This window comes from Narcine bancroftii, chromosome 5, assembly GCF_036971445.1.
Source record: "Narcine bancroftii isolate sNarBan1 chromosome 5, sNarBan1.hap1, whole genome shotgun sequence".
NCBI classification, from domain to species: domain Eukaryota; kingdom Metazoa; phylum Chordata; class Chondrichthyes; order Torpediniformes; family Narcinidae; genus Narcine; species Narcine bancroftii.
Window position 1 is genome coordinate 17,353,718 of NC_091473.1, and position 1,078,919 is coordinate 18,432,636.

A 1,078,919-nucleotide genomic window follows, 5' to 3' on the forward strand; every position below is an offset into this window, starting at 1 on the left:
ACCTTGATTTGGAGGGACTGTTTACCACCTTGTGTTAGGGACAGATTGTGTTCACCACCCTGCGTGGGGGACAGAACATGCTCACCACCTTGTGTTGGTGATGGATTGTGTTCACCCAACCTGTGTTGGGGACGGATTGTACTCACCACCATGAGTTGGGAGGACTGTGTTTACCACCTTTTGTTGGAGATGGACTCTGTTCACCTGCTCTGTGTTAGGGACAGACTGTGTTCACCCGCCCTGTGTCGAGGGGACTGTGTTCACCCACCCTGTGTCGAGGGGACTGTGTTCACCCACCCTGTGTTGGGTTAGGACTGTGTTCACTACCCTGTGTCGGGGACAGATCTGTGTGCACTCACACTGTGTCGGGGGGACTGTGTTCATTAACCTGTGTCAGGGATGGACTGCATTCACTCACCCTACCTGCGCCTGGCTGTGTTTCGATGTTGGAGAGCTGTTCTGACCAACGTCACAGTCTCTGTGATCAGATGGTTCTCACCGCTGTCTCCAGTCAGTTCTCGACTGAGCCCAGGGTCAGAGAGGTGCTCAGGCAAACTCTCTCTCACTGCGTCTCGGCAGACGTGGTCATAGCTGGTCAGTCTGGGAGCCTGTGGGTGGTGGGGCATGAGGCCCAGCCTGGGGTGGGGGGGGGGCGAGGGGAGGATCAGTGCATGGAGAGTTCACAGTGTAGATCCCTGAATTCCCAGGATTTTCCACATTCCGGGGTGTCCTGTTGTGGCTGAGAGCAAGACACCAGACTGGTGAGAGGTTGCACTGTTTCCTGCTGGTTGGTGACCAGTGACCACTGATTGATGACAAATGACCAATGTCCAGTGAACGAGGTGACCAGAGACTGGTGACAATTAACTAGAGTCCACTTACCAGTGACCACTGCACTGACTGGTTATCACTGACACGTGACCAGTGATCCTTGATGGTTGAGCCTCGCCAGTAACCATGGACTGGTTACCGACCACAAACCGTGACCAATTCGTAATGGCCGGGGCCCACTTCCCTAGTTCAATGACGAGTGTCCGCTCCCAGCTGGGGCCACTCACTCTGCAATGATTCCGACACGAACTTGGTTGTGCGGGGCCGGGAAGGGACTGAGAAAAGACGCGAGCTGGACGTTCGCGGAGAGGCCGCGCCATGCGAGCTGGGACTGGACCCGCACCGGGCTGGGCTGGGCTGGGACTGGACCCGCACCGGGCTGGGCTGGGCTGGGACTGGACCCGCACCGGGCTGGGCTGGGCTGGGACTGGACCCGCACCGGGCTGGGCTGGGACTGGACCCGCACCGGGCTGGGCTGGGCTGGGACTGGACCCGCACCGGGCTGGGCTGGGACTGGACCCGCACCGGGCTGGGCTGGGACTGGACCCGCACCGGGCTGGGCTGGGACTGGACCCACACCGGGCTGGGCTGGGCTGGGACTGGACCCGCACCGGGCTGGGCTGGGCTGGGACTGGACCCGCACCGGGCTGGGCTGGGCTGGGCTGGGACTGGACCCGCACCGGGCTGGGCTGGGCTGGGACTGGACCCGCACCGGGCTGGGCTGGGCTGGGACTGGACCCGCACCGGGCTGGGCTGGGACTGGACCCGCACCGGGCTGGGCTGGGCTGGGACTGGACCCGCACCGGGCTGGGCCGGGCTGGGCTGGGACTGGACCCGCACGGGCTGGGCTGGGACTGGACCCGCACCGGGCTGGGCTGGGCTGGGACTGGACCCGCACCGGGCTGGGCTGGGCTGTGACTGGACCCGCACCGGGCTGGGCTGGGACTGGATCCGTACCAGGCTGGGCTGGGCTGGGACTGGACCCGCACCGGGCTGGGCTGGGCTGGGACTGGACCCGCACCGGGCTGGGCTGGGCTGGGACTGGACCCGCACAGGGCTGGGCTGGGACTGGACCGGACGGGGACGTTGCCAGACGGGATTGGGAAGGGAGGGCAGCGCGGACTGGGACGGGGATGGGACTGGACGGGTCGGCCCAGTGGCGGAACTCCTACATCCTGTTGTGAAGGACTGCAGGCGGCCGCCCAGTTCAGCAGCGCCGTTGCCCCCGCACAGCCGCAGCCCCTGGGCAGGCAGCGAGCGTTCCTCCCGCTGCAAACCGACCGCCGGCGGCCGTTTGGGAACGCGGAGCCACGGTCCCGAGCCGTGCCATCGGAGGGGATCCCGAGGGAGCTCACGGTGCGAAAGCGCTTCGACGCGGCGGAGACCAGCCCCCCACCCCCCCCCCCCCACAGTGCGGGCCGAGAGGCCGGAGGATGGAGCCCGGTGAGTGCGAGGAGAGGGACGGTCCGCGAACGGGACCCGGGATGGGACGGTTCGCTTTCTTCTATGTGCCACTCGCACCCACTCTCCTCGACACCCTCTCCCTCACACACCGTTTCCCAACAGATCCTCGATTCAACACACCCTTTTCCCAAAGCGCGTACCCTCCACCAGGGCGCCTTCTGCCCATCACTGATCCCAGCACCAGTCCCCTGGAGCCGGAGCCGGAGCCGGAGCCGGAGGGGCACCCCTCCCCCCGCTCCCCTGGTCCCGGCACCGATTCCTGTATCACTGGTCCAGTGTGAAAATGCAGGTGTCCTAACCTCTTGGCTTTTTCTATTGCATTCCTGCAGTCAGGCGTTAACTCAACACTCATTAACTCACTCCCTCATGACCTTCCTCGATTCACTGTTCCCTCCTTCATCTCCACTATCTTAGTATTGCTTACCAATAATTCCTGATTGCAGGTGGGGGGCGGGGGGGGGGGGTGCGGGGGGGAGGAGAAACCTCGGTTATGTGTTCCAGCCACCACTATTTCGCTGAGGAAAATATGTCACTCCTCCATTGGCTTATTTATACATGCTACTCCCTGATAGGATGAGTTGTACACACCTCTCTGTGATTGGATGAATAATACACATCAATCCCCGATTCACTGAGTAATAATGTCACTCCTCAATTGGCTGAATAGTTCACGTCTCTCTCTGATTGGTTGAGTAATATTCTGTAAATAATTCCCTCATTCGCTTCTTGCCACCAGAACGGATTGTCAAGTTTTTTTTCCCCATTGGTACAGATGGACAATCTGTGTGGGGTTAGGGTCAGTTCTGTTGGAATACACAGGAACATCTCCCACCCTCACTCTGTGTGGGGTTAGGGTCAGTTCTGTTGGAATACACAGGAACATCTCCCACCCTCACTCTGTGTGGGGTTAAGGTCAGTTCTGTTGGAATACACAGGAACATCTCCCACCGTCACTCTGTGTGGAGTTAAGGTCAGTTCTGTTGGAATACACAGGAACATCTCCCACCCTCACTCTGTGTGGGGTTAAGGTCAGTTCTGTTGGAATACACAGGAACATCTCCCACCGTCACTCTGTGTGGGGTTAAGGTCAGTTCTGTTGGAATACACAGGAACATCTCCCACCTTCACTCTGTGTGGGGTTAGGGTCAGTTCTGTTGGAATACACAGGAACATCTCCCACCCTCACTCTGTGTGGGGTTAGGGTCAGTTCTGTTGGAATACACAGGAACATCTCCCACCCTCACTCTGTGTGGGGTTAGGGTCAGTTCTGTTGGAATACACAGGAACATCTCCCACCTTCACTCTGTGTGGGGTTAGGGTCAGTTCTGTTGGAATACACAGGAACATCTCCCACCCTCACTCTGTGTGGGGTTAAGGTCAGTTCTGTTGGAATACACAGGAACATCTCCCACCGTCACTCTGTGTGGGGTTAAGGTCAGTTCTGTTGGAATACACAGGAACATCTCCCACCTTCACTCTGTGTGGGGTTAGGGTCAGTTCTGTTGGAATACACAGGAACATTTCCCACCCTCACTCTGTGTGGGGTTAGGGTCAGGTCTGTTGGAATACACAGGAACATCTCCCACCCTCACTCTGTGTGGGGTTAAGGTCAGTTCTGTTGGAATACACATGAACATCTCCCACCCTCACTGTGTGGGGTTATGGTCAGTTCTGTTGGAATACACAGGAACATCTCCAACCCTCACTCTGTGTGGGGTTAAGGTCAGTTCTGTTGGAATACACAGGAACATCTCCCACCTTCACTCTGTGTGGGGTTAAGGTCAGTTCTGTTGGAATACACAGGAACATTTCCCACCCTCATTCTGTGTGGGGTTAGGGTCAAGTCTGTTGGAATACACAGGAACATCTCCCACCTTCACTCTGTGTGGGGTTAAGGTCAGTTCTGTTGGAATACACAGGAACATCTCCCACCCTCACTCTGTGTGGGGTTAGGGTCAGTTCTGTTGGAATACACAGGAACATTTCCCACCCTCACTCTGTGTGGGGTTAAGGTCAGTTCTGTTGGAATACACAGGAACATTTCCCACCCTCACTCTGTGTGGGGTTAGGGTCAGTTCTGTTGGAATACACAGGAACATTTCCCACCCTCACTCTGTGTGGGGTTAGGGTCAGGTCTGTTGGAATACACAGGAACATCTCCCACCCTCACTCTGTGTGGGGTTAAGGTCAGTTCTGTTGGAATACACATGAACATCTCCCACCCTCACTGTGTGGGGTTATGGTCAGTTCTGTTGGAATACACAGGAACATCTCCAACCCTCACTCTGTGTGGGGTTAAGGTCAGTTCTGTTGGAATACACAGGAACATCTCCCACCTTCACTCTGTGTGGGGTTAAGGTCAGTTCTGTTGGAATACACAGGAACATTTCCCACCCTCATTCTGTGTGGGGTTAGGGTCAAGTCTGTTGGAATACACAGGAACATCTCCCACCTTCACTCTGTGTGGGGTTAAGGTCAGTTCTGTTGGAATACACAGGAACATCTCCCACCCTCACTCTGTGTGGGGTTAGGGTCAGTTCTGTTGGAATACACAGGAACATTTCCCACCCTCACTCTGTGTGGGGTTAAGGTCAGTTCTGTTGGAATACACAGGAACATTTCCCACCCTCACTCTGTGTGGGGTTAGGGTCAGTTCTGTTGGAATACACAGGAACATTTCCCACCCTCACTCTGTGTGGGGTTAAGGTCAGTTCTGTTGGAATACACAGGAACATTTCCCACCCTCACTCTGTGTGGGGTTAAGGTCAGTTCTGTTGGAATACACAGGAACATTTCCCACCCTCACTCTGTGTGGGGTTAAGGTCAGTTCTGTTGGAATACACAGGAACATTTCCCACCCTCACTCTGTGTGGGGTTAAGGTCAGTTCTGTTGGAATACACAGGAACATTTCCCACCCTCACTCTGTGTGGGGTTAAGGTCAGTTCTGTTGGAATACACAGGAACATTTCCCACCCTCACTCTGTGTGGGGTTAGGGTCAGTTCTGTTGGAATACACAGGAACATTTCCCACCCTCACTCTGTGTGGGGTTAAGGTCAGTTCTGTTGGAATACACAGGAACATTTCCCACCCTCACTCTGTGTGGGGTTAAGGTCAGTTCTGTTGGAATACACAGGAACATCTCCCACCCTCACTCTGTGTGGGGTTAGGGTCAGTTCTGTTGGAATACACAGGAACATCTCCCACCCTCACTCTGTGTGGGGTTAGGGTCAGTTCTGTTGGAATACACAGGAACATCTCCCACCCTCACTCTGTGTGGGGTTAAACAGAAAAGTCTGCAGAAGCTGTGATTGTAGAGTAATTGTGGCAGAGAAATTCAGCAGGTCAGGCAGCATCTATGTGAAATTTAAGTTCGTTTATTATCATCCAATTGTACAAGTACAACCTGATGAAGCAGCATTCTCTGGTCCTTGATGCAAGAAAATGCAGATACAAAACCAGACATAACTCATGTGCAGACGATCAATTCACATACAGCACATGAATACTGTACATAGATAAAAATAAAAATGTATATTATTTAATAAATCGTTGAGTCTTGCAGGGTTAGTATGAGCAATTCATTTAATCATTCAGCAGCTGTTTCACAGCCTGATGGTTCTGGCTCTGATACTCCTGTATTCATTTCCTGATAGGAGTAGCTTAAAGATTAAGTATGCATGGTGGTAGGGATGCTCAACGATTTTGCACTCCCTCTTCAAATAAAGTTGACAGGATGGCGGCTGGTAGTCTTTCCCGTCTAAGTCTTCACAGGAATTGCTGTCACTGTTGCACGTACCTGACAAATGAGGAGATGTGTGTCCACGATAGGCTACATGTTAAGTGATCTTCAAAGAACTTGGTGCTCTCCACTCGTTCCACTATAGAGATGTTGATGTGTAGTGGAGGGTGGTCAGTCCTAGTCCTCCTGAAGTCCACGATCATCTCCTTTATCTGTCTATATTGAGACTGGTTGTTATTCTCACTGCATATCTGTAGTGCGACTCCTTGTTGTTGGCCATGAGGCCAACTGCTGTTGTGTCATCGGCAAACTTTAAAAAAAATATTTTTTAAAATATAAATATACATATGAAAATATTCTATGTGTATATAAAAACATTTTCTTACACAACAACCCCTTCCACCCACCCCCTTCACAGTATAAATCCGTACACCATCAGGGCTTAAGTTGGATTTTTTTTAAAAAGTCTTAATTGGGGAGGTCACTTATTGTTATAATAGCATCCCCTAATCTATTTATTTGTTTGCATGTATTTGTGCCCCTATATAGTCCCAATATAGTTTTTTTTTATAAATATGTCATATTTCTTCTTTAGATTGTATGTGATCTTCTCCATAGGTATATAACTGTTTATTTCTGTCTTCCATCGTGCTATCTGTAGAGGGGAGTCGGATTTCCAAGTAATCACAATACATTTCTTGGCCACTGCTAAAGCTATTATAATAAATAAAATTTGGAATTTAGTTAATTTATTACTTATTTCAATAAAGTTGCCCAGAAGATGAAACTGGGGGTTGTCCACGAAGGCCATTTCTACTATTCTTGTTAATATTTCAGTAATATCCTGTCAAAATGGTCTCACCTTCATACACGACCATGTATCATGTACAAATGTTCTTATTTCTGTTCCACATCTAAAGCACATCTCTGATATTTCTGATTTTGATTTATGTAATTTCTGTGGTGTGAGGTTTAGAAAATTATATTGCACTAATCTATATCTTGCATTTATAATTGAAGTCATGCTATCTAAACACCAATCAGACCAACATCTTTCCATTATTGCAACTCCTAAATCCAACTCCCATCTCTTTCTCGATCTCAGTAAACCTGATTCTGCACTTTCATCTTGGAGAACATAGTACATTTTAGTTATAAATTTATGTGCACTCCCCAGCCAAATCGTTCGTTCCATCTCACTAACTTTAGCTGGGGCCAAGTTTGGTCCCCATCTTTCTCTTAATAATGATATTAGCGGAGAAAGCAGAAGAATGTCCCATTAGCTACTCCATACTTATTTCTTAATTGTTCAAAAGACACAAGACATCCTTCCATATAACAATCATCAACATATCTTATTCCTTTGTTGTGCCATGAATTCAATATTTTGTTACCCAGGTTAATAGGCAGTAGTACATTTTACATAATGGTGTCCTTGGTGATATACCTGCTTTTTGCCTAATACATTCATTTATTTCTTTCCATGCTATAATCATGTGTATTAATATTGGATTATTTTTAAAAAAATGTTTTTGACTTAACATTCCACTTACAAATAAAATTCTTCATGGTCTCCTCTTTATTGAATTCAGTCTCATTCAAATCTATGAAGTGGGACTGCTTTCTTCAAAGAAAAATGATTTTAAAAATCTTGCTTGTACTGTTAGATAATACTTCTTAAAATCTGGAAGTCTAAATCCTCCCAGTTTATGGCCCATGTTAACTTTTCCAGTGCAATTCTTGGTACTTTGTTATTCAATAGGAATTGTCTTATACATTTATCTAATAATGCAAAGAAATTTTGAGTTGATACAATAGTTAACAATTGAAAGGGATACTGTAGTTTGGCATTACCTTCATTTTTATACAATTTACTCTTCCTACTCATGTAATCGGCAGATCTTTCCATTTCTGTAGATATTTTTCTTTTTTTTCTAGTGGAAGGGTCTAATTAAGCTTATATAAGTTCTGTAAATTATTATCTTTCATTTTTTTCTAAGTATTTATTTCCATCTTTCTTCCATTTAAATCTATTATCTTTTTGGTATCTTTCATAATCAAAATTCTGCAATGGCATTATCTCACTTTTGTCCATATTTATTTTATATCCTGATATTCTTCCATATTTTTTCTAATATTGTTTGTAATGTTATCAGTGATTTAGCCAGATCAGACATATGTAATAGCACATCATCAGCAAATAAACTAATTTTATGTTCTTGTCCAACTTTGAAGTCCTTAATATCCAGATCTCTGCCAGACATTCAATAGCTTGGATGACTAATGCTGGAGATAGGGGACACCACTATCTACTCAATCTGCTCAAGGGAAAAATAGATGAAACTCAGTTATTAGTTATAATTTTAGCTTGTGGCTTATGATAGTTTTTATTCAATTTATATATTTTCTGCCTATACCAAATTTTTCCAATGTTTTAAATAAGAGGACCATTCTAATTGATCAAATACCTTTTCAGCATTTAGATAAATAGTTATGTTTGGATTCAACTTTGATTTTGCCATATGTATTACATTGAATAATCTATCTAGATTATTTTAAGAATGTCTCCCTTAACAAATCCCTCCTGATCTGGATGTATTAATTTTGGTAAATACTCACCCAATCTGTTGGCTGGTGCCTTTACTATAATTTTATAGTCTGCATTCAGAAGTGATATTGGTCTGTATGATGAAGTTTTTAATGGGTCTCTACCTTTCTTCGGTAGCACCATAATTATAGCAGTTGATAAAGTTTCCGTGAGGGTTTGGGTCTCCACCGCCAGGTCTAACACATTATCAATAGAGACATCAACAAATCTTTAAATTGTCCATAGAACTCAGGAGAGAACCCAACTTCACATGGGGACTTATCGTACCCAGAGATTTCTCTATTCCCTTGTAAAAGGAGCATCTAAATCAACTCTTTCTCTCTTTTCTAGTTTGTTCAACATTTGTTAAAAATTCTTTTATCTCCTACTAATTCTGATTTATGGAGTTTCATATAGTATTATCTAAATATATTATTTATGTCTTTTTTGATTATATTGCTATAGTATCAGTTTCTCTTTCTATGGCATTTATCATTCTGGATGACTCCTCTGCTTTAACCAGCCAAGATAACACTTTGTGTGTGTGCCCGTTTAGTATCATATTTTCCATTCTATATGTTTGTAGTGTATTATATTGTAACTTTTTGTTCTCTAATATTCTATATTTTTCTTGTGTTCCTTATATCTGATATTCCTTTTCCAATTTTGTTATATCTTCTCTAAACCTTCTAAATCACACATGTCAAACTCTGGCCCACGGGCCAAATTTGGCCCGCGATATAATTATATTTGGCCCGCAAGATCATTTCAAAAATGTATTAGAGGTGGCCCGCCCTGCAGCGTGAGCCAATGCTGTTTTTTGGTAATGTCACCCCCACCATCCTCCCCCTTCATTGCACATCCTTCCCCATTGTAACACGAGAAATTGTAACACGAGAAGTCTGTCGATGTCATCAGCCGGCAAGCCAGTTGGAAGGCTCCCCGCACAACCAGTCACTTCTCCCACCTGTCGAGCGGTGCAGTGGATGGGCGAGCGCCTGTGATTTCCTGTCGGCGCGACGGGCATGGCAGGCTGCGCACGGCCCCCGGGCAGCGCGAGCCCCGCGCGACTGGCACCGGATGTCCCTTCCACAGCATGAGCGCACTTCTCCCGGTCGCCACGGCCTTCAGCGCTTGCACCTGCGTGGACCCCAGGGACGGCTGGTTCGGCCCTGCACGTGAAGAGAGAGATGGTGGCTGTCCACAAAGGCTGATTGGCAGCGCGCTGGGCCTGAGTGGGTTGGTAAGCAGGGGTGGGCAGAGGGTGTAGGTGAGGAGTAATGGGCAGGGGAAGTTATGGTGGTGCGAGGGGCAGTTAGAGGGAGGGATGAGTAGAAGGAGGGGTGGATAGGGAAGAGGTAAAAGGGGAGGGACAGGGCGAGTAGGGAAAGGGTGATTAGAGGGTGATAGATGGGTAGAGGGAGGAACAGGTTGAGGGAAGAGGCTGTAGAGGGGCGTGTATAGGATGGGATGGGTAGAGGCAGAGCGAGTGGAGTGAGGGGTGAGTAGAGGTTGGGTAAAGGACTGGTCAGGTAGAGGGATGGTGGGTCGAGGGTGAATAGAGGCCTAGAGCCTGAGGAGTGAGCAGGAAATGCTGAATCCTGATGCAGGCCAAAATTGACACAGCCTGTGAATGCTGACTACATCTCCACAGGGACCAAATATGTTTCCCTCAGGTCAAGCAAAGGGTGAACTTGAGCTACCTACTCCTGACCTGTAACATTATCATCCTAAAGTTTAACATTACATATGTTGAAAGAAGAGAAAACATGCAGATGTTGTTGAAAAATTTCAATAAATATTTAGTTCGGCCCTCGACTTAGTCCAAGTTTTTAATTTTGGCCCTCCGTGAATTTGAGTTTGACACCCTTATAGTGTACTTAACAGAACCAGAACTATCAATAAAATAATTATATAAGAAATTGAAGGAATATGGAGAAGTGTCGGGTTACAAGATAAACGTAAATAAAAGTGAAGCAATGCCTATGAATAATGCGGATTTCTCAAAATTTAAGAAGGAATCACCATTTAGATGGCAAATGCAAGCAATAAGATACCTAGGTGTACAAATAAACAAAAATCTCGGCCAACTATATAAACTCAATTATTATCCACTAATGAAAAAATTACAGGACGATTTAGAGCATTGGAAAGATTTACCACTAACACTAATAGGAAGGATAAACTGTATTAAAATGAACATTTTTCCAAGGATATTATACTTATTTCAGGCATTGCCAATACAACTGACAGAGAAATTCTTCAAGGAGTTAAAGAAAATAATAAGGAAATTTTTATGGAGAGGGGGGAAACCGAGGATAGCACTAGATAAATTAACAGAATGGTATAATCAAGGAGGCTTACAACTGCCAAACTTAAAAAATTATTATAGAGCCGCACAACTAAGATACCTATCAGATTTTTATCAAACAAGGGAAAAGCCAGATTGGACGAGATTAGAATTAGATAAAATAGGGGAAAAGATACCTGAACACATATTATATAAATGGGACGAAAAATTGGTACAACATAGAAGTTCTCCAGTATTACATCATCTCCTCAATATTTGGAAGAAGATTTATGTAGAAAGAAATAAAACAAATTATCAATTACCAAAACTAATATTGACGCAAAACAAGTTACTCCCTTTTACAATAGATAACCTTTCCTTTAGAGAATGGGAAAAAAAAGGGATTAAAAGAATAGAAAATTGTTTTTCAGGAAATAGATTCTTATCCTTTGAACAAATGAAAGATAAGTACAATATAACTCAAGATACAGCGCTGGCATATTACCAATTGAGATCCTACTTGAAGGATAAATTAGGAAGCAGTTTGAGTTTGCCAGAGGCAAGTAACTTTGAATATGTGATTACAGATACAATGATAATTAAAAGATTTATAACAAATATGTATATTAAACTGCAAGAAAAGGAGAATGAGGAAACAAATGGTAAAACTAAACAAAAATGGGAACAAGATTTAAATATAAAGATAAAAAAGGAAACATGGGAGAAGTTATGTTCTGGAACGATGAGAAATACAATAAATACGAGGTTACATATGATACAATATAACTGGATACACAGGCTATACATTACACCTCAAAAGTTAAATAAATGGGACCCAACAGTATCTGATAGATGTTTTCGATGTAAAAAAGAAATGGGAACAACAATTCATGCAATCTGGATATGTGAGAAAGTAGAAAAATTTTGGGAAGATCTAAACCAGATATTAAATAAAATTACAGAAAACAATATACCAAAAAATCCAGAGATCTTCCTCCTAAGTAACATAAAAAACAAAGAATTTGGAATTGATTTGGATGGTGCACAAAAAAGATTTGTTAAGATAGCTCTAGCCGTAGCAAAAAAATGTATTATGTCAACCTGGAAATCGGAAGATAATTTGAAAATACAACAATGGTATATAGAAATGAATAAATGTATTCCATTAGAAAAAATAACATATAGTTTAAGAAATAATATTGAAATATTCGAACAAATATGGGAGCCTTACATTAAATACAATAGCGAAAACCTACCAGGGACAATCATTACCTAAGTTGATGGAAGGAGAAGGAAATGAAAAGAATGGACTCAGTAGAATTTCTGGTGTATTTTTGTTGAGTGACAACATTGTCTGACTGGTTAAATATATCCTAGATTGTATACCTTAAATGGACGGGAGGGGGGGGGGTGGGGAGGGTGGGTTGGGAGGAGGGAGGGGGAGAAAATGGCACTGTATATGTGTGAAAAGGAAAAAGTATGTACCATGGTTAATGTGATTTATGGTTTGAAAAATAAAAAATTTAAAAAAAATAGAGTTTGACACCCCTGTTCTAAATCTCCCACATATTCTCTCTTAAAATTTTTAGTATAAAAAATAATTTGTCCCCTCAAATAAGCTTTAAGTGTATCCCATATTAAAAAGAATTGTTGTCAGTGGAAGGAAGATTGTTTTCACAAAATATTTCTATCTGTCTCCTAATAGATTCACAAAAATCCTTCATTTTTAATAGTGTAGCATTAAGGTGCTATCTATACATACTTCCCTTACTTTTCATTTATTGTGATAGATAATGTCAATGGTGAATGATCTGATAAAAGTCTTGCCAAATACTCCGTCTTTACCACTCTCCTTTGTAACTGGGTCAATCCTTGTATGTGAAACGTGTACCCTTGAGTAGAATTAATAACCTCTTTCTAAGGGGTTGAGCCACCTCTGTATATCAATTAGATTTAAATCCTTCATAAGTGATTGTGTCATTTTTGCAGCTCTTGCTTTAGTTATTGTTCTCGCTGATTTGTCCAATATTGGATCTAAATAGAAATTTAAATATCCTCCAATCAATGTATCTGCCTTTAATTTTTTTTATGTTTGCCAAGACCCACTTTCTCTTCACCTTTCCGTTAATTCCATTAACATTAAGACTAACAAATTTTAATGTTATATCCATATTCTTATTTAAACAATATTTTTTAAAAGTAAAATCTCTTTGATTCTTTAAATAATAAAGTGGTCCTGCCCCTTTAAGAAAAACACATAATGTCCATGCCCTGATGGTAACTTATGCATAGAGCCCTGAAAATCGGCCAAAAAAAAGCCCACCGAATTTCTCTCTTGAAGAACCCCCTCCCTTTGGTGCCATCTTTGCTACTCCTTTCCAGGCACCATTCTCCCCCTTAGACCAGAGTCTCCACCCTGCTATCACTTTTCCCAATTTTTTTTCTTTACTAAGCTCTTCGTGAACATTTCTATTCACTTTACTTTTAAACAATAAATAGAAAATCGTTTAACTTTTACTACTTTTACTTAGTTCATTTATAAATATTTTCACAATCTTCTCCCTCAGCAACCTCAATCTTTTTACAAACTTTGTAGAAAGTCTTCTACCTCGTTCTTGGTCTTGAAAATCACCAGTTCCTTTCTGCTACTTCGACCCTCAAAGTCGTGAGATATGTCATTGAGTATTTCAAGTTCTTTACATGTCAGGCTAAAGTCTTGAAAAAAAAGTACCCATGATCAACCTCGGGCGAGCCCTTATTCTGCTTAGAGTAATCATATGCTGCTCCCAGAATTGTCTCCCTCTCAGTAGCTTAAAAACCACTCCAGAATTGATCTTGGTCTCTGATTACTGGTTCTTCTGGGTCTGAGTGTTCGGTGAGCTCTCTCAATATGCAGTTTTTCTCCAAATTTGTCTTCTCCCAACACTTGTGGGATCCATTTTTGAAAAAAGTTCACCAGTCTCTTCCCTTAATTCCTTCCTCTAGTCCGATAATTTGGACATTGTTCCATTGACTGAAGTTCTCCGTATGGGCAATGTTGTCCAGCAATCCTTGTTCATCTGATTCCCATTCTTTGGTTTTTTTTTCCCAAAGCTTCAGGTTTTCATGCATTTTCATCAGTTCAATCTCTACTCGACCCATTCTCTCCATCAGATCTTCAACGATCTCTTTCATTTTTATCATTTTCTCTGACACATCTTTCATCACCGTTTCAACATTTATGAATCGGTTACTGATATTCTCAACTTTTTCCAGGTCAATGCTCAAATCATGTCCCGACTCCCCAGTTTTACCTGTTTCTGCTGGTCCCGTTGCCATTTTTCCACCACTCCCTTTTGGGCTTTCACCTGATATTCCCGGTTGAATAAGGGTTTCTTCAGTCTTTGTTCTTGGCTGCCTTGACTTCTTCATACTAGCTTTATCCATTTTTGATGAAGAAAATCTTAATTTTCAAGTTTTGACCATCTATTTAGTGCTCTTCATGGAGAGCTCAACCAAAACACGTCTAAGTCATTCGCATCTACAAATTTGATTATTCTGTTGGAGCTGGATCTGGAGATGTAGATGTGGGTCAGTAGCATGAACAGGAAAGGGTTGATCACCCAGCCCTGAGGTGCATCAGTGCTCAGTATGACAGTGCTCAACATTCTGCTACTGACCCAGAAAGACTGCAGTCTTTCCTTTAGGAAGTCCAGAATCTAGTTACAGAGAGGAAGGAGTGTTCAATCCCAATGAGGAAAGCTTCTCTATCAACCTCTGGGATGAACAGCAGCCTGGCATATGAGGCATCGTTCTCCATGTGGGTCAGGACACAGTGGAGGGACAAGGCTATAGCATCATCAGTGGAACGGTTTTGTCTATAGGTGAATTGAAATGGGTCCAGTGTTTCTGGGAGGTGTGCTTTGATGTGTTCCATCACAGATGCTCGAAGCATTAAATAATGGTTGTCACTGTCATACTATTTGGTATGAGGATGATGGTGGCTCTCTTGAAACTCTGCGGATGATGGACTACTGCAGTGAGGTGTTGAGATGTCTGTATGGATCTCCGTCAGTTGGTCTGCGCAGTCCTTCAGTACCAAATGGTATGTTGTCTGGTCCCACTGCCTTGTGTGGGTTCACTTTGGATGGGCTTCTCATCACCTCGCCTGTGGCTATGTGGGGGGGGTCTGTTCATTATGGGGTCACAGAGATTTCTTTGGCATCAGGGTAACCAATGTTTCAGGCCAGAGCTCTATATTAAGATGTTAGCAGGAAAGGGCAAAAGAGGAACACAGGCTAAAAGGGAAGAGGTGGATTGAGGGTGGGAGGGTGGAAGAGAAAAGAGCTGAGGTGAAGGGGAGGGGGTACCTCTCTGAATGGAGAGGGGAGGGGGTGGGAAGCGGGAGGAAAGGAGATAGAGGGATAGGGAAAGAGAGAGAGAGAGAGAGAGAGAGGGAAGCGGCCAAATGGAAATGGGAGAAGTCGATGTTAATACTATCTGGTTGGAGAGTGTTGTTCCTACAATTTGTGGATGGCCATGGTTTGGCACTTCATAGAGCCATGGGATGTGGGAATGGGACGGGGAATTGAAATGGTTGGCCACTGAGAGGTCCTGTTATTGCAGCAGACAGAGTGGAGCTGCTCAACAAAATGATCTCCCAGTCTGTCTCCAGTCTTTCCAATAAGAGGAGGCGACATGGGAGGACTGGATCCAGTAAAAGACCCCTGCAAATTCACAAATGAAGTGTTGTTTCACTTGGAAGGACTGTTTGGAGCCCCAACTGGTGGTGAGGAAGAGGTGTGGGTGCAAATGGAGCATCTCCTGAAGTCACAGGGGGAGGTACTGAGAGTGGGATGGGATGAGTTGATGAGAACATCTTAGAGGGAGGAGTCCCTGTGGAAAACAGAGAAGGGAGGGGAAGATGTGTCTGGTGGTGGGATCACAATGTAGGTGGTAGAGATTGCAGAGGATAATATGCGGGGGTAGGTGGGTAGGACAAGGGGAATCCCGACCAGATTGCATGTGGGCGCAGAGGGGGCTAGGGCAGATGTGTGGGAAATAGAGGAGATACAGGTAAGGGCTGAGTTGACTTTTTTTTGAAGAAGGAAGAAACCTCAGATCTTCAGGTCTGGAAGACCTCACCTGGAAACAGATGTGATGGAGGTGGAAGAATTGAGAGAATGGAATAGAATCCTTAGGGACAAAGTGTGAAGAATTGTCATTAAGGTAGCCGTGAGAATTGGTGGGTTTGGAAAAAATATCTATGAAGTGCTTGTCTCCTGAGATGGGGACAGAGAGATAGAGAAAGGGGAGAGTGTTGCCAAAGATTTAGCAAGTGAATTTGAAGTCGGGGTGAAAGTTAGCAACAAAATGGATAAAATAGTTGGCAAACTCATCACAGGTGCATGAGGCAGCACCAATGCAGTCGTCAGTGTGGTGGAGGAACTGCTGAGGGGCCTTTCTTGTGTAGACTTGTAGCATGGATTGCTCCACAAAGCCAACAAAAAGGCAGGCATAGCTAGGTACCATGGCTACTCCATTGACTCTGGGGGTGTCTGGACTCACTTCTGTTGGTACAGACGGGGACATCTCCCACCCTCACTCTGTGTGGGGTCAGGGTCAGTTCTGTTGGTACAGTCAGGGATATCCCCCACCCTCACTCTGTGTGCGGTTAGGGCTGACATCTGATCTTCTTGTTCTAGATGTGAAGAAGCCTCCGCTTGCACCAAAGCCCCGACCTCAAGATCTGCGGCCGTTGGTGACTGCTCAGGAGGAATCTCTGCCATCTGTGCCAAGGGCGCTGAAGCCACCGATCGCCCCCAAACCAAATGTGTGTCTTGAGTTACCAGATGCAAAGTGGGCTATGGGGCCCAAAGCTAGCCGCAGGTTCGGCAGATGGAACCACAAGAGTATTTTTGTGTCCCGTCACCTCCTGGTTCAGGACTCCAAGCCTTCTAGCCTGCTGAGTAAGGTGAGGTGCAAAGGAGGGGATGCTCTGGCACCTGGGGCTGCCAGGTGCCACGAAAATGGGACTGCTACATGGGACGGTGGTGTACCCCAGGGTGAGCCGACTTCGAGGGGCTGGGATCCAGGCGAGCCTTCTGACAGGGTGTGGAATCCCAACGAACCTGCAAGGAGGGGATGGGATCCAGACGAGCCTGCAATGAGGGGGATGGATCCAGGCAACCCTGCTAGGTTGACGTGGGGTCTTGGCATGCCCATCCTCACACCCGCAAGTAAAGCATCACCCAACAGTAGGGGACATAGTCTAGGACCATGGACTTTCAGAGGTCGGGCAGCGACTGGAAGTGCAGTGTTCCACCTCGACCATATTCCAAGCCAGAATAACGAGCTTCCTGATGATATTGGCAAAATCCTGGACAGCACAGACACGGGAGATGGCTGGGAACGGGAGCAGTCTGAAGTAGACGGTCAGTGTTCCCCTGTCAGGGGCAAAGCAGCAGGCGAAGCCTCTGTTTCTATGGCTGAGAAACAGGAGGAGACAAGAGACAGTTTTCCAGACAGTGAGAGGGAGGAGGAGGGAGCAGACTGTCCCCCAGATGGGAAGGAGGTGGGAGTAGACAGTTCCCCCCACAAGCTGGAGACTGCAGACAGTACGCCAGACGGGAAAGGGATGGTGGACAGTCCCCCAGATGGGGAGGGGGAGATAGCAGACAGCATGCAGGAAGGGCATGAGGAGGGAGCAGGCATCCCCCAAAATGAGGAGGAAATGGCAGGTAGTCCTCCAGATGGGAAGGAGGAGGAAGCAGGCAGGGCCCCAGATGGCCAGGAGGAGGGAGAAGACTGTCCCTCAGATGGGGAGGTAATGGCAGACAGTTCACTAGATGGGAAGGAGCAGGGAGAAGATAGTCCCCAAAATGGGCAAGAGACAGCAGGTAGTAGTGTCCCAAATGGAGAGGAGGAAGGAGTAGACAGTGTCCCAGATGGGGTGGGTGTGTCAGACTGTCCCCGAGACAGGTTGGAAGAGGGGGCAGACAATCCTGCAGACAGGAAGGAAATGACAGACAGTCACTCAGACAGGGAGGAGAAGACAGCAGACAGCATGCAAGATGGGCAGGAGGCAGGAGACAGTCCCCCAGTTGGGCAGGAAGGGATAGCAGACAGTCCCTCAGAAGGACAGGAAGGGATAGTAGACAATCCCCCAGATGGACAGGAAGGGATAGCAGACAGCCCCCCAGGTGGCCAGGAAGGGATAGTAGACAGTCCCCCAGATGGGGAATGGACAGCAGGCAGTCCCCGAATCAGGCAGGGGATGGTAGAGAGACCCCCAGATGGGGAAGGAATGGAAAACAATCCCCCAGTCGGAGAGGTGGAAGAAGGAGATATTCCCCCTGATGGGGAGGAGATGAAAGGCAATCTCCCCAATGAGGTGGGGTTTGCAGACAGAGAGAGAATGGCAGACAGCCCCCCAGACAGGCAGGAGATTGGAGCAGAGAGTCCCCCAAATGGGCAGGAGGTGAGAGCAGACCTTTTCACAGACGAGCAGGAGGCGGGAGCGGACGGCCCCCCAGATGGGGAGCAGATGGAAGGCAATCTCCCCAACGAGATGGGGTTTGCAGACATTCTCCCAGACAGAGAGAGAATGGCAGACAGCCCCCCAGACAGGCAGGAGGTGGGAGCGGACAGCCCACCAGATGGGCAGGAGGCAGGAGCAGACCTTTCCCCAGATGGACAGGAAGCAGGAACGGACAGTCCCCAAGATGGGCAGGAGGTGGGAGCAGACCTTTCCCCAGACGAGCAGGAGGCAGTAGCGGACAGCCCCCCAGACGGACTGGAGGCAGGAACAGACAGTTCCCCAGACGGGCAGGAACCGGGAGCAGACAGTCCCCAAGATGGGCAGGAGGTGGGAACAGACCTTTCCCCAGATGAGCAGGAGGCAGGAGTGGACAGCCCCCCAGACGGACAGGAGGTGGGAGCAGACAGTTCTCCAGACAGGCAGGAAGTGGGAGTGGACAGTCTCCCAGAAGGGCAGGAGGTGGGAACAGACCTTTCCCCAGATGAGCAGGAGGCAGGAGTGGACAGCCACCCAGACAGACAGGAGGTGGGAGCAGACAGTTCCCCAGACAGTCAGGAAGCGGGAGCGGACAGTTCCCCAGATGGGCAGGAGGAGGGAACAGACCTTACCCCAGATGAGCAGGAGGCGGGAGCGGACATCCCCCCAGACGGGCAGGAGGCAGGAGCGGAAAGCCCCCCAGATGGGCAGGAGGTGGGAGTGGACAGTCCTGCAGACGGGCAGGAGGTGGGAGCAGATTGTTCCCTGGATGGGCAGGAGATGGGAGTGGACAGTCCCCCAGACGGTCAGGAGGTGGGAGCAGACCTTTCCCCAGATGAGCAGGAGGTGGGAGCAGACCTTTCCCCAGATGAGCAGGAGATGGGAGCAGACAGTCCCCCAGACAGGCAGGAGGCGGGAGCAGACAGGCAGGAGGCGGGAGCAGACAGTTCCCTAGACGGGCAAGAGGCAGGAGCGGACAGTTCCTCAGACAAGCAGGAGGTGGGAGCGGGCAGCCCCCCAGAAGGCCAGGAGGCAGGGGCAGACAGCCCCTCAGACAGGCAGGAGGTGGGAGCGGACAGTCCCCCAGACGGGCAGGAGGCAGGAGCAGACAGTCTTCCAGACGGGCAGGAGGCGGGAGCAGACAGTCCTGCAGATGGGCAGGAGGCGGGAGCAGACAGTCCCCCAGACGGGCAGGAGGTGGGAGCGGACAGTCCCCCAGATGGGCAGGAGGTGGGAGCGGACTGTTCCTCGAATGGGCAGGAGGTGGGAACAGACAGTTCCCCTGAAGGGCGGGAGGCGGGAGCGGACAGTCCCGCAGACAGGCAGGAGGTGGGAGTGGACTGTCCCCCAGATGGGCAGGAAGCGGGAGCGGACAGCTTCCCAGACAGGCAGGAGTATGGAGCGGACAGCGCCTCAGACGGGCAGGAGGCAGGAGTGGACAGTCCCCCAGATGGGCAGGAGGTGGGAGCAGACAGTCCCGCAGACGGGCAGGAGGCGGGAGTGGACTGTCCCCCAGATGGGCAGGAAGCGGGAGCGGACAGCACCCCAGACGGGCAGGAGTATGGAGCGGACAGCCCCTCAGACAGGCAGGAGGCGGGAGTGAACTGTCCCCCAGATGGGCAGGAAGTGGGAGCGGACAGCTCCCCAGATGGGCAGGAGTATGGAGCGGACAGCCCCTCAGACGGGCAGGAGGCAGGAGTGGACAGTCCCCCAGACGGGCAGGAGGTGGGAGGAGACAGTCCCGCAGACGGGCAGGAGGTGGGAGCGGACAGTCCCACAGATGGGCAAGTGGCGGGAGTGGACAGCCCCCCAGATGGGCTGGAGGCGGGAGCAGATAGTCCCCCAGATGGGCAGGAGGTAGGTGTGGACAGCCCCCCAGATGGGCAGGAGGTTGGAGCGGACAGTCCCCCAGATGGGCAGGAGGTGGGAGTGGACAGCCCCTCAGACAGACAGGAGGATCGAGCAGACAGCCTCCCAGACAGGCTGGAGGCGGGACCGGACAGCTCCCCAGATGGGCAGAAGGCTGGAGTGGAGAGACCCCCAGACAGGCTGGAGGCGGGAGCGGACAGTCCCCCAGACGGGGTGGAGGCAGGAGCAGACAGTTCCCCAGATGTGCAGGAGGCAGGAGCAGACAGCCCCCCAGACGGGCAGGAGGCCAGAGCAGATAGCCCCCTAGATAGTGAGGGAATGGCAGACAGTACCCGAGACAAGCAAGAGATGGTAGAAAGTCCCCCAGGTGGAGAGGAGATGGCAGGCGGTCCCCCAAGCGGAGAGGGGGAATGTGCAGATGATTCTCTAGGTGGGCTGGAGACGGCAAGCAGTCCCGCAGACAGGGAGGAGATGGCAGATTTTTCCGCAGACAAGGAGCCAGTAGACGTATCCCCAGATGGGGAGGAGATGGCAGACGGTCCCCCAGATGGGGAGGAGATGGCAAACAGTACCCCAGGAGGGGAGGAGATGGCAGACTGTACCCCAGACAGGGAGGAGACAGCAGACATACCCCCAGATGGGGAGGAGATGGCAGACGGTCCCTCAGGAGGGGAGGAGATGTCAGACTGTACCCCAGACAGGGAGGAGACAGCAGACGTACCCCCAGATGGGGAGGAGACAGCAGACGTACCCCCAGATGGGGAGGAGATGGCAGACAGTCCCCCAGGTGGGGAGGAGATGGCAGACTGTCCCCCAGGAGGGGAGAAGATGGCAGACGGTCCCCCAGGTGGGGAGGAGATGGCAGACTGTCTCCCAGGAAGGGAGCAGACAGCAAACTGTACCCCAGAGGGGGTGGGGATTCCTACTGTGAGGGAGTGGATCAGACTGAGTGAGGGGCATTGTCCAGCGGTGGAGATCTCTGGTTCGGGGGAGCAGGTAAAGGACCAGGCTAGTGCCTCAGCCGATTCCACAGGCCTGTCCTTACGAATGGAAGGGTGGTGGGAGGGCAAAGTCCCTGCAGGCTGGGCACGGAGGTGGGGATCTTCCCCAAAGGGGTGGGGCATGTCTGCCAGGATAGAGCCGGAGGAAAGAGCCAGTGTGGAGTGGGGGAATGTGAGAGGGAGAGCCCCATCACTGGGCGCACTGATCCCACGGGAAGGGGACCCTTTCTTGGCTGGGCAACGGGCCTCCGCAGGATGGGACAGGGCTCTGAGCTCTGCTGCCAGCCACTGCCCCTTCCCTCCCTCACACGGGCCAACGGACAAGGAGCTGCTTGCTTGTCCTGTCGTGTGTGCTGAGGGGTCACCTCTAGAGGACAGCAGGGAAGGCGTCTGGTCACCCTCGGGCCACATCCATGGTCCTGAGGCCTCTCCTCCCAGCTCTGTGCTGGATATCCCCGCTCCCTTTGAACTGGCAAGTATCACCCGAAAACCAATTGCCAGGAGCTCTCCGTCACTCTCAGCCCAGACAGAGCCACCGGACAGGCGCTCGAAGCAGAGTACCAGGAAGAAGTCGTCCCTCAAACGGTTCCTGCCAGCCAAGCTCTCGCTGAGGAAGAAGGTGGAACCACGGGTCACCGTGGAGGTGATCGTCAGCAAGGCCTCCTTGGGTAGCACGAAGGGTCTGGATTCCCAGAGGGGATGTTCGGGCAGCCCCCCACCGTTGAGGTCCCGCTCCGGAAAGATGAGGAAATCGGATCCTTCGTCTGCCTTCCTGTTCCTCGGGCAAGGGATGCCCAGTGCCTTCAGTAGGAGTGTGTCCAGGGTGGATTCCTTTGAAGAACGAACCAGGCTTTCATCTGTCTCGCTGCCTCTCACCAAACCCAGGTCCATTTCCTTCCCAAGCACTGACTGTTCTGACTACGAGAATGTTCCAGCTGTCAGTTCCGACTATGAAAACGTGCAGATCCCTCCCTGCCGCCCAGGAGACACTGCCCGCTTCTTCGAAGGTGCCGCCAAAGGCTTCTCCTCGACACGCGAGAGTGATGGCTATGTGGACATGAGCAGCTTCGCCCAACTGGGGAGCAGAGAGAGGACAGGGCTGGAGAAGCAAAGGTGAGAGTCAGCTCTGCCGAATCCAGGTCAGGGAAAGCCCCAGGATGTGCGGGTCTGTCCGTGTTGTGGTAAGGGTGTGTGTGGGAGGTCTGTGTGTGTGAGTTTGCGAGGTCTGCATGTGTGGAGGGGGGGTCTGTGTGTGTGGAGAATAAGTGTGGGGGTCTGGGTGTGGGGGGTATGGATTCAGGGGTTCTGTGTGGGGGGGACTGTGTGGGGGAAACTGGGTGTGGGGGTCTGGGTGTGAGGTAATGGATGTGAGGTTATGGATGTGAGGGTCTGTGGATTGAGTGTCTTGTAAAGGAGTTGGTCTGTAATGGGGTCTTTGTGTGGGGGTCCCTGAGTATGGATTTGTGTAAGGTGGGGTTCTGTGTGTGGCAGGACTGTATGTTGGTCTGTGTATGTCTGTGGGGTCTGCGTGGGTCCTATGTTTGGCAGAGTTGCGTCTGTGTGTGGTCATGTGCAAGTGCAGGCATTTATTATGGTGTGTCTATGACTGCCAGATTTTTGACATGCCTGATGAAGACTCAAGCCTCAAACATTGGTTACCTTTTACTTAGCCATCCAAATTGTTAAATGTCAGTCAACAAACTTCAGTGAACCCAATACCACTGGTTACAAGACTCCAATCACAGCAACAACATTGTTCAACTTCCACCCTCTGCACCCCTTCCACGATCACCCTCTGCACTCCTTCCACCTCCACCCTCTGCACTCCTTCCACCTCCACCCTCTGCACTCCTTCCACGCCCATCTCTGCATGCCTTCCGCATCCACCCTCTACACTCCTTCCACGCCCACCTCTGCACTCCTTCCACGCGCACCTCTGCACTCCTTTCACGATCACCCTCTACACTCCTTTCACATCCACCCTCTGCACTCCTTCCACGATCACCCTTTACATTCCTTCCACATCCATTCTCTGCATGCCTTCCACATCCACTCTCTGCGCTCCTTCCACGTCCACCCTCTGCACTCCTTCCACGCCCACCTCTGCACTCCTTCCACATCCACTCTCTGCATTCCTTCCACGCCCACCCTCTGCACTCCTTCCACGCCCACCTCTGCACTCCTTCCACGCCCACCTCTGCACTCCTTCCACGCCCACCTCTGCTCTCCTTCCACACCCACCTCTGCACTCCTTCCACGCCCACCTCTGCACTCCTTCCATGCCCATCTCTGCACTCCTTCCACACCCACCCGCTACACTTCTTCCACCTCTACCCTCTGCATTCCTTCCACGATCACCCTCTACACTCCTTCCACGTCCACCCTCTGCACGCCTTCCACATTCACCCTTTGCACTCTTTCCACATCCACTCTCTGGACTCCTTCCACGACTATACTCTTCACTCATTGCACAACTGCACACAGCACCCCTTCCACGGGTACACACAGCACCCCTTCTACAGCTACACACTGTGCCCCTTCCACGGCTACAAATTGCACCCCTTCCACGACTACACACTACACACCTTCCACGACTACACCCTGCACCTCTTCCACGACTACACACTGCACCCCTTCCACACCTGCACACTGCACCCCTTCCAAGACCACAAACTGCACCCCTTCCACGACTGCAAACTGCACCCCTTCAAGACCACAAACTGCACCCCTCCCATGACCACAAACTGCACCCATTCCATGACCACAAACTTCACTCCTTCACAGCTACGCACTACACTCCTTCTTCTGAGACTGTTTGGAATCTAAAAGGCCTGGGACCTTATCAAAGGCTTGTACAGGAGACCCTCTGTACAAATAAAAAATAAATATTTTATTTATCCCTGCGAATTGGATGATTTGACATTTTGCAACAATATTTTCTATTTGCAATATTGTAGGCAACTTGCTCCCAATCTTTCTTATGTCGGGTTAACACTCCTTTGTGTGTCTCCAAACTTTGAATGCCTTTGGATGAATTGTTAAACTGCTCTTGGTTAGATTGGATAGTTTAGATCCCAGAGTGTGGCAATGAAGGGTGATGGAGATCTCTTTCACCTCAACCAATATATCAGCTGGTCAAAACCACTGAGGAGCACATTCTCATGTGGAAATTATACCCCAGCGGAAGGTTTCCAGGTGTTTGGAGGGGCGGTAAAGACTATACTTTATATGGGTCGTCCTGCAGACTGGTTGGTTGAGTCTGGAAGTGTGTTAGGATCTGTAGTCACATACCTCAGGGTTCAGAGGCACAACTGTTAGGGTCTGTAGTCACATCTGCTAGGGTCCAGGTCAACATCTGCATGGGTCCGTTGTCAAATCTGTTGGAGACCGTAGTCACATCATTGAGGAACCTTTGATGTGTTCATAAGATCAGAAGTCGCTTCTGTCAGAAACCTTTCTCATTTAATTATTTCTGTGGTTAGTGTTTACTCATGTAATTGATGAATTCAAAGGGAATTTTAGGTAACTTTTTATGATGTTCAAGTATTTGTCAGCACTAGTTGTTGAGACCGTTTGGCCTGGAATATTTCACTGGGACTGTTGTCTCTCTGATCAGGTTTATTTGGATCTGTGACCTTGGTGTGTCTGTGATCAGGTTCAATGGGATCTGGGACTGGTCTGTCTATAGTCTGATTCACTGGGATCTGTGAACTTGGTCTGTCTTTGGTCAGGTTAACTGGGATCTGTGATCTTGGTCTGTCTGTAATCAGGTTCACTAGGATCTGTGACTTTGGTCTGCCTAGGATCAGGTTTACTGGGATCTGTGATGTTAGTCTGTCCATGGTCTGGTTCACTGGGATCTGTGACCTTGGTCTGTCTGTGGTTCGGTTCATTGCGATCTGTTATCTTGGTCTGTCCATGGTCAGGTTCACTGCGATCTGTGATCTTGGTCTGTCTGTAGTCCAGTTCAGTAGGGTCTGTGACTTTAGTCGGTCCATGGTCAGGTTCACTGCGATCTGTTATCTTGGTCTGTCCATGGTTATGTTCACTGCAATCTGTGATCTTGGTCTGTCTGTGGTCTGGTTCACTGGGATCTGTGACCTTGGTCTGTCTGTGGTCCGGTTCACTGCGATCTGTTATCTTGGTCTGTCCATGGTCAGGTTCACTGCGATCTGTGATCTTGGTCTGTCTGTGGTCCGGTTCACTAGGATATGTGACTTTAGTCTGTCTGTGGTCCAGTTCACTTGGATCTGTGATTTTGGTTTTCCTGTGATCTGGTTCACTGAGATCTGGGATATTGGTCTGTCTGTGAACAGGTTCACTGTGTTCTGTGACCTTGGTCTTGTTCACTTTGATCTGTGATCTTGGTGTTTCTGTGATCAAGTTTGTTGGGATCTTTGATCTTGGTCTGTCTGTGGTCCGGTTCACTAGGATCTGTGACCTTAGTCTGTCCATGATATGGTTCACTGAGATCTGTGATCTTGATCTATCTGTGGTCCAGTTCACTGGGAGCAGTGATCTTGGTCTGCCTGTGGTCAGGTTCACAGGGATTTGTGATCTTGATCTGTCTGTGGTCCGGTTCACTAGGATCTGTGACTTTAGTCTGTCCATGGTCTGGTTCACTGCAGTCTGTTATCTTGTTCTATCTGTGGTCTGGTTCACTGCAATGTGGGATCTTGGTCTGTCCATGGTCAGGTTCACTAGGATCTGGGATTTTGTCTGTCTGTGGTCCGGTTCACTAGGATCTGTGACTTTAGTTTGTCATGGTCTTGTTCACTGGGATCTGTGACCTTGGTCTTGTTCACTGCGACCTGTTATCTTGGTCTGTCCATGGTCAGGTTCACTGTGATCTGGGATTTTGTCTGTCTGTGGTCCGGTTCAGTAGGATATGTGACTTTAATCCGTCCATGGTCTGGTTCACTGGGATCTGTGACCTCGGTCTTGTTCACTGGGATCTGTGATCTTTATCTGTCCTTGGTCTTGTTCACTTTGATCTGTGATCTTGGTGTTTCTGTGATCAAGTTTGTTGGGATCTTTGATCTTGGTCTGTCTGTGGTCCGGTTCACTAGGATCTGTGACCTTAGTCTGTCCATGATATGGTTCACTGAGATCTGTGATCTTGATCTATCTGTGGTCCAGTTCACTGGGAGCAGTGATCTTGGTCTGCCTGTGGTCAGGTTCACAGGGATTTGTGATCTTGATCTGTCTGTGGTCCGGTTCACTAGGATCTGTGACTTTAGTCTGTCCATGGTCTGGTTCACTGCAGTCTGTTATCTTGTTCTATCTGTGGTCTGGTTCACTGCAATGTGGGATCTTGGTCTGTCCATGGTCAGGTTCACTAGGATCTGGGATTTTGTCTGTCTGTGGTCCGGTTCACTAGGATCTGTGACTTTAGTTTGTCATGGTCTTGTTCACTGGGATCTGTGACCTTGGTCTTGTTCACTGCGACCTGTTATCTTGGTCTGTCCATGGTCAGGTTCACTGTGATCTGGGATTTTGTCTGTCTGTGGTCCGGTTCAGTAGGATATGTGACTTTAATCCGTCCATGGTCTGGTTCACTGGGATCTGTGACCTCGGTCTTGTTCACTGGGATCTGTGATCTTTATCTGTCCGTGGTCAGGTTCACTGTGATCTGTGACCTTTGTCTGTCTGTGATCAGGTTCACTGGGATCTGTGACCTTGGTCTGTCTGTGGTGAGGTTCACTAGGATCTGTGACCTTAGTCTGTCCATGGTATGGTTCATTGAGATCTGTGATCTTGATCTATCTGTGGTCCAGTTCACTGGGAGCAGTGATCTTGGTCTGCCTGTGGTCAGGTTCACAGGGATTTGTGATCTTGATCTGTCTGTGGTCCGGTTCACTAGAATCTGTGACTTTAGTCTGTCCATGGTCTGGTTCACTGCAGTCTGTTATCTTGTTTTATCTGTTGTCCGGTTCACTGCGATGTGGGATCTTGGTCTGTCCATGGTCAGGTTCACTAGGATCTGGGATTTTGTCTGTCTGTGGTCCGGTTCACTAGGATCTGTGACTTTAGTTTGTCCATGGTCTTGTTCACTGGGATCTGTGTCCTTGGTCTTGTTCACTGCGACCTGTTATTTTGGTCTGTCCATGGTCAGGTTCACTGCGATCTGGGATTTTGTCTGTCTGTGATCCGGTTCAGTAGGATATGTGACTTTAATCTGTCCATGGTCTGGTTCACTGGGTTCTGTGACCTTGGTCTTGTTCACTGGGGTCTGTGATCTTTATCTGTCCATGGTCAGGTTCACTGTGATCTGTGACCTTTGTCTGTCTGTGATCAGGTTCACTGGGATCTGTGACCTTGGTCTTGTTCACTGGGATCTGTGATCTTTATCTGTCCATGGTCAGGTTCACTGTGATCTGTGACCTTTGTCTGTCTGTGATCAGGTTCCCTGGGATCTGTGACCTTGGTCTGTCTTTGGTCTGGTTCACTGGAATCTGTGAATTTGACCTGTCTGTGGTCCAGTTCACTTGATCTGTGATCTTGGCCTACCTGTTATCAGGTTTACTTGGATCTGTGATCTTGGTCTGTCTGTGATCAAGTTTACTGGGATCTGTATATTGGTCTGTCTGTGATCTGGTTCACTAGGATCTGTGATCTTGGTCTGTCTGTGGTCCGGTACACTGGGATCTGTGATCTTTGTCTGTCTGTGGTCTGGTTCACTAGGATCTGTGACCTTAGCCTGTCCATGGTCTGGTTCACTGAGGTCTGTGAACTTGGTCTATCTGTGGTCCGGTTCACTGGGATCAGTGATCTTGGTCTGTCTGTGGTCCAGTTCACTGGGATCAGTGATCTTGGTCTGTCTGTGGTCCAGTTCACTGGGATCTGGGATCTTGGTCTGGCTGGGGTCCATTTCACTAGGATCTGTGACCTTGGTCTGTCAATGGTCTGGTTCCATCAGATCTGTGATCTTGCTCTATCTGTGGTCTGGTTCACTGGGCTATGTGATCTTTATCTGTTCGTGGTCTGGTTCACTGTGATCTGTGACCTTGGTCTGTCTGTGGTCAAGTTTACTGGAATCTGTGACTTTGGTCTTTCTATGGTCCAGTTCACTTAGATCTGTGATCTTGACCTAACTGTGATCAGGTTCACTTGGATCTGTGTTCTTGACCTAACAATGATCAGGTTCACTTGGATTTGTGATCTTGGCCTGCCTGTGATCAGTTTCACTGGGATCTGTAAAATTGGACTGTCTGTGATCAGGTTCACTAGGATCTGTGACCTTAGTCTGTCCGTGGTCTGGTTCACTGGGATCTGTGATCATGGTCTGTCTGTGGTCCTGTTCACTGGGATCTGTGATCTTGGCTGTCTGTGGTCCGCTTCACTAGGATCTGTGACCTTAGTCTGTCCATGGTATGGTTCACTAGGATCTGTGACCTTAGCCTGTCCATGGTCTGGTTCACTGAGGTCTGTGAACTTGGTCTATCTGTGGTCCGGTTCACTGGGATCAGTGATCTTGGTCTGTCTGTGGTCCAGTTCACTGGGATCTGGGATCTTGGTCTGGCTGTGGTCCATTTCACTAGGATCTGTGACCTTGGTCTGTCAATGGTCTGGTTCCATCAGATCTGTGATCTTGCTCTATCTGTGGTCTGGTTCACTGGGCTATGTGATCTTTATCTGTTCGTGGTCTGGTTCACTGTGATCTGTGACCTTGGTCTGTCTGTGGTCAAGTTTACTGGAATCTGTGACTTTGGTCTTTCTATGGTCCAGTTCACTTAGATCTGTGATCTTGACCTAACTGTGATCAGGTTCACTTGGATCTGTGATCTTGACCTAACAATGATCAGGTTCACTTGGATTTGTGATCTTGGCCTGCCTGTGATCAGTTTCACTGGGATCTGTAAAATTGGACTGTCTGTGATCAGGTTCACTAGGATCTGTGACCTTAGTCTGTCCGTGGTCTGGTTCACTGGGATCTGTGATCATGGTCTGTCTGTGGTCCTGTTCACTGGGATCTGTGATCTTGGCTGTCTGTGGTCCGCTTCACTAGGATCTGTGACCTTAGTCTGTCCATGGTATGGTTCACTAGGATCTGTGACCTTAGCCTGTCCATGGTATAGTTCACTGAGATCTGTGATCTTGATCTATCTGTGGTCTGGTTCACTGGGATCAGTGATCTTGGTCTGTCTGTTGTCCTATTTACTGGGATCTGTGACCTTAGTCTGTCCATGGTCTTGTTCACTGAGATCTGTGATCTCGATCTATCTGTGGTCCGGTTCACTGGAATCAGTGATCTTGGTCTGCCTGTGGTCCATTTCACTACGATCTGTGACCTTGGTCTGTCAATGGTCTGGTTCCCTCGGATCTGTGATCAAGGTTTTCCTTTGATCAGGTTCACTGGGATCTGTGATCTTGGTCTGTCTGTGGTCATGTTCACTGGTATCTGTGAATTTGGTATGTATGTGGTCCAGTTCACTTGGATCTCTGATCTTGGTATGCCTGTGATCAGGTTCACTTGGATCTGTGATCTTTGTCTGCCTGTGATCAGTTCGCTAGGATCTGTTATCTTGGTCTGTCTGTGGTCCAGTTCACTAGGATCTGTGACCTTAGTCTGTCCGTGGCCTGGTTCACTGGATCTGTGATCTTGATCTAACTGTGGTTTGGTTCACTGTGATCAGTCTGTCAAGGCTGGTGACAATGTGCAGCCCTGCCAAGTTGAATGAGTAAATTTAAATGGTAAAGAAATCTGTCCATTTGTCACCACCATAGCATTCGGGTTCGTATATAAAGCCTTAACCCAACCAATAAAAAAAGGGCCAAATTTAAATTTCTCTAAATCTTTAAATAAAAAATCCCAGTCAACCCTATCAAAAGCTTTTTCTGCATCTAATGCAATCATCATAGGGTGGTTAGGTTGCTTTCAATATGTGTTGACCAAAGTAATTAATCGAAATATATTGTCTGATGCATTTCTATTCTTAATAAAACCTGTTTGATCAATATGTACCAATTTGGGTAAGTATTTAGCAAGTCTATTAGCTAATACTTTCGCTATAATTTGATAATCTACATTTAATAAAGAAATAGGTCTATATGAAGACACTTTTAATGGATCTCTATCTTTTTTTGGAATGACAGTTATTAAAGCACTTGAACATGATTCTGGTAACTTCTGATCTTCAGTAACTTGATTCAACACTTCTCCAAAAACATTAGAGAAATCATCATAAAAAAGTTTATAAAATTCCACAGGGAATCCATCATCCCCTGGGGACTTTCCATTAGGCATTTCCTGAATAGCTTCCTTAATTTCAAAATCTGTAATTGGAGATTCCAATTCCTGAACATCATTCCCATCTAATACCGGTATCTTTAATTTAGATAAGTAAGAGTCAATAGAACCATTATCCTGTTTCCCCTCAGAAGTATATAATTTTAGATAAAATGAATAAAACTGGTTGTTAATTTCCTGAGGTTTATAAGTAACTTTTGAATTCTTCTTAACAGCATTAATAGTCTAAGATGCCTGTTCAGCTTTCAATTGCCAGGCAAGTACCTTATGAGCTCTTTCCCCCAATTCATAATAACGTTGTTTAGATCAATTAATTAAGCTCTCAAACTGATAAGTTTGTAAAGTATTATAACATAATTTCAACCTCGCTAATACGGCTTTTTTTTATCTTTCTCTAACTCAGCAATCTGATTTTCTAACTCTAAACTTTCTGCCATATATTGTTTCTTAACTTTCATAGAATAACTAATAATCTTCCCCCTCAAATAAGCTTTTAAAGCGTCCCATATTACAAAATGACTTCACAGAATTAACATTCTCGGTCAAAAATAAAGAGATATGCTCTTTAACAAAAGTAACAAACTTTGTTTTTTTCAATAACATTGCATTAAACCTCCATCTAAACGACGGATGTACTACCTCCGAACTTTCACAAGAAAAAAGTAATAATGAATTATCTGATAATACTCTACTTTTATATTCAGCTCATAATACTCTAGTTGTAAATGTGCTGATACCAAAAATAAATCAGTTCTAGAAAACAAATCATGTCGTGAAGAGTAAAAAGAAAAATCTTCCTCTGTAGGATTAACTTTTCTTCAAATATCCACCAAATTTAAATCTTTCATTAACGCATTAATTTGTGTTTCCATCTTTGATTTCCTTATACTTTTTGGATTTCTGTCAAATAAAGGGTCCAGAACACAATTAAAATCACCACCAACTAAGACATTTTCATTAGCTTGAGTTAACAGTAAAAAAGCTTCTGAAATAAACTGCTCATCGTCTATATTAGGGGCACAAAGATTCAGCAAAGTCCAAGATTCAGCAAAAATTTTACAGTTCACTCTTAATACTCTGCCAGCATACCCCTCTGAAGATTCCAATTCAAATGGTAAATTTTTATGAATCAAAATCGCTACTCCTCTTGCCTGAGAATTAAAAGAAGAAAAAACATGACCAACCCAAACTCTTTTCAATTTCAAATGTTCTTTTTCAGTCAGATGTGTTTCTTGTAAAAAAGCAATATCAATTTTCATTTTTAAAATATAAGCCAATATTCTCTTTCTCTTTATTGGATTATTTAATCCCTGAACATTAAAAGTTGCAAAATCCAATTTAGACATCTTTTTAACTACTATAAAATAATGCTCCCCTCTATAATTCTTCAAAAAAAATGGAAAAAAAGAGGAGGAGTCACCTGATGGAGTAGTGGCCAGTAGGAGAATACCAGCCCTCTCCAGAAAAGAAGGAAAAAAGTGAAGAAAAAGCAAAGCCCCAGATACACAAATCACAACAAATAAAAAATAAAGGTGTGGAGGAAATGGCACCAAAGAAAGAAAATCCAAAAACAATGGGAAGAAAAGAAGAAGGAAAGACACTGGAGTAGAAAGGTGAAGGCCTTACCTGTGCGAAGAAGCAGGAACCCGCCGTAGAAAGAGGAGCCCACTCCCTGAGGTCAGTGGAAACCCCGCAGGGTCACGACCCACCGAACGCAGGACTGCAAAGATGGCTCACGGAGCCAAACAGAGGTGCGCAACCACGCATGCACACGACAAAGACAACACCGACGGGAGGGGGGACCAGCTGTGGAGTGAAACTCCACAGCACAAACAGCTGAGAAAGACCTGACAGCAGGGCTCCCAGTGGGAAGATACAGAAAATAACGGGAACGGGAGGGATGAGAATGAAAAAAGGAAACCAGAGACACAACAGATAACCAGCCCAGAAGAAGAGGACCAACATCAAGACACCATAAAAAAAAAATTCCCAACAAACTGAGACAAACAGCCCAATAAGAAAGTCAGAAGAGATACAGATACAAGGAAGAGAAGTAGAAGACACAAACTCTAGAGCAGACACAGAAGAAGAAGAAGGAGAACATCAAGCTCTGCACAGAGGAATAGAAGATAAAGGGAATGGACAGTACATAGATAACATTTTTTTTCAAGAATATATGGAAGTATTAAAAGAATGGCTGACATGAGAATTTAGTGAAATAAAAAGTTTGAAAAGTACAGAAGAAAAAGTGAGTGGATTAGAGCTGGTCATAGCAGAAATATGGAAAAGATTAGACAAGGTGGAAGAACGAGAAACAACTGTAGAAATGGAAGTGGATGACAAAAAGAAAATTGGAAGAAACTGATAAAAAAGTTAAGGAGTTGTTAGCTCAGAAGATGGATAAAATGGAAAACTATAATAGGAGAAACAATATAAAGATAGTGGGCCTTAAAGAAGATGAAGAAGGCAAAGATATGAAATAATTTATAAAAGAATGGATCCCCAAGGTCCTGGGAATGCCAGAAATCCAGGAAGGAATGTAAAAAGAAAGGGCACACAGAACATTACCCCCAAAATAACAGCCACAACAAAAACCAAGATCCATTTTAGTAAAATTCCTGAGATACACATCAAGAGAAAATATATTGGAGAAGGCAATGAAAAAAATGAGAGAAGACAAAAACCCACTGGAATACAAAGGTCAAAAATTTTTTTTCTACCCAGACACAAGTTTTGAGCTCCTGAAGAAAAGGAAGGAGTTTAACGCAGCAAAATCGATACTATAGAAGAAAGGCTATGAATTTATGTTAAGATATCCAGCGGTGCTTAAAATAGTTATCCTGGGGCAGCAAAGCAGACTGTTCTCGGATCCGGAGAAAGCACAAGAATTTGCAGAACGCCTGCAAAATAGAAGGAGAGATGAAGAAATGTAACAAGAACAAAGAACGACGACAAACTTCATATAAAGAAGAAAAATAATGTATAAGTAAGAACTAAGGAGGGGAAGAAAAGGGAAGAAAGGAAGTAAGGGGGGAATTAAGAGGGTGAGCTTTGTTATATGTGAAGATAAAAATCTTTTCTGGAGGGGGTTGGGTGGGAGAGAATAACAGTCACTGCAAAATCAGTTGACGCATGCGAGCGGGTTCGCAATCCAAATGGAGAGGGGAGTTGTGGTTGCCCGACAAGGGACAAGGGGCAACTCAGAGAGGGGGTGGGGTACATTTGGGGTTAAGGGAATTTTAGATGTGGGAATAGTGGAAATATTTTATGTTTTAGAAGTGTTGTCTTACAGTGCGTTCAAAAAAAGAAAACAGAAATGGATAAGGAAGAAAGGTGGTGATGAGGAAGCGGAAATGAGAGGTAAACAAAGTATGAAATGGCCATGTTGAACTATATGACTATAAATATTAACAGAATACATAACCAAATCAAAAGGAAGAGGCTGTTAAATTTACTGAAGAAAGAAAAAAATTGATATAACATTCGTGCAGGAAACACATCTAACTGAAGTGGAACACAAGAAATTAAGGAGAGACTGGGTAGGGCTCATAACGGCAGCATCATATAATTCAAAAACCAGAAGAGTAGCTATATTAATCAATAAAAATGTACCAATCAAAATAGAGGAGGAAATAATAGATCCAGCAGGGAGGTCTGTAATGATAAAGTGTCAGATATATTCAGAATTTTGGAATTAGCTCAATGTATATGCACCGAATGAAGAGGATCAAAAATTTATGCAAGATATCTTTTTGAAGATTGCAGATACGCAGGGAATATACTGATAGGAGGGGACTTTAACCTTAATTTGGACTAAAAGATGGATAAAACTGGAAAAAAGACTGGCAGAAAGAACAGTAACCAAATTTATGGTTAAATCGATGCAGGAAATGCAACTTTTGGATATATGGAGGAGACAACACCCAAAGGAGAAGGAATACTCATATTATTCGGGTAGACATAAAACATACTCAAGGATAGACCTGTTCCTGTTGTCAGCCCACGTCCAAGGGAGAGTTAGAAAAACGGAATATAAAGCTAGATTGTTATTGGATCACTCACCCCTGTTATTAGCAATAGAGCTGGAGGACATCCCACCGAGAATGTATAGATGGAGATTAAACTCGATACTACTTAAAAGACAGGATTTTAGAGAATTAATTGAGCGACAAATTAAAATGTACTTTGAAATAAATACGGAATCAGTGAAAGATAAATTTATACTATGGGATGCAATGAAAGCGTTTATCAGAGGGTAGTTAATAATTATGTAACTAAGATGAAGAAGGACTACAATCGGGAAATAGAACAGCTGGAAAGGGAAATAGCAAGTACAGAAAAAAATTAGCAACAAGGGAAGATACAACAAAAAGAAGAGAATTGGCGGTCAAAAAAATAAAATATGAAACACTACAAACGTACAAGGTGGAGAAGAACATAATGAAGACAAAACAGAAGTATTATGAGCTAGGAGAAAAAATGCACAAAATACTAGCTTGGGAGCTTAAAACAGAACAAACTAAAATAACAGTATTGGCATCAAGGGAAAAGGACAAACAAATTACATATAACCCACCGAGATCAATGAAAACTTCAAGGAATTCTACGAGCAATAATATCAAACTGAGAACGAAGGGAAAGAAGACAAAATAGATGAGTTTCTAGCTAAAATTGAACTACTGAAATTGCAAGAAGTGGAGCAAAACAAATTAATAAAATTTGAAATAGAGGAAATGAAGGATATATTAAAAAAACTACCGAACAATAAAATGCCGGGAGAGGACGGACTCCCAATAGAATTCTATAAAACATTTTAAGACTTATTAATTCCTCCTCTCCTGGAAGTAATGAACCAGATTGAAGAAACACAAAACATGCCAAATTCATGCAAAATAGCAATAATTACAGTAATACCAAAGATGGGGAAAGATCCACTAACACCAGCATCATATAGACCAATATCTCTACTCAACACAGATTATAAGATAATAGCTAAACTATTAGCAAACAGATTGACTGACTGTGTACCAAAAATAGTAAAACTAGATCAAACTGGATTTATTAAGAAAAGACGAACAACGGACAATATCTGTAAGTTCATTAACTTAATCCATGCAGTACAAGGAAACAAGACGCCAACAGTGGCAGTTGCCTTAGACGCAGAGAAAGCCTTTGACAGAGTGGAATGGAATTATTTATTCAAAGTACTACAGAGGTTTAACCTACCAGAGAAATATAGTAAATGGATTAAAGCATTATATAAGGGACCATTGGCGAAGGTGACAGTAAATGGATATATATCAAACCAATTTAAATTAAGCAGGTCAACTAGGCAGGGATGTCCACTATCTCCCTCACTGTTTGCGTTAGCTATAGAACCCTTGGCAGAACTGATAAGAACAGAAAATAAAATAAGAGGGATAAAAATAAAAGAGAAGGAATATGAAATCAGTCTATTTGCAGATGACATCATAGTATACTTAACAAAACCAGAATTATCAATAAAAGAATTTCATAAGAAATTGAAGGAATATGGAGAAGTATCGGGGTACAAGATCAACGCAAATAAAAGTGAAGCAATGCCAATGAATAATGCGGATTTCACAAAGTTTAAGAAAGAATCACCATTTAAATGGCAAACACAAGCAATCCGATCTAGGCCATCTATACAAATTAAATAATCAGCCACTAATGAAGAAATTACAAGATGACTTAGAACATTGGAAACATTTACCACTAACACTGATAGGAAGGGTAAATTGCATTAAAATTAATATCTTCTCAAGAATACAATACCTATTTCAATTGTTACCAATTCACTTAACAGAGAAATTCTTCAATGAGCTAAAGAAAATAATAAGAAAATTCTTATGGAGGGGGGGGGGAGGAACCGAGGATAGTGCTAGATAAATTAACAGAATGGTACAAACAAGGGGGCTTACAGCTACCAAACTTTAAGAATTATTATAGAGCAGCACAATTAAGATACCTATCAGATTTTTATCAAACAAGGGAAAAACCTGATTGGACCAGATTAGAGCTAGATAAAATAGGGGACAAGGTACCTGAACATATACTATATAAGTGGGATGAAAAGCTGGTGCAACATGGGAATTCACCAGCACTGCACCATCTGCTCAACATTTGGAAGAAGATTCACGTAGAAAGGAATAAAAAAAATTATCAACTACCAAAATTAATATTGACGCAAAATCAACTAATCCCCTTCACAATAGATAACCTTTCCTTTAGAGAATGGGAGAGAAAAGGGATCAAAGGAATAGAAAATTGTTTTTCAGGAAATAAATTATTATCTTTTTAACAAATGAAGTGCAAATATGGTATAACTCATGGTACAATGTTTGCATACCACCAACTGAAAACCTACTTGAAGGACAAATTGGGAAGCAGACTGAGGTTACCAGAGGAAGCAGTTTTGAATATGTGATTACAGACACAATGATAATTAAAATATTTATAACAAACATGTACATCAAACTGCAAGAGAAAGAGAACGATGAAATAATCTGTAAACCCAAACAAAAGTGGGAACAAGATCTAAACGTAAATTTAAAGAATGAAACATGGGAAAAGTAACTATGAGAAATACAATAAACACGAGGTTACGCATGATACAATATAATTGGTTACACAGGCTATACACCACGCCCCAAAAGTTAAATAAATGGGACCCAACCAACAGTATCAGATAGATGTTTTTGCTGTAAGAAGGGAATGGGAACAACAGTACATGCAATTTGGGCATGTGAGAAAGTGGAAAAGTTTTGGGAAGATCTAAATCAGGTATTAAATAAAATCACAAAAAGCAACATACCAAAAAATACAGAGATCTTTCTTCTAAGTAATATAAAAAGTAAAGAACTTGGCCTCAATTTGGATGGAGCACAAAAAAGATTTATTATGATAGCCTTAGCTGTAGCAAAAAAATGTATTTTGTCAACCTGCAAATCAGAAGATAGCCTGAGAATACAGCGATGGTACATAGAAATGAATAAATGTATTCCATTTGAAAAAATAACATATAATTTAAGAAATAACATCACAGTATTCTAACAAATTTGGGAACTGTACATGGGACACAACAGAGAAGTCCTACCGCGGACCTCCACCGCCTAAAATGACAGAAGGAGAAGAAGGTGAAATGAACTGACCCAGTATGTAAAAGTAGAAGACACCAATTTCTTTTTATTTTCATTGTGTGATGACATTGTTTAATGGGTTTAATGTATCATATATGTTAAACGTTTAGTGGGTGGGGAGGGGGGTGGGAAGGAGGGAGGGAATGGAGGGGAGAAAAGGGGAGAAAATGACACTATGTATATTCAAGAGGGAAAGGTTTATGTAGTTCATAGTGTGAAAAATAAAAAAAAATTTTAAAAATGGGAAAGAAAAAAAAACCCTCAAAAAAAAACACAGAAACACACAAAAAAAGCCACCCAAAGGCAGTAATACCCTAATAATCTGGGTGTGGTCAACCCACTAGTGGCAGATGACTATCAAAGTTTTCAGTGTCATCCACCCCACCAACCAGATACATATTTATTATTTAATTAAACACAATCAAATATAGTCCATATATTCAACCCAATGATTCCAAACTCAACGACTGCTCCGGATCTTGAACATCAAGAAGAGTTTGTGGCAACTCTTCTTTCTTTCCATTCTTTCCATACTTTCCATTCTTTGCATACCCATTTCCATTTCCCCTCCTCTTAGGAGACAATGGGGGAGAATGCCCATTTCTTCGCAGTTCCGGCAAAAAATTAGCAAAAGCCAAAGCATCATGATCATTCTCAAAGAATTGAGATTGAACATTTTCATAAAAAACCTTCAAAATTGCAGGATAATGAAAAGCAAACTTGTAGCCCTTTCGCCACAAAACATCTTTAGCCGTATTAAATTCTTGTCGCCTTCTAATAACTTCGGCTCAAATCGGCATTAAAAAAAACTCTGTTATTTTGAACCATTAATGGAGACTGACTCTGCCGTGCTTTCTGTATCACATTCATAGAATCATTTCCCTGTCTTGGTATTTTAAACAATGAACCAAGACTGCCCTCGATGTTTGTTCTGGAAGTGGTTTTCTTCTCAGAGCTCTATGAGCCCGATCCAATTCCAAGCCTTCAGGAAAAAGCTCTTTACCCAACACCTCTGGGATCCAATGCTTAAAAATTTTTATATGATCGGAACCTTCAATGTCTTCTGGAAGACCAACTATTTTCACATTATTCCTTCAGCTTTGATTTTCCAACGAATCAATCTTCTTCAATAAGTCTCTTCTTTGAATCCCCCAATCTACAAAAGAACCTTCCACTTTTTCCATTTTTTCTCTATTATGATCCACATGATTTTGACACTCAGAAAAGGCTGTTTCAATTTTCTTAAAATTATCTTGCACAGTATCGACTGATTTTATACATCTATTAATATCACTTTTAACTACAGTCATTTCCTGTTTCATAGTTGACATTTCATCACACAGGGTATTTATTTTTATTTTCATGTCCATAAATCCTTGATTCATCTGAGTTGATATTTGTTTTGACATATTGTCCATTTGACAAGCAATCTCTTCCAAAACAGTAAACATTGAATCCATTCCAGATTCCACCTCCACTTTTTGAGGTCTACCTCATTTAACTATAGGCTCCCCCTCCTGGACAAATTCCAATAAGGTAAGTTCCTCTTCCTCAGTCACCGTAAATCCTTTAGCTGAACGGCTGTGGGTCTGGACACCCGACGCCGGCACCCCAACCTCTTCGGGATGTTGGCGTTTGGGCTCCCCCACAGCCCATATTTTGTCCAGCAATTCTCGGACCCGGGATGCCCCACGCAAGCCAGGCAAAGCCGCCGGACGCCCAGCAAGGTCACAGGTTCACGGGTCCCCTTGTCGGCCATGCCACCCGCGCGCACGGCTTTGCGTGAATGCGGGTCGGCAATGGCCGAACTCACCAAAGTGTCGGCGCCATCTTGCGGAGGCAGGATCGGCGCCGAGATCAAACTCGAATGGGCTGGAGTCCTCTGAGGCTTGGAGGCTCCCAACGACGATTCTGTAGATTCAGCTATGCAGGTAGGCCTCAGTTCTTTCGCACTTTCATATGGTAATTTTTTCTGAAGTTGAAGTTTAGATTTTTTCACATTAATTGCCATAATAAATCACTGTTATTTAAACAACTGTAAATATTGTTTTTTTATGCTTTTTTAAAACAGGGTATTTAGTAATCCAGCTGGGGAAAGGTGGAATACACATCTTTCTTCTATGCCATCTTGCCACGCCCTCCCTTTTTTTACCACATCCCCCTATGGTCTGGTTCACTGGGATTTGGGATCTTGGTCTGTCTGTGATCCGGTTCACTGGGATCTGTGATCTTTGTCTGCCTGTGGTCAGGTTCACTGGGATGTGTGATATTGGTCTGTCTGTGATCAGGTTCACTGGGATCTGTGATCTTGGTCTGTCTGTGGTCCGGTTCACTAGGATCTGTGACTTTAGTCTGTCCATGGTCTGGTTCACTATAGTCTGTTATCTTGGTCTGTCTGTGGTCAGGTTCACTGCGATCTGTTATCTTGGTCTGTCCATGGTTAGGTTCACTGCAATCTGTGACCTTGATCTGTCTGTGATCAGGTTTACTGGGATCTGTGACCTTGGTTTGTCTGTGATCAGGTTCACTAGGATCTGTGATCTTGGTCTGTCTATGGTCAGGTTCACTGGGATCTGTGACCTTGGTCTGTTCATAGACGGGTTCGCTGGGATCTGTGACCTTGGGCTGACTGTGGTTAGGTTCACTGGAATTTGAGACCTTGGTCTGTCCATAGACAGTTTCGCTGGGATAGAAGACAGAACATAGTAAATTACAGGGGAGTACAGGCTCTTCGGCCAACCTATGTAAACTTACTCCATAATATTCTGACACCTTTGGAATTTTCCACCAAGAGGCTCAGCCACTGTTGTTGGCAAATACTGAGGTCAGGGATATGAGTAAGTTTGCACTGGAGTAGAATTTCTTGATTTTATCCTGTTGCCCAACTAAAACACAGGATCAACATTGTTTAGTGTTTGAAGATTTGTGGCTTTGTACATTACTTGTACAAAGAGAGAGAGGTAAGTGTAACACACTTGGGTATCTCATCAGGTCATGTAGCATCCATAAAAAGTAAATGTTAACCAATGCTTCAGACCTGTGCCCTTTGTCAAGAATGAAGAAAATCAGGTAGATATCTGTATAAGTGGGGGACGGGAGAGGAGGGAGGATGAGACAGTCGGAGGAGCACAGGCTAACAGGTGAAGGGTCATAGGTGGATACAGATGACAACTTAGAAGAGAAAGCTGAGAAGTGATGGGGGATAGGGTAGCTCTCTGACAGGAGAGGGAAGAGAGCAGGAGCTAGAGGTAAGTACACAGAGGGGTGGGGAAAGAGACTCGGGGTTGGAAGTTAGCCAAAATCTGAAGTTGGCATTGATGCTGTCTGGTTGAAGCTTGCTGAGACTGAAAATACCTTCACCTAGTGAGTTTAGTTCCTCTTCCACTGGGTAATCTGTTGGGGGCAACTGGTCAGTCATTTCATGCATTTGACCTGGAGCTCAGAGCCAGATGTTGCTGGTTTCCAGCCAGCTGTCGTCCCAGTCAGGGTGGTGTTCCACAAAGAGGGAATCTACAGTGGAAACAGGAAAGGGTTTCCCGGTTAGTGGAGATTCCAGAATCAGGAGTCGTAAGTGAGGATAAGACTGGAAGTGAGATCAGGAGAATGCCGTTTCCAAGAGAGTGGAATTCTTCACTAGAAACTCAAGAAACAAACTGGGGAAGGGTTAGGTTAATATGTATTGCAGAATGCCAAAGAAATCAGGGATTTGGGGAAAGAGGGATGGGGTTGTGCAGCTGATCTGTCACGAACACTTTCAGTTGTGCATCCTCTCGGACAGTGTTCCTTCCGAGAGCTGGTATGAGTCTACCACCCAGAGGGGTTCCTGTTCTCAAATGTGGTGCACACATGCTTTCAATAATTGGGGGAGTGGGTGGGGGGAGAGTTGGCAGGACAGGTTGGGATAGTGTTGACTTCAGTCTCTTTTGCTCTAGAGTTCACTGTGAGGTCATGATGGAGAATCGGCACAGTGATGAGTTGGTCTCCAGTGAGCAGTCAGCAAGCAGCTCCGGGTCTGAGGACCTGACCACACAGGTAAAGAACCTTCCCTGATGCTGGGAGAACCGGCTCTGTCCAATATTTCCTGGCACTGAGGGTTCCAGCTCTATCCCAACATTCCTTGGTACTGGAAGTCCCAGCTCCATCCCACATCGCCTTGTACTGGTGGACACAGTTCTGCCCTGATGTCTCCTGGGATTGCGGGGGGTGGTGGGGGGGGTGGTGGTCCCAGCTCTGTTCTAACATTCCCTGATATTGGAGGTGTCTGATCCCAGCTCTGTCCCTACATTCCCTGGTATTGAAGGAGAGGTGATCTCAGCTCTGTTCTGGCATTCTGATCCCAGCTCTGTCCTGACAATCCCTTAGATAGGAGCTCCCATCTCTGTCTTGACATTACCTGGTACTAGGGGACACTGCACTGTCCCCCTCTGTCGGGAGGAGATTGCTGATGTTTTGTTCACCCTTGCTGTTTGCCAACAATCTCTGGAGGTGTCACTTAATGATTCTCCCACTCTTGCAGAGAAACACAGAAACCGAAGCATATCGCATTATCAAAATGATGACCACTTCGGAGAGATTGTAAGTACATCTCCCGAACCCTTGGGACAGGGTGTGGAGACAGGCACCTGCATACAGAGAGAATGTAGGCTCATTTACTCAATTACAGAGAGTGAGTGTGAGATCACTCCTCAATTATATGGGGGGGGGGGGGGGGAGAGAGAGAGAGAGAGAGAGAGAGAGAGAGAGAGAGAGAGAGAGAGAGAGAGAAAGAGTGAGTAGGGTCATTGATTAGAGAGAGAGAGAGAGTAGGGTCATCTCCTCAACTACAGAGAGTGAGTGAGAGTGCAGGGTTATCACCTTAACCACAGAGAGAGAGTATTTCCGGTCACTCTTCAACTATAGAGATAGAGTAGGGTCATTTCCTCAATTACAGAGAGTGAATATGGGATCACTCCTCAATTATAGGGGGTGTGGGGGAGAGAGAGTGTAGGCTCACTCTTAATTTAGAGAGAGAGAGAGAGAGAGTAGGGTCATCTCCTCAACTACAGAGAGAGAGAGTGAAGGGTCACTCCAACTACAGGGAGAGAGTGTGTAGGGTTATTCCAACTACAGAGAGAGAGTGTGTAGGGTTACTTCTACAGAGAGAGAGAGAGAGAGAGAGAGAGAGAGAGAGAAGGTGTGTGTAGGGTCATTCCAACGACAGAGAGAGAGAGTAGAGTTATTCCAACTACAGAAAGAGAGGAGAGAGAGAGAGAGAGAGAGAGAGAGAGTGTAGGATCACTCCAACTACAGAGAGAGAGGGTGTAGGGTCACTCCAACTACAGAGAGAGAGAGTAGGTCACTCCAACTACAGAGAGAGAGTGTAGGGTCACTCCAACTAGAGAGAGAGAGAGTAGGGTCACTCCAACTAAGAGAGAGAGAGTGTAGGGTCATTCCAACTAGAGAGAGAGAGAGAGTGTAGGGTCACACCAACTACAGAGAGAGAGTGCAGGTTCATTCCAACTACAGAGAGAGAGTGGGGTCATTCCAACTACAGAGAGAGAGAGAGAGAGAGAGAGAGAGAGAGAGAGAGAGTGTAGGGTTATTCCAACTACAGAGAGAGAGAGAGAGAGAGAGTAGGGTCTCTCCAACTACACAGAGAGAGAGAGAGTGTAGGGTCACTCCAACTACAGAGAGAGAGAGTAGGGTCACTCCAACAACAGAGAGAGAGAGAGAGAGAGAGAGAGAGAGAGTGTAGGGTCACTCCAACAACAGAGAGAGAGAGAGAAAGAGTGAAGGGTCACTCCAACTACAGAAAGAGAGAGAGAGAGAGAGTAGGGTCACTCCAACTACACAGAGAGAGAGAGTGTAGGGTCACTCCAACTACACAGAGAGAGAGTGTAGGGTCACTCCAACTACACAGAGAGAGAGAGAGTGTAGGGTCATTCCAACTACAGAGAGAGAGAGTAGAGTTATCCCAACTACAGAAAGAGAGTGAGAGAGAGTGTAGGGTCATTGCAACTACAGAGAGAGAGAGCGAGAGAGAGTGTAGGGTTACTCCAACTACAGAGAGAGAGAGAGAGTGTAGGATCATTCCAACTACAGAGAGAGAGGGTGTAGGGTCACTCCAACTACAGAGAGAGAGAGTAGGTCACTCCAACAACAGAGAGAGAGAGAGTGTAGGGTCACTCCAACTACAGAGAGAGAGAGTGTAGGGTCACTCCAACCTCACAGAGAGAGAGTGTAAGTTCACTTCAACTACAGAGAGAGAGAGAGAGAGAGAGAGAGAGAGTGTAGCTCACTTCTACAGAGAGAGAGAGAGAGTGTAGGTCACTTCTACAGAGAGAGAGAGAGAGAGAGGGAGAGAGTATAGGGTCACCAACTACAGAGACAGTGAGTGCAGGATTATCTCCTCAGCTACAGAGAGAGTGAATGCAGGGTCATCTCCTCAACTACAGAGAGAGTGAGTGTCAGGTAATCTCCTTAACTGTTGGAGTTCAGGACCATCTCCTTAACTAGAGAGAGAGAGAGAGAGAGAGAGAGAGAGAGAGAGTAGGATCATCACCTTCACTGCAAAGAGAGAGAGTGTGTAGGGCCATCTCCTCGGTGGGGGAGGGGGGGTGTGCAGGGCCAGATTAACATAATAGCGAGTGTAGCATATTCTACCCACCCCAGATTTTCAAGGCCCCCCCCACATTTATGTACTATGAATTCTGAAAAACCTTTTCATTTTCATCTTTGTGCAGCAGCTATGAGATACCACACTGATAATCTGAGTTAATAACCCTGAATAAAGGTGATAATAGACTAAAATCGCTCACCTTAAAGGAGGTGCCAGTCCTTGCCTCGCTTGACTGCCTCACTCCTAGCCCTGGCTGTCTATTACTCCTCACTCCTCCATCTAACTCTTGATGCAGCTGCAGGGGTGCAATGTTGCCAGTGTTCACTGGAGTGCCTGTCCGGCATTGGTCGGGCCGCTTTGCGGCTGGCCCACAGCTCACAGCGACGGCTCAATGCAGGATCAATTACCATCTTCGTTACCCATAATCCCCATGCAGATGGAACCACTCTGCCAGCGCTAGGGAAACAGAGCGGTTCTAAGTGCTTGGGGGATGATGGGTAACAAAGACAGCCATTTTGTTTTAACAAAATGTGTAAATAAGTTTTAACAGGGGAGGAGGTGCAATTTCAGTGCTTGTCATAGGCAGTATGATCCCTGGATCGCCACTGGTAATCACTGAAAATAAAATAAAGCTAGCATAATTTTATTAAGAATAATGAAGACTATTTCAAACTTACCAAAACAGACATGCAGGGTCTGTGTCAGAAACTGTCTCTGGGGTAGGGGGGTGGGTGCCACAGTCACATTTCCCTTTCATTGTGCATGCACCAGTCGGCATTTGGTACACTGCCATCACACTTCCCCCTCACCGCGCATGTGGCAGCCAGCATTCTTTAGGACTGTGTATGTGCCAACCGGCATAAATTAGGACCCCTTCAAAATAAATGCCACAGTACCCACAATACCTTAATTCAGCACTAATGCAGGATCATTTCCTTAACTACAGAGAGAGAGTAGGGTCATCTCCTTAACTACAGGGAGAGTGTAGGGTCATCTCCTTAACTAGAGAGAGAGTAGGGTAATCCCCTTAACTACAGGGAGAGTGTGGGGTAATCTCCTTAACTACAGAGAGTGTGTGTGGAAATGTGTGAGAGACATGGAGTGCACATGTGCGTCTGTGTGTGTGTGTGTCAGAAACAGGGAATGTGTCAGAGAGATTGTTTTAATGTTTGGGTGAAAGAGATACTGTGAGTGAGTGTGAGAGGGTGGATGTGTGAGAGATTGTGATTAAAAGAGTACATGTTTCTAACTACAGAGAGGGGTACACGTCTGACTACAGAGAGGGGTACACATCTGTAACTACAGAGAGGGGTACATGTCTGTAACTACAGAGAGAGGTACACGTCTGTAACTACAGAGAGGGGTACATGTCTGACTACAGAGAGGGGTACACATCTGTAACTACAGAGAGGGATACATGTCTGACTACAGAGAGGGGTACACGTCTGTAACTGCAGAGAGGGGTACATGTCTGTAACTACAGAGAGAGGTACACGTCTGTAACTACAGAGAGGGGTACACGTCTGACTACAGAGAGGGGTACACATCTGTAACTACAGAGAGGGGTACATGTCTGTAACTACAGAGAGAGGTACACGTCTGTAACTACAGAGAGGGGTACATGTCTGACTACAGAGAGGGGTACACATCTGTAACTACAGAGAGGGGTACATGTCTGTAACTACAGAGAGAGGTACACGTCTGTAACTACAGAGAGGGGTACATGTCTGTAACTACAGAGAGGGGTACACGTCTGTAACTATAGAGAGGGGTACATGTCTGTAACTACAGAGAGGGATACATGTCTGAATACAGAGAGGGGTGCACATCTGTAACTGCAGAGAGAGCTACATGTCCCTTCCTGTGGAGTAATGAAGTCTGTGACCATATTGAGTTGCTTTGTTCTGCTGCTGCAGGACTGGGGTGTACCCATTTGGCATTGTGGTTGTCAGAGGTACTGCCGATATTCGACTGCAATTTCCTGTGTCCCAAGACTGTAGTCTGTCTGACCTGTGCTACCTTGCCTGTTGAACATGTGACCACCTAATCTTTGACATTCTCTCCTTTCTCTCCTCGCCATAGGTTTGTGCATTTTCTGGAGGAGCTCCTGTCGGTGAGTGGCCCTTGTCCTTGGTACCGGGAGGGAGTGGTGCAGGAGGCAGTGTGTCTGTGGTGCCCCGCTGTGGGTGTGGCTTCAGATGATGGCGACAGGACTGGGCTTTCATGACCCTGTCCGCAGAAGAGATGGCTTGACCCATTACCCTTTTCGTTGCAGAGATAGTTTGACCCATGACCCTGTCCACTGTTGAGACTGTTTGACTGTGACTCTGTGTAGCTGAGACCATTTAATCCCTGATCCTGTCTGCAGCTGAGACTCTTTGACCAATGAACCTGTCAGCAGCAAAGACCATTTAACCCCTGACTTTGTTGGCAACTGAGATCGTTTGATTCCTGACCCTGCCCGTGGCTGGGACTATTCGACTTCTGACCCTATCCGTGGCTGAGATGAATGACCCTTGACCCTGTGAACCAGCCATAGGGTTCAGTATTCCAGTTTCCTCACCCCACTATGTGGATGGGCAGTAGGTCAAGGGTTGGAGTGGAGTTTTGTGATTTGACAGCTACGGATCAGGTGGGAGGTCACGGGTCAGGCTTGACGGGGCTGCTCAGTTAGGGGAGGTTGCAGGCCGTGCTTAAGTTTTACAATTTGGGATCCTTCTGTTTGGACAGAACTTCAGAGACGTGGTGGCAAGGAGAGTCGGAGGCCGGGAAGGCGTGGCGGGGATCCTGCAGCTGGTCACCGAGCTGTACTCCCTTCACCAGGGAATTCTGAGGGAGCTGGAACGGAGCAGCCAAGAATGGTACCTGCACCACCCTCCTGTCCACACTGGCTGCAGAGCGGCTCCAGGCAGGGCCAGGACTGCTGGGCATCTCCCTACAAATCGACAGCACTGTTGGTCTTCTGCTGGGGCCATGGTGGTGTGTCAAGGGAAAAGCTCAGTGGCAGGTGGGAGAACAGGATGTAGCTGGTGTAAAACCCCTTGTCATTGAGACACTGGCAGAGGTGACCCTAGACTCTGTTGGTCAGTGATTCACTGATCCCATGATTCACTGACTCAATGAAAATAGAATATAAAATGTAGAAATCTACAGCACAGAGGCCCTTCGGCCTACAGTGTTGTGCTGATCCAATAACCAATTCTACTAACTGCCTTGAATTTCCCAACTGCATAACCCTCCATTTTCTTTAGTTCCATGTTCTTGTCTAATAGTCTCTTAAAAGATCCTACTGTACTCCCTACACCACTGTAGTTAGCAGCGCATTTCAAGCACCCACCACTTTCTGTGTGGGGGTGAGGGGGGAACAAAAACCTCTTGCATATCTTTTGTACTTACTTTCAAGCATCATATAACCATGCCCCCTTGTGTTAGCTATTTCAACCCGGGGTAAATGCCCCTGGCCACCCACACAATCAATGCCTCTCATCTCCTCATATACTTCTATCAGGTCACCCTTTCATCCTCTGTCGCTGCAAGGAGAAAAGACCAGGTTCACTCAATCTATCCTCATAAGGCATGCTCTCCAATCCAGGCAGCACCCTTGTAAATCTCCTCTGCATCTCCATCCTTCTTGTAATGAAGTGACCAGAATTGAACACAATATTCCAAGGGGGTCTAACTAAGGTTTTATATGGTTGCAACATTACCTCACTGCCCTTGAGTTCAATCCCGGAGTATATGAAGGCCAACACGCCATACGTCATCTCAACAACACGATCAACTTGCACAGAAGCTTTGGCTATCCTATGTATGGACCCCAAGATCTCTCAATTCCTCCACATTGCTCAGAGCCCTCGCATTAACATAAATTCAGCCTTAATTTGACCTACTGAAATGGTCCATTTCACACTTTTCTGGTTTATGCTCCATCTACTACTTCTCAGCACAGCTCTGCATCCTATCAATCTCTCTCTCTAACCTTCTGGAAACCCTGCAGACTGTCCACAACACCACCAACCTTCATATCATCTGCAAAACTCCACCCTTCCATTTCCTCATCCAGGTCATTTATAAAGGAGGAGGGGATTCCAGAACACCACTGGTCACCAACCTCCATGCAGATTTATAGACCATCTACAACCCCCTTTCTGAAGCCACAAAGCAAGGCCTCCTTAGAGTCCATTCCTCCTTAGTTTCTGAGTGAGGATCCTTATCAACTGCCTTACTGAAATCCATATACACAGCATCCACCACTCTACTTTCATCAATGTGATGTTGCATCTTCAAATAATTCAGTCAGCCTCATGACATAGAACCTTCCCCTGATGAACCCATGCTGACTCCTGTCTCTCAGAATCTTCTCCCACAGCTTGTCCACCACTGAAATAAGATAGTTTAACTCCTGACTTTGTCTATAATTTCCTGGGTTATCTCCACCCCCTTTCTTGAATCTTCCAATCTTATGGGACTTCTGTCCCCAATGACGATTATCGCCAGTGGCTCAACAATCTCTTCCCTCACTTCCTGAAGTTGCCTTGGGTAAATCGCGTCTGGTCCTGGTAACTTCTCTAATGTTGTGCCTTTCAAAAGCTTCAACACATCCTCTTTCTTTTTTTTTTAAACTTTATTTAAAATTTTATGACATGAATAAAATAAAAATTACATTTAAAGAAATAATAAAAAATGAGATAATAAAAATTAGAATACTACATCATTAAACTACACAAATTAACCCCCCCAATAATTATAACACAACATTAATCATCTAATTTAAAATTAGTCCAACCCTCCCCCCAAAATAAAGAGTGAAGAATTAATTAACAATGTTGTAAATAAAATAGAAAAAACCCCACTTACAAAAAAAAGGATAAAACTTAACAACAACAAAAAATTACTAACAACAAAAAAATATCAACACTAAAATAATACCCTTAAACATATATTTAAATCAAACATAATACATGTATTTAACAAATGAAATCCACTTTAAAACTAAGTTCAAATATTAAAGTCATATATCAACCACATATCTGTTATACAAAAAAATCATAATTAATAATACATAAATACAGAATTTCCATTAATACCAAGTTTCCTTTATAATTCATCGAGAGAACAAAAACATCCCTTAGAAAAACAATCAGATAAACTTTTTATTCCCTTCCCCTCCCCTTATATAAAAAAAGAAAAAAAAAAGAAAAAAAAGTTCAAACTCTTAAAAATTCTCCATATTCTACATTTATAACATCTTCAAAATTCTCTATCGAAATTAACTTAATTTTATTAAACTCTTCTCTCAATGTATTTGTATTTAATTTTCTTCTTTTTCTTCTTATCACCTTTCCCCTCATCTTCCTCTTCATCTAATTCAACATCCTCAATTTTTGACTTATCTTCTGTGACATCATCCTCTTAAAAAAGAAAGAAAAAAGAGAAAACCTCCCCCCCCAAAAAAAAGAGAAAAAAAAGGAGAGAAAAAAAACCTCCTAATTCCCTCTCAATTACAATCAGAAAACAAAAAGAGTAAAAAAAAAATTATTTATTTAAAAAAAATAATAAAAAAACCCTTCACTTCTTAACCCAAAAATTAAAAAAAGAAAAAAAAACAGGTCGGAGGTCACAACGACCTCCTCCTGTTTAAACCGCCCAAAGCGGTAACTCCCCCAAAATATTGGGTGTGAGATAACTCACAGGTAGCTGATGACTTCTGGAAACTAGTGCCCACCCAGTTCCCTCTCCCAACTCCCATTTCATTAAACTATCATCATTATTTAAACTATTTAAACTCTTCTCAAAAAAAAGATAAAAGATTTATTTTTTTAAATCAACGTTACCACTTTGGTCACCATTGCTTCCATTTCTTTTAAAAATCTGGATCCCACCTTACATCTCTACTCTCTTTGGAGTCCTTGAAGGACTACATCGTTCCTGAAACTGCATGATTAGTAGAGACTGAGCAAAGTCCATAACCTCTTTTGAATTGTCAAAGAACTTTGGCTAATTTCCATCCTAAAAAATCTTCAGTACCGCAGAATACCTGAATGTTGCCTTATGTCTTTTTTTCCACAACCGTTCTTTCACAGAATTAAATTCGCATCGTTGAAACATAATTTCTTGACTCAAATCTTGATAGAAGAAAACAGGATTATTCTGAACCATCAAAGGAGATCTATTTTGCTGGGCATTTCTAGTAACCGTACGTAAAATTGTCTCTCTGTCACAATAGTTTAAACAACGGATCAAAACAGATCTTGGATTCTGTCCTGAAAAAGATTTTCTTCTTAAAACTCTATAAGCACGTTCCAGTATTAAAACTTCAGGGAATTTATCCTGTCCTAACACTCGTGGAATCCATTCAGTAAAAAATTTTCTTGGATCTGGTCCTTCTATGCCTTCTGGCAAACCAACAATTTTCACGTTGTTCCTTCTAGATTGATTCTCCAAATAATCAACCTTTTTTGCTAAATTTTTATTTTGGACCTGCAATGTTTCAATTATTCTATTTACATCTTGCAGTTGATCCTGTGCATCGACTAAACCTTGATCACACATTTCAAATCTTTCAATGGTTTCAAGCTTAAAAGCTCCATTAATGACTTCCGCCATCGCATTAATCTTGGAAATAAACAGATTCACAAAATTAGCTAAGTGACTCGATACAGAATATATCTTACCTTCAAGATCCTTAACAGACATTTCAACAGAAGTAGATTCAGGCATAATGGGGTCTTGCTGTTCCTTAGAGACCACGGGATCTTCTGTCCCTTCCCTTAATTTAGTATCTTTTCTAGCAGTTTGACTTCGTATAAAAATCCCTCTCAAAGTCCCCCAGCAATGCCAGGAGACTGAAGATCAGAGTTATCTTTAAGCCAAATCTCTTTAATCATCTTCACTAAATCGATGTCTGGAAAAACCGTTGTAATTGAAGATGCATTTTGCAGCGCCACCACTGTACCAGTCAAATGACAGCTCTTTAACTCTCCAGCTGATGGCGCCCCAGCTGATTCAACTGTCAAAGACTGAGTAACAGCACTCACAGTGGCCGTTGTGTGAAATACTGGCAACCGTCCAGCTCCTTGGTCCGAAAGCTGTTGAATGCGACCTTCAAAGAGCCTCACCGGCTTAAAACGGAGCTTCAATGCCGAACTCTGCATGTCCTCCTCTGGATCCATTCTACGCTGAGTCCTGGCTTCTTGTAAACAAGTAGGCTCAGACAATTTCGGAAAATGTAGTTTTTTAACAGTCTGTTGATGTTTTCTTTTACCTCTTTTTTTGCATATAAACCATTAGGCACTAATCCAACACCTCTTATTATTTATAAACTTTTAAAAGAACTTTAATGGGCACTTAAAGACAAAACAATAAATCAGAGTCAGGAGAGGTCTGGAAGGCACGTCTGTTCCCTACGCCATCTTGCCACGCCCCCCACATCCTCTTTCTTAATGTCAATATGTTCAAGCATTTCAGTCATCCTCACAAATGACAAGGTACATTTCTCTGCTGAACACTTGAATTTTAAATGTTTAAGTTTAGACTTACAGCATGGTAACAGGTTTTAGCAGCCTACAAGACCATCCCGCCCAAATTCACCAAATAACCTACAATCTGGTAAGTTTTGAAGGGTGGGAGGAAACAGGAGCACCTGGGGGAAACGTCATGGAAAAATGTACACACTTCATACAAATAGCACTGGATTTTAACCCAGGTTTCTGGTGCTGTAATAGTGTTGCACTAACTGCTACGTTGACTGTGCTGCCAGAAGCAAAGTATTCATCAAGGACCTCTTCTTCCTCCTCTGATTCCATACACACATTTCCACCTTCACTCCTGATGGGCCCAATCCTCATATGACTTATCCTCTTGTAGAATGCTTTGGGGTTTTCCTTAATCCTGCTTGCCAAGGTCTTCTTTCAGCCCCTTCTAGATCTCTTTCTTTAGCTTGTGATTATCTTCTGACATCCATGTCCGCAGTCCCTGAGAGCTCCACCAGGGGCAACATGCGGCCGAGGTTTGAGGCCAGGCGCAGTGATGTCCTGATGGTGAGATCATTCCTGGAGGACTGTGCCCAGATGTGGTGTCCTTCCCTTGGGAAGGATGCTCAGTGCAGTAAAGAGTGACTGGTCCCTCCACGGCTGGCCCGCTGAAGGAGGAGTCTGGATTGACCATGTGTTCACTGGACTAGGCAGCAGGGGGGGGGGGGGGGGAGGAATATCATTATTCTATCAGATGGAGTATAGGGAGGAGAGGATTCCAGATCTAAGGAAACTACTCAGAGTGATTTGCTCCTGTGCAGTCACACAGCACAACTTAAAGACTGAGTCACACTCAGCTCAACTTGCCCAAAATATCCCACCCACACTCATCCCATCTGCCTACCTTTGGCCCATATCCCTCCAAACCCATACTATTCATGTATCTGGTCAATATTTTTTGAAATATTTCAATACTAATGCGATTTGACAAGGTCCCCTATAGTGGACTCATTCAGAAAATGTTAAGACATGGGATCCAAGAAAACTTTGCTGCTTAGATTTGGAATCGACTTGCATGCAAAAAGCAAGGGGTATTTGTAGGTAGAATGCATTCTGCTTGGAGGTTTGTGACCAGTGGCATTCTGCAGTGAATTGTCTGGGATCCCTGCTCTGTGATGTTTTATAAATGTCTTGGATGAAGAAGTGGAAGAGTGGGTCAGTAAATTGGCAGAAGGTTAGAGGTGTTGTGGATAGTGTGGAAGGTTGTCATAGGTAGCAACATATAAACAGGATGAAGAATTGGGCAAGAAGTGGTAGGTGGAGCTCAATTTGGAAAGTATGAAGTGATGCACTTTGGAAGGTTGAACTTGAAGGCAGAGTACATGGTTAACGGCAGGATTCTTAACAAGTGGAGGAACAGAGAGATCTTGAGATTCTGGGCCAGGGATCCCTCATGATATTCGCACAAGTTAATAGGGTGGTTAAGAAGGCTTATGTTGTGCTGGCCTTCATTAGTGAAGGGATTGGGTTCAAGAGCCATTAGATGATGTTGCAGCTCTATAGTTGGATCAAACTTGGAATATTGTCTCCTTAGGATCTAGATCAGTGATTCCCAAAGTGGGTGGCGGATAGATCCAAGAGGGCAGTCAGGGGGTGATGAGGGAAAAGGGGGCAGTCAGGGGGCGTTGAGGGAAATGGGGGTAGTCGGAACCTTCAATCTTGTTATTATTCAGTCTGCTGCAAAGTTATTGAAGAAGCCAGTGTAGTAATTTTCTGGTGTCAGTCTCTAGAAGGCTGTCATTTGCCGGAGTGGCAATAGTGAGCAAAATAAAGGGTGACAAGGTGTTCTCGTGAGAGCTGGTCTCGGTGGCCACCATGTTGCGCTGGTGCCACTACCTCGCCTCAACTCTGCTGTTTTTACCCCCCACTCAGCACCACTGCTACCATCCTGCTCAGAGCCACTGCCACCCCTCCCACACAGCGCCACTGCTACCATCCTGCTCAGAGCCACTGCCACCCCCCAACTCAGCGCCACTGCTACCATCCTGCTCAGCGCCGTTGTCCCACCCTGCTCAGCACTGCCACCACCCCATACCACTCAGCGCTGCCATCCTCACCGCTCAGCACTGCCACCACTCCACCCTGCTCAGCGCTGCCATCCCCACCGCTCAGTGCTGCTGCCACCCAACCGCTCAGAGGGTGCCGAGGAGATTTACCAGGATGCTTCCTGATTTGAAGAGCATGTCATATGAAGAAAATTTGACAGAACTAGGGCTTTTCCTTTTGAAGCAACGAAGAAGGAGAGGTGACCTAATAAAGGCAGGAAAGATTATGAGAGGCATAGATATGGTAGATAGCCAGTGCCTGTTTCCTGGGGTGATAGTAGCAAGTAACAGGACATCTGTTTAAGTGGAGAAAGGTTAGGGAGGATGTCAGAGGTGAGTTGTTTTACAGAGTGATGGGTGCCTGGAATGCATTGAGTGAAACATTAAAGTCTGCAGATGCTGTAATTGTAGTAAAAACAGAACTGCTGGAGAAACTCAGCCGGTCTTTACACCATTCAAAGAGGCAAAGATATATTGCTGATGTTTTGGGAATAAGCGGAATGAGCCAGGAGTAGGAAATCTCAAAGTCTCAGAATTCAGATAATGTGGAATCCAGGCCAACAAAAGGTAATAGGATATGATCAGGGGCGATGTAAGAATTGATCATGTTTATGCAAAAGGAGACCGGGAAAAGGGAGAGAGAGCAGGGGGAAGGTGATGGTGGGGTGGGGTGGAAGAAGAGGTGGGGGATGGTGTTTTAACAAAAGCCAGAGAAATTGATACTAATGCCATCCGATTGGAGGGGACCCAGTAGGAAGATGAGGTGTTGTTCCTCCAATTTGCAGGTAGTCTTAGTGCATGAGACCATAGACAGACATGTCAGCAAGGGAATGAGATTGCTGGGTGTGGTGGTGGAGGATAGTACAATAGGGACATTCATGTTGTGGGTGTGAGGGAATAAAAAATAGATTGTGGTAGAGTAGGTCTTCAGGTCAGCACAACATTGTGGGCCAAAGGCACATATTGTGCTGTTATGCTCTATGTTCTCGTACCATTTCCAGAAGCAGCCCATTCCACACACCAACCACCCTCTGTGTAAAGAATGTTGTCCCTTAGATTTCTGTTAAATCTCTCACCCCCCTCACCTTAATCCTTTGGTTTCCTATACCCCTCCTCATCTGTTTCTCATGATTTTGTTCACCTCTATGAGATCCTTATGAGCTCCAAAGAATCAAGCCCTAGACTCTCTCTCTGTAGCTCAGACTCTTGAGTCCTGGTAACATCCTTGTAAATCTTCCCTGCACCCTTTCAGGCTTGACAGCATCTTTCCTGTGGCATGGTGACCAAAACTGAGCACAGTCCTCCATATGGGGCCTCACTAATGCCTTATACAACTACAACATGAATTTCCTACTTCAATACAATACTCTGATTGACTAAGGAGGTAGCAGGTTGGAGACAGGAGAGACTGTAGATGCTGGAATCTGTGCCTGGGTGGGGGGGGGGGGGGGGTGGGGGGGGACTTAATGAATCTGCCAGCATCTGTGGAGGGAAATGGATTGTGAAGCCCTGGTTCAGGACTGAGAAAGAAGAGAGAAGATGGTCATTGTTAAAGAGAGAGGCCAGTGCAGGTAGAAGCAGTCAAAGGAAAATGTGAGAGGAGCAGATGGGGCCATGGTCTGGGGAAGGTGATGGAGATCACTGGAAGTTGCTAAGGGGAGGATGTAGGTGGAGGGTCGGTGGGCTGGAGAGTATGGTGTGAGATGGAGTGGTGAGCAGGTGAAGGTGATGGAGGGAAAAGGGATGAGGGTTTGTAAAGAAATTTGTGAGGACAGGTAGGGAGAAACGTGGGAGGGAGGGATGGAGAAAAAAGGGGAGAGGGGGAGAGAGAAAGGTGAAGGAGAGTGAAGGGAAGAGGGGAGAAAGAGAGGGAGAGAAGAGATAAGGGGTGAGAGGGAGTAATGGGCATTTTAAGTGGGTATGTTCATACCGTGGGTTGCAGATGACCCAGGCAGAACAGTAGTCTTCAGATTTGCATTTGACTTTCTCGTCAGTGTGGGAATGGAGAAGGTGATTGAAATAGGTGGGTGGTGGTTGTGTGGTTTGACAACCCCTCCTTGACCTACCCAATCCCCTCCCCAACTCTTTGCAACTCATTTCCTCCTCTGCCTGCCCATACACCCCTCCCAAAGTTCCCCTCCCTCACTGTCCTGTGAGCCACCATCCTTCTATTCCAAGGTTCCATCCATCTCTTCCCTCAATGACTCCACCCCACTCTCCTCAACTCCATCTGTCAGTCATCCTTCGCCCTCTCACATCACCAACTGAACCCCCTCCCCATCTTCCTCTGCATCCTCAGTCATGAAGCAGGGTTTCAACCAGAATGTCACCCCTCCATCCCCTTTAGAGATGCTGCCAGTTCCTCCAGCAGTTTCCAGAGACAGGAGGTACTGGATATCAAATTCATCAAGGATACAGGCAAACAGAGGATTGAGGCAGAGATCAAGGGTACAAGCAAGCAGAGGATTGAGGCAGAGATTGCGGGTACAAGCAAGCAGAGGATTGAGGCAGAAATCGAGGGTACAGTCAAGCAGAGGATTGAGGCAGAGATTGAGGTCGTGATTCAGCACGAGTGTCAGCTGAGACATGAGAATGGAATTGACCTCCCTAATGACCTCATCTACTTTGCTTGCAGGGATCGGATAGGCCCAAGTTTGGGTCACGCAATATCCATGACTGGAGCTAAGCTGACCACGTACTTCAGATACATTGAGGAGTTTGACCGCAATATCGCCTTCCTGGATCAGTGTTGCCGGGACTCGTCAGGATTCTCCACTGTTCTGCTTGAATCTGAGGTAACTTTCTCCAAATTGTTTTGTGTGTACTTCTCGCAAATTCTAAACAATGGGGAATGTTCTTAGAGGTTTATCAACCACCAGGGTTTGGTAAACCCATCACCTCAACCCTCCCCTCCCAAATCCTGCACCATCTCAGGTCTTTCCAAACAGACAATACTGATCAAAGACTGGCTAAGTTAGGCACGGGCTAACAATGAGAGGCTCAGGCAGCATCCATGGGGAGAAATGGTCAAGTAACTTTTCAGGTCGGGGCCCTTCATCAAAATAATAATAAATGTTAGAGCATAGAACATTAGGGCAGAGTATAGGCCCTTTGGCCCACAATTTGTGCCAACCTATGTGAACCTCCACAACAATCTAACCCTTTCCTTCCTCACTCCCATTACCCTTTATTTTTCTTACATCCATATGCCAATCTAAGTCTGTTGAATGTCCCCATTGCAACAGCCTCCACCACCTCCTCCAATAATGCATTCCAAGCAGCCACCACTCTTGATAAAATCCTTACTTCTTCATATTGCAGATTTATTGTCAGAGAACATACGTGACATCACATAGAGCCCTGAAATACTTTTTCCCGCGGGTGAGGCAAAATTACCACTTATTCGTAATGCAAAAAAAACTATACACAATGTACACCTGTAAACAAATAAAGAACTGTAAATAGATAATGAAATGTAAACAAACTGACTGTTCAATACAAAGAGAATTTTTTAAAAAATCAATAAAGTGCACAAGTAGGAGCCCTTAAATGAGTCCCTGATTGAGTTTGTCGTTGAGGAATCTGATGGTGGCGAGGTAGCAGCTGTTCCTGAACCTGGTGGTGTGAGTCTTGTGCCACTTAGACCTGTTTCCTGATGGTAGCAGAGAGAACAGAGTGTGTGCTGGCTGGATCCTTGATGATTGTTGCTGGTCTCTGGTCTCTGACGTCAATGTTCCCTTTAGATGCTATTGATAGTGGGGAAGGATTTGCCTGTAATTTCTTGAGCTGTGTCCACTACCTTTTGGAGGGCTTTACACTTACACTGTCCCCATACCAGACCATGATGCAGCCAGTCCCACACTTTCCACCATACCTCTGTAGAAATTTGCCATGGTTTTTGATGTCATACCAAACCTCTACAAACTCCTGAGGAAGTAGAGGTGTTGATGTGCTTTCTTCACGATGCTATTAGAGTGTTAGGTCTCTGACATCTCCCCTAAACTTTCCTCACTCATCTTAAACTGATGTCCTCTGCTATTTTCTATTTTTTTTTTCTCATCCCAGGAAAAAGGCACTGGCTGTGCACTCTGACTGCGTCCCTCATAATCTAATATACTGTGCCTCGACGAAGTCACATCATGGTCCCTCAAACATTGACCTCCAGTTTCTGTTAGGCTCCTCTCCCTACCCCCTGTCTTCTTTCATCCAGCTTCCCACCCCATTTCCTTTCACACCTTTTCTCTCCTACCCTCCTGTCCATGTCCATCTATGGCCACTTGACTGTTGGCCTGTGCTCCTCCCCCTGCCCCTTCTTCCCAACTCAGCCCAACATTTAGTTCAGACACCTGCCTGCTATTTGCTTATACTTTGTCAAAGGGTTAAGGCCTGAAACATTGGTTATATACAGTATCTTTGCCTTCTTTGGATGTTGTGAGACCTGCTGATATTCTCCAGCACTTTTGTGTATTTTCTACAATCACAGTATCTGCAGACTTTCTTTTTTCACTAACATCCTTCATTGTTCCAAAGAGAAAAGCCTGTCAACCTTGCTTTATAAGACATATTCTCCAATCCAGGTAACATCCTGGTAAATCTCTGCATCCTTTCTGTAATGAAGTGACCAGAACTGAACACTATTCTCCAAGTGTGGTCTAACTAGAATTTTATAGAGCTGCAATATTACCTCTCAGCTCTTGAACTCAATCCCCTGACTAATAATGACCAACTACACCACCCTATCAACTGCGAAGCCACCTTGAGGGATCAATGGACCTGAACCGCAAGATACCCCCGTTCCTCCACACTAGTATGAATTCTGCCTTTAACCATGTACTCCGTCTTTAGATTTGACCTTCCAAACTGCATCACCTCATACTTTTTTTTAGATTGAACTCTGTCTGCCACTTCTCCACCCAACTTGGCATTTTGTGATCCATGCCTTAAGTTCATTTCCTGTATATAGTCTCCCACTACAATAACTGAGTTGCTTTTACCCTCTGTGCCTCGATCTCCCAATGGCTATTGGCTATGGTCTAATCAGACAGATTAACATCCCATGTACAGAGCCTGCCCCATGTATTGTACTCACTCTATGTATAATACCACCAAATGTATAGTACCCACTCCATGTACAATACCCACTCCATGTACAATACCCACCCCATGTACACTACCCAGCCCATGTATAGTAACCACCCCATGTATTGTACCCACTCCATGTATAGTACCACCTCAAATACCTTACTACTTTACCCTCACTAGCTTGTGGCACCGGGAGTTATTCACAAGTTGCTACCCTTGAGGTTCTGCTTTTTAACCTTCGCTGAACATCCTGTGTTCTCTCCACTCCAAAGGGTTAATGTCAGTGCAGTAACTTCCTACTTTCGGTGTCCATTGCAGTGTGATGGATCAGTAAGGGGTTGTCAGAACAAGGTTTAATCTGCCAATAGGACATCTCATTGGGAGTCACTAGTGCAAGTTCCTGAGCTTATTTTTCCTGTCTTAATCCCACCACCTCCCCTCTGATAGGTCTCTCCTGGTGAGAGAGGGGGAAGCCAGCGATTATGACTATCCTGCTGGGATAGTCCTGCTGGGATAGTCCTGGTGGGGCAGTGCTGGTGGGTCAGTCCTGATGGCAGATGGGGCCCGAGGGAATGTGGCTCAGGAGTCTGGCACCTCCCCTCTGGAGGGTATGTCCTGGTGGGGTCGTGGTGGGTCAGTCCTGATAGGAGAGGGGGCACCCATGGACTGTGACACAGGAGTCTGGCCCCTCCCCTCTGATGGTGTAATCCTGGTAGGGCAGGTGCACCCAGAGACTGTGACGCAGGAGTCTGGCACCTCCCCTCTGGTGGTGCAGACCTGGTGGGGCAGGTGCACCCAGGAATTATGACACAGGAGACTGGCACTGTGTGAGTTCTGATTCATTTCAGAAGCTTCTGGTAGTCTGCCACTTGCCTGGTCTGTGGAACATCCCTCCCAGTATAGACACTGGTCTCCAGAATATGCCAGCATGTTGTGCAAAGGTCATCTGAGCTGGGAATGGTGTTGCCGCCTCAGTGCTCAGTAACCAGGAACCTGGTGGTATGCGAGGGCGTGGGGGTCTCTGTGTGTTGATCCTCTGCTGGAGACACCTCCCTGGGTGTCAGATTTTGGCATGAATCATCCGATTTGTCCAAGCTGGTGACTTTACTTTGCCTTCCTGCCCACCCCGGTGTCTAGGTCCCTGGCTCTGACTGTGGCCGTGTGAAGCAGCAGCTCCTCCAGACACTCCGCCAGGTGCCTCTCTACAGCCTACACCTGACAGGTGGGTGAACCCTCGCCGACTGTCCATCTCCCCCACAGGATCAGCTCATCCTCATTCCCATCAGCTGCAGCCGAAATCTGTGTTCAATGCTTGAGGTCGGATCACAACTGAATCAACACAAGATACGGGTTTATTGTCATACAGTGCAGTGCAGATGCACTGACATTTTTTTACTCACTGCAGACATGTAAACTACACCAACAAGCAATTGAATTAGCAATTGAACAAGAGAGAAAAACGATGACAAATATTTACAGTTTCAGTTAAAGCAAAGGGAATGTGGTTTCCACGGTGCAGACAGATCTTTGGGATTCTGGGAGCAGTTTATGGTTGGCGTACAGGGAGTTCATGAGCCTGATAGGTTTTTAAGTTGGACCTGTTTTCTTTGGATTGGAGGAGGCTGATAGGTTACATGATTTGGTGTATTGTGTTCAGTTTTGGTTACCCAATTACAAAAAAGATATCAATAAGATCGAAAGAGTGCAGAGAAGATTTACAAGGATGTTGTTGGGATTTGAGGAACTAAGTTACAGGGAAAGGTTAAACAGGGTAGGACTTTATTCCCTGGAGCACTGGAGAATGAGGACAGATCTGATGGAGGTTTACAAAATGATCGAGGTTATAGAGAGAATAAATGCAACAGGCTTTTTCCACTGAGGTGAGGTGAGACAAGACCTAGAGGACATGGGCTAAGTGTGAAAGGAGAAATTTTTAAAGGAAAGATTAAGGGGGTCTTCACACAGAGAGTGGTGAGAGCGTGGAATGAGCTGTCAGCTGAAGTGGTGAATGTGGGCTTGATTTTGATATCTAGGAAAAATTTGGTACATGGATGGGAGGGGAATGGAGGGCAATGGTCTGGGTGCAGGTCAATGGGACCAGGAAGAATAATAGTCTAGCTCAATGAGCTAAAGGGCCTGTCCCAGTGCTGCAGTGTTCTATGGTTCCATGGTTGATACAGACATATAAAATTACAAGAAGCCGAGCTAGGATAGAAAGTTGATGGTTGGTACATCAAACACAAAGGAAGGTGTAAGTTGAGAAGAAGGAGGTTTAAAGGGAATTGAAGAAGTACTGTATTAATCTGGAGAATGGTTGACATTTGGAACTCGCTGAAAGAGGAGGTGGTGGAGTACAATACATTCGACAAATTCAGAGAGCTACTTGGATGAGCAAAAGGTACAAAAATACACAACTAATGTGGGCATTTTACAAGGATGTTGCCAGGACTCTGGGGCCCTGAAATATTGGGGGAGCTTGAGCAGGCTAGAGTTTTATTTCCTTGGAGCTCAGGTAGAGCTATTACAGCACCAGTGATGAGTGTTAGATTCCACCAGTGTTTGTCAGGAGTTTGTATAGTCTTCCCATATCCCAGTGGGTTTCCTCAGGTTGATATGGTTTCCTCCACATTCCAACGATGTAAATGTTTAGTTGATTAATTTGTCACATGGGTGTATATGGACAACATGAGCTCATGGGCTGGAAGGGCCTGTTAATGTGCTGTATCTCTAAATTAAAATAAATGAATACTTTGCTTCACTATTTACCAGAGAGAGGGACCTTGGTCAATGTGAGAAAAGTGTAGAGCACACTGATGTTCTGGAGCTTGTTGAGGTTAAGAAAGAGGAAGTGCTGGTTCTTCTTATAAATATTTGGACAGGTTAATCCCCAGAACCAGATGGGAAGCAAGGGATGAGATTGCTGAGGTGTTGGCAATGATCTTTGCATCCTCCCTGGCCACAGGGGAGGTACTGAAGGATTGGATAATGGCAAATGTAATCACCTTGTTTAAGAAAGGTAAGAGGGAGAATCCTGGGAATTAGAGACCAGTGAGTCTTACATCAGTGGTGGCAAAACTATTGGAAAGGATTCTTAGCGACAGGATTTATGAGCATATGGAAAAGTATAGACTTCTAAGGGATCATCAGCTTGGATTTGTGAGGGGCAGGTCATGACTCTGAGCCTGATTAGATTTTTCGAAGAGGTGACAAAGGAAACTAGTGAAGGAAGGGTAGTGGATGTGGTGTAAATGGATTTTGGTAAGGCGTTTAACAAAATCCTTTATGGTTGCCTCATTCAGAAAATCGTGAGGCATGGGAACCATGGAATCTTGGCTGCTTGGATTCAGTATTGGCTTCCCTGGAGAAAGCAGAGGGTAAAAGCAGATGGAAGGTATTCTGGTTGGAGGTCAGTGACGACTGACGTTCTGCAGGGATTTGTTCTGGAACACCTTCTCTTTGTAATTTTTATGTCATTTGGATGAAGAAGTGGATGGATGGGTCAGTAAGCTACAAATGATACAAAGGTTGGAGATGCTGTGGATAGTGTAGTAGTGTGTGTTAGGTTACAACAGGATATAAACACAATGCAGAGTAGGGTGGAGAAGTGGCAGATGGAGTTCAATCTGGATAATTGGGAAGTGATGTATTTTAAAAGGTCCATCTTGAAGGTGGAGTACATGGTTAATGGCAGGATTCTTAGTGCGGAGGAACAGAAGGATCCAGGTTCATTGATCCCTCAAGTTGATTGAGAGGTTAAGGAGGAGGATGATGAGTCCTTCATTAGTCGGGGAATTGATAGCAAGAGCAATGACATAATATTGCAGCTCCACAAAACTCTGGTTAGACTTGGAGTATTTTGTTCCGTCATGTTGGGAGATCATCTGTAAAGATGGAGGTGGTGTGTCTGAATTTTCCATGGAGATGGAGGTGTGTCTGGATTCTCCATGCTGATAGAGATTGTGTATCTGGATTCCTTTTGCTGACAGAGGTGTGTCTGGATTCCCTTTGCTGACAGAGGTGTGTCTGGATTATCTGTGCAAATGGAGGTATGGCTGGATTCCCCGTACAGATGGAGATGTGTCTGAATTCCCCGTGCAGACAGAGGTGTCTGGATTCCCTATGCTGACAGAGGTGGTGTGTCTGGATTTCCCGTGCTGATGGAGTGTGTCTGGATTCTCCATGCAGATGGAGGTGGTGTGTCTGGATTCCCCATGCAGACGGAGGTGTGTCTAGATTCCCTGTGCTGATGGAGGTGTGTCTGGATTCTCCATGCAGATGGAGGTGTGTCTGAAATCCCCATGCAGACCGAGGTGTATCTGAAATCCCTATGCTGATGGAGGTGGTGTGTCTGGATTCCCTGTGCAGACGGAGGTGTGTCTGGATTCCCTATGCCGACAGAGGTGGTGTGTCTGGATTTCCCATGCTGATGGAGTGTGTCTGGATTCTCCATGCAGATGGAGGTGTGTCTGGATTCCCCATGCTGATGGACGTGTCTGGATTCCCCATGCTGATGGAGGTGTGTCTGGATTGCCTGTGCAGACGGAGGTGTGTCTGGATTCTCCGTACTGATGGAGATGTGTCTGGATTGCCCGTGCAGACGGAGGTATGTCTGGATTCTCCGTGCTGACTGATGTGTGTCTGGATTCCTTATGCTGATGGAGGTGGTGTGTCTGGATTCCCTATGCTGACGCTGTGTTTGGATTCTCATGCTCACAGAGGTGGTGTATCTGGATTCTCTTTGCTGACGGAGTGGAGGTGGGTATTGTGGTCTGGAGGGAGTGATGCTTGAGATGTGGAGGTGTTTGGTGTTGGGGACTGGAGGGGGTTGGTGTTGGAGTCTAGAGTGGGTGAGTTCTGGGGTCCGGAGGGGGAAAATGTTGGGATATTGATGAGATAGGTGTGGGGGTCTGGGAGGGGTTGATGTTGGTGTCTGGAGAGGTTAAGTGTTGGGGTGTGAAGGGTGTGGATGTTGGGGTATGTGGGGGTGGGTGTTGGTCTGGAGAGGATGGGGTTTATCTGGAGGGGTGAATGTTGGGTTGTGGAGGGGTGAATGTTGGGTTGTGAAGGGGTTGGTGTTGGGGTCTGGAGGAGGTGGATGTTGGGGTCTGTGGAGGGTTGGGTGTTGGGGTGTGTAGGGGCAGGTGCTGGGGTGTGGAGGGGGTGGTGTGGAATGTTTGTATGTTTGTGTGTTGGGGTCTGGAGGGGGTGGGTGTTGGGGTGTGGAGGGGTTGGGTGTTGTCTGGTGAGGGTCAGTGTTGGGGAATGGAGGGGCTGATGTTTGTCTGGAGGGGTGGATGTGGAAGGGATGGGTGTTGGGATGTGGAGGGGGTGAGACTTCTCTGGAGAGGGTGGGTGTTGGGTGAGAGCTGATCCCAACATTTCATGATGGAAGATGTGGGAATGCCCTGTGGGTGCAGGATCCAGCTCTGCTCCAATCTCTTGTTGCTTTTCCGTTTTTCTAGATTACTTGAAGCATTTGTGTCCCGACACTGCTGAATATGAAGATACACGAGGTAATAACAAGCTTATAGTCAGAAAACATCATTACAAAACCTATCATGGATGCCACAATAACCAATGTGCTGGAGAAACTCAGCAGGTCATACAACATCTACAGAAAGCAAAGGGGAACCAATGCTGCGGGCCTACTGACTTTCTTGTTTATCTTAAAATGTGTGACATATCTCCCCTTGGCCATTGTCAGGAGAGTTGAAATGTAAACTTGAGTAACAACACATCACATTCCTCCTGGACAGACTTAAACCCAATGGGATGAACATTGAATTTCTAATTTAAGGTTACCCAGCCCCCTTATGGTTCCACTGTTTCCAACTCTTTTCCCGCTCATCACCTCTCCCATGCCCTGTCCAGTGCAAGGTGCTCGGCACCAAAACTGTAGCACCATTTGGACAAACACATGGATGAGATAGGTTCAGAACAAGAGAACCACAGAACACGATAGACCCTTCAGTCCATCTAGTCTGCTGAGCTATCATTCTGCCTAGTCAATTTGACCTGCACCTGGACCATAGCCCTCCATACCCCTCCCATCCATGTACTTTAACCAAATTTTTCTTGAATGTCAAAATTGGACCCACGTTCCCCACTTTCACCACTCTCTGCATGAAGAAATTTCAACCACCCCCCATGTGTCCTTTAAACATCTCAGCTTTCATCCACAATCCATGTCCTCTAGTTCTTGTCTCACCTAAACTCAGTGGAAAAACCCTGCTTGTATTTACTGTATCTATACCCCTGATAATTTGCCCCCTCATTCTCCGATGCTCCAGGAAATAAAGTCCTAACCTGTTTAACCTTTCCATGTAATTCACTCCTCAAGTCCCCAGTGGGTTGAAGGCCAAACACAAGAGGTGGGACTTGGTGTGGGTGGAACTATTTGGTCAGTGTGGGGAGGTCAGTACCTTCCCAGACCTTCCTCTTTCTGATTTGGCTGACGTCTCCCCTTCTGACTGTCACCTCAATGAAGAATCCTGGGCCGAGTCATTGCCTGAAAGTTTCACCACAGGGTGGCTGCCAGACTGGGAGTGTGGACTGGTGATGGGGGTGGGAGGATGGAAGTTCCAGTGATGGGGGGGTGGAGAGGTCTGGTAATGGGGGAACCAGTGACAGAGGTGGGGACTCTGGTGATAGGGGATGGGGATGGGGGTGGAGGAACCAGTAATGGGGGTGGGGGGGGTCCAGTGATCGGGGATGGGGATTAGTGAAGGGGGTGGGGGATGGACTGGTGACAGCAGTGGGTTGTGATCCTGTCATGGGGTGGGTGTATGTGGGTGAAGGACCAAGGTGCTGGGAGAGGGGATCCCTCCTGTTGTGCTTCACTGGTTATGGGAGTGCTGGTGAGGTGCAGATCAGTGTGGGAACATGGGAATGTCATTGTGGAGAGAAGTGAACACATCACTCAATGGACCCTTCAATCGGTTAGTGTGACGCTGGTTTCTCCCTCACCCCCCCCCCCCCCCCATGTTGTCCATGGGCTAGAGTGGGCTCCTTCTGAGATTTCTCTCTGCTTTGGGATCTCCTAACACCCACTCCAGTTCTGTGCTTGCTCTGTTTCCTTCTGGGGTCATTGCAGAGATCGAGGTTGGCATAGTGACTGCCCTCTTCTCCTCTGCAGCTGCCTTGGCATCTGTGTCCGAAGTCTGTGACCAGGTCCGGATTCGAGTGAAAAATGGGGTAAGGTTGGCACTCGTATTTTCCAAATGTCTCTGTACAGGCTGGGGCTCCGGGTCAGATCTGCTGGCTAGGATAAGCACAGGCCATACAACCAAGTCCCCAGCCTCGTAACCTGGGGCAAGGCTTCATATCTCCCAATAGCTGATGGAGCATTTATCATTCATTGGAATGGTTCATGTAAGTCTGCAGACACTGGGGTCAAGTTCAATACACAAACATGTTGGAGAAACTCAGCAGCATTCTTTCTTAAGGAATAAAGGAAAACAGACAGGCATCTGAATAAAAAGGTGGGGGGAGGTAGATGAGGGAGGAAGGGGCAGGAGGAGGAGCAAAGGCTGACAGGTAAGTGGTGGACACATATGGGAGGGTAGAAGAGTAAGTAGCTGAGAGGTGATGAGAGGAGGGGGTGGCTCTCTGATAGGAGAGGGAAGGGAAGGGGGTGGAAGCTGCAGGAGAGGAGTCAGAGGGACAGAAAAAAAGAGAGACAAGGGGTGTGGGTTAACAGAAATTGGTGGTCAATATTGGAGAATGCCTAGACAGAATATAAGCTGTTGTTCCTCCAAGATATGAGTGGCTGCGGGTTGGCAGTGCATGAAGTCATGGACAGACATGTCGGTGTGGGGAAATGAAGTGGTTGGCCACTGGGAGGTCCCTGTTATTGTAGTGCCTCATTTCGTTGAGCACCTTTGCTCTGTCTGCTGCAACTGATTCGATATGGAGGGCCCAGGCCCAAAATGTCAACTGCCTTTTGCTTTCTCTGGATGCTGCTCAGTTCATCCAGGACCTGTGTGGTCTGTGGTTCATATGAAAGAACGTCAGTACTGATGAGCAAAAACACTGCCCCTCAGCAGGGGGATTAGAGGGAAACATGGCTTCAGAACCCTCCTCACCTTCGGGACATAGCTCATCCATTCTCACCCTGAGCATTGACCCTCATTCCACTACAATATAATCACAGCAGTGCACAGATACCACACACAGTGCCCCCACGAGTATGTGCTCACCTCCACCCCTGTCCTATGTTTTCACTTCCATCCTCTTCCCCTTCCCTTTCCCGATCCTATCTCACCCAACCCATTCCTCTCTCCCCTTCCCCAACTCTCCTATCTCTCTTTCCCCTCTCCCTTCCCCTATCACCTTACCCCTCTCACTGTCACCACCTCCACTCCACCTCTCCCACTATTGTGCCCCTTCTCCCCTTGCACCCCATCCTTTTTTTCCTTTCCCTCTCTCTCATGCTCCCACTCTTTTCCCTCGCCTTCTCCTCTACCCTTCCACGCTGCCTTCCCATTCTCCCTGTTCTAATAAGTTATCCCCCTGGCCCCTTCACCTCTCTCCTTACATTCATCCATCCCCCTCTCCCTCCTCTTTCCCTCTCTACCACCCACTCTCTCACCTCCCCTTCCCCCTCCTTCTGTTACTCTCAGTACCTTGTAGTATCTCCCCTCCCCTCTCCTCTTCCTTCCTACCCTCCATCTCCTCTTCCCCTCAACTGCTCTCTCCCTTTTCTATTACCCTGCTCTCCCCCTCCCCATCCCTCTCTCCTCTCCTCTTTCCCCTTCCCTTTCCTGCTTGCTTCCCCCTTCCCCTCTGTTGCTCTGTTTTGCACTCTTTCTCCCCTACCCTTCCTTCTCTCTTCCTCCTCTCCTCTCTATCTCTCTCCCTTCCTCACTCCCTCTATTGCTCACTTCCTCCCTCCAGCTCTCCTGATTGGATTTTTCCTGCCCTATAGGAGAGCCTTCAGAAGCTGCTGTCTGTGGAGCACAGAGTGAGGGGCTTCCAGCAGGCCTACCAGCCGAGCCGGGTGAGTGCACCACATTGTGCCGAGAGGCAGGGTGGGCTTGAGGTTGGGGGTACCAGCATCAAATTGTCAGTGTTCACATGCGGAACCTCAGCTCAGTGGATGTTTCCAGGTGTCAGTGCACAGAACAGGGAATGCCATTTGATCGAGGAGCAGGGACCACTGGGCCTGAGAGCATTATCTGGAGAAGAATGGGGAGCATATGACGGGAATCGCATGCAAAGCAGGAGGTGGGAGCAGAGGGAAGAGTGCCAGTCTGAGGCAAGAGTCAACCACAGGGAATGGGAATTCTTGCGGAGAGCAGAAACCACAAGGAATGGGAATTCCTTCTGGTGACAAAATCACAGGGAATAGGAATTCCTTGTGACAGTGACCACAGATAATGGGAATTCTTGATAACTAGAGAAAAGAGTGTCTGGGAATTCCTTCTAGTGACAGCAGAGACCACAGGGAATAGGAATTCATTCTGGTGATGAGACCTCAGGGAATGGGAATTCCTTTTGGAGACAAGACCACAGGGAATGGGAATCCAGTGACAGTGCTGACTGTAAACATCACTTTCCAAGTTCTAGTAATTTTTAATTCCAAAACATGTCATCTTCGATATTCTGAATTTCTACTTTATCACTCCAATAAACCAAACTTTGCAGTTACAGTTTTATGTAGCCTTTAATTAGTTGATATAACCATTTTACATAACTTTGCATCAAGATTTTCATAACTTGTAAATAAAGCACTATATAATGTTGATATTCTCATTTAAACAATTAAACCAAAATTAAGATGATTAAAATGAAATAAGGTGATTAAGATAAATTAAGATGAATTCAAAGAAAAGTATTTCAATAGTTTCCATGATTCTTCGAAGCATGAAAGCAAGCTCCCCGAATGCCCTGATATTATGACATATGATGTCATAGTAACTCTGGTAACACTACAAACAACAAATTTTACTTAAAGGGATAGTCATAAAATTAACTACAAAGTAAAAACATAATGTTTTAACATTTACATTCCAACCCCTAATTATTATTATAGACATTAATGACTAATACATAATAATTACTATTACAAATACAAAAGTAAATATGTTAAGTATAAAATTAGAAATCAAAACTTTCTGCTTCTTGTAAAAGACAGATTTTAGTAATAGGTCGATTTAAGTAACCTGTCTTGGTTTTAATCCACACATGCCGAACGAAATCTTTCTTGTCCGGAACTGTTTCCATGATTTTCCCCAGCAACCAAGTTTCTTGTTGCAGAATCATCCATGATAATTACAGTGTCTCCGTATAAAATATAAAATTGCATTTGCTTTAGACCATTTTTGTCTTTTTTGTAATAATGAAAGATATTCTTTAATCCATCTTTTCCAAAATAAATCTGTAATAAATTGCATTTGTTTCCATCTTCGCCTTGGATAGATATCTTCTTTCTGAAATTGACCTGGTGGCATTAAAGGTTGAGAGTTAAGAAGTAAGAGATGATTCGCTGTAAGAGCCTCGATACCATTTGAATTGATAGAAATTTTTGTTATTGGACGACTATTTAAAATAGCTTCAATCTCACACAATACTGTCTGAAGATTATTGTCATTCAGTATTTGACTATTCAAAATGGAATTAAGAATTTTCTTGATTGATCTAAAATATCTCCATGATATTTTCCTGTGGGTGGGATCGGATGTCCCCCAAAGTTCCTCAACATGATTATCTAACTGCACGAAAACCAACAAGGTCGGGTCAGATACAGCAATGAGCTCTCTGAACCCTTCTCCATTAACAATGGCGTGAAGCAAGGCTGTGTTCTCGCACCAACCCTCTTTTCAATCTTCTTCAGCATGATGCTGAACCAAGCCATGAAAGACCCCAACAATGAAGACGCTGTTTACATCCGGTACCGCACGGATGGCAGTCTCTTCAATCTGAGGCGCCTGCAAGCTCACACCAAGACACAAGAGAAACTTGTCCGTGAACTACTCTTTGCAGATGATGCCGCTTTAGTTGCCCATTCAGAGCCAGCTCTTCAGCGCTTGACGTCCTGCTTTGCGGAAACTGCCAAAATGTTTGGCCTGGAAGTCAGCCTGAAGAAAACTGAGGTCCTCCATCAGCCAGCTCCCCACCATGACTACCAGCCCCCCCACATCTCCATCGGGCACACAAAACTCAAAACGGTCAACCAGTTTACCTATCTCGGCTGCACCATTTCATCAGATGCAAGGATCGACAATGAGATAGACAACAGACTCGCCAAGGCAAATAGCGCCTTTGGAAGACTACACAAAAGAGTCTGGAAAAACAACCAACTGAAAAACCTCACAAAGATAAGCGTATACAGAGCCGTTGTCATACCCACACTCCTGTTCGGCTCCGAATCATGGGTCCTCTACCGGCACCACCTACGGCTCCTAGAACGCTTCCACCAGCGTTGTCTCCGCTCCATCCTCAACATCCATTGGAGCGCTCACACCCCTAACGTCGAGGTACTCGAGATGGCAGAGGTCGACAGCATCGAGTCCACGCTGCTGAAGATCCAGCTGCGCTGGATGGGTCACGTCTCCAGAATGGAGGACCATCGCCTTCCCAAGATCGTATTATATGGCGAGCTCTCCACTGGCCACCGTGACAGAGGTGCACCAAAGAAAAGGTACAAGGACTGCCTAAAGAAATCTCTTGGTGCCTGCCACATTGACCACCGCCAGTGGGCTGATAACGCCTCAAACCGTGCATCTTGGCGCCTCACAGTTTGGCGGGCAGCAGCCTCCTTTGAAGAAGACCGCAGAGCCCACCTCACTGACAAAAGGCAAAGGAGGAAAAACCCAACACCCAACCCCAACCAACCAATTTTCCCTTGCAACCGCTGCAATCGTGTCTGCCTGTCCCGCATCGGACTGGTCAGCCACAAACGAGCCTGCAGCTGACGTGGACTTTTTTACCCCCTCCATAAATCTTCGTCCGCGAAGCCAAGCCAAAGAAAGAAAGAATTTCCTTCTGAAGTAATGTATCATGAATGTTACGTTTATTCAAATTTTGAATTGCTTTTCGTAATTCTAAAGGAGCTCCTGTAAAATTAGATCCTTCACTTGACCATGTCTGGTGATAAAACGTCGAAGAACATTGATAAAAGAGTCTGAATCAAGCGATGACGCTACTTCAATATGAATTGCTCTCGTAGTCAAACAAGTAAAAATAGTTACGTATTGTATAGCTTCTTCCTTGTTTTACTTGCGAAGGACCAAAATAATCAACTCCCACGTTTGTAAATGGGGGTTCATTAGGCACAACTCTGTCTTGTGGCAAATCCACAATTTGTTGTTGTCCAGGTTTAGCATTTTGCACGTCGATAATGAACACATTTTGATGTTCTTTTGATCAATGTTGAAACACCAAGTATGCAATATTTCTGGCGCAATTCTGACAACACGTGATTACAACTACCATTACCTGTTTTCTCATGTATATGTCAAAAAATCAATTCTGAAATCAGAAATTCCTTAGCTAATATAATTGGTTGTATCACTTCTGGCATTATTGCTTTTTCTAATCTTCCTCTTACTCTCAATACATAATTTACCAGAATAGGGTTCAGCTTGGAAGCACGACTTGTTTTTGTAACATTCAGATTCTTCTTCAATTTTGATATCTTATTATCAAATGCCTTTTTATGACAAAAGTGAATTATCTCCAATTCAGCATTCGCCAACTCATCAACTGTTAAGTAACAGCTCTTTCGAGACTTCAGATTCTCTTTCTTGATATGATGTAAAAACATAGTTTTTAATTTAAGAATTCATGCTACTGCCTTTCAAATGAAACCAGGAAGAATGATAGCAAATTAATTGAATAATTGGATCATTCTGAGTAGATATTTTAATAGTTTTCACCTTAGTGTTTTGGATTTCTAGATCCTCCATTGAAACTTCTTTTAACTCTTCTGGATTTTGAGGCCAATCTTCTTGAGGTTGCAAAAGGAATTGAGCACCAAAAACCCAAGTGTTGGCTCTTCTCAGAAATGATTGAACTTTTGATCCTCGTGAAGCCATGTCAGCTGGATTATCCAGTTTTAAAATATTTCCATTGATTAACATGGGAAACCTTCTCAATCTCATTAATTCTATTAGCCACAAAGGTACGAAACATCATGGTTTTGTTATTAATGCATTTAAGCACTGATGTACTATCAGTCCAAAACATAGAATCTGATAACTCCATCTGTAATTCTCTTCTAAACATGGTGTTCATTTTGCTCACCATTGTAGTGGCAGTCAATTCCATTCGAGGTATGGTGAATGACTTTAATGGAGCCACTCTGGCTTTTCCCATTACAAATCCACATTGTACTTGCTCTTGGTTATTTTGCAGTACTAAATAACTGACAGTACCATAACCATCTTTGCTTGCGTCAGCAAAGTGGTGTAACTGAGCAAATGAGGCAATTTCAAAGTATGTTGGTTTAAAACATCTGTTGACTTCTGAACTTTTTAACATTTTAAAACTCTCAATTCAATTCATCCAATCTTGTGCAATGGAATCTGGTATAGTTTCATCCCATCCAAATTTTCTTCTGCACAATTCTTGCAGTGTTTTCTTGGCTATTAATAATACTGGTTACATCCGGTACCGCACGGATGGCAGTCTCTTCAATCTGAGGCGCCTGCAAGCTCACACCAAGACACAAGAGAAACTTTTCCGTGAACTACTCTTTGCAGATGATGCCGCTTTAGTTGCCCATTCAGAGCCAGCTCTTCAGCGCTTGACGTCCTGCTTTGCGGAAACTGCCAAAATGTTTGGCCTGGAAGTCAGCCTGAAGAAAACTGAGGTCCTCCATCAGCCAGCTCCCCACCATGACTACCAGCCCCCCCACATCTCCATCGGGCACACAAAACTCAAAACGGTCAACCAGTTTACCTATCTCGGCTGCACCATTTCATCAGATGCAAGGATCGACAATGAGATAGACAACAGACTCGCCAAGGCAAATAGCGCCTTTGGAAGACTACACAAAAGAGTCTGGAAAAACAACCAACTGAAAAACCTCACAAAGATAAGCGTATACAGAGCCGTTGTCATACCCACACTCCTGTTCGGCTCCGAATCATGGGTCCTCTACCGGCACCACCTACGGCTCCTAGAACGCTTCCACCAGCGTTGTCTCCGCTCCATCCTCAACATCCATTGGAGCGCTCACACCCCTAACGTCGAGGTACTCGAGATGGCAGAGGTCGACAGCATCGAGTCCACGCTGCTGAAGATCCAGCTGCGCTGGATGGGTCACGTCTCCAGAATGGAGGACCATCGCCTTCCCAAGATCGTATTATATGGCGAGCTCTCCACTGGCCACCGTGACAGAGGTGCACCAAAGAAAAGGTACAAGGACTGCCTAAAGAAATCTCTTGGTGCCTGCCACATTGACCACCGCCAGTGGGCTGATAACGCCTCAAACCGTGCATCTTGGCGCCTCACAGTTTGGCGGGCAGCAGCCTCCTTTGAAGAAGACCGCAGAGCCCACCTCACTGACAAAAGGCAAAGGAGGAAAAACCCAACACCCAACCCCAACCAACCAATTTTCCCTTGCAACCGCTGCAATCGTGTCTGCCTGTCCCGCATCGGACTGGTCAGCCACAAACAAGCCTGCAGCTGACGTGGACGTTTTACCCCCTCCATAAATCTTCGTCCGCGAAGCCAAGCCAAAGAAAGAATAATACTGGTGCCAATATTCCCAAAGGATTATATATTGATCTTATGATTGAAAGAACACCTCTTCTTGTTAAAGGCCGTTCCTTCAAAATAATTTTGAGTTTGAAAACATCAGATTACACACACCATTGCACTCACAGAAATCTTTCGACAGGTAGAACATCACAATCCAAGACAAGATGTTTTATCTCCTTTGCTCTTTCTGTCTGAGGAATAACAGCCAACACATCTCGACTGTTGCTAATCCATTTCGTAAGGAAGAAACTTCCTTTATTAGAGATCTCTTTTAACTCATAATAAAGATCTATTCCTTCTTTTTCTGAAACCACTGAAGTGAGACAATCATCAACACTGAAATTATTTCTGATGATGTTTATAGTTTGAGAATGAAATTGCTCTTCATTATCTTCAGCACATTTCCTGAGAGCAAAATTTGCACAACTCGGTGACGAAGTGGCTCCAAAGAAATGAACTGTCATTCTGTATTCAATCATATCTTTACTGAAATCACCATTTGGCCACCATAACAATCGTAGCAAATCACGATCTTCTGATGGTACTTTCACTTGATGAAACATCGCTTCAATATCTGCTGCAATCACAATAGGCTCTTTACAAAATCTTCTCAGAATGCCGATTAAAAATGCCGATTAAAGTACTGGTTAAGTCTGGACCTTGTAAAAGTTGAGAATTCAATGAAACACCTTGAAATGATGCTCCACAATCAAATACTACATGTAGTTTCTCCTTTTGTGGATGTATGAGGTAAATACCATTTTCTACCATCTTTACGTTCCAAGATATCTTCTGACACCTTTTCTACATAACCCTTGGTTATCAAATCTGACATGGCATTGGTATATTTCAAATGAAAGGAAGAATTTCTCTTGAAATTTCTTTTTAATTTCAGCATATGCTGTTCTGCAATTATTTTATTTTCTGGTATACATATTTCCCTTTTCTTCAAAGGTGATGCTATACAGTAATGACCATCGACATGTTTAACAGAATTTGGAACTAAATCCAGAAACTGTTTATCCTCCTTCTAAAGTTCTTGAATATCTTTGCAACATTCAGGGAAATCAATTTTAAACTGTTGTTCCCACAGATCATTAAGTTTGACAATTGTAATTCTGTTGACATTTACATTTGACAACTCCTGATCATTATTCATTTTTCTTCCTAATGTCCATTAATTGTCCATCCAAGTAACATTCTCATGGCACAAGGTCCATCATTTTGACTCCTTATTAATTTGAGAGGATCGAGAGCCTTTGGTACATCTAATCCAATTGGCATCTCAATGTTGGCATCAATCTTGGGTAAGCAAATGTTTTTTAGATGAGCCCACTGTTTGATAACTTTTAACAGGCATATACACTTGGAAGATTGCAAAATTCATTGCTATTCAATTCAGAAATCTGTCAACCTGAAACTATATTAGTTTCAATGTTCTTTTTATCATTCATTGTCTTCAACAAGATATGTGATCTTTTACCATGAAGATGAAGTTTATTCATCAATTCAACAGTACAAAATGATGTGGTACTTCCTGGATCAAGGAATGCGCAAGTCTTCGGTATGAAGCTTCCTTTTTTTAGCTTTAACCTACACAGAAACAATTGAGAGACCTTTGATGAACTGAAGTTGAAGCATTCTCTTTGTGTCTTTAATCTTGGATTCAGATTGTTTGACTTGATTCTCAACTTTACTTCGTTGAGTATGCAGTAACTTGGGATGTTTTAAACTGCATATATCACAACGGAGTCACTTATTACAAGTTTTGCTGATGTGTCCTTTACACAAGCAACCAAAATATATTCCATTCTCTTTAAAAAGGTTAATTTCTCGTCATGCAAGTTTTTCTCCAATCGTGAACATTTTTCTAAAGCATGCTTATCTTTGCAATACAAACAGCTTTACTGATCTTTTGTTCTTTCTTGTGCTTGTATCTGACACAGCAGTAACAAAGGTACTTCCCTTTGGTTTCTGTTGAGATGATGATTTAGACTTCTTTACATCCTTAGGAACTATTGAGGTATCCTTAATATTTCCAAATACTGGTACAGTGTTAACATGCATATGCCATTCCAAAAATTGTACAACATCCTCAAAGTTAGTGTCCCTTCCGGGAATCATTTTAAGCTCTGCAACTTTGGTTTTCCATAGTCCTTCAGTTTGTAAGGTCATTTGCTGGCTTTAATTGACAAATTAGCAAGCAAATTCAGCTCTTACCATTGTGTTACTACATCCTCTCAGAAAGAGTGCATATGCTTGTAAAGCCTTTGCATCCTCTGATTTTATTTCTGGCCAAGAAAGAATCTTGTCTATGTGGGCCCTTGCGATTTTATGTTCTTTGCCATATTGATGATGCAATAGTTCCTTTGCCCTTTTAAAACTTTGGTCTGGCTCCATATATGGCACTTTTGACTAGTTCCTTCACCTGTCCTCCAGTATACTGTGCCAAGTAATACAGATGATCTTTGGCATTTTTTAGTATTACTTTCCATGGGATGTTCAATGGATTTCATAAACGTCAGATATTGCAATGAACCTCCATTAAAAACTAGAATTTCCTTCTTAGGTAAACCATATGAAGCTTGTTGCTGTGCTAACATAGCAGAAATTTCATTTTGTTTTGCTATGAGTGATAATATATTGTCTTGGCTTGCGACTGGTTGTCTTGTGGTGAATGGAGCAACCGGATCTTGAACTGGTTCCATAGGTGTAGGACCTTGATATGTAAGTGTTGGCATTGATAGGGATCCTTGACTTATCGCTGGTTCTTTAGCAACACAAAGAGACATCAATTATTGAGTATGATCAACTCGAATGGTTGCACCTGGTTGAAATGCTCTCCCTTTGGGAAGATTCATAAATTGTATGCTCAGAGAAGATTGAATGTCGCTAACCCTTTCCATAGGGTTAGTCATTGACATTCGAGCATTAGCAGCACTACTGTGGCTCCTTGCTCGAATATACATGTTTCTTGTGGCTGTGATATCCATTGATCTACTTAGTGGCTCCTTGGGTATCTCACTTTGAGTGACAGATCCTGCGGAAGCCTGAGCTAATGCTTTTACTCTGGTCATATTCCTAGTACATTGTTCCTCAAGCTCTAGTCTTTTCTTTTCTCTCTTCAATAATCTTTTCAATAATCTATTTCAATAATCTTCATTTCAGATTCCATATCTTCTAAAGCATGTCTTTTCCCAATCCACTCATGTTGTGCACACACAATAGCCAATTCGGCTTGTGCTTTAGCTTGCATAGTTAAACACGCAAAGCTCGACTTGCTCTAGATGCCTTTGAAGACTTTGAAGATCTTCCTACGCTCATAATCTTGAAAATACTGTCATCAGGATTCACATCTGAACTTACAGATACCGCTGGTTGAGTTTCTATCTTCAGCAACACACTTGTAACAGCACCAGTGGGGCTTTGCCACGTACGCTCAACTGTTCCAGTTCCACTAACTTTTAAATCAGTGAATGAGGTCTGCAGTGCCTCATCGGAGTCTTCTTCTTGCTTGGTAGTTGAGGCCGCTTCTTCTTTGGTGGCTGGCTCCAACCTCCTGCCAATCATTGTCGGTCCACCTTACTGGCTCAACTCACAACCAAACAGTTCTTTGAGAGGAGCTGCTTGCTTGAGGTCTCTAGCTCGATGAGACTTCTTCTCCATCTTGGATTCTTCACACTGCGACCTTCTCGCTTTGGCCTGGGAACTGAAACTGTAAACAAATTTGTTCAAGAGAATTTCGCTGGCTGTTGGCTGCACAAACTGGCATTGTTATCTCATGTTTTCAATAATTTCTCAAAACATTTCTTCTGGGCTTCCTGCCAATGGCTTATAGCTCTCTTTGTTATCTCTCTCCAAGTTTACAGGTGTCTTTCAAGGCTGGTTCAATTTAAACTGTGCAATCAGACATGTAGCTGGTAGACCTTTTCGAACTGAGGCTGCTGGTTTCTGGAATCTTCCCACAGACTTTCTTTAAAGCTTAAATGCTTTTGCTTTAACAAATTGAGGTCTTTTGGCCTTTCTTCCAAACAAAGTTCACAATTTTGTTACTTTTTTAAAAATAAATATGTAGCCGACACTTTCCAAGTTCTAGTAATTTTCAATTCCAAAACATGTCAATCTTCTAAGAAACATAAGCTTCGATATTCCGAATTACTATCTTATCACTCCAGTCAACTTTGCAGTTGCAGTTTTATGTAGCCTTTAATTAGTTGATACAGCCATTTTGCATACTTCGCATCAAGATTTTCATAACTTGAGTAAATAAAGCATACTGTATAATGATAATGATATTCTTCTTTAAACAATTAAACCAAAATTAAGATGATTAAAATGAAAAAAGATGATTAAGATAAATTAAGATGAATTCAAAGAAAAACATTTTGATGCTTACGCTTCCTCCATGGTTCTTCGAAGTATGAAAGCAAGCTCCCTATACCCCCGGATATTACAATATATGAAATCATAGTAACTACGGTAACACTACAAACAACAATTTTACTTAAAGGGATAGTCATAAAATTAACTACGAAGTAAAAACATAAGATTTTAACCTTTATGAGGATTGGGAATTCCTTCTGGTGATGAGACCACAGGGAATGGGAATCCCAGTGACAGTGTTGACCACAGGGAATGGGAATTCCTTATGCTGACAGCGGAGACAATAGGGAATGGGAATACTTTATTGTGACTGGAGAACAAGGAATGGGCCAATCCAATACAGAATTGGTTCACTGGTTGGAGCCAGAAGAGGGTGTAGCCTGTCACTCAAGATGGAGGCCTGTGGCCAGGTATGTGCCACAGGGATCAGTGCTTGGACCCCTGTGGTTTGTCACCTCTACCAACAACTTGGATCAGAACATGGGTGTGATGACTCGCAGATATGTTGTTGGCACCAAACAAGGTGGTGTAATGGACAGTGGGGTAGATTCTCTGAGATCAACAACATAATCTTGATGAGGTAGGTCAGTGGGCTAAGGAACAGGAGATCAAATTTAAGTCAGGCAAGTGAATACTGTTGAATTTTGCAAATTAAATCAGGATAGGACTTGCAAGGTGAATAACAGGGCCTGAGGAATGTAGAAGAGAGAGACTCTGGGTTACAGGTACATTGAAGGTGGTGACATGGGTAGACTGTGTGGAGGAGGTGTTTGGCCATGCTTGCCTCCATTGCATCATCAATATGGTCAGGGCACTGAGTACAGGAGCAGGGATGTCACATTACAATGTATGAGACATTATTGAGACCACATTTGGGATATTGTGGGCAGATGTGTTCATGGAGGTGACTAAACTCGAGAGGAGGCAAAAGTAGTTCACCGGGATGTTGCCAAAATTGGATGGTTTGAGTTTCGAGAGAGATTGGATAGCCTAAGACTGTTTCCCCTGGAGCGAAGGAGGCTGAGGGGGAACATTCTGGACCTTTATAAAATCATGAGAGGAATGGATAAGGTGAATGGTCACAGTTTTTCCCCAGGGAAGGTCTGAAACTAAAAAGCACAGTTTTCAGGTCAGGAGGTGGTGGGAGGGGTAGAGTAGGTTTTCAAACTGAGGGGGGTAGGCGTGTGTAACAAGCTGGCAGAGGAGGAGGCAGTGACTACATTTGTAAGACTTTTGGAAGGTACTTGGAAGGGCTGGGATTAGAGGGATGTGGTCTGAACACAGGCAGGGAGATAAGTTCAGATAGATAACCTAGTTGGCCTGGAGGACCTTTCTCCGTGCTATAGAACTCAGACCAACAGCATCCGAAGCAAGAGAGTTTGGAGCTTTGGGAATGTTTTTATGCAGAGGTTAGGTTCACCAAGAATGGGGGGGGAGCAGGTAGAGAAGTGGGAATGGGAATGCTGTCCGTGGTCATTTAGGAGTGTGGACTGTAGGGACCTCCAGGCCCATCCAGGATCCAAGTGGATCGAACAGTGCTGGTGTGGTGATCATAGGCAGTGGAAATACTGTCCAGTCCAGGTGTAAGGAGCAGCAAGAATAGGAATACCACCCGGGTCAAGAGTTTGGGTGACTGAAAAGGAATCTGTCTGGTGCAGGTGTAGGGAATTACAGGGAAATGGAATACCATACAGTGCAGGAGCTTGGATCACAGGAGAGTGGGGAATCACAGGGAACAGGAATAAGATTCAATTCAGGAGCTGGGAACAAAAGGAATGTGAATATCATTCTGTCAGGGTGTGGGGAATCACAGGAAATGGGAATACCATCCAGTACAGATAGGAATACAAAGAATTGGAATACCATCCAGTACAGGGAAAGAGAATCATAGGGAATGGAAATAAAATCCAATGCAGGAGCTAGGAATTTTCTGCATTGGAATTCTTGGAATGAAAACTGTGCCCTGTGTGGGAGCAAGGACCATAGAGTGGGAATACTGATCATTGGGGGTCTGGAACAACATGGAGTGGGAATATTGGTCAGTGGAAACTTGCAGTGGGAATTGTGGTTGGTGGGGGCTGGTGTCCTGTGGACTGGAGAGTGCTGTTTTGTCGGGATGTACTTGTACAATCAGATTACAATAAACGTGACTTGAATATTGGTCAGTGCGGGTCCGGAGCCCGCAAGGAGTGGGAATACCAGTCGGTGGGGATCTGGAGGCCATAGGCAATGGGAATACTGATCAGTGGAAACGCAGTGGGAATTGTGGTAGGTGGGGACTGGTGTCCTATGTAGGGGGATGTCACTGTGATGACTGAGGGGCCATACTAATATCATTTCATTATCGGCGGGTCAAAATACAGGTACACAATCCTTTATCTGGACATCTACAATCTGGAAAGCTCCAAAAACCAGCATTTTTTTCCTGGTGCTAGTACAGCGGAGGGGGAGAGAGAGAGAGAGAGACAGGAGCGTGACTAGGTTGAGTAGTGGTGGGGGGAGGAGAGAGAGAGATTGCAGCATGTCTCAAGCAGGTGGGAGAGAGACGGCAGCGTGATTTGGGTGGGGGGGAGAGAGATGGCAGCGCGACTTGGGTGAGCGGGGGTGAGGATAGAGAGATGGTAGTGCGACTCGAGTGGGTGGGATAGAAATGGCAGTGCGGCTTGGGTGGGCGGGGTGAGGAGAGAGAGAAGGCAGTGCAACTCGAGTGGGTGGGAGAGAGACGGCAGCACGACTCGGGTGGGCGGGGATGAGGAGAGAGAGAGAGACGGCAGCGTGACTCGGGTGGGCGGGGGTGAGGAGAGAGAGATGGCAGCGTGACTCAGGTGGGCGAGGGGAGAGACAGCAGCGCGACTCGGGTGAGCAAGGGGGAGAGAGAGACGTCTAGAAGGGGTTGGATATGGCAGCACAATTCGGGTGGGCTTAAATATGGGCCAGCTGGCTTTTGTTCTGAAATCCGAAATTCAGAACACACTGTCCCCCAAGGGTTCCGAATAAAGGATTGTGTACCTGTACTGAGCCCAACAGATGATCACGGGGACAGCCTGTGAAACCACGTGGAACTCGCAGGGTTAAATAAGGATCACAGCTTTAGAAAGAGAGGATATTGCTGAGGGAGTGTGTTGAGATGGTGAGGATGGAAGTTAGAAATAGGAAGGGAGCAATCACTTTACTGGGAGTAGTCTATAGGCCCCCAAATAGCCCTCAGGTCACTGAGAAGCAGATAAGCAGGCAGATTTTGGAATGGTGCAGTTATGGGAGACTTCAACTTCCCTAATATTGGCTGGTACTTCCTGACTGCAAGAGGGATAGATGGGACTGAATCTGTCAGGTGTGTACAAGAAGGATTCCTGACACAATATGTGGACCATCTAATGAGAGAAGTGGCCATACTGGATCTAATTCTAGGTAATGAACCTGGTCAGGTGGTGGAACTCTCAGTAGGTGAGCACTTCAGTGAGAGTGACCACACTCCCTGAGATTTAGCATAGCTATGGATAAGAATAAAAGCAGACAAAATGGGGGTGTTTAATGGGAGAAGGGCTAATTATGATGGGATGAGGCAGGAACTAGCAAGAGTAAATAGCAAACAGATGTTCAAGGGTGAAAGTATAAAACTAATGTGGTTCAGGGTGCGGTTGGAATATAACAGGTTTGAATGCTGGACAATGTTGAGATTAAGGAAATAACGTTGGATCTTCTTAAAAACATTATAAGTCCCCAGGGCCAGATGCGATATACCCCAGGCTGCTGTGGGAAGTGAGAAAAGAGATAGCTCTAATATTTGAATCCTCTTTGGCTCCAGAGGATTGGACAATGGCAATTAGGGTCCCGTTTAAAAAAAAGGTAATAGGGAGAATCCTGGGAATTATAAACCAGTGAGTCTTATGTCAGTGGTGTGCAAACTAATGGAGAGGATTCTTAAGGGTAGGATCTATGAGCATTTGGAGAAGTACAGTCTACTCAAGGATCTGTGAAGGAAAGGTCGTGCCTCAATAGTCTGTGAGTTTTTTTGAGAAGGTAACAAAGGAAATTAATGAAGGAAGGGCAGTGGATGTGGTCTATGTGGATTTTAGTAAGACATTTGTTAAGGTCCACCATGAGAGACTAGTTTAGAAAGTTATGAGGTATGGGATCCATGGAACTTTGGCTGTGTGGATTAAAAATTAGCTTGCATGTAGAAAGCAGAGAGTAGTAGTAGAAGGAAAGTATTCAGCCTGGAGGTCGGTGACTACTGGAATTCTACAAGGATCTGTTCTGGGGCTCCTGCTCTTTGTGATTTTTACAAATTACCTGGATGAAGAGATGGATGGATGATTCAGTAAGTTTGCAAATGATATGAAGGTTGGAGGAGTTGTGAATGGTGCTGAAGGTTGTCATAGGTTACATATAGACAGGATACAGAGTTGGACAGAAAATGGCAGATGGAGTTCAATCCAGATAAGTGTGAGGTGATGCATTTTGGAAGGAAAAACCAGAAGGCTGAATACAGGGTTAACAGTTGAATGTGGATGAACGGATGGACCTTGGGGGTCCATACATCCCTCAAGGTCGCTGCACAAGTTGATAGGATAGTGAAGAAGGCCTATGGGATGTTGGGCTTTATTAATGGGGAGACTAAGTTCAGGAATTGAGAGGTCATGTTGCAATTTTACAAATCTCTGGTGATGCCACTCTGTGAGTATTGTGTTCAGTTCTGGTCACCTCATTATAGGAAGGATGTGGAAGCTATGGAGAGGGTGCAGAGGAGATTTACCAGGATGTTGTCTGGATTGGAAAATAAGTCTTATGAGACAAGGTTAGCAGAACTGGGACTTTTCTCTTTGGAGCGTAGAAGGATGAGAGGAGATTTGATAGAGGTCTACAAGATGAGAGGCATAGATAAGTTGGACAGCCAGTGCCTGTTTCCTAGGGCAAGAATAGCAAACACCAGAAGACATATGTACAAGGTGAAGGGAGGGAAGTTTAGGGGAGACATCAGGAGTGTTTTTTTACACAGAGGATGAAATGCCTTGCCAGGGATGGTAGTAGAGGCTGAAACATTAGGGGCATCTAAAAGTCTCTTAGACAGTCACATGGATAGAAGAAAAATAGAGGGTTACTGGGTAGGGAGGGTTTGGTATTCTTTTAAGGAATATATGGGTTGGCACAATATCGAGGGCCAAAGGGCCTGAACTGTGCTGTAGTGATCTATGTTCTATAATCAGGTACCCTAACCCTAACCCTTTCCACTTGGGAGAGAGATGATGATGAAGGATTTGTCACTGCATCAAGGAGCAGGTCTCTACACTCCAGCGTCCATCTCTCACCCATCTCTTTATCCCTCCAGATGCTCATCAAAGAAGGACGCCTGCTGCGACTGGCCCAGGGAGCACTGCAGCCCCGATACTGCTTCTTGGTAACTTGTTCCTGCATGAACTTCACTCATCTCTCTAATTGGTGCAAGTGTTCTCGGACTGGGGAGGACTCTGACAGCACTTCTGAACAGAGATTCTCTGGGCAATGGCTCATCAGGATCAGTTGCTGATATGCAGCGTTGGCTACAGACACTCCCCACCTCCAGACACTCCCCACCCCCAACACTCCCCACTCCCAGACACTCCAACCAGACACAACACACACACACACACACACACACACACACACACACACACACACACACACACACACACACACACACACACACACACACACACACACACACTCCCTCCGGACACCTTCCTCTCTCAGACATTATCTCAGATGCCCCTCCTTGCACTCCCCCTCACTCAGACACCCCTCCCTCTCCCCACTCCCCAGATGCTTCCCCCTCCCCCATACACTCTGGGGGAAGGGAAATGAGGAAAGAGGTTGCTGGGGTGTTGTTGATGATCTTTGCGTTCTGCCTGCCCTCAGGTGAGGTACCAGAGGTTTAGAGAATGGCAAATGTCATCCCATTCTTTAAGAAAGGGGACCCGGGGAGGGGGGGGGGGGAGTGGGGCGGTGTGAGGTGATGGCATAGATGGGAGACGTGAAAGGACACCTCTCCTGACAGAACTGATAAAAACCCAATCTTAAGAGTTGTGTAAATTTAAAAAAAACATTAAGTATTCTTATAAAGTACTGTCAATAGCCATAATGAGAAAGAGAAAGACACAGACAGCAAAAAAAAATTTCAGAAGCAATTATCAAGTACTGAAGAACTTGGGCCTACCTTTGAGATAGACCCTGGGGACTCGACTTCTCTTCACATTTCCACAGAGACAAACTCCACTGAAGGTACAGTTGACTTTGGCGCTGACTCCCCGGAGTGCCGTGAAGATGGCGCCGGAGCCTGAAGACATCTTCCTCTGGACTATGAGGTGTCATCGTTGGTGGAGTTGAGGAGGACATTTAACCAGGCATAGAAGGAGAAACAGTGATATATAAGGGTAGGCCCTTACCTAAGTATACTCAAGGGAAATCTAAGCCTGATATTTCTCATTATGCAGATCCTGCTATTCAATTTGATATTTTGTCTATAAACAAATTGAAACTATGTCAAGTCAGATGAATCAAGGTTTTTTTTAATCTATGAAAGATCAATTTACTGGCATGAAGGAAGAAATGTCAATTATTAAGACTGATCTGGCAAAATGTGTGAAGCTGGTGGATAAAGTGCAAGATAAAATTAAGAAGATTGAAGAGGATTTTCATGATTGTTCCGATGATGGGATATGGAGGATTCTTTTACTGGTTGGGAAATTCAACAAAATGATTTATTAAAGAAGAATGATGCTTTGGAGAATCAGAGTCGAAGAAATTATGTTAAAATTTTTGGGTTGGCGGAAGGGAGTTTACAGATCCAGTGCAATTTTTCCAGAAATGGATCCCTGATGTTTTTGGAAAGGATTATTTTCCAAATGGTCTAGAATTGGACAGAGCTCATTGAGCAATTAGGAAAAAGCCTCTTTCTGGACAACCGCCACATTCTATGTTAATTGGATGTTTGTGTTATCAAGATAGAGAATTGATTTTGCATGTAGTTCAAAATGCAAGAAAACATCAGGGTCCTTTGGTGGTTAAGAATAGTAGAGTCTTTTTCTATTCAGATTTGAGTCAAACTATTATTAAAGAGTTTAATTCTGCCAAAACTGTATTGTGAAAGAAAGGATATAAATTTCCTTTTAGATATCCAGCTATTCTTAAAGATTTTTATGGAGATTTTCAGTCCTAGTTTTTTAACGATGAAGTCGAAGCGCTTCTTTGCCTGATAATAAACAGAAGAGAAGTCAAGAACGTCTTTCTCAACAATTAAAGCCAACTCAAGAAGAGAAGAATGGCTGCAGGAAAGGGGATGCCATCAATTAGCTGAAATTGACATTGATGACGATCAAGTTAATAGAGACTTGAAAGAAGCTTATCGTACTTGAAATATTTTACTTATTGTTTTTTTTTAAATTGTTCTGTTTGCTTCTCCTTCTGAAGTCATTGGCCACTTTGTGGCATTGGTCACTTCCCGTACAGTTGAGGGAGGTCGTACTATGGTACAGAAATTTTTCTTTATTTTTGGTAGGTTTCTTTTTCTTTATGGTTTTTCCCTTCTTTATTGGGTCTGTATTTTTCTTTCTATTGAGGAGATGAATTATATGTTGCAGATTAATCATGGTTTGGAGTCCCACTGCATCAGGAATGGTTTATTTATGGTATAAATAAAAATTGATGTCTAATTTAAATTTTGCAACTTTTAATGTTAATGGGCTCAATCTGATTAAGAGTAAAAGAGGCTTGGCTTATATTAAAAAGTTGAAAGTTGATATTGTTTTTTTTTCAAGAGACACATTTCACCGAAAAGGGGCATCAGAAATTTAAAAAAAAGATTGTGTTGATCAGGTTATAGCTCCTTTTTTTAAATTCTAAAGCAAGAGGTGTAGCTATTTTGATTAATAAGAAATTATCATTTAAGTTGGAATCAGTAAATGAATCAGTTGGTAGGCTTTTGGTCGTAAATTGTAAAATTTATTCAGAATCTTGGACACTTATGAATATCTATGCCCCTAATGTAGATGATTAGAAATTTTTACTAGATTATTTTCTTAATTTGACACAGGCATATGAATAAGTTATGATTGGAAGTGATTTTAATTGTTGTTTGGATCCATTATTAGATAAATCTCTGAAAACAGTAACGAGGTCTAAAATGGCAAAACAGTTATTAATGTTAATGAAAGAAATTAATTTAGTTGATATATGGAGAAGATTAAATCCTAAGGATTATCTTTTTGATTTATTCATTTCGATATGATTCTTATTCTAGAATAGATTTCTTTTTAATATCGGCACAATCACAAGTTCATGTTATATCTGCTGAATATAAAAATAGAATATTATCAGATCATTCTCTTTTATTAATAACATGTAAAGGCTCAGAAAAGATAGATATTACATATCAATGGAGATTTCATTCTTTATTGTTAAAAATGTTGAATTTTGTAATTTTATAAGAGATTAAATACAGGGGTTTCTACGAGGCTCTAAAGGCTGTGTACGGCCCCTCACCCCAAGTCCAAAGCCCGCTGCGCAGCTCAGACGGCAAAGTCCTCCTCAGCGACAAGATCTCCATCCTCAACCGATGGTCAGAACACTTCCAATCTCTTTTCAGTGCCAACCGTTCAGTCCAAGATTCCGCCCTGCTCCAGCTCCCTCAACAGCCCCTAAGGCTAGAGCTGGATGAGGTTCCCACCCTGGATGAGACATATAAGGCAATCGAACAACTGAAAAGTGGCAAAGCAGCAGGTATGGATGGAATCCCCAAAGAAGTCTGGAAGGCTGACGGCAAAACTCTGCATGCCAAACTGCATGAGTTTTTCAAGCTTTGTTGGGACCAAGGTAAACTGCCTCAGGATCTTCGTGATGCCACCATCATCACCCTGTACAAAAACAAAGGCGAGAAATCAGACTGCTCAAACTACAGGGGAATCACGTTGCTCTCCATTGCAGGCAAAATCTTCGCTAGGATTCTACTAAATAGAATAATACCTAGTATCGCCGAGAATATTCTCCCAGAATCACAGTGCGGCTTTCGCGCAAACAGAGGAACTACTGACATGGTCTTTGCCCTCAGACAGCTCCAAGAAAAGTGCAGAGAACAAAACAAAGGACTCTACATCACCTTTGTTGACCTCACCAAAGCCTTCGACACCGTGAGCAGGAAAGGGCTTTGGCAAATACTAGAGCGCATCGGATGTCCCCCAAAGTTCCTCAACATGATTATCCAACTGCACGAAAACCAACAAGGTCGGGTCAGATACAGCAATGAGCTCTCTGAACCCTTCTCCATTAACAATGGCGTGAAGCAAGGCTGTGTTCTCGCATCAACCCTCTTTTCAATCTTCTTCAGCATGATGCTGAACCAAGCCATGAAAGACCCCAACAATGAAGACGCTGTTTACATCCGGTACCGCACGGATGGCAGTCTCTTCAATCTGAGGCGCCTGCAAGCTCACACCAAGACACAAGAGCAACTTGTCCGTGAACTACTCTTTGCAGACGATGCCGCTTTAGTTGCCCATTCAGAGCCAGCTCTTCAGCGCTTGACTTCCTGCTTTGCGGAAACTGCCAAAATGTTTGGCCTGGAAGTCAGCCTGAAGAAAACTGAGGTCCTCCATCAGCCAGCTCCCCACCATGACTACCAGCCCCCCCACATCTCCATCGGGCACACAAAACTCAAAACGGTCAACCAGTTTACCTATCTCAGCTGCACCATTTCATCAGATGCAAGGATCGACAATGAGATAGACAACAGACTCGCCAAGGCAAATAGCGCCTTTGGAAGACTACACAAAAGAGTCTGGAAAAACAACCAACTGAAAAACCTCACAAGGATAAGCGTATACAGAGCCGTTGTCATACCCACACTCCTGTTCGGCTCCGAATCATGGGTCCTCTACCGGCACTACCTACGGCTCCTAGAACGCTTCCACCAGCGTTGTCTCCGCTCCATCCTCAACATCCATTGGAGCGCTTACATCCCTAACGTCGAAGTACTCGAGATGGCAGAGGTCGACGGCATCGAGTCCACGCTGCTGAAGATCCAGCTGCGCTGGATGGGTCACGTCTCCAGAATGGAGGACCATCGCCTTCCCAAGATCGTGTTATATGGCGAGCTCTCCACTGGCCACCGTGACAGAGGTGCACCAAAGAAAAGGTACAAGGACTGCCTAAAGAAATCTCTTGGTGCCTGTCACATTGACCACCGCCAGTGGGCTGATAACGCCTCAAACCGTGCATCTTGGCGCCTCACAGTTTGGCGGGCAGCAACCTCCTTTGAAGAAGACCGCAGAGCCCACCTCACTGACAAAAGGCAAAGGAGGAAAAACCCAACACCCAACCCCAACCAACCAATTTTCCCCTGCAACCGCTGCAATCGTGTCTGCCTGTCCCGCATCGGACTTGTCAGCCACAAACGAGCCTGCAGCTGACGTGGACTTTTTAACTCCTCCATAAATCTTCGTCCGCGAAGCCAAGCCAAAGAAGAAATACAGCAATTTTTGAAAATAAATACAAATTCAGTTAATATTAAGTTTTTTATGGGATCCTTTGAAAGCATATCTAAAAGGACAAATTATTAATTTAAAATTAAGAAACAGTATTCTTTTGAAGTTAATAAATTTAAAAGGGAGATAGAAATTTTAGAAAAAGATTTACAACAGAATTCAGCAGAGACTAAAAAGGTACATTTGATTGATAAGAAATTACAGTATAATTCATTACAAACTTAAAAATTTGAGAAGTTGTTACAGAGAACTAAACAAAGATATGAATTAGGGGAAAGGGCCCACAAAGTTTTATCTTGGCAATTAAAGACAGAACAGGTTTCAAGAACAATTAATGCTATTAGAAAGGATTCAAAGATTACATATAAACCTCAAGAGATAAATTATACATTCAGGGAATTTTATGTGAAGTTATATACTTCTGAATTAGAAAAAGATAAAGTTAAAATTGATAAATTTTTATCCGACCTTCAATTACCTTCTTTAAGTAACCAGGAAATTAATGAATTGGAAGCTTCTTTTACTTATAGAGAGAATATAGAAGCACTCTAATCTATGCCTAATGGGAAGTCTCCAAGTGAAGATGAATTTACAACTGAGTTTTATAAAAAAATTCAAGATATATTAATAGAGACTTGAAATAAGCTTATCGTACTTGAAATGTTTTACTTATTGTTTTTTTTTAATTGTTCTGTTTGCTTCTCCTTCTGAAGTCATTGGCCACTTTGTGTCATTGGTCACTTCCCGTACAGTCGAGGGAGGTCGTACTATGGTACAGAAATTTTTCTTTATTTTTGGTAGGTTTCTTTTTCTTTATGGTTCTCCATTAACAATGGCGTGAAGCAAGGCTGTGTTCTCGCACCAACCCACTTTTCAATCTTCTTCAGCATGATGCTGAACCAAGCCATGAAAGACCTCAACAATGAAGATGCTGTTTACATCCGGTACCGCACGGATGGCAGTCTCTTCAATCTGAGGCGCCTGCAAGCTCACACCAAGACACAAGAGCAACTTGTCCGTGAACTACTCTTTGCAGACGATGCCGCTTTAGTTGCCCATTCAGAGCCAGCTCTTCAGCGCTTGACGTCCTGTTTTGCGGAAACTGCCAAAATGTCTGGCCTGGAAGTCAGCCTGAAGAAAACTGAGGTCCTCCATCAGCCAGCTCCCCACCATGACTACCAGCCCCCCAACATCTCCATCGGGCACACAAAACTCAAAATGGTCAACCAGTTTACCTATCTCGGCTACACCATTTCATCAGATGCAAGGATCGACAACGAGATAGACAACAGACTCGCCAAGGCAAATAGCACTTTTGGAAGACTACACAAAAGAGTCTGGAAAAACAACCAACTGAAAAACCTCACAAAGATAAGCGTATACAGAGCCGTTGTCATACCCACACTCCTGTTCGGCTCCGAATCATGGGTCCTCTACCGGCATCACCTACGGCTCCTAGAACGCTTCCACCAGCGTTGTCTCCGCTCCATCCTCAACATTCATTAGAGCACCTTCATCCCTAATGTCGAAGTACTCGAGATGGCAGAGGCCGACACCATCGAGTCCACGCTGCTGAAGATCCAGCTGCGCTGGGTGGGTCACGTCTCCAGAATGGAGGACCATCGCCTTCCCAAGATCGTGTTATATGGCGAGCTCTCCACTGGCCACCGTGACAGAAGTGCACCAAAGAAGAGGTACAAGGACTGCCTAAAGAAATCTCTTGCTGCCTGCCACATTGACCACCGCCAGTGGGCTGATATCGCCTCAAACCGTGCATCTTGGCGCCTCACAGTTCGGCGGGCAGCAACCTCCTTTGAAGAAGACCGCAGAGCCCACCTCACTGACAAAAGACAAAGGAGGAAAAACCCAACACCCAACCCACCAATTTTCCCCTGCAACCGCTGCAACCGTGTCTGCCTGTCCCGCATCGGACTTGTCAGCCACAAACGAGCCTGCAGCTGACGTGGACATTTACCCCCTGTATAAATCTTCATCCGCGAAGCCAAGCCAAAAGAAAAAGAAAGATATACTTCTGAATTAGAAAAAGATAAAGTTAAAATTGATAAATTTTTATCCGACCTTCAATTACCTTCTTTAAGTTACCAGGAAATTAATGAATTGGAAGCTTCTTTTACTTATAGAGAGAATATAGAAGCACTCTAATCTATGCCTAATGGGTAGTCTCCAGGTGAAGATGGATTTACAACTGAGTTTTATAAAAAATTCAAGATATATTAATACCTTTATTAATGGAAGTATTGAAACAAGCGACGGAAGTTTATTCTTTGCTGGATTCTTTTTTTCAGGCAATTAGATCCTTTGAAAACTGGATCTTAGAGACCTAATTCTTTGTTAAATGGTGATTATAAAATTGTATAAGTAAATTAAGTATAAGTAAATTACTTAGCAGCTTTCATCCATTTAGACCAAACTGTATTTATTAAAAATCATTATTCTGCAGATAATATCATAAAATTGATTTCTTTGATCCATATTTCTCAGGAGGAATCCACCCTACCAATGGTCATATCATTAGGTGCTGAAAAGGCATTTGAAAGAGTAGAATGGAGTTTTTAAAATTTAAAATATTGAAAAAATTCAAGTTTGGACCAATATTTATTGGTTGGATTAAGGCTTTATATAAAAATCCTATTGCCAGAGTTGTGACAAATGTGTAGACTTCTTTGCCATTTACATTGGAAATTCTACTAGACATGGCTGCCCTTTGTCACCAGCTCTTTTTGCATAAGTTATTGAACTTTTGGCTCAATTTATAAAGCAAGATAATAATATTAAGGGTATTAAAGTGAAATCTGATTATTTTAAAATTAATTTATTTGCACATGATGTTTTGACATACTTAAAAGAACCTCAGAATTCTTTAAAATGGTTTCATGATAGGATGGAACAGTACGGAGAAATATCTGGTTATAAAATGAATTGGTGACAAAAGTGAGATTATGCCATTGGTTGAAGCAGATTATACTTCCTGTAAAAATATTGTTATATTTAAATGGTCGGACCATCAAAAATAGATAATAATTTTAATCATTTATATGAATTAAATTATTTATCTTTACTTTATAAAATTAAAAATGATTTGAATCGATGGAAAGATTTACCAATAACATTAATAGGCAGAGTTAATTGTATTAAGATGAATATTTTTCCTAGAATGCAATATCTTTTTCAATCTATTCCTTGTAAAGTTCATCAAAAATTCTTTAAAGATTTGACTTCCATTGTAAGGAAGTTTTTATGGAAATATAAAATGGCAAGGGTATCTTTACAAAAATTAACTTGGACGTATGAATAAGGAGGTTTAAAGCTTCTGAATTTTCAAAATTATTATAAAGCAGCACAATTAAAGTTTATTAATAGAATGTTTGATTTGGAAAATCATTGGTATGGCAAACATTGAATTAACAAATTGGTGAGAAGAAGATGGATAAATTTATTTATAAATGGAATTCTAGGTAATTATAATTTGCCTATTTTGATACATTTAATGGAATTATGGAATATGATAAATGAAGCATTAGGTACACAAGGGAAAATTTCAAGTAGGACACCTTTATGTCAGAATAAACATTGTACTTGTATGCTTAATAATCAGTTTTTGAAATTATGGGATAAAAAGGGAATTAAATTTGTGCAATATTGTTATGAAGTGGGTTATTTTATTTATTTTCAAAGAATGAAAGAAAAATATGAAATACCATCAAATACTTTTTTTTGTTATTATCAAGTTAGATCTTAATTATTGGATAACTTTGGACATACTTTAAGGCTACGAAGACAATCTCAATTTGAAATTTTACTTACAGAAGGTGGGAAGATTTGTATGAAATGTATTCATTATTACATGAATAAAATGCCTAAGTTAGATTTACAGAAATCTAGTTTAAAATGGGAAAAAAGATTTAGGGATTAGTTATTAATAAGGATGATTGGAGAAATTTATGTAAAAATTTATGTAAAGATTGTTAATGTGAGTTATGGATTAGTTCATTATAATTTTATTCATCAATTATATTTAGCTCCAGAAAAATTAAAGGGATATAATTTAATTTCCTCAGATTTATGTTTGAGATGTCCAAAGGAAGTAAGCTTTTTTTTAACATTCTACTTGGTTTTGTGATATGGTAAAACCTTTTTGGACGCAGCTTAAAGAACTTTTAGAAGGTATTTTTAAAGATAAATTTCCATTGGAACCATCAGTATTTTTGTTAGGTGATATTAAAAAGTTGAGTTTAGTATTAAGATTAACTAGATTTCAAATTGCATTTTTGAGACTAGCATTGGCTGTAGCCAGAAAATGTTTAGTGATTACTTAGAAAAATGAGACCGATTTGAGTTTACATAGATGGCATATGGAACTGAGATCTTGTATTCTATTGGAAAAAAATTAACATATAATTTAGGTGATAATTTTTTTTAATCAGAAAATTTGGAGCCCTTATTTGGATTTAAAATTTTGAATTCTCTGGCCATACTGTAGTGGTGTTACTCTAATCCATGGTAATTAATTGTTATTGTTGTTTATATCTCCTTTCTTACTTTCTCTTTCTTTTCTTTGGGGTTTAGGTTAGTTAGTTAGGAGCGGTTAGGGGGATAAGGTATAGGGGATAGGGTGGAGGGGAGGGTTGCAATGGGAGGAGGCTGGTAGGAAGGAGGTGCTGTATATATCATGTATTTTTTTATTGATCATATGTATTATTTGTTTTTCCTGATTGTATGTTTTAATACTTTAAATAAAATATTCAAAAAAAGGGAACCCCTGGGAATTTTGACCAGTGAGCTTTACATCAGTGATGGGAAACCATTGGAGAGGAGTCTTAAGGACAGGATTTATGTGCATTTTGGGAGGTCTTCTCAGGCATAGTCAGCATGACTTTGTGAGAGATAGGCCATACCTCTCAAACCTAATTGGGCTTTTTAAGGAGGTTTCAAGGGAAATTGATGAAGGTAGGGTGGTAGATATGGTGTAGATGTATTTTAATAAGACATTTCACTAGCTTTCCAACAGTATGCTCATTCAGAAAGTCATGAGGCATAGGACCTTGGCTGCTTGGATTCAGAATTGGCTTGCCACACAGAATGCCAAGGGTGGTAGTAGAGGGAATGTATTTTGACAGGAAATTGGTGACTGGTGGTGTTCCACAGGGGTCTGTTCTGGGACCTGTTTTGTGATTTTTATAAATGACCTGGAAGAAGACGTGGGTGGGTGGGTGGGGGGCTGTAAGTTTGCAGATGACAGGCAAGTTGGAGGTGTTGTGAATAGTGTAAAAGGTTATAACAGGATACACACAATATGCAGAGTTGGGCAGAGAAGTAGCAGATGAAGTTCAGTGTGTCTAAATGTGAAGTGTGAAGTTTGGAAGGTTAAACGAGGGTGGAATACATTGTTAATGGTAGGATTGTTAACAGTGTGGATGAACAGAGGGATTTTGCAATCCAGGTCCACAGATCCCTCAAGGTTGCTGCACAAGTTGATTGGATAGTTAAGAAGGCATGTTGTGTGTTGGCTTTTATTAGACAGGGGATTGCATTCAAGAGCCATGAGGCAATGCTGCAGCTCTATAAAACTCTGGTTAGACCACACTTGAAATATGTTCTATTCTGGTCACCTTATTATAAGAAGGATGTAGATCAGTGGTTTTCAAACTTTTCTTTCCACTCCGATACCACCTTAAGCAATCCCTTAATAACCACAGAACACTTATGGCATAGGGAATACTTAAAGTGGAATGTGAGTCGAAAAAAAATGTTTGAAAACCACTGATGTAGATGCTTTGGACAGGGTGCAAGTGAGATTTACCAGAATTCTGACTGGATTGAAGATAATGTCTTAGGAAGCAAGGTTGAGCAAATGAGAGCTTTTCTCTTTGGTGTGACAAAGGATGAGAGATGGCGTCATAAGTTAATGAGGGGATGAAAGATTGGACAGCCAACACCATTTTCACAGGGCAACAATAGCAAGTAACAGAGGACATTGATTTAAGGTGAATTGTGTAAGGTTTAGGAGAGGCGTCAGAGGTCTTTTCCACGAAGAGTGGTGGGTGTCTGGAATGCATTGCTGGGGGTGGTGAAGTCAACTACAATAGGGATATTAAAAAAAAAACTCTTCAATAGGCACATTAATTAAAGAAAAATAGAGGTTTATGGGTGTGAAGTAGGGAACAGCTAGTTTGTTATGGAGTGGGTTTACATAGGTTGGCACAACATTTGAGGGAAAAGGGTTGGAGCACAGGTTAATTGGTGAGAGATAAATAGGTGGATATAGGAGGGAGATAGGAGAGAAAGAAGCTGAGAAGTGATGGGAGAGAGGGCAGAGAGCTAAGAAGGGCAGCTCTCTGAGCAGAGAAGGAAGGGAAAGAATGGGGAGCTAGAGTAAGGGAAACAGATGGGTGGGGAAAGAGCGAGAACGGGGAAGGAGTTAACAAAGTTGGAGAATTCAATGTTGATGCCATCTGATTGGAGAATTCCCAGATGGAATACAAGGTATTGTTACTCCAATTTGTGGGTTGCCTCAGTTTGATAGGGGCATGAGTCCATGGATAGATTTGTCAATGAGGTAATGATGTGTGGAATTGATATCGTTTTACACTGAAAAGTCCTTGCTGTTCTATTGGACAAAGTAAAGGTGCTCAACGGAATGATTTCCTGGGCCGCATCCAATCTCCTCGGTGTAGAGAAGGTGACATTGGGAGCACCATATTCAGTAAACCTGGACCTTGTGGAGGTTTAAATGTTTCTGCAAAGGCCCCAGTAATTTCCTCATTTCACCCCTCCTTCCTGTGTTCAGGAACAAGCCAGATGTTCCTAGATAGTAAAGATGGCTCAACATATGATGGTGACCAAATATTCTGGGGGGTGTCATGTTTCATGGGATAGTTCAGAGCTGTGGGAGAATAGATGGGAGGGGTACCTCCCCTGACCTCTCTGGGTCCCTGATCTCTCCTTCTCACTGACCTCCCCTTTCTGGATCCCTGACCTCACTAAACATCTGAACTGTTGGTGCCCCTGACATCCCCTATGGAGACCCCTGACCTCTGTGGACCCGACGTTTCCTCCAGACCTCTACCTACTCCCTCAAGAGTAATTGTATCCCCCTCTCCAGACCCAAGAGTTCCCACTGTCTGAACCCCCAATCTCCTCATCTCCAGATCCCCACATTTCACTCTCCAGACCCCCCAGCATCCCGTTCTCGACCCCTGATCACTTCCTCAGAGACCATGACCTCTCCCTCTCCAGACCCTTATCCCCCTCTGAGGACCCCTGACCACTCCCTCTCCTTATCTGTGACATCACCCTCTCCGGACCCCCATCCTTGCACACTTTCAACCCCTGACCTCACCCTTCCCGGATGCCCAATTTAGCCCATCCTGACCTCAGACATTGCTTTCTCTGGATTCCAAATATCACCCTGACATTGTCTTCCCTGGAACCCCAGCCTCACCCTTCAATCCTGACCATTCCCTCTCCAGACTCCAACCTCTCTAACTGGATTAAGCTACAGATTGGAAGCCTTCAGTCCCTGGGAAGGTCTTCTCCAACTGACATCACACGGAGGGACCACTTGCATTGTCTGTAGGTGACTCACTGACTCTGAGCTCTCTTCACAGCTGAGTGATGTCTTCCTCTACACCGTGCCCAAACGTTATGGCAAATGCCAACTGAGGAAGGTCCTGCCACTGGAGACAATGGAGGTAAGATGATGTATGGGAAGCAACAGGGGCAAAACTACACTGTCCCTAACACCCAGCGTGGGCAGTGTTACACCATCCCCCTAGTCCCAGTGTGGGTAGTGTTACACTGTTCTTTTGGTCCCAGTGTGGGCAATGTTACACCATCCCTTGTTGGTCATAGCCACAGAGCATGGATACAGCTCTCACACTCTGGCTAAAGAGCGGACACCATCACTATTTATCTGACGTCACAGCCATTTTGCCCCACTTGCAGCCCCAAGGGTGATTCAAAGGCTGAACTGAACACTGAAATGCCTCCCTCTTGTGCCTTTACCCTCATTATCCTGACCTGCGCTTATACCCCTGCCTCTTGCTCTGTCAGGTGAGGAAGCTGTCTGCAGATACAGTGGAGAATGTGCTGAGGATCCAGAGTGCACGGGGCTCCCTCACTCTCTGCGCCAGGTAACAGCTGACAATCGGTGGATACTGGGCGACTGGGGTTAGGGCAGAGATCTGTCAATGATGGGGCAGGGAGCAATGTTCAACTGTCATCTTCCGCATTTTTCTCACCTTCTCCCCTGCAGCTTCCCAGAGCTACCCAGCACAGAAACAGCCTCTTTGGCCAAACTCATCTGTGATGATCAGATTGTCCAAGCAAGCAATTCCCCCATTGGCCAATATCCCTCCAAACCTTTCCAATTCCTGTGCCTCACCAAATGTCTTTTAAATAAAAAACACTAATTGTTCCCACCTCCATCCCTTCCTCTGGCAGCTTATTCCACAGAGCAGTGTGGAAAACCTTTCGTCAGGTGCTTGTTCACTCTTTCTCCACTCATCTTACATCAATGCCCTTGGATTCAGACATCCTGACACTGGAAAATACTGTAACTCTCCAGGAGTCAAGAGTTTGATACAGTGCATACTGTCCACCTCCCTCCCCCCCCCCCACCCAGTGACTACACTGGGTACATCCATTGCCCACTGTTCCCTAGTGACCACAGGGTCCATCCAGTGCACACTGTTTTTCAGTGTTGGACCTAGATACACCTAGTGCACACCCTTCCCCATTGAACACACTGGGTTAATCCAGAGCACACTGTCCTCCACTTACCTCCCTGGGCACATCCAGTGCACACTGTTGCCCCACTCCACCAGAGCAAATCCAGGGCACACTGCTTCTCAGTGACCACCCTGGGTGCATTCAGTGTATATTGTTCCAGTGACCACACTGGGTCCATTCAGTTCGCACTATTCTTGAGCAACCACCCTGGATGCACCCAGTGCATGCTGCTCCCTGGTAATTGCCTGGGCAAATCTAGTGCACACTGTTCCCAGTGACCACACTGCATATATCCAGTGAACAAAAGATGCATTAGCAGAATTAGGTCATTTGGTCCATTGAGCCTGCTTCAATTTTGAATCATGGCTGATGTATTTTTCTTCTCAGACCCATTCTCTTACCTTCTCCCTGTAACTTCTAACACTCTTACTGGTCAAGAACTTATCAATGAACACTTTAAATCTACTCATTGCCTTGGCCTCCAGAAACATCTATGGCAACAAATTCCATAAATTCACTGCCTTCTTTCTGAAGAAATTTCTTCTCATCTCTGTTCTAAAGAGACATCCTTCTATTCAGAGGCTGTGCCTTCTGGTCCTAGACTCTCCCACTTCTGGAAACATCATCTTTGTGTCCACTCTATCCAGCCTTCTCAGTATTTGAATTGTATTGTGCCAGTTTTCATGTAGCTCAGGAGGTAATCCAGAGATCACTATCTTTTTGCCTGCTTTTGAATTTGGTCCCCAGCTGCTCAAATTCCTTCATCAGGAATCTCTTTCCAAGTCCTACATATTGTTGGTACCGACAATGACCATGATAACAGAATCTTGCCCCTCCCAGGTTAAATTCCTCTGCAGGTCAGATGAGATGTCCCAACCCTGGGCACCAGACAGGCAACACTGCCTTTGGGTCTCTCGATCCTCACTTCAGTGAGTAGTGTCTATTCCCCTTACTATTTTATCCTTTTTCACGACTACACTTTTCTTTCACCCCCCCCACACCCCCCCCCTTCAATGGCTACCTGAATCACAGTGTCATGGACAGATCCATCACCCTTCCTACAGCCCCCACAGAAAGCCAGAATCTCTGACCTGTTGGACAGAGGCTCCTCCAGCATGACCTCTCTGATCCCCTGACCTGCCTCACCAGCAGTCATGCCCCCTTGTCCCAGACCACAGACCGAATTTGAAGTAGTTAATCTAATGGGCATGACTGCCTTCTGAAACACAGCGTTCAGGTAACTCTACCACTCCCTGATGGATCGGAGTGTTTTAGGCTCACTTTTCAAGTCAACTTCATCAGAAGTTCCTCAAGCAGCCAATGCTTTACTCCAGATGTGGTCTCTTGGAACCATAACTGGGATTAACCAGCTCCCATAGTGGTGGTTTTGTTTAAGCCTTCCTTCCTTTTGTTAGTGAAGGACCAATTAACCAGACATCATTTAACAACCAGCTGACTTAACTCTTGCAAGTGAATTCACCAGGTCACCACATTTCTAGTAACACCCTGCGTACATCCAGTGCACACCATTCCCCAATGATTACTCTGGGTACATCCAGAGCACGTTGCTCCCCAGTGATCATACTGGGTACATCTAGTGTAAATGATTCCCCAATTATTATCTTGGGTACATCCAGTGCACACCATTCCCCAATGATCACACTGTAAATCCAGTATGCACTGCTCCCCAGTGATAATACTGGGTACCTCCAGTGTACACAGTCACCCAGTGACCACTTGGGGAATATCTAGGGCACACAGTTAGCCAGTGACCATCCTGGGTTCATCAAATGCACAAGGGTCCTCAGTGATCATACTGGGTATATCAAGAGCATACCATTACCCAGTTATCTATCCTGGGCATACTCAGAAGTTGCAACCACTTCCAGGTGATGGCCTTACCTGAAATTTGCCCCTTGGTCTTGCTTGACTGTGCCAAACACACATCACTGTTACACATGTAAATGGGCCAACACACATTTGCCATAAACCCTCGGGGGTGAAGGGCTGCCATTGGGCGGTAGCGACTTCTCAGGATGGGGTGATCGATCTCACCTTGCACTGATCCCTTCTCAGCTCTTTGCAGGACTGCGATGAATGGGTGGCTGCCGTCAGCAGTGCCGTGGTGGATCTACAGGTACAGCAGCCTGTCCGGGCCTTGCCAGAGGTCAGTCCCTCACTCTCCCATGCCAGGCACACAGCGTGGCTCTACCATATGGGTGTGGCTACTAAGCTGGGGTAAGGGGGTGGAGAGACCATCAGCTCCTGCTCACCACATATTTCTGGGGGCAGAGTATGGGTTCATCCATCACGTTGGGACACTGCTCACTGCACAGTGTGGCCTTGTCAGGTGTCTCCCCAACAAGGGCCTCATTGGCAAACAGGTCACCAGGTGATGGAGGGGTCACAGGCAGACACTGTTGTAGGGTGACTTTGTGGGGGGAGGAGAATCACAGGCTGACCGTGTTGGGATCTCAGGGTGACAGGGTGATAGGGTCACAGACTATTGGGTTCACTGGGTCACACAGTCAAGGGGCAGCGGTGTCGTGGGTTGATGGGGTTACCAATTATCACAGTCACGAGGTGACAGAGACTCTGACAGGGTCATTGGGCGATAGGGTCACAGGTTGGCAGGGTGATGGGGCATCAGGGTCACGACACCACCTAGTAATCTCACCTGGGTCCCAGGAGGGCTACCTGGGTGCTGCAATTTAAAAGCGCCTTCTGCATCACAAGCAGATAGGGTGACAGTGGTTACTGGAGTCAATGATTGAATGTATCACTGGATCACAGAGTCACGTGGTGATGGGTCATGGGGTGACAAGGTCACAGGCAGATACGGTCATATGGTGATAGGGTTACAGAGCCACACACACAAGGTGGCAGTAGGCTACTGCTGCTGCATTTAGATAATTGACAATGATATGGAGACTACTTTCTCCAATCATACTCACTGTAAAAAGGAGGACAGGAGGGGCAGTCAGGGATGTGGTGTGGGAGCATAGAGGCTGCCTTCATCCTTGATTGCTCTCACCTCTTGGACTGAAGCATTTTAACCTGGAGATGAATGTGGGTGTAGTAAGGCTGGGCTGACCCACTCCACACATCGACAGAATCTGTGTCATGAGGGTGGGAGCACTTTATTCACAGGCAGTCCTGAGCCTGAGGGTGGAGAGTACCTCATACACAGGTGGTCTGGAGAGTAAGGGTGGGGTGTACATCAGAGACCGGTGGTCTGGAGTCTGTTCCCACTTCTCTTCTGACCGATGCCCACCTGAAAATGTGGTCGTATTTGGGCTTGTGAATCAACACGGTGTCTGTCTGTTCCCTCCCACCCTGCTATAGGTGAGCAGTGGTCTGAACACGAAGCTCCCGCCGACGGAGATGTGCACAGTGTGTCCGGCTGACTTCACCCTACCCTGGAGGCGTCTGCACTGCAATACCTGTGGGAAGGTACGTCCTCCTGTTGCTGCCCAAACCCTTCACAGAGAAGGCTCAAACTCCGCCCCACCCACCCTGACTCCTGCAAGGACGCTACCCTCCCTCTCAGTTTTCGAGATGAGGTCTTCTTCTCCACGATGTCCCAAACATCTTCCTCTATGGTCAATGGAACTCTCAGCTTCACCTCACCCTGTCCCCAACTCATCCTCAGCGGGTAAGGGATAAAGGTATCTTGGTCTCCCCACCCCATCCCATCCCAGAACATGTGGCCATTATGGAAACCTGGTTAAGAGAGGGGCAGGACTGACAGCTCATCATTCCAGGATACAGGTGCTTCAGGAAGGACGGGGGTCAGGTGAAAAGAGGATGTCATACCAATGGTTAGAGGTGATATTATGGACGGGTGGGACAGTGAAACTTTATGGATGGAGTTGAGGAACAATAAAGGCATAAGCACATTGTTAAGAGTGTGAGACAGAACACCAAATAGTCAACAGGAATTAGACGAGCAAATGTGGCAGGATATTGTCATGGTCAAGGATTTTTATTTTCCAAATAGTGACTAGATAAATTAGAGTGTGAAAGGTTTAGACAGGATGGAATTTGTCAAATGTGTTCAAGGACGTTTCCTCTGGCAAAATGTGGAGGGTCCAACCTGGGAGAGGGCAATGCTTGATCTGATCTTGTGAAATTGGGGATCAGCATCTATTTTGTTCTGTTCTGTTTAAGATGGATCTGAAGAGAGACATGGCACATGTTAAAAATCAAATTGGGGCATGACCAACTTTGAAGTTATAAGGCAGGACTACTTCGAGTAAATTGGAACAGGTTGTTTGAAGGAAAAGGAACGTGAGGAAATAGGAATGTTTTTAAAAGCGTATTGACAAGAGTCCAGGCTGTGTGGAGTGAAGGGTCAGACATGCAGTCCAAGAGAAGCTTGGATGAAGAGGGAAAGTCAAGCTCTGACCAAGGGCAACAAAGAAGCATGTAGCAGATAGAAGCAGCTGGGATCAAGTCTACACCTGGAGGAGTTTCAGGAACAGAGAAGTAAGCTTAAAAAAAAAAGAAAATCAGGGCAAAAATGGAACAGGAAGTAGCTCTGGCAATTAAGATTAATCCCAAGAGAGTTTAAAAGTACTCAAAGGAAAAAAGGGTAACCAGAGAATAAAATGGGATTCCTCCAAAATCAATAAGGTCAACTCTGTCCAGAGACACAGGAGATGAGCAAGTTTCTCAATGAGTAATTGTTTTGACTGTGGAGAAAGACATGATGGGGTAGTTGGGTCAGTCAATAGTAGTGTCTCGAGATCAGTCAGTTTTACAGTTGAGGAGGTGATGAAGGTTCTGATCCATATGAAGATGGACAAATGCCCTGGGCCAGATCAGATGTATCCAAGGACACTGTGGGAAGCTGGAGAATAAATTACAGGTGCCCTTGTTGAGATTTGTGAGTCATCCTCAAGTACAAGTGAAGTGCCAGAGTACTGGGGGGGGGGGGGGGGGCGGGGGGTGGAAAATGTGCTCTATTCAAGAGGGGCTGCAGCAAAAAGCCTGTAAACTACAGGCCAATGAACCTAACATTTCTATTTGGTAAGTTACTAGAGAACATTTGAGGGAGAATACGTACACACACTTGGATGGACAAAGACTGATTGGGGATAGTTAGTGTGGTTTTGTAAGTGGGAGGTCATGTCTCACCAATCTGATTATATGGGGACTTCAGCAAGCCATTTGATAAAATTCTGTACAGAGGGTTACACTGGAAGGTTAGATCACATGGGATCCAAGATGAGAGAGCAGAATAGACAGAAAATTGGCTTCATGGTAGAAAGCAGAGGGTGATGGTGGAAAGTTGTTTTTCATGGTGGAACCCTGTGATTAGTGGTGTGCCACAGAGGTTGGTGGTGGATCCATTGCTGTTTGTCATCTAGATCAATGATTTAGATGAAAATGTACATGGGATGATTAGCAAGTTTGTAGATGACACTGAAGTGCCTGGTATTGTATATAGTGAAGATGGTTGCTAAAGCAGGATCTTGATTGGTTGGGCAGAGGTTGATGGAATTTCATGCAGAGAAATGTGAGGCATTGCATTTTGGAAGGTCTGCTGTGGATAGGACCCACATAGTGAATGGTAGGGATCTGGGAGTGTTGCAGAGCAAAGAATTGCCATACAGGTGTATAGTGCCTTGAAAGTGGTGTCATAGGGTGGTCAAAAAGCCTATTGGTACATTGTCCATCATCAGAATATTGACGTTGGAAGGTTATGTTGCAGTTATACAAGTTGTTGGTGAGGTCCCATTTGGAATATTGTATTCTGTTTTAGTCACGTGCTGCAGAAAATATGTCATCAAGCTGCAAAGGGTGCAGAGAAGATTTATGAGGACATTGCCAAGACTTGGAACCACAACTCAGGTCCCCAAGTCCTGGTGATGTCCTTAGGAGAGCTTGAGCAGGCAGGAAGTTTATTCTTTGGAGTACAGGAGGAAGAGGGGTGATCTCAGAAAGGAGTACAAATTCATGAGAGGAATAGATCAGATGAACACACAGAAACTTTTGCCGAGTAGGGGAAATGGTAACCAGGCACATGGATTTAATGTGTGATGGGGGTGGGAGATTTAACAGGAACCAGAGGGGTAACTTTTTTTATATACACAAAAGGTGGTGGATGTATGGAAATGGCTTCTGGAGAAGGTGGTGGAGGCAAGGTCTATTGAAGCTTTAAGAAAAAAAAATGGATTTAGAGAGATATGGGCCAAGTGCAGGCAGGTGGGACATTCTGGTGGGCACTGGCAATTTGGGTCAAGGGCTTATTTTCATGCTGTAATTCTTTATGAACAGGCCCTTTCATGTCTGTGTTGAATACGTTGTCCAGATCAAATTAAAACTCTGCTGCTTACACCTGATAGATTTCACTCCATCTCGTTCATAGTCATATATCTATCTAGAAGCCTCTTAAACACCATTATTGTATCTGTCACAACCACCACCCCTGGCAGCTTGTTCCAGGCACCCATCACTCTTTGTGTGAAATATTTACCCCACACATCTCTCTTAAAATTCCTCCCCCCTCATCTTAAACACGTGTCGTCTTGCATGGGAAAATATTCTGACTGCCCTCCCTCTCAGTGCCTCTCATGGTTTTATAAACCTCTATCAGGTCACCCCTCAGCATCTGATGCTCCAGAGAAAATAACCCAATTTTGTCCAACTTCTCTCCAGAGCTCATCCCCTCTAAACCAGTGAACATCCTGTTAAACCTCTCATGTCCCTTTTCCAAAGCCTCCACTTCCTTCCTGTAATGGGGCAACTAGAACTCCACAGTATTCCAAGTGTGGTCTGACCAATGTTTTGCACAACTTCAATGTGACCTCTACTTTTATACTCAATACCCCACCCAATAAAGCCAAACATCCCATTCACTTCCTTACACCCTCTCTACTTGTGTGGCCACTTTCAATGAGCTGTGGACCCACACCCCCAGATCCCTCTGCACGTCAATGTTTTAATGAGCCCTGCCATAAATCACCTACATTCCCCTTACATTTGACCTCCCAAAGTGCAACACCTCCTACTTGTCCAGATTAAACTCTATCTGCCACTTCTCTAATCATATCTGTTAAGGACCTCTATCTTTTTGTATTCTTTTGATAACCCTCCACACCAGTGGTTTTCAATAATTTTCCATTCCACCTTAAGTATTCTCTATACCATTAGGTGCTCTGAGATTAGTAAGGGATTACTTAAGGTGGTTTGTGAGTGAAAGTTTCAAAACCACTGCTCTGCACAGCCTACAGCTCCACCAATCTTTGTATCATCTGCAAAGTTACGGACCCAACCACCCATGCTTTCATCCTAATTATATATCACAAATATCAGGGGTCCCAACTGATCCTGGACCTCCATCCAGAATAATAGTCTTCTACCACTCCCCTCTCTTCTCTGCCAATTCAGGAAACCAAGCTATCAGCTCAACATGGATCAGCCAACCATGCACCTGCACCTTCTGAATCAGTTTACCATGAAGTTCCTTGTCAAATCCATTACTGAAGTCTATGTAAATAACATCCACTTACCCTACCCTCATGAGCCACATTTATTGCTTCCTCAAAACACTAACCTTTGGAGCTCTCCAATGTTGGTGAAATCAGAGTTGTTGAAATATTATTCATGTGGAAGTGACAAGGGGTGACAAGTGTCTGTTGGTCAACCAGAATGTGCTGCTAAGGTTAGAGGCAGGTCAGCTATGACCTTACTGAAAGAGAAAGCACGGTTGAGGGCCCCAAGGACCAGCTACTGCTGCCTTATTTGTAGGATGTGCAATTCTGCCCTCCAAAAGTGATGCTAGAGGAGTGTGATAAGGATGAGGATTGACAATGGTTGAAGTCACATTGGAAAGCATGTGTGATGGTGAGGTGGAGGGTTGTCCAGCATGGAGACCCTTCTGCTCATCACATTGGATACCATGTGAAACAGTGAGGTGGAGTTGTCCAGCACAGAGGCCCTTATGCCCATCACATCACTCCTAGCTATTCTAATCCCATTCAGCTGCACCATCTCTCTATGCTCATTCAAGTACCTGTCCAAAGCCTCATTGTCCACTGATACCCGTGGAATTTGGAGGTGCCACCCTCTCCCAAGGCTGGAATTGAAGAACTGGTGGAGCTCAGTGGCAATTCACTCTTGTCCTTTTGTCTCCCAGGTGGTTTGCCGAGCGTGCTGCAGGAGCAAGCATCCCTTTGGCCACATGAAGGGCAAAGAAGCTCGCGTGTGTCTCCAGTGCTATAAGGAGTTGCAGAGGACAGGTAGGGAGCTAACCCATCCTAGGTCTCGGCTCCACTTTTTCCCCAATCACGGCTCAGTGATCATTACCAGTACAGAACACATCCACATCCCTTCCTTGCAATTTGTTCTTCCACACTCTGCTCTGACTCTCAGATGAAGGCCCCTCAGAAGCTACCTCCCACTACACAACAACCACACACCTGGAACGTGTCCTAATCTCTCCACCACCATCCACCGCCCCTCCTCCCCCTGAAGAATATTGCTTTTCAATCTCGATCTTCTTTGCTTCAGACAACTCCATTTCTGTGCAGGAGATGCAAGTTGGCCGAATAGTGCCGAGCCACTGCTTCCTGAGTTTGTTCACCGACACCCTGGCCACTTTTCATTTCTGCGGCCGGGAGGAGACAATGTACCACATCTTTGTGGAGTGTGTGAGGTGGCAGCCCCTCTTTTCCTACCTGAAGGGGCTGCTCCGCAAATTCTGATTGGACTTCATCCCCACTCCTGATCTACAGTCTTCTGGTGTGGACAGGGGCCGGGCATTCGGTGGATCTCTTTGTGGGATTGCTGTTGGTGTTGGCCGAACTGGCTATTCACAGGTTGAGGCAGCAGGCAGTCAAGGTGTGAGGCGAGCAGACTGCCTGCCCATCTTTTGGGGTTACATCCAAGCCTGAGCAGTGTTCAAGCGAGAGCACGTAGTGTCAGAGGGGACAGTGGCTATGTTCCAGGAACAGTGGGCCCCCAGGGGATTGCATGCATGGTTGATGAGGAAAACCGTGTTTTAACTTGATGTGCAATAATGGGTGTCTAACCTTTTATCTAGGATCATCGGGACTGGACACCTGCCATTGTTCGGAATCTTACAGATTTCAGAATCATTTTAAAAGGTCCCTTCAGCAAATGCAATGTTTCAAAATTGCACACAACAGGGGATGCATGGTATCAATGAATTTAGATAAATAAAGACCATATCACTAACTTTTTTATTTTAAAGTAAAACTTCAAAATGAAACTGGCTCAGACCCCTATCCCTACCACCCATTGGTGCCTTCTCTTACCTTCGGTGGAAAGGTGACTCTCAGCCCTGATGGGAGAGAAGCAGGTGGCGGCTGGCTCAATGTGGAAGCAATGGCCATCTTCTTTACCCATAATCCATGATGCAGCTGGAACTGCTCTGGCACCAGCAAGTGAACTCCAGACTCGGCAGCATTGCACTCGTGCTGCCATGTCAGGAGGTAAATTGGGGGGTGGGTTGGAGGGAGAGCGTTGGACGGACGGCCAGAAAGTGGGGACTAGGAGCGAGATGATCGGGTGTTTTCATTAACAAAAAAAGTGTTGGCTTTTGAAGGTTGCCGATGTTGAGAATCCCAGATAAAAGGAACGGCACCAGTACTGGGTAATAGAGAGGTGGTAGTGATTACTGCTTCTCGTGGTTTTGTTGCCACATGGCTAATGATGGCTTTTAGTTATAGCTTGTAATTGTAGTTTTAGTTGTATTTTGTATTATTGTAATTTGAATGTTAAAATAAAGGAGAGGGGTTTGGACACTCAGACGATCTCTTTGTGAGGTTGTTGTTGGCTCTGGCCAAGATGGCCATTCATGGGCTGAGGTGGCAGACAGTTGAGGGTTCTGGACAAGCTGAAGGCCTGCCCCTCTTTTGGGATTACATCTGGCCCCGTGCGGTGTTCGAGTGGGTCCATGCAGTATCTGAAGGGAAAGTGACAGAGTTCCTGGAACAGTGGGCTCCCCAGGCCATCATGTGAGTCATAAATAAGAATAATGGATTTTAATTTGAAAATGTAAAGTGCACATATTAGAGGGGCAGTATTGATTTATCAGCAACTGCTTTTTTTCTCTCTATTAATGTAAGTTGTTTATTAGATAGTTCTTTTTTTAAAAACATTTATAAATTTAAAACTACATAAATTCAGATACATTATATTACTATGAATCAACTGTGATGCGCTGTGGTAGCAGCAAGCAGACACAAGACACAAAAGACTGTACGACAGGTGTTATTCTGCTATAAGTCTGTACACACCCATTTCAGCTGTGGTGGCTCCCAAATGGCTGGCTCAGGCTTATATTCAAGTCGGCTGATTGATTGCCAGCCAGGTGGAGTCAGCCCCTAGGTGGTCTTCCTGCAAGTACAGAAAGCGGCCTCTGTAGTAGGCTAGTGATCATATCACCACATCAACTTCTAATACTAATACATGTGTGTAAGAAATAGAAAATTAAGAACCCCCCTAATATCCCTCCCCCTCCCCCCACTAACCCCCTACTGAAAAGAAAGAAGGTATAGGACAAGAGATTCACAACAGGAGTACTCCATATTATTAGGAGAAAGGGAATGTCTGCATGTCATTTAAATATTCATACTGTACCTTTGCAAATATGGGCACCATATTTTCCAAAATATATAGTATTTAAGTTATAAGTAATTTTTTCAAGTGGCACGCAACTCTGAACTTCTGCATGCCATCTTTGCATTCCCAAATCTGTATCTGTATACATTTCCTAGTTATTGTTAAAGTAATATGTATAAATTTCACTTGATACATATTCAATTTTAATTTCAGTTTAACTACTTTAATATCCCCCAACAGAAATATCATTGAATCCTGTGGGAATTTAACCTCCATTATTCGTTCTAACAAATTATCTATTTCCATCTAAAAAAGGTTTAACCATAGGACATTGCCAAGTAGAATGCAAAAATGTACCGACTTCCTGTCCACATCTAAAACATAAATCCAAAAAGGTATGGTTCAATCTATTTAATTTTTGAGGTGTAAAATATAACTGATGGATGAAATTATATTGTACCAACCTATATCTCACATTTATTGAACTTTTCATACTTTGTCTACACAACGCAATCCAACTATGGTCATCTATTTGCTTATTCAAATCTATCTCCCATCTCTGTCTTGATTTATGAACTCCTATTTTCCAGGCTTTCCTTTGTAACAAATAATACATTACCAAAATAAATTTCTTTAAATATCCATTACATATCAATGACTTTACCTCTGTCCCTGCTGGCAATAACAAATCATGACCAAAATTATCCCGTAAAAAGTTAGTCATCTGATAAAAACAGTCTAGTATTCTCAGATATCTGAAACTTTTCCTTCATTCTACTGAAAGTCATAAATTTCCCCGCTTCAAAACAATCCTCAATCTTCATAATACCACAACATTGCCAAATCCTTAAAAATTGACTGCCCATAGAAAATGGAATAAATCTGTTTTGAAATAATGACATTTTCCCTGACATCAAACCTATTTGCCCAATCTCTTGATCAACCTTATTCCAAAGCTCAATTAAATGCTTCAAAATAGGAATTTCTCTATTTGCTTTTAACAATCTTGAATTCCATTTATAAATAAAATCTTGTGGATTTGCTTCTCCTATTTTACTGAGTTCTATATTCACCCAAGATTAAATTTTATTTAAAATCATACAATGCATTAATAAATCACAACTGGGCTGCTTTATAATAATTCATAAAATTGGGGAGATGCAAACCTCCCAAATCATACCTCCATGTTAATTTCTCCAAGGAAACCCTCACCATTTTCTCTTTCCATAAAAATGTCCTAACACAAGCATTTAATTCCTTAATTTTTTTTTTGAGGAATTGCAATTGGAATCAATTGAAAAAGATATTGTATTCTAAGAAAGATATTCATCTTAACATAATTAGCTCCACCTATTAAAGTTATAGGTAACGTATTCCATCTTTCCAAGTCCTCTTATTTTCATCAATAATGGTGAGTAATTTAAATAATTTTTTTAAGCATCAGGCTATCCAAAATCAATAAGACTATTACATTGTGTATAATCTCTATTTACTAAAGGCATAATTTCATTTTTATCCCAATTAATTTTATAACCTGGAACTTCTCCATATTCTTTTAATCTTAATTTAAGTTGGTTCAGAGTTTAAAGGATCTGTTAAATTAATTAAAACATCGTCCGCAAATAAAATTTATTTTATATTCTTCTTGATTCACCTTAATATCATTTAACTTAGAATCCTGCCTTATTAATTCAGCCAAAGGTTCAATTGTTAAAATAAACAAAGCAGGTGGCAATGGACAACCATGCCTACTTGACCTAGTTAACTGAAAATTTCTGAAACTTGACCATTAGTTACCACCTTCGCACTGGGATTCTGTATATAGTTTGTGTTTTGTCATGTTGGTGTTGAAATAAACGTTTTGTTTAAAAAAAATGCAAGTTGGTCATATCTACACTGCCAAGCCCTTCTAATCCTGGCTTTTATTCTCCTCAAACCACAATAGTGCTGCAGGGACTCGTGTGCGTTTACATCAACGTGTGTGGTGCAAGGACTCTGCTCCAGTCATAGCTCAACGCTGGTGGAATTTGTGACTGTCAGATGTAGACCATTTTATCTACTGCGGGAATTCACCATGGTCTCATAGTTGGAGTGAGCATCCCCCCCCCCCCCCCAAGCGCGAATTCGAAGGAGGCGATCTGGGAACTGTATGGGGCTATAAATGAAATGCACACCCTGACGGACTGATGATTATCATTGGGGATTTCAACCAGGCAAACCTCAAGTCAGGGCTGCCTAAATTCCGTCAGTATGTGGACTTCGCTACAAGAGGGGCGAACACGTTGGACCTTGTGTATATGAACATTTCTGTTGCGTATCGGGCAGAGCCTCGCCCCCAACTCAGATACTCAGATCACAACTCTGTTATGCTAATCCCAGGATACAGTCCACTTGTCAGACACACCAGTCCAGTTTTGAAGCAGGTCAAAACCTGGCCGGCAAGGGCCATTTATGTGCTTCAAGACTGCTTTGAGCACACTGTGCTTCAAGACTGCTTTGAGCACACATATTCAAGGAAGCAGCAACCGATGGCGACTGCATCAATCTGGAGGAGTGACCAGCTAAATTAGTAAGTGTTCTGATGATGTCACTGTGCCCATGACCATCATTACTCGCTCTAACCAGAAGCCAAGGATGACTGCAGAGGTGCATGTGCTGCTCATGAACCGAGACACTGGCTTCAAAGCAGATGAAGCCCTAGCTATCGCAAGAGCCAAGCTGCCTTCGGCCATCAGGGAAGCAAAGCGTGCACATGCCCAGCGCATTCACAGTCACTTCCTGGACAGCAAGGACACGCAACGCATGTGGAAGGGCACACGAAATGCATGTGGAAGGGCACACGAGACATCACAAACCACAAGACTACATCATCTACCTGTGCAGGTGATGCCTCCCTTCCAGATGCACTGAACAACTTCTACGCACGTTTTGAGGAGAAAAAAAACCCACCTTTACTCCAAATGATCAGGTGCTGTGTCTTGCAGTGGCCAGTGTGAAGAGAGAGTTAGGCAAGGTCTGCAGGACAGGATAACATTTCCAGCAGATTGCTCAGAGGATATGCGACTCAGCTAGCAGATATTGTCACCAACATCTTTAACATCTCCCTGAGAAGCACCATGGACCCAATATGATTCAAAGCCACCATCATTGTCCCAGTGCTGAAGAAGTCATCTGTGCCCTGCCTCAATGACTACCGCCCTATTGTACTCATGTCGAGATCTCATCATGGGTCACTGGACCCCCTGCAGTTCGCATACAGATCCAACTGCTCTATGGATCATGCCATCGTCACTGCCCTCCAACTAGCCTTCACCCACCTGGAAAACAAGGACGCATATGTTTGACTGTTTATCAATTTCAGTTCGACATTCAATACAATCATACCTCATTACCTGAGCCTGCTGGGGTCGAAACACCTCCCTCTGCAATTGGATTCTTGACTTCCTGTCAGGGAGACCTCAAGCAGTCCAGATTGGTTACAACACTTACAAGACCATCACAATGAGCATGGGCCTCCCCCCTCCACCCACAGGGCTGCGTGCTTAGTCCACTGCTGTTCACTCTGATGACCCACGTCTGTGAAGCTGAACACAGCTCGAACCACATCATCAAGTTCGCTGATGACACCTCTGTGGTGGGCCTGATTAGAAAAAATGAGGAGTTACCATACAGAGATAAGGTGCAATCACTGGGGCTGGGGCAGAGCCAACAACCTGTATCTGAGCATTATTAAAACAAAAGAGATGGTTGGCATCTTCAGGAGGGCCCGGGGGACCATACTCTGCTGAACATTGACAGCTCGACCGTTGAAGTCAACAAGGGTGTCTAGTTCCTTGATGTGCACTTGGCGGAGAATCTCACCTGGTCCCTTAACACCAGCTCCATAGCCAAGAAAGCCCAGCAGCGCCTCTACTTCCAGTGAAGGCTGAGGATTCTACAGAGGATGTATTGAGAAGATTCTGTGCAACTGCATCATTGCCTGGTCTGGAGGCTGTACCACCTTGGACCGCGAGACCCTGCATAGGAATACTGAAGTCTGCGGAAAAGATAATCAGGAGCCTCTTCTTACATGAAGGACATCTACAACACTTGATGCAGGCTAAAAGCAATAAACATTGTGAAGGACTCCACACACCCCTCATGTAAACAGTTCTCCCTTCTGCCATCTGGTCGGAGGTACTCAGGTCATTATATCCAGATTGGGAAACAGTTCCCCCTCAAGCCATGAGGCTCCTGAATTCCCAGAACATGTATGGATAGTGTACTATGGACTTTTACTGTATACGTCATAATATTTTAATGTTTCAATGTGTTTAAATTCTATTCTAACTTTATTTATGTAAATATGCTCTGTGGTCCTAGAGAAATGCTATCTCGTCTTTACCAAGCAAGCATGGTATGAACAATAAATAAAGGTGACATGACTGACTTTTTTATTTATTTAATTTTTTTATTTTTCACACCATAAACCACATTGACCAAGATACATACATTTTCCTTTTCAAATATATAGTGTCATTTTCTTCCATCCCCTCCCTCCTCCCATCCCACCCTCCCTACCTCCCCCCCATTCATTTAAAGTACAAAATCTAAGATACTTTTAAACCAGTCAAACAATGTTGTCATTCAATAAAAATAAACAAGAAATTCCACTGGGTCAATTCTTTTCATTTCCTTCTCCTTTCGTTAATTTAGGTGGTAAATGTCCCCGGTAGGTTTTCTCTATTGTGTTTCATGTATGGCTCCCATATTTGTTCAAATATTTCAATATTATTTCTTAAACTATATGTTATTTTTTTCTAATGGAATACATTTATTCATTTCTATATACCATTGTTGTATTCTCAAATTATCTTCCAATTTCCAGGTTGACATAATACATTTTTTTGCTACGGCTAGAGCTATCTTAACAAATCTTTTTTGTGCACCATCCAAATCAAGTCCAAATTCTTTGTTTTTTATGTTACTTAGGAGGAGGATCTCTGGGTTTTTTGGTATATTGTTTTCTGTAATTTTATTTAATATTTTATTTTATTCTCACATGTCCAGATTGAATGAATTGTTGTTCCCATTTCTTTTTTACAACGAAAACATCTGTCAGATACTGTTGGGTCCCATTTATTTAACTTTTGAGGTGTAATGTATAGCCTGTGTTTCCAGTTATATTGTATCATACGTAACCTCGTATTTATTGTATTTCTCATCGTTCCAGAGCATAACTTCTCCCATGTTTCCTTTTTTATCTTTATATTTAAATCTTGTTCCCATTCTTGTTTAGTTTTACCATTTGTTTCCTCATTCTCCTTTTCTTGCAGTTTAATATACATATTTGTTATAAATCTTTTGATTATCATTGTATCTGTAATCACATATTCAAAGTTACTTCCCTCTGGTAACCTCAGACTGCTTCCTAATTTGTCCTTCAAGTAGGATCTCAATTGGTAATATGCCAGCTCTGTATCTTGAGTTATATTATATTTATCTTTCATTTGTTCAAAGGATAATAATCTATTTCCTGAAAAACAATTTTCTATTCTTTTGATCCCTTTTTTCTCCCATTCTCTAAAGGAAAGGTTATCTATTGTAAAAGGGAGTAACTGATTTTGCGTCATTATTAGTTTTGGTAATTGGTAATTTGTTTTATTCCTTTCTACATGAATCTTCTTCCAAATATTGAGCAGATGATGTAATACTGGAGAACTCCTACGTTGTACCAATTTTTAATCCCATTTATATATGTGTTCAGGTATCTTTTCCCCTATTTTATCTAGTTCTAATCTAGTCCAATCTGGCTTTTCCTTTGTTTGGTAAAAATCTGATAGGTATCTTAATTGTGCGGCTCTATAATAATTTTTAAAGTTTGGCAATTGTAAGCTTCCTTGTTTATACCATTCTGTTAATTTATCTAGTGCTATCCTCGGTTTCCCCCCTTTCCATAAAAATTTCCTTATTATTTTCTTTAACTCCTTGAAGAATTTCTCTGTCAAGTGTATTGGCAATGCCTGAAATAGGTATAATATCCTTGAGAAAATGTTCATTTTAATACAGTTTATCCTTCCTATTAGTGTTAATGGTAAATCTTTCCAATGCTCTAAATCGCCCTGTAATTTTTTCATTAGTGGATAATAATTGAGTTTATATAGATGGCCGAGATTTTTATTTATTTGTATACCTAGGTATCTTATTGGTTGCATTTGCCATCTGAATGGTGATTCCTTCTTAAATTTTGAGAAATCCGCATTATTCATTGGCATTGCTTCACTTTTATTTACGTTAATCTTGTAACCCGACACTTCTCCATATTCCTTCAATTTCTTATATAATTCTTTTATTGATAGTTCTGGTTCTGTTAAGTATACTATAACATCATCTGAAAATAAACTGATTTTATATTCCTTGTATTTTATTTTTATCCTTTTTATATTATTTTCTGTTCTTATCAATTCTGCTAGTGGTTCTATAGCTAACGCGAACAATAAGGGTGATAGTGGGCATCCCTGCCTTGTTGATCTGCTTAAGTTAAATTGCTTTGATATATATCCACTTACTGTCACTTTCGTTTGAATAAATAATTCCATTCTACTCTGTCAAAGGCCTTCTCTGCGTCTAAAGCAACTGCTACTGTTGGCGCTTTACTCCCTTCTACTGCATGAATTAAGTTAATAAATTTACAAATATTGTCTGTTGTGCGTCATTTTTTAATAAATCCAGTTTGGTCTAGATTTACCATTTTAGGTACATAATCTGCTAATCTGTTTGCTAATAGTTTAGCTATTATCTTATAATCTGTGTTAAGTAATGATATTGGTCTATATGACGCTGGTGCGAGTGGATCTTTCCCTTGCTTTGGTATTACTGTAATTATTGCTGTTTTACATGAATCTGGTAAGCTTTGTGTTTTGTCAATCTGGTTGATTACTTCCAGGAGGGGAGGAATTAATAAATCTTTAAATGTTTTATAGAATTCTATTGGGAATCCATCCTCCTATTTAAAACTTCTTTAACCCCATTCTCCCCTCCCCCTCCTGAATTCCCCTTTATCCCTTGTTGGGCAACCACATCTCCCCTCTCCATTTGGATTTGTGAATTCACTCGCAAACGTCAACTGATTTTAGTTAAAAATTAATTCTTATCTATACTCTATATATTTTCCTCTAAATACGGATACATTCATGTATACACATATATACATACACATCTATATATATATATATATATATATATATATACACCCATATACACACACACACATATAGTTCATGGTCATTTTTACTCTCATTACATGTCTTCATCTCTCTGCTTGTTTTGTAGTTGTTCGGCAAATTTTCGTGCTTCCTCTGGATCCGAGAATAGTCTGTTTTGTTGCCCTGGAATAACTATTTTAAGTACCGCTGGGTACTTTAACATAAATTTATATCCTTTTTTCCATAAGATCATTTTTGCTGTATTGAACTCCTTCCTCTTCTTCAGAAGTTCAAAACTTATGTCTGGATAGAAAATTTTTTTTGACCTTTGTATTCCAGTGGCTTTTTGTCTTCTCTTATTTTCTTCATTGCTTTCTCCAATATATTTTCTCTTGTTGTATATCTTAAGAATTTTACTAAAATGGATCTTGGTTTTTGCTGCGGTTGTGGTTTCGGGGCTAATGTTCTATGTGCCCTCTCTATTTCCATTTCTTCCTGTAATTCTGGTCTTCCTAGGACCCTGGGGATCCAATCTTTTATAAATTCTCTCATATTCTTGCCTTCTTCATCTTCCTTAAGGCCCACTATCTTTATATTATTTCTTCTATTATAGTTTTCTATTATATCTATCTTCTGAGCTAACAGCTCATGTGCCTCTTTAACTTTTTTATTAGATTCTTCTAATTTCTCTTTTAAATCATCTACTTCCATTTCTACAATTATTTCTCGTTCTTCCATATTATCCACTCTTTTTCCTATCTCTGATATGACCATTTCTATTTTATTCATTTTTTCTTCTGCACTCTTAATTCTTCTTTTTATCTCATTAAATTCTTGTAATTGCCATTCTTTCACTGATTCCATATATTCTTTAAAAAAAGATATATCCATTGTCTTGCCTTTCTCTTCTTCTTCCATTTCTTTCTGTTCTTCTTCTTCTTCTTCCTCTGGGTTGACCATCTGTTGTTTCCTTGTTTTCTTTTTCCCCTCTTCTTTCTTGTTGTCGTTATTTTCTCTGTTCTGCACCTGTTGCTGTGTTGCAGGTGTCTCTCTCAGCTGTGGAGATCGACTCCGCAGCTGTTCCCCTCCCGTCGGTGTTTTTTTTTCATGCGCATCATGCATGCGCGGTTGCGCACTTTTACTCGGCTCCTCGAGCCATTTTTGTAGTCCCGAGCTCGGGACTTCCACTGACCTGTGGGAGCGGGCTTCTCTCTCTGCGGCGGGCCTCCTCGGACAGGTAAGGCCTTCACCTTCTTCTTCCGACCTTCTTTCTTCTTCTCTTCTTCCCGTTGTTTTCGACTTTTCTCTCTTCGCTGCCATTTTCTTCTCACCTTTATTTTTACTTTGTTTTAATTTTTACTCTTGTACCTTTGTGTTTTGTGCATTTCTTTTTTAACTTTTCCGGAGAGGGCTGGAATTCCCTGACCGGCCACTACTCCATCACGTGACTCCTCGATTGACTTGACTGACTTGATGACGACAATGACATATTGCAGGCAGAGAACACCATCTTATCCTCCTGGATCTGTGTTGCCATAATCGGACCAGGCCAGTCACATACAATGTGCCTGTTTTGAAGGTGTGCTTGATGTGTTAATTAGCCCAAACGTCCAGGTTTCTCTTAATTTTTCCACTTTGGACTGCAGTTAGCCTCACATTCTTTTCCCTCTTAACCTTTCCTGTCTAGTTACTTGTCCAAATGAGTTTTTAAAAAAAAATCTTTATGACAAGGCCCTTCCAGCCCATGACACCTGTGCCACCCAATTAACCTACCAACCCCCATACATTTTTGGAGGGTAGGAGGAAACCTGAGCATTCATGAAAAACCCATGCAGGTCACGGGGAGACTGTACAAGCTCCTTACAGACAGTGTGGATTCAATCCTGGCTCACTGGTACTGCAATAGTGCTGTGCTGACCATGCCATTTTAATTGTCCCGATCTCCACCATTTCTTCTTGCAGCTGGTTCCACATAGCCACCACCTGTGTGGAAAAGCTGCCCCTCAAGACCCTTTGAAACCTTGTCCCTCACCTTATCTCTGCCCGTCCTAATTCTATAACCCTCCCAGCCTAGGCAGTCCGCTAGTCCCAGTTACATCCTCTGCAATCTTTTCCATCCTTCATACAGTCGGGGTGGAGGGGGCTGCCACCAGAACTGCCAGCAACGCTCACAGTGTGGTCTGACCTCCATCTTGTGGATCTGTGGCCTGACGTCACAGCTGCTTCAGGCAACGTAAAAGAGAAGAGGAGTACATCCTGGAACCTTGCTGAGGGACTCCAGGGGGAGGGTCAGGAACAAATTCTTGGACCTTGACTCCCTCCAGCTGCTCACTGTTTTCTCCTGTACTCAATGCCCTGACTAAGCAGGCACCTTCCTTTTTCACAAGATCTTCAAATGGATTCCATTTCTACCAGAAGTGAGCAACAGCTTGCCTTTCCCACTGTCTCCAAGAAGAGATCGCCTTGCAGGTTGGAGTCACTATGGCGTCCAACTGGTAACTTTTGCGTTTCCTATGTTTGTTTCACAGGCTCCCACAAGGAAGAGATCCTTCAGCCGGGCTGGGTTCCCTCACCCACAAAACGCTTCTCCTCCATGTTCAACATTCTTCACACATCGCACACTCGCAAACAGAAGATAAAACAATGGGCTCCTCTTGACATTGAGGTGAGGCTTCATGCAAGAACCATATGATCTGCCGGAAATGACCCGGACCCTAACCCACTGGTCCAACTCGCCTCCTCTCAGCCCATTCCTCTCCCATCCACACACCTGTTAGAATGTCTTTGGAACAGTTGTCAGGGCTCCCCGACCCTACCCCTCCTCTGACAGCTTGCTCCATGCACCTATCACCTTCAGCGTGAAGAGGGTGTCCCTCATGACCATTTCACGTCTTTCCCCTCTCACCTTAAATCTCTGCTCTTTCGTTGTACACTCCCTCAACCTGGGATACATACTGTGACTGTTCACCTTTTCCATAACCCTCATGGTTTTATAATCCTCCATAATGTCATCTCTCGGCCTCCTGCACTCCAGGGTGAAAAATCCCAGCCTATTCAGCCCCTTAAAACACAAGCCCCCTCTGTCCTGCTGAAACCCTCAGAGAATCTTTTCTCCAGGCTTTTCAGTTTAGTTCCATCTTTCCTACAGCTGGGGAACCGGAACTCCACACAATGCACCAAGTGTGGGCTCACCAACATCCTATGATATCCCTGCACCTGTACCCAGTGCCCTGAGTGATGAAGGCAAGTGTAGCCAAATGCCACCTTCACCACCCTGTCTACCCTCTTCATACTTCGATGGAACTAGGTACCTGTACCCTGAGGTTTCTCTGTTCTACAACACTCCCCAGGGCCCTATCATTTACTGTAAGTCCTGTCTTGATTTGACTTTACAAAATGCGTCACCTCACACCTGAATTAAACTCCATCTGCCATTGCCTGGCCCACTTAGCCAGTTGGCAAGATCCCGTTGCAGGCCTTGTAACAGGGCTCCAGTTTGAAAAACTAACCTTCATCAGCTTCTGTCTCCTCCCAAGAGGCTAACTCTGTATCCAGTTGGCCATCTCCCCCCTGGATCCCATGTGATCTGATCTTTTGGACCAGCATGTCATGTGGGGCCTTGCTAATCTCCTTGTAGAAGGGTTACCACCATGTCCTCATCATTCGTCTTGGTTGCCTCCTCAAAATTACTCATCAGATTGCTGAGACACCATTTCCAATGCACAAAGCCATTGCTGACTGTCCTTGATTAGTGTGAACTTTTCCAAATGCAGGTAGATCCTGTGACTCAAGACTCCCTCCAGTAACTACCCCACCACTACATTGAGATCACTGGCTTGTCTTTAGAGTCTTTTTCATATAAAGGCACCACGTTACCCACCCTCCAGTCTTCCAGCCCCTCTCTTGTGGCCACTGGTAATACAAATATCTCTACCAGGACCTACAATTTCTTCCGTAGATTCCCACAATGTTCTGGAATACATTGGGTCAGCTCAGGGATTTATCACTGTTCTGCATTTTAAGAGCCTTGTAATGTTCTCCGTCATTTTAGTCCCCTTGATGAAAACCATCAAGGTATGTACTCTCCTCATGATTTACCCCCCCTCTTCAACCTGGCACACCCTAGAGAGAAGAGCCCCGGAGCTCCTGAAAGCCCTAGATTCCTTGTATCAGCCTCATGAATATTCTTGACACTCCTTGGTTCAAGCACATCCACATTGTAATGTTACAACTGGAAATACACACAATATTCCAAATAGAACTGAACAGATGCTTTTTACAGTTGCAACATGATACCCCAGTACTCAGTGCCCAGCCTGATGAAAGCAAGGGTGCAGGATGCCTCTTCTCTACCCTGTCTATCTCTGTCACTACCTCCATGGAATGATGAATAGGTAGCCCCAGGGCTTCGTTCTATAACATCCCCTGCCCTTCACAGCCAATGTCCTGTCCTGGGTTAGTTTCCCAGAATATATCACCTGCTACTTACCTGAGTTGACTTCCATCTGCTGTTCTTTGGCCTACTTTCTGAGTTGATCCAGATCCTGGTGTAACTTGAAAGAATCTTCACTCTCACCGATTTTGGGAAAAATAACTTGGAAACCAACTATGGAAGAGATTCTGACCTCGGGACCCCCTCACTAGGAGTGGCTCTGATCCTGGGACCCCCCCCCCCCCACGACTGGGAGAGGCTCTGATCCTGGGAACCCCCCTCCCCCCCCGACTGGGAGAGGCTCTGACCCTGAGACTCTCTCACTGCGAGTAAGTGACCCCCTCATTGGGAGTTACTCTGATCCCTGGAACCCCCCCCTCCGCACTGGTAGTGACCAACCCCAGGACTCCCCCCTCACTGGGAGTGACTGACCCTGGGACTCCCCTCATTGGGAGGGAGTAACCCCCTCACTGAGAGTTACTCTGACCCCTGGACCCTCCCCCCCCGCACTGGTAGTGACCGACCCCAGAACTCCCCCCTCACTGGGAGTGACTGACCCTGGGACTCCCCTCATTGGGAGGGAGTAACCCCCTCACTGAGAGTTACTCTGACCCCTGGATCCTCTGCACTGAGAGTTACTCTGACCCCTGGATCCTCTGCACTGAGAGTGACTGACCCCGGGATCCCCCTGCACTGAGAGTGACTGACCCCAGGACCCCTCACTCTGTCAATCAAAATGGAAAGACCACAGATTCTGTTAATCTGGAACTAAATCCAGAGCCCACCACAGTCCGCACTGGATCCCCACCCCCCCCCCCCCAACTCAACTACCCACCTGTCATTCCACCTCTGATGATTGATGGTGTCTCACCCACTGAGGGAGGCAGTGTTTTCTTGGTGAAGGCTGGTGTGTTCCTGTTGTTGATGGTTTGAAGACACTCATGCTTGGAGCAGCGGTAACGGGGAAGCCTGGTCCATCAGAAGTCAAGAGGTTGTCCCTGTCTTCATGTATTTACTTCATTTGCAGGGTGTGTCAATGAGCGGTGATCTTCAGAGACGCAAAGCAGGCAAACGGAATTGGAAGAAGCTGTGGTTTGTTCTCCAGGAGAAAGTGCTCTACACATACAAGAACAGAGAGGCAAGTGGTTCCACCTCGACAACCCCTCTGCAGCGTCTCTTCGCGATCCCTTTGCTGCCTGCCTACCCTAGCAGACCTGACCTACCAATATTGACAGTCAAAAATAACCAAACCCTTGCTCCCTCCCCATATTTACCCAGATATCCCCTGAAGCCCCATAACCCCAATACCACATCCATCACCCCATCCTAATATACACCCAAATTCCCCACAATCCTGATATTGATACCACTGGATACCCACACCATCACCCCCACTCTGATCCCACCTGATACTCCACCACCCCCAATACTCTACCCCTAAATACCCAACCACTGATATTCCTCACGATGATTAATACATATCTAATATCTCACACTCCATACCCGATAATACCTGATTCCCATGAACCCAGATACCCCACTCCCTGATACCCCACTTCCCATATCCCACCTCGATATTCTACCCTAGATTCCAAAACCCCAAAACTATTCCCTTTTGATACACCTCCACCCTGATACCCCACCACTCCACCCATCCAATTCCCCACTACTGATATCCCAACTTATGCCTCACCACCCTTATACACCAGACAACCAGTTTCAAGAGTACACTGTGCATTCTGTTTAACCCTTTATACAGCTGTAACATGACATCCCTGCTCATGGATGCAATGGCCCACTCATAAAGACAAGCATGCCACACACCTTCTTCACTGCCACGCCTTCCTGTGACCCAGTACCTTTAGGTCTCTTCCCATACTCCTAAGAGCCCTGCCCTTCCCTGTGCAAGTCCTGCCCTGGTTTAACTTCCTCAAATGCATTACCTGGTGCTTGTCAGAGTTAAACATCATTTGCCATTCCTTGGGTCAACTCTCCAAGTTTATCCACAATCTGTTGTGACTTCAGATAACCTTCACTGTCTGCTATATCATCAATATTGGCAAATTTGTGCCTGAACTTTCTGAACCTACCATGTGCTGAGAAGGTCCCACATGAGCTTGAAGCATGTGGAACTTGGGGTAACATAGTGGGATAGATTGAGAGTTGGCTGTCAGGCAGAAAGCAAAGATGAGGATAGACATCTTGCTGTCCAGCTTGGCAGGCAATGCAGAGGGGTGAGCACAGGGATCAGTGATTGGTTCTCAGCTGCTTTGATTGACACATACAAATAGGACAGATTCAGTCATCTACTTGGTCATCATGGGCTAAATGGCCTGTTTCTATGAAAAGCCAGGTAACCATATTCAGCATCCACCACAGCACACATTTTTGTGCTATCAGAAAACTTACCTTGCCACAAACATTCTTGTCCAAATAATTCTAAATATTACAAAAATCAAGGGTCCTAGTATAAAACCCTGAGGCATTCCACTGGTAACGATCCTCCAGTCTATTAAACTGTCCTCTACAGCCACTCTGACTCCTGCCATTTTTAAAATCCAGCTAGTCTTCCATCCCATGTGTCCCAACCTTCCATTAACAATTTACCATGTGGTACCTTATCAAATGCTTCACTAATACAAATGGCATCAACTGCCTTGCTCTCTTCTACCTTCTTTGTCACATCTTCAAAAAATTCCAGCAAGATTGCGATACATAATTTCCCATGCACAAATCCATCCTGGCTCTCCTTAATTTTTCCCTGGCTATCCAAGTGTTGAACAACTTTATCTCTCAGAATCCTCTCCAGCTAATTCCCCACCAGTGACATCAGGCTAACAGGTCTGTGGTTACCAGATTATCCTTGCAGCCCTTCTTAAACAATGGCACCACATTAACCATCCTCCAGAACATGTTAAAAATGTCTGTCAAAGCCCCAACAATTTCCTTCCTGCCTGTCCACAGTATTCTGGGATGCACCCGACCTATACCTGGAGACTTATCCACCCTGAAACGATCTAAGACTGTTAACATTTCATTACTGATGTAGACATGCCCACGACTATCTTCATTAAGCTCCTTCCCACTTGTCCTGTTCTACAGTAAACACGTTCACAAAATATTCAAGATCTTCCCTATCCCCTCTGGCTCTGCATTTAGACACCCGTCCTGATTCTTAAGGGGACCCATGTTTTCCCTCAAAATACTTTTGTTCTTGATCTACATAAAATCATGTTGTATTCTTCTACATTCCTCACATTCCTCAAAGAATTTAGATGAAAATGTGTGACAATTAGCAAGTTTGTGGATAACAACAAGGAACAGATTAGGTACTCGAGGAGTGTAAAAACGTAGGAAGGAAATCCAGAGGGCTACAATAAGACATGATGTTGTTTTGGTAGATAAGGTGAAGGAACAACATCAATGGATATATTAAGAGCAAAAGGATAGCAAGGGGCAAAAAAAAAGCATCTCCTCCCATTTAACTGTACAGAGAGTCTATAGAAGTGAGGCAAACAGTGAGGTCTTGGAAATTGTACAGTTAATCAGAAGGAGGTGCTTACTTTTTTGAGGCATATAAGGGTAGATAAACCCCCAGGGCCTAACAAGATATTTCTTCGGACATTGAGGGAGGTGAGTGTAGAAATTGCAGGGGCCCTGGCAATTGTTTAAAAAAATTATTAGCCACGGATGACATGCTCAAGGATTGGAGGGTGGCTAATGTTGTTAGGTCATACTTAACCAATTGTGAAGCATTTTTAGAGGAGGTTACCAGGAAAAGTGATGAAAGAAAGGCTGTGGGTGTTATCGACATGGATTCTACTAATGGGTTTGACAAGGAGCCGCATGGGAGGTTTATCAAGGTTCAGTCACTCGGTATTCAGGATGAGATAGTAAATTGGATTAAACGTTGGCTTTGCAAGAGAAGCCCAGATGATTGGCTCTCTGACTGGAGGCCTGAAGGATTAGTCCTGAGTCCATTGTTGTTTGTCATCTGTATCAATGCTCTGCATGATAATGTGGTAAATTGGATCAGCAAGTTTGCAGGTGACACAAAGTTTGTGGGTTTTGTGGACAGCAAGGGAAACTTTCAAAGCTTGCAGCGGAATCTGAACCAGCTGAAAAATGGCAGATAGAATTTAATGCAGATTAATGTGAGGTGTTGCATTTTGGAAGGACAAACCAAGAAAGGACATATACATTAAATGGTAGGGCACTGAGGTGCATGGGAGTACAGGAGTTAGGAAGTTGTAGAAGGATTTGTGAGTCCAGATTTGGAGTATTGTGTGCAGTTGTCACCTAACTACAGAAATCAATAAGAAAGAAAGAGCGCAGAGGAGATTCCTAAGGATGTGGCCATGACTTGAGGGACTAACTTGTAGGGAAAAATTAAACAGGGGTTAGAACAATTTTCTGGAGTGTAGGAAAAGGAGGGGGCATTTGATCAAAATGTACAAAATTATGAAGGGTATAAAAAGAGTAAATACAAGCAGGCTTTTTCTACTGAGGCTAAGTGAAACAAGTACAAGAGGATGTGGGTTAATATAAAGGGTCCATGTTTAAAAGGAATATTGAGGAGAGAGTACGGAACAAGCTGCCAGCTGAAGAGGTGAATGCAGGGTCAATTTTAATATTTAAGAAAAATTTGGATATTCACATGGATGGGAGGGGTATGGAGGGTGATGATCTGGGTGCAGCTCAATGGGACTAGACAAAATACTTAGGCACAAATTAGATGGACCAAAGGGCCTGTCTCGGTGCTGTGGAAGTCTATTGTTCCGTAGTTCTATCGTTTGCAAAAATAGCAAAGTTGTTATTGCATGTAATTTCAACTTCTCCAACATTGACCAAGAATGTGAGCGTATTAGAGGTTGGATGGGTTGAGTGAGTCTCAGAATCACACAGCATGGAAAAAGGCCATTTGGCTCATCTTACCCATGCTGAAAAAAAAATCCCATCCACTAGTCCCACCTGCCTGTGTTTTTTTTTCTTAAAGTTTCAATAGTACCTGCCTAAACCTCCTCCTCTGTCAGCCATTCCATACACCCACCACCCTCTGTTTAAAAAGTTACTCCTCAGGTTCCTGTTAAATCTCTTGCCCCTCACCTTAAATCCACGTCCTCTATTACCAATTCCTCTACACTGGGCAAAAGTCTCTACGCTCACCCTATCTGTTCCTCTCTTAATTTGTACACCTCTATGAGATCATCCCTCATTTTTCTGCACTCTAATGAAGAAACCCTTACCTTGCTCAACCTCTCCCCATAGCTCAGAGCCTCTGATTCCTGGAAACATCCTCGTAAATTTTCTCTGCTCCCTCTCCAGTTTGATGACATCTTTCCTCCATCACGGTGATCAAAACTGAACACAAAACTCCAAGTGGAGACTCACTCTGACTGATGAAGGCCAATGTCCTGAAACCATTTTTGACCATCCTATCTACCTGTGACTCCATTTTCCAGGTACTAAGTACCTGTGCTCCTAGATTCCTCTGCTCTACAACATTCCCCAGATTCCTACCGTTCACTGTGTGGGTCCTGCACGTTTGACCTCCAAAATGCAACCCTTTACATTTCTCTGTATTAAAGTCCATTCCACTGCCACCTGCCCAACCGAACAAGATCCTGCTGCAATCATTGGCAACCGTCTTCACAATCTACAATATTAGAAACTTTAGTGTCATCCACAAACTTGCTAATCATGTCACACACTTTCATCTAAATCCTTTGAGGATTTAGAACAAGGACATCTACAGCACAGTGCAGGCCCTTCAGCCCTCAGTATTATGCCACCTATTTTAACAACTGCCTAGAACTTCCCTTCTGAATAACCCTCCACCTTTCTGAGTTCCATATAACTATCTAACAAAACTCCCATTGTACCTGCCTTGACCACCATTGGCATCAGCTCATTCCATTCATCCACCACTCTTTGTGTGGAAAAACTTACCTCTTGCATCCCCCCCTCCCCCTGAACTTACTCCCAAGCACTTAAAAACTATTTTCCCTCGTATTGGCGATTTCAGCCATGTAACGATCAATCATATACACTTCTATCAGATCACCCTTTCATCCTCCTTCACTCCAAGGAAAAAAGACCCAGTTCACTCAACCTATCCTCGTAAAGCATGCTCTCCAATCCAGGCAGTACCCTCGTAAATCTCCTCTGCATCTACATCCTTCTTGTAATTAAGTGACCAGAACTGAACACAATATTCCAGGTGAGGTCTAACTAATGTATATGTGCAAAATTACCTCATGGCTCTTGACTCAATCCCATGGCTAATGAACACACCATATGTTTTCTTAGCAATACTTTTAACCTGTGCAACAGCTTTGAGTGTCCTATGGACATGGAGCCCAAGATCTCAGTTAACCTGCTCCGCTCAGGGTCCTCCCATTGACATTGTATTCTGCCTTCAACTTATCTAACTTCATGTTTTTCAAAATCTCCAACACATCCTCACAATTGCCAAAGCCCTTTTCTCGAGTGAATACTAAAGCAAAGTATTTATTACGGACCTCGCATAATCTACATTGATCAACATCCATACAGTAAATCCACAATAATATTGAAAAGGCATTAGACAGGTGCAGGGAGATGGGACAAGGCAGCCAAGTGGGATCAGCACAGATCTCATCAGATAGCATGGACAAGAGGGTTCTAAGGGCCTGCTGTGGGTTTCCGTGACTCTTTGCATTGTGAAAGGTATGCACTCCTTGTTTTGCCACAGGATGAAGTTGCTGTGGAGAGTCTGCCACTTCTGGGCTTCTCAGTCATGGAGGGTCAGACTCCTGGATCCAGGGCACAGTTCCAGCTATACCACAAGGACAGCCTGTACTACTCTTTCAAAGCTGAGGATCCCAGCACAGCACAGAGGTAGGTGTCCATCGCCCTCCATGTAGGTACACCTCCCATCTACAGAAGTTGGTACTTCTCCCCCCAGATTTACACCTCCCCACCACAAGTAGGTACTCCTCACCTCAGGTAGATACCTATGCCACGTATACTCACCCTGCCAAAGGTAGGTGCCCTTCAACGCACTGGTACCCCTTCCCCACAAGAAGGAGAAACCCCTCCCCACAGTATGTACCCCAACCCACAGAGGTACCACTAGCCCCCCACCAGTAGGTACCTTTTGCCATAGTAGGTTTACCCTGCCCACAGTAGGCACCCCCTCCATTCATTGGACCCCCCTTCACAGTATTTACCCCAACCCACAGACATATTTAACCCTCCCACTGAGGTAGGTACCCCTCCCAACAGAGGGACTACTGCCCACCACAGATCAGAACCTCCTGCTGACAGAAGATACCCCTCCCACCCAGAAAGCAGTTACTCTCTCCCTTGAGGTCAGACGCTCTCTGCTCAGGGTTCAGGTGCTCTTTTCCCCGATGGAGGTAGTTACCCTTCCCTGGAAATACCCTGTCTCCCACAGAGGCAGCTAAATCCTTCACCACAGATAGGTATCCCTCCCCACACTCATGTAGGTCTCCTACCTCACCTTGTTAGGTGCCACTCCAGAGAGGGCAGTATCCCCTCCTCCATACTGATTAGGTACCCCTCCCCGCAAAGATATAGGTACATGCGCACCCAAAAGCTGTACCCTCTCAGATCCAACGATACGGCAGAGTACCTGCTGAAAAAGAGTACCCACTTATAAATCATAGTAGACAGGACGCCCTCTCACGTCCTCACCTGACCGGACAACAGTCACCAGTGTGGACAACGTACCCTCTCCCCCCCACAGTCCCCAGCACGGACCGTGTCCCCCACTTCCCGCGCTCCCTGGCACAGACCACGTGCCCTCTCCCCTCTGCAATTCCAGTGCGGACCGTGCCCCACAGCATGGATTGCGTCCCACCCTCCCCAGCGCGAACCGTGCCCACCTTCTGGCACTCCCCACTGTGGACCACGCCCCCTCCCCCTGAACATTCCACAGAACAGACCTTATGCCCCCTCCCTCTGAATGCTCCCCAGAACAGACCTTGTGCCCCCTCCTCTCCTTCTATAATCCCAGCACGGACTGCACCTCCCAGCATGAACTTCGCCCCCCACCCCACCTTCCCGCGCTCCCCAGCCCCAGCGAGGACCGCACCTCCCCAGCCCAGACCACACCTCTGCTACCTCAGCGTGGACAGTAACCAACCGCGCTCCCCAGCACGGACCGTGCCAACTCTCCCACACAGACTGTGCCACCCTCCCATACGCTCCCCAGAATGTACCACGCTATCCCTCCAGCGCCCCTTCCCTCCACGCGCTTCCCAGCACGGACCACGCCCCCGCCCCAACACGGACTGCGACACCTACCCTCGTATATGGGGGGAGGCCCAGTGCGGACTGCACCTCTCCGCCTCCCCAGTGTGGACTGTGCCACTCCCCCAGCGTAGACTGCATCTCCCTTTCCATACTCCTCCACACAGACTGCACCCTCTCCCCTACCCCCAGCACGGACTGCGTCCCCACTACCCTCCTGCAGTCCACAGCGCGGATCACACCCACCCCCACGGTCCCCAGCACAGACAATGCCGCACATCCCCATCCCGCAGTCTCCAGCGCGGACGTGTCCCTCCAACCGCGGTCCATGTCTCCCCTCCCCCAGTTTCTGGGGCAGACCATTGTAGACAGTGTCCCACCTTACACGCCCCCGCAGACCGTGTTTCCCCCCCACCCATGTAGTCCCTGGCACGGACCATGTCTCTTCTCCTCCCCCCCCCACCAACTGTCCTCAGCGTGGATCATGTTCCTCCCTCTCGTAGTCACCAACGTGGATCAGGTTTCCCCCCTCCTCCCACAGTCCCCAAAGCAGACCATGCGTCTCCCCCCACCCCCCAACGCAGTCCCCAGTGTGGACAGAGTACACTGATATCCCCTGGTGCAGCCAGTATACCCTGTTGTGTCTGCCAGTGAGGACAGTGTTCTGTCTTGTATCCTACAACATAGTCATGTTACCTGTCATATCCCCTGAATGGAACATCAACTTATATTTCCAAGTGCAGACAGTGGACTCTCTTACTCAACTTTTGCTGCACGTGGTCTCATGGAGGGGGAAGATGCTCACTCACACAGCACTTGATAAGAGTTTATTGTCATACATATTGTTCAGTGCCGTCACTGAAATTCTGTTGCCCAGCTGAACAGGTACCTGTAAAGAAGAATTAGAATAGTTAACCAATTGAATAAAATCAAAAGACAATAAATACAAAAGAATGATGATATATATTCACAGTGACCCAACTGTCGTTGCAATTGTGCAAACAGTTCTTCATTGGTGTTGGAGCAGTCCACGATTAGTGTTAGAAATAAGGTTAGTGAACTTGAGGTGCAAATCGGTACCCATGCCTGTGATTTGGTAGCCATCACGGAAACATGGCTACAAGGTGACCCTATATGGGAATTAAACTTTCAAGGGTATCAGGTGGTGCAATGAGATAGACAGGATGGTAAGGGAGGTGGAGTTGCACTCTTAATCAAAGATGAGCTCCAGGCAGTAGTGAGGGATGATATAAGATCTAAAGAGCATAATGTTGTGTCCATTTGGGTAGAGATAAAGAATAACAAAGGGAAAAAATTATTGGTGGGTGTTATCTATCGCCCACCAAATAACAATAGTTTAGTGGCACAGGAAATAAATAGAGAGATAAGTGAGGCATGTAATAATGATACGGCAGTAGTCATGGGGGATTTTAACTTCCACATAGATTGGGAAAATCAAGTTAGTCGTGGGAGTCTGGAAGAGGACTTCATAGAATGCATCCGCGATAGCTTTCTTGAGCAGCATGTTAAGGAACCAACAAGAGAAAATGCTCTCCTGGATCTAGTGTTGTGCAATGAGATAGGTAGAGTAAATGATGTAATAGTCAGAGACCATCTGGGAAATAGCGATCATAGTATGATTGAATTTCTCATTCAGATGGAAGGGGAAACAGTTAGATCTAAAACTAATATATTATGCTTAAACAGGGGTGACTACCATAGGATGAGGGAGGAATTGGGCAGAGTGGACTGGGAGCACAGGCTAATGATGAAACAGTTGAGGAACAGTGGAAGATTTTCAAAGAAATATTTTGTAATGCTCAACAAAAATATATTCCGGTCAGGAAAAAGGGCAGCAAGGGAGGGAAAAATCAACTGTGGTTAACTAAGGAAATAAAGGAGACTATAAAATTGAAAGCGCAGGTGTACAAAGCTGCAAAGAGCAGTGGGAAACTGGAAGATTGGGAAAACTTTAAGAGACAACAAGGGGTTACAAAGCGGGTAATAAGAAATGGAAAAAAGGATTATGAAAGTATATTGGCACAAAATATAAAAACAGAAAGCAAAAAATTTTATAAATATATAAAACGGAAGAGGGTGGCCACAGTTAGCATAGGACCCTTGGAGGATGAGAAAGGAAAACTGGTAGCAAAAAATGAGGAAATGGCCGAGGCATTGAACAAATATTTTGTGTCAGTCTTTATGGTGGAAGACATGTCCAGCATGCCCAAGTGGGGAGTTAAGGATGCAAATGTTGGGGAGGGCCTTGATAAAATAGTTGTTTCAAAGGAAGTAGTGACGGAGAAACTAATGGGACTAAAGCCAGACAAATCACCTGGTCCTGATAATATGCATCCAAGGGTTCTGAAGGAAATGGCAGAAGTTATAGTTGATGCATTGGTGGTCATATACCAAAATTCCTTGGATTCTGGGCAGGTCCTGGTATACAGGAAGACAGCAAATGCCACACCATTTTTTAAGAAGGGATGTAGGCAAAAGACTGGAAATTATCAGCCAATTAGCTTGATGTCTGTAGTTGGAAAAATGCTTGAAGCCGTCATTAAAGAAGAAATAGTGAAACTTTTGAAACGTAAGGGTTCAATCAGGCAGACGCAGCATGGTTTTAGAAAGGGAAGATCTTGTTTGACAAACTTGTTAGGATTCTTTGAGGATATAATGGCTGCGGTGGATAGAGGGGAACAGGTTGATGTTGTATATTTGGATTTCCAGAAAGCGTTTGATAAGGTGCCGCACAAGAGACTTATCAGTAAGTTACAGGAAAATGGAGTCCGGGGAAGTATATTGGCATGGATCGAAAATTGGTTGTCTGACAGGAAGCAGAGAGTCAGGGTAAGTGGGAGTTTTTCAGGTTGGCAGAGTGGTAAGTGGGGTGCCATAGGGGTCGGTGCTAGGCCCACAACTGTTCATCATTTACATTGATGACTTGGAGGAGCGGACAAAATGTGGTGTAGCCAAGTTTGCGGATGACACCAAATTGAGTGAAGAGCAAATTGTAATGAGGATGTGGAGAGTTTGCAGGGAGATAGAGTTAAGCTGGATGAGTGGGCAAAGGTCTGGCAGATGGAGTACAATGTTATCCACTTTGGCAAGAAAAATAAAAGAGCTGAATATTATTTAAAGGGTGAAAAACTACAGCATGCTGTTGTTCAGAGGGACTTGGGAGTGCTTGTGCATGAATTGCAAAACGTTAGGTTGCAGGTGCAGCAGGTTATTAAGAAGGGAAATGGAATGTTGGCCTTCATCGCTAGAGGAATTGAATTCAGGAGTAGGGAGGTAATGTTGCAACTGTATAAGGTACTGGTGAGACCGCACCTGGAGTACTGTGTCCATTTCTGGTCTCCATATTTGAGGAAGGATATACTGGCTTTGGAGACGGTCCAGAGCAGGTTTACGAGGTTGATCCCTGGGATGAAGGGGTTGACTTATGATGAAAGATTAAATCGTCTAGGATTGTATTCACTCGAGTTCAGAAGAATGAGAGGAGATCTTATAGAAACATATAGGATTATGAAGGGAATGGATAGGATAGATGTAGGAAGGTTTTTTGAGCTGGCCGGGGAAACTAAAACGAGAGGACACAGTCTCAAGATTCAGGGGAGTAGATTTAGGACAGAGATAAGAAAAAATAGTTTTGCCCAGAGAGTAGTGAATGTTTGGAATTCTCTATCCAGGGAAGTGGTTGAGGCTGCTTCATTAGACATATTTAAAATTCGGTTAGATAAATTGTTACATGATAGAGGAATTAGGGGATCTGGGGAGAAGGCAGGTAGTGGAGTTAGGTCATAAATTAGATCAGCCATGATCTTAATGAATGGCGGAGCAGGCTCGATGGGTCATTTTTGGCCTACTCCTATTCCTACTTCCTATGTTCCTATGTAACAAGGGGAAGTTCAAGAGCCTGATCGCTGTTCTTGAACCTGAAGGTGCTGGTCTTTAGCTTCCATACCTTCTCCCTGAAGGTAACAGTGAGAAGAGGATGTGTCCAGGGTGATGGGGGTCCTTTATGATGTTGGCTGTCCTCTTGAGTCAGTGCCTCACCTAGATGCTTTCAATGGATGGGAAGTCAGGGCCCATGATGGACATGGCTAGGTTTTCTACCTTAAGGAGCACTATGTGTTCCCTAGCAGTCAAATTCCCAAATCAGGCTGTGATGCAACCTGTCAGTACAAATTTGATAGAGCATTCAATGACACGCCAAATAACTTCAGACCTCTAAGAAAGTAGAGGTCTCAGTGTGCCTTCTTCAAGGTTGCCTCGATGTACTGGCTCAAGGAGGGGTCTTCTGACATGTGCACTCCCAGGAACTTGGAAGTACTAATCCACAATACCCCTGTCCTATCAATGTGAAAAGGTGCATGGTCTACCTCTCCTTGTGCTATTCAGTGTCACCTGGACCCATGCTCTGAGTTGACCCCACGGAGCTGAGACTGGTCTGGCTTTGGACTTTTTGTTATTCTCAACCCAGGTCCCACGTGACTAACTGCTGTTGTTCACGTTTGTTTCTCAGATGGATTGAAGCCATGTTCAGTGCGTCTGTGCTATAGAAGCCACGGCACCTCCCACAACCAGACATCCTTAACTGACTGATCCTTCAGTACTACATCGAGACCACTATGATCTACTGACATTTTCTGACAGCTCAAGATAATTTTTAGTTGACCATATCAGACTAAGAACCTTTGGGGTTGTTTGCAGTCACTATAATGTCCAGCATTCCAAGAATTGTTCAAGTTCAACACACTGGTTTTCACTGATAGAACATGCACGGTTAGCGCAACGCTATTACAGCACCAGTGACCCAGGTTCAAATCTGTAAGGAGTTGCTACATTCTTCCTGTCTCTGCATGGGTTTCCCCTGGGTGTCATGGTTTCCGTTCACTGTTCGAAAATGTACAAGGGTTGTAGGTTAATTGGTGTATTTAGGGGCCTTGAGCTCGTGAGCTGCTAGGGCCTGTTACTGTGTTGTATGTCTAAAGCCCCACGCAGCAGTGGTGAAGATGTCGTCACACTATGAACAAAATAATTCCTAAAGGTGTACTTTAAAATGCTCCCTCTAATGTCTTGGGATCTGATGCAGAGACAAGTGATTGGGAAGGACTGCCAAACTGAAAACTGGGCCAAAGACCAGGATGGCTTAAAGGCCAGAGTGACGATAGGTTGAAGGAGAAAAATGAGTTGCCGTTTTAAGCAGTCACAGGTGGAAGCAGACTGGGACACCCTGTGACTTGAAACTTGGTGATCTGCAAAAAGAGGACTAGTGTTGTTTTAGCCTCCATTCCAATCTTCTAAGAGCACAGTCTGTCTTCTGCTTTTGAATAAAACAGTGGAGAATTTCTGAAAATAAATGGAACGTCAAGGAAATACTTGCCTTAAACGTGTGGTGTGTGCAGCTGCTGGGCGTGAAACAGTGAAAATAAACACGAGCTTGGGTTACACAGCTCAGAAAATGCAGCCCACCCAGGAACCTGGGACACACTGCACAGGGCATGCAGAAATAATCAGAAGGCAGTGTTACATAGCACAGTGAATGCAGTACCACTCTGGAGATAGCATGACACAACAAGAAGAGGGAATTGGCTTTACGCAATACAGAGGATGCGGTCCTGTACAAGAGACAAAGTTAGACAGAGGACACAGTGAAGGAGGCCAGAGTTACACAGCACAGCGAACATAGCACTGTCCAGGAAATATAGTACTGCTCAGGAATCAGATTTACACAGAGAATGCAGTCTGTTTCAATAGCCAGAGTTAAACAGCACAGGGAATGCAGTACTGACTATATGCTAGAGTTACACAACATGTTGAATGTGACATTGCCCAGGTGACAAGGTTACACAGCATGGAGAATGAATTACTGCACAGGAGTCAGTGTTAAACAGAACAGCTAATACAGTCCTGCCCTGGGTCAATGGTTGCCCAGCAAAGGAAACACAGTCCTTCCCGAGATCCCTGGGATACACAGGGAATGTATTACTGCTCAGTGATACACGGCACGGGGAGTGTAGTACTGCTCAGGGATACATGGCACGGGGAGTGCAGTACCGTTCAGCGATGCACAGCAGTGGGAGCATAGCACTGCCCAGGGATACACGGCACGGGGAGCGTAGCACTGCCCAAGGATACACGCCACGGGGAGCGTAGCACTGCCCATGGATACACGGCACGGGGAGCGTAGCACTGCCCAGGGATACACGGCATAGTACTGCCAGTGGACAGGGATATACAGCCCAGGGAATGTAGTACAGCCAGTAGCCATGGATACACAACGCAGGGAATGTAGTACTGCCAGTGTCAGGGAATGTAGTACCGCCAGTGACAGGGAATGTAGTACCGCCAGTGTCAGGGAATGTAGTACTGCCAGTGTCAGGGAATGTAGTACCGCCAGTGACAGGGAATGTAGTACCGCCAGTGTCAGGGAATGTAGTACTGCCAGTGTCAGGGAATGTAGTACCGCCAGTGTCAGGGAATGTAGTACCGCCAGTGGCCAGGGATACACAGCACAGGGAACATAGTGCAGCCAGTAGCCATGGATACACAACACAGGGAATGTAATTCCGCCAGTGTCAGGGAATGTAGTACCGCCAGTGGCCAGGGATACACAGCACAGGGAATATAGTACAGCCAGTAGCCATGGATACACAACGCAGGGAATGTAGTACCGCCATTATCAGGGAATATAGTACCGCTAGTGGCCAGGGATAGACAGCACGGGGAATGTAGAACCGCCAGTGGCCAGGGATACACAGCACGGGGAATGTAGTATCGCCAGTGGCCAAGGATACGCAGCACTGGGAATGTAGTACTGCCAGTGGCCAGGGATATACAGCACGGGGAGACTAGTACTGCCAGGGATACACAGCACGGGGAGCGTAGTATGGCTCAGGGATACACAGCACTTTGAAGGTAGTACCGCCAGTGCCCATAGATACACAGCACAGGAAATGTTGTACCGTGGGTACCCAGGGATACATGGCACGAGAATTATAGTCTTGCCAGTGCTCAAGGATACACAGCACAGGGAATTTAGTGCAGTCAGTGCCCAGTGATACACAGCACAGGAACTGTCATACTGCTAGTGCCCAGGGATACACAGCACAGGGAATGTAGTACCGCCAGTACCCAGGGATACACACCACAGAGAATGTAATACTGCCTGTGCCCAGGGATACATGGCAGGAGAAATGTAGTACTGCCTGTGCCCAGGAATACATGGCAGGGGAAATGTAGTACCACCAGTGCCTAGGGATACACAGCACAGGGAATTATAGTCTTGCCAGTGCTCAGGGATACACAGCGAAGGGAATGTCATACTGCCAGTGACCAGGATACACAGCACAGGGAATATAGTACAACCAGTGCCCAGGGATACACAGCACAGGGAATATAGTACCACCTGTGCCGAGGGATACACAGCACTGGGAATTATAGCCTTGCGTAGTGCTCAGGAATATACCACACAGGGAATGTCGTACCGCCAATGCCCAGTGATACACGGCACAGGGAATGTCATACCACCAGTGACCAGGATACATAGCACGGGGAATATAATACCACCTGTGCCTAGGGATACACAGTACTGGGAATTATAGCCTTGCCAGTGCTCAGGAATATACCACCAGTACCTAGTTGCCCATTCAGAGCCAGCTCTTCAGCGCTTGACGTCCTGCTTTGCGGAAACTGCCAAAATGTTTGGCCTGGAAGTCAGCCTGAAGAAAACTGAGGTCCTCCATCAGCCAGCTCCCCACCATGACTACCAGCCCCCCCACATCTCCATCGGGCACACAAAACTCAAAACGGTCAACCAGTTTACCTATCTCGGCTGCACCATTTCATCAGATGCAAAGATCGACAATGAGATAGACAACAGACTCGCCAAGGCAAATAGCGCCTTTGGAAGACTACACAAAAGAGTCTGGAAAAACAACCAACTGAAAAACCTCACAAAGATAAGCGTATACAGAGCCGTTGTCATACCCACACTCCTGTTCGGCTCCGAATCATGGGTCCTCTACCGGCACCACCTACGGCTCCTAGAACGCTTCCACCAGCGTTGTCTCCGCTCCATCCTCAACATCCATTGGAGCGCTCATACCCCTAACGTCGAGGTACTCGAGATGGCAGAGGTCGACAGCATCGAGTCCACGCTGCTGAAGATCCAGCTGCGCTGGATGGGTCACGTCTCCAGAATGGAGGACCATCGCCTTCCCAAGATCGTATTATATGGCGAGCTCTCCACTGGCCACCGTGACAGAGGTGCACCAAAGAAAAGGTACAAGGACTGCCTAAAGAAATCTCTTGGTGCCTGCCACATTGACCACCGCCAGTGGGCTGATAACGCCTCAAACCGTGCATCTTGGCGCCTCACAGTTTGGCGGGCAGCAGCCTCCTTTGAAGAAGACCGCAGAGCCCACCTCACTGACAAAAGGCAAAGGAGGAAAAACCCAACACCCAACCCCAACCAACCAATTTTCCCTTGCAACCGCTGCAATCGTGTCTGCCTGTCCCGCATCGGACTGGTCAGCCACGGACGGGCCTGCAGCTGACGTGGACCTTTTGCCCCCTCCGTGAATCTTCGTCCGCGAAGCCAAGCCAAAGAAGTACCCAGGATACACAGCACGGGGAATGTAGTACCGCCAGTGCCCAGGGATACACGGCACAGGGAATGTAATACTGCCAGTGCTCAAGGATATATTTCCCCTGCCATGTATCCCTGGGCACAGATGGTACTACATTTTCTGTGATTCCCTGGGTACCTCATTCCCTGTGTTGTATATCCCTGAGCACTAGCAAGGCTATAATTCCCGGTGCTGTGTATCCTTAGGCACAGGTGGTACTATATTCCCCGTGCTGTTTTTCCTGGTCACTGGCGGTATGACATTCCCTGTGCCATGTATCCTTGGGCACAGGTGGTACTATACAGGGAATGTGGCGGTGCCCAGGAGCCAGTGTTACAAGGGAAGGGAAATCAGTGCTACTCAGGAGTCAGGGTTACACAGCAAAGGGAACATAGTTATTCCCAGAGGCCTGCATTATACAGTACAGAGAACAACACCTGCATTACACAGCACAGGGAATGATGTCCAGCTTAGCAGTTACACAACATGAGGAATGTAGTATTGATTTGGAACCAGTGTAGGGAATGTGTTATTGCACAGGAGCCTGGGTTTCACAGCACATAAAATGCTATTCTGCCGAGGAGTCAGGGTTCCAGATGCAGGGAATGAAGTTCTGCACAGGAACAATAGTTACACAGTATTATGCTTGTTTTTTCAAGAATGACTTTACATGGGGTTAACCCTTAACCTACTTTATTTTACTTGAGCTGCTTCAACCGATTTCCAGCGATAATGACTGCAACTCCTGTCATATACTATTTCTGCCCAAACATGCACGTTGCATGCTGCCAAATGTAGTTCTTATTTACACACATCTTTCCCTAGAACAAAAAGATCCATGTTCCATGGACAGTCTCTTTTCACTCAGTCTCCGGTGGTTTAATAGTCCTTTTTGATCTGCTATGTGTTTCCACCAGTTTACTGCTTGCTGCTTTGATCTATAGAAAAGTTTCCCAAACTGGGTTCCCTGGAAGAAATGACAGGGAGTGGAATTAAATTACTTTTTACTGTCTTTTAAATTTGTTTCGGGGGCTGGGCGTGAGGAAGACAAGTTGGTAGCCGCGGGGGATGACGCAAGTGACTCTCCACTGACACTCATCTCGGCCATTCATTTGTATAATATCCACCCTCCCACTCAGCATGTCCGTCAAAGTGTCCAGCAGTGGAGTTCTGGATCAATTAGCAGGCAGAATGATGGGGAATTGTGATGTCTCTTTTCTCTCTTGACTGGTTTATTTATCTCTTGCTTCAGACTCAATGCTCCATTTTTCTTTTGCACGATGACCAGTGAGATGACCCAATCTGTAGGTTCTTCAATTTTCTGTATGACTTTCATCTGTTCCATGTTTGCTAGTTCTTATTTAAATTGGTCTCTAAATGGAAACAGGACTTCCCTGCATCCATGGACAACAGAAGCTACTGTCTCATCTACATGGATCTTGTACACAAGGTAAACATCCAAGCCCCTCAAAGACATCTGCAAACTCTTCCATGAGTGTTGTGTGCTCATCTTCAGCCTATGAACCTCACCAAGTTGAGCTCTTCACATACACGCAGACCTAATATTGGCCATACTCTCTACAATCAGTAGTTGTGACTTGCAATGCTGCCCTTTGTGTTTGATGATCATCATATGCCCCCTTTTACTGGAATGTTCTCACCTGTGTAGCCTGTCATTTTAATTTCAGTGGACATATCTGTCCATGGCCTTATGCGTTGCTGCACTAATTGGAGGAACACCACTTATTTTCGGTCTGAACACTCTCCAGCCAGATGGCATTAATGTCGACTTTTCTGGTTTCTTCTACCCTGCTCTCCACTTCCTCCCCCTTCCTTTTTCTAGTTTTTCTCCCTCCCTTTAATCAGCCATCCGTCCTCCCCTTGTTCCCTCCCTTCTCCACCTTTCACTTCCTGCCTTGAGGAAGGGCCCAAAATGTCAGTTATATCCAAGAAGCATTCCTGACACAGTATGTGGACAAGCCAACGAAAAGAGAGGTAGGTCTTGCTGGAATCTAGTCAGGTGATAACAGTATTTCGGAGAGAGTGACCATAACTCCCTGAACTTTATCATAACTACGGACAAGAATAGTAGACAAAAGGGGAAAGTATTGAATGAGGAAGGCCTAATTACCACGAGAGTAAATTGGGAACAGATATTCTAGGGGAAAAGCTCATCAGAAATCTGGAGGATGTTCAGAGACCACATGCATTGGACCGGTTTGTTCCAATGAAACAGGGAAAAGATGAGAGTAAAGGAAACATTGTGGACAAGAGAGGTGGGTCAGCTGGAAGCACAAGGGCAGCAAAAGCATGGGGACATTATACAACAAGCCACGCACAATTTGACTTGAAATACCCCCGCCTTTCAACCATTCTGGGTACAGTACATTTTCCAGAAACTGTTCTTGTTCATAATTCAAACAGCATGATCCAAACCATGTGCCAGAATAAAAAGATGGGTACTCAGATTACAACCCTACAAATATAAAGTAATCCACATTGCAGGGAAAGCAAACATTGCAGATCCGCTGTCCAGATTGGTGAAGGATGGAGGTCCACAATCCAAGTCAGAATTGGGAACAGAAACAGAGAGCTTTGTACGCTTCGTAGCTATTCAGGCGACACCGAAAGCTGTGACTACGAAGGAAGTCGAGAGAGAATCCGAACATGATCCAGAACTCATGGAAGTAAGAGAATGCATACAGAGTGGACAATGGGACAAGTGTACTCACAAGGCTTACATTCCCATTAGAGACGAACTTTGTTGCATCGGACAGTGTGTATTAAGAGGTTGCAGATTGGTGATACCGCAAAGATTGAGACCGAAGATCGTATCCTTAGCGCATGAAGGACACCTAGGTATTGTTGGTACCAAGCAAAACCTCAGGACCAAGGTATGGTGGCCAAGTTGTGATAAAGACGCAGAGAGATTTGTTAAAACTTGTCACGGATGTCAAATCACAAGTAAGAGTAATCCGCCAGAACCGATCCGGAGTACGCAACTTCCGACAGGACCATGGATCGACGTAGCTGTTGATTTTCTTGGGCCTTTACCGACGGGTGAATCAATTATGGTAGTGATAGATTACTACAGCAGATACTATGAGTACGTGGTGTTGAAGTCCACAACCACTGAAAAAACAATACAAGCTTTAGCAGAGATATTCGCAAGATATGGATTACCTGTTACATTATACTCTGACAATGGTCCACAATTCATTTCAGAGACATTTGCGGAATACATGAGGACCACAGGTATCCACCATCATAAAGAAACTCCGAAATGGCCGCAAGCCAATGGGGAAGTAGAGAGACAAAATCAGTCCATTGAAAAACGATTGAGGATTGCACACGCAGAAGGACAAAATTGGCGAGAAGCATTGATATCTTATGTGGCTGTCTATCGAGCAACGCCTCATGCAACCACTGGAAAAAGTCCTGCAGAAGCATTTTTTGGGAGAAAAATCCGCACCAAAATGCCAGAAATAAAGGAAATCCGAGACGACCAGGAGATGAGGGACCACGATGCTGAAAAGAAAGGTGCAGCAAAGCTGTACACAGATTCGAAACGTGGAGCCAAGTAATCAGACATCATGCCAGGAGATAATGTTCTAGTGAGGCATGAAACTGGTGGTAAGCTAGACACACCTTATTACCATCAACCCTATACTGTCGTATCGAGAAGTGGCAGTATGGTGACAGTCAAGTCTCCGACTGGAGTCCTGTATAAGAGAAATGTATCAAGTGTAAAAAGGTACCAGTCCAGAGATACATCGAGCGAAGAGGTTGAAAGATGCTGAAACTGAGAGACCTGATGATGTTCCAGAGGCAGTTACCAGCACTCCTGATGAAGTGACTAGAACGCCAGAAACACCCGAAGCCGTGGCGAGCAGTATTTCCGACGCTGAGAGTGAACAACCGAGAAGCGACGACAATATCGCAGGCAGGCCGAAACGAAACCGGAAAGCGCCCAAACGATACGAAGACTTTGTGCCATAATTTTAATAAGAACGTTGGGACAGTATTTTAATCTTACATCATAAGGTGCATGTATGAGCTGTAGGAAGTAAATTTTATGTAGTTGAGTTATAGTATTACCATTAGTTACGATGTTTGTATGTTTCCGAGGGATATTGGTAAGTGAAGGTAAAGTTTATTTCTGATTAAAGGAGATAATGAATATGTATGAGATGTACCGGAAGTCACGTGGTATGAGAGAGAGATAAGAGCACAAGCAGGAGAACAAAGGAAACGGGAGAATAAAAGACACTAAGAAGTTTACCTGATAAACTTGTGTTTAATGTTTTATTAACTTCACATTTCGGGCCACAAATGTGACAATCACTTACTCCGTTCCCGTAGCAGAGAGTCCAATTGAATCAGTTGTCCCCAACTTTTCCGTGAGCGGCGCTGGCGCTGCATGCACGATAAGCCCAGCTCCGCTGCAGGAGGACAGACCTCATGTTTCAGCTCAAGCGCTTCTTGCCAATGCATAACCATTGATGACTGCGTCCGCGACCGCGAGCATTGATGGCCAGGGAGCTGCTGATTGGGTCCGCGACCGCGAGCATTGATTGACAGGGAGCTGCTGATTGGGTCCGCGACCGCGAGCATTGATGGCCAGGTAGCTGCTGATTGGGTCCGCGACCGCGAGCATTGATGGCCAGGTAGCTGCTGATTGGGTCCGCGACCGCGAGCATTGATTGACAGGTAGCTGCTGATTGGGTCCGCGACCGCGAGCATTGATGGCCAGGTAGCTGCTGATTGGGTCCGCGACCGCGAGCATTGATGGCCAGGTAGCTGCTGATTGGGTCCGCGACCGCGAGCATTGATTGACAGGTAGCTGCTGATTGGGTCCGCGACCGCGAGCATTGATGGCCAGGGAGCTGCTGATTGGGTCCGCGACCGCGAGCATTGATGGCCAGGTAGCTGCTGATTGGGTCCGCGACCGCGAGCATTGATTGACAGGGAGCTGCTGATTGGGTCCGCGACCGCGAGCATTGATGGCCAGGTAGCTGCTGATTGGGTCCGCGACCGCGAGCATTGATGGCCAGGTAGCTGCTGATTGGGTCCGCGACCGCGAGCATTGATTGACAGGTAGCTGCTGATTGGGTCCGCGACCGCGAGCATTGATGGCCAGGTAGCTGCTGATTGGGTCCGCGACCGCGAGCATTGATTGACAGGGAGCTGCTGATTGGGTCCGCGACCGCGAGCATTGATGGCCAGGTAGCTGCTGATTGGGTCCGCGACCACACTATGACTACTGCGGCCCCACGAGTCCCGACGGAGGATCGTACGCGCACCGGGCGCGTCACCCTGGCAACGGTCACCACCGGCTCCACCCGCGCAGGCGCAGTCAGTCGAGAGCAGGCGCCTCCCATTGACTGTGGAGGCGCTGAAGCCGTGGGAGCCCGGAGGGGGCAGGGAGTGCGCGGGGGTTGCCCTAGCCTTCAGCGCCCACTCAGTCCCAATCCGCCACTGCCGTTCAACCCCGCGATCCCCGGTCACCTCGCCCCATTCTCTGCACCCGACCGGTCCGCAGTGACCCAAACAAAACCCAGAGAGCACGATGTCCGGACGCAGCCTCACTCGGTGTCGGGCTGTGTTCGGTTCCAGTCGAAGCTCAAGGACCATTCCTTCAGGCAGGTTCCTGGGGACGGGAGTGCACGAGACGGTCGGGGGGGGGGGGGGGGGGGGACAGGGGGCAGGCTCCGAGGGGGAAACGGACGAAGGCTGCAACTCCAGATCCGGGGAGTCGATTTCAGACCTTCTCACCGAGGAGAGCAAACCTGCGGACTTCTCTGCCCAGTGAAGCTGGACGGGCTGCTTCATTCAATAGATACAGGACTCAGATTTCTGAAAAAGAGGGGAGCTCAGGGTGGTGGGAAGTGGTGCTGAGTCCAGGTCACCACTTATTGAATGGCGGACAGTATCGACGGGCCGAACGGCCGATTCCTGCTCCTCCTTATTATTGACGGTTTTAGTTTAGCGGGAAGGCGCTTATTTCAAGCTTTCGATTGGATATTACATTTAAAAATGTAAAACGATGCGTGTCCCCTGACGTTCTGCGCCTCTTGGTGGCAGGAAACGGGACGGAGGTGGAAGACGAGAGGATGCTCCCTGCCCTGTCTGTCACTCTGACTGTCTCCTCCCCTTCAAAGCGCGTACCTCGCGCAGGTCCGCGTGCTGTGTATAAAGGGAACGGCAGCCGCGTCGGGCCGTCACTGAGCAGTAGCGGCTTCACGAAAGCAGGGCTATGTCTGGCCGGGGGAAAGGCGGTAAAGGTCTGGGCAAAGGCGGAGCCAAGCGGCACCGTAAAGTGCTCCGTGATAACATCCAGGGCATCACCAAACCCGCCATCCGCCGCCTGGCTCGGCGGGGCGGGGTCAAGCGGATCTCGGGCTTGATCTACGAGGAGACCCGCGGGGTGCTGAAGGTTTTCCTGGAGAACGTGATCAGGGATGCCGTCACCTACACCGAGCACGCCAAGCGCAAGACGGTCACCGCCATGGACGTGGTGTACGCTCTGAAACGCCAGGGCCGCACTCTCTATGGCTTCGGCGGCTGAAGAGGAACTCCGTCCTTTCTCCCGAACATAAAACAAAAAGGCTCTTTTAAGAGCCACCCAACCCCCCTCACGAAAGGAGCAGTGACCCGGGATTAAAATGCAATTCATTGTGATTCAGCCACTCTTCTCTCGTGCAGCTTTTCGAGCCCATTCCCATACGGAGATTTAGAGTGAGGATGATCTGCAGACGAGCTTCCTCAAAGCGATCTCCGCTCTCTCAACCATTAAGGCAGTCCCTCCTCCCGGGGTCAGTCGCTTTTCTCCGGCCTGCGGCAGTGGGTCAATCAATCCACAGCCCATTGACAGACACGGTGGTGCAAGGAGAAAAATAGCGCGATTTAATATCATCTGAATGATAAGAAACCGTTCAGACGATTGGCGGGCGATTTGAAAATAAACAGCGGCCAATCACACTCAGCCAGCCTTCTCTCCATTGGCTGAAGCCCGAGCCCAGATATTTTCCCCGTCCCCCATCCACTGCAGATCTACCCGCCAATCAAAACGCTGGAAAACGATGACCCAGAGGCGGGGGCGGAGCTTCACCCACACTTTATAAGTGGAACCGGCTTTAGCCGTCTCACACCGTGCTCTTCGCGTTGAAGTAGAATGGCCCGAACTAAGCAGACGGCGCGCAAATCGACCGGCGGGAAAGCTCCCCGTAAGCAGCTGGCCACGAAAGCGGCGCGCAAGAGCGCTCCCGCCACGGGCGGCGTGAAGAAGCCCCATCGCTACCGACCCGGCACCGTGGCTCTGCGGGAGATCCGGCGCTACCAGAAATCCACCGAGCTGCTCATCCGCAAACTGCCCTTCCAGCGCCTGGTGCGGGAGATCGCCCAGGACTTCAAGACGGACCTGCGCTTCCAGAGCTCGGCCGTCATGGCCCTGCAGGAGTCCAGCGAGGCTTACCTGGTGGGGCTCTTCGAGGACACCAACCTGTGCGCCATCCACGCCAAGCGCGTCACCATCATGCCCAAGGACATCCAGCTGGCCCGCCGCATCCGCGGGGAGCGCGCCTGAACCCGGCCTCGACACCAGGCACGACAAAAGGCTCTTTTCAGAGCCACTAGCCCGGCAGAGGAAAGAGCTGTGCCTTCCCGTTCGTGCTCCCCGGCTTTTGCTGGGATGGCGGAGCTTTATGTAAGACTGCAGTTGTCACTGCTTGTGTCCGGTCCGGGGTTGATCCATTGCAAACCTTGTAATCCATTGAATGAGACCTTCCCGGTTTCTGACTGCTAAACAAGGTTCAACCCCGACTGCGGGGGATCCACCCGTCTGACAGGGGAGTCCCGAGCTTGAGCGCTTGACTTTGCGTCAGTTTATCCCCAAAATAGGTCGTTTCCCCGTGACCGTGTTGAAACACTTGTTTTTAAGCCTGTTCATGGTTCTGGCTGGTTGAGTTACCCTGGAAAATGTGGTTTGGCGGAGTTATTGGATCTGGACTGGGGTTCGATTTTCCAGCGTTTCTGGGGGGGGGGGGGGGGGGGGGATGTCTGGCTGAAATTCGGCTCCTCACCCCATTTTCCCAGAAACTCCCTTGTGTGTATCTATTGTGAAACTTTCCTGCAGCTCTTTCGCCGTGTTCTCCCTCGCCCAGTCAGCTCTTCCAGGCACTGAATGGCTCTAAAGAGAGCCAACGTGTCACTGAATTCACCTTCTGCGCCGGTTTTCTTGGCGAACACAGCCTGCCTGGATAGTCGACAGCAGTTTATTGGGTTCCTCGTCGTTGCGGAAGTGATGCCCCGGCCAGTTCGAGAATTTCAGCCGCCAGATACTTGAGCACAGCAGCCAAGTAGTCTGGGGGGGAAGGGGGGGACGAGCAAGGCTTGGGCTTGGATGGGGGGAAGGGGGGGGACCAGGGTTCAATCACTCATTACCACTTCACTGCCGACAACGAGAAGCTAGACTCGCAGTCGCCCTTATACCTTTTGGAGGAATGCAATGCGAGCCTTGTGATTGGAGATTAATTTGGTGAGCGAGCTCACCATTCAGAGAGCTGCCTTATTAACCAATGAACCGACAGAGGAGAATAAGCGCCAGACTCAAATTACTGCAATTTGAAAAGCCCGCTGCAATGTGGGAAGTGCAGGGGCCCTGAACATTGTGTGTTGATGTGATTTCTTCTCATCAGCTATCATTCAGTCTGGGCATATTTACACCATGTCTATTAATATCCCAGGAATTCAGATTTATTGGCAGAATTACCACTGCAAAAAATAAACTGTACACAGCGTAAACAAAATAATTGAGAACAGGCGACGAATGTAAAAACTGCAAAAGAAAACCAATAAAGTGACTCTCTGATTTTGTTGTCGAGGAGTCTGGTGGTGGAGCTGTTCAATAACCATCGTTCAGGACGGGGAGCTGCCGAATATCTTGTTGCCCAAGAAAACAGGCGGTGCCAGCAACCCCAAGAGCAAGTCCATCAGAGAATCAGGGCTGTGATTTTCCCGAGCCACTCCATGTGCGTGGAAGGGTGACCACTGGCTCTGTGAGAACGGCGGATCTGTCACACCCGATTCCCTCCCGCCCGTCTTTGTTGAAAGCGCAGAATAACTTGGTCTGTCCACTCTTGTTGCCCCCCCCCCGCGCCGTCCCGACATGACATTGAACCAGAGTTGGTTTGCACGGCCGTCTCAGTTTCGCAATGTGATTTCATTCTCCCGCACTCCCCATTGTCCAACCGGCCTGGATCCTGCAGCGCTTGAAACGGCTGAGGGATGTGACCATGAAGCCACCAGTCAGAGCGCGGCTGCATTATTAGAGACAACAGTGCCCAAAGTTACGGTTTGGCCCTGCAACGATGTGACATTTGAAGCGCCCGCCAAGCAGAAAATAAAAGACCAAACCCGAAGAATTTGTGTGAACGGACTCCCCTCTCACCCGTGTTGTGACCCCATCCATTGACAGAACAGAGTTCATTCTCAAATGGCAGAGGGGAATTTCTACTTCTACACAGCGTACTCTATCTTTCGGGAAAATTGCGGGGACAGAGACTAACCACCGCGGTGGGGTTTCGTGGAAACGGCGTCAGTCGGAGCTGAGACTTGCCAACAAGAGAGAACAATCAGATACAATTCTTGCCTAATATTCTATTTGCTGTATTCTACCTTAGAGCTGTGCAAATAATAAAAATAAGTCAATTCTAGAAGAATCATGCCTACTAAAATAAAAGGAATGAAATCTTCTCCAAGCATCTACCAAATTTAAATCCCTCATCAGTGACAGTATGGTTTTGGCTACTTTTGTCCTTACTGTAGTTCTTGTTGACCTGTCTAGAATTGGATCTAAACAAAAATTGAAATCTCTTATCTCTTCCTACTAAAATATTTTAATTAGCATTTGCTAAATTCAAATAGTTTCCTGAATGAATATATCATCCACATTCAGTGCATCAGCCAGCTCCCCACCATGACCACCAGCCCCTCACTCCCCCCCCCCACATCTCCATCGGGCACACAGAACTCAAAACAGTCAACCAGTTTACCTACCTCGGCTGCACCATTTCATCGGATGCAAGGATCGACAACGAGATAGACCACAGACTCGCCAAGGCAAATAGCGCCTTTGGAAGACTACACAAAAGAGTCTGGAAAAACAATCACCTGAAGAAACACACAAAGATCAGCGTGTATAGATCCGTTGTCATACCCACGCTCCTGTTCGGCTCCGAATCATGGGTCCTCTACTGGCATCACCTACGGCTCCTAGAACGCTTCCTTCAGCGCTGCCTCTGCTCCATCCTCAACATTCAATGGAATGACTTCATCACCAATATCAAAGTACTTGAGATGGCAGAGTCCGCAAGCATCAAATCCACGCTGCTGAAGACCCAACTGCGCTGGGTGGGTCACGTCTCCGGAATGGAGGACCATTGCCTTCCCAAGATCGTGTTATATGGCGAGCTCTCCACTGGCCACCGAGACAGAGGTGCACCAAAGAAGAGGTACAAGGACTGCCTAAAGAAATCTCTTGGTGCCTGCCACATTGACCACCGCCAGTGGGCTGATATCGCCTCGAACCGTGCATCTTGGCGCCTCACAGTTCGGCAGGCTGCAACCTCCTTTGAAGAAGACCGCAGAGCCCACCTCACTGACAAAAGACAAAGGAGGAAAAACCCAACACCCAACCCCAACCAACCAATTTTCCCTTGCAACCATGCCTGTTGTCTCGCATCAGACTTGTCAGTCACCAACGAGCCTGCAGCAGACGTGGACATACCCCTCCATAAATCTTCATCTGCGAAGCCAAGCCAAAGAAAAGAAAGTGTTCAATGCTCTGAAAATAATTGACAATTTATCATAATATATCTACTTGTACGATCTTTAATTACCTATTGTAGAGGGCCGGGCGACCACGCAGTTAGATGGGCCAAATTTCCATCCCAGATGGTTGGTGCAAGATGGCGCGGGCCCCCTTCCCTTCTCAGGAGAAGCCCGCACTTGGTGACATGCGTTGCCTGGGCAAGCAGTGACTCCACAATGCGCTGATGTCACTCCCTTAGACCAGCGTGCCCCAGACAGGAAGTGGGTCATCCCCTTAATGCAGTGCGAGGGAATCAAATAAAGTCAGTTACTGGTTCACCCTTCATTTCAGTAGCACTGCCGTTAGCAGCCGGTACAATATTGTATTTTAGTCAGAAGTCTCTTATCTATTAAAACAACTACTCCCCTTACCTTCGAATTAAATTAGGAATGTGATTGGCAACTGAATATCCCTGGGTTTCGTTGTTTTAGGTGTGATAGAGTCGGAGGGGCAAGAGGAGGTGGGGTTGCATTGCTTGTCAGGGAAAATATTACAGCGGTGCCTAGGAAGGATAGATTAGAGGGCACATCCACGGAGGCTATTTGGGTGGAACTGAGGAGTAGGAAAGGAGAGGTTACACTTGTAGGGGTGTATTATAGACCATCCGGAGGGGTCCGAGACCTAGAGGAGCAAATCTGTAGGGAGATAGTAGATATTTGTGATAAGCACAGGGTTGTAATTATGGGAGATTTTAATTTTCCACATATAGATTGGGAAACACATTCTGTGAAAGGAATGGATGGGTTAGAGTTTGTGAAATGTGTGCAAGATAGTTTTTTACAACAATATGTAGAGGTGCCGACCAGAGAAGGAGCAGTGTTAGATCTACTGTTGGCAAATGGGATGGGTCAAGTGACGGAGGTTAGTGTTGGCGAGCACTTCGGGTCCAGTGATCATAATGCCATCAGCTTCAATGTCATTATGGAAAGAGAGAAATCAGGGCCAAGGATTGAGGTTTTTGATTGGGGAAAAGCTAGATTTGAGGAGATGCGAAAGGACTTGCAGGGTGTGCATTGGGAAAATTTGTTTTATGGGCAGGATGTAGTAGAGAGATGGAAGTCTTTTAAAGATCAGATTTTGAGAGTGCAAAAGCTTTATGTTCCTGTTAGGTTAAAAGGAGGGGCAAAAGGTTTGAGAGAGCCGTGGTTTTCAAGGAATATTGGAAACTTGGTTCGAAGAAAAAGGGAGGCGTACATTAGATATAAGAAGCATGGAGTTAAGGAGATGTTTGAAAGATACATTGAATGTAAGAGGAATCTTAAGAGAGGAATTAGGAAAGCTAAAAGAAGGTACGAGAAAACTATGGCAAGCAGGGTGAAAACTAATCCAAAAGAGTTCTACAAATATGTTAATGGTAAGAGGAAAGCTAGAGACAAAATTGGTCCCTTAGAAAATCAGAGTGGAAAACTGTGTGTGGAACCTAGAGAAATGGGGGAGATATTGAACAGTTTCTTTTCTTCGGTATTCACTAAGGAGATGGATATTGGGAGATGTGGGATAAAAAAAGCAAATTGGGTAAATATGGGGAATATAGAGATTACAAAAGGTGTAGTTTTAAGGCTTTTGAAGAATATAAAGGTGGATAAGTCTCCGGGACCAGACGGGATCTTCCCCAGGACATTGAGAGAAGTGAAGGAGGAAATAGCAGAGGCTCTGGCAGTAATTTTTCAAATGTCATTAGATATGGGGATCTTTTTCTTTGGCTTGGCCGGAGGATTGGCGCATTGCGCATGTGGTTCCGTTATTTAAAAAGGGTTCAAGGAGGAAGCCTGGCAACTATCGGCCTGTAAGTTTGACGTCTGTGGTAGGTAAATTAATGGAGAAAATTCTTAGAGATAGTACTTATAAACATCTGGATAGACAGGGTCTGATCAGGAGCACTCAACATGGATTTGTGGGAGGAAGGTCATGTTTGACCAATCTGATTGAATTTTTTGAAGAGGTGACTAGGAATGTGGATGAGGGTAGCGCAGTGGATGTTGTCTATATGGACTTCAGTAAGGCCTTCGATAAGGTACCACATGGAAGGTTAGTTAGGAAGGTGCAGTCTTTGGTATAAATTTTGAGATAGTCAAATGGATTGAACATTGGCTGAAAGGGAGAGGCCAGAGAGTGGTAGTGGATAATTGTCTGTCAGGTTGGAGGCCGGTGACCAGTGGTGTGCCTCAAGGATCTGTATTGGGCCCATTGTTGTTCGTTATATACATTAATGATCTAGATGATGGGGTGGTGAATTGGATTAGTAAATATGCAGACGATACTAAGATAGGTGGAATAGTGGATAATGAAGAAGGTTTTCAAGGATTGAGAGGGATTTGGGCTGCTTAGAAAAGTGGGCTGAAAAATGGCAGATGGAATTTAATGCTGATAAGTGTGAGGTGCTTCATTTTGGTAAGAAGAATCAGAATAGGACATATGTGGTAAATGGGAGAGCATTGAGGAATACAGAAGAGCAGAAAGATTTAGGAGTAACGGTACATCGTTCCCTGAAGGTAGAAACTCACGTGAATAGGGTGGTGAAAAAGGCTTTTAGTATGCTGGCCTTTATCAATCATTGCATGGAATATAGGAGTTGGGAGGTGATGTTGAGATTGTATAAGACGTTGGTGCGGCCTAATTTGGAGTTCTGTGTGCAGTTCTGGTCGCCTAATTATAGGAAGGATATAAACAGAGTGGAGAGAGTGCAGAGAAGGTTTACCAGAATGTTGCCTGGGTTTAAGCATCTGGAGTATGGGGAGAGATTGGACAGATTGGGTCTTTATTCTTTGGAGCGTAGAAGGTTGAGAGGGGATTTGATAGAAGTATTTAAGATTATGAAAGGGATAGACAGAATGGATGTGGATAGACTATTTCCGTTAAGAGGAGGAAAGTTTAAAACAAGAGGACATGAGTTAAGAATTAAGGGGCAGAGGTTTAGAGGTAACATGAGGGAGAACTTCTTTACTCAGAGAGTGGTAGCTGTGTGGAATGATCTTCCGGGAGAAATAGTGGCGGCGGAGTCAATTGTATTATTTAAGAAAAGGTTGGACAGGTATGTGGATGAGAAGAAGATGGAGGGTTATGGGCATTGTGCAGGGAGGTGGGACTAGAAAGGGGTGTTTGGTTCGGTGCGGACTAGAAGGGCCTAATGGCCTGTTTCCGTGCTGTAATTGTTATGTTATGTATGTTATGAAGTTTCACTGTAGCTTACTCAATCCCTTTTTAACTTCTGATGTTCTTTTTCAATTAAATGAGTTTCTTGTTAAAAAAAAAGCTATGTCCATTTTCATTTACTTCACCGAGCTGTGGATCCCATTAGTGTTAAAACTTAAAAGATTCATTACTTTACTCATTACTATATTTTTAAATCATCCTTAACCAACATCTCCCCTTCACCTGTCTCCTATCAGTTCCTTGGCTTTTCAATTCTACTATAAATCTTAAATCTATGCCGTTTTCTCTAGCTAATCCAGATAGAAAAGAAAGTAAAAGAAAATAGAAGTCGAAAAGTAAATAAACAAACCCCCACCCCCCCCTGATTAATGTTGTTACAATAGTGTACAACAACATTACCCATACTACTTTATGGGTAGTGGCCACACACATAATTCAGTAGAAGCCAGTCCATTTTTCTCCTGCTCCCCCAAATACTTATTTTTACTTCAGTTCATTTATTTAAGACAGATTGACATCATCCTGCTTGCTGCACTGGCCTCTGGTCAAGTTTGTGGTGATATGTAATTACACCACTCGGTCACCAGGGGTCACCTTGCATATAAAGCCGTCCAGAGCTACAGTCTAGCCTTCCAGGTTCATCTTGCAGGGAGACAAGACCTCTTAGTGTACATATTAGTTTATTAAAGCTGTCTTATATTTGCACTGCTGGTATGGTTATTGTCAGTACAAAGTTCTTATCGAATATCTGGTATAACATCTGTGTACTCTTGTGCATATCCAAGGTCTATGAAGAATTTATTCGGTCCACCTTGTACAAAAACTTTAAAAGTCGCAGGGGGGCACAAAATGAAGCTATAACCATTTTTCCACAAACTGTTTTTCCCTGGGTTGAATTCTTTCCTTTTCTTTAACAATTCAAAGCTGATGTCAGGGTAAAAGAAGATATTGTTTCCATTATATTCTAATGGACCCTTTCTTTCTTTGGCTTGTTTTGCTGCAAGCTTTAAAAATTTTTTTTCCCTGACTTGATTATGAAAAAACTTTATTAAAATAGGCTGTGGTTTTTGATCTGGTGACAGTTGTGGCCTTCGGGCTCTATGGGTCCTCTCTATTTCAATATCTCCTTAAAATTCACCCTGTGCAAAGGTTCCTGGGATCCACCTTTGCAAAAAAGGGTATTAAATTATCTCATTTGTCACCTTCCTTAACCCCAACAACTTTGATATTGTTTCTTCTACTAAGATTTTCCAGAGAGTCCACTTTTTCACACAATTGCTTTTTAACAACAGCCAATGCATCTGGTGAATTTTCCATTTGTACATCAAATTCCACATTCTTAACTCTCTTCAACTTCACTCAATCTTTTTTTGCAAATTATTAACTTATACATTGTTAGTTTTTTCATCTGATTTTCTAATATCTATTATTTGTTTCAGCTCTTTCATAATAATTAATGTTTCAAACAGAAACATTCAGTTTCTGAATGTTAATTGGCATTTTAGATTTGATACCTCCATTAGCAACAGCCCCTGCTTCTTCCTCCTCTTCTTCTTGCTTCTGTTCCTCTTCATTGCTGGCCTTAAGTTCTGCTGTGAAACCAGCTTGAAGAGGCAGCGATTCAAACAGGCTGCCTTCCTTAGTGATCTGTTCATATTCCTACGATCTGCGCATCCGCGACTCTGCGCATGTGAAGTAATGTCTTCGTCTTCCTCGTCGTCCCTCACTTGGACCAGCTGCATAAGTGCTGCAGTTCAATGCATTACTGCTTTTGGAGCTCTTGCCAGTCAAGCAGAAGTCTTCACCACACCCATCCATCTGTAAGATAGGCCTTTCTGATTGTCCTTGGGTTCTTTTTGTTGCACTCCCGACAGGCCAGCGACATTTTCATCTTTTTTAGGCAACATTTGTAAGGTAATATCTGATATTTAAGAACAGTTTCCAAAAATTTAATCTCTGTCTCTTCGCTTTTTATCACTTTTTTAAACTTCTTTTTCGGGAGAGCCAGATTTCTACATCCTGGTTCTATCTCAACATATGATGTCCCCTCCAGCATCTCCTTGTAGGATGTAATGACCTGCCATCCTTGTCATAGTTGGCGAGTATCTGATTCTGTCTCTAGCTTCCCTCAGAATGAAATTCACGGCAGCTTCCTGCCATTCCAGTGGGTCGATGGGAATATGGCACAAAGAGTGTCCCCGACCTGTCGGTCCAAATCCTGGAAATAGTGTTCTAATCCCTTTTTATTCTGATTGAAATATGGGGAGAATAGACAATTTTGCTTTGTCCAATTGTACTTGGGATGTGGGAGGAAATCAGAGCATCTGGAGGAAATCCACACAGTCACAGGGAGAACATGTAAACAACACAGATAGCACTGGAGGTCAGGATTGAACCCAGGTCAATGGAAATGTAAGGGAATGACTCCACTGGCTGTGTCACTGTGCACCTGGAGAATATGAATGAAGATGTTCTGTGCTAGATCTTGGCAGCTTTATTGAATCACAAGTAACTTTCCTAAACTCAGACAGTCTACAAAATAACCCAAGCACAATGTAATATTCAAGATTCTTTTTGTAGTCCTGTAATAAAAGTCAGGCAAAGCAGGCCTTTCTGGTTCTTGACTCAATCTCGATATCTAGAGAAGATGAGGATGTTATTGTGCTGCCCCAGGTAGGAAAACTTGCTGACAGCATTGAGGACAGTTGGTTCTTTGCAGCTTGAGCCGGGGACTGGTTGGAACAAACTTCCGTCTTTTTCAGGAAGCATTGGCAAAGCGATTGGTGACCCCCCCCGTAAGTCTTCAAGCGAGTGGGCCACTGTCATCTGCAAACTGGAGCTCGTGCACCACAATGTCCCTGACTTTTGTTTTTGCGCTCAGTCGTGCAAGGTTGAGGAGCCCGCCATCAGCCATCATTTGTAGGAAGACCCTTAACTTCAGGTCTAATATGGCATCCTGAAGAACAGAAGCGAAGAATAATCCAAACAGAGTAAGAGCTAAAACACAAGCCCGATGTACGCTGTTGCTGATGAGAAATGGGTCTGACAACTCACCGCACATATTGATGCGGCCTTCCATACCTTCGTGAACTGATGGATGATGTGGAGGACAACCGAATTTTGGTAAGAACTTCCACAGGCCATCAAATGCTTTGGTGAGATCAACAAATGTGACATAGAGACTTCTCTGCTGCTCAACCCATTTCTCTTGGAGCTGCTTCAGTGAGAAAATCATCTCCACCACGATGGCCTGTTTGAAAACCACACTGGTTTTCTGGAAGGATGCTGTCATTGATGCTGGACACCAAACGTCTAAGGATGATCTTCATGAGGCATTTTCACACAACTGACAGAAGAGAAATGACATGATCATTGTTGCAATCTCTCTTGTCTCCTTTGTTCTTGTAGATCGTCATGATTGATGAATCTTTGAAGTCATGGTAGTTCTGTAGCTCCCTACAACTTTGTGAACAGCTGGTGCAGGCATGTTGTCAGTGTGTTACCACCATACTGGTAGATCTCAGCTACAATATCTCCAGATCCTGGTGCTTTGTTGGGTTTTACCTGTTTGATGACCTTATGAAGAGTAGGGGGAGTATCTTGCTTGAACAATATGGATCGAGGGTGTACTCTGCCCAGTGCTTCATCAGTGATGGTTTCTGGTCTATTCAACAGCTTGTGGAAGTGTTCTTGCCATCTTTCCAGTGAAAATGGATGTCCTGTCTTTGCTCAGTAGTTGTGAGGTATCTTGCTTTGATGGATCATACACATCCTTGTTTCATTGAAGCTTCTTGAGTCATTTACAGTCAGTGAAGGCTTGAAACTCCTTGGCCTTGTTCACCCACCACTGGTCTTTCATAACTCTGACCTGCATCTGCAAAGTTGATTTTGCACTCAAAAAGGCACATTTTTTTTTGGAAATTGAATTTGGGAGTCAAAGAAGACCTTGGTGTGCAACTGCCTTAGCTCTTAGAAGGTCTTGTGCAGATTGGATGTTCTCATCTTGTGCTTAGACTTTCCCCACGGTGTCCTGGGTTGCATTGTAGACCATTTCTTTGAAAGCCTTCCAGTGCTCAGTAATATTATCTGGAGGATTCTCAACCAATCTGCTTAGAGCAATTTCCATGGAGGATTTCAGGGCATCAGCACCATCGCCGTTTTTCAGTTTGGTGGTGTTCAGCTTTTTGGGTGGTTTGGCAGCAATCAGTCTGCGTGGAGGTTTAATCGATAAACATAGATCCAACCAGTCCATTGGTACTGGCAAGAAATAGGATTTTTTAAATTAAGAAAAGCACACACAAACATTTTCTAACCAAAAATGCAAGTCTGCAGTCAATGCATTATTACAACACTCATTTGATTTTTATTTGGGAAGAAATATTGATCCACAAATCAACTCTTTCTCTGCTGATGTGACCTAACCACATCTGGAATGACATGATCATCAGAAGGGTGTTAAGGGAAAGCAAACATACTTCAAATTGGTCAGAGGAGCATTGTGCTACCATAAATCTCAGGCTAAGTGTTGGCCAGTGCTCCACTGGTGTTAAGTCTGCTCAGAATTGGAATGGTTGAGATTATGGAGTCTTTAGGGGAGGAAGAAGGGAATGGAAAATGATTCTCGGAGGGAGAATTGCCCTCCTCTACTCTTTCCCTTTACCCACTCTTGGGCTCCTACTAACTGGCACTGAATTAAAATCTGTGCAATGACTTTGGTGGGAAGTTGTTGAGGCTTCACCTTAATTTTGATGTGAAAGCTCTGTGAGGCTAACCTGGCTCAATCCACCTCACAAAAAAATTTCAGACGTATGGGGTTAGTAGGTTGATTTGACACATGTATTTGGGCAGTGTGGGCTCGTGGTCTGGATTTGGCATTTCCATCAACATTTTCTAGTCATTCAGGATTTTCACTCCTGTATAAATCCAGCTTATAATTCTGTTAAAGATATAGTTTGACTGGAGGGTGATACATCTAAATGAATTTATGTAGCACTGTCAGTCAATGTCTGGAATAGTTGTCCATCTTATGGAATTGAGCCAAAGAGAAAACACATGGAGTGAAACAAGGAAGTCTGCAGACGCGGTGATTGTAGAAAATAACAAAAGTGCTGGAGAAACTCAGCATGTCTCACACCATCCATAGGAAGCAAAGATATATGTATAACTCAGGCTTGAGCTCTTCATCAAAATATGAAGGCAGGGGGTGGGCCTAATGAAAATTAGAGAAGTCAATGTTACTGCCATCTGGTTGGAGGGTGTCTAGATGGAATACGAGTTGTTCCTCCAATTTGCAGGTGGTCTCAGTTTGTAAGAGCGTGAGACTACAGACTGACATATCGGCATTGGAATGGGGCAGTGAAAAATACTGTGGTTCAGGTCATGTCTTGGTCTCTGATGTGTGCTGCTGCCTTGAGAGCCTGCCAGTGCCAGTTATTAATGGAGTGGATGATGAGGGGTAAGCCTTGTATGCAGGTAGAGCAGTGTGGTCTTCTACTTCTTATACAGCATTCTGCAAAGCTTGAGAGTGCCAGCAACCTTGGACCTGCATATTCTTCCCTATGACTGCCCGGGTTCTTGTGAGTGCTCTGGATTCCTCCCATCTCTAGAGAACTCACCACCTTCACTTAGTGTTTGGCCACAAGCTTCCTTGCCTCAATGAAAATTTTAAATGTAAACACAGTAAAAGGCCATTTCGGCCCATGAGTCTGTGCCGCCCAATTTACACCCAATTAACCTACAACCTCCCGGTACGTTTCAAAAGGTGGGAGGAAACAGGAGCCCCCAGGAAAAAAAAAATCCACACAGACGTGGGGAGTACATACAAAATCCTTCCGGACAGTGCAAGATTCAAACTCATGTCCTGATCTCTGGCACTGTAAAGGCGTGGAGCTAACATCTACACCTACCATGTCATGTGAAGTATAATGAGTTATCGTACCAAACTCATATTAAGTAATGGAATTAAAAGGTGCCTTTGATATGAATTTTATGCATTTTCATTAATGTTGGACCTTCTCAACTGCAAATTGGCTTTTATGACATTCTAAATAGTTTGACGCATTTGATTAAGTCTCTGGTCCTTGAGCTAACATTGAACTTCACTGGAAAAGTACTGAAGGCAAATGTGTAGATTTTCTTGTTTAAAAGCCTCTGTGATGTTGAGAGAGTCCACCTTTTATTGCTGGAGAGAACTTCTGCACGCAAATGTGTTATTCCTGAGTTCCAAGAAAAGTTAAGGAATAAAATTAAAGCACAAAATAAACACAATTCTACAAACATCAATCAAAAATACCAATCCAGCATTTCCCACGAATTATAAAAAGATGAGTTCAACCTTCATTCACCAGCCCCCTTCTGAGCTGTTGCCTTCCCAGCTCAGCCGGGAAAACCCGCCCACCTTTTTGATAGCTCACAACCTTCAAGCAAAGCGATAGGATGATGCCATGACCGACAGAATCTGCCGCCAATGGACTTGCGGATCCCAGGAGGGGCGAGGTCTCGGTGTGTGCACGGCTCTCCGCGTTTCGGCCGTGCGATGACCGCTCCCAGTCCCCGGGCGGCCAGGTCAGGCCGTGTCTTGATCCCTGATGTGAGCGGCGGCCTGGAGTACCTGCCAGTGCCTGTTGTTAACGGAGTGGACGATGAGGGGTTGCCTCGTATGCAGGTAGAGCAGAGCTTATTGCACTCCCCCGGTCTTTTGCACGTCTCGGCGTAACGCAAGTTTGGTCTAACGCAAAATCTAGTTTCCACTGACTGCAATTATGCTTTAAAAATATGGCAGTGAAAGTTTGCAGTTTTTTTTCCCGCTGAAACTGACTTGAAGTTTGATTTGCATAACCAAAGTTAAGCATTAAAGGTGGTGATAAACCTGGAAGTGGAAATATGCTGATAAGAACTCTGGATATCATAAAAATAATGGTGGTGCCACTCGTTGTGCATGAAACTTCACATAGTTTCTCTTTCCACGGATGTTCTCCGACCAGGTAAGTAATTTTTAGCCTTGTTTTTATTGCAGTGATCAAATAGGGCTGGGCACGTGTGAGAAGTTCTGGTCAACGATGAAAGCCATACAGATACTATTCATTATAGTAATATTATAGATACTATTCATTATAGATGAAAGCCATACAGATCTATTCATTATCATGCAATGTTATACGAATATTTTAATAAAAGGAAGACAAATACTGGCTATTAGCATTGCCCGGCACCCCTTAGAGTCCGAGAAAGAGAAGAGTCTCTCCAAAGTCACTGTGTCAGTGGATTTGTCTCCAGCCTCCCACAAACTTTGCAGCTGCACAAGACTCCAGCTCAGTCAAACCATGGGCAACCCAAGCCCAATCCAGATGAGGAGGAAGCCTTCAGCACTTGAGGCCCTCTGGGAGCCCTTTTTGCCCTTGCCCAATACATGGTTCCCATGAGCCAGTCTCCAGCTTGAGCTTTTGACTTCGTTGCCCACAGCCTGTGTTGTTTCCTCTCCTGCAAACTGCCAACAGCTCACCACCTGTGTTTGTCAGCCGCAGAGCCCCTCACTGGTCGGTCACTGACTTTGGGGTCATCTCCTTTGCTTTTCCTTCTGGAGGGAGGTGTTCTCCCTGTTACTGGAATCCTGTGCCTGTCCACTCAACCACCGGAGTTGTTGGAACCCCTCAAAGCTGCTGCCAAACACAGGTGTCACCATCTTGGCCCCACATCCCGCAGTTGCAGCATTTTAAATAAAACGGCCGGCTCCTTTAACAGGCCGTTTAAAGCCTGTATGGAACCGTTGGTGGTATGACCCTGTGGGGAAGTGCTGCATCTCTTTTCACTGTTCACCCCGGGTTCGCACCAGCAGCTCCCTTGGAACTTCGGTGTGATGGACAGGAAGAAAGCTCTAGATCAGGGGCAGGCAACCTTTTACCACGCGTGGGCTGGATGGTGAGCCACACTTTCTTCTTTTTCTCTTCTTTTCTTTGGCTTGGCTTCGCGGACGAAGATTTATGGAGGGGTAATGTCCACGTCAGCTGCAGGCTCGTTTGTGGCTGACAAGTCAGATGCGGGACAGGCAGACATGGTTGCAGCGGTTGCAAGGGAAAATTGGTGGGTTGGGGTTGGGTGTTGGGTTTTTCCTTCTTTGTCTTTTGACAGTGAGGTGGGCTCTGCAGTCTTCTTCAAAGGAGGTTGCTGCCCGCCGAACTGTGAGGCGCCAAGATGCACGGTTTGAGGTGAGATCAGCCCACTGGCGATGGTCAATGTGGCAGGCACAAAGAGATTTCTTTAGGCAGTCCTTGTACCTCTTCTTTGGTGCACCTCTGTCTCGGTGGCCAGTGGAGAGCTCACCATATAACACGATCTTTGGAAGGCGATGGTCCTCCATTCTGGAGACGTGACCCACCCAGCGCAGCTGGATCTTCAGCAGCATGGATTCGATGCTGTCGGCCTCTGCCATCTCGAGTACTTCGATGTTGGAGATGAAGTCACTCCAATGAATGTTGAGGATGGAGCGGAGACAACGCTGGTGGAAGCATTCTAGGAGCCGTAGGTGATGCCTGTATGGCTTTCATCTATAATGAATAGTATCTATAATATTACTATAATGATTCGGAGCCGAACAGGAGTGTGGGTATGACAACGGCTCTGTATACGCTAATCTTTGTGAGGTTTTTCAGTTGGTTGTTTTTCCAGACTCTTGTGTAGTCTTCCAAAGGCGCTATTTGCCTTGGCGAGTCTGTTGTCTATCTCGTTGTCGATCCTTGCATCCGATGAAATGGTGCAGCCGAGATAGGTAAACTGGTTGACCGTTTTGAGTTTTGTGTGCCTGATGGAGATGTGGGGGGGCTGGTAGTCATGGTGGGGAGCTGGCTGATGGAGGACCTCAGTTTTATTCAGGCTGACTTCCAGGCCAAACATTTTGGCAGTTTCCGCAAAACAGGACGTCAAGCGCTGAAGAGCTGGCTCTGAATGGGCAACTAAAGCGGCATCGTCTACAAAGAGTAGTTCACGGACAAGTTGCTCTTGTGTCTTGGTGTGAGCTTGCAGGCGCCTCAGATTGAAGAGACTGCCATCCGTGCGGTACCGGATGTAAACAGTGTCTTCATTGTTGAAGACAATGAAAACAAAATAACAAACCCCAAAACAGACAGCAGCTCAATCAGTGGGAAATTTGATTTTGTTCGTTGTTTGAAAGCATTTTGATATTGCATGACCTTGCTGTTGATGCCATTAGCAAGATATTATCACAAGGAGTTGTGCTATCAATCTTCCCATTGATAGAACAAACTACTTAGCAGGAGTGATTAAAATCATCGCTTGATGGATATAAATATTTCATTCATGCATTTGGACTGCTGCAAACTGTCATTTAAACTTAGTTGCTTTTAAATACATCATCAGGAGTATTAAAAATAATCAGGAACAATGATTTTTTTTTGCAAGACTGCAGACATAAATTTTGTCGAATACAGTATCTTGAATCTTTCTCAGCATAAGCTGTTGTGTACTCCTCTCAACTTCTGCCTTTGATCCAGATCTCCAGCTTTAATTTCTCTGCATTATGAGTATGGAGGTAAATCCCATTTCCGGATGAACGAAATTTGCTTTGTGGGCTAAATGAGTTTTGCTTCAGCTGGTGTTGGATGAAGAAACATCGCAGCGTCCCACACATTGACATCTGGCTTTGCGCCTTTTTGAGCGCTCAAGGGAGAGGGGGGGGGCGGTGGCTCAGGGGATCGGGGAGAGAGCAGCTCAGGAGAGCAGAGAGAGGGGGTGGGTGGCGGCGGCTCAGGGAAGGGGAGGGGGTGCTTTGGGGTCGTTCCAAGAGGTTTGTTCGAGTCCATGTTCACTGGTAGGTGTGTGACCTGGGACCAAGAGCAGGACAGCTGGCCACTTATGCACAGCTTGTCTCAGACCCATCTTGAGGGCGAAGCATTTTCCTGGGAGCACCAGGGTGAGTTATTTTTCCAGGAGCAGATAGCAATGCAGTTGATGATCGATTCTTGGTTATAACGATGTGGAGAGACTTCAGTGACCATTCCGTGTGAACACAATCATTTTGCTGCCCTGAAGAAGCAGGTGGCATTTATGTAGCCACAAAGTATTTCCTTTGCTGAGGGACGTTTAATCCACACGCACAATCCCTGGGGCCACCGATGACAGTTTAGTGTGGCGAACAGTGTATGTCGGAGTGACTGAGGGTGATCATGTGAACACATGGGTTTGCTGGGCGGATAAATGTGTTATCAAAGCTGGATCCGGCCTGTGGGCAGTATGTTGCCACCCCTGCTCTAGACCTCTGTTGAGTGAATAGTAATGAGTCAGTTGAATATTTTCTACATATTCTGCATCTTGTACTTTATCTCCTGCAAGTATATATTTAAAAAAAAAATCAAGAGTCAGTAATATTGAAAGATTGGCACGTCTGCCTAAGGTGAATTTCATCAACAAGCTTATTAATTTTCAGAAAATATGGCATCTGAGAAGTTCAGGACAAGCATGTTGATTTCATTTTTTTTACACTACCAATACGTGGTAATACTGCCTTGCCTGCAGGATCAAGAATCTCAGGGTTGTGTGTGACATTATGTATGTACACTGACAATAAATTTGGAATGTAAATCTGAAATGAATAGTGAATGAAAATAGCAAATCTATAATATTACTTGAAATAAGTGCACATGTACAATGAGGGTACATTAATAAAAAGCAAATTTAGCACTGATCACCAGTGGGGATAAATCTGCTCAGTCATTTAATATACCACAGAGTTGGACTGGGCTGGATGTTGTTAGGTAAAAACATCATGAGCTGGGAATGTAGAGGGAGTCACCCAGTGCTGGGCCGTAACAAGATGCAGTTGTGACCTTGTACTCTCAAGATAAGAGTGGGGATGACAAATTGATGTGCAGGAGGCTAGCAGAGAGGGACAGCAACAGTTTATTCATTGGACAATGTCATGGTATGATAATTTACTAAGTACGTATCCTAAGGTATATAAAAAACACCACTTGCTGATAAGGCAGAATGCGCCTTCTCCAACTAACACTGTTAGTTGCAAGTGTTACAATCCGGCAATAAAGAACAAAGAACCTTGATCTTGACTCAGTCTGGTGTTTGACTCACTCATTCATGAACAAAGCAGACCTAACAATGTCAGGATTCCTCTGAATCAATGAATTGGGATGGGTGGATTTTTCTTCATCATCAATTTATCTTGGATTGGTTCATGATTATTGCTCAAATACATTCTCCCATAAATTAACCAAAAGGTGGTATTTTTGCCCCTTTTTCGATGGCCCCCAATTTGTTTCAAAAGACCCTGTTGACCTGCTGCTTGCCATTGTCTTGTCAGTGTGACTAATCTCATGTCTGATATGAAAAAGCTGTGCAGCTCTCCCTTTCCCATTCACTGTGTTCAAGTGTTGAACCCATAATCTGCTTTAGTGGCAGAGGTTCCTCACAGCTCTGATTGACACTTGGTTATGTGAAGGGAAAGGAAAGATTTGTTTCTGAAATGTATTCGTGGTTACAGACAAAAATGAAGAAGGTAGGTGTACTGAGAATAAGAGATAAATGGGAACAGGAGTTATCTACTTCCAATTCTGAGGAAGGGTGGTCAGATGTATGTTTGCATAGTGTTACAAAATTAGTTAATGTGTGTCATAGTTTAGTTAATTATAATTTTCCCCACCAGTTATACTTAACTCCTGAAAAGTTAGAGGTATGGTTTTAGAGTCTCTGATTTGTGTTTTCGGAGTGGAGATCAGAATGAACAAAAGTACCAATCTGTGTGGAATTGTACAAAGGTTAAACTTTTTTGGGAAAGGATTATAAAATTTTTGCAAGATTTATTCCAAATAGATTTGTATGTGGATCCATGGTTATGTTTATTAGGATATATGAATCCATTAGCAGTGCGTTTGGATAAATCTTGGATTGCATTTATTCGGTTGAATTTGGCAATGGCGAGGAAGTGTATAGCAGTAACTTGGAAAAATGATGTGGAGTTGAATATACAGAGATGGCATAATGAAATTCAATTATGTTTAGAAAAAATTACATGTAATTTGCAAAATAATTATTCTTTTTTTGAAAAAATGTGGACTCCATACTTGAAATGTATGAATTTAGATGGTAAGTAATTTTTTTTTCATAATTTCAACAATTCAAACAAAAATAGTATTGCAACCTAGTAGTTTATAATTTCTTTCTTTTGTGTATGTTAAGCTCTGAGGGGGGGGGGTGGAATAGTAGGGGTGGGGTGGGGGATAGGGGGTAGACAGTTTTTTTTTGTATTTTTTAATTTTATATTTGTATTTTGTAAAAAATTTTAAATAAATAAATAAACAAACATTTTGAAGCTTAATATATAAATGTGGACTTAATAGATCTTCTAGCCATCAAAGTGGCACAAGGCAATCTGTCCTCTGTCACCACACCAAATAAATCTGTAATGGGATGGGATTGAATAGTATCTGAGAAAATATGGGAAAATGCATTAAACATTTCCTTCCACTAGTGATCTAATGCTGAACAGGACCAAATATATGAAATAAAGAAGCAACCCCATTACGATATCTATCACGTACAGGGTTGATAGTAGGAAAAATCTTAGCTAATTTATCTTTGGATAAATATACTCTGTGTAGTTTCTTGCATTAATGTGCACAAATGGAAGAGGAATGGACCCATTTTAAACACTAGGCCCATAAATCCTTGGAAAAAATAGTTTAAGTCGTTCTCCCAAGCATTCTTAATTTTATTCATAGAAACGCAACATATTTTAGAAATTAATCCATAAATGAATCCTATTAAACCCTTTTGACAAGGATTTAATTGAAAAAATAAGTCAATACAATTATTATCATGGGAGAATGGAAAAGTAGTAACTTGGTTTCGAAAATCTCTAACTTGTAAATATTTAATTAAATAAATGGAAATTAGGGTTATTAAATTTATGTGACAAATGCTCAAAAGCCATAAAACAGCCATCTACAAATAAATCAAAAAATGAAGTGACGCTCCCTCCAGTTATGAAAACACGATCAAGGCAAGATGGAGGGAAAAAGAAATTATTATTAATCTGAAAAATCTGAAAAAGTTCAGTTCAAAAGAGCATCTGAATTGAAACCAAATTCTTAACGAATTTTTAACTACAGAACTGCCTATTAATTTATTCAGCTTTACCAAAGAAAACAGAAGGGAAGCACCAAGTCGTGTAGCAGAGCAAATTTGTTAAAAATCTTTCATCTCCATGGTTGTCCATACTGGGCAAATCGATTTTATCTATGTAATGAATCCAGAAAAATAATTAATATTAATAGCCCAATAATACTGTCTCAGATGAGGCAAAGCAAAGCCCCCATCTTTCTTTGATTTTTGTAAATGAGATTTATTCAATCTTGGACTCTTGTTGTTCCAAACATACAAAGAGATCATAGATTCCACTTAGTCCAAAACCTTTGGTATAAAAATCGGAATTACCTGGAATAAATATAAAAATGTAAGCAGAACATTCATTTTGATGACATTAAATCTATCAACAAGTGACATAGAAAGGGGGGACCATTTAGATAAGATCTCTTTCACCTGTTTAAACAGAAGACTGAAGTTTTCCTTGAAAAGATATTTTAACATCTTAGTAACTTTAACCTTCAAATAGGTGAAAGATCCTCTCACTATTTTAAATGGAATATTATCATAGATAGGAACAGAACCATTCAAGGGAAAAAGTTCATGAGGGGGATGTCACATGTTGCTGTGAGGAGCATCATGCAACCTATCAACTTCCACAGGATTAATTGAGAAAAGATACTGAGAAAAGTTAATTTAATAAAAATGACTTTGAAGTTACTTTAAAGTGATTAGCGGAAGAAAAAGAGATGTTGCCAAAAAAAGACTATAAAGACAACACCAATGAAAAAAATCGGAAGAAAAGAAGAAGAGAGAAATCGGGCCTTCCTTGTCGATGAAGCAGGCCGCAGAAGTCTTCTCTGGATCTGCTGGTGAGGACCAAGGAGAGGGACCTTCTTCTGGAGCCCTCTTCGTAGCACCTTGTAAAGATGGCACCAGAGGAAAAGTTAAAACTGTACTACGCATGTGTGTTTCAGAAGAGAAAAAAAGGAGTCTCTTAAAGGGGCAGTTCGGCCTTTCGATTTCTGAACAAGAAGGTGACATTTCTCCAGTGGAAGAGGCTTCAGAAGAGTATGAAAGTGAAGAAGAAATGTCAAGTTTAAAAGAGGAACAACTTAGAGGCAAGAAAATAATTTTAAAGAAAGAAATGAGTAAAATTGAAACTAAAATAGATGGACTTTCTGATGATTTGGAGAATAATTTTAAACTTTTAACTGCAGAACTGAAGCAAGTTAAAACAGATTTGACAAAGGTGATAAATAATGTTTCACAGAGAGTTGATAAATTGGAAAATAAAATCCAAGATGTTCATGAAGAAGTACAACATATTGAAAAGAGGTCTAATGCAAATGAAGATATGACGTCTAGTTTGATCTCTATGAATAAAAAAACTGTTAAGAGAAAGTTGAAATTTTGGAAAATTATAGTAGAAGAAACAATGTTAAAAATGTAGAAATGTCTGAAGGGAAAGAAGGTCAAGATGTGATTCAATTTTTTTTCAAGAATGGATACCGAAGATATTTGGAGAAGAACATTTCAAGGACAAGATTTTAATTGAGAGAGCTTGTCGAGCCCAGAGACCAAAGCCGGGTCCTTGCCTGAGTCCCCGATCTATCCTGGTTAGATTTTTGAACTACCAGAATTGAGAGAGGCTTCTTGGTTTAGCAATGAGAAGAGATTTTAATCCAGTATGATAAAGGCTATAGATTTGCTCTGCATTATCCAGCTACTCTGAAAATATTTGTACCAGATCGACAGAATGTGTTTTTTTTTTTTACAAACCATATAGAAGCTGAAGAGTAGATGAGTATCTGTCTAAAATTCAAGGAACAAGGGACACTGATTTGTTGCAATGAATTTGATGTACAAGAGATCTCCCTTTTTGATGGAGGAAGAATCCTTGCATTGGGAGGAATTGTGGTTAGATAGAAAAAGGTTTTTTTCCCTGTGGGGGTCGGAGTATGTGTTTGTTGATTTCATGTTTTCGTGGTTTGTCCACAACCCGTAAAATGGAGGGTGGTAGGACTCGTATCACTAGCATTTCAGGAGGGATTTTACTTTTCTTTTTTATGTATTTACTCTGAATAATTTTGATGTTTTTGGATTGCAGACTATGACATTCAGGACCAAATTAATTTATGAGAATTCTTCCTGAATAGGAGTGATGAAAAGGAACTTTGTAAAATTTAGAAATAAGGAAAATGAATAAAGCAATTAAGATTGAGTTTTAATATTAATGGGATTAACAGAACAATAAAAAGAAAATTTTGTCTTATAAAGAAATTAGGAGTAGATATCGCATTTTTTTTTACAAGAGACTCATTTAACTGAAAAAGAACATTTAAAATTAAAAAGAGATTGGGTAGATCGGGTAGTTTTTTGTTTAATTCTAAAATTAGAGGAGTGTTAATATTTAAGAAAAATCATTCAAAATGTGATTACAGATCAGGCAGGTAGATACATAAGGGTAAATTGTTAAATATTTTCTGAGGAATAGACTCTGTAAATAGATATGCACTAAATATAGATGATGAGAAATTTATACAAGAAGTTTTTTTGAATTTAGCAGATGTTCATGAAAATATTTTGGTAGGAGGAGATTTTAACTTTTGTTTGGATCCTTTGTTGGATAAATCATCAAGAACAATAGTTAAATCAAAAGCAGCTACAACGTTGTTATATTTAATGAAGGATTTAAGCTTAATTGATATATGGAGAAGGATACATCCTAAAGACAGGGATTATTCTTTTTATTCTAATCTATTTGATACTTATTCTAGATTGATTTTTTTTTTGCTTTCGGCTCAAAATCAAGAGTTTTGAATATTGAGTATAAAACAAGAATATCTACTCATTCCCCATTGTTGATTTAATTGGAATTTGCTGAAAAACACTTAGTATATAGATGGAGATTAAATTCTTCATTATTGAAAAGGGAAGATTTTTGTTCTTTTATAAGACAACATAGAACTGTTTTGTGATACAAATTTACATTCAACACAAGATAAGTTTACTATCTGGAATGTGTTAAAAGCCTAACTATGAGGACAAATTATAAGATATACTTCAAAGAAGCTGATGCCGTCTTGTGACCAGTTTCCAGGTTCCTGGTACAGAATCCCATTGAGGTAGAAGTGAACACTCGCTGTGGAAATGGTGGAGGTGGGAGATGGCAGACAATAACAGAATCGCTGACAACTGCACATGCCTAAAAAACAGAACCAAGACCTGCCTTACTGAAGGGAAAATGAGCTGCCTTTCCATGTCACACTTCAGCAAGAACAATGAAACTGTGCGACTGAACCTGAAGTTTTCCATTGAAATACTGAACCCCAAAATCAGTGGATTGCCTTGTGATGTGCAAGGAGTTTAGAGGGGACCTAATTGGATTGTGTCCAAGGAGTCTTGACAGAATGGATGTGAGAGAGTGTTCCTCCTTGTGGGACAATCTCACCTTTTAAAAATAAAGGATTGCCCATTGAAGACAGAGATGAGGAGGATCTGCTTCTCCATGAGAGAAGGTGGAATTCTCTGCTCAATGAAACAGTGAAGTTTTCTCACTGAATGTATTTAAGACACAGATAGATTTTTGACTAATAATGGTAATGGGGACGAGCTGAGTCCACGGCCAGATCTTGTTGAACAGGGGAGCAGACTCGACAGGCCACTGAAGACTGGAGAATGCTTTTTTGTTGGGTTGTAATTGCACATCAGATGACAAATAAACTTGACTTGAGTCTGATGAAGGGTTAACAATTGTGTTGGCCATGTAATACAGGGATCAGACACAAGATGGCAGCAAATGCCACAAGCAATCAGTACAAACTAAGCATTTAATGGAATTGGTTTTAATTTCTTCTGCCTTGTGTTTTAAAGGAAAAGGTAAATGTATCACAATCACTTTGACATGAAGTATCTTCCTCAGTCAGAAAAGAATCATACTGAAAAGTTAAAGAATGCAGTTATGTTCTTCATCCATTTTACAATTTTTCTATATAATGTGGGATCCTTGGCTGAATCAACTGTGGGGCTGTGAGTCATTGAAGGCTGTCTGCTTAGAACAGAGATCAAGAGGAATTTTCTTTTGCTAGACGGTGAAGAATCTGTGGAATTTGTTGCCATAGGTGGTTATGAAGGCCAGGTCATTAGGTGTATTTAAGCTCGAGATTGATGTTCTTGATTAGCCCAGGCATTAAAGGTTGTGCGGAGAAGGGCAGGCAGAGGGGATAAGTGGGGAAATTGCATCAGCTCATGTTTGAATGGCAGGGCAGATTTGATGGGCTATTCCTATGTCTTCTGGTCTTAGGGACATCTCACGGATCTCCATTCCTTACCCTGAAAGGTAGCATTGGTGGTGATGTTTACTCAGAGCAGCTTTTAGAAGGTGGAGCACTATGACAATGAGGATGAGACCAGCCTGATGAACAACCCAAGCCTGAAAAATTACCCCTTTATTTTTTTTTTACACAGAGATCTCACAATGCTTCTGTAAAGAAGACCCATCGTTAAGCTGACTTTGCTCATTTACACTGAACCAAAAAACGGCGGCATAATGCTGGGCCAGTGTGTCATTTTACACATCAAGCTGGCATTCCATAAGCAAGAGGCTGGACATGTAACACAACAGCGTCAGTGTTTAGTGTGATGTGTAACATACATGTAGGATTTTGCTTTCTACACATTAATGACATTTTAATATGATGTGTTTATGCTAGCCACGAACATTTATGCCACTCTTCGAATGCATGCAAACTTGCCACGTCTCGTACACAACTTTTGGTTGAGGACAGTGGCAGATTTGTGCAAGCAACTTGGTCGTGCGATCAGAAATACATTGGAGGAGAAATTAAAGAGAAGCAGGGAATTGTTTGAGGCAGAAAGGCGTGCGGACCTTAAACGTGGTAGAAGGAGACGTTTTGTTTTTAATAGAAGAATGTGGAGAGAAAGACCATACGGGCCCGTGTTCTGGTCTAATGTCCTCAACAATTTTGATGAAGATGAGTTGTGGATTCATTTCCGTATGTCTCAGAACACCTTTGACTTTGTATTGGAACTCGTTGAGCCACATCTGAGTGCAAGACAACAAACTCGTGACGGCCTCTGGAACCTCTGCTAAGACTTGCCATTGCTTGGTGGTGGAATGCTACCACGTGAATATCAGTTGTATTTTTGGCGTCGGTGTCACCGTGGTGGTTATGTTGGTCTGCCAAGTTACTGGAGCATCAAGGAGGACCTTTTCTAAATGTTTTGTCGAACTGCCAAGTGGTGCACGTTTTCAGGAGATAATGGAGGGATTTGCAGAACTGGGGTTTCCAATGTGTGTTGGTGCCATCAATGGCACATTTATTCCCATCAGAGCTCCTCATGATGCACCAGCCTCCGACAATTGGAAAGGGTGGCACTCGATTGTTCTTCAAACTGTTGTTGACCACAAGTGCTGGTAAGGATCACGGCCTGAGTTATAATTATTTGTCTTTAACAATTAATGTGTTTCATATGTTGATTTATACACTCAGTCTTTGTTGTTCCACTTTCACAGATGTGTACGTGGTTCGGCCTGGTTGCATGCATAATGTTCGAGTTTTAGCCAACTCGGAGATCAAGGTGGGCATCTCTTCTCACATGTTTATATACCACTGTACGGTAATGTATGTGTGGATCAATCAATCAATCATGTTTATTTTTCATATGTAACCATACAGGACAGAATTAAAAAATATGTATGTATATGCATATATGTATGTATGTGTGTGTGTATATATATATATATGTGTATGTGTGTGTATATATATGTATGTATATATATGTATGTATATATATGTATGTATATATATATATGTGTGTGTGTGTATATATGTGTGTATATATGTGTGTATATATGTGTGTATATATGTGTGTATATATGTGTGTATATATGTGTGTATATATGTGTGTATATATGTGTGTGTATATGTGTGTGTATATGTGTGTGTATATGTGTGTGTATGTGTGTGTATGTGTGTGTGTATGTGTGTGTGTATGTGTGTGTGTATGTGTGTGTGTATGTGTGTGTGTATGTGTGTGTGTATGTGTGTGTGTATGTGTGTGTGTATGTGTGTGTGTATGTGTGTGTGTGTGTGTGTGTATGTGTGTGTGTGTATATATGTATGTGTGTATATATGTATGTGTGTATATATGTATGTGTGTATATATGTGTGTGTGTATATATGTGTGTGTGTATATATGTATGTGTATATATGTATATGCATATATATGTATGTGTATATATGTATATGCATATATATGTATGTGTATATATGTATATGCATATATATGTATGTGTATATATGTATATGCATATATATGTGTATATATATGTGTATATATATGCATATATATGTGTATATGTATGTATATATATGTGTATATGTATATATATGCGTATGTATATGTATATATGCGTATGTATATGTATATATGCGTATGTATATGTATATATGCGTATGTATATGTATATATGCGTATGTATATGTATATATGCGTATGTATATGTATATATGCGTATGTATATGTATATATGCGTATGTATATGTATATATGCGTATGTATATGTATATATGCGTATGTATATGTATATATGCGTATGTATATGTATATATGCGTATGTATATGTATATATGCGTATGTATATGTATATATGCGTATGTATATGTATATATGCGTATGTATATGTATATATGCGTATGTATATGTATATATGCGTATGTATATGTATATATGCGTATGTATATGTATATATGCGTATGTATATGTATATATGCGTATGTATATGTATATATGCGTATGTATATGTATATATGCGTATGTATATGTATATATGCGTATGTATATGTATATATGCGTATGTATATGTATATATGCGTATGTATATGTATATATGCGTATGTATATGTGTGTATATATGCGTATGTATATGTGTGTATATATGCGTATGTATATGTGTGTATATATGCGTATGTATATGTGTGTATATATGCGTATGTATATGTGTGTATATATGCGTATGTATATGTGTGTATATATATGCGTATGTATATGTGTGTATATATATGCGTATGTATATGTGTGTATATATATGCGTATGTATATATATGTGTATATATATGCGTATGTATATATATGTGTATATATATGCGTATGTATATATATGTGTATATATATGCGTATGTATATATATATATATATGTGTATATATATGCATGTGTGTGTGTGTGTATGTATTAAACTGAAGGAATGGCCGACTTCAAATAAAACTTATGACAAGTCCAAGGATCAGGTTCAATCCTTTTATTGTAAAATGGCCACTAGAACATGTTAGTGAACTGATTGTTTCTGATCTCAGAGGTATTCATACATCTACGTTGCTCTGCCCACAGAAATCCAGAACTGTTAATGGAGCGAAAATCCCCATGCATCTAATTGGGGACCCAGCTTACCCCCTCAGGAAGTGGCTAATGAAGGGGTTCACTCACCACCACGCACTCGATCAGTAGCAACGACACTTTGCCAACCATTTGAGATGGTGATAGAAAATGCTTTTGGACATTTCAAAGACCGCTGGAGGTGCCTGGCCAAGCAACTTGACATTTGTCGCACTTTTGTACCAGACATTGTTGTCTGCTGTGAAATCAACAAGGAACACTTCTTGCCAGAGTGGAACACTGAACTCCCCGATCTCCCTGAGCCTGACCGAGTTGCTTATCAGGGTGCACAAGCGCACAGTCACTAGCCGATCTGTGAAGATATTATGTCCATCCTGTAAGCTACTTAAGCAAACAAATAACAACTTCTAGGCAATGTATGTGGCACATGTCAGAGAAGTGTAGGGTACAGGAAACATATAAATAACAAAGGTGTGAATTCAGCGGTGTATAACTATTTACAACTGAGCAAATAAACAAAACACCAATGACCATATGCAAAGGTCGTAAGGCACAACACAGTATGGACAACTGTTAAATCACTCCAACGGCTGGAGGAAGGAGATGGATGAAATGAATCGTATGTCTCTTCCGTGTGGTGGAGGCTGTCATTCTGCAGTAACGGCAGAGAATAATACTATCTCTGGGGTGCAGGAGCATGGTAGTGTCGTTCTGAAGTGGGTGCTGTGGAGCGGGAGCAGGGTGCTGTGGTACAGGAACTGTCATGAGTGCAATCAGGTGCCACAGAAGTGAGGCCCGATTCTGCATCTTGTGCTGAATGTCTCTCAACATGTTGCCGAACCCATTCATTTCATCTTCCCGCTCACGTCTATTGGCCTCCCTTGCTGCCATCTCCGCCTCCTGCACCTCTCTCTTCAGCTGCTCCTCATGGGCCCTCTGCACTTCCAAACAGAGGCGCTCCCCGTCCACATCCTCGCGGTCCATTGTCAGTAACACATCCTTCATTTCCTTTGTCCCCACCTGGGGTTTGGTTAGTTTCAGCCTTTTCTGCTGGGCCGGGCATCCTAGAGAACAATAGAACACAAGTGACATTAATGAGAAGATTCTTTATGGACAAGCACACTCACAAAAAAAAAGTTTTTACCTGGTCATTTGTGAGGCGTGGATTCACCGTTTTTATTGCTGGCCTCTGTGTCCATGCCCCTAGGGACACTGGCATCAGCACTGCTGCAGGAGGAGGGTGACACAGCTGGAATGGTCTCGGGAAGCTGGATCCTCCATGTTGTTCAGAAGAGCAACTGGGTTTGCAGAGTGACTGGTGCCCCAAATGGAATAGCACAGATCCAAATATGGCCAGTCCAAATGCCCTTTACCACTCCTACCATTATGGCCATTAACCTGATGGAATTTCTTTCACAGGCTCTTCATTTTGGTTGTTACCTCTGTCTCTCAGATGTTATGCCAGCCTTTCTGATATCGGGCCATCCTTTAACATCCCAGTTATATGTCGCTTTATTTCATCCTTTGCTCAGAGGGTAAGGAACTGCCGGACCTCTTTGTCTCCTAAATTTGCAGACATCATAACCGTTAGCTGCTTTTGAATTTTTAAAAAATTCCCACTGGTGGGTGGCACACGAACACGGCATCAAAATGTCACATCCCTTTCATGTCCTGGTCCCGGGCTGCCAGATCGCTCTTTTTACACAGTTGTCGATTTGGCGCTGTGACAACCTCTGCTGCTGGATTAAAGGCAGGGCTACAATGACCCCGACCCCCCCCCCCCCCCCATTCCATGCTCATACCTTTTGCACAGAAGGCGTGGTGCAATACAGGCTTGGTACTTCCACCTTGAAGTGGCTGTATAAAAGGGGCTATTGGTTACCCTTTACTGCCTCTGGATGCTGTATGACCTGTTGAGTTTCTCCAGCACATGCATGTGTTGCACTTGACCCCAGTGTCTGCAGACTTTTTTGCTTCATTCAGGACAAGAGAAGCAATGTAAACTGGAGAATGGGAAAAGAGAACAGAAAATGCAGGGAGGTCAGGTCGGTCCACAATGTAAAATGTCCCAGAAATTTCTCATGCATCAAATGCTTTTATTGGCTGGCGTTGCAGTGCGATCCTAAAAACCATCTTTCTTCTTGGGCTCCTGCTGCAAATTCCATGTATACCTTGTGCCCAAAGCATATTGTACAAATGAACTGAGGTTTTGAAAATCTACTGTTGTGCCTGCCGTCCAGAAAGATGTGTGCAGAGCCACAAAATGAAGTGCGATTAAAAGTTATAATTGAATGCTAGACTTGCAGTTTCATTGTGTTTAAGGATCAGATTATATTTGAGACTTAATTTACCACCCCCTGAATCAATTATGAGTAAACTAATAGGATTAGTGGAGAGGAGGGTGGGCAGGTGACTGAAGGGGAATCAGGAGGGTTTACAGGGAGATGGGTGGATTGAAAGATTGGGACAAGGAGATGGTGGCAGGTTGGGATTAGGGCAGGGGAGTTGATGTTCAGTGTGGGATGGAGGCCAGAAAGATGAAAGGGAATTAATGATGGGACTTAAATGAGCCTTAATCCAACTAAATGCTATAAAGACCTTGTTGTTTCAGTAGCGTCCAGTTTTACTTGCTCTTGGGGGAAATGCAGTCCAAGTTTCCTGCAAAGAAGCACTGCATACGGAAGTTTACAATCTGTGTCTCCTGGTGCAATGGTCTGGGGAAGCAGTGGTGATTCACTCAGAAAGTTTCATTTCTGCTTTGTGTGAGATAACCTGAAATTGTCATTATGGTGTTCAACTATAGAAGGACTAAAGGTTTCCAGTAGTACAACACTGAAAGAAATAGTGCTTGGGGATTGATCTTTCAGGCCAATGTGTTTTGGATTTGTGTTCAAAGTAATTCTGGAGGAACTCGGCAGGTGTCGCAGAGTCCATAGGAGGGTTTATGAGCAAGTTTTATCTTTCTCTCTAAAGACATCCTGTCACCCTAAGGCTGGTATTCTCCAACATGATTCAGTGAATTGAATTCAGTCTGCTTTTTGGTTTTATCTATCTTTATCATTTGCTTCTGTTAAGTCAAAAGATTGTATTAACAATTCTGTCAGAAATTATTTTTATCATTGACTTTTATGTTGAAAGTTTTTTTTTCAATTTGACATTTCTTATTGAAATAAATCCTCACACCGAGATCTGTCAGGTAATTGTAATCTGACTAAATTTGATTTAATGTGACATGGTCAAATATCCAGACCAGAGCTGGTAATCACACACTGTTTTTTTTTTTTTAAATTTTTTTATTTTTCACACCATAAATCACATTAGCCATGATATACACTATTTCTTTTCACACATATACAGTGACTTTTTCTCCCCCCCCCCCTTTCCTCCCAAACCACCCCCCCACCCCCCCCTCTCATCCATTTTAGGTATACAATCTAGGTTGCATTAATCCAGTCAGACAATGTTGTCATTCAACAAAATTACACCAGAAATTCTACTGAGTCCATTCTTTTCTTTCCTTCTCCTTCCATCAACTTAGGTAATGTTTGTCCCCGGTAGGTTTTCGCTATTGTATTTAATGTAAGGCCCCTATACTTGTTCGAATATTTCAATATTATTTCTTAACCAATATGTTATTTTTTTCTAATGGAATACATTTATTCATTTAAATTTGGTAGTTTCTTCCTTTTAATTTGGTTATGTATTCCATTAATATTTAAAGACATATAGTTCAGCGTAGCCCTTTTATATTTTGTTTATCTTCTCTTTCCGTTTTTCCATCATTACCTTTCCTCCTTTTCCATTTCTGTTTTCTTATTTTCAACTCTTCATAAGACAACATTCCTACAACATCTAACATTTTCCTTATTCTCCTATTTCTATCTTATTTATCCCCAATCTCCCCTTCACCTCCTGAGTTGTCCTTTATCCCTTGTCGGACAACCACATCTCCCCTCTCCATTTGGATTTGCGAATCCACTCGCAAGCGTCAACTGATTGTGCAGTGACCGCTATTTCCCCCCACCCCGCCTCCCCCAGAAAAGATTTCACTTTTCATATGTCACAAAGGTCCCTCTTTTAATTCCCTCCTTATTCTCTCTATTCCATTACCTTCCCTTATTAATTCTTGTCTATACTATCTATATTTTCCTCTAAGTACAGATACATTCATGTATGCTCATTGTCTCTATTCACTCTTATACCTCTTTACCTGCATACATATCAATCGTGATCATTTTTACTCTCATTACCCGTCTTCATCCCTCAGTCTATTTTTGTCTTTACCCACATACATATCAGTCGTGATCATTTTAACTCTCATTACCCGTCTTCCTCCCTCAGTCTATTTTTGTAATTGTTCTGCAAATTTTCGTGCTTCTTCTGGATCCGAGAATAGTCTGTTTTGCTGTCCTGGAATAAATATTTTCAATACCGCTGGATGCTTTAGTATAAATTTATACCCTTTCTTCCATAAAATCGCCTTTGCTGTATTGAACTCTTTTCTCTTCTTTAGGAGTTCAAAACTTATATCTGGATAAATGAAGATTTTTTGCCCTTTATACTCCAGTGGTTTGTTGCCCTCTCTTACTTTTTCCATTGTCTTCTCCAGTACCTTTTCTCTTGTAGTATATCTTAGGAATTTTACTACAATAGATCTTGGTTTTTGTTGTGGTTGTGGTTTAGAGGCCAATACTCTATGTGCCCTTTCTATTTCCATTTCATGCTGTAGTTCTGGACATCCTAGGGTCTTAGGGATCCACTCTTTTATAAACTCCCTCATATTCTTGCCTTCTTCATCTTCCTTAAGGCCCACTATCTTTATGTTATTTCTTCTGTTATGGTTTTCCATTGTATCTATTTTTTGAGCTAGTAGTTCTTGTGTCTCTTTAGTTTTTTTATTAGATTTCTCCAATTTCTTTTTTAAGTCTTCTACCTCCATTTCTGCTGCTACTGCCCGCTCTTCCATCTTGTCCATTTTTTTTCCCATTTCTGTTAAGGTCATCTCCATTTTAATTATTTTCTCCTCTGTGTTGTTTATTCTTTTTCTTAAATCCTTAAATTCCTGTGTTTGCCATTCTTTAAATGATTCCATGTATCCTCTAATAAGAGCAAGTATATCCTTTACCTTGCCTCTCTTTTCTTCTTCTATTTCACCATACTCTTCCTCTTCTTCTTCCTCTGGGTTGACCATCTGTTGTTTCTTTGTTGCCCTTTCCTCCTCTTCTATCTTGTTTCTATTGGTAATCACACACTGTTAATGTAGCATCATCTCATTAGCAAAAGGAGGCATTACATTCTTAGTTTGGAACCAGAATGGAGTTGAACTGAAACAGCAATGAAAATATTTGCAATATAAACAAATATTTGCATTTTAGCAGGTCATTCAACTTCAATTGATTGTTTTGCCAAATGAAACTTGGTTCCAAGGCTTCATACATAAATTTGCAATACAGTATGTGGGCAAGCCAGGAATTTTTTTTTTCATTTAAAAGTAATTTTAGTTTCTTTTTAATAAAAAGCACCTGGATTCATCAAATTTAAATGTGGGAAATGGTCATTTTTTTTAAACTGGAAGATGAGCTTTGGTTTTGTTGAATGGCTGAGAAGACTCGAGGTCAAATGGCTTACCCCTCACCTTGTTCACTCTCATCCATGGCTTGTATTCATGCGCTACTTGAGCGTCATCCCACCCCCCCCCCCCCCCCCCTTAATCTCAGCCTAGAAACATCACCTTTGGAACTTTCTACTTGATGTATTTATCTATTTTTCCCTTAAATGTTCCATATTCTAACCAATCCTCCAGGTAAAGCAAGAGTAGGGATGCCATGTCACATCTGTTCAAGACATCGGTGAGACTGCACTTGGAGTTATTGTGTGTGGTTCTAGTCATCCAGCTGCAGGAAAGATATTATTAAGGTGAAAAGGGTGCAGAAAATATTCATGAGAATGTTGATTAGGCCAGAGGGCTTAAATTATAGAGGAGTCTGGAACTTTTCTTCCTGGAGATTAAAAAAATAAAAATCAACTATGCTGAGCTGATGTGCCTTGTCCTGAACATTAGAACCAGAGGGCACCACCTATAATTGGACAAGGGGTAGACTGAAGGCAGATTTCTGGGGATATTATCAAGGTGAGCGAATGGCAGATGATGGAAATAGAGGCAGGTTGATTTATTTCAGAAAATATGTTGGTAAATTATGCATGATTAACTAAAATGAACACATACTGAGAATAGTATTCTTGGAGACACATTTGACTTTCTCTCCAGACTCTGCCATTATGCTTTCCTTTACTCTGGCTGATGGAAATTAATTGCTTTGTGGTTCCTCAACATCATTGTTTTATGCAACTTTTGGGGATAGGTAAACAAAATGGGATGTCTTCACCTCGCTGGACCTATTTGCACAGCTCATGAGGTCAGAAATGCACCCACTCAACTTTTCCAGTATAGTGTTGTTCATACTTGGGGCTCATAAATATAATCAGGGCTTGATTGTTTCACTAATGATCATAGATCAAATATTCTTGAAGACCTTCTCAAAATGCGTTTTTAAGTTGTTAAACTAGTAAAACAGTTGGCAATATATTTTAGAATGGCAATCCCACAATTTTCTTTAAGAATGTGTGTATTGTGCATAGATGACTGACCAATGGCTTGTAATAAAATAAGCTGGTAACTGGAGACACAAGGGATGCTTTAATCTAGAGAAGAAAAATCTACTGGAGCAACTAAGCAGGTTGAGAAGGATCTGTGAGGAAAGAAGAATTGTGAACATCTTGTTACGAGCCCAAAGGACCCCAAAGCCCAGCAGCAATAGACATTCACCAAGACGAGTGGTTTTTAAAACAAAGTTATTTTTAATCTTCTTTAAACATGAAAATAGAATCAAATTTTAACTCTATACTTAATTAATCAAATTAACCTCCTTCTAATCCTAAGCGCATGCGTATGTAATGTGTGTGTAAATTCAAGAATGGTTCACAGTTCAATCTCACTTCTTCTTCCAAGTTCTCTGGATGCAGTAAATTCTTATACTGTGCACAGAATTTAACATGTATAAAGTTCGCCAGGCTTTGCTGCTTGAAAGGTAAATGTTTACTGCTCAAGAAGGCTCTTGTTGGATTTTCAGAGAGAGAATTGTTCCAGGATTTCCACAACTGAGTTACCACCATTAGTCACCTCAGTGTCTGGCTGATGAAACTTGCCCCATCAGGGTTTTCTAGATGGTAACTTCTTTTTTCAAGCTACCACAGAGTTCCATTCCTCTTATTCCAAGAGAAACATGAGACAGATACCATTTCTAGCCATCCACTGGATTTGGAAGTTTTAATCCGTTTCAACCCGCACGCACGCACGCAGTTCCAAACAATCGTCATTCATTTTACGACGTCAGTTCGATTAACACCTACTTGTGAATGTGCATTAAATTCTCCAGGAATCTTCAATATTTCTTCAGTCTTTCAAATTAGATCTGTTTTAAAATGTGTGTATGTATGTAGCCTACTCTAAATCTTACCAAAATCCCCCAAATCTTACCAAATTCTCCCAAATTATTTATCCATTACAATCTCAAGTTGAAACCTTTCATCAAGACAGTTGTTGATGACCCAAAACGTTTTGATTTCTCCTCGCAGATGCTGCTATTTTTTTTCCCCCGTGACTCAATAACTCTGGGTCAGTGATTGATCTTAGAATGTGTCAATATTATTTATGTGAACACACACTGGGGGCGGGTGGTGGCGTAAAGATATATTACCGATGTTTCGGACTGAGCCCTTCTTCAAGGTCTAAGCAAAAAACAGGCAGGTGCCTGTATTAAAGACTAGAAATTAAGGGCGGTTAATGGGAGGGGAAAACAGTCCAGACCAACAGCTTAAAAAGAGTTAATTGGAAATGATAGGAGGAAATTTACACCTTTTGGCTGTTGATCTGGATTCCTCCCCTTCTCATTTTTTCCTCCTTTTTTCCCAGTTTAATTCCGACATCTGTCTGCTGTTTGCTCCTACCTCGAAGAAGGGCCGAGGCTCGAAGCTTTATCTCCTAAGAATGGTGCGAGACCTCCTGAATTCCTCCAGCATTGGTGTTTTTTTTTTTAAACTCCAGTCGTAAGGTCTGCAGACTTCTGTGTTTTATAGGTATTCATTGCCATTAAGTTGCATCTTTGTTGCACAAAAGAACCATAATTTCCTGTCTGAAAATTTTATTTCTAGAGGAAATGCCTAATTTGGCCAAATGTGGTAACTGCAATGAAAATCTTGCTTTCTGCAGCTTCCCTGAGACATAACATGCCCAGTCAACAATATGATTAACCCAAGAGATAAAAATGGTTAATAAATATAAAAGGAAGAGGAAAAGTATAATAAATAATGAACATTTACAGATGGCCTGTATTGCAAATATTTGCTTTGTCAATTGTGCAGACAGATCTGGTGGTGTTGAGTAAGGTTGTTCCAGAAGTAATAACAGGATACCAAGATGGGACATGCTTCCAGAGGAATAAATGAGATTGGTAATAGCGAAGCCTTTAAGGGAGAAAGAAATAAAAGAATATGTTGATATATTGAGGTTCCCAAGATGGCAGTGCATGTCCTTGGCAGTGGCCTTGAGGTTGCAGCTTCTTGGGGAGCAGCGGCCTGGCGCAGGGCACAAGAAACGGGGAGAACACACTGTTAAGAAGAGGAGGCAGAGGAGATGGCCCAGAGGGAGGTGATCACAATGGCGGACCAGTGAGGAGCTCAGCGGCTGAGGGATCCACGCAGGGTGCGGGTGACTTGCGATTGGGGGAACTGCACGGGCTGTGGATTGCTGGAGACTGGCTTGTGGGAACCAGGAATCAGAGCCGGGATTCGAGAGGTTGATGACGGCAAGAAGGGCTCCTGAAAAGCCTCAGATGCTGAAGGCTACCTGATCATATCAGAGGTTTAGATCTGGATCTCAGGTGCTGATTGACAAGGGTCTGTGCAACTGCAGGGGCTGCGCGAATGCTGAAGGTGAAACCCAGACATCCAATGACTCTGAAGGGACATTCTCTTTTTTCTTTTATTGTAAGGGTTGCCGGGTGACAGTCGTGGCATCTCATTGACTGTTTTAAAGCAGGCAGAAGGCACTTTTGTGTAATATGTATTCTGTATGTCATAAAGGAATTTTGATCTTGTGTATCAGCTAATGTGCACCATAAACACGTCACCATGTGACGTTTGGGGAAGCAGTGGTTGTCTGCTTTACTCTCTTCTTTGCCTGCAGTTGTCACTCTCTGGATTTGTTGCATCCTTTTTGTTTTTCAGTCTATCTCAGCTTCTTTGTTTTCTTGCCTTGAACTTTTGAGACGTGGTTTGGAATAACCCTGACACAATTCTCTCTCCAGCCTAACCCTCTCTCCTCCAGGCAGTGGGTCCATCAGCAGCACCAAGCTGACAATTATTTGGCAGTAAAATGGCCACTTCATTTCAGACCAAGGTTTCTGTGGCAGTGCTTTAATGTGATAATAAGAGTCCCTTTTCCAAGGTTAATGGCTCGGGTATTCTACTGGGGCAGAGAGATGGAAACTTCAGTTCAGAGCGCTCACACTGCACAGATTTGATCGGTTTCATTTCCTCTATTTGGTAAATGTCATGTGGCCCAATGCATCTATTTTGGTAATTGTGATCTACATGAGCTTCCTCCCACCTTCTTGCATCTCACCCTTTAGATCAGGGGTGTCAAACTCAAATTCACGGCGGGCCAAAATTTAAAAACTTGGACTAAGTCGAGGGCCGAACTAAATATTTATTGAAAATTTTCAACAACATCTGCATGTTTTCTCTTCTTTCAACATATGTAATGTTAAACTTTAGGATATAACTTTAGGAGGATAATATTACAGGTCAGGAGTAGGTAGCTCAAGTTCACCCTTTGCTTGACCTGAGGGAAACCTATTTGGGCCCTGTGGAGATGTAGTCAGCATTCACAGGCTGTGTCCATTTTGGCCTGCATCAGGACTCAGCATTTCCTGCTCACTCCTCAGGCTCTAGGCCTCTATTCACCCTCGACCCACCATCCCTCTACCTGACCAGTCCTTTACCCAACCTCTACTCACCCCTCACTCCACTCGCTCTGCCTCTACCCACCCCATCCTATACACGCCCCTCTACTGCCTCTCCCCTCAACCTGTTCCTCCCTCTACCCGTCTCTCACCCTCTAATCACCCCTCCCCTACTCGCCCTGCCCCTCCCCTTTTACCTCTTCCCTATCCACCCCTCCTTCTACTCATCCCTCCTTCTAACTGCCTCTCGCACCACCATAACTTCCCCTGCCCATTACTCCTCACCTACACCCTCTGCCCACCCCTGCTTACCCACCCACTCAGGCCCAGCGCGCTGCCAATCAGCCTTTGCGGAACAGCGGGGGCCGTGCGCAGCCTGCCATGTCCGTCGCGCCGACAGGAAATCACAGGCGCTCGCCAATCCGCCGCACCGCTCGACAGGTGGGAGAAGTGACTGGTTGTGCGGGGAGCCTTCCAACTGGCTTGCCGGCTGATGACAACGACAGACTTCTTGTGTTACAATTTTGTTTTCCCCGTTCTCAAAGTTTGCACGGTCAACCTGCAACACTCTTGCTCCCTCTGCGTCCCGTGGATCTGATGCCCGGGTGTTGTTAGGATTCCCAGCAGAAGGTTTGTGGAACTTTACCATTCTGGATTCCTTTTTGAGAAGATTCTGGCCATCTTTTAAGGGGGGTGGTTTTAGGGGGGAGGGGATAGTTAGGGGTGGGGAAGGATGTGCAATGAAGGGGGAGGATGGTGGGGGTGACATGACCAAAAAACAGCATCGGCTCTCGCTGCAGGGCGGGCCACCTCGAATACATTTTTGAAATAATCTTGCGGGCCGAATATTTGGCCCGCGGGCCAGAGTTTGACATGTGTGCTTTAGATGCACCATTCTCTGACAAATCTAATTTACCCCTAAATGCATCTTTGCCAGTTATCTCATTCCACTAACTTTGGACCTTGATGTTTCCTCTGTTTCTGAAAGATATTTAGCATACTTCCATTTTTATAAGAGGTCAAGGGCATGGAATGACTGACCAGTTGCCTTCACTCCTGAAGGACAATTTAAAATACCTATATTTATATTGCATCTCTCTGAACATTACAAAACACTTCAACCTTCTGAAGAGTGGTTGTTATAATGTACTGCCTGTGGCAGCCAGATAGTCCTTCGCATGGCGCATGAGCAGAACTGTGGTAAATAACCTGGTTTAATGATGTTCAGGTTTATTGTCAGAGTACATACATCCATCCTCAACATCCATTGGAGCGCTTACACCCCTAACGTCGAAGTACTCGAGATGGCAGAGGTCGACAGCATCGAGTCCACGCTGCTGAAGATCCAGCTGCGCTGGATGGGTCACGTCTCCAGAATGGAGGACCATCGCCTTCCCAAGATCGTGTTATATGGCGAGCTCTCCACTGGTCACCGTGACAGAGGTGCACCAAAGAAAAGGTACAAGGACTGCCTAAAGAAATCTCTTGGTGCCTGCCACATTGACCACCGCCAGTGGGCTGATAACGCCTCAAACCGTGCATCTTGGCGCCTCACAGTTTGGCGGGCAGCCACCTCCTTTGAAGAAGACCGCAGAGCCCACCTCACTGACAAAAGGCAAAGGAGGAAAAACCCAACACCCAACCCCAACCAACCAATTTTCCCTTGCAACCGCTGCAATCGTGTCTGCCTGTCCCGCATCGGACTTGTCAGCCACAAACAAGCCTGCAGCTGACGTGGACTTTTTACCCCCTCCATAAATCTTCGTCCGCGAAGCCAAGCCAAAGAAAGAAAAGAAACATACATGACATCACATACCACCCTGAGATTCTTTTCTTTCCCCCTGCAGGTCACAATGATGTTGATTAAGAGATAAATATTTAACCAGACACCAGCAAACTTGATAGCTTTGGCACTTGTTAAATCGACGAAGTAATTTGGTATCTCACCTGAAAGGTGACCCCGACAGTGCAGAGCCATGGACGAGTTGGGTGGAAAGGCCTGTTTCTGCACGGTACGACTGAGTCTCTCATCACTGTTGTGCTCATTTCTCCAGATGAGGTCCGGGGTAGATCTGTTACTGAATAGTTGGGCAAGCTTGAGGGGACGATGCAGTCTATTCCTGCGCCTTTTTCCTGTGTTATGTACCATACCGATTTTTGTCTGTATACATGTCTCTTATTAAAGCTAAACCTGGTGAGGTGGAATGGGAAGAGCTGTGGAATGGGAGTGATTGGGTAGCTTTTTAAAGTCCTGATGGACTGAATGTTCCAGGCAATGAGCCTAAGATAATCTTCATTAGAGCCACTTGAGCATTAGATTAAAACTTGAACTGAGCTCAAAAATACTTAGTCAATGTTCAATAATTATCCTTACGATAATCAATGCAAATACAAAAATCTTAAATATGCTGGGGAGGAGTCACGTGATGGAGTAGTGGCCGGACGGTGAACTCCAGCCCTCTCCAGAAAAGTCGAGAAAAACAAAGAAAAACACAAAGGCACAGAAATAAAAGTTTCAGAAAAGTGAGTATAAAGGTGGAAAGAAGATGGCGACAAAAAAAGAAAAATCGAAAGCAACGGTAAGAAGAGAGTAAGAGAAGACAAAGGAGGAAAAAGGTGAAGGCCTTACCTGTCCGAAGAGGCCCGCTGCGGAGAGAGAAACCCGCTCCCTCAGGTCGGTAAATAATGGACTACAAAAATGGCTCGCAGAGCCGAGTAAAAGTGCGCAACCGCGCGTGCGCGATTCCTCGCGCATGCGCGATGCGAATGAAAAAAAACACACCGACGGGAGGGGGGACCAGCTGGGGAGTCGATCTCCACAGCTGGCAACGACAGCTACAGAACACCTGCAGCAAGAAGAGACCACAGAAGACAATAGAAACAAGAAAGAAGAGGAGGAAAGGGCACCAAAGAAACAACAGATGGTCAACCCAGAGGAAGAAGAAGAGGAAGAGTACAGTGAAATAGAAGAAGAAAAGAAAGGCAAGGTAAAGGATATACTTGCTCTTATTAAAGGATACATGGAGTCATTTAAAGAATGGCAAACACAGGAATTTAAGGATTTAAGAAAAAGAATAAACAACACAGAAGAGAAAATAAATAAAATGGAGATGACCTTAACAGAAATGGGAAAGAAAATGGACAAGATGGAAGAGCGGGCAGTAGCAGCAGAAATGGAGGTAGAAGACTTAAAAAAGAAATTGGAGGAATCTAATAAAAAAAAAACTAAAGAGACACAAGAACTACTAGCTCAAAAAATAGATACAATGGAAAACCATAACAGAAGAAATAACATAAAGATAGTGGGCCTTAAGGAAGATGAAGAAGGCAAGAATATGAGGGAGTTTATAAAAGAGTGGATCCCTAAGACCCTAGGATGTCCAGAACTACAGCATGAAATGGAAATAGAAAGGGCACATAGAGTATTGGCCTCTAAACCACAACCACAACAAAAACCAAGATCTATTGTAGTAAAATTCCTAAGATATACTACAAGAGAAAAGGTACTGGAGAAGACAATGGAAAAAGTAAGAGAGGGCAACAAACCACTGGAGTATAAAGGGCAAAAAATCTTCATTTATCCAGATATAAGTTTTGAACTCCTAAAGAAGAGAAAAGAGTTCAATACAGCAAAGGCGATTTTATGGAAGAAAGGGTATAAATTTATACTAAAGCATCCAGCAGTATTGAAAATATTTATTCCAGGACAACAAAACAGACTATTCTCGGATCCAGAAGAAGCACGAAAATTTGCAGAACAATTACAAAAATAGACTGAGGGAGGAAGACGGGTAATGAGAGTTAAAATGATCACGATTGATATGTATGTGGGTAAAGACAAAAATAGACTGAGGGATGAAGACGGGTAATGAGAGTAAAAATGATCACGATTGATATGTATGCAGGTAAAGAGGTATAAGAGTGAATAGAGACAATGAGCATACATGAATGTATCTGTACTTAGAGGAAAATATAGATAGTATAGACAAGAATTAATAAGGGAAGGTAATGGAATAGAGAGAATAAGGAGGGAATTAAAAGAGTGACCTTTGTGACATATGAAAAGTGAAATCTTTTCTGGGGGAGGCGGGGTGGGGGGAAATAGCGGTCTCTGCAAAATCAGTTGACGCTTGCGAGTGGATTCGCAAATCCAAATGGAGAGGGGAGATGTGGTTGTCCGACAAGGGATAAAGGGCAACTCAGGAGGTGAAGGGGAGATTGGCGATAAATAAGATAGAAATAGGAGAATAAGGAAAATGTTGGATGTTGTAGGAATGTTGTCTTATAAAGAGTTGAAAATAAGAAAACAGAAATGGAAAAGGAGGAAAGGTAATGATGGAAAAACGGAAAGAGAAGATAAACAAAATATAAAAGGGCTACGCTGAACTATATGTCTTTAAATATTAATGGAATACATAACCAAATTAAAAGGAAGAAACTACTAAATTTAAATGAATAAATGTATTCCATTAGAAAAAATAACAGATAGGTTAAGAAATAATATTGAAATATTCGAGCAAGTATAGGAGCCTTACATTAAATACAATAGCGAAAACCTACCGGGGACAAACAGTACCTAAGTTGATGGAAGGAGAAGGAAAGAAAAGAATGGACTCAGTAGAATTTCTGGTGTAATTTTGTTGAATGACAACATTGTCTGACTGGCTTAATGCAACCTAGATTGTATACCTAAAATGGATGAGAGAGGGGGGTGGGGGGGTGGTTTGGGAAGAAAGGGGGGGGGGGAGAAAAAGTCACTGTATATGTGTGAAAAAGAAATAGTGTATATCATGGCTAATGTGATTTATGGTGTGAAAAAAAAAAAAATGCTGTTCGGCCCTTTGAGAGTGAAATACCATGCATTGCTGAAGCAGAGGGGATAGATCCTGACTTGAGTAAAGCTGGTGTTGCCTGACCCAAGCAAAATCCAACCCTCACAGTTGGGTCTCCTCAAGTGTGCAGCAGTTAGCTAGGCTTGGGTATGAAGGCTATTTCGCCAAGTGGTCTGAACATCAGGTTGATTCATGGGACGACGATCGCTTCCGAAGCCACAAACCACACGAACGTGGGTGGCAACTTTGGGTTTCAAGTACAGCATCTCTCCTGTGGGGATGGCCGTTTGCTGCATCCTGCTGCAGCGAGGCAGCACTATTACTGAGGTAGGCCAGAAGACCACAGGGCAGGGAAGCTAACTGTCTGAAAACAGATTCCAGTTTCAAAAATAGATATGGCAACGATCCAAAACAGATGTCAAAAAACCGCACCAAAAAAAGAAATGGGACAGGAAAATGAAAGTGTGAATACAAACCAGCATAGGCTTCCACCCACTGGCTTAGAACTGTTTGTTACATCCTAGACATGCAATAGTGGAAATGAAATGTGATACTATCCTAGTTTAGCATCAATGCCAAGATGATTGTTGCCGGTTTCCTCTTTGAATACTTCAAGTATTACAGCAAACGATGAATTCAGACACACAGGAAAGGAAGACTTGCATTTATATCTAATTTCAAAGACCCCACCTAAATTGTTGGATGAGTTGCAGCTGAATTGTAGGCAAAACTAGGCAAAATTACAGAAGAGAAATTCTGACTTGTTATTAATCGTGATAGGTTTCAAAATCAGTGAATATATTTTGTCTAGGGGAAAAAGGCATGAAACCATTTGAATCCATTTTATATATAAAATGACCTTCCTCAGTAATATTTTTAAACGTTCATGTTGAGAACTAGCTGTTCTTCCTTGGTTGTCTGCCATCTTTCTACAGTGAGGTCTGGGAAGTAAGCGTGGGGAGGTGCTTGGGCTGCTGCACCAGGGGTAAGGAATGGGGTTGCTTAAACCAGCTCCTAACACTCAAATCCCAAGAAAAGGTACTACTGACTGTTTCTCTCCAGCAGGACACCAAGCCCTTCCCCAAGGAGTTGGAGGCAGTTTTTTATAACCCCACCATTTTCCTACTCTTTCATGGTTTCTGAGCCAGGCCCAAATGTACCAAACTCTATGTACGTTCCTCTTCACCTGCTGCCTCCATCTCTCGCTTTCTCTTTGGACTGGATGTCTGGAACATGACATAGACGGCATTCATGTTGGAAAGAGCAATACCAGCCTTTCAAAAGGAACTTACATATATGATTTCAACAGGAAGATATGCAGGATGGTTGGGAACTACTGGGGGTGGGGGGAGTGGGATTAATTGAGCTTTAGTGAGCCAGCACAGGTGAAATGGGCTTTGAAGCCTCCTCCCATTCTATGACTTTCCAGAATTACCTCTCAATTCTGGTATTCAGCATCCTTGACCTTTCCCCTGGAATAAAAAAAGTATTAAATTGCAACATTAAGACGAGCAGGTTCCAATTTGTAAAAACAAAATTTAGGACTGATTCCTACTTCACACAAATAAGTGCATGTCAGTGATTTTTCAGGAAAGGTATGGGAGTCAAATTCACAGAATCATCTCAAAGACAGGCCGATACCTTGTTGACTGTTTTAGTGTCTGGACCATGGGCTGAATGACCATCTTAATGTGTGTTTATGTTGCGCGATCACAGCAGGCCTGGTCTGACGGAACTGTCGAATGTGCCCGAGCCTCCAATGCAAGACCAAGATTGTTCTTAGACTTCATGGTACTACTAGCCGTGACTTGAAATCCGTGTTTACACCTCTAGGCTGCGCAGAATGTCCCGTAGCTAAGCACAAAATGCATGAAAGAACTTGCCTAAAAAACGTCCTCCCAATGCACTTCACTATGAATGAATTGAAATTTGAATGCAATGCAGAACTTGTGGCACTGTACTTGTTATTTGAAGCAGTAGTATGATTACTGACTGAAAAATTGGCTTTAATTATGTACAGCTTGATAGAGAAAAAGGAAGTGTATTGATGCAAAAGGACAACCCCGTTAACTTGCATTCAATATGTTTGCTTGCTAAACCAGTGATCCCTTTGGACTCTTCTAATCAGGCGCATCATTAAAGAAGATCTTGTGGTCAGTTGCACGACTGTTTAATTCAAGGACAGTTTACTTGGAAAACATCATTGATAATAAAGTGCATTGGGGACATTGTGAGGATGTTAAAAGCGTAATGTAAATGTGAGCTCTTCTCTTTAGTTGTACTTAGATCTCTGCTTGGCAGTGGTATGGAACACAAGTTGATTTCTTTTGGTTTTGAGGTGGTTCATAAGGTCAGCATGGGAACCACTTCTCTTCCAAAAATCAGGAAGATAGTAGGTAGTTTATGAGGGAGTGTACTTCTGCGACATGCAGGGTTTCTTCATGCATTGATGCATGGTCTTGAGATTACAAAGATTATCTGGGTTCATCAGGCATATTAAATTTAAATTAAAATTTTTTAAGAATTTAGACATGCAGCATGGTAACAGGCCATTTTGGCGTACAAGTCCGTGCCACCCAATTAACCTACACCTCTGTATGTTTCGAACGGTGGGAGGAAAGAGGAGCCCCCAGGGGAAAACTCACACACACAGGGAGAATATGCAAACTCCTTACAGACAGCGTGGGATTTGAATCCTGGACCCGATCGCTGGCGCTGTTAAGGTGTTGTGATAACCGCTATGCCAACCATTATGCCCCTTCTCTTGTAATATCTTTCAATATTTTATTCTGTCCACCTGTTAATCTGTTCTCATTAACTTGTTTTGGAATAAGGTGTCTGTTTCAGGAGGCTGATAGGAGTCAAAGGAAGGTGAAAGTGGAGGGTGATTCGTGGAACTGCTGGAATCTGATAAGAAGGTGGTGATGGTGATAGTGGTAACCTTCAGGGAGGTCAGATGGGACCAGATGGTATCCGAAGGGGGAAAATGTCCGGAGGGTGGAATGTGTGGATAGAGGTAGATGGAGCCAGAAGCAAAGGAGGATGAAAAGTCAGGGGGTCTGAGAGGGGAAAGGATGGTGGAAAAGGGACAAAAAGATTGGGGATGGTTGGTGTAAGGATTGAAGGTGGTGAATAATGCAATTTCTAAAGTGTAGGAGCCAAGACACTTCTCATTTACTTAAGCCTTGCTTATAATGTAAACCTTCTTCCACGACTCTTGGATTATATCCTTATTGTACTTTTACTCCCTTGTTCCTTTCCATCTCAAGAAAAGGGCACTATATCTGGAGTTTATATGCCTGGCCTGCTGTTCGTTCTTCATTTAGTAGATATAGCTGGTTTCTGTGCTCTATATGTTGTGCTATAACAGATCAAGGGCATATAGTTGAAAGCAGTATATGTACAAGTTAATTCAGGACATGCTTCGGAAGATCTTGTCAAGAAGTTCCAGTTTAAAAATGGGTAATGACATCTTGCTAAATTGGAATCTAAGGTTCCTCAGACATGCTGTTATAGTCCTGAATTTAAGTGAGAAGATAAACATGGATTTGCAGGTGACAGCATTATGGGATAAGATGTCCACTCATGCTGTTCACTTGTGATGTATGATCATACCCCAGAGGCTGGTGGAGAAGCCGTCCTTGCTAGGACAACACCCCTCTCTGGAATTCCTAACAGAAAGACCACAGACCACAGGTTGGCAGCAGAACGTCGAGCACTATCACCTTGGCCACTGGCCCATGGGCCAGTGCTGACCCATGATGCAATACCAGATGCTGCGCCAACAGAGTCATCAAGATTTGCAGGTGACAACCGTCGTTGGCCTCATCAGCAACAATGATGAGTCGCCCTACAGAGAAGTGGTGGAACATCTCGTGAGATTGTGTGAGAATAACAACCTGAGTCTCAATATGAACAAGAGGAAGGAGACGATTGAGGACTTTAGGACCAAGGTTGACCACCCTCCACTACACATTAATAACTCAGTAGTGGAGGAGGGAATGAAGCTCACCAGTTTCTGCTGTGCCCACTTGAGAAGTGACCTATAATATACATATCACATCCCCTCACTTGTCAGGAAAGCACAACAGCAATTGCTCTTTCTGGGAAGACTGAGGTGGGCATAACTACCAGCCGCCATCCTGTCAATTTTCTACAGAATGTCCTCATCAGCTATATAACACTGTAGTACAGTTGCTCTGGAGTGACACTGTAGTACAGTTGCTCTGGAGTTAATGCACAGGACTAAAAGAGCAGCAGAGAGGATCACTGGGTGCTTCTGCCCCTCACAGATGGGATTTATTGGGACTGCTGTCTACAGAGGGTTTGCAAAATCAGTGAGGACCTCCACCACAGCATTTTCAGCTAGTCCTAGTAGGAAGCAATACAGGAATATCAGAGCCAGACGTGCGATCCAACCCTTCCTCAGCTAGTTTTTTAAGTACCCGTTTTTAAAGTTTATAAAAGTGATTAAAAATTGTATTTTTACTTTTTGGAACATTAGTGGGTTATAATGGCTACTAATGTAAAAAGAAACAAAAACTCAATTGCAGAAGAAACTAACTTTTAAGAGTGCTTAAGAATTGAGGCCAACCTGCTTAACTGAAGCTACAGAGTCGACTTCGGGAATTCCCAAGGCACAGAGGACCCCTGCCCAGCTAAGTATGACGCCGGCGCCGATCCTGCCTCTGCAAGATGGCGCTGGCTCGACGACGAGCTTGGTTGGTGCTGAACCATGAGCCTGCGCTGCTGTCGGGTGGGCCGGGGACATGCAGAGTGGCATCGGAAGACGCACCTGCGCAGTCCCTGGCCTTACCGGGCATGCGCGGTGCCTCTAGCGTTTGGGAGCTGTTGGATTAGGTGTGGGCTTGGGGGCGGGGGGCCCGAACGGCGGCGTCCTGATGTGGTTGGGGTGCTGTCATCGGGTGTTCAGACCCGCAACCGCACTGGAAAGGGACTGATGACATCGGAAGAGGAAAAAGACTTACCTCTTCTGGGCAGCACGCAAGAGCAACTGGAAGTGGAGACTAGAGAAGGTAGGCCTCAAAAAGAGGCACTGGATCTGGAATGGAGTCTGTGTTTGCTGTTTTGGAAGGGATTGCTTATCAAATGGATAATATGTTTAAACAAATGACTCAAGGATTTTTGGAAGTGACAACTAAAATGAATATTATGTCTGAAGATATGACTGCAGTTAAGAGTGATGTTAATAAATGTATCAAATCAGTAGATACAGTGCAAGAAAATTAAAAAAAATTGAAACAGCTTTTCTTGAATGTAAAAATCAAGTTGAACGTAATATGGAAAAAATGGAGAAAGTGGAAGATTCTTTTGTGGATTGGAGAATTCAGAAGAAAGAATTATTGAAAAAAATTAATTCACTAGAAAATCAAAGTTGGAGAAATAATGTGGAGATTGTAGGTCTTCCAGAAGATATTGAAGGTTCCGATCCAATAAAAATTTTTAAGAAATGGATTCCCGAGATGTTGTGCGAGGAGTTTTTTTCAGAAGGTCGAGAGTTGGACTGGGCACATAGAGCATTGCGGAGGAAACCACTTCCAGGACAACTGCCACGGGCGGTCTTAATCTGTTGTCTGAAATATCAGGACAGAGAAATGATACAACGGTTGGCGGTGCAGAAGACACGACAAAGTCAAACTTCAATGATGATTCAAAATAACAGTATTTTTTTACGCAGATCTGAGTCAGGAGATTATTAGGCGATGTTGGGAATTCAATTCGGCTAAAGAAGTGCTGTGGCGGAAGGTTTACAAATTTGCTTTTCCTTACCCTGCAGTGTTAAAAGTCTTTTATGGTAATTTTCAATCTCAATTTTTCAAAAATGACCACGATGCATTAATTTTTGTTAATTCACTACCAGAGTTGCGAGGAAATGGTCGATTCTTGCCACCATTGCCTAAAAGGAAGGTAAATGGAAATGGCAGTGGGAAGAATGGGAGAAATGGGAAGAATGGAAAGAAAGAAGTGTTAACTCAAAATCTTATTAACATTGAAGACCTGGAACAATCATCGGGATTGGAGTCAATTGGTTTAATATATTTACTATATTTGATTGTGTTGATGTGGGGGGGTGGGGTGGACGCCACTGAAATCTTTGATAGTCATCTGCCACTAGCGGGGTTTACCACACCCAGGTTTTTTTTTTTAGGGCATTACTACCTTTAGGTAGTTTTTGAGGTTAATTATAAAAAAAATTCTTTTTGAAAAATATTTACGGGAGGGAATTGATATTGATTTTTTATAAGAAACACATTTAACCGAAAAAGAACATCTCAAATTGAAGAGAGATTGGGTTGGACATGTGTTTTCTTCTTCATTTTATTCCAATGAAAGAGGTGTAGCGATTTTAATTCATAAGAACTTGCCCTTTGAATTACAATCTATGGAAGGAACTGCTGGGAGGGTTTTAAGGGTAAATTGTAAAATTTTTGCTGAATCTTGGACTTTGCTTAATGTTTACACACCTAACGTAGATGATGAGCGTTTTATTTCTGATGCTTTTTTGTTGTTAAACCAGGCTAATGAAAATATTTTAGTTGGGGGGAGATTTTTGTGTTCTGGATCCTTTATTAGATAGATCTCTAAAAAGTATAAAGAAATCAAAGATGGCGATACAAATTGGGGCCTTGTTCAAAGATTTAAATTTGGTGGATATTTGGAGAAGAGTCAATCCTTCCGAGAAGGATTTTTCCTTTTATTCGTCTCAACATGATTCATTTTCCAGAATAGACTTTTTGTTTAGTATTGGCACATTTACAAGGAAGAGTATTACAGGTGAAGTATAAAAGTAGGATTATATCGGACCATTCTTTACTATTTTTCTTTGTGTAAGTTCAGAATTGGTACGTTCATCTTGTAGATGGAGATTTAACACAAGTGTTGATGAGAAAACCAGAGTTTGTTACCTTTATTAAAGAGCAGATTACTTTGTTCTTGACTGAGAATGATAATTCTGTAGATAGTCGTTTTGTGTTGTGGGATGCGCTAAAATCTTATTTAAGAGGGCAAATTATTAGTTATACGACTAAAGTTAAGAAACTTTTAAAAAGCAGAGAGTTTAGAACTGTGGAAACAAATTGCTGAATTGGAGAAGGAATTTCAGAAAGATGTGACAGAAGATAAAAAAGTGGTTTTGGCTAATCTGAATCTATGTTATAACACATTGCAAACTTATCAATTTGAGCATTTAATTAATTGATCGAAGCAGCGTTATTACGAGTTTGATGAGAGAGCACATAAGGTACTTGCATGGCAGTTAAAGACGGAGCAGGTTTCATGGATTATTAATGCTGTTTTAAAAAAAAATTCAATAGCTACCTATAAACCTCAGGAAATTAATGACCAGTTTTATTCATTTTATCAAAAATTATATACTTCTGAGGGGAAACAGGATAGTGTTTCTCTTTAGTCTTATTTATCCAAATTAACATTACCAGCATTAAAGGAGGAAGATGTTTTGGAATTGGAAGTTCCGTTTACAGAATTTGTGATTAAGGAAGCTATACAGGAGATGCCAAATGGAAAGTCACTGGGGGACAATGGATTTTCTGTGGAATTTTATAAAATTTTTAATGAAGATTTATCTTCTGTGTTTAAGGATGTATTACAACAAGTAACTGAAGAGCATGAGTTATCTTGCTCTAGTGCTTTAATTATTGTAATTCCGAAAAAAGATTGAAATCCGTTGAAAATGTCTTCGTATAGACCTATTTCTCCACTGAATGTAGACTATAAAATTATAGCAAAAGTGTTAGCAAATCGACTTGCCAAGTATTTACCTAAATTGATACATATTGATCAAATAGGTTTTATTAAGAATAAAACGCATCAGATAATATCCTTCGATTGATTACTTTGGTCAATGCATATCAACAGCAGCCCAACCATCCAATGGTGGTTGTGCTTGACGCGGAAAAAGCCTTTGACAGGGTTGGATGGGAATTTTTATTTAAGGTGTTGGAGAAGTTTAAATTTGGCCCTTTTTTTATTGGTTGGGTTAAAACTTCATATACAAACTTGATTGCCAGGGTGGTGACAAATGGTCAAGTTTCATTATCGTTCAAATTGATGCGTTCGACTCGACAAGGGTGTCCATTGTTATCAGCTTTGTTTGTATTGGCTATTGAACCGTTAGCTCAAACAATAAGACAGTATGAACAGATAAGAGGGATGAGAGTTATGGATGAAGAGTATATGATTAACCTATTTGCAGATGATGTTTTGATATATTTGACAGACCAAGAATGATCATTGCCACATCTGCAGGAATGTTTATTGCAATATGGAACATTATCTGGATATAAGGTTAATTGGGATAAGAGTGAAATTTTGCCAGTTGGAGAAGGAGATTATTCAGAATATAAAGATATTATAAAATTGAAATGGTCTGATAAAATTAAATATTTAGGAATAATTGTAAATACTGATTATCAATCTTTATATAAGTTAAATTATGTTCCTTTACTAAAAAAGATTAAAGCGGATAAAATTAAATGGAAATATCTCCCGTTAACTTTAATTGGTCGAGTTAATTGTATTAAGATGAATATTTTTCCTCAAATTCAATATTTATTTCAATCAATACCGTGTTCTCTTTCAAAGGGATTTTTTCAGGATTTAAATAAAGCCGTGAGAGAATTTTTATGGAAAGGTAAATTATCGCGGGTAGCATTATATAAACCTACTTGGAAGTATGCGTTTGGTGGGTTTCAATGACCTTATTTTCAAAATTATTATGAAGCAGGCCAGTTGAAATTTATTAGTAGATTGATGGATTTGAACCAACCCCCAAGTTGGGCGAAAGTTGAGACAGCTTGCATTTCTGAAATTGAGGTGCATCAATTTATATATCTATGGAATATAAATTTGTTGTGGGAATATAATATGCCGATATTAGGTGTGGACTAAAAGAAATAAGATTTTCGGATCAAAAGGTAAATTGTCAATTTTAACCCCACTATATAATAATCAGCTTACTCCTTTTTCAATATTTAATAATTACTTAGAGTTGGGATTTTAAGGCTATAAAGACAGTGCAGGATTGTTTTGTAGAAGGACAGTTTCTTTCCTTTAATCAATTGAGGGAATGTTTTGATATTGCTGAAAATTCTTTGTTATTATCAACTTCGAGCTTTGGTGAAAGATATGTATGATAGAGAGATGATTTTACCTGTATCGACGGAATTAGAATTTTTGATTTCTTCTATACCAAAAAAGGGTTATATTTCTGTTATGTATCAAGTGTTACAAGACACTATGGATAAACCAGAATGGGGGAAGTCTAAGATTAAATGGAAAAATGATTTAGCTTTTATTTTTCCTGAAGATTATTGGGCAGATATGTGTTATGATAGTGTAACTAAATTGATGAATGTAAGATATGGAAAGGTTAATTATAATTTTTTACATCAGTTATATTTAACTCCAGAGAAATTGAAAAACTAGGGTTTTAGTAACTTGGATTCTTGTTTTAGATGTGTGTGTACTGGTACTTTTTTACATGCTGTTTGGTCTTGTGTTTATGTACAACCATTTTGGGAAGAAATTAGGTTAATTTTGAAAAAATTATATAACATTAAGTTACCATTAGATCCATCTTTTTTTTAATGGGTTACATGGTTCCTTTAAAGGGATTAGGGCTGGATAAATTTCAAATTGCATTTGTACGTTTAGTACTGTCTAGCTCTAAAATGTGTAGCAAGTACATGGAAAGATAACACAGTGATTAATATAACCCGATGGCATAATGAATTGAAAGCTTGTATTGTTATGGAAAAAAATTACATATAATTTGCATGATAATTTTTTTTGTCAATAAGTGGTTACCGTATTTGTAATATATGCATTTAGATGTACTTTGGTGTATTATATATTTATCCTTTTTTTTTTAAGCTCTCCTTAAGAGATTTGGCTGATGGGGTGGGAGGGGTATTTTTTTTTGTTCTTCATTCTGTTTGTTTTTAATTTTCTTTTTTATATACAATTATATAAAATTACTTATATTGGATTGTACACTGTTTTTCTATTAACGATTTTTAAAATAAATAAAATTTTCGGGAAAAAAAAGGAATATCAGAGCCAGAAACCAGGCTAAGAAACAGCTTCTTCCCATGGGCAGAACTCTGATTATCCAAAATGGTTGGAACCGGGCCTATTTCAGATAAAAGCTATTTTCGGATAATTGATCATTTAAAGAAAATAGCCCAGTAGTAACAGCAAATCATTTGTCACAGTGTTTAAAGAACAAGGGAAGGTTTTTTAAGCATGAAATAATGTTTAATTCTCACCAAAAAAAACCAACCTGAATAAGATGAGATTTAAAAAAAACCTCAAAATTCTACTCAGGTTTTTCCAAAATTTTTTCAACCTTTGATGTCAGTTCAGCTCTGCGGAAAAAAAGGATAAATGAGGGTTTCTGATTTTTCTGAAATCCTCAATTATCCGAAAAAAAAATTTCAGAGCCGAACAGAAGTCACTTCTGGGACAATTGGGAGTTGTCCTATATTTGTTTAACAATATTTATTTATTTTAATATTCGTATACAAGTACTCTACATACGTATTTTTTGTGTGTGTGTTATGCCTGTATGTGTGTTTGCAGTATGCTGTACCAAGGACCAGAGAACACTGTTTTGTTGGATTGCACTTGTATAATCAGATAATAAATAAATAAACTAATTGGATCTATTGGTGATCCTCTTTTTTTCCCTTTTGTTATGTGGGTTGTGTGGGTTATGTGGGTTGTTTCTTTTAACAAACATTCATTGCCTGCGGATTCATACCAATGACACTACGAAAAACTTGTGTTTTATATCCTTTGATCCTGGATTGAAACTGCTTTTTGTATGAACAATTTTAAATCAGATTACATGTAATTTAAACATTAAAACACAAAGAACAGGTTGAACAATGTCACACAATTTGTAGAGTCATAAAATGAGTAAGAGCATGTTAATTGACAGTGACCCTTTGAAGAAGGCAGATAACAGGGTTGTGTAGAGGGAATTACTGTAAGGCTGTTTTGTGTTTTTTCTGCAGTACACGCCTGAAAATGTGGCTGGACCAGGAGATCTTGATCCCGCTGAAATAAATCTTCCAGGATGTGACTGCTTAACCTCTTCCTGTCAGTTGGGCACATGCATTTGTCTACAATGCTATCAAGGAGCTTACGATAAAAACAAGTGCCTTGTGGACCTTAATGACAAGACAAACTACTCCAGGCCAGTTTTTGAGTGTAACATCATGTGCAAATGTAGTGAGACCTGTGAAAACAGGCTTGTCCAAAGAGGTCTCGTCTTTAAACTGCAGGTATTCAGAACCTCAAAGAAAGGATGGGGTCTTCGGACACTGGAACCAATTGAGAGAGGGAGATTTGTATGTGAGTATGGGGGTGAAATCCTCAGTTTTCTCGAAGCCAGCAGGCGGTTTGGGTGCCAAAATTCTGGTGATATGAACTATATCTTTGCACTGAGAGAACACATCAGTAGCGGAGAAGTACTGCAGACATTTGTCGATCCTACCCATATTGGCAATGTTGGACGGTTCCTCAACCATTCTTGCGATCCAAATCTCTACATGGTTCCTGTTCGTGTCAACTCCATGATTCCAAGGTTGGCCCTTTTTGCAGCTCGTGACATTGCGGAAGAGGAGGAGCTGTCATATGATTATTCTGGAATGTTCAATAATCCTCTGAAGGGAGAGACAACTGAGGAATTGTCTGATGGACAGATGCTTGCCCTTAAGTCATGTTATTGTGGTGCACATTCATGTACTGGGTTCCTGCCCTTTGATAGCTCACTCTATAATCTCAAGGAGAAGTTAACTGTGAATTAACATTGACTATTGTGGACATTTAGACTTTGCAGTTAATACATTGTGGTGCTATACTGTTGGATGTACAAGCCATTTGCATTTCTCTATAACATACACTTTTAAATACAATTAAATGCAGCCATCTGCAATTACTTTATTGCAAGATCATCCCTCTTTTATCTCAGATTGAATATTTCAGTGTTAATTTTCTCTATTTTCTTTAAGTTTTAGGTCTTATGATAAGAAAATTGGAGAAATTTCTCTTGATCAGAGGGAGTACTTATTCATGTTAAGCATCTGAATAAATTGTTGGCAGAACTGACCCTTTCTCACCTGTGTTTTGTTCATAAATACATTCATGGTGAATTATCGCACAGTGCAGGTTGAGGTATACTAATTGTTGTTAAGAATGCAATTACGGAAAGGATTAAGGCGAAGGCTGTACTTTAAAAACTTCCTGCATTTAGTTGACAAATTCAATGTCGTCGATAGTACCCACTACCTTGCAATTGGAGACATGGAAATTAGCATGTACGATTGCTAAAGATTGCTAAAGAGTAACGAACAACTGAAAAGTGGCAAAGCAGCAGGTATGGATGGAATCCCCCCAGAGGTCTGGAAGGCTGGCGGCAAAACTCTGCATGCCAAACTGCATGAGTTTTTCAAGCTTTGTTGGGACCAAGGTAAACTGCCTCAGGATCTTCGTGATGCCACCATCATCACCCTGTACAAAAACAAAGGCGAGAAATCAGACTGCTCAAACTACAGGGGAATCACGTTGCTCTCCATTGCAGGCAAAATCTTCGCTAGGATTCTACTAAATAGAATAATACCTAGTGTCGCCGAGAATATTCTCCCAGAATCACAGTGCGGCTTTCGCGCAAACAGAGGAACCACTGACATGGTCTTTGCCCTCAGACAGCTCCAAGAAAAGTGCAGAGAACAAAACAAAGGACTCTACATCACCTTTGTTGACCTCACCAAAGCCTTCGACACCGTGAGCAGGAAAGGGCTTTGGCAAATACTAGAGCGCATCGGATGTCCCCCAAAGTTCCTCAACATGATTATCCAACTGCACGAAAACCAACAAGGTCGGGTCAGATACAGCAATGAGCTCTCTGAACCCTTCTCCATTAACAATGGCGTGAAGCAAGGCTGTGTTCTCGCACCAACCCTCTTTTCAATCTTCTTCAGCATGATGCTGAACCAAGCCATGAAAGACCCCAACAATGAAGACGCTGTTTACATCCGGTACCGCACGGATGGCAGTCTCTTCAATCTGAGGCGCCTGCAAGCTCACACCAAGACACAAGAGAAACTTGTCCATGAACTACTCTTTGCAGATGATGCCGCTTTAGTTGCCCATTCAGAGCCAGCTCTTCAGCGCTTGACGTCCTGCTTTGCGGAAACTGCCAAAATGTTTGGCCTGGAAGTCAGCCTGAAGAAAACTGAGGTCCTCCATCAGCCAGCTCCCCACCATAACTACCAGCCCCCCCACATCTCCATCGGGCACACAAAACTCAAAACGGTCAACCAGTTTACCTATCTCGGCTGCACCATTTCATCAGATGCAAGGATCGACAATGAGATAGACAACAGACTCGCCAAGGCAAATAGCGCCTTTGGAAGACTACACAAAAGAGTCTGGAAAAACAACCAACTGAAAAACCTCACAAAGATAAGCGTATACAGAGCCGTTGTCATACCCACACTCCTGTTCGGCTCCGAATCATGGGTCCTCTACCGGCACCACCTACGGCTCCTAGAACGCTTCCACCAGCGTTGTCTCCGCTCCATCCTCAACATCCATTGGAGCGCTCACACCCCTAACGTCGAAGTACTCGAGATGGCAGAGGTCGACAGCATCGAGTCCACGCTGCTGAAGATCCAGCTGCGCTGGATGGGTCACGTCTCCAGAATGGAGGACCATCGCCTTCCCAAGATCGTGTTATATGGCGAGCTCTCCACTGGCCACCGTGACAGAGGTGCACCAAAGAAAAGGTACAAGGACTGCCTAAAGAAATCTCTTGGTGCCTGCCACATTGACCACCGCCAGTGGGCTGATAACGCCTCAAACCGTGCATCTTGGCGCCTCACAGTTTGGCGGGCAGCAACCTCCTTTGAAGAAGACCGCAGAGCCCACCTCACTGACAAAAGGCAAAGGAGGAAAAACCCAACACCCAACCCCAACCAACCAATTTTCCCTTGCAACCGCTGCAATCGTGTCTGCCTTTCCCGCATCGGACTTGTCAGCCACAAACGAGCCTGCAGCTGACGTGGACTTTTTACCCCCTCCATAAATCTTCGTCCGCGAAGCCAAGCCAAAGAAGAACGACTAACGTTCAGTACTCGGCTTGCATGGCATTGACACATGAAATTTAATCTTGTGTGGTCATCAAGGGGTACTGTATGAGCATATTTTTTTAAAAAAAATTGAGTTAATAACATTCTTAATTAGTGAATGCTATGTGTTGAGCATATACATCACCAGAACCATCTGGTGCTAGATTTAATGGTGTATAAAGCAGTGTTGTCCTGCTGTGTCTTGTCATTTCCGTTTCTGGCCTACACTACTTTCAAAGACAGGCACTGCCAAAAACTGGTGGAAGGCCGTGAATGGCGTCGCAGAGCAGCAGCCACAGTTATTACAACAGCGGACTTCCCGTGTCCCCATTGTGCTAGACTCTGCGTTTCCAGACGGGGACCGCAAAGTCACCTTTGTGTCCACAGATGAACTGCACAATAACGTGTCTTCTTCAAATGACGACCAATATGTTTCTGTGATTCTTTAATAAATCATAAATGGATGTTGCTGCAAACATGTGCGTCGACATTAAAATTGCTCAATATTAAGACTAAGAACCATCCATCTTGCTAATCATATTATAAACATCATAATGGAGAAGTTAAATACACATAGCACTTTATGTCTGCAATTCATCTACAACCAGCAGGCACGAAGAACCCCAGTGTTGCAAAACATTTCAGGTCATGTTCCCACACACATTGGTTTCATGCAAGCATGCTGCACTTCACACAGCATGGCTCAAACGACTTGATGTTGTCACCTAGGCATGTTTTTATGAAGGACGTCCAACTAATTTACATTTGACTGGAATGATCTGCTTTCACTGGAGAACCTGCTCCCTTACCCAGTTATATGAATATTGCTGCAGCCTTCTATTCGACCCTCTCTCCCTCCAAGGCTAGGACATGTAGTGCCAGTATCAACTCCGCTTGCAACTCTTGATATCGAGTTCAGCCACTTGCTTTGTGACTCATCTTGAGATAAACGGTTAGGGGGCAATTTTAATTTTACGTACATTAACGTAACCTTTATAAGGATGTGAAATCAGTGTACGGCAAAGGTCTTCATTAGTACTGGAAGACCTGATGAGATACCATTGAAAGAAAATGGTATCTTCATAATTGTGCTGGAAATGATTGCCAACTGTGCCCAAGTGATGTAGGGCACTAGGCTGTTTAATTTGCTGTGTACGTTTGGCACTGCCCCACATTCCCGAAATAACTCCAAGCACCACTTTCAACATCCCAGGGGAAAAGACTGAAATAGTCAGGTCAAGCACAGGTACGTCTATTAAATATTTGTAAAGTAGTTCATTCAATTGTAGTGTCGTCCCAAGTTCCCAATGGAAATTTGCATTGTAACTTCGTTTTGAGTGTCCATATTATCGTGTTTGCCTCAACATGGAGCGCACAGTGAGAGGAAGCTGCAGGTTGGCAAAGCGCAGAAACCTGACCAGCAATATCTCGTCAGCAGAAATTGGAAGGCAAAATCTTACACCTAACCTACAATAGTTTGCTCTTTAGTCCACCCATAGATCTATGGTAGCCTGCTCAGCTCCTAATCAGTTTGAGACTCACTACCTCAACTTGATACTTTAACGTGTGCTGATGCTTCAGTCTCTCGGAAGAGGAGTGCTGTATAGTCGATATGGTAAATTTTGGAGAAAATTGAACCAAGTCTCCTGAATGAGGTAAACATAAACAATCCCATGAAATTATTTCAAGATATACTTTCCTCAGTGCATCAGGAGAAGTTTGATGGAGCTTGGAGGGTAAGGAGCTCGTGGACCTCTATCTTCCCAATTTGTAGGTTTTGCAAACGAGACTCTTGGAGTTTGCCAAGGTGGAATAACGGAAGAATTCAGCCACTGCAGTTGGAACTTGAGGGGCAAACCCATCGGGACCATTGCCTGAAGAGGGCGCACAAAATCAGTGAACCGGTGCGGACTCGAAAGGCCAACGTGGCCTGTTTCCGCTCTGTAAATGGTTATATGGTTATGGTTATATGAGAGTGGGGGTTTCTCCATTGTGTCTGAGGAATAATTTACTCTTTGACCATTATCACGACAATTTTTGTGAATTAAATATCAATCACAGTGCCTGCAGGCATTTTTATTTAAATCTTACTACAATGACTGTTTGTGGGATACTTGTCTGTTACTTTGTGCAACTGGTTATTTTATTTCTGACATTACAAAAGGACTACACTTCAAAAGTGCTGTGCTCACTGTAAGTGTGTTTTGAGAGGTCTTGAGAACATGAATGGCACTTTTGCTAAGAAATTCATTTCAGTCTAACAGCTTATTTGGACACCTAGTCACGGCCCCTGTTACATATTCAAGTGGCTATCAGATTTATTGTCAGAGTACATAACATGACATCCCATACAACCCTGAGATTCTTTGAATTTAAAAGGCAATTAAATGGAAGCAGAATGCTTGGGAGGAGGATAGCCCAAACATAATTTAACATGATTTTGGAAACCTGCAAAGATTGAGAAGTGCAATACGCAAATGTGCTGGAGAAACTCAGCAGGTTGCCATCGATGGAAAGATGAATGTGGGCATGCATGGAACAAAATAGAAGAACAAGAACAAGTGTGGGCACCTGCAGTGGTCAATAGAGCAGCCACGTCCCTAAATTCCTGTTCCATTGTTGTTGAAGCCACGGAAATTGCCATTGGGATGATGATGAGAATTTATTATCTTGCATATAAGTACAATGTACAAAGGCTCTGAATTCCTGCTTGTTGCAGCTACACAGCTTACGAAAAGTGCACTCACAAACCACAAGGAGTTGGAGAGAAATAAAAAGATAATGAATGTAAAAGGATAAATATTCACAGTTGTGGTCATGTAACGAACAAATATGATGTTACAAGAGAGCAGTCAGATCTTTGGTCATCCTCGAGCAGTGTGAAGAAGGGTGGGTGGAGAATTTCTCCTTGGTCCTTCTCCAGAAGAAGTCAGATTTATTGTCAGAGTACATGCGTGGCATCACATACAAAAGTGGTAAAGATCACAAAGCTGCAAGCTCCAGGTGACCACTGACATACATCATGTGCTCTTCCCGAGATGTGGTGGCATTCAGGATCTTCAGAAGTTGCTGGTGTCTTCTTCAGAGGCAATTGAGTGCTACTAGCTCTTGTCCTGCGCCCCATTAATCTTGTGCTAATTCAACCGCGTAGCGCATGAAATTGAAACAGCCTCTTGCCCCATGACATCCTGCACAATTTAGTCATGGCTTTCAGGCAGTCTTCATATTTCACAGCTCTTAAATCTGCTAAAGCACAGCAATCAAATTTCTGGCTAGTAAGATGACAACAATCTGCACTTCTGATAGACTGCCCACAATTATGGAAAACAAGAAAAAAAGTGAAATAAAATCAAAAAGGGGTTAAAATATTGTTGAAGTATAAAAATTCAGTTGAATATTGAGTAGGAGCTTCTGTTTCCTTCTCGTATATGCTAATAAACCCCATTTATTATCTGGTGCAGCCAGTAAATGAAAAATTACAGATTGTAGTCATTTGTGGGTTGAACCAACACTGAGTTTAATTGTTTAACAATTCGGTTCAAACATTAAGTTTAATAATTTAACACTTCAGTTCAAATGCTGTTATCCACAGTAGAAAATACAAGTCAACCTGTCAACTCAGAGAGAGGAAAAGCAACCGCCCAGCCTTGCGCTACCAGTCTGCTTCTCCCAACCCATCACGGGCTGGGCTCCTGCGAGACCCTGAACCTCCAAATAACGGTTCGAAAACTAAGTGGCGCAATCCGCCACGTGACCCACCCCCCAGAACCGGAGTATTGGAGATGGCTAGGCTGTTGAATTGAGGATGGGTTTGGTCATTATGGTGGACACCCTCTGCAATGGGGTTGTGCCACCTGCACTGGTTGGTCAATGTCCAAGTGCATTGGCTTGAGACGGTCCTGCTGTCCATGTCGATGATGAAAACCATGGCATCATTTTGTAGTTCTCTGAAGGGCCCCTCATATGCCTTTTGCAGAGGTGTACGGTGGGAATCTTGGCGAAGGAAAATGTACTGACAGTCCTGGAGGGCAGGTGGGATGTATGTGGTTGTGAGACTGTCGGGACATTGGGACTGCAGAAAGTGTAGCCACTTTCTCACAGAGGTCGTGAGTGGTTCTTGATGTCCATGCGCTGCTGGGATGAAGTCCCCTGGAACCATAAGCGGGGCGCAATACACCAGCTCGGCTGAGGAAGTTGATAGGTCTTCCTTTGGGATAGCATGTATGCCTAGCATGAACCACGGCAATTCGTCCATCCAGTCTGGGCCGGTGAACCGTGCCTTGAGGGATGCCTTCATTTGCTTGAGGAAAACCTGTTCGAAGAGGAGACAGGTCCTGTGTCTATCTATCGGGGTGAGCATTTTGTTCATGAGTGTGGACGGTTTGCAGATCCCTAGGCCATCCTTGTGCAACAGTTTTGCTGCCCTGTCATTATATATAATATATAACCTGTAACAAGTACCTCGAGTCCCCTTGGCAGGGGCATGCAAAAGATGCTCAGAGATAGTGGAAAGAGTGCCATCACCTCCAAACACTTACAGTCAGCCTGCTCCAAGCACTTCCTAACCCACCTGTAAGGCAGACTGAAGATCCCAGCCATGAGGAAGTTCTTTCAGAATTTGCAGGTCGCACATTGAAGAGCTTGTCGAGTTTATCCAAGTTAGGACATTGCATCCAATTCTGATCACACTTCAGGAAGGATGTACATGCCTTGGGAAGATTGCAAGAGAAACTTACTGGAATGATTCCAGGATTGAGGGATTTTGGGTCAAAGATCATAAAGGAGGAGATTGAATTGTTTTCCTTGACGCAGAAGAGCTTGAGATGGATTTTGATGGCTGTATGTTAGATTTTGGCATGTTCTGATAAGAGTAAAACTATAGGAGGTACAGGAGCCTAATGACGAGCACTCAATGGCACAAGGACAGCTTCTTCCCCGCTGCCATCAGATTCCTGAATAATCAGTGAACCAAAGACGCTGCTGTACTTTTTGTGCACTATTATTTTAAGTTTATTTTAATATATATTAGTGTTGTAAGATGATTCACAATATGAATGCACTAAAACACCAAATTTTGTGAATTGTTAATGATAATAAATTCTGATTCTGAGATGTTCTGTTTCATGGTTTGTCTGAGAGGTAAGAGTGACAATTCAAAGTTGTGGGCAAAAGCCACAGGAGTTTAATGAGGATAAACCTGTTTTTGCAGAGGTAGGTTATATTCTGCTCCACACAGCTTGCAAAGGTCATAAAACAAACTTCATCAAGCCTTTCATCGGAGAACTGGGTAGGCACTTCAGGTGGCATTGCAGGTCAATGGAGAAAGAGCAGGGGAATGGAACTGAACTGCTTGCTTAAAAGGAGCTGGCATGGCTTAATGAGATGAATGGCCTGACCCAATGACTCCATGGTTCCACAATCTGCCCTGTGAAAATGAGAACCAGATGCCAAGACTTTTTGCTTTATTTTATAGTTTACATACAAAGTCAGGTTCAGGACTCTTAAGATTTAATTGGGAAAGGTTCGGCATATTTTACTGCTCTAAGCAACAAGAGCAATTTAAAAAAAAAACATAGTGAGTTAATGGAAAGGCTGTGGGATTTGAGTTTGACTGAAAGGATGAGCTAGCTAGTACAAACTTTGAGCAGTGCGAGTTTGTGGACAGGCTTTATTCATGTACTCTAGAAAGAAACTGGGTGTAATTCTGTAATAGCCTTACCCATATGAGGATTTCAGCTGACCCTATCTGAAGCAGTATGGTATGTTGGCTGGATGGTTTATCAGTTAGAATTCATAGAGCATTCGGCTGTTTCCCAACCGTACTTTCTAATCAATAGAGGAGCATTCAGAGTTTTGCCAGGGAAGAAATTATAAACAGCAGCAGAAAGGAAGAATGTGTTTAAAAGAAAAAGGCTTAAAACGTTTTAAAATAAGTGGAGCAGTGCATCGTTCAAAGGGTTACTGGTACTTATGTGCTTTCTGGCTTATGAAAGTAGTCCAGTAACACATCATTCCTAACTTGATTGTTTGTGAATCTCATGGCAATTCTTGCATTTATAGAACTGTTCCTCCTTCTATTCATGCAGTTTATCAAGATGATAAATCCTGCAGAGGAAACAGAGAGTTCCAGATTCAGTTTCTCCTGAAGCAGCTTTTTTGTAAATATCCATCACTTCACACAAATGACCAATTCTTGAACATAGGACTTGGTTGTGTTCAGGTGCCTGGTAACAAACATTCAATCAGGTAAATTATGCCAGCTGATACTTTTTCGTCATGTTTTACAGCATTTCATGCATTAAACAAGAGTCTTATCCTAAAACTGGAACTATACACAAAAGTGCTTGAGGAACTCACCAGGTCACATAGCATCCACAAAAAGCAATAGGTCAGTGTTTTGAACTTGAGCCCTTCATTCCAAAACGTGGGCAGGAGTGCAAATGGGTGGGGGGGTGAGGGGGTCATAGATATGCAGGTGATAGGTGAATGCCGGTGGGAAGGTGAAAAGAGCAGAGGATAGGGGAGGGGGAGAAAGGTGTTCTCTGAAAGGAGGAAGGAAGGGGTGGGTGATGGGGAGCGGAAAGAGAAGGAAAGGAGTCAGGTCACAGCGATGAGGAAAAGTGAGGGAGGAGGATGTTGCTGGAAATTTGAAGTTAATATTGATGCTGTCAGGCTGGAGGCTGCCAAAACAGAATCAAAGGTGTGTTCCCTCCAATTTCTGTGTGGACTCAACCTGGCAGGACATCATCCCAACTTGGAATAGTTTTCCTCAGGTCACCTGGATCAACATTAGCATTCTGTTGTCCCATTTTGATCACCAGCAGCCCAAACATGCTCAATGAGTGTGTGCACTTATCTGCAGATCACTTAATGCACTCAAGAATCATTCACGTTAAATTGTCAAATATGAATATGATTCTTTTAGCGTGATAATGTGTTCCTCATTGGATTGGGTAGCTCAATAAGGTGATACTTCAGGCAATGATGGATGATAAAACCTACCCATGAATGAATAAAGGAAACATTGATTTTTATTTTCTGATTTGTAAACACAGTAGAATTTGATGAATTTAATTTTTTTTCCCCTGCATTTAACATGTTTATTCAATTAATACACTGGAATGAACAGCAGGGCTCAGTATTCTGTTCCATGGATATCAGGCTGATCCGTATTTTCCTTCCATTCACGTTGAGGAATTCTTCCCATATTTCTCATGATATAGAAAGATGCCTTTCAGGCCAGCTCTTGGAGTAATCCCGTCAATTCTGTTGCCCCCACTAATTTTCCTGTAACATTCTCTTATCAAATACTCATCTTAATTTCTGTATTTGAGGGTAATTTCCATGAGCAAATAAATCAGCCAGCCAGCTTGCACTTGGCATGTCAGAGGAAATTGTAGACCCCAGAGAACCCCCCCCCCCCTTGGCCTCAAGGAGAACATGCAAACTCCACAAAGGCAGCATGAGAGATCAGGAATGAACCTGGACAGCTGGAATGAAGAAGTAGAAGCATTAACCTGCTATTTGTACCACATGGAGAGTGGCATGCCTGGACAGCACACAACACACATGTATATCAGTGCATGTGAATACAAGACTTCCATTCTAAGGGTATGTGTAACATCACAGATCCAAGTCCAGAGTGAGCAGATCAAATAGATTCCAGCACAGATCAGCATTTTGTACAATAATGGGAGAAACATGTTAACATCCACATGTAGCTACCAAAGCAGAGGAATTATTTAGATTAATTCTTACCTGCTGGCCAGAAAGCTGATTTTAATGAGCTATCGTCATCTTCAGAGACCTGTTCAGATTCAAATCAAATTCTGCACAATTACCAACTTTAACATCCCTCTGTTTATTTCTCTCATGTTTGTGTTTGATCATTAACTCTGTGGTTTGGAGGAGCATTAGGGCTCCAACATGCATGAAGTCATGAATTTGGAAAGCACAGTAGGAGTAATCTCTAATGGTTTGGTTGCTTTGTTTTGAGTCAATCTGCATTACTGACACAGCATATATTTTGCACTACTGGCCTATTGTTAATATTAAATTAATTTGTTTATTTATTTGTCTTCTTTTTATATTATCATTTATTTCTCTTTGTGACATCTTGTACGTTAATTATACTAAAATTATTGTCAGTGTGCTTTATGAACCTGAGGCAAGTAAGACTTTAATAATATCTGTACCTGAATAGGACATTAAACTTTATTCATTCAGTCCACAGCCCATAGACATCCTATCAACAACTCTCCCGCGTTAGCAACATTGTTTTAATCATTCAGTTTAAGCTAAAATAGAAAGCAAGAAGCATATCTGACTGGTTTAATTTCTGCCTGTCATTACACTGTGGAGCAGAGAGTAAGATTTAGGTGAACTGCAGTTGGAGCAAAATAGAGGTAAGTGTGCAGATATTATCCAGCCACTACTTTGAAGTTGTATATTTTATCCTTGATATAATATACTTTGAACATTATTTATTAAGTTCTGAAATTCCCTCCAGACTCTTGAAGCAGTCTTCTGGTTAATTGTCCCAATGCCTTATGCTTTTGCTTAGATTTTGACTGCAACGTTTCAAAGCTTTCATCTTTCAATGCTTCACTCTGCCAGAATTTAATTTTCTATTAAGAGTTAAATGGCCATGGCACGAATTTTTAGAAGCGCTAAAGAATTGGTGGAAATGTGAGTTTCTCTCCATAGTCGAGCCCAAGGAACTGGGAGAGGGAAACTGCTGCACTGTACTGCTATCATTGGTGGGAGAGATCAGTGAATCGGTATGAAGGTGGATTACATAAATATTCTTGTCATAATCAACACCTCGTTTCATCAAGGGGATATGCACAAGACTTGATGATATAACCCAGGCCCAAGCACTGGCACCTACCAAATTTGTTATTGTCTGAGCAGGCGATTGCATATGTATCTTTATCCCCTTTGCTGTGACAGACATCTGTGATTGGGGATCATTGTGCTATCTACTGTATTATGCCTGACATCCAGCACCTCTTGGTTCAAGAACAGATTTTATCCCTCCACTATCAGACTGCTGAACCTCTCATTACTATTCTTTCTTCTGAATATTTTATTTTTGTTTGTTTTTATAAATTATACAGAGTAGACTCTTTTTTTTGTGTTTGAAGATTTTATTTAAATTCCACACATGTATCCAAATACAGAAAATAGCAATCCTATACCACATAATGGTAATACATATCTTTTATTTGTATAATTCCCCTCCCCCATATCCCTCCCACTCTTCCCCCCCCCCCAAAATAATGCCCAAAAGAAAAAAAAGAAACAAAATGGTACAAAAGTGAGAAAACTAAAAAGAAAGAAAATAAAGATAGAGCACATCTGGTTATTAAAATTTCAATAGTAGACTCTTCAATATCAAAATGTGTGTGTATATAATTTTTTTTTAAAGTCTTTTTTTATACAAAAAAAAACAAACAAAACAACCCCTCCTCCCACTTTCCTAATATAAATCCACACACTGTCAGGGCTCACATTTAATATTGACCATAAAAAAAATCTATATGGGGAAGTAGCAACATCTAATTGTTCTTTTTATTATTGTAATTATAGTTATAATTGGGCCTCTATATAATCCAAATATGGCTGCCATATCTTAACAAATGTGTCATATTTATTCTTTAAGTGCATGTATTTTTTTTCCATAGGTATATGACTATTCATTTGGCAGTCCACCGTGCAAAATTTTTCTTAGTCACTGATAAGGCTATTTTAGCAAATGAAACTTGGAATTTAGTTAATTTATTGCTTATTTCAATAAAGTTGCGCCAAAGGTAAAGCTCTGGGTTGCCCCTGTTATTCTTGTTAATATTTGGGTAATATCCTGACAAAAAGGTCTCACCTTCACACAAGACCACGAGGCATGTAAAAACATTCCTGATTCTGTCCAACATCTAAAACGCATCTCAAATATTTCAGATTTTGATCTATGCAACTTCTGTGGTGTGAGATATAGTTGGTGTAGGAAATTGTACTGAACTAATCCATATCTTGCATTTATAATTGATGTCATGCTATCCAAACACCAATCAGACCAACATCTTTCCATTATTGCAACACCTAGATCCAACTCCCATCTCTCTCTCGATCTCTGTAAACCTGGTTTTGCGCTTTCACTCTGGAGAGCATAGTATATTGTTGTTATAAATTTAGGTGTATTCCCCAGCCAAATCATTCATTCCATTTCATTAATTTCAGGTGGACCAAATTGGGCCCCATCTTTTTCTCAGGAATGATCTTAGCTGGAGAAAAGAGAAGTCCCATTAGATACTCCATATTTATGTCTTACTTGTTCAAAAGACATAAGAGATCCCTCCACAGAACAATCCTCAATACATCTTATTCCTTTATTATACCAGGAGTTCAGGATTTTGTTGCCCAGATTTATGGGCAGCAATGTATTTTTACATAATAGCATTCTTAGTGATATCCCTGCTTTTTTTTCCAATATGCTCATTTATTTCTTGCCATATTCTAATCATATATATTAATATAGGATTATCCATCTTTGTTGTTATTAACAACATTCCAGTTATAAATAAAGTCCCTTGCTGTCCCCTTTCTTATTTAATACAATTCCATTCGAATCCAAGAGGGGGGAGGGGGTGCTGTCTTCTTCAAAGAAGAATGATAGAAATCTAGCTTGAGCTGATAAATAATACTTCTTAAAATCTGGAAGCCTAAGTGCTCCCAGTTTATAGTTCCATCTTAGCTTTTCCAGTGTCATTCTTGGCACCTTGTTGTTCCATAGGAATTGCTTTCTGTCATTACTAACCTAACTACAAGGTACTCTGGGACCACAAAAAGACCAGTCTGCACTATTGAAATGCCACTTGCACTAGCTGTAACTGTGGATGTTTATTCACCCATCTATCTATCCTTTATATATATTATCAATTTCTGTGCTTGGACCAGGATGTTATCATGAAGTCTTGGAGCAATTTAATGTATCGGTACTATTGTAGGGGGGGGAGTCTCTTATGTAACTTTTGGCTGCAGCAAGTAAGAATTTCAGTGTGTATACAGGTACTCCCTGACTTGTGACCTATGTATTTTTTACGTCCATCTGCACATACGACCATGAAAAAAAAATTATGCAGTTTATGTTGTATTTGACAAACTATAACAGGGATACAGGGCATTTAAGAGCCAAAATGTGCATTCTTACTTTGTTAGTCAGCGTCCCAGGGCTCATCGGTTGGGCGCAACCATCTTAATCCCTGTGCGCATGCACGAGGCTTTGGTTGGTGCATGTACAGTGGGTTCACATAATGGAGTTTGGTTGGCGAGAGTTAAGGGCGCGAATTCAATATCATCAGGATGCTTAACTCTCGTGTATGCGGATGTGCGCAGGAATCAAGATGGCTGCACCCAGCTGATGGGCCCAGGGACGCCGACTAACAAAGCAAGTATGCACATCTTGGCTCTTATATGCCCTGGATCCTTGTTATAGTTTATCAAAGACAACATTTGTTTAAAAAGTTTGGTACTCCGTGCACCTGGACAAAATTCTTACTTGCGTCAATTTTGAGATATGACCGATCCTTCGGTCCCAATTACAGTCGTAAGTCAGGGAGTACCTGTAACCATCATACTTATATGTATGACAATAAAATCATTATCATCACCTCCATCGACCCAAAAGTTGGAGTCAACTGCCACAAGAAAGTCGGGGTTGGGGTTCTTCTTGGGAGACACATTGATGAATGCCGGTTAATGGGCTGCTCTGGTTTGACAGAATTGGTATCAACAAAGAGAGTGTTAGTTTCTGCTAAAGGAACCTCTGAAGCTCATTTGACAAGAATGACCAGGAGATCATTATTAATAAATATTAGGCATTCCAGGGTTGGAAGCTCCATCAAAGGTAAAAAAACCCCAGCTCTGCAGGAACCTGAAAGCAAAGGTCAGTGAAAAGCCCCAGAACCTAAAGAACAAGTGTGTAACAGAGCCAATCAATACCAGTAAAGACTGACTGATGCCAAACAAGGAGGCGTTATTATGCTAAAAAGTATTTAACATCTTTGCTGTTGCAACTCTCAGAAAGATGGAGCGCAAAATCATGGAGGACCCTTTCCACCCTGCACACAGTATCTTTCAGCTGCTCCCGTCGGGGAAGAGATTCAGTAGGATCAGAGCCGGCACCACCAGGCTGAGGAACAGCTTCTCCCCACGGGCAGTGAGGACGCTGAACAACCAAAGGAACTGCTCTCACTCATCCGAGACTCTCAATTTACGATTTATTTATCTGCATATATGAATACTCGTCTGCATAGATATTGTTTGACTGTATGTGTGTTATGTCTAGGTGTGTATCTGTGTATTTTGCACTGAGGACCGGAGAACACTGTTTTGTCAGCTTTTATCTGTGCAATCAGATGACAATAAATTTGACTTGACTTCAGAATGAATGGGAATCCATTCGTCGATGGATAACCTTCACAAAACAAGGTTTCCCAATCTCAGAAGCTTAGGTACACTGTGCAGACAATTATTGTGCTTTCACCCAGACCAATTGAAAGACAAAGAGTGTGTCTAAGATGAAGACCTCACAGCACACACAAAACCTATGCTACCAGGCAACAATGGACACTGATGGTCGATATGCGTCTGAGACCTGACCTACAGCAAGCACCAACATCTCTGTAAAATCCTCCAAATTAATTCAAAATATAAGTGAAGCGACATTAGTGTCTCCACTCTTGCCAACAGCCCCAGAATTGAAGCTCCAGTTGTACTCTGTTGGATAGGTTGGGCCTTGTAAAATCAACAAGAAACCAATGAATCTCCACTGAACCATTTAATATCAGGGTTAGACGAAGCACAGGGATCTTTGCCTCTCTCACCATCATGAAGGTTTGAATGAAGAATGGTTCAAACTTATTTACTCTGTGATTCCATCTTATGATGTATGATCATACTTCTGCTCGAAAGGATTCCGAGAGAGTTCCAATATCAATAAAGCTGTTGAAAGAGATGAGCTTTATTAGTGATACCAGAAATATCAGTGGGGACAAAATCAGTTTATGGGTTGCCAGTAAGTTTTCTCTGCTGGGCGTTTTTGAAGGCAAGAACCGTCGGCACATTTTCATTTTTTGGGAGAGGTGTCTTTTCAGTTTGATCTTTGGGATCGTGAGAGTTTTCCAGGAACCTGCTCACTTCAGGTAGTCTGGCAAATTATCAACAGCGCAGCGAAAGCCCAGGTTGGAGGCAGAGCTATCAGGCGTATTCTGACTTCGAGCGGCACAGCGATATCTGTAGCAGTAGGACTAAATGTAAATCAGAACGTTAGAGGCGGATCAATGATGGCTGTCATGCACTATGAATACCATTTTGCGATTCATTCCTGCCTCATCCTGCAACCCTTTCCAGAAGTGAAGCTCCTGTATATCCAGTTCCTTCAGAAAACCACTGTGGAATCTGCTTCCCCCACTTTTGCATTCCACATCATTAATAGCAACCTTTGCTTGAAAAGAAAGTTAAATTTCTCTTGCTAATTACTTTGAATCTGTGCCCAGAATTGGACATGCAACTCCAGCTGCGACCTTTGCACTGATTTGCAAAGGTTTTACATAGACTCTTTGCTTTCATCCTCCAATTTTATTTAAAAATTAGCTTTTGTCAATTTGTACTCCTGTTTTTGATGGTTTACATGCGTGAACCTTTAGCTCTTTATGCCTTTGTTAACATTGGAGACTATATTGAAAGCAGAAGCCTGAAAACTCTGACTGTCAAGTTGAAATGTTTAAGATACAGTTTGGTAGCAGCCACTGATTGTGGGGTGTGATTAAAAAGTGGAATCTTGAGCCCACTATTTGATAGCTTTATACAAACATGAGGAGACTATGTGAGTTACTTTGCTGTTAAGATGATTATAGGTGGTCTGTTTTGCAAGTCCATTTACCTTCTTCAGTTTCATTCTAACAACAGCAAATAATCACAGGCCCATAAGCTCCAAATGACATCCTTAGCCATTTGTAGGAGCAATAACTTGCAATTTCTTTCCTAAATGGCAAGGCTATAATTTTAACAATTTCCCCTTATTCTTGATTCCTTCATCAAAAGAACTAGTTTCTCTCTGTATCTACCCAACCAAATTTTAAATAGCTTGATTGTTTAATCACATAATTTTCTCTGGGAATAGAGACTTTGTTTCAGTAATACCTCCTGTTAATTTCACCCTCTGAATCCAAACCGTGCTAGCCGCAATGTGGGAACTCTACTGAAGAGTTGAACCCGTTCAGACGCAGCCACTTAACTGATGTAAAACTTGATGAACTCTTCAATCACAGGCTAATGGACTCTTTTGCCCTGATAAAGCTGGTCGGGCTGGGTGGAGAGAAATGGAAGGGGGGGGGGGGGGTGTTGGGTAGGGGGAGAGCAGTGAATGGAAACCGATAAAAGTTTGAAAGAACAAGGAACCAGGGTAAGATGCAGTTTGGCCATGATTAAAATGAACTGAATGGCCAGTTCATTGTGTCATGCAACTTACTTTCCACCGCAGTCACTTGGGTGAAACAGAATTTGCTGGAAATACTCTTCTGTTGGGCAATATTTATGGTCCAAAACTCGAGTTAACGTTTCAGACAATGGCCTTACATCAAAACTGATAAATATATGGAAATTATGCACATTTTAATAAGCCGAGGATTGAGGGGGTGGGGGGTGAATGGAACAAAGGGAATATCTGAGATTGGTTGGAGGCTAGGGGAGACTGAATGATACAGGAAGTGATGGCCCTGGTTGAGCGAGAGTGGTGAAGGGTTGTTCATATGGCGATCTCCCGGAGACGATGTTATTGGAGGGAGATGAAGGAAGAAGTGAGGTGGAGGAAGAAAACAAAACATGCTGGATCCATGATATATTTAGTAGAGAAGTGAAACACAGTATGATGCTGAAACTGAAATAATCATGAAAAGTTCTAAATATTTCGCAGGTCAATCAGGAAGTTTGAGAAAGAAAATGCAGAATTAATGATTAAGTTTGTTGACCTTCCACCAGAACGAGCCAGTTCAGACCCAAACTGGAAAAGTTGGTTATCAGAAATTGCTGGATTCACTGTCAGGCTGTAATGCATAGGTGAGAAGATGATTTGCTGTACCTTGAGTGCACTTCATGCACCAAAGAAGATCAAATTCATAGAGGTCAGAGTGGGACAGGGTCACCCTTCTTGGCTGAATTGATGTTCTGCAAAGTGGCCATCCCATCTGTGCTTGATTTCTTTAGGGCAGTGAAAGCATCCATTGCAACACAAGAAGAAATACACGTGAACCACTGCTTCACTGTACCAAATTATGGAGGGTGGACTGGTAGAACCCTATTCTCGCTCGGAGTGGAAGAAGCAGGTTTGAGAGCCAGTGCAGGAAATAGTGGAGACGATTGAGAGGAAGGGAAATGTTATTTACAGATACTAGAAAGCTGGATAATCTTGGATAATGCAAAGTCCTTACTGGAAGATGAGTGGTGAGGGGATTTGATTAAGAATGATAATGGAGTCCATGGGCTTAGAGTCTTAGTTTTACAGCATGGAAACAGACCCTTCAACTCAACTTGCCCAAGTTGTCACTGAAGCTAGTCCTGCTTGCCTACATTTGGCCCGCATCTCTCTAAACTCTTTCTATCCGTGTACTCAGCTAAAAGTATTTTCAATGCTACAATTGTAGATATTGGTCCTTAAAACCTGAGGGGGAGGGAGGGAGGGAGACTCTCTTCACAGATTCTGACTGACCTTAAGAATTCCAGTATTTTCTGTTGAGATGACAGTTAAAAATATTCAGCTTGAGGATGTGATAAACTCTTGGCAACACAGTAACTCTTTCCTATCAGTAAATACTTTATAAATAATATTAATATATTTATTGACTAAATCATAACATGTATGCAATTATTTATGGTTGGAGCACCAAAGACCATATCATGTGATAATTCATTATATAGATGCTGAATTATCAATTAATTTATGCAATAAATTTTCTATAAAAATCCATTCTTTAATTCATGCTAAATTATACACAAAGAAATTCTTTACAGCTTGGTGTGCCTGTGTTTGTGTTCATGGCCAGATGCAGTTGGCATAATCAGTAGATGGCTCCTAACAGCCAGCTGACTGGAGAAGCAGAAAATAAATGGAGAGAATGGGAATTTTATACTATTGTAACATTTCAACAGACATTCCAAATTTAAATGGAAATTCCAAAAGAACATTTTAACTTTTGGAAATTTTAACCCATTAAATATGGAGGTATGAGATCTTCCGCTGGATCCAGTCGTCAGTGGCCTGACCTGGTGAATATGGAGACTTCTAGTCTTCTGGTGTTGTGGTCTTTGAAAGCGCTAAGTATAATTTCTGTCTCTAGAAAGGACAATGGCAAATCCACAAAAGTGCTGGAGAAACCCAGTGGGTCACACATGGAAAGTAAAAGGCAGTCAACACTTTGCTAGGCATCAGGCCTGAAATGTTGACTGTTGTTTACTTCTTATGTATGCTGCGTGACCCGCTGAGTTTGCATACTGGCCTCAAACCCAGCATCTCCAGCTTGTCTTGTTCATTGGCAAATTTCATTTTTAAGGCACTGAACCAGCTTTAAGGCACAAACGATTATTTTTGACCTTCACCAATAATTGCTGCCTGACACTTCCAAAATATGAATAGTTCAGTGTTGAAAAATATCACCCAGCAATGATGTCTCCTTTTACAGCTCAACACTTGGTTTCCTGTTAGGTTTTCCACTGCAGACCCTTATCGTACTTAGACTACAAATAGCATTTTATCTAAAGCTGGGTTGATGCGGTACGCTTAAAATAAAAGCAAACTTTAGTGGGATTTCTTTTCAGTTAAAGCTTGAAGCCAAAACCAACACACTTCACTACACTCTGACAGCACTAAGATAATTCCTGGAAAATTAGATCATTAATTAAACTAAGCCCCACTGAAAGAATTCCACTTTGTGCTAATGTGACATTTAAATCCCTAGAAATTTGGCTCTGCTCAATTTCGGTATTTGCTGGAATCAAAGATTGAGAAGGAATAAAAACGCAATTCTGTATTTGGTGAAACCAGAACAAATCAGTTTTATCCTTCAGATATACGAGACACAGAGTGGTGTGGGGCAACGGTAACAGCTTCAGTGCATTGGATGAAAAAAGGAAAGAACTTTGAGCTGTGTACAGCTTCTGCAATCTCAAAGGATCTAAGATGCTTGAGGTCAATAAAGCACCTTTGGAAGAAGTCACTGTGATAAACAGAGCAGGCAACATATGCAGATTCATTCCCATAAACCATGAGGTGATAATAGACCCAATGGGCAGATAAATCTTGGCCAGTTCCCTGGAGATAACTTTGCTGCTCCAGTGCAAAACATGTTAACAATGAACCCTCAACAACGGTCTCATGTTGCCCTCAGTTTGTACTAATTGATCTTTCTTTTCATTGCAATCCTATATTCTGTAAGTGTGCTCTTTATTAGACTGTAAGAATGTTCGAGATAACCTGTCAGTCTGGTATTTTGTGACAAATAAACTGAGGATCCACCTGAGTGGTCAGATGGTTCAATACCTCATCCTCAGTTCACCTTATGCAATACTCTCTGCTCTGGACTAAAGTGTCCTTCGTCAGGAACAGAGATCAAGTGAAGATCATTGATGATGCACCTGAAGGAGATTGGACTTAATGTGCTGCTTTGAGGGACTCAGAGGAAAGGACTCCGTCCACCGCAACTGTGAAATGTTGAGAAAGTAATGTTCCAGCAAGTCTTTGGGCGCCACAGTGAGCAAAGCAGTTCGCACAATGCTATTACAGTGCCAGTGACCTGGGTTTGAATCTGGGACTGTTTGTAAGGAGTTTATACATTCTGTGCATGGGTTTCCTCTGGGTACCCCACCCTTCAAAATGTACAGTGGTTTCAGGTTGATTGGGGTATTTGGATGGCACAGGCTCGTGGGCTTGTTACTATGTCGTATGTCCTGATGTAAAATTTAAATTAGATTGCTCTTGATTTCTTTCAGTTAGTTTTACCTGGCCTGATTCCACTGATTTATCTTTTTTAATCAGACCTTCTTCATGTCCAAATTAATCAGATGATGCAGTAAAGTCAAAAGCCATAGCTCTCATCTCACTTGGTCCCTTTGTCCCAATTCTGAACAAGGCTGCAATGAAGCTTAATGGAATCAATAATGTCTCGGGTTAAATGTTGTTGAAGATATGCTGTAAACTGTGGGATAATTGACCATATCCTGGATTTCTATGCGATAGATCACACATGTCAAACTCTGGCCCGCGGGCCAAATTTGGCCTGCGATATAATTATATTTGGCCCGCAAGATCATTTCAAAAATGTATTAGAGGTGGCCCGCTGGCCGCCGTGCCAGTATAGCGCATGCACAGTAATACAACAAATCCCAGAATGCATTGGCGTCAGCCCGCTAATCGCCCCCACCTCCTCTGTTTACGTTGCAGGGTCTCACTGTGGACTCTGGTTTCGGGGCCTGGCCGGTGTCAGGGGAAGCCAAGGCCGCTTCTCAGCGCCCGGAGCTGGAGGCCTCGGGCCTGACCTCGCCAGGACCGTTGCCCACTCCCCCTCCCTGCCGCAGGCCGACCCGCGACTCACGGTGACGGGTCCGCTGATCCGCCGAGATGCCGCCCTGCAGCGAGAGCCGATGCCCCCACACTGTCGTTGTCCAACCCGATTGCCCGCAAACCCCGCCCTCCCGCACACAGGCCTGAGTAAGGATTATGAACTTTAATCTCAGGATAAAACGATCTTCCAATAGTTTCATGTCACAGTGATAAATATATTCCTGGTTAAAAATGGTCCTGCACCTGGATACAAGCTCATTAGGCATAAAACTTGAAAAGTGTGTCAATCAAAGGATATCTGTACCAATGGAAAAAGGGCATGGCAAATAACCCTGCTAGAGTTCATGCCCACAATCAGTCACCCATTTGATTGTTTCAGGAATCATGTTATTCTCCCACATTCTCAATAGCCCTCAGATTTTACTATTCGACAGCACACTAGCAACATTTGACAAATCCTCTATAGAGAAATATTATTTATTGAATATTTTATTTCTCATTTGTTAATGCTTCTGGAAAGAGTTTATCCAAAACTATTATTAAACATTTATTTTAATAAGAAAAAGTTTAACATTACATATGTTGAAAGAAGAGAAAACATGCAGATGTTGTTGAAAATTTTCAATAAATATTTAGTTCGGCCCTCGACTTAGTCCAAGTTTTTAATTTTGGCCCTCTGTGAATTTGAGTTTGACACCCCTGATCTATAGATAGAGAAATGAACATTGGTCAAATCAATGTTCTTTGCTATAATCTTGATGACAGAGAGAGTGGAATCAGTTAGTTGCAACAAAATAGAGGGAATTTTATACCAATCTAGATAGATAAACAAAGACAGTCTGGATTGTTTTTCAATGTTTTCCATTTTACTTTTTTTCCAAATTATGCAAATAAGATTATTGTAATGTTCAAATAAAATATTGAAATGATTTCCATTTTAATAGAGATAAATTGATGGGTCGGTATTGGGCCTTAGTAGAGCACTTGATTAGTTCACTATAGTACTTGCAAGGAGTGAAAAGCCTATGTTGCATACATATTTGATTACTAGCTGGCTACTCAGTTACCAAGGAAACAAGAAACAGGAAATATTGGAATCTGGATCAAAAAAATGGAGCTGCTGGTCGAACTCACTGCTTCAGACAGCCTCCGTGGAGGGAAATGACAATCGACATTTCGGGTTGAGACCCTTCAACTGGATTCAGATGCTGGAGACCCGATGTTTCAACCTGAAACATCAACAGTTCATTTCCCTCCACAGATAATGCCTGACCTGCTGACTTCCTCCAAGCAGCTCAGGCTTTGCTCAGTTACCACAAGGTATTAACTTCAAAAACAAGCAAGAAAAATGGCTGCTTATAGCAATGACTCTACATGCAGTTCTGACGGGAATCATCAGATATTCCTGCTTAGAACTACTACAACTCAAACCCACAGCCACAGAAGCTGTCATCCCTGTGAGAATGATTGTCGGGAATAGCAAACTCTGGCAGACCACAGATGATTCCAACAGCTGGCATAAGGGCTCTTTAAAGAAGACCTGACCACATGAACGCATGGTGGGGTGGGGGGGAGGGGTTGAACTAAGATGCCGGGCCCTGAGGCCTCCATTCCCTACCATCTTACTGTCAATGTACAATCTTTAGAAAATAAATGGGATGAACGCAGAACCAGATTACAGCAGCAGAGGGACATCAGGGATTGCTGTGTAATGCGTTTCACTGAAACATAGCTGAAAAGGAACATTTCAGGACCAAGACTAATAGCCCGAGGGCTTCAACTTCCACTGTGCGGTCCGGACACTGGTGTCAGGCAAAGGCAGAGGTTGGTGACATTTATTTAATCGTTAATTCATTGCATGATGGTCCTGCTCCCCCGACCTGGAACATCTGGCAATCAAATGTGGTCCTTTTTATCTGCTGAGGGAGTTCTCTGACATCATCCTGTTGCTGTGCTCATTATGCCTCAGGCTGACATCAGGCTGGTGCTGGAGGGGCTGAGCTCTGTAATCAGGAACCATGAGACACCACACCCTAATAGCTTCCCCATCATTGTAGGGGACTTCAACCAGAGAAGTTTCTAACAAACTATCATCAACATATTACCTGCACAACCAGAGAAGCCAACACACTGCACCACCATCTAGAACGCCTACCAAGCCATCCCATACTTGCACCTCGGCAAGTCTGATCACTTGGCTGTACTTCTACTCCCAGCGTAGAAGTAGAAAGTGAGGACAACAGCACCAGTGGTGAAGACAGTGAAAGTATGGTCAAGAGAGGTGGAGGAGCACCTGTAGGACTGCATTGAATCAGTGGACTGGACCATATTCAAGGACTCATCTTCAGACTTGAATGAATATGCCACAGCTGTCACCAACTTCATCAAGACCTGTGTGGATGAGTGCATGCCCATGCCATGAGAACTGTAATCAAAAGCTGTGGATGAATCAAAGGATTCACAACCTGCTGAGGGTGAGGTTGATGGCATTTAAGACCAGATCTCTCCAGAAAGTCCAGGTGCAACCTACGGAAGGCGATCTTAGCAGTAAAGAGGCAATTCTGAAGGAAGCGAGAAACAGTCAGGGATTGCAGACCATTACATCCTACACTGCAAAGCTGAATATCAGAAATGGCTGTGATGCTTCATCACCCGATGAGCTGAGCATTTTTTATGCTCGCTTTGAAAAGGAGAATTCAGTGGTACCAATGAGAATTCCTGCAGAAGCTGGCGACCCTGTGATATCTGTCTCTGAGGCCAACGTCAGAACATCCTTCAAGAGAGTAAATCCTCGCAAGACGTCAGATCTTGACGGCATACCTGGCAGGGTACTGAATGTCTGTGCAAAACAACTAGCTGGAGTGTTAACAAACATTTTCAATTTCTCATTGCTGCAGTTGGAGGTTTCCACCTGCTTCAAAAGGGAATCAATAATACCAATGCCAAGAAGAGCAGGGTGAGCTGCCTCAATGACTATCAGCCAGTAACACTCACATCGACAGTGATGAAATGCTTTGAGAGATTGGTCATGGCCAGAATGAACTTATATCTAAGTAAAGACCTGGACCCACTGCAATTCAACTACCGCAACAATCTCACCACAGCAGATGCAATATCACTGGCTCTCCACTCATTCTGAATCACCTAGACAACAGCAACATGTACATCAGGCTGCTTTTCATTGATTACAGCTCTGCTTTCAAAACCATCATCCCCTCAATGCTCCTCCTCATGCCCCTCCCCCCACCATTTTGTTCAGGCATCTGCCTACATTCTCTCATACATTGATAAAGGGCTCAAGCCCAAAATGTTTGCTATGTATCTTTATCTTTGCTATATTAAGTAGAGTGTTTGACTTGATAAGTTTCTCCAGCATTGTGGTTTTAACTCAACCACAGTGTCTGTAGACTTTTGTGCTTTATTTCCCCTCAAAAATGGTCAGTAAGCCCCAAATCCTGGGCCTTTGCACCATCTTCTGTAATTGCATCCTTGACTTTTTTCTGTTTTACAAGATCATATGATAAAGAACCAGAAGCAGGCCACTAGGCCCATCGAGCCTGTTCCGTGACTCTACACTAAGCTGAACTATGCTCACCCCTAGTTCAAATTTCCAGCCTTTTCTCCATATCCCTTGATACCCTTACTAATGAGATGCTTATCTATTTCCTGTTTAAATACTCCCAGTGATCTTCCCTCTACTGCTTTGTATGGCATTGAGTTCCATAAATCCACCACCCTCTGATTAAAGAAGTTCTCCCTTCTCTCTGTTTTAATTGGATAACGAATTTTAAGACTATGTCCCCTTGTCCTCGATTCACCTATCAAGGGAAACATCTCATCTGCATTCACTGTCATAACCTTTCAATATTCGAAATGTCTCTATGAGATCCCCCCACCCCCCCAATTCTCCTATACTCCAACGAATACAACCCAAGAGCTGTCAAACACTCCCCATACTTCAGCCCCTGCATTCCAGGAATCATCCTGGTAAATCTCCTCTGCACTCTCTCCAACAACATCATATCTTTTCTAAGATAGGGCGCCCAAAACTGTACACAGTACTCTAGATGGGGTCTCACCAGTGCCCCATAGAGTCTCATTAGCACCTCTCTACTCTTATACACTATACCTCTTGAAATGAATGCTAGCTTAGCATTCGCCTTCTTCACTACCAATCCTACTTGGGCATTAACTTTTAGATTACTCTGCACAAGGACGCTCAGGTCTATCTGCACCTCCGAGGGTTGAATTTTCTCCCCATCCAGATAGTTCTCTGCCTGTTTATTTCTACTGCCGAAATGTAGAACCAAACAATTCTCAACATTGTACTTCATCTGCCATATTTTTTCCCAGTCTCCCAAACTGTCTATATCTCTCTGCAGTTTTACGGTTTCTTCAACAGTTCCTGCTCTGCCACCTATCTTGGTGTCTCCTGCAAATTTGACCACAAAACAATCCATTCCACAATCCAAATCGTTAATATAAATTGTAAACAGCAGCGGGCCCAAGACACTGAATTCTGTGGAACACCTCTTGTTACAGGCAGCCATCCTGAATGGGATGGCTTTCTACTTATCAGCCAATTTTCTACCTCAACAATGAAGACGGTGTTTACATCCGGTACCGCACGGATGGCAGTCTCTTCAATCTGAGGTGCCTGCAAGCTCACACCAAGACACAAGAGCAACTTGTCCGTGAACTACTCTTTCCAGACGATGCCGCTTTAGTTGCCCATTCAGAGCCATCTCTCCAGCGCATGACGTCCTGTTTTGCGGAAACTGCCAAAATGTTTGGCCTGGAAGTCAGCCTGAAGAAAACTGAGGTCCTCCATCAGCCAGCTCCTCACCATGACCACCAGCTCCCCCCACATCTCCATCGGCCACACGGAACTCAAAACGGTCAATCAGTTTACCTACCTTGGCTGCACCATTTCATCTGATGCAAGGATCGACAAAGAGATAGACAACAGACTTGCCAAGGCAAATAGCGCCTTTGGAAGACTACTTAAAAGAGTCTGGAAAAACAACCACCTGAAGAAACACACAAAGATCAGCGTGTACAGAGCCGTTGTCATACCCACGCTCCTGTTCGGCTCCGAATCATGGGTCCTCTACTGGCATCACCGACGGCTCCTAGAACGCTTCCATCAGCGCTGTCTCTGCTCCAACCTCAACATTCATTGGAATGACTTCATCACCAACAACGAAGTACTCGAGCTGGCAGAGTCCGCAAGCATCGAATCCATGCTGCTGAAGACCCAACTGCGCTGGGTGGGTCACGTCTCCAGAATGGAAGACCATTGCCTTCCCAAGATCGTGTTCTATGGCGAGCTCTCCACTGGCCACCGAGACAGAGGTGCACCAAAGAAAAGGTACAAGGACTGCTTAAAGAAATCTCTTGGTGCCTGCCACATTGACTACCGCCAGTGGGCTGATATCGCCTCCAACTGTGCATCTTGACGCCTCACAGTTCGGCAGGAAGCAACCTCCTTTGAAGAAGACCGCAGAGCCCACCTCACTGACAAAAGACAAAAGAGGAAAAACCCAACACCCAACCCCATCCAACCAGTTTTCCCTTGCAACCGCTGCAACCGTGCCTGCCTGTCCTGCATCGGACTTGTCAGTCACCAACGAGCCTGCAGTAGATGTGGACATACCCCTCCATAAATCTTCATCCGCGAAGCCAAGCCAAAGAAAAGAAAGAAAAAATTCAGTCTAATAGCATCCCTGTAATTCCACGGGCCTTCATCTTATTTAGCAGCTTAACATGCGGCATCTTATTGAAAGTCTTTTGAAAATCTAAATATACCACATCCACAGCCTCCCCTTTGTCTATCCTACCTGAGACTTCCTCGTTGGAAGACCACAGTCAGTGTGAATCGGTAACAACATCTCCTCCTCAGTGACAATCAACACAGGCACACCTCAAGGATGGATGATTAGCCCACTGCTTTACTCTCTCTATAACCATGACTGTGTGACTAGGCACAATTCAAAGGGCATCTACAAATTTGCCAATGACACTATGGTCATTGGCAAAATCACAAGATGGCAATGAGGAAGCATACAGGAGTGAGATGGATCAGCTGGTTGAGTTGCGTCATAACAACAATCGTGCACTCAACTTTAGCCAAACTTAGGAACAAATTATGGACTTCAGGAAGGGGAAACCAAGAGAACACAAACCAATCTTCATCAAGGGGAGGTCAGCAGTGGAAAGGGTAAAGAATTTCAAATTCCTGGGTGTCAACATCTCTTAAGATTTATCCTGGGATCCTCATGTCTTTAGGAATTTAAGGAGATTTGGTAGGCTCTTGCAAATTTCTACAGATGTATTGAGGAAAGAATTCTGATGAGTTGCGTCACTGTCTGGGACGGAGGTGCCAATGCACAGGACTGGAAAAGGCTACAGAGAGTTGTGAACTCGACCAGCATCATCATGAGTGTTAGTCTTTACTTCATGAACAAAATATGCAAGCATCGATTTCTCAATAAAGCACCTTCTGTCATTAAGGGCCCACACCACCCAGGCCATGCCCTCTTCTCACTGCTACCATCAGCAAGGAGGTACAAGAGCCTGAAGATGAACACCCATTGGTATAAAACAGCTTCTTCCCCTCTGCCATCAAATTTCAGAATGGATAATGAACCACAGACGCTACCTCACTTTTTCTTTTTTTTGCACAAATTTATTTTTAAAAATGTAATTTACAGCAATTTTTGCATCCGTAATGCAGCCACAAAACAACAAATTTCTTGACACATGTTCAAGACAATAAATTGTTTCTGAACTAGTGATGTTAATTAATTGCCTTTTATTCTGGATTTAAATTTTAATTTCACCTTGCTGGTTTTCTAACATTTAGGTTTCACTTTGCTGGTCTCTTAAGGCTGGTAGTTTAAGCCCTAGGCTTCTTTCTCAGCCGCTGGACTGCAAGCTGTGTTTTTCCCAAGCAAATGGGAACTATTGGGATTTGGTCTGTAAATTCTAACATTGTGCAATGGTTTTGTGTGTCACAGAATGGAATTATTTAAAAACCTGGTGCATGAGTCCCACACATGTAAATTAGATATGGCTTCTGTGCATTGCGTTCATACACATGGAGATTGCGAGCCACTTGTTCATGCTGCTGGATGCCGAAAACAGCTGTACATAACATGGCAGTCTGGAAATTCCCAACACCCTCTTTTTTTTTTACCTCCTAAACTGCTTATCCTCTTCTATCTCACTGGCAAATGAGCCTTTAGTCTTCTCCTCTATTAGCCCACCACCAATCCTCTTCCTCCTGCCTCTGAGATCCAGTCCTCAAGATCATTGCCTTATTCGCTACCAACCCATTGTCCATTTTCTCCCTCCCATCCCTAGTGGATGGCAGGAGATTGTGGAAGAATGACCATTATTCAGGCTCCCTCAAGTGGGTGTGTTCCATCATGCCCCAAGCTCCATATGCATTGGAAAATCACTGCTAAGGCACCTTGGCCAAAATCTGCACGTATGGTACTTTTTAAGCAGACTATAAACAATTTTTAAATGAAGAGGTAAAAGCCAAGTAATTACCATTCGGTGCTTCTCAGTTTTATTTCCTTTGTGTCACCTCATCCAAGTTTTACTGAATCAAGCAATCTTTCTTGTAAGATCCAGAAACATGCAAGTATCTTAATTAAAATGTAAATTAATTTAATATTTTGTTTGAACAATAGTTTGGTTAATATTAGAAAACTGTGTGAATTAGGAAAAAAGTGAGATAATATGGTAAGGTAATCACAGATGCATAAGGCAAGTTGACAATCTTAGTTCATTCATTAAACTGAAGTTTTTTGTGATGTGTACTGGGATACAGGGAAAAGCTTTGTTTTACATGCTGTCCAGGCACATCAATCCACACAAGTACAGCAGGTGGTGCATGATAAAAGAAGAGTGCAGTGAGTAGAGTTTCTGTAAATTAAAAAGTGCAGAGACAAGGTGCAGGATTTTAGAAGAGTAAAGTCAAACAGTGCAAGGGCATCATCCTTTACCAATGAGTGGCTCATTTATGCATCTGATAACAGCAGGAAAAAAAATTGTCCCTCTATTTTGTAGCAGCTAATTGTTTTTAGCCTCTGGCAAGAATATCATTCTTTATGAATAAAGCAAAGGACAGTTGGGGAATTAGTGTATTGCAATTTCTAGGCCTTTATCTCCGAAGGTTGGACATCAACACTAATGCTTGGTACAAAGATGGGCAGTGACTGCTCCATACCATTTGCTGATGTCGTTCATAAACATGGCAAGATAACAGGTTGCAATGACTGTTTGTTTTCCCTTCTCTTTCTGTGGATATTGGTTTACCCTCTTGATTATTAATATGGCTGATGTTGCAGCACTCCTTGGGGTGAATGTACTGAACCTCAAAATAGTAAAATTAAGTTGTCTTTTATCTGTACCATCTGATCTATCTCTGTAACTCTGCACTTATGTACTGTGTTTTACTTGTTATACTAAGCGTGAGATGTCCAACTGAACTCTCACAAAAAACCTGCATTTTGGGACATGTGACAATATTCTCAAATAAAGTCAATAAGATTTTAAATGGCAATCTGAACAAAAGGCTCATAGAGTGATTTAAATTTCTAACAAATTTAAATTGCTGTTAAAATTAAAGCATCCATTTTGCGAACCCAGCAGTTTACCTTTGATTGCCCTGAAGCTTGTTGAGAACACAGGAGTATAGATTGTAAAAAAAATAATTTATTCCTTGTTTTTGATCTCTCCCAAACCATATTATTACCTTTATCATTTGATGAAATCCAAAAATGAGACTGGTGTATTTTCACATTTCATTTACAATCCAAATGATATTTCTAGATCAAAATACTCAACTCTTTGAGATCTTCACATGAAGAGTTGTATTTAATAAACATCAAGGGACATTTGCACCATTTTGAAATAATTTTTGGAATCTAGGAGTATTTAATTTGAAAAGCATAATTTTATATTGGATGGTCTTTCGGAGATGTAACATATCAAAATATACAGTAATTTAAAATCATATTGAATCACTGATCATTTATGCAGTGTTCTCAATAGAATGATGTGCATAATTTTTGTTGAAATTAAAAAGGAGACATCATTTCAATGACAGCACTGTAAACACATGCTAATATTTCAGATGAAGTGAGGAACTGAAATAGTTATTCTTGGGAGTGAAGCAAGTAAACTGGTAATTCACAGAACTGAAGAGTGATTGAAATGGTCACTATTAAGAGTGAAGTCTGAAACAGAACCTGAGGGTAATGGTCCGAGTGAACTGGTCACTCTGATATCTGGAGTATGAATGAAATAGTCACTCTGTGATCAAAAGTCCAAATGAACTGTTGTCCTGAGGTTGAGTCCAAGTGATCCAGATATCAGAAGTTTGACTGAACTGATCACTTTGTGATCAAGGCTAGGGGTGAAATGGTCACTGGGATCAAGGCTCTGGGCAAAATGGTCATTGAGATCAGGAGTCCAAATTAATAGGTGAAGTGAACCAGCAGAGGTTGAGGGTTCGAGTGAAACAGTCACTGTGAGGTTGAAAGTTCAAGTGAAGTGGTCACTCTGAGTTTGAGGGTTCGAATGAATTGGTCACTTTATGGTTGAGAGTCTGAGTGAACCGGTTACTTTGAGGTTAAGGGTCCAGGTGAACCAGTCACTCTGTGGTTGAGAGTTGGAGTGAATCGGTCACTCTGGGATCTGAAAGGTGAATTAACTGGTCTGTTGTGCACATTTCTGGACAGGTAATGTGGCTCTAACAGAAAGTTTGTTACTTCCCCACATCGAGGGGAACAAAGTCTCCATGCTGAGATACCAATCCTGTCACCTCTGAACAAGTGTCAAATCACAGGTAGTTGCCTACTAGTAATGAGTTGAAATGGGTAGTCGGGGGAGTCTGCAGTGCTGAGTACGGGAAGTTGTATATAAATTTTGGGCGGCACAATTAGTGCAATGCTATCACAGCTCCAGCGATCTGGGTTTGAATCCAACTCTGAAGGAGTTTGTTCATTCTTTCCATGTCTGCGTGAGTTTCCTCCAGGTGCTGCAGTTTCCTCCCACCCTTCAGAAACATACAGGGATTGTTGGTTAATTTGTGGATTTGGGGCAACATGGGCTTGTGGGCTGGAAGGGCCTGTTATTGTGCTGTATGTCCAAATTTAATTTAAATTGAGGCAGAAAAGTATAATGTTTATTACATTGAAACTGAAGATGAAGTAAAATCTGTGGGTGCATGATAAAGTGTGAAAAACATTACTTCTAAAAATAGTTCCTCATTAAAATACAGTTCATTGTGGATTCAGCGCAGAACAGCAGCACAGCTTGGGGCTGCCTCAGAATCACAGGCATTCTGGTAATGTGAAAGGTGATAATTTACTTGCTCAATTATCCTAAACAAGCAACTCTTACCCCTTTCTGCTCTTCATAAGAATGCAAAATGAAACAAGATTGAGAGTCCAATCACCCTCTTTGAACTTGCTCTGCTATTCAATAAGAACATGATGGATCAAGTCCTGATCAATCTCTGCTTTGACTAAATGATCAGTGGCTGGAGGAACTCAGTGAGCCAGACAGCATCCATGAAGGGAGTTTCTCAATACAGAGACCCAACCCATAACATTTACTGAACATTTCTACCCGTGGATGCTGCCCGACCCGCTAAATTCCTGTAGCAGCTCATTGTTTGCTCAAGGATCCAGCACGTGCAGTCTTTGTGTTTCTCTGCTTTGAATTGATTCACTGACTTTGCCTCCACAGCTCTCGAGGGTCCACTGAGGGAAGAAATTCTTCCTCATCTTCATCTGACATGAGCAACTTCTTATTCTGAAACTATCCCCTTATTGTAAAGAACCTGACTAGAAGAAATATCCTTTCAATATCCAACGTGTCAATCTCAAAATTTTATATTACTTCCCATGATTAATTCTTTTCTGAATTTTTCTCTAAAATAAGTGATAAGGAATTGTTTGGAAAATTCTCGGCACCTGGAAACCTCGTTCATTGGATGTGTGGGACTCCAAATATTCCCCTTAATGTGTTTTCAGGATCATAAGTGGATCGCACTGATTCCTTTTTGCCAAATGGTTGCTGCGTTCTGGACTCCAGTTCCATCCAAGCTTTTTTTGCATATTATCTGGACTACAGGAGAAAGTGCCCATGTGTCACTTTATGAAATGGGCAAGTTGTGTGGATAAGTGAATTCTTTACCAGGCTTTGGGGTAAGGAAATTTTTCATTTAATTTGGCCCCATTTATTCCCCCTTCCACCTTCAGAATGATTGACCAGTACTTTACTATGTGCTAAATCTATAATGAGCTCATCAAAATTGACAGTCTGATACCCATTATATTACTAAAACCAGCTGAGAATTTATGTTGTGTATCATAATGACTGATACATGTTTGAAACCAGGAATGAAAGTACATTATGTTCTGTCACATTTCAACTATCTGAACAGAGTTAACATCTCAACTGTATTCACTGTTTTCTTGAATGATCTTTCAGTGTCCTTTGTGAGAATGGAGAGTCAACAACTTATACACATTTCCTGTCTATTGGATCTGTTTGCAAGTCATTAAAAGCATGTCAGTCTCTGCATTCTTTAACAGTATCTTCTACTTAATCTCTCACTGATTTGGTCGGTTCTTTAAACAGATTCCACAAACTTAAAGGGTCCTGACTCTAAAAACTGACTGACCATTTCTACCAGTGAACGCAGTGTGACCTGCTGAGTTCCTCAGCATCTCTTTATTCACTTGAGATCCGAGGATTTACAATTTTTGTGATTCTCTGCAGGCTTAATTAAGCAGGTCAATTGTAATCAAGGCTCATTTTGTGGAATGTTAACTGATCTTTCAGTTCTGCTTCTCTTGAGCTGCTGTGTAATTAACAGAACTTACTATAATTTTGTGTCTGTTTTGGTCTGGCCTTTTCTTCTATAATTGTGTTTTACAATGCTCAAAAGATACCTTGTGGCACATGTAGGATCCGCCCTTCTTCACCTTGTCTCTTCCTGAGGCAGGCCCTGTCTGTAGGAAACAAATGGAATGCACAATCAGTGACCTCATACTGGAATGTCTGCAGGATTTAAAATGGCAGTGTGATCAGTAACATCCACATCACCAGAAACCTTTCAGTACAGCTCACCATTCTGCAATGACTGGAGCAATTCAGTCTATGACAGGTGTTGCAGTGAGACTCGTTGAAGGGTCCGGACCCAAGGTGTTGACTGACAATTTCTAACCATGGATGTTTTCCTGACCCACTGAGATCCTCCAGCAACTCATCATTTCCCATGCAAGTTCACCATGTGAGGCTTTGGATACTGCTGGTAGGTTCACGGTGGTTTGACGTGAATTCCTCTTTCGAGTCCATACTCTGGTCTTATTATAGAATCTGTATTTTTACATAATGTAATAGATGTACAGTTGATGAGATTAAACCTGCCTAGGAGGGTAAATGTCAGCTGACAAAGCTTTTGCTCTACCTTGAACAGCAGTGGGGATGTAACAAAATCTGTGAAGAAACTGGTCAGTGCTAAGTTCCCTGCTGTTATTTTTTTTAAAGAAGTTGTCTCCTGTATGTTCAGAGGCAAGTTCCTTCTGAGGCAAACTAGAGATAGTGCAGTGATTGAACAGAAATGTTTACCAGAGAGCCGAAGCAATGTTACAGTTGTTGCTTCTGACACTCAAGGTGTGCTTTATCTCTTGCTTTAATCCCATTTAAATGCTACCCATGTTGGTTGTGTTTTCTATTTCTTCCATGTTAAAACTTTAGTTTTGATGAATGCTGCTTTACATGGTGCTCCTAATGGTAAATAATCTTTCTGAAATACTTGAAGCGACTTCAACATATTTAGACAGTGTGTTCCTAACTGTACCTGCTGTTGTAGAAATTGTAGTATGCACTATTTATAAATTAAATGATTTCTATCAAAGATTCATACAGAATATGAATGTGTAGGCAATGGGGGAAAGTGGATAATGCCAATTAGAAACCAAAAAAAGTTGGTAAGATTAGTTCTGAGGGCTCAGCAGGGATTTGGGATGAGCAATAAATGAGAAATAGGGTGTAATATTATTGCAAGCTCACTGATACTGGAATTCTTGAGTTAACACTAATCTCATTTAAAACAAACTGCTGGAGGAACTCAGCAGGTCAGGCAGCAGTTGGAGAGGCAGAAGCATAGCTAATGTTTCAGGTTGACACCCTGAATCAGGACCATTTGAGTTGGATGGCCGATGAAGGATATTGACCCAAAACGTCGGCTATCTTTCTGCCTCCATGGAGGCTGAGAGATGCGCAATATTCCTCCAGTTTTTTGTTCCAGGTTCCTGTATCTGCAGTATCATGTGCCTCTAGACGGACTAACTTCAGAGGCCAAGAGTGTAGCATAAATTGTTCATATCCACAACATGTCAAGATGTTTTGAATCAATGAGCCAGTTCTGGTGACATTTCTACTATCACCATTACAAGGTTTGGAATAATGTCAATTGTCTTCTTGTCCAACAACTCTCCATCAATGACATATTTAGTGACCAAAAATACAGGGAATGGGTGATGTAGAAGCATATTTTCACAACCCTTAAGTCTTAAGCTTCTTTGTACCATGACCTCAGCGCATGTTTTACTGATAACTTGAATGCAAATCACTGGCCTCTCCAATTTCCCATCCAGCAGAGACCATAATATACACATCCAGAAACACACAAGAATCTCAAATTTAGAGCTGCATCAGATAGAAACTAATTTTTCAAATATCCATGGCCCAGATTTAATGCCTGCTTACTTTAATTTACATAAATTATATCATGATATAGGCAAATTTATGTGTCTGACCAGTTTTAGTTGGAATCTCTTTATCATAGGTATTAATCTTTGCTTCAAAACTTACCTCACTGCAAACAACTCAGAGTGTCCAAGTTGGCAATGTGATATAAACATTTCAAAGAAGAATCTCTCTATCAAGAAGTTATTTTTGCCAGTTTTTTTTATTTTCACCTTGCATTTTGAGTGTCACTTTGGCCTCCTGTGTGAGTTGAATGCATTCTACTTTAGGGAATGTTGATGCTTATCAGTGGGAAACTCTACTTGAATTTGGTGTGAATGGCCTTTAGGTCTCTTCTGGTTGCCACAGAAACCGTACCACTGTGGTGCAGCCAGCCTGGACACTCTCGCTAGAGCTCCTGTAGAAGGTTGAAATAATGGTCACCAGTAGCCTCGCCCACTTCAATCTTCTCAGGAAGTGCAGACGCTGTTGCACAATAGGCCACTAATTAAGTAAACTCCAAGAGACTTGGTGCTTTCCACTCTCTCCACTACAGAGTTGTTGATGTGTAGTGGAGGGTGGTTATTCCTGGTCCTCCTGAAGTCCACGATCATCTTCTTCATCTTATCTACATTGATACTCAGGTTGTTACTCTCATATCACGAGATTTTCCACCTCTTCACTGTAGTGTGACTTATCGTTGTTGCTGATGAGTCCAACGACTGTTGTGTCATCTGCAACTTGATGGCATTGTTGGAGCTGGATCTGGTGATGCAGTCGTGGGTCAGTAGCCTGAGCAAGAGTAGGTTGAGCACCCAGCCCTGAGGTATTACAGTGCTCAGTGTTCTGTAACTGACCTGGACAGATTGTGGTCTTTTCGTTAGGAAAGACCAAAATCCAGTTACAGAGAAGGTTGTTGAATCCCTGCAAGGACAGCTTCTCCATCAGCCTCTGGGGAATTATAGTATTAAATGCTGAGTTGAAATCAATGAACAGCAGCCTGGCATGTGAGGTGCCATTCTCCAGGTGGGTCAGGATGGAGTGAAATGACGAGGCTATAGCCTTGTCTGTGGAATAGAAATATTGAAATAGGTCCATTATCTCTGCGAGGTGTGCTTTCGTGCATTACATCACCAGATGCTCGAAGCATTTCATAGTGGTGGAAGTCAGTGCCACAGGGCGTAGTTATTGAGGCCTGTTATTGTTGACTTCTTGGGACCGCGACAATAGTGGGTATCCTGAACCCTGTGAGAATGATGGACTACTGCAGTAATGTGCTGAAGAAGTCCGTAAAGACTTCCGTCAATTGGTCTGTGCAGTCCTTCAGTATCCAACCAGGTATGTATCTGATCCCGCTGCCTCTTTGACAGAGGTTATGCATTATAATGTACTTACAATTAAAAATAACATGAGAAAATTAAAGAAACATTTTATATTAAGTTTGTGATGGCAATTATAAATAGAGAGATGGGCTAATGAGCGGAGAATGTATTGGTTTTTCATAATTTTTCATATTTATTATATGACATCACATACATCCCTGAGATTCCTTTTTCCTGCAGGCGCAGCAGAATTACCACTAATTGGTAATGCAAAAAATAAACTATACACAGCATAAACGAGTAAACAAACAAAGAACTGTGAACATATAATGAATGTAAACAAACTGACTGTGCAGTACAGAGAGAACAAAAAGAAAATCAATAAAGTGTACAAGCAAGAGTCCTTAAATGAGTCCCTGTTGTTGAGGAGTCTGATGGTGGAGGGGTAGCAGCTAATCCTGAACCTGGTGGTGTGAGTCTTGTGGCACCTAGACCTCTTTCCTGATGGCAGCAGCGAGAAAACAGCGTGTGCTGGGTGGTGAAAGACTTTGGTGATTGCTGCTGCCCTCCAACAACAGTATTCCCTGTAGATGTACTCAATAGGGGGGAGGGTTTTGCCTGTGAAGTCCTGGGCTGTGTCCACTATCTTTTGAGTAGAGCAGAGGGCTGAGCACACAGCCCTGTGGTGCTCCAGTACTGATAGATATTGTGGAGGAGATGCTCTTACCAGTCTGGAGGTGAGGAAATCCAAGATCCAATTACACAGTGGAGTTTGCTGATCAGTTATGAGAGGACGATGGTGTTAAACGCTGCAATGTAGTCAATAAAGAGCATCCTGATGTACACGTATGCATCTTTGTTGTCCAGAAGTTCTAAGGCTTTGTGCAGAGCCAGTGATTTGGCATCTGCTGTAGACCAGTTCTTGTGATAGGAAAACTGGAATGTATCCATGTCACTGCTCAGACACAAGCTGATAGGCTTCATCACCAGCCTTTCAAAACACTTCGTCACTGTTGATGTAAGTGCTACTGGTCCATAGTCATTAAGGCAAGTCACTGCACTCTTCTTGAGTGTATGATTGACGTCTGTTTGAAACAGATGGGGACCACACCCTGCTGTATTTTTGTGTAATATTTCAAAATTATTCAAAAGTAAATGGAACATTGAGCTCAGGTGAACTTCGATGAAATTTCCCATTTATAGTTGGTTCATTTAAGCACGTCATGGAAAAAGGACAATACGAAAATTATTGTCAGCTTTTGATATTACTACCGTTCAAGATTTATTTTCTTAGACTGGAATAAGGTTCATTTAAATACTGAGGGGAAAGAAAGACCATGGAACAGTATAGCACAGAAACAGACCCTTTGGCCATGATTTTGCTCCAAACACAATGCCCAAATTAAGCTAAATCTCTGTTGCTTGCCCATGATCTCTATCCCTCTATTCCTAACATATTCATGTGCTCATAAAGAAATATTGGTTTTTAACCTACTTGACAAAACCCAAGGTATTATCACAATCAACAAATATATAGAGTTGAAATCTCCCTGTTTATTACTGATGACCAGGTTGTCGACTTGTACACTGTAATTTTTTTTCTACTCTGTAATTTCAGATGCTACAGTGTTGCTGTCTCTATTCATTGAAATTGCAGAATGATAAGATGAAGTTATTTGATGGCGGTTGTGGGACTTCTGGCTAAATACAAGTGATCGAATTAGTCCCATTCTGCAGCCTTGTGAATTCACCCACAGGAATATACCACCTTCAAAAATGCAGATCCCTTGAAATTAAGTCAGTCTAAATGTTGTAAAAACACAACAATTCTGGAGGAACTCAGCAGGAGGTAAATATATGGAGTACAACTCTGATTATGCAAAATGGTCAGGATCAGGCCTATTTCGGATAAATTATATTTTTGGAGAAATGGTCATTTTTTAAAAACAGCCCAGTAGCAACAGCAAATCACTTGTAATAGTGTTTAAGCAAAGGAAGGCTTTTTAAGCATTAAAATAATGTTTAATTCTCACCGATCACTGGCACTTCCCCACTGAAGCCCCGCTCATGCCAGGAGCCCGAGGGTCCTGCTCCTGCTTGGGGGCTTGAGGTCCCCGCTGCCACCGCCGGGAGCCCAAGGTCTGCTGCTGCCGGTGTAGGAGCCAGAGGTCTGCTACTACCGCTGCCAGGAGCTGAACGTTCCTGGTCAGTTCGGCTCCAAAAAAAATTTTGGATAAATGAGGATTTCTCATTTGTTTTGGATATCCTCATTTATCTGAAATTTTTTAAAAATTTGGATAACTGAGGACTTTGGAGAATCCAAATTCGGATAATCGCAGTTGTACTGTATAACCAACGTTTCAGGCCCGAGTGGTTGGTAATATATTGTAGTGAGGTCACTACAGCTACAGCGAGGTTATAGCTCTCGGTTGTAGCCCTAAGGCTGTAGCTCGAATCAGCAGAAAAAGTCAAACACACACCAGTCGAGTGTATTCAACACTGAGTTTATTCATTGGCAGTTCTTCCTTTTATAGTCAACTTGGCCGCGTCACCACCGGGGCGTAGCTTGACCGGGCTGGCCGCCGATTGGTTACCTCGGATGCCTGGGCCCCATTTGGGTCCCCTGTGATCCACCGGCGGTGATTGGCCAGTTTCACTGCTCTGCTTGCAGCCTATGGAAATGGGCGTTTCAGCCTGGATGATGTTTTGCCGGTCGGCGCGTTCGATGGCCATTTACTGTGTCGGCCCAAGGTGCAGGCCACTGTAATATCTTTACCTCCTATGGCCACTGCAAGATCGGCTGAGTTCCTCCAGCATTTTTGTGTTTTCACTACTATTGCAGTGTCTGCAATTTTCATGCTTCACCTCATTCTAAATGTTGTACTGCAGTTTCTCCAGTGGGAATCCAATCCATAAGTGAAAGTGGAAATGCCACACTGAGTTACTACAAACAGTAAGCAATTTTCTGGATTACCAGCGATCTAGAATCCACAAGATTTCTCATGAAATTTAAAAAGTGATAAATCTACTATCTAAGAGAGGATTGTACATGATCAGCATCTTGCAAATTATTTGGTCAATTGGCAGAATACTGTGCTATTTTTGTGATGTACACAGATGCTAAAATGGTGCAAAATAACAAACAGTTTTCGGGAACATTTGAGTACACCATAGATGATTAAAAAGAAGAATAGAAAGAATGTTCAATGCAGGGCTCAAGAGACACTTGAGGTGATGCACAGGAATGTGTGAGCAGGTGATTTGAGATCCCATTCATTTAGATATAGAATTTTACTGAAAATAAATAAATAGCTCCAAAATGGTTATTTTGATATGCTCTGTTCTCGCTGCTATCACCAGGAAAGAAGTTTAGGTGTCATAAGACTTGTAGCACCAGATTCAGGATCAGTTGCTACCCCTCCACCATCAAGACTTTCAAACAACTAACTCAAACAGGCTCATTAAAGGACTCTAACTTTGCACATTATTTATTATTGAATATTTATTTTCTGTCTTGTATAGTTAGTAGTTTACCATCTCTTTCTTTGTTTACATTTCTCTCTTTTGTATATGTATCCTTTCTTGAGTACAGTTCTTGCACTACAAAAAAATAGAAATCTTCTGGCTGGCCTGCCTGGTTGTACGTGATATCATTCCATGTACTCTGACAATAAATCTAAACTTAGAACTTTGAAAACTAAAACTGATTCATGTAAAATGTATGTTTTTTATGTCCAGTGAACACTACGGTGTGAAAATAGCAATGTTTTAAAACAATATAATCCCCATTACCCGTATTTCAATCAACGGGAAACTCAAACAGCTGGCAGATAAAGGGAGGAAATAAATAAATGGAATTTAACATAGTTAAGAATAGATAAAGTTTTAAATAAAGGTTTAAATAAAAGTTTAAAATAAAGTAATGTTCTACAAAGAAACACACAACCCCTTGGGAGTAAACATTCAGCCAGCGGAACACCTCAGTCGTGCCCCGTCAGCAGCAGCTGTTGGAATAAAATGGTGGCACCCAGGATGAAGAGCCGGCCAATGCTGCTCGCTGCTGGGGCAACTCTCCCAAAGTGTCCCTATCCCTGCCTGGTAAGAGTCTTTTTCTTTATTAGTATATTATTAAGTATTAGTAAGTATATTAGAATGGAAGAGGTGGAAAATCATGTGAAATGGTGCGAGAGTAACAATCTGAGTCTCAATGTGGACAAGATGAAGGAGATGATCGTGGAGTTCAGGAGGACCAGGAATGACCACCCTCCACTACACATCCACAACTCTAGTGGAGAGAGCGGAGAGGATCAAGTTCCTTATTGTGGATACTCAACATTTCCTCACTTGTCAGGAAGGCACCATTGTGACAGCACTTCCTGAGAAGAATGAAGTGGGCAAGGCTACCAGCCACCATTATGTCATCCTTCTATAGGAGCTTTATCCTGGCTGGCTGCAACACAGAGTAGTATAGTTGCTGCAGAGAAATGGATCAGAGGTCAATCCACTGGACCTTAAGAGTGGTAGAGAGGATCACTGGAGTCTCTCTGCTCCCATCGACGTGATCTATTGGGATTGATGTCTAAGGAGGACGTGCAAAATCATTAAGGACCCATTCCACCCTACACACAGCATCTTTTAGTTGCTCCCATCGGGGAAGAGATATAAGAGTATCAGGGACAACACCATCAGGCTGAGGAACAGCTTCTTCCAACAGGCAGTGAGAATGCTGAACGACCAAAGGAACTGCTCACACTAACCATCTAAGACTCTTGTATTCATGAAACAATATTTATTTAATTGTATTGATGAAATACTTGTCCTGCACATGTATTGCTTGTCTGTACGTATGCTATGTCTGGTTGTGTCTGCATGCTTTGGACCGAGGACTGGAGAACACTGTTTGTCGGGTGGTATTTGAACAATCAGGTGACAATAAACTTGACTTGATTTGAAGGCTCTATCTGTAAACTTGAGGGAGGGAGTTAATTATGACAGCGGCATGGTTTGTGTAGTGGCTAGTGCAATCTTGTCACAGAGCTCATGGATGGAGTTCAAATTTAAAGGAAGATGAGCCGATGGCCTATGAAATTTTTGTGGAATTGAGTTGGGTTACGCTGAGGGCCTGACCGGGACACTTGCATGGAAGTGAGTTGGGTTGCGCCAAGGGCCTGACCGGAACACCAGGATGAAGAGCCGGTCGATGCAGCGAGCCACTAGGGCAATTCTCCCAAAGTGTCTTCCTATCCCAGTCTAGTAAAAGCAACTTGAGGTGAGAAACCCGTGGAAGCTGTAGACTGGCTCGAACTGACTGGAGGGGTATAAGGTATTGGAACCAGGATGCAAGGAGGTACTGAGGGCGCTAAAGGGTTCCTGATCATGTCAGAGGTTTGGATCTTGAGCTCGTGTTGCCAATAGTTTGGACTGGACTCTGTGTGGCTGCAGGGTCTGCGGAAGCACTGGAGGGGAATCTACGGACTCTCTGACTTTGGTGGGGGGAGATACTATTTTGCTTCTCTCTGACTGTAAATTTGACTGTAAGACAGAAGTGCTTAGGCATTCCTGCTGGTGGTGAATCAGTCTACCTTGCTGCAAGCAAAAAAAAAAATTCATGGAATATGACACTGTTTTATTACTATGACAATAAATTGAATCTTGAATTAGTGAGGCTTTATCTATAAACTTGGTGGAGGGGGGTTAATTACGAAGGCTGCATGGTTAGTGTCGCAGCTAACGCAAAGCAATCTGGGTTTGAATTTAAATTTTGTAACTTAAGGGAATTACTTGACTAAAGTGAACTTTATGTAATTAACGACTACAATATTGATTGTTTTTTAAAATTATTTTAACATATTGCACTGTCTTTTGTATGGTGTATTCTAAATGCAGGTGCATTAGTTAAGCATTGGAAGAGTGAGTCTCAGTCAACCGTAAAATTTGGATTTACAACATCCACGATCCGCGGAAGTGCCAGATAATGGGGATTTTAGTGTACCAGGAATTGGTTCAGTAATTGCTGCATCATGGCATTGAAGTTACTTTATAGATTTCCATTAAATTCAGTAGGGTTATCAGATTGGGGGATTTATATTGGTGAATTGATCATTAGAGCAACACCTTTTCAGTGCCAATGATCAGGATCGGGGTGCGAATCCCGCACTATCTGTCAGGAGTCTGTATGCTCTCCTCATGACTGCATGGGTTTCCCCATGGGGTCCGGTTTCCTCCCACCATTCGAAATGTACCGGGGTGTACATTAATTGGATGTAAATTGGGTGGCACAGACTCGTGTGCGTTAATTACATAAAGTTCCGTATGTATGTTTAAATTTAAATGTCTAATTAGATGATGGAACTTCTTCACATCAAACACCAGACTGTTTGGTGATTAAACTTAGGATTAAAAAAAATACTGCTGAAGGTACTCAACAAGTTAAGCTGCATCTGTGGTACGAAAGGAACTGTCAACATTTCAGAATAAGGCCCTGAATCAGGATTGAGAGTGGAGAGGACAGATAGGCAGTGTAAATAGGAGAGGGGGAGGGGAGAGTAGCTGAAAGATGGTGGACAGATGAAGGTGGGGTGGGGGTGGGTCGTGGATTGGGGGGAAGTTGCTGTGGTAAGTGGTGGAGTTGGGAGGCAGAAGCATGTGGTTGATAGGTGAAACTAGGCAAGGGGGAACAGTAAAAGATGCAGCAAGGAAGAGAAAGGTGAGGGTGAAGTCAGAGACACCTGCTGCTGGCACAAAGGCTACCAGCACCGGAATCTGATAAGTAAGGAAGGCAAGTAATGGGAATCAGCAGATGAGAGTGGGGAAGGGGGTCCAGTGGATGAAACGTGTGGGTAGTTGTAAAATGGAACCAGGAGGGAGAGAAAAAGGGGGGGGGGCGGGGGAGGAGGAGTGGAGGGGGGAGGGGGAAGAGAGAGAGAGAAGAGAATAAAAGGTTTACGTGGAATTCAAAAACTGGTCTTTCTCAGCATTCATGTTTCACTTTTGCTGTTTCTTGGTTGTGCGAATTCTTCTGTATGACACTGAGGAATCCTCAATATCATTGACATTTGCTATGATTGGCAATTTTATGGCAGAAATTGCTTGGAACTGTGGAGAAATACGACAAGCTTTTTTTAAGAAATCTTTAACAGGTATTGAGCAGATCCATTGGATGTGGATAATTGCAGTGGTGCAGCACCCCGAACTCAAAAGTTCAAACAAATTACTTTTATTTTTATATAAAAAACTTGTGTAAGAGCATTAAGAACTTAATGCAATACACAGATGTGCTGGAAAAAGAGGAAGGCAGCATCAGGGTAATCAATGTTTTGGGCCTGGGCCCTCATCAAGATAGGAGCAAAACCAGGCAGGCTCCTGCATGACCCCCTTCTGTAGCCAACCTAGTAAGAAATTAATATTATTTCACCTCATGATTTATTTTTGTTTCTGTTTAATCTTACTTACTCATAATAAATGTTACTACATTTTAGCTTGATCCATGTGATACGTCTATGTGTTTCTGTTTGCATCGATTTTCTAAAGGTTTCATTTTCACTTATTGTGATCTTGTAAATAATCACTACACTAATCAATGGCCTAGTAAGTGAGTTGCAGAGTCAAAGCCTCAGCTGGAGATGTTGGCTAGACTTCAGTCACCCCATGCCACCTAAAGGGTGCAAGAAGGGCCGAGGAAATAATTTAATTTTTAAAATATTTATGAATTAAAAATTTAAATTTAGACATACAGCACAGAAACAGGCCCTTTAGCTCACAAGCCCATGCCGCCCAATTAGACCCAATTAACCGACAACCTCAGTTGCTGGCACTGTAACAGTGCTGCACTAACTGCTAATGTTAACCGTGCCGCCCTAGTGTCCAATCATGATCCAGCAATCCAGCAATACTCGCATTTGATCATCCAAAGGATGACTAGGTCTGGTTCTATTAATGTTGGCACTCCTAGACTAAACATAAGGAAGAATCAAGAATTTGAAAACCTAGTTAACAATAAGTTAAGATTATATGCAGAGAAAAAAAGGCAAAAGGAAAAGGCAATTTGACAAAATGATATCTGGTTAAATTTATACCAATATCAAATTTACCTTCCAATGAGGTAACCGTCAAGAGTGGCAAGGATAATTATATGCTTGGAGATGCATCTTTGGTTGGGAGTTACACTTTCAAGATTATGAAAATGAGTAAAATCACCATCTTTCTTGTTTCAACATCCTTGAAGGGTCAATAAGATAGGACACAATATGGAAAAGGTTGAACAAGTGAACTGAATGATTCCAAGTATGAATAACTTGAGCATTGTCAAGTAAAACCTTTTTACCCACAAGAAATGTAGTGCATGTGTATGGTCTTCACTGTTTAATCTGGTTGCATATGTACAGTCAGATGATAATAAACATGAACTTGAAGAGGTTGTTCTAATGGACAGATCTGTAATTTGCATTCTTTTCATGTCCTTACCACAGCAGAGTTCAAGGATATACTGTTACCCTTCCTACTGTCAAATTTCAATAAATCAATAAATCCGGCTGCTAAATTACACCCCAATTGAGACTTATTGCATAGAATACACTGCAGGGATTTAACCTTTCCAACTCCTGTAGATTATTATCCCTTCTCCCCCGCCTCTTCCCCTCAATCCTGAACTGTTAGAATATTTAGCATAGCCCAGTATCTATGACGATTTCTGGCAGCTCTTTGTTCCAACAGAATATGATGAGAAAAGACTGTTAACAGTCTGGTCAATAACTTTTAAGTAGACCATGCAGGAAGTCGTATTGATACATACATTTATATACTGAAAATATCAAGGGTGGAAATCTGAGCAGGACTAGAACAAAGAATGTTTCTCAAAGCAGCAGTTAGAGCCAGGCCCAATGCTGGTTTCCATAGCAACAGTTTTAATGTTTGTTTTCTTTGCTTGTTAAGTCTTCAAAACCATGAAGGAGGCAACATTTTAACCTTACAGTGATGAGACAAAGAAAGCCAGCTTTGTGGAGAGGAAAAATAATATTTTAATGACTATTAAAGTAAAATAATAAAATTTTGCAAATTGCAACTCACGAGATGTTTTTGGAAAGTCATCCTAGAAGAGGCTGAGAGTGGATGGATAGAAATAGAGAATGTCAGGGTGAGCTTATGGGTCTGGCATCTGAAGGAAGGACAGAGATGAAAGCAGTCTAAGAAAAGCCGCCAAATGGACTGGCAGTCTGAAAACAAGAGTACTTTTCGTTAGGTCTGTGAAATAAAAAGAGATCCAGCATAATCCTTTCTGTGGCCTGTGAATGCCTTTGAAAATTTGAATTTTGCTTTAACCATATAACCATATAACCATTTACGGAGCGAAAACAGGCCATGTTGGCCTTTCGAGTCCGCACCGGTTCACTGATTTTGTGCGCTCTCTTCAGGCAATGGTCCCGATGAGTTTGGCCCTCGAATTCCAACTTCAGTGGCTGAATTCTTCCGTTATTCCACCTCGGCAAACTCCAAGAGTCTCGTTTGCAAAACCTACAAATTGGGAAGATAAAGAGGTCCACGAGCTCCTTACCCTCCAAGCTCCATCAAACTTCTCCTGATGCACTGAGGTAAGTTTTTTATCTGATTGGATCATAGCTTGGTTTGATTAATATGAAAAAATGTCTGAAGGTTGGAGGGATGACCAGAGCATGGGCAGAGAGAGTATTTTTAGGATGTTGGTGAACTCTGGAGCTAATGGAGACAGGATAGGAGGCAGAAGGCAAGTTGGGCATCCTCTGGTTGTTTAGATATGTAAAAGGAGAAATAAGGGAAGCATTTAAAGAAGATTTGTACTCTTATTCAGACTCTGTAAATGATTTGTATCTGTAATCTCATTGTGACTTTTTCAGGAAATTCAATCCAGAAAATAATGAATTTGAAACATCTGTGAATGGAGGCCGGGAAATGAGGACAATACTGTTGAATGGTGGGCAATACATTTCCAGGTATCAATTTTCCCAAATTATTAGGCACATTCAAAATGTGGTCGCTCATAATGAAATGGAGAGTTAAGGCCAGCTTTGGCAGAAGTTAGAAAAGACTAAACTTATTGATTCTGCAGCAGTAGAGATCGTAGGAACCTGCTAAATCTCACTGCATAAATAAAGGGTCAAACGCGATTAAACTCATATTATGTCTTATTTATTCTTCACGACTCAATTTTTAAGCCTCATTCATCACTCCATCCTGTCCCATGCTGCCCAATTTACCCTTTCACTTACGTGACCACGATGCTGTTCTGCTCTTACCTCGTCGGTCCGTGGAGGTGCGTTTGTTCTGAGTGTTGCCTCCAGTGAGTCATCAATGGCAACCGGCCCTATGCAAAGTATGCATGGGAATGCAGCTGTGACAGCCCCCCCCCCCCTGCCCCCCAGCCTCCGAGTCATGTGAGGTGGTGACTGTCTGGCTCTGATCCATGGTCTGATGGGTTGATTGTCTGGCCTAATCTCTTCTGGCAATGAAGTGTGGGTGATGGTTGACGGGATGGGCTGGGTTCTTGTGCCTTCGTTGGTTTAGTGGGTGTCATAGTCAGCTGGTTCTTGACGTATGCTGGCTTTAAATGGTCAGCAGATACAGTGTCATTCTTTCCATCCCACTGGATCACTAAACTTTTGTGATGGTGTTGTATGCTTGCTGAAGTCAAGTCAAACCAAGACATGTACTGCATTGTAAGTCTGCTGGAAAGTAGATTGTATTAGCTGTTTGCTGGGTTGCCATAGTCTGTCAATGTAATTGGCATGATCAAGAGGTCTCGTCATAAGAGCAGGTTTGACAAATACCCCGGGAAGTATCAGACATAGATCATTTATGCTGCTGTATAACCTAGGTTTGCTTTCATTGCTGCACAAATGCTGAGCAGGACCATGGGCAACCGTTCACTCCACTGGGATGCATCAGCCCTGGATGTCAACACTGTTTTTAGCTGACAGTGGAAACACTTGACAACGGCATTTGCCGTGGATTAGTAAGTCATTGTCCGAGTTTGAAAGGTCGGTGAGAGCCAACTCAAACTGTGATTCCCAGTCTGTTGTCATTGTGCCTGGGACATCAAAGGCAGAACTTATTGGTCAACGAAAACCCGGGTGACTGTCTCTGCAGAGATGTTGGGGCCTGGGATGCCCTCTTGCCATTTTATTATCCGATCTTCACAGGTAAGTAAATAGGTGTAACCACTCGATGATGGGAGTGGACCGACTAGATAAAGGTGGAGATGTTCAAAACGACAATATGGAACATGGTAATCTTTGAGTGGGGTTTTGGTGTGTCTGCAGACCTTGGAACGTTGACACGGCAAACAGGTGTTTGTCCCTAGTCAGATGTCGTGCCGCTTAATGTGTGGCCAGATGAAACATTCAGTAACCAGCTTGATCTTCACTTTCTTGCCGGATGTGGAGGGAACTGAAGATTTCCCAGCGCATTGTCACGGGAAAAAAGGATTTTGGCTTGCTGGTAGACGTGTCACGCTATTGTCCCACCTGAGTCGCCAAAGCGCAAGTCTTCCAGTTTGAAACCTGTATCGCTCTGGTGGTATTGGATGACCTCAGGATCAGTGCATTTTGGTGATCCACAGCATTGAAATTGCTAGTTGGTGCCACATTAAAAGTCTTCACTTCCAGTCTGGATAGGGCATCTGTCAAAGGATTTGATTTTTCTCTGATTAATTGCTGGATGAAATCCAAGTGGTGGATTTCCCATGGTGAATTGTGTTGCGTGCATGTGTGAGGTATATATGAGCAACTGGTGGCCTGTATATATAGTGAAGGGACAGCCTTCCAACAAATGGCGGAAATGCTTCACGGGAAGGAAGATGGCCTAGAGTTCTTGTCCAAATGTACTGCATCTCATCTGAGCAAGAAAGTGACAGTTTTGCTGAAAAATTGCCAGAGGCTCCAACCTGCTATTGGCTCGTAACTTCTAAACGGCTCCCATGGTGTTGACGAAAGCATTCGTGGTGAGTGAGAATAAGACAATGGTGGATGAGCATAGTGGCATCAGCAAGAGTTCTCTTCACAAAGTTGAAGGCCTCAGTGCATCCTCACCTAATCACGATTGTTCCAACCCTTTGAGGAGATTGGTCAGTGGTAAGAGGGAAGAAGCAGCGTTAGTTAGAAAATGGCGGTAGAAATTCATCCCCAAAAAGCACCGTACTGGACAAACGAAGTTGGCATGGGGTAGTTTCGTATTTCATGCACCTTTGCTTCCTCTGGCAAGATGCCATTTCCTGTCACTCGATGTCCAAAACCGTGAGTTCACTGGCACCAGAAATGCATTTGATTGGGTGATTACAATTCCATATTTGTTAAGCTGCTGGAACAGTGTCATGAGGTGGTTTCTGTGCTCTGCTTAGTTGGTGCTTGCTACCAGAATGTCATCGATATAAGCATAGATGAAATCGACTCTGGAGGGGACATGGTTTGTAAATCGCTAGAGTGATGGAGCTGTGTTTCATAAACCAAACAGCATCCATCGAAATTCAAACATACTAAAAGGAGTAATCACTAGTGTTTTGGGAAAACCTGCAGGCTCGACTGGGATTTGGTGCACTCAATTTTCGTGAACACCCGCTTGCTGTGTAGATTGGCTGAGAAATCCTGCAAAGGTGGGATGCTGTTTTGGTCAGGTATGGTATGTTATTCAAGGCATGGTAATCTCCACATGGTAGCAAATCTCCTGCAGACTTTTTCAGAACCATATGTTGCAGTGCTGTCCAGCAACTGTCAGATCGGCAGACTATTCCCAGCTCCTCCATATGATCTAACTCAGCCTTTGCAATCTTAAGGCGATCAGGGAGTAGCTTGCACACGTGCGCCAAAACAGGAAGATCACGGATCTAGATGTGGTGAGTCACTGCATGTTTGATGTTGTGCCAGTGTAAAAGAGTGCCCAGGGAAGAGAGCAGCTTGAGTAACTCCCATTATGGGCAGGTGCTGGGCTGGGGACTGGTTTGGTGAGTGACAGTCACTGTGGGGCAATGAATACAGCTCACCTGTGCTCATATGGGGCAGTCAATCAAACAGTGATTTTTCTTTAGATCCTCCAGTGTAGAAAAGTAAGAAAGAAAATCTGCACCAATAATGGGTTTTACTAGTGTGAAAATCCATCAAAAAAGTTGCAGGTGGCCAAAATTGAGCATGACTGACCTCTGAGTGAATGCTTAAATTCTTTGCGGTAGCAAGAAAACACGCTAGGTAAGGGTGACAGCACTTTTGGGGAATGGGAGGAATTACCGATATCTCTGTGCACAAATCGATGTGACATTGTTTACCAGAGAGATGGTCATTCAGGAAAAGGCAGTGGCTGGCTTGTCCATGAGTAAATGTTGTCTCTACTGCCGGACCTCATCGTTTCCCAGGAGCTCCTTGTGGAAGAAGAAAGGAGGCTGGCACGACCAGGCCAGAGCGCCATATTTCCTCTGTTTTCAGCAAATACATTAGGTGTTACCTTTGCCTCGTCCCAGGCCCACACGATTAGAGTTGAACGGGAAATGGGAATGATTAAGCTGCATTGTTAAAGCCTCTACTTGTGCGGTGAGCACTGCAACTTGTTGCTCCAGCTCTGGTTTATCTGGTCTAATGGTGGTTGCCACAACTGAATCTGTCTGCACTGCAGAGATTGTCTCCATGACTATATCAGCCTATTTTTCAAGTTCATCAATGCTGGCCAATTGAAAGATGCCTATCAGGTGACCCTGAACCTGCGCAGGCATACAGCAGAGGAGCTTTTTTCTGGACATCGCCTTCTATCCTCTTGTTTCCGGCCATCTGGCGCCATCTCTACATCATTTGTGATGGCCTCCTATTGTTTGCCAACAATTTCACAATGCAGGATTGATTCAACAGTTATGTTCTCTCTAAGATGGTTACTTTCAGCATGTTGTATAGTGCTGTCTCTTCTGGATTAAGCAGCACATCTTCTACCTCAGGTGATCTGTTCTAAGAGACGTTCCGAGTGATGAGCTGTGCGCAAGCCAGAATTTATCCTCTGATTACTGACATTCAATGCGCGGAACCATGCCTCTTGGATTGAAAACCATGCTCATACATTGGTTGCACAAAAGTGTGGAGACCATCAGACTCCTCAACCACAAACTAAATCAAGGACTCATTTAAGAACTCTTGCACACTTTATTGAATTTTTTATTCTCTCTGTATTGCACAGTCATTTTGTTTACATTCATTATCTATTTACAGTCTTTATTTCTTTACATGTTTATGCTGTGTACATTTTTTTTGCATTACCAATAAGTGGTAATTTTGCCGTGCCTGCAGAAAAAAGAATCTCAGCGTTGTATGTCATGTCATGTATGGACTCTGACAGGAAATCTGAATCTGACTTTCTCGACTGCCACTGTGACTTTTCAATCATTGAGCATTTCTATTTTTTCCAAGTAAGTGTTGCGAAGTAGCTGGGTCATCAGCTGTTGAAACTGCTAAATCTCACTGCACAAATAAAGGGCCAAACGTTATTAAACTCAGCAAACCACATTGTGTCTTATATATTCCTCACGACTCCATTTTAACCCTCACTATAATCTCCCCACCCTGCCCTGCGCTGCTCCATTCGCTCTTTCCAGCACGTGACCGCGATGCTATGCCTGCTCTCACCTCATCAGCCCGTGCAGTCGCGTTTGTACTCCTGAGCATCTGAGTCACCAGTGGTGACCAGCCCCATGCAAAGCATGCGTGGGTGTGGGCCACAATATTTTGAATCAAATACTATAATTGTTCATCATGGAGTTTTACAGCATGTTTAGCTCAACCTGTCCATGCTGACCAAGCAGTCTAGCTAATCTAGTTCAGTTGGCCAATATCTCTCTTAACCTTTCCTATCCACAAATCTGTGAAATTGCACCTGTCTCTACCACTTCCACTGGCAGCTCTTGCCTACTGCCTTCGTGTGAAGATATTGCTCCTCAGGCCCCTTTTAATTCTCTCTCCTTTCAGCTTTATGCCCTCTAATTTTAGACTACCTCCTCTGGGGAAAAATATGATTTTTACTTCATCAATGACCCTCATAATTTCATAAAGCTTATAAGGTCACCCCCACCCCCCTCCTCCATCAGCCTCCTATGCTCAAGGTAGAAAAGACCTAGCCTATCCAGTCTCACTTGAGAACCTGGTAAATCTTTTCTGCATCCATTCCAGCTTAATGATATTCTTACAATTGGGCAATGAGAACAGCACACCACTCTCCAACTGTGGTCTCACCAACATCTGCTCCAACACAGGAGCTGGCCATCCATTGCCACAAGTCACTGTCACCAATGACTTGTTGGTAGGTTCTCTTTTAAGTATGTTCCATTCTCTTCTGCAGTACTGAGGCCATTGCTCATTTGTCCAGTTGTTCCCCCTGTTTTTTCATTTATTTGTGTTCCAAACCACCTTTAGTGGCCCATAAACTCCCCAGAACTCGTCAGAACTCCAATGTTCCCTTTTCTGCAACTGTGGTGCTCCCAGTCACCTGAACATCCATGATATGCAGCCTACCTAACTTGCTAAAAGATGGAGCGGGCAAAGAAATGCCTTTGTACTTGACTGGCTTTTTTGGCATATACAGAGCCTGGGCTATGCATGTCATTTAGACCAGAGTAACCTTTGTTATGTGTTGACTATTGCTGGGTCATGATTTAACCCATTTTATTCAGTATACACTTAAAACGTTACATCAGGTGATACACTCATTCATCAGAGGACTTGTACCCTCCACCTTCTATGGTTCACTGCTGGTGACACGTGGAATATGGAAGGAGTGGTTACGCTGACATGAGGAAAGAAAACAGGTTAGTATTCTAACAGCAGCAGATTTTGACTCTGCTCGTTGACCTGAAAGTAGATACACTATTCTCTCTCCGTTGGGTGAATTCAAAATATTTATGGCCTGCTGACAACACCACTAGTCTTTACAATGTGTCTTTGAAGTAAGGCTGCTTTTTTTCAATGATGTAATGTGCATCTGCTCAGTGGGGTATTGCATTACGCACTGGTACCCGGCATCAGAAAGATTTTTCAGAGACACAGCCTAAAATCAGAGAAAATATTCATGGAAAGTCCTCTGGAGAAAATAAAAAACTGAACATCTAACCATCTCTCTGTTTCTCTTCCTTTCATAAATCGACAAGGTTGGTTTTCAATGAAAACATAAATAGAAGTCAAAATATCATTTGAGGTTTTGACTCCAAAGACAAAACTCTGCAGGACCTGATGTCTTAAATGATCCTGTTTTCAAGCAAAGGACTACATTTCTGAGTATTGCTGTTTAGTATCTGGTAATCATAACTGCACAGAAGCACATTAAATTCCAGCCGCTGAACCCTGTCATCTCACAGTGTATTGAAAACTTTCAAAAAGCCATCTGCATTGAGAGACAATTACACGCAAAAATGCTGAGGCAGGTCATCTACCTGAACTTCCAAAGTCCATCGCAAGCATGGCCTTAATTTGGGAAGAGTAGCTTTTATTTTTGTTTCACTGGATGTGGAACAACCTGCTCCCTGTGCACTCAAATAGGGAAGTGTGCACTTCTGCAGACTTCCCAGCATTCAGGTTGCCAAACCTGCCCATTGAACTTGTGCCAAGCTAAACCTGGCAGAAGTACAGAGGTTCCATACAAATCAAAGGGAAGAAACAGTTGCCAAGAGAACCTTTTCTTACAATTTAATCGTTAGTTTAAATATATTCAGTTGTATGATCACTCTTTATAGTTTCAACGATTTTCTGGTTTTAATTGTTTTATGATTATTTTTATTAGTGAACGTTCTTTTAATGAGAGTTTTAGCACAGGGCCTGATTCACACCGGCTGTAAGAGCCATTCTAAGAGCATAGTGAGCATAAATGGACTGGAAGAGGCCCCGTGCTCCATCAAAACATGCTGATCCATATTAATGAGGTGGGAGCCAGTCTGCCAGATCTGCTTCACTTTCACAGAATAGTAGAGTAGCCCATTTTTCAGTGTTTTTATCTCCTATCCCTGCCTTTTCCTCAATATTTTTTTCCTGTGATTTCTTATTCCCATTCATAATTCATTTAAGGAGGAGGCTTCAGAAGTAAAAAAATAGTGGCTAAACAGATTGGATTCAAGGAGGTGTGGAAAATGATGTGCATATTGCTGTCAAAGGCAACATTTTATTGGCCATTCCAAAAGGTAGTGGTGCTTCTTGAACTGTTGGAGTGAATATGGTATTCTTTCTAGATGTTTGATACAATCAATTAACTTTGTATGCCAATTCGATGAGTTTTAACCACATTAATATGCAACTGGATTCGCACGTGGGCCAGATTACATTTCCTTTGAAAGGCCATTAATATCCAGTTGGGGTTTTGAGATAATCTGTTAGTTTTTGCTGATATCCATTTTGGATTCCAGATTTTTTTTCTCTGAATGGTTGAACATAGGGCATGCCACTTTAGTTAGTGTTAAGTCAGGGGTGAGTCACTGATGAGAAAAGGCAACATTAAACCAAGTGCAAAGAAAGGATTTTTATCTGGGAAAAAAAATCAAAATCAAATTGATTTTGGGTGGACAAAAACAGGGAGAAGTGGTTCTGTGACCAGACTAGTTTCCGGAGGCCTTGACCATGGCTTTGGTTTGATGAATAGTTAATTCCCATCATGGGAACTGGGAGTTAAATTTACCTAATTAAATAAGTTTGGAATTCAAAAGCCAGTATCGTAATGGTGATCATGAGATCATTGAATTGTCATCAAAACCCAAGTCATGCATCTCTGGCATTAGAAATACACCATCAGTCCTTAATCATCTTTGGATGAAAATCACGGTACTTCCTTCATCACATTACTGTGGGGAAGACTTTTACCCAGAGTACTGACACAGTTCCAGCCAGGGACTTCTCCATAAACTTCTGAAGAGGAATTAGGGATGTTGACTTTCTCAATTATGCCTCTGCCATATAAATTAATCATTAATAATAATTGGAGGTGGTGTAGAGAAGGTTTACTAGGTTGATTCTGAAAATGAGAGATTTGCCGTATGAATGAATAGCCTGGGACAATACACATTGGAGTTTAAAAGGATGAGGGAGTGATGCTGTACAAAATTATGAAAGACCATAAGATATAAGCAGGAAGGTCATTGCCATTGGCAGGTGAGACTAGAACTTGGGGACACTGCCTCCAAGATTCAGGGTACTCAGATAAGGCTGATCAGCTTCTCCTCGACAGCAGTAAATCTGTGCAATTTTTTTTGTCCAATGAAGTACAGGGTGCCTCAGTGAATGGATTTAAGACACAGTTAGATAGATTTTTGAATAATGTGGGAAGTAATAGTTATGGGAATCAGGGTGGTATGTGGAGCTGTGTCAATGGCTGAATGGGGGAGCAGGTTTGATGGGCCAAAAGGCCTACTCTTGGCCCCATTTCTTATGTTCTTGTGAAAAAGATCATCGATGAAAGGAAATCCAAAATCCATGTGGCTCCAGACCAAAACCAAGATATCTACTTCTCACTTTTCTCTGTCACTCAGTTCAGAGATAATTCAAACTGGACAGTAAGTGCTGGCCTAACCATTGACTTCCAGGTCTCCTGGATGAAAGAAATAAAAAGCCAAAATAACAGACCTTCAACTCCAGATGCTGCAGTAATAATGAAAACAAGTAGTGGTGGTATTGGGGGGTGGATGTCAGAGGAGGTGGCGTGATCCTTAACCACTGGAGTCTCCAAAATTTGCAAAACAGTGTCAGAGTGTGGCAATTATTTGCTAGGCCTTTGAAGGACACACAAGAGAAAACTTTTTGCTACATGTGATGTGGATAATTCTAAATCTATAAATTAGATTGGATTACATGGAAAAGAATAATACAGTAATACATGGGAGAGGAATAATCATAATGTAGGTTAAGCAAATCAAATTTGCTGTTATAGTCCTGCATGAAATTTAATGAAATGCATAAAAAATAGCTTTCTCCATCTGTAATGTAAAGAACCAACTTGACATCATTGCACAGTGAAACAGGTTGAGAAATAAACTTGTAGTACAAGAGCGTCAGGGAAGAGAAACATCAGACTACTGACCTAAATGCATGAAGATCACCAATAATTTCACTGCTAATGTCTAGGCGAGACTTCTCTTAAAGAATGTTACACGTGGGAAGGAAATGGCAATTTGTCTACACCTTTGCAATCTCAGAGGCTGCTTTCTCTGTAAACACAATTGCTCCAATATTGAATCTTAAAATAATTCAAAATTTTTACATATGTTCATTTCAAATTATATCTGTGTGTATATGTACACACACACACACACACACACACACACACACACACACACACACACACACACACACACACACACACACACACACACACACACACAGGGCCCTCCATAATGTTTAGGACAAAGACAGTAGTCATTGACAGATCCACAACAGCCTCCTGAAGATTGTTTCTGATCTGTCGGAAATATGTTTGGGGATTTTTCTTCATTATGATGAGAATTCTTGTGTCATCAGCAGTGGAGTCTTCCTTGGAAAACCAGCCCCTTTGCGGTTACTGAGCTCACCAGTACGCTCTTTCTTCCTAATGATGTCCCAAACTGTTGATTTTGATAATCCTAAGGTTTGGGCAATGTCGCTTACTGTGTTTTCTTTGTTTTCAGCCTCGTAATGATTTATTTGACTTCCAATGGCACAACTCTGTTCCTCGTGTTGAAAAATGACAACTACGGACTCCAAAAGTGATCAAAAGCTTAGAAGCAAGCCTAGCTCTCTTATACCTGCACCAATGAAGCAATTAAATATACCTGAGTACTCACAAGGACTTATGAAACTAAATGACCCGAAAAATACGGTACACTGAAATGAGGGGACTAAATATAAAAAGTGCTGTAATTTCTACATGGTCAAACAAAAATGTATACAAATAACTTTGAATAAAATGTGGAATGTGCACTTTAATTTGTTTGATTACAAATTTAAAACTGTGGAGAACAGGGCAAATAAAGGAAAAAATTGTCTGTTCCAAATATTATGGAGGGCATAGTATGCGATTATTATGTGCTGTGCATTGTGTATGTGTGTGCACAGTGGTCTGGAGAGACATTTGGTTGTATATGTACAGTCAGATGACAATAAACTAGAACTTGGATTTACAGTGAGCTGTTTTTGGTCACAGGGACATGCAAAGATATTTTAAAACAATGCTGTATTTCCTGAAATATTACCTCTATTGTGGTATATGATGCTTAACATTATCTAGGGCAAACAGCAAAACAGAAGTTGGTGTTAATACCATTGTACTCAGGACTATGATTCTTTGGCTTGGCTTCGCGGACGAAGATTTATGGAGGGGGTAAAAAGTCCACGTCAGCTGCAGGCTCGTTTGTGGCTGACCAGTCCGATGCGGGACAGGCAGACACGATTGCAGCGGTTGCAAGGGAAAATTGGTTGGTTGGGGTTGGGTGTTGGGTTTTTCCTCCTTTGCCTTTTGTCAGTGAGGTGGGCTCTGCGGTCTTCTTCAAAGGAGGCTGCTGCCCGCCAAACTGTGAGGCGCCAAGATGCACGGTTTGAGGCGTTATCAGCCCACTGGCGGTGGTCAATGTGGCAGGCACCAAGAGATTTCTTTAGGCAGTCCTTGTACCTTTTCTTTGGTGCACCTCTGTCACGGTGGCCAGTGGAGAGCTCGCCATATAATACGATCTTGGGAAGGCGATGGTCCTCCATTCTGGAGACGTGACCCATCCAGCGCAGCTGGATCTTCAGCAGCGTGGACTCGATGCTGTCGACCTCTGCCATCTCGAGTACCTCGACGTTAGGGGTGTGAGCGCTCCAATGGATGTTGAGGATGGAGCGGAGACAACGCTGGTGGAAGCGTTCTAGGAGCCGTAGGTGGTGCCGGTAGAGGACCCATGATTCGGAGCCGAAAAGGAGTGTGGGTATGACAACGGCTCTGTATACGCTTATCTTTGTGAGGTTTTTCAGTTGGTTGTTTTTCCAGACTCTTTTGTGTAGTCTTCCAAAGGCGCTATTTGCCTTGGCGAGTCTGTTGTCTATCTCATTGTCGATCCTTGCATCCGATGAAATGGTGCAGCCGAGATAGGTAAACTGGTTGACCGTTTTGAGTTTTGTGTGCCCGATGGAGATGTGGGGGGGCTGGTAGTCATGGTGGGGAGCTGGCACCTAGGGAATGAAACACTGACCTGCCATTTCAGCACTAAACGGGATAATTTAAAAGGGACCACTAGATACAAACTCACATTTATCAGAAGAACGCCAGGTGAAATAAGCCAGATTTGATCACAGCTTGTGAAAGGTTAGGATTGTAATGGTGGTTATTATGAGAAACTCTGGTCTTACTGTGACATTAATTACAGAGAATAAGAAATTTATCATCGATATTAGTGATCTGAGCTTTGGAAATGCTGAGTGAATTTCCATTCTAAATTTGCTCATGAGATTAACAACACACAGTAATGAAATCAGAATGAAAGTTTTACTTGTCTAATACCCCAGATCTAGATGCGGAATCTCCGGGTTCAATTTGAATGGAGGTTTTCCTAACTCCCATTTCCTTCTCTCCTGCTGCACCCTACCATTGACATCAGGTCACTTTGCAGCTTTAGTTAAGAAGCATATAATTCCACCCAATGTTACCCGTCCTAATATCAGTTAATATCTGGGCTAGTAATTATAATTTTGTTTCAGTGCAGCTTTCATGGACCCTTTAATATTTTCCTTTCAGCAGTTATAATGTTTTATTGTTAGCACTGAATATGCATCAATGCTTTTTATTACTAGAATGCAATTTGCAATATATGTGCCAGTTCAGTTCAAAATGAGGATTGGAGACCTTGGTTGAAAGTCGATGGAAAGCTACTTGTCAGTGGCAGGATGGAAATAAAAAGTCTCTGGATGGATAGATGTCAATTAATCAGTCCCTTGCTGAGTCTTTACAGAATCATACAGCACAGAAAGGGCCTTTTCAACACACATTGTCCACGCTGACTAGAATGATAATCAATTCTAATCCTATTTGGCCGTTCTTATCGAAGTACCTATTCAAATGCCTTTTAATCATTGCCTCTTCCATCTCCTCTTGCAGTTTGCTCCAAATGCCTTTTAATTATCTTTTCTCTTTCAACACACACATTTAATTCCTGTTTAAAGATATCACTGAATTTGGTTCCAACATCTTTTTATGCAGTGTGTTCCAGATGCTCTCAAGCTTTATGACCACAATCTTTATATTTGCTATATAAAATACGCTGTTTACACCTGCAGAGTTTCTCCAGCATTGTGTTTTTACTTCAATCACCGTGTTTTCATGTTTTTCTCGAGATCATACAGCTTGCTAAATTAAAAGGATACCTTCATCATAAAATCACAACTTCCTCTGCTTCCCAGATTTTGAATTCTTTGCACGCACAAATCACAAACCATTCTGCTCCAACCCCACTGCACCTTCTCTCTGGCATGGAATTCTTTCCAAATGGAAGCAAGTCTCAGGAACATGAAGCAGTTCCTTGTGCAAGAATGTGTGCATGTATGTCTGTGCATGTGTGCCTGTATCTGTACGTGTCCATGTATGTTGAAGTTGAGTTCCAAAGTAGTGAAGAAATCAAACTGTGCAAGAAAATTGACTTTATTCTAAATACCTAGCATGCATAGATGGGAAGAAGATGAAGAGATGTCAGAACCTTTTAAGTTTCTGTGCATTCTTATTTCAGAAGACCTCTCTTAGAGCCAGCGCATCCAGACGACTGTGAAGAAGGCATACCAACACCTCAACTTTCAAAGGAGTCTGAGGAGATTTGGCATGCTGTTAGATATTCAAAAGTTCAAAATTGAAATTTGTTAGAGTACATACATGACATCAAGTACAAATCCAAGACTGTATTTCCTGAGGGCCAGGCAGAATCTAATAATAGTAACTGTAAACCGAACTCTGCGAGAATTTGGGCACAATTTAGAAAACATTTTGCATTTCATAATTTTTCTCTCTCAAGTCCTATCATATCCAATCTCATTTTTAACCTTCTTTACATGATGATATTTTTCAGTCATGGTATAGAGAGGGTATTAAAAGCTTTAAGGATGGATATTTTGCATCACTTAAACAGAATACTGCTAAATTTAACTTGCCAAATCTCAATTCTTTAGATATTTACAACTCCGGCATTTTCTTGAATCACAAGTTTCTAATTTTTCAAGAGAGTATGAATCAAATTTTGTAGATGAGTTTTTTTTTTAGCTTAATACCTTCTTGTAAAGGTTTAATATCTATTATTTATGATATATTGTTATGTCTAATTCTTTCATTCTTCTTTGGCTTGGCTTTTCGGATGAAGATTTATGGAGGGGTATGTCCACATCTGCTGCAGGCTCGTTGGTGACTGACAAGTCCAATGCGGGACAGGCAGGCACGGTTGCAGAGGTTGCAGGGAAAATTGATGGGTTGGGGTTGGGTGTTGGGTTTTTCCTCCTTTGTCTTTTGTCAGTGAGGTGGGCTCTGCGGTCTTCTACAAAGGAGGTTGCTGCCCGCCGAACTGTGAGGCGTCAAGATGCCTGGTTGGAGGCGATATCAGCCCACTGGCGGTGGTCAATGTGGCAGGCACCAAGAGATTTCTTTAAGCAGTCCTTGTACCTTTTCTTTGGTGCACCTCTGTCTCGGTGGCCAGTAGAGAGCTCGCCATAGAACACGATCTTGGGAAGGCGATGGTCCTCCATTCTGGAGACGTGACCCACCCAGCGCAGTTGGGTCTTCAGCAGCATGGATTCGATGCTTGTGGACTCTGCCAGCTCGAGTACTTCGATGTTGGTGATGAAGTCATTCCGATTAATGTTGAGGATGGAGCAAAGACAGCGCTGATGGAAGCGTTCTAGGAGCCGTAGGTGATGCCGGTTAGAGGACCCATGATTCGGAGCCGAACAGGAGTGTGGGTATGACAATGGCTCTGTACACGCTGATCTTTGTGTGTTTCTTCAGGTAGTTGTTTTTCCAGACTCTTTTGTGTAGTCTTCCAAAGGCGCTATTTGCCTTGGCGAGTCTGTTGTCTATCTCTTTGTTGATCCTTGCATCAGATGAAATGGTGCCGCTGAGGTAGGTAAACTGGTTGACCGTTTTGAGTTCCGTGTGCCCGATGGAGATGTGGGGGGGGGGGGGGGCTGGTAGTCATGGTGGGGAGCTGGCTGATGGAGGACCTCAGTTTTCTTCAGGCTGACTTCCAGGCCAAACATTTTGGCAGTTTCCGCAAAACAGGACGTCATGCGCTGGAGAGCTGGCTCTGAATGGGCAACTAAAGCGGCATCATCTGGAAAGAGTAGTTCACGGACAAGATGCTCTTGTTTCTTGGTGTGAGCTTGCAGGCGCCTTCATACCGTTCATTAAAAATCAAAAATGCTTGGGAACAGGATTTAAATTTGACTATATTGGATGTGGATTGGGACACAATTCTTAAGTTGGTTAATAGCTCTTCCTTATGTGTTCATCATTGTTTATTACAATTTAAAGTGGTACACAGGTCAGAGAAGCGTCATTAATTCATATGGTCTGGACTTGTCCTAGTCTAGAAAAATACTGGAGAGAGGTTTTCCATACTCTTATCAAAAATTTTCAATACAGATTTAACACCGAACCCTTTGGTGGCCCTCTTCGATGCAATGGGAGGGAATGATTCTTCTTTAACTCTGGTTCAGAGTCATGCTATTTCTTTTGCCTCTCCTTTGGTGAGGCATGCAATTTTACTTAAATGGAAGGATGCTGCCCCGCCTACTCACGATCACTGGTTGCGTGACATCATGTCCTGTGTGAATATGGAAAAGATTCATTATTCAGTTCATCATTCAGATATAAGATTCCAGACGATATGGAGGTAATTTATGACTCACTATCTTACTTTATAATTTTACTCCAATGTAATTAAATTGTCTGATTTGTATCTTTTCCAAGTTCTTTATATTATTATTTTTTTAAACCTTTGTTTTTCTTTTAATACCAATCATATATAGCATCTAACTACATGGTTAGGTAATGAGTTTGAGTTTTTTTCCTCTACTCTTCTTCTTTCCTTGCAACTTTATTTGAATTATTAGTTTTTTTTCCTAAAAGAGGTATATACTATTTGGAATATGAAGTATGGATATGAATTACTATTTATGTATGCCATCTCATCTTATTGAATTGTTTGTTAGTATAAGTTTTTTAATTAAAATCAATAAAAATATTTTAAAAAGAAAAGAAACCAAACTCAAGAAGATGTAAACAAACTGTCTGTGCAAATACAGAAAATAAATATTCAGTAATAAATAATGAGAAAAGTAAGTGACTTTAAATGAGTCTCTGAATGAGTCTGTGATTCAGGAGTCTGATGGTTGAGGGGCAGCAGCTACTCCTGAACCTGGAGATACGAGTCTTGTGGTACCTGAATCTCTATCCTGATGGCAGCATCGAGAATAGGGGATGTCCTGGGTGGTGTGGATCCTTGAAACTTGCTGCTGTTCTCTGACGGCAGAGATCTGGGGAGAGTTATGTCCACATCCACTACCTTTTGCAGTCTTTCTGCTCAGAGGTATTAGTTACCAGTCAGTCAGCCATCTCTCCATGACACATCTATAGAAGTCTGCCAAGGTTTCTGAAGACAAAAACGGATCCTCTGAAAACTTCTGAGTAAGTACCCTGATGTGCTTCCTTCACAATTACATTGGTAATGATGGGACCAGGAAAGGTCCTCCAAGATAGTCACTCCCAGGAATTTAAATTGGGTCACCTTCTCCACCTCTGATCCCCCAATGATCACTGGATCATACATTTCTGATTTTCCTTTCCAAAAATCTACAATCAGCTATTTGGTTTTGGCGACATTAAGTGCAAGGTTGTTGTTAATGCACTATTCAGCCAAGTTTTCAATCTCTCTCCTGTCTGGTGACTCATCACCCTTTTTTATACAGCTTACCATGGTGGTATTGCAGCGAATTTGTAAATGGTGTTGTTGTTGTATCAAGCCACACAGTAATAGGTATCGATTGAGTAGAACAGGGGGCTGAATACGCTGATGGATATTGTGGAGATGTTCTTACCAATCTGTACTGATTGGGGTCTAGGGTTGAGGATATCCAAGATCCAATTGAATAGAGAGGTATTGAGGCAAAGTCTTGGAGTTTGTTGATTAGTTTTGAGAGGATGATGATGTTGAATGCCAAATTACAGTCAATTTTAAAAATCCTGACGTATGCATTTTTCCTGTCCAAGTGTTCCAGGTCTTTGTATAGAGCCAGTGGAATGACCTATTTCTGCAGTACTCCATATAACAATTTACGGAGCGGAAACAGGCCATGTTGGCCTTTCGAGTCCACACCGGTTCACTGATTTTGTGTGCCCTCTTCAGGCAATGGTCCCGATGGGTTTGCCTCTCGAATTCCAACTTCAGTGGCTGAATTCTTCCGTTATTCCACCTTGGCAAACTCCAAGAGTCTCGTTTGCAAAACCTACAAATTGGGAAGATAAAGAGGTCCACGAGCTCCTTCCCCTCCAAGCTCCATCAAACTTCTCCTGATGCACTGAGGAAAGTATACTGTCTGATTGGATCATAGCCTGGTTTGATTTAATTTAAGTGCTTAGATATGCAGAAAGTTGTACAAGGTAGCACACAATGCCAGGTCCTCACATGTTCTGACCATTGCCGACATTAATGTAAGGGGCTGCCTCAAGAAGGCAGCCAACATCATAAAGGAATACCCATTGTCCTTTTCAGTGACCTCTTCTCATTGCTATCTTCAAGCAGAAGATACAGAAGACTGAAACCAGCACCTCTTGGTTCAAGAACAATTTCTTTCCAACAGCTATCAGGGTCTGAATCTCCCCTTGTTACACAAATCATAGACAGCTTCAAAATTACAAAAGGATTGTCTACATTATTGAAAGTCACTTTTTTTTTGCACTAGGATTACAGTGAATACTTATTATCTATCTATCCTATATATTGACTCTTTTATACAATTCAATTAGTTTACTGTTAAGTACCTGTTCAGCTGCAGCAGGTAACAATTTCAGTGCATATGTACATTGTACAATGTGCATGACAATAAACTCAGCATCATTACAAACCTCCACATCCACTGAACTGACGTTGGTGTCTTCTAGCATGCAGCTGTGGAAACCACCTACTCACTTTCTTTATCTTGGCTACATGTAGATTTCACATAAAACCCATCAGCCAAGTGGAAACAAGTCACTCACAATCAAAAGGGGTGACCTGGGAAGGAGAATTTGTGCAATGTTAGTGTTGGGACTTAAGGTCTCTGTAAAGCACTTTTGGATATTCTGATGTACTGAAAGAATAGAACAGAAATAACACCTTTCTGTAAGTTCCCCAAACCAGTTTTAGCCCTTTGAATCTGCCCTTTCATAATGTATACTTTGGACTTGGTCCATGGGTAAACTAGAGTATGAAACCAGTACAAACCAGCTGGTGGTTGGGTATAAATCCAGTCCCAGGAAACAGGGACACAGAGTCCAAAGGGTCAAGGATGTATTTAGGAATTAAATTTATTGATATATTGTAGCGGCCCACCACCGCAGCAATTGGGCCGGCACTCCGAATGGCAAGCGGCACTCGCTCCAGCAGGCAGACTGGCAGCTAAGGCAGCGTAGGGGCCAGCATCCCCAACATGGCTCTGACCCCGCTGCACAGCCAACAGATAGGGGCGGCACGCAGGGAAGAAGGTATTGTCATATAAGATTGTACCCGTGATCGGGAAACCCACTATTGTTATGTGGGCAGTGATATCAGCAAATGGAGGCAAATGGTGTGAACACAAATGGTATTAAAGTCGGGCTTCAGCCCCAATAAACCAGAGCCATACCTGATTACACTCGTGTGTGTGTGTGTGTGTGTGTGTGTGTGTGTGTGTGTGTGTGTGTGTATGTGTGTGTGTGTGTGTGTTTTTACTTCGAGTGGTGCTTGGCTACAATTGGTGACCCTGATGATTTAGATGGGATCTAAACCCCAATGATGAGCGAACTGGCAGCGGTCCACAGAGTCGCACTGAAGCTGTCGACCTTCAGCCACGTGTGTGGTTTGACCAGTTTCAGATCTGGCAGATGACAGCAGAATCCAGTACTACCACGTGGTGAGCTCCCTGGACCAGGAAACGGCAAGCTGGGTGGCCAATTTCATCTGGGGGCCCCTGTCAGAAGGCAGTTACACCACCTTCAAAGACTTACTCATTGAGACCTTCGGCGCGAGAGAGGGGCACATCTGCTCCATTTGGATGGGCTGGGTTCGTACTCTAGTTTACCCATGGACCGAGTCCAAAGTATACATTATGAAAGGGCAGAGTTCAAAGGGCTAAAACTGGTTTGGGGAACACCTGCACTCCTTACAGAAAGGTGTTATTTCTGTTCTATTCTTTCAGTACATCAGAATATCCAAAAGTGCTTTACAGAGACCTTAAGTCCCAACACTGACATTGCATAAATTCTCCTTCCCAGGTCACCCCTTTTGAGTGACTTGTTTCCACTTGGCTGATGGGTTTTATGTGAAATCTACATGTAGCCAAGATAAAGAAAGTGAGTAGGTGGTTTCCACAGCTGCATGCTAGAAGACACCAACATCAGCCCATTGACCCTGATGAACGATATGCTGGACCTCATTGGGAAGCATGAACCTTGCACAATGTTCGAGTAGGCGTTCCTAGAGCAACTACCTGAGGATGTCCAACTGCTCCTGGTGGTCACTGACTTCAGTGACCCCCGGAAAGTCACAGCACTAGCAGACATCCTATGGAAGCAGAAAAGAGAGTGCTCGGCATCCGTAGGGCTCATCGCCAAATCCCACAGCCAGACCCGCCTAAGGAATAGCAACCCCAAAAGGAAGGTGAGCCCAATGACCAGTGATGCTGACCTCCGTGCATGTTCCAGGGAAACGCAGGGGCCAACTGTCGCTGCTGACCATGGCAGCTGGCCAACAAGACAGCCTCCTGTACATGAGGACCGTCAATCCAGGTGGCGGTTCCACAGGAAACCAGAAGCAGGCAAGTAGGCCTCACACTGAGGGTTGCCAACAGCAGCATGATCAAGACCTATGGCACACGCAAAGTTCAACTGCAGTTGGGAGGCAGCCTCTTCTCGTGGATGTTCATGATGGCAGCAGTGGAACAGTCGCTCCTCAGGGCAGTCTTCCTGCAAACCCACAGCCTGCTGTTGGACCTGAAGGGTCAGAGACTGGTTCATGCATAGACTTTCTCCCTCAAGGATGCCAGGCTCCCGGCTCCCCACCTGTACTCAGTATAGCGATCTACAGAAGAGTACGCAAAGATCCTGTCAGAGTTTCCGGCAGTGACTACTCCCCAGTTCACCACAGAGATGACCCTGGCACAGAGTGCAGGATCACATCCTCACCCAAGGTCCATCGCTCCACACATGAGTTAGATGACTCCCCCTGGAAAAACTCCAACTAGCAAAGGAGGAGTTCAAGAAGCTGGAAAAGCTCGGCATAGTACAGTGGTCAGACAACCCTGCATATGGAGCCCAAAGCCACTAGGGATTGGAGACCATGTGGTGACTACCACTGTCTCAACGAGGCCACAACCCCAGATTATTACCCTATGCTGCACATCCAAGATTTTGTAGCCAACCTGCATGGGGCAAAGATCGTCTCGAAAGTAAACCTCATGCGGGGATACCATCATATCCCTGTACACCTTGATGACAGCTCCAAGACCATCATCATCACCCCATTCGGCTTGTTTGAATTCTTGTGCATGTTGTTCGGGTTAAAAATGCCGCGTAAACCTTCCAGCGGCTGATGGACGCAGTGGACCAAGACCTGGATGGCATATTCGTCTACCTAGATGACATCCTCGTTATGAGCAAAGACCGGCAAGAACACTTGGTGCACCTTCGCAACCTCTACACCTGGCTGAATAAGTTTGGACTGACGATTAACCCAGCCAAATGCCAGTTCGGGTTGGAGACCATTGACTTCCAGGGTCATAGGATAACCAAGGAAGGGGCCACACAATTGCCCAGTAAGGTGGAGGCCATCCAGATGTTTCCTAGGCCAAGCATGTCCAGGGGACTACAATAGTTCATGGGGATGATCAACGTTTATCACAGGTTCATCCCCTCAGCTGCCAGAATCATACGACCCTTGTTTGCCTGGATGGTAGACAAGGCCAAAGATGTAATGTGGGACAAAGAGTCAGTGGAGGCTTTCGTGAAGGCCAAGGAAGCTCTGTTGACACACCCCAGGGTGTGGGCTCTAACAGCCCTGACGGTGGATGCCTCAGGAACGGCGATCGACAGTATTCTGGAGCAGCAGATCGAAGGGAGTTGGCGACCGCTAGCTTTCTTCAGCAAACATCTGCGGCCTCCGGAACTGAAGTACAGCGCTTTCGACAGAGCTACTGGCTCTGAACTTAGCCATCTGCCTCTTCCGGTACTTCTTCGAGGGCAGGACATTTACAGCCTTTACCAACCACAAACCCCTGACCTTCGCCCTGGCCAAAATCTCGAAACCCTTGTCAGCTCGCCAACAGCATCATCTATCGTATATCTCCGAGTACACCACAGATGTGCGGCATGTCTCGGGCAAGGACAACATGCACTATCCAGGCAGAACATCCACACACTATCGAAGGGAGTGGATTTCGTGGTGCTAGCAGAGGTGCAGCAAGACAATGCGGAGATGCCCCAGTGCAGGACAGCCATATTGGGACTGCAACTCCAGGACATCCTGCTCGGCACAGGTAACCACCACCCTCCCCTGTGACGTGGCCACCAGACAGGCCAGACCTATCATCCCAGCGGCTTGGAGACAACAGGTTTTCGATTCCATCCACGAGCTGGCTCACCCATCCATCAGGACCACGGTCCAGCTGGTGGCCAGCAAATATGTGTGGCATGGTCTCTGGAAACAGGTCAGCAGGTGGGCGAAGGCATGCATGCAGTGCCAAACAGCCATGGTACAGTGGCATACCAAGACCCCACTGCAGCACTTCGAGCCCACAGAGCGAAGGTTTGACCACGTCTACATGGACATCGTGGGACCCCTACCAGTATCCCAGAAGTTCTGCTACCTGTTCACAATGGTCGATCGTTTTACCAGGTGGCCAGAAACAGTCCCGATGGCAGACACCTCCACGACCTCATGCGCCAAGGGCCCTCATCTTCTCCTGGGTGGCACAGTTTGGGGTACCCTCCCACATTACATCGGACAGAGGGGCCCAATTCACCTCCAGCTTATGGTCCAACCTTGCTAGCCTGTGGGGCGCTCAGCAACAGCACACGACAGCCTATCATCTTCAATCAAATGGGCTGGTGGAGCACTTCCACAGGCACCTCAAATTCACACTCATGGCCAGACAACAGGGACCCAAATGAGTAAATGAGCTACCATGGGCACTGCTGGGGTTCCGAACAGCGCCCAAGAAGGTCATCAACACCTCTTCCACCGAACACGTCTACGGAGCTCCACTGATGGTCCCCGGGGAATTCGTATCACCTCCAGACAAGCAACAAGATGACACAGCAGCATCCTCCGCAGGCTATGGGAATGAGTTGGCAACCTGGCCCAGACTCCACCAACCAGGCATGGACAAGTGAGGACCAACATATCCAAAGAGCTACAGGACTGTATGCTTTCATTTGCAGGGGTCCATACCATCCACTGCTACAGAGGGCATATAAGGATCCATTCCGGGTCGTATGCAACAACGGCGCCACATTTGAGCTGAAGGTCGGAAGCAAGGCAGAGGTCTTCACGACAGATAGAATGAAGTCGGCACACCTGGACCCAGCATGCCCAGTCAAGATGCCAGTACCACGCAAGAGAGGCAGGCCACCAAAGCCTACAGAGGCACTGCTTTCAGGCAGCAAAGACAATACCGCTGGTTCTGGAGGGGGTTATGTAGCGGCACGCTGGTGGGGAAATCAGGCCGCCGCTCTGGATGGCGATCCAGGAGACCACGCAGCTGCACTAGCCCCAGCAAGTGAACTGGCGGCCAACATGGCGCTGGCCCCCCTGCACAGACAACAGGTAGGGACAGCGTGCAGGGAAGAAGGTATTGCCGTATAAAAATGTACCTGCATGCAGGAAACCCGCTATTGTTATGCAGGCAGTGATGTCAGCAAATGGGAGAAAATGGTGGGAACACAAACGTATAAAAGTCGGGCTTCAGTCCCAATAAACCAGAGCTATACCTGACTACACTCGTGTGTATGTGTCTTTACTTTGAGTTGCGCGTGGCTACAATATTATATTTTGCAAGCTGTGGGGCACAATTTCAGATACAAATCTGGCATGGTTCATATGGTGTCAATATAAGTAGATATTAATTTATGAAATACCAAATTGTCTGAGGTATAGAGACTGCAATACTGATTAAAAGACTTCATTGTATAAAGTATTTTCTGAACATATTGCCAGCTTTCTTCATTAGCTTTTAAGAACAAGTCACTATTCCATGATTTTAAATTCCATTTAGTCGGCATGTATGAGGTTATTAAGGACCTTTGATTATGACAGGAACACATTTAAAATTATAGGGCAGAAGCCAAATATAGAGCAGCCTAATCCTGGACACAATCAAATTGTGCAAACAGTTGATCAATCACTGAGGGATTGAGACCTGGATTTATCTTTTAAAGCTTCGAGTACGCAATCCTGAAACTAGGTCAAAGATGCTATTCTTTCAGTAAAAGCTGCTGCCTCTCTATATCCTTAAAAACCAAGGCCTACTCCTCCATTCTTGATTCCAAGAAAATAGCTAGAGACATATCTGAAGACCCCACTGCGTGTCTCCAGCCATTTGTGTACTACCTTTCTCCAGACTTCAGAGTACATGCATTATATTGAATAGATCAGCCATTCACAACAGCCCCCTGGGGGCCACAGCACATCCAAGGGGGACATGGATTGAAATCCTAAATATTTTTAAAATGTTTTTATGTAGTCTGAAGGAGAGAAGTATGGAAGAAACCAACTAAACTTGTCTGCTTCACAGCAAAGGAGGCCCATAAACTCTGAACAGCTTTCTAAAGGGGCCATAGCCAAAGAAAATGGTTGACAATGGGTATAGATAATTTCCAAAACAAGGTTGATTACAAACATTCAACTAAATACTTATGACTCTGTCCTGAATTCTATTAAATTATGGGAATGATTGAGTTAAAGCAATAACGTATGTTATGGGGAACTGTCCTGACCAGAACATCGACTGATGACAGACTGACCTGAGGAGTATTTCTTGCCTTCACTGCTTTCTAGCAGATGCCACCTTTTGCCTTTGATCTGAGTCTGTTCTAGGGAACCCATGCAACATTCAGTGGATAACTCGCATCTTAAAATAGATTTCAGCAGGAGGGACATTAGCAATTTTTTAAAACATTGATTTTAACATCCATATTTCAGCCATCATTTGTGAACACTTGAAACAATTCTTTAGCAATGGATATTTGATTCCTTTCATTACTGGTTAGAACTTGAGAAAAGATATAGTAGAGAATAATGTCACCAGCCAAATAGAGAGGTCTGAACTTATGATCTGACAATGCGAGTTCAAATCCCAACAAACACAACTGAGGTTCACCTAATTAAATAAAAATTGGTAATTAAAAACCACTAAACATAACAATGACCATGAAATGACTGAAGTGTTGTTACTTTTACTTTTATATACCTGGGAAACTGCAGGAAGTTAAGACTCTAATTACAATCTGTACACTGTACTCATGTATAGGAGAATAAACCTTTTACTTATTTGGAGAGTTGATGGGGAAAGTGGGGTCAATAACATGGGATTAGAGTTGGATTAGTACATGCAAGCACTTGATATCAGTTTGGACTCATGAGCTGAAGGGCCTGTTTCTGTGATACATGATTTATTGCCCATTCCTGATTGCCCCTTGAAATGAGTGGGTTTCCAGGGGTCTTCAGGGAACAGTCAAACATGAACAGACTGCAGAGAGTGCTGCAGATAAATTAATCTAAAGGAGGTTAATGAATCAGATGGGTCCTTACAATGATTCAGTTGAGGCATGTCATCATAACTTTTATCTTTCTATTCAAAACATACTTAATTATTTGTATTTCAATTTTCTAGCTGCCATAAAGGGAATTGAACTTCTAAAGCAAGATCAAAAATCTAGTTCAGTAACTTAACTGATAAGTTACCATATTTTATAGATGCCCATCTGATTCACTTACATCCTTTAATTCTTGGCAACTTCAGAACCATTTTAAGTAGTTTTCTTTCATGGGATGCACACATTGATACCAAGCTGAATATTATTATTCATCCAATAGTTAATCTTGGGAAATGGCACTTGGATATTTGTTTCTTGTGATGTTCGATTGGGAGTTCTTGGATTTTATCCCAAACACAATGAAGAATCATTGATATGTTTATAAATCAGGGAGGTATTAAGAGAAGAAATGACAGAAAATTGCCCCATGTGCCTCCTTTGCACTTTATCATATAGTTAAGATGTAAATTTAAATTTTTAAATAACAAAAAAATATTGTTGCGGCAGATAGACACTGGCAGATTGCTTGAATGCTTTTCACATGATAAAAACAGCAAGACAGAATATGCTTGTAGTGCATGGGATGCAAATAAAATGTCTTGTTTTCTCCCGGATAATGATCTGCGTGAGTTGACGTTAAAGATGAATCTATCCGGGATTGTGTATTTTTTCATGCTTCTGAAGTGCTTTGGAGATGCGGAATGATTTTGAGAGTTTGGAGGCAAGGCTCTGCTGACGTAGCGAGGCAAAATACTGTGGGTACAGGGGTTGGATGCAGAGTGAACTGATTTTAATAAAAGTCAGTCAGTTTACATTGGCAGCTCATCAGATTGGATAAAAATAAAATCTTCCAAAAATCTCCATAGCCTCTTTCAAGATAGAGGAGCAGGCCTAATGACCCATCAAGTCTGCTCTGCTATTCTAATCGTGAGCTGATCCATCCTTCCCCTTGGTCGCCTAACCCTTGATACCCTGACTAATCAAATATGTCAATCTCCACCTTAAATACATCCAATGGCCTCACTTCCACAGCTGCATGTGGCAACAAGTTCTACACACTCATGACCCTCTGACTAAAGTTTTAAATTGATGTCTTTTTATTCTGAAGTTGTGCCCTCTTCCTAGACTCCCCTATCATGGGAAACATCCTTGCCACATCTACCTTGAACAGGCCTTTCAGCATTCAAAATGCCTCAATGAGGTCCCCCTTCACTCTATTGTACTCTAATGAGTACAGTCCAAGAGCCGACAAATGTTCCTCATGTGCCAACTCTTTCATTCCTGTTATCATTCCAGCAAATCTTCTCTGAACCCTCTCCAACTCCAGCACATTTTTTCTCAAATAAGGCACCCAAAACTATACACAGTAGTCTACGTGAGGTCTACCAGTGCCCTATAGAGTTACAATATTACATCCCTGCTCTTATATGCTATTCCTCTAGAAATGAATGCCAATATCGGATTCACTTTCTTCATCACTGAATCAACCTGTTGAGGTTAACCTTTAGGGTATCCTGCATGAGGACTCAATTTTTTTTAAAAGACAGGCTATTTCAGCCCATAAGCCTGTGCCACCCAATTTACATCCCATTAACCTACAACCCTGGTATATTTTTGAAAGGTGGGAAAACCCATGCAGACACGGGACAAATATACAAACAGTGCAGGATTCAAACCCCGGACCCGACCGCTGGAGCTGTAAAAGTGATGCACTAACCACTATGCCAACCGTGACACCCTTCCCATCTAAATAATAGTCTGCTCATCTATTTCTTTGACCAAGGTCCATGACCGTTCACTTTCCAACATTGTATATCATCTGCCATCTCTTTGCCCATTCTCCTAATCGATCCAAGTCTCTCTGCAGCCTTTCTGTATCCTCAGCACCACCTGCCCTATGACCTATTTTGGTATCATCTGTAAATTTAGCCATAAAGCCATCTACTCCATAATCCAAATCATTTATATACAATGTAAAAAGAAGCGGTCCCAACTCTAATCCCTGCAGAACACCACGAGCAACAGGTAGCCAACCAGAATAGGACCTTTATTCCCACTCTTTGTTTCTTGCCTATCAGCTAATGCTTTACCCATGCTCGTACCCTTCCTGTAATTCCACGGGCTCTCATCTTGTTAAGCACCTTGTCAAAAGCCTATTGTAAGTCCAAATACACAACGTCTACTGCATCTCCCTTGTGATCTCTTCAAAAAATTACAATAGTTTTGCCAAGCATTATTTTCTTTCAGGAAAACATGCTGATTTGGGCATATCTTTTCACACATCTGCAGTTTGGGGATCACTTCTCCAACACCATCCTCTATCTTGCAACCAAGCCAACTTTGAATCCAATCTACCAAGTCTCTGTGAAATCCCATGTGTTTTAATCTTCTGTGTCAGCCTACCTTGATAAACCTTGTCAGATGCCTTACTCAAGTCTATGGACACCATCCACTTCCCAGCCCTCAGTTATCTTCATCACCTCATCAAATATCTCAATTGAATTTGTACAACATGACCCGCCTCATATAAAGCCATGCCAACTATCCACAATTAATCCAGGATTTTCCAAGTATAAGTAATTCTTATCTCTACAAGGCTCCAGAAGTCTCCTCTTTTCCCTCTTTCAATAACCTGGGATATATCCCATCAGGCCCTGGGCACTTAATACTCTTCAAGAGGACCAAAACCTCTTCCTTCTTGATTTCCATTAATTAATATCTTGTACCTATTGGCTTATAAATAGCCTTCCCAGCATCCAGGACATGTTAAATGCATTTCAATTTTTTTTCCAACACTTATGAATGCAATTCAGGGCAGCCATCTCCTGTCGTTGTCCACTCTGCCCAATGTGTAACTCCAGAACAACTTAGTGGACTCTATCCTCTTCGATGCACCATAATGCTTCGCTCAGTTGTAATACAATATGTCAAAAGATGATCATAATAATAATAATAATAATGAACAACATAAACAAGATCACGTCCATTTTCCCTACATTCTGCAACTTCTATCTTGTAAAATTGTGTTCATATGCAGGAAGCGATTCTTTAAAGTCTGCATTGTTAACTGGTCATGCCACCCATTCATCTCATGGAGGGGAAAGTTGGAAATCTAAAAACCAAGTTTCCATCCAGTGTCGATGAACAGAAGGTCATGGGTGACACAACTTTGATTTTGTCAATGGCAGAAGCACCCCTGTTATCAGCAACATAGACTCCAAATACCAGCCTTGGAACATACGAGTTACAGCACAGTACAGGTCCTTCAGTCTACAATGCTGTGCTGACCCCTGTAAACCTTGCTATATACAAAATACATTACATTGTCCTGTGGTGAGATCGGTGACAGATAGGAGATTGAGACACTTACGGGATTTTCCACTTCATCTGTGGCGTGGTGTACAGCCCACCAGTCTGATGTCCATTCCCAGACATTTCCTACCATATTGAAGAGACCATAACCATTGGGAGGAAAAGCGGTGACCTGTGAGATTGATGGAGAGGGAACACAAGGGCCCTTTATCCACACACCACATCCTCTTCATCACAACATAGGCAATGTCAAAACATAAAGCAAATATGAAATTGAATGCATATTATCATCATTTTTAAAAAAAATTAAAATAACAGCAAATACCACATCAAAGTAGGCTGATCGTGGCAAATCAGCTCAAATCCTATTCTTTATTTTAGTTCTATCATCGTTAAAAAGCCTGAATACTTAACTTATTATTTTCTACTCAGCTATGGCACAGTACAAACATTAATAAATACAACAGACTTTATCAATCTTTCTCATCCTGATCCATTCCACTCACCATCACTTAAATGAATAGAAAGTAAAAGACTGACAAGAGACAAATGAGATAATATGGAACAAGAGGAGTTTGTAAAGAAAAATAAGTGCCTGAAATGAGAGTGTGAGGTGTCGCATTACTAAGAATTTGGAAGATGGTAAAACAACAAATGATCATATTATCCATCTTATCACACACACGAGTGGGAGGGAGTCATCAGCAGTCCTGACACTGTGCGGATTTCTTGTTCAAAATATTGAAATGCTGGAGGAGCTCAGCAGGTCTTGTAGCATCCAGAGGAGGTAACGATATTTTTACCTCTATGGGCTCAGCAAGACTTGCTGAGTTCCCCCATCATTTCTGTCTTTTTACTACAGTCACAATGTCTGCAGACTTCCGTGTCTTACTGCAATTCTTGTTCAACTCCTTTCAGGTTTCAGGTGCAATGCCACTGTAGATTTTGAACTACACAACTAAAATTCAGATGGAGTGACACTTACAGGAGCAGAGTTGGCATATCCATCATCTGCTGTGTTGTGGGAAGGAAAATCTCCTTGCCAGATGTTCATGTAATGTTGGCCTTTTGGGTGCAGCTTGTTCCCCCATGGGAAGAGTCTGTAGGAAAGTTAAAGTTGATCCAACAATCAGTATCCCTGTTTTTGGATCCCGTGCAGTAGAAATAAAACAAAATTCTTCAAAAGGCATTATTAATTTTCTTTCTCTCTCTCTCTTTCTCTTTTCCCTCTCAACATTCTGCTTCTTTCACTAAGGATCTTATTTGGGAGAATGCTATGAAGCAAAACTAGTGGAAATCTCAAACAAAAAAAAACAAAAACACTTGTTATATTTACAAGGAAAGCCTGGATAAAGATCATTAGGTGGATTTCTATTGGCACGACAGCCAGTGGCACCAGCACAAATGGAGGTTAACAAGAGGTGCATGGATGCTGGGGGCTGAAGAAACTTAGCAGGTCACACAGCATCCATGGAAAGCAAAAGGCAGTCAACATTTTGGGCCTGAGCCATGTTCTTTGATTTACATTCTGTTCTCACCCATCCTTTCCCTGCTGCCAACTTTCTTCATTCTTCTTTCCAGCTACTCCAGAATGATGGCAATTTTTCTCAAGTTGGTTATTTATACTTCAGAAATGTATTCAAAAGTAAATTGACCTCAAATGTCAGTCCTATCTCGCTAACGAGTTACACAGCTAAAATAGTACAAGTAGAAATGACTTTTTTGGGGAGGTTTTCAGAATTCCTGGATAATTGTGCATAAAACCGACTTGCGTTAAAAGCCACAATGACAGAAGTTCCCCTTGCCATCAGTTATTTTCAGCTAAAACATGAAAAGCTTAACATTTATGAAACAAAACGTAATTGCAACAGAACTGTCAGAGGCTTTTTTTCAACAACTGTCTGAATTGCTGACTACACATCTGAGGCATGATCTATCTCTCATGGCCAATGCTAATAATGTGTGGCAGGAAATGAAATACCAGCTCTATATTTACTGAGCTATCAATGCACTTTAGTGATAGCTGCTGCTGAAGCTTTGGTGAGTAAGGGTGTGAGGACAATGTGTCATGGTATTTTCCATCTTCAGGTTATTAGCTTTGAAATTTGGAATGGGATAGATGACAAGAGTGCTCTTTAGCTTATATATCTCTCGTTCCATTTTACCTGCTTCTGTTTCAGTGTTATATGGTATTGATTCTTAAACTTTGCATCTTAAAGTACGAAAGAAAGTGTAGGTGATTATTTGATTCATTGTTCCTGAATCACTATTTACCATCCTCAGTTTAAATACATTGCATAAAAACCAACAGGAGCAGCATTTGCTCTGTACATCAAAAGAACAAAGATAAATAAGTCTCCTTGGAATAGTTGCAGTCATGAGCAGGGATGGTAGAGCTTGTCCAATAATATATATATAAAATACTGCTTTTGGAGATAGTCTTGAAACAGATGTATATTACGTACACATGCATGCATTCTTGGTGTTGAGTGTATGTGTCAAACTGCGTTGTTTGCAAACAGTTGCTTGCAACATTTTTATAACTTTGCGTACACAAATACTATCCTCTCTTAATCCACATCTTATGATATGATCTTAATCAATCAATTCAAGTCAGATAGCATGAATGTCCATGCACAGAAATTACCATCTTATCAGATGCCAGGAGTGTTATAGTTACTATAACCGGCAGTTTTAGTTGTACATTTTCAAGCTTTAGCTATTTATAACATGCAGGATTATTTAACTGCTCAACCCCTCCAGCAATGAAAAGCAGATCGATTTTATAAAAGTACATTAGAAAATGCTCACAGCTAAGCTCCTTGGACTGATAGGCATGATGTTTGAGATTGTGTGAACCCTTCAGCGCATAGTATGTCATCTGAAGCCATTAGAAAATGCTCACAGCTAAGCTCCTTGGACTGATAGGCATGATGTTTGAGATTGTGTGAACCCTTCAGCACATAGAATGTCATCTGAAGCCTGATGGGAAGGACTCCGACCTCTGAGAGAACCCATTGATAGTGAAGGTACGATGTACCCTTGAAGATGTATCAAGATGTCAAATTCAGGTTCTAACTTTGGATTTTTGTTTTAAAAATCACACTTCAGTGAGGACAAGGTGATTGTCACCAGGAAGTTAAATTTGTCTGGGCAATCCAGATATTGGGTGAGAGACTTTACTCCAGTGCTCCTGACAATTTTTAGGTAAGGAGGAGTCTTTTAAAATTAAAAATGGAAAATTTATATATTTGCCTATCGTAAGGTGCTTTGTGTGACAGCTTTGATTGAAAAACCAGACACTTTTCTGTTATGTAAACTGCTAATTGCAAACTTTGGGAGGAAATAATGAGTTTGCTCAACGAGAGAAAGAGAGGGGTTTGAATGCTTGGGCATTTTGGTTATCCCTTGCACCAACAGTGCTAAACCCTGTATAATATACATTTGTGTAAGATTAATAATTTGCACTTCACTACTCTCACTGGAGTCAAGTTGTAAGTTATACAAACACACATATGTACTCCAACAGATGGTGCAATAAAAGGAACTGAAGATGCCAAACAATGAAATAGCGTTTATTCAGTTGTTATGAGCCCAAAGGATCCCAAAACCCAGCAGCAATAGATATTCACCACCACGAGTTAGTTACTTAAACAAAAGTTTAAATTATCTTTAAACATGAAAACAGAATTAAACTTTAACTTATCTCTATGAACTTAAAAACCCAACTTAACCCCCTTCTAATTCTAAGTGCATGTGTATGTGATGTGTGCCTGTGTAAATGGAAGAAAAGTTCTTTAGTTCACAGTTCAATCTCACTTCTCATTCTTCCAAGTTCTCTAGTTACAGGCAATTCTTATACTGTGCACAGAAGTTAACATGTATAAAGTTCACCAGGCTTTGGTGCTCGAAAGGTAAATATTTACCTCTCAGGAAGGTTCTTTGGCAGTTTGCAGAGAGTGATTTGCTGTTCCAAGATTTCCACAACTGAGGTACCACCATTAGTCACCTCAATGTCTTGCTGATGAAACATACCCCATCAGGGTTCTCCAGATGATAACCTCTTTCTTTCAAGCTACCACAGAGTTCCTTTCTGTTTCACTTATTCCAAGAGAAACATCAGACAGATAGCACTTCCAGCCATCTGCCGCTCAGGAGCTTTTCTTCAGTTTCAACAAGCTTCTTGGCTTGCACTGTTCAGCTGATTTCAGTGTCACACACACTAGCTGAGAGAGCTTGTTTCACCTCTCTCTCTCTCTAACTGAGACTGCTAGAAAGCCCATGTAACTCTCTCACTTGCCACAAAAAAACCCCACCTTCTTCAGCAAACCACAGGAGTTATCCTTCTTGGTCAAGCTGTGGCCTTTAGGTAAACAAAACCCAGAAGTGACCTTTCTCTGAACACTAAAGATACTTACAAACAGCCAGAGTGTCTCCATTTCAAAACAATGGTCAATTCATTTTATGACATCATTTCAATTAGCACCTACTTGTGAAATGTGCATAGCATTCTCCATAGTTTCTGTAAAGTCCACTGAATATGAATTCTTCAGTATTTCAAATAAGATCTGTTTTAAAATTTATGTATGTATGTAACCTACTCTAATTTTACCATTTATCTCCCAAATATATATTCCATTACACTTGTGAAATGTGCATAGCATTATCCATAGTTTCTGTAAGGTCCACTGAATATGAATTCTTTAGTATTTCAAATAAGATCTGTTTTAAAATGTGTGTATGTATGTAACCTACTCTAATTTTACCAATTATCTCCCAAATATATATTCCATTACACTTGTGAAATATGCATAACATTCTCCATAGTTTCTGCAAAGTCACTGAATATGAATTCTTCAGAATTTCAAATAAAATCTGTTTTAAAGTGTGTGTATGTAACCTACTCTAATTTCACCAATCTATCTCCAAAAAATATTCCCAAATATTCTATCACACAGTCATCAAAGAGAAGTACAAGGGACTCCAATGGAAGGCAACATCCATAGAGCGAAAGGGTCATTCAACCTTACATTTCAGGACCTCTTTGCCAGTCCAAAGTGGGAAGGGCAGGTTGCAAACATTTAAAGAGGGCAAGGGAAGGACTGTGGAGAAATGACAGAATGCTGGACAGAAGAAGGAGGGAGAGTTGGAAATACAGGTAGCGGAGGAGACCACAAGAGTAGTTTGAGAGAAAAGTGAGAATGGGACCAGGTAAAAGACAGATAGAAAGAGTGGAACTGAATCAGGGTGAAGAGTTACCTGAAATAGGAAAATTTAATGCTTGAGTTTTAGAGTTCCCAGGTGGATTATGACACATTGAATATATTCAGATATATATCACTGGACATATTTATTGAGACAAATACGTTTACAAGGAAGTAATACCAATTTGGTTAGTACAGAGAAATGTAGTTTATTGATTTTGCTGATCCATCAAGATATGATCCAATGACAGATGGGAGACATTTAGTCATATGGCATCTACTTAAGTCATTGCTTTCAGCCTTAACATGTAGTATCCTGGCTCGGATTCTCACTTCTCATTGGGAAGACCAAGGTGCTCAATCCATACCCAACATTAATCACTGTCCAGGGCCAAATCCTGGAGACAGTTGAGTCCTTCAGTTAAATCTGAGACGATCACCCTTGAAGTGTTTTCAATGACTGTGAGATTCAGCATGAGATCCAGTGTGTGAGGGCTTTCTTTTTGGAAATGGCTCCATCACAATTTTACTGATTCTGACTCTAAAATCCAGGTCCACAATGCATTCTTCATCCCTGTAGCCCTCTTCATCCCTGTAGCCCTCCATGGATGTTGACTCACCAATGACACCATATGAATTTGTAGAGGTGTCACTCACAATATCTCCTAAAAGTGTTGTGCATCAAATGGAAACTTCACAACACTAATGCTAGATTCTTTTGAAATTAATATCAAAGGCGATGGTGTGCAAGAGCCAACTCCTTACACAAGCCCTCAATTTTCTACCATCTCTTTGGTCAGAGCTTCTCTTGGTGGTTAGAAGGGACCCTGCTGAAAGAGCGACAACATTTTGCAGAGAGGAAGAAGGGAAATATTTTGAGCCTCAGTGGGTCCCACAATCTCCAACTGCATTGCAGGTGAGCACTCTGTCCTCATAGCTGGAAGGACAGACATTGTGTGCAGTTCTGGTCACCCTGCTTATAGGAAAGGTGTCATATAGCTGAACAGAGTGCCGAAAAAGTTCATGAGGATGTTACCTGGACTGAGGGGCTTTTTGAGTTACAAGGAGAGACTGGACAGGGTGAAGCTTTTACTCCCTGGAGCAAAGGAGGCTTTGAGGTGATTTTACTAAGATAGTAGTAACTGTACTCTGTACATTTGGATTTACTGCAGCACTCTCCCCTGTACTTTTATTATTGTATCAATTAAGCATGGGTTGACTTGCCTGGACAGCATGCAAAACAAACTTTTACACTATATTTTGGTACAAGTTATAATAAACAATATAATCAAGAAAAAATAAATGTGGGACATAGAAAAGAGATGCCTAAAACAAGAAGCTATAGGATTAAAGTGAAAAGGGAAAAATTTGAAAGGTTCTTGTTGGCAACTTTTTCCACATCGAGGGTGCTGGGTGTGTGGAATGAGCTGCCAGAGGAAGTAGCAGGTACAATTACAAAGTATGAAAAACATTTGGAGAGGTGCATGGATATGAATGGTTTCGAAGGATATGGGTCAAAGGCAGGAAAATGGGACAAGCTTCAGTTGACATCTTGACCGGCATGGGTGAGTTGGGCTGAAGGGCCTGTTTCTTTCCTGGATAATTCTCTGAGATAGTGGGAAAAAGAACCCTCCAATGTACATCATTTCACACTGAAAGACTGAAGGCAAAGATCATGATGCAACAACTCTGCTGGATTAGACATTGTGTGCTGGTGGCAATCGGCAGGAAACTTTTGTAGGCAGCCTTGTGTTTTCAGGACTTGAATCATTTTAGAGCCCAATAGCTCAGGGGTGACTGGGTCTAAAGAATTCCACACTATAATCAGCCAAATGTTCATACAAAATTCAACTCAGAAGGAATACAGTTCTATGAGAAAAGTACACTGTAATAATCTTGCTGGAGCATTACTGTGGCTGAAGATTTTTCTACATCTAAGGCAAGATTTTCACCTTGTAAAAGTATACAAGAAATAACAGAGAAATGTAGGGCACACAAAAATAAAGAGGCATGAAATATGTTCCCTAAGTACAGCAGAAAAATTTGGAAGGTTGTGCTGTTGTGGTGCCATGAACAAACATTTTTTTTTACATTCTGTATGCCATATTCGATGTGATTGTGAGAAATTATACACGGAATTGCAGACAGTCAGTAACACTATTCTTCATTATGGGATGCCACAGCAGGCACAATTCAATGAAAGAATTGCCTTGCAAAAATAATTCAGTTAAAATAACAAAAATGGCCTCAGAGCAGGCAGCTGAAGTTAATGATTTTACTGTTAATAAGACTATAATTATAACAAATCCAGCAGGAATTTTGTAATTGGCTTAATACCTATAAATCTCACTTAACACTTTTCTGTCTGCCTCAGATGTTTCTGACAGAGTCAGAAAGTTTAAACTTGCAGTTTGAAATATTTGGACAGTGTGTATTAAGAAGCTCACACTCATTGCATGGACAAAGAAAACAAGAAAGATGTGAGAGCAATTTTAAATGGAAAAGTCTGAGGACGCTGTGATTGTGGAGAGATCTGTTAAGTTTGGCAGTCTCTTCTCTTCCATTCTCACCTTGAACATTGCGTGCCCCAGGGTGTGTGCTGAGCCCTCTCCTGAATTCCCTTTTCACCGATGACCGTGCTCCTGTATATGGTTATAATTCCATAATCAAGTTTGCAGATGACACCAGAGTGGTTGGCCTGATCAGAGAGGATGATGAAATGGCCTATAGGGATGAGTTCCATCACTTGGTCGCATGGTGTGCCGACAACAATTCAGAAGACCAAGGAGATCATTGTGAACTTCAGGCGAGTTGGAAGCCACACTCATGCCCTTATTTACATCAATGGAGTTGCGATGGAACAAGTATGAAGCTTTAAATTTCTTGGTGTCCATGTTTCCGATGATTTCACCTGGTCCTGAACTCTTCCATCCTGATCAAAATGTTTCAGCTGAGCATGAAGAAAGTATACCTCTATCCCAGGATATTGATGGATTTTTACCACTGTACCATTGAGAGTATACTTACCTAAGACATCTCAATGTGGTATGGTAATTGTATCGGACTGTAAAGCATTTCAGCAGGTGGTGAAATCTGCCCAGTGGATTATCAGTATTCAATTGCCCACCATTGAGAACATCTCAACAGGAACGCTGTCTGGGCAGGATGGAGAGCATCATCAAGGATGCATCGCACCCATACTATAAACATTCTACTCTTGTTCCATCCGGTAGGTGCTACAGGAGCCTTCGCTCTTGAACTAGCAGGCTTAAGAAGAGTTTTGTCCCTCGAGGCTGTGACCCTGCTGAACCTTAAATCCTAGCGCTGAGTGGTCCTGCACTCACATTGTACTGTCAGTACTTTTAGAATTGTTTGCTTGCTGTATGCGTTTGTTTTTATTTGCATATAGTTATTTGTATCTAGCACTATTTCTAACCTGGCGAGCTGCTAATTATATCTCATTGGCTTTGTATTTTACTTAGCACAATTACAATAAAGTTGAATCTAATCTAATCTTTTTTAAATATTTTATTTTTGTTTTTTTCATACACATACATAGTAAACTCTCCAATATCAAAGTGTGCATACGCCAGGGCTCACATTTATGTTGACCATAAAAAATTTCTCAATGGGGAATTCACTTGTATTTATACATAGCAGCATCTGTTAATGTCCTTTTTATTATAGTAATTATAGTTATAATTGGGCTCCTATATGATCCAAATATGGCTGCCATATCATAACAAATATGTCATATTTGTTCTTTAAGTCATATGTAATTTTTTCCATAGGCATGTTGCTATTCATCTCAGCAGTCCATCGTGCAAAATGTGGAGGAGAGTCAGATTTCCAAGTAATTGCAAAACATTTCTTAGCCACTGTTAAGGCTATTTTAACAAATGAAATTTGGAATTTAGTTCGTTTATTGCTTATTTCAAATGCCATCTACAAATTTAATGAGGACACCACTGTTGTCAGCAGAATCACAGGCGGCAATGAGGAAACATACAGGAGTGAAATAAGCCAGCTAGTTGAGTGGGATCATAGCCACAACTTTGCACTCAACATTAGCAAAACTAAGGAGCTGATTGTGGACTTCTGGTAGGGGAAACCAGGAGAACCTAAACCTGTCCTTATCGAGGAGTCAGCAGAGAAAAGTGTAAAGAACTTCAAATTCCTGGATGTCAGCATCTCTGAAGATCTATCCTGTGGCCATCATGAAGAAGGCTCGCCAGCGGCTATAATTCTTTAGAAATTTGAGGAGGTTTGGTTTGTCACCTGCAAATTTCTGCAGGTATACCATGGAGAGCATTCTGACTGGCTGCATCACTGTTTGGTATGGAGGTGTCAATGCACAGGAGAGGAAAAGGCCACAGAGAGTTGTAAACTCGCCCAGTGCCATCATTGGTATTAGTCTTAACTCCATTAAGGACATCTTTAAGAGGAAGTGTCCCAAGAAGGCAGCCTCTATCCTCAAGTACCCAAGCCTTTCCCTCTTCTCTTTGCTACCATCAGGGAGGAGGTACAGAAGCCTGAAGACGAACACCCAACACTATAAAACCAGTTTCTACCCCTCCGCCATCAGATTTCAGAACGGACAATGAACCATAGACACGACCTCACTTTCTCTCTTCTTTTGCACGAATTATTTATTTTTAAATAGTGTATTTATGGAAGTGTAATTATAGCAATTTTTGCACCTGTAATGCATAATACTGCTGTCACAAAACATGCTCATGACAATAAACCCGATTCTGATTCTGAAGATATTCATGGATAGTGATCCCAGGATTTGGACTCATCAAGGATAAAGGAATGGTGATGCATCTTACACTGGGTTGGTCTGCAACACGAGGATGGGCAAGGTTAGGAGAAAATTATCTGCAGGTTGGCACTGTCCCATGTGCCTATTAGCCTTATCCTCTGGGAGGCAGATGTCATGAGTTTCAGAGTTGTTGCTGAGTAAATGATGTTTAAATGCAGTGCATTTTCTATATGGTACACAGTTGTAGTGGACTGGTGGTGAAGGGCAGTAAATGTTTAGGGTGGTAGATGGGATGATGGCCCTGGAATTGTTCATTTGATGGTTTTTTAAAACATTTCACACTATGAACCATATTAACCAAAATACACACAAACATTTCCCTCTTGAATATACACAGTGTCATTTTCTCCCCTTTTTCCCCCCTCCCTTCCCTCCCTCCTTCCCACCCCCCTCCCCACCCACTAAACGTTCAACATATAGGATACATTAAACCCATTAAACAATGTCATCACACAATGAAAATAAACAAGAAAATTGTGTCATCTACTTTTACACATTGGGTCAGTTCATTTCGTCGTCTTCTCATTCTGTTATTTTAGGTGGTGGAGGTCCGTGGTAGGACTTCTCTGTTATGTTCCATGTACGGTTCCCAAATTTGTTCGAATACTGTGACTTTATTTCTTAAATTATATGTTATTTTTTCCAATGGAATACATTTATTCATTTCTATGTACCATTGCTGTATTCTCAGGCTATCTTCTGATTTCCAGGTTGATATTATACATTTTTTGCTACAGCTAAGGCTATCATAATAAATCTTTTTGGTGCTTCATCCAAATCGAGGCCAAGTTCTTTACTACTTATATTACTTAGAAGAAAGATCTCTGGATTTTTTGGTATGTTATTTTTTGTGATTTTATTTAATACCTAATTTAGATCTTCCCAAAACTTTTCCACTTTCTCACATGCCCGAATTGCATGTACTGTTGTTCCCGTTTCTTTCTTACAGCGAAAACATCTATCTGATACTGCTGGGTCCCATTTATTTAACTTTTGGGGCGTGCTGTATAGCCTGTGTAACCAATTATATTGTATCATGTGTAACCTCGTGTTTATTATATTTCTCATAGTTCCGGAGCATACTTTTCCCATGTTTCATTCTTTAAATTTACGTTTAGATCTTGTTCCCACTTTTGTTTGGGTTTACAGTTTATTTCATCGTTCACTTTCTCTTGCAGTTTGATGTACATGTTTGTTAAAAATCTTTTAATTATCATTGTGTCTGTAATCACATATTCAAAACTGCTTCCTTCTGGTAACCTCAGCCTGCTTCCCAATTTGTCCTTCAAGTAGGTTTTCAGTGGTGGTATGCAAACATTGTACTGTGAATTATACCGTATTTGTACTTCATTTGTTCAAAAGATAATAATTTATTTCCCGAAAAACAATTTTCTATTCTTTTGATCCTTTTGCTCTCCCATTCTCTAAAGCAAAGGTTAACTATTGTGAAAGGGATTAGTTGATTTTGCGTCAATATTAATTTTGGTAGTTGATAATTTGTTTTTTTCCTTTCTATGTGAATCTTCTTCCAAATGTTTAGCAGATGGTGAAGTACTGGTGAACTCCTATGTTGCACCAACTTTTCATCCCACTTATAAAATATATGCTCTGGAACCTTCTCCCCTATTTATCTAGCTCTAATCTGATCCAATCTGGTTTTTCCCTTGTTTGATAAAAATCTGATAGGTATTTTAATTGTGCTGCTCTATAGTAATTCTTAAAGTTTGGTAGCTGTAAGCCCCCTTGTTTGTACCATTCTGTTAATATATCTAGCACTATCCTTGGTTTCCCCCCTTTCCATAAGAATTTCATTATTATTTTCTTTAGCTCATTGAAGAATTTCTCTGATAAGTGAATTGGTAACGTTTGAAATAGGTATTATATCCTTGGGAAGATATTCATTTTAATGCAATTTACCCTTCCTATCAGTGTTAGTGGTAAATCTTTCCAATGTTCTAAGTCATCTTGTAATTTCTTCATTAATGGCTAATAATTTACTTTGTATAGATGGCCTAGATTATTATCTAGTTGAATACCTAGGTATCGGATTGCTTGTGTTTGCCATTTAAATGGTGATTCTTCCTTAAACTTTGTGAAATCCGCATTATTCACTGGCATCGCTTCACTTTTATTTGTGTTCATCTTGTACCCTGATACTTCTCCATATTCCTTCAATTTCTTATGTAACTCTTTTATTGATAATTCTGGTTCTGTTAAGTATACTATGATGTAATCTGCAAATAGACTGATTTTATATTCCTTCTCTTTTATTTTTATCCCTCTTATTTTATTTTCTGTTCTTATCAGTTCTGCCAAGGGTTCTATAGCTAACACGAACAGTGAGGGAGATAGTGGACATCCCTACCTAGTTGACCTGCTTAATTTAAATTGGTTTGATATATATCCATTTACTGTCACCTTTGCCAATGGTCCCTTATATAATGCTTTAATTCAATTAATATATTTCTCTGGTAGGTTGAACCTCTGTAGTACTTTGAATAAATAATTCCATTCTACTCTGTCAAAGGCTTTCTTTGCGTCTAAGGCAACCGCCACTGTTGGCGTCTTGTTTCCTTGTACTGCATGGATTAAGTTAATGAACTTACAGATATTGTCCGTTGTTCGTCTTTTCTTAATAAATCCAGTTTGATCTAGTTTTACTATTTTTGGTATACAGTCGGCCAATCTGTTTGCTAATAGTTTAGCTATTATCTTATAATCTGAGTTGAGTAGAGATATTGGGTTCACTTGATGTTGTTGATGTTATTTTCATCCAGAACAGTGGAGACTATTCCAAGATGTTTCTGAGTAATGAAGGGTATAAGGTGAAAAGGTTTTGGGCTGGAAGGCAGGGTTGCCCACTGTAGGATACCTGCCTCTATCCTGACCTTTCTTTGGCTGGCTTCATCAAGCCCCTGACTGAAACATGGAAGTGCTAAGCCACTTTATATTCAGCAGTACAAAATGGAGTTTCAAATCCTAATCAGCCATTTTCAACGGGGGTCATACAACCCCTGCGAGCCACTGTATAATTAAGGAGAGGCTACGGACGGAAATCAGAAAATAATTTTTGTTTTTTATGTAGTTGGTAGAAGTATGGAAACCAACTAAATGGCTGCTTTCACAGGGAAGGGGCCCATAAACTTTGAGCAGAGAAGGGCTGATCTAAATTAAGCTTTAAAATACTTTCACTGAAAATTGTCCAGGTTCTGTTGAAAGCATGGCGACACTTTTAGATATCCTTGCTCCAACGCGACCACTTCTTGTCTCAGTTAGTAATTAATCCCTCTGACTTTACTGGATTCCAGCATTATAAACACTGTTGAGCACAGTACAGTTTCAATGTCCACATGGGACAGGAGACAGACTGAAGTCTGAATGCTTCAATGACAACATCAAATCATCAAACCACTTTTTTGTGGTGATGCATCTACAGCTAACAGAACAGGCCATGAAACGATGAAACATTTGTTTATGCTGCTGTGGAGAAATTCATGGGGGTCGCTTTCATTTATCAGGAGTGGGTGAGTGGTAGATTCTCCCTCGGAGTCAGAAGATTTTGGGTGTGGTGCAGAGGGATACTGGTCAGCTAGGGTGCCATCGTTCAGGCAACATGTCAAATCAAGACCCTCCCTTCTTCCTCAGGTGGACTCTGTGCAGAGCAGCAGGAAAATTCTCTACTGCGCTTTGTCATTGTTTATCTTACAACTGACATCGACTGAAGCAAATCATCAGATTATTACCTCAATTCTGTTTCTGGAGATTATTCCGCACAATTATAGTCTCTGCTTTTACCTTCATTAATTTATCTTCATGCCAAGGATATTTCATCACCTTCAAATGATAACCCGGGATCATGCAAGACATAATGAGTCAGATCTATTTTTACATCCAGTTTCTTAGACCAGCAGCTGAGGAATAATTATGTCCTGTGGAACATTTGATTATTTCACTGTTGTAACCTTTGGCTTCATTCATCTGTTATTTATCTCTTGCCTTTTGGAATCAACAGCATTTGTTTCACACATTTTGAAGGAAAATATGCAGCTAATCACTAATGTGGGCTAATTATAAAGCTTTTTCATCCAGCACAAGCTCAGTCTAAGTGAAAAGGCAGCTTTACTGTGACATCAATAGGCTTTGGATTAGAAATGGAGGGAGGTCTGATGTGCTAGAGAGGTAATTTGTGCCGCTAATTTGATGGATCACTAAATGAAAATCTTTCCAGGAAGAGCAAAGAAAACGCTCTTTCAAATGTCATCACCAGCTTCAGAATGTAATTTGAAGGTGTCTGTTCATTCTTAGCCAATCAAAAGCACTGTTAAGAGAAAGCCTCAAAAGGCAGAAGGGACTATTATTTTTTAATAATAAAGGAAATAAAGAGGAGGGAGAATGCGTTCCTTTTGAAGTTTGTAACATTATACATCCTTAATAACCACATAAAAAGGAATGTGTTCTGGAACAGAATACAGATATAAATCACCCTTGGATCTAGCTCACATGAAAATATTGTATATTCATCAATTACAGGAAGTATCTGTAATTGATATATGAAAAAAAATCTTGGTTTATTCCAATTAAGGTCTTTTAACACTATGAAAGTCCCATTTTTACGGACTTTCAAGTACGGAGCACTGCTTTCAGTTGATTACCTCCACCTTCCATTGTTATATGATCACTAAGTACTTTCAATTACGTGGACCCCTTTTAATGCAGCGATTAAAAAAAACGTCCTTTTAGAATGTCATAAGAACCCAACAGTCTGTAGCTCGTAAATATGTTGCTATTACTTGGAAAGATGATGTAGAAATTAATATAATACGCTGGCATAATGAATTGAAAGCTTGTATCGTTATGGAAAAAATTACTTATAATTTACATGATAATTATTCTTTTTTTGTTGATAAGTGGTCTCCGTATTTGAAATATATGCAATTAGATGTATTTTGAATTGTTATTAACATTTATATGTATTTTTTATATATATGATTTATATTTTTGGCTCCCCTTAAGGGGGCTAGCTGAAGGGGTGGGTTGGGGGTGGAAGGGTTTTTATATTGTTATTTTTTAAATTTTTTTTTAATGTTTGTTGTGTTTTTTTTATACAAATCTTTGTAAAATTACTTTGTTTGAATATTTAGATTGTATGTTATACTTTTTACTGATCTTTTAAATAAAGTTTAAAAAAAAGAACCCAACAGTCTTATCAACATCTATACTTCAAGTCCCGAGGCCCATTATACCAGTACAATTTGCAGAGCGAAGACTATGATTACCTGTTCTCAAGTCCACCTCTGCAGGCATATTCCCATTCAGTCTCTGTGGGCAGCCGTTTACCTGCCCAGGTGCAGTAAGCCACTGCGTTGTGCCAGGAGATGTGCACAACTGGGTGATCCATCCTGTAACACAACAAAGTCCATTAATACTGTTTAGTCTGTGGAGCGTGCTAACAAAAATTGGTGATGGCAACTATTACTGCCATGCAATTTGCCTAAATCCATAAAGTCCACTCCAATTCAAGACTACAGGGCAGGTATTATGGAAAGGAGCTGTAATCCAGACAGCCCAGAGAATGCAAATTTCAGTCTCATCTTGGTAATGAAATATTACAATTCAGTTTCAAAATAAAAATTTGGATGAATAGTTGAGGGCAATAAAAAAACCCATCCTTTTAAAAGGACATAAGAAACCAACTGTTATAAATATCTTTTAATATTAAAAACTAGACATTGGTGCCCAATCTGTGCAAAATGCAACTCCAGTGCCAAGACAATCCTGGGCAAGCAAAGTGGTTTAGTAGAAAAAGCCACTTTAAAAAAGGAGCTTATCGTAGCCTTCCAAGGGAAATAGGGATGACCACACCAGAGACACTTGTGTGCCAAGAATGAATCAAGCTTATTATTGCTGAATGGGTGGCACAACTTGGAAGAATGAGAAGTGAGATTGGACTGTGAACCAAAGAACTTTCTTAAATTTACACACACATTACATACACGTGCACTTAGAATTAGAAGGGGGTTAAGTTAAGTAAGTTAAAAAAAGAGATAAGTTAAAGTTTGATTCTGTTTTCATGTTTAAAGATAATTAAAAACAACTTTTGTTTTTGTAACCATTTGTCACAGTGAATATCTATTGTTGCTGGGTTTTGGGGTCCTTTGGGCTCGTAACAACGGGAACTACATCTTTGTCATTTTTAAAATACCAACTAGATTCATAGAAAAACAAACAAAAAGTTGGAGAGTCACACATGCTGACTATCAAGCATTTATTTATGCTAATCTCATTTTCTTGTCCCCACATTCCCATTAACATCCTCTCAGGTCTACCACTCTCCTACACAGGAGGAGAAATTTACAGTGGCCAGTTAACCTCCCAACCTGCACATCCTTTGGGAAGGAGGAAACCAGAGCTCCCAGAAATGCATGTGGTCAAAGGGAGAGTATCTGAGATTGGGAACAAATCTGGGCCACTGAAGCTTCACCAGGTGAACCACTGTGTCAACCCTAATTTTGGAACAAATGGGATATTGTTTGATAAATAATATCAGAGTTTGTTTCCTGTTGCACCACAGCTTCTCTCACAACTAAGGCAAGAGAGATAGCTGTTTTCTGGACTGGAATGAGGCTGGAGTGAGGAGTACAAGGACAAAGGAAGGAGTACCAATGAATTAAAAGTGTCACCTAAAATCTCCCTCAAGAATTTTATCACTTTTTAAATTGCACTATACACATAGAGGCAGGTGAGAAACACAGACAGATCCCAGACATGAAGAATGTTTATGTATCAGTTACCTCTTTACCTCTTTGTGATGTTGGAGTCAGGACCTTCAGGATGATTCCAGCTGGCATTCTTAACAGGGAGCCACCAGGGTGCAGCCGCAACCTGGAGTGGGAAGAAGTTCAAGTTTATTATTATCTGACAGTATAATACATATACAACCAGATGAAATAACGTTTCTCTGGACCACAGTGCACACACAGGCTGCAAATACACACACACACACACACAGTGCCCTCCATAATGTTTGGGTCAAGAGTTTTAAATTTATAACCAAACAATTCACATGTAATTAAGTGCACATTCCATATTTTATTCAAGTTTATTTGTATGTATTTTGGTTTGACCATGTAGAAATTACAGCACTTTTTATACATAATCCCCTCATTTCAGGGCACCATAATGTTTGGGACATTTGGCTTCATATTGTTTGTGAGTATTTGGGTATGTTTAATTGCTTCATTAGTGCAGCCATAAGAGAATGAGGCTTGCTTCAAAGTTTTTGATCAACTTTGGAGTCTGTAATTGCAATTTTTCTACAAGGAACGGAGTTGTGCCAATGAAAGCCAAAGAAGCCATTATGAGGATGAAAAACAAGAATAAAACAAGAAGAGATAGTGCCCAAACTTTGATTACCAAAATCAACAGTATGGAAGATTAAGAAAGAGCGTACTGGTGCGCTCAGTAAAGGCAAAGATCCTGGTATTCTCAGGAAGATCTCCACTGCTGATGACCAAAGAATTCTTAGCATAATGAAGGAAAATCCCCAAAAGTACGTCCAACAGATCAGAAGCACTCTTCAGGAGGCAGGTGTAGATATGTCAATGACTACTAACTTCATGAACAGAAATACAGAGGCTACACTTCAAGATGCACTCATAAGGATGGCCAGATTACAGTTTGCCAAGAAATATTTAAAAGAGCCTGCAGAATTTTGTAAAAAAAAGGGCTTGTTGACAGATGAGACAAGATGAACCTGTAGCAGAGAGATGGCAGGAGCAAAGTGTGGAGCCATACAGGATCCGCCCAAGATCAAAAGCCTACCACCTTTCCCATAGTATTTCTGTTCATGAAGTATTCTGAGGACAGTAATTATTGACACCTGCCTTCTGAAGATCGTCTCTGATCTGTTAGACATACATTTGGAATTTTACTTCGTTATGATGAGAATTCTTCGGGCATCAGCAGTGGAGATCTTCTTTGGAATACCAGTCCCTTTGCAATTTCTGAGTTCACCTGTACACTCTTTCTTCCCAATAATCCTAAGGTTTGGGTGATGTCTCTTATAGTTTTATTCTTGTTTTTCAGCCTCAATGGTTTCTTTGACTTCCTTTGGCACAGCTCTGCTCCTCGTGTTGAAAAATGGCAACTACAGACTCCAAATATGATCAAAAGCTGAGAAGCAAGCCTAGCTCTCTTATACCTGCACCAATAAAGCAATTAAACACAAACACCTGTGAAACCAAATGTCACAAACATTAGGGGGCCCTGAAGTGTATGAAAAGCACTATAATTTCTACATGATCAAACCAAAATGTATACAAATAATCTTGAATAAAATCTGGAATGTACACTTTAATAATATGTAAATTGTTGAATTTCACATTTAAAACTGTGGAGCACAGGGGAAAATAAAACAGTCTTTGTACCAAACTTTATGGAAGGCACTGTATATTATCCTGCGTGATGGATGGTAGATATCTTTGACATGAGCCCAGTTGAAGCAGTGCTATCTCGGTGTTCAAATCATGCAGCGGATCCAAGCTGCAAATTCTCCAGAATTTGACATATTTGCCTTTATTGGTCACAGGGTATTGAGTACAGGTACAGGTACATCATGTTAAGGAGAGCATCCTGGCTGACTGCATCACAGTAGCACAGATGCTAACTGTACTGAGACTGTGGCCTGAAGACGGCATGCAAAATCATTAAGGACCCCTACCACTCTGCATATTACATTTTCCAGCTACTCCCATCAAGAAAGAGATGCAGAAGTATCAGACAAGAACCACCAGGCTGAGAAACAGCTTCTTCCCATGGGCAGTGAGACTGTTCAATGGTTGATTAACTGCTCATACAAACCCTTCGAGTATCTACTATTATTTAACAATATTTATTTACTTTTAGTTATGTATTGCATATAAATCGCTAATAAATATGTGCTATGACTATGTGTTTGCATGTTTTTACACTCAGGACTGAAGAAAGTCATTTCGTCCTGTTGTATTTTACAAATGTATGATAATAATAAACTTGACCATGAACCTGACTGGACAAGACATCGGTGTGACTACATTTGGGAGTAATATGCACAATTCTGGACACTGAGCTCCAGGAAATGTATTATTAAACTGGAAAGGGTGCAGAAGAGATTTCCAAGAATGTTACCAGGACTGTCAGGAGAGGCAGGATAGGATGAAACTTTCCTCCCTTGAGTGCAGGAGGTGAGGGGGGGAACCATAAGAAGCAAGCACTGATACAGTCTGCACTCTTTATTAAAGCAAAGTGGGTTATGAACATAGTCTCATGCAATAGGTTGAAACAAGCCCACGTCAGGTATAAGAATCCACTGATGAATAAGCCTCTTCTGGATTGTAACCATTCTACACTCGAGGAGGCTGGAGGAGAGGGAAAGAAGGGTTATAAAGAAACACATCACTAAGAATATTTTCCTCTGGTTACTGCACTAGCTCTCTGTTCAGATTTGAATTTAATCACATCACTCTTTGGGGCAGTAATTACACTTATCAAGAGCATCTGCTCTGGAATGTTCTCCTGAAATCTCAGGCTCATGTTGAGATGTGGCCCTTCAATCCACCGAGTCTGTGCTGACCATCATTAATGTGTGACACCAATTCTACATTGATCTCATTTTGATCTATCCACATTCCCATCATCTCCTGCCAGATTCTATCATTCATCTACAAACAAGGGGCAAGTTACAAGTGGACAATTAAACAACCAAAGTGTGCATCTTTGGGACATTAGAGAAAACCGGAAGAAACCTACATGGCCACAGGAAGAACAATGTAAACTCCTCTATCAACAGCAAGGGTCAGGTTTGAACCAGAGTCTCTTGACACTGCATGGAGCTGGCTCTGGAAATGATGTCACCACGAGGCCCTACCTCCTTTCTCACAACTTTTTCTGAAAGTTTGACCATGCCTTATCACCTGCCTGACAATCTCCTCATGCACCAGTTTTGTTTGGTGTTGGTGCAGGCCAAGGTCAAAAAACTTCTATTTAAGTTTATTTTTCTGGACGGAACGCATGCCTACCTTGATTTCCCCTGAAGTGGAAACAGTAAGCCCACTTGAGTGAATTGTTGCTATCCATCTGGTGAAGATATCAAACTCTTCACTGTGGAGTTGCAGGACTTTGACACCACACAATGAAGAACTGGTGATATATTTCCAAATCACCAGCACGAGATGCAGAACCTGCTAGTGAGACATTCCCATGTGCCTGCACCTTTTGTCCTTGCTGATGGAAGAGCTCCTGAGCTCTAAATATCTTGGACGAGCAACTGGCACATTTTGTCATTGGTGTTTTGATTAGTGTTTGTCCTTTATTCATAAGGAAATATATTCTATGCAGGGACAGAGGGTTGAAAACTGTTTAATGGAACAACCACAAGCAGAATCAAATTCCATGTTAGCTTGATTTGGACGGTGGAGAGATTTCTTCTGTGAGGAAATTACATCGGACTCTGCATAACTCCAGGGGTTTCTGCCTTGCTCACATACATAAGCAGAAAATTTTAAAGATTTCTTTAACATTCAATATTGCATCACCGTATGTCACACTGTAGCATCAATCGAGGGTGTGTGTTCAATTTCTGAGGTTGGTAATGGTTGTATAATGTCTTCACAGAAGACAAACGTAACAAAGTCAGTCAGCTGAAGGTGTTTAACAGTGGTGGGAGAGAAGTGCCAAATGCACTAGTGGTGGTGTTCCCATGTACTTGCAGCCCTTGTGCTTCTAACTATGGGTACAGTTTTTCTTGTGAGATGGAGCTTGGCACTGACATGTTTTTATGGTGGACTTGCCTCGGGTCTTTGCAGGAGGTATGACTAGCAAATGGTAGAGAGCAGGCTTCTCCCAGTTGTCAGCGAGAACGCCATTTTTCTTGGGACCATTTAATCTGTCAGATTAATCTGTTCTCAACAATTGGCAACGGAGCACAGGCTTCAGAAAACCATCTTGAGTAATGCCCTCCAGCCAGTGAAGGCCAATTATCTCTTATTATTACTAATGTGTGGGTTGCAAATCCCTCCAAGGATTTCTGTGAGATGAAGTTGGAATTTATTCAGTCTCCACGTGTGTGAGGAGTTTGTGATCTCGGTTTCACAGCATGGATTTGTGCTCAGGGCTGGCATCTTGTTGCTCCAGATCTCCAAGATAAGTTTGTGAAACATGTCAGAGGTTGAACCGATTTTTCACATCAGATTGTGGTCTATTAAGTGTATGCAAGACAAGTTTTGAACTGAAGATGGAAGGAATGATCCTTGTTGTCCAGAGCATTCAAGAAGATTGGTAGTTTCCGAGGAAAGAAAGAATAAAAAGTGACATGCAGGCAAAGCAGCATTGTATAATGGACTGGGCTTATTGTGTGGTAGCTTTTTTCTTGATGATTCCTTAAGAGTGTTGTTATCAGGAGGAGTGAAAAGGCAACAAATTCACACAGCCTTCCTTACACATTCTGCAGACAAGACTCTAACATCCCAATGCTAATCAAATGCTAAACATAACAGTACAGTAACAGACTAAAAAGTGACAGGCTGCAAAAGAATTCAAAGCTACAAGAATTATTCCAATGTTTGAAGTGCATTGCTGCAATCCAGGAATAGCCTCGCTGCTGTACTCCTTGAAAACTTAAAGACGACTTGAATCTGGGAATCTGGGAACCCCCCCACTTTGCATTCCTCCTCTCCATTTGTTTACATGTTCTGTCTCCCATTCAGAGTGGTTAAAATATTTTGAATTTCACAAGTAACGTTCTCATTTATAAAATGTCAACTTTTCTTTATTGCCATGGCTGCAAAAACCTAAATACCACAGAGGTATATGTACGTGCTTCTCCGTACAAATCAAGCAGCTTTATTCAATCAGCCTTGCCACGATTAGGACCATAAATGAACAGGGTTAGAAAGAAGTAGGTGATTGATGACTACCACAACTCTACTCTACTGCCAATTCATTCCTAGAGATGACAACAGTTCACATCTTAACTTTCCTCAACCATTGAAAGATTAATCTCCTGGACACTTCAATCAGCTACAAGAAAAATACAACTTCTCTGCATTAAGGAAACAAAAATCCTTTCCCGGTTTCATTTACAATGAGTTATTAAATAATAAAATATTGCAAAAGGCGGCAACTATAATTTGTTTGAATAGACTGTTGAAGGCAGTGATCCACTCAAATCAATTTGTATACAAGCCAGAGTTGGTAACTCATTTAAGATCAAAGCTCCCCTTTTAGTTGGTAATAATTATGCTAGTCAAAAAAAATAAGATTTTATGGGGAGGAATAGTAACATTTATGAGGGAAACCCATCTCTTACAATTACCAACTCATACAAAAAGATGAAGTACATGGTACAAGTTGTGTTCCTGGCATCCACTTCCAGTAACACAGTCATTGTACTTGAATCATTTGCAAAAAGAAACACTCACATATAATTCAGGCAACTCATTCACACACTTTTTCTTTGGCTTGGCTTCGCGGACGAAGATTTATGGAGAGGGTAAAAAGTCCACGTCAGCTGCAGGCTCGTTTGTGGCTGACAAGTCCGATGCGGGACAGGCAGACACGATTGCAGCGGTTGCAGGGGAAAATTGGTTGGTTGGGGTTGGGTGTTGGGTTTTTCCTCCTTTGCCTTTTGTCAGTGAGGTGGGCTCTGCGGTCTTTTTCAAAGGAGGTTGCTGCCCGCCAAACTGTGAGGCGCCAAGATGCACGGTTTGAGGCGTTATCAGCCCACTGGCGGTGGTCAATGTGGCAGGCACCAAGAGATTTCTTTAGGCAGTCCTTGTACCTTTTCTTTGGTGCACCTCTGTCACGGTGGCCAGTGGAGAGCTCGCCATATAACACGATCTTGGGAAGGCGATGGTCCTCCATTCTGGAGACGTGACCCATCCAGCGCAGCTGGATCTTCAGCAGCGTGGACTCGATGCTGTCGACCTCTGCCATCTCGAGTACTTCGACGTTAGGGATGTAAGCGCTCCAATGGATGTTGAGGATGGAGCGGAGACAACGCTGGTGGAAGCGTTCTAGGAGCCGTAGGTGGTGCCGGTAGAGGACCCATGATTCGGAGCCGAACAGGAGTGTGGGTATGACAACGGCTCTGTATACGCTTATCTTTGTGAGGTTTTTCAGTTGGTTGTTTTTCCAAACTCTTTTGTGTAGTCTTCCAAAGGCGCTATTTGCCTTGGCGAGTCTGTTATCTATCTCATTGTCGATCCTTGCATCTGATGAAATGGTGCAGCCGAGATAGGTAAACTGGTTGACCGTTTTGAGTTTTGTGTGCCCGATGGAGATGTGGGGGGGCTGGTAATCATGGTGGGGAGCTGGTTGATGGAGGACCTCAGTTTTCTTCAGGCTGACTTCCAGGCCAAACATTTTGGCAGTTTCCGCAAAGCAGGATGTCAAGCGCTGAAGAGCTGGCTCTGAATGGGCAACTAAAGCGGCATCGTCTGCAAAGAGTAGTTCACGGACAAGTTTCTCTTGTGTCTTGGTGTGAGCTTGCAGGCGCCTCAGATTGAAGAGACTGCCATCCGTGCGGTACCGGATGTAAACAGCGTCTTCATTGTTGGGGTCTTTCATGGCTTGGTTCAGCATCATGCTGAAGAAGATTGAAAAGAGGGTTGGTGCGAGAACACAGCCTTGCTTCACGCCATTGTTAATGGAGAAGGGTTCAGAGAGCTCATTGCTGTATCTGACCCGACCTTGTTGGTTTTCGTGCAGTTGGATAATCATGTTGAGGAACTTTGGGGGACATCCGATGCGCTCTAGTATTTGCCAAAGCCCTTTTCTGCTCACGGTGTCGAAGGCTTTGGTGAGGTCAACAAAGGTGATGTAGAGTCCTTTGTTTTGTTCTCTGCACTTTTCTTGGAGCTGTCTGAGGGCAAAGACCATGTCAGTAGTTCCTCTGTTTGCGCGAAAGCCGCACTGTGATTCTGGGAGAATATTCTCGGCGACACTAGGTATTATTCTATTTAGTAGAATCCTAGCGAAGATTTTGCCTGCAATGGAGAGCAACGTGATTCCCCTGTAGTTTGAGCAGTCTGATTTCTCGCCTTTGTTTTTGTACAGGGTGATGATGGTGGCATCACGAAGATCCTGAGGCAGTTTACCTTGGTCCCAACAAAGCTTGAAAAACTCATGCAGTTTGGCATGCAGAGTTTTGCCGCCAGCCTTCCAGACTTCTGGGGGGGATTCCATCCATACCACTACAAATATCAATATTAGCCTCTAAGACGGAATGCTAATACGCACAAGATCTTTAATTCCATTGATGTGGGTCTTTAAAATATTACCAGTTAATCCTTTGCAGGCTAACCCCGATTTAATTGCGTGTCTCTAATTGCTCAGAGAAGGTGGTGGTGAGCTATCTTCTTGAACCACTGCAGTCCTTGATGTCTGGGTTCCCCCAACAGTGCTGTTCGGGAGGGAGTTACAGGATTTTGACCTAGCAACGGTGAAGAAACAGCAACATACTTTCAAGTCAGATTGGTATGTGGGTTGAAGGGCAAGTTTCAGATGGGTTGTCCCTGTGCTTGTCCTCCTAGCTGGTAGATGTTTGGAAGCTGTTGTCCAAGCAGACTTGGTGAGTTGCTGCAGTGCATTCTGCAGATGGTACAAACTGCTGTTATTGTGCAGGAGTGGTGGAGTGAGTCTGAGAGGCTGCCATCAAAAGATACCAAAAAGAGGAGTTATCAATATTTGGGGCAAATCAAGTGTCATGACTTCTTTTTTTTTTGAATTTTGAATTTTTTAAATTTAGTGACAGAGCACAGCAACAGTCCTATCCTGTCAACGAGCCTGTGCCACCTGAACACACCAATTAAGCTACAAATCCTGTACATTTTTGGTGGGAGGAAACCCATGCATACAGGGGGAGAACGTACCAACTCCTTACAGACAGTGCTGGATTTGAACCTGGGTTGCAGTCCCTGTAATAGCATTGCACTAACCCCTGCACTAACTGCACTAAGCTAGTCTGCTCTTTTGTGACAATGTGTGGATCAAATTGCTTAAGTGATGGGAGATGTTGCACAAGGTCCAATGAGGTGGAATGCTCTTGCCATAGAGTCCATTCAATGAAGGTTAACAAGACTGATTATTCGGGTGGTAAATCAGGTGTACGGGGGGGGGGGGGGGGGGAGGAAAGAGATTGGCTTGGCTTATACTTACTGGAGCTCAAAAGAATGAGAGGGGCTTTAGTAAAAATCTATGCCATTTAAACCAGACTAAGACAAGATACGGAGGGCATTGCTTATAGCAGGAGACACCAAATCACAGGGATCAAAGCCTCATAATACGTTTTAGGCTGTTGAAAACCAAGATCAAGTGCGATTTCTTCATCAGACTGTAGTGAATCTGTGAAATTCTACATCTCTTAAGGCAGTTATTAAATATTTATGAGGAGGTAGGAAGGGGGGCAGAGGACTGAGGGGAGAATGGCCTCCTGCTCCTATGTTTCTAAACTGGAACTTCCCACATAAAGAGCATCGAGTGGATACTTCCACCTGAAGAACAACAGTTTCATGAAGGAGCCTCACCAACTTGCCAGTATAGCCCCCACCCTGAAAATATAACAAATGAGCAAGGAAAGTGCAACAGCTATTTACTTCCATTTTCTTCAACAACTCAAAAGCTACTTAATTGATTGCAATGGACTTTGGGGATGTCAAAGGTTGTGATGGATATTATATAATCAAAATCAGAATTTATTGTCATGAACAAGTCATGAAATATGTTGTTTTGCGGCAGCGTCACAAAGCAAACATTCATATTCTAACCACCGTACAACAATAAATAAAAATAGTGCATGAAAAGTCAAAGTCAGGGAGCATCTTTGATTCATTGATTATTCAGGCAAAGTTGTCTTTGTGCTGCTGTGTGCTCATCTTTAGGCTCCTATACCTTTTCCTTGATGGTAGCAGAGCAAAGAGGGAATGGCCAGGGTGGTGGGTATCCTTGGGGATAGAGGCTGGTTGCTTAAGACCCCGCCTCTTGTAGATGTCCTTAATGAAGTGGTCTGGGTGCCCATGATGTTGCAGGCAGAGTTTTCTGGTCCTGAGTGTTGACATCTCTATACCAGATAGGAGTGCAATCAGCCAGAATGCTTCCACGATACACCTGTAATTTTCAAGAGACTTCAGTGACATACCAAATCTCCTCAGACACCTCATTACATAGAGCTGCTGGTGAGCATTCTTCATGATTGCATCGACATGGAGGCTCCAGGACAGATCCGCGGAGTATGACTATCAACCAGTAACTTACATCAACAGTGATGAAGTGTTTTGAAAACTGGTGTTTAAGCATATCAGCTCCATGTGGTGACATGGATATGTTCCAATTTGCCTATCATGGCAACAGGTTTACGGTACATGCCATCTCACCTGGACAGGTGCTCTTTATTGTCTACAGTTCAGCATTTAACACCATCCTCCCCTCAAAACTGATCAGCAAACTCCAAGCCCTGGGACTCAACACCCCACCATGTAATTGGATCACCTCCAGAACACAATCAGTGAAGATTGGTAAGAACATTTGCTCCACAATTTCCATCAGTACCGGAGCACCACAGGGCAGCGTTCTTAGTCTCCTGCTCCATTCACTTTAGACCTCTGACTGTGTGGCTCAGTATGACAATAATACCATCTCCAAATTTGCCAACAATACCACGTTGTTTAAAGGAAGTGGATCAGTCAGCATACAGGATGGAGATTGAAAACTTTGCTGAATGCTGCACCAACAACAACCTTTCACTCAAGGTCATCAAAACTAAGGAGCTGATTGTTGACTTCATGAAGGGATAGCCAGAGATTGGAAGATCAGAGTTGGAGAGGGTGAGTAAATTTAAGTTCTTGGGAGTCACTATATTAGAGGATCTTTTCTGGACCCACTGGCATTATGAAGAAAGCATGTCAGTACCTCGACTTCCTCAGGAGTTTGTGGAAGTTTGATATAACACCAGAAACCCTGGCAATTTTCTACAGATGTGTGGTGGAAAGTGTGCTGACCGGCTGCTAATATCCTTGAGCATAAAGCCCTCTAAAAGATAGTGGACCCAGCCCATGACATCACAGGCAAATTTCTCCCCACTAGCGAGAATATCTATAGGGAACACTGCTGTCAGAGGGCAGCAGCAATCATCAAAGATCCACATCACACCCAGGACATGGTCTGTCAACGGTACTGCCATCAGGAGAGAGGTATAGGTGGCACAAGACTCGCACCACCAGGTTCAGGAACAGCTGTTACCCTTTCACCAACAGACCCCTCAACGTCAAACTCGATCAGGGACTCATAAGGACTCTTACTTGCACACTTTATTGATTTTTTAAATTTATTTTCACTGTATTGCAGTTTGTTTACAGTTCTTTATTTGATTACATGTATACACTGGGTACAGTTTTATTTGCACTACTAGTAAGTGGTAATTCTGCCTCCCCCACAGAAATAGAATCTCAGGGCTGTATGTGATGTCATGTATGTACCCTGACAAAAATCTGAAATGTTGTCACCCAGGAATTTGATGTTCTTGACCTTCTCCACTACTGATCCCTTGATGAGGACCGAATTGTTTTCTCCTGGCTTCCTTCTGAAGTCCACAATCATCAGTTTTGCAAACATTGAGTGCAAGGTTATTGGTGTGACACCACTCAATGAGGTATCTATCTCCCTCCTGTGCACTTTCTCATTGCTGTTTGTGATTCTGCCAACAACCGTGATGTCATAGGTAAATTTGTAGATAGCATTAGAATTGTGCCTCTCCACACAGTCATGGGTATATAGTGAGTAGAGCAGTGGGCTAAGCGAGCATCCTTAAAGTGTGCCTGCATTGATCGTCAGTGAGGAGATGTTGTTTCCAATTTGTTGTGACTGGTCTTCCGAAGAGGATCTAATTACAGAGAGGGGTGCAGAGGCCCAGGGTTTGGAGCTTCTTGACCAACACCGACACTGTTGAAGGCTAAGCTGCAATCTATGTATGTATGAGTTGCTGTTTTAGAGGTGATCCAGAGCTCAGTGGAGAGCCAGCAACATTGTGCCTGCTATGGAGCAATTGTGACAACAGGCGAATTGCAGTGGGTCCAGACCTTTGTGTAGGAACGTGTTAATTCTGGCCATGACCAACCTCCCAAAGCATTTCATCACAGCAGATGTTAGAGCTACTGGGTGATAGTCATTGAGACTGTTCACTCTGCTCTCCTTGGGTACTGGGATGATTAATGCCCTTTTGAAGGTTCTGGGAACCTCTGACTACAGCCATGAGAGGTTGAAAATATCTGTGAAAACTCCGATTAATTGGTTGGCACAGATTTTCAGTACCCTGCCAGGCACGCCATCAGGGCCTGACATCTTGTGAGGGTTCACCCTCTTGAATGATGTTCTGACATTGGCCTCAGAGACAGATATTAAAGGGTCCTCAGCCTTTGCAGAGATTCTTGGAGGCATGTTGAGTTCTCTTTCTCAAAGTGAACATAGGTGTTCAGCTCATTGAGTCGTGAGGCATCACATCCATCTATGGAGTTCACCCTCACTTTGTAAGCTGTAATGGCCTGTATTCCATGCCATAGCTGGTGGGTATCTGTCTCATCTTCCTCCAGAATTGCCATTTTGTTTCAGAAATAGCCTTCCACAGGTCGTACCTGGACTTCTTGAATCAGGTGGATCCAGCTTAATGTGGATCAGCATTGGATTAGCTCAGAGTTTGTCTTGAGCATGGGGAATAGTACATGACAAAATGTGTATTAAACTGAGTTGGAAGGGGAGGGAACTAAAATGTTTGGGAAAATTTTGCCCAAAGCATGTCTTTTAGTTTAAAAAGATACACACTTTTAACCTATATTTTTAAATCGTAGGATTCACCCTGTAATAAAAATGGCAAACCATTTGTCTTGGTGAATGTCTATTGCTGCTGGGTTTTGGGGTCCTATGGTCTAAAATCTAAAGTTGTGAAGAAAAAAAGAGCAAATTTGAGCATTAAGAATGGCAATGAGAACCCCCAATGCATGCATTAGGAGGACATGCACAGGAGAAAGAGCATACAACTCACAAACTTAGCGCTGTCCATTTCATCACTGCTCTGAACAAAAGTTTGAGGACCTGAACTGATTGTATAACAACTTCACATTAAAGATAAAGGTGTTAACCACATTGTCAAGTATATATAGCATATTCAGGGCAATGACGAATGACTTTTCACCACAGATGTTCTTAGTTTACCACAGCAGATGAATTTTACTCAGACACAGGCTACATACAGGTTTAACTTAAAGGTTACCATTGCTGGGCCTACTGAAACATTTGATTGGCTTCAAAGATTAGGTTTCTGCACCTTGTTCCACTTCACATCATTCAGCTTTACAAACTAAGGATTTGGGGACAGTTCATGCAAACATAATTATACACCATGAACCCAGAGTAAATTCTGCTACACATGGTTTTAGCCTGTTCCAGTCCTTAAGAAAGGTCACTGACCTGAAACTTGGTATTTTCTTGTACAATTCTGGTATCTACAATATTTTGCTTTTTATATTTGATGGATCAACTCCAATATACCACCATTAAAATCTCATATCAAACACAAATCTGTACTTTAGTTAATTTCACTTAATAACCAGAACATCAAGGCTTGAGAATTAAAAATTCATTATGAGCAAGATATCAGCAGCTTGAACAAGAAGGTTCTATGGTTATGAAACTGTGATCCAGTGCCCATTGCGCAAGCACTACATGAGATGATTAAACTCCAGTCTTATGTACAATACAAGCACATGTGTAGTGATTCTTACTTTGGCTTGGCTTCGCGGACGAAGATTTATGGAGGGGGTAAAATGTCCACATCAGCTGCAGGCTCGTTTGTGGCTGACAAGTCCGATGCGGGACAGGCAGACACGGTTGCAGGGGAAAATTGGTTGGTTGGGGTTGGGTGTTGGGTTTTTCCTCCTTTGCCTTTTGTCAGTGAGGTGGGCTCTGCAGTCTTCTTCAAAGGAGGTTGCTGCCCGCCGAACTGTGAGGCGCCAAGATGCATGGTTGGAGGTGATATCAGCCCACTGGCGGTGGTCAATGTGGCAGGCACCAAGAGATTTCTTTAGGCAGTCCTTGTACCTCTTCTTTGGTGCACCTCTGTCACGGTGGCCAGTGGAGAGCTCGCCATATAACACGATCTTGGGAAGGCGATGGTCCTCCATTCTGGAGACGTGACCCACCCAGCGCAGCTGGATCTTCAGCAGCGTGGACTCGATGCTGTCAGCCTCTGCCATCTCGAGTACTTCGACGTTAGGGATGAAAGCGCTCCAATGAATGTTGAGGATGGAGCGGAGACCACGCTGGTGGAAGCGTTCTAGGAGCCGTAGGTGATGCTGGTAGAGGACCCATGATTCGGAGCCGAACAGGAGTGTGGGTATGACAACGGCTTTGTATACGCTTATCTTTGTGAGGTTTTTCAGTTGGTTGTTTTTCCAGACTCTTTTGTGTAGTCTTCCAAAGGCGCTATTTGCCTTGGCGAGTCTGTTGTCTATCTCGTTGTCGATCCTTGCATCTGATGAAATGGTGCAGCCGAGATAGGTAAACTGGTTGACCGTTTTGAGTTTTGTGTGCCCGATGGAGATGTGGGGGGGCTGGTAGTCATGGTGGGGAGCTGGCTGATGGAGGACCTCAGTTTTATTCAGGCTGACTTCCAGGCCAAACATTTTGGCAGTTTCCGCAAAACAGGACGTCAAGCGCTGAAGAGCTGGCTCTGAATGGGCAACTAAAGCGGCATCGTCTGCAAAGAGTAGTTCATGGACAAGTTTCTCTTGTATCTTGGTGTGAGCTTGCAGGCGCCTCAGATTGAAGAGACTGCCATCCGTGCGGTACCGGATGTAAACAGAGTCTTCATTGTTGAGGTCTTTCATGGCTTGTTTCAGCATCATGCTGAAGAAGATTGAAAAGAGGGTTGGTGCGAGAACACAGCCTTGCTTCACGCCATTGTTAATGGAGAAGGGTTCAGAGAGCTCATTGCTGTATCTGACCCGACCCGGCCTCGGTCGAGTGAGGCAGGCGGAAGCCCCGATCCGGGCAGAGAGTGGGAGGCGGCGGCCCCAGTCCGGGCACATGGAGAGCAGCGGCGGCCCCGGCCCCGGTCCGGGCTGAGGGTAGGCGGCGGCGGCGGCCCCGATCCGGGCAGGAGCAAGGGGGAGACGGCGGCCCCGACCTCGGTCAAGTGTAGTGATTAATAAGGGTAATAATAACAAACACACAAAGATCAGCGTGTACAGAGCCGTTGTCATACCCACGCTCCTGTTCAGCTCCGAATCATGGATCCTCTACCGGCATCACCAACGGCTCCTAGAACGCTTCCATCAGCGCTGTCTTTGCTCCATCCTCAACATTAATTGGAATGACTTCATCACCAACATCAAAGTAGTCGAGCTGGCAGAGTGTGGTCCTCCATCAGCCAGCTCCCCACCATGACTACCAGCCCCCCCCCCCCCCCACCCCACATCTCCATCGGGCACACGGAACTCAAAACTGTCAACCAGTTTACCTACCTCAGCTGCACCATTTCATCTGATGCAAGGATCAACAAAGAGATAGACAACAGACTCGCCAAGGCAAATAGCGCCTTTGGAAGACTACACAAAAGAGTCTGGAAAAACAACTACCTGGAGAAACACACAAAGATCAGCGTGTACAGAGCCATTGTCATACCCACACTCCTGTTCGGCTCCGAATCATGGGTCCTCTAACCGGCATCACCTACGGCTCCTAGAACGCTTCCATCAGCGCTGTCTTTGCTCCATCCTCAACATTAATCGGAATGACTTCATCACCAACATCGAAGTACTCGAGCTGGCAGAGTCCACAAGCATCGAATCCATGCTGCTGAAGACCCAACTGCGCTGGGTGGGTCACGTCTCCAGAATGGAGGACCATCGCCTTCCCAAGATCGTGTTATATGGCGAGCTCTCCACTGGCCACCGTGACAGAGGTGCACCAAAGAAGAGGTACAAGGACTGCCTAAAGAAATCTCTTGGTGCCTGCCACATTGACCACCGCCAGTGGGCTGATATCGCCTCCAACCGTGCATCTCGACGCCTCACAGTTCGGCGGGCTGCAACCTCCTTTGAAGAAGACCGCAGAGCCCACCTCACTGACTAAAGACAAAGGAGGAAAAACTCAACACCCAACCCCAACCAATCAATTTTCCCTTGGAACCGCTGCAACCGTGCCTGCCTGTCCCACATCGGACTTGTCAGTCACCAAGTGACGTGGACATACCCCTCCATAAATCTTCATCCGCGAAGCCAAGCCAAAGTAGAAAGAAAGAATAACGTGCAAAACACTTGTAGGCAGAGTGGGAAAATTATGTGTGGCACACTGATTTACATGTACTGCCAGACTGAACCTTAATTATTCAGTTGGGGCTTGTGACAGAGTATATAGAGTATATAGATATGTTTTTGCGAGATAAATTGGGAAAGGTCACATACAAACATGTTAAAACAGATCTTATGTGAAATACTGGAGCTCTGCCCCATGGTATTCGTATCAGCTCCAGAGCATTTGCAAGAGCTTTGAAGTGTGCTCAAGAGACTTCACTAATGGATTGTTGCTAACAAAAGGCAACAGATGAAAGAGCATGTCGGAGCCACTGATGTTTGGAAGAGAACTTGCTTTTCTGAGAGCGTCATATGGTTTTGCAAGGAGAGAGAGTCAAACAGACTTTCTCTCAGAGAGAGAGAGACAGAGACAGAGATCACTTGTACAGTGTTACAGCCAGCAGAAGTAGCTGGGACTGGAACAGGACAAGCTGGCAAGCCTACTTGGAAGACGGCCTGGTGAAAGCTCCTGTGGTTCATGCAAGAGGAGAGGACTGGCTGTCTAATGTTTCACTTGGAATAAGAGAAACAGAAAGGAACTCTGTGGTGACTTGAAAGAAAGAGAACCCTGAAGGCGCAGGTTTCATCAGCAAGGCACTGGAGTGACTGATGGAATACACCAGTTGTGGATGTCCTGGAACAACAAATTTTTCTCTGAAAACCAACAAGAACCTTCCTGAGCAGTAACCATTTACCTTTCAAGCTCCAAAGCCTGGTGAACTTTATAAATGTTAAATTCTATGCAGAGTATAAGAATTGCCTGCAACCAGTGAACTTGGAGGAATGAGAAGTGATTGTACTGTGACCCAATGAACCTTTCTGAACTTACACACATATTTCATACATGTGTGCTTAGAATTAGAAGGGGGTTAAGTTAGTTTAAGTAAGTCAATAGGGATAAGTTCTATTTTCATGTTTAAAGATAATTAAAAGCAACTTTTGTTTAAGTAACCATTTGTCTTGGTCCTATTGCTGCTGGGTTTTGGGGTCCTCTGGACTTGTAACATGCTAAACAGACAAACAGACACCTCTGCTCTTTGTCTACGATTGCTTAGTTTTGGTTTATTATGTGATGGAACTTGAGGAGAGTTGGTAAAAGAAGTGTTCCTTGGTTTCTGGAGAACTTGTCACGCATTAGGGATTTTCAGCGAATGCTGTCACTTAAGTCATGGTCTTCTCCTGACACACAAATTTTACTGAAAATTTGTTGCCCCAGGGACTTTGATGCCGACTCCTCTCATTGTTTAGCGTGATGGGGAGAAGATGACTAATTGTTCACAAGATATAAGAGCAGAAGTAGGCCAATCGGTCCATCAGGTTTTCTCTTGTTTTGAAAGGTAAGGCAAGAGAAATGCCTTCAGTATGAGGCTCTATCTACAAAAGGGTTTTATTGCAGTTTTTCCAGAGTCCTCAAGGAGAACCATGATTAGAGAAGACTGATTCCTGGTGGAAACATGCTACAACTGAAACTGCAATTGCATCCTGTTACAAGTCCAGAGGTCCCCAAAACCCAGCAGCAATAGATGTGCACCTCAACAAAGGGTTACTTAAACAAAAGATCATGAAAATAGAATCAAACTTTAACTTATCTCTATTGACTCACTTAACCTACTTAAACCCCTTCTAACACCAAGTGCACGAGTGTGTGTAATGTGTGTGCAAGTTGGTTCATAGTCCAATCTCACCGGTTCCAAGCAATTCTTGTACTGTGCACAGAAGTTAACATTAATAAAATTCACTAGACTTTGGTGCTTAACTTGTAAATGGTTACCACTCAGAAGGGTTCTTGTTGGTTTTCAGAGAGAGAGTTTTTCTTGTTCCAGGACATCCACAACTGATTCCTTCTTAACCAGCCACTCCAGTGTCTTGCTGACAAAACTTGCCCTCTTCAGGGTTCTCCAGATGATAATCTCTTGTTTTCCGGTCACCACAGAGTTCCTTTCTGTTTCTCCTATTCCAAGGAAAACACTGGAGAGCCAGTCCTCTCCTTTGACCAGGCCATCTTCCAAAGCTTGCCAGCTTCTTCCCCTGGAACTGAAGTCTATGTCTCTCCTCTCTCTTTCTCACTACCTGCTCTCTGAGAGCAAAGCCTGTTTTTCTCTCTGCTCTCTGCCTGCAAAGATCACATGGCCCTCCAGCCAGCATGTTCTGTTTTCCAGACAAAGCTGCTACTGCCTGTTGTTACATTTGTTGCCTTTTGCAAACAACAGTCCATCATGAGTCTCTTGCAAAAGCTCCTGCAAAAATTCTGTGTTTTAAACTGTTTGTGTGTGACCTGTCCTAACAAACCTTTCCCAGTTTATCTCCAAAACACCTCTATATACTCTGTCACAACCCAAACAGCCGAGGTAAAACCAGTTCACAATCTGTGATGTTGTTGATAGTTCCCAACAACTTCTGCATATCCAGATCTCTGAAGTCTCACCAAGGTCATTAAACTCTTTCTTATAGTGCTGCACCTAGGTATTTGGGCCTCAATTTCCTCTCCCCTCACCACCCTCTTGCCCACACCAATTCTCTCTTGCCAAGAGTGCCTGGAGAATCATTAGACTACTGTAGGTGGAATATTTTTCTCTTTGCCAGCTCTTACATCAAAAATTCCATGTTCAAATTACAAAGACCACTCATGCCCCCTCCCGTGCTTCCGTTTGATTGAGTCTTCCAGCAATCCACCAATACTTATGGAGTGACGTTCACTACAAGTTTCAGAAAAAAATGATCTGCTCTTTAAGAGGTGCAGGCTGATTTTGATCATTGTTATTACTGTATCATGAGCAGATGTTAACAGTTATTATAACTGGACCCCAGATCCCATGGTTAAGGCCACCAACAACATGGCTCGTCATGTAAAATATCACCTTTGAGGATTATGCACTGTTCATCACAGCCACCAGGCACAGGGTATTTGTGGAGGTTCTCCTTAGCAGTAATCTAACTGACACAAGTTTGAAGAGGAGATAAAGTTCATATCACCTGAAGCAGATTTGCTGCCTCCATCCTCTTTTGCAGATGTACCAAGTAAACTAAGATGTACCAAACATCTTTAGATCTTCTACCCCTTCTTCACTCAGCTCCCACCCTCTCCCTATTCTAAGCAATGCCCTCAGTCCACAGTTTTTTGAAGCCAATCTGGTTTTACTCCTTCTCAATGTAGCAATAACAACACAATTGGCCAGCTTGCTTGGTCATTTCAGAAGGAAAGATGAACCACGGTTTCTGGCCTTGCATATTGGCTAGACCAGGTAAAGACAGAAGATTTATCACACTTAAAAGGCATAAATGACCCAGTCGTTTTTCTGTTATAACCACGTCATTTTTGTGATCATTAATGTTAAAACCAGCTATTCATTTTTCCAAATTGCAAATTTGTGATCAATTCCACAGCTATCACTGGATTGATAGTCCAGGCCTTTGTGTTATTAATCCAGTAATTTAGCTGCAGCACTGATACCACCATTTGAGAAAACAAAGAAAATGAATCCACAGAGTCTTCAGAAAAATATAATGCTGAGTTACATGACATGGGAAGAAAGAAACTAATTAAATGACTAGTGATTTAAGAACTAGGATATATGAAGATAATAGCCTATTAAGGGTTGTAGTCATTTTAAATTAGGTTATACTAAAATGTACAGAAATTAATATTAGATACTGACAATCTGAAGTAGAGTGAATATAAAACTAGGGCAGAGAGAAAGAAAGAGATGGAGAAAGGCAGATTGACAATGTAGATCATAGTCTTTTCATGAGTGTGACATTGAAATAGATTTTCACAGAATACATGGAACAAAACAGGCACAAGATGTCTCACCTCCCAGAGGATGTAAACAAGCTTTGTAATGTTTGAAAATTAATGTGGAATTACATAGATTGAATAATATAAAATGACCAAAACTATTTTAACCTGCAGTTAAAAATACCATGGTTTTCAATGGAGCTGGAGAAATGGACCAATTTTGTTGCTTCACACTTCATCCATTACACAACCAAAGGAAAACAGGGAGACAAAGAACACCCAGTATCTGCGACAGAAAGCACACATTCCTGTATCAAAAGAGCAGCATTCCTTTATCGGAGTGATCACACATAGAACGAAAGAACAGCCTTTCGTAGCATAATGCGTCACTTGAAGTCATTAACTAGTTTGTATTTCCAACCTCAACCTACGTTGTGCCCATTCCCATTTGTCGGTGTGTTACCTAAAAGAAGCTTTTGGAACCCACTCACACCAGCTCTGATTGTTTATTCATTGTCCTGTGTAGTGAGAAACAGTGAGAATCTGTTTTTCATGTTATCCAGGCAAGTCAAATTCCACATAGTACAGAAGATAGTGCAAGAATTTGGGAGCACTGGGCAAGTAATTCCACACCACAATCATTCTTTCACATATTTTCAACACTTGTTCACATTTTCAAACATATTGTTTAATTTAGTGCATACTGTACATGATGACCTGTTTCAAAACACTTTTACTTGGAATTGGAGATTATTCATTTAGATTTTTCAACCCTAGGAATCAAGAGTTAAAAACATAATATAATTGCAAAACAAAATTAGCAAATCGTGTTGATCATTCAAAACACTTGAAATTATATTTCCAATAATGGGACTAAACGTCAACACCCTTCTCTACAGCATCATGTTGGAGGAAGAAACATCTCCAGTTTTGAAATTGAGACCTTTGCATTGGGAATACACCAACAAAATCAGTTTCCTCAGTTTCCAAATACAAAAAGATATCAGATTTGGTCCCACAAACCAGTGCGAGCTTCATGGTAAAACCTATCTATTCCACTGAAACATTGTGTATTTAAGGCAGAGTTTGATAGGATCTTAATTAGCAAGGGCATCAAAGGTTATTGGGTGAAGGCAGTCAGTGGGGCTGAGTGGAAGGAAAATGGATCAATTCATGATTCAATGGTGGGGCAAACTCAATGGGCTGAATAGTTATTTTCTGCTCCTGTGTCTGATGGTCTTATCACTTTTTTTCTTGCACCAACTGTAACTGTGGATATTTATTTATCTATCCTTAGTTATTTATTATCTCTTTTTTCTGTCTTGTATTTGTGGTCATTTATTTTTTTACTATTGTAGTTGGTGTACCTAATGTAGCTACTTGGCTGCAGCAAGTAATTTTGGTCCATGCATACACTGTACTTATGAAAAGGATAATAAACTCACATTGAATATTAACAGTGACAATATTGAAAGTAAAATAATTTGCAGAAGAGATGTTACTCTTTTTCAGCTGATTCACAACTCTGCCTTTTTAGAAATTATTTTATATATTTTTCCAACTTTCAGACAAAGAGCACCTCTGGTGTAAAATTGTTTGGCCTAGAAATAATAAACACAAGGTTGTTTTATTTTCCTCAGCACTGCCTATATACAAATCAGTCATTTCCAAAATGGAATACAGTTGCAATCATCTCCAAATCCCACTGCTCCAGAAATTCCCAGTGAAAAGGTGCTTTAGAGCAGCCATTCTCAACCTCTTTTTTGGTTTTGGCCCCCTTCCCCATGAGCAGTCAAGTTTTGGTTTCTTCCGTACTTCTCTCCCATCAACTACAGGGAGTCCCTGGGATGCGAACATCCGACGTACGGATAATTTCTACTTAAGAACAAATTGTGCACCCAATTCGCACATGCACCCCCAATTTACACATGCACGTAATATTACCTCATGAATTCCCCATCCAGTATGCAAAGCATCGATGGAATGAAAGTAAGTGTTAACTTTTAATCATGATCTTTTTTCTATCTAAACGGTATTAAGAACCGTTTCCTTATTGTTTCTTTTTACAGCATTAAGACAAACATTTGACTAATTGATGCTAAAATAAGAACCATATGTATCTGTTCCGACTTATTTACAAATTTGACTTAGACAGAAGTAGAATCTGAACTTGTTTGTAACCCAGGGACTCCCTGTATATAAAAACATTTGTTACGCGAGATGAAAAGAAAGGCTGTGGCCCTCATTGAGAATGGCTGTTTTAGAGTGCCATCCAGGAAATTAGGTCACATGATTCTGAAGTGAGCTCAGTCAAGTCCCAGCCTGGGTCTGAAAATCACACTTTGGGTTGTTTCAAAACAGACCTCTTGTTTGGGCACCTCCTCTTTTCCATCAGTTTTATTCCCAATCGATGCTCCAATTCCTAACCTTCACCATAAAGTATGATCCCTGATCCTTTCCTACTCCACAGTGAATGTTTCTGCAGCAGCTGACAGCTTGGGCGCTGCTGAATGGAGAGACCTCATGGACACTTGGAATCACATCCCTTGGTGCTAATGCATTTCTAAACCTCCACATCTTTCTAACTCTCCAAAGTTAGATTTCTATAATCAAAGTCCATGAAATTACCATATATTTTGGCGTATGTTGAGTCTTGAAACCCTCAAAATTCTCTCAAAAAATTGGGGTCGACTTATATGCCAGATATACTTTTGAGGCCTTAAATTCAACTAAAAAAAACTGCTGGACACTGATTTGGCAACTCTTGAAAAACCATAAAAAACTCAACTACGACACATTTTCATTTAAAATATTATTAAAAAACATATTTAGAATCTTTCAAAATCACTGTCATCACCGGAGGCAAAGATGACAGAAAACACATTTGGGTCCCAGTCTGTATCTGATGAGGCAGCTTCAGCTTTGTCGTCAGTGTCCCACAATAAATCATCTTCCATGCCATCAATTGCACAAGAGATACCGCACTTTTTAAACTATTTTATTATAGCCTCTACTTTCACTTTGCCCCATGCTTCGAGCACAGTCTCACAGCATATCAAGTGATGCAGCATGCATTTACCAGCCTTTTGTAAATAATTTTCTGCACTCGTCATCCATGTATTCCATTCCTCATGCACATGGCCTTTGAATGGCTTGTTCAAGCTGACATAGTGAGGTTGCAGTAGAGACATCAAACCAACCAGGATAACCAGCAAGTATTATTTAGTGCTAATATACTTTTAGTCTTCTCAGGTAAGTGGCTATGAAGCATTTCCCAGACCAACAAACTCTGTTCCTTGTGTCAAGTGCCTAGCCACCTGTTTTTACACATTGTCTATCATTTTCAACCATCTATCCATTTTCATGAAAATGTACAAAAATACCTGCTGAGAATTTTATTTTAGATTTAATTTTGCATTTGAAGATTACCATGGGTCTTAACTTGGTTCCATCGGCCATGCACGATAACACCACTGTAAACTTGATTCTTTCATGGCCTGTACTTCTGGTTTGCACCGTTTTCACACCTTTCCATTCCACTGTTCTATTGCCCATCATGTCGAAATTCATGGGGGTTTTGTCCATGTTTCTGATATTTGCCAACACAAATTGGCATTTCTGCCGGTTCCGTATAATAAACAGGTAAAAACTTACAACTTAATAATCAAGGTCTTTTGGTAGTTACTGAGCAATTTTTGTCTTTTGGCATAATACCAGACTGTCTCTGTTCATGAATCGGTTGCACCAGCCTACTGTAGCTTCAAAATCTTTACTGCATTCAAATGTTCTTAATTTATAACGCATGTACCTGTGCTGCGATGTGATTTTCCAACTCTGGCCAATGAGTGATTCTTCTCCTCATTGAACATTGCCTTTTTTCGTATTTTTCTTAAAGTCTCTTCTTTCTTTCTCCAATTTCTTACCAACTTCTCATATACATCACATTTTCTTACTGCAGCACAGTTGTTGGTTTTTCTTGGCCATTTTATTACTTTTAACTTAAAACTTGCTTCAAACTTTCATTTTGCTGGCGCCTCCATGATAACAACCACCTTCAAGCAACACCAGCCAACACCCAACAGCTCAGTCAAGCCAATTTTTAGACACCCAATATATGATAAAACAATTAATATGAGGTTGAAAAAGGGGTGTTGACTTATCTGCCGGTCGACTTGTACGCTGAAATATACAGTATATAATTCCCTCTGAAATGGTCCTTTACGGTCTGGTTCTACTCATCCTTTATCAGATTATGATCTACAGCCTTTTGTTGTCCCCACTTGCAACCTCCTCGCCTCAGTTAATGTCTCCATCATCCTCTCCCCGACCTGGCTCCATCTCCCCCATCAACCCCTCCTCAACTGGATCCACCCATCATCTCCTCTTTCACCCCTCCCTCACCCCTTCTCTTTATGCTGGCCAACTGCTCTTTACATTCTCAGTCCTGGTGTGGGTTCTTGACTGAAAATGTCAACTTTCTTTTTCTCCCCACAGATTGCTGCTTGACTTGTTGGGTTTAAACAGCAGTTTGTGTATTTCCCCAGATTCATTCTCACGTGTCTCCAAGTTTAAATAAAAAAATGGCTGGATAAGGCATCAACTCAAACTTAGTTGGAATTGTTCAAACTAAAGTTTCAGCCATAACCACCTATGGGAATATCAGAATAAAGATTGAAAATACATTCAAATAATTTAAATTAACAGGCTATTAGAGATATGTTAACAAGTTCTACATTATTGAGCCATGGGAAAGTGATTTTAAATGAATAGGCCATTACCTAGGTCAAACAGTTATTCTCTTACATTAGAATCTTTGAGAAAATATGAGGTAGTGCAGAACTTCAACTGTGGCTGGGAAGTGATGTGAATACAACAAAAGGCGATTATCAATGCAATCAGAGAAGAAAGGAAGGAGACGAGTGGAACCAGATAAGGAAGGGCAGTGTAACGAGAGGGGTGTGTGTGAGAGGACATGGGTGGATCAATATACAGGGGACCAGAAGCATTCTTATTCCTTCAATGGACTAGACATTGTGTGCTCCACTGGAATACTCTCTTCCCTAGATTTTCATACACAAACTGACACGGACAGAGCTCACAGAGTTGCCGTCACTTTGGTAGAAGGACATGACAAGCACCAGTAGTTATCCTGTCATTAATACCACAAAATCTAATCGATGTTTCGCTGGGAACTCACAGACAGCTAAGTGAAGGATGGTCCTTGTGATGTCAACGGGACTCGCGTTGACATTTGCATTTCATATTATTCTGGATTGTCTATAAGAAAGGTAGGTCGAGTGCCTGCATGGTTGAAGAGAATAACGGGTCAAAAAAGGTGCAAAAACATTCATCACATTTTCTTCATTAGCTCAAAGGGTCGTGAACAATATCCATGGAGGTTACAACAGCCGGAATCTGTCCTGAGGTCCTCAGCTCAATGTCCCAAAGATTGAAGTTCCAAGACGACATAATAATTCGACTCATCAACCCCAAAGACTCCCTCCCCAATTCACACTCCCCATTCCAACACATGGATAAATCCCTAATGGCAATGAGTGTGGTGAATGTCTGCCAAGCTGCTTGATTCCCCTCTGGAGAGCCTTGCTGTACTAACATTGGCTGTGCATTATCTCTACTGTTAAGGACACTCCCCTTGGATATAACTGTGTATGCACCTATTGTCTTTCATTATTGTACCATGAGTTTCTGCTAATAAAAGCCATGATTATTGTTTGACCACATCGTCTTCATCAATGGCACTTCAATTTTATTAGCAAAAATAGATGCAGCACTCAAGCCAGAGCAGCAGATAATCGACCAGTCTGCCACGAGGGCCAGAGAAAATTTCAACCACTGGATTGCTTGTTTTGATTACTACATGGTTCGAATCAAAGTGGTCGATGAGGCGATACAGTGGAGCCACCTGAACTCTCCGCTGGGTGAGGTTCCTTTTGTCGTAACGCAAGGAGCTACCACTCTGGCTATAGCCTGGGAACGTCTGACTGCTCACTATGCAGTGCCACGGAATGTGGTGTTTGCTCGACACCAGTTACTGACTAGATGCTAGAAACCTGGGGAAAGTGATGCTACCTATGCACTGGCCCTCGACTCGCCGGCAAACGAATGTGATGTCAGGGCAGTCAATGAGCAACAACACCGCAATGCCTTGAAGCTGGATACTTTTGTCAACAGGATTGACTCCAGTTACATCCGACAGAGGCTGCTGGAGACAGAACCCTTAACCTACGATCGAGCAGTCACTCTACCCAAAACACTGAGGAATGCCATGCGGTCCAATGAAATGCTAGAAACCGAAAAGGAAACATCCAGGAGGAAAGAAGGAAAGAAAAGGGTGAACTCCTGAAAAATGCTACTCCTGTGATAAGAGCTGGCAACCCAGATAGAAGTGCTGAGCTCGATTTGCTACCTGCAGCTATTGTAGGAAACTTGGACACTTTGCTAAAGCGTGTAAGGCAAAAAAGTACACCCACTGATAAGAAGAAAAGAAGCACCAAGAAAATGCATCCTGGAGCTGCAGGAATGAAAGACAACTGTGAAACGGGGAAACCTTCAAACGATCAGACCGAATCGACTTCAAGTGACGGCGAGGTGAGACCCCCTGTGATAGCTCAATTGACTGTAAAGCTTGGGGGATGTTACGGACTGGAATGGTCGACTATGAAGAGGGAGGTGAATGGTGAGACTCTTGATTTTCTAATAGACTCGGGGAGTATTGACAGCTACATCCACAAGAAAGTTGCCAGAGCCTTAAATTTGCGGAGATATCCAGCGAACCGAAAGATATCGATGGCTTGTAGTGAACTTACAAAAACTGTACGGGACAAGTGTAAAGTTACTTTAAATTTGCAGGGACATTGCCTTGCTGATGTGTGGCTCTTTATTATGCTGGAGCTCCACGCCCCTGTGTTACTGGGGTTAGATATTCAATCTCAGATGAACAGTATAGTGTTAAATTTCGGTGGGCCACTCCCCACACTTACCATCCCCTGCGCTAGTTACTGCGGTCTGTCCGCATTAAAGATCAAAGCTCCTTCCCTTTTCAGTGATTTATCCCCTGAGTGTCAGCCGATTGCCACTAAGAGCTGTTCTTACAGCAAAGAAGATCGTGAGTTTATTAAAGCGAAGACCCAGAGACTGCTTAAAGAGGGAGTAATTGAACCTAGTAAGAGTCCGTGGTGGGCCCAAGTGGTAGCCGTGAAAAATCACACTAAGAGACGACTGGCTATTGACTACAGCCAGACTATCAACCATTACACTAACCTGGATGCCTAACCCCTGCCGCGCATCAATGACATGATTAATCAGATAGCACAATACAAAGTGTACTCCACTATCGACCTCAAAGCAACTTATCACCAAATCCCCATTAAGAAAAGAGAATGGCCCTATATGGGTTTTGAGGTTGATGGGGGGTTACACCAGTTTAAAAAGGTACCTTTTGGGGTCACTAATGGTGTGTCCATGTTTCAGAGGGAAATGGATAAGATTGTTAGGATGTATGAGTTACAAGGTACGTTTCCCTATCTGGATAATGTCACTATCTGTGGGAAAACACAGGCTGAGCACGACAACAACTTAAAGAAATTTTTAGCAACAGCAAAAGAACTCAACCTTACATTTAACGAGGGCAAATGTGTGTTCAACGCGACAGAGCTACCCATTCTGGGCTACATTGCCCACAAGGGCGAAATCCGCCCCGACCCGGAAAGAATGTCCCCCCTTAAAAAGTTACCACCCCCAGACTCAGCAAAAGCCCTTAAAAGGTGTATGGGATTCTTTTCCTACATCTGCAAATGGGTTCGGGACTACACCACGAAGGCACGCCCTCTGTTTGACACTAAATCTTTTCCTCTCTCTCCAATGTCCTTGAAGGCTTTCGAGCGAATTAAAGCTGATATTGCCAAAGTTGCACTCTCATCCATTGACGAGGATGTCCCATTCCAAGTGGAAACTGATGCCTCAGATTGTGCCTTGGCAGGAACCCTTAATCAAAAGGGCAGACCTGTGGCATTCTTCTCCCTCACGTTACGCGGACCTGAACTTAAACATCCTGCCATTGAAAAAGAAGCCCAGGCTATTATTGAAACTGTTCACAACTGGAGACACTTTCTAACCGGCAGAAAATTCACTCTTGTCACTGATCAGAAATCTGTAGCCTACATGTTCAGTACTAAACACAAAAGTAAAATCAAGAAAGATAAGATGGCACGCTGGCGAATAGAACTCTCAACATATAATTATGAAATCCAGTACAGACCGGGCAGGTTAAATAATCCCTCTGACGCATTGTCACGATCTGCTGCTCAGCTGGAGGGGCTAAAAGAGATCCAGAACAGACTGTGCCACCCAGGAGTCACGAGGTTCTTCCACTACATAAGGGCTAACAACCTTCCTTACTCTCTGGAAGAAGTCAGGAAACTGACTAAAAGCTGTCCTGTTTGCGCAGAATGCAAACTGCAATACTTCAAAGCTCTGGATGCTACTCTCATCAAGGCAACCTGACCCTTTGAAAGGATTAGCTTAGATTTTAAAGGACTGCTACCTTCCAACAACAAAAATGTTTATTTCCTTACTGTAATTGACGAATATTCCAGGTTTCCCTTTGTGATACCCTGCCCTGACATTCCGTCAGCGTCTGTCATTAAGTCACTTGACAGAATTTTCAGCATTTTTGGTTTTCCCAACTACATTCATACCGATAGGGGTTCAGCATTCATGATCGCTGAACCACGGCGAGCCCTTCTACGGAGGGGATTGCCACTAGCTGTACCACGAGCTACAATCCACAGGGCAATGGACAGGTCAAAAGGGCTAATGCTACAGTCTGGAAGACTGTTAATCTTACTTTAAAAACACATGGTTACTCTGTTACCCAGTGGCAGGAGGTGCTGCCTGAGGCACTACATTCTATTCGGTCTTTATTGTGTACTGCAACAAATCAAACACCTCATGAACACATGTTTGCCTTTCCTAGGAAATCAGGAACTGTGATGGACTGGCCAGCCTGTTTATATAAGCCTGGAACCATGCTGGTGAAGAGCCATGCTCGGGCGCATAAAACAGACCCCTGATCCCAACCAGTTCAGCTACTGCATACCAACCCCAACTACACTCATGTACCCCTAAGAGATCTGGCCTCGCCTGGTTCGCCCCTTCCTCACACCCCTACTCAGAGTGAGCCTGAGAGATTGGGCTCACTCCCCCAGCCTGTGACCCATAGTAAGCATTCAGATGGCCATGCTGAGGCTCCACTGCCTCACGCTGGTGATTCTGGAGCAGGTCCAGAAGTCAGTGCTTCCCACACTACAGACCCAGGACCTGTATCAGTTCCCAAGGTTGCAAAGGAGCCACCTGTTTTGGGACAAAGCACCAGAATTCGTAAACCACCTGATAGGCTGACATATTCATAAAACATCTCATTATATTTCGTTTGCTTGCTAGATACTGGTGTATTTTGGGTGTTAGAGAGTATTTTCAATGCCAAACATGGTATCCATGTATCGCTTGCTTCAGTCTTTCCTAGCAGCTGTCCTTTTGATTTTAACCCTTCTGCTGCCGGGAGGAGACTGTGGTGAATGTCTGCCAAGCTGCTTGTCTCTTTTCTGGCAAGCCTTGCTGTACTATCATTGGCTGTAAATTACCTCTACTGTTAAGGACACTCCCCTTGGGTATAACTGTGTATGCACCTATTGTCTTTCATTATTGTACCATGAGTTTCTGCTAATAAAAGCCATGATTATTGTTTGACCACATCGTTTTTGTCTACTTCATCAACTGGCACTTTAATGAACCAATCTGTCTGAGTGATTTTCCAGTTCTGGAAAAATGTCTTGTCTAAGGGTTAAAATATCAAATGTAGTTTAGGGAAACCTGTTTGGGAATGACAACACATAGATGTAAAAAAAAATGATGAAAAAAAACCGAAGTTATCAAGGAGGTCACTGTATTGGAGAGAATGCAGAGGAGAGTCACCAAGATGTTACCTAGATTGGAGGAGTTCAGATAGGGGAGAGATTGGATAGGCTAGACATTTTCCTGGAGAGAAGAGGATGAGGGGTGACTTAATACAAGTGTAAAAGATTATGGTCGGGAAGGCGTAGATAGGGTAATTTGTCAAAATGCTCTCACACTCGGCCCAGCATGAAAAGGGGATAGGCTTAATCGCAGAAAAGGAGAATGAAAGGAGATCTGAAAGGCAAGCTTTTTTTGAAAACAGAGAGTGGTTGATAACTGGATCTCGCTGCTGGAGGAGGTGGTGGAGTTAAATACAATCACAGTATTAAAAACACTTAAATAGACAAGGCATTGTCTGATGGTAAGCATAGTGGTTTGTGTAGATGGGCAAAAAAATTAGTATAACTATAGTGGGCTAAAGGACCTGTTTCTATGCCACTCAACTCTCTGACTCGATTGACCACCATCTTATCTCAGATGGTGAACCTGTCAAAGTCTTAAACCTCCTCATACAGTTTGACTTATCTTCATGCAATCACACTCAGGTTTCAGGAAATATACCTGAAAATTGAAAATAATATTAAACTTAAACCATAAATAATCTAACTTCAATTTACAATCAACATTTACATGATTAATGTTGTGAGGTATAATGCTCAAGAAACTACATACCAGGAATAGCATTTTGACCAACCATAGTTAATTTTATCAGAAGCCACAAATTTACTGGATTACATGTAAAATTTCAGGTCATTTGTCTTTGAAGCCAAGTGGGTTTATCTCCACTTGCCAGGGGGACTGTTTCTCTTCTGTTTGAGGCTGATAATGCTTTGTAATGTTTCAACTAATTCTGCCCACTTTACTGATATCAGATGATTTTAACATTCTTCCAGCTACATTCTAACTGGAATGAGCTCTGTGCAGCACATGACCTTGTGAGTGAAGCAGAAAATGTCATGATGCATAACCAGCAAGTCCTGAACACTTTCATGATTTATCCCAAAATACAGGAATAAAATTCCGAAACAGAGACTCAGCACAAATTGCCGTAAGAAAAATTGCTAAGACAAATCGTGCACAGCCAAACAGGTTAACGCAAAGACAGTATTCAGCAGGGAACAAAATTTTAAAATTATCACTGAATTTTCCGTGCTGCCCGCCCACAGTACATCTGTAATGGGGAGGGAGTCAAGAAATCTGCTCCACAGCACCACCCCCTGGCTAATTACATAATAGCTCCCGATGGAAAATTGTTTACATATAAAATTTCAATTTTGAATGCTTCAAAGAATTTTAAATTTGGCATAAAGGTAGATCTAAAATTTATACTTGAAGCAAATGGCACAGATTTTTTGAGATAAAAAAAATATACAAAACATTTTTTTAACAAAAATGTCCAAAGTTTACGCGCAATGTGACACACTATTTATTTATTTATTTTTTAACTTGCAAGGTCATTCTTGGAAATCCAACCATAGTGGAGTTGATACCTGATTTCACAACTGGCTGAACATAACTTTGGGTAATGTGTGTATCTGATGTGCATATCACTTACAGCCTGGGTAATGCTGTTCTTCACTTTGTCACTCAGTAGACCCTCAAACACAAAGGAGTCACCAAAAGTTTCTGCCTGAAAGAGAAAAGGAAAACAAATTGATTATAACCTGCAACAAGTTAGCATCTTGCCAGTGCGGTTTTGCTTCATTCTTGATTTAGATGGCCTCAGTCATACCTAGCATCAATATTCCTCCAAGAGTGATTTCTAATGCAATCTGCTTTCTCCTACTCATTCATGCATTTACTTTTCAAGTTGTTTTATGTCTACTAGTGACTTCAGTGCTATCTCCCACTAAATGCAGAATCTAATCAGCTGGATGGCTTTCCTTAACTGTAATTGTGCGCCTGCATTGCTGCAATAATTGGCAGTGTAAATGGAGCATTACTTCAAAAGCAAAACATAGACACCCTGCAGACATCAACGATAAACACATACTCAACCACACTTGTCAAAATGATTGGTTTGTTGTTAGAACAGGACATGTCAGGCTGCTCTCATAGAGTAATAAAGCAAGGAGTCCATTGTCACATACACAATGTACAAATGTTCTGAAATTCTTACTTGCTGGAGTCACACTGGTACGCAAGATACAGATACACCAACTACAATAGTAAAAATTAAATCATCGTAATATGGATTCACAAAAGGTTGTAGGAAGAAGCTACGGCACAGTAGTTTGTAGATAAATAGTCTGAGAGAAAATATGAGAATGTTAAGTTGAAAATGGGAAGTGACAAGTGACAGAATGTGGTTTCAGGCAAAGGGAACTGGCAAGAGGAGAGGTGAAGAATATCAAAATAGAGACAGTTCACACGTTATTATAGCACCAGCAAACTGGGTTCAAATTCAGCATTGTATGAATGGAGTTTGTACGTTCTTCCCGTGTCTGCGTGGGTTTCTACTGGGTGCTCTGGTTTCTTCCCATGTTCCAAAAACATATGGGGTTAGTTGGTAAATTGGTCAATTTTTAAAAGAAAATTAGACATACAGCATTGTAACAGTTCATTTCGGCCGTACAAGTCTGCGCTGCGCAATTTACACCCCATTAATCTACACCCCAGTATGTTTTTGAAAGGTGGAAGGAAATCGGAGCCCCCGGAGAAAACCCACGCAGACATGGGGAGAATGTACAAACTCCTTACAGACAACATGGGATTCGAACTCAGGTCCAGTCCGAATCACTGACGCTGTACTAATGTATTTGTGCCAGAAGGGCCTATTGCCATCCTGTAAATGTGACGCAAAGTAGACGTTCTGTGATAGGGTCACAATAAAGTATGCATGAGCATATATTCAGCATTGTATTTTTTTTAAAACTGAAAAAATATTTTCAATTAAAAGGTTCAATGGCATATAAGTGCTCACTGAGAGCACCTTTCCAGCTTATTTTCCATTTTTTCAATAAAATAAACTTCCAGAACTGCAGAGCATGTATGGGCACAGATCCTAACTTATATGAGTGGCATGCTTTATTGCTGAACAGATCATTGTCTTGAGAAGGTGCTCCTGAATTGAACCAAAGATTAAACTAGTCATACATTTGAAAATAATATCAAATTTTAATCCCACCATCCATGACCTTATGTCTGTCTTTAAATGGTAAGTTTTACGAATTTACAATTGAGCTCAGTCTGAGCAAACACATCAAAATAACTTTATTGGAAGACAATCTGGAGCTTATGAATGGAAATCTTTCCATAAAATAATCCTGTGAGTGGTGTTATACAGAGCATCAATATTGTTTAGTCTATGAGTGATCTAAGGTAGCACACTATATTACATCATAGCAACTTAGGCCCACATACAGACTGTCGAGGTGTAACTATGTTTACTATGTTCTCAGCACTTGCAAATACAGAGTATACATGCCCAAATTCCTATCAGCTGAGTTCTTCAACAATGGTTTATTCATGTTTGGTGCTTACAGGAATAACTGAAACATGCATTGCAAAACTAATATGATACATTTGTGAAAATAAATTCCAAACTAGGTTAATTATACCAGTTCAGGTGCCTTACCATTCAGCGTGGGCAATCATGTCTCTTCATCCATCACAATCTCTGACTCTCCGAATTGTAGTTGTTGCTTCCATCTATCATTTTTATTCTCTGACTGCATCTGCTTCTTTTTCCTTCCAGCTTTTCAGTTGCAACTAGATGTTCTAATGTATCTCTTCACATGATGTGTCCAAATAATTTTGATTGCTGTTTTCTGATTCTTTTAAGTAATGTACATTTTGTTTTTGTTCTTTGTGGAAGTTCTTCGTTTGTTATCTTGCCTGTATATATTATTTTTGCAACAGCTTGCATTAAGTTGCATCCAACAATTTCCATGGTGCTTCACAAAGACGTGCGTCAAAGAAGCAATGCATAGCGTTCTTCTGAGAAACCACATCTCTACTGTATTGATTCTTTTTTCCACTGCATTTATGATGGTCCGTGACATTAGATTATGCACATATGCTATTATTTTGATAAAGCCCATAATTGAGATGACAAACAGCAGTAAACCTACACTGATCCCTGTTGCACACCAGTGATCTGAGCAACAACCTTCCACTCCCTCCCTGTCCCCTATCATCAGATTAATTCTGTATCCAATTGCCCAGCTCACCCTGCATCCCATGTGATCTGACCTTGCTAATGTTTATGTAGATTATGTCTGCTGTCCATCACTCTTCTGAGTCACATCTTCAAAAAGGTTGATCAAATGTGTGAGTTAATTTTTCATGCACAAAACCTTTCCAAATGGAAGCAGATCTTATCTCTTAGAGTTCCCTCCAGTAACTTACCCAGGACTAAGCCTGTAGTTCCCTGATCACCCCATCACATAAGCCACACTCTCTTCTCATCACGACCTTCAGGTAGAAGGTAAAGAAGCCTGAAGTCCAGCACCTCCACCTTTAAGAAGTTATAAAGAAAGTCTGCAGATGCTGGGGTCAAGAACAATTCCCCCCCACCAACAGCTAAGAGGTTCTTGAACCTCCCAGCACTGCCCTCACCATAATATTACCATATATACATGTGTAATAGTCACATTTTGTAGACAAATTTTTAGGGTAAAATTTAGGGGGGGGGGTCAATACTACTTTTGAATGTGGTGAGTACCTGAGTCGTTTGAGGTGTTGGGAGCTCAGATGGGTGAGCAGGCAGCCAGGTGTGGGTGTTAAGTCCATGTTCGGGATGTCAGGAGCTTAGATGGGTGGGTGTGTGTCAAGTTTGTGTTCAGGGTGTTGGGAGCTCTGATGGGCAAGCGGGTGGCCAGGGCCGAGGTGAGAGTCCACAGTCGGGGTGTTGGGAGCTCGGATGGGTGGGAAGCTGGGGCCAAACGTTGGGGGAGGGTTCAAAATTTACATGGTATCAACTATTACATGCATATAAACAATAGTACAAGAGACCAAAATTCTGTCTACACTCCTGACAGCACATTTTTGCCCCATGATCAACAGTGAGCTTTTTTTCTTTTCCTCTTCTTTTATTATCATTATCTTTTACTCTTCTTGTATGTTATGTGCTTCATGTACGTGGGAAACTATAGCAAGTACGACTTTCATTGCATCTGTACATTATCCACATATATTACAAAAATATATTCATTCAAATGTAGGCCTTGTTAGTGATATCCACATTGGCAAATGAACAAATTAAAAAGTAATAAAATAGCTCTAATCAACTGCAATTTATTATGTTTGTAAGAATTTGTATGATCAAATATTTTTGGTAATTAAAGACTATAAGCAGTGCTCAAAAGCAGTGCACAGATCAAAATGTGAGAATTGTTTTCCCATCCAATTTGTTTTGTGCATTGTGCAACTAAATGGCTGATAAGAGAGAGAATGCAGCTTTGATAATTGGTTCATAACTCACTCACTCTATTAAAAGAGTGCAGAAAGAACCATCTTGTGCATATTTCAAAATTACAAGCATCTTGGATCCTTGTGCAACATATAGCTTTCATTCCTCCCCCCCCCCCCACCCCCCACCAATACAACTTATTTCATCTCAGCAGCTCTGAGCAAAAGACCCCATTAGGTTAAATTATACAACACAAATCCCATCTTCCAGCCTCGCTACTGTCTTTCACACTCAGCTCTTTGTTGCTCTGATCCCCTTCTGCTCTTTCTCAGATCTCTTCCCCATTTCACCCCACACTTCTCCTTGATTTCTCATTCGCTGCTTTACTGAGAGTGTGGGGACCTAAGTTAGCACGGGGGTGAGCGAGGGTGTACAAATCACAGGTCAAGCAGGGTCCATTCCACTGCTCCCCACAGTGCGAGGTGAACAGATCAACCCCAAAACGATCACCTTGACTCCTATTGGGGTTTCAAAAAAGACAGTAAAAATATGTAGATAATTGACATGTTTATTAATTTTCAGAGGCCCCCAAAATTTGCTCGGTATGAGAGGGACCAAACTCTTCTGGAGCTTTCTCCTTCACAAAAAGAGTGCTTTATCGCAAGAAGCAAAAGATACTCTTGTATACCTTTCAGAGTCTCAATGATGCCTCTCTTCCTGACAAGTTGAATACCTTCTACTGACAGTTCAAGGAGTAAAACAACGTGACACCAAGGAAAACCTTGTCTGCCCCTGAAGAACAGGCACCCTGCACATCTGTGGCTGAGGCGATGAGAATCCTACCCAGGGTGAACCCATACAAATCAGCAAGAACAGACAACTTACCTGGTTGGATGCTGAAGGACTGTGCAGCCCAGCTGTTGGGTTGGGTACTGTAGAATCCTCACAGGATTCAAGGCAGCTACCATCATTCCACAGTTTAAGAAAATGATGATAACTGAACTAAATGGCTACCACCCAGTATAACTGAAGTACTTTGAACGGCTGGTTATGAAAAGCATCAAATTGCACCTTCCAGTGACATTGGACTCATTCCAATTTGCCTACTGTCCAAACCATCCATGGATGAAACTACCACTTTGACCCTCCACTTCTTCCTCAACCATCTAGAGCATGATGCTTCATATACCAAGCTGTTGTTCACTGACTTTAACTTGGCATTCAACATGATCGTACTTCAGAGGCTGGTGGATAAACCGTCTTCGCTGGGACTCAACACTCCTCTCTGCAACTGCATTCTGAATTTCCTGACCCAAAGTCTACAGTCTATCTGGGTTGGTAGCAAAATCTCAAGACCCATCACACTGAGCACAGGCGCATCTACTGTTCAATGGAGGTATGTGGCTCATAAAGTGGTGCGAGAGAAATAACCCAGACTAGACAAAGGAGATGATTATGGATTTCAGGACTCCATTACACAGCAACAGTTCCGTCATGGAGAGAAAGGAGAGCATAAAGTTCCTCGGTACACATATGAATGAGGCAGGTTTGAGGGATCATGTGGTTGAGTCCAGCCAGAGAGGACTCTTGTAATTAACAATACGATTTTCTCAGACTGCTTTTCGGGCATTAGGTAGATGTTTTTTTGCTGATTTTCAGATTACCTGCAAAATGCACCAATGAAAGGGGCTGATTCCTCCACTCTCTTAAAGCTAACAATGATTATGTTAACGGTTAAAAACAGCAATTTCAACCCTTAATCCTTAGTGATAGTCTTGCACATGGATATAAATGTGGCACTGGGCTATTACAGGTAGTGGAGCTTAACATGAAGTGGAACAAGTCTTTCTCATCTTATTCACTGCCATAGACTCCAGTGAGCAGAGGACCAAGAAGTGGGTTTTCTCAATAAATCCACAGTACTCTACATCTGAGAGGCAAAATACTGCAGAAGCCGGAAACGTGAAAACAGACAATGAAGGGTTCTGATAAAGAATGGCTAAACTGATAAGTTATCTGCTTTTCTCTACACAGAGTCTGCTTGATCTATGGAGAATTTCCAGCAATTTCCTTCGGCAGATATAGGTTTTGCAGAAGAAGGACACCTTCAACTGCAACAAGAGTTGAAAATTAAAAACCTGACTTCTGATTTTAACCTCTGATGGGAAACAATTATAGGGAAGCCTTCAAATTAATTTACTCAGTTACCTCAGGTGATTGCTAAAGAGCCACATCCATGTGTTTATGCCATGTCAGAACACCTTCATTTGCGCCTCACACCCACCCATTAATAGGTTACTTTTCTGACTCCATTTCTTTAACCAAATCACTAACCATCTTGCCTTCTACCTGCTGGTTTCTGTTTTCTTTAATTTCCTCTGTCAAGCAAAATTGCTCTTCTTAAGACCTTCCCTGAAGTCTTCCTCCAAAAAGACCTTCTTGGACACATATCTCTGTGAAGCACCATGGAAATTATTGGATGCAACTTAAGTGCACTATATTCAAATGCAAGATGTGGCTATAATAATAAAGAAATGAGCCAGACAGTAATTACTAAACTCACATAAAAACCATAACATTTTAAGGTAACTCTGTCCTGAAAATAATGGCACAGGAAATGTATAAAGCCAATGACAGAACCACCTACCTCTGTGATATAGTCTGTATCTTTGATAAATCTCTCAAACTCTGCATTTGTAACTTCATACATATCCATATAGAATGGCTTAATGTGTGCCTTCCTGGCTGGGCCTTCTCCATCCTGAGGTATCCCAGGGTTGTTAGTTCCCATGGTGAACACTCCACCTGGTATCAGCACCATCTTAAATAAAAAGTCAATACATCACCAATCATGGCCAATGTTTGATCACAGTAAACTGATTATTGATCTGACTAAATTGATTAGGAATGGTCGACATCTTACTCAATTGGTAACACTGGACCACAATGATTTTGCTTCCTGAATACTTTTGGATGTGTTCTATGGATTTTGGGCTGCTGATCACCAAAATCACCTTAACATTTTCCTATCATGGACTGTTTTCAAGATATAACCTATTTCTGTGATTTCCTGTCATAATTTAAGTCTTCTTCAAGCATATAAAACCATGAAGTGCAACGTGTCGTTGAAAATTCATTTTCTGCATTCGCACTTGGACGTCTTCCCTGCTGATCTCGGTGCAGTCAGTGACAAACATGGTGAAAGGTTTCACCAGTACAAGCGATACAAGGACAAGTGGAATCCATCAATGCAGGCCAACTATTGTTAGACACTGACGCGAGAGGCATCAGATGCCGAGTACAAACGAAAATCAAAGGCAAAACATTTTAGGTCAGTTGAACTAACACAATGTGTCAGCAGCGTTATATGATTAAACATGCTAAATTCAATAAAAAATTAATTTAATGTTTCTGCAACTTCCTACGTGATACAGCAAATTTGTAATGATCTTTGCGTTCATCTTGAAATTGTCTATCGTAATCCTCAATTTTTATTCAGGATTAAAAAAAATATGATGGACGATTAAATATCAGAAGCTTTACTTAAAGCTGAATTTGCATTTAGCATTTCTCTCACTTAACTGGAAAAATACTAGATGCACAGTTTAATGCAACTCACTAATCATTTCAAAATACAAAAGGCCAGTGCCCTTGACCACTTGTCAAAAAGGCCTACGCCAACATAATGCAATAGCGAAATGTAACAATAAGGTTCTGGTTCTGTTTTATTTGGTATAACTATTTGTTCTTGCACTGTTATCCTTGACATGCTATTTATAATAAAATATTAACTGAAAACTATGATGTTCAGAACAGCACCAAACTCATTTTCTCTGCTAAAGACTGCATGTACAGTTTACAAAGGTATTGACCAAGTGAAATAAAGCACTTTATGTTTGATAAGATCAGGAAGGATAAATATTTAAAATGATAAGCTTACCATCTTGGCCAACAAAGAGATGGTCTTTAGTGAAGATTGTGAAAATGTAATATTGCTGAAATTCTAGATAATGTCATATATTAGTTGCAAGCTACTATCCCCTTTTAGCAATGACCCCCATTAAGAAAATGCAATTCAAGGATGTGAAAACCCTAAAAATGTCAAACTCTCATGCTCAAACAAAAAACTGGAAAGGCCAAGTTTGATTCTTTCGCAATAAGATATAAACTATTCTTCTGCGAGGTATATTCTAGTGAGTTTTAAAAGGTACATGACAAGAGTAAAACACACTTCCACCTTAACACACAGAAAACGATCATGATTCACACTGGAAATTAGCATTGCAACATCGCAATAATTCTTCTGCTTCAGCATGCAATTATACAATTTCCTTTCCAAGCATAAATCGATTTTGATCCTATTAATTTCTTGATCCAGGATATTACAAACATATCTGGTCTTAATGTGAACAAGAGCAATTGATTTTACCAAAGTACATGTTTCTATATATTCTCCCTCTTCCATAGTTCATGGGGCAAACTGACTGCTGGATTCGGAAACAGGGGAGGAAAGTTCATCTTATTTTACCTCTGCAAACAATTCTTGATCTAATTGGATACAAATGAAAAAAAAAATGGATAAATACAGAAAATATCAGAGAACTCTTATATTTCCAGATGACTTCCAATAAATTAATGCTCAAACCTGACAAACCCCTTTCTTGTCAAATAAAAACTAAAATATCTAAGAATGATTAAAAAATGTTTAAAAGAGTTTGAAGGATCTTGTGTTTACACAGTGGAACAGCGAATACCACAGAGAAATACACTGGCATAGTTAAGATGATAAGGAACAAAGGCATTGATACTGTTACAGTACATTATGAGTTGGGGCACAGTGAGGGCAGCTTCACCAAACTGAAGACAGACAATCAGCAAGATAGCATGAATGGTAGCACTGCAAATGGGTCTCAGGATCAATGTGGCACCCAGTTTGGGAACACTGCAGCTCAATTTTACATAATTACCTACAAAAGAGATGGAGTGATTGACTTGGAAAAGGAAATTATGTGACAGACCAATGTGAACAGCTTCCATCTTCCTACTATTTAGCGATGGAAAATCTCAGCAAATACAGCAATTAATGGTGGACTAATTACAAAGACAGCAGAGCAGTCTAGGGAGATGTGGGGAGGCAGATATCTTTCCTTTAGCTCAAGCTAGAAAGATATTGGAAATGAGATTTCTGAGTGCCAGAGTATCACTGAAGTTATAAATAGCCAATTAATTTTTTTTCTTGACAGAATCAGTAACATTTGGGAGAGGTTAAAGACAGCTCTAAACAATAAAAGTATAAATTTATATGCATACCTCAAAATTACATGGAATATTCTCTATGGAACTTTGGGAGGAAATATGGCAGAACATTCTTTTTTTGATGATTTGTTGCACAGAATCAAAAATTGGATAAATTCTATCTGGGTGTAAAAGGACCGAGCTTAATGACAAAATGGGATTCTTGTATTCCATATTTTACTCATCTTGAAATATATAATGCACTGATCCATAAGTCAATTTATGTTTCTGAAGCTTGTTCTTTCAGTAGGTTTTAAATTTTGTGATCTAGTGTCCTTTTTTCTCCCTCTGAGTAAATTTAAAAATGCTTTTCCTTATTAAGATTTTTTAAATTCCAATTGGCCCAAGATGGCAGCCTCAACCAAAGTGCTTTGTTGAACCTTTTGTTCAGATACTTTGCACTGCCTTAACTTGCATATTTTTCATCTGCAAGCATAATTCTTCTGGAGCTTCCCTCATTTTTATTGCCCTTGCAATAATTTATGGGGATATTTCTCTTCAGAGCAAAAAAAAAATTAGCAGACATTCAATAAGATGATTGAAAATTGAGTGCAATTTTGATTTGATAAGCAAAAAGACATTTCTTCCAGGAACAGAAGAGTCAGTAGCTTCAAGATGCAGATTTAGGATAATTGGTAAAGGAACCACCGAGGAATTGAGAAACAATAAAAAGCACAGCATAGCATCTGTGATCTGAAATCCATTTCATTTCAGAATGGTGATAGTAGTTTCAACAATAACCTTTCAAAGAAAAAAGCAATTGTTCAGTAAAAGGAATTTTGCAGAATTACTAGGAAGTCGTAAAGTGGATCTGGTGTAGGGATGCAGATTCAGTGGCTCTTGGAATAAGACATTTGAATTGCAAAGCAGGGGCATGTGCACAAGCTTAAATGACTGCTTTAGTAGACATGATATAAATATTTGCAACAGATAAACACACACATTTTAATTGACCACAAATAGGGTGTGGAAAGAAACCCTGGACACAATCTGGCTTCTGCACATATTCTGGAGCTGAAACAGATACACACAGTAGAACTTCTTCCACATGCATTCATCACTGGGGAGACCCAGCAGGGTAAAGTGAGCTGGGCAGAAAATTAGGGGCAGTACAGGTGGATGGAAGGGAAAGCAAGATGGTTGCTTGGTCAATAAAGGGTAGACAAGATAGCATGCAGACATTTGGGAAAAGTGGGAGAGGAAAGAATGGTCTGACAGCATTGGGAAAGAAGAGACAGCAAATAGGGATGATGGTTGAGTTAATAGCTCAAATTCTATAGTGGAATCACCATCTGGAGGGAGGTGTGAGCCAATGTGTGAAGGATAGTGTTCAATCTCTCAATGTTCACTAAGCAGCAGCACTATTCTTGTTTACAGTATTGATGAGCATGTTGGCATTTCCTTTTACAAGTACAGTGCTGCAAGTTCAGGAAGGATTAAGTTAGTGAGTTGGTCAAGTAGAACATTGGAAATCGTCAATTTCACACCATCTGCATGTGGTGCCCAGATGAAGAGAGGGCAAGCAGCCAAAAAAAGGTCAAGGCATTTTGAACATTGAGAATGGGAGAAGAGATCCAGTTCAGACATGAACTGACTGGAACTATTAACTGTTTTATTGCCATATCTGCCGGATTATTTAGAACCATAGAACACTACAGAATAGAAAACAGGCCCTCCAAGTCTGTGTGGAAACATCATTCCGCCAATCCCACTGACCTACGCCCATTCCATAAACCGAACACTACAGCACAAATAAAAGGCCTATTTTTAGTTTTGGTCTTGGATTTTTATGCAAGAGAAACTGGGCATGGATTTGATCTTTGTCAGGCTCCCCACGTTATTAAAACGTTCAAACTTGAAAGAACTGAGTAAAAATTACTCGATTTCCATTTTCGGTGCATCTACCAGGAAGGATTTAACACTAATTTAGAATCACGTGTTTTATGCAAGAACTTGATCAGAGCCAGAACGTACAAGCAGTCCTAAGTTGGATCATGTCTAACTCTACCTGATTAGTGGGTCTTTTTAAGTGTGGCCTGTGGTCCCGTGTGGTCTCTGCATTTTCAACATTGGCCTCCTTGGAATATTTGACGGCTGCCTGTTTGGCCAAAGAGATGCTGTCGCTCGGAGACCTGGGGAGAGAACTGGAGCGACTCCTGGAGCAACCGCAGCCAGAGGGGGACCCGGGACCATTCGTGACTTCGGATGACTGACCGAAGCCGAACGAAAAGGTGATGAGCACCGGGTAGAAATAGACCAGCAGGCGGACAGCCGAGGGCCGGGCGATGGGCACCGCCATGACTCTCCGATCACGTGATGAAGCAGCTGACATCAAACGGAGCCCGCGCCAATCAAACACGGCGGCTGCAGGTGGCTCGACAGACCAACCCGGAGCGATCATCCTGCTCCAGCATTCCAACCCTCAGTTCAGGTTAGACGGTCTCGTTGGTTATTCAACCTCTTCCGGTTATAGACCGTCATGTGAATAAACGAGCCAATCATACAGGTTGCTTTCGATATTTTTGCAACGAGCCGGGAGTATCTGCAAGAGTTCCCACTGGCTGCCAGCGTGGGTGTTCACCAAACCACAGTCCCACTACTTTGGAGGACTTAAACGTTGGCTGCGGCTAACCTCCTGCTTTTGCATCTTGCGGCAATTGCTGCGTTATTTTTGCTCTGTTTTAAAGGTTAGTTTTTAAAAAAAAATGTTGGTTCAATTGCGAATTATTAAATATATTCTGTTCATGCACCTTGTGCTGCATATCGGTTTTATCTGTCTTTCTTCCAGTGTCAGGGACCTCGTGCTCGGGCATCGTTTTTAAAATCAGTTACCCGACATATTTTAGAGAATTGACGTTTGATTGAAATGGCAATTATTTTGTGACTGTTTCATTAGAAATTATTCTTCTGCCCCTGAATGTAGCTATTTACATCGTGTCACAGAAAGTGTGTACAGAAATAGTTTTCACAAAATCGAATTGCAACATTTGACGCAATGATATAATTCATGAACTACGGTGGAGAATATGAACAATTAAAATAACTCCAGTGATTTGTAAGAATGCATGCAATTGTTAGTCTGAAAGGGTAATTAGATTCATATCAGGATTATTACAGTCCTCTCATTGTGTTCTGTTATCGGTCATGCGCTAAACTGAGATTCTTAAGTAACTTATGAGTGGTGTAAATGACAGATTTCAATTGCTTTTCTTCTTTGAAGTGTTTTTGGGGGTTGTAACACGAACTCTCACCTTTTTATCCTGGTGGGGTGGTTGCTGTATTTGAGTTAAGCGCTGGTCCTATTCGGGCTGGCTGAAAATTGGTTCTTTGGAGACTAGAATGTTATTAGAAGAATGTAGTCTCTCAGTATGTAGCAGAGCATCAAATCTTTATGGAAACAGGAGAAAAAAATCCTGTCAATTAGACTGAACGTGCATTGTATTTAACATTTGATTGTACATATTACTTTGAACAATAATAAACGCATGGAAATGCGGATAGTTGCATTAAATTTCTTTGTGTTGCTCGTAAATATTGATTGAGAAAACCGAATTGAACAATTAAATAATTTTGGCTTGAGTTATAGATAGGTTAGATAGGCTGGATCTTTCCTTCCTTGAGTGCAGGAGGCTGACGAAAACCTTGTATAGTTGAGGGGGTATAGATAAAGTAAATGTCTTTATCCGAGTGTAGATTATTCCAGATCTATGGAGAGGAAGGGCTTAGAAAGCTATGGATGAAATCCAGGCAACTGGGACTTACCCAGAATGACATAGCTAAATTGGGCCAAAGACCCTGCTCTGGATTCAATGGAAATGCCTAGGAAAGCCAAGATAATTGTTGCAGAATTTGGAGTATATTCTCCATTGTGTAATCCAGGCAAAATAGTTGTATGGAAAAAGGATGTCATTTGAGCTGTCACTTGGAGTACTTTGTTTTTCTGATAGACAGTTTAAAAAATTCTCTTTGGGAGGACCAAGATTTAATAAGTTGTCTGAATTAGCTGTCTGGGGCATGAGGGTGTCAGATACAGTGTGCACCAATGGGTCCTGCCACATGTTGCTTCTTTAGTTGGATGATCCTGGGTAATGATAACTAGAGGGCAGTGTTGAGGGAAATGTGCTCTCGTATTTCAAGACTGAGTGGATACTATGATGTGCAAAGCCACCAATAGTTATCTTTTGCACGTTGCTTCTCCCACTGATTGGCCTGATGTTCATCGAAGTGGGTGCCTGCGTTGTCATAACACTGCACCCAGATGGCTAACCTTTTGTGGAATTGATTGTAATGGTGGGGTCTCAAGCATTCATCAATGGACATACACGAGGACACGAACAAAGTATCTTTGGGGATGTCATGTTGACTCTCCTGGAGATGGAGAATCCCCATCAAACACACTTGTTAATTGAATTCGGGGAAGCCGTCAACACTCCAGGTGCAGTTAGTTGAATGCTCATTGATTGAGAGGACCTCCAGTTGTTGCGAGGAATATCACTTACTTTCAAAGCAGTGGGTAGTGGAAACGCTCAGCGGGTCAGGAAAAATATTTGGGAAGAGAAAGTACCAACGATGCAGGTGGAAGACCATTCGTCAGTAAATATTTTTCTGAACATATTGAAATTGTACCTCTGCAGAACTGAAAAGGCATTCTTTGGAGATGCTAGGGTGGGGGTGGTCACTCTGTGTCGGTGAGCTCACGACCGCCCATTTTCCCCAACACAAAGTTAATTAACGTTAAATTTCAGCCAATTTCTCCTTAACCTTAGAATATGAAAAGCTACTTGTATTTCTATTTGTAGTTGAAGTGGTAATTTTGCAGTCCTCAGTTCGCATGTTAACATCGTCGGTGTCACAGGCAGAAAGTTTGATACCTTGCGGAAACTTTTTTAAGAAGTGATCGACTTGCTTGGCGAGCCAGATCAAGAGCGTGTGTCGGCTGACGTCATAACGCTGATCACTCCGTCAAGCACCAGGAGGCGGGTTTAAAATTGCGCGCGCGGAGCCTGTTGGGAATTGTAATCCCTATTCGCCTGGTTTCGATTGCAAGCTGGCGATTAGGACTCCAATTCCCAGCGTGCACGTCGCGCGGAGGCAGATCGCTGATAGGCGAAGGCACCGCAACAGCAGTTGCTGGAGAGGGGCTGGCAAGAGAGTGGCGTTACCTAACGGGAATAAATCTTGCTGCAAAGAAAAGCGAGCATCCATGGATTTCTTCTACACTGCCTGAGTACTACAAGCATCTTGGGTTCCTCCTGCCTTCAGCTCTTAGCTTTAAGGTCAGTGATTTTTTTTGTAGCGTACTCTTGCTTGAACTTTACATAAACTTGAGAGTGGAGGAAAATGCAAGAAACTATTTCTTGGTTGTTATGCATCTGCCGTTTTTTTTAAAAGAATAAAGTTGTCGAACTTTCAACGGAAGCGAAACAAAATCCACACAAAAGATTAGCGAGCCAGTGTTTGAAACAATGTTTTAACTTTGCGGTCTGCAATGTTTTTATATTTTGCAACTTGTTTCTCTGCCTGGTAAAGCTAGTATCTACTACATCAACACACATAGCGGTCACAGTATGGAATGCAGCTTCTTTAACTTCCACCCCCTTCCTCTACAAACTCCCCACCCTGTCTCTTTTGGCCTTATCGCTTTCAATCTTGCTGGTCGCAACTGCTCATATATACGTTTTAAATTTGGAGAAATGTCTCTCTATTTTTGAAGATTGAGCTAATATTTTCTGGGTGGTGCGATTTCTCTGGCATTGGTTTAATTTGTCCATGCATTTGCACATCCCATCTTCACATGATAGAAACCTGTTTAGTTATTGGTTTTTAACGGTGGTCTTCAGTCTTGTGGTGGGAGAGCGACCGTTTCACACCGGGACTCTTGTGTTTGACTTCACAGCCGAAAGAAAGGGATGAGAGATGTCTGACAAAATGTCAAGTTTTCTTCATATTGGGGATATAGTCTCCTTGTACGCCGAAGGATCCGTCAATGGGTTCATCAGTACGTTAGGGTGAGTATGTTTCGACAGGCTTGTGTTCTTGACTCGCTGAACCAGTCGTCCTGCCCACTGGAGTGTACCTGACGGATTTGAGTGGGGTCTGGGTGGGTTTTTTCCAAAGCAAATTCGTTTTTATTTTAAGCAAAGACTGAAAGATTTGCTTCTCTTGTTGTGGAGGCAGTTTAAGAATTGTGTGTGTCATTCAAAGGAACCAACCATCCAGTTGTATCCTGCCTAATTCAGTAAATGGATTTGGATTATAATGCTATGAATTGACGTTATTAAATCGGCAAATGCAAATACTTTGTTCTCATTACTAAAGATGAGCAATGTTTGTTCAAATTGATCTTGACAAGTCAATTGGGAGCTTCAGGCACAAATGTCCTTTAAGAGTTTCACGGAGCAGATCTGGACTTGCCAATGTATTAGAGCTCAGTCAATGTTTGCACAGTAGGGCTCTGAAGTGCAATTAAATGTGTTGAGAGCTAATTATGATCTTCGCACTCCAGATGAATTAAAATGTTATCTTGCTGAAGGTCTCCTGGCAATTTTTCACCTATTTTAATTGGTTTTCTCTTGTAAACGCTACCTTCTCTGCAACTGAATTGTCCCAAGGAGGTTGACATGTTGCAAGTGGAATTCAATCTGAAAGTATTGTCTTTTCGCACCTCTGCTGAAAATGTGGGACTGTGGGAAAGCGTAACCCACTGAGAATTATGATATCCATAGTTATTAACCTTTCTTCTTTCTGCTACATCAGAAAATGAGTTAGCCATTGGCCCCCTTCTTCCTGTTTGAACCATAAAACACGACAGCACAGAAACAGGCTCTTTTGGCCCTTCTAGTCTGTGCCAAAACACTTGATTTGCCTAGTCCCACTGACCTGCAGCCCTCCATACCTCTCCCATCCATGTCCAAATTTTTCAATATTAAAATTGAACCTGCCATTCACCACTTCAGCTGACAGCTTGTTCTCCAATCACTGAGAACTTTCAACTGTGAGCCTCTTTCCTGCACTTGAAAGTGCTGACTCTCTTAAAATCTACAAGTGTAACTTTTTCTTTAATACACAGTAAAAAAAAAAAAAAAATCCCTGGTGTCTGGCACCTATGGAGATTGATAGATATTGGATATGCAAATTTTCCAGTTGTTTAAGATTCGCTCTTCTAATGCCCAACTAATATTACCTGCATTAAGAATAAACAATTTAAAATTAAAAAATATTATACTGTACTTGCACTGAACAAATTTCTCTTGCATGAATGTATAAACCTTAAAGAATTTTGCTTTATTTTTGTCACATTCTTTGAAAACATTTACCTGTCACTGCATCTCCACAGAGCTGCCCAAAAGTTTTTAGTAATTCCGTCTCTATCACTCCAAATTTCAAAGATTCTCTGCCCTCTTATTGTGAACGCTAAAATTGGATAGTCTAGCCAGGATAAATATCATCCCTCCTCTACCCCATCGAGCCCAAACAAAAGTTGGTATATTGCAATATCACTTCTCGTTCTTTAAAACTCAAGGATGTAGCCTCTGGATTAACCTACTTGTCTGACAAGCCCACTGTCCCAGGAGTCAACCTGGGAAACCTTTGCTCCATTCTGTCTATTGCAAGTAGATGCTTCATTAGGTAAGGAGGCCAAATCTGCACACAGTGTTCCAGTTTGTCTCCATAGATTTACAGTAAGATGTTTCTACTCAGTGTCTAGCTCCTCCTGCAGTGAAGACCAATGTACTTTTTGTTGATTCATGTGCTAAAGCACCCAGGTCTCTGAGAACTGACCCTTTAAGACTCCCTATTTCCCACCAAAATGGATGGTCTCTCTTTTTCCATAATCCATCTGCCATGTCCTTTCCCTTTCACTTTGTCTGTCTAAATCTCCATAATATATCTGCGCTCTAACAACACTGAAATGAGACCCATTCAGGCAACCTTGCATAAAATAAAAGCAGCAAATCTGTTCAGACATCAGGTGCTGCTATAGAACTAATAAATAAATTTGATGTATTGGGATGATAATCTTCTCGCAATTATGATCCAGTAAGATTACTCTGCAATTGGATACCACAGTTTAGTCTGGCTAACAATGGGGCACCAATTGTCCTCTGATGTGCTGGGAAAAGGGCGATCTTACAGCTCTAAAGGATCATGAGATTGAAAACAATGAATGTGATTGCCACCAGCAAAGCAATCTTTCAAGAAAAAAAAGTTTTGCTAACTGGCATCTTGTGTATTTCTTGCCCCACACAGGAGACCAAGCCTTCAACTTCCTTGCAAGAACTGTTGAAATATTCCTTCCAACCTCTCCAGCTCTTAAACTTTTAGAACAGCCTTTTAATTCCAAAATCATCATCTGAACTATGATTTGGGAACATCTGTTTGCTGACATTGAGTCAGTGTTTACAATGAAATGTGTTAGCAGAAAAATGGCATATGTGTGCCTGTCCTGTACATCATGCTCTCAGTTTGAGTTTCAGTATACTGTCATTCTAAAGAGTTGAATGCTCTAAGAACTGAAATAAACAGTATTCAAAGAAAGAAAGGTGGCCATAAAATGGAATGTCTTGATTGTTTAACTTTCTCTTTGTGTTTGTTTGAAAGCCTTGTGGATGACCGATGTGTGGTGCAACCAGATGCTGGAGACTTGAACAACCCACCCAAGAAGTTTAGAGGTGAGTAACCTTGTAGAAGTTCCAGGCTAATGGTCTTTAACAGTAACATGTTTAATATCAGGTGAATGCTGCTGGTTGGGAATTGACAAAATTGGATCAAATTTTGATTATTTTAAATTGAATCATGCAGTGTCCTACAGTTTTGGAATGATTTGTGCCTTTTTTGTTCTGTATTACATTTTTTTGATAATGGTATTGAGTTTTAAGGGGGGAGGGAGGAGGTCACAAACTATGGATATCTTTTGAGAATTGATTAAACTGTCATCACAATTAGATGAATATTCTTTGTTTTTTGTCAGCAAGTTGCATAACACTGTTGATTTGGTAAAGTTTGTACTATAACCACATTTCACTGAAGTGCATTTTTGTTTTGCTAAATCCATGTTAAGTGAAGTCTATTAATTTAAGGATTTGGGTCTTGTTTGTTCTGTATTTGGATTGTCAGTGACCTGGAGTAAATTGGTTAGATTAGCCAAGGTTGAACCCCAAGAAAACTTGGTGTTGGCAGCATTTAATATTGCAATATAAAGCACTTGTAGTATTGTACTCCTGATGCTTTCTCTTCTCCTTGCTTGCCTTCCCCATCCTCCTCTTTCATTGTGCACTTGGAGTAGTATTTTTGAGTAGGTTGTATTTTTATTGTTCATGTGGAAACTCATTTCCTTAATTAAATATCATGTGCAAGAGGCATGTTTAATCAGGATTTTGAAGTGTGTTGATAAGTGCAGCATTATTCATTTTTTGAATTATTTGTGGGCAAATAATTCAGGTGCTTGGTCATCCTGCTGCTCTTGCTATTGTTGCAAAGTCAATACAAATTAATTTTAAGTAGGTCACTTGATCTGCGCATATCAAGGTGTTTATTTGTATAATTGTAAGGTAAAACATCATGAGATGGGAATGTGTAGGGAGGTACCCTGTACAGGGCTGTAACAAGAAGGGGAGGTGTCCTTGTACTCCTGTTAGGTAAAACATCATGAGATGGGAATGTACAGGGCTGTAACAAGATGTGAATGCATCCTTGTACTTACAAGATAAGAGAGACATTGATGGATTGAGAGGCAGGAAGCTAGCAGGGAAAGGATAGCAACAGTTTTAGTCATTGGACAAGTAATGATATGATGATGTTCTAAGCACATATCCAAGGGTATAAAAAATCACCATTTTGCTGATAACGGCAGAATGCATTCTCCGACTAACATGGTTAGTCGCAAGTGTTACAATCCGGTAATAAAGAACAAAGAACCCTGATTTCGACTCAGCCTGGTGTTTGTCTCACTCATTCATGAACAAAGCAGACCTAACAAATCTTCAATATTTTCATTGAATTTGAAGTTCCAGAGTAAATAAGTATATATTAAAAGTCAAAAAGCAGTACATTACACTTGGATCATACCATATCAGTTCATCCAAAGTACCCCTCATTCTCAAATTATATTGCAGTAATATTTTATGATAAAAAGATCTAAACCCACTACCAAAAACGAAGCTGTTTGTCAAAGAAAAGAAAAAGAATTCCTTCTCAGTGATAAATGACCTTATTTGTCAACACTTCTGCATTCATATCAAATCAAATTCTGAAAATAATTCATAAAGGACCCCACAGTGTTTGAAAATTTAAATTCAAATCTGAAATTGAGCATTTAATCTTTAAATTTAAACATGACATGAAGTCACATAGCCATTGAGGATGAGTAATTGGAGCAAAATCCTTGTGATGAAATAATATCTGGACATCTCTTAGAGGTTGGTAGGATGATGGTTAATCAGCCTTTTATTTTTAAATACAAGAACAATACATAGAAAAGAACATTTTCCATTAAATGGAATACTAATGGTTCATTCAACCCAGTACCACATAGAAGACTTTGTCAAAATGTAGCCTGGCCAGACTACATTTAGCGTCCCCGTCAATTGCACACTATAGTCAAAGCAAACCCACATTGAAGTATCAGAGACAAAACAGGAGCTCATCTTAATCTAAGTGTTAGACTTTTGTCTGAGCACCATTCGGCAAAGAGTGGAGACTAAATATGCCCAAGGATGCGGCTTGAAGAGCGATGCATTTGAATAACTTCAAAAAAAAAAAAAAAAAAATTGGATCATGTTCTATATGAAAATTTGGAGGTGACATTTTCAATATATTAATCTCTAGGGAGTAGCTTCTCTTGGCACTCTGTACCATTTTTCCAGATCCTGAGAATATTTCAAGACCTTTTGTGTGTTAATCTGTGTTAAAACTGGTGCTTCTGTTGTGTGATTTTGGGTAATGAATCTCTTGTTTAAATGCTGAATTTTCATCAGAATGGCAATTGGAAGCCTGTTGGTTTGCACTGTATTCTATCTTTAGTATACAAGTATTTCTGCATCTGCTAGTGACAGAGGAACCACTCTAGAAGGATTGATATTTATTTGAATTTTTATTTGAAGTGGCTTTCAACAAGTTGAGTAGTTGAAGGTTCTTTTGAAATAATGTGAAATAGTGGAAGGGGCACTTTATTGGAAGCTTTATATAAAAGAAAATGGGTCTTAGACAGAAACATTGACTGGCTGTTTCTCTCGATGGATCCAGCCTGACCTGTTGAGTTCCTTCTGTTTGCTTAAGGTTGCATTTTTAAAATTTCTTTACAAATAGCAATGATTTGAAAATGTTGGATATTTGTTAGATGGGAGTTGATTTAGCTGTGTGAAGAACGTGAGTGTGGACAAGATGTTAAAGGGACTTGCTATGAAATTGTCTCTAATTCAACTGGGAGAATCCAGTAGACCTGAAAATGATTCACTTCAGCAGGAGTATAGAAATCAATTGGGGAAATGGTTTTCTTCATAAATACTCAGTTTTGATGGTTTTATTTATGGAATTTGTAATATGGAGTCAATTCAACTTAAATAAATCATTTATCCAGGAAAGTCATGAAATAAGAAATCGTTTAGCTGCACCAGTTCACCTTGTTTCCTGCTTGTGGCATAAAGTTAGTGGAGAGGAATGAGTTTAAAATGAAATCAAGAAGAATCAGAGCTCAGAAATATCAAGGGGGCGGAAAATACTGCTGGGTGTTGAATGTAGGCCACTAATAGAAATGTAGGGCATGTATAAATCATGAAATTAGAATGACATTTAACGTGGGTAATGTAATAATCAAGGGGGACTTTAATCTGCACAAACATGAGGCAAATTAAACTTTCAAGAAGAGTGCAGGGGATGAATTTATGCGCGTCACAAATAGCTTTCTAGGTCAATTTGTTCAAAATACAGAGTGGAGAGAGCCTAGTTTAGATGTCATATCATGGAATGAAAAAGGATTAATTAAAAATCTGGTTTATGATTTATTCTGTTAAGAATGATAACATTTTGAATAATGAGGGAAACCGAGTTCAGTCAAGCCAGTCTTAAGTTTAAGTAAAGGAAATTAATGAAGGCTCAAGATTTGTTCTCCCTAGAACAGTCTGGTCATAAAAGTATGATTGTAACCTAGCAATTATTTATTTTTTCCCAGAATTAACACCTTTTGCAAGTTGGTTTTGACCTTCTTTGTCTTGAAGAAAAATAACAGTAAAAATGGTTCATCCGTGGCTGTCAAGAAATCTTAAAGATAAGATCAGCTTTTTCCTTTGATCTAATGATGTTGCAAAAATTAGTGATCAATCTGAGGATTGCAGACGTTTCAGAATTTGTCAGAAGACTAGCATTGTTAAACAAAAGGAAGAGAAAATGTGAAAATGGATTAGCAAACACTCAAAACCAAATTGAAAGGGCATCTATCAATGTGTAATGAGGAAATGGTGAGAACAGGGTCAGTGCCAAGGGGGGGGAATCCACAGGCATTACCCCCAAACGAGCTATTGTGATCCCAAACACGCTCACAGCCATTCCCCACCTGCCCCCCCCCCCCCCACAAATGAGGTATTGTGACCCACAGCCTAGCATTGCAGCGGGATCAATGGCCGTCTTCATTAGCTACAATCTCCCACACAGTTGGAACTGCTCTTCCAGTACCAGGGAAACGTGCATGCCTGTCGCCTACAATGCATCATGGCAAGGTTGACGACACAAAGCAGAAGAGATCCCTGGTTTTGGGGGGGGGGGGGTGGGGTGGTGGTCATGGATGAGGACCATGGGGCGGGAAAGGTCTGTGCAGTGGCCTGCGGCATTGCATCCACAATGCGGTGCTGAAGGCCTGTCAAACCAGTCTCTGTCTCCACCCTGATGGAAGTTGTTCCCCTATGCTGCCTTCCTACCTGCCGCTTATTGGACAGGGACACGAAGGAGGTTCATGGTCAGCTGGTAGCTCTGTATTTTTTAGTTTGTGCTGTGTAGTGTGGGTGCACCATGGTTTGGAGGAATGTGGTTTTGTCTAATTTTATATGTACAGACAATGATAATGAAACTGAACTTGAATTGCAGTGCAAAAAAAAAAGAAAATCTTGTTTCTGGGACTGTTTATCGCAGTCCACCACACAATGCTAATGGGGATCATAGAAATCCTCGCACCCGCTCTGAAGCGTACACCTCGGACAGCTGGGACCCTGTGTATGCCCCAGAGCTCCTGAAGGAGACTCTCAGGCATGCGCAGGGCAACAACACCACCCCCCCCACCCCCTCCTGAGTGAGTTTTTGAAGGTCAGATTGTGCCCCCTCCTTCTGCTGCAATTACCCTAGCCTCTGCTAAGACTTGTTCTGGGGATGACTCTGGGTGAGTAACTTGAGCTAGAGCTGCCTTGCAGTCCAAGGCAGGAGAAATTGTATTGGGAAATGACAAATTGAATTAGTGTTTTGTCCATCTCTGTGGAAAGTAGACACCAAGAATGCCTTCTGGAAATGGAAGATATAAATTGGAGTAAATAAATTGAAAGACATTGCCATTAGTAAAAGACGTGTATTGGCAAAATTGGTAGGGCTGGATGGCAGGAAATTCCTCTTGTGCTGAGCTGCATTCTAAGATCTTGAGGGAGGTAGCTATGGATTCCATGGGTACATGTGCTCTTGGGTAATTCCATCGATTGAGAACGTGTTGTGCAAATTGGAAGGGAGCAAACATAACAGCACTGCAATGGGAGCAGGATATTTGAAAAATATTATAGGACAGCCAGCATAAATTTGTGAAAGAAGTCATTTTGACAAATCTGCCAATTGATTTTTATATTATTACCAGCCCAACAAAGCAAACTGATAGGTGTGTTCTTGAATTTTGAGAAAACCATTGTATAAAGTGACACAAATTGTCCCCTGTTGAACAAACTTGCATGACAAGGATTTGGTGGTCATATACTGATGTGGATCGAGGATTGGTAAACTCTCAAAACTGTGACAATGAGCAGATCACTTTCTCGTTGGGAAACTAGGGCCATTGGCATTTTTGTGGGGGTCCCAGTTTTTGCAATTTAGGGTAATGACTGGAGAAAACCATGAAGTGGAATATTTTGAAGTTTGCTGCAGATGGTAAATTAGGCCCAGATTGGGCTGTAAGGAGGATGTCAAGGTTGTATAAACTGGGCAAAAATGCACCAAATAGAATTGGAATTTATTGTCACGAACATGCCACCAAATTTGTTGTTTTTGCAGCAGTATCATGTGCAAATATTGCTATAAATTTATTCTAAAAATAAATAAATTAGTGCAAGAAGAGGAAGTGAGGTAGTGTCTGTGATTCATTTTCCATTCCCAAATCTAATGATGCAGGGGAAGAAGGTGTTTTTGTACTGTTTGTCTTCAGTCTCCTGCACCTCCTTCTTCCTGATGGTAGCAGTCTGAGGAGGGCATGGCCTGCATGGTATAGGTCCTTGAGGATAGAGGCTGGCTCTTGTAGATGGAAATTGCAAATATAATGTGAGGTCATACATCTTGATGTTTTAAAACAAAGTATTTCAAATAGTGCCTTGTTGAAAGTTGCTCAGAGGGTGAGGAATCAATGAATACTGGTTCAGCAAGGAAATAGGAAAGCAAATGGTATTTTGGCCTTGAATTTTGTACTTGAGTGCTTTTGAATGGAGATGTTTTGAACCAATCACCCAGATCCCAAACTAAACTGCACCTGACACATTGCATCCAGGCTCCTTTCTCCAGCGAAAGGAAGATGTATTTGTGATTTTGAAGAAATGCCCTGAGGTTAATCAGATTGATTCCTGCATGGCAGGTAAGACACAGGAGAAGAAATTAAACAGATGAGACCTGTGTCCTCCAGTTCAGAAGAATGAAGGTGATCTTATTGAAACTTGTAAGATTCTTAAGTGTCACTAATGCCCAGCCAAGCCTTCTGTTTCCCCTGGCGGGGATGAATAGAACAAAGGTTCATATTTTCAAAATAACAGTCAGACACTTTGGAAGGGAGAAATTTCTTCAATCAGAGCACGGTGAACCTTTGGATGTGTATTTGTGGAGACTAGGGTGCTGAGTATATTTGAGGCAGAAATTTGGAATACAAAATAAGTGCAGGTAGGTGGCAACTAATTAAAAGTCAGCCATGGCTTTATTAAATGGCAGAAATAGACTGAGATGAATGATCTCTATGTGTTCCTTTTTTGCTTCCTATATTTTTTAATCCTAATTCCAACAACCAATAATTTAATGAACCACAATTCAAGTTAGAAAGAACACAGACCTCTCATTAGTGCTGATATTTGCAGTATCTTGTTCAGTGTAATTATAGATGCCAAATGTTTCCACTTGAAATTTGAATGTCAATGTAATTTGTTTGACATGCATATGAAAAATCTAGATGAGAATGTAGTTTGCATGTTGGTCAGAATCTTGGTCAACTGGGAAAGGGCAAAAGAATAGGAGATAGAATTTCACTCTGAAAAATGTGAAGTGAATCTAAAGTTTGTATCTTTTGACTGGAACAGTTCATTCTATTGGCTGTTTACCTACTAAGTTCCTTAACTAACAAGTTGATAGACTTGCAAGGTATGAACCACCTTGATAGTTTATAGATAGACTCTCTCAATAATTTGATTTTTGTGTTTCTTCCCATTACAGGTATGTATGTACATAGATATGGACCTGAGCCAGCAGTGGTCCAATTGTCTTGATGTAGACAATGTCTCCTAACCCCTGGAATTTTATCATTTTGTGTTGGTTACCAACATGGTTTCTCACTCTGTCCTTTCTTGACCTCTTGCCTCTCAAATGGAGAATATGCTGACATCTTTGCATGAAATGAACACTACTTTGTCCCGACTGACACTCTTTAACTTCTCGGCGTGCTTTCCCAAATGATACTCTGTGCATTGGTGTCTACATCAATCTGCAGGCACAGGATGAAACCTGCTTTTGTTTTGTTTATCTCTTATCAGTTCCAGGCAAATGTTCATATCTGCACAGGGACATCTTTTGAAACTGCTGAAACCTTGATGGCTTTGAAGCAACTTGTTGGCACTTTCAGGAGGTTTCAGATGCTGTTAAACTTTAACCCATAGTTGCATTAAATTTGCAAGGCAACTCCAGCCTTCTAGTTCTTTTACTGATTGATGAGACCTCATTTACATTCCCACTTGTGTGCATATAATGGAGAAAAGATGTACATTCGCAAAGGAAAAGGTTAAGTGATTTATAATTAAAAAAAAATCTTGTTATTGTATAAACTTAGTTATTTAGCCTTCTGGCTAAATTAACCTACAACCCCTATGTGTTTGAAGGGTGGGAGAAAACAGGAGTACCTGGAGGAAATCCTCGCAGCCACGGAAAACGTACAAACTCCTTACAGACAGCCACGGATACGAACCTGGGTTACTAGTGCTGTTATAGTGTTGCACTAACTGTGCCTTCCTTTCATCCCTTTGATCTGTCCTGTCAATTATTGAGGTCGTGGATGACCTGCCACCTCACCAAATGTTTTCAAATTCTGTTCAGTTGAGCTTCACACCAACAATCAACCAACCAGCTGTTTGTTGATTGAGTTGCAAGCACCTTCCACTGCATCGATGGCATTTCATTTAAATTTTGTTTCACAGTGACTCTCAACGCAAGTTTACATTGAAACCACTTTGTTTTTGCTGATGTCTTCATGGTGGAAAGTAGTAGTTACTGAGATCCTTTTAGTTTGTGTGAATAAAGTAATGATGGACACTGTCAGACTTGAAACTGGTTTGTGGGTCCTGTGAGCATGCAAGTCAGATACCACTTGGAGTGGAACACCACGATGGATTGCTCCCACCTTCCAGGTTTGCTTGCTTCGTTGAGAACGTGAGCTTCCTTGGGTTTGCAAATCAGGAATCTGATGAAGTTGTCACACCATGTGCCCCTCAAATTGTTAGTTATATTGCTTTTAAAGAAATTATTTTTGATCATATAGGATTGAGTCCGAGGATTCCACACAGTTGCTCCTTTATCACTTTGTCTGGACAAGGCACAACATGGTTTATTTCTGTGATTAGCAAATGGATTAATTCCTTGTTTACTTTAAAGGAGTGACTTTTCAGGATTCAGTAGCATATTTCAAATTAACTTTTCTATTATTGTAAAGAAGGTGCATCTCCAATAACAATATATTGTCATCGAATTACATCAATGGCCCATTGATCACTTGAGCAACTCCTATAATGTGTTCAACCTGGATGCAGCTGGTTTGGATGTTTCCTGCTTCTCAATTCTAAATGTCACTGAATCCTTGCAGTCTCTATGGATTGCTGCTCTTTAAACTTTCCATTTGTACATGAGGTGCAAGAAGTAGCATGCTGTGGTGAGAAATAAAAGCTGCAATTCTGTCTGTGGGTGTTATTGGTGTTCACTTACTTGAACAATTGACTTGAGAGATTTTCTTTAATTATAGTCTTTGCAACTCCACAAGATCATTATTTCTGCAATCAATTAACACTGTATATTGCCCTTGAAAGGAATTTTGAAGCTCAACAGTTCTTGCTCCTTGAAAAGGAATAGTAGATTATAAGATGATCCAACTTCTTGCTATAATTAATTGTTCCAAGTTCTTGCACTGTCATCACAGTAGAGGGTGACAAGTCAACTTGTTCTTTTTTGTTGTTCATCTCATTGGTTGCCTGGGAAATGAAGCTAAAATGGATTCAGTGAATTTGTTTTTATCAAAGTGAATTAATGAGGATCTGAGCTTCAAAATAATGGAGGATAAACTCTCTGTTCAAGACCAATTAGCTGGATGACTGGTGAAGCTCCAATTAATAATTAACCTCTTGAGCAGCTGTTTGTTTTAGAAAGTCCAATTACTCATGACCTACCACTGTCTGATATTTCTTGCATTTTTTTTTAGTGAGAGGATGTAATCTTGGACGATGCTCTTAGAAACTTGGATTCTATTTGCATTCTTAAAGATTATGGATTCAAAACCTAAGCCTTCTATTATTGATTATCTGCACATTAGCATACAACATCAATTACTGATCTGGAGCATGATTTAGGTTAACTTTCATTTATAAATGTATTTTATTCCTGTTTGAGGAGACGTTTTTAATTCTTTTTTAAAAATATTTTAAGATTATAAATATCACCAACATAAAAATAATTACAACTAAATACATTAATTTTTATATATCCCAACCTCCCAACTAATACCCTCCCAACTACAAAGAAAGAAAAAGGAGATCATTATTTAATATTAAAATTTTATAACTTAAAAGCATCTTGGCTGCAGGAGCAGAGACATCCACTGGAGCGGACCAAGACCTCACATTTTAACATCAGTGGTTTTCAAGTAAGGACTCCAAACTTTAAAAAAAAAAGTATAGTTATCTCTCAAATTATATGTAATCTTTTCTAAAGGAATCCAGGCTTTCATTTCATTATTGCCATCTTTTCATCCCTAAATTTAAATCCGATTTCCATGTAATAGCTAAACACTTTTTAGAAACTGCCAATGACGAGTCCAAAAATTCATTTTGATAAATATTTAATTTCAATCTTAAAGCTGTTGATTTAATATCTCCTAATAAAAACAGCATTGGATCAAAAGGTACATTTATTTTTAATATCTGTTCTAAAAGTAATTTAATTTGCAACCAAAAACTTTTAACCTTGGGACAAGTCCATGTCTAGTGGGGTGGGGGAAAGAATCCTACCTCTTGACCACATCTAAAACATATCTGAAGGTGAAAAATTTTCATCAAATACAATTGATGTACGTTATAGATTACTGCAGTATAATTTTTTTATGAAGACCTAGATCTCCAGTCATTTTCATTGATCTTTCTATCTAAATCCACTTTCCATTTCATTCTAGATTTATGGAGATCAGGTTTAGGCAATTTATTTGGTAACAAATTGTACATTTCAGAAATAGACTTTTTCAAATCCTCTTTAGTAAGTAATAATTCTAACAAAGACCGTTTTAAATCATGACCTAATTGTTCTCATAAATTTTTTTCTAACTTGATAAACTTCAAATTTCTTCAAATACTTTTTTGTTATCTTGCAGTTAAAGAATAAAAATTTCACAGTTTCAAAACAGTTTTCAACTTTTTAAATTCCCTTTTGATTCCAAACTTTCAGGAATTGATTACAGTAAAAGAAAGAGTTTATTCTGATACAAAGGTGTTTCCACCTGTCTAATAATCAATTTTATTCCATAATTACGTTTTTAATTCTTAACAGATTAAAATTTCCTATTAGCTCGATAAAGTCAACTACCAATTCAGAGTAGAACAGTATGATGTGACTTTCTACTGTAAATCATAGATGCAGGAAAACCAAATTAAAACATAAATATTTGGACGTATTCAGCAAGTTGGACAAAATCTCTGGACAGGGCAAACAGAATTTCAATATTATTTTATTGTCATGTAATAAAAGTGAAATGTGATATAGCATGAAATTTTCTTTAGCCTGCTGTACAGCAGACAAAGATTTGACATCAGCAGAAATTTCCCAGTGCCACTTAGTCAGAGAGCAGCAAGAGTTGCTGAGTGTCCATGAATTCGCCTCCAGCTTTCCCATAGCCTTCAATTCAAACCATGTGCATTATAGGAACACCAATATCCTTGAGCGTAAAGCCATCTGAAAGGTAGTGAATGCAGCCCAAGGCATCATGCAGCAAAATCCTCCCCACTATTGAGTACATCTACAGGGAGTGTTGCCATCGGAGAGCAGCAACTATCATCAAAGACTCTCACGACCCAGCATGCGCTGTTTTTGCTGCTGCCATCAGGAAAGAGGTCTAGGTGCCACAAGACTCACACCAAAAGTTTCAGGAACAGCTGCTACCCCTCTACCATCAGACTCCTCAACAACAAGCTTAGAGACTCAATTAAGGACTCTTGTGCAATTTATTGATTTTGTTCTTCCTGTATTGCACAGTTTATTAAAATTTGTTATGTTTACAGTTCTTTGTTTACATGCTTTATGCTGTGTAGTTTTTTTTTGCACTATCAATTAGTGATGATTCTTCCTCGCCCACAGGACAAAAGGAATCTCAGGGTTGTATGTGATGTCATCTGTGTACTGACAATAAATCTGAAATCAGCAATCCAAGCTCTGGATGAAAACTTCTGACATTATCAGGAAGCCACCAGCACTCTTGGCACCTTTTTGCATCTCTGTTCTAATATCTGGTACCCCTTCAGCCATTCCACAGCCTCGTGTGAGTCACTTGACCACAGTGACCTACAGCCTGCATTTGTTCCTCACCTCTAGTCACCAACAGCTTGCCACCTGTGTGTTCTTCAGCCTTGGAGCCCCCTGCTGGTCTTCCACTGTCCTGTGGTTCATATCCTTTGCTTCTCCTCAAATAAGGGGTGGTCTCCTCATTTTCTTGGTGCCCTGTGCCGGTCCTCTGCTTCCTTGGACTTGTGCAGCCCATCGTGGTTGCTTCAAATCATAAGTGGTGCAATCTTAGGCCCAGACTCTGCGGTCACTGGATTTTAAAATCAACCACAGGCCATTTTGAAACCTGTACTGGTCCAACAGCAGTTGGACCCCATGGAGGAGTGCAGTGTCTCTGCTCGACGTGGGTCCACACAACTACAGCAGCTCTGGCAGTGCTACCATTAATCACAATCAATAAACTTTGTTTTGCTTTCCATAGACATTGCCCAACTTGAGTATTTCCAGCATTTTCTGTTTTAATTTGGAATTTTGATTGTTTAGCTTTTGCTTTTTAAATGTTCTTTGCTCATGGATAGCCTCTCATGAAATGTGTGTCTGAATGTGTATTTCAATATGTAAAGATGTTTCATGGTAACGATCCTTTTCATTTTGGGGCAGGCCTCTTTTCTAAGTGTCTTGTGCTACTGATCTTCCAGATGTGAGAGATGAGCAAAACCGAGACCATTTTTATTCTTGCATAAAATATCAGCAGTTTGAATCCAAAATTTCAGCTAACACTTTGGTGTCTTTTAAGGCAACATTTGCATTTTGTAACATAGTCCATTTCTTGGATAATTCCTTAAAATAGAACTCCCTTGATGCCATCTTGAAAAGGGACAAGAGTTATCATTGATTGTGAAGACAATTTGTCTACCTCCATCAACCTTCTGCCAATGGATCATCATGAGTTTTTTTGGAACTGGTTTGCATAAATTAGAATCTGCATTTCTGGTTACATTTGCATTTCACTTGACACAATTATTTTCCTTAGTTCATTGAACTCAAAATTTAAAAGTTCAAATTTGTCAGAGTACATGCATGTTATCACATACAATTCTGATTCTTTTTCCTGTGGCTCAGCAAAACCAGGACAGCCCAGTTAACATAGCAGTTAGTGAACGCTATTGAAGTGCCAGTGACCTGAGTTTGAATCTGTAGTGACTTTTTTAAAAAAACTGCTCAGAGGCTTAGTGGGCTCTTTACTTTGATGCATTTGAATAAATTCATAACTAAGTCCAGATGCATTTTAAGCTGTTTATTAGTGAGCACAAAAGGACTTGTAATGTGGTAACATCCATGAACTTAGTAATGATAATGCCCTTGCTAATGTGACTAACAGTAATGGTCAACAGAAAATATTGGAGCCTTACTCATCCTCCCTGTCTCTCTCGCCATACCAGTCAACATGGGCGAACTACTCTACAACCCCGCAAACCTCCTGTGCGTGCGCCAACCACAGAAGTGAATAGTGTATGTGTACTGAAAGAAACACGCAGTGTATGAACCCCAGGACACCACCGATGCCTGCAGCCAAACTAGCAACAATAAACAACACCTTGTGCTCTTCCACTGGCCTCAAATAATAATCAAATATAGTAAATTCCTATATTATGTAGATCTTCTTTCTTAAGGCCAGAGGTTACCGGCACATAGGGCTGAAAAAGAGTGATCTTTAGCACTACTCTGGACCAGTATAGGTTGTAATCTGTGTAGTGGGCAAAGGGCAAGGTCCAAAAAGTTCCTCTGTCTCCTGTAGAAAGTAGACTTTGTTGATGGGTCTATTCAGAAAACCAGCTTTGGTTTTGGTCTGAATGACGTACAAGTCCCTTTTTGTCCAGAATGGTCTTCAACAATTTTCCGATTAGCCTGGAGTTTTGAGGCACTGAATCATTCACGATGTCTCCTGGTGTGAAGTTGCGTCTGATGTTAGACTATTTCTGTTGTTCCTGCATTTGGGTAAGATATTCTTTAATCCATCTTTTCCAGAACAAGTCTTGCATATACTGAACTTGCCTTCACTTGCGACGAGCAGATGTCTTCCTCCTGAAACTGCCCTGGTGGCATAGATGGCACATTCTTAAGGAGCAGAAGGTGGTTTGGGGCAAGTGCTTCAAGGTCATTTGGTGATTGGATGACTATTGAGGATTGCCTCAGCTTCACATAAAACTGTAAAGATCCTCCTCGTCAAGACTTAGCACATTTAGGGTGGAATTGAGAACTTTTAGCACTGATCTAGTCAATCTTTCCCATACACCTCCATGGTGTGAACCAGTGGGGGGGGGGGGGGTGGAAAATACAATTAATTCCTCTCCTCAGACTTGAGGTTTCACCTGCAAATCTCTTCTGGCAAAAGCAGGTGATCTCCATTTCAGCATTAGCCAGTTCTTCAACTGTGAGACCATGGTTTTCCTGAGTCAAGATTTTCTGTCTCCTTTTGTGGCAGATCTGATGGATGTTATCTGGATGAAGCTGAGCAAGAGCATCACTTGCTTGTTTCCTCTTTCTCTTACAATACAGAAGCAGTCCTTTAAGTCTGAGTATCTGTGCAACTGCCTTTTACAAATGAGTCCAAGATGAGAAGTAATGGATTAAGTGGGTTCTTGGATCCACTTCTCAGATGTTATCTGAACAGCATTTACAGTTAGGTTCCTTATTTCAGAGTCCTTTGCTGAGATTTCTTCTAAACCACCAAGATTTTGAGGCTGCCTTTCATCAGGCCTGTACACCCATTTTTTTCCTCTCAGAAAAGATTTGACTTTCAAACCTCGGGAAGCCACGTCTGCTGAATTGTTAACTGTGTTGACACATTTCCACTGTAGTGCATGTGAGACTGTCAATTTCAGCAACTCTGTTGGCCACAAAAGTTCGGAACCTTGTGGTCTTACTGTTGATGTATTTGAGCACAGAGGGGCTGTCGGTCCAAAATATGGAGTCTGCGAGTTCCATCTGCAGCTCTTCACACTGTATCATTCTGCTCGTCATGGTGGCAGCAGTCCATTCCTTTCGAGGGATAATGGCTGACTTTAATGGAGCCACTCTCACTTTTCCCATCACAAATCCATGATGTGCAGACCATGGTTATTATGTAGTAATGGGTAAATAACAGTTCCTTAACTGTCCTCACACACCATCAAAATGATGCAGTTGAGCAGTTGTCAGTTTCCAAGTTTGTGGGTTTGAAGCATCTATCAACCGTAATCGTTCAGTTTGTGAAAATCCTAAATTCAACACATCCATTCCTGTACAATGGAGTCTGGTATCATAACATCCCAACCAATCCTTTTCCTACACAAATCTTGCAGGATCTTTGTGGCAGTCAGGACTACTGGTAGCAATATTCCTAGGGGATCATATATCGAACTGACTGTTGAAAGAATCCTCCTCCTTGTGAAGGAGGGGTCAGTCTTTCAAGATGATTTTGAACTTAAAAATGTCAGACTGAACACACCACTGTACACCTAACACCCTCTCCACAGGAAGGTTGTTATGGTCCAACTCCAGATTTTTCATTTCTTTTGGTTTCTGTTTCGGGTATGGCAGTAACACAGGACGACTGTTACTTATCCACTTGGTATGTAGAAAGCCTCCCTTGAAACAAATTGATCTTGGCTCATAATAAAGAGCTATTGCATCTTGTTCTGAGGCTGCCAAAGTGAGGCAGTCATCCACATTGAAGTTGTTCATGATGGTGCTTGCAGCCTGAGGGCTAAACTGTTTCACATAGTCCTCAGCACACCTCCCAATGGCAAAGTTCTCACAACTTGGAGATGAAGTTGCTCCAAATATATGTACTGTCATTCTGTATTCCACCATATTCTGACCATAGTCTCTATCAGGCCACCAGAGGAACTGTAACAAGTCACAGTCTTCATTTGGTACTTTTTGGTGGAACATTGCTTTAATGTCTGCAGTGATGACAACAGGTTCTTTACAGAATCTTGCCAAGACTCCCATCAATGTACTGGTCAGGTCTGGCCCCTGTAAGAGCTGAGAATTTAGTGAAATTCTGAAATGTTGCTCCACAGTCAAACACTAGTCAAAGTTTTTTCTTTAGTGGATGCAGAACCCCATGGTGTGGTAAATACCATTTTCTGTCATCACTACGTTCCAAGGCACCATCTGGTACTTTCTCTGTATAACGTTTGGAATATCATGTCGGACATGAAGTTGGAGTAATCTGAATGAAAGAAAGAATTCCTCTTGAATCTTCTCTTTCGGTATGTTATTCAGCAACACTTCTATTGTCAGACATGCATATTTCTCTTTCCTTTAAAGGTTATCCAAAGCAACAATGGCCATCGAGTAGCTTGGCAGATTTTGAAACTAAATCCAAGAACTGCTGGTCTTTTGAAGGTTTTTAGTTGTCACTGAGGCACTTGAGAAAGTCCGTCCTAAATTGATGTTCCCACAGCACGTTTCACAACTGATATCCTGTTGACACCTGTCGCTGACTTCTGAGCATTATTTTTTCCTCCTCATGGTCCATTAATTGTTCAACCAAGCATAGTTTTGACAGCGAAAGGTCTGTCTCCCTCTCTCTTTATTACATCGAGTGGTTCCAGAACCTTGGTACATCTGAGCCAATCAGCAAATCTATCAGGTAGATGAACATTCCTCATAGGAGATCACCAATCAATATTATTTTGATGTGAGATGTTCCCTTTGTGCACAGGCATAGTCTTCTGAGTGTATATGCCTGGAAGATCACAAAAGTCACTGCTGTCCAGTCCAGCAGCCTCTAAGCCTGAAACAATTCTGGTTATAACAACCTTCCCTTGACTCATAGTTCTCAATAGAATCCTTGACCTTCTTTGCTGAAGCTGATTCATGAGCCCCACTGAGCAAAATGATGCAGTGCTCCCTGGGTCAAGAAATGCATAAGTATTCCCCTTTCTGGCCTGGACTTGTACAGGCACTATTGAGAGTTCGCAGTTATCTTGACTGGCCCCAGTACAACCACTTATCAGAAGCAGCACAGTTTTCAGATGCTTCCTTTCTTTCTGCTTGCTCCTTTTCTATTTCCTCCTTTGGTGGATATGCAGCATTCTGGGATGCTTTAATCCGCTTATGTTCCAGCTGAGTCACTTCCTGCAGCTTTTGCTGATGTGTCCTTTACACAGATGGCCAAAACATAGTCCATTTTCCCTTATCTGCAGTTGTCACAATGGTGGCAAAGATGCTTCCTTTTTATTCTTGGATGGGTCTGTGACTTAGACTTCCTTACATCTTAGCTCATTGTCAGTGCGCCTTTGATATCTCCAAATACAGGCTCCGTTGCAATCTTCACTTGCCTTTTGAGGAGATCAACCATATCTTTAAAGGTAGCTCTTTAATTGTGTTGTTCTTGGACATCACAGGCCACAGTTCTCCAAATATCCCTCAGCTGGTAGGACAACTTCTTTAAGATGACTAGCATATTATCAGGCATTTCACACTCATGCATCTAGTTGATATCTTCCATGGCATTACAACATCCTCTTAGAAAGTGTATTCCTGAAGAGCTTTTGTGACATCTGGTTTTATTGATGACCATGAAAGAGCCTTCTCCATATAATCCTTAGCAATTTTATGCTTGTTGCCAAAATGCTCATCTAGAAAAGACTTGGCCTTCCTGAATCCTCTGTCTGAGCCAATATGCTGATAACTCCTTACAAGTTCCCTTGGCTGCCCTTTTGTGCGCTGTTCCAGATACTAGAGACAATCTCTGGGGGGTGGGGGGGGGGGTGGGGGTTTGTTCTTGCTTTCAAATACTGTTCAAAGGATTCAATGAACGCTTGGAATTGAAGTGGGTCACCATCAAAAACTTGAATCGTCGCCTTGGACCTGGAAGAGAGACTCTGTAACTGGATTAATAATGCAATGATTTCATTTTGCCTTTCCACGGCTGAGGATTTGTTTGCTCTGTTCACTGTTGCTCACAGCAGGTAATGTAGCTGGAGATGTCACATGTCCGTGTTCACCCAGATTTCTGATGCTTGTCTTGAGGGAGCTGTGGTGAGAGACTGGAATTGAGCTACAGCTTGGTCTGCAGTTGTTATTGATGTTTGTGGATTAGTATCACCATGGTTTGGGAGGATTTGTCCATGTGTGTGCAGATCTCTTAACTGTGGTACAAAACCATCTGTCTTAACATTAAGTATTTTTTCCTTTTGTCTTTACTCAAAAATATGACTCCATATCATCAGATAAGTTATTTCAAATACTGGATCTTTTCGAGGCTCCCAGTACTTGAGTAGCAATAATGTTTGCTTCCAGCTGCTTTTTTTCCTCCTGAGCTGCTCTTCCTCCTGTTCTTCTAAGACATTTATCCTTAAGCAATTTTTCTTGTACAATAAGAGCCACCACTTCAACCTTAGCCTTTGAGTGTAGATGTAGTACTGGAAACTCTGGAGCTTGATCTAGAAGAACTTAATTTGCTTCTCCTGCTTCCAACGTTTGACACACTGTCACTTGGTTGTATTTCATCCTGCATGTCAGATGTCGCCTTAATACTTTTTCTCCAATTTGAATAGCACATCCTTTGCATCTCAGCATTTCCAAATTGCTGACTTTAATTTCAGACCGTCCTCTGCAGTGGTTTTAATCGCGCCTCAGTAGCGGCCATGTTATGCATCCATCCAACTGTCTGCCAAGCACGCACAACACCAGCCCAAAATCAACAGTCCCCAATGGACAAATGGCAGCACTTCCAAATGGTCTCAACGAGCGAGTTTCCACCATGGCAGCAATCCTAGCTATTGCTGTGATTCTCAGCAAATGACTGCCAGCATGTACATAAGGACATTCTGCTCCAAGACTATAAGCCCTGGATCCCTCCCATGGAAGCGGATTGCTTTCAGCAGTATGCGCTTGGTATTTCCAACATGGTCACCATATTGCTTTCAGTATCTCTCCAAACCAAAGAGGGAAAACAGTCCAAATGTTCCAATATTGTTCATTCAGTTCTATCATAGATGCAGCTATTTTCTGTTGACTAAAATGTAGCAACTTCTAGCCATTATAAAAAAAAGCCACTTGGAGGCTAAGTGGGCTCTTTACCGTGACGCATTCAAATAAATTCATAACCAAGCCCAGATGTTTTTTCTTTAAAACTGTGAACACAAAAGGACTCAATGTGGTAATGTCCATGAACTTGGTAACGATAATGTCCTGCTAACATTACTAAGAGTAACAGTCAACAGAAAATTTCAGTGTCTTACTCACCCTCCCCGTCTCTGTCCTGCCATACAAGTCAACACAGGCTAACGACTCCCTTAACCCTGCAAAACCCTCGCATTTGCACCTACCATCAAAGTGACTAGCGTGCGTGCGCTCTAGAAGAAACAACACATGCAGTGTCCAGACCCCGGGACACCACAGATGCCTGCAGCCAAACTAGCAACAATAAACAACACACCTTTGACTCGTACACCGGCACTGTACAGTAGGTAAGGAGCTTGTATGTTCTCCATGTGTCTGTGTGGGTTTCCTCTGGGTGTTCCAGTTTCCTCCAACCCTTCAAAACATATGGGGGTTGTAGGTTAATTGGGTGAAATTGGGTGGCATAGGCTTGTGAGCCGCAAGGGCCTGTTATTGTACTGTCTTAAATTTTTAAAAAAAAACTCTTTCCACAAACTGTAGAGTTAAAACAAAATGCTGGAGAAACTGTAGAGCTAATCTCAATATGTTTTAACCACTGAAGTCTCTGTGGGGCTGTTCTTTTTGATGACAGTCCTTGTCGCATAGATTAAATGTGTCTTGTACAACCAGTCTCTGCAGTCAACAATTAAGCCTAGAGTCGTGTTTGCTGTCAGCACCACACATTTCCTTTCATTATAAGCATCAATATCATCTTGTTATTATATGAACAATGTCAATTTATCTGAAGATTATGGTACCCTTGTTTAGAATGGAAACTGCTATAATGCATTATGAAGCTCTCCTTACAATAGTGAATGCAGTCTCTCATGCATAGCTCCTTTATCAGTACTTGATCAGACATTTAACAAAAAAAACAATTGTTTAGATCATGATCTGTAGCTGTTCATTGATCCATGATGACATTGTGAGGTGTTGTCACTGATGGAGTGTATTGTACTTGGCCATGAAAATGTTTGTGATTTTAAACATTTAAACAGGTACCCAAGCAACTGAATCTCCTTGGGTACCTGTTACTAATGGTACTTTGTGCAAAAAGCCAGTTTAATTTCTTTCTGAAATTTATACTTGCATGTATTCTGTGTTTTTCTGTATTCCTACCACATATACCTGTGGGGAAAATCTAAGCACTGGACAAGCTTGTTTGCAAGATCTAAGTACATCTTTCAGCTTCTGAGGTATTTCTTACATGGTTTCCTGTTCAGATTGGTTATCAGAACATGAGAGATCTGCATACACTTTGTGCTTTTCTAAACAATATCCGTAAAACGGTTTGAGAAGGAAAGAAAGGCTCTCATTCATACAGAAAATTTTACAATCTCCTTGCTATTATCGCAAACTGCTTTGCATCCAATGCAGAGATGTTAATTTTAAATTTAGACATGCACACAGTAACAGGCCATTTCAACTCATGAGCCTGTGCCACCTAATTTACAACCAAATAACCTCCACTCTTGGTACGTTTTGAATGGTGGGAGGCAACTGGAGCCCCTGTGGGAAACCCACGCAGGCACCGGGAGAACGTACTAACTCCTTATAGACAGCGCAGGATTGGAACCCAAGTCCCAATCGCTGGTGCTGTTCTAACTGCTACACCAGCCATGCTGCCATGTCTGCTCTGACTCTGTTGGTAGCTTGCTTACCTGAGTCGGGAGCTTGTAGATACCAGAGACTTCTACATGGAAACTTGGGCTGTTCTACCTGAGCACTGTTGTTGGAATTGCTGTCTTTTGAATTAAACAGTTCATTTTGTCCTCTCTAGTAAGCATTAAGAATCTAATGGCACTATTTTGAGGAGGAAAGAATTTGATTGCCATATCCTGGCCAAGATATTTCCCTCTTAACTTCTTTATAATGATCATCTGGTGATTTATCATTGTTACTTTTAGTGGACTTTTTTTATTGTGGAGCCCTTATCATTCCGGTGGTATAGTTGCATTCCATTCAAAAGGGGGGGAAAAACCTGCTGACTTGCTCCAGCATTTTTTGTCTTTACTGCAATCACAGCATCTGCCGACTTTCGTCTTCCCTCAGTTTCCAAGTTGGTGTTTTGGCTGTAATGCATTTGAGGACATTGTGTGTTTGTGAAGAAACCATAGAATGCAACAATGTTTTCTTCTGTATCAACTATAGCACAGTTCTGTGAAGCAAGGAACTGATTCAAGTAATAGAAGCTACTTCAATGGAAGTAGTTCAGTCAACATTTTGGTTTGGGACTCTTTGGGGGTGTTTCTAGTGAGCTGGGAAAAGCGCGGTGATGCGAGGTAATGCGAGGTGAAGTGTGGTGATGCGTGGTGACTCCTCGAATTTGGCCGCACTGGAAACACATCCGGTTATGGCCGATGTGCGGCGATTCGAGGTGCTCCGGCGTCCTACTTTTGAGGTGGTCGATGTGGGGTGATGCGAGGGACGACCTTGCAGTGGAAACACCGCGGGTGACTCACTGGAAGTCACGATTTTTCACCCGCGGTTTTCAATTGCTCATCGGACTTCTTAGTCACTTCGCATCGCCCTGCATCACCTCGTATGCCCCGCATCACTGTGTATTCATCGCTTGGTAGAAACAGTTCAGGTAGTCCAAAAATGCGTGGTGATGCGGAGTGATGCGATAAACACAGCTTTTGAGACACTTTCTTGTCTCGATAAGGATCCCAACCTGAAACTTTATCCACATTCCTCCATGAATGTTGTCTGACCTGCGATCCTCCAGCTGCTGGTTTGCTTGAGATTCCAGCATCTCGCTGGTTACAAACTGTGAACATCTTGTATGCAGTCATGTTCAAAAAAAATTTAATTGTGAGGTTAACATTGGCAGGTTGTTGGGAAGACCATTCTGTTCTTAATTGTGCAATGGATCACACCCTGAGAGGAAACTTTTGTTTTTTGGTTTTAAAAGGTCAGACATTCAAAAATTCCATTGTACTGCACTAAAATGTTTAAGCTAGATTTTTAAGAATTTCAGAGGTGGGCATACCTCCACAAAGTTCAGAATTAAAGGTGAGTGTGATGCTCTGAGCTTTAATTGGCATTATATCATTTGGTTATTTCCTTTTAATTTTTCCTCTATCTTCTCGTGCAGTCAGCCTAAAAGTAAATGCTTGTAGCGGCTGCTACACACAGAAACACACTACTGAACTCTGGGGTTTCCAGTAGAACTGTTTATTTGAATTTCACACGTGCCCTTTAAGGCCAACGGGAGTTGTGCCCACGCAGCGGTGACATCATCACGTGGCCTGGGGTGCGAGCTGTGGCCTAAGCCATGAGGCAAGGAGCAAGCCCTGACAGCGTCATCTTCTGCAGCTGTCTTGCCAGCGCAGTGGTACAAATGAGGCCAGTTTGCTCAGAGATGTGTGCCACCACTCAACCCCCACAGAACCGGCTTGCGCGTCCTGCAGCTTGGGTGGCCAGCCCCTCTGTTTAGGTTGGGCAGTCTGCACGGGCTGGTTTAAGTCCACGTGTGCTGGCTTCAGTCGGTCGACTGTGAAGAGTTCTTCCCTGCCCCCAATGTCCAGAGTAAAGGCTTTTCCTGATCGCTGGAGGACTTTGTACGGGCCCTGCAGAGGGGACTGGGTGTGGGCCACATTGGACGAACACGAACTCTGCTGAGTCCAGCTCTTTGGGGACGTTTGTCGGGTGGGTAGGCAGTGGGGGTGCTAACAATGCAAGCTTGTTGAGGTCCGCAAGTCAGGTCGGGGCCTCACCTCTGGGTTTGGCACCTGCTCTGAGAAATTCCCCTGGTAGCGACAGTGGTGCACTGTAGACGAACTCAGCGGACGAAACCTGGAGGTCTTCTTTCGGAGCACTTTGCAGAACCCACGGCAACTCGTCTGTCCAGTTGGGTCCTCTCATTCGCACCATGAGAGACGCTTTGAGATGTTGGTGGAAACGTTCTATGAGTCCATTCACTTGGGGATGATAGGCCGTGGTGTGGTGGAACTTGGCCCCAAAGCGTTTTGCCAGATGCGCCAAGAAGGTGGAAGTGAACTGGGCACTCCTGTTGCTAGTCATGTAGGCTGGAACACAGAAACGTGTGACCTAGTTCGCGAGCAGGGCTCTGGCACAGGACTCGGCAGAAGTGTCCCTGAGGGGGATGGCTTATGACCACCACCTCGTCCGGTCAACCATGGTCAGGAAGTAGCGGGCCCACTATGTTGACGTGGATATGGTCAAACTTTGCTGGTGTGTTGAAGTGCTGTATCGGGGCTCTGACATGGCGCTGAACTTTGGATGCTTGGCAATGTGTGCCATCTCGGCCACTTGTTTCTTTAACCCCTGCCAGACTAAACGTTCCGCCACCATGCACTCTGTCGCCTTGACTGAGGGGTGAGCCAGGTCATGGATTGCCTGGAATGCTCCCTGCCTCCATTGCGGGGACTATTGGTTGCGGCGAGCCTGTTGAGACATCGTATAGGACCGTGTCGTGGCTGCCTGGCAGCTTCAGGTCTTTGAGGCACAGGCTGGTGATGGCGGTTTGGAGGCCTGTGTCCCTTTGGGCCCGAGCTAATTGGGCGTAGTTCAGGCCAGGGGACAAGTTGTGGATGGACAGTCTGGAAAGTGCGTCAGTATCGGCAGAACTCTGAGATGTAGGAAAGATATTGCTGCTGGCATGCTGACCAGTAATCTTTGACCTTGGGGCGACGGTGCTGCCCCATGCATGATGATGGTATGGCCCAAGAACTGTACCGACTCTTTCCCGAACTGACATTTGGCCACGTTGACAGTGAGGCTGAATTCAGCCAGGCGGGCAAATAGGGTGCTGAGGTGGGTCTCGTGCTCATTGTGATCTCGACTAGTGATGAGGATGTTGTCGAGATAGATGAACATAAAGTTAAGTCTCTGCCCACTGCGTCCATGAGCTGCTGCAAGGTTTGGGCTGCGTTCTTCAGGCCAAAAGGCATCCGAAAGAATTCAAAAATGTCGAATGAGGTGATGATGGTTATCTTGCCAATGTCAATGGGGTGTAGGGGGATCTGGTGGTGGTTGTGACTAAATCGACCTTGGAGAAAACCTTGGTGCTGTGCAAATTGACCATGAAGTCCTGGATGTGGGGGATGGTATTTTGGTCAGGCGTGGTTGCACCGTTGAGCCGGCGGTAGTCCCTGCATGGGTGCCAACCCCTGGAGGCCTTGGGGATCATGTGCAGGGGAGAGACCCAGGGGCTGTCTGACCTGCGGACTATGCCGAGCTCCTGGAGGCAGGAGGAGAACTCTTTTGCTAACTGCAGCTTCTCCGGCAGCAGTCATCTGGCCTTGGCATAGAGCGGAGGGCCCTGTGTGGTGATGTGGTGGCAGATTCCGTGCTGGGGCATGGTGGCAGTGAACTGTGGCCATAAGATGGCGGGGAACACGTCGAGGATGTGGGAGTACTTCCGCGGATGTGCAGATGGTTGCTATCCCTGGCCTGTGAGCATTGGACAGCTTGAGACGGAGGATCTGGAAGGTGTGGGCGTGCATGAGCCTCTTGCCCTTCAGGTCGACCAGCAGGCTGGGCACACGGAGGAAGCCGGCTCCTAACAGTGCAGTTCTTACGGTGGCCAGTAGGAACTTCCAGCGGTATTTATCCTGCCCGAGGTGTACCTGAACAGTTTGTGTGCAAAAGGTCTTTATATCAGTGCCTTTCGGTACCGGGGTCAGGCCTTGCGCTCTCGTGCGGGTCTCAAGGACAGTCGGGGGCAGCATGCTTAACTCTGCTCCGGTGTCCATCAGGAAATGCCGTCTGTTGGTCTTGTCCACCACGTGTAAGAGGCTGTTCGTGTGGCCAGTTGTTGCAGCCATCAGCGGCAGCTGGCCCGGTCATTTCCCTGGTATGAGCAGGGTTGGCGGCATTTGTGGGCTTGTGCTCCCCAGTGTTGGTGATAGAAGCACCAGGTCGACTGGTGCTCCTCCATCTTCTGTCTGGGGGTGGGCTGTGGTCAGCTGGGCGCAGGGCAGGCGACCCAGTTCATGGTGGCTTCGTTCTCTCGCTTCATCCACCACAGCACGTTGGAGCGGGCTGCTACTTTTCTGGAGTCCGAGAAGTCCTCGTTCGCTCGTAGGAGCTGGATGTCTTCTGGCATTTGTTTGAAGAAGGCTTGCTCAAACATCACGCAGGATTTGTGACCTTCTGCCAGTGCGAGCATTTTGTCCATCAAGGCGGACAGGGCTCTGTCCCCCAGCCCATCGAGGTGCATCAGCCTGGCTGCGTGCTGCTGACGGGAGGGACCGAAGGTGCTGAGGAGGAGGGTTTTGGGGTGATGTACTTGCCCTCCTCAGGAGGATTGTGGATCAGTTGGTCCACTTTGGCTGCCGTTTCTTCATTGTGGACGTTCACCACGTGGTAGAACATGGTGGAGTCAGAGATGATCTGCCAGAGTAGAAACTGCTCCTCCGCCTGCCTGAACCACGTATGAGGGGAGAGTTTCATAGAAATAATTCTGATTGCTGATGAATCCATGTTTTGAGGCCAGATAACGTCTGGGCTCTGCGGGGTCACCAATGTAGCGTCTACTACATACAGAAAACACCACTGAACTCGGTGGGGTTTCCAGTAGAACTGTTTGTTTGAATTTTGTGCGTGCCCCTTTAAGGCCAACGGGAGTTCCACCCCGCGCAGCGGTGACGTCTTCACGTGGCCTGGGACGCGAGCTGTGGACTAAGCCACGAGGCATTGAGGAAGCCCTGACGGCACCATCTTCTGCAGCTGTCCTGCCAGCTCCCCGGTTCGCTCACAGAGGTACGCCACCACATGCTTTTAATTTTAATTTCTGTATTTTTGTACCCTGAATGCTTTTTATTTGCCAAACCAACAAATGAAAATGGATCAATGACCAGGTGGAGCGAACAAGTGCTCAAAACTTTTGTGAATCATAAATGACTTAGGGTATTCAAACAGTTTTCAAAGTTATCAATGCAAGATTGGGTAAATGGTCACCATCTTTTCCCTAGCATTGGAGTCTAAAAGTAGAGGCCATAGTTTTAAGATAAGGGAGGATATGTATTGAGAGGGTCCTGAAGGGCAATTTTTTTCCACACAGAGCTTGATGGGTATATGGAACAATGGTAGAGATGGTTAGTATTGTAATTTTTAAACAAACACATGGACAGGAAAGGCTTTGAGGGTTATGGGCCAAAAACTGGCAAATGGGACCATCTTTGGTTGTTTGGTCGCTATCATGGACAAACTTGGCCCAAGGGCCTGTTTCTATGCTCCAAAATTGAGTTCATGAAATTTATTGATTTTTTTTTTATGGCAGTAATTCTGCAGTTCATCAAAAACTATTTGGTACACAGTGCTTCTTTGAACAACTTTTGTGGGTGGTTCTTGTTCCACAGCCTTGGGTTTGGGCAAACGTGACACTTCCCCACCTCTGATCCTCAGTGCAACAGCAGTGCATTTCATCTGTTGAGAGAGAAACTCCTGCATTTAATGCAGCTGGCAAGAAATGGTATCTTATTATTTTGTGTAAAGTTTTGCCATGTCATGCAGAAAATAGTGCAGATCAACCCTAAAGTGAAGTTCTCCTGCAGCAAATCATTGATTCTGTTTACTACATTAACAAAGAATTTGTTTTTTAATCCCTTGTAGCCACTGGAATCAGTGGACTCTAAGAAATAACCACGCAAGGTGTTTCTAGAGCGAATCAAACTCATTTGCTCTCCATTACCCTTGCAACCTTTAAAAAGCCAGAATCACGCGCTCGACATGCGCTGATGTCGCATGGCTGGTTTGATGCCTCCTGGGAGTTGTGCCGTCATGCCGCAGCTACACCCTCATTTTCCCTTATCCCTCTATTTCACGATAATGTCAGTTAACAAAATTCTGCCAGAGCAGTTTATAAAATTAATAACTCTGTAAATAGGATGTGTTGTAGGCAAACACCTCTTTGACTCTATGCAGAGTCCTGTTCTCCTGCTCTTTTCCCAGACCCTTGCAAATATTCCCTCAAGTTGGTTCGAATTCCCTTCTGAATGCACAGACTGTTTCCAATGCTCTTGCATATATTGTGTTCTAGATTCTGAATCATGTGAATAAAGACACTCTTTTTCCTTCCCAACCCCCACCAATCCCCATTGCAGTTTCACTAAAACTTAGCATTTTATATGACTGGGTGCAATCCTATAGGAACCCTCCTGGGATGTCCCTTGAATCCTATCCAATTACTTTGTAGACCAACCACTATGCAGTCTGGTCAGGTCTTGGTCCAATGGCAAACAGATCTGGGATGGTTTGGAAACGTAGCTTCTATCTTTCTGCCCCCTGCCCTTTCTGGATGCTTTCTCTCCCCACCCTCTCAATTCACTTGAAGCAGTAGCCTCTGTCAATTCTCTGCTCAGTCTCCTTTTGCTATAAGGAGATCAGATCCAGTTTCTACACTCTAGCCATTGAAATGAATTGCTTCCTCTCCAGGTAAGGTCAGGTAAGATCTTCACGTTGGAATAAAGAGTAGGCAGTGGAATGTTCAGATTACAGGAAGTAGGAAATCTGGGAGAATGCAATTGTCCCTAACCACTACACCTGCAGGAGGTATATCCAGCTGCAGCTTCTGACAGACTGAGTTAGAGAACTGAAGCTGGATGAACCAGAACATTAGAGAGGCAGAGAGGGTGTTAGACAGAAACAAAAGAGCCAGATAACTGGGTGACTGATAGATAAGGGAAGGGGAATAGGCAGTCAGTTTGGGGAGTGGGGGGGGCAGAATGACTTGCAAGTTGTGGTGGTCAGGTCTCTGACACAGAGACTGGCCTTTTGGCTCAGAAGGGAAGGGGGAATAGAGCTCTAATAATTGGGGATTCAATATTGAGGCAAATAGATAGGAAGTACTGTGAATGAGATTGAGACTCCCAGGTGCCAGTATGGGACATCTCCAAAAGAGTCCACAGCATTCTGAAGCAATGAGCAGCCAGATGTCATGGCCCACCTTGGTACCAATGACATAAATAGGACTAGGGATGAGGTCCTGAAGAGGGAATGTAGAAAGTTGAGGAAGATGAAAATCAGGACCTTGAGGGGTAATTTCTGGATTGCTCCCTTTGCCTTGTGCCAATGAGGGTAGAAATAGGATGTTGTGGCAGATGAATGCATGGCTGAATAGTTGAAGGAGTTCAGATTTGTGGATCATTGGGATCCCTTCCAAGGAAGGGATAACCTGAACATCTACTCCCCTACCTTCATAAATTTCTTTTGTTACCTCCACAAAAAAAACCTTGCTTAGGCTTGTGAGACATTAACTTCCCTGCACAAAGCCATCCTGAAAGTGTCTATGGGATGACAGGTGACTTCAATTTCATGGACTGTGACCAGCCAGAACATGAGCATGGTGACCATTTGGACCTGGGCTCTGAAACCCAATCTTTCAGCATAGCTTTCTCTTTCCTTCCATGGGCAGTGAGAATGCTGAATGACCAAAGGAACTGCTCACACTAACCATCCGAGACTCTCATTTAAAAACATTATTTAATTGTATATATGAATTCTACGTATGTATTAGTAAATGTGTGTATGTCTGGCTGTGCGTATGCTTGCTTTGTTTGCATCAAGGACTGAGAATGCTGTTTCATCACATTGTACTTGTGCAATCTGATTACAATAAACTTGACCTTTCTCACGATTCATGAACAGCGGACTGGAATCAGGAGTGTTTCTTCACCCTTGAGCTTCGTGCCATTTTTAAAATTTCCAAACACTTCTCCAATCCCTTGCATTTAGATGCTTTTACTTGTTTAAAATCTCTCAAAGACATGACTCCAATGTTGGATAGTCCCAAATCTCCTCAACCAAAAGAAATAGTTTATTTTTGGTCCTGATCTGTTCCTCAAAATTTCTTACAGGCAGGTATCATTTTCAGAACACAATTCTTTTTTTTTTTCCGCAAATTTACTGAGCATCGACTATTTTCATTTTGATACACTTGTGTTTGAAATGAGGATTGCCAAACAGGAAGATCGTTAGATGGAACATGAGCTGGTATTTGCCAAGATCTGGAGAAAAGGTTGTGTTTTGTCATTGGCACTGTGCTGCAGCTCTGATTAAGGCTCCCTATGCCTTTCCAACGGGTTTTGAGCTTTGAGGCTGCAGTGTTTGCCCCAAGCATGGAACTGTGACACTCCAACAGAATTTTGGCCAACATTAGTTGGGAGCTGCCCACTCTTTAAATTCCTGCATGTGCTGTAATGATGGAAGGAAGTGCATCATATTGAATAGAACCATGGAGGCTTGGAAGGACTGGCAATGTCATTTCTGGTATGGCTCTGGGCTGTTCCAGTTCACAGTGCATCTTTACAGTTGAGTATATTTTCTGTATTGATTCATTGAATGAGTGGGCATACTTGTGTGGGCGTACAGCTGCATGATGCTGGATGAGAGAAAGGGGTCTTCCTTAAAATTTGCAGCAGATTGGACAGCGGAGAGAAAATCTGGTTTGCCAACTGGTAGAAACCTCGTGCCTTTGATCATTGGACATCAGAGCATGTACAAAAGAAATGGCTTCTCAAGGAACAGCAAATATCATTTATTAACATAAATGAGATATTTGGTTTGTTGGCTCATTTATTAGTGTGGGATGAGAACTGGGGTGAACAGCACAAGAGGGGTGTGTGGAGAGAGGCAAGGTTAAGGTTTGGAACATCCAAGGTCAGAAAGTGAAAATGCTTGTCGTGAAGGTTGGAGCTGGAAATTATGCAAACACTTCAGATCCTATTAAATGTGATGGGTTCACTATTTTTAAAAAAAAATGCCAGTGCATTACAAGCAAAATAAAAGCATGTTTGGGTATTAATAAGTGACATTCAAGAGTCTGGCAAATATGCTACCCTAGCACTATTAACATCTATGTTCATCTGTATTTGTGGATTTTGAATGGGCATTAATTTTGCTCATTGCACCATGGTCAGCATGGACTTGGTGGGCTGAATGGTCTGGTTTCATGTATCTCTCCATAGCTCCAAGTGGGAAGATTGTGTAATGGAAAGAGACAAGTATGGAAAATGTTATCCTTGCTGCCTGAAGTAGAGGTGATACAATTTTTTTGAACACTTACTTATTTGTGTAGATTTTGTCCTTTGGGTATTTTGATCAAACTGAATCTTATCTACTTTTTCTCTCAATTCCTCCTCTGGTTACCAATTAAGAGACTGGGAATGAGGAGAGGCAAATAGTGTCGTTTGGAAGACAGTGGTCAGGACCTCTCCACATAACAAAATTTTGAGCTTTTACTGCTTTGGATACAATGGTATCTTGGCAGGAAATGAAGTTCAGATGAGCATCAAGTATGAGGTTTGCAGATCAATTTGTATTTATATTTATGATTAGGAGGGGACTTGTTCAAATACTCTGTTAGGTAAAGCATAATTTAAAAAATGTTCTATACAAGCAGAGAACTTGATTTGTTACGACATTCAGAGTGCCACACATTACTGTGGATTTAGTTGGTTTACAACTTCAAATCAATCATTAGCTTGGCTATGTTTTTCGCAATTTGTTTTGCATATTTAAACAATAGCATGTCCTTCGATCAGAAAAATGACTGTCACCAGGTTATGTCTTTATGCTGTATGCATCTTTTAAAAATGGAAATTAGCATTTTTCACGATGAATGTTGACTGCATGTCTTGTTTACAATTCAGATTTGCAGCCTTCTTAAATTCAAAGGATCAGCAGATTCCTGCTACCATTTGTGTAAGCTCAATATGGATGGAGGGAGAGGAGTGTTGGTGACGTGGTGGAGGTAGGGAGAAAAATGCAGGGAATAAAGGTAGAAGTAGCTATTCAGCCCCTCATGTCTGCTCTATCAATCAGGGCTGTTATTTACCTTGGCACTAATCCCCTATATCGCTCAATGTTCTTAATAACTGAACCTCCACAGCCAAGTTGGGCAGAGAACTCTGAAGATTCATCACCTTCTGGGTGAAGAAACTTCTTTGTCATCTTTGGTTAACTCACTGTTTTGAGACTAGGCCCAAATGTAAGATGATGCCTTCATTGAAGCCTTTTAACAATTTAAAAAAAAAAATTCTATGAAGTTCTTTTATTCTCCTAAACTGTAGAGTGGAAAGGTTCATTCCACTTAATGTTGCACCATCCCAGGAATCAATCTGGTGCACTTTTTTCCCCACTTATAATTTTGGATGCAGAATGCTAACAGGCCCTTCCAGCACACCAATTAACCTCCAAATTCAATATGTTTTTACAATGAGGGAGGAAACTGGAGCACCCAGAGGAAGCCCACTGACAACATCCAAACTATTACAGTGTTGGATTCGAGCCTTGTATGCTGGAACTGTTAAACCATTGTTCTAATCACTACACTGAGCACGCTGTGCTAACTTGGGCACTTACTATGCCTACCATAACTTTTTGCTGCCCTTTCACAAGTGCATCCTTCCTTGAGCAGTTGCAGGAAGTGTAGACTACACACCATGGTCCTGATGCAGTCTGTTCAGGGCCCTTCCTTGAACAGACTGTACACAATGTACGGTGCAATCTATTCGGGGTCCTTGAGCAGGAAGAACCGATTGTGCACCACACCCCTGATCCAATCTGTTTGTAACCCTTCGAAGTCTCTCTGAAGAATAAGATGAAAGTGCAGAGAGGAGGGAGGGGTGTGGTCAACATTGGAAATAGGAGCAGGAGTTGGCATCTTGGCTCCACTATTTAATAAGATCATGGCTGATCTGGTCATGGACTCTGCTCCATCTCTCTACCTTAATTTCCTTACTTTGCAAAAATCTATTTAACTGACTGAAATATATTTAATGGGGCATTCTCTACTGTTTCCTTGAGCAGATATTTCCACTGAGATACACTACTCTCTGGGAAGAGCAGTTCCTCATCATCCTAAATCTATTCGTCTGAATCTTGAACCTGTTCCCAAGTTCCAGTCTCAACTACCAGTAGAAACCACTTTCATCCTCTGATTTATACCATAGAACACAGAAAATTACATCGACTCAACAAACTAAATCTTTGCGACACTCCCATAACCTTCAATTTCTCACATTCATGTCCCCATTGTACTAGCCTCGATCACCCCCTCTGGCAATGCATTCCAGGCACCCAATACTTTTTTTAAAAAAGAGAAATTGCTCCTGCTGTCTCCCTTTAGCTTTCCTCTCCTCACCTTGTGCAGATGTCCTCTCATGTTTGCTACTCTTGCCTTGGGAAAACGGTGCTGGCTGTCCAGCCTAATTATGCCATATAATTATCTTTCATAATTATGTATATTTCTCTGATACCTTCTGAATTCCAGCAAGTGTAGTCCCAGGGTACTCTTTCTCCCCTCGTGGGCTAACCCTATCACTGGAATCAATCTGGTGAATCTCTTCTGCATCACCTCCGAAGCCAGTGTGTTCTTCCTCAAGTAAGGAGACTGGAACTGCACACAGCACCCCAGCTGTGTCCTCACCCCTACCCTGTACAGTTGCAGCAGAACCTCCCTGCTCTTAAATTCAATCCTGCCAGCAATGGCCAAAGGCCCCATTCGCCTTCTTGATTACCTGTTACTGCTGCAGACCGAACTTTTGCATTTCATGCATAAGCACTTCCAAGTCTCTCTGCACAATAGCATGCTACAATCCTTCACCATTGAAATAATTTGATGCATTATTTTTCCTTCCAAAAGTGGATGACTTCACATTTATCAATGTTGCACACCATTTATCAGACCCTTACCTACCCACTTAACAGGTCTTTATCTCTGCAGATACTCTTCACAATTTGCATTTGCACTCAATTTAGTGTCATCAGCAACTTTGATAGGCTATACTTTCCTTTCTTCCAAACAATTGATGTATATGGTGAACAGTTGTGGCTCCAGCACCAAACTCTGTGGCACTTCACTCTTCGCTGATTGCCAATCAGAGAAACACCTGTTTATACCAACTCTTTGCCTTCTGTTAACCAATTCTCTATCCAAGCTAATATATTATCCCCAACTCCATGCCCCCTTTGTAATGAGTGTCTTTTATGCAACACCTTTATTTAAAAACCTACTAGAAATCCAGGTCTGCAATACCCATCTGTTCCCCTCTGTCACTGCCCTCATTATATCTTCGAAGGACATAGGAAAAAAGGTCATGTTTGAGGAATTTACCAGAGCATCAGTCAGGTGTCTTGTTACTTAATAGGGCAATGGGTTATAGCACTTGCAACCAGCACTGGGGTTCTAATCCTGTGCTGTTTGTATGTTCTTTCCATGTCTGCCTGGGTTTCCTCCAGTTTCCACGCATGATCGATGGGTTGTAGGTAAATTGGAGGTAATTGTGCGGCACAAGCTTGTGGACCAAAAGGGCCTGTTACCGTGCTGTATGTCTAAATTTAAATTTCAAAAATAGCTGCAATGTTTTCTCGCGATTGTAGTTAAAATAACTGGCCTTCCTTTTGCCCTTTTTTAAACAATTGTATGACATTTGCTGTTTTCCATTTTGCTGGGACCTGCCCAGTGTTGAGAGAATTTTGACACATTACCACAAATCAAGTTTATTATCATGTGATTGCACAAGTACAACCTAATGGAGGAGCGTTCTCCGGTCCTCAGTGCAAAATGCGCATGTGCGCACACACTGTTTTGTAGTAGTCTCGGATGGTTTGTGCGAGCAGTCCTTCGGTCGTTCAGCATTCTCACTACTCGTGGGAAGATGTTTCTCAGCCTGATGGTGCTGGCTCTGATACTTCTGCATCTCTTTCCTGATGGGAGCAGCTAAAAGATGTGTGTGGGGCTGTCGGGATCTTCAACGATTTTTGAAGTACCTCCAGTATAACTTTTTTGGAACATTTTGATTAAAATATAATCAATCATGATTACAAATATGTCCTTAAATTTAACATGGTTTATATATTTAAAAAAAACCCTCTATCCACCCCTAACCCCTATAATACCTCCCCTCCTCCTATCTCTACCCAATTAGCCCCTAATAAAAGAAAGAGAAAAAGGGGGGGGGGGGGGAGAAGAGGAAATAACCAAAACAAGAATTAATACATAAGGGAGCCCCACTACATGCAGATCAGTCTTCAAATTTTCCAATTGAAATAATCCAGATATGGGCTCCAAACCTTCCCAAAAATATAGTATTTATCTCTCAAATTGTTATCTTTTCCAGTGAAATACAGACCTTAATTCTGAATCCCATCTCTACAAACTAAGTTCTATCTGATCTTTCCACGTGCTTGCTATACATTTCCTCGCCACTGCTAATGGCAGTCTCAGAAAAGCTATTTGAAATATATCCAATTTGTATACCATACAAATTCCACTTGTATCACCAATTTATTTAAAAAAAAAAATTTTTTGAATCTAGAATTTTATTTTCAAAATATTCTGTTAACACAAGACTAAAAAGGTTTAACCTTATCACAAGATCATACTGAATGTAAAAACGTACTTTTCTGTTCATTATATAGAAAAACACAAATCAGAATCAAATTGTATCTTTTTAAATGCTCCAGAGTTAAATATAATTGTATAAAATTATAATTTACAAGTCTATACTGGACATTTATAATTTTTGTCTTACACCATTATGAAGTTTTCCAATGAGCTCTATCCAAATCAAATCCCAAATCCTTCTCCCATTTTAGTCTTGATTTATGCAAATCAATTTTAGACATTTTCTGTTGCAATAATTTATACATTTCAGATATAAATCCTTTCTTCCCTCCATGAACTGTCGTTTCAAATTTCAACTCTTGGAAGAAACAAATTCTTCCCAAAGGAATTGTACAACATCGATTTAATTTGATAATAAGAGTCTGAATTGGTAATTGATATATTTCTTTCTTTCTTTCAAATGAAAGAAATCTGCTTAATTCGTAGCAGTTATTTACTGTCTTAATCCCTTCCTGATCCCAAATTTTAAGAAGGTAATTATTAACCATAAAATGAAAAAGTTTAATCTGATAGAGTATATCTAGATATTTTACCTTGAGTACCAATTTCTTTATTTATTCCACCCCAAATATATATCAGTTATAAGACTTATAAGAACAACAATTTAGTATTCCATTTATGAAAATAATTGATCCCTCTATCCTCACTAATTCTGTATAATTCTTTATCCACCCAACTAAGTCAAAGGTCTATCAAATCAAACTTTCTCTTAATAAATTTTAGCTGAGTGGCCTTATAGTGATTTTTAAAAATTGGAAGCTGTATTTACCCTAATTCATATTTCTATGTTAACTTGTAAATAGATACTCTTGCCATTTTACCTTCCATAAAAATTTCCTAACTACTGTATTCAAGTCTTCAAAAACTTTTAAGAATATTAAAAGGAATAAGATTGAAAAAGATACTGAAGCCTAGGAAACTCATTCATTTTTATACCATTCACTCTACCAATGAAAGTTATCGGCAAGCCTTTCCATTTAATTAAATCCTCTTTGATTATGGAAAATAACGGCAAATAATTTAAAACAGATAAATTATTTATATGTCTATCTATTTTAATACCTAAATATTTAATTAGATCAATACTCTTTTACAAACAGAATAATCCGCTTCAGACACTGGCATAAGTTCACTTTTATTCCAATTCACTTTATACCCTGATAATTCTCCATATTGTTTTAACTTTTCCTGTAAAACTTTAAATGACTCTTGTGGTTCCATTAAATAAATCAACACATCATCCGCAAATAAACTAATCTTAAATTCATCCAATCCTGTTTTAATACCTTTTATATCCCTTTCCTGCCTTATTAATTACACTAGAGGTTCAATTCCCAATGCAAATAATACTCGTGATGGAGGACAACCCTGTCTAGTAGATCTCTCTATATTAATAGATTCAGATAAAAGCCCATTTGTCATAACTCTAGCTTTTGGTTGTTTATATACTACCTTAATTCAACTTATAAACATTGGTCCAAACTGAAATGTCTCCGACACTTTAAATAAAAAAACACCATTCCACCCTATCAAATGCTTTTTCAGAATCTCATGATAAGACCATTGATAAGTTGGATTTCTCCCATGAAATATTAATTAAACTAATTGTTATATTATCAGCAGAATCTCTACATTTAATAAAGCCCACTTGATCAATATGAATCATAGGTAAAAATTGTGCTAACCTATTTTCTAGAATCTTGGTCAAAAGCTTGTAATCAACATTTAATAATGAAATTGGTCTATAAGATCCAGTATTCAAAGGATCCTTATCTTAAGAATAACTGTTATAATATATTGTGAAAAAGATTCTGGTAAAGATTGTGTATCTTGAGCTGGCTGTAAAACTTCAACAAATAATGGAAGTAATAATTTTTGAAATTTCTTAGAAAGTTCCACAGTTACCATCCTCTCCTGGAGATTTACCATTTGGCTTTGATTTAAGAACTAACATAATTTCCTTAAAATCTTTTGGCTTCTCCAAATTGTTCTTTAATCCAATCATTCAAAATACATAATTGTAACTTATTTAATAATCTATCTATTTTACGTTAATCTTGCAGCACTTCTGAAGAATATAATTTTTTATAAAATTCCTTAAACTGCTCATTAATATCCTGAGGATTGTAAGAAACTTTTGAATTTTTTCTCACTGCCTTTATTATTCTAGATACTTGCTCAGATTTCAATTGCCATGCCAAAACCTTGTACTTTTTCCTCCCAATTCATAATATTTTTAGATCTTTGCAATAGTCAACTCTAAACGTTTGAAATGTATTATATTTCAGTTTCTTAGAATCTAATTGTATTTTTTCTCTTTATCAAATGGATTCCTCTAAGTCTTTTCCAAAACATTTATATCTTTCTCTAACATATCAACCTCAACTAAATATTGTTTTTTAAATTTGACTGTAAAAAAAAATATGACCTCTTAAATATGCTTTTAAAGCATCCCGTAATACAAATGTGCTGTTCACAGAATTTCTTTGTATCTAAAAACTGTTGTATTTGTTAATTACTGTTGTATTTGTTAATTACAAAATTCTTCATTTTTAATAACATAACATAACAATTTACAGCACGGAAACAGGCCATTAGGCCCTTCTAGTCCGCACCGAATCAAACACCCCTCTCTAGTCCCACCTCCCTGCACAATGCCCATAACCCTCCATCTTCTTCTCATCCATATACCTGTCCAACCTTTTCTTAAATAATACAATTGACTCCGCCGCCACTATTTCTCCCGGAAGCTCATTCCACACGGCTACCACTCTGAGTAAAGAAGTTCCCCCTCATGTTACCTCTAAACCTCTGCCCCTTAATTCTTAACTCATGTCCTCTTGTTTTAATCTTTCCTCCTCTTAACAGAAATAGTCTATCCACATCCACTCTGTCTATCCCTTTCATAATCATAAATACTTCTATCAAATCCCCTCTCAACCTTCTATGCTCCAAAGAATAAAGACCTAATCTGTCCAATCTCTCCCTATACTCTAGATGCTTAAACCCAGGTAACATTCTGGTTAACCTTCTCTGCACTCTCTCCACTCTGTTTATAAAGAATTAAACCTTCGATTATGTAGAGTTCATTTTTTCAGTTGTTGCATATGTCAATAAAACAAGTGAACGATCCAACAAAATTTTAGACTTGCATTCAGTCAATAATATGTTGTACAATAACTGAGCCGATACTTATTCTGGAATTGATTTTTTAAAAAAAAATTATCGTACTGAATAGAAAGAACACTCCCTCTCTTTTGGGTTTAATTTCCTCCATATATTAATCAAATTAAGTTCCTTCATCTGGAATATCAATTTTTTAAGTCATCTTTGCTCTAGACATTAACATATTTATCCACTAAAGAATATAAACAACAATTAAAATCACCCCTATCATAATTTAATCATGAGAATATGATAAATTAAGTAATATGTCCTGAATAAACATCTCATCATCCATATTTGGTGTATAAATATTCAAAGTCCAAGATTCTGAATAAATTTTACAATTTACTAACAAAACTCTCCCTATTGACTCATATAGTGATTCCAAGTTAAGTTGCACATGTTCAACTCACTTGAGCCAGTCATGGACATGTTCAACTTCCTGAGTCATTAAACGAGGGGAAAGGGACTTTTGTGGATGTTAAAGACATGTTTGGAATTTGGATCATCAAACTCCAAGTGAAGGTGAAGCTGAGAAAGAACAGCAAAGGAGCCATCATCCACTCCACCTTTGTTTGGCATTGGAGGGAAATGTAGGTACTTGGTCTGTGGTGGGTAGCCCAGGATGTGCAGTAACTGCAGCAAACCTGGACATGTAGTGGCCCAGTGCTGCAGTGTTATCTGGAAGCAGGAATACCACCAGACCAAGAACTGCGCAGAGAGCAAGTAGTGCAACTTGTGTGGGTAAGCAGGCCACATGTATAGAGTCTGCTCAAAACTGATAGTCACCTATCACAGAGGCAGTAAGAGGGCAAACAGTCAATATCACCACTCAGTGTGGTCAACACCCCTTCAACGGAGACCCCAGTGGAGACCCAAAGCCATGAAGCTGGAGGCCCTTCCTAAGTTGATGGGGGAGGAAGATGCAGAGGCAAAATAACATGGTGAAGAAAAGAAAGAAAACTCATAGCCTCAGGGAAGAATCTGGCACCTGACATTGCAAGCAATGGGAAGAAAAGGATCACGGAGCTAACAGAAAACAGCACCTCTCGAGATCTACTGAGGATAAAGCCAGCATGAGCACTGGATGAAGGTAGAAGTGTCAAGGTAAAGGGGAAAGAAAGGATAGCTGGTTAAGATCATGTCCAACTGTGGAATGTACAGCACCCAGTGACTTCCCCACCCCTCCCAGTTCTGGGAGACTGAGAGCACTGCAGAGTTCTCCTGGCCCAGGTCTGGGAGACTAGGAGGAGTGCAGAGGTCCTCTCCAGAGACGGGAAGTGGTGTTGAGGCCCACACCACCACCCCCCTCCACAACCACCGAGATTTTTGAAACTGTGCAAAGGACCTCTATTTGTTTTTTCCCAGGCCTGCCCCTCTCTTTTCCCCCACCCCCCACCTCCAGCTCCTGGAGTGCTACATTGATCCCACTTCCAGCAAAAGATTACACTCTGTTCCTGTGCTGCAGTTCACTAAAGTGGTGGGCATAAGGACTCTGGCTGATGATACTGGACTGTAAGGATTGCAAACTGGAGATTACATTTAACAATGGAGATCAAAATGGCAACCCTTAACATGCACAGTGTCAAATATACTTCATGATGCGTAAATACCTTGCTAAAGTCGAGGCTGATGTGACTTTCATACAGGAGTGCAGGTGCTGCACCTTGGGAACTATTGGAGATGATTGCGCTGATGACCCTATGGGTTGTCTGCATGGTCAGGGGAGGAGTGGGGAGAAATGATGGTCTGGATATCTTGCTGTGAGGAGGCAATCACCAAGGTTAAGAGGTGGTTGGAGAGGGTAGGGAGCTCTCCTTGTGTTGGATCTAATGTACTGAGACATCTCCAGCTGATCAACGTGTACAGCTTAACGTACGGAATGAGAGGTTGGTTGTCTTCCAGCAGCTCCCACTGTTGTTGGCTATGTCCTTGCTGGTCATTTTGGCTGGTGACTTCAACTGCATCATTGGTACGGCTGGATGATCCAGCAGTGCCGACCGCAGACTGGACAGCTTCTCCAGAGTTGTGATGGAGGCAATGAAGGACACAAAGCTGTGTAATACCTTCAGCAACCCTGCCAATGAGCACCGCTCCAGACTAACTGGTTGAGATAGGATGGCTCAACTCCATCTCAGATAGACTTTGTCTTCCTGTCGAAAGCCGTCATGGTCAGAGCCACTGACATAATGGCAAGGTTCTTCTCTGACAACTGCCTCCTTAGCACCTCCTGTTACCTACAGGAGGACTAGAAAGCTGGCTTGGGAATGTGAAAGCTGAATGTGAAGTTGCAGACTCCCAGAGAATGTGGAGGATCTAAAGGAGGAGTACACTGGTTGGAGAACTGTGAAACGCTTCTTTGGCTCCCCAGTGACCTTGTGGAAAGTGACCAAGGAGAACATCAACAGGTTTTTTATCCTCAAGGGTGTTCAAAGAGCAAGATGGAGGCAGAGGGAACTGAGGCAACTTTTCCAATCGAGAAGGGTGGATGTGAGGGAGAAACTCTGAGGTGAGGAGCCAGCAAGCCTTGTTATTCACCTCGGAGACTTTCAAGATCATTTTCCAATCCAGAATTCCCTCAGTAGAGCAGGTTAAGACACGATCATGCTCCTTCCTAAAGGTTCAGATGGAGCTCTGTGACCCACAGCCTTGAAGAGATGATGCTTGGCCACATCCCTGCAGAAGGGCATACAGAGGATCAGCAGAGTCTTTTATGCCGAACTGCATGACACTATGGCTAAAGACAGAAAGGCACTTCAAATTTTTTTGTCCTCCCATCACTGAGATCTTGGATGATGACAAGCAGCAGTGTTTGGACCAGTCAATTACGCTGGGTGAGCTCATGGACTCCATCCATTTCTTTGGGTTGTTTAATACTCCAGGAAACGACAGCTTACTGGCTGAGTTGTACACAGGTCTGTGGGATTGGGTGAGCCCAGATCTGCTGGAAGTGTACAACACTGCTTATGGCAAGCAGCATGTCCAACTCAATGAGGAGGGACATAATCACCCTCATCTTCAAACACCAGGGGGAGAAGGAGGATATCAGGAATTGGCGATCCATATTGTTAAATATTGATGACAAAATTTTGTTCAATTGGCAATAGCTTTGGATGAGTCTTCCCTGTGGCACATGATCAACCCAGACTAAACCTGCACAGTTCAGAGGAGTGAAATCTCTGATAGCCTCTCATTGTTCAGAGATACCATTGTCTACATGCAGGACATGGGTTTGGATACCTGCCTGGTCAGCCTAGACCAGGAGCAGGCTTTCAGCTGGATCTCACACATATGCATAATGGCCATGCTCTCCAAAATGGGCTTTGGGAAGAAAATCTAAAATTGGGCTAAACTGCTACAAATGAGTGGGAAATGAATAATTTCCCTATCAAGTCTGGAGGCAGGCAGGGTTGTCTGCTTTCTTCAGTCTTATTTGTGTGCAACATAGATCCCTTTGCTAAATCCATTAGGAAGGACGGGCATAAGAGGAGTGACGTTGCCTGTCAGCAGAGGCACTCGGGTCAAAGCTTCCCTTTATGAACTGTTGTTGTCTTCTATTTGGGAAGAAAATTGGGTCACAGACTGATCCATATCTGTGGCCATTCTGAATCTGTGTTGGGTGTCAGGGTAAACCAGAAGAAGAATAAGGCAATGCTCTTCGATAACTGGTCTGACCAGTCCAACATTCCCTTCACAGTCAGATCTGACTACCTGTAGGTTTTGGGGATCTGTTGTGGAGGGGCCAAGGCGGGCAACAAGAATTGTTCAATGTGAATTGCAAAGGTCCACCAGAAATTGGGTTTGTGGGTGCAATACTTCCTCTCGATAATGTGGCGGAACTTAGTCATCAAGTGTGAGGTACTCTCGGGACTTCTGTACATGACACTGGTGTGACCCATTCCCTGCACCTCCTCCCTAGCAATCTACTTTTTTTGGGTGGGGGGGGTGGGGAGAATCCAAGGGACATTGGGTTTGAGAGTCACCATGTATGAGTTGCCAGAAAATGGGGTCAAGAACGTGCCCAACATGGCTCTGTCTGATAACCACCTTCATGTGTGGCTGCATCAGGCTGTGCATGGAACCAAAGTATGAGGGCAACAAGTGCTGCTATGTGCTGAGGTTCTACCTGTCCAAAGTGTTGTGAAGGATGGGCCTGGCCCCTTTTCTGACGAATGTTCCAGTCAACTGGGTTTTGTCACACCACCTATCCTTGGTCAGGAAAATCTTCCCCCTCCACCCCCAAACACATTTGACCATAAGACCAACAAGCAGTGGTCAGTCATAATTCTTGCAGAAATTGAGTGAAGAGGATTCGATGGACTGGGTGGGGTGGTTCCCTGAGCAGACCTTCCAGGTCATCTGGCAGAATGCCTCATCATCAGGGCTCACAAACAAGCACAAGGATTTGTCCTGGGTGGTGATGAGAGGAGCCCAACCAGTCAGATCCTTTCTATACAATTGGAACCTCACCCACCACATATATTGTCCCTGAAATCACTTTGCTGGAGTGGAGATCATCACCTATCTCTTTGCTAAATGCAGATTTGTTAAGAACATGTGAAGAAGGATGCCAAGTCCTTAGCGTGGTTCATCCCCAGCAGTAGCATGACAAAGGACTCTGATCTGCAGGCTGGTGGGGATGCGCTCACAGTCAGACATCCAAAACAGCTGCAAGACCATTAACTTGGGAAAGACACTCTTTGGTCTGCCAAAACCTGTTTGTCTTTCAGCACACGGAGATGTTAGTGTGGGAATGTTGTTGACCGGCACATTTCAGGCTGCAGGAGTATATGCCAAGGGAAGTAGTGAGGCTTGGTGCAACCAATGCGAAGTGCTGTGGAGAAGGACAAGACCCTAGAGTTCTTGCATTGCCAGGCATTGAGGCTCTGATGCAGAGGGAAGCCCCTCAAACAACAGAGGGGTGTAACGACAAGGTGCCACTGTGGTGGCAATGGTGTAAATAGAATTAAATGTAACAATGTACAGTGATGGAAATGTATGGGTATAAAACTGAGGGAGAAGAAACATTAACAATTTTCCTCTTGTAAATAATTTATTGTGAATAAGTCTCTTTGGCTTTTTCTTTTTTTAAAAAAAGCAAGGACTTCCCAGTGGCCAACTACTTTAATTCCACATCTATCCATGTCGTTGTGTCCTACCAAGTTGAGACCACCTGGAAATTGGAGGAACAGCACCTTGTATACTGTCTCTGCCATCTCCAATGAGATGCCATCAATGAAGATTTCTCCAATTTATAATAACCTCCCCTGGTCTTTCTCTTTACCCCCCTCTCTCCTTTCCTCTTGCTTCCTACCCTTCTGCTATCAGAGCTATTTTTTCTTCATCCTCTGCCCAATCCCCTCACACTTCTTAGCTTCTGCCCCCTCATTGGTCTCCACCTAGTACCTGTAATTTGTGTTCCTTCCACCCCCTCCCACATTTTTGGCTCTTAAAAAGGGCTCAGGCCGCAAATGTTGAATGCCTTTGACTTTCTGTCAATGGTGAGTTTCTTGAGCACTTATGTGCTGCGCTGTGCCCTGCCATCTGCAGATTTCTTGTTTAGTTTCCATTTAGGGATGTGAGTTTCACTGGCATGGTCAGTATTTATTACCAATCTCAATTGCCCTTGAGTGTGCCATGGTGAGCCATCTTGAGCTCCTATGATCCTGGTTTGTTTATTCAACAGTGCAAAGGGAGCAACAAAAAAAAACTTAAGAACTCCATTTTTGATGGTTCAAGACCATTTTTATTGCTTTAAAGCAAGTGCACCTGCTAGCCACTTTCCAGCACCATTCTGGCTTTATTACATCAGTATGTTATGGTGACAATTTTCCTATTTCTATATTTAATGTCAGTTTTTTGCTTGATCTGCTTCATTTAAAATGGCTAAAATTAAATGCTGAAATTGTTCTTTTTAAAAAAACAACTTATTGTAAATCGTTCTGCAGAGTTTCATGTGATAATTGAAGAGTTTTATTTGCAATAACCTGCTCCTTTACTCTCCTGTTTATTAATTCCCTTTGTGTTTAGACAGTGTTTTCTCAGATTTTCTCATCTTTGTCTACAGTGTATGAGCTGTGTATGCTCAATGGAAAAGAACCCCAAGTTGTTGATTTGTGTAACTGCCAGTGCAACATCATCTAAATAATTCCTTCCTAATTATGATTGCTAGTGAATGGTAAATATTAGTCCTGGGGCCTGTCATATGAAATGTGTTTTGCGTTATCACTTGGTGATTGAGCTGTTAGTAAATATAATTTGGATGTCAATTTTATTTAAACTGAGGCTTCATTTAGTGCAAATTCAAATGGAGATTGTTGCACCCTGAAGTGCTTTGGCTCGGTCCTGATTTCAGTTATTGTGCTGGGGAACTATTCAATCTGCTACTTGGGGCAACCTGGGACTAACTGAGCATTACATTTCATCTATTCTGTTATTATTCCTGCTTGCCTTGTGTAATCTTCTCATTTGCTTTTTAAACATTCCCTGCCTTCTACCCCTTCACAAATATTCCAATTACTTTTCCCATTTCACCTTTCTAACTGATGCTTCCTTCTGTCCCTTGCCTTTTTCCCAACGGCTGTTGCCAAGAATCCTTGCCGGACTGCTAAGTATTTCCAGCATTTTCCGTTGGGATTGGATTCTTTTTGGTATTGATATGTTCCTTTGCATTTTTGTGCTTTTCATCAATTCACAGACAAACCAGCATCCCCCTTTCCACTGGCATCCCAGTTAATTAGCTGTGCAGTATCCTGGGATAGGAAGCTTTTTGTGCTGTTTCCATTGGGCCACTAATTGCTTTTCCATTGAACACACTCATCCCTGGGGATCTGAGTGTTCTATCTTCAACTGGAAACGGGTGAGTTTCTGCCATCTCTTCTCCACTGGTTTTATCAGTGCACCGGCGTCAGCAAATGCCGGGGGCATGAGTAGGGGTAGAGGTGGCTCCTAACAGTGTGAAATGACATAATTTGATGCTGGCATTCGGACAGTGGTCCTTATCCACTGGACCTTGTTCCAGTAAATTCCCAATTAATTCCTGGGACAGGGTGCTAGTGGAGAAGGGGCTTTTGATTGCTGGTTTCCTCTTTTTGGCAAGAGAATGGATGTTGGGAATTTAAAAAATGCTTCAAGTGCTCATTAACTGCAACTTGCTAAAACAAATGTTGCATATTACATTTGAAATTTTGATCATAATTTTAACTTTGAACTGCTTGTTTCAGGATGAGGAATGTAGTTGAAATCTAATGAGATGTAATCTTTTTCTTAAATTGCCCAAAACATTTGAAGCAGTAAAGTGGAATATTTTAGGAAATCGAGCTGATAAAAGACGTAAGGTTTCTTTAGCAAGACTAAGGTCGATACTAAACATTGAACTAGGAAACAATTGTTATCTATTTTCTTGGCGAGTCCCTTAAGATCAAAAAGGACTTGTTTGAACTCCAGTTCTGAGGTGAATGAGGAGGCTGATGGAAGAATGTCATCTTGTTCCAAAGGTGGATCGATATCCTCTAACCATGAAATGTTGAGTCTCTGCTTGCCCCATTCACAGATTGTGTCACCAGTGTGTGAATGTCCTGTGGCACTTGCATATATCAATGATATGTGCATTACATAGGATTTTCCTGGAAAATTGATGAATAGTTAAGGGACAAATCAATATCAGCATTATCACCTGGAAAGTAGTGGGCAAATGGCGGGTTTAATCAGATGATGCTGTTTACGTATCTCGGCTGCACCATTTCATCAGATGCAAGGATCGACAATGAGATAGACAACAGACTCGCCAAGGCAAATAGCGCCTTTGGAAGACTACACAAAAGAGTCTGGAAAAACAACCAACTGAAAAACCTCACAAAGATAAGCGTATACAGAGCCGTTGTCATACCCACACTCCTGTTCGGCTCCGAATCATGGGTCCTCTACCGGCACCACCTACGGCTCCTAGAACGCTTCCACCAGCGTTGTCTCCGCTCCATCCTCAACATCCATTGGAGCGCTCACACCCCTAACGTCGAGGTACTCGAGATGGCAGAGGTCGACAGCATCGAGTCCACGCTGCTGAAGATCCAGCTGCGCTGGATGGGTCACGTCTCCAGAATGGAGGACCATCGCCTTCCCAAGATCGTATTATATGGCGAGCTCTCCACTGGCCACCGTGACAGAGGTGCACCAAAGAAAAGGTACAAGGACTGCCTAAAGAAATCTCTTGGTGCCTGCCACATTGACCACCGCCAGTGGGCTGATAACGCCTCAAACCGTGCATCTTGGCGCCTCACAGTTTGGCGGGCAGCAGCCTCCTTTGAAGAAGACCGCAGAGCCCACCTCACTGACAAAAGGCAAAAGAGGAAAAACCCAACACCCAACCCACCAATTTTCCGCTGCAACCGTGTCTGCCTGTCCCGCATCGGACTGGTCAGCCACAAACGAGCCTGCAGCTGACGTGGACTTTTTACCCCCTCCATAAATCTTCGTCCGCGAAGCCAAGCCAAAGAAAAAAAGAATGAAACAGAAATGCATTATTGCACTAAATTGCCTTTAGTCTGCGTAAGGCAGGTTCGCGAGCTCCCCTTTCAGAAAGAGAAAGAGAAGCAAAAGGGAGTCCCTCCAGAGTTACTAAGCGTCCGTTGATTCGCCTCCAGCAGCTCTGCAGCCGCACAAGACTTCAGTTTAGTTCAATCCGCCAGCAACCTGAGCCCAGACCCAAACCTCGGACATGATAAGGAAACCTTCAGTGCCCAGAGCCCATCAAGTGCCCTCCTTACCCTCAGCATCCTCTTGAATCCCATTTCTGATACCTGGTTTTCAGCAGTTCGCAGCTGGGTGTAATTTAACCTCAAGTCGTCTTAGGTTCGACCTGCTTCTTTTCAACCAGGGTTTTTTGCCAGTTCACTGCTCCCTAGAATCTGCAACCCCTCAAGGCCGCTGATAATACAGGCACCACTATCTTGCTCACAGGAATGAAATAAAATACAGTTTACTCTTTTAATAGGCCGTTTAAAGCCTGCAGGGAGCAGTCATTCTTTGGACTGGATGGTAGAACCCTGCAGAGGAGTGCTGTATCTGCTCTCCACTCTCCCTGGGTCCATGGCAGTGCTACTGTTACAGCAACTCTGGCAGTGCCACCATTTTTATTTCTTTTGTAACATTTGTCTCTTTCATGGCTGAACTAATTAATTGTGGTTGAGTAGAAAAATGTAATCCTGTTTGCTTTTTGTGACATCACTTTATTGGAGCTAAATTAAATGACAATATCCTCAAGTATTCACACTAAAAGGCTAAGTGGTGTAAAGAAATTGGACTTTGTGCCAATGCATTTCAGTCCAGACTGACTTAATAGCAGGAAAACTTGAATGGTCATAACAAACTGAAGGAGATTCTAATAAGCTCCCCAAATTGGAATGAAGAGGTAGCTGAAGGTCAAATGTTGAAAAGATCTTGCAATTCTTTTCTTGCCAGCTGTTTAGTGAGAGAGAGAGAGGGGATAAAAGGATATGGCAAGGCAGGGGAATGCTCCTCTTGCAGGATGTAGGTTGTCAGGGAAGCCAGCACTCTTCCTTGTAATGGATCTGTGTTCATATTAATACTAGGTTAAAGTTAAACCATATTTCTTAAATGTCTTAATGTAGTGGATTTCAAACAGAGTTGCATGCACAATGCATTCAGAAGTGATCTTTCAGAGTCGTGATGTCTATAAGCCAGAGGCATGAAGATCATATAATTTCCAATAAACTGTTGCTAACAACTATTAGATTCCAGTAAATGCTCACATGATTTCAAAGAATTAAAACTGATCTCATTGATGTAAATGTCACATGATTTGGAGAAATGTGTTGTCAAATTCAGACATTTTGAATCAGAAGACTGCAGGCATCTCAGAAGTTGAGACCCTAATTTTGAGAAAGAGAGGGAGATACTGGTCTGTACTATATCATAGTAGCCGGAACACCAGTGTTAGACTGTTGTGAAACAAAGTGTTGAATTGAAGTAACCAGAATAGGTGCTATTATGTGACTCCTAACAAAAGGGACTGCAGAAATAAGTGGATTTCATAAGGGAGACCATTTTTCAGCAGCTCTTTTAAGAAATAAAGGGTGCAGCCTCATCATGGAAAGAAACTCCAGAACTCTCAAGAAGCTAAGAGGGAGATGAAGATCATCAGTGTGAGAGTTTAAGAAATTTCTTCCTGGGAAATCAACTCAACAAAATTTAATTAAAACTATTATTTTGAATTTACCACTGTCTGGTGAATCTTCCATTGTTATTCTTGTGTTAGTACTAACGGGGGTTAGTTATTTTGTAACATCCTGATGACTTCATCTGTGGGGTGCATCTAGCTGCACTCCTGACAGAGTTAAGGATTTGGAGCTGGAGTTGGCTAAGAAGAGAAGTGAGGAGAAGAGGTGAGTTATAGTGATCGGGGATTCCATTGTTAGTGGGACGGATAACCAGCTTTGTGGAGGAGATAAAGTATCCAGATGGTATGTTTTCCACCCCCCCTCCCCCCGGTGACAAGGTCTGAGATATCTCAGATCAAGTTCACAACCTTCTCAGGCTTAGCCAGATGTCGTGGTCCATATAGAGACCAATGATGTGGATAGGAAGGGTGAGGAGGTCCTGCAAGGCGAGTTCAGGGAGTTGAGTGCTAGGTTGAAAGAAAGGACCTTCAGGGTAGTGACCTTAAAATTGCCACATGCTGGTGAGGTTAGAAATATGAGAATAATGCAGCTTAACATGTGGCTGAAGACGTGGTGTAGGAGGGAGGGCTTCAGGTTTCTGAATCATTGGGCTCTTTTACAGGGAAGGTGAGACATGTTCCAAAGGGATGGTTTGCATCTGAACTCGAAGGGGATTAATATCTTTGCTGGTGCTGCTCCAGTGGGTTTAAACTAGATTCACGGTGTTGGGGGGGGGGGAAATAGGAACGAGAGTGGTGGAAGGAAAAGATGATAAAGTTGCTTGCGCTGTTAGAAGTCAACAGGTTGGATGTGGTGGAAATGTTTCAGGTGCATCTATTTCAATGCAAGGAGTATTGTAGGAAAGGCAGACAAACTTAGTGTGGATTGGCATGTGGAATCATGATATTGTGGCCATTAGTGAAACGGGGTTGCAGGAGGGGCAGGACTGGCAGCTCAATGTTCCAGGCTACTGTTGCTTTAGAGGAGATGAAAGGGGGAGGAGTGACATTGATCATCAGGGAAAATATTGCAGCTGTGGTCAGACAGGACAGACCAGAGGGCTCGTCTACTAAGGCTATATTGGTGGAGCTGAGGAATGGGAAAAATATGATCACCCTTGAGGTTGTATTATAGACGGCCCAATGGTCAGTGAGGAGCAAATCTGTAGAAAGATAGCAGGCAGCAGCAGGAAACAAAGTTGTGATGGTAGGAGATTTTAAATTTCCACATATTGACTGGTACTCCCATAATGTAAAAGTGCTGGATGGCTTGGAGTTTGTCAAATGTGTACAGGAAAGTTTTCTAAATCAACTACCAACTAGAGAGTACAATACTGGATCTCCAATTAGGGAACGAGACAGGACAGGTGACAGAAGTATGTGTAGGGGAACATTTTGGGTCCAGTGATCATAATACCATTAGTTTTAAGTTAATTATCGAGAAGGATAGATCTGGGCCATGAAATTGGTGAAAGGCCAATTTTGGGGAATTGAGAAAGGATCAAGAATACGTGAATTGGGATAGGTTTTCCAGCAAGGATGTGTGAGGCAAGTGGAGGAGCTTCAAAGATGAGAGTACAGAGTCTTTATGTTTGTGTCAGGATAAAAAGCAAAGTTAAAAGGTATAGGGAACATGATTTTCAAGGGATATTGGAGAACTGGTTCGGAAGAAGAGGGAAGTGGATAGCAAGTATAGGTGACGTGGAGCAAATGAGGTACTTGATTATTTTTAAAAAAATTCAAAATAAACCTCGAAAGAAATCAGGAAGGCTAAAAGAAGACATGGTGTAACTTTGGCAGACAATGTGAAGGAAAATCCTAAGGGTTTTTACAGGTCTATTAAGAGCAAAAGGATAGTAAGGAACAAAATTGTTCCCCTAAAAGATCAGAGTGGTCGGCTTTGTATGGAGTCAAAAGAAATGGAGGAGTTCCTAATTTTTTTTTCCTATTAGTATTCACTCAGGGAATGGGCACAGTTGTGGGAAGTAAGGAAATGAGCAGGGAAGTCATGAAACCTCCACAGATAAGAGGAGAAAGTGCTTGGTGTCTTAAAGCAAATAAGGGTGGATTAAACCCGCCCCCAGGACTGACCAGATGTTCCCTTGGACCTTGAGGGAGGCTCGTGCAGAATCTGTGGGATAAATTGGGTCAAAACATACAATCCCATTGAGCCTCTTTCTTTCGAATGATTTAAAAGATTGACCATAGTTATATCCTTTTTTAATCATAAGAAATAGGAGCAAGCGTAGTTCATCTGGCCAATCAAGCCTCAACGTTTGTGTTTATATTTTTAGGGAAGCCATATCAATTTTTGGGGTGAGTTTGGACAACTATATCCAAAGTGTGTGGAACATGCTGATATGTGCAAGTAAACAGATGAGGTAATGTGACTGAAACAATTTGAGGTTAAATGAATGACGTAGGGAGATGAGGTTCAGCGGTTGGTGAGCAGCGTGGATTTTCTGGGATCCAATAGGACGTTGAGTTGTTTATTTGCAGCATTTTCATTCTTCTTTAGTATCAGGTCAGATTGTTGCTCTTGGAGGTTAATATATCATCTTTCTCCCAAGTCAAATACCTTTTGTTTTCATGAATAAATAAATAAATAAATAAATGAGACTGTTCAAAGGGAATAAGTTGGCATAATTTTAAAAAAGTATTTTGTGCTTGGTTGCTAGCAGTGTTTGCAGATGATGCTTGGAGACTCCAAGGTATTCCCGCAGGTTGGGCATACCCCTCCTCAGTCTCTGTTGGCACTATATAATTGTAGTGTCAACGTGAAGGAGATTTTAGTCACTGCTGAACTAATGGTGTAATTGGAAGACACAGACATAAATTGTATGCTGCTCAGAAATGAGAGGCACTTGAAGGAAGATTCCAGAGCTAATGGTGCACAGTATTTGTTAGTGCATTGAGAAATAATTTAATTGATTGCTTTTTAGTTATTATTTTAAAAAGTGTATGTAAAAATTTGCCAGTTCATTTCACGTGGTGGTAAATAAGCTCAAAACTGGAAAATGTCATGAAGGAAGTTTCAGTTGATATTCTGCATGTATTCTGGAAATATATTTTGTAATCACAAAATTCCCCAGTGACTCGACCTTAATATTTTGTTTTCTACTAAAATAGCAGGGTCTATGTGAAGCTTTGAGTACTGGAATTCCAGTACTAATGCTGCCATTAGAAGCATTGGATGTGTGCCAATTGAACTGATTGCAGAAATCATTTATTCTCCTTGTTACTTGCAAAATAAAAGATAACAATAACTGCTTGGGTTAATGGTAGCCTTGTACTGGCATGTGAATGTGGCATCTTTGATGTCACAAAATAAAGGAGCTACAGATAGGATCATTGATTTTGCATGCCCACTTTAGATTTATTGTCAGAGTACATAAATGAAACCTGAATAAAATTGGGGGTGAGAGAGAGGGTAAGGCCAACTTTTCCAATAATACAGGGACTTGGTGAATGCTTGTTCCCCACCACCTCCAATTATTTCCACTCTGCAGCTGAGTTATTGAATGGAGAGGATCAATAGGGAAAATCTCCACTCACATGATTGGAACCAGTCCACATAATTGTATGAACCATTAATTCATTTGACTTTGTCATATGATCTTTGTCCCAGTCTTAAGGATGAATACTCCCTCCTATGGGCATGCTGAACAGTAGCAGTAATTGGAAGAAAAAGATACTGCAAGTGTGTGTGCTCGAGGCATTTCTACAATTTGTTATTGACCTTGTATAGTCGCTTCAGGTCATGGAAGCCAACGGACTTTTAAATCTAGCCAGGTTATTTTCTTTTTGCAACCAACATTTCAGGCTTGAACCCTTCATCAAGGTTAGGGCTCAAGCCCAAAATATTAATTGTGTATCCTTATCTTTGCTAGATAAGAACACAGTTTGACCAGCTGATTTTTCTCCAGCATTGATTTTTACTTCAACCATGGTGTCTCCAGACTTTGTTTTATTTTTATTTTCTTTTGACTGAGCCTTGGTAACAGCATATTTGTGTGGAGGAATGTTGAATTACACAGCCCTATCTGGGTGTATCATCTTGAAAGTTAATGTTTTGGACTCTGTATTGGGAAGGAGGTTCACACATGTGTAGTGTGTTGGGCACATGTGCACCTCTGTACAAACAAATGTGTTGGAGAAACAAAGCTGGAAATTGAAACTGAAATGTCAGAACTTCAGCAGGCATCTGTGTGAACAGAAAGCAGTTGATGTTTCTGGTCAAGTCCCTCCATCAGGACTGGTGAAGAGAAAGTATGTTCTTTTAAGGAACAGAGGAAGTGGGAGTAAGATCGATCGGGTTGTCTTGCCACTTTGGAAGTTCTCTCTCAATCTTTCACACCTTAGCATCCATTCAGAATCAGAATTTATTGCTATGAATATGTGCTATGAAATTTTGTTTTGTAGTTATGCCAAGGATATCTCCATTACCCTCTTGTGGTTTTTCAAGGAAATCACTTGCAGGCTGGTTGTTAAATTACTCCTTTGACTTTTGCTGTAATTCTCAGTTTTGGGTTATTTTCCATAATTGAGGTTGAATTTGTCTGTAGGTAGGCTGTTGTGGAGGCATGGATTTGGTGACTTGAAGCCTTTGGAACAAACCAGTTGTGGAAGGAGGGGGGAAATCCTGCAGGAAGCCACGGCCACCTGGGCCTCTGGAGGGAGATCTGTCGGTGAACAGTTTCAGGAAAGCTGAGGTAACCTGGAGACCACTGCACGCATTGCTCTTTTATAATGGAGATAGTTGCAGCCCAAGTCAGAGGCAGCATTTGGATATTGAGTGGGTACTGCAGTTATAGCTGAGACCATGACTATCGGATATTGTATTGTGGATGGCTCTTGCTGTATGGGGAAGACTATTTCGTGTTGGAAACATAGGCCTTCAGACCATCCTTCCATGCTGTTATCCACTTGTATTTGATATCTTGGCACATGCAGATTGTTGTCAATATCTTGTCACATAAATCGTGCACAGTACCAAAGTTTGACCTGCTGCTTAATGCTTAAAAGGATTAAGCTATGTCTTCATCATTACAATTGCCCTCTTCTTTCTTCATCCTTGATCCAGTGAAATCCTTGAACCAATGGACAAGTGAGGAGTTGTAAGTGTGGAGAAGCAAATCCTGGCAATAGCAGCATTTTGTTGAGGAGAAGCTGAGGTAGACTAGGAAAAGGGGACAGTTGAGGAACACTGATGTCCCAAGCTCAAATTTAACTCCTGCTGCCTACCATTTAATACACAAGAGTTCATCAGATGACCAACCACTTCAATTCCAGGTCACACTCCCAGACCAATGTGTCTTCCATGACCTTGTGTACTTTCCAAACCAGATCATTTGCAAATTGGAGGAACAACATCTTATTTTTTTTTCATCTGGGCACTCACCAGCCAGATGGCATGAACATTGATTTTGCTGCTTTCCACTAAACTTGCTTGCCTTTTCTTTCCCCTCTCCCCTTTTCTGTCTTTCCAGTTCTTCCACCCATTCAGCCATTCCTCCTCCCCCACATTGCTGCGGTCACCTCCCTCCTTTCTCCACCATCTCCTGCTTTGCTACCCTCCTTCTCCCCCACCCTCCACCTCTTTTGTTTGGATGCCTGGCGGCACTTATACTTTACCTTTGCTACATAATAGACACTGTTTTACCTGCTGCGGTTCTCCAGTATTTTGTGTTTTTACTTCATCAGAGTGTCACCTTGTCCCTGCCAAAATCTCTATCCAGGCCTTGAGAGATTCAAATATTTAAAAATAGTCTCTTCCCAGATCTATTGAATGGAGATGTTTTCTTGAACAATTACAAGTTTTGTAATATTGGAGTTGAAATCGTGGCTATTTGGTTTGAGAATGCCACAACAAAACTTTAAAAGTGGATTTTCTTAACTTGCTGCATGTTGTGATCTCTTTGTGTTCTGCAATGAGGCAAGGGAATTAATACTTCAGTGACCCCAAACAGCTTTTACAATGTTGGTCTCTGTTCGCTGAGTCTTGGGTGCTTTTTCACAAAAGCATTTTGTTCCACAACTAAGACTTTCATGCACTGATTATTTTTGAGAAGTCTGCAAAATACTTTGATTGGAGAGGTGGATGCGAATTTACAGACACCTGACTTTTGCTTTTCTCTCTGACCGTAAGTCTGTAAGGGTCGCTTAGGGAATTCCTGCTGGTGGCGAATCTGCCTTGCAACAATTTAAAAAAAAATTCATGTAATATAACACTGTTTTATGATTATGATAAATTGAATCTTGAATCTTTTATGCCTATGCACTGTCTAAAAGCCTTTATTCACTTCAAGCAGGATTCATTAAGTAATTCACTTCCTTTTTAATGTTTAGCTCATGTAGATTTTCTCTTTCCCTGGACTTGTCATGACATCTTTGTGTTCCAACAGCAAATGGAATAGGTATCAAGGGAACAGCAGTTAATGCAAAGTTGCATGGAGCTATGATACTCCGATACCTCGCATCTTGGGTAGTTGATCCAAATATGGTAAAGGATTGCAATCATTGTAGGGAATGTTCATGTGTGGCAAAGTTGCATTAAATGACCTATTCTGCTTTTTTGAAATGTAAATTATTCAGTATTAAAATAACTGTTTTAACAGGCCGAAGGCAAAGTTTACAATTTGTATTTTTTTAAATAAATACGACATCAAAGTAATGGCCCATTGGAGCATATGACATGTTGTTTAAGAATCTAATGTTATTTGTCATTAATGTTTTAACAAAATATGGAAAAAAAAATCCAAATTAATCTTAACTGCTAAAACTGCCTCAAGGTTGGACTAGGCTGGTGTTCATGATCGGGTCACAAATGACATGATCATGAGGTCCAATTGAATAAAATAGGTCAAATTGCTAAATTCTAATCGGAGGGAGGTGGGGGGAGGCACAGTGATTTTCAGAAAGCCGGGACATGGAACTACAGACCCATAAAACATTACAGCAGGGAAACAGGGCCTTTGGCCCTTCCACTCTGTGCTGAATTATTATTCTGCCAAATCCCACTGATCTGCATCCAGTCCATAGTCCTCCATACATCTCTCCCATCCATGTACCTGTCCAAATACTTAAGTGTGAAAATTGAGCTCGCATTCACTACTTCAGCTGGCAGGTTGTTCTACTGCTCAATATGAAAGAGTTCCCCCTAATGTTCCCCATAAACTTCTCCCTTAACCCATGTCCTCTGGTTTGTCTCGCCCAACCTCTGTGGAAAAACCAACTTGTATTTACTCTATCTTTAACCATCATAATTTTGTATACCTCTATCTCACATCGTTCTTCTACTTTCCAGTGAATAAAGTCCCAAACTGTTTAATCTTTCCCTGTAACTCAGTTCCTGAAATCTTGGCAACATCCTCGTAAATCTTCTCTTCATTCTTTCTTATTGATATCCTTTCTATAGATTAGTGACCAAAATTGCATACAATATTCCAAATTTGGCCTCATTAATGTCCATAACATCCCAACTCCTATACTCAATGCTTTGAATTATGAAGGCTAGTGTGCCAAAAGCTCTTTATGACCCAATCTACCTGTGATGCCACTTTCAGGGAATTGTAACTGTATTCCCAGATCTGTTCTCCTGCACTCCTCAATGCCAAACCCAACATCTGTGATGCCTGTTGTAACAGATGGGGGTAAGTAGCTGACCAGAGCAAAGGACAGTTTCATGTACTTGCAGCCTGGAAGATTACCCGACCACCTAGGCAGGTTGAAAGTCAATCAAGGTCTGACCTACTCACAGATAGACACCTTCCAATTGGTTCCCTTTCTCACATAAGGACACATTGGCCTGCCCGAGGTGTCCCCTGTTTGGCTGCAATATAAAACCCAGCATGTGGGTGAGTTCACTCTTTTCTCTTAGAACCATCCCTGGATTCCATTCCAGGATGTGAGCAAAGGGTGATTCTGGAAGACTGTAAGGTATGTGCTGATAAAGGTGGGGGGTATTTGAGGCATGCACCTGGGAGAGACTACCATGTGTCCCCTGTTATAACTTGGAGCTAGATTTGTACATCTTCGTTAATAGGTGTGCCGTGCCTGCTTGTCAGGGGAGGGGTGGGAGGTATGTTTGTTTTCAACCTTTCAGTGACATTGGGAGTTGTGATCATTAGTTGTATGATTTTTACATTACTGGTTTGTGTGTATTTTCCCCATGTGTAAATAAAGTTTTTGTACAGGGTGATGATGATGGCATCACGAAGGTCCTGAGGCAGTTTTCCTTGGTCCCAACAAAGCTTGAAAAACTCATGCAGTTTGGCATGCAGAGTTTTGCCGCCAGCCTTCCAGACCTCTGGGGGGGATTCCATCCATACCTGCTGCTTTGCCACTTTTCAGTTGTTCAATTGCCTTATATGTCTCTTCCCGGGTGAGGACCTCATCCAGCTCTAGCCTTGGGGGCTGTGGAGGGAGCTGGAGCAGGGTGGAATCTTGGACTGAGTGGTTGGCACTGAAAAGAGATTGGAAGTGTTCTGACCATCGGTTGAGAATGGAGATCTTGTCGCTGAGGAGGACTTTGCCGTCTGAGCTGCGCAGCGGGCTTTGGACTTGGGGTGAGGGGCCATACACAGCCTTTAGAGCCTCATTTAAAAACCCCTGAAGTCGCCAATGTCCTCGCTGAGCTGGGTTCGTTTGGCGAGGCTAGTCCACCCCTCATTTTGGATCTCCCGGAGTTTGCGCTGAAGATGGCTGCATGCGCGACGGAAGGCTTGTTTCTTCTCTGGCCAGGACGGCTTTGTAAGGTGAGCCTGGTGGGCAGATCACTTCTTTGCCAGCAGCTCCTGGATTTCCTGGCTGTTTTCGTCGAACCAGTCCTTGTTTTTCCTGGAGGAGAAGCCCAGTACCTCTTCAGTGGATTGCAGTATGGTAGTCTTCAGCTGATCCCAGAGGGTTTCAGGGGACGAGTCCGTGAGGCGGATTGCATCCTCGAGCTTTGCTTTGCGGTTTGCCTGGAAGTTTCCTCTCACTTCGTCTGACTGCAGGTTTCCAACATTGAACCTCTTTCTGGGGGCTTTACTGTTCCTGGGCTTTGGCTTGAAGTGAAAGTTGAGCTTGCAGTGAACCAGCCGGTGATCAGTGTGGCATTCTGCGCTGGGCATGACCCTGGTGTGGAGCACATCTCATTTGTCTCTTTCTCACACCAGGACGTAGTCCAGGAGGTGCCAGTGTTTGGATCGGGGATGCATCCAGGTAGTCTTCAGGCTGTCCCTCTGCTGAAAAAGGGTGTTTGTAATGACAAGCCGCTGTTCTGCGCAGAGCTCCAACAGGAGGCGCCCATTGTCATTGCACTTGCCGACACCATGCTTGCCCAGGATACCTGGCCAGGTTTCTGAGTCTTTGCCGACGCGAGCGTTGAAGTGGCCAAGGATGACAACCTTGTCGGCTGTAGGGGTGCGTTGAATGAGGTTGCGCAGGTCAGTGTAGAACTTGTCCTTTTCTGCTGGTTCCGCCTGGAGGGTTGGAGCATAGACACTGATGAGGGTGATGCGACGCTTGTTTTGAAGGGGGAGTTGCATGGACATGATCCGGTCCGAGTGGCCTGTCGGGACTACAGGGGGATCATGCTGCTCTCCATTGCAGGCAAAATCTTCGCTAGGATTCTCCTAAATAGAATAATACCTAGTGTCGCCGAGAATGTTCTCCCAGAATCACAGTGCGGCTTTCGCGCAAACAGAGGAACTACTGACATGGTCTTTGCCCTCAGACAGCTCCAAGAAAAGTGCAGAGAACAAAATAAAGGACTCTACATCACCTTTGTTGACCTCACCAAAGCCTTCAACACCGTGAGCAGGAAAGGGCTTTGGCAAATACTAGAGCGCATCGGATGCCCCCCAAAGTTCCTCAACATGGTTATCCAACTGCACGAAAACCAACAAGGTCGGGTCAGATACAGCAATGAGCTCTCTGAACCCTTCTCCATTAACAATGGCATGAAGTAAGGCTGCGTTCTCGCACCAACCCTCTTTTCAATCTTCTTCAGCATGATGCTGAACCAAGCCATGAAAGACCTCAACAATGAAGACGCTGTTTACATCCGGTACTGCACGGATGGCAGTCTCTTCAATCTGAGGAGCCTGCAAGCTCACACCAAGACACAAGAGCAACTTGTCCGTGAACTATTCTTTGCAGACGATGCCGCTTTAGTTGCCCATTCAGAGCCAGCTCTTCAGCGCTTGATGTCTTGTTTTGCGGAAACTGCCAAAATGTTTGGCCTGGAAGTCAGCCTGAAGAAAACTGAGGTCCTCCATCAGCCAGCTCCACACCATGACTACCAACCCCCCCACATCTCCATCGGGCACACAAAACTCAAAACGGTCAACCAGTTTACCTATCTCGGCTGCACCATTTCATCAGATGCAAGGATCGACAACGAGATAGACAACAGACTCGCCAAGGCAAATAGCGCCTTTGGAAGACTACACAAAAGAGTCTGGAAAAACAACCAACTGAAAAACCTCACAAAGATAAGCGTATACAGAGCCGTTGTCATACCCACACTCCTGTTCGGCTCCGAATCATGGGTCCTCTACCGGCATCACCTACGGCTCCTAGAACGCTTCCACCAGCGTTGTCTCCGCTCCATCCTCAACATTCATTGGAGCGACTTCATCCCTAATATCGAAGTACTCGAGATGGCAGAGGCCGACAGCATCGAATCCACGCTGTTGAAGATCCAACTGTGCTGGGTAGGTCACGTCTCCAGAATGGAGGACCATCGCCTTCCCAAGATCGTGTTATATGGCGAGCTCTCCACTGGCCATCGTGTCAGAGGTGCACCAAAGAAGAGGTACAAGGACTGCCTAAAAAAATCACTTGGTGCCTGCCACATTGACCACCGCCTGTGGGCTGATATCGCGTCAAACTGTGCATCTTGGCGCCTCATAGTTCGGCGGGCAGCAACCTCCTTTGAAGAAGACCGCAGAGCCCACCTCACTGACAAAAGACAAAGGAGGAAAAACCCAACACCCAACCCCAACCAACCAATTTTCCCCTGCAACTGTGTCTGCCTGTCCCGCATCGGACTTGTCAGCCACAAACGAGCCTGCAGTTGACGTGGACATTTACCCCCTCCATAAATCTTGGCGAAATCAAGCCAAAGAAGAAAAATAAAGTTTACCATTGCTAATAACAATGCCAGGATTTTCACACCCTCAACGCTCAACTTTTTCCCTCATCATACATACTAAAGGTGGTCTTTGAGTTTAGGCTTACTAAGAAACAGAACAAACTTCTTTGTCTTCTTTGGCTTGGCTTCGTGGATGAAGCTGCACGCTCGTTGGTGACTGACAAGTCCGATGCGGGACAGGCAGGCACGGTTGCAGCGGTTGCAAGGGAAAATTGGTTGGTTGGAGTTGGGTGTTGGGTTTTTCCTCCTTTGTCTTTTGTCAGTGAGGTGGGCTCTGCGGTCTTCTTCCAAGAAGGTTGCTGCTCGCTGAACTGTGAGGTGCCAAGATGCACGGTTGGAGGCCAGATCAGCCCACTGGCAGTGGTCAATGTGGCAGGCACCAAGAGATTTCTTTAAGCTGTCCTTGTACCTCTTCTTTGGTGCACCTCTGTCTCGGTGGCCAGTGGAGAGCTTGCCATAGAACACGATCTTGGGAAGTCGATGGTCCTCCACTCTGGAGATGTGACCCACCCAGTGCAGTTGGGTCTTCAGCAGCATGGATTCGATGCTTGCGGACTCTGCCAGCTCGAGTACTTTGATGTTGGTAATGAAGTCATTCCAATGAATGTTGAGGATGGAGCGGAGACAGCGCTGATGGAAGCGTTCTAGGAGCCGTCGATGATGCCGGTAGAGGACCCATGATTCGGAGCCGAACAGGAGCGTGGATATGACAGTGGCTCTGTACACGCTGATCTTTGTGTGTTTCTTCAGGCGGTTGTTTTTCCGGACTCTTTTGTGTAGTCTTCCAAAGGCGCTATTTGCTTTGGCGAGTCTGTTGTCTATCTCTTTGTTGATCCTTGCATCAGATGAAATAGTGCAGCCGAGGTAGGTAAACTGGTTGACCGTTTTGAGTTCTGTGTGCCCGATGGAGATGTGGGGGGGGGCTGGTGGTCATGGTGGCAAACTATTATAAGCAACAGATTAGCCTCTTATTGAAATCGTGTTGCATTTTGATTCGGAGACCAGGTGTAATTTTGCAGTTAATCCAATTTCTAACAGTTGCCAACATTCAAGTCTTGAGATATGGCAGATGCAATAACTCTGTCTTCAGGTTGTTGAAGTGTACATACTGTATTGGATTACTGAAGAGTGGATGATAAGCATTTTGTACAGGGGACAGGTGTAATGCCAAGATTGCACTGTGCTTTCAGTGTTCTTACAACTTGTTTCTCTATTGTAATTGTAAAATGCTGAAACCAATTTCAAAGATACAAGATTGCCTTATATAGCAATGCCTCGCTTCAAATTTTATTTTAAAAGGTTGAAACTTTGCATCTAATCCTTGTGTAATTTCAGCATTGAGATGGGTGGTCAGTAAGATGAGAAATCTTTAACGTTGAGGCTTCCACAGGATTTAGATTTTGACCTTATTTGGGAAGTATATAATTTTGAACCTTTATCAGAAAGGATTGTTTTCTGCTCTTTCTGAACTGCTCTCAAGATACAGAGATAGTTCCCTGGGTAGTATTAAGAAATTAGGAGGAAAAGAGTTTCCATTTGCTGAAACTATTTTGAAACGTGTTCACTTATCTTCTCTTTTGTGCTACAATCCCTGCAAATGTGAAGGCGTCGGTGGAAGACGTGCTGAGATCTGTACTTTATAAGCACCATCAGAGCATCTTGCCAGTCAGAGATAACGAGGGGTGGTGGGGGGGGGGGGAAAGGATTGCCATTGTCCCTAGAATAAAAAAGGATAACCACCTACAAATACACCAGCACAACCCCACTTTTCTCGCAAAGTGTTTTTTGACCCAAACCATCGCATTATAATAGGATTCCACCTGTATGTTTTTTCCTTTAGTTTATTTTTCCATTTAATAACCTGGGTTCATATGTACCTTCCTTATTGCTACTTGTAACCTGATATTAACTTGCTTCATCACTAGATGTACCTATGTATTTTGCGTATGTTAAAACCAATGAAAAGATTGGAAAAAGGATGAGAAATAATTTTGGATTCCAGTGTTGTCAAAGCTGCCACAGGAATGTTTGTATTGTTCCCTGGTTTATTCTTTAGAAGCCCAAACAGTCCATCCCCCCTTTCCCATTATTATGGGATCTGAGTGTCACTGGTAAACCTCGTGTCAGTTGTATGAAGGTGATAATGAGCTGACTTCCTGAAGTGTTGCAATCTCTCTGGTGAAATTATTTCCATCGTGTTGTTGAGAATGAAGTTTGAGGAAGTGGATGCCGTGACCGAAGCGCAAGTCAAAAATGGTCATATCCCAATGAAATGCAAGGTGGAGGGGAACCTGAAGGATTTGGTGATAACCATGTATTGCCTTCCCTTTTCTCTTTGTGATTGGGTTAGTGGATCTTGTTCAAGTCATCTCAGCAATAACTGCAATGCTGGTTTTCACCTGACACAGGTTGTGGCAGGAATGAATGTTTATGGTTGTAGATGGGTTGCAAAACAAGTGGACTGCTTTGTCGCGAACGGTGCCAACCTTGAGCATTGTTGGTGCTGCAGCCAATTGAAGGATGATCCAAAATATTCCTGTTGATGATTGAAATATCTTGAGATGTCAGGAGGTGAATCGCTTGCCAGAGGGTACCCAGACTCTTACCTGATCTTGCAGTGGCTATATTTGTTTGAGTGGTTCAATTGTGTTTCTGATGTATGTTAGGAGGGCAAGCTCAGGGAAATTATTACTTGTTACTTCCGAGTTAAAATGTGTAATTTTTCCCATACTGCTTTGAGATGTTTTAATCTCCGTAAGTGGAGATCTCCATGAGTGTGGTTGAATCTTTTTCATTTAGTGACATGCATAGACATGCAATCTTCCCAACTACTGGCCCACCATGGAGCTGGGACTTCACTTTTTCACAGGTCGGGCTTGTCAGTTTTGATCAAAGATCTTCACCAGAGGGGTGGAAATTGGTTTCCTTTTGAAAGAGTTTGTCCAGTGGATCTGTCCAATTGGGGCAAGGCTCTGAGGGGAAGTAATTGGAACCTGGGTCATTGCCTGTTCAGTACAAGGCCTGCAATTGGTGTTGTTTTTAATTAGACTGCGCTTTCTTTGTTACTCATATCAACCAGCGTGCTCTTGAATTCATATAAGAAATAGGTTTAGATCATTTTCATTCAATAAAACCATGGCTGATTTGGCCACAGACTTGGCTGCACTTTTCCCCTTAACCCTGTAACCTTTAATTTCTCTACTGTTCAATATCTGTTTGTCCTTAACACCTTTTCATTACCCTTTGGGAGAAGCAGTTCCTTCTCATCTCTCTTAAAGTTAGTTTATTTACTCTAAAATCTCTCAACTGTGGATATCGCCTGATAGTCGGCATCAAAATTTACAAATGTTCTATCACGCAGGTGTTAATTTTTTTTTGTTAGAATTGATCTGCTGCTGACCAACAACTCCTCAAGTCTGTGCTCCATCGCCTACGAACTCCAGCTGTGCATGCTCTTCTGGTTTCTTCCAGATTGGAATTGAGTTACTGATGCACAGCTCAAAATTATTCCATCTTTTGTTCACATTATAGCCCAGTAGGTGCAGGCGAAAACTGCTTGTCAGCAAATGGCTACCTTGTGTTCAATTCATGTTTAATTTACGACCTCAAACTGATGTACATCAAATAACAAAACTTAATTGCTCCCCTCGTTGAAAAAAATGAAGTAAATTAAAATTCAAAATGAAAGTTTCAAACTTACCTACTGATCCCTCCCAATGAAGCTATTGTTTTGTTCTCTTAAAGCTGATTGCCATTTGAAATTGAGTAGTTGCAACCTGGCTCGTAATGTACATCTCTTGTCATTTTCTGCGGTTATGTTCTCCTTTTGTACACAGATCTCTGATATTGGTTTCTTGGCTTCTCTCTCCTGCTTTTTGAAGTTGATGAGCTTCACTTGTGCTGATACTAGTTGTTCTTTGTCTTTCTCCAACCTGTCAAGTTTCATATTTTTTCCCATTATGTGAGGGGTTTACAAAATTATGAGGTGCTTAAAGTAGATAATAGGGAACTTCACCCCATAAATAGATGCGACAAGAACAGCAGGACATGGGGGAGCTGAGGAAGAATCCTTCACCAGATATGCTGGCCAGTTTGGTTGCAAAATTTGGTATTCTCCCCACATGGAGATTTGGACTTGAATCATCAAGGCATAGAAGGATACAAACCAAATGCTGTTTTTTTAAAAAAAAAAGGTTTGGGTTAGGGTAATTAATAGTTGGCATGGCCATGGTGGGATGAGGTGCTTTGTAAATACCAAATGAAGCCAATCATGTGTGACAGCTTTGACGTCTGTATGTCGAGGAGAAGCTGTCCTTGTTGGGACTCAACTCCACTCTGTAATTTACTCCACTCTGTAATTGATTCTGAACTTCCTAATAGAAAGACTGCAACCTGTCTGGGTTGGCACGAGTGCAGTTCTGGGTTGTGTGCTCGATCCACTCCTATTTATGCTACTGACCCACGACTGCAAAGCCAGATCCAGCTCCAACAGTGTCATCAAGTTTGTGGATGACATGACAGTAGTTTGCCTCATCCACATGATGATGAGTCACACTACAGAGAAGAGGTGGAAAATTTGTGAAATGGTTCGAGAATAACAATCTGAGTCTGAACGTCAACCACCCTTCTCTACACATTAATAGCTTGGTGGTGAAGAGCACAAAGTTCCTCAGAGATCATTTAAGTAGTGACCTATCCTGGACACACATCTCCTCACTTGTCAGGACTGCACTGCCCAAGAGGACTGAGGTAGGCAATGCTTCCGGCCACCATAAAGGTCAAATTTTTACAGGAGCTTTATCGAGAGCATCCTGGCTGGCTGCATCACAGTGTGGTACAGTTGCTGTAGATCATCAGATCAGAGGTTAATCCACAGGACCATAAGAGTGGCAGAGAGAATCCCTGTGGTCTCCCTCCTCCTGACTGCCCACCACACACCCAATTGATGAGATTTACTGGGATTTAGATCGTTGTCTAAAGAGGGCTTGCAAAATCAGGGTGGACCCAGACCACCCCGCACACAGCATCTTTCAGCTACTTTCAGGAAAGAGATGTGCAAGTATCAGAGACCGAAACGCTGAGAAACTGCTTTTTCCCATGGGCAGTGAAGCTGTTGAATGACTGAACTGCTTACTCAAATGTTTTGTGACTCAACGATATACAGTAACAGCCCTGGTATCCAGCACTTAAAGGGATTGATAAATGCCGGATAAATGTATTTTCTGGTGAATGGCTCTTACCTAACTAGTACATCTACATTCAGAAAAAAGGTTGAAGGTTCCAATATTGTCAAATAATACTACATTTAGAATGTAACATACGTGAAATTCTTTAACTTTTGTTTACCGTAAAGCAGACAGTCACAACTTTGTACAGTGCCCATCACAGAAACCTACAGCACCCGGTGTTCTTTGACACCCTCCCCTCCAAGTACTGACCAGGTCTATGCTTGCTCAGCTTCTGAGATCAGACAATCCTGTGCGTATTCAGGCTATTCTGTTCAACAGTTTAAAAGACAAAAATAAGAAACTGTACTTGCACTGAACAAACTTCACTTGCATGAATATATAAACATTAAAGCATTTTTATTTTCAGTCACATTCTTTGAAAATATTTGACTGTCTCTGCATCTGCAGATTCCTCCCTCTCCAGGGAGCCACCTGAAAGATGAACAATAACATAAAAGATGAACCCCCCCCCCATCCTCCAAGTTTACATATAAAGCCTCTGACCGTGGCGACTCTTATTAAGCAAGGATAAGGAGACAATTTAAGAGTACCACCCCCAACAGCGAGTGGTCTTCATCCTGGGTGACAACATTGGTGTATTTAACTTCATTAACAACAGCTGCCATGAGCAAAACATGACCAAGGCATTATGCTAGCTGAATATTTGCTTCCATCTTTTAAAAAATATTTTATTTAAAAGAGCAACAACCTTGGTTACAACAATGATACAATATATCCTAATTTTAACATGGTTTATATATTTAAAAAAACAAAAAAAAACCAAAACCCCTTCCACCCCTCCACCCCTACAAATACATCCAACCCTCCAATCTTACCCCTATAAACCCACCTAACCCCTAATAGAAAGAAAGCCAAAAAAAGAGAATACTGAAACACAAATTCATATATCGTGGAATAAGGAAATCTCACTACATCCAGATCACCATCTTCAAATTTTCAATTGAAATAATCCAAATATGGGCTCTAAATCTTCTTAACATATAATTTGAGGGATAAATATTATATTTTTATCTTCTCCAACTGAACATAAAACCTTAATTCTGAATGCCATCTTTCCATGAAATAGTTATATATTTCCTCGCTGCTGCTAATACCAATCTCAAAAAAGCTATTTGAAATTTATCCAATTTATATACCAAACAAAACTCACTAATATCCTCAATTAAAAAAAATTTTGGATCTAAAGAAAATTTTATTTTCAAAATATTCTGTAAACAGTCCTTAACCCGAGAACAAAAAGGCTTAACCTTATCACAAGACCATACTGAATGTAAAAATGTACTTTTCTGACCATTACATCGAAAACACAAATCAGAAAAACTCAAATTATATCTTTTCAAATGCTCTGGAGTCAAATATAATTGATTTATAAAGTTATAAGTTACAGGCCTATACCGAAGATTGAAAAGTTTTGTCATCCTATCATTTACAAATAATTTTCCAATGATGTCTATCAAAATCAACTCCCAAATATTTCTCCCATTTAAGTCTTGATTTATGCAGATCAATCTTAGACATTTTCAGAAATAAAACCTTTCTTCCCTCAATCACGAACCAACATTTCAAATTTCGACTCTTCAGGTAAAAACAAATCCTTCCCAAAGGAATCATACAACATCAATTTAATTTGATAATAACAAAAAAGAGTCTGAGTTGGTATTTGATATATTTCTTTCTTTCTTTCAAATTAAAGAAATCAACTTAATTCATAACAATTATTTATCATCTTAATCCCTTTATGATTCCAAATATTAAGAAGGTAATTATTGACCATAAATGGAAAAAGTTTATTTTGATACATAGGAGTATATCTAGATATTTTACCTTGAGTACCAATTTCTTTATTTATCTCATCCCAAATCCCCATCAAATGAGTTAAAACTGGCAATTTATAAAAACTCAATAATTTAACATTCCATTTATGAAAAAAATTCATCTCTTTAACTTCACCAATTGTATTCTATATCTGCCCAAATCAAAGGGCTATCCAAATCAAACATTCTATTAATAAATTTTAATTGAGCGGCCTTATAATAATTTTTAAAATGTGCAAGTTGTAATCCTCCTAATTCATATTTCCATGTTAACCTATGAATAAAAACTCTTGCTAATTTACCTTTCCATAAAAATTTCCTAACTACTGTATTCAAATCTTTTTTTAAAAAACAAAATCTTTTTGGGAATATTACAAGGAATAGTTTGGAAAAAAAATACTGAAGTCTTGGAAATGTATTCAAATTTATACAGTTCACCCTACCATCTAAAGTTAATGGTAAATCTTTCCATTTATTTAAATCCTCTTTGATAACAGAAATTAACGGCAAATAATTTAGATCATACGAGTGATCTATATGACTATCTATTTTAATACCTAAATAATAAATTTGATCAGTCCATTTAAAACGTACTACTCCTTTACAAACAGAATAATCAGCTTCAGATAATGGTTTACTTTTATTCCAATTCACTTTATACCCTGATAGTTCTCCATATTGTATTAACTTTTCCTGTTACACTTTCAAGGACTCCTGTGGTTCCGCAAATAAACTAATCTTAAATTCATCCAATTCTGTTTTAATACCATTTATGTTCCTTTCCTGACTTATGATTGAGCTAATGGTTCAATTATCAATGCAAATAATGCTGGTGATAGGCAGGAACCCTGTCTAGTACATCTCTCTAAATTAACTCTAGCTTTTGATGGATTATATATTGCCTTAATCCATCTTATAAACATTGGTCCAAATTGAAATTTTTCCAATACTTTAATTAAAGAACATCATTCCACCATATAAAATGCCTTTTCGATATCCAATGATAAGACCATTGGTAAGTTGAATTTCTCCCGTGAAATATTAATTAAACTAATTAATTTAAGTACATTATCAGCAGAATATCTTCCCTTAATAAAACTGTTTGATCACTATGAATCAACTTGTGTAAATATTGTGCTAATCTATTAGCCAAAATCTTAGTCAAAAGCTTATAATCAACATTTAATAATGAAATTGACCTAAAGACCCAGGATTCAAAGGGTCTTTATCTTTTTTAAGAATGACTGTTATAATAATCTGTATTTTTTTTAAATTTAAAAAAATTTCAGTACAGATAATATATCTCTAACCTGGTGTAAAACTTCAACAAACAATGGAAGCAACAATTTTTGAATTTTCTTGTAAAATTCCACAGTAAAACCATCCTCTCCTGGAGATTTACCACTTGGCATTGAATTGAGAACTAACATAATCTCTTTAAAATCTAACGGCTTCTCCAATTGTTCCTTAGTCCAATCATTCAATATAAGTAACTGCAACTTATTTAAAAAGCCATCTATTTTACTTTGGTCCTGTTGCACTTCAGAAGTATTTTTTTATAAAATTCCTTAAACTATTCATTAATATCTTGCATCTTGAGATTTATAAGAAATTTTTGAAATTTTTCTAACTGCCTTAATCATTTGAGATATTCAGATTTCAATTGCCATGCCAAAACTTTGTGCCTTTTCCCCTAACTCACAGTATTTTTGTTTAGATCTTTGCAATAAATGTTCAACTCTATAAGTTTGTAATGTATTGTATTTCAGTTTCATAGAATCTAATTTAACTTTTTCTCTTTATCTAATGGATTCCTCTGTGACCCTTTTTCCAAAATATTTGTCTTTCTCTAACTTATAAACTTCAACTAAATATTGCTTTTCAAGTTTAACTGTAAAACTAATAATCTGACCTCTTAAAAATGCTTTTAAAGGATCCCATACTACAAATTTACTCTTCAAAGAATTTCTATTTGTATCTAAAACTTGGCATGATGGCATAGGAGAGAGACATGGGTGGTCATCTCTCCTGACAAATTTGTATAAAAAACCATTTCATAAATACCCTTTTAAATATATAAACTTTAACAGTGTATTACTGGAATAGTTAGAAATAATCATGAAAAAATGAGAGCTCAAACTATGAAAAACCAATTTTGAAACAATTGGTGAGCTTGGAAGAAGTTCGGCCTACCTTGGAGCTGGATTCAGGTGATTCGGGTAATGTTCCTCCTCACTCTCAGCGACGACAGCCGGCTGCTCCAAGGATATTGCCGACGCCTGGGCTGCAGAGCCCCGGACGAGAGGGTGCTGACGAGAAGCGATGTTCTTTTGTAGAAACAGAAGAGTCTTCGCGCATACACACTTCCGTGTGCATGCACACTATTCCAAGTATTTTTCTCCCTGAGGGGTGGGCTGATGCTCACTGGTCCAGTGAGTCAGGATTTGTAGAGAATTGGTCCAAAACCTGTGGGTTTAAAAAAAAAGTAATGGTGGTGGAGGCAGAGGAACTGGGAGCAGGAGCAGTTGAAGAATTTCAAGAATCCAGTTCAGAAGAATTACAATTTAGTGAACCAGAAGAAATACAAGGAAAACCTGTTGCAGTGCGGGGTAGGTATTCATCTAAATATAAAGACTATTTTGAGCTACAATTCCAAGCAATGTCACAGCAAATTTCTTTGGGCTTTACACCTGTTAATAATAAGCTTTCAAATGTGATGGAAGATATTTCAACTGTTAAAGATGATGTTGCAAAATATGCAAAAGTTGTGGATAAAATGCAAGAGAAGGTTAAGAAGATGGAAGATAAGATGGACGATTATGTTTGTGATATTGAATACTTTTGATGACTTTTTTATGGGATGGAGGATTGAGGAGAGTGATTTACTGAAGAAAATTGATTAATTGGATAACCTGAGCTGGACAAATAATGTGAAGATAATGTGTTTACCAGAAGATTTTGAAGGTTGTGAACCAGTTAAATTTTTTCAAACATGGATACCTGATGTCTTGGGAATGGAATTGTTTCTGAATGGATTGCAATTAGACAGAGCCCATAAGCACTTAGAAGGAAATCTCTGCCTGGTCAACCACCTCTATCTGTTTTGATTAGGTGCCTACGGAATCAGGATAGGGAACTAATTTTAAGATTGGTAGTTCAAAATGCAAAGCAACGTGGAGGTCCATTGATGGTGTAATGGAAGATTCAAACCGTGTTTTTTACTTTTGCAGCTTTTGCTTCTGCAAGGCTGAAAACCTGCTTGTTTTTTAGAATCAGTAGACATAAGCTAAATTCCACCGAGGGGCCAGAGATGCAGTTATCTGACAAAAGGACATCTGTGTACCAAGAACATTTTCTGTTATGGTCACAGACTGTCAGAGGCCTAGCCTTGACGCAATATTTTGGTCACAGACTGTCAGAGGCCTAGCCTTGACGCAATGTTTTGGTCACAGACTGTCAGAGGCCTAGCCTTGACGCAATGTTTTGGTCATAGACTGTCAGAGGCCTAGCCTTGATGCAAAATAAACCATTTATTCAAAGTGATAAGCTATGAGTAAGCAATTTTTGGGTAATATAAGCCATGGTCCTGCTGCTGAAGTGGGGGACCTTCCGAGAGGTGGCAACATCTCTCAGCAAGAAGAAGAACTTTTAGAGTCCAGCCAATGTCCCGGTCGGGGGAGGTGGAGAAGCTGCTACCGGCGCCCTGACAACCTACTACAAGTGTGCAGTCGTTGCCTTGCTTTGGCAGTTGGGACCAGTCCAAGCGTTGATAAGTATAGTTGGGAAGGGCTTGCATATTGTAGTATGAAATCAGCTTTTGAATTTGTAATAAACATTTGTATAATCTGAACTGCTCTCGGTGTGTGTGTCTATTTTCTTTCGGTAGCTCAAACACTGTGACCAATTTAAAACTAACAAAATGAGAGGTACAAGTTTACCCGAGACAATTGGCGCTGCGAACAGGATTGGTCTCGAGATGTTTCGCTGAAAGAAAGAGGTGAGCCCTGAGCAGTTCTTGATTCCTGCATGGACTTCCAAAGACGATGGGTTTGGCATGTTGGCCAATACCCTGTCTTTATTGGGACCACCCATTAGTTGGGATGAGAAGTTAGACCCATCAAGTGCACCTCTGGGAGAGCGGGTTGCCACTCTCCTTCAAGAAAGTAAATTTCCTGTTAAAAAGGGGACGCTGACGGACAGTTTTTGGCTGCTGGCCACAGCCTTACGCCACTCCGTTCAGCGTGAAGCAGAATCAGTTCAAAGAACAGTAGAATCTCAGTGCAAGAGAGAACAATTAGAGGAGGAGCTAGAAGCCATGCGACAACGCTGTTCCACGATGAGCAAGATTGTTCGCACCAGTCATGATAGAGCCAAATAATGAGAAGATAAGCATGTCCAAACAATCTGTTGTAATATTAAACACCGGCAGCAGCTCTGTGCAGATAAGGAAAGGCATGGAGTAGAACCCGATCCATATCGTATTCATGCCATGATAAGGAATGGTGACGTTTCTGATGTAATTGATGAGTGGGATGGTAATATCTGGAATGACAATGGTAATAATGCAGATACTCCTCAGCATGTGTCTAACATACTACCCTCTCCACCACCTGCTGTTCACGCCTGCCCTATAAGGCAGCAGATTTCCCAAACAGACAGAAGGGGAGATGATGTAAGGGTAGAGATGGAAGGGATAGATACCCCGATCTCCCAAGTGGACCCAGGGGAAAATACCCAAACCCCTGCTTATGCTCTATGGCCTACTCCCTCTACAGGATGGCCTCGACCTCCTCCCCTAGACTGGGTGGAGGACCCTGTGGGCCAAAGTGGGAACAGGGGTCGGAAACAGTCAATGATACATGATTTCTCTGTAAAAGAGCTGGCTGCCATTGGAGATCGATTTAGGCAAAAGGCAGGAGGAACTCTGGCAGCCTGGCTCCTGCGTCTCTGGGAACCGGGGGGTGGGGGGGGGGGTGAAATATTTTTAACCCCTGAGGAATTGTTGGGATTAGGAACATTGACTACTGATATCCGGGTCACTGCTGAGCTGCAGGTTAGAGGGAGAGAGGTGGATTACTTACTTACTACTCTAGGGGATGCTCTGCTGCGAGTATACCCATCACCAGTAGATTGGGATTTACATTTGCAGAACAATTGGGGCACTCCAGAGGAGGGTATAGCAGTAATTCATCAACAGGGCCTGGCCTCTGCCTTGTATGCAGGGCGTTTGAGGCTGTTGGTACATGGGGGGGGGGGGGGGGGGAGCCCTGATGAAGAGATATTCACGGCTGGAATGCATACCAGATTGGTTCGTTCTGCCCAACCCACTACATGGGGATTTTGAGGTTACTTTCATCAATTGATCTTTCTCCATCTGAACCAGCCCCCCATTGTGTAATCACAATGAATTCCTGAAACTGGCTACTCTCTGCCTGTTTGAAATTTTCTCTTTTGAGGGGAAATTGAAGAGTGGAGGTTGTTATGGATGTTCATCAATTGCTAACTGTTTTGATTTTGATTTTTCAATTTGTAAAATATCATTTGAGCAACTTGAAACTCAATACAATTGAAGACAGACCAAAAATATAGTTGCAAAAGCCTTTGCAAAGAAAATTGGGAGAAGGGAACTAGAAAAAAATGATAGTTCAGTTTCAAAAGAATGATTCACTGAAGTGAAGCCTTGGTAATGTATGGAAAATACTAGTCTAGAATAACAAGGGAAATAGTGTGAAGTGGTTGAAAAATATTGTGGTTCGAGTTGTGGAGAATTGGGCCCTTTGGCTAAATGAGTCTACACGGAGTATCATCCATCAGTTCACACCATCTTGCATTTGTAATATTTTAATTTGTCCTTCCCTCATTCTTGTCAACTCTCCCCCTTCTTCCCAACCCCCTCAGATTCTAACTTTCACCTACACATTTGAGGCAATTTGTAGTGGCCAATTAACCCACATGGCTTTGGGAAGTGGGCAGAAAGTGGAGCTCCCCTGAGAAAACCTGTGCAGTTTCAGGAAGAATGGGCAAGCTCCATTCAACAGCATGGGCGGTCAGGATCGAGCAGGGGTCTTTGCTGTTTCTTGGTAGCTGCTGTGCCACTGTGCTGCCTCCTGGAATGACGAAAGGCAGATAAGGCAGAACCAACTGAAGGACATGATCAAGATCTCAAAATTCATGTGGTTTCAACTTTACAAGACTCGTTGCACTTAAGTATTTGTTGTACCAGACTGTTACTTGCCTATCACTCCATAGCTCATCCCTTTTTGATTGCATGGGGACTGTCCTCTGGCTTTGGTCCTGTGTCCAAGGGAAAATGTCCCTGGTTAGTGAAACTTACCCCAACAGCTGATCAGAATTATTGGCAAGCTGCTCATGGTAGTAACAATTGCTATGAGAAATGACGTGAAGCTTTCTGTGCATGATGTGACAGATATATAGAGGTGTTTGGGAGATAAATTGGGAAAGGTTTTTTAGAGCAGATCACACACAACACTTTAAAACACAGAATTTTTGCAGGAGCTTTTACAAGAGTGCTCAGATGGACTGTCATTTGCAAAAATGTAACATCAGGCAGTAGCAGCTTTGACTGGAAAACAGAACTTACTGCCTGGAAGGTCATGTGATCTTTGCAGGCAGAGGGCAGGGAAAAAAACAGGCTCTGCTCTCATAGAGGAGAGAGAGACAGACATTGGTTCCAGAGGGGCAAGCTTTGGAAGATGGCCTGGTCAAAGGAGAGGACTGGCTGTCCGGTGTTACCCTTGGAATGGGAGAAACTGAAAGGAACTCTGTGGTGTCGCACTCTCTCTCTCTTCTCGCATGCTCTTCGCTCGCGCGTGCGCTCTTCACTCCCTCTCTCTCAAATTTGTCAATGTTAACTTCTGTGCACAATGCAAGGATTGCCTGCAACCAGTGAGATTGGACTGTGAAGCAAAGAACTTTTCTGAACTTACACATATTATACACACGTCCGCTTAGAGTTAGAAGAGGGTTAAATAAGTTAGAGTCAATAGAGACGTTAAAGTTTGATTCTGTTTTCATGTTCAAAGATAATTAAAAGCTTCTTTTGTTTAAGTAACCCTTTGTCGTGGGGCATATCTATTGCTGCTGGGTTTTGGGGTCCTCTGCACTTGTAACAATAGACATGTACTGGGAGCTCAAATAGTGTTGTAGCCACCACTTTTAGACCTCCTTGAATCCTAATGCTGTAATCCTAATGCTGTTCTGTGGAACCAAGTAGGAGTTCGCAGTCTGAATCATGTTTCACATTTTGGCAATAGTTGACTGTTAGGGCGTATGCTGTCGGAAAGACATTGGGATGGGAATAGTCCTTTTGCAGCTGGGGGTGAGTTGGGGTAGGTATTCAAGATTGAGGGTTAATTGAGGAGGATCAGAGCAGAGAGGAGATTGAAGGATGGAGTGGAACCTAGGCAGGACTTAAGTGTGCGCAACTAAAGCAGTTAGTGCTAAAATCGCGCACAGAAACCAGCCCTTCTGCCTGTCGTGCTACTTCTGAGCATCCAAGCACCTATCTATGCTAATGTCATCTAGTCGACAAATGAGTCAATCACTCAAAGTTCAGATTTATTGTCAGCATATATATGTAGCATCACATCAACCCTGAGATTCTTTTTCCTGTGGGCAAGGCAGAATTACCATTTACCGTTAGTGCAAAAAAAAAACTGTACTTAACTACCTTAAAATAAATAATATCTTAAATTGTGAGACTAAAATTGTTCACAGTACATTGGGAGCATTCTCCCTAATGCTATGTACAGTTGTGGTAGGATTTATCTACTTTCATCCTCTATCTCCTTTTGAAATTTTCATTGACCTTCCCTATTACCTGCTGCACTTGTGTACCAGCTTTCTGTGTTTTGCGACGAAAACCCGCAAATCTCTCTGAGGTCCAACTTTTGACAATTTTTCTCCATTTGAATTCATTGCATGTTTCTATTTTAAAATGAGTACTGTGGTGGTACGCCATTAGACAGGCAAACCGGCCCCACTTTGTCACGCATGCAGTGGGGCAGCCAGCCAAAATGGCGTCGTTGAGGGTTTCCTCCCGACCTCGGCACTGGGCTCACAAGCCAGGTCTGGGTTGGGAGTACAAGACCAGGCACCGGCAATAAATCAGTTTTGCTCACTGAACTCAACCCGTCTGGTTGTGCGATCCTTCAGTTAGCAGTGTAGCTGCCGCTACAGCACCTTTATTTTCCAACTTGGTGCTCCCTTTGCCAAGTTTTGCTCACTCAACCTATCACATTCTAACTGTACTCTGTATTTTCTCTTGCAGGTTGCTTTTCCATCTGCTTTTGATTTGCAAATTTGGCTGCCATATCTTGTCATGAATCCACAAGTTTGAACTAGTTGCTATGGCAGAGCTGATCCCTGTGGTACCCTCTGAGTTGCAGGATGCCAGACTGTAAATGTGCTCATCTACTTCCTGCCTCTATCCATTGCCAGTATTTGACATCCACACCACTAGTTTTTGTGAGGCACCATGTTGAACTTCCTTTGGAAGTCCAAATTCAATGAATCTTCCCTCGCCTCCTCTTAATCCACTCGAGTTGAGACTTTCTTTAAAATAAAACTCTAATTAGGCAGACACTTAAAAAGGAAAGGCATTGGTCCAAAGATGGTTGAAGAGGATTAGTATGGATGATTAAAAAGATTGGCATGGACCTGTTTTTGTACTGTATGACCCAGGTCTTCAAATTTGTGCAATGTGATTGCCCTTTCATTAAGCAAGGCTGAGATGCTTGATTTAATTGTGACAATTTTTTTCCCCAAGTGTGCTGATCTTCTTTCCTTAATTGATTTAAACATTTATTCAACAACAGAAGTGAAGGTAATTAGCTTTTTTGAACAGGTTTGTCACGTTGGCTTTCTTCCAATCCTCTGGTTCTTCTCTAGAATGGAGCAATTTTTTTATTTTGAATATTATAACTGTTCACCATCTCAGTGGTCATTTCTTTCACAATTTTAAGATGCAAGCCATCCAGATCAAGGGCCCAATTGTCCCAAGCCACCTTTAGACAAGATGGTGTTTCTCGAGGGCCACGGAACACATTTGATTAAATATGTTAGAATTAAAGTTAAACACATTGAGATATCAAGATGTACACAGTAAAAGTCCACAGTACACAATCACATATGTTCAGGGAATTCAGGAGCCTGATGGCTTGAGGGGGAAAGCTGTTGCCCAATCTGGATGTAACGACCTGAGTGGTATGGTGCCTTTTACTAATGGCCTGATATGAATTCTGCAATGATCATACAGAATTGATCTCTTCAATTTTGGCTGCTTAGAGCATGTTCTACCATTTAAAAAAAAATGTATAAACTATTTAATCCCTTTGTTATTTCTTGTTCCTTATTTTTAGATGAAGAATTTCTTTGAGGAACAAATTTTACTTCAATTGTTGTTGGCACCATTCTGTACCCATTTATTTTTACATTAGTTTTTGGGATGCAAGAGCACTGGCAGGGTCATTATTTAATTCCAGTTTATGTAGCAACAAGCCACCTTAAATATGGTGCAAGCCTTTCAATGATCCAGGGATCCTTGAGTTGTGTGGTAGATGGACTTTTTTCTGCTGACCCCTACAGCAATCTGCGATTCATTTCGTGTGCATAAGTAGGCCAGGATACTTGGCAACCAAATCATGCACCTCCTGACTTATTTCAAAGGCAACGCTATACCATGAAATCTCGTGATGTTTCGTGATACTGTTCAGCAGATTAATAAGATGGTGTTCAAAGCAGTCTTCTTCAGATGTTTGGATTTTTGGGATCACTGTGCACCTCTCCTAAAGTAACTTGTCTCTTTTCCCATCTCCCAAGCAAGTGAGTAAATCTCCACCAACTCTGCGTAATTAAAATCAAAATAATATTTTGACTGACATGTCATTTCCTGGTTTATTCAGGTGTAATGAACTAGAAATGGACATATCGTTTTTAGCTATTCATAACTAACATGACTTGTGGAATAAAAGAACCATTTATGTATTGCCAATAGAATTCGAGTGGTTTTGTATCTGAATCTCTGTTTATGCCAGAAGTCTTCCAATTCCTTTCTGGTATTTCTGGTAATGGGTTTCCTTTGAGGCTGCATATTCCATCTGGACTTTCTTTGTACATTAAAACTTGTAATTCACAAAGATGAATACAAACTGATGCAGCAATTTGCAAATGCCTCATGGGCCAGCAGCTTCTATGTTGTGGTGTGGATTTTAATATTTAAATAGTGCATTCAGAAGTTGGAACACTTTAAAAACAAGGGCATAAATAATAGTACATTATCAAATATTCTGAAGTCTTTCTGCACAGAATCATCCTATGGTAATTAAGTTTTTTTTTCACATTCATACTTAAAAAGCATTCTGGTATAAACTTTTTTTATTAATGCAGTATTCACAATTATTTTAATAGACTTGTGATATGCAAATATTTCTCTGCAATAATAGCATTACTGGTTTTCAACCATGAAGAGGCTACATGACTGATATTAGACTGAGCAAAGCCCAGCCTTCAGTTTTTATTCACCTAGATATTTATTGACTTTTCTGCCTTTGAACCTTTCCCACTATTCAAGTTTGTCACCTGATTACAGAAGTACAACCTGATGAAAGTGTTCACTAGTCCTCAAGTGGAAAAGCATGCAGTCACACCACCAGACATAATACACATTCAGACAAGTGATTCATAACAGAAGAGATGTACATATATAAAATAATAAATATTGTTAAATGAATAGTAGAATCCCAGAGGGTCTGTGTGAGCAGGTCATAGTCATTCAGCAGTCTTGCTCCTCGTGGGAAGAAGTTGTTTAGCAGTGAGGTGGTTCTGGCTTGGATACACCTGTGTCTCTTTCCAGATGGGAGTAGCTGAAAGATGCTGTGTGTGGAGTGATAGGATCATTGATTTTGCATGCCCACTTTAGATTTATTGTCAGAGTACATAAATGATATCACATATAACCCTGAGATTCTTTTTTCCTGTGGGCAAAGCAGAATTGCCACTTGGTGGTAGTGCACAAAATCTGTACTCGATGCACACATGTAAACAAATGAAGAAATGTGAACAAATCGTGCAATACAGAGAGGGGGAAAAAAATCAATTAAGTCCAAAAGTAAGGGTCCTTGAATAAGTTTGATGGTGGAGGGGTAACAGTTCCTAAACCTGGTGGTGCGAGTCTTGTGACACCTGATCCCCTTTCCTGATGGCACCAGAGAGGTCAAACTGTGCTTGGTGGTGTGAATTGTTTTTTTTATAAGTATACATATCAAAATTTTCCATCAAGATGTATAGATAGATGTAACTTTTTCTTACAAAACAGAATGTGAACAACCCCCACCCTTCACAGTATAAAACTGTACACCATTACATTTGGGTTTAAAAAATTCTTCATGTAATTGCACTTTTTATATTTTTATATTTTGGCCCCTATATATTTTTATATTTTGGGCCCTATATAGTCCAAATATGGATGCCATATTTTTATAAATAATGCGGTATTTGTTCTTTGTTTTTTTCATAGATATAAAACTGTTAATATGTCTTCCATCATTTATAGAGGGGAGTTGGATTTCCAAGCAATCGCAATACATTTCTTAGCCACAAATAAAGCTATTTTAACAAATGAAATTTAGAATTTAGTTTATTAAAAATTTCAATAAAATTACCCAAAACATAAAGCTCCAGATTGCCAGTGAAGGCCACGCCCTTGTTAGTATTTCAGTAATATCCTGCCAGAAAGGTCTTGCCTTCACACATGACTACATAGCATGTACAAATGTTCCTATTCCATTATCTAAAACACATCTCCGATATTTCAGATTTTGATCTGTAGTTTGTGGTGTGAGGTACAATTGGTATAGGAAATTGTATTTAGATAATCTGTGTCTTGCATTTATAATTGACATCATGTTATCCAAACACCAATCAGACCAGCATCTTTCTATTATTGCAACTCCAAAATCCGACTCCCATCTCTCTCGATCTCTGTAAACCTGGTTTTGCACTTTCATTTCAGACAGCAAAGTACACTTTAGTTATAAATTTAGGGGCACTCCCCAACCAAATCGTTTGTTCCATCTCACTAATTTCAGATGGGGCCAAGTTTGGTCCCCATCTTTCTCTCAAGGACAATCTTAGCTGGAGAAAGCAGAAGAATGTTCCATTAGTTACTCCATATTTATTTCTTAATTGTTCAAAAGACATGAGATTCTTTTGTATAACAATCATCAACAAATTTTATTCCTCTGTTGTACCATGAATTCAAAATTTTGTTACCCAGGTTCATCGGCAAAAGCACATTTTTACATAATGGTGTTAAATTTGCTTTCTTTCTGGTACATTCATTTATTTCTTTCCATATTCATTCATATATATCGATATAGATATCGATATATATCTCTATATATATATATATATCTATAGATAGATATCGATTGATAGATATCGATTGATAGATATCGATTGATAGATATCGATTGATAGATATCGATTGATAGATATCGATTGATAGATATCGATTGATAGATATCGATTGATAGATATCGATTGATAGATATCGATTGATAGATATCGATTGATAGATATCGATTGATAGATATCGATTGATAGATATCGATTGATAGATATCGATTGATAGATATCGATTGATAGATATCGATTGATAGATATCGATTGATAGATATCGATTGATAGATATCGATTGATAGATATCGATTGATAGATATCGATTGATAGATATCGATTGATAGATATCGATTGATAGATATCGATTGATAGATATCGATTGATAGATATCGATTGATAGATATCGATTGATAGATATCGATTGATAGATATCGATTGATAGATATCGATTGATAGATATCGATTGATAGATATCGATTGATAGATATCGATTGATAGATATCGATTGATAGATATCGATTGATAGATATCGATTGATAGATATCGATTGATAGATATCGATTGATAGATATCGATTGATAGATATCGATTGATAGATATCGATTGATAGATATCGATTGATAGATATCGATTGATAGATATCGATTGATTTCGATATCGATTGATTTCGATATCGATTGATTTCGATATCGATTGATTTCGATATCGATTGATTTCGATATCGATTGATTTCGATATCGATTGATTTCGATATCGATTGATTTCGATATCGATTGATTTCGATATCGATTGATTTCGATATCGATTGATTTCGATATCGATTGATTTCGATATCGATTGATTTCGATATCGATTGATTTCGATATCGATTGATTTCGATATCGATTGATTTCGATATCGATTGATTTCGATATCGATTGATTTCGATATCGATTGATTTCGATATCGATTGATTTCGATATCGATTGATTTCGATATCGATTGATTTCGATATCGATCGATTTCGATATCGATTGATTTCGATATCGATCGATTTCGATATCGATCGATTTCGATATCGATCGATTTCGATATCGATCGATTTCGATATCGATCGATTTCGATATCGATCGATTTCGATATCGATCGATTTCGATATCGATCGATTTCGATATCGATCGATTTCGATATCGATCGATTTCGATATCGATCGATTTCGATATCGATCGATTTCGATATCGATCGATTTCGATATCGATCGATTTCGATATCGATCGATTTCGATATCGATCGATTTCGATATCGATCGATTTCGATATCGATCGATTTCGATATCGATCGATTTCGATATCGATCGATTTCGATATCGATCGATTTCGATATCGATCGATTTCGATATCGATCGATTTCGATATCGATCGATTTCGATATCGATCGATTTCGATATCGATCGATTTCGATATCGATCGATTTCGATATCGATCGATTTCGATATCGATCGATTTCGATATCGATCGATTTCGATATCGATCGATTTCGATATCGATCGATTTCGATATCGATCGATTTCGATATCGATCGATTTCGATATCGATCGATTTCGATATCGATCGATTTCGATATCGATCGATTTCGATATCGATCGATTTCGATATCGATCGATTTCGATATCGATCGATTTCGATATCGATCGATTTCGATATCGATCGATTTCGATATCGATCGATTTCGATATCGATCGATTTCGATATCGATCGATTTCGATATCGATCGATTTCGATATATATATATAGAGATAAATATATATCTAAGAGAGAGAGAGAGAGAGGATAACAAAGATGGACTGTTTTCTTCAAAGAAAGATGATAGAAATTTTGCTTGTGCTGATAGATAATACTTCTTAAAATCCAGGAGTCTAAGTCCTCCCAATTTTGTAGACCCATGTTAATTTTTCTGGTGCAATTTTTGGTACTTTGCTACTCCAAAGGAACTGTCTTATACAATTATGTAATAATTTAAAGACATTTTAGTTAGTGCAACAGGCAATGATTGGAAGAAATACTGTTGTCTTGGTATTGCCTTCATTTTTATGCAATTTAACTGTGCTATTAATGTAATTGGCAGAGCTTTCCATTCTTGTAAATCTTTCTATTTTTTCTAAAAGGATATAATTAAGCATATATAAATTTGGTAATTTTTTGTCATTATTCCTAAGTAATTAATTCCATCCTCCTTCCACTTAAATTTACTTTGTTGGTATCTCTCATAAAATTCTGCAATGGGATTATCACACTTTTGCCCATATTTGCTTTATATCCTGATATTCTTCCAAATTTTTCTAATATTGTTTGTAATCTTATCAGTGATTCAGCTGGGTCAGGCATATATAATAGCACATCAGCAAATGAACTAATTTTATGTTCTTGTCAACTTTGATCTCTTATCTCCACCAGATGTTCAATAGCTAGATTAAATAATGCTGGTGATAGAGGACATCCCTGTCTACTCGATCTACTCAAGGGAAAAATAGATGACATTTGATTATTAGTTTTATTTGATTTATAGTTTTTATCCAAATTATAAATTTTCTATCTGCACCAAATTTTTCCCAACATTCTATATAAGAAAGACCATTCTAGTTGGTTGAATGCCTTTTCTGCATCTGAAGAAATAGTTAGGTTTGGATTCAACCTTGATTTTTATTATGTATTATATTGAATAATTTTACCCCCTCCATAAATCTTCGTCCGCGAAGCCAAGCCAAAGAAAGAAAGAAGACCTAGACTATTTGAAGAATATCTTCCTTTAACAAATCCTATCTGATCTGGATTTATTAAGTTTGGTAAATACTCACCCAGTCTGTTGGCTGGTGCCTTTTCCTGGATTTTATAATCTGCATTCAGGAGTGATATTGGTCTGTCTGATGAGGTTTTTAGTGGGTCTCTACTTTTATTTGGTAGCACTGTAATTATAGCAGTTGAAAATGTTTCTGGGAGGATCTGGGTCACATCCATCAATAGAGGCACCAACATATCTTTAAATTGTCTATAGAACTCAAAAGGGAATCCATCCTCTCCCAGGGATTAATAGCTTGTTAAATTCCTAAAGCTTTCACTGTTTCTTCCCTTGTAAAAGGTGCAGCTAATTCATTTTTTTCTCTCTCTTCTAGTTCCAACATTTGTTAAAAATTCTTCCAACTCATTTATATTTCCTACTAATTCTTATTTATGTAGTTTCATATAATATTGTCTAAATATTATTTATTTTTAATTATATGTTATAATATCTGCTTCTATTTCTATGGCACTTACCATTTGGATGACTCCCCTGCTTTAACCTGCCAAGAAAACACTTGATGAGCCTGTTCTCCAAGTTCATAATATTTTTCTATTTGGTATTTAATAATTTTTCCCCATTCTATATGTTGTGTATTATTGTAACTTTTTATTCTCCAATATTCTATATTTTTATTGTGTTCCTGATATCTGATATCTGCTCCAGCTCCCTCAACAGCCCTTAAGGCTAGAGCTGGATGAGGTCCTCACCCGGGAAGAGACATGTAAGGCAATTGAATAACTGAAAAGTGGCAAAGCAGCAGGTATGGATGGAATCCCCCCAGAGGTCTGGAAGGCTGGTGGCAAAACTCTGCATGTCAAACTGCATGAGTTTTTCAAGCTTTGTTGGGACCAAGGAAAACTGCCTCAGGACCTTCGCGATGCCATCATCATCACCCTGTACAAAAGCCAAGGCGAGAAATCAGACTGCTCAAACTACAGGGGAATCATGCTGCTCTCCATTGCAGGCAAAATCTTCACTAGGATTCTCCTAAATAGAATAATACCTAGTGTCGCCGAGAATGTTCTCCCAGAATCACAGTGCGGCTTTCGCGCAAATAGAGGAACTACTGACATGGTCTTTGCCCTCAGACAGCTCCAAGAAAAGTGCAGAGAACAAAACAAAGGACTCTACATCACCTTTGTTGACCTCACCAAAGCCTTCGATACCATGAGCAGGAAAGGGCTTTGGCAAATACTAGAGCGCATCGGATGCCCCCCAAAGTTCCTCAACATGGTTATCCAACTGCACGAAAACCAACAAGGTCGGGTCAGATACAGCAATGAGCTCTCTGAACCCTTCTCCATTAACAATGGCGTGAAGCAAGGCTGCGTTCTCGCACCAACCCTCTTTTCAATCTTCTTCAGCATGATGCTGAACCAAGCCATGAAAGACCTCAACAATGAAGACGCTGTTTACATCCGGTACCGCACGGATGGCAGTCTCTTCAATCTGAGGTGCCTGCAAGCTCACACCAAGACACAAGAGCAACTTGTCCGTGAACTACTCTTTGCAGACGATGCCGCTTTAGTTGCCCATTCAGAGCCAGCTCTTCAGCGCTTGATGTCCTGTTTTGCGGAAACTGCCAAAATGTTTGGCCTGGAAGTCAGCCTGAAGAAAACTGAGGTCCTCCATCAGCCAGCTCCCCACCATGACTACCAGCCCCCCCACATCTCCATCGGGCACACAAAACTCAAAACGGTCAACCAGTTTACCTATCTCGGCTACACCATTTGATCAGATGCAAGGATCGACAACAAGATAGACAACAGACTCGCCAAGGCAAATAGCGCCTTTGGAAGACTACACAAAAGAGTCTGGAAAAACAACCAACTGAAAAACCTCACAAAGATAAACATATACAGAGCCGTTGTCATACCCACACTCCTGTTTGGGTCCGAATCATGGGTGTTCTACCGGCATCACCTACGGCTCCTGGAACGCTTCCACCAGCGTTGTCTCCGATCCATCCTCAACATTCATTGGAGCGACTTCATCCCTAACATCGAAGTACTCGAGATGGCAGAGGCTGACAGCATCGAATCCACGCTGTTGAAGATCCAACTGCGCTGGGTAGGTCACGTCTCCAGAATGAAGGACCATCGCCTTCCCAAGATCGTGTTATATGGCGAGCTCTTCACTGGCCACCGTGACAGAGGTGCACCAAAGAAGAGGTACAAGGACTGCCTAAAGAAATCACTTGGTGCCTGCCACATTGACCACCGCCAGTGGGCTGATATCGCGTCAAACCGTGCATCTTGGCGCCTCACAGTTCGGCGGGCAGCAACCTCCTTTGAAGAAGACCGCAGAGCCCACCTCACTGACAAAAGACAAAGGAGGAAAAACCCAACACCCAACCCCAACCAACAGATTTTCCCCTGCAACCGTGTCTGCCTGTCCCGCATCGGACTTGTCAGCCACAAACGAGCCTGCAGCTGACGTGGACATTTACCCCCTCCATAAATCTTCGTCCGCGAAGCCAAGCCAAAGATATCTGATATTCTTTTTCCAGTTTTGTTATCTCTAGGCCTTCCAAGTCTCTTACACATTCTCAAGATTTTTAGTGTAAGAAATAATTTGTCCCTTCAGATGAACTTTGTGTATCCCATATTAGAAAACTATTATCAATGAAAAGAAGATTGGTTTTGCAAAGTATTTCTATCTGTCTCTTAATACCTTCACAAAAGTCCTTCTCCTTTAATAATGTAGCATTAAGGTGCCACCTATACATTCTTGCTTTTCCATTATCAAAATAGTTAATGTTAACGGTGAGTGGTCTAATTTAAAGAGTCTTGCCAAATACTTTGTTTTTTTTCACTCTGTAGCTGGGAAGACATTAAAAATAAGTCAGTCCTTATATGTGAATCATGTCCCCTGAATAGAATGAGTCGTCTCTTTCTCAGGGGTTGAGCCACATCCATACCTTAATTAAATTTAAATAAGGTCATTTTTGCCACTCTCACCCTTGTAACTGTTCTCAGAGAACAGTCCCTGAAATGAGTGCGGACTCCTGAGTTCATTGGTGTGGAAGACGTCTCTGGTTGTGTTCAGGTAGGCCTGGAAGCAGTCTAGCCATTACGTGAACTTCTCAGCCGCGTCGGGGGACAGAGGGTCTACCAGCAGCATGTCAGGCTGAGTAGCACTTCCATCGTTTAGGGAATAACCTAATAAAATTGTAGCTTGAATAAAAGCTCTCACGACTGAAGGGATAACAAATTTCACTTTTATTAGCTTATAACTATGGGTAGTGTCTCACAGTCGTCTTCAGAAGGGGTCTGGGTTGAGGTGGTAAAACAGGGTTAAATGTGAGCAGATCCTTTGCTCATTCAGCATTCTCACTGTCCATGGGAAGAATCTGTTTCTCAGCCTGGTGGTGCTGGCTTTAATATTCCTGTATCGCTTGCCTGGCGGGAGTAGCTGAAAAATGCTGTGTGTGGAGTGGAGGAGTCCTCAATGATTTTGTGAGCCCTCTTCAGATGATGATCTCGGTTGGGGGTGGGAGACTCCAGTGATCCTCTTATGGCAAATTTCCATCATTTTGTGATGGTCACATTGGACCTTAAACAAGGAAGTACCCACTTAAGTGTAATACTGGCAAATGGAATATAATTTAAAATCTTTGTGCAATACAAACAACGGAGACTTTATAGGAAGGGAGAAATGTGTTTACTGTGAACCAGAGAAAGCAGACTAAAATACTGACAACTTGAAGATATTTCCTCACTCAAATTCTGAAATTGTTCTCACTTTCGTACTGTTACCACTGCTTTGATTTGTAACAACAAAATCTGAATCACAGTTTCTTTGAGGCCAATGTCATTAAGATGTATGGATTCTGCCAGCCTGAATATCATGGACTTGATAGCTGTGCTCGTTGGAAGGGAATGCAAAGGTCAACTCAAGTTTACACGGGAAATATCTTGTTACTGATTTGCTCTTCTACTTTGTTTTGGGTAGATTAGAGCACTGGTGTAACCCATCCTGACCAGTGGCTGTCAGTCGGATAACAAGTAAATGTTTCAAGATTGAAATCATCTGACTGTATACCTATAACTAGGTGTAATAGCGTTTCTCCAGACACAGTGCACATACATAAGCAAATGCTACAATGGGCGAAAGTTGATTACTCAAGGTTCCTTTTTAATTCAAATCCTGTGATGATATAGGATTGAATGGGATCACCATTTCTGTTCTCAGTTGGTCTGCTCGTCACATCCCATTGCCCGGCAGTTCCAAAGCTTAGATTGATGATTGCCATCGCTTGATATCCATTTAGGGTAATTGGGCAGCATGGGCTTGTGGGCCAGAGGGCTGATTACCATGCTGTATGTCTAAATTTAAAATTAAAAAATGTAATAGAAGGAATGGTCTCTCTCTTGTGTGTATTTCAGATTTATTGTCAGAGTGCATGTAGGTAGTAGGTAGTCCCAACATGACCTATGCGACTTATCACCATCTGAACATATATAGATGTATTAAAAATTTATATATTGATATATAAAATTTATGATCTTTTATGTTGTATTTCACAAACTATAATGGATACAGGGCATGGAAGTGCCAAAATGTGCTTGCTTACCTTGTTAATTGGCATCCCGGGGTCCCGCAGCTGGGCGTGGCCATCTTGATTCCTGTGTGAATGCATGAGTCATCAGTAGGTGCATTCATTGTGGGTTAGTGTATTGGAGTCAAGTTGGCGTATGCAGAAGAGATATGGACACAAATTCAGTATCGTCAATGCACTTAACTCTAATGCACATGCCGACCCAATTCCAATACACGAACCTACTTTGTATGCACGGTGGGTTCGCGTATTGGGTGGCACATGCGTGAGAGTTAAGGATGTGATTTCAATATCGTCATGGCGCTCAACTCTCACGCATGTGCCATCCAAACTCCAATACGCAAACCCACCAAAGGCTCACGCAGGCACCAACCCAAGACTCGCACGTGCGCACAGGAATCAAGATGGACACGCCCAGCCCCGGGACCCATGGATGCCGACTAACAAGGTAAGCATGGACCAGAATGCGGAAAGATTCACCAAGGTTGATTGACAAATTCAGGAAGCCTTAAATTGTTGTTGTCAAATCTACAATGAAAACTAGATATAATTAAAAAGTTTGCCTTAAGACTTCGGTGCTCCATGCACGTGGGCAAAATTCCAACTTGCATCCTTTTGGAGACGATTGATTCATCGGTCCCCATTTCGGTCTTAAGTTGGGGATTACCTTTACATGACATCACATACAACCCTGTGATTCCTTTTACCTGTGGGCGTGACAGAATTACCACTAATTGGTAGTGCAAAAAACAAACTGGACACAGCGAAAACATATAAGCAAACAAAGAACTGTAAACAGATAATGAATACAAACTGTGCAATATAGAGAACAAAACAAAAATCAATAAAGTGCACAAGCTTCCTTAAATGAGTCTCAGATTGAGTTTGTCGTTGAGTCTGATGGTAGAGGGGTAACAGCTGTTCCTGAATCTGGTGATGCGAGGCTTGTGGCCCCTTTACCTCTTACCTGATGGCAGCAGTGAGAACAGACCGTGTGCTGGGTGGTGAAGGTCTTTGATGATTGCTGCTGCTCTCTGACAGCAGCATTTCCTGTAGATGTAGAGGGGAGGGTTTTTCCTGTGATGTGTCCAATATCTTTTGGAGGGCTTTGCTAACCATTTTCTAACCATGGGCTGCTGCCTCCATCAACACCCCATATTTTTCACTTTTTCTTTTAAAAACATGTATGCAGTATTATCAGTGTTTAGTGAATGGAAATGGGCCTTCACACCAGTTAGTCCAAGGGATGTCAGAATCAGAATTTGTTGACGTGAACAAGTTATGAAATTCGGTGTCTGCAGCAGCATCTTAGTGTAAACATTCATATTATGAGCCATTTTACAACGTTACTATAAAATAATAGTGCATGAAAAGTCAGGCAGTGTCTTTGGTTCATTGACTATTCAGGAATCTGATGGCAGTGGGGAAGAAGCTGTCCTTGTGCCACTGAGTGCTTGTCTTTAGGCTCCTGTACCTTTTCCCCCAATGGTAGCAGAGTGAAGAGGGCATGGCCCCGGTGGTGGGAGTCTGAGGATAGAGGCTGCTTTTTTAAGACACTGCCCCATGTAGCTGTCCCCGATGGGAGTAGAGACTGGTGGCTGTGATGTCACAGACCTAGTTAACAACCCTCTTGTCTTGAGATTTTGGACCTCTATACCAGACAGTGATGCAATCAGCCAGAATGCTCTCCACAGTACACCAGTAGAAGTTTACAAGAGTCTTTGGTGACGTACTGAATCCCCTCAGACACCTCACAAAGTATAACCGCTTGGGAGCCCCCTTCATGATTGCATCAACATGGAGGCTCCAGGATAGATTCTCGGCGATATTGACACCCAGGAATTTGAATTTCTTGACCCTCTCCTCTACTGATCCCTTAATGAGGACAGAATCAAGTTCCCCTGACTTCCTCCTCCAGTCCACAATCATCTCTTTGGTTTTGCTGATTTGGGTGTAAGATTGTTGGCATGACACCACTCAACAGCTGATCTATCCCCCTCCTGTACACTTCCTCGTTGCCATTTGTGATTCTGCCAACAACTGTGGTGTCATCAACAATTTTGTAGATGGCATTGGATTTGTGCCTGGCCACAGAGTCATGGGTGTATAATGAGTAGATCAGTGGGCTAAGCATCCATCCTTGGGGTGCACATGTTTTGATATTCATTGAGGAAGAGACGTTGCTTCCAGTTTGTACTGACTGTGGTCTTCCCATGAGAAAGTCAAGGATCCAGTTGCAGAGGGGGATACAAAGGACCAGAGTTCGTAACTTCTTGACCAGCACTGAGGGAATAATGGTATTGAAGGCCGAGCTGTAGTCGATGAAGACCAGCCGTATGTACGAGCTGCTGTTTACGAGGTGATCCAGAGCTGAGCGGAGAGCCAGAGATATTGCATCTGCTGTGGAGTGATTGTGACGATAGGATAATTTCAGTGGGTCCAGATCTTTGCTTTGATACCTGTTAATTCTGGCCATGACCAGCCTCTTGAATCATTTCATCACAGTAGAAGTTAGTGCTACTGGGCGATCGTCATTGAGGCAGCTCCTTTTACTCTTCTTGGGCACCGGGATGATTGATGCCCCTTTGAAGCAGGTGGAAACCTCTGACTGCAGCAGTGAGAGATTGAAAATGTTCATGAATTGAGACATTTATGGCTAGTTGCTTGGCGCAGATTTTCAGTACTCTGCCAGGTACGCCGTCAGGGCCTGATGCCTTGCAAGGGTTCACCCTCTTGAATAATGTTCTAACATCATCCTGAGACAGATATCAGAGGGTCCTCAGCCTTTGCAGGGATTCTACTTGGCACTGTTTGGTGTCTATATCATCTGGTGGATCAGGTGCAAAATAGTTAGGATTTCCAGGTAGACTTGGAGCAGATATTTGGAGTTTTGCAGAGTTTTTAAACTTCAACTGCCAATATTTATTTGTTTATTTATCCTTTTCTTTTGTGGTGCCTTGTAAAATTAATTAATGTTGTTTGTTCGTGATTTTCATGGTCCTGTGTAGCCGCACATGGTGTACATTGTATATTTGACAGTAAATTGGGAGCTGTGTCGCTGCTGGAAACCTATCCAACCAACGAACAACAAGAAAGTTTGGTGAAACATGAGTTTTCTTAAATGAAGGTTTACAGTTCTTAGGTTTGATCATTTGCCATCAGCTGTATTGCATGCTGCAAACAGTGTTTGTGTATTATGTACAAGCTTCACTGGTAACATGTTGCCATGAACAAGATTCCTTCTATGAAAGCATTTAGCTTTTAATTAACTTTAAGCAGAGAGTAGTGGTATTTCTAGAGGCCTTACATAGAACAGATTAAAACGCAATGACCAACTAATTGAAAGTTGAAGATTTAGAGTGTTCCTTGTAGTTTTTCTGACTTCTTGGAATGGGCTTGTTATTATTGCAAGAAGGTTAATTTTTGAATGTACCTGAGAAGTTCAATTGTGTGTGTATGTATATCTTTCTTTGGCTTGGCTTCGCGGACGAAGATTTATGGAGGGGGTAAAAAGTCCACGTCAGCTGCAGGCTGTATATATAAGTATCCTCTAAAAATGCAAGATTTCAGGGGCCATAATAAAAGCAATATTAAATAATACTGCGTGTTCCAGAAAATGCTCAAATATGTCTCTTTTGAGGAAAGGTTGAACAAACTGGGCTTTTCTCTTTAGATCAATGGAGGATGGATGGTAACTTCATAGAGGTGTGTAAGATAATGAGGGACATAGATACTGTAGGTGTGGCCATGTCCAGTACAGAGAACATCAATTTAAGATCAGTGGATGAAAGTTGAGGGGAGATATCAGATAAGTTTTTTTTTTAAATGCAGGTGGTGGGTACCAGGAATGCATTGCTGGGGGTTGTGGTTGAGGCTAATGCAATAGAGACATTTAAGAGATACTTTGGATATGCACACAGATATAAGGAAAAATACGGACTGTGAAGGGGGGTGGGGGAAGGGCTAGATTGATTGTGGAGTAAGTTTATGGAGGTCAGCATGTCGAAAGACAAAGGGCATGTGTTGTATTGTTCTATGATGCAGTTTTGCCCTTTCTCCATTCAAGGGTTTGAGAAAACAGGACCATAGACCAGTTGGTGTGATGTCAGTATCGGAAAATGGTTCGCTTTTCCTCTTTAAGGAATGGTAATAAGACTTTTGGGGGAAAAAAGTCAGGAAAATCAACATGAATTTTTATAAGGGAAACAGTGTCTGGGGAAATTGGTTACTTCTTCGAGGTTGTGACCAGCTGAATTGGCAAGGATGACCCAGTATTTGGAATGCCTTTTAGCGAAGGTACCATAGAAGGTTATCAGAAAAAAGATTATGGGTAATGCACTGCCAAGGGTTGTGGATTGGTTAATGGACAGAAACCAATAGGAATAGATTCTAATTCAATTTGAGAGCCTCAAGATCATTGTGTGTAATAGCTGGTTAACAATTTACATGGTTTGAATGGTGGAGCACTGGTGTAATTGCCCCAACTTGTTTATGTTCCAGAGCATGCTGGGTGGAGAGTTCAAAGGTGGTAGGGAGGTTCAAAGTGAATGGGTGAAGACATGATGGATGTTTGGAAGAGAAATGTATTGGTGGGTATGACGGAAAATATTGAGAAAGGTGCAGTGTTCAGAAGAATCGGGTGTCCTTGTTACTAAAAATGGACATTCATTAGTCATAACAAAGGAGGATGGCATGCTGATCTTTTGCAGGCAGATTTGAACTCGAGCCAAGACTTGGATACTTTATTGGGCAGTAGTGAGATTGAGCCTAGAACATAGTGTCCTGATCTGGTCTCCTGGTACATGAAAGGGTAGTCTATGTTGAGGAGGTTGCATTGATTGAGCAGACTCTCCATTTGGAGCTGAGAAGGATGAAAAATGATTAATTCCAGTGCACCAAATTGTTACAGGGACTGGTAGGATGGTGTTTCCATTGCTTGGGCGTCAAGAACCAAGAATTAAGAACTTGTAGCAAAGGGCTGACCATTATGGCATAAGGTGAGAAGAAAGGTCTTGAGAGTGGGGAGTATTGGAAATTTACAGAATTAACGCATACATGGTGCATGGGGACTGAGATGAATGATCAGTCATGGCGAATGGCAGAGAAAGGATAAAGAGCAGATGTCTATTCTTTTGTCATCCCTGCAAACATTCAAGTGAAGTTCTGCGGAAAGTGTTCCTGATTTTTAATTTTGGGAGAGTAATCAATAGTTGAATTTGATTTTTGTTTTGTTTTCCCCTGCCTAATTGACTGAGTCCTGTACATCAAAATACTTGTGCTGTGAGCTGTTGCAGTGCACCTCAGCCTAGGTATCCTTATTGACTTCATTCACAGCCAGCAATCCTGCAGGGAATGTGCCCATGTTGTGTTTGGCACTGTCTTCATAGCTTTATAGGGAAAATGTTAAACTTTCAAAGCAATTGCAGGTAGTCCTCAACTTTGATGGAGTAACATTATGGCACTCCCATTATCAGTCAAAAAAATCGTTAGTCGAAAAAGAATACTGCACCTTCCATTTTTTATAATTAAATGTTGAATACCTTTATTCCATACTGAAAAACACATTTAACATGTACAGCTGAAAGCACACTGGGCATGAAGAATGTTTTAAACAATGAAGTAAAATTAATTGCTGGAGGGTGAGGATGATGAAGTGACAGGGTCATCAATTTCACTCTCTTCTGATGATGCTCGAGAACAGCTCTTAGAACAGCTCTTAGAACACAAGGCATCATCGACACCTGATGAAGGCACTGAGGCATCAACGCTTGTTGATGGTTTAACAGGCATAGTCTTCTCAGGAAGTTATCAGGTTTTGATTGGACAGATTGTTTCTTCTTTTCATTGTTGCAAGTAAGAGCATCTGTATCTACTTGTCAGCTCTTGCAAATCTTGTACGCCACTATCATCCGTACACTCTCAATCAAAGATGAGCTCCAGGCAATAGTGAGGGATGATATAAGATCTAAAGAGCATAATGTTGAGTCCATTTGGGTAGAGATAAAGAATAACAAAGGGAAAAAATTATTGGTGTGTGTTATCTATCACAATAGTTTAGTGGCACAGGAAATAAATAGAGAGATAAGTGAGGCATGTAATAATGATACAGCAGTAGTCATGGGGAACTTTAACTTCCACATAGATTGGGAAAATCAAGTTGGTTGTGGGAGTCTGGAAGAGGACTTCATAGAATGCATCCGCAATAGCTTTCTTGAGCAGCATGTTAAGGAACCCACAAGAGAAAATGCTCTCCTGAATCTAGTGTTGTGCAATGAGATAGGTAGAGTAAATGATGTAATAGTTAGAGACCATCTGGGAAATAGCGATCATAGTATGATTGAATTTCTCATTCAGATGGAAGGGGAAATAGTTAGATCTAAAACTAATATATTATGCTTAAACAGGGGTGACTACCATAGGATGAGGGAGGAATTGGGCAGAGTGGACTGGGAGTACAGGCTAATTGATGAAACAGTTGAGGAACAGTGGAAGATTTTCAAATAAATATTTTGTAATGCTCAACAAAAATATATTCTGGTCAGGAAAAAGGGCAGCAAGGGAGGGAAAAATCAACTGTGGTTAACAAAGGAAATAAAGAAGAGTATAAAATTGAAGGGGCAGGTGTACAAAGCTGCAAAGAGCAGTGGGAAACTGGAAGATTGGGATAACTTTAAGAGACAAGGGGTTACAAAGCAGGTAATAAGAAATGGGAAATAGGATTATGAAAGTAAATTGGCACAAAATATAAAAACAGAAAGCAAAAAATGTTATAAATATATAAAACAGAAGAGGGTGGCCAGAGTTAACATGGGACCCTTGGAGGATGAGAAAGGAAAACTGGTAGCAAAAAATGAGGAAATGGCCAAGGCATTGAACAAATATTTTGTGTCAGTCTTCACGGTGGAAGACACGTCCAGCATGCCCAAGTGCGGAGTTAAGGATGCGAATGCGAATGTTGGGAAAGGCCTTGATAAAATAGTTGTTACAAAGGAAGTAGTGATGGAGAAACTAATTGGACTAAAGCCAGACAAATCACCTGGTCCTGATGATATGCAGCCAAGGGTTCTGAAGGAAATGGCAGAAGTTATAGTTGATGGTTATATAGTGGTGATGGCCACTGATCATTGGTGGTCAAAATAGTTTTTCCCAGACAGTAGTGAATGTTTGGAATTCTCTATCCAGGGAACTGGTTGAGGCTACTTCATTAAACATATTTAAAATTTGGTTAGATACATTTTTACAGAGGAATTAGGGGAAATGGGGAGAAGGCAGGTAGGTGGAGTTGAGTCATAAATTAGATCAGCCATGATCTTATTGAATGGCAGAGCAGGCTCGATGGGCCATTTTTGGCCTACTCCTCTATTCCTATGTACTATTGATAGTAGAAAGTGCCTCAGCCAATTTCTTTGCTGTGAACTTTATTGGTGCCTTGGGTATAACCTCTCCTTCCTCTGCCTTGGTTTCTTTATTTTTTGCTTCCTCCAGTTCGATTAGCTCCTCATTGGAAACCTCTTCAGCCTCAATGCCAACTGATGAACGTTCTCTTGATCCATTTCCAATTCTGGCTGTTCCCAACCACTGATATCTTGTTATGCATTTCATCAACAGCAGAATCTTCATTAAAGACTTTGAAACTGTTCACAAATGTGTTCAAAACTTTCTTCCAAATGCTATACATGCATGGCCTTGTGACTTCTTCCCATGCTGCAGTGATGTTCTGGATATTAAATATTTAACCAACGTTAAACCACTGCCAGTGGGCTGATATCGCCTCCAACCGTGCATCTTGGCGCCTCACAGTTCGGCGGGCAGCAACCTCCTTTGAAGAAGACTGCAGAGCTCACCTCACTGACAAAAGACAAAGGAGGAAAAACCCAACCCCAACCAACCAATTTTCCCTTGCAACCGCTGCAACTGTGCCTGCCTGTCCCGCATCGGACTTGTCAGTCACCAACAAGCCTGCAGCAGACGTGGACATACCCCTCCATAAATCTTCGTCCGTGAAGCCAAGCCAAAGAGAAAAGAAAGAAGAAATATTTGTTCTGGCAAATATTCTTCATCAACAATGATCCGAGGCGGCTCTTCCTTAAAAGCTTCAGCAGCTTCAATATCGGCACTTGCTGCCTCACCACTAACCTTCACATTATGAAAATTATTACATCTTTTGAGCATTGGAACCACGCATAACTTGTTTTAAAAGTTTGTGTATACGTAGGATTATCAGCAGTGTCTTTAAGCTACTTGAAAAGACTTCTTGCCTTAGCCTGTATCATCAGTAGGCTAAGTGACATTCGCTTTTGTATTTGATCTTCCATCCACATGACAAGTAATCTTTTCATATCATTAATTGACCCAACTTTTTCTTTGTGATGGTGGTGGAATTCACTGATGCTAACGATTTCACTGCATCACTTTATCCTTTAAGATTGTCGAGATTGTCGATTGCGAAAGTCTCAATTTGCGTGCTATAGCAATTACTGGTTTATCACTTTCACGCTGAGCAAGTGTCTTCAGTTTCTTCTCCAGAGTAATTGCTTTCCTCTTTTTCTTCTCCCCAGAAACAGGAGACACACGTGGGCGTTTAGTAGACATGTTGGGTTGTTTACAGTGCACTCGTTCGAGTGATCGCTAAAGAGACGGTGAGAGTGGTTGAGTTAGCATCGTGAGAGAGTAGCGTACCATGTATCACAAGCATGGGATCAGTTTGGAACCCGAAATTGAAAGTATGGATTTGAACCATTGTAACTTTAAAAAATCGTAAGTTGGAGGTTATCTGTAGTGCATTAAGAATAATTTTTTTCCTCAAAAACTCGAGGCCTTTTGTGAAGAAAAATGAAGGTGAAAGGACACAAGATCCCTTTTGATGGAAGGGGGGTGGTGGGTTTGCATATTTTTACTCGGGCACCAATAGCCCCTTGCACTGGATGATGATGACCATTGGTTGAACTGCTGCAGCTCATGTGGTGAAGTCAGAACATCAGTCAAGAAGGTCATCAGGCTCTAACAGCATTCCTTGCAGGGTACTGAAAATCTGCACCAACCAACGAGCCGGAGTATTCATGGACATTTTCACCCTCTCATTGCTCCAGTCAGAGGTTCCCATCTGCTTCAAAAGGTCATCTATCATCCCAGTGCCCAAGAAGAGTAGTGTGAGCTCCCTCAATGACTATCGCCCAGTAGCACCAACTTCTACTGTGATAAAATGGTTTGAGAGGCTGGTCATGGCCAGAATTAACATGTACCTAAGCAAAGGACTGGACCCACTGCAATTCACCTATTGTCACAGTCACTCCACAGAAGATGTAATATCGCTGGCTCTCCACTCAGCTCAAGACCACCTCGAAAACAGCAACTTGTACATATGTGGCTGTTCTTCATTGACTACAGCTCCGCCTTCAATACCATTATTCCCTTAGTGTTGGTCAAGAAGCTTCAAACTCTGGGCTTCTGCACCCCATTTGGCAACTGAATCCTTGGCTTCCTAATTGGAAGACCATAGTCAGTACAAATTGGAAGCAGCATCTCCTCTTCAATGATTATCAGCACAAATGGACCCCAAGGATGCATGCTTAGCCCAATGCTCTATTCATGCACCATGACTGTGTAGCCAGGCACAATTCCAATGTTACCTACAAGTTTGCAGTTGACACCGCAGTTATCGGTAGAATCACAAATGGCAATGAGGAAGCATACTAGAGCAGATAGATCAGCTTGTTGAGTGGTATTATGTCAACAACCTTGCACCCAACATCAGCAAAACCAAAGAGATGATTGTGGACTTCGGAAGGAAGTTAGTGGAACATGACCCTGTCCTCATCTAGGACTCAGTTGTGGAGAGGGTCAAAAGCATCAAATTCCTGGGTGTCATCTTCTCTGAGGATCTGCCTCCATGTTGATGCAATCATGAAAAAGGCTCGTCAGTGGTTATAGTTTGTGAAATGACTGAGGAGATTTGGTATGTCACCAAAGATTCTCAAAAACCTCTACTGGTGTACAGTGGAGAGCATTCTGGCTTGTTGAATCACTGACTGGTAATGGAAGCGCCAACTCTCAGGACAAGAAAAAACTTCAGAGGGTTGTTAACTCGGCCTGCGACATCACAGGCACCAAACTTCGCTCCATCGAGGACATCTACCTGAGGCAGTGTCTTTAAAAAGCAGCCTCTATCCTTAGACTCCCACCACCCAGGCCATGCCCTCTTTACTCCACTACCATTGGGAAAAAGGTACAGGACCCTAAAGACAAGTACTCAATGGCACAAGGTCAGCTTCTTCACCGCTGCCATCAGATTGCTGAATAATCAATGAACCAAAGACACGGCCTGACTTTTCGTGTACTGTTTTGTTTTTTTATTGTTGTAAAAATGGTTAATATAAATGTTTGCACATTGATGCTGCCGAAAAACACCAAAAACACAATAAATTCTGATTCAGATAAGGCACAGTTGGGTTGGAGACGCTCTGAGTTATTCAACATACCAAACATATTTTAGTAATGGCATGCACTACTTGTAGAACTTTAATACATTTCAGACGCAGAAAGAGATGGAGTTGTTAGCTGAAGGTCTTGTCAAATGGAACTTCTGAGCTTCCCACTGCTGTGTTGCCTTGTAGATAAGTTCCTTGGAACCAGATAGTAGCCTCAAGAGTGGGACATGGCAGGTTTTCTTCAAGCACAATAACCCTCTAGGTTCAGAGACAGGATGGTCCTCATTGGGCAGGAAGTGTCTCTTGGGCTTTGAACACTTGGAGTTGGAGACTTGGGGGATTGAAGGTGAGAAAAGATGGTATAGAAATACAAAATGTTTTGAAATGTAGATAAAATTAATCTTGAAACTCCTTTGGGGAAAATTGGCAGTACCATCTAGTGGTGTGATTATGGATTTCACCTTAAACAATGCAATGGATGTCCCATGTTCACCATGGTCCAGTAAGAACATTGATTTGTAAGCAGTCCTTCCCATAGTACAGTAAAAAACAAAGGACGGTGTAACTGACCCCTCTCTCTTCCCCCCCCCCCCCACCCCCCAACGAACATAGTAAAGGCAACATCATGGGAAACCCGAACAAACTTCACTCTAATAAAATAATGGTGAGAAAGAAACTGAATTTGGTGATGCATATTCTCATATTGCTGTTTGATGTAAAAATCACAAAAAATACTGGAATTGAGCAAGTGAATCCATGTACAGTATTCAGTTGCTGTTAGATTTCTAAAGGTTGTTTAGACAGACGGGCTCAGAGCTAAAAGCATTAAACAAAAGCTCAGAGTTCATTCCCTTGAGAAATGTTAAGAAGAATGCGGTGTTAGAGTAATTATGGTTTTGAGCTGAAAACAAGAGGTTAAGAGTTCAAATCCCACCATGGAAACTTGGTGAGACTGAACTTGACAAGCAGGGTAATTGGTAGGTTGAAACCAGTACAGAAACAATGGAAGCAATGAGATTATGGCTGTAAGAACCTGAATGGTTAATTAGTGTCCTTCAGAGAATTCTGTTGACTGACATGTGACTCCAATCCAGTACCTTCAACACTTCATGTCATTTGAAAAACTTCATCCTATGTTTTCTAAAGGTCTTGTTATACAAAAAAAGTCTGCTTCTTGGGGCAGATGGGTATCATTAAGACCTTTCCAGAGCTATTCATATCCTGAAGACCATAATGAGATAAATTTTAGTAACACATCTTTGTTAAGTAAGACTTAAACTAGATGATGTACCACTGGCATCCTTAACACAATGTTTATTTGTGTGCATCTTGTTTAAACATCTGTGGTTAAAAGTATCATGGTTTCCTTGATATATCGCACCATCGTACCAGCAAAACTAACAAACTCTGGGATCTGCACTGTGTCCCTTTCCAAAGGGAGTTTCCATTTTCCTCATCTGCAGTCTTTTTTTTTTCAGTTTATACAAGTCTATATTACTAAATAGCTAGCTGAATTCACACTTCAATATGCAAGCCCTTCCCAATTATACTTATCAATGCCTGGACTGGTCCCAACTGCCGAAAAGCAAGGCAATGACTGCACACTTGTAGTAGGTTGTCAGGGTGCCAGTACCAGCTTCTCTACCTCCCTTGACCAGGACATTAGCTGGACTCTCGAGGTTCTTCTTCTTGCTGAGAGATGTAGCCACCTCTTCCAGACTCTCTCTCTTCAGCAGTCCTCATCTGCAGTCTTCAATCAGTTTGGTTTGGCAACAACTCCTGGTGACCATCAACCCGGGCATCTCGAGGCTGCTTGCTTTGTCCCCTGTTCTATTTGCTGCACGCTCACAATTGCTTATGCAAGGTCGGCTCCAGCGGAATCTCTAAATATGCTAATGGCATCACTATTGGCTGATTGACCGAGAATGACAAGTCATAATGCGAGGCAGAGATTGAGAATCTGGTTGTGTGGTGCCATAACAACAAACCTGCTCTCAATGCCACCAGCAAGAGCAAGGAGCTTATTATGGAATTTGGGAGGGGCCAAGCAATGGCCTTTCTTGATGAAGAGGGTTAGTATTTTTCAAGTTTCTGCAAACCCGCACATTGGGTGACCCTTCCTAGAGCCAGCACGAACAGACAGCGTTGAAGAAGGCAGTTTAGAAGAAAGCATTCTTTGATCCGAGGAGTCGGAGGAGATTTGTGATGATGAATATTCCATCAAACGTCTACAGGTGTACTATGCAAAGTATACTGATTGCATCAAGACCTGGTTGGAAAACTTTAGTGCCAAGAATGGAGAAAGCTGCAGAAAATGACACAGTTCTCCATAGATACTGGCCTCTCCTCTACTGTGAGAAGCTGCCTCAAGAAAACATCATAAAGGATAACCTTGGTCATGGTCTCTTCTTGCAGTGATATTCAGGCAAGGGGTACAGAAGCCTAATGTCCAGCACCTCGAGAGTGAAAAATAGCTTTTCTTTCCAGCAGTTCTTGGGCTCTTGAATCTTCCTGTATTATCATAACTAGGAGTTATTTTGGGACCACCAAAGTCTTTTCTGTGTTATTGAAGCATCAATATTCTGAACAAGTCCATTCAAAATGAAGACCATAATATGTTGGAGCAGAATCAGGACATTTGGACCATCTAGTCTGCTCTGCCATTCAAATGGTGGCTATTGTATTTTTCATTTCAACACCATTTTTTGCCTTCTCCCTATAAATTTTGATGCCCTTACTAATCAAGAGCTTATCAACGTCCACTTTAAATGCACCCAAAGACTCGGCCACCTCAACTGTTTATGGCAATGGATTCCACAGATTCACCACCCTCTGGCTGAAGAAATGTCTGAAATGAAAATGACAGGGGGAATCATCGTCAAGTTTCTGGATGATAGAGCAGTAGTTGGCCCCATCGACATCAGTGAGTCTGCTTCCAGAGTGTAAATTGCCCAGCGCATAAAATGGTGTGAGACTAGAGGTGCCGAGATGGCCTGTTTCCATACTGTAATTGTTATATAATTCACAACCTGGACAAGAATGCAGAAGGCTGCAGAAAGGAGAGGATTTTTGATTTAAGGCAGATGAAAGTGGACCATTTTCCACTACACGTCAATGGTTCTGTCGTGGAGAGCACAAAGTTCCTTAATGTGCACAGAAAGGACAAGCTATTCTCAATCTGCAACACCACATGGTCCAGCCAGGAAGACAAAGTGACTGGCATCTTAACTTTTTACAATAGCTTAACTGATAATTAGTATGTCCAAAGCATCAGACGGGAAGTCGATATAAGGTGCTTTCACATTGCCCCTGAAAGCTGATATTTAATTGGTTTTTAACCATTCCACCTGGCAATGTGAACAGGACCAACATGGTATGGAGGGGGGGGGGTCATTTTGTCCAGCCAAGGTTGGTAGTATCAGAGCTGATGTGTTTCACATTGGCTCCAGTGTAAAAGGCTTACCCTCCTTCCCAGGTCGCCAACGCTGTAATGCTGCTGGTCCCGACTCCTTTACTCTAAAAGGTCGCACTGAATTGGCTTTTCTTGGTTCAGTGTGAATGCTTTGATCCAAACTGACCCAGCTTTAAACACAGGTAATTGACACACCAATTTACTGGGATGGCATGAAAGCACCATATGTATCCTCAAAATGATCAAGATCACTGGGGTCTCCCTTTCCTCTAAAGGCAACATTTACTGGGAGCTTTGCTGAAGTAGAGTTCAAAGAATTATTGAGGACCCTTTCCATCCAGGTGTCTTTGGCCACTACTATCAGGAAGGAGGTACAGAAAGATCAAAATCAGGGCTGCCAGGCTGGGAAATAGCTATTCTCACAGGCTGTGAGATTCGTCCCAGAATGTGATCATCCCAAAACATTTTTGTTTATTTCCAATTTTAAATTTGTGTGTACGTGTGCACACCATGGGCCGGAGAAACACTGTTTCAATGGATTGTGTATGTAGTCGTATGATCAACTTGAAATTGAGCAGGCATATGGAACTCCACCCTCCTCAAGTCGCACAATATCCCTTCTTGGATTCACGCAGCTGTTCCCCTGCTGTCAATAGATCAAAATGCAGCAACTTCTCTGCCCAGCACAAGGGCAGTAGAGCTGGAAGAATGCAACTCATCACTTTTTGAAGGACCTGATGGAAAAAGAATGCTGATCTTGTCTGGGAATGAAAGAGGAATTTACTACTTCTTTTTAAGCAGCAGTGAATTTAGATAAAGGGCTGGCAATTGGGGAGCACCTTGGGAGTCTGCCAGTGGAACAAAGTCTGAACCATTGCCTAAAATGTTGAACCAATTTCTGTCAATGAAAGCCTTCTGTTAGTTTTTTTTTCTTTTGCTTGAGACCTACTGTTCAGCCTTCAAAAAAATAGTTGATTTTGTTGTTCAAACAGTGTGACTCAAGTTTGTGCAAATTGCATCAATCCAACCAAATGGCTTGCCTCCACATTGTTGATGGTAATTAGGTAGGGAAGCAGATGCTGGCGTTGTCAGCACTGCCCACGTACCATAAATGAATGGAAGCAAAGCAATCATGATGCGTGTGATCTGAAATCTGCATCTTCCACTTGTCCTGTGTGGTGCCTCTCTCCCACACTAAGTATAAACAGTAATTGAACTGCCGTGACATGAGAATTTATTGTCATATACTCAAGTACAATGTGCAATGCACTGTAATTTGTACTTGCTACTGTCAAGTTTATTGTCATCTGATTATTCAAGTACAACTTGACAAAACAGCATTCTCCAGCCCTCGGTGCAAAAATGTGCAGACATACAAACAGACATAACATTCATGCAGACAAATAATACATATGCAGGACAAGTATAGCCATAAAAATAAATAAATAAATATTGTTCTGTGCAAATGAGAGTCTCAGAAGGTTAGTGTGAACAGTTTCTTTTGTTCGTTCAGCTCCCTGACACGCAGGTATGCAGGATACATTAAATACAATAGTGTATCACAATATGCCAAAGCAGAAAAAGAGATGATAAAAGGTTAAGGTTCTTTTCCCGCAGATGCTACCTGACATGCTGGTAAGTTGTTGATGGAAAGGGATTTACCCAACACCTTGGTCGGGCAAGAAAGAAAATAGAAAATCGCAAATGCTGGACAAAATAAATGGGTTGGGCTACATCTGGGAAGGGAAACAGTTTCAATTGGAGGACTCCTCATCAAATCTGAAAAAGCAAGTTTATTTATCACCCAATTGTACAAATACAACTCGATGAAACTGCATTCTCAGTGAAACACTACAAATACACATAACATACAGACAAACAATGCATATGCACAGTGCTTTATATACAAATATTAAAATAAATATAATTGTTAAATAAGTGGTTAATTCACAGAAGGTTTGTATGAGTAGAATAAAATGTTGTCTCGGTGGCAGTGAAAGGAAGGTGAAACCATGAGACTTCCTCTGATGGGTGAACAGAAATGGAAGATGTGATCAGGTCCTATGGTCATGAACTTTGTGGCTTATGTGGTTTTGGTGTCTGAAGACGTGTTTAGCAGGCTAAGCTATCTATACATGGAGAGCAAGTCGAAATGGAGTGTTGTCTTTAGTGATAGAAGCAAAGAAGCCAGATTTAGTGATGGTTGATCCCTCTCTGCTTTGCCAGTGATGGTTTCTAATTGAGATGATGATCTTCAAGGACACCACTCATCCCCTTTTATCCGCTCAGGTTGATAGTTTCATTCAGGCTCTGCCCATATCCCAGCTCTCAGAATTACTGTCTCTTGTGCATATTACCAGGTCCTTAGTTCATCTTTAGTGCCCTGATAGAATTTCAGTAGGAGTAGAAAATAAAAGCATGATTGATAAAAGGATTTCATGAGATTTTTTTTTCATCCTTAGGCCCTTATGCAGTGAGGACTTTCAGACACATGGTGGTTTCTGACAGTATGCTATGCACTTCCCCTTAGCAATGTGCTGTCCTGACCACTGACAGCAGACTCTAACCAATTGCTCACGAGCTGATAGTGATCTGAATTTAAAAAAATATCTGCTGGAGGAACTTAGCAGGTCGAGCAGCATTTTCCCTCCCTTTGCCCTCACTGATGCTACCAGAGCAAGTTCTCCCAGAGATTGATTTTGCTATAGATTCCACCAGTGTTTCCATTGCTCTGAATCATCAACGTGCATTCCTCCTAATACACCTGGCCTAACCTTGCACTTGCTTGATATCCTCCACTAGCTTTTCCCTGATCTGCAAGAGAAAGAAAGGCCTGGTGTTTCAATGTAATTGCTGAGCCCTTTCAGCCCACGAGCCCATGCCACCCAATTAACCTACAATCCTTGTACAGCTTTCATCGGTGGGAAGAAACCAGAGCACCTGGAAAAAACCCTTTCAGACATGGGGAGAACGTTCAAACTCCTTACAGACAATGCAGAATTCGAACCTCGGCCACAGTTGCTAGCACTGTAACAGCATTGTGCTATCTGCTTCACTCACAGCACCGCCCCTATTTGTTGGCCTTCCATGAACCAGCACTTTCACGCAAACAATTTAACTGTACAACTTCTTTTGGCTTGGCTTCGCAGACGAAGATTTATGGAGGGGTATGTCCACGTCTGCTGCAGGCTCGTTGGTGACTGACAAGTCCGATGCGGGACAGGCAGGCACGGTTGCAGCGGTTGCAAGGGAAAATTGGTGTGTTGGGTTTTTCCTCCTTTGTCTTTTGTCAGTGAGGTGGGCTCTGCGGTCTTCTTCAAAGGAGGTTGCTGCCCGCCGAACTGTGAGGCGCCAAAATGCACGGTTGGAGGCGAGATCAGCCCACTGGCGGTGGTCAATGTGGCAGGCACCAAGAGATTTCTTGAAGCAGTCCTTGTACCTCTTCTTTGGTGCACCTCTGTCTCGGTGGCCAGTGGAGAGCTCGCCATAGAACACGATCTTGGGAAGGCGATTGTCCCGAGGACAGGTCCACAACTTCTAGGCAACTGAATACTAACCATGCTGCATTGGCATGGGTGTATCTTGTCTTTTGTTAATCACCTGAATGATCTGATAGCTCCATCAATATGTTTCTACACTGAGTCCTCCTACGGAGTTGCAGTTATGATGTTCTCATTGTGTATATTGACCAAGTTTATTTTAAGCAGCTGAAGTGTTTCATGAGTTAAATCCATCTTCTGTTTAGGCAGCCAGTTAGTGCAATGCAATTACAGTGTAGCATCCCGGGTTGGAAGCTGGTGCCATCTGTAAGGAGTTTGTATATTCTCCTTGTGTCTGCATAGATTCCTCGGGCTGCTCTGGTTTCTTCCCACATTCCAAAGACGTACACTGTTCGTAGGTGTATTTGGGCAGCATGGGCTTGTTACTGTGCTGTATCTCTAAAATCAAAACACTCTGGGCATCTCATGCCTGACAAATGGTGCTTGTTGGAGAGTATTTAAGCAGAAACTTGAAACTGCACATGCTCTCTCAATGGCAAAAGCAGCACTAGTATTTTGATGGTTGGTTGTTCCTATTTTCGTAAATAAATAACTTGTTCTTGTCCTTGACATCATGCTCTGTCCTTCAGCAGATGCTGCAAATTTCTATAACTTGCTGCCCAACACTGCAGAGGTTTGGAAGACAGTGCATATGTGCTTATTCAGGTGATCGCGACAGGAGGAAATGGTGCACACACCTACTGCTAAGTTCTTCTTGGTTGCTTTTGATTGTTTATTGTGAAGTTTGCCATGATAAGTTCGTTTCAACCTCCTGACAAATTGAAAATTGTGATTTTCAAAGAAGAAAAAAGAATGTAGCTGTTTTGGTTGTATTAAGTTTAAATGTATTTCTTAAACTCTCTGATCCACTGCAGCATCAGGAATGTTGACGATTGGATCCCACTCGCACTCCATTGTGTCAATGCCAGTTATCTATGTTGTTATCTAGATAACATCAACTGTTATCTCCTCCTTGCTTCACATCCTTCTCTACTGAAAATTTTATCCAGTTTTTTTTTAAACTTGCCACAGTATCAGCTTCAACCACTTCCTCTGACAACAGACCGAAAGAAATATAATTTGCCTTCTTGTTACGATCACTGACCCTTAGCCCTGACTTCCAGAACAAAAGAAAATGTGTTAGTAAAAAAAATTGATGGTTCACAAAATAGAAATGATCTCATCTTACCATTAATTCTAAGAGTTGGCAGATCATTTTTAAATGCAGGCTCATCATAATTTTGAGCAAACCCTTGTTCCAACTCTCCTTGTGAAATCTTGCAGGTTGTTGGCAAAAGTCAAGTCCAAAGATGTATGGTATTATAACAGGCATGCAACTTGTACAAATATTAAATATTTCATGTGTGCCTATCTCATTATATAATTTTGGCACAAAGAAGTTACGGTCTTGATCTTGGGACGAAGATACTTTTTTCCCTGTGTTTCATATTTTTAAATTCTCCTGTAGTTAAAATGCACATTCAAGATTTTATTCAAGGTTATTTGTATACATTTTGGTTTGACATGTAGAAATGACAGAACTTTTTATACCTAGCCCTCTCATTTTAGGGTATCATAATATCTGAGACAATACAACAGTCTGCTGATTCAGACTTTGTTGCATAATCCCTTGCATGAAGTAACTGGTACTTTTTGCGCAGGTGGGATATTTGAAGCTTTTTTACATTATGCCTTGTTTGTAAAAGGCACCGACACGGAATGGGGGGGGGGGGGTGTCTTTATTTGGCAGCAGAGGTAGTACCAGCACCAGAATGCCATCTATATAAAAGGGGCAATCCGGCATTCCAGCACCATGACGGGAAAGGATATGTTTGTGTACTGTATTTTTTAGTGTACACTATTTACTGGTCAGCATTTAAAACTTGAACAAAACATGCAAGTAGGACAACAGGAAAAGCCTTTTTAATAACAATACCACTGTCCCGCTCTCTCCCAGCAGCCTCCTGCCTGCTCTCTGTTACTGTGGGCCACTCATGGAGAGGGGTGAGGGCAATCACAAAGTGTGGCTGGGCCCAGCACCAACCTGGCAAGGTATCATTCCTAATACATCACTGATTTGACACTAGATCTGCCAAATTGAACTGCAATTATACAGTAAAGCGAAAAGGCAGAGTCGATCTCGCTGACAGCAAGTAGTTCACTAGGGAACACCTGACCAGCAGGCACTTGGGGTTTAGCCCATTTCAGAAGTCTATACATGCTTCCATAAATGCAGAAGTCTGAAATGAGCTGTAGATGAAATGGCTGGAGCTGGAGATGAAATGAGCAGGTGGTGAAAGAGTGATGCATCCTCTACTACAGTCACCATTTCGTTAGGTGGGTGAAGCACTGATGTGTTGCTGGGAGGAGAATGAGAGATGATTTAATTCATAAGTACATAATTCATGGTTCTATCAAAATGGGTCTGATCATCCTTTAATAAGATAAAAAGTAAAAAGTATGTATCAAAGGGTACTGAATCTGGAAGTATACAGGAGGAGGGTGTGAATGCTCAGTTACTGAATGTATTTAAGACAGTCACTGACAAACCTTCAGATATTAAGGGAGAGGAGATAAATGTTAGGGAGTGGCATTGTGATAAAAGACCAGCCCCCACATTGATCCCACCGCTTCACTTTCAGGTGTCTCTAGTCACCCTGTGCTATGAACAAACTGGTCTGTGGGTTTGTCCTCCGTTTGAACAGTCTGGTATCCCATGTTATCTTTCATTATCTGTCACCAGCCCCCAATGATAGATAGTAATGATTAGTAAGGGATTATTTAAAGTGGTATGTGGGTAGAAAGAAAGTTTTTAAAGTCAATTAAGCCATTCCATATTCAAAACAGATATTTTAAAATTTGTATTTTTTTTCTACCTTTAAAAATTTCATAGTTCTATTTATACAATATTTGGTCTGGACTTTCTTCACTTATATTATTCATCTCAAAATCTACCCAAGATGATGCTGCTTCCCTTTGATACCAAGGAGACAAAAATCTTAATTGAGCTGCCGTTTAAGAGCTTTTAAAATTTGGTTATCTCAAACTTGATCTTTATTCCATGTCGACGTCTCCATACTTATCCTTACCGATTTTCCTCTCCATAAAAACTCCCTAATATTCTTATTTAATCATCTAAAAGACATTTTAGGCACCTGAATTGGTAATGTTTGAAATAAGTATTGAATTGTTGGAAAAAATATTCTTTTTAACACAATTCACCCATCCTATTAATGTTATTGGTAAGTCCTTCCATTTTTTAAAATCTTCCTCCAGTCTTTTTAAAAGTGGAATATAATATAATTTATACACATTATTCAATTGCTTGATTACTATTATCCCCAAATATTTAACCCCCTCACTTTTCCATTTAAATTTTACTAACTTTTTACATTGTGAATAATCTGCATTAACTATTGACATCATTTCATTTTTATCCACATTTACTTTGTATCCTGAAATTAACATATTCTGTTAATCTTTCATTTAGTCTATTCAGTGAAGTTTCGTGCTTAGTCAAATAAACTATAACATCATCTGCAAAAAGACTAATTTTATGAACTTTGTCTCCTATCTCAAAACCTGTAATTTCGTCACCCTCTTGATTCACTTCAGCTAACGGTTCTATTGCCAATACAAATAAGAATGATGAAAGTGGGTAATCCTTCCTGGAAGACCTTCTTAATCTAATCAAACCCGACGTTTGATCATTTTCTACTACTTTCACCTTTGGTTCATTATACAATGCTTTTATTCCTTTTATAAATGTCTCAGGAAATCTAAACTTGTATAACACCTTAAATAAAAAGTCCCATTTTAATCTATCAAATGTTTTTTCTTCATCTAAAGAAACTGCTACCACAAAATCAACTTCTTCCGTTTACAATTAATAATTCTTTATTTGACAATTGGTATGAAAAAGGTTTACAGAAAATACAAGATTGTTTTAGAGGTTCGATTTTTATGACATTTGTTCAATTAAAGGAGAAATATGGGATATTACAAAATACAATATTTGTATATTATCAATTAAGATTATAATTGAAGAAGAAAATAGGAATAGATTTGAGATTTCCGGAGCATAATCAATTTGAATATGTTATAACAGACACTTTTATAATTCGAAGATTTAGAACTACTATGTAACTACTATGTAATTACAAGAAATAAAGGAAAAGAAAGATTTGTATCAAACTAAATTGAAGTGGGAACAGGATTTAAATATTCAAATTCAAGAAGCAATATGGATGAAACTGTGTAGAGATAGTGTAACTAATACAATTAATGGTAGATGTCAAATAGTTCAATATAATTTTTACATCAAATGTATTACCCTATAAGTTGAATAAATTTAATCTAAATTTTTCAACTCAATGTTTTAGATGTAAAAAAGAGGTTGTAATTTTTTGCATTCAGTATGGTTGTGTGAAAAGATAAAAAGATTTCTGAAAAGAATTACATGTTATGTTAGAGAAGATATTAAAAGTGAAGGTTAAATTAGATCCAAGAATCTTTTTGTTGGGTAATATATATGATGAAGACATTAAGTTGGAGCTAGACAAATATAAAAGGAGTTTTTTGAGTTTAGCAACAGCAATAACAAGAAAGTGTGTAGCTAAAACGTGGAAAATGGAAAGTAATGTAATAATAGAAGAATTGGTTTAATGGAATAAAACATTGTCTCCCATTATTAAAAAAAAACATAATATGAGAGATGATTATGATAAACTTTGTCAAATTTGGGAGCCATATGTGAGATTTATGAATATAGACTAATCCAGACCTTCTAATCTAATTCTCTCACCCCCCCACCCCCCAAACTGAATATATGGTACTTTCATCAAGAAATGTATTATTATTAATGTGGTTATAATTATTACGATGAATGATTTTTTTTCTATAATTTTCTTCTATTTGCTGGGGTTATGGATAGTTGGGGGGGGGTTGAAATTCGAAAATTATTTAGTATCTTTTATGTAATGATATTACGTTAATTTGAAATGTATGAAAGATGCTAATAACTTTTTTTAAAAAGGAAAAGTTTGTAAACCACTGTTTTAATCGTACCTAATTGACTTGTTATGTGCACAGTTTCATAACTCCAAAGGAAATGGGCCAATGACAATCTTTCTCAAGCAAAATATTTCAATAACAATTCAGTTTAGAGCAATGGTTCTCAACCTTTTTACCCCAGTAACATACCACCTTAAGTAATCCCTTGTCAATCAGAGCACCTATGGCATAGGGATTATTTGAAGTGGTATGTGAGTGGAAAGAAAATGAAAACCACCTATGGATCAATAATTGCAATAGATTTTCCCATTCTCATTTATAAATTGTGCACGCATTTTTCCCCACACTCTTCTATTAATTGTGTTAGTAAAAGTAAAGTTTGATTGCATTTCCTTGTGTCAGACTCGTCTCTCTCGAACTTGACACTTTCTCAACACAACAATGACCGACAGCGGGCTGCTGGGAGAGTCTCCCGACAGCCCGCCACCAGCCATTTTTAGGGGGAAAAAGTGGATCTAACATACTGTCAAATATGGTATGTTATGCATGACACTAGATACTAATGCTGTTGTGTTGCATGTCCTGCCTCCTTTGCTCCTGGAAAGCCGGCTAGCTGTGCAAAATGACATACTGACCCGGCATTACGCCGGCTTTTTCGATTCAGTGTAAACAACCAAAGCCGGCGAAATGCCGGGTCTCCTTTACAGCAATATTGCCAGATTTTTGTGTAAAAAGCATCACTGCTTGAAGTCTGTGGTACATAAATACCACCAGGTGCTGAGTATCTTCCTTGGTGATGCTCTGCCAGGCCTCTATTGAAGCCTGCTTGTTTTGGGAGCTTGTCCCCTTAAGTTTTCTCTTCAGCATATGGAAGCACACTCAATTGGATTTAGATCTGACTTGGCCTTTCAAGAATTTTTTAGTTTTGAAAAACTCCTTTGTTTTGGGGGATTTTTCTTCATTTTGATGAGAATTATTCTGTCATCGGCAGTAGAGGTCTTCCTTGGCCTACCAGTCCCTTTGCGATTACTGAGCTCACCAGTACGCTGTTTCTTTTTAATGAGGTTTGGAACTGTTGATTTTGATAATGCTAAGGTTTGGGTGATGTCTCTCACTTTTCTCAGCCTCATATTTGGCTTCTTTGGACTTTCATTGACACAAACTCTGGCCCTCATGTTGAAAAATAGCAACTGCAGACTCCAAAAGTGATTAAAAGTTTAGAATCAAGCCGAGCTCTCATATCTGCACCAATGAAGCAATTAAACATACCTGAGTACTCACTAATAGCTGTGATCCCAATTGTCCCAAGCTTTATGCTGGCATTAAATGGGAGAACTTTGTATAAAAAGTGCTGCAATTTCTACATGGCCAAACCAAAATGTATCCAAATAACTTGGAATCAAACCTGGAATGTGCATTTTCATCACGTGAATTATTTGATGACAAATTTAAAATGGTGGAGCACAGGGGCAAATAAAGGAAGAAAGTGTCTTCCTCAAACATTATGGGTTGCACTTTCAGTCCCATGTCTTTTGAAAGCCATTGACAGCTGGGTAGTAGGGGGAAATTATGCAGCACACCATCTGAGATTGGCTACTCTGCAAACCAGGTTTAAATTGTTCTTTAGAACCTGATTAAAAGAAAAACAAGTGTTATTAGAGTTTAGTTTTTGACCAAGTTGATGATTAAAATACATTGTAATGATTTATTTTGGGTGATGTTTGAAAGCTTATTTCCCAATGACTGCAATGCAAATCTGTGGAAGACCTTAAAAAAAATTATTTACTGTGCACATCAGCCTTGCCTCTGGAATGGTTTGTTAATCATATGTTGCATGGTCTGTCTTAACACTTGGCTTTATTCTGTTGCTGCATTTTGAAACTGGCTAATTTCCATACAAATGAGGGAATGAATGAGTTGAGCAAAAGGTCTGGTCCCAAATTCCCCTTCATGCTCTTTGGAAAACCTCTCAGATGTTCTGAAAATGACTGGTGTGTTAGGACGTGTCATTACAATAAGCTTTGGTATTTTTGAAAGATGGATCTCAAACTGCTCCCTTTCCCTGAGATGACCACAATCAGAGAGCAGATGTTTGTTAGTGAAGGATGGAAATCGACTCCTTTTGCTCAGGTGGTGCCACGAATACATGTTACAGGTTTAAATCATGCTGATTCTCTTGGTTTATTTAGATTTTCCATTTGCATTATAATAATCTTAAGGACATTATTTCTTGCTTCTCATGTCTGTTGGAAAAACATTGCCACATTGGTGATTGGGACATTAAATTCCCTCCCCACCAAAAAAAATTGGAGCATCAGGAATAAATGTAACTTGATTTTATTTTATAATAGAATCTAATATTGCAGCTCAGTTAAATGTTAAATCTTACAATAAAGTAAATAATTTATTCTCATGTAATATAAGTGCTTTTCACTTTTGGCAGTATTTTGGTCCTGTGTGGAAATAATATAGAATGTTTTGAAGATGAATTTCTTTGAATTGATATCTGTAAGTGAACCAATTTTGTTTGGCTGACAAGCTTCAAATCGTACCAACCCAGTCAAAATCAGAATTTATTGTCTGTCATGAACATGTTACAAAATATGTTGTTTTGCAGCAGTATCCCAGATGAAAAATTGCTGTAAAATTACATTTAAAAAAAACTGCTGAAGAAGGTGAAGTAGAGTTTGTAGTTCATTCAAGCTGTAATAGTTCTGAATGGGAATATCTGATGATCCCATTGGAACTGCATGCTAAGAGTCGCCGATGTGAGGCACAATAATTTTTTTTCTCCTTTCCTCTTTTTCCTTTTAAACAGGAAATGTTGGTTGATACCTGTGACCTTAAGCAGAACATTTAAGCTCTATTGTAGGAAGTTTATTTCAAAACATCAAATGGTATTTGCTACCAATTTGTCGTGTTGCCGTGTGTGTGTGTGTGTGTGTGTGTGTGTGTGTGTGTGTAGATATATATATATATAAAAATAACACACACACACAGAAATGCCAGTATTTTGTGTTTTATTGCCTCTTGTGTATGGAGCCCCATCCTAGTATTGTGTTCATTGAAATGTGTAACAATGCTAGCCAAGTAATATACAAGTTTTTTTTCCCAAAAATTATTCCCATAGAGCAAGTATCAATCTCTAGCATGAGTTGACTGTTCTTCTTTCTTCTTTGGCTTGGCTTCGCGGACGAAGATTTATGGAGGGGTATGTCCATGTCTGCTGCAGGCTCGTTGGTGACTGACAGGCAGGCACGGTTGCAGCAGTTGCAAGGGAAAATTGGTGGATTGGGGTTGGGTGTTGGGTTTTTCCTCCTTTGTCTTTTGTCAGTGAGGTGGGCTCTGTGGTCTTCTTCAAAGGAGGTTGCTGCCCGCCGAACTGTGAGGCGCCAAGATGCACGGTTGGAGGCGATATCAGCCCACTGGCGGTGGTCAATGTGGAGAGGCACCAAGAGATTTCTTGAAGCAGTCCTTGTACCTCTTCTTTGGTGCACCTCTGTCTTGGTGGCCAGTGGAGTGCTCGCCATAGAACACGATCTTGGTAAGGCGATGGTCCTCCATTCTGGAGACGTGACCCACCCAGCGCAGTTGGGTCTTCAGCAGTATGGATTCGATGCTTGCGGACTCTGCCAGCTCGAGTACTTCGATGTTGGTGATGAAGTCATTCCAATGAATGTTGAGGATGGAGCGGAGACAGCACTGATGGAAGCGTTCTAGGAGCCGTCGGTGATGCCGGCAGAGGACCCATGATTCGGAGCCGAACAGGAGCATGGGTATGACAACGGCTCTGTACACGCTGATCTTTGTGTGTTTCTTCAGGTGGTTGTTTTTCCAGACTCTTTTGTGTAGTCTTCCAAAGGCGCTATTTGCCTTGGCGAGTCTGTTGATTGTAAAGAAGAGGTAAATGCAATGTGGCCTGGTTAGTTGTTTTCTGAAAGTACATGACTCGATTTTTGATTATTTGTCAAGCAGCTATTTCTGGCATTGTAATTTGTTATAGCATGAGTGCTGATGTAACAGATTGACAATTTCTTTGGTGGGGTGTTGCAGTAAAAATTGATCTTTCATTATCTAATCACTTGGTGATGTGGCTCAGTGTTTGCCAAGTGGAAGTACTTGTTGCTGAATTGGTTGTGAACGGGTTGTTGAATATCCAGCAGAGGCGGGTCAGAGCATCTGTGCAGCAGCCAGCGTCCTGTCTGCATGTCTGTGGTTTTTATTTGGTTAATGCAGGATGTCCTTTTTGCCCGACAAAAGATTGTCTCTGATCCAACTGCCTGGGCTTTGGTCACCCCTTGGCTTAGCTGTCAAAATAACTACTGACTCTTTTGGGTTTGAAGCCCAATCAGGTAGCCTGCAGCTATGTGCTGATTGGCTCTGTCCATCCCAAAGATGGGTGTATGCTTCTAGAAGAGGTGGAAGATGGTTCTGTGCTCCTTGTTCCAGCCTGTTAGAATGCTACTTGAACGTTAATAAATTAACGGTGATGCATTAGCTTTATTCTGTGTCTCCATTTGCTCTTTAGTGATAGCGATGGAGGCAGTCATGATGAAATTAATGCTGAAAAGTTATCTTTAGTGCACATAAGAGCTGCAACTCCTCTGTTTTTGTATCTTTTCTGATTATTAATTATTATAGTTGAAAACAAGTCAAATGTTCAAGACTGTTCATAGAAATGTAGAGAGGCTCAGTTCAGTCAGGACAAATATTTGTTTGAAGACGATATCGTTTCAGAATTGGGGCAGGAAGAGAAATGAACTAGTGGTCGAAGGTTTTGGAGAAGGCGTGACAAAAGGTGGCCTACAAAGCTATGATTTAAGTATTTCACCTTTGGCTTCTATTGTCTTAAATACTGCAAGGATCTTGGGACATTTCGAACCAGACCAAGATGTAACTAGGTCAATACTCTGATCAAAATCCCTTCACTGAAAAACATCAATTGTGGTTAACGCTTAAGGTGAGAGATTCATGAAAAAAACTGTCCACTTTGTGTATTTGAGCAAAATAGATGAGCAGTTAAGGAGAACTGAAATACATCCATCCGAAAGCAGGGATACCTGACAGTTGATGCCCTGAAACCAACTGTCAATTCTTATGCATTTCTGTATGAGTGACTACAACTATTGCAAGCATCAGCCTTCAGGCACTGTTGTAGTTTTCTATTGCAACAGGAAGTAGTTTGTGATTGAATTATACCAGGAATTGTCTTAGAATTTAACGATGAATACTTACGAGAGGATGTGAAAAAGTTCAAACTTCATATTTCCATTGACCAGAAAATAGTAGGAAGTACAATAGAATCAACATTTCTGAAAGCACTGCTCTGCATGCAACTTCACAAAGCTGATGCATGGAATGGAGAGCTGGAGTTGTGAGCAGAGATTGGATGCACTGGATTTATTCTCACTGGAACATGGGAGATTTGGATGATCTTTATAGGGGTATATAAAAATGAGAGGCATGGGTAGGATAGATTCTCTGCATCTTTATGGAGAGAAGGCGGGGACGGGGGACTGAACTTTAAGATCAGCCATGATCTCATTGAATGGCGGAGCAGCCTCGAAGGGCCGAATGGCCTACTCCTCTCCTATCTTCTATGTTTCTTTGTTTACAAGGGCTGGGAGTAGAGTACTTGAGAGGAGAGAAATTTTAAAGATCCACAGAGGATGATGGTTATCCAGCATCGAGAACAAGAGGCAATGGAGGCTGATATAAATCACTTTTAATATGCGTTTTGACAGTTTTATGGGAAAGGAATGTAGGTTACAGTCCAGATGCAGTCAAGCACAGTTGGTACCGACAGACATATAAGTGGGCATGGGAAAGGTGTGCTATATCTGGTGAAGAATGAGAACTGGAAGTGGTATCCCAGTACAATGACCTCATGCCTTGAAGAAGGGCTCAGACCCGAATTGTTAGTATTCTATCTTTACCTCCAATAGACACTCTGAGACCTGCTGAGTTCCTCCAGCATTCTGTGTTTTTACTGCAATCACAGCATCTGCAGACTTTCGTGTTTCACTCCTTGGACAATTGCCTGGTTAAAGGTTGACTCCTTAAAATGTACTATCCCAGAAATTGGAAATATATAATGTAAAAGATGTTGCATTTCTGAAATGTGGAGGTAGAGTTTGAACTTTGTCTGCAAACAAAATGTTTGGACCCAATATGGTGAACCTTTGCACTGTTGCGAGCCCAGAGGACACCAAAACCCAGCATCAATAGATATTCACCAAGACAAATGGTTACTTAAACAATAGTTGCTTTTAATTATCTTTAAACATGAAACTAGAATAAAACTTTAACTTATCACTATTAACTTATCCTAACTTAACCACCCCTTATAATTCTAAGCGCACGTGCATGTAAAGTGTGTGTAAGTTTAGAAAAGTTCTTTGGTTCACAGTCCAATCTCACTTCTCATTCCTCCAAGTTCACTGGTTGCAGGCAATTCTTGTGCTGTGCACAGAATTTAACGTATAAAGTTCACCAGCTTTGGTGCTCGAAAGGTAAATGGTTACTGCTCAGGAAGGTTCTTGTCAGTTTTCAGAGAGAGATTTGTTGTTCCAGGACATCCACAACTCTACTCCAGTGACTTGCTGATGAAACTTGACCCTTCACCTTTCTCCAGATGATAACCTTTTTCTTTCAGGTCACCACAGAATTCCTTTTTCTTTCTCTTTTTCCAAATGAAACATTATACAGCCAGTCCTCTCCTCTTGCATGAATCACAAGGGCTTTGACTAGGCCATCTTTCAAACTGGGGCTTCTTGCCAGCTTGTCCTGTTCCAGTTCCAGCTGCTCTGCTGATTGTAACACTGTCAAGTGATTTCTCTCTCTCTCTCTCTCTCTCTCTCTGAGAAAGCCTGTTTGACTCTCTCTGCTTTCAAAACCACATGACCTCTTTGAACAGCAAGCTCTTTTCCAGACAATATGTGGCTCCAACAATCTCTTTCATCTGTTGACTTTGGTAAACAACAATCCATTAGTGAAGTCTCTTGAGCACTCTTCAAAGCTCTCGCAAAAGGTGCGAGAAGCCACCATTAGCAGAGCTCCAGTATTTCAAAGAAGATCTGTTTTAAAGTGTTTGTATGTAACCTTCTCTAACAACCTTTCCCAATTTATCTCCATAAAAAAATTCTATTTACTCTATCACAGCACATCGCTACTTTTAAGTAAAGGAAACTAAAACTCTAGGTGTGAGAAGTTGTTTCAGTACCGATTGAGATGTACTGAATTGTACATGCCATATGTCTGCCATATAAAATGAGATGCAGAGTGATGCATGAACAGTGTTTTTTGAAAGCTCTATTTCTTATTCATCAGATTACTATTTCTTTATCATAGACTAAAGCTAGACTTTCATCAGTCATGATTTCTTAGGAGGAAAAATAGATGTAAATGAAGGTCCAATAAATAGTGTAACTGATGGAATTTCTTCCGCTCGTGGCAACAACTACTGCCCACTGCATCCAATGAAAATAGCCTGATCCATAAATAATTGTGGAGTGAAACAAGGTTATCATAACTGAGCCTCTTGAAGCAGTAATGCAAGGAGGAGTCACATGATGGAGTAGTGGCCGGTCGGGGAACTCCAGCCCTCTCCGGAAAAGTTTAAAAAAGACAGAAAACGCAAAGGCACAAACACGAAAATTAAAGTAAAGTGAAAGTAAAGGTGGGAAGAAAATGGCAACGAAAAAAGAAAAGTCGAAAGCAACGGGAAGAAGAGAAGATGAAAAGACATCGGAAGAAGGTGAAGGCCTTACCTGTCCGAGTAGGCCCGCTGTGGAGAGAGAAGCCCGCTCCCTCAGGTCAGTCGAAGTCCCGAGCTTGGGACTACAAAAATGGTTCGTGGAGCCAAGCAAAAGTGCGCAACCGTGCATGCACGAGGAGTCGCGCATGCGCGATGCGCAAGACAAAAAAACTGACGGGAGGGGGGACCAGCTGAGGAGTCGATCTCCACAGCTGAGAATGACAGCCACAGCACAACAAGAGGAGAACATTGTAAATAACGAGAACAAGAAAGAAGAGAGTAAAAAGAAATCAAGGAAACAACAGATGACCAACCCAGAGGAAGAAGAGGAAGAACACCGAGAAATGGAAGAAGAAGGGAAGGGCAAGACAATGGATATATTTTTAAAATAATATATGGTATCAGTAAAAGAATGGCAATCACAAGAATTTAGTGAAATTAAAAGGAGAATAAAAAGTACAGAAGAAAAAATGAATAGATTAGAAATGGTCATGTCAGGTATAGGAAAAAGAGTGGACAAGGTGGAAGAACGAGAAACAGCCGTAGAAATGGAAGTAGATGACTTAAAAAAGAAATTAGAAGAATCTAATAAAAAGGTTAAAGAGACACTAGAGCTGTTAGCTCAGAAGATAGATATAATGGAAAATTATAATAAAAGAAATATTATAAAGATAGTAGGCCTTAAGGAAGATGAAGAAGGCAAGAATATGAAAGAATTTATAAAAGATTGGATCCCCAGGGTCCTAGGAAGACCAGAATTACAGGAAGAAATGGAAATAGAAAGGGCACATAGAACATTAGCCCCTAAACCACAACCACAACAAAAACCAAGATCCATTTTAGTAAAATTCCTAAGATATACAACAAGAGAAAATATATTGGAGAAAGCAATGAAGAAAATAAGAAAAGACAAAAAGCCACTGGAATACAAAGGTCAAAAAAATTTTTCTATCCAGATATAAGTTTTGAACTCAAGAAAGAAGGAGTATTTTACAGCAAAAGCGATCCTATGGAAAAAAGGATATAAATTTATGCTAAAGCACCCAGCGGTACTTAAAATAGTTATTCCAGGGCAGCAAAACAGACTATTCTCAGATCCGGAGGAAGCATGAAAATTTGCAGGGCAACTACAAAACAGACAGAGAGATGAAGACATGTAACGAGAGCAAAAATGACCACGAACTATGTATATGGTGTGTGTGTGTGTGTGTGTGTGTGTGTGTGTGTGTGTGTATATATGTGTGTGTGTATATATGTGTGTGTGTGTGTGTGTGTGTGTGTGTATATATGTGTGTGTGTGTGTGTATATATGTGTGTGTGTGTGTGTATATATATGTGTGTGTGTGTGTATATATGTGTGTGTGTGTATATATATGTGTGTGTGTGTATATATATGTGTGTGTGTGTGTGTGTGTGTATGTATATTTAAAAGAAAATATATAGAGTATAGATAAGAATTAATAAGGGAAAGTAAGGGAAGAGAGGAAGGAAGGAGGGAATTAAGAGAGTGACCTTTGTTGTATATGAAAATTAAAATCTTTTCTGGGGGGGCTGGGTGGGGAGGAGTTACGGTCACTGAGAAATCAGTTGACGCTTGCGAGTGAATTTGCAAATCCAAATGGAGAGGGGAGATGTGGTTGCCTGACAAGGGATAAAGGGCAACTCAGGAAGGGGAGGGGATAGTGGGGTTAAAGAAATTTTAGATAGGAGAATAAGGGAAATGTTTAATGTTTTAGAAATGTTGTCTTATAAAGTGTTCAAAACAAGAAAGCAGAAATGGATAAGAAGGAAAGGTGATGATGAGGAAACAGAAAGGAAAGATAAACAAAGTATAAAATGGCTATGTTGAACTATATGACTTTAAATATTAACGGAATACATAACCAAATCAAAAGGAAGAAACTGCTAAATTTACTGAAAAAAGAAAAAATTGATATAGCATTCGTGCAAGAAACACACTTAACTGAAGTGGAGCACAAGAAATTAAAGAGAGATTGGGTAGGACATGTAACAGCAGCGTCATATAATTCAAAAGCTAGAGGAGTAGCTATATTAATCAGTAAAAATGTACCAATTAAAATAGAAGAGGAAATAATAGATCCTGCAGGGAGATATGTAATGATAAAATGTCAGATATATTCGGAGTTTTGGAATCTACTCAATGTATATTCACCTAACGAAGAAGATCAAAAGTTTATGCAAGATATTTTTTTGAAGATAGCAGACACGCAAGGGCACATATTAATAGGAGGGGATTTCAACCTTAATTTGGATTCAAATATGGATAAAACTGGGAAAAAAATTAACAGAAAGAACAAAGTAACCAAATTTATAATTAAATCGATGCAAGAAATGCAACTTTTGGATATATGGAGGAAACAACACTCAAAGGAAAAGGGATATTCATTATTCGGGTAGACATAAAACATACTCAAGAATAGACCTATTCCTGTTATCAGCTCGCATGCAAGACAGAGTTAGGAAAACAGAATATAAAGCTAGAATATTATCGGACCACTCACCCCTGATATTGACAATAGAGTTAGAGGACATCCCTTCAAGAATGTATAGATGGAGATTAAACTCCATGCTACTTAAAAGGCAGGATTTTAGAGAATTCATTGAAAGACAAATTAAAATGAACTTTGAAATAAATACGGAATCAGTAAAGGATAAGTTTATAGTATGGGTCGCAATGAAAGCATTCATCAGAGGGGAAATAACAAGTTATGTAACCAAGATGAAGAAGGACTACAATCAGGAAACAGAGCAGTTGGAAAGGGAAATAGTAAATATAGAAAAAGAATTAGCAATGAAGGAAGACACAACTAAAAGAAGAGAATTGGCAGATAAAAAAATAAAATATGAAACACTACAAACATATAAGGTGGAGAAGAATATAATGAAGACAAAACAGAAATATTATGAACTAGGGGAAAAAACTCACAAAATTCTAGCATGGCAGCTTAAGACAGAACAAGCTAAGAAAATGGTATTGGCATCAAGGAAAAAATACAAACAAATCACATATAATCCAACGAAGATTAATGAAAACTTTAGAGAATTCTATGAACAATTATACTCAACTGAAAATGAAGGGAAAGAAGACAAAATAGATGAATTTTAAACTAAAATTGAACTACCAAAATTACAAATAGAGGAACAAAATAAATTAACAGAACCATTTGGAACAGAAGAAATACAAGAGATAATAAAAAAACTACCAAATAATTAAACACCAGGAGAGGATGGATTCCCAATAGAATTCTATAAAACATTTAAAGATTTATTAATTCCTCCCCTTCTGGAAGTAATCAACCAGATTGATAAAACACAAAGCTTACCAGATTCATGCAAAACAGCAATAATTACAGTAATACCAAAGACAGGGAAAGATCCACTCTCACCAGCGTCATATAGACCAATATCTTTACTTAACACAAATTATAAGATAATAGCTAAACTATTAGCAAACAGATTAGCCGACTATGTACCAAAAATAGTAAATCTAGACCAAACTGGATTTATTAAAAAAAGACGAGCAACTGACAATATTTGTAAATTTATTAACTTAATCCATGCAGTAGAAGGAAATAAAGCTCCAACAGTAGCAGTCGCTTTAGACGCAGAAAAGGCTTTTGACAGAGTAGAATGGAATTATTTATTCAAAGTAGTATAAAAATTCAGCTTACCAGAGAAATATATTAATTGGATTAAAGCATTATATAAGGGGCCATTGGTGAAAGTGACAGTAAATGGATAAATATCAAAGCAACTTAACTTAAGCAGATCAACAAGGCAGGGATGCCCACTATCGCCCTTATTGTTCGCGTTAGCCATAGAACCACTAGCAGAACTGATAAGAATAGAAAATAAAATAAAAGGGATAAAAATAAAAGACAAGGAATATAAAATCAGTTTATTTGCAGATGACGTTATAGTATACTTAACAGAACCAGAAATGTCAATAAAAGAATTACATAAGAAATTGAAGGAATATGGAGAAGTGTCAGGATACAAGATTAACGCAAATAAAAGTGAAGCAATGCCAATGAATAATGCGGATTTCTCAAAATTTAAGAAAGAATCACCATTCAGATGGCAAATGCAAGCAATGCGATACCTAGGTATACAAATAATTAAAAACCTCGTCCATCTATATGAACTCAATTATTATCCACTAATGAAAAAATTACAGGACGACTTAGAGCATTGGAGAGACTTACCACTAACATTAATAGGAAGGATAAACTGTATTAAAATGAACATTTTCCCAAGGATACAATACCTATTTCAGGCATTGCCAATACACTTGACAGAGAAATTCTTCAAGGAGTTAAAGAAAATAATAAGGAAATTTTTATGGAAAGGGGGGAAACCGAGGATAGCACTAGATAAATTAACAGAATGGTATAAACAAGGAGGCTTACAACTGCCAAACTTAAAAAATTATTATAGAGCCGCACAATTAAGATACCTATCAGATTTTTATCAAACAAGGGAAAAGCCAGATTGGACTAGATTAGAACTAGATAAAATAGGGGAGAAGATACCCGAACATATCTATAAATGGGATGAAAAATTGGTACAACATAGGAATTCTCCAGTATTACATTATCTGCTCAATATTTGGAAGAAGATTCATGTAGAAAGGAATAAAACAAATTACCAACTACCAAAACTAATAATGATGCAAAATCAGCTAATCCCTTTTACAATAGATAACCTTTCCTTTAGAGAATGGGAGAAAAAAGGGATCAAAAGAATAGAAAATTGCTTTTCGGGAAATAAATTATTATCCTTTGAACAAATGAAGGATAAATATAATATAACTCACGATACATTGTTGGCATACTACCAACTGAAATCCTACTTGAAGGACAAATTGGGAAGCAGTCTGAGGTTACCAGAGGGAAGTAATTTTGAAAATGTGATTACAGACACAATGATAATCAAAAAATTTATAACAAACATATATATTAAACTACAAGAAAAGGAGAATGAGGAAACAGATGGTAAAACTAAACAAAAATGGGAACAAGATCTAAACATAAAGATAAAAAAGGAAACATGGGAGAAGTTATGCTCAGGAACTATGAGAAATACAATAAATACGAGGTTACATATGATACAATATAACTGGATACACAGGCTATATATTACACCTCAAAAGTTAAATAAATGGGACCCAACAGTATCTGACAGATATTTTTGCTGTAAAAAGGAAATGGGAACAACAATTCATGCAATCTGGACATGTGAGAAAGTGAAAAAATATTGGGAAGATCTAAACCAGATATTAAATAAAATCACAAAAAGCAATATACCTAAAAACCCAGAGATCTTCCTCCTAAGTAACATAAAAAACAAAGAATTTGGACTTGATTTGGGTGGTGCACAAAAAGGATTTGTTATGATAGACCTAGCTGTAGCAAAAAAATGTATTATGTCAACCTGGAAATTAGAAGATAACTTGAGAATACAACAATGGTATATAGAATTGAATAAATGTATTCCATTAGAAAAAAATAACATATAATTTAAGAAATAATATTACAATATTTGAACAAATATGGGAGCCATACATGAAACATAATAGAGAAAACCTACCGTGGACATCTACCACCTAAAATGACAGAAGGAGAAGAGAATGAAAAGAACTGACTCAGTGGAATTTCTTGTTTGTTTTTATTGAGTGACAACATTGCTTGACGGGTTTAATGTATCTTAGATTCTGACCTCTAAATGAATGGGAGGGGAGGTAGAGAGGGTGGGATGGGAAGAGAAAACGACACTACATATTTGAAAAGTAAAATGAATGTATCTTGATCAATGTGGTTTATAGTGTGAAAAATAAAAATTAAAAAAAAAAAGCAGTAATGCAAGCAGAACTGTTAACTTGAGGTTAATAATGCTTCATGTCAAAGTTATTGTCATCTGATTATATAAGTAGAACCTAATGAACCAGCGTTCTCTGGTCCTCAGTGCAAAAACATGTAGACATACAACCTTACATAACACCTATACAGACAAATAATACATATGCAGGACAAGTATTATATCTGTAAAAATAAATATTGCTTTGTACAAATGAGAGTCTCGGGTGTTTAATGGGAGCAGTTTCTTTGATCATTCAGCATTCTCACTTCCCATGGGAAGAAGCTGCTCCTCAGCCTCATGGTGCTGGCTCTGGTACTCCTATATCTCTTCCATGAGGGCAGCAGCTGAAAGATGCTGTGTACATGGTGGAAGGCAGTCTTCAATGATTTTGCATGCCCTCTTCATGCAATAATGCTGGTAGATCATGTCGATTGGGGGTGAGGGAGAGGGAAGAGACTCCAGTAATCCTCTCTGCCACTCTTAAGGTCCTGTGGGTTGACGTCTGATCAATTTCTCTGCAGCAACCATTCCACACTGTGATGAAGCCAGTCAGGGTGCTCTCAATAGAGCTCCTTTAGTAGATTGACATAATGGTGGCCGATAACCTTACCTGCTTCAGTCTTCTCAGGAGTTGCAGTCACTGTTGCACTTTCCTGACAAGTGCATCCACAATAGGTCACTAGTTAAATGAACTCCAAGGAACTTGGTGCTCTCCACTTTCTCAACTACAGTGTTGTGGAAGGGTAGTGGAGGGTGGTCATTCCTACTCCTCCTGAAGTCCATGATCATCTCCTTCATCTTGTCTATGTTAAGATTCAGGTTGTTATTCTCATACCTTTTCAGGAGATTTTCCACCTCTTTCCTGCAGTGAGACTCATTGCTGTTTTTGATGATGCCATGTAAATCCAGTAGGATTAGAAATTTAATTTTGCTGCTGCCTTGAAGGAAGCAACATTATGGAACAAACATCATTAAAAAAAAAAAAAATTCTGAGTGAAGTACTGAACTAATTGATGCACTAAAGTGTTCGGCAATAAATTTTGCAATTAAAAGATCTGCTCTTTGGTATTGGTGAACCAATGAAAAAGACGACTGTAGACATGTGACTTTTTATGAGAGTCAGGGTATTATGTTGTATTTGTCTCCATGGTTGCTTCTAATTGTGAAAACCACTGGCTGTGGTTTGTTCTAAATCTGGCAGCCAATGCTTTTGGATGCATGTCAATGAGGATGTGAGTTCTTTGTGGCAATTGGAACCGTACAATCCACAGAATGCAGGCTGAGACCTTGTAATAGTACACAACCTAGTCAATCATCAGTCAAGAGTTCAAAGGACTTCTGAATTCTCATTAAAACTTGCTGCAATTCTAAAATTTTTATCAATAGCATGCTTTTATAGCTCAAGTTCTCGAATTTGACCTAATTTCAATTCTACTTTCAATTCTCGACTACTTTTTTGAAGAGGTTGAAGGGTGGTGCTGTTCTGCAGGGATGTTTCTGGAGTACGTATTTTTCTATATAGTTCTGTAGAAGTACCAATAACAGCTGAAGAGATGTTCGATCAATATTGATCAATCCATTTTTTTTAGAATCTCAGCTATGTTCAGTCTTTTAAATGAGTGTTGCTGTCAATATATCTGCTAAATTTATTGAAACTTAAATTTAGGCATTCACCACAATAACAGGCCTTTCTAGCCCATGAGTCTGTACTGCCCAATTGATCTACGACCTCTGTAGTACATTTTGAAGGGTGGGCGGAAACCCACACAGACACGGGGAGAACGTACAAACTATAACAGCGTTTTACTAACTGCTACCCTAACAATGCCACCCCAAATTACGAGCTGAATTCTGTGAGAAAGATGAATATTGCATGAATTTTGTAAACCACAATGGTAAACTATTTGGCAGGTTTTGAGGACTTCATCCAATACTAGAAGACCAATAATGTGAGAGAGCTCAGAGTTTGAGGATATCCGGAGGGCACGATGCGAAAAGAGATTGGAGACCCCATTGTTGTGGATTTCTCCAAGCTTCATATGATAATGTTCTTGGAAAATTGCCTCCATTATTGAAAAAACTGTTTATGCCTGCTTGAATTTGGAAGACCTCATCTGTATCTTAGTCTAGCAGATCATTAAGCAATCAAAGAAAGAAATTAGGCCTGGAAGATTTAGATCACACATGATGGTGAATCTGCTAAAGACATCACACTCTTGTGCCCAAGCAATAATATGGTGGACAAAATTGTTGGAGAAACTCAGCGCTGAGTTTCTCCAATATTTTTGTCGACCCAGCGTCTGCATACTTTATTGTTTGAAAAGAATGGGAGTTTGTGTTTTTATATGCACTTTAGGAAACTGAGTGTAAATCTCTTGGTGCCTGCCCCATTGACCATCGCCAGTGGGCTGATCTCGCCTCCGTGCATCTTGGTGCCTCACAGTTCGGCGATCAGCAACCTCCTTTGAAGAAGACCGCAGAGCCCACCTCACTGACAAAAGACAAAGGAGGAAAAACCCAATACCCAACCCCAACCGTGCCTGCCTGTCCCGCATCGGACTTGTCAGTCACCAACGAGCCTGCAGCAGATGTGGACGTACCCCTCCATAAATCTTCGTCCACGAAGCCAAGCCAAAGAAGAAGAAGGAGTCCTGGGAAGGATACAGTTCAGCATTTAGCTGAAATATTAAAATCCCATGAATTGGTGCATTGGTGAGCATGGTGGTATCCGGTATTGAAGTGAAGCCCAGGTTGACCATGCAAATTGTGTCAAAGGCTAGTTTCGTTATCAACAGTAACAAGAGACTGATGATGATATTTATGTATCTAAAGTCACCTGCTGATTAACAGACAAGTTTCTTTCTTTGTCCAGAACTTTTATTCAAACTGGTCAGCTGATGCAACTGCTGAGCTTCCATCCAATGTTGGATGAGCTGCGATTGTCTTTTGCACAAAGCACGCTTTGGAAACTTGCCATGAAATGTCACTCCCATTATGACCACTGTCTTGAAGTGAACCAGACTCAACATAAACTAGCATCTTTATTCAACCCAGACCAAGCCTCATGCATCGCTAAACAAAGATGGGTGGCTTCTACCTAAGGTTCATTGTCACGTAATAATACATAAAAAATGTGATGTACACGATAAACTTTTGTTTGGTGTAAAGCAAACAAAGTACATTGCTGGTGCCCCTAACAAAAGAAAGTGAAGCAAACGAGAATATCTTCAGCTACACTGAGTGCTCCTGCAGCCTCCGCAGTCTCACAGGTCTATGTTCAAACCATTGAGAGCCTGATCTCTGGGTCCAAACGTCCGCCTCAAACCGTGCATCTTGGCGCCTCACAGTTCGGCGGGCAGCAACCTCCTTTGAAGAAGCCCACCTCACTGACAAAAGACAAAGGAGGAAAAACCCAACCCCAACCAACCAATTTTCCCGTGCAACCGCTGCAACGAGTCTGCCTGTCCCGCATCGGACTTGTCAGCCACAAACGAGCCTGCAGCTGACGTGGACATTACCCTTCCATAAATCTTCGTCCGCGAAGCCAAGCCAAAGAATGTAGTAGCAAGAGTAGCAAATGTTTCAGGCGCCTAATTTCAAGGGCCCCCACGTTTATGTACTATGAATTACGAGAAATATTTTCTTTTTCATCTTTGTAAAGCAGCTATGAAAAACCACACTGATGGTCTGTGTTAATAACCCCAATTAAGGGGGATAATTGGCTAAAATCACTAACCATAAATTTAATTGGGGTCATTAACGCAGTCTATTGCTGGCAGCTCCCGCGATGGCTCAATGTGGGAGCAATGGCCTTCTTGGTTACCTATAATCCCCCATGCAGCTTGAACTGCTCTGCTTGTGTCAGTGCCAGGGAAATGCAGAGGGGATTATGGGTAACTAAGATGGCCATTGTTGCCGCCATGTTTTGTTTTAATAGGGAGAGGTCACGTCTTGCGTCCCCATCCCACTGGGCAGGAAGAGGCCGTGTCCCCGGCCCTGTCCCCATCCCGCTGGGTAGGGAGAGGGCATGTCCCCTGGCCCTGTCCCGTTAGGCAGGGAGAGGTCGTGTCCCTCGCCTCCTTATTGCTGGACAGGGAGAAGTTCTCGTTAAGGAGAAAGGTGTGATTTCTGTGTCGGAGTGATTTCAGTGTTGGAGCTCCCCACCCTCCCCAAACACTGCACATGCATCAGCCAGCACAATTTATGTTCCTTTTAAAAAAATTACAGGCCCAGCACTGCCTCTGATCTGATCAGGAAACCTTATGTTGTTGACTGTAATACAATTGAAATAGCCTATGTGGACAAGACTCAAATTCGGAGGCTGGCCCAAAAGATGAGAGGCCATGAGATCCAGGGCATTTGGGCATAATCGATTCAAAACTGGCTCAGTCATAGGAATCAGAATGATTGCAATTAGTTGTTTTCACAAGTTTCTATGACCAATGTTGTACCACAGGAGCTTGTGCTGGGACTTTTTGTTATTTGTTGTATGCATCAAAGATCTGCATGAATCTTGGAGAGGTGTAGCATGGAAATGAACCTTCTGGGCCACCCAGCTTGTGCTGGCCATCCAACCACCCACTTAATCTAGTCCTATATTAATACATTTTATTTTTTCAAGATTTTCACCAATCCAGACTTCTCCATCCACCATAAGACAGCCCCTCTCCCCACCCAACCATACCCACCACCAGAGACAATTTATAGAAATGGAATAACCTACCAACCCGCACATCCTTGGGATGTAGGAGGAAGCTGGAGCACCCAGAGCAAACCTACACAATAACAGGCTAAACATGCAAATTTCATGCCGGCAGAGGCAAGGGACTGAACCCTCATGAGGCAGGGGCTACTCTGTGCTTCCTTTTTATACCATCCGCATTAATGCTGCTGCTTCCCATCTTGGCAGCCTTGTTTATCCAATGCCTTGGGACATCAGACCACACAAACAGCATGGACTTGGCCAGACTATAATGGTGCATGTACACACACACACACGCCATGGAGAGAGTTCCTGTGATGTCATTGTCACCCTAAATTTGACTATTCCAATTCACCATACTGACCTCTCATCTGACTGTCTCAATATCTCGGAGGCTGTGAATAACCCTGAAATAGCCTTATCGTAGGTCTGTAATTATGGTTTATTTTTTGACTGTTACTAATCTCATTAGAGCTTCATCACTGAGTAAATTGAGCAATTTGGAACCCAGATTAGGACACGTTTGCAAAGGCAATCGATGTGAGACTACATTAAATGAAGCGGCTATTTACCTGGTACATGAATCCCCAGTCTGTTGGTTAAACTAGCTAAGGAAGTTATTTCATAAAACATTACATGCAGGCCCTTCAGCCCACAATGTTGTGCTGACCTTTTTTAAACCCACTCCATACCAATTGCATTTCATAGCAGCAAACCATGAAACTAAACCCTAAAACAAGAAGTTGTAGGTCTGAGGAGTGCGCAGGGAACATGCCAGTCCTATGATAATTAAAAGTAAAAGAACAAACACCTGGTCCAGGGTTGGTTAGTGGTATGAAGGGTCTCTGGTACTGGCTGGAAGACTTCTCACCTCTCTCCAGTAACTCTGGTCCAATCATTTAAATATGGTAAGCAGTTTTCAATTCAGGTTACAAAAACGATTAATCTCTAAGCCAGCAATATAAAATTGCAATGAAAGAATGCAAGTTGTTATGTAGTTCCTTGAGATTTTCCTGGGCAGGGATTCCATCAGTCTAACTCCAGCTTGCGTATGTGTTGGTGATTCTATTTGCTCTTTGCTGGCTGTAACACTGTATAAGTGATCTCTCTTTCTCTCTGAGAGAAAGCCTGTTTTACTCTCTCTGCTTGCAAAACCACATGACCCTATTTCAACAATTCCAGACAGAAGTGGCTCCAACAAACTCATCTATAGCCTTTTGTAAACAACAACACATTAGTGAAGTCTCTTGAGCACTCTTCAAAGCTCTTGCAAAAGCTCTGAGGCCCCGATATGTCTAGTAGAAGCAGAGCTCCAGTATTTTAAATAAGATCTGTTTTAAAGTGTTTGTATGTAACCTACTCTAGCAAACCTTTCCCAATTTATCTCCCAAATACATATCTATATACTCTGACACAGAGTGTTTATTGCTTATTCTGATTTCAACCTGTGGCTCACCACATCTCAAGGTTCTAGAGAAGTGAGGTTACAGGATCCCTTTCTAAACGTTGGATTTTGGTGGCAAATCGATAGATTCCATGCTCTCTTTTTTGCTCCTAAATTACCATAAGCACTTCTATTTTCCAACCAGCTGGACTGGGATTTGAAGATTGGCTTTTGAGTTATAGCATTGCCACATGCCCACTTCATTTGTGCACAAGGCTTTGTGCAAAGGGACCATATCTTTCACAGTGAGTGTTGAGCATAAATCATGATTCAGAACTGATCATATTGGCTTCAAAAATATGTTCACCTCAAAAACCTAATTAATGGAACATTCACTGCATTAAATATGGATAAGTAGAGTGGTGGGTGGGGATGTTTGATGGGTTGATTTGGGAAAACTGTTCACTTCGCCATTGATGTGGGAAGGCATTGTACTATCAGGATGGACGTGTTGAGTGACCAAGAGCTTTGGATTGGGGAGGCTCATTGCAGAAATATGGTCAATTTAAATTTGCTGTCCAATCATCCACCTATTTTCCTTGCTTCTGCACATAAACTGAAATGTTTCTTTTGTACTTTCTACCTGCTGAGGTGTTGCATGCAAATAATGCTAAGGGATCTTCCTGGACAGGGTTTCCATCAGCCTAACTCCAGCTTGCGTATGTGTTGGTGATTCTATTTGCCTTTGGAACATCAATGGAGAGAAATGGTTGGGCATGTTTTCTGCCTCTTGAAAATAATAAAAGGAACCTCTGGTTGGGCAGTTCAAGTATATGAATAACAGAAAACGCATTGAGAAGCAAAATTGCTTTGCTTTTTTGAGCAATCAATAAGAAGCTGGAGAGACTCAGCAGGTCAGGCAGCATCCATGGAGAGAGATGGTGAATTTGTGTTTTGGATGATTAACATCTACCCATGGATGCTACTTGACCTGCTGAGCTCCTCCGGCTTCTCATTATTGGCTCAATATTCCAGAGACTGCAGTTTGGTGTTTCTTTGTTTATTCAACACAACTCGACTGTGGTTCTCAGCAGCACAGCCGGTGGAAATGTAAATGCATTGGAGACCAAGCTGGTGGTCAAGCAAGTAGACACAGGAAATCTGGAAATAAGGCAAGGGGTGGGGTGGGGGGGAGGTGCGAACTGAGAAACACCAAGAAATTAGGGTTGCTATTGCATTTAATGTTGGAGAAATCAATCAATGGGAACAAGGTGTAAAAACCCAGTGACTGGTTTTGTGGGATGTTGTGATGTGGAGAACAAGTTCAGAGGCAATGGAGTTTTCAAACTGCTGGAACTGTAATGAATCCTTGATTCTGTAGTATTGATCAAGTCTATTTGTCAATTCTGTTTGAGATTGAGAAAAATGTAAAATAACTGCATTTCTGAAGTGTTTGTGCATTCTTTTCAAAAAGATTAGTCAATGAATCTGATGTTCAGAAGTGGTTAAACAGTTTTTTTACGTTGATGTGACAGAAATTTCAAGTTGTTTGTGCTTGAGTTTTGGATTTTTCAGCCATGCTATCTTGCTTATCTTAGCAAGTCTGCTGCACATCACATCCTATCTTCATTTTGGAGGTCAGATATTTTTGTTTTGATTGGCATTCTGACGGACTTGTGCAGGGAGTTGGGCTAATTTCTGTCTTTGGAATTTGCATTCACTTAACCTTATTTGGTAAAGCTTCTGCAGTTAAATCCGCAGACAGATTTTTAGTCATAGCAGCTGGAGTGATTTTCCCACTATTTTGGCTGCAGGGTTTTTTTACTGAATGAAGCGGGTAATGGAGATGAGCCTTTTCAACTCTTGACTGATGATGAGTATTGAGTTTTAAGGTTATGGAGGTTTTTGTGTCAACGGATTAAGTTTATGATCCTCAAAAAAAATGCAGTAAATCAAATTGGGAATATTTGAAATTTGACAAAGAAGGACAAAGCCAGAGATAAGAAAAGGGAAATGTAGGATATGTGAAAAGCCAAACAAGAAATGTAGGCAGCACAAGAAGCTTCTACAGATGATTTAAAACTTCAGAGAACTTGATAAGCAAATAATGATATGAGTGGCTTGCACAATGGCAGGAGTCATTGAATTGGACAATGAACAGAATGGCAGATGATTTTTTTTCAAGAAAGTAGAAAGAAAATCTAGAAATAAGACTGGGATTTATGGGTGGGTGGGGGGGGGAACTGGGTGGTTGCTGACTGAGAAGTGCCAAGAAATTAGTGTTGCTATTCCATTTAATGTTGGAGAAATGATTGGGAATGAGGTATAAAAACCCATTGTCTGGTTTTGTGGGATGTTATATGGAGAACATGTTCGGAGGGTTCAAAAAGTGACGAGTCTGAACACATTTTAATCACAAACAAGGATACTGTATTTACACACAGGGTGGGGGGGAGCGAGTGGCAACAGGTATCACACAGACGCACACTCACAGAGTGCACACAATTCTTGTGTATTGGACGCTGCTGAACAATTGATACTTGCTACTCCCACTGGATCGCTTCTAATTGCGGTTTTCACAGATAAACGCAAGGACGAAACAAATAGTCCCGCCACCCCTCGCTCACAAGCAGGCACAATGCCTTTAACCACAGAATATAATTACACTGATAATGAGTAAGGCACAACAATTCTTCTTGGGTATATACCACAATAGCCCTCCACTTTGTACTGGCACACATCTTACAATTGACTCTCCAGCATCGCCCATGGCTCGCAACCTGGAGTGGAACTAGGGTTCGTTCACAGGGGAAAAGAGAGTGAGCTGCTCCATGTCATGGGCATGATACTCCATGTCTGCTCCATGTCATGGGCATGATACATACTGCAGCCAGCTGGAAGGACCAAATGAGGTAATGTGTCCAAGAGAGCCTCACCTGTAGATGGATTTTCCTTGATTGGCGGGTGAGGTGATTTCCACCTTGGTGTCCATCAAAAAGGTCACATGACCCTCTACATTACAGATGTAGCTATGGAAATTGTGAGTCTGTCAGTAAAATCCCAAAAATTCTGAAATGTTTCTAACCGATGGGGAGGTAGCAAATATTTTTAGGCAAGAAGAGTAGAGAATGACCTGGCAGAACTACCAAGAGAATTCTGGAATCCATCATTATGTACAGCTGGGCACTCAAATTTAAATAGAAGAGTGGATCAATGTGACAATATTGTCTGAAGTTTGATTTTAACTATCAGAATCAGTAAAACTGTGGTGTATTTTGACCAAGAAAGCTTTTAAGGTGATCTGTGAGATACTGAAGGAAATGAGAGTGGGTTAAATACAAAAATCAAAGTCTGAATAATTGAGTTGTGTCTTGGATGGGGGGATGGGGGGGTGGGGGGGCTGTAACCAGTAGGATCACTGCTGTGGCTTCAGTTGTTGACACAAAATAGCAATAATTTGAATGGGAAGATCAAGCAGTAAATCTAGTTTGGTGTTGATTTGTAACTTGGAGGCAGGCAGTGTAGGTTGTCTTGAGGATGCAGAGTTGTTTGGGGTATGGACAGGTTAACTAAATGGACAAATGTGTGGCAGATGGAGTTCAACGTGGAAAGATGTGATCTATTTTGGTGGAAAAAAAATAGTGTTGCAATGGTGAGAAATTGGAATGTGATGGTGTCCAGAAGAACTTGCTCACAAATCTCTGAAAGTTAACAGGAAAGTACAGCAAGCAATCAGGAAGGTAAATGGTACATTGGCAAGAAACAATTTGAATACAAAAATGGAGACATGATTGTATTAATTATTTGGGATACTGGTAAGACGACTTTCGGAATATTTAGATGCATATCTGGTCTCCCCATGAAGTGTGCACACTGTAAAAGTGTAGCAAAAGTTCACTTGATTAATTCATAGCAGGATTTGTCAAAAGGGATCAACAGATTGAGCCTAGTTCTTGACTTCAGAAGAATGAGTAGTGATCTCGTGAAAAATTTCAAGGGGATTGATGGAACAGAAGCAGGAATAATTCTTCCTTCATCTTTCCTCAGTAAGGATGTGTTGAATGAGTTGACAAAGTAACAAAGTCAAAAATCAGCTAATGGGGACAGATGAGGAGAAATGTCTTCACTCAGAGGTTGAAGTTTTGGGATTTTCTCAAGATGGCTGTTTAATTAAGTATATTCAAGACTGGTATCAAAAAGAAAGTGAAGGGATATGGAGTTAATACAAGAAGAGTCTCCAAATGGAAAGATCAGCCATGATCTAACTGAATGGTACAGCGGGTTGAAGGGGCTGAATGGCCTTCTGCTGCTTCTTTTTTATTGCTTGTACTTGTCATCAATTTTAAATCGTTACTTAATCAGAATTGATGGTAATTTTGCTGGGAAGCTAGATGGATTCTTGCTTGATTTACAGCTAATGCACTTTTTATATAAAGTGTTCCAAGTGAAGATCATTGGGGGAGAGGGATTATTTTTCTTTTTAAAATGTCAAGTTCCATGTGATTCCGTGATGCAAAGCACCTTGTAGCTGCCTTTTAAATGTTGTCATTGTTGTAAGGTGGAGAAGCTCCCAGTCAACATTTGCATAATAGGATCACAAAAGCATCCTGGCTCTTTCCCCAAGGTGGGAGATTCTTTAAAAATTAGAGGATGCAGATTTATGGTGAGGGGAGAAAGATTTTAAAGGGATCTGAGAGGCAACTTTTGACACAGAGGGTGGTGGGTATATGGAGTGAGATGCCAGACTTGGTCAGCATGGACGAGTTGAACCAAAGGGCCTGTTTCCACACTGAGTGAAAGTGTAACATTTTTGTTTCTGTTTATGGACTGAGTATTAGTTGAGAAACAAAGAAAACTCTTCTTCCAAAAACAACAGGGAATTTTCAAGCAGGAAAGAAACTGCAGGCTTTCGTGTATCAGGGAAATGTTCCACTTCTGTGTGGTGGGTTGGATGGAAATAACAGGCCCTTTCAAGATGGTGACTTGGTGCATCTCCTCAGTATTATGGTGAAGTGTTGTCATCGAGTTGTGTGCTTAAATCTGGGAATAATTCTTGAACCCATCTAGGGCTAACCAATGTGATCCTTGAAATACTACAGTACCACTGCAGTCTCATTCATCATACTGACCAGCGTACATTGGCATTAGAATTTTTCAAATGGATTAAAACATATTAAAATAAAAATGCATCTTCATTGATTGTATAGCACTTGGTTTGGACACAGACGTCTTTTGGGGTTGTATTGATTTTTTTTTGACGGTTTAATTCCTCTTTACAAGTTGATGTATGTATGAGAGACTGCAGAGAAGATTGGCTTCAGGCTTTTTCAGTTGGTGTATATGTAGGAGACTGCAGAAGGGATTGGCTTCAGATTTCAATCATTCTGTTGGGTATTAAAATTCCTGCAGTTAAATTGTGTTTTCTTGCCAAGTAAGACATGGATGAAATCCAAGATTTTCATTTACCCAAAAACATTGCTATCTTCTCTCCAGTGATGTGAAAATCTACATTTGATAGATTTAAGGATGCAACTTCCTGTTGTCGTGTTACAAACTAAGTTAAAATTGATAAGGTCTGGCTTTGATTCTTTTCGGCCACAAACACCATTTCGAGTAGATGTTGAAGAATCTGGTGTGTACTTTTGTATTTTTTAAAAAGATTGCTTATTATTTATCTGACATCTACCCTCTGAAAGGACATTGGGTCATCAAAGCATAGGCTTCACTTGTCAGCCTTGCAGACTGGGTGAAGCTTGATGCTTTCAGGTGGAGATTTGTGTGATGTGTCAATGTGGAGCACACATCCACAGTACTTCGATGACATTTGAAGCTTATCGATCTCGTACAGTTCTCAAGGGGATGCAGAAGCAAAGTTTGGAATCCCCATGATTTTGTTGGTCTACATAGGAAGTAGGAACAGGAGAAGGCCAAAAATGGCCCATCGAGTCTGCTCCACCATTCAATACGATCATGACTGATCTAATTTATGACCTAACTCCACCTACCTGCCTTCTCCCCATATCCCCTCATTCCTCTATCATATAAAAATTTATCTAACCGAATTTTAAATATGTTTAATGAGGCAGCCTCAACCACTTCCCTGATTAGAGAATTCCAAACATACACTACTCTCTGGGAAAAACTATTTTTCCTCATCTCTGTCCTAAATCTACTCCCTCGAATCTTGAGACTGTGTCCTCTCATTTTAGTTTCCCCGGCCAGCTCAAAAAACCTTCCTACATCTATCCTATCCATACCCTTCATAATCCTATATGTTTCTATAAGATCTCCTCTCATTCTTCTGAACTCAAGTGAATACAATCCTAGACGATTTAATCTTTCGTCATAAGTCAACCCCTTCATCCCAGGGATCAACCTAGTAAACCTCCTCTGGACCGTCTCCAAAGCCAGTATATCCTTCCTCAAATATGGAGACCAGAACTGGACACAGTACTCCAGGTGCGGTCTCACCAGTACCTTATACAGTTGCAACATTACCTCCCTACTCCTGAATTCAATTCTTCTAGCGATGAAGGCCAACATTCCATTTGCCTTCTTAATAACCTGCTGCACCTGCAACCTAACTTTTTGCGATTCATGCACAAGCACTCCCAAGTCCCTCTGCACAACAGCATACTGTAGTTTTTCACCCTTTAAATAATATTCAGCTCTTTTATTTTTCTTGCCAAAGTGGATAACCTCACACTTACTAACATTGTACTCCATCTGCCAGACCTTTGCCCACTCATCCAGCTTAACTATATCCCTCTGCAGACTCTCCATATCCTCATTACAATTTGCTCTTCCACTCAATTTGGTGTCATCTGCAAACTTGGCTACACCACATTTTGTCCCCTCCTCCAAGTCATCAATGTAAATGATGAACAGTTGTGGGCCTAACATTGACCCCTGCGGCACCCCACTTACCACTCTCTGCCAACCTGAAAAACTCCCATTTATCCCGACTCTCTGCCTCCTGTCAGACAACCAATTTTCAATCCAGGCCAATATACTTCCCCGGACTCCACTTTCCTGTAACTTACTGAGAAGTCTCTTGTGCGGCACCTTATCAAACGCTTTCTGGAAATCCAAATATACAACATCAACCTGTTCTCCTCTATCCACTGCACCCATTATATCCTCAAAGAATCCTCACAAGTTTGTCAAACAAGATCTTCCCTTTCTAAAACCATGCTGCGTCTGCCTGATTGAACCCTTACGTTCCAAAAGTTTCACTATTTCATCTTTAATGACAGCTTCAAGCATTTTTCCAACTACAGACATTAAGTTAATTTGCCGATAATTTCCAGTCTTCTGCCTACATCCCTTCTTAAAAAGTGGCGTGACATTTGCTGTCTTCCTGTCTGCCGGGACCTGCCCAGAATCCAAGGAATTTTGGTATATGACCACTGTTGTCTAGCAACAACAGTGGGGAATTTTTGCATGCTGTTAAGTCCTCATCCTCAGTGACTTCGGAATGTCAGCACTTGTTCCTTCCACACTTGTTTTAAAATATGAATCATTTCGATCATTTTGGGGAAGAGTGATTGGGGATTTGTCAGGATTTTTGGACAGTGTTATCCATGACACAGCTGGTAGAGCCATTGCCTCTCAGTGCCAGGAAACTTTCAATCTTGAAAGTTGGCAAGTCATGTAGCAACTAAAGGAAGTAAAGGGTAACCAACATTTCGGGCAAAGTAAGAAACCCTGACTAAATTTACCCTTCCTACAGATGCTGTGTGATTTGCTGAGTTTCTCTAGCACTTTTGTGTATTGCATTTGCCCTTTTCATGTTTAACTTCAATACTGCAGCTTTTCATGTTTAACTTCAATACTGATCTCTGGTGCTATCTATATGTCATGTCGGTTTCCTCTGAGTGCTGTTGTTGCCTATCATGTCCCAAAGCAAATTAATTGACCACAACATAATCCCTAGTGTTTAGGCGAGTGGTAGAAACTGGGAGGGAGTTAATTGGGGTGTGGGAGGAATGAAATGGGATTGATGTGGTATACTTTGTTGGCACACACTTGGCACTTCATGTTTTATGATAATTTCTCCAAATCTTAAACTATGTCTAGTCGGCCTGGCACAAGAGACTGCAGATGGTGAAAACTGGAGCAAAAAAAAATCAGCTGCTATTGAAATTCAATGGGTCAGGCAGCATCTATGGAATGAAATGGAGCAATTAATGTTTTGGGTCAAGACCTTGGATTGGAACATGCAAAGTACAGGGAAGATGGCCAGTATGGAGAGCTGGCAAGTGGTGGGTAGATTCAGACGAGGAGGGCTTGATTGGCAGATAAAAATGGGTGGGGGAAGGAAAGGTGGAGATAACAACAGAGGCAAGGAGATGATGAGTAGAGACAACCAAGGCCTTCAGATTATGGAATCGTATGAGAAAGGCAGGCGACAAATGGGACAAAATCAGGATGGGAAGATGGGCAAATGGATGAGTGGTGGGAGATAATAAATAGGATAATGTGGCTAGGGATTGGGGTTTGGAAGCGTGTGACAGAGGACCTGGGTATACCAGAGTATTTGGAGGATTTCTGCTCCAATGTAGATTAAAAAAATGTTGGTTGGCTGACACACAAATATTTTAGCTACATTTCTGTCCTTGAAGAAATAATGACTTGAAGTAATAGTCATATTAGTCTGCATCAAAAACCTCTGTCTACCATCAAAATACAGTTGCTACCATCTCAAGGGCCATGTTATGTCCTGTTCTCCAAATCCTGTCCCATTCTTCAGTCTTCTATCCTTTATTTCAATGACTCCCAGGCACAGTGGGATTTTGGGTGGGACTGCCAATGAGCAAGGAGATTGAGCCATTGATTCTATTAATGCTCTATTATTATTAATTAATATTACTTTTACCAACACTGTAGCAACTATGTTGCTATTTAAAGGAGTAGGGAGTAGGGAATCCAAGATTCCGCCCTGCTCCAGCTCCCTCAACAGCCCCTAAGGCTAGAGCTGGATGAGGTTCCCACCCTGGATGAGACATATAAGGCAATCGAACAACTGGAAAGTGGCAAAGCAGCAGGTATGGATGGAATCCCCCCAGAAGTCTGGAAGGCTGGCGGCAAAACTCTGCATGCCAAACTGCATGAGTTTTTCAAGCTTTGTTGGGACCAAGGTAAACTGCCTCAGGATCTTCGTGATGCCACCATCATCACCCTGTACAAAAACAAAGGCGAGAAATCAGACTGCTCAAACTACAGGGGAATCACGTTGCTCTCCATTGCAGGCAAAATCTTCGCTAGGATTCTACTAAATAGAATAATACCTAGTGTCGCCGAGAATATTCTCCCAGAATCACAGTGCGGCTTTCGCGCAAACAGAGGAACTACTGACATGGTCTTTGCCCTCAGACAGCTCCAAGAAAAGTGCAGAGAACAAAACAAAGGACTCTACATCACCTTTGTTGACCTCACCAAAGCCTTCGACACCGTGAGCAGGAAAGGGCTTTGGCAAATACTAGAGCGCATCGGATGTCCCCCAAAGTTCCTCAACATGATTATCCAACTGCACGAAAACCAACAAGGTCGGGTCAGATACAGCAATGAGCTCTCTGAACCCTTCTCCATTAACAATGGCGTGAAGCAAGGCTGTGTTCTCGCACCAACCCTCTTTTCAATCTTCTTCAGCATGATGCTGAACCAAGCCATGAAAGATCCCAACAATGAAGACGCTGTTTACATCCGGTACCGCACGGATGGCAGTTTCTTCAATCTGAGGCGCCTGCAAGCTCACACCAAGACACAAGAGCAACTTGTCCGTGAACTACTCTTTGCAGACGATGCCGCTTTAGTTGCCCATTCAGAGCCAGCTCTTCAGCGCTTGACGTCCTGCTTTGCGGAAACTGCCAAAATGTTTGGCCTGGAAGTCAGCCTGAAGAAAACTGAGGTCCTCCATCAGCCAGCTCCCCACCATGACTACCAGCCCCCCCACATCTCCATCGGGCACACAAAACTCAAAACGGTCAACCAGTTTACCTATCTCGGCTGCACCATTTCATCAGATGCAAGGATCGACAATGAGATAGACAACAGACTCGCTAAGGCAAATAGCGCCTTTGGAAGACTACACAAAAGAGTCTGGAAAAACAACCAACTGAAAAACCTCACAAAGATAAGCGTATACAGAGCCATTGTCATACCCACACTCCTGTTCGGCTCCGAATCATGGGTCCTCTACCGGCACCACCTACGGCTCCTAGAACGCTTCCACCAGCGTTGTCTCCGCTCCATCCTCAACATCCATTGGAGCGCTTACATCCCTAACGTCGAAGTACTCGAGATGGCAGAGGTCGACAGCATCGAGTCCATGCTGCTGAAGATCCAGCTGCGCTGGATGGGTCACGTCTCCAGAATGGAGGACCATCACCTTCCCAAGATCGTGTTATATGGCGAGCTCTCCACTGGCCACCGTGACAGAGGTGCACCAAAGAAAAGGTACAAGGACTGCCTAAAGAAATCTCTTGGTGCCTGCCACATTGACCACCGTCAGTGGGCTGATAACGCCTCAAACCATGCATCTTGGCGCCTCACAGTTTGGCGGGCAGCAACCTCCTTTGAAGAAGACCGCAGAGCCCACCTCACTGACAAAAGGCAAAGGAGGAAAAACCCAACACCCAACCCCAACCAACCAATTTTCCCCTGCAACCGCTGCAATCGTGTCTGCCTGTCCCGCATCGGACTTGTCAGCCACAAACGAGCCTGCAGCTGACGTGGACTTTTTACCCCCTTTATAAATCTTCGTCCGCGAAGCCAAGCCAAAGAAGAAAGAGCAACTTTGTAAATCCCGTTGTCAGGTTTGAGGTAGAAATGAGATGCCTACAATGAACATAATATTGACATGCCAGAATATTTTTGTTGGCATTCAAATTCTCTGATGGTTATCTCTCAAATGTGGTAGCAACATCCCATCTTTATGGAAGCCTTTTTGAAAATTTTTTTTGGACTTCACCAATGTGTCTCATTACTTAAGGTGTTGGAAGGGCAAAATGTCCAAGTGCCTCCTGCAAGGATGATGGATTTGAGATGTTTGTTGTGCTAGACAATTAATGATGCTGACCACTTGGACTTGAGATATTTACTATCCAAGATCAATGTGTGCCAGAAGACTATTAGGTAAAAATGCTGTGTTAATAGATCCAGGAAAGAGTTAGATGATTAAAGAGGATGGTGATATCTGGTCGTTTGAAAAGCATCAATTACTTCCTCGTGGATCATTATTGCTCTTTTGACTTGTTCGGTCAACGTGTGCATTTTTTGTTTCTTTTCTGCACCTCTCCCCAAATTCTACATTCCTTTAGGATAGAATAAAATCAATAATGAAAGGTGAAGAAGGGTTGCTTATTAGGGGAAAAGATGGTGGAAAAATGCAAGCCAGAGTCTTGAAAATATTGATGTAGATTGCCAAATTTGAATTGTATTTGGGTAACTTGAAACCTGGAACTAGGCCTTGGTCCGATTAAATCCTGTAGTGGTGTGAGAGAATGGATTAAAGGATAAGTCATACTTTGAACAGTGTCCAAAATCAAATGTTCTTCTTTTTGGATGAACCTTTCCAAGATGAACATGTAGATGAAGTTTTGTAAAGGTTGAAGCAACATTCCACAAATTCTTTTAATAAGAAATTCCCATTAAGGTCTGTCCTTTCATCAGTTTTATAGGACTCAGAGTAACACTTTGGAATGCTTGCACTTGGGATCTGACTTCGATGTGCAGTGTGATATTAGTCAAGTTCACTGCAAGTTCCCAGTTTTTCACAAATATACAGTTCTCAATTCTGACCAGGTAGAGAGTGAAGACACCTGATTTGGCGCAGGTTTAAAAAGTCAAGGCAGGGGATGAATTAAAATAAAACCCTGCACCACTGGCACAGAGGTGCAAGTTTAGCCCACAATGACAAATTTTAATCAGTCAGAAAATCGTACAGCAGGGCCTTTGGCCCAACTTGTCTATGCCAACCAAGTTGGTATCTTGGACTCGTCCCATTTCCATTCTTTCCTATCCATAAATCTGTCTAAATTACTCTTGAACATCATAATTGTATCCATTTCTGCAGTTTCCTCTGGCAGCTTGTTCCAAGTACAGACCACCCTCTAAGTGAAAAGGTTGCTTCACACGCCCCTCTTAAACTTCTCACCTCTCACCATGCCCTGTAATTCTGGAATAGTCTGCTCTGGGGGAAAAAGACTGAGCGCTCACCTTTTCCATGCCCCTCATGATTTCATAAAACTTTAACCTCCTCACTCAAGGGAATAAAGACCCAGCCTATCCAATCTCTCCTAATAACTGAAGTCTTGCAGACCTGGCAACATCCTGGTGAATTGCCTTTGACCCCTTCCAATGTATTGATGTCCTTCCTCGAGGTGGGTGATGAGAACTGCACAGACTATTTCAAAGGTGCTTTCATCAATGCCTTGTGCAGCTGCATCATGAGGTCCCAAGTTTCCCAACTTTTGTGCTCCATACCCTGCCTAATGAAGGCAAGGGTGCTGGGGGAAAAAAAATTGAAATTCCTCGTTTTCTTCTTGGGAAAGGTGGGGGCATTTGTTTCAAATTTTGGTCTTTTTAAAATTTGTATGCTTCTGATGGTCTAATCTCTTTCTTACTCTCTTCCCTCTTCCCCTCGATGTTCCTACAGACTGCCTCTTTAAGTTATGTCCTATGAACCGATACTCTGCTCAAAAACAGTTCTGGAAAGCAGCTAAACCCGGGGGAAACACCACTACGGACACAGTGTTGCTGAATAAACTACATGTAAGTAGAATGCAGACTCCAGAAATGATACAGCTGATTAATGCTCCATCTCTGGTGAGTGACCTTGGAGATGATGGCTGAAGGCATTTTGTTTTAATGAGGTAGAGTTGAAGAGATTTCTGCCACAAAGACTGGAGTAGAGAAATGTATGCTTATCGCGGGTGACACTGTCTCAGCTCATTAAATGATTGTTTCTCTATTCTGACCTGCAGCGCTGTCTGTGTGGAGCTTGTATGTTGTCCCAGTGACCACTTGGGAATGCCCCAGGGGTCTCCGTTTTTCCCCAGCATTGGAAAGATGTGTGGGCTGGTAGATTTATTGGCCAATATGAACTGTCGCCAGTGTGTAGATGAGTGGCAGAATCCAGGTTGAGTTGACCGGAATGTGAGTAAAATATAATGGGATTTATGTAAATATGTGCTTGATGGTCAGCACAGGCTTGAAGGGCCAAAGGGCTAGTTTCCATGCTGTGTGACTGAAACTAAGATTCTAATGTTACTCTGCAGTCCCAAGGAAAACAGATCAATCCAAAGTATTTTGATGAGACATTGTTTCTCTGGTGGACACCAAATCCCATGGCCTTTGGAACAGAACAGGACAATGATTCATCGTCCAAGCCAATGTTTTTCCTTCACTCACCATGATTGAAAGCAGGTGTCTGTTCCTTATCACAATGCAACTTGTCGAAACCTCCTATGTACAAATTAGGTGCCACATTTCTTGTTACGTAGGTAGTTCTGAAGAACACTTTTCAATAATGAACTTTAAGATCTTTATTTCTTGACATTATTGTTCTCATCTATCAATCAGAATGCCATCTGGGAATTGCTTGCAAAATGTATTGCTCCTAAAGTGGAAAAAAATTCTCATAAGGAAGTTTTAAGAAAGTTTATCAATTTCATGCTTATTATATGTCTGCAATGAACTATGTACATATGTATCAATATTACGTATGTATCAATATTACTTGCTGCGGCCAAACAGGTGCTTTTGAAGAAAAGTTGCAATAAACAAATTTAATTAAATCCTAAGAGATGATCAATGCACAAGGTAGGTAAATAACGTTCACCATAATCCAATTATTTTACAAAAAAAGGAACTTGTAATTGAGCAGACAGCCCCTTTGTGCTGTCAGAGTTGTCGATGATAAGTGAACCAAGGGGAAGTTCAAGTCTGGCAGATATTGGAAAGAAACTGTTCTTGAGACATCACCTTGCATAGATGTCTGCCATGATGGGAGGTCAGAGTTGTGATGAACCTGGCTATATTTGCTACCTTCTGCAGTTTTCGACGTTTCGGGCCACTTGAATTACCAAACTAAGCTATAATGCAACCAGCTAGCATACTTTCCAGTTTTCCGACGTAACTGATGACATGCCAGATCTCTTCAAACACTGCAGGTGTTGGTGTGCCTTTGTCATGGTTGCCTCAATAAATAAGTTTATTGCTCCCAGTTGAGTTACAACCCAAAATTATGATGCAATAAAGTAGGTTGTTTTGCAAGGTTTTTTTTCCAAGGACTGCATTTCCTTTTGTAAAGATATATCAGCAAGCTTATTGGTATCCTTGATGCCGTGTTCAGGAAGGAGGGAATTGTTGCCTGGCCTGGGTAATATCCTTTGATCTTCTGCCTTGCCTCGTGCTGTTAGGCTGACATTCCTAATAATCCATTAAATGCCCCAGAGAGTTCAGTCAACTAGTTTTTGTCAGGTCCTTGTTTGGGTGAATGGATCCTGATAGTGCTGACCTAATCTACTGAGGCCTCCTGATCGACTGCTCCAACGAGGTCCTGGTAATCTAGAGATCAATCACTCAGCAGAGTTGGCATTAGGAGTGTGCCAGGCAGCCCAAAAGGATCATGGTAAAGCTAAGCCAAGTTGTTCAAGTTAACTTGAGGGAGAATCAGCACAAGTGTGCAAAAAAGGAAACAAAGTTGCCACACAGGAGACTGCAGATGCTGGAATCTGAAGATAAACACACTCTGCTGGAGGACCTTCTTCTACATTGGTGAGACCAAACACGGACAGAGCATGTCTGCAAGAGCCCTTCTGAGCTCTTGGTGGCATGCCATTTAATAATTCTTCCAGCAGAGTTGTTCAGCAACTTGTTGTTATGAAGACTAATATAGCCAATAACTACAAGGAGCAGGAGTCCTTCCTTTAGTTTAATTAACAACTGTACACAAGTACAACCCGACAAAACTGCGTTCTCTGGTGCAAAACACACAGACACATAACTAGACGGTTACACCCAAACCGATAAACAAGACATAGGAGACCAAATAGTTTCATAAATAGTGGTCTCGGAGGGTTAGTGTGAGCAGTTAATTTTGTCGTTCAGTTGTCTCACTGTCGTGGTAAGAAGCTGTTTCTCATCCTAGTGGTTCTGGCTCTGATACTTCAGTATCTCTTTCCCGATGAGAGTAGCTAAAAAGATGCTGGGGTAGAAGGGGTCCTCACTGATTTTCTCCTCTATCTCAGCAACATGGAAACATTGGCATGCCGCATTTTACTTGGTGCAAAAAGTTGTATGAGGCAACCATGTTTGTGCTTCATTTCAGTGTGCATGTGTGTGTGTGTGTTGAACACTTTCCTTTTCCAAGGTACCTCCATAAAACTATGTTCCTTATAAAAAATTAGCACTATGCTGTTAGGCCATTTAATCCTTGGCTAAGGCAATTGGTTTTGGTACGTGTCTGCAAGTTCCTTTCACTACGTGATGCAGAATGGCTTGAACGTCAAAGTGAAGGTGATGAAGTGCTTTATGTGGAAGTTTAGCAAAATATTTCAATTAATTTTTCTCATGAGAAGTGGGTGTTGCTGCCCCGTGTTTTGCAAATCCCGTAAATTGTATTGTACCAGGAGGGGGAGGGATGAGAGCACGAGGGAGTCACGGAGGGAGCAGTCCCTACAGAAGGCGGAGAGAGGAGGAGAGGGGAAGATGTGTATGGCAGTGGGATCCTGTTGTAAGTGCCGGAAATTCTGGAGGATAATGTGTTGAATGTAGAGACTCGTGGGATGGGTAGGTAAGGTTAAGGGGGATTCTATGTTTGTTGCGTCGGGGCAGAGGGGGCCAAGGCAGATGCAGGTGAGGGCTGAGTTGATGGTGGTGGAGAGGATGCCACATTTGTGGAAGAAGGCAGATATTTCAGAAGATCTGGACTGGAAGACCTCATCTTGGTAATAGATGCAGTGGAGACAGAGAAATTGGGAGAACGGAATAGAATCCTTGCAGGGGACAGGGTATGAGGAAGTCTAGTTGAGATAGTTGTGGGAGTTAATGGGTTTGTAATATAGGTGGAAATATTTTCTCCCGAGATAGAGAGATCCAGAAAGGCGGGAGTGTTGTTGGAGATGGACTAGGTGAATTGGCAGTGAAGTGAATGAATTTGACAAGCTCATCAGAGATGCACGAGGCAGCCTCAATGTAGTCAATATACTGGAGGAAGAATTAAGGGGTTTTGCTTGTGTAGGCTTGCCCATGGATTGCTCCCCAAAGCTCACAAACAAGCAGGCGTAGCTGGGGCCCATGCGGATACCCATGGCTACTCCTTTGATTTGGAGGAAATGAGATGTTAAAGGAGAAATTGTTTAGAGTAAGGACAAGTTCTGTCCATGGCCACATTTATTATCCCACCAAGACCACCCATAAATTGGAGGAACAACACCTGATTTTTCCAACATCAACTTTTCCAGTTTCTGCTAACCTCTCTTTTACCCCTCCCCTCCATTTTCCCTGTCTTCTTTCCCTCAGCTCTCCAGCCCCTTCCCTCTTTATTCACCTAGCCATCCTTCCTCCCCTTCCTTGCCGCTGTGCCCTCTCTCCCTTCTGCACCTGGTTCAGTCAAGTAATCCCTGTGATATTGCTGCGATCAGATGCTAACGTCAGTGTTTGGGTTCACAGTTGCTTTGAAATACAGGTTATCTATGACTGATAATTGTGCTCAGAGTTTGCTAGTGTTCAGCAGTGGCCTGACTTGCTTTTTAATTTTTCTGTCTGATCTTCACTAATGGATATGTAAATCACTGGAGAGATGGTTTCAATTTTCCACTCAGCAGAAACAGGAAAATTAATTCTAAGTATCAGTTGATCTCCTACAATCAGAGGCTAAAGTATATATTTCATCACCTCACATTTTGGCTTCTGCTGGCGTCCAATTTGCCCGTCACCTCTTCAATCCGCTGATTTTTTTTTTTCTGTCTGCAGGGGCTGTGCACACCTCCCGTGGAGACCTAAAGTTAGAGTTTGTATCCAAGGAATTGTCATATGGGGAGTTTCTTGGGCTTGCAACACTTGTGCTCTTGTTAAACTGATGTGTTCAGGCCAAGAAAGAATTACATTTGGCATTTTTTGCTCAAGGAACCTATTGAAAGAATGACTCTGGATATATATAAATTTAATTCAAGAAGTCATGAAATGTGACTTTTAATGTAGTCACTCGCTGACACATTATTACACTATGACTGATGTGCATGGACAATGATTTAAGGTGCACGGGAGAAACACGAGAACTGCAGATACTGGATTTTTTTTGAATATTTTATTTTGATTTTCAAAGGCTCACACAAATCCAAACAAACAACCCAATCTCTTTCAACAATAGTATAAAACATACAGAGCTTATTTTCCCCCCACCACTCTCCCCTCCCTCCCATACCCTAATACAACAAAGAAAAGATGATATAAATTTAACAAATATAAAGAATCTCAATTATCGGTAAAATCGCAGATCCTTAAGGAAACTTGAGAAAAACTCAAAGGAACCTAAAATTAAAAAAAATAAGAGCACGTAATCTGCGCCACGACCCACTTCATTGTTCTCAATCATTTCACTACTGACACAGATTATTACCTTTCTTTTATTCAGAAGGAGTATAATTATATCTGCGTACCAATGTGTTACAGATAGGGTTGCCACAACCTAACAAATATGTCATATTTCCTACTTAAATTGTATGTGATATTCTCCAGTGGGATACAACTCTGCATTTCAGTATTCCATCTTGTAATATTTAGTTGGGAGTTGGACTTTCGTGTGACCGTAATACATTTCCTGGCTACTGACAAGGCCACGTTCACAAACTGAATTTGGTATCTGGACAGTTTAAAACACACGTCCATAATGTTTCCCAGAAGATACAATTCCGGACCCAGTGGAAAATCCAATTTGTTATGTTTTTCAGGAAGTTCCCCAGGTTGAATGGAAAAAGGTTCCAATCTCCACACCAAAAGCTCATTTCTGAAGTTTCTAAAATAGATTTATGTAATTTTTGTGGTGTGAGGTATATAATTGCCCAATTGTATTGTACCAATCTGTATCTGGCATTATTGACTGCTGTCATACTGTCCAGACACAGGTCTGACCAGCACTGCTCGTGAGTTGTTGTGCCCATGTCCGACTCCCACTTTTCCCTTGACTTCTAGGAGATACATCATAGAGATAAACTTGTGCGTATTCCCCTTTCGAATTAGAATCTTCATGTCACTACTCATGGGCAGGACCGTACATGGTCCCAAATAATCCCTTAAGAAAGATCTCAGCTGAAGATAGCAGAAGAAAGTTTTATTAGGCAAATCATACTTATTCCTCAGCTGTTCGAATAACATAAGCTGCCCCAGTTCATAACAATCCTTGATACAACTGATCCCCTTTTGGCACCAGGTGTCCAGCATCTTATTATCCAGAGTCATGGATATTAATTTATTCTCAGTCAAGGGCACTTTAGGAGAAATACCCACCTTTATTCCAATCCATTGATTTATTTTTTGCCATGTCTGAACTACATGTTTTAATATGGGTTATCGATTTTCTTTGATACAATTTAGTGTCCCATTTATATATCGATGCTCCTGCTATATTTTCTCTTACCATGTGTAGTTCAATTTGTGCCCAAGAGGGGGTACCACCTCCCTCAAAGAGTGTGGTGATAAACTTTGACTGGGCCACCCAATAGATATTTTTTAAAATCAGACCTCCCAAATCAACTTTTCCAAGAAGATTCTAGCCACTTTATCATTCCACAATAACTTTCTGGCACATATGTTAAGCATCTTAAAGAAGCTCTGGAGCAATGGAATTGGCAAGGAGTGAAATAGATATTGTAGACTTGACATCAGCTTCATTTTAATGCAATTAACTCTGGCCTCCAAAATTATAGGTAGTGTTCTTCATCTACCAAGGTCCTCAATCTTCTGGAGCAAAGGGAAATAATTGAGTTTATATAAATTGTGTAAATCCTTATCTACTTTTATCCCCAATATTTAATGCCCTGTTGTGGCCACTAAAATTGACTCCCTTGTTGGTATTTTCTGCAATCCCCCTTTGTCAAGGGCATGAATTTCATTCTTATCCAGATTTATCATACTCAGAGATCTTGCCATAATCCTCCATTGGGGTCCTCAGCCTGGCCAACAACCGCCAACCCCCCACCCCCACTTCCCGGGTTAGTCAAATGTACTAGCACATCATCCGTGAATAAATTGATTTAAGCTCCTCCTGGCCCACTTTGAATCCCTTTATGTCTGGATCCCCTTGGTTCACTTCTGCATGCGGTTCAATAGCTAGTATAGGGCTGGGACAGTGGGCAATGCTGTCTATTGGACCTACCCAGCAGGAACACTGAAGACATCTGCCCATTTGTATTCATTTAAGAACGAAGCAGGTCAGACAGCATCCATGGAGAGAAATTGTTGATCATTGTTACAGGTCAGGTCCCTGTTTTCAATTCCAAAACTTGCTAATTAAAGGAAGTTGCCACCAATTTATATCCTTGATTGGTGGTGCTCTGCCATGTTTAATTGCATGTTCTGTCCATGTGACCCACACATTTGGATCAGCATCAGCAGGTGTGTGTTTCCTCTCATTTATGGCTGCAGCAGTTGTGCAAGAATTCCCCAAAACCCAGGGGAGACCACTGTAGGGAAGAAACTGAGAATATGGTACCCATTTAGAAAGGGAATTCCAAGGAAGTTAGAAAAATTTATTTCAGTACTGTACGCAAAATGCTCTTGGAGAATTAACAACCTTAGGGAAACTGAGCTCTAAAAGATTATTTTGATTATTTAAGAGCATCTTGCATGATTCATTGCATCCAATCAAATGCCTTGTGCAATGATGCCTATTTACATGACATTGCTTTTGTGCCTCTATCTCCCTTTCTCCTGCCACGAGCCCCACAATTAGAGAGCGAAGCCGTTCCAAGTCCCTTGTGCATCACAATTTCTGTGGGATGATATCCCGTCGGGGAGTACAACCTCAATCTGCAGCTCAGACTAAAACTGGGTGGTCGATCTTGCATAACAAGAGATCTGCTTTGCATCACAGGCTGCTGCTGTGTCCTTTTCTGTTGGCACTATTCTCCTACCTCAGTTTGAGTCTGTGATAAGGAGAGTGCCCCTACTTGGCAAGAGGCTATGCTTGACCTCATCTTGGGAAATAAGGCAGGGCTACTGGTTGATGTTTCAGTGGGAGAGCACTATGGGAGCAGGGATCATAATTTGTTTAGTTTCAAGATGATTATGGACAAAGAAAAGTTGGTCCTCAAATTAAATAAACCTGGGGGAAAACAAAATTAGAGAGGAGCTTGCAAAGGTCGATTGGGCGATACTGTTAGCAGGTAAATGAATGTTTGGCAAGTGGGATGCTATTAAGGGCAAGATGGCCAACGTGTTTCTGTTAGAGTGAAGGCCAAAGCTGGCAGGATTCGGGAAGTCTGGTTGATTCGGGATATTCAGGCTCTGGTCAGGAAAAATAAAGAGGCATACTTTATGTTGGCTATATACAGCTGGAATCAAGCAAGTCCTTCAGTGAGTCTAAGGGGTGTAGGAGTACATTTCAAAAGAAAGTTGAAGCAAAAAGGAACATGGGGTGTCCCTATTTAGGAGATGATAAAGGATAAATTTTGTAATATTTTGTGAGTTTACAAAAAGCAAAGAAGGTAACCAGGGAGAGTCTGACACCTTAAGAATCAGTGTGGTAATCTACAGACTATGTGGAGCCACGGGAGGAGGGTGAGGTCTTGCATGAATAGTTCTCATCTACATTTACTGTGGAGGACATGGAAAGCAGAGAATTCAGGGAAGGGAAGTGATGTCCTAAAGCATATCAACATTATAAAGAGGTGGTGCTCGCAGTTTTGAAAGTGGTTAAATTCCTTCAGATATTGTGGGAAGCGAAGAGATCGTAGCAGAAATTTTTGCACGTTTGTCATGGGTGAGATATCAGCAGACTTTTTCTTTAGCTCACTGGATTGACCTAGCAGCCAAGGTCAGTGAAGGTTACTGGAAAGAATTCTGAAGGATAGAATTTGTTTGCATTTGGAAAGCCATGGACTAATTAAGTATAGCCAATGTGGCTTTATGGGTGAGAGGTTATTTTGCATTAGAGTTTGTCTTGGGTGACCAAGAGAATGGATAAGGGTGGGGTGATGGACACTGTCCATATGAGCTTTAGCAAGGCCTTTGACAAGGTTCTGCTTGGTAGGCTTGTCATAAAGGCTAGAGACAATGATCTAGGATAAGATAGCAAATTGGATATAAAATTTAGCTTGGTGACAGAGGCATATGGTCATGGTGAAGGGTTGCTTTTCAGATTGAAGACCCATAGCCATAGTGTGCTGCAGGTATTGTTGGGTTCTTTATTATTCATCATGTACATTAATGACTTGGAAGAGAATGTAGATTGCATATGGCACCAAAATTGGTGGTAAAATTAACAGTGAAGGCTGTCTGATGTTATAACGAGGGATTGTTTATCTTGGAAAATGGGAAAGGGAATAATGGATGGAATTTAACTGGGCAAATGCCAAGTGATAGATTTTGGAAAGTTGCATCAAAGCAGGGTATATATTGTGAATGACAGAGCCCTGAGGAGTGTTAATGAGCATGAGACCTTGGTGGGCTACAAGTACATAGTTTCCTCAATATAGCAACATAGATAGACAGAATGGTGATGGCTTTTTGTATGCCTTCTTCATCAACTGAGGAATGGAGTAGGTAGTCCTTGACTTCCAACCTACGCGAATTTTGTCCATCGGCATGATTGATTTTAAAAAAATCTTTATTAAAACGACAGAACAAGTACATATTTTGTGTTAAATGTACTGTATACAGTGGTACCGGCTCCTAGTTGCAGTCTGAGATCCCCACTCCCAGCAGCGGCTTGAGGTCCACGAGTTAAGACCAACCTAAGTTACGACCAAATCGTCAGCCCCAATTACATTCATAATTCGGGGACTACCTGTACAGGTGTTGTGACATTGTGCTATTGTTGTACAAATAATTGGTTGGACCACTGTTGGAGTATGATGTACAGTTCTGGTCACCATGCTATTGAAAGGATTTGATTTAGCTGGAGAGGGTGCAGAAAAGACTGACTGGAATGTGGCCTGGACTGGAGGGCTTGAGTTGTCAGCAGAGATAGGCTGGGTTTATTTTGCTGGTGAAGCTCATAAAGTTGAGAGGGATGTAGTTAGGGTAGATGGTCACAAAATATTTTTTTCCAGGATATTTAAGTCGAGAAGGTAAGATTGAAAGAAGACCTGAGGACTGTGTACCATTCTATCTTGACAAGCAGTGACCTCTACTGGAGATGGTTTGTGAGGTAAAATGTGACTTGCAAATTACAGCAAAATTCAAACTTAATGGCAACACTCTGTATGTTAATCTCTATCTTGACTCAGCACTTTGCAACATACTTGAGAGCATGATTTTTTTTGAAAGTATTTCCAGTTTCATGATCTATTCTGGCCTATGTGCAAAATGAGTGAATTTCATCTGCAGGATATTTTGTATTTTGGAGACAGACAGCATGGAAATGGGATCTTCGGCCCATGCAAGCTGTGTGCTGACCACCAGTGAGACAACACAAAGCCCATTGTATTTTTAAATTTCTCTCCAAATTCCCATCAACACCCACAGATTCCACTTCTCACCTGCACAGGACCTTATGGTGAGCAATGAATAATTCCCCATCTTTGGGGTGTGGGAGGAAGCTGGAGCACCCACTAGAAAACCACATGGCCACCGGAAGTAAGTGCAAACCCCACCCAGACTGGAACAAAGGTCAGGGTTGAAACTGGGTCGAAGGCTACATAATTATACTCGTATGTGGTTCATTTAGGAGTCTAACAATCGTGGGAAAGAAATTGTCCTTGAATCTGGCGATACATGATCATGCACTCGAGAATCTCCTTCTTGACCGGGCAAGGGTAAAGAGAGTGTGCTCTATGGGGGACGATCCTGGTAATATATTGGCTGCTTTTCCAAGGCAGCAGGAGATATGAATCAATTGATGGAGGAGAGGGCTGTTTCTACGATAGTCTGACCAGTGGTCAAAACCCTTTGTAGTCTCTTGCAGTGTTGGGCAGAGCAGTTCCCATACCATGCTTTTAGTGGTACATCTCTTGCAATTGTTGAGGACCATATTTCTTTATATTTCTGAGGAGCATTTGCTTTGTTATCACATTAACATGGCTGAATCAGAGCAGTTGACTGGATATGTTTACTTCGTGCAACTTAAGGCTGTCTACCAGCCCCACCTCATGGGGACAAGGGAGTGAGCTCCACCCCTCTTCCAGACATCTCTTGCTGACATTGAAGGAGAGGTTGTTGTCCTGGTACCAAATCTCGCCACTCTGAATTTCCCTTCCATATTTGATTCATCATTGTAAAAGATCTTACCAATGACGATGGTGTCAACCACAAATTTTGAGAGGCAGTTGGAGCTGTGATCTTCTGTCTGATTCTCAGTAAAATTACGTTTTCGTAAGTCAGAATGTGACGACTGAAAAATGCAGAACAGTATAATTGTCTAAAGTTTAACAACTTTAAAAATGAATGAAAAGATAGAACATCCACCATGATCTCGGCATGACCAGTAGTGCTTTGTTGAGCTAATTGCTGTGATGTAGGATATGTGGCAGCCAAATTATATTCAGACTATTTCTACAAACAACAACTTGATTACAAGAGATAATCCAGCTATGTTGGCTGAGGAATAATAATTAACCTAGTACTCTAGTGTCTTGGATATCTGACAGAGTAAAGAGAACTTTCTCTTTGTATCCAAAATGGCAACTTCCACTGTGTAGCAACACTCTGCACTAAAGTGTTTTTTTGGAGTGGGAAGGTGACCTGGTGTTCTCCAGCTTGTCAGTGGGCCTCAACTGACTACTATAGTTGGAGCCTTCCATTTATTTTAACCTGAATGTTCTTCATAAATACTTTAGACAGGCTCTCAATGATCATGGTTCTGAGGGAAATGGTAGTTAAAGCTACATGAACCCAGGTATTTTCTTTGAGTATGTTGTTCAGGTCAAACCATTGTATGCTAGACTGAATGCTTGTTTGTTTCTGTCTCCATAGCATGCTTCAGATCTGGAAAAGAAGCAGAATGAATCGGAAAACCGGAAATTGCTTGGTACAGTCATTCAATATGGCAATGTTATTCAGGTAAGTACAGGACAGCCTGATGTTGCCCTAACAGTCCTTGCAATGTGCCATGCTCACACAGCTTCTTGTATTCTGAAGCTGTTGCAATCACTGCAGTCTCACAGAAGTGTCGTGAGTTGCAAATGGCAATCAGGCCTTGGATGGTGTATGCGGACAATCAGCCTTCACCCTCACCTCACCTCCTCCCCAGGCAACTTGGGTAACTCTTGACAGCATTGCTACTGATGACGTTTTCCACTGTCTCTGTAGCCCCTTTTCTACTGGCACCTTGTTCCAGGAATTGATGGCCAATTTACTGGTTAAGGGTCCAGTGGAAAAGCAATTCAATTGGCACACTGGCATCAAATGATGCTGGGGATTGACAGCCTCGACCCCAACTCAGATTCCCAGTGTCAGCTGATACTGGCATGCTGATTAAACCAGTGGAAAAAGGACAAGTTGCATCCCTGGATTACAAGTGCCTAACCTTTTATCTGGGATCATCAGGTCTGGGCACTTGCTGTTGTTTGGAATCTTCAGTGTCACCCCCCCCGCCCCTGGCCGTCCATCACCCTTGTCCCCTCCCTGGCCGTCCATTAGCCCCCCCACCCCCCCCCCACCCCACTGCCGAGCGCCAGAGGCTTTCAATCCACTAGCTCATCATTGCCAGCTCTCAGGCACACCCCAGCAGTGCTATCTGTCACCTGTATTTCCACCTGGATGGGGGATTATGTGTAAGGAAGATCGCCATTGCTCCCACATTGAATCATCACAATGATCCAGTGCGGCGCTTCACAAACCTGGGCTCAGCAGCAATGCACCCCTACATAAGCTTCATGAAGGAAGATGGGGGTGGAGGAGGTGCGATGGACAGTGTTGTGTGGGTGGGGTGTACCTGAGGGCCGACTTGATGAACTGGTGGAGTGCCTGGAAGCTGCCAGTTGTTGGCTCCACTGCCCAATGGCCCGTTCCTCCTCCAACTCTGCACCTTGTGTCCGGCCTTCTGTCCTGCTTGACTGCTGGCTCTGAGTAGCCGATGCTGACCGCCTTTTTAGCCAAGCTCCTGAGCTACCCCATTGCCTCTGACCTACACCTGACCGACGCACTGGTCAATGGCCTCACATCGAACCATTGTTCAGCCCGGTCAGCACCCACCCCCACCGCGTTCAGCCCGCCTAGAACGCAAAATAGTGTGGCACTGGCCCTGGGAGGTGGAGGTGGGGTGGGGGGGGGGGGGTTCCTGACAGACAGGAGGAGGAGGACTGACAGATGGATTTGTGGGGGGGAAACGAACGGCGAAAATTCTGAACAATGGCAGATGTCCAGTCCCGACAATCCCGGATAAAAGATTAGGCACCTGAATTGTTGAAGGTAGACTCTCTGATCCCCAGGGATGAGTTGTGCTCAGTGGAAAAGCAGTCAGTATCCCAGTTAAAGGTGGCCTAGTGGAAACAGCACAATAAACTGGGATACCAGTGGAAAAGGGGCTTGTGTCTTATAAGATTGCAGACATTTAAAAATGGTTGAAATGGAATCAGAAAAGTTAACACTTTTGCGAATAAACATCAGTTTAACTTTATTGTAATTTATGCAGCAAGTTTTTTTAAATACCTTTTTCTTCATGAGCCTTCCTGAACAGAGTTGGCAAAGCATTTAAATGAATGGGATCATGTTGAATGCACCAGTCATCCTGGTGCAAATCTGTAAAATGTATCCTGCTCTTCAGCACATGGCCAGAAAATACTCCTGAACTCTGAATGTGTGTGTGCAAAGTACCATTTAATTTTTTTCCTTTTAAATGCTCCAATCTACTTATCAGCTGTAGGAGGCAGAATAAGGGCTGTGTGTGTGGCTGCATGCATGGAGCATTCATGGAGGGGTTTCTCTGCCGCCCGGCATTCTGGGAAGTCAGTCCACCATTGCTTTTTTTCACATTCTTTATAAATTGTGTACTATAGCGCTACCAACTTTCCCACGCTGTTTAAAGATTGTCCACTATTGCTATGTATTGCTATTTATTTCCCACCTCTTTCTCCCGCTGCGACCTTCCCACAGCAAAGTTTATACCTTCAGTTTAATCTTTTTTTCCTTCACATTCCTGCATTCATGCAATAACTTGGGTCGTTTCAATCCCACAATGCAATTGCCCATTCTACACTCCCTGATTGAAATGTTGGCATCTGCAGATGCCTTGGATTGTACTATGGGTCGAGGCTGTCAATCCCCGAGGAGAGATGATGTCATCTGACGCCGGCGTTGAGCTGATTTTGCTTTCACATTAGACACTTTAAAGGCCGATTGGCCACAAATTCCTGCGACCACTTGCAAGTGTAAAAGGGTTTGTGACTGTGTCCTTCACTTTTTAATTAGTTCATTGATGTTCAACAAGAGGTTAGATGTGCATATTGCAACTAACCAGCTAACAGTAAAATGTTTCTATTTTTGTGGGTACTGCTTTTCAAAAATAACTAATTTCAGAATTTAATTTGCACACCCATGGCACATGTTGGGGGGGGGGAGTAATTAAAGAAAATTATTTGAGGATCTAAAACACGGGAAATTCTTGGGAAACCTCAAGTGGGAGGTTGTGCTGAATATTTCATTCATAGCCTTTGATCCAAGTACAATGAAATGTTTCAAAGTTGCAGCCATGCAGATAAGTCATTTTGTGCATTTTCTTCAATTGGTATCTCAGGCAGCATTTATCCAAGCACCTGTAAGGTACCAGGACATGATTGGTTTTGTGCCATTGCTCGCATGCATGTAAAATAAGCCTTGTGCAACCTGCTGCATAATAGACCTGATTTGGAGAACTGGGTGAACTTGTCGTTCTGGATCTGTGCTGGTGTATTTTACGATAGAAGAAGCTTTTGCACCCTATGTTACATTGTTAAAAATATAGTCAAAAAAAGAATTGTTGATGCCTGGAATCCTTCAACAGATTGCCCTTGAGGTCTCACAACATAGACAAAGTCGTGCATGGACGAGAACAAATTTTATGAGGGTATCGGGTAAACATGCTCTGTTGCTATTTGCTCATGTAATGTTTGGTACACAAAGCCACCTGCATAGACACATTATCTCTTTATTTTTCTCGAAAGGTGTGTAATGAAGTCCATAGTCTGTGTACAAGACTTTGGAGTAGTGAGGGACAGATTGCATGGGGCTGATCAGTTTCTACTGTCCAACGAAAGAAAATAAATTGAGTTATAGACTGATTGGATTGGTGATTCAGTGAATGTACCTAAAATTGAGTAAATTAAGTAGAAAATATGGGATCAAATCTGCTTTATTTGTGCAGAAACTATGTAAGATGTAACAAATTGCATGTAAACTAGATAACTGTATTTGTACCTTCCTAATAGTTTGTAGCACAGAACATTACAATGTACAGATGTTATAAATGTACTTCCTGGGTGGGCTGATGTCTTGCAAAAGGTCAACACATTGCTTTTTAAAAAAAGAGGCATCAGATTTTTCTCTTTCTTTCCTGCCAACCACTACAGAACGTGGGGATTTCTAAAATGGGTCAGTTTGCTTTCACATTTAAGGGATTTGGTGGTATTTTCAAAGCCTGCACCACTTTAAATGACAAACTGAGTTTGTGGCAAGTTGCAGTTTTGATTATGCCCCTTTAAATTCCACTATCTAGTTCATATAAAGAGGAACCATGATGCTCTTCAAGCCCTTTCAGTTGGACCAAGGCTGAGCTCCAGCGTCAGAATAATTACCCTTTCCCCTTTGCTCCATATTGCTTGCCTGACTGAGGGAAAATTGGTCCCTGTTACCTTCGACTGCTTCATTTGCATGTTCATCCTGTGGTGATCTGTAACCTATGATCCCCAGAAGAGAATTTGGCGGTATTTCTAAATTAATGCTACTTTTGCCTATGTTGTCATTAATTGCTTCTCTTTCACCAACATAACTCTTCAGTTGTTGCACCTGAAAAGCAACAAGTACCTGACTGTGAACAAGAGACTGCCAGCCCTGCTGGAGAAGAATGCCATGAGGGTTACACTTGATGCTGCTGGCAACGAAGGGTCCTGGTTTTATATCCAGCCGTTCTACAAGCTGAGGTCCATTGGTGACAGTGTAAGTACAAGACTTTGGACAGTGTCGTGGGAAACGCAGAATGTCACTCACTGAGCAACAATGATTGAATGTGTTTTTTTTAAAAGGTTAATAGGATTTGGATGTTTGCTCTTTTAATATGGCTTCAATTTGGTTCATTATTCATGGAGCCAGAAATAGAGCAGAGATAGAGGTCCTTTGGACCATCAAAAACCATTTTTTGCCCCAATTCATTTAATTTTCCTCATATTCCCATTGAGTGTCCCAGATTCTACCAATTCCCTGTGCACTTGGAATAAGCTACAGCAGCTGTTCCTCTACTTCTCTAAACCAGGTGACCTACAAACAACCCCAAAATGAAGTATTTTGTGCATCTGAGAATCTGAAAATCTCTTGGGATGTGGGTGCATCAGGAAGAAACCCACAGTCGAAAGGAAAGTGTTCAAACTCCACTCAGACAGCACCCAAGGTCAAGATCAAGGCTGGGTCTCTGGCTCTGGCAGTGTTATTAGCTGCTCTTTTCTTGTTAGTAACACTGGACCATCTGGTGGGAACCATAGTTTGGAGGTTCCAAGCTACTTGTTAACCTGGTTTCCATTAGGTGCCTTCTCCCCCATTCTGGCTCATTCAGATATTGCAGATCAGAAAGGCTCTAACTTTGGTCTCCTGTGCAACACATCTCTTGGGGGGGTGGGGCGGGGGGTGGGGTTTGCATGCAGTGAGAGGAACAGTGGCCCCGGCACACTGATGAAATTCAGTAGGTTTATGAACTGGTTACCTTTATTTAACAGCTCAATTTAAGAATTCGATTTGAACATTCCATCATTTAACAAATATATTAGAGTAGTATTTGGTCTCATGCAATCTTCTTTTAATCCCCCAAGGTTGTTATTGGAGATAAAGTGGTGCTGAACCCAGTTAATGCAGGCCAACCACTTCACGCGAGTAATTGTGAGTTGGTCGACAATCCTGGATGCAAAGAGGCAAGAAATAATTTTTCTATTTAAATGGTGGCAATTAGATATGGACTATAATCTATTATCCAGCAATTGGTTGTGGTTGTTTTGTGATTGATGTGTTTGACATGCATCTAACAGTTAGAAGTATTGATGTTTTTACTTGGACTGATTTGAGAGAATAATTTTTACCTGGATGTTATGTGCTTCAGGAGGTATCAAATCATGCTTATTAGGAATTTAATTAACTTGAACCAGAGTAGTGAGCTGATTTATTACTTTAAGAAAGGCACTCTGATGTCTAGCATGTTCAATACTACACAAGAGAGTTGGATCACACCCTCCCCCAATCCTCTCCATTTGGAGAGCCATCGCTCCCCGTCACTTCTCAGCTTTTTTCACTTGTACCCTCCCCTTGTTCCACCTATGAACGCTTCCTGTGGTCCTGTACTCCTCACGCTGCCTCTCACCCCAACATTTTATTCAAGCGTCTGCCTGCTTTTAACTCATACTTTTAGGAAGGGCTCAGGCCAAAACACTGGTTATAAAGCATAACTTTATTTTGCTAAATAAAGAATGCTGCGTGACTGGCTGAGTTCCTCCAGCATTTTTTGTGTAAACCTCAGTACAGCACAAGAACATTAGTGTTAACTGGCTGCTCACATCCTGGTGAAGAACTGGAACCCACAATCTCGTGATTCCTGAGGGCTCTCAAGTTAACCAAATGTGCGCTAATGGTACAGAGTGCACGAGGACATTTTACACGAGGCAAGGCCAGTTGATAACGGATTCCATTACCAGTTACTTGTAGTTCCAATAGGTTTGATTTATGAAGCTGCCTGTACTCTGAGAATGTCTTGGTTTACTGACAAGATATTAAGAGTGATTTGAGTAAATTGAAGTGGATGGTTCCTTATAATTTGAATGATGCTTTATTACTATTTTAATACAACTTCAATATCTTTGGCTCAGTTTAACAAAGAAAAATAATTAAATCTCTGTACATTACAGAAAACAATGGGTAGCCGATAGCACTATTTTGGAGGCTAAGGTTGGACCATCCCTAACTTGAATGATAATTTCATGTAATGAGGAAATGGTATTTTGCAGCTATCCAACATTTCTGCCAATAACCTACTTTAAATAATCCTTTTTAATCAAGATCTGCCTTCATGTTTTCTATTCCAGGTTAATTCTGTGAATTGCAACACGAGTTGGAAAATTGTTCTGTTCATGAAATGGAGCGACAATAAGGAAGATATTTTGAAAGGGGTGAGCTGATTTGCACTGCTTATAGTATACCTGGACTGAAGCGTAAGTGTTATTTGTTCTCTTCAAATGCAGACTGACTTGCTGAAGATTTTGAGCATTTTCTGTTAGTTAACAGCTCAAAGTGCATGGGTTGTGGCTGACAACCAAGAGTCCCTTCAGAGTATACGGAAGGGGCAGGTGTACCAAACAACTACCCACCTGCCTGTTCCATCAGGCACTAAGTGATGAGATCTGCAGTTGTGTATCAGAAAGCAATTTATTCTCTTCCCCCCCCCACCCCCCCACAAGTGTTTCTTATCAACAAGCAAGATTTATGTTGCCTTGGGTTGGGAACCATTGCTGGGAAAAAAAAACCCTGATTGATGGTATCTTGGTTAATAACCACCAAAATACGAATTATACTTTTGTTTTGATCTCTCATACAGGGTGATGTTGTGAGACTGTTTCACGCAGAACAAGAAAAGTTTCTCACCTGTGATGAATATCGGAAGAAGCAGTATGTATTCCTCCGGACCACAGGGCGGCAGTCGGCCACATCTGCAACCAGTTCCAAAGCATTATGGGAGGTTGAGGTATGGCATCCTATGTTGAAACGGGACCTATCATTGGTGAGGTCATCTGCACAGAATGGAACTTGTGTGTTGGCTGAGGTCTGATTTTGTGGTTGGTTAATCAGCAAAATTCCAGTACACCACAAACGCTCAAGTCCCAGTGGAATCCCAGACCCCAATGAACCATTTGCATCAAGGGTTCAGTTTTGCTGCTCAATGTTGGCAGTTTCAACCATTCTTGACAAATCCAGTGTAATGAGAGAGGATCCAGAGCACTAGTCTATAATATTGCAACTTTCCCATCTTCTAGCATCACGTGCTACCGTTTCCCCATTCTTGCGTGGTGCCAATGAGTGTAGTTTTGAAATATTGTTGTTATTTACATTCTTTCAATAATCTGGCTAATTGCAACATGGATATTGGTGTGTGATCTGCATTCCATCTGTGTGTTCATTTCTATGGGCAAAAATGGAGGAATGCAGAAATAAATGCCAAAAAAAATTGCTGTGCCTTTATTGCATTGTAGGTTGTTCAACATGATCCTTGCCGTGGAGGAGCCGGGCACTGGAACAGTCTCTTCCGGTTCAAGCACTTGGCCACTGGCAACTACCTGGCAGCCGAGGTTGGTGATGTGAGTGTTTCTTTTACTTCAAAGGTTTTGATTTTCACTCTGTTATAATCTCCTCTGCGGGGTCTAATAGTGAGTTTCCTTTTCAGGCTAACCCAGATTACCAGGAAGAGTATCAAGAAACCCGATCATTGGTAAGTGACGTTCAGGTCACTGAAGTGGCCATGATGTAGGAGATTTGGGGACTGTGTTTCCTTGAGTGTTGTCACAAGTTGTAGAGTCAAACATCATGGAAACGGGCCCTTCAGCTCAGAGTTTGTGCTGACCATCAAGCACCCGTTTATGCTCCTCCCATTTTATCCTCCCACATTCCTGTCAACTGTCCCCACATTCTCCCACCTACGAGTATTGAGGGGGAGGATAGAGTTTACCATGGACTCGTTCACATCTTTGAGATGAGGGACAAAATGGGGGATACGGAGGGAATCCACCCCGTCGCAGGGAGCACATGCAAGTTCCACACAGATGGCCCTCGAGGACAGGATTGAAGCTGGAATTGTGTGGCAGGAGCTGTGTGCATCAGCTGTACTGAGCATTGTTATTCCCCTGGCTATTAGCAACATCGTCAGATGTGGAGATGTTGGATTTTGAGTTAATTCTGAAGCTTTCAGCAAATTTTATCATGTTTGTAAATGCCCATCAAAATTTAAAATGTCATCAGTCTGTGATGGAATTCGATATCCTCTCCATCTTGCAAGGTAGGTAGTATTGATACAGATCTGACCTTCTGTTATCAAGTTTAAAAATAGGAACAATGCAATTAATAAATGAAAAGGGAGAAGATTCATTGATGCACATTCAATCTTCCTGACGCATAACAACTATAATGATATGTTGGCTTGCCCTGGTGATCAATCACAATTGATTGGTGTTCAGAACAGCTAGAAATGACTTGGGGAAAACTGCAGTGATGAAGATCTTAGGAGGTCCAGAAAGGTTTATTGCTCTCAAGCATGCTGTAGTTAATCTGTTATTTCAATTAAATGTTGAACTGAAGCCAAAGGATCATCTTCTGAAATGAGTTGTTTATTCTAAAGAAGGGCCACATGTAGCTGTTAATAAAGATAGAACATTACAGTGCAGTACAGGCCCTTCTGCCGATCTATTTAAATTTACTCCCCAACAATCTAACCCTTCCTTCCTTCACACCCATAAACCTTCCATTTTCCTTACATCCGTGTGCCTATTTAAGAGTCCTTTGAATGTCCCTATTGTACTAGCTCCACCACTACCCCAGCAATGCATTCCAGGCACCCACCACTTTCTCTGAGTGTCTGTGTGTGTGTGGGTGTGTGAGAGAGAGGAAAAAAAATTGCCTCTGACATCTCCACTCACCTTAAACCAGTGGTTCTCAACCTTTTTCTTTCCACTCACATACCACTTTAAGTATTCCCTACGCCATAGGTGCTCCCTAATTAGTTAAGGGTGTGTGGGTGAGAATAAAAAGTTTGAAAACCACTGTTTTAATCAAACTTAATTGACTCGTTATGTGCACGGTTTCATAACTCCATAGGAAATGGGCCTATGACCATTTTTCTCAAGCAAAATATTTTGGTAACAATTGGGTTTAGAGCAGTGATTCTCAACCTTCCCCTCCCACTCACATACCATCTTAAGCAATCCCTTACTAATCACAGAGCACCAATGGCATAGTGAATACTTAAGGTGGTATGTGAGTGGAAAGAAAAAGGTTGAGAACCACTGCTTTAAACAGATTTCCTCTGGTGTTTGCTATTGTCACCCTGGGAAAAAGGTTATGGCTGTCCACCCTATCTAAGTCCCTCACTATCATATAAACCTCTATTAAGTCACCTTTCATCTTTCATTGCTCCAAAGAGAAATGGTCTTTGAAAACCTTCATAGTTCAAAGTTCAAATTTATTGTCAGAGAACATACAACCCTGAGATTCTTTTTCCTGTGGGCCAGGCAGAATTTCTACTTAACAGTAGTGAAAAAAACTGTAGTCAAGAAAAGATGCTTATACAAAGGAGAGAAATCTAAACAAAGAAAGAAATGTAAATAAACTGATGGTGCAATAGAGAAAATAAATATTCAATAATAATGTTCAAAGAAAGAGTCCTTAAATTAATTTATGATTGAGTTTGTTGTTTAGGAGCCTAATAGTGTTATATGGCGAGCTTTCCACTGGCCACCGAGACAGAGGTGCACCAAAGAAGAGGGACAAGGACTGCCTAAAGAAAGCTCTTGGTGCCTGCCACATTGACCACCGCCAGTGGGCTGATATCACCTCAAACTGTGCATCTTGTTGTATTCAAAATTGGATAATCTTGTATTATAGTTCATATTTTTTTAGATAGAAACCATGAGCCAAGAAAAATATTTAAGAATTAGTTAGAAATGCTGTGTCGAAAGAGTGCAGGACACACTTCCCAGTCTGAAGGTAATGCTGAATATTCAGAAGTTGGCATGGGGGGGGGGGGGGGGGAGGAGAAATTTTTTATTTTTATTCTTAATTTTATTAACCTTGTCAGTATCTTATCTGATCTTTTACTATGTTGTCACAACAGACATATTTTTACTTGTATAGATATTTTACAGAGAGACAACACTTTGGTGTATATATGATGAATAAAGTAATGAAATTTGTCAGCTTCAATGCGAATGGACTGAATGGAACATTTAAAAGGAAGAGAGTCCTGGCACAACTGAAAAAAATGCAAATTGATATGGCCTTTATACAAGAAACCCACCTTACTGCACACGAACATCAGAAACTAAGGAGAGAATAGGTTAGACATGTAATATAATCATCTTTTAATTCCAAAGCCGGGGGGGTAGGTAACCATCCTGATAAACAAAAACATGCCAGTAACGATCTGAGAAACTATCATTGGCTTATATATATATTAGATAATTGTCAGCTTTCTTCAGAGTCCTAGACACTTTAAAATCTATACGCACCTAATTGTGATGATGGATCCTATATTCAAGATATCTTCATTAAGTTTTCAAGGGGACGATAAAATATACTCGTAGGGGGCTGTTGTGGACACAGAGTTTTGATGGGGAAGGATTTTATTTGCAAAAGGCAAATGTGGGAAATGGTAACAGATGCAACTCACACACTTTGAACTGGTACATACAATGATCAAGGAAAATCACTACCATGCCCCACAATCCCTTGACTCAATGCCGGTGCAGCTCTACGCTACAAGGGACACTAATTAAACTCTCCCAACCCTTTTAACAGTGCACATCTTAACCAACAGTTTCTCCAGCGCGCTTCCACATTTCTAGGCCTGAAGTGAAACAGGGTGGTCCCAAGCTGGCAAAAAGGGAGTACAGTGTTGAAGGGACAATCCCAGGTCATAAACAGGGGTATTTGGCTTGGTGGCAGGATGGTTAATCCAATTACAATGGCCAATGGCCAAGTACAGGCAGGCTGGAGAGTCCAGTCCAGGTAATTTGCATGGATCAATGGCAAGATGTGCACTAATGGGTGGGGCAGAACCAAACCTTGATTGACAGCTGGTGTGCCCTTTGACTAAGTAGGGGATAGTTCTGTCACATGATAGCCACAACCCTTCCCAATACAATCCACCCCTCAGAGGTCACACCACTCACTAATCATGAAAGAATCAATAACTCAATTTATATGTTATAAGTAAAAACAAAAAGACATGGTTTTAAAAAAATTACTTATCTAGTGGGTCAATATATACACTAGTGCTCTGAATACTGGACAAGGCGCATAGTCAAATTCATTGAAAACACCTCACCAGCCCTCCACCTCTGACCAAACAGGGTCATTGAGTTATGATGGGGCAGGATGTTATGGGAGCTACTCTCAAATGTCCTGGGAGGGTAGAAAAGGAATTTTTGAAATCCGACTCATCTGCCTGGTTTCTCTGGCTTGACTGGCAAATGCGAGCACCCTTATCACCAACATCTGCGAGCAGGCAATGCAAGGTCATCCATCAGGGGCTAGAGCTCTCTCTTGGCTTGCGCATCCTGTGCCTTGGCCTCAGGCTTGGGCGGTCCCTATGCCCAGAGCCCAGATGCCTGTGGCTCACCCATGGTGAGGCAGGGGGCAGGGCGGCAGGTATACATCCAGGGTGTACCTGGGGCGCCAGTTTTTCTGGGCTGTTGTTTGACACCAGGATGCTGTTCCTGCACGCATTCTCTTTCAGTGGGTGCCCCAAATGATTGTGTTGGATCACTGTAATGATAGCCAGGAGGACTCAGGATGGAAAGTTAGCCTATTTAGTGTTTTTAAATAAAGACTCCCACAGCCCCACCCCATGAGGTGTTTTTCTGTTAATGGGAGTTTTGGCGTGATGTTTTCATTGTGAAACAAAATGTGTAGTGTTTCCTACCATGAAACTGTAACTTTGCATCACAGACTGCAATTATGCATCTAAAAATTGTATGTTCCGTTTCTCTGAGTATTTTTAGACACATTGTGCATAGTAAATACAATGGCTAAGGGTGCCATTTAAAAAAAAAAATCCATTACAAAGATTTGATAAGATAGAATGTCCAGTGATGAAGTTTCCATGGGAATAGCTGTTCTCTTCCTGAGACTTTTTTTGCATAATACATGACAAACTGTCTTGCTGGTCAGTCGTCAGTTCGGTGTCACTGTTCAGGTGCTTGCAAAATCATAATCGACCCCGAGGAAAGTGTTGGCTGATGTCCTGATATCGAATGGGTTGTACTGAGCGGTGGCACCAGGCAGAGATTTTGTCCAGAAGCCTAGCAGGACTCTGCAGCCTTGGATCTTCTGCCAGAGGTTCCATTTGGCAACCGCCTCACTGGCCGAGATCTGTCATTTAAAATGAACACCTGCCTGGTGGGGGGCAAGTGGCAGTGCTTGTTCAACAGCTTGCTATGTTGTGTCAAAAGCAGCCTGTTGTTCTGGTCCCCATAGGAATGTGGCTTTCTTATGGGAGACCCTATAGTTTGATTCAAAGAGCATGGTATGGTGGGGTTTATGCTGCCGCCAATAACTTAGGAGGCCCACAAAGCTCTGGGCATTTGTTTTATATGAGGGGATGGCAAAATTCAAAGTTTAATTCATGGCAGTCTCAGAAATATCTCCTTTGGCCTGAGAATCATTGTATCCCCAGAAACAGGACACACTAAGTGCTTTCAAACTACCTTGTAAAATGGGGTTAACTGGACAATTTTCCCGGTTAGTGCCCCACACACAGGCAGGTTGAAAGGGTCTGACCCGGTCAGCATCATCCAAAGTAAACCAGTTCCCTACCCTACCTTGGAGGTAGTCAGGGAACCCAGTTAAACTTACCTAGGATGCATCAACTGGCGGCTTGAACAGCAAAATGGCCAATTCAGTTACTCCTGTGAATTCACCACAAACGTGCTTGCGTCACAGGGAAACCCTGGCTGAAGTGTCTGTGTTGATTGGGGTGGGGTGGGTAGTGGAGAGAGAGGTCACTGCCAGGGCCTGGAGTGGAGAAGTGGGGGGGGGGGGGTTGTGGGTGAGAGTTCGCTGCCGCGAGGGAGATAGACAGAGGCCACAATCGGGGGAGTGAGGTCACAGCCATGGGGGGGGGGGGAGGTCCATGTCACAGGCGGGAGGGGTGCCATGATCAGCGAGAAAGGAGTCGCTGCTGGGCGGGGCGGGTGTAGAGATAGGAGAGTGGTCGCTGCGACTGCGGAGGGAGCAGAGGGGTCTCTGCCACAGGGCAAGAGGAGAGGGGTTGGCTGCCACTGGTTGGGCGGAGCACACGGGCATGCTCCTTTTCAACTTGGTCATCTGTATCCTGCTCCTCTCTGCAGTGGACCTGGGACCGCATGGTGATGGGTCAAACATGCAGGGGTTTGGTGCATAGGGGGAAGGGTGGTTGTGAGACCTAAGGTCCTTGGGTACCCCCTGCTTGTCACTGTTTAACCACATATCCCCATCCCCCAGCCATGCATCCAGCTTGTTGCCATGCTGGATTCAGACTCTAATTTTTTTGCAAGTCTGGCTGCCCGTGCCCGCTGCAGCTGTATTAGCCTGAAGGTGACTTCAGTCCCCCTGTCCTCAAGACTGTTGGCTCAAGTCTGGGCAGCCTGGACTGCACCCTGGCTGCATAAGTGCTGGATCTGGTTAGTAATCCCAACCTGGTGTCTCAGGAGGGATGCAAACAGCCAAAAGGAACCCCTTGATTCCCTTTGGCTTTGGGGATCCCCGTCTTCTTAAGAAGAGAGACCACTGCTTGGACTAGTCCACTGGTTTACCCTGGTCGGCCAGCGTGCTGGCCAAGTGCTCAAATCCCTCATCTGTCCACCCAGGAATCCTATCCTTAGTGCCTGCACTGGCTTTTTTGCCCCTGTTCCAGAACATTTCCCCATGCCAGTATCCAGCCCAAGACCCCTGAGACCCTGTTCACAGCGCCAATTGTAGAGAGTGAGGAAACAGGTTTCGTCGGTTTCAAAAGCAAGGACTGTGGACACGCAGTTTTGATGGGGATGGATCAGATCTCTCTCTCTCACACACACACACACACACACACACACACACACACACACACACACACACACACACACACAGGCATGGAGTGAAGCAGGGTGGACCCAAGATGGAGAACAAAGATGGCACATTTATTGTGCTGGAGGGACAAACCCAGGCCATTAGCAGAGACCAATGGCTTAGTGCCAGGAGGGTTAATTACAACAGCCAGTAGCTCAATGCCAAGTACAGGCATTTTGATTACACTGATTACAAGCAAACAAGCCCATTCAAGTGGCCTTCGGGTGGCATTAAATATCTTGGAATAATGAGAGATAATGATCTTCAGAAGTTATACAAATTTAATTATCTCCTGTTATTTAGTAAAATTGAAGAAGATTTGAGTAGGTGGGTGAACTTGCCCATCACTCTAATTGACAGTCAACTGTGCAGAGATGAATATATTGCTGTTTGCAGTATCTTTTCTAGTCTTTGCACATTCCACTTTTTTTTAAACCTTCTTAAAAAAAAACCCCTTAATAAGCAGTTTATATGGAACTGTAAAGTACCCAGAGTATTCAATGAAAAGTTAATGTGGGATTCTAGATTAGGAGGCATCCGGCGACCCAGTTTCAAAAAATATTATTTGGCCACCCAAATGAGATGTATTTCTTCATTCTTTGAGGGAACATGATATCCCCTCCTGGGTAAAAACTGGATTCCACTCCCTTAAAGAGAAGATGTACAATGATTTTATTTATAAATGGAATTCCAGAATTATAGCCAAAAGGACAGACAATCCCATTTTAAAACACTTGGTTCGAATATGGTGTGAGACTGAAAACACCTTAAAGGCAAAATGAACTTAAACCCATGACTTTGAACAACAAGATTATGGATGCCTGATTCCATAATGGGATTCAACATCTGGAAGATGGCTATGAAAAAGGACTTTTCATGTCGTTTGAATAGTTGAAGAAATATGACTTGCTTAACAAGACAGTCTTCTGTAACCTTCAGTTAAGATCTTCACTTTGGGCCAATTTGGCCCCTAAAATGACTTTACTGGGACTCACTGAAATGGAGAAACTACTCCATGAAGGAAGTGAATATAAATTTATTTCTAGAATGTACTTTTTATTGATGATTGAGGACCCAAAGTCAAGTTTGCATAAGTGTAGAGTGAGATGGGAGTCAGATTAGGACAAAACAAATGATGAACGACTCTGGTCAGATCTATGTCAGAGAAGTTTATTGGCTACTAGATATACCTGGTATAGATTGGTCCACTATAAATTTCTCCATCAGCTGTACCTCTCCTCACAGAAATTATACCAATATAAACCCGAGTTATCAGAGATGTGCTTTCGGTGTGGGATAGAGGTTGGTTCCTTCTTACACTCTACCTGGCTCTGCTCGAAGGTGAGACCCTTCTGCTATGACTTTTGTGATACCCTAACTAAGATCACAGGAGTCACCTTCCCAGTGGACCCAGAGCTTTGTCTTCTGGGAAACTTTACAAGTGTGGGTAGATCACTAACTAATTTCTAAATTAAATTCACAGAAAATATCTTGCATGTGGCCAGGAAATGTATAGCAGTTGCATGGAAATCTGACTCCCATCTCCTCATTGATAGGTGATCTTCAGAAAAGATCAGCTGCATTTCACTTGAAAAGGTCACATACAGCCTTCGGAGGGGATATAACACCTTCCTAAAAATCTGTCAGCCTTATTTAGAACATAAGGCCACCATAGGGTTTCAATCGCTACTGACTAGCCAGCAGACCTATGTAAAGATTTTAACATTGTGACACATCATGTCTCTTTTTTACTGTACGCGCTGATGATGGGATTTTTCTGTTTCTTTTTCTGTTTAATTGGATGTAAAGAAGGGAGGGGGTGGTGGAGGAATGGGTTTTCTTGACATTTTGTATGGTTGTTGATTGTTAAATATATTTAAAATGATAAATAAAATATTACCAAAAAAAAAATAAGATGTAGTCATATGCACCAAAATTCTTGTTGCAGCTGAACAGGTACTTAGTTTTGTTTTTAAAATCCATTGGAAGATTAGAGTTATAATGATCTAAATAATACAATTTGCAATGGGCTGTGCTGGTTGTGTGTACTTTAATAACAAAATAAAGAGCAGGAACAAGCTCATATCTGCTCAATTATTCCGTGCGATCATGGTTGATAATCATCTTTGTCTCTTTTCTGCTTGTGCTTCATGATGGCTGCAATAACCAAACATCTATCCAAAAAAAAATCTATTGCATGAAGTAAGCCCTCAATCGACAAGGAATTGACTGGGAAGGGCAGCAAACAACTTGGTGCAGATGATGCATTTTTGTGCCAGTGGTCTGTCTGTAACTATCCTTAACTCACTCTGTTTGAAATTGGTCTGCTGCTGGACCAGGAGAAGTTGTTGCAAGTGAAAGTTATGTTGGACAAAATAGTGTCTGCCAACTCCAGCATTTCTGATGGATCAACAGTGATGAGACCTCATTCAGTGGAAATCAAACAAGGATTAAGTTAATGCCATGAAGGAGAATTTCTAAACTGGTTCATGAATTACAACCAATGTTGATTTATTTTGCTTAGCCAACCTTTTTAAGCTCTTTGAAGTCTTGGAAAGGATAATATCAATTGTTTTGTTGCTGATTTTGTGGAATATTGAATATAATGACATAATCCCAAATGTAATGCCTTGTAAAATTATAACTTGTGAGATGTGGCAGCATAGAGTTTGATTTGGCCTTGATTCAGCAAGCAAGGATTGTGCAGCAGTGGGAGTTTGGGGGTTGATGGTGGTTGTTTCTAATCTAAAAGCTGGTGGAGGCAGAAACTTTTGCATTTGAAAGGCATCTGGGTGAGCCTGATTGCTGTAGGTGAGAGCTGGATAGGGAGCAACATAGTCGTGTAGCCATTTGGGCAACTTGAGTGCCCTGATTCTGACCATTGGTGCAGTTTCTTTCTGTGATGTTGTGGATTCACTCCGGCTGCACCAGTTTTCTCCCAGTTCCCAAAGATGTGCGGGTTGGTTGGTCAGTCAGTGATTGTTCATTGCCCTGAGTGTGTTGATGAGTGGTGGAATTTTGGAGTAGTTAATGGGGATGTGGGGAGATTTAAATAGGATAAGTGCAAGTGGGTGCATGATGGTTGGTGTCAGCTCATTGGGCCAAAGGGCCTATTCTATTTTGTGGTTCTTCTGTCAAAACCTTGACTCTGTTTCTGTCTGAGATGGTCAGTGAGCTGAAACTTCTTCCTGTGTAGTAGATTTTACAATGTCTATAATTCCAGTATATTTTTATGGACAAGTTTTTTTTTAATGGAGCTGTTGTAGTTCCACATGTTCATGATCTGGGCTTTGATACTAATTATCATTGCATAATTTGGAGAGGACTGAAAAGTTAAAAATATAATTAACTGAGAACAAGCTGGGAAGACGGAGCTAAACTGAGCAGCAATGGGAGTGCATTTGGCAGCTGAAATTTAGCAAAAAAGCATGAAATTGATTTATTTATTGTGGAAGTTTGGAGGAGAGTTACAATGATCTCAATAATGCAATTTAAAATGGGCTGAGCTGATTGTGAATACTTTAATAACAAAATAAGCAATAGGAGGAGCAGCAGACCATTTGATGGCTCATGCCTGCTCAGTCATTCAATGCAATCATGTTGATAGTTCACTGCTGCCTCTTTCCTGCTTGTGCTCAATTATGCCTGAAATAACCAAACGTCTATCTATCCTGATAATGTAAAAAAAAGTCAGCTCATTTTCTGAAGAACACGGAAGATTAAGAAGATTTAACCATACCTTTTTGAATTTTGAATTTGAAATAAATAATGGGAATCTTACCAAGAGCAAGAGGGAAGCTGAGGGCACAAATGCAAGACAAAGGAACCAGTCATAATTTGATTTGTGTTGAGTGACTTCACTCACAGCTTGTATAAAGTAAGAGGAAAATGTTGCAGGGCTGTAAATGGATGGTCTTATAGAGAAATTGAGCAAGGCTAGTGAGCAAAATGGCCACTGGCTTTGCTTTAGGTTTGAATGATATTGAAGGGTAGTTCGCTGTATTACAGACGGCAGGAAGATTATGTGAAAGAATTCCAAGTTCCAATCTTATCTCATCCCTTCTCTCCCAGCTGTCAACCAACTCCATTTTGATACCCTGTGCTTTAAAACATGCCAGGCCAAATCTGGTATTTGAAAGCAAGCTTGATCTGTCATGTTCAGCTGAAGTTGGACTGCTGTCAAATTCGAGTAAAGTGTGATTAGTTTCCCTGACTGTGATATGAATTTCCCATTTGGTGCCTGCTTCATTTGTCTTTTTTTTCTTGTGATCACTCATCTTGGAGCTTTATGGCCATGTTTACCAGTGGACAGTCTTCAGGAACAGAAACTCTTGTAGTGTTCCCCATCTCCTGGTTTCTGAGTCTTGGTCAGATGCATTCTGTTTTGCCTTGCCTGAGACTTCTGAAGCCAGATTCCACTTCTAATGAAAGATCTAATGTGAGCAGTAGAGGGAGCAGTTACTCTGTCTCATTCTGATGCAAATCTTCAGGGAAAAAAAAGCAGTTCTTCAGTTGCTCAGTGCACTTCAATGAGTGTTGTAGCAATCTGACTGCATGTGTAGCATGGAGATGTCAGTACTCCTCTGTTTATATATAAAATGACCAAACAACATCTATTCCAATTGCTAAATTTTACGATTTTTGACAGAATTTGGGTGTTACTTAGCAACAGGGTTAATATTGTCTTTGTAAATTGCAGATTTACAATTAAAATTGTAAATTGCAGATAGACAACAGACTCGCCAAGGCAAATAGCGCCTTTGGAAGACTACACAAAAGAGTCTGGGAAAACAACCACCTGAAGAAACACACAAAGATCAGTGTGTACAGAGCCATTGTCATACCCACGCTCCTGTTCAGCTCCAAATCATGGGTCCTCTACCGGCATCACCTACGGCTCCTAGATCGCTTCCATCAGCGATGTCTCCGCTCCATCCTCAACATTCATTGGAATGACCTCATCACCAACATCGAAGTACTCGAGCTGGCAGAGTCCGCAAGCATCGAATCCATGCTGCTGAAGACCCAACTGCGCTGGGTGGGTCACGTCTCCAGAATGGAGGACCATCGCCTTCCCAAGATTGTGTTCTATGGCGAGCTCTCCACTGGCCACCAAGACAGAGGTGCACCAAAGAAGAGGTACAAGGACTGCTTAAAGAAATCTCTTGGTGCCTGCCACATTGACCACCGCCAGTGGGCTGATATCGCCTCCAACTGTGCATCTTGGCGCCTCACAGTTCGGCGGGCAGCAACCTCCTTTGAAGAAGACCGCAGAGCCCACCTCACTGACAAAAGACGAAGGAGGAAAAACCCAACACCCAACCCCAACCAACCAATTTTCCCTTGCAACCGCTGCAACTGTGTCTGCCTGTCCCGCATCAAACTTGTCAGTCACCAACGAGCCTGCAGCAGACGTGGACATATCCCTCCATAAATCTTCGTCCGCGAAGCCAAGCCAAAGAAGAAGAAGAAAGAAATTGCAGATTCAACGTGGTTGTGCATACACTTCTGATGACATTGATGACATTGCTATGTTTATATTGTGGACGATCTTTTCTTCATTTTGGTGTATGCATTGCTAAGAAGCTCTGTTTCTCTTGCCCTCTTGCCCTAAGCCAAGATCATGAGGTCAAGACAATTGTGGCCTTCTGGTGAATTAACCTGCAGTGTCGTTGGGTAGGGAGTTCCAGAATTTGAACTCTAATGCTGCAGGATCAAATCGTGATAATGTCTGATTTGGAGTAAATCTTTGGAGAGACACAGGAAACTGCAGATGTTTGAATCTGGAGCAATAAACAATTTGCTATAGGAACTCAGGGTGTTGAGCACCAGGAGTGAGAGAGAAAGAAGTTTTGTACCAGTCTTGATGAAGGGTTTTCCTTTTTGAGCCTCGTCACCTGTGCCTCAGTGTTCAATAAAGACATATTTATTCATAACCATACTAATATAACCTGTAACAGAATTCATAGAATTTCCCTCTCTTTCTCCCCCCCCCCACCCCCAGAATGGGCTTCTTTGCAACTACATGTGCATCATAATTCCAGAATGGAACCAACATCATCCAATCTCTCTCCCTCTCTCTTTCCAATTCTTCAAAAACTCATTCTCATCACTTCAACCCAAACACATCCCACAAGTTTTACTCAAGGGAGATACTATTTCTGGTGAAAGCATCAAGAGATGCTCAGTCTGCAAGTAACAAAGTAGCCTGAACCCGATATTTCTGAAGGCACAACACCCTTTGCCCAAAGTAAACATTTAAAATGTTCCGCCATCTCCAAGTTCAATGCTGCGAGCATATTTCAACTGTCAAATACAATTTATTTAATTGAAACAATTTTCTGAATATTGTGACAAATTATGTTACATTTTATATTGTATTCAGATATGTTTTAAAGGAGATAAATTGTGGCAGGTTTTTTAGTATAGGTCACAAACAAACAATTCAAAACAGTTCTCTTCCTAAACATTGTGTTCTTTTCCTTTTTACATGCTTATAAATAAGTTTTTGCCCCAGCATTTAATCAGTCCTGTGGCCCCATTCCAGTTTTGTTTTTGTGTTCCTATGTCAGGCTACGTGATATTCATTGGGATCATTTGACCAGGTGTTCAGCAGTAGAAATCATCATAAGGCTTGTTTTGGCAAGACTTACATCATGAATACTCAAACAAGACATTTGATTAAACAAAAATGACATTGCACCATGATGTTGTATAACAAAGAACAAGCTGAGCATTGATGAGCTTGTTTGGATTTTTGATGTCATCCACATGGATTTATAAGGCCTAACGTGTGTGTTTAAAAAGCCAATGTAATCCATTCAGTTCAATTTGTGACAGTTCAACTGGATTATCTATTTTTGTGTTGGTTGTTCAAGGCAAATTTGCAAGAATTAGATGGAATGGAATGTCAAATGAAAGAGAAACTGCTGTTGTCATGACAGATGCATGTTAAATTGGTCTCGTGCTGGATCTTAACAAAGTTAGCTTCAGCTCTTCATATAACTAATCTTTGGAAGATTGAAGGCTGGATGATATTGTTATGGGCCCAGAGGACCCCAAAACCCAGCAGCAATAGAAATACACCAAGACAAATGGTTACTTAAACAAAAGTTACTTTTAATTATCTTTAAACATGAAAACAGGATCAAACTTTAACTTATTACTATAAACTTTGCTTAACCCCCTTCTAATTCTAAGCGCACATGTATGTAATTTGTGTTTAAGTTCAGAAGAGTTCTTTGATTCACAGTCCAATCTCACTTCTCACTCCTCCAAGTTCACTGGTATCAGGTAATTCATATACTGTGCACAAAATGTAACATTTATAAAGTTCACCAGGCTTTGGTGCTTGAAAGGTAAATAGTTACCACTCAGGAAGGTTCTTGTCAGTTTTCAAAGAGAGATTTATTGCTCATTGGACACAAACTCCAATTAGCCATTTCATTGTCTAGCCAAAGAAACTTGCCCCATCAGGGTTTTCCAGATGATAACCTTTTTCCTTCAGGTCACCAAAGAGTTCCTTTTTGTTTCCCTTATTTCAGGTGAAACCTTATGCAGCCAGTACTCTCTTGTATGAACCGCAAGGGCTTTGACCAGGCTGAACTAAGAACTCACAACCCATCTTCAAAATGGGGTTTCTCCACATGCTTGCTAGCTTGTCATGTTCCAGTCCCAGCTGCTGCTGCTGGACTGTAGAACTGTCTTCTCTCTATCTCTCTCTCTCAGAAAAAAAAACAAATGACCCTCTTAGAACAGCCAATTCCCTTCAGACAGACAACGGCACTGGACCTAATCTTCCGAGGCAGTTCATCTTTTGCTTTCCAAAACAATAATCCATTACTCCACAGCATGTCCAATTAACACCTACTTGTGAAGTCCTTATAGCATTCTTCAAAGTTTTTGCAAAGGGACCCAGAGCCTGGACTGTCTGGCTGGAGCAGAGCTCCATCGTTTTAAATGAGAACTGTTTTTGAATTGTTTGTTTGTGACCTATACTAAAAAAACCTGCCATAATTTATCTCCTTTAAAACATATCTGAATACAATATAAAATGTAACATAATCTGTCACAATATTCAGAAAATTGTTTCAATTAAATAAATTGTATTTGATAGTTGAAATATGCTTGCAGCATTGAACTTGGAGATGGCGGAACATTTTAAATGTTTACTTTGGGCAAAGGGTGTTGTGCCTTCAGAAATATCGGGTTCAGGCTACCTTTGTTACTTGCAGACTGAGCATCTCTTGATGCTTTCACCAGAAATAGTATCTCCATTGAGTAAAACTTGTGGGATGTGTTTGGGTTGAAGTGATGAGAATGAGTTTTTGAAGAATTGGAAAGAGAGAGGGAGAGAGATTGGATGATGTTGGTTGGAGGGGTGAAACAGCATAACTCCATTCTGGAATTATGATGCACATGTAGTTGCAAAGAAGCCCATTCTGGGGTTGGTGGGGGTGGGGGGGAGAAAGAGAGGGAAATTCTATGAATTCTGTTACAGGTTATATTAGTATGGATATGAATAAATATGTCTTTAAAGAGATAGGTGGTAGGGGTTTAGTGTAGGTCACTTCACAGACAGAGTAACTTCACAAAAGACATTTTATTTAAAATGCAAGAGCTTTGCTGAAGCTAGATATTGAGGCTTTGGTTGATTTTTGCAGAGAAATGGAACTGCTTTGGAAAGAACTTCAAAAGGAGGTACAAATTGGAACACAGTCCAGGCTCAAATACTATTAAGATCTTTCTTTCAAAGGTTGGGTTTGGACCCTTGGGAGAGGTTGTTTGGTTTTTGCAAGCAGTGAGAGGAAAAACAAACAGGATTCTTCTTTCAGAGAGAGAAAAAGGAGTCAGTTCTACAGTAGCAGTTGAGGCTGCAACATGACAAGCTGGCAGGTTTGTTGAAAAACCCCATTTTGAAGATGGGTTGTGAGTTCTGAGTTCAGCATGTTCAAAACCCTTCAAGTATTTCTCCTGAAATAAAGGAAGCAAGAGGAACTCTGTGGTGGCCTGAAAGAAGAGGTTATCATGGGGCAAGTTTCTTTGGCAAATCACTGAAGTGACTGGAGGAAATCAGCTTGTGTGTGTCCAATGAGCAACAAATCTCTGAAGTCAATGAGAACCTTCCTGAGCGGTAACCATTTACCTTTTCACTAGAGCCTGGTGAAGATTCATAAATGTTAAATTCTGTGCACAGTATAAGAATTGCCTGATACCGGTGAACTTGGATGAGTGAGAAGTGAATGATTGGACTGTGAAACAAAGAACTTTCCTGAACATATACAAATTGTGTACACGTGCACTTAGAATTAGAAGGGGGTTAAGTTAAGTTAATAGTAATAAGTTAAAGTTTGACCCTATTTTTATGTTTAAATAAAATTAAAAGCAACTTTTGTTTAAGTAACCATTGTCTTGGTGAATTTCTGTTGCTGCTGGGTTTTGGAGTCCTCCTCTGGGCTTGTAACAATTCCTAATGTGACTAAACAAATTGTAGGGGAGATTCTTGTTAGCTGTTATGCATGACTAGGCATTGGGTCACTTTCTGGGAAAAGGTAGGTGGACAGTGAAGTTGTTTCAAATCTTATTACTAATCTGGTAGGTGATGTAAACGAGAACTTCATTTTTAAAAAAATTCACGTGCTCCTATTTATTCCCCAACCCGCCCCCCAAAAACAAACCATCCAAATTACAAGTTGCAGATTGATTGACAAAGGCTATTTCAGAGTTAAAAGGTAGACATATAAATAGTATTCAGATTGCAAGAAGCATCTTCTTTTTCCCATTTGGATATTTCTTTTGCCTGTCTTCCAGTTTTAATGTTATTTAGTTTAAATACTGTGGGTTGACTTGGCTTCAGTAATCAATTCTGGTAATGCATAAACCAGAAGCAGAATTGTTTTCCATCATTATCAGCCCTCAGCAACTTGATGCTGATCTGAAGTATGGTTTCTCTTTGCCAGTTATACTTTTAAAATATTTTAAAATTTCCAATTTCTCTGCAAGTGTTGTGCCAGAATCTCACCTCATTCTGTACTGTCAAATCTGACAGGGTGTGAGCAGGATGAAGAGGTGCCTCTGAGCATTTCTATCGAGGCAAATTTGAATGGAATTGTAAGTTCTGCCAGAAATGTTGGAATTAATCTTGCTTACAAGGTTGGACTGCAAAGAAAATTCACATTTGAGTTTCGAGCCACTCAGATTGTAGACCTGGCAAGTTCACTCCACTGTCACATGCTGTTTTTGGGTTTCGATCAACCACTTTTCTGTGGTGATCTTTGTTTTGGGATTAAAAGAGATTGTTTAAATTGTCATCCCTCTCCAAGAACTGTGGAATTCATCCACTCCTCCAAAGTAGTTCCTTAATACTTAGGCATTTTGCCTTTTGAAGTATTGTATGATTTTCTTTTTGTAAATTCCACTTACCAAGTTGTAGCAATGTGCTGCACGATACACTTGTCATTGGTTTTTTGGGCGGTCATCAGCAATGTTTTTGATCGTTTCCTCCCTCCTCCTTGCAGTTGCCTTTAGACCTCTCTTTCAAACACCTGTGTTGACACAATTGCAAGCATGCTCTTTCAGAGAGTTTCCTTGATATTTTACTTGGACTTCACTTGCTTTATATGCAGCTTCTCACACAGCCGCATCTCACAAAGGTCATTTGATCTTTGTTGCATGAGAAGCAAGCTGTCTCCTTTGGGCAAGGCGATCCTATTCTGTAAACAATTACAACATATGGCTAATTGAAAAAAAAAATTATTATACTAACCCCTTCCCTTCTGAAGTTATCTGGTAAGTACATATAATTTCACAACCATTAAAATAAACCACAAACTCACAAAGCAAGATCCATGATCTTATAAATTGTGAAAATAATTGATAAAAGGACCCCATAAACTTAAAATTTTAAAAATCCATTACAATAGAACATCTGCTTTTTTTTCCCCACAGTTAGGCATGCCATTGAATTTAAATAGGAGGGACGACATCTTTCCATCTCATCAATATTGAATGTCTAGCAATAAGTGAGGCAAAAGAAACTATATGAGATTAAGACATAGTTAAATTCAAATCAGTTGTCAATTGATCCAAAAAGGGCAATTATAGGATTAGGTTTCGGATTCACATTGAGAACTACAGATAAGGTACGAAAGATAACTTCCCAAAAAATGAAGAGAGAGGAACAAGGCGAAAACATATGTCACAAAGTACCTTTTTCAGTCTTACACTTGTCACATTTCGAGGAAATATTAGAGTAAAATTTAGCCAATTGAACTTTGGAAAAGTAAATGTACTACCTTAAATTATAAAAGCGAATGTTGGGCACACAAAGGAGATGAATTTGCCGATTTTTAAGATAAAATCTCATGTAGTATCCGAAAATGAAAATTGAAGATGTTGCTCCCGTGATTTTTAAAATCTTATCTATGTAATTATTCCTAGACTTTAAGAATAAATCATATATAGGTGATATCAACTTTCTTTGATTTGGTTTAAAATCATAGATTATCCCTACTCTATTTATTACAAGGTCTTGAGGAAGTCTCAACACAACAGTGTTCAAAAAAACTCCTAATTTGTAGGTGTCTAAAGAAATTATGTTTGGGAAATTTAAATTTAAGAGATAGTTGTTCAAATAAAGCTAAATTGTTGTCTTGAAAAGATGGGATACCCAACTTAAGCCATTCATGAAAAGCAGAATCTTGCACAGGGGGAAAAAATAATTAAGTAATATAGAGCTAGCAAGTAAAAAATCTATGATACCCCGAAAAAATTTCTAAATTGAAACCAAATTCTCAAAGTATGCTAAACAACAAAATTATTGGATAATTGAGAAGCAGAAAAAGGTAATAATGCTCCAAGTATCAAAATAATATTTTTTAATAGAGTTAACTATTAATCCAATTTGAAGCGTGCACTCTATCCTTATAATAAATTCAAAAAATTATGCAACTAATATTAGCTGCTCAATAGTAAAATCTAAAATTAGGTAATGCCAAACCATCTTTCTTTTTAAGGTATTGAAGGAAAACTTTACTAAGATGAGGATGCTTATTTTTCCAAATATACGAGGAAATAATTGAATCAAGTGAATTTAAAAACAAAAGTTTTTGGATGATAAACAGGAACAGCTTGGAAAATATATAAAAACTAGGGTAAGATATTCATCTTAATAATATTAATTCATCCAGTTAAGGACATGCAGAGAGGAGTCCATTGAGCTAAAGACTTCTTAACATAGCTCATTAAAGTAAGAAAATTCTCTTCAAATAAATTATTATAATATTTAGTAATAGTAAGACCTAGGTAATTAAATTAATTTTCAGCTATTTTAAAAGGAAGGATGGTATCTAGAGGGCCAGAAGAATACAATACAAACACCTCGCTTTTCTGAAGATTTAGTTTATAACCTGAAAACTAACCAAATTGATGAAGCAGTGACAGATGGAATTTAACGACCTGAGTCCGAAATATACAACAGAAGATCATCTGCATATAAAGGAACCTTATGAACACTCCCATCAATTAAGATTCAGGAGATGTCATTAGATTACTGAAAGGCCACAGCTAATGGTTCTAACGCTAAATTAAACAATAATGAGCTAAGAGAACAATCTTGCCTAGTTCCACAAAAAAAATTAAATGGTTTGAATTTTAAAGAATTGGTAAAAGTTGAGGCAACAGAAGATAAATATATCAATTTAATCCAATTGATAAATTTAGGGCCAAAATTAAATTTTAAATAAATAGTCTAATTCTACCCTCTCAAAAGCTTTTATTTAGCATCTAATGAGATAACACACTCAGAAGATGAGACAGGAGGAAAGTAAAGAATATTTAATAAGGGATGGATATTAAATTGAGAATAACAAACCTTAATAGGCCCAGTTTGATCTTCAGAAATAATAAGAGGCACTATGTTTTCCAACCTATAGGCCAATATTTTAGATATAATCTTAGCATCAGCATTCAAAAGGCCTAAAAGTGGAACAGTCAGATAAATTATTATTTCTGGGAATAAATGGAATTGAACCTCCCATTAAAAATTAACAGGTAATTGCCCACAGCAAAAGATTTAGAGAGAATTGAGTCTAATGGGGTGCCAGTGATTGCAAGAAAGTTTTATAAAATTCAGTTGGAAGACCATTGGGGCCAGGAAATTTGCCAGATTGTGAAGAGTTAATTATTCCAATAATCTCCTTAGAGGAGACAGGCTTTAGCAACTGTAACTGGTCTTTTAAAAAAAAGAAAAGGAATAGTCAACTTGCCTAAAATTTCTTCCATAAAAATTGAATCCATAAGAGATTCTGATTTATAAAGGTTAGAATAAAACTGTCAAAAAGCTTCATTTATCTCTACATGGTCAGTAGTAATAATCCCATTATCTTTATGAAATTCTGAAAAATAAGTCACTGAGCAGTATACTCTTTCAATTGGCTAGCTAGAAGCTTTCCTGCTTTATCACTGTGGATGTAATCCTCCGAAGAGGATTTTTTCAAAAAAACTAAAGCAATTTGATCTTTTATGCATTTCAAAAAGTCAGGATCTGACAATAAAATAGGATTCAAACATTTGGTGGTTCCAGGTAAATCTGGAATATTAATTGACAACACCTCTGGACAGTGATCATAGATTAATATTCTCTTATATTTGCAGGAATCAATAAATTAAATTAATTGTTTATTTGCAGGGAAATAATCAATCTGAGGATATGTATGATGCACCTTAGAGAAATAAGAGAATTCCTTATCATTAGGGTGGAAAAATCTACAAAAATATATAATGCCACACTGTAACATGAACGAGTTAATAATTATAGCAGGCTTGTTTAATGTGGCAGTTTTGGGAGACGAGTGATCGGGTACAAGATCTAGCCAACAGTTCAGGTTACCTCCTGCAATCAAAAAATATAAATTTAAATCCAGTAAGAGATTAAAAAAAGCCATTCAAAAAAAGTTTGGATCTTCTATATTAGGGCTGCAAATATTAACAAAAACAATCAATTTATTATAAAGTTTACCAGATAGAATCAAATACCATCCATTAGGATCAGCAATAATGTTATGTTTAATAAATGGAATAGATTGATCAATCAATATTGAGATACCTCTAGACTCTGCTATAAATTCTGAATGAAAGTGCTGTCCCTTCCAAAATATTAAAAAGATGAAAGCCATCAAGTAGACAAAAATGAGTTTCTTGTAAAAGAAGTATCCCTGGTTTAAACTTTTCAACATTGTTTAAAAAAAAATTACGTAGCTTTATAGGATGATTCCAACCAGATACATTCCAAATAATTATCTTTATAACTTTAGCCTTTTGAAAAATTAGAATCCACTATTACGAAGAAAGCCAAATTAAGATCAATATAATTAATAATCTTAGAGAAGCCAAAATAACTTCACATGAGAAGCCCAATGTAAAACTACAACTTCCTCCCCACACCCAGCGAGCCCAAGCTAGCACTGGGAATAGCAAACCAAGCAGATAATCCTCACATCTCTCAGTTGGAAGCACTCCTAAAAGAAAATGCAAGGTCAAAAAGGAAGACAGCTGTATACTTGTAACTATGTTATCATAATTAAAATTATAAATGAAGCTTAAAATAATAAACTTATAATAGATCCCAACTAATGAATAATTGTTAATTTAAGAAAAGGGAAATAAGACATTAACAGTCTTATGAAAAGAATAAAAATGAATAAAAGAAAATGGACGTCCCTTCCCCAGTGAGAAAAAAATAATCAAAAGAAATACCTATTTTTTAAAAAAAGTATTTCCAAAGAGAATTATATACTGGCGTAATTAAATAGCCACACAAGAACTGAAAATAACAACCTGAATGAGATATAGTCAAAACTAAAATACCAGCACTTTACTGAAGAGCTGAAGCAGAAGGAAATTCTTGCAGAAATCTCTGCATATCCTTCAGGGAATTCAGCCATTTCATAGTCTTACCCGGCAAAGTGATTCACAATCTAGCCAGGAAAAGCAGAGATATTTTAAAACCTCTTTTGTAAAGTTGAAACATAACTTCTTTGTACTGGGTTCGTTCCTTCATGACCTCCGTGGGATAATCAACAATGATTTGAATATTCTATCTACGATACTGCGACATACCTCTATACTAGAGAATAATTGAGCGAGGCTTACCACCAGGAACTGGTTTAGGAATAAGCGATTTATGCGCTCTGTCAACTTCTGGTACAGTAGGCAGCAAGTCTTAACCAAACAGCTCGCAGAGAAACTCAGCAAAGAATTTGGTAAGGTGGCTCGATTGTTTCTTCTTTTAATCTGATAATTTTTAAGCTGTTTCTTCAGCTCCTAGCCTGCAAATCCCCAATTTCCTTCAGTAAAATAACATTAGATCTGTTTAATACAGTATTATCTCGTTGCAGTCCTGAAGTTGAGCTTCCAGAAATTCAGCTGAAGTTTCCAGATCTGTAATTTTGATATTATCAATTTTAACAACAGTCTGTAAATTTTTCAATTTATTGGAAACCTGAGCAATAGATGCCGTGATATCTTTTCCATTTTTATATTCTTTAATATCCTTCCTCAGATTTTAAAATATTGCAGAATAGTAGAAATGGATTCTCCAAAGGCGGAGGTTTCTTCTTCTTTTCCCACATTAGCTCCTCATGTAGCCATATTAAACTTACTTAAAAAGAATTCTAACGAAATAACCAAAAGGAAAGGAAAAAAATAACTTTGGAGATAAAAGGTATGGAAACTGGAAAACTTGACAAGTTGGGACCAGCTAATAGAAGCTTTTACCCCATGGGCTGCTAGCAGTGAACTCTGCCATCTGCATCAGAATACCTATTCTGCTATCTCCTTCATTTTGAAACCCAGTGCTTGTAAGGAATATTATGACGTGGCCAATGGTCATTTGTTAATGTTAGCTTTAGGAAAGTATGGGGAGTTCAATAGAAGATGAGTGATGATCAAACCAGATCAACTTTCTAATTTGCCTTCGAAGGAGGGTAAAGATTAGGAGCAAAATAGTTCAAGATCTTGTTGTGCACCTGTACCAGCGATGAGTTTGTTTAAAGAAGTTTGTTGAAGATAATGGGTGGGAAGGCACTGTAAATAGATTTTGTAATTTTAAAGTTCCATTTAGTACTGTACCTTTTTAACTCAAAACTCATGCGTTGTCTTCACCAGATCGACTCTGAGCAGGACGTCTTGAGGAGCAGAATGCGCCCTTTTCAGGAGAAGGTGATGTACATGCTGGTGTCAGTGCCTGAGGGAAATCACATCTCCTCCATCTTTGAACTAGACACAACTACCCTCCAAAGAGGGGACTCTCTTGTTCCAAGGTATGATTGTTGAGGCGCTGAATTACTGCTTTGAAGCAAGCTCGCATGAAAACAGCTTACTAAGTTGTCATGGATTATGAATGTATTTTTCATTTAGACTTTTGGTGAATATAGTCAGCTGATGAATTATTTTGCTGAGTTCATATTGTTGTCATATTCTGCAGTGTATGAGTTAGAAATAAAATGCCTTGTAATTTATCACAGTGAAGGACACTGATTGAAGAATCCAATCAAAGAAGAGAATGACCAGAATCTTTTTGCAACTAATTTTGGCACTGATTAATTGAAAGATAGATGTATACTTGTGATTTACTTTGTTCAAACTCAGGATGACTGAGTTTTGGAGCTTTTGGCTCACATAAAAGAATGGTCACTCTTACAGTTGGAAAAAATGGAGCGATAACTTTGTCTCTTGAGCAACAAAGAGTTATGTGATGAGACAATCTATTCTGTGATGTTAAATCTATTCTATAATTGTTATTGATGGATATATATTGGGCTGAATGTCATAAAGCACCTTCTAGAAACTGCAAGGTTTAAATGTGGCTGCATATTTATCAGTATATTCATGTGTTCCACGAGAAAACTAAGTTCTCTTTTGCTTTCTGTTCAAATGCTTGCAAAGAGTCATCATGTTCCAGCACCAACAGGAAGAAGGAAAACAGGAAGTGCCTTCAGAGATTTGAGTGGTTGAGGATCATGCTGCCTTCTCTAATTGTAGCCCCTGCCTCGGGTGCTGAGCTCCAACCTCTTGTGCCCAGATGCCTGCTCTCCTCGGCCCCGGTCCCGAATTCCCCGAAGCCATTGGCGCTCATGGCCAAGCAGGGGACTTCAACCTCTGAGGTCAAGGTGAAGCCCTCCTTGTCCAGTGTCTCTGCCTCCCAACTTAATGGCCTGCTGCCTTTGCTGTAGATTCTTTTGCTCCTGGGTGACATCTTAGACTGGCTCCCAGATAAACTGGGTGGTATGCGCTGTAGAAGTTGCAACAGCCTACAGATTTGTTTCTCAGCATTGACCCCTGTGTAAACTTGGTTGGAGTGCCAAGCAGTACCACGGGGCCAAATGTGATGCCACATGAACCAGAAATGAACTCTCAAGTAGGAATGGAATTCTTCGCTATAACTCTAAGGCAGCTGCTACTGACCCATGTCTGATGCCACTGACACCAAGAACTATTGGTACCTTCTATTTAGAACATGAAAACTCAAGCATGGGAAAAGTGTCGTGATTGGGTTTCGATTACAAGATTTTACTGGTGGTGGTCAGTAGAGGAATCCAATTGCTGTCCAAAATTATTTTTACATGCTGGTAATTGTATGGGTCAACATCAAAAATTATACATGGAGACTAATTTGCAGTTCAGTCGGTCACTCACTCACATGGAGAGCTCACTTTTACAGTGTGATCTTTGATCTTGGTGTCCAAATTAACTTGGCTATTCAGCAGAAATTGTAGACAGACAGAGGGTGTGATTTTTGCCACCATATTAGGCACTTGTTATTATAACTATAAATACCTTGCGTACACTCATCAAAGACATGTAAATTTCAAGTTTACTTCACTATCAAACATCCTTTATTAAACATGAATTTGAGAAATCAGTTGTTAAAAAAAAATACAAGACACTTGAAGACTTTTATTGTCATGTAATAAAACAGATGTTTTATTACACAAAATTGCATTTGGTCTGCTGTAAGGCAGACAAAATATTTCCCATCAGTAGAAATTCCCTGGTCCCCCTTACAGTCAGAGATCGAGAAGCAAAAAATAGTCTCCCTTCAGTGTCACTGAGTGTCTGTGGATTTTCCTCCAGTGCTCCTGTAGCCTCTTGCTGCCACACAGACTTCAATCCAAACCATTGGCAACTCAAGCTCCAGATCCAAACCTTCGACTCAATCTGGGATCCTTCAGTGCCCAAGGCCTCTCGGGAGGCCTTACCACCCTTGGCACTCTTTTGCAACATTTGCACATTTTTACCATTAATTAATAAAGACATGAAATATTAAATTATACCAACCATGAATATGAGCATTTTGAGATAGTTGGACTATGATTTGTTTATTTCTCAAAATGCGATCAGACAGTTTGGGATTTCCATTTAATGTGGTTAGTTCAGTGGACAGCATTATGCTGAATATTTTCTGGGTCAGAGTCTCTGAGTTACTTTGCTGTATGGGAGTTTTTATACTTCCTCTGTTACACCCTGTAACCTGGACTGGCAGCCCTCTTTAAAGCAATTCTTTTTGTGAGAAATCACACTTAATAAGAAAAGGTATATCCATCATGCCCCCAGTGGCGGATTAACTACCACCCATGCCCCTCAGATGAGCTTTAGTAAGGCTCCCCCTAACCTTGCCCCCCCTGCCCCACCCTTCATTAAATCGAAGACGTTAAATAATGTATTGAGGTCTCCAAATGCTCCTTCTGGGAGCCTGAGGTCCCCACTTCTGCTGGGCCCCTTGGCATGGTGTTGGGGATGTTATGACCTGGGCATTTTGATGATGTGACTGTTGATGGCAGTAACAACATGAATTCTGAGGTGTGCAGAATCATCTTATCTGCTCAAGTTCAAGCCTAATGGTTAATCCACCACAGAAACTGATCCATGTACCTGGAAGCCAAATCAGTTTATGGAAGAAATTTGAACTGTAGAAATTTTGTTTAAAATATTTCTTGCATTTTACCTTTTTTCCTCAAATTGCACTCAGCCTTGCATAAACCTAAGTTTACAACAGCAGTGATCTCTGTTCTCTAAAGATGCTTCATTCTCATGCAAAGTGTTCATACTCTTTTCGATGCAAAGACTCGTGTTGTGCACAAGCACACAATGAAACAGTTGGAATTTAATCTTTCAGCTGACCTATTGGGATCCATGCAAGAAATTCAATTCTGAAATTAAGATTTGCAATAATTTGCCTTGAATTTTGTTGCCATGCGGGCCTCCAATTTTCATACTACCTGGCAGTTAGATCTTCTGTTGCCTTAGGACTCTGAAATTTCTTCATTAAAATTTCACACAGCTTTCCCCTTTCCTTTTCAAGATGTTCCTTGAAACCTTTTAATGCAGACTCGAATGATGAGCCGACACATTCGGTGTGATAGCGAGCCCATTTTGTGCCTTGCATCATTTCGCCGCTGTCACAGAATTAATGCTTCAAGCAAGTATAAGTAATGCCATCTAATTTGTGTTTTAGGAACTCCTATGTTAGACTCCGACATCTCTGCACAAACACATGGGTTCACAGCACCAATATTCCCATTGACAAAGATGAAGAGAGACCAGTTATGCTGAAGGTAAGTTTGGATCCAAAGTTGTAAGTATCAAGTCTTAAAATTGCAGGCTGCATGATGGTGTTGCCACCTCTCCCCTCTCTTCAGATTGGTACCTCTCCCACCAAGGAGGACAAGGAAGCATTTGCCATTGTACCAGTCTCCCCAGCTGAAGTGAGAGACTTGGACTTTGCCAATGATGCCAGTAAAGTGTTGGCCTCGATCGCTGGGAAACTTGAGAAGGGCACAATCACACAGAATGAAAGACGGTAGGTAACACTTTCGTTTTATATCTTAATTCTCTTTATAGGTCACCCTTTTGCAATGACTGAACTCTGCAGATTAAACTTGGTTATTACAAACTTTGTCACCTGTGAAGGAACTCTAGCTGGTGTGTCAAAGCTGAACTCACTAAATACTTTGTGAAGTTTAATTGGAAAGTGCCATTTATTTAGCCTAGTGCTAACACTGGCTCGAGCATGGAAATTTGGAACATCCTGAAGTCTGACTGTTTTATTTACTTTGTTCTTGAGATGTTTCCAGAAATGCGGCCTGTACTGCAATTTGCAGTAAATACCAACCAGCAGAGAATGGGACCTATCAACATTGCCCTCCATAATGTTTGGGATAAAGACACATTTATTTTCCTTTATTTGCCCCTGTGCTCCACAATTTTAAACTTGTAATCAAACAATTCACATGTCATTAAAGTGCACATTCTAGATTTTATTGAATGATATCTGTCTATGTTTTCGTTTGACCATGTGGAAATTACAGCACTTTTTAAACATAGTTCTCCCGTTTCAGGGCACCATAATATTTGGGACATTTGGCTTCACAGGTGTTTGTATTTGTATATTTAATGCTTCATTCGTGCAGTTATAAGAGAGTGAGGCTCGCTTCTAAGCTTTGGATCACCTTTGGAGTCTTTAGTTGCCATTTTTCAATTTGAGGACCAGAGTTGTGGCAGTGAAAGTTAAAGAAGCCACTAAGGCTGAAATAAAAGAGTAAGAGGCATCTCCCAGTCTTTAAGATAACCAAAATCAACTGTCTGAAACATCATTAAGAAGAAAGAGAATACTGGTGAGCTCAGTAATCACAAAGACCAATTTCTGCTGCTGACAGAAGAATTCTCATCAAAATGAAGAAAAATCCCAAAATGCCTGTCCGACAGATCAGAAACACTCTTCAGGAGGAAGGTATGGATATGTCAATGACTACTCTCAGCAGAAGAATTCATGAACAGAAATACAGAGGCTACACTGCAAGATGCAAACCATTAGTTAGCCACAGAATGGCCAGACTACAGTTTACCAAGAAGTATTTAAAAGAGCCTGCAGAATTCTGGAAAAAAGTCTTGTGGACAGATGAGCCAAGATTAGCATCTAAGCTACTCCCTGGGTGAATGATCCTAGCAAGGAAACTTTGGCTGACATTGGTCTCTCGCAGCAATGGAGAGAGGGTGTTGTAGAAGACCGGGTAGCGCATGTGCGAAAAGCCATGGGCTTCAGAAATGGCGTAGGAGGAAGAAGAGTTGGGCTCGCAACAGACCAGCAGTGAAGAGGAAAAAGAAGAAGAACAAGCATTAGAAGAGAAGCTAAAACTTCGAAGAGTAAATGTAAAGTAAAATATATAACCAACACTGATTTATTAATAAAATAATTTCATGAAATGAGAAGAGAAGTGAAAAGAGAATTGATAAATTAGATGGGAAAATGAAGGACGTGCAGGGAGAAATGCAGCATATGGATGATAGAGTTGCGAGAGTGGAAGATTCCACCACTACTCAAACTATGGAAAATCAGAAGCTTCAGTAAAAAGTGGATATATTGGAGAATTTTAGCAGAAGAAATAACATTAAAATAGAGTGTCTTAAAGAAGGAGTTGAGGAACAGGATCCACTTGGCTTTTTTTATGAAATCGATACCTGAGGTACTGGGCCAAACAAATTTTGATTGCCCAATTGAGATTGAAAGAGCACACACAGTTCTGACCAAAACTGCTTCCAAATCAGAACGCTTTAGGCTAATTAATTTTCTTCGATATAAAAATAGAAGATTTTGACTCTAGCAGCAGAAGGGACAAGAGGAAGAAAAGGCCCATTTGAGTATGTTGGGGGTAAAGTTTTATTTTACCCTGATGTAAGTGTCATTTTATTAAAAAAGAGGAGAATTTAACCCTATTAAGAAGATTCTTTGGGGAAAAAGGATATCGATTTGTATTGCTTCACCCTGAAACTTGGAAGATTTTCTTGCCTGGAGGTGAAAATAAGTTATTTTCGAGCTTTGTCCAAACAGAAGAATTTGTGCAATATCTTCCAAATGCTCAGGTGGAATGAAGAATCAGCAGAATATTTGTTATCAACATGGTTTGATGGACTATCATTACCTGGCAGTTCACGCAGTATTTTAGTGATCTAGAATACTACTTGCTTACTTTTTCTTGTTGATTTTTGAAATTTTTAAAATCTTTTTTACATCTGTATTAAATGACTAAAAATTAATAAACAAGGCGGGTTGAGGAGGAGGTGGGTTTCTTACTCCTACTGTATCATGTGGGTAATTGTGACCTTGGCTGCAACCTGTAAAATAAGGGAGTTAGTGTTGTGTATTATTTAACCAACAGCTACTGGGGAGGATTTTATTTTGTTTATATATGGTTATAAATATGGTTACATGTATGCCCTAGAAGTAAATCTGTTTTCTTATTTCTATTTGGATTGCCAGAGAAAGTGCACATCAATACATTGGATATTGAATAAGAGAGTTGAGGGAGGAGGAGCAAAGGTAGAGGGGAGGAGTGGTTTATTGAGATGAGTATCATAGTGAAATTTTTTAATTTTAATATTAATGGGATGGTGAAAAGAAAGAATATTAACACATATTAAGAAAATGGGGGTAGACCTAGCTTGTTTGCAAGAAAGACATTTAATTGAGAAAGAACATTTGAAGTTGGAGAGAGACTGGGTTGGATATGTCGCAACTTCTTCATTCAACTCTGAGGCAAGAGGAATGGCAATTTTGGTGAGAAAATATCTTCCAATTAAAATACAAAATGTAGTAATTGATCCTGCTGGGAGATATGTGGTGGTACATTGTTAAATATATTTGGAAATGTGGACTCTTTTAAATTTCCATGCACCAAATGTGGACAATGAAAAATTTTTCCAGGAAACATTTTTGAATTTGGCAGAGGCATGTGAAAATATTTTAATAGGAAAGTAAACTTGAATTCCATGAAGGATACATTTGTAATATGGGATACTTTGAAAGCATATTTGAGGTCAAATTATGTTTTATTTCTAAAATCAAGAAGATGTATAGGAAAGAGGAAGACTGATTAAAATGAGAAATGATGGTTTTGGAAAAAGATTTTCAAAAGAGAAGCTCTGTAGATAAACATAGACAATTAATTAATTAAAAAACTTCAATGTAATACATTACAAACTTATGGTACAGAAAAGATGACAAGAACTAAACAGAGCTAGGTGAACAATTACATAAGGAACATGCTTGGCAATTGAAAGTGGAAAAGGTATCAAGAACAATTAATATAATGAAAAATTATTTGAATGTTATAAACCTCAAGAAATTAACAAATCCTTTAAGATTTTTTATTCTAAATTATATAGGACAGACTTTAAAAGATGAGAATAAAATGGATAGATATTTATCTCAGATATATTTACCTAGATTGAGTATGGTAGAACAAACAGAAATAAGTGCTAACTTTACACAACTAGAAGTGAAAGAGGCAATTAGTTCATTACATAGTAATAAAGCATTGGAAGAAGATGGTTTTCTCTCTAAATTTTATAAAGAATTTAAAGATTTGTTGATTCCTATTTTTATAGAAATGCTTGACCAAGCATCAACATCACATACTCTTCCAGAATCATTTTCAACAGCAATAATTACTATGATACCAAAAAAAGATTGAAATCCCTTGAAACCTCCTTCATAGGGACCTATTTCATTATTGAATGCAGATTATAAGATTCTTGTTAAAACAATGGCAAAAGGGATGACTAAATTACTACCCAAATCAATTAATGTGGACCAAACAGGCTTTGTAAAAAAGGGACATCAGCGGATAATGTGACTAGATTACTTAGTATTTTACATTTAGCACAAAAAAGATAGGTGTTGCTGTGGCTTTAGATGGCAGAAAATACTTTTGATAGATTGGAATAGGACTTTTTGTTTAAAGTCTTGGACAAATTTGGGTTTGGTCACACTTTTACAAATTGGATGAAGGCATTAAATAATGATCCCTATACCCAAAGTAGCAACTAATGGACAAATATCTACTCTATTCCAATTGATGAGATCAAGTAGACAAGGATGCCCTTTATCCTAAGCTTTGCTTATACTAGCTATAGAGCCATTAGCAGAGTAATTAGGAGCAATTTTAAAAAATTAAGGTTGGTCAAGAAGAGCATAAATTTAGTTTACTTGTAGATGATGTTTTAATATTCTTGACAGAACCCGAGTCTTATGAAAATTACACTTTAATTTGGAAGAATATGGTAAGATGTCTGGTTATAAAATAAATTGGGATAAAAGTGAAATTATGCCTTTCACAGAAGAAGACGATAGTCATTGTCAAAGGAATACTCAATTTAAGTGGTCAAAAGATGGGATTAAATATTTAGGGATTATTTGCTATTACTCAAAAAGGTCAAAGAAGATTTTTTAAACTTGATGACTTTATCTATAATGTTAATAGGATGGGTTAATTGTATTAAGGTGAATATATTCCTGAGAATTCAGAATCTTTTTCAAATTTTACCAATATTATTGCCACAAAAGTTCTTTCAATAGTTAAATAAATATGTAAAGAAATTTCTTTGGAAAGGTAAAATGTCAAGAGTTTCTATAGAAAGATTAACATGGAAATATGAATTGGGAGGCCTGCAGCTTCCTAACTTGAAAAATTATTAGCAAGCAGCTCAAATTAGATTTTTCACTTTTTTTGAAGGAGTAGAAAAACCACTTTGCATTTAAATAGGATTGGATAAAATAGGAGAAAGATTAACAGAAGAATGTGTACATCAATGGGATTCAAAATTAATAATTGATGTTAAAGAGACACCATTGTTGAAACACTTGATTATTGTTCGTAATAAGATAAATTATGAAATCAGAACAAAAGGAATCATATTGCCCAAGATCCCTTTGATTCCAAGTCATTTTGTACCTTTTTCAAAGGACAATCGTTTATTAATTGTTTGGTTTAGTAAAAGTATTGAAGATTGTTATGAACAAGGCCAGCTGATTTTATTTGAACAATTGAGGAATAAATATGGAATACCTAACGGTAATTGTTTTTGTTATTTTCAATTGAGATCATATGTAAGGGAAAAGTTTGGACCAGAGATGAGGCTACCCATTGTAGTGAAGTGGAAACTCTTACTAGAAGAGGAAATACTAAGAAATTTAGTTCTGCAATGTATCTTTTATTGCAAACAGGAACTATTAAACAAGGAATGCATAAATCTCAACAGAAATGGGAGTCAGATTTGAATATTGCAATTGATGAGTGAAGATGGTTGGATCTTTGTCAAGATTGTGTGACAAACACTATTAATGTAAGATATAGATTAGTTCAGTATAATTTTTTACACCAGTTATATTTGACACCACAAAAATTGAATAGAATGAAATCAGATTTGTCAGATCAATGTTTTAGATGTGGTAAAGAGATACATTTTTTTTGTATTCAACTTGGTCATGCTCCAAGGTAAGACATTTTTGGTGGATTTCAGGAACTTTTTAGAACAAGTTATAGGCATTGCATTTTCATTAAACCCAGATTTATTCCAATTGGGGAATATAGAAGGAACAAGACCAAAGTTAAAGTTATGAATATATCAAATGAAATTTGTTAAAAATAGCATTAGCAGTAGCAAGGTAATGTATTGCAGTGACTTGGAAATCAGATTGACATTTAGGTATGGGAAGAAGGAATGCACAAATTCAAACCTGCACCTCACACAGAAATTACATATAATTTGAGAAATAAATATGCTATATTTTTGCGAATTTGGGGCTCATATATGCAAATTCTACGTGTAAATACTTAGAAATGTTCTTCCTGCCTCTTAAGACCTGTGTCTACCTTCTTCCTTAAACTGATCATATAAACTATGTTGAAGTCCGGTGTGCTGGGGAACGATACTCCAAGCAATCCATGATCTTATCTTTCTTTTTCTTTTTTATTTTATATTACTTTTTTTTACATATAATTATGGGGGTGAGGGGTTGGGACAGGGTGGGAAGGGGAGGGATTATAACCATCATGTGATGAATGAAATTCTCCTCAATTTAAACATTTACTGTTTTCTATAATTGTTTACTAATTACATTAATGGAAAAAATATAAATAAAATATTTTAAAAAACCCTTATCCATTGTGAATTATGGTTTCTGCTTGGAATTGGAGTGTCCCATTTTACAAAGGACAGCTGAAAATTGTCATGAAAGCGCAACTGGTTTACTTTACTCACTCTCTCGTTGATGCTTCTCAACCCGCTGAGTTTCTCCAGCAGATTGCTTGTTGCTATCCTTTGGGTGATTGGCACAGTAACCCATCTTGGTGATTCTTCACTAGCCATTGAAGTTGGGCAATTAAGGAACTGGGATATGGTTCTGGCCCACCAGTGATTGCAATTGTGGAATGTGAGCATCACTGAAAAGACCAATATTTGAAGCCTATCCTTCCCTTAGTCCCCTGTTGGGCGTTGTGGAAGATATTGTAAAAGTCAGTCACATTGCTCTAGGGCTGGAGTTGTGGATAGGCAAGCATGGCAGATATCCTCTGTTGAAAAATGTTGGTGAGCTTGGTGGGGTTTTTATTTTGACAGTTCAGTTGTTTTGTAGCTTTCTTGAATCATTGCAGATTATTGATTCAATTCAAATTCTTCAGCTGCTGTGATGGGATTTGTCTTGGTGTTCCTAGTTCCAGTTTCAAGATTTTGTTTTTGTATATATAAAAAAGTGATTCTTTTTGCCAAATTTGAATACCAGTCGTCAGAGTGAAAAGCAGAAAAATTCCAGAAGCTGAAGGTTAGGCAACTTCAGAAAGGAAAGAAACGAATCAAGATAAACTGCAGGTGGTGGGGTCCAGTGCAGTGCTCAAGCGTTGGAGAAACTTAGCAGGTCACGTAGCATCCATAGGAAGTAAAAGCCAGTTGGAATTTCGGGCTTGAGCCCAACATCAGGAATGTGGAAAAGCGGGTAGACGCCAGAATATAAAGTGGAGGAGGAAATGAGGGAGGAAGGGAAGGTGGGAGGAGCATAGGATAACAGGTAAGAGGCAGGTGGGAGTGTAGAAGAGAATAAAAAGCTTAACAGAGGGTTAAGAGGGGAGCTTTCTTCCAGGGTTTGGTTCTTTTTTCAGATATCTGGCATCTTGTTAAAGTTGTGCTTAAAAAAATTTTTTAAATCATGTCAGACAAAAGAGTGCCTTTCATTTTTGATTTTAATAAAATGTGCTGGAAATTAACCACAGTTCTGGAAATAATATGTTTGCTCATCCTAGGACCTGGCTTCCTCAAAGTTTATTTATTTCATTTATTTTCACCAGTTTTGTAACCAAGCTTCTGGAAGATTTGGTATTCTTTGTTGCGGACGTTCCAAATTCGGGTCAAGATGTGCTCGAAGTGGTGATCAACAAACCAAACCGGGAGCGACAGAAACTAATGAGGGAGCAAAATATTCTTAAACAGGTGAGATTTGTACCAGCCTAACCATGACATTATTCCAGGGTCACCAAAGATCAGTCTGCATCATTGAAACAGCATTTTTTTTCCCCACAACTTTAACTAAGAATATTTAACAAGTTTTTTTATATTTGTTTTTTTTCCTTGCTTGGTATATTATCTAAATTTAATTTGTGTGTTTTTTTGTGTTTTATGTTCAACAGAATTGATTGTCATGAAATTCATTGTTTTGTGGCAGCATCAATGGTGCAAATGTTCCTATTAATTATGTTTTAAAAATCGTACAAAAGAAGAGAAAAAAGTGAGGTCATGTCTGTGGTTCCTTGTCCATTCAGAAATCTGATGGAGGGGAAGAAACTGTTTTTGTAATGTTGAGGGGGTTTGTCTTCAGGCTCCTGTACCTCCTTCCTGAAAGTAACAGTGGGTGGCGAAGGTCCTTGAGGATAGGGACCGCTTTCTTGAGATAACTCCTTTTGTGGATGTCCTTAATGGAATGAGAAGTGAAGCCCATTTTGGCACTGACTAAGCTCACAACTCTATGTAGCCTTTCCTGACCTGTGCAATGGCAGTGATGCAGCATGTCAGAATGCTCTCCATGGGACATCTGTAGAAATTTAAAAATCTTTGGCAACATACCACATCTTTTAAACTCCTAACAAAGTATAGCCATTGGTGAGCCTTCTCCATGATTGCATCAAAATGAAGGCCCCAGATCTTCTGAGATGTTGGAGCCTGAAATTTGAAGTTCATTACCTATTCTACTGCTGACTCCTTGATGAGGACTGGTTTGTGTTCTCATGTAACTCTCATCACTGTCTTCATGTGAGAAAAGGTTTGATGGGCTCCATTTCTCTTCAGAAGCAAGTCTTAATTTGCAAACAACTTGAATGGATTAATTTAAAGGGAGTGGTTTAAAAAAAAACTTATGAATATGGTGCCATTAGATGTGTCTGTAATTTTGAGCTCTACGTTGGCTCTAATTTTGGCATGATGCCTCGTTGACACACTACTTATCTACTTGGAGTGGTTCTCAGCTTTTTTAAAAATTTTTTATTTTTCACACCATAAACCACATTGACCAAGATACATACATTTTCCTTTTCAAATATATACAGTGTCATTTTCTCCCCCCCCCCTCCTCCCATCCCACCCTCCCTACCTCCCCCCCCATTCATTTAAAGTACAAAATCTAAGATACATTAAACCAGTCAAACAATGTTGTCATTCAATAAAAATAAACAAGAAATTCCACTGAGTCAATTCTTTTCATTTCCTTCTCCTTTCGTTATTTTAGGTGGTAGATGTCCCCGGTAGGTTTCCTCTATTGTATTTCATGTATGGCTCCCATGTTTGTTCAAATATTTCAATATTATTTCTTAAATTATATGTTATTTTTTCTAATGGAATACATTTATTCATTTCTATATACCATTGTTGAATTCTCAAATTATCTTCTAATTTCCAGGTTGACACAATACATTTTTTTGCTAAGGCTAGAGCTATCTTAACAAATCTTTTTTGTGCACCATCCAAATCAAGTCCAAATTCTTTGTTTTTTATGTTACTTAGGAGGAAGATCTCTGGGTTTTTTGGTATATTGTTTTCTGTAATTTTATTTAATATCTGGTTTAGATCTTCCCAAAATTTTTCTACTTTCTCACATGTCCAGATTGCATGAATTGTTGTTCCCATTTCTTTTTTACAACAAAAACATCTGTCAGATACTGTTGGGTCCCATTTATTTAACTTTTGAGGTGTAATGTATAGCCTGTGTATCCAGTTATATTGTATCATACGTAACCTCATGTTTATTGTATTTCTCATAGTTCTAGAGCATAACTTCTCCCATGTTTCCTTCTTTATCTTTATATTTAAATCTTGTTCCCATTTTTGTTTAGTTTTACCATTTGTTTCCTCATTCTCCTTTTCTTGCAGTTTAATATACATATTTGTTATAATTTTTTTGATTATCATTGTATCTGTAATCACATATTCAAAATTACTTCCCTCTGGTAACCTCAGACCGCTTCCTAATTTGTCCTTCAAGTAGGATCTCAGTTGGTAGTATGCCAACACTGTATCTTGAGTTATATTTATCCTTCATTTGTTCAAAGGATAATAATTTATTTCCTGAAAAACAATTTTCTATTCTTTTGATCCCTTTTTTCTCCCATTCTCTAAAGGAAAGGTTATCTATTGTAACAGGGATTAACTGATTTTGCATCAGTAGTAGTTTTGGTAATTGGTAATTTGTTTTATTCCTTTCTACATGAATCTTCTTCCAAATATTGAGCAGATGATGTAATACTGGAGAACTCCTACGTTGTACCAATTTTTCATCCCATTTATATAAATGTTCAGTTATCTTCTCCCCTATTTTATCTAGTTCTAATCTAGTCCAATCTGGCTTTTCCCTTGTTTGATAAAAATCTGATAGGTATCTTAATTGTGCGGATCTATAATAATTTTTAAAGTTTGGCAGCTGTAAGCCTCCTTGTTCATACCATTCTGTTAATTTATCTAGTGCTATCCTCGGTTTCCCCCCTTTCCATAAAAATGTCCTTATTATTTTCTTTAACTCCTTGAAGAATTTCTCTGTCAAGGGTATTGACAATACCTGAAATAGCTATTGTATCCTTGGGAAAATGTTCATTTTAATACAGTTTATCCTTCCTATTAGTGTTAGTGGTAAATCTTTCCAATGCTTTAAGTTGTCCTGTAATTTTTTTCATTAGTGGATAATAATTGAGTATATATAGATGGCCGGGGTTTTTATTTATTTGTATACCTAGGTATCTTATTGCTTGTATTTGCCATCTGAATGGTGATTCCTTCTTAAATTTTGAGAAATCCGCATTATTCATTGGCATTGCTTCACTTTTATTTGCGTTAATCTTGTAACCCGACACTTCTCCATATTCCTTCAATTTCTTATATAATTCTTTTATTGATAATTCTGGTTCTGTTAAGTATACTATAACGTCATCTGCAAATAAACTGATTTTATATTCCTTGTCTTTTATTTTTATCCCTTTTATTTTATTTTCTGTTCTTATCAGTTCTGCTAGTGGTTCTATGGCTAACGTGAACAATAAGGGCGATAGTGGGCATCCCTGCCTTGTTGATCTGCTTAAGTTAAATTGCTTTGATATTTATCCATTTACTGTCACTTTCGCCAATGGCCCCTTATATAATGCTTTAATCCAATTAATATATTTCTCTGGTAAGCTGAATTTTTATAGTACTTTGAATAAATAATTCCATTTTACTCTGTCAAAAGCCTTCTCTGCATCTAAAGCAACCGCTACTGTTGGAGTTTTATTTCCTTCTACTGCATGAATTAAGTTAATAAATTTACAAATATTGTCTGTTGTCCGTCTTTTTTTAATAAATCCAGTTTGGTCTAGATTTACCATTTTAGGTACATAATCTGCTAATCTGTTTGCTAATAGTTTAGCTATTATCTTATAATCTGTGTTAAGTAATGATATTGGTCTATATGACGCTGGTGCGAGTGGATCTTTCCCTTGCTTTGGTATTACTGTAATTATTGCTGTTTTGCATGAATCTGGTAAGCTTTGTGTTTTGTCAATCTGGTTGATTACTTCCAGGAAGGGAGGAATTAATAAATATTTAAATGTTTTATAGAATTCTATTGGGAATCCATCCTCTCCTGGTGTTTTATTATTTGGTAGTTTTTTTATTATCTCTTGTATTTCTACTATTTCAAATGGTTCTGTTAATTTATTTTGCTCCTCTATTTGTAATTTTGGTAGTTCAATTTTAGTTAAAAATTCATCTATTTTGTCTTCTTTCCCTTCGTTTTCAGTTTGGTATAATTGTTCATAGAATTCTCTTCTTCTTCTTCTTTGGCTTGGCTTCGCGGACGAAGATCTATGGAGGGGGTAAAAAGTCCACGTCAGCTGCAGGCTCGTTTGTGGCTGACAAGTCCGATGCGGGACAGGCAGACACGGTTGCAGCGGTTGCAGGGGAAAATTGGTTGGTTGGGGATGGGTGTTGGGTTTTTCCTCCTTTGCCTTTTGTCAGTGAGGTGGGCTCTGCGGTCTTCTTCAAAGGAGGTTGCTGCCCGCCAAACTGTGAGGCGCCAAGATGCACGGTTTGAGGCGTTATCAGCCCACTGGCGGTGGTCAATGTGGCAGGCACCAAGAGATTTCTTTAGGCAGTCCTTGTACCTTTTCTTTGGTGCACCTCTGTCACGGTGGCCAGTGGAGAGCTCGCCATATAACACGATCTTGGGAAGGCGATGGTCCTCCATTCTGGAGACGTGACCCATCCAGCGCAGCTGGATCTTCAGCAGCGTGGACTCGATGCTGTCGACATTTTTAATCTCCGTTGGATTATATGTGATTTGTTTGTCTTTTTTCCTTGATGCCAATACCATTTTCTTAGCTTGTTCTGTCTTAAGCTGCCATGCTAGAATTTTGTGCGTTTTTTCCCCTAGTTCATAATATTTCTGTTTTGTCTTCATTATATTCTTCTCCACCTTATATGTTTGTAGTGTTTCATATTTTATTTTTTTATCTGCCAATTCTCTTCTTTTAGTTGTGTCTTCCTTCATTGCTAATTCTTTTTCTATATTTACTATTTCCCTTTCCAACTGCTCTGTTTCCTGATTGTAGTCCTTCTTCATCTTGGTTACATAACTTATTATTTGCCCTCTGATGAATGCTTTCATTGCATCCCATAGAATAAACTTATCTTTCACTGATTCCGTATTTATTTCAAAGTACATTTTAATTTGTCTTTCAATGAATTCTCTAAAATCCTGCCTTTTAAGTAGCATGGAGTTTAATCTCCATCTATACATTCTTGGAGGGATGTCCTCTAACTCTATTGTCAATATCAAGGGTGAATGGTCCGATAATATTCTAGCTTTCTATTCTGTTTTTCTTACTCTATCTTGCATACGAGCTGATAACAGAAATAGGTCTATTCTTGAGTATGTTTTATGTCTACCCGAGTAATATGAATATTCCTTTTCCTTTGGGTGTTGTTTCCTCCATATATCCAAAAGTTGCATTTCTTGCATCGATTTAATTATAAATTTGGTTACTTTGTTCTTTCTGTTAATTTTTTTTCCCAGTTTTATCCATATTTGAATCGAGATTAAGGTTGAAATCCCCTCCTATTAATATGTTCCCTTGCGTGTCTGCTATCTTCAAAAAAGTATCTTGCATAAACTTTTGATCTTCTTCGTTAGGTGAATATACATTGAGTAGATTCCAAAACTCCGAATATAGCTGACATTTTATCATTACATATCTCCCTGCTGGATCTATTATTTCCTCTTCTATTTTAATTGGTACATTTTTACTGATTAATATAGCTACTCCTCTAGCTTTTGAATTATATGACGCTGCTGTTACATGTCCTACCCAATCTCTCTTTAATTTCTTGTGCTCCATTTCAGTTAAATGTGTTTCTTGCACAAATGCTATATCAATTTTTTCTTTTTTCAGTAAATTTAGCAGTTTCTTCCTTTTGATTTGGTTATGTATTCCGTTAATATTTAAAGTCATATAGTTCAACGTAGCCATTTCATACTTTGTTTATCTTCCCTTTCCGTTTCTCCATCATCACCTTTCCTTCTTATCCATTTCTGCTTTCTTGTTTTGAACACTTTATAAGACAACATTTCTAAAACAACAAATATTTTCCTTATTCTCCTATTTAAAACTTCTTTAACCCCATTCTCCCCTCCCCCTCCTGAGTTGCCCTTTATCCCTTGTCGGGCAACCACATCCCCCCTCTCCATTTGGATTTGGGAATTCACTCGCAAGCATCAACTGATTTTGCAGTGACCATAACTCCTCCCCACCCAGCCCCCCCCTTGAAAAGATTTCAATTTTCATATATAACAAAGGTCTCTCTTTTAATTCCCTCCTTATTCCCTCTATTCCCTTTCATTCCCTTATTAATTCTTATCTATACTCTATATATTTTCCTCTAAATACGGATACATTCATGTATACACATATATACATACACATCTATATATATATATATATATATGTATATACCCATATACACACATACATATAGTTCGTGGTCATTTTTACTCTCATTATATGACTTCATCTCTCTGCTTGTTTTGTAGTTGTTCTGCAAATTTTCGTGCTTCCTCTGGATCCGAGAATAGTCTGTTTTGTTGCCCTGGAATAACTATTTTAAGTACCGCTGGGTACTTTAACATAAATTTATATCCTTTTTTCCATAGGATCGTTTTTGCTGTATTGAACTCCTTTCTCTTCTTCAGGAGTTCAAAACTTATGTCTGGATAGAAAAAATTTTTTTGACCTTTGTATTCCAGTGGCTTTTTGTCTTCTCTTATTTTCTTCATTGCTTTCTCCAATATATTTTCTCTTGTTGTATATCCTAAGAATTTTACTAAAATGGATCTTGGTTTTTGCTGCGGTTGTGGTTTCGGGGCTAGTGTTCTATGTGCCCGCTCTATTTCCATTTCTTCCTGTAATTCTGGTCTTCCTAGGACCCTGGGGATCCAATCTTTTATAAATTCTCTCATATTCTTGCCTTCTTCATCTTCCTTAAGGCCCACTATCTTTATATTATTTCTTCTATTATAGTTTTCCATTATATCTATCTTCTGAGCTAACAGCTCATGTGCCTCTTTAACTTTTTTATTAGATTCTTCTAATTTCTCTTTTAAGTCCTCTACTTCCATTTCTACGATTATTTCTCGTTCTTCCACATTATCCACTCTTTTTCCTATCTCTGATATGACCATTTCTATTTTATTCATTTTTTCTTCTGCACTCTTAATTCTTCTTTTTATCTCATTAAATTCTTGTAATTGCCATTCTTTCACTGATTCCATATATTCTTTAAAAAAAAATATCCATTGTCCTGCCCATCCCTTCTTTCATTTCTCTATGTTCTTCTTCTTCTTCTTCCTCTGGGTTGGCCATCTGTTGTTTCCTTGTTTTCTTTTTGCTCTCTTCTTTCTTGTTCTCCTTATTTTCTATGTTCTCTTCCTGTTGTTGTGTTGCAGCTGTCACTCTCAGCTGTGGAGATCGACTCCTCAGCTGTTCCCCCCTCCCGTAAGTGTGTTTTTTTCATGCACATCGCGCACTTTTACTCGGCTCCGCGAGCCATTTTTGTAGTTCCGAGCTCGGGACTTCCACCGACCTTAGGGAGCGGGCTTCTCTCTCCGCGGCGGGCCTCCTCGGACAGGTAAGGCCTTCATCTTCTTCTTCTGACGTTCTTTCATCTTCTCTTCTTCCCGTTGCTTTCGACTTTTCTCTCTTCGCTGCCATTTTCTTCTCACCTTTACTTTTACTTTGTTTTAATTTTTATTCTCGTACCTTTGTGTTTTGTGCGGTTTTTTTTTCAACTTTTCCGGAGAGGGCTGGAATTCCCTGACCGGCCACTACTCCATCACGTGACTCCCGGTTCTCAGCTTGAAGCATTTGTTTGTTTCAGAAAATGGTGGGAGCTGTTCCTGATTCAGTCGTGAGGAGCCAGTTCCACAGTAGCAGTAAGAGTGGCAACATTTGCCTTAACCTTCAGGGGCTGTGTGCCCTAACTCACTGCTCACAAATGAGTTTGTTACCAAGGCAATAACTCAGTGTAACATATGTCAGGTTCTTTGAAACTAGGTTCTGCCTTGTACCTGATTCTCTTGCCACTGGTGACCTGCAGATCTGGCAAATTTATGCAATGGGGTTGGGAATGTGAGAAAATAAAAAGCAACTATGGTCAGGATAGTACTCAAGCCATTTTTTAATCAAGTTCTAAATCCCAATTGGATGGAAATTCTGCAGGCCCCATACCTTGCCCATTATTGATGTCACAAAGCTTGAGTTGAATAAATCAGTCACTGCGTGAAGGAGGAAAGAGCTTGTATTCATGGTACACAACCTCACATTGCCTGTTGTGGTTATAGTTTGTTGTCTTGAAAGCACTTTCAGTCTTCATCTTTGCCACTCCTTTCACCCCTTGACCCTTCCAAAGTCTAAGTAAATGGAATGGTTATCTGGCATCTGATGCACTGCTAGCCAAATTCCCTTGATCTGGTCTGCATTCAAAATGTCTCCTCCTATGTTCATGCTGCACTGGATGACATTTATTCATACTTGCATCCCTCCTTTGCCTCCCTGTTGAGCAAAAGTTCAAGTGTAGCCCCTTATCCCTGCAAGCATGGCCGTGATCCTTGCCTTTGTAACCCTTTCAAGTTCTCTCATGCTCTGCAGTATTGACACTCAAAGTCTGGCCTCTTAATCCTACCCAAAATGAATAACTCCTCCCCACCATTTGTGCGTTTAGCTTCCAAAGACATAACCTTCTGTAATTCTCTCCCAAAAAAACCTCTGCCACTCTTTCCACCCTGCTCGACACCTATCTGACTTCTTATCATATCTCCAAATGTAACAGTGTGGCTTGGTATCTTTCTTTCCCCCCCCCCCCCCCCCCCCATTGGTCAAGAAATGTCAAAGTAATTTCCTTGGAATGTTTGTGCTGTGCTGGATATTGTGGTCATGTAAATGTAACAAGGAAACATAGCAACTGATGTACACAGCAACATCCAAAGAACAACAAATGATGGCATTTTGTTTTGGGGATAAATCTTGGGGTTATTCATATTCAGATGGGATCACAAAACCCCATGATGTTGAGGACCTTCTAAATTCTTAGTCAGTGTTGAACAATTTCAGAATCACAGTCAAGTTTATTATCATGAGCAAGTGTCACAAAATTTATTGTTTTGTGGCGGCAGCAGTATTATGCAAAACAAGGTGAAAAAATTGCATTTCTGTAAATACACTATTTGAAATAAGTTCGTTCAAAAGAAGATTTTAAAAAAGTTAGTGAGTGTCTGTGGTTCATTCAGAAATATGATGGCGGAAGGGAAGAAGCTGCTTTTATAGTTGGGCATTCATCTTTGGTCACCTCCACCTTTCTCCTGAAGGTAGCAGTGAGAAGAGGGCAAGGCCCAGGTAGTGAAGATCCTTGATGATGGAGGCTACTTTCTTGAGGCACCACCTCTTAAAGATGTCCTTAATAGAGTGAAGACTAGCCTTTTCCTGTTTTGTGCATTGACACCTCCATATAAGACATTGATGCAACCAGTCAGAATGCTCTCCATGGTAGACCTGTAGAAATTTCAAAGTCTTTTGGTGATTTTTCTCCATCCTTCCCCATGGCAAAATTATGTGCTCCTTCACCTGACATTGGTTGGCATATTTATTACAACAACCCATCAAGCTTGAAAGTGTGTGGCAAACTTTGGTCATAATGATCGATCGGGATGAAGCATTGCAGTGATCCCAACTGTTTGCTCACAAGGGTGAGTGTGCCAAATGACAGAAAATGGGAAGCAGTTCAAACTCAGTTAAATAAATTTTTGTCCATGTGCTGCCAAACGAAGTGAACATTTCCCCCCTTGTCATGAATATTGTGACCAATTGTCTTGCCACTCCCGATGTGAGTCAGTGTCCCGTAAAAATAATTTTCTAGATTAAGCAATCATTATCGGGTTGGACTCCCTTATTTCTTACATTGATGTGACATATTAATTTAATTGAAATGAATATTTTACCTAAATTTTTGTATTTTCTTCAAACATTACCAATTTTATCCCCAAATCTTTTTTCAGCTCGCTGTATTCGGCTATTTCTATGTATATTTGGCAGGGGGAATAAAGCCATGTATAAATAAAACCTATCTTCAAAAGACTAAACTTAATGGAGGACTATCACTGCCAGATTTTAGAATATGCTATTGGGCGATTAATATACATAATTTACTTTTGTTATTCCATTTGGATAAATCAGTAAATTGCCCTTCCTGGGTAGCAATGGAATTGCAATTTACTAAAAAAAAACTTCTACATTGGCAATTTTAGGATCCTTTTCACCATTTTCCTTTTCCAAATTAACAAATAATCCGTTGATGAGAAACAGATTGAGAATTTGGGCTCAGTTTAGGAAATTCTTTGGAATTGATGGTTTTTCACTGGCTACTCCAATTATAGATAACCATCTTTTTCAACCATTTTTATTGGATGCAGATTTGAAGGAATGGCATAGAAAACATATTCAAAGTTTCAAGGATCTTTTTATTCAAAATAATTTTGCCTCTTTTAAACAATTATCAGATAAATTTAATCTTTCCAATAGGCAATTTTTTTTAGATATTTACAAGTTAGTCATTTTTTTCAGTCCAAGCTTTTGGATTTTCTGCAAATTTCTAACTCTAAGATTCTTGGTTTGTTTTTTAATATATGATTTTATTTTCATGGTGGATTAATATCACGTATTTATAATAATTTGTTGGACTTAAATTTAGTCCCCATGGCTGGGATCAAAAGAGATTGGGAATGAGATTTGAACTTAAGATTTTCAGATGAAGATTGGGCTCTGCTCTCAGCTCAATAATTGATTCCTCGGTTTGTGCAATACACTGCTGATTACAATTTAAGGTGGTGCACAGAACTCATATGTCCAAATGTAAATTATCTCATTTCTGTGTAGATATTGATCCATTTTGTGAGGAAATGTAAAGTTTTCAAAGTTTCTCTGATTTGTATGTTTTGGGAGTCCCCAAATTTAGAGATATTCTGGAAAGAGATTTTTCCAACTCTATCAACAATTTTCAAGATTAATTTGGAATGCTGCCCATTAATTGCTCTGTTTGGATTTTCTTGTCACTCAGATAAACCTTTACTGGCATCTCAGGAAAAGGTCTCAGCTTTTACTACATTAATAGCCAGAGGAGCTATTTTATTAAAATGGAAAGGAGGATCATCGCCTACTTGTATGCAGTGGCTATATGATGTAATGTCCTATTTAAGTTCAGAGAAAATCAGATAAAATATTAAAGATAGAAAGTTTCAATTTATGAAATTGTGGGGTCCATTCTTATAATTTTTTTTATAATTGGAAGAATGAATAATTACTGTGTTCCTCTTTTTTTCATTATTAAACATATAATGTAACCTTGACTAAAGGGAGGGTTTAGATTAGATTAGTTTATTTTATAGTTTTTAGGTTTTTTCTTTTATCTTTTTTCTTTATTATTATATCAAATTATTTCAATGATTGAGTCTGACATGGTTGCATACATTATTCTTAGTAGTTTGAGATATTACAAATAACTATTGATGTAGTTTTATATATTAATTTTTTTTCTGTGTTTACTTGTGTACAAATGAAACAATGTAATTCTCAATTTTTTATGAATGCTTATATGTTAAATTCAATTAAAATATTTTTAAAAAATAAGCTAATTTTCTAAAGCAAACAGGATTTTGAAGGTTGTTGCCAAACAGTTTTGTTCTTGCATAGAATAGACTGAAAAGCTACTCAGATGCTGGGAGAACATACAAATGCCTTACAATCAATGCCGGATTTGAACCTGGGTGTGGTCACAGCATTACGTAAACTGCTGCAAAAGTTGAAGTTGAGGAAGAACCAAATATAGCCAATACTCTGCAGAAGAATTTGTACAGATAGCAGAAAACACATCCTGTTGCGAATTTTGGAATCATTACAGTAGGGGAAAAAAATGGATACCTTAAGGTAGCTGGATGTAGATGAGTGTATTTACAATTAAGATTGGGATGGGGGGAGGGGGAGACTAGTTGGATACTTTATGACAGCTCAAGAGAATCACAGCCTGCTGGCTTGGAAAGCAAACTCTGTGCAAATTTCATTAAATATATATAGTTATGAAGTTAAACTGAGCAATTTTTAACTTTGGAGAGTCAAATTGTTATGAAATAAAATCCTTTAAAAAAATTTTTTTGGGACGAAGGTACTTTGTTAGCACTAACACAGGAACAGCAATGGAAGATTAACCAGACAATGGTAAATTCAAAATAATAGTTTTTATTAAACTATCAAATAACATAACATTTCTTACTTATCTCTAAACATGACTCTAAATTTAACCCCACAATGCGCAAATGTAAAATGTGTATGTATAATTAAAGTCCCACTCTGAAAAGACAATTTTTAAAACGTCAGCATCATTTTAGTTTTTCTTGAAGGTCTTAAATTCTCAGTTCAGAAATCATTTTAAACATCTTATCTTCAGGCTTCTTTACACAATTATTTGGATGAGATGTCTCGAGAGATATTCATTAAATAGAAGTGACCATCCTTTGAGCCACTAATATAACTCCAGTGAAAAGGAGGATAAAATTCCTGTCTTCCCAGGATAAAATCTTTTTCTTTTTACTGAAGATTTTGGAAAGTGTTTTCCACACATAGAATCTTCCCTCTTTTCAAAGAGACAGCGAATATGGCTATTTTCTTCCATGATGAATTCACAAACCCAGTCAAGGGTTAAATGACATGGCCATACAAAAATGGACCCAGTAGAATTCTCTCTTTTCTAAAGAGACAGCGAAGTAGTTCTCCTTAGTTGAAAAGCCACTCCTTTTCCCAGGAGTAACACACAACAGCATCTATTCTGGAGACTATAATTCAACCCTGTCTTTCACAAGGTTCCAACCCCTGTCTGTGTCACAGGGTTTTGACTTCTGTACTCTCCAAATTGAACTGATCCAAAAATGTCTGAATTCGATAATATATTTCTCCAAATCAAGGTTAGTCCCAATTCTTGGAAACCAAATAATAATCAGTTTTATTTCTACCAAAATTCTGTTACTTTTTCAAAACCACTCCATATCCATAACAACCACCGACCTCATCTCTGTTCAAGAGACTTGTGGTTTTGTTTAAAAACAGATGGCTTCCTTAGCAGTTCTTCTTGAATACTTAGATACTTCAATTTTTAAAGCAAACACTCCATTGTTCTTGAATAATTAAGATCCACTTCATATCCATTACCTCTGTATTTCCAAGACACGTCAACCCTGAAAATGAACACTTTCTGATTTCAATTATGTATCTGTAAATGTGCTGTGTGTGACTCTGTACCAGCCCACAACTAACTTACTAAGAATACAGATACAATATTTGAACTCTATAATTTACTAAGACGTTTTTATAAGAAATACAACTTAACCTTAACATAAATATTACTATTGACATAGATCCATAACAAAAGAATAGATTTCCACAATGTTGAGTGCATATCCAAGACTGAAAGTGTCATGTATACAATGTTCCATTAATGGTTGGCAATAAATAGTGGTAACTACAAATTGACAAAATCCATCATCTGTGCAAAGAAGAAAAAGTAAACTTTCATTTGTACAATGTCTCTAACATCCTTTACAGTGAATGAATAACTTGAAAGTGTTCGGAATTTTGTGCACAAGGATTTGGAACAACAATGTGCAGCCCATCATGGTAACTGAATTTCATGGGATTTGCAGGTCTTTCAGCCCCCTGTTCTTCATGCTCCATGTGATTTTCTTCCTGTTCCATCACTTATCATTCTATTCCTATCTCTGTCTGTAACCACAAAATATATCCCTGCTGCTTATTTCAATCACTGCATGTGATTAGAATCAAGTGGCCAACTGTTTCTGAAGAAAATTTAAATGGGTCCCATGGTTATCTGCAACAAAAAACAGTAAATGCTGGAAAAACTCATCAGTTGGACAAGATCTGTGGAAAGTAAGTGTAAAGTTTGGTATGAACTGAAAGGTCTGATGAAACGCTGAAAGACCAGCTGAGTTCCTCCAGCATTTTGGTGCGTTTTTCCTGTGCAGATGATGTCTGACTAGCAGAGGTTTCCAACATTTTCTATTTTTGTTGCAAATTTCTGCCATCTGCAAATTTTTTTCTTCTTTTGCCATTCAGAAGCAGTGCTTCATTGATAATTCAATAAACACGGGAAATGCTTTGCAATCCACAGGCTAGTGATTACTTTTGGTTTGTTACTGTCCATCCAGATCTTTAAGCTGCTTCAGGCCCCATTCACGGACAGCGGCGACGGTCCCATGCTGAGATTGGAGGAATTGGGAGACCAGAGGCATGCTCCGTTTCGGCACATCTGCCGACTGTGTTACCGAGTACTAAGACACTCTCAGCAAGACTACCGTAAAAATCAGGTACAAGGACAAAATACTGGCTTGCATTGCCCAGTGAGTTTTTCATTGATGTATCTGTTCCAAGATTCTTTGATTTGTATAACTAAGCACCCCAATCACTGATGAGTTGCATCCCAACTTTGCAAAGTACTTTATTTATTATTGTCTCAAATATTTAAAATAGAGTTGAACTTCTGTCTCATTGACATGATAATGTCTGTACAAAATCTTTAAGTTAAGGTGCTTTGGCATAGTGGATGCTCAGCACCATTGGGGAGGAGTGATAACATTTTACGGTACATGGATAATTAGAGTCATAGAATTGCATATCATGGAACAGGCTCTTTGGCTCAATGTCCATGTTGACTAAATTGGCATTCTAGGCTTGTCCCATTTCCCTTTATTTGAACTATGATCCTTTGAAGCCTTTCCTATTTGTTGAAAATGTCCCTTGAATGCCTTGATTGTTGAATGTTTCAAGCACACAAGCTCTATAAATGCAGCATCTCCTTTTATCAATGTATGCATTCCTAAAGTCCATGCAATAGATCAAGAGTGGAGAAACCTCATTGCTCATTTACATTATTCAAGTAAGTTTCAGATTCCTTTTGAGATGCTCCCTCGAAGCAGTGAGAGCCATAGAACATGACTGCAGAGAAACTGGTCCCTTGGTCCATCTGGTTTGTGCAGAACTATTTATTCCACCTAATTCCATTGACCTGCTCCCAGACTATAGCCCTCCATACCAACCCCCATCTATATACCTAGCCAAATTTCTCTTTAATGTCGAAATTAAATAAATACTCATCTGCCACCTCCAGCTGCAGCTTGTTCCACACTCACTACCTTCTAAGTGAAGAAGTTCCCCTGAATGTTCTCCTTAAACACTTCTCAGTTCCTATCTATGCACCCCACTCTCCAGGAGTATATCGCAAAGCAGTTTGGCTTCATGCAGAAGCAGATTGGATATGATGTACTAGCTGAAGACACAATAACAGCTCTGCTGCACAACAACCGGAAACTCCTGGAGAAACACATCACGGCAGCTGAAATCGAAACCTTCGTCAGCCTAGTGAGAAAAAACCGTGAACCCAGGTGAGTTAATTTTGGGTGGGGGGAAATGGCTTTTTTGTCATTGGGATAAAAAGTGGGAAACTGGGTAAACACTCGAAATGGAGTAGAAACTGTGTGTTAATCTTGTATTAAATTGATAACACCTAATTTTATGTTGTTTTTCTGTGATTGGTTGATGCTTTTTGAAGGCAGATGAACTTGTATTGTAAAATACTGATGTATAACCCTGTGGTGAGGGATATCTCTGAAGATTCTTTTCTTTGTTCTGGAATGTCAATTAAGAGTGGAGGTAATACATCAGCCAGGATGAGCTCACAAAACTGATATGGTTGCATTTAATTAAGGAAGTTAGTGCCCCACTTTGTTTTTATCACATGCATTTTTCCTCTCTCTGTTTAACCACAGAACCTTTTTCAACTGAGATGGGAATCCTTTGTCTCAGTGTGCTGCCACCTGATTCTACCCCACTACTCTCTTGCCCTTGAATGAACCCCACATTGGCAAAAGATGGTATACATACATTTCTCAACTGTACTTTTTTTTTCTCCGCCCTGGTACTCCCGAGCCATCTGCCCTATTAACACCACGCTGGAGCTTTTATTTCTGCGCTACCTGCTAACCTTGAGTGCGAGTTGACATGCAAGATAGCACTCAGAATAATGGTTTACACTATCTTGGACCACATGACAATAAGCAATTTAATAATTTTCCTTCAATATTTACCTCACTCTCTCTGACTCCACTGCCCAAGCCCTCACTTTTCCCTGCCTCTTTCACCATTCCCCTCCTGACATCTTGTCCTCCCCTTCTCTTGAAGCTTGTAGCTTCATGTGAGTCTTATTTACTCTCCTCTACTCAGCAAGAACTCAGCAAAGGCTTGGGTTTCAGTTATTATTGTGAGTTGGCTGTAATATACACGTTAATTTTGTGTACAATCTAGTATGTTTTGTTGTTTACCTTTTGTAAGTGATTATTTTAATTGAAATCTGATGTGGGCTGTTCCTCATTTCCAGGTTTCTAGATTATCTCTCTGACCTGTGTGTCTCCAACAACACAGCCATTCCTGTTACCCAGGAACTCATCTGCAAAGCTGTGCTGAACCCAGCTAATGGTGACATTCTCATTGAAACAAAGTATGTAAGATGCATGTTCTTTGGGTGTTATTAATGAATTTTGTTTCAATTTGATTGGATGTATGCTCTACTGGTTTGGAAGGATAGCTGTGTGTGCCTTTGTTTTTATTTTGATAAATAATTGATAAATTACGAAGACAAGCATTTAAGGGTTAACTTTGTGGGGATGGTGGTAAGCTGTCTTCCTATCTTCTTTGTGCTGAAGGGCTCAAGCCTGAAAGGTTGATGATGCATCTTTACCTTTGCTATGTAAAGGTACTGTTTGACCTGCTGAGTTTGTCCAGCATTTGTGTGTTTTTTAACTTAACCACGTTGTCAACAGAATCCTGTGTTTTCCCTCTGTATTTTCTGTGTGGTGGATAAGTTTGTCAGGAGTTGCAGACACATGGTACAGAATACCCATAGCTTCATGGCTGTTCCAGTTCTGTTCCTGCTTATTAGTGACTGTATCTCCAGGCATTTGTCCATGATGACACTATTAAAAACTCAGGGTGTGGTTCAGACCCTCACTTGATTTCATTCACATGCTTGTGCAGTCATCATGTAACTTGCAAATTTTTAGCTCAAAATTGGGAGCTTTAGAATGGCACTGAATTCTGCACAGTCATCTGCAAGAAGCCCCTCATGTGGCCTTTTCATTTCCATGGAATTGCTAGAATGAGTTGTGAAACAGGTTAACTTTGTCTATGAAGTCTGCTTCAGAAAAATGGCAAAAAATGCACAGAAATGCTGGAGGAACTCAGCCAGCCTCATAGTGTCCACAGGAGGTAAAGATATATTACCAATGTTTTGGACCTGAGCTGCTCTTCAAGGTATAAGCAAAAAACAGGAAGCCATCTGGATAAAGACTGGAGAGAGAGAGAGAGAGGTGACAGAATTGGAAGGGGAGGGCTTCAGACCAAAAGGGAATGATAAGAGGAAAGGTGACAATTGATTTTGGCTCCATGAAAGGAAACAGAGGGAAAAAGGGGGAGAGAGAGCTGGGGGAAAGGCCACAGGGGAGAAGAGGGGAAGGGTTTAATGGAAACCAGAGAAATCAGTATCAATGCCATCCATTTGGAGGGTGTCCAGACAGAAGATGAGGTATTCTTCCTCCAATTAGTGGGTGGTCAGGAAAATGTGTTGAGTTTAGATCCCATGGACTTCACCCAGATAGGTCATGGGAACAGAGACACTTAACTTGACCTGTTATTCCCATGAAATTCATTCTGGGCCTACATCGCTGTGTTTAAAAGTTGGATAGTTGCTTTTCCCATAAGCTTGCCCAAGAATTTGGAAACAGCTAATTTCTCACTTAAACTTGCAAATTCATTTATTTTAGAGATTTATAACACCAAGCCTTAGTATCAAGATGCCAAATTACTGGTAATATTGAAAGCAAAGTTTTAATGTACAAGTTAAGTCAGCCGTAATTTTGTTTCAGAGTAGCATGTCCTCAAGTTGTTAATGATGTTGTGCTCAGCATGTGCAACAGAGAATGCAAGGTGTGCTTAGCTACTTTCTCAGTTGCCCTACAGTATTCAGTGCTGTTTGTAATTGTCTGCGCCAACATAACCCATGAACATACGATCACATAATTTTTAGGGTGTGAGAAGCATCAGAGTAGATTTGGCACTGTAGCCACATTTTCACTTTGTGTGTGTCTTCACAAAGATTCAGAGCTGCGTAACATGGAAACCAGCCATTAAGCATGCATTTGCATCCTATACTGCTGCCACTTTATTGTCCCCACCTTCCCATTGATACCCTCAGATGATGCAACTTGCCTGCACACCAAGTGCAATTTAGAGTGGTCAATTCACCTACCAACCAGCTTTTTTTTCAGACTTGGGAGAAAACTCGTGCAGTCACGGGGCAAATAAATGCACGAGTTCCACACAGATAGCAGCAGAAGTCAGAATTGAACTTGGGTTGCTGGAGATGTGAGGCAGTGGTTCTACTTTCTGTGCAACTGTGTCACCCCCATTCACCATAGTTTATGAAACTGACATAGTTTATCTTTTACTATGGTCAAATAATTGCACAAACATCTTTAAAGTCCAGACTAAACCTCACATTTGAAATATAAGAGCAGATCACTTCTTGGATTACATTAATGATGCTACCAATCATTGTATAGACCAAATGAATGTATAATGCACAGCACTAACTCAAAACCTTCAGAAGGTTCAAGTGCTTTTCATGCATTGTCGATTATCTTGACTTTTTCAGAAGAGATGGTTTGGCCTTAAATTCTAATTCACCAATCAAACTTGTTCCGACATAATAATTATACTTGTATTTAGTTTAACCATATTAAAATCGCTTCTTGGAGAAACTCAGAATATCATTTGACCCTAAAAGCTATTTCAAAATTCTGTGCACATTCACAACTCTATTTCAATTATCCGACTTTCTGGGTGGATGGGGAGTAATTTGTTTTGTTATTGCTGTTGATCTTTGTTCCATTAATTGAGCCTTCCTCTGCTTGGACAACTCTTACCTCTCCAGGCTGGTTCTGTCTAGAGTGGAATTTGAGGTGGAGAATGATGGGGAGAGTCGGCTTGAAGTTGGTGAAGATGAGGAAGTGTGGCTGTTTTGGAATGACAGTGGCAAAGAGCTACGCAGCAAAAGCATCCGAGAATTAGCTCAAGACGCCAAAGAGGGCCAAAAGGAGGACCAGGAAGTCCTTAGTTATTACAGGTATGTGTTCCTGCATTGTGTATAGTGAGATGTCCGAGCCGGGATTGGATGCAATTAATGCTGGTTCCAGGGCTAATCCTGGCCATGGGGATTGTTTGTACATTCTCCCTGTGACAGCACTGGTTTCTGCCAGGTGCTCCAGTGTCTTTGCACATCCAAAAGTGCTGCTTTATATCACCCATAAATCAAAAAAATTATCATGGAGGAGCAGTGGGGTGCATGTTGGAGCAAAAGAATTGCAAGTCTGTAGGACAAGACAAGGGTTTGGTCTATGGTAACTAATGCCCTGAATTAAAAATTAAGCTATATCGTGGTGACATGGTTTAGAACCTTGCACAAACTGGTATTAGCTTGTGCTCAGTATATGCACTCTAGCCAGATCTCTGTTGGTTCAGTTCTCAGTCACTACCCTGAAGACAAAAACCCAGTGAGTATTCCAGCTAATGGAAATTCTGAGCTTTGGAGATAATGTTCAGCTGAGGTATTCTGGCACCTATTTGTCCTCCATCAATCTCATGAAAGCAGAAGGGACACCAAAGATTTTGAGGCTGGAGTTGGCCATTCAATATTGTTGAACCTGTGCTTCATCAATGGCTTTGCCTGAAACCCATGTGCTTTGAGACTATGATCCAAAAATCCATTGTTTCTGGCCCCAAATGTATTGAACATCCAGCCCGTTGGATGGAGAATTCCCAAAACATACAATTTTCTGCATGATGAAACATCTCCTTCATTATGTATGGCTGTCCCTTTATCCTTCCCCTGGCTAGATTGCTGGAATATTTGGTAAGAGTGTATATGTGACCCTTGGTTTTGTATATACAAATTGGTTGCCATGTTTCCAGCTTTGCAGCAGTGATTTTGAGGGTTCCTTAAGATGCTTGTCAATGGGTCAAGGTTTTATTGTTTTCCAAGCCAGAATTAATTGGATGGAGGTCTGCAAGGCTTCAAGGCTAGCAGCTTTTATCGTTGCTTGAATGAGTTTAATCTTAGTATTTATCTGAAAGGATGATGTTCCTTTGAGACCTTTTGTTCTTCCCATAACACTTCATTCTCCAGATATCAACTGAACCTTTTTGCTCGAATGTGCTTGGACCGGCAATATTTGGCCATCAACGCAGTTTCTGGGCAGCTGGATGTGGATCTGATTCTGCGCTGCATGTCAGATGAGAACTTACCGTATGATCTGCGTGCATCTTTCTGTCGCCTGATGTTGCACATGCACGTGGATAGAGATCCCCAGGAGCAGGTGACTCCAGTGAAGTATGCTCGCCTGTGGTCTGAAATCCCTTCCCAGATTGCAATTGATGAGTGAGTATTCTGGCTTTCTCATGATGATCTTTTCATTGCAGGGATCAGAGACTTGGGTATTAATGGTTCTGTGTTAAAAGATCCATTAGTAGTTTCAAAGTTCAGATTTATTGTCAGAGTACATATGTCACCATGTACAACCCTGAGATTCTTTTTCCAGTGGGCCAGGCAGAATTTCGACTTACCGGTAGTGCAAAAACCTACTCAAGAACAATATGTATAGAAACAGAGAAATGAAAACAAAGAAAGAAATGTAAACAAACTGTGCAATGCAGAAAATAAATATTCAATAATAAATAATTATAATCAGGGGTGGCAGTAAGCATAGTGGTTAATGCAACACTGTTACAGCACCAGCCACCGGAGTTTGAAATTGCCACTGTCTGTAAGGAATTTGTATGTTCTCTTCGTGTCTGTGTGGGTTTCTTCCAGATGCTCCAGTTTCCTCCCACCATTCAAAGCGTACCAGGGTTGTTGGTCTAATTGGACAGCACAGGCTCGTGGGCTGGAAAGTGACTGTTGCTGTGATGTATTTATGTCCAATGTTCAAAGTAATGGTCCTCAAATGAGTTTGTTGTTACAAAGGAATGCAATTGCACTGTTGAGAATTGCATCTCTTGTCAATCCCCCCAGCTTCTCCCCCAATTATGTTTTTGTCTATTTTACTTTTCAAATTTAAATTTAGACCTACAGCACAGTAACCGGCCATTACAGCTCACGAGCCCATGCTGCCCAATAACACCCAATTGACCTACAACCCCACCCCCCGATACGTTTTGAACGGTGGGAGTAAACTGGAGACCCCAGAGGAAACCCATGCAGACACTGGGAGAACGTACAAACTCTTTACAGACAGCGTGGGATTTGAACCCCGGTCCCAATCACAGGTGCTGTAATGGCATTGCGCTAACTGCTACGCCAACCGTGCCGCTCAATATCCATGATATGGATATCACGGGAAAGGCTGAAAGTAGGAGTCTGATGGAGGAGGGGAAACAATTATCCCTGAACCTGGTGTTACAAGTCTTTGGCACCTATACATTTTTCCCGATGGCAGCAGCGAGAACAGAGCATGCTAGCGACCAGCTAATCTAATGAGGAGTTTTCAAAGCGGTCCCTGGTTGTAGTTCAGGCTGTTAGAGATGCACCATGGGTTAGTGTGGGTTATATTGGCCACATTTGATCCCTGGGGGATTTCATATGCAGAAGGGGAGTGTGGTGTCCTTTGCTTGAGCAACATGAAGAATATCCTTCAAATCAGATCACAGGTCCAGGAAAGTCGCAGGCAGAAAACAGAACATTGCAATCAGATGGTGAAAACTTTGAGGGAGGACTGAGGAGAAAGAAAGATAATGTATCATTATTGAACCATTGTTTAATAGTGGTAAAAACATACCGAAATGCTGGAGGAACTCGATTGCTTTCTCAGTGTCCAGAGGAGACAAAAGATGCATTGCCAACGTTTCAGGCTTGAGCATTTCTTCAAGGAACAAGCCTTGTTTTTAAATTTCATTGTGGTGATGGCTCTGTTCCTCTTGAGAATTGACATATTTTCAGCACATAATTTATTTATCTTAAAAATCCATTGGTGAGGTGACAGTAATGAGGGTGTTAAAACACAACAACTGGAGAATTTCAAGCAAGTCAAACCGTGTACTTTATATAGCAAAGATAAAGACGTAAGCAATGTTTCTGGCTTGAGCCTTTCATCAAGTAATGAGGGTGCAGCTTTTTCTCGATTTCTGTGAATGACAGTTCATGGGATTTGCTAACTATTTGTCCATTTTCAATTGTTTTAAACCAATAAACTGCATTTAGTTTTCATGCAGTATGGTTGGCAAATTAAAATGAATTTGGACATGAGAGTGATGCCACTGCTCCATAATGAATAATGTTCATATGCTTGCTTGCAATGTGGGGCAGCCATGGTAAGATGTCATCATTTGTTTATGAATAACAAATTGGTAGTTCCAGTGCTTAACTGGTCGTTGGAGGTGAGAGAGTGGGGTGATTGGCTGGCTCGGCTACAAACTTGGCAGATTTGTTTCATGAGTATATTTCTTGGAATTAAGGTCCAGTTTGTTTTATTTAATTAGTTATGACTCCAGTGGAACTTCCAAAGATGAAATAAAAGAGCGCTTTGCTAATACTATGGCATTTGTGGAGGAGTATTTGAGGGATGTGGTCTGCCAGCGGTTTCCTTTCTCGGATAAGGAGAAGAACAAGCTAACATTTGAGGTAAATATGCCCAATCCCTCTGAAATAAACATGTCATGCAATTGTGTAGCATCAAACAGCAATTGTTTTCTAGTGTATGCGCTAAGATAACAAACTAGACATTTTTTCCCGAAAGTTTTGCTTCCTGAAAAAAATTTGAGGATTATGATAGATAACTTCAAGTTGAATACAAAGATAATTTCAGATTTGCTGTTTCACATAGGAAATTGGAGAAATATTAAATTAACCTTTATTGAATTTAACATGATTAATCACATAATGATGCTGACAGGTTGACTGCACATGTTACACAATAAATGTGAGGAGCCCAGGGCTTGTCTTGATCACCAATTTTACAACCGAAGTAGAGCTCATAGGCTTTCATAATAAGTGCAATCATGTTGCATATTTGAGCCTGAAGGTATGTGGAGATACACCACTAGCCTACTGCAAGGGGCGATCTGTGTACCCACAGGAAGATCACCGGAGGACAGACCACACCTGGCCGGCTGTCAATCAGCCGACCTGAATAGATCAAGCCCCACCCAGTTGGCTGCCAATCACCCTTTGGGATATAAGCTAGATCTAGCCCTTTGAGGCCAGTCTCAGAGCTTGCAACAGTATTCTCACAGCCAGCTCTGTGAAAGTTTATTTTGTATAAAGCCTGTAGAACTGACTTTATGCTTTGTGTATTTGCTTCTGTTCAATAGCGCACCACAAGGTAATACTTGCCACAAGTGAGATGTTTCTGCTATATTGGATCTTTCTGAAGACAATAAATTCTATTGTTAAGTACACTCATTATTCTGTTGCCTGAAGAGCATGTGCATCAACATGCATTCAATCAATAGACAATGTAATGCACAGCATCTGAGAATGTGAGCTGTTTTTATACCCTGTCTGCATCTATCCATTCCCAGGCTGAAGACAATATTTGCATAACATCTGCACTGAATGCATGCCCAGGCATGCTTGGGCTAACCAACACTTCTTTCCTTGTGGGCAAAACACTAGTAGACTTAAAATATGACAGGAAATCACAAAAATAGGTTGTATCTAAAAATGGTGCATGAGAGGAAAATGTTAATGTGATTTTTGTGATCAGCAGCCCAGAATCCAGAAAATATGCCCAAAAGTGTTTTGAAAGCAAAATGTTTTTTGCTCAGTGAAATTGCTCTAAACACTAATAATGTAATGGAGTGGACTAATGATTGAAATAGAAAGATAGGTAACAACTTCTCCTCCAGTAATGATATCTTGATGATCTTATTCTAATAATTTTGATTTCAGGCTGATCTGCTGCTTGGCTAATATCAGCATTTCCCCCCAGTTCATTGCAGAATAAAATGAAGCTATGGTTAATGGCACCAGTCTGTGTCTCCTTAATCTCTGATTAACTAATTTCTGGTCTCCTGAATTGAAGTTCGATCACTTGGTATAGTGTGTTCCTCATTCCTCATAACCTGCATTTAATGTTGCCCATTTTCACTGTGCCTCTTCTCACAGTCACCACCAATAATTCTATCCTTATGCACTTTTTCTCATGCTCTTGCTCCATTAAGTTTGGTGCTCCTTCCTTCTTGATTTGCCTTTAATGGTACATAATGAGGCCATTCAGCCTATGTGGTGCATACCGGTTCCTCATAGAGCAATCCTATTGACCCCCCTTCTCCCTCATTCCTCTGCAAACTGACAAACAATCTGCTTCTCTGCCTCTCATTATGTCCATCAATTCCTGTTTGATTGTTTTTGCTGTGAATTACACTGAGGCCTGTTCAACAATTTTGGCAAGTTGGAGGAAACTGGAGCACTCGAGGCAAGTTCGCATGATCCCAAGGAGAACATGCAAACACCCAACATCCAAGGTCGAACGCAAGCCTGAGGCACTGCAGCTTTTCTGATCATTTCATTTTACCAAGTATTGTGTTGTGGCGGTTTATCAGCTTTCGACATCCTCAAAGCTGATAACTAACAGAAATTCTGAAAGAGGCACACGAGACTACAAGTGCTGGAATCTGCAGCGAGAAAGGATCTGCTGGAGGAGCTCAGCAGGTCAAGAAGCATCAGTGGGACAAATCTTGATGAAGGGTGCGGCCTGAAAAGTCAACCACCCTTTTTCTCCCTCTGATGCTGCTCAACCTGCTGAGTTCCTCCAGCAGGTTGTGTCCAGCTCCAGAAATTTTAAAGATGTTGCCTTGTGTGGGTTCTGACTCTTGGGATCCATGCCTTTGTGTTGCAGAAGGCGGAAGCTGTTGCATTTCTCACGCTTTTACCATGTGCAGGTTGGAGTATTGATAGGTCAGAAACCTAATGAAAATAGTCTATACCAAGAGAAGCCTACATTTAAGACTCCAGTTTTGATTGTCATTAAAAGACCAGATTTTTTTTTTTAAATTGATGCAACTTATTTACATCATCATTTGTATTTGAACCAAAATTAGCTGATTGTTTCCTTTCCATAGGTTGTGAATTTGGCCCGAAATCTTATCTACTTCGGTTTCTACAGTTTTAGTGACCTTCTGCGATTAACTAAAATTTTACTGGCCATATTGGACTGTGTCCACATGGCAACAGTCTTTCCAATCAGTAAGCTGGTTAAAGGGGATGATAACAGAGGTAAGGAAAAATTAGTTTCCATGATTTGCACCAATTGGGCTTCTGCACACCCGACTGACTGATGAATATGTGTCTCATAGGCAGCAATGTGATGAGATCCATTCACGGAGTTGGGGAGTTGATGACCCAAGTGGTATTGAGGGGAGGTGGCTTCCTGCCCCTGCCCCCCATCACACCACAGGATGGAGCTACGAAGCAACAGAATGAACCAGAGAAGGAAGATATTTTGGTTATGGACACAAAACTAAAAACAATTGAAATACTGCAGGTAATGTTCTTGAACTTGAGCTTCAGTAAGAGTGACATTAGAAGTTACAATTTCAAAATTAATCATTGAAATTTTAGGAAGTTACTCTGAATTGATAATTTACTGCTCAGTGGTTTTTCTCACCGCCAAGACAAACTGGTCGGCAAAATGCCAAAAAATGTCATCCTTGATCTCGGACGGCTTCTAATGAGAAATGATTTGCCCTTGCAATTTCATTGCGTTCTGATGTGTAGCAATTTGATGGCATTCCTGTGAATGTTGTCTTATTGCTGCAACAATGGGAGAACTGAAAATTATAAATGCTGGCCATGAAACTGAGCAACAAATTCGTGTTACTCTCCAGACATTAATGATGGAAGGTAACAGTGCACCTGAATTATTAGTTGAACAAAGGGGCAAGAGGCGTTTGTATTTGTTGCCATCAAAGCAACATTAAATGACTTTATTCCAGTGCAGTTGGCTCTTTTGGGGATTAGAACAGTGTTTCTCAACCTGTGGTTCATGGTTTATAACAGGTGGTCCTACAGTGAACCAGTGATGACCAATAATACCTACATAATAAATAGGTAATATGTAACAGAAAGTTGTAAATTTGATGACATGAAAAGAAAATTATCAAAAACAAAATTCCCACCTAACTGAGGTAAGTAAAGGAATGCTTGATTGGTTAAAAAAGGTTGAGAACCACTAAGTTAGAACATTTCTCCAAGCGTGCAAAATTTTCAACTAATTACTTGTTAAAAGATTTGTGTCTCAACCTGCAGCAAGTATCCTTGTTGCACTTGTTGGATTGAAAAATGGTGAGTCAGGTCTTACGGCCCAATGATGTCCTTATTTCCTTCTTTCGTGACTCCCATCACATCATTGTCCAGGTCCTTTCCCTTGATCAGTAGAAGTTAGAGTCATTGCTCAAAAAGATTGTGTAACTTTGTGCTTGCTGTACAATTTCAATGAGGTATCGACATAAAATTAGTCTTAATAATTGAAGGTTTCACATATCTGCAAATCATGTTAAATCGTGCTCCAAACCCGAAGGAGGACCAAAGAGCCTGTTGAATAAATTCTTGAATTGTGCAAAATAACTTTGATGCAGCCATTTGCTTTCAAAAGTTGACAGTTTCAGTTTCCACATCAATTAAGTGGCCCATATTTGTTCTTCGGAATCAGCTGGTTGAGTTCAAATCCCATTCCAGAAACCTGATCAGGCACATCTGCTTGACGTCATTGTACTGTTAGAGATGCATTTTTGATGAGTTGTTAAAGGATGGTCCAGGCTGGTCTTTGAGATGCCTGTTAAATAAAATCTCAACACTAGTTTGAAGAGTGGCAGAGGGATACTCCCTGATATCCTGAATGATGCCCACTGTAGCCAATCCCATGAAAGCAGATTAACTGGTAATCATCTCTTTGTTTGTAGAACCACACAGCATGCAAACTGATTTTTAATTTGTGAAAGGTGTTGCATGTCATACATATTATTTTGAAGTAAGAGCATCTCTGTTAAAACTACCATTTTTGCCATTCCTATTTCAGTTCATTTTGAACGTTCGTTTAGATTATCGAATCTCTTGTCTTCTCTCCATATTTAAACGAGAGTTTGATGAAAGCAATGCACATCATCAATCAACTGACACCCCAAGTATTGGATCGGCTTCTCAGGATGGAGCAGGTAATGTATCAACCAGCTGGTTTACTGAATGCCCGATAGCAGCCATTCTCAATTTTTTTTTGGCTATGGCCTTCTCAGGACTCTGCTCAGAGTTTATGGGCCTTCTTCCCTGTGAAGCAGTCAAGCTTAGTTGATTTATTCCACTCTGCTCCCCCACCGACAACATAAAAATCTAAAAATTATTTCATGATTTCAGCCTGTGGCTCCCCTTAAATGTGTTGTGGCTTCCAGGATATGGGGGTAAGAGAGGGGTGTTGTGTAGGGCTTTCATTGAGAATGCTTTCCTGTTGCAATGTCAGAGAAGAGAAACAGTTATCCAGAATTCAAGCAACCAGCAAAATCATTTGTGGGAAAAAAAAGGGAAGTTAGTTCGTCTTTCACACATCACGCAATCTCAAACAACCAAAAATTCACTTATCCAGCATCTACTAATCCCCAAACATGACAGATACCAGGCGTTTTACTGTATTGTCTTTACTTCAACTTTTGGTTCTGAAACTTAAGAGATTTCTGTCAACCCACATCAGTAGCAAAGCCATGTCAAAGCACTGTAGTTTCCCAAAATTATGCCCAGATCTGCCAACCCACTGCTGCTTGTGTCAATCCACTAAATCAAAACATTGTAAGGCACTATCCTCTGGGTATGCAACCCAAAACTACATTTGCAACCTATTGGGTTTGGCCGTCATAAACTCTGTTCCCCAACCTCTGACTTCCCATCTGGCCACTGTCTGAAACCAGCTTGAATTGTCCACAAACTTTGGTGTCATATGTGGTTTGAGAGGTGCCATGATCCATCTACAATAACACTGACTGCCTCATGAATATCATCCCACCTCTTTCCTGGCCTTGGATGAGTGGCTATTGATTCCCACCCAACCTCTGCCTTTGTGTCTTTTATCGTTCTTAAAGAACAGGCAAACGCAGTTCAAAAAGGCGAGCAGTGGCCTCCGTTGCCACCCACCTATCGTAAGGGAATCTGGTCTACATCCCCAAATCTGGAATGGCAGAGACCGGGGCCTTACACGTCCAAGTGTGGCAATGCAAACAAGCCCAGAGAAACCAGTGGGAGAACTGGAAAGATTTATTTTCTTTGTGAAGGGCAGGCTGATCTGGAATGGGTTCAGCCTGAAAGAGGGGCCCATGCCTTGGAAAGCACCAAACCTACTGTGACATCCAGTGACCTCTTGTTGGCCCCGAAAATCCAGGGTAGATGGTGCACATCTTGCACCAGGCCACACTTAGGTTCCCAGTGTCTCATCTATTCCCTTTAACTTTAGATGAAGCTAAGCTTGATTGCCCATGTCCTAACTTGCACTGTGTAATTCACCTCGCACCTGTTTGCTTGCTGACCCATGTTACTTGGGCAGCTGCTCAAAGTTTAAAAAGTTCAGGGGCGTGGCAAGATGGCGTAGAGTCTAGACGTGTAATCTCGACCTCTCTGGCCGGACTTTTAAGTACCCGTTTTTTAACCCTTTGTTTTCAAGTTTAAACTCTTTAAATTTTAAAGTATTAAGGAAGTATTATGGCCATTAATGGTAAAAAGAGTAAATCTCAAGTGCAGAAGAAGTTACATTTTTGAAATACTGAAGATTTGGGCCCTAAACAACTTGTTACAGCTTCAGGTTTAATTTCTTCAGTGCCTAAACTACAAAGGCTGCCTGTGGGAGCTGAAAAAAAAAAATGTCTACTACGCACCAAGTGAAGGATAGCTCTGGAATTACCCATTCTCTGGAGGAAGGTACGTGTTCCCAAGAAGTGGATCCTGATTCTGGAAGCCTTTCGATTTTAATGGAGGGAGCACGCAGGAAGACGACTCCATTGTTTGAAATACTTCAGGCAGCATTCCAACCTGAAGATTTTGATTTCCTCCGTGATTTTGCGAGAAAACAACGAGCTGCGGGAGGAGACCAGCGGCGACCCCCTGAGGAAGTCGGGGTGCCGTCGCTGGGAGTCCAGACCCGGAGTAAAACCTCTAAAATGCCTTTCGTTGAGTTGCAGCAGGAGCTGCAGTTACCTGGTTCTGCCACTGCGTCAGAGAAAGCAGGGCTGAGCTTTTCTGAGCTACAATATATGCAGTTAAACGCTGTCATTCAACCCTTACTGAATGAGATGGCCTAAATTAATGCTAATATAAGTTCAGAATTGAATACAGTTAAAACGCGTGTGGAAGCATCTTGTGAAGATTTTAAAAAATTTCTGTCTGCTTTTTTGGAATGTAAACAGCAAGTGGTTTCTAACACAGAAAAAGTGTTGAAGGTTGAAAAATCAGTTATAGAATTGCGAGAACGTGAGAAGGAGTTAGAGAGGAAAATAGACTATTTGGAGAATCAAAGCAGAAGGAATAATGTGAAAATCGTTTGTTTGCCAGAAGGTATGGAAGGACAAGATCCTCTTCGTTTTTTTAAAGATTGGATCCCACAAGTACTAGGGCAAGAATTTTTTTCTGGAGGCTTGGTACTGGAAAGAGCCATAGAGCTTCAAGAAGAACACCTTTACCTGGTCAACCACCAAGACCTGTAATAATTCGATGTTTGAATTATTTGGACAGAGAAGCAATACTTCGATTAGCAGTGCAAAATGCGAGACGACGACAAACTCCGTTATTGATTCAGAATAGCAGGGTTTTTAAAAATCCTGATTTGAGTCAAGAGGTCATTCAACGTCGACATCGATTTAATTCAGTTAAAGAAGTTTTGTGGTGTAAAGGTTATCAGTCTACTTTTCGCTACCCTGCAGTGTTGAAGGTGTTTTATGGAGACTATCAATCTCGGTTTTTTGAGAATGATCGTGAAGCAATGATTTTTACTGATTCATTGCCAGATATAACAGGACAAAGACGTAGTCCACCATTGTCTCCTAAAGAAAAATCTGGTTGTTCTGGAAATGGAAGAAATGGCAGAAATGGGAAAAACGGGAATGGAAAGAGTCCAACTTCTTTTGAAATGGGACCTTCGAGTTTGGAATCTCTTGGATAAATAGAAGAATTTTCTTATTCTTATTTTACTTTTTATGTTATCATGATATTTTGATGTTATTCTTTGTTCGGCTGGGGAGGGAGAAATTTGCTCTAGATTCTACTAGTCATCAGCTACTGGTGGGTGACCCACACCCAATTTTTGTTTAGGGATTACTACCTTTTGGTAGTTTTGGGGTGGGGGGCAATTTTTTATTTCTTTTTATTTTCATTTTAGTTAGCTTTTAATCTGTGACTTTTTTCTCCTATTGGAGGGCCTATATAAGTTGATTTGAGTTTTCATATAAAGATATTATTGGTATTTAGTAATATTAGTAGATATGTCAAAGTTGAAGTTTGCTACTTTTAATGTTCGAGGTTTAAACAGTCCAATCAAGCGTAAGCGCGTCTTGGCGTATATTAAGAAAATGAAAATTGATGTTGCTTTTTACATACATATGGTAGAGATATGATTTTACCTGAAATGACTAAATTTAAGACTTCTTATGAAGGTGTCAGAGAAGGGTTATGTTTCATCTATGTATCAAATACTACAGGATGGTATGGATAAAAAGGGTTGGGATAAATCCAAAACTAAATGGGAAGCGGATATTGGTTTTATTTTTTCCGAGGATGATTGATACATTTAAAGGATGGTTAAAGAAAAGTTGGGACTGGTGAGGAACTTAAAAAAAGATCTACTTGGAGCCAACATATTTGACTTCAGTTTTTATCCAGCTGATAATGCAGGAGTCTCCGCAGAAGAAGATACAACTGAGGACGGTAAAAGAAAACGGAAAAAAATTAGAGAAGGGTGAGCTGCATTCAGGATGAATTGCTTAGTTTAGATGGAATGAAACTGAACTTTCTGGGTGCCAAGGTTGCGTATTAATTACCGTATAAGTTGGCATACAGAACATTCCCGAAACTTAAAAAAATGTCTCCTTAAGATCAGGGTCATCTTATACACTGAGTATAAATCCAAACCTTGACAGTGAAGTCTCAACACCACTGCCATCTTCCTGCTGGCTCTGATACAATTTTGCACAAGCCCCATTAGCTATTTGTGAAGTCTCAGAGCTCCCTCGCGGGGTCCATCCACTCAGTCCAGCCGCCAACAGCTCTGTATAAGCTTTAAACGACATGTTACAGGAACTGATAGTGGTTAATTTTAAAATATGCTAATAAAATTAAAATCTTATCAGAGTAATTTGGTATTAAAATATTGTGATTTGCTTTTAAGAGCATCCACTGGTCAATGATAAGTTCCAGATTTGAGGAGGTCGTCTTATACAAACGGTATTGCTCAAACACTTGGTTAAAATGGAAATTTTGGCGTCCTCCTATACACCAGTCATCCTATTTGCCACATATACGGTATCATAAAAACATCTGTTGAGTTAGAAATGGTTCTCAAGTTTTATGGAATTGCAGATACCATACCTTTATACAAAAAGAGTTCAAGGATAAACCCACCAATTGCAACCTGACAATTTGACCTTTGAAATATGGAAATCTTTAGAAATGATAATTGTGGACAGAACTATTTGTCCCTTGAACAACTGTAATTTGATCAGAGAAAGCCTGCTTGGATTTGTCTGTGAAATACAGGATTGCACAGGTACGAGGAAATTATGGCAAGCAGGGTGAAAACTAATCCAAAAGAGTTCTACAAATATGTTAATGGTAAAAGGAAAGCTAGAGACAAAATTGGTCCCTTAGAGAATCAGAGCGTAAAACTGTGTGTGGAGCCTAGAGAAATGGGGGAGATATTGAACAGTTTCTTTTCTTCGGTATTCACTAAGGAGAAGGATATTGGGTGATGTGAGATAAAAAAAAAGCAAATTGGGTAAATATGGGGAATATAGAGATTACAAAAGATGTAGTTTTAGGGCTTTTGAAGAATATAAAGGTGGATAAGTCTCCGGGACCAGACGGGATCTTCCCCAGGACATTGAGAGAAGTGAAGGAGGAAATAGCAGAGGCTCTGGCGGTAATTTTCCAAATGTCATTAGATATGGGGATAGTGCCGGAGGATTGGCGCATTGCGCATGTGGTTCCGTTATTTAAAAAGGGTTCAAGGAGGAAGCCTGGCAACTATCGGTGTGTAAGTTTGACGTCTGTGGTAGGTAAATTAATGGAGAAAATTCTTAGAGATAGTACTTATAAACATCTGGATAGACAGGGTCTGATCAGGAGCACTCAACGTGGATTTGTGGGAGGAAGGTCACGTTTGACCAATCTGATTGAATTTTTTGAAGAGGTGACTAGGAATGTGGATGAGGGTAGCGCAGTGGATGTTGTCTATATGGACTTCAGTAAGGCCTTCGATAAGGTACCACATGGAAGGCTAGTTAGGAAGTTGCAGTCTTTAGGTATAAATTTTGAGATAGTCAAATGGATTGAACATTGGCTGAAAGGGAGAGGCCAGAGAGTGGTAGTGGATAATTGTCTGTCAGGTTGGAGGCCGGTGACCAGTGGTGTGCCTCAAGGATCTGTATTGGGCCCATTGTTGTTCGTTTTATACATTAATGATCTAGATGATGGGGTGGTGAATTGGATTAGTAAATATGCAGACGATACTAAGATAGGTGGGATAGTGGATAATGAAGAAGGTTTTCAAGGATTGCAGAGGGATTTGGGCTGCTTAGAAAAGTGGGCTGAAAAATGGCAGATGGAATTTAATGCTGATAAGTGTGAGGTGCTTCATTTTGGTAAGAAGAATCAGAACAGGACATACGTGGTAAATGGGAGAGCATTGATGAATACAGAAGAGCAGAAAGATTTAGGAGTAATGGTACATCGTTCCCTGAAGGTAGAAACTCACGTGAATAGGGTGGTGAAGAAGGCTTTTAGTATGCTGGCCTTTATCAATCATTGCATGGAATATAGGAGTTGGGAGGTGATGTTGAGATTGTATAAGATGTTGGTGCGGCCTAATTTGGAGTTCTGTGTGCAGTTCTGGTCGCCTAATTATAGGAAGGATATAAACAGAGTGGAGAGAGTGCAGAGAAGGTTTACCAGAATGTTACCTGGGTTTAAGCATCTAGAGTATAGGGAGAGATTGGACAGATTAGGTCTTTATTCTTTGGAGCGTAGAAGGTTGAGAGGGGATTTGATAGAAGTATTTAAGATTATGAAAGGGATAGACAGAGTGGATGTGGATAGACTATTTCCGTTAAGAGGAGGAAAGATTAAAACAAGAGGACATGAGTTAAGAATTAAGGGGCAGAGGTTTAGAGGTAACATGAGGGGGAACTTCTTTACTCAGAGAGTGGTAGCCGTGTGGAATGAGCTTCCGGGAGAAATAGTGGCGGCGGAGTCAATTGTATTATTTAAGAAAAGGTTGGACAGGTATATGGATGAGAAGAAGATGGAGGGTTATGGGCATTGTGCAGGGAGGTGGGACTAGAGAGGGGTGTTTGGTTCGGTGAGGACTAGAAGGGCCTAATGGCCTGTTTCCGTGCTGTAAATTGTTATGTTATGTTTATGTTATTTACTCATGATTGGTTCAGTAACTAATTAGGTTCTAATATTTCTTTCACAGGAACGTTAGATTTTGAGCACATTGAGGAACAAGCTGAAGGGATCTTTGGTGGAAGGCAAGCTTGATGTTTTGCTCTTTTTTTTTAAAGTTAAGATATATTGTCAGAGTACATACTTGACATCACATTCAACTGTGAGATTCTTTTTTCTTGTGGGCAAGACAAAATTACCAATTATTGGTTGTGCAAAAAAATGAACTCCAGAAGATATGTACACAAGTAAACAAATAAAGAAATGTAAACAAATTGTGCAATACAGAGAGAAAAAAAATCAAAGAAATGGGTCCCTGATTGAGTTTGTTGTTGAGGAGTCTAATAGTAGAGGGGTAACAGCTGTTCCTGAACCTGGTGGTGCAAGTCCTATGTCACCTAGACCTCTTCTGATGGCAGCAGCAAGAACAGAATGTGTGCTGGGTGTTATGGATCTTTGATGATTGCTGCTGCTCTCTGACAGAGCAGCTTTTCCTGTAGATGTTCTCAATGGTGTGGAGGGTTTTGCCTGTGATGTACTGGGCTGTGTCCATTAAATTTTGCAGGATTTTCTGCTCAGGGGTATTGGTATCCCCATACTAGACCATGATGCACCAGGTCAGCATACTTTCCACCTTACATCTGTAGAAACTTGGCAGGGTTTTCAATGTCATATCAAATCTCCACTGTGACAGATTATGTTGTGTTTGTATTGTATATAGATATGTTTTTGCGAGATAAATTGGGGCTTGGTTTTCTTAGTGTAGGTCGCAAACAAACACTTCAAAACAGATCTCATTTAAAATACTGGAGCTCTGCTCAAGCCAGACAGGGCAGCTCCTGGGGACCTTTGCAAACACTTTGGGGAGCACCCAAGAGACTTCACTAATGAATTGTTGTTTTGAAAAGCAGCAGATGAAAGAGATCGGAGGAGGAGTTCTGAGCCGCAGGTTGTCTGGGAGTGCAGCTTGCTGTTCTAAGAGGGTCATGTAGTTTTGCAAGCAGAGAGAGTCAAACAGCTTTTCTCTGTGTGTGTGTGAGAGAGAGAGGTCAGTTCTGCAGTTCTACAGTCAGCAGCAACAGCTGGGACTGGAACAGGACAAGCTGGCAAACTTGTGGAAAAACCCCATTTTGAAAGTGGATTCTGAGTGCTTAGTTCAGCCTGGTCAAAGCCCTTGTGGTTCATACAAGAGGAGCGGACTGGCTGCTTAATGTGTCACTTGAAATAAGAGAAACAAAAAGGAACTCTGGTGACCTGAAAGAAAGAGGTTACCATCTGGAAAACCCTGATGGGGAAAGTTTCTTTGGCAAGACACTGAAGTGGCTGATTAAAAGGGATCAGTTTGTGTCCAGGAACAACAAATCTCTCTCTGAAAACTAACAAGAACCTTCCAGAGTGGTAACCATTTACCGTTCAAGCACCAAAGCCTGGTGAACTTCATAAATGTTAAATTCTGTGCACAGTAAAAGAATTGCCTGCAATCAGTGAACTTGGAGGAATGAGAAGTGAGATTGGACTGCGAATCAAAGAACTTTTCTAAACTTACACACACATTGCATGCACGTGTGCTTAGAATTACAAGGGGGTTAAGTTAGGTTAGTTAAGTTAATGATGATAAGTTAAAGTGTGATTCTGTTTTCATGTTTAAAGATAATTAAAAGCAAATTTTGTTGAAGTAACCAGTTGTCTTGGTGAAAATCTATTGCTGCTGGGTTTTGGACTCCTCTGAGCTTGTAAAATCACAAACTCCTCAGGAAGTAGAGGAGCTGATATGCTTCTTCACAATGCCATTAGTGTGATGGGTCCAGGAAATATCCTTAGAGATAATGAATCCCAAGAACTTAAATTTGCTCACCCTCTTCACCCCTGATTGCCCCAATAATCACTGGATCATATACTTCTGGTTTTCCCTTCCTGAAGTCACCAATCCACTCCTTAGTTTTGCGACATTGAGTGTGAGGCTGGGAAGAACGATCAAGTCACTACATTGATCTTGGTGTTAAGGACAGTTGCTCTTCCCAGAAATGGACTTGGAAATGATGCTGGAAATGAATAGCATAAAGCCACAAGAAATGAAGGATATAATAAGGGTCTGAGTCTTCCATGATCTTGTAATATGTGCTGAGTTGTGATTGTGGTACCACCTCATCCAGAGAAGAAATGTTCCATAACACTTCAGGTGTTCAAGAAAGTTTGGGAAAAGCCTGTGCTATCCTGTGGGTATGGTGATTGCAGGTGTAGAAAAATACCTGCAGAATCAACATGATGTGAAGTGGGGGATCTTCATTCCAGACAAAAAGTAGACCTCAGACAGTGAACACTGAATGGAATATCTCTAGTATGGCTTCTTTTGTCCTGGTCCAAGGATTTGATCAATATGGCGGATGCACAGTGGAAATGAAGGTCACAGCTTCCAGGCCTGGTGTCAAACTGATGCACCATTTGCCTTCAGATGAATACAAGGTATTCTATGGCGATATATTGGAGAGGAGAGTGATCCACAGCATCCTGGGCCTACTTGCTGCTTGATGAGCATTACAAGAACAAATTTATTGCATTGATATCCTGTACATGTTTTCCTCCAATTGAGCAGTAACTGCAGTACAAACTAATTGGTAATTCTGCATTCTTTGAATTCCAGAGGTCACAGGGGATGTGATAGAAATGTCCATTTTCTATTTGGAATTGGTTATGATTCTTTATTTTTTTCCCCAACACAGTGATGAAAATACCCCATTAGATCTGGACGATCACGGAGGCAGAACATTTCTGCGGGTCCTGCTTCACCTGACCATGCATGACTATCCGCCCTTGGTGTCTGGAGCTCTCCATCTCCTGTTCAGACATTTTAGCCAGAGGCAAGAGGTCCTTCAAGCATTTAAACAGGTATGTGAAGACCGTTTTTTTTCCACAGGAGATGGTTAATATTAAAACTTCCCATTTGCAGGCCACTTCCTAGAGCAGAAGTCACGCAATGACCTTTTAAACTTGAGCTCCTGCATATTACCTGACCTTTCATGTGAATTGGTGATGTGTTCTTCACTGTCTGATGCCCACACAAAGTTTGAAGTACATTTTTGTAGCTTTTTTTTTTAAACTTCTGTTTGAATGCTCTACATACAAGGAATTTAATTTTGATGTTCTTCTCGGAATGAGTTTGCAATGGGCACTGAGGAGTGTTTGAATGTTTTAGGATTTGGTACAAGGTAGTGACTGACAGAAGGAAACAATGAACAAAGATAACTCAACAAGTAAACACAACTTAATTTTGCCACTTTTTCATGGAGCAAGACCTCCAGTCCCATTTAATCACAGGCTCATGTTTCTCTGCATATAAAGGCCTGATTAGGTCTAACTGTCATCAATTTTCCCATCCAACCACTCCTCCCCACCAACACATCCCCATCCCCAGATTCTCCCACTTACTGATGACTATCATATATTTCGGCATAAGTTGAGTTGCGAAACCCTAAAAAATTTCTCAAAAAGGAGGGGTCGACTTATACACTGGATATACTTTTGAGACCTTAAATTCACCGGGGGAAAAAAACCAGATTGACGTCAATTTGGTGTATAAGTCGATGCTGGAAGCATCTCCCAACCACCAGTGCTGCCACTCCCCGACACCTCCCCACCGCTGGGCGCCGCCATTACTGCTCCTACCTGAGGTCGGTGTTGACACTCCTACCTGGTTGGCCGAGGTTCCTGCTCCCGCCGGGAACACAACGTTGGGGCTCCAACTCCACAGGCCATCACTGCTGCTGCCTGGTAGGCTGAGGTTTCTTCTCCCTCCTGGAGCATGATGTCACTGCTCCAGCTCAGTTGATATCTGATAAGCTGAGGTTTTTTTTTCTTAATTTACAGCTTTGTTACTTGGATTAGGTGTTTTTTTTTTAAAAAAAAAAGCCCGGACAGCCCAAAAAAAGGTAGTCGACTTTTATGCCGGATATGCCATAAAACCCTTAAAATTAGGCTGGAAAATGGGGGTCAACATATTGCTGAAATATACACGGTAGATGAAATTTACAGTGGCCAATTAACATACTGGCCCGCATGCTTTTGAGCTACGGAAGGAGACCGGAATCTGAAAACTCCACAGAGACAGCACACAAAACAGAATCAAATCCGCTACCTTGTCCTCCAAACATCTTTTAAGTAATGTACTGATGTTGTTTATCATCTAGCAGATTAGTCAACATTGCTTTTGGCCTTGACTCTCAAAGTTGCACTTTAACATCATTGTTCAGTTCCTGATTGCTTCATTTCAATCTGCAAGTTGAAGCAAGTGGGCATGCAAACCCTAGTCCCTTGCGGCCACAGGGCAGGCGTGGGGTGTTTTTGGGTTGGTGATCAGTGTTGATGGCAAGCATGCAGAGATCAAGCTAAAAGGGGGCAGCATGGTTAACATAGTAGTAATTAGCGAACGACCCTGGTTAAAATCCGATGCTGTCTGTAAAGAGTTTCTATGTTCTCCTGTGACCTGCGTAGGTTTTCCCTGGGTGCTCCAGTTAATTGGGTGGCACAGGTTGGAATCTGTTTCTACCATGTTTTAAATAAAATATAAAATTTAAATTGAAAAATGGTTTTGGATGCAATTTTGTGTTGGATTTGCACAACAAAATGCATGTGATTACCTTATATTTAATTTTTAATTAATTTTTATGGAAACTATGCAAAATGTCAACTGGGTAAATGACCGAGCCATTCCAGTTCAAAATGAAATTCAACTTGACTCTAATCATTTCTCCAATAAATCGATTTATCTTTGAAGCAATCAGTACTGAGTTTTTTAGAAATTGCCTTCGCCCATTCATTCCTTCAGATCTTCTCCAGCAGTCTGCTGGACGAGGACTAGTGGTTCTAGCTCTTTACATGGAGGCAGTGGGAATGCAGTATTACTTGAGAGCTTCAACCATGATTTAATGAATGGCAAAGTAGCTTAAAAAGATTGCATGATCTCCCTCTGAAAATGTTTATGTTTGCACTGTTGTAATATTTGTTATCCACGAACTACATTGAATATTTTTTTATTTTATCTGGTAATTTTGTTGTTGATTAATGTATTTTATGTATTCCATGTGGCTTCAGTAAAAATGAAGAATTTCAGTGCATTTGTATATCGTACTTGAGGGTATAACAAAAAACTGTAATCATCAGGAAATTGCATGCAAGGGTTGGTGGGAGGAGGAAGAATAAAGCAATCCCTAATGTGAAGAGCTGTGGAAGTTGTAACAGTAAAAAATCCCCATTTGCTGGTGGTTTAAGGTCATGGAGAAAAAGTCTCCCAATATTAAAATAATATTTTTAATATAGATTTTGAGTCACAAAATGACATTTGGCATTATCAGAGGATACTCCGCTCCTACTGCAGATGAGACCCATATAGTGGAATGATAACGTAAACAAATCCTAATGAAATTGAGCACAAGAGGAAGTCATTACTGCAGAAGGGTTTATATTTCCCAAAATTAGAGGATATCTCCAAGAATTTTTCATTTCAAAGGATAGAAAATCACTTTAATTTTTGGGAGGTAACATGGTGAGAGGAGTGGTTGGAAGCTGGCAGATGTTATAAATGGAGTTCCCCTGCTGAAACTGTACTGCTCACAAAGATTTAAGTCTGCTTCTGACAGACCCTCATGAAAATGATTGCCATTTGTTCAGTCAGTAGTCTGAATAGCAGACTTTTGGGAGGGAGACAAAATTGAGCTTCCTGGATGCATAACCTGGAAGGATTCCAGGCACAAGGCTGGATCTTACTGATGCCTGTGAATTTATCCTTGGCATTTTTCTCTGTGTCTTAACATGTTGAAACTGGGAACAAATAACTGTTCGTCCACTCCTGTTACATGCAGAATATTTTTGCACCTTTTATGGTATAATTTGCTTGTCTACATGAGCTGTTGAAGGCACAGCTTCTTAACAGAATGGAATTGAACTGATGCAATGTTTCCTTTCTGGGGAAGGAGGTCAGTTGCATCAACAGTGAGAAGCTTGTCCTGCTTTATTTCCCCTCGCCCTTCCTGATTTATTTCATAATGCTAGCAAGCAGAAAAACCTCTGTTCTGTCAACTCAGTCTGTACTTCCTGGTGTTGGGACAGCTGCCTATCCCAGTCACACTTTCCTGTCCTACCCTTACCCTCCTCCATTGGGCTGAAGATGCATGTGCTTGAAAACGCCAACCTCCAGATTCAAGGTGGCGCATTTAACGAATCGAGGGTGGCACGGTTAGCATACCAGTTATCATAACGCTGTTACAGCACCAGCGACCGTGGTTTGAATCTCACGCTGTCTATAAGGTTTTGTACATTCTCCCCATGACTGTGTAGGTTTCCTACGGGTACTCTGGTTTTCTCCCACCCTTTAAAACCATACAGGGGTTGTAGGTTAATTTGGTGTAATCGGGCAGCATGGGCTCATGGGTCAGAAGAGCCTGTAAACATGCTGCATGTCTACATTTATTTTTTTTAAACTTTAGTTTCTTTTCTCATCAGACTCTTGGGTGGATCTTGTACCGTCAAAAGGTGATGCCCCTGCATTGTTTTGAACTGTTACCTTGGGTCACTTATAAATGAAATGAGTAAATTACTGAAAAATTTAGACTTAATTATTTTGTATTATATTTTTTATGTATAGGTGCAATTATTATGTATTGGGCATTATGTGTGCACTGTGGTCTAGAGAAACACTGCTTCATACATGTACTGTCAGATGATCATGAGAATTTCTCTTTGCCCTGAACTGTGTGACTTGTTGTAATGCTGCACCTCTCTCTGTGTCTTATTTATTTGTTATCATTACACTACCTGGTGCGTCACTTGACTTGCCTGGATGCCATGTGTAATAAAGCCATTGACTATATCTCAGTGCACTTGGCAATAAACAATTGAATTCCATTCAGAAGATGAAAGCATCCTTCTACTGGAAGGATAGTACAAAGACACTACTTCTTGCTCTCCATTCTCACCCTCCTCCCTGACTCACCCCCCCCCAACCCCTCCCCCCCATAAACAAATCTCCACTGGCCATGCTGTAGATCCTTTAGCTTTAACTTTTGTGAATTATGATTTGGACTGTGTGGATAGCAAGAACTTGAAGCATTGTTTAAACCAATGATGTCCTACACTCAGACAGGGCTTCCTGGGTCTCATTGTTTGACCTCCTTGTGGCATTCCTCCAGGTGCAGCTGCTCGTCACAAGCCAGGATGTGGAAAACTACAAACAAATTAAAGCTGACCTGGACCAGCTGAGGCTGCTGGTGGAGAAGTCGGAGCTGTGGGTTTTTAAAGGCCATGCCCATGATGAATCAATCGAAGGGGGAGATGGTTCCACAGGTGGAAGTGAACTGAAGAAGAAAAAAGATGTAAGACGTGTCCTAGTTGGCAAATTGACTGACTGCTACACTACCACCAAAGGGCACTGAATCAGGAGATTAACTGGAAAACAAAAACCTGCAGATGGTGGAAATCTAAAATCAAAACAGCAAACCCTGAAAGTATTCAGCATGTCAGTCAGTATCTGTCAGGAATTAATGTTCCAGATTTATGACTGTTCATCACAGCACATTTCTGATTAAAGGTTTTTGGCCTGAAATGTTAACACTCTATTTTGCAGCCCACAGATGCTTCCTGGCCTACTGACTGTTTCCAGCATTTGGTTTTTGACTCAATTGGGCCATTCCTGATTCAGTCTCCAACATGAACTGGAATTTATGTTATCTTTTCCTCTTGTTGTTAGTGAAACACTATCACAATGACAGCGACCCAGGTTTGAATCTGATGCTGTCTTTAAAGTGTTTGTACCTTCTCCCTGTGTCCATGTGAGCTTCCTCTGGGTGCTCCAGTTTATCCCCACATTCCAAAGGTGTACGGGGTTCAAAAGTTAATTGATCACGTGGGTGCATTTGGGCGGCAGCATGGGCTTGTTCCCGTGCTGTGTCTCCAAATAAATACATTTTATGGCTGCAGTTGGAGAATTTGATTGCAATCAGAAGTGCCTATGAAAGTTTTGTATGGAAAGAGAGGATAAGAAAGAAAAAAGGTTAGCAAACCTGGGAAGAAGGACAAAATTACTTTTTGTTTAGCTTAAACCTAATGTGGTGTTACCAGTGTTGAGAAATAGTACAGTATATAATACAAGTCTTTGGAGGATGGGACAAATTGAAGTTTAGGGACAATTATTGCATTCATTTTGCTCATCTGTAACCCTGTAGATGCCAAGTAAACAATTCAGCAGGTCAAGATACATCCATGAATGGTCAGTCAATAACTCGAAACGTTGCCTGACCATTTCTTTCCGAGGATGCTGCCTGACCTGCCGAGTTCCTCTTGCACTTCATTGTTTTCTCAAGAATCATTATCTACAGTTTTTGTTTTTCTCTGTAAATGCCAAGATATTTATTTTTGTTTTACAGTTTGTAAGCTGGGCCATCTTAGCTCGTGACTTTGTTTCATGTTGACACTCAGTTCTTTTGTGGGAGGGGCAGAAGTTGGTTGCTGCTGTTCATGAATGTCGCCTGAAGCTTTGAAAGGCATTCCAACCAAAACGTGGTGATTGCGGTGAACCTTTGTGCTTTTCTTTAAATGAAGCCCCTCTTGTGCTTGATTTTCTGTCCAATGCAGGGTGACTTTGCTGAGGGTCAGACAGCGAGTTCTGATGCAGTGGTTGCCATTGAAAGCACCAGCATCAAGAATTATCGAGTTATAAAGGAGGTGAGACCTCTGAACTGTGTTGCATGCATTGTCTTGGTTACTTGATGTCTTTTTCTTCCAAAGCTCTGATCCATGGTTTGCCTGTTCCAGGTTTTGATCCGGCTCAGCAAGCTATGTGTGCAAGAAGGCTCATCTGTGAGGAAAAGCCGAAAGCAACAGCAGAGGTTACTGAGAAACATGGGGGCCCACACTGTTGTCCTGGACCTTCTGCAGATTCCCTATGAAAAGGTACCAGCTGGATCCATTCAAAGTGCATGCTTGAACCTGGAATCTCCTACCTGTCTATCATTCTTGGTCTAAACTCAGACAATTATATTCCACCTCACATTTCCTTTAAAGATTCAAAGCGATGAATATGTTTGTTAATTTAAGTCTTGAGCATGAATCACGCATTTGGCTCCTGAAATCCCCTAAAGTGGCATGAATTCTGTCCTCCAGTGAATGAATGACTTTGCAATCTGAGACATTCTTGTGAACAGATTTTCACTTCTAAGTAAAATGTGTACATTTTTTGATTTGGATCAGGAAATAGTGGGTGGGCACTATTAATCTCTCCAACTACACTGAAAATTGACAGAAGGCCCAGCTTTGAAGTGAGCAAGTGGTTTTATGGTGTGTTGTGGTGTTTGCATGCAGGAAGTGTAATTCTATCATCTTCTTCCCAAGGGAAGGGGATAAATACTTGACAAGTGTGGGGGTGGAAAGAATTGGATTGGATGGAAAACAGAAATGTGAGGCTGTTCTGGAAAAAGCTGGGAAAGTTACTGTGGGCTGCAAGGCGTCTTCTGATATGTTTTGTTCTCTAGAATGAAAAGCAAGGGGTTTGAGAGTCTTTCTAAGTGGCCATAAGACAGGAGTGGAATAGGTCATTCAGTCTATCTAATTCATCCCACCATTCCATTGTGGCTGATTCACTCTCCCATTTCAGCCCCAGATTTTTGAATTCTCCCCATAACCCTTCCTGATCAAGAACCCATCTATTGTGGTTCTAACACAAACTCCCCAACTCACAATCCATACTTCTCAATGTTGCTGATTCCCAGCAAAGCACAACAGTGCTCGTGGAATGTAACCACATTGGCTTAATTTCCTCTGCAGGCCGAAGACATCCGAATGCAAGAGATCATGAAGCTGGCGCACAAGTTTCTGCAGAATTTTTGTGCCGGCAACCCACAGAACCAGGCTCTTCTGCACAAGCACATCAACCTTTTCCTAAATCCTGGGGTAAGTACAGCTCTTGGATCCAAGCAGTCTTCCAGTTAGCATCTGCAAGTCAGTCTTGCAGCTGACCATTTGAAGTTGGTGTGGTCTTGAGAAGCCCAGTGTGTTGGCTGTGTGGGCACTGTATTGCTTTGTTAGCCTCAATGTTGAAGGCAGCTCTGCTGGTTCCTTCAGGTGACTTCACAACTTGATCCTGTCAGCTTGCAAAAAAAATGTCAGTGGTGAACATACCAATCCAGTTCTGGAATTGTGTAAGAGAAGAAATCTAAATGTGGGCACTTTTTAAAAAGCCACAGCAAACATGTAATTAAACACTGACATTCAAAATGTAGAGATGCTGGAGGAACTCAGCAGATCTCGTAGCAACCATAGAAGGTAAAGTATATACCAACGTTTTGATTGAGGAAAGAAGGAAGGGCTCAGGCCTCCTATGGACGCTGTAAGATCTGCTGAGTTCCTCCAGCATTTGTGTTTTCATCACAAGACTGCAGACTTTCATGTTTGCATGTATGCGTTTTCCCTCAATGGAATTTATGAAAATTCAAAAGGGCATATGGCATTCCTGCCTGCCCCGCACTCAGGGCATGTTTGTAAATCAATGGACTGGTCACTATTCGTGAGCTTTGAGAGCAGATGTGCAAGTTTCCAATGTTATCTGCTGGTAACATTGCTTTTGTTCAATGACCTGCCAAGGTTTGAGTGGATCTCTGTGAAATAAGGCTGACTGGCCAAAGGTAACATGCCTGATACGTCCCGCTGTGACATACTATATCAATCTCCTGCCCCTTCCCAGCGATGTCAGTTCATTTACTTTAACTTGTCAGTGGACAGAATTGGACTTGTTGTTATGATTGAGCTCAACAAAAGCACCATGATTTCTCAAGTCAAGTTTATTATCATCTGACTGTACAAGTACAACCTGAGAAACAGCATTCTCTGGTCCTTGGAGCAAATCATGCAGACAGAAAACCAAACATAACACACAGACGAATAATACACCTGCAGGACAAGTATTCTATCTATAAGAATAAATAAATATTGTTTTATACGAATGAGAGTCTCAGATGGTTAGTGTGAGCAGTTCCTTTGAGCGTTAGTATCCTCATTGCCCGTGGGATGAAATGTTCCAAAGCCTGGTGGTGCTGGCTTTGATACTCCTGTATCTCTTCCCCAACAGGAGCAGCTGAACTATGCTATGTGCAGGGTGGAAGGGATCCTCCATGATTTTGCATGCACTCTTCAGACAACGATCCCAGTAGATCATGTCGATGGGTGGGGGGGGGGGTGTGAGGGAGACTTCAGTGATCCTCTCTACTACTCTTATGGTGCTATGGATGGACCTCCGATCCATTTCTCCAGAGCAACTGTACAACTCTGTGAGACAGCTGACAAGGACGCTCCAGAGAGAGCTTCTATAGAAGGTTGACATAATAGTGGCCAGTACCCTTGCCAGCTCAGTCTTTTCAGGAAATGCAGTCATTGTTATGTATTCTTGATGAGTGAGATGTTGAGTCTCCATGGTAAGTCACTAATTAAATGAACTCCAAGAAACTTGGTGCTCTCCACTCACTCTACTACAGAATTGTTGACATGTAGTGGAGGGTGGTTGTTCCTGTTCCTTCTGAAGTCCTCGATCATCTCCTTCATCCTGTCCACGTTGAAACTCCGGTTGTTCCTCTCGCACCATTTCACAAGATTTTCCACCTCTTCTCTGTAGTGCAACTCATCGTTGTTGATGATGAAGCCAAATCAGTTCCTATCTCTGAGCTATAATGTACTTAACACCTTCCTAATTTTGCTGAGTGTATCTCACAAATTGATGCATGCAAATAGATCTTATTCTGGATTTAAAAAGGAAAATCTGCAATTGGAATGTAGTGATATAGAGTGACAGGTTTCATTGATGTTATACCGGTCTATGTATTCTTACCAAAAAACAATAAACTTTTCCTACCAATAACCCTCTATTTTGCTTTCATTCGTGTGCCTGTCTGAGTCTCTTAAATGCCCCTATTGTTCCAGCTTCTAACACCACCACTGGCAATGCATTCCAAGCATGCACAACTCTCTGTGTAAAAAAAACTCACCCCCGATGTCTCCCCTAAACTTTCCTCCCTTCATTTTGTGCAGAAAATGCTCAGAGAGTTCACCATAAAAGGGAATTTGATGCATTTCAAAACATATGAAAGAATTAATAGAATTGTTAATTTCCCCTTTAATTCTAAGAACACTTTCAAAAACATGCAGAAGTGAAACTGCATTTCATGGGGAGATCCAAAATCCCCCAGTATGATTAATGCAATGCCTTCAAGGATGGGCAGGAAAAGGGATTTGATTCATCCATGAGCCAGTTTGTTCCTCCCTTCCAAGCACCTCAGGCACAGTTCTGCAATGCTATGGCTCCATTATTACAATGTAGTTTCCCACGAACACGCAGAAGAGCAGGACATTCAATCGGTACATTCAGAACAGATCAACAGAACCTTGTTGGCTCACATAACCCAAGAATATTGGAATTGAAGGACAGTTATGAGATCCAAAGGCAGAGGAGGTTTTTTCACCTGCAAAGCCAACTCCTGCAGCCGGTACTTCTGTTCTTTGTGCCACTAATTGTATCTGAGCAATGAGTTGAGGAGGGAGAAAGGGGAGAGATGACATAGCAACCAGTCGGAGGAGAAATGTAGACAAAAACAAGGCCATAGAACAAATTCCTTTGGGATCTCTCAAGTACCTCCCCACCCCCACCAACTCTTTCCCACTTTGTGTTTTTTGGCCTTCAATTTTGCACAAATCCCCCATTCTCTCTTTTATCACCTTCCCATCAGACCCTCTTCCACCTTCTCTGGTTTCTCTCCTGCAATACCCCACATGCATTCCCTTTCATCCTTTCTCTCACCAACATTCCCAAATGTCCTTTGTGCCTTCTTTCAACCCCTTGCTCCAACGACTCCATCTAGCAATAAGTTGTCCATCCACCTCCCTAAAACTTAATTCTCTCTATCCCCATCGACAGAAGTCACCTTGACATCAAACGAACCTGAAGAACCCACAACCTCCATGAGAGGGCCAAGGGCAAGGGTGAACAGGAAAACCACAATCCAAATTCCATTCCCTCATGACCTGGAACTGTATTACTGGTCCTTTGTACTGGGTGTAAATCCTGAAACCCCCTACGCAACATAATGAGAGTACCTTCATCAGAAGGATGAATTGGCTCACTGCCACCTGTTCTCGAATGGTAGCAAATTCTGGGCTTGTCAGTGGCATTCTGAAAATTATACTATTCTTTGAAAGAATATTCTTGTAGATGTAAAGTAGTTTATTATTGCTGCATCATATTGTTAAAATTTCATGTTGGTTGTATTCTTGCAGTTAAATATTGTTTATTGAGATGTGTACCTAGATACATTGAGAAACCGTGCCCTTTTTCCACTGGCATCCCAGTTAATTGGGTGTGCCATGTCCCAGGATAGGAAGCCGTTTGTGCTGTTTCCACCAGGCCACCATTAACTGGGACACTGACTGCTTTTCCACTGAACACAACTCATCCCCAGAGATTGGAGAGTCTACCTTTGAATGGAATGGATGGAAGTTGTCCTTTTTCCATTGGTTTAATCAGCACGTTGGTGTCAGCTGACACCAGGGACATGAGTAGGGGTAGAGGCCATCAATCCCCAGCGTGATTTGACACAGGTGTGCTGATTGTTTTCCTTTTCCACTGGAACCTGAACTGGTTAATTCCCTGGAAAAGGGACTGCTGGGCCTTTTCGAATGAGACTTTCCCTGCCTGCTGCCTGGGAAAGTCAATATCTACGTGGTACAACATGTAGTAGTCCAGGAATTTTTTTAAAGGTTACAATAAAACAAAAATGTCACTGAAGACAAAAGTGCATGTTTTAGTGTTAAAGAGTAAAGGGCAGTTAAACCGTGCAAGGCTTCATCTTTCACTAAAGGGAGATCCATTCATGATAAAAGAAGGAAAGAAACTCTCCTTCCAGTATATTAAACTTTTAAATTTAGCATGGTAACAGGCCATTTCGGCCTAAGAGTCCTTGCTGCCCAATTGACCTCCAACCCCCGGTAAGTTTTAAATGGTGGGAGGAAGCCAAAGTCCGCAGGGAAAACCCACATAGACATGGGAGAACATACGAATTTCTTGTCGATCGTGCAGCTTTCAAACCCCAGTCTTGATCGCTGGTGCTAACTACTATGCCAACCATGTGACTGTTTGTTAGCCATTTTGACATTTTATGTTACAGGTACCTGGCTGAGACTTGAACCTTGCAAATACATTATCAATTAATTGCTGACGATTTTGCATTTCAATGAACAGCTGATTCCAAAATCACAGATGACTGAGTCCATGCAGACATTAAGTGCCCATTTTAGGTTAGCATACCCTAATCCCATTTTATTCTTGCTGCAATTCAGTCAACTCCTAAATTCTACAAAATGGATGTAATTTACAGGGAACCTGCCATCCCCACATGACCATGAGATGTGGGAGAAAACTGAAGCCCTCAGGTAAAAATCTCTGGGTCACAGGGCGATCCCAAAAGCTCCATGCAGGCTCTACTGTCTGTACCATTTTGCTAAAATAGATTGTCAACAGCGTTTCATGCATTCAATTCCTGGTTACTTGGTGTGCAGGTCTGATAAGAGAATTGATGTTTCAGATTCTGGAAGCTGTGACCATGCAGCACATCTTCATGAACAATTTTCAGTTGTGCAGCGAGATTAACGAACGAGTGGTACAGCACTTTGTCCACTGCATTGAGACACACGGCCGCAATGTCCAGTACCTCAAGTTCCTGCAGACCATTGTGAAGGCCGAGGGCAAGTTTATCAAGAAGTGCCAGGACATGGTCATGGCTGAGGTGAGTGGTGTCAGTCAAATATCATGACAGTCAGTACACCAACACGAAATGTTTGAGCGGGATAGACTAAGAAGAAGATAGCAGAGCCTGTGTATAATAAAGTCTCGTGAATGTGATAAACATGATGGCTGATCTGGTCTCGGCCAGTTAAGGTAGCAAGCTGTCAAGTTCACACTTGCTAATTTCAAATTCTCATGAGTGCCAGCAATGTTTATAATGAGGAAAATTGCTCTTGAAAGACATTAAAATCGGACACCCAGTCTTAAATTGAAAAGGATTGATTAAGGGCTGATACTTGTTGGAGGGAAGAAATGTGATGTAACTTGAGCTCTTGTAACTAGATGTCTGAAATACTTAACCTTTGATCCGGAATCGTCGGGACCGGACACCTGCTGTTGTTCGGAATCTTCTAGATTTCTGTCTAAAGCCTCTGTAATTCAATAAACAGCCATAATCTCATGCTCACTGATAAATGAACGTTGTTCCATCCCACCAATTAAGTGTTCGCCCATTTTAACCATATCATCAATGGGCATTTTTTCACCTGTGCGCACAATGTCTTCATCCTCATCTCTACTCTGCTCATGCTTATCAGTATGTAACACCATTTCATCAATTTCCCCATCACTCAAGGAATGCACAGCGTGTGCGTTATTGTGAATGTTCAGCACTTCTTCGATATCAGCCGCATCCAACATGTTGACATTTTTAGCTGCAACACTTTTGATGTAGGCAGTGAGGTTCGTGATCATCCTCCTCTCATTACAGACACGAAACCTTCAAAGTCTTCACCTGTAGGCTCATTTTCATTGAACATTGTTAATGGCCAAAGTCTATGTGGAGGGGCTCTTATAGAGTAATGATCGTGCTAATTAGTGACGGTGCCCAACAGGGAGTTGCTCTTATAAATTGATAATTGCACTAATTAGTGACTGCGCATGCCATGAAGGGCCACTTATTAGGTGATGATACCATAAATTATCGATGGGGATACATGGGAGTTGAGTGATGGTCGTGTCGGGCCATGTTTGGCATCCAACTCCATATACAGAAAAAATTGCTTGTATTTGGAGGTTGCCAATTTTCAGAATTCCAGATAAAAGGTTAGGCACTTGTCGTATGACAATCAGATTTTCTTTTGCACGAAGTTGCTATGTTCTATCACTGCATGGCAAAGAGGTGAAGTGATTTATAATTTAAAAAAAAATTTAGACATATAGCACAGTAGCGGGCCATTTTGTGTCCAATTTACACTCAATTAACCTAAACTCCCAGTACGTTTTGAATGGTGGGAGGAAACTGGAGTCCTCAGGGAAAAACCACGCTGACACGGGAAGAACATACAAAGTCCTTAGAGACAGAGCAGGATTCGAACCCTCGGGGCTGGCGCTGTAATTGCATGTGCTAACCATGCTGGCCTCTTTTTCAGTGAGCTGGCATGTAAGGCTGAACACCTCCCTGTGCTCTTTAATTCTTGGTTTATAAAATAGAGCACTCATCACACACACAGACCCTTGCTCCAATGGGGTGTGTGGCCCCATCTTGCTTCACATCTTCACTTCAGCTGATAATGGATCAGGTGGATTTCTAATTTTGGCTGCTAATTATCTGTGACTTGGGGAAAATCAAAAATTTACATTTTTAATAAGAAAAGATCGACTGACAGCTTGTCAAGATGCCTTGAAATATATGTTTGAGTTGGTGGATTGGTGGACTCTCTCCTCTGGGTGTCACTACAGGCTCTTTGCAGGTTGGACATATCAATCACCAGGATCAGTGTAAGGCTCAATGGGCTCCTACCGAAGACCAATTCTGTACCAACTCAGGAGAGAAACCTCGAGTGAGAGGAGAGGTGCACAAGTGGAGGATAAATGTTCAATTCACCAGGTTAATTGAGGAGTCAAGTTCTGCAAACTTATTGTCCCATCTTGTTTCTTGTTCTCCAATATAATCCAGTTGCTTAGCATGCTTATGAGACCTCCTGAATTGTTCGTTGGCAGCTGGTGAACGCTGGAGAAGATGTGCTGATTTTCTACAATGACCGAGCTTCCTTCCAGACTCTGGTGCAGATGATGCGCTCTGAACGAGACCGGATGGATGAGAACAGCCCTCTCAAGTACCATATCCACCTAGTGGAGCTGCTGGCAGTCTGCACTGAGGGCAAGAATGTCTACACAGAGATAAAATGCAACTCTCTTTTACCCTTGGATGACATTGTCCGAGTATCAACCCATGAAGACTGCATACCTGAAGTAAGTGGACCATCTGGGGTCTCACCTTTCTGATCTTTAGTTTTTTTTTTGATATGTGGAATTATTTGCTAACTCTCACCAAACGAACCACATCCCACCTAATATTGTCTAACTTAACCATATAACTATAACCATATAACTGTTTACGGCGTGGAAACAGGCCATGTTGGCCCTTCAAGTCCACGCCGGTTCACTCGAACAACTCCACTAGCTTCCCCCTCCTGCTCTCTGCCCATAACCCTCCAATCCCTCACATCCACGTACACAACCAAACTTCTCTTAAATGACAGAAGGGACCCTGCCGCAACTATCTCTTTTGGAAGATCATTCCATTCTGCTCTGACTTATTTATAATATGTCATGATAATCATAGGTGGAGAGCCACAGACCCTTTGGCCATGCTTGTCCAAGCTGACCAAAGTGTCTTACCCTTCCCTTGCTGACATGTCTGTCCATGGTCTCATGTACTGCAAAACTGAGAGCACCCGCAAATTGGAGGAACAACAACTGGGCACCCTTGAACCGGATGGCATTAATATCCACTTCTCTGGTTTCCATTAGGAACACCGCCCCCCCCCTCCCAACCCGGGCCCGACTCTCACTTTCTCTATTCCTATGTCTCCTTTGTTCTTGCTTTGTTTTCTTTATCTATCTCAGTGTCTCTCCAGTTCCCCATCCCTTTCTCTCTCATTCCCTATCCCTCTGTCTCTTTTTCTCCAGCTCTGCATTCACAGAGCTCCCCACACCCCACAATTGATTCTCAGCATTTCTTTCCTGCCCTCCAATATTTGCTCATCTATGTAATATTGGTTTAAAAACACAGTGCTGGAGAAACTCAGCAGGTCAAACAGTGTCTATTATAGCAAAGATAAAAATACATAACTGATGTCTTGGGCTTCTGCCCTTCATACTTTAATGAAGAGCTCTAGCCTGAAACGTTGGTTATGTATTTTTATCCTTGCTATATAAAGGTCTCTGTTGAACCTGCTGAGTTTCTCCAGCACTGTGTTTTTACTTTAACCATGGTGTCTGCAGACATTCACGTTTTGGCTGTTGGCCTGAGCTCCACACCCTGCCCCTTCTTCCCTCCTACCCCTGACTTTTTATTTAGGCACCTACCACCTTTTTGCTCATACCTTGATGAACGGCTCAGAAACAAAACATTAGTTAAATATTTTTGTCTCCTATGGACACTGCGGAACCTGCTGAGTTTCTCCAGCACTTTTGTTTATTAACCACAATTGCAGCATCTGTGGACTTTGTTATTTCACTGTCTAGCAGAACTTGTCCCATTTCCCCACATAGGGCGCCTGTCCCTTGAGGCCTTTTCTGTCCATGTATCTGTGCTAATGTATTTTAATCATTGTCCTCTCTTCCTCTGGCAGCTTGTCTCACCTCTCCCCTTTCCTCTTTATACTGGCTCTCTTTCCCCTCCACTTTTAGTCCTGATGCAGGGTTTCAACCTGAAATTTCAACATTCCCCACCCCCTTCCCAGATGCTGAGTGACTTGAGCTGTTTGTTTTTTGCTCTACACTGACTGCTGCACTAGTATACCACTCCTTGAAAATGACAGTTGTGATAGGACTTGAACCTTGTCTCCAAGCCTCTGCCTCATTAACATCACCACTTTACTGCTTTGGGGTTGGTTTTCTTTTATCGGCCCTGTCCCTCTCTTGCAACCATGCCTTTTTTTTCTCCAATCCTCCCTCAACTCTAATGTAGATTTTTGAGTTGGACCTATTCCTTCTGAGGTCCATTTACCAAACCACATAAGTTGATTGGATTTGCATGGCACCATGGTTGACCTCAAGTAATCAGAGTACCCTTGCTCCTCCACAACAGCTCTGTTGCCAGATCACTGTGTGATCCCACTTTTATCCTGGAGCTGTGGAAATGATTGTCACCTGTTTCGTTACCAAATGAGTAAATAAGCTTTGAGATGCCACGATATGAATTCTGAAAATTGGCTACTGATGTGATGGTTTAGAATTCCAGTGACTGGGAAAGTTCATTTTGTTTTCATTTTAGTGTGGCAAAAACATAGTTTCTTCTTTGGAAATGTATAGGGGTTGTAATTACAGTGTCATAGAGAGGTATGACTGACAGAAAAAGTAACTTTTTTAAAAAACAACTGTTTGCAAGGCTGCATCGGTTGCTCCACTGGGAGGCTTGGGAAGTGGAAGCTACAATTTTGGTCAGAATAGTGTCCAATTTTTTTTTTACTGATGGATAAAGCTTTGAAGATTGTGCTTACGGAACCATGCTGTCCTGATGCAGGTTTTGTACCAGACCATCTGTTTGCTAATGACTGAAAATTTTGGTTGGGGAGGCGATTCCTTTTAATTAAGAGAAATGCAATAGGCTGCAGACACCGTGATTGTAGTAAAAACACCAAAACGCTGGAGGAACTCAGCTGGTTTATTCAGCATCTATAGGAGTCAAAGATATATTGCCAACGTTTCGGGCCTGAGCCCTTTAAGAAAAAAATTAGGAAAGGACATGCTATTTGCAGCGGACAGAGCCAAGGTGCTCAACAAAGTGATCTCCCAGTCTGTGTCCAGTCTGTCCGATGTAGAGGAGACCACTTTTAACTAATTGATGAACTGTGGCAGAACTGATTCATTGTTGTTTTCTTCCCACTGAGGTGAAAAAGTCCTTCCACTTCCAAACAGATAAAGATCAAGATTCCATTTATTGTCATACACACAATCTGTACAAACCTACTTTTCCTTTGCTTGCCTTGTTAGCCACACAAAGAAACTCCATTAGTCTAGCCCCCCTCTCAAGGCAAGAGATGAAAAAGAGAGTCCCTTCAGTGACATTGAGTGTCTGTGGATCCTACTGCCTCCTCCGATGCTGCCATCTCCCATGGAGTCCAGCAGTAGGCGTAAGCTCAGGGCATCCAAATTGGTGCTCTTGGTTCTGAACCCCTGGAACAATTGGGAAGCAGGCAGCACCCGAGGCCCTTGGTGAGCCCCTCTCACCATAAGCACCCTCACGAGTTCTGATCCAAATACCTGGTTCCCTGAAGGAGTCACCAGCAGCCTAGTGTGAGGCCTTCATCTGCGGAGCTCTGCTGCTGTTGTCTCCTACTCTGTGGGGTCATCTCCCTTTCAGCAGGGGGGAGGGGTGTTCTCCTACTCTGGTGCCTTGCGCTGATCTACTGCCTCCTCGGAGCCCATGAGATCAGGGCTGATGAAACATGAGCGCTGCCATCTTGGGCACCAATCTCCATAGATCTTCAATGTTTTTTTTTTAAAAGTTACCAGCTCCATTGCACAGGCAATTTTAAACCTGCACTTCGGATGGGGGAGCCAGTCAGTGGGACTCCATGGAGGAGTGCCGAATGACTACATCTCCACTTCCCTGCTTCCCAAGGGTATGCACCAGCAGCCGTGCTGCAATCTTGACAAGATACTTGGTTCAAGACCTGATCATGCCTTGTCACCAGATTGGGGTTTTCCTCTGCAGATCCAGGAACATACCATTCACCCATCTGCCTCCGTGACCCACTGTTTTACAGACTCAATTCATAAACCTGAACAAACCGTTATCATTTTCCCAACCCACTTTCACCAGGATCCTGTGCTTTCTCTGAGGTGCCATATGTGCCAATGTATTGTTTCTTTTTTCCAGGTAAAAATTGCATATATTAACTTTCTTAATCACTGCTACGTGGATACAGAGGTGGAGATGAAAGAGATTTATACCAGTAATCACATGTGGAAGCTGTTTGAGAACTTCCTGGTGGACATCTGCAGGGTAAGTGTGCTTGCTCTAGTTTCTGAGTTACCCATTTCCTGGCACTGAGGTGGTAGGAACTTGCATCATATGAATGAAGGGATACTTTATCTAGGCTGGATGTCAACCAGCTAACACCTCATTTTATCCAAATTTTTGGGCCCATTCATCAGAAAGACTTGTACATCTAGCTTGGCCCGCTTGACATCTCGCTGAAATGGGAATGAAGTTCATGTTTTTGGAGATGTCACAGATGCCATAAAATGGAGATTTTTGTATGCCCTGTTGCAAACTACTTATAAGAATGCAGTGTAGGTACCATTTTGTTCAAAACATGAATTGGGTATATTTTGGTATATTACAAAGTTATGGCTTCATCAATTAATATTGCTTGATGCTCAACATGTCTTTCCACTCTGAGAGCATTCTGTGTGCACTATGTCACATGGTTCTAAGGTGTGCAGATCACTTCTTCCAGCCGTGGTGTTGAAACACTTCCATGTTGTAAGTCTATCAGGATTTAGAATGACTCTCTCAGCCACAGGCCCCTGGGGAGTGTTGTAGACAGAAAGCAGACCTCTGGGTGCATGTAGATCATTCACAGGTGGTGACATGGGTAGATAGTGGTGAAGAAGGCGTTTGGCACACTGGGCTTTATCAGTCACTAGCTGGGGCATCATTGCAGACATTGTTATACCACACTTGGAGTACTGAGTGCAGTTCTGCTCACCCAGCTACAGGGATGGATATTATTCAGCTGGAAAGGATGCAGAAAAGATTCACAATAATGTTACAAGATATGGTGGAGCATAGGAGGCTTGGTCAGGGGTCCTTTATAGAGGGGTACATAAAAATAGAGGGTATTGGTAAGGTAAGGGAGACTAAAACTACAGCTCTGGAAGCAAACCAGAAATTCTGCAGATGCTGGGGTCTAGAGCAATGCACAAAAGTGCTGTAGAAACTCAGCATCCAAAAGTAAAAAATGGTCAACATTTCAGTCCTGAGCCCTTCATTGGAAATCCAGCATTTTGCATTCTCTCGAGTAGCATGTCTGCTTTTATAACAACCAGCCTTGATGCAATGACTTATAGATACCCTCTTGTTAACTAACATGACCAACACTGAAGCCCCAGTTTTTTTTTCATCATGCCTGGATGAGCTTTGAGTTACTTGAGCATTGAGTTTCTGGCACCTAGATGATGATTTATAAGTCCTGTGAAAAGTGACATTAGATTAATTGTTATATCAATATATAACCTGGAAGCTGGTTGTTTGTCCAGGCTGAATCCTGTATTTGGAGAATCTTGAATGAGTGGACATGGTATATAAATTTTGTGGTTACCATTTAAAACTAAGGTACATAGGAACCTCGCAACCCAAAGGGTGATGAATCTCTGGAATTCTCTATCCCTTAAGGTTCTGGAGGCTGGATCTTTGGAAGGTATTCAAAGAAGAAACAAATAATTTTTTCAAAGCTCTGGGAAATTGAGGTCTCTGAAGAATTAGGGCAGAAGAGGAGATGAGATTGGGCTAAATCACCCATGATGTTGTGGCATGGTGGGGCAGATCTGAGGAGCATATACCTGCTTCTCTTTTCATATGCTTGTATATGTTGGAGTTCCCTGTTCCTCAACTGTGCATGGGGCTTGGTGTTCCAACATGGATAAACAAGCCACAAGCTGTTCCAAGCTCTTACTCCCAGCAACCTTTGCAAAGCCAATGGCAAGTTTGTGCCCTTTAGAGATCACAAGCAGGCAAGCAAGGGACTTCCTGCCTGTTTCACAAATCTCTTCCCTATTGGTATGTTACTTTGAGGCTGACTACCAAAGAATCCCTTGTTCATTTAACACTGTTGCTCAGGAAATTTATCTTTCCTCTCTCTGGGTTCTGATTTCGACATCCTTTCAGCTTCTGTGTTGCTTTATTAATTCTATATTGCATTGTTAGTTTGTCCTCTCTGGGAAGGTGCCAGCAAGCACTACACATCATTCTCAGCTCGTTTGTAACATCTTTTACTCCTGCATCAGCAACTTTGCATCTTATTGCTGCTCACTCTAAACCATCTGAATTAAATTGAACAAGAGGACAAAAGTTTAAGGTGAAAGGGGAGAGATTTAAGAGGGATCTGAGGGACAACTTTTTCACGCAGGACAGAAGTCTGTATCTGAAATGAGCTGCCAGAGGAAGCTATAGAAGCAGGTACGATTACGATATTCAAAAGACACATGGACAGATGTGTGGATAGGAAAGGTTTGAAAGGATATTGTCCAAATGCAGGCAAATGGTACCAGCCCAGAATGCCAGCAAAGGGCCTGTTCTGTGCTGTCTCCAATGACTGTTCCCTTTCTACCCAGTCTCCAGAAAATTGTGCATCAAGAGGTCACCAATTTTGCTGAAAAAAAAATCCCTATTTTAGCAGGAGAAACGATTGCAGTTGAGAATAAACTAAGTAGTGCTGGTATTCAGTTTTTAAGTGACAGGAACAGCACAGTCCTGATCTTTGTCCTGGTGGGAGGAGTTGGGAGGTGATCTCCAGAACTGGTCTGAAATAAAGACCATAAGATTTTGGAGCAGAAGTAGGCCATTCAGCCCATTGAGTCCTCTCTGCCATTCCATCATGAGCTGATCCATTTTCCCACTCAGCCCCACACCCCTGGCTTCTCTCCCACTGTTACCCTGACTATTCAGATAGCTATCAATCTCTTCCTTAAAAACACCCGACAGCTGTCCGTGGCAGCAAATTCCAAGCTAGAGAAATTCTTCTGCATCTCTTTTTGAAATGGGTGCCCTTCAATCATGAAGTTGTGCCCTCTTTTCCTTGACTCTTGTCTTTAATGTTTAATAAAGTTACTGAATATTAACAAAGTCAAAAGCTGACATGGATTAAATAGACAGCACAGTGATGCAGCAAGTAGAACCATTGCTTTCTAGCTCCAATGACCTGGATTCAATCCAGGCCTCTAGCATTGAGTTTGCCATTTCTCCCTGTGACTGCGTGGGTTTCCATTGGGTGTTTAGGTTTTCTGCCATATCCTCAAGGCATGCGAGTTGATAGGCTAATTGGCCACTGCTAACTACTTCCACTGTGTGGGTGAATGGTAGAATCTGGGAGAGGAGAGCTGATGGGAATGTATGAAGAAAAGATGACAGGAAAAAATGATGGGGAAGGGGATTGCTCTTGAGTCCAACACAGAATAACTGGGCCAAAATGGGACTCATCTATTTTGTAAGGAAATATAATGTTTCAATGTAACTCTGCAACTTTATGTAGTGTTTTAAGCAGAAAAAGTTTTGAATATTTTTTTAAAATTACAGCAGATTAATTGAATAGTAATGAGATGAGTCTTGGTCCAACAACCAAGCATTGACACGTTTGTTAGCCAGTGTTCTGGGAACAAAGCCTTCCTTGCTGTCAATATCCTTCACAGATGGAGCCAGCACTTATGATTAGGAAAAGTGCTGCTCATCTTAGAACCTCGCCCAACAGCTAGGAGCTGTCTTCCTGTCAGATGTTTGAGCTCAAGACTTTGCTGGAAGAAATGGTGTGGTTTGGCATGGAATAGAACTAGGAGGAGTTTTGTGCTTTGAACATATGAAGTTACAATGGCATCTCAGTTGATTTGAATTCAAGTTGATTGTCACATGTACCAAAGATGCAAAGATATTTTGATAGATGCACTGAAATTTTTGACAGGGAAACTTCTGCTTGGACATGTAGCTATTGCCTTTTCTGCTAAGCTGTGAGGATTCAAGAAAACTTCACGCAGATTTTATCCAAGTTTTTGTTTTCCGTTAATGATTTGCTGACGTAACCCAATTTCACTCCTGACCTTCAGCACTACATGTGTGGAGGGTTTTTAAAAATTTTTCTTTCCCGTGACCACATGGATTTCCTCCAGGTCCTCTGGTTTCCTCCAAAGATTAATTACTCACTGTGAATTATCCCTGGTGTGTAGATGAGTGTTAGAATTTGGATGGAGTTGATGGGAATGTGGGGAGCATAAAATAGGATCGATTCATGTAAACGGGTGTTTGACGGTCAACATTGCCACTAAACTTACTCTCCCCACACTAATCACCTTTCCCAGCCAAATTTTTCAAATCACAATTTTTTTCAAATTAATTGTGGGTAGAAATTTTTAATGCAAAGTGCAGCCATCTTGTTAAAGAGGTGTCCGTGTTACATAAATACGCGTCTTCTCATCTTGAAGGTGTGCAACAATACCACTGACCGAAAGCACGCTGACAATGTCCTGGAGAGATACGTCACTGAAACGGTCATGAGCATCGTCACCACTTTCTTCAGTTCTCCCTTCTCTGACCAAAGCACAAGTTTACAGGTACAGCATACTCTTTTCAAATTGTCGTGTGTGTTGCAGAACTTCTCTCTCCCCACTTTCTTCCCCCTTCTATCTTGCTGTACAATATAGATATATGTTTGCCGTATAAATGTTGCAAAAGGAAACAATGCTGAAATTAAATAGAAAAGCTTGACTTTTCTGCTGTGATGTTATCTTCAACCCAGAAATTGACTTTTTGATGACTTTCTTTTGCAAAATTGAATAGTTTTCTTCTATGTTATGTGCGACTACACTGCATTATTCATTCTGCCTTGAAGACTGCAGAAAGGCTGACCCATGGCATGCTTGCATGAGAGTTAAGGGAAAGAGAGAGTTGTAGTATTGACCAGACAAGTAATTCACCACAGTCTTTTAGAAGTTTGTCGAAAGAAGCAAATGATTTAACAAGTGCATCCTGCTCTCATTTTGCAGGAGACTGAAACAATAAGCCATTCACATTGTTTTTTTAATTGTGTGTGTGTGTTTTGCTTAAAGGCAATTCTGGGTTTACTAAAGTATAAATGAAGCAGATGTGCCTTTGAATTTTTATAATAAGTTGCAGAAGTTGTTTGTTGGTTCAATACAAAGCTTCATTCCACCTACATCATGAGTAAAGTGTGTGTGATTATAATTTTATGCCCCCGACTCCACTTTTTTTTTTGTGTGAAAATATCTCTTGGCCAATCGGCAAATTGGATGGAAATTTTGCATTGGACAAGTTACTTTGTTTTGAACACTGCATAGATTTTTTTTATAGTTGGATTCTGATCCCTGCATTTAGAATTTAAGATCTTCTCCCAATTTTCCTCAGCAACAACTATTTTTTTCCATTTTAAATGTTTTTCTTTTCACCTTCTACTTAACATTAAAGACCAAAGGATTTTTTAAATTGTGTAATCACATGAGCAGCATTGCATTTGCTAACCTGCAATGTTTGGTGAATTCACATTTTCAAGAATTAAATTGACAGAATCATGTGATGTTCAGTTTTCGGGAGAATGTGGATCCAGAGAGGATCAGCAGAATCTGAAAATTGATGTGAGATGCTGATTGATCTACTTCTGTTCCATGATCCCACATATGAACAAGTAAACAGGTTTTAAAAGTCTTATCTTTTTTATTGTGAACTGATTACCTTCCTGCCTCCACTCTCCTTGACCCTTTTCCAAGATCCCAAGACAACGTTGCTGTAGTTATGTCGCAAGGCAAGTGGACATAATTGAGGAAAAGGTTCTCCAGAGCTCAGATATTCTTATTACTGAATATTTTTTCTTTCTATTTGCACAGTCAGTTTGTTTACATTTCTCTCTTTTGATGTGAATCTTTTTCCTTACTACAGCTTCACTATCGATAAGTAAAAATTCTGCTGCCCACAGGAAAAGGAATCTCGGGTTGTACGTGATGTCATGTATATCATTTATCTCGCTGTTCAGTGTGAGCAATCACGTCTCTCCATCCATCATGATCTCTGACACTTCGAATTGTAGTTGTTGCATCCCCTGTTCTCCTTTGGTGAAGGCTCCTTCTTTGAGTTGAGACCATAGTCAATGTTAATTTCATGATTATATAATGGAAAAATACTGTAGAGGTTTCCTGTTGCCTTCTTCAGTTGCAGTGTCTATACTGGATGAGTAACCCTGGCTATTGATCAGCAGATCCATCTGCCCAGCATTTTTAGTTTTACAACCATAATTCCAATTTGTAGAATTTGATTGTAAAAACCATCCACCATCTGCAACCCATAGCTTCATGTGACCCTGATTTGGAGGCTAAACAGGTGCTACACCATGCCCAAGGGTGGCCTGTATGATACTGGACGAAAGGAGTGCCTTACACCTCCTTTTGCTGAGCAATTGCGCAGCACCAACACTGAGACAATTTCTTTTCTTCCTTTTGTTGATAATACATCACAATGTGCTTGATTGAAGGGGTTCTCAATAATTCTTTGACCTTTATTTAAGCTATGCTCCCGATTGTCTTGTATATATTCTGACAATAAATTTGAATTTGATTTGATTTGAAATGTTTCTGTCTTATCCAATTAGATACACCATTTAATGCATGACTGTTTTGAGTTCATTGCAGGTAACTTGCTTCCACTCCAATTTTCTGGACACTGAGGTAGCAGGAACTAATGTGGGAACAACAGACACTTCTACAGAAGGAGTATTTCAAATACTTTTTCTCCACTTTGGCAGGTATTCCAAGGAGTCAGTAGGATTACTCAAGAAGGCTTCAGTCATATCCTTGAATCTTTTTCTCTATACACCTGGTAATTGCTCCCAGGGCAGAGTTTGGAAGTGAGGCACTGTTTTGTGAGTCTGTTTTTGAGAACACAGGAAACAAGTCCTGATGACAGAGTACAACTAAGGCCTTGGTGCTCAGAGTTATGGCCTGGGGAGGATTGTGATCTTTATTCATTTGTTCTATCAATAAGTTTGGATTTTGCTGGGACATGGATGTTGCTTTTCCAATATTCCTTTTTCTTCATTGGACTTTCTTTCTTTGGCTTGGCTTCGCGGACGAAGACTTATGGAGGGGGTAAAAGTCCACGTCAGCTGCAGGCTCGTTTGTGGCTGACAAGTCCGATGCGGGACAGGCAGACACGGTTGCAGCGGCTGCAGGGGAAAATTGGTTGGTTGGGGTTGGGTGTTGGGTTTTTCCTCCTTTGCCTTTTGTCATTGAGGTGGGCTCTGCGGTCTTCTTCAAAGGAGGTTGCTGCCCGCCAAACTGTGAGGCGCCAAGATGCACGGTTTGAGGCGATATCAGCCCACTGGCGGTGGTCAATGTGGCAGGCACCAAGAGATTTCTTTAGGCAGTCCTTGTACCTTTTCTTTGGTGCACCTCTGTCACGGTGGCCAGTGGAGAGCTCGCCATATAACACGATCTTGGGAAGGCGATGGTCCTCCATTCTGGAGACGTGACCCACCCAGCGCAGCTGGATCTTCAGCAGCGTGGACTCGATGCTGTCGACCTCTGCCATCTCGAGTACTTCGATGTTAGGGATGAAAGCGCTCCAATGGATGTTGAGGATGGAGCGGAGACAACGCTGGTGGAAGCGTTCTAGGAGCCGTAGGTGATGCCGGTAGAGGACCCATGATTCGGAGCCAAACAGGAGTGTGGGTATGACAACGGCTCTGTATACGCTTATCTTTGTGAGGTTTTTCAGTTGGTTGTTTTTCCAGACTCTTTTGTGTAGTCTTCCAAAGGCGCTATTTGCCTTGGCGAGTCTGTTGTCTATCTCATTGTCGATCCTTGCATCTGATGAAATGGTGCAGCCGAGATAGGTAAACTGGTTGACCGTTTTGAGTTTTGTGTGCCCGATGGAGATGTGGGGGGGCTGGTAGTCATGGTGGGGAGCTGGCTGATGGAGGACCTCAGTTTTCTTCAGGCTGACTTCCAGGCCAAACATTTTGGCAGTTTCCGCAAAGCAGGACGTCAAGCGCTGAAGAGCTGGCTCTGAATGGGCAACTAAAGCGGCATCGTCTGCAAAGAGTAGTTCACGGACAAGTTTCTCTTGTATCTTGGTGTGAGCTTGCAGGCGCCTCAGATTGAAGAGACTGCCATCCGTGCGGTACCGGATGTAAACAGCGTAAAAAACAATTAAAAAAAGAGTGAAAAAGAAAGATCTCCCCCATCTCTTTTGGCTCCATACAAAGCCGACCACTCTGATCTTCAAGGGGACCAATTTTGACCCATACTATCCTTTTGGTCTTAATATACCTGTGAGAACCCTTAGGATTTTCCTTCACATTATCTGCCAAAGCAAACTCAAGTTTTCTGTCAGCCTTCCTGATTTCTTTCTTGAGGTTTATCTTGCATTTTTTATACTCCTCAAGAACTTAATTTGCTTCATGTTACCTATACTTGCTATACATCTCTCTTCTGAACAAGATCCTCAATATCCCTCAAAAACTAAGGTTCCCTATACCTTCTAACCTTGCCTTTGATCCTGACAGGAACATATAAACTCTACTCTCAAAATTTCACCTTTAAAGGTTCTTCATTTACCTTGCATATCCTTGCCCAAAAACAACTTACCCCAATCCAGGCATCTAGGTCCTTTCTCATTTCCTCAAAATTGGCCTTTCACCAATTTAGAATCTCAACCCGAGGCCTAGACCTATCCTTCTCCATAATTAACTTGAAACTAATGGCATTATGATCACTGGACCCAAAATGTTCTCATACACATAATTCTCTCACCTGTCCTGTCTCGTTCCCTAATAGGAGATCCAGTATTGCACTCTCTCTGGTTGGTATCTCTATATATTGATTTAGAAAACTTTCCTGTACACATTTGACAAACTCCAAACCATCCACTCCTTTTACAGTATGGGAGTCCCAGTCAATATGTGGAAAATTAAAATCTCCTACCATCACAACCTGAAATTTCCTGTAGTTGTCTGCTCTTTCTCTACAGATTTGCTCCTCCAATTCTTGCTGTCTATTGGGCGGTGTATAATACAACTTCATGTGGTCATACCTTTCCCGTTCCTCAGCTCCAGCCAAATAGCCTCAGTTGATGAACCCTCTGGTCTACCCTGCCTGAGCACAGCTGCAATATTTTCCCTGATGAGCAATGCCACTCCTCTCCCTTTCTATCACCTCTAAAGCAACGGTAGCCTGGAACATTGAGCTGCCAGTCCTGCCCCTCCTGCAACCCAGTTTCACTAATGGCCACAATATCATGATTCCACATGCGAATCCACTCTAAGTTTGTCTGCCTTTCCTACAATACTCCTTGCATTGAAATAGATGCACCTGAGAACATTTCTACCACATCCAACCTGTTGACTTCTAACGATTCATGCATTTTCCACATCTTTTTCCTCCTCCACTCCTCTATCTGCTCTGGAACTCTGGTTCCCACCCCCCTGCAAATCTAGTTTAAATCCACCAGAGCAGTACTAGAAAATTTTCCTGCAAGGATATTAGTTCCCTCCCATTCAGATGCAAACTGTCCCATTGGAACAGGTTCCCCTCCCTGGAAGTGAGCCCAGTGATCCAGCAACCTGAAGCCCACCCTCCTGAGCCATGTCTTTTAGTCACGTATTAAGCTGTATTATTCTCCTATTTCTAACCTCACTAGCGCGTGGCATGGGTAGCAATCCTGAGATCACAACCCTGAAGGTCCTGGCCTTCAACCTAGCACCTAACTCCCTCAACTGTCCCTGCAGGACCTCCTCACCCTTCCTACCCATGCCATTGGTCTTTTATATGGACCAACATCTGGTTGCTCGTGAATGCCATGAACTCTGAGATATCTTAGACTCTGGAACCAGTGAGGCGACATACCATCTGGGATACTCGATCTCTTCCACAGAACCTCTTATCTGTCCCCCTAACTATGGAATCTCCTATCATCATAGCTCACTTCCCCACTTCCTTGCTTAGCTACAGGACCAGACTCCGTGCCAGAGACCTCCGAGCCATGGATTGTCCCTAGTAGGTAGTTTTCCACCCCTTCTCTTCCCCCCCCCCCAAAACAACAGTATCCAAAATTGTATACTTGTTATTGAGGGGGGCAGCCACAGGGATGCCCTGCTCTGCATGCCTCTCCTGACTGTTACCCACCTACCCTCCCCCTGCCTCTCAGGTGTGATAGCGTCCCTGTAGCTCCTGTCTACACCCTTTCTGCCTCCCAAATGATCCAGAGTTCATCCAACTCCAGCTCCAATTCCTTAACTTGGCTTATCAGGAGCTGCAGCTGGGAAACACATACTGATGAAGTGGTCAGGGCTCCCATTACAACTATTTATGACAAGAGGAAAAAAATAATATCTAAAGCCTACCCTTACCTGTGTCTCTATGATAAATTCTTTTTGTCCCTTGAATAAGGCGACTCTTTCTTACTTCAATTCCTACTATCCCTTGCTTCTTACCTGTTCTCACCAAAGCCTTTTGAGTGAAAGCCTTCTGTTACAGAGTCCAGAGGACCCCAAAAACCAACAGCAATTGATATGCACCACAACACAGGGTCACTTAAACATAAGTAGTTTTTAATTATAATTGAACAAGAAAACAGAATTAAACTTAAATTTATTATTTAACCTCCCTAACCTACTTAATCCCCCCCCCCCCCCCCTCTAATACTAAGTGCAGGTGTGTGTAATGTATATTTAAGATTAGAAAAGTCCTTTGGATCACAGTCCAATCTCACTGGTTGGAGACAATTCTTGTACTGGGCACAGAAGTTAGCATTAACAAAGTTCACCAGTCTTTGGTGCTTAACAGGCAAATGGTCACCATTCAGGAGGGTTCTTGCTGGTTTTCAGAGAGAGATTCCTTTTGTTCCAGGACATCCGCCCCTGATTCCTTTCCAATCAGTCTTGCTGACGAAACTTGCCCTCTTCAGGGTCCTTCAGATGATCCTCTTTCTTTCGAGTCACCTCAGACAGCTAGTCTTCTCTTTTGACCAGACAGCCATCCAAAGGTTTGCCAGCTTTGTCCTTCTGGAACTGATTTCTGTTTCTCTCCTCTCTGTTTCACTCTCTCCCTCTCTGAGAGCAAAACTGTTCTGACCAGCTTGCAAAGATCGCATGTTCCCAGGCAAGCTGTATTTTGCAGCTTTGTTGCTCTCTTTGCAAAAAGCATTCTGCAAAAGTCCTGCAAATACTGTGTGTTTTAAAATGTTTACGTGCAACCTGCTCTCACAATTCCTCCCAAACCACCTCTAAATACTCTGTCACACCTTCCCCCTTTAAAGGGAATTTTAACTCGAGTTAAAATTAAACTGTCTTAAAAATCACTAAAGACATAACAATACACAATTGTTAACGTTATCGTACAGTTATTCAATTTTGCGAGTATTTCCATAAATGATCAATTTTAATACCGTGACAAACAATCGGTAATCACATTATTTACACCTCTGATAAGGTTAATTTGCAGATCATATTCTTGTAATATCAAACACCAGTTTAACCATCTTCTGTTTTTATTCTTCATTTTGTTCAAAAACACCAGAAGATTGTGGTCAGTGAATATTACAATTGGTTCATGAGAGGTACCAATATATATGTCAAAATTCTGCAGAGCAGATATGATAGCCAACAGTTCTTTTTCAATAGTGGAATAGTTCTTTTGATGAACATTGACTTTTTTTTGAAAAGTAAGCAACTGGATGGTCAATTTCATTATGTTTTTGCAATAAAAATGCACCTGTAGTTCCCTCACTGGTGTCCACTGCTCATGAAAATGGTCTATCAGAATCAGGAGATTTTAACACCGGGCAATGGCATAGCATCTCCTTTAAATTTTCTAAAGCTGCCTGACAATCTTTGATCCACACAAATTTCTCCCCTTTCTTCAAAAGATTGGTTAAAGGAAGAGCAAACTCAGCAAAATTTCCTGTAATATTCTGCCGTTCCTAAAAACATTCTCACTGCTTTCTTGCCATTGGGAGTAGGAAACTCAGAAATTGCATTCACCTTAGCTTGAATAGGTACAACTTTGCCATGGCCAACTCCATAACCCAAGTATGTCATTTGCAAATTGACTATTTGGTAAATTAACAGTTAAGTTTTGCTTTGGATAATCTTGCAAACAATTTGTCCAATTGCCTTAGATGTTCTTCCTATGTGTCACTTTTTGTGACCAGGTCATCAATATAAGCATCTGTATGAGTTAACCCTTAGATAACCGAATTAATCATCCTCTGGAATGTTGCAGGGGCATTTTTCAAGCCAAAAGGTAACACATTATACTCGTATAAACCAGATGAAGTTACAAAAGCTGAAATATTCTTTCCTCTCTCAGTTAAAGGCACACACCAGTAACCCTTCAATAAATCCAACTTAATAAGAAATTTAGCTTTGCCCTATTTTATCAATACAGTAATCTATTCGTGGAATAGGATAAGCATCTGTTTTAGTTACTGGATTAACCTTCCTATAATCCATATAGAACCTAACAGTTCCATCTGGTTTTGACACCAGAATACAAGGAGAACTCCAATCTGAGTTCAAAGGTCTAATAATGTAATTCCTCAACATATATTCCACCTCCTGGTCCATGATTTTACTCTTTTGAATGTTTATTCTATATGGGTGCAGTTTTATGGGATTTGCCTCTCCTACATCTACATCATGATAAATCACTGATGTCTTTTTTGGAACATCAGGGAACAAATTTGTATATTTCAAAAGTATTTCTTTCAACTGCATCTGCTCTTGTAACTTAAGATGGCCTAACTTCCAAATTTTCCATAGTTGTTGAGTTAGACAGACATACAGTAAAGTTACCCTCACAAGATTCTGTTTCCATAATTTTATGATCCACCACTTCCTCCACTCTGCCAACAGCCATACAATCTGATACAGATTGTTCTCCACTACCCTTATCATCATAACAAGGTTTGATTAACAATTCACCCTCCAAGTAATATCCACAAGCCATATCTTTAATCTCCTGTTCAGTTACTGCTTTGTCCCTTAAGACAACAAGATTTGTATCTATTTTCTGTTGCTGAATTAACTCTTTCCTTAACAGAGAAATCCTCACTCTCACAATGACCCTGCTCTTTCAAAAGTACTTCATAAGTACTGGGCAAATCTCTATCAACTGGATCTTCTTCAGCTGCCTAGTTACCACACATGCAGGATATATCTCACCATCCTCTCTAACCACATCCTTACTAGGCCGATTTGTCAATCTTAAAACTGACCCAACTTTATCCTCTACCAAATCATTCCCCAACAAAAATGAGACACCCTGCATGGGTAACTTTGGAATTACTCCTACTACAACAGGTCCTTTGAGTAATTCTGAATTCAGCACAACCTTCTGAAGCGATATTGACTCTACCTCACCTCCAACACCGTTAATCAAAGTTGTCTCCTGTGTCAGTCCTTCGATCCACAGTTAAAACACTTTAGAACAACAATGACTGAGCAGCTCCAGTATCTCTAAGAATTTTAACTGGAACCTGTGGTTCTCCCTCCTTTATTGACACAAAAGGCTTGAAATCATCCATGACCTCCTTACCAGGTTTGGCACCTCTGCTCTCCTTAAATTCAGCTGTTTGAATACATGCTTCTGGTAAAACCTTTTTTTCTCTTCTTTTTCAAGACTAGACAATTCGCAATCACATAACCAGGTTTCTTACAAAAATGACATACAAATGCAGAAGTTTTGTCCTTTCCTTCATCTTTTCTTTTAACATTTTCTCTAGACTTTATTTCAGGCCTACTATCCTGCTCCATCCTAACCTTATGAACAGGTTTATTAATCTGTTCCACATTAACTTTCTGAAAATATCTACTATTCTGAAATGTACCTTTGTGAATCAGAGCAAATTCATCTGCTAATCTGGCCGCCTGTTGCCACGTCCCCATGTCTCTCTCATCCAGGTATAATTTAATATCCTTTGGGACACACCTTTTAATTTCCTCTATTAATACTCTCAATCTGTCAAAATCATTGTTTATTCCTTTTGAGGCGCACCAATGGGCAAAACGCACAGATTTCTTCAGAGCAAAATCCATATAAGATTGATTCCATGTTTTTACCAAACTCTAAATGTTTGTCTATACACTTCTGGAACCAACTCATAAGCTTTCAATACTGCTTGTTTAACAGTATCATAATTTTCCACCTGCTGTGCAGTCAAGCTAGAGTATGCAATTTGTGCTTTTCCCTTCAATACACTTTGGAGCATTAAAGACCATTTTTCTTTTGCCCATTTTGAGCTCTCAGCAACCTTTTCAAAAAGCTGAATATAGGTATCTATATCTCCCTCATCAAAAGGAGGCACTCGATTTACCTCTCTACCAGCCAAAAACCTGCTTTGTCCCTTAAGACAACAAGATCTGTATGAGATTATTAGACCTTTGAACTCCCAAGCCACCTCAAAATACTCTGTCACACTTCCCACTTTGACTCTGACAATGGCTGCTCCCTTGATGACAGCTCTGCTATAAGCAGTCCCTCACTTTTATCAGATCTTTTAACCAATCTTCTTCTGGTTCTGTATTTCCTTGCTTTCAACATATGGTTTCCTTGTCAGCTGCTCCATTTTTCAGTGAATAAATTTGACCGATGTGTTTGGACATAAACCTTGATCTTCAAATGCACTTTTCCCATAGATGGCCAAAATGGCAAATGTCACCATGGTTCCTACCTTCATTACAAACATAGATGGTCTATTTTTTCTAGGATCTTGCGGATGTTTATTGATAGTATGAAAGGATTATGGAGGCGCAATCAGGATGGGAGGGGTGATAGGTGTGTTGAGATCTTAAGCCTCAATGATTTTAGTTGTGAGGACAATGCTGTCAAACAACTTGCAGCTTGGCCCCCAAACATGGTGATGCACAAGCATAGTTTGTGTACTGCACCTCGATGGTTGGGATGAGCCTGATTCTGGAGTGGTGGACACAAGTTGAATCGTTTCCATTCATCCTGCAGATTGGCTCCACACTCGGAGGAAACTAATTGGAGGCAAGGTGCAAAGCTTTAGAAACAGTTGCAGGATGGCCAAATCTCTTGTGCACTTGGATTGTGTAACGTCTGCTCTCCTTGTAGGTTGGGTGAAAGAGGCTGTTCCTCTTTGCCAATTCAGCAGGTATCTGTAATGGAGACATTGTTGTTTTGAAATTGGGTCTCCAGGTCTTTTGGCCCAAGATAGGGAGTGAGGCTTCAACAATGTGATGTGAATTGTAGTTCAGGTATTCACAGCAGGGTCAAAATTATCAGTAAGAGTTCCTTGGTGCTGCTTTGCATGGGTGTTGATTGCCTCTCTCTGCTTAATCAGCTATCCTGGCTTCCTGGTTCTTAACCAGTTAGCCCATGGCTGATTGAGCAACATTTGACTTGACAGTGCTTAAGAATCTAATCATTTTATCAGTATTGAGAAGTTGGGCAATCTCCCGTGATCATTGTTTGTCACTGCTGTCTTTTGTCTATTTTTAAGTTTCAAGTTTTAAAACACAAGGGAATGGTGTGGGCATTGTGGATGCCCTTGAGGGATAAAGGTTTTGGTCATCTGATCACCTCCACGAACAGCTGGGAGTCCCTGGAATGGAGTGTTGCCATGTGGCCCTGCACTCATCTCTGTGACAAGGCAGGGCATCAGCTGAGCAAGCCAGGTGAGAAAGGCTGGTGACTAATGATTTCATGCAGTCTTGTCTTGGATATTGTAGAGACTGCATTTGCATCTCATTGTGCAAGTTCACCACAATGGCTGTGAAAGGTCAGAAGACTGAGTTGGACATGAATTTGTTTTGTACCAAGGTACAAAAATTTCCGGCCTCCAGCCGGAAAGCATGTTGGGCATCCAATGAAATAATTTTGAAAAGTACTCGCTGTTAAAATGCAGAGTGTACAGCAGTCACATCAGGTGCAGCAAGGTGGTTGTTGGTGATCAAATCAACTTATTTGATTATTGGGTAAACTGTCACCCAAAATGCAATGAAGAAAAAAGCTCCATGGTCTTTGGCCTTCCCTTTTGATCTACCACACCTTTCATGCCTGATTGTGCCTGTGGATGGCTGCAGGTGGGTGTAATCAGTCAAATTGTTGATGAGGGCCATCCTTGACAGTGCTGTCCATTTGCTCCCACTCCCTGGTCCTGCAATCTTCATTGTCAATAATTCCTCTCTCCAACTGAATCATCTTCCACTTCCCTTTCATTCCAGAACATTTTCTGAAACCTAATTTTTAAAAAACTACCTCGATGAAGGGCTCAAGCCCGAAACATTGGTTATATATCTTTACCTTTGCAAAGGAGGAAAAACCCAACACCCAACCCCAACCAACCAAATTTTCCCCTGCAACCGCTGCAATCGTGTCTGCCTGTCCCGCATCGGACTTGTCAGCCACAAACGAGCCTGCAGCTGACGTGGACTTTTTACCCCCTCCATAAATCTTCGTCCGCGAAGCCAAGCCAAAGAAGAAGATAAAGTACACTGTTTGACCTGCTGAGTTTCTCCAGCTTTACTTCGACACCTCAACCACGGCGTCTGCAGATTTTAGTGTTTTATTTCTAAAACCTAACTGTTCAGCCCTCCAAATTGTCTTGCTGATCTGTGAGAGTAACAGGAATGTGAGGATTTGAACCAGAGCATTGGTTGAAAGGCTTGACCTTCAGTCTAATCCTTCCAAAGTGATTCTCTCTCTGTGCTGCCTTTGCAAAATCATGCATTATGCACCTCATGTTGGAATGGGATTAAAAGGCATTTTTGGCACACTGCAGCACTCCTACACTTCATTGCAGATCATAAACAGGATTGCCTTGGAAAGAGCTATGCAAATGAATTAAAATTCTTCTTTTATTATGTTTGGTAAAGAGTCTCTGACTCTTTGCATGACCCTGTTCTGATCATTAAAGGAGACTTTATTTTAAACTGAATAAAGTTACACATCCAGCAATATGATTGCATGACAACACCAGAGGTTCAGAAAAGAACAAAAGCAGTGGATTACAGAAATTGCTGTCTGTGCACAGCACCAGCAGAATAAAGTGAGCAGCTTCATGGTCGTCTGAATGAGCTGCATTCCGAACACATCCTCTTTTATGAGTATGAAATGGGAGGATTTGATCCGTATTCCTCGAAAGGCTTCAAGGAGGATGGGGGAGCAGGACCCCTTCCAAAATCATCAGAATAATGCACAGAGTTGGCCTGGTTTTAAGGAAGCAAAGTTGTGTTTGACAAATCTTTGGGGATTTAACAAATGCAGTCGATGAAGTGAGTTTGTAGATGGATGCATTTGGATTTCCAGAAGGCATTGTGCAAGATTTCACCAAAAAGGTGACTGGACAGGTTGGGGAGGGATAGTGGGGGGAGGGAATGGGTGTCGGTCATCCATTGGCATTGCTCGTCAATAAAAATCCAAGTTGGGATAAATGGATCTCTTTTGGATTGGCAGTCTGTAACCACTGGAGCACTTGTGTCTGGCACAAAAAAAAAATGCCAAGGATAAAATGAATGGATAGAAAGTGAATACAGTGAGCTGGAGGAACTCAGTGGGTCAGGTAGCATCCATGAATAGAAAGTGTTGCAGACATGGGGTCTGAGTATGACAATTAGCAAGGCAAATGAACAATGTCCTTTATTGCAGAGGTCTGAATTAAACCAGTTGGGGAATTTTGATGCAGTCATGTTACAGCAGAGTGAGGATTCCAGACTTGGAGTACTTGGTTTTCTGAATAGACAGTGAACTGCAGACACCATGTCACCTTTTTTTCTCAAATTTTGCACTAATTATTTTTAAACAGCATATTTAAGGAAATGTAATTTGTAGTAATTTTTGGACAATGCTGCTGCCACAAAACAACACATTTTGTGATACATGTTCATGTGACAAGAGTAGATAGATATGTTTTTGGGAGATAAATTGGGAAAGGTTTGTTAAATAGGTTACATACAAACACTTGAAAACAGATCTTATTTGAAATACTGGAGCTCTGCCCCATGCTAGACATATCAGCTACTCGTACCTTTTTGCAAGAGCTTTGAAGAGTGCTCAAGAGACTTCACTAATGGATTGTTGTTTACCAAAGGCAACAGATGAAATAGCTTGCTGGAGCCGCATATTGTCTGGAGGAGAACTTGCTGTTGTAAGAGGGTCTTGTGGTTTTGCAAGCAGAGAGAGTCAAACAGGCTTTCTCTCAGAGAGAGACAGAGATCACTTGTACAGTGTTCCAGCCAGCAGAAGTAGCTGGGACTGGAACAGAGCAAGTTGGGAAGCTCGTTTGGAAGACGGCCTGGTCAACGCCCTTGTGGTTCATTCAAGAGGAGAGGACTGGCTGTCTAATGTTTCACTTGATATAAGAGAAATAGGATGGAATGCTATGGTGACCTGAAAGAAAGAGGTTATCATCTGGAGAACCCTGATGGGCAAGTTTCGTCAGCAAGACACTGGAGTGGTTGATGGATGTCCTGGAACAACAAATCTCTCTCTGAAAACCAACAAGAACCTTCCTGAGCAGTAGCCATTTACCTTTCAAGCACCCAAACCTGGTGAACATTATAAATGTTAAGTTCTGTGCACAGTATAAGAATTGCCTGCAACCAGTGAACTTGGAGGAATGAGAAGTGAGATCGGACTGTGAACCAAAGAACATGCGCTTAGAATTAGAAGGGGGTTAAGTTAGTTTAAGTAAGTTTATAGAGATAAGTTGAAGTTTGATTTTGTTTTCATGTTTAAAGATGATTAAAATCAACATTTTTTTAAGTAACAGTTTGTCTTGGTGAATATCTATTGCTGCTGAGTTTATGGGTCCTCTGGGCTCGTAACATTCATGACAATAAATCTAATTCTGAATCTGCATGCATATTCCATCACTATGTTTAAGGATGGATGTTGCTTGCATTGGAGGTTTCTTCCAGGTGCTCCAGTTTCCTCCCACCTATCAAAATGTACGTGGGTTGTAGATTAATTGGGGTATTTGGGCGACACAGACTCATGGGCCGTAAGGGCCTTTTACCGTGCTGTGTGTCTAATTTTTTTTTAATTCAAAAGTGAAGGATTAATCTATGAAAGAAACCTGGGCCTGAACTCGTTGGAGTAAGATGATCTCAGGGGAAACACAAAAGATTCTGAAGAGGATTAACAGTGAATGTTTTCTGTGAGGCTCACAAATCTTTGGAATTCTTTGCTCCAGTGAATTGTGAAGGTAGAATCATTAAGTATATTTGAAAGTTAAATGAACAAACAATAAGTGCATTGATGACCATGGGGAGAGACAAGAAAATGCTGTTGAGACCTATATTGGATTGGTTATACTTTTCGAGAATGATCCAACGAGCTCGATGGGTCTGGTCCCGTTTTCTGCGAGTTTAGTGGATGCTGGGTAGCAGTGTTACACCACTTGTCCGCAGGGTCAGAGTGTGAAAAGCTGCTGTTTCACTCTTCCCAGAGAGCAGATTAAAATGGTACTATATAAAAAATTCATCACTCAGATGATCACTTTTTAAGCATTTTCACTGTTTTATAAACCTAAACAGCAGCCACTTTGAACACTAAGATCCCCTTCTAAATGGGAAGAGAATTATCTGATAATTTGGTTAATTTGTTTGTTATCCAGATGCCAAATGTAATCTCCTCTAATTAGCAGATTGTCATGGGTTCTGATTAGATCCACTTGAGTGAATGAACAGTAGCCCAGGCCAGCCCCACACAAAAGATGGTTCCTACCTGTAAGGTAAAACATCATGAGATGGGAATGTGTAAGGAGTTACCCTGTACAGGGCTGTAACAAGATGTGAATGCATCCTTGTACTTACAAGATAAGAGAGACATTGATGGATTGAGAGGCAGGAAGCTAGCAGGGAAAGGATAGCAACAGTTTTAGTCATTGGACAAGTAATGATATGATGATGTTCTAAGCACGTATCCAAGGGTATAAAAAATCACCATTTTGCTGATAACGGCAGAATGCATTCTCCGACTAACATGGTTAGTTGCAAGTGTTACAATCCGGTAATAAAGAACAAAGAACCCTGATTTCGACTCAGTCTGGTGTTTGTCTCACTCATTCATGAACAAAGCAGACCTAACATACCCCAAGCCCATAGTTGCACAGTGCAGAACTTTGAATATTCAAAGATCCTTGTATTGTCATTGAACTTCCACCTTTGTCAGTGTAAGGCAAACAAAGAGTTGCCCAGCGCTCCTAACAATAAGAGAAAGAGAAGCAAAAGAGTCTTCAGAGGTACTGAGTGTCTGTGGATTTGTCTTGAGCGCTAACGCAGTCTCGGCAGCTGCACAGATTCCAGTTCAAAAATCAGCAACCCTAGCAGATCTAAACCTTCGGTGCCCGAGGCCCTTATCATGCCTTTCTTGCCCTCAGCACTGTCTTGAATCCTGGTTCTGATACCTGCTTCCCATGAGCCAGTCTCCAGCACTCCGCATCTCATGTGGGTCCTTGAGCTCCTCACTGGTCCGCTGCTCCAGTCACCGTCTTGTAGGATTATCTCCTCCCTTCTACTTCTCAACTGGGGTAGTGGTGGTGTGGGGGGGGGGGGGGGGGGGTATTCTCCACATTTCTGGGGCCTTGCACCAGTTCACTGTTCCTCTGGAGTCTGCAACCCCTCGTATTATGCTGCCCAGCACAGATGCTACCATCTTGGGGAGAGACCTCTGTGTTTGCAGGTTTTTAAAAAAAGCACTCTCTGAGTGCATCGAGCATCAGCAGAAATCCTGCACTGGTACCTGTCTAATCCTCCAACAGGTTGCTTGTTGCTCCAGATCCAAGCAACTGTGGGCTCTTGCGTAGCTCCTGTTTTCAATTTCACTAAGTCGCCTCCCACAAGGCATGTTGACTTTGAAGATGTTTTACTCCTCTCTTTGATGGGAGTTATGTTGTTTCCTCTCTCACAACACCCCCTCTCTGTGGTTTCCCAGCTCTCCAGCTTTTCGACCACATTCAACCCCTCTCACCCTATCCATGTTGTAGCACGCTTGGCTCCAATGTAGGGTTCCAGCCTGAAACATCCCATTGAATCTATCTGTGTGTCTCTGCAGCAGATTGTATGAATCGATAACCGGCCGCCACCCACCGCACTAAACTGGGACTGGGTGACAAACAGCATTCATTCCAACCGCCATGCAAAAAGAAATTGAGTCAAATTAAAACTCAGCTTTAATGAGCTCAGGCCTGAAACGCTGACTGCCTGTGGACACTGCATGACCTGCTGAGTTTCTCCAGCACTTAAAGTACCTGCTTTAATCTTAATGGTTTGAGAGGAAAAGTGGGGAATGGACCCAAATTTGAAATGCAGATATGATGCAAGGAACCATTTGACCAAAGTTTTGATTGTCATATGATTCTATTTCTTGTGGTCTTAAGGCATCTATCTCTGTTACTGACCTGGCTGGGTTTCATGTTAATTTTGATGTGAAAATTGATTGGATGATCATAATTTTTTACAGTATGCATTGTAGAAAAGAAGATTATTTCAGACATTGTCTTTGTTGCAGTATCAGGTTGGACATTTTTCTTTTTTCACGTCAATGCCTAATTGACGTTTTTGATATTTATGTATATTAAATCCATTTTTGTCACAGTAAATTGAATTCCCTTCCATAAACTTAATTGTGAAGAAATAGTCAGCTGGGAATTTGGAATACTCAGTAGGATGAGCAGCACTTGTGCAGAGATAAACCATGTAACATTTCAGACTTCACCTTTCTATTGTTCACTTTGTTTCCAGTGTCTGTATTTTGTTGGTGAGGTGGAGGTACTTCATCCCTAGCTTCTGAAAATTTGACATGATGCAGAATCCTCTCCAGAACTTTTTTTTATGATGTCTCCTTTTCAAATTCCATTTAGATCAGCAAATTTCAAATATCGTAGTCCATATTGTTGTTGCATTTGGAAATTCAGAAGTCCTTCATAATTAGTGTATTTGTTCATTCCCTTCTACCTTCTAAGGTTCTCAATGAACATGATTATAAAGCTCCTTTGTGAGTTATTGCTATCTTAGATTTTTTATCACGACTAAGTGCAAAACTTCATTTTCTGCAAAGTTGATTGTTCCACTTGCTGCCTGGAAATTTATAGGCAATTTCTATAGATGTAGGCAATGTTTGAGTGGACAATATACTGTAGTCTACTTTTGCAGTATGGGAGCTATCAATCCATTTATTTAAGTACCACAAGTTGAATGCTTAAGATTGTCTACAACAGGCCCAACCTGTACCCCTCCACCACCACCCTCCTCCCCCAGCTGGAAGAACTTGAACTCGCACTCAATAACTTTTTCCTGTACTCATCCCACTTCCTCCAAATCAGAGGGGTAGCCTTGGTGACCCACGTGGGTCCTCAGCTATGCCTGCCTTTTTGGCTATGGGGAGCAATGCATGCAACAAGTTTACACAGACACGGTCCCTCAAACTCTTTCTGTGCTACATCGATGACTACTTTGTGCTGCCTCATGCACCCATAATGAGCTAGTCAACTTTTTCCACTTTGCTGCCAACTTTCACCCAAATTCATGTGGTTCATCTCTAGCAATGCTTTCCCCTTTCTCAATCTCTCTGGCTCCATCTTGGGAGACAAACTCTTAACAGACATTTTCTAAAAACCCACCAACTCCCACAGTTACCTCAACTACACCTCTTCACACCTTGTCCCCTGTGAGGGTTCCACTTTTCTCGCATTTCCTCGATCTCTACCCCATCTGCTCTCTGGTCAAGGACTCCCATGCAAGATCATCCGAGATGTCCTCCTCCTCCTCCAAAAAACGCGGCTTCCCCACGTGCAAGACCTGCTGAGTTCCTTCAGCATTTTTGTGTTTTTTACTTCAAGTTCAAATTTATTGTCAGAGAACCAACATGACATCAAATTCATCCCTGAGATTCTTTTTTTCTGGCAGGCCGGTCAGAATTTCTGGTTATCGGTAGTGTAACACAGCGTCTGCAGACTTCCGTGTTTCACTGCTTAAAATAAGTGGTGGCAAGATGATGATGCCAAGCAAATAATTGGACACCATTGTGTAGAATCCTGCAGATCTGAAAAGTGATCTTTGATCCAACAAAGTTGGGGGTTTTTTCACCATGAAATTCAATTATTTCCATTTCCTAATTTTTGATGTGGTGCTTCCTCAAAGGAGAAGGCCAGTTTAAGATAGAAACTCTCATTAAATGGGGTTTGCACGAGATTTTGTTTTGAAGATGGCAACTAAACTACATTTGTCTTTTTAGAGGGAGCAGATTCTGTCGATTTGGTCTGTGCTGCATATTCTTGTGTTCACTGCACTTGTACAAATGTGAAGTGTTCAGCTTAGTGTTTTAAATCTTTCTCAGTTTTATAGTAATGCCCCTGCAATTGAAATGGGATTTAGCTCACCCTTAATTACTTCATTTGAATTCTATATTTCAGATGTAAACATTTTGAGCTTGGAATCTCCGTCAGGAGGCGAATTATTTATCTGCTTTCATGGCAGTGTACTGAAGTAGTAGCCCTTGGTTATTCTTATTTCAGTAAACATTTGGTGTAAAGCAAACTTATTTTTTTTAATTCAGACTCGTCAGCCTATCTTTGTGCAGCTGTTGCAAGGAGTGTTCAGAGTCTACCACTGCCCTTGGCTGTCTGCCACCCAGAAAGCTTCAGTCGAGAGTTGCATTAAGGTGCTGTCAGAAGTTGGTGAGTATTTTACTGGCAGCTGCTCTGTTGGTTGACAGCAGAGGTATTATTGATGTGACATGATGCTACAAATCTGAGAAATATCACTGTATCCAAAGGTGCAGAGTCCCGTTGTATTGGAAAAAATGCATTTTTTCTAATATACCGTTTCAAGTTTAACCAAGGTTTGTGAGCAGTTCCAGCTGGTCAACCCATGTATAGTACAACAGTAAAGTCACACAATATAGAGTGCAGAGTTACAGAGAGAGATCAGTTCGAACAACACAGGCAACATTATTGTTTTTACTCATGTGAGGTTCACTCAGGGGTCAGATAATGGCGAGCAAGGAACTATTCTTGGATCTGGTGGTGTTCAGTTTCTCACTTGTGAATCTTCTTCCCAGTGGGAGGAGAATGGAGCACGTGTGGCCAGGGTGTTATGAGTCTTTGTTGGCTGCTTTTCCAAGGCAGCAGAAAGTGCCATGGAGTTGATGGAAATGCTGTGGGTTACTTTGTTTCTGCAAATGTTTGTTGTGACTGTACTTGATCACATGATGTGGACAAAATGTTGAGCAAACTCGGGCCTTTCTCTTTGGAGGTTGAGAGTTGGTACAATAGATCCATTTAAAAGACTATTAGATGGCACATGAATGCAAGGAAATTAAGGGAGAGAAGATTATGTCAGTCAGCACAGCATCGTGGGCCAATCATATCGTGCTATGTTCTATTGAAAAATGAACCAGAAGAATGGTGTTAAATATGCACGACAGATCAGGCAATTTGTGGAGAGTTGATTCCTTTGGCCAATTGTAATGAATGGTCATTGTCCTGATTGATGTTTTCCTGCAGCTGATGCTTCATGACTTGCTCAGTATTTCAGCATTTTCTGTTTTTAGTTTGCCATCTGGAGTTTCTTGATTTTCAGCTACTGCGGATCTAGTTAATGCTTTATTTTCAGCTTTCGGCTGGAGTATTCAGGAGAAGACAAGTCGACCAAAGCATGAGGCAGAATTCAAATATCAGACATCCATAGGGTCGGCCCATATATTCCAGCTCTGTAGGAAACCAGCGTTTGCACAACAGTTGTGGATTTTGTCATGGGTTGCCCTGGTGTGATTTCGGAATATTTTACTTTGAGAATTTTCAATCAACATGCAGTCAAAGTGAAGAAAAATCAAAAAGAAAAACATCATGATCAATAGTATTAACAAAATAAATCAAATATCGATCCGCATGTCGAGAGTAAAGTGAGTGAGTAAAAAAAAAGTCAACATGTGCTTCAATTATTAAATAACACTACAAAAATGCAAATTCAGTGACCATGTTGAACCCAAGGGAGAAAAATATAATAGAAGAACAAAATTAGAGGAATCCTCCCACCCCCCTCCCCCCCCCCAAGAAAAAAGAAAAAGTAAGACAAGAGAAAGAATAAAGAAAAGATTGGCTTCACCTAGAATAAACCCCACTCCTCTCAAGGGACAAATAACCTGACTTACCCAGAGTCCTTCGCACTGCAAGCATCGGGGACTGGGGGGAGAGAGACAGGAGGGGGGAATCGTTAAAGATTTACCCCAGTGTACGTTACGAATGAATTCTATATCCTTGAAAATACATCATACCTGTTTCTGAGGTTATGGGTGATCTTCTCCAGGGGAACACAATTATGCATTTCTATCTTCAAACGGGCTAAACCTCGTTGGGAATAAGATTTCCAAGTAACTGTTAGGCTTTTCCTGGCCACTGCTAAAGTGATCTTAATGAAATTTAATTGATATTTTGACAGCCTCATTTTAAGTCGTACATAAATTTCCCAATAAAAATAATTCAGGTGCCTGAGGTTATCGAATTTTTCCAGGACCTTTTTTCCCAAATCTTCCCAAAAAGGCCTCACTTTATGGCATGACCAGGTTGAATGCAAGAAAGTACCTATTTCTTGACCACATCAAAAATATGGATCTGATATTTCTGATTTGAATTTATGCAACTGTTGTGGAGAACTGATGCAAGAATTTATATTGCACCAGCCGACACCTTAATTGTGTTAACTGTGCCGTCCTGATGTGTCAGACCAGCAAAATGGATCAATTTCTCGACCCAAATCTAATTCCCACCTTGACCTTGATTTACCAAGCTCTTGTTTAGGGTTTCCTGCCTGAAGTAAGGATACATTTTTGAAATAAATTATTTTGTGCTCCCTTGTCAAATCAGAGTGTCTATTTCACTTCACCATGGTAAAGTTGGTGCTGGACCTAATTTGTCCCTTAAATAAGATCTTAACTGAAGATAGCAGAAAAAAAATGTATTTAAAACTCCATATTTATTCCTAATTTCCTCAGATATCATAAATTGTCCCTGCTCATAACAATCCTCAATACACTTGACCCTTCTCTGCAACCAAGTGTCCAGGATTTTATTATCAATCGTTAACTGATATTTTGAGCCCGGGATGTTTTAGGTGAAAGACCCCCCCCCACCCCCTCACCCTTGTCCCCAATTTGACCATTCATTTTATTCCATATTTTAATTATATGCTTTAATGGGTTGGCTTCTTTCAGGCCAGATAATAATTTAGAAATCTATTTATGTGCAAGGTTTTCTGCTCTCACCAACCTTGTGCAACTCCAATTTTATCCATGAAGATTTGTCTCCTCCGTCAAAGAGGGAGATAGGTTGCCCTGGTTCATTGTCAAGTGTTGTTTATTCTTGAAACATTAATTTACAGATGAATTGGTTGCATTCTGTTTAAAATTGGAGTGCTCTAAAACTTTTGAGTAAAACATATAAATTGTTTTTTTTTCTCTCTCTCTTTAAGCTCCAAAGTTTTTTTGATTGTAACCTATAGTTACTCAATTCCAATTTGCCAATGACCCCACAGTTATGGACCAAGTATCAAATAATGATGAGATAGAATACAGAAGGAGATTGAGGGTCTAGTGGCATGGTTCCATGATAAGAATCTGTCTCTTTCAACGTCAATAAGACAAAGAAGTTGCTCATTGACTTCAGAAGAAGCACTGTCTGCTGAAAGTCATGAATGCAGCTCAGAACCCAACACAATGTCCCTTCCTTGGGCACCCAATACACTCCAATACCCATCATACTCCGGTCACACATTCTTTTCCTTCCTCTCATCAGGGCAAGGCTGAGGAGAATGAAAGATAGTTTCTTCCCATAGCCATCAGATTCATGAATGAACCTCAACAGGGCTATCCCTTTGTTCTAATTGATCTTTCTACATTGTAACTTTGTTCTCAGTAAATCTTGCTGTTCTACTTTTACACAGTTGTATAAAAGTGCTCACTTGATTACTGCTTACAGACAAACCTTTTTCACTATCCTAAGAAAATGTGACAAATTAATAAACCTAATCTCTTATTAGCGGGTTACGTGAGAGCTTGGTGAAAGTCTTTCATGACAATCGGGCAGTACAAAATGTTTAGCTGTAAAGAAGGAACAAAATCTGGAAGTCAAATCAACTTTTAGCTAGTGAATCTAATGCAGCAAATTGTAGTTTGCTCATATGTTTTTTGAAATATTTATAATAGACATGGTCTGGATGTGGGACAGAATTTTACACTGTTGGGATAACCAGTCCAGGCACTGACACTGATTGGAACTACTATCCTACCAAGTGATGCCAAATTGACAGCCACAACTCCTGGTCCCTTATTATTTCCTTTTTGCCGTGCTGGTGGCAGAGGCAAAGCCTGTGGAAACTCTTTCTAGCCCCACACCAAGGCTGCTTCTACCTGCAGTGCTCAGCTTGTTGTGGTATGGCTGCCGTGTGATGTTAGATAGGGAAATGGGGAAAAGCTTTGGATGAAACGGTGAAAATGAGCAAAGAGTAATGCAAGCAGGTCAACTGTAAATAAAGAAATGGGCAATGTTCTCTGAGCCTCCTCTCTATCACTATCGACTAATAACCTGATCTTATTTTAAAGATTTTATAATTTGTCAGTCAATTAACTGATGACCAAACTGGTAAATTCTTGGTCTTGTGGTTGGGATACATGACTGCTTGGCTTGACACCAGGTTAGATAAGGCCAAGCGAACCACCATGTTGCAGGAAAGTTTCAGTTTGGAGATTGATGGAAACTTTCATTAAAGCCTTTGCATTCGTGTTCTGAAATGCAAATGAAATGGTTTCACTTGCTTGCTCTCCTTTGCAGCCAAGAGCAGAGCCATAGCTATTCCTGTGGACCTGGACAGTCAGGTCAACAACCTCTTCCTCAAGTCTCACAACATTGTGCAGAAAACGGCCCTGAGCTGGCGAATGTCAGCACGGAACGCTGCGCGGAGAGACTCTGTTCTTGCCGCTTCACGGGATTATCGAAACATCATTGAACGATTGCAGGTGAGCAAAAAGGTGTTGGCCTTAAGACTCAGCAGTGACCTGCGTTATTCATTTCGATTAAATGTGTTTTGTTAGAACTCATTTTCTTAGTTCTGTTTCCTCATTATTTTGTCTTTTTAATGTCTCGTTCTTTTCCTTCCTGCAGCTGTCTGTTTTATCTTTGAAGATCTGCTTCCCCTGATGGGACCATCTGTTTCCATTTCCTCTCATTCCTGGTAGTTTTCTCCCCATTTTGTCTGTCATCCATCCACCTTCTCCCACTTCATTCCCACACACTCTGATGAAGAAAAGGTGGATTAACTTGAGAGGCCTTGAACACTTTAGGTTGATGTGGGTAGAACCCGAGTTCTTGCTTGGCCGGCATCCCTCACCAAAAGCAGAGTAGCCACCTCATCACTTGGAAACCTGGTGTGTTTTTTGCTGTTGAGAATCCTATATTATTTAATGTTCAAGAAAATAAAAAAATCTACTGTAATTATCATTTTAAAATGCAACCATTCTAATGTGTTGTGATCACAATAACAGCAATTTTAATTGATGTGACCAGAGCATTTTGAGGATAAAAACATCAGTGGATTGGAGATAGTCATATAAGAAATTCTGCAGATGCTGGGGTCGAGTGCAATACTCATAAGTGCTGGAGAAACTCTGCAAGTCTGTCAGCATCCATAGAAGTAAAAGGTAACCAACATTTCCAGCCTGGGCCCTTCATCAGGTAAAATCAAAACCAGGAAGGTGTTTGAATAAAAGGATGAAGGAAGGGGCGGGGGAGGAGTACAGGCTCACAGGTAATAGGTGGATTCAGGTGTGAGGATAGAAGAGAAAGGAGCTGAGGTCATGGGGGAGAGGTAAATTCTCTCGTGGGAAGAAGGGAGTTGTGAGCTGGAGGAAAGGAGCATGGGGAAAGAGTGACTCGGGGGAAGGGTTAATGGAAATTGGAGAAGTCGATGTTAATGCCATCTGGTTGGAGAGATGGAGATGCTGGCTTGCAGCGTGTTCTAAATCAATAGTGTCGGATTGATGAGGTAAACCATAGCTTCCCATCTGCCATTTCAGCAGAAATAATCTAGCTCTTCCAAGTTGAGGACGGTATCTAGAATTATCCTGATCATAAGGGTTTATTTTCTGAAAGGTGGGTTGAGATGGAAGGGACATTTCTAATTTCTGTTATCTTTCTTTCGTATTGATGGTTGCCAAGCAGGGAAGAGCATTATCGCTTCAAACTGTGTCACTACTGCTTTCAGTTTTAGTTATAGTGCTATATTTTGGCAATGACTTTCTGTGGTATGATCATTGTCCATCACATATGATTCTGCAGCACATCAGCAGGCAAATCACTGAAAGTGGATCGAAACCCAGTTGAAAGTCCACTGAGCTGATCATTTAAAAGCCCACCACTTTTTTGGGATGGTGTGGTTGATATTTAACCCATGTCTGTTTAAATAGTAAACTAATTGGCATCATTTGTTGAAATACAGGATATAGTGTCTGCGCTCGAGGATAGACTCCGTCCCCTTGTCCAGGCAGAACTCTCTGTTCTGGTTGATGTGCTCCATCGGCCAGAGTTGCTTTTCCCAGAGAATACTGAAGCAAGACGCAAGTGTGAAAGTGGAGGGTTTATTTGCAAGTAAGTCCTTAATCTATTGCCAATTTCTGCTCTTATTTTTTTTCTTAAATTATATCATTGAATGTTCTGCAATTAAAAAATAAGATTGTGGTGGGAATTTTTTTTCCCCATGGAGAAACTGGAGTTTGATATCTGCTGTGTCTATTTCAAAGCAGGTGAATTGTGTGTCTTGCCAATCTATTCCAAAAGCTTAATTGGTTGAAGATGTGGCATTGATTGTTGGATCATTAATGGTGAATGAACCTTTGTCGGTTGGATTCTCTCCTCATCAGTCCCGTGTAAGCATCTTGCCAAGGAGTAGGCAGGAGTCGCACATGGGGAGGAGAATAAAATAACTGGGGAACATGTCTGTGATCTCATTGAAACATGTAAAATTTTCCTGGGGCTTCACAAGGTGGAAACAGGGATGATATTTTCCATGATTGGGGTATCTGCAATTGGGTCCATTGTCTCAAAGGAGGGTTCAATCATTTTGGATTAATGTGAGAAGAAATTTATTCTGCCAGAAATAATGAATTATTGGGGTTGGCTGCCCAGAGGAGGATGGAAATCAATAGATGCAAAGGAATATGAGGTCAGTACAAGAAAGTGTGCTAGGTAAAAGGTCAACTTACTGAATGGGTTGCAGGTGAGAGGAATCAAATGTCATAATGTACATTTATAACTAATTTTCTATTGTGAATATGTCACCCCATATCTCTACCTCCCCTGCCCTTCACTATATAATCACACTTCTGCTGAACTGAATCTATTTTTTTAAACCTACAACCCCTGTAAGTTTTTGAAAGGTGGGAGGAAACCGGAGCACCATAGGAAACCCATGCAGACACGGGGAGAACATACAAATTCCTTACAGACAGTGCTGGATTCAAACCCTGGTTGCTGGCGCTGTATTAGCAATGGCAGAATAGATTGGGAAAAGCAGCTGTGAAGAAGGGAGCAGTGTTAACAGTTCACGTCAATGACCTGCCATCTGAAATTTGTTCAATCATGTGCTGCAGCCAACGGCATCAACTCATTGCCCATCTGGTGATCCACCACTTTGGCATTTGGTCAGAATGTCCCATTTTTCCATTGTTTTCTCTTGACAATTGCTCCTTTAAACCTTAAGAGGGAGATCTACTTTGCAAACTTTTACAGTTGAGGACTTGGTTTGATTTTTTTTTTGAATATTTTATTTTTGATTTTCACAGAGTCGTGTAAATTCAAGCATACAATGCAACCTCCCCCCTCCTCTTTCCCACCCCCCTTGCCCCAATACAACTCAGAATAAAGTAATATAAATTATAGAGATATGAAAAACCTAAATACTAGTGGGGACAACGACTACTACAGAAACCTAGGAAAAAGCCTAGGAGAGAGAGGGAAAAAAACTTACAAGGTTACCGAATAATAAAAAGAAAAAATTACTAACAGAGCACGTCACCCACACCACGTCACATATATACTACGCCAATTATTTCTCTGTTGGGAAGGATTGTTTCAGTACTCTATTCTGAAGGGGGTTAGTCATATCTGCAGACCCAAATGCTGCAGATAAGGTTGCCACACTCTAACAAATGTGTCATATTTCCTCCTTAAATTGTATGTGATTTTCTACGGTGGAATGCAACTCTACATTTCCGTATTCGATCTTGTAATATTTAGTTGAGTGTTGGACTTACACGTATACATTTCCTGGCTACCGCCAAGGCGACTTTCACAAACTGAATTTGGTATCTGGACAGTTTAAAACACATGTCCATAATGTTCCCAGAAGGTATAATTTTGGATCTTGTGGAAAATCCACCTTTGTAATTTTTTTCAGCATGTCCCCCAGGTCCTCCCAGAAGGATCTCACCTTTGTACTGTGACAGAATATGTTGTGTTTTATATTGTATATGGATATGATTTTGTGAGATAAAGTGTGGCAGGTTTTTTTTAAGTGTAGGTCACATACAAACACTTCAAAACAGTTCTCATTTAAAATACTGGAGCTCTGTTCAAGCAAGACTGGCCGGATCTGCAAAAGCTTTGGGGAGTGCCAAAGGGACTTCCCGAATGGATTGTTGTTTTGAAAAGCACAGATGAAAGAACTTTGAGGATTAGGTCTGGAGCTGCAGGCTGTCTGGAGTCCAGCTTGCTGTTCTAAGAGGGTCTTGTGGTTTTTGTAAGCAGAGAGAGAAAAAACAGGCCGTTTCTCAGAGAGAGAGAGAATTCAGTTCTACAGTTTTACAGACAGCAGCAGCAGCTGGGACTGGAACAGGACAAGCTGGAAAGCTTGTGGAAAACCCCATTTTGAAGATGGGTTGTGAGTGCTTAGTTCAGCCTGGTCAAAGCCCTTGTGGTTCATACAAGAAGAGAGGACTAGCTGTCTGATGTTTCACTTGGAATAAAGGAAACATAAAGGAACTCTGTGGTGACCTGAAAGAAAGAGATTAACATCTGTAGAACTCTGATGGGGCAAGACACTGGCATGGCTGATTAAAAGGGATCAGTTTGTGTCCATGAACAACAAATCTCTCTCTGAAAACTGACAAGAACCTTCCTGAGCGGTAACCATTTATCAGTGATTTGTCCTGGTGAAATTCATAAATGTTAAATTCTGTGCACACTAGAAGAATTGCCTGCAACCAGTGAACTTGGAGGAAGTGAGATTGGACTGTGAATCAAAGAATTTTTCTGAACTTACACACACATTACATATGCGTGAGCTTAGAATTACAAGGGGGTTAAGTTAGGTTAGTTAAGTTAATAGTAATAAGTTAAAGTGTGATCCTGTTTTCATGTTTTAAGATAATTAAAAGCAACTTTTGTTTAAGTAACCATTTGTCTTGGTGAAAATCTATTGCTGCTGGGTTTTGGGGTCCTCTGGGCTCATAACAGTACCCAGCCAAGTTGAATGGATAAAGATTTCAATCTTCACACCATACCTAAAGCACATTTCTGAGATTTTGGTTTGATTTTTTAACAGGCTGATTAAACACACAAAGCAACTCTTGGAAGAGAATGAAGAAAAGTTATGCATCAAAGTTCTCCAGACACTTCGAGAGATGATGACCAAGGATCGGGGATACGGAGAGAAGGTAGTTTTTGTTTCCCCCTTGGTTCCTTCAGTTGTCCATGAGCTATTTCTCTTGACTCACGAATTATCCATTTTCATTTTTTCAAACAACTGAAATTTTGGATGATTTCAGCAATATGAAATGGTGCTATCAACCCATGAGGAACAAATTTAATGTGTTGTCTGAGATTAAATATCAATTTCTCTTAATCTAAAATGCATGATAACCTGCAAAGATTGTTGCAAAATACTCAAAGACAACAAGGAATTAAGGAATGACTGGACAGGGAATTGAACAGATTTTGAAAATGAAGTATTTTTCTACTTGTAATATCTACTCACCATAAATGATGACCCAAAAGTCAGTATAGATCTATTCCTGCATCGATCTTCACTCATTTCTGCATCCCTCCAATCATGTTCCTCTACCACCTTTAAAGCAAGAGAATGCTTAGTTATGCTTATGTGCCTTCTCCAAAGCATTCTTCCAACAAAATAAAAATTAAGCTCCATATTTTAACTGATAGTCGCTTCTGAGAATCAATGCCAAATATTTGTTGTTGAAGCATTTAAAAATAGAGCATTCATTCTCATTTTGTTATTTTTGCATTGGAGGATTTTCTACCACTTATGATTTTCTGCCACTTATGGTTTTCCTTGGGTTTCATCTGCACTGCAATAGGGACTCCACCTCTCCTTGGCAGTAAGTGTGTTTATGGACAGTTAACCTTGTAGAAAGTAAGGCTGTTAGCCAAGCTTAATGGAAGACCGATTACTTAAGATAAATGAATACATCTGGTGTGACCCAAAATGAAAGAAATGATGGATTCCTTCTCGTAATGGACCTGGAGCTACTCGTGAAGGACAAAGAATCTTGATCCTGCTCTGTTCCTGAATTGATGCTGTTGCCTTCACCTATTGTATGAATATTGGAGTCAAGTTCCATTGGATTACTGGAAGTGACCAGGTTGGAGTTCAAATTCTGTGTGCAGAAGTTGCATGAAAGACACTTTCTTTATTCTCCAAAGCAAAGATGAATAACTTTGGAGCTAAACATTATTCCAAAACTATCAAGGAATCATTAGTGAAACCAAAATGGTTTAAATCTCACATTCAACTATAAAAGAAAAACTTTAATAAACATTGACACGTTTTTAATCTCTGGTGCAAGAAACTGCTAAAATTAATTGTTGCTTGTTTGGGAATTTTGGACATAAGTAGGAGCCTTTTGCAAAAACACTATCTGGTATTGATAGTTGGCTGGGTCAAAAAAGAATCCTTGCTATATTTTTCCACACTGCTTTTGGACTACTTGCATTCGACAAAGACAAATCAACCTTGAAAAATGGGCTAAGATTTACTTCAGTGGAATGAAGTGCTCAACAACATGGACGCATATGATGAGCAGCTAGTTGGGCGCCTGAAAAATGGGTATTTTGATGGGAATTGGATCACCGTTATAGTAATGAGGGGTTAATAGATAGAAGGATGTTAGGTCGACACTGGCCTGGACCAATTAACCATGTTGTTTTTAAATTAAAAATTAATATAGTTTTCATGTTAAAATGTAAATGCGATTCCTCAGTAACAAATTAAAGTTCATAATGTTTGTAACAATATTCAGTGCCATATTTACATATGGGCTGAGTGGGCTTCAGCCCAGGGCCTCATAATCTAGGAGGGCCTCGGTCTGTTGCCAAAAAACAAATTACCATTAATTTTATTTCATTTGTAACGATAAAAATCAGGGGTACCTAAGCCAAAATAACATGTAAGCACAAATCAGAAATTCAGGAACACGTTCACGGGAGCACTGAACGCACTCGCCCTTGATTTTACTATTTAGGCCCAGTTGTTTAGTAACATTAAACACTTATGTATAACAGATGCACAAGGTTTCACGTGGGATTTGCCCACTTGGCCAATTCGTAACTTGCAGGAATTCCTGCAATCGCTCATACTGGTGAGAGCTCTGAGATTACGCTCTATCGTTGGAGTGTGCATTTTGAGAAAAAGTGAGAATTGTTATATAGTATATAATTGTGAATCACAATAATATTCAATTTACGGTCAACAATGTCCCAAGATCAGTTGTCTGATCTGAGAATTCTCTTCATAAAAAAAAGATGAACTGTGACTTACTGATTTTAATGGCATAATTGAAAGTTTGCATCCAAAAAAGCTCAAAAGAAACTGTTCTGACATTGTATATAGTTTAATGTTGAAACATAGATATGAATGTTCTGTTTGAACGTCTTCATTAATTCCATACTTCTGTAAGCTTAAAAGAGGTTATAAATTTATAAACAATCTTTTTATCAATGCTAAAATTTCAGGAATGTTTTACTTTCATTGAGTAAGTAAAGAAGAGAACGAGGTTTTGTTTCTTACGATAAGCTGCTATTAAGTTTGGGCCTCCCAAGATCTCCTAGCCCAGGGCCTCCAGTTGCATTAATCTGGCACTGACAATATGGCCTCTCAGCCTGAGTCCATGACTCTACTTGTACACAGGATTCTGTTTAGCTGTGTGGACTTGCTGGGAAGAAGGAAGGATGTGCTGACAATGGAAAAGTTTCCTGCATCTTATGAACTTCCATTTGCAGAAAAGGAAATTGAAATGCTCTCTATGTCATTTGGGCAAAGACCAGCAGTCATCCACAGGCTTAAAAAGCAAGTACTTGGAAAGAGGGGAGTCATGAACAAGAACTGTGCCTTGGATATGTTAAGAGCAGAAGAGATGATAGGATTGATCCATTGGTAATGATCCATTTTGGCTTGACTTCATTTCAATTTCTGGGTGAATAACCTGGGGAAATAAATTTGAATTTCTGTGTTGGAGTCTTAATTGAAGCCCGAAGGTTAGAAGCTGTGTAGATTACAACCCCAGATTATTGAAAGCATGTTCTCGTTGATCAACCAATGTAATAAGTTTAAATGCCCCAGGGAAATGAAGTAAACTGCAACTTGTGCTATTCCAAAGTCCCCAGGTGAAAATGATATTGTGCTTTAATTTGCCTTGAGAGTGTTTTCCCAATTCGTTCTTTCTTCACCTCCCCCCACTTTGTCTTTCAAAGAGTTTAATTGCTTGTTTTTTTTTAAATGTATGAAAATTTTGTTGCCTATTCATGTGGCTTCATGGATGACTCGTCATTCTCCTGGTTCAGTACTGTTGTACAATTGTTAGCCCCTTTTATACTTGGATCCCACTAAATTGGCAGTTCAGTGTCCCAGGAATGGCGTATTTTGCAGTTCACACTTGACCACTCCTAACTGGGGCACTGAACGTGTTCACACTTGCAAGGAGCCATCCCTGGGGTTAGGACTGTTCTATCTTCTACTGGTGATGTCATGATGCATTGAGTGATGGTGGACCTGCCCTAAATCCTGATCAATGCATTATGATCTTATATTTGAACAAAATTAATTATGTCTAATTTTAACATAATTAAGCTTTATGTAAGCACAGTATGAGCCCTTCAGCCCCTGTTGTTGTGTGCCAGCCTATATAAACCTTTATAAGGGACCATGGGAAAGTGCTAGCAATAGCAGACAATTTTTAAACATTGTGGTAATGCTATCGTGCACAATTTATACAGGATGGGAAAGTTGGTAGAGCTATTGCATACAATTTATACAGCGTAGAAAAGTTAGTAGCGCTATGACACACAATTTAGAAATACCTTGGGAAAAGGCGATGGCGGACCTGCCTTCCCAGAATGCCATGCGGCACAGACAGGACTATGTTCGGCTGCATGCACAGATCATTCATAGAGGAGTTTCTCTGTCACTCAGCATTCTTGGAAGTCAGGTCTGCCATCATTTTTTCCCATGGTCTTTATAAATTGTGCACTCTAGCGCTACGTACTTTCCCACGTTGTTTAAAAATTGTCCGCTATTGCTATTTATTCTCTCACTCTTTCTCTCTCTCTCTCTCTCTCTCTCCTGCTGCAGCTTTCTCATGGCAATGTTTATATCTTAATTTTAATCTTTTCTTCCTTCATGTTCCTTCACTTACGCAAAAACTTAGGTCATTTCTATCCCAGAATGCAATTGCCCATTCCACACTTGCCTGATTGCAACACCAGCATCTGCAGACACTGGGGATTGTACTAGGGGTTGAGGCTGTCTATCCCTGGCGTGAGATGACGTCAAGATGATTTTCGTTTCACACTGGACCCTTTTTAGGCCGATTGGCCATTAAATCTTGGGTCCACTTGCAAGTGTGAAAGGGGCTATTAGCTATTTGAAGTTGGTTGATCTTTTAAAATCAATCAGCTCATTCAATTGATTGACTGTATCTCATGGGCATTCAGTGACTTGGTTTTACAAGTAGAGCCACTTCTGATCACTCAGTCAATAGACTCTAATTGTTCCTTCACAGTGAAGTGATTAATATCAATACATCGATGATCTTTTCACATCTCTTCTTTAGCATGGAGGTAGAATGAAATCCACTGAATATCTACCTAGCTGATTATAGAACGAAACCATGCTCAGTGGTTTTTGGAGAACAATTTTGTTAGTGGCACAAAAGCTGGACAGTGCAATGGAGATGGCATTCCAGGCTTGAAGGCCTTTGACAAGATCTTTATCCTGAACATGAAATTTCTTGACTGTATCTTCACTGATGAAATCACTGATCTCTGAAATGAAAGCCAAAAATACTGGGAATACTTGGTACGTCAAACAGCTTCTATGAATGGAGGAACAGAGTTAGTCTTTCAAGTTGAAGATGCTTTGTCTAACTTGGATGCACAGAGAAAAACAAGTTGGCTTTTAAGATGCAATTGAAGATGGGGAAGGAGGAAAGGATGTGGTAAAGAGGATATGTCTGATCGGCCGAGGCCAGGATTAACAAGGTGATTCTCCTGTTCAGAATCCATCATAGTTTACAAAGGTAGTTGGAGAGCAAACCTAGGAACATGAAAGATGTAAACCTCTTTAAAGTTCAATTGATTCTCTTTGCATATAGTGGAACTTGATTCTTCCCAAGTGACCACCAAGGTATTGAGGCTGAAGGTAAGGTAGTGAATAAGATTTAAAAGTTCAGATAGTTAAGTGATAATTCAATAATATATTGTTACAAGCCCAGAGAACCCCAAAACCCAGCAGCAATAGATATTCACCAAGACAAACGGTTACTTAAGCAAAAGTTGATTTTAATTATCTTTAAACATGAAAACAGAATTATACTTTAACTTATCACTATTAACTTACTTTACCTTAACCCCCTTGTAATTCTAAGCGCATGTGTATGTAATGTGTGTGTGTAAGTTCAGAAAAGTTCTTTGGTTCACAGTCCAATCTCACTTCTCATTTCTCCAAGTTCACTGGTTGCAGGCAATTTTTATGCTGTGCACAGAATTTAACATGTATAAAATTCACCAGGCTTTAGTGGTCAAAAGGTAAATTGTTACCACTCAGGAAGGTTCTTGTTGGTTTTCAGAGGGAGATGTGTTGTTCCGGGACATCCACAACTGATGTACTTCCATCAGTCACCTCAGTGTCTTGTTGATGAAACTTGCCCCTTCAGGGTTCTCCAGATGATGACCTCTTTCTTTCAGTTCATCACAGAGTTCCTTTTTGTTTCCCTTATTCTAAATGAAACATTAGACAGCCAGTCTTCTCTTCTTGCATGAACCACAAGGACTTCGACCAGGCTGTCTTCCAAAAGCTTGTCCTGTTTCAGTTCCATCAACTTCTGCTGGCTGACACTGTCAGAGTCTCTCTCTCTCTCTCTCTCTCTCTCACACACGCACGCACACACATAGAGACTGAGAGAAAATCTGTTTGACTCTCTACTTGCAAAACCACATGACCCTCTTACAACAGCAAATTCTCCTTTCAGACAGCAGCGGCTGCAGCCTGCTCTTTCATCTGTTGCCTTGGTAAACAATAATCCATTAATGACATTCTCTTGAGCACTCTTCAAAGCTCTTGCAAAAAGGTGTAAGAAGCCACTATGTCTCTAGGATTTCAAATAAGATCTGTTTTACAGTGTTTGCATGTGACCTACTTTCCCAATTTATCTCCCAAATATACTCTGTCACAATATTCAGCAATGAAAAATTAATCATTTTTGTTGATTGGAAAGCAGCTGGAAATGGTATGCAAGCAATGTCTAGACTTAGCAGATACAATATCATTACAAGTTTACCCACCTACCACTTCCTTTCCCAGCTGTCTGTCTCATTTCTAAGTGGTCCAGACTGACCTCAGATTAAATGATAGCTGGCTTTAGAGCAATGTGAAATGTTGATTTTTTTTTTTCCCTCTTCCAACTTTTAATGGACATTATGCGCTGCATCACTTTACCTCTAAGATAACTTTCCCTTTTTTTAAATTTTTTAAAATTTTTTCACACTATGAACCATACTAACCAAAATACATACAAACATTTCCCTCTTGAATATACACAGTGCCATTTTCTCTCCTTCCCCCCCCTCCCTTCCCTCCCTTCCCTCCCTCCACCTCCCCTCCCCACCCACTCAACGTTCAACCTATATGATGCATTAAACCCATTAAACAATATCATCTCACAATGAAAATTAACAAGAAATTTCTGTCATCTACTTTTATATACTGGGTCAGTTCATTTTCTCTTCTTCTCCTTCTGTCATTTTAGGCGGTGGAAGTCCGCGGTAGGACTTCTCTGTTGTGTTCCATGAACGGTTCCCAAATTTGTTCGAATACTGTGTTATTTCTTAAATTATATGTTATTCTTTTCCAATGGTATCTCTATACATTCAAAAGCACATTCTTCATTCGTATGACTAAAGTCCTTTGTGTCATCCAAAGTATTGGCATCCTCTTACGACAATGGTGGCTTTCACAAATTATCTCACACAATTTTTCTGAGAGAGGAGTCAATGGCACAGAAGTCTTTGTATTAGTCATAGAATGAAGAATGTGCTTTTGAATGTAAAGAGATGCCAAGGACATCCTGCACTGCAATTGAAGGCCTGGATATGTTCCTCATTCTGATTCCTATTTTATTAATGAACTCTGGTCAACATACATGTAGTGCAGTTTTTAAAAACATCAATGCATTAACAATTCTTTGGTTAATGATATAACAAAACCTCAATCTGAAATTATTTAATATTCATTGAAGTTTTTTTTAAATGTCATAAGATGTTACTTGTACTTGTCATTTCTGACTGACTTAAAAAAATTAAGAAGGGTGAACAAATGCTTCACTGTCTTTAGAAAGAATAATTTGATTAAATTGGTGCTTTGAATTTTAGAGTTTAGCAGTGCAGCTTTTTAGATACTGTGATTTATTTGCTGAATATCTACGATTCTTCTGCAGTGGGGTGGGTGCTCCTTCAATTCCCCTTTAAAGGTAAGCAGCTAGAAACTGAACTTAATTTTTCCTCAGATTTGGATAGAAAAGCAAAGGCAATATTAAGATGAAGTTTTTTACCACTGACTTTACAAACTCCACAAAAATTAGAGAGAACAGATGTTAATTCAAATGTCTAATAATTTTCTTCTGGAGATACATGACAAACAAAACAACCCCCATTCATTTTTTTAATGAACTAACATGTTAACTTTCACAAGAGGGCAGACTTTGGGCAAGATGGTATTGACCATTCCTGAACAATCAGGAATTCTTGTGCATTCACTAACATATAGCATTGGAATTTGGCAGTCTATTGACGTGGTGAGACAGGCTATTATCTAAAAGCTTGTGGTTTTAATGTCTGTTAAGAAAACTTTGTGCAGCTTCCAGTATTAACAAATTAAAATGGGTTCAACCTTAGTGCTGAAGTGACTGTTAAATTTCTCAAAAGGCCATATCAAAATCTGGCCGAATTTTTCAATCTGACCAATACTTAAATGATTCATGAGAGAATTGAGAAGTTGTCTATTTGCAACAGAAGTTTGAAGTCTCTTCAACTCAAGACTTTTTAAGATAAAGTTGATAGAGTTAACTTACTTTAAGTATCATGAGCACATCATGTCTTCTACAGAGCTGTGGTTAATGGGATTATGCAGAGAAATCCTGAGAAGCACTTTTGAGATGCTAAGCCAAATTTTGGGATATTAAGCCAAAGATGATTCTTTGTCTTATTTCCTTGCACTGGATTTCAGAGAAGGTTTTTTTCCAATGCATTTATACTCCAGTCATTTGTGGCACTAATGTGTAATTCCGATTAAAGCAGTGTGGCTTGTGTTTTGGGTAAAAATTGAATGCATCTGAAAACATTGTTCCAATCAGTGTGGTTCCTTCACTGAGGTGATGAGGATGTAGCATTGTTCTTCTTCAAATTTAGACTATTTTTAATCATTCACATCTCCACTTAACTTTTCCAATTCAGTTATTTAGTTCTTGCAAAAGCAGCAAATGATTTTGCATTACATTCCTTGCACACCAATCTCAAAATTATCTTGGCTAAGCTTCAAATGAATTTGAATTTGATCTAACCTTTGCTTTCAGTAAAAGATTTACACCAATATGTATACTAATGATTATTATTCCCTGATTCCTTTCTTTCTTTTGACAGCTGATTGCATTTGACGATGAATTGGATATGGCAGAGGTTGATTATTTTTATTTACCCATTTTTTACATCCTTGCTCTTTGCTCTAGTGTTGTGCTGCTTAGTGCTACTGCATTCTTTGTGGTGTTCATTGTTGATTTAAAGTAGTTCTTGTTAGCCCCACCCTACCCCCCCCCCCCCCCCTTGCTTGTTGCAGGCAAGTAAAATGCAGTTGCTGAACTGCAAAGCTTTGGCTTCTCGCATTCTCCGGTTGTGTCTCGTGATGGTGTAAGTGTGGCCATGATGGCCAAATGGAATTGTAAAAGAGACTGGTCATGATCCAAGAGAGGTTGGACATGCTGTGCCTGTTTTTGTTTGTTAACTCTGTCGGTCATTACATTTCTCGGGATTTACGGGAAGAAGCTGTCAAAATCAAACAGGCAAGTTGAAAATCAATGAGTTAATACCTATATTCCAATACTGCTGAAATGGTAAAGATCCAAGCTGGAAGACCAATTTAGATCCTTGGTATATTGGGCTGTGTCCATCTTTGATGGTTTAGATCAGACTGTAATTTACTGAATAATTTATTGACGAGGAATCTGCATATTACTGGTAATATGGTACCTGTCACATGAGGCCACATTTTATTTTTGGTCTCCTGGTATTGGTTTTATTGCTCGATCACACTCACCCCCTTTATGGCAAGCTGTGTCGTGTGATTTTGAAAAAAGATTTTGAGTATTTTGAGCTTTACTGGATTGAGAGCTGTGATCTCATCTTGAGCCTTCACTGGCATTCCTGAGCCTGGCCAAACTCCTGTGACTTTGAGTGCCTTTACTTGAGTTACTCAGGCTGTCTATTCCTCTATTTACTCTAAGATTGTTTGCATCGCTTTAAAACTGGGTTGCTTCCTGGGAAAAGCCAGAATGATCCAACATAATGTTGCTATGGCTGCAAGTATTGAGAGAGTTTACCAACATAGCAGTCATGAGCAGAACATTAATTCACCACATTGTCCTTTATCTGACTATATGATGAGCTGTGATACCGAGGAATTAAAGCAAGTGCAGGCTTTAGTTTTTACTGGGTTTAACATCATCTCCTGACCCAATGGAACAACAAGGCTTTCTTCAACAGAAAGACTGCAGCAGTCGAAGAAGATGACTCACCACTGCTCTGTTAAGGGCCAATATGAATGGACAGTAATTGCAGGCTTTGTTGACAATGTCAAAATCCCTTGAGTGTTTTGTAAAAAAAAATTATTAAAAAGGTATTATCTTTATTTTTCTTTTGATAATTGCAATGTAGAGGGATGTATGCTGAAGGAAACAATCTATTTTTATGAAAGCAATTCTTGTTCAGATGATGTTTATTGGCAAATCTTTTAATTGTTTGGCAATGCATGCCTTCAGACCATCTCTTGCTGTAAATGTTGCAGGCATCTTGAAATGTGCCACATTTCCCAGTGCTCATTTTCTATCAAAACCCACTAAGTATTTTTACAGCAATATATAAACATACTGGAGAATCTCAGAAGGTCACACAGCATCCATGGGAACTGAAAGATAGTCAACATTTCAGGCCTGGATAAGGGAAAACGGGTAGACCTATCACATTTGTGTATTGCACGACTCCAGCAACTGCAGATTTTATTGTTTAACCACATACACGTGTGCAGTGTGACTTCAATAAGTCAGATTTAAGAGTAATGGGTTTGGGTGGGAAAGCTGGAGTGGGGTGGGGGGGGGAGTGTGAATGCAGTGAAGGAGGATGGTGGTGTGGGCAGGAGGTAACACACTGCAGCTTTGAGAAAGTTAAGAATTTTTAAAAACTCTTAACAAATGCTGCAAAGCCCAATGAGAATTCAGTTGTATGCTAGAGTAAGGCAAGCAATTTTAAGATGAACCTAAGATAGGATTGGAAAAAAATTGCTTGTGCTATTTATACTGGAAAATGATTGCAGATTTTAGAAATTAATGAATAAAGAGGGAATTGAAGAGTTGGCTCCTGGTGGATCGAAGGAGAGATAAACCTGAATGAGGGCAGGTTTTGATTGAGATGTCTGCCTGTCTGTGTGGTTTTGTGGAGTTTCTTGCTGGTGGAACAGCGAGACTAGAAGCACAACGACTGTCTGCCTTACGGTAGTCACAAGTTAAAGAATTTCATGTATGCTACATTTTAAATGTAGTGTTACGTGGCAATAATGGAGCCTTTACCTTTTACTTCTTTAATTCAGTAACAGCAAATGGTGCAAAGGACCACTTTTATGATGAACAGCATACCAGCACTTGGTTGGATCTCCTTGCAAATGCAGAGAAGAAATAAGTCTCTAAATGTTTTATTTTTTTAATGACTTTATACCAGCTGGGCAGGATTTTGCACTCGAATCAAAGGCAGGAGCTTGAGCCTGCAGGTGCAGATGAAAACATCACCGTCACATGCAAAGGAATGCGGCACAGACTTTATTCAAATCACAGAAAGCCACTGGCTGAATTTAAAAGCATTCGCAGCTAATGCAGATTCTACATTCTGTCCCAAGGTTGTGGAAGCTTTTTCTCTTCCTCCGACAGGGGGAACCGAAAGGAGTCTGTTATAACTGCAGAAGGTTGTCCTTTCTTTTCGCCTCTGCTTTCTGCACGATTCCTGGGTGGTTGCCAGCAACTGTCATCCGGTTACATAAGCTCAGCTTGTTTCCTGGAATCTGGCCCTTCAGCTGATGTGTGACCTTCAGCAGTAATTGCCAATGGATTTGTGTGAGGGGTGGGGGGGGGGCGGGTATGAGGGGACGGGGTGGGGTGGGGGTGGTGGAGGTGGGTGAGAATGTGCAGCTCGTTACTGTGATGCATCAGTGATAAAGTGCAGACAGATCGATCGAGAAGCAGAACAAGGTGGGAAGTTCAGGCTGTCAAACGCTCTCATGCATAAGCTGAGGTACTCATTAATTAATGTGGTACAACAGTGAAGCGAGGGTTTTTAATTGATCTGAGCAATTCAGCGAGTTTTTTCGGAAGTGGGTGTTTCTCTTGAGTTCCTTTGATGCTGTGTAGTGCTAACTATTTAAGCCATGGGCTGATCGAGGAATTAAGATAGCCTCCTGTTCATTTCCATGACAACAAATAGCATGCTTCTCCTGAGGAAGGTGAATGCTCACTGCCTCAATGTAATAGATATATATATATTTTTTGCATTTGTTCTCCCTCTTCCATGAGCCAGAAAATGCCTTCCTAATACAATAGGGATCTTCAAAGTTCAGTGTGAAACAAAATCCATCAACCCTAATGACTTCAGTGAGTGCATCTTCAATGGTGCTAGTCAGATGGGATTGTTGCTTACTCAGTTGTGCTGTTCACCAACATTTGAAACAAGATCTCCTGAAGAATTTGGGAGGTGCCATGCAATTCACTCCCGTCACCCTGTGATATGTTTAGCACTGGCTTCAGTTCCTCCAATCCACTTGTGGTTTTCCCCCACCACTTCATTTCAGGGGTCATGTTTCTAATGGAGGAAGCAGGCAGAGGGGGAATTCCAGTAATTGTGGCTCATGGCTACCAAAATTAAAGGAACTAAAACTGGGAATGATCTAATGGCCCCAAATATTGGGGAGATTCTAAGATGGGTGGTTGCAAAGATGGAGAGGGGCTATGCCTTGAAGGGATTTAAATTTTTTTTAAAATATAGCACGGTAACAGGCCATTTCGGTCCACGAGTCTGTGCAGCCTGATTTACACCCAATTCATCTACACCCCTGGTACGTTTCAAATGGTGGGAGGAAACTGGAGACCCAGTGAAAATCCATGCAGACATAGTGCAGGATTCAAACCCCAGTCCCAATCACTGGCACTGTAAAGGCATTGCATTAATTGCTAAGCCAAACATGCTCCCCACACTGAATGATTCCTTGCCCGAGAGCCAACAAGCAGTTCAGCGAGCAGTTAAATGCTTGACCAATAAAACACAGGAGACTGCAGATGCTGGAATTTTTAACCCAGCCCAACTCTTTCTGTCCGCTTTACACAACTTTCTCTTCAATATTTAACCAGTTTCAATAAAGGGTTTTGGCTCAGCATCAACATTTCTTTTTGTCAAACTGATGCTGTTTGACTTGCTGAGTTTGTCCAGCAGATTGTGTTTAGCTTCTAAATGTTTGACCAGTCTAGTAAGGTGTTTTATTACGAGACAAGGCATCCTCACATGTCTTCCCTCTGCACTATGGAATTCATACTCCTCTGAACTACGTCAACTTCTCCCGTTTAACAAGTAGTAATTAAGTGTTGTTGCCTCACAGCTCCAAGGAGTTGGGTTCAGCCCTGACTTCTAAACCTCTATCCCAAAGATATGTTGGTAGGTTAGTTGACTGTTTGAGATACTGTAATGTTAACGGTAAGAAGCAAGGGAGAAAAGGGAATAAGTTGCAAGGAAATGGGAGGGGACCAGTGGGATTGTTTGGAGTCTGTATGGGCCTACTGGACTGAATGGCCTCCAATACTGTAATAAGTAAAGTGAGGCTCACTGGGAAGCAAGAACTTCTGACCTGCGCATTCCATCACTATCACCCTGATGTACCAGCTGGGACACGAGGAAGCTTGTCGTTCAGCTTGAACTTTGTGGCAATCAACACGACCATCATGATGCAAGCTGATTCATTCTCATCGACTTTGCCCTCCAAAGAACCATCTCGTATTGGCTTTTAGTACATTGGTATTTGTGCCAATTCTGTCAGGTTGCACTAAATGCCTTTAGGTCAAGTGGGAATTCATTTGTGTGACACTCAAGTTGAACCTGAATACAAGCTGGTGACATAATTTGAGATTTTTAAAGTATGGTTTTTAAGTCTGTTGCCTCAAGTGGAAATGAAAGGACATGCTTCATCTTACCATAAAAGCAACAGGATCATTTTCTTTGTTGTGAAGTCAATACCCATTTTTGAGCAGAATTATCAAATCCTTTTACTTGTTCTGGGACTTTGTGTGCCACATGATTGATGAGTTTTCAAGGTAATAATAATGACTTCTTTGAGGAGGACTTTATTCAGTGTAATCCCCTTCAGGTTGCCCTGTTATTGAAAGGTGAGACAAGTCATACGGTTTCCTTGAATGATAGGGCTCTTCAAGTTTGAACTTTACAGATGCTTGTATAGCACAGGGGTGCCCAGACTTGAAGGATGATAATTTCCACTGAGAGAAGACTTTTTTTTTCCCTTTATCAAAATCAGTAGTGAGAATAAGTGACCTCACTGATGGCTGGGCTCATCAGTATCAAATACCAGGCAGCATGTCAATCCAGGTCTCTCAGTGGCTTTAATTCTCTCTCTCTCCCCTGCTCTCCCCGGCTTTAATTCCCCCTCTCTCCCCCACGTGGTGAGCTGGCATCAATGTTAAGATTCTCCTTTGATATACTTGAGTTCTCTTGTGTGAGAGGAAAGGAATTGTTCAAAAGGTGAACATAGTTTTGGTCTGATAATTCTCTGAAAAAGATGTCACTCACCCTGCAGGGCAACACCACCTAGAGTTTGTGGGGGCATTGGGGTTCCTCTGAGCTTGAAGTACGAGTTTTGTGACTCAGATTTTAAAACTGGAGGCAGCCTCATTGGAACTGAGTCTTCTCTGTGATGCACAACCCCCTTAAAGAACTTTTAAGTTCATCTTGATAGGCAGCTGCAGTGATTCACTGCATTAATATGTGCAAAAGAGATTTAATGAGTTAATCTCTGGGAAAATTTACTGCAAAAAATTAGGGAGTGATGGGAAAGAGAACAAACATTTAAACTGAACTTAATCAGAGATCTCTTCCCTCGTATTTCACATGAATATTGTGTTTCTGAGGAAATGTACTATAAACTTTTAACCTGTACTGATCGCACACTGTGCTTGCAACAGAACAGATGCAGTAACTTGTCAGTTCTGGGTGGGAACTACTTCCTTTTAGTCTGACTCGTCAAAATCAGTATTTTTTCATCTGCACACATCAGATTTTAACATTGTTCATACATACTGAAATTTGTTTGCTACTGATTCTGGTTTTAGTGCCAGAGGGGCCAAACCAAAGAAACTGGCTTGGTTTATCAGACCAGATCTAATGATTTCACTAAGGGGCATTAACTCTTTGTTGTATGTGGAAGTGGTGGAAAGCTTCAGCATTGATTTGCTATTGTCAGTCCCAGATCAAAACTGTTCAACGTCTCTGAACCCAGACACTGCCTGGCCTGCTGAGTATTTGCATTATTTTGAGTTTTTTTTAATTTTAGATGTCTGGCATCTGCAATTTTTCCCCCTCTATTTTCATTACCTGACTTGTTCCCTTGGGTCATGTGATTTGGTATTTGAAGAGCTAATAGATAATGAGAGCCTGAGAAATGAAGGCAGCTAGAACAAGATATGAATATAAAAGTGCTTCTTTGTTGCATAACTTCTGGGATCCAACTTCTGATTGCTTTAATTGCTATGAAGCGATATTAAAATGTTTTATCAAGCTCGATCACCACTCTGAATGTGAGTACTAGCCAACCCTAATGGTGCAGACACGTTGTGACATGGCCCACTTGCTCAACAGGTCTCAAGTCTTTAACTTGTTAGCTAACCCGATCCACTTAAAACTGGCTAGAAGGCCATAAAGACATTCTGGGGCCTTGACCTTGAGGTGTGGCAACACCAAAGGCTGTCACTCCATCTCTGCTTCTCAGAGTAGCCATGGCAGCAACTCACTCTGCTTTAGTTAAGTAATGGTGGCTCCAATTACTTTAGGGCCTTTCTTCCTGAAACTGAAGGAAGGTGTCCTGCTAGAATCCCAGATTCATCAGCCTACCTTTGTGGGTTTAATCCTCATTCATCAATATCCAAATATTGATTTGACCCAGTTTTCCAAAGGAGCTTCAGGGTTTTTAGTTTTCTTACCTGCTATACACTCTAGCCCTTCATGTGGTGAATACAATGCTATGTTTCTATTTACTCTTCATGGTGGGGAGGCAATAGGCTTTACAAGTTGGAGTAAATCAATGTTGGAGGTGAGCTTGCTCCTTTCCTTGTGCTCCACTCTATAAGCAGCTGTTTCTGCACACCTCTTCGACCAGAATCTGCAATGTCTGCCAGATGTTGCTCCGGAACCATTTCCAAATAGTGCTGGTGCCTGGTTATGAACCCAAGCAATTCTCCCATAGTCCTGAAGTGCCAATGTTCTAGGTGAGCATCAAATTTAGAATCAAATAAAAGGCGTACTTTACTGTCCAGTTACCGGTTCTTAAATTTGACACCACTATTGCTTCAAGGGGCCTGTTTGTTTGATAAGGCAATGGTAATGTAGCAGAGATGCAGACCTGAGATCTTACTAAGTCCTCCCCAACCAGCAAACATCCACCTTTGCTAATCTCACTCCATTCCCCAGCCTAGCAGTTTGCACCTGGAGAAAACCCGGAGACTGAGAAAACTCCACATGATAGTGGAGGTGAGGATTGAACTATTAGTGGCATTGGGATAGGCCAATCACTGATCATCCACCTGATGCTTTTTGAATTTCAACTCTCCTTTTCTGGAACCATTTCGCTATCTCATTGATTTTTGATACTGGTATCACCAAAACCACAAGTCATAAGAGCAGAAGTATGCCATTCGGCCCATTGAATTTTCCCTGCCATTCCATCATGGCGGATTTACTTTCGTTTTAAACTCCACTCTTCTGCCTTCTTCCTTTCTAATCAAGAACTTGTCTACCACCATCTTAAATGTATCCAGTGACTTGGTCTCCGCAGCCATCTGTAGCAATGAGTTTGGAATGGATTGCTGTCTATCAATGGCAATCCTGTCCACCCTATTAATTAGGAGTCCAAGTAGGCAATGTCGGCATTGTTCCTTTTTATTTTTTACCTCATTAAACAGTTATGATGCCATGTGTTTGATTCTTTGTGAAAGCTTGGAAACTTGCACATAAAGTATGTGGAAAGTGCATATGTCATGCACCAAATTAAGTCTCCTGTTTAATGCAGTGGACACACAAGTTTAAATGATGAATGGAAGGCCAGCTCGCAGAGCCTTTAGTTTTTGAGCTCCAGTTTCCGATAACTATAGCCGGAGGTCTCTTCTTTTACTGACTGCATCTTTGACTTGCTTGTTTCTGACTATTATTTGTTTTTTATTCCCTCCTTTTCATCATCAATTCATTGCACAGTTGGACCATATCCATACTGTGAATATCAAACATGTGGCTTTGCTTAGTATGACTTTGAGATAATTTTTTTTCAACAACCAAGGCACGTGGTTTGCTTAATGCTTTGTGAATTGTTGCTCAGTGGACCTGGTTATTGTGGAAGCCAGTCTGTCTTAACAACGTGTAGACTTGCTATCCTGACCTATTGGACTTGCTTTAATACAAGCTCTTTTCTCTTTGTGGTTCTCAGCCTGATGTTCCCAGTGTTTTTGAGAGAAAGCCCCATGTTCACATTCATGGCAATATGACCCATCCTTCTCTTTCTCCTTCGCACCAATCAGTCCAGACTCATAAATGGCTGATGTCATAGTCTACTCATTTGAATAAATCACAGGGATCCTGAGAACTTGGACCAATCCTAAAACTGGGAGGTGGTGTGCGAAGAGTATTTTCTATTTTACTTTGAATTGCTGCTTCATGTCAGCAATAAGGGTTGCACTCAGACAATAAGTGCGAGCATTGAGCCACACAGTGGTTTGTTCCTTGACACAACCAACTGGCCTATGAAGCTATCCTTCAGAGCATTAAATGACTATACAAGTTTAAACAGAGTTGCATCATGTTCAAAGAGCGAATGAGGATCATTGAAATGTAAGATGCTGTGATGATAGGATGTTGCAAAGAGAACTGGGGTCACTGTTTTAAATACAAAGGTTTGCCATTGTGAGGAAGAGATGAGGCTGTGTGTCCTGAGTCTTTTGGCAGTGAAAGCAAGGTCTGCTAATATTTTCAAAGAGAAGTTAGATACTCAGAACAAGAAGGTGAATCTTGAAATGAATTGCAATCAGATCATCCATGGACTTACTAAATAACAGCAGGATAGAGGGGTAAATTGACTGACTCGTGCTTAATTTGAATATCTATGAATTATAGAGCAAAAGTAGCCATTAAAATGGCTTAAATTGCTTGAAACTTAATAAGACATAAAATAAAATTCACAAACAAGTTCATTGCATTTGCCCTTTTAATCAGGTGAGTGATTCCATTCACATGAATGATGGTGCTTTGTGGACACTGAGGGGCCAGAGCTGAAGTGCTCTGCCAACCAGGATGAAATCTTTTGCTAGTATCTGCCTCCAACCTCCACCTTGCAGAGCATGAACTTAGACTTCTGATATGAGAGCAGGTTGTAGCCAGTAATTTTCTTTTGAACTGTCAACCACAGATATTTATTATCTGGTTGAAAGTTCAGATTTATTGACAGACAACAGGCTACAGACATTGCAGTGAAATGTATTGTAATTGCAGTAAAAACACAGAACTGCTGGAGAAACTCAGCTGGTCTTGCAGCATCCATAGGAGGCAAAATTGTACAAGTGATAGCTAGGGCCTGAGCCCTTCTTCAAGGCCTGCTTTTTATATGACGTATCTTGCAACCCTGAGGTTCTTTTTCCTGTGGGATGGGCAGAATTTCTACTTATTGGTAGTTCTAAAAACTGTTCTCAAGAAAAGACATGTGCAAAAGAGAGAAATGAACACAAAGAAAGTAGTGCAAGTAAAATGACTGGGCAATACAGAAAATAAATATTCAGTCATAAATAATATGCAAAGTAAGAGCCCTTAAGTAAGTTTCTGCTTGAGTTTGTTGTCTGGGCTTGTAGCAGTTGAGGGGTAGCATCTGTTCCTGAACCTCATGGTGTGAATCTTGTGGCACCTATACCTCTTTCCTGATGGCAGCAGCGAGAGCAAAGCATTCTGGGTGCTTGATGATTGCTACTGCTCTCTGATGGCAGCATTCCATGTAGATATTCTTGATGGAGGGGCGTGTCCCTATACTAGACCATGATGCAGCTGGTCAGTACACTTTCCACTGCACATTTGTAGCAGTTTGCCATGTTTCTCGATGTCACATCAAACTTCCACAGACCCCTTAGAATATGAAGCGCTGAGGTGTTTTCTTCACGATGACATTCGTGTGTGGGGTCCAGGTCCTCTAGGTTAGTGATTTCCAGGAATTTATGTTTGCTCAGTTATTTAATAGATATACTGGTGTATATGTTTGGCTGGAAGACAGTAATATCGCAACAGAATAGAAGCCTTTATGCCTGTTATTTATTCAACACAAACATTTTAAATCACAACCACTAGATTTCATGTTCCAAATGCAGAATTGACTTTCTCATTGACATTGTTTCTAGTGTTGCAGCTGTAACTACAGTTGTGATAGCTCCGTGCATCATTTGGCAGTGTAGCTGTTGTCTTCACACCAGGTTTTATCTATCAAAGGTGTGCTTATTTATTTGCACTAAATATGAAGTGGATTTTGGGAGCTTTATCTAATCCGGATCGTTTTCACATACTGCTTCGTTTTAACTTGTGAGGAGCCTCTGTTGCCTTCTGAGTGACACACTTTAGTTCAGCTGTTCAGTGTGCACATTGTTAGAAGATGGCAAAATGTCAGAAAAAAAGTCGAATGTATTAACCATAAAATAGTTCCTCTGGTCCAGATGGGGAAACATCTTTTTCATGTTAGTCGGATCTAATTGCGACAAGGAGAACTTCTGATGGTAATGTGCAAAATCATGGTTTTTCTTTGTCATTTTCTTACGTTCAGAGAAATTTATGCTCCAGACTGAGGGTGTTTGATGGGGAGGGTACAGTTTTATGATAAAGAGCAAAGAAGCCACCATGTGGTTGGGGCAGAGAGGGGAATTTTCAGTTTCTGTGATGAATCTTGATGTGCAATGTATTCTCTGCAAGGTTGGTGGATGTGGATTCAGTACAGGGTTTCAAAAGGGGATTTAAAGCACACTCAGAAATCACTGGATCATGGAGAGGAGACAACTTTATCTATCCTTCATGAAAAAGGTTATTCTGGACACATTAAAACTGCTACCCCTGCAAAGGATTATTTCATTTCATGGTCACATGCACTTTGCTACAATGATAAACTTTGTTGTGTATGCTATCAAGTCAACATCGAGTGCAAAATAAATCAAATGTAGTGTACAGTGTGACAAAAGATGTTCAACATTTTACAAATGAGACCATCAATCTGGTAACAGCAGAGAAAAAAAACTCTACTTGAATCTGGTGGTGCATGTTTTCAAATTTGTATATCTTCTGCTTGTGGTGAGTAGGGAGAAGATGGTGTGGACAGGAGAAGATTGGTCTTTTAATCTGTTAGCTGCTTTCCTGAGGTAGTGGGAAGTGTAGAACGAGTTATTGAAGGGAATGTTGCTTTGCATAATGACCTGAGTTATAAATCTCTATTATTTCTTGCAATGCCTACTGATTACACCGTTTCCTTTCGCAGTGGGATTAAGAGCCATGAGACAGGAACCAAGTATTTGGCAAGATGAGAGGAATTGAACATTTTTGTGTTCTTCACCCAGAGGATGGTGTGGGCCTTGAACTTTCAGCCCAACAATGTGGTGCAGGCTGATACCCCTCACCATATATACATGGTGCTTGGATGTATACTAGATGAGCTGTGACTTGCTGTTGGTAGACAAGGTTAGGTTGGATGCCCTTTTTCAACTAGCATTGAGAAGGTGGGCAGAATAGCCTCTTTCATTTTGATTTCTATGATTCCTCACTGATAAGGAAACAGATAATTAGTGTTCAAACAGGAATTCTGAGATTGATTGAGACCAAGGACAAAATGAGTCAGGAGGTTAGGAATACAAGTTCACATTGGGTGGATTTTATCTTGCTGATGTTTTTAAAATGCACCGCTTCGGTTATCTGCTCTCATTTAAGCAAGTAACTTGCATGGCTTGATTATTTTTAAAACAATGGCAAACATAACAAGAAAGTCATCACACCAATGGTTAGAAGATTCCCATACACATTCCTGATGAACTTGCAAATCGAGCCCAAGCCTGCTAGGCCTCAGAAAAGATGAAAGAGGTGGTTATTTGCATAAAATGCATTTAACTCACTGAAGTTTTGGTCATAGTATGTGAAGTTTTGAAAAATTGAATGTCTCCTGATGGCTTTTCCACTTCAGTTTGTGGTGGGTTGTTGATTGAAGTGGGGATGTCCTGATTGATCTTACCTTTCTGCATTCTGACCTTGTAGTTTGGAAAATGTTGGATTTGTTCTATCACACTTCTGTAGAAATGTAGTGGATCATGTAACTTGTCAAATCTATCTTGTTATTCGCTCCATTCACTGCTGTTCCAGAACTTTGGACAGGTTTGAAAAAGGCAGAGAAGGAAAGTTTATTAGCCTCTCAGGTGACCCCTGACATTTTGTTGCCATGTTTAAGGAATATTGTAGAGTTACCCAGAGGAAAATGGAGTGTGGCAATCTGCTGACATTATTCTCTATGCTAACTTATTTCAAGCTGGAGCTAACACTTAGCACAGGTTGGTTGTGGAATTTGCTGAGAGTTTGGTTCATTTCACCACCTACTAGTTTGACCAATACACCCATGTGTTTTATCTCTTGCAAGGAGTAGATATGACAAAATGCTTTGCCCATAAATTGCATGTTGCTTGCTGCTCCTGCAACTTTGCATGTGTTTGACATTTCTCCCTATCTCTTAAGAGTATCCCTTCTTTTTAACATGCTTGAGCAGAATTTATAAAATGCCTACAATTTATTGACAATTTCAGAGATGAAACACTTTTGTACTACTTAACAAAAGATTTCAGAAGGGATACTATTCTGAATTGCTTGGGACATTTTAATGGCTAACCCATGTTTGGTAGTGGTGTGAAGAAATTAGATTTCTGCTGTTAAAGAAAATCTTGTTTTCTGCATATCCATACTTCTTCCAGGAGCCCGATCAAAACCTGCCGCAGAAACAGCTGGAAGATCAGAAACGGGTAGGTAGACCTGCGTGTGCACACTTCCAAATGGGAATCACAGGAATTTACGCACTGGTTTGAGAGATTAAGCCTTTGCTATGGATTTCAGAAATGGAATTGTCTGCTTTTAGAGAAAATTGACATGATCCATAACAATATATGTGTAATATAATTATAATTGTGTATTGCAAAAACAGTGGTTGAAGCAGGATACTGTTTTGTGTGGAAAAACATTGAAAAAGGGAATCTTGTTTCCAAAATGCTTATTTTCCAGGCACGGTAACAAGTAGTTCAAGCCTCAAAGGCATGGCAATTGCATTGGTATCTCTGAAGATTAGCAATATGTGAATGTGCAAATTAATGGCTTTGTGTGCACCATGGAACTAAATATTTGTCTTTTTTTCCCACAAACGTGATTCACTGTCAAAATCCTAATCATGAGTTGTGTGTTTATAGAATGAATCAGTTTTTGCATTTCAGTGAGGAGGAGGGGGAGGAGGCTGGAGAAAGAAGAGCGATTGAGAAGAGGTAGCTTGGATTATGATTGTGCAGTATATCACATGTAGGAGGAATGCGATGATGAGTTTTTGTCCCAGGATTTCTGCAGATTTTTGGACTCCGACGTGAAGCTGATGACTGACACTCAGCCCTTTGTTGAATTCACATTTATGTTCTGTGGTTTTCCTAAAAACGCAGTAAATTATGAACATTGAGGGTGTGTTGCTACACTTTGGAAGGGCTTCTCTTGATTGTTGAAACTGCTTAGTTTAACAACTTGACTTGAAAACATTTCAAACTTGCATCTGGAGAAATGAAATGATGAGCAAAATTCTGTTGCTTTTGCCACTTTTGTTCTGGACCTTGATTTTCTGATGTTGTAGATTATTTTTTTTCATTCAGAAAAACTTTTTTTGGTTTTAGTTCTTCGATATTTTGAAGAAATAGGAATAAAATTATTCCTCGCCTTGGGCCAGAAGTTCACCGATTTCTCCACCTGTTAATTAGAACCTGTCACTCAACAAGTTAAATGCAGTACACTAAACTCCCAGTTGTGATCTTGGGAACTATCACTGAAATTGAGGAGTTATTGCTCTGTATGGATCTCCTTCAAAATAGTTTCAGCTTTTGACTATTGCTTTTTGGTGTATTGTGAAGACTTGCTGGCTCACCAGGTTCTGTCTTGTTCCAATGTGGAACATTGCCCTTTGTCAAGTGATATGAATGTTAAGCAGGCACCATATTTTGATTCCACCCCTTGTACAGTTGGGTTCATTGTTGGACTACAGATCAAGAAATGGCAAGAAAACAGAAAATTTATGTTAACCTTGTTAAGATAAGGATGAACAGCAGCATGAAATAGTGTCTAGCTGAGAAATGGACATCTGATTTGCAACATTCTTGAAGTAAATGAGTGAGTTCATACCATTTGTAGTGTTAGCTCACGTTTTACATCCAATTGAATTTGCTTCGAAAAGTGCTTTAAAGACAACTGATTCTAAAAGCAAATGCATCCTCGATCAAAATTGGAACATGATCTGAATTTCATGTTGATCAAACAAAACTACGATTAACATTTATCTATCTTCTGTTCTTAGGTGTTTTCGTACCAAGCAGAGTCACAAAATAACAACCATTTACTCTGCAGACGATAAAAATATGATTAGTTTCCTTTTTGTAAGTGGCAAGTGCTGATAACTACCAAAGCAACAAGTTGGAGCAGATGAGTTTGTCCTGCATTTGTACTGTTGGAAGAATTTATTTCCAGGACATGGCAATGTTGGGTAACTTTCAACTTGGTTATGGACAGAGGATTGGGTTCCTCTTTGGCATCAGTTTTTCTTGACTTTTTGTTTTCATTGTAATTTAATAGGTGAGATTCAGACTTGGACGTATATTATATTTGTAATGTCAAATCTACGTGTCGCAAAAAAATTTATTTATTTGTTATGTAGAGCAGCATTCTTAGAAAAAGAATTACGGTTCAGGCAGGGTTCTTTCCAGGTTCCAAAGTGGGCTTTTACACGAGTTGCACAGAACATTGAAACAAGAGCAGGGTATTTGGCCCTTGGAGATCACTCTGAATTCCTTATTAATATTCAGTATAATAAGCAGTTTGGAGACCGAATTGGCTTTACTTTCAGATATGTCAGACTGAATGTAATAGAAATTATAACAATTTCCTGGGCCATCAGTTTATATTAATGTGTTAGGCCACAGTGTTGAATAATGACATTTGATAGAACTCACAATAATATAGTCTTTTCCAAATACTTCAGTTGACATCCAAATGACAAGAAGCATTCGGGCAGTATTTTCCAGTGTCACCCGAGCTCTTACTGTTTTTCTGCTTTCAGAACTGTTTTGCTTGTCTTTAATTAGTCATGCTGTGGCACCCTCAACAGAAGACTTTCAACCAATGGTTATGTGATAGTATAGGGTGTGAATGCAGGTCAAGTTTTGCTGTTGATTTTCCTAGCACAGTCCACAAGCTCAGGCTTACTGATGTAAACCTTTAGCACCTCTGGTTAAAATGAGTTGAGCCTGCAGCTAATCCGAGGAAATTTCACATTGGCATTGCTCAGCATCAGCTCCCATGGTGCATGTAATTGCAGAAGTCAACAGTTGATGTTTATTTATTTTAGAGCCATGTTCATTTCAGTGAATAATATTATGAAGGTTGATAGCTTTTTGTGTATATGTGATTGTTTTAAGTAAATCAAATAACAGAAATGCAGTATTACATGAAATTTCCAAGCATCCCTGTCAGATAGAAAGAGAAGCAAAAGCAAGTCTCCCCAACCACCAACCCTCCCACCACACCCCCCCCCCCCCCCCCCCCAGCCTCTGTTGCCTTACAAGGCTCCAGTTCAGTTCAAACGATCAGTAGCCTGAAACAAGATCGAAGTCTCCAACACAATGGGAAGACTTCAGCACCCAAGGCCCTTTGGGAGCCTGCCTTGTCCTTAGTATCCTCTAATATTCTGGTTCCAATAACTGATTCTCATGAGCCAATCTCCAGCAGCCCGCTGCCTGGTGGGAGTCCTTTGACTTCAAGTTGTTAATAGCTCACTGCCGGTGTGTGTTGCTTTTGGATGCTCCTCAATATCTGAAAGATAGTCTCTACTGTTTTTAATCCAGTGTAACGGTGGTCTGGTATGAGCCTTTTATCCAGGGCACTTTGGAAAAGATCCAAGTAGTTTGATTGAATGTAATCTTATCATTGGGGCCAATACCTATCTCCCCACAAAAGATAAATTGTCATCTGAGCAAGGGAATCACTGACCCATCTTCCCTAATGATAACTGGCTTTCAAAATAAGCATACAGAGATATGATACTGAGTGTAATGAAACACAAAGGCTCCGTTAAAGGGCCAAAAGCATGGAGAGATGGGTAGATTTTGTGAATGATACCATGAAGAAAAGAAGAGAATTTGGTAATAGGCAGTGAGGTACAAGGAGAATTATGGGCTGACAAGACTAGAATTCTCTTCGTGAGAGTGGTATTGGACATGGGTAAGGTAAAAAATGTGAAGGTTGCTGGGCTGAGAGCCACAGTTTGCCAGCAAGTGCAGATCGATCAGGAGTTGGCAGTTCCTGTCCTAAACTAGACTAAGCTTTGGATAATTGATTGAAGTCCAGCCACGTCACAATTGAAATAGCCAATTCTGAGATACTTAAAACAAAGATCAGTTGAATCCATAAATGGATAAGAGCAAAGGCAGATGTGAACAATGGCATGGAGGTAAAAGGTGGGGAATATAGTCACGAAAGGATTATCGATCAGGATTTGTATTCTTCATTGAAATGTTCTTGTTCAAAGCTAAATATCTGGTGAAAGGTGAAACGTTGAAGCTGCTTCCGGCATCAATGAATAAAGCAGAAATGACATAGGTTTTCCGTTATGGGGCTCAGGATCCTAGATTCCATTCAATGTCACATACACAGACACAAAAATATTTTTCCTTTGTTTGCCCTGTGAAAAGATGCACAAAGGAGCGCCCTTTTAGTCCAGTACCATGATCAAAAGAAAAAGAAGCAGAGGGGGGTCCCGTCAAAGACATTTCCTACCACCTCCAATGCCTCCATAGCTGCAAGGCCTTCATTCTGGTCCAGCAGTGGACCTGGGCTTGAAGAATTCAAGTCACGGCTCCTCAACCCCTGTTTCCAAACCCACAAAACAATCAGGAAGATGTTGCAAGATGCAACCTTAGGAATGCATTGTCCAGTCTTGGAAATTGTTATGGTCTTCTATGATTGTACTGATCAGGAAGAATTGTTGTTGAATGTAACTTCAAGCAGTTCTTGTTTTCTTTTTTCCATGATGCCGAATCAGATAAATATTGTTCTTTTATGAACAGTTACAGCTTCCAGATTTTGTAACAATTTGTTTTGCCTTATTAAGGGTGAAGCTCTAAGGCAGATCTTGGTCAATCGTTATCATGGCAATGTCAGGTCAGCAAGTAGAAGAGACAGCCTGACAAACTTTCACAATGGTCCACTGTCAGCAGGAGGCATCAACAAATCTCTTGAACGCGGTAAGATATTTCCTTTTACCACTGCCTTTGGAAATTGCTTGCAACCCGTAGCATCAGATCAGCATTGTGCAGTTTGTGATAAAGACTGAAACACCACAAAGACAACATCCACAGAGAAAGAAATCAAGTAAATACCTCATATTAGTCTTGGAAACTATTGGAGATGAATGTCAGTGCATTAGCAAAAGGAGAGCAAGAGAGGCATTGAAAAAAATAGATGATTGGGGCTTACAATTTTGTGTCACATTATAAATGGGCTATGTGATAGAGTAAAAAATTGTACTCTATAAAAACATTCTGCCTGATTGTGTATATGGCTGAGCTATTAGAGTTGCCACCCATTCAGACACAACACTGTAAGAGATGTCCACGTAACTTGAGCATTATTAAGTACAAAGATGATAATTACCTTTCATGAATTCAAGTTAATTTCTCTGACTTAGTCCAGCGTGTACTTGGAATAACAAATGTAAGCTCAATGGTTTATCCAATCGTCAACTGATTCTGAGCCAGATCTCTAATTATGGTGAACTTTGGAATTCCTTAACATCTGACTTCTGAGGATCATTCTGTATGATGTCCAAAAACAAAGTTCAAACTTCAAATTTATTGTCAAGAGTATATCCATGACATCACATACAACCCGAAGATTCTTTTTTCTTGCATGCCCGACAGAATTTCTAATTACGAGTAACTATTATCTGTACTCAAGAAAAAAGAAATAAATGTAAACAAACAGTGCAAATACAGAAAAACATATTGAATAATAAATAATGAGTAAAGACTCCTGAAATGTTTTTTGAATGAGTCTGTTGTTCAGGAGTCAGATGGTTGAGGGGTAGCAACTATTCCTGAACCTAGAGGTACAAGTCTTGTGGCACCTATACTTCTTTTCTGATGGCAACAGTGAGAACAGAGCGTGTCCTGGGTGGCGTGGATCCTTGATTGCTCTCTATGACAGTGTTCCACATAGATTTTCTCGATGGTGGGGAGATTAATGCACTGGGCTGTGTTAACTTTCTTTTGAAGGGCTTTCCAGACAGAGATATTGGTGCCGCCATACCAGGTCATGATACAGGCCATCAGCATAATTTCCACAACACATCTGCAGAATTTTGCCAAGGTTTCCAATGACATACTGAACCTCTGCAAATTCCAGAGGAAGGAAAGGCACTGGCGAGCTTTCGTCATGATGGGATTTGTATAATGGATCCAGGAAAGGTCCTTTGAGATAGTGACTTGAAAGGAATTTAAATTTGCTCACCCTCTCAACCTCTGATCCGCCGGTGGTATCCGCAGCAAATTAGTATATGGTTTTGTTGTCGTACTGAGCCACAGAGTCATAGGTGTAAAGGGAGTGGAGCTGAGGTCTACGTATATAGGCCTGTGGTTCAATGGTATTGATGGAGATTGTGGAGAGGATATTCTTGTCATTTTGCACTGGCTTGGGTTTTGCCAGGATCCATTTTCAGTGTGGGGTATTGAGGCACAGGTCTTGGAGTTTGCTGATTAGTTATAGGGGAATGATGGTATTCAATGCCAAACTGAAGTCAGGAAAGAGTATTCTGCTGTATGCCCAGGATAGAAGTCTACTAACATGATGAATTTGTGACTGAAAATAGCAACAAAGTATCTGCATCTCTCTCACACACACTCTCTCTTGCTCTATCTCTCTTGCCTTCTCTGCCCCCCTCCTCTCTGCCCCCCTCCTCTCTGCCCGCCTCCTCTCTGCCCGCCTCCTCTCTGCCCGCCTCCTCTCTGCCCGCCTCCTCTCTGCCCGCCTCCTCTCTGCCCGCCTCCTCTCTGCCCCCCTCCTCTCTGCCCCCCTCCTCTCTGCCCCCCTCCTCTCTGCCCGCCTCCTCTCTGCCCCCTCCTCTCTGCCCCCCTCCTCTCTGCCCCCCTCCTCTCTGCCCCCCTCCTCTCTGCCCCCCTCCTCTCTGCACACCTCCTCTCTGCCCCCCTCCTCTGCCCCCCTAATCTCTGCCCCCCTCCTCTCTGCCCCCCTCCTCTCTGCCCCCCTCCTCTCTGCCCCCCTCCTCTCTACCCCCCTCCTCTCTGCCCCCTCCTCTCTGCCCCCTCCTCTCTGCCCCCTCCTCCCTGCCCCCTCCTCTCTGCCCCCCTCCTCTCTGCCCCCCTCCCCTCTGCCCCCCTCCTCTCTGCCCCCCTCCTCTGCCCCCCTCCTCTGCCCTCCTCTCTGCCCCCCTCCTCTCTGCCCCCCTCCTCTCTGCCCCCTCCTCTCTGCCCCCTCCTCTCTGCCCCCCTCCTCTCTGCCCCCTCCTCTCTGCCCCCCTCCTCTCTGCCCCCCTCCTCTCTGCCCCCCTCCTCTCTGCCCCCCTCCTCTCTGCCCCCCTCCTCTCTGCCCCCCTCCTCTCTGCCCCCCTCCTCTCTGCCCCCCTCCTCTCTGCCCCCCTCCTCTCTGCCCCCCTCCTCTCTGCCCCCCTCCTCTCTGCCCCCCTCCTCTCTGCCCCCCTCCTCTCTGCCCCCCTCCTCTCTGCCCCCCTCCTCTCTGCCCCCCTCCTCTCTGCCCCCCTCCTCTCTGCCCCCCTCCTCTCTGCCCCCCTCCTCTCTGCCCCCCTCCTCTGCCCCCTCTCTGCCCCCCTCCTCTCTGCCCCCCTCCTCTCTGCCCCCTCCTCTCTGCCCCCTCCTCTCTGCCCCCCTCCTCTCTGCCCCCCTCCTCTCTGCCCCCCTCCTCTCTGCCCCCCTCCTCTCTGCCCCCCTCCTCTCTGCCCCCCTCCTCTCTGCCCCCCTCCTCTCTGCCCCCTCCTCTCTGCCCCCTCCTCTCTGCCCCCCTCCTCTCTGCCCCCCTCCTCTGCCCCCTCCTCTCTGCCCCCCTCCTCTCTGCCCCCCTCCTCTGCCCCCTCCTCTCTGCCCCCTCCTCTCTGCCCCCTCCTCTCTGCCCCCCTCCTCTCTGCCCCCCTCCTCTCTGCCCCCCTCCTCTCTGCCCCCCTCCTCTCTGCCCCCTCCTCTCTGCACCCCTCCTCTCTGCCCCCCTCCTCTCTTCCCCCCTCCTCTCTGCCCCCCTCCTCTCTGCCCCCTCCTCCCTGCCCCCTCCTCCCTGCCCCCTCCTCTCTGCCCCCCTCCTCTCTGCACCCCTCCTCTCTGCCCCCCTCCTCTCTGCCCCCCTCCTCTCTGCCCCCTCCTCCCTGCCCCCTCCTCTCTGCCCCCTCCTCTCTGCCCCCTCCTCTCTGCCCCCTCCTCTCTGCCCCCTCCTCTCTGCCCCCCTCCTCTCTGCCCCCCTCCTCTCTGCCCCCCTCCTCTCTGCCCCCCTCCTCTCTGCCCCCCTCCTCTCTGCCCCCTCCTCTCTGCCCCCTCCTCTCTGCCCCCTCCTCTCTGCCCCCTCCTCTCTGCCCCCTCCTCTCTGCCCCCTCCTCTCTGCCCCCTCCTCTCTGCCCCCTCCTCTCTGCCCCCTCCTCTCTGCCCCCTCCTCTCTGCCCCCCTCCTCTCTGCCCGCCTCCTCTCTGCCCGCCTCCTCTCTGCCCGCCTCCTCTCTGCCCCCCTCCTCTCTGCCCCCCTCCTCTCTGCCCGCCTCCTCTCTGCCCCCCTCCTCTCTGCCCCCCTCCTCTCTGCCCCCTCCTCTCTGCCCCCTCCTCTCTGCCCCCTCCTCTCTGCCCCCTCCTCTCTGCCCCCTCCTCTCTGCCCCCCTCCTCTCTGCCCCCCTCCTCTCTGCCCCCCTCCTCTCTGCCCCCCTCCTCTCTGCCCCCCTCCTCTCTGCCCCCCTCCTCTCTGCCCCCCTCCTCTCTGCCCCCCTCCTCTCTGCCCCACTCCTCTCTGCCCCCCTCCTCTCTGCCCCCCTCCTCTCTGCCCCCCTCCTCTCTGCCCCCTCCTCTCTGCCCCCCTCCTCTCTGCCCCCCTCCTCTCTGCCCCCCTCCTCTCTGCCCCCCTCCTCTCTGCCCCCCTCCTCTCTGCCCCCCTCCTCTCTGCCCCCCTCCTCTCTGCCCCCCTCCTCTCTGCCCCCCTCCTCTCTGCCCCCCTCCTCTCTGCCCCCCTCCTCTCTGCCCCCTCCTCTCTGCCCCCTCCTCCCTGCCCCCTCCTCCCTGCCCCCTCCTCCCTGCCCCCTCCTCTCTGCCCCCCTCCTCTCTGCCCCCCTCCTCTCTGCCCCCCTCCTCTCTGCCCCCCTCCTCTCTGCCCCCCTCCTCTCTGCCCCCCTCCTCTCTGCCCCCCTCCTCTCTGCCCCCCTCTCTGCCCCCTCCTCTCTGCCCCCTCCTCTCTGCCCCCTCTCTCTGCCCCCCTCCTCTCTGCCCACCTCCTCTCTGCCCCCCTCCTCTCTGCCCCCCTCCTCTCTGCCCCCTCCTCTCTGCCCCCTCCTCTCTGCCCCCTCCTCTCTGCCCCCCTCCTCTCTGCCCCCCTCCTCTCTGCCCCCTCCTCTCTGCCCCCCTCCTCTATGCCCGCCTCCTCTCTGCCCCCCTCCTCTCTGCCCGCCTCCTCTCTGCCCGCCTCCTCTCTGCCCCCCTCCTCTCTGCCCCCCTCCTCTCTGCCCCCCTCCTCTCTGCCCCCCTCCTCTCTGCCCCCCTCCTCTCTGCCCCCCTCCTCTCTGCACCCCTCCTCTCTGCCCCCCTCCTCTCTGCCCCCCTCCTCTCTGCCCCCCTCCTCTCTGCCCCACCCCTCTCTGCCCCCCTCTCTGCCCCCCTCTCTGCCCCCCTCTCTGCCCCCCTCCTCTCTGCCCCCCTCCTCTCTGCCCCCCTCCTCTCTGCCCCCCTCCTCTCTGCCCCCTCCTCTCTGCCCCCTCCTCCCTGCCCCCTCCTCCCTGCCCCCTCCTCCCTGCCCCCTCCTCCCTGCCCCCCTCCTCTCTGCCCCCCTCCTCTCTGCCCCCCTCCTCTCTGCCCCCCTCCTCTCTGCCCCCTCCTCTCTGCCCCCTCCTCTCTGCCCCCTCCTCTCTGCCCCCCTCCTCTCTGCCCCCCTCCTCTCTGCCCGCCTCCTCTCTGCCCGCCTCCTCTCTGTCCCCTCCTCTCTGCCCGCCACCTCTCTGCCCGCCTCCTCTCTGCCCGCCTCCTCTCTGCCCCCCTCCTCTCTGCCCGCCTCCTCTCCTCTCTGCCCCCTCCTCTCTGCCCCCTCCTCTCTGCCCCCCTCCTCTCTGCCCCCCTCCTCTCTGCCCACCTCCTCTCTGCCCCCCTCCTCTCTGCCCCCCTCCTCTCTGCCCCCCTCCTCTCTGCCCCCCTCCTCTCTGCACCCCTCCTCTCTGCCCCCCTCCTCTCTGCCCCCCTCCTCTCTGCCCCCCTCCTCTCTGCCCCCCTCCTCTCTGCCCCACCCCTCTCTGCCCCCCTCTCTGCCCCCCTCCTCTCTGCCCCCCTCCTCTCTGCCCCCCTCCTCTCTGCCCCCCTCCTCTCTGCCCCCTCCTCTCTGCCCCCTCCTCCCTGCCCCCTCCTCCCTGCCCCCTCCTCCCTGCCCCCTCCTCCCTGCCCCCTCCTCCCTGCCCCCCTCCTCCCTGCCCCCCTCCTCTCTGCCCCCCTCCTCTCTGCCCCCCTCCTCTCTGCCCCCTCCTCTCTGCCCCCTCCTCTCTGCCCCCCTCCTCTCTGCCCCCCTCCTCTCTGCCCCCCTCCTCTCTGCCCCCCTCCTCTCTGCCCCCTCCTCTCTGCCCCCTCCTCTCTGCCCCCTCCTCTCTGCCCCCTCCTCTCTGCCCCCTCCTCTCTGCCCCCTCCTCTCTGCCCCCTCCTCTCTGCCCCCCTCCTCTCTGCCCCCCTCCTCTCTGCCCCCCTCCTCTCTGCCCCCCTCCTCTCTGCCCCCCTCCTCTCTGCCCCCCTCCTCTCTGCCCGCCTCCTCTCTGCCCCCTCCTCTCTGCCCCCCTCCTCTCTGCCCCCCTCCTCTCTGCCCCCCTCCTCTCTGCCCCCTCCTCTCTGCCCCCTCCTCTCTGCCCCCTCCTCTCTGCCCCCCTCCTCTCTGCCCCCCTCCTCTCTGCCCCCCTCCTCTCTGCCCCCCTCCTCTCTGCCCCCCTCCTCTCTGCCCCCCTCTTCTCTGCCCCCCTCCTCTCTGCCCCCCTCCTCTCTGCCCCCCTCCTCTCTGCCCCCCTCCTCTCTGCCCCCCTCCTCTCTGCCCCCCTCCTCTCTGCCCCCCTCCTCTCTGCCCCCCTCCTCTCTGCCCCCCTCCTCTCTGCCCCCCTCCTCTCTGCCCCCCTCCTCTCTGCCCCCCTCCTCTCTGCCCCCTCCTCTCTGCCCCCTCCTCTCTGCCCCCTCCTCTCTGCCCCCCTCCTCTCTGCCCCCCTCCTCCCTGCCCCCTCCTCCCTGCCCCCTCCTCCCTGCCCCCTCCTCCCTGCCCCCTCCTCTCTGCCCCCCTCCTCTCTGCCCCCCTCCTCTCTGCCCCCCTCCTCTCTGCCCCCCTCCACTCTGCCCCCCTCCTCTCTGCCCCCCTCCTCTCTGCCCCCCTCCTCTCTGCCCCCCTCCTCTCTGCCCCCTCCTCTCTGCCCCCCTCCTCTCTGCCCCCCTCCTCTCTGCCCCCCTCCTCTCTGCCCCCCTCCTCTCTGCCCCCCTCCTCTCTGCCCCCCTCCTCTCTGCCCCCCTCCTCTCTGCCCCCCTCCTCTCTGCCCCCCTCCTCTCTGCCCCCCTCCTCTCTGCCCCCCTCCTCTCTGCCCCCCTCCTCTCTGCCCCCCTCCTCTCTGCCCCCCTCCTCTCTGCCCCCCTCCTCTCTGCCCCCCTCCTCTCTGCCCCCCTCCTCTCTGCCCCCTCCTCTCTGCCCCCTCCTCTCTGCCCCCTCCTCTCTGCCCCCTCCTCTCTGCCCCCTCCTCTCTGCCCCCTCCTCTCTGCCCCCCTCCTCTCTGCCCCCCTCCTCTCTGCCCCCCTCCTCTCTGCCCCCCTCCTCTCTGCCCCCCTCCTCTCTGCCCCCCTCCTCTCTGCCCCCCTCCTCTCTGCCCCCTCCTCTCTGCCCGCCTCCTCTCTGCCCCCCTCCTCTCTGCCCCCCTCCTCTCTGCCCCCCTCCTCTCTGCCCCCTCCTCTCTGCCCCCTCCTCTCTGCCCCCTCCTCTCTGCCCCCTCCTCTCTGCCCCCTCCTCTCTGCCCCCCCTCCTCTCTGCCCCCCTCCTCTCTGCCCCCCTCCTCTCTGCCCCCCTCCTCTCTGCCCCCCTCCTCTCTGCCCCCTCCTCTCTGCCCCCCTCCTCTCTGCCCCCCTCCTCTCTGCCCCCCTCCTCTCTGCCCCCCTCCTCTCTGCCCCCCTCCTCTCTGCCCCCCTCCTCTCTGCCCCCCTCCTCTCTGCCCCCCTCCTCTCTGCCCCCCTCCTCTCTGCCCCCCTCCTCTCTGCCCCCCTCCTCTCTGCCCCCCCTCTCTGCCCCCCTCTCTGCCCCCCTCCTCTCTGCCCCCCTCCTCTCTGCCCCCCTCCTCTCTGCCCCCCTCCTCTCTGCCCCCCTCCTCTCTGCCCCCCTCCTCTCTGCCCCCCTCCTCTCTGCCCCCCTCCTCTCTGCCCCCCTCCTCTCTGCCCCCCTCCTCTCTGCCCCCCTCCTCTCTGCCCCCCTCCACTCTGCCCCCCTCCTCTCTGCCCCCCTCCTCTCTGCCCCCCTCCTCTCTGCCCCCCTCCTCTCTGCCCCCCTCCTCTCTGCCCCCCTCCTCTCTGCCCCCCTCCTCTCTGCCCCCCTCCTCTCTGCCCCCTCCTCTCTGCCCCCCTCCTCTCTGCCCCCCTCCTCTCTGCCCCCCTCCTCTCTGCCCCCCTCCTCTCTGCCCCCCTCCTCTCTGCCCCCCTCCTCTCTGCCCCCCTCCTCTCTGCCCCCCTCCTCTCTGCCCCCCTCCTCTCTGCCCCCCTCCTCTCTGCCCCCCTCCTCTCTGCCCCCCTCCTCTCTGCCCCCCTCCTCTCTGCCCCCTCCTCTCTGCCCCCTCCTCTCTGCCCCCTCCTCTCTGCCCCCTCCTCTCTGCCCCCTCCTCTCTGCCCCCTCCTCTCTGCCCCCCTCCTCTCTGCCCCCCTCCTCTCTGCCCCCCTCCTCTCTGCCCCCCTCCTCTCTGCCCCCCTCCTCTCTGCCCCCCTCCTCTCTGCCCCCCTCTCTGCCCCCCTCTCTGCCCCCCTCCTCTCTGCCCCCCTCCTCTCTGCCCCCCTCCTCTCTGCCCCCCTCCTCTCTGCCCCCTCCTCTCTGCCCCCTCCTCTCTGCCCCCTCCTCTCTGCCCCCTCCTCTCTGCCCCCTCCTCTCTGCCCCCTCCTCTCTGCCCCCTCCTCTCTGCCCCCCCTCCTCTCTGCCCCCCTCCTCTGCCCCCCTCCTCTCTGCCCCCCTCCTCTCTGCCCCCTCCTCTCTGCCCCCTCCTCTCTGCCCCCTCCTCTCTGCCCCCTCCTCTCTGCCCCCTCTCTCTGCCCCCTCCTCTCTGCCCCCCTCCTCTCTGCCCCCTCCTCTCTGCCCCCTCCTCTCTGCCCCCTCCTCTCTGCCCCCTCCTCTCTGCCCCCCTCCTCTCTGCCCCCCTCCTCTCTGCCCCCTCCCTCTCTGCCCCCTCCTCTCTGCCCCCCTCCTCTCTGCCCCCCTCCTCTCTGCCCCCTCCTCTCTGCCCCCCTCCTCTCTGCCCCCCTCCTCTCTGCCCCCCTCCTCTCTGCCCCCCTCTCCTCTCTGCCCCCCTCCTCTCTGCCCCCCTCCTCTCTGCCCCCCTCCTCTCTGCCCCCCTCTCTGCCCCCCTCCTCTCTGCCCCCCTCCTCTCTGCCCCCCTCCTCTCTGCCCCCCTCCTCTCTGCCCCCCTCCTCTCTGCCCCCCTCCTCTCTGCCCCCTCCTCTCTGCCCCCCTCCTCTCTGCCCCCTCCTCTCTGCCCCCTCCTCTCTGCCCCCCTCCTCTCTGCCCCCCTCCTCCCTGCCCCCTCCTCCCTGCCCCCTCCTCCCTGCCCCCTCCTCCCTGCCCCCCTCCTCTCTGCCCCCCTCCTCTCTGCCCCCTCCTCTCTGCCCCCCTCTTCTCTGCCCCCCTCCTCTCTGCCCCCCTCCTCTCTGCCCCCCTCCTCTCTGCCCCCCTCCTCTCTGCCCCCCTCCTCTCTGCCCCCCTCCTCTCCTGCCCCCCTCCTCTCTGCCCCCCTCCTCTCTGCCCCCCTCCTCTCTGCCCCCCCTCCTCTCTGCCCCCCTCCTCTCTGCCCCCCTCCTCTCTGCCCCCCTCCTCTCTGCCCCCCTCCTCTCTGCTTCTGCCCCCCTCCTCTCTGCCCCCCTCCTCTCTGCCCCCCTCCTCTCTGCCCCCCTCCTCTCTGCCCCCTCCTCCCTGCCCCCTCCTCCTGCCCCCTCCTCCCTGCCCCCTCCTCTCTGCCCCCCTCCTCTCTGCCCCCCTCCTCTCTGCCCCCCCTCCTCTCTGCCCTCTCTCTGCCCCCCTCCTCTCTGCCCCCTCCTCTCTGCCCCCCTCCTCTCTGCCCCCCTCCTCTCTGCCCCCTCCTCTCTGCCCCCTCCTCTCTGCCCCCTCCTCTCTGCCCCCCTCCTCTCTGCCCCCCTCCTCTCTGCCCCCCTCCTCTCTGCCCCCCTCCTCTCTGCCCCCCTCCTCTCTGCCCCCCTCCTCTCTGCCCCCCTCTCTCCTCTCTGCCCCCTCCTCTCTGCCCCCCTCCTCTCTGCCCCCCTCTCTGCCCGCCTCCTCTCTGCCCCCCTCCTCTCTGCCCCCCTCTGCCCCCTCCTCTCTGCCCCCTCCTCTCTGCCCCCCTCCTCTCTGCCCCCCTCCTCTCTGCCCCCTCCTCTCTGCCCCCTCCTCTCTGCCCCTCCTCTCTGCCCCCTCCTCTCTGCCCCCCTCCTCTCTGCCCCCCCTCCTCTCTGCCCCCTCCTCTCTGCCCCCCTCCTCTCTGCCCCCTCCTCTCTGCCCCCCTCATCTGCCCCCTCTCTGCCCCCTCCTCTCTGCCCCCTCCTCTCTGCCCCCTCCTCTCTGCCCCCCTCCTCTCTGCCCCCCTCCTCTCTGCCCCCCTCCTCTCTGCCCCCCTCCTCTCTGCCCCCCTCCTCTCTGCCCCCCTCCTCTCTGCCCCCCTCCTCTCTGCCCCCTCCTCTCTGCCCCCCTCCTCTCTGCCCCTCCTCTCTGCCCCCTCCTCTCTGCCCCCCTCCTCTCTGCCCCCCTCCTCTCTGCCCCCCTCTCCTCTGCCCCCTCCTCTCTGCCCCCCTCCTCTCTGCCCCCCTCCTCTCTGCCCCCCTCCTCTCTGCCCGCCTCCTCTCTGCCCGCCTCCTCTCTGCCCCCTCCTCTCTGCCCCCCTCCTCTCTGCCCCCCTCCTCTCTGCCCCCCTCCTCTCTGCCCCCCTCCTCTCTGCCCCCCCTCCTCTCTGCCCCCCTCCTCTGCCCCCTCCTCTGCCCCCCTCCTCTCTGCCCCCTCCTCTCTGCCCCCCTCCTCTCTGCCCCCCTCCTCTCTGCCCCCCTCCTCTCTGCCCCCCTCCTGTCTGCCCCCCTCCTCTCTGCCCCCTCCTCTCTGCCCCCTCCTCTCTGCCCCCCTCCTCTCTGCCCCCCTCCTCTGCCCCCTCATCTCTGCCCCCCTCTCTCTGCCCCCCTCCTCTGCCTGCCCCCCTCCTCTCTGCCCCCCTCCTCTCTGCCCCCCTCCTCTCTGCCCCCCTCCTCTCTGCCCCCCTCCTCTCTGCCCCCCTCCTCTCTGCCCCCTCCTCTCTGCCCTCCTCCTCTCTGCCCCCTCCTCTCTGCCCCCTCCTCTCTGCCCCCTCCTCTCTGCCCCCCTCCTCTCTGCCCCCCTCCTCTCTGCCCCCCTCCTCTCTGCCCGCCTCCTCTCTGCCCCCCTCCTCTCTGCCCCCCTCCTCTCTGCCCGCCTCTCTCTGCCCGCCTCCTCTCTGCCCCCCTCCTCTCTGCCCCCCTCCTCTCTGCCCCCCTCCTCTCTGCCCCCTCCTCTCTGCCCCCTCCTCTCTGCCCCCTCCTCTCTGCCCCCTCCTCTCTGCCCCCCTCCTCTCTGCCCCCCTCTCTCTCTGCCCCCCTCCTCTCTGCCCCCCTCCTCTCTGCCCCCCTCCTCTCTGCCCCCTCCTCTCTGCCCCCTCCTCCCTGCCCCCTCCTCCCTGCCCCCTCCTCTCTGCCCCCCTCCTCTGCCCCCCTCCTCTGCCCCCTCCTCTCTGCCCCCCTCCTCTCTGCCCCCCTCCTCTCTGCCCCCCTCCTCTCTGCCCCCCTCCTCTCTGCCCCCTCCTCTCTGCCCCCCTCCTCTCTGCCCCCCTCCTCTCTGCCCGCCTCCTCTCTGCCCGCCTCCTCTCTGTCCCCTCCTCTCTGCCCGCCTCCTCTCTGCCCGCTCCTCTCTGCCCCCCTCCTCCTCTCTGCCCCCCTCCTCTCTGCCCCGCCTCCTCTCTGCCCGCCTCCTCTCTGCCCCCCCCTCCTCTCTGCCCCCCTCCTCTCTGCCCCCCTCCTCTCTGCCCCCTCCTCTCTGCCCCCCTCCTCTCTGCCCCCCTCCTCTCTGCCCCCCTCCTCTCTGCCCCCCTCCTCTCTGCCCCCCTCCTCTCTGCCCCCCTCCTCTCTGCCCCCCTCCCCTCCTCTCTGCCCCCCTCCTCTCTGCCCCCCTCCTCTCTGCCCCCCCCTCCTCTCTGCCCCCCTCCTCTCTGCCCCCCTCCTCTCTGCCCCCCTCCTCTCTGCCCCCTCCTCTCTGCCCCCCTCCTCTCTGCCCCCCTCCTCTCTGCCCCCCTCCTCTCTGCCCCCCTCCTCTCTGCCCCCCTCCTCTCTGCCCCCCTCCTCTCTGCCCCCCTCCTCTCTGCCCCCCCACCTCTCTGCCCCCCTCCTCTCTGCCCCCCTCCTCTCTGCCCCCCTCCTCTCTGCCCCCCTCTGCCCCCTCTGCCCCCCCTCTGCCCCCCTCCTCTCTGCCCCCTCCTCTCTGCCCCCCTCCTCTCTGCCCCCCTCCTCTCTGCCCCCCTCCTCTCTGCCCCCCTCCTCTCTGCCCCCCTCCTCTCTTCCCCCTCCTCCCCCCTCCTCTCTGCCCCCCTCCTCCTCTGCCCCCCTCCTCTCTGCCCCCCCCTCCTCTCTGCCCCCCTCCTCTCTGCCCCCCTCCTCTCTGCCCCCCTCCTCTCTGCCCCCCCTCCTCTCTGCCCCCCTCCTCTCTGCCCCCCCCCTCCCTCTCTGCCCCCCTCCTCTCTGCCCCCCTCCTCTCTGCCCCCCTCCTCTCTGCCCCCCTCCTCTCTCTCTCTCTCTCTCCCCCCCCACATCCAGTTCTTCTTCCCCTCTCCACCTTGTTCCTGGCCCCCACCTCGCTCCCAGTCCCTCTCTCTCTCCCTGTTCCCCTCTCTTGTCAGCAATGTTTGCACAGATATTGTGAGTACAAGACCTTTCTCTTCTGCGGTACTCTCCCAATGTATCATGCTGAAATTTGGGCACAGTTGATTTGTCCAGTAATATGTTTGGCTTCACTGTCTGGAGCCTTCCTTTCTAATGTCTCTTTTGGAACAGATTACTAATTATTGACCAGACATAGGGAGATCAGAAGTTAGCAGGGAATATGATCCAACAAGAATTGTCCATCAAAATATGCAGTTATGGCCCATTTAACTACCTTATTTCTCTGTTCCAATTGTTGCCAGCACTCTTTCATATAATTGCATCAAGTCTGTGGGCTCTTTCGTAGCTGCAACGTCAGTTATCTTGCTGTTTCTTCGCATATGCCATCTGCTTTGCTGGTCCCAAGTTGGTTTCTGCAGTTTGGTTTACCTCAAATTTCTGTGCACTTTTAAAATTATTCCAGGGATTAGCTTCCTTGATTATAAATGTCACTAGTTCCTGCACTGTCCAAAACCTCTAGCACGGATTTCCATGTAATTAAGAAAGAGCAAGATTGGATTCAACAGATCTGTTCTGCCAGTAATGAGCAGCTGTCTTAGTTCAGGTTACCAGGGGACTTTGAAGAGCCTCACTAATAGCCGACAAAAATAACTGCAGTAACTTGAACCAGAGTTGCAACAGAGAAACAGCCGTTGTCCTGCTTGTGTTTATGCTCTACACAAGCATCACTTGCTCCACAATTTGTAACTCTTCTAATTCTTCCTCATCTGCTTAAGCCTGCCTACCCTGAAATGAATCTCTGCTGGTTTTCTTCACCATTTCCCTGTAGAGCATTAGAGAGTACACTTTGCAAACGCTGGAAAACTTAACCTTTTTTTAATTTCAAGTTTGTTTGAATTCTGGCTGGGGAACTCTTCAGTGATTATGTAAAAACACCAGCCTTTTTCACACTGGCTAACCAGTAGATTGGCTGTTCAGTGAACTGGTTATAGAAGCCGTTGTTGCCTTTCACACTGGACCACTGTTGACCAGTTCTCTGTGACCTTCCACACACATCACAAGCCATCCCCAGGGATAGGAGATTCTATCCTCCACCAGTGAAATCTGAGTGATGCATCAAGCGATGGGGGACCTGCTCTAAATCCTGATCAATGTATCTTGTATTTAAACAAAATTAATCATGTCTAATTAAGCTTTATGTACAGCAAAGTGTGAGCCCTTCAGCCTCTGTTGTTGTGGCAACCTATATAAACCATTATAATTTTATAAAAGACCATGGGAAAGCATAGCTGCACAATTTATAAAGTCCGTGGGAAAGAGCAATGGCGGACCTGCCCTCCCAGAATTTCATGTGACAGGGAAAAGGCTGTAAGCACAGAGCACTCATGGAGGGGTTTCTCCGCTGCATGGAATTCTGGGATGGCAGATCTGCCATCTATCGCCCACTGCGACTTACCCACGGTTCTTTAGACATTTATAAAGTTTTATATAGGTCGTTCCTGCACTCAGACTGAATCAATGTGTCACTACTTTATCCCTATGTCCCTTTCACACTGGACTAATTGCCACGCAGGTGTCATCAGATGTCTGATGATGCCTGCGTGCTGATTAAAGAGCTTTCACACTGGACCCTTAACCAGTAAATTGGCTGTCAATTATTGGGACATGGTACCAGTGTGAAAGAGGCTACAGAAATGCTGGAAGAACTCAGTAGGTCTCACAGCATCCAAAGGTATCCAGGTTAAGGTAGAAAGTTGGATTAAACCTTAGAGAAGGGTGCAGGCTCAAAATGTCGGTAATATAGCTTTACCTCCCATGGACACTGTGAGACCTCCAGTATGTTTATGTTTTTAACGATAATCACAGTGTCCGCAGACTTTTGTGCTTCATTCCAACTGTTCAATGACTCCTCAGGATAATAATCAAATGTAGTGCCCGCCATTGGAAATGCAATCTAATTTATATTGTCATCGCTGAACAAAATGAACTTAAAGTTACCATAATTTATCATTGCCTCAGTTAAAAGCTGTTGCCCGAACATAGTCTTCTTGATAGAACTGCCACTATTCCATGAGAAAGTGGATGCCATGTGGGAAGACTGGAAACAATTATTGTTAACTCCAGGAAGCAACAATTCAAGGTACAGTGCAAGTCCTCTGCACCTATTGCTCTCCACATAAAACCCCTGCAATTGTCATTATGCAACCTGAGCTCAGAAGATGCCAATAAATGGTGTGGCAGATGCTATCAAATCCATTCTCATTGCTTGGCAGACTTCCTGGATGTTCTTGTGCAGTGATTGTTGTGATTTATTAGCTGCAGGAAGGGCATGCATGTATTTCATTGAAAGGCAGAAGTGTTGAATGTGTCAGACTGAAATTACAAAATGCTGACACTTGCAATAAAATCCTGTCTTTTTATTGGATTAAGCCCTAATTTTAGGAGTTGCCTTTTGTGTGACAATCATCAGGTTATATGTAAAACCAGAAAACTTAATTGGTGGTCGTGAAGAATTTGTAGTGGGAGGATGTGAAATGATAGGCCAGCAACAATACTGTTGTACACTACCACCAGGCTAATCTTGCCATGGAGAATGGAAATCATCATTGAATTAGAACGGAAAGTAATATCCTTCATGCTGCCAATATGATTGAACTGCTCGCTTTTGCACACCTTGTCTGTTGCAGTGGCTTGAGGGAATCTGGGCAGTTTAGTTGGTCATAATAAAACCCCGCCAAAAAGTGTATCAAACGCTATGCAATATTTATGAAAGGCTGCAAATGGCAAAGACTTGGCTCATTGGGTAATTCCCCTGTCTATCAAGACTGGAAGCTGCATTGTGTGGTGGGTGACCAAATGAAGTGAAGTAGTTCATTTCTGTGCAGCTATCCCCCACTCAGAATTTTCATGTACACTAATTAGAGATTACTATCATAAATCTGCATTACTGGCTGTACTTTTTCCAGTCAGCCAGTCATAAACTCATTTACTGACTGACACCTGTGTTTAAAAAAAAATGATGTGCTCACGGAATAATTAATAAATCTTCACAAAGGTAGTTCAGTGACTGGGATTCTGAAACAGAGGGCTCAATTAAAAAATTTGTAAATTACTTGTGTGTATTTTTCAACTGGGGAATTTGGACACGATTGATGCAATTCAGTGCAGAAAAGTGTGAGATTACCCATTTTTACAGAAAGTGAGGGGAAAGAAAGTATGAGCAGAGATACAAAGCCAGCTTGAGGTGCTGTGCACAAACTTTATAAATGGCAGAAAGCCATTGAGAGTGTGAGGAAGCTTGAATTTACTTTAAAATAAAAACAGAGGCATGGAGTTGTATCTCTCTTGCACACAAGCATGGCTTCTGTCAGGCTTCAGTCCCCAATTCGGAATTCTTGAAGTCAAAACCAGCTTGAAGTCTTGGGAGAAGGTCCAGGAGAGGTTTACTAAGTGCACATCCAGGGTTGAGAGATGACAGGCACATTGATGAACAGTGAAATTTTCGGTGGTGGAGGGGGAGGGGGGGGGGGGGGGGGGATGTGGTTGGGGAATTGGGAACAAGATAAAGCCAGGAACAGGTTTGCTGGGGATATTTGTAGTCATGATGTATTTGGAGTAAATAAAAGGGAATTGATGCAATAGCTGAGAAGAGGCCACAGATTTAAGGTGACTGGCAAAAAGAACAAAAGGGAATATGTGAACACCGTATATGCGCATGTAATAGTCGATACCATGTAAAAGTCAAAACCCCCTCCCTTTTTCCCCCAAAATTGGCTATTTTCCATATATCATGTGTAAAAGTCAACAACCCCTTTTTTTTGGGGGGGGGCTAAAATCATGTACTATCCAGATATCGCGTTTAAAAAAAATCTGGTGTGAAAATTCATCAGCTTGAGGAAGGGTTTCAACCTCTTTGAAGCTCAGCTCTCCTACAGCACTCATGGTTTCAAAACTCTGCCTCCATTTTGTTTCAAGATTCCCTCCAAAAAAAACCAGCAAATATTAAGCAGCATTTAAATTAAAAGTGATCAAAATTGCTGAGAAAATAAATAAACTATGGAGCAGCAAGAGGAATTTGTGTATCTGAGAAACTCATGGGAGACTGGAGAAAGATATCAAACAAACTTCGGACAATGCCAAAAAGAAAGTGTGCTGACAAAAGTAAATCTATGAAGTGCCCACAATTTGGGGGATAAAAATTGCTGAGTGGGTGATTGAAATTTATCCATATGGAAAATGTTTTACTTGTGGTGCCATTTAAATCCAGACATGAAGGAAGCAAGGAAGAATTTAGAATTTCACGGCAAGTGCTGGATGGTTCATGAGGCGGTATGACTTAGCACTTTGGCAGGAACTAAGATTTCACAAAAACTGACCGCTAATCTGGATGATAAGATATTACAGTTTCATTAGTTTATAATCAGATATGGAAGGAAGGAAGGCTACAAGTTATCATGCATTGGGAACATAGATGAAATACCTATTACACCTGACATGACAGAATCCAACAGTGAACCAAAAAGGAGGAATAACAGTTTTGATGAAGACAAATGGTTACAAGAAAAGTCGACTGACTTTGGTTCTTTCTTGTATGGCTGATGGTACTAATTAAAGCCGATGGTTGTTTTTAAGAGAAAAGCTCAGCCATAAGGAATTGTCATCCATGTGCATCCACAAGGCTGGATAGATGAAGGCAGATATAGAACATGGATAAAGGAAGTTTGGAATTTGCGACCTGGTGGCCCATGCAAGAAAGAATTTGCTTGTTTGGGAGCAATTTAGAGTACATCTTGTGAAGAATGTTGTTGACGACCTCTAATTACAAAATACTCAGATGGCTGAAAGTCCTGGTGGACTTGCAAGTGTTTTGCAACCAATGGATGTTAGTATCAATAAACCATTTAAGAACATAATGAGGTGGAGTAACTGGATGTGTAAAGGAGAAAAGACATACACAAAATGAGACAGTAGGTAGGCACCGTCACTGTGTCAGACCTGTGAATGGATCATTGATTCATGGAAGGAAATGAAAACCAACATTATTATCAAATTGTTCAAGAAATGTGGAATTTTGAATGCATTGGATGGGACAGAAGACAAATATCTATGGGATGACTGGGATCATAAAGAAGTGGATGTACTACCTCTGACTATGAACATAGAAGCTGAAGAGGATCTGTACAGTGAGTGATATCATTTCATCCTGATGGTTGCCACTTTTTTCGGTGCTGAAGATGTTGAAAACTTTTTGTGTTTGAAAGCCTCATCACAGTCACTTTTTTGCAAGCATACTGTGAATAAAAGCTACTGGTAATTATTTTTGCTTCTATTGTTATTATTTATTTTGATAATTTGCATTAAAATGCATTAAAAACAAAAATACAGTAAAGAAAGTGATACTGTAGTCCCATATATGAAATTGTGGTTAAAGCTTTTGCGTGTGTCCAGGTATGGATGGTATGGTTGCTATTACAGTAGTTTTGATGCACAGACTCTATTATTACTTTAATTCATGTATTTTAGTTCTTTATTCATTTAGAGATCATTTCGACTTCTGCTATAGACACGGAACTTTTGAATTATTGTGTGAATTTAGCCCCTGAAAAGTGGTATCCATGTAGAAGTTGACCCCGCCCCCTCCCAAATTTGATCCAAAAAAATTGGTCCTCAAAACTTGACCAGTGCACAAGTGTATACAGTATATGGGGGGGGGGGGGAATGTTTTACACGGTAAATGGTGAAGATTTGGAATCCCCTGTCTGACCATGGCGAACGTCGATTCAAAGGAGACTTGGGTAAATACTTGAAGGAGAAAATGTGCTGAAACAGCAAAGGAATGGGACTAACTAGATTGAAGAGGCCAGATGAGCTGAGTGACCTTCTCCCCTTTCCTGTACTACTGTTATGGTGCAATGAAATGCACTGCTGAGAAATGCTTATAAAATGTGGAGATATGGAATGGCACTTCTCTTCCATTCCATTCTTCAGGGGCCCAGTGTTTCAGTGCTTCTCAACTCAGGTTTCCCAGGTGTATAGCAAGCTCAGCATCTCAGCCAGCTACTCTAAGGAATGTGGACATATAGACATGAAACCAAGAAGCAGGACTCTGACGAGATGCCTGCACACAAGGTACATTCCCCGAAGTTGGCACATGCACTCGTTTGGAAGAACAATCAGAGGGAAAAAAGAGGTAAAATTAGTGCAACAATTTGCTCAGAATTTTAAAACTAAGGAACTTGCCATTCTATCTTTATTCCTGGCACAGAAAATGTGCAGTCAGCCCATGCTAGACTCCTGATTACATTGCATAATTGTTTTTGCAGAGATGATGAAACACCAGTGAAGTAGTCAATTAGTTCCACGATGATAATACTTATAATTGGCAGATGTTCAAGAACACTCATCGAAAAATATTAGATAGTTCACTAATTCTGTGGTCTTTGATGTCATTGTAATGGTTGGCCACGAGTTGAAGGGTTTATTTGAGATCTAGTAGGAGGGTTCCATCAGAATTAAAGCTGAGAATTTGTGCCACATTCTTGGTCATGGTGATTGCACTGAACATCTGCCTCTGTATTCCACTGTTATTTCATCCACAAACCTTAATTTATCTGCCCATTTTGTGCAAAAGCAGTAGTTGCAATATGTCCAGAATAATCAGCTGGTGGAATCTAAAGCCTGCAGGTACTGTGGTTGAAGAAAAAACTGCTGGAGAAATTCAGCAGGTCAAACAGTGTACTTTATGTCTCAAAGATAAACTGTACATGACCAACATTTTGGGCTTGATCCCTTCATCAAGGTATGAATAAATGTAGGCAGGTTCCTGAATAAAATAGTAGTGGGGGGGGGTAGGGGGAAGAGGACAGTCCCAAAGGCAGGAGGTAATAAATGGATAAAGGAGGGAGGGCACACCCGCAAACAGGGGGAGGGGGGGATGGCTCTGTGAATGTAGAGGGAAGGGGGAAGAGAGCTGGAGGAAGGAAGACAAAGGGAAGGGAGGGAGAACAAGAGTAGGCTAGCATAAACCAGAGAAGTTGATCATAATGCCATCTAGTTGGAGAGTGCCCAGATATAAAATTAAGTGTTGCCCCTCCAGTTTATGAGTGGTCTTGGAGGGACAGTAGATGAGGCAATGGGCAGTCATGTCAGCATGGGATTTGGGCTCAGAATTGAAGCGGTTGGCCACTGGGAGATCCCTGTCATTGATGCAGACAGAGCCAAGGTGCTCAGTGAAACAATCTCCTAGTCTGTAACCAGTCACAGCAGGAACACCAGATACAGTAGTTAACTCCTGCAGATACACAAGTGACATATTGCTTCTCTTGAAAGGACTGTTTGGGGCCATGATAGTGGTGAGGGAGGAAGGGTGGGAGCAGGGGTGGTACTTCCTGCAGGGTAAGGTGCCAAGGGGGTGATTGGTGGGAAGGAATGTGTGGACAAGGGAATCAGTGTGTTCCTATGGAGGGTGAGAGGGAAGGAGAGGGGCAGATGTGTCTGATGGGATCATGGAAATTATGGAGGGTAATGTGTTGGCTGCAGAGACAAGTGGGGTCTTTATTACATATCTTTGCTTCATAAAGTACACTGTTTGACCTGTTGATTTCCTTCAGCATTGTTTTTTTACTTATCCCTTAAACAATTCTGGTGGGAAATCTTCCAGTCTTGAATTGAGGGGCATAATCCCTCAAAGAGATTTTTTCAGTCCTCTTCCACTGTATACCATGGAAAACTCTCAAGAATTGTGCAACCCTGTTGGAGTAATGCTCAGGCCCATGATTGCAGATCATGCCCTGAAAGTTTTTGTTGCTTTTGCTTTAAACTGTATATATTTTTGCAAATGATGCTCCCACCTACAGGAATGAGGGGTGGGCGATGCCTTAAATCTGCTCTCCAGCTTGCATTTTCCTGAGCAATGATGGTATTTCAGCTTTCAGGAGATTTTTCCTTTGGGATCACCATGCAAATATTGAACCCTGCTTCTTGTTGGCAAATCTTCAGTTACACTCTATGACTCTATTCCTTGTGGGACCCGACGGATCTTATGCATTTTCCCAGCATTATGGGGCAAATGTGTCCCCTGAGCCTGCCCCATGATAACGTAATCTAGATTCAGTGTCTCCTCAACGACAGGAGATTGAGTGTCTGAGGCAGAGATGGGAGAACATTTACTTTTATAAAGTATGGCATAGGAAACCCTGGCAAATTTCTATAGATGTGTGAAGGAAGGCATGCAAACAGGCTGCATCACTGTCTGATATGGGAAAAACAATACCCCTGAGTGGAAAGCCCTGCAAAAGATAGTGGGATATCACAAAGCCTTCCCCACCAACAAGAACATCTATGGGGAACACTGCCATCGGAGAGCAGCAGTAATCACTAAGAATCTACATCACCCAGCGCGCACTCTGTTCTCGCTGCTATCGTCAGGAGAAAAGTATAGGTGCCACATGATTCACACCTCCAGGTTCAGGAACAACGGCTATCCCTTCACAATCGGACCCCTCAACAACAAACTCAATCAGGGACTCATTTAAGGACTCATACTTGTGCACTTGATTGATTTGTTTCTCTCTCTGTGTATTGCACAGTCATTTTGTTTATATTTTTTAAATTATATATGTACTCCGACAATAAATCTGAAATCTGAATCTCTAAATTAACCGAGTTAAGCAAATGACTTAAATTGTTTTGTTTCATGCTTATGCTCATTTTTTTTGCTTGTTAATGACATGATTAAATTTTAAAATTTTTGAATCTACGCAAATATTTCTCAAACATTTTAAATTCCAGAAGGTTTGACAGCTGATTTTAGCTAGGGTTTGGCTTTTCTGACAAAATATCCGTAATTGGCTCTTGCTTTTCCCAACTGGGAAATCCAATTTAGTTTAATTTCACCTCAGTTTTGCAGGCTTCAATGAGACTATCTACTTCACCATTGCAGCTACAACAGTAAGTGAGAGTTTGGGGTATCCTGTGGTGAGTGACTCCCCTCCTGACATTTCAAAGCCCTTCCAATGTTTACAAGGCACAAGCAAGGCATATAATGGAATATTCATCAATCAACTAGATAGCTCCAATGCTATCCAAGGCAAAGTAGCCTATTTGATTGGCAACGTATCCACCACTCTAATCAATCTCTCCCTTTGCCCCTTGCAATCTAGCTGCCCCATACTCCAGCTCCAAAATTCACTGTGCTACTCATCTGTATTGTGCCAACACCTCTTCCACTGAAAAGAGTGACCAGCAGGTGCATGAGAGCACCACCACTTGCAGGTTCCCCTCAGATTTGTGCATAATAGAAATGTATCACCAGGCCTTCAGAGGCAATGTGTTTCAAGCCTGGGCCTCCATTGCCAGCAGCACTGGGAGTACCTTCACTGGTGCAGGTACTTCACTGGTGGGACTGCTGCAGTTAAATCAAGTGGATCACCACCACCATCGGCAATTAAAACTGTGCTATAAATGCCGGCCTTGGCTGTGAAACTAGAGAAATATCTAATGAAATTAATGAATGATGAAAACCTGGTGTCTGTTCCTTTTTAAATTGAGAGGTAACTGGAAAAAATGTTTATTGAACTCTAAATAACATTTGAAATTGTCAAAGAATGAAGAAATTAGAGCAGAACCCTGAAACAAAACAAAAAGCATTTTCCTGCACTTTGATGATAGGTTCTTGCATCCTTCCTTGTTCTAACTCTTTATTCCATTGGCTCTGAGTCTTTGGGTGTAGATTGTTGCTTGCCATTTAAAGATCCAAGTGTGTTCAATGCTTACAGCATACAGCCATAAATGGAGGAGCTCCAAATGGAACATAGTTGCACCATCAATGACCATCCTTACCTCTTGCTTCGGGAGGAGGAAAGGTCATCAAGACAGCGAAAGATCGCAGGATGTGGGACACGCTGAATAAAAATTCTGCTTGGCCTCTATGGTTCTCAATAGCTTTGTTTAACTTTGGAACATCAGGGACAGGAATCTAGTAATAATTGCAGTTCTGAATAGATCTCTCAATTATCTGCAATAGGAAGCCAGGGCAGGTAACAGGCTGAGTGATCGAATTTAGTTGCAGAATTTGAGCAGGTGGTGCAGCCACACACTTGACACTGGTGCTCCTCAAGAGTATGTACTGAGTCCACTGCCCTACTCACTCTGCACCCACTGCTCAATACCATCCCAACTCATCCTCTGATTCGCCAATGGCATCTCAGTAGTAGTCCAGGTATCAAGTAATGATGCATCAGAGTACAGGAAAGTGATTACAAATTGAATGGCGTGATGGCAAGTTAACAACCATTTAATATCAATCTGATGAACGAGATGATGATTGACATAGGAAGACAGAGCAGAGTCTGCATGTTAATGGAATTGAAATCAGAAGTGTAGATAGATTCAAGTTCATAAATATCTCTAATGACATGATTGGCATGACGATCAAGAACGCACACTTTCTTGGAAAGTTAAGGAAGTTTGGCATATCCCCTCTTTCCCTCAACAACTTAAACAGGTGCCTCATTGAAAGAAGACTTCAAGTTCACTCATTATCGGACACAAGTACCTTGTGCATGAAATCCACCATATCCTTTCTAGAATCTACCAGATAGAAGACATCTGTTCAGTTACAATTGACACTGACAACAATCAAAAAGGTCCAAGCCTATTTAGGACAGACGATCCCAAGATTGGTTCTCCAAGAGCCATCTAAGTTATTTTCTCCCATCATTATTTCTGCAGCATTGTCGCTGCATGCAACATTTGCAGGTATTGTAGCAATTGAGCAGCTTTGAAACTTGTGAGGTGCTTCATCTACCATGAAGGAAGTTGATGCATTGAAGCACCACTGTCTCCAAATTCATCAGCAAGTTGTATGCTATGCTTCAAATCCCTTCATCTTCCTTGGGTCAGGGCTCTTGAACTTTCTTACCAACAGCAGTTAACATTCAGGGACTGCAACAATTCAAGAAACCAGTTTTTCAAATTTATCTCTGTCTGGGAATGAATGAGGTGATGAATTTCTGTCAATCCAAAAGGTGTCATTGCTGATGAGGAGGTGTGTTTGAAACAATCTCTTGTGCATGCTGCATGTTTGTTCTTGTGAAGGTATATCCAGGAATTAAAGGCATGTTATGCTTGTAAGATTTTAAAATAAATCTTTTCAATAGCACACTGATTCAAACTTCAGGCTTTAATTTGCTGCATTGACTGATGCAGCTTCTTTCCCTGTTTATTTTGAATTTAAGCTTTCCAGTCATCTCCTTGGATAAGTTATCTTAGTTCTTTTGTTGTTGTTTGAACAGGTTTTTGCCAAAAATGCTACTAATGCGCTTTTCTTTCTCCAACTTGAGGCCTTTGAAGTTAGGTGAGCTTCTCACGTCATGTTGCTTTGGCTTTAATTCACTTTGTTTTTTAAACCCAATTACATTCCAGAGATTTTGCATCCTTGACTGCTCCTGCAGGACAAAGAACAGCTCAAAGTCAAGTTCCATCTTATTGGGAATCATTAGTTCATTGATGGTTGTAAAAGCTTTTTGTTCAGGGCTGGCCTCTACTAGCCAGTCATTTGGTCCCTCAAAGTGCAATTCCAATGTCTTGCACTTCCAATCGGATAAATTATAATCTTCACCAATGCTTATCCATAGGGATAAATTATAATCTTTACCAATCCTTATCTATAGGGATCTATGTCTTTTCCTGTGCAGGCTAATGCTCTTCTGCCCTCCTTAATTTGGCATTCTGAGCTTGTAGTTATTTCCAGTCATGGGAGAGTCTTGGACCAGAGGGCATAGCCTCGGAATAAAAGAGTGTCTCTTTGGAACAGAGACGAGGTATTTCTTAAGCCACAGGGTGATGAATCTGTGCAATTTGTTTCCACAGATGGCAGTGGAGGCCAAGTCAATAGGTGCATTTAAAGCCGAGTTTGACAGATTCTTGACTAGTAACAATGTCAGAGGAATTGAGGGAGGGGGTTGAGAGCAAAAAATACTTCAATCATGATTTAAATGGAAGAGCAGACTCAATGGCCTAATTCTGTTCCTGGGTCTCGTGGACCTATGAATCATTGAAATATTAATTACAGAACTGAGATTCAAGCCAACAGTTCCACATTTCCTTATGATCTAAAAATGAGGCTGTTTGGCCCATTGAGTGTTTGCCAGTTATCAGAGCAAACCATTTCCCCCACTAATTTTCCCTATAATCTTTTTTTTTTAAATTTTAATTTTAGACATACAGCACAGTAACAGGCCATTTTCAGCCCATGACCCTGTACTGCCCAGGGTATGTTTCTAGCGGTGGGAGGAAACCAGAGCCCCCAGGGAAAACCCATGGAGACACAGGGAGAACATACAAGCTCCTTACAGACAGTATGGGATTTGAACCCTGGTCCTGATCACTGGCGTTGTAAAGGCATTGCACTAACTGCTATGCCAACCATGCTGCACCCCCCCCCCATATATATTCAATATATTTTTCTCAATATATGCCCTTTAATTCTGCCATCAACTATTCTGAGGACGATTTAATAGCCTCCCAAGACCTGTGCCTTTGTGAGCTTGAAGGAAGCCAGAGCATCTGGAGGAAACTCCCCTGGACAAGAGGCAGAGCGTGCAAACTCCACACTGATAGTACCGACAGTCTGAATTGAACTAATACACTACCCACAGATGCATTGAAATGTTAATGTTGACACATTGTGGTTCTGACTTGACTGATGCAGCCTCTTTCCCAGGTTATAGTGAAGTAAACATCTCTCCTGATGTCACAGTTCAACTTGGCTTCAATTTCCTTTTCCTGCATAGACAACTGAATGTAATTCTGAAGTGAGGCCTGTAAACATGGAGCTAATGGTACACATAAGTTTCCTTCAGTGTAGAATTTGTGATTATAAATGCAAGGAATAATTATGTCAGCATCTTATTATACTTGGGGCAGAAAGACAAATTTGAGTCTTAAGTATAGGGTAATCAAAGGATGATCTAATGAAGATGCTGAAGGATATTATTGAGTGTATGGAAACAAAGCACTGCCTCAGGTGATGGAATTCATAATTGGGGATGCAGCAAACATTGCAGCTGATGAATGTCATCAGGAATCACGGCTCCATATAGCAGTAAAACATCCTGAATGCTTTCCACTTAAAGGACATGAGGTGCCAAAGGTTACAAGAAAGAGGGGTAGAAAGTGGCAAATTTAAAAAATCTCAATTCGTCCTAAAAATCAGCCAAACTTCCAAAAAAGAGTATGTTTAAGGCCTGGAGATCACACCCACTGAGCTTGAGAAGGAAGACCGACTCATAATTTTGAACCATGAAACACCACAGCAGATAAATAGGCCTTTCGGCCCCTCCACTCTGTGCCAAACTATTTCTGACTAGTCTCCCTGAACTGCACCTGGATCATCGCCCTCCATATCCCCCAGTCCATATACCCATCCACATTTCTCATGACTATCAAAACTGAGCCTGCATTTACTCATTCAGACGGCAGCTCATTCCACACTCCCACCAGTCTCTGAGTGAAGTTCCCCTTCATGTTCCCCTTAAACTCTCATTTCAACCTTAACCCATGCCCTCTAGTTTTTAATTTCTCCGAACTTCAATGGAAAAAGACTTCTTGCATTTACTTTATCTATAACCATCATAATTCTGTATACCTATTTTGTATGTATTTTTCTTACAGAATGCTGGTCAACCTTCATGCTAAACAGGATATTGGGTTGTATTTCCTGTCAGTTTAGTTCTTTGGAATGAACTTTGAAGCAGAATAACCACAAATCCGTGCTTTTGCAATCCTGCTGTCACTAAAAGAGCCAATCGCTATGATATAACTTCAGAAGTTAGTACCTGGTAGCTTTCAGTGGACTTGTATCATTGTTGTGACAAGGTGTTTCACTCATCTCCTCAAATTAGTTCCACACTTGAATGGAAAGGAATTTTGGAACAGACCACAACAATTAAATTGTGAGCTTCACACACATGATCAGGGACAGAATTCTTCCTCAATATCCCTTATTTGCAAGCTGTTGATCTCCTTGAGAAATTCATTGTTCTTCTCTGTGAGAACAGAGAAGATCAACCTTAAAGTGTTGAGAGATGCACAAAAGCTGACAATGCCTTCCTGCGAACCATTACTGATACAATAATATAACCAAGTTTACCACAATTTCCAGAGGCACAAGAATCTGGAACAAAATGTATTACCTGACAGAAGAACTTTGAGGGTCTGTGGAAATAAATGGATGGACAAGGTTTTGGGTCAAGACCTAGCATTAGAACGGAGAGTGCGGAGGGAAGATGAACCATCTTTGCTTTGTGCTGATGCTGGATCTCAATACAAGATGCCTAAGATAGAATGCAGGTATCTGTGTTATAAGACTGGAGGAGATCACAGAGTTAGGGATGGGGCAGAACTATGTAGGAATTCCAAAAGTTTTGTTCCACTAGATTTTGAGGAAAAAAAATATTTTATGGCAGAGTGGACTCGATGGGCCAAATGGCCGACTTCTGCTCCTATATCTTATGATTTGGGTATTGAGTTTGGGGTGTGTATTTCAGGAGGTGGAGGTGGACCTGGCACATTGAGTCGAGGTGAAATGAGTCTTGCAGAAGTACAGTGTCACTTGGATAAAGAAGGAGCATCCGACCTCGTCATAGACCTCATCATGAATGCGACCAGTGACCGAGTCTTCCACGAAAGCATATTACTTGCAATTGCTCTGCTAGAAGGAGGCAACACTATAATTCAGGTAAGTGCACTGGTGAACTGTATCCTTGCAGTTAAATGCACAGTGTAGTTTACAACTTGAATGACATATATTGTGTTGAACTTAAATTTCTCTATTTGTGCATTCAAATAAGAGCAAGAAATTGCAGCAGAAGTCGAGCATGCTTCCCTTTTTCTCTGATATGTTTTTCAACAAGTCCATAATTCATTGTCTGCCTCAGCCTATACCAATCCCCTATTCCTTAAAATGTGCCTAAACTGCATTCAGAGACTGAGCTTTCATTGGACCAATTGGTAGAGATTTCCAAAGATATCTAAACGGCTGACTTCTTACTTTGAGACTAGTCCTTTATTCTAGAGGATAAAGAAACACAGAAATACTGGAGGAACCACAGGTCCTGCAGCGTCCATAGGAGGTAAAGATATACTACCGACGTTTTGGGCCCGAGCCCTTTTCAAGATGTGAGAAAACGCTTTCAGGCACCTGAATAAAATAAATGGCAGGGGAATGGGTACAAACCAACAAACAAAAGGCGATAATTGGATTTGGAGAAGCGGCCAGGAGAAGGGAAAGGTGAGAATTGATAGGTGGAGGGAGGCAGGGCAGGCTGGCTCTGTGAATGCAAAAGCTGGGGTAAAGGAGAGGGAGGGAAAAGGGGAGAGAGACAGAGCCTCAGGAAAGGAGACATAGGGAAAGTGTGGTGGGGTGGGGGGGGGGGCTGGGTGGTAGCCAACAGAAACCAGAGAGGTTGATGTTAATGCCATCTGGTTGGGGGGTGCCCAGATGGAATATTCGATGTTGTTCCTCCAATTTTCATGTGGTCTCAGTCTGGCAGTGCACGAGACCATGGGCAAGAGAATGGGGTGGAGAATTGAAATGGGTGGGCACTGAGAGATCCCCCCTCAGTTTTCATTTGATAATACTCCTGTGAAGTATCATGGAATCTTTTGCCTTGCTAAAAGTAGTGTATTAGTAAGCTATTAATTTTTATTGGTCATTGCACAGTGTGTAATTTTGTCTTGGTGTGAGTATGAGAGCTTGCACTGAAATTTTTACTTGTTGCAGCTACGTAGATCTGAAGGATATACCAATAACAATCGTATGAAATAAATGACCACAACATACCATGAGTCAGATATTTTGATCTATATTTGTATGAGACAGGTATTTTGAGATTTTTCTTTAGTTTTAATGATATTAATCCCAGTGTGAAATTCTGTTATGTCCAATGAATGTGGATGTATGATTCCAATGGTTATACAGCTAGTGATTGTTTGGGGGATCAGGGGTGAAGGGAATGGCTCATTTTTCTTGAGCGTTTGTAGAGCTGTGGAAATGAGGTTTTGCATCTGCAATGGAAGCATTGACAAAATTACTTCTACGAAATGCACTGCAATTTTGAGAAATTGCTGGAGAAATCCAAGAGTATTGCAAAACTATGTTGAGCTCACAAATGATCTCTGCCTTGTCCTCAACTTTCCAGTGATACTTTTTATTTGTTTTCTGTGTAGTGATGTTCCAATAACTGTTTTGCAATTTCAGTGGCAACTGCAGAATTCACTATTATTGCTTTTGTTTCATCATACAACATGGTTTTAAATTGTTTCTTCTCAGCTTTATTCCCCTTCCCTTCCGGTTGGTTCTCAGTTTCCTCTTCCCATGCTGCACCAGACCACTATGACCGAGAAACGGGCAGGGGCTAGGTTCATATTTTTTTGAATATTTTATTTAAAATTTTTGTCTATACATGTAGTCAGTTACAAAATTGAAAAGATACAAATAGAAAAAAATAAATACATTATACACTTAATGATGGTCAAATCCCCCACTTCACCCAACTCCCTCTCACCCTAGAAACCCCAAAAAAAAGATAAAGAAGAGAAAAAGACAAGTATGGGAAAAAAAAATGAAAGGAAGAAAGAAAAGCAAGGAAAACAGAAAGGATTGCCAAGAAATTACCACTCACCCCATGGATCTCCAACATATATTCTATTTAATTCTTTGGAGAAGAATCTAGAATTAGGAAGACAACTACAAATTTATACCTGAAATTTGTAAATACGGGTGCCAAATTTGCAAAATTATATCATATTTATTTCTTCTCAATATTTAATCTTCTCAAGGGGAACTCAACTGTGCATTTCTGTGTTCCACCGTGCCATACCTAAATGTGAATCAAATTTCTAAGTAACTACTATTAATTTTCTTGCCTCTGCTATTTTGACAAATTCTGCTTGGTGTTTAGATAATTTCAATTTATGTCATGTCCCTAGAAAAATTACCCAACAGAAATAGTTCTGGATTTTGTGAAAACTTAATTCCTGTAACCTGTTCTATTCAGGATCAGGTGGGAGGGTGGTGGAATGCAAGCATTGTACAAAATAACTAGAGCCCTTCTGTCTGCATGTTAGAAGTAGGGAAATCAAAATGGCGATCTAAACTCATGAATCTGGAGATCAAGTCTGCCAACCTATCTTGAATGAATATGCCTTGCTTGTATTGAATTGTATTGGCTGGTATTGAATTTATTGTGGGAAGTCATTGGTTTGCTCCTCTGAAACACAGTATTACTGAGTGCTCCATTCCCCCTCATTCCTTCCCCCGTCCCCCGTCCCTCCCAGCTAACCAGCTTCGGCTGTTGAACAGTGTTAGGTCTGCTTTGTTCATGAATGAGTGAGACAAACACCAGACTGAGTCGAAATCAGGGTTCTTTGTTCTTTATTACCGGATTGTAACACTTGCGACTAACCATGTTAGTCGGAGAATGCATTCTGCCGTTATCAGCAAAATGGTGATTTTTTATACCCTTGGATATGTGCTTAGAACATCATCATATCATTACTTGTCCAATGACTAAAACTGTTGCTATCCTTTCCCTGCTAGCTTCCTGCCTCTCAATCCATCAATGTCTCTCTTATCTTGTAAGTACAAGGATGCATTCACATCTTGTTACAGCCCTGCACATTCCCATCTCATGATGTTTTACCTAACAGGAGTACAAGGACACCTCCCCTTCTTGTTACAGCCCTGCCCAGGGTAACTCCTTACACATTCCCATCTCATGATGTTTTACCTTACAATAGGAGCCTTTGTTTTGCTTTCAAACATCTCTTCAAAGTGTGAGTGCCTGGAGTGCCTGCTCCATGTAGTCCCAGTCATTTAATTCATTGAGAGTTCCTCAATGAGGAAGTCGTGCTTGGGCAAAGCTAGCACTCTGTTGCCATTCCCTGATGTTCATAAAATCCACAGTGGATTCTTGGACTTTACCACAGCATGCAGGATAACTCAGAGGATGCTGCAATTCCTGGTATAATTCAGATGCATGATTATTGGTACGAGCCGTTCTATTTAAATGCAATTTCATCTGAATTGACCAGGACAGTGCAGATAGACCATATGTATAACTGTTTCCCACCTTCATCCAGTATAGCTGTAAGCATAGCTTCCTAGCCATCCTCAATGAAGATGTTACAAATGAAGATTAAAATAAATAATGTGCCTGCCGATGCTAGGTATATGAAATTTAAAAGAGATGTCAAGTGCCTGAGAGGACAGGCAATATTTGTGAAAGGAGAAACTGAGTTAATGGTTTCAGGTCAGTAAACCTTTGTCAGAACCAGGTAAGAGTGAGAAATTAGTTTAAGTTGCAGAGAAAGGAATGAATAAGAGAGGGGTGGCCAAACTTGCTTAACGTAAACTTTAGATGTTTGAGCACTGCAAGGCATGAAAAAATATACATTTTTACTATTACATGCATATTTTGTTGCAAATATTTTGTATAAATATTAAGAAATTCAGATATGTAATAATATTTATTCATGTATGTAGTTTTTAAACTGTTAATTAGTTTCAATAATCAAGATGTACATATAAACATAACAAATATTTTCAAAATCCTGAGTGATTTTCTCTGGGGAAATCACTGCCCAAGGAAACAGTAGGGACTTCCTCATTAAATATACATTTAGATACAGTAAGATGTATTTTTGCAAGGTCGTGGAATTAAGGGATGTGGGGCAAAGGCAGACCTGGGTCCATGGCCAGATCAGCTGTGATCTCACTGAACGTGTGATCAGGGTCGATGGGTTGGATGGACGACTCCTGCTCATTTCTGAGGTGTTCTCTTTTGGAATACTGCTGCCACTAGTCTCTGCAGATACCTGGACCATTGCAGTGTCCACAGCCAAGCACTCAATACTGAAAGTGACCTGATGCAAAGTTGCATCCTGTAGCAGGGGGTCCATAGCTCTGCTCCTCCCCATCTCACCCTCCACTCCCCTCTTCCATGTTGCTGGCAGGATGGGGGAACCGGCTGGGAAGTGGAGGCCAGGTGTGGAATGGTCTAATCTCTGCACTGCCTTGTGTTGACTCTCCATCTGGAGGTGCCAGACCTTGCCTGTGGCCACTGACAGAACCTTCACTGCTGCTGCCAGCTCCATTCTGGCTGGGCACCTGGAAGAAGTCCTCATTGGAGACCCCTTCCTGCCTCTCTTCCCTGTTTCCCTCATCTTTCTTTCCTCCCCCCCTCCCCCCCACTTCCCCTCTACCAGAGTGCCTGAACAGACACCCCACCTCTAGGGCAGGCCCTGCCTCATCAGAGCTCACCTGGCCAAGCCCCGGCTTCCCGACCTCTGCGGCCTCTCTCTGCAGAAGTCCCTCAACTTTACCCGACCCTCCTACTGCATACCCTACGTTGGTAGCGCTCTGTTGTGGCATGGCCCAGCCCAAGCGAGGAGAACCTAACACCATGTGCACAGCAGTGTCCATTCCCTTTTCCCTTTCCTTATCATGCAGCCTGGGTTATGATCACCCCAGGACACCCCTGTCTGGCTGAAGGGATTCGGAATATCTGGGGTGGCTTTGGGGGCACTGGTATCTCCTCCAGCCAGCATATTTCAGCGAGCTGCATATTACATGTCAAAGAGCTGTATATGGCTCACGAGCCACAGTTTGGCCATCCCGGAATAAGGTAAAGGGAATATGTAATAGGTGAAATCAGGTTTGCCATGAGGATAAGTTGAGGTTTATGGTTAATAGGGGTAGTTGGAGAGTGATAATACAAACAGAAGAGTGTAAAATGCAGCCAAGTGTAGAGCTGAAACACAAAAGTCTGCAGACACTGTAATTTAATAAAAACACAGGAATGCTGGAGGAACTCAGCAGGTCTCACAGAGTCCATAGGAGGTCAAGATATATTACCAATGAAGACTGAGCCCTTCTTCGTTATGAATAAAAAGGCTGGGAAGAGGGGAAGAAAGGGCAGGGGGACGCAAACAGGCCACCAGAAAACAGGTCATGGGTTGGAGGAAAGGAGAAAAAAGGTAAGAATTGATCAGGAAGCTCTGTGAATGCAGAGTTAGAGTAAAGGAGGCAGAGAAGAAGGGGGGAGGGAGCAAGAGCAAACCAGGACCCAAGTGTAGGGCTGTGAACCAGCAAGTCAAGGTGTGCTAATGGAGGGAGGAGGTACTGGGCAATATTGCAGATAGGTGGCCTGTGGGCAGAATGGTTGCTTAATTCTGCTACAGACTGAGAAAGCAGACTACTTGAATGGGAAATTTTAGCATGGAGTCCAAAGGCTGTCACCTGCCCAGTTGGAAGATGAGAGGTTGTTCCTCAAGCATGCATCAAGCCTTGTTTTTTTTTGCAGTCCCAGGATATCACAAACAAGTCAGTGTAGGTAGAGAATTAAAGTGGAAAGCAACTGATAAGGACCATATGACAGATTACCTCAATTTTGAGCAAATGAACCATCACAATGAACCATTGCATTGTACCAGCTATTGTTGGGGTCCAGTAAGTAGGAGTCAACTTTATGCACTTTTACCTTGGGAATCTACCTACTGGATTGGCTAGTGGGCCTGCAATCCTCTCTAGTTACTTAATTTATCAAAGGATCGGGTGTATGGGTTGACCAAGACCATTCACACAGACATGGTTACTATAAAGTTAAGGTTATGGTATTGAGCACCCATTGCCAACTCACACCACTGTTGCTTTTGTCTAAGATAGTGCAGGGAAAACCCCTGCCTGAAGGAACAAATGGGTTCCCAGTTACATGGACATCACCTCATTGTGACTACATTGTTTTCTCCACCCTTCGCCTCATCTACAAATAGTGACACACATTCGTGATGTGATTTGAAACAAGCCGCCAGAACTAAAAGCGCATTTTCCAATCATCTCCCTCTGCTTCCTTCCCGCTTCATAAAAATATTATCCATTCCCTTCCCATAATCAAAATAACTGACCATTTCTACCTGTGAATGTTGTCAAAGCAAAGTTCCTTCATGATTTCTTTTTTTTGCTCAGAAATCCAGCATCTGCAGCTTGTGTTTCTCCTTCTAATCATCTCAAATGCCATTGCAAGTTGCTCAATGATTGCCCCAGGTGAAAATGTGAACATTCCTCTTCGAATCTCTGTTTGAAAGCAAGCCATTCAGATTGCTCCACTTGCTTGTTTAGATTAGGTTTTGTATTGCATATGTTCAGATAGCATCAAGGATACATTCATTACACATAATCTTAGCCATTAAAAAACTGTCTGGATTAGTTCGCAAAGATTTATTTTTAAAAAAGTCATGATAATTGTGCTCTCCTGTAACTAGGTTTTGATACCCTGAAACTTTGCAAAATGTTAGACATCCTGAACAATCCCATTAACTGAAGCACTAGTGGTACAAAATGAAGCATTAATGATTGGTCTTGACTCTGGAAAAATGAAATACAAAGAGTGCATATCCAGGCATGGTTTATTTTGGTTGCACTATTTGCAAGGTCTGATTGTCTGGGTGCCTTGTGTCCTCTTGCTGACTGATTAAATGTTCACCAGCAGCTGCTCTGCATGAAACTTAGCTTGTTAATTGCGAGTTTATTTATCCTTTTGAGTCTTTTTTAAATGAGATCTGACTGAAAAAGTAGTTGTTACAAGCAAGGGCTTGCTTAGCACTTTTTCTCGCTGTACTTGGGAATGGGGAGTTATTGTTTCAAGCCCATGGTATGAAATGACAAGCAGTGACGTGACATAAGATCCTAGTGACTGCTGAGCAATTATTCCGAAAGGTCTCTGATTGCATAGGTTCCATTCTCACAGAAGGCTTCTCAGCAATGCAGTAAAGAGAATAAGTTCTTCACAGTGCCAAGGCAGTGCTTGGATGAAGGTGAACTGTTAGCCCTGAGAACAGTCTCAAAGAATGGAGAGACCACTTGGGATTGGCTGCGCAGACTTGGCTGATAGCTGGGCCAGATTAAATTTATCCCCAGAACCTTCTCCATTGCACAGTTTTGGCGTAAGTTGGTCTTTTAAATCCAAAGAAACCGTGGAAACCTGAAGCCCTTGCATAACATCATTTCAGACTTTCAAATGCTGAACGGGAGGGCTCTGTCAGATGATCTCCAAATATGGGAATCAGACCTAAGCACAGTTCGGCACAGGCTGCTGAATCTCAAAACAAGGTCATTTGTATTTCTCTCCAGCACTGAAATCAACAAAGAGATGTTATATAACTTCTATTTATATCCTGTGTTCTCACTCGCTCTGCAGAACACACAGGAGTTTTTAAAGTGGGAGTTTTTTTTAATGAGCTCCTGTGTCCTCCTCACTTGAAACTGATGGGAGCTGGCTCATTGCTGGAGAATTGTGAGGGGGTGTGGCATGGAAGGATTAATTAATGTGCAAATAGTAGTGGTTATTGCCTGATGAGCTGTAACATCCATAGGATTTGAAGCGTTGGAATATTGGGGATGAAGGGTGGCTTCGATCATCAGCTGCTGGGGATTCTAATAATTGGAATTAAGTGAGAGGGCTGTCAAAAGATGACAGTGAATGAGTATTCACTACGGCATTTCGATTCCAATCTTGCTCTCTCTCTCTCTCTCCCTCCCCTCATCAGTTGGGGCAAACAACCCTGAATATCTACCAGATTGTAATGAGATTTCAGCATGATTAATTATATCCTGGCTGAAGAGGCACAAATTCCTTATGGAGGGGGGGAGGTTGGGGGGAAGGTGGATGGCTACTGAGAATGCCTCTTTGGGAACGTGTTCATGGTCAGAGGATTTGATCTTCAAGCCAACACGTTTTACCATCTCCCATACTAATGCTGTTTGTGCGTACCCTATGACCGAAGAGAGAACTATCCCTACAACTCCTCAGCTGCTGAATTTGACGTGGCTTTCATTTCTGCTTCCGATTCGGAGAGCTCATCAGGAATATCCGCCCAACTTGGGCAGACTGCTAGGAACATTGTTTGCTCAGAATCTCAGTTCCCCATCAGGGAACTGCTCCGGGAAATTGATGGATTTGATCACTACTGCCTCAACAGCTCTGGGGACCCAGGTTTAATCCTGATCTCCCATGTTGTTGGTGTGGATTTTGTATGGGTTTCCATCAGGTACTCCAGTTTCCCCTCTCAACCCAAGGACAAACAGGTAGATAGATTAGCTTTTGTAAATTGTCTCATGTGTAGGTAAAAGACAAAAGAACATAGAAGAGGAGTTGACTGGCAGATGAATTGTTCTACTGCATGAACACAATGGGCTGAGTGGCTTCTGGTTTAGAAGAAGCAAGAGAGAGCCTTGGTAACTTTGTTTTGGGAGAATAGCAAATCTGGAGAGTTAACAAGTATGGCTTCCATGTGTACCTCTGTATAATAAGTGCTCATTTCTCAACCTGGTCCTTGTAATGATGTATTTTGAGTTCTTTTTTAAGTTTCCACTTGATGTACCATTTATTGGAAGCCCTTTTAAAGCAAAGATGCTGGATTATATCGCCATTCCCATAATTTTACATTACCACTATCTCAATCCCTACGATAAGCCATGCTAGAGCAAGTAAAAGAGCCCTGAGAACAAATGGGAATTTCCATCTGTCATCACCCTGATTTCCCACTCCCACACCATTCAGTTGATTGCTCAGTACAAACATCTGCTCACTGCACTATTTGGAAAGCATGAAGGCTCCTCATTATCTGCTCGAGTGACCCTTGCTTTCTCAGCCTCCTTTCAAGAGATTGTGTTCTGTGCTGCAATAATTTCTCACCTGCTTGCTCAGGACAGGATCTGGGTAAATAATTATTCCTATCTGGAGATCCCACATCCAAGAGAATTGCAAAAGATTGGAAGCTCATTCAAAGAGGAGAGGGGCTTCTGATAAGTTCCCTCTGAGTGAAAAGTTAAATCTGAAGATAACATTAATAAATATCTTTCAGATTGTGGCTCGTGGAATGTTCTCATCCTCCCCATTTTATAAATGCAATATCTTGGTAGACCATTTAATAACAGGTTGCTCTACCTGGGAGAAAAAGAAAAGTACTGTAAATTTCCATGGTACATTGAGGTCAACTGTATGCACCTGTGTGTGGAGGGGATTTCATATGAAATATTTCTGATTTTGTTTCTGATTAGACCAGTGGCAAAACGTTGACCATTGTGCCCCTCTTCACATGGAAAAATTGAGAGGTTGCTCAGAACTTGCTGAACTGAGAATTGCAAATATATTTGGCTGCTTGGATGTCAATCTCACTTAGGAGGACCAACTCCAAATCACCTCAAATGTTTGAAGGGTAATTTAGAAAGGGAGTTTTGAATACAGGTGTGCATACTTGGGTGGGTGTGGAGTCTGGCAAAGGTTGTTACACACAATGCATCCCCCAATTGCCTCAGCACAATTGCTGCAGCAAATTGTCCAAGGAAAATGAATGAAAAAGATGCACAACCACCACAACTGAGAATAAACCAGGCATCTTTAGCAGTGAACTCATCTAATCGATGCAGGGTTAGGCTTTCTTCACACTGACGTCCGTAGCAATTCCCCTCCATCTTTGAGGGGGTGGGGGGAAGAATCAGGAAGCCATCAGGAAAATTCTTTTTTTTTCAGTTTATTCTTGGAGCTGCCCCAGATTGACACAAATTCACCTTTAAACAGCCACCTTTTCAGCACTGATTTCCTGTCAGGGGAGGGACTGTTCATCAGCGATTGAATCTTCCCTGTGTGGTGTGACATTCCAAATCAGTCACCCCGCCAACACCCAAAAAAGAAAACACTTTTGGTAAACAACGTTTGAGCAGCTGTGGCGTCTGGACTTCAGCCCAGGTAGTTCGGTCATCACTCACGAATGGTTAACTTGGCAGATGTGTCGAGCACTTGAATAATGGAGGTGCTGAACTGCAGGGCATGTGATTATCAACGTCTCGCTGAGGGAGAGGCTGCAGTGTACTGTCTCGAACTCTGCAGCAGTATTCTAGGAGTTTCCATTGGCAGACCTGCTGCTGTTTCTCAGATGCCGCAGTTATGTAGGAGACCAGTAAGATATGAATTGATCTCATTAAAACTTTCCACTCAATGCAGATATCAGTTCCTGTCACTGGGCAGCTCGTATACGGAGATACCACTGCCTCAAGTGTAGCGCCCAATGGTAGACAAGCCGTACTTCACCTGATCTGTCACTCATCCTTAAGCTAACCCCTACCCCTCCACATTACCCCCCCACCCCCACTCCCCTCACCTGATCAATCCAAACTCACTCCCCCACCCCATCTATCTATAACACCTCTCACCCCCCACTCCTCTTGCTCTCCCACCTCCCTTCTCTTGCTCCCTCCCCACCCCTCTCTCGCACCCCTCCACCCCGACTCCTCTCTTTCCCCTCACCCCAACTCCTCTCTCACTCCCCCTGCCCTAACTCCTCTATCGCTCACCCCTGCCCAGCCCTTCTCTCGCCTCCCCCCGCCGCCTGCTCCTCTTGCTCCCCTCACCCCCTTTCTCACTCCCCCTGCCCTGACTCCTCTGTCACTCAACCCCACCCAGCTCTTCTCTCGCCTCCCCCGCCTACTCCTCTTGCTCCCCTCACCCAGCTCTTCGCGCACCTCCCCCCGCCTGCTCCTCTTGCTCCCCTCACCCAACTCCTCTTGTTGCCCTCACCCCATTCCGTGCTCGCTCTCCCCCTGACTCCGCGCTCGCTCTCTCCCCCGATACAGCACTCGTTCTCCCCCGACACCGCGCTCGCTCTCCCCCCGACATCGCGCTCGCTCTCCCCCGACACCGCGCTCGCTCTCCCCCCGACACCGCGCTCGCTCTCCCCCCGACACCGCGCTCGCTCTCCCCCCGACACCGCGCTCGCTCTCCCCCCGACACCGCGCTCGCTCTCCCCCCGACACCGTGCTCGCTCTCCCCCCGACACCTCGCTCGCTCTCCCCGACACCGCGCTCGCTCTCCCCGACACAGCGCTCGCTCTCCCCCGACACCGCGCTTGCTCTCCCCCCGACACCGCGCTCGCTCTCCCCCCGACACCGCGCTCGCTCTCCCCCGACACCACGCTCGCTCTCCCCCGACACCGCGCTCGCTCTCCCCCCGACACCGCGCTCGCTCTCCCCCGACACTGCGCTCGCTCTCCCCCCGACACCGCTCTCGCTCTCCCCCCGACACCGCGCTCGCTCTCCCCCCGACACCGCGCTCGCTCTCCCCCGACACCGCGCTCGCTCTCCCCCCGACACCGCGCTCGCTCTCCCCCCGACACCGCGCTCGCTCTCCCCCCGACACCGCGCTCGCCCTCCCCCCGACACAGCGCTCGCCCTCCCCCCGACACCGCGCTCGCCCTCCCCCCGACACCGCGCTCGCCCTCCCCCCGACACCGCGCTCGCCCTCCCCCCGACACCGCGCTCGCCATCCCCCCGACACCGCGCTCGCCCGACACCGCATTCCCCCTTCCCCCTCCTCTCTCACTCCCCACCCCCACTCAACGTATCTCACTTCTTCCCTCCCCTCCGCTTTTATTCCTCTCTCTATACCAACTGCCACCTGATTTCTGAATGTTGCTGAACTTTGTAAAAACAGTTCGAAAGACTGTTCTGAGCGCCATGTGCTCTGTGCCCATGGGGCTATTGGTCTGTTCACAAAGCACCCTTTATTTCCCTGCCTAAACTCTCTATACAAAGAGGACCATTCAGCCCATCGAGCTGAAGATGTTAATAAAGCCTGACTGATCTATTGCCCTCTGTCTCACAGGTTCAGTCATCAGTTCCCCCGTGAAACTCTCCATTTTACAATGTACTTCTGAAATTTTGCCAATGAAGAAGTTTAAAAGCAACTTTTCCTTCTCCAACTCCCTCGCATCACAAGTGCTGCAACTCTACCCCCCCCCAAAAACCCCAGAATAACCTTCAGTTTGATACGTCATAGTGGGGGCTGTTGTTTGTGTGATCAGTCAAGGGAAGGAGACGGCATAATTATGACATTCTATCGTTTTCCTACAGTGCTGGCTTCTGTGTTTGGACAATGTTACCATGGCAACAGGTTGTTCCAGGTTGAAATCAAACTGGGTGGTAACTTCCCCACATCACCCACGCATTGAATGCAGGGCTTTCCAAGTTCTGAATAAAATGCTGCAGGCAAAGTCTCTGCTGTGATTGCAAACGATGATTCCTCTACTGAGGTGACATCAAAAAGCATAATTAAAAAGCAGTACGGTTGTGGTGGAGGTGTTGAAGTCTAATTTTTATTATTAGTTGTGAAGCTTTATAGCGGGTTAAGTGACAGACATGATCTGCTGGAATTAAATTGCAAGTGATGGTGTCAAGTTGACCACGAAAGGTACAAAAGCATCTTCTACAAGGATGCAGAAGAACATCATGATGTCCTTAGTTAATGCTCATTTCAATAGATTTAAATAAATTGACTGTTAACTTTACATTGGGTGTGTAAATTGAAGTCCCCAGAGGATATGTTAGCCTAACACTTAATCTATCAAAACTCAAATTCCTCACACATGAGCAAAATTGGCAAAGAATCAGAGCAGATCTGAGGACAGGGTGAGGGAAGGATGAGTACCTATAGGTGTATGGAAAGTTGAAGAGCTTCCAGTAGAGCTTGTGTTTATGCAAGTCAAAGACACAGCCATACTCAGATGTTATGGTAGAAAGCTTAACAATGCAGCAGCATTTGGCAGTGTTGACAGGACTCAAACAGAAGGGGAAAAGGTTCTCTGCAAAGACTTTTTAAAATGTAAAAATAGAGCATAGTAACAGGCCCTCTGGTCCATGCTGATCTATTGCACCCATGTAATTGATTAACCTGTCTTTGGAATGTGGTAGGAAACTTGAGTGCCCAGAGGAAACCTGTATGGTCATGGGGAGAATGTACAACTCCTTGCAGACAGCAGTGAATTCGAGCCCAGGTCACGAGCGCTATAATAGCACTGCTCTAACCACTACACTATTCGTAGCACCCCTTACATCAAGAGTTTCTGAAATGGTTTCTTCTATTGCGAGAATGAAGCTTCGGTGGTTTTGCAGTGGCTGAGACCTTTGAGCAGTCATGAATAAAAAGAAGTGGTTTCATTCAGGATCAATATATACAAGGAAATCTTGGAAATGGACTTTTTTCCCTCGACTGTGTCGATTTTGTTGCTTGCATTTGTGGAGACTAGGTGGGGCACTTCAATGCCTGTGAACTGCAAAACGACAGCATTTTTTGTGCTGTACCCAGGACGTAAGAGACATTGGCAAGGCTTAGTTCATTTTCCTGAGAAGATGGGTGGAGAGAACAGCTGAAGATATTTGAGGTTGCTGACACTCTGTTCAGCACAAGTGGCTGGGTGTTCAGCCAATGGCTTTCAAAGGATAGCTATACTCCATCCAAAACCAACCTAATTTAGCACTTATCTGGTTATCTTGTATTTTCTCTATGGGTTCTTCCAAACTTGTGCCGCAATGAACTGATTCCAGAAGCTTCTCTGTTTCTTAAAATGGAGCATCAATTGTGTTAGTTGGTTTTCTGATATCTGAGCTCTTTTATACTATAAAGACTTTTTTCCTGTTCACAAATAGACTCATGGCAAGTTGAATGTTATCTCTCTTTGCCGCTTGGCCTGGCAGTAGGAAACCCTAACCTCAGTGGTCGAGAAGGCGGTGGAAAAAATTCTGTGGTAGAGGATTAACGATCACTTGGAAGGACAGGACAGAAGTGGTCAAAATGCCTTTGTCAAGGGCAGATGCTATCAGACCAGTTTGATTACATTCTTTGAATTAGTAACAAAGAGCAGGGTCTATGTGATTTACATGGATTATAGTAAGATACCACATGGGAGACTGGTTCAAAAGGTGAAAGCCTTTGGTAATAAGGGCAAGTTTGCAAACTAGATGCAAAATTGACATGGCAATAGGAGACAGAGGATGATGTCAAAGAATTGTTTTTGAGATTGGATGCTTGTGATCTGTGCTGTCCCACAAGGATTGGTGCTGGAATCATTCCTGTTTGACTTATTCAAAGGTGACACAAAGACAAAGTCGAGAGTTGCAGAGAAATGTGCATGCAGTGGTGAAATAGGCTGAAAAGTGGTAGATGGAACTTAATCCAGAAGCAACACTGAGTCCAGATCATGTACCAACTGCTAGGGTTTCCGGGAATATTGAAGAATAGAGGGACCTTCGTGTACAAGTCCATGTATCCTTGAAAGGGGCCAACCAGATAGATGACATAATTATCAAAGCATGTGCAATATTGCCTTTGTTAGTCAGAATATTAAACACGGAAGTCAAAAAGTTATGTTCAAATATTACAGAACCTTGGATCTCAGGTGAAGTACCCTGTACCATTCTGGTCACCAAGAGTTCAGAAGGATGTACTGGTGCTGGGGAGGGTGCAGTGAAGATTCACTAGGATGCTGTTTGGGATGGAGCTGGTCAGTTATGAAGTTGGATCTTTTCACCTTGGAGTCGAGGAGGATAAGGAGAGGCATGTTAAGCAATAGAGGGGTATGGATAGGGGAGACTGCGAAAAATTTTATCCCCATCAGAGGAAGATGAAACCTAATATTCAGAGAAAAGGGGAAGAGATTCAGAGGAGATACATGCTGATGGTTCACCCACAGAGTGTTAAGTACCTGAAATACACTGCCTGAGAGAGTGGTTGCTGGGTCACTGACCAGATTTAATTGTCTTTTTTTTAAACTTTATTTATTCGTTCAAAAAACAAATAATATATGACATATACAACAATTAACCATAAACATGAATGTTATTTTTTTTATATTTATAAAAAAATAGAAAAGAAAAGAACCCCCCCCCCCCCCCATTCATCCAACTCTCCTAAGGAGAGCCATAAAGAAAGAAAAAAAAATTTAATATACCAAATTTAATTGTCTAAACATGAACTTGAATTGTCGAGGCATGTAGGCCTAAGGACCATGCTGGGGGAGGGGATTAATACCAATGGGTGCTCACTGGTCAGCATAGACAAGTTAGGCTGAATGGTGCCTGTTTCCATTCAGTATAATTCTATGAATATATGCAAGCATCCACCCCCTTCCCCTATAGTTCAGTGATATTCAGCGACTGGCACACTTTGTGTCAAAGTCACTTGGTTATTTTTCCAGTTGAGGGCAATCCTGCCATTTTGGACTGACTGCCACTTTGGTGAATGTCATGCTGTTCTTTATTTCCAATCAGTTTTTCAGGTATGACCTCTAATCAGTCCCTGCCCATAAATGTTTTTAAAAAATTAGTCCGGATTGAGAATTAAGTTCATTGTGGAATTCCGATAGTAGTGAGAATGTGCATGTTGTACGAGGGATGGTGGAGGAAGGATTTCGCCAGAGCAACATGCAAGGGCACCTATCTTTGCCTATTGAACTCATGATTTTTAAAAGATGACTCTCTTGGGAGTGATTAACGATGCATTACCCAGCCAAATTCAATCTTCTTTGCAGTGCTCCACCAGAATCTAATCATCCCATGTGTGACTTGAGTGGGAAAAAGTGTACCATGTCAATGCAACATTTACCGTGTCAATGTGACATGTGCCAGAAATCATATGGAAATGGTAATAATAATCTTTTCCCAGGGTGAAATGCAATCATTTCACACCAGCACAGTGGAATTGAACTTCTCGACCCACTTCTGTTTATTTCAGAAAGGGATTTAGTTTGTAGCAGAAGGCACCCAACATTACAGTTCATTTGTCATTTCCACTGAGATACAGTGAAAAGATTTGTTTTGCACGCTATCCAGGCAAGTTGCCCCTTCAGTGCCACAGGAAGTGCAAAAATAAACAAAAGTGTTGCAGAGACAAGTACATTTAAAAGAGGGTGAAGGCTGTCCTAAGGTTTGGAAAAATCAAGAGATCGTCTTTTACTGACGAACGGCCCATTCAAGAGTTTGATCACAGCAGGAAATAAACTGTCCTTGAATCTGTTCTTAAACTCCTGCATCTTCGCCCCAATGGGAGGGGTAGAAGGGAGTGTGCCAGGGGTGGGGTGGCTTTGTTTTTTTAATACACTGGCTGCTTGCCTGAGTCAGTGGAAAGTGTTGCTGAGTTCTGGAGATAAAAGCAGAAATGCATTTAGTTGTTTTGACTCTCTTCATGTGTGCAGACACATAGTAATCAATGTAAGGTATGAGAGAACTCGATTATTAGCAGCATAGATTCATTCAGAGAAGAGCTATTCTGCTTTGCTTCAGCATACTCTTTTGATAAAATGCAGCTCTTCCTTCAGGATCCAATCATTGCCTCCTGCCCCGAATCTTGCAGTCATAAATACACTATCTTGCTCTACCACTATTCCTGATTGTTCGAGGAGTCTGCAGCAGAACCAATCTTCAATGCATCCTACGTAGTGAGCTCTGGATTTCATTGACTGTCCATTTCTTGCGATTTCATAGTCTTTCACTTGTTGAACGCTTGCTCTCCAGTCATATGGATTCTCGATGGTTTCTCTCACAATAGAATTCACAAGACCACCACAAAATAGAAGCAGGAGTTCATCTCTCTTGTGCCTCAAGCCTGCTTTGCTATTCAGTATAATGATGGGTGATCTACTTTTGGCTTCAAATCCTCCTCTGTGCTGGATCTCCATAGTCCTCAACCCACTCTTCTCCCCCAATCTTTCAAAAATTAATTTCCCTTCTCTTTAAATTCCTCCAAGAACTTCATCTCCCTGTCTCTCTGGGAGGAGAATTCCTGCAATTCAAGAAGTTCCCTCAATTTTAAATGACCAGCCCCTTCTCTTGGAACTGCTCCCTCATTCAATATTCTCCCACTGGTGTAAATGTGCTGGCATCTTCCCTGCCGGGCCACTTTAAGATAAGACCATAAGACATCGAAACAGAATTAGGCCATCAGGCTGTTGAGTCATCTATTTTACCATCCAAATTATGGCTGATGCATTTTTCCTCTCAACCCCATTCTCCTGCCTTCTCCCATACCTTTTGATCCCCTTTTGAATCAAGAACCTATCAACCTCTGCTTTAAATGTACCAACTGACTTGACCTCCACAGCTGTGGCAATGAATTCCATAGAAATGCTTGCTTCAATAAGATCACCTCTCAATTGTCTAAACATTTATGAATGTAGGCCCAACCTTTTTAGCTCCCTTGATGGGACAGTACACTTCCTCATCTGAATGATTTGTGAAAAGCTCTGGTAGTTTGCCTCAGCAAACTGAGCCATGCCTGAGACTCATTGAACTCAGAAGAGCATTCGAGATGACTGGTGTCAATTTTATTTATTGGGTTTCTTTCAAATAGATCTTTTTGAGCTATTTCACCAGCTTGGTATCAGGCATGAATGTGTACTTGTTGAGTGGTTCACTTCAGCCTTTATCATGGTTGAACAGAAGAGAAATAGGTCATTCGGCTCATTATATCCATACTCCATTATATCAAGTACACTCATCCCTTTTATCTGCCTTCTACGTCTTAGTGTTTCAGCTTCTTGTCCACATAAATCTTGTGAGATTCCCTGTCTTTGCCACCACAGACATTACATTCATGATTGCAGCTACCTTCCAGGTGGGGGGGGGAGAAAAAGTTCTCACTTTTCCTTCAGTTCCCAGAGAATTTACCACTCACCAACACACCATGTGTCATTCACAGTGGCCAAGTGAACTTGTGACATGCATATCTGAGAGATGTGGGAGGAATCCATAGCAACCTGAACAAACTCATTTAGGGGATTTTTTTGCTGGTCAAAGTGAGAATGAGCAAACTCCACACATGCCACACTGGAAATCAGGATTGTACCCAGCTATTGGAGCAGCAGTTCTTTCAGCAGTTGCACTGAGCAAGGTTTTTAATAATGAGTCAAGGAAGTGAAAACTGGGCAGAGTAGCCAAGAACCTGTGCTAACTGTCATCACCATTCAGAATGCAAGTAGGAAGATTTCGGAGGAGATTAGAAAATGGCTTCTTAAAAATCTGGTTTGCTTTTTTAAAAAAAAGGCTGACTTACCTGAGGCTTTCAAATTACACATAGAATTGAATGATAACTCATCACAGGGTTCAGAGTTTGAGTCGTGAGTCTGGTAATTCAGTATGTTTAATGGGTATGGTTGTGTGAATAAAATACAGTTAAAACAATATTTCTTGTGGAGTGGAGGCTGATGGTGGACCTCCGTTTTTGATAAGATTTTGGCCTCCTACTAATCCCATTTTGCATTGGCCAAATCCAGTCCACTTCTTTCTCCAACTCGCCACATCTGCAGTCTAGACTCTTTGATTTTCTGTCCATTCTTAAATTGAGGCTGCAGAAGTCACATGCAAGTCCATTGATGTACCTTGGAGGTGTACCACCCCTCAACATCTCTCAGATTAACCACTGTCAAGTTCATCTTTTGCTTGTGAGCCACCTTTATGGTTCAAGACATCATTAAGTTCCTCTTGCAAGAAATATAAATTGCATGAAAAACAGTGCAGTGCCATAGACCTGACGTGAAAATTTAGCTTCTTTGTCGGTCCTATATCTCTGTGCATGGATAAGAATTTTATCGTGAATTCCGACTTTAAGCCATCATTTCAAATTTCATTGGTGCCATTGAATGGCCAAAATGAGAAGCAAGTCATTTGGAGGTCAAATTCAGCTGGACTTGTTTTCAACTGAGTTAGAGTTGCTATTCAGGCCACTCCATAATTCTTGTTGTATTGATTTGAAAGCTGGAGCAGCAATAATGTGAAATTTCTAGCTGAAGTAATTGGATAGTAAGGCCTGGCAAAATTTGAGTCGCCTCTTCTCTGTCGAGGTGCTTCCTAAAGTTAATGAGGATTTGAATGGTGTGACTTGGACAACCTCGACTATTTGTAAAGCAATGTCAAAGTCGATCATTCAGTAAAATGTTGCTCCATCTGGAAAACGTCTGAGGAATGTGCAGTTCCTTCCCATAAGACACTTATTTTTAATCGCAAATGTTAGGTAATGAGGGGAGGGGGTTAGCAGGAAGCACATTTATTTAACAAAAACACTAAATGTTGGAATCACTCAGAAGATCAAGCAACATTTGGCAGAATCCTTATTTACACGTGTGTAATCTGTGATTTAGGCTGAACAAAACTTCATTGCCTCAATCTTCAATGAAAATAGTGAGGGCTTTCCCCTCTTTATCACTCTTCCAACACTCTCTGCTCCAAAGCCCTCATCTCAAAATTTCTAGATTGTCCTTGTGTCTGTAAAAATACCAGGGGCCTTCAGCAATTCAGAATTAGATAACTGAATTTTCAAGCCTCAAGTGAGTTTTCATTAACTTTAATGTAACTCAATGTGAAATTCTTAAGATTTGCTCTTTCATTGTACTTGCCCTCTTTTAACTGTATTTTGTTATCATAATACTATACCCTGAACTCTTACTGTAACATTACACACTCCACTCCCTATTGTACTAAATCACACATGTCAAACTCTGGCCCGGAGATATAATTATATTTGGCCCGCAAGATCATTTCAAAAATGTATTAGAGGTGGCCCGCCCTGCAGTGAGAGCCGATGCTGTTTTTTGGTAATTTCTACCCCACCATCCTCCCCCTTCATTGCACATCCTTCCCATTGTAACACGAGAAATTGTAACACAAGAAGTCTGTCGATGTCATCAGCCGGCAAGCCAGTTGGAAGGCTCCCCGCACAACCAGTCACTTCTCCCACCTGTCGAGCGGTGCGGCGGATTGGCGAGCGCTTGTGATTTCCTGTCGGCGCGACGGGCATGGCAGGCTGCGCACGGCCCCCGGGCAGCGTGAGCCCCGCGCGACTGGCACCGGACGGCCCTTCCACAGTGCGAGCACACTTCTCCCGGTCGCCACGGCCTTCAGCGCTTGCACCCGCGCGGACCGCAGGGACGGCTGGTTCGGTCCTGCACATGAAGAGAGAGATAGTGGCTGTCCGCAAAGGCTGATCGGCAGCGTGCTGGGCCTGAGTGGGTGGGTAAGCAGGGGTGGGCAGTGGGTGTAGGTGAGGAGTAATGGGCAGGGGAAGTTATTGTGGTGCGAGAGGCAGTTAGAAGGAGGGATGAGTAGAAGGAGGGGTGGATAGGGAAGAGGTAAAAGGGGAGGGGCAGGGCGAGTAGGGGAGGGGTGATTAGAGGGTGAGAGACGGGTAGAGGGAGGAACAGGTTGAGGGGAGAGGCAGTAGAGGGGCGTGTATAGGATGGGGTGGGTAGAGGCAGAGCGAGTGGAGTGAGGGGTGAGTAGAGGTTGGGTAAAGGACTGGTCAGGTAGAGGGATGGTGGGTCGAGGGTGAATAGAGGCCTAGAGCCTGAGGAGTGAGCAGGAAATGCTGAGTCCTGATGCAGGCCAAAATGGACACAGCCTGTGAATGCTGACTACATCTCCACAGGGCCCAAATAGGTTTCCCTCAGGTCAAGCAAAGGGTGAACTTGAGCTACCTACTCCTGACCTGTAATATTATCCTCCTAAAGTTATATCCTAAAGTTTAACATTACATATGTTGAAAGAAGAGAAAACATGCAGATGTTGTTGAAAATTTTCAATAAATATTTAGTTCGGCCCTCGACTTAGTCCAAGTTTTTAATTTTGGCCCTCCGTGAATTTGAGTTTGACACCCCTGTACTAAATGATCGATTGACCTGCCCGAATGGCACACAAGATAATGTTTTCACTATATACATGACAATAAACAATTCAATTTTTTTTAAAAATTGCAAAATAGTTGCTAATTTGAAGGCCATGCTCGACTTGCAATGGTCCTTCCGAGCAGACATCGTGATTTTGGTTTTGTGGAAATCACAAACTCTTCCATGCAGTGGATAGCAGGTGAAGTAGATTTTGGAACATAGACCATAGAAGATGATAGCACAGTACAGGCCCTTTGGCCCACAGTATTCTGCTAACCTATGTAAACCTACTCAACATTCTAAACATGGCCTCCCTCATACTCATAATCCTCTATTTTTCTTGCATCTATGTGCCTGTCTTTTACATGTCCATATTGTACCAGCCTCCACCACTCCCCTGGTAAAGCATTCCAGGGATCCACTATCTCTCTGTAAAAAATAAATAAACAGCATCACCCTGACCTCTTCCTTTAACTTTCCTCCCCTCATCTTGTGCAACTATTTACACTCTGTGTGTAGGTTATGTGTGGGAGTCAGTGAAAGGGTGTAAATATTACGCTCTTCTTTGAGGAAGATTTGATGCTGATATTTGCTCAGCTTCCCTTTATGCAATGTGTCTGCTTCAGAGAGTCATTCTACCTGGATGTAGACTTCAGCTTTGTTAGGACTATCTCCATACCCTCTGCCTCATCAATACTTGGTTTAGAAAACCACTTCATCATGCAAGTGTTTCTCCTTCCCCATGTGGTGGGTGATTTGTGAGGTTCTTGGTTATAAATATCTCATTGTTTGGAATTATTTTGATATCGTTGAATAGATGTTTACACTTTGTGTGGCTGGGCAGATCAATTAATTAACAATATTTAATATTATCACCCTGAATGGAACTCCCAGCATCTCTGATCTTCAACACATTATTGGGATTTGTACCTTCAGCTGTCCAGACTCTGCTGTTGTGTTCCTAAAACTGGCCTCTGCAGTGTTTTGATCAATCATCTTCATGCAAAATTGATAGCACTCTTGTGAATCTCTTTTGACATTGTGTTGAAAGTGCTCCATAAATGCAAGTTGTTGTTGAGCTTGTAACGTGTATCATCCTGTGCAGTGAAATCTGAACCCTTGTCTCACTCAACAGCATTCATTTTACTGCCGCTTGACAGAGGACAAAAAATCAGAGAAATTCTTCAAGGTGTTTTATGATCGTATGAAGCTTGCGCAACAAGAGATCAAAGCTACGGTGACCGTAAATACCAGTGACCTTGGTAATAAAAAGAAAGATGATGAGTCTTCGGAGAGAGACGTGCCTGTGCGAAGAAAAGGTGAGAGCCAAGCATGGAACTGGTGTACACTCCTGTGTTTTGCCTCGTTATTCAAATTATTAGACAAAAACAGGAACTATTTATTTTAATTGCATGTGAATCTGCTAATTTGCTGTAGGATTTCTGAAAGTAGGACCTAATTTTCTGTTTTGAGGTGCCTGTGCTTTGGCTTATGGTGGTACCTTCACTTCACAGTAGTTGAATCAACTTTAAGTTCCCTGCTGGGGATTGAAAAGCTGTTCTGGGTTGTAAATAAACATACTTAAAAATGCAAATAAGTTCAGGGCAATTTGGAGCAGCAAAATGATTGGAGAGCTGAACAAAGCCTAAGCTGACAGGTAGGCCTTGAAAACAGATTTGTTTGATTCTAAAAGGACTGTCATTTCCTCCTTGTTTTGCTCACCAGTGGAACGGTTTAGTGCCAGTAATTTGAAAAGGAAGACATTTCTCTCCAAAGTGCCATTTTTTTTGTTCATGAAATTATTGCTGCAAATATATAGAGTAACATTGAGAACTCGGTCTCGTTCTGTGAACAGGAAATTTTCCACACCTCTTGGATGTGTTGTTTGTCTTCTTCCATGTTCTTTGGTGCTCATGACCCTGTGTAATGGAGCCTTTAAGAAGATTTTCTTCCCAAAGGTGAATAATCACACCCAGTTTGTTATACCTCCAGCTGCATAAATTTAAATAAAATGCAGCCAGCATACATGCCAATATTCAGAACTTGTGCCAGCATTTAGAGCATATGGAAAATAATTCCAATGTCTAAAAGATCAGTTTGAACCCAGCAGAAGCATTCATTGAAGGAGTGAATCCTTGCAACAGTAGCCAGATCGGAACTTTTGAAAGATGCTTAATTTCAGTGAAAGGTGACAGTTTTAGTGTGGGAGGAAACTTTTAACACTCTCCTACAAGGTTATTTTGAGTGGCAAATAGAAAACAAACTTTTATTTTTAATTAGTTATATGTTTTCCAAAATGCTCATGTTCCCTAAGATGTTAGAACAAAAATAATGGAGAATATTTTTTATTCTATTGGCATATATTGCAGAACAGGGTTTTATTTGTGAGCTTCTCTTAACCCTTCTGCTCATTCCAGTAAAGCTGTTAGCCCTTGGCCCATGGAACCTGCTATCCCAACATTTGTGATAAATAAGCAAATAGTGTCCATATTAAAAAGGTTGCATTCCTAATCAAGGGAACTGGTCACCACTGCATCAATTTTATATTGGATTTCCTTTAAAAATGTTGCATTGATTTTGGCTTTATCTTGTTGCTGATGTGCAGACGAACCTTGGTCGTACAATGACTGATTTAGTTTGGGGTCACTGCCAGTGTTACAGGACTATTCTGAAATGAGGATTTGGAATGTATTCCTAATTCAGTTGGCCAGATTCAGTAATTGCCAATTTGGCAATATGCCATTGAAGATTTAGCTTGCAAATCCCAAGATGGAAATGACATACTTGATGTAGTCTACGTGTGATTCAACCAGACATTGCACATGATTGGCCAAGAAATTAGGAACTGCTGATATCCATGGAAAAGTAGCAAGTTGGAACTAAGTTTAAAATGGGAAGTTAGAGCTAAAACTATCTCAGTGGCAGAAGGGCAAAGGGCAAGGATTAACAGGGGCAATGACTGGACCGTGGTATGCAGGGATTCTTTGCAGGTTTCAGTATGAGGTCCCTTGTGGCATCTAGAATAGAGTTTAGAAGAGTTCAGGGATAAATGAAAGAAGGAAATAAACAGAAGAACAGATGTAAGTCAAAAGAGCTGATCTCTGAAGCTGGAAGAACTGAGTTATGACTATTAAGATTCAGTTTGCTTTTATTGGCTTAGAATGTAAGCATGGCAGGGTTATGTAGGAACTGCATGAAGCACAAGGTTCCAGCTGGGACACCATATATTGTGCACACCATGTTGTGGGTACAATATAATATCAATAGAATGGATTAGAAGGGTGGTACTAGTGCCAGAAAAATTATTGTGGCAAAGTGAGTCTGGCTAGGCTGGGTCATATCCTTTTGATGAGGCATTTTACCAAGGAGTACCACATTCTGAATGGCTTAGATAGACTGAACAGGAAGGACCTATTTCCCTTGGCTCCAACTTGGAGAGACCAATTTAAAGCACTTAGTAAAGGAAACAGAGGAGGTCAGGAGCATTTTATTTCACTTAAAGTGGAGGGAGTTTGGAACTTACTGTTTGAAAGTACAATGGAAGTGGAAACTCTAATCGTGCTTGAAACAAAAACAAAAGTGGATGAGTTATTGAACAGCTATAACCTGTCGGCCAAAAGTGAGAAAGTGCGAGAAGCCGGTTTTGATTTGTCCAGCAATGATGTGATGGCCAGAATGGCCTCATGCCATAACTTGCTGATTCCATGAATGTACATTAAACTCGCCACCCCTTGATCCAAGTCTGGAATGTTGTAACCATCTTTGGTTTGCAGCAATGGTGGGGGGGGGGGGGGGGGGCAGCAAAGTGGGAGGGCCAGGGGGAAATATATCAAGGCTTTGAATGTTGGACAGTTGAAATTCTCAAAACTGAGATGAACAGGTTTTTGCTACTTTGGGAATATTGGAGAGAGTGAGGAAAAGGTCCAATCATGAAGTCTTGGTGCAGTCCGTCCTTGCCACCTTGACTCCCATCCACTGAACTCACCTTTGCAGCTTTTGCAGTTTGTTTGTCCTTCTGCTGTAAACATGGTAGAAGAACAGTCAAAGAACAACCTATAAAGTCATCTGGTTTATATGGAATAGAAGCAACCCCTTCTAAAGTTAAATTATCTTGTTTTGACTTTGATATAAACCCTCTTTATGACAAATGTAAAATTGCTGATTCACATATTTTGGACTTGCCCTAGTTTAGAAAAAATTTGGAAAGGTATTTTTCAAACATTATTGGTGATTCTTAAGGATAAATTGGAACCTTGCCCTTTAATTGCTCTTTTTGGATCATTTCAAGATGATGATGTTTTATTGACCAGCCCAAAACTGAATTTTATCTTTTTCTTCACTGATAGCCAGATGTGCAATTTTGATCAAATGGAAAGACAATACTCCACCTACACACACACAATAGTTAAATGATATCATGTCTTGTTTAAGCTTAGACAAAAAATAGATATGCCATTAAAGATTTAAATACTAATGTTATGAAGACATGGGGCCCTTTTATGGACCATTACCTGTCTGTTTCCAGGTTGTCGTCGCTTGATACTCACATGTTAATTTTTTTAAATAATCTTGTATAGTGGTAGGGGTTTTGAATTAATGGGTTTTTTTCTTGTAATTTGTGTTTCAATATATAATTCTATTGTTTAATTTTTGTTTTATTGCAAACTTCAATAAAAATATCTTAAAAAGAAAAGAGGTAAGCCCTTCAACCCAACTCGCCCATACCAACCAAAGTGCCCACTTAAGCAGGTCACATTTGCCAGTGTTTGGCCCATATCACACTCAATTTATCCTATTAGTATAACCTTCACAGACATTGTACCCTCCTCCACCACACCCTGGAAACCCATTCCACTTAACCAATGTCAATGTGAAAATACATGCACTGCAGATTCCCTTTAAATGTTTCCCCTCTCATCTTAAAACTAATGTTCTTCAGTTTTAGACTCCCCTACCCTGGGTAAAAGACTGTGACAATCTACTCTTTCTGTGCCTCTCATAATTTAATAAACCTCTAATTTTCCCCACATCTTTGCTCTAGGGAAAATGGATCTAGTCTATCCAGTCTTTCTTTATAACTCAAGCCTTCCATTTCAGTGAATCTTTGCTACACCCTGTCTTAATGCTATCCTTCCTAGAGCTAAGTGACAAAACTGTGGTTAATCAGTTCTTTTTGGTGTTGTAATGCAGCCAAAGAGCCTCCTGCACAGCTCAGCGATGAGGTGCGAGAACAGCTGCTGGAGGCCTCTGCCGCCACGCGGAAAGCCTACAACACCTTCCGGAGGGAAGCGGATCCTGAGGACCACTTTTCCAGTGCAGATGGAAATCCAGCCTCCGGAGAGAAAAACAAGGACGATGGGGAGATGAGTGCAGTGATTGCCATCATGCAGCCAATTCTTCGCTTCATGCAGCTGCTTTGTGAAAACCATAATCGAGACCTCCAGGTACATTATATCCTGTCCTGAAAGCTAGATTTCATGCCAAGCCTACCTGTCATTTTGTTGCCAATTTGAAATCAATACCACTCACCAATACAGTGTGGGCAATTAACAGTAGCTCTTTTCTATATTTATGTATAATACAGTATTACATAAAAGATTATTGAGCAGGATGGATATTGAGTAAATGAATGACTTGGGCCAGTGCCATAGTATAGAACAGAGAAGTACAGCACAGAAGAGACCCTCCGGCCCACAACATCTGTGCTGAACTTGTTGCCTAAATTGAACCAAAACTCTCCTGTTTGCACACGATACTTACCCTTCATATGTCTTTCTAAAACCCTCTTAAACACTACTGTCATATATGCTTCATCAATTCCTCTACCACTCTGTTTAAAAAATAAAATTTGCACCACCCATCTCCTTTAAACATTTTATTCCTCTTCATCTCCTTAAATATGTTTCCTCAGGAATGTGATATTTTGACCCTGGGGACTAGATTCTGTCTGTCTACCATACCAATACTTCTCCTAATTTTACTTCTCCCCTCAGCCTCCAATGCTCTCTAGAAAACAAACCAAGCTTGTCCAAACTCTCCCCATAGCTCATCATTAATGCACCATCCTGATCATTTTTCTCTTTCCAAAGCCTTCACATCCCGTCTGCAATAGGGCATACTCTAACCAAAGTTTGTTGAGGTGCAATGTAATTTCCATACTCTGATCCATGTACAGCATACAAATGAAGGTAAACATGGTGTATGCCTTATTACTGTTCCATGCATTTGAGTGGCCACTTTGAAAGAACTTTGGACCTGCACCTCCAGATCTTCTGCAAATCAAAACACAAAAATGCTCGAGAAACAGCATGTCTTGCATCATTGAATGAAAGTAAAGGGTAATCAAAATTTTGCACCTGAGCCCTTCATCAAGGGCCTGAATAAAATTGTGTGGGGTGCTTGCCTATGTTTTGTTAAAACTGTCCCTTCCTTTCTCCTCTCCTCCTCTCCTTCCCCCTCCCCAACCCCACACAGCTTTCATTTTTTTCATTTGGGCGCCTGCCCGCTTTTTGCTCGTACCTTGACTAAGGGCTCAGGCCCAAAATGTTGGTTACCATTTACTTCCTGTCGATGCTACAGGACCTGCTGAATTTCTCCCACATGTTTATGTACATCACTTCAATTCCCAGCAAACTCTCCTGTTTAACTCCTGCAAGTCAACAGTTTTAGGAGTCCGGCCGTGAACTCTCCCTTACGTGTAACACCTTGCACTTGTTTTTGCATCACTGATATAAAATTCCAGCTGGGATGTTGGTGGATAAGCCAAGAGAATCTCTGTTTAAAATGCCAAGTTATTGAGCAGATATTCAATTTGCAGGCTCTTCTCCATCTCTGGTTGCAACTGGGCTGAAATTGCAGGTGTTTCAGTGTGTCAATTTGCTGGGTTCTATTAGAGGCTATTCTAAAGTTTGTTGTTGAAGAATTTTCTATATTTACATAAATTGTGATGCAGCCATCTACACAAATTAACCACATTAATTTGGTGGTGATTGAGTAGATATAATGGAGTGTTTTATCACACAAAAATATTTCAAAACTGAGTAACGTTATAATTTAGAAAGGAACACAAAAACTATGTTTCAATTATATGGAGGATTTTGTGCACTTGGTTTTAATCATAATCTTAAATTTCCTGTATGTTGACAGTCATACTCATAATAGATACCAGATTTTGTCTTGCAGGGCACAGCAAAGGGATTTTTTTTGAGTTATACGTAAATATATCATGGTTTGGGTGCTGCTTGCATCTTGAGTTAAAGATAGTTGAATGCACAATTAGGAATGTCAAATTTTCTTACATTAGCTGTCCAAAAATTATTTTTGTAAAACATGAAAGTTTGCAGACATGGTGATTGAAGTTAAAACACAAGGCTGGAGAAACTGAGCAGGTCAAACAGCAAATTTAATATAGCAAAGATAAAGATAGTGTACATAGACAATGTTTCAGGGTTGATCCCTTATTCAAAGTATGAGCAGAATATAGACAGGAGCCTGAATAAAATTGTTAGTGGAGGGACAGGGGAAGGAGCCCTCAGGCCTCCTGACAAAAGATGGATGAGGAAGGGGGGGGGGGGGCACAAGTGAAAACCGGAGGCGGGGGAATTGCTCTTTGAATGGAGAGGGAAAGGGATGGAAAGCTGGAGGAAAAGAGACAGAGGGGTAGGGAAGAGAGGGAGAAGGGGGAACGGTCAAGCAGAAAAAACATGTGCTGGAGGTCTCATAGCATCCATATGAGGTGAAGATATATTACTGATGTTTTGGGCCAGACCCCTTCCTGGAGGTATCAGGTTTGGATGAGTGTGGAGAGAGTGGAGGCTCAGGTGTTCTGAGGGGGTGAAATTTGAATGCTTGAGGGGAGTGGTGAATCGAGATGGTTGATTTCTTGGCAGCTGCTAAAAATATAAAGGTCCCGAGCAGACAGAAGGCCAGAACGAGGTGTCCAGGAAGAAGGAAGTGGTTTAAACTGGGGGAAGGGGTCTGTAGTGGTCTAGCAGAAACTGAAAAGTTGATGTTAATACCATCTGGTTTGAGTGAGCTCTGACAAATTATTAGATGTTGCTCCTCCAATTTACAGGTGGCTCTTGTTTGGCAGTGCATAACTCCATGTTAGCCCGGGAGTGTGGCACAGAAATGAAATGGATATCCACTGGGAGATCCCTGTCATTGATGTGGATAGAGTGAAGCGATCTCCCAGTCTGCATCCAATCTCTCCAATGTAGAGAAGGCCACAACAGGAGCACCAGATGCAGTAGTTGACTCCCGTAGATTCACAAGGGAAGTGTTGGTGTTTGAGACCCTGAATGTTTGATGAGGGAGGACATGTGAGCACATGTGGCGCTTCCTGCCGTCACAGGTGAAAATGCCAAGGAGGCGATGAGTGGACAAGGGAATCATGAAGGGAGCAGTCCCAAATGGGGGTGGATATGGAAGGAGAGGAGAAGATGTTTCTGCAGTGGTGGGATCATGTTGTAGTTGATGGAAATTGTGGAGGATAAGTTGAATGCGGAGGCTGGTGGGGTGTAGGTAAGGACAAGGGGAAGCCTTTCTTGTTGCGTCTCAGGCCAGGGCAGATATATGAAAATTGTAAGAAATGCCTTTAAGGGCTGAGTTGATGGTGGTAGAGGGGAGTAAGGAGGCATCTCAGATGGTCTGGAATGGAAGACCCCATCTTGGGACCAGATGCAATGGAAGCTGAGGAATTGATAGAAGTGAATAGAATCCTTACAGAGGACTAGGTTGAAGTGTAAATGAGATAATTATGGGAGTTGGTAGGTATGTAGAAAATGTCTGCAGAAACAGAGAGATCAAAAAAGGGGAGAGTCGTGCCAGAAATGGACCAAATGAATTTGAGGTCAGGGTAGAAGTTAGCAGCAAAGTAAATAAAGTTGATGAGCTCATCACGGTGAGGCAGCACCAGTGTTGTAATCGGTAGAGCAGAAAAAGTGTTATCTGTGTAGGTTTGCAAAATGGATTGAATTTTGCTTCAGAAAACTGGGCTAGATATGATCTCTTCCGCCATCCAATGGAGAGTATTCATGCTTGACAATCAATGTAAGAAGAGAAGAAGAAGAAGCAACTGTTTTAACAGTTTGAGTAAAAAAAAATGCAATGTTTGGTCATGATTTCAAATGTATTGCTTCACCTGATCACTGTGGATTTTTGTCTTTATTGTGAAACATTTTTTCTTTGAGTCACGTGAAGTGGAAGCATGCCCTTCACCTCATCACACTCCCATGCTGACGATTTGCTCATCTTCACTCATTTTATTTTACGTACTTGATCCCCAGTCTGATACACCTTTGCAATTCAAGTGCAATTTCATATTCTTTTGAATATTGGTTATTGTACCCATTACAGTTTGATGGCTTACATTTTTGCTCCAAGAAAATGGGGTTAAATGATATTCATGGTATGGCAAGCTGGCAAAATTCAACAACTCCTGAATTACAATGCATTAAACCTGATACTTGCTTGGATATAAACACTGTTCCAGAAGATCAATTTAAGTGATTGGGAGTGCAAAGAACGTTGCTTAGTGAAGTTCATTCTTGACAATTCTTTTAGAATAAGTCACAGCAGTCATTATTGAAATAATAATCAATAGCAACTTGAAAATTATTAATTTACTATTTCAGGGCTGAGAATCAAAATGTAAAACAGATAAATGAAGAATATAGGAGTTTTTTTATTCCACTGTTGTAAAATTGTTTTGTTTTTGATGGCTAAGTGACGACAATGGGTTCTCTTGCTCAATAACATTGTTGGTGAGGTTTAGTTCTCTGTGCCCCAGGCCTGATTTCACATTTAGATATTCAGATATCCGAGATATAAAGAGAAGCCTTTCACTGATTATTTCAGCAATTGGTTCAAGCTCATGCCTATCTTGAGGACTGATAGAAAACACTCCGGTTGATTTTTGTCTTGGTTTTCATTTGCCAAAGGAATTGTCTATAGCTAATTTTTGTTGCTTAGGCAGGACAAAAGTGGCTTGCTTGTCTATTGATCTATTTGTCCCTTATCTCCCAATTGAAGATGGACTCTGGATTCTGAATCCCTGAAGGATTCGTATCCAGATTAAAATATGCCATTGTTTTCCAATCAGAGAGGCGCATGGTAGAAGTGACATTGACATGCACCAACGTTCACCAACAGTGTGAAACATAACTGCTCAAGGAGCATTCAGGAATGGTATTGAGAACTTCAAGTCCATTCCTTGGGACTTAGCATAAACAATGGAAGGTGTACACTATCTCACAAATTTCCCACCCATCTGTTGTGTCAGACAGTTCCTCTCTTGACCCTTCTCGCAAAGGCTCTGTGTTCTAATACTGGTCTCATCAGTCACCAATCAAATGAAACAAATTATTTTTGACCGGCGAAATGACCTCCACTAAACCTGAGGAAGTGTAGGTGCTGCTGCTGTATCGTCCTGACTAATGGGGTGTTGTAGGGACATGATCTATTATATGCACACCATACCCATGACAGAGCCATTGATGTGTTATGGGGAGTGGTTGCCCTTTAATCTCCTGAAGGCCACAATCATCTCCTTTGTCTTGTCTACGTTGAAACTCAGGTTGTTCTTGCACTATTTTACAAACCTCTTCTCTGTTAGCTGACTCATCGTTGTTGCCGATGAGGCCATCGACTTGTATCATTTGTAAACTTGGTTCTGTTTAAATTTAACATGGCAGTGGGGGGGATATTACATGGTACAGTAGAGTCAAGAAGATTGAAAGGGGACTTGGTAGAGGTGTTTAAGATTTTAAAAGGGACAGACAGAGTAAATGTTGATAGGCTTTTTCAATTAAGAGTGAGGGAGATTCAAACTAGAAGGCATGGTTTAAGATTGAAGGGGGGAAATTATAAGGGGAACATGAGGGGAAATTACGCAAAGGGTGGTAGGGATGTGGAATGAGCTTCTGGCAGACATGGTGGAGGCGGGATCATTGGTTACATTTAAGGAAAGACGGGATAGTTACATGGAGAGGAGAGGACTGGAGGGGTATGGACCGGGTGCTGGTCAGTGGAACTAGGAGGGTGGGGATTTGTTACAGGATGGACTAGTAGAGCCGAACTGGCCTGTTCTGTGCTGTAAGTGGTTATATGGTTATAAGTGGAAATCTGACTCTCCCAGGAATTAGTTAAAAAATGTGTTAAATAAGGGAATTACATTTAACCAAAACTGTTAAAAACTGCTTCGGAACTGCTTAGTGTCGCCTTAAAGAGGGGAGATACATATAGCACAAAAGAGGGGAGATCTAAGTGTGGCAGTGACTTTAGAGGCAGAAAAAGCATTTGATAGATTAGTATGGGACTTTTTGTGTAAGGTTTTGAAAGATTTAGGATGGGACAGGTATTTGCAAATTAGGTTAGAGCCTTATATAATGAATGTAAGACTGAAATCATAACAAATGGGCAGGTTTCAGCACCGTTTCCTTTAACCAGATCTAGTCGACAAAGATGTCCATTATCACCTGCTCTATTTATTTTAGTGATAGATCCACTTGCAGAATTGATTCAATGTGATCCTGGTATTAAAAGATTTAAAATTAATCAAGAGGAGTATAAAATTAATTTATTTGCTGATGATGTTTTAATAGAACCAATAGGCTTGTTACATAAATTATACTTAAGACTGGAGGAATATTATAAAATATTGGGTTACAAAATAAATTGGGATAAAAGTGCCTCTTACTATAGGGGATTATACTCAGTGCCCACCAAGTACCCAATTTAAATGGATGATGAATGGAATAAAATATTTAGGGATAAGGATAGATAATAAATTAGATAATTTATATAAATTGAATTGCTTACCTTTACTTAAGAAAATTGGAGAAGATTTAAACAAGAGGAAGTTACTGCCAGTAACATTATTAACTAGGGTTAATTGTGTTAAAATGAATATATTCCTTTGAGTACAATACCTATTTCAAACATTACTGATAATGATACCACAAAAAATTTTCAAGAATTAAATAAATATATAAGAAGCTTTCTTTGGAAGGGTAAGATGTTGAGGGTTTCTTTAGATAAACTGACATGGAAGTTTGTGTTAGGAAGTTTACAGTTACCAAATTTTTTAAAATTACTATAAATGAGGTTTCTTGTTTCATTTTTGTTAAGGGAGAAAAGCCAGCATGGATTAAAATAGCAATTGATAAAATAGGAGAGAGAATATCGAAAGACTTTATATAAAAATGGGAATGGAAATTAATCTCTGGGGAGAGGGAAGGACCTTTGTTGAAACATTTAATTAATATCTGGATTAAGGTAAACAATGAAATTGGAACGAGGGAGGTTATCCTGCCTAAAATGTATTTGATACAAAATCAATGGTTTCCACTTTCAATGGATAATCAAGTTTTAAACATTTGGCCTCAGAAAGGAATTAGATATATAGAAAAATGCTACAAAGAAGGAAATTTATTTGAACAATTAAAAAATAAATATGGGATACAAAAAATACACTTTTTTGTTATCGATTAAGGGCTTATTTAAGAGATAAACTGGGTCCAACAATGTCATTACCAAAATGTGGTGATGTGGAAATGTTAAAGAAATTTATTTCAGCTATGTCCACTTTATTGCAGAAGGGGACTCCCAAACAGGGGATACATAGGTCTCGTCAGTAATGGGAGATGGATTTAAATATTAATATTAATGAACAAAATTGGTCAGAGTTACTTCAAGATAGTATGACAAACACTATAAATGTTAGATGCAGATTAGTTCAATATAATTTTTTACATCAATTATAGCTCACGCCACAGAAATTAAATAGATTGAAATCGGACTTATCAGACCTGTGTTTCAGATATGGCCAGGAGATGGGTATTTTTTTTTACACTATTCTTGATCCTGTCCTAAAGTGAGGCCCCTTTGGTTAAATATGGTAACTTTTTTTTCGAACAGGTTACAAGAATTAAATTCCCACAAAATTCAATGTTATTTTTATTATAGGTAATATTGAAGGGATAAGACCAAATTTGAAATTATTTATATATCAAAAAGAATTTTTAAAGATTGAATTGTCAGTGGCAAGAAAATGTACAGCAGTAACATTGAAATCAGATACCCATTTGGGTATAGAGTGATGGAATGCAAAAATGCATAGCTGTGTTCCTCTTGAAAAGATTACTTATAATCTGAGAAATGAACATGATGTATTTTTGAAAATATGGCGCACATATTTACAAATTGTGGGAATTAATTTATAGTTATTTTCCCTAAACTTTGAAACGTCATTAACCTCCGTGGATGGATTAAAAGCTACAAATGATCAGAACTGTGTGGTGAGGGGTGTCCTCTGGCAGCCAGGTTTCTATTCTTGTTTTTCTTACTTTTCCTTATTTCTCTTTTTCTATGCCTTTTCTTATTTTTTTGTTTCCTTTTTCATTTTCTTGGGGTTTTGTTAAGGTGGGGAGGGGGTTGGGGTTTTATACCATCATGTATAATGGACTCGATATTAATATTTCATTATTGAATTTTGCATTTGGTGATGATTATATGTATTGAACATTTTTTAAATAAAATTTCAAAACAAAAAGCTTAATCTGGCAGTGCAAACATTGAGTCAGTGGCATGAACAGTCGTGGGATGAGCACTCAGCCGTGAGGTGCATCAGTGCAACGGGACTTGAACTCCCAATTTAGACTGAATGAGGTCTTTGGTTAAGAAGCCCAGCATCCAGTTGCAAAGAGGGTTGTTGAGCCCTGGTGAGGACTGCAGATGCTGGAATCACCCCATTGAGAAAAATAATTCAAACAGTTTTGGGAGTCTCTTTGGAGTCAGTCTGGAGAGAGTTAGCCAAATTAAATGTGAAGTTCTTAATTAGAAGATTGTTCCAACAACCTATCAGGATCACATTAAAATATTAAAGATTTTAATTTCTGAAAAATTGCCCTCTATATTGAACATGTTAGAAATAATTATAATATATGAGCAAGAGAAAAAAGCAAGACATAAAAGGAGAAGGTGATTCAATCCTTCATGACTGTTCCAAAATGGATCACAATCGTCCTTCACCTCGATGTCACATTCTTGTACAAATCTCATGTCCTTTGGATCTCACGATATCCAGAGATCTTGGTCTTGAATAACCAAGCCTCTTCAGCCTCCTTGGATACTTAGATAGAGAATTTCCTAGATCCACCAGCCTCTGGGTGAAGAAATTTCTTTTACTCTCAATCCTAGATAACAAACGCCTTATTTGTGATTGTGACCTGGTCCAGACATCTCGGCCAAGAAATGCATCATCCCTGGATATTTTCTGTTTAGCCCTGCAACAAGACCTCAGTGCAGAAACAGCACATTTATGGGCAAATTAATATTGGCTGTATCCCAGTGAGTTTTTATGAGACATTCCTATTTCTGCCACACATCTCTTTAAGTGTATTGAGCAGACAGTGAGCTGCTGCAGGAACTCTGCCAATTCACAGCATCCATGGACTGACATAGCCAGCATTTCCACTTGGGGCTCTTTATTGAGCCTCAATTGAAGGGTCGTGACCAAAAATGTGGACTGAGCATTTCTGCCTATGGATGCTACCTCACCTACTGAGATTCTCCAGCAGCTCATTGTTTGCTCAAGATTCCAGCATCTCCAGCTTCATTTCCCCTGAATTGTATTCTTATATAGGTGATCCCACATTACAGGTGCATTCTGTTCCAAGAAAACTGTCCGTTTGGATTTTTTTTCTGTAATGCATCTTTAAGTGTGAAGGAATTAATGGTATAAGAACATAAGAAATAAGAGTAGGGATAATCCCATTGAGCCTTCTCTGCCATTCAATAGATTATGGCTGATCAAATGATAGGCTCATCTCCAGCTACCTTAGTATGCAAAAATCTTTCCAATCTTAAATCAGTATAGTGTGTAGTAGTTATTAAATTGTGACTTCCTCATCACTGACAATTGTCTGACCATTCTTCCAGCCATGGCCTGCGGAATGAAAGTGATCAATAATTAATTGATCTTAAGTCCTATCTCAGGAACACAGGGACCACTCATGGTTGTGGAGTCATCAGGGAAGATGACAAAGCAACTAGGTGGTGTCAGCCGACAGCCCAAGGATAGTGTTGGATCTCATTTAGCAGCAAAGATTTAGATGTGAAAAGTAATTCAGTTCCTTGCAGTTCCAAAATAAAATGGTTGTGAACTGTTGTCTGATCCAGTGGAGTTTCATTTGAACTGTGAGTACCTTGTTGCCTCACAAGAGATTTTTTTTTAGCTGTGTAGATGGTCGGAAGATGCCGTCCATGATCTGTAACAAGCACAATGAAGGATGGCCTCAGTCTGCAAAGCCCACATCCTTTGAAAGAACAACATAAATTGCTCTCTGGAAGTGAGCTCATTTGAGTTTAATATTCCAGTGGGTCGGTGAGATGAGGATTTCTGTTTCTGTGGTTCCAATTCAGTCTTAACTGACTGAAGTGTGCAGGGTGGAGAAACAAAGCAGCAATTTTGTGCAGAGTGGGATCCCCTAATCTTCTTTGGCTTGGCTTCGCGGACGAAGATTTATGGAGGGGGTAAAAAGTCCACGTCAGCTGCAGGCTCGTTGGTGGCTGACAAGTCCGATGCGGGACAGGCAGACACAGTTGCAGCGGCTGCAGGGGAAAATTGGTGGGTTGGGGTTGGGTGTTGGGTTTTTCCTCCTTTGCCTTTTGTCAGTGAGGTGGGCTCTAATGAACAGATAGATGATCTATCTTGTGTGGCTTAAAGAATGAATGTTAGCCAGGAAATGAATGCAGCAATATTGAGTTATATGATCACTGTTTCCTGCCAAAGCTTTATTTTTAAATGAGCATACTGGTTCCTTAGCTATCAGTGATTGTTTAAAACCCTGTTAAAATCTGCTTGAATACGACAGAGGGATTACCTCTAAGAATTCAACAGTATCACCAGCTGTAACTTCCAATCAATGAAGACATTCCTCAAAATGTTAATTACCTTTTATTTTTCATTTCCCTTCAGAACTTCCTGCGATGCCAAAACAACAAGACTAATTATAACCTGGTTTGTGAGACATTGCAGTTCCTAGACTGCATCTGCGGCAGTACTACAGGTGGGCTGGGCCTTTTGGGACTCTACATCAATGAGAAAAATGTGGCCCTCATCAACCAGACACTGGAAAGCTTGACTGAATATTGTCAAGGACCCTGCCACGAGAACCAGGTATCCATTGCAGCCACACCCAGCAGCACCTGGAACATTATTATCATTGCTGTTTGCAACTGTTTTTTTTGTTGTCGGTGAAGACTTTCTTTGGTTAGTAATGCTTAGTGAGTGACAGTCTATTCAGCCAACAACAGAAACTATTCAAGATTCCTTTTTCAAGTAATAATGCACAAAATTGCCTTCTGTCTGCTGTAAGGCAGACAAAGTGTCACCGAGAGCCCCTTACAGTACAAGAAAGAGAAACAAAAGGTAGTTCCTTCAGTCACTGAGTGTCCATGGATTCACCTCCAGCGCTCCCACAGGTATATGAGCACATATGCAAAAGTGTGCAAACTTTAACAGCCTGCTGCAAAGGGAGCCCTATTAAAGTTGTTCTCTACCAATATGCATTTTTTAAATAAAAAGCTCTCTGTCAGATCACATGAAGTGATTCATTACAACAATGTTTTCAGTCTTGCAATTGGAGAGCGTACGTGGATTTTGTTCTAGGGCATTCTAAGTGAGAGTTGTGTGCTGTAGTCAAGCAAGAGTGCACCTCTGACACTAATTAGTAAAGAGAAGATTGTCAGCAACAATGAATGATAAAAATCAGTGGTTTTCAAACTTTTTCTTTCACTCACCTCCCACCTTAAGCAATTCCTTACTCATCACAGAGCACCTTATGGCATAGGGATTGCTTAAGGTGGGAGGTGAGTGGAAAGAAAAAGTTTGAAAACATCTGTTTTAATCGTACCTAATTGACTCGTTATGTGCACGGTTTCATAACTCCAAAGGAAATGGAGCAATGACTTTTTCTCAAGCAAAATATTTCAGTAACAATTGAGTCTACAGCAGTGGTTCTCAACCTTTTTTTACCCACTCACATCACACCTTAAGCAATCCCTCACTAATCACAGAGCATCTAGGCATAGGGATTACTTAAGGTAGTATATGAATGGACAGAAAAAGTTTGAAATCAACTGATAGAAATGTATCTTGTCTCTCTTGGGTTGTATTCAATTCTGATTCTATCTTCACCTGAAGATAATTAGCAAACCTCAGGTATTCAAGTTTTGGTTCATTAAGTATTCCATAAATGGGAGCTTGCAAATTAAATCTTTTGTCTTTGTAAAACTGCTATTCTCTAAATTGGAAGAAGGAGCATAATTCAAATTATTCTATTTAACCTGTTTGCACAGAACTGTATTGCCACCCATGAATCAAATGGAATTGACATCATCATTGCACTAATTCTTAATGATATAAACCCACTGGGGAAGAAGAGAATGGACCTTGTGCTGGAATTGAAGGTAAGATCAATGGGCTGAACACTATAATTTCTTCCCTGATTACACAGGTATGCTCCTGGGAACATAAACAAACCTTGGGAGAGATTCATTTTTGCTAAGTTAGTTGATCTTTATGCAGAGCAGATGTTGAGTTTGGGTGGAGGTTCATGTGAAGAACCATTATATTGGAAGAGTGGTGTTTGCACCATCCTGTATTTATTTCCATTGATTTGAATGAAAGTGAATACCCACAGAGTTCTTCCAACACATTGTTTTTTGCTTTTCAAAATTGAATACTGTATGGGGATTATATGGTGGCTTGTACGATAAAGCATCTTCTGTTGTCAGGCTTAAATTGATTCCTGATCTTGCCTACCCTTGGACTAAGATGAATAAACAATAACTTGTGCTTTATCCACCACAGGGCAGCCCATGAACCATGGCTCAGAAGTCATGCCTGCTGCCGAGGGGTAGGAAAGGGGAGAAGAAGTAGAACCATGTCTAATTAGGCTGTTGCTGTTAGTAGAGAGCAGAACAACATTGAGGAGAAAGAGGATAAGCTGCTGTTCTGAAATGTGGAAAAGCCCATGATCTTTGAGTCCCCAAATTGTTCAACATCACTGTTGCTACCATTCCCTCTTGATTCAGCCCTGCAAATTTAAATGCAAGTTGACAGATCTGATAGTGCAACTTAATTTATCCTTAAACAATACCCCTCTGTAATTAGATGATGTAGCTTTTATAGAAATCATTTAAAAACATTTTTTTACATTTCGACGTACAGCACGGTAACAGGCCATTTCAGCTCACAAGTCTATGCTGCCAAATAACGCCAAACTAGCGTACAACCCTTCTACGTTTCGAATGGTGGGAAGAAATGAGCCCCTGGAGAAAACCTATACAGACATGGGGAAAAAATACAAACTCCTTAGAGACAGCCCAGGACACGAACCCCAGTCCAGACCCAATCACTGCTGCTGTAAAGGCATTGAGCTAACCACTACGCCAACTGTGTCGTCCTAATGTGTGAAGTGAAAGCAAATATATACAACAGTTTGATGCATTAGCAATTGCACGTTGAAGTGTATTATGTTCTGCATCCGGAGTTTGCCTGTGTAAACAATTATGAAATTAAAATAGGACAGACCTGAGGAAGGCTATTCAGCCCATTGTGCCTATGCTGGACTCCTCAGCACTATCCTTTTTAGTTTCATTTTTCTTCCTTTGCCTGTTAACTGTTTAAATGTTTCCTTTTCCCAGAAATATTTTCCTTTTTTGTGTTATGGATTCTGGTTTCACCCATAAATCTACAGATTGACCTACAATTTGCCCGAAGTAGAGACCTGGAGTTACTGAAGAAGAGAACTAAACTCAAAACCAAATTTAATCTACTTTCCACTAGTCCAATTGAACAAAAAATATTGAGAACTAAGAATTGATTTTATATTCTTGGAGAAAAATCTGGCAAATTACCAGCCAATCAATTGAAAGCTATTTCAATAAAAAAAAACAAATTAATAGGATTTCTCTCGCAGATAGTACAATAATCACTGACCATTCTAAAATAAATGACAATATTTAGAGATTTATATTTTAAACTATATTCTTCTGAACTTAACAGTGAAAATGATCTGATCAATGATTTTTTAGATCATTTGGATATACAAATGATATCCCAGGAAAATCAGTGAAGTTTGGAACTTCAATTCACAAGAAGAACTGCAAAAACTAATATCCTCTCTACAATCTGCAAATCATAGGCCCAGGTGGATTCCCAGTGGAGTTTTACAAATTATTCTCTAAACAACTTATTCCACGACTTAACCTAGTATTGAATGATTCATTTTGAAAAGATAAATAACCTCCTCCTTTTAGCGAGGCTGCAATTTCTGTGAGTTTTTTTAAAAGAGAAAGATCCTGATAATTGTGCATCCGACAAACTGATTTCTTTACTCAATATGGACATGAAGATTTTATGAAAAATTTTAGTACATCGATCAGACAATATTTTACCAAGAATAATAAATTTAGACTAAACTGGTTTTATTAAAAATAAATATTCTTATCATAATATTCATAGATTCATTAATATTTATATCCTCCTACTCACCCTAATAAATGCATTCTTTCCTTAGATGCTGAAAAAGCATTTGATAGAGTAAAACAGGAATACCTATTTACCTCTTTAGTAAAATTTAATTTTGGACTAGATTTTATTCAATGGATAAAGCTTTCATATGCCTCTCCAATAGCATCACTTCATTCTAATTTTCAATAATCAAACTTTTTTAAATTACAAGAGGAACGATACAGGTTTGCTCCCTAATAAGCCTTCTGCTTTTTGATTGAGTGGTTGAGTCATTATCTGTTGCTTTATGAGCAAATGAAGATTTTTAGAGGCTTGTTTAGAGGACTTAATTACTTTTTGTGTCCAATCGAGAGGTATCCATACCAAAGATATTGTCGTTACTTACATGCTTTAGTAAATTCGCAGGATATAAGCTTAATCTGCAGGAGTGAACTATTACCACTAAAAGGCCCACTCTCTCTATATTGTAATGATCCTTTTAAGATAGTGAAAGATCAATTTAAATATCTAGGTGTTATGATAACTAAAGATTTTAAAAACATCTTTAAAGAAAACTTTGTAGTTTTATTTAATCGGACTAAAGCAATACTCTTTGGATGGTCACCATTTTCTCTAACTATGATAGGCTGTATTAATTCAATTAAAATTAAAATCTTTATATTTATTTCAGTCATTACCAGTTTTTATTTCTAAGTCTTTCTTTGACATCTATTATCTCATTAGATATATATATATATATATGTGTGTGTGTGTGTGTGTATATATATTCTGTAAGGAAAGAAACCAAGAATAAATAAAAGTTATCTTCAGAACACAGGAAATAGTGGAGGACAGTCATTACCTAATTTTAGATTTTGTATTTGGATAATGAACATAAGGAATATGATGCAATATGTTCTTACAGTGACTTCCCGAATTGGATGGAAACAGAATTGAAATCCCTTAAAAATACTTCCTTATGGGCAGTATTGGGGTCACCTTTACCTCTCTCTTTTCCAAAACTAACAAATAATTTAATAATGAGACATAGATTGAAGATTTGGAGTCATTTTAGGAATTAGTTTGGAATTATGTGATTTATGTTTATTAGTCCTATTCGACTCAATCATTTATTCCAACCTGCGATTTTAGATGCAAACTATGGAGAATGGAATTGTCTAGGAATTAAAACTTTTAACAATCTTTTTATCCAACAAAATTTTGCATTTTTAAAATTGATGACAACATTTAATCTGCCAAACAAACATTTTTTAAGATATTATCAAATTAGACATTTTATTTGTTCTAAACTTTTACTATTTCCATATTTTCCAGATCTGAATTTCATAGACATTTTTTGAATTACAATTTGTACATAAATGTATAATATCTGCCTTGTATTATAAAATATTGAACTTAAAAACAGTCTTTTTAATAGGATCAAAACTGAGTGGGAGAATTATCTTCACATGTCTATTTCAGAAGAAGATTGGATTTCAGTTTTGGCCATTATCCATGATTCATCTCTGTGCTTTAGGCATAGTTTGATTCAATTGAAAGTGGTACATAGGGTACATTTTTCTAAAGTTAAGATTACTTGAATGTACCCAGATATCAACTCATTGTGTGACAAATGTAAAAGATTTGAAGCCTCTTTGATACATACGTTTTGGTATTGTCCCAATTTAGCAGACTATTAGACAGCTATTTTCAGAACCTTTTCGACCATCTTTAGAACCATGTCCGTTAATTGCAATGTTTGGCTTCTCCAGTAAATGTAAGCATGTATTTAATGTCAAAAACAGGTCTTAGCATTTTCTACATTACTGACTAGAAGAGGAATATTGCTTAAATGGAACGAAAACTTTCCACTCACCCATAAACAACCCTTACTGAATATTATGTCCTTTCAAAGTTTGTAAAAAAAAAAATCAGACATAAAATGTTATGAAGATTGAGATCTCTTTCGATAAAACTTGGGGTCCTTTTATAGCTTACTTTCATAATTGGAATGATCATGGTGCGGTGATGCAGTAAATGGGGATGTTGGATCTCCAGAGGCCGTTGCTCGATTTCAAGTCTGCTTGAATATTAAGTTCACCCTTGGTTTGTGAATGGGGTTACATCTTTATAATCAACCTTTTTTTTCCCTTTTACTTTTTTGCTATTCACTATATGTTTAGATTGGAATATGAGTCCATTATTATTATTTTTGTATGATATGATACCAATCTAAATGGATATTATATTTAATTTATATGGACTTATAATGTATGGTTGTATGATAAAGCTCGACAAAAATAATTTTTAAAGAAAAGATAAATCTACTGATCAAGCAAATGTATGTTATCATAGCGGCAAATGCTAGTGCAACTCTATTGCAGCACCACTGACCCCGGACTCAAGTGTCTGTCAGGTATTTGCATGTTCTCCCCATGACTGCGTGGGTTTCCTCTGGGTTCTTTGGTTTCCTCCAACGCTCGAATGGCGTATGGTGTTAGTATATTAATTGGTCACATGGGTGTTATTGGGAGAACAGAGGCTGAGGGCCTGTTAAAACTCAATTAAATATTCTCCAAGCTATTCCAGTCATGCAAGTTGATACTCTAATTACTGACTTATGACCAGTGCTCTGTCTAGTGTTGTCAAAAACAATTCAAACTAACTTTTCCGCTGTAAAGAATTCTGTTTTTCTTCTTGCATCTCATCACAACTGACAATTTATTTTTTTTTTGCTGAGTTTTTTCCTGGCAGCCTTCCCACATTTAAATTTTGACTTGATCAGATGATATTGTTGTAGTATTGACAGTAACATTTTTTAACCCCAACAAATAAAACTTGGGTTCCAACCTGAGTGCTTTTTGAGAAATTTCATCCATTGTGCACTTCTAACTACATTATTTGGCATTGGAACCAATATTTTATCTATTACGGGTAATCCCCAACTTGCGACCTATGCAACATGCATTCATCCACATGTACAACCGAATTTTTTTTGAAATATATGAAAAAATATAAAATTTATGCAGTCTATGTTGTATTATTTGACAAACTATAACAGAGATACAGTGCATTTAAGAGCCAAAATGTGCATACTTACTTTGTTTGTTGGCATCCGGGGTCCATAGGCTGGATGTGGCCATCTTGATTCCTGTGCACATGTGCAAGTCTTCAGTTGGCGCATGCACATTGGGTTCACACATTGGAGTTCGCTTGGCGCATGCACTGAGTTAAGGGAGCATGGATGCTCTCAACAAGGTAAGTATGCACATTTTGGCTCTTAAATGCCCTGTGTCCATGTTATAGTTTGTCAAATACAACATTTGATTAAAAAGTTTGCTTTAAGACTTTGGTATTCTACACGTGCAGGCAAAATTCCGACTTGCATCTATTTCAAGATATGACCAATTCTTCAGTCCCAATTACTGTCGAAAGTCAAGGAGTACCTGTACTCTTAAAATGTTATTTAAGCTTCAAGACCCAGGTTTGATCCCAACGATGGCTGCTCTCCCTGCATTGTCTCTGCTTGGACACTTTGGTTAAAGCCTCCTACATCTCAAAGAAATGCTGAAAGATTAATTAATTCATGTAAATTACCACTTGGAAGTTAATGCCAAAAAGAATCAAAGGGAATTCAATTGGCAATTGTGTGAGAGAAATAGCTTACAGGGCTACAGGGAAATAAAAGACATCATGAAGCAAAGGAATTGTTGAATCGTTTATTATCATGTGCACCGAGATAATGTAAGAAACTTTGTTTTGCATTCTATCCAGACAAGTCAGCCTCTACATCATATAGCAGGTTGTTCAAAGCATAGTGTTTAAATGAAAGCAAAATTGCAATGTATAATGTGGATTTAGTGGTGCATTATTAGTAATTCTGATGGTGTTAAAGTAGAGATTTGAGAGAGCAGAATGATCGTGATGAAGGAGAGATGTTTGGAGCAGCTTGCAGAAAGTTGCCAGAATCTGGTACCATTTTATTGGTTACCTCTGCAGGCTGGTCTGGCCCTGATGGACTGAATGGCCTATTTCTGAGTTTTTTTCCTTAAGTGATCTGTCTCTGTAAATGAAGGCAATTTGAAGATGTCCTAAGCAGGCATCATAAAAAAGAGGGTATTAGTTGATGAGATGAGTGATTATTGTCACATACCTAATTACAATGCATTTATGCACTGAAATTCTTGCTGTTGCTTATTGGATACATAGACACACCAACTCTTTTGGTAAGTTGTTCCCACAATATGCCATGTAAGAAAAAAAACAATAATACATAAAAGATACATAAATATTCAGCTGATTGGAGCCCTCAAATGAGCTTGGTTACCACAGCTTAGTTTCCGCAAGCAGTAAGTCTGTATTCTAAAGAGCAGTGAATGGTAAGGCTGCAGGCTGCCCACTGATGATGTATATCAGTTACATCCAAGGTTAAATGACCAGACAATGTTGCACCTTTCCAATGGTATATGGAGGATGAAGGATGCTATGGAAGGAGATTGCCAGTAATGAGGTCACAGGAAGGGTCAGAGATGACTGAGGCTGCTGGGAGGCCAAGGCCTATGCCACTCAAGGTGGAGCAGGAGCATTCAAACGTTGGGAGACTTGTGTAAGAGGTGGATTGAGCGATCACCTACCCACATAGGCCATCAGCCACTGCCTGCCCCATTTGTGGCAGATTCCGCAGTTATCAGATTGGTCTTCTGCACCACCCCCAAACTCATCACACTTGAGCGGAGATTAGTCCTCGGTGATTTCAAAAGACTGCTGAAGCAGAAGAATGGACAACAAAATCCATCTGATCCCATCTTTGTACTGTGCTACTAAATGGGAATTGAATCGCATTACAGTACACATGAAGTACTTGATTGCAATTAATTAACACAAACCAACTGCATCTTGGAACATTAAAGATATTTAAATATAGTGGTTTGTGGCTGGAACCAGGCGAAGTAGTAGAAACAGATTGATAGCAAAATTTAAGGGGCATTCAGACAGACATTTGAATGTGCAGGGTAAGGTAAGTGGAAGGCCTTCAAAGGGTGAAATTTATAGACTATAGAGTTTTCATGTTCCAGTCAGGATTAAAGGCAAAGTTAACAGGCATAGAGAGCCTTGGCGATCTGGGTAAGAAGAAGAGAGAGTTTATGGTAGGTATAGGCAACAAGGAGTAAATGAAGAACTAGAAGAGTGTAGAAAATGTAAGAAAATACTCGAATAAAATTAGGAAGGCAGAAAGAAGATATGAGGTCGCTTTAGCAGATAATGTGAAGGTAAACCCGAAGGGTACAAATTTGTTAAGAGTAAAAGGATAGTGAGGGACAAATTGGACCCCTGGAAGATCAGAGTGGTCATCTATGTATGGAGCCTCACAAGATGGGGAGATCTTAAACAGTTTTTTTTTGCATCAGTATTTACTCAGGAAACTGGCATAGTACATAAGGAAGGAAGGGAAACAAGCAATGATGGCATGGAACATATAGAGATTAAAGAGGAGGAGGTGCTTGATGCCTTGTAGTGAATAAAGGAAGATAAATCCCCCAGGCCTGGTGTGATTTTTCCCTCGGACTTGGGGGAAATTAGCGTAGAAATTGCAGGGCCCCTGGCAGAGATAGTTAAAACATCCTTTAGCTCCTGCTGAGATGCTGGAGGATTGGAGGGTAACTCGTGTTGTTCCATTGTTTAAAAAAGGCTCTTAAAAGTAAACCAGGAAATTACAGACTGGTGAGCCTAATGTCAGTAGAGGGTAAATTACTGGAGGGTGTTCTGAGAAATCGGGTAAACAAATATTTGGAGAGTTGAGGGCTGATTAAGGATAGTCAGCATGGCTTTGTGCGTGATAGGTCGTTAGAGTTTTTTGAGGGGTTACCAAGAAAGTAGATGAAGGAAAGGCTGTGGATGTGTCCACATGGACTTTAGAAAGGCCTTTGACAAGGTCCCACATGGGAGACTAATTCAGAAGCATCGGACACTAGGTAGTAAAATGGATTTGAAATTGGCTGAATGGAAGAAGACAGAATGTGGTAGTGGATGATTGCTTTTCATACTGGAGGCCTTTGACTAGTGGTGGGCCTCAGGGATCAGTGCTGGGACCATTGTTATTTGTTGTCTATATCAATGATTCAGATGATAGTGTAGTAAATTGGATCAGCAAGTTTGCTAATGACACTAAGATTGGAGGCATTGTGGCAGGAAGGAAGGCTTTCAAAGCTTCCAGAGAGATCTGGATCAACTGGAAAAATGAGCCAGATTGGAGGCATTGTGGCAGGAAGGAAGGCTTTCAAAGCTTCCAGAGAGATCTGGATCAACTGGAAAAATGAGCCAGATTGGAGGCATTGTGGCAGGAAGGAAGGCTTTCAAAGCTTCCAGAGAGATCTGGATCAACTGGAAAAATGAGCCAGAAAATGGCAGATGGAGTTTAATGCAGACGCATATGAGGTATTGCAATTTGAAAAGACAAACCAAGGTAGGACATACATAGTAAATGGTAGGGCATGAGGAGTGTAGAAGAACAAAGGGATCTGGGAATACAGATACCTAATTCCTTGAAAGTGTCATCACAGGTAGACAGGGTTGTGAAGAAAGCTTTTGGCTTCTTGGCATTCATAAATCAAAGTATTGAGTACAGGAATTGGGATGTTATGATTGGTGAGGCCAAATTTGGAGTATTTTGTGCATTTCTGATTGCCTAACTACAGGAAGGATATCAATGATTGAAAGAGCGCAGAGAAGATTTACTAGGATGTTGCCAAGTCTTCAAGAGTTGAGTTGCAGGGAAAGATTAAACAGGTTAGGACTTTATTCCTTGGAGCTAGAAGAATGAGGGAAGATTTGATAGAGGTTTACAAAATTATGAGGGGTATAGACAGAGTAAATGTGAGTAGGTTCTTTCCACTTAGATTAGGAGAGATAAATACAAGAGGACCTAACTTTAGAGTGAAAGGGAAAAGGTTTTGGGGGAACATGGGGGGGAACTTTTTTGAATATTTTATTTTCCAAAGACTCAAGCAAATCCAATAAACAAATTATTATATTCTCTTTCCACCTATTATGATTTATAGAGTCCTTATTTCCCCATCCTTACACCTTCCCCTCCCGATCCCTTAATTATACAAATGCCAAAATATAAAAATACAAAAACCACTTAAATGCCAACAAAGACAGTGATCGTCCTCAAGGCTAGAGGCCCTCGGATGTTAAATGAGAACAGGTAAGGGCAAAAACACAGCGTCTGCACCACATTTCTCATTTCATAATCTTAACCCTTTACCTGATAGGATGGATTGTTTCTTTTCTCTTATTTTAGGGGTGTGAATTATATCTGTGCACCTATGTGCCTCAGATACGGATGCCACGCTTCAATGAATGTATCATATCTCTTCCGTAAATTGTAGGTGATTTTCTCCAGGGAATGCAACACTGTATTTCCATATTCCATCATGCGATATTTAGCTGGGAGTTGGAGTTCCACAAAACTGCTATACACTTCCTGGCTACTAACAAGGTGACCTTCACAAACTGAGTTTGTGTTTGGACAGTCTAAACTGTACTTCCCCAATGTCTCCGAAAAGGTACAACTTTGGATCCTGTGGAAAATCCACCTTTGTCATTTTTTTCCAGAGTGTCCTCCAGGTCATCTCAGAAAGATCTCACCCTGTACACAGCCATGTGGAGTTGACAAAGGTTCCTACCTCCACACTGCACCTAAAGCACATTTCCAAAATTTCTGGCTTTGACTTGTATAATTTCATCATTGTGAGGTATAGCTGATGCAAGAAATTATATTGTGCCAGCATGTGTCTGGCATTAACAATTCCCATCAGACTATTCAAACACACATCTTCCCACCATCGTTCATTAATTGTTATGCCAAGTCCGACTCCCATCTTTACCTTGACCGATGTAAACCCGCTTCAGGCATTCACTTTGGGTTATGGAATACATCCTACAGTCAGTCATTGTTGTTCCCAGTTTGTCCATTAGGAAAGATCTTAATTGCAGAAAGCAGAAGAATGTTCTATTCGATAACATATTTATTCTTCAACTGCTCGAATTACTTGAGCTTCCCTTGAAAGTAACAATCCTAGATACACCTGGTCCCCTTCTGGCACCAGGTGCCCAGGATTTTATTGCCCAGAGTCGTGGGTATTGCCTGGTTCAAGAATATTTTAGAAGAAAACCCCACCTTCAATCCAACACAATTATTTATTCTTTGCTCCGTCTGGCACACAAGGGAGAACTTTTTCACTCAGAGAATGGTGGAAGTGTGGAACAAGCTGCCACCTGATGTGAATATGAGCTCACTCATATGTTTTAAAAATAAATTGGATAGATACATGGATGGGAGAGGTCTGGAGGGTTATGGAATGGGTGCAGGTCATTGAGGCTAGCGGTATGATATTTCAGCACAGACTAGAAGGGCTGAATGGGCTGTTTTCAGTGCTGTTGTGTTACATGGTTCTAGATCATCTGCAGCAGATGGAGTTCATTTAGATTGACATCCTGGTTGGCGCAGATGCTGTAGTCTAACAGCTCTAGGTTCCTTTTTTTTTAGTGGCATGTTTTTAATCATCTATTCAGTGAATCTGATGGTTCACCTAGTTTTGGTGTGATTGTGGATGAAACAGCATTGTTAGGCAGAATTGTTTGCCGAACAAGCTAACAAGATATCAGACTTAAGATGCCGCCATCTATATGTGTAATTAAATCAATGGCAGTGTAATGGATAAATATTGGAAGGAATTTGGTAAAATTAAAGTAGGTTGCATGCATACACACATTTTAAAAAAAGATCTTATTTGAAAGACTGAAGAATTCATATTCAGGAACATTGAAGAATCTTTGGAGACTTTTATGCACATTTCACAAGTAGGTGCTAATTGAAATTATGTAATGAAATGAATAGCCATTGTTTTGGAGGAGACAAACTGGCTGTTTGCAAGTACCAACAGGGTGCTCACAAAAAGACCACTCCTGGGTCTTGTTTATCTAAGACAACAGCTTGACCAAGAGAGGAGAACTCCTGTGGCATTTGCTGAAGAAGATGGGGGTTTTGCAAGTGAGAGAGTTACATGGGCTTTCTGGCAGTTGGAGAGAGAGAGAGGTGAGACCAATCTCAACAAGCTCTCTTAGCCAGTGTGTGTGACACTGAAAGCAGCTGAACAGTGCAGGCCAGGAAGAGCTGGTTGGAAACGGGAAATTCCAGAGCAGTGAATGGCTGGAAGTGCTATCTGTCTGATGGTTCTCTTGGAATAAGTGAAACAGAAAGGAACTCTGTGGTAGCCTGAAAGAAAGAAGTTACCATCAGGAGAACCCTGATGGGGCAAGTTTCATCAGCGAGACATTGAGGTGATTAATGGTGGTACCTCAGTTGTGGACAAATCTTTCTCTGAAAACCCTACAAGAACCTCCCTGAGCGGTAAACATTTACCTTTCGAGCACCAAAGCCTGGTGAACTTTATACATGTCAAATTCTGTGCACAGTATAAGAATCGCCTGCAACCAGAGAACTTGGAAGAAGGAGAAGTGAGATTGAACTGTGAACCAAAGAACTTTTCTTAAATTTACACACACATTACAGACACGTGCGCTTCGAATTAGAAGGGGGTTAATTTGGGTTGGTTAAGTACAGAGATAAGTTAAAGTTTGATTATGTTTTCATATTTAAAGTTATTTAAAAACAACCTCTGTTTTAATAACTACATGTCTTGGTGAATGTCTATTGCTGCTGGATTTTGGGGTCCTTTGGGCTCGTAACAGCAATCTTTCATACACTGATATGAAATATTTTCTTTCGACAGAACAATGCTTCTAAGCTGCTGCTGGCAATAATGGAAAGTAGACACGACAGTGAAAATGCAGAGAGAATACTGTATAACATGAGGCCCAAGGAACTGGTAGGGAGTGCTTTTTTTTAGTTTCACTTTACCCTTTGCAGGAGAGATTGCTGATGAAGTGAATTATTCTCCAGGTGGAGGTGATAAAGAAGGCCTATCTGCAAGGTGAGGTGGAGTTTGAGGAAACGGAGGAGGGTGAGGATCACGCAGCATCGCCCAGAAATGTCGGCCATAACATTTACATTCTTGCTCACCAGGTAAAATAGTGATGTTCATTGTGGGGTCAACCAAGATTTATGGGAAAAGAAGGTGTGATTGCATCTGGCCTGGAGATGGGTGTGGCAGGAACAGGATGTTGATTAGTTTTCTGTTTCACTGCACAAAGTTCTTAAAGATTGTCATTGTTTATTTGTTAAGCTTGCCATTAAACGAGCATATTTTTTTAAACTGCAGATATTGGAAATCTGATATAAATGCTGAAAACACTAACGTTAGGCAGTGTCAAGGAGATTTGAAGTGAAGGAACCCCAGCTTGAAATATTAATTCTTACCTTTCCAGAGATGTTTTCTGATGCGTCGAGTGCTCCCTACACTTTTATTTCAGAGAAAAATACTTTTCTATTCCACATAATTTAAATGTATTGTCTAGTACATTAGCAACTTCCCAGCACCACCCCTAGGACCACCTACACCTACCCCAGCACCACCCCTGGGACCACCTGCACCTTCCCCAGCACCACCCTTGGAACCACCTGCACCTTCCCCCAGCACCACCCCTGGAACCACCTTCACCTTCCCCCAGCACCACCCCTGGAACCACCTTCACCTTCCCCAGCACCACCCCTGGGACAACCTGCACCTTCCCCAGCACCACCCTTGGAACCACCTGCACCTTCCCCCAGCACCACCCCTGGAACCACCTTCACCTTCCCCAGCACCACCCCTGGGACAACCTGCACCTTCCCCAGCACCACCCCTGGAACCAGCTGCACTACCCCATCACCACCCCTGGGACCACCTGCACCTTCCCCAGCACCACCCCTGGGACCACCTGCACCACCTCTGGAACCAGCTGCACTTTCCCCATCACCACCCCTGGGACCACCTGCACTTTCCCCAGCACCACCCCTGGGACCACCTGCACCTTCCCCAGCACAACCCCTGGGACCAACTGCACCTTGAATATTTATCGATGAACTTGATTATACTTGTAATTGAGCCAGCAGTTGCTCTGCCTTTCCAACTCTTGGAAGTACTGTATTGGAGTCATAATTATACAGTGGATCTTGTTGATAACTTTATTCTTATGTAGAACGTAAAAAAGAAAGAATACCTTAGCAAAAATGCCATGAATAAGACTAAAAACAAAATCAGTTTGAAATGCTCAGAAGATCAGGCTGCATCCATGGGAAGAGGAACAATGTAGATCTTTCAAGTCAAAGGTTCCTCATCAGAACTGGAGAGAGAGAATGGAAGCTCATTAAACTGAATGGAGGGATAACTCTAGCTGGTAAAACAAGATCAATGATCAGTTATAGAGTGAGAACATAAAGGAATACAGGAGTTACAAAATGTAGAGCAAGAAGACTCGTCAGGCTGGACATGTCTTCCACTGGCAGATGAATGAAAAAAATAACTTCCTATAGATGCTGTGTGACTGGTTGAGTTCTCCAGCATTTTTGCATATTGCACTTCAATCCCAGCATCTCCAGAGACTTTCTGTGATGATGTAATTTGGGGGGAGGGTGTATTATACTGACTGCTACTTGTGTATGGAGTTGCTTGCTGTGGCTATGGCTGTGTAGATGCTCCACCCTACTGGTATAACAGATGGAGATGTTTTCCCACTGGCCAGTTAAGTGGTGGTTTGTATGTTAATAAAAGCCCTGTATTAGTATAGCATTTGTCTGGTCCATGTCTATGGCATATCACTTGTTTAAGAGCCAATATCACAGATGGATGACTGACACAGGCAGAGAAATCAAGTTAACCCAAGTAAAATTCAGCATCAAATCCAGAAAGTTACAGTGTGCTCAGACAAACAAAGGGAAGATCTGGATTCTCTCCTTCCCAGATTCGGTGAAGGGTCTTCAACTCTGTTTCCCATCTCACTCATGCAGTCCTGGGTATTCCCAGCATTTTTCTGTTTTCACTTTGGCTTTCCAACATCTGCAGTTGTTTTTCTTCTAACTTGCATCTGAGATTGACGGTAGAGGTAAGGTGACCAAGTACAATTGCCATGAAAATGTTTTTTTTAAATTCCCCCCCCCCCCCAAGATAACTAATTAAGTGTAACAAATCAAAGGATTCATAATATGATTATAAGCCGATCCCCTATCTGTAATATCAGTTGTCGAGAGGTAACGAATGAAACGAGTAATTTTTAAAATGAGGTGTTTTGGATTACTTTTGAATTTGAGCTATAAAGGATGTGATATTTGTTCTTGCACTCTTGACCAAAAAAATTATCTATTTTCCACCTCTTGCAGTTAGCACGTCATAATAAAGAGCTGCAACAAATGTTGAAACCTGGCAGTCAGATGGGTGAAGGAGATGAAGCCTTGGAGTATTATGCTAAGCACACAGCACAGATTGAGGTCAGTGAGCAGGAAATACATTCAAAAATGGATGTTGGCATATTTGCAAAATCTTTGGCCACCAACTTGCTTTATACTAGAAGAACATGCTGGTGTTTAACATCTGCTGAGAAATATTCCAATGAAGGGTTTGGTGAAGATCTGGGAACCAAAGCAAAAGGCTAATTGAGCAAAAGTAAAACACAAAAATTTATAGACACTGTGGTTTAAGTGAAAACACAATGCTGGAGAAGCTCAGCAGGTAAAGCAATGTCCTTTGTATAGCAAAGGTAAAGATACACAACCAACATTTCAGGCCTGAGCCCTTTATCAAGGTATGGAAAAATGTCGACAGACGTCCAAACAAAAGATTAGGGGGGGGAGGTGTGGTTGCAAAGGCAGGAGGTAGTAGGTGGAGAAGGGAGGGAGAGGACAGCAGCGATCAAGGGGAGGAGGGAAGGCTAGGTGAATAGAGAGGGAAAGGGGTGAGGAGAACTGGGAAGGGGAGGGGGAAGAGGAGAGCAGGTTAGCAGAAATTGGAAAAGTCGATGTTAATGTAATGTCATTTGGCTGAAGAGTGCCTAGCCAGAAAATCAGGTGTTGTTCCTCCAATTTACCGCTGTTCTTGGTGGGATAGTACATAAGCCCATGGTCAGACATGTGAGTATGGGATATTTCTGTCAATGGTGTGGATGGAGTGAAGGTGCTCTGCGCAGCGATCACTCAATCTATGTCCAATCTCTCCGATGTAGAGAAGGCCACAAAGGGAGCACTGAATGCAGTAAATGAGTCCAGCAGATATACAAGTGAAGTGTTGCTTCACTTAAAAGGCTTGTTTGGGGCCTTGGAATGTGATGAGGGAGAAGGTGTGAGCGCAAGTATTGCACCTCCTGCTGACACAGAGGAAGGTGCCAGGGGTGGGGGCTGATTGGTGGGGAGGGATGAGTGCAGGAGGGAGCGGTCCCTTTGGGAGGTAGAGGGAAAGGGAGGGGATCCTGTGGTAAGTGCTGGAAATTCCAGAGGGTAATGTATTAGATGCAGAGGCTGGTGGGGTAGGAGTTGAAGGTAAGGGGGGATTCTATATTTGTTGCATCTGGGATCAGAGGGAGCCAAGGTAGATGAGTGGGAAATGGAGGAGATGCGGGTGAGGGCTGAGTTGATGGTGGTGGAGGGGAAGCCACATTTGTGGAAGAAGGCAGACATTTTGGAAGATCTGGACTGGAAGACCTCACCTTGGGAACAGATGCGGCAGAGATGGAGAAATTGAAAGAAGGGGATGGAATCCTTGCAGGGGACAAGGTGTGAGGAAGTGTAGTTAAGTTAGGTGTGGGAGTTAGTGGGTTTGTAATATATGTTGGTGGAAAACGTCTTCTGAGATGAAGTCAGAGAGATCCAGGAAGGGGAGAGTGTTGTTGGAAATGGACCAGGTGAATTTGAGATCAGGGTGGAAGTTGGCAGCAAAGTGAATCAAGTCAACAAGTTCACCGCAGGTTAATGAAGCAGCCCCGATGTAGTCATCAGTATACTGGAGAAAGAGTTGAGTGGTCTTACCTGTGAAGACTTGCAGATGGATTGCTGCCTAAAGCTCACAAACAGGCTGGGACCCCTCGTTACTCCTTTGATTTGGAGGAAGTGAGACAAGTTAAAGAAGTTGTTTAAAATGAGGACAAGTTCTGCCAGGCGGAGGAGAGTGGTGATAGATGGTGACTGGTTGGGTCGCTGATCCCGGAAAGAAGCGGAGTGCTTTAAGTTCTTCTGTATGGGGGATGAAGGTATAAAAGGATTGGACATCCATCATGAAGATGAGACGGTCCAATTCGGGGAATCTGAAGTCATTGAAGAGATGGAGGGCATGTGCGGTATTGTGGATGTCGGTGGGGAAGGATTGGATCAGGGAAGAAAAGATAGAGTCAAGCTGAAATGAAACTAGTTTGATGGGGCAAGAGCAAGCAGAATTAATGGGTCTACCCAGATGGTTGGGTTTGTGTATCCTGGGTAGAAGGTAGAAATGAGCAGTGTGGGGATGGGAGACAATGAGGTTGGTGGCCGTGGGAGGGAGGTGACCAGAGGTGATGAGATTGGAGATAGTGTTGGAGAATGTGTAGTGGTGGGGTCCTGAGTGAGGGGCAGGGAGGAAGAGGTGTCCAAGAGCTTTTTTCTGACCTTAGAAAGGTAGAGGTCAGTGCACCAGACCACAACAGCACCACTCTTGTCTGCAGGTTTGATGGTGAGGTTGGGATTGTTGTGGAGATAGATGAGGGCAGTGTTTGGAGGAGGTAAGTGCCCTCCCTCCTTTCTCCACCTATCACCTCCTGCCTTCGTGACCTCACCTCCCCCACCTCTTTTGTTCAGGTGCCTGCTGACATTTTTCCATACCTTGATGATGGACTTGGGCCCAAAACATCAGTTATGTATTTTTCTCTTTGCTACATAAAGATCAAAATGGTCAACCAGTTTACCTATCTCGGCTGCACCACTTCATTGGATGCAAGGATCGACAACGAGATAGACAACAGACTCACCAAGGCAAATAGCGCCTATGGAAGACTACACAAAAGAGTCTGGAAAAACAACCAACTGAAAAACCTCACAAAGATAAGCGTATACAGAGCCGTTGTTTGTCATACCCACACTCCTGTTCGGCTCCGAATCATGGGTCCTCTACCGGCATCACCTACGGCTCCTAGAACGCTTCCAGCAGCGTTGTCTCCACTCTATCCTCAACATTCATTGGAGCGACTTCATCCCTAACATCGAAGTACTCAAGATGGCAGAGGCCGACAGCATCGAATCCACGCTGTTGAAGATCCAACTGCACTGGGTAGGTCACGTCTCCAGAATGGAGGACCATCCCCTCCCCAAGATCGTGTTATATGGCGAGCTCTCCACTGGCCATCGTGTCAGAGGTGCACCAAAGAAGAGGTACAAGGACTGCCTAAAGAAATCTCTTGGTGCCTGCCACATTGACCACCGCCAGTGGGCTGATATCACCTCAAACTGTGCATCTTGGCGCTTCACAGTTCGGCGGGCAGCAACCTCCTTTGAAGAAGACCGCAGAGCCCACCTCACTGACAAAAGACAAAGGAGGAAAAACCCAACACCCAACCCCAACCAACCAATTTTCCACTGCAACCGTGTCTGCCTGTCCCGCATCGGACTTGTCAGCCACAAACGAGCCTGCAGCTGACGTGGACATTTACCCCTCCATAAATCTTCGTCCGCGAAGCCAAGCCAAAGAAGACATAAAGATCACTGCTTGATCTGCTGAGTTTCTCCAGCATTGTGTTTTTACCTTTTTCTAGCTAATCTCACAAGCCTTCTTTTTTGGGCTGTGACTGAAAAGATTGGTGGGTGGTGGGGGGTGGGGGGGTGGTAGGGGATGGGATATTTTTGGGAAGTGGAACAAGGGTTACACAAGGTGGGACTAAATCTTACACTACCAAAATGCTTTGCCTCACATTTATCATGATTAAACTTCGTCTGCCATTTCACCACCACATTAATCACCCTTTCATCTAAAACTACACTCCACACTGTTAAAAACACCAACAGTTGTCTCATCTGCAAAGTTATTATGCCTCCTGCGTACACATCCAAATAGCAAGGGTCCCAAGACAGATTCAAGAAGAGCACCACTAATCAGAGTTATTCAATCTCAAAAACAATCCTTTACCATCATGAGATAAACACAAAGACTGCAAATGCTGTAATCTTGAGCAATCCATGAGCTGCTGGAGGATCTCACTGGGTCCTATTGCATGGTGGGTAGAAATAATCAGTCATCCTCCATCAACTTGCATCTCCCATCGGTGTAAATTTGGATCCATTTTAACCAGTTTCCAACGTCGAGTCCAAGTAAACTCACTTGACTGCGTTTTCCTCGTCAATCCACCATTTCCTCCTCAAAAAGAAGATTTGTTTTGATTGGTCAGATAGGATCTGCCTTTGACAAAGCCTTGCTGGTTATCTCAGATTAGTCCCTGCCTTTCCAAGAGAGCCTTAATCCTGTCCCACACAATGTTTTTCCAATAGCTTCCCCACTTATGTTGTCAGGCTCCCAGATCTCTAATTGCCAAGCTTTTCATTCCTGTCTGTGAAAAGGGGGACCATATTACTCTATTTGAGTCATCTGATACTTTGCTCGTTAAGATTTAAAATGTTGCAAGCAGAGCCTGACCAAATTTTTCCTTTGATTGCTATCCCAGTCTGGGATAAATCTCAATCAGCCATGAAATTAATCCAATGATGACCCCTCTAAGACATCGAATGCTTCCTCTCATGGAGATTTGCAACAGAATTTCACTTTCCTCTTCGCCAAATTCTCCAACTTCAAGCCTCTGTTTCCTTTGCGAGCACTGAAAAAATATCCATTTGGAAGCTCACTTGTGCCTTCTGATTTGATGCACATTTTGTCTCTTGTTCATGAGCCCTACTCTTTTTCCAGCTTATTCTTTTGTCCTTAATATACTTGCACAATCCTCTATTTTCAAAATCCTTCTTGCCGGTGACATTTTGAGATGATTTTTATCTTCCTAATGCGGCTATTAGGTGTTACCCTGTGGTGCCACTTCAGTAAGGGCGCACATTCATGATTGGAAGAAGTGTGCTGTGATCGAGATTTGTAGATGCCAGTCACTGGTTGAAGCTCTTGTGAGCCACAGGAAGGACTGCAGCTGATAGTAGATATAAAAGCTGTGTGAAGATTATCACTTCCACCCCAATCTAAAAGCACAAGAAGAGACTCAGTTTAAATGGCCACATCTAATCAGACAATTTCACGTGCTTTAGGTGTTTATCTCTTGAAACTTGGTATCATATCTACTTATTATCCAGTTTCCAACATCATCAAATATTGGACATCCTAGCTCTCTTTGTCCTCTGTGTCACCATTTGCAATCCTGAATGAAATCTACACGCTCCTGAAAGTGAAAGCCAACAGGACATGAACAAATGAGTTATTATCTGGAGGTTAATAGCAAGCAAATTGAGGAAGTGCCTGAAGGGTAAGAGAGCCACCTCCGATTACACTGGGGGACAATATTTTTCGAAAGGTTTGCTTCCTCCAAGAAAACTGGGGATTATGACAGACAATTTCAAGTTGAACATAAAGATCATTTCAAATTTGCCGTATCACGTTGGAAGTTGGAGAAACATGAACTTTTATTGAATTTGGCATGCTGAATCTCATATTGATGCTGACACTGCGTTCGTTAAACTAACCTGAAAATATTTTTCTGCTGATTTTCGTTTGTATTCAGCATCTGATGCCTCTCATGTCAGTGACCAACAATTGTTGACTATCATTGATGGATTCCAGTTGTCCTCTTATCGCTTTTCAATGATCACAATGTCCAGGTGAAACCTTTCAGCATGTTTGTCATTAGCTGCACCAAGATTAGCAGGGAAGACGTCCAAGTGCAAATCCAGAAAATTAATTTTCAGTGACGTGTTGCACCTAATGGTTTTGAATGCTTGTAGTCTTCCTAAAATAGGACAAGAAATCACAAAAATAAGTTGTATCTAAAAAACAGCCCATGAAGTGGAAAATGTTGCGCTGATTTTCGTGACCAGCAGCCAAGATCCATGAAATGCACCCGAAAGTGTTCAGGAAGCAAAATCTTCCTTGTCCGGTTACCTGCTCTGTTTTGTTTCTCTGATTGGCTGTGAAAGCAACAATAGCAGGGACAACTATTGGCCAACGAGGGGAATTCTGCATGTATTTGGAATACCTATTTAAAGCTCTCTCCAATTATCTGAAATGTGTAAACCAACAACAGGCCAAGTTTTTGAAAAGCTGAGACCTCAAGATTAAGATGTGAGAGGAACAGGTGAAAATGTTTCCTCATAGGATGTGAATGTTTGATGAATGAGGCTGGTTAATTTTTAGCTTTAAGGCAAAATGTGGCTTGGAGGTATCAGACATAGGGGTAGAAGAACAACCACAACCCTTTTAAATGATAAAGCTAGCTGGAGATACTATATTACATATCCTTCTGCTTTCAGAAACAAAAACACAACCTCTACTGGAAATTCAAAATAAAAATTGCTGCCAACATTGAGCAGGTCAGGCAGCACCTGTGGAAAATGAAAGTTAATGTTGCAGATCAAATTTTTTTTTGTACCTGCAATTTTCTGTTCTAATTATAAAAGAATGGAGAAATATAACCAATAATTATTTTAAATATAATTTTGTTTCAGAACTGCAATAAATGAGGGTACATGTGGAGAGAAAGGCAGACAAAATTATTTTCTGAAGTTATCTTTAGCAAACATTTTTCTCGTTAAAAGTTCTGACATTCAACTTCATTCTTATACAGTAATTGGAATACTGTTACCTGAAGTGGCACAACAGGAAATACCTGCCGTTCAAAGGCTTTCTATAGAATTCAAGTTGAACATATTAAGCAATAAATATAGTAAGTTCAAACGTGCAATGGTTGTCACAAACAAACTTTACATGTCCACTTTTTCTTTAGATTGTGAGGCAGGATCGCACAATGGAACAGATTGTTTTTCCTGTTCCAAATATATGTGAGTTCCTTACCAAGGAATCCAAATTGCGTGTGTACTATACCACGGAGAGGGACGAGCAAGGCAGCAAGATAAATGACTTCTTCCTGAGTTCTGAGGACCTCTTCAATGAAATGAACTGGCAAAAGAAGCTTCGAGGTTAGTTTAAACGAACATAAGCAACAACACATAAATGACTGATCCTTGTTCGCTCCACACACCACAACATCCTTCTGATATTATTGCCTTTTAATAGCACAAGACATAACTTCAAAATCTGTGATATTTGCACGAGCTGACTACCAAAGTACGCCAGTTGTCTCCCATTATATTTTTTCATCTGATATTAAAAATAACTGAGGAGCTTATCTTAATGAATGTTCTACATTTGATTATATCTGACCTTGCTGTGGCATTTAACATTAAAAGTAAAATAGTCTTTCAAAATTTGTATTAGTGTTACAAAATACTCATTGGCAAAATATGCACAGCCCAAGGGCAATGACTGTGTGAGGGCTTATGACGTTGTGAACTAGTGCACACAGGGTGATAAAATGGTATCCAATGAAACCATTTGATGATACTTGTGCCTGAAGCCTTTTGCTTTCGAGCTTATTTTTTTCCTGTTACACTCAAAAGAAACCTGATTTTATTGGTATTTACAATTTTAGGTTTGATTTTGAAGTCCTTAATCCTCTCTGAGCACTTAGGTTATTTGAATAGATTCTTATAATGGAAGTCGCATTACTCATTAAAAATATGAACATTCAGCCCTGAGTTGTCGCGCACGTTGACTGTTTTAGCTTTCACCCTCAAATATAAACATTGTGGTGTGATTTTGGTGTCCCATAATTCATGCCCATTTAAAATTGCTTATATCTCAAAGAGATATAAGCTTCACAACTTCAAGATATCCCAAAATATTTTACGACAAAAGGGAGTTTAAAAAATGTAGTCGCTGTTGTAAAGCTTTGGTCACAACAAGCTCAGACAAGCAGCTGTGTGAATGTCAATTGTTAGGGAAATACATGACTACTTTCCAAAGTAGTGTGCAAGATCTCTTGTGACTGAGCATCTCTGTTTAATGTCTCGCCTCCAAAAAAGCACCTTCATAGGTATAGGTGTGACTCGCTTCAAAGCTGCCCTGAAGTGTAAGCCACTGCATTGTGCTGGTCTCAAGTGGACAGTGAACAAACTGCCTCTGAATCTGAGGCCTGAGGGTTTCCCGTGAGCCAAGGCTACCAATTCTTGGCACTGTAAACAAGACAAAGCAATAGGATCTAATGTCAGGTTGTGTTCACAGAGAAAATGTTAGCACTGTAAAAATTTTTAAAAAAGAATCAAATTAAAACTTGGGAAAAAAAGTCTCTGAATGTTGGTTGTCATGCAATATCAAAATTACAAGCAGAAGAATAAGTGACCTGGAATTTATATTGAACTGGTGCTGAGTAAACAAAACACTTAAAGCAAAATGTAGTATATGGGCAGCATTCTGATACAAGGTTTTGGGCAAGAAAGGAGTGTGAATGGATTGAGAACCCTTGGACTTCGTCAAGTTTGCAAAGCACACAGACACACAACCAGATATGACACACACATACAGAACAAGCAATACAAGTATTCATATATGCAAATAAATAAATAAATATTACTTTGTAAATTTGAGTCCCGGATGGTTAGTGTGAGCAGTTCCTTTGGCATTCTCCCTGCCCGTGGGAAGAAGCTTTTCCTCAGCCTCTCTTTGGTGGTACTGGCTCTGATACTCCTGTATCTCTTACCCAATGGAATGCTATGTGTGGGGTGGAAGAGGTTCTCAATGATTTTGCATGCCCTCTTCGGGTAGATCACATCGATGGAGGGGGGGGGGAGGGAAGAGGGAGACTCTAGTGATCCTCTCTGCCACTTTTATGGTCCTGTGGATTGACCTCCAACCCATTTCTCTGCAACAACCGTACCACACTGTGCTGCAGCCATTGTCAAACACAATTTGTCACTGGAATTTTGCAGTCTGGAAACAGTGTGGTAAACCTCTGCAGGATGTCAACTTTAAGTAATGTTTAAATATGTTTACCACTGCAACTACACAGTCATTCTAATAACGTACCTGAATATTATAGGAAACTGAACATTTGATAGAGCTTCCCTAGAAGGTTAACATAATGGTGGCAGTAGCCTTGCTGTTGCGCCTTCCTGACAAATGAGGAGATGTTGAGTGTTCACGATAGGTTACAAGTTAAGTGAATTCCAAGAAACTTGGTGCTCTCCACTATCTCTGCTATAGAGTTGTTGATGTGTAGTGGAGGGTGGTCATTCCTGGTCCTCTTGAACTCCACAATCATCTCCTTCAACTTGTTCACATTGAGACTCTGGTTGTTATTCTCACACCATTTCACGTGATTTTCCACCTCTTCTCTGTAGTGCAACTCATCATTGTTGCTGATGAAGCCAACTACTGTGGAGTCATTTGCAAACTTGATGACACTGTTGGAGCTGGATTTGGCGATGCAGCTGTGGGTCAGTAGCTTGAACAGGAGCGGGCTGAGCACACTGCCCTGAGGTTGCGCCCGTGCTCAGCAAGGCATTATTTGACATTCTGCTACTGACCTGGAGAGACTGTGGTCTTTCCATTAGGACGTTCAGAATCCAGTTACAGAGAGGAGTGTTGAATCTCAGCAAGGACAGCTTCTCCACCAGCTTTTGGGAAATGGTCATTTTAATGTGTGTATCAGGATGGAGTGAAGGGACAAGGCTGTAGTATTGTCTGTGGGAGATCAGGGTTGACAGAAGACAGTCGGGACTTGTGGGGTTAGTGATCATCGATGGGAGTTTGGGTTGGAGATTGGGTCTTCAAGTTCATTGAGCAATGAAGAATTTGAGGGACAGGGTTGCATGGGGTAGTTGGTAGAGGAGATTGGAGCTGTGTTATGGGAGAACTGGGAATATCAGATGATGGAATTTAAGTGTAGAACTTCCCAGTGGTCCAGGGGTGATCTGTACAATAACAGTAGATTCAAGATTCATGATTCAATTTATTGTCATTGTAATAAAACAGTGTCATATGACATGAAATTGCTTTTGCCTGCTGTAAGACAGACAGATTCACCATTGGCAGAAATTGCTTGAAGTGCCTCCTACAGTCAGAGAGAGAGAGAGAAGCAAAAGAGAGCCCCCCCTCCCCCCCAAGAGTCACTGAGTGTATGTGGATTCACCTCCAGCACTGCTTCAGCCTCCGCAGTCTCACACAGTCCAGTCCAAACCATTGGCAATCAGATACGAACCTCTGACATGGTCAGGAACCCTTCAGAGCCTTCGGAACCCCCTCGCATCTCAGTTCCAATACTTGGTACCCCTTCAGCCAGTTTTGAGCCAGTCTCCAGCAGTCCGCAGCACGGCGCAAGTCTCCTGACAGCAATCTCCAGCAGCCCACAGCCTCCATGGGTTCCTCGCCTCGAGTTGCCAACAGCCCACCACGTGCATGGGTCTTTCAGCCACAACACCCCCCCCTCACTGGTCCACCACCATGGTCACAGTCCTGTGGGTTGTCTCCTCTGCTTCTCCTTCTCCCCATTTTCTGGTGCCCTACGCCCGTCCTCCGCTCCCCTGGAGTCTGCAACCCCTTGTAGTTGTTGCTGATCATAGGTGCCGCCATCTTGGGTCCAGACCCTGTTGTCGCAGGATTTTAAATAAAACTACCATCATCTCCTTTAACTGGCCGTTCAATGCCTTTGCGGAGCTAATGGCAGTTGACTGGGTGGTTGGACCCTGTGGGAGCGCTGTATCTCTGCTCCTCGCTCCCAACAGCAGCTCCAGCAGTGCCGCTGGAATGGTTGTCACCTGGAGTGACCTTGGCCCATGTGGATTAATTTCTTTGACAATTCTCCAAAAAGTGCATTAAAGGGTTAGCAGATGTGGGAAAGATATTTCCAGTCGTGGGAGAGTGCAGAACCAGAGGGCTCAACCTCAGAATAAAAGAACATACCTTCAGAGCCGAGACGAAGAACATTTCTTCTGCTGGAGGGTGGTAAATTGCCACATATGGCTGAGGAGGTTGTCATTGGGTTGATTCAAAGCAGAGGTTGATGGGTTCCTGATTGCAAGTTGGGAATGTGCAAATGCTGAAAAGGAGAGAAGTTTGTCTTTCACAATGCTGTTGATTTGGCAGACATGTATCCTCTCCTATTTTGTAAGAGGTGGTTGTTATGGTCTGTCAGCTCTTGGGCACCAATTAATTTCTAAAATATTACATCTTCGAGCTCTGTGGATTTTGAAATTTTTTTTCGAGACTTGCGGATTTGAATTGTATTTTGCAAGAGCATCTAATCTACTCATGACCAAATCAGTCATTATTTGCACACTGTCTAGTTCCTCCTCTGCTATTCATGGAAATCTGATGTCTGACCTTGCCTGACTTGCTTTCCTCTTCACCGATGATGCAACCACTTCAACATTCAGTTCTTTTTCTTTCAATGCAGAAGTCTCCATTTTGATTTCAGCTTCTCCAACAGTTAAATTAAACAGAATGTTTATAAAATGTAACCATTGTTGTATGTGATAACCATTAATATATCAAATCATTGTTTAAAAAAATATCTCTTTAACGTTCAGGTTTGTTTTTTCATAAAGCAAAATGTTAAACATAATACTGTTTACAACTGATCTGACATCTGTTCCAACTCGCCCCATCTGTAATCTGCTCTGGCTCCTACTCTCACAAAGCTTTGAATTTAAGACGAGTATGTTTCAATTCTTTCATGACTTTTCCTCTCCCTCTCTCCAGGCTCAGGAATGCCCTTCCCTCCATATCGGGAGAGTTGCATTGTTCTGGACTCTCTTCTGAGATTTCTTTCTCAAACCCTTCTGACTCACTTTAAGCCCCAACATCTAGGATAACCTTTGAGCCAGTCTTGTTTTCTGTGGCCTGGTGCCCATTTCGAACATAAAGTGCACCGCGAAGGTGCAGACAGAAACACCTGGTAACAGGCAGGCAAGTGCAAACATTAACCTCTCAATATCCACTTCCTCAGAGTTCCTCTAGATGACTCGTGGAACTGCTCCCCCAGAGCTGTTGGGAATGTTCAACATTAGATTTAACCACAAACTAAGCAGGAATTATTACTCACTCTTGATTTAAAGCTGGTTATTAATACAATAATAGAAATGGTCACCTGAGTCAAATTTGTCCAGCTCCAATTTGAATTTCAAAGTCTGGGTTGTGTGTATGTGTTAAACAGATTCCCTTGTGCTATATCTGCCATACTTGAATGACGAGTTTCCACAAATAAGGAACAGGGATGTTTGTATGAAAAATCATGCAAGAACTCTGGAAGTAATTACCCTTTGGTTTTTCCCCATATAAGATGATCTCTTTTGATCTCCCAAATTATCCCAACAGTGCAGTTGGCTAAATATAATGCCATGATGAAATTCTAAATCCAACAGGAAGATGATTAAAATGAGCCAATCACAACTTTGCATCATCACTATTCGTTAACTTCCTCAGACAGAATCATCTCCACTCACAAATAAACCACAAGTACTTGCACTCTAATCTACAACAGATGAGGCTTGGCTGTTGTTATCTGTCCAGCAACGTGTTTAATGTTTTCTATTTCCTGTTTTTTTTAATGTTTGAAATCAACGTGACCCTGAAAACAGTGAAATTGCTCTGTTTCAGTGGTATCAATTGGCACAGAAGAACTCGCTTTCATTCCCCTTGCAATACAGTTACCACACTATCCAACAATCGGAAGGCTTTAGTATAAATTATCTTTTGTATAATTGTGCCTGGGATAACTGTGGTCCAAACTTGCCAATTACACCTGTCCCTACTGTCTCGCAAAACTCTGAAAAACTTACCAAGTGTTTATTGACTTCTGTCTTGTCATTGAAGCTTTACTGCTTGCCTTGTCCATCCCGTGCACCTTGGCCGAACCTGGAATCTGTGTACTCCTTTAAATAAATTGAAGGCATTTGCAATGAAATTATGTTCCGCGTTTCCATTTCTGTCATGTTTATCACACAAAAAAAGTCCCCACGGTGAGACCAACTATGCATTCCTCTCCAGTGTTCACTACTTTCTGCTTTGGTACTAATGTTGAATTCATTCTGCCACAATCACTTTCATGAAATTAAAGTACATAGGGGACCATTGTCCCCATGGAGATGCTTAATTGAAAGCTCTTTCAGTGCTTGTGAACAGGATATCAAATGAACATGTTCAAGCCGAGTTTAACAATGTGCCTGATTTCCAAATGTGGTTTGGCAGTGATGAACTAAACCATTTATTTTAAGATTCCTTTGTTGTTATGTACTAATGTACAACATGTAATAATACACAAAGTTTGTCAACTTTTTCCTGCAACGAAGGCACCCAAAGTGGTGCCGCCAGTATTGCTTGGTGTCCCCACCAATAAGAGAAAGTGAATCAAAAGAGAGTCCCTTCAGAGATGGTGTCCATGGATTAGTCTTCAGCGGTCCCTCAACCAATGCAGCCACACAGCTTCTTGTTCCATCCTGAGGTCCCAGATCTGAACTTCCAATACAATGAGAAAACTTTTCCCTGGAAGACTATGTTGCTAACTTTTGTTGGATATATTCTTAGAAGTAAAATCACATGACCTACTGCCTTCAGCTGCCTGACATTTCTGAGCATAGCGACGCTCACCTCACACATCCATGTTTACCCACCTTGCTTTGCAAGAACCAATGGACACAAAACAAATGGGTCTTGAGATCTGACTGTCCTCTGATTGTTGGACTGATTCATACCCCCCCAGCAGCAGCAGTCTGCTGAGATGAGGATGACCTGGGTGGATTGGGACCCTATGACAAATATCAGAGTCCTGGAGAGGGTGGGGGGAGGAGTAAGGAGTGTGTGTTGTTTTATTTGGTTGCATGCAGTGTGGAAGCCCCAAAAAAATCTGCAGTCAAGATTGTTGAGCGATTGGTATGAGGGCTGGGACAAATCACAGAGGGTATATTTTCAACAAGATCCATATATCAAACTGAATGGGATCATAATACAATAGTTAGTGCTGGTGACTCAGCATGAAGGAATGGGAGTGATGACATTGCTCAGACAACTGCATTGACACAATGGGCTGAATGCCTGCCCACACCTGTCATAAGAAAATGTGAGGTGGATATCCCCATACTGACAGTCAGGAAAGGAAGCACCAATTCAATTTGCAAGGAGAGCAATCTTGTGAGTGTTCTGAAACCCTGCAAGCATGTTATGAATTTATTGGAGTTTGCATTGAACCACATGCTTCCTTTTGACATCATTGACCCAACTGGTGACTGACACAACCCATGGCCTGTAGAAGCAATTTACTTCAATTTAATTGTGTAACACGTGAAGGCATTGCCATCAATCACAGAATTTCTAGGCCACAAAACCTTAGTTAACCGATCTGAGATGGTCAAAATTCTTTCCCTTCAGCTCATACTTTGTAAAATGTGTATTATTTTCCCTGGCTTGCACACAGAAAAATCCTAGAGATCAGACTTGTATTCTGTGAAGTTACAGAGCAATCCAGATACGATGGCAACCCCACCGCAATGAACAGGTTATAACATTGGAGTCGTGGGCTCATTTGGGGTAGGGAAAGGCAGGAAAGGGGTATGAAGCCTTTGTTCCTATCTGATCAGGGTGCAGGTATTAAGCAAAAAGCAGATTCGACCTTGTCTAACTCCTCTCTCTTTGCCGCCTGAATCTCAATATCTGCTTGTTGTGTTCTCACTGTTAAATGGATGCCAATGACCTGCATAAGCTTTTGCATTACTGGGGCTCTCTGGTTCATGGTCTCGGCTCTGGTTCATGGTCTCGGCTCTGGTTCATGGTCTCGGCTCTGGTTCATGGTCTCGGCTCTGGTTCATGGTCTCGGCTCTGGTTCATGGTCTCGGCTCTGGTTCATGGTCTCGGCTCTGGTTCATGGTCTCGGCTCTGGTTCATGGTCTCGGCTCTGGTTCATGGTCTCGGCTCTGGTTCATGGTCTCGGCTCTGGTTCATGGTCTCGGGTGTTCTTTGAAATCTGCTTTGATTGCATTATGATATTGATGGTAACTTCACATGTACTGATTGAACCTATTTTGATACTTGATTTTTAATGTACTGCAAATTGATTACTTCAAATATAAACCAGACATGCTCTTTTTTTTTTCAAACTTTATTTAAGATTTTATAACATGAATAACATATAGGATTACATTTTTAAAAAATTAAGAATAAAATAATAAAATTACAATACAATATCAGTAATCTAAATAAACTATACCCTCCCCAATAATTATTACACATTAATAACCCAACTCAAATTAGTCCAACCCCCCCTTCCCCCCAAAATAAAGAGTGAAGAATTAATAAAGTTAATAATATATGTGAGAAAAAAACCCACTTACAAAAAAAAACAAAAACATAACCGATTAAAATACTAACAAAAAGAAAAGTAATTAATACTAAGATATCAGACTTAAAAAACATATTTAAATCAAACTTAAATGCATATATTTAACAAACGAAGTTAAGATGAAACATATATTTAACTCAAACTTAATATAAAAAAATTAGTAAAGTTAGTAACATTATCTATCAAAAATTCTTAAACAATAATCAATAAACCAGCCATTCTCAACCTTTTTTCAGCCATGGCCCCCTTCAGATTCTGCTCAAAGGAAATGGGCCCCCTTTCCTGTGAAGCAGTCAAGTTTTGTTTTTTTTCTGTATTTCTTTCCAACTGACCACATTAAAAATATTTAGAATGGCTGCTCTAAACCTTAATTGAAACTCTAAAATCTATTGATACTGGAATTCGGAATTAAAAAATAAAATGGCTGGAAATATTCTGCCTGTTAGGCTGCATGTGTGAAGAGAGAAACAAGAAGTGGTCATTTCAAACTGATTGCTTTTTTAAAAATATTGAGCAATTTTTAAGTCATGGCAGTAAAAACATTACTTTCAATAAAGAAATTTCAAAAATTATACGTGATATACAAAATTCTCCCCCGAACCTCGCCCCACCAAAAAAAAAGGAAAATGAAATTAGAAGAGAGAAAAACTGGAGAATGTCAAGAGGATAAACTATATATCATAACATTTTTAATAACATAATGATGCTGTAAGTTACCAAGGGATGGGGTCTTCAGAAAGTCTGTTAAACATTCATGACTACATTTTGCAAATATGGATGTCATAATTTCCAAAATATCTGATATTTATTTTGTAAATTTTAAGTAATCTCCTCAAGTGGAATACAGGTACAAAGTTCTGCATGCAATCTCTCCATCACTAAATCTGTATCCAATTTCCAAATAATAGCTATACACTTCCTAGAAACTGCTAAAGCAATTTGTACAAATTCATAGGCTGATTACTTTTCAGAATTGGGAGGAATATGAAGGAAGAGAGAAGGGTGGAGAGAACAAAAAAGTTTGTAAAGATATCAAGCCCAAAGTTGTCCAGTCTATGCGATACCTTTGAATCTGCCAAGTTCATAGATGATTGAGAGAAGTTAGAGAATTTTTTTAAAAATGTTGTTTTGCAAAATGCTGAAACCAACACTTGCTGAAAATCTGAAACATTAGATAATGTTGTAAATTTCCACCAGATCAATCAAGGGAAAGATTTTGTTGCTCATTTAAGAGACGTGATGTTTGCAGGCTGACCCAGCATTTAGTTGCCCATTGCAAGTTGCCCTTGAAGTGAGTGGTGACCTGCCACCTTAAACCACAGCATTCCTTGAAATGTGGTTCATACCCAATAGCAAATTATCAGTTCTGACATAAACAGGCAAGGTTGGCTGTCTGATATTATTAAATTTAATATTAGATCACTAGGGCTCGATGGCAATGGGGAGCTTAATGGGATGGAGAATTCAAGTGATGGTCGCTATAAGCCCAGAATCACTTGAACAGAGCTTTACTGTCATGTAGCCACCCAATCTGCCTTTGCTTTGTGCAAAAGGGATCACTTTGTGAGCACTGAATGCAATAAAAGCCCCTTTCACGCTTGCATCCCAGTAAATTGGCTGTTCAGTGTCCCGGGATAGGAATGGAGGTTTGGCCTTTCACACTAGACCACTCCTACTGGGATACTGAATGCTTTCACACTTGCAAGGGTTTATCCCCAGCGTTTGGTCTGTTTTACCTTTAATATGAAGTGCCTGCCCGGACCGGCAAGTGCCTCCCCGGTCCGGACAGGGAGTGGGAGGCAGCGGCCCCAGTCCGGGCACAGGGAGAGCAGCAGCGGCCCCGGCCCCGGTCCGGGCGAAGGGTAGACGGCGGCGGCCCCGATCCGGGCAGGAGCAAGGGGGAGACGGCGGCCCCGGCCTCGGTCGAGTGGGGCAGGCGAAGGCCCCGATCCGGGCAGAGAGTGGGAGGCGGCGGCCCCAATCCAGGCACAGGGTGAACTGCGGCGGCCTCGGCCCCGGTCCGGGCAGTATGGACCGACCTAGGAGGGGAGGCAGGCCCCTCCAGCCCGGGTAAGAAATCTGCATAGGAGAAGGCCACTCCGATATAAAACCTACGACCCAAGGACCTCGCTGCCACGTCCCAGCTTGCTTGGCCACGGCACACGAACCATGGGTGTAAAGGGTGGGGCCAATACTGCGCGCACTGCACTCCACCTAAAAGCTCCTTTGCGCAGGCCCGAGGACAGGTCCACGTCCTCCCCCTCCACGTCCTCCCCCTCCACGTCCTCCCCCTCCACGTCCTCCCCCTCCACGTCCTCCCCCTCCACGTCCTCCCCCTCCACGTCCTCCCCCTCCACGTCCACCCCCTCCACGTCCTCCCCCTCCACGTCCTCCCCCTCCACGTCGTCCCCCTCAAAAGATGCTCACAAACTCAAGCTAGCATGCTGGAACATCAGAACCATGCTAGACAAGGCTGACAGCCACCGACCTGAACGTCGGTCTGCCCTCATTGCACATGAACTCCTCAGACTTGACATCGACATAGCCGCTCTCAGTGAAGTCCGCCTGGCAGATGTAGGCAGCCTCCAAGAACGCGGCGCGGGCTACACACTCTACTGGTCTGGCAAGCCTTCGGATGAACGACGCCTATCTGGTGTAGGCTTCATGGTCAAGAGCTTCATTGCCTCCAAACTCGAAAACCTTCCGACAGGCCTCTCGGACCGAATCATGTCCATGCGACTCCCACTTCAAAACAAGCGTCACATCACCCTCATCAGTGTCTATGCTCCAACCCTCCAGGCGGAACCAGCAGAAAAGAACAAGTTCTACACCGACCTGCGCAACTTCATCCAACGTACCCCTACAGCCGACAAGGTTGTCATCCTGGGCGACTTCAACGCTCGTGTCGGCAAAGACTCAGAAACCTGGCCAGGAATCCTAGGCAAGCATGGCGTCGGCAAGTGCAACGACAATGGGCGCCTCCTGTTGGAGCTCTGCGCAGAACAGCGACTTGTCATTACAAACACCCTTTTTCAGCAGAGGGACAGCCTTAAGACCACCTGGATGCATCCCCGATCCAAACACTGGCACCTCCTGGACTACATCCTGGTGCGAGAAAGTGACAAACAAGATGTGCTCCACACCAGGATCATGCCTAGCGCGGAATGCCACACTGACCACCGGCTGGTTCGCTGCAAGCTCAACCTTCACTTCAAGCCAAAGCCCAGGAACAATAAAGCCCCCAGAAAGAGGTTCAATGTTGGAAACCTGCAGTCAGACGAAGCGAGAGGAAACTTCCAGGCAAACCTCAAAGCAAAGCTCGACGTTGCAACCCGCCTCACGGACCCGTCCCCTGAAACCCTCTGGGATCAGTTGAAGACTACCATACTGCAATCCACTGAAGAGGTACTGGGCTTCTCCTCCAGGAAAAACAAGGACTGGTTTGACGAAAACAGCCAGGAAATCCAGGAGCTGCTGGCAAAGAAGCGAGCTGCCCACCAGGCTCACCTTACAAAGCCGTCCTGTCCAGAGAAGAAACAAGCCTTCCGTCGCGCATGCAGCCATCTTCAGCGCAAACTCCGGGAGATCCAAAATGAGTGGTAGACTAGCCTCGCCAAACGAACACAGCTCAGCGCGGACATTGGCGACTTCAGGGGTTTCTACGAGGCTCTAAAGGCTGTGTACGGCCCCTCACCCCAAGTCCAAAGCCCGCTGCGCAGCTCAGACGGCAAAGTCCTCCTCAGCGACAAGATCTCCATCCTCAACCGATGGTCAGAACACTTCCAACCTCTTTTCAGTGCCAACCGCTCAGTCCAAGATTCCGCCCTGCTCCAGCTCCCTCAACAGCCCCTAAGGCTAGAGCTGGATGAGGTTCCCACCCTGGATGAGACATATAAGGCAATCGAACAACTGAAAAGTGGCAAAGCAGCAGGTATGGATGGAATCCCCCCAGAGGTCTGGAAGGCTGGCGGCAAAACTCTGCATGCCAAACTGCATGAGTTTTTCAAGCTTTGTTGGGACCAAGGTAAACTGCCTCAGGATCTTCGTGATGCCACCATCATCACCCTGTACAAAAACAAAGGCGTGAAATCAGACTGCTCAAACTACAGGGGAATCACGTTGCTCTCCATTGCAGGCAAAATCTTCGCTAGGATTCTACTAAATAGAATAATACCTAGTGTCGCCGAGAATATTCTCCCAGAATCACAGTGCGGCTTTCGCGCAAACAGAGGAACCACTGACATGGTCTTTGCCCTCAGACAGCTCCAAGAAAAGTGCAGAAAACAAAACAAAGGACTCTACATCACCTTTGTTGACCTCACCAAAGCCTTCGACACCGTGAGCAGGAAAGGGCTTTGGCAAATACTAGAGCGCATCGGATGTCCCCCAAAGTTCCTCAACATGATTATCCAACTGCACGAAAACCAACAAGGTCAGGTCAGATACAGCAATGAGCTCTCTGAACCCTTCTCCATTAACAATGGCGTGAAGCAAGGCTGTGTTCTCGCACCAACCCTCTTTTCAATCTTCTTCAGCATGATGCTGAACCAAGCCCTGAAAGACCCCAACAATGAAGACGCTGTTTACATCCGGTACCGCACGGATGGCAGTCTCTTCAATCTGAGGCGCCTGCAAGCTCACACCAAGACACAAGAGAAACTTGTCCGTGAACTACTCTTTGCAGATGATGCCGCTTTAGTTGCCCATTCAGAGCCAGCTCTTCAGCGCTTGACGTCCTGCTTTGCGGAAACTGCCAAAATGTTTGGCCTGGAAGTCAGCCTGAAGAAAACTGAGGTCCTCCATCAACCAGCTCCCCACCATGACTACCAGCCCCCCCACATCTCCATCGGGCACACAAAACTCAAAACGGTCAACCAGTTTACCTATTTCGGCTGCACCATTTCATCAGATGCAAGGATCGACAATGAGATAGACAACAGACTCGCCAAGGCAAATAGCGCCTTTGGAAGACTACACAAAAGAGTCTGGAAAAACAACCAACTGAAAAACCTCACAAAGATAAGCGTATACAGAGCCGTTGTCATACCCACACTCCTGTTCGGCTCCGAATCATGGGTCCTCTACCGGCACCACCTACGGCTCCTAGAACGCTTCCACCAGCGTTGTCTCCGCTCCATCCTCAACATCCATTGGAGCGCTTACACCCCTAACGTCGAAGTACTCGAGATGGCAGAGGTCGACAGCATCGAGTCCACGCTGCTGAAGATCCAGCTGCGCTGGATGGGTCACGTCTCCAGAATGGAGGACCATCGCCTTCCCAAGATCGTGTTCTATGGCGAGCTCTCCACTGGCCACCGTGACAGAGGTGCACCAAAGAAAAGGTACAAGGACTGCCTAAAGAAATCTCTTGGTGCCTGCCACATTGACCACCGCCAGTGGGCTGATAACGCCTCAAACCGTGCATCTTGGCGCCTCACAGTTTGGCGGGCAGCAACCTCCTTTGAAGAAGACCGCAGAGCCCACCTCACTGACAAAAGGCAAAGGAGGAAAAACCCAACACCCAACCCCAACCAACCAATTTTCCCTTGCAACCGCTGCAATCGTGTCTGCCTGTCCCGCATCGGACTTGTCAGCCACAAACGAGCCTGCAGCTGACGTGGACTTTTTACCCCCTCCATAAATCTTCGTCCGCGAAGCCAAGCCAAAGAAAGAAAGATGAAGTGCCTGCAATGCAATTGCCAGTTTCACACTTTCCCGATCTCAACGTCAGCGTCTGCAGACACTGGGGATTGTTCTATGGGTCGAGGCTGTCAATTCCCGGCGTGAGATGATGTCATCTGACGCCAGCATTCGGCAGATTTTGCTTTCGCACTTGCCACTCTAAAGGCCGATTGGCGTTCGATTCCTGGGATCACTGGCAAGTGTGAAAGGGGTTAAAGATATATTTAAGTGTAAGTGTATTGCTGCTTCATCTGATAGGGTTGTTTGGGTTCCTGAATAGTGGGAAGAAAGGAGGAGAAAAGGCAGGAGTTGCAGAAACCGGCCTTGTTTTTACTTCAACCATGGTGTCTGCAGACATTGGTGTTTTACTACTGGTCATAAAATGTTTGAATCTTTGAATGCAAGAAGCTGCTGCTTGGGGGGGGGGATGAATCAGTCCAACAATCAGTGGACAGTCAGATCTCCAGACCCATTTGTTTTGTGTCCATTGGTTCTTGCAAAGCAAGGTGGGTAAACATGGATGTGTGAGGTGAGCGTCGCTATGCTCAGAAATGTCAGGCAGCTGAAGGCAGTAGGTCATGCGATTTTACTTCTAAGAATATATCCAACAAAAGTTAGCAACATAGTCTTCCAGGGAAAAGTTTTCTCATTGTATTGGAAGTTCAGATCTGGGACCTCAGGATGGAACAAGAAGCTGTGTGGCTGCATTGGTTGAGGGACCGCTGAAGACTAATCCATGGACACCATCTCTGAAGGTGTGGAAAGAGAATTATCGGGGAGGTCCTGAGCAGTTCTATCTTATTCCATACTGTTTTTAAAATAAAATTAATTGAAGACTATTTCATCCCCTCTTGATTCCTAAAGTGTAAAGCTCTTGCTTGGTTTAAAGACTGCCTGACCCAATTTTGGTTTAATGTATGCATCTGAAGAATACTTGGAATCAAGGCAAACAAGAAAAAGATTTTATTTTGCTCAGATGCTGTGACCTGGAATGCACTCTGAAAGGATGATAGAAAGAGTTTCAATATCAATTTTCAAAAAACAATGGGAAACTTACATGAGGAATTATAAGGAAAAGTAGAGCTAAATGTACAACTCCTACAAAGCCTATGAGGACATGATGGACCAACTGTGATGGAAGTATTGAGTGATTTATTCTGTCCAATGAAAGCTGACGCCATTTACTTTCTATTATTTGTGTACATTTTTGAATATGTGTTCAATATTACATGTTTTTGAATTGATTTTCTTCTGAGAATATCATTTTGAAGAAAAAAGCAAAAACAATTCACTTGTGCTCATTCATTTAATCCTCAAACAATGATTGATCATTTAATTGGTTACCAGACGAAGGAGGTGCTCGTCGTGAAATTTTATGGTGCTATTTTAAAATATTGTGCACTTGAAATTAACAAGTTTAACGGCAGTGAATTGAAGTTTTCTTTTTAAAAAAAAAATCTGCTGCTGGAAACTGAAATTAAAAACAGAATTCTAGAAACACAAAAGGTTCGTCTGCATCTGTCGCAAGAGAAATGATGAACATTTTGTGTAAACAACCTTTTGTTGGATTTCAGACTATTTTTTCACTTGCCACCGACACTGCCTGACCATCATAAACAGCATGGAACAACTCGGTCCTTCAGCCCAACTTGTCAATTTGGCATTCTGGGCTCGTCCCATTTGCCTGCAGTCGGTCCATTCTCTTCTAATCCCATCCAACTGACCTGCAGAGTATGTTTTGCATGGTCTGTATTTTGTTTATTATGAATAGGAGGGTTCAGTTTGTCTTCACAAAATGTTGAATGTTGAGTAAATATTCAGGGAGTGTTCATTATTTTTTGATGGCCAGTGTGATTTGAGACAATACAGCTTTGCTGTTAAAATGCTTTTGATCAATGGCTGGAGCTCCCAGGGCTGGCACATGAGGCCCTGAAGTGGGCAGCTGGATTTGACAGGTCTTGCTACTTCTCTGTTTGCTGGTTTAAGACATATCACACCCTTGTTAGCATCACCTGAGTATTTCAGAATTAAATCTTTTGAGGGAGCTGAGCCAAGTGTTATTGCAATCTGTCATAGATGATTTCTACAAGGAGTCAGAAAGGATATATTTGCAACTTGATGGTCTTGAAATGTGAAACTATTTGGAGAAGATAATTTTACGGCACACAAAAGAAAATTTCATGTAATATTGCATGCTATTTATAACATGACAGTAAAAGAATCTTCAATCTTAATTGGAGTAACTACCCTTGGACAGTTTTTTTTTTTAAATTTAGACATACAGCACAGTAACAGGCCATTTCACCCCACGAGTCTGCGCGCTCCAACTTACACCTAATTGCCTACACCCCTGGTACTTTTCGAATGGTGGGAGGAAACCGGAGCCGCTGGGGAAAATCCACGCAGATATGGGGAGAACATTCAGACATCACAGGATTAGAACCCAGGTCCCGATCACTGGCTTTGTAAAGGCGTTGTGCTAACCACTACACTAACTGTGCTGCCCCAAGCAACAATAACCCACTACCCTCGGACTTGCCTATTCTGAGCTGTATTAGCACAATCCAGAAAATGAGGTTTGTTTTCTGCCTATTGCATTTGATTATCAATAATGACGCATTGTAAATGCTCATTCCATTCTCCACTGGAATTTGGTTTTTTTGTTGCTGTTGACATGGTTAGGGTTCATAGTTGCCGTATGGTACGCCTGTTGAAACTTTCAAACTGAAAATAATTAATGCTTTTATCTAACATGAGGGTCTACTGCAAAATGGAAGTTGGAGCATGCAAATTGAATTCAGGTATTAATCAGCCATGGTCTGAATTGAATTGCAGAAGAGATATGTGCAGTTGAATGACTTCTCTTTGTTCTTGTGTCTGAAGCTACTTCTGCAATAAGTAAGGTCCACCTCTCCCAAAACTTTAATATCAACCTCATCAGAACAGATTGGACATTATCAGTTAACTCTTTGTGGGAACTTGCTGTACACAAGCTGCCTGCCATTCTAGCTGTATTGGGAGTGCAATACAAAATTGGCTTCATTGTCTCCAGAGTGTTTTGGGTGACATGAGTCATGAGAGGTACAATGGAAAGGCAATATCTTTTCCCTTGGTTATGTTCTAATTCCAAAACCTATATAATTGCACTTTTATCAGTCCATTGCTTTGTCTGAAATGTTACTTAAAAGTCTACAATTTGAAATGTGTTTATTTGAAGCCCTGAACCCACAATAAACCCATTTTCTTTGTTTTAACAGGACAGCCAGTTTTGTATTGGTGTTCCCGTAACATGACATTTTGGAGCAGCATCTCCTTCAATCTAGCCGTTCTCATGAACCTCTTGGTTGCATTGTTCTATCCCTTTGAAGGTGCCCGAGGAGGTATGTGTGTTCATTGAATGTGATCATTTGTGCAACTGTTTTAATTTGAACTGGAAAAATTGTTTAGCTCCATTTTAAACTTTCTTCTCAACATTCAGTCATTAGATTGTGCCATTCTATTTCACCATCAAATATGTGGATTGAATGAGATATTTCCTCAGCGTATAGTTTAAGCTGAAACATGATCGATTACATGGACTGCAGTCTAAATCCAAATAACCAACCATGGAGTGGCATGAATTTTACGTTTCTCAAATTGAGACTGCATCAGATGTCAACAAAAGGTGACTTCTGAGATTTGCAGAAGTGTAGTTATCCAGATGCTTGAGCAGCCAATCTCAGATAACCAGGAAAAAAAAAACACTAATTTTGCAGTCATTTTGTAAAATGTTTTAATGGTGAAGTAATGTTCATCTTGCATATCACAAATATTTAAATAAAATTTTCATGATTTTAAAATAATTTCAACAATTGCCAGTCCCGCCCCAAAACTCTCTCTCTCTCTGCTTTTAACTCTAGGAGGGTACTAAGTTTCACCATAATTTTTGATGCAACATTTAAAAACACATGTTTTTAGAAATATATGTAGCACTCTCATTAATCTGCTTTAGATCTAAGAAGAGCACCTATAAACAATTTAATAGCACTGAAAATATTGATGTTTTTATAACTTTACAGTTGGAAAAGTTATTGTTCGTTCAGACTGAATTAGAACCAACTGACAAGCAGATATTTTCTTGAGACTGCAAATTTATGTAACAAAATCTCATGGATTCATTTGTTATTTTAATGTCATACGTGGATTGTCACCTTATCGTGGTGGAGAAACTTGTGTGATCCTGTGATCCTGAGAGTGATGCCGTCTGGTGCTCTGCTCCTCGTAGGGTCACCCTGACAAAGATCAATACAACTTGGTCCTCAACAGTGGAACAGGTGGACGAAGTTACTCAGAACTCGATGGCTGTGAAGATGAATGAAAGCTGCAACATCAAATACACGTTAAACAAATACACGCACAGGCATCTTCACTCTGTGGACTAATCTTCCTCGAGTCTTTCGGTGATTGGGCGAGGGTGATGGGAGCAGGCAATGTGATGGCTGGAAGCTCCTAGCCAAGAACTGGCACAAAAGTGGTGAATGCTTGATTCAGTCACTCAACTTATGAACAGAAGCAGGGAAATTGTTCAATAGCAGTACAGGTGCCTAACCTTTTATCCGGAATTCTGAAAACCAGCAACCTCCAAAATGGGACTTTTTTCAGTAGATGACATCTGCTTGTCAAAGATGGAGTTGATTTCTCCTACTGATACCCGTCCAGCATCATGGCACTTTCAGTCGGACCGACGGCGGCTCGATGGCTGTCGTTGCTACCCATAATCCCCCTTGCAGTTGAAACCGCTGAACCAGCACCAACACAGGGGAATTGAGAAGGGTCTCGTTCCCCTGGTGCTGATACACCAGGGGAGGGCGCGAGGTGAGGAGAGAAACGGCAGTGCAACTCAGGTGGGCAAACGGAGTGGAGAGAGATGGCGATGCGACTCGGGCAGGCTGGGGGGGGGGGGGGGTGGGGAGAGATGGCAGCGCAACTCGGGAAGAGGGAATGTGGGAGCGTGGAGACCACACCGCAACTCAGGCAGGTGGGCTTAAAGGGACCAAAATCAAAATTATTCCGAAATGAGGAAGATTCTGAACAACGGCAGGTGTCCGGTCCTGACGATCCCGGATAAAAGGTTAGGCACCTCTATTCACATCTGAGCAGTCCTATTTAGGATCCACTCTGCTCACCCTGAATTGAGAGGGGGCTAGAAAAGGTGCCCTAAAAATAGTCTGCTTTACTCCATCCTGCTTGAATACAGAAGAACTTCCAAAGCCAAGATTGGAGTCATAATCTATCTGAGAACTCATAAATAGACCATTGGAACAAAGGTCATCATCTTCGACCTCGAGGGACAGCCATGACAACGTACATCATCTTGAGTCCGTTTGAGCGGCAACTCTGTGCAATAACGTCACTGAGTACATTGCAAAATAAAAAAGCAACTTTTACAATTGTCATTAGGATTCTTTGAAAAATATTAAATAGTAACAGCAGACAGTTGCTGAATCTGTTCTGATACAAGTTTGTCTCCAAATTTGAAGGCTTAAGTCTTATTCTAGAGTCTTGACCAGAATATTTAAAGTTGTTTAAACACTGAGGGAATACTACACATGCATGCTCAGCCATGATCACGTTAAAGGTTGGTTCTGGCTTGAAGGGCTGAATGACCTACACATGCACCTATTTTCTAGGATTCTATTATCCACTGTCCTGGCTTTTGTCTTCTGCTTGAGAGATAAAATTGTAATTCTGTCTTGAATGGATGTATGCTATCCATGGCATTGTTTCAAACAGCAAGGATATTATCCCCAGTGTTCTGTCAAATATTTGCTCCCTCACTCAATCTCACTAAAAGAAATGAGCTCCCCATTATCTTGCTGCAATTTGTGAATTCAATGTGTATTCTACTGATACTATAATGGTGCCAAAATGTTTGGCCTGGAAGTCAGCCTGAAGAAAACTGAGGTCCTCCATCAGCCAGCTCCCCACCATGACTACCAGCCCCCCCACATCTCCATCGGGCACACAAAACTCAAAACGGTCAACCAGTTTACCTATCTCGGCTGCACCATTTCATCAGATGCAAGGATCGACAATGAGATAGACAACAGACTCGCCAAGGCAAATAGCGCCTTTGGAAGACTACACAAAAGAGTCAGGAAAAACAACCAACTGAAAAACCTCACAAAGATAAGCGTATACAGAGCCGTTGTCATACCCACACTCCTGTTCGGCTCCGAATCATGGGTCCTCTACCGGCACCACCTACGGCTCCTAGAACGCTTCCACCAGCGTTGTCTCCGCTCCATCCTCAACATCCATTGGAGCGCTTTCATCCCTAACGTCGAAGTACTCGAGATGGCAGAGGTCGACAGCATCGAGTCCACGCTTCTGAAGATCCAGCTGCGCTGGATGGGTCACGTCTCCAGAATGGAGGACCATCGCCTTCCCAAGATCGTGTTCTATGGCGAGCTCTCCACTGGCCACCGTGACAGAGGTGCACCAAAGAAAAGGTACAAGGACTGCCTAAAGAAATCTCTTGGTGCCTGCCACATTGACCACCGCCAGTGGGCTGATAACGCCTCAAACCGTGCATCTTGGCGCCTCACAGTTTGGCGGGCAGCAACCTCCTTTGAAGAAGACCGCAGAGCCCACCTCACTGACAAAAGGCAAAGGAGGAAAAACCCAACACCCAACCCCAACCAACCAATTTTCCCCTGCAACCGCTGCAACCGTGTCTGCCTGTCCCGCATCGGACTTGTCAGCCACAAACGAGCCTGCAGCTGACGTGGACTTTTTACCCCCTCCATAAATCTTCGTCCGCGAAGCCAAGCCAAAGATAATGGTGGCACATCTATAGTGTTGGTTTAATTGTAATCACGAGAAGAAAGGAGAAATCCTGACCAAACCAGATTGTCGAGTTCTCATGTATGCTTCTCGTGCTCTTTGCCAGTCATTTCATGCACTGTACTTGCCCTTGGGTCTTATGCTTGTGGTTTAGATCCAAGCCACAGTACACATGTCTTGAAAGTGCTGGCACTTCCGTGGATTTATTTTCTTCAGTTTCTTAGCTCACTCTCCAAAAGTGAAATTAAGATGCAGTAAGATGAAAACAAGCTCTCTTTGTTCTGCACCTTGATAATTTTACATTTCAGTTACCAAAACATGGTGCAGATAGCTGTGGAGGTTGCCACTGAGGATATTCAAATGACGTTTTTTTTATGGATATGAAGATGCATAGGAGATTGCAGAAGCTGGGATTTGAAGGTAAACATAATCTGCTGGAGGAATTCAGGATATCAAGCAGCATCAGTGGAAGAAAAGGAATGGTTGGCATTTTGGGGTGAAACCCTTCATTGTGACTGGGGATGTGGAGAACCGAGTGTCGAGGATATAGTGAGAGAGGTTGGACAGAAGCCCAGGTGGGACTGGTAAGTCAGGGAGAGGAGAAGCATGGCGTTCAGAGGCAATAGATTGGTAGATGGCAGACAAAGGGAGATGTAGAGGCAAGAAAAATGAGAGGACAGGTGGAGGAAGATGAGTTAATCAAGGAGGTGTGGGTGATTAGAACAGAAAAGCTACCAATGCTGGAATCTGATAAGAAAAGAAAGGGACAATGATGGTAAAAAGAGAGGCAAGTTGGAACTGAAGTTGGGGATGAGGAGGGGAGTGGAAGAATCAAGTGGGAGATAGAGGTGGATGGGATGGAATTAAAAAGGAAGGGGAATGCAAATAGATCTGGAGAGCAGGAGAGGGGTTTGGAAGTAAACTCTTATTGAATGGTGGAACAAGCACTTTTGGGTAATTTTGAGCTTTTCTTTCATAGGTCATTCACTTATCAATGTGGAAAATTGCCCAGTTGTGTCCTTGCCACAAAAAAAACAGGAGCAATAGAGTAAACTAAATTGACCTCAGTCGACACTAAGCCATCGATGAAGAAATGGAAAGTTTAATTGACAATGTTATCCAAAATCTTGCTCACCATTATCCTGTGACTGCCTCCCACTCTGGATCTAGACAATTTTCCATATTGTTTGGTAAATGGCCTATGAAGTAGAACCAGCAAGGGGCCAAATAACCCTGGTTCTGAGGCTGTTAAGAAGGATGGATCCTGTCTCACATTCCACAATTGATCACATCTTGAAGGCTGCTGATGGTACTTAGCAATGTGGTGCCCTGGTGCCAGTGCCTTTCCATCCTCCCTCGCATTGCTTTTCCTCCATGGCGGGTGTCTCTGGTGAATGATTAGCCGATTCCATTGTATACATTGAATCTAGTGTCTTTTCCTCATTGTCCTTTTTTTTGTGTTACCCCTCTCACTGTCCATGTCCCTCCTCCCAGAAATGTATCCTAATGTAGAACTACATTACCATCTCATGAAAGGATTTCCTCACTTTTGTCAGATACTGCAAGAACTCATTGTGACAGACCTTTGACCCTTCAACTTGCGCTAGTCCCATTTTTTTTATTCTCCCTACTTTATAGTCACCTCTCATCAGTTTTTAACCACTTGCCTGAACACCAGGGGCAATTTATAATTGTCAATGAACCTTCCAGTCAGCATATGTTGGGAGGAAACTGGGACACCCAGAGGCCGTCCACTTGGTCACAGGGAGAATGTGCACACTTCACACAAACAGCACCCAAGGTCAGGATGGAACTTTGGGTCTCAGGCGTTGTAAAGCAACAGATGTAAAACCTATGCAAATGTGCTACCTTTGATACAATTCCGTGCACCATGCAGCATTCTGCGATTTAGCTACAGTCAAACAACTTCCTCTCAATCATCAAACGGTTGCCTGTTCCCAATATCATGTAATCCAGTGGCAGGACATCAAGGCCTTGTCTGTCTGAGCCTTTCCCACTTTTAGTCTTTGCCTCAGTGGGTATATCATGGTTGATTTCCCAGTTACCCATGATAAAGGCAAACCTGTGATTCTTCTGCAAAGGGAAACTGACCAGAATCCATTGGTTGCATTGAGAGCAGTAAATCCTCTGTGATCTGGTAGTAAGGCAATACAGTCACTTTATAGTCACTTTGGTGGCTGCTATAGTGTGTGCTCGGGGTGTCAATTTGTTCAGGGCATTGTAATAGAGGTGATGGGGTGCATTGAACTTCCTTGCATGCAGGTCATTTATTTGGCAGTATGTTGCATTCCTCTTGACTACCTCCCATTACAATTGACTTGGGTTTCACCAGCTATTGCTGAGCCTGTTATGGTTCCAACAACAAGATGGGTTACATCCATCAGACTATTTTTGTGGGTGGCATAAGGGCTGGATAAATAGTGCATCTTTCACGATGCATTTTGGAATTTTGCAACCACCACTCAAAGTGGGCCCTTTGTTAGGTAATGTCATAAAATTTGAGAGCAACAGGGCTTGCAGAGCAGGAGCAGTGTGAGAGGCTCTCACAGATCTCCCTTCGAAGAGAGGAGGAGAACTTCTTCAAGATAGGCATCCCTCAAAGAGACTTTGCCATAGAACAAAGGGCCCAGACCCAAAACATTGGTTATGTTTTACTTCCTATTAGTGCTCCGTGACCTTCTGGGTTCTCCAGCACATTTGTATATTCAAGGAAATGCAGATGGAATTTGACACAAGGCAAGTGCAAAGTGATGCTTTTTAGGAAGTTAAACCACGCCGGGATATACACAGTGAATGTCAGAGCCCTGGTCATGGTTCTCAAGAAGGGAAGACAGGAAGGTGAAGAGGTTGAGTGCCATGCTTGTCTTCATTGAGTACAAGGGTTAGGTTACAGTTGTACATAATGTTGGCAAAGCTGCATTTGGAGTATTGTGTCACCGCACTGTAGGAAAGATGTGGTAAGATGCAGAAAAGATTTACAAGGATGTTACTAGGAATGGAAAGCATGGAGTGATAGGTTGGAAAGGTGGTCAAACTGGTTGATATTTAAGAAAACCCTTTGATTTATTTGTGTTTTTACAAGTGGTTTTCAACTTGTGAAGTTCTCTTTGAAATCTGGGCATCATCATGTAGGAAATGTAGTCATTTTAAAGAAGAGTTTTGATTAGAAGTAGTTTGATTAATGGAAATTTTTATTCACCAAACTCTTCTTGACCAGTCCTTTACAGAAATGATTAATTTTATTTAAATATCCACAGCATGTTTCACTCCAGTAGAAAGGAACTGAAACTGTTGTGTTTTCATGAAACCGTTCCTCTTATTCACTGCTGTTATCATAGTTGGGGAATTCTCTTTTATTTTAATCAGTGTTCTCTGCCAAAAAAAAAGGCAGGACTTGAGCTGACTGTGATCCCTGAAAACCAATTCAAACTGGATGAAAAAGAAATTGTTCAATTGTCTTTGAATTAATTTCTCACAAATTCAATCGTCATAAATAAGTTAACAGAACCGGGCATGCACATGATATTGCCTGATGTAAAGTTGATAACACAATGATTGAATCTTCCAAATGGCTTTGAGCTGTGGTTTTCAAACTTTTTCTTTTCACTCACCTACCACCTTAAGCAATCCCTTACTAATCACAAAGCACCTATAGCATATGGATTACTTAAGATGGTAGGTGAGTAAAAAGAAAAAGTTTGAAAAGCACGGTTTTAATCATACCTAATTGACTCGTTATGTGCACGGTTTCATAACCCCAAAGGAAAAGGGCCAATGACAATTTTTCTCAAGCAGAATATTTCAGTAACAGTTGGGTCTCGAGCAGTGGTTCTCAACCTTCCCTTCCCACTCACATTCCACCTTAAGCAATCCCTTACTAATCACGGAGCACCTATGGCTTAGGGATTACCTAAAGCGGTATGTGAATGGAAAGAAAAAGTTTGAAAATCACTGGCTGAGAGTTACATGTTTGTGCATTTGCACCTCTAGGGCATGTACATTTTTTTTATATAATGCTTTTGCAATGCTGCAGAGAAATTTACATGAATGTACTTAAAATATTTCCAAGAAGCTTCTGTGTACATCCTCCTTGACATTTTTGCAAAGTCTGCAGAGGGCTGCTTTAAATATTCTATTCTCTAAGGACAGAAGCAATGGAGCAGTGCTGCCTTGTGTCAGTGGTTGATTCTCTTGAATTGTGCATTTTTTATCCCCAGCCCTGGTTCAAACTATATGCGCAGTGTATACACTTGAAAAGCAATCTGCATAGAATTCATTATTCATTTCATAAGTTTCAAATTATATTTCATTCTGATGTTAAGTTTGTGGTTGAGTTTTTAGGCAGGTTCACACACTGCTGTAGTAAAATGTACGTCATGTCTAACGTGTATTTCCTTTCTGTCATGATTCAAATTGCTCTTCAGTTTTGTTAACCAAATACTGTATGTTTTTTTAAACCTGTGTTGGGCATTGTATTTTTTTTGGAGCAATAAATTCTGGAGAGAGAGACGGCAGGAGTCAGTTTCAGGACACAAGTTGACAGATGCTTAAAATCTTGAATGAAAAACCATACTGGAGAGGCTCAGCATCAATGAAAGGAGATGGACAGTTGACCTTTTGGGTCGAAACTTTGCTTCAGGACTGGGAAAGGAGAAGACTGGCAGCATTTTTGGAAGGAGTGGAAGCTATGGAGATGGTGCAGAGGAGATTTACCAGAATGTGACTGGATGACTCATGACGCATGAGGCAGGATTAACAGAGCAAAGGCTTTTCTCTTTGGAGTGAAGAAGGATGATATCTGTACATAATTAAGGGAGAAAAGTTCAGGGGAGACATAAGGGATAAGTTTTTTTACACAAAGTGTTGTTGGTGCCTGGAATGCCTTGCTAGGGGTGCTGGTTAGGGGCATTGAAGAGACCCTTTAGGCTCTTTCAGATGGAACCTCCACTTTGAGGGCGGCGGCAGGAGCGGATCTTAACTTGTGGACTCACCTTTCAGTTAGGAGCCCTAAAAGGCTGCTTGCACCATTGCATGGTCCACCTGAAAGGGCCTATTTATATCTATAGGCACCTTGTAGTGCCTCCGGATCTGATGGAGGTGGGGCAACTGGTGCCGCAGCGCCACCTGTCATAAAGATGAGCATAGCAATGGCTGTCTTCCCTTTCCATAATCCCCCAAGCAGGTGGAACTGCTCTGTTTCCCACAAAAGTTCCAGCTGCATGGAGGATTATGGGTAGGGAAGACAGCCATTGCTACGCTTTGTTTTGAGTTGCAGAGAATGGCCCTGGTGCAGGAGTGGCCAGCTGGGCTGTAACAGACCGCACTGGCCACCCCTTCGCAGTGGGGCGGGAGACCGTCAGGCAGTGGGGCAGGGTCGGTCAGTTAGTGGGGGAGGGGGAGTTGTCAGGCAGCAAGGAGTTGGGTCGCCGGGTGACGGAATCATCTGCCCACCCCCCAGGCGGTAGCTTACAGTGGCTGTACATTCAGGTGCATCGGCAGAAGACCATGCTCCGCCGATTATCCCTCCCGGAGGAGGGTTAGGATTAGCACCTCAGAGGTGCTTCTGCCGCATTCAGGTGAGTATGTCTTTTGTCACAAGGAGGGAGATAGGCACATGATTGAAGGAAAAGTAAAGGGTTAAAAGGTAGGGAGGGTTTAGCTTATTTCTAGTGGGTATATATGAGTCAACACAACATCGTAGGCTGTAGGGCCAGTGCTGTGTTGTCAAGTGCTATGTTCAAGAGATGCAGATGGTCAATAGGTGATAGGTGACCATGGAAAGGTGAAAGATGATGGACAGATGGAGCCAGGTGGAGGAATAGGAGAATTAGAGGTGGGAGAACTGGATACTCCCTGATTGTCAAGTATTGTTGTAACTGACAACCAAAATGTGCAACTATAGAACATTTGAAACTCATTCAAAACATCCTTTGCTTCACAGCAACATTTACACCTGGGTGGCTGCAATAAGTGTGAACATCGGTGCAACTGTACATTGTAGTTGTATATATATGACAATAGACTCTGATCTTGTATCATATCAAACAAAACTGGGCACTGTGCCATGTCGAAAATTGATGAATGTTTTAAGAAAGGGGAGAGAGATGAAATGTGGGGATAAAAATTATGTTTGGTGCCAAAACAGAGCTACACATGAAATTCAAGATACTGAAGAGGTCAGATTTGATGGAGCTGCAGGAATTTACAGTAATAGGAAGGGGCAAGGTCATAGCAAATTGCAAGACATGGATAGGGAACTTTCAATGAGAGATGTAGCCATACTGGGATCCATGCCCATCAACACGGAGCTAATAGATTAATGGGAGTTGGTGTGAAATCAAATGTTAGCAGCAGACCTTTAGATCAGTACGTTGGAGGCTGGGAGAACAGCCGTCAAATACCAACAATGATTTCAGCAAAAGATTGATTATCAGGATTAAAGTAAAGTCTTGGCAATGGGGAGGAAATGGGTCCAGAAGCTCAGTTGGGGTCAAGTAGGAGAGGGAGGGCAAGCAGTTTGAGCTTTTAAAAGAGGCCAGTAGTGTGGGTGACAGCATATCTCTTGACAACAAATTATCCTCTCTTTTCTATCATCTGCTGCACATTATTTTTGACTTTTTTTCTATTTCCTCTGGTTCCCTTCTACCCTAATCTCTGCACTTGCAGTTTGATTCCCAGTCCCCTGCCAAACGAGTTGAAATTCTCCCCAACAGCTCTAGCAAATCTGCCAGCCAGGATATTGGTCCCCCTCCAGCTCAGGTACAGCCAGTTCTTTTTGTAGCAGTCAGACCTTCTCCAGAAGAGACCCCAATGATCCAGAAATCTGAACCTCTGCCCCCTGGCACCAACTCTTCAGCCACACATTCATCTATCACAACTTCCTATTCCTACCCTCTCTGGCACGTGGCTCAGGCAGTAATCTGGAGATTACCACACTTGGGGTCCTGCTTTTTAACTTCTTTCTTAACTTGCTATATTACCTCTGCAGGACCTCATCCCTACTATCTGTGTCATAGGTTCACCACGTGGACCACGACACCTGAAAGCTCACCTCCCCCCTCCCTCCCACCACCACCCTAAGAATGCTATGAACTCGAACTGACCCTGCCAGGATATTGGGTTCAGAGTCAAGAGGTTGTGTTGCAACTTGATAAAAATCTTTGGTGAGACCAAACTTAAAGTATTGTGTTCAATTCTGGTCTCCTCATTACGGAAAGGATGTGGAAGCTATGGAGAAGGTTCAGAGGAGATTTACCAAGATGTTGCCTAGATTGGAAATAAGTCATGAGGCAAGATCAGCAGATACAGGGCTTTTCTCTTCGATGCATAGAAGGATGAGAGGTGACAATAGAGAGGCAGGGGGCTGGGAATCTAACTGTAAGTGCAGAGATTAGGGTAGAAGGGAAGCACGGTGTTAGGGTCGAGAAAGAGGAAATAGAAAAAAAGTCAAAAATAATGTGCAGCAGATGATAGAAAGGCAGGTGGGTGAAAAGAGGATAAATTGCTGTCAATAGAAATGCAGCAAAATCGGTAACAGATACTGTCTAAGGGGATTGTACTTAAACGCACAGAGCATTAGGAATAAAGTAGATGGCCTTGTTGTACAGCTACAGATTGAAAGATATGTGTCCATCACCGAGACATGACTTAATGATAGATGTGATTCGGAGCTGAATGTCCAAAGGTACACAGTGTATAGGAAAGATAGGCAGGCAAGTGGAGGGGGTGGCGTGGCCCAGATGGTCAGCAATGATATTAAATCACTAGAAAGAAGGGACATAGGGTCAGAAGTAGTAGAATCCTTATGGGTTGAGTTAAGAAATGGCAAGTGTAAAAGAACCCTAATAGCAGTTATGTGCAAGTTCCCAAACAGCAGCTGGGAAGTGGATTACAAGTTACAGCTGGAAATGTAAAAAGCGTGTCAAAAGAAAAATGTCAAAATAATTATGGGGCATTTTAACATGAAAGGGGTTGGGAAAGTCAGGAAGGTACTAGATCTCAGGACAGAGAGTTTGTAGAATGCCTATGGGATGGCTTTTTGGAGCAGCTTGTCAATAAGCCCACCAGGGGATGGGTGGTTTTGGATTGGGTGATGTGTAATGAACCTGAGGTGATTAGGGAATTAAAGGTAATGGAACCCTTAGGAAGTAGTGATCATAACATGATTGAGTTCATTTTCCAATTTGAAAAGGAAAGGATGATATCAGGTGTGTCAATATTTCAGTGGAACAAAGGAAATTGCAGAGCTATGAGAGAGGAACTGGCCCAAGTTGACTGGAAAAAAAAGCTAGATGGAGGGACAGCAGAGGAAAATTGGATGATATTTCTACAAGAAATAAAATGCAGTATAGATATATTCCAAGAAAAAAAGAAAATTCTGAATGAAAAATGGCACAAATGTGGCTAATGAGAGAGGTTAAAGCTAAAATAAAAGCAAAAGGGAAGGCAGATAAGGAAGAAAAAATTAGTGGGAAAACAGAGGACTGGGAAACTTTTAAAAACTTACAGAAATGGACAAAGAAAGTAATTAGGAAAGAAAAGATGAATTATGAAAGGAAGTTGGCAAATAACATACAAAAGGATAGTAAGAGTTTTTAAATATATTAAGAGTAAGATAGGGTAGATACAGGACAGATTGAAAATGATGCTGGAGAAATAATAATAGGTAACAAAGAGATGGCAGAGGAACGAAATGAGTATTTTGCATCAATCTTCACGGAGGAAGACAGCAGCCATGTCCCTGATGGAGGTCTCGGAACAGAATCTAGTACAGTCAGAATTACTAGAGGGAAAGTGCTTTGTAAGCTGAATAGACTAAAGATGAATAAATCTCCCAGACCAGATGAGGTACACCCACAGGTTCTGAAGGAGGTGGCTTTGGAGGTTGTGGAGGCATTGGAAATGGTTTTCCAGAAATTATAGACTCTGGTATGGTTCTGGAAGGTCACAAATGTAGCTCAGCTGTTTAAGAAAGAGAAACAGAAAAAAGGAAGTTATAGGCCTATCAGTCTGATGTCAGTAGTTGGAAAGTTATTGGAGTTGATCTTCAAGGACAAGGTTATGAAATACCTCAAGGTGGCTTCTTGAAGGGAAGATCCTGCCTGACCAACCTACTGGAATTTTTGGAGAAATCTCAAGTAGGATGGACAAGGGATAGGCCATGATGCAGTGTATTTGGATTTTCAAAAGGCCTTCGATAAGGTGCTGCTTAAGAGGCTGCTTCATAAGATGAGAGTCCATGGAACTACGGGAAAGATATTAGAATGGGTGGAGCATTGGCTGATAGGCAGGAAACAAAGGGTGGGAATAAAGGGATCCTATTCTGGTTGGTTGCCAGTTACTAGTGGTATTCTGCAGGGATTGGTATTGGGGCTGCTGGTTTTTACAATGTATATTGAAGATTTTTTGGCTAAGTTTGCAGATGACACCAAGATAGGTGGTGGAGTAGGAAGTGTTGAAGAAACAAAAATGTTGCAGAGAGACCTGGACAGCTTGGCAGAGTGGGCAAAGAAATTGCAGATGAGATACAGTTCAGAAATGTACAGTTGTAAAGAGGTGATGATGAGGCTCTATGGGGCACTGGTGAGACCTCATTTGGAGAACTTTATGCAGTTTTGGGCTCCTTATCTTCGAAGGGATGAAATTATATTGGAGAGCGTACAGAGAAGAATTACCAGAATGATTCTGGAATGCAAGGGCTTACATACGAGGAACGTTTAGAGGCTCTTGGTCTGTATTCATTGAAGTATAGAAGAAAGAGGGGATCTCATTGAAACATTTTGAATGCTGAAAGGATTGGACAGAGAAGATGTGAATGTTTCCCTTGGTGGTTGAATCCAGGACAAGAAGGCACAGTCTTAGAATTAGAGGGTATCCATTTAAAACAGAGATGAGGAGAAATTTCTTTAGCCAGAGGGTCATGGATTTGTGGAATTCGTTGTCACATATAGTTGGTTGTGGAAGCCTGATTATTGGGAGGACATTGATAGGTATCTAATTAGTCAGGGAATCAAGAGATGGGGAAAAGGCTGGAATTTGGAACTATGTGTGAAAACAGTTTAGCTCAGGGTGGAGCTATAGAGCAGGCTTGATGAACTGAATGGCCTACTTCTGTTCCTTTATCTTGTGATCTTCTGGTTGTTCATCAGGTTGTTTGATAAAGACAACCTGAGGTGGTGATAGAGAAGGAAGAAAGGATATCCTGCATTCATGTAATACAGTTCATAACTTCTGATTGTTCCAATTGCTTTCATTTCTGAGAAAATACTTTGCCACCTTGAAGTGTAGGGAATGAGACACCATTTAAGCACAGCAAGCTTCCACAATGTGAGAACAACACATCATGTATTGGTATTTTTGATCGCCAAGGCCTTCAGGTGAATTTCTTTGTTCATTTTTAAAGTTATCCATTGGGTTGTTGTTCGCCAACCGGAGAACACAGATGTAGCTTTATTAATAGATCATCCAAATGGCAACGTCCGGCTCATGTTCAGTCAGGGCCCTTGGGTTTATGGACATGCATTGACAAGTTTTCACTATGTGTTATATCTGGGCATGCTACTGCATGTTAGCACACCTTTTGTTTTTGCTCCGTCTGTCTAGATAGAGGTGGAATACAGCAAAAGGATCCCTTTCTTTACCTTGGATTTTTAAAAATGTAGTCATATAGCATGGTACTGGGCCATTCCAGTCCACAAGCCTGTGTTATCCAAATTCCCCAATTAATCGAAGACACAAGTAGATTTTGAAGGATGGGAGCAAACTGGAGCACCTGGAGGCAACCCACGCAAACTCTTTGCAGTCACCGTGCTGTCTAAATCCATTACGTTTATTTAATTTGAAGATTTTCATTTTTATTTTTTTTCCATGCGCCAGAAGCTAAAAGCAAATAGTTGATGAGTGAATTTTCGAAGGTTGTGACATTGTGTTATTATCTAAGATGGTTCTTGTCATTTGCAATTTGTAAGGCAGCCTGCAATCTACACCTTCATGCTGTAGACATCTGCCACTTGTAGGTAAATGGAAATGGGAAACGACATCCAAATAATCCGGCATGAATTCCAAGGAGGTAGATGAGTCAGAAATGAGAATATCATGATGGCTGGGATCCTGTTGTATTTATCAACTGTAAATGACAGGAACAGATGAATAGATCTGACATCTGCTGCAGCTCTCTAACCTGATTAACCAATGGTGAGGCCTGAAGGGCAAACAAGAATAAAAATATTTAGAGATACAGCACAGCAACAAGCCCTTCTGTCCCATGATTACTTGCTGCCTATGTAGCCAATTAACCCTCTAACCCCATATATCTTTGGAATGTGGGAGGGAACTGGAGCACCCAGAGGGAACCCACGCAGACATGGGGAGAATGTATAAACTCCTTCACAGCAGCACCAGATTCGAATCCAATTCGCCAATGCTGTAATAGCATTGGCCAACCACGACACTAACTATGCCTGCCATCACAGGATATCTTTTAAAATCATTAAGGTTCAGTGTTTTATAAGGGCATTATGGTGGGAGAAACCCATCCTACTGTATTTCCATTCCCTATTGTGTTAGAGAAAAAAGTCCAAATCAGATTAAGCAGCCTCTTGATCAATTTTTTTACTCGCCACTTGGTCCATTGTCTGAATAATACTGGTAATTCAATGCACCCAGTGTTGTTTACCATAGCAATTAGAGTTTGTAGTGTTAAAGCCATGCAGCAGACCAGTGTCTCTTAATTCTGTTATTTTTAGAAGTGGCATGTTAACATTACTTGTTGAGATCCTTGTCCCATTCCCTACGTTGAATGAACTGTTACACTGCACTGCCTAACAGATGTATTTCTTTCTTTCTTTCTTTCCTCTGGCTTTTAACAAGGGGAAAGAGCGATTAGTTTTTATTTTAAATATAGACATACAGCACGGTAACAGGTCATTTCAGCCCACGAGCCCATGCCGCTCCATTACACCTGATTAACCTACAACCCCGGTATGTTTCGAACAGTGGGAGGAAACCAGAGCCCCCAAGGAAAACCCACACAGACACGGGGAAAATATACAGACAGCGCGGGATTGGAACTCTGGTCCTGATCACTGGTGCTGTAGACATTGTGCTAACTGTACCGCCCCTAAGATTCTACTCTCCTATTTCTGCCTGATTAAACAACCAAAGTGGCTGAGAAGTCTACCAGTCAGACTGGTAAATGACTTCCTATGGCTGAGTTCACAAATCTTTGCCATGGTTCTGATTTCTTGTGCACTAGTAAGAATCATGACTGGAAATAATTTCATGATCCAGTGATTTGTAAACATGTTGAAATATTGCTTCAGTTGTTCTCCATTAAAACTAATAACATGTTGAAGTTGGTGGTGTAAAAAGGTCCAGTTGAACTTCTTCAAACATGCATGGGAATTTCCTCTGTGATTACTTGAAGCATGCAGTTCACACTGAAGTAGTGTACAATAGGAAATTCCTGTACACTTTATACCAATGAGCTTGCTGATTTGCAGTGAGCCTCTTGTCAGTTGAGCAAGCTGCAGTATTATATCTAGTCCTGACTGTTTTCTCTTGTGCATAGGTACTTTGGAGGCACACTTATCCGGCTTGCTGTGGACAGCAGTGTGTATATCTCTTGCCATTGTGATTGCTCTTCCTAAACCCCATGGTATTAGAGCCTTGATTGCCTCCACAATTTTGCGCCTTATATTCTCAGTTGGCTTGGAACCAACCCTGTATCTGTTGGGAGCATTTAATGTGAGTATTTCATTTGCATGGAATAAAATTACAATGATATTGGTACTTTAGAGCTAAATCCATCCTTATCTTTATAAACATTGTCTTGAAGATATACTTTTGGTCAAGTATTTGCTCACCTCCCCTAATCTTTAAACCTTGAATCAACTTTTTATTTGGTTACACTTCCATAAAGGAACCTAAAACATTTTGCTTCATTCAAAGTGCTTTTTCAGTCAAGTGGAAATATAAAGTTACTCGAGATATTCAAAATCCAAAATGAAAAAGTTTCCTACACTCAGCTAATTGGGCAACATCGATGGGAAAAGAAACAGAATTAAAGTTTCAAGACTGCTTAAGTACCTTGGACCTGAAATGTGTAGCTCTGTGCCTCTTCACTCAAACACTCCCTGGCCTGATGAGTGCAGAATTTCCTGTTTTTATTATTATAAATGTTTTGTTGATGTGAAAAACCTTAAGGTATCAAGTTCTAAGACCTTATCCCTCAGCATTTAGTGCCTGAGTATCTTTTTGGGTGCTTCAGTTGAGTACAATTCCTTTGGCCCTGATGTGACCATTTATGGTAGGAACTTGCTACAAAAATGGAGAGCTTTCATACCTTTGGCCACGGGTGTGTATAGAACACAGTTTGGTGACATCCTGCAGTGAATATATGAGCATGGGTATCAGGCAAAAACATTGGTCCGATGAATGAATTAATTAAATACCTTGCCTCTCAGATCCTACTTGTACCCAGCATAAAACACTGGGTATCCCCGCACAACTTGGGTGAAAGGTTGAGACCACCCCCAGGAGCAGTTAACAATCAAGAACAGTCAAAAGAAGAAGTAACAATATTGTTGGGGGTTCTGCAATTGTGCTTTCAAAATGGAATTTTGTTAATAATGAAAAGTTTTTAATTGTTTTGCACCTGCAGATTTTATTACTTTTCAAATAATATTTGGTGTCATGAAGTAAGAGTATAGCCACTGTTTTTGATGTGTATTCTTAAATGCAGCTGAAATATTGGGTGTAATTGTTCAAGAGAAGTTGGGAACTACTGAGGATTGATGCATCATGTGTTATCTCCAGCATGGCAGGAAGGGAGAGAGCTGGGGAGAATCTTAATTTCTCTCACATGCATCCTGGCTTATGTTCTACACAAGTACTGGGTGTGACTGGGGTTTGTTTCGTTCACTAGTCCAGTTATTACACCAAAGAATGGTTTGCTGAGAATGAGTTCAAAAGGAGTGGATGGAAATAATCTGCTGGGATGTAATAGCATTTTATTCTCAAAAGCCAAGGTACAGCTTTCACCAGTTGCCCTGTTAACTACTGTCCACAACTTCAACACAATTTATAAGCAAGATTTCCAATAATATGAGCCTTGTCTAACATGGTGTGGCTTACAAGGCTAAGCAGACAGGGAAAGAAATTATGAAACTCTGTTCAATCAGTTTGACACATCCTTTGGGAAATACAAAGCTTGAAATTGAAGTATAAGCACTGGTGCATTCGGGGCTCTGAGCACAGCCTGTTCCTGTTCACACAAGTGGCTCACAACTGCATCCCTAGATTTAGCTCCAACAGTATCATCAAGTTTGCAGATGACCCAACAGTCGTTGGCCTCGTCAGCAACAACAATGAGTCGCACTACAGAGAAGAGGTGGAAAATTTTGTGAAATGGTGCGAGAATAACAACCTAAGTCTCAGTGTTGACAAGGTGAAGGAGATGATCGTAGAGTTCAGGAGGACCAGGAATGACCACCCTGCACTACACATCAATAACTCTGTAGTGAAGAAAGCAGAGAGCACCAAGTTTCTTGGAATTCACTTAACTAGTGACCTATTGTGGACACTCAATATCTCACTTGTCAGGAAGGTGCAAGAATGACTGCACTTCCTGAGAAGACTGAACGGGCAAGGGTACTGGCCAACATCATGTCAACCTTCTACAGGAGGTCTCAAGTGTCCTTGTCAGATGCATCACAGAGTTGTATGGTTCTGGAGAAATGGATCAGAGGTCCATCCATAGCACCATAAGAGTGACAGAGAGGATCACTGGAGTTTCCTTCACCGACCCCCCCCCCCCCCCCCCCCCCCCCGCAATTGATGTGATCTACAGGGATTGATGTTTGAAGAGGCCACATAAAATCATTGAGGACCCCTTCCACTCTGCAAATAGTATCCTTCAGCTGTTCCTGTCAGAGAATGGATGCAGGAGTATCTAAGTCAGCACCACTTTGTCTGAATGTGTGTTATGTCTGGTTGTGTGTTTGCTTTTATTTGTACCGAGGACCAAAAAATGCTGTTTCATTGGTTGTACTTTACAATCAGATGGTAATAAACTCTTCTTGACTTGATGATGTAGCATCTTTTTAAACATGTATAAATCATAGAACACTACAGCACAGTACAGGCCCTTCAGCCCTCGATGTTGTCCCATCGCACATATTCCTTCCTTAAAAATAGTGCAAAACCCTCTCTACCCCATAACCCATCCATGTGTCTTTCTAAGAGTCTTTTAAATCATTCTCAAAATTCATTTTACACATCTTACCATTGGGCATTTGTGTGTGTATACCTGTTCGGGTTCTTCAGTTTCACCGTTCTTTAGGCCATGGTGTGACTGTTTATGTTTGAACTAACACCTGTTACAGAAATAGGGAATGTTCTTTGCAGTGCATCCAGTGTTTCCTCATGTTGCAGGTGTTCCCAGTTCTCATCCTCACTGCTGTGGTTGCAGCCAGAGTGCATTGCCTCCAATGTTCCCAACAGTCACAGACCTTTCCAAGCAGTGACTACAGGCCTCCAGGATGTTGTGGACAATAGTCACTTCGATGTGACTTTTGAGACCGCGACAGGCTGGCAGAGGTTGCTTCAGGAATTCCAGGAGAATTCAAAGATATTTCATATTTCTCTTTCATTCTGCTTCAGCGCAATGTTCTAATAATTTAATACCTTTCTGATCTCACAACTTCAGAAGTTGAGTATTAAGTGTAAAAGGAAATAGCTTATTTTGAAACAAAAGAGTTTTATCTGAAATTTTACCTTGAGCACCTATAATTTCATTTTTTTAATTCCATAATTCCATTAAATGTTTCAAAACAGGCAAATTATAAATATTTAATTACTGAGAACTCCATCTATAAATAAACTGATCCATCTTCTTCTCGCCAATCTGAGATAATTCAATATTAGCCCATATCAAAGGTTTATCCACTTCAAACATCCTGTTAATAAATTACAACTGTGCTGATTCATAATAATTCTGAAAATTTGGAAGCTGCAACCCTCCGAATACATACTTCCAAGTTAACTTCTGTAATGACATTCTTACCATTTTATCTTTCCACAAAAATCTCCTCACCAAAGCATTCAGATCTTTAAAAATCTTTTGAGGAATCTTACAAGGAATAGATTGAAAAAGATATTGAATTCGAGGAAAGATATTCATTTTAATACAATTAACACATTCTATTAATGTTAATGGTTAATCTTTCCACCGATTCAAATCATATTTAATTTTAGACAGTAAAGGTCCATTCATGTAAATGATTATAATTACTATCTATCTTAATACCTATATACTTAAATTTGACAATATGCCTGCACATAATAATCCATTTCAGATAAAGGCATAATTTCACTCTTTTCCCAGTTAATTTTATAACCCAATATTTCACTGTACTGCTCCAATCTATCTTGCAGACTCCCCAAAGATTTCAAAGGTTGTGTTAAATATATCAAAACATCATCTGCAAACAAATTTATTTTATATTCATCAGCTTTCACTTTAATACCTATAATATTACTATCTTGTCTAATCATCTGAGCCAAAGGTTCAACAACCAATGCAAATAGAGCTGGTGACAAAGGGCAGCCTTGCCTAGTTGATCTGGATAACATAAAAGGTGAAGATACCTGTCCATTTGTCACGACTCTAGCAGTAGATCTTCTCTTTGAAGCCTTAATCCAACCAATAAAAAAAGGCCCAAAATTAAATTTCTCCAAAACTTTAAATAAAAAAACTCCATTCCACTCTATCAAAAGCCTTCTCTGCATCGAGAGAGATTACCACTGGTTAGTCAGATTGCTCCCGAGAAACATTAATGAAAGAAATCAACTTTAAAACTCAATTTTCAGCAGAAAATATTATAATAAAATCTGCTTGATCTACATGAATTAAATCTGGTAAATATTTAGCTAAATCTATTTTATAATGTACATTCTCAATAAAGAAATAGTTCTTTTTTTCTTATTATCAAATTAAATCCCTATTGTTGGATAATTTTGGTCTTACATTACAGCTGCCCAGGGGGTCTAAATTTGAAATTTTACTTACTGATGGTGGTAAGAAAGGATTTATATCTGAGATGTAAACTTTATCGTAGAATTAAATGCTTAAGTCGGATGTTTATAAATCTAAATGAAAGTGGGGAAAAAGATTTGTCCATATCTATATCTCAGGATGAGTGGATAGCATGAGATGTGAAGATAGCATGACTAAAATTGTAAATTTAAGGTACAGATTGGCTCATTTAAATTTTCTTCATCAATTATATTTAACCCCAGAAAAATTAAAGAAATATAAATTTATTTCTTCAGATTTATGTTTTAGATGTTGGTTGCTTTTTACATTCTTCTTGGTTATGTGAGATGGTGAAATCTTTTTGGGATAGATTTAAGGAACTCCTAGAAGCTATTTTTAAATTAAAAATTCCACCTGATCCTTTAGTATTTTTACTGGGTTATATTAAGAAATTGAGTTTGGAATTAAAATTAAATACATTTCAAATTGCTTTTTTGAGATAGATTGGCCTTGGCTGTAGCTAGAAAATGTTTGGCAATTACTTAGAAGAATGAGACTAATTTGAGTGTTCAGCGATGGCATTTAGAAATGAGATCTTGTATTATGTTGGAAAAGACAACATATAATTTATGTAAAGATTATTCTTTTTTTTGTTAAACTTTGTAGCTTGTATTTGGAATATATGGGGTTAAATTATTAATTTTCTTCCCATGCATTGATGATGTTGCTCTGAACCAGGGCAAATAACTGATTGAGAGTTTTCTGTTATGTGATCTTTTTCTTTGTGGGGTAGTTTAGAGGGGGGTGGGGGGGTCGTAGGGGGTATATTTACAAAAACATCATGTATGTATTATGTTTTTCTTTCTTTGTATTTTGTATTGTATGACTTATCATGATTAATAAATAAAATTTTTAAAAAAAGGAATTCCAGGAGAAGGGGAACTTGTATCTCTCACTCTTCAAAGTGCAACTGCTCTTCACCCTTCTGACACAGAAAGAACAGGTGATAATGGTGCACGCTTAACCCGCATGTGCCAACCTTGGATGTCCTCACCTTCCTTGGGCGTTATGTCAAGGGGATAGTGACATGCGTGGACATCAAGGATGCGTTCAGGAACTGGACCAGCAAGCGCAAAGTGAATATAAAGCTGAGGGAGGACAGCAAAGTGGCCATTATCTACTCCCCCCTCCCCCCTTCCCATGTCTGCCATTGGAAGTAACCATGGGTACCTGGTCTAAGCCAGACAGCCTAGCGTGTGCAAAAATTACAATAGACCAGGACATGTGGTGGCCCATTGCATTACAGTTAACTGTAAAAACTGCAAGAAGGAGGGCCACCCGACCAAGGACTGCAGAGAGCAAGTGCTGCAACCTATGTGGGGATGCAGGCCTCCTCTACAAAGCCTACTCAAAACAATATCCAATTATGCACAGATCACAAGGGGGAAAATGGCCAATACCACCCCTCCCAACAACTGCAACTGAGATTCACAGAGTTTCAGAGACTGTGCGAGAGACTGAGAGCAGGGGAACAGAGGAGACCCCAAGCACATTTTACCCTCAAACCCCAGCCACAAGTCTGGAGGCCCCTCCTGAGGAAACAGAGGCGATGGAGGAGGGAGCTGCAGAGGGGGAATGGAAGACGGTGGGGAAAACGTTGAAACCACAAGAAACCTGCCAAGGAAACCTCAAGCAGAGGGAAGAAAAGAGTAAATGCGCAAGCAGAAGTAAGCAGTATCAGAGGAGGAAGTTAGCACGAGTGCCAGATGCAGACAGAGGAAACGCAAGGATGGAGATGGAAAAAAGGAAGAATGTGGATTACAACTCAGCCTGACGGAAGGGAGATTTGACACCCAGTGATGTTTCAATTCTCACCAGTCATTGCAGAATTGGAGATCACCCAGGCATAGGATTTGAAGACTGTGGCCAACATCTCTGTGTATTTCAATAAAGAACACCTGGCAATTCAGCTGCTGGAATCTGATGTCTTCACACAATATGGGTCTGCCATTGATTGCCCATAAGGCCTTCCTTTTTTGACCTAGGCTTCCTCCTCAGCAGGAAGGGTTTCTCCAACTTCAAAGAGTAGTCAAAAAGTTTTTCTCAAAGTTCACACTTTCCACCTATTTTGCATTCCTGTCTATCAGCTGGAATGTTTTATGGCACCCAGAAATCTAAAGGGATGACACACAGAGGAGGAAAAGGTAAAGAACTGTTACAGAAAAATGAAATCAAATAACGTAGCTGGAGGCTGGTTTGCTGGATAAATTTTGGCTCAGAGCTCACCAACAATAGCTTCCAACTTGTCAATGCTTTCAATTAGCGTTCTCAAACCCTTTGATCATCTTTGCCCTCTCCATCTCTAACTTGCGCCTCCCTTAAAATCTTCCATGATTCTCTGAATGTTTCCAGTACCTGCAAGGTGCGGATGCCTGATTTTTTACCACTCAGCCTCGTGGATGTGCCTTTTACTGCCTGTGCCCTCAGGTTTGACATCCTTTCCCTTGAAACCACTGCCTCAACTCTGCCCAAAACAAAATCAGAAAAACGAGAGATTCCAGAAATATGAACTAAATACAGAATATGATGGAAATACTCAGCAGGGCAGGCAGCATCTGTGGAAAGGGAAATGTTTAACATTGTCTGTGAATGGTCTATTGGTGCTCAATGGCACTGGAGCTGACGTGAGAGATTAAATTTTCTCCTGGCTCCAGTGCAGGTGTGAGATGATATATGCACCGTACATACAGAACTTAGAGATGACTGAACTGTTGCTCAGAACGGTCCATTTCAACCCGCATGTGCCATTCCCATATATACAGCAAAGAAGTGCCAATGTTTTCATAGAGTAGTGGGTGTGTCCTGAATAAGGTGGGTAGAGAGTTTAAAAATATCAGTTTCAATGAATCCCTGTAGTCTTTAATTGCTTTCCTTTGACCCATCCCAGATTTAAAAGTTTTTTTTAAAACTTCAGGCCCTCAAATTCTTGATTGTAGAAGAGGAAACAATTCAGCCAAACACCTCTATACCTGGCAGGCATTCTAAGAATTCTTTCCATTTGTGCTCTGTATGATCAGGGCTTTATTAGTGGCAATTATGTGAAATAATTTATAAGCTAGGCTATGGTCTGGAAGTAATGATTGCAAGCTGCTCAATTCGAGGCACATCCTTCCGAGCCACTTGGGCTCCAAACACCAAAAGAACTCCACAGCATAACAGTTTTACAAAACTGTAGCCAAAATACTTTGACACCAGCTGGGGAGGGGGGGGGCGGTGGAGAGGTAGGGGTGGGGGTGGAGAGGTAGGGGTGGGGGGGGAGGTAGGGGTGAGGTGGGTGAAGGAATGGCATGATTAGGAACAGATTGTGAATGAATTCCCTGGACCTGTGGGATAAAATGGCTCCTTGTAAGTTCACTGAGGTTTCCACTGCCCAGGGTAAAAGAGAATGCCAAATTAAACAGTGGGTAAGTGCACCCTATTTCTTCAAATGAGAGTTTATGTCAGGTGAGAGGTTAGCCAAATTGGTTTTCAAAATCTCCATGTGTTCATGCACATGTTAGAGCAGTATTATGCACAGAAGTCCCCTCCTTCCTTTACTAAACTGCAAGCCAGACTATCATTGCATCTGTTCGTTGTACTTGCAGTTTTTCAAATAAAATGAATTGATGGCCTTTCATTGATGGTATTGATGGCCTTTCAAACTTAGCCACCGATACATTTTCTTTTGGTTGTACTTCAAAAAGATTAATGTCATCACTAAAATGTGAAGGTTTCTGTTGCATTGACATCCCATTTGTGCCTTGCACAATTACTCATTTAAAACTTTCTTCCCTCTTCATACCCCATCACTGGTCATGAGTTTTGCCGCCTTCCCTGCTGGTGAAAGGTTCAAAATTTGTCCAACATCCTCCCAATTTGAAAGAGAGACCATCAATCTAAACCACTTGAGCATGTGTGCACAGTACATTGTGAAACACACTTGCTCTCAAACGTTGTCCAGTGTCATGCCCTTTTGTGTTCCAACTGGACTGTCCAAGAATTTCCTGGACCTGCAGACTAATCAGGGCCCTGTAAAGAAAAAGCATGGAGCATGAAACGTTTTTTTAAACTTTTTGGGTTTTTTTGCTGACTAATTATAAAAGTTTTGCGGGAGCAGTGTGGGGTTGGAAGATGTTTGAAAGGCAATCTAGAAAATGTAAGTGGGTTTCTAATTAATACAGGAAAATGGGCAGACAGTTGATTAATGGAGGAGGTAGAGAGTAAAGAAGGTGGGGAAAGCTCATCATTAAGTCTTCTGTAATAAGTCCCATCACATTTGGCAGATGTAGATACTAAGTCTTTACAGAATTGTGTTTTGATTTGACTGGTCAATATCAGAACCATAGCAGAAAAAGAAAATCTTGATAAGAACAGATACAATTTCTCCTTTTTCCATCCCCTCCTCCTCCCACCTTCTTCTGTTCCAATTATCTGGCTTCTTGCTAAAAGTCTTTTATATAAGCCAGGCACAGTTAGTGCAAAGGACAGTAGCCATTTGCTTTATTTATTTTAAGCTGCTGCTTTACACAACAGTCCTTCAATTTTATTGTGAAAATAAATCACTTCTTCAGAAAGTCTTGGAGTGGTACAAGTATTCCCCGTGCGATTTGTTTTCAGAGGTTCCTAGCAGCTGGTAGAGGGACAAGCTGGGATGATCTGGGAATGGTGTGAGGTATGATGTGCACTGACACCACTGATTTTTATTTGCTGTCTTTCCAACATGTAAGTTTTGACTGCTTTTACACATGAAAGGAAGTAACATTTGCACAAGTTATAAAGAAGAAAAAAACACACCCTCTGCCATTTGGATTTCATTTAATGTAGTTTCTGCCAGTACTGGGATTTTTTTTTAATCAATGACAGAGCAGATGGAGTTTTAAATAATCTGCTTTCTGAAGGTTGTCCAATTATTTAGGCCTAATATGTTGAGAAGTGTTATAAAAGCCCAGATGAGTGAAAATTCTAGAAAATAAAACAACATGCTGGCAATCACTCAGAAGGTTGTTTCGCATTTGTGGAAAGAGAAGCAGAGGTTCATGATTTGGGTCAATGACTTTTGTGTTGCACCATTTTAGTGAGGGGTTAATCCAATAAGATGAATCATACCCCCACCATTGTAATGACTTGCAACAAGTGAGTGCTGGGAGTATATTTGATAGATAGAAAGCTGCGGCATTTTAATTAGTAAATTTTAATAAATTTGAGAAAATGTTTACAACATTTGGTTTTCATCATTAAATGGGATAACACTTGCAGAAAGGACATCTTAAGTAATTCTCCTTCATAAAGTTATTGCCAATAAAACAATTACTAGTTCATAGGTACATTTCCCCTTTTTTCCGGATTTTATTTGGCACTCTCCGACAAACCTTCAAATTGTATCCTGATGCTTTACCCCAATCACTAGCGCTCCTGACTCTATCTGACCCTATGTCTCCTTTCCTCTAGCTCTGTCTCTCTCTAGCCCGTTTTCCACTGGTATCCCAGTTAATTGGCCGTGCGGTGTCTCGGGATAGGAAGGGGTTTGGACTGCTTCCACTAGGCCACCTTTAACCGGGACACTGACTGCTTTTCTACTGAACGCAACTCAGGGATTGGAGAGTCTACCTTCAAATGGAATGAATGGAAGTTGTCCTTTTTCCACTGGTTTAATCAACACTCCAGGGATATGAGTAGGAGTAGAGGCCGTCAATCCCCGGCGTGATTTGACATCATTTGATGCCGGCGCTGTGATTGTTTACCTTTTCCATTGGACCCTTAATTCCTGGGACAAGATGCCAGTGGAAAAGGGGATTCTCTTTCTCTCTTCCCTTTTCTCACTGTCTTCTTTCACAAAGCCAAAACAACCTCCCTGCCCCAGTCAATTGTCATCTTTCCTCTCTCCTGTCCTCCTGTTATTTCCAATTAACACCTTTTCTCTGTTAGTCTGAAATCTTTCGCCCTGCTCATTCTTTCCTTCTCCCCTCTGCCCATTCTTTCTTTCCTTCCCAGTCTTTTAAATTCAGGTGCCTTAAGTAAAACACAGACATCTGCAGACACCATGATTGAAGTACACATTGCTTGGAAACTCAGCAGGTTAATGAGCAAATTTTATGAAGGGCTCAAACCTGAAACACTGGTTTATATCTTTACCTGCTATGTAGGCTGCAAGATCTGCTGAGTTCCTCCAGTATTCCATAATCACAGTGTTGCAGGACCAACATTAAAGTTAAACCCATTCCCTTTTCCTGGTCCCTCTGTCCCACTGGGAGGTACCAGCAGCAGAGGAATTCACTGCTGTGCTTTGACACCAATGTGTATTGAGTTTGATTATACCATCTATTGTCCAACCTGACCCCCGAGAATCTCCAGTTGTTTCCATCTATTTTGATGTCAGTGTTTTGACGTGGGGGAAGACCTGGTTGGTATGGTTTGCTCCTGGGGTGTAGATCTTGAGAAAATAAGTGAATCTAAATTGGGCACCCACAGCATGAGTGTGAGATAAGCAGTTGGGAATGACATATATACAACATACAAGTTGGTAGCTTGCTGTGAATGTTTCTGGTTTCTGTGGCACAATGTCAACTCAATAATATGGGATTGCAAATTGTTCATGTGCATAAGGCCCTTCTGTCCATCATGTTCATGCTATTTTTAAAAAAATCTCTTCAATGTGATGCCACCATCAAGTGCTAGATCTCCAGCCCTGCAGGTCTCAGCTTTTCAAGTTCACATTGAAATACTGTTTGATTATAATGCAGGTACCTACCTTTATTATTTTTTCACATCATGACTTTAAGACTCTTGCCACACTCCCGATTAAATAAAAACTTTTCTCTTTTCATTGATTTACATTAAACCTCTGCACTTGTATCCCAAAGGAAATGGGTCTGCCTTTCCTCTTTATCTATGCTTGTCATCGTTTTTTCTACACTCCCATTGTCTCTATACTACCACCTCTATCCTAATAAAAACAATACTTGTGTATCCAAACTTTCCATGTCATTATAATTTTCCAGTCCTGCCAATGCCTTTGTAAATGTGCTCTCAAACCTGTGTTTCAACCTGTGGCCTAGTTGCTATCATGTGCAGTTCTAGCATTACCTCCTGCATTTCTGTTCAATGTCCTAGTTTAAAGGCAAAGCATCCTTAATGCTTTTTAACCTGTCCTGTTTTGTTTCATGAACACAGAGTCAACGGTCCCTTTAATCCTCTACACTAAATATCTTCCCATATGCTGGCTGCAGTATCAATAAATTGAAACAATTTAAGAATTCTAATATCTGATGATAGAAAAAAGGTGTTGAAACACTGGGCAAGTGCACTTATAGGTCCAAGGATACGACAACAAATACTATGATGCATCTGCAGTAAAGCTCATAATCTGCTGTCCAATTATAAGGAAATGTTCTGGGTTCTCTGGAAACTTTATTACAACATCTTAAAAAAGTGTTGTAATAAAGTTTCCAGAGAACCCAGTAAATTTAAATTGTCCAGAAGATCATCCAGTCCAATACCACCAAAGTCTGTAGTATGCTGGATTCACTGAGTTGCACTATATTGGAAAAGAACAAGCAACTGTTTTCTCTGGAATAATTAACATGAAGATATGTGAAGGGAGTCTTTCAAAATATGACATGTTCCATAAAGTAACGATAGACAAATTATTTTCACTTGTGGACAATTCGTAGATTAATTGGTCATAAATATAAACTAAGCATTAATAGACCACTTCAATAACTCAGGAGGTGTTTCTTCACAATGATTAAGTGTGAGTTCACACATCGTAGCTAATCCATTTAAGATGATGCATATATGAAGGGGCGTGGAAGCAATTGGTTGAGCAGTGGTGAACAATGCCAGCAGAGGCCAAGTGAACTTCACGTTTCATTGGCACTTGTGGATGAAGGATTTATTATAGTAAGAATCATAGTTATTTCTCAGTCCAGTTTTAATATAAAAAAAACTAAATAAAATGTTCTTTAGGTTTTCCAGGGTAGTTGTCTGCTGATGAACTTCATTAACTAGGAATAGGAAGTCAGACAAAGAAAGCCCAAGGATCTTAAACAACCAAAGTACTACCAAATTGTGTTGAGTGGATTCGAACAGCTGACCCTTGTTTGTAAAATAAGCTATACTTTAAATGAATTGCAATATTTAATGAAAGATGTTCATGCTTCGAGCCAATGCCTTTTGAACCTGAAGCTCTGTAGTCTCACCCATGTCTTACTTCCCATTGTAAATCAGTATGAAGAGTCTTCAACCCAAAACAGTAACTTGGATTCTCTCTGCATAGATGCTGCCTGATTTTCTGAGTGTTTCTAACATTTTTAGTTTTTGTTTCAGATCTGCAGTTTTATTGATTTCTAAAATGAGTAATTTTCAACTGCTTTTCTTCCTTAAAGGGAAGCGTTTTTTCAATCAAGGCAAACTTTTGCAGATATATGCAGGCCACAGTAGTCTGAAAGACCCTCTTTATTTCACTTACTCTGGTTTTAAATTCAGCTGCAAGGCTTTGAAGAGACTTTTCCCCAATGAAGAGGAATTTTAAATATTGATGATCAATTATTGTAATTGTTAATACTACAGTGCCTGATAGGGTAGGGTATTGGTTATTGTCATGTGCACAAAATATACAAAAGTCTTTCATTTGTTTACCCTGGAAATGTACTCAAAGAAGCATAATGTATACAGCACCATTATCAAGATAGGAGGAGAAGTGTCGATAGATCTCACCTCCTCTTATGCTGCCATTTACTGCTCCCTATAGCCATATGGCCTTCGGTCCTGTCCAGCGTTGAACCTGAGCTCAAGGCATCCAAGTTCCACGATCTTGATCGCTGGTTCAAACACCCAGTGTTTGGAAGCTCTGAGTCCAAGTCCCTTTGGGAGCTCTGCTTGCCTTTGGCACCCATCACGAATCCTGGACCTGATATCTGACTCCCAGAAGCTGGTGGCTGACAGCTTGTGGCCTTGTGTGAGGCCATCGGTCTCTGACCTTGAGCCTTGTCTGCTGCTGTGGTATCCTAATCTATAGGATCTTCTAAGGTTCCTCCTTCAGTTTGGGTCAGTTGCTGGGAAGCTAATGTGCTGCAACACTTGGGGGGATGGTCTCAGTAATTTTTTTATGTCTTGATTTAGATTGGCTAATCAATGATTTTTATGCTTCCTAACAGGTTGGTAATAAAGTAATATTTCTGACCAGTTTTGTGGGAAACCGAGGTACTTTCACGAAAGGTTATATGGCAATGGTTCTGGATGTGGAATTTCTCTATCATCTAGTCTACACACTAATATCAGTCATGGGGCTTTTTGCCCATGAATTCTTCTACAGTCTGCTGGTAAGTATTTAATGTGGCTTTCAACATAAAATCTCAAGCACTTTTTATGACATGATTTTATCTTGTGGCCATTATGAGCTTCTGACTGGGTGGGAAGGAAGTGCAGAAATATGAATTAATGTTTTTAGAGATTGTTGGCCACTTTCCAATGTAGTTGGTTTAATGCATATTGTCACTTGGAGTGGGGCATAGTGTAATAGTGTTATTTTGCTCATACAATATATGCAAGCTTATTTGAAAGAAATGTCATATGTCAAATGTCATATCACTTTTTTATGTCACTAAAAAAAAAATTCTTGTCAAAAAGGATTATTGTCTTGTAAGGAGAGATGGAGTCAATACGACCTGCTTTCACTTGGGTTTAGAAGAATATGAGAAGAGCTCTTTGACATGTACAAAATTCTGATGGGGCTTGAAGAACTAAATGCAGAAAGTATCTTTCCCTTGGGTTCACAGTCTCTGTAAGGTGTTGAACTGAGATGAGGAGAAAGTTCTTTATCTAGAGAGTAGTGATCCTATAGAATTCTCTACCACAGGATGCGTTGGAAGCTAGATCACCAAAAATGCTTACAAGCAGGTTGATATCCTGAAACAGGGGTCTGGGCAAAAAGATGGATTTGAAACAGGGTCAGTTATGTTTGTGTTGAAGCTGTAGGTGATCTCATAATTATCTTCCACTTCAAGTCTCCATGTTTTTATCCTTATTTTTCTATAGGCTTCCAAGTTATTTGCACTTTTTATTGCCTCATGCAGCAACACATTGGACCTGAATGAGTTCTGAGAAAAGAAAGGACAAAGTATAAACAAATATTTAAAGCTACTTTGACAAAGGAAAGGGATGATATGGGTGTAACGAAAGTTTGCATATTGTGCGTGCATTGTCTCCTTTGGCAAGCTAATGTCCACGGGAAGAATAATATTGGGGCACAAATTCTAAACTGGAGTAGATTGGTCTCTCTCAACAGATCTTTTGTTTAATCCTTTTTGGGCCAGCTGGAGGAGAGTAATGATGGTACATTTGTTTATTTTTCAGCTTTTTGATCTGGTTTACAGAGAGGAGACATTGCTGAATGTCATTAAGAGCGTCACTCGGAATGGCCGTTCCATCATCTTGACTGCTGTCCTGGCACTCATCTTAGTCTACCTGTTTTCTATTGTGGGCTTCTTGTTTTTCAAAGATGACTTCATCCTAGCAGTGGACAAGGTGCCAAACAAAACCTACTGGACAGGTACAATCACCATATTGACAAGTGGAAGAACTTTGCTTTGGGTGGGGGCAGATTCTTACAGGGGTTAATGCTTTTAGAGGCTGCCATTGATGAGGTTGGTGGGGAAGGAGAGGAATGTCAATTGAGCTATTTTTGTAGTTTAGCAATTCCATATCTTAATCCCACGCCTCAAAATGAGTTCCTTGTATTGCCTTTGGAAATTAATGGATTCCTCCTAAATTTACACAGCAGATTTATAAAAGTACAACCTTTGCTTCATAAGTTTTACATGTCCTCTGTCTTAAAAGAGAACTTGTAATGATTGTTGCCCATTTACTTTTTTTTTAATCATTGCTTCTTTTTGTACTCAACGATATTTTGGTTTTCTTAGTGACTTAAATATCCACCATGTTGAATTTTAATACAATAACATCACATTAAAATACACTGGAGTTGATTGAATGTGACAGAATGCTACATCATGGTCATCCAATACTGAAACACAAATTCCACATGTGCATAATGTCAATTAGAAAGCCTTGGAAAAATTACTGAGAAGAAATTTCTTTATATAGCTTGAACATCCCAGCAGACTAAATACCTGTATGTGGGGATAATTTGCAGATGTTACAATTCAAACTTTTAAAAAATCACCAGTCCATTTCTCCTCTTCGCTTCCACCCAAAGACCAGGGTAATCAGCCCCTTCCAGCAGATTTGCAATGATCTTCTTCACCAACTAATCCCAAACCATAGAGAAAAAGACAGAAGCATTGATGGCAATAAATACAGCCAAGGCCTCTCACCTCTGACCAATCAAATGCTCTGTGGATGACTTGCAACTAAAGCCTTGGATGCATGCAATATTGAACTATCAATCTGTTAATGATGAGAGATGTGGAATAGTGGATATGGAAAAGAATTAGGGTCTTCAACAACACAGACAACTCAAAACTGGTGTATTGGCACAAGTGGCCTGATGCATAGTTGATGTTTATAAAAAATGAGTTTAAAATTTGAGAGAAATACCAGCATCTCTTGTGTTATGACAAGATGTGTGCAACAATCCTGGAAGGAACTATTGGCCTTGGAGTAGAAGCAATGTCGATTCATTAGAATCATCCATTCCAGGTCTACTACTGTTATAAAACATTGCATGACCATGCATTACTGCTCTTTTGAGTTTAGAAGGAGGAGCACTTCTCAAATCAAGACCTTGAAAATGTTATTTTACAGTGTGAGCAGTGAAGCTGTTTCCTTTGCCAATTAAACCTATAAGGATAAAGAAAATTTTTAAGTTGTATCTGAACCACTTTTTCATGTATGGGTCAGTAGAGAAAAGAGATTTTTTACTATGCAAGGGAAATGGATCAAAGTTAGATAAATGTAATTGATGTGGGTCAACCTAATGGGAGCTGAATAGATGTTCTGATGAAATCAAGAATATTTGCAATGAGAAATGTTACCCCATGCAACAATTTGAAAATGGCATCACTTTGAGTCATGTAGGTATGGCCATATTTATGCTCAAACTCAAATCTCTTGTACAGACTCTAGTTGACTGAATAGTTTATTCAAAGGTTAAAACATATAAGAAGCCATTGCATTAGATAACTGCAATAAAACTCAATCCCAATCTTGATGTTCCCTATAGTGCACACAATAAAGCTTTCAGATTTATTGTCAGAGTACATACATGACATCACATACAATCCTGAGATTCCTTTTACCTGGGGCCGCAGCAGAATTACCACAAATTGGTAGTGCGGAAAATAAACTGTATTCCACTGTAAAACTTATAAGCAAACAAAGAACTATAAACTGTAATTACCCTTTTAGTCTTGTATTTGTCTTGTAAACATTATTGCAGATTAAAGGTCTCACTTCTAACTGACAGCAATGCGGTCACTCTTGAAGTTTTCAGAGTTTACACAATGTGGCTGAACATAATTATGGAAGCACAATGGCATTGAGTGCATTTTGAAGGACATCTTTAAGGGAGATAATTGCGAACTTTAGTATTTGCTAAAAGTAGAAAATGTATTGTGCATAATTGCCCAATTAAAGTTGTAGTAGATTAAAGAAGAAAAGCCATCAAATGTAGAGAGTTATATGTATAATGTTTTGAAGAGCCAAAGAGCAGTGTATGAATGTTATGCCCTTTAGCAAAGAGCCAAGTAAGTGAGCTAGCACAGGAGTAAATCTGCCCTCAAGGTTAATGAAGAATTAACAAACATGTACATCAAACTGCAAGAGAAAGAGAACAGGAAATAAGCTGTAAACCCAAACAAAAGTGGGAACAAGATCTAAACATAAAGATAAAAAAATGAAAAATGGGAAAAGCTATGCTCCGGAACTATGAGAAATATAATAAACACGAGGTTACGCGTGATACAATATAATTAGTTACACAGGCTATACACCATGCCCCAAAAGTTAAATAAATGGGGCCCAACAGTATCAGATAGATGTTTTTGCTGCAAGAAGGAAATGGGAACAACAGTACATTCAATTTGGGCATGTGAGAAAGTGGAAAAGTTTTCGGAAGATCTAAATCAGATATTAAATAAAATCACAAAAAGCAACATACCAAAAAAAGAAGTAAAGAACTAGGCCTTGATTTGGATGAAACCCAAAAAAGATTTATTATGATAGCCTTAGCTGTAGCAAAAAAATGTATAATGTCAACCAAGGAAATCAGAAGAGAGCCTGAGAGTACAGCAATGGTACATAGAAATGAATAAATGTATTCCATTGGAAAAAAATAACATATAATTTAAGAAATAACATCACAGTATTCGAACAAATTTGGGAACCGTACATGGAACATAACAGAGAGGGCCTACCGCAGACCTCCACCACCTAAAATGACAGAATGAGAAGAATACGAAATGAACTGACTGAGTGTGTAAAAGTAGATGACACAATTTTCTTGTTTATTTTCATTGTGTGATGACATTGTTTAATGGGTTTAATGTATCATATAGGTTGAACGTTGAGTGGGTGGGGAGGGGGGGTGAAGGAGGGAGGGAAGGGAGGGGGGAAAAGGGGAGAAAATGACACTGTATATTCAAGAGGGAAATGTTTGTGTGTATTTTGGTTAATATGGTTCATAGTGTGAAAAATTTAAAAAAAAATTAAAAAGTTTAATGAAGAATGGAGAATGAGCCACGATAAAATGAAGTTTAAGTAACATTATATACTCTCAAAGGTCAAAAGATTAGGTTCACAGTGTACCAACAAATATATTATTCAATTCTTGTTATTTCTTCTCCACAAGCAAGGTTAGTATTTTGGGGAATTAAATGCAAGCTTTTGGGAGTCCATCAAATGACAAATTTAATTTAATTTAAGCTTGCTTAAATTAGGAAATCCTGGGCTCACGTGCATGGGTTCCCCAAGAACTGTTCACTTCAGCCAGAAAATTGGAAGAGATAAAATTTTCATCAATGTATAATGCTTTGACTATTTTATTTTGAATTCTCTTGTCACGTTTGATTCAACAAGGTATCAATCCAAGATATATAATATCCAAATGTTCCACAAGTGCTCTGTCCTCACCTCCTTCAGCCACATCAGAAGTGGGTGCTTCTGTTTAATTTGCAAACCAGGAAATCAATGTTTTCTGCATGATGCTGGAGCTCAACTGGTAAATGTCAGCATAGAGCGAACTTCTTGCACCAGCTTCAGTCCTGACAGCCCAACTTATTTTGAATTTTGATCAGTAACATCAACACTGAGCCAATTTTGAAGTGCTCCAGTACCCAGTGGCTAGTCTGATCTGGACAGTTGATCATTTGCATTGTCGAGATACAGTTTACAAAGGTTTCCAATGAGAAAATGAGGTACTCTGAAAGTACTCATGTCATTTCAGATTTATTGTCAGAGTACATCCATGACATTGCATACAACCCTGAGATTCTTTTTCCTGTGGGTGAGGCAGAATTAGGATTTGTTGGTAGTGCGAAAAAAATAACTGCACAATATTCACATGTAAACCAACTGAGAAATACAGAGAGAGAAAAATATCAATAAAGTGCAAAAGTAATGAGTCCTTAAATTTTTGAGTTTGTTGTTGAGGAAGGGGGAGGGGGAGCAGCTGTTCTTGAACCTGGTGGTGCAAGCCTTGTGGCACCTGTACCTCTTCCCTGATGGCAGCAGCGAGAACAGAGTGTGGGTCCTTGATGATTGCTGCTGCTCTCCAACAGCAGCATTCCCTGCATGTGTTCTTTTGCAGGGCTTTATGCTCAGGAGTTTTGGTGCCCCCATACCAGGCTGTGACACAGCCAGTCAGCACACTTTCTACCATACCTATGTAGATATTTCAATCTCTTATCTGGAGATATGCCATTCAGAAATATAACTAATAATTTAGAAGTTTGAAGTTTGCTGAGTGAATTGCAGACATGAAGGATATCTGGCAAAGTCAGTGAACAGCTTCCTGTGAAGTGTCATGATCCCAGTGCTGGTGCCTGAAAGCCATCCCTCCTGCTAATGTGCAGCTTCATCTTCAGCAGGTCATAATCTCATGTCCTGTGCAAATTTGTTTATTAGATTAATCCACACTTGGTTTGGAGAAAATTCTCCTGTAGTGAGCCTCATTAGAATTACTTCCTATTGGTGGTGTAGAAAACTTTTGGATTTGAAGTTGTTTTAAAGATTAAAGTAGAGGAGCACTGGAGCTGCTGCTTTAATGATGTTAAACACTCTTTGATATCAACGTGCCCAAGCCTGAGGTGTCCACCTTTCCTCATTTAGACACTTCCTATTACACTCCCCATTTCCTTTCTTTTACGCCATTGCCCCTTGGTCAGCCTCCTTCTACCACAGCCCACATCCCATCTAATGATCCTTTCTGTAACAAATTTCCTCTGTAATTCCCAGTCTTTGTAAAGGCGATTCAGGAACAGACACATTCTGCCATATAGATATCTTGGGTCTCTAGGGCAAATAGGCATTTGCTTCTCTCCTTCATCAGGACAAACTAGAGTGACACAAAACCGATTGAAGCATCTCTTTCAATTCAATGTTACTGAGTTGAGACCAACAAGACTATCCCTTGGTCTTCAGGCTAGAGACAGATAAACAGCAGTTATGGCAGGAGTGCAGGCCATTACATCCTACAAAGGGAGGGCGAACACCAATGAGCTGAACACCTTTGATGCCCACTTTGAGAAGGGAAACCCAACGGTGCCTACAAGAATCCCTGTAAAAGCTGAGGGCCCTGTGATATCTGTATCCAAGGTTGATGTCAAAATATCATGTGAAAGGATGAATCTTGGCAAGGCATCAGGCCCTGACTGCCTGCCTGGCAAGGTACTGAAAATCTGTGCCAACTAATTAGCTGGAGTGTTCATGGATATTTTTAATCTCTCGCTGCTCCAGATAGAGGTTCCCACCTGCTTCAAAAGGGCATCAATTGTCCTAATGCCCAAGAAGAGCAGAGCGAACTGCCTCAACAAATTTCGCCCAGCATCTTCTGTGACGAAATACTTTGAGAGAGAGGCTGGTCATGGTCAGAATTAACACTAAGCAAAGGACTGGACCCACTGTAATTCGCCTATCGTTACAATCGCTCCACAGCAGATACAATATCGCTGGCTCTCCACTCAGCTCTGGATCACCTAGAAAACACCAACTCATACATACGGCTCCTCCTCGTCGACTACAGCTCTGCCTTCAACATCATTATCCCCTCAGTGCTGGTCAACAAGCTCCAAACCCTGGGCATCTGCACCCCCCTCTGCAACTGGATCCTTGATTTTTCTCATCGGAAGAACACAGTCAGTACTAATTGGAAACAACATCTCTTTCTTACTGAAAATCAACACAGGTGCACCTCAAAGATATGTGCTTAGCCCACTGCTCTACTCACTATACACCCATGACTGTGTGGCCAGGCACAATTCCAATGCTATCTACAAATTTGTCAATGACACCACGGTTGTCAGCAGAATCTCAAACAACAACAAGGAAGTGTACAGTAGAGAGATAGATCAGCTAGTGAAGTAGTGTCACACCAACAATCTTGCACTGGTACGGAGATGCCTACGCTCAGGACAAGAGAAAACAGCCTGCGATATCACGGGCACCAGTCTTCACTCTGTTGAGGACATCTATAAGAAAGTACCTCTATCCACAAGGGCCCCCACCACCCAGACCTTGCTCCCTTCAGTCTGCTACCATGAGGAAAAAGGTACGGCAGCCTGAAGACAAGAACTCAGCGGCACAAGGACAACTTCTGCCATCAGATTCCTGAATGAACAATGAACCAAAGACACTGCCTTAATTTGACTTTTTCTTGCATTATTTTTTATTTTCTAAAGTGGTTTATACTGTTTACACTGTGATGCTGCCACAAAACAATGAATTCCGTGACATGTTCATGACAATAAATTCTGATTTTGATTCTGAATTTAAGTGTGAATCTCATGAGCTGTCATGTAACATAAGTCAATAGTTCTTGAACTAAACTAAAATGACGACAAAATATTGTCTGACACAAAAATAGATGGGTCGACTTTCACTACATGAAAAAGCAACTTGGTGGAAGCTTCAAAGATCCTGAAGGTGTGAAGTGAAATGGATGTTTCCTCCAAGAGTATCGAGAACTGTCAGTGCTTGCAAATAAGAGATCACTTATTTTAAGACATAAATGAACCATATTTTTTCCTGAGGATTTTGAGTCTATGGTAACTCTTTGCACCAAAGGGTAGTTCAATAGTGTCTGATTTTTAAGGAGGAGGTCGATGGGCAGACCTTTTCTGCGGAAGGGCTGAAAGTACAGATTTGATTTTACAAACTGAATAGCCACAATCTTATTGAATGGCACAATGAGGCATTTGTATTGTTCTCTGAACCATATTAGGTCTTTGATATTTACTCTCACCTTGAGTGGGGCTGTAAGCTAAAGCTCTTGAGTACAAAAGTGCTCATTCCTGTCCAAGGATGTATATTGGCTTGGGAGGAAACATTACTGTTGATTTTGGTGTTGTGACAGCTGTCATGTGACAAGCAGTGCCCCCATTTCGTTAAGGTACAGATTAACCTGCTTCAATTTGTAGAATGTGTTCCCTGTCAATTGCTGATATTCCGCAAAAGTCATTTGCAGGAGACGCAAGGATTTGAGAATAAGATGTACCATCTTTATTTGAAGGGATACACAGACTCTGCTTGCATCTTTCTATCAAAGCTGCAGCCCAGACAGCAGATTAAAGGTGGTAATTATTATTTGCATTCAATAGGATTCACACTAAATCATTGAACTACAGTTTTGGATTGAAAGGAGGACAGTAAAATGCCAATAATCCAGTGTCTGATTGATCAGAAGCTGGTTTGGCATCTGGCCCCCTCAGGTTCTGTTTCCATGCTACCTCTGAACTCGATGCATTTTTAAAAAATGTAGCATCTGGTTGGAAAAAAAAAGTGAATCACGAGTGCGTTGGGCTATCTAATAGGAATGGCATCCAATAATCCAGGGAATATGCTAGTCCGGCACTTCCAAAGTCCGAAGAGTGTTGGGATTATCAGAGAGTTACTCCAGTGTCTGTTCCCATGCCTCTGTACCAAGGAAGGGTAAAATAACTGAGCACTTCAGCAACCAAACAGCGAACTAGAGGTTGCAAATAAAACGCAGGTAAGAAATGCAGTCTTCTGTTTCCTCCAATTTCTCTTACATGACAGACATTCGGTATCAAGAGAAGATGTCAGTGCAGCCGAAGGTCTGTCCACAGAGTGGAAACAGGAACAAAATTAAACCAGGAAAAAGATTTAAAAAAAAATACCCTTGCTGTGTTTCCTCAAAAGGATTCTGAATGCATTTCACCAGGCAGCAGCAACTCCTGATTTCTCATGACTTTTTTTGCAGGAGTTTGTAGATGAACTCCAATTCATTAATAAATGCTAGGAGCATGAATGTCAGGTAAAATGATCAGTGTAATCTCCTTTTCAGTAATCTCACTGATGATTTGGCAGTTCATTCTGAAATTTTTAGGGGAAATCCAGTTGAGTGTAGCAGGTATCTCCTTCAGTTTAAAAATGCAATGCTGGAGAAACTCAGCAGGTCAAACTGTCCTTTATATAGCAAAGATAAAGATACCTAACCAATGTTTTGGACTTGAGCCCTTCATCAAGGTATAAGACTCCTCTGAGGCCCCATTTCTTCCCACCTCCTCTAACCCTCAGAAAATCTCCCCCCTGACCTCCCTATTTCTTCCCACCCCAACCCTCAGAAAATATGTATCTTTATCTTTGCTATGTACAATATTGTTTCACCTACTGAGTTTTTCCAGCATTGTGTTTTTAGTTCAACCATGGTGTCAGCAAACTTTCTCGTTTTACTCCTCCACATCTTTTAATCAATGTGTAGCAACCTTTCTTACAGCCATAAGTGGGTAAACCACCTAAGTTTCACAATGATCTTAGTAAAATTAAATATTAGTCTCCCTATTTTCAGGATTCTGTTGTGAAGAAAGAACAAAACATTTTATGGGAATTACTGCTGGGAGCACTGAATTGAATTGTATCAGTTAAGAAATTGGCATGTTATAACCAAATAACAATTACAGCACGGAAACAGGCCATTTTGGCCCTTCTAGTCTGCACCGAACTAAGTACTCTCCTCTAGTCCCACCTACCTGCACCCTGCCCATAACCCTCCATTCCCCTCTCATCCATATGCCTATCCAATTTTTCCTTAAATGACAAAATGGACCCTGCCGCCACTACATCTCCCGGAAGCTCATTCCACACAGCCACCACTCTCTGAGTGAAGAAGTTCCCCCTTATGTTACTTCTAAACTTTTGCCCATTAACTCTTAACTCGTGATCTCTTGTCTCTCGTACTCTTAATGGAAAAACTCTATCTATCCCTCTCATAATCTTAAATACCTCTATCAAATCCCCTCTCATCCTTCCACACTCCAAAGAATAAAGACCTAATTTGCTCCATCTTTCTTTGTAATCTAGATGCTTAAACCCAGGTAGCATTTTCGTAAATCTTCCCTACATTCTCTCTTCCTTGTTGATATCCTTCCTATAATTTGGTGACTAGAATTGCATACAGTATTCTAAATTTGGCCTCACCAATGCCTTGAACAGTCTCCACATCACTTCCCAACTCCTGTATTCTATGCATTGATTTATAAAGGCCAACATACTAAAAGCCTTCTTCACCACCCTATCCACATGAGATTTTACCTTCAGGGAATGATGCATTGTTATTCCTAGATACCCTCAGAACAATGAATGTTCTGTTTTGATTATTCCTTAAAAGTTAAAACAAGTTACCCAATGATTTTCAATAATGACCATTAATGGATATGGAAGTGTTTTATCCCATATAGCTTGTCATTTTCTTTTAAACTTTTATTCAAAGTAGTTAGCCTTACTTGTGTTTGTTTAAGCATGGAATTGGCGTGAAATGACTGAATGTGATTTGTGTGGTCTTATGAAACTGGTTATTTTCCTCTCTTCAGTAGCCCCTTTTAAACTGCAGCACCTCGGTAGTCCTCCTGGGACCCATGTGCTATTACTGGGGAAAAGGTGCTAAAGCACCTTTTAAATTCCAGAGAGATCTACCCATTAAATCGCAAATTCGGCGATTTAAGGAGGATCCCGCCCCTGCAATGATGCATCACGTACTCACTGGAAGTATTGCTGGATGTTCGGATGCTGGCTGCCCAGTGACACATGCACCAAAGCGGAATACACGGGCCGGCCATTTTCATTTTCAAATCGTCTGTGGACGTGTCCTAAGTAAGTTTAACTGGGTTCCCTGACTACCTCTGATGGGGTTGACCGGGTCAGACCCTTTCTAACTGCCGCGTAACTGGGGCACTAACCGGGCAAATTGCTTGGCTAACCCCATTTTATTATGGCAGTTTGAAAGAGTCTAGTTACTTTTCAAATGTCATTGTTTTATGATGTATGCCAACCTCTTCACACATTGGAAAAACATCTCTTCGATTAGTGTTAATTCTGATGTCTATTTCCCATTTGTTATTTTTGTTTAGAAGATGCAGCGTCGATGGCAGATGAATTCCTCACTGCTGATGTCTGTCGCCTGAGCAATGGAGAGAACTGTTCAATGGTTTACTCCATGGAGAATAATGGTAAGGTGACTTCAGTTTCAGCTGCTCTATTTGGTAAGCAGCATGAAGCAACTTGCTGCGTCAGAGTGTAAATGCAAAGCTGTTTGCTGGTGTGGCTATTGATTTTAAATGGTCTCAATCCCGATGTAATTGTTCTCCATCAGAGTTACTCTCTGAGAATGAAGAGGATTCAGAGCACACCTGTGAAACTTTGTTTATGTGTATCATCACTGTACTTAGCCACGGACTGCGAAGTGGAGGAGGTGTGGGAGATGTGCTCAGGAAACCTTCCAAAGAGGTATGAAGCAGCAGCTTTGTAAAGCAATAATCATTGGACACTGATGCCATTCAGCTATTCAGGCACTAATAGTACATGTTATTTTGATATTTAAATCATCCAGTTACCAGTATAATTGAAGGGTCCTTCCATTGGATGTTTTGTGTAGAATTCTCACCCTCTCCAAACAAGCAATCTGTTAATGAATTAATAACATATAATATTGTTAAAGGGCATCCAATTGACCTTCAGTCATTAACCCTTTGTAGAAAATCAGATTGCAGTATTTCAATGTTGTGGATATTTTTGTGTGAATAATTAATAAGGTGAACTGCCAGTTAAATGATCTGTATGAATCTGCAATCAGAAAGAATACAGGCTACTTTCACAAATTTGGCTGCACAGGTTTTCTGACATGGTGTCAGAGTGTATAATTCGCACATCATCTGAGTGTTTTCAATGGCTTAGAGCAAATTAAGCCAATATAAATCATTTATGGATATGAGAAATTTGTGTGATTGGAGGCCCACTTTTAGTCTCAAGTTGCCTGTGAATTACAGCTAGACCTGTGAAATAATGGGTGGGTCAGCAAGCTGCAAGGAGGATGTGAAGAATGCGAGAAGAGATATAGATCACTTAACTGAGTGAACAAGAAGTAAGGAGAGTATAGTGTGAAAATATGTGAAGGTATCAACTTGTAACTTAAAAGGAGTGAGACCACAAAATTTTGTGGTGTAAAGGAACCTTCATTCTTTGTGCAGAAAACACACATGTGATAGAAATGTATGGGTACGAAATTAGGGGTGGGAAGAACTTTGAATGGTTTACAGTTTGTAAATAATTTATTGTGAATAAAGTCTATTTTTGGTTTTTTTAAAAAATGAGCAGATGGTATCAGGTTGTGGGAGGGGAAAATAGAGGTAGAGACTGGAAAATCATGTTCGCTTACTAGGGGTTGCAGATGCTGGAATCGGAGGAGTGAGGAAGGTGATGGATGAAAGCAGATCAAGATGAGATGATTGGCAGGGAACCTAGCGGGGAGATGAGGTGGATACCCAGTAGACTGTGTGTAGGCAATTGGCAGATGAAATGAGGGTGAAGAGAACAAAATGTGACAAGGTGAGGGGGGGGGGGGGAATGGGGAATGGGAAGTATATGGTATTGAAAAAGGGGAGACGAGAGAGCCTGGGTGGATCTGAAGGGAAAATAAAAAGCAGAGGAGGTGTGGGTATAGGCTGCCTCCACGATACCCATTAGAGTTTACAGGCAAGATTCTGAAAGGGATTAACACATTGGCTGCTTCAAGATGTTTCTCCATGTTGGGGTATTTGAAGTAATGGGGCACAGTTTAGAAATAATGGACCTTCCATTTCAGACAAAGATGAGGAGAAACGTTTTCTCTGAGGATTGTGGCACTTTGGAAGAGGGCTCTGGAGCCACAGATGCTGAGCACATTCAGAAAATAAGAGGGCATGTTGGGGCTGAATGAGTTGCTTCCAAATCCATTTCTTGGCTGCTTGTGTTTTGACGAGCTTGTCTGGGAAAAGTCTACCCTTGTGAGTTGACTGTCACTTTTTGCAGGAGCCACTGTTTGCTGCACGTGTGGTCTATGATCTCCTCTTCTTCTTCATGGTCATAATTATTGTTCTCAACCTGATCTTTGGTGTCATCATCGACACTTTTGCTGACTTGAGGAGCGAGAAACAGAAGAAGGAAGAAGTCCTGAAAACTACCTGCTTCATATGTGGTACGTGCATAAAGTTCAAGTCCAGGTTTATTATCATCTGACTTTGTGTGATATAGATAAATATAAATATGATCAGACAAAATAGCATTTCTCAGGACCACAGTGCACACACATACAATACACAGCACATGATAAGTGAAGATGTAATGTAAAATAAAGGTGTAAATATTTTGGAATAATTCACTGTTCATCAATCTCACAGCCTGCAGGAAGAAGCTATTTCCTGATTTTGATGCTCCTGTACCTCCTTCCTGATGGTTGTGGGTCAAATATACTATGTACTAGTTGGAAAGGGTCCTCAATAATTCTTTGAGCTCTACTTAAGCAATACTTCTGGTGAATTTTGTCAATGAGGGAAAGGTAACTAGATCACCTTACTAGAAAATATGTCACCTTAAGAAATTCCATTTGCCTAGCAAGGGAGCTCCAAGTGAGGCAACCATACCCAACTAATGCATAAGAAAATGCAAGTAAAATATGTTAAGCGCCACATCACCCACTTGGCACTCCTTTATTGTTTAACTTTTTTTTGCCTCCTTCAATTAATGAAGAGATCAGGTCAATGAGTTTTGTCTTTATTTTTTTTAAGAAATTTAGCACAGTAACAGGCCTTTCCAACCCACGAACTCGTGTTGCCCAAATTATACTCATGTCACCAGTTAACCTCCAAACCCGCGCGTCTTTGCAACATAGGAGGAAACCAGAACACCTAGAGGAAACCCAAAAGGATATGGGGAGTATGTACAAATTTCTTACAAAGAAGTGCAGTATCTGAACCCAGGTCACTCGCACTGTTATAATGTTGCACTAACCATGCCACTTCAACTTATAAGAATGAGATGGGGCATTAAATTGAAACATAAAATGTGGCGAGATCTAGGCAGATTAGATGTGTGGAGAATGTTTCTGCATGCTTGGGGTTTAAAATGAAGGCTCCCAATCTTAGGTTTCAGGGCAAGATATTTTCAAAATGAGATGAGGGGAAATGGCTGCATTCAGTGATAATGGACATTTCCCTGATTGGAGGCCCAGTCTCTGATTAGATTACAGCTGGTAACAGGTAAATATTTGGATAGAAAAGGTATAACAGGGTATGAGGAGAGAGTGGGAATATGTTGGACATATGAAAGACTGCCGATGCTGGAATCCAGCACAACAAACAATCTGCTGGAATCCAGCACAACAAACAATCTGCTGGAATCCAGCACAACAAACAATCTGCTGGAATCCAGCACAACAAACAATCTGCTGGAATCCAGCACAACAAACAATCTGCTGGAGGAACTCGGTGGATCAAGCAGCAGTCAGTGGAAGAAGAAGAAAATGATGGAAATTGATGATTGGCCAATGAGTGATTTCAATGGTGGGGCAGGCGCAACAGGATGAATAGTCATCACTTGTACTTTTCTCGAGTCGAGGGGAAGAGATTCATAGGTTGGAAATTGGAAATAAACTGCGAGTCCACCAAGTGCATTTGCTGGAAGCTGAGAATAATCTACTTGTACCAAAAAGCTTGTTGTGTGCAATACATTTAGCTTTTAGGCATTACTGAAACATGCTGCTGTGCAGCCAGAGCAGATGTCGCAATATCAAATATTCTGAGCAAAAAGACAGTTGTCGAAGGCTGTGTGAAATGAGGCATCTATCTTTTTGAATTATATGAACTTGATTTCCAAATGATATAAAATATTTCATGTAATTTTGCATTACCTGTTTGTAAAAATCTCCAAAGCTTACAAATGAATAGACTTAAGGAAATGAATTCACCTACCATTTGTCAACTTGCTACATGAATGGTGATGGTCTGCTGCTATTTATCCTGCCTGCACACGTGTTTGGTCTCAGATTTGTTGATTAGTTTTTACTTCTCCAGGTTTGGAAAGGGATAAATTTGACAACAAAACAGTAACATTTGAAGAGCATATCAAGGAAGAGCACAACATGTGGCATTACCTGTGCTTTATTGTTTTGGTGAAAGTCAAGGACTCCACAGAATATACTGGACCAGAGAGCTATGTAGCAGAGATGATCAAGGTCAGTAACAGCTCTGCATGGCAGAGTTGAATTTCATTCATTCTGACTTCTCAAGTAGATAATGCATTAAGATATGAAGCTGTTAATCAAAAGATTTATAAAAAATATGTATATTAAACTGCAAGAAAAGGAAAATGAGGAAACAAATGGTAAAACTAAACAAAAATGGGAACAAGATTTAAATATAAAGATAAAAAAGGAAACATGGGAGAAGTTATGCTCTGGATCGATGAGAAATACAATAAATACGAGGCTGCGTATGATACAATATAATTGGTTACACAGACTATACATTACACCGCAAAAGTTAAATAAATGGGACCCAACAGTATCTGATAGATGTTTTCGATGTAAAAAAGAAAGGGGAACAACAATTCATGCAATCTGGACATGTGGGAGAGTAGAAAAATTTTGGGATGATCTCAATCAGATATTAAATAAAATAACAGAAAACAATATACCAAAGAATCCAGAGATCTTTCTCCTAAGTAACATAAAAAATAAAGAATTTGGAATTGACTTGGAAGATGCACAAAAAAGATTTGTCAAGATAGCCCTAGCCGTAGCAAAAAAATGTATTATGTCAACCTGGAAATTGGAAGATAATTTGAAAATACAACAATGGTATATAGAAATGAATAAATGTATTCCATTAGAAAAAATAACATATAGTTTAAGAAATAATATTGAAATATTCGAACAAGTATGGGAGCCCTACATTAAATACAATAGCGAAAACCTACCGGGAACAAACATTACCTAAGTTGATGGAAGGAGAAGAAAAGAAAAGAATGGACTCAGTAGAATTTCTGGTGTATTTTTGTTGAATGACAACATTGTCTAACTGAATTAATGCAACCTAGATTGTATACCTAAAATGGATGAGAGGGGGGGGGTGGGGGGGTGGCTTGGGAGGAGGGAGGGGGGAGGGAGAAAAAGTCACTGTAAAGGTGTGGAAAAGAAAAAGTGTATATCATGGCTATTGTGATTTATGGTGTGAAAAATAAAAAATTAAAAAAAAAAAAAAGATATGAAGCTGTCAACGTTTTGGGTATCTGGTAAGAGATGAATCCTACCAAAACAAAAATTTGCATTTTCCAAATAGATGCTTGACTGGTCTGCATTGAAAGATTGCTTGAGTGTGCAAGAGAGCATGTGATCCCCTGCCCACTTCCAGCATCTGATTCATTTAGCTTCTATTGCTGAATCTGAGTAAAGTGGCTGAAACCATGAATCTGTCTGCACCAAGGAAAGCTTGGTCAAGGTTATAGCCAGTGATCAAACCATGAAATTCAAGGGTTTAACGAAATATTTTGCGAATAAAATAATGTTTATCTTCAAAGAATTGTTTGAATAACAGTCTTGCTTCTTATTCCATTCAGGAAAAAAAAAGTGCTTAGAATTTTATTTCCCTTTGACATATCTATCTGTTAAAAATATGATGTACAGAGGAAAAAATGATTTAAAGTTAAGTGTGCCAAGATGCTTGAATTCAAAAGACTTGCAGGTGATGAAGTTACTTCAGATGTTAGAATCTCTAGTGACATAAAACAATCAGGGGTTTGGTGTTTATCAGCTGAGATGCCTCTTGTCACTTTATTGCATGTGCTGTTTAGTTGTGAATGGTTTATTTTGCCTTATCCTTGTGAATGTTATATTTTCACCACTTTGGACTTTGTTTTTGTAGATAAATTGAGTCTGTTGAAAAATAAGCAAATTCTGAACTGGGATTGAACATCCTAGAGATCTCAAGTCAAAGCAGTGCAAGCTAGTTTATAAGCCTTACTGTTGTTGCATTAAGGTTATTTTTTTTCCATGGACCTCCAGAAAAAAAATGCGGCAGAGACTGCTTGCAGTTAGGAATAGCTGAGTCCTTGGTGTTTTCCAAAGTGCTCCAGAGTGGATTCTGGATGTTATTGAGAAAGGTTAGATGCATCAGGTCTTGATATTGCTCCAGAAATAGATTCAGAAGGAGGCTATTTGTCTACTCATGCCATCTCTGCCATTCAGCAAGTCCAAGACTAACCTCTTATCTTGAAACCACTTCCCTACACCAACCCCAGATCCACTGATTCCCTAAATAGCTAAAAATCCATTTTGTCTTGACAAAATTAAGCCTAGCAATGGGTTTCTTGGGGAGAGAATTCTAAAAATATACAACTCTCTTGGTAGTTGGTGGCAGACCTACAGAAAGATTACTGGTGAAGGAATTTGGATGTTGGTTTTGCAATGGAAAGTGAGGATCAGAAGCTTGTGATGAGCAAAGCAAATGAAAAAAAGTAACTGATCATGACTTAGAGTGGTTAGCAAGAAGGAAAGGCTTTCTGCAATCTTAAGGAACAGGTTAGTCGGAAATAGACAGGACAGCACCAAAAGTCCTCCTTGGGTGAATAAAAAGAAAAGCTAACATGCAGGTTAGGAAAGCGATTAGAAAGGCAAATCGAATATTGGTCTTCATACAATTGCACTCAAAACTCTTTGTATGGAAGTTTTATCGAGTCAACCTTGATATACTTTGTGATATTTTGGTCTCAATCTCTCAGGGTGTGCGTGAAAAGATTGGAGAAGACTGAGAGAATTTGATTGGTGGATGCTGACCGGTTATCTTCCCTTTCTGGAGAATCAAAATCCAGGGGTGGAATCTCAAGTTTAATACTTTCCTAACTGTTGAGTTCTCTGTGAGTCGTTACAATTCTCAACCTCAAGGCATGTGGAAGTTCAGCATGTGGAGGACATTTAAGTGAATTATGGGGATTGGGTGAAAACATAGATTTGAGTGAAGGGAGTAGAAATTATCTTGTAGATTAGCAGAGCTATAAGTATTTCTTACTATTCCTGTTAATTTTCTGTTCTAATGCTCTGTATAAAATCCATTTTACAGTCTTAAGGAATCAGAGAGGAGTGGCAATGATAATTGTGAATATGTCTGATCATTTATTTGTGTAGTTTCCCCAACCACTCTGAATGTCCGACACCTCACCGGAGTGTGCTTGGGGGTTCGTATTGTATAAATTAAATTTCTTCAGCTACCAATCAAGATGTTTATAATATGGTTCGTTGATCCAGAATGATTAGGTTTTTTTTAAACAGATCTGTACATTCTTGCCTCAACTTATCATTTAACCGTGGTTACAAATAGTCTTATCACTGCTTTTCACCAAGCTCTGTCATGGCAAGAGATTGTCAGGAAATGATTCAAGAATGTTTCTATGAAAAAAGTGCAATATCTCTCTGAATACTTGTCCTGTGACCACTCAAAATGAGGAAGGAGCATTCAAGATGGCATGCTCCTGAAGATTCTCAATACCACTTCTCAAGCCACCTGCCTCACCTTGGGGAAGGGGGGGGGGGGGGTGGCATTCCACAATGTCTTCATTTGCCACCTGAGAACCCACAGAAGTGGAATGGAAGCAGGTTTCCCTCAACCCCAAGTGACTCACCAAACAGCATGTATGTGAAAACAGTGGAGTGATTCCACATGTGCTAACTGCACTTTATTTCATGTTTCACAGCAATAACTGAGCAAACAGGTTAACTTTGAGGAATGCCGTGGTATGCGGACAATACTGCCAGTTTTATTACTTGTTTACTTCATCTGTTGAATTAGACTATGCCTTCTGGCCTTCACTGACCATAACAAAGCAAGGCTCTTGTTTGTTGGGATGTTTCAATTCAGTTACAGTCATGCAAAGGCAGTTGAGATTTGTGGATAATGTGGTGGTGGCAAAGGGGGAAATTGCTTCACATGGGCGTAGAATACACAAGAAAAGTCAATATTTCCAAATGCCTGAAAGCTGTTCAGTGTACCCATGACATTTTTTATCACAAATTTTGATTTATGACAATAAGTTTCCTGTCAGTTCTCTGCATTGCAAGGAGTAATACATCACATTTTATGTAAATATTACCTCCAAATGTTAGCCCAGTTCAACTGAGTTCTGCAGTGCGGCTATGATGAGAGTGAGCTCTCACAGAGAGAGTGATTCTGATAAAGGCAATCTAAATAACGAGAGCATACAGATTTAAATTAATGAATGGAAAAACTCAAGGGAGAGGACTTAAATTTTATAGGTCTGTTGTCACGATCTAGTTTGCCTGAAAGGGTGATGAAAACAGAATCAATGATAACTTTGAATAGGGAATTGGTTGTACATTTGAAGGAAATCTTGGACAAGTTAGGTGAGTGGGTCAGTGCATTGGTGAATGCAATATAATGTGGACCAATGTGAGGTTATTCACTATGGAGGCAAGAACAGGAGGGGAAATTATTACCTAAATGGTGTCCGATTAGGATAAGGAGAGATGCAATGAGACCTGGGTGTTGCTGAGGGCATGCAGGTACAGCAGGCAATGAGGAAAGTGAATGGTATGTTGGCATTCAGAGCAAGAGAATTCGAGTACAGGAGCAGATAGGTTCTACTGCAGCAGTACAGGACCTTGATGAGACCATACCTAGAGTATTGTGTACAGTTTTGGTCTCATTATCTGAGGAAAGACATCGTTGCCATAGAGGGAGGGCAAAGAAGGTTCACTAGATTGATGCTAGGGATGGCAGGACTTGCATATGAAGAAAGGCTGGATCGACTAGACATACTCGCTGGAATTTAGAAGATTGAGGGGGGATATTAAAGAAACATAAAATTCTTAAAGGATTGGACAGGCTAGATGCAGGAAGGTTGTTCCCGATGTTGAGGAAAACCAGAACCAGGGGTCACAGTTTCAGGATAAGGGGATGAATCTGTGGAATTCTTTGCCACAGGAAGTGGTTGAAGCTGTTTCCTTGTCTATATTTAAGAGGGAGTTAGATTTAGCCCTTGTGGCTAAGGGGATTAGGGGGTATGGGGAAAAGGCAGGGTACTGAGTAGAGGATCAGCCATGATCAAAATGAATGGCAGTATAGGCTTTAAGGGCCAAATGGCCTACTCCTACACCTATCTTCTAAGTTTCTATGAGAGCTGAGATAGTACAAGGGAGGAGGACAAATTGGACAGTTCATTCAAAGAACAGGCAGTGACTTGAGATGAAGAGCTCCACTGCTGCACCGTTGTGTAAATAACAAAAGTATAATAACAAATGCTGGAAATTCTCAGCAGGTTATGATATCTCTGGCAATAGAAACAGATTCAGTGTTTCACGTTGATGACCAAATGATAATCTGATCGTCTTTACGTTAGAGCAATCTGTGTATTTCATTTAAGTATATGGTAAATGAGGAGCAGCCTAACTTCTAAATACTTGCATTTGGACATTGTCAGGGGATTTCCATGAATAGATCAGAAATGACCTTGTTTACCGGTGACAATTTTAAAGTAACAGATTAGTAATTGCCAGAAGATAATTCCCTCAAATATGTTGGTATGCAGGCCAGTTGCATCAGGTCCATGATTTTAATCTACAAAGGCCCATGATTCCATATTGGCTAGCATGGACTGAAGAACCTGTTCTATACTGTAGGACACTATAAAAGTAAACAGTATGGCATGATTTCAATTTTTTACTGTCTTTGGTGAAGGTTCATCAGTTCTGGGGCTGGGGAAATGCACTCCCATTTATGAAATTGGATCAACTTTATTGTACCCAATACAGTGAGAAGGGTTATTCCACTAGCAGTTGAGCTAGTCAGCGCTGACATGCATATAACCAGACAAAGTGGGGGAGCATGAGCACACTTAGAGTATAATGTTACAGTAAATAGATCAATTATTACAACAACAAGGGCTGCGTAAGAGCCCTGTTGTGAGGTTTTTGAGGAGCTTGATAGCTGAGGGGAAGAAACTGTGTCTTAAATCCCGTTGGTGCTCTACTTCCCATTCTTGAGCTTTTTCCCTGATAGGAGGAGGGAGAAGAGAATGGGTCTGGGGTCAGATGTCTTTTTTCTGTGTGCTAACTGCCTTTCCTTGGCAGTGGGAGGTGTATATGGAGTTGATGGAGGGAAAGAAGGTTTGCATGAACTGAGGTGCAATTCATCACCTTTTGCAGCTTCTGATCTCGAACACAGCAGCTCCCGTGTGATGCCGTGATTTATCCAGCTGGTTTGCTTTTCATGTTGCAACTATAGATGTTATTGAGGGGCACTGGGGACCTTCCACATCCTTCTGAGGGTGTAAGCATGTCGGTGTGCCAACTTGTCCATTGCATTGACTTGTTGGTCCAAATCAGATCACTCCCAAGAATTTGAAGCTATCAACAGTCTTTGGTTCAGTACTACTGATGTGCTCTTCAGCCACATGATCTTTATGGATAATGTGCCCAGGGTTGTTTATAAAAAAGAAAACACTTGCAGTTTATTTTTGTTCGTCACTTTTAATCAAGCAATGCAGAATTTCAAATGGACATACGGGCCTCACGAGAGAATTGGGCAAATGTTTGGGCACATTATTCCTGGCAAAAACTGTGCTGGTGCCATCTTGAAGAAATTGACCTGTTTTACCAATGCACGGCCAATGGCAAAATGGGTGAAATTGCTTATTTTTATGTTGTAAATTTCTATAATTCCAATTAAGGTTAAATAGACCTTGGGGAATAAGGGAAATGTATGCAGACTGATTGGACGTAGGTGAGGAATCATTCAAGATTCCATCTCAGGACTCTGTTCATTGTGTCTATCGATGAATTGGATATAGGTAAGTGTTGAAATACAAAACTAGGAAAGGAGAAGTATGTCCAGAGATGGTTTTGTGTTGTTGCGGCATCATCCCAGCTGAATCTATTCTTGCAATAAATGAATCTCATGGGAATTCAAGTTCTAAATTGTAAATTAAAAGAATCCACGTAAGCAGGTACAGCCCTGCTGACAACAAGACATCTGTGGGAGTATAACCTTACTCGAGGTTATCCTCTGCAAATAAATGGTGCTGCATAACTGCTTTCTCGTAGGGGATCAGCCCTTCAAATTCCTTTTTTTTTATTTCCAGAGAACTGTTCCTTGGTACTCTCAAAATTGAGTCTTTTTAAAGGTGGATTTGCTTAAAGAAATCTTTGCCATAGGTCAAGGTCCATTTTATTGTCACGCAATAAAACATAAAAATGTAATTTACATGATGTACTTCAACTTTTTTCTGTCGTGAAGGAAGCAGAGAGTCACCATGAGCTTAAACCAGTGCCCCCAACAATAAGAGAAAGAGAAGCAAAAGGGAGTCCCTTCAGAGTCACTGTGTGTCCAGTGTTCCCACAGCCTCTGCAGCCAGACAGACTACTGTTCAAGCCATTGGTAGCCCAAACTCTCAGTCCAAACCTACGATACAGTCAGAAAGCCTCAGGGCCCAATGCTCTTTGGGAGCTCCTTTTGCTCTTAGCACCCACTCAAAATTTAGACCAAGAGCTGGTTCCCATAAGCCATCTCCTGAAGCCTTCAGCTTCAGTGTGTTATTTGACTGCAAGTTGCCAACCACAAGCAGCCTGTATGGATTCTTCAGCTGCCAGAATAATCTTCCCTGCAGGATTATCTCCCTTGCTTCTACTTCTCATTGGGGGTGGGGGAGGGGGTGTTCTCCCCGTTACTGGAGCCCTAAAAGACCAAATGGTCACTATATGGCCAAAAGACTGAGGAGCAGAATTAGGCCATTCAGCCAATTAAATTTTCTCTGCATTCAGATCATGGCTGATGTATTTTTCCTTTCAACCCCATTCTTCCACCTTCTCACCATAACCTTTAACACCCATACTAATCGAGAACCCATCAACCACTGCTTTAAATATACCCGATGACTTGGCCTCCACAGTCGTATTTGGCAACTAATCCCAGATTCATAACCCTCTGACTGAAGAAAATTCTCCTCATCTCTGTTCCAAAGGGACATCTTTTTATTCTGAGGCTGTTCCCTCTATTCTTCCATGACTGGAAAATCATGGTTTGACTCAGAATATTTATTATGTACACAAGTATGATGTACAGAGGACCAGAGGCAAAATGGCAGCAGAGTAGAGGCATAGTGAGGTTGGAGAGCTCCCCGTTAAAAGAATAGAAAAGGGAGGTTAAGGCGTAGAAACCCCCAGTAAGAATCCACAGTAGGATAGTTTAGAAAGCAGTGAAGAGATAAAGAAATTGGGGTGGGGGTGAAAAGGCAAAGGTGGCAAGAGGAGAGAGAAAAGAGCTTACCTCGTGGCAGAGAGAGCGAAATCAAAGAGGGTCTACCCAGAGGCCGAAGATGGCGATGGCTGCAACATCGGCACTTTCCAGTCAGGAGGAGAATGCATGGAGGAGGTGAGTGAGGATAGCCCGGGAAGGCACCCAGTGAAGACTGCGATCGAGGAGCCAGGAGTGCTGTCGGGCACGGGAGACTTGGCAGCGCAGAATGGAAGAGGTCAGGCCTGGATGAAGCGGACGGCATCAGAGGTAGTGGTGACGTTGATGAGGACAGGGAGCCTGGGGACCTGGGCAAAGAAGGAGAGGGCGGCGATACTGGCAGTGGAAGGGGACGTGGAGACACAAGGTTGGCAACATTGGCGGAGGGAAACCTGGAGGTGAGAGGCCGGGGGAGTCAGACCAAGGTAGAGTCTGCGGTGGTGTCAGTGGTGGTGGACAGAATAAGTCCAAAGGCTGGCAAGAGAGGTACCAGGAAAAGCCAAAACTTACCTGGGAAGATCACTCCAACTGGCAGGCATGAGGAGGATGGGGCCGGAGTGTCGGAGGGCATCCGAGGCATTGGGCCTGGTGGACTCCAGGGGCAACACAGCCAGAGGGAGAGTGGCAGGAAAGATTTGTGCCATGGCAGCCTAGAGTCGGAAAGGGAGCTGGAGGAGGAGGTAGGTGAAGAAGAAGAGCGAGGAGGCAAAAGAAAGACAACATATGGAGGTGGAAGAATGACAAAAAAGGCAGAAGGCGATGCCCTTTGCCAGGGAAATATTAGAGACCACTGGGCAAATAAAAAGACTTTGAGGACGCTGTTGGCAGGACAAGGGGCAATTAAAGATAGGTTAAATAGCTTAACAGAAAGGGTAATTGAAACCAAAGAGAGAATTGAAAGGGTAGAGGAAGGGTTGGATGGGGGAGAATGAAATGGTTGCGTGTGAAAGGGGAAAGATGTGGGAGAGAAAAGAATTGTTAGAAAATATTAATAGGAGGAATACGATTAAGATTGTGAGGGTGAAGGAGAAGAGAGACACGGTGGAGTTCCTGCAAAAATGGATCCCAGATATAGTCGAGAGGGAAATAATTTGAAAATAGAGTGGGCCCACCAGTCTCTCACCCCGCCCCCAGGGCCACACCAACGGTCATGTTCTATCCTGGTGAGACTCCTGCACTATCAGGATAGAGATAGGATTTTGAGGGCAGCAACAGTGGGGGCAAAAGCAAGGGGGGTCTGGTGGAATATGAGGAAGGAAGGTCTTATTCTATCTGGACATAAGTGCGGTATTGTTGAAGCGCAGGAAGGAGTTTGTTTCTGTAAAAAAGCATTTGAAACAAAAAGGAATTGAATTTGCCCTCTTTTACCTGGAAACACTGAAGATTGTAAAAGTGGGAGTGGAAAGAAAAATTTTTAAGGACCAAAAGGAAGCAATAGACTTTGTAATAACCCTGCCACCACAATGAGACTAAATGTCCGTGTAAATAAAGGGAAATGAGGGATTCAGGGGAAGAATGGACCATAAATACTGAAATTGTGGGGACTGCAGGAGGGCTCTGCTTCTCTACATAGTGTTAAGGTTTGACGGGAATTGTATATGTCAAATAAAGAAGAGATATGGGGAAATTACAGAAAGAAATTGAAACATAAGTGGAAGATGGGAGTACATGGCACTTCCCAAAATAGGGGGAGGTTGGTGCTAATAGTGTCGGGGTGGGTAAGGGCAAATTGGGCGGCGGTGGGGTGGGGGGGGGGTTTTCCTGGAGGGTTTTTTTTGGTTTGGTTTTGGAATGTGGATTTTAGTTCTGTTAAATTATTTAGTTTTGGAGTATGATCACCTGTATCAAGGATCCACAGAAGAGAGTCAAGATAGACGCCAAGTATCAGGAGTCAAGAAGAAGGGGGAAGGGTATAATGGTGTGGTCTGAGGACAATAGATAAGATAATTAAATTCATGAGTTTGAATGTAAATGGGATAAACAAGTCAATAAGTCTTGACTCACCTAAAAAAGATGGAGATAGTCATAACATTTTTGCAGGAGACCCAACTTACAGAACAAGAGCATAAAAAATTAAAGAGGGGTGGGTGGGTTGGGTGGCGATGTCCTCCTTCAACTCCAGGGCCAGGGGAATGGCCATTTTGATAAGGAGGATGTTGGAGTGGTGGCCAAGAATGTGGTTGTTGACTCAGCAAGGAGATTTGTAATGATGCATTGCCAAATATACTCAGAACCCTGGAGGTTTATGAATATGTATGCCCCGAATGTCAATGAGGAAAAAAAATTATACAAGATATATTCTTGAAAGTAACAGAAGGATGTGAGAATGTCTTGATTGGAGGGGATTTTAATTTTTGTCTGGATCAGGTCATGGACAAGTCAGCAATGAAAATAACAAAGGGCAGGGTGTCTAAGTCTATCCTGGCCTTTATGAAAGAATTGAATCTTAGATGTCTGGAGAAGGCTGAATCCGAGAGAAAGGGATTACTCCTTTTACTCAAGAAAACATAATTCCTACACTAGAAATTATTTATTTTTGGCATCAGCCCAATTGGAGGGAAGGATAATGGAAATCAAGTACATGCATGACTACTGTTGGACCACTTTCCCTTGACTTTATCCATCATAAGCAAGCCTTGATGTATAGATGATGCCTGAATATGTTGCAGTTGGGAAAACTGGAATTTTGTAGCTTTGTCAGGGCCCAGATAGAATTGTTATGTGACATGAATTAGCCCTCTACTGAGGATAATTTCCTAATATGGGACACATTAAAGACTTACTTAAGGGACTGATCATTGGATATTCCAAAAGCATTAAAAATGGCACATGAAGGAGGTTAACGTCCTAGAACAGGAGATGGTAAATTGGAAAAAGATTATCAAAGAGCAGTTACAGAAAAAAATACAGAAATTTGGTGAATAAAAGGTTTGACTGTAATACATCACAAACATATAAAACAGAAAAGTTGATTTTAAAATCTAAACAGCAGTATTATGAGCTGGGGGAGAAGGTCCACAAAGTCTTATCCTGGCAGGTGAAGGTGGAAGAAGCCTCCCGAAAAATCAATGTGATTTGAACAGGGGAAGGCAAGATCTCATATAAACCAAAAGAAATAAATTATACATTTGGAATGTTTTACAAAGAATTGTATAAATCGGAATCAAGGGGTGATCCTACCAAAATAGACAATTTCTTGCTTTGATTGGACCTACCAAATTTGGATCAGGGAGGTTGAAAAGGACTGACTGCCCCTTTCTCTAAAGAGGAGATCGCAGAGATCATCAGCTCTTAGCATGTTGGCAAATCACTGGGAGAGAATGGTTTCCCCACCTGATATGCCATAGACATGGAACAGACAAGTGTTATACTAACACAGGGCTTTTATTAACAGACTCTCAGCCACCACTGTACGGGCCAGTGGGAAAGCATCTCTATCTGTTATACCAGTAGGGTGGAGCATCTATACAGTCATAGCCAATAGCAAGCAACTCCATACATGAGAACCAGTCAGTATAATACACCCTCCCCCCATTACATCACCACATCACCCCCCATAAAAATAAAATACCATACTGACCAAAACAAAAACTGGAAAAGAAAGCAGGTTAAAATTTTCAGAAGTAAAAGGTTACTGCATGATAATACAAACCAGAATTAATTGGAACACATACCAGAAAACAGGCTACAGAGATAACAGTAAGTACCCTTGGTAATTATGTCTATGACTAGAAATGGTTATAACGCAGTCTCTGGGGAGGTTTAGAAATACAAGCAGATCTGCTTAAAGGCACTGGTGGGAATGGAGCTTTATCTCCTAACGAAGGACTTTTTGCATAAGCTGTGGAAGGGAATAGGCAACAATCTCATCTCACGTGGAGAGTACTGTTCCTTGGGCAAGGTAACAAGTAACTGATTTTCTCGTGGTGGGGAGGGCAGTGAGGGTGTCAGAATAGTGGAAGGGCCAGCAGACTACAGATCAGGTGAAGCCAGGTCTCTAAGGGTAACGGTGTCAGGAAAAGCAAAATGAGCATACTGTGGGTTAGCATGAAGCAGTTGAACACGCTCTACAAGTGGGCCAGATTTGCTGAATTTAACATGTTTTTTTAATAAGACTTCTCCGGGCTCAGATAGCCAAGTCGGCAAGGTCGATCCAATCTTCAATTTTCTAGGGAAAGTAAGAACACGCTGTTGAGGACTTTCATTGGTAGCTGTACAAAGTAGTGTATGAATAGAGTGTAATGCTCCTGGCAGCACATCTGGCCAGCAGCTGGTGGGCAAACCTTTTGACTTCAGTGCAAGAGTGATAGCTTTCCAGATTGTACCATTACCACTGTCCATATGACCATTTCCCCGCGGGTTATAGCTTGTAGTGTGACGAGTAGTGATTCCCCTATCAAGAAGGTATTGTCTAAGTTCTGTACTCATGGAAGATAACCCTCTGTCACTATGAATGAAATTAGGATGAACTGAAAATCATATCAATACATTTAATAACAATACTAGCAGAAACATCAGCACATGGTATAACGAAAGGAAAACAAGAGAATTCATTGATGATGTTAAGGAAGAAGACATTCTTATTATTTGAGGGTAGCAGTCCTTTAAAATCCACACTGAGGCATTCAAAGGGTCTAGACACCTTAAATAGTGTGGAAGTGGGAGGTTAGTAATAGCGTGGCTTACACTCCACAACAGACTGGACACTCACTAGTCAATTTTTTGAAGTCTTGTAGTGAGTACAGAAAATGGAGGGATTTAACATAATGATAAAATCTAATGACCCCTGGGTGAAATAATTCATCATGAAACCCTTTCAAATGGTCCAGCTGCAGACATGCACAGATCATGTGAGAAAGAGTGTCGGTTGGGGGTGGGGCTTTGAATTTTGTAATCATAAGTAGAAAGCTCAATTCGCCAATGCTTGATCTTATCGTTTTTAATCTTGCTCTTCAATTTAGTGTTGAACATGTAGGCAAGAGATTTTTGATCAGTCAGTAATGTGAATTTACTTCCGACTAAAAAGTGTCTCCAATAGCGAATGGATTCTACAATGGCTCGAGCTTCCTTTTCAATAGAGGATTGCCTGATCACTGGCCCATGTAATGTTCGAGAGAAAAAGGCCACAGGTCTACCAGATTCCACTTGGAATGGTAAATCCTCATCAATACCTGACATTGTTGCCTTGGCACAGAGGACTTCTTCAGACAGGGGAAAGCTAGTTGTTCTAATCAGTGGCCGTGTCTTATCTGCGTAATTCGGCACCCAATGAGCGTAATAGGAGAAAAAAACCCAAGCAGCACTTCAGGGACTTTTGCATCGCAGGTGGGGACAGATCCATGAGTGGTACTCACAACGTAGCCCCGTATAGCCAGTCGTTTAGTGCAGTATACACACTTGTTATTGTTAAGGGTCAAGTTCAGATCCTTGGCCACCTGGAGGAACTTCTCTAAGTTACGATTGTGATCATTGAAGTCCTTGCCACTTATAGTGACATTGTCCAGATAAGGGTAGGTGGCTTGCAATTTGTGAGCGTCTACTAGCTTATCTGTTTCTCTTTGGAAAATCAAAACACCACTGGTATCTCCAAAAGGGACCCTTTTAAATTGAAATAGTCTGCCATCTGCCTCAAAAGCAGTAAGCTGCCTTTCATCCTTGTGAATGGGCACCTGATGGTAGGCTAATTTTAAATCAATTGTGGAGTACATTTTGTATTGTGCATTCTGGTTAACCACGTCTGAGATATGTGGCAGGAGATAAGCGTCCACTTGCATAAGCCTGTTTATAGTTTGGCTGTAGTCCACGACCATTCTACATTTTACGCCATTTTTGATGACAACTACTTTTGTGCGCCGACTTGTACTGGGTTCGATTTTTTTTTTCCTTTAAATAAACACCTAACCTCGTTCTTAATAAAGAGTCTGTCCTCTTTGCTATTGCGCCTACTCTTTGTAGCTATAGGCTTACAATCCGGGGTTAGATTGGTAAAAAGACGTGGAGGTTTAATTTTAAGGATTGACAACCCACAAACAGCCTCTTGGGGTACCGTGATCGATGGTAGTGAGCTGTTAAACGCCAGTACAATAATTTTCATTTGGCACTGGAAATCTAGCCCTAATATTATTGGAGTGCACAGACCAGGTAGTGGGTGTAATTGTAATTTTTATATTCTTTTTCTTGTACTTTCAGAATTATTCTGCAGCATTTGTAACGTCTCGTTTTAGTCCAGAACAAGCCATAGAAATTTTGTGCTTAGTTGGATACAGGTTAAGATTTAGGGAGCTTGCGGTCGTAGGGTGGATATAGCTGTCAGTACTACCCGAATCAAACAAACAGCCAATAGGCTCCCCGTTTACTTTCACCTTCAGTCCAAAGGGTTCATCTTGATTTATCGTCGTCGACGCCAGAACAGGGTCTCCCCGTGGCGGCGATCTGCAGAGCTCACCTCGCCACTGGCAGTTCCCCTCACGATTACAGAAGAGGTGTTAGATGAATCGTTGGCTCTCCAAGTTAACACAGTAGTCTCACAGTGGCGCCCCTGCTTATTAACAGTGTTTGAGTGCTTCTTCCCTCTCCATCTCACGGTGTGAGCTAATTGAGGACTCTTGCACCCGGCAGGCTCTGGCCCAGTGCCCTCGCTTTCCGCAATTGGCACAATCGGCTCATCACTGTGAACGTATATGCAGTGCCAATCCGCAGAATTAACAACTTCTGAAGCGGCCTCTACACTGCGGTTTAGTGGCGCTTAGTAGTGGATCATCGCTACGGGTGGGCTTCGGGGATGCCGCATCAGCACCTCTTTCCTTCTCAAAGGCTTTAGCACTTTGTAGCGCAGCCACATTAAAGGTTAGGCCTGGGGTCTCCAGTAAGCGTTGTCTGATGTACCCTGACTCCAATCTGCTTATGTTAATAAAATTGATATGCCACAGACATAGAGCAGATAAGTGTTATACTAATACAGGGCTTTTATTAACAGACTCTCAGCCAGCGCTAAACTGGCCAGTGGGAAAGCATCTGTTATACCAGTAGGGTGGAGCATCTCTACAGCCATAGCCAATAGCAAACAACTCCATAACATGAGAAGCAGTCAGTATAATACACCCTCCCCCCGCCCCTTACATTGCCAAATTTTATAAAGAGTTCAAAGATCTGCTAATGCCCCTTCTTATGAAGGTAGTGGATCAAACGGAGGAGACGCATACCCTCCCGGATTCTTTCTCAACAGCAATTATCACGGTGATACCCAAAAAAGGGGGGATCCATTGAGCCCCACCTCGTATAGACCTATCTCATTATTAAATACAGATTATAAAATCATTGCAAAAGCATTGACTCACAGGTTGGGAAAATATTTCCTGAAGTTAGCAAATCCAGATCTAGTTGGATTTGTAGAAAGGAGGTAGCAAACAATGTAGCTAGACTGTTTAATGTAGTGCATCTGGCACAGTCGTGGAGTGGCTGTATCTTCGGATGTGGAAAATGCCTTAAACAGACTGGAGTGGTACTTTTTAAGGTACTGGAGAAATTTGAATTGAGTCAAACATTTATTAACTGGGTGAAGACACTCTACCATAAACCCTATGCAAGAATTATTACAAATTGGCAGATGTCTGCAGTGTTTAATTGAGTAGGTCCAGTAGGCAGGGCTTCGGTGAGATCCAGGCATAAAGGGATTCAGGGTGGGCCAGGGGGAGCACAAAATCAACTTTTTCGCTGTTGACAGACCCCGAGGGGTCATTGGCCAGTCTAAAGACCACAGTGGAGGTTTCAGGGTATAAGGTTTAGCTGGACAAAAGTGAAATATTGCCTTTGACGAAAGGGGATTATAGACAATATCGACAGGGAAGTCCATTTAAATGGCTGCAAAAAGGAGTTAAGTATTTGGAGATAAAAATAGACAATGATTTACATAAATTGTACAAACTTAATTATCTCCCTTTGTTCCAGAAGATGGAGGAGGGCCTTGATAGATGGAAGACTCTGCCCATAACACTGGTGGGCAGAGTTAACTGTGTCAGAATGAAGGAGATGCCAAGCCTCCAATATCTTTTTCAATTGATACCCATTTCATTGCCCCAGGGTTTCTTTAAGATGCTTGGTTAGTGTGACGGAAGGTTCCTGTGGAGGGGTAAAGTGGCTAGAATCCTCATGGAAAAGTTGATATGGGACAAAAATTTGGGAGGGTTAAAATGACCAGATTTCAAAAAATATTATTGGGAAGCCTAGGCAAGATTTATCGCCTCACTCTTTGAGGAAAGCCCCCTCCCTCCCCCCACCCTGGGCACAAATTGGACAACACATGGTAGGTGAAAAGATGCCAGGAGAATTCATATATATAAATGGGACACTAAATTAATTTCAAAGAACACAGATAACCCCATACTAAAAATATGGCAATGAATAAGAACATAAGAAATAGGAGCAGGAGTCGGCCATCCGGCCCGTCGAGCCTGCTCCGCCATTCAATAAGATCATGGCTGATCTGATCATTGACTCAACTCCACCTACCTGCCTTTTCCTTGTATCCCTATATTGCATATTTATGTAAAAAAACTATCTAACTGATCCTTAAATATGTTTAATGAAGTATCTTCAACTGCTTCCCTGGGTAGAGAATTCCACAGATCCACTGCTCTTTGGGAAAAACAGTTTTTCCTTATCTCCGCCTTAAATTTACTCCCCTGAATCTTGAGTCTGTATCCCCTAGTTCTGGTCTCACCTACCAGTGAAAACAATTTTCCTGCCTCTATCTTATGTATCTCTTTCATAATTTTATATGTTTCTACAAGATCTCCTCTCGTTCTTCTGAATTCGAGCGAAGATAATCCTAGGCGATTTAGTCTCTCCTCGAAGCTCAACCTTTCAATTTTTTACTTTTCACTCCACATGCAACTTTCATTCTCCTTTCTGACAGGAGGACTCACAAAGACAAGTATCACAGATTACTTGGAGAGTTGAAAGAGGTGTTTAAAACTTGTGAGAGGATGAAAACAACCAGATTATTTCCAGTAGATGAAAGGTCAAGTGGTCATGAACACAAGATTTAATGCAAGACTTTGAGAATGGAAAGAGAAAAACCAGGATATGGAAATCATTTTCACAGAAGAGGTGGAAACCTCTCCACTCTGATAAGGAAGGCTGTTGATTTGGTCGGTGAAAAAAGAGGAGCAGAGGGAGTGTGATTAGATCCTTGGAGTGGTTGGGACATGTTACATTCAATTTGTTCACCACCTCATCATTGACTGGGCTGAGTGTCAGAGCACGTACAGTACATTTTGTCGTATCCAAAATATGATTAACCAAAAAGTTCTATTATCTAAACATCTTTTTTTGCAGCAACATGATGTCACAAGTTGAAAAAAAATTATCACCTGACTTCCCCATGTGGGTCTCTGACGCTTTGTTGGCGCCAGTTTGGTAATGACAGAGCTTAGAACCAGCCGGGAAGACAGACGCTGAACTGTTGGATGTCGGCTCAGAGAAGCAGGCCAGAACCTCCAGCCATCAGTGAGCGACTGGAGGAAGTTGGTGGGTCAAGAAGCGCATGGGTAGAAATTATGGGAAATTAGAATGCCGATGGTCCTAGTTTCAGGTAACTCAGTCCCCTCTCTCTTTCCATTTCTTCTTTACCCTCCATTGTACTTAGTTCTCCGCTGCCCTAGTGACATCAGGAGAGCGGCCTCCTGGGCAGGAGTGGGGACCTCGGGCTCCCAAGCAGGATCGGGGACTTCAGGCTACCGCGCAGGTTTGGGGATCTGGGTGGAGAAGTGTCAGGGATCGGTGGTGGGGAGGTAACTGGGCTGCTTAAAGCCATTATTCCATTATCCAAAAAGTCCCACTAACTGAAAAATGATCAATTCCAAGCATTTCAGATTCGGGGAAGCGTACTGTACTTCAGGTGCCCAAAGGATAGAACATAGAATGTTATATGATCTGTGTTCTCTGTGGTGCAAAAGATAATTCTGCTGTGAATACATACATCATAATCCATATAAGATGGTGATGGCATCAAATAACATTGTTTGTCTCCAAACACCAAAATCTTAAATCTTGAAACTGAAGCCGTATTAGTCAAAGTGCCACAAGTAAATGCATTCTGTCCAACACCGGAGATCCTGTCTATGGCAGCAATCAATCGCACTGAGCAACAATTTTTTTTTGAAAGGTTTGCTTCCTGAAAAAAATTGGGGATTATGATAGACAACTTCATGCTGAACTCAAAAATAATTTCAGATTTGTTGTATCACAAAGGAAGTTGGAGAAAGATTATGTTAACTTTGATTGAATTTAGCATGTTTAATTGCATAATAATGCTGACACATTGCATTAGTTCAACTGACCTAAAAATATTTTGCCACTGATATTTGTTTGTACTCACCATTCCAATGCCTTTCGTGCCAATGTCCAACAATAGTCGGCCAGCATTGATGGATTCCAGTTGCCCTGTTACCGCTTTTCCATGGTTGCAATGTCCTGGTGAAACCTTTCACCATGTTCGTCACTGTCTGTACCAAGATGACCAGGGAAAAAGTCCAAGTGGAAATGCAGAAAATGAGTTTTCAATGGCATGTTGTACTTCATGGTTTTGTCTGCTTGAAGCATCATTGAAAATATAACCGGAAATCATAAAAATAGGTTATATCTAAAAAACAGTACATGATCGGAAGATTTTTAAGGTGGGGTTCATGATGACGAGTCGCCCAAAATCCTATAATCCAAAAGTGTTCAGGAAGCAAAATCTTAATTGTCCAGTGTTATGAGATGTGCGAATACAGATGGAAAAGGGTTATATCCCTGCTTTTACAGAATGTCAGCTCAGCTTTCAACACCATCATACATACCCTCAGTACTCCAAACCCTGGGCCTCTGCAACTAGATCTTTGACTTCCTCATTAGAAAATCACAGACAGTACAAGTCAGAAACAATGTCTTCTCCTCACAGGTGCACTTCAAGGATGCCTATTTAGCTCACTACTCTACTCGCTTTAAGCCCATGACTATGTGGCTAGGCCCGATTCAAATGCCATCTACAGATTTGCCGATGACACAACTGTCGTCTTCAGAATCACAGACGGCAATGAGGAAGTGTACAGGAGTGAGGTAGATCAGCTTATTGAGTGGTATTACAGTAACAACCTTGTACTCAGCATTAGCAAAACTAAGGAACTGATTGTGGACTTCATGAGGGGTAAGTGAGGAGAATGTGAACCAATCCTCACTGAGGGCTCAGCAGTGGAGAGGGTCAAGAGTTTCAAATTCCTGGATGTCAATATTGCTGAGGATTTGTCTTGGAACCTCCATGTTGATGCAATCATGAAGGGAGCTCACCAAAGGCTAGACTTTGTGAGTGAGAACCTTTGGTATCCACAAACACTTACAAATGTCAACAGGTATTCTGTGGAGAGCATTCTGACGGTGCATCACCATCTGGTACAGAATCAGGACACAAACAATCGACGGAGTGTTGTGAAGTCAGCCTGTGACATCATGGGCACCAATCTTCATTCCATCGAGGACACCTACAAAAGGTGGTGTGTTAAGAAAGCAGCCTCTGTCCTCAAGGACCCACACCACCCAGGCCATGCCCACTCCACTACCATCAGGAAAAAAGTACAGGAGCCTAAAGATGAGCACTCAGTGGAACAAGAACAGCCTCTTCCCCTCTGCCATCAGATTTCTAATGGACAATGAACCACAGACACAGCCTCATTTTTCTCCTTCTGCACATTTATTTATAGTAATATTTGCACCTGTGATACTCCTGCAAAGCAACTAATTCCATGACATGTTCATGTGAATGTTGGTGGCAAAGGCAGTCTATTACCCAACCCTAATTTCTCTGAAGGAGGTGTTGCTCTTGCAGCCCTTCAAATGAATCTGCTCCCATAGTGTTTTTAGATTGGCAGTTTCAGGATTGAGGCCCCACAACAACAAAGGAACAGCATTATGTTTCCAAATCAGGATAGAATGCAACCTGGAAGCGGAACTGGTGGACTTCCCATGCATCTGCAACCTTTTTTCTTCTTGGTGATAAAGGTTTCCAGTTTGGAAGGTGTTGTTAGTATAGTTAAGGTAAAAATGCATTTTTCAGATGACATGTGAAACTGCACTGGTAGTGGAAGGAAATAGCTATTTAGGACAGGCATTCTTAATGGTGGCCCTATAGCTCCCCTGGGGGCCACAGCAAATTTAAGTAAAAACCTTGTGGTCTTTTCACCTTGCTTAATGTAAATTTTTTTTATGTCCTCGGTAGGAGAGAAGTACAGAAGAAACCAAAACTTTGCTGCTTCATCAAACACAGGGGAGGGGGGGAGCCTATAAACTTCAAGCAAAAGTGCTAGTGGGACCATCACCTATATAAAAAAAATTAAGAATGTCTGCATTCGGGTGTTGGATGGGATGCCAGTCAGGCAGGCTGCTGTCCTGAATTGTGGTAGCGAGAGCTCCACTCAGCCAGGCAAGATAAAAATAGTCTGTCACACTTGATGATGAAAGGGCAAGGGTTGCCATGAAAAGACACGTTTGCAGCAAAACACCCAAACTACTCTTGTAGCCAAAGTATTTATGTTGACTCCTCCAATTTGGGATTGTGATCAATGGGATGGTGATAGTGAAGGATTCTAAGGTGGTCATGTCATTGAATTCAAGGAGAAGTAACTTTACTGCCTTCAGTCAGAGATCGTCATCACCTGGTACTTTCACGTGTTGTTTGCCACTTATCAAGCCATGGCTAAGTGTTGATCAGATCTTTTTGCATGCAGGCATGGCTTGCTTCATTTGCTGAGATGTTGCAAATGCAATATGTTCAGCTTTGAATAGAATCAGAATTTATTGTCATGAATTGTGTCACAAAATTCGTGGTTTTGTGGCAGCATTACAGGTGCAAAAAATGTTATAGATAACATTTAAAAAATAAATATATTGGTGTAAAAGATGAGTGAAGCACAAAAGTCTGCAGACGCAGTGATTGAAGTAAAGCACTGCCCCTCACCACCAGCCCCCCCCCCCCCACCATTTTGTTCATGACGATAATTTCCATACTTTGATGAAGGGCTCAAGCCTGAAACATAGGTTATGTAACGTACGCTGTTTGACCTGCTGAGGTTCCTCAGTATTGTATTTTTTACCAGAAAAAGTGAGGCAGTGTCTGTGGTTCATAGTTCATTTAGAAATCTGATGGTGAATGGGAAGAAGCTGTTTTTGTCCCATTGACTGTCTTCAAGTTTTCGTACCTCCTTCCTGATGGTAGCATACATATCAGACTAAAAAATAAAGTGCAAAATACTTCATAACTGCATGAGCAACAAACATTTGTGAAATCAATCAAAAGCAAAATATTGCAGATGCAGGAAATATGAAATGAGAAATAAAAACAGAACAGGTTGGAAGTAGACCAGCATTCTTGCAGGATCTGAGGGAGGAAAAGACTCAATATTTCATGCCAATGACTTTTGCTCTGTTGAAAGATCATTACCCTGAAATATTCACTCTTCATCTCTCCATTAGATGCTGCTTGAGTTGCTGAGCATTTCTTGCATTTATTGTTTTCTTTTAAAATTATTCCTTAAATAATCTACTGTAATTCCTCAGCATGTATTAACATGCCACAAGACAAAAAATTAGGTTCAAGTTGACCGCCACTTCTGCTGAGGTAGCAAAAAAGTTCAATTTGCAAGCAGTCTAGCCAGCCCATAAACAGTGGTTAAAAAACATAGTTACAGAGGGAGATCTGTTAGTCCACAACAGTGACAACATTTTTTTTAACCAATGTGGGATTGGTTCAGGAGTCTGATAATGTCGGGAAAGAAACTGTCCTTGAATCTGGTGCTCTGTGATCTCGCGATTGTGAGTACTCTTCCTGACGAGAAGATTGGATGGTTCTTCAAATCTGTTGGCTGCTCTTCCAAGGCAGCAGGGAATATAGAAGGAGTAGGTGGGGAGAGAGGAGGGTGGGTTGGTTGTATGATGGTCTGAACTGAGGTAGCCTTTCTCATTTGTTTAAGAATTTAGTGCTAATTCAGGGCCCATGTTTCATTTCCATTAAATTCGAAAGAATGCTTTAAGAAAGTACATGAGAATGAATCTTCAGTAATTTGCAAATGGTATCCAGGTGCCAGTGTGTGAATTGTTCCCTCAGAATGGCATCCAGGTGCCAGTGTCGGCTATGCCCTCAGAATGACACCCAGGTGCCAGTGTGTCAGCTGTGCCCTCAGAATGACACCCAGGTGCCAGTGTGTCGGCTGTACCCTCAGAATGACACCCAGGTGCCAGTGTGTCGGCTGTGCCCTCAGAATGACACCCAGGTGCCAGTGTGTCGGCTGTACCCTCAGAATGACACCCAGGTGCCAGTGTGTCAGCTATGCCCTCAGAATGACACCCAGGTGCCAGTGTGTCAGCTGTGCCCTCAGAATGACACCCAGGTGCCAGTGTGTCGGCTGTACCCTCAGAATGACACCCAGGTGCCAGTGTGTCGGCTGTGCCCTCAGAATGACACCCAGACTTTTGATTAATTCAGGGACTAGGTGATTTCTTTTTGTTCATGTTTTGCCGTGTTTGCACTTTCTGACTTTGAAATTGGTTTGTATCAGAAGTTCACACCTTGACATTGGCTGATAGTTTTGCTGGTCCAGTTTCATATCTCAAGAAGAGAAATATTTATCAGCCCAACAAATCCACAATTTTTAAATTTATTTTTTTCACTGGATTCAAGTACAGATTGTCATGAGATATATACACATGTAACAATTAACAACAGTTTCAACAAATACAGATGACCTGTAACTCATTGCTGTAAATGTGCTGGTCACAGTACCTTCAGCAGATTAGCATGATCTCAGCAAGATCTCAGATTCTGCAAGATTGTAGTTTTGCTTTCATGGTTTTGCATGAATAGATGATGGACAGAAATGTAACACTGTAGCTCAGAGTGCTGAAGAGCTGGCTGAAGGGGTGGGTGTTGTTGGATGTGCGTTGTAGATAGGATATACGCAGGTGGGTGAGGATATTGGTTATTGAATAGAAGATGGTCAGCCAACAGTGAATCTTGATTTCAGTTGAACGTATTTTCCTCTTGACCTTTGCATGGTGCCACTTTGTGCTCTATTCAAACCAGTGAAACTAGGTTTACAATTTTACATGGAGCAGTGTTGGCAGCACCCTAATATTTTCATGTTTAACATTTTCCGCTGGACATGGGAGGCCCATTTGCACTTGCTGCAGAGAGATCCATTCAATAGAATTCCCACACTTGCTTCCCCCTGAATTATTCCCTATCACAAACTCATCAGCTCCCTACTTGCATGAGAAATGGTGTGGCAGTAAATAATTAACCTGTGGGAGAAAACTGAAGCAGCTGTGGTCACAGGTTGAACCTGCAAACTGCACACAGACAACACCGGAGGTCAGGGTTGAATCTGGGTCATTGGAGCCTGTGAGGCAGCAGTGTTGATGAAGGACCATTGTGTTTCACATATTTTCCAACCCTTGGCATTTATCCAAGAATATTCAGGAATTACACCCTGATCTCTGGGTAACCGCTACAAATAATCACTGGAAAAAATTTTAAGGTCACAGTGTTGGAGGAGCCCATTGCCCTTTCTTGTCTACTTTAGCCATAAGAAGACACTTGTTAGGGTGGTTGTAAAATAAGGCTCTTCAAATGCTCATCGAAATACCTTGGAAATTTCTGGCTCCACCAGTGAGTCACAGACACCCATCATTTGAAACTCAAAATCCTCAATGCTTTTTTATATCAATTACCCATTTGTTTACCTTTCTGCTGGGAGAATCCTTTGCAGATATTGAGTCATCTTCACACAGATAACTCGAGAGGTCAGGACTGAACCTGGGTCACCTGTCATTGTGCCACATTTTGAGGATTAAAATGACACGGTTCAAATACAAGATGACGACAAAAGATACTGCAGATGCTAGAATCTGAGCCAAAAAAGCTTACCATTTGCTTTCTATGGATACTGCATGACTTGCTGAATTAGTGTATTGCAAAAAAAAACAATGCTGGAGGAACTCAGCAGGTCTGACAGCATCTGTGGAGGTAGAAGTGTAAGTTAATGTTTTGGGTCGAGACCTTGCATCAGGATTAAGAGGGAAGATTGCCAGTGCATAGTATGATGTAGAAGGATGGGATAGGTGGAATCATATGGGGAAGGAATGATGAGCAGATGGAAGCTGATGGAAGAGGGAGGGGATGAGGAGTGAATGCGAAATGTGTGCAATGGGAAAGGAGTGTGTGGGAGGAGAGTGCTGCAAGTGTGAGTGACTTGAAGCTGGAAAATTGTTTGTACCATTGGGTTGGATGCTACCCAAGTAGAACTGGAGATGTTCTTGCGATTTGCATTTGACCCCTTGGTAGCAATGGAGGAGGGTAGACAAGATAGTTTGGGAGGAAGAAGGCAAGTTAAAATGCCCTGCAACCGGAAGCTCACAGTAGCCATTGTAGACAAAGCATAGGGACTCCACAAAACTGTGCCCTGTCTGCCTTTGTTTCACCGATGTAGAGGAGGTCACATCATGAACACTGAATACTATGGAACAGATCACTTGAAGGGGCTGATCAAATCCATGAATGGAAGTGAGAAGGGACAGTTGTTACAGTTGCTGCTACAGGGGAAAATGTCAGGGGACAGAAAAGGGTGGATGGAGAGAGATGAGTGGGCAAAGAGTTACAAAGAGAGTGGCACCTATGGAAAGCAAAAAGGGGTGGGGGTGAAGAGTTGTAACTCATGGTGGAATCATGTAGGAGCTCAGAAAAATGGCAAAGATGTGTTGGATGCAGAAGCTGATAGGGTGAATGGTGAAGGCCAAGGGAACTCCATCTCTGTCCTATCAGGGAGGGGAGGGTAGAATTTAAGTTGATGGGCAGGCAATGGAGGAAATGAGAGGAGACAACATTTCGAGAAAGAAGGCATTTCAGAAGCCGCAGAACAGAAGGTATCATCCTGAAAACAGATATGATGGAGACAGAGAAAATAAGAAAGAAGGAGTGGTGTTCTTGCAACAGATGGTGGGAGGGGGTATAGTTCAGGTAGCTGTGTAGTGCAAGATGTCAGTTGCAAATATGTTTCCTGAGATGGAGAATTCCAGAAAAGGAAGAGAAGTGTCAGTGATAATCCGGGTCAGTTGGAGGGCAGAGTAGAAGATGGTGGTGAAGGTGATTGAATTAATGAAACCTGCAGGAGTGAAGGTAGTAGCACTAATGCCATTGGTTTTTTAAAAACATTTTATTTAAAGTTTAAAATCACATAACAACATTAGTTGCTACATTTTAATACAGACATAATGTGATTAGTCATTCATATATAAAAAAACACCAACCATCCCATTAATACCCTTCCTCCTCTCTTCCCCACCTACAAAGAAGAAAAAGGAGATCATCATCTAGTACAATCAAATTAAAACTTTAAAACTTTTTGGCTGCAGGAGCGGCAGCATCCGTCAAAGTGGACCGAGAGATCAAATTCTAATGCCAATAGTTTTCAAATAAGGGCTCCAAAAAAAATATTTATCTCTTGAATTATAGGTAATCTTTTCTAAAGGAATACAGGCTTTCATTTCATTATGCCATCTTTTCATACCTAAAACCGAGTCAGATTTCTATGTAATAGCTAAACACTTTTTAGAAACTGTCACGGACAAACACAAAAATTCAATTTGGAACATAATCAATCTCAATCTTAAAGCTATTGACTTAATTTCTCCTAATAAAAACAAAACTGGGACAAAAGGTAAACTTTTGATGCCATTGTTGATGTAGCAGAGAAGAAGTTGGTGGGATCTGATGGAATAGATTTACAACAAGGAATGTCTTATGTAGTCAACAAAAAGACAGGCATAGCTGGCTGCAGCATTGATCACCAGAAAGTGGAGGAAATTGAAAAACAAGATGTTGAGGGTAAGCCAAGTTCTGCCAAGAGGATGAGTTAGTGGAGGGGAACTGGTTGATTCCATCTATCTGGTTTGCATCACCCACCATCTCTGTCCCATCCCTCTCCATCTGTCCATATGTCCTCCTCCATCTGGTTATTCTATCACCTCCGCTCCGCACCCCCCCCCCCCCCCCAGCCTCGACCCCTCTCCTTTTTGTAACTGCTATATCTGGAAAATTTTCCTCTGTCTTGATGCAGAGCCTTGAGCCTACCCATTTTTTTTTTTGCCTCCGCGGATGGTGCTCGACTTACTGAGTTCTTCTGGTAATCTGGTTTTTTTTTTGTTTCATATAATCTCAAAGCCTTTTGTCAGTTCTGAACAGAGTGGGACCACAATACCCACAGAAGGTTTAGACTAAAAACGCTTGGACTAGCAATTCTGAGTGTCATATTTATTGTGGACACCAAGTGTGATTTACCACAATAGTTTATAATTGAATGGCAATTTCTTATGCATGGATTAAAAATTGTTCTAGGAGCAAGTCACCAGGCTCCTCAAAAACTGTCCTGCCATTCAATATGGTCATAGTTACATTCATCATTTCTGTGCCAGTTCCCTATTGTCCTAAATTCCCTGATCTATCAAAAGTTATCTCCCTCCTCTTAAGTACCTCAATGGTCCAGCCTCTACAAATTCAAGGGTAGAGAACTTCAGGAATTTATTGCCCTCTTCAAGATGCTGGCTCCTACAAACCTCAACTTGAGTACATTCTCATCTTGTAACTATCAACATCTCCTAATTCAGTTTTCTCTTGTTAGTGAAAACATCCTGTCATCCACCTTGTCATGCCACTTCAAAACCTTGCATATTTCAATAAAATCACCTCTCATTCTTCTCAACTCCAAAGAATATTGATCTAATTTGTTTAGCCACTCATGACGGGATTGTGAATGAAGGAGGGATAGTTTATTGTCATATATATGAGTACAAAGTGCAATGCACTTAAATTCTTTCATGCTGCAGTTACAGGTGCACCAACTACAATAGTAGAAATTAAAATAACCAAAATATTACCATGAAACAGAGAAAGCAAAATTAAAGATGAAAGGATGGATAAATATTCTGAGTTGTAGTTAGTGATAATGTTCTCATACCAAGAATTAGCCAGTTTAAACTTCCATGGAGTAAAACTCATTGGACTAACGTGGTAACTAAAAAAAAATTAGTTGAAGCTTGATTGATTTTAAGAAGAAATATTATTTTGGAACTGAGAAAAGCATCCCAGAAGTGTTCAGATCTCCTTGTGTCAAGTTATGAGATTGAATAACTATCCATACCAATTTTCACACAATGCCTTCAACCCCCTTATGTCAGGAAGAAGATTTATGTGTGATACCATGCACCACAAGATTTGAGGCCAGTTTCCTTCCAGCCATCATCGGACTCCATTCAGGAGTAAAATTATGTTGCCTTTCTTCTGTACCAACTGATCTATCTCAATAACTCTGTCCTGTGTCTGACTTATACAGTTCATGAGATGTCTAGCTGGACTGCTTAGAAAACAACCTCAATTACTGCATTTTAGTGCATGCGACAATGAACTTAGTCCAATGAACAACAGCAAAGAAAGTTGAGTAGAATCCCTTTGAGAAGGGGATCTCTGTACCCAGACCGGCTCTTACCTAGAACATCTCCAATCTCTTGTTGCCCTAGCAATGCCTCATTAACAACACCCACATCCTACAAATGAACGCTCTCAATGTGAGAAAACAGCATTTGAAACTAAAGTTAAGATACCCATGAAATGTAATTCCACAATTGTGTCACTGAAGCGTTTTGGTAATGAAGTTTTTGATCTTTGGTTTCTCATTGTAAGATGGGTTGGGGGGGGTTACAGGGGAATTTTTTTTCATCATCATGGTGCAGTGTTTTAGAAACATAAAGAGGCTTTTTTGCTGCTCATTGAAGTAGATTAATTCAGGAGTTCTTGGCTTAAATCCAGAGAAGGTATATTCTTGATGCAGTTGATCTTGAAGTCTTTTTGCCAAGAGGGAACAGCTCCATTTCTGCTCTGCTTCAACTTTTTGCCCTTTTAATCTGACTTTTGGACTGTCGTCTTGCGATTTTAAACATTCACTCAAAGCGAGAACATCTGGAGATGATGCCTCAAGTGGTGGCTATTGCTGAGAACTGCTTGGCACTGAGCGTTTGTGGCAAGCAGTGGTATATTGGGTCAGTGACCATTCTTCTCCACTGTGCTGTGAAGGACCTCAGAGTTCTGAAGGGGATTTTTCTTTATTGTCAGTGATGCATTTCCTGCACAAATATGTAACCTGATTTCATATTCAGAATGTGGACACATTCCAGGAGTCTTAAGTTTTTTTTTAATTGTCTGACTGTTTTAATGGAAAATTTGCAGGTTTTTTTTTAAATCACAGAATGAGGCCATTTGGCCCACCATGCCTGTTCCTTCTGTTGATGGGGAAGAAAGATTTGCCTTGTGCGTGCTCTGGGCTACTGCACTTTTTCACCTTCAGATACTTAACAAATTACTTTTTGAAAGATTTAAACTGTATCTGCCCAGAGCAGAACAACTCATTCCATTAACAGGAGAAACTCATTGAATTCTAGTCAGTTTACTGTTGTCTCAACTTCTACCCTTCGTGTACTCAATTACCAGAAATGATGATCATTATTGTGCAGCATCTTACTAAAAGCACCAGTATCCTCACAAAATAATCAGATGAATTTTGTCATTGATACTTTTGATTGCTTAAATCTGTCCTATATGGAAGGAGATTTTCAACACATTTTGACCCTTTTATTCAGAAAATCATTTGGTTCTATTCTCTGCTCTTTTCCCAAACTTTGCAAATTATTTCCCTTAATTTTTGATTCAATACCCATTTGACAGTCCCTTCCACCACTAGATTGAAGAACACATTGTGTTTTCAATTAAAGTTCATTTTTCCCATTTCTTTTGCCTTAACATTTTTTAAAAATCTGAAACAAGAACAAAAAGTGCTGTAAATAACAGGTTCTGGCAAAGGGTCCTTGATCCAAAACATTACTTCTGTTCCTTTTTCCACAGATGATGCCAGAGTGTTTTGTTAATGGTGTATGGTGCAAGTACAAGACCTTGTTCCGACCTCAATACACCACAGATCTGATATATTTGCATACCTGATTGAATGGTGGGTGCAGATAGGGATAAGGAAATCTTGAAAGTGCCTCAATTTACATGTGCAAACCTCGCCAATCTTTGTTTTTTAAATGTTGCATTAATTTTAATTCTGCTACCTGTTTGAGTCATGATTGCAGATCATGTCCTTGGTACTGAATGGGCTGTGGTGCTTCAGCTGCTATGAACATTCAATGATGGTGGTCATATTGTATTGTCTGGACAGAGCAAGCTTGTGCTTGGAACGTAACTTTTAAAAAATGAGGGTGCATTCAAGAATCCCTCATTTTACCCTGACACCTTTAGGAGGTATCGCATCAGAACAGGACATGGGTTGTTGCTTTGCAGGTGCTGTTCATGCTGTTCTGTGGGTAGAAGGGAACCACACAGTGTCAGTTTTGTTTCTCCTGTGGTGGAACAGCTTGCTAACAGGAGACATTGAAACTTGAGGCAACATGCACTTCTACCCCAAAAACCTGGCGAACACACTTGCATTGAATCATACTGCTGCTTCTACTCTCTGCCGCTAATTCTGTTGCAGATACAGTGTCTCCTTTCCCTGCTAAGCCTGTGGATTGCTTGTATTAGTTTGGAAGGATAGCCTTCAAATGTGAGTATTTAATGGCTCCATGTATAAAAAGTTACATTCCTTTCTGGTGATGAGATTATTGAAACTCCCAAACCTCTCAGATAACTTCAGTCAAACAGAGCTGTCAACCTTACCTGTGAGGAAGCTGAATTTGTTTACTTGTACATTGTCTCCAATTGGAAGGTCACAGTTTTGTTATCTATAACAGCTAAGAATGTTTCCCTTTGTTTTTTTTTTCAACTTGGCAATCACCAAAGAAATCCCAATCTTCCAACAAATCAAAACGCAGAATGGTCTACGAAAAGGAACAATATTCCACCAAGTGAGAAATCTGTAAACTTGTTCTGAGAGCACCTCTGCACTTTGGTCAACTTTCTTTTTAAAGATTAGAATTTGGCGAGAAACCTTGAACTAAAGTAGGACGCAAGTTGCCATATGTGTTTTTTTTAGAACTGCAAGTGACTTAAATAGAATGTCCCACTTACATAAGTGAAATCCTGATCAAGTGTATTGCATACATTAGAAAGAAAGGAAAGGTAACCTGCTGTGCACTTGTTTTTTTCTACTTTTTAATGAAAAGAATGTTCAACCCAAAAGAACAATTAAATGTTTGTCTGCATAGAGTGAAACCAAAGCAGATTCCGCAGGGTCAGGGTGGAGATGACTGGATCAGGGTGGTGATTACTGCTTCAGAGGGGAGACCACAGGGTCAGGGAGGTGACTGCAGGGTTGGTTACTCCACTGTTAGTCATGTATGATGGTGATAATCAATCTGTGTTGAACTCACCACTCGCTTTTGCTATCAGAAAAATCCAACTGTTATTAGGAGACTGTTTAAGTCATGGGTTACTAAAGAATGTGTGCACGCAAGTGTACTGAGTAGAGCCTGATGTGAACTGTAATCACTGGTCCTATTTTTTGTCCTGCCCGCATCTTGTTGTATGATATAGTCGTATAAATACTTGGTTGATATATGTTCATCTGCAAACTTGCTTTTTAATATCAATGAAAAGACTTTGATTTGCATAATTCTGACTATCAATTTAAAGCAGCAAAGCATCATTTTGACTTCGGATGATGTGCATTTCTGTGTTTGGTTTCTGGTGTCAAGCACAGCAAAAGAAAGCAGGAAAAGAGATTTTATTTGACAGCTTCATCTTCCAAGTCAGAACTATTACATTTGTATGAACGTTGGGGAAAGCAGGTACGAATAAAAGTGAGCAATAACTTACGTACACAATCAAACCTTAGGGATACAACTAAGGAAAGTACAGAAATAATGACTGTACAATCTTGTGCATTGAGTTATGGATGAAGGAGTAGATACAGTATGGGGCAGTTTGTAATTTGTTATCAAGGTACTAAATAGTTTATTTCTAGATAATTCTGTTTCATTTTCCCAGGGGCAACAACTTGTGTTTAGAAAGTTATTGTTCATTTTGACAGTTTTTGACATTTATTTGATATAGCTGCTGAACTCATGGAGCATAAAAAAAAAGAAATGAAAGGATTAATGTGCATTTAGATGCACCTAGACTAATTTTGGGAAGATTCCGTTCCAAAGTGGTTTTCATACGGTGTCACCAATGAAGGAATAGCGATATGGTAGTGTCTTTGAACAACAATGTCTTTCAATCCAGTGATGAAATGAATAATTAGCTCATTTGTTTAGGTGATTTTTTTGCTTGAAGAATAAATCTCACCTGAGCTATCTCATCATCTTCAAATGAACCCATGGGAACTCCTTCAAGGGAAAGTGGGATGTTTGTTAACATCTCTGAAAGTAGCACATCCAACTGTGTGGCACCTGCTTCAGCCAGGAATTGACACTGAATTGCAAAGGGTCACCAACTGAGAGTCTATCTTCAAAGTGTGGTGTAGCAAAGATAAATAAAAGAGAAATATAGAAGGATGAGAGTGGGAAGCATCACATGAAACTGAGAAATGAAAAAAGAGGCAGATAAGGAATTCAAAAGAAAGGCAAGTGAGAAAGCGAGTGAGATGCAGAGCATGAATGCATAGAAAATAAACAAAGAAAGACTGCATAAAAAGGCAGGCATTCAGGCTATAGTTGAAGGTTTCAAAATTGTGCTGGGAACAGCAACCAACCTTCAGTATAAATGAAGAGTATCCAATTTATTTCAAATACTTGCAGGTACAGCAGGAATGAAAGGAAACAAATAGCAGGTCCAGCAGTAACGATGAGCTAAGTCTATGTCTGTTCTATGCTTATCATGTGGGCAACACAAAGGTTGATGAGCATTTTGGTAAACCAGACGTAATACCTTTCTGCTCTACAGGCTTAATCTGTTTAAATGTGTAATTGCCATCTAAAATATTGGCCTGATGGTGTCCTTCCTAATATGGGGCCTAAATATTGAAATCCTCAACGTAATCTGCATAGTGATCAGGCATTGTATTTGTTCAAGGCATCTCTTAATTACTACACTCGTCTTAACACTATTGCAAATTTGAAATTTTCAAATTTGTGTCAAATTGCAGATAGAAAAATGTTGAATATTGTAGAGGTGGAGGCACCAGATATTTCACTTGGCCCAAAATTTATCACAAAGGAAATCATTTGGGAACAACTAAGTATTTCTATGATGCTTTCCATTTTTCTCTTTTAAAGTCCTTTGTCTGCATGTTATGCATTGCCTTCAAATTTCAACCAAGAGTGCCATGAGACACAGGGCTGACAAGTCCCACATATTGGAGATCTGTGAAGTATATTATGGCTATTTTCAATACAATCTAGCTGCATTTAAGAGTATATAGTTTGGGAAATATTTTTAAATATTATTCATAGCATGGGAGGAGTCAATTCCACCCATTTAAACCCGTGCCACCCAATTCCTCCCAAAATTTATCTACAAACATGTACATTTTGGATGGTGGAAGGAAATCGAAGTACCTGGAGGAAACCCACGCAGCCACAGGATGAACGTGCAAACAGGCAGCGCCGGATACGAACCAGAGTCACTGGCACTGTAATCTTTGGCTTGGCTTCGCGGACGAAGATTTATGGAGGGGTAATGTCCACGTCAGCTGCAGGCTCGTTTGTGGCTGACAAGCCCGATGTGGGACAGGCAGACACGGTTGCAGCGGTTGCAAGGGAAAATTGGTTGGTTGGGGTTGGGTGTTGGGTTTTTCCTCCTTTGTCTTTTGTCAGTGAGGTGGGCTCTGCGGTCTTCAAAGGAGGTTGCTGCCCGCCGAACTGTGAGGCGCCAAGATGCACGGTTTGAGGCAATATCAGCCCACTGGTGGTGGTCAATGTGGCAGGCACCAAGAGATTTCTTTGGGCAGTCCTTGTACCTCTTCTTTGGTGCACCTCTGTCTCGGTGGCCAGTGGAGAGCTCGCCATAGAACACGATCTTGGGAAGGCGTTGGTCCTCCATTCTGGAGACGTGACCCACCCAGCGCAGCTGGATCTTCAGCGGCGTGGATTCGATGCTGTCGGCCTCTGCCATCTCGAGTACTTCGATGTTGGTGATGAAGTCGCTCCAATGAATGTTGAGGATGGAGCGGAGCTGGTGGAAGCGTTCTAGGAGCCGTAGGTGATGCCGGTAGAGGACCCATGATTCGGAGCCGAACAGGAGTGTGGGTATGACAATGGCTCTGTACAGGCTGATCTTTGTGTGTTTCTTCAGGTAGTTGTTTTTCCAGACTCTTTTGTGTAGTCTTCCAAAGGCGCTATTTGCCTTGGCGAGTCTGTTGTCTATCTCTTTGTCAATCCTTGCATCAGATGAAATGGTGCAGCCGAGATAGGTAAACTGGTTGACCGCTTTGAGTTTTGTGTGCCCGATGGAGATGTGGGGGGGGGGGGGGGGGCTGGTGGTCATGGTGGGGAGCTGGCTGATGGAGGACCTCAGTTTTCTTCAGGCTGACTTCCAGGCCAAACCTTTCAGAGCCAGCATTTCAGCGCTTGACGTCCTGTTTTGCGGCACTGTAATAGCATTGCACTAACTACCATGCTAACCGTACTATATGGTAATGCATGTAGGCAGAAACATGCAACGTGTCTGACAGACAGATGTGGGAACCCATCATTAGAGTCTTGAGGATATGTTTAGAACAGAATAAAACCAACCATGAGCTTGAGCTGCTCAGTGAGGACCATATATTTTTCATACAACTTGCCCTTTTCTTCATTGGATGTCCTTCACTTGAGCGGCCCTGCTCTGCGTTTCATTTACTTGATGTGGACACAAAGTCCTGCTGCTGGGCTTTCGGCACGACTTCAGGCCTTACCATTGAGAGCTCATCAATGGGATTTTTATCTACTTCCCTATGTCTGATGACCGGATGGATTTAGAAACCTGTTTGTAATTTTTAAAACCACATTATTTGAAGAAATAGGAATTTGTAGAAGAAAAGCTTAATCTTTGTTGAAGAGATAATTGAAGACTAAAGGAATGGGCCACACTACGTACGTCAGTGATGGATGGCAAGAACGTTAATCAACAGGAAAAGTGGTGCAGCAGTTAGTGCTGCTAACTCCCTGAATTATATGTTGTCACATATACTGAGAAACATTGATGGAATTTGCATGATGTGCTATCCAGGCAAGTCAACCTCAACGTAGAAGAACAGGAAGTACATGAAAAAAAACAAAACACCGAGCCATCGTCTCACATTTTAAAAAATGCAAGGTATTGTGTCAAAGAGAAAACTACAGTTAAAGGGTGCACAGCATCATGCTTTAGTGATGGTAAATCTGCTTAAGCATCTGATAACAGCGGGAATGACACTGTCCTTGATGCTGGAAGTGAGTATTTTCAAATACCTTGTTTAATCCTGTTGTCAAGTACTGTGTGCAGACTTTGCATGTTTTCTATGTTTTTTTTTCCAGCACCCCAAAGACGAGCTAGTAGATTAATGACTCTGAATTGTCCTGTTTAGGTTAATGGCAAAAAGAAGAGAATCGAAGGGGTGTTGGTGGTCTTGTGGGAGAGAGAATGTTGCCCTGATACAGGGAGAAAGAGGAAATGGACAGATAGTTACTCCACTGGGAGATACATCACCTTCTCCTTTGTCATTTTGAAAACCAGGCCACTCAGCTTGGATTAATCAGTGATGAGTCAAGGGGTGGAGTGAGTTGTCTTATACAGGGGGCTTGTGCTATCAAAGTCCATGTGGCAGAATGTTCATCGGTTCTCAGCCACATGGGGTCAAATTGCACTTGAATTTTCCACCCGAGAGAAATGCTGGTTGTCTTCCCTAAAGGTCTTCCCTGATGGAGAATAGTAGAACAGAAGTGCAGGACATGCTAAAGTTTGAATGGTCCATGGAGTTCAGCAGGGGGTGGGGCAGAGGACTGGCACTTGGTACAGTTGCCTATTCTCCCTCTAAAGTGGGTTAGGCTTGGTGCAGAAACACCAATGGAATCGATTTCAATAAAGAGAAACAGTTGCTAGGGGCAAAATAAATATTTAATTTGCATTTCAATCTAAGACTATAAATATATTAAATGTTTAAAGTTTATTGTCACATATCAATGAGGTTGTGGCCGAGGTTGTTTGGCAAGTAAGCTAGTAAGCATCTCGTACATAGTACAATAAATAAGATACAGTAAAAAAGTGCAGTTACAGAGAGAAATGAGTTGGTACAGAGCAAAGACAATGTACAGTAATTTAACTGTTTTTGGGTTTATTCAGGAGTCTGATAACATCGGGAGAGGAACTTTTTGATGGTGTGTGATCTCACACTCTTAAATCTTCTTGATGGGAAGGCGTGAAGGGAGTATGGTCAGAGTCTTCTAATATGCTGGCTGCTGTTTCAAGGAAGTGGTAGTTACAGATGGAAGGGAGAGGGTTGGGTGTGATGGACTGAGCCATGTTCACAGTTCTCTGCAGTGTTTTATTTCTTTATGGCTTTATTTGTGTAACAGTTGTCAAGGAATATGAATCCCTGCAAGCACTAGGCAGGGTCCCATTTCTGATTTCTTTTGACCGTGAGCATCAGCAACATTGATAGTTTCAAAGCCAAGTCATCCTGGGTGTGACTGAGTGATGTTCAATGATTTAATTCATCTGTTTTACGGAAGGGATTTGTTCTGGCCCATCTATATGGCAGCAATATCATCACCCAAGCTGCAAACATGGATGGTTATGAGCTGCAAGCAAACATTGGTGGGTTTGCAGAATATAAGTTTGTGAGCATCACCTGTACTAAGTGGAAGTGAAGCAATGATGAAGTCCCTTCTCCTCAGAGCTCTTGCATTGGCTTCACTAAGCCTCCCTGAGCATGTACTGCTTTTTTTAATGTACTGCCATTTTTTTTTCCAAAAATTAACTTTATTCACAATAAAACAATGTCCAAAAGCAAATGGCATGGTCTTTTTGCATCTTTGGTGTCCTTTTCATACATTCTATTACTGCACATAGTTACTTTCATTCTCTAATTTGATATGTAACACTGTTGCCATCACTGTGGCCCCTGTAGTTTCTCCTCCCTCTGCTGTGTCAGCACATACTCACTTGCCATTTGTGCACCTCATTGATTCAAACTTGCTTTGTCGCCAAATAGCTCCTGTTACTGATTTGAAAGCACTTTATACTGCAGGTAAACTTGTGACAATTAGAATGCGGCACTACTAGATTTTCCGTGTAATTGTTTACACTTCAACTTCTTGCCAGGCATGAATGAGGCTGTGTTGATCATTTTTCACTCTGTGCCTTTTGTCTGTTCCAATATTACTAGTAGGTGCAGTTTACAAGGTGAGATCTTTGTTGGTTTGACTTATTTTTCTGGTTTTCTGTGAGTCCACCAACATGTTGTATTTTGCTTTAAACCAATGTAAGAATGTTTTCCCTCAAATTGCTTTGTTTTTGAATTGGAGTTTGAAGTACAGGTTAATCTTTTGCATTGGGAATTACTGGAGAAATATTCTATACCATTACAAAATAAAGAATTCCTGTCTTTATCCTTCCAATAACCCATTCCCCTTGATGACCTCCCCTCGCCTCCTAATCTGATAATGTCAATGGAATTTGCCCATCAACGGTTCACTTCTGCAGTGTAGAATGAGACTACACCATTCATCGTACCCATACTTGGTCTTTAAAAAGGAGATTCAATTAATCCCACATCCCAGGTCTTTCCCAGCATCGAACTGAGAACATTACTGCCCAACATTATTCAGCCCACGATGCTGTGCCAGCCTATAGAAACCTACCCAACAACAATCTAATTTTTTCCCTACCTCCAACCCTCTTTTTTTGCTATCTTTGGCTCTTTTTTTGTCTTTACATGTCCAATCTTTCTTCCCTCCACCCCGTTCCATCTCTTGATCTTGTTTTGAATTCCAGATGTTAAAAATATAGTTTTTAAAAGAAATGTTGTCCGTTGTTGTCTTAAATTTGTGTTGTCTTCTCCATTGGAACCCTGATCAGTGGAAAAGGTGTTTCCTCATTTCTTGAGAAATAACAGTATGAGCAGGAAGTGCTAAAAAGCAATCCATCATTTTCAGGAGACTTTGATCGGATCTGCTGTTGGTTAGACTTGCCAAGCATCTAATCCAAAGGGAGTTCAGCAGGCAACCATACATGATTCAAACAATCAAACTGAAGGACTGTAGATTTGGCGCAGAAGGGGATATGAATTAGAAGCCAAATTCACCACAGGAAAGGGATGATTAGATAGAAAGGGAGGGAAAGAGAGAAAGGCAACATTTTGATCAGAATGTTAATGTTCATTTTTTTTTAAATTAAACTCATCCAGAGTTGTAACTGCCCTTTTACAGTGCTGGAGAGCTTTTTGTGTTTATTTATCAGTGAGAAGTGCGATCTGTGAATAGACAAACTGAGGTCCTCCATCAGCCAGCTCCCCACCATGATTACCAGCCCCCCACATCTCCATCGGGCACACAAAACTCAAAACGGTCAACCAGTTTACCTATCTCGGCTGCACCATTTCATCAGATGCAAGGATCGACAATGAGATAGACAACAGACTCGCCAAGGCAAATAGCGCCTTTGGAAGACTACACAAAAGAGTCTGGAAAAACAACCAACTGAAAAACCTCACAAAGATAAGCGTATACAGAGCCGTTGTCATACCCACACTCCTGTTCGGCTCCGAATCATGGGTCCTCTACCGGCACCACCTACGGCTCCTAGAACGCTTCCACCAGCGTTGTCTCCGCTCCATCCTCAACATCCATTGGAGCGCTTACATCCCTAACGTCGAAGTACTCGAGATGGCAGAGGTCGACAGCATCGAGTCCACGCTGCTGAAGATCCAGCTGCGCTGGATGGGTCACGTCTCCAGAATGGAGGACCATCGCCTTCCCAAGATCGTGTTATATGGCGAGCTCTCCACTGGCCACCGTGACAGAGGTGCACCAAAGAAAAGGTACAAGGACTGCCTAAAGAAATCTCTTGGTGCCTGCCACATTGACCACCGCCAGTGGGCTGATAACGCCTCAAACCGTGCATCTTGGCGCCTCACAGTTTGGCGGGCAGCAACCTCCTTTGAAGAAGACCGCAGAGCCCACCTCACTGACAAAAGGCAAAGGAGGAAAAACCCAACACCCAACCCCAACCAACCAATTTTCCCCTGCAACCGCTGCAATCGTGTCTGCCTGTCCCGCATCGGACTTGTCAGCCACAAACGAGCCTGCAGCTGACGTGGACTTTTTACCCCCTCCATAAATCTTCGTCCGCGAAGCCAAGCCAAAGATTCTCTAACATTCATTCAGCCAGGTCAAGAACACAATATACAGAGTATAGAATAACAATGAAAAGGAAAATAAATTAGCACCAAAACAGGCGGCATGAGAGCAGTGTTATGAGGTTCATTCTGGAGTCTAATAGCTGCAGGAAAGAAACTGGCTTTAAGCCTGTCGGCGTGTTATTTCATCCTCTTCCATTGGGGAGAAGGCTGTACACAGGGTGTGATGGGTCTTTTCGTATTGTTGGCTGCCTTTACTAAACAGTGGGAGTTGTAGATGGAATCAATAGAGGAGAGGGAAGTTTGCATGATGTTCTGAGCTGCATTCACTTCCTTCTGAAGCTTCTGAACTTGAGCAGAACACTCCCATACCACACTATGATGCATTCAATATGCTTTCGATGACACTTTTGTAGAAGTTGTTGAACAGTAAGTGGGACATGCCAAATTTCCTTAGTCTTCTGAGAAAGTAGAGGCATTGATGCACTTCCTTGACTGGCATGTCAACTTGTTTGCCGCAGGTCAGGCTATAGAGATATAGGGGCAACACAGTTAGTGTAGCAGTTAGTGCAACGCTGTTATAATGCCAGTGATTAGGGTTCAAATCTGGCATTGTCTGTAAGGAGTTTGTATGTTCTCCTCATATCTGCATGGGTTTCCTTTCCTCTGGGTGCTCTGGTTTCCTCCCACCTTTCAATTGACCTGTAGGTCATTTGGATGTAATTAGGTGGCACTGGTACATGGGCCGAAAGAGCCTGTTACCGTGCTGTATGTCTAAATTAAAATTTTGAAAAAATATTAATTTAGTCTGAAGAACTTGAAGCTGCCTATGCTTAGAGTATTTGTTGGGTAACAATTAACAATCATCACATTTTTTAAATGTTGTCTCAGTTGAAACCAACTTTCTCTGAGTGAGTTTAATTCATGACAACTTACAGCCATTTAGTTAATCGGATGGGTCGAGAACACAACGCACAAAATAAATAGTGAAGAAGCACAATTATGAGAGAAATTAGTGAATGCTTTTAGTTAATTTCACATTGATCTTCACCAGAATTTGCTTCAACATTTGCTTACAGATAACAGAAGCTTTGGTCTCACCATTTTCTAGTCAGTAAGCTTTTGTACAATATCCTCAGAGAAAGTAGCTTTCCTTTATTTTTGATTCCTGCTGGTTAAGTGGGATCAAATCATGATTTTGGAGGAAAAGAAAAAGCACGATTGTTGAGTTTTGACAAAATTTAGGGAAGCAAAATGTATTTTAAAAAAAAACTGTCTCTATTTCGGTTGGATTTAACCCAGTTCAGTTTAAAACAAAAGATTAATAATTTGATCAAAATGCACATCTCTATTGACGTGAGAGACTTGTGGATTAATGCGAGGTTTGCAGATTAGGTATTTAAAAAAATTAATCAATTGCTAATTTCCCTTGGTCTCAAAAGTATTTCCAACAGTCACCATTATTCTCTTGAACCTTTCAATTTATTTGATGTGAGTGGCCTGCAGAAAGGTCTCAAATCTCCCTTTGCTCATTGAAAATTTGTCATCAGGCATCATGACAAAGCATGCAAAAGTGGGATTGGAATACCGCAGTGGTACAAATAAATTTAAATATGATCACCTTGAATAATGCCTCAAGATGTACATTCCTACTTGCTTCTTTTCAGCTCTTCCTCTTACATGTGTACTTCATCATTGCTTCACTTCCACTTAGTACACCAGGCAACAGAAACCATGTTAAATACACAGTTGAATTTGCCTTCACTCACAATCGTTCGTGAATGCAAGTTGTTCTTTGCCATATTAATTCATGACGTGAAACCTTCTCTTCATCTGAACAAACAGATAACAAATTTGACATTTAGGCAGTTGCTGTGTCATTGTGAAAGATTCTGACCTTATTAGAGAAGAATAACATTTCCTTTATCTACAAGAAACAAATTGGGAAAAAAAAGGTACCGTACCTTGGCCTACTTTCACAGATTACCATGTGTCAAACTTTACCGCAAGATCCTGGTGTCTCAAGTGATTGATCGTACTTTGCCAAAAGTCACTGTATTTCTCCCAAATCAAGCACAAGTTGTGAGTAAAGAACTCTGGGTTTCAGAGCTTTGAATCAAGCTGTGGTTAATGATAAAGCTTGAAAGCAATGCTATTTGAACCCCTGTGCAAAGAGGGAATGTGACAAGCCAGAGGACCCAAGGGCAGAAAAAAGGGAAAAGCTGGCTTTTGTAATGTGGTCAGATAGCTGGAGCTCGCTGAACTGTTGCAAAACACAGAGCCCATTTCAAAATTTATTTGCCGAAGAAGTGCTTGTTGAACAACCATAGGTGATTTAAAAATGTAAAAGCAAGGCAAGCTTAGAAGTAATGTCAATACAGATATACGGATGCACTAAAGCTACTACCAAGCAGCCTTGGCTGAAATGGTGGCAAAAATACTTGAGGCATTGAATTCAAGCAGGTGAGGTTTCCTTGTAATAGAATTATAATTGACTTCAAGGGGAGCAGAAATTGGATTTGACAGAGTCACTTCAAATACTACTGAAAGCCAGATCTGTGCCAGCTCCTCTCCGCAATTTAAATTTGGTGATTTCTTTACTTCTTTTAGAGCTTAAGTTTGCATAAACTTTGGCCAAACTGCTTGACAGAACAGTGTTGACAATCATGTGCGGTACAAGCCAATACTCCCTTTGTGGTAATTAACCACACTGTTTTATTCAGCAGGGCATATGTTTATGAACAAACAAGAGGAGGTGGGGATTAGATGAAAAGTGTGCAAACAACCAGCTGAAACCAATGACCAGATTGAAAGTTTAAGCATTTGGCCATGTGGTCTCCTTCAAGCAGTAAAAACAGTAACTTAGTTTTTAATCTCATCCAAAATCAGTCTTCACTTTTTTTTTGTTCGGTGTACATAATGAATTATTTTTTCAAATCCCAGTGGTTATATGTAAATGTGTAAATTTACATTTAAATGTAAAGATTTGTTGAAGATTTTTTCTGACCTAATAAAAAAAATAGTTTATTTGCCACAAAGTGCCTAGTACAGTGAGAAGGGTTCTTCTGCAAATAAACCATCAAGTTATCTCTTAACACTCATATCTCTGTGTATGGAGCGTAATGGAAAAGAACATCAATTCACATTTTTACACAGAAATAAAGGAGAAATACTGAAATTTTTTTTAACAGAGTGGCTGTTCTCACAGGCAAGGTGTTTACACTGCGGTGCGTTGATTTTCAGAGTTGCGGTGTTCTTGGAGCTGGATGTTTGAGCTAGGGTTAGTTTGAGGTGGGAAAAGGTAATCTCCTATGTTCCCGTCACCGTCATTCCACACCCTCACACCCGTGGGTGCCCTCTCTTACCTTGTGACTTGGCCCCCAGTGGCTGGCTCAGTGCGGGAACAATGGCTGTCTTCCTTACCATGAGCAGTTCCAGCTGTGTGGGATTGTTCCCGCATTGAGCCATCACCACCTGCTTCAAGCCAGTGCAGCGCTGAGGTGAACTCTGGGCTTGGCAGCACAGCACCCTGCTACCACATCAGGAGTTCGATGGGGGCAGGAAGGGGCAATAGACGGCCAGGGGCAGGGGGGGCAATGGACTGCCAGGACTAGGACCAAGGCGGTCGGGGCTAGAAGCCCATTTTTGTGGAGTGCCTATGATCATTTAGACTTCAGTAGCTCCGCAAAAAATGTGTAGGGGTCCTGGTCGAAAAATTATGGGATGAAATTTACGTAATAAATTCCGTTTTGACATTTTTACCCTGCTTCTCAGTGGCTGTGTAAAAGTACCTAATGAGGCGCATTTACAGGCTAGAGTTTAACTTTGCGTGGCTGTGAGAGGTAGGTTATACCAAGCCAGGATTCCGTTTCATATTTCCCCTTTTATCAGCATTGCCTTCAATGCAGAAGTGCTCTTTAAATCTGCCATTTTCAACCTTTATTTGGCTATGGCCCCCATCCTCCCTGTGAAGCAGTCAAATTTAATTGGTTTCTTCCATTCTTCTCTCCTGACCAAATGGAAAAGCATTAAAACATTTTATGATTTCAGTCTGTGCCCTCCCTTAAATGTGCTGCGGTCTCCAGGACTGTCGCACAGCCCCTGTTGAGAATGGCTGCTCTAAAGAGATCTCTGATCACCTCGAGGTGCAAGAGTCTGCGGATGCTTCAGCAAAAACAAACTTTTAGAGTCGAGCAGGATCCATGGAGGAAAGAGTGTCAATATTTCAGATCACTGTCTTGTATCATGTTCCTCCAGCTGTTTGTTTGGATCACCCTCTCAAATTCTTGTCTGGAAGAATCCAGAAAGAAACCTTACCCTTTGAAAATTTCTGATGACTTTTTTTATGTATAACTTTCAATGAGTGGCTTCAGGGCCTTTGGGCTCTGTCAGTGAGTGGTAGTCCTTTTATTTATTCACTTTGAGGTATGTGGTTCTTTCTGGCAATGCTAGCATTTATGGCCTTTGGAAAAGGTACCATTGAGCCATGTTCGTCCTTCGGGTGAAGGAAGTCTCAAACCTGTTATATAGGGACTAAAAATAGGAGCAGCGCAGGCAATTTGGCCATTATTAGTTCATTTGAATCATAGTTGATCATCTACATGGGCAGCATTTTCTTGCCATATCCCCTCAGACGTTGATTTCTTTAATATCTGAAAATCTACCTATCTGTTTTGAATATGCTCAGTCATTAAACTTCCATGTCCATCTGGGGAAGAGGCTCAATGCCTTCCAAGTTGAGAAGTATTTCCTCATCCCACTCTGAAGTAGCCACCACCTTATTCTCAAAATGCATTCCCAAGTTGTATTCTCATTGCTGAGGCGAAACGTCACCTGTATCTAGCCTGTCCTGGAATTCTAGGAATTAAACCCAATGATGAAGGACAGGTGATATATTTCCAAGTTGCAATGGTATGTGACATGGAGGGCTAACAGCTTAAATTAAGTTTATTGTCATCTGATTATACATTTATAACATAATGAAACAGTGCATCTCCAACAGTGCACACTCGCAGACACACAATGCACCCTACACACAAACAACATGTATACATAGCAATGCAACGTAAATATATATAAAAATAAATTACAGGTTTCTAGAATTTGTCAACAATCTCACCTCCTGCGGAAGAAGCTGTTTCTCAGCCTGGCAGACCTGGTTTTTATGCTCCTGTCCCTTTTCCTTGAAGGTAATGTTTCAAAGATACTGCAGCTGGATGGTAAAGATCCTCGATGATTTTCTGAGCCCTCTTTAAGCATTGCTTCCAGTAGATATCGTTGATAGAGGGAAGGGAAACTCTAGTGACCTTCTCAGCAGTTTTAATCAGCCTCTGTACTGAACTCTGATCTGTTGCTTTGCAGCTACCGTACCACACTATGGCAACCAGCCAAGACACTCTCTATTGTGTTCCTGTAGAAACTTGTTAGGGTGGAGGCTGGTAGCCATGCCCTCCTCAACCTCCTTAGGAAATGTTGGCACTGTTGAGGCTTCCTGACTAATGTGGATCAGGAAAGGTCATCCTTTAAATAGATGCCAAGGAACTTTGTGCTCCCGACTCTCTACATCAGTGCTTCAGCTACTCCAACATGATGTGAACATTTCTGGCATGTTATGCCCGTGGTCTAGGGAATACCAATCAAATGAGGAGGTCTTGTCTTGGATTGGGTCCACTTTCTTATAATGATGGAACTGCACTCCTGCAGACAAGTGGCGATTATTCCAACACCAGGTTGGTGTTGGAAAAGGTTGGAGTTGTCAGGAAACAAGTTGCTTGCTGCAGGCTACTTGGTCTCTGACCTGCCCTTTTAATGTGATGCTTATGGTGCCAGTCCAGCTGAATTTCTGTTTCATGCTGACTTTAGGTGCTAGATGATGGGGACCCCAGTGACAGTGATGTCATTGAATGAAAGGGTAGGTGTTGTCTCTTTGTTGTTGTAGTAAATGGTCATTACCTGGCTTCTCTGTAGCTTGAATGTTATTTGCCACTTGTTAACCCATGGTTATATCGTCTTGCAAATGTGGGTTGGTTCATTTTCTGAGGAGTTGAACGTAGAATTGAATATGATGCATTCATTAGATAACATTCACACTGAAGCCTGAAGAGCAGCACCCCCAGGTTCAAGAACAGTTTCTTTCCAACAGCTATCAGCCTCTTAAATTCCCCCCTCATAACACTAATCATAAATCACTGCTCTAAAACCACAAATAATCTTCTTCTTTGGCTTGGCTTCGCAGACGAAGATTTATGGAGGGGTATGTCCACGTCTGCTGCAGGCTCGTTGGTGACTGACAAGTCCGATGCAGGACAGGCAGGCACGGTTGCAGCGGTTGCAAGGGAATAGACTGCACTATTTCAAAATCACATTTTTTTGCACTAGGATAACTGTGAATATTTTTCTTTGTACTTGTCTCTTTTTAATTCAATTAACTATACTATTGTTTAGTTATTTAGTTTTTGTGATTTTTTTTAAACAAAGTATCTTTCAGTTGCAACAAGTAAGAATGTTGGTGCATATGTACAGTGTATAATATATATGTCAATAAGTTGATTATCATTTCTGGCATTAGGAAAACCATTAATGAAATAGTCAAGAACAATTAGGCCCAGGACTCTTCTTTGGACAATTTCATTGATTTCCTGGAGCTGAAATGATGAACCTCAGAAAACTATAACTATCTTATTTTGTATATGGTGTGACTCCAATCCTGGCAATATTTTCCCTTTTTGCCATTTTTTCAGTTTTACAAAAGCTTGTTGATGCCAGACTTGGTCAAATGCACTGGTAGTGGAGCTTGTGATTGTTTCAAGTGGTGTCTATGGGGTGCCAGTCAAGGTGGGTATTTTGTTCGAGTTGCTATCAACGTTAAAAGTTGATGGAGCTGTATTCATCTCAGCCCAACTACCTTCAGGTATTTCATCAATGACCTTCTTTCCATCATATAATTGTCTTGTGATTGCAGAGCATTTAACATCATTCATAATTGCCTAGTAAAGGAACCAGCCCACACTCATGTGCAGCAAAATCCAGCTGTGCTCATCCAAACACTTGCTCATGACCTGGAATTCCTCACTTTGGTTCACTTTTGGATGAAGGTTATGATGAGGTTTGGAGCAGGACAGTCTTGGCTAAGCCCAGACTAATGTCGGTGAGCAGGTAATTGGTGAAGAAATACAAATGGATGAACTATTGGCAACATTGGGTGTTGGAATTTGTTCCCCAAATCTGAGGTTAGATCCCACATCAAAGGAAAGAACAGCCAAACTTCTGTCACAACCTGGAGCATTAATCACCTTCAAAAACACGATCTCAGTTATTCTCACCACGTTAACTTGTTGAATCCTGAAGCATTCCCGTACCATTTCCACACTTCATCATAACCTGTGGTGGATCAGGGGACAAAAGTCGACCATTTCACCCTTGAAGCTTCTGTTGCATGTGAATGATTGTGCCATTATATTTCTAATTGTGCATACCAGCTCCCGAGTTTGTATCTCTCCTCTGTTGCAGGCTACGCAAGATTGAGCACATTTTTCAGCTGCTTTGCCTTTCACCAAAGGAAATGGAGGGAATAAGAAAACCAACAGCACAGGAAAAGGCCAATCAGCCTATATGTTTGTATTGAACATGACCAAATCACCTTAAAACTCTGCTGTTTGCCCCTGATAAATATACCTCCATCCCCTTCATATTTATGTGCCTATCTGGAAGCCCCTTAAATGCTACTATTGTGCCTGCTTCCCCCACTACTCATGGCAGCCTGTTCCAGGCAACCTATCATTAATGAGGTGTTAAAAAGTATTTCGCTCTTAAATCTACATTAAACTTTCTCCCCTTCACCTTAAAAGCTTGTCCTCCAGTGTGTAACATTTTACCCTGGGGAAAAAATATTCTGACTGACAATCCTGTCCTTATTTCATGCACCCCTATTGCACCTTTTCCGCTCCAGAGAAAACAATTCCAAGTTTGTGCAATCCCTTCCCAAAACTCATACCGTCTAAAGCAGGAAACACCCTGGTAAACCTTTTCTGTACCTCAGAAAAAGTGTGCTCATCTTGCAATTACCTTGAGGAAGGGCTCAATCCCGAAACGTTGGTGATATATTTTTACCTTTGGTATGTAAAGGACACTGTTTCTCCATCATTGTGTTTTTACTTCAGCCACGGAGTCTGCGTGTTTTACTTCTGCTCTTCTGGTATTGATTGGTTCTCAACGAAGCAGTATCAAACTGTCCAGTTGAGAAGCGGATAAAAACAAAAACAAATGGATAATTTTGGAAATGTGAACAAAATATAAGATACACTGCAATTTAAATGAATATTGTGGAAATGTTTTTTTAATATTTTATTTATGATTTTCCAAACAAACTCAGTTGTCAACACGATCAGTGTCAGTTAACAGTATCAGCATTGACTACAATTTACAATTATCAATTCTATTCAAAGTTTTCTGCAAATTCAAGCTCTTTCTGTCCCCCTCCCCCCACCCCCACCCTCAACAATTAAGACTTAACAAACCACAGTTGCATACTCTCAACAAAGGTGTGAAACCTATATCAGGGGCTTATAGGTTTGTCACAGCATGGCGGCCAGAGCACAGGCTGCTTTCTTTTCTTGATTTGTCCTGGTTAGGATGGGATGGAACCCGCCCCCATCAATTGAGGAATAGACAGGCAAGGGCGGTGGGGCCCGATGGACAACACTATAGTCGTGCTCCTATGGAATTTAAATATGGAGGCCAATTTTTTTAAAAAGTGTCATACTTTTTTCTTTAATTGTAAGTAATTTTCTCCAGGGGAACACATTTCCATGTTCCAGTGCTCAATGCTCAAGCAGGAGTCAGATTTCCAGGCAGCCACTATGCACTTCCTGGCCACTGCCAACGCAATCATTACGAATTGGATTTGAAATTTGGACAGGTTCATTGTAAGTCTTACGTCCATTATGTTTCCCAACAGGAACAACTCTGCATCCCGCGGGATTTTTTTTTCCTTGGACTTGGCCTAGTTCCACCCAAAAGGGCCTCACCTTGGTACATGTCCAGGTTACGTGCACAAAGGTTCATGTCTCAATGCCACATTGGTCTGACAATTCTGGTTTAGATTTGTTCAGATTTTGTAGCGTCAGGTACAGCTGGTACAGAAAATTGTATTGCACCAGCCTGTACTGCACTCATTGTCATTATGCTGGTCCGACACAGGTGGTTATTCTCAAGTCCGACTCCACCTCTGCCTTGATTTGTGAAGGCTTGGTTTGGATCCATCCACAAGAAATACATTGCTGAGATGAACTAAGATTGTGGAAATGTTTATGCTTTTGGTACAGGATAGGTGCAAGGAGGCGTGGTGCTGTAAGAGGTCGAAGGTGAGAGTTGTGGTGCATGAAGTGAGAAGGTGTGAAATGGTCAGAGGAGGAATAATTATGTTATAATTCGGCGAATGAGCTGATTGACCTATGGATTAACAGGAAACAAAGAAACTGTTTCAAGATCTTTGTTCAGATCATCTTTGGCATTGAAAGACTATTTCGAGCACACAAAATGTTCGGTGGTGAAAAATATCTGAGGACATCTCATGAAGAATTGGTTAAAAACTGTAGAGTCCTCAGAGTGCAGGGATATTTGATTATTATAGTTCATCATGTGAAAATTTTTAAAAATTAAGAAAAGAATGCAGGGAGAAAGGGAAAGGAACAAGACTCATTCAAGCTTATTGAAGGTGTCCAAAATGGAAACATTTTGCCCTGAGTGATATATGTGGCAACGGTTGAGTGGGTCGACAATGCTGCATTAGGTATAGTCAAAGGTTGTCTTATTGGCATAACAGCCAGTGCCGCTGCCTTGCAGCTCCAGTGATCCAAGTTTGATATTGACCTCTCATGCTATCTGTGTGACATTTGCAGAAAGGTTGTTTGCCATGATCGGAAAGTCTAGGACAGGAGGACATACCTTTCAGGAATGAAAGGTGTCGGCTTAGAACAGAGATGCTGTTCAGCCAGAGGATGGCAAATCTGTGAAATTTCTTGCCATAGGCAGTTGTGAAGGCCAGGCCATTGGGTGGACTTAAGATAGAGATTGATAGGTTCTTGATTAACCAGGGCATCAAAGGTTATGGAGAGAAGGATGAGCAGTGGGGCTGAGTGGGAAAATGGATCAGCTCCTGATTAAATGGCGGGGCAGACTCGATGGGCTGAATATCTGCTTTTATGTCTTATGGTCCTATCAAATGAGGCAGCCATGATTTTGGAGTTGATGTGTGGAGGGATTATAACTCTACTTGTAATAAAATTATTTGATACACTTCAGGAACACGGGGATGAGACTGAATCATCGATGAAAGTAAGATCAGATTTGTAATGAAGTAAAAGGAAACAAATTTAATTGCAGGATAGGTCCTCTTTGACTGTGGTTGGCAGGAGGCAGGTGTAGGATTTGTCCTCATAATAAGCCTTGAGAGAATGTGATGCGAGAATTGCCAAAAGAGGCGATTGATAAAGATTAAGGTCACTGAGTGTGAAGGAGTAGAATACCTGGCTAGGATTATAGTTGCCCATTTTTTTTTTAAGAAAGACATGCTCCTTGAAAAGCCATTTTATAGCAGAAACAACTGGCAAAGTGGTGAGACTAATGCAGTGAACTCATCTTCAGCGCATGTGAGATATGACATACAATTGTTTCCTCCACATTTATTTCACAAACGTCTGAACTTGAAAAGGCAATTGTATTCTGAGGATTTATTTCAGATTTTAACACTTGCAGGGATCTTTGCTCCCAAAGATTTGGGGACTTCCATTAATGGTTTGAAAACCCATCTGTTTCTTGTTGATTTCTCCACGGTGTAGGAAAATAGATGCAATGATCTGCCGCCCTATGCAAAGCAGCTGTCACCTGGCTTAATATAGTTAGATATAGTGGGCTAAGCTGAAGACTGCATTAGCACCTATAGGGGTTTGAAATGTGTCCGAAGCATAAATGATGGAAACAGCTGTCACATTGCATTGAATCCGCAAAGCTTCACTGCAAACTAAGCCCTGAAGGACTGAAAGGGGTTATGAAAACTTTTAACAGTTGATACCTCTGGATGTTGCTCGCTATCTGAAACATCTGTTTTACATGTGATGCCAGTTTGTTTTAATCTTCTGCTCTGACCTGGTATGACCTTGTTCTTTTTGCCAACATTTCGAACGTAATGGGCTCTTATTGGCATAGACTTGAAAATGAAACCTATCCTTGCATTGAATTAACTTTCAAAATGTGAAGGAAGATGCGGTCGCCATGGCATTCTGACAAGTTAACGACTTCTGTGGTTCAAATCAAATTGGAGTGTTCAGGGCAGTAGAGAGCCACCGTTCCAGCATTCTGGGTTTGAGGCTGAGCCCCATTGCCGTTTCTGTGACTGTGTGGGTTCCCTCCAGATGCTCTGGTTTCCTCCCACATCTCAAAGGGGCAAAGGTTAATTGGCCACTGTAAATTGTCCCCAGTGCTTAATTTGGGGGAATATAATGGAATGTATGTAAGATGGAGGTAAATGGGTTGGTGTGGACCCGGTGGGCAGAAGAGCCTGTTTCCATGCTGTTTTCTCTACATCACCAGATGGATCATGTATCTATGACCACTCTGGCTGAATACACTACTGATTTCAGGTGTGCTTTTATTCCAGAACCAATGCATACATCTGTATTATGCAGCTTAGGGATAAAGTTTCTGCCTGAAATCAACTGATACCTCCTCAACCCAACTTGTTGCCAGTCTGTTTGATATTAGTCTTTCTTATCTGTTAAATATATTTTCAGGGGAAGTTTTTTCTCCATTAAATAATTTGCTCCATTCTCATCCCTTTGCTGTTTTCTCATTGGAATAAGTAAGATGTTAGGTGTCCCTACACTATGCCTGGGCTGGGTTCAAGTATCTAATGCATCAGCAAAACCACTTCCTTCCATCTTTGCTGCATCACTCATCTCTATCTTTTCCCTCTCCCTGCTGCTGGCAAAAGCTCACACTCATTTTTTCACACCTGTATCCTTCATTTCCTCAACACCCTACTCAATTGGCTTCCAAATCTCACCGATAACTGCAACATGCCCATATTTCTGAAAAAATGGGAGAGCTGGAGGTGTATTGGAAAGAGAGGGGATGGAGAGACACAGAGAGGAAGAGCTAACTCTACCCATATATAACTCTGGTTTCCTGCCTAAACCCTGAGCCCTTCTGAAGACCACTGTAAGACAGTACCCTCAGTTGCAAGCTAATAAAAGCATATGTTCTCCTTCCAGTCATGAGAGCTTTAATTCACGCTACAAATTGAAAAATTGAAAGTACCATTGGGTTGTAGGCTCCTCAGGTGGAATAAAAACACACCAAAATGCTGGAGGAACTCAGCCAGTCTTTTCAGCGCCGAAAGGAGACAAAGATATATTGCCGACATTTCAGGCCTGAGCCCTTCTTCAAGGAATGAGCAAGAAGCAAGTAATCTCAGGAAGTCTCAGAATTCAAATAATGCTGGTTGGGGAATGAATCTAGACCAACAAAAGGTGTTAATTGGATATGATAAGGGACAAGGTAAGAATTTAATCATGTTTGTACGAAAGAAGATATCAGGTGTTGTGCTTGTTGAGTCTCATACTGACAGTGGAGAAAAGATAAGTCGATGTGGGAATGGGTAGGAAAATTGAAATAACTTGTAACTGGGAATGGCCCAGACATTTTAATTCCATCTACTCTTTTTTGCTCCCATTTTGTCTACTTGCACATCTTATTCTGCTCTTGTCACCCAATTCTATCTTTAATCGTAGCTCCATCTGTCCCTCATCCTTCACCCTTCCCTCGTCCACCTATCACTTACTGGGCTCTCTCTGACTCCTCCCACTCTCCTTATATTGGCTATCGTTTCTTTCCATTCTCAGTCCTGATGCAAAGTCTTGACCTGAAACACCCACAGTTCCTTCACTCCGCTCCAACAGTTGCTGCTCGCCCCTACTGAATTCCTCCAGAATTTTCTTTTGTTTTACTGGAGATTACATCTGCAGCCTCTTGTTTGCACAAATCTCATCAGCTTTAATTCAGCATTTGACAAAATGACAATCCACCACTAATAACTTACTGACGTTTGACCCCTTCTCTCTTGTCTAATAATCACCGATTAAAGTCGAAGGTAATTTTGCATGGTCTATTGCAATTTATCTCATCTTGTGAATGCATGGAGGAAGAAAAGAAGAAACATTTTTCAGTAATTAATTTTAGCTCCCCCAGAATCTTTTAGGACTGTCTTCATTTACAACAATCCCCTATGTGCTTAATTCTAGCCTGTAGAGCTGATTCATACCCGTTCATCTTTTCATCTTTTTGCAAGGTTTGTAGTTTTTCTGCCCCTTCATTTCCCCTCTGATTACCTCACTAATCTCATCTAAATAACTTGCGATGTGGGACTCAGTGGTTAGTAGAATTGCTGCATCACAGCTCCAGTGAACTTGGTTCAATGTGACCTCTGGTATATTCTGTGTGGAGTTTGCATGCTTTCCCTGAGACACCTTGGTTCTTTCCCCACCACTTGCAAGCAAAAAGCATGCAAATTAGTAGGTTAATTGGCCACTGAAACTTGCTTCTACTAAGTAGAGCTGCAGTTGAATCTGGAATTATGGATGTTACGAGCCCAGAGGACCCCAAAACCCAGCAGCAATAGAAGTTCACCAAGACAAATAGTTACTTAAACAAAAGTTGCTTTTAATTATCTTTAAACATGAAAACCGGATCAAACTCTAACTTATACTATTAACTTAACTAACCTAACTTAACTCCCTTCTAATTATAAGCGCATGTGTATGTAATGTGTGTCTAAGTTCAGAAAAGTTCTTTGATTCACAGTCCAATCTTACTTCTTACTTCTCCAACTTCACTGATATCAGTCAATTCTTATACTGTGCACAGAATTTAACATTTATTAATTATACCAGGGTTTTGTGCTTAAAAAGATAAGTGGTTACCACTCAGGAAGGTTCTTGTCAGTTTTCAGAGAGAGATTTGTTTCTCGTTGGACACAAACTGATTCCTTCCGATCAGCCACTTCAGTGTCTTGCTGAAGAAACTTGCCCCATCAGGGTTTTCCAATTGATAACCTCTTTCTTTCAGGTCATCACAGAGTTCCTTTTCTGTTTCCCTTATCTTAGGCGAAACATTATATAGCCAGCCATCTCCTCTTGTATGGACCACAAGGGCTTTGATCAGGCTGAACTAAGAACTCACAACCAGTCTTCAAAATGGGGTTTTCCCACAAGCCTGCCAGTTTGTCCTGTTCCAGTCCCAGCTGCTGCTGCTGAACTGTAGAACTGAATTCTCTCTCTCTCTCTCTCTCTCTCTCTCTCTCAAACACACGCGCACACACTAAGAGAAAACCACATGACCTTCTTAGAACAGCAAACTGCATTCAGATAGACTGCGGCACCAGACCCAATCTTCTGAGCCTGTTCATCTATTGCTTTCCTGTCTCTATCGGCATTCTTCAAAGTTTTTGCAAATGCACTCGTTGCTTGGACTGTCTGGCTTGAGCAGAGCTCTGGCATTTTAAATGATATCAGTGTTGTGAAATGTTTGCTTGTGACCTACACTAAAAAAAATCTGCCACAATTATCTCCTTTAAAACATATCTATATACAATATAAAATATAACATAATCTGTCACAAGGAGTTAAAACTGTATCATCCTTGGATTAGAGTAAATAGCTGTTGGGTTAGTAGTTTGAACTCAGAGAGCTGAAGAGGTCATTTCTGTGCAGTATTACCCTTGCAAGATCTCTCTTATTCAGTTTACACTTTCTAATCCCAAGGAAACCTCTCTTTGGAGTGATTGTAGCCCCTTTTCCACTTGCGTCCCAGTAAATCGGCTGTTCAGTGTCCCGGTTAGGAATGGTGTTTTTTTGCTGTTCACACTTGGCCACTCTTAACTGGTACAATGCACACTTTCGCACTTACGAGGAGCCATCTCCGGGGATGGGACTGTTCTACTTTCAATCGGAAGTGTCTGAATGCAATTCTCAATTTCACACTTGGCTGATTGCAACGCCAGCGTCTGCCGACGTCAGGGATTGCAGTAGAAGTCGAGGCAGTGTGTCCCCAGCGTGAGATTACGTGATTTCACACCAGCGTTCAGATGGTATTGCTTTCACAATTGACCCTTTTTCACCGGATTGGCCATTAATTCCTGGGACCACATGCAAGTGTGAAAGGGGCTTATGAATGGCTTTTAAAATGTTATTGAACACACCCAACCAGTTAACATCTTTGTTAGCTTCCCTGATGATCCTTGATGCTTCTGAATCACAAGTCAGATGGAACTTGATTGTAGATTGCCATCCTTCTATGGCTATCCCATCTTCTATTTCTTGAAGGTAAGATGGAATTTCGTCCTGCTTAAACTTATTTATGATTGGATTTTGATTTAGGATCTTGACGCAATCATGCTTTGCAAATTGAAAGCTACGACAGTTTTTACTTTGATCTAATTGAATAATCTTATTGTTGTGATTCCTGTGGCCCCTAAAGAGAACTGCCTGTCTTCTAACCTTGAGGTTTTTAACATGCATATTGTTAGGTTAGCGTTCTCAGCTGATGAGGTTATATTGTGGGTATCTGATGCCCTTGTGTCATGTGTTCTTTTGTCTTTGTCCAAATATCTGACATTGTGACTACAGAGTTCAATGGTACCTATCAATTCCTCAGAATATAAGCTAATTCTTAAAGCTTTAATGTGCAACTACAGAACCTAATTGAGTTATTCTTTCCCCTTTTTGTCTTGATCTTGATATCTGATTGTTTTAAGTGTATGCCTTTCTCAAGTCAAATGAGTTAGTGCATGCACTGAAGTGTGTAAGCCATGCAAGAAAGCAAAATAAACTCCATTTCCATAGTCAAACATCCAAATTCAGAAGAATTTATTGAACTATTGGGAGTAAATTGGAGGTTAATTTGGAGATGACAGAGCTGCCGGAGCCGCTGGTGCGGACCCGCGGAGAGTGAGGGAGCCTAGATGCAGCACTCCCACGGGGTCCAGCCGCCCCAGTCAACTGCCTTTGGCTCCTCACAGGCTTTGAGGGAGCCAACAGTGGTTTTAGTTGAAATCCCGCCATTGCGGGTCTGCGCCCAAGATGGTGGCACCTATTAATCGGCAGCAGCCACGAGGGGCTGCAGATTCCGGGGAAGCGGAGGACTGGAGCAAGGCACCAGAGGACAGGAAGATCACACATCGTCTGAGAGGGAGAAGCAGAGGAGACAACCCGCAGGGGTGGGGATGGTGACCATGGCGGCGAACAGCTGAGGGACCAGTGCATGTGGCAGGCTGCTGGCGACACAAGGCGAGGAGCCTGTGGAAGCTGTGGGCTGCTGGAGACTGCTCTGAGGAGATTCGCGCAGGGTTACAGACTGCTAGAAACTGGCTGGAGGGGTACCAGATATTGGATCCAGGATGCAAGGAGGTCCCAAGGCCGCTGAAGGGTTCCTGACCATGTCGGAGATTTAGATCTGGAGCTCGGGTTGCCAATTATTTGGACTGGATGCTGTGTAGCTGCAGGGACTGCAGAAGCACTGGAGGTGAATCCACAGACGCTCGGTGACTCTGGGGGACTCTCTTTTGCTTCTCTCTCTCTGACTGTAAGAGGTGCTTAGGTAATTCCTGCCAGTGGCGAATCTGTCTGCCTTACAGCAGGGAAAAGGGAATTTTATGCAATATGACACTTTTATAACTACAGCAATAAATGGAATCTTGAATCTTAAATACAGAGAAAACATTCCCCATGCTGGAGTGAGGTCAATAATGAGAGGACTCTGATTTTAGATAAGAGACAAAAGGGGTTTGTTTTATGGTTCCTGGGGTGGCAGGTTTTCTTTGAGGAGCGATTAAGCAGGCTGAATCTCTACCCAACAGAGCTTGGATAACTGAAAGATGATCTCACTGAAACACAAAATAGCTGACAGGGTCAACAGGAGAAGGCTATTCAGCCTGATCCACCATTCAATTCAATCGTGGCTGATCTTACATCAGTGCCGCATTCCTGCTTTATCTCCACACGCCTGCCATATCCCTTTTGAATTGATCTAATGAACTAACAGTGACAATTTTCTGTGATAGGGAGTTCCATAGTTCACAACACTCTTGAGTGAAAAGGTTTCTCCTCATCTCAGTCCTAAGTGGCACACTCTTATCCTTAGACTGTGATTCCTTGTTCTGGAGTTCCCCAATAATGGGGCATTCTTTCTGCAACTCGCCCATCTAGTCATGTCAGAATTTTGTCTTTCAATGAGATTCCTTCTCATTATTGTATATTCCAATGAGTATAAACCTAATCAGTCCAGTGCATAGTATTATTTTCCATTTCAGAGTTTTATTGTACAGAAGGGCCTTCAGCCATGACCACCCAATTGTCTCGCTCAGCTAGTCCCATTTGCCTGGATTTGGTCCATATCCCTCTATCTTTACCTTTGATTCAGAATAGAAATGTGAAGAAATTTCTTCACCCAGAAGGTTGTTAATCTTCATAATTCTCATCCCAAGAGGGTTGGAGAGGCTCCATCAATATATATATTCATGACATCTATCAAAAAATGTTTGGATATGGTGGGATTCAAAGAATGTGGGCTTATTGGAGGAAAGTAGCATTGAGGAAAAAAATCAGCCAAGACCTTGTTGAATGGTGGTTCAGCTGCGAGTGGCTGAATGGGCTATTCCTGCTTCTGCGCCTTGTGTTCTTGCAAGGTTGTTCTGATTTTGACTGAAAGAATGATAAAAGCAAATTCAGTAATAAGTCTCAAAAGGGGATTAGATGAACCTTATAGTGGAACCAAAATGTGGGACTCTGGGGGAAAGCTGGAGTGGCATTACTAATTGGTTAGCTCTTTCAGAGAACTGGCACAGATATCATGACTGAATGGCTTCCTTCTGTATTCTATGATTTAAACTGTAATATTCAGAGAGGAAGTTTCTTACTGCAGTGGTTAAATAAATTGGAAACTCTTGCATAGGCAGCTTGATCGCACTTGTGATGTTGATGGGTTCCAAATCCAGCAGCTCACGAGTTCAAATCCCCCAGGCATTTGACCTAATTCAACCTCACTCGGTAATATTTGCCAGACATGTACTGTCTTTTTTTCCCCTCTCTCTGTTGCTGTGCATCAGCAGAGTGTGCCACATGGACTGAATATCGTGGGCATGTTGAATTCTGATTTCCAAGGGTTTTGTGCTGATGTTTTGGCCAATACAATTTAATTTTTAACTTTTTTTTTAACTTCATCTCCATATTGGCTATTTTATTCATCAGCATCTGATTCCTTAAAGCTCCTACTGGAAGTCAGTCGCCAAAATGTCCACTTGTCGCTCTGAATTGTATGCGTCCCATGGCCCGTCATCACTCCAAATTCAAATACGAAATGATCTGATCACAGCACAGCAGCTGATGTGCCAGTTGTTTACAATCACACATTAACATGGTTAAAATCTTCTCAAGATCTATTCAGCTGCTTGGTCTAAATACTGGGTCACAGAAGAGAAGCATTTGTGAGCCGGACCTTTCTCACTCATTTATTTGTTAATTTCAATTGGCTTATATTTGTGAAGTGCATATTGCTGTTTTGTTTGTGTGCTCTTCTTGTTGCCTTTGCATCAATGGCCCCACCAACATTACACTGGTCTTTGCTGAATGGAACACTGAAAGGAAAATCTGATGAAGGCCTTTCATACTTTATGTTATTGAACTAGAGAAAGAATCAGCCTCTTCACCTGCGCATATTTAGTATCACTGAACCACTGCTTCTGCTTATTAACTACTTGTGATTTTAGTCAAGTATGCAGTTCTGAGGATGTTGAAATCTTTGGCAGTTTCATGATTTGCACTGCCTCTTTGCTCTAAAAAGGCAAGCTGTTGTCCTTGTCACCCTACTAGTCCACCAAGACAAAAGCAAAAATTTTCAAGCAGCAGTGGTTACTCTAAATGGGAGGATGGAAGTAAGCAGCTAAGAATGTTACTGAATTAAATTTGATGAGCAACTTGAGATGAGCGTAGCAGACCTTGAAGACCTTCCTGTGAACAAGGGGGAAGCAGAGGAGGTTTTTAGAAAAGGGATTCCTGCACTGGTAGCCTGGCACCAAAGGGGTGATTAAAATCCAGAACAGGCAGATTTTGGAAGAAATTATTAATCTTAGCCTGCAAAGTTTACAAATATATGAAGGGGTGAGATGATTGGAAATGTGCAAGTCAATAAATGCAAGGCCATTGAGTGAATGAGATTTGGAACAAATTAGGGAATCTGAGCAAATTTTTGGATATCTCAGAATTAGAAGGTGCAGTCAATAAAACATTGTAATGGTCAGTCTGGGGTTGGCAATCGCACGAAGTGTTTCATCAGCTGACTCTGGGATGGTGACAGATCTTATTGGAAGTAGAGAATCTTTGTGTAAGTATGAGTGTGTTCAGTGTCAGTTGTGACATTAAGATTGATAAGAACTTGGTTTAGTCCAAAGTAGAGATGAAATAAAGGGATGGAGGTGTGGAAATGATAGCAATTGGCTCAGTCTTTGTAGTGTTTTTAAATTTCCACCGGGCAGATCTGAATGTTAAGCACGCAGTCAGCTGAGATTCAGTGGGGTAGAGATAAAAGATGTTGTGACAAAAGAAATGTGGTGTTTTCAGATGATTCTGTTGAGGGAGCTGACAGTGATTTTATTTGAAATCCCGCAACCTCAGGGTTTTCACCCAAGGTGGCGGGGCCTATTAATCTGCAGCAGCCACGAGGGCTGTAGACTTGGGAGAAGTGGAGGACTGGAGCAGGGTACCAGAAGACATGAAGACCCCCACCGTGTGAGAAGGAGAAGCAGAAGAGATGACCCACAGGACAATGACCATGGTGGCGAACCAGTGAGGGGGCTCTGTGGCCATGGGACCAGTGCAAGCGGCCAGTTTCCGGCGACTCGAGGTGAGGAAATCGTGGAAGCTGCAGGCTGCTGGAGACTGCTGTCAGGAGACTCACGCCAGGCTGCGGACTGTTGGAGACTGGCTTGAACTGGCCGGAGGAATACTGGGATGCAAGGAGGTGCCAAGGGTGCCAAAGGGTCCCTCGTGTCAGAGGTTCAGATCTGGAGCTCGGATCGCCAATGGTTTGGACTGGTTTGTGGAGGTTGCAGAAGCGCTGGAGGTGAACCTACTGACACTCGGTGACTCTGGGGAACTCTCCTTTGCTTCTCTTTCTCTGACTGTAAGAAATGTAAGAGGCATTTAGGCAATTTCTGCTGGTGGCGAATCTGTCTGCCTTGCAGCAGACAAAAAGGAATTTAATTTAATAGGACACTGTTTTATTACTATGACAATAAAATGAATCCTGAATGATTTTACCTTGAGGCCTGGTTAGACATGTGAGAGAGAGCAGAAGTAAAGATGCAGGAGTGAGATGAATGAGTAGGTACTCCCAGGCTGGAACCAGATGGATACAAGCCCATCCAGCAGGGAAGCAGTGCTGACACATGGGAAGAATTTGGGAGGGCATTGGGCAGAAAACTAATTTGAACTGCAAAACAAACGATGTGGCCTAAGGATGTGATAGAATACGAGAGGGAAGCTGGAGCTGAAGAGAGGGTTTGAGAAGAACCTTATTCCTGAGAAGAGGGATGACTAATTTAAAGGAGAGGTAAATAGTGTTTGAGGAAAGAGAACCATTCACTGTTTCCGTCAAGGAAATGGGTCAGCAAGGAAAGTGCAGCGATCACTACTTTCATGTGAATTTGAATGTGAGGAAGCATTTGGTTTCTTGGACAAGAGAATTAGGAGAGATAAAGAGGAGAGAAAGTTGCCAGGGCACTGTGGAACAAAGTAACTCATTGGGCTTGGGCAAGTCTGAGAAACAACAGGGATGGCTGATCAAACTACTCTGCATTTTTCTGTGACGAGAATGATTTATAAAGATTTTCAATAGTGTAAATAAGCTTGGATTTTTGTTAGACCAATTCTAGTGGATTACAGGAGAACTTAAAATGATTGTGTGGTCCAACCATATATATTTGTATATGGCTAAGTCAGTCATAGAGTTTTATAACATAGAAACTCGCCCTTCAGCCCAACTTGTCCATGCTGACCAAATTATCAACCCAAGCTTGTTTCATTTACCTGGATTCAACCATATCCCTCTAAACCAGTGTTCTCAACCATTTTTTTCCACTCACATACCACTTTAAGTAGTCCCCATGCCATCGATGCTCTGTGGTTAGTAAGGGATTGCTTAAGGTGGTATGTGAGTGGGAAGGGAAGGTTGAAAATCACTGCTCTGGACCCAATTGTTACTGAAATATTTTGCTTTAGAAAAATTGTCATTGTCCCATTTTCTTTGGAGTTTTGAAATCATGAAATAAGAAGAGTTTCAAGAGCCTCATATCCATTGGGAAGAACCTGTTCTTGAATGTAGAAGTGCTGGGGTTTTTTTAATATAGGCTTTTGTACCTTCTCCCCAAAGATAGCAGTGAGAAGAGGTTGTAACCAGGGTGATGTGGTCAAATATGATGTTCTCTGCCTTCTTGGGGCACCTCTCAAAGATATCTTCAATGTTGAAGGTTGAAGCTCATGATGAACTTGGCTCTGTTTGCTACCTTTTGTGCCTACTGCATTCTGGGGCACTCTAATTTCTAAGCCCATCTGTGAAGCAGCCAGTTGGTATGCTTTCCACAGTGTCTTAAAAATATTAAATTTTCCCCACCTCTTCCAGTTTCTCAGGCAGTTTGTCCCAAAGACCCATCACCCTCTGTGTAGGGGGGGAAAAAGTGTCCATCTTTTAAATCTTTTCCTCTCTCACCTTAAATGGATGGCTATTTCCCTTATCCTTGGTAAGACTGTGAGTATTTACATCAACCTTTCTCAACAGGGGCCATATGGTGTCCTGGAGCCACAGCACATTTATAGGGGGTCATGGACTGAATTCATAAAATATTTTTTATGTAGTCACTGGGAAAGAAGTATAGAAGAAACCAACTAAACTTGACTGTTTCACAGGGAAGGGGGACCCATAAACTTAGAGCACAGTTCCAAGGGGGTTATTGCCAAAAGAAAGATGAGAATGACTGATTTATATCATCTCTACCTCTCCTGAGTTAATAAATCTTGAGAAGAACAATCCGACCACCCCTCCCCTAGTCTCCTGTGATTGAACAAGAAGAGGCCCAGCCTGTCCACCCTAACCTCATAACTCAAGTCCACCATTCTTATTAACTGCAGAATCCTTTTTACACCCTTTTCAGCTTTACAAGATCCTTCATATTGTTGGATGATCAGAACGGTGCACAATTTGTGATAAGTGTCTAAGACTGCACCTGATCAATTTAAGCAAAGCAAGTGACAGTTTTAATAGGACTGGAAAATGATTATTTGAGCTTATTGGTTACTGTGGAAATGGTTTAATGAATGGACGTCTAAAAAATAAAAGTTGGGAATCTGAAAGCATTAGTGAGAACTGCAGTTTTTCCAGGATCCTTTAAATGCTGTGATCCATCTTCTGAGCATTTTCAGTTGAAGTGGTTGGTGGGGGTGGGGATGGGGACGATCCAGAGCTTGTTTCTGTTTCCCCACCCCAGGCCACCATCCAACCTACCTCCCAAGACTGACTGAAGTTTGGGGAGTTGAGCAATCTGTCAGCGAAGCATAGTGGCAGAAATCTCGCAGCCAAAGTACCTCCATCGAGGACTGGCTGTGTCATCAGAGAGTAGCAAACTTTCTTTGTAAAGCTAAGGACAGCAGGACTGCTAGGGCAGGAAACGATGCCAGATTTTGATCCATTTCTTTGAGTCATAAGGGTTGTTCTCATGGGGAGATGAGAATGAATGCATTTTGCCCTCTATGCAAACTTTTTAGTCTCTAAATGGATGGAATTGTACAAGCTTTTCTCTTATCCATGACTCTTGCAGAAATTTTTAGATTTCAAATTTATTGTCAGAGCACATCCATGACATCATATACAACCCTGAGATTCTTTTTCTCATAAATAAGGCAGAATTATCTCTTATTGATAGCACAAAAATAACTGCACTCAATGTACACACATAAACAAGTAAACAAATGTAAGCAAACTGCAATGCAGAGAGGGAGAAAAAAAATCATTAAATATGGAAGTAAGAGTCTTTAAAAGAGTCTCTGATTGAGTATGTTGTTGAGTAGTCTGATGGTGGAGGGCAGCAGCTGATCCTGAACCTGGTGATGCGAGTCTTGTGGCACCTATAGTATACCTCTTTACTCAATGAGAACAAAACATGCGCTATATGATGTGGATCCTTGACGATTGCTGCTCCCCTCGTATTATCTGCTTCTGTTGGCTTTATAAAGCTCTTAATAATTTCCTCCCCCTTCCCCCCCCCCCCCTAATAAATTGCCATCTCAGGTAGGGGAAAAAAAATGTTCATTTTGAACAATGAGCAAAAGGATATCATTTTAGTTAAAACTGCACTGAGTTTCCAAAATTGACATAATTTGGATGCTCATTTTTCACAAAACCTCTGTGAGAAGAGAATTTATTAAACCAAAGCATCGTTAACTTGTGGTGCTGGTGAGTGGATGTTCCAAAAGTTTGGAAAAGAACCATTGGCTTATGACCCACTTCACTGCGAATGATTGCCTCAGGATGAGGAAAGCATTAGGAAATAGTAGGCTGGTGCTTAAGTGTAAAAAAAATGCTTTCTTCAGCCAGCCAGACATCGTATCACATGATTGGAAGTTGTACCCTGTAGTTATCCAGGTGAAGGATCATTTGCGCTCCCTAACATCACAAAGTGCAAGGGCTGCCAAAGTCTGAGATTCCCTTGTGATGACTGGGCACACCCAACGCCTCTGAAGAGATAATATCCACAACATAGTCACTGGTTAAAGAAGATAAATACATCTAAACTGGTTCTCGTGGTGTTCCTGGGTATTTGAATACCAGTCAAATGTTCCTTGACCCCCAAGCTAATTGGAAAACGTCATCCCCACCTCACTAAAGAGAAGTCTTTCTGAAACATATTGTTGACTATCTTGTGTTGAATTTGCATGAAACAATCTTTTTATAGTGTTTACAAAAAGATATTGAGAAGTCCATGACTCTCAGTTGGTTAGTGTGCTCCTTGGCTTTGCAAATTGGTTATTTTTGTTTCCCCTATTTGAATGAAGTCACTAAGCTGATCTTCTAACCTTTCAGCATGAACTTTTTGCTCTTGTCATTTGTAACCGGTTTTCAGTTTGAGACTGGGGGAGGGCATGTGGGAGAAGGAGGAAAAGATAAACTGAATCAAACATGTTTTCATTTTCTCATGCCTACATTTGATGACCCTGGTTAAATTGGTGTCAGCCAAGGAAATCACACCCAGCCTACCTTTTGCAGTTCTGTACCTTAGTCTGAAGTAGTGTTAATTCTTGTTGCTACATTTGCAGGGGCTGATAGATTGGAAGTAGAAATGTGTGCTGCTATTTCCTATCCCACTCTCAATATTTGACTACATTTTTATTTGGAGATAGAGCACAATAACAGGCCCTTCCGCCCCCATGAGCCCACGCTACCCAAATACACCCATGTGACTAATTAACCTCTTAGCCCTTGGAAAGTGGGATGAATCTTTGCACACGGAGAAAACTCACATGGTCATGGGGAGAATATACAAACATCTGACACAGCAGTAGATTTCAAGTCTACATTGCTGCCACTAATAATAGTGTGCTAACCTCTCCAACAGGAGAAAAGATTGAGAACTTGTCTTCTTTTAGTGACTGAGTACCTCACTGGTTAATGTACTGAAGAGCCATAACTTAAAAAAAACTTTTCGATCAAGATATATACTGTATTGGAGTAAATGCATATGCACTTTTTTTTTTACAAGAAATTTGAATGGTATTTTTTGTTCAGTATGACTTCTTTTTCCAAAATGTTGATAATTGAAGAATTCCAACCTGAAACGTTGACCTTTTTTTTCCTCACTGATACCAAGTTTCTCCAGCAAATTGTTTTCTTTTGCTTCAACGTTCCTTTCATTTGCCTGATTACTTGTTTCAAACCCTAAAAGCTCACTGTTGACAAAAGTTGAGCTCAAAGTTGTATGATTCCATCCATTCCAAATGTGTGTGGGCATGGCAATAAGGGAGTGGCAACAGTGTTGTGGGACAGCATAGATTCTGAAGAGTGGGTGTTACGTTGCAAAACAGAAAAGCAATTTCCAAGTAATTGTTGAGTTACTGGAAAGAAATTAGACCCATGTATTGAAGAAAGCTCCTCTATGATCATGCATCAGACTGGCTGAGCAACTGAGGCAGCTGCCAAGTAATCCCACGCTGTGGAGAGAAAGCAGCCTGGTTAACCCGCCCCCACATCTGTAAACATATGTTGTGTTCTGGGGATTTTTCCAATTTTTTTTTCTACCACGTAGTAACTCACCCAAGCCTGGAATTGTGGTGAGCCGACTTCCTCTTGTGGTTTTTCTCTGGTCTTTTAGCAAAGTCATCTGCTGCCGGGAAAGGGGAGGGTTGTCTACTGGATTTTAATAACTCTGCCTGAGCTCGCAGGCAGAGAGAGTAGGAGGGCTTAATCAGACAGCACACAATAACATTGGTATGTGGGAGTTCAAAAGGGTGTCTGCATCCTGGTGTGCTTGTCCCGTACATTTACAATTCAAAAATGAACTTGACAGAATTGCTGCTTCTAAATATTCTGGTCACATGTCTTGTGTGACTACTTTTGAACTGTTAATATGTGCTTAACTATTAATACTAATATAACAATTATACTTAACAACAATATGCTGTTTTGGATTTTGTTGGTGGGGTCAACCTACCAGGGACAAGTCGAGGTGGTCACATCTCTGGCACAGAGGCTGGCCCTTTGGCTCAGTAGGGAAGAGGGGAGGAGGGGAGAGCTATGGTAATTGGGGATTCATTGGTTAGGAGAGCAGATAGGAAGTTCAGTGAACAAGATTAAGGATCCCAGGTGGTATATTGCCTCTCAGGTGCCAGGGTCTGGGATATCTCTGATTGAGTTCATCGCATTCTGGAGAGGGAGGGGGAGCAGCCAGGTGTTGTGGTCCATGTGGGGACTAATGACGTAGATAGGAGTAGTGATGAGGTCCTGAAGAGGGAATATAGGGAGTTAGGAAAGAAGTTAAAAAGCAGGACCTCAGGGGGTGGTAATCTCAGGATTACTGCCTGTACCATGCACCAGAAAGGGTAGGAACAGGAAGCTGTGTCAGATGAATGCATGGTTGAAGAGTTGGTGCAGGGATTTCTGAATAATTGGGATCTCTTCTGGGAAAGGTCTGACCTGAACAAAAAGGATGGGCTGCACCTGAACTGTAACGAGACCAGTATCCTGGCGGGCAGGTTTGTTAGAGCTGTTGAGAAAGTTTAAACTAGTTTGGCAAGGGGTAGGAATCAGAATACAAGTGCAGAGATTCAGGTAGAAGGACAAAAGCATGATGCTATGTACTCTGAGTTTGTGTGGAAAGACAGGCAGGGGACAAAACATAAATGTAGCCAGTTAGAGAGGTTGAAATATGTTTATTTCAACTAGTATAAGGAATAAAGGGATGAACTTGGAACATGGAGCTACAATGTTGTGGAGGAAGGACGGGATTGGTTGATGCATTTACTGGGGTTCAGGTGTTTCAAAAGGAATAGGATGGGGACTGGGTGAGTAGCATTACTGATCAGAGATAGTATCATGGCTTTAGAAAGGGAGGATGCTGCAGAGGGAGTTTCTACTGAGTCAGTGTGGGTAGAAGTCAGAAATAGGAAGGGAGCTATCACTGTGGTGGGAGTAGTCTATAGGCCCCCAAATAAGCAGGCAGATTTTGTAATGGTGTGGGAAATTCATATGACTTCAACTTCCCTAATATTGACTGGCACTTACTGACTGCAAGAGGGATAGATGGGCTGAGTTTGTTGGATGTGTTCAGGAAGGATTTCTGTATGTGGACCGGCTGATGAGAGGAGAGGCTCTACTGGATCTAGTTCTGGGTAATGAACCTTGGCAGGTAGTGGACCTCTCAGTAGGGGAGCATTTTGCTGAAGCTGACCACAACACCCTGAACTTTAGCATAAGGATAAAAGCAGGCAAAATGGGGAATTGTTTAATGGGAGAAGGGCTCATTATGATGGGATGAGGCAGGAACTAGCGAGAGTAAATTGGAAGCAGATGTTCAAGGGTGAAAGCACGGAAGAAATGTGGAGGAGGTGTAGGGACCACTTGTGCTGGGTTCAGAAGCATGTGTTAGATATAGGAAGCAGGAAGCAGAAAACAGGAAGGGCTCATGAGAAATATATGGTAGCCAGGAAAGAGTTTTAAGAAAGGACATGACAGCTCCAAGGGGGCATGTAGGATTAAGGAGAACCCCAATGCATTCTATGTGTATGTGAAGAACAGACAGATGATGAGAATGAAGGTGGGGCCACTAAAGGATAAAGGAGGCAGCATGTGCCTGGAGGTTGGGGTGGTCCTAAATGAATATTTGCTTCAGTATTCACAACAGAAAAAGACCTTGATCAGGGTGAGGTTAAAATAGAATAAGCCTGTGCTGGACCTTGTGGAGATTAAGGAACAGGAAGTGTTGGATCTTCTTAAAAACATCAAGATTGATAAGTTCCTAGGGCCAGATGCGATATATCCCAGACTGCTGTGGGAAGTAAGCGAAGAGATAGCTTGGGCAGTAGCTATGATCTATGAATCCTCTTTGTCCGCAAGGAAGGTGCTGGAGGATTGGAGAATGACAAATGTAGTCCCCTTGTTTAAAAAAGGTAATAGGGAGAATCCTGGGAATTATAGATTGGTGAGTTTTAAGTCAGTGGTGTGTAAACTAATGGAGAGGATTCTAAAGGGTAGGATCTATGAACATTTGGAGAAGTACAGTCTACTCAAGGATAGTCAGCATGGGTTTATGAAGGGAAGGTCGTGCCTCATGAGCCTAATTGAGATTTTTGAGGAGATACCAAAAAATATTGATGGGGATAGGGCCATAGATGTGGTCTACATGGATTTTACCAAGGCATTTGACAAGATCCCCCATGAGAGACTCATCAAGAATGTCATGAGGCATAGGATCAGTGGAACCTTGACAGTAAAGATAAAAAAATTGGCTTGCAGGTAGAAAGCATAAAGTAGTAATGGAAGGAAAGTATTCTGCCTGGAGGTCAGTGACTAATGGAGTTCCACAAAGATCTGTTCTGGGATCCCCTGCTCTTTGTGATTTTTATAAATGACCTGGATGAAGAGGCAGAAGGATGGGACAGTAAGTTTGCAGATCATATGAAGGTTGTCAAAGGTTACAAGAAGTTATAGACAGGATTCAGAGTTTGGTGGAAAAGTGGCAAAAGGAGTTTAATCTGGATAATTGTGAGTGATTCATTTTGGAGGGACAAAGCAGAAGGCTGAGTACTGGGTTAATGGTTAGTTCCCTAAAAGTGTGGATGAACAGAGGGACCTTGGAGTTCAAATCCATATATCCCTCAAGGTCACTGCACAGGTTGATAGGATAGTTAAGAAGGCTTATGGGTAGGGGTGCAGTGCTAATTGTTTAGGTGCCAGAGCTCACCAAAAATGGCAACAAGGAGGTGCCAGAGCTAACCCCTGCCTATGGGATGCTGTGCTTCATTAGTAGGGGGATTGAATTCAGGAGTAGAGAGGTCATGTTGCAGCTCTGCAGATCTCTGATAAATGCGGAGCGAGAAGCAAGTGCAAAGAAGACTGGGTGGGAGGGGTAGAGCAGGGGCCCAATCTTCTGCCTTGCCCATCACACTTTACCTCTCCATGATCCACTAATCCCATGAGGGGGCCCTATCCTACTCTCTCTGCACTGATTTCTCTGTCTGCAATTTCATTTCCGCTGAAGGGCTCTGGCCTGAAGCATTGACCTTTTCCTCCCAATGATGCTGTTCAACCCATTGAGTTCTTCCAGTAATTGTGTTGAGCTTCAGATTCCAAGATCTGCGGTATCCTATGTGCTTTCAAGAACTGGAATGTTCTTTCAGTTTATCATCTTGCACATGTAGTCTAGTTGTGGAGGGAGGGTGGATATGAAAGGAAATTTTACTCCCTGACATCTCATTAGGATTTAACATGACCACACTAAGCAACCTTTTCACAAGATTCTTGTCAAAAGAACATGAAGGGGCGAGAGAGTTGGTTTTGTGATGATAAAATATCCCAGCAGGGACAGATTTTGGATTTGCATTGTTAACAATATGTGGATATCACCTGATTCGCTCCACCAACATCCCATCCCCCCCACAACCCCACCCCCAAATGTTCATAGGAATTGTGCTTGCACACTGAAGTTAAGTTGCAAGCATCTGAACCCCACTGAATCTGTCTTGTAAACAAGGATGGAATTAATTTCCATTGGCTGTTGGACAAAAATTGATCAGCAGGGTGTTTTTTAAGGTCATCCAAAGTTGTGAACACAGCAAAAACACAAATTATTTTCATCTTTTTTTCTTCTTGATGCCACAAATGGCTTTAATGTTGTTGAAGCCAGTTCCCAGCCACTCTGCAAAGACTGGCAGTGATCTGGTGAATGCCTGTTCCTCTTTGTTGTACGATGCGATCGGAGGTTATTTTCTTCCCAATTCCAGCATGCCTCTAATGCAGTGCTTCTCCTGTTGAAGAACAATGCCCTCATTGAGCGCCACATATTGGCCAAGGTCTTGTTGCAGTTGTTAAGTAACCAGAGTAATCACCCAAAAGGCCTGCTAAGGAATCAGTCATGCAAGTTTGAATCCGACCATAGAATGTCAATCTGGGATGGTAAAAAAGAGCAGACATTAGTAGAAGTAGAACATAAAAGTCTGTAGACACCATGGTTGAAGTAAAGACACATTGCTGGAGAAATTCAGCAGGTCAAAGAGTGTCCTTTATACTTTGTATGGCAAAGATAACGATTAAAAAAAAAAAAATTTTTTCGAGCTTGAGCCCTTCATCAAGGTATGGACAAAACGTGGGCAGACGCCTGAACAAAATGATGGGGAGGGCCAGGGGGAGGAGCATGGTCCCAGAGGCAGGAGGTTGTTGGTTGTTAAGACAGGGAGGGCACACCTGCAAACAAGGGAAGAGGGAATGGCTCTGTGAATGGAGAGGGAAGGGGGTGGAGAGCTGGAAGAAAGAAAACAGGATGGAAAAGAGAAAGAATGGGGAGTAAGTGAGCCGAAACCAGCGAAGTCGACATTAATGCCATTCGGCTGGAGAGTGCCGGGATGGAAAATTTGATGTCGCTCCTCCAATTTGCGGGTGGTCTTAGTTGGACAGTACACAAGGCCAAGGCCAGACATGTCAGTGGGTGAGTGGGGCACAAAATTAAAATGGTTGGCTATTGGGAGATCCCTGTCACTGATGTGGGCAGAGTAATCGGGCTCAACGAAGTGATCTCCCAAACTGTTGATTGGAAGTGATCTCCCAAACCCTCTCCAATATAGAGAAGGCCACAGATCCAGTAGATGACTCCCACAATACACAAGTGAAGTCTTGCTTCACTTGGAAGAACTGTTTGTAGCCCTGAATAGTGGTGAGGGAGGAGATGTGGGCGCAAGTATGACACTCCCTGCAGCCATGGGGAAACATGCCAAGGGTCGATTAATAGAAAGGGATGAGTGGACGAGAGAGTCACAGAGAGAGCAGTCCCTATGGAGGGATGATGTGTCCAATGGTGGGATCATTTTGTTGGTGCGTGAAATTTCGGAGGATAATGTGTTCAATGCAGGGGAATGTTGTTATTGGGCGGATGAGCGAGAAATGGAGGAGATGCGGGTAAGGACTGAGTTGATGGTGGAGGAGGAGACACCACGTTTGTGGAAGAAGGCAGACATTTCGAATGATCATTAGTAGAGTTGGCTGCTTGTCACAAAAAAACCCATCCAGCTTGCTCATGCACTTTGCTTGTGTATGACTCCAAACCTGCAATGACGTCTCTTAACAGGGCCATAAAAATAAATTCATACCTTGAAGAAGAGCTCAGACCCGAAAAGATCTTTCCCTCCTATGGACGCTATGAGACTGGATGAGTTCCTCCAACATTTCTGTTTGTTTTTACTATAATCTCAGCATTTGTAGACTTCTGTGTTTCACCCCCCAAAAATAAATGGCCTTGCAATCCACTTGGGAGTATCATAACCAGCACACTCCAATAGATGATGTCCAGGTATTAGTCCGAGTGCTGAATATGATCTCTGAAAGTGATTCCCCACCAAGTCCACACGCCATCTTGACTTGCAAGGACATAGCAGTTCCTTCATTGTCATTGGTTCTCCATCCCATCCAGTACAAAGGAAATGCCTTCACCAGAAGGACTTTAATAATTGGTCAAGATTTTTCGCAGTTTTTCTGAAAGGCAATGAATGGTAACAATCCTCACTCCCAAAAACAATTTGACCAATCATTCTGACACGTTAGAATTTAAAGCAGTTGGCTTTCATTGAAAATAAATGAAAGGATGCCTTCTCAAATCTTTTCACACTTAATGGTCCATGACCTTCATTAATGAAAAGGGTGATATAATCGGCAGTTCATCAGCCTCTCTCCCTCTCTCTGTAATCAATAAGATTGACACCCACTCTGTGGGAAGGTTCCCAGTTTGAATTCATGGCCAGGTTTGTTTCAGCACAGAGCCTTCCCTAAGGTCCATTGGATCACTGTTATTTAAAATAAACAGAAAGCTGAAAGGGATTTGTGCCCACCAGGGGGTTGAGTGAACAAGTGAGAAATGGGAATCATTAGTTTTGCTTTAGGAAAAGGAAGGCAACCCACTGACATGAAAAACATTGTCATGTTTGGTATTTTTATTATTACTTAATTGGCTTTTGATTAGGTGAATTGAGCAAATCCAGTCATTGTTCATTGCGTTTGCCTGTTGTCTTTAAAGTAAACCGCTTAAGCATTTGTAGCTAGCAATGCTGTACATGTGAATAGAACAATAGGGAAGACATTGGGGGAGAAATTTGTTACTGCATGCTTTGAGTGCAAGCAGCTAACTGAAATCACGTTTTTGGAACTGAATAAAGCACGTGCACCCATTTTGTGTTTAGCTTGTGCAAGAACTGACTAATTTCCATCAAAGGCCTAGAGATGTAGCAATCACCAGGTTACTCTGAAGTAACGAAGGGTAGACGGCGGCGGCCCCGATACGGGCAGGAGCAAGGGGGAGACGGCGGCCCCGGCCTCGGTCGAGTGAGGCAGGCGGAGGCCCCGGTCCGGGCAGGGAGTGGGAGGCGGTGGCCCCAGTCCAGGCACAGGGTGAACTGCGGCGGCCTCGGCCCTGGTCCGGGCAGTATGGACCGACCTAGGAGGGGAGGCAGGCCCCTCCAGCCCGGGTAAGAAACCTGCATAGGAGAAGGCCACTCCGATATAAAACCTACGACCCAAGGACCTCGCTGCCACGTCCCAGCTTGCTTGGCCACGGCACACGAACCATGGGTGTAAAGGGTGGGGCCAGTACTGCGCGCACTGCACTCCACCTAAAAGCTCCTTTGCGCAGGCCCGAGGACAGGTCCACGTCCTCCCCCTCCACGTCCTCCCCCTCCACGTCCTCCCCCTCCACGTCCTCCCCCTCCACGTCCTCCCCCTCCACGTCCTCCCCCTCCACGTCCTCCCCCTCCACGTCCTCCCCCTCCACGTCCTCCCCCTCCACGTCCTCCCCCTCCACGTCCTCCCCCTCCACGTCCTCCCCCTCCACGTCCTCCCCCTCAAAAGATGCTCACAAACTCAAGCTAGCATGCTGGAACATCAGAACCATGCTAGACAAGACTGACAGCCACCGACCTGAACGTCGGTCTGCCCTCATTGCACATGAACTCCTCAGACTTGACATCGACATAGCCGCTCTCAGTGAAGTCCGCCTGGCAGATGTAGGCAGCCTCCAAGAACGCGGCGCGGGCTACACACTCTACTGGTCTGGCAAGCCTTCGGATGAACGACGCCTATCTGGTGTAGGCTTCATGGTCAAGAGCTTCATTGCCTCCAAACTCGAAAACCTTCCGACAGGCCTCTCGGACCGAATCATGTCCATGCGACTCCCACTTCAAAACAAGCGTCACATCACCCTCATCAGTGTCTATGCTCCAACCCTCCAGGCGGAACCAGCAGAAAAGAACAAGTTCTACACCGACCTGCGCAACCTCATCCAACGTACCCCTACAGCCGACAAGGTTGTCATCCTGGGCGACTTCAACGCTCGTGTCGGCAAAGACTCAGAAACCTGGCCAGGAATCCTGGGCAAGCATGGTGTCGGCAAGTGCAACGACAATGGGCGCCTCCTGTTGGAGCTCTGCGCAGAACAGCGGCTTGTCATTACAAACACCCTTTTTCAGCAGAGGGACAGCCTTAAGACCACCTGGATGCATCCCCGATCCAAACACTGGCACCTCCTGGACTACATCCTGGTGCGAGAAAGTGACAAACAAGATGTGCTCCACACCAGGGTCATGCCTAGCGCGGAATGCCACACTGACCACCGGCTGGTTCGCTGCAAGCTCAACCTTCACTTCAAGCCAAAGCCCAGGAACAATAAAGCCCCCAGAAAGAGGTTCAATGTTGGAAAACTGCAGTCAGACGAAGCGAGAGGAAACTTCCAGGCAAACCTCAAAGCAAAGCTCGACGTTGCAACCCGCCTCACGGACCCGTCCCCTGAAACCCTCTGGGATCAGTTGAAGGCTACCATACTGCAATCCACTGAAGAGGTACTGGGCTTCTCCTCCAGGAAAAACAAGGACTGGTTTGACGAAAACAGCCAGGAAATCCAGGAGCTGCTGGCAAAGAAGCGAGCTGCCCACCAGGCTCACCTTACAAAGCCGTCCTGTCCAGAGAAGAAACAAGCCTTCCGTCGTGCATGCAGCCATCTTCAGCGCAAACTCCGGGAGATCCAAAATGAGTGGTGGACTAGCCTCGCCAAACGAACACAGCTCAGCGCGGACATTGGCGACTTCAGGGGTTTCTACGAGGCTCTAAAGGCTGTGTACGGCCCCTCACCCCAAGTCCAAAGCCCGCTGCGCAGCTCAGACGGCAAAGTCCTCCTCAGCGACAAGATCTCCATCCTCAACCAATGGTCAGAACACTTCCAATCTCTTTTCAGTACCAACCGCTCAGTCCAAGATTCCGCCCTGCTCCAGCTCCCTCAACAGCCCCTAAGGCTAGAGCTGGATGAGGTTCCCACCCTGGATGAGACATATAAGGCAATCGAACAACTGAAAAGTGGCAAAGCAGCAGGTATGGATGGAATCCCCCCAGAAGTCTGGAAGGCTGGCGGCAAAACTCTGCATGCCAAACTGCATGAGTTTTTCAAGCTTTGTTGGGACCAAGGTAAACTGCCTCAGGATCTTCGTGATGCCACCATCATCACCCTGTACAAAAACAAAGGCGAGAAATCAGACTGCTCAAACTACAGGGGAATCACGTTGCTCTCCATTGCAGGCAAAATCTTCGCTAGGATTCTACTAAATAGAATAATACCTAGTGTCGCTGAGAATATTCTCCCAGAATCACAGTGCGGCTTTCGCGCAAACAGAGGAACCACTGACATGGTCTTTGCCCTCAGACAGCTCCAAGAAAAGTGCAGAGAACAAAACAAAGGACTCTACATCACCTTTGTTGACCTCACCAAAGCCTTCGACACCGTGAGCAGGAAAGGGCTTTGGCAAATACTAGAGCACATCGGATGTCCCCCAAAGTTCCTCAACATGATTATCCAACTGCACGAAAACCAACAAGGTCGGGTCAGATACAGCAATGAGCTCTCTGAACCCTTCTCCATTAACAATGGCGTGAAGCAAGGCTGTGTTCTCGCACCAACCCTCTTTTCAATCTTCTTCAGCATGATGCTGAACCAAGCCATGAAAGACCCCAACAATGAAGACGCTGTTTACATCCGGTACCGCACGGATGGCAGTCTCTTCAATCTGAGGCGCCTGCAAGCTCACACCAAGACACAAGAGAAACTTGTCCGTGAACTACTCTTTGCAGATGATGCCGCTTTAGTTGCCCATTCAGAGCCATCTCTTCAGCGCTTGACGTCCTGCTTTGCGGAAACTGCCAAAATGTTTGGCCTGGAAGTCAGCCTGAAGAAAACTGAGGTCCTCCATCAGCCAGCTCCCCACCATGACTACCAGCCCCCCCACATCTCCATCGGGCACACAAAACTCAAAACGGTCAACCAGTTTACCTATCTCGGCTGCACCATTTCATCAGATGCAAGGATCGACAATGAGATAGACAACAGACTCGCCAAGGCAAATAGCGCCTTTGGAAGACTACACAATAGAGTCTGGAAAAACAACCAACTGAAAAACCTCACAAAGATAAGCGTATACAGAGCAGTTGTCATACCCACACTCCTGTTCGGCTCCGAATCATGGGTCCTCTACCGGCACCACCTACGGCTCCTAGAACGCTTCCACCAGCGTTGTCTCCGCTCCATCCTCAACATCCATTGGAGCGCTCACACCCCTAACGTCGAGGTACTCGAGATGGCAGAGGTCGACAGCATCGAGTCCACGCTGCTGAAGATCCAGCTGCGCTGGATGGGTCACGTCTCCAGAATGGAGGACCATCGCCTTCCCAAGATCGTATTATATGGCGAGCTCTCCACTGGCCACCGTGACAGAGGTGCACCAAAGAAAAGGTACAAGGACTGCCTAAAGAAATCTCTTGGTGCCTGCCACATTGACCACCGCCAGTGGGCTGATAACGCCTCAAACCGTGCATCTTGGCGCCTCACAGTTTGGCGGGCAGCAGCCTCCTTTGAAGAAGACCGCAGAGCCCACCTCACTGACAAAAGGCAAAGGAGGAAAAACCCAACACCCAACCCCAACCAACCAATTTTCCCTTGCAACCGCTGCAATCGTGTCTGCCTGTCCCGCATCGGACTGGTCAGCCACAAACGAGCCTGCAGCTGACGTGGACTTTTTTACCCCCTCCATAAATCTTCGTCCGCGAAGCCAAGCCAAAGAAAGAAGAATAAGCAAGTGCTGAACAATGTGAGTCAATTCTCTCAAGTTTGAGCCAATTTTTCTCACCTGCCTAATGAACTAACTTTAATGTTGATCCCACTCAAAAAGTACATTAAAAACATATTGCATTAAATGTCAAAACATGTACAGTTAAAGCTGAATATCATCTACAAGCAAGGAGCTCTTCTGTGATCTTACCTGGAATGTTGATAACCAGAGAAATATGTACTTGGATAGGATTGCAGCAAAAGTTGACTTGTGCAGTGGAGAAAGACTGAAAAAGAATGCCGAGTAATCTGAGCACTATGTACAAATGAAGAGTATTAAGGGCTTGATAGGGTGGATCCACAGAAGAGTGTCCCCTGGCTAGAGTGTGAACAACTTGGGGCAACATCTTCAAATAAAGGGACAGAGGTTAGAAATTTCTTCACGCAAAGGACAGTGTATCTTTACGATTTTTCTGCCCAAGAGAGCCACGGAGGTTCATGTCACTCAGTATATTCAAGGCAAGATTGAAAGATTTGGTAATGATAAGGATTTGAGGTTAGTGCAAGGAAATAATGCAGAGAAATGGGATTTGCTGTGGCTTTGTTGAATGGGAGGAATAGTGTGACGGGTTATATGGCCTATTTCTGCTTTCATTACTCAAGTTCTAAGGCAATGCAGGGCAGTATGCTGGGGCTATGATGATTCCTGCACAAGTCATCAGCCTTGCTTTTTGATGGCATGCAAGGAGAAGCCGATGACAGAAACATTTTAGAGAGCAGCACTGAGAAGCAAAGTTAATTCAGGGAAAGTAAGAGGTGAAATTAACTCAACCCTTTGTACGTTTTGACCATGCTCCTTCTTCAGACTTTTTTGACTTGGAGTGGTCCAACATGAGATCACCTGTAAAGACATCCAAAAGCGAAATTTGCCAGGATAGTCTGATCTGTCTGAGTCATAGGGAGAGGACTCGAGGAATACTGTGGAAGAGAAAAGAGAACACTGATCCCAGGAGAAAAATTGAAGTAGATGTCAAAATCCTGGGAAAGAAAGGGAAACTTTAAAGACTGACGAAAGAATAGAGGTGCCAGGAGCAAAAGGAAGGAAACTGCTGAGATATGTTTCACTCAAGTGAAGGCATGGAAACCATACTCCCTTCATCTTCTCCCTTTCTCTTTTTCCCCATCATTTTCTCCTTCCCCCTCTTTCCCTCTCCCCTCTCCCCCTTCCTTCCCCCTCCTTCCCTCTCCCCTCCTTCCCTCCCCCCTCCTTCCCTCCCCCCTCCTTCCCTCCCCCTCCTTCCCTCCCCTCCCCCTCCTCCCCTCCCCCCTCCTCCCCTCCCCCCTCCTTCCCTCCCCCCTCCTTCCCTCCCCCCTCCTTCCCTCCCCCCTCCTTCCCTCCCCCCTCCTTCCCTCCCCCCTCCTTCCCTCCCCCTCCTTCCCTCCCCCTCCTTCCCTCCCCCTCCTTCCCTCCCCCTCCTTCCCTCCCCCTCCTTCCCTCCCCCTCCTTCCCTCCCCCTCCTTCCCTCCCCCCTCCTTCCCCCCCTCCTTCCCCCCCCCTCCTTCCCTCCCCCCTCCTTCCCTCCCCCCTCCTTCCCTCCCCCCTCCTTCCCTCCCCCCTCCTTCCCTCCCCCTCCTTCCCTCCCCCCTCCTTCCCTCCCCCCTCCTTCCCCCCTCCTTCCCTCCCCCCTCCTTCCCTCCCCCCTCCTTCCCTCCCCCTCCTTCCCTCCCCCCTCCTTCCCTCCCCCCTCCTTCCCTCCCCCATCTTTCCCTCTCCTCCCTCTCTTTTCCCCTCTTTCTCTCTCCTCACTCTTCCCCTCTCTCTCACCTTCTCTCTCTCTTTGGAGTCAAATATGATTGTCTACAGATGTTATGATTGTACTCAGCCCATCTCGAGGCATCCATCGGAGGGAAAAATATATTACCAAACTTTCTGATGAAGGGTTCAGGCCCTAAATGTCAATAATATATCTTCCCCTCTTATGGATGCTGTGAGACCGACCGGCTGAACTCCTCCAGTATTTCAGTGTTTTGACTCTCTCTCTCTCTTTCTCCCTCTCTCCCTTTTTCTCTGCCTTTCTGCTTTTCTTTTTCCCTCCATTACACAGACACACACACACACCCATCCTCACACAAAACCCCCCACCCACCCACCAAAAAAAATTTGACACATCCAAATCTTCTGCTGAATCTTGCAATAATTTCTTTTTTGATTGTCCTGTTCCATTATTTTCCTCTCCCTGCTTTGCCATGTCCCTCCACAATTTCAAAGAATATTACTTCAATTAAGCCATGGCACGTCTCAAATCTGCCTCCACTCATCCTGTTTCCCTTAAACTCTGCTTCCAAAGTTTAAAGAGTTAAATAAATTATGATCAAAAGAATTTAAAACGCCACATCTACCAAGCAATCCCTTATGTTTTTTGGCAAAGTGAATGATCCTGGAGGAGGTTTGGCTGATGTCACTGATCATGATCTAAGTTACTGAGTTTTCAGGGAGAGTTTCGGAAAATGTGAGGTGCTTTCACATCACCATTATTCAAAGATATGTCATTGCACTTCCTCTTTTCCTCAAATCTTTAATTTTCCTTTTTATTCTGGGTCCTTTTCTATAAATACAACCAGGAATACTTGAGTTTGAAAAGGAAAATCCAATTCAATTTTACATTCCATTGTAGCGGCAGCTGCTGTAAGAACACACAACCAGACGGGTTGAGCTCAGTGAGCAGAACTGATTTATTGCAGGCTGCTGGGGTGGACTTGTACTCCCAACCCGGACCTGGCTGAGAACCGCACTGGTGGGGGGGGGGGGGGGGAGGGGGCGCTGACATCACCTGGGCGTCACGTGGTCCCCCAGTGCAGGCTTCTGAGCCCTGTGCTGAGAAGAAGTGGAAACCCTCGATGGCACCATTTTGGCCGGCTGCCCCGCCGCGTGGATTACAAGCGGGCCCGGTTCGCCTGCCTAGTGGTGTGCCGCCACACAGCCCCCCCTCCCCAGAACCAGCGCCAATGTCCTTTTTAGCTGGGCGGCCTCGCTTCTTGGGCTGGGCCACAATCATTAGTTCGGTGGGGTCGAGGTGCGCTGGCTTCAGCCTGTCCACAGTAAACAGTTCCCACCTGTCGCCAATGTCCAGCGTGAACATAGACCCTGAACACTGGACAACCTGGTACGGCCCCTCGTAAGATCTCTGCAGAGGTGCCGCGGGCGGGCCCTGCCAAATAAAAAAAGTACTCTGCGGAAAGCATCTCGCTAGGTATGTGAGATGGCTGTGTGCCATGTCTGGGCCACGGTGGGGGTGCGAAGGAGTCCAAGCGGGCCCGGAGGTGGGGAAGCAGCTCGTGCGGTGACCGCTGGGGTTTGTGAAGCACGTTGATGAACTCACCAGGAAGTGTCAGCGGTGCATCGTAGACCAGCTCAGCTGATGACATCGGCAGATCCTCCTTGGCCGTGGAGCGGATGCCCAGGAGCACCCAAGGCAGTTCGTCCACCCAGATGGGACTGGTGAGGCGGGGCATAAGTGCCAACTTAAGGTGGTGGTGCAGAGGCTCAACCAACTCATTGGCCTGTGGGTAATAGGCCGTGGTGTGGTTTAGCTCGATCCCCAACCTGTTGGCGATCTGTGCCCAGAGCGCAGAGGTGAACCGGGCACCCCGATTGCTGGTGAGGTGATTTGGAACGACGAACCTGGCGACCCAACCATGCAACAGCGCTCAGGAACAGGAGTCCATGGAGGCGTCCGGCATCAGGATCGCCTCTGGCCACCGTGAACAGGTAACAGTTGCCCCGGGAAACAGGTAAGGACCCGACTATGTCCACGTGAATGTGGCTGAACTGTTCCTGGATGTGCTCAAACTCTTGCACATGTGCCCTGTTGTGCCTGTGTACCTTGGACATTTGGCAATGGGTGCATGTTCTGGCCCAGCCCGTGATCTGCTTCCGCAGCCTGTGCCAGATGAATCGCTCTGCCACCATCTGGACTGTGGACCTGATGGACGGGTGAGAAAGGTCGTGGATGTGATGGACGACTTGCCTGCGCCACTGCTGGGGAACCACTAGCCGCAGGGTGCCCATGGAGACATCACACAGGATGGTGCTTCCGCCGCTCGGAGTTGGGAGGTCTCGGAACCGCAGGCCCGTGTTGGCAGTCCTGAAGGCTCGCGTCTCCTTGTCGGACTTCTGGTCCCGGGCGAGCTGGTCGAAGTCGAGGCCGGGTGTCAGCGCGCAGATGGCCGGTTGCGAGAGTGCATCGGCGACCACGTTGTCCTTCCCTGACTTGTGCCGAATGTCGGTGGTAAATTCCGACACGAAGGAGAGGTGATGCTGCTGGTGGGCTGACCAGGGGTCCTTCGCCATTGCGAGTGCCTGGGTAAGGGGTTTGTGGTCAGTGAAGATGGTAAAAGTCCTCCCCTCCAAGAAATAGCGGAAATGTCGCACCGCCAGGTACATGCCCAGTAACTCACGGTCAAAAGCACTATACTTGCGCTCTGATGGGCGGAGAAGCCGGGCTTCCATTGTCCATTCACCTGCTGCTCCAGGAAGGCGCCGACATCTGTGGTGGAGGCATCGATGGAGAGCGCCATATGCAGGTTGGTGTGTGGGTGGGCGAGCATGGTAGCCTTTGCGAGGGCATCCTTGGTGGCCTCGAATGCACTGCAGGCCTCTGGGGTCCAGGTGAGCGATTTGTGCATGGCTGCGATGAGGGCGAATAGCGGCTGCATGATGTGTGCAGCTCCCGGGATGAATCAGTTGTCGAAGTTGACCATATCTGCAAACTCCTGCAGCCCCTTGAGATTGTCCGGACGTGAGAACTCCTTGATAGTGGCGACCTTCATAGCAGCGGGGGTGGCTCCCTGGGCCATGATGATATGGTCCAGGAACTGCATGGACTCTTTCTCAAACTGGCACTTGGTTGGGTTGATGGTGAAGCTGAAATCGGCCAGCCGGAAGAAGACTGTACGGAGGTGGGACTTGTGTTGTGCCCAATCCCTGCCGGCAACGAGGATGTTGTTTAAGTAAATGAAGACAAAATCTAGGTCCCTGCCCAATGAGTCCATGAGGCGCTGGAAGGTCTGAGCAGCATTCTTGAGCCCGAACGCATGCTAAGGAATTTGAACAAACCGAAGGGGGTGATGATGGCCGTCTTGGGTATGTCCTCAGGGTGCACCAGGATTTGGTGATACTCGCGCACCAGGTCAACCTTGGAGAAAACCCTCGCACCACGCAGGTTGGCCGTAAAGTCCTGGATGTGAGGGATGGGGTAATGGTCAGGAACTGTCGCCTCGTTGAGCCGTCGATAGTCTCCACAGGGGCGCCAGCCACCAGAGGCTTTCGGAACCAGGTGGAGCGGCTAGGCCCACAGGCTGTCGGACCGCCAATGATCCCCAACTCCAACAGATGCTAAACTCCTCCTTCACCCCCTGGTGCTTGTCAGGCGGGAGCCGGCGTGCCTTGGTGTGAACCAGTGGGCCATGGGTGGGGATGTGGTGGAACACCTCGTGGCATGGCGAGGCAGCAGAGAACTGTGGCTTGAGGAGGATCGGAAGCTCGTCCAGGATTCGCTGGAACTTGTCTCTGGGTGTGCTGATCGTGGCCATCTGTGGCTGCTCTGTACGGGAGGCATCGAGGCGAATGGCCTGGAAAGTACAGGTGCCTACCCTGAATGTCCACCAGAAGCCCGTAGGCGAGGAGGAAGTTGGCACCAGGATGGCAGTCGGAAGGGACAAGACGGTAAACCTCCACGAGAACTTTCGTCGGCTGATCTGGAAGTGGACTGTCTTGACTCCGTACGTCCAGATCTCTGTTGCATTGGCTACATGGAGGGGAGGACCTCAAGGTCGGTTCCTGGACTCGATGGCTGTGGCTGGGATGACTCTCATCTGGGCCCCAGTGTCAACGAGGAACTGCCGGCCGATGACTGAGTCCCGCAGATAGAGGAGGCTGTGTCCTTGGCCAGCCGCTGCAGCCATTAACTGTGGCTAATGACACTTCCGAGCCTTGGCTCCCCAGCGCTGGTGGTAGAAGCAGAGGCCTGGAGTGGCTGCTGTGCCCCTGGTTATGCTCTTGGTGGCCCCTGCAGAGACCGGATGCTCTACTGCAGCGCTAGGGGCGGGCTTGGCGTGGTCATGCTCGTGCCTCCTGACTTGCTGGATAGCTGAGCCCTCCAGGAATCGCTCGAGCCATAGCTTTTGGGCCTTCTGAGCGACCTTCCTCAGGTCAGTAAAGCTCTCTTGGGCCAGTAACGATCGGATGTTCTCAGGCAGATGGTTGAGGAAAATGCGCTCTTAGAGTGGGCAGTTGGTGTAATCACCCATGAGCATGAACATCTCGTCCATCAGCTCCATCGGGGACCTGTCCCCCAGGGCGTTGAGATGCAGTATCCGAGCGGCACGCTGGTGCCTGGATAGTCTGAGGGATCCGGTGAGCACTTGCTTGATGGTCTTGTATTTGTCTTTGGCAGTGGCCTGGTCCAGGGCGGCGACCACATGGTAGAATTTGATCGTGTCGGATGAAATCTGGCAGAGATGAAACTGCACCTCTGCGTGGCCGAACCAGGTCTCCGGCTCCTGAACCCAGAATTCAGGCAGCTTGACGGCTATAGCACTGATCCCAGGTTCGCTCATGATGGGTTCAAAGACGTTTGAAACAGTCGGGGTTACCAATTCTAGCAGAAGCTACACTGCTACTGAAAGAACACACAACCAGACGGGTTGAGCTCAGTGAGCAGAACTGATTTATTGCAGGCTGCTGGGCTGGACTTATACTCCCAGCCCGGATCTGGCTGAGAACCGCACTGGGGGGCGCTGATGTGATCCCCCAGCAAGGGCTTCTGAGCCCTGTGCTGAGAAGAAGGGGAAACCCCCGACGCCGCCATTTTGGCCGGCTGCCCCGCCTCATGGATTACAAGCGGGGCCGGTTCACCTGCCTAGTGGTGTGCCGCCACACCATCTCATTCTATGTATGTTTCCAGCAAAACCTGCATTTGAGACCCATTAAGAGTTACCTTGGAAGGGGATGCAACCTGCCTCCTTCAACATCTAGAGACCATATCATGAACATGACCCCACAGACCTACTGAGTCAGGGATTCTGGGATTTTTATGTATTGCTGTTGAGGGATAAGGAATATGTTTGTAAGTCTGGATGCTCCCTTGATTGGAGAGCAACTTGCATGTAATGGGATTCCCTTCTGCCAGCTTCCTTCAGCCTTCTCGATGGAAAAGGTGGCAAGTTTAGGAATATGAAATAAACATGAAATACTGGGAGCACACAGCAGGCCAGGCGACATTGTGGAAAGCAAAACAGTTTGAGGATCCTTCAAAGGAACTGAATCACATTTTTTTCCATGAAGAGCATTGTTTTCTCCTGCCACAAACGTGATGGCCTTGTGCTTTCCAATACATCCATTCATTTACAAACCTTCCCACCCAGACTCTTACATCCTTCAATCTTCCCTTCTGTTTCAGGAACGGAACCTGGATTGGTTTCCGCGGATGCGTGCCATGTCGCTTGTTAGCAGTGATGCAGAGGGAGAGCAAAATGAGCTGAGGAACCTGCAGGAGAAGCTGGAGTCCACCATGAAGCTGGTTGCAAACTTATCTGGCCAACTTTCAGAGCTCAAGGAGCAGGTAAAAAAAAATGGCATCTTGTGTTTCTCTGTGTGAGCTATCAAAATGAATGTTGGGGAAGAATGGTGGTTTATGTGATGCTGGGTGATATCACTGAGAATTGTAAAAATCTAAAAATCACCAACAAATGGATTGTCTGCTGAATATTTCCAACTACTGTATAATACTTTTGGTTTGCTGATTACAGCAAGTTCTGACATGTCTGTCCATGACCTCATGCACTGCAAGACTGAGACCACCCAAAAATTGGAGGAACAACACCTCATATTCTGACTGGACACCCTCCAACTGGATGGCATGAATATTGATTTCTCTGGTTTTTGTTAAAAATGCACCCAACTCCCTACCCCCATCTTTCCCCGGTCGCCTTTCCCCAATCTCTTATATTCCATCTCCTTTTGCACAAACATGATAAATACTTATCTCCTTCCTTATCATATCCAATTAACACCTTTTGTTGGTCTGGATTCTCCCCCCATTATCTGAATTCTGAGATTTCCTGCTTCTTGCTTATTCCTTGAAGAAAGGTTCAGGCCTGAAATGTCAGCAATATATCTTTGACTCCTATAGACACTGAAAAAACTGGCTGAGTTCCTCCAGTATTCTGGTGTGTTTTTACTACAATCAAAGAATCTGCAGACCTTGGAGTTTCACCAAGTTCCCCCTGCCTATTCGCTTAGTATTAACATAATGATGTAATTTGTATCAGAAGACCATTGTCACATGATTCATCCAATTTGTCCCCTACCTCATCATCTTTCTCTTTCCCTCTTATTCTCTCCCTCTTTCTCACTCTCCCTCTTGTTCTCCCCTTCCTCTTATTCTCCCCCTTCCTCGCGCCCCCTTCCTCACCCCCCTTCCTCGCCCCCCTCCTCACTGCCCCACTTCCGCGCTTTCTCTCTTCCTTTCTCCCTTTTTCTCTCCTCCCTTTTTCTCTCATTCTCTCGCTTTCTCTCTCTCTCACCTCCCCTTTCTATCTTTCTTTCTCACCCATTTTTTCTCTCTCTTTCCCCCTCGTTCTCTCTCTTTCCCACTCATTCTCTCTTTTCCCCTCGTTCTCTCTCTTTCCCCCTCATTCTCTCTCTTTCCCCCTCGTTCTCTCTTTCCCCCTCGTTCTCTCTTTCCCCCTCGTTCTCTCTCTTTCCCCCTCGTTCTCTCTCCCCCTCGTTCTCTCCCCACTTCTTTCTCTCTCCCCCTTCCTTCTCCCTCTACCCCTTCTCTCTCTCTCTCTCTCTCTCTCTGTGAAGGTGAGATTGGCTTAACAGACGGACACAATAGTGTCCTCTGTTGTAGTTTCTTATAGGGATTCCACATGTTCAATTGTGACTTAAAACCTGTTTATAAATTAAATTTTAATCTGTTAAAAGGTATATTACACTGAGGCTAGAAATCTGAAATATGAGCAGAAAATGCTTGAAGCACTCAGCCAGCCAGACAGGCAATCTTTCTGATGAAAATGGTCCAGAGTTTGAATGGGTTGTTATTCTGTGATCATCTTCATCCATGACTTTCCAAATGAAGCCTTTTATTTTCATCCTCCTGATCATGACCTGGGTTGTTGCAAAACTTTTAAGTGGATGTGAAACTGCTTAATTTAACTGCCCCTTTCTCCTTTCCCCCATCAGTTAAAATTCAGCCTGGTGTTTGAGTGCAGACTGTAATATGCATCCTTTGGACCACAAGGGCTAATAGACTTCAATTATCTTACTCATTTGGTGTAGTGACTCCTTTCCATTATAGTCGCTTGGACATTGGAAGATGATGAGACTTGGACATATTGAAAGGTTAAGCTGATAAGCATAACTCACACCATGAATTTCTTGAATTGAGCATGGAGCTCAATAAAGCACAGACTGCTACAGAATCTACCTTAACTTTCCCTTGTCTTGTATGACTGACCAAAAGCCCTTCATCTAAAATTATGCACATAATTTTATTAACAATTTGATTACAGAGGTTTCACAGCTACACAGCATTAAACGTATTGAAAATATGACAATTAAGGTGAAAAACGTACGCTTTCTTGGTGTTTCTTTTGCATGCTTGGGATACATGTATTCAAATGTATCCTGTTGGATGGTGCACGGTTAGAGTAGTGATAATGCAACGCTATTACGGTGTTAACGACCTGGGTTCAAATCCGGTGCTCTGTGCCAGGAGTTTGTATGTTCTCTCCGTGTCTGCGTGAGTTTTCCCCAGGGGCTCCAGTATCTTCCCACCTTCCAAAAGGTATCAGATTTTAGGTTAATTTGGGCGGCATGAGTTTAAATTGACTTCCACCATGCGGTAAATAAAAGAAAAATTAAATTGAATGATAAAGTTGCAGGTCATGTTGTCTAAATGAGACGGACATCTTTAATATAGATATAAAAGTTAGCCAAGAGATAGAGGAAGCTCCATCTAATTTTTTTTTAGTTTGGCACTGGCTCTTTCACATCCACCTCAGCAGGTGGTTGAGGTCTGGGAACTTCCAATCTGAAAGATTGTTCATGCCTTTAATACAGTAGAACTGTTCTAACGATTTAACCTTGTGTTGTATTGAACTGATGACTTTCAGAAGCAGGTGCGTGTGCTATCTGTGAGCCAAAATGACACCCAGCTGGGAGAAAAAAGATTAAATGTATTTTCCCCATCAAATACAGTGCCAAGGAGGAGAGCAGACATTTGGCTGAGATAAGTTTTAATCAGTTAAAAAGTATATTACACCAAGGTTTGAAATCTGAAATATGAACAGAAAATGCTTGAAACACTCAGCCAGACACGCAGTATTTTTGATGAAAATGTCCTAAATTTGAAACATTAACTATTTATCTCTCCACAGATTCTGCCTGACCTTCTGAGTACCATTTTCAGTTTTTGTTTTAATATCAGATTTCGTACATCTACAGTTTTTTTTAAATAACATTTTGACTTGGTTTGTTATTTTTAATAAATATTCAGTTTAACAGTGCTGCATCTGCATACCTAACCTGGGAGAGGGGGGTTACTTTCATTTAATAATAATTTCTATTGCAGTGACTTTCTGTTCAGTTTCCACGTTTTACCTAATACGTAAAACCAAATCTGCTTGAGAGAAAAAAGGAAGTATCTTCAAATTGTCAGCCTTCAAATTGCTAAAAATGGTTTTGCACTTTCTTTCACCTACCACATCATTTCGAGTCAGAACCAAGACATTGCACCTCATGTGACATGTTCACTGTGACACAACCTGCAGATTGGTTCCCTTTATTTTCCACCCAGACATTCTTCCCTAAAAGTAATTTTACTTTCTACATACTGTCTAGTATTAACTCTTCCTTCTGTCTTCTAAGCCAAGCATTGAAAGTGCACCATTATTTTATTATTTTGAGGATGAAATTACAAAAATTATTAGCTCCTAATTTTTAAACAAAAATATTTGCTGAGAGCCTATGATATCAAAAAAGCTCTATAAATTATGGACTAAATCATTTTTTTTCTAATGCCAACTCTCCCATGAATGTCTTTTGATAATGATTCCCTGTTGTGGGAATTGATAAGTTGGGTACCTCGTTGTTGCTGAGTACATTGGGAAAGTTAGCATTCTTTCCTGATCAATTTGTGGTGTCAATTGCTCCACTAAGAAAAGGCACTTAACATCTTTACATGACCAGTGACTACCCAATGGGTAGTTTGTGAGCAGTGTCAGAGGCGAGACAAGATAAAGGAAGAAAGATCAACCTGTGACTTCAGGACTAGTGGTCTAGGAAAGGGTTTTCATGTTCATGGAACATCCTGATGGATCTGGAAAATACAAAAGCAAAGGACTCCCTTTTCCCCAGTTAGAATAACAACAATGTCCTTAGTCCACAGATGCAGAAGAAATAGGAGAAGTTGGCCACCTGACCCACTGAGCTTCTCCCCCATTTGATAAGATAATGGCTGATCTGGCCGTGGATTCAGCTCCACTTACCCTCCTTTTGCTTATGACCTTTAATTCCCCTACCACACAAAATTGTATCAAACTGCATCTTAAATATATTCAATGAGGCAGTCTCTACTGCTTTCTTGGGTAGAGAATTTCATAGCTTCATGACTCCCTGGGAAAATCAGTTCCTCCTCAACTCCATCCTAAATCTACTCCCCCAAATCTTGAGGCCATGCCCCCTAGTTCTAGTCTCCCCTTCCAGTGGGAATTAATTTCATGCCTCTATCTTGAATATTCCTGTCATCATTTTATATTTCTATAAGATCCCCTCTCATTCTTCTGAATCCGATATAGTCCAAAGTGATTCTACCTCTCCTCATAAGCTCACTCCCTCATCTCCAGAATCAACCTGGTGAACCTCCTCTGCACCACTACCAAAGCCATCACATCCTTTCTCAAGTAAAGAGACCAGAACTGCATGCAGTACTCCAGGAACACCCTCACCAGTACCCTGTACAGATGCAGCAGAACTTCCCTGGTCTTAAACTCAATCCTTCTAGTTGCCTTCCTGATTACATGTTGTACGTGCAAACCACCCTTGATGCACAAACACTTCCAAGTCCCCCTTCACAACATCTTTCACCCTTTGAATAATAATCTGATACAGTATTTTTCTTCCGAAGTGGAGGGCCTTGCATTTACCAAAATTGTAATTCATCCCATGACCACATGTGCAACTTATTTATATGTCACTGCAGACTCTCTACATCCTCTGCATAATTTGCTTTTCCATTCAGTTTTGTGTCATCAGTAGACATAGATATGCAGTGTACATCGTGAAAGTTGTGGGCCCAGCACCGACCCTTGCGGTATCCACACAGCACTGTTTGTCAACTGGAGAAACACCCATTTATCCCAACTGTTGGCCTTCTTTTGGCTAACCATTCCTCGATCCCTGCTAATACCTTACTCCCAACTGTCTTTTGTGCAGCACCTTTTTAAATGCTTTCAGGAAATCCAAATTTTTAAGATGCACCTGTTCCACTCTATCCTCTGCACTCATAATATCCTCAAAGAACTCAAGTAAATGTATTAAACATGGCCTCCCTTCCTGAATCCATGTTGCATCTACCTGATGGAAAAAATTATATCCAGATGTCTCACTATTTCTTCCTTAATGATAGATTCAAGCATTTTCCTGACCACAGACATTAAGGTAATTGGAAAATAGTTACCTACCTTTTGCCTGTGTACCTTTGTAACCATTTGTTGTCATCAAATTTGTTGGATCCTGCCCAGTGTCTGGAGAATTTTGGTAAATTATCCCAAAAACTTTCCTATAACTTCCACCATTTTTTTTAGTACCCTGGGATGTATTCCATCAGGTGCAGGGGGTTTGTTTACCTTTAGGCCCACTAGTTTGCTCAGCACTACTTTTATAGTAATAACAATTATATTGAGGTCCTCACTTTCCATTGTATCCTTAACACTACTCTTCGGCATATAAGGCATTTCTTCCACTGACACAAATGGTTGTTCAAACGTTTAGCCATTTCCGCATGACATAATATTATTTCCCCCTTCTCATCTTACTCGGGACCTACATTCATTTTAGCCACCTTTTTTCACTTTATATAATTCAAAAAGCTTTCAAAATCTGTTTTTATATTTAATGCTATTTAACTTTCACAATCTCTGTTTTCATTCTTTATTGTTTGCTTTGAGGTTCTTTGTTTCTTTATAACGTTTTTGCAATCTTCCAGTTTCACAAACTTTTGGTGTCTTTGTACGCATGAATTTTTAATTTCCTTAGTTCTCCAAGCTTCAGACCAACCTATCCATTAGAGTGCAGAAAGTCTTAAAGGCTGAAGATGGAGAGCAGGATGAATAAATCTGTTTAAATCATAGGACTCCATTTAATTAAATAGTGAAAGAACATCATTGAATGGGAAAGCAAATGAAAGAAATGAATAGAGGTTTAGATTGACATTTTGTTCAGAGAAGTGTCTTTAAACAATCTTTTTCTTCTTTCTTTGGCTTGGCTTCGCGGACGAAGATTTATGGAGGGGGTAAAAAAAAGTCCACGTCAGCTGCAGGCTCGTTTGTGGCTGACCAGTCCGATGCGGGACAGGCAGACACGATTGCAGCGGTTGCAAGGGAAAATTGGTTGGTTGGGGTTGGGTGTTGGGTTTTTCCTCCTTTGCCTTTTGTCAGTGAGGTGGGCTCTGCGGTCTTCTTCAAAGGAGGCTGCTGCCCGCCAAACTGTGAGGCGCCAAGATGCACGGTTTGAGGCGTTATCAGCCCACTGGCGGTGGTCAATGTGGCAGGCACCAAGAGATTTCTTTAGGCAGTCCTTGTACCTTTTCTTTGGTGCACCTCTGTCACGGTGGCCAGTGGAGAGCTCGCCATATAATACGATCTTGGGAAGGCGATGGTCCTCCATTCTGGAGACGTGACCCATCCAGCGCAGCTGGATCTTCAGCAGCGTGGACTCGATGCTGTCGACCTCTGCCATCTCGAGTACCTCGACGTTAGGGGTGTGAGCGCTCCAATGGATGTTGAGGATGGAGCGGAGACAACGCTGGTGGAAGCGTTCTAGGAGCCGTAGGTGGTGCCGGTAGAGGACCCATGATTCGGAGCCGAACAGGAGTGTGGGTATGACAACGGCTCTGTATACGCTTATCTTTGTGAGGTTTTTCAGTTGGTTGTTTTTCCAGACTCTTTTGTGTAGTCTTCCAAAGGCGCTATTTGCCTTGGCGAGTCTGTTGTCTATCTCATTGTCGATCCTTGCATCTGATGAAATGGTGCAGCCGAGATAGGTAAACTGGTTGACCGTTTTGAGTTTTGTGTGCCCGATGGAGATGTGGGGGGGCTGGTAGTCATGGTGGGGAGCTGGCTGATGGAGGACCTCAGTTTTCTTCAGGCTGACTTCCAGGCCAAACATTTTGGCAGTTTCCGCAAAGCAGGACGTCAAGCGCTGAAGAGCTGGCTCTGAATGGGCAACTAAAGCGGCATCATCTGCAAAGAGTAGTTCACGGACAAGTTTCTCTTGTGTCTTGGTGTGAGCTTGCAGGCGCCTCAGATTGAAGAGACTGCCATCCGTGCGGTACCGGATGTAAACAGCGTCTTCATTGTTGGGCAGAAGTAATAACTGGAAATATGAGGTTCTACCTAGAAGAAAAGGAGAGTAAGCTGAAGAGAAAGGTTGTGTCACATGTTAGAAGTGCTATCAATTATGAAAAATTTTGAGCGAGTAGACATGAGGTTGGAAGTTGCTTTTCCTCCATTGAATGATATCAAGAATCTTCTGAGTCACTCTTGTAAAAGCTCCAATCTTCAATTGTAAGGTCTATCCAATAGTGTTGTTGGGTTTCCCCTTGTAACACCATGACAAAGATGACATTGTAGGTTTCAACACAGCATTCTCTGTTGACCGAGCACAAGTTCTCACAGCTACCAGCAGTTGGTTTTTAAAGGGATACACAATAATATAAGCAACACATTCCCCTGCAACTGGAAGAGTTGCTACTGAATGAATGGGTGCTGGATGATTCGGGGTGGGGGGGAGAGAGCAAAAGGATGAAGACTTGGCGTGGGTCTACTTTCCAGGGCTATGGCACTATTTGTTGTGCTTAAGTACCAGTTGGGTTTCCTGGATGGCAAGCAAAACAATGTGTGTCACGTGGCAATAAATGATTTAATTCAGTTCAATTCCAGACAGCCGGTCACTTCTGAACAGCCATTCCCAGGGAAGCCTTAACTAAAGACTAAGTGCCCTTGATGAATGCCTTTGCTCAGAATCAGAATTTATTGCCATGAACATGTCACAAAATTTGTTGTTTTGCAGCAGTATCACAGAGCAAACATTTATATAAATCAACTTACAAAATAAATAAAAATTAGTGCAAGAAAAAAAGTCAAAGTTAGGCAATATCTGTGATTCAATTCTGAGTCAAACTCTCAGGCTCACATATCTATCTGTCCATGGCTTTTCACACTACCCCACCCTGACCACCTGCAGATTGGAGGAACAACACATTTTTCATCTGGGCACCCTCCAACCCCAGGGCATGAACATCAAGTTCACTGCATTCCACTAATCAGCCTTGCATTTCCCCCCCCCCTCCCCACTTTTAACTAGTTATTCCAGTTCCTATTCCCTTTCTCTCTCCACCTAGCCTAGACTCCACCCCCCCTGCGGTGTCCCCCCTCTCCATCTATCATCTCCCACCCCACTCCCCCATTCCCCCTTTTGTTCAGACATCTCTCATATTCCCCCACACCTTGATGAAGGGCTCAAGCCCAAAACGTTGATGATGTACCTTTATCTTTGCTACATAAGGGCACTGTTTCTCCAGCATTTGTGTGTTTTTTCATCTGTGATTCATTGTTCATTGCTCATTCAGGAATCCGATGGCAGAGGGAAAAGCTGTCCATGTGCTGCTAGGTGCTCGTCTTCAGGCTCCTGTATCTCTTTCCCGATGGTAGCAAAGTGAGGAGGACATGGCCTGGGTGATGGGGGTCTTTGAAGATAGAGGCTGTTTTCTTAAGACATTGCCTCTTGTAGATATCCTCAATGGAGTGCAGACTCGTGCCAATGATGTCACAGGCTGAGTTAAAAAGCCTCTAGAGTTTATTCTTGTCCTGAGCGTTGGTACCTCCGTACCATCAGAGTGATGCAACCAGCCAAAATGCTCTCCACTGTACACTTGTAGAAGTTTCAAGAGTTTTCAGTGACATACTGAATCTCCTCAACCACCTCAAAAAGTATAGCCACTGGCAAGCTTTCTTCATGATTGCATCAACATTTATGCTCCAGGACAGATCCTCGGTGATGTTGACATCCAGGAATTTGAAGTTCTTGACCCTCTCCTCTACTGACCCCTTGATGAGGGCTGGGTCATGTTTTCCTAACTCCCTCCTGAAGTCCACAACCATCTCCTTGGTTTTGCTAACATTGAATGCAAGGTTGTTGGAATGACACCACGTCACCAACTGATCTATCTCCCTCCTGTACGCTTCCTTATTGCCGTTTGTGATTCTGCTGACGACTGTGATGTCATCGACACATTTGTAGAGCACATTGGAATTGTGCCTCGCCACACAGTCTTGAGTGTATAGTGAGTAGAGCAGTGGGCTAAACACGTATCCTTGTGGTTCACTTGCATTGTTTGTCAGTGAAAGGGAAACGTTGTTTCTAATTGGTACTGACTGTGGCCTTCTGATGAGGAAGTGAAGGATCCAGTTATCCATTTACAATGTGTGTGTTGTGGGGGGTGTGGGGTTCAGAAGCCCAGAGTTTGGAGCTTGTTGACTAGCACTGAGGGAATTACGGTGTTGAAGGCCAAGCTGTAGTCAATCAAGAGCAGCCGTATGTACGAGTTGCTGCTTTCAAGGTGATCCAGAGCTGAGTGGAGAGCCAGTGATCTTGCATCTGCTGTGGAGTGATTGTGACGATAGGTGAATTGCAGTGGGTGCAGTCCTATGCTTGCATAGGTACATGTTAATTCTGGCCGACCAACCTCTCAAAGCATTTCATAACATTAGATGTTAGTACTCATGGACGATCGACAGTCATTGAGGTAGCCAGCTCTGCTCTTATTGGGCACTGAGATGATTGATGCCCCTTTGAAGCAGGTGGAAACCTCCGACTGCAGAAGTGAGAGATTAAAAAACACTCTGGCTGGTTGGGTGGCACTGATTTTTAGTACTTTGCCAGGTGTGCAGTCAGAGCCTAACACATTGTGAGGGTTCATCCTCTTGAATGATGTTCTGCCATCAGCCTTAGAGAACGCATCACAGGGAATGCTTCCAGGAATCCTTCAAAACAGGCAGATGACCTGCCCAATCTGTCCATTTCTGTGGGCTAAATGAAAAGTAGATGAGATCCTCTTTCCTTGAGTTTGGAGTTTGGGTGACCTCACCACTTGTCCTGAGGAATGGCCCTGAGGCTAAGAAGCAGAGCATGACAGTGATCCTGACCTCCAGGGAAAGGTAACCCAGGCACATGTGATGTTGTCATTGACATTAGAGGCCGCAAAGTTCTGGGAGAAACCTGGTGATGATTTTGAGTTTGAAGAACAGTTGCTTTACAGACCAGTAAAGTTGAAAGCCTCACACCAGATAGATTTTGATCGCTGACATCATTTGGTGAGTTTTGCATTGGAAGAAAAGTTTCAGAAAAAAGGAAAATTCTATTGAAAAGTTGGCAGACAAATGTTCCTGCCATAACTAAGGCATCCTGAAACTTGAACCAAGCTGCCTTAATCTAAATTATGTGATTCTCATCAGCCCGACATCTTTTTATTGTCAAACAAATTTCTGAGCCAGAACTGTTTCACTTCATTTGAAAGAGCAAAATTAAAGCCTTTCGATTTATGTTGGCACTTTTGTATAAGTCAAGATGGATTACATCAAAGTGAGGAGTTCCACACATAAACACAGAGCTTAAACCCAAGTAAGTACATGGGAGTGGATTGTTATATTTTGTTATGAAAACAATAAATAAGTAACTCAGGAGCTGAAAGAGATGAACAGTAAAACTAAAAAGGAAACTGAAAAGGTTTGATGAAGGGAGAGGAAATTGGAAATCTTTTAACAGCAGAAAGTAAAAGAATAACAGAATGTGGTAAGAGCTCTTGGAGAAGCAGAAAAGGTAATGAAGATGGAAATGATCAATACGCATTTTGCAGTAATATTTCTTTCCCCAAATGATGACAAAGAAAGTAGGTGTCCTCCATGAGGTAATGGAACAGTAGACAAAGGTATTGCAGAAAGGAATTGTTTAAGAGGAAGTTAATGGCTAAATCAATAGACAGTTAGTACAGATGATAGGTGGGGGAGTTATAAACCTATTTGTGGATTTTTAAATCATATTGTCAATGTTGTGGCATTGAAGATAGTCCATTTAAAATTTTTCATTAAAAATGAAGAGAAATAATTCTGGGCACTCTTAGACCAGAATTTGGGATGAAAAGAGTTAACAAAACTGATCAGCAATCACCAGACATAGATTTATTAAAGGCAAGTTACAACAACAACATTTTAAAATCATTTTTTATTGGAGGTGGTCAATTTGATTGGAAACTGTAATTCAAAAAGCTGGATCCCACTTTGACAAAATCAGTTTTCGGCCATGTTATGTGAAGATAATGTAATGTCATGAAAAAAGATACATGGAGAGTATCATGCACATCTTGAACTGAGAAAAGAAGGTGAATTGCATCCCACAGTAATCTGTAAACAACTATACTTAAGAATTTGGTTAATAACATTATTCTTCTTTGGCTTGGCTTCGCGGATGAAGATTTATGGAGGGGGTAAAGGTCCACGTCAGCTGCAGGCTCGTTTGTGGCTGACAAGTCCGATACGGAACAGGCTGACACGGTTGCAAGGGGAAATTGGTGGGTTGGGGTTGGGTGTTGGGTTTTTCCTCCTTTGTCTTTTGTCAGTGAGGTGGGCTCTGCGGTCTTCTTCAAAGGAGGTTGCTGCCCGCCGAACTGTGAGGCGCCAAGATGCCCGGTTTGAGGCAATATCAGCCCACTGGCAGTGGTCAAAGTGGCAGGCACCAAGAGATTTCTTTAGGCAGTCCTTGTACCTCTTCTTTGGTGCACCTCTGACACGATGGCCAGTGGAGAGCTCGCCATATAACACGATCTTGGGAAGGTGATGGTCCTCCATTATGGAGACGTGACCTACCCAGCGCGGTTGGATCTTCAACAGCGTGGATTCGATGCTGTCGGCCTCTGCCATCTCGAGTACTTCGATGTTAGGGATGAAGTCGCTCCAATGAATGTTGAGGATGGAGCGGAGACAACGCTGGTGGAAGCGTTCTAGGAGCCGTAGGTGATGCCGGTAGAGGACCCATGATTCCGATCCGAACAGGAGTGTGGGAATGACAACGGCTCTGTATACGCTAATCTTTGTGAGGTTTTTCAGTTGGTTGTTTTTCCAGACTCTTTTGTGTAGTCTTCCAAAGGCGCTATTTGCTTTGGCGATTCTGTTGTCTATCTCATTGTCGATCCTTGCATCTGATGAAATGGTGCAGCTGAGATAGGTAAACTGGTTGACCGTTTTGAGTTTTGTGTGCCCGATGGAGATGTGGGGGGGCTGGTAGTCATGGTGGGGAGCTGGCTGATGGAGGACCTCAGTTTTCTTCAGGCTGACATCCAGGCCAAACATTTTGGCAGTTTCCGCAAAACAGGACGTCAAGCGCTGAAGAGCTGGCTCTGAATGGGCAACTAAAGCAGCATCGTCTGCAAAGAGTAGTTCACGGACAAGTTGCTCTTGTGTCTTGGTGTGAGCTTGCAGGCACCTCAGATTGAAGAGACTGGCATCCGTGCGGTACCGGATGTAAACAGCGTCTTCATTGTTGGGGTCTTTCATGGCTTGGTTCAGCATCATGCTGAAGAAGATTGAAAAGAGGGTTGGTGCAAGAACACAGCCTTGCTTCACGCCATTGTTAATGGAGAAAGGTTCAGAGAGCTCATTGCTGTATCTGACCCGACCTTGTTGGTTTTCGTGCAGTTGGATATCCGATACGCTCTAGTATTTGCCAAAGCCCATTCCTGCTCACGGTGTCAAAGGCTTTGGTGAGGTCAACAAAGGTTATGTAGAGTCCTTTGTTTTGTTCTCTGCACTTTTCTTGGAGCTGTCTGAGGGCAAAGACCATGTCAGTAGTTCCTCTGTTTGCGCGAAAGGCGCACTGTGATTCTGGGAGAACATTCTCGGCGACACTAGGTATTATTCTATTTAGGAGAATCCTAGCGAAGATTTTGCCTGCAATGGAGAGCAGCGTGATTCCCCTGTAGTTTGAGCAGTCTGATTTCTCACCTTTGTTTTTGTACAGGGTGATGGTGATGGCATCACGAAGGTCCTGAGGCAGTTTTCATTGGTCCCAACAAAGCTTGAAAAACTCATGCAGTTTGGCATGCAGAGTTTTGCCGCCAGCCTTCCAGACCTCTGGGGGGATTCCATCCATACCTGCTGCTTTGCCACTTTTCAGTTGTTCAATTGCCATATATGTCTCTTCCCGGGTGAGGACCTCATCCAGCTCTAGCCTTAGCGGCTGTTGAGGGAGCTGGAGCAGGGCGGAATCTTGGACTGAGCGGTTGGCACTGAAAAGAGATTGGAAGTGTTCTGACCATCGGTTGAGGATGGAGATCTTGTCGCTGAGGAGGACTTTGCCATCTGAGCTGCACAGCGGGCTTTGGACTTGGGGTGAGGGGCCGTACACAGCCTTTAGAGCCTCGTAAAAACCCCTGAAGTCGCCAATGTCCGCGCTGAGTTGGGTTCGTTTGGCGAGGCTAGTCCACCACTCATTTTGGATCTCCCGGAATTTGCGCTGAAGATGGCTGCATGCGCGACGGAAGGCTTGTTTCTTCTCTGGCCAGGACGGCTTTGTAAGGTGAGCCTGGTGGGCAGCTCGCTTCTTTGCCAGCAGCTCCTGGATTTCCTGGCTGTTTTCGTTGAACCAGTCCTTGTTTTTCCTGGAGGAGAAGCCCAGTACCTCTTCAGTGGATTGCAGTATGGCAGTCTTCAGCTGATCCCAGAGGGTTTCAGGGGACGAGTCCGTGAGGCGGATTGCATCTTTGAGCTTTGCTTTGAGGTTTGCCTGGAAGTTTCCTCTCACTTCGTCTGACTGCAGGTTTCCAACATTGAACCTCTTTCTGGGGGCTTTACTGTTCCTGGGCTTTGGCTTGAAGTGAAGGTTGAGCTTGCAGCGAACCAGCTGGTGGTCAGTGTGGCATTCCACACTGGGCATGACCCTGGTGTGGAGCACAACTCGTTTGTCTCTTTCTCGCACCAGGACGTAGTCCAGGAGGTGTCAGTGTTTGGATCGGGGATGCATCCAGGTAGTCTTCAGGCTGTCCCTCTGCTGAAAAAGGGTGTTTGTAATGACAAGCCGCTGTTCTGCGCAGAGCTCCAACAGGAGGCGCCCATTGTCGTTGCACTTGCCGACACCATACTTGCCCAGGATTCCTGGCCAGGTTTCTGAGTCTTTGCCGACGCGAGCGTTGAAGTCGTCAAGGATGACAACCTTGTCGGCTGTAGGGGTGCGTTGAATGAGGTTGCGCAGGTCAGTGTAGAACTTGTCCTTTTCTGCTGGTTCCGCCTGGAGGGTTGGAGCATAGACACTGATGAGGGTGATGCGACGCTTGTTTTGAAGGGGGAGTCGCATGGACATGATCCGGTCCGAGTGGCCTGTCGGGAGGTTTTTGAGTTTGGAGGCAATGGAGTTCTTGACCATGAAGCCTACACCAGATAGGCGTCATTCATCCATAGGCTTGCCAGACCAGTAGAGTGTGTAGCCCGCGCCGCGTTCTTGGAGGCTGCCTACGTCTGCAAGGTGGACTTCACTGAGAGCGGCTATGTTGATGTCAAGTCTGAGGAGTTCATGTGCAATGAGGGCAGACCGACTTTCAGGTCTCTCGGCCTTGTCTAGCATGGTTCTGATGTTCCAGCATGCTAGCTTGAGTTTGTGAGCATCTTTTGAGGGGGAGGACGTGGAGGGGGAGGACGTGGACCTGTCCTCGGGCCTGCGCAAAGGAGCTTTTAGGTGGAGTGCAGTGCGCGCTGTACTGGCCCCACCCTTTACACCCATGGTTCGTGTGCCGTGGCCAAGCAAGCTGGGACGTGGCAGCGAGGTCCTTGGGTCGTAGGTTTTATATCGGAGTGGCCTTCTCCTATGCAGGTTTCTTACCTGGGCTGGAGGGGCCTGCCTCCCCTCCTAGGTCGGACCATACTGCCCGGACCGGGGCCAAGGCCGCCGCTGCTTTCCCTGTGCCCGGACTGGGGCCAAGGCCGCCGCTGCTTTCCCTGTGCCCGGACTGGGGCCGCCGCCTCCTACTTTCTGCCCGGACTGGGGCCTCCGCCTGCCTCACTCAACCGAGGACGGGGCCACCGCCTCCCCTTCGCTCTTGCCCGGATCGGGGCCGCCGCCGCCTACCCTCTGCCCGGACCGGGGCCGGGGCCACCGCTGCTTTCCCTGTGCCCGGACTGGGGCCAAGGCCGCCGCTGCTTTCCCTGTGCCCGGTTCGGGGCCGCCACCGCCTACCCTCTGCCCAGACCGGGGCTGGGGCCGCCGCTGCTTTCCCTGTGCCCGGACCGGGGCCGCTGCCTTCTTCTTTCTGCCCGGACTGGGGCCTCCGCCTGCCTCACTCATCTGAGGCCGGGGCCGCCGCCTCCCCTTCGCTCTTGCCCGGATAAACATGGGCAGATAAGTGGCAAATACAGTTTAATATCGATAACTAGGAAACAACATTGTTGTGGTATAGTTTAAAAGGAAGCAGTGGAACTTTGGTGCACATAGTTAAATGCCACCAAAAACTCATAACAAGTAAGGTCACAAAAAAGGAAACAAAAACCTTGATCTTGCAACTGAAGCTATAGAGTAGGTAAATGAGTGAGTTGAACTTGCAAACCTCTTCCCAGGCAAGATTATTGTATGCAACTCTGGCAAATAATATATAAATAATGAAAATGGCAGTGTTTATTAACTAGGACACTTTGAATGGAAGGTTACATTTGTAATGAGACTTGAGCAGTAGATGTTCTTGCTGATGAGTGAAATGATTAAAGTCTGATCTGATGATCTTGAAGGATCATTAAATATTACAATGAGAAAAATAGCAGAGTTTCCAGTGTTCATTTAGATTGTATATTAAAATAGGTTTGTGATAACCAGAAAGTAGCGGGTATGAATTTCTTTTAAAAAGAAATGGAAGTTGGGATATTGAATTTTCCACCACAGATTATTGTTGAAGAAATATAGAGTACTTTAAAAGGCAATTGAGATTTTTAAAACCTGGTGGATGATTAATGAACAGTGCAGAGCACAGAATTGCAGAGTAATTAATTAGCTCAGAGTAAAGGCAATATTATTTTACGTGTGTGGTTCATTCAGGAGTCTGATAACAGCGGGAAGTAAACTGTCCTTGAATCTGGTGTACATGATCTCACACTTTTAAATGTTCTTCTGATGGGAGGATGGTGAAAAAAATGTGGACACGCTGAGATGAGTCCTTTAATATGTTGGCTGCCCATCACAAGCATGGGTGGAGTCAGTAGAAGAGAGTGGAAGTTTGTGATGTGGTCTGAGCTGCATTCACAACTTTCTTCAGTTTCTCTCTGGCTTCTGAGGAAATAAAGCTGTTGGTGCGCTTTTTATAGCCACCACACCCCGTGGCTGAACCAGAGATGTTTATCCCAGTCACTTAAAGCTGTCTACAATCTCTACCTCTGCACTGTTGATGCAGACAAGGGAATGAGCTCCAGCTGCCTTCTGGAAGTCAGTGGCCAACATCTTAGTCTTGCTGACACTGACAGAGAGGTTGTGACCCTTGCACTAAACAACTAGTCTCTCGAGCTCCCTTCTATATTCTGACATCCTTGAGATCTGGCCTGTGATGGTGATGTCATTTTTGAATATACAGATGAGTTTGGCCATAATCATGGGTGTATGGGGAGTAGAGGAGGCATCTGCAAAGACAGGAAAAAAAATGAATATTTTTGGTCAATGATGAATATTGGCCTGAATTATTAAACTGCTTCACTCTCCACAATCCTGTTAGTTTGCTGAGTGTTTCCATCACTTGGTTGTCATTTTGTGTCAATCAACTCTTGATTCATGGCAGAAGTGACACTGGGGCTTCTATAGCAATTGACTTTGCTTTTAAGTGTGGGTTAAATGATGTGATGCATTCTAGAGACTGCAGATGCTGGAATCTGGAGCAACATACAACCTAGTGGAGGAACCCTTCGTCAGGTTCCGGCTCAAAGTTTATTATGCCCTCCTTCTGCCCTTAATCTTTTAAAATCGATGGAATTAAAATCTGTAAAATCTTTGGCAAAATGCACATTCTTAAACATAATTCAATTTGTATGTAAATGGTGATTCAGAAAACAACTTTAAAGATGGATATGACTCATTTCTAAACCTGTGAGAACTGAAAATAAATGGTACTTACAGTAAACCCGAGCCTTGAACGTGCAACCTGAAACTGAGGATCTCCTGCCCAATCTGACTCCTGCGTAAAATCACAGTTTATCTTTTGTCTCAGTGTGTGCCACAGCTACAAATTCTTTTAAGTCCAACAGCTCAGATTGAACCACATTGAAAAAATGTAGCCAAGCAAAATGGGCTCGCCATTTTTCAATTCATTCTATTGATTGTCAAAGCTGCATCAATATGATTATTCCCTTCCCTTTTGCTGAGGTAAATTTGTTGTCCTTCTGTTTCGTGAACTTATTTATTAAGATGAATGCAGTGTCTTCCCCCCAGAACCCCCCCTCTCCCACCAAAGAATTCAATGCCATATTCTTTCAAGAGAAGATCCTTGCAACTTTTGAAATACAACCTTCATATTGTTGATGGGTTTTATACCCATCAAACAATGACATTGCTTCAGCTGGATGAAGCCCTGAAGTCTCTTGCTGAACATATGGTTTAGTTACTGTGTCTAAGAGCTTGTGTTTAAGATCAGATATACTGTGCCAGGTTACACTCCCTCATCATTTCTTGCTGCATCATACAGGTATACAATACCGTCTTTTGAGAAAGCAGGTTAAAAAAACGACAGGGTTTCCATTAATCACTATGATCAAGATCATCGTAAATGGTGACTAATTGCAAAACAAGCAAAATGAATAGGTCTTGGTAGTTTTCCAAACGTGACGATAGCACAGAGAAAATCTCTCTCTCTCTCTTCACTGTCATTGGAAAGAAACTTTGAAAAGTGAATGCTGACTGGAGTACAGTTCCAGTAAACCAGCTTAATTGTAGAAATGTAGGAGGAAACTTGTGTTCCAATGTTGGAGGGAAACACATCCTGTGCACCTGCTCCATGATGGCACGGCACTTTTAGTCCACTTCAAGTGTGCCTTCATTTTTATTATTTAGTCATACAGGATGGTAATGGGCCCTTCTGGCCCATGAGCCCATGCCGCCCAAATACCCCAATTAACCTATGTTTTGAAGGGAGGGAGGAAACTGAAGCACCCATAGAAAGCCCATGCAGACATGAGGAGAAACTCCTTACGGACAACATTGGATTCAGACCTGGGTCGCCAGCGCTGTAATAGCGTTGCACTAACCGTGCCGTCCCAATTAATTTTTTAATTTAAAAAAATTAATTTAGCGTTGCAACACAGTCACAGGCTCTTCAAGCCCACAAGCCTGCCAAATACACCCATGTGACCAATTAACCTACCATATTCGTACGACTGTGAAACGTGGGAAGAAATGGGACCACCCAGAAAGAAGGAACCCACACAAGTAACGGTAGAATGTATAAACTCTTTACAGACAGCAGCCGTTTCAAACCCAGGTCGCTGCGGCTGTAATAGCAATGTGTTAACTGCTATCTTATCCATGTTGCTCTAAGAGGAAATTTGAAATAGCAATGTACTTATGGCTCTGCAAAATCCTGGTCTGAAGTCTGGGCTAAAATTCAGGTTTTTGTGAGCCTTTGATATCAACATATCTTTTCATTTTGAGTTATGCACCAGAAATTATCTCCCAGCTCCAGTTGGAGGACTTGATGAATTTAATTATTGTTTTAATTAGCTGATAGCCATTGACTGGTTCTTCTCTGTGCAATGGTAGAAGACAACTTCCATTCCACATGGAATGGAATTAAATTTCAGATACCATCCACCCTTTGGAAACTGTCAGTCAAGGCAGTCTGTCCTTGGCTTCAACTGAAGGAGACAGAATTAAGACAGGATTGCTAAAAGAATAATCTATTTTTTTAATGATTTTATGTAATTTCCCCCACTATTTTACCTCAATACTTTGATAAAACAGAGATGAAGTTTAAAACACTTCTGAAAAACTTAAATGAAAAATAAAATGGGAGTCATTTTGACTGGTGTGTTTAAATAATTCTAGAAGAAGGGACAGCGTGATTAGCGTATCAGTAAGGGCAGTGCTGTTACAGCACCAATGGCCGGGATTCGAATCCTGTGTTGTCTGTAAAGAGTTTGTGCATTCTCTCTGTGTCTGCATGGGTTTCCTCCGGGTGCTCTGGCTTCCTCCCATCCTCCAAATTGTATGGGGGTTGTAAGTTAATTGAGGTATTTGGTGGCATCGGCTTGTGGGCAGGAAGGGCCTGTTCTCATGCTGAATGTCTAAATGTTTTTTAAAAATTAAAGGGTGGATAATACAAAACCAATTCAATTTCAACTCCAGAAAACACAGACTTTGCAGATTGTAAACAAAACCAAGAGGTGCACTGCCAAGATCTCAGATATTGAAGTTCCAGCTCACCCTCTCCCCTCTTCCTCTGCAACTGAAGCCCACTTGAGGACTTCTGATGACAAGGCAGGTACCTTGGAATTGCTACTCATCATTAGGCAAGTTGCTTCAGGAGGTTTGTTCTGCTTCATGGGAAGAGGTAGCCAGGCAGTTCGAGGAAAAATTCAAGAATATCCTCAAAGCCTTCTTACCATTTAAAAAAAAGAACAGCACACCTGCACCATCAGGCAGTACCTTTCCCATCTGTGGAAGATCTGTGGTTTTCCCGCATCAGCAAGATCCTCGATCCCAAGGGACTGGCAAAGAACTCTGATTTATGACCGTAAGATAGATACTGACAGCATTGCAGTCAGGGCCAATATCTCAATGCTACTTCAAGTAGTGAGGGGAAAGAATCTTCCAATAGAACCATGAGCAAACTGATAAATTCCTGTTGTTCTTTTGATCCAGGGCAAATTGTTGCTAGGATCTACTCATACATTTAGCCAAGCAAGATTGGCTTCATCTATCATTGTCTGACCATCGACATGCCAAATATGACTACACCAGGCAGACACCAGTGATTATTGTGATGGACAAGCCAGTATCGGGCCATTTCCAGGATCTGTGTTCTCTGCCATGGTTTAGCAGCCAGTTTGCCCAGTGTCATGTATTCCACAGCTCCCTGTAAAATGGAAGGAATCCGCACAACCACCAATTCCTCAAAACTGTCATATGTCAAGCGTTCAAAATTTAAATGTCTATAAAGTGCATTGGAATGTCCTGAGATAATGAAAGCCATTGTTTCCTAAAGTATCAGGTTATGTAATGAAGACTTCTGTTTTCCAATACACTGGACAACAGCAAAACCCATTACTACAAGCTGATTCTGGTGCTAGCACACTAGAGTTGGGGCAATATAAGATGGGGCATGGAGAACAGATCAGTGTGTCCAACTTGGTACTTGTTTGTTTTGCAGAATTCCACCTTCAGTCCAAACCTCGTGCGCCTTCTCGCAGTTTCTGAAAACTGTCCTGAAATTTCAGGAAACCCTTGCAAAAGTCTGATTGAAGTCGAGAATTGTGTCAAATCATGTCACAGCTTTGTGCGATAGATCTTATCGAAGGAAGCGAGTGTTCCTCTCAAAGGGTGCAAATCAGCTTCATCTTGGTTGAAAACACTTGTGTTTAAAAAAAAAACACACAAGCTGCAGGCCTTAAAGGAGCACAATTTCACCTTGAAATTGAAAGATGTGGCGCCTTTGGAAAGGGCATTGAAATAGGTTTACCAGAATAATGCCTGGTTTAGGGGTTATGGTTTGAAATTGGTCAAACGGGTGGCTTTCTCTGGAGTGTTGGATGCTGAGTGTCGACCTGATAAAATCATGAGAGGCTTTGATCAGATTGTCCATCAGAATCGATTCCCCAGGATAGCGCCTCACATTAGTGGACGTGCATTCAAGGAGAGGGGGAGGAAGTTGATGGAAGATAGGCAGGACAAATATTTTACACAGAAAGTGGTAGGTACCTGAAACAGGGTTGGAAGTAGTGGAGGGAAAAATACAATAGTAGGATTTAATAGGCTTCTACATATCCAGGAGCTGCTGGCAAAGAAGCGAGCTGCCCACCAGGCTCACCTTACAAAGCCGTCCTGTCCAGAGAAGAAACAAGCCTTCCGTCGCGCATGCAGCCATCTTCAGCGCAAACTCCGGGAGATCCAAAATGAGTGGTGGACTAGCCTCGCCAAACGAACACAGCTCAGCGCGGACATTGGCGACTTCAGGGGTTTCTACGAGGCTCTAAAGGCTGTGTACGGCCCCTCACCCCAAGTACAAAGCCCGCTGCGCAGCTCAGACGGCAGAGTCCTCCTCAGCGACAAGATCTCCATCCTCAACCGATGGTCAGAACACTTCCAATCTCTTTTCAGTGCCAACCGCTCAGTCCAAGATTCCGCCCTGCTCCAGCTCCCTCAACAGCCGCTAAGGCTAGAGCTGGATGAGGTTCCCACCCTGGATGAGACATATAAGGCAATCGAACAACTGAAAAGTGGCAAAGCAGCAGGTATGGATGGAATCCCCCCAGAAGTCTGGAAGGCTGGTGGCAAAACTCTGCATGCCAAACTGCATGAGTTTTTCAAGCTTTGTTGGGACCAAGGTAAACTGCCTCAGGATCTTCGTGATGCCACCATCATCACCCTGTACAAAAACAAAGGCGAGAAATCAGACTGCTCAAACTACAGGGGAATCACGTTGCTCTCCATTGCAGGCAAAATCTTCGCTAGGATTCTACTAAATAGAATAATACCTAGTGTCGCCGAGAATATTCTCCCAGAATCACAGTGCGGCTTTCGCGCAAACAGAGGAACCACTGACATGGTCTTTGCCCTCAGACAGCTCCAAGAAAAGTGCAGAGAACAAAACAAAGGACTCTACATCACCTTTGTTGACCTCACCAAAGCCTTCGACACCGTGAGCAGGAAAGGGCTTTGGCAAATACTAGAGCGCATCGGATGTCCCCCAAAGTTCCTCAACATGATTATCCAACTGCACGAAAACCAACAAGGTCGGGTCAGATACAGCAATGAGCTCTCTGAACCCTTCTCCATTAACAATGGCGTGAAGCAAGGCTGTGTTCTCGCACCAACCGTCTTTTCAATCTTCTTCAGCATGATGCTGAACCAAGCCATGAAAGACCCCCAACAATGAAGACGCTGTTTACATCCGGTACCGCACGGATGGCAGTCTCTTCAATCTGAGGCGCCTGCAAGCTCACACCAAGACACAAGAGAAACTTGTCCGTGAACTACTCTTTGCAGACGATGCCGCTTTAGTTGCCCATTCAGAGCCAGCTCTTCAGCGCTTGACGTCCTGCTTTGCGGAAACTGCCAAAATGTTTGGCCTGGAAGTCAGCCTGAAGAAAACTGAGGTCCTCCATCAGCCAGCTCCCCACCATGACTACCAGCCCCCCCACATCTCCATCGGGCACACAAAACTCAAAACGGTCAACCAGTTTACCTATCTCGGCTGCACCATTTCATCAGATGCAAGGATCGACAATGAGATAGACAACAGACTCGCCAAGGCAAATAGCGCCTTTGGAAGACTACACAAAAGAGTCTGGAAAAACAACCAACTGAAAAACCTCACAAAGATAAGCGTATACAGAGCCGTTGTCATACCCACACTCCTGTTCGGCTCCGAATCATGGGTCCTCTACCGGCACCACCTACGGCTCCTAGAACGCTTCCACCAGCGTTGTCTCCGCTCCATCCTCAACATCCATTTGAGCGCTTACACCCCTAACGTCGAAGTACTCGAGATGGCAGAGGTCGACAGCATCGAGTCCACGCTGCTGAAGATCCAGCTGCGCTGGATGGGTCACGTCTCCAGAATGGAGGACCATCGCCTTCCCAAGATCGTGTTATATGGCGAGCTCTCCACTGGCCACCGTGACAGAGGTGCACCAAAGAAAAGGTACAAGGACTGCCTAAAGAAATCTCTTGGTGCCTGCCACATTGACCACCGCCAGTGGGCTGATAACGCCTCAAACCGTGCATCTTGGCGCCTCACAGTTTGGCGGGCAGCAACCTCCTTTGAAGAAGACCGCAGAGCCCACCTCACTGACAAAAGGCAAAGGAGGAAAAACCCAACACCCAACCCCAACCAACCAATTTTCCCTTGCAACCGCTGCAATCGTGGCTGCCTGTCCCGCATCGGACTTGTCAGCCACAAACGAGCCTGCAGCTGACGTGGACTTTTTACCCCCTCCATAAATCTTCGTCCGCGAAGCCAAGCCAAAGAAAAACATAGACACATGGCTATGAAGGGGATGGAAGGTTATCTATCAGCCGTAAAAGCAGAGCTTTAGTTTGATTTGGAGATCATGTTCTGCCCCTGTCCTGTACTGTTCCATAAACAAGATAACATCATTATCCTTCCCAAGCAATAACTCCCGATATTGAAACTATAGTTACACTTCACTACATTGGACAGGCCACATCATTCATACGCCTGACACTGGACTCTCCAAGCACGCACACATGGGAAGTGAAAACCAGGTAGACAGAGGAAAAGATTCCAGAATGTGCTTGGATCCTCCATGTTAAAAAAAACAGCACACCTATTTCATCAGGCATTACCTTTCATGTCTGCAGTTTGGCCTCATCAGCAAGTCATCCTCCATCCCAAGGGACTGCCAAAGAAGAACTAGAAAATGAGGGCGTAGATTGAAGGGCAGTTTTAAGGATGATGTCAGGGGTAGTATTTTTTTTACACAGAGAATACACCATATTTTCTGATGTCGTGGCATTTGAAGGTGCTTTTCAAAAGTCAATTCATTTGGCTGAGGTGCTATTGATTTGTGCTATTGCTGTGGTGCCGATGACACTATAGTTGTTGGCAGAATCACATACGGCAATGAGGAAGAGTACAGGAGGGAGATAGATAAGCTCGTTGAATGGTGTAACGACAACAACCTTGCGCTCAACAATAGCAAAACTAAGGAGATTATTGTGGACCAGGAGGAAGTCAGGGGAATATGACCCAGTCCTCATCGAGGGCTCAGTAGTGCAGAGGGTCAAGAACTTCAAATTCCTGGGTGTCAACATCTCTGAGGATCTGTCCTCGAACCTCCATGTTGATGCAATCACAAGGCAGGCTCTCCAGCGACAATGACTTTCCCATTGTCAATACTTTGAGATGTCTGAGGAGGTTCAGTCTGTCACTGAAAACTCTCAAAAACTTCTACAGGTGTACCATGGAGAGCATTCTGGCTGGTTGCATCACTGCATGGTATGGAGGTGCCAACTCTCAGGACAAGAATAAACTCCAGAGGGTTGTTAACTCGGCCTGCGACATCACAGGCATCAGACTTCACTCCATCAAGGACATCTACATGAGGTGGTATCTTTAAAAAAAGCAGCTTCTATCCTCAAAGACACCCACCACCCAGGCCATGCCCTCTTCACTCTGCTACGATTGGGGAAAAAGGTACAGGAGCCTAAAGATTAGCACAAGGACAGCTTCTTCCCCATTGCCATCAGATTCCTGAATAATCAATGAACCAAAGACACTGCCTTTTTGTGCACTATTTTTTTATTTATAGTAAATGTTGTAAGATGGTTGCACCATGATGCTGCCAAAAAACACCAAACTTCATGACTTTTTCACAACAATAAATCCTGATTCTGATGTAAAAAAAAGAAGCAGGAGGTTCTGCTCAGCAGGATCCCACCAACTAGCACTTTGAGGATGAGAAAATTTATTCCAATCACGTTACTTGAGAAATACGTTCCAGGTCCATTGAATCTGGAAATGCAGTCCACTAGATCACCTCCATACCCCTTCAGTTGAATCTCTTTCATGCGAAGATTCACAGCCTGAAGTATACACAAAGCTCCTCTTTGTCCTTGTACAAGTCTCTCATCCTGAAGGGGCTATTCTGGCAAGTTTGTTTAGTGTGTACATCTGCTTGGGGGCATCCCTTTGGGGATGAAATGATGATAATATCTCCTCCACAATGTAAATGGTCCTATTCAAGAGGAAGAGCAGACGATGTGGTTCCTCCACTCTCTCCCATCATTCTCTTAGATCCTGCCTGATTGCCCCCCAAGTCCACTTTCCTGTTCTTACTCCTCAGAACCCTTGCCCAACAAAACTCTGACCATCCAGGGCTTTCCCATTGTCAATGTATCAAAGAAGATTGTCAAATTTCTTGTCAGAGTACATACATTACACAACTCTGAGGTTATTTTTCCTCTGGGCCAGGCAGAATTGCCACTTATTGGTAGTGCAAAAAAAGCTGTACACAACGTACACATGTAAACAAATAAAATGTAAACAACTGTGCAAGACAGAGAGGAGAAAAAAAAACCTGACAAAAAGTGCAAAATAAGAGTCCTTGAATGAGTCTCTGATTGAGTTTGTTATTGAGGATTCTGATGGTGGAGGGGTAACAGCTGTTCCTGAACATGGTGGTGTTAGTCTTGTGGCACCTGGACCTCTTTCCTGATGGTAGCAATGAGAAACAAGTATGTGCTGTGTGGTTTGGACCCTTGATGATTGCTGCTGCTTTCCGATGGCTGCGTTCCCCATAGATGTTCTCCATGGTGGGAAGGGATTTCCCTGTGATGTCCTGGGCTGTGTCCACTACCTTTTTCAGGGCTTCATGCTTGGTGGTTTTGGTGTCCCCATTTCAGTCCGTGATGCAGCCAGTCAACACACTTTCCACCACACATCTGTAGAAATGTGCCATGCTTTCTGATGTCAAACCAAATCTCCACAAGCTCCTGAGGAAGTAGAGGCACTGGTGTGCTTTCTTCGTGATGCTATTGGTGTGTGGCTCCAGGAACGATGCTTGTGCATTGGTGCTCCTGCCTCTGTGTTGATAGGATTCAGGTCACGATCCAGAGAGTTGACTTGGCTGATAGACCAATGAGATACCAAAGGGATGCTCCATTGCCACAGGTCCAGTCTTTCAGTTGTGATCTGTCTCTGCTTTCACATGGATAAGAAATTGCATACAAATATTTCAAAGTATACAGGACTTGCCCCTGCATCCTAGCCAATTTTTTCCTCTCTGTCAGCGCAGGTTATTTGCATAATATCACACTGGGGCTTTTGGAGCCTGCCACACATCAATTATCTACGTAGTTTTCTGCATTGGTTGTGAAGTATCATGTTTGATTGTTTGGGAATTGCTTTGGGATATCTTGAAAGAAGGTGAAATATTTTTGTTAAATGCAAATCTTCCTGGTTTTTCTTTTCTCCTGGGCTGACAGTTCCTTGTTCTCCTACCTCGCTCATTCACCAGCAGGCCGCAATGTTTTATCTGTATCCATCTCAACAACTCCATTTGTACCTCTGTGCTTAGAAATGTACATTGAAAAAATAGGGTGGGGGCCTGGCATGGGCCTTTGTCATTTGTTCTTTATAGCACACCCTTTTCATTATTATAGCACAGTAACTGGTTGGGAGTTTATTTATTGAAGAAAAGTGTTAGCCGGTCAGGAAATGCTGGGAAAATGAAACTCATTTGTACAATTATTCAGGATGATGGGCAATATGTTATGAGCTGACAGATCAACGGGTTGCCAGGCAGTTAATAGGTTACCTCGGCTTTAGGGAACATTGCTGGTATGATTTAGCAACTGAAGCTTAAGACAGTAAAATTCCAAGAAGGGTCAGAGTGTCCCTCCTTCTACTCTCCAGTTATGTTTACATGAAGGTTGAACTAATAGGTGAAAATGTGGGTTGATTCCATTCTCCACTAAGATAGGTCCCATGCTTTTGGTTACTTCTGTTTCACTGGGCTCAAGCCTACAGCTCTTTGTTGTGTATATCTCTCTTTCTCCCTTTTCACGCTCGTTAGCAATCCCCAAATCCTGGTTCTAACAAGGCACCCTACTTGTTTTAAAAGAGCTTGACACACATGAAGATAAAATGTGAATATCTGATGTTAGGGGAGACTTTGTAAAGTTTATGGCAAAGATAAAGCAAACTGCTGGAGGAACTCAGTGGGTCAGGCAGCATCCTTGGAGGGAAATGGACAGGCAACGTTTTGGGTCAAAACCCTGCTTAGGGACTGAGAAAGGAGAGGAAAGGTGGGCAGTATTAAGACAGAGGAGGTGGGATCAGTAGATAATAGGTGGACCAAGAATGGGTGAAAGATGATAGACATGTGGCGTACTGGGAGGGGTAGAGTTGGAATACAAGCAATAGATAGATGGAAGCAGACACAGGCAAAGAGGGGGAGTGGGGAGAGTGAAGGCAGATGGACCCAGGAGAGTGAAGGTGGAGACAGTTGCTGAAGGAAGGACCCTGGATGAACCAAAGAAGGAAGGGATGATGGCCAGGTGGGAACAGAGGGGAAAGGAAGAGGATCGGAAGGGTGTATGGATGGCAAGAAGGTGGAGAATGGGAAAGGAATTGGTAAGGGGGGGTTGGAAGTGGGGGGTTTGTCGGAAAGTAAGTCTCTGTGAGAGGATACAGGTGGGTGAGAAGAAGCGGGAGAGGAAGAAGATTACTTGAAATTGGAGCATTGGGTGTTGATGCTGTTGGGTTGTAGTCTATCCAGCTGGTTGACCCAGTTCATGCCATTCTTCAAATTTACATTTGGTCTTGTTCTAGCAATGGAGAAAACTAATACTGATGGCATTGGCTTCTAAACAGAGACATTGATCCCTCTCATTGTCTGCTATTTTGAATGTGGTACACCAGTTATTTAAAGAATGAGGAAGAGTGCACCTATTAACAGATATTTGCTCAGGGATAGTGTGCACAGCTGCAGCACCTCCCACAATAATCTAGGAAATGTACAAGCCAACAGTACTCCTCCAAAAATGTAAATTGTTCATTGCATTATAATTGAACAGCTGCTTGCAAAAGAAAGATGATAATAATTTGCCTTGCTAGAGTGTATACTTGCAGTAACTTATGCACATTTATTCACACTGTGGTCTAGATCACATGAGACTTCATCAAAGCCCCTCCCTACTTTCAGTAATCTGTTGAAGCTGACCAGATACAAATAAGAAGGTTGTTCTGCCAACATAAACTATTATGAAATCGTCTGACTCAAATCATCTGAGCAGCTTTAATGTGTTATATTTCTGAGAATATAAATTTCTCAAGAGATCTAATGGAACTTGTATTTTATTTTAAAAGATGACTGAACAAAGGAAACAAAAGCAACGCATTGGTCTCCTCGGGCATCCTCCGCATATGAACGTGAACCCACAGCAGCCAGCCTGACTGGGACGTTGGCATTTTGGATTGAAATAGCTTGGCTCAGGATCTATCACCCAACTACTGAACCAGTATAAGATTTCAAAATGTTTACTTGTGTGCACCATAGGGTTAAAAAAAAGACACTTTTTAGTCTCTTGCTACTGTTACCTAGATTCCTAAGGAACTGTTTCCTGTCGCACCCTGTTGGGATGTTCTGCTTCCATTACTGCCAAAGATGGAATCATGGGTGTTCTTTCAAGTCTCCATTTGTAAGCAGCGGAGTTGTGGGCAGTGGTGGAGCTAGTTTCTCATTGTGGGGAAGAGGGTCAAGCTTTATTCCAAGACCCATTGGTACAACTTTGGCCAATTGCAAGGGACATACCCACATTAGATGTTAGGGCTGGGAGAAGGGGGGCTGAATGGGGTAAGGTGCTGATTGCTCTCGCTGGCTCTACTTATGGCTGTAAAGTAAAATAAAGCACATTTGATGAACTGACTGTCAGGATAATGAGTTGGGCAGAGGGTTTTGTATGTACAGAAAAAAATTAAGTGTAACCAGTATTTAATGTCCTATTTTTGTAAGTTGATGTGCAATATGACTAATGAATATGCAAAATACTCATTGTAACTTTCCATTTGTAGATGAACACTGAAGTGTACTACCTGTGAGGAGCCACATTGTCTTTTGCTAAATGAATATCCACTTGTTTATTTTCAGTGAAGCTGAAAAAAAGACAAATGGAAACATTTTTGTATATTTGCTGCCTTAGTTTAGTTTTGTATAAGTACCTCAGTTTACAGATGGCAGACAAGTCAATGACCAAGACCATAGTGTTAATGACTGAAAATATACACAAAAAGCACTAATATTATACAAATTGAGTGTGATATGACAGTTGTACAATGCATAAGAAAAGCTATTTAATAAATATATAATGCTGCTTTGGTGTATGACTTTACTGCTGGTTAATTTTGATCCTGGAGTTGGTCATGTTGCCTTGAGCTTGATCCACCATTCATTGAGATTATCTGTAACTTTACTTCACAAGCATTCCCTTGTCCATTTCCCTTTAAATCAGCTATTGTCAACTTTTTTTTCAGGTTTTTGGTTTTGTGCCTCTTGCAGGAGCCACATTACCAGCGTATTAGGGCAGAGAGTTGTAGTAATCCAAAAGGAATATATATATATATATATATATATATATATATCACAGCCAAGGCATGGGAACGCTCCTCTAGCAGTATCCCTGATGACTTCATTTGTAAGAAGTGCATCCAGCTGCAGCTCCTGAAATATCGAGTTAAGGAATTGGAGCTGGGGTTGGATGAACTTCAGAACATTTGGGAGGCAGAGGGTGTAATTGACGGGAGTTACAGGGACACTATCACACCTAGGAGGCAGGAGAAAGGTAGATGGGTGACAGTCAGGAGAGGGAAAGAGAAGGCAGTGCAAGGCACCCCTGTGGGTGTTCACTTAAATAACAAGTGTACTATTTTGGATACTGTTGAGGAGGACAACCTACCAGGCACAAGCCACAACAATCGAGTCTCTGACATGGAGTATAATCATATGGCTAAGAAGGGAATGGAGGAAAAGAGGCAAGTTGTAGTGATAGGGGATTCTATAGTTAGGGGGACAGATAAGAGGTTTTGTGGAGGAGATAGAGTATCCTGGATGGTATGTTGTCTCCCTGGTGCCAGGGTCCGCGATATCTCAGATCAAGTTCACGGTATTCTCAGGTGGGAGGGTGAGCAGCCAGATGTCGTGGTCCATTAACCAATGATGTGAAGCAGTGAAGTTTTGGTTCATAATTCTATTTTCTCCTGCTGACTATATAAAAAGCAAAAAAACTTTGTTAAGTGAGGTGAAAAGAAATCAAGGCTTTTATTTAAATGTGCTGTAGCCGCCAGGAGGGCCGTAGGGTGCCTGTTGAGAATGACTGTTGTAAATGTTAATATTTAGGGGTGAGAGAAGGAGGGATTTCTTTGCACACAGGGATTGTAAATCTTTGGTATCTGTAGATGTTCATTTATTGACTGTATTCAAGGATAATGTCAATAAGATTTTGGGACAGTAAAATAAATGATAAGTTACTGCGGTCATGTAGCAAACTGGACCAGAAACACACAATTGACCAAGATGGTTATGAAGTTTTAAAGGGTCAGATAGCTAGCGCCTACTTTTATTTCTTCTGTAATTAAACATCTTTCCATCTCAGATGTTCAAAATAGCAATTGGACTCTCTTCAAGTGCCACTTGTGGAAGAGCATTCCTAAACTTTGACTCTTTACATGAAATAATTTGTTACCTTCACTCCCGAAAGCCTCGGCTCACCAGTCGGATCCTGTCTCTTTTTTTTGGAATATTTTATTTTTGATTTCCACGACTCCTATAAATTCAAACACGCAATACAAACTCTTCCAACACCAGAATGACATACAGAGTTCATTTTTATCCCCCTTTGCCCCAATATAACTAAGAATAAAGTCATATAAATTATACAAATTAAAAGCCTAGGAAAAAAATACAACCAAGGTGACCAAATAACTAAAGGTAAGCCATTGAAAGAAAAAAAAAACAGCTAATAGACACATCGTCTGCGCCACATCTCTCTTCAATTTTCTCCAGGGGAATGTAACTCTACATTTCCATATTCCATCGTGTTGTATTCAGTTGAGAGTTGGACTTCCATGTGACCACTATACATTTCCTGGCTACCGCCAAGGCGACCTTCACAAACTGAATTTGGTATCTGGACAGTCTAAAACATGTCTATAATATTTCCCTAGAAGGTACAATTGCAGATCTCATGGAAAATCCACCTTTGCAATTTTTTTCAGAAGACTCCCAAGTCATCCCAGAAGGATCTCACCTTTGTACACAGCCAGGTTGAATGGATAAAGGTTCCAATCACCATACCACACCTAAAGCACATTTCTGAAATTTCTGGTTTGGATTTATGTAGTTTTTGTTGTGTGAGATGCAGGAAGTTGCATGGCACCAACCTGTACCAGGCATTAATGACTGCTGTCATGCTGTCCAGACACAGATCTGACCAGCACCACTCATGGATTATGCCCAAGTCCAACTCCCACCTTTCCCTCAACTTGTGTAAGTCCAGCTTCAGGCTCTCACTTTGAAATAGGAAGTATATCATAGAAATAAACTTACGCACATTCCCCCTTTGAATTAGAATTTCCATGTCACTACACCCAGGCAGGTTCATAGACGGTCCCAATTTGTCCCTTAAAAAAGATCTTAGTTGCAAATAGCAGAAGAACATTATCAGAACCATACTTATTCCTTTATTGCTCAAATGACCTGAGCTGCCCTCACTTGTAACAATTCTCAATACACCTGATCCCTTTCTGGCACCAGGCGTCCAGGATCTTATTGTCCAGAGTCATGGGTATTAAGTTATTCTGGGTCAAGAGAGTTTTGGGAGATATCCCCAGCTTCAATCCAATTCATTGATTTATTCTTTGCCATGTCTAAAGTACTTTGTAGGGTTATCAGTTTTCTTTGAAATTAATTTAGTGTCCTATTTATATATAAACTCTCCTGCTATCTTTTCACCGGCTACATGTCATCCAATATTTGCCTGCTGTGGGGGGGGGACTTCCTCTAAAAGTGAGGTAATAAACTTTTCCTGGGCCACCCAGTAATTTTTTTTGAAATCAGGCAATTTGAATTTGAATGCCCTCTTCCCCCCCCCCCCCACCAATTTGTAATCCCAAGTCAACTTCTCCATGGAGATTCTAGCCATTTTACCATTCCACTGGACTCTCAGACTGAGCATCTTGAAGAAGTCCTAGGGCAATGGAATGGTTAATGACTGAAATATATATTGTACCCTTGGCATCACCTTCATTTTAACACAGCTAATTCTGTCCACCATCTACCAAGGTCTTCCTCAATCTTCGGGAGCAAAGGGAGATGATTGAGTTTGTATGAATTGCATGTCTTTGTCTACTTTTATTCCCAGATATTTAATACTTTATTGTGGCCATTTGAATTGACTCCCTTGTTGATATTGTCTATAATCTCCCTTCATCAGAGGCACAATGTCATTCTTATCCAAATTTACCTTGTACCCCGAGACCTTCCCTTTGTCCTTTGACTTACTTTCCTCCCTACCTTTCTATTTTGTTCATTTCTTTCTTCCCCCTCCCCTTCTGACTCTTCCCCCTCCCCTTCTGACTCTTCCTCCTCCAAGGTCTTCAGGCTGATGCTACCCATACCTCTTTCTGCTCCCCACACTGTCCCAGCTCCTCCCTGGTTCTGCAGCCCACCATTCCTGATGCTTCACGCACCTATCGTTGTCTCCTTCTGGTCCCCGCATGGGTCAGCTTTAGCAGGTGAGTGTCTTGTTCTCTCCAGGCCCAAGTCAGTTCTGCCTCCTGCTGGCCCCCGCAAACCTCCACGGTCACCCAACAGCATTCCTGCCTCCTTGTTCGCAACCCTTTCCTGACCCCCCCTCGCACTTCATGCTTTCATCCCACGGGACGTACTGTGGCTCCGCTCCAGCTGCCACGGCAACCAATGGCTGCGTGGGCCCAAGGTCTGCCTCATTCTCGCTGCCTCCATGAGACGATGCTCTTCAACGATTTATTCTTGGGCGGGAAGGTCGGGGGGAATAAAGGGGAGAAAATGCCACTGTATATTTAAGAGGGAAATGTTTGTGTATGTATTTTGATTGATATGGTTCACAGTGTGAAAAATAAAAAATTAAGAGAACAATTTATTCTTCCCATTTTTTCTTGTGTCTTTATTTCTTCGATGACTTCTTTCTTCCTTTACCTTTTTTTAAAAGGGGATCTTATTTTTTCTGTCTTTCTTCTTCTTTGTCTTGGGAGCTCTGCTTTGCAGCTACTAACTCTCCAATGCCATCTTGGAACCCCAGATTCTGCTCCATTTTGCAATGAAATGGATTTGGAACCATATAAGATCCAAAAGTTTACAAATGAAGCATTGAATATAAACAATGAAGACTGCATGTTAAATTTCAGCTGCAATCGCGTTTATTCTGGGCAGCATGTTTTGGAGAAAACTGCATGATGAAAGAAAAGGCACTTTGTCCCCCTGAGTCCGTCCATACCTATCATACCAATGCACATCCCATTTTATTTTCCCACATTTCTATCAACTCTTCCAGGTTCTCCCATTCATCTACACATGTGTAGCAATTTTCAGTGGCCAGTTAACTTGACCAACGTATTTGGGAACAATATCAAAGCCTTGGAGAGGGTAGATTGACAGTTTATTGAAGAATCAAAGAATCTCAAGTATAAACTTAATAAGTTTCATCATGGGAAAAGTTTATTTGACTTTTCCACAAATTGTACTGGGCTCTGGGGGAATTAATCTCCTGGGATCAGAGAACATCAAGGGAAATCTAGGTCCACTCTTCCAAATGTATTTGAAATTATGCTAATGCCAGGGAAACAATTTCCTCTGACACAGGTTTACCTAACCAGAAGTCAGAGTTTTTAAATAATCAGCTTAAAAAAAAATCTAGGGCTGCTGGTGAGATCTAATGCCTGGCAGAAATGTTGATGGATTAGAATTAGTGATTCTCAACCTTTTACATTCTAAGGCCCACCTGGCTTCCAGCCTAACATGCATTGGCCCACTAGTGGCAATGACTGAGAAATATTTTCAAGTCAAAGGCAGCTCTGTAAGAAAAACATCTTGATCTAATTTAAAGTATTTTATTTAACATTTTTAAAGAACAAACTTGAAAACATGCTGTGGCCCACCAGTGGGCCATAACCCATTGGTTGGGAACCACTGCAATGGAATCTATTTAAATACAATTGGGTATGGAGAGTGTTGTTCCTTTGGAAATGAGACTACTACATTGAATCGTTACATCAAAGACCTGGCACAGATGATGGGCAAAACAGTCCTCTTCCTTTGTATGATGAAAGGAGTCTCGAGAATTTGCACTCGAATCTCACACTGCAGATTCCCTTTCTCCTTGCGCTGAAGTGGTACTGAGCCTTCTGCCAGTTTAGTTGTGATTTGCCCACTCTCCTTGATACTGAAACAAAAAGAATGGAATACCCAAAAGGGTTTCTTGCTCTCTCCTCCTTCCTGTTGCTTTAAGAAATTCTTAACAATGGAAATAGTTGACTGAAGTTCCTTAAAAGCCTTGACTTGCATTGGCATGTAGTAAAAGAAAGACTTGTATTGATGTAACATATTCTGCAGTCTTGATCTCTCAATCAAGCTACTGTGGAGCCAAAGAAGTTCATTTTGAAATGTAGTCATCAGGTTAATGTGGAAAATACAGTTACGCACAAAACATGTCCAGGTTCTGCCACCGGCAATACGAAAAGGATCAGATAATCTGTTTTATTAGTGCTTTTGGTTCAAGGTTTAGTGGCCTGAATCTAACGAGAAAAAATAAATGTTAATTGGGAGCTGGGTATAATTTATTCACAAAATGTCTTTAATTTGCTTATGTTTACATAGGAATTTAACATGCTTTTCAACTAAGTAGAAAAAAGTAAGTATAGCTGGAAGCCAGAAAAAAAAAATCCATTAGTTGAAGCCTTCATTGTTTTTTTAAATAGTTGTTTCAAGAAACCAAAGACTGAAACGGACTTGATGTATTTTCAATAATTGTATATAAACAGACCCCAAAACACAAGAAGCTAAATAGAACCAGTTGGACCATCCAGTCCTTACACTTTCTTTGGTTCTATCTATTACTTTGTCTTTACACATTTGTAATTCAGCATTAATTACCAAACAGTCCCAGCTATTAGAAAACACATCATGTGAATGAATGAAGAGTGCGTTGAAATATAAAACTGATATAAAAGTTGTAACCACTTGAAAATCAAAAACGTTTAAAAAAACCGTTTCAATAAAAGATGAAGTCACTCCATGTTGGAGACACACAAAAGAATGCAAATGCTGAAATCTGGAGCAAAAACAGCTATCTACCAGAGAAGCCCCCAAACTGTGACGATTCTTCTCCATCTGTTTTTCATAGTCATCATCTCAAAGCTGAGATCCTAGTGCCAGAAATACTGGCATGGTTTTTAAAAGAAATTACATGATTCTTAAGAAGATGGTTTCACACCAATCCATTAGAGGACTTCATTCTGTTAATTCAACCCTTCTCTCTCGTGATGGTTTGGATACACTAAAAGTCAATAAGGCAGCCTTACTACAACTTCTTCTTTCTTTGGCTTGGCTTCACGGACAAAGATTTATGGAGGGGTACGTTCATGTCTGCTGCAGGCTCGTTGGTGACTGACAAGTCCGACGTGGGACAGGCAGGCACATTTGCAGCGGTTGCAAGGGAAAATTGGTGGGTTGGGGTTGGGTGTTGGGTTTTACCTCCTTTGTCTTTTGTCAGTGAGGTGGGCTCTGCGGTCTTCTTCAAAGGAGGTTGCTGCCCGCCGAACTGTGAGGCGCCAAGATGCTCGGTTGGAGACGAAATCAGCCTACTGGCGGTGGTCAATGTGGCAGGCACCAAGAGATTTCTTGAAGCAGTCCTTGTACCTCTTCTTTGGTGCACTTCTGTCTCGGTGGCCAGTGGAGAGCTCGCCATAGAACACGATCTTGGGAAGGCGATGGTCCTCCATTCTGGAGACGTGACCCACCCAGCGCAGTTGGGTCTTCAGCAGCATGGATTCGATGCTTGCGGACTCTGCCAGCTCGAGTACTTCTACAACTATATGGGCAATAAACTACTCATTGGCCTGCACATGTAAATTGATGTCCACATAAACTGGTGTCTTTGGAGGAAATCTGGTGAAGGGAAAAATAAGATCCTAGCAATGGAACATTATAGAAGTTTTAAATTTATTAAAGCTTTTGTATCTGAAGCCCCGATAGAAAAGTTAGTGAGTTTTTTTCACAGATTACAGTAATTTACAGGGATGTTATAGTGAAATATAATTTAAATAAATTACATTCAGACATGTCAATAAAAAAAACTGGCCGAAGTAAATATGTTCTGCTGGTTAAGTTTTGGCAGTCAAGAATATGAAGTCAAACACAGAGCAACCAAAACAAATAAATGGTTAATTTATTTGAGGTTTTGTGTTCTATCCCCAGCTTCCTTACCTCTCTGTCAATAATTATCCGTCTTCCTTCTGGGATGTCTTTTGTGCTCATTTAAATGAGGGATTTGACAGAAGTGCCCAACGTTTGAGAAAGGAACATTTCTCAGTGTTTCTGATATTTCTGCACAAAAAGAAAAATTGTGCAGGCAAAAGGAAAAGTCTGAACTTTAGATGTCGAGAAGTGATCTTCCACAGAAGGATACTGCGAATGACCACACGAAATGTTAGCTTTTATGATCATCTGCCAGTCAAATCCACCTGATAGAGTAGGAAGGTCATGATCAGCTCATACTTATGTATTACAACTAGATTCTCTAGCTCATGTAGCCATTCTCATTGTAAGAATGACATGTCCTGCTAAAGTATTTCTTCAGGACGGTGCTGGGACATCAGCGTATGTATTATTCTCAAGTGCCAGAATGCATTCTTAAACCTATGACCTTGCTGACTCAAAGATGTGTGCACTCCCATTGAGCCACAGGTGTCAAGTCAGAAGCAAAAACAGAAGTCACTGGAAGACCTCTGTGGTACAGTTGACTGAGAAAGTAAAACTTAATTGGCATTGCACAGAGAATCATTCTCAAATCTGTGCTGGAAATGGTCAAATCAAATTTTATTTCATGCTTGATGAATAACCCCCATTCTGAGATCCATTATAAGTGACCGAGGACCATGACAGTGGAAGGAAATTCTTATTGGAGTTACATGATCAAATATTTACTCATCAGCAACATTATCTTTGGCCTAGTGGTAGAACTCTACCACTTGAGTTCAAGGATACTGACCCTGAAACACAGAATCTCAGCCAATAGTTCCTGAAGGGTTACAATGCTGGAAATGCCCATTTTCAAATGAAATGTCAAGCATTTAAAATAAAATAGATTATCTGATTGATTTTTGGGGACCTAACAATATGAAAGAGAATACTTAGAATATAAATTTATCTTTGAAGTGTCTCTAGACATTGGAAGTTAGTGGACCAGTGTGTCTTGTCCACTCCTCTATCTTTGCAAAGGTGAGAACCTCTTTTCTGACTGCTGGACTCTATGCAGGGCCTCAACTCAAAATTTCATCTCAGTCTTTCCCTCCACAGATGCTGCCTGACCTGCTGAGTTCCTCCAGTGGTTTGCTTTTGGCTGTGCTCTAAAGTGTGAAAGTATGTCCATTTAATAGAAAATTCCAGGACACAGGTGGTGATGGAGTCGCAATATACTTCCATGTCCTGGAGCTGTGCAATCTTCAGGAGAGCTTGTGCAGGGAGGTAATTCTGTGCACCTCTTACTCTTGACCTAAAAATACAAAATGCTGGAGAAGCTCAGCAGGTCAAACAGTGTCCTTTATATAGCAAAGGTAAAGATATATAACTGACATTTCAGGCTTGAGCCCTTCATCAAGGTATGAGAGAATGCTGGTAGGTATTAGAACAAAAAGGTAGGGGGGAGGGGGGTGGCAAAGGCAGGAGAAGGGATGCCTACCCTGAAGAAGTTTGCCGTTGCTCTCTGAAGGGAGTTCTTTTGGATCTTCTTTCACTGCTCCCCATCTGTAACCTCTGCGGCTCTCAATTTCTACAACCATGTACTCACATCGGTTATGTATCTTTGCCTTTGCCACAAAAAGGACACTGTTTGACCTGCTGAGCTTCTCCAGCATTTTGTGTTTTTACTTCAACCACAGGGTCTACAGATTCTCGTGATTTACTTCTTTCTTCGTCCTCTTGACCTACTCATTGCAGGTTTGGGAGGTGCATTCAAACTCCAAAAGTGTAAGACTTAGGGTGCCCAGATCTAAAGTGTGCAAGCAAATTAATATGGATGGTGTGGAGCTAGAGTCCTACTGTATCCATGACAGCAAACAGAGAGTATTCCATTACATTAGCTCACATGTTTTTGGGAGCTGATTCACTGAGGGAAGGATACTCATCCTCTGTCTAACACAGTTGCAGTAAACACATGTATCTCAAAAATATTTGATTGTAAACAAATGTTAGGGCAGTGGCTGCATGAGCTAGACTGGAGAGTCTTCTCATTGTAATATACAGGTATGAGCTGACAATGCAAGTGGGGGCTGTCGTACTTCAGCCCTAACCTTACAAGACCACAGTGCCACAGCCAGTAAACCCATGGCCTTTTCAGCTCCTGAACCCAGGGTTCCACCTGGATCTTGGGTGCTGGCTGACTGCAGTTTGCATGTTTTCTCTTGGGTTTCCTCAGAGTTTCTCCAGTTCCCTCCAACATCCCCCAAAATTGCAGACTGCTGGATTGATTGGATTCTTAAATAGTCCTGAGTTGGTGGGTGAGTGGTTTAATTGTGGTGTGGATGGTGGAATAGAAATGGGATTGTTGTGTGATTGTCAGCATGAACTCCACTGGCTGTTTCTATGCTGTGTGATTCAATGGGAGTAGTACAAATGATGGTCCCTTGATGGGTGAATATTTTCAAAATTAAACTTTATTCATAATAAATTATTTACAAAAAAGAAAACCATTCAAAATCTTTTTACACCCATAGTCAATTATATCTATTTCTTCTTTCTTTGGCTTGGCTTCGCGGACGAAGATTTATGGAGGGAGTAAAAGTCCACGTCAGCTGCAGGCTCGTTGGTGGCTGACAAGTCCGACGCGGGACAGGCAGACACGGTTGCAGCGGCTGCAGGGGAAAATTGGTTGGTTGGGGTTGGGTGTTGGGTTTTTCCTCCTTTGCTTTTTGTCAGTGAGGTGGGCTCTGCGGTCTTCTTCAAAGGAGGTTGCTGCCCGCCAAACTGTGAGGCGCCAAGATGCACGGTTTGAGGCGATATCAGCCCACTGGCGGTGGTCAATGTGGCAGGCACCAAGAGATTTCTTTAGTCAGTCCTTGTACCTTTTCTTTGGTGCACCTCTGTCACGGTGGCCAGTGGAGAGCTCGCCATAGAACACGATCTTGGGAAGGCGATGGTCCTCCATTCTGGAGACGTGACCCACCCAGCGCAGCTGGATCTTCAGCAGCGTGGACTCGATGCTGTCGACCTCTGCCATCTCGAGTACTTCGACGTTAGGGATGAAAGCGCTCCAATGGATGTTGAGGATGGAGCGGAGACAACGCTGGTGGAAGCGTTCTAGGAGCCGTAGGTGATGCCAGTAGGGGACCCATGATTCGGAGCCGAACAGGAGTGTGGGTATGACAACGGCTCTGTACACGCTTATCTTTGTGAGGTTTTTCAGTTGGTTGTTTTTCCAGACTCTTTTGTGTAGTCTTCCAAAGGCGCTATCTATACATTCTGATCAACTGTACATTGTTACATTTGTTCTCTAAAGACCCCATTACCACCCCTGTGGCATCCTGTTGCTTCTCTCTCTCCCCCCCCCCCATTGTTTGAGGGACTTTGCCATGGTCTCAGCCCCTCAATGCCAAGTAATGGGAAGACTCTAAAGTCTAAACTCTGGTCCTTCCCCACAGTGCCCTCACACTGGCTGCACCAAACCTCAGCATGTACTCCTGCAGCCTGGAATGTGGCAGTCGGCAGCATTCCTGGGCCTACATTTCAGGATGCTGAAAGACTGATGGGTTTCAGTGCGTCTTTCGCCCAGTTGATGGCCTGCCACCAGTTGAGGGTGTCTGCATCCCCTGGAACTGCTGGTGGATGAGAGAGGCCACAGGCTCCTTGCAAATCTGCATTCAGCAAGGAGGCGGGTGATTTGCACCTGGGATAGTGGCAAGCCTTTGAGAGATAAGATCCATGTGATCTGTGAATAAATAATCCAATGATTGATACAGTGACGTGTGTCTGCCAGATGGGGCTCTCACGTGGTGACAATGCGTGGACCTCCCAGCCGCGACTGCACCGGGGGGTGGGGTTGGCATCACAGACCAAACCTTGGGGGACAACACCTCGAGTGTGAGAGAAGGGAATGTGATGCCTTTGCAAATAGACGCTGGAAGGCCCAAGGCGAGCAGTTCCAATTCCCCTTCATCTGCAAGTAGAAAGCTGGGTGGGATCTGTGACCAAGAGAAAGAAGCTGAGAGGTCAAGCTCTTTCGTGCCTGCCTGGAGGGGGCGAGATTGAGCGACCGGCTTCCAAGGACGTTCAGCACTGCCCCGGCCACTTGACCCTGACGAGTGTGCAGTTGTTGGAAATCCCCAGAAAGTTTTGTCCACTGAGTTTGGGGAAGGAAAATAAACAGTACTCAGAACTGATAGCGAGTTTAAGCCTGTGAGAACGCGATCGGGCAAAATTACGTGGGTTGGAACCATGTCAATACGTACATTCTTGCAACTCATTTCCTTATAACACCTAGGAAGTCGCTTCCGCCCATCCCATTCGATTGTTAATGTTCCGTGTCATTTGTCCCCGCATTTCCAACGAGACCTCGAAGGTTTGACCTTAACACTCGGGGCTAGTTACCTGCCGGCACGTCTGTGTGGGGACAGGCGCGGCCACTCAGCGCCAGCGGTCGGGATCGAACCCGAGTCCAGGGAGCTGTGACTCTCGGGTCCCGCCCGCTCCCACCGCCATCCCCCAATCCCTTCTGCGGGGTGAAGCCTGCATGAGAGCGGAGAAAGACTGGACCACCATTGCCCGAATGATTCGGTGCGGTGTCCACCGCTTGGGAGGCGGTGCTGACATTTGGTCGGGAACTGTCAACGGAGCATTGGTCCAATATTTTAACAAGGCGGGGGCTTCGGGAAAGGTCGGGACGAAAGGGATCAATCGCGTCGCTCTTGCAGGGTCGGAAGGAGCCAAATCTCCCACCCCCGCGCCACTTGACGCTGTGATCCGTGAACTCAACGGAGGGCTCCAGCTCCGGACACGAGCGGGGGGCTTTGACAACTCTCCAAGCTTCTCCCGGAATTAAAAGTAATATCCTAAACACCGTTCCAAGCAGCCATGAATATAAATCACGGGGACATTTGAAGTCATTGGCATTAAACACTTTATTATTAATGATAAAGGGGAGGAGCTGGTTGGATGGAGCGATTGGAAACAGCGAGGCACGTGACAGCAACGTGGCCAATCAGAGGGGGCAACCTCGGATGCACTGCAATTGCTGGATCCAATCCAGATCAGCGACTGTGATTAAAATTCATGGTAACGACCTCGCGAAATCGCAGAGGGCGGAAGCTCCACGTCATTGCACCTTATATAGTCTATGTTGGGTTGGGGGTGGGGGGTGGGGGGGGTAGGGCATTTCTATCTCCGCCCGAATGGTTCGCCACCTCGACTCGCCCTTTCTCCCCTCAACCGTGGGTTGAATATTAGGCAGGGGGGAGTGCGAAACACGGACTGATGTTGGCCGCCGCACGGTCCGACATGGCAGACCCAACAGCGGCCACCTCAACGTGGGCATTTTCAATCGTCAGAAACAATGAACGAGTCTTTCCACGATTGATTCCTTGAACGTGCTCCACATCCGGAGTTGTCTGGGGAAGGATCTGGTGAAAAGGGAGCCTGATCTGCTTCGTGGGTTTAAACGAGCCTTATAAACACAGGAAGGGCGAACCGGGGGAAAGGCGGTGTTTAAATAGTTAAAAGTCGACACGCTTTCTGTTTCCCTGTGGGATTTTTTTTTCCCTTTTGGACGGGAGAGTGGTCCTGAAATCCCCGCCTGGGTCGTCGATGTGCAGGAGGGGGGAGGTGACCGCTACCCTGTGTTTGTCTCTGCTGTCACGTTTGCGTCCTCATGGTCAGTCTCCCCAGCCACTGCCTTGTCGACAGGAGCTGGCGGGACCTCACGTGACATCGCACGGGGCGGGGTCGAGCTGAACCAGACTGTGGAGCCAAAAGCAAACCTCCTCCAACCTGACGCTTCAGCTTTCGCTCCACACAATAAGGCACCACACACACACACACCAAGGGCAACACCTGGCTCGTTTGACCACAGGCGCGTCCCTTCATTCAGCCGAGTTTCACTCTGCACTTCGAAACTAAGTGTCCAAAGTAGTCTTCAATCCCACTAATCCCCCCCCAAAAATAGCATCGAGGAGGCTCTCCCTGAGCTGGCGGAAGATGCGTCCTGAAGGAGGGAACCTGGTGTTTCCTGAACCGGGGTTGCTGCAGTGGTCTCTTGACTGTCGGCGTCTGGTGACATCTTGCACGATCCTTTCTCACGGTTGGCCCGAGGTCGTCAGATCGATGATCTGAAACTAAAAGGGCCCATCTCTGTGCAGTCACTCCGGCGCCGAGTTCTGACACCCTGTTCGCCCACTTCCCCCATCTCACCCGTCTGGTCAAATAAAGAATTCGTCCCGCTGGGGCAAAGAAAAACCTGCTTAAGCCCTTTCTCAGAATGATTTGAATTGCTCTCTGGTGCTTCGGGACGCTTTTTTTTGCTCCCCTCGGCGTTCATGACTGGTCGGCTCTCGGGCAGTTCGCCCACCCTACACACGGCCCCGGGACCCTTGAGTTGAGCATCCGGAATGAGGATCAATTCATTTAAAAACATCGAGCGGCGGTCGATCGCTCATTTCCTCCTATCAATATCACATCCACTGCTGCGCTTTAAATATTAGGCATTCTAAGAACTTGATGAATCCCCCTGATTTTTATTCTCCATCTGATCCGTTCCCAGCCCCCATCACTTCTTGTTATGGAGAGACAGATTAGAGAGGGCAAGAGATGTCAGCAGGCTCCTCTACACGTGAGTCTCATGTGACTGGAGCTCTTTTTTTTACTCGAAGAGCAAAGACGTGCCTGGAGTCACAGGGTTGAACACGTAGCTCTCCAACACCCACACGCTCATTAAAGGCAAGTGTGGTGCAGCAAACTCCGACGGATCAGTCAGCGAGGCAAACCAGAGAAAGAGACAGGGGAGGGAACCCCACCGGCGGCAGCAAGAGTCAAAATTGGTGAAATGGAAAGGATCACGAGTGCTCAACCTCCCCCTCGAATGGCGAAAATCCCAACTTTTGAAAACAACGAGATGCAGGGGTAGGCTTCTGAATTGTTCAATGTTATTTGATGAGACACGAGTGGATGTTAAGGAGCAGAAAATCGCGACCTGCTTTTCATTTCATTTTGCATCAATACATATTTCCCCTCTCCACAGAATGGAATTCCCTCATATGTTCCTTTACAAGACTAAGAGGGGACTAAAGAAAGGCGAAGACAATAAGGTATTGTGTTTGTTGCTCGCCACTTGTTTCTCATTCTCCCTGTTACCGCTGCAACTGTATCTATCGCCTGTGGACAGTGTTCATTGTCCGGACGTGGTACCGAGGCAGCCTTAAATCTGTGCTGAAAGGTAACAGTTAATAACCAAATGTATTTTTTAAAAAATCTAGGAAACCTATAAATTACCACACCGATTGATAGAGAAGAAAAGGCGTGACAGGATTAATGAATGCATCGCCCAGTTAAAGGACATGCTCCCTGAACATCTCAAGCTGACGGTAAGAGACGCTGTGGAATTCAACGTTCGCCGTCTGGTCTGCGCGTCAGTGTTTTGTATCGGGGAGGAAATGTTTATTGAAAGCTGAAATTGTCTGGCATGATGAGGTTGTTGTCACACAATGCACACAGGATAGCAACCGAAGTCCTCTTGCTTTTGAGTAAAATTTGTAGAGGGGATGCACTTAAAATTTGAGGGGATCGTGATCTGCAAAATTCCATCGTTTGGGTAAATAACACCACCCGCTTTTTGTTGTCGTTGAGGGGGTTTGGACGGTGGGTGGAGAGGGAGAGACAACATGATCTGCATGACACTCGGCGTTTCCTAGTTAGTTTCTGCCCCGTCCGTCCTCGGCATAATGAAATCATTTCATTAAAATGGGGCCAAAATGTTTCTGAGTCTGCAAGGTACACGGTGTATTCTGCTGGGGAAACGAGCGAGCACTGTTGCTCGCCACCCAAATATTTAACATTGATGTGGTCGGGAATTTGGATTGCGAAGTTATAAAGAAGGAAGGTTTGTTAGAGGGAATTTTAATGGTTAATATTCAGTTTCATGTTTTAAGTGCTTAACAGCTCTTCGGTTACATGGCTTTATAATGGTGAGTTTACAAAGGTGAGGCACTATTCAATTATGGGCCATTACTTAGTGATGAGGTCTAGTGATTAATAGCCCCTTAAATGTGTATATCTGGAGTCATTGCTGGATGTGAGTACTGTGGATTAAAGGATCGCACCCGAGGATTTTTTTTCTCTCTGTAAAATGTAGCATCTTTGAATGCAAGTTTTAATAGTACACTTGTCTCCTCGTCAGACTTTGGGGCATTTGGAAAAGGCGGTGGTTCTTGAACTTACTTTGAAACACGTGAAAGCATTAACAGGCCTCATTGAACAGCAGCAACAGAAAATACTAGCCTTACAAAATGGCTTACAAATTGGTAAGTAGAGATCAGAATAGCGTTTGGATGTTCCACTTGTTTTTGCATGAATAAAACAACGTGCCAACATGCTTTCATTGGTGCATTCCTGCAATAAGTAACAAAGCATTTAACTTTATATACATTGTCTGTATGTGTATAGACAGGTTCCTATAGGTATATATTGAACAGTGGAATTCTTGCGACTCTTGATTGTGAAATCTTAATTCTAAGCTTGACGATGTGTTGTCCTAGTGACGTGATTGGTCGAGTCCTAAATGAAGTTAATTTTATGTTTATTTGGCCTGTTCAACATTTTTGAAGCTATTTTGGTGCTTTCAAGTCCCTCCAGAAATCTGTTTTTATTAATGAGAGAGAGGGGAAAACTTTAAATTACAGTGGCATCGGAACTGATTGTCAGTTGTATTGCTGAAGATGATCTCTGGGTTCAAATATCATGACCTCCTGAAAGAAGACTGAATCTAAAATGAAAAATAAAATCAATACTGGCTCTTGATGGCAAGTGAAGATTATTCACTTTATTTTGGAGCAAAGGAGTTTGTATGTAGGTCAGGTGTTTAATGCATTTTTTTTTCTTTCACTTCTCAGGTGAACAAACAGCTAAGGCATCTGGGTCGAGTCATGAGATGTTTCAGTCTGGATTCCAAATGTGTGCAAAAGAGGTGCTCCAATACCTGGCAAAGTATGAAAATCTGAGAGAGGTGAAGCCTGCACACTTGGTAAATCATCTTCAGAAGATGGGAGCAGACATTCACACGGGGGGATATATTAATGGGGTAGGGCAGAGTTCAGTGCGGTTCTTGGAAGCAGATTTCAGATCCAGGGCTGAAGGGCCTGGCAAAAACTGTGTGCCTGTAATCCAGAGGACTTGTCCAGCCGGTGAACAGAGTGGCAGTGATACCGACACTGATAGTGGGTATGGTGGGGAACCCGATAAAAGTGATTCCAAGCATGACCTGGAGAGCTCGGAGAGAGAAAATGAACTGAAACGCCCTCTGGCAGAGAGGATTGTCTCTATTAAGCAAGAATATGGGGAGAATCCGACCAAAAAAATTCGGATGGAGTTGTCTGAGGAGGATATCCACATGAAGACCAGCGACCATACTGGGGGTAGTTTCCTCAGTCATCACCCACCTCCACTGTGTGTGCCTTTTTACCTATTGCCACCATCAGCTGCTGCATATATGCCTATGCTGGAGAAGTGCTGGTACCCAACCTCCATGCCGTTCTTGTACCCTAGGATCCCTGCCTCAGCAGCACTGATGAACCCTGATAAAATCTCTCCTCTCTTGATTCCTCAAAGGGGGGCCTCACCTGTCTCCATCTCCCCAACAATGGACTCATCTGCTCTATTTCAAGCCCCTAAACAAGTCCTATCCATGAGCTTGGAAACCAAAGACTGAGTTACTTTCATAACAGAAACTTGGACTGATCTTGTGTGTTTACATGAAAAAAAAAATCTCAATTTAAAACTAGTTTGAAAATTATGTAATCCCAGGTTGGTTATGTTTACATTTAGATTTGATGCCATTTTCCAACAGTTGTAGCTTCAGCTGACATAAACAGTTCGAAATGGCTGTCGAGACCATGATTCATTCAGTTATAGGAAAGGACAGCAGATTGCTTCAGATGTGAAGTCTTTGCTTAAAATGGCTTTTTAGAGCAATGGATTAAATATATATAATATATATACACACACTTCACCATTTTTATTTTCCAGCTAAACAAAGCCTCCAAAGTTTTCATATAGTTTCGGAGGTTTAAACGCACTGTCTGTAAAATGAATGTACATGGTGAAATTATAGATGCTGTTTAAGCTTTCTGCTGTAATAATAGCCAAGGAACTGCCCTTCCTATAACACTGATAAATGATGCTGCTAAATGATCCCACCCAGTTTAAAAGCACCAAATATTAAATGTAACTGCTTCTGTATATACCTGTATTTTTTTTTTTGCAGGACTGATTAAAGTCAGTAGTAATTATCCTTGCAGGCTCTTGAAGGGGTGTTGAGTGGAAATAGTGACCATAATGTGAGCAAGTGACGTATGAAGTGATATTAAAAGCGTCAGCATGCTGTTTGAGAGAAGTGCAAGCAATTGCTGTAAATGTAGATGTGTTAAGTGTGAATGGTGAGCTGGTCAAGGTTTTGGGATTGCCAAAGTGATTACTGGATGGCCTGTTTAACGCACAGTACTTCAACAAGATGTATTTAATGAATTTTTAAAATTTTCTTTGCCATTCGTAAAAGATGTTGCCTTTCAGGTTCCGATTTATGATATCGATCTGCTGGTAAATGCTTGTATTTGTGTAAATATGGAATGCAGATAATATGGGAAGGTTGAATGTATTGTTTTGAAAAAAAAATAGATGAAGATTAGTTTTGTATAGGGAGAGGTAAACAGACTATTTTTGGAAACTACAGCAGATGGACTATTGTATTGTACATATTTTGTTTATACATAAATGTTACTATTCATTTAAAAATATGATTAATAAAATATTTTCCTGTGGAATTTTGTATGTATTAAAATGCAGGAGCGCAATACTTATTGATTCCATATTGCTCAGTGAAGCAAGTTACTCGTAAAAATTCCTCAGCAAACATGTTCAACTAGTAATTTGTTTTATACTTGGAGTAGTAAATTTTAAAAATTGTTTTTAAAATCCCAATAAGGCAGTTTTTTGGGCTAATACAGTACTTGCACATAGGGACACTTTCCAGTGCCTTAAGTAATCATGTACAATGAAAAGGACAGCTACTGAGTATTTTAATTTGCTAATATAGACTATTTCCCATTTTTAAAAAAGCCAAAAGGTGGTTATGAAAAAGAACAAGAGTGGAAGGCAGTCAGCTAAATATATCACTGCACTGTCATCTCCAGCCTCTTGTGAAACATTTTAGTTTTATCAGCTGATTGGGGATGGTGGCACAACACAATTTTTTTTGTTATTATTTTTTAGCCAGTAAAAGGAATGAAGAGTAAAGGTGAATAAGTGGTGGCTGGGCTCATAGCACTAAAGTTTGGGGAGCCCATTTCTTCTCCTCTGCTTCTTAGCAAACCTACCCCATCTCGCCTTGAAGTTCGAGGTTTGAATTGTACATGGAGAAAAATGTCATCAGCAAACCATAATGGCGGCAGCTTTCACTTCCCTGTCACAATAAATAATGTGTGTACTGACTTTGCATCAAACTTAAAATGAATTAGGGGAGTTGGAGAGAGAGGAAATTATGTAAGAAAGCGGAGTTCTCTGATAATCGCTGAAGTTCATACTGAAGTGAAATTTATTATTAGAATAATTCAGTTGTTCAAAAAGCCAGACACTTGGAAATGTGATTGACAAAACAATTTGCATTTGTAAAGCTTTAAAATAAAATTTGGTGGGGCCAAATTTATTTATCAAATACAATAAAACAATTGTGTGTTCTTTCACAGACAGAAATACACCTTGATATTGCACTTGTATTCCATGTATGGAAATAGCAATTTATTGAAATTCTCCAGCCAAGGAATCCTTTCAGTGTTTTCAAATGGTTGAAGGCTCCTAGCTCCAGTGCTGAAACCCCAAGTTTCCTCTTCAGCAGTTTTTGTTACTCGATGCTTGGGGTGGAGGGGTGCAAGAGTGGAAAATCGGGTGCTTTGCAACAGCAAAAAACGTACTTTTAACAGGTGAAGGAGGAATGAAGTTGTGTACACTGACGGGCAATCGAGCACCATTGAACAGCAGCGATGACCCACCCCTGATTTCGTCCTTCCAACAGAACAAAGACAAAATGTGAGTACGTATTGTAACATCCTCCAGATGCTTGGTCCCCTCTTTATCAGGTATATTAACTCTAGGCAAGTTACATTCGAGCGCCTTTCCGATGGTGAATACTTCCTGTTCTTTCAGTCAGTCCAACCAGCAGTGCAAACATTGATTTACTTGTGAAGTCGAGACTGATTTGCAAGGAGAATATTGACACATCCATTGTACAATACAATGCAACAAAAGATAAGTAAATAATATTCAGTTCCCATAGTGCAAAAAACATTTGTGAAAATTAGCTTTATTTTTGAGTGTGAAGATAAAAAGAACTTTGGAAAGGTCTGTCTCGTTTTCATCTGAACCCCCCCCCCCCCCCACTTTCTTGAGCTGACTTCTGGGTGGTGCTGGTCTTCCACTGTCCACTCCCAACGCCCCACCGTAAACTGAAACCGAGCGACAAAGCGTTGGCCATCAGCATCTCCTTGCTCACATTCCCCAGCTGGAAACCAGGTCAGGTGCAGGCTGCCGCGCCGACGTTGGCACAGCAAGGTTCCCACACTGATAGGCGTTATGGTGACACATGCCTCGCCATCAGGGAACCTCTTGAAGAATCAGCACGAAAACAAGTCCACTTGCGCTGATCCTCCTCCAGATTTTATAAACCCCCACCCCTTTCACAGTTTAGGTTCTCAGGAGCTGCGGCCGTTTGACGGAAGAGAAGATGCGTGTGTGCGAACAGTTCAATGGTGGAAGTGACCAGCTGGCCCACCGATCCGAGCAGGAGACTCTGCTGGAACACACTTCTGCACGACCCCTTTCGACCCCTTCCCCACCTTTCTCCATCGCGCCTTTGCTCTGTGTCCCGCCTTTCGACCTCAAGACCCACCTTCAATGCATTTTCGGTGGTGGCACGAACCTCGCCCAGTAAAACCGTGCACCTCTTACGCGTAACACCCCCCCCCCCGCTCCATCTCACCCCCCCACCCCCGCCCCCCGCTCCATCTCACCCCCCCACCCCCGCCCCCCGCTCCATCTCACCCCCCCACCCCCGCCCCCCCGCTCCATCTCACCCCCGCCCCCCGCTCCATCTCACCCCCCCACCCCCGCCCCCCGCTCCATCTCACCCCCCCACCCCCGCCCCCCGCTCCATCTCACCCCCCCACCCCCGCCCCCCGCTCCATCTCACCCCCCCACCCCCGCCCCCCGCTCCATCTCACCCCCGCCCCCCGCTCCATCTCACCCCCGCCCCCCGCTCCATCTCACCCCCCCACCCCCGCCCCCCGCTCCATCTCACCCCCCCACCCCCGCCCCCCGCTCCATCTCACCCCCCCACCCCCGCCCCCCGCTCCATCTCACCCCCCCACCCCCGCCCCCCGCTCCATCTCACCCCCCCACCCCCGCCCCCCGCTCCATCTCACCCCCCCACCCCCGCCCCCCGCTCCATCTCACCCCCCCACCCCCGCCCCCCGCTCCATCTCACCCCCCCACCCCCGCCCCCCGCTCCATCTCACCCCCCCACCCCCGCCCCCCGCTCCCCGCTCCATCTCACCCCCCCACCCCCGCCCCCCGCTCCATCTCACCCCCCCACCCCCGCCCCCCGCTCCATCTCAACCCCCACCCCCGCCCCCCGCTCCATCTCACCCCCCCACCCCCGCCCCCCGCTCCATCTCACCCCCCCACCCCCGCCCCCCGCTCCATCTCACCCCCCCACCCCCGCCCCCCGCTCCATCTCACCCCCCCACCCCCGCCCCCCGCTCCATCTCACCCCCCCACCCCCGCCCCCCGCTCCATCTCACCCCCCCACCCCCGCCCCCCGCTCCATCTCACCCCCCCACCCCCGCCCCCCCGCTCCATCTCACCCCCCCACCCCCGCCCCCCGCTCCATCTCACCCCCCCACCCCCGCCCCCCGCTCCAACTCATTAAACGTGGGCCGTTCCCGAATGCTAAAGGCAATCTTGCATTTCGATGGAGAGAAGCCGGGCAACGATCGGAGTGGGTCAGACCGAGCTCCCTCGCCACTCCCTCCCTCCATTCACAGTTGAAACGCCTCACCCAGCCTTGACCCGCTCTCACTGCCCGACAATGTCACGTTTCCGGCTCGCTTTTTTCACGTGCAAGCTGACTAAATAAAGACGCGGCTCTGCTTCTTGGAAAAGGCGTGCTTTGGCGTCGCTTCAAGATCACCTTATGCCACATAGCGAACTGTCTCGACTCCACACCCGCACTCAGACACGGAGAGTGAGCGCGGGGGGCGCGCACACACACAGAGCGACGCACCCAAACGCATAGAAAGGCATCCACATCGATGGAGCCTCACATTTTTTAAACGCTGATACAAACACACGGGCACACACAGAAAATCGAGGGCACCTTCTCTCTCACACCCACCCACTGGATGCAGAGATACAGACCTCACACAGGTATACGAAGAGAAAGATATACATTCTTTCTAACCCACTTACAGGAACAGGTACGCACACATACATGCAGCCACAGGTAGAAATAGACAAGTAGACACACACAGACACACAGAGAGACATTTATTACCATGAACACACACTCCTCCAGCCATCCACGTTGAGGAATACATGCATACACAAAGAAAAACAGAAACCCACCAACACACACACACATAGGACAGACCCAAGACACAAATATGAAAATGTATATGGACACACAGGCATACAAACACATTGACCAATAAGCATGGAGTAAGCTGTACAGGCGCACAGACACATGAGCAGAGAGAGAAACGGAGAGGAATGCTCACGTTCAGATGCAAAGAGATATATTTATAGACACGCATGCACTATGACTCGCAGACTCAACCTGACAGAGGCAGACAGATATTTACAGATGAAAAGAGCCTTGTAAAGATTCACACAGATCCAGAAATAAAGGAACACAGTACAAACGCAGACACATGGACATAGCGAGACAGATGGACACATATGCATAAAATGTAAAAATTATGCCAGAATCTGTACATAATTTGAACCACAGTGCTGTCCTTTCATTGTTGAGCGAATCATATCAAAGTTGTTGAAATTTTGTTCATTTGTAACAGAGAAAGGTTTATTCACTATGGGGTTGTGAAAAGCTATGCATGTGCAATAATTAGTGTGTGTCTCCATACTGTATGAAGACAATAAATCAAATGTCTGTGTATATAGAAAACATGGCACTTCCGATATTTGTGGACAGGGTAGGTGGGTGGGTGTGTGTGCACACACATGCAGCGAGTATACTGTATTCATTGTCAGGCTGGTCTGGGTACTTTTGAATGAAGACTTATGGACCCCATCTTCATTGGAAGAATAAGCAAACCAATGTCGGGATCTCTTTGGGTCAACATATCCCCATTACTATCTAAATTGTCTGCAGTCAGCTCCAATAGCCTAGAGGCAGGCCATACCATTTCCATGCCCAGCTTAGTTCCTGAAACAATCACTCTTTTTTGAGCTTTGTCACAGGAAAAGCTTACCAGGTGGACAGAGGGAAATCACTCTTTTCTGAGCTTTGTCACAGGAAAAGCTTACCAGGTGGACAGAGGGAATATGCGAGTATATGGTCAGTGAATCTTTGGCCCGTGACAGCTCAAAGTGGAGGAGGAGCATTCAGATGGTACTGACAATCTCCATTTCTGGCATCAGCAGCACAGAGGAGCAAAGTATAAATAGTGGAAGGAACACATTACCTTGTGGATAAAAACAATTGGCTTGTAGGTAGAAAGCAGGGAGTACTAGAGGAAGGGAAGTATTCTGCTTGGAGGTCAGTGATTAGTGGAGGATCTGTTCTGGGACTCCTGCTCTTGTTATTTTTATAAATGACCTGGATGATGAGGTGGATGAATGGATCTGTAAGTTTGTGGGTAACTTGAAGGTTGGAGGAGTTGTGGATGGAGTTGAAGGTTATCAAAGGATACAAGGGGATGTAGACAGGATGCAAAGTTTGGCAGAAAAGTGGCAGATGGAGTTCAATCCAGATAAGTGTGAGGTGATGCATTTTGGAAGGACAAACCAGAAGGCTGAGTACAGGCTTAATGGTTGGATACTTAAGAGTGTGGATGAACAGAGGGACCTTGGGGGGCAAATCCATACATCCCTCAAGGTCACCAAGTTAGTTAAGAAGGCCCAAAGGGGTGCTGGAATTCACTAATAGGGGGATTGAATTCAGGTGTAGAGAGGCCATGTTGCAACTCTACAAATCTCTGGTGAGACCACACTTAGAGTATTGTGTTCATTTCTGGTCACCTCATTACAGGAAGGATGTGGAAACTATGGAGAGGGTGCAGAGGAGATTTACCAGGATGTTAGCTGGACTGGAAAATAAGTTTTATGAGGCAAGGTGAGCAGAGCTGGGACTTTTCTCTTTGGAGCATAGAAGGATGAGAGTAGATTTAATAGAGGTCTTCAAGATTATGAGAGGCATAAATAGGATGGACAGCTAGCACCTGTTTTCTAAGGCAGGATAGCAAACACCAGAGGACATGAGTACAAAATGAAGGGAGGGAAGTTTAGGGGAGACATCAAGGGTAATCTTTTTTAATGCAGAGTTGTGGGTGCCTGGAATGCCTTGCCAGGGATGGTAAATGGAGGCTGAAAAATTAGAGGCATTTAAGAGACTCTTAGGCAGGCACATGGATGGAGGAAAATAGAGGGTTACAAGTAGGGAAGGTTTAGTACTTTTTTTTAAGGAATATATGGGTTGGCACAACATTAAGGACTAAAGGGCCTGTACTGTGCTGCAGTGTTCTATTTTCAAACCAATCCATCACTCTCCTCCCATTCTGTAGGTGGGTCAGCAGATCCCATATTGACCACATTTTCCACCTTAAAACACACAAATGCAGAATGGAAACTACTTATTTTGTATTCTAAGAAGAAGGTCATGATGGTCTATGCATATATAAACACAACTGCATATACTGTATATGAACACATCTGTGTATGTGTGGACTTAAGGGTCTATTCATGTTGTGGACTCAATGTCCTACATGAAGATGAAATGGTTTATGTGTGGGGGGTCCTGATATTCAATTTATATGTACATCTGGTGGTCTATGAAAGTATTGACTTGTTGATGTTCCTTTGTGTGCACCTGATGGTTTGTGTATAGAACATAGAACATTACAGCACAGTACAGGCCCTTTGGCTGAAGTTGTTGTGTCGATCTATGTATACCTACTCCCAAAAATGCTAAACGCTCCCTACCTCATAACCCTCTATTTTTCCTTCATCCATGTGTAAACCTGATTATTTGTTTATATGTGGACACTGGTTGACATATGTCAGTGTGTAAATCTATCAATATCAGAATATGTTGATGATATGGATTTAAATGTGTGAATGAAGTGGTTTGATAATGTTGATGTTCTTGTCTGTGCAAGGAATGACTATTTGTGATTTATGTGAAAAGGATATTCTGTATTTATGCCAGTCCAATAGTCATAGACATAGACAGTTCCAGAAAGATGCTGCACAAAACAGGCCCTTCAGCCCCACCAAGTGTACAGCAACCCATTTTTTTTTACCCTAATCCTAGCATCCTAGCCTAACCTGTTTTATTCTCTCCATATTCCTATCAATTATCTCAAATTCTATCACTCCGCTGTACAATCGTGACAATTTACAGTGGCCAATTAACTCCCACCCTGTATGTTTTTGGGACATGGGAGGAAACCAGAGCACCCAGAGAAAACCCACACGGCCTCATGGGAAACATGCAAACTCCATGCAGACAAGTGCCAGAGGTCAGGATTGAGCTGAGGTCTCTGGCTCAGTGAGGCAGTTAGTTGCACCAGTGTGTAAAGATATTGAGCCAGAAACACTGAAAGATCAGCAATAAATTTGCAAGTTTATATATCATATGCTTTGGAAGGGAAGCAGCAAAGATGCCATTCCCTCATGTCTGCTTGCCTCTGGAAGCCATAGTTATGGGAGGTGCTCTTGAAGAAACCTTGATAGGTTGTTAAAGGGCATTCTGTTGATGGTTGGTATGATCCAGGTGCATTGGTGATAGAGAGAACAAATATTTAAGATGGTAGATTGATGTATCTGAGCTTTTCTGTTCTGGGTTCAGTAAATGAATATCATTACAGTTCACCAAATCAGGTATCCAGAGACCTTGCCCTCAGAAAACAGTCTTGTATATTTTGGGACAGCTTTAGGGGAATCAGGAGGTGAGTCACTCACCGCAGAATAGCCAGCCTCTGACTTGTTCAAAATTACAGTATTTATGTGGCTGATCCAGTTAAGTTTGTTGTCAATGCAAACCCATGAGGGGATATTGATCATGACGGATTTGGTCATGGAAATGTCAACAGAATGTGGTTTGACTATCACTTGGCCAAAGTCAGGTAAAGCCTGACATTAAATATCGTTTAGTACTTTTCAACCTGCGTTGCCATGTCTTCAGCAAGCACAGATGATTTCATTTTCCAAGTTCAATGAAATGGGTCATTTGCATGTGGACTGGGGATTGACTAACAGAAGGAAAGAGAGATGAGGAATAAATGGGTAATTTTTGGGTTGTCACCTAAGGCCACAGCTGTTCACAATCTATATCAATTATTTCAATCAGATGACTATTCAATACACCTGAGCTTCCTGCAGTGCAAAACTGGGTGGCAGTGGATGTGAAGAGAAATGAGAGGGACATTGACAGGCTGTGAATGTGGGTTTTGGCAAGTAGAATATAATCTGGAAAAATATAAGGTAATTGAACCTGGTGGAGAAAATAGAAAAGTAGAATATTTTAAAAATGATGATTGAAACATGTTTGTGTGCACAAAACATTGGAAGTTAAAAATGAGGTACAGAAAACAGTTCATAGAACAAATGGTTCAGAATTTACAAGGTTTAGGTCTATTCACCATACTTTCTGGTTTTAGATAAATAATGGTATCTTCCTGAGGCATGTAAATTTATGAAGGTGTATTTGGCAAAGCTGATGCGAGCCTGATGTTTCCCTGGATGTATGTTTCAATTCTTGGGGCAGCATGGTTGACGGAGCAGTTAGCACAATGCCTTTACGGTGCCAGTGATCAGGGCTACACACTCTACTGGTCTGGCAAGCCTATGGATGAACGACGCCTATCTGGTGTAGACTTCGTGGTCAAGAACTCCATTGCCTCCAAACTCGAAAACCTCCCGACGGGCCACTTGGACCGGATCATGTCCATGCGACTCCCCCTTCAAAACAAGCGTCGCATCACCCTCATCAGTGTCTATGCTCCAACCCTCCAGGCAGAACCAGCAGAAAAGGACAAGTTCTACACTGATCTGCGCAACCTCATTCAACTCACCCCGACAAGGTTGTCATCCTTGGTGACTTCAACGCTCGCGTGGGCAAAGACTCAGAAACCTGGCCAGGAATCCTGGGCAAGTATGGTGTCGGCAAGTGCAACGACAACGGGCGCCTCTTGTTGGAGGTCTGTGCAGAACAGCGGCTTGTCATTACAAACACACTTTTTCAGCAGAGGGACAGCCTGAAGATTACCTGGATGCATCCTCGATCCAAACACTGGCACCTCCTGGACTACGTCCTGGTGCGAGAAAGAGACAAACGAGATGTGCTCCACACCAGGGTCATGCCCAGCGTGGAATGCCACACTGACCACCGGCTGGTTCGCTGCAAACTCAACCTTCACTTCAAGCCAAAGTCCAGGAACAGTAAAGCCCCCAGAAAGAGGTTCAATGTTGGAAACTAGCAGTCAAACGAAGTGAGAGGAAACTTCCAGGCAAAGCTCGAGGATCCAATCTGCCTCACGGACTCGTCCCCTGAAACCCTCTGGGATCAGCTGAAGACTGCCATACTGCAATCCACTGAAGAGGTACTGGGCTTCACCTCCAGGAAAAACAAGGACTGGTTCGACGAAAACAACCAGGAAATCCAGGAGCTGCTGGCAAAGAAGCGAGCTGCCCACCAGGCTCACCTTGCAAAGCCATCCTGGCCAGAGAAGAAACGAGCCTTCTGTCGCGCCTGCAGCCATCTTCAGCGCAAACTCCAGGAGATCCAAAATGAGTGGTGGACTAGCCTCGCCAAACGAACCCAACTCAGCGCGGACATTGGTGACTTCAGGGGTTTTTACGAGGCTCTAAAGGCTGTGTACGGCCCCTCAGCCCTAGTCCAAAGCCCGCTGCGCAGCTCAGACGGCAAAGTCCTCCTCAGCGACAAGATCTCCATCCTCAACCGATGGTCAGAACACTTCCAATCTCTTTTCAGTGCCAACCGCTCAGTCCAAGAATCCGCCCTGCTCCAGCTCCCTCAACAGCCCTTAAGGCTAGAGCTGGATGAGGTCCTCACCCGGGAAGAAGCATATAAGGCAAATGAACAACTGAAAAGTGGCAAAGCAGCAGGTATGGATGGAATCCCCCCAGAGGTCTGGAAGGCTGGCGGCAAAACTCTGCATGCCAAATTGCATGAGTTTTTCAAGCTCCGCTGGGACCAAGGAAAGCTGCCTCAGGACCTTCGTGGTGCCATCATTATCACCCTGTACAAAAACAAAGGCGAGAAATCAGACTGCTCAAACTACAGGGGAATCAAGCAAAATCTTCGCTAGGAATCTCCTAAATAGAATAATACCTAGTGTCGCCGAAAATGTTCTCCCAGAATCACAGTGCGGCTTTCGCGCAAACAGAGGAACTACTGACATGGTCTTTGCCCTCAGACAGCTCCAAGAAAAGTGCAGAGAACAAAACAAAGGACTCTACATCACCTTTGTTGACCTCACCAAAGCCTTCGACACCGTGAGCAGGAAAGGGCTTTGGCAAATACTAGAGCGCATCGGATGCCCCCCAAAGTTCCTCAACATGGTTATTCAACTGCATGAAAACCAACAAGGTCAGGTCAGATACAGCAATGAGCTCTCTGAACCCTTCTCCATTAACAATGGCGTGAAGCAAGGCTGCGTTCTCGCACCAACTCTCTTTTCAATCTTCTTCAGCACGATGCTGAAACAAGCCATGAAAGACCTCAACAATGAAGACGCTGTTTACATCCGGTACCGCACAGATGGCAGCCTCTTCAATCTGAGGTGCCTGCAAGCTCACACCAAGACACAAGAGCAACTTGTCCGTGAACTACTCTTTGCAGAAGATGCCACTTTAGTTGCCCATTCCGAGCCACCTCTTCAGCGCTTGACGTCCTGTTTTGCGGAAACTGCCAAAATGTTTGGCCTGGAAGTCAGCCTGAAGAAATTTGAGGTCCTCCATCAGCCAGCTCCCCACCATGACTACCAGCACCCCCCCCCCCCCCCCACATCTCCATCAGACACACAAAACTCAAAACGGTCAACCAGTTTACCTATCTCGGCTGCACCATTTTATCGGATGCAAGGATCGACAACGAGAAAGACAACAGACTCGCCAAGGCACATGGCGCCTTTGGAAGACTACACAAAAGAGTCTGGAAAAACAACCAACTGAAAAACCTCACAAAGATTAGCGTATACAGAGCCATTGTCATACCCACACTCCTGTTCGGCTCCGAATCATGGGTCCTCTACCGGCATCACCTACGGCTCCTAGAACGCTTCCACCAGCATTGTCTCCGCTCCATCCTCAACATTCATTGGAGCGACTTCATCTCTAACATCGAAGTACTCAAGATGGCAGAGGCCGACAGCATCGAATTCACGGTGCTGAAGATCCAACTGTGCTGGGTAGGTCACGTCTCCAGAATGGAGGACCATCGCCTTCCCAAGATCGTGTTATATGGCGAGCTCTCCACTGGCCACCGAGACAGAGGTGCACCAAAGATGAGGTACAAGGACTGCCTAAAGAAAGCTCTTGGTGCCTGCCTCATTGACCATCGCCAGTGGGCTGATATCGCCTCAAACCGTGCATCTTGGCGCCTCACAATTCGGCGGGCAGGAACCTCCTTTGAAGAAGACCACAGAGCCCACCTCACTCTCAAAAGACAAAGGAGTTAAAACCCAACACCCAACCCCAACCAACCAATTTTCCCTTGCAACTGCTGCAACCGTGTCTGCCTGTCCCGCATCGGACTTGTCAGCCACAAACGAGCCTGCAGCTGACGTGGACATTACCCCTCCATAAATCTTTGTCCGCGAAGCCAAGCCAAAGAAGAAGATCAGGACTTGAGTTTGAATCCTGCACTGTCTGTAAGGAGTTGGTACGTTCTCCCTTTGTCTGCATGGGCTCTTCCCCAGGGGTTTCTCCAGTTTCCTCCCATCATTTGAAATGACCTGGGTTGTGCAGGTTAATTGGGTGTAAATTGGGTAACATGACCTGTATGTCTTTTTTTTAAAAGTGCTGAGGTGAGAAAAAGTTTCCTCTACCCGTGAGAGCTGTGGATGTTCAACTGCTGAGTATATTAAGATAGAGATTGATTGAATTCTAAAAAAAGTATGCAATCACAGGAATGAAAATGACACCAAATTAAAAGATCAACCTTAATGTTATTGAATGACAGATCTGGGAAGAAGGGCCAAATGGCTTACTCTGTTTCTCATATCAACTGTAGACATAATTGACAGAGGCTTGAAAGAGAGAGAGTCATTATAAGTAGCTGAAGAGAGCAGGGTCCAAGGTCATCGTGGATTCCCTGCAATGATGCTCTGACGAGATAATTGGTCTCCAAAATCCTTTGCAATCTTCCTCATGCTGTGAGAAAGGATAAAGCTCATTTGACTGTTTCTTTGTTGTGTCAGGTGCACAATTCAATGCCATTTAGTGTCATCATTTTATTCTCATTATCTACCTCTGCAGAGGGTTGATATAACTGCCCGTTAGTTAATCCAGAATCACAATATTGTGGGGCTCAATTCATATGAAGTCCAGACTGGCTGAGAAAGGTCAGCTTCAATCCCTCAGTGATTTTGTGAATCCTATTTGACAGCTATCTGTCTTATAGTCCCTGTTATTGCTAGTAGCTTTTTATTTCTGATTTACTTAAGTACCTGGATTTGTATTAAAATTGCCATGTCTCTGAATCTCTGGGCTACTTGTCAAGTGCACAAACAATTATTTCATCATCCCCAACAATGTATTCTGTTTGGACATGATAGATGATGTTTACAGGGGCAATAACTATTGTTCATGGTGGTCATGGAGTCATTTAGCACAGGAGAAAGTCCTTGAACCCATTGAATCCACACATCCCCTCAAGGATCCATTTCCAATACAAGGAGGTATTCTCCCCATTTTCCAATCAGTTCCCATCAGATATAGAATCATTCACCTCTTAACTACAAGTAACTTCCCAACCAATCCTACCAACCTGTGATGTAACAGGAAACCAGAACACCTGGAGAAATTCCATGTGAGCAACATGCAAACTCTACGCAGGAAGTAATGGGGGTCACTGAAGGTCAGAGAGTCATGGAGTCAGGCACACATGACAGGCCCTTTAGCTCAACTCGTCCATGACAACTAAATTGCATTCTGGGCTAATCCCATTTGTCCAGATTTAGTCCCATATTCTTTAATGTCCTTCCTATCCATATATCAGTCCACATGTCTTTTGAATGTCAGAATTGTGCCTGCTTCCACACTTTCCTTTGGCAGCTCATTCCAGTTACGCACCACACTCTTAAACCTTTCCCTTTAAACCGATATCGTCTAGTTCTAGAATCATCTACCCTGTGAAAAAGTCTGTGAGGATTCTCTTTATCAATGCTTCTTATGCTTTTCTATTTAATATCATGCTTAGTCTCTTGCTCTCTAGGGAATAAAGACCCAGCCTATCCAACCTCTCTCTCTAGCTTAAACCCTCTAGTCTTGCCAATATCCTGGTGAATCTCCTCTGCACCATTTCCAATTTATTGATGTTCTTCCTCTCGATGGGAAACCAGAATTGTACCCAATAATCCAAGTGCACTCAGTAATCCATCTCCTATTTGAATGTATCTTAGGAACTAGGCTCAACAGTGTTCTGTGGCAGGGTGTTCTACAAGTTTGCAACTCTCGGAGTGAAAAAGGCTTCTTCTTACCTCAGTCCAAAATGGCTTACCCCTTATCCTTAGATTGTGACCCTTGTTCTTGGCTTCCCCACAACGGAAACATTCTTCCTACATCTACTATGCTGAACCAACTTCTGCCTAGTCTCACTGATCTGCTCTCTGCCATACCTCTCCCATCCATGTACCTGTCCAAATTTTTGTAAATGTTAAAAATGATCCCACATTCACCACTTCAGCTGGCAACTTGTTCCACACTCCCACTACTCTCCGTGTGAAGTAGTTCCCCCTTTACACTGAAAACCATTGCTCTAGATCCAATTGTTACTGAAAAATTTTGCTTGAGAAAAATTGTCATTGGCACTTTCCTTTGGAGTTATGAAACCGTGCACATAACAAGTCAATGAGGTACGATTAAAATAGTGGTTTTCAAACTTTTTCTTCCCACCCACATACCACTTTAAGCAATCCCTTATTAATCACAGAGCACCTATGGCATAGGAAATACTTAAAGTGGTATGTGAATGGAAAGAAAAAGGTTGAGAACTACTGTTCTAAACTTTTCCCCTTTTATCCTTAATCCATGTCCTCTGGTTTGCATCTTACCTACCCTCAGTGGAAAAAGCCTATGTATATTTACTCTGTCCATCCCCCTCATAATTTTAAATACCTCCATCAAATCTCCTCTCATTCTTCTATGCTCCAAGGAATAAAGTCCTAATCTATTTAACCTTTCTCTGTAACACATTTCCTGGAGTACAGGCAACATCCTAATAAATATTCTCTACACCCTTTCTATCTTATTGATATCTCTCCTGTAGTTAGGTGTCCAAAACTGCACACAATCCTCCAGATTTGGCCTCCAATGTCTTATACAATTGTACGATAACATCCCAATTCCTATATTCAATATTTTGATTGATGGACAGAGAAGAGGAGGAAAACAAAACAAAGAGAGAGAGAGGGTTCAGAGCCTTCCATGAAAGTCAATGGAGGCTGTGGTGGAGGCTTCAAAGAAAAAGAGTAAAGAAAATACTAAAAGACTTGTTGATGGAAGAGGAGAAATCAGGAAAGCCATGGGAGAAATTGTCTGGGAGGGTGACTATGGTGGAGGAGAGGGTTGAAAGAGTGTAGAAAGATTAGAAAATTACTGGGCAAAAAAGAGAAAATATATGGGAAAAACTAAACATACAAGAAAACTTTAGTAGAAGAAATAATATAAAAATTGTAGGGGTTAAGGAGGGGTTGAAGGGAAAGACCTGGTGGTGTCTTTCAGGGAATGGATACCTGAGACACTGGAAAAAGAAAGAGTGGGGGGAGGGAACCTTCAAATAGAAAGGGCCCATTAATCTCTCTTTCCAAAGCCAGATTCTGGACAGAGCCCTCACGCTGTCCTGATTAAACTCCTGAAGTATCAGGATAGAGAACGAATTTTACATATGGCAGCTGTGGGTGCAAGGGAGAGAAGTGGCCTGGTAGAGTTGGAAGGGGGTAAAGTCCTCTTACCCAGACATGAGTGCGGTGCTTTTCAAAAAGCGCAAGTAGTTTGACCCAGTTAAGAAACTTTTAAGGAATAAGGGAATTGGCTTTACATTATTACACCCAGTGACTCTGAAGGTGCTTTTCCCTGGGGAGTGTTAGGTCTGCTTTGTTCATGAATGAGTGAGACAAACACCAGACTGAGTCGAAATCAGGGTTCTTTGTTCTTTATTACCGGATTGTAACACTTGCGACTAACAATGTTAGTCGGAGAATGCATTCTGCCGTTATCAGCAAAATGATGATTTTTTATACCCTTGGATACGTGCTTAGAACATCATCATATCATTACTTGTCCAATGACTAAAACTGTTGCTATCCTTTCCCTGCTAGCTTCCTGCCTCTCAATCCATCAATGTCTCTCTTATCTTGTAAGTACAAGGATGCATTCACATCTTGTTACAGCCCTGCACAGGGTAACTCCTTACACATTCCCATCTCATGATGTTTTACCTTACAGGAGTGAGAAGAAATTCTTTGCAGAAGCCAAAGAGGCATTGAGATATGCAAACACTTTGGTTACCACCCAGGTTGATTCCTAAGGGAGATAACAGGAGAGGGGATTAAAGGAAAAAGATGATCCGATTGTAAATATAACAGAAGGAATTGTTACACTTTGTTTATCATAAAATAAAAAGTTTGTTGGGAGCTTTGAGTGTCTGAGGTGGCAGTGAGGCAGGAAGATGGGTGCAATGAGCATCCCTCCAGGATGAGGGGGGAGATGGCACCAAAGGTTCACAGGCTGGCACCAGGATGAGGGGAAGAATAGGTGTGTGGGTAGGAGGTGTAAAGGTAGTATGCTGTTCATTTTTAATTTTTTTTTTGTTTTAGTTTTTCAGAATTTATTTTGAATATGGTCAACTGAGCCAATAAAGCTACGCACTGTAAACTGGGTGAATGGTAAACGACTTGTGTGAAAGATAAAGGGAAGGAACCAGGCAGAAGAGCTCTGAGGTGATGGATGAAACAATTAAATTTTTAAGGTTTTAATTTTAAAGGCTTAAATGAACCAGTGAAGAGGAAGAAAGTCTCGGCACACGTTTAAAAAATTGCAGGTGGATGTAGCTTTTTTTTTTACAAGTGACTCATCTTATGAGTAGGGAGCATCAAAAATTAAAAAGGAATTGGGTGGGGAACATGATAGAGTTCTCCTTTCATTTCAAGGCTAGGGGAGTAGCTTTTTTAATAGGGGAACATTTTACAGTGGTGGTAGAAGACATGGTCATAGATAGACCTAGCGAGAAGATTTGTAATGGTACACTGTAAAATATATTAGGAATCCTGGACATGAATGAATATATACACCCTCAATTTTGATGATGAAAAATTTATACAATGTGCTTTTTTTTACTCAGCAAAAGGATGGGAAAATATCTTAATTGGATTGGGTTTTAACTTTTGCCTGGACCTAGTATTGGACAAGTCAGCAAAGAAAGTGACAAGGACCAGGGCAGCAAAAACAACTCTGGTCCTCAGAAGGAGCTAAATCTGGTAGACATCTGGAGATGGTGGCGCCCAAAGGAGAGGGATTATTCCTTCTACTCAAAATGGCATGATTATTACAGGAGAATTGATTTGTTTCTGGCCTCAGCCCAGTTATAGGGTAGAAGTGTGGAAACTGAGTACATGGCAAAGCTATTATCAGCTTTGACTTTAACTATTGTCATGCCAGACAAACAAGCTACAGAGTACAGATGCTATTGAGAAATCTGGAATTTTGTAGTTACATTAGAGCTCAAATAGAAATATTTTGCAAGACAAACTGTACCTCTACTGCTAACAAATTTCTGATATAGAATACATAAAAAGCCTACTTGAGTGGTCAGATAGTTGGATATCCTAAAGGCATCAAGAAAGAATATATGAAGGAAGTTTTGTGTACTGGAGAAACTATGAATATAGTTTGAATTTTCATCAGTAGTCACAATCAAAAGAACAGAGACAAAGCACACATGACTTGATAGAGTGAGATCTAAAACTCAAGTGGTTTATTCACATTGCATATGGTCGAAGCGGTTGTCAAGTCTCATTCCAAAGTGGTTCAGTCATCGCTGTACAGAGCTTACATTTTGCCATATATGGTTATAATGGACATTCTTTGGGTACTAATTATGCAACAGATAATTGACATAAAACAATGAGGTTAATGACATCATAATTGCATAGTCATGAGATACTTGTAATATATCAGCATGGATGCTGACTTATAGGATACTATTCCCTTCTAGAATCGTGACTTCTATAACTCTTAAGACGTGTGTCTTCAAGAAAACATGTGATTGCAGTTTTCAACTTGGTACAAGTGCACACAATAGATATTCTACCTTATCCTTTTAACAAAATCAAAGATTTAGTTTCTGGTGTTTCAATTCGAAATCAATTTCTCAATGGCTGAGTATTATTGCTTATTAAAGTATACTTTAATTATATGAGGGAGTGTACCTGGTCATTTCAGACCTTACTTTAAATCTGGACATAACAGAAATATATATAGGCTGATCATTACACAGACTTGTACAATACTGTGAGCTTAAGGTTCCTAACGTTTTGGAGGTCAAACGACTCTGCCTGACCATGTAACTACTAGTGGGATTCTTTGTTGATTTGAGCTGGGAGTGATTGGTCACTAAGATCAGAATTAGGAGTTGAGTGTGAAGTGAGTATCTGTACTGCTTCATCACCTAGATCAACAAGTGTGCAGTTCAGATGGTTATTCAACAGATTCATTACTCCTAGAGTAATCTGGAATCAGATGATCTACATCTAGAGTCCTAAAGTCATCTGGGATCAGATGATATGCATGAACAATTCCTCTATTGCTTCCTGGTTCTCTAACCAAATATGTGAGTGGCACCTTTATCAATAATATAGTCCCTGGTAGCCAGCTTTCCTTCCTTCCCCTCATGTTTCTGATTCTAATTGATTGGTAAAGATCCAATGATTGCAATTTGGGATGTGGCCTGTCTCTTTGATCTTTGGTTGCAATTTGTTTCTCCTCTACTTTCTGTTTGAGACTGGGCTTCACTAAAGAAAGTTGAGTTCGCAGAGTGCACTTGAGGAATAACTCCATTGGAGTTTTTCTGGTGGTTGCATGTGGTGTATTTCTGTAATGAAATGACACATTTGCTACCTTTGTTGGATGGGTAGCTTCTTGTGAGATTTTTCAAACAGCAACTTGAAAATTTGGACATGCCTTTCAGCTAAACCATTCCTGGTTGGGTTGTATGGCAGACAAAGGGTGTGCTTGATGTCATTACCCTTGAAGAATGATGCAATCTCCTCAGATGTAAACTGTGGGTCATTATCACTTACTACCTGTAAGGGCAATCCAAAATGGGAAAATAGGGATCACAGCACAGTGATGGTAGCAGCTGATGTAGTGCTACTCATCGGTAATGCCTCTAGCTACTTTGAATGGCTGTCAACTTCAGCAAAGTCAATGTGAATTCTCTGCCATGGGTCAGTGGCCCTAGGCCAGAGTAGCAATGGAACTTGTTTAGGTGTGTATGAGCTTCAACACATTAGAACATGTGCACACTGTGTCTTTGATATCCTGATTGATACTAGACCACCAAATGAATGATCGTGTGAGAGCCTTCATTCATTTCATGCCAGGATGATATTCATGTAACTCATTGAGTAGGTGCTAGTGTTTCACATCTGGGATGACAACTCATCTACACCACAGAATGCATCCATCTTCCAAGAACAGCTCATGTCAACACATAAAATATGGTTGCAGTGATGTACCCTTGCTGTGATGCGCCCATCCCGACAGAGTGTATTCATACATCTTTGCAAGCACCTGATCTTTTCTCCTTCAATCTGCAATTTGCTGTGCAGCTACTGGTACCTGATCTACAGTAGTTTGGTGCATAGATCTGCATTTGCATTGCGCGACGAAGATCGATATTCAATCTGATATCAATAGCCAGAGAGGAGCAAAGCCCATCTCTGCATACGAGCAGTCTGCCAGAGGGGAATCCCTGATTTTGGACCAAAAATGCTTGTAAGAGGCTGATGGTCTGTAAAGAGAGTGAAATTTCTACCATAAAGATAGAGGTGAAATTTCCACATGGCAAACACAATCACCAAGCCTTCCTTGTCTATTTGCCCATAGTTTTTCCCAGCAGCACTCAGTGTTCTCTGCGTATATGCAATTGGGCTTTCTGAGCTGCCATCCATTTTATGACTTATGACAGCCCCAAGACCATAGAGACTTGAATCCACACACAAAACTAATGGTTTCAATGGATCGTAATGGGCTAGAACATGGTCACTAGCTAGCATTTTTTTTGCATACTCAAAGGCTTCTTTACATTTTATGCTCCACTTCCACTCTGCGGCGTGTTGCAGCAGCGCATAGAGTGTGTATAGTTTTGAGCTCCAATTTGGAACGTATGTCCTATAGTAATTTATCATCCTGAGGAAAGATTTCAGTTCAGTGACGTTCTCTGTTCTTTGCGTATTTTTGATCGCCTCTACTTTGTCTACCCCAACAATGAAGACGCTGTTTACATCCGGTACCGCACGGATGGCAGTCTCTTCAATCTGAGGCGCCTGCAAGCTCACACCAAGACACAAGAGAAACTTGTCCGTGAACTACTCTTTGCAGATGATGCCGCTTTAGTTGCCCATTCAGAGCCAGCTCTTCAGCGCTTGACGTCCTGCTTTGCGGAAACTGCCAAAATGTTTGGCCTGGAAGTCAGCCTGAAGAAAACTGAGGTCCTCCATCAGCCAGCTCCCCACCATGACTACCAGCCCCCCCACATCTCCATCGGGCACACAAAACTCAAAACGGTCAACCAGTTTACCTATCTCGGCTGCACCATTTCATCAGATGCAAGGATCGACAATGAGATAGACAACAGACTCGCCAAGGCAAATAGCGCCTTTGGAAGACTACACAAAAGAGTCTGGAAAAACAACCAACTGAAAAACCTCACAAAGATAAGCGTATACAGAGCCATTGTCATACCCACACTCCTGTTCGGCTCCGAATCATGGGTCCTCTACCGACACCACCTACGGCTCCTAGAACGCTTCCACCAGCGTTGTCTCCGCTCCATCCTCAACATCCATTGGAGCGCTCACACCCCTAACGTCGAGGTACTCGAGATGGCAGAGGTCGACAGCATCGAGTCCACGCTGCTGAAGATCCAGCTGCGCTGGATGGGTCACGTCTCCAGAATGGAGGACCATCGCCTTCCCAAGATCGTATTATATGGCGAGCTCTCCACTGGCCACCGTGACAGAGGTGCACCAAAGAAAAGGTACAAGGACTGCCTAAAGAAATCTCTTGGTGCCTGCCACATTGACCACCGCCAGTGGGCTGATAATGCCTCAAACCGTGCATCTTGGCGCCTCACAGTTTGGCGGGCAGCAGCCTCCTTTGAAGAAGACCGCAGAGCCCACCTCACTGACAAAAGGCAAAGGAGGAAAAACCCAACACCCAACCCCAACCAACCAATTTTCCCTTGCAACCGCTGCAATCGTGTCTGCCTGTCCCGCATCGGACTGGTCAGCCACAAACGAGCCTGCAGCTGACGTGGACTTTTTTACCCCCTCCATAAATCTTCGTCCGCGAAGCCAAGCCAAAGAAAAGACTTTGTCTACACCAGCAGCACTGAAAACTACCATCGTGGGTTCTTTAGTTTTGTGTACTGGAGAAACTATGAGTATAGTTGGAAGCTCCAGTAGTTAACGTAGTCAGTCAAAAGAACAGAGCTGAGGGACACATGACTTGATAGAGTACGATCTAAACTCAAGGGGTTTATTTACATAGCACATGTACCAAGTGGTGGTCAAGTCACATTCCAGGGTGCTTCAGTCATAGCTGTACAGAGCTTACATTTTACCATATATGATTAATGCCATCAGCAAGGTAGTTCATAGTTGGCTTAAGAAATTGGCACCTTCTTATGACTGAGTCGCACATTGCGTTTGTCCATCCGAGCAAACAGCTCTGCTAACACTTTCATGTGATGGTCATAGGTATTAGTCACAATTAAAATGTCATTGATGTAGCTAAAAACATGCCCCATGCCTGACAAAATATTGTCCATAATCGTTTGGGGAAAAAAAACTGGCGTGGTTTTTAACTCCAAAGCACAAGCCCTTGGGTACAAGCAAGCCTTTGTGATTGTTGAGCAGGAGGAGTTCAGCCAACTCTCATTGAGGAAAAAGCTGGTTAAATGTACCAGCTAGGTCAATGACAATACATTTTTGACATGGTACATCATTCTCTGACCTCATTCACATGCCTGTAGTCACCACACACGCGAATATTCCCTTAGGACTTGGGAACGTGAACTGTGGGCGAGGCCCACTCACTAAATGCAATAGGGGTCAGTATGCCATCATTTACGAGATGCTCATACTTTTTATTATGGTTTCCACCAGTGTATAGGAGACGGGTCGCTCTTTTTCAAACATTCGTTTGCAGAATGAAATAATGCCACTAACAAAAGGGTTTATGAAGTGTATCAGCGGGAGGGTACGTTCAAGTGGCCACAAAAGGGGATTAAGTATCTGGGATAAGGTGGAACAATAACCTACAAAATTTATATAAATTGAATTATCTCCCACTGCTTGGAAAGATCAAGGAGGACTTGCATAGATGGATAAATCTGCTCAGAATATTGATGGGCAGGGTTAACTGCATTAAAATGAGCATGATGCCAAGGCTACAATATCTCTTCTGATCTTTGCTCAGGCCAATGCCCCAGAGTTTCTTTAAGGCACTCAATGGATGTGTTAAACAGTTTCTTTGGAGGGGTAAGGTGGCTAGAATCTCCAGGGAGAAATTGACTTGGGATTATAGTCTGGGAGAAACAAGGCTCCCAAACTTAAAAAAATATTATTGGGTGGCCCAATCGAGGTTTATCACCTCCCTCTTTGAGAGGGACGGTATATCCTCTTGAGTATAAATTAGTCTACACACAGTAAGGGAGAAGATAGTAGGAGAGATGGGATACTAAATTAATAACTAAATTAATAACAGGAAAAACGGACAACCCATATTAAAACACATAATTCAAACATGGCAAAAGGTAAACCAGATCATTGGGTTAAAAGTGGGGTTGGCCCTCAAAATGCCCCTAACCTAGAATAACTTGATACCTATGAACATGGGTAACAAGATCCTGGATGCCTGATGCCCGAAAGGGATCAGGTGTATCGAGGACTGTTATTAGAGAAGGAAATTTGTGTCATTTGAGCAATTCAAAAATAAATTTGATCTGTCAAATGGGTCCTCCTTTTGGTATCTTCAATGAAGATCTTTTTTGAGGGACAATTTAGGCCCATCTAAGGCCCTGCCGAAGTGTAGTGACATGGAGGCTCTAATATGAAAGGGAATCTCATGTAAATTCATCTCTGCTATGCATCTCTTGTTCCAAAATGAGAGCCCAAAACCGGACCTCCATAAATCAAGGCAAAGATGGGAGTCAGACTTCGGAACAATAATCCAGGAGCAACACAGGTCTGACTTGTATCGGTACAGCATGACAGCAGTTATTAATGCAATTTATTTTCCTGCACCAGCTATGCCTCATGCCACAAAAATTACATCAGGTAAAGTCAGAGATTTCAGAACTGTGCTCTAGATGTAGTGTGGAGGCAGGAATTTTTATAAATTCAACCTGGCTATGCACCAAGTTGAGACCCTTTTGGGTAGAGCTAGGAGACATTCTGAAGAAAATTACAGGGGTGGAATATCCACAGGACCCAGCATTGTTCCTGTTGGGGGATATTATGGACGCGAGTCTGAGACTGTCCAAATAGCACATTTAATTTGTAAAAGTGGCCTTGGCAGTGGCCAGGAAATGAATAGTGTTTACCTGGAAATCTGACTCCCAGCTGAGCACTGCACGATGGAGCACGAAAATGCAGATCTGTTTTCCCCTCGAGAAAATCACCTATAATCTGAGGAGGAGGTATGACACGTTCATTGAGGAGTGGCAACCATGCTTACAGTACACTGGAACGCGGGTGTGATTAACCTTCCCAATGTCCTTCTTTAAAAGGTAAGTGAATAGTAGGCTCACATCAGTCCCAGAATGCCACCAAATCATTTTTCTGTCTCTTTTTTGTTTTGTTGCTTTAATGTATTTTTAATATTATTCTCAGTAATTAATGTATGTATATTTTTGTTCATTTGGGGTAGGAGGGAGGAGGGTGAGAAAAAGAAGGTTCAATACAAAGTGCTCTGTAAAAGAAGATGATTGATTTTGCATATTGTTCATAAAGCATGAGTCGATAAGATCAAATATTTTATGAAGACCAATATTTCAAAAGCTCTCCTTACAACTCCTGTGACACATTCTTCAGGGAATTATGCATCTGTATTCCCAGATCCCTCTATTCTACCGCACTCCTCATTTCCCTACCATTTACCGTGTACATCCAAAATGCAACACCTCATTGCATCTTCCATTTTTCTAGATGGTCCAGATCCTTCTGCAAGTCTTGAACTCCTCCAATCTTAGTGTCATCTGCAACTTGCTGATCCAATTTACAATATTATCATCCAGATCATTGATATGAACAACAAACAACAATGGTTCCAGCATTATTCCCTGAGGGACACCACTAATCACTGTACACAGGTCTGAGAAGCAGTACTCTATGGGTTCTACCTTCTAACCATCGTCAAATCCGTTTCTCTACTTCACCATGAATGGCTAACACCTGAACCTTCCTGACTAACCTTTCATGTGAAATCTTGTTAAAGGCCTTACTGAAGTCCATGTAGATAACATCCACAGCCTTTCCTTCATCAACTTTCCTGCTAACCTCCTCGAAAAACTAGAAGATTAGTTAAGCACAATCTACCATGTGAAAAGCCATGTTGACTATCGCTAATCAGTCCCTGGCTAGCCAAATAACTGTATATCTGATCTCTTGGAACACCTTCTAATAATTTACCTACTACTGAAGTTAGGTTCACTGGCCTATAATTTCAGGGATTATTTCTGGGACCTTTTTTAAACAATGGGACAACATGAGCTACCGTCCAAACCTCTGGCACCACACTCGTGGCTCAGGACGCTTTAAATATTTCTGCCAGAGACCCTGCAATTTTTTTTTTCAAAAATATACATACTATCATTTTAAATATATTGTGGTGGTGTGAGCAGTGGAAGAAACACAGCCACACGTTGAGGGTTGTTAACGACTATATTTATTTAAATTCAGCACGCTCCTATAAGGGCAGTGTAGAGCTCGTCGAAAGAACCAAAGACTTGTTGATCCAAACCAAGGCTTTTATTAGCAAAAGACCGGAGCTCTTCACAGGTGGCCGACCAGTCCGGAATGATCCGACCTGGCTAGGGACACAACCCTTTAAGGCCCAAACAATAGGTGTGGCTTAGCTTTCAGCCAATCGCTGTAAGCACAGTCTAGATACAGTAACTATATACACTATGTACATTGGTGATAGATCTGTACTATCACATTCACCCCTTCTTGGAGAATTGACCCTGGAAAAAAAAACAAAAACGAGGGAGAGAATGAAAAGGAAGGGGTAGGTCAAGGACTGTAGCGGTCAGGGGGTCTGACCATCCGGCGTGACCGCCGTGGTGCCGGGATTGGAGTCGCTGGAGTGGTGTCGCCAGCGGGCTCATCGGGTGCGACTGCTCCGTCGCTCAATTCCCCAGTCGTTTTGTCGGCAGGGTGGCCCGAGTCATTGGGGTGCTGTTGGTCCTTCTGTTGCGGCACGGGGCCTGGAGCATAAGGAGTTGGGGGATTTGCTGGGTCTACCGCGTCCTGAGCTAGGTCCCGCACCGAAACAGTGTCCTCCCGCCCGTCTGGGAACTCCACGTATGCGTAATGTGGGTTCGCGTGGAGTAGAGTCACTCGGTCGACCAAGGGGTCATTCTTTGAGTGCCGGACGTGGCGTCGCAAAAGGACAGGGCCAGGGACGGTGAGCCATGCCGGTACAGTGGTTCCCGATTCGGATTTCCTCGGGAAAAGGAACATCCTTTCGTGGGGGGTGGCATTTGTTGCAGTACATAGGAGGGAGCGGATGGAGTGTAAGGCACTAGTGAGAACCTCCTGCCAGTGAGAGGTGGGGAGACCTTTAGACCGGAGAGCCAGTGTAACCGCTCTCCATATGGTGGCATTCTCCCTCTCGACCTGGCCATTACCGCGTGGGTTATAGCTCGTGGTCCTGCTTGAAGCAATACCACACTCCAGAAGGTACTGTTGCAGCTCTGCACTCATGAATGAGGACCCCCTATCACTGTGGATGGAATTGGGGTACCCGAAGATGGTGAAAATACTGTGAAGGGCCTGTATCACTGAGGTGGCAGTGGTGAATGGTAAGTAGTGGGGTTTGTAGTTGCTCGCGATCGGCGGTCGGGCCCTGGCGGTCGTCAGCGATGGACGCTAGGGTGAGCACCTGGTTGGCCGCGGGGGTGGCTGCGGCGGCGGTAGCGTCGGCCCCGGGGGTGTCTGTGGCGGCGGCAGCAGCGGCGGTAGCGTCGGCCCCAGGGGTGTCCGTGGCGGCGGCAGCGTCGGCCCCGGGGGTGTCCGTGGCGGCGGCGGTAGCGTCGGCCCCGGGGGTGGCTGTGGCGGCGGCAGCAGCGGCGGTAGCGTCGGCCCCGGGGGTGTCCGTGGCGGCGGCAGCGTCGGCCCCGGGGGTGTCCGTGGCGGCGGCGGTAGCGTCGGCCCCGGGGGTGGCTGTGGCGGCGGCAGCAGCGGCGGTAGCGTCGGCCCCGGGGGTGTCCGTGGCGGCGGCAGCAGCGGCTGTAGCGTCGGCCCCGGAGGTGTCCGTGGCGGCGGCAGCAGCGGCGGTAGCGTCGGCCCCGGGGGTGTCCGTGGCGGCGGCGGCAGCAGCAGCGGCGGTGGGTTGCCCCTTCCGGGTTCGGCGTCTCCGTGACGTCAGGCGTTGCCGTGCAGGGGAGCCCTCGCTCTCATTGGACGAGAGCTCTGGGGAAGAAGAGTTTGAATGGGATAGTGGCGGTTGAGCTTCACACGAGGCACTGTGTTTGCTGGCGGCCATTTTAGACCTACAGACTGCAGCAAAGTGGCCGTTTTTAAGGCACTTCTGGCACTTGGCTTTTCTTGCTGGGCACTGGGATCTGCTGTGCTTGTCCCTCCCGCAGAAATAACATTTCGGGTTCGCACGGGGCAGGGTAGCAGCAGCCGACAGGCCGTCAGGGGTAGGGTAGAAGGGCACTCTACTCACATCAGAATGTGGGGTCCAGTCCCTAGAGAGCTCGGTGGACTTTAAGGCTGCATCCTCCATTGTGATTGCAATCCGGGCCACGTCCTCTAGTTTTTCTACCCCTTGTTCGAGCAAACGCAGCCTCACTTCGTTCGATCGGAGCCCGGCCACATAGGCATCCCGGACGAGGTCGCTAGTGATCTCAGCAGCAGTTTTGTCCACACAGTTACAGTCCTTGCCCAATGCCTTTAATACTTGTAAATATGCCCTGCTGGACTCGCCGGGCTGTTGCTTCCTCGACGCAAGCATGAGCCGGGCATGAACTCTGTTCACCGGTTGATCATACAGTTCCTTCAGTACCTTTATGGCTGCGGTGTAAGTGGTCTCATCCTGGATGTTCTCGTAGACTCTCAAGGACACCATAGACAGCAATGCTGTTAGACGCTGGTTATCCTCCTCTACCTGAATGAATCTCAGGAAGTTTTCAAAGTTCAGCAGCCAGAACTTAAAGGCTTTGAAGGCTGTAGCTGACTGTGGGTCGATATCAAGTTTTTCTGGCCGAGTTAAACGCTCCATCCCTTTCAAAAAAAATTCTTTTTGCTAATAAAATTGTAGAGCTCGTCGAAAGAACCAAAGACTTGTTGATCCAAACCAAGGCTTTTATTAGCAAAAGACCGGAGCTCTTCACAGGTGGCCGACCAGTCCGGAATGATCCGACCTGGCTAGGGACACAACCCTTTAAGGCCCAAACAATAGGTGTGGCTTAGCTCTCAGCCAATCGCTGTAAGCACAGTCTAGATACAGTAACTATATACACTATGTACATTGGTGATAGATCTGTACTATCACAGGCAGCATGAGCTCAGTCACCTGGTACATTGTGACATCATAATCGCTGTCCAGGGTGCGCGCTGGAAGGGATGCTGGAGTCAGAGAGAAACCTCTGATGACGCCATTTCCCCATGGCTTCCACACCATGTGGCGATACAAGCGGGGCCAGTTCACCATTAGGATGTGCGCAGCCACACAATCCCCCCCCGCCAGAACCAGCTAAGCATCCTGTTGCTTTGGCAGCCGGACCCGGCACTTGGGCACTGCCGTCTGCACTGGCTGTGATAAGTCCAGATGGGCTGCCTTCAGTCGGTCCACCATAAAAAGTTCCTCTCTTCCCCCAACGTCTAGAATGAAGGTTCTGCCAGACCGCTGCAAGACTTTGTATGGCCCCTTGTACGGTCGCTGTAGCAGTGCACCCTGTGGTCCCTTCCACACGAAAACGAAGTGGTCCAAGTTGAGCTCTTTGGGGAGATGAAACTGCCGGGTGCCGTGGTGTGCTGGGGGTGGGAGAGCTAGAGAGGCCAGTTTCCTGCTTAGAGCCACCAGCAGGTTTTTGTCGGTGGCTGTGGTGTCAGGGTCTGGGCCGAACAACTCACCCGGCAGGAAAAGTGGTGCGCAATAGACCATCTCCACTGCTGAAGCCTGCAGGTCCTCCTTGGGTGCTGTCCTAATCCCGAGGAGGACCCAGGGTAGTTCGTCCGCCCAGTCTGGTCCAGGGAGCCTGGCCATAAGCGATGCCTTCAGGTGCCTGTGGAACCTTTCCACCAACTCATTGGACTGTGGGTGGTATGCTGTGGTATGGTGGAGCTTGTCCCCCAGGAGCTTCGCCATCTGAGTCCACAGGGCAGATGTGAACTGCGCCCCTCTGTCGCTAGTGATGTGCGCCGGGACTCCAAAACGGATGATCCATTGGCAGACCAGAGTCCTAGCACACGTCTCCACAGAGGCCTCCTTAATCAGGACGGCCTCCAGCCACCTTGTGGCCTGATCCACCACCGTGAGGAGGTAACGAGCCTCCTTGGACACCAGCAGGGGCCCGACAACATCAACGTGGATATGTTGGAATCTGCGAACTGCTTGGTCGAAGTTCTGGATGGGGGCTTGCGTGTGTTGCTGGATCTTGGACTTCTGGTACCTGGTACAGTTCCTGGCCAGTTCCGCTTCCTCCTTCTTCAGCCCGTGCCACACAAACCGCTCCGCGAACATCCGCACGGATGTCTTTACCGCTGGGTGAGCGAGGTCATGGATCAGAATGAAGTCCTTCGTCCTCCAGTGTGGCGGGATCACAGGGCAATGTTTCCGGGCTGCTGGGCACCCGGACATCCTGGAGTTTGAGGGCTGAGATGGCGGTCCGCAAGGCTTCCATCTCCGCATCGTTCCTCTGTCCCTGAGCCAGTTGCTCATAATCCAGGCCGGGTGTGAGAGTGTTGATGGCTGGATGGGAGAGCGCATCCGCCACTACATTGTCCTTGCTGGCCCTGTGTTGGATGTCAGTCGTGAACTCAGACACTTATGAGAGGTGGCGCTGCTGTCTGGCGGACCACGGATCCTTGGCCATCGCCAGTGCTTGAGTGAGGGGCTTGTGATCAATGAAGGCTGTGAACGGCCTATCCTCGAGGAAGCAGTGGAAATGGCAGATGACCAAAGACAGCACCAGGTGCTCCCGGTCAAAGGTGCTGTATTTGAGCTCCGGCGGGTGCAGCTGCTTGCTGAAAAAGGCCAGCGGGCACCATTGTCCAAAATGAGCCACTGTTTCAGAACCCACCCCCCCCATGCCAAAACTGATGTGTCCACGTAGAGCGCCGTGTGCACCTCTGGCCGCGGGTGCACCTGCAGCATGGTACTGGATAGAGCCTCCTTTGTCACGATGAAAGCCCTGTCCACCTCCTCTGACCACGATAAAGTCTTTTCTTTGAGCACGAACAATGGGCGCAAGGTGCACGCGGCTCCGGGATGAAACGATGGTAAACGTTCACCATCCCTGCGAACTCTTGAAGGTCTTTCAGGGTGGAGGGTTTGGGGAATCGTTGAACAGCTGCTACCTTCTCTGGTGCCGGCGCAGCCCCAGCCACCGAAATGTTGTGCCCCAGGAACTGGAGGGACTCCTTGCCAAACTTGCATTTTGCTGCATTGACCGTGAGGCCGAAGTCTGCCAGCTGGTCAAAGTGTGTGTGGAGGTGGGCTTTGTGTTCGTCGTGGTTGCAACTGGCAATGAAAATATCGTCCAGGTAAATGAACACAAAGTCCCGGTCTTTTCCAACCACGTCCATGAGGCGTTGGAACGTTTGGGCCACATTCTTTAGACTGAAGGGCATATGCAGGAAACCGAAGAGGCTGAAAGGGGTGATAATGACCATCTTACCCACGTCATTTGGATGTACCGGGATCTGATGATATCCCTGCACGAGATCCACTTTGGAGAAGACCCGTGCACCTTGGAGGTGGGCAGAGAAGTCCTGTATGTGGGGCACCGGGTACTTGTTTTGGGTGGTTGTGTTGTTCAACCGATGGTAGTCCCCGCACGGTCTCCAGCCCCTGGACGATTTTGGGACCATGTGGAGCGGCGATGCACAGGTGCTGTCCGAGCGCCGGATGATTCCCAGTTCCTGTAGCCTGGAGAACTCCTCCTTTGCCTACTGGAGCTTCTCGAGCGCAGCCATCTGGGTTTAGTGTGCAGTGGGATGTTGTGGAAGGCCCCATGCTGGGGCAGGGTGGCATTGAACCGTGGCTCTCAGATGGTGGGGAATTTGCGGAGGATCTCGCCGAACTCATCCCTGGCAGTGGCTACAGAGGCGATTTCGGGCCTGTGGGCTTCTGCTGTGTCCGGTTGGGTGGAGTGGAATGTTTGGGCATTGACCAGCCTTTTGCCCTTCATGTCAACCAGTAGGCCATGAGCTCTGAGGAAGTTGGCCCCTAACAGCGCGGTGCCCATGGAGGCTAGGACGAATTTCCAGTGGAACTTCTTCCCGATCTAGATCTGTGCCCTGCGGGTGCCGTAGGTCCTGATGGTGGAGCCATTGGCCGTCCGCAGGGTTGGACTTCGAGATCGGGTGTGAAGGACGCTGAGCTCAGCCCCTGTGTCCACCAGGAATCGGTGGCCGGTGGATCTGTCCGTCACATGAAGGAGGCTGTTTGAGTGGCCAGCCATCATAGCCATCAACGGCGGCTGGCCTGGTCGTTTCCCCGAAACCACCTTGCGCTCCCAAACGCTGGTGTTAGAAACACCAGTCGACTGGCCCTCCTCTGGCTTGGTCTTGGCAGTGGCTTGTGGTCGACTGGCTCCTGGTTATGCCTCCTGGTTGAGGGCTGCCTAGTTCTTCCTCTTCGTGCGCCAGAGGGCATCTGCATGGGCTGCTGCTCTCCTCGGGTTCGACAAGTCTTCATCTGTGAGGTGCAGTTGGATGTCCCCTGGCATCTATTCCAGGAATATCTGGCGGAAGAGAAAACAAAGCTTGTGGTCTTCTGCCAGGGCCAACATTTCATCCATCAGTGCTGACGGACTACGGTCCCCAAGCCCATCTAGGTGAAGGAGCCTGGAAGCCCGTTGCTGGGGAGTTAGCCCAAAAGTTCCAAGCAGCAGGTCTTTGAGGGTGGTGTAATTGCCTGTAGCCGGGGGATGGTGGATGATGTCGCCCACCCTCGCTGCCGTATCGTGGTCCAGAGCGCTCACGACATGATAGAACATCGTGGCGTCTGAGGAGAAGTTGCGGAGTTGAAATTGTGCTTCTGCCTACCTGAACCACGTTCTCGGTCGGTGGGTCCAAAAGGGGGAAGCTTGATGGAGACAGCATTAACCTCTGCTGAATCCATGGTGTTTTAAGTCCATAAAAATATCTGGGCTTGTCAGGGTCACCACTGTGGCAGTGTGAGCAGTGGAAGAAACACAGCCACCACATTGAGGGTCGTTAACGACTATTTTTATTCAAATTCAGCCCGCTCCTTTAAGGGCAGCATGAGCTCAGTTACCTGGTGCATTGTGACATCATAATCGCTGCCCAGGGTGCGCGCTGTAAGGGATGCTGGAGTCAGAGAGATACCTCTGACGCCATTTCCCCATGGCTGCCCCACCACATGGCGATTCAAGCGGGGCTGGTTCGCCAAGAGAATGTGTGCCGCCACAATACATTAAACTATTTCTAGTTCCCACCTCTCCCCTCCATACATACAGATCCGTTCACCGTCAGATCTTACATATATTTAAAATTATAGACTGTGAAGCAATGCCTATGAATAATGCGGATTTCTCAAAATTTAAGAAGGAATCACCATTTAGATGGCAAATGCAAGCAATAAGATACCTAGGTGTACAAATAAACAAAAATCTCGGCCAACTATATAAACTCAACTATTATCCACTAATGAAAAAATTACAGGACGATTTAGAACATTGGAAAGATTTACCACTAACACTAAAAGGAAGGATAAACTGTATTAAAATGAAAATTTTTCCAAGGATATTATACTTATTTCAGGCATTGCCAATACAACTGACAGAGAAATTCTTCAAGGAGTTAAAGAAAATAATAAGGAAATTTTTATGGAGAGGGGGGAAACCGAGGATAGCACTAGATAAATTAACAGAATGGTATAAACAAGGAGGCTTACAACTGCCAAACTTTAAAAATTATTATAGAGCCGCACAATTAAGATACCTATCAGATTTTTATCAAACAAGTGAAAAGCCAGATTGGACGAGATTAGAATTAGATAAAATAGGGGAAAAGATACCTGAACACATATTATATAAATGGGATGAAAAATTGGTACAACATAGAAGTTCTCCAGTATTACATCATCTCCTCAATATTTGGAAGAAGATTCATGTAGAAAGAAATAAAACAAATGATCAATTACCAAAACTAATATTGACGCAAAACAAGTTACTCCCTTTTACAATGGATAACCTTTCCTTTAGAGAATGGGAAAAAAAAAGGATTAAAAGAATAGAAAATTGTTTTTCAGGAAATAGATTCTTATCCTTTGAACAAATGAAAGATAAGTACAATATAACTCAAGATACAGCGCTGGCATATTACCAATTGAGATCCTACTTGAAGGATAAATTAGGAAGCAGTTTGAGTTTGCCAGAGGCAAGTAACCTTGAATATGTGATTACAGATACAATGATAATCAAAAGATTTATAACAAATATGTATATTAAACTGCAAGAAAAGGAGAATGAGGAAACAAATGGTAAAACTAAACAAAAATGGGAACAAGATTTAAATATAAAGATAAAAAAAGGAAGCATGGGAGAAGTTATGCTCCGGAACGATGAGAGATACAATAAATACGAGGTTACGTATGATACAATATAACTGGATACACAGGCTGTACATTACACCTCAAAAGTTAAATAAATGGGACCCAACAGTATCTGATAGATGTTTTCGATGTTAAAAAGAAATGGGAACAACAATTCATGCAATCTGGACATGTGAGAAAGTAGAAAAATTTTGGGAAGATCTAAGTCAGATATTAAATAAAATAACAGAAAACAGTATACCAAAGAATCCAGAGATCTTCCTCCTAAGTAACATAAAAAACAAAGAATTTGGAATTGATTTGGAGGATGCACAAAAAAGATTTGTTAAGATAGCTCTAGCCGTAGCAAAAAAATGTATTATGTCAACCTGGAAATTGGAAGATAATTTGAAAATACAACAATGGTATATAGAAATGAATAAATGTATTCCATTAGAAAAAATAACATATAGTTTAAGAAATAATATTGAAATATTCGAACAAATATGGGAGCCTTACATTAAATACAATAGCGAAAACCTACCGGGGACAATCATTACCTAAGTTAATGGAAGGAAAAGGAAATGAAAAGAATGGACTCAGTATTTTTATTGAATGACAACATTGTCTGACTGGTTTAATGTATCCTAGATTGTATACCTTAAATGGATGGGAGGGGGGAGGTAGGGAGGGTGGGTTGGGAGGAGGGGGGGGGGGAGAGAAAATGGCACTGTATATGTGTGAAAAGGAAAAAGTGTGTACCATGGTTAATGTGATTTATGGTGTGAAAAATAAAAAATTAAATTAAAAAAAAAATTATAGACTGTAGCCATGTGCTACTCAAAGTAAAGACCCACACAACTGTAGTCAGGTATAGCTTTGGTTTATTGGAGCGGAAGCCCAACTTTTATACCATTTGCGTTCCCGCTGTTTGCCCCAATTTGCTGATGTCATCACCCACATAACAACAGCGGGTTTCCGTGCGTGGGTACATTCTTACATGATAATACCTTCTTTCCCACACACTGTCCTCTGTTGGCTGTGCAGTGGGGCCAGCGCCATGTTGGGGATAGTGGCCCCTACGCTGCCTTAGCTGTTTGACTGCTGGTTTGCTTGCTGGGGCCAATGCCGCAGCGTGGTCTGCTGGCTCTTGGTTGCACTTACCTCCCAGGGAGTCGGCTTGATTGGTGCGGCAGCGTGCCGCTACAAGAGTACAATTTGGTGAATCTACGTTTTTGTATATATAATAGTTACTTTTATAACTTTTTTCCCCTTTTTAATACTGTATATGGGTCCCTATGTGATTCAGGTATGGCTGCCAGACCTTTACAAAAGTGGTATTTGTTCTTTAAGTTGTATCTGATTTGTTTTCCATAGGCTGCTTATTTCCACAGTCCATCGTGCTATAAGTAGAGGAGTCAGACTTCCAAGTGATCGCAATAAACCTTTTCTCTACGTCCAGTGCTATTTTTAAAAATAAATGTTGACATTTGGTCAATTTATTGTTATTTCCATAAAATTACCGAAAACATATAGCTGCAAGTGGGTGTTGAAGGCCACTCCTGTTATTTGAGTTAATTTTTCTGTGATTTCTTGCCAAAATGGCCTCAACTTCATGCATGACCATGTGGCATGTAGAAAAGTTCTTATCTCAATCCCACATCTGAAACACATCTCTGAAATTTTGTCTTTTGATCTCTGTAACTTTTGTGGGGTAAGATATAATAGGTGTAAAAATTATTCTGAACCCGTCCATATTTTGCATTTATAATTGACATCATGCTGTCCTTACACCAATCTGACCAGTTTCTTTTTGAAATCACCACACCCAAGTCCAACTCCCATCTTTACCTTCACCTCTGCAACCCTAGATTTGCACTTTCACTGGAGAGAGAACATAGTACATTTTCACTAATTTCAGATGGGGTCAATGTTGGTCCCCATCTTTTTCACTCAGTATTTGTGCTTTAATTGTTCAAAGGACATAAGGTTCCTTCCTTAATATATCCTATGCCTTTGTTATACCACAAATTTAATATTCTATTGCCTATGTTTATGGGCATTAACATATTTTTACACAATGGTGCTTTTATTGATATCCCTACTTTTTTTTCCTATACATTCATTAATTTCTTGCCATGTTCCAATCATAGGTATTAAAATGGGATTGTCTGTCTTTTTCCTTAGTGATTTGACCATTTATAGATAAAGTCCTTTGCATCTGCCTCCTCCATTGAGTACATTGCCATTTGAACCCAAGACTGGGGCGTTGTCTTCAGTGAAGAAGGCTGTGAGAAATCTAGCCTGTGTAGCTAGGTAATTTCTGTGAAATCTGGGAGTCTAAATCCTCCCACCCCATAGTCCCATGTCAGTTTTTTCAATGCAATTCTTGGTACCTTTTTATTCCAAAGGAACTGTCTAAGATGGTTGTTTAGTATCTTAAAAAAAGTTTTTAGGTAATTGAATAGGCAGCAATTGAAAAAGGTATTGCAGTCTTGGCATCACTTTCATTTTAACACAGTTAACCCTTTCCACTAAATTAATTGGTGTGTCTCTCCATTTCTGTCTGTCTTTTTCTATCTTCCCAAGAAGAGGAGCATCATTTAGTTTGTACTGATTTTGAAAGTTATTGTCAGTTGCTGTCCCAAGATATTTTATTCCATCTGCCTTCCATTTAAATTTGCTTCCTTTTTGGTATCTTTTGTATTCAAAATTTGTTAATAGCATTATCTCACTTTTATCTATATTTATTTTGTAGTCTGATATTCTTCCATATTTTTCTAATGTTCCTTGTAATTTTTCCAAAGATTTAGCTAGGTCTGATAGGAACAATAGCACATCATCAGTGAATAGACTGATCTTGTGTCTTCTTGCCCAAATTTGAAGACCTTTATATCCGGATCCCTTCTTATTATCTCCACCAGTGGTTCAATCTCTAAAATAAAAAGCACTGAGGACAGGGGCGACCCTATCTGCTCAATCTACTCAAGGGGAAAACGATCGACATCTGATTATATGTTATTATTTTAGCTTGAGGTTTATGGTTAAAGTTTTGATTCAATTTATAAATGTTCTGCCTATACCAAAAATTTCCCAGTGCTTTAAATAAAAATGGTCACTCCAAACAGTCGAATGCTTTTTTTTGCATCTGAGGAGTCTGCAATACTTGGATTTTATTCAGATTTAGCCATGTGTATTATATTAAATAATCTTTCTAGACTATTTGAGGAATGGCTTCCTTTAACAAATCCTGTTTGATCCACATGTATCAATTTTGTCAAGTTATTATCCAAATCCATTAGCCAATGCTTTCGTTAGTATATTATAATCAGCAATTAAAAGAGATATGATGAAGTTTTTAGTGGGTCCCTATTTTCTTTTGGTAACACTAATAATTGCAGTTGAGAATGATTCCGTAAAGGTCTGTGTTTCCACTGCTCGGTCCAGGACATCCATTAACAGGGGCATTAATAATTATTTGAATTGTCTGTAAAATTCAGGTGGAAATCCATCCTCCCTTTGTTATTTATTAGCCTGTATTCCCTTGTGAAGGGAGTATCTAATTCTATCCTTTCTCTCTCTTCTATTTTTGGAAGTTCGACAAAAATTCTTCCATTTAATTCTCATCTCCTAGTGATTCTGATTTGTACAGTTTCATGTAATATTGTCTACAAATGTCATTAATTTAATGTTGCTTATATACTGGGGTATCTGTCTCTGTTTTTATAGCAATTATCATTCTTGATGACTCCTCTGTTTTAATCTGCCAAGACAAATCTTTGTGCACTGTTCACCTAACTCATTGTATTGTTGTTTAGTTTTTAACATAGCTTTTCCTGTCCTGTTTGTATTATATTTTATCTTAGCTTTTTATTCTCCATTAATCTGTATTCTTCTTGTCATCGTGTTCTTTGATTTCTCTTTCTAATCTTTAATATCTTTCTCCAAATGGTTAACTTCTGCCATTTGGATTCTTTGTATACGATATAATTTTCCCCTTAAATAAGCTTTGAGGGTGTCCCACATAAGAAAACTATTATTAGTAAATGGCAGATTTGTTTCATAAAATAATTCTATCTGTCTCTATAAATTCACAGAAGTCTGTTCTTTTAAGCAATGTAGTATTGAGACACCATCTGTATACATTCTCTTATACATTATTACTATGGTTAATATTAATGGAGAATGGTCTGATAGAAGCCTCACTAGATATTCTGTTTTTATCACTCTACTTTTTAACTGGGCAAACATTAAAAGTAAGTCAATCCTTGTATGGGAGTCATCCACCCTTGAATAAAAAGAGTAGTCTCTTTCTGTGGGATTTAATTGCCTTCATACATCAATAAAATCTTTCACATATGAAATTGTGTTTTTTACTGCTTTTGCCCTCATTTTTGTTCTTGCTGATTTATCTAGTATTGGGTGCAAGAAAAAATTAAAATATCCTCCAACTAATATATTTTGTCTTCCCTCTGCTGGTTTTAAGAAGATATTCTTCCTAAAGGCTTCATCATCATAATTTGGAGCATAAATATTCATAAATGTCTATGCTTCTCCATAAATTTTACAATGTGCCATTACATACCTTCTGACCTGATCAATCGAAGTGTCTTCTATTAACACTGATGTATTATTAATTAGAATCACCACTCCTCTTGCCTTTGAACCAAAGGAAAACAATATTATTTGTCCCACCCATCCTCTTTTTAATTGATCATGTTCCAATTTGGCAAAATGTGTTGAGCCCCTGCAATTCCTCAAGGTCCAAGGGAATTTCTTTTTAGGCCTTGGGGATTTATCCACCCTTATTTGTTTTAAAACAGCAAGTACTTCCTCCTCTTTAACATGTATATGTTCACAACCTCACTGCTTTTTTTAGATTTCTTCCCTCGACTGCCAATTTTCTGATTGAATACTGATGAAAAAGCCCATTTAAGATCTCCCCCATATCTTAATTTTGTCCCTTACTCTCCTTTTGCTCTTAGATATACCTGTAGATTTTCCTTCAAATTATTTGCCAAAGCAACCTCATGTCTTCTTTTAGCCTTTCTGATTTCTTTCTTCAGGTTTTTCTTGCAATTTTTAAACTCTTCAAGTACCTTATTTGCCCTGTGTTGCCTACTCCTGCTGTACAGCTCTTTCTCTCTTCTTCCAATCTAAATTCTCAATATCCCTCAAAAACCAGTGTTTTCTATTCCTGCTAATTTTTCTTTTAATCCTGTCAGGAATATGCAAACTCTGCACTCTTAAAATTTTTCCTTTGATGGTCTTCCACTTACCTGCATACTCTTGCCCAAAAACAACTTATCCCAATCCATGCATTCTAGATCCTTTCTCATTTCCTCAAAATTGGCCTTTCTCCAATTTAGAATCTCAACCCAAGGCTCAGATCTATCCTTCTCCATAATTAACTTGAAACTAATGGCATTATGACTAATGGACCCAAAATGTTCCCCTGCATATACTTCTGTCACCTGTCCTGTCTCATTCCCTAACAGGAGATCCAGTATTGAACTCTCTATATATTGATTGAGAAAACTTTCCTGAACACATTTGACAAACTCCAAGCCATCCAGCCCTTTTAATAGTATGAGAGTCCCAGTCAATATGTGGAAAGATAAAATCTTCTACTATCACAACCTGATATTTCCTGTAGTTGTCTGCTCTCTCTCTATAGATTTGCTCCTCCAATTCTTGCTGACTATTGGGTGGTCTATAATACAATCCCATGAGTGTGGTCATACCTTTCCCGTTTCTCAGCTCCAGCCATATAGCCTCAGTAGATGAGCCCTTTGGTCTGTCCTGCCTGAACACAGCCGTGCTATTTTCCCTAATGAGCAATCCCACTCTTCCCCCTTTTATTCCCCCTCCCTTCTAATCTGTCTAGCCCTGCCAAAATGTTATATTTCTATGAGATTCCTTGTCATTGTTCTAAATTCCAATGAATATAACACTAGTATATCCAGTCCCTCTTCTTATGGCAGTCCTGTTCTCCCAGTAATCTGTCTGATGAGCCTTCGCTGCATCCTCTCAATGGCAAGAATGACCCACCACAGATTAGAAGAAAAAAAAATCTCACACAATACCTAAGGCATGGTCTCACCAAAGCCCTATCCAACTGCAATAAGACCTTACTGTGCTTATATTCAATACCTTTCACAGTCAGGGCCAACATGCTTTCTTCACTGCCTGCTGTACCCACATTCCAACCTCAACACCCAGGTCTCATTGCCTTTTCCTAATTTCTCACTATTCTGTACATAATCTGCCTTCCTATTATTTTCATCAAAGTGGATAACCTCACATGTATCTACATTATGCTGAATGTGCCATACAGTTGCCTTTTCTCCTCATCTGTTCAAGACATGCTGCAACCTCTTGGAAACTTCCTCACAGATCGTACTGCCACGCAGCTGAGTGTCATCTGCAAATTTAGAGATATTACAGACAAAGCATTCACTTAGATCATCAATATAGAAATTGTGCAAGTCATAAAAACACACTATTCTACTAGAGGCGTGGAATATCATCTGATCTTCTGATTGGATACATTACTGCCCTCAGGATTCAGCACCGAATTCAAGATGACCAGCCTTTCCGGTTTATCTCAGAACCAGATAGCAGCTTGACAGTCTATAGCATTTCTTCCCTCTCCAGAAGCAAAAATATTCTTTTGCCTTGGAAAGATGCATTAAAAATGATGGTCACTTCCATGAAATGGGTCACACAGGATGCTGGAATCTGTTTGCTGCTCCACTAATTGAGAGCCACACTGAGGATATTTTTTTATTGATATATACTTCCTAATGTAGCATTTCATAAACAACTTAGAATACACAGAATATAATATGCTTGTTAAAATCTTAGGTAATACTGGAAAGAAACTATTCTTCCTGTCTTGTAATCTGATTTTGTTCTTTGGTACCTATTGTAATAATTGTATCTTTTCTACACAATAATCACATTCTAAATTCGCTCTGATAAACAGAGAATTGAAGTGTGAGATCAGCCTTGAATTAATAAAAAGAGAACTGCATATTACTTTTCAAGTAAATTAGCCAAAATTAATTGCTAATAAAGGGGAGTATTTTTCTTTAAATTTTCTCTGCATGAAGGCCTCAGATGACCCAGAGAATACAAAAGCTGCTCTGTACACTGGGTGAAGTCATAATTCGAAGCTTTCTATTGCTGGCTGGTATTTTATTTCTCAACCAAAACCAATTAGCTTTATGTTATTTGTTAAATATATTAAAAGATTTGATTGCCTTGCTTTTAGATGTCATTTTCAGATGCTGTCATTTTTAAGTTACTCCATGTAACATTTACTATAAGTGGTACATGGAACAATTACAGCATGGTAATTCTGCAATTCAGACACTAAAATTACTACAGTTACTTGAAAGTGATATTTCTATTTTGAATGCTCTTTACCCTAGGAAAAAGTTTTTTTTCCCCCGAGGGTAGGAGAATCCAAAATTTGGTTTATAGTGAGAGGGGAATGACCTGTGAGGCACCTTTTTCACTCAGAGGTTGGGTGGGTATATGGAATGAGCTACCAGAGGAAATGGTAGAGATGGATACAATTCTAATGTTTGAAAGACATTTGGATAGGTACATATAGGAAAGGTTGAAAAAGATGTTGACCAAAATGCTGGCAACTAGGACTAGCTTGGGTAGAGAACAGATTGTCAGGGGCGAGTTGAGGATGAAATACTTGTTCCACTGCTCGAAAACTCTATGACTCTGTGAATACCAGTGGTAAGGTGTTTTAAAGGAATGTTTTAAGGCCGTAATAATATACATTTGTTTCTGTTTTATGGCAATAAAGTCATCCTCTCTCCCATGGAAACCATAGACAATGTTTCTTATTTTTTATGGCTGTAGCATTTTTTTCTAAATATTTTATTTAAAATTTTAAACTTCAAAACATTGAAATACATTCAAATATAAAAATTAATATAAAGAAATACATGTGGAATATATAACAACCTCCCCCACCCTCCATACCCCCATTCCCACCCCACCCTCCATACCCCCATTCCCCCCCCACCCTCCATACCCCCATTCCCCCCCACCCTGCTACCACTCCCTCCACTCCCACACCCTCCCTGTAACCCAAACCCCAAAGGCAGAAAAAAAGAAAAGGAGATCCAAACCATCAATGACATAGCAAAATGCCATGAACTAGAATAACACCAGCATAACACACTGTAGAAAGTTCAAAATTTTAAACCTCCATAATCCAAATAAGGGCTCCAAACTTTCCCGTAGAAAAAATAATTGTTGTGCAAATTATACGTTATCTTTTCCCATGGAATACATGATCTCAACTCCATATGCCATCAATGCAAACTTAACTCACTCTCATTTTTCCAAGAAATCACGATATATTTTCTCGCTACAGCTAAAGCTAATCTGAAAAACACAATTTGAAACTGAGTTAATCTCAACTTCAATATCAACATTTTAACAATTCTTAATAAAAATAATGTTGGTTGCATCGGTAATTTATTCTTAAAAACTTTTTAAGTTGTGTCCAAAAAAGTTTAACTGTATCATATAACCAAGTAGAATGTAGGAAAGAACCTACTTCCTTATGACACCTGAAACATAAATCTGAAGAAATTAAATTATATCTCTTTAATTTTTCAGGGGTTAAATATAGCTGATGTATGAAGTTATAATGAACTAACCTATATCTTAGTCATACTATTTTACATATGTTTCTTCAATCTTCCAGATCCATTATTGTCCCTAAATCTTTTTCCCACCTTAATCTAGATTTATATAATTCTAACTTAGGCATTTTATTCTGAAATAACAAATACATTTCAGATACAAATTTTTTCTTCCCATCTTCCATAGGCAAAATTTCCAAAATTATCCAATAATAAAGCTCTAATTTGATAATAACAGAAAAGAATACTTTGTAGAAGTTCATATTTTTCCTTAATTCTTTGAAAAGACATTAAATAACCAGCTTCGTAAAAATCTTGTACAATTCTAATTCCTTTATGATCCCATATTTTCAAAAATTGATTATTAAGTGTAAAAGGAAAAAGTTTATTCTGGTATAGAAATGTCTTAGCTGAAATTTTCCCCTGTGTACCTATTTCCTTATTTATCATATTCCATAAAATGTCTCAAAATAGGAGAATTATATGTAAATAATAACTTAGGATTGGCAAAATACTTACCATGTTTAATACATTTAGACCAAGCTGGTTTTATTAAAAATAATTTTTCTGCAGATAATATTGCAGAATTAATTAGTTTGATTCATATTTCTTGAGAGGAATCCAACTGACCAATGATCTTATCATTAGATGCCGAAAAGAAATTTGATAGGTTAGAGTGGAAATTTTTTATTTAATGTATAAAAAAGATTTGGGTTTGGACCAATGTTTATTATTTGGATTGAATCTTTATATAAAACCCTTCTGCCAGAGTGGTATTAAAGGTTACGGAGAGAAGGCGGGGACGGGGTACTGAACTTTAAGATCAGCCATGATCTCGTTGAATGGCGGAGCAGGCTCGAAGGGTCGAATGACCTACTCCTGCTCCTATCTTCTATGTTTTTCTATGAATGGCCAAACATCATCTTCCTTTTTATTAGAAAGATCTAATAGACAAGGTTGCCCTTTGTCTCCGGCACTGATAACATTAGCTATTGAATCTTTGGCTCAATTGATAAGACAAGATAAATAATATTAAAGGTATTAAAGTGAAATCTGAGGATTATAAGATTAATTTATTCACTGATGATGTTTTGATTTATTTAACAGAACCTCAAAATTCTTTAAAATTCTTATGTGAAAGATTGAAACAGTATGGTGAAATATCTGTCTATAAAATTAATTGGGGAAAAATGTGAGATTCTATCATTGATGCTGATTATACTCATTGTAAAAAGAATGTTCAATTTAAATGGTCAGATCAAATTAAATGTTTAGGTATTAGATTGGATAAGAATTTAGATTATTTGTATGAGTTAAATTATTTGCCTTTATTTAATAAAATTAAGAATGATATAAATAGATGGAAAGATTTACCTATAACATTAGTTGGTAGAGTTAATTGTATTAAGATGAATATTTTTCCTAGAATACAATATCTTTTTCAATCTATACCTTGTAAAGTTCCTCAAAAGTTTTTCAGGGATTTGAATTCTATAGATAGGAAATTTTGTGGGAAGATGGGGAACCTTTACAAAAATTAGCTTGAAGGTATGAACTGGAAGGTTTACAACTTTAGAATTTTCAAAATTATTATAGAGCAGCACAATTGAAATTTATTAACAGAATATTTGATTTAGATAATCCATTAGTATGGGTGAACATTGAGTTAACGAAAAATTGGTGAGAAGAAAAAGGAGCAATTTATTTATAAATGGAATTCTAGACTGTAGCAATGTTGTATGTTCTTTGGCCATTTGTTCTTGAAAACTTTGCATCTCCAAAGACCATTCACCATCACTCCCCCATTGCACAGGCCTTCATCCACAAAGTCAATAGTGTCTCAATTAGTTTTTGAAGAAGCAGGAAATAATTCAGTAGTTTCAATAAAGTAGCAGCAATCATCAAAGACCCTTATCACCCAGCATACACTCTGTTCTCGCTGCTGCCATCAGGAAAGAGGTACAGGTGCCACAAGACTCTCACCAGCAGGTTCAGGAACAGCAGCTACCCCTCCACCATCAGACTCCTCAAACTCAATCAGAGACTCATTTAAGGACTCTTACTCGTGCACTTTATTGATTTTTCTTTGTTCTCTCTGTATTGCAATTTGTTTATATTTGGTATCTGTTTACAGTTCTTTTATTTGTTTACATGTTTACACAGTGTATAACTTTTGCACTACCAATTAGTGGTAATTCTGCCATGCGCACAGGAAAAATTAATCTCAGGGTTGTATGTGATATCACGTATGCACTCTGACAATAAATCTGAAATCTAGTACATAATTGAGAAGCCAGAATTGCTATAAACAGAATATTCTTTTAGACATAATGTGCAGATGGATTCTTATAACTTTATCCGTAAAATCAGAGGTAATTCATCCATTAATCTTTCCTCTCTTCTACTCAATGTTTTCTTCCTAGTCAAGTTTAATATCAGCTGATTGCAAAATAGCATTCTCCAATCCTCGATGCAAAACACACAGATACCCAACCAGATATTACACACAGACAAACAATACATATGCAGAAGAAGTTTCATATTGTGACAGAGTACATAGAAATGTTTCTGGGAGATAAATTTGAGTAGGTCACATGCAAACACTTCAAAACAGATCTTATTCAAAATACTGGATACGTAGTGGCTTCTCACACCTTTTTGCAAGAGCTTTGAAGAGTGTTCAAAGGACTGTCATTAATGGATTATTATTTACCAACGCAATAGATGAAAGAGCAGGCTGGAGCCGCTGCTGTCTGAAAGGAGAATTTGCTGTTGCAAGAGGGTCATGTGGTTTTGCAAGCAGAGAGTATCAAATAAACTTTCTCTGTGTGTGTGTGTGTGTGTGTGTGAGAGAGAGAGAGAGAGACACACACACACACACACACACACACACACACACACACACACCATTTGACAGTGTTTTAGCCAGCAGAAGTTGCTGGCACTGAAACAGGGCAAGCTGGCAAGCTTTTGGAAGACAGCCTGGTTGAAGCCCTTGTGGTTCATGTAAGAGGAGAGGACTGCCTGTTTAATATTTCACTTGGAATAAGAGAAACAGAAATAAACTGTGATGAGCTGAAAGAAGGAGGTTATCATCTGGAGAACCCACACGAGGCAAGTTTTGTCAGCTAGACACTGAGGTGACTGATGGAAGTACCTCAGTTATGGATGTTCTGGAACACACATCTCTTTCTGAAAACCAATAAGAACCTTCCTGAGTGGTAACTATTTACCTTTCAAGCACCAAAGCCTGGTGAACTTTATACATGTTAAATTCTGTGCACAGTATAAGAATTGCCTGCAACCAATGAACTTGGAGGAATGAAAAGTGAGATTGGACTGTGAACCAAAGAACTTTTCTGAACTTACACACATACACATGTGCGCTTAGAATTAGAAGGGGGTTAAGTTAATTTAATAAAAGATAAGTTAAAGTGTGATTCTATTTTTATGTTTAAAGATAATTAAAAGCAACTTTTGTTTAAGAAACCATTTTTCTTGGTAAATATCTACTGCTTTTGGGTTTATGGGTCCTCTGGGCTCATAACAATATATACAAATAATGTAAATTAATATTGTTAATTAATATTGTTTTTTTAAATATGAGAGTTTTGGATGGGTAGTGTGAGCGATTGATTTGGTCATGCAGCATTCTCATTGCTCGTGGGCATTCTCATTGCCTAGTGATGGAGCTGGCTCTCATACTCTTATCTCTTTCCCTACAAGAGCAGCTCAAAGATGCTGTGTGAAGGGTGAAAGGGATCCTCAGTCAGCCCTCTTCAGTCAACAACTCAATAGATCATGTGGATGGTGCAATCCTCTCTGCCACTCCAATGTTCCTGTGGATTGACCTCCAACCCATTTCTCTGTAGAAACCATACTACATTGTGGTGCAGTTGGCCAGGACACTCTCAATAGAGCTCCTGTTGAAGGTTGACTTGATGGTAGTCAGTAGCCTTGCCCACTTCAGTCTTCTCGGGAAATGCAATCATTGATTTGCCTTCCTGATAGGTGAGGAGATGTTATGTGTTCATGATAGGTCACTAGCTAAATGGACTCCATGGAACTTGGTGGAGCTGGATCTGGTGATGCTGTCATGGGTTAGTAGTGTAAACAGAAGCGAGCTCAGTATGATGGTTTTCGATGTTCTGCTACCAACCTGGACAGATTGTCTTCTTTTCATTAGGAAGTCTAGTATACAGTTACAGATAAGGATGTTGAGTCCCAGCTTTTGCAGTAGTCTCTGGGGAATGATCACATTAAATGCTGAGCTGAAGTCAAGGAAGAGCAGCCTGGCATATGAGGCGTCATTCTCCAGGTGGGTAAGGTTGGAGTGAAATGATTCTATATTCTAACTGCAAAATTAAAATAAGTAGCTTATTTGTAAGCAATCATGTTCAAGCGGCCACAATCTCAGATTGTTGACTGATGGGTCGCTGGATGGAATTATCTGATGAAAATTGGAAACTCCTTCCATGAAATCCTCAGGTTCAATTTTCAGTTTGCTACGTTCACCATGGCTTAGTTGGATGTTTTCTGAGTGCTACTATAATGCTCTCATGTTAGGAAAGTTGATGTTTATTAAATAAGGTTATAATTATAGTCAATACATGTACTGTATCTACCCAGTGTTGTCCATATCTACTTCAAATATCACCTTCTTGCCACTGATGCTCTAGATCTGAATACTCTACATTCATTTTCCCTTTCAACAAATTTCAGCTCCAAAATTCAATTCCACATTTTCTACATGAATTGTCCACCAGACCTCACTGGACAATGCTGACTATTGGTTAAAACCTCAAATTCAAAAATGTCTCCACAATTCATCCTCTCTCCCATTGTATTTATCCTCAGAATGCTTTGTTCTACTGATACTGATCTCAATCATATTCATTGCTTTTACCCATCCATTGAAATGAGACTCTTTGGGACTCTACATCCTCTTCTATACTCTTCCCTTTTTAATGTTATCCCACATTTCCATCATTCCATTTCAACCCAGTTTTTAGACAACGTTTCAAGGAAAAGCCACCCACCAGAGATGCTGAAACATGTCTGGCACTGGGACCCCCACATCCCTTGGATGGATTTGGAAGGGGCCATGGTCCAGATGTCACTAGTCCTGAGGCAGTGTAGTACAAAAATCCTACTACATCTGGAATACTGCAACAGTTCCCAAGCATTAAATATAAATAATTTAAATAAAATAACAGGCTAAAACATAAAAACACTCAAATAATTGAAAACATCAAATATAGAAAAGTAGGTGGAAAAAATATTATCTTTGCTTAATCTCCTTGACTGCAAGCCCAAATCTCCTTGAAATTCAGGGTTTACGTCTACAAATCAAGATTGTCCAGCAAGACTGGAGTCCACACACCATTATCTCTCAATCGATGCCTGCAACTCTTAGACTTTTCATTGGAAGGGTTGAATTCGGGCCATTCCTTTCAGAACCACAGACAACAGCTGACGAAAATAAAAACATACTTCAGATGCAGGAAGTCTGAAACTGAAAATAGTGGAAACACTTGGGGCTGGTCGGGCAACATCTGCAGAAAGAGAAACAGATTTAACATTTCAGGCTGGAGAGTGTTCATCACATAGCTTGCAAGATTTAGCCTTTAATTCTGCTTCTCATTCTCTACAGATGTTACTTGACCAAAAGCATTTATCCTTTAAATTTGCTATATCTACTGCAATTTGCTCTCAGGTCTTCTATTTTGTACCTAAAGTGCTGTTACATATATTTTGTATATTAAGAATGCAGTGCTGTTAAATTTACAGCTCTCTGAAGTAAATTCTGAAAGATTATTCTGTTAATTATTCAATGATGACCTGCATTCTTTTGCTGATAAATTTAAAGGGTTTGTTTGTATTTTCCTGTGACTTACAACTGAGACTATAGGTTTAACAACATTTTAGTATTTATGTTTTACTAACCATATTCCCAAAAGTAATACAGTAAAACTCCTGGTATCCATGACCTATTGGGATTTGTAGATGCTGGATAGGTGAATTTGCTGGTTACTTGAGATTGTGTGTTGCATGGATTGATGAACTAACCACTAGGGGGTGCCAATTTTAAACTTTATTTTTTACCTATTTATTTTCCACAATTTTTTTTTGCCTGTGTCCTGAGGCTGCCAGTTGCTTGAATTATAGGGATTTTTATGTAATAATAAGGATGGGAAGCATTCTCCATTTCATGAAATGGGGGCATAAAAATGGGGATGAGGCAATATTGTGTGGTTTAATTCTAAATATCACAAACAAGTGAGATTCTCATCAGGAGATCAAAGCACTTCATTCAGTTTCTGACCAATGGCAATTCAGTAGAGCATTTAATATTGTGAGTTCTATAATTAAGATGGACAATTTTTAACCCATCCTCCATGGTAAGAATTTGTGACTTTCATTAATATAACACCTTTGCCAGGTTGAAAATTAAAGTGACAACTGAATTCCAACTATTAGTACAGTACAATTGTAGTGCAGTTTTTAATCAACTGCACTATGAATCTGGGTTAACAATCTGGGGAAGTCGTTCGAATCCCATAATGGTAAATGTGATACTTAAATTGTGTAAACAGCAAGAAATTAAAAAAAATGGTAGGTTTGATTTTGCAAACCTTTCAGGTTCATTGATGCTGCTCACCCCCCCACCCCTGTTGAAATCTTACCAGGTGACCAACCTTTCAATAGGAATGCATTTTGGGACCAGTGATCACCAGAGTTGCCAGACGAAGCATAAATGACAGTTGTGCTCGGGTGTAAATGACAAAACCTTCTACAAAACCAAATCTGGTGCAATAGGAGATGGCAAAACTTCATTCCCATCTTAACTTAATGCCTTCTACACCTGATTGAATCTCAAGAACAAGGAAGAACTACTATTGTGCACCCCCCTGTTCCCTTATGATCCTTTCCAATCCGTATCTGAGGATCACCTGTGGGCTGCTTCCTAGAGAGTGAATCCAAAGAAGGCATCCAGTCCAGACAGAGTACCAGTAAAGTATTAAAAACGAGTCAACCAACAGGGCATGGTACTTACGTGTTTCAAATAGACATCAATCATACTGGTGCCCAAAAAGAGTGTGGAAATCTGCCAAAATGATTATCAACCAGTGCAACACACATCCACAAGGGTGGTCTTTTTGAAAAGCTGGTATTTTAAAAAAAAATATTTTTCACACTGTGAATCATATCAATCAAAATACATACAAACATTTCCCTCTTAAATATACACAGTGGCATTTTCTCCCCTTTTACCCCCTACCTTCCCTCACCCCTTCCCACCCCCTCCAAACCCATTAAATGTTCAACATATACAATACAATAAAACCATTGAACAATGTCATCACACAATGAAAATAAACAAGAAAATAGTGTCATCTACTTTTACACACTGGGTCAGTTCATTTCGTCTTCTCATTTTATCATTTTAGGGGGTGAAGGCCTGCGGTAGGCCCTCTCTGTTGTGTTCCATGTATGGTTCCCAAATTTGTTCAAATAATGTGAATTTATTTTTTAAATTATATGTTATTTTTTCCAATGGAATACATTTATTCACTTCTATGTACCATTGCTGTACTCTCAGGCTCTCTTCTGATTTCCAAGTTGACATTATACATTTTTTTGCTACAGCTAATGATATCATAATAAATCTTTTTTGTGCTTCATCCAGTTTGAGGCCTAATTCTTTACTTATATTACTTAGAAGAAAGATCTCTGGATTTTTGGTATGTTACTTTTTGTGATTTTATTTAATACCTGATTTAGATCTTCCCAAAACTTTTTCACTTTCTCACATGCCCAAATTGCATGTACTGTTGTTCCCATTTCCTTCTTACAGTGAAAACATCTATCTGATAGTGTTGGATCCCATTTTTTTTTAACTTTTGGGGTGTGATATATAACCTGTGTAACCAATTATACGTAACCTTGTGTTTATTTTGTTCTTCATAGTTCCAGAGCATAACTTTTACTATATTTCATTTTTTATCTTTATGTTTAAATCTTTTTCCCACTTTTGTTTGGGTTTATAGCTTATTTCATCATTTTCCTTCTCTTTCAGCTTAATGTACATGTTCGTTATAAATCTTTTTATTATTATTGTTTCTGTAATCACATATTCAAAGCTGCTTCCTTCTGGTAATCTCAATATGTTTCCCAATTTATTCTTTAAATAAGCTTTCTGTTGATGATATGCCAACATTGTACTGTGAGTTATTCCATATTTGTACTTCATTTGTTCAAATGTTAATAAATTATTTCCCAAAAAACAATTTTCTATTCTTTTAATTCCTTTTCTCTCCCATTCTCTAAAGGAAAGGTTATCTATTGTGAAAGGGATTAGTTGATTTTGCATCAATAATAATTTTGGTAGTTGGTAATTTGTTTTTTTATTCCTTTCTAGGTGAATCTTCTTCCATATATTGAGTAAATGATGCAATACTGGTGAGTTTTTATATTGCACCAGCTTTTCATCCCACTTATAAAGTATATGTTCTGGTACTTTCTCCCCTATTTTATCTAGCTCTATCTTAGTCCAATCTGGTTTTTTCCTTGTCTGAAAAAAATCTGATAAATACCTTAATTGTTTATAATAATTTTTAAAGTTTGGTAACTGCAAACCACCTTGGTTGTACCACTCTGTTAATTTATCTCATGCTATCCTCAGTTTCCCCCCCTTTCCATAAAAATTTCCTTATTATTCTCTTTAGTTCATTGAAGAATTTCTCTGTTAAGGGAAGTGGCAACGATTGAAATAAGTTTTGTATCCTTGGGAAGACATTAATTTCAATGCAATTTACCCTTCCTATCAGTGTTAATGGTAATTCTTTCCAATGTTCTAAGTCTTCCTGTAATTTCTTTATTAATAGCTGATCATTTAATTTGTACAGGTGGCTTAAATTATTATCTCATCTAATACCTGGGTATTGGATTGCTTGTGTTTGCCATTTAAATGGTGATTCTTTTTTAAATTCACATTACTCATTGGCATCGCTTCACTTTTATTTGCAGTGATCTTGTACCCTAATATTGCTCCATACTCCTTCAATTTCTTATGTAGTTCTTTTATTGATATTTCTGGTTCTGTTAAGTAGAAAAGCTGGTATTGAAGCAAGTCAGCTCCTGTTTGAGCGGTGACGTGGATCCATTCAAATTTGCATATCGTAGCAACAGGTCGATTGTAGATGCCATCTCACTGACTCCACACAAAGTCCTGGAACATCTGGACAGCAAAGATGTATATCAGGATGCTCTTTATCAACTACAGTTTGTCATTTAGCACCATCATCCTCTCAAAATTACTCTGCAAACTCCAAGACCTGGAACTCAAAACCTGTCTGTTTAATTAGATCCTTGATTTCCTCACTCCAGACCACAATCAATGAAGATCTCTTACACAATCTCTATTATGTATCAGAGTACCACAGGGGTGCATTCTTAGCCCCTATTCTACTCACTTATAACACCACCATCCACATATTCGCTGATCATACCACAGTAGTGGGTCATATTTGTTGATCATACCACGGTAGTGGGCTGTATAAAAAGGGGTGATAAGCCAGCATACAGGAGGGAGATTGGAAACTTGGCTAAATGGTGCACCAACAACAACCTCGCACTCAAAGTCACCAAAATCAAGGAGCTGATTGTTGACTTCAGGAAGGGAAAACCAGAGGTGTATGATCAGAGCTGGAGAGGGAGGGAAAATTTAAGTTCTTGTCTTGGTATTATGAAGAAAGCACGTCACTTACTCTGGAATTTGCGGAGGTTTGGTATGACATTGGAAATCCTGGCACATTTCTACAGATATGTGTTGGAAAGTGTGCTGACCAGCTGCATCATGGTCTGGTGTGGGGACACGTACTCCTGAGCTTAAAGCCCTGCAAAAGGTAGTGGACACAGCCCAGGAGATCACAGACAAAACATCTACAGGAAAGATTGCCTTTGGAGAGCGGTAGCAATCATCAAGGATCGACATCACCCAGCATACACTCTGTTCTCACTGCTGCCATCAGGAGAAAGGTCTAGGTGCCACAAGACTCGCACCACCAGGTTCAGGAACAGCTGTTACACCTCCACCATCAGACTCCTCAACAACAAACTCAATCAGGGACTCGGTTAAGGTCTCTTACTTTTGCACATTATGATTTATTTTCTCTCTGTCTTGCACAGTTTGTATACATTTCTTTATTTGTTTACAGGTGTACGTTGTGCATAGTTTCTTTTTTATACTATCAATAAGTGGTAATTTTGCCTTGTCCGCAGAAATAAAGAATCTCAGGGTTGTATGTGATGTTATGTATGTACAATAAATCTGAAAACTGAAATCTGAATCCAAACTCCTTAAGTTTATAGATTGTTAAGACCAAGAGCAAGTCTGGACTTTGCTGGAAAGTACTAAATCGGGGAAGGGCAAATTATAACATTATTAGACAAGAAATGGAGGGAGATAAATTGGGATAGGTGATGTCAGGCAAAGTCACACCTGACAGTGTGTCCTGCAAATGTAAATCCCAATCTACTGGTGATGGGTATACTCATAGCAGGGCATCCCCTAGAGTAGTAAGTAAGTAATCCACCTCTCTCCCTCTACCCCGCAGCTCAGCAGTGACCTAGATATCAGTAGCCAATGTTCCTAATCCCAACAATTCCTCAGGGGTTAAAAATACATTCCCCCCCCCCCCCCCCCCACCCCGCCTGTTCCCAGACACACAGGAGCCAGGCCGTCAGAGTTTCTCCTGCCTTTTGCCTAAATCGATCTCCAATGGCAGCCAGCTCTTTTACAGAGAAGTCACGTATCATTGACTGTTTCCAACCCCTGTTCCCACTTTGGCCCGCAGGGCCCTCCACCCAGTCTAGGGGAGGAGGCCGAGGCCATCCCATAGAGGGGGTAGACCATGGAGCATAAGCAGGGGTTTGGGTATTTTCCCCTGGGTCCACTTGGACCCTCCAGTCATAAGCTAAACCCTCATCTTTGGAATCAACCTGGGTGAATGCAGTGCACTGCCTCGAAAGTCAATATATTCCCTCTGAAGTAAGGACTCCTTACTTGAGAGTACTCCAGGTGTGGCCTCATCAATACCCTGTGTAGCATAACCTCCCTACTCCTAAATGCAATCCCTCTAGCAATGAAGGCCAGCGTTCCATTTGCCTTCTTGATTACTTTTTGAACCTGAATGACAAATGTGGTCCCCTTGTTTAAAAAAAGGTAATAGGGAGAATCCTAGGAATTATAGACTGGTGAGTCCTATGTCAGTGGTGAGCAAACAATTGGAAAGGATTATTAAGAATAGGATCTATGAGCTTTTGGAGAAGTACAATTTACTCAAGTATAGTCAATTTGTTTACATTTCTTTATTTGTTTACTTGTGTACGTTAAGTCTGGGTATTTTTTGCACTGCCAATAAGTGGTAATTCTGCTTCACCAGCAGAAGAATTAATCTCAGGGTGGTATATGTCATGTATGAACTCTGGCAATAAATCTGAATTTAAATCCATGCCTTGGCTGTGTGGATTAAAAATTGGCTTGCATGTAGAATGCAGAGACTGGTAGTAGTGGACACAAAGTATTCAGCCTGAGGTAAGTGACTAGTGGAGGTCCACAGGGATCTGTTCTGTGATCCTTGCTCTTTGTGATTTTTATAAATGACCAAGATGAAAAGGTGGAAGGATGGGACAGTAAGTTTGCAGATGACACATAAGTTGGAGGAGTTGTGGATGGTGCTGAACATTGTCATAGGTTACAAAGGGATATAGACAGGATGCAGAGTTGGGCTGAAAAGTGGCAGATGGATTTCAATCTGGATAAGTGTGAGGTGATGCATTTTGGAAGGTCAAAACAGAGGCTGAGTATAAAGTTAATGGTTAGATTCTTAACAGTGTAGAGGAACAGGGACCTTGGAATCCAAATTCATACATCTCTCAAGGTTGCTGTGCAGGTCGACAGGATAGTTAAGAAGGCCTATAGGATGCTAGGCTTTATTCATAGGGAGATTGAGTTCATTAGTCAAGAGTTCATTTTGCAACTACAAAATCTCCGATGAGACCACACTTCGAGTATTGTGTTCAGATCTGGTCACTTCATTGTGGGAAGGATGTGGAAGCTATGGAGAGGGTGCAGAGGAGATTTACCAGGATGTTGCCTGGATTAGAAAATAAGTCTTATGAGGCAAGGTTAGCAGAGATGGGACTTTTCTCTTTGGAGCAAAGAAGAATGAGAGACTTAATAGAGGTCTACAAGATTCTGTGAGGCATATAAATATTTTCCCATGGCAGGAAAAGCAAAAAACGGGGGACATCTATACAAAGTGAAGGGAGGAAAGTTTAGGGGAGACACCGGGGGTTAAGTTTTTTTACAAATAGAGTTATGGGAGTCTGGAATTCCTAGCCAGGGATGGTGGTAAAAGTTGAAACATTAGAGGCAATGAAGAGACACTTAGACAGGCACATGGATGAAAGAAAAAGAGGGTTACAGGGTAGGAAGGATTTAGTACTTTTTTTCATTATTTTGATAGGAATATATAGATCTACACAACATCAAGGGCTGAAGGGCCTGCACTGTAGCTGTAATGTTCTATGATCTCCCTGCAAACTAACCTTTTGCAATTCACACTCAAGCACTCTTAAGTCTGTGTACAACACACTGCAATCCTTTACTCTTCAACTGGAATCTGATCAACTATTTTTCTTCCAAAGTGGATGATTTTACATTCACCATCACAGTACTCTATCTGCCAGACTTTTGTCCACTCACTTAATCTCTCTATATCTACTGCAGACTCTCTGAATATTCTGCACAATTTGCTTTTACACGCAGTCCCATCATCCAAATCATTATATATATAATGAACAGTTGCGGGCCCAGCACCAACTCCTGTGGCACTCCGCTCACCACTGATTGCTAACCAGAGAAACACTTATTTATCCCAACTTTCTATCTTTTATTGGTTAACAGATCCTCTCTCCATGCCAATTCATGTTCCCAACTCCATGCATTTTTTCTTGTAGGTAAATCTTTATGTGGCACCTTTATATGCCTTCTGGAAATCAAAATACACAACATCCACTTGCTCCCTTTTGTACACCATACTCATATTCTCTAACAGCTTCAGTAAAGTTGTCAAACATGACTAGGCCTTCCTGAATCCATGCTGTATTGGCTTGATGGAACAAATTGTATCCAGATGTTTACTACTGCTTCCTTAGCTTCTATGCAGTTGTCTTATCTCCAGCTTCACAGGAGCACTCAGAGATAAGACTGCCTTGGAAGCAGTATGTAAACTGCAAATATGAATTAAAAATCTCTGTATTCAACATGCTTTAATGATTCCCTGTCCTTTCTTCACTCCAAATATCATGAGTCATCAAAATTCCTTTCTGCATTTTTTACTATTTGAACATACCATCACCTTACTTGTAGCTATGCTGGGTGATTTATCCAAAATTTAAATATCAATAATTAGGATGAATGTGTGCCAAGACTTCAAACGCGCTTTTCAATACCTTTTATAGAGATTGGAATAAGTCTGCCTGCTGGAGCTGCATTATCATTTTACGCCAAATCCCTGTGGTCTTTTCTGCTGAATCTCAATAATGTCAAAGGGCTAAGTGAAAGGTGATGATATTCCATTTACCTTCCTTCCATGTCAAACCAGTCTGATTTTACAATCTCCACAGTTTGTACAAGAAATGAAGGAGAACAAATCACCATATGGCAATCAACATCAGACTAAGAAGGGCAATGAACAGTGTTGAATTGTTCTATCCCAAACAGTTTCTCTTTCTTTTTTTAATTTTATTTTTTATTTTTCACACTATGAACCATATTGACCAAAATTTCTTGAAGCAGTATCTCCCTTTTACATTTTGTGTGTTCCTAATGAGTCAGGTCATAAAATTATTTCAGAATTACTCACATTGCCCTCTAATCTGGAAATGCTCAATGCTTACAATTTCTCGGGATGGCACAAAATTATGGATAATTTTAAAAATAATTTTATATTTTGTTTAAGAGTGCTTTAATTACATCATTTAATATAAAAGTGCCCACTAGGCAAGTGTTCCAATAAGCCTCAATAGATTTACATGTAATTTAAACTTCTCAAAACTGCTGTGGTGCCAGTATAATATTTCAACATATATTTAATTGAACAAGATAGATACAAAGGACAAACTGTTTTTGATTGTAAACAATTCCTTCAGATCTATTCAATATGATCTGTGGCTATGGTTCCAGAAGATTGGATAGATGGGAGAGGAATGGAGGGTTATGGAATGGGAACAGGTCAGTGGGACTAGCAGAATAGTGGTCAGCACAGACCAGAAGGGCCAAATGGCCTGTTTTCTGTACTGTAACATTCTATGGTTCTATGAGTTGCAGTTTATTTTGACCTCATTATTGAGATGTATTATTCTTCTCTGAGCTCTGTCTTGACTTCATTTCAGTGTCCAGTACCTCCCCTGCAGGCTTCCTCATGTGACACCTTTTCCCATAGTTGTGAGAGCCCAGGGCCTAGTTATCTGACCTTTTCTAATGGAGAATGTGGAGTGTGCTGTTTTACACAACCTGCTCAGGACCTGCCCATCTCCTCTTTATCTCCGGCATTGCTGACAGGGTCAGAGTTGCTTCCTGCTCCTGTAATGAAATGGAGAGGTTCACCATCTCAACACCAATTTCTAGTCTTTCTTCATATCTTTACATTTTGTCTTCCTTTGTTGATTAATCTAGACTGTTATCTTATACCCTATATGAGCCCCTTCACTTCCAGAGCCTCCTTAACAACAATCCTAGGCACCAAACTTTGTAATTGAACTGCTGACAAAGGCAGCTCTGTTGTGGCTTGGTGAATTTACCTTTACCATATAAACGTGGAATACCAAGAATTGCGACCCTGAGTGGATCAGCTGGCTGATGAATGCATGCTCTCGGTACTTTGTAGCATCCTGAATGAGCTCTCTACAAAATCACCAAGTTCCAACTGGTGACAAGAGGATGAGTGGAAGAGAGAGGTGGAGGAAGAGGGAGAGAAAGAGAGAGAGAGAGAGAGAAAGAGGAAGATTGAAAGGGAGAAAAACGAACCTATCAAGCTGAAAATTAGACTGGTGAGAAGAATTGCGGATCACAAACTATATAATCCTCCTTTTGACACTGTACCATAATAATCAACAAACCTGTAAAATTCCCCAGGTCACACAGAGATGTAGCAGTTTCATGGGTTCTCTCTTGCCTCATAGACAGAAAATGTTTAGAGGGATGTGGGTTGACATAGACCAATTTGGTTGAATAGCCTGTTTCCATGCTGACAAACTCCATGACTCATTTTCCACCAATTGTGATTGATTTGTGTTCTTTTGGTGTCTTCTTCTGGATAAACTGCTGTCTGAGTGTTTATGAATTTCCAGTCTTGTATCATCCCTGTAGTATGGATTATAAAGGGTCATATGACCCATTCACCTGGAATTTGGTGGGACTGGATTGTGGAGGGGCATGTGACCTCTCCATCTGAAACCAGATCGGAAGTCACCCCACCTGCCAATCAGGCCTTACCCACAGGTCAGTGCACACCTGGTGATTGCCTCATTGATTCCAGCCGATGAACACCACCCATGAGCCATTCCTCTCTTTTCTTCTGGGACAAACCCAAGCTCCACTCCAGGTTTGGAACTATAGGCAGCGCTTGAGGATAGTTAGTAAGGTGTGCACAGACGAAGGTTTGGGAGCTGCAGTATTGTATGTCCAGTTGTTTAGTTAGATAAGAGCTGTGCCTGCCAGGGATATCAAGAGATGGTGGGTATTGTCTATTGTAACTTGATTTTAAAGCCTTCTACCTGCAAGTGGTTGCGAGTGTGATGTTTAATCCGGTGACCATGCATATGTGTGCGTCTTTCACCCCTGACTCCCCTACACGTGTAAATAAAAACTACAGTTCAATCAGCTAGGTTCAGACTTATTACCCTTGGGACCCATCGAACTAGTTTCACACATGGAACATTTGGCGCTGCAAGCAGGGTTCAAAGAGTCTTACTGGACTCATGTGGTTGCAATATTTTTGTACAATACTAACCTGGAGCAAGTGAGTTTCCTTCATTCACTGGAAGCAGTGAAGGCAGCTCTAAGCAGTGGTTGGATGCATGGCTGATGAATATGCCGACAGAGTCAACAACTTGAATGCTACTGAAGGACTGCCGTGAGCACTGATCTTTGCCAACACTAAAAACAAGAGACTCTGGGCGGGGTTGTGGGGGAGCTGTCTGGCTTGGTGGGTTTTGATATTCCTGTGTTGGGGAGGTAATGATCGCCAGCTAACTTTGCCCGACACTAGTAACAGCCACATCTGATGACCCTTGGTGGTGTGGGTAGCTTAAGAGTGGGTGTTTCCCTGTGCACAATCTGGCCAATACAAAGTCCCGACTCTCAGGGTGAGTCCTCAAACAGTGAGCAGGGCTTGAGAACGTTTGTGCAGATGGTACAACCAGCACCGCTGCGAGTAATCGGTGAGAGAGCGAGCAGGAACAGTATTTAGGCACAAGATGGTCTGCAGCTGATAGCCCAGTGAAGGTGGGTGCCCCCTGAGGGCTCAATGGTACGTCCTGGATGCATGGCTGCCCGGCCCATCCCTGGTCACCCACAGTACGGCGCCTGCTATCTAGGATGCATGCCACCATATGAGGGAGCACCTGGACGAATGGCCACCAGGGTGGAGATGCTGGGCAATGAGATGGCTGTAGCACTTCAGCATTATGAGGAGTCAGGATGGCCTTGACTACCTGTTTGTGGATGGATGTGGTACCAGTGCTGTTGTTGGTAAGAAGTGCTGGACTTCCATTCCGGGCCAGTCAGGGAATACCACACATGAGAATCAGTGAACAAATTAAACGAGCCAGGGACCAATCCCTTGAGCAATAAGAAAAAATCCTGGAGAAGCAGGTGAGGCTGGAGGGAAGTTGGCAGGCCATCAGTGGTATGGGCTGTATGTTATGTAGTTATGTGCATGGGATACTAGCCAGTAAATGGATTAGCATGATGTGGTGACTTCAGAGGGGTGGAATGAGGTGTGGATTGTTGAGGGTCATCTGGTCTCTCTGTCTGGAATCTGGTGGTATTGTGGATTGTGGAGGCTGATGTGGCCTCTCTATCTGGAATCTGGCAAGAATATGGATTGTACAGGGTCATGTGACCTCTCTGGGTAAACCCTAGTAGGAAGTCACCTCACCTACCAATCAATGGTTAGATCTGCCCAGATGTGAGACTGATGCATGACTGACCCTAGCAGCTAACATGTGGATGGTCCTCCAGGTGTCAATCAATGGCTACATCTGTCCATTGGTGAGGTTGACGCACAATTCATCCTTGCAGGTTATGTTGACGGGCCTTGCATTGAAAAAGCTGAGCACATGCAGTCTCTTTCTGTCTGTTTCTGTCGTCTGTCTGTCTCTCTTTCTCTCTCTCCCCCCATCTCTGTTCTTGCTGCTGCATGAAACCATCACTGAACTCTAGGCTGCAGACCACGGGCAGCTCTGGAGGGCTAAATGCAATGAGCTGATCCTAGGTTACAAGCTGTAGACAATACTGGAGACCAGGTTAATTTGATATACTTGTTAGTTGTAATTCATTTACTGTTTATTAGTGTGCTGTGTTTGCTAGAGATAAAGAGGGTTGGTGTGTACTGTGTGTTTAACCTTCATGATCCTAACTGGGTGGTGAGAATGTTTAGCAGTGATTTATTCATATCCGATGTGTAGTTATTTGTGTATTATTGTTGTGTGTGTATTTGTTACTTGTGACCAATGTCGAACTCCAGCCTGTTAGCCACAAGCAGCCAAAGGGCTGACTGCAATGGTGACACTGGAGATTAGGTTCATGTGCATGTACTCGTTTAATTACTTATTATATCATGCCTGTGTTTCTCAGTATACTGTGCCTGTTTGCTATGTATGTTAGTCTGTCAGCGAGTGCTCTTTTTGTGAATTTTCTTGTGGGTAAATAAAGACCACTGTTTGCTCATAACCTGTGTCCAACCTTGGTTCTCTTGGAACCTGTCAAAACTATTCTGAATACAATGCCCCATCCTTTTAATCATTTCTCAGCTATTCAAAGCAAATAGTAATTTGTGAGAAGGCTTGAAGAGGGGTATTGTATAAAATTGAGTGATATGGTCAAAACCCAAGTGGATATGTGAATTCATGGTCACTGTTACTCAGTGTACAGAAGATAGTCACTGAAAATTTTACCTTTGAGTTTCCATGTTATTAAGTACTTTTAAGAAATGCATCATCTCATGTAATCTGCCAATGACACCGCAATAGTGGGATGCATATCAAATAACTATAAGATGGAATACAAATTGAAATTCTTGAGGCTTGGCGCAATGATAACCTCTGTTGTAATGCCAATAAGATGGAGAGGATGATCAATGACTTCAGGAGAGAGAGAAGAATTCATGTCCAATTAATGATGCTGAAGTTGAAAGGTTAGATAACTTCAAGTTCTTAGGAATAAGTATCTCCAATGACCTAACCTGGAACAAACATGTGAATGGAATGGTCAAAAAAATGCACCAATGGCTCTACTTTCTTCAATGACTAAGGTTTTGGTGTGTGCCTCCAGTCCCTTAAGGGCCTATCTCATTGGCCTGGAGACTAGGTGGCGACTCAAGTCTCCGCTGGTTGCGGAGTCGTCTCCGTGACCTCTCCTGGAGACTACCCAGGTCTTCAGGGGAGTCACGGGAAAATCGAATATGTTCTATTTTTTTTGGAGACTTTTTCCAGACTCCAGCAGGTCTCGGAGATGTCTCCGCGACGTCTCCATCAGTTGCGGTGATGTCGCGGAGACTGTTTGTGACTGGGGAGATGTTTCTGAGACCTGCTGGAGACTGAGGAGACTTTGCGGCGACGATGCAGCAATGTCTCCATGATGCTGCTTAACTTAAAGACCATGTGACTGAGCACGTGCTGGCATCATCGAGACGCCTTCACTCCTGGTCCAAGTCACAGGTACATTCCGGTCAAAGTCTTCATCATCTGGTACTTGTTCCTGCTGCTGCTGCTCCTTGAACTGCCTTAGAAGAGACCCCACCATCTTGTCTTGCGAGGGGACAGCTCCAACTCCAGAGTAGTACTGTCCTTCCACCATGCCACCCAAGGGCAGTGGGGGCCGGAAGGGCAAGATGAAGCAGTTGTAGCAGCTTCTGTGCAGTTTGTGGATGCTGAGGCACCAGTTGATGCTAGAGAAGATGAGAAAGATGGTTCCAGCGGTGATCTGACTAGAAAGCAATCTGATTGGAAAGAGGGGCATCAAGAGGCAATGGCTGACTTCTGGGAGGATCATCCGGAATTTTACGATAAATCGCATGCAAGATACAAAGACAACCAACGCAAGAAAGCAGCAGTTGAAACCTTCCTTGTTGATATGCAGAACATCTTCGAGGAGATCAAGAAGCCCCTACCTACATGTGAGGGTATATTTAAATTGCATCTAATTGATATTTAATTGCATTAAAATAAATACATGCAAAAATATGTAAAAAATGTAGCTAAAGCAGTAGTGATGAATATGTCTAATATAATTGCTGTAATACTGTTATTTTTTCAGATGCACAGTTCCTAGCACACCTGCGGAATATGAGGACAAGATTCAACCGATACACAACTAAGAAGTCAGGGCAGCCTGCACATACCATCTCTGCCAAGGAAGCCTTCATCGTAGAGAGGTACAAATTTCTGCGGAAGCACATTGAGGAGTATAGGCATCTCACGCATGAGACTCATTCAGTAAGTATAGACACGAATTGTACTTTTTTCTTATACGACATATGTTATGTGATGCAGTAGATCATTAATCGTAATTACATTTTCCTATTTTCTTCGTCAGTTTGGCAGAGGCCACCCCTCCAGAGAAGAGGATGATGATGATGTCATCAGTGTTGGGTCAAGTGTGGAATCTTCTTCGCCACCTGGACCAAGCACAAGCACCAGTTCCGCTACTACCACTTGCACCAAAGGAAGGAGGCAGGAGAAGATGCGTAAGGAAAGTGGTGATGTCTCCGAGGCAGAGGTAACACACATGCTAAGTGTATTGTCATCTTGTGTGAATTGACGCTCAGATTGCTTTTTTGGAAATGCCATGTTTATATATGATTTGCATTGTCATCTTCTTGCGATCTGATGCACCCCCCACCATCCTTTTTTTTGTTCTCTGTTCCACCAGTTTAATCTAGCGTGTTGAACAGTACAGATGTTTTTGTCCACCTTTTTAAAATATTCTTTCTCCATTTCCTTACACTTGGCCCGTGTGTTGCAGCTTTTGGACCGAGTACAGAGTCTTCTGGGGAACATCAACCGGCCTCTCTCAAACCACCAGAAGCGTGTCAAGGAATTTGTGAGATTCGTTGAAACAGAAATCCTCCAGGTCCCAGAGCATCAATTTAACAACTGTAGTACGGAGGTCATGTTCCTGGTCAGGAATGATCAGGTATGTAAAAAAAAAAAAATGAAGAATTTTGAAATTTGTGACTTTTGTTGAAATAGTTCACAAGTTTACATCGCTTTTTTGAAAATGTCATATTTCTATATGATGTGTTTTTTCTTTTGCAGGCCCATGGTTGTGTTCAAGGGAACCAGATCATCTAGAACAGGATGAACCAGTCCATAGGAAGGTCCAATCAAGTGCAGTCTGGGGGAATGTCCAACCAAGTGCAGTCTGGGAGAATGTCCAACCAAGTGCAGTCTGGGAGAATGTCCAATCAAGTGCAGTCTGGGAGAATGTCCAGCCAAATGCAGGCAACAAGCCAGGGGATGCACCAGATGCAGTATGGGACACAAGTAAACCAACAGGTAGGAAGGGGAGCATATTTTTTCAGTGATCCTAAAGTCACTACCATACATGTGAGTGGATATTTAAACTGCATTGAGTGCTAGTGATGAATATGTTTGACATTCTTCTTATAATACTGTTATTTTTTTTTAGATCCACAGTTTTCTTCCTCCTGCCATCCTCTTTACCTTCTATAATTATGTTCCTTTTAATGATGTCCCCCCCCCTACATGTGGGACAAACAACCTGAGTGCACTGTTAAGTGGGGCTTTAAACACCAGTATTGACTGTGAGGGTTCATTCCAATTTCTGACACCACCTCCAGGTCCACCCTCACCACACCGCCCCCCCCCCCCCTCCACTTAGAGCTTTATCTCCCATCTCCAGCGTCATTCCTACAAATAAGCTGGATAAATCGTATTGTGTGTGTTGTACTACGTAGAGAGAAGTCTGTATTTCCTTGCATGGAAGTTTGCACCATGTTCAATGCATTGGAGAGAGTATCACTACCATTTTGATGTACCAAGTTTCCTGTCCCTTTATTGTTACATGAAAAATGTATTTGATATTTGCTGTACAAAGTTGTGTAGTTTTTATTATTTTTCACAATAATAAAAATACAAAGTTTGACTTTGACATATGTTGTTTCATGCTACTTTTAATTTAACAACGAAATACAACAATATTAAAGAATAAATTTATTATTTGGAATCAAATTTGAGAACGGTACAAGCAATATTTTATAAATGTAAACAGTACAGTTTACATCAAAGCAATATATAAAAAATCCCAATAGAATTTCATACAGTTTATGCAATGACGCAATTCCATAGAGTACAGTATGCAGCATGGAAAATAGTCCTTCACTCCTGGTCCAATTGAGGAACATCCCGGTCAAGGTCTTCACCATCTGGTACTTGTTCCTGCTGCTGCTGCTCCTTGTATTGCCTTGGAAGAGGCCCCACCATCTTGTCTTGCCAGGGGACAGCTCCAACCCCAGAGTAGTACTGGGTCAGGTACTCTCTCTGGTTCTTGGCAACAGTCAGCATGTTACTTCCTCTTCTCTGCATCCCCTCCAACTGGTTGGTATGCTGTCTCCACTCGCCAGGGGCAACTTCATGGGTGTGTGGGTCCCCTCTGTCAGCTAAGAGTCTGATGTCTGTCAATAGACAATAGATAATAGGAGCTGGAGTAGGCCCTTTGGCCCGTCGAGCCAGCACCACCATTTTACAGATCATGGCTGATCACTACCATCAGTACCCCTTTCCAGCCTTATCCCCATAACCCTTAACTCCTTTGCCCACTAGAGTCTTATCTAACTCTCTTTTGAACATAATCAGCGAATCTGCCTCTACCACCCTCTGTGGCAGAGCATTCCACAGATTCACACTTCTCTGGGTAAAAAAATGTTTTCTCATCTCCGCCCTAAAGGGCCTACCCTGTATTCTTATACTATGCCCTCTAGTCCTCGTCTCCCCCATCATTGGGAACAAGTAATCCGACTTCACCCTGTCTATCCCCCTGATAATTTTGTATACCTCAATCATGTTCCCCCTCATCCTTCTAAACTCCATCGGATACAAGTCCAGTTTTTCTAGCCTTTCAGCATATGTCAACCCCGCTATCCCTGGAACTAACCTTGTAAATCTGCGCTGCACACCCTCTATAGCTAGTATGTCCTTCCTCAAAATTGGAGACCAGAACTGGACGCAATACTCCAGGTGGGGTCTCACCAGGGCCCTGTACAACTGCAGAAGGGCATCTCTGTTCCTATACTCCAATCCCCTCTTTATGAAAGCCAACATGCTATTAGCCTTCTTCACAGCTTTCTGAACCTGCATGCTAGTCTTCAGTGACCGGTGAACAAGTACTCCCAGATCCATTTGCTCCTCCCCACTCCCTAGCTTGTCTCCATTTAAATAATACTCAGCTTTCCTATTATTGCCCCCAAAATGGATAACCTCACATTTGCTTACATTGAACGTCATCTTCCATTCAGCAGCCCACTCCCCCAACCTGTCCAAGTCCCTCTGCATTTTCCTGACATCCTCCTCACACCCCACACCGCCACCCAGTTTCGTGTCATCTGCAAATTTGCTCAAGTTATTAATAATCCCCTCATCCAAATCATTTACATAAATTACAAACAACTGAGGACCCAATACCGATCCCTGCGGCACTCCACTCGTCACATCCTGCCATCCTGAAAAAGACCCGCTTACCCCAACCCTTTGTTTCCTATTTCTTAACCAATTTCCTATCCATGTCAGCACCTTACCTCCAATACCATGCTCCCTGATCTTGCCCACTAGTCTTATCAAAGGCCTTCTGGAAGTCCAAATACACCACATCCACAGGCTCTCCCAAGTCCACCCTCTTTGTCACATCCTCGAAAAATTCCAGAAGGTTAGTCAAGCATGACTTACCCTTAAGAAATCCATGCTGACTAGCCCTTATACTATTATTTCTGCCTAAGTGTTCTGCTATTACTCCTTTTATGATAGACTCCAATATCTTCCCCACCACCGACGTCAGGCTGACCGGTCTATAATTTCCCGTTTTCTCCCTCCTTCCCTTCTTAAAAATCGGCACCACATCAGCCACTCTCCAATCCTCAGGGACCTCCTGTCATCATGTTGTGGAGTGTACAGGCAGCAAGGACCACCTTTTCAACTGTCTGTGGGTGCTTCATCATCATGGTGTGGAAGCATCTGAATCTGGAAAGAAAAAAATAGAAGTAAAATTAAAGTTATTTTATTTGCTGTGTTTACAATCTGGCAAATATGACTGTCTGTGTGGCAGGAGAAAAAATAATAAAGTGCTGCACACCTGTTTGCCAAGATGCCAAAGCTGTTCTCCACAATAAGCCTGGACCTGGACAGCCTGTAGTTGAAGATTCTCTCTGCATGGGTCATCTGGCGCTTGGAGTAGGGCTTCATCATCCATGTCCTCAGGGCGAATGCATCGTTACCAACCAAGAAGTAGGGGACATCTTGATTTCCACCAGGAAAGAGTTCAGGAGGTGGCAGGTTGGCTTGACCTTCATCCAGTGCCTTGAACAAACTGCAGTCCCTGAAGATGCCAGCATCTGAGTCAGCCCCAGGAGTCCCCACGTTGAGGTACAAGAACATGTACATGAGTCAGCATCCACCAACGCCAGGATGATGATGGAAAAGTAGCCTTTGTAGTTGTGGTAGACACTGCCTGACCCTGGAGGTTCAAGAATTCTGACATGCTTCCCATCCAGTGCACCACAGACATGATGGAATTTCCACTTCTCAGAAAAGCCCTTGGCCACTTCTTTCCACTCCTCTGGTGTAGATGGACACTTGATGGCCTCCTCATGATACTCATCATAGATGGCTTGGCACACCTCTGGAACAATACTGACAATGGTGTTTGGAGCCACACAGAAGCCATAGGACAGGATCTTGTAGGGGTTTCCTGTAGCAAGGAACCTCAGAGTGATGGCAACCTTCAAACCAGGGGGAAAGGACTTCCTGAAGTTAGTGTCTTGCTTCTGGATCCTGGGAGTAAGGTGAGCCACCAGCTTCATGATAATCTCTGGATCCACCCACAGGAAATTCTTGAAGGACCTCACATCCCCTTCTTCCAGGTGTTTCCTCAACTTCTTGTACTAGTCATGGTGTTGCCGTTGAGGGAGCCACTCATGTACCCACACTGTCTTTTTTACTTCCTGGCACCTTTTCTGGCCCCATCCCTAGCCCTGGCTTTTGTCTTGTTCACAGCCAGAGCTATCAGCATGAGGGCCAAGGCCTCCTTCTGCTCATCCTCCAGTAGGGATCCTGCTCCAATAGTACAACAGCCTCATTGCAGATGTCCATGGTGAGAGTTCTTGATTGTCTGATGTCTGAAAAGTGAATGATCAATCTAGTTGTAGATCTAGGTATATATAGACATGGAGAAGTCACAGTGACATCTCCGCAACCTTGCGGAGACCCATGGCGACCTATCGGCGACGTCACGGTGACATTGCAACAACTGCTGGAGACATCGGCGCAACTGAGAAGATGTCGCGGCAACGTCACCATGACTTCCGGGCGAATTGGTTGTCACCTTGTCTGGAGACATCGTGGAGACGTCGCCTTGGTGAGAGCGCAAGCCATTTTTTGGTCTCCCAAGTCACCAAGACTAATCAGTCGTGGCAGTCAAGGCGACGTCCCGGCAATGAGATACTACCTTTAGCAACACTTATAGGTGCACCATGAAAAGTACATTTACAATGTGGGATTGGAGCTATTATGCTCAAGATCAGAAAAAAGCTTCAAAAGGTCGTGAATGTAGCTCAGAATGTAATGCAAATGTATCTCCCCTCCATGGACTCCATTTACATTTCCCACAGTCAAGGAAAGCCAGCCAAGATATGGAAATGCCCAGAACATCCTGGATACACTCTCTTCTCCCATCTCAAACAAGACTAAAGCATGCACCAATAGGTTTTTCACTGCAGCCATCAATGAGAATGTCTGATAACAGTGCTTGATGCTAATTGATCTTCCTTTTCAATGTAAACCTATACTCTGTAAATTGTTCTCTTAATGCAGGTGAATTAATGTTAGAGATAACCTGTGAGTCGGTTCACAGAAAAACCCATCCCATTTACTTGGTATTTTGTGATAAATGAACTTATGATAATAGAATTTTGGGTTTGAGTCTGTGGCCACAGTGGAGGATGAATGCATTGCAAACTTATGAATAGGTCAGAAATAATTTTGTAAAATTACTCACCAAAAACCCACATGATGTCAGTGCACATGTTATTTAAAGAAAGAACAGTTCTAGGCAAGAGTATACATGATGCAACATGTCTCAGGAAGTGGTTGGAGTATATTATATTGACTTTATGTTTTGCTTGGGACAGAGGACTATTGGGAAATAATATGTGGAGAACTTCCCTTTGTGACTTCTTCGTCTATTCATCCCCTTCCCACCAAGTGGCCCTGGGTAGCTGTCCCATGACCTCATAAAATGCTACACTTGTGCCACAACTCCTCTTCTCCACCACTCAGGGCCTCAAATAGTAATTCCAAGTGAAGCATCAGTTTCTTCACTCTGTCCACTGCAATAGTGGGGATCTCCTAGTGCCTACCAATTTCAATTACCTGCCCCATTCCCAGGCCAAATATCTGTCCATGGTCTGATGCACTGCCCAGCTGAGACCACCTGCAAATTAGAGGAACAACATCTCATCTTCTGTCTGGGCATCCTCCAACTGGACAGCATTGGCATCGACTTCTCTGATTCCCATTGCCCTCCCCCACCCATTTCTCACATTCCTTATCCCGATGTCTTTCTTCCAGCTCCCCTCCCCTTGTTTCTCTCTCTTTCATTTTTTCCTTTCTTCCAGTACCATATTCACAGAACTACTCCATCCCTCAATCAATTCTCAGCTTCTATTTCCTGCCCTCCTATCCATGCCCATCTATGGCCTCTTGCCTGTTGGCCTGTGCTCCTCTCCTTGTCCTTTCTTACCTCTTCTTCCCATCTTTTTATTTAGACACCTGCCTGCTTCTTGCTCATACTTTGATGAATGCCTCAGGCCCAAAATGTCGGTTATATATCTCTGCCTCTTATAGGTGCTGCAGGATCTGCCGAATTTCTCCAGCAATTTAGTGTATTTGGAAAACTATATGTTGAATTTTGATAGACTCAGAGCCTGGATTCATCTGCTAGAAGAGAGTACTGTCAGCTGTATGACCAGAATCCAGAGAGAGATCAAAATGCACTGAGACAACACACTGTAGACCAGTGGTTCTCAACCTTTTGTTTTCCACTTACTTATGTCATCAGTGCTCTGTAATTAGTAAGGGATTAGTTAAGGTGGGATGTGAGTGGGAAGGGAATGATGAGAATCGCTGCTCGAGACCCAATTATTACTGAACTATTTTGCTTGAGAAAAATTGTCATTGGCCCATTTCCTTTGGAGTTATGAAACCGTGCACATGAGTCAATGAGGTACGACTAAAACAGTGGTTTTCAAACTTTTTCTTTCCACCTACATGCCACCTTAAGCAATTCTTTACTAATCACAGAGCACCTATGGTATAGGGAATTAAGTGGTATGTGAGTGGAAAGAAAGAACCACTGTCCTAGATGCATAGCTAATTGTTTGACCTCTCAAATATGCTTTTAACGTGTCCCATAGAAGAGGTTTATCCATAGTAGAATTATAGTTGGTCTCACAGAACGTAGTTATTTGGGTCTGAAAAAAGTTACAAAACTACGGCCTTTTTAATAGCACAGCATTAAGGTGCCATCTATAGACCTTCTCCTTCTTATGTGGCATATCAATAGACAATAAAAGAGGTGAGTGTCTGATAAGAGTCTTGCCTTGTACTCAATTTCCATGATCCTACCCTGTAAATGGGCTGAAACAAAAAATAAATCTATCCTCTCCTCGAGTAGGAGTCATGTTGTCTTGAATAGAAGGAATAATTTGTCTCTCGAGGGTGAAACCTTCTCCACATATCCATTAAGTTTAGCTCCTCCATTAACCTCAAGGTAGCTTTAGCTGCCTTTGTCCTAGTGCATTTCCTTTCTGATCTATCCAGAACTGGATCCAGACAGAAATTAAAGTCTCTGCCCACCAGTATGTTTCATGATCATCAGCCAATTAAAAAAAAATCTATTATGAATTTATCATGGTGTTGGGCGTATATAAATTCATTAGGGTCCAGGGCTCCGAGTACCAGAACATACCTACTTGTGGGATCTATATTTACCTCTTGCAGCCTAAATGAAAAATTCTTTCATACTAATTTTGCCACACCCCTCACTTTAGAATTAAAAGAGGAGGTGATGACTTGGCCAAATGTTCCAATTCTGTTAGATGAGTTTCCTGGAGGAAGGCCAGGTCAACACCTAACTCTTTAATTCTCTTCCTTTTAATATTTCTATTAAGACCATTTACATTAAAACCAATACAATTAATTTCCATATTCATACTCAGAGATTAGATGTTGATAATCATCCCCCCCACCCCAGCACTCCAATCCTGAGGCCCAACAAAACTGTCCCTTTAAGAATGGGAATACCCCTGGTGAAGCCAACAATAGAAGGTATAGAGTAGATAGTTATAAAGAAGATCAAAGAAAAAGAAAGTAGCCCATAGAAAGAATTAAGAACCCTGCTAAGAATTGAGAGTGATAAAACCGTATTAACTGAGTGAGTTAGAAAACCTAAGACTCATGACATAGAAAAGAGAACACCCTTCACTGTTGACCAACAAGCATTGAGGACAAGAAATTCTTAATTAATTCTAATGAATTATTTACACAAAAAAGTCAGTAAATGATAATGAAAAAGATAAAAACACTGAGGAATAAACTACACACTGACCAGTATAATAATTCAAAATATATACAGATTATTTATACATTAGATTCCTCATTTCATTGAGAAGTTATCAGTACTGGTAGATTGTTTACAAAGTCTATGAACTTGGCTGGATCAGTAAAAAAATTATTTTGTCCATCCTGCAAAAAGACATTCAAAATTGCAGGATGATGCAATATAAATTCATAACCTTTCTTTTACAAAGCAGTCTTAACAGGGTTGAACCTCCGTCTCTTTTCTAAAAGCGTCACACTAATGTCCAGGTAGAAGAAGATTTTATGTCCATCTATTTCAAATGGACCTTTTCTTTCTTTGGCCCCTCGGGCTGCCAACCTTAAATTTTTTTCTCTATCCAGGTATTGTAAGAGCTTTATTAGAATGGAGCATGGATCTGTATGCAGATACACCACCAGTGCCCAATAGGTTCTCTCTATCTTCAATTTTTGTGGAAAGTTGTTTTATCCAAGTTTTTCAGGCAGCCATTCTTGGGGAAAAAATGTAATGGGGTCACACCTTTCCATTCTTTTGGGTAACCATACAATTTTGATGTTGTTGCTTCTACTAAAGTTCTCTAATACATCAAATTTCTTTTCCTTTATACCAGGTTTTTACTTCAGCCTCAGTTTTATTTAGTCTCAAGTCCATTTCTTCCACCTTATCCTCAGTATTACTCAGCCTATGTGTCAATTCCAGAAGGGAATTCTGAAATATATTCATACCCTCCTTGCACCAGCTCTGGACAGTTGTAAATCCTCTACTTCCTCCTCTTCAGAGGACTTTCAATAAAGCAGTGCACTGTAAACCACTCTTCATATCGGCTCCACTGGTTGATTCACAGAAGCATATCTCCCAAACCTGAGAGAGAAAGGGAGCCAGCCCTTGCTCCAAAGGGTCTCCTCACACCGACAACAGGGGAATTGTCATTCTCTCACAAACTGGGGAGGCACTTTTTTCAGGGGCGGGTCGGACTTCTGTCCCTGGCCTCCTCGCAAGGCTAGGCCTCGAGTCAGGAGTAGAGTTGGGCCGAGCCAACTCCTTAGTCTTCCCTCCTTCCAGAGCCATGGGAGCCGTTGTTAGTTTCTTCCTACCCATTTTTGGTGAATTGAAAGGAATGTTTTGAAGAAAAAAATCTTAAAACTGATTTTTTAAAAACTAAATGCAGAAATTTTCCTCAGAGTTGTTGGTGACATGTCCACTCAGTTTGCCATCACATGACACCTAGTTGACTGCCTTCTTGAGGCAGCGCCTTACATAGTTGCATTCAATGGATATGAGGTCAGAACCTGTGATGGACCTGGCTATATTTGTTACCATCAGGAGCCTTCTGCATTCCCACACCATGCTGTGATGCAACTCGTCAGTATACTTTGTAAGTACACACTATGACTTGCTTCCTTCAAATAGTTGACTACATGTTGGAAGCTGAAGCAGATTCAGCCATCTCAGCATCTGGACATTAAAGCAAGAATAAATTGAGTTGCCAGCAATTTCTAAAGAGAGAAAAAAATGTCAGAAAATTTACCTTGTTCATCACTGAGGTAGAGAATTTGACCAAATAATCAGGCCTTCCAATGAGACACATGAGAGGTTCTCAAAATATTTAAGAAGTGCTGCAACCCTTCTGAAATTGAGATAGTGAACAGATCCCAGACTTTTAGGAGCTGTTGAGTGAATGGGCTGATACTTAACAATTCAAGCTGTTGGCTGTAAGTGGTAACTTCAGAGATCTGAGAGATGCTGAGAGTATCGGTGCATCTGCACATTGTGCTTGTGTATATGACAATAAACACTCATGTCACATTCATTGATCCATGACAGGATTGTATACAGAATTTTAAATGTTGGATTGAGGCATCATCTGTTGAGAGAAATAGATTTAGATCTGGAAAATTACATCACATCCTGCAGGCCCGCAAAGTTAGAGTAAAAAAGATGGACAGAGAACACAATGTAATTCTGTCCATACAGTTAATCAGAAGTACAGGTGGAAGGTCAGCAGCAGTTTAAAATGTGCTAACACTGGGGAAAACAGCTTATGAGAAATAACACCACAAATGCAAAAGAATGAGCCAATTTCAATCCCTGTGACGAATTAACAGCATTAGAGCTGTTGGCAAGCAGAAGAGGAAGAGTAGTTCCTAATGTTGCACAAGATGACTTTCATCCCTGTGGGATATCTGAGGGAGAGAGATGAGATCAAGGTCATACTTTGAATATTGGCAGAATGATGCCAACTTGAAGGCTATCCTTATGATTGATGAGAACCAATGGTGCTTTAATCATACCTAATTGACTCGTTATGTGCACGGTTTAATAACTCCAAAGGAAATGGGCCAAAGACAATTTTTCTCAAACAAAATATTTCAGTAACATTTGGATCTATAGCAGTGATTCTCATCCTTCTCTTCCCACTCATTTACCACCTTAAGCAACCCCTTACTAATCACAGAGCACGGATGGCATAGGGATTGTTTAAAGTAGTATGTGAGTAGGAAAAAAGGTTGAGAACCACAGATTTAAGTCCTAGGTAGTCTACTCCTTATTTTGAGTCTGTAACGTGGTTCTATGCTCCTTAACCAGGGGAAAACAACCTCTTCACATTCAACCTGATAATCCATTCTATCCATTTTAATTGAGGGCCTGCTTATTCATTTTCTCCTCATATGACATCCCATGGGCCACACTGACAAGACTTAACTGCACTCTATGTCATGCAGCTGTTTTCAGTCTAAGGTCCTCACCTGCTTCAAATGGCCTCTAGTGCCCAAGAAAAGGAAGGGTGACCTGCCTCAACAACTATCAGTCAGCAGTATGTCTAGAGTGATCAAGGTGGTTTGAGAGATTGGTTATGGAGCAAACAAACCTCTCTCAGGAAGGAGTTGGACCCACTTCAATTCCCCTATTGTCACAACATCTTGCTGAGCCTCTACTTCGCATTAGATCTCTTAGTCCACCAGAACACCTCATTGATCACAGCTCAGAATGTAACACTATCATTGTGGGGTTTTGAGGAAGGAAAGTCAGGGGAGGAAGCATAAATGTAGTCAATTGGAGGGTTTGAAATTTGTCTATTTCAATATAAGGAGTATGAGAAATAAAGGAGATGAACTTAGAGCATGGATCAGTATGTGGAATTACGATGTTGAAGCTATTACAGAGACTTGGCTGCTGCAAGACAAGATTGGTGATGTAGGTACTGGGTTTAGCTGTTTTAAAAGGGATGGGGAGTAGCATTATTGGTCAGGGATAGTACCACAGTTGCAGAAAGGGAGGACACTGTGGAGGGAATGTCTGCTGAGTTGGTGTGGGTGGAAGTCAGAAATAGGAAGGGAGCAATCACTGTACTGGCCCCTATAGGCCCCTAAACAGCGCTTGGGCCCCTGAGGAACAAATTGGCATGAAGATTTTGGAATGGAGCAGAAATAACAGGATTGTTGTTATGGGAGACTTCCCAAATATTGACTGGCACCTCCTTACTGCAAGAGGGATATATGGGGTATAATTTGTCAGGAGTGTCCAAGAAGGATCCCTGACACAGTATTTGGACAAGCTGACGAGAACAGCAGTCATACTGAATGTAGTAATGGGTAATGAACCTAGTCAGATGACAGACCTCTTGGTGGGGGAGCATTTTGGTGATAATGACCACAACTCCATGAGTTTTAGCATAGCTATGGACAAAGATAAAAGCAGACAAAATGGTAAAGTGTTTAATTGGGAAGGGCGAATTATAATAGGATGAGGCAGGATCTAGCAAGTGTAAATTGGGACAGATATTCTTGGGAGAAAGCACAGAAGTAATATGGAGGATGTTTAGTGACCACATGCAGAGTTCTAGATAGGTTTTTCCCACTGTAGCTAGGAAAAGGGAACCGTGCTTGTCAAAATAGTTGGGGCAGCTAGTTAAGAAGAAGAAGGAAGCATACATTAGAATTAGGAAGCAAAAATAAAAAGGGCTCATGAGAAATATATGGTAGCCAGGAATTAACTTAAAAAGGACTTAGGAGAGCTTAAAGTGGGCATGAGAATGCCTTAGTAAATTGGATTAAGGAAAACCCTAAGGTGTTCTATGCTCATGTGAAGAACAGAAGAATGAGAAGAGTGAAGGTAGGGCCATTTCAGGACAAAGGAGGCTACATGTGCATGGAGATGGAGAAGGTTGGGCAGATCCTAAATGAATACTTTGCTTCAGTATTCCCCAGATAAAAAGGACATTAGTCAAGGTGAGGTCAGAATAGTACAAACGTATGTGCTGGACCATGTTGAGATTAAGATAGGGCAAGTGCTGGATCTTGTTAAAAACTTTAGGATTGATAAGACCCCGGGACCAGATGAGATATACCCAAGGTTGCTATGGGAAGGGAAGTAAGAGATTGCTGGGGAGTTTGCAATGATCTTTGTGTCCTGCTTGGCCACAGGATGTTGGTGGCGAAGAATGGAGAATGGCAAATGTGATCTTCTTGTTAAAAAAAGGTAATAGAGAGAATGCTGAGAATTACAGACCGATGAGTTTTACGTCAGTGGTGGGCAAAGTATTGGAGAGGTTTTTTAAAGTACAGGATTTATGACTGTTTAGAGAAATACAGTCTTCTCATGGATAATCAGCATAGCTTTGTGAAGGGAAGATCAAACCTCACAAACCTAATTGTGCTTTTTTGAGTAAGTAACAAAAGAAATTGATCAAGGTAGGGCAGTACATGTGGTCTATATGAAGGTTGGATGGTGTAGAAGGCTGTCATAGGTGACAATCTGATATAGATAGGATGCAAAATTGGGCAGAAAAATGGCAGATGGAGTTCAATCCGGAAAAGTATGAGGTGATGCATTTTGGTAGGTCAAATTTGAAGACAGAGTTAATGGTCGGATACTTAGCATTGTGGAAGAACAGAGGACCCTTGGGGCCTAAATCCATTGATTTTTTTCAGATCGCTACGCAGGTTCATAGGACAATTAAGAAGTCCAATAGTATGCTGGGCTTCATTAATTGGAGGATTGAGTTCAGGAGTCATGATATAATGTTGCAGCTCCATAAATCTCTGGTGAGACTACACTTGGAATATTGTATTCAGTTCTGGTCAACTCATTACAGCAAAAATGTGGAAGCTATGGAAAGGGTGCAGAGAAGATTTATCAGAGTGTTGCCTGAATTGGAAAATGTATCTTATGAGGCAAGGTTAGCAAAGCAAGGGCTTTTCTCTTTGGAGTGAAGACAGATAAGAGGAAACTTCATAGAGATCTACAAGATTATAAGAAACATAGATAAGGTAACAGTCAGCACCTTTTTTCACAGGACAGGAGTAGCAAACATCAGAGGACATCTTCATAAGGTGAGAGGAAAAAAATTTAAGGGAGACATCATGGGTAAGTTTTTACACAGAGTTGTGAATGCCTGGAATGCATTGCTAGGGTTGGTGGATTAAAAAAAAACTCTTAGATAAGCATATGGATGAAAGATAAATAGAGGGTCATGGGATATGGAGGGTTTCATTTTTTTTATATAGATATATATGAGTCGGCACAACATCGTGGGCTGAAGGGCCTGTACTGTGCTGTAATCTCTGTTCTATGCCAGGAAAACGTATAACCATATTCAACGAGCTGGGTCTCTGTTTGCTCCAATGCAATTAGTTCCTTAATGTCCTCATTGGCAGACCTCAAACAGTGTGGATTCCCACCATCATCTCTTTGTCATTGACCATCAAAACAGGACCTCCTCAAGGTTGTGTGCTTAGTCAGGCTATAGCATGGAGATTGAGAATCAGGTTGGATTGTGTCAGAGCAACAATTTTGGTCTGAACATCATCAAGACCAAGGACATTGTTGTAGACTTTAGAAAGCAGAGGCTGAGAGACCATGCACATATCTTAATTGATGAGGTGATTGCTGACTCAATGTGTTGGCTCCAATATGTGGATGCCACAGTGCCAGAAGATACTAGCTCTCTCCAGTTCTGTCTTGTCAATGAAGACAGATACATAATTTCATAAAGATACAGCAAGGGAAATTGAGTGTTTCTAAATCCCTGAATATGAGTGTAAAGGCCACCTTGAGGGAGGGAAGGGATTTAGTCTGTCATTATATATTGCTTCCCTTTGTTGGATCCACATCCAAATTAGATATGCACATCAAGGATTTTTTTTTTCCAAAGTTCAGTCTACTAAAAAACCTCAAGGTCACATTCTTGTGAGAATCTTGGGTTCCCTTTGGTCTGTGTTGTGGGAATGGTTATCTGACCAGAAACGAAAATAATGTTAGAAAAAAAATTAGTTCTGTCATTATTCCAACTTAGTGGATTGCCAAGCAATGAAATCAGTATGCATTGAATTTGACAAAAACAGATTGTACACCCCCCGACTGTTAAAGCCATTAACAGTGCAAATTTTAATATGTATGAGTATTGTAACCAAAGCTGGCATGGATTTCTAAGCTGAAGTTGCTGGAGTGGGTTTTGAACCCAGACCTTAGACAGAAGACCTTAAAAAATAGGAGCAGAAATAGGCTATTCAGCCCATCGAGTCTTCCCCGCCATTTAATCATGAGCTGATCCATTGCCTGGCTTTCTCCCCATAACCTTTGATGCCCTGGCTAATGATAAACCTATCTGCCTAAAATATACCCAATGACCTGGCCTCCACAACAGCCTGTGGCAATGAATTCCACAGATTTATCACTCTCTGACTAAAGAAATTTCTTTGCATTTCTGTTCTAAGTGGACACCTTTCAATCCTGAAGCTGCCCGCTCTTGACCTAGAATCTCTCACCATGGGAAACAACCTTTCTACATCTACTCCGTCCATGTCTTTCAATATTCAAAATGTTTCAATGAGTTACTCCCCCTCATTCTCCTAAATTCCAACGTCCAGGTCAAGAGGTGTCAACCGCTCTTCACTGATAACCCTTTCATTCCCTGAATCATCCTTGAAAACCTCCTCTGAACCCTCTCCAAAGTCACCAAATCCTTTCTTAAATGAGGAGCTCAAAACTGGTCACGTGAGGTCTCACCAGTGCCTCATAAAGCCTCAACATCATATCCCTGCTCTTATATTCTATTCCTCTTGAAATTAATGGTTGTAGCTATAAATAGTTTGCAACTGAATCTATGATTCCATTACATTTCATGTTGGAGATAGAATACCCTTGTCTGTGTTCTTGTTATCTTCCTTGAACAAGATATTGGCTTTGCAACGAGCAAGTCAAAGTTTCTGATTAGGTCAAAGGTGTTCAAGCCAAGATGTGCAACACTAGTTTGTCGGCTACGAAGTCTGGAACAAGATTTATGTGCCTGCTGATGGAACAGTTCAATTCATGACTGCTCATTCGATAAATATTTTAACTCATGGGGCTTAAATATGTTTGTGTGAATAATAAGTCACCCCAGCTGAGGTTATTCATATGCATTTAAATGAGATTGTGATGTGAAGTGGTGGGAGAGGTGATGAAATCTTCCAGTGACCGAGTAATATTAGAAACCTGACTGAAGACTTCTGTTTGCTCGGTCACATGAGCATCTTCATGCTGTCCTTCCAGAAGGTTGGATAAGTACATGGATGTGAGGGGATTGGAGGGTTATGGAGTGGGAGCAAGTAGGTGGGACTAGTGGAGTTCACTTAAATCGGTGCCGACTAGAGGGGCTGAGATGGCCTGTTTACGTACTGTAATTGTTATATCTCTTTTTTCTTCTTTGGCTTGGCTTCGCGGACGAAGATTTATGGAGGGGGTAAAAAGTCCACGTCAGCTGCAGGCTCGTTTGTGGCTGACAAGTCCGATGCGGGACAGGCAGACACGATTGCAGCGGTTGCAGGGGAAAATTGGTTGGTTGGGGTTGGGTGTTGGGTTTTTCCTCCTTTGCCTTTTGTCAGTGAGGTGGGCTCTGCGGTCTTCTTCAAAGGAGGTTGCTGCCCGCCAAACTGTGAGGCGCCAAGATGCACGGTTTGAGGCGTTATCAGCCCACTGGCGGTGGTCAATGTGGCAGGCACCAAGAGATTTCTTTAGGCAGTCCTTGTACCTTTTCTTTGGTGCACCTCTGTCACGGTGGCCAGTGGAGAGCTCGCCATATAACACGATCTTGGGAAGGCGATGGTCCTCCATTCTGGAGACGTGACCCATCCAGCGCAGCTGGATCTTCAGCAGCGTGGACTCGATGTTATATGGTTATATGGTTAATATCAGGTAGCGTCCCAAATAATTTCCTTGTCTTTGCAACTGAAGTTATTAACTGAATCAAGGGTTAACCAACAGTCCCTCCCCCTCCTTCTCCAACCCCCAGCTCCTCATTTGTTTATGGACCAGAATCGAATTAAAGGAATTGCAAAGGAAAGTTGTTGGTGAGGCTTTGCATGTGGAACTCAAAGCTTTTCTCAAACATTTGGGAGCTCTAGTAAAAATAGCTGAGAATGCTTTATACCCTAAGGTAAAGTAACATTAAGGAAATGAGGTGTGACTGGCAATTGCACAGGCATCATCCTAAATATTTTTATGTTGTCTGGAGTCTGAGTACGTCAGGCCAAAATGCCAAGTGAAAGTAGTGTACACAGGATAGTTGCTCCTGAGTTGCAAATTGAGGCTGGGAAATGTGACTTCAAGCCTATGGAGGGTTTCCATTTGATCCCAAGTCTCACACCACACACCAACCAGTTTTAACAATTGACTGAATCCTCCCACATTGGGTTGTCACTCTCACTTTTTGATTTTGGCTGACATGCAACACTAATGAATTTAACCTGAATTATTAGTCATTCAGTGGTGATCTTATTAGGAAATCTTGCTCTTGTTTATGCTCGTTTAACTTTAAAACAACACCGAAACTCAATCAGCCCAAAAGGACATGTTTCTGTGGCTGGTTTGGATTTAATTATTTTGGGATCAAAACGTGTATTTAACCCTTGATTGATTGACCTGGCTGCAGAACAAAATTCAAGCTGCCTGCTTGTTATCCTCGTCTTGACAACCTAGTACTACCATGCTATCTGGTACCTGGTAATACTAGTAGTACAAGAGTGTATCAATTCCACTCAACTTGTTTGAGCTCTTCCTATGATTGGAACCAGTGGTGGAAATTAATCAGGAGATCTCGTCTGCTCACTGGAAGCCATGGCAAACAATCTGTGCCCTTCGCCTTCTCCCTTGCTACAGGGTTGTGTTTCTCTGCAGGACAGCTCCACTTTGCCCAAATGGAATAGTTACCAGTGCACCTAAGTCTGAAACCATCTATCAAAAAAGAATTCTTCTTTTTCAATCTTTTTATTGTGTTTAACATATGCAAATTATATAGGGACATATGATAATAATGATAAAGTAAATTAATATCAAATTACAAACATCAAATAATAGTAAACAAGGTACATATGAAACCATGTTATAAAATGGAAGAAAAGGAGAGAAAGAAAAGAAACCTATATATTTCTAAACTAAAAATCTAGCCCCACCCTATGGGGGCTGCTGGCCAAGTTAAGGAGTCCACTACTTAATAATAATAACAAAGGAGTAAAAGAAAGAAAAAGACCAAAAATAGTTAATCTATGTTTTGAAAATAATTGAGAAAAGAACCCCAAAATGAAAGAAAATTTAAATTTCTTGCAGTAGCAGAACACCTAATTATTTTTCTAGAGACAAACATGCCATCACATTTGACAACCATTGTGTATTAGTGGGAGGTGCAGCATCTTTCTATCTCAGCAAAATGGCCCTTCTAGCAATTAGGAAGCAAAAGCCACAACATGGGATTGTGAAGAAGTCAATACTAAATCCATTGGCCCACTCTCTCCAAAGATAGTGAAAGATAGCCTTGGAGTCGTTAATATCAAGAACTAACGATAAAGTGCAAAATACCCCTTGCCAGAAATTAAAGAGAGAAGGGGTTGACCAAAAAAAAAGAAGATACTGTAGCCGACTGCTACAAAGAAACGCACACACTCGCAGTGTGGGAGGTTAAGCTCTGAGATTTATTGAGGCTGGAAAGGCTCCTTTTATACAGTTGAAGTTCCTGTCGTTTGTTTGATTGTTATTCATGCAGTTGATGTCAGCCAATAGTGGGCAGGAACATTCTTGCATGTGAATACCCTTCTTCCCTAGCCTGTTATTGATCTGTTAGCTGGGCTGCTGATCTTGTACTGCTTCAGCTTTCAACCATGCTGGTTCACTGTGTTAAGGGATGTGTAACAGTGTGTTACGCTGCTGTTTACTACTGGGTGCACCGCGCGATGTGCCGGCTTGATCTCCACGGTGGTGGGACGCCACAATACAAAGTATACATTTATCACATTTAGAAGAGCTAATAAGATCAATTTTAGGTAATTGACCTTAGAAAAGTGGGCTCGATGAACTACCTTAAATTGAATTAATGAATGCTAAGCATAAAGAGAAGATGAGTGAACATGTTGCAAAATAGAATCCCATGTAGTTTTGGCAAATGGTTGCTGAAAGTCTTGTTCCCATAATTTCTTAGTACCACCCAGGGAACTATCCCTAGATCTTAAAAGTAATTCATAAAGGCTGAAAGTAATCCTTTATGATTGAGTTTAAAATTATATACTTCTAAAATAAGATTACGATGTCAGTCCTGGGGAAGCTTCAATGTTAAAGGATCTAATCTGTAAATAACAAAAAAAAGTGATGTTTAGGTATTGTAAATTTAATAGATAATTGTTCAAAAGAAGCAAGATTTTGGTCAATATATAAATCTAAAAAAGACTGGATACCTAAGCTAGACCATTGAGTATAACCAATATCTTCAACCGAGGATTAAAAAAAAGGAATTACATAATTCCTCCATTGCCAAACCTCCATTCAAAAAAAAATATTTTGAAGGAATTTTTTTGAGTTGGGGGTGCTTATTTTTCATAATAAAGAAAAGAAAAGATAATCTAGTGAACCAAAAAAAGGTTAATTAATAAAAAAATCTATGTTTTCTAAATTGAAGCCAAATTCTCAAAGATTGTTTAACTACAAAATTATCAGTTAACTTGGAAGTCCAAAAAGGCAGAGGTGCTCCAAGTATTGAAAGGAGAGAATGTCTTTTGGTAGATTTAATCTCTAAATCAATCCATCTGCAAGCAACTTGGTATTCTTTATGATGAATCCAAATAGTGTTATATCTAATATTTGCTGCCCAGTAATAAAAATCTATAATTAGGTAATGCCAAACCTCCATTTAAAAAAAATATTTTGAAGGAATTATTTTGAGTTGGGGGTGCTTATTTTTCATAATAAAGAAAAGAAAAGATAATCTAGTGAACCAAAAAAAGATTTGGGAACAAAAACTGGTACAGCTTGAAAAATACGTAAGAATTTAGGCAAGAGAGGCCACATGATGTAGGGAGAGTGAGCAGAGGCAAGACCCCAGTGCTTCCAGATGAATAAGAAGATAAACTATAATAAAAGATTTTAAGGATGGTCAAAATACTTACAAATGGTGTGGGAAAGAACCAGGACAAGCAACAAAGACAAAGAAAACTAAATTAAAAACTGACATGGCAAGGAGTCAACGTCGAAATCCCCAAAGCAAGTTGAGGTACCTTATGGTGATGAAAATGGCAGGGCCACCTCGAGGCCTGCCAGTGAAGTCGCCACCCAGCTGGAGCAACCTGCCCAACAGGAGGCCCGCAACTAAGGAGGCAGTGTGGCCTCACATTGTTCTCGGATAAGCAAGAGCCTGGTAAAGAGTACTGGGGAGGGAGACAGCTTTGGGACACCCCCCTCCCACACCAGGACAACTTAATGGGAGATTTCACGCTGCATGTGATTCTTAAGCTGCGGACAGTGAGGTGGAGGAGTGGGACTACCGGGCCAGGAGAGTTTGCACTGTGCACAACTCTTAGATCGCGGGCGGCGAGAGGAGCGGTTGCAGAGCAGAGGAGCAGGATTGCCAGGCTGGGTAAGTTTGTGTTGTGTGTGACTCTCAAACTAAGGGTGGCGAGTAGAGCAGTGATGGTGGAGGAGCGGGATCACTGGGCTGGGAGAGTTCACAACTCCCAAACCACAAATGGCAAATGAAGCAGTCACGGTGTTGGGACACCGTAAGCCCAAAGGTCCACGGTGTCGGGTTGGACGACAGTGAGGTCGAGGAGGGTGAGGACGGTGGTAGCGACAGGGGCAGAAGTGATGGTAGTCGAAGGAAACTCCGCGAGGCCAGGAGGCATGGAAGAGGTTCACCTGGTGTACAGAGCAGGTGGGTGGGGGGGGGGGGAGGGGTGCGCTCAGAGCCCTCTCTGCAGGATGTGATGGAGGCATTGGCCTCATGGAAGACAGAATATTTTAAGCAGTTGATAATAGAGCCCAACTATGGGAGAAAAGTTACATTAAGTGCAAGATGCCCTCTCTGGTTTAATGGGGAAAATGAATGAGGCTCAGGGCAGAGTGGGGGCTAATGAAGATAAAATAAATAAAATGGAGAAGAAAATGGATATCCTGATGACCTGATAAGGGAGAGGGAGTGTATCTGCTCCATACTAGATACCCTGGAGAACTTTAGCCGTAGAAACAATATAAATATAGCGGGATTAAAAGAGACCACTGAGGGGAGAAACCCAGTAGAAGCTGTCCAAATCCCAAATTCAATTTGCAATCATCACATTGGCAGTGCATAGCATTACCTGCAAGTTCGACACTCGCCTGAGTATTGCACAATGGGGCAAGGAGATGCAAGTCTGTGTTCCACTGAAGAAAATTACCTATAACTTGAAGGGAAGGTTTGGCACCTTCCAAAAAATTTGGCAGCCATACCTGGATCATATAGGAGCACGGATGTGAAAGGGACAACTTTGCCTCGGGGCCCAGTTCAGCCCAATCCCTCCCCAATTCTGGGGGGGGGGGGGGGTCACCTCAAACCAGTCAGAAAAATTGGCTCAATCTCTGGCTGCTGGGCTCAGCCAGGCCCATAACTCTCCAATTTGAGCTTTTCCCACGTTGTGAATGTTTTAAAGTCTTAAATGTTCATTTTTGGTTGTTTATGTGTTCAGTGTTTGAGGGGGTGGGGCAGGGGAGGCAGAGAGGGAAAAGGGTGTTAGGTTTGGACTTAATAGAACATTTGCATGGTTTGGATAAGGATAAGTTGTAATTGACACAGATTTGTAAATACTGTTGAGGAAAAAATTGTAAACTGTTGAGTTCAAATCTGGAAAACTATAAATAAAATTAAAAAAAAGAATTTTGGTAAGATAAGGACCAAACCAATTCTATTAAGATATCAATAGCCTCACACGTTTTAATGTTTATAATTTATCCCAACCAATTCTCCCCAAATCAACTGGGAATAGGAGCTGGGGAATGACGGCATGGTGAGAAAAGGAGCCAAGTGTGCAACCAGAAGCTGGGATTGGATTGTGGATGTGACCAGCATCTGGGGAGCTCGGGCAGGAACGTGGGCAGGAATAAAAAGATGTGGGGTTTAATGGGTGAATGGATGGCATCTGGGAGTGGAGGAAATCAGAGAGCTAGGTAATTAGAGGAGAGTACTCAGAGTGAAGGGAATCAGGGACCAAAATATTGAGGGTGGAGAAGTGACGATGATAGTTTATTCCCATATACCTGTGTGATGTTCAAATGCACTGTTGCACGGGTACAAAAAATACACCAATAAAGATAATATAAAAGGATAGATAAATATTTACATTTGCAACTAGTACAAAAAGAAGTTGATGTTACAGTTGTGCAGACAGATCTCTGGTCTTGGAGAAGTGTTATGGTTGGGGTAATGTGGGAAGGTTCAAGAGCTTGAAAGCTGTTGTGGAAGAATAAAGTTCATGAACTTAGGGGTGATGGGCATCATGCTTCTGTACCTTTTGTGTGAAGGTAGCAGTGAAGAGAGATTGTGACCAGGATTGGGATGAAATTGACTGTTTTCTTGAGGCAACACGTCTTGTATATATGTTTAATGGAATGGAGGTCAGTTCCTTTGATGAACTTGGCTAGGTTTGCCAACTTGTGCAGTTTTCTGTATTCATGGGTACTTGAGTTTCCAAATCAGGTTGTGACGCATTCAGTAACTACCCACAGGAAGGAAGAAATGCGGAGGGAGATGTAGTCAAAGGTGTGTGTGTGTGAATGCCCGTGTGTGTGTGTGTGTGTGTGTGTGTGTGTGTGAGAGAGAGAAAATATGAGCAAATATGTGAATGAGTTTGTAAGTTTGTATATGTGTGAATGTACAGTATGTGGATATTTCTGTGATTCTGTATATATGAGACTGCATGTGTTTGTGTGAGTGTATGGGTTTGTATGAGTGTGTGAAAAATGTACAGCATATGCATATGACTGTGTCAGCCTATGCATTGGATTGTGTGTTTTACTGGCTGTGTATCTTTGTTGTGTTAGTTTCTTCATGTGTATGTGTTTGTACGTGTGTGATACTTATGTGTATATATATGTGTGTGTGTGTGTGTCTATATATATATTTTCACAGTAAGTGTGTATGTATGTGTGTATATGTGTATATTTAAATAAATACATGCACACATATCCACATTCACATATATAAATACACACACACACACACACACACACACACACACACACTATGTGTTGTGTTTTGATGCTTTGGAAGTAATGTACACTGTAATATCTCATGGTGACAGAAGTAATGATGCTCAGCTCCTTTCACCTTTAAAACACCAAAATGTAAAATCTAGAAAGTATACAACTCAAGTGTTTCAGATTTTTAAAAAGCAAAATCTGGATTATGGGTCATCATTCAAACGAATGTTGGAATGTTTGTCATGATTCTGTGCATGTCAGGTTTCATTTCATGTCAAGTGATTGATTGTCCTTCTCAGTTGATGGGAAGAGTTTACCCAGCCAAACATTCTGTGCCCATCGACTTCATAGACCAATCCAAAGAAATCTCTTCAAACCTATTGGTGCCATTGTTAATGGAAGAACCATAAGGTGAGGTAAAGAAGTGGTCATTCAATCTCACTTAGCTTGGATGTATATAAAAAAAAGACCACCAAACTGTTCTCAGTTCTGGTGCTTTATTTTTTTCCCAGTGATGTGGGTGAAAATAAAAGTCATAATGTTGACTTCTCTGCCAGGGGAAACATCTGTTCCACCATGCAAATTTTGTCATCGTCCGATCATGAAAAATAATCACAGTGATATGTTTGTTGGCATTTGTGCAGAAAACCCCATGGAAATATTGGTGGTTCTGAAAAGCAGTGTCTGATAAAAGTTACAGGTATCGGTTGCTGTGCTTATTCTTGACTATCCAAAAACACTTGGCAGTTTTCCACTTGACTTGGAATGCTTTGCTCTGAACATTTGTCGGCACTTCCATATTTACATTGTGTGTGTACTACCAAAAGGCTGAGCTGCTCTGTGCTTTCAGCTTTGCCAGAATACAGCAGCACACGGAACTTGGAACTGCACAAGACAGAATTATGTCAATTTTGAAGGAATTCACCTGTAATTCCATCTCAAAAGCAAGCCTAACATAGCTGATAAACATCTTTAACAAGTCTTGCACCAAACTGTGGCTTGCCTTTTTCAGTAACAATAACCACCTCTCAGGAGACAATAGAAGTTATTGCAAAAGATGAATCATCCATGACTGCAATTGCACTGCAAATTCATGCTCTTTGCAGTCACCCCTTAGCAGAGAGGCTCTGAGAAAGGTTGGTAACATGAGACATAAAGAAGTTCCTGCTGTGTTGGCTTGAGGATGGAGGTATAAGTGAAGGGGAAATCAAGATTTTTTTTGAACCTAGATCTGTGAAAATTGGCTTTTAAGTGTACAGAACTACTTCAAGGGGCCTCATTGAGGAACAAGGAAAGGCGTCTTCCAAACGAATTGGCATCCTGAGTGTAAAGGACAAAAATAGCTGTCTTTGTGAATGGAGAAAACCAATAATAGCACAGGAATGGTTAGCATAGCGGTTAGCACAATGCTATTACAGTGCCAGCGAGCTGAGTTCAAATTTCTGCTGTCCGTAAGGATTTTATACATTCTCCCCTTGACCTGTGTGGTTTTTCCCTGGGCTCTCCTGTTTTCTCCCATCAGCACAGAAACATATCGGGTTGATAGGTTAATTGGGCAGCATGGGTTTTGATGGCTGGAATTGGCTTCTACAGTGTTGTAAATAAAATAAATAGATTTTTCAATAAATAAATAGATAAAAATAAACAAACAAATAAATAAATAAGTTAAATTATCTCCTGGCTATGTCTGGCACACAGAGAAGGGTCTGGTTTCCGAGAGGAGGCACAATGATTTTCATGAGGTGAATAGAGATATGGTAGATACACAAATTTGGCAAAGGGAGTTAAGTTTATATTGTGTCCACTTAGCAGCAAAGGCCACATTGAATGAGTTCCTTCAGGCTACAATGAACCCTAAAGACAAATGGACCTTACAAAAGATTGCTTCAAGAGAACAATATCCCCACAGGAAACATTGCACTTCACCTTGCACAAGATGAGGGCAGGCCCTCTGAGGAGCTGCAGCTCCTTCATCGCCTGTCTGTTTCCATTTTACTTAATTGTTGAAATAATTCCAAAGATTTTTTTTTTCTTTGTAGTGTTTTATTTGAATTTTGTTTCTGTGATATTTAATCATTTCACATTCAGATTCAACTGATGAAAACTGATTGAGGATCAAGAGGGTAATGTATCAATGAGAGAGCTCCTTCCAGTTTTGAACATTTCGTGCCTGTATGAAGAAACACAAAATTGGTCACCATAGTGAGAAGACGTCACGATGCTCCTGCAAAGGCTTTAGGGAATTTGGAATTAGCCCTATCTCTCTGAGGGGAAAACACAGCCCTTTATATAGATGCAGAGAAAGTAGGCCCATTTGGCCCCTTGTGCCTGCTGCACCATTCTTGACTAATGATCCAAATTCAATCCTGTTCCAATATTCTTTCCAAATCCCCTCATCACCATACTATTGCCACCAAAGCAGATGACACTAAGTACATCTACCACTGGCAAGTCTTTCAGGAACTCACAGGACAGGAACACCTGATCCGAACTGATCTGTCCGACAGATCACAACCCTTTTCTCTCTCCATTTGCCAACCACATACTACATGGGAGTGGATTAGCAAATATGAATTGCAATCAAGCAATGTTCATTTTTGGACAATGACTTTTCAGAATTCTGTCTGTGCACACAATTCCCAATGGGAAAGACCCGATGAGCAAAATGGTAACAGAGCTGATGTGTGTATACCTGACAGTAACTGGCAGCCCATGGAGCAGAAAGACTCTCAGCAGCTGTCATTTTGAATATCTATTCTCTCAGTTACTGCCTTATGAGTGGCACAGTGTTGCAGCTGGTAAACCTGCTGGCTCTCTGTGCCAGAGACACCAGCTGAATACTTAACTTGGGCACTGTCTGGGTAGAGTTTGCACATTCTTCCTGTGACCGTGTGGATTTTGTGTAGGTTCTCGGTTTAGTTCCACACCCCTAAGTCTTTTGGGTTGTTAGATTAATTGCTCACTTTAAATAGTGTTGATGAGGGATTGAATCTGGAAAGAGTTGATGTAAGAGGGAATACTGAAGGGTTAGTGCAAGTAGTTGGTTGATGGTTGGTGTGAATTGTTTTCTCGTCTATATCCCCATTTTTGTGACTCTATGACACAAATTCCTGCAGGTGAATACACTTTCAAAAGCATGACAAATTTTCTCTTATTTTTATTATTTTTTTCTTATTTATAGTTTGGTTACTGTATCATTTTTCCAGGCGGTTACCGATACTGTGATTCTGAGTTTTGCAGACTTAACTTTACATCAGCCACAGTCAAGGATCTGCTTTGTGCATCTTCCACTTTGCAGGGGAGAGTTGAGAGCTACTGACAAAATTTGCTACGTGTTAGATTGAAGTGATCATCTTTAGAAGCTGGAAGTTGGTGAAATATGTTACATTTACAAAGCTTATTTTGATTCAGCCAAAGAAAGGCTTTTGAAAAACAAAAAAATAGACCAAAATAGAAGTGAATAAAGTATAATGTGAGAAAGAAGAAGATGGGGAAAGTTTGCTAAAGTTCTAAAATTAACATTCAGCTCAGACCATTGCAAAATGACCAAGAAATTGATGAAATCTAGTGAGTGAACTGACAAAATTTATGAAATCAAAGTGGAGAGCACCCAAGTTCTTTGGAGTTCACTTAAATAGCGACCTTTTGTGGACACACAACATCTCCTCACTTGTTTGGAAGACGCAACAGCAACTGCACTTCCTGAAGCAGGCAAGACTATCGGCCACCATCATGTCAACCTGCTACAGAACCTCAATTGAGAGCATCCTGGCTGGCTGCAGCACAATGTGGTATGGGTGCTGCAGAGAAATGGATTGGAGGTCAATCTACAGGACTATAAGTATGGCAGAGAGGATCACTGGAGTCTCCCTCCTACGCATTGACATGTTCTACAGGGATAGTTGTCTGAAGAGGTCACACAAAAACATTGAGGACCCTTTCCACCCTGCACACATCTTTCAACTGCTCCCATCGGAAAAGAGATACAGAAGTATGAGTACCAGGACACCAAGCTGAGGAACAGTTTCAATGAGAATGCTGGACAACCGAGTGAACTCCTTACATTCACCCTCTGATTCTCTCATATACATGAAACAATATTTATTTATTTGTATATATGAATAATTGTCCTGCATATGTATTGTTTGTTTGAATGTGCGTTATGTCTGGTTGTGTGTCTGCAGGTTTTGCACTGACGACCGGAGAATGCTATGCAATCAGATGACATTAAACTTGACTTGACAAAACATGTACTTCATTGGGTCCAAACCAGTTTAGAACATCCTGAGGTCAAAAAAGGACATTGTAGAAAGGGAAGTGTTCTGTAAATCATGTAGTGAGGAAGATCAGAACAATGTTGAAAGGTGAATGCAGATGCTTTGAATTTCTAATATTATGCAGAATTATATTTAAAATTTACAGTACAAATCAGTTCACTTAATCTTAAGTCTTGTCTCTAAGCTTCTTCCCATTTCCCTCTTATACTTTTCCCACCATCACCTCATTTATTTCTTCCCAGAAATCCATCAACCTATCTCTGAAATGTCCCAGTGCAACCTGCTTTCAATAGAATGTTGCACACCATGCAGAGATGTTACTTTTGAATTCTTTATCTCATTTGTTAGGAGATGTGACTTGTTTCTGACACACACATGCCTGTTCAAATAAGATTTGAAGACAACTAATTTATGTGGGAACAGGAGAAAGTTATTTAATTCAGGGCTTGAGTCCATGAATGGACAAGGTACAGAGGGATTCACCAGGTTACTGCATGAAATGCTTCGGTTATGAGGAGAAATGGGATCGGCTGTGTTTTTTTTTCCCTGGAGCAGAATAGGTAGAAGGGGATCAAATCGAGGAATGCAAGGTTATGTGGGGCACAGATACATGAGAGTAATAGGCCCTTCCAGTTCCACCAGCCTATGCCACCCAAATACACTAAATAACCTTCAATGCATATGTTTTTGGAAGGTGGGAGGAAACTTGATCACCTAGAGGAAATCCATTTGGCCATGGGGAAAATGTACAAACTTCTTACAGACAGCTCTAAATTCAAACTCAGTTCACGGGAGTTGTAGAAAAATAAAAGTCTGCAGATACCATTGTTAAAGTAAAATGACAATGCTGGAAAACTCAGCATGTTAAACATTGTTCTTTATATAGCAAAGAAAAATATACATGACCAATGTTTTGGGCTTGAGCCCTTCATCAAGGTATGGACAAAATGTGGTTTCCAGACAAAGAGGTCACATTCAAACCTCCACAATCCACACAACATGCCATTTTAAGGCATTTTGTCCATACCTTGATGAAGGGTTCAACAAGAAACATTGGTTATGCATCTTTATCTTTGCATTGTTTGACCTGCTGAGTTTCTCCCGCATTGTGTTTTCACTGGTGTTGTAATAGCCTTGCACTGTATCTCAAACATTTTTTTTTCCAAAGCTCAAACATCTAAACCCGAGGGCATAGTTTTAAAGTGAGGAGTAAAAGGGTTAGAAGGTACCTAAAGAAAATTGTATTCACCCAGAGGTTGTTTGCTATCTGGAATACAGTGCTTGAAAAGATGGTGGAGGCAGGCAATTTACAACATTTAAAAATCAAAATAAATACTTAAATTGCCAAGGCATAGAAATTTATGGATCAAACGCTAGTAAATAAAATTGGTATAGAGAGGTTCTCGATTGGTTAATATGGACATAGTGGGCCAAAGAGCCTGTTTCAATATCAAAAATAAGAACTTGCATTTTGTTTTGGTAGGGTACTTGTATGTTGCATTTCAATACATATGCATAAAATTATTTTAAGCCTGAAGTTCAAGATGATTGTCACATGCTCTAAGATGTAGTGATTGAGGTTGTTCTGTGAGCAGACCATTTAGACATCTCCTACAAGTAAGACACAATACTAAAGGGGGTAATCAGTTGGTATGGACCAAAGGCACATAATTTTACTATTTTGGAGTTCAATAAGGAGTTTGATAATGGTGGGAAAGAAACTGTCCTTGAATCTGGTGGTGTGTCATCTCACACATGTTAATCTTCTTCCTGACAGGAGGTGGGTGAAGAGAATGTGGATGGGATGGGATATCTATGAATATGTTGGTTGCTTTACAAAGGCAGTTAGAATTATAGATAGAGTCAATGAAGGGGCAGGAGGTATATGTGCTGGCCTGAGCCACTTTCACAACCCTCTAAAGTTTCTTGCAGTCTAGGGTGGGTTAGTTCCTGAACCACCCTGAGAAGGTGCTTTCAATGAAGCTCCATGCTACTGTTAACATTTTCAAAGTGAGTGGGATGTGTATCTAACAGTAGCTCTGACTGAAGCTTGGGTCTATCTTCAAGCACTCTTCCTCTCTGTATTCCATTAATACTCTCCACAAAAGCTACCCCACTAACCAAGGTCTTCCTTACATATTCAACAAAACAAAGTCACCCTGAAACATTAATTCATTTTCCCTCTTCCTCCTTACTGCTGCTCTGTTAAGTGTTTCTATTATTTTCATTGCTTATCTTCATCGACAATATTTCCATTTGTTTCTCTCCTTATTCCTCACCAGCTCATTAGCTTATTCCTTTCAAGCCAATAAACATTCTTGTTTTAGTGCAGACAGAACATAAATTCCAAAGAGGTTCATTAAAATAGTTTGAGTGCCTGCAATAACTTTTCATTAGAAGTTTCTGTTGCCAACTATTGGTATTTCACAATCTACCCAATTAAAAAAAAAACTTTAATCAGTGGCTATTAGCAGTAAGAAATATGTTGGGGCACATGGTCTAAAGCTGACAATTGCCTTATTTCTATGAGCAGCCTATAGAATGAAAGATAAAAGTTCAATAAAGGAATGAAGCTCTTTGGGAAACCAGACTTGGTAAATACATATCAAATTGTTTGTGATCTTGCTACATGGATGTGTTGAAGGATCAGTAGATACTTCTTTGCCATGATTTAGATTTTTATTTTTCTGTGTACGTGGCTGAACTTGTTTGGCATTCTTGAATCAGTTGACAGGTTACCTAAGGTGTTTTTAAATGAGAATGGTTAAAGGATAATATCTAATACATGCAACCACGGCATTCTCAGTATGATTTACATACTATAGGTTTAGGAAAGCCCCCAAAGTAACATTCTGGTGGTGCTCTACATTCATTCTGAGTGAAAGATGAATTCCATTTTGTGCTAATTAAACAGTCCCAAATGCACAATGTTGGTTTATTACATTGGATTGAGAATTGTGGTTGTCTTTGTTTTCAGTTAGGCAATAATTTTCAGTAATGTTGTGCCTTTTCCTCTCTATAACCTTCTCCATTCTTCCAAACCTCTAAAATCTCTGACTGCTCCAACCCTGGCTTCTTTGCAATAATGTCTCCACTTTATTAGAAGACTAAGGAAGTTTAGCATGTCCCTCATCAACTTTTACAGGGGCATCATCAAAAGTACTCTTTCTGGGTGTTGTATGTGGGCTGGTCCGCTCAAGATTTGAAGCAACAGAAGTTAGTGATTGCAGCTCAGAACATCATTCAAAGGTCCCGCCCTTGGAATCCATCTATATCGCCTGCAACTGAGGAAAGGCAGCCACCATACTGAAAGACCCATAACACACCACATGCACTCTCTTTCACCGCCCCCCCCCCCCCACCCTTAAGAAGGCTTAAGAGTATAAAAGCACCAACAGCCTTAAACACAGTTTCTTCCCCATAGCCATCGGGGTCCTGATGATCTCCACAACAGCGCTATCATGGTACCCTTGCTTGATGCTAATTGATCATTCTTTTGATTGCAACCCTACATTCTGTAATTGTTCTCTTTGCACGATTGTGTGAATGTTAGAAAAAACCTGTTTATCTGCTCTCAAAATAACCCTTCTCATTTTACTAGATATTATGACAAATAAACTTCAACTTGGAAACTTAAAATTTTGTCCCTAAAATGGTGAGCATGTATTCCTAAAATGCTCTGCTTCTCTCTTTCTATCTTCAAAATATTCCATAAAGCCAGTTTTTGGACAACGTGACTATCTGTCTTTATTGCATGGCTTGTTGTAAAATTATGTTTATTTACCTCATGATGAGGTACACAAGATGTTGGAATCTGGAGCAAGAAGCAATCTGCTGGAGGAAGTCAGCAAGTTGAGTAGCATCAGTGGGAGAAAAAGAATGGTCAGCTTTTCGAGATGGACTTTTCTTCATCAAGACTGGCATTATCTGTGACAAATGCGTTGGGACGCATGATCAAGAGTTGACAACTTCCTGATTTCTATGGACCTTCTACAGGATCTGGAAGTTGCTTTGGGTGTATCTACTATACATAAAGCACGTGGCTGATGTTGCAGTATGGTATACAATATTAATATTGACCATTAATCATCAAAATACAGTAATAATAGTAGAGATGAAGTTATAATACTTTAGAGATATTCTGCTTATGTTTGAACTGTAAAACTATGCCAAATTAGAAAAATGAGTCAGAAGCTACGTACAAAGGGGCCATTCTATCAGTAGGTCCAAACTCTTCAGTTAGCAGCCACATGAAGAACTTGACTTAGAGTCAAAGCCTGCTTGAGATTCACTTAAGGTGGGAACTGAGACAGTATGAGGGCATTGTCACAATGTGCAGTACAATATGTAAAAGACAAGCAGTTGGATGAATGCAGTCATTCAATATTTTTATCACAAAAAGGCAATTTATATTACATAAGGACATTAAACAGAAAAATAAAACATTGTGTCAGAGGGTTGGGAAAATATAAAGAGTTTAGAAAGGAGAAGGGAGTACTCTCGAGCAACATAGGTAAGTGACATGAACTATTGGGAGTGGTGCTCACGATTGCATAACAAAACATGTTTACAAAATAGAAGTCACTTAGCATTTTGTCCTCGGAGAATAACATTGACCAGTTGAGGACAATGACGTAAAAGCTAGAAAAATGATCATATGATTCAACTCTACAAATATTCCTTTTGATCACACAACCAGACAAATCAGATCATGGCTCTGCAATCCTGGCATATTCTGTTGTAAATGGGAACAATGTAAGAAATATAAGCATGAAGAGGCCATTCAGCCCATCATGTCTGGTCTGCAATTCAACAAGATCATGGCAGCTATTTGACTTTCCTGAACCAACTCCAATCTATTAATATCCAAAAATCTACTTGAATATAACAAAAGGACTTGGTCAAAATCCTGGAACTGAACAGTTCAGGGTTCTGTGGTGGTTTCTCCACTATACAGGTTATACTGGTTCTGATCAATAGTAATAAGATTTTTGTTTAATATCACACAATGGTGCAATGCAGCGATCTTGTGCTTCTGAACATGAAAGGATAAGAGAACAAGGAGAAGTCATTCAAATTGGACCTGAAGCATCAACTCCATCTACACCTCCTGTTGCCTTGGTAAAACAGCATATTAAATAACTTATGCTGTTGCATCCACACTCTTCACCCTTGCTCCTAATGAGCAGAAGATTCATGAGTATGAGATCATACAACTCCAGATTCAAGGACTTTTTCTTTCCAACTATTATAAGAGTCCTGAATTAACCTCATAATAGTAAAAATATATTGCATTTTTTCCGTAACAACTGACCTCTCTTGGTAACTCTGCACTACTGTATTGTGTCTTATTTTCTGTCGTACATATGCTGTACTATGTAGGAGATATCTGGCTGGACTTCTCACAAAACAAATTCTGTCACTGCATCTTGGTATAATGAGCTTGGAATTATTTCCTCTCTTACTATAAGCTCTGAACATGCCCATTCTCTTGGGCATGGCAATAAAAAAAAGCCACTATGTTACCATTCAACTCAGTCGAAAAATTGATATAATTAATTACAAACATAAAGGTTAGAACCAATGGAGTGAACTACATCGAGAGCAAATTTTTTTTGCAGTGGTGGATGTACTTAATGTTATCCCACAAGTATTCTGCACATAGCTTGTGGGTCTGTTATAAGACCTAATTCATTTTTTCTCTATTTCAAGGTTCCAGTAAAGATTATCCATTCTTTTTTTTCACAGTCACAATTTATGAAACCAAATGTCTGCAGACATTTCATCTTTCCTCAGTTCCACATGTACTTAACACGATGCTGTCATATTATCATTAGAAATGCCAGATAATTGGAATTTATCAACTTTCCTTGACTTCCAGAAGTTAATACCCTAAATGGGTATTACAGGATTCATTTTGTGCTACCAATCACACAATTTGACTGAATTGAGAACAATAACAATTAATTAAAGAATAATAGTGAGCAATTATCAGATGACAACTGGAAAGAGAAAATGAAAATATCCCTGAATAATCTTCAGTGTTTCTGAAAATCAATTAACTCAATAGATAATAGTGGTCTGGGGATAATCTAATTTCTTTTTATACTCAATTACTTTTTCCCATGAAATAAACCTCTCAAACCTCTCATGATTGTGGCTAGTATCAGATTTCTTCACCTTGGCAGAATGGGATGTTACATGAGATTAAATTAAAATGCAAATCAAGTGATTTTAATTTGTTGATTTAGAGGACAGCAGAATGCTTAGGAGCAAGTTCCTTCTTATGCCACTAAATTCAACAACTGCAAGATGATGACATATTAATGTCATACAGCATGCAAATTTGCTTTTTGACCCACTGCGTCCTTGACAGCCATCATGTACCTATCCATATAACTCTATTCTCCACCATTTGATCTGTAAATGCCCTGGCATTTCAAATTGCTCATGTAGACTTCACCAGCCTCTCAGCCAGGTGAATAGACGTGCAGGTTATATCCATTTTTTTACAAACGAGGTACAATCCCCCCACATATTCTATACGCATGCACGCTATATTAGAATATTTTTACATGTTGAACCAACGTGCACAATTTGTAGTGGGCATGGGAAATTTGCTCCAACAATTGATAGTAATTTATAGTAGTAATAGCAGCAATGAAAGAATGTGCACAATTTAAAGTGAGCACGGGAATTGGGTCGATACAAAAATGGCAAAATTCAAAATTTTGATTTTGGGAATATCTCTTTGGCCTATATGTAATGAGCAGTCTGATTTCTCACCTTTGTTTTTGTACAGGGTGATGATGGTGGCATCACGAAGATCCTGAGGCAGTTTACCTTGGTCCCAACAAAGCTTGAAAAACTCATGCAGTTTGGCATGCAGAGTTTTGCCGCCAGCCTTCCAGACTTCTGGGGGGATTCCATCCATACCTGCTGCTTTGCCACTTTTCAGTTGTTCGATTGCCTTATATGTCTCATCCAGGGTGGGAACCTCATCCAGCTCTAGCCTTAGGGGCTGTTGAGGGAGCTGGAGCAGGGCGGAATCTTGGACTGAGCGGTTGGCACTGAAAAGAGATTGGAAGTGTTCTGACCATCGGTTGAGGATGGAGATCTTGTCGCTGAGGAGGACTTTGCCGTCTGAGCTGCGCAGCGGGCTTTGGACTTGGGGTGAGGGGCCGTACACAGCCTTTAGAGCCTCGTAGAAACCCCTGAAGTCGCCAATGTCCGCGCTGAGGTGGGTTCGTTTGGCGAGGCTAGTCCACCACTCATTTTGGATCTCCCGGAGTTTGCGCTGAAGATGGCTGCATGCGCGACGGAAGGCTTGTTTCTTCTCTGGACAGGATGGCTTTGTAAGATGAGCCTGGTGGGCAGCTCGCTTCTTTGCCAGCAGCTCCTGGATTTCCTGGCTGTTTTCGTCAAACCAGTCCTTGTTTTTCCTGGAGGAGAAGCCCAGTACCTCTTCAGTGGATTGCAGTATGGTAGTCTTCAACTGATCCCAGAGGGTTTCAGGGGACGGGTCCGTGAGGCGGGTTGCATCGTCGAGTTTTGCTTTGAGGTTTGCCTGGAAGTTTCCTCTCGCTTCGTCTGACTGCAGGTTTCCAACATTGAACCTCTTTCTGGGGGCTTTATTGTTCCTGGGCTTTGGCTTGAAGTGAAGGTTGAGCTTGCAGCGAACCAGCCGGTGGTCAGTGTGGCATTCCGCGCTAGGCATGACCCTGGTGTGGAGCACATCTCGTTTGTCACTTTCTCGTACCAGGATGCCGCTTTAGTTGCCCATTCAGAGCCAGCTCTTCAGCGCTTGACGTCCTGCTTTGCGGAAACTGCCAAAATGTTTGGCCTGGAAGTCAGCCTGAAGAAAACTGAGGTCCTCCATCAGCCAGCTCCCCACCATGATTACCAGCCCCCCCACATCTCCATCGGGCACACAAAACTCAAAATGGTCAACCAGTTTACCTATCTCGGCTGCACCATTTCATCAGATGCAAGGATCGACAATGAGATAGACAACAGACTCGCCAAGGCAAATAGCGCCTTTGGAAGACTACACAAAAGAGTCTGGAAAAACAACCAACTGAAAAACCTCACAAAGATAAGCGTATACAGAGCCGTTGTCATACCCACACTCCTGTTCGGCTCCGAATCATGGGTCCTCTACCGGCACCACCTACGGCTCCTAGAACGCTTCCACCAGCGTTGTCTCCGCTCCATCCTCAACATCCATTGGAGCGCTTACATCCCTAACGTCGAAGTACTCGAGATGGCAGAGGTCGACAGCATCGAGTCCACGCTGCTGAAGATCCAGCTGCGCTGGATGGGTCACGTCTCCAGAATGGAGGACCATCGCCTTCCCAAGATCGTGTTATATGGCGAGCTCTCCACTGGCCACCGTGACAGAGGTGCACCAAAGAAAAGGTACAAGGACTGCCTAAAGAAATCTCTTGGTGCCTGCCACATTGACCACCGCCAGTGGGCTGATAACGCCTCAAACCGTGCATCTTGGCGCCTCACAGTTTGGCGGGCAGCAACCTCCTTTGAAGAAGACCGCAGAGCCCACCTCACTGACAAAAGGCAAAGGAGGAAAAACCCAACACCCAACCCCAACCAACCAATTTTCCCCTGCAACCGCTGCAATCGTGTCTGCCTGTCCCGCATCGGACTTGTCAGCCACAAACGAGCCTGCAGATGACGTGGACTTTTTACCCCCTCCATAAATCTTCGTCCGCGAAGCCAAGCCAAAGATATGTAATGGTATTCTGAGAAACAGGATATTCTGGCTAGGGCACTGGAGTGTTAATTTCCCAGACCCATCCCCTGAGTGAGGAGTGAGGAGATTAACATATTAAGTGCCTCTGATCTGAGACAACATTAGGATGATTCTACTCTATGGCATCAGTTTAACCGTCCTCATTACACCAAATCAAAGCGTAAATTTCTAATTTGCACACTATTTTTAACAAGAAACAAGATAAAGGTTTATTTCAAAGAAAGGCTTTTTAAATCATGACAGAATTAAAATCCTGCTTAACTCTGAACCCTTTCTTCAATCTATTTAGTTGATTCCTCTCCAAAGCTTGTTAAATGTGTTGCAGGAGGATATCATATATAATGGATTATTGACATCTCTGGGGTGGGGATGTCCAGCTGTTTAATCACCCATTGGCAATTGGAGGTGAAGAGTTCAAGAACTGTTGGAGATGGGTGATCGGATCATTACTGGGTGGGTTGGGATTCCTTGTCAAAATAAAAACTACAGAGATGAAGGCAAAGGAAGAGACGTTTGACATCATTGGCAAGCAGAGAATTTGCTGAGATGTGGGCATAGTGGTACACATGGCAGGCCTTTGCAGAGCACTTAATGTTGGTGAGGGGGTAGACAGAAGGAATGGAAAAGATTCAGAAGGAATTGGAGCCAGGATAAGGTGTGGTTAGAGGTCAGTGGGGAGTGAAGTATCTGCCTTCCTGTTCCTGCCACCAAAGAGGATAACCTAAGATTTATCCACATTAAACTGCATCTTCCATGCATCTGCCCATTCACCCAACCTGCCCAAGTCCCCTTGCATTTTCCTTACATCCTCCTCACCCTTCACACTGCCATCCAGTTTCAAGTCATCTGAAAATTTGATAATGTTATTTATAATCCCCTTATCTAAATCATTAATATATATGATAAACAATTGAGGACCCAGCACTGAGCCCTGAAGGACCCAACTTGTCACATCCTGCCACCCCGAAAGTGACCCGTTAATCTCAACTTTTTGTTTCCTATTTGTCATCCATGTCTGCACCCTACCCCTAATACCATGCACTCTAATTTTGCCTACTAATCTCCTATGCGGGACCTTATCAAAAGCCTTCTGAAAGTCCAAGAATACTACATTCACTGGGTCTCTCATTTCCTCTCCTCGTCACATCCTCAAAAAATTTCAGATTAGTCAAGCATGATTTTCCCTTCAGAAATCTATGCTGACTTGTAATGATACCATTATTTCTGTCTAAGTGTTCTGTTATTTCTTCTTTTATATTAGACTCTCACATCTTCCCCACTACTCTTCCTCTTCTTCTTCTTTGGCTTGGCTTCGCGGACGAAGATTTATGGAGGGGGTAAATGTCCACGTCAGCTGCAGGCTCGTTTGTGGCTGACAAGTCCGATGCGGGACAGGCAGACACGGTTGCGGCGGTTGCAGGGGAAAATTGGTTGGTTGGGGTTGGGTGTTGGGTTTTTCCTCCTTTGCCTTTTGTCAGTGAGGTGGGCTCTGCGGTCTTCTTCAAAGGAGGTTGCTGCCCGCCAAACTGTGAGGCGCCAAGATGCACTACAGACGTCAGGCTAACCGGTCTGTAATTGCCTATTCTCTCCCTCCCTCCCTTCTTAAAAAGGAGCACAAGATTTACCACTCTCCAATCCACAGGCACCTCTCCTGAATCTATAGAACATTGGAAAGTGTCGACCAATGCATCCACAATTTCAAGAGCAACCTCCCTAAGCCCCCTGGGATGCAGTCCATCAGGTCCTGTGTACTTACCAGCCTTCAGTCCATTCAATTTACTCAAGACTACATGCTTCTGAATCTGGATTTCCATCAATTCCTTCATTACCGTTGGAATTTCTATCAATTCCTTCGATACCGCAGGACCTCTACTCCCTATCTGACCTTTTCTTGTATCTTCCCTGGTGAAGATAGATCCAAAGTATCTGATAAATTTGTCAGCCTTCAGCCTTGTTTCACGTAATAATTTTGCCCGTTTCTGTTTTTAAGGGTCCAATTTTGGTATTAACTATTTTTTTTCCTCTTTACATACCTAAAGAAACTTTTACTATCCCCTTTTATATTATTGGCTAGTTTACCCTCACACCTCATTTTCTCCTCCCATATAGCTTTCTTAGTTATCTTCTGTTATTCTTGAAGGTGTCCCAATCCTCTAGCTTCCCACTCCTCTTTGGTATTATACTTCCGCTCTTTGGTCTTGATATTGCTCTTGACTTCCTTTGTCAGCCACAGTTGCCCTTTGCTCGCCTTGGAATCTTTCTTCCTCTTTGGAATGAACTGGTCCAGTACCTTCTGAAAAATGCCCAGAAATATCTGCCATTTTTGTTTCACTGTTCTCCCAACCATGATATTTTTCCATTGTATTTTGGCGAGCTCCTCTCTCATGGCTTTATTCATCTGTAATACTGATACTTCCAACTTTCTTTCCTTCACATGATTCCTGGACAGCTTTACATCGAATGGCATAAACATCCATTTTTCCAGTTTAGGTAACCCCCACCACAATCTGCTTCCACTGTTTCCATCTTTTCTTTTCTACCCAGAAATACAGTTTTCTCTCTAACTTTTCTATCCCTTTCCTTGTGGTTTCACCCCCTACCTACCTCTCTCCTATACCATATCATCTCTTCGATACCTCCAGGTTCTTTTATGTGCATAATATAATCTCCTTTTTCCCTTCATCACAATAAAAACCCAAAACATTGACTAACTATTTCTACTCATGCATGTTTCAATGGTCTTCAATGCTCTTTATCAGGTCAAACATCTTTGTTCAAGCTATTTGGAAAGCTAATTTTTTTCTCACAAATGTACTTAATCAACTCTGCTTACCATCCATATATATCACTTAAGGAACAAAGTAATAATTATTTTTCAAGTTCTGCCAATTACATTAGTTTGTAATAGGTTTGGCCCTTTATTGATATGCAAATTAGTTTGTGTGGCAGCAGGTGAAAAATAACTCATGCCCATTTAGCTAGTTGCCAAAGCAATATCTACGATTGCAATATTTGTCTGTAATGAATGGCAAATTTTACTGCCATCAACACCCACTTCCTGAAAAACCCCACTGCTTAAGCTGGTATTCTTCATTTTTCTTTGCCCCACCAGCCACACAAGCTCTTCTCCCTCAATTTCCCTGGCTTATAAAAACAAAAGAATGACTAGGGCCCATTAGGGACAATTTGTGTATTGCGACAGAAGGGACAGATGAAGTCCAAAAAGAACTTTTCCGCAGTTTTGTCTACACATTCACGTTATTTATGAAACAGCTTACAATGTCTGTTATATGCATAGTTGCTTTCTTTCACACTGTGTCCTATTGAAGTTGCCTACCCACACATAGTTGCAACACCAGCAGCTGTCAAACACATGAAACAATTAAAGTGGTGATTAATAAGACTGATATCACATATGACATATATTACATCACTCTAATTACAAAAAGCAAAAGGGGATATGAATAAAAACTGTCCGAGTCCTGTTGACATGAACTCTTCAAGATTCCTGGGTTGATGGGCTGTGCTTCTTGAACTGGTCACTATGGTTACCATTTCTAGGGGCCTGTTGTCAAGTTGGGTTTATTGCGTTGCAAGGTTAACATTATACAGCTGTTTCTGTGAAACAAACCTTCCTGGTTGTCTTTCTCAGGTAGACTTGATGAAGGAGGTCCATCTCAGTTGCCATCAGGTCACTTCCTGTGCTTCAGGTCACTTCCTGTGCTTCAGGTCACATTGCCTTTTGCTTTATATAAAGTCTAATGTTCATCTGGTATGGGCTCCATTTCTCTGTCGGCAGATACTGCTAAACTTGTATTTCCAATGTTTTCTGTGTTTACTTCTGACTTCCAGCAACTGCTGCCTTTCCTTTCCTTTTTGGGAGTAAGTTTCTAAACGCAAGAGATGATGCCAGGTCCTTGGCATCTCTGTTATAGCTATGTGCCCTGTGTTCTTATGGTTACCTTGAATTGTGCTCTGACATTTATTTTGCACACTTTGTTGAGGGAGTCTTTTTGTCATTGAGAAAAGCATGCTGGTTCCATTTACTCCTGTATCTGCACACAACCGCTCATTGTTCCCTTGGTCAGGATATTGTGATTGGTTAGGATGATCATTCTGGAGTCTGACTGCGATAATTTAACCTTCTGCGGCAGTTCCCTCTCCAGATTCACTGTATTCTCTGCCTTTCCATTAGTCCATGAAAAGAGAAGTGATTATATCTGGTTATCAAAATTCCAGTCCTTTGAGAAACCTACAAGGTTGTCTGCTGTCCATGACGACCACACCAAATATACATATCTGGTAAAGTTTTCTTTGAAGTTGTGAATAGTTACTTTTGAATGAATTTTATACCTGGACATTAGAACATAATGAAATAGGACCTGGAGTAGGTCACTTGGCTCTTCAGCAATGCCTTCACAATTAAAAATAATCATTGGTGATCTGCTCCAGGTCTCAACTTTGCTTTGTGCCAACTTTATCTTCTATCTCCACCTTGTCTCCCTCCTCCTTGAAAAATAATCAGCAGTAATCTGACACATTTTCCCATCTGGTGAAAACAGACTGAACCTGATCTCTGCTCACAGTCTATCTGTGGTGTTACGAGCCCAGAGGACCCCAAAATCTAGCAGCAATAGAAATTCACCAAGACAAATGGTTACTTAAAAAAAAATTGCTTTTAATTTTCTTTAAACATAAAAAAATCAAACTTTAACTTATTACTATTAACTTAACGCCTCCTAATTCTAAGCGAACGTGTATGTAATGTATATATGTTCAGGAAAGTTCTTTGCTTTAATAGTCCAATCATTCACTTCTCACTTCTCCAAATTCATCGGTATCAGGCAATTCTTATACTGTGCACAGAATTTAACAGTTATGAATTTTCACCGGGCTCTGGTGCTTAAAGGTAAATGATTACCATTCAGGAAGATGCTTTTTAGTTTCAGAGAGATATTTGTTGCTCGTTGGACACACACAAACTGATTTTCTCCAATCAGCCACTTCAGTGTCTTGCTGAAGAAACTTGCCCCATCATGAGTTTTCCAAATGATAACCTCTTCTTCCAGGTCACCACAGAGTTCCTCTTGTTTCACTTATTTCAGGAGAAACACTCTAGCTAGCCATTTCCTCTTGTAAGGACTACAAGGGTTTTCAACAAGCTGAACTCAGAACTCACAACCCATGTTCAAAATGGTGTTTTCAACAAGCTTGCCAGCTTGCCATGTGACAGCCTCAAAAAGCTACTACAGAACTCTCTCTCTCTCTCTCTCTCTCTCTCTGTGAGAAGAATCCTATTTTCTTTCCTCTCTCTCTGCTTGTAAAAACCAGATCCCCTCCCAAGGCTCCAAATCCAATCCTTGAAAGTTCTTTATAAAAACTTGAGGCCGGATTTTTCCATTTGTGCCGACTTTTGAAATTCTTTCAAAAGCAGTTCCTTTGTCTTTTGCAAGGCCACTGCCACCTGAATGTCCAGCTTCACCAAAGCTCTTGCATTTTAAATGAGATGTGGTCTAAGTATCTGTTTGAGAAGTGACCTACACTAAACATGCCACAATCTATCTCTTATAAAAACATATTTATACATAATATAAAATAATATAATATAACCCATAACTGTGGACTTAATGAGAAGGAAGATTTCTTTTGGTTGGCTCCTATCTGGAGATCTGCAGGTCTTGTTCATAATCCCTTATACAATACCTCTGTTCATCCCTGGCCTGTAGGTACTTTATCTCAAAAACAAAGAGGCAGTATAAAATGTTGGAACTTCTCAATAGGTTGGGCAGCATATGTGGAGAGAGAAGCAGTTAATATTTTAGCTTGATGGCCAACCATCAGAACTTCTTTTCACTGTTTAAAAGCAACAATTCACTTCCAGATACAAAGAATGTATAAATTGTGCCATAGTGGCCCTTCATAGACTGGGAACAATTGTCCTTTTAACCCTTAAGATGAGATCACCCTAGTCATTATAGAACAGTTGTAACAAATATAGAGGCTGTGTTTACTATTTTCATTAATTTAATTCATGTGCTTAACAGCTGCCTGTGTTGCAATGAGGCATAGTCATGGTGAGAGATGTTTTAATTGAAGACAGTTTCAATCTCTCACATGGAAGTCTGATCTGTACATTGACATAGCCTCAAGTGATATCTCCACCTGACCTCCTGAAGCATTTCCTCTGTGCCTACACACTCACATCTCTTTGCAACCTCTTTAGTGAAGAATTTGCTTCTTCTTGTCCAGAAGCCTTTGCAATCTCCCAAAAGACTGCCAAGATGTCTTGCCATCTTGATTGCAGTTTTATTTCCTCAACATCCCACCTGTGCTTGAGATGGATTTGGCTGAGCCTGTTGGTCACAAGCATATCCTCAGCCAGCAGTACTGAATCACCACACTGTATACTGATTTTCTCATGTCCACTTTCTGTGATCTCATTGCTGTGCCATGGAGGGGCTTAACAGCAAGTGATCTATGATCATGATATGCATTTACAGTCCCCTCCTGCTGTACTGGTGGGACATCAGATTAAAGATTACAGCAAGTGGTTCCTTCCCAATTTAAGTCTCTCCATCCATCAGCTCTCTGCTGATTGCTATTAGCAGGTTCTCCCCCTCTTCTCTTTAAAGCTGCCTGTCTTCCCTTTCCTTTCTCAGTTCTGAAGTAGGGCTTTGAACTGAAACATCACTTCCTTCCACATATGCTGTCTGACCCACAGTGCTTTTTTGCTCTGGGTTTCAGCTTCTGGAATCTCTTGTAGGTTCTCAAATAATATTGCTCCATGATCCCATTCCTCTGATGTTAACTTCTTTTTAATTATCAAAGGATCGCTTCCTTGATTAATTTGACTGTTTGATCATGAGTATCAAGTCAACGCCATTCTGCAGCACAGCAAGTTTCATTTGCTGGATCTCAACACAGGAACCCTTTTGTGATTTTTGCCATAATCATAACAGCTTCATGAGCATTTTGCACATTACCAGCTTTCCAAAAGCTAAAATAGCAAAGTTAGTGACCAGGGTGGGATTTTAACTAACATTCTTATGTTGACATTTTCTGAATTATTCATCTCAGCTACTGACTTGCTGTATGAGCCACCTGCACCATACTATCCCCTTTAATTAAGAATTAACCACTTATTTGCATATCAGCTTGCTCATGCCAAAAGCTAATTGTAATGACCTTGGATTAGATTGCTTTAATGTTCTGCTGATTCAAAGCCAGCTGTGGACTATCGTTAATCGTATATTGTGTGCAGAGTTGGCAGGAGGCAACTTTACTTGAATAATTGTTAAATGATGACAGACAGTTCACACTTGCTGAAGACAAGCAAGCTTTCTAGATTTAGATAAATGTCTAGCAATTGTTCAGTTTGAATTTGATAAACATTGGCATACTGTCAATTAGATCTGCATGTGCTCTTCACCACTTTTGGCTGATACTCAGCAAGTCTTCAGCTGGAACTCAAAATGGTTGAGAGAAGAAATTATGATAGGATCTTCTTGAGCCTGATTCAGTATCTAGTTTCAGCCCATGTTGTTTCAAAATAAGGTCTAACACAATCTCAGAGGGTGGGGGACTGCCTAAATCAACTTTAGGGGGAGGGGTTCCCTGATTTAATATCATAGGTATGAGAGAAATATTGTCATGTGGGTTGAGGTGAGGAGTGCCTAATGGTTGTGTAGTGGTGATGGGGGATCTATGGTAATACTTGTTGGAAGGTGAATTGTCTCACAATTTTAGGAGGAAGATTGGGGTTCATGGATAGAAGGATTGTGCGATGGATGCTTCCACCAATACAATATAGGCAGATGCATCAGCCACAGGGAGGATGAAGAGAATGAATTCCACCAACAGCACTGGAGGGCAGGATTGCACTGGGTGAGGCTGCAACACTACCTGCAATGCTGAGGGTGGGTACAGCATTGGGCTTACCCAATAATGAGGTGCCGTCCAGTGTAAGCTATAGCACAGGATCTCATGGATGCTATCTAGCAATCTACAGGCAGAGCTCAGTAATCTCCCAACCAACAGATCAATTCAATGCTCTGCAGCCCTGCTGCACCCAATTGTACATGGTGGCGGACGATGAAACAGCCAACATGAGGACATTTATCCAGCAACATTTCCATTCTTAGTGATATTGGGTAGGCCAGCATGTGAGTGCTAAAATCAAGGTTGAAGCCTTCACAATCATCTGGTTTATCAGTAATTTTTGACCATTACAGGCTGGGAATGAACATTTTTATTCTCTTTTTTTTCTTCATGTTGTTGAGTCACTATAAAATTACTGCAGATGCTACATGGTAAGAAAATATTTTTGTGGTACTATTGTTTTGGGGAGGTGAGAGCACCCTTCAGAGTTCAGCGCAGCAGCCTTAAACACATTGTTCTAAACATCTGGCGACAGTTGCCTAAATTGGGAGATTTTTCTCATCAAACTGAGCAATAACCTGATGCATTGGTACTCAATAAATGATACCCTGTGGATTGTGGAGGATAATTTGACCTCTCTGTTGGAATGTGGATTGTGGAGAGTCATATAACCTCTACGGAGAGCCTGAGATTAGAAGTGACCTCACCTGTCAATCAATGGTTAGATATGCCCAAGGCGAGGATGACAGTTCACGCGGACGGGCCCTGCATTGAAAAAGTAGCAGGTGGTGTTTTTTGTTCTCTCTATTGTTGCTGCTGCATGGAGATCATCACTTAACTCCAAGCTGCAGGCCACAGGCAGCTCCAAAGGGCCGACTGCAATGGGCCTATCGTGGATCAGAGTCATGGGTAATGCTGGAGACGAAGTTAATTTGATAATCTTGTAGCTATAATTAATTTACTGATTATTAGTATGCTGTGCCTGCTAGAGATAGAGAGGGTGAGTGAGTGGGTACTGTGTGTTTAAGCCTCGTGTTTCCAATCAGGAATTGAGAATGTTTAGCAGTGATTTATTTGTACCTTGATGTGTAGTTATTTGTGTATTATTCCTGTGTATGTATTAGTTAGTTGCTGAACTTTAGGAATCGAGGCACGGGCAACTCTGGAAGGTCGACTGCAATGGACCTGTCCCGGATCCTAAACAGTGATGACATTGGAGATCATGTGTATGTACTCATTTCCTTATGCGGTATTCCGTGCCTGTGGGTGGATGGGTTAACCCTTGTTGATTTGTTATGCAGAATATTGTGCCTGTGGGAAGATGGGACCTATGGAAGTTTAACCCTCATTTATTCAAGTACACAGTATATATGTGTGTGTTATTTTTGTGAATTCCCCTGTGTGTAAGTAAAGATCACTGTTTGTTAATATCATGTCAGCCTTGATTCTCTTTGAACCTGTCGAACCTATTCTGAACACAATATATACAAGATGCTAGGCCGCCATAGTTAATTATATTGCCTTGAGCTGAAATCTGGAAGATTATATATGCAGTGTAAGATTGCAATAGAAATGAGAAAGAGATAACTAAGATGTTAAACCTTCTAAGGCCAAGTAAAAATCTGTAGACTGAATGAGGGAGATGTTCTGGAAACTTATTAGATGTTTGGAAAATTGAACAACATTCATTCATGCAATTGAAAAGAAAATTTGAACTGATGGAAGGCTTTTCTCATTCCTTTCAAAATGTTCCCATTAAGTTCTTTTGAAGTATAATCACCATTGTAAAACAGGAAACACACCAGTTAATTTGCACAGAGTAACTATCCATTGTAAGACACAAACATGCTGGAGAAATTCAGCAGGTCATGCAGTACCCAAAGGGAGTAAAAGGTAACTAATGTTTTGGGCCGGGGCCCTCTTTTTGTCAGATATGGTCTCTTTGAGGGATGCCTACCCTGAAGAAGTTCTCTCTTTCAAGGAAATTCTATGAGATCCTCTCTCACTGTTCCCCCTCTGTAATCCCTGCTGCTCTCAAGCTTTATGAGATTACCTGATGAAGGGCCCAGGCCCAAAACATTAGTTATTCTTTACTTCTTTGACCTGTTGAGGTTCTCCAGCAAATTTGTGTATTGCACTTGGTGCCAGCATCTGTAGACTTTCTTGAGTAACTATCCAGATTATCTTTTCCTATTAATGTCAGTCGAGGGATATATGATAGCCAGGAAATCATAGACTACTATTTCAAATACCTTTTGAGGAGGGCCCAATTACTTTTCAAACTTGTACTGGTACATTCGGCAGGGACTTGCTTTAATTTATAGTTAAGAGATAACACCTCTCAGCACCATACCAGAGATTCCATCTAGATGTTCTATGGAAAGTGACCTCACAACCTTCTAATTCATAGGTGAGTGCCAGCAATTGAGCCCCAGCTGAAAAGCCTAGGGTTGGGCATCAGTGCTTGCTGTGTGAAGCATGTGCACTGAAAGAGCTTTTATTCTGTGTTCCTGACTGCCTGAAGCCATTTCACACAGAAAGCAGATAACAAAACAGTTTTTATATACGTTCTGATTCAATCAATAGTTTCTTTTTTTTCATATACTTTGGTGATAAAGTTGACACAAATAAAAAGTGGTGTGATGTTGCAACAAATTCCCATTGGTTGACCCACCCAAAGACCCGTACAAATCTGATCATTGTATGTTTTGAGCCTTCTAGCATTACAGTAAAGGCTAAAGATAAACTGACATTTAAATGCCTCAATTATTACCACTAAAACAAAAAAAAACAAGAGTAAATCCAATGTTTCCTGATGATTTATTTGGCATGACCCCATTTAAACAACAAAAAATCTATGTGACCACCTCCCCACCCCCTCCCCCCACAATGAAGGAAGCATTATGTAGACAACATTTCATGAATAAGCATTGCAATACATATAGCTTTGGGATAGTATATAAATGGATTAATTTTAAAATTGTGCAATATAGAAAATGATCAATTAATTATGCTGCCAAATGAAAAAAAAGTTACCTATTTGACCCCATTTTCAACTTTGTGACCCTAAAATTTGGTCTTGACCACTCCCCCCCACCACCACCCCCAAAGTCTGGAGAGGAAGGGAGCTGCAGAGAGAGTAAAGATAAGTGGATCAGGAGGATAAAGATGAAAATAGGAGCAGCAGGAGGTCATTTGCTTTATCATTTGCTTTGAGCCTGTCGGTATGATCATACCAGTTTAGTATGATCATGGCTGATCTTCCCTAGGTCTCAACTCCTTCTCTGTGCCAATTGCCCACAGAGCTCAGTATTCCTATCTTCACCAAACATACATACCTTTGGTTTAAATAGTCTAATATCCACATTCCTTTGTTTAGAGAATGTGATTCAACACCTTCAGGGTCCAATCAAAGATCACAGTGCCACCATATCCTGTCATTCTATTTGAAATCCCAATGGTTTGGCATCTGGGCTCAGCAGGTAATATCTTCCACACTCCATTCTGATATAACCAAGATCCAGTCCCCACACTTTAATTTATCGAAACTGGAGCATGCTCCCTTCTGACTCACTGGAGCTCCAGTTTCATCTCTCCTTTCCAATGCATAGGGGTCCAGGTTCCAGCGCTCCCTCTAACTCACCAGGGTTCCAATGGAATTGGGAAGAGCTCCCTCTCACTCACTGGGACCCTGGTTCTGGCATTCCCTTCCGACTCGTTGGGACCTGGTCCTCATACTCCCTTCCCACTTACTGGGCCCATTTTCAACAGTCTCTTTCAGCTTACCAGATTCACTGTGAATTGTATTAAAATACCATGTAACATTAAAAAAAAGAATTATAAATGAGAAGGAGTATTAACAGGAGTTACATCCAATAGTCCAGTAAATCAGCCAGTCTAGCATCACAAAAGCCCTGAATGCATTGGATTGTTGAAGGCAAATGGTGAACTTTGGAGCTAAACATACTTTGCTGGAGGAACTTAGTGGATTGAACAGCATCATAAGAGGGAGAAAAAGAATGACAAGGACCCTTTATTGAGTCTCAGTGAAGGATTCTGGCTCGAATGTTGTCCATTCTTTTTCTCCCATCGATATTACTTGACTTGCTGAGATTCTCCAGCAGATTGTGTTTAAAGTCTTATTATTAAAATTGGCTGTCCTGGGACGAGGAGGCTTTACAAATATTCCAATTCTTAAATGTGGTAGAGGTCAGCATGAATGTAAATGACAGAGGTTTGCAAAAATATGCTACAAGATGTGCTGAGTACCTGATCCTAATTGGGAAAATGAGAATAAACCCAATTGGCTCCTGATGTGACAACTCTCAATGATCAGGACACTGATGTGAGGTGTCACCAGCTATGTGATTCCACATAGCTGTACAAGTTTATCAAAACCTGCTCACTAATGCTCCTCAGATTTCATCAGGGATTTCTCTCAAACCAATGGCCATGGTGCATAGGAGTACAAGAGTTGAATTCTAAGGGGAGGGATGGATGGATGTGGAGATCCTTGACATCAACAAGCACCAATAATCAGGAAAAACTCTGGGTGACAGAGTTTCTTCTGGGAGAAATCATATTTTGGTCAAGGAAATTGGTTCTGATTACTGGGTACTAACTGTTTCTGCTTCAACATCTTGTTGCGTTATTATACTCTGGATCATCTGCTCTCTTGAAAGACATTGGGCCATTCGCTGATGATTCCATTCCTTTTGTGAATTGTCTGTCAGACGATGACCCAGGCTAATTTCTTCAGTACAAGTGCTGGGCAACAAACTCCCTAACAGGAGGAAGCCAAACAATCTCCCTTCAGGTCAAATGGATTACCATTGACAAAACCCGAACCAACAACTTCTTCAGCATTGCTCACCAGAGATCCACGGAGCCATCTACATGAATGTGATTGGCTAAAGGACTGTGCATTGCATGGCTCTATTGCTATTGGATCAGGTCAGAGGCAACGTGTTCTTTTGCAAGCAGCCCAACTCCTGATCTCACAGATGTTTTTATATATTTTATCTATTATCTCTTTTTCTCTCTCATAGAATATTATTGGCCATTTAATGGTACCTGTGTGCCTGCAGTCTTTTAAGAATTTTGGGGCATTAGCACATTGGATTTATGATGAGAAAGGAGAATTTAATGTCAACATGCACATCATACCTCAAAAGCACAAGCTAAGAATTTGATGGAATGTTCTCCCAGTGTTCCAATAACAACATCCACAATGTGTGGCACCTCCGACGACTGCTGTATTTACCCAAAGTAATGCATTCACACTTGCGTGTATTTCAGCTACTGGCCTATCAGTTGCACCTTTCCATCACAGGCATTCTGTGGTAACCCTGTACACCATCTTCAGGAGACCCTGCAACAAGTCTCCATAGCTGCTTCATTGAAACCTCATTAACCTGCCAGAAGAAAGAGAAGGGCAGCTCCATCTCTATGTTTCCCCCCAAAAGCACATTCCAGCCTGACTTGGAAAAACATCACTGTGTTTACAGCATCAGGCACACTATATCATGCAACTCTACTTAATAGCACCAACAGCACATGAGAGGTTTTCACCACACAAACTGCTGTAGTTCAGGAAGCTGTACCAGCACTTGCTCAGGGCAACAGGAATTGGTCAATGAATGTACCTACATCACGAGAAGTGCTAACAAGAATTTGGCATCAGATGTGGGCAAATGCATTAGGGTCAGGACCTCAAAAACACCACTAAAACAAAAGACCTTTTGAGAATTGCTGGATCTCAGGTTGGCTGGCAGCTCCACTGAGGCAGGTAACAAAACTGATTTAAATAGAGTTGTTGCAATTTGATGAGATTTTTCACATGCACCATTTAACTGTGGGCTGTCTAATGTCCACATGCTCTCAGTCCACCAATGAAATTAGCTAGCAGGCAGCTTCTTGCAGTAATTTTGTTTTAAAAATCAATGATAATAGCAGACATCAATCAGGGAGCTGAGGGCAGTAACTCAGTTTTGGGTTTGTGCTTGCTTTACATCAGAACTGTTCAATTGAATTAATCCCTTGTAACTCATTTCCAGTAATTTATAATCCTTAATGTAACACAAATTGTCTGCTGGTGTTCCATTTCTGTTCTCCCGGCAGAAAATCTTGTTTTAAGGTTTTATGGAAGTAGTTTCAGGTCAAGGGTAACCACTGTGTCAGAGACTCTCCATATCTTACCTTATTGACAGAGAAACCATTTAATGGTTGTTTAGTTTTGGAATAGAAAACTACCGATTTTAATGAAATATGTAGCAGTGAAATTATTTTAATTCATCATAAAATAAGGCAGAAATGACGATCACTTGTTCAGGTTGCTTGTCAAAACACTCATAAAGTTTCTACTCCTTTGAAATCTCTCACATGACAAGCTCCCAACACAAATTTTGTTTCTTCTTCTATCTCTGCCAGTTCCTATTAACCTATAACAAGCTTTGCAGTAATATCTTCTCAAAAGGTTAATAGCCCCAAATGTCTCTTATTTGGAATATAACAATGATTCTTTGGCACTTTAGTTTCATGATGCCAAAGCATATTAAAAATTCCTCTGTGATAACAGTTCAGTTTTATTTTAGCTGAGGGATCGATAAAGCAATACACAAATGTGCTGGAGAAACTCAGCAGGTCACACAGCATCCATAGAAAATAAAGGATAACCAATATTTTATGCCTGGACATTTGGGCTTGTCTGAAATGCTTCTTTTTCGAGATAAATGGAGTTTAAATGAGGATATGGCATTAATTTAGTGATAGTGTGTAGCTTGAATTGAATGTTGTCACATGTACCGAGATACAGTGAAAAAGTACTTTTGAGGGCTATCCAGGCAAGTCAACCTTTACATAGTAAAGCAAGTAGTTCAAGTATTAGAATAAAAATATAGTGTTACAATAAAAAAAAGTGCAGGGTTTAGTGTTAAAGGAAAATGTACACTTCAACAGTAGAAGGCCTCTCTGTATTGCACAATCAGTTTGTTTACATTCGTAATCTGTTTACAGCTTTTTACATGTATATGCTGTGTACAGTTTTTTTTTGCACTACCAATTAGTGGTAATTCTGCCATGCCCACAAGAAAAAGAATCTCAAGGTTGTACATGATGTCTGACAATAAATCTGAAATCTATCCTCATGCACCCCCACCACACAGACCATGCCCTCTTCACTTTGCTACCATCAGGAAAAAGATACAGGGCCCTGAAGATGAGCACTCAGCAACTCAAGGACAGATTCTTCCCCTCTGCCATTAGATTTCTGAATAAATAATGAACCATAGACACCGCTTTACTTTGTCTTTTTCTTGCATTATTTTTATTTATTTTGTAAGGTAGTTTATATAATTGTTTGCATTGTGTTGATGCCACAAAACAACAAATTTTGCGACATGTCCATGACAATAAATTCTGATGCTAATAATGGCAGGGAAGAAACTATTCTTGAATCTAGAGGGGAGTGATTTCAAGCCCAAGTATCTCCTGCCCAAGGGAGGGGGACAGTGGGAAGTAAAGAGGGTGATCAGGTGAGATGCATCCTTTAATATGTTGGCTGCTTTTCTGAGACAGAGACAGCTACAGACGGAGTTGATGGAGGGAAGGTTGGTTTGTGTGATGGCATGAGCTGTGTTCACATTTCTCTGTATTTTCTTGTGATTTGGAAAGAGCATTTCCTGTACCAAGCTGTGAAACGTTTATCAGGGTACTTTCTGAACATAGCCAATCTTTTCAATGCATGCCACTACTTATTTTCTCCCAACCTTCTCCACCTAACCTTGTAATATATTCTCCTTTACCTGCATCTCCCTTCCCCTTAAACACATCAATGCTATTGACTTCAATCAATCCATGATGGCACAAGTTCTGTATTCTAATTGATCTGTGAGAAAAAGGAATTTCCAATGAAATTGTTATTAGATGTAATAGACGCAGTGGTTCCCAACCTTTTACTTCCCACTCACATACCACTTTAGTATTCCCTATGCCATAAGTGTTCTGTGATTAATAAGTGATTGCTTAAGGTGGTATGTGAGTGGGAAGGGAAGGTTGAGAATCACTGCTCTAGACCCAATTATTACTGAAATATTTTTCTTGAGAAAAATTGTCATTGGCCCATTTCCTTTAGAGTTCTGAAACCGTGCACATAACGAATCAATTTGGAATGATTAAAACAGTGGTTTTCAAACTTTTTCTTTCCACTCACATACCACCTTAAGCAATCCCTTATTAATCACAGAACACTTATGGCATAGGGAATACTTAAATTGGTATGTGAGTGGAAAGTAAAAGGTTGGGAACCACTGTAATAGAGTCATAGAGTTCTTTTTGCACCCTTCAAGCTCAAAGCTCAATGACACACAAGCAGAGCAGGTTACTTGGCTTCTCTTGCTTGCACCACTATTCAATAAAATCATGAATGTCTGTATCACGATTTTTCATTTAACTCCATCTCCCTTGATTTCCCGTGCTACAATGATGAATTCCAGGACAGAAAAAACACGCAAATGCTGGAGAAACTCAGCAGGTCAAACAGTGCCTTTATGTAGCAAAGGTAAAGATATATCACGAAATGTTGGTTTTTTCACTTACCACAGTGTCTACAGTATCCTGTGTTTTACCCCAATCCAGGACTGATATCACTCACAAGTGAAAGTACTGCATCTCTCTACCTACCCTGGGATGCATCATTTCTACTTCAGACCTCTCTCCACATCCTTTTCTCAGCCTTCAATTTAAAAAAAAGTATCATCTCTTTTGATCTTAATTCTAAATGTAGAAGCTGTGAATTTCCTGCTGACAGACCTTCTACAGGCAAAGCAAATATGTGTCTTCATGACTATTTCATAAACCTTTTTATTATGTTAAAAACACAGTCACTGACCACTGACAATATTTAAGAAGTGTCTGGAAGAGCACTTGAATTGCCTCGGCAAAGAAGCCATGGATCAAGTCCTGGAAAATAGGATGAATACTGATAGCTCTTCACTGGTTGGCATAGACACAGTGGATTCAACAGTCTGTTTGTATGCTGTATGCTTCTATGACTCTATGGATCTATTATTCATTTCTCTTCTAATTAAAAAGAAGCAAAACACTTCCAATTGCATCATGTCTCACAGTGAATGTAGCATCTGTGATCCTCAACCATGTGCTGTCTCTTAAGAGACTTTCTCTCTTTTCATTCTTTTTTTACTTTCTCATTGCAAGATGGTGATAGAGTGTGGTGATTCTCTTTGAATGGCATGCAAAAGAAAGCCTTTCACTGTATCTCAGGACACATGAGAACGATAAATACATCTAATAATAAATAAGTAAATTGAATCTGTTGGTGTGAATCTTTGCAATTTTGGAATGGATATTCTCTATCTGATGAAGCCATCAGTATTAAGAAGGACTCATTTCTATCCATATCTGTGAATCTTAGGGGAATCTCAGGGCTATTGTGCGAGATCTTAATGAAGTTCCCATTGCATTATTGCTTCATTGTGGATCAAGAAGATTTTGTCCTTGAACAAGCAAATAAATGATGGCTAATAATTAAAATCCTGAATGTGTGGTAGAACCTTAATTTAGTGCATGGTTAAAAGGCCAAGAATAAGTGCTTCCTCAGGAAGTCATTCTAAATTAAACTTGTGAACCCAAGAATCTTAGTTGAAACCACATCTTCCCACTTCAGAAGGAAAAGTGCAACAAACTAAACGCACTTAACCTTTGTTGACTTCTTATGAACACAAGACTGATCAGCCTGTGATGATGCAGAGCCTTCACAGAGCACAGTGAGTAGGACTGGGTTCAAGGTCATGTTCAATAGCTAACAGTGTGTCTTACCAAATGGCCATTTAGTGCTACTGGATAAATTTCCCATTTTAAAACATTTATCCATTGCAATTAACTCAAACTTTGAATAGTTGGAAACCTGAAGTAAGAACAAAAGTGTTGGAAAAAAACTCAACATCTCAGGAAGTATTTAACTCCATAAAATCACACCGAAATGGTGGAGGAACTCAGCCGGTCTTTTCAGTGTCCATCATAAACAAAGATATATCGCTGATGTTTTGGGCCTGAGCCCTTCTTCAAGGAATAAGCAGAATGAGCCAGAAGCAGAAAGTTTCAGAATCAGACAATGCCGACTGGGGGGGGGGGGGGGGGGGGGAATCCAGACCAACAAAAGGTGGTAATAGGATATGATAAGGGGAGAGGTGAGAACTTATCTCGTCTGTGCGAAAGGAGACAGGAAAGAAGAGACAGAGCTGGGGGAAGGTGATTGGGGAAGAAGAGAAGGGGGGTGGTTTAATGAAAGCTAGAGAAGTCAATATTAATGCCATCAGTTGGAGGGTGCACAGTCAGAAGATGAGGTGTAGTTCCTCCAACTTGTGGGTGGTCACAATCTGGCTGTACATGAGACAATGGACAGAAATGTCAGCAAGAGGGAATGGGATAGGGAAAGGAAATGGGTGGCCATTGGGAGATCTATGCTATTGTGGAGACAGAGCTGAGGTTCTCAACAAAGTGATTTCCCAGTCTGCTTCCAGTCTCTCCATCGTAGAGGAGACCACAACAGGAGCACTGGATGCAGTAGATGACCCCTGTAGATTCATCAGTGAAATGTTGCTTCACTTGGAAGGACTGTTTGGGGCTTCAAATGTTGGTGAGGGAGGAGGTGTGGGTGCAAATGGAGCATCTTCTGCAGTGACAGGGGTAGGTCCCAAGGGGACGATGGTTGGAAGGGAGAAGAGGACAAAGGAGTCATGGAGGGAGTGGTCCCCACAGAAGGCAGAGAGGGGAGGAAAGGAGAATATGTGTCTAGTGGTAGGATCACATAGTAGTTGGTGGAATTGGTGGAGGAGGATGTATTGGATGTGGAGGGTGGAGGGGTGATAGGTGAGGATAAGAGGAATCCTGTCCTTGTGGTGCATGGTGGTGGAGGGGTCCAAGGCAGATGTGTGGGTAATGGAGGATGTGCGGGTGAGTGCTGAGTTGATGGTGGTAGAGGGAAAACTATGTTGTTTGAAGAAGGGGACATCTCTGATGATCAGGCATAGAGGTTTTCTGTTTAATCTTGTATTCATATATGTGAGTTCTTAGTCAACACATGGATAAAGGAAAAGGTTCTTTACTTTAAAGTTGATAAACAGCCTCCATTACAGATCTCTCATACAGCAGTGTCTCCTTCTGTGTCAGTTCCCTGCTGGCAGCCAAGTATAATCAAACAGGAACTATATCCTTTAGACCTTGCTAGTAGCAAATGCAACCATGATCCTTATCATTACATCTTCCTTTCTTAAAACAAAAATAGCTTACTTTTAACTAACACGTTTGCTTTGTATAACTCTGAAATTTTAACTTTAATACCAGGAACTTGCATTTTCATTATCATCAACATTGTTAATATTTTTAAAACTTGTTTTGTGTGTTCACATTTACATACACTAAAACTTGAAGAGCGAATAAGATAACACTACTTCATTCTATAACATGAGTCTTTAAATTTGCTCAATGAGTCTCTTAGGAGGATTCACATTTCTTGATGATCTCCTGATTGATTGTCCTTGAATCTGAGTTGTTGCCTCAGATGATGTCTTCTCAGCTGTGTATTCAGGTTGTTCAACAGTATCCATCTTTCCATCTACTGTGGTTGGCCCCAAATGAAGATCTCGATGATTTCTTCGCAGAACAGCGCCTTCATCTGTCTAAATGGTGTATGATCTTGGTTGAACTTCACTAAGGACAGTTCCCTTCTGAGTCCATAGGTTTGTTTTGTCTTTTAGCCTTACTTGGTCACCAGTGTAGAGTTCTGGTAGGTTTTTTTTTTCCTCTGTCAAAGTAATACTTTTGCTTTTCTTTCTGTTGTTCTTTGAATTTACTCACTTTCTCCCTCTCTTTTGTTTTTAGGAGGTTCTCCTGAATGGGTAGATTTGATCTTAACCTACCTCCAAAAATGAGTTGTGCTGGTGACATACCACACTTGAGCGGTGTTGTGCAGTATACTAGCCTGCTTGGGTAGACGTCTGTTCCACTGTCTTTTTCCTTGTTCATTAGTCTTTTCACTGTCTGTACCAATTTTTCCACTAGACCATTGGACTGTGGAAAATGAGAACTTGAAATGGTGTGCTCCAAGTCCCACTCTTTTGCAATATGTTGGAATTGTGGTGGCGCACATCCTCATGGTGAACCGGCCGGTTTGTATCACCACGTGGCGGGGCAGCCATGGGGAAATGGTGTCATCAGAGGTATCTCTCTGACTCCAGCATCCCTTCCAGCGCATACCCTGGGCAGTGATTATGATGTCATAATGCACCAGGTGACTGAGCTCATGCTGCCCTTAAAGGGGCGTGCTGAATTTGAATAAATATAGTCGTTAATGACTCTCAACATGGTGGCTGTGTTTCTTCCACTGCTCACACCGCCACAGTGGTGACACCGATGAGCCCAGACATTTTTCTGGACTCAAAACACCATGGATTCAGCAGAGGTTAACGCTGTCTCCATCAAGCTTCCTCCCTTTTGAACGTGGTTCAGGTAGGCGGAAGCACAATTTCAACTCCGCAACTTCTCCTCAGATGCCACGATGTTCTATCATGTCGTGAGCGCTCTGGACCACGATACGGCAGCAAGGGTGGACGACATCATCCACCACCCCTCGGCTAAGGGCAAGTACACCGCCCTCAAAGACCTGCTGCTTGGAACTTCTGGGCTAACTCCCCAGGAACAGGCTTCTAGGCTCCTTCACCTAGATGGGCTTGGGGATCGTAGTCCGTCAGCGCTGATGGAAGAAATGCTGGCCCCAGCGGTAGACCACAAGCCTTGTTTTCTCTTCTGCCTGATATTCCTGGAACAGATGCTGGAGGACATCCAGCTGCTCCTCACAGATGAAGACTTCTCGAACCCGAGGAGAGCAGCAGCCCATGCGGATTGCCCTCTGGCGCATGAAGAGGGAGAACGAGGCAGCCCTCAACCAGGTGGCACGACCAGGAGCCAGCCGACAGCAAGCCACTGCCAAGACCAAGCCAGAGGAGGGCCAGTCGACCTGGTGTTTCTACCACCAGTGCAGGGGAGCGCAAGCTCTTTAGTGCCGCCAGCCCTGGGGGTTTTAGGGAAATGACCAGGCCAGCCACCGTTGATGGCTGCGACAGCTGGCCAAACAGCCTCCTTCATATGACGGACAGATCCACCGGCCACTAATTCCTGGTGGACACAGGCTGAGCTCAGCGTCGTTCCTCCCCCACAGCATTAGAGACTCGCACTCGATCTTGAAGTCCAACCCTGAGGGCGGCCAATGGCTTCACCATCAGGATCTACGGCACCCACAGGGCACAGATCCAGATCAGGAAGAAGTTCCACTGGAGATTTGCCCTAGCCTCTGTGGACACCAGGCTGTTAGGGGCTGACTTCCTCAGAGCACATGGCCTACTGGTTGACATGAAGGGCAAAAGGCTGGTCAACGCCCAAATGTTCCTCTCCACCCGACTGGACACAGCAGAAGTCTGCAGGCCTGAAATCGCCACCGCCAGGGATGAGTTCGATGAGATCCTCCACAAATTCCCCACCATCTTAGAGCCACGGTTCAATGCCGCCCTGCTTCAGCATGGAGTCTTCCACCACATCGCCACATTGGGCCCCCTGCTGCACACTAGACCCAGATGGATACCGCCCGAGAAGCTCCAGCAGGCAAAGGAGGAATTTTCCAGGCTCCAGGAACTGGGAATCGTCTGGCACTTGGACAGCGCCTGGGCATTGCCACTCCATATGGTCCCGAAATCATCTGGGGACTGGAGACCGTGCAGGGACTATCGTCAGTTGGATGACGCAACCACCCCCGACAGGTACCCGGTGTCCCACATACAGGACTTCTCTGCCAACCTCCACGGTGCACGGGTCTTCTCCAAAGTGGATCTTGTGTGGGGATACCATCAGATCCTGGTGCATCCAGATGATGTGGGTAAGACAGCGATTATCACCACTTTGGCCTCTTTGAGTTCCTGCATATGCCCTTTGGTCTAAAAAACCAGCCCAAATGTTCCAGCGCCTCATGGATGTGGTTGGAAAAGACTTGGACTTTGTGTTCATTTACCTAGATGATATTTTTATTGCCAGTCGCAACTGTAATAAACACAAAGCCCACCTCCGCACATGCTTTGCCCAGCTGGCAGACTTCAGCCTCACGGTCAACGCGGCCAAATGCCAGTTCAGCAAGGAGTCCTTCCAGTTACTGGGGCACACCATTTCGGCGGCTGGGGCCATGCCAGCGCCAGAGAAAGTTATGGCTGTTCAACGATTCCCTTACCCTTCCACCCAGAAAGGCCTCCAAAAGTTCGCAGGGATGGTGAACTTTCACCATAGTTTCATCCCCGGAGCCTCGTTCACCATGCACCCATTTTTTGCACTCATGGCCACCAAAGAAAAGACTTTATCATGGTCAGAGGAGGTGGACAGGGCTTTCATCTCAACAAAGGAGGCTCTATTCATTGCCACACTGCTGGTGCACCCATGGCCAGATGCACACACGCCGCTCTCCGTGGACGCCTTAGGTATTGTGGGGGGTTCTGTAACAGTGGCTCGATGGTCAATGGCACCTGCTGGCCTTCTTCAGCAAGCAGCTGCACCCACCAGATCTCAAATACAGCGCCTTTGACATGGAACTCCTGGCGCTCTATTTGGCCATCCGCCATTTCTGCTACTTCCTCGAGGGCAGCCTTCACTAATTACAAGCCCCTCACTCAAGCACTGGCGATGGCCAAGGATCTGTGGTCCGCCAGACAGCAGCGCCACCTCTTGTACGTGTCTGAGTTCACCGACATCTGACACAGGGCCGGCAAGGACAATGTAGTGGCGGATACGCTCTCCCGTCCAGCCATCAACACTTTCTCGCCTGCCCTGGATTACGAGCAATTGGCTCAGGCACAGAGGAACGATGTGGAGTCGCAGGCCTTGCAGACCGCCATCTCAGGCCTCAAACTCATGGATATCTGGGTGCCCAGCAGCCCAGACACATTGCTCTGTGACGTCTCAACAGGCACGCTGCGCCCGGTGGTTCCGCTGCACTGGAGGGCAAGGGTCTTCAGTCTGATCCTCGACCTTGCTCACCCAGCAGTAAAGACAACCGTGCAAATGGTTGTGGAGCGGTTTGTGTGGCACGGGCTGAAGAAGGAGGTGGTGGAACTGGCCAGGAACTATACCAGGTGCCAGATCTCCAAGGTCCAGCCACACATGCGAGCCCCCATCCAAAACTTCAACCCAGCTGTTCACAGATGCCAACACATTCACGTTGATGTCATTGGGCCCTTGCCAGTGTCCAAGGAGGTTCGTTACCTCCTCATGGTGGTGAATCGGGACACAAAGTTTCGGAGTCCTGGTACACATCACTAGCAACAGAGGGGCGCAGTTCACGTCTGCCTTGTGGACTCAGATGGCGAAGCTCCTGGGGGGGGTCAAGCTCCACCACACCACAGCACACCACCCGCAGTCCAAAAGGTTGGTGGAGAGGTTCCACAGGCACCTGAAGGCAGGTTCTCTGGACCAGACTGGGCAGACGAACTACCCTAGGTCCTCCTCGGGATTAAGATGGCACCCAAAGAGGACCTGCAGGCTCCAGCAGCGGAGATGGTCTATGACGCACCACTTTTCCTGCCGGGTGAGTTTTTCAGCCCAGACCTTGACACCACGGCCAACAACAAAATCCTGCTGGCGGACCTACGCAGGTGATTGGCCTCCCTAGCTCCCCAACCCCGGCATGCCACGGCAACCAGCCATTTCATCTCCCCAAAGAGCTCAACTTGGCCAAAGTGCGGAGGGGACTATAAGGTGCACTGCTACAGCGACCGTATGAGGGGCCATAGAAAGTCTGGACATTGGGGGGAGAGAGGAACTTTTTACGGTGGACCGCCTGAAGGTGGCCCATCTGGACTTAACACAGCTGGTGCAGACGGCAGCGCCCAAGCACTGGGGCCGGCCGCCAAAGCGACAGGACGCATAGCCGGTTCTGTGGGGGGGTTGTGTGGTAATGCATATCCTCATGGTGAACCAGCACACTTGTATCGCCACATGGCGGGGCAGCCATGGGAAAATGGCGTCGTCAGATGTTTCTCTCTGACTCCAGCATCCCTTCCAGTGCACACCCTGGGCAGCGATTATGAAGTCACAATGTACCAGGTAACTGAGCTCATGCTGCCCTTAAAGGGGCGTGCTGAATTTGAATAAAAACTGTTGTTAACGACCCTTAACGTAGTGGCTGTGTTTCTTCCACTGCTCACACTGTCACAGAACTTTGAAGTGCAAAACTGGGGTCCACTCTCTGTGAAGACCTCACTTGCCACGCCATGTCTGGAGAATATGGCTTTCATACCTGTTATTACAGCATTTGCAGTGGTGGTGTTCAGTTTACACACCTCTGGGTATAGGGAGCAATAGTCTGTGACTACAAGATAGTCCTTCCCTTGACATTTGAATAAGTCAATGCCTACCTTCTGGTAAAGTCTGTATGTTGCTTGGTGTGGCTTTAATGGTTTTGTAGGATTGCTTGCTTGATATTTCTGGCATATTTGTTATATCATTGTTGATTCTTGGCCCGTATATCACCTCTCGTGCTCTTTTCTTACATTTTTTGATTCCAAGATGTCCTCTATGGATCCTTTTTAGAATCTCTTTTCTCAGACTCTTTGGGATAAGGATTTTGCTTCCTTTGTAGATGAAGTCTTCAACCTCTAATAGTTCCTCCCTGCTGTTCCATTACACTGAAACATCAGGTGAGCAGTCCTGCTTCATGTTGGGCCATCCATCCAAGATGTTTTTTCTCAGTTGTCTCAGTGTTTCATTTTTGTTTTCCTCTGATTTTATGAGCTCTATTTTTGCATCTAATATGGACAGTGCACTTGTGATCATGTTCATGAAGGCATTCACGTCTTCATCCATTTTGGTGTTTGCGGGCTCTCTCATGTCAACAGCTCTAGACAACGTGTCTGCTGTGTACATTAGCTTACCCGGAGTGTATGCCACATTCAGTGTATAGTGTGGCAGCCTAATCGTCAATCTTTGTATTCTAAGTGGACATTCATTTAATGGCTTTTGGAACCATGCAATCAAGGGCTTATGGTTAGTCGCTACACTGATTGCTTGTCCTGACACAAACTGATGAAATCTTTCACAAGAACGTGATGCTGAGCAGCTCCTTTTCAATTTGACTGTATCATATCTCCGCGTCTGTAATTGAGTGTGATGCATACGCAATGGGTTGCCAGTGATCATATTTTTGCAGAAGAATTGCACTGAGCCCACAATGTGATGCATCTGATAATATCTTGATGGGTCTCGCTGTGTCATAAAACCTCAGAACTGGTTCCTCTGTGAGCAGTTTCTTTAGTTCCCTCCATGACTTTTCATGCTCATGACTCCACTCCCATTCAATGTTCTTTTCTGTTAGTCTCTCAATGGAGCCATCTTTTCTGAGAGGTTGGATATGAATTTACCCATATAGTTGACCATTCCATTAAACTTCTCAACGTCCTTTTTGCATTGTGATCTTGACATGTTCCCAATGAAGACACCTTTCTGGGATCTGGTCTGATGCCCTCACTGCCAATAATATCTCCAATAAATGTTAGTTCTGTCACCCCGAGCTGGCATTTCTCTTTTTCAGCTTCAGGTTTGCTTTCCTTGTTGCTTCCAGCACCATCCTTAGTCTCTCATCATGCGCCATTCTCATGGTTCCCTATACTATGTTGCCATCCATTGAGGAATCAACTCTGTTCAGGAGCTCATAGACTGTATGGATAGTTTTGTGATACATTTCAGGAGCTGAGGCAATTCTTAATAGTAACCTTAGGAATCTGTATCTGCAAAATCGACTATTGAATGTGCAGTCTTGAACTTGCTTCATCCAATTTTAACTGCCAAAATCTAACTTGCTGAAAAACTTTGCAATTGCAAACTATGACATGATTTCTTCACACATCAGAAACTTAGTGTTCTCTCTTTATTGCTCTGTTTAGATCTCTTGGATCCAGGCAAATTCTAAGCGTCCCATTATTTTCATCCATAACGACGAGTGAACTCACCCACTCTGTTGGCTCATCTATCTTCTGAATTATATTCAGGCTTTCCATCCTCTCCAACTCTGCTTTAGTTGCTTTTGAAGTGCAAATGGAACTTTTCTGCATGGATGTAGCACATGTTTATCCACTCTGATCATGTGTTCTCCTGGAAGGCATCCTAGACCCTGAAATAGGTCATTGTACTCTTTCATGAGTTCATCATAGACTGACTCTCCATCGCTTTCCACAATGAGGACTTTTTTTTTTTACCCGGTTCAGTTTCTCACGGGCTGTTAAACCTATTGTGGCCGATACATCCTTTGGTACCATGAGGAATGCTAGCATATGCTCTCTGTCCTTGTGTTTCACTTTGACCATGCATTCTGTTATGGGCTCAGAGGACCCCAAAACCCAACAGCAGTAGAAATTCACCAAGACAAATGGTTACTTAAACAAAGGTACTTTTAATTATCTTTAAGCATGAAAACAGGATCAAACTTTAACTTTTTATTATTAACTTAACTTAACCCCCCTCTAATTCTAAATGCATGTTTATGTAATGTGTTTATCAATTCAGGAAAGTTCTTTGATTCACAGACCAATCTTACTTCTCGCTCCTCCAGGTTCACTGGTATCAGGCAATTCTTATACCGTGCACAAGAATTTAACATTTATGAATTTTCACCAGGCTTTGGTGCTTGAAAGGTAAACGGTTACCACTCAGGAAGGTTCTTGTTGGTTTTTAGAGAAAAATTTGTTGCTCATTGGACACCTCACAGTCTTGCTGAAGAAACTTTCCCCATCAGGGTTTTCCAGATGATAACCTTTTTCTTTCAAGTCATCACAGAGTTCCTTTTCTGTTTCTCTTATTTCAAGTGAAATATTATTGCAGCCAGCTATCTCCTCTTGTATGGATTACAGGGGCTTTAACCAGGCTGATCACAGAACTCACAACATGTCTTCAAAATGGGATTTTTCCACAAGCTTGACAGCTTTTTATTTTCCAGTCCCAGCTGCTGCTGCTGAACAGTAGAACTGAATTCTCTCTCTCTCTCTCTCTCTCTCTCTCTCTCAGAGAAAAGCACATGACCCTCTTAGAATAGCAAACTGCACTCAGACTGCGGCACCAGAACTAATCTTCTGAGTTTGTTCATCTGTTTTTTTTCCAAAACAATGATCCATTACTCCACAGCAGTCCAATTAACACCTACTTGTGAAGTCCTTATAGGCATTCTTCAAAGTTTTTGCAAAGGCACACGGAGCCTGGACTGTCTGGCTTGAGCAAAGCTCTTGCATTTTGAATGAGATCTGTTTTGAAGTGTTTGTATTTGTTTATGACTAATCCTGAAAAAAGCCACAATTTATCTCCTTTAAAACATATCTATATACAATATAAAACATAATCTGTCACAATTCTCTTTGCATGGGTATATTCTTCTTCGGCTTGGCTTCGCGGACGAAGATTTATGGAGGGGGTAAATGTCCACGTCAGCTGCAGGCTCGTTTGTGGCTGACAAGTCCGATGTGGGACAGGCAGACACAGTTGCAGCGGTTGCAGGGGCTGAATATCCTGCCATCTTCACTTTTGTTCCATACAAATTTGGTCTAGGTCTAATCTTAAAATCAGTCTCTGATATTACATTAATTTGTGCTCCAGTATCCAATTTAACTAAAATGTATTTGTCATTCACTTTTAATTTGTTTTCTTTCTTATTTTTAGTCACAACATCTGCATAGAATTCCTCGATCTCCCTTTCATCTACTGCATGAACCAAGGTTCTTGGTTCCTACAGCAACTGGCACAATGGCTGCCTTTGTTGCACATATTGCATGTTTTACCATATGCTGGACATTATTTTGGTAGGTGTTGTGTACATCAATGACATGGCTTTAGATTTTTCCTTTCATTTTAGTTTGCTGGCCACTCTTCTCTTTTTACTTTGGCGTGCTATTTGTTAAATAGTTTATGTCTGTTCTTGCTCACTGCATCCAAATGCAGCTAGTTTCACTGAGCAGCTCTTTTACCTGAGTTTTTAGTTTCTGTAGCCCTACAGAGTGCTATGACTTTTTCCAGGTCTAGATTTTTCTCTCTTAGCAGTCTTTCCCTTAGACTATTATGTGGAATACTACACACAAGCTTGTCTTTTATCAGCGAGTTGGTCAGTCCACCAAATTCACACGCTTTGCTTCTGTTTCTCAAATCACTCACATCAATACTTCCTGCGCCTCTCAAAAGTCACGTTACGTTTAAGTATGCAGTATGCCTCAAACTGCTGCATTATTTTTTCCAGTTTCATATCGTCTCCTTCAGCAGCAAATGTGAAGTTATTATACACCTCCAGGGTTTCATCACCCATGACATGTGAGAACTGATGCTCTCACTTTATAACTTTTCCCTTCAGCTCAGACTGCCACTAAATACATCCCAAAATGTTGTTTGAATCTGTTCCAATTTTCAGCCACATTACCTGTCAACTGAAGATTCGCTGGGGATGTAATCCTTTCATTTTTCACTTCGTTAGCTTCTCTTCACTGATCAGTTGCTGACTTTAGATTTTTCCTTTTAAAGTATTTCCTTTTAATTTCTTTCATCCAACTTCTGACACCATGTTTCATCTTGTATTCATATGTGTGAGTTCTTAGACAACACATGGATGAAGGAAAAGGTTCTTTAAAGATGATAAACAGTCCATAAGGCATGTCATGAGGCAGCAAGCCTCCATTACAGATCTCTTATATAGCAGTCTCTTTCTGTGTCAGCCCCTGATGGCAACCAAGTATAATCAAACTGGAACGATATCCTTTAGACCTTGCTAGTAGCAAATGCATCCACCTGGATGCAGATGTAAGGAGATGGAGGAATTGAGAGAAAGGAATGGAATCCTTATAGGGGACAGGATGGGAAGAGGAGTAGTTGAGGTAGCTGGTTGGTTTGTAGAAGGTGTCTGTTGAGAGTTTGTCTCCCAGGATGAGGTCTTTCATGCCAAATTATCAGAGATGTCCCCCTTCTTCAAACAACATGGCTTTTCCTCTACCACCATCAACTCAGCACTCTCCTGCATATCCTCCATTAGCTGCACAACTGCCCTGGCCCCCTCTGCCCAAATGCACAAAAAGGACAGGATTCATTTTGCCCTCACCTACTACCCCCACTAGCATCTCCTCCACTCTTTCCGCCACCTACTACGTGATCCCACCACTAGACACATATTCCCCTCTCCCCCCCCCCCCCCACCTCTGCCTTCCATTGTGACTCCTCCTTCACCACCAATTGTCCCTTTGGGACCTACCCCTGTGACCACAAGAGATGCTCCACTTGAACCCACACATCCTTCCACATCATCATTCAGGGTCCCAGACAGTCCTTTTAAGTGAAGCAACATTTCACTTGTGAATCTGCAGGGGTCATCTACTGCATTTGGTGTTCCCGTTGCAGGTTCCTCTACATCAAAGAGACTGGACACAGACTGGAGATCACTTTGTTGAGCACCTCGGCTCTTTTCGCCACAATAATGTGGATCTCCCAGTTGACACCCATTTTAATTCCCCATTCCATTCCCTTGCTGGCATGTCTGTCCATGGTCTCATGTACTGCCAGACTGAGACCACCCGCAAATTGGAGTAACAACACCTCATCTTCCAACTTGGATGGCATTAATATCGACTTCTCTGGTTATTGTTAAACCTATCTCCAGCAATGTCTCTTCCCTTCCCTGTCTTTGTTTGCACATCATATCCAATTAACACCTATTGTTGGTCTGAATTCCTCCTCAGCCGCATTGTCTGAATTCTGACACTTACTGAGATTTCCTGCTTCTGGCTCCTTCTACTTATTCCTTGCAGAAGGGCTCAGGCTGAAACATTGGCAACGTATCTTTGCTTTTTATGGACACTGAAAAACCAGCTGAGTTCCACCAGCATTTTGGTATGTTTTTACTACAATCACGGCATTTGCAGGGTTCCATGTTTCATTGTGTTTAACTCAGGACTGAATTTATCCAAAATGTTAATTCGGAAACTGAGTAGGTTTGTGAAAGGTAATCCATCTGACTCAGTTTTTTGTTCCTTAGACACTGCCAGATAAGTTGGGTATTCCAGCTTCCTCTACAGAACACTATCTATTGTTTGAGTCTTTGACTGGTCAAACTTGTCGACATAGCGTAGCAGTTAGAATGATGCTATTACAGCACCAATGATCCTGTTTCAAATCCAGAGGTATCTAAAAGAGTTTGAACTTTCTCCCCATGTCTGTGTGGGTTTTCCCACGATGCTCCAGTTTCCTCCCACAGTGCAAACATACAGGTTTATAGGTTAATTGGGTGCAATTGGATGGCCAGAATCTAAAAAATTTAAATGTATATGTTTGGCCTGGAGGTCGAACAATGTAAATAGTTATAATCTATTTTGTCATCTCTGGCCATTAGGTCAGGGTGCTTTGAAATTAAACAACCAATGCATATACAGACTGTCACCAGGCTACAAACAAGTCTGTATGCAAGTCGAATTTGTAGATAAGTCAGAACAGGTATTTACGGTTCTTATTTAGCATCAGTTACTCAAATGTTGTCTATATATTTTACCTTTCTATGCATATAAAACTACTGGAGTTAATTTCTTGAAGTAGGCATCTACTTCAGTTTGTACAGAGCTTTTTTTTTCTCATCATAAATGGCCTTGTAGCAGCTGAGGCCCTCGGTAACTATACGGTAAACTTTGGTGAACCTCTCTGTATTAGAATCTTGCTCCTCTAACTTTGCCATCCCTGCCTGCTTCAATGAGATGAAAATCTTCAGCTCACTTTTTCGTCAAAAACTTTTTTGGTTCTGGAGTTTTTAGGTCCCAGTCTTCTTCCTCAAATGCTATCATCTGCTACTCTAGTTCCATAAGGTTTTCATTGGTCAGTTCTTTGGCAAGGGAGTCGAGTAACTCTACGACATCATTTTCACTGATGCCTAACTGCAGTTGATTACCAATATCAACCACAGATTGCCTAGCTTTGGTGATGTCATTAGCTGGAAACCCCTGAAAAGTATGCGCAAAGTGGGGGCACAATTTGTTCCACACTCCTTTCATAGGAACTATGAAAGTCCATTTGTTGTCCGTAAGTCAGATGTTCTAAGCCCAGGAACTTACTGTATTAAATATATTTAGTCAACTTTGAACATGGTTGAATGGATTAAAATGTGAGTGTTAAAGTTGATTTACACCGATTGGCTACCAAAATATATGGTTCATTAAAAATAATTTCTGAAACTAGCTGGTTGCCATGTTATTGCTCACTTGCGCCCCCCCCCCTCACCTTCATATTCTCTACTTCCAACACATCCTCCCTGGCCCCCTCTGCCTCCAGATGCAACGACAGGATTTCCCTTGTCTTCATCTACCACCCCACCAGCTACACATCCACCTATTATGTGATCCCACCACAAGATGCATCTTCCCCTGTACTCCCTTCTTCGCTTTAACAGGGACCACTCCCTTTGAGATTCCCTCATTCACTCATCCCTTCCCACCAATTGCTCCCTTGGCACCGATCCCTGTAACCACAGGAGGTGCTCCACTTGCACCCACACCTCCTCCCTCACCACCACTGGGGCCCAATACAGATTTTCCAAGTGAAGCAACACTTCACTTGTGAATCTGCAGGGGTTATCTACTGCATCTGGTGCTCCTGTTGTGGCCTCCTTTACATCAGAGAGGATGCTGCTCAGGAACCAAGGCATTACCTTCAAAACCCTAGCTATTGCAAGAGCCAAACTGTCTAAGGCCATCAGGGAAGCAAAATGTGCACATGCCCAGCACATTCATAGATACTTCCTGGACAGCAAGAACACATGACGCATGTGGAAGGGCATCCAAGACTTCACCAACCACAAGACTACACCATCTGCCTGTGCCAGCGATGCCTCCATCCAAGATGCACTGAACAATTTCTACGCACATTTTGAGGCCAAAAAAACAATGCTGCAGCAAAGAAGACCACCTTTCCTCCAAATGACCAGATACTGTGTCTTGCAGTGGCCAATGTGGAGAGAGAGTTGGGCAAGGTCAACCCGTGGAAAGCTGCTGGACCGGATAACGTACCTGACAGAATGCTCAGAAAATGTGCGGCTCAGCTAGCAAATGTTCTTACCAACATCTTTAACATCTCCCTGAGAAGTGCCATGGTCCCAATGTGCTTCGAAGCTGCTACCATTGTATCCATGCCGAAAAAGTCGTTTGTGTCCTGCCTCAGTGACTACTGCCCTGTTGCACTCACATCCATTGTCTTGAAGTGCTTTAAGAGGCTGGTCATGGGGCACATCAAACTCATGCTGCCCCTGACACTAGACCCCTTGATGTTCACATACAGACCCAACCATTCTATGGATGATGCCATTGCCACCACCCTACATTTAGCCCTTATCCATCTGGAAAATAAGGATATGTATATTCGAATGCTGCTTATTTTCTTCAGCTCGGCATTCAACACAATCTGATAAGGAAGTCGAGGGTGCTGGGTCTCAACATCTCCCTCTGCAATTGGATTCTTGACTTCCTGTCGGGAAGACTCAGGCATTCTGCATCAGTAACAGCATCTCCAAGACCATCATACTGAGCACGGGTGTCCCCCCAGGGCTGTGTGCTGAGTCCACTGCTGTTCACTCTGCTGACCCACGACTGTGCAGCTAAACTCAGCTCAAACCATATCATCAAGTTCACTGATGACATGACCATGGTGAGCCTGATCAGTAGGAATGACAAATCAGTGTTTTGAGATGAGGTGCAGTCGCTAACGGAATAGTGCAGAGCCAACAATCTGTATCTGAATGTTTAAAAAAAAAACAAAAGAGATGGTTGTCGACTTCAAGAAGGCCCAGAAGGATCACGCTCTGCTGACTATTGACGGCTCCACCATTGAGGTTGTCAAGAGTATCAAGTTCCTTGGAGTGTACTTGGTGGAGAATCTTATCCGGTCCCTTAACACCTGTCCATAGCCAAGAAAGCCCAGAAGTACTTCTACTTCCTGCGAAGACTGAGGAAAGTTCATCTCTCACCCTCCACCCTCACTACATTCTACAAAGGATATATCGAGAGCATCCTGTGCAACTACATCACCGCCTGGTTTGGAAGCTGTACCTCTTCGGACTGCAAGACTCTGCAGAGGATAGTGAAGTCAGTGGAAAAGATCATTGGGGGCTCTCTTCCAACCATGAAGGACATCTACAACACTCGATGCAGGTGAAAAGCAATAAAAATTGTGAAGGACTCCACACACCTCTCATGTAAACTGTTCTCCCTTCTGCCATCTGGTAGGAGGTACTGCAGTACTCGGGCTCTTACATCCAGATTGGGCATCAGCTTTTTCCCCCAAAGACATCAGACCTGAACTCCCAGAACATTACTGGATAGGGTACCCAGGACTGCTACTGTATACATCTTAATAGTCTAATGTGTTTAATTTTTATTCTAACTTATATTTATGTAAATATGCTCTGTGGTCCTGGAGAAACACTATCTTGTCTTTACTGTGCAAGCATGGTAATGAACAATATATAAAAGTGACTTGACTTGGATGCAGATTGGGAGATGGGATATAACCACAGGCGAATGGTTGGTGAAGTCTTGGATGCCTTTCCACATACGTTGTGTGCCCTTGCTGCCCAGGAAGTGACTATGAGTGTGCTGGGCATGCATACATTTTGCTTCGCTGATGGCCTTAGACAGTTTGGCTCTTGCAATAGCTCGGGCTATTTCGTCATCTGCTTTGAAGGCAAAGTCTCGGTTTTGAGCAATATCCTCTCTGATGTAAAGAAGACCGACCACAACAGGAGTTATATCCCTTTGCTTACTTTAGATGCAGTGTTTTTAGATCCAGCACTTTTGTGTTGTGCACTACAACCACAACATCTGCACACTTTCCTGCTTATCAATAACAATAACGTGCCTGCTCTTCTTCATTTCCACAGATGAGTTACCAGAATGTTCAGAACAACACACACTATCCTGCAAGGAAAAGAACACATGAGACTTTTGAAATAAAATGCAATAAGCTGGTATAACAATAACATGACAACATTCAGTAGGTCTCAGTGATGGAGTGCATTTGTGATCAAGAGCTCACTCAGTGGTCAAATGTGACCCCAGGTTCGCGAATCCTTTAGTTCAGCTTCAGCACGGAAGGGAACAACATTAGTTCAGTGCAGATGGTTCTCTGTTGATAATGGGTTAGACAATAATAGAACTAGAGGAAAGCATATTTGTTTGCATAATGGGTGAAGAGCTATTGGAGGAGATAACCTGATCAGCTGATCATAATCTGATCAATAAAGTCTGGCTAAGTTGAGGAGAAAGAGGAAGTCAGGAATGTCTAATTTACCTAATTGCAGTCATGTGAGATATCACTTTTAACTTTGATAATGACCATTTTAGTTCCGTGCCTGGGTGGAGGTTCAAATGGGAGATGTTTAAACATGTATCTTCTGCCCAAATGGAGAGGGGAGAAGAGAGTATTACCAAGGTGGGATGGGTCTTTTGATATTCAGCATGTTTCCGATTACCTAGAAACCACTTCACCAAAAATCTCAGTTATCTGAAAACTTATATATGTGAATGAATATGTGTGTGTGTTTTATATATATATAATATATATATGGTAGTCATGGTGGGGAGCTGGCTGATGGAGGACCTCAGTTTTCTTCAGGCTGACTTCCAGGCCAAACATTTTGGCAGTTTCCGCAAAGCAGGACGTCAAGCGCTGAAGAGCTGGCTCTGAATGGGCAACTAAAGCGGCATCATCTGCAAAGAGTAGTTCACGGACAAGTTTCTCTTGTGTCTTGGTGTGAGCTTGCAGGCGCCTCAGATTGAAGAGACTGCCATCCGTGCGGTACCGGATGTAAACAGCGTCTTCATTGTTTGTGTATTTTGTAAGCAGATATAATGTTTTTGGTAAGAATTAAACATTTCATGCTTGAAAAACCCTCCGTTGTTCTTTCTTGTTGTTTAACAGCTGATACGAGTATTCTGCTGATGCTACTGAGCTACTTAAAGCCATTTCTCAATTATCCAAAAAATCTGGATAACTGATACAGGTCAGGTCCTAAGCATTTCAGATAACGGGAAACATACTGTATAAGTTTTCCCAAGGTAGCCGGAAGTTGGAAGATATATTATAAAGTATTTGGGAGGGGACTGAACATTCAAGGATGACAGAGGCAGAAAGGAGTTTACAAAAGCAAAGTGATCACAGAAGAGAATGTAGTCAGCTGACTTGAAGGGAATTAGACTCCTCACATGATGGAATCATATGGCACAGAAGCAAGCTCTCCCATGTCCATGCTTAATACATGGGAAGTAGACCTTGGGCCGATCAGAGGGGTGGCCATGTTAATGAGGGAACCAGGTACAATATGGATGGTGCTGCTTCCAGATCAAATGAAAACCCCTTTACTTCCTTTCCGTTAATGTTGAGATCTTTTGTGCTGAACCACCACAGCCACAACATCCATGAAGTGGACTGAACACATCTCCAAGTGAGGCATGGTCAAATTTCCCAGACATTCATCAACCTGCTTCAGATTCTTTCACCTACCACAGAGTTTAAAAAAAAATTAAATAATTTTTATTTTTCACACTATGAACCATATCAATCAAAATACACACAAAAATTTCCCTCTTGAATATACAGTGGCATTTTTTCCCCTTTTTTCCCCCTACCTTCCCTCCCTCCTTCCCACCTCCCCTACAAACCCATTAAACGTTCAACATATACAACAGAATAAAACCATTTAACAATGTCATCACACAATTAAACAAGAAAATTGTGTCATCTACTTTTACACACTGGGTCAGGTCATTTTGTCTTGTTCTTATTTTATCATTTTAGGGGGGTGGAGGTCCACGGTAAGCCCTCTCTGTTGTGTTCCATGTACGGTTCCCAAATTTGTTCAAATAATATTTTTTTAAATTATATGTTATTTTTTCCAATGGAATACATTTATTCATTTCTATGTACCATTGCTATATTCTCAAGCTCTTCTGATTTCCAAGTTGACATTATACATTTTTTTGCTACAGCTAAGGCTATCATAATCTTTTTTGCGCTTCATCTAGTTTGAGGCCTAATTTTTTACTTCTTATATTACTTAGAAGAAATATCTCTGGATTTTTTGGTATGTTGCTTTTTGTGATTTTATTTAATACCTGATTTAGATCTTCCCAAAACTTTTTCACTTTCTCACATGCCTAAATTGTTGGGAACTGTTCCCATTTCCTTCTTACAGTGAAAACATCTATCTGATAATGTTGGATCCCATTTATTTAACTTTTGGGGCGTGATGTATAGCCTGTGTAACCAATTATATTGTATCATGCGTAACCTCGTGTTTGTTATATTTTTCATAGTTCCAGAGCATAACTTTTCCCATATTTCATTTTTTATCTTTATGTTTAAATCTTTTTCCCACTTTTGTTTGGGTTTATAGCTTATTTCATCATTTTCCTTCTCTTTCAGCTTGATGCACATGTTTGTTATAAATCTTTTTATTATCATTGTTTCTGTAATCACATATTCAAAGCTGCTTCCTTCTGGTAATCTCAGCCTGCTTCCCAATTTGTCCTTTAAGTAGGTTTTCAGTTGGTGGTACACAAACATTGTACCATGGGTTATTCCATATTTGTACTTCATTTGTTCAAATGATAATACATTATTTCCCAAAAAAACAATTTTCTGTTCTTTTAATCCATTTTCTCTCCCATTCTCTAGGTTATCTGTTGTGAAAGAGATTAGTTGATTTTGCATCAATAATAATTTTGGTAGTTGGTAATTTGTTTTTTTTCCTTTCTAGGTGAATCTTCTTCCATATGTTGAGTAAAAGGTGAAGTACTGGTGAACTTCCAAATTGCACCAGTTTTTCATCCCACTTACAAAGTATATGTTCTGGTACCTTCTCCCCTATTTTATCTAGCTCTAACCTGGTCTAATCTGTTTTTTTCCCTTGTTTCATAAAAATCTGATAGATTTCTTAATTGTACTGCTCTATAATAATTCTTAAAGTTTGGTAGCTGTAAGCCCCCTTGTTTGTACCATTCTGTTAATTTATCTCGCACTATCCTCAGTTTCCACCTACCACAAAGTTGAGACTGATTTTGTTTTCTGGAAAGTCTATGGCATCAACTTGAGAAAGGAGATAAATATCCACCTCACAAGATGCACATAAGTGAGGATCAGTGGGAAGAACATAGTATCATAAACAAGGCTGTGTGATGTGGCTGATTAAAAATCACATGAAAGCAATGTACCAACGTGAATAAGGGAATTAAATATTTTTCACGCGGGGTTTCATGTGCCTCTAATTTCAACATTGCTGGATGATCCCATCTGTCCAAAGTGCACTTCTGCCACCTGGTGACAGTACAGGAAAATAACCAAGCCCAGAAAAACATTGTGGGACTATTTGACTGTTCTCTCTGATCGATTTAAGATCAAAGTAAAATCAAATATGACGATTCTCCTCCATCATTTTGGCCTCACTTGCCACTGACTTGGGAAAGCAACCAGCATTTTAAAAGACCCATCCCACTCCAGAAATACTGTCTTGCCCTTCATTCCCTCCTCTGGGCAGAGGATAAATTAGTTTGAAAACACTCATCTTCAGATTCAGGACTCTTCCTTCCCACTGTTTTCAGATAATTGAACGCACCTCTCATTGGGATAATGATGCTGCCTTTTCACTGTTTCATCTGAACTTTTTCTCTGCAACCCAATATATCGCACTTTTGTTTTATTTTGCACTACCTGTTATTTTTAAGGATCGGTTCAAGGTTCAAAGTTCCTTTTATTGTCACATAAAATTGTTACATAAAAATGTAATATACATGATATACTTCAACCTTTGTCTGCCTTAAGGCAACGAAGAGTCACCATGATGATTGCCTGGTGCCCCTAACAATAAAAGAAAGAGAAGCAAAAAAGAATCCCTTCAGAGACACTGCATGTCTGTAGAGTCACTTCCAGACTCTGCAACCGCACAAACTCCTGTTCAAACTCTGTCTGCCTTCAGGCAACGAAGAGTCACCATGATGATTGCCTGGTGCCCCTAACAACAAGAGAAAGAGAAGCAAAAAAGAATCCCTTCAGAGACACTGCATGTCTGTAGAGTCACTTCCAGCCTCTGCAACCGCACAAACTCCTGTTCAAACCATTGGCGCCCTAAGCTCCAGGTCCAAACCTCTGATACAATCCAGAAGCCTTCAATGTCTGAGGCACCTTCAGGAGCCCGTCATGCCCTCAGCACCCTCTCAAAGCCCAGTTTTGATACTGGGTTCCCATGAGCCAGTCTCCAACATCCCGCAGACTGTGTGGCTCCAATGACCACAAGTCACCAGCAGCCTGCATCCTGTGTGAGTCCTTCATTCGCAAGTCGCCAACAGCCTGCAGCCGGTGTGTGTCCTCCAGCCACTCACAAACTGCTGTGGTAACCTTCTCTGTATGGTCATCTCCTTCTCAACAGGGGGTGTTCTCCCCATTTCTGGTGCCCTGCACTGACTGGTCCTCTGCTCCCCAGAGTCTGCATCCCCTTATAGTATGTTGTCCAGAACAGGCACCACCTTCTTGGGCACAGACTTCCATGGTTGCAGGATTAAAAAAAAATGTCAGCCCCTTTAACAGGCTGTGTAAAGCCTGTATAGAGCAGTCAGCATTAGAACTGGGCAGTAGGGCCTTGGGGAGCAGCACTGTTTCCATTCCCTGTGCTCTCAGGTCTGCACCAACGACAGCACTGCCATTGCAGCAGCTCCATCAATGCTGTAGTATTGTTTGGTTAAGTTGACTTGCCTGGACAGCACACAAAGCTAAGATTTATTGACACACGTGACAGTAAACAATTCATTTAAATCAACAAAATTAAACAAGTTTAACTTAAAAGATCATACCACAATCTATCATTTTGCTCCTTTGACACTGTGTCAGAAAATAAGGAACTTCCAGCTTAGTTTGAATTAGTGCTGGAAGGAACAACATCCAGGTGAGCATTTCTCACCTTGTAGTTCATTGACCACTGGTGGTCCATGGCAATGAGGCAAAACAAACATTACTGAAATATGTAAAACAGATAAAACTGCCACAACATAAAAACAAGGTTATAAATTTGATAACAATGGAAAGAAAATTCTCAAAAAAAATCTCCTACCGAAACAAAAGTTCGTGTTGGTGCTTTGGGAAGTGGCTTGAGCTCACCAACAATCGCTCTGCTTGTACACAGCGGTGGTCCATGAGTTTGTTATAGCTGGTCTGGGCCTTATAAAGGAAAAATTAAGGTGGCCAGTAAGTGAAAAATTATTGAGAATGATTGATCAAGCTAATTTTGTTGTGTGTGTTAAAATGCCTGTTCAATTCCTCCTGCTTTACTTTGATCTTGATCAGCTCCAAAACCAGTGTATTTATCATTCTAAATTGTGTCCTATATTTTTTAATTACCCACGCACCTGGAAACTAATGATTACAGTACAATTCTCAAGTTGGTGTGGGGTGCAAAAAGTTACAATTCTTTTTTTCAATGTTTGGAGGGAATCGCTCTTCATTTTCTCACTGCACTTCTCTCCCATGGTTATAATCTTTGACAACCAGGCAGGTTCAGTGGAGGTCAAAGCTGCCTTTACAAGAGTGGACATTAACAGGAGGAGATGAAACATAAATGAGGGAAAATATTTTGCTTGAACCCCTTTGCAGCTTTGCCCCCACCCAGCTCTCCCCAGGAAAAGAACATAATAGTCCTTTACTTGACAGACCAAACAAGGTCCATAGAGCAAGAAAGCTGAGATGATCCTATAACAGTAATATGATTTAACCTGATAAGTTCCTTTGCCCTTGTTTACCATTACAGCCACAGTAAGAGCTGTATTGTACAGTGGTACATTGTAATTTTTTTTGTTTATTTACATAGTAAACTTCCCATTAATACGTATATATATATCTCACACACTCACACACACACACACACACACACACACACACACACACACATTAAACTTTTTCTTACAAAATAACCCCTTCATCCCTATTCGTAATATAAATTCGCCAGGGCTCACATTTATATTAAAAAAAGATTCTATATGGGGAAGTCATTTGCATTTATACTATAGCAATGTCTGAAATTGTCCTTTTTATTATTGTAGTTATATTTATAATTGGGCCCCTACATGCTCCAAATATGGCTTCCATATCTTAACAAATATGTCATATTTGTTCTTTATGTAATTTTTTTCCATAGATATGCAACTATTCATCTCTGCAGTCCATCATGCTATATATATAGAGAGGAGAGTTGAATTTCCAAGTAATTCCAATACATTTCTTAAAAATGTTCCTATATCTACCCGACACCTAAAACACATCTCTGATATTTTGATAATGCAATTTCTGTGGTGTGAGATATAGTTGGTGTAGGAAATTATATTGAATAAATCCATATCTTGCATTTATAATCGATGCATGCTATTCAAACACCAATCAGACCATCATCTTTCCATTATTGCAACACCTAGATCCAACTCCCTTCTCTCTCTTGATCTCTGTAAACCTGATTTTGCACTTTTATTCTGGAGAGCATAGTACATCTTAGTTATAAATTTAGGTGTATTCCCCAGCCAAATCATTTGTTCCATTTGGTGGGACCAAACTTTGTCCCATCTTTCTATTAGGAATGATCTTAGCTTGAGAAAACAAACGTAAATCCCTTTAGCTACTCCATATTTATTTCTTAATTGTTCAAAGGCATAAGACATCCCTCCACTTTACAATCCTCGATATATCATATTCCTTTATCATACCATTAATTCAATATTTTGTTGCCCAGATTCAGGGGCAGCCACATATTTTTACATCCCTGCTTTTTATCAATACACATTTATTTCTTGCCATATTCTAATCATATCTATTAATATAGGATTATCTATCTTTTATGGTATTAACTTAACATTCCACATAAATAAAATTCTTTGCTCTCCCCTCTTTTATTGAATACAATCCCTTTTGGATCCAAGATGTGGGGCTGTCTTCTTCAAAGAAGCATAATAAAAATCTTGCTTGTGCTGATAAATAATACTTAATATCCAGAAGCCTAAATCCTTCCAGTTTATAGTCCCATGTTAGGTTTCCAATGAAATTCTCTGAACTTTGTTATTCCATAGGAATTGGCCTATATAATTATTTAATAATTTAAAGAATTGTTTTAGGTCGTGGTATAGGCAGCGATTGAAAAAGATACTATCATCTTGGCATCACCTTCATTTTAATACAGATTACTTCCCACAAAAATAATCTGCAAGTCTGTAAATCTTCCTCTATTTTTTCTAAGAGGAGTATAATTAAATTTATATAAATTATGTAATTATTATATCATTATTCCAAAATATTTAATTCTATCTGTCTTCCATTTAAATCTGCTAGCTTTTTGAAATCTTTCATAATCAAAATTCATAAATGGCATTATCCCACTTTTATTTATTTTATAACCAATGTTATAAAATCAACATTTTCCAATGTTGATTGTAATTTTATCAAGGACTCAGCCGGGTCAGACATGTATAGTCGCACATCATCAACAAATAAGCAAATTTTATGTTCTTACTGTCGAAATTTGAAGCCCTTAATATCCAGATCTCTCCTTATAATTGCCACCAGCAGTTCAATCTCTAGGATAAAAAGCACTGGGGACAGAGGACACTCCTGTTTACTCAATCTACTCAAGGGGAAAATCACTGACATCTGATTATTAGCTATAATTTTGGCTTGTGGTTCATCGGAAGACCATAGTCAGTATGAATTGAAAATAACATCTCCTCATTGATCATCAACACAGGCGTACCCCAAGGATGTGTGCTTAGCCCACTGGTCCATTCATTATACACCCATGACTGTGTGGTCAGGCACAATTCCTTTTTTTTTACTTTTTGAGGATAAATATAGATGTTTAATTAACAAGAAATTACAATATGATACAATGTTGACTTAGAGAACAGAGAAAATTATATTACAATTGAAAGAGAAATTTTATGAATTAAGAGAAAGATCTCATAAAGCTTTAGCTTGGTAATTAAAAGCAGAACAGACTTGTAGAATGATTAATGCAATACAACAAATCACACAATCTTTCAGAAATTTTTTCAACAGTAATAATTATGGGTATTCCTAAAAAAGACAGAAATCCATTAAATGTTGATTATAAAATTATAGCAAAAGTATTATCAAATAGAATTTATGATTGTCTTCCTGAATTAATAAATATGGATCAAACAGGTTTTGTTAAAAATAGACAAACTTCTGAAAATAGAGTACAGCTATTAAGTATAATTCACTGAGCACAAAAGAAAAAAGGACTTGCGTATAGCAGTAGCTTCAGATGCAGAAAAAGCTTTTGATGGGTTAGAATGGGATTTCTTTTTTTTTTGCCAGGCACAATTCCAATGCCATCTCCAAGTTTGCCGATGACACCACAGTTGTCAGTAGAATCACAAAAGGCAATGAGAAAGTATACAGGAGGGAGATCGATCAGCTTATTGAATGGTGTAATGACAACATCCTTGCCCTCAAAATCAGCAAAACCAAGATTATTGTGGACTTCAGGAGGAAGTCAGTGGAATACGACCCAGTCCTCATCGAGGGCTCAGTAATGGATAGGGTCAAGAACTTTAAATTCCTGGGTGTCAACATCTCCGAGCATCTATCTCCTGGAGCTTCCACATTGATGCAATCACAAAGAAGGCTTGCTAACGGCTATACTTTGTGAGGCATCTGAGGCAGTTCAGAATGTCACTGAAGACTCTTGTAAACTTCTACAGGTGTACCATGGAGAGCATTCTGGCTGGTTGTATCACTGTCAGATATAGAGGCGCCAACTCCCAGGACAAGAATAAACTGTTGAGGGTTGTTAACTCAGCCAGACTTCACTCCATCGAGGACATCTACATGAGGCAGTGTCTTAAAAAAGCAACCTCTATGCCCAAAGACTCCCACCACCCAGGCCATGCCCTTTTCACTCTGCTACCATCAGGGTAAAGGGACAGGAGCCTAAAGACGAGCACTCAGCGAGTACTCAGATTCCTGAATAATCAATAAGCCAAAGAGACTGCCTTACTTTTAATGCATAATTATTGTTATTATTACTTTATTTTATAGTAATATTATAAGATGGTTTTATATATATATATATTATATATATATATATTTATATATATGTGTATATGTTTTCACTATGATGCTGCCACAAAACCCCAACTTTCAAGACTTTTTCATGACAATGAATCCTGATTCTGATGATAATTAGTTTTTTTTAATCCAATTTATAAATTTTCTACTTATACCATATTTTTCCAGTGTCTTAAATAAAAAAAAATTATTTTAAAAGGTTTAATGCTTTTTCTGAGTCTAGCGAGACTGTTATACTCAGATTCAACTTTGATTTTGTCATATGTATTGTTAAATCATCTACCCAGACTATTTGAAAAGCATCTTCCTTTAACAAATCCCACCTGATCTGTATGTATCAATTTTGGTAGTTATTGCCCCAATCTATTAGCTAGTGCCTTCGCCACTATCTTATAATAAGCATTCAGAAGTGATGTAGGTCTATAGGATGACATTTTTAATGGGTCTCTACTTTTCTTCGGTAGCACTGTAATTATAGCAGTTGTGAAAGATTCTGGGAGAGTCTGGGTCACCACCGCCCAGTCAAATACATCCATTATAAGAGGCATCCACAAGTCTTTAAACTGTCTATAGAACTTGGGAGGAAACCCATCCTCCCCAGAGACTTATTAGCTTGTAAAGTACCCAAAGCTTTCTCCTCCTGAGAAAGGGGCATCTATAACCACATAACCATCCAACAGTTTATGGCATGGAAACAGGCCATATCGGCCCTTCAAGTCCACGCCGGTTCACTCAAACAAGTCCGCTAGATCCCCCCACCTATTCTCCACCCATAACCCTTCAACCCCTCCTATCCATGTATATATCCAGCCTCCTCTTAAATGAAGGAATTGACACTGTCTCAACCATTTCCTCCAGAAGATTATTCCATTCAGCCACTACTCTCTGAGTGAAGAAGCATCCTCTAATGTTTCTCCTAATTTTTTTCCCCCTTACCCTCAACTTGTGTCCTCTTGTTTCAACCTCCCCTGTTCTCAGGGGGAAGAGTCTACTTGCATCTAGTCTATCAATTCCCTTCATAATTTTAAATACCTCTATCAAATCCCCTCTCAACCGTCTGCATTCCAATGAATAAAGTCCTAACCTCTTCAATCTTTCTCTGTACTCTAGGTATTTTAAGTCAAGCAACATCCTTGTAAATCTTCTCTACACCCTCTACATTCTCTATATCCTTCCTATAATTTGGAGACCAGAACTGAACACAATACTCCAAACCTGGCCTCACCAACGCCTTAAACAGTCGCAGCATCACTTCCTAGCTCCTATACTGTATGCTATGATTTATGAAGGTTGTCCTCTTAGATAAGCTTTAAGCATTAGCCACATTAAAAAGCTATTATCAGTAGAAGAAAGATTAGTTTCACAAATAGTTATGTCTCTTAATAAACTCACAAAAGTCTTTCCTTCTCAACAGTGTGACATTGAGATTCCATCTATGCACACTTTCTTGTTTGTCCATTATCACAATAGTCAAAGTTAATGGTAAATGATCTGATAAAAATCTTGCCAAACATTCAATTTTTACCACTCTACTTTTTAACTGGGCAGACATTAAAAACAAATCAATCCTTGTATGTGAATCATATACCCTTGAGTAGATCGAATAGTCTCATTCTATGGGGTTAAGTTGCCTCCATATATCAATCAAATTTAAATCCTTCATAAATTATAGTGTTTCTTTTGCAGCTTTTTCTCTTGTTACCATTCCCACTGATTTATCCAATATTGGACCTAAACAGAAATTAAAAACTCCTCTGACCAGTATATTTTGTCTTCCCTCTGCTGTTTTAAAAAATATATCCTTCATAAAGGCTTCATTGTCATAATTTGATGCATAAATATTCGTAAATGCCCATGATTCTGCATACATTTTACAATGTGCCATTACAAATTTTCCAGTTTGGTCAGTCAATGTGTCTTCTATTATCATTGGTATATTTTTATGAATTAAAATTACTACTCCTCTTGCTTTTGAGCCGAATGAAGACAATATTATTTGTCCCACCCATTCTCTTTTTAAACAAGCATGTTCTGATTTGGTAAGATGTGTTTCTTGTAGAAAGACTACATCTGCCTTTAATTTTTTTTTAGGTGAGCCAAGACCCTCTTCCTTTTCACTATCCCATTTATCCCATTAACATTAAGACAAATACATTTTAACATTCTATCCATACCAATTTTTAAACAAATACTGTTTAACAATAAAACCTTTTGATTGGTTAAATAAGTGATCCTTCCCTTTTAAAAAAAATATAATGTCCCTGCCCTAACTTTCCTGAGCTCTCTGTGAACATTTCAGTAAAATTTCCTTTTCAACAATAAATACAAGATGGTTTAAAAATACAACTTTTATTTAGTCCCATTGTAAACATTCCTCAGTCTTCTTCTTTGGTAACCTTAGTCTTTTCATAATCCTCACAAGAAGTCTTCCACCTCATTCTTTGTCTTGAAAAATCACTGATTACCTTCTGTTACTTTGACCCTCAGAGTTGCGAGGTATTTCAAGAGTATTCAGGAAACCCTGAAAGCCAGCAAAAAAAACCCCACAGAATCCTTCAAGGAAGAAGAATCCCTCTGTTCAGTGCCATCCTCTGTAGATACTCTTCTCCTGGCACCATTCTCCCCCTTAGACCAGAGTCTCCACCCTGCTCCTACTTTTCCCAAGTTTTCATTCTTTCCTGAGCTCGCTGTGAATATTTCAGTAAAATTTCCTTTTCAACAATAAATACAAGATGGTTTAAAAATACAACTTTTATTTAGTCCCATTGTAAACATTCCTCACTGTCTTCTTCTTTGGTAACCTTAGTCTTTTCATAATCCTCACAAGAAGTCTTCCACCTCATTCTTTGTCTTGAAAAATCACCGATTACCTTCTGTTACTTTGACCCTCAGAGCTGCGGGGTATTTCAAGAGTATTTCAAGTTTTTAGAACACTTTTTACATCAAAATCTTTTCAAAAATCACTTTTTCATGGTTTATCTCGGGTGGGCCATTATTTTGCTTAGAGTATTCATATGCTGCTCCCAGAATTGCCTCTCATTCTCGGTATCTCAAGTCTTAACAGGACTGGTTCTGGTTGCTGATCACTGGTTCTTCTGGGTCTGAGGGTCTGGTGAGCCCTTTTGATATTTAATTTTTCTCTGAATTTGTCTTCTCCCAGCACTGATGGGATCCATTTTTCAAAGAAGTTCACTGGATCTTTCCCCTCGATCCCTTCTTTCAGTCCGATAATTTGAACATTATTTTGTCTACTAAAATATTCCATGTGGTTAATCTTGTCCAGATAGACAAATCTGTCTCCCATTTCTTCGCATCTTTTTCCATAGCCTTTTTTTTATAGCTTATCTTGTGTATTTGCCAAGTCTATTTCTACTCAGGTCATTCTTTGCATTAAATCTTCAACAATTTCTTTAATTTTAGTAATCCTCTTAGACATGTCTGTCATTACAGTTTCAATGCCTGCAAATTGATTACTCAAATTATCCATTTTCTCAAGGATAATGTTTAGTTCTTGTCTCAACTCCCCAGCTCTGTTGGGGTCCGCCAGTACCGAGACCACTCTTACACCACTTCCTTTCAGTCTTTCACTCTATGCTCCTGGCTGAGTAGAAACTTCCCCAGCTTTTGTTTTTTGCTCTCTTGGTCACTTATAACATATAACAATTACAGCACGGAAACAGGCCAATTTGGCCCTTCTAGTCCGCACTGATCCAAGTACCCTCCTCTAATCCCACTTACCAGCACTCTGCCCATATCCCTCCATCCCCCTCCCATCCATATACTTATCCAACTCTTTCTTAAATGAATAAATTGACCCTGCCTCCACCACCTTTCCTGGAAGCCCATTCCACCCAGTAACCACTCTCTGAGTAAAGATGTTCCCTCTCATGTTACTCCTAAACCTTTGCCCGTCAACTCTCAACCCATGACCTCTTGTATCCATCTCTCCTAATCTCAATGGGAAAAGCCTTTCCACATCAACTCTATCTATCCCTCTCATTATCTTAAACACCTCTATCAAACCCCCTCTCAGCATTCTACGTTCCAAGGAATTAAAAACCTAATTTGCTGAATCTCTTCTTGTATTCCAGATGCTGAAACCCAGGCAACATTTTTCAAAATGTTCTCTGCACTCTCTCTATCTTGTTAATATCCTTCCTATCAATCGGTGACCAGAACTGCACACAATACTCTAAATTTGGCCTCACCAATGCCTTGTACAGTTTCATCATTACTTCCCAACTCCTATATTCTATGCACTGATTTATATAGGCAAGCATACTAAAGGCCTTCTTAACCACCCTATCCACATGCGCCCTTACCTTCAGAGAACAATGCACCATTATTCCTAGATCTTTCTGCTCCACTGCATTCTTCAATGCCCTCCCATTTACTTTGAACTCAGCAAATGTGCATTTCAGTGCCAGCCAGAGAACACGGGGATATGTTTGCAAAACCAACTGCAAAGTGGTACAACTTCCAGATTGCTGCATTTAACCTTGCACCTGCACCTGACCTAAAACCACTCTGACAACAGATATCAGGTATCTTCTTTCCATGCCATTACATAAAAACTGGATTGTGAAGCACCGTTCACATTTGATTTCTACAAGAAACATCTTTGGTGGAAAATCAGGGCCTATGACATGGATGGCTAAGTCCACAGTTTTCATTCCAGAAACACCAATTCATAAAGGAGCCCAAAGAAGTACAGATACATCACAGAGCACCCTTGCAGATCTAGACATAGCTTCCATAATTGTCATCAGAACAAAAGCCAGTATTCACAACATACAGAGGCCTGCTTCATCATTATTTATAGAGCTGGCCCCAGTCTAGCACAAGGAAATGAACTCAAAGAAATCTACTTTGTATTTTACTAACCCAAAACTTACAGTTGGCAAAGCACTAAATGTGGGTCAGGCTGGCAGGTACTGGTGAACAATTAGTGGACAGAGTCTCAGGATAAGGTTTGACTGAGATCATGGACATTGCAGATCTTGACTGATGTATGAAGGAGTAAAAGGCTGGAGAGATGAGGGTTATACTCATTGAAATTTAGAAGAATTGGTTCTTGATTTTGAGATTTTAATTGTCTTTTTGATAATTTTCACGAAGAGCTCAACCAAAACATGTCTGTTGAAGTCCTTTGCATGGCCACACCCCGGTACATTGCAATCTTTATCACAATTCAAAGAATAGACCAATAAGTTTGAGCTGACTAATGGGAGAATCCATGACTTCACTGGATGAACACAGAATATCAGTATTTATGATTGGATTCTAATGTCTTCTGGTGTCTCAAAATAAGGGCCATTTGGTGATGTGACTGTCACAAATAAATCAGAAGAGAATTGGAAACCATGTAACTGATTAAACCTGCCTACTAGGGTGACTTTTAACTCTTGGCCACATGAATATTGAATAATTTTATTAATGGTTGTGATAGAGTTGGAATTTAAATTTACTTTAATTAAGCAATGTTCTCATCCATCTGCAAGTCTATACCACTAAGTGAGAAGGATATTCTGAAATCCTCATAAGCTCAGGGAATACACCTATAACTGTTATATTGAAAACATGTGGACACAAAAATACAATAGGGGATTCAGGTAAAAATTATTTGTCCAGGAAGTGGTTTTAACCTGCGGCCACCAGCTCAGGAAGTAAAGTGAAAAACATAAATGTATTCAAAAGGAAGAAAGGTAATTTTTGTTTGCTAATTCCTGGCAAGTTCTTTTTTTGCTCAGTTCTGGAATGGAAAATGGTGATGAGTATTTTTAGGGGAACTTCCAGGTGTTGGTGTATGTGTGAATCTGTCATCATAGTCCTTACAGATGGCTGATGACATGGGTTTGTCGAAGAAGCCTTGGAAAGTTATTGCAGAGCAACGATAGTGTGCTTGTTACAGAGGCAAAGAACATGTATGGTGATAATACAATTGCAAGTAAGTGGGCTGCTTCTTCCTGTATGTGGTTGGGCTTGTTGACGGTTGTTGGAGCTGTATTCATTAAGTCAAATCATAACATCATGGAACATTGGTACAGGAGAAGGCCATTCAGCTCTTTGAGTCTATACCACCATTCAGTACTATTGTGGCTGATCATACAGCCTCAGTGTCAGCAGCAATGATGGTTCCCTTCCTGACAGGTTGAATACCTTCTCTGCACGCTTTGATAAGAAAAACAATGTGACACCAAAGAAAGCTTAATCTCCCCTTGAAGGATGTGCACTCTGCATAACTGCAGCTGAGATAAGGAGGATCCTATCCAGGGTGAACCCAAGCAAAGCAGAAGGACCAGAAAACATACCTGGTCAGTGCTGAAGGACTGTGCAGCCCAACTGACTGAGGTCCTAACAGCCATTTTCAACATTTCACTGCAGCATTCCATTGTCTCTGTAGGATTCAAGGCAGCCACCATCATCCCGGTGCCCAAAAGCGAGATGGTAACTGGGCTAAATGACTACTAACCAGTGGCATGGATGTTTATGATCATGAAGTGCTTTGAGTGACTGGTAATAGAACACATCAAATCATACTTTCAAGTGACATTGGGCTAAATCCTGTTTGCCTACCACCCAAACCAGTCCACAAATTATGCTGTAAGCCCTAATTCTCCATTCTGTCCTCACTCACCTGGCGAACTATGCCTCATTCGCCAGGCTGTTATTCATTGACTTCAGCTCAGCATTCAACATATCTCAAAGACTGGTGGATAAACTGTCAAAGGAGATGACGGCAAACTTTAGGAGGACTAGAGTCAGCCATTCTCCATTACAGATCAATGGATCCATTATGGAGAACGTGGAGAGCACAAAGCTCCTTGGGATGTATATAAAGGAAGACCTATCATCCACACATAATAGAGAATAAGGTGCAGTATTGCCTACACTTCCTAAGGAGGTTGAAAAGGGTAAGCTTTCCAGCCCCCATGTTGACAACTTTTCACAGGAGACAACTGAGTGTCCTGACTGGGTGCATCATTATGTGGTATAGTAACTGCAAAGCATCAATACAGAGGATCATCAAAACACCCAAGCAGATCATTGGGATCTCCCTTTCCTCTACTGATGTCATTTATCAGAAACATTGCTTAAAAGGGTTCAAAGAAGTCTTTTTCCATCCAGCACACACTACCATCAAGGAGAAGGTACAGGATGATCAAAATCAGAACTGCCTGGCTGGGAAATAGTTTCTTCCTGCAGTCTATGACATTGGTGAACGGTATCCTGTATCAAGTAAATAGAACGTTTCAGCACATTACAGGCCCCTCGGCCCTCAATATTGTGCCAACCTATATACTTATAACAAAAAAAACACAAAAAGTACTAATCCCTTCCTACCGCATAACCGTCAATTTTTATTTCATCCATGTGCCTGTTTAAGAGTCTCTTAAATGGCCCTAATGTTCAGCCTCCATCACTAACCCTGACAAGGAATTCCAGGCATCCACAATTCTCTGTGTAAAAAATAACTTGCCCCTGATGTCTCCCTAAACTTTCCTCCTTCCATTTTGTAGGTATGTCCCCTGGTGTTTGCAATTCTAACCCTAGGAAAAGGTGCTGGCTGTTCTTATCTATGCATCTCAGAATCTTGTAGACCTCTAGTAAGTCTCCTCTTATCCTTCTTCTCTCCAAAAGTGAAAAGTCCTAGCTCTGCTTATCTTGCCTCATATGACTTATTTTCCAATCCAGGCAACATCCTCATAAATCTCTTCTGTGCCACCTCCATGACTTCCATACCCTCCCAAAAATGAGGTGACTGGAACAAGTGGGGTCCAAGTGGAATTGTAGAGTTGCAACATTACCTCTTGACTCTTGAACTCAATCCCAGTATTAATGAAGCCCAGCATCCCATAGTCCTTCTTAACTACCCTATCAACCTGTGCAACAACCTTGAGGGATGTATGGATTGGGATCCTGAGCTCTCTCTATTCCTCCACACTGTTAAGTATATGACCATTAACCCTGTACTCTGCCTTCTGGTTTGATCTTCCAAAATGCATCACCTTAATCTTATCCAGATTGAACATTATCTGCCACTTTTCCACCCAACTCTGTATTCTGTCCATATCCTTTTGTAACCTTCAACAATCTTCAGCTCTTTCTACAACTCTCCAACCTTTGTATCATCTGCAAACTTACTGACCCAACCTTCCATTTCTTCATTCAGGCCATTTAAAAAAATCACAAGCAGGGGTCCCAAAACAGATCCCTGCGGAACTCCACTAGTCACTGACCTCTAGGTAAAATACTTTGCATCCTCTACCACTCTCTGCTTTCTACATGCAAGCCAATTTTTAATCCACACAGCCAAGGTGTGGTGCGCTGTTAGACAGAATCAGACACACACAATGTAAAGACTGTACAACAGGCTTTAATCCACAAAGACTTCCACAGAGCCAGGCTGGTTGTGGCTGCAGCAACTCTGTGTGAGGCCTCAGGAGGCCGGCGCAGGCTTATATCCCGGAGGGTGATTGACACTCGACCAGGTGGGGTTTGATCCATTCAGGCCAACTGATTGACAGCCGGCCAGGTGTTGTCCTGTCCCCCTACACTCCTGCAGGTACAGAGGTTGCCCCCTGCAGTAGGCCGGTGGTGTACCACCACACAAGGTTCCATGGATCTCATGCCTCATGATTTTCTGAATTAGTTTCTCATGGGGGATCTTTTCAAATGTAAATATTATTAAATTTAAATTTTTAAAATTAAATTTATTAAATTTATTAATCTGGTATGCTTTGATTGGTGGGAGGAAACTGGAGTCCCAGGGGTAAACCCACACAGACAAGGGGAGAACGTACAAACTCCTTACAGACTGTGTGGGATAGGAACCCAATTGCTGGTGCTGTAAAGATATTGTGCTAACCACTACACCAACCGTGCCTTAGTAAAATCCATATAGACCACATCAACCGCCCTACCTTCTTTAATTTCTTTTGTTAGCTCCTCAAAAAACTCAATTAGGCACGTGAGGCATGATCTTCCCTTCACAAAGCCAGGCTGATTATGGTTGAGTAGACTGTACTTCTCCAAATGCTCATAAATCCTATCCTTAAGATACCCTCCAATAGTTTTCATACCACTGTCATAAGACTCACTGTTCTATAATTCCTAGGATTCCCCCATTATGTTTTTTTTAAACAAGAGGACAACATTTGCTATTCTCCAATCTACCGGCACTTCCCTGTGGCCAATGAGGAATCAATCATAAGCAATGCCCAAGCTTCCCTCCCTTATCACAGCAACATGGATTTAATCCCTGGGGACTTATCAATCTCTTTTTTTTAAACATCTCTTATTTTGCATATTTATTTGTTTGTGTATTGCACAGTCAGTTTGTTTACATTCCTTTGTTTCTCTTTCATATATGTGTCTCTTTTTGTTTAAATTTTTTTTATTTTTCACACTATGAACCATATTAACCAAAACACACACAAACATTTCCCTCTTGAATATACAGTGTCATTTTCTCCCCTTTTTCCCTCCCCCTTCCCTCCCTCATTCCCACCCCTCCCAACCCATTAAACGTTTAACATAAACAATACAATAAAACTATTAAACAATGTCATCACACAATGAAAATAAACAAGAAAATTGTGTCATCTACTTTTACACACTGGGTCAGTTCATTTCGTCTTCTCATTCTATCATTTTAGGGGGTGGAGGTCCACGGTAAGCCCTCTCTGTTGTATTCCATGTACGGTTCCCAAATTTGTTCGAATAATATTTTTTAAATTATATGTTATTTTTTCCAATGGAATACATTTATTCATTTCTATGTACCATTGCTGTACTCTCAGGCTCTCTTCCGATTTCCAGGTTGACATTATACATTTTTTGCTACACTTATGGCTATCATCATAAATCTTTTTTGCGCTTAATCCAGTTTGAGGCCTAATTTTTTACTTCTTATATTAGTTAGAAGAAAGATCTCTGGATTTTTTGGGTATGTTGCTTTTTGTGATTTTATTTAATATCTGATTTAGATCTTCCCAAAACTTTTTCACTTTCTCACATGGCCAAATTGCATGTACTGTTGTTCCCGTTTTCTTCTTACAGCGAAAACATCTGTCTGATACTGTTGGGTCCCATTTATTTAACTTTTGGGGAGTGATATATAGCCTGTGTAACCAATTATATTGTATCATGCGTAACCTCGTGTTTATTGTATTTCTCATAGTTCCAGAGCATAGCTTTTCCCATATTTCATTTTTTATCTTTATGTTGAAATCTTGTTCCCACTTTTGTTTGGATTTACAGCTTATTTCATCGTTCTCTTTCTCTTGCAACTTGATGTACATGTTTGTTATAAATCTTTTTATTATCATTGTGTCTGTAATTACATATTCAAAGCTGCTTCCTTTTGGTAATCTCAGCCTGCTTCCCAATTTGTCCTTAAAGTAGGTTTTCAGTTGGTGGTATGCAAACATTGTACCATGAGTTATTCCATATTTGTACTTCATTTGTTCAAATGATAATAAATTATTTCCCAAAAAACATTTTTCTATTCTTTTAATCCCTTTTCTCTCCCATTCTCTAAAGGAAAGGTTATCTATTGTGAAAGGGATTAGTTGATTTTGCGTCAATAATAATTTTGGTGGTTGGTAATTTGTCTTTTTCCTGTCTACGTGAATCTTCTTCCAAATGTTGAGCAGATGGTGCAGTACTGGTGAACTTCCAAATTGCACCAATTTTTCATCCCACTTATAAAGTATATGTTCTGGTACCTTCTCCCCTATTTTATCTAGCTCTAACCTGGTCTAATCTGGTTTTTCCCTTGTTTGATAAAAATCTGATAGATATCTTAATTGTGCTGCTCTATAATAATTCTTAAAGTTTGGTAGCTGTAAGCCCCCTTGTTTGTACCATTCTGTTAATTTATCTAGGCGCTATCCTCATTTTCCCCCCTTTCCATAAGAATTTCTTTATTATTTTCTTTAGCTCATTGAAGAATTTCTCTGTTAAGGGAATTGGTAACGATTGAAATAGGTATTGTATCCTTGGGAAGATATTAATTTTAATGCAATTTACTCTTCTTATCAGTGTTAGTGGTAAATCTTTTCAATGTTCTAAGTCATCTTGTAATTTCTTCATTAATGGCTGATAATTTAATTTGTACAGATGGCCTAGATTAATATCTAGTCTAATAGCTAGGTATCGGATTGCTTGTGTTTGCCATTTAAATGGTGATTCTTTCTTAAACTTTGTGAAATCTGCATTATTCATTGGCATTTCTTCATTTTTATTTTGTTGATCTTGTACCCTGATATTTCTCCATATTCCTTCAAATTCTTTTATTGATTAATTCTGTATTGATTAATTAAGTATACTATGATGTCATCTGCAAATAGACTGATTTTATATTCCTTCTCTTTTATTTTTATCCCTTTTATTTTATTTTCTGTTCTTATCAGTTCTGCCAAGGGATCTATAGCTCAAGCGAACAGTGTGGGAGATAGTAGACATCCCTGCCTAGTTGATCTGCTTAATTTAAATTGGTTCGATATATATCCATTTACTGTCTCCTTCGCCAATGGTCCCTTATATAATGCTTTAATCCAATTAATATATTTCTCTTGTAGGTTGAACCTCCGTAGTACTTTGAATAAATAATTCCATTCTACCCTCTCAAAGGCTATCTCTGCGTCTAAAGCTATCTCTGCGTCTTATTTCCTTGTTCTGCATGGATTAAGTTAATGAACTTTCAGATATTGTCAGTTGTTCGTTTTTCTTAATAAATCCAGTTTGATCTAGTTTTACAATTTTTGGTACAGTCGGCCAATCTGTTTGCTAATAGTTTTGCTATTATCTTATAATCTAAGTAGAGATATTGGTCTATACGATGCTGGTGTTAGTGGATCTTTCCCCGTCTTTGTTATTACTGTAATTATTGCTGTTTTACTTGAATCTGGCATGTTTTGTGTTTCTTCATTCCGGTTCATTACTTCCAGGAGAGGAGGAAGTAGTAACTCTTTAAATGTTTTGTAGAATTCTATTGGAAAAACATCCTCCCCAGGAGTTTTATTGTTCAGTAGCTTTTTTAATATATCTTGTATTTCCTCTATTTCAAATGGTTTTATCAATTTGTTTTGCTCCTCTTCTTGCAATTTCGGTAGTCCAATTTTAGCTAGAAACTCATCTATTTTGTCTTCTTTCCCTTCTTTCTCAGTTCGGTATAATTGCTCGTAGAATTCCTTAAAGTTTTCATTGATCTCTGTTGGGTTATATGTAATTTGTTTGTCCTTTTTCCTCGATGCCGATACCGTTCCTTTAGCTTGTTCTGTTTTAAGCTGCCAAGCCACTATTTTGTGCGTTTTTTTCTCCTAGCTCGTAATACTTCTGCTTATTTTCATTATGTTCTTCTCCACCTTATACGTCTGTAGTGTTTCGTATTTTATTTTTTTTGTCCACCAATTCTCTTCTTTTTGTTGTATCTTCCCTTGTTGGGATTTATCAATCTTAATGTTTTTTTTAGAAAATTGAACACTTCTTCCTTAATCTCATCAATGTCTACCATACAAGCCTGTTCTATTCCGATTTCACCCTGATCAAGGTCCTTTTCTCAGCTATATACTGATGAAAAGTATTCATTTAGGACCTCTCCAACCTCCCCCACCTCCAGGCACATGTTGCCTCCTTTATCCTTTAGTGGCCCCTCCTTCATTTGTCAATCTTCAGTTCTTCACATATACATGAAATGCCTTGGGGTTCTCCTTAATCCTACTTGCCAAGGCCTTCTCATGCCCCTTTCAAGCTCTCCTAAGTCTTTTCTTAAGCTCCTTCCTGGCTACCATATTAGTCTCAAAGCCCTTCCTGTTTCCTGCTTCTTAAATTTAATGTAAGCTTCCTTTTTCATTGTAACTAGCTGCCTCACTTGTTTTGTCACTCATGGTTCCCTTTTCCTACCAACTTCTCCCTGTTTTGGTAGGGCAAATCTATTCTGAACCCAGTGTAAGTGGTCCCTAAACATCCTTCACATTACTTCTGTGGACATCTGTTCCAAATTTACTCTCCCTCATCCCATCGTAATTAGCCCTTCCCCAATTGAACACTTTCCCATTTTGTCTGCATTTATCTTTGTTCACTATGTTAAAGCTCAAGAAATGTGGTCACTCTCACCGAAATCCTTCCCCCTTCAAGAAGTCTGCCACCTGACCAGGTTCATTATATCCAGAATGGCCTCTCCTCTCGTCGACTGGTCCACATACTGTGTCATTAATCTTACTTGGACACACCTGACAAATTCTGCTCCTTCTACCCCTCTTGCAGTCAGGAGGTGCTCATCAACATGGGAGAAGTTGACAGCACGGGATTCGAACCCCGGTCCCAATCGCTGATGCTGTAAAGGCATTCCGCTAACCGCTACACCAACCATGCCACCCATATATTGTATAGTATGTCTATAATCTATCCATCTACATATCTATATATATATATATATATATATATACGTTTTGTGAAATAGGACATTAAGCGATTTGGCTAAATGGGATACTGTAGCGTACCTGTAAACTTTTTACTTGTAAGTAGGGGTCAGTGCGGGGACTGACACGGGGCTGTGGCAGAGAGCAGGGCAGTGGGATCAGTGTGAGGACCAACACAGGGCTGTAGGGAGAGAGCGGGGCAGTGGAACTTGTTGGGGACTGATACAAGGCTGTGGGAGAGATCGAGGCAGTGGGATCAGTTTGGGTATACAGTGTACAATTTCTTACAGCTAACGATCATTTTTTCTAAATTGCTGCGGACTCGATTGTGGTAGCTGATTAATTATGGGGTCACAGACATATATGCAGTCGGATGTTGCCTGAACGTCATTATGTGGTGCATGAGTGTGTGTGTGTGTGTGTGTGTGTGTGTGTGTGTGTGTGTGTGTGTGTGTGCGTGCGTGCGTGCGTGTATCTGTGTTGATCATGTACTGTGTAATGTGTGTACACCGTGGTCTGTATATGTACAGTCAGATCATAATAAACTTGAACTCGAGTATACTGTTCTCATTTTCTCTCCATGCTTCTTGATCATTTTAGCTATAAGGGCCCTATCCTATTCTGTTTTGAATATATTGATCAAACCACCCTCAACAACTTCCTCCCCTATGTGGTTCCATCTTTTCACCCCTGTTCCTGACTTACCTGTTTCCACCTTGCAATCTCTTGCCTTTACATTCCTCCTGCTCTACCTGACTCTATCATTCCACCATTCCTCCCCTCACCTAGTCCCAATTGCCATTTACCAGCTTCACTCCTATATAAAGCTATCATCCCTCTACATTCTCAAATCCAGGGTCTCAATTTGAAATGTTGACCATCACTTTCCCTCCCCAGCATTTTCTGCTTTTATTCCAAGGGAAGCAAGAGGCAATGTCAGATACTCACCAGGTTTTGCAGTCCATACATCCTACAAGGTGAAGCCAAACATCATAAATGGCTGAATGGTGTTACAATTGCTGTCTTAGGCACGTCTTCTGGGTTAACAGATATTTGGTGATAACCATGCAGCAAATCTACTTTTGAGAAAATCCTGGCCGCGTAAAGATTTGCTGTAAAATCTTGTATGTGGGGCACAGGATAGTGTCTGCTGTTGTTGCACCATTTAGGCAACAGTAATTGCCACAGAGTCTCCAGCCTCCTGTGGCTTTGGTCACTATCTGCAACGGTGATGCCTATGGGTTATCGGACCTGCATATATTGCCTAACTCCTCCATTTTAGTGAACTTCTGCTTCGCAAGGCGAAAGTTTTCAGGCGGCAGTTTACAGTATTACAGTCTGGCAAATACACGTGGTCCTTAGGTCAAAACATGGTGGCTTACACCATGTTTTGCAGTAGCAGTAGAGAACTGGGGAATGACGACATCACCAAAGTCTTCGAGGATTCTGGCAAATTCGTTCTTCATACATTCAAGGGCGTGCAAGTGCGGGGTGGGTAACCTTGAATCTGTGAGGCAGTAGGTTTGAAAAGTTGTGCTATCCACCAAGTGGCGTCCTTTCATATCCACCATTAGGGATTGGGGGCAGAGGAAGTCTGTTACCAGTAGCAGCCGGGACATGGCAGCAAGAGTGAACCTCCATGTAAACTTGCTGCTGTCGAATTTCACAGCCGCGGATCTTGTCCCATACGTATGGATAGTGCTGTTATTTACAGCTGTGAGGTCTGGATCTGCTCCTCTGGTACGAATGTCGTACCCTGAAGGAGGGAGGATGCTTACCTCCGAACCAGCATCCACGAGAAATTTTCACCCCGAGAGCTCCTCCCAGACATAAAGCATGCTGTTTTGGTGGCCAGCCGTCATAGCCAATATCGATGTGTCCCGAGGAACCACAAGGAGCTCGGCATTTGCGGGCATCAGCACCCCAACGATGGTGACAGGAGCACCAGCTACTAGGCTTTGAGTCATGTCTGTCGGATGGAGACCATGTTCTCATCGTTGGGACTCAAAGGTTCAGTGCCTTGGGGTGTGACGCAGCATTTATTTCGATGGGCTTCACACCCTGCTGCTTCACGGGCCACAGGATATCCGCCTGTGCAGCCACTGCTTGAAGGTCACTGAAATCCTCATTGGATAACATGAGGTAAATGTCTACTGACAAATTCTCCAGAAATAGCTGTTCAAAGAGCAAAGATGGCTTGTGGCCAACATCACCCATAATCTCTGAATGGGCGTGGTTTCCCAGGCCATCGATGTGGAGGAGCCAAGCAGCTCATTCACGCTGGAAGAGCCTGTAAATACACAGGAGTACTTTCAGCCTTATTCTTGCTATGCAGTGGTGGTTCCCGAAGGAAATCCACAAAGCTGCTGTCTGTATCTTGGACAAAGGCACTCAACACATGCTAATAGTTGGTGGCATCCACCTTTATTTTTCTGATGTGCAATTGTGCCTCTGCCTGTCTGAACCAAACTTTGGGTTTCAACGTCCAGAACACAGTTAGTTTTTGGGATACTGCTGCGCTGTCCATCACTGGTCCAAAATTTTGTTTTTGGCCCATCAGGGTCACCAATTGTACCTACTGATGTTGCAGTGGGTAATTCGAGAGGAGAGAGTTACGAGTTGCAGTTGAGAGGAAATTCAAACAAAACTGTTTACAGACATGTACAACCTTTTTAAACACCCCGCGTCATGCTCCACGATGACGTCACCAGCTTATGACATCATGATATTCGGCAGCCAGTTTGCTGGAACTTGTACTGCCGGTATAGGAGGTTAAACAGATTGGTGAGGATGGATAAAGTAAAAAATAACAAAGAGTGTAGATAAAGTAAAAGCAAAAGTTAAAAAAAGAGAAAAGAGTAGAGTGTATAAAAGTGAAAAAGAAACAAAGATTACCAGATTTTAAAAGCACAATGTGTATAATGGCACTTTATCTGAATGCCTGTGGTATTTGAAACAGGGTCAGTGAACTTTTGCACAAATCAGTACAAATGGGTATGATTTTGAGGCCATTACAGTAAAGCAGTTGCAGGGTGGAGAGGATTGGGAATTAAATATCGAAGGATATCAGGTAATATGAAAGGGAAGGCAAGAAGATAAGGGAGGTGGGATAGCAATCTTATTTAAAGATGAGATCAGGGCAATAGTGAGAGAAAATGTAAGATCTTAGAAGCAATATGTTGAATCCATCTGGGTAGCGATTAAGAATCTTTGGCTTGGCTTCGCGGACGAAGATTTATGGAGGGGGTAAAAAGTCCACGTCAGCTGCAGGCTCGTTTGTGGCTGACCAGTCCGATGCGGGACAGGCAGACACGATTGCAGCGGTTGCAAGGGAAAATTGGTTGGTTGGGGTTGGGTGTTGGGTTTTTCCTCCTTTGCCTTTTGTCAGTGAGGTGGGCTCTGCGGTCTTCTTCAAAGGAGGCTGCTGCCCGCCAAACTGTGAGGCGCCAAGATGCACGGTTTGAGGCGTTATCAGCCCACTGGCGGTGGTCAATGTGGCAGGCACCAAGAGATTTCTTTAGGCAGTCCTTGTACCTTTTCTTTGGTGCACCTCTGCGATTAAGCGATTAAGAATAGTAAAGGGAAAAAATCACTGGTGGGAGTTGTATATAGGCCACCCAATAACATTACAGTAACACAGGCAATAAACAAAGAAATAATATAGGCATGTCAGGATGGAACAGCAGTTATTGTGGGGAACTAACATACACATCGACTGGATGAATCAAGTTGGCCAAAGCAACTTTGAGGAGGACTTCATAGAATGCATATGTGATGGTTTTCTCGAACCTACAAGGGAACATGCTATCTTGGATCTGGTCCTGCACAACAAGACAGGTAAAATTAGTGATCTTGTAGATCACTTAGAGTGATCACAGTATGATTGCTTCTCATTCAAAAGGAATTCACGTTTCATCTAAAACCAGTGTATTATGCCTAAACAAGGGAAACTACAAGGGGATGAGGGAGGAATTGGCCAGGGTAGACTGGGGGCGCAGGCGATATGGAGGGATGATTGTGGAATAGTGGAGGACTTTCAAAGAGATTTTTCACGGTGCTCAACAAAAGTATATTCTAGTTAAAAGCAAGGATAGTAAGGTGGGGACAGCTAGCCTTGGATAACTCAATAAGATAAAGGAAGGCATCAAACTAAACGCTTACACCTACAAAATAGCCAAGAGGAGTGGGAAATTAGAACATTGGGAAAACTTTAAAAGCAACAAAGAACCACGAAGCAAGTAATAGAGGGAAGGAAGACTATGGGAAAAAAGAACAAAATATAAAAAGACAGTAGAAGTTTTTATAATTAGATAAAGTGCAAAATTGTGGCTAAAGTGAAGATTGGTCCAAGAGGATGTGAAAGGGGAATTGATATTGGGTAGTGAGGAAATGGCTGAAGGTTTTAATGACTATTTTGTGTCAGTCTTCACAATGGAGGACATGTTATGTTTGTGATGGGAGGTCAGGATGTAAAAGTTATTACGAGAGGTGGTACTGAGAAAACTTGAGGGTCTAAAGATAGAAAAGATCCCTGATCCTGATGGAATGCATCCCAGGGTACTGAAAGAAAAGGCAGACATTATAATCAAAACTTTATTGATAATTTACCAAATTTTCTGGACTCTGGGCAGGTCCCGATGGATTGGAAGATGGCAAATGTCACACAACTATTCAAAACAGGGTGTTTGCATCAGGCAGGAATCTGTAGGCCAGTTACATCTGTAGTTGGGAAAGTGCTTAAAGCTATTATTAAAGAAGAAATAGGAAAGCATCTGGAGCAAAATAGATCCATCAGGCAGACACAGCATGGATCCAGCAAAGGCAAGTCCTGTTTGACAAATTTACTGGAGTTCTTTGAGGATATAATGAGTGCATATATAGTGGGCAGAAGATGGACATTGTTTACCTGGATAAGATGTCGCATAAAAGATTTAAACATAAGGATGTATAGAGTTTGGGGTGATGTATTAGAATGGATAGAGGCTTGGTTAACCAATAGAAAGCAGAGAATTGGGATACAGAGTGCTTTTCTGGTTGGAAATCAGAGGTTGGTGCTGGGCTCGCAACAGTTTATGATATACATTAATGGTCTGGAAGAAGGGACAGAATGTAATGTATCTAAGTTTGCTGAAGATACTAAATTGAGTGGAAAAACAAATTGTACAGAGGATACGGAGAGTATGCAGAGAGATAGATAGGTTAAGTGAGCAGGCAAGGGTCTGGCAGATGGAATACAATGGTAAATGTGAGGTTATCCACTTAGGACAGAGAAATAGAAGATCAGATTATTATTTAAAAGGAAAGTGATTGAAGCATGCTGCCATGCAGAAAAGATTTGGGGGTACTTGTGCATGAAGCACAAAAGGTTGGTTATCAGATGCAGCAGGCTATCAAGAAGGCAAATGGAATGTTGGCCTTCATGGCTAGAAGGATAGAATTTAGAAGGGGGGGGGGAAAGATTATGCATCAACTGTACAAGGAACTGCATACAATTCTGATCTCCTTACTTGAGGAAGAATGTACTGGCTTTGGAGGTGGAGCAGAGGAGATTCACCAGGTTGATTCCAGAGATGAGGGGTTCAGCCTATGAGGAGAGATTAAGTTGTCTGGGACTGTACTTGCTGGAATTTAGAAGAATGAGTAAAGATCTGATAAAAATGAATAAAAATATTAAAGGCACAGATAAGATAGAGGTAGGTAAGTTGTTTTCAATGAATGGGCAGACTAGAACTAGGGGACATAGCCTCAATATTCAAGGTAGTAGATTTAAGAGGGATATGAGGAGGAACTGCTTTTCCCATTGGATGGTGAATCTAAAGAATTCACTGCCCATTGGAGCAGTGGAAGCTACCTCATTAAATATATTTAAGACAAGGTTGGAGAGATTTTTACATAGTTGAGGAATTGAGGAATATTGGGAAAAGGCAGATAGGTAGAGGTGAGCCTACCATCAGATCAGCCATGATCTCCTTGCTCGATGGGCCATATGGCCTGTTTCTGCTCCTATTTCTTACATTCGAAACAGGAAAGTTTGAAGACACTGGGAGTTCAGTGGAATATATAACAGTGTTGGAGTAACACAACAGGTCACTCATCATCTATAGAAAGAGTAATCAACATTTTGAGGTATGTGAAAAAAATAAGTGGAGGGAGGAAGGAGCATGGGCTAACAGGTCATTGGTGGATTTAGGCGAAAGGGTAGAAGACAAAAAAGCTGAGGTGATGGGGGGGATTATCACTCTGAATGGTGAGAGAACAGGGTGGGAACTGGAGGAAAGGAGACAGAAGAATACTGAAACACAGGGGAGGGCTTTAGTTGAAATTGGGGAAGTCGATGTGTAGGGCACTACCAGTAACCACAGAGACAGGACTGAGGAAACGAAAGGCTTTAATCGACAGAAGAACTTTGCTGGCCCGGATCCAGGTATAGGAATGGCGGGAAGGGAGAAGTGGCTCGACTTTATGGCCCAGGTCCATGAGGGAGGAGTCATAGGGTATGAGTAGACAATGATAACTATATAGAATAGAGGAAACATATCACCACACGCTGTTAATCCCATCT

General features: G+C 42.3%; 7 protein-coding genes and 1 long non-coding RNA gene across 23 annotated transcripts; 6 read left to right on the forward strand and 2 right to left on the reverse strand.

Annotated features, from left to right (window-relative positions):
* Nucleotides 1-1,149: 1,149 nt before the first annotated feature.
* Nucleotides 1,150-133,146, forward strand: LOC138765278 (uncharacterized). Its single transcript, XM_069942328.1, has 22 exons — nucleotides 1,150-1,745; nucleotides 2,018-2,274; nucleotides 16,598-22,391; nucleotides 41,621-41,720; nucleotides 42,205-42,263; nucleotides 46,369-46,399; nucleotides 47,017-47,147; nucleotides 56,499-56,658; nucleotides 60,083-60,167; nucleotides 64,408-64,458; nucleotides 66,081-66,139; nucleotides 67,872-67,943; nucleotides 83,364-83,432; nucleotides 96,177-96,260; nucleotides 96,622-96,701; nucleotides 99,376-99,466; nucleotides 100,645-100,752; nucleotides 105,443-105,545; nucleotides 117,605-117,741; nucleotides 120,536-120,646; nucleotides 126,242-126,387; nucleotides 132,293-133,146. The coding sequence occupies exons 1-22, from the start codon at nucleotides 1,150-1,152 to the stop codon at nucleotides 132,327-132,329; spliced, it is 8,361 nt and encodes a 2,786-aa protein (XP_069798429.1). The 3' UTR covers nucleotides 132,330-133,146.
* An 8,955-nt stretch (nucleotides 133,147-142,101) lies between these two features.
* Nucleotides 142,102-143,081, forward strand: LOC138763177 (histone H4). Its single transcript, XM_069936912.1, has one exon. The coding sequence runs from the start codon at nucleotides 142,657-142,659 to the stop codon at nucleotides 142,966-142,968; it is 312 nt and encodes a 103-aa protein (XP_069793013.1). The 5' UTR covers nucleotides 142,102-142,656; the 3' UTR covers nucleotides 142,969-143,081.
* An 81-nt stretch (nucleotides 143,082-143,162) lies between these two features.
* Nucleotides 143,163-144,774, forward strand: LOC138763175 (histone H3-like). The gene has a single exon (XM_069936911.1). It carries the CDS (start codon nucleotides 143,575-143,577, stop codon nucleotides 143,983-143,985), a length of 411 nt encoding a protein of 136 aa, XP_069793012.1. The 5' UTR covers nucleotides 143,163-143,574; the 3' UTR covers nucleotides 143,986-144,774.
* Nucleotides 144,775-156,923: 12,149 nt separating this feature from the next.
* Nucleotides 156,924-253,798, forward strand: setmar (SET domain and mariner transposase fusion gene). 3 transcript variants are annotated; one of them, XR_011357364.1, is made up of 4 exons: nucleotides 157,097-157,406; nucleotides 243,101-243,277; nucleotides 243,560-243,655; nucleotides 253,321-253,773. XR_011357364.1 is itself a non-coding variant. In XM_069936928.1 (3 exons), exons 1-3 carry the CDS (start codon nucleotides 156,959-156,961, stop codon nucleotides 253,326-253,328), a joined length of 477 nt encoding a protein of 158 aa, XP_069793029.1. In that variant the 5' UTR covers nucleotides 156,924-156,958; the 3' UTR covers nucleotides 253,329-253,779. The 3 variants fall into 3 exon arrangements, 1 of the variants encoding a protein (XP_069793029.1); XM_069936928.1 differs by lacking the exons at nucleotides 157,097-157,406; nucleotides 243,101-243,277; nucleotides 243,560-243,655 and adding exons at nucleotides 156,924-157,087; nucleotides 196,863-197,202 and having other exon boundaries at nucleotides 253,321-253,779; XR_011357365.1 differs by lacking the exons at nucleotides 157,097-157,406; nucleotides 243,101-243,277; nucleotides 243,560-243,655 and adding an exon at nucleotides 157,000-157,087 and having other exon boundaries at nucleotides 253,321-253,798.
* sumf1 (sulfatase modifying factor 1) lies at nucleotides 212,980-330,186 on the reverse strand. Of its 7 annotated transcripts, none has more exons than XM_069936922.1 (9): nucleotides 329,768-330,182; nucleotides 325,112-325,285; nucleotides 318,667-318,741; nucleotides 287,824-287,906; nucleotides 286,301-286,423; nucleotides 271,981-272,095; nucleotides 271,054-271,167; nucleotides 230,568-230,627; nucleotides 212,980-213,283 (listed from the first exon to the last, which is right to left on the reverse strand). In XM_069936922.1, exons 1-9 carry the CDS (start codon nucleotides 330,158-330,160, stop codon nucleotides 213,170-213,172), a joined length of 1,251 nt encoding a protein of 416 aa, XP_069793023.1. In that variant the 5' UTR covers nucleotides 330,161-330,182; the 3' UTR covers nucleotides 212,980-213,169. The 7 variants fall into 7 exon arrangements, with proteins under 7 accessions (XP_069793023.1, XP_069793028.1, XP_069793022.1 ...); XM_069936921.1 differs by lacking the exon at nucleotides 212,980-213,283 and adding an exon at nucleotides 225,277-228,661 and having other exon boundaries at nucleotides 329,768-330,185; XM_069936927.1 differs by lacking the exons at nucleotides 212,980-213,283; nucleotides 325,112-325,285 and adding an exon at nucleotides 225,275-228,661 and having other exon boundaries at nucleotides 329,768-330,186.
* A 4-nt stretch (nucleotides 330,187-330,190) lies between these two features.
* Nucleotides 330,191-901,557, forward strand: itpr1b (inositol 1,4,5-trisphosphate receptor, type 1b). Of its 8 annotated transcripts, none has more exons than XM_069936913.1 (60): nucleotides 330,246-330,446; nucleotides 333,656-333,767; nucleotides 336,361-336,431; nucleotides 476,589-476,704; nucleotides 488,069-488,155; nucleotides 492,068-492,226; nucleotides 493,090-493,188; nucleotides 494,350-494,433; nucleotides 494,859-495,005; nucleotides 495,511-495,615; nucleotides 495,702-495,746; nucleotides 518,276-518,430; nucleotides 521,625-521,724; nucleotides 521,809-521,969; nucleotides 529,288-529,429; nucleotides 543,270-543,428; nucleotides 544,330-544,502; nucleotides 545,495-545,614; nucleotides 548,105-548,296; nucleotides 549,356-549,607; nucleotides 551,704-551,845; nucleotides 554,287-554,440; nucleotides 554,521-554,708; nucleotides 556,242-556,377; nucleotides 562,881-562,935; nucleotides 565,570-565,735; nucleotides 570,031-570,213; nucleotides 571,472-571,561; nucleotides 571,652-571,789; nucleotides 572,660-572,785; nucleotides 577,459-577,659; nucleotides 579,660-579,911; nucleotides 583,549-583,674; nucleotides 587,865-587,993; nucleotides 606,966-607,086; nucleotides 611,236-611,420; nucleotides 612,899-613,047; nucleotides 616,001-616,112; nucleotides 624,604-624,639; nucleotides 637,506-637,553; nucleotides 641,939-642,071; nucleotides 668,701-668,891; nucleotides 690,831-691,014; nucleotides 694,886-695,139; nucleotides 705,675-705,875; nucleotides 707,057-707,167; nucleotides 719,012-719,107; nucleotides 719,182-719,304; nucleotides 721,537-721,644; nucleotides 728,100-728,292; nucleotides 745,481-745,603; nucleotides 761,638-761,813; nucleotides 775,299-775,463; nucleotides 776,497-776,692; nucleotides 786,684-786,782; nucleotides 786,926-787,059; nucleotides 788,620-788,785; nucleotides 790,659-790,819; nucleotides 872,609-872,770; nucleotides 900,554-901,557. In XM_069936913.1, exons 2-60 carry the CDS (start codon nucleotides 333,676-333,678, stop codon nucleotides 900,638-900,640), a joined length of 8,259 nt encoding a protein of 2,752 aa, XP_069793014.1. In that variant the 5' UTR covers nucleotides 330,246-330,446; nucleotides 333,656-333,675; the 3' UTR covers nucleotides 900,641-901,557. The 8 variants fall into 8 exon arrangements, with proteins under 8 accessions (XP_069793020.1, XP_069793014.1, XP_069793016.1 ...); XM_069936915.1 differs by having other exon boundaries at nucleotides 495,511-495,606; XM_069936914.1 differs by lacking the exon at nucleotides 330,246-330,446 and adding an exon at nucleotides 332,831-333,035.
* Nucleotides 901,558-906,314: 4,757 nt separating this feature from the next.
* LOC138762629 (uncharacterized) lies at nucleotides 906,315-913,584 on the reverse strand. Its single transcript, XR_011356987.1, has 2 exons — nucleotides 913,080-913,584; nucleotides 906,315-907,012 (listed from the first exon to the last, which is right to left on the reverse strand). It is a non-coding gene; the product is annotated as an uncharacterized lncRNA (long non-coding RNA).
* A 1,524-nt stretch (nucleotides 913,585-915,108) lies between these two features.
* bhlhe40 (basic helix-loop-helix family, member e40) lies at nucleotides 915,109-919,513 on the forward strand. The gene is made up of 5 exons (XM_069936929.1): nucleotides 915,109-915,602; nucleotides 915,721-915,787; nucleotides 915,956-916,063; nucleotides 916,876-916,999; nucleotides 917,588-919,513. The coding sequence occupies exons 1-5, from the start codon at nucleotides 915,526-915,528 to the stop codon at nucleotides 918,400-918,402; spliced, it is 1,191 nt and encodes a 396-aa protein (XP_069793030.1). The 5' UTR covers nucleotides 915,109-915,525; the 3' UTR covers nucleotides 918,403-919,513.
* Nucleotides 919,514-1,078,919: the final 159,406 nt, after the last annotated feature.

Excerpts from the sequence above, each read along its gene's own strand:
- LOC138765278 (XM_069942328.1), top strand. The coding sequence starts at position 1,150 with ATGCGAGCTGGGACTGGACCCGCACCGGGCTGGGCTGGGCTGGGACTG. Across the intron at positions 2,275-16,597 it reads AGGCCGGAGGATGGAGCCCG|ATGTGAAGAAGCCTCCGCTT; the intron begins GTGAGTGCGAGG and ends TTCTTGTTCTAG. Across the intron at positions 60,168-64,407 it reads CTACAGCCTACACCTGACAG|ATTACTTGAAGCATTTGTGT; the intron begins GTGGGTGAACCC and ends CCGTTTTTCTAG.
- LOC138763177 (XM_069936912.1), top strand. The coding sequence starts at position 142,657 with ATGTCTGGCCGGGGGAAAGGCGGTAAAGGTCTGGGCAAAGGCGGAGCC.
- LOC138763175 (XM_069936911.1), top strand. The coding sequence starts at position 143,575 with ATGGCCCGAACTAAGCAGACGGCGCGCAAATCGACCGGCGGGAAAGCT.
- setmar (XM_069936928.1), top strand. The coding sequence starts at position 156,959 with ATGACCGCTCCCAGTCCCCGGGCGGCCAGGTCAGGCCGTGTCTTGATC. Across the intron at positions 157,088-196,862 it reads AGGGGTTGCCTCGTATGCAG|TACACGCCTGAAAATGTGGC; the intron begins GTAGAGCAGAGC and ends TTTTTTCTGCAG.
- sumf1 (XM_069936921.1), bottom strand. The coding sequence starts at position 330,160 with ATGATCGCTCCGGGTTGGTCTGTCGAGCCACCTGCAGCCGCCGTGTTT. Across the intron at positions 286,424-287,823 it reads GACTCCAACATCACAAAGAG|GATGGATCACCCAGTTGTGC; the intron begins GTAAAGAGGTAA and ends GTTGTGTTACAG. Across the intron at positions 228,662-230,567 it reads GATCCTACATGTGCCACAAG|GGTGGGAGGAAACTGCAGCA; the intron begins GTATCTTTTGAG and ends ATGTTTCTGAAG.
- itpr1b (XM_069936913.1), top strand. The coding sequence starts at position 333,676 with ATGTCTGACAAAATGTCAAGTTTTCTTCATATTGGGGATATAGTCTCC. Across the intron at positions 543,429-544,329 it reads AAGACTACCGTAAAAATCAG|GAGTATATCGCAAAGCAGTT; the intron begins GTACAAGGACAA and ends CCCACTCTCCAG. Across the intron at positions 787,060-788,619 it reads TCAGGAAACCTTCCAAAGAG|GAGCCACTGTTTGCTGCACG; the intron begins GTATGAAGCAGC and ends CACTTTTTGCAG.
- bhlhe40 (XM_069936929.1), top strand. The coding sequence starts at position 915,526 with ATGGAAAGGATCACGAGTGCTCAACCTCCCCCTCGAATGGCGAAAATC. Across the intron at positions 915,788-915,955 it reads AGAAAGGCGAAGACAATAAG|GAAACCTATAAATTACCACA; the intron begins GTATTGTGTTTG and ends TAAAAAATCTAG. Across the intron at positions 917,000-917,587 it reads ACAAAATGGCTTACAAATTG|GTGAACAAACAGCTAAGGCA; the intron begins GTAAGTAGAGAT and ends TTCACTTCTCAG.